General features: G+C 47.3%; 12 protein-coding genes, 8 long non-coding RNA genes and 1 other non-coding gene across 40 annotated transcripts; 6 read left to right on the top strand and 15 right to left on the bottom strand.

Moving 5' to 3' along the window:
• Positions 1–3635: 3635 nt before the first annotated feature.
• Positions 3636–11078, bottom strand: DUSP7 (dual specificity phosphatase 7). The gene is made up of 3 exons (XM_019753296.3): positions 10403–11078; positions 8457–8891; positions 3636–5709 (listed from the first exon to the last, which is right to left on the bottom strand). Exons 1-3 carry the CDS (start codon positions 10911–10913, stop codon positions 5402–5404), a joined length of 1254 nt encoding a protein of 417 aa, XP_019608855.2. The 5' UTR covers positions 10914–11078; the 3' UTR covers positions 3636–5401.
• Positions 11079–27098: 16020 nt separating this feature from the next.
• POC1A (POC1 centriolar protein A) lies at positions 27099–91161 on the bottom strand. Of its 3 annotated transcripts, none has more exons than XM_019753298.3 (11): positions 90813–91154; positions 87831–87912; positions 86671–86842; positions 86025–86204; positions 84678–84785; positions 83649–83764; positions 78738–78871; positions 68993–69061; positions 65978–66076; positions 45885–46028; positions 27099–27321 (listed from the first exon to the last, which is right to left on the bottom strand). In XM_019753298.3, the coding sequence occupies exons 1-11, from the start codon at positions 90828–90830 to the stop codon at positions 27223–27225; spliced, it is 1221 nt and encodes a 406-aa protein (XP_019608857.1). In that variant the 5' UTR covers positions 90831–91154; the 3' UTR covers positions 27099–27222. The 3 variants fall into 3 exon arrangements, with proteins under 3 accessions (XP_019608857.1, XP_019608856.1, XP_019608858.1); XM_019753297.3 differs by having other exon boundaries at positions 87831–87915; positions 90813–91153; XM_019753299.3 differs by lacking the exon at positions 45885–46028 and having other exon boundaries at positions 87831–87915; positions 90813–91161.
• An 18918-nt stretch (positions 91162–110079) lies between these two features.
• On the top strand, positions 110080–122291 carry ALAS1 (5'-aminolevulinate synthase 1). Its single transcript, XM_019753291.3, has 11 exons — positions 110080–110239; positions 111189–111407; positions 113563–113790; positions 114545–114694; positions 115060–115282; positions 116145–116329; positions 117451–117630; positions 117971–118135; positions 119859–120127; positions 120866–121028; positions 121982–122291. The coding sequence occupies exons 1-11, from the start codon at positions 110086–110088 to the stop codon at positions 122140–122142; spliced, it is 2097 nt and encodes a 698-aa protein (XP_019608850.2). The 5' UTR covers positions 110080–110085; the 3' UTR covers positions 122143–122291.
• A 5713-nt stretch (positions 122292–128004) lies between these two features.
• On the bottom strand, positions 128005–132198 carry TLR9 (toll like receptor 9). The gene is made up of 2 exons (XM_019753247.3): positions 132073–132198; positions 128005–131243 (listed from the first exon to the last, which is right to left on the bottom strand). The coding sequence occupies exons 1-2, from the start codon at positions 132073–132075 to the stop codon at positions 128148–128150; spliced, it is 3099 nt and encodes a 1032-aa protein (XP_019608806.3). The 5' UTR covers positions 132076–132198; the 3' UTR covers positions 128005–128147.
• Positions 132199–134972: 2774 nt separating this feature from the next.
• TWF2 (twinfilin actin binding protein 2) lies at positions 134973–144254 on the bottom strand. Its single transcript, XM_019753293.3, has 9 exons — positions 144086–144254; positions 140457–140534; positions 138018–138196; positions 137614–137709; positions 137307–137411; positions 137046–137171; positions 136166–136316; positions 135914–136035; positions 134973–135546 (listed from the first exon to the last, which is right to left on the bottom strand). Exons 1-9 carry the CDS (start codon positions 144108–144110, stop codon positions 135379–135381), a joined length of 1050 nt encoding a protein of 349 aa, XP_019608852.3. The 5' UTR covers positions 144111–144254; the 3' UTR covers positions 134973–135378.
• An 8025-nt stretch (positions 144255–152279) lies between these two features.
• LOC148758204 (uncharacterized) lies at positions 152280–156416 on the top strand. The gene is made up of 2 exons (XR_016021242.1): positions 152280–152419; positions 155597–156416. It is a non-coding gene; the product is annotated as an uncharacterized LOC148758204 (long non-coding RNA).
• On the bottom strand, positions 156159–181427 carry EDEM1 (ER degradation enhancing alpha-mannosidase like protein 1). Its single transcript, XM_019753268.3, has 12 exons — positions 180684–181427; positions 175452–175524; positions 172667–172770; positions 171368–171539; positions 170233–170416; positions 168214–168388; positions 166599–166719; positions 165967–166137; positions 164135–164208; positions 162965–163061; positions 160900–161103; positions 156159–159926 (listed from the first exon to the last, which is right to left on the bottom strand). Exons 1-12 carry the CDS (start codon positions 181196–181198, stop codon positions 159837–159839), a joined length of 1980 nt encoding a protein of 659 aa, XP_019608827.2. The 5' UTR covers positions 181199–181427; the 3' UTR covers positions 156159–159836.
• Positions 181428–188542: 7115 nt separating this feature from the next.
• Positions 188543–229451, bottom strand: ARL8B (ARF like GTPase 8B). The gene is made up of 7 exons (XM_074312233.2): positions 229124–229451; positions 199776–199856; positions 197851–197924; positions 197362–197455; positions 194887–194954; positions 194528–194598; positions 188543–190778 (listed from the first exon to the last, which is right to left on the bottom strand). The coding sequence occupies exons 1-7, from the start codon at positions 229244–229246 to the stop codon at positions 190729–190731; spliced, it is 561 nt and encodes a 186-aa protein (XP_074168334.1). The 5' UTR covers positions 229247–229451; the 3' UTR covers positions 188543–190728.
• A 7665-nt stretch (positions 229452–237116) lies between these two features.
• LOC141567146 (uncharacterized) lies at positions 237117–254788 on the bottom strand. The gene is made up of 2 exons (XR_012489554.2): positions 248747–254788; positions 237117–238845 (listed from the first exon to the last, which is right to left on the bottom strand). It is a non-coding gene; the product is annotated as an uncharacterized LOC141567146 (long non-coding RNA).
• A 17485-nt stretch (positions 254789–272273) lies between these two features.
• LOC148758203 (uncharacterized) lies at positions 272274–278603 on the bottom strand. Of its 4 annotated transcripts, none has more exons than XR_016021238.1 (5): positions 278149–278603; positions 277609–278073; positions 276675–277446; positions 276156–276244; positions 272274–273907 (listed from the first exon to the last, which is right to left on the bottom strand). It is a non-coding gene; the product is annotated as an uncharacterized LOC148758203 (long non-coding RNA). The 4 variants fall into 4 exon arrangements; XR_016021239.1 differs by having other exon boundaries at positions 276785–277446; XR_016021241.1 differs by lacking the exon at positions 276675–277446 and having other exon boundaries at positions 278149–278599.
• A 32866-nt stretch (positions 278604–311469) lies between these two features.
• On the bottom strand, positions 311470–317252 carry BHLHE40 (basic helix-loop-helix family member e40). Its single transcript, XM_019753258.3, has 5 exons — positions 316748–317252; positions 316515–316584; positions 316144–316251; positions 315094–315217; positions 311470–313755 (listed from the first exon to the last, which is right to left on the bottom strand). Exons 1-5 carry the CDS (start codon positions 316825–316827, stop codon positions 312899–312901), a joined length of 1239 nt encoding a protein of 412 aa, XP_019608817.2. The 5' UTR covers positions 316828–317252; the 3' UTR covers positions 311470–312898.
• A 24036-nt stretch (positions 317253–341288) lies between these two features.
• Positions 341289–355882, bottom strand: LOC141567145 (uncharacterized). 2 transcript variants are annotated; one of them, XR_012489553.2, is made up of 4 exons: positions 354400–355882; positions 344984–345076; positions 344144–344341; positions 341289–342590 (listed from the first exon to the last, which is right to left on the bottom strand). It is a non-coding gene; the product is annotated as an uncharacterized LOC141567145 (long non-coding RNA). The 2 variants fall into 2 exon arrangements; XR_012489552.2 differs by lacking the exon at positions 344144–344341 and having other exon boundaries at positions 354400–355874.
• Positions 355883–396388: 40506 nt separating this feature from the next.
• On the bottom strand, positions 396389–689909 carry ITPR1 (inositol 1,4,5-trisphosphate receptor type 1). Its single transcript, XM_074312232.2, has 62 exons — positions 689662–689909; positions 688765–688839; positions 667997–668102; positions 664752–664822; positions 582938–583053; positions 576675–576761; positions 574306–574464; positions 572190–572288; positions 571066–571149; positions 570812–570958; positions 567704–567799; positions 566213–566257; positions 562341–562495; positions 560377–560476; positions 559239–559399; positions 558626–558767; positions 556421–556579; positions 553167–553339; positions 551878–551997; positions 550746–550940; positions 548063–548314; positions 547396–547537; positions 546508–546661; positions 545392–545579; positions 541987–542125; positions 541273–541331; positions 539069–539230; positions 538785–538955; positions 538230–538295; positions 537155–537292; positions 534803–534928; positions 532508–532708; positions 530148–530399; positions 527597–527722; positions 525197–525325; positions 522675–522795; positions 520104–520288; positions 515742–515890; positions 514725–514836; positions 509536–509568; positions 501346–501381; positions 500130–500177; positions 495002–495134; positions 492826–493016; positions 466201–466381; positions 464462–464715; positions 457980–458180; positions 456354–456464; positions 454085–454180; positions 452344–452466; positions 451236–451340; positions 448212–448404; positions 442095–442217; positions 436881–437056; positions 432864–433028; positions 428220–428415; positions 427099–427191; positions 425787–425926; positions 424916–425081; positions 422145–422305; positions 405029–405190; positions 396389–397713 (listed from the first exon to the last, which is right to left on the bottom strand). Exons 3-62 carry the CDS (start codon positions 668086–668088, stop codon positions 397627–397629), a joined length of 8247 nt encoding a protein of 2748 aa, XP_074168333.2. The 5' UTR covers positions 668089–668102; positions 688765–688839; positions 689662–689909; the 3' UTR covers positions 396389–397626.
• TRNAT-GGU (transfer RNA threonine (anticodon GGU)) lies at positions 557863–557936 on the bottom strand. The gene has a single exon. It is a non-coding gene; the product is annotated as a tRNA-Thr (tRNA).
• LOC148758202 (uncharacterized) lies at positions 614798–620988 on the top strand. Its single transcript, XR_016021236.1, has 2 exons — positions 614798–615409; positions 617421–620988. It is a non-coding gene; the product is annotated as an uncharacterized LOC148758202 (long non-coding RNA).
• Positions 689910–690335: 426 nt separating the features above from the next.
• On the top strand, positions 690336–693125 carry LOC148758201 (uncharacterized). The gene is made up of 3 exons (XR_016021237.1): positions 690336–690471; positions 691157–691205; positions 692990–693125. It is a non-coding gene; the product is annotated as an uncharacterized LOC148758201 (long non-coding RNA).
• Positions 693126–696732: 3607 nt separating this feature from the next.
• Positions 696733–703792, top strand: LOC109443419 (uncharacterized). Its single transcript, XR_012489548.2, has 3 exons — positions 696733–696868; positions 698563–698632; positions 703655–703792. It is a non-coding gene; the product is annotated as an uncharacterized LOC109443419 (long non-coding RNA).
• Positions 703793–711074: 7282 nt separating this feature from the next.
• Positions 711075–989676, top strand: SUMF1 (sulfatase modifying factor 1). Of its 13 annotated transcripts, XM_088798101.1 has the most exons (11): positions 711075–711382; positions 720213–720386; positions 723408–723482; positions 743792–743874; positions 745788–745910; positions 746658–746772; positions 751609–751722; positions 772554–772613; positions 830168–830251; positions 862082–862139; positions 862277–863510. In XM_088798101.1, the coding sequence occupies exons 1-11, from the start codon at positions 711113–711115 to the stop codon at positions 862330–862332; spliced, it is 1212 nt and encodes a 403-aa protein (XP_088654227.1). In that variant the 5' UTR covers positions 711075–711112; the 3' UTR covers positions 862333–863510. The 13 variants fall into 13 exon arrangements, with proteins under 13 accessions (XP_088654227.1, XP_074168329.2, XP_074168325.2 ...); XM_074312228.2 differs by lacking the exons at positions 862082–862139; positions 862277–863510 and adding an exon at positions 989548–989676; XM_074312224.2 differs by lacking the exons at positions 862082–862139; positions 862277–863510 and adding an exon at positions 875184–875342.
• LOC148758200 (uncharacterized) lies at positions 776943–779981 on the bottom strand. Its single transcript, XR_016021235.1, has 2 exons — positions 779892–779981; positions 776943–779795 (listed from the first exon to the last, which is right to left on the bottom strand). It is a non-coding gene; the product is annotated as an uncharacterized LOC148758200 (long non-coding RNA).
• LOC109443418 (histone-lysine N-methyltransferase SETMAR-like) lies at positions 794163–805617 on the bottom strand. 2 transcript variants are annotated; one of them, XM_074312231.2, is made up of 3 exons: positions 805216–805617; positions 804491–804739; positions 794163–795685 (listed from the first exon to the last, which is right to left on the bottom strand). In XM_074312231.2, exons 2-3 carry the CDS (start codon positions 804605–804607, stop codon positions 794882–794884), a joined length of 921 nt encoding a protein of 306 aa, XP_074168332.2. In that variant the 5' UTR covers positions 804608–804739; positions 805216–805617; the 3' UTR covers positions 794163–794881. The 2 variants fall into 2 exon arrangements, 1 of the variants encoding a protein (XP_074168332.2); XR_012489544.2 differs by lacking the exon at positions 805216–805617 and having other exon boundaries at positions 795548–795747; positions 804491–804868.
• Positions 989677–1090696: 101020 nt separating the features above from the next.
• On the bottom strand, positions 1090697–1126165 carry LRRN1 (leucine rich repeat neuronal 1). Its single transcript, XM_019749137.3, has 2 exons — positions 1125704–1126165; positions 1090697–1094063 (listed from the first exon to the last, which is right to left on the bottom strand). The coding sequence occupies exon 2, from the start codon at positions 1093792–1093794 to the stop codon at positions 1091641–1091643; it is 2154 nt and encodes a 717-aa protein (XP_019604696.3). The 5' UTR covers positions 1093795–1094063; positions 1125704–1126165; the 3' UTR covers positions 1090697–1091640.
• Between the last annotated feature and the right edge of the window lie 27268 nt (positions 1126166–1153433).

Raw genomic sequence — 1153433 nt, 5'->3', positions numbered from 1 at the left:
CGAGGGGATCTTTCTAGTGACAACCAGACTCTGTCAGCCCTGGGCTGAAAGCTCTTGAGGGTCTCCCCTGCCCCCTGAACCACTACCCGGCTCTCCCTGGTCTACCCACCCCTAGAAAAGGGGCTTCAACTTCTCTTCTGCCTGCAGAGGGATGGAAGAGGCCAGGGCCAGAGGAGGAGGTGCGTGTGTGGAGGGGCCGATGGCGAGTGTGCAGACACACAGAGGCTAGAGTAGATGACGGTCCCTGGAGGTGTGTGGGGCAGCTCTGGGAGCTGGCTGCCTGAGCAAGGCAGGTTCTAGCAGGGGCTGCAGTCCTGTGCTGCCTGCTGTGGCTCATGTGACCCAGCCAGGGACAATGCGACTCATCTTACTTCTGGAGCGTTGCTAATGATGGTCTTTAATGGCCGTGCCTGGGAAGGGATGACCTCACTCAGGCCGCACCCGGATGAAAGGAGGATGGAGTCAGAGGCAGGCGACTCTCAATCACTCTGAGACCTGCTTGGGCTTGTTCTGTCTGAGAAATGAGGGGGCTGTGTGTGTGTGTGTGTGTGTGTGTGTGTGTGTGTGTGTGTGTACATGCGCACGCCCATGCATGTGTATCTGGTCCTTCACAGGGCCAGAGGGAGAAGGCTCCTAGCCTGATGGGGGAGGCAGGACCTGGGTGGAAAGACTCAGGGCAGCAGGGGGTGAGGCTGAACTTCTTCCCGGTCTCACTCTATACCCCCCATCAGAGCCTCGCTTTCCCTGTCTGTACAGGGTTAGGGGCAGGGGAGCAGGATGATTCTGGACCTTCCCTGGGCTCTCATGTCTGCTGGGTACCAGGAGTCAGAGGGGGCCGATCCCAGGAGGCCTCTGGGAGGAGGTGACAGGGCTGTGCCCAGGTGAGGCCCAGAACGAGCAGGGGAAATGTGGCGAAGACCAGACCAGAGAACCCCCCCACCCATGTAACCCAGGCTCCTGGGGCACCCAGAGATTAACATATTCACATCCTCCCTCTCCCTCCAGATATCTGGCTCCCCCGTCAGGCTCTCTGGCTTCTGTTAAGGGCTAGGTATGGGGGCTGCTGTTCCCGGCCACACCCACGCTGATGCAGAGCGCAGGCCCAGTGCAGACAGCGCCGGGGGCAGGCCTGAGTGTGCCAAGCAGCAGTGGCAGCAGGTGCCACCATGGGCTTGCTGCCCTATTCATAAGAGATGACTCTGTTTGCACTGTGGCGAAGGCCCTGTGGGGTGGCCGCTCCCTCGAAGCCGCCTCCCCCTCCGCCAGGCTCAGAGCAGACCACCCTAGGGAAATATGCATGTCTCTCTGGTCTCCTGTCCGACCCCCTGCAGGGTGAGGACTCTGCAGTGCTACAGGTTCTTGCTCAGGTCCAGCCTTAGTCACTCTGCGGTTGCACCTGATTCATTTATGAGAAGACAAGTCAAGGGCCCCACTATCCTGCCACCCTGCCTGATGTCACTGCACTTCCCTGGGGCATGTTCCCACTCCTGGGAAGGCCCATCCCGCAGGAAATGGCTGCGCAATGAATGTGCCAGTGAGTGAGTGAGCGAGTGATGAGTGAGTGAATGGGTCAGACCCTCCTCCCAGGAGAATACCAAGAAGTGGCTAAGAAATGGGTAAGAGTGTCTCTGGGAAATGGGCTGAGGTGGAGGCAGAAACAAGGACCCAAAGGGAGGCAAAGGGTTAGGAGGGTTAGGAGGGCCAGGAGGAAAGCCTGAGGGCACAGAGACAAAGCGGATTGTGACCCCAGAGAGCCGGTGTCCAGGAGCTCAGGGGACACAGGCTCCAAGGCCCTCAGCCACAGATGGCCTGAGATGGACAGGCCCCTGGGGCCAGCAAAGCAGAAACAAGGTGGGGTAACAGGAGCTTGGACTGACCACGAGACAGACCAGAGGAACCATGAAGTGAGCACCTGGGACCCAGGGTGGAAATAAGAATCCACAGTAAGCATAACCTAGTCCAAGGTCACAGAACAAGGACCCAAAGTCACAGAGAGAGCCACCAGCCATGGCCTGGCCTTTGTTCTCACCAGAAGGGAACCTCAACTAGCCACAGTGCTGAGGTGCAAATTTCTCCAAATGAGGACACTGAGGCTAAAAGAGTCCACTTGGCCTGGGAAGGGCCCTGTGGGGGTGGCCTCTTTCCTGAGGGCTGCCTCCCTCCATCCTGTGCTTGGGCACGCTGGCACTGCCAGGCACTTCCTCAGCCTGTCGAGGGCCCAGCCCCCAGCCCAGCACCCACGGGCTTCCCCGGCCCTGGATGAAGGCAGTGACAGGGAACAAAGGCCCCATCTCTGCCTGCTCGGGCTCCCACCCCCTTGCCCGCCCCTGGCACAGAAGGACCGGGGTCCCGAGGAAGCCCAAGAGCGAAAGTAGCTAGCATCCATCCACCCCTTTGCCGATGCTGCGAGAACCCACACCCTCCCACAGGCCTGCTTGCTACCCAGCAGTGTTCCCCCATTCTAAAGATGGGAAGGCTGAGGGACAGGGGTGAGGAGCTGGCAGCCACACAGCTGGGATCTGAACCCAGAACCCTTTGTTTACAGAACCTGCCCGCTATCCCTCGCCATATGCGTGAAGGTGTGACTTGTTGGTTAGAGGTCACTCCGGGCAGAGATGGGGCAGGGACAGAGAAGGCAGAGCCTGGGCATCTCAGCTGGGAGAATCCTTGGAAAGGCGCTGAGTTGCCCTGACCCTTCCAGCTCGCCCACTTACCTACCCGCCTGCTCAGGGCCAGTCCAGTGCTGGTCACAGTGGAAGGGATAAAGCCAGGTGAAAGGAAGAAAGGGAGAAACCAAGTCAGCACCAAGGCCTCTAGTCCCCAATGGGGCTGTCAATCCAGCCAGAGGCAAAGGAAACCTCAGCCCTTCCCATCCGTAACAGGGGGCTGTGTTGCCCCCTGGGGGCCACTCCCCCAGGCCATGGCCACCTCCCTTCTCTAGGCCCCTTTTCTGCTCCCTCCTCTTGCCCACAGCCTGTCCTTGAGCCCCCGGAGGGAACTGCGTGGATGTTGATTCCTCCCTGCAGGCCTAGGCCAGGAAATGATCACAGAAAGCTCTGGGTATCTGGGTGTGATCTGTCCCACTTTACAGTGGTGGAAACTGAGGCTCAGGAACCTGTCAGAGGCCACCCAGCTCCAAAGGGACAAAACAGGGCTGACCCATCCCTGACCAAGTTTCATGTCCCACTGGTGTCCCAGGGTCTGTGGGGGCCGGGGGAGAGGGTGATAAATGGACACCCCACCATCCCACCCACAGGAGCAGCTCTGTCCCCTGCAGCCCCAGGGCCCCTGGACGACGTCCAAGCAGACAGCTCAGCGATTCAGGCTGAGCAAGGGCTCAGCTGTGGGACCTTGGGCCATGAAACCTCTCCAAGCTTCCTTCTCCTGTCAACCAGTCAGCAAAGGCCAACAGGTAAAGCTGATGCCCCTGTCTGCCAGTGCCCCAGGGCTGAGGAAATGCCCACACACAGCTTCTCCCAGAGGCCTGGCTGCTCCCTCAGCTATGGGCACCTCTGAGGGGTCAAAGCAAGTACCACGCAGACTCTGGCCACTGCCTCACACAGGGCAGGCGCTGCGATGCCAGCCAGTGTCCCTTCTTGCCTCCCCCAGCCCTTGCCCTTATCAGACACAACTCATTTTAAAGAAAAAATAATATTTATTTGCAATATAAACAAAGTCCCGTTGCTGGTTCGGGATATATATATGTGTGTGTGTATATACGTAGGGTCACAAATTTTCCTTCATAAGATCATAAAGCAAAACTGGCCACCCTCTTGGCATACCCTCATTTACACAAATCTGATGCATCTTTCTGGGTTTTTCTTTTTAAAAGTAAAAAAGAGAGAAAGAGAACCATGTACAGCATGGAAGCTTTTTGTCAATTTCTCGACTGTGGCAAGATTTTAATCCGCTGCCTTAAAGAATCCCTGAAAACAAGCCCTGTGAGGTAAGATGCAGGGGGGCCGAGGGCCGTGGCCTCGCTCACATGCCGAGCGCCGGCTTGCTCGGGGACTGGCCGCCCGCTCCCCCTGCCTGGCCCCCATGCAGTCCTGACACCTGGCAGAACCGAGGCCGGAGAAGGAACACGAGTGGAGGAGGATAACGGAATCCGTGGCACTGTTCTCTGGATGAGGGGGTGGGGGTCGCGGACAGAGCCTGACATCCCTCTCACTTGTCCGTCCTTGCCCCCTGTGCCTGCCCCGGGACTGAAATGGGTACGGGTTTCCTGGTAGTCGAAGGCATGGGCAAGAAGAGCGCTGGGCAGGCTTCCACGGGGACAAGCGGGCTGGGGGTGGCAGCTGAACCAAAGCAACAGCTAGGGTGAGGGACAGAAATGGGAAGCAAGGCTGGGCCCCCACCACCGAACATTCCCCCAGCCCCTGGGCCTCCACTCTCAGTTACAAACAGAGAGAGAGAAAGAGACAGAAGTAGTGAGTCTGTATAGAAAAGGGTCCAGGGTCCAGGCCCTCCTAGGGGCCGAGCCCAGAGGGCTAACGCTACTGCTTGGCAGTCCCCCGTGGCCCCACCTTCAGCAGGGCCTCCCGTCTCCTACCTTGGGGAGTCTGCAGGGACCACCAGAGGGGCAGTTGGGAGGGCAGAGACTGCAAAGGCCACCTGTCCAGCTGACCCATGACAACTTGCAGTGGCCATCACAGGCCCATGCAGGGCCATGCTGGGCTGGGCTGGGCTGGGCCAAGGTGGGAGATGTGGGCCGACAGGGGCCGATGCTGAGAGCAGCAAGCCACTGCTTCAGGAAGGGCCTGCTGCAGAAACGGAGGCTTCACACATGTGCAAAACGCATTTGGTCAAGATCAACACGGGGTTTGTCTTTTGCATTAAAAAAACAGAAAGAAAGAAAACAAAAGACCAATCGCTTTTGAGATAGGAAGAAAAACAAAACTGAGAACACCTCTCTCTCTCTCTCTCTCTCTCACAGGATCAAGAAAGGGATGAAATACTGGTTTATACAATCCACTGTTGCGTACAGCCTGAAAATAACACTTTTCATTGAAAAAAGAACAATCAGAATGTGAACACTGCTCCAGGGAGCCTGGATTTACCTGCCGAAAGTAAAACGTAAACTCAGGTCCGTGGGTGTCTTTAAAAAACAGCCAGACTGACTGGGCCTCAGCAGAATGGAGTGTCCTGGGCCAAGGATGAGGTTCGCTGGACCCCCCGCAGCCGTGTCTGAGCGCCGGCGGCCTCGCCAGAAAGTCCTGCAGACGGAGGCCTTGCTGTGGGCTCTGCCACCCAGGATGGTAAGGGCAGCTCGGCCACTTGTCAGCCTGGATCCAGGCGGTGTCCAGGTCCCTCAGGACAGACACAGCAGGACGGGCTCGCCCACGCGGCCCTGTGGAGGGTGGGGGAGGAGCCGGCACCCAGCCCACTGGTGCCCCTGGCCTCACGTGGACTCCAGGGTGTTGAGTGGGAACAGGTTGTGGTTGGTGGGCGTGGAGAAGTAGAGCTGCTCGCTGGGGGTGCGGTTGTCGCACGGGCTGCTCAGCCCCAGCGTCCGCTCAAAGTCCAGCAGCTGCCCCATAAAGTTGAAATTGGGTGAGATGTTGGACTTTTTCCTCTTGACAAAGTCATAGGCGTCATTGAGCGACAGGTTCATCTTCTGCATCAGGTAGGCCACCGTGACCGTCACGGAGCGGCTGATGCCGGCCAGGCAGTGCACCAGGACACCACACTTCTTGGAGCGGGCCTCGTCTGAAACACACAGGCACGCATCAGGGAGGCGCCTCCTGCAAGGAGCCAGCAGGCAGGGCTGGGGCACAGAGGGCGGCATGGTCACAGGCTGGCTGGTGCCTGACTCTGGAGGGACCTGGTGCAGTCCCACATGGGTGAGACCGCAACTGGGGGCAGAGGTCAAGAGCTTGACTGTGGAGAGGACTCTGCCACTCGTTACCGCCAAGCCACTGGACATCCCTGTGCCTCAGTTCACTTATCTATAAAATGGGCCCCCGTATTAACAGTGCTCTTGTAAGGACCTGAGCCAAGTGACAGCTCCACAAATGCGACTGACTGTGACGACGTAATCACTGCTAATGCTGCGACAGTGCTGAGGGTGTCACCTGCACCCTCTCAGGTCCTCGGCACCAGGCTAGTAAGCTAATGTTATAAATGCGGAAACGGGCACAAGAGACAAAGTGAACAGCCCAAGGCCACACAGAGGTTCCTCCTAATTCGTCGTACCCACCGCTGCCAGCCCATGACCTGGGGGTGGGGACTGAGCCTGCTCTCCTGGGCACCTACGGGCAACCCCCTCCTGGGAAAAGGCCTTTGGGAGGCCCCTCCACAAGGGAATAGGGGCCCAGCCCTGCACTCTGCCCTGCCCAGCCAGTCCTCAGGGCCTTAGCCCTATTCCTGAATAGCCAGGGACTGGGGTGATGGCCACGCCTGAGGTTTCACAAGTGGGGTTTGCTTAAGTAGGACCCCCACCCCACGTATTATACGTCACCCCAGCAGGCCCATTTGCCAGTGACATCTCCCACAACCAACCAAGGTCTTTCAACCCTCCCGCCCACCCCTCCCAGCTTCCCCCAGTGCCACTCTCAGACTCCTTTGCCTCGCACACAGTAGGAGCTCAATAAATACTGGCTGAGCCACTGAACAACTCAGTCCTGTAATCTGTCCTCCCCTGGACCCTAGGGCAGCTGCCTCTTTGTGCCTCAGCTGTGCCAGGGACATAGATAAACAAGAGGCAGCCCTACGGCCCCCAAGCTCCCCACCTCCCTGACTCCGAGCCCACTGGGAACCAGCACACAGTTGGCACTCAATCAGTGTATTCCTACAAGACGACCCACATTGTCACAGACTGTTCCTCAGCTGGTGCTCACTGCCTCTGGTCTGGCAGAGCGTCTCCTCCCCACCCCTACCCCCTCGGAGGGTACCCAGGGCTAAGCATGCAGTAGGTGCTTAATCCAGACTTGGGGACTGAGTGGGGACAAGACCAGCAGGGGAAGAGACAGATACTGTGGCTTTGTGTCGAACCATGTGGTCTGACCTTGAGATTTGGGGCAGAAGGAGGTGATGGAGACAAGTCTCCAGTGGTGACACACCAGGATATGGGGACCGCCTGGCCCCCAAACCCACTTCCGGGTGATCCAAAGTGAAACTGCTTCCACTGGCTTTATTTTTAGCCCTTCCAGGGTGTGGCTGAGCCGTGGGGGTGCTGGGCTGGGTTCTGGGCCACTGCAGCCTATGGGGTGCTGGGGCCTCAATTCCTTCATTCGTCAAATGGGGAATACGGTCCCCCCACCTTTACACCCCGTCCTGTCCCCCTCCCCAGATGTAGAGGGGCCTTCAAGAAGGATAAAGGCACCTACAAACCAGGCTCAGCCCTGAGGAATCTGGGGTCCCCTCAACTCCCCTGCCTAGTAGAGGAGCAGCGCAGAAGCTGAGGCAGCACCACAGCCCCTGGCCATGCCCTCCTGGGCAGAGCTGGAAGCTCCGCAGGCCCAGTCACAGCCCCTCCCCCAGGCCCCAGCTTCCTTCCTTCCTCCCAGCCAGGCACCTAGTTTTGGTTCCCAGTAAGCGGATGAGATGGGGGAGCCTCCCACTTCCTGTTATTAAAGCTAGCCCAGCCCAGCTGACACCAAAACGCCCTCCACTGGACACAGCTGCCAGTTGGAGAAGACGGCCCTGGCTACCTCCTCCCTGCCACCAAAAGCTGGGCAAAAACACTGGGTCACCAGGCTCAGGGAACCCCGGGTTTCCATTCACCCTGATCTTGTGTCTCTTTCCAGCACCCTGGGTGAGAGGGGAGGCCACAGCCTCCAGCTGGCCGAGGAGGAAGCAGGAGGGGCGGTCAGAGATAAGGCGACTCACGGAGCCCAAGTCAACTGAGGCTGGGGCTGTCGGGGCTCACAAGGCTCTATGACAGCAGAACAGGCCTTCCTCAGTCTCCCCCCCACACACATTCTCTCTACAACCCCTATTCTCCAAGCAAGTCCCCCACGCTGCCGGGAGCACCTGGGGCCCCACATTCCAACAGCTGCCCATTTTGGGTAGGCCTTTAGCTCCAGACCACCCTTCAGCCCCCTCAGGTACACAGCGAAGCCCAAAAGGCACCGTGACAGACCCATTCTGTAGAGACATGTGTGCCGACGCGTGACACGGAGCCGGCGAGACCCGTGGGAGGCCTGAGAGCTGCGATGTTTCAGCTTGCTCAGCCTGAAACAGCAAAGCCAGAAAATCCCAAGCAGCACGGTAGAGGCCATGAGGTGCCGACAGCTGCGGGGAGCCCAGGGCTCAGGGGACTGCTCTGGCCCTGAGGGCTTCGGTGACTCACAGCAGGTATGGGTACACCCATGGGCACATGCTGGCACATGCAGGGCACACACAGGCCTCGACAGGCCCAGAGCTACCTAGTCAGGCGCAGGTGACACCCGGAGTCCGGTACACACCTTGACACGCCTGCCGACCCACCCTGCCCAGAGCACAGCAACACCTACCGATGAAGCTGATGGCCTCGGGGAAGAACTGGGAGAGGTTCTGGCTCCAGTGGTCAGAGATGGGGATCTGCTTGTAGGTGAACTCGCCACCGTGCTCGAAGGCGTTGGGCAGGTTGGGCGTGACATTGAGGATGTACTTGATGCCGTACTTGCCGAGCACGTCCAGGTTGGTGGAGTCCTTGGCGCAGCCGAGGTAGAGGTAGGGCAGGATCTGGACAGGGAAGGCCGGTTGGCTCGATGGCACAGGGCTGCCGTCCGACTCGGTGGCACTGCTGGGCAGCTCTCGGTCTGACTCACCGTCCGAGCAGTCCGAGCTGATACGGAGGCCCCCCAGGCCCAGCACTGAGGTGGGTGGCGAGCCGCTGGGCGAGGACGAGCTGTCCACGTTGGTCTCGCAGTGCTCGGAGTACTCTGTCTGGAACTTGTTGAAACCACCTGTGGCCAGGGCGAGACAGGGTCTGGGTGAGAGACTGTCGGTGTCACGGGCCAGTGGCCCCAGGCCAAAGGGGTTGCACGAGACCATGATGGCCCCGGCGCCCTGTGTCAAGCACCATAACACCAATAACGGCGAACACACACTGTGCCAAGTATGGTATACATGTACCTTCTCCTGTTTTCTCCATATCTACCCTATGACCCACTTCACAGATGAGGAAACTGAGGCCCCAGGAGGTAAAGTAACATGTCTGAGCTCCATACCCTACTCATAAGGCTTCAAGGCTCCAGCCATACCACCAGCTTTAGGGCACTTGAGGACAGGCCCTAGATCACGCCTCTTCTACAGCTCCCATGTGCACCTAGCACCCATGGGTGCCCAATAATTGCTAAGTGCTAAAGAAAAGCAGACAACACCATTTCAGGCCAGCACCTGTGGGTCTGCAAACCCCTCTTATAGATGAGACTGCAGAAGTCAGAGCTGTGTCTGGGTCAAAGGCAGAGAGGGCTCCAGCCTCCTGACCTGAAGTCCAGAGCCTGCATCCCACCCCCAACCAGTCAGGGAGGATAGTGTGAAGGTACTGGCTGGCCCTTTCCCCCAGCAGGCACAGGTCTATAAAAGGGGTCCTAGCCCCACCTCTCCAGAACTCCCCCTTAGAACACAAGATCCCCCAGCCTTGGACCCACAGAGGGGGAGGACCGCTGGGGGCTTTACAGGGATTAAAAATGGGGAGCGCCTTGCTGCTAAGCATGGGCCCTGCGCCCGAGGGTGCCGCAGGCCTCCTCTCCCCTCCCTGCCTGCCCGCCCCACTGCCAGCGAGAGGCCATTTTGGAATGTTAATTGGAAACACCGGCTGCAGCCACTCGCCCCCCCCCCCCCCAGCGCTGCCTCCCCCTTCCACAAGCTCTGAGGCGGCATGCTGGGGACTGGGGGCCCTGGAAAGCCAGGGCTGGGGCAAGGGACACTGCTTACAGCCGCGCCCCAAGCGCCTCCAAGAGGCAGTGATCCCCAAGCAGCACGACCCATGCAATAATGCCTAGAGTCCCCCAATCCCAATGGTCCCTATGCTCTGGGAGCCGGGATGGTGCTGAAAAAGGCTCCTGCCTTTCCCCTCGACTTCCAGGGACACACATTCCAAGCTGGAGGAGCTAGACTTGGGTGCCCTGTCGCCTTTGGGGTCCCAGGAGGGGGCCCCTCCCTACTCTGAGGGGCTCAGCTGGAACCTGGACGCTGCCATGGCCCCAATAACAGTTACAAAGGAAAGCCCAAGCAGGGAAGTTTGTTCAGCCCACTCGAATCGTGCCGAGAAAGGGCTGCAAAGGGGGACCCCACGCCAGTCTAAACCCGCACCGCGGGGGCCGGGCTCCCGCGAGGGGCGGATGCGGGCCGGGGGCGACGTGGCGCCAGCGGGGCAGGCTGAGCGCTGGGAGAGAAAGTAGCCTCCGGCGGGGGCGTCAGGGAGTCGCTTTAGAGCCCTAATCCCGGACCCGGGTCGCGGTGCTGCCCTCACCTTGGAGGTAGTAGGCCTGGCAGCCGTCGTCGCGCAGCTTTTGCAAGAGCAGGCCAAGCACCGAGGCGGGTGCGCCGGGCTCTGGCTGCCACTCGGCCGTGGCCTCGTCGTAGAGCAGCACGGTGGCCGCTTTGCAACGCGTGGCGAAGCGCTCCTTGTCGGCGTGGTTGGGGATGATGGAGCGGATAGGCAGGTTGCCCTTGCGCAGGCGGCGCAGCATGAGGCCCGGGATGGCCAGGTTGATGGCCGTCTCGATGTGCGACGACTCGAAGAGCTCGTGCGGCCGGCAGTCGAGCAGCAGCAGGGACGCGCCGCCGCGCGCTTCCAACTCCTCCTGTAGCCACTCGGCGCTCTTGCAAGGCATGGCCCCCGCACCCGTCACCGTTCCCGCTCCGGTGCCCGCGCCGGACCCCGCAACGGGCTCCAACCCCGCCCCGGTTCCCCCAGCCGCCGACGCCCCCGAGGCCGACATGGGCGCCCGCACTGGGGGGCCGCGGAGCTGGTTTTTCATGGGGAGCGCGGGTGGCCCGGGGCCGGGGCCGGGCAGCCCTGACCAGGGACCGCGCCCGGGCCGCGCGGGCCCCAGCCGCGTCTCTGGGCGCCCGCCTCCCGCCGAGCTGCGCGCCCGCCGCCCCGGCCTCCCGGCCTCCGTCCCGCCCGGCCCTCCGCGCGCGCCGCGGCCTGACAGCCCCAATTAAACGGCGGCACCCGAGGCCGCGCGCCGAAGCGTCCTCCGGGGGGCGGGGCTGCGGGGCCGGCACCCGGCCTTAAAGGCGCCGCGCCGCCACCGCTCCTCCCCACAGGGTACGCCGACGCGCTCGCGGCCGGGTGCGCCGAGAGACCTGCGCCTGGGCCCTCGCCCCGCCTCAGCGCCGCGACTGTCTCCTTGCCGGGAACTGGGTACGACCCACTTAGGGGGCCCGATCAAGACGCCCTCCTGGGTCCGGTAGACCCGTGCTCCCAGTTCTTCACGGACCTATGTTGAAGGGCTGCCCTGGATGCGTCCTGCGCCTGGCATTCCCTCCCCACATTCACAGAAGTGGAGTTTCCCCGGGGATGGGGCGGTCACGCTGAGCCAATATCCTCTCCTCCTGTCAACCCCATTCATTCATTCTCTCAGTGAGTTCATTCAACAAAAGGAAATTGACCGCCTACTACGTGCCAGACACGGTCATCATTTCAGGCGACTGCATAGTCCCTGTGATAACCACAGGCTCTGAGACCTTGGAGGGGTCTCACCCCAGCAGGCATGATCCGGAATGAGCCACCTGGACAATTGGCAGAGTAGGATGGCCCAGGGCTGCGCCACCCACGGTGGGCAGGAGTGGAGAAAACCTGGAAAGGACCAGCCCTGGGAGGAGAGAGCGAGCCCTTTAAGAAAGCTTTCCAAGCGGGGTGGTGACAGGCGCCGAGTGAAGCGGCACGTGACTTTTCCACAGGGGCGGGTGGGAGGAGGAGCGCTCCTTTATAATCGGCTCTCTTTTCCCTACCTCCTTCCCAGTACACCCATCAACTTTCGCGGTAGGCGGGAGTGCGACGCGCAGGTGGCCAATCGCAGCCGAAGGAGACAGTGGGGAAAGGAGGCGGGGTCCGCCGTCGGTTCCACCCAGCGCGGGAAGTGGGCGGGGCCTCCGCGAGAGGGCGGTACCCGTTCGGGGGTGGGCGGGACAGAGGAGGTGAATGGATCCGCAGGTAGCCCTGGAACAAAGCGGCTCGACTCTGGCGGCGCGCGTGCGCAGGGCCTGCCGCGCTTTTCCTAAGGAGCCACGGTTGTCTGCCCGCACAGAAAGCTTGCGGCTGGGTCCTGTGGTCCTACTCATCTGTCCCCTGGCCAGGCGGAGTGACCCCACCTCCTTGGGGTTTACCCCTCCTACTCAGCCTGAGGCTTGTCGGCGCACAGCTAGCTACCCTGCCTCTACCCACAGCTGGAGAGAATCAGGGTCAGAGGTGGGGGTCTGTGGTACTGAGATTTGCCTAACGGAGGGCCTCTGGAACAGAGAGGATTTGTGCTTTCCGCTGACCCTAAGGCAGGAAGAAAGGCAGGAAGAAAGGCAGCCCTGGGGCAGTGTGCTCCCTGCAGGCTTCCCTGCTAAGCAGTCTACCTTAAGGGTTTCATCCCTGGCGGCAGTGCTGTGTCCCAAAGGAGCGGGGGTCTGTCCCAGTCACAGCCCAAGGAAGACCACAGCATTGCAGCCAGAGAAGGTCTTATCACCCAGGGTTGCCCTGGGGTTGCTAGGCAGAGTCTACTTCCCTGGGATCCTAGGACCTGTGGAAAGAGCTTTCAGGGCCTGAGAGGCCCAGCAGATTCTGCCCTGCCACTTGCTGATGTGTTGTGTGACCTCTCTGGTTCTCAGTTTTCCTGATGTAGGAGAGTGCTGCCTTGGACAGCGCCCAGCCAGTCCATCTCAAACCTATCTGGCTGGGAGGGTGCTTCTCTGAGGCCAGGCCCTTGCCCAGCAGTCCAGGTCCTGGTTATGAGGAATGGAGGCAGCACTCAAAACAGAGGGCTGAGCAGACCCACAGGGAGGGGACCCGCTGGCCGGTGAAGCTTTCCTGGGAGGCTGGTTGAAGTGTTTCTGCTGCAGCAGTGCTTGATGAGAAGTGAGCCCCTGCTCTCACCAGTGGGGGCACAACTGAAATGAGAACCTCCCCTGTGCTCCCACAGTCCCCGTCCCCCATGCGTAAGAACATGGAGAGAGGAAAGGAGGCCTTGCCATCCCTCACGTTAGCTTGGATGGCCCCCTTGTCTCCCCCGCTCTGGACTGCTCTAGCAGGGACATACACCCTGGAAAAGAGACCTGTGAGGATGTATGGCATTGGAAGAACTCGGGGGAGGGGGCATCCTCCATCAGGGATGTAAAAAGGGGCAGGTTTTGGATGATAACAGGAGAAATGAGAGCACATGTGGAGAGGGTAACAGTGGAAGCAAAGGAATGGAGAAGAATTAACCTGGCCATATACTCGTACAATGCCAGCGGGGCCTGGGCCCCCATCACCCGGGGTTGAAGGAGAGGCCCAAAGCCTTAGTTCCTGAGTGGAAGCCCTGCCTCCAGCCTTGAACAGCTAGACCCAATGCACAAAATGGATCATAGAGGGCTGCCCTTGTATGTGCGGGGAAGGGGGTGCATGGAAAACAGAACCCTCTGACTTACAAGGCCTGGAGCACAGCAGGAACTTGCCCATGGTCAGACGGCAGGAGGCCAAAGCTGTCCCTGCCCAGGGCCTCACCCTGCTACTGTGAACCTCCCTCAAGGATGCTGGTGCCCTGGGGGATGTCTTGGGACCAAAGACACCCTTCCTCTTCAGGAATGTGGCCTGTCCTGCCATCAGGGTTCAGGCCTTCGCTCACCTGCAGCTTCTAGAAGAGATGTCCATTCACCAGGGTCTCCCCGAGGGGTAGGTGTGGGGTCCCTGGGGGTGAGCTGGTCTCAGGAGGGGACGGCAGGTAGGGTATGTCCGAGGGCCGTACTCCTCTCCCACCTCCAGGCCTTCGCACACTACTCCCTCAGCTCGGACAGTTTTTGCCCTCACCCTTTGCCTGTCTTCTAAGATCCCAGCTCAGGTGTCACCTTCAGGGAGGCCTCTCCTCGTCCTCCAGGCTAGATTAGCCCCCCTGCTCCGTGATCCCAGGACACCTGCCCCCTCTTCTTTGTTCTGGACTCTATCACAGCCACTGTTCAACACCCTCCACCAGACTTTCTCCCTTTGGTCACCCAATGTCCACCTCCCCTTAAGCCCATTCCCCCTCTTGCCATCTCTGTCTCATCCCTGTTTACACAGGTGCCAAGCCCGAACCCATGAGGCATGTTAGGAATTGCCCTCTCTGTTTGCACATATCCAGCCCCAGAACCACACAATGAAGGGGACTTCCCAGCAGGGCAAACCTTGGCCGTGGTGGTGGGACGTTTGATGTGAACAGAGCAGATGTGAACTGGTGTGCACCTTCCCCCCCACACACATGTCCACATGGCATACAAGCGTATGTCACCAAGGGGCTGTGTCACCAAGAATAGTTTAAGCATCTTGGAAGCATACTTCCCTTTCCCACTAGTGCCCCCGGATTTCTTAGAGATGTCCTACTGTGTTTTGAATGGCCTATGCCACAGAGGGCGGAGGGGAGGTGGGTCAGTCAGTTCCTTGCCCTCCTATGCTACATGGTTAGCACAGATTTAGGGTGAGCTCCTGCTTGCTTCCAGGTAGATAGCTTTTTCCAATGGGTTTATTTCACATCCTATTATGAGAGCCAAGCAGGGGCTGGGGCATGAGCCCAGCCCTCCAGCCCATGATGCCAGCCTCTGCCCAGGGCAGCTCCACCAGGCTGGAGGAAGTATGCCATCAGAGCCCCGCCCAAGACCCAGACTGGGGGGCACGCTGCTTGCCGCTGAACCTGGGGACAGCTTCTTCCCTGTCCCTTGGTGAGGTGCCTACCTGGATTGCAGTCAGAACAGGTCATGTCTAAGACAGACAAGGGGTGGACTGTAAAAGGCCTGGGAACTGTCCTGCCATGGATAGAACCCCTGGCATGTACACCCACACACATGTAAGGACACACACAATACAGACACAAACACACACAGACCTACCTATATATCCACATATGCTCACAGGTACATATGTGGGTGTGCAGAAATACACAGACCTATGCAAAAGTACAGAAATATACATGTGCCCACACACACTGTTTCATATACACACACAAACACACACTGTATACCGGGGCACTTGCCACTTTTGTTGGAGGGGTGCCCACAGACAGGGACCCCAGAGAGGTTGTTACAGGAGGGTGGAGTTCATGCTTCCCTCCCCCTATCTTCCAGTCACCTGGGCTCACCCTGCCCTATTGGCTGTTGCTGGAATTTTGTGACAAGCTCTGGATGGACCGATGGGGGCTGCCAGGCCCTGGGTGATGGCGGTACAGCGTGGGGAAGCTGTTGCCTAGAACAGCTCTGGTGCCAGGAAGCCCCGTGCCTGCTCATCCTCCCTATGCCCTGCCCACATCTATAGGGCAGAGGGGGTAGGAAGACAGGGCTCTGGGGAGCAGGTGGGAGAGAGGGTCACAGCCAGGAAAATCCGAGAGCAAGACCTGGCAGGATGGGAGCCAGGGTCCGGGAGACCAGGGACTCCCCAAGGCTGCCTGGAGACGGCAGAAGGCCAAGAGTGAAGGGAGCTGGGTGCGGTGGGCACCTCCCCTCCGTTCGTGTTCAAACATTTTCTGAGCACCTGCCCTGGGCCAGGGTGTGTGCAGGGCAGTGAAGTGGGGCCTCAGAGGGGGATGAGACCAATATAATTCCTCCCTCTCCCAGCTCCCCAGCCAACAGTGAAAGAGCAAGCCCTTGGCCAACCTCCCCACGGTGGGTTCCCTGTGGCCACTCATCATTGAGAGTGTGCTTCTCCCAGCCACATACCCAACCCCGTGGGGCCAGCCTGAGGATGGAAAAGAGAAGTCTAATGTTCACCACTCTACAATGCTTTGCCCCTGGCAGACATTACTAGTCAATCACAGAACTCTCTCTTGCTGAGCCATCCACTGGCCTCAAAACCCTTCCGAGTGGGCATGACCAGTTGGTTAACTGTGGTAGACAAGGGCGATTAAACCTATTTGCTAAGTCCTATTTGCTAATTCATAGCCAGAGCAGCTGTGGCCTCTCTTTCCCCACCCCCAGCTCCTTCACCCCGACCTCCTCCTGCTCCCCACTCTGTGCCCCAGACACAGCCCCCCTGCCTCATTCCCTGCCCCCACCCTCTAAAATCATCTCCGGCTTCTGAGGAGCCCCCACGTCAGGAAGCCTGCACTGTCTGACCTCGGCAGGCAGCTCCTGCTCTGAATCCCCCCTGTGGGGTCCAGAGTGTGCTGCTCTCTACCCACTTAAGCACAATTCAGCCTGTGGGGGTCTGGGGTGGGGTGGCCAGGACTTCCACATGGCCCCATCCTCCCTCAGATCCAAGCTCTTGCTGGCACAGGTTCCCCTAGGAGGGCTGGGGGTCTGCTGGGTTGGTCGACCTGGGCAAGTCAGCCTTTGAAGCTCTGCTCAGAGCTGACTTGGGACTGGTTTCTGTCCTGGCACAAAGGCCGCTCCCTACGTTGCTCTCCCCCCATTGCAGCTTTCACATCTTCAGCCTTGCATTCACCCCAGGTGCCCCAGAGAGGTCAGCAGAGCAGGGCTTGTCTGTCTGTTCTACAGATGGGAAAGCTGAGGTCTAGGAAGGGAAATGTCTTGCCCAAGGGCCTGGCTCCAGCCTCAACCGGTTACTCACTTACCCACTGGGCCTGGGCTGAGTCATGGTAGCCCAGGTGATGGGAAGGAAACACATAAACACGGGAAAGTGGGAGGGGTGGCTTGGGGGAGGATGTGCCTGCTTGGGGCTCTCAGCTCTGAGCTCCCCTACACAGGCCCCTGTGGGCTTCCTGGACAGGTACAGGCCTGACCGTCTCAAATGGTGTTCCAGATCCAGGCTTTGCATCAGCCCCGAGAGGGCTGTCAATCCATCTGGCAGATGGGGAAACTGAGGCCCATGTTTACAAATCAAGCTGTGGCAGGCGTCTGGGCCCCAGACTGAGAACCCAGAGCTCCTTTCCCTCAGCCCAAGGGTGCCCAACTGGCTCTCACGGTGGCTGCAGGCTTCTGCAGAAGGAGGCCGAAGCATGACCCACAGGGAGCCCCTTGCTCTACCAGCTCTTCCCACGTCTGGGTGGGGGGACAAGCTGACTGGAGGCATGGGCAGCTAATCACCCCATAACAGGAGGGGACTATATCATGCACACATCATATGTGCTGTCAAATGCCTTTCCCACTTTCCATAGCACACCTGGCTCACCCATCCGGGACCCAGTTTCAGAACCCATCTCTCTGTACCGTCACTACACAGTCCAGGCTCTGTTACTGCTCCCTGGACCATCTCACCAGCCTCCTGTTCCATCCTCAGAGTCCATGGCCCACATAGCAGCAAGAGGGATCCTGTGAGAACATGAATCAGACCTGGCCTCCCCTGCTGCAAAGCCGCCCATTCCCCTGTGCTGTCCTTCTCTGTGGCCGGCATCCCTGGGTGATACGGCCCTGGACCCAGGATCCACTCCCCCAGCCCAGCCTCTGCATTGCCCTGCCTGGTCTCTCTCCAGGGCCTTTGTACTCATCGGTCCCTCTTCTGGAACCCTCCTCTCCCAGTTCTCTCCTTTGACTGCCTTTTTATCCCTCCTCCCAGACCCACCCGTTCTCCAGAGCCAGAGTGGGCACCTGGGAAGCAACTGAGCCGAACTGGAACCCCAGCCACTCTCTAGACTCTGTGTTGGCAGCACACGGTACTGTAATTTAAAATGCCATTGGCTCATCCCTGCCATGATGGATGATTCTGGAAGCCTCTTACTTGCATTCCTCAATTGGACTTCTCAGCCTGTCCCGCACGACCTGCCCAGAGTCACTCCGTGAGATTCCCTGTTGCCAGAAGGCTCCTTGCTACGAAGGGATGGACCCCCGCTCCCACCATGCCTAGCAGGGCCTCCTAGGGGCCTCAGGGCTGTAGGCCGCTATTTCCTGCTTTCCGTGAGGGCGCCCCCTCCCCCCATCCAGCTGCAGCTCATCCTTCCTCCACAGATTGAGCCAAAACTCCCACCTCTTGGTGGACCCAGGGGTCCCTGGAGTCCAATGCCTGGGGTCTAGTCCTGCACACCACCACCCTGGGGGGGGGGGGGGTCTGGGCTGGGTATGAGGCTCTGACTCAGCTGGGAGCCCCATCTGCTGGCACTGAGGGCCAGGAGAAGCTGCTCACAGCCCCTGGGCTGGGTCTGATTTCCTTGGGGCTCAGAGCAAGGTGGAGGACTCAGGTGAGCCCAGGTGGGCCAGTTGCCTGCCCCCAAGCCACCGCTGGAGGCCAGAGCCCTTTCCTGTTGCATCCCCCTTCCCCAGAATCTTTGCCCAGGGCTGATCGCCCCTCCCTCTGTGACACTCCAGGACTTGTGGGCAGCACTTCATGGCTCTGAGGGATGGAAGCCAGTGCTTTGGGGAGCAGGGTTCTTAGTTGCCTGCCCATCTGGCCACCAGGTCACGCTCGGCCTCCACCTCTGCCAGGAAGGGCCTGGAGCCCTGTGGTTTGAGCAGGGGGTGGGAGGCAGACAGGCATTCCCAGCCAGAGAAAAGGGCAGGAGAGTGACAGTCAGGGGAGGAGGAGTGCCCGGGGTCTGCCCAACTAGTCTGTGTTTTCTGTTAGGAGAGCCAGCAGTGGCAGCACGCTCCTGACAGTAAAGCCAGTCCAACCTTTGAGGCTGGGGATTCCCGGGGCACCGGGCGGGCGGAGGTGCCCCTGGCCGGGGCTGGGTCTGCTTCGGGTGGGCCAAGAGGCGGTGCTGGGAGGCTGTCTGTAGCTGCCAGGCCTCACTGCCTCGTTAGCATCTGCCTGCTGCCCAGGCCTGTCTGATCCCTCCCCACCAGCCCACACAGCCGTTTTTCAGGAATACCTCCTAGGAGGCATTGGTGGTGACAGTGATGGTGACCATGTGATGATGACAAAGCTGGGGAAATGGCCTGGGAGCCAGTTGACCTGGTCCAGGCATGAGGTTGCTGAGTTGAGACCTCGGTGCTCAGCCCCATCCCATGTGGGATCAGCTGGCCAGCACCTGCCCAGAGCTGGATGGGCGGCCTTCCCAGGAGCAGCGCCAGGAAACAGTCTGGGGCTCCCCTTCCTGGCCTGGCCCCTCCCAGCTCTACTCCTCCCACAGGGGCATGTGCCCCCAGGCCTGGGAGACTCTCTCCCTGCAAAGATGCTGGTCTCCTGGGAGAGAAGAGGGGTTCAGTGGACTCTGACTCTCAGGGCTCCTGGCGACCCTCTGAGGGGACAGGGTGGACCAGACACCAGCTCTGCCTGAGGTCCCCTGCCCACTTCCCTGCCCCAGGCATGGCGTATGCCAGAAGACAGCACTGCCCTGACCCCTAACTCCAGGTGGGACAGCCCTCCCGCCTGAGCCCTAGCGGCAGCTCAGAGCCCAGGGCTGGAGGGGCTGAGGTGTGGAGAGGACAGCTTGGCTGGAGCTGGAGCCCTCCCTAGAAGTCCTCCCAGGAATCTCCTTAGCTTCTCCAGAACCAACGACTCAGGCTGGGGAGTGGACTGGATTCCCAGGCCATGGCTTTACCAGATGTGGAGCCCCAACAAAGCTGGGGACCCAATACGCCACCTGCTATAGAATTGAGTGGTCCCTGGAGGTGCCTCAGCCTCCCCACCTATAAAGTGGGGTGATACCTTCTGCCTACCCTAACTCCCAGGGGTGCAGGACAGCCAGGCAGGTTCTACACTGGAACTGTCAGAGGGAAGGGGCTCTTTGGCCTAAGGTACTGGGCACAGACGCCCAACCACCCCCATTCACTAGAGGCAGCAGGAGTGGCCTTGGCCTGGCACACCTGTACTAGACAAGGTCACATGCTGACACCTGCCAGGCCCTGCACTGGACATAGCAGGACAGCCCTCTGTGGCCCTCAACCACCAAGGTGTGAGTGTGCTATGTGTGTTGGGACAGGGCATGGGTGAGATGTGGAGGAAGGGGAATGGAGATTGGGGAGCCTGACCTGACACCTGGTCCTAATACTGACTCAACCACCAGCCTCCCCCTCTCTGGGCCTGTTTCCTCCTCCATAAAGTGGGTGCTGTATACCATGTAAGATTGCTGCGAGGCAGGGGAAACACACCATGCGAGGGGCCCTGTCCTGCATTGACTACATGTCCCCTTGCTCAGCCCTCTTGTGCCTAGACGGTGGGGAGAGGGCCCTGGGGGCAGGCAATGACCCCCATGGAAAGGCCAAGCAGTGTGGAAAGAAGGGCTCTGAGCAGACAGTCTGGCTCCAATGTGGAGGGAAACAGAGAGGGGACAGAGCAGGTCTGAACCTGGAGCCGGTGGCTGCCGCGTCCTGAGGCTCCCATGGTGGGGGCGGCAGCACGGACACTCCCAATACCTGGGAACTGCCTGTGCAGGTCCCGTCCCACGGGGCAAGGCCCTGCCCGCCAACCTCATGCCTGACTGTGCCCACGCTTGTCTACCCACTTGCCTGTCCTCCCACGAGGAAGGGTAGGGAGGAAATCAGTCACCAGGGCCCTGGCATGGTTCAAGCATGGTCCTACCTCCAAGCCTTGGCCTTGCCAGCCCCTGCCACCTCCTGCTCACCCTTCCTTAGCTGCCACCCCCATTCAATTCCCACCCTTTGCTCAGACCCAGCTCTGGCCTCAGGGGCTGTCCCGGCAGGGGGCTTTGACCCCTACCTCCTGCTTCCTCAGGGCTGCTCCTGCAGCACTGTCCAATGTGGCGTCCATGGAGCATCAGGCCTGCCAGGTACACCTCGATGAAAAGGCTCATGCCCAAACATCCGGGGAATGTTGCGAACTCTGTGGCCCCAGCTACATAGCACAGGCATGTGTTATAGGTTCTGAGCAACCCCACAGGGACACCTGAGGCTTTACTTTGTTCATCTGGCATATCCCAAACTCTGGTGACCACGAGTTTTGGGTATAACCTCCACGACCAACCCATAGGACTGTGCCCTCAGCGTGGATCTGAATGATCAGGGAAGTGGCCTTATGTTGCCCACTCTAGGGGCCCTGAGAGGGTCCAGCTGCCCCAGTGGGGTCAGAAGCCATCCTAGCCTGGATCCTGGGAAGCTAGGATGATTAGACGGGAACCAGAGAGCAGGCTGGAGAGGAGATGAGACGGATGCCTGGCCATGCTTCCTGCAACCAGCATCTGCCATGCCCAGCTCCTGTGGTCTCTAGCTCGAGGCTGCAGAGCTACACAGGGGCCAGACGGGGAGGCCGCTGCTCTCCGCAAAGGGCTGCGGACAGGGCCCTCCCCACACCAAGCCTGAGTTGGGTTATGAGCCCCTGAGGGTCTCCTAATGAGTTCCACATGCAGTGGATGCCTCCAAGAGGAAATGGGAAGGGGCTGGGAGGGAGAGGGGGCCTGAGAGGGGATTAGAAACATGTGTTTTGGAGGAGGAAGACAGGGAGGAGGAAGGGAGGAGGCAAGGGGGCAGAGGAGGGGAAGATTTTATCCTCAGAAGTCCTGGAGCCCTCCCACACCCCACCCCCCTCAAGGTTGGCTGCCAGGCCGCCAGGCCCCTGCAGAAGGCCCCAGGCCATATGTCTGTTGGGGGAGTGATGGGAGAGACCAAAGGGCCCACTCCTCCCCTTCAGGTAGAAGCCCCCAAATCCCAGTAGGGGCAGGATAGAACCAGGTGGGTGGGAGCTCCTGGGCGTAGGAAGCCCAGCACAGCCAGCCAGCCAGCAGCAAGATGCTCCTTCAGATCCAGCTCCCAGGCCTCCAGAGAGCCCTGAGCGCAGCGAGGCCACTGCCCGGGCCAGCCCCGACTCCCGCCTTTGCCCTCGGCTAGCGGCCAGCGGGTGGGCGGCCCTACGCTGTCCGGTGGGGACTGTGCATGGGCACCCAGATTGGCCTAGCAGCTGGAAGCCTCATTAGAAATCGGCTGTGTGGGAACCATGTTGGCATGTGTGTGGGTGTCCAGTGAGAGACCTGTGGTGGTTACAGAGCGGAGCCTGAGGGCCTCATGGGGTACAACGGGTCCCCCTCCCAGGAGCATTTGTGCAGTCCCAGGTTTCCAACCAGCTGACCAAGGCTGAACCGGTAGTGGGCCTTGTAGCCAGCTGGTTGGCCTGCAGGACTCTGATGTTGGGGGCCCAGCCCTTCAGCCCCATGTCCAGCCGCCTCCCAGGTCATGGCTCGAAGGCCAGCGGGGATCAAGCCTGCTCTGAGAACTTTGTGTGTCTGGGCAAGTCTTCCCGGCAGCCCTATAAGGCCACTCCTGCTTACTCCACGTTACAGGTGAGGAGGCTGAGGCACAGAGGTGAAGTCAGAGCATTCCTGGCAGTACGAATAGCAGGTGCAAAGGCCCTGGAGCTGGAATTTCCTTGGTGTGTCCAAGGAACAGTGAGGAGGTTGGTGTGGCTGGAGGGGCATGAGGGGAGAGTGGCAGGTGGCAGGAGACGGGGAGTAGGGACAGACCGGATCCAGCAGGGCATCATGGCTGTGGCCTGTACTTGAAGGAGGCTGGGGAACCACTGGAACACATTGAACAGGGATGGCATGAGTGATCTTACAAGCTTTCTTTTTAACACTTACTTTTTCATCTTACAGCTCAGCAGTCAGGCTGCTGTGGAGAACAGCTGGGGCGGGTTGCGGGCAGAGCAGACCAGGCAGGAAGTGATCAGGCAGCACCTCCGCAGGTCCTGGCTCCTGGGGGGCTGGCTCCCGGACGGCCCGAGTGGTGGGCAGGCTCAGGCTTCTGGGGGAGGCTGGAAGCCCCCTTACCTGATCTGCCCCAGCCTGACGCTCCCTTCCCTCACCAGAGGGGCCCACAGAGCTGAGAATCCCCCAAACCACAGGCATCTGTCCCCAACAGGAGACTTCAGGACATTTCAAAGGGCACGGGTGTCCTTGTGGGGCCTCACATGTGGCAGCTAGAGCAACCCAAGCACTAGGGGAGCTGGATCCCACTCTGGGGCCAGGGCAACCCTGGGCACAGGCCAGTGTCACAGTTCCAGCCAAGAAGTCCCACAGCAGCAGCCTGGACATGGGCCAGCCCAGGCCTGTGACAGAAAGCACCTTCTGTTTCCAGTTAGCAGCACATGTGAGCTGCTGCCTGGAGGGTCTACGAGGACTAATTACACTGCTTCTCCTGCTCCAAGTTTCAGAGGCTTCTGCGGAGCCAGACCAGGAGCAGTTGTCATGGGAGGGAGACGCGAGGGGCTGAGCTGACTCCCATCCCAACCTTGGCACGGGGCCACGCCTTTGGGGTGGCTCTGGCTGGGGTCAGAGTTTGAGGGGCTCAGTGCAGTGGGGTAGGGCACTGTAGGAGCTTCTGGGAGAGTTGGATGGTTCTAGAGACCTGCCAGGTCAAGGCAAGGCCCTGGGCTGAGCCGAGCCAGGGGAGGTCTGAAAGAAGAGGCCAGCTGAGCAGAGCCTCTGCAGGGTATGTGTGCCCTCGGCCAGGCCTGAGACCAGGAGAACATGGACTGGATCAGCGTGGGCCCAGGGTGCTCAGGGACGTCCATGGCTCCGAAGTCCATCTCGATTCCAAAGCCGAGTCTAGGCGGCCAGCTGGGGAAGGATAGGTGGAGTGACACGTGATGGCACGGCTCCTGCAGAACATGTCTCTGCCCACTAGGTACCCACGGAAGATGCCGAAGTCCCACTTTCAGGAACACACACTGTGCCTACAAGAGAAGCTTAGGGCCATGAAAGAGCAGCCTTAGGAGAGCTTGACGTCGTCTCCTGCCCAAGTTCTTTGTCCCATTGCTCAGATTTCTCATGGGTGGTAGGAGAGTGGGTGGGGGCCAGGCAGATGTAGTCCCAGGCAGACCCAGAGTGAAAGCTTTCCCGGCCTTGCTCTATAAATAGGTTCTCGGGAGAGTGTTTCCATACGGCTGGCTGTCTGAAGAGGGGCTGGCACAGAAAGCTTCCTAATGGCTCTGCCCCAGGCTCTCTGGCCTGCCTCGTCTCAACCTGAGCATGGCTGTGAAGCCCGACATCCTGGGCCTCCGTGGGTCAGGAGGCCGGGGTGAAGCCAGGGAGCCCAGGGTGTCCGAGCAGCAGCTGGGGTGGGCTGAAGCCTGGGCCACAGTGCGCACAGGAAGTGAAATGATGCCCCGGGCACTGGGCCACGGCCGCTGCCTTGGCAAGGTGCTTCCCCCCTCAGCAGCCTGGGGTGGGGTGCAGTGGGGGTGCTTGGCGAGAAGCCCTGGGTGGATTTCTGTCCGCTTACATGGCCACACACCAGTGAAGGCTGGAGCCATCAGGCCCATCTTGAGGAAATCATTTCGGAAAAGGAGGTTAATGCCGGAGCGGGACAACAGGGCTATTATGACTCACGCGCTCTCTGGCTCAGCCGGCTGGGTTTCCGGGATTCTGGGCAATCACAAACACCCACTCCCAAGCTTGCGCTGGCTGCAGTGTGCTTGTCCCCTCAGGTGGGGAGGGGCTGACCTGAGCCCCCCGCCTGCCCACCCAGCTCCCTCCTCACCACTGGAAATGCCCGTGGCAGGGGCCACGGATCAAGTGGCCAAAACTCTGGCCACCTCGAATTTCAGAGCTAGAGGGACCCTGGGACCACCACCCCTATCCCCACTGACACACAGGCCAAGTTCCAGGGCAGGGGCCTGACCTGCCAGAAGTTTCCCCATAAACAGTCACAATGACCACGAGTCATTCAGGAAAAACCACAAGAAAGGCCCTATCACGTGGTCCCCAACCTTCCCAAGCCACTGGGAGCCAACCCAACCCCCACACTCAGTCCTGCCTGCCACCAGCCGACAGACCATCCCTAGAATGGTCACAGAGCCCTAGGGTCCTGTCCCCTTTCCCCCAGGAGCAACGGGGGCCCCTAGGTTCTCACTCACAGCAGTGAGGTCTGGGTCAGGCCCACATGAGCAAGAAAATGAACTCTTTGGGGGGAAGAACTTGGCTCACTTGAGAGCTTCAGCCCCACCCCCCAAGCTCCACCCTCTGATACACACTGGCTTGGAGGAGGCAGGTCTCTGTCATCTTAAAGACAAGTGCAGCTCTTCAGGAACCATCCTTCTGCCAATCCAGGTCTGGCTGGTAGCCCCGTCCAGGCAGGCGTGTGTGTGCAGGCTCCCCCAGGAGGGCTGGCCCAGGCCAGCAGCAGAGCACTCCCAGCGGCCGTGGCCAGGTCTGGCCTGCCTCCACCTGGGAAAGCCTAGATGGGCTTCCTTGGATGCGCTGTCGGCCCACAGACAAGGAGTATGGTTTTGGGGGACGTGCCCCCCTGGACCAGTTACATGTGCTAACTGTGGTGGGGCTTCCAGGGACAAATGCCACCCCCCACCCCGGTGTGGGCCACTTCCCAAACCCCTAACAGGCCCTCACAGCCACATTTTCTCCCGCAGAGAAAGGTGGATTTCAAGTTCCAAACTTGATCCTGATCCTTCAGTATAAACTGAAGATGGGGGCGATGGCAAGCCTGGCCTGGCCTGTGAGCCACAATGCCTTGGAGACCCCGCTCCTGCCCCACTGTCCCTACCAAGAGGCACCATCTGTGTCTTTGGAGGTGACCTCATCCTGGGCTGGCTGTCCCAACTCGTGGGCGTTCCAGGTCCCCACAGGGCAGCTGAGGGCTCCTCAATGTCAGGACAGCCAGCACCGGAGGGGACGCCAAGGCTGGCCCCACAAGCGGTGTTCCCTCCGAGCAGGCGGACGTCGGGTTGCCCAGACTCTCCCTAAATGCCTCCAGGGATGGGGAGCCCATGACCCCCCGAGGCAGCTGAGGGCCTTCCCTGCCAGTTCGGATCAGCAGGCCTGTCAGATGCTGGCAGGGCCATGTGGGAGAACTGCAGCAGGCCCCGGGGGCCTTCGGAACCTCCCAAGCCAGCGCCTCTTCCCCACCTACAGCTCATGGCAGCATGTCACCTACAGCAGGCCCCACTGTCCTGGTGGGACTGGTGGGGGTAGGGAGGCATGGGCCCCGGCTATGCCGGGTTAGTGCAGGTCTCTCTGCTAACCACCTGGAGGGGTCGTTATCACCACCACTTAACACACGAACCTGCGGCTCAGAGAGGTTTTGTCACCATGTCAAGGTCACACAGCCAGTGGGCCAAGGGCAGAGCCTGACCTGGACTGCTGCGCTCTCCCCGCCCAGCTGCAGGAGAAGCTTCCCCATCCTTGCGTTCATCAGGACACAACACGAGCTGCCTTGGCCCAAGCTAAGCATTCAGGCTCTGCTCCACCTGGAAGCCACAGAGGCTGGGAGCCTCATTAGCAGAGTGGTACTGACAGCTCCCGGGAAGATCTAACTGTCCCCCCTGGCCCCCAGGGCAGGGCAGGTGTGTTGGAGAAAGAAACCCTCCCCGGCTGGCTAGGCCCCAAAAAGGACGACACCCAGACATATGGAAAACACTTGCCTTTCTGCTCAGATGCAGAGGGAGGAGCCTCTGGAAACCCTCCTGAGCCAATGGGAATGCAGGTGCCTGCAGGTCCCAATCGAAGCAGCCAGCTGGGGCCAGCTAGAGAAGGGGGTGGTGTGCAGCGGCTCTGGCTAGCCTTGCTCCCCCAACACCCGGAAAGGCTGCAAGCAAGGGCGTCCTGGGACTGCAGAGGTAATCCTGGCAGGGGCCCTCCCAAGTACCATTTCATTCTCGCTGTATGGGGTTGGGGGATCTGATTAAGCCTCACTCAGAATGAGCCATTTCTACGACAAGCTCAATAAAGTCTGTTTTAATTGTCAGACTCCTTTGCCTTTGCACACGCAGAGGAAGCCACCAGGCCCTGTGGGGAGCAGAATCCAGACCCCTGCAAAGCCAGAGTGCTTGTTCCTGGGTGAACCTGGCTCAGATGGACCCACACCGTGGCTTCTGTCAGATTTAGAGAAAACTCCTGGCTCATCCATCTAGGAGCAGTCCCTAGGCTGTGGTGGCTGGGAAAGCAGTAACGTGGCACAAAAGAGGACAGACCCCAGCAAGGCCAGTGAAAAGCAGGGTGGCTTAGGGCTACCTCCTCCGGGGGGGTCTGGGGGGCTGTGATCTCAGGGCTCCTTAGGACTCCGAGGCAGCACACATTTTCAAGTGGCTCCTTCACATTAAAGTAAACGTGGTCCACTTTGCATGTGTGGGCCTGAGGACTGGGTCCCCACGCTGGGCCGAGCCCCTCTAGGTGCGGACAGCAGGGTGGGGGCAGGGAGTATAACCCCTGGGCTCGGGGATGGATGGGATTCTCCCAGAGCTGAATCCCTTTTATTTATTTACCTGAGTCCCACAGTACAAACCCCTGGCCTGCCATCCCCCCAAAATCGACTGAGCTCCTGATTCTTGCTCCCCGATCACGGCGTGGTTCTCTGCATGATTAGCTGCTGGTTCTCCAGGCACTGCTTTAGCTTGTCTTCCGTCAGCGTCAACCGCTGCTCCAGGATGGAGACTGTCTGCAAAATAACAGGTGGTCAGGCTCAGAGGGTGCAGGGGCCACCAGGCTGCTCTGGGGATCCCCTAGCTAGTCCTGCTCAGCCACCCCCACCGGATGTCCAAATGCCAACTGTCGGCTCTTCCCACCCAGGGTCCTGCCGGGCCCCTCATCTCTGGTGGCTTTTGGGACAGCTCTTGCCGTCATGTCCACTCCTCCTGCTCTGGATAGTTGTTCTCTGATGTGCAGGAGGAAGTGACACTGAGGGAAAGGAGGTGGCAGTCCCACAGGTCTTTGGTCATTCCCCAAGACAACCGGAGTCAGGAATCCCCGGCCCTGGTAGTCTGACATTTAGACTGGAGTTGGGAGCAAAACGACCTCCTCACTGGGGCCAGATTCTGCCCATAAACTGGACACCATCCACCATCTTCATTCCAAAGGTGAGAGCACTGCACCCACAGACGAAGGCATCCCACCTGGGTCCTCACCTCGAGCTCTTCGCCTCCATACCTGGAAGGGCTTCCAGACTGGGAGGTGAGTCCCTGAGCACAGGAGGCCCTCTGGCTTTCTGAGTGCAGTGGGGACCATGGCAGGAATGTGCCACAGGGGCTCAGGCCCTCGCCTGTCTCTGAGCCCCTTTTCTCCTCTGGAATGGGAAGCATAACGCTAAGCTCACAACAGTCCTGGAGACTCAGCATGGTGCTCGGCTTGGCCCACGTTGGCCACTGTGACGATGCGTGGTGTCACGCTGACTTCCGGAGGCTGAGCCCTTGCTCCCCGGCCTCCGCGCACACCTAGCACGCTGGCCGGCCTGTGGAGCTGGCCATCTGGGTTGCCACACATGCCAGCTGCTGGGGCTGCATGTCCTTTGTGGGCCAGGGCCAGTCTTGCAGACAGGGCGCCAGACAAGGCAGACAGAACCTACACCCCCTGTGGCTTTGGACAGAGTGTGGCAGGGCAGCAGTGGTGTCTGGGAGCTGTGTGCTCCCCAGAGAGGGGCTGGCCCACTGCCCTCAAGCACTCGCCCATGGGCCTGCCCCACTGGTCACAGGCCCACCCCAGCCCTCACTCAGCCTGACACACGCTGGCCATGACGGCTGTGCTCACCATTCGCTCCCCTCACAGAGGGCTGGTTGAGTGCCTGTGTGCCAGACCCACAACGGGCACTGGGCAAGTCCACTGTGAACAGGCATCAGAGACGGGTCAGATAAGAAACAGCGCTTTCTATTAATTCGCCCCATTCGTCTGTGGGCTTTCCCAAGAGGTTTCACAGCCTCCCCTGAGGCTCCATGGAGGCTCTGGGCCTTGGTCCAGTGGAAAGTTTCCTTCCATCCACTTAATGAAACAGTGAAACATTCTGGGATGGAGTTTCCCGCTAAGGCTGCTATAAATTCTCGAAACATCCTAACTAATGTCAGCCACTCATGGAGGCCGCTCCTTCCGGGGGCCGGCCTCTTCTGAGCTGGCCGGGGCTACACAGGCTTTGAGCCCTGGGCCACGGGACAGGGCCTAAGAAGCTGCTACGCCTGGAGCAGGAACTGCACCCTGCGCGGCAGAGCTGGGCTGACACAGCCCCACTCCCTCTGCGCCAGCCGCCCATGGAGGGGGTCTGCCTCTTGTAAAAGTGGTGGTAGAAACAGCCCTGGCTGGCCCAGGGCAGCATTCCTGGAAGTTTCCACTGGCTGCTGCAAAACTCACACTGAGCCAAGCTCCAAAGTCATTCTTCATCCAGACTTTTTCCGATGGCCATGGACTCCAGGCCACGGTGGGGGAGCCAGGCTGCTTTCCTCTTCTGGCCCCGCTCCGTCCCCTTTTCCAACTTTTCACAGGCACCGACCTTCCAAAAGTAGAGGCAGTGGGTGCTGGGCCAATGTCAATACCAGGGGTCCACGCATTTCACGAGGCCTCCCTAGGGGGCCCATACTTCAGCTTGGTAGAAATATGGCCATTATATTTGTCAATATTAAGTTTCTCTGCACAGAAAAGCATCACTTATTTCCCATCCAGCCCCCTGAATCGAGGGTGCCGAACCAACTGTGGGCCTTTCCTTTGGGAGCTTGTAGGGGGTGCTTCATTGCACATTATAGACAAACAGGTTTTTAAAAAGTCCCCCACACCTCACCCCTGCTGCCTTCCGGCTTCTCCCCTTTCCAGCCAAGCTTCTGGAAGAGTCATGTCACCTCTGTTCTTGGTCCCCACCTCTCCCCTGCCCCCTCTGGCCCCAGCCTACTCTGCCAAGGTGCTGGGTGGCAGCCCCCATCCAGGGATTAAGCCCACCAGGCCCCTCCCAGCCCCCTTTGAGCCCCCGTCCTCAGATCCAGAAGGATGGGCCAGGGAGAGGAGTGCGCCAGGATGGCTGCAGGCTAAGGCTGTCTGGCATTCTCGGCTTCTCAGATTGTCCCTAGTAACCCTCCAATACAGCAGGACCTGGTTTCATGGAAAGCGGCGCTCCCTCACGATACAGTGAACCTCAAAGTTCTAGGCTCTGACTTGGCCATGTGTCTCCCCTCCACCAGGGATGGGAAGGCTCAGAGCTGCTGGCCCGAGGCCGCCAGACTGCGGGAGTTGGGAAGAGCATCCGGGAGAGGGTGTGGGTGGGCGGGCGGCGGGGGCATCGCCAGCAAGGGCTGCTTCCGGGCCGTTCGTAGTGGGAGCTCCCCACACCACGTGCTGGGCACACAGCAAGCCACAGGTCTGGGCAGCCTCACCCTTCCCTCCTGCTGCCCAGGGCCATGCCAGGCAGCCTGCCCACTGCTCACCCACCTCATACTCTGGGTCTGGCCCTGGGAACCCTCCTTCTACCACACGGTGCCCAGACTAGGAGGGCGAGAGGGAGCACCGAGCTGCCTGGCAAACACCTCCGCCGTCTTTCTGGGTCCACACTGCCCACCCAGTCAGCTCACCTTCCTTTTGTTCAAGGGCAAATGAGAACTGACCTTCCCAGCAGCTCCTTGACCTACACGGCCTCTCATCTTACTCTGTCCCAGCCTCTCAGAAAGGCCCCAAGGAGGGGCAGGATGCGTCTAGTGGCAGATGCCACTGAAGGAAATGGCCCTGCCTGACACGGGGCAAAGGGAAACTGGAGAAAGGGCTGGGGAACCAAGGCCTAGCTCCTGGGACTCGTCCATTCTGGGCTCCAAACACCCACAGACTGACTCCTCTGGTCTGCTGACCTGGGGGGATCTGGGCTGCTCACTCCCTTCTCCCCATGCCATCCAGGCAGCTCACTCCTCAAGTCCCCCCTGTACCTGGGGCGTGGCGCCCAGACTCGAGGAGAGACCAGCGGAAGGACTCAGGAGTGGGCTTTTGGTTCAAGAACCACCCTGATGGCTCTCGATACTCCGCTCCAGGGGTGCTCTTGGCAGCTGTGGCTCACGGAGCCCTCACGAGGTGCCAACCCTCAGGCTTGGAGCCTTATCACCCCCATTTCAGTGAGGAAACCGAGGCATACACGGCTTCTACACGACAAACCTGGGCTGTGACTCCCGGTGGGCTGGCTTCAGAGTGTGGGCTAGGCGCTGGGGACCACGTGCCTTTGTCGTCCCCATCGAGCACATAGAAAGCGAGGCCTAGCCTGACTCCCTTCCCCCCACTCATGGCCACGCGATCCCAGGAGACTGGCATGTCCCCCAGCCCCACGCCCACACTCGAGCAGCCTGAGGAGGAACCCGTGCATCTGTTCTAACCTAGTGGCAGCCACTATCTGTCCTGCCCAGCCCAGCACACCTGGCCTGGTGGCTCCAGATTAAATGAACAGAAGCAGTGGGAAGGGACCCCCAGGGTCACCACCTCCACACCAGCAGGCCACTCTCAGGCAGTTCCCAGGCCTCAGACAAGCCCATCTCCATAAAGCAGAGTCTCTCACCTGGCTAAACATTTCGGTTTGGAATGGTCACGGAAGTCACAACTTTGAGCTATGAAAAGACACTATGATAGGAACAAAAGGGACACACTGACAAGAACCTTTCATTGCTGTGCAACGACAAACCACCTTAATTTCAGACGCTTTCCTTCACTGGGGTGACAACAGTAGTGATCAGCCCCACACACTCTGTGCAACTCGCCCAGGTCACTGCTGGGGCCCCACCCCTCAGAGGCTGGGCTCGACTTTAAACAAGGTACCTCCCTTCCTGAGGCGGACCCCACACCACTCGCCCAACACGGTGCCTTCCAGGGTCACGGTCTTCACCTGCGAGCTGTGGGGTGGCGGGGGGGCTTGTGGGGTAAGGTCCTAGGGAATCCAGAAGTTTCAGCTTCAAAGTCACACCTGTCAGAGGGTTACCTGGGGGGCTTGTTTCTGAACCACCTTCTGAGTTACCGGCAATTTCCAGGAAGTCACAGCCCTTCTCATGGAAAACTGAGCCCTTGGAAATACTCCCGTCTGCTGTCGGATATATTCTGTTGTTTCTGTAGACCCAGAACTGGCCTACTCGGCCTGCTGCCTGATTTGTAAACGCCACGTCCATTTGTTTACAATCGTCTAGGGCAATTTTCAGCTACAGTGGCAGGTAGACTAGTTATGACAGAGACTCATAACCACAAGCCTACGCCATTTCCTGTAAAGAAAAGCTTGCCGACCCCTGCATGCCCTAGACGACCTCCACTCACTCAGACCCACACTGTGCAGTAGCACCTGCCCGTTCAGGCCTGTGCCAGGCCCAGGGTGACAATGGCACAGACAGACTCAGCTGGCCCTGTGGGTGTGCTGGGAAGAATGGAGGGGTCTGGCCTGGTCAGGGCCCCAGGAAGTGAGCAGTGAGCAAAGGCTGAGAAGCTCACCAGGCCAGAACGGTGCTGGGCTAAAGGGCCGGTGTGTACGAAGGCAGAGGTGGGACGGAAGGCACAGAGCAGGCAGGATGGACCAAAGGAGGCTCGTGTGCAGGAGCGAGGGCAGATCTGAGGAGGCAGGAGACAGGTGGGGCCCTGCAGCCGTGCTGGTAGCCTCCCCCCCAGCCTCGGAGCAACGGAAGGTGCTGGGGTCCTAGGCCGTGGGGGCGCGAGATACCTCTGGCTGCGAAATGGGGGTGCTCTGGGCAGCGGCTGTGGAAGGGTGAGATGGAGGCGAGAGAGAAAGAGAGGGGATGGTGGTGGCTTTGTCCAGAGGGGGCTCAGGAGAAAAGGGGACAACCACAGGTACCCACGAGGCATGAACCACCACCACCCGGCGGTACGTCAGATGCGGACAAGCGAGGAGGAGATGTTCCCTAAGGCCAAGAGCACAGACCGGGCCTCCCGACAGGACAGGCGGAGGGCGAGGTCCTTCTGAGAGGGTCAGTCAGGCATGGGGTGGCTGGGAAGAAGCCTGGGCCAGCAGCAGGGTTGGTTTGCATTTCTGAAGTCATCCCTACCCCTGGGAGCAGCCGGGGGCCCGGGGAGTGGAGGGGCAGTGAATCCACAAGCCCCGGACACCAAAGGTGAGCTGAGGACTGGATGATGTCACTGATGCCACTGAGATCCACTGGGAAGCAACCTGGGTGGGCAGTGAGGAGAGACTGCCCAGTCCCAGGGACCCAACACGGAGGATGACGGATGGAAACGTTGGGGACCAAAACCAAGAGCATGGGCCAGGGCTTTCCAGCATGAGTGGCCCCGAGCTTTCCAGGGAAATGCTCCCGGGAGAGGCTGCATGAGGTGACTCACTGACATCGTGACCCGTCTCCCACTGGGCAACATTAAGAGGGTGAGCGGCCTCTCACGCACAGTGCAGGGCCTATGAGACGTTTCCTGTGACACCCTGAAGGGCCTTCTGAGTGTGGCAGAAGAATAACCAAGTTTATTTTTAGTCCCCAAAGAACTGTAGTGATGCCCAAAGAAGCTGCACCAAATGCCAGTCCCCAGCGACACGTGGCACGCAAGGCACCAGCTCCAGTGGGAAAGCACACAGCGCATGGGCCATTCCAACAGACCCCTGCCCCAAAGCTCGCTGCCTCAGACGCTTCTTTTCTCTACCGGCAGTTTCCAGGTGTCGGCCAAAGGCCGGATAGGGGCCCGGGGGCTTTGGGACCTGGAACAGTTGAGTCCGGCTCCCACTGTCCCCCAACCCCACCAATGGCAAACTGGCCAGTTCGGGTGCCCTGTGTGGGACAGAGCCTGGGTGTGTGTATCTCCGTTGGCCTCCAAGGTGGCCGAGGGTGAGCCTCCACTCCTGCTGTGTGTGATGGGGACTCAGGCATCTGTGGGCTTGCAGGGTGACTCACAGCCGCAGTGACAGCCTATGGGCTCTGTGTACGGCCAGGGAAGAGTTTGCACAGCGGAGGTGAGTCAGGTGCCCCGAGAGAAGGAGCCCCACGGGGAAGTGGTGGCACAGGGCAGGGCGAAGGCAGGGCCCAGTGGCCTCCTGGAGCACTGCACAGTCCCTTCTCGCCATCCTGTCCCATCCAGTTCCGCCATGGCAATATCCCTGGGCTTGGTGGCCCTTTCCTTTGTCCCCCCTTTCTTCTTTGACCACCTATTTCCCAGCACCCCACTTCCTCACAGCCCGACCTCCCCCACTTCTTTCAGCCTCACAGGAATCTCTCCGCAGCCGTTTCCTCTTGAGGTGGGCTTGTCCCACATTTTCTCTCAGCTCTTTCCTTCCAGTTCCCATTTCTGCTTCTCTTTTAGGCCTCTGTCTCATTCCCTTTTCACGTTGTTTGGGGAGAAGGCAAGGAGAAAAGCAGTGGGATGCATGTCCGGCCCACAGGGACCGAGCTCTAGGTGAAGTCTGGCCCGTTGAGGCTCACCTGAAGGAGCGCCCCAACTCTGGCCTCTGACAGGGTTCCGGGAGGTTCTCGTGAGACACAGATCTCAGTCGTATTTTTCAAAGATTTCAAGAAAGAAGAAAAACCCATGGCATCCAATTCTTTTCTAGCGCTGGTAAATTTATAAAAAATGCTCTTAAAATAAAATTCAAATGATAAATTAAAAAAAAAAAAAGACAATATAAGCCGGGCCAAAGGAAATGCATTCCAAGTACAAGACACAGCAGGTGCAAAGGCCCTGAGGCAGAGAAGAACATGGCACACTCAGATCTGTCAGGAGGCCAGAGTGGTTGGTCGGGACTGGCTGAGCAGGGAAGAGAGTGTGGTGGCCACAAGGGAGGTAGCAGGGGGGCCCCAGGACTCTCACCCAAATGGGACAGGAATGGGGAAGCCCCCACTCCCTGGCACTGCCTCGCAACTCGCAGGTCTGAGCAGGTATGGCCAAGGATGGTGGTCTCCCTCCACGCCTGTGGCCAGTTGTCAGAGTGCTGGCTCCAGAGTGAACTCTGGGAGAAGAGGCTGGGCCTGGGAACTGACCACAATAGGCAGTGAACGGAAGAGAGTGAATGGCACTTGAGGACACAGACCAAGGGCATACCCTCCAAACCAGGTCCCTTAATGTAGCTGCTCTTCCTCCCAAAGACACACTGCTGCTGCCACTTTTCCTGAAGGCTTCCTGCATGTACCCCACCTGCAAATGTAGCGGGAAAACCGGGCACCCCCGGTTTTCACACATCTGACATCACACATCTGTCAGGTGCCCACCATGTGCAGCCAACAAGGCTCTGGCCTGTAGGGGCTTCCAGGCACTGACGTGGCCACAGTACAAGGCCTGTCTGGGCTGGCTTTTGGCAAAGCTGTTCCGCCAGGACTGACAGTGAATAACATTTTGGAGGAAGGGGAAAGAACAAGGGTGATTAGCCAGCCATTCTCTGCATTTCCCAGACATTTGACTAGTTCCTTACAAAATGTTTGCACTGTGCAGGCCTCACTAGGCTTCTCCACGGCACTCCCCAATCCCGTCCAGCTCTGGGAGCAGCTCGTCTTCCCAGAAGCCCCGGACCCCAGCCAGGGCACTTCTCCATGTCCACTTCCTGCTCTTAGCAGGGCCCTCGGTGGTGCATGGGGCCCTCTTAGGTGAGTGGTATTAGTTCTGTGGACGATATTCCCTCCTGGGCCTCCTCAGAACTAGGAAGACAGGAGGCACGGAGGTGGACAGGGTGGCTGGGCCAGAGACAGACTAATGATGGAGGCAGAGAGCTTCTGTCCAGCCGCACATCCCCTCAAGCACTCTGCCTGGGCTGGGGGCACAGCAGCGAGGGACACTACAACTGCCCTGGATGGCAGGCTAGCAGGGACGCCAGGAGATGGGGCATCAGTGTCCCAGTGGGGAAAGATGAGGAGTGGGACCCGGGAGCTGCTGCATGAGCAGAGGCTGCCAGGGCCACGGCATGGGCACAACCTCGGACAGAGAGAGGTGTGCTGGGCAGAGGCGGCCCTGGGTGAAGGCCGGGAGCGGGCAGGGGGTGTGGGGCGCGCAGCAAGGGCTGACAGGGCTGCAGAAAACAAACATCAGGATGAGACTTGTGTCCAAGCCACCCCTGGCTGCCGTGTGGGGCTGGCCGGGCAGTCACATCAGGGCACGAGACTCAGGCGGCAACCCATCCTAGCGGGGTTCCCTCTGCCGCAGGCCCCCAGCACACGGACAGTGCTGAGGCCCCAGGCACTTCCCTCCATGGCCGTTTCTCAGTCCCCTCCACGTGCTCCTGCTGCGTCCCTGTCCTGTCTAAGAGTTCGGGAATAACAGCATGGCATTTCCATGGCTCAGGGCCTGGGTTGCCCGTCACCAGGCCCTTCCTGCCCAAACCCCACCTTCCTGGAAGCGCCGTCCAGCCCTCCTCCCCCAAGATGCCTTCTGGTCCCAGTCCCAGCACTCGGGCACCTGCCCGCCTTGTGTCCCAGCACGTTACAGCTGTAGCACGAGTGTGGCCCTTTGGAAAATGCTGTCAGAGTGACTCCCGGTCCCCAACTTTGTCCTGTAGGGTAAGACCATAGGTTCCAGAACTGTACAGCCTGGGTTTAAATCTGGACTTGACCACTAACTGGCTGAGTGGCTCTGGGCAAGTTATCCGACTCAAGGCGTCAGATTCCTCATGTGTACACTGTATCTCATGTAGAGTCACTGTAATACTGTATTAATAGCCAATATCTATGTGGCACTTGCTCTGTGCCAGGCTGGGCAGAGGCGTGCACTATGGGCAATATGACACCCCCAGCTCTTGTCCTCACAGGGGCCATGGCTGAGCAGGACTGTTGGGAGAGCCCTGGGCACAGATAGGGTTGATGAGGTCCTGAAGAAGCCAGCCTGTGCTCAGGCCTGGGAGGGTCTGAGCCATCGGGGCACGTGGTGGTCTGACTGCTTCTCCTGTGACAGAAGATTCCTTTTAATCATTTCCAAACTTGTGGCTGATTTAGGCTCCCACAGCCCCTTGCCTAACAACACAGGAGCCAGATTACTGGGGGACAGAGGGTGCAAGCTGCCCTGAGTCGCAAGGAGAGGGCACAGTCACCCAGCCATATCCCCCTGGGGCACGTGTGCCAGGCCGTGGGAAATTTCCTGGGGCTGGCCATTGGCTCAGTGCCAGTCTCAACTGTGCCACACAGAACGTCTAACTTTCCTTGGCTTTCATTGCAAGATGGAAAAATGTGGAATTAATCTCCCCTGTAGCATGGTTCTGACTTCATCAGATTCTAACAATCTAAAACACAGGCAACAAAAGGGGATCCCTTTGCTGTGGGGTCTGGGGAGCTGTCAAAGCAAAGTGGGGCTGCTGGGCCCAGCGCCTGCCCGCTCTGCCTTGTCTCCTGCCAGCTCCAGCGCTGTCTCTTGCTGTCTGTCTGTCTGTCTGTCTGTCTGTGTGTGCACATGCAGGGCCAGTCCACTGCCACGTCAGGGGTGACTGGGGGCTGGAGGGGCCAGCCCAGCTCCCTGAGGACAGGCGGTGCTGGTCTGAGCTCAGCCCTGCCCACACCCCAGGCTTTGCCTCTCAGCCCCAGCCTCTGCCCAGGCTAATGGTCCGCAGCACGGGGGTGCAACTGCCTGCCCTTGAGCAGCCTTTCCCATCCGTCAGTCTGAACGCTGGCACCATGGCTGCAGGGGTCTTTGTCCATTCCTTCTCACTACTGCCCTCCTGCTTCCAAGCACAGGTCCTGACACATACTGGGTGCACACGGAGTGCTGGATAGACAAGTGCCCAGCCCAGAGCACTGGGGACGCAGAGCCCCAGCCAGCCCAGGTCCCTCAGGGTGGCCCTCCTGCTGCGTGAGGCATACTCCCCCAGCTTGAGCCCTGGACCTGGCGGGCTTGAGGGGACAGCGAGGGCAGGAGAGGAGCGCAGGCAGGCGGGAAGGGCCCCCACCAACGGGCCTCCAGGCGTCAGCAGGAAGTGGGGGTGCACCGAGGGGGGCAGGAGTCCAGGAAGCAGGCGAGTTCCTCCCCTTCCCACCGCAGGCCTGACATGACGAGGGCTAACACGCTCTAAGGCCTCAACTTCCACGGGGAAGGAGTGGCGAGTCCCTCTCCTGCCACCGGCCGCCGTCTGACATGCTAACTTGCCCAGGGTCACACAGCGCTGATGTACAGAACTTTCTAAACAAATTCCTCCCAGTCTCTCTGGAGTCATCAACTGTCTTTTTAACCACAGTCTGCTGCTCACAACGCAAAACGAGCTTTGTCCCTTGAGCCTGCAGGTCCGTGTTTCTGTTTCACATTATCTCAGGGATAGAGGGTTTTTCTGCTGTTTCTGCACCCCCAGCCCCGCCTCCACTGACGATCAGCTCTGTTCAGGAAGGACGGGAAACACTTTTCTACTGCTGGATTAGCCACGGCACTCAGGAATCTTGGCCAGTTTACCTTCCTCGTGGCTTTACAGCAACTCCTTTTCAATGTACTTGTACACAGGCTTTTCCACATTACTGCTCACCCCCAAAGGAGAAGCGATAAAGAGTGGGTCCACTCACCACCACCCATAAAACCAGACGCTCCCGAGACCCGGGGGCGCTCGCCACACCAGGAGGAGACGAGGAGGGAGAGCGGCACAGCCCCGCTGACACTGGCCTATGTTCAGACTCATCTCTGTGCCAGCCATAGGCAGGCCAGCAGGGAGGCCAGTGCCCGGCAGGGACAGGCCTCACGGCGCAGGACGCCAGTCACCGCTCAGCCACAGGCTCTGCTGTGCTCTGACTCCAGTGTGCGTCCAAAAAGGGCTGAGCAAGGGGTGGGGGCCGCGGCCTCGGCCGCCTTCCACATCCTACTTCTCCGAGGCTGACTTGTCCAATGATCCACACACAGTGGTCCATTTACCAAAACCTGATAACACATAATTGTCCCAAGTCAGAGAGACAGTTTGGTAGCTCATTGGAGGCCTGGGAAACCTCAGTACAGCCTGGTATGTCAGGGTGTGGCCCAGCTGACGGGACCGCCTCAGGGACGAACATGGGCTCACAGTCTCCCTTGCCCGGTGAGTACCCGCTGACCATGGTGGGGGCCCTGTCCTCTCGCTTTGGCCAGTTTTCTGGACTCCCAGCCGGGCCCAGACCGCTCCCCCAAATGCCATGTCCTGCTGAGTTCAAAGCTTCTTTCTGTTTTTTCTCCTCCATCCAGCTGTGGCTACTGTGGGTACAGTGAGGGTCTGTACCAACAGTCCAGGCCTAGATAGGGCCCTCTACAGAGTGGGCAGAGGAAAGGGGCGGACCCGACTGTGACATCGCCGTCCCCTGCCGGCAGCACTTCATTTGGGAGAGTGCCAAGTGGGCAGCCACAGGGTCAGCCGCGATGGCTAACCTCGGAGCCACGCAGACCTCAGAGCCTGGGGCTGCCCGTCACTATCACAACACTCATGAGACCTCTTCTCGTGGCCTGGGAGGACCCTTCCTTGAGGGCTCCTGGGTCCCCAGAAGAGCGAGAGCAAATCACCTGCAGCCCCCCTCTCCCTCTCGCAGAGCAGGCCCACAGTCAGTCTGAAGAGGTGCCCCTGCTGCCCCTCCCCAGCCCCAGGCCTGCTGGGGCCTCACAGGAGAAATCTCATACCACCATGACCATTCCCAGGCCCCAGAGGTAACCGCAGCCACCCCCGGCCCATCTGCAAGTGGCAGCTTCTGTGGGCAGCGGGTGCTTTCTGCCACAACCGCAGACTGGATGGAAGATGGAGCTGCTGCCATCCAGCCCCTCCCACAGCAACAAACACGAGCTCACCTTGCCTTTCCCTGTGCCTCTGCATCTGCAAAGCCAAAGGAGCCTACGATAAACTGCCAAGAAGAACAACAGGGCTGGGAAGGACGCAGCCCCTATGCAACCAGCTGGAGTCAGACCCCAGGTGTGCCCCTGGTACAGGCCAGTGTGTGTTGAGTCCCCCCAGGAGGCAGCCTCTTAACAGAGGACAAACAAGTCCCTTGTCTCCTAACCCAATGGCGGGACTCAGGCTATCCCGAACTCGACTTTGGTCCAAGGGCAGCCCTTCAATGTCCATGAAGAGAGGACGGCCAAACCCACTGCGGACCACGGAGGCCAGGAGGCTAGATATGTTGACATGGAGAGACGGCCCTTTTGTGGAAAGCAGCAACAACCCTATGACACGGCCTGTGTGCGAGTGACATCAGAGGGCTGCACACGCCCTACAAACAGGGATCACAGGGGGGCAAACAGGTGACTCACTCTACCTTCCCAGCACATTCGGTCTGGGCACACCTGGGAGGACAAGCTCCCAGGGAAAATGGCATAACTGCTTTAAAATCTGGAGTCTGTTTCCACAAACAATAGCTGGTCTACCCAGGAAAGCGAGCCCCTGAGGGTTATTAGGCAGCTCGGCCCACGTGAGGGCGGGCCCAGGGTCCCCACCTTCTCCACCAGCATGTAACCAGACGCCACACCTGAGCAGCCCATCAAACATGAACTGTCAGGCCCGTGGTGGGGCGCGGGGTTCCAGGTGTCTTGCAAAGAATGGGCCATTCTCCCCAACTCCCCAAAGCAAACAGGCAAAAATCCTTAGCCTTGTTCTGTTAGGTCGCAGTTACAACAACCTGGACATTTAACAAACTCAAACGCCAGAGACCCAAACTGGCAGTACTGGGGGGGCCTGCCCCACCTGCTTCCCACGGTTCGTAAGATCCAGTTCAGGAGCCCAGCGCCCCCCGGCGAGTCCCAGGAACCTGAATGTGACATCACGGCATCGCTGTGCAGCCTGAAGCATGGGTGTCATAAAACAACATGGCTGGAGCAGGAATTTCATGGCTTGGTCTTTTTAAAAAGCAGCAAGACGTGAATGAAACTGGAGTCAAAAATAACTTTGCTGTGGGCTTCTGAGGCAAAACCACCAAGCTACTGGTGGGCCCAGGCCCCTCTCGGCAGCTCCTGGGTCCTGTCCTGGACTCCGTGCCCCACCCCCTCGACCTTGAGGAAGACCCAGGGCTCTGCAACTTCCAGATATCACCTGAACCCGTCACTTAGGGGTTGTGAAGGAAGCGGAGGCAGCCAGTGTGGGAGGTGAGCTCATGCAGGAGTGCGGGCCGTGGAACGGCCCCTCCCCACCCAGCCAGAGTAGTTCCTGAGAATTCCCAGGGGGGGTTCTGAGGAGCAAAATGTCTCCTCAAGACAAAGCTAAATTCCATCATTAGGAAATACATTTTCCCCCACGACCATTATGATAACTCAACTCAAAGAACAGCTGTCACAAGACGTATACATCTTTTGGGCCAGCCCGGTGGCTCAGGCGGTTAGAGCTCCATGTTCCTAATGCCGAAGGCTGCCGGTTCGATTCCCACATGGGCCAGTGGGCTCTCAACCACAAGGCTACCGGTTCAACTCCCGCAAGGGATGTGGTGGGCTGCGTCCCCTGCAACTATAAACGGCAACTGGACCTGGAACTGAGCTGCGCCCTCCACAACTAAGATTGAAAGGACAACTTGACTTGGAAAAGTCCTGGAAGTACACACTGTTCCCCAATAAAGTCCTGTTTCCCTTCAATAATAATGAAGAGTATACATCTTTTGAAGAGCTTGGACCCTGATGCCTGGGTCCAGGTTCAGGGCTCCCGTCTAATGGGCCCCACGACTCATCCCCAATTTTCAACAACCGCCAGTGCACCCCAGTCCCCCTCACTCCTGGACCCTCCTCCTTCCTGGACCTGGGGAAAGACCTGTCCTTTCTCCCCCTCTCATCCTATTGTCCAGCCAGACCACTAGTGTCTCACTGGTGGCTCAAAAGCACTCCTGGGACTCGAGTTCAGCAGTTACACGCCTATGGAATGTCCACTCCTGCCACTACGGCGGGGTCACCTGGCCACACTGCCCCTTGGAAAACATGGACAAAACAGCTGGCACCAGTCTAGCACATCGGGTTATCTAGGCAGGGCTAGACTGTTATCATTTAGCAGGGGAGGAATCTGAGGCTCTGGGGAGCAGTGTCACCTGCCCAAGGTCACCCAGGTGATAAATGGTGCACTTGGCCCTCAAATCCAGGAGGGCAGACACCATGTTCTGAGCAGCCCAGGTTCTCTCCAGAGGGGGAGGGCCCATGGCTCACTGGGCTGAGTAGGGCTGCCTGAAACCCAGGGGGGACCTCTGCTCCCCATAGCTGCTAAGGACACATAGACTAGATGAACCCGGGCTGCTCAGAACATGGTGTCTGGCTGGGATCAGGGTCCCGAGGAACTCAGTGCAGGAGCCAGTGGAGCCCCAAACAGCAGCCTCACAGGGGTTAAGGAGGGGTCTCTCCCACACAAAGAAGGGCCAGGGCCAAGGGGGTGTGCTCTCTGGCCGGCGACCTCAGGGGCCTGGCCTGCGGGCTCTGATCACAGAGCAGTGAGCAAGGTCTTCTGGCCTTAACTTTCAGGAAGGTCAGGTTTGGTTTGCAGATCAACTTCTTGATGAAGCCACCCCCTCCCCGACTACACCAAAACTGTTTAGCAAGGGGAGCGGGGGAAGGTCTGACCTGTGCTGGGTCGAGCTCAGGATTGCCTGGCATCCTGAGGAAGCCCAGACCAAGCAGCCCCCGGGGCTGGTCCCGCACAACAGCTGCCACAGACGCCTCCCGACACGTGCAGGATGCTAGCTGCTGGTCGCCAGGCGGGAGGAGAACCTGGGGCTCTGCAGAAAAGCCTTCGGAAAACTGCAGGCCTCAGACAAACATCAGGAGGAGGGAAGTTATGAAGAGGACGTGATCCCCACACTCTGAGGACTTTCCACCTGAAAGAGCACCTGACAGGCCGCACAGCCCCAAGGGCGCACCTGTTCGGGGGACAGGTGAAGTTTATTTCCCCAAATACATACATTTTTGAAAAATAACGTGTGCACTTTGTAAAAAAGGTGTTCTCCCCAAAACAAAACAGCACAACCCCAATTCGGGAGTTAAAGGGCTGGGTTTCAGATGCTGCACACACTCCAAGGGCAGTGTGGTTTCCTTGGGGTCAGAGGATTCTGGGCCGGGAGGGCTAGCGGAAGCCGCCTCACTCACTTGCTGGGGGGCCAGGAGCCTCGCAGAGGCCAGCTGCGGTCCTGCCCTCTAATCACCCCCGTTGACCCTCCTGCAGTGAAACCTGGCTCCAAGCTGGTCCCCAGCCAGGGCAGCTGCAGACGTCACATCCTGGGGATAGGACCGTAATAGCTCTGCCCCCTGCCCAGGTCCCAGCCTCTGTGTCCCTATCTCTACTCCACCCCAGACCCTCAGCGTGGGTCAGGCCCTAACTCCACCCTGCTCAGTGGTCCCATCAGAAGCACAAACTCCTGTGCTGCTGCTGTTACCCCCCCACACACACAGGACCCATGGCCCTCTTGACTTGGCCGCTGGACTCCCGCCTGGCGTGCTATTCCCAGCTGTCCCACTGCCAGCCCCTCCTTGGACGCAGGCCTGATATCAGCAGTCAGTGCTGGGACCTTCCTGAGGGTGGGACTGGGTCCCACACAGAGCCCCATACACAGAGAGGGCTGAACAAATATGTGTGCACGGCAGGAACCCACCACCCGTTGTGAGGGCTGAAGACTGGCTCTCCTGGGCAGGGACGCAGTGGGGAGCTGGAGGAGCCATTTCTGGTGCCATCGTGAAGACCCTCCCCCACAGCCAGGCCCTGAATAATGACAAGGCATTGATGGACACCGTCCAATGGACTTCACACAGGCTGGCATTTCTAATCTTCACAAGAGCTGCATGAAACGGGTGCTGGTAACAGCTCTGTGTTCCAGATTTGGAAACTGAGGCACAGAGGTAAAGTAACTTGCCCAAGTTCACTGAGCTAGGCAGTGGGAAAGCTGGGATTTGCACCCAAACAAGCTCTGAGCCCCATCCCTCCAGGGCTTCGCGTAGCTGCCTGACCCCCGGGCCTTTGCGTTGCCCAGAGATGCCCCTGGACAGCACTGAGACTGGGTCCCTGGCCTTCAGCCTGTGGCAAATGGGCCACAAACACCCGGAGAGGACGACTCCATCACTGGGCCGCAGCCAGCCTGCTGAGCCAGAGGGCAGGCTCTGAGGACCGTGAGCCCTGCAATGTATGTGGTGCCCCACTCACGTCTCCCAGGGCCGGAGGCTCTGTGCCTTACCCAGTAAACATCCAGCCGCTGCCCACTGCAGCCCCCATGGCTCTTGCGTGAAAGGCTGTTGTGCAGGAGGGCGGCCCCAAGGAAGGCAGAGGCCACTCTTGTCAGCGGCCTTGTCAGGGAGGGAAGGGGCAGCGAGAGGGGAGGACAGCATGATTCAGATGGGCGGCTTTGAAGTGGAGTTGGTGCTGGGGTGGCTGAGACACCCACCGGCCAGAGCACAGGGGCACATCAGGATAGTGAGGCGCACCCACTGAGGGGACGGCATCCGAGGCCGACAGCCACAGACCATGGAGGCTCAGGGCCCGGCTGAGCTACCCACCAGGAGAAGGACGGTGGTGGGCGCCCAGCTCCAGGCCTCAGGGGAGCCTCCAGAGAGGGGGCTGCCCTCAGCCTGGCTGTCCCAAGGGCGTGGGGACCAACCCCAGTGGGGACAGCTCTGGCTGTGGCTGGAGCACCCCAGCTAGAGCCCCAACTCCAGGAGGTGGTGGGCCTGGAAAATGGCTGGCAACCGAGGGTCAGCACCAATGCACGGCCCCCGGCTCTGCAAACGGGCTGCACTCTAAGGCCTCACGGGGGCTTCAGCTGTGGAACCCAAGCTTGGAACTCAAAGAGCCCAGAGTCCATGGCACTTTGGCATTCAAGAACACACCCTGCTGGGCACAGCAGGTGGCTGGTGACGGGCTGGGCAGCAGGTGGGTGGAGTGGCATGTGGGTCTGCACAGGGTGCCACCGAGTCATCCGGACCCCGGCCACAGGCCAGGGCCACAGGCCAGCCTTCACTTACTGCCTGTGATACTAGTTTCTTACAAAGTTACTGTCGTGCTCCTAACTGCTAACACATAACCAACCCTCCAAGTGCACCCCGAAAACACTTAACACAAAGTGCTTTTAGTGTTATACGCCTCTGGATCCAATGACGCTATTTTAAACCATCTTCTCAGACTTAATTTCCAATTTTATCCTATAAACTTCTAATTGATTCCACCCCCCGATCTCCCACTTGAGGAAGTGAAGGCATGAGGCGGGTGTGGCAGCTTCTGCCGCATGTGAGGTGGGAGCAGTTTTAAGTCTTTGCATGCTGCTCACGTCTCTCTCGGCACATGCCTTCTTCTCAGGAGGTAACAGGCTTTCAGGAACATCTGCACCATGTGCCCGTAGCCACCATCCCCGTCACCGATGCCAGACCTTTCCCTTCAAATGCCCTTTCCTCAGTGGGTCCAAGGTGCGCAGTCCCAGCTGGGATGCTGTGACACACGTGGACCACATGACACAAGGAGGAGGGGCTTTTCTCCCTGAGCCCCAGGCCCATGACGCCACACCACTGCAGCTCCGTTTCTGCCAGACGCAAACGTCCTTTGCGTCCCTCCTTCACTCTCGCTTTACCCGAGCTGCCCCAGGAGAGAGGGGTCTGCACCTGGAGCCAAGGAGGGAAGGGGCCCGAGGACCTTTAAATCCTGCCTTGTCCCACCGTCATGCCCCACGCCAGCCACGCTGGGCTGCGCTTGTGGCCTGGATGTGCCCAGGGCTTCCTCCAGGCCCGCAGGCAGGTCACTCCCTCTGCCAGCACCTCCCTCCCACCGCAGGAGATGCCCCCGCTGGCACCCCTGCAGCGCTGGCTGCCACCTCACGTCAGGGCATTTTGCTCTTGCTCACCCTGCTGCACCCCAAAGTCTGCGGTCTGAGCATGCATGCTCCACAGGGGGGCCCACGTCTGTCTCAGGAGAGTGGTCAGCACCCCAGCTCCCGAGGGCCAGGCACAGGCCAACACTTCCCACAGCTTCACCTCCTTTAATCGTCACCACGATGGTGAAAGGAGGAGCCCACGACCTGCACATTACAGACGAACACACCAGAGCTTGGAGAGCCCAGGGCGTCTCTCCAGGTCACTCAGAGGATAAGCAGTGACAGCTCAGACCCAGAGCTTGGGCTCCTGGACGCCTTGACTCCCGTCCCTGGAGTGCCCACCCAGTGAAGAGTGGGCTGAATGGACAGTGTTCCTTTCAAGCTGCTGTGGCCCAGGCCAACCTTGCGTGGGCACACCCCGGCAGGATCCAGAACTGGTGGTCTGGGGCCCAGCGGCTTGGCCAAGGCTTGGACGGCCCTGAGAGCCAGGATCCCAGGGCAGGCACTGCTGCTTCACTAACTTGGGATGGAAAATAGGTCCATTATGTTTTTAAAAACAGCACCTGCTGGCCAGCCTCAGATGGTCCAAATGGCAGGCCAAGTGCAGACAATGGCGAACTTGCATCACACCTACCTGTGTAAGGACGTCCAGCTGGCCCACGATATGCTCCAGCGTGCTGGTCAGCGTCTGGGGCACGCTTACGGGCTCCTGGGGCCGGCTCCGCACTGACTCCTGACTCCTGTCCCTGTCTGCTGGGACGGGGAAATCCACCTCTGGCTAAAGACAATGAAAGGAAAGACAGCCTTCAATCTTAATTGAGTGCTCGAGGAAACCCTGACAGAGGAACGGCCCTGCCGAAGGAACAAGTGGAAAACTACCAGCGAACTCGAGAAAACAAGCTCCAAATGCTGGTGAGCAACAGCCGTGTGCCGGGACTCCCACAGCCGGGCCGCGCGCCCTCCTCCGGGCCGCACGCCCTCCTCCAGGCCTTCCTTTCTGAGCAGAGGCTATGAGTAAAGAGTGGAATCAGAGCACCTGGCAGTTGGGCTGGAGGGGCCTGGGAGGGAGGAGCAGATGGGCCAGAGAGTGCCCTCCGGCCAGCTCCTGGAGGCCCCGGGCTGCCTAGACAAGACTCCAGGAACGTGAGGGGCTCGGTGTTTCTGCCTAAGATCTTCCAGTTTCCAAATACAGGAACCACTCCCCCAGCACCCACCCCACCGAGAACTAGTGATTTCCTAAGGGGATTCACTCCAGTCTATGTGTCCCCCAAAACTCAGGCTCTGTTCTGTGCACAGACGAGAGCTTCTCCTGCCCTAGGAAGCACCAGCCTCCTGAGGACACGGCCGGCAGATGCCCCAGTTTTGGCCCGGGAACCGACACGTCCTCTGTGGACTTATCCCTGTGGGAACGACAAGCTCGGTGAGGCCCACACGTCTGGCCGGCCCCACAGCCCCAGTGACCCCAGACTGGGCTATAAACCACACGCTCACTCACGGACACTCCAAAGGTTACCATGCCACTCTCGGCTTCGCCAGTCCTCCAGGGCTCGCCACCGCCTTCGGGAGAAAACTCTAGCCCTGGACAAGGCACCCAGTGCTGGGCCTGCCCCTTCTGCAGCTCCCTGTGTCCTGTCCGCTGGGAAGGCCCTCGTCCACCTCTCATTCCCTCTGCCCCGAGCAGCCCGTCCTCCACTCACTTGGCAACCCAGTCAGAAGCTCCTCTCTGCTCCCGCACACGTGGGCCTGCGCCACCCCTGCCCCGCACCTCAGGGCCAGGACACCTGCGCAGGAGAACCCAACGCCGCCCGCCCACGTGTCTGTGTCCCTGTCCCTGTGTCCTGCCTGCACTCATCACCCGTCGCGGGTAAAGCCAGGACATCGCTGGGCTCAGAGCTCGCTGACTACCCATGCACCACAGAGCTGAGGTGACCGCACGTTTTTCTTTACTACGAAAGTGTTCTGATCGCACAGATAAACTCTCAGGTGCACGCTGATCTGAACTTGGGAAAATGCAGGCCCTGGCAATTAAAGAGAACTTGGACGTGAGACCTGGCCAGAGGGTATTCCTGAGAATGGAGCAGCACATTCCCACACGGCCACCACTGGCACATGTGCTGTGGCACCGTGGCCACCTGGGAAGCCCTCAGCCCACCAGAGCTGGGCTCCTCCCACCCTCCAGGAATCAGTGCAGTTCCGATCTCAATGCCAAAAGGAAGCATTTCAGAAGCCTCGACCCGCCTTCACCTCACCGCGGTGGCCCTTGGACCGAGGAGGTGCTCTCGGAGACACAGCTGAGTGCTGTGGGGAAAGCAGCGCGTTGGCGGACATCCGAGCTCCACCACTGACCGGCTAAAGGGCCGTGGGCAAGAAAGAGGCTGAACCTCTCTGGGCCTCCTGTTCCTCATCTGTAAAATGGGGTGATGACTGACTGAGCCTGCCCTTCCAAGGGCTGGGCTGGGAGAAGTGCTTATCTGAAATCACCAGCAAGCCTTTCCTCAGACACGTTCCCAGTCCTGAGCCCACTGTTCCAGAGGACCCCAATTCCAGACATGCATGCCGTTCCTCTGCACACCGAGTCCCCACGGCTCCCTCTGGAAGGGCCCACAGGAAGGGGGGAGCCGGGCACCGATACCCCACACCTGACATCTTCCAGGAGTGGCCTGACTGGGAGGAGGGAATGGAAATTCTGGTTCTTTAGAATAGCCCCGCAACTGTGCCAAGCTGAGCCTCTGAAGCACAGTGACATCGGCGTGGTGGGGAGGTGGGTGAACACTGAGGACAGCAGACGCGTGCCCGAGCCAGAGAGGTGGCCTTTGGAAGAGAAGTCACGGAACCAACATGTTTTCCCATCTATTCCCAGCTTCCATGGGCTGTGTCCATTTTACAACAAAGGAAACTGAGGCTCAGATGAGAAGCGACTGTGGGAAGGTGCCCAGCCGCGAGCCTCATGCACAAGTCCAGGGTCCTGCCGCTGGCCTATGCTTCTGGCCACGCCATTTGGTCCCCGTCTTACCTTCACCACCAGGATGAGGCCCTTGTCAGCTTCCTTGTCCATTCCCTTCAGCACACATGACAACACTCAACACACTGCGGGTCTAGCATAGAAAGAGGTATTCGCTGCTGTTTACTTGTCACCTATGTGCCAACGTTTTACACACGTCACTTCATTTAAGCCTTGCAATGGCCCTTCCCAGCAGGCATTCTTAACCTTATCTTTCAGATAGGGAAGCAGGCTCAGGGAGGTTAAATAACTTGTTCTAGGTCACCCAGGAAATGACAGAGCCACGATCTGAACCCAAAGTACAGCAGTTGTATCCCCGTACATCCCCATGGAGGCCCCCAGCTCCTGGGTCTAACACTTTCTACGTCATTCCCCCACCCCTCCTGCCCTGGAATGCCTGTCTGGCCCAGAGCAGGCCCTCCACAAACACTCACCACCTCAAAGAGCCAAGCCCACCACGGTGACATTCCTGGGTAATGAAACCTTCCCAAGACCAAGCGCTAGCAGCCCTGCCCCACACAGCATCGCAGCCAGTCACCTGCACTCCAGCACTCTGGAGACATGGCATTTCCCCGAGAGCTTGGCAAGTAAGCAACAAAACAGAGATGATGGAAGAGACACATGTCCCAGGGCTGAGTAATGACCACGGCGGAATAACCAGAGTAGTGTTTAAGGGGAAAACGGTACAAGCGTTCTGTCTGTCCAACATCGAAGGGTACTGGGGACCCTGCCTGGTGGTTCTCAGACGTATCACGAGTAAAATCACAACAACATTAACTTACTCACACAAGCCCACGGAGCTGCACCAAGTTGACAACTTTCATTTCAGCTTAACATCAAAAGAGAGAAAAAGGTGAAACTCAGAATAGATGAATCTAACTTCGTGGAAATCTCACCTGGGGTCTTAGGTGTCCCCTCTCGCCCCGGCCCCCTGTGGGGTCCTGGGCTCTCACAATCAGTAGTTTCTGCCTGCCTCAGTTTCTGTTGCTGCCAGCCTGTCATATGCCACCAGGAGCTCAGCACTTCACACACTGCAGGAATTGCGTAAGTGTCTATGGTTGATCTCAGCCACTCAAACACATGGGTAACCAACTCATAAGTTTTCATTAAAAAAGGTGAAACGAAAAAGCTTGCAGGTCTCCCTGTGATAAGAAATCAACCCATCGGGGGTTAACTTCTAGACCGGTCTCTGGATTGACTGTGGTCTCACTTTTTCATCAAGATGCAGATATGGATAAGGAGCTTCCTTCCGCCTAGGATACAGAAAGTTGGGGAAAGCATGAAACCCATCCTCACAAGAAAAAGCCCGACAATCAACAAGAATCATTTTTCTTAAATCAGAGCGTAAACAACTAGCCTGAAATCTAAGACTCTTCCTCCAAGGAAAACAGGAAGTGAACACGGCTCACCTTTGGCAAAGCATGGAAGGGACGCCAAGTGCTTACAAGTGGGTATGAAGAACTGAGTTATAAGTTTTAACAAATGGCTAGAGGCTGAGTGTGGAGGGGAAGTGAAGAACACCTGGGAGCCACAGATACAAGGGGTATTGACATCCAATCCACTCACAGGTTCTCCTCCACAAACCTCCATGGGGCTTTCATGAGAAAGACTGGGAGCAGGGCAGTGGATGGGAGCAAACCATCCTTGAGGTGTGCAGGCCTAGAAGAGGGGAGTCGACACAGAAAAGGCATAAAGCCTACCAGGACCTTTCTCCCCTACAGAACAAAATCTTAAATTTTGGGGGAAGAGCAAAGAAAGATAAAACCCCTCTGGCTTTGGGGGATAGGCAGGAAACCATCCTGAGCTGAGATCACTGAGCTCTCCTATGGCTGAGGAAGGGGCAGGACTCCCAAGACCCAGGGTCATAGGGTCTAAGATAGAACCTGGGCAAGGGCAACAGAGCATTCCCCCCACACCCCAACACAGCAAGCAAGTACCAAGTAACAAGCAGCAGCAGCCTGTAGCTGAGGGAAGGACGACAGCATGGAGACAGACACCCTCTGAGAGGCAGGCCCCCTAGGGAAGGTGGCACAGGAACAGTGAAAAAGCCCTCCAACAGCCAGACCTCACTTTAAGTACACAGGAACACTAAACTAAGCTCAACTCCTGATAAACACTATTTACCTCAATCTCCACTGTCCGAACTGCAAGGTCTGGCATTCAATCAAAAAGTATGAGACACACAAAAAGGCAAGGGGAATAAAACCCGCTGTTGAGAGGCAAAGCAATCAGCAGAATCAGATTCAGATGACTTAGATAGTGGCACTATCAGATAATTTAAAATAACTATGCTTAATATGTCAAATGTTCTACTGGGAAATGTGGACAGCACACACGAACAGGTGGGGAATTTCCGCAGAGAGGTAGAAATGGTAAGAGACGATGGAAATGCTAGAAATAAGAAACTCAGTGACAGATATGAAGAATGGTTTTGATGGGCTCAACTCAGTGGAGGAAAAGAATTTAGTGACCTTAAAGATAGATCAATTCCTCACACTTGGGAAAAAGCATCCTTGGGAAAAGAACAGAACAGAGCGTCCATAAGCTGTGGGGCGATGTCAGATTGTCTAACGCATGTATGACTGGAATCCGAGAAGGAGAAACGAGACATTTCTTAGAATGCAAGTTTGCTAGTAATAAATTCTCTTATCTGAAAAAGTCTTTATTTCTCCATTTCTCAAAGATATTTTTGCTTAGTATAGAATTCTGGGTTGAGTTTTTTCTTTGAATACTTTGAAGATGTAACTTCAGTGTCTCCTGGCTTGTGTAGTTTCATATGAGAAAAATTCTGTAATTCCTACTTTGGTCGCCTCTATATAATGTGTCTCCCTTCTCTGTCTATCTTCAAGATTTTCTTTTAATCTTTGGTTTTCGGAAGCTTAAATATAATTTGTATGGGCTTTTGTTTTGTTGTTTTTCTTCAGCCTACTTGTTATTTCTCTGAGTTTGGATCTGTGGTTTGATGCCTTTCATTATTTTTTGAACATTCTTGGCCATTATCTTTTCATTATCACCAGAACACCTTAAATGTATTATGAGTTCCCTAGGGCTACTCTAAAAAGTTGTCACACTTAGTGGCTTAAAACAATAGAAATTTATTCTCTCAGAGTTCTGGAGGCCAAAGGTCTGAAATTACGGTGTCAACAGGGCCACACGTCTGGAGACACTAGGGTCATTTTTTGCCTCTTCCAGTTTCTGGTGACTCCAGGATTCCTTGGCTTGTGGCTGCATAACTCTGATCTCTGCCTCCATCTTCAGAGGTGTCTCTTTTCTGCGTGTCTCTTATAAGGACACTTGCCATTGGATTCAGGGTCAACCCAATAATCCAGGATGAGCTCATCCTGAGATCTTTAATTACAATGACAAAGACCTTCTCCCCAAATAAGGTCACATTCACAGGTTCTGGGGGTTAGGGCATGGACACATATTTGGGGGGGGGGGGCACCATTCAACCCACTACAGAATGCTTAGATATAAATCAAACAACATATGTACAAAATCTATTTGCTGAACACTACAATGTACTGATGAGAAAAATCAAAGACCAATATCAATGAAGAGAGATATTATGTTGATGTATTGGAGGCTCAATTGTTTTAAGATGTCAGTTCTCCCCCAAATCACCTACAGGAATCAAAAAGCTGATTCTAAAATTTATATGGAAAGGCAAGGGAACTAGAAAAGCCAAAAACATTTTGAAAAAAAGAGCATTAGAGGACTCACATTACCTGACCTGAAGACTCAGGACAGTGTGGTGATGGTGAAAGGCAGGCACATATATCAACGGAACAAACAGAGTCCAGAAATGGACCCACAGGTATCTGGTCAATTAATTTTTAACATAGACACACAAACAACTTAGTGGACAAAACAGTTTTTTCAACAATTGCTGGAACAATTGCATATCCACATGCAAAGAAATGAACTTCAGTACATACCTTGCACCATGTACAAAAAGTATTAATAACTCAAAATGGATCACAGATCTAAATGCAAAACCTAAAACTATAATATCAGCATACACTTTTCTTCTAAAGTACAGGAGGAAATCTTTGTGAGCTCGGGTTAGGTAAAAATTTCTTAGATATGACACCCAAAGCATGATCCATAAAAGAAAAAGTTGATAAAATGAACTTCATCAAAATTCAAAACATCTGTTCTTTGAAAGACTGTTAAGAAGATAAAAACACAAACCACAAACTGGGACAAAATATTTGCAAGTCACATATTTGGCAAAGGACTTGCACCCAGAATATATAAGAACTTTCCAAACTCAGTGAGAAGACAGCCTAATTTTTGAAAATAGGCAAGAGATTTGTTTGCCAAAGAACACATAAAGATGGCAAACAAATACATAAAAGATGCTCTACATCATTAGCCATTAGGAAAATGCAAGTTAGAATCACCGTGAGATACCACTATACACCTATTAGAATGGTCTAAAGTTAAAAAGACTGGCCACACCAAGTGCTGGTGAGGAGGTGGAGAAACTCGACCTCTCATATACTGCTAGGGAGATTGTAAGATGGTACAACCACTTTGGAAAACAATTCGACAGTTACTTAAAAGGGTAAATATGCACATATTGTATGTTCCATTCAACTCCTACGTATTTACACCCAAGAAAAATGGAAATGTATATAATAAAAAGATATGTACATGAAAGTTAATGGCAGCTTTATTTGTAATAGCCCCAAATTGAAAATAACCCAAATGTTCACCAACAGGCAGGTAAACAAATTGTGGTATATCCATTGGATGGTGTACAATGCAGCTATAGAGATGAATGAACTATTGATATACATGAGTGACTTTCAAAATAATTAGGCTGAGTGAAAGAAACCAGACCAAAAGAATATGTAACTATATGATTCCATTTATATCAAATTCTGAACAACGCAAACTGTCTACAGTGACAGAAACCAGATCAGTAGTTGCCTGGGTCTGGAGATGGAGGGAGTGGACTGACCACAAAGGGGCACAGGGGACTTCTGGGGATGATGGAGTCGTTCTGTACCTTGCTCATCGTCGGGATTACATGACTACGTGTTTGCCAAAATTCAGAGAATGGTTCACTTTTTAAAATGGTGGATGTTACTATTTATACATTAATAAGTCTGATTTTTTAAAAAATGCAGTTAAAATTGAAATGCTCCTGGGAGCCCAAACTACCCATCACATGACCCTGCAATTGACAACACCCATCGGTGGCGCTTAAGATGCAAATCACCACCTTTCCATGCGACATCACCAATGGGCAAAACCCAAGGCTGAAGACCCCAGGTGAGGCCCGTGAGGTCTACCACTGGTCTGGAGATTAGTTTCCAAATGCAGAAAGCCAGCGTCACACTTCAGAGTAAAGCCTCAGTTCCCAAAGCCTCAGTCTCCCCGATTGTCAGCAGATGTCCCCAGGCAGGGTTTCCCAAGCAGCAGCTGTCCAGTCTATGGAACGTCAGGCCTCAGCCACTTAGGGATCTCCATACACCTTGACAGTCGTGAGCGAGCAAGGTCTGCACCCACCTGACCAGCAGCCAGGAATGGCTGGAGTTTTCCCATAAAGATGTCGTGAACTGACTTGACAGAATGCCCCCCTCCAGTGAGTGAGGTAGTCAATGATTAACACCTACTCAGGTAGAACTTTCTCTTTTTCTTTTAATCTCTAACACTGGACCTTGCCCCCAGCCCGGCCTGCTCTGGAAACTCTGTAACAGACAAAAACATCCAGGGACTGGTCCACCGTTTGAGTCTGAGCCAGAGAGAGGACAGGGAGGTGACTCAGGCCCAAGATCTGGGCTGTCTCACGGGTACCCTCCTTGTATAGACCCAGGTGGGCAGCACATCTGGCCACTGCCCATTTAAAACACCAAAGCATGTCACTGTGTTTCCGAAGCAGGGCTGAGTACAAAACTGGAAGAAGTGGACACACAGTTAAAGCTTTTCAGCTGAATTGTTCATCGCATACATGGCCTGCTAAGTCAGGGTGTAAGGATCACGGCCAGACGTTTCTCAGTCTGTATCTCAGGCCTTTGGCTTTGGCAATTTGCCCTCATGGAAAGTTGAGAGGCGTCCCTGTCTAGCCACCTCCTGTTTGCTAAACCCGGCCCCGGGAGGAGAGCAGGGAACAGGGCAGAGCTCATTTGGGCTCACCCTCACCGCCAGCATCTCGAGTGGAAAAAGGCACGGCTGTTTCCTCAACTCAAAGCTCCAAACTGGCCCTGTATTCCCCACACATATTTGTGGACAGATATACTACAGTCTTGTTTGCCCTATAATTTAGGGTTCCGGCCTGGAGTCCAACAAGAGAGGAAACTTCTAGTTCTAAACATAGCCCTGAACCCAAGAGGAGTTCTGGTTTCTTAAAATCATCTAATTGTTCAGCAGTCTTGCCAAAGCTCTTGCAAGCCAGCTGAGTCTGAGTTTGGGACTTGGTTACTGCTGCTGGCTTTGGTATGAACGTGTCTGAAGGTGAAGGGTGCCTTGCGCATGACCAAGGCCTTTGTGAGAGCATTCCCGCTGAACACCACCCACTTCCGTGAGGGCTGGCCCTTGCTCAGTGCAGTTCCACAAACATGTCTGAGGGCCCACCCCGGGCTGAGCGTGGAGTACCCTAGGGTTATCTACCCCCTACCTGGAGACAGAAACACCTCTCCTCCTACCGCAAACATCGCAACTGTGGCCCCCTGGGACGGAGATCAAGGCTTCTGATAAAGCCCAAGTGTTGACTGTAGATTTAAAAAAAAAAAAAAAAAAATTGAAGTGCTTTGAACTAATTTTAGACTTAGAGAAAAGTTGTGAAAAATAGAACAGAGAATTTCCATCTATCCCTCCCCCAGGTTCCCCCAGTGTTAACACCTTACGTAACCATGAGAACAACGATCACCAGGAAATCAACACTGGGACGATGCCAGTAATGAAACTAAGGACACCACGGGACTGTCACTAATTTTTCTACTAACATCCTTGGACCCTGAGGTCCCAGAATCAGCTGCAGGGCTCACACTGCATTCACTTATTTCTCCTTGGTCTCCTGCAATCTGGCAGCACCACGCGCCCCGTCCCCCCCTCCCCTCGCCCCTTCGCGACCTTGACACTTTGGAATAGTACTAATCAGTTAAGTGTCCCTCGATTGGAGCCTGATGTTTTCTCATGATTGGAATGAGGTTACGTATTTCGGACAAGAACACCACCGAAGGCGTGTGTGTGGCACCATCACGCTGACCTGCATCGCTGCGGTGTCGGCCTCTCTGCCAGGTCTCCCCAGTGCAAAGCGCCACTTCTCCCTGTGTAGCTAATCTGGGGGGACTGTGGCTTTTGAAAAGGAAACGCGTTGCTGTCATTACAAACTCCGTGTGTCAATCCAGCTTGTGGGTGGCTGCAGCTGCCCCACAGATGAGAGGCGCCTCATGAAGACGAGCTACAGAGCGACATCTCTGGAAGACGCCGAAGTTCTCCGTGACAAAGAGGACCAGTAGCAGTTTATTTATAGATCCACTTGAAGACAGCTCATTGTAACTACTGGAGTTGAATTTTTAAAACCCGGGGAACAAAGGCTGGCTATTTTAAACTCTCCTTGCACTTAGTTCAATGGAGAGTGTTAGAGGCACGGACCACACCCGGGCATTGCTCCCAAGCTTGGCAATTCATATTTTGTGCAGCATCTCAGGATACGAGCAAAGTCTGCCAAGACGGATAACCGACTGGCTCCGCCTACACAGCAGAGGCGGTTGGCCTTAGATGGGCCAAATCCTCACACGCGTGCCGTAGGGACAGAGCTGGGGAGGCCGCATCCCACGGGGTCTCAGGACCTCCTGTCCTGGAAAAGGAAGTTGCACCCCGCTGCTGTGAACTCAGGTTACAGGACATTTCCCTCCCTCCCCCTGAAGGCTGCGAAGGGGGACAGCGCCCCCCAGCGGATGCCTGTCCCAGGACAGCTGGCAGTAGCTGGCCCACCTGCCCCAGGGCCAGATACAACTCCAGGGTGGAACAAGGGTGTCCTGGGTGGGGCCCAAGTCACAACTATCCCTGAGGACAGAGAAGGGAGAAACCCGGAAGCTCCTCCTGCCCCAGCCCAGCTGCTGCTCTACGCCCAGGCTGTGCAGTCTCCACACCAGAGCCACTGTGGGGAGGGAGACATGGGTGATCTCGAAGCCCCATCCTTATTTGAACACAAGGCATCAAACTGCATTCTTGACACAATGTGGAAAACTGTGACTATAGACTAGGCATTTGATACTAAGGAATGATTACTTTTGTTGGATGTGATAAGAGCACTGCAGTTATATAACCAAAACCTTTTCACTTAGGGCAAAATATATCTAGGATGAAATACAAACACTCCAACTCTTCTATAAAAACGTGGGGGGGAGATGAGTGAAGACTGGCAAAGTGACAAAGCGAGGTGACAAGCACACAGGTTCGTTATGCTATTCTCTCTACTTTTGTGTTAGCTTGAAAATTCCCACAATATAAAGACTTTTTGTTTTGTTTAACAATAATAATAATAATAATAATAAAAAGCTTCCAAGCGATGGGAATGGGCTGTGGAGCTGAGGCCAGGTGAGTGGGACCCCAGGAGAAAGCTGAGGTACAGGGTTCCCAACTCGGTGTCCTGGCGTTTTCAGGCGCAGGAGGCAGTTTTGTCTGAATCCACGAACGCTCATAGCAGCCGTTGGCATTGCCACAGAGAAGGCGCCTGATGGCACTGAGGGCATCCAGTGAAGCTGCAGCAACATCCGGACTGTCAAAGAAACTAATTTTAAGATAATCTCCATGGAAACCGTCTATTCTGATTGTTTCCATGGTAACCAGTAGGAACATAAACACGGCATCATCTAGCACGTTTATACCACACGGGTGATGCTGCCATCCAATTTGGAAGATCCAAGCTGCTGAGGGTTTTGCTCCACAGAAAATGAAAAGAAGTACTGCAACTTCTGGTCCAGGTGTGCAGGCTCTACCACCCTCCATTGCCCAGTCACTGTCACCCGCCCCAAAGTAACAAAGCAGGCCAGAAAGTGGTTCCCTTTATTTAGCCTAGGACCATCCAAAATTCAAAGGAAAGAGCCAGAGCCTGCATCTAGCCTCACACATTCCACCCATGCTGCCCACAGACGTGTCCACTGAACCCTGACGTCCTGACCATTTTGTGTTCCACACACAAGCAGGGCCCACGGGAGGCCAAGACCCCAGCCCTCCAGGAATACAAGTGAGGCCTGGGAATAACTGACTCCGGGAGAGAAGGGCTGCCCCAGCAGGCAGAGTGCTCTGGGTGGGTGGAGTGGGAAGACTTCATGAGCTGCTGGCCTACCCGGGGCGACTGCATGGAGGAGGCACCATCTGGACAGGAGGAGTGTCGCTCTGCTGGGGAACAGAGAGTATGGCCCCAAGAATCAGAGCCAGAGTTAGGCAACTGGCTCTATTTCCACTTGTGGATCATTTCTTCCATTTTCAGCTTTCTGGGTTTAAAAAAGTAGCATGGAAAAGAAAGGAAGGAAGGAAGGGAGGGAGGGAGGGAGGAGAAAGACTCAGAGGCCAGTGACCCACGCTCTCTGCTTTGCACCGCATACATGGCCACTGCTGGCTCTCTGTTGGAGAGGGGACTTGTCAGCATGGTCAGACCAGACTGCAGTTGCTTGCATCACCGTCAGCAAAATGGCAGTGTCACAGCAGTGGCCGCGGGGCTGAAATGAAAGGCAGTCTGAGGCAGGCAGTCCCTGCTGGGGACCAGAGGACATGGAACCTTGTAGTAAAGACCCACAATGTCAGGACACACTGCCCACTGTTCTGTGATTTGGGCTCATTTCCTCATGTGCAACTGTGGAATCTCCACTGGCCTTGAACCCACCTTTTGGCCACCAGGGGAAAAGGAAAACCCGAAACAGTTCTGAGGCCCCTGAAAGAGGTAACAGAGCTCTCAAAGGTATGTGTGCGCCCTGAGGCGTGTCCCGATGCATGTGGAGCTGGACGCAACGGCCACGAGGCTTCGTCTGGACTCGAGTCAGGTTTGCCCATCCCCATGACACTGTGATACCTTACTACGCCCGCCCTGGAGTTCTGCAACCAAGCCTCTTGCTGGGTTAAGTCACGAGGCAGGCCTTCCTTCCTGAGTCACGCCACTCATCTGGATAGGGCTCAACTTGCCTGTAGAATAGATGGGAACTTTCCAGTGGCAGGAAACTTCCAGCAGCCCCTGCAAGGGGCAGCTTGGAGAAGGGAGCTCAGCTCTGCCCCATTCCACAGCCCACCCTCTGCCACCACTGCTGTCACCATGGTTTCAGGGTATGTTCTGAAGCGCAGTGGTACCTGGAGCCACTACCCCAAAAAGCTTTCAAAGAGGACCCGGGGGTTTAAATATTGGGCAACAAGCACCTGGCCCCCTCAAGCTCAGCTGTCAGCTTCTCTAAAGGTCCAGCAGGCTCTGGAGTGTGGGAGCTGGCCGAGGCGTCCACATCTGCAGGGCAAAAGGCCTGTGGGCTCTTCCTGTAAGCGGCCTGAGGTGACCTCGGAAAATGGTTTGCTTGACCCACTTGACCCAGAGAACCCCACAAAATCATGTAAATCGAGAAGTTCAAATCTTCGTGTTCATTTTAAGAACACCCATGAAACTGCCCAGGGCATCAAGGGTATGCAGATCTGAAAAGCCACCAAGTACCTAAAGGATGTCACGTCACAAAAGCAATGTGTGCCATTCTGTCATTACAATGGCGGAGTTGGGAGGTGTGCCCAGGACAAACAGTGGGGTTGGACACAGGGTCAGTGGCCCAAAAAGAGTGTAGAATTTTTGCTGCACATGCTTAAAAAATGCATAGAATAATGCTGAACTTAAGGGTTTAGATATAGATTCTCTGTCATTGAACACAGCCAGGGAGCAAAGCTCCCAAGAGGCAGCGCAGAACTTACACTGCTCACGGCGGGTTAACCCACACATGAGCTCCCCCTGCCACACTGAGGGGATCTTAACTGAGAAAGAGCAGATTGTTCCTAAGCCAGAAGAGGAGGTTGCACAGAAGAAAAAGATCTATCTCCCAGAAGAAACTAAAGAAACAAAAACTTATGGCCCGGGAGTAAATTCGGCATCAAATAAATGCCAAAAAAAGTAAAAGCAGGGAAAAACAAACAAACAGGTGACTGGACGCAGCCGCCCTAAGAGGCAGAAGCCGAGACGGGAGCACAGGCCCAGCAGGGCCCACACAGCGCTGCACCGAAGCCCATCCTCCCTCTGACTGACGTCCTTGGCTGCAGACAAAACCATGCCTGTGCCTGCCCAGGGGGTACCCCGCCTTTGGGTTTACGAAGCCCACAGGGCAGCACTCGCATTTAACGCTGCACTGAGATCAGAACCCAGGCCACACTGCTTCTGGAAGAGGCAGACTACAATTCCCCGAGGGCCCCTCCCAAGCTGTAGCCCTCATGAGCCGCAGAAACTTCCCAAGGTGGACAGACTCCCTCCTCCCCCGCCCTCTCTGGTCTGGATGCCATGGCACAAGGGCCCAGACCGTGTCCCAGGAGACCGGTGGCTCTCCAAGTGGCTCCCTGGACTGGCGGCATCAGCGTCAGCACCACCTAGACGTGTCAGAAGTGCAGATTCCTCACTGTGCCTGACACTCTGCGGATGGGGTGGGCTGTGTTTTGACAAGCCCTTGTGGTGATTCTGGTACACGCTGAGGTCTGAGAGCCACTGCCACAGGCTTCCTGCAGTGACGTTCTACATGAAAAGGCCTGTCTCCTCACTGCAGCACTGGGAAGCCCAGCTAACTCCTCTGGACGTTATTTCTACAAACATCGGTCCCCCCGCCTTGGTAAACACAGTGGTTATTTACATGTGCCTGGCAGCAGCCTCGACCCAGCTCCCAGGGCAGTCAGTTGTAGCCTCTGGGAGGAAACAAGAGGGGTCCTGCCTGCTTCTCAGTAGTGGACACAACCCGCCAGACCCTGAGGGAAGGGCCCAGCCCCCGCCGACCCTGGGGGCAGGAACCCCCCCGTCCAATCACCTGTTTGTTTGTTTTTCCCAGGAGCGTGGGGACCCTCAATGCGCCTAGACTTTGCACAGCCACACTACCCACCGGCTACTGTCCAAGGATACGCTGTTTTAAGCAGGAAACTTTCTTTAAAAATTATAGTTTGGTAACAACTGTTGAATCTTTTTAAATTCTCGTCTCCTGTCTTCCCACCGAAACTAAGAAACCCAAAGCACTTTCCATGACTTCTCTCCAGGTAAAAGGGGGAAATGCAACCCGTCGTGAAGTGAGGCGTGCTATCTGAGGGCCTGTGCTGGGCCACCCCACGCCCACCCGCATGGTGGTCTTTTGCAGAGTGAGCCCATAAAATGGAACATGCCTAAAGGATGTGATACAGGCTGCTGGGGAGAAATCAGGTACAGAGACTCAAAATGACCTGCCTGGGGTCAGTGTACAGGGGCAGTGCGGTTCTTACTGCCACCAAGTTCTGACAGTGGCTCCGTGGGCCAGAAGTTTCCAGCGTCATCCACTTCCTTGGAAGGGCTGCCTGAGAATCCTCTCCAGGACACCCATCCTGGGAAGATCGCCATCCCAGCCCATGAAGGTGCCTGGCCAGGCCACGTCAGGGGACCTGGAGATGCCCTACAGAACAGGAACCCCGGGTCCTGGTGGGGAACAACAGGGACGGGTACGGGGGTCAGATTTCACCAAGGACGATGGGCCCAAGGCAGTGATGCAGGGGTCTACACAGGGGGGACCACTGTGCTGAGTCACCGGCATCTGTCCCGTGCTGGGCTTGGGTATCTGTCTCAGGGGCTGAGGACGCTGGGCTCCTTTTTCCCGCTTAGACATGGGGACAATCCCTCTTGCTCTTTTCCAGCCTCTTAGTTTTGTTAGCAAAGGGGCCGAGACCTGCACCTTGGTCCCAGGGCCATGGGCTTGCCTGGGGGCTGAGCCACTCAGCAGGTGAGCCCTGAGCTCAGGTTCCTGCTCTGTACAGCACAGAGTGTGCACCCAAGAAGTCCCAGGACACATGACAACAAAGTCCCCACTGTCCCAAGTGAGCCCACAAAGCCAGGCCCCACCAGGCCCCACGAAGGCCAAACCAGGGGGAAGGGTCCCCTCGGGGAGGGTCTGCATTCCGTGGTTCTCACCAGAGTTTCCTTCCCGCCGATGAAGGGGGCTATGGACAAGGCTGGCTTTTCAGCCAATGTGAGCAGAGCCAGGGCTCCAGCACGTCCTGACCCCACAGATGCCCTGAGCCCAGGGGCACCTGCAAGGGCAGCCCACGTTCTGGGAGCCGGGGCCCCACGACAACGACGCCTCCAAGATACCCAAGCGCTCGGGCCTCTGCGCCGCACGTGCGGCCAACAGCCCCTTTGAAGAGCCTTGGAAAATCTGGAGCCAGGACTGGGGTCAAGGGGAGAAGGGAGAGCTGCCTCCTCTCTAAGACATGTCAATCTGGGGTTCACTCCTGCTCTAAACACCCACAACGCCCATCTGCCAAGCGTCCCCTCAAATCCACACTTCTCCTCACTATGGAAGGCCATGCTAGCCAGAAATCTGTGTTGTTAGAGACCCAAGTCCTCCATGTTCCCAGGTGATTCCGAGGCAGGTGGACACGGGCCCTGTCCCTCACCTTGACCTGGACTCCTCAGCTCTGGGCGAGAACCCAGACCTTCAGCAACCACCACCCAGGACGCCCAGAACCTCAGTGTGGGGCAAGATCCAGTGCCAAGACTCTCCGGGCCAGGAATCGGGCCCAAGCAGCCCTAAGTCAAGCCCACCCCTGTGCAGCATCCCAAAATAGAAATGTGAAGTAAGGGTGCAGGAGGTGGCTGGGCCTCCACCCTCAGAACCAGAGGAAGTAGGAAGAACAAACAGACCATCCTCAGGGCAGGCTGACGTGTCAGGTCAGATGTCCTCAGCTAACCCGGCCTCCTCCTCCAAGGGACAGTTCCAGCAGTGGGGCTCTGCGGGGCCCGGCCACCGTGCCCAGAGGAGTCATAGGGACGGGGCAGGAGGAGAGCCTGTTTGCACCCCTCCTGCCCGCCAGCCCTCACCCTGCAGGTTTTGAACACACAGCCACCCTGACTAGGCGGGGGACTCATCTAGCTCTTGGTCGAACAGAGGAAGGTAAAGGAAAATTTTATAAATAGCTAAGGTTTGCTGAGTACCCGCCATGTGCCAGGCAGGGTTCCAAGTGCCTGCTGGCATGTGCCACCTCATGAGATCTCACCAAGGAGGACCTGGCATCTCCCATGTGAGTGGAGAAAGGCCCTGGGCCCTAGAAGTCACGGTTACTGCCTGCACTGGAGGGTAGCTGACCCTGAGAACTCAGGAAGTGGTTTTTCGGTTTTACTGAATTACCTAGCATTCTGCATTCTCCCCCACGCCCAGCACAACCTTCCGTCCCAACTGCATAATGGGCTCAGAGATTGTGGAGGGAGAGCAAGAGTAAATCAGAATAAATGCATCTTTCTATTCAAAGTAATTTTCAAATGTTTCTGTGGTTGAGAGAGAAGTCAGTCCTATGGCAGCTGGCACTTGAGGGCCAAGTGCCAAATCCAAGGTCAGGCAAGACACAGCGGTCCTCACACCTCAGGGACAGGCCCCAAAGCACAGACAGCAGGATGGAGTGAGAGCCGTGAGGATGAGTGAGGAGGGCGACATGACCAGGGCAGCGGCAGGGAACAGAGCTAAGCACTAGGCCCCTGAACACTCCAGCACGAGATTCTGCGGACAGCTCCAGGGGCCCCACACAAGCCCCCCTGGGAAATACTCATCTGCCCGAAACCTTCCAACCTGCCTCCAGCCATGCAGCGTCCTGCACTCCCTCGGCCAGTACTGGAGTCCTACCCCTGAGCCCTCCAAGCAGAGACAGCTCCCCAGCCACAGCCCGAAAATCCCGCATCACAACTCGGCCAAGAATAGAGAGAAAAATGGAACCCATTATTCTCATTCTGAAGGGCTGGGAAATGGCTTTTGCTTTTCAACATGAAATGTGCCTAAAAATAAGCTGTGAATTTCAAGCAGAGGCTGAAAATAGCTGCGGCAGTGAACAGAGCTCTGCTCAGAGCGGGCTTGAGGACGGCCTTTTTCCCAAGAGCTGAATGCCAGTCAGAGCCGGGGTCCTGGGCGGGGGCTTCCAGGGACGAGGGGCTGTCACAGGCTCACAGGGCTGCCCTTGCCCTGCTCTGGCCCTCTGGCTTTAACTGTCACACTCTAATAAGCACATGATCAGGAATTCAAGACCAAGCACCTGCCGGGCTTCCTGCAATCCCCAAACGCCCAGGGGAGCCTCAAGGGGCCGAGGCCCAGTGTGCATGCAGAGCTGGGGGGCGGGGCCTCAGGCCCGAGCGCTCTGGGCTGCCTGAAAGGCCAAGGGCCCTGGCCAGCCACCAAGCCACTCACCGGTCGTATGCCAGCACCAGGGCAGGGCCTACGGGAAGGGCAAGGACTCTCCAACTGTAAGTGAAGAAAACCTAGTAGCTGAAGGTCTTCACGAACATCACCTCTGGAAGATTCCAAAGTTTGACAAGCCGAACATTTCTACCGAACGGGCTTGTGGGAGAAATCCAGGCTGAGAGGTCTGGCCCCACTGAGCAGGAGCAGGAGCTCCAGAGCATGCACAGGTCCGGCGGCTGGGATGGCTGGCTGGCCCCAGCACCGTCCCCAGGCTCCTTCCTCCCAAACGACAGCCCTGCCCAGAGTGTCACATCCTCTCGCTGCTCCATCATCTTCCTTTCTGAGCTCACTCCCCAGGGAGCTAACGCAGTGATTCTCACCTGGGGGCAGTTCTGTCCCTCAGGGGACATTCGACAATGCCTGAAGACAGTTTGGGTTGTCACAACTAGGGGTCAGGAGACGCTACTGGCAGCTAGTGGACAGAGACCAGGGACGCTCCTAAGCATCACAATGCCCAGGACAGCCCCCCAACAATGATTTATGTGGCCCAAAGGACGAGAGTGCGGGGGCTGAGAACCCCTGAGCTGCGGAAGGGCCACACGCAGACGGAGCTGGGGCGAGCTCAGTGGATCCCGCCGCTCCTGGGGTCCCTGAGGAGGGCACAGCACACCCAGCCCCAGAGCCAGTCACTGGGCACCATCCCAGCGCCAGGAAGCTCTGGGGCAGGACGGGCCAGACCACACTCATCAGCTTCCCTCCCCACAACAGGGGAGAGCTGACCACTGAGCAGTGCTACACGAATTGGCCCGCCCCAGTCTGGGGACACGGAAACACTTCTGTGTATGACAGTGGTGGCAGAGGCACAGTGTGAATGTATCTAATGCCACTCAACCACACGCTGAAAAATGGGCAAAATGGTAAATGTTGTGTAATGTACATAAAACAAAACTAACAAGTCCTCGTGGCCTGGGAACCCTGATCAAAGGCTCCAGGACACCGCGTGGTGTGCATGGCCGGCGTGGGGACACACGGCAAGTCAGAGCCAGCGACACCACACACGGGGCGCTCAGGCCTGCCTCAGGGGGTTCAGGTCCCACCATGGAGATGGAGGCTCAGGAAGAGGGGTGCTTTGCCTGGGACCATACAGCCAGGGTTCAGACCCCAGCGCCCATACCCTTCCCCCTATTTGAGTCCCACGTAGGGACGTGCACCGGGCAGAGCTGCGGCCTGAAGGCAGTACAGGAAAAATCGGTTTTCCCGAGCCCCGCCAAGCGTCCACCCAGCCTGCTCTGTCCTGCCGGCTCCCCCACCCCACAGGCCTCTGTCCTAGATCATCAGGCTGGGAAGCAAGGGTGCCCCACGCCCCTGGGCCAGGACTGAACAGAGAAGAGGCAGCTTGTTCAAGTAACTTTCCTGGTAACTCCAAGGAAAGGAACATGCGGTTCTCCCCTTGCTGGTGATTACCAACCATTCCCGAGAGATGGTGGCGGCGCCTTCCCCTGGGACGGGGAAGGACAGGAGTGTGGGGACGGGGGTGTCAGAAGGGGTCCCTCTGCCGGAGTCAAAGGCTGGATGGACTCAGAGGCGTCCTGGTTCTATTCTGGGCCAGCCTTGGCTCACAGGGGGGCCTTGGGCAAGCGCTTCCTGTTGTTCAGGCCAGTTTCCGCGCGTGGGAGAGGCCATGCTGCCCCTCAGGGCCAGGAGGGAGAGTTAAACAGCCTGTGGCCACCGGGAATGAAAACGCTCGAGCCCCTCAGGGCTCCACATCCATGCCTGTCCTGTTTATTTCAGCCAAAGCTGAAGGTGACCTTATTCAATAAGACTTTATCAGTTATCAATTTTCCCCCCAAATATTTGTCCAAAGAAATATCGTTTATTATTTTAATTCAGGAACAGTGACTGCCCTTTTACCAACAAAGGTACTAAAAATGGTCTGTGGCTGAGGAACTTCCTTTCCATGGTTTTTTTTTTTTTTAAAAAAAAGGAAGTGAGAGCAACAGGGCCAGGCTTTGCTACCCATCCCAGCTACGGCTCCAGGCCCTGCACCCTCTAGAACACAGAGCCTGGCCTGCAACAGGGCCTCCCTTTCCCCAGGCTTCAGCCAAGCAGATATGTGCCCTGGGCAACACTCTCACAAATGGCAGACACGGGCACAGGCACCCAGCAAGTCTGCGTGTTCACTCTCAATTCGAAACAAAGCATCACAAGGCCGAAAGTATTATTTGGTAAATGACAAGCTCTTACCAGGTTCCTTCCCGTGACCAGCCTAAGCCTCCAGCCCCCGCCCCTCTGGGCCCAGTGCTGTTCGCCATGACCCAGGACACCAGTCACAGGGCACAGACACAGCTGCCGGCCACCTACCTGATTCCCCGAGGAGCTGGCCAGCATGGCTGGGGGCCTCTGCACTTTTGTGACTTCTCCATAATCCACAACATCAAAGTTACTCCTCCAAACCATCACCTGCCAAGACCAACAAGCACACAGATTCAGGGGAGAAAACTCCTTGCCAGTCCTTCACGGAGAACATGGGCCCAGAGGCGGCCCCCAAAGTTCTGGGCCAATGGCAGGACACCCCAACTCAACTCTGGGACCTGCCCCCGCTCTCCAGAGGACCTGGATGGGCCACCAGAATGGATTCACTGCCTGCCACCACCAGGCCTGTGCACTTGCTGGTCGCTCTGCCGGGCTGTCCCAGGCCCGAGACCCACGCAGCTGGCTCCGCAGGCTGCAGTGTCCGCTCCAACGCCACCTTCTCAGACATGCGGTCCCTAAGCTCCTGCTGATTCTTACCACAGGCCTCTATTTATTTCTTTCATAGCATCAGAGTCGCTAGTTACTGAAGCCTTTTGTTGCTTGTCTAGCTTATCATCTGTCCCCCCGCTAACATAGACGCTTCTGAGGGTGGCGGCCTGGCCTGTTCCACTGCGAGAAGTGGTCAACATACGGATTCCAGCCCAGACCACTGGACTTAAGATGGAGGCTCCACCCCTTACTGTGTAGCTGCAGGCAGGGCATTCAACCTCTCTGTGCCTCAGTTTCCTCATCTGTGAAAAGGGAATGATCCTAGTTCCCGCCTCGCAGGGCTGCAGTAAGGCTCACAGGGTACAGCTCCACAGACCGGCACGTAGGGAGCTGCTGGTAACATGTCTTTCATCCCGGTCCTGCTCAGGATCTTCAATTCCTGAGGCTGCTCCAACTAAAGCTGAGAGGGCCCTGCTGGGCAGCGAGAGCGTCCCTGCTGGCGGGTGTCAGCCAGGTGTGGCTGCACTCATCTCGGGCCACTGCCTGAGCGTGGCCAGCGGTCAACTGAAAAACCACAGTATCCACGTAAGATAGAAACTCAGCATGCCCTGGGCGCTTTCCCCGCCAGGACACAGCCACAGGCCTGGTTCTCTGGGAGGCTCCTGGCCACCCCACAGCAGCACCACTGTTCACTGCTCCCCGGCACGTGGACACGTAGGGGATCCCATTCATCCCCGTTCCACACAGAATGTCAGCACACAGCCATTTAGAGGGTCCTTGTGCAACTGGGCAAGTGTAACTGTGGAATAAATGCCCAGCAGTGGAAGGGCTGCCTAGGACGTGAAGAGATGCCGTCAGATGCCACTCCAGCGGGCTCTCAGAGCTGACGGCAGTGGTTGCCTAGGACGGGCCAGAGTGGGTGAAAGCCCTCCTTTCCACCCGTGTGCCTCCCGGACCATGTGACTTTCCTTATGATGTGAATTTACTCTTCTAGATCCCTTGCTTTCTAAGCAGTAAGCCAGGCCTCCATGCCCAGGGAAGGCTCAGGGGTCCCCTTTGTCCTCCTCCTCCCCCGTCTGGTTAGCGCAGGAGCTGGGACTGGTGTGGGAAGACACCTGCCATCTCTCATCCAGGCTGTGCTCACAGGGCCCCCACCATCTGCTTTCCTGGAAGAGACTCAACTAAAACCAGTCCTTTGGGCTGAGGCTGGGCTCCCTGGGAGGCCAGTGGGACTTTCCTGGGCTGAGCAGTGACAGCTGAGAAGCCAGGCATCAAGGGGACGGACATTCTGGGCGACCACCAGGTCAAGAGTGGCTCAGAACAGCCACCTTTCATTCCTGGACAAAGTGCTGCACGGGAACCTGGAGGGACATTTCAATGGCCCCGAGGCCTCCCAGTGCCAGGCTTCGGGCCAGACCCCAGGGTCAGAGTGCCCTCCAGGAGACCGGTCGTTGGTACTTAGCAGCAGCTCAGGCAGGAGGCCCCAGGGTCGACAAACAGAAAGCCTCAGCAGACTGGTGACAAAGTGGGACGGGACCTCCTCACACATGCCTCTCTGCAGCCCTGGAGTTTGAAAACGCTGATGCCTCAGACTGCACGTAAGCAGGCCGGAGCAGAGGGTGCCAGACAGGGCAGCTGGTGAGACTCAGTTTCCCCGCCCACAGAATGGGTGATAAGAGGGCCTGCCCCACAGGGCTGCTGTGAGGACTAAACGAGGTGTGAAGCTCTTGCCAGTTTGCCTGCACCACCAGGCCTGCATAATTACCTACCGTATTTTACTGTGTATAATGCATACTTTTTGGCCCAAATTCGTGAGGGAAAAATAGGATGCGCATTATACGTGGGTCGTACCAATTCCGTATCTATATAAATGTTTTCAATTCTTTTATTTATGCTTATGAATTAAAAGTGTAACTCTAGAAATCAATAACGACATGTGTATGCAAAATAATACCCTGGAATACGATCATCGGTTTTATTGAACTTACGACAACCTTGCAAATACGAAGAGTTCTTGGCCTTCTATGATGTGTAAATATCATACATTTCTTACCAGTACATCACGTTTCTTGTACCTTGTATCTGTTCTTATGTTTTGTAATTATTTATTACATAAAATTTCTTGTACCGTAAGTTAAAAAATAAATGCTAAAGTTTCTTTTATAATACAAAAACCACGTACCTAAATATAAGCAAATAAAAATTTGAATTGAAATAAACAAAAGATTTTTTTTCCTGAAAGTTTGGGCCAAAAACATGGGTGCACATTATACACAGGAGCGCATTATACACGGCAAAATACGGTAATTATTCATTTATAATCAGGAGAAAGAAGTTGCTGAAAAACTTTGCTTTCAAAACTTTTTCATGGTAACAATAGCCCAGACTCCTTGCAACCCACGCTGATTTGAGCAGTGAGGGTTGTGAGCTGCAGTCCCAGGGTCAACACCTACAGACCTGCTCTGGGGAGGCCAGGGCCCTGGGGCTGAGCGACCCCACCCCAAGCTCCAGCCTTCGTGGTCCCTGAACGCCACCAAGGACGCTGAGCAAACCTGCCCACTCCCACGAAGCCCCAGCCTCCTGTTCTGTTCCGATCAGTAGGAGCTGAGATCCATCACGTCATTCTTCACTTACCTGTTCATCAGAACCTCCAGAAGCAAAATACTCGCCCGTTCTTGAAAAGGCAACAGTGGTGGCTGCACCCTATCAGAACAAACGAGAAAGAACAAACACCAAAGGTGACTCTAGATTCTAAAGCACAGGAAGAAACCAGAAGCTCCCAAGTGAGAGCAGCCGCAGAACAAAGGACCGAGTCCTCCCCACCTTTGGCAGAGGAGCCTGCGGGTGCCCAGGCATGAGCGCCACCACTGCGACCTCCAGTCCTGAGCACCACTGACAGGACAAAGGCCGGGCCATGGGGCCATGGGGGGCAGACAAGAACGAGGGCTGGCATCACTGCCCACACTTCCCCAGGACAAGCTGGTGGTCAGAGGCATACTGATCTCTCCGAGGCCCAGCGTCAGGACGAGCCAGGCCACGCTTCTCCCCATAGCACCCTGAGCTGACCGGAGACCCAAGGAGGGGCAGGGTGCAGTCCGGAGGCTGGGGAGGGGGTTCCTGAAGGTCCCTGGGCACAGGAGCAATGGGACGCATCCTCAAACGTGCATGTCACTGTCCTTATGGTCAGGCCCTCGGAGGAGATGGGCCACTCTGGCTTCCCAGGTGCTGAAGGTCCCACAACCATTGGAAGAGGGATGCCAGGCCTGTGCCAGGCAGTGCTGAGGGCCAGGGGGCATGTCCAGGCATGGGCGGGGGCACGATCTCCTGGCAAGGGAGGGCAGCGAGAGCCCCAGTGCCCACACGAGACGTCTCCAGCAGTGGGGCTGACAGAGGGCTGGAAGTGCGGACAAGAGAACATGGGGAGCACTGTCCACTCGGTGCTGGGAAACACCAGACAAGTTGTGGGATGGAAAAGGGACCCAAGGTCAAAGAGCGAGGACAGAAGGCTGAGAGCTGCGCCCTGGGCCCAAGCGCACTGGGTAGGAGGGAAGGTGTCTGCCCACGCTTCCGGAACCGACCCTCAGCTCCTCCTCTCCGAGGCGCCTGTAATGGGGTGCTGAAGAGAAGGTAAGTCCAGGCCAGTGAGCGCTGAGCACGTGGGCTGGCTCGGGGCACTTCCCCTGCGCTGGCCCATGTAGGCCTCAGAGATGGTGCCTTTGTTTACCCCTCCCAAGGGTGACTCCTTAGAGGGCAGAGAAGCCTCCAGCCTGTGCCCCTCCCTGCCTTCTCTCGTGGGGGGGGGGGCAGGAACAGGAGTCCTGTGCGGCCATCAATAGGACAAAGGAAATCCATTCTTACCTGATGAAGGGGACCATGGTGTTACACCAGTGAGTGTGACGCCAGATGCAAAGCCTCCCACATGGGGCCTATGTGTGGGAGGGGGCAGGTCGTGCGCCACTCAGTCACCAAGTGCGCCAAGTGACAGTCACCGAGGGCTAACAAGGTTCAGAGGACCTATAGGGGGTGTGTGTGTGTGTGTGTGTGTGTGTAACAATTTCAGGTGGCTTTTATTTGATTCTTGGAAATCTTTGTAATTTCCCATACTTTGAATTTTTAACAAGTGTGTGGCATTACCGCATCAATTAAAAAAAATGTATTTTCATTTTGAGGAAAAACAAAGAGGGAAGAGGGAAAAGGGAGGGCAAAAGTACAAGGAGTGTCCAAGAAACGGGGCTTCCATCCTGGCCAGAGCTGGCTGAGAAATTGGCTTGGCAGGTTTCCAAGAAGTCACAGCAACTAAGGAACCGAACAAATATTCATGGGTCAGTCACTTTTCCTGCCATCCCTCAACCACCAGATGGCAAGCTGGGGACAAGGTGCTGGAGACCAAGCAGCGGCAGCAGCAGCGAAGAAATGTGGCTGGCAGTGAGTCAGGACCAGAAAGCAGGTGCTGGGAGCCCTCTAGGCAGGAAGTGCTGGAACGTTCCCTAGGGCCCAAGTACCAGGAGACTCCAGGAATGGCACGAGTGACAGTGAGCTATGAGGGGACTCTCGAGGGGTGAGGCCTGCAGTCCTTCCCAACGGTGCCCATTTCAAGAGGCCTGCTTGGCTCCCATACCAGGTTTGTCGGTGTTCCTGGAAAGAGGCCTTCCACAAAGGCTCCCGCCCATCCGTCTGTCCGTGGCTCAGGCAAGCAGCCCGGGGCACTCAGCACAGCCCAGAGAGGCTGGCCGGGCTCTGCTGTGGCCCGACTGGAATGCAGACAGGCCCCCCCGCTGAGAGTCATCTTGTCAACCCCGCAGTCGGCCTCCAATGGCCTCAGCCTCTGACCCTCATCCCGCCCTCCCTGACAGCTGACCAAAGCTGACCACTCACTGCCCAGCAGACACGGTCAGCTCGAGGCCTTCTTTTGCTTTGCATTTTTTCTGCTCTTTCTGCATTCAGATCTTAATTCAGTTATTTTTCAATCTTTCTTGGTTTTAAATAAATTCACTTAAGGCTACAAATTTACCTCTGATCACCACCACCTTAGATCCCAATATTTCCAATATGCTACGTTCCACGATCGTTCACCTCCAAGTGTTCCGTTCCCACCGGGATTTTCTCTTCAGCGCAGCAGTAATTCCACAGTACGTTCCAGTTTCCAAACCATGGGGCTTGGGCCGTCTCTTTCATCATGGACAGTGGTCAGACAGGATGCATGTCTTTAAGATCGTTTTGCCTTTGTAGCGGCTTACTCCTCTCTGTTAATTACTCGGGGCTGGGGTGTTGCCAAGCTGTTTCCTCCCCTAGGCAAAATCCAGGGACCTCTGCAGTGACCCAAGTGTGACTGAGCAGTAGCACTTGGCTGGGCCCTCAGCAGCGTGAAGTCCAGTCTTCCCTGGACGGTTGGAGGTGCCCATCTGCCTGGAGTCCTGGTCCCCAGGCAGCTCCTAGGCCCCACCAGGCCCTTTCCCCCACCTTCCCTCTCCGGACCTGGACAGCCAGAGTCTTTCGTGACACGAACCTGCTTGGTCATCCTGCATACGGAACACAGTCTGGCCTCCACCCCCTCTGCCTCCTATCCCAGCCACACGGCCCTCAAGCTTAGCTGGACCCACACTCAGCCATTTTACCACACGCCGCCTCTGCCTTGCCAACCTCCAGACCCAAGAGAACCAACTGTCTGGCTGTTCCATTTTTAAACGGCAAAGCATCAATGGAGAACATTTACACACAAGGCAAACCAAAGGGGCCTGTGGGGTGTGGATCCACAGCTCCTGGGGACTCATCCACAAGCCCTGCAGCTTGTCCAGACCTCCCGCTCTCCTCGCCGCCCCCACCTGACCCTGTGCCCACACCGGCTATGCTGGCAAAGGCCCAGCCAGGTACCCCCACCCACCACCACCTCTCAAGGGTTGTGAAGTTTCTCGGTGGCTACCAGGGAACGAATAGGAATGTCACACCACATGTCCCAAGTCAGAGATGAAAGGTGTGTTTATCTCACGGCGGCCCGAGAGGCCGCTGGCGTGGGTGTCCTGGTCTGACCCGCAGGCTCAGGCTGCGTCTCCCACAAACCCCTGCCAGAGAGGCTCCGACACTCGCTTACCAGCGCCTGCTGTGGGCTGGCTCTCGTGTTGCAGCGATGGCCCCAGGGACCAGTGCAGCCTCCAGGAGGAGCTGCTGCCCAGGAATGGCCACGCTTTCTCCCGACCTTGGCTGGGGACACCGCTCCCAGCCACTGACCCTGGGCTGCTGCCAGGGGACAGGGGGCCCGGCTGACCTCTTGGTTACTTATTTTGGAGCAAATGAGCTGTTCTCCCTCTCGATGTCCCCTCACCTCTCCTAGGAGGTGCTCGACTACCCAGGCCAGGAGGTATGAGCTTCCCTTCCCCTGGAGCAGCCCGAGGGGCAGCCCAAGTGCCCCCGTCCACTCGGTCACGCGGCTGCCTTTCCTCCTGCAGGGTGAGTCCCCCGCGGCTACTGGCCCAGCCCCAGCGAGGCCCCAGCATGGCACAAGCTCCCATCACATCAGTGGGCCTGCTCTGAGCCTGTGTTTTCATGACAACGCAGCCTCCAAGCAGACAGCAGCCCTGGGTTGGGTTCCGGGCCCTCAGCAACAGCTGCCTGCCCGTGGGCCAGCTGGGCGCATGGAACCATGTGTCCACTGGTCTCTGCAGCTCAGTCACTCCACAGCCACACGAACACCAGATTTAACTCCCCACCCACGTCCCGCCCACTATCCTCTCCCAAATAGATCTGGGACTTCAACTAAATGAGCATGGTTTGAGATTATGCTTCGGAAAATACAGAAAAATAAATCTCTATTTCTAGCACACAGCCCCCACGCTTGCCACACAGAGCTATGGGGGCCTTGCTCGGGGCACAAGGCTTCAAACGACAGCTGTGGTTGGCGGGAAAGCCCTTCCCTCTCCTGGTGTTCCTGCTACACGTGGGGTGAGGTGGGGTGAGGAGGCCTGTCTCACCCCACGTGTGGCTGGGAGACCCAGCCAGCAGCAGGGACTCCCTTTCCTCCTGCTCCACGGGCATGACATGCAGATTCCACAGCAAGACTCTGCAGAGCCTCGGAGAGGGTACTGGCTCCCCCAGCCAGCCCAGTGCCCTCAGACACCCTGCCTGTCCTCCAGGACGTGGGCCCTGGACCTGATGGGCGGGACTAAGAAGGACACTGCAAACAGACCAAGGGACCCGCAGGCCAAATCCACTCAGGGCGCTGGGGTAGGGGGTGTGTCTGAGTCAGGGGACTCACCACAGTCCTCCCACCAGGGGACGGGTTTCAGGAACTGTGTGACAAAAGAGAAGCCAAAGGAATAGGACGTTCTGGGGGGGATGAGAACAACCTTACACAAAATAAAAAGCCAGACAAACCCTTGAGATTCTGTGGGTGGGTAGGAGGGGAAACAGGCGATCCCCTCGGGGTGGGGGGCTGACGGCTATGGCCCCATGCCCACCACCAGGGACTAGGTCATCAGAAACTCCTACCAGGGACCCATTTTCCTAACAACAATGCCTGCCCGCCCACGTGCCAGGATCACGGCCGTAACTTTAAATGGCCTTGTAAAGAGCTCTCACCTACAGCAGCACGGGGTTGTATCCCAGGAACTGAAGTGGACAGGGATTGACATCTGTGAGGACCTACTGTGTCCGGTGCTGGGCAATGCAGACACGTCCTTCCCAGAATGAGGCAGATCCAGGACTCAGTTACAGACCAGGAGACTCAGCAAAGTCAAGGTCTTGCCCAACGTCGCAGGACAGAGGCAGAGTTGCAATGGTCTGACCCTGATGCCCAAGCCCTCTCCTGCCGTCCACAGCCCCCAAGGCTCAGGCTTTTACAGCTCAACAAGATAGGAGAGCCTCTGGGTTTTCCAACCCAGAAACGGGGATTACAAGCCATTGGTTCCTGGAAATACCAGGGTGTTTCCTTAGAAAGCTAGGCATCGTCACCCACCAGACAAGGCTGTGTGACCCCTCCCCAACCCAAAGCATCCCGGCAATTGGCCTCAGTCAAAGCTGCCAAGGGTGACTGTGCAGGCTCTTTACCAGCCCAGGCCACCGAGTGAGAAATCGCCCGGTAATCCCAGGGTGAAGGCAGAGGAAGGAGGGCTGTGTGCTATATCCAGGCTGGCAGCGCCTGCCTGCCCTGTCCACTCTCCACCTGGAGGGCATGTGTAGCTAGAGATACAGGGGTAGGTAGAGAGGTGCCCGACCCCTCAGCCCCAACAGGCTCCTCAGCCTGGCTCACACCCCTGCCTGGCAAAGGCGTTCATGTCCGCTTGGTACCCGCTGCCTCATCATCGCCGAGCCCCTCACAGCTGGAGCAGCAGGGCTGTCGAGGACCCAGTGTCCACGCAGGTTGCAGCCAGCTCTCTGGTTCGCCACCCAAATCACTCGATGACACTCTTAAGGGCCACATGGGCCCAAGCGCAGCCCGGTAGCTGTCCCCGGGTACAGAGTGTGTGCGTCAAGCTCCGTGGGCAGGACCTCTCAGTCCTCCAACACGCTCCCTGGAGGCCCTTTGCAGCTCAGAGTCCCAGAGCCAGGACTGCAGGAGCAGCACCAGAGTCCCTCAGGTTCGCTGTAACTTGTAACTGATGTCCACCCCACACCCACAAAGTGAGCCAGGCTCACATGGGCCAGTGGGGAGCGCGGCCAATCGTGGGCCAGAGGACCACCCAACTGGTGGCCTGGCGGGACTCCTGGGCTGAGGCGCTGCCCTTGGGCCCAGCCCAGGAGACACCGTTTGCACTGGGTGATCGTGATCGCAACCTGGCACTTGGCACGTGCGTCCGTCCTGGTGTCCTTGTGCTTTAAGGGGCAGCTGAATGGCACTTCCGGCCTCAACCCAAACAAGGGAACGCCAGCCCAGCAGCACTGCCTCCCCTGACCCTTCTTTCTCCATCCTGACCCTCCCTCACTGTGTGTCTTCACACAGGCCACTTCCCGGGCACACACAGAGCGCCCTCCCTTGGCCAACGTCTTTGACCGCGTCCCTTCTCACAGGTGTGGCACTGGAAGCCAGAGGGGGCTGCAGCTCCATCTGACAGAAAAACACAACAGTGCTTTCTCTGGGCTATGCCTGGGGACTGTCATAAGCAAGTCCTCTAAGTTCAAACCAAAGTGTCTTGGGGTTCCCTCTTGCTGGACCAGAACGGGGTCATGTAGCAGCAAGGCTGGGACACCAGCAGCCACAGACCTGCGGGCCTCCCACAGACCAGTAACCTAAAACCAGAGTGAATGACAACTTCTAAAAGCTGCACGTGCGAGGCAAGTGAGAGTGGTGGGAACGGTGGACTCAGGTCCTTGTCCCAGCTCTGTCACCCTAAGCTGCACGAGGCCCCTACAAGTCCAGCCCACTCTCCAGGCCTCAGTTTCTCTGCCTGGACTTAAAAGTGCCTTCAGATCTGCCATCCCCATCTGTAGGAAAGAATCCTGGGGCACCTGGGACCCACTGGGACTCCCCCACCCCGGAGCTGCTCAGCCACACGCTTCAGGAAGTGGCTGGTGGCAGCTGTGCTTGAGGAGGCACTAGCCACTTCCGGAACAGAATGTGAAAGCCCAAGTCACCAGAACCCAGGTCTTCCTAGAAGGACGGAGAGCCTCTGATGACTACACACCTGCACCGAGCGCCAGGCGGAGCTCCAGCCCACCCCTCAGCAACCCCATGACACGGCGCTGCTCTGTCTCTGGGGCTCAGCGGAGGCCATACATGCCCCAAAGGGGTCAACACAGGTGTCACAGAACTTCTCCCACTCCCGCGACAGCATCTCACAAACCCTCCAGGCAGGACCGTCCCCGAGCACAGCGGCTCCCAGGTGACAACACAGGCCCAGCCTCCACACTCCTCAGGGCCAGTTGAGCAGCCCCACTCCCGGCCACAGGTCTCCACAAGCAGTGGGTATTCAGTCTGGCTGGCGGGCTGTTTTAACCAACTGCCCAAATTAAGGCTGCTCAACTGCACCACCCTCCCTCAGGCAGGCACCTAGCTGACTCTGAATCGCCCCAGACCCAGAGGCAGAGCCAGGCCCGACAAGAAGCCACAGCAGGCCCTGGCAGACCTGGGGGCACCGAGGGCAAGTGGGGCTTTGCTCAGGGCAAACAGGCTGTCTCGGCAGCCCTACCCCACACACACCCCACACGGGCACCCCATCAGCCCTGAGACCAAACACTCGCTCATGAAGCTGCTTCCACGTCGTCAGGAAGCACCCCAAAAGAAAGCCCAGGCAGGCAGAGAGGGCAAAGGAAGTGGGCAGGTCTGCATGAGCGGCCAGCTGCAGAAACCCCACCGCGAGCTGCGGTCACCACGGAGGTCTCACCACAGGTCTTGAGGAAGAGTGGGGGGGAGGACGGAGAATCAGCTCTCTAGGGAGAGGCCAGGCGTTAAAGCAAGCGTAGGGATGGAGTGGAGTCAGGGCAAGCCGGCCCCGGGGCTCCCATCTCCGGCAGCCCACAGTGAAGCTGGCGGCATGGGTACCCCAGGAGGCCCACAGAGCCGACGTTTCTGTATTTGACAGGGACTTTGTGGGAACTTGAGCCTCACCCTCTGACTCCCACTTTTATTTGAGATGCACCCTGGGAGAGAAGCCCACCCACCTTCACCCAACCCTCCAAGGACCAAGTAAGACTAGACGGCCTCTCCCGGTCTCCTGACACATCTCAGGGCATGTCAGCTCTGTTGACCCCCCCAAAAGCCCCCCACTTCCCAGGCCATGAGCCCCAGGGGTGGGACCATGACACCCATTTCGTCTCCCTGGTGCCCAGTCCAGCAGGCTGGGGAGTGGATGGTAAACAGACACCCAGATGGCAAAGTGAACAGAGGTGAGCTCGCTTCTCTCTCTTTTCCCTCCCTCTGGGCACTGTGAGCTTGGTGTCCTGAGGAAGAAATGATTCTGTGGAGCCATTTCCTGTCCTCCATACGCCCAAACTGCCAGCTGTCCCTCAGCCTAGTCCCATTTCCAGGCTCGACACCAGACAAGCAACCGCACAGTGTGACTTGGCCCGTCCCACTTCTCCAGAACGTCAGCGGGTTTCCTTTACGTGCCTGGTGCTGGGCCTGGTCGCAGGAAGGGCATTTCAGATGCTGCATTCGCGGGTTCTCAGGTGAAGAGGTGAGTCAGCTGCTTAAAGAGCCCTCACAGAGAAAGAAAAGGGATCCGTGGGTGGGCATCTGTTTGCATGGTGTGTCTGCGTAGTGCTTCTTCTTTCTTTTTGTGGGGAGCAAGAGAGGAAGCAAGCGTTGCTGTGGTTTTCAGATGCACTCGTGGCTGTAAGATCCCAAACTGGTGACATGTGAATCCAAATGATTGACTTGCTGAAGGGCTAACCATGGTGGCTCCTGCCACACTTCCCACAGGAACAGCAGGCAGCCCAGCCCCAGGGCCGTACACTATGCCTACGTGTGCCAGCCACTGGGGAGCAGGCCTGCTGGTCTTCCCGCACACCAGACACGACTCTGACAGGGAGGGCAAGGAGCCACCACCGCTGAAGGCAGCACGTGGCCTCTGGGCCCCAAGGAAGCAGAAGGCCGTGCCCCACCCAAAGCCCTGGCGAGTGGCCCTATGTGTCTCGCCTCTGACAGCAATGGGCTCCAGAAGGCCCAGGGCTAGACACCTCACACCTGGCTGCCGGCCTGAGATGGATGAGCCCTCAGGGCCTCGCTCGGCCCTCCACAACCTGTCCCCTCTCCATCCTGCCTGCACCCTGCTCACAGGTGGGGAAGGGGATGAACTGAAAAGCTCTGTGTCCGCACCTCCTGGCCCACTTGGGTGTGGTGCCTCTGCCAGGACAGGCGATGGTCTTTCACCTGCTCTGCTCAGCAGGAGACAGCTCAGCCACAGCTCCCTGTATGGGGGTGTGACAGGCTGCACCTAGGCCAGCTGCTGGGGCACGCCGCTGCCATCCCCTCACACAGCTGCCCACAGGGCCCATGCAGGGAGTCCAGGAATTCCCAAAAAATGTACAAGAAGATTTTCCCCCTGCTTGTTGTTGTATCTCCAAAGGTGTCCATGGCTGCAGAACCCTGGGAGACCCCAAAGCAATCAGGGCATGGGTTCCAGGGCTCCACTCAACCACCGGACCAAGGGATGGATGCCTGAGGTCATGAGGTGTCGGACAGGCTGCATTCAGCCCCCCGGGGAAGTCTGCCAACCACATCCCGATGCCTCTCTGCCCACTCCCTACCCCTGAACTCCTGTACTCCCTTCTCAGCTGCAGGGCCAAGCCCCACGGAGGTCACAGGTCTTATGGGGCCAAACCTGCTTCTGCATCTCACCTCACTGCCCAGGCCACAAGGGGCCCATAGACACCACCCACAGTGGGCAGCGAGGGAAGGGCTGACTCAAGGGGACTCAGCCCTGCTCGGGTGCCAGGCCCACGCCCTCACCTGATGCCCATGGAGCGTGTAGAGCAGCCGGCCCTCCATGAGGTCCAGGATCTTCAGGGTCGAGTCACTGGATGCTGTGACCAGGTAGTTTCCCGACGGGTGAAAGGAGAGGGCGTTCACCGCTGCGCTGTGCACTGGGGAGGGACACTAGTCAGGTGCCGGCTGGTGGGCCAGGGGCACAGCTGAAGCCTGAAGACAGGCAATCGGGGTCAACCGAGGCCTGGCCCGGGGCTGCGCCAGGATGGCCATCGCTGAGAGGAGCTGGGGGGGGGGGGGGGGGCACAGGATTCCCAGGGGAACAGCACGATCTGAGAAGAGGAGACTCATCCGAGCCAAGGGCAGAGGGCAGGTACGGCCGAGGGACGCAGCGACCCCTCCACCTCTGCCACCAACTGGGGCAGCTTCTCAGCTCTGGAGAGGTGGTGAGGCCACCCAGGGAGGCCTCATAAGATTCAACAGTCCCTGCACAATAGCCCCCACAGAGGCTCGGCTGCCCCCAAGGGGGTGAGCCTCTCGTCACGCAGCCTGAGCAGTGACTGTGCACAAACAGCCCATTTTTCTTCAAGCCCAAGGTTGCAGGCCCTCTGCTTGGTCCATGGCGGGTGTCAGTGGCACCTGATGGCAGATCACTACTTAGACACAGTTGGGGGCTCCTGGCTATTATCCCCCCGATGTCTGCAAGTCAGGAGCCCAGGGAGGGTGGCACCAAGGCCAATGCAGAGCCTGCCCCGAAGCACCAGGAACTGGCCACAGCCTGTGGGCAGCAGGTGGCTGAGGGAGAAACCTGGGTACCCACACCCACTCTGCCCACACAGCTCTGCAGGGAGAAGCCCTCAGCAAACCTGCTCCGCTGCCCGCTGAGCTCCAAACTGGCCAGGGGGCCCAGAGAAACCCCAGGTGCCCAAGCAGGAGGAACCTTCTGGGGCACGCCCCACCCTCACAACCCACCGCCGCCCAGGGTAGCTTCTCATGATGAGCAGCTGGCACTACCAGGGACCCGGCAGCTCTGGCATCACTGGGCCTCTGAATTCATACCACGAAGGTGCTCTGATCCCAGCAGCAAAGGACACTGTGAACACTCCTCTCTGCGAATGTCACATAAGCCTCACATGGGGGTGGCGGGAAAGCGCCACTGAGCTAGCCAGGTCAGGGGGGGATCTGATCAACCTTTTTGGTCTCAAAACACCAAGCGAAGGGTGCAGGCCTGCCTGCTGGCTGCATAGCTGCTAGAAACCCTCTGGGACTACACCTTGGGGAAGGGGGACCGGGGCATGCTGAGGCCCCACGGATAGAGAACCTGGGACTGAGCTCTAGCTGGAGCTTCCAGAGAGGGCCAAGCCAAGTCCTCCCAGGGGCCTGGGCAAGTGAATGACTAGAATCAATATGGTACAAGGAGCCCAGCATGGAACGGTGGACAGACACCAGGCTCAGGGGCCGAGTCGGAGACCCACATTCCCAGCTTCCCAGGTGCATGACCACGCGCAAGCCTCAAACTTCCCCTGTGAAATGGGGAGCAGCCCGGCCCTGCTGACCACCCAGGCCTGTCACTGGATGATGGACCTGCACGTGCCTGGAAACCAGGACGGGGGTTGCTGCTCAGATGTCTGAACAGTCCTAGCGTGGGCTGGAGCATATGGAGCCCAGCCCTCCTCCCGGCACGGGCACTCCCAGGACTCCAGCAGCCCCGCCCGCTTGGGAAATCAGGGCTGCTCCCTGCAGGATCGGCCACAGCCAACCAGCTCCTGCCTGAGACAAATGGCACCAGCTGCCTGCTGTAGCCCAAAGTGACTCCAACCACCCAACACGGCCGGGATGTGCCCTCCACGGAGCACGACCGCAGAGTGGCAGGCCACACACCACTGTATCACAAACCAAATTCTCTCAAAGAGCCCAACAGCCTCATGCGCCCAAGCCCACTGAGGAGTGCCTGCTGTTCATCCAGAGCCACCAGGGGAAACACTGGATGTCACTGTGTCCTTAAAAACTCTCCCATAGGTTTCCTAGGAATCAGGGACAGAAAACAGCTCAAGCTTCCTCTGCCTGAGGGCTGAGAGCCCATCTCAGGGAATCAGCTTCCATCCAAACAGATCCCCCTGCACCTCTGGGCGTGGGGAGCAGCTGCTGCTCGGGGGCTGGGGAGAGCCTCTCAGGGAGGAGTTTCTGCCGCAGAGCTCTCTGGGGGCCGCTTGACCTGAAGAGACCTGGCCGGGACCCTCAGGCTGCAATGAGGGAGAGGGGCGTTCCTCCAGCCTCCCATCGCCCGTTTCTCCCTGAGCCCCGGAGGGGAGTCTAGGGTGGTGGGATGAGTTTGCTGCCCTGTGAACACTCATCATATGCCTTGCATTGTACAGAGCGCTCAGAAGGAACCTAGTTATTTATGGGGGACTCCAAGCCCCCGAAGCCTCTGATCTGTATTAAGGGCAGCTTGAGAAAAAGATGCTGCAGCCCATGGAGTGTTTCTGTCACAAGACGAAAGGACAGCAGCAAAAACAGACTGAAATCTCTCCACGGGGCCTGACAGCCTCATGCACCTCAGGTCCTCAGGACTCAGCCCAATGCCAGCTTGGGTCCCCAGCCCTGCCAGTCGCTGACCCCCCACCCCCACCCACCCCCAAGAACCCCAGGGACCTCTCTGCAGCAGCCTCCTCTCCTTGACGGCTCTGCATCACCCCCCTCCTGACCACCTCTGCACGAGACCCTGGCTCTGCCCTCCTCAGCCCTCCTGTGCTGGCAGAGGGGGGTCCCAGTCCTCACACTGGCTGCTTTGTGGACCTTTCTCTTCTGTGGTCCCTCAGTCACAGGGACCCAGGATATGGCCTCAGTCCTTTCATGTCCCAGGTCCCTGGGCCCAGCGGGCCCCTCCAACCACCATCATCAGCTTCTACCTCTGGTCAATCTCCAAAGCCCATCCCCTGGGCCTGACGCTGCTCCACTCTGACGCCCGGGTCTCACCCAGACATCGGGCACGGACTGCCCACCCACCAGTCACCCAGGCTCGCCAGCTTCCTGCCCAAGTGGACTCTCAGCAAGGCTGTCCTCATATGCCCCTCATCCCTTCACTCCTCGAGTGACCAGCTGGTCCCACACTGCCAGCCAGGCTGCACCTTGGACTCTGGGCCAGAGCTTGGCATTCAAGGCCCTGCCCAGTGGGTACCTGCTGCTGCACCCCACCGACGTCAGGCCTGGGCTCCCACCCCATCTGAGGTGGGCCTGGAGGCCCCCAGTGTGAAGACTTCCGTGGCACCACCCCCTCCCTGGCACTGTATTATAACCCTCAAACCCCACAAGGGAAGCGCTATTCCAGTCCCCTACACAGGCACTGCTGCTCACCCCGCACAGCCTCGCCACCCTCCCTCCCCAGCTCTCCGTCCAGGCCCTCCCTCCTTCCCCCTCGCTCAGGGGAAGCCTTCCCGCCCAGCACTCCTCTGCACCTGCCCACCGTCCCCATCTCTAACTCAGGTCTGGCCTGGAGCAGAGGAAGGGCTTCTAAACCTGAAGGAGGGGAGGGAGAGGCATGCCCTCCAAGTGGAAGGCAGATCCCGCCGCTGCCGTTACAGAAACCTGCCTGGCTCCCTGTGGAGGAGAGACCCTGTCCATGCGGCTGGCCCCTGCCACCTGGTGGTGCTGTGGGGTACTGCAGGCCTTGACCAGCTGGGCGGCGGGATCAGAGGCACCGGACCTCCCGACTCCAGACTGAGACTCAGCATCATCAGCATAATTGTCATCGTCACTAACACTATACCTGGCTCCTGTCTGTGCCCGGCACTAAGTTCTTGACATGGACCAACTCAATACCTTCCCAACAACAGCTCTGACACGAGCCGTCACTGTCTCAAGGGACCCACTCAATGTCACACAGCTAAGAATGCTGAAGCTGGCTGCAGAGCCCACCCTCCACTCTGCTTTTCAAGACTGGGGGCAACTCCCCCTTCTTGAGAGGTCTGTCACCTTGGTTACCCTAACAAAGTGATGTTCTCGAGCATCTGAGAATCAGTTAAGAAGGGCTTGCAGGGTGCTGGGGGGAAAGCCCTGAACCCCACGGCCACACCTTTGTCCAGACATGTCCTTACCATTTCCAGGTGTGACTTCTAGAAGTGAGCGCATGAACTTTAAACTTAGTCCCAAGTCAACAACCACAGTTCTTCCAACAACTCCCACTCTGTCCCTCCGGGCCTCAACCCCGAGCCCACCTGCCCGCCCACCCTGGTCTGCCTCCTGTGCCCTCCCCACAGCCGGGGGGGCTGGTGGCTCACACCCCAACACCTTCAGCTATCACACCCAAATCACACCCTAGTCTGCCCGCGCCCCCTCGCTTCCACCTAGAGCCTGACCCAGCCCACTGCCTTGCTTTACAACTAAGTAGGGGGACATAGCCCCGGGGCTGGCTCCTGACCTTGGCCCCAAGCTAAATCGACCCTCCATATGGCTCACGACTCGACATCTGTGGAGGACACCATGGGACCAGAGGTGACCAATGTCCCACTAACACTGACCACTTTTGACAGACCTACCCACTTCAGCACAGGTCAAGGGTTGTCACCTTGGCCCTGGAGAGCAGAGCCTCCTTTGCAGGGGGAGGTGAGTGGTATGGGCAGTCCGAGAGGTGCCCGGAGAGGAGCCCTGGCGAGAGACCCATCAAGGGTCCCCCATCTGGCCCTGCAGTGTGCATGCAACTCTGCCACCTCATCAGTGGGCACCAAAGGGCTTAGTGGACGCCAGGTCGCACCACACTCATCTCCTGGCCCAGGCTCCCAGGCAGGATAACCACACCACAGACTGCCCAGCGCTGGGGAGCCCAGCAGACCCGGGACCCTACTCACAGCCAGGGCTGTCCTCAAGCCCATTTAAGCACCACAGCAAAGAGCGAGACCCAGGCACCCAGTCCCACTGCGGCTGCTCGTGGACACTCACGCTGATAATGCTGCAAGAGCCGGTGAGTCCGCACGTCCCACACCTTCACAGTGTTGTCCATGCCGGCGGCAGCAATACACGTGCCGCTGGGGTGGAAGTCCACGTAGGTGACGAAGCTGGAAAGACAGGGGCCCCCACATGCTGTAGAAAGTCTGCGCTGGCTCAGGACAGACCCCGAGACACCCAGCACCGTCCCACCCCTGCACCTGTGCTCACGCTGTCCCTCAGCCCAGAATGCCTCCCTCCCACCCTGTTTCTTTACCAGATGGCCAAGGGAGAGCAAGAAGGAGAGGATGAGAGCATTGACTATCGTGACCCAGGAGGCTTCCCCAGGGGGCAAGTCCCAGCATCCACTTCTACAGATTAATACAAGTAAAGAAAGCCGTCTTCAGACCAAAGGTCGGCCGGCTACCGGGGCTTTCAGAGGTAGAGCTGGCACCCTCACCAGAGTGGATGCAGGCAGGCCCTGCCCACTGAGGCCCAGACGAAGGGCCAGCAGGGACCCTAGGTCCTCAATATACCCACGGGACACCCAGGCAGGTATCATGGCTGGCTTTCTGGAGGGGCCCTTACCTGGGGCTCCCAGCCTCACGTAAGGGGGCAACAACCAGGGTTCACTTAAGAGTCCGGAACAGGTGAGTCCCTGCCCAGATGCAGGCCCCTCCCTGTCCCGATGACACGGCACAGTGTGAACAGCCACCACCCACTACAAGACCACAGGGCCTTTCACTTATAAAGCCATCACATAGATAACACACTAACGTGCTTTTTAGGTTCAACAGCAGTCAGACAGACAGCTCACAATTCTGAGAATCAGAAGTGAAGGGAAAAGAGAGGCGCCAAGAATGACAGGCCTTGAGGTCCCCTCATCTGTGGGGATGGGGATGAAGCTGCAGCTCCCAGCTACACAGAAAAGGTGTGGAGACAGGGAGCAGCAGAGACGTGGCTGCCACCGAAGGCCATGGGCCTCCACATGCCCCGGTCTGTGCTTTCCTTGGGCACCGACAGTGTCGGAGGCCTGGGACTCACCCGCCGTGCTCGCAATACGAGTGCACACACTCCCGGCTGGTCTGGTCCCACAGCTTGACGGTCCTGTCATCACTGGCAGACACGATGAGCCGCCCATCGGGGGAGAACCTGAGTCGGGCCGGGCATGGGTCACTCCACCGAGTAACAGGCATCACGGGCGCCGCACGCCACCTCCCGCAGCCACCTTCCTGCCCCGACCCCGGGAACCAGCGGGGCCACGTGCCCTGCTCTAACCTGTGACCCTGAGCAAGTGGCTTCCCCTCTGTGAGACGGGGCAGGCATAGCAGGGCCCGGCTCTGCACGTGGCCTGTGCGTGCTGACTGCTGGTGCCATTAGCATTAAGGTGGCCCAAAGCCCACCATCGGCATCACGGGCCGATTTCAGGTCCCCCGAGTCCACATGTGACTCTGACAACGGGTCAGCAAAACACAACCTGCAAACAAGGGGGAGGCCTGGGGCCCCGCCACCAAAGGCTGCTGTGCAGTTGATGCTCGTCTGCTGGCCTGGCCCCCCTTCTTGTCAGGAGCCTGGTGGTGAGACCTCTGAGAGCAACAGGGGCCTCCCAGGACAGGGAACAGGTGCCCTGGAGAACAAGTCACTTCATGGGGTCCCCAGGACACAGGCCGACTTGTGATTCGCATGGTCCCCAGACACCCCCAGCCTCTTCCTTTGGAGCATAGAGATTTGACAGATGAGATCTCCATAGAAAGGAACAGCATAAGCCAGAAGCAGGCACATCTGTGTCTGCAATTCTCAGACCCTGATAGGGCCGTTGGGTCGCCCCATCCCCACAGGACTGCCCCGCCCCTAAACAGCTCTGGAGCAAAATCAACCTCTGAGGAGCAGAACACCCCAGAGGAAAATAGGCAAGGCCTAGTGCCAGAGTCAGGTTCAACCTCATCCTACCCCTTACCCACCAAGCTCTGGGGCAAGCCACTGCACCACTCTGGCCTCAGGTTTCTCATCTACAAATGGGAGCGATACCACCGTGCTTGCAGGACGGCCAGGAGGAATTAGAAGGCCCTGTGTAGCAGCAGTGCTGATATGACCTCCTTGTTACGGTTGCTATTGCTAATAAGTGGTCCCTGTTGACTGGCTATAGGCAGCTTCAGCACAGACGTCGGGTCGGCATGGCTGGCAACGGGACAACTTATTTGTCCTGCTTCAGCTCAGTGAAGCTTCTCAACAGTTTACCATGGCAGAACTGTTATTGTTCCCATTTCACAGATAAGGAAGCTGAGGCTCAGGAAGGTTAAAGAGGAGCTACCTTGCCCAAGGTCATGATGCGAGTACCTGGCAGTCCCCCGTCAGGTCCCTCCAAGGCTCTTCGGGAAGGATGACGCTCACCTGGCACAGCGGACCCAGTTGATGTGTTGGCTCAGGGAGAACAGGAACTTCTGGCGATGAGTCGACCACACCTTGATTGTTTTGTCGTCAGAGGCTGTCACGAGGGACTGGCCATCGCTGCAGAAATGGACGCTCCTCACTGTGGCCGTGTGTGCACGAAACACAGTTGACTCGCCTTTTCTGTGGGAACGGGCATCCAGAGTCAGGAAACCCCGACAGTGACATGAGGGACAGGTGTCCAGAGTCAGAAAACCCTGACAGCGACGTGAGGGGCAGGCGTCCCGAGTCAGGAACCCCAACAGACATGTGAGGGCCCACAAGCACATTGAAGCTCTCCTCACCCCTCGGGGGCCCCTCGAGTCAATCCAGGCCTGAGTCCCGGGCCCCAACAGGGTGGTCAGAGCCCCCACCTCAGCCCTGTGCAAGCATCAGGCAGAGTGCCTTCCAGGATGGCTAGGGTCAGCCCAGAATCCCTCTCCCAACCCCGAGGGGAGGGCCCCAATGAAGCCTCAGCTTCTGATGGCACCTTCTCGGAAGTGGGGTAGATGTGTCACTGTGACCAGTACAGGGTCAGGATGGGGACCCAGGTGGGGACAGCTCTGGCACCAGGACCCCAGACTCAGGCCCCTCAAAATCTATAACTTACACATTGGGTACCCAGATTCGGACAGTCTTGTCGCGGGAGCCTGAAGCAAGGAGGTGTCCCGAAGGGGAGAAGTTCACACAGGTGACGGCATCCTTGTGGCCAGCAAAGCGGTAGGCACGTGACTGGGGCTTCATGTGCCAGACCATGAGGCACGAGTCCATGGAGCCGCTGGCTGAGGAGAGCAGGAACACTGTGACCTTTGGCTCTAGCGGGCCTCGAGGCCCCACCACAACTTGGGGGCGACGGGGACGGGGGGAGCATCTTCCCCTCGGGGACAGATCACACCTCCAGTGAACGGGGACCAGGAGTTTGGAGAGCTTAAGGCGTGCCAGCTCTCCTAGCGGCAGGCCCACATGGGAACCAGCCCCAGAAACGTCAGCCCTGGGCAACCCAGGGGGCTCATGGGAAAACTCATCCCCCGTGGGGTCCCAGGTCTCCCCACAGACACACCCTGAGGACACTGGAGAGCAAGTCCTCCCAACACTGGAAAGCCAGCCCAATCCAATGGGCCTTGTACCAATCAGAAGCCTAGAGGAGGTCCCCAAAAATGGACCAAAAATGATTTCAGTTTCCTGCAAATCTGAAGTGACACAAGGCCAGCAGCTTCTGGCAGGGTACCTTGCCCATAAGATGAAGGGGGAATCTCGCCCATAGAAACAAGGAAGCTGCAGCCATGGCGGCTGTGTATGAGCCCCCAGGTGGCCAAGTTGGGGGTCACTCCGCTGCGGTACAAGGGCAGTGGGGAAGGGGAGTGCCGGGCCCTGCGCCACTTCTTTCCCATCTGACAAGGTGCCCATGTGACTGTGGGCAGCACAATCGATAAAGACCCGAGGAAAAGGAGCCACTATTTAGGACCCATTTTGCAGGCCAGACCTAAGAGGTGGCTGGGGTGTATAGGGAAAAACCTGGAACCCAGCTCCACCCTCAAAGGTGGCGGTGACCTTGGAAGGCCCTCCGCCGCTCTGGGCCTCACACCTGGCACGTAGAATGGAGCTCACGAAGCCCAGTGCCCAGAGCTGGCTGCCTGAAGCGAGATGCGGGTCTAGACAGAGCACGGGGGTCCTCACTGTCCCCTGCCTCCCCCACACCACACCTCCCAGGGGGAAACTTGGCTTTCTCAGCTCATAACCTCATGCCCAGGACAAGATGACTCCTCTTACCCAGGTGCTTCATGTTGAGACTGAAGTCCACACAGGTAACTGCATCTCGGTGGCCCTTAAAATGCCTCTCCAGCGAGGGGTCCTCCTGGGGGAGACCAGGGTCAAATGTGTGAAGGCTGGATGAGAAAAGGCTTTCCCAGAGCCAAGACTCTTCCTATAACAGCCGGGAGAGTTTAAAAATGCTCATGGCGGGGGCCGGCCCGGTGGCTCAGGCGGTTAGAGCTCCATGCCCCTGACTCCGAAGGCTGCCGGTTCAATTCCCACATGTGCCAGTGGGCTCTCAACCACAAGGTTGCCAGTTCAATTCCTCGACTCCCGCAAGGGATGGTGGGCTCCGCCCCCTGCAACTAAAGATTGAACATGGCACCTTGAGCTGAGCTGCCACTGAGCTCTCAGATGGCTCAGTTGGTTGGAGCGCGTCCTCTCAACCACAAGGTTGCAGGTTCGACTCCCGCAAGGGATGGTGGGCTGCGCCCCCTGCAACTAGAAATGGCAACTGGACCAGGAGCTGAGCTGTGCCCTCCACAACTAAGACTGAAAGGACAACAAGTTGACTTGGGGGAAAAAAAAAAAAAAGAAAAGTCCTGGAAGTACACACTGTCCCCCAATAAAGTTCTGTTCCCCTTCCCCAATAAAATCTTAAAAAAAAAAAAAAATGCTCACAGCATAGTCTTGTATGTAGAAAATCCTAAGGAACCCACTAAAAGACTATTAGCACTCACAGACAAGTTCAGCAAGGTTCCAGGATACAAAATCAATATACAAAAATCAATTGTATTTCTGTACACCAGCAATGAGCAATCCAGAAGAAATAAGGTAACAATTCCATTTATGATATATTTTAAAAATGTAAAATACTTAGGAATAATTAACAAAAGAAGTACAAGATATATCCAGCAAAAACTACAAAACATCATTGAAAGAAATTCAGAAAGAACAAGATAAACGGAAAGACATCCCATGTTCATAGTTTGGAAAACCCGATATTTTTAAAATGCTACTCTCATGATTGATCTACAGATTTAACAGAATCCCTATGATAATCCCAAGTGTATCTTTCGGCAGAAATTAACGAGCTGATCCTAAAATTCATATGAAAATGTGAACACAAAATCTTTTTTAAAATCTGAAAAAAAGAAAAAGCAAGAAAATAGCCTCTGTACAAAACAGTTTGGCAGCTCCTCAAAAAGTTAAACAGAATTATCAAATGGCCCAGCAATTCAAGGTAAATATCCGAAAGAATTGAAAACATGCTCACACAAAACCCTGTACACAAATGCTCACAGCAGTATTATTCTAATAACCAAAAAGTAGACAAACCTAAGTGCCCACCAATGGATGAATGGATAAACAAGACGTGTTATATCCATGCAGTGGCACATTATTCAGCCATGGGAGGAATGAAGCACTGACACACACTACCACGTGGATGAACCTTAAAAACACATTCCTAGTGAAAGCAGCCAGACACCAAAGGCCACGTTTTGTCTGATTCCATCTCTATGAAATGTCCAGAACAGGCAAATCTATAGACAGAAACAGATTGGTGATTGCCAGGGGTTGTGGGGAGGGAGGAAATGAGAAGGAAGGGGAGTGACTGTTTTAATGGGTTCAGGGTTTTTCTGGGGTGACAAAAATGTCCTGGAATTAGATAGTGATGATGGCTGCATGACACTGTGAAATCACTAAAAACCACTGAATTTTATATTTTAAAAAAGTGAATTCTATGGTATGTCTCAATAAAGTTATTTTTTAAAAAGATGAGAGAAAATGGGGGCCTTACAGCACCCCCCACCTCAGGAATCAGATCCCATTGCAGAATGGTTAGTAAACCCAAAGGTCAGCTGTGGAGAGGCCCCTGGCATCACCACTACCCACTCCATCCAGCATCAGAGAAGTCCTAGTTCAGGACCCTGCTTCGGAAGCCATGCAGATAGTACTCCAGAGCCCCAAACCTCAGGAACCTCAAAGAAGCATTCCGGGTGCACCAGGAAGCCCAGCAAGGTCCCCTCTTGGGGAAAAATGTCCTTGGGGTAGAGCAAGGCCAGTGCCACGCCACACAGATGTAACCAGGACAAAGGTCCCCATGGCCCAATGCCCAGTTCAACCCCCAACACACCAGCCTGAGTCCCCCTTTCAACAAGAGAGGGAGTGGCAGCTGGGGGAGGGCCCCCAACTGAGCAGCAACTGCCCCACCTGAGTCTCTCGGAAGAGCAAGAGTAAGATAATGCCCACCTCTAGGCTCACTGGGCAGAGGCAAGTTCAGGTCCACCCCTGACCAGAAGGGTCCTGAAATCTCCCAACACCCTCTCCCCCAATCCCATGGGCTGGGAGAAAGGGTCTTGTGGGAAGAGCACTAGATTAGGGATCAATAGGCCTGGATCCTAGTTTGAGCCCTCTGCTCATGTCCCCAGATACCTAAGGGGACCAACAGGCCACCACCCAGCCTCCTGAACTCTCAACCCAGCCAGAAGGCCAGGCAAATTCGAAACAACTTCTCACAAAGAGAGGCTGCGGGGTGCTCCCCTCTGGCCGATGGCCGACCCTGGGACTCACAGACGCAGCCCGGTTTAGGTCACACTGCAGGCATCCCTGAGGCCTGCTGTTCCCATACGTTGGAGTAGGGTGTGCTCTCAACAGCCCCCGTCTAGCCATCCACTGCTCAGGACGGCGAGGCCGAGGCCAGAGGCCCGGCGCTGGCCTCAGGTCACAGCTCCAGTCAGGCTGCCCCAGTGTCTCCCCAGCTGGGATGCAAATCCTGGGGGCCCCTAGGGACTGGTGTGTTCGCCCTGGTAGCCCGCACAAGGCCTCCCTCCGTGGCCCAACTCAGCCCCCCATGCACAGACGATAAACTGGGACGGGAGAGGACGGGCTCGGAACCCGAAGTCCCTACCGCCCCCCTCGCAGACTTCGCCCCGGCCAGGCGCCCACTGTCTCCGCGGGGAGACTAAGGCCTAGGCGACCGCTGCCGCAGGAACTTACCGGGCAGGGCGAAGCCATGGCAGGGCCCGGGGCGCCCAAGGCGCCGGAGCAGCCGGAGGAAGCAGCGGCTACCGTTGCAGCGCGTTTAGTTTCCGCGCCCCTAACCGCCGCCAATAGCAACGCGAGTCGCGTCCCGGCGACCCGCCCACCGCGATTAAAGGAGACGCGGCGCCTCCGTTATTTGCCTCCCAATCGGAAGCAGAGGTAGAGCCGAGTCCACGGTCTCTGCTCCCAGCTTCGCCAGGATAGGCAACCTACGGAAGGCGTCGCCAAAGGCGTCTATCCTCCGTCACTCATTCCCCTGGAGAAATTATAAAGCCCAGGATGAGGGGTTCGCCCCACCCGCCTGTAGCCGAACTACGGAGACGGCGAGCACAGCCTTCTGGGAAATGCAGTTCCAAGACGGCGGCCACCTTGTGTCTGGAGGAAGGGGGGAACTACATTTCCCAAGATGCCTTAAGGGCGGGATTGAGGGGCCGGGATTTACCACCCGCAGCGAAAACTTTAAGAATCCAGGAAGTGGAGGGCCGCTAGGTCGTTTTACGTGTGTCTTCTTAAAGCGTCAGGGAGGCAGGGTTTTCGCTCAATACCTTATTAAGAACCAGTGCTTCGCCCCTGGGGAACTCTTTAAATGGTTCGCGCCTCAGAACGCGCTTAAAACAAGTGTCCATTTAAAAGAACGCCAGTCTCTTGGAATCACATCCGTGGAGTGAAGAAACCTGAATTTGCTTCTCAGTTCATGCCCTGCTTCTGTGTGTGTGGGGGGGGGGGGGGGGGGGGGGGAGCAGAGAATACCTCTGTCCTTTGGGCCTTAGTTTCCCCCTATGAGGCAGTGTGGTGCAGCCTGGGCCTCTCTGGACCCGTTGCCCTAGGAAGCCCTTATAAATTAATTATATGTTGAAAAGAGACAATCTAGGGGCCTGGCCACCAGGGGCCGTCCTTGCTCACTTTCTGCTGTCGGGAGGCCCAGGCTTTGTGTCTCCACCCTCCTACCCCACCTCACTCAGCGCATCTTGACAACCTGGAACTGACCTGGACCTGATGTTTTGCAAGATTCAAGAAACTTCTGCCCACGAAAGAATATCCAGGCTAGAAAAGTTTTTTGAGTTTATTTGAGCCAAATTTTTGAGGACAGGCCCGGAAGCAAAATCTCAGATGGAGAAAATGCTCTGGAAAACGGAGGTTTTGCAGCTTCTTTTATACATTAGAATCAAAGGAGAAGATGTAAGGAAAGTTACATGAAGTCCATTGGTGGTGGGAGAAAAGAGGCAGGAGAAAGCAAAGCCAGTAAATCTCTCAGATTGGATAAAAAACAAAACGGAGAGACATACTTTTACTTTGCATGCAGGATTGTTGTCACGCAGCAGCCTAACCATCTGTCCCCTCGTGCCCACCCCTAAAGAAAGGAGAGGCTGTGAGACGGCTCCTTTCAGGGACTTTGCTTCACCTTTGTGCTTACACCTCATGTGCTTTGTGCTTACATCCGTGCTTACACCTCATGTCTCCCTGTTTGGCCCCCAAAAGATGGTTGGTTAGTCAATGACGGGTAAGATTCCTCATGGAAGGAACAACCCAAGCCAGGCGGAACCATGTGGGGACCACCAGAAGAATTCATGGGGTCCATAAAGGTGGGCACAGCTCCCACCTTCGCTCTGCTAAGGAGAGCTTCTGCCTATGTGGCTACATTCCTTCCCACAACCTGCTTGGGAAGTGAGTCAATGATGTGATAACATCAGTTCTCCTTCCATTCTTATCAATAAGTTTCAGCATAAAGGTTTTGTCCCTGGGGAGGCACATACCATAATTGTTAAGACATCATGGACTTTCAATTCCGGCTGTTTGCAGGCAAGGGTTGATTGGTTTGAATCAGTTTTCTGGTATGATGTATTAGACTCACAGACCGTGGAGAAAACAATACTACTTCCTTGTATGTATATCAATAAAAGCCACAAGGCGGCCCGATTCGGGGCTCTCAGTCCTTTGAGGCTGGGAGACCCTTGGCCCCCTGTTTCATAACTTTCTTGATTTCTGTTTCTTTCTTAACCCTTTGCCACCTCTTCTCGTTCTCTCACTGCCGGTGTTGTGCTGGACGCGACACAGGATAGTAAACATTTACAGTAAATAGAGGTGGTATGTGGGCAACAAGACAACAGTGATGGTGGCCTGGTTTTCTGGTGCTGGTGACTGTGCCTTAGAGGGGTCTGGAAAAGAAAATGACTCTGACATTTGAAAGATGTGCTATCCTAGATGCATAAAAACAATGGACAGGGCTCCCCTAAGATAAAAACTGACCTTTGCTAAGGCAGCATAGGCCTGAGACGTGACTAGCCAACCCGCTGTGGCCTGCCCCGTTGAGAATTTATGATCAGACCATCCTGTATGGTTGCTTTTGGTCACTGAGATTCTCAGGCCTTCCATGTGGTCCCACTCACAGCTTGTCACAGCTATGTCACAGCTATGACATAGATCTTTTGTCCTTCACACTTCCATCACCTCCCCTGGGCTGGTTGGCTTGGCCAGACCCCAACACTGGTTAGGACCTGATCAGGCCATCCTATTTCTCACTAAATCTGAGATCTAAGATCGTATTTACTTGGACCTGCAAACCAGAGCCTGATTCAATAAACTTAGAAGTTGACGCATGCAGGGAGCTGGCATATGGGGGAGTGGGTCTCTCCTTAGGACCTGGAAGGTCTGGAGTGAAATACAAGAAACAGATATGCTTAATCCCATCTTCACTGTGATTTGGCATAGAATTGGTTCCTTTATGTTAGAAATAGTCAGGATTATTTAACTTAAGATACTATGAAATTCTCTTTGAAACAACAAATATAGTACCACTCACCCTAAAATTGTTTAACACTGTTCAAAGGATGATTTTTCAAGCTATGGAACACGCCTGGTCTATAGGAGCATGTAATCTACAAAACTGAATTTAGAGAAATCCTTCTGTAAAATGATTTTCATATGTCAGGTTTGCTCAAAGACAGAGGCGCTGGAAGCTTTTACTCATCCTAACTAGTCCTTCCAGATTCCACTGTCTTCTATCCTTACTTATCAGGGAAGAGGAGCTGGGACTGCCCCACCCCCCACGCTCATTTCTTCTCCAAAAACTGCAAAGACACAACATCACATAGACAACCTAGGATCTACCACTGGCACAATCTGCATAAGCCAAGATTGGAGCCTTCACTTTCTGACTGAGCAGCCCCTAACCCGTGCCACCTCCATCAGACTGGACTCCATTTCTGACTAGGGCCTCCATGTTGAGGGGCGGGGGCTTAATGTTGGACAAGCCTCAATGTTGGGGAGACCTCCATGTTGAGGGGGACTGGGAGACAACTTTTTCAAGCCCCCTTGTAGCAGGGATGTCTCCATCCTGGTACAAAGCCCACAGATGGCCCCTCTATGAGAGCCTCTTTCCCTGTCATCACACCCAGATCCCGCTGAGGCAGTGAAAGAAAGAGGAAAAGCAGGGGTTACACCCACCTATATAGCCCGGCCCAGCCTGGGCCTGGAAAGTCCCAACAATGCTATCAGTCTGCACGACACCTGCCCTGGGCCTGGCTTTGAAACTCAGCAGGGCAGCTCAGGCTTGTCCCAGGATCAGGCAGATCTAGGGGTGAGTCCAGTGCCACCTCCAGGCTGTGTGACCTAGCAGGGGTCACAACACCTCTCCGAGCCTCCATGTCCTCAACTGTAAAACAATCATAATAATCCTGCCACAGCAGGAGAGGGTGGATTCCATGAGCTATCAATTCATGTCAGAGCCTGATGTTGAGTTGCCACTTAATACATGTGACTTCTAACTTGACCTCAGTCACATCATACCCCTCATCTGCTTTGACAATCTGGCCGACACCTCTCTGCCTCTGTTCCCACCACTCTCCCTGCTCTCTCTGCTCCAGTCACATTGGTCTTCTCGCTGCTCTGAATAAGGACGTGCCAGGCACACCCCCATCTCAGGACTGCTGCACTGGCTATTATTTCAATGTCCACTTGGCTCAACCCATCACTTCCATCGTGACTTTGTTCAAACATCACCTTCTCAGTGTAGCTTTCCCTGACCACCCTACTGAAAATATCAACCGCCCTCCCCTTTTCTGCTTTATTTTCTGCTGGTGGCTTATCACCATCTGACACACTGGACTTGTTGGTTCATTGTCTTCTTCCCCTAGAACGTGAGCTTTGTGAAAAAGATGTGACCATATTCCTGCACCCAGCACAGGGTCTGGACAGAGTGGGGACACAATAATATTTGTTGAATAAATAAATGAATCATGACAAGATTGCTCATAGATTGTAATGAGGTACGTAATGGGTAGGATTTGTTCTCAGCTAGAGAGAAGGGAGAGGGATTAAGGTAATCAGGAAAAGCTTCTCGGAGAGATCTGAACTTTGAAACATAAATAAGGTGTATGTTGATAGGAGAGAAGAGGAAAGACAGTTCCAGTACAGGGAGCAGCCTAGGCAGAGGTCTGGTGACAGGGCTAAACATGGAGTGGCTGGGGAACAGGGACAGAGCCCGTGGGCTCAGGAATGTCTCAATTATAAGGCCACAAATGTAGATAAGACGCATGAGGATCAGTCTCAAAGGGTCAGAGGGTCACACGTCGCCTCCTGGACTGAGGTGAGACAAAAGACACCCCTCATAGATGGGGCTATGGTACCAGGTCTGCTTGTTTGGGGAGTAATACACTCAAATAAAATGAAGGATGAAAATCATATGATCATATCGATGGATGCAGAAAAAGCATTTGACACAATCGAACATCCATTTATGATAAAAACTCTTAGCAAGGTGGGGATAGAGGGAACATACCTCAACATAACAAAGGCCATATATGACAAACCCCAGCTTAGGTCATACTCAGTGGTGAAAAGCTGAAAGTTTTTTTCTTTAAGATCAGGAACAAGACAAGGCGTCCACTTTCACCACTTTTATTCATCATAGTACTGGAAGTCCTGGCTACAGCAATCACACACAAAAAAGAAATAAAAGGTATCCAAATTGGAAAGGAAGACATAAACCTCCATTATTTGCAGGTGACGTGATACTATAGAGAGAAAACCCTAAAGATTCTACAAAAAAACTATTAGAACTAATAAATGAATTCAGTAAAGTAGGAGCATACAAAATTAATATTCAAAAATTGGCTGCATTTTTAAACACCAATAATGAATTTTCCGAAAAAGAAATTAAGAAAACAATCCCATTTACAGTTGCCTCAAAAAGAATAAAATACTTAGGAATAAATTTAACCAAGGAGGTAAAAGACTTGTATTCAGAAAACCGTAAGATATTGAAGAAAGAAATTGAAGAAGATACAAATAAATAGGATATACAGTGCTCTTGGACAGGAAGAATTAACATCATTAAAATGTCCATTCTACCCAAAGCTATCTACAGATTCAATGCAATCCTTATCAAACTACAAGTGGCATTTGTCACAGAACTAGGACAAATAATCCTAAAATTTATATGAATCCACAAAAGACCCCGAATAGCCAAAGTAATCTTGAGAAAGAAGAAGTTGAAGATATCACGCTACATGATATCAAAGTATTCTACAAGGCTATAGTCATCAAAACTGCATGGCACTGACATAACAACAGGCACATAGATCAATGGAACAGAATACAGAGCCCAGAAATAAACCCACACCTATATGGTCAATTAAACTATGACAAAGGAGGCAGGAATATACAATAGGATAAAGACAGTCTCTTCAATAAATGCTGTTGGGAAAACTGGACACATACATGAAAAAAATGAAACTAGACCACTTTCTTACACCATGTACAAGAATAAAAACAAATTAAAGACTTAAATGTAAGACCTGAAACCTTAAAACTCCTAGAAGAAAACATAGGCAGTAAACTCTTTGACATTGCTGTTAGCAATATTTTTTTAGATATGTCTCTGGGCAAGGGAAACAAAAGAAAAAATAAACTAATGGGACTACATCAAACTAAGAAGTTTTTGCACAGTGAAGGAAACCATTAACAAAACAAAAAGACAAACCTATGGCTGGGAGAAGACATTCGCCAATAATACATCCAATAAGGGGTTAATAGCGAAAATACATAAGGAACTTATACAACTTAATAACAACAACAACAAAAACAATCCAATTGAAAAATGGACAGAGGACCTGAATAGACTTTTGTCCAAAGAGGACATGCAGATGGCCAATAGACATGAAAAAATGCTCAACATCACTAATCATTAGGGAAATGCAAATAAAAAACACAATAAGGTATCACCTCATACCTGTCAGAATGGCTATCATCAATAAATTAAACAACAAATGTTGGCGAGGATGTGGAGAAAAGGGAACCCTTGTGCACTGTTGGTGGGATATAAATTGGTGTAGCCACTATGGAAAACAGTATGGAGGTTCCTCAAAAAAATTAAAAATAGAACTATCATATGACCCAGCAATTACACTTCTGGATATTTATCCAAAGAAATCCAAAACACTAATTCAATAAGATATATACATCCCTATGTTCACGGCAGCATTTTTACAATAGCCAAGACATGCAAGCAACCTAAGTGTCCATCAATAGACAAATAAAGACAATGTGGTACATATATACAATGGAATATTACTCAGCCATAAAAAGCATGAAATCATGCCACTTGAGACAACATAGATAGACCTAGAGGGCATATACTAAGTGAAATAAGTCAGATAAAGAAAGACAAATACCATATAGTTTCACGTATATGTGGAATCTAAAAAAATAAACAAATAAAACAGAAACACACTCATAGATACAGAGAACAAACTGATGGTTGCAGATGGGAGGGTGTCTGGGGAGTTGGGTGAAAAGGGGAAGGGATTAAGAAGTACACATTTGTAATTACAAAATAGTCATGAGGATGTAAAGTACAGCATAGGGAATATAGTCAAAAATATTGTAGGGCGGCCGGATGGCTCAGTTGGTTAGAGTGCGAGCTCTCAACAACAAGTTGCCGGTTCAATTCCCACATGGGATGGTGGGCTGCGCCCTCTGCAACTAAGATTGAAAACGGCAACTGGACTTGGAGCTGAGCTGTGCCCTCCACAACGAGATTGAAGGATAACGACTTGGAGCTGATGGGCCCTGGAAAAACACACTGTTCCCCAATATTCCCCAATAAAATTTATTTAAAAAAAGAAGAAGAATATTGTAATAATTATGTATGGTGTCAGAGGGGTACTAGACTTATCGGGGTGATCACTTTGTAAGTTACATAAAGTCTAATCACTATGCTGTACACGTGAAACTACTGTAATATTGTATATCAGCTATACTTTAAAAACTGGGAAAAAAGGTACATTCTTGAGAAGAATCAGTCCTGCATTCTTAGCCTCTGGATTGGTCCGAGATGATAATCTTCCAGATGTCCCGTGGTCTAGATAATGGATGTCAGGTAGTGGGGACAACCTAGGTACATCACGGAGTAATCAGAGGGTTATCTATAGGAGATACATACTCACACACGTATTTCCAGGCAGAACTGGGGAGTTCAAAAATTTAAGTTCCTAGACAAGTTAAAGCAAGACGAACCATTTCCTCATGCCTCAGTCTACTCGATTTTAGTAATTTAGCAGGTTGACTACAGTGACCCCACCTTCTTTCTTCACTGTCCTTAGCCGTGTGTGGGGGGCACCTCATACATGTACCTGTGCCCATATATCTTATTAGTTGAGGTTCCTCCAGAAGCTGACCCTGAGAAAGGATTCTAGAGTAATTCGTTTATTTGGGAGGTGATTCTAGGAAACAGCAATAGGGAGTGGGAGAGACAGAGGAGGAAAAACAGCCAGTGACAGCTGTGATATCAAGCAAATTACCAGTGTGGGTGACCAGGGCCCAATCTCACTGGAGAGCTCTGGAGCACGCCACAGAACACGCCTCAGGGTCACTCCACTTGAGGGTGAGGAGCCACCCATTCTTGACAGCCATGGCTGAGGCCTGACACTTCCAGCCGTGTCCTAAACCAGGACTAGGGGCTTCGGGGACAAAGAAAGCCCTCAGCACAAGGTCTCCAGCAGTGGCAATAATAGGAAGTCAGGCTTGTGTCCTCAAGAGTGGTAACTGGGAGGGAACTGGGTAGAGGGCCAACACAAGCTGCTACTGTGTGTGTCCTGGTTTGTGTGTCTGCGCTGGTGCCGTTAATGCCACATGTACATGGACTCCAGTGACCTCTGCCGTGCAAACCTCTGCTGGTCCCAGGGGAAGGTCAGCAGAACACCAAACAAGCTCTGGCCTTCCCTCCCCCAAACAGGCTGGCTCAGAATTTGCTAAATCATGCCAGACCTGCACCACATTTAGCCAAACAGATGGGCAACTGCTTGGGCAGTGGCAGCTCCTGCCCTTGGGCCAGGGTGGAGGTGGGGCGAGGTTGGCAAAGTAGGGTGGGGACAGGCAGACAGAAGGTCCTGCCACAGAGAGGATACCAGCACTACAAAAGCCAGGGCCTCCTCTGTCTGAAACTTGCTGCCCACGGAGCCTGCACAGTCAGTAGCCGGGGAAAGCCCCAAACGCCATGCAGGGGAACTCAGCCTCCATCCTGTACACATGGGGAGTCCTGGAAACTCGGTGTGCCAGCGAGGGGCACAGCCAGCCATCTTTAGAGGGACCACTCTGTGAGCACGGCTGGAGGCTGAGCTCCTGGGGAGAGGCTGGAAGCCCTGCACTCAGAGGTGTTTCGCTGGACAGATTGGGCAAAGCCCTGTGTGTGACAGGCGACTTGCCCCGGGCAAAGGGATGTGCCTCGGGTGACACTGTCCAGGGCACTATTCCTCTCTGGGGAGGTGTGGTGGCCAGTTACTGTCTCAGCAAGGTTTAGGAAATTCAGGAGAGGTGGGACAGGGCTAAGCGCAAGGAATCATGGGAATGAGGAAGGGGGTACTGCCTTGGTCTCATTGGCTGTGTCTGATCGCCATTGTGCGGGGGAAGGGTAGAAACAAATTGGAAAGGGGGCCAGGGAGCAGAACGGGGCAATGCCAACTGAGACAGGAGGGTCTGAGGGCCCAAGAGCGTGTCCTTGGCAGAGAGAGTGAGCTTTGCAAAGACGGGCCAGAGAAGCCCCTTTAAGAGGGGAGAGGTCTGGCAGCAGACGCCTGGGCCATGTAGACCTGGGGAGCAACAGGAGAAAGGGGTTCAGCCAGCGGGCGACCCTGACTGCACAGGCTGGCAGGATGCCAGGCTTGGGGGGTACCAGAATTCCCACATGGACAGTTGGGAGCAGCATCAAGGACTGAGGCCACTGTGGGGCCTGGAGGGACCTGAGAGCCGCCCTGAAGCATGCTGGGGAAGGAAAGGCGGGAGCTGGAGCTTGGGGAAGTCTGGGCACTGGAAGTCTAGGGGCTAGCAAGGAAGACCCCCAGCAGGGAGGGGATGCGGTCTCCCCGAGGCTGTGTGTGGTAGGTGAGGGGTGCTGTCGGGTCAGGGGAGTAGGTGAGAGGTGGGGGGGGCTCTGTAGGGGAGAGGCTGGAGTTGTGCAGACCTGGGTTCTAATCCAGGTAGAAAGCCGACTTGCTGTGTACCTGTGGACGAGAGCTTACCCTCACTGAGCCTAATTTCCTCCTGTCAAATGGAGATCATGGGGAAATCGTAACAGAAGTTAGGTGTATCAGTTTTGGGGGGCTGCTGTAACAAATTACCACAAACTAGGTGGCTTAAAACAACAGGAATTTATTCTCTCACAGTTCTGGAGGCCAAAAGTTAGTCAAAATGTTGGCAGGGCCATTCTCCTTCCAAAGCTCCTAGGGGAGGACCCTTTCTTGCTTCTTCCAGGTTCTGGCAGCCCCTGAGTCCTTGGCTTGTAACAGCATGACTCCAATCTGTGCCTCCTTCTTCACATGGCTGCCTTCTCTAGGTGCCTCTGTGCCCTTGTAAGGACACCAGCCAGGAGGTTAGGGCCCACCATAATCCAGTATAACCTCGTTTTAAATGGATTTCGTTTACAAAGACCCTATTTCCAAACAAGGTCACATTCACAGGTACTGGGGGTTAGGGCCTCAACGTATCTTTTGGAGGCCCTGGGGTGTAGTGTTGCTGTAAGGATTAAACCACAGGCCTGGCAGACCGTGAGCTTTCAGTACATCGTAGCTCAAAAAAGAAGGGCTGGCAGTGGGAAGGCTGTGGGAGCGCAGACTGGCAGACATGTCCTGCAGGTTCCCACATACTCACACGTGCACACGTGTGCAGGTACCAGTGCACTGGAAGCCAAACACCGGCCAAGGAGTTACACCCAGGAGGGCCAGGACAGGTGACCCAGGAGCCTCAGCCTGCAGCCCATTTGCCAGGCGGAGCCGCTCAGAGCAAGGCTGAGGGACTAATGTCAGCTCCCTGGGCAGGAAGACCCCAAAATCAAAGCCTTGCTGGTCAGAAAATTCCTTGCGAATCTTGAGCAAGGTCACCACTGACATCAAGCACACATTTCCAACAGTCCCCAACCCCAAGGCTACTCAAACCCACAGCCTTGGTGTGATGGGGGAGGGTTGGGGGGGTGCCCACAGCACAACCACTGTAAGGAGAGGCAGGACACAGTATCAGACAGGCCCCACGACCCCAGCGAAGATTCTGGGCGGCCAGCCCCCACCTCACAGTGGAGGAGATGGGGAGGCGTCTGCCACTCTCCCACCCCTCCCCATAACTCCTATGGACCTGGCAGTCAGACAGGTCTGGCTAACCCTCCTTCCCCAGGTAGCCCACTGGGTCATCCGTAGGCCAGGCCACAAGACACCCTCTGAGCTCATCAGGGTCACTGTGGGCCGTTGGCTGAGCTGAGTGCGCCTGCACTGCCATGACCCCTGGGGAGCTGCGTCAGCAACACGGAATGTTCCAAGGATAGGATGCAGGTTCTGATAAGGTTCATCAACCAGTGACACAGTCTGGCTGCTCACAGGGCCGCTCCCCACTGCCCCAGCCTGGGCACCTCTCCCCTACTCCCCACCCCCACCCAGGGCACCAGACCTGGCATCAGACCAGAGACCCCATTCCACACCCTCCAGTGTGAGGGCTCCCAGATGCTCAGGCCTGGCTGGCTTGGGACAGCCAGGCCTCAGCCCTCGTGGAGGCCCCCTGAGCTGCTCTGGGATCCGTTCATTTAAGGGTACCCCCAAACCTTCCTCGCCCACCTTTGCCAAGCACTGTGCTGGGCACTGGGGATGGAGCAGTGAATGAGATGGCATGGCCCTGGCCTCACAGTGCTGACGCACATGGTCATGGAGGGCCTCTTGGAAGAGCAGGGCTACAAGCATGGGTTTGGGGTGAGAATGAAGGGGAGGGACGGAGGGCTTGCCCCACCAAGATCTGGAGGAGCGTTACAGGGCAGAAGGGACAGCAACAACATAGGCTGAGGTGGGTTTAGGGACAGAAAAATGTGTGTGTGGGTGTCATCTAGGTGGGCGGGCCTTGCAGACTCCGTAGCTTCTGTTCAGTGAGTGGGAGCCACAGGACGCTGTGGACAGAGGAGGAGCCCTCTCGGCTGCTCTGTGAGATGAGGGGTTTGCCAAGCGTGGCCCAGGAGCAACCCTGAGAACTTGGAGAAATGCAGGTTCTCAGGTGCCCCGGGCATCTGGAACCCTGGGGTGGAGCCCTCAGGATGGCTGCAGCCCTTCAAGCAGCATGGCTCAAGCACTCCCACCACTGGAGGCTCTGAGAAGAAAGCAGGGAGACTGGCTGGGAACGAGACGCACACCCCGAAACGCTCAGGCAGCACACAGGCTGTGAAAGGCTCTGCCAAAACTCGCAAACAAGAAACCGCTCACCTTTGTTCACCTCAGCTGAATTATATAATAGGCTTTCCTAACTTACTTGGCCACAGGACATTTTTTTATAGAGAACACCTGGTAAACAGGTAAACAACCCCCCCACCCCGCCCCCGCGCTGCACCTGACACTCAATGACCACTCGACTGCCCTTTGGAAAGTGCACAAATCTCTAGGTGCACAGGATGGTACCCCTAACCGGACTTGGGTGGTTTGCAACCCATTAAACTGTCCTGAGGTCTGGGGGGACATACTGAGCCTGGGCTGCCCTGGGACCTCGGGGGTCCGGGAGCATCAGGAACAAGAACGTGAAGAGGGGGAGGGGCCGCTGCCATGCTTTTCCTGAAATATTGACCACCTCTGGTGCTCACTGCCCATCTTGCCTGAGCCTGTGGCTGTTAGAGAGGCAGCTTCTCTAGAAGGTTCTTTTTGCTGATGTGTTGCTTGGAGAAGGCTTGGGTGGATTCCTGGCGGTCACCCTGTGTCCAAGCTGAGCAGCCGCTCCTCCGGCCCTGCCGACAGCCAGGCCTCAGGCCTACCTCCCAGAGCTCCCTCTCCAGGGCAGGCTCCCGCAAATGCCCAAGCAGCCAGTTGCCTGGGTAGTGACCTCACATTCCCTGCCCATCTCTGGGCCATGTGCTGACCAGCAATCTGCTTCCCACTTTCCACACCAGCCTCTTTGCTGACACAACCTGCCCACAATGGGCCTTATCTCTGGGGCCTGAGAACCACCCCCCTACACATACACATGCATTCACACAGTCCACAGAAAATCCTGGTGTATTTACCCACTCCACGCATGCATGCATTTGCTCGTTTTTTTCATTCATTCATTTATTCATTCCACAAACGCTCACTGAGCACCTCCTGTGAACTACAAGCACTGCTGTCCCCCTCCAACCCCTCTAGGTCAGAGCAATTAAGGCAAAGTCCCAACGGACCTTGATGTGGGTGGCCCAGAAAAGAGGAACCTAGGGGCTCGGTGGGTTGGTGGTGGGTTGGTGGCCGTTAGCTGGAGGGAAGCTCAGCTGGTGTCACAATGAGGCTGCACATGGAGCCGGATGGGCTCAGGAGGTTGGGTAAAGTCATGGCTGCCCTCCCCCCACGCATCCCCCCTGCCTGAAGTCCAGGGTCTGCCTCAGCTGAGGTAGAGCCCCAAGGCTTCAGAGCTGTTCCTCAATGCCGAACCCACAGAGCTACGTCCCTCTCTCGCCTGGCTCTCGGGGCCCCCTTAGTTGGGCCCAGACTGCTTTTGCTGCCCCTCATGCACCCTCTCGGCAGCTACACCAGCCTCTGTGACTTCAGCAAGGGCTTGGAGGGCTTGGTGGCCTTCTGGTTCCTCCCAACTCCTGCTTCTCAGGGGCCTTGAAGGCCTAGAGAGCCTGGAGCCCATCTTCCGAATGCTGCCCATTTCCTCTGCCTTCGTGCCCAGGCTGCCTTGCTCGTATTTTGGTCACAATAACAGCAATACAATGAGTCGTATCCAACCTCTCCTTGGTGCTGGACACAATTGGGTGTGCCTGTCTCCCCCCTAGACTGTCCACTCCATGAGAGCTGGACTACATCTGTCCTGTTCACAGCGGCCACCCCAGAACCTTGTCCAATGCCTGGGAAACGCTAGGTGCACAGTGAGTATTTGCTGAATGAATAAAGCTCTTGATCCATTTCCTGAAAGCTACCTCATTCCATCAGGGATCTGCTTATAAGAACACATGCAATTCAAAGAGAAAAACATAGCTGGAATCAAAAGGTTTTGACCTTTGAGCTAGGGATTTCCTTTCTAAATATCCCGCAGAAGCTCTCACCCCACATGAGGAGGCACGTCCAAGGACATTTGCAGGAGCAACCTATTAGAAACCAGCAAACAACCGCTAAGGGGCTAGGTGAGTGAACCACAGCATCGCTGCAGCGGAGTATGATGCAGCCATGGAAATAAAGGGCACTCTGTTTGCTTCGGGGGCTCTCCAAGCGACAGCAGTAAGTACAAAGAGCAAGGAGCAAACACGGAGCAGCGCTGTGCTTTACCAGCGCAGAGCTGGACATGTGGTAGGCGAGCAACATAAACACTGAATGAATGAGTGGATCTTTCTGGAAGGCCCATGAGATCTTGGGAGCAGTGGCTATGTCTGGGGAAAGACCTGGATGAGGGGAATTTCTTTGTTCACCCTGTCATACTATTTGCATTTTTACCATCTTCAAATATTATCTATTCAAAGTGTTATGTTTTTCTTATTAAAAAACAACCAGAATTCAGTGCTCACATAAAAATCTCGATGTGAGGCTCTTCTTGAAAAATGGGAAGAGGGGCTGGCCCCACCAAGCTGTACCTCTGGTAACAATAGCCGGAGCTAAGATATGGCTGCCCCTCAGCCCAAGGCACCCACTGCCCTCTGGCCTCTGCGGGCCTCTGTGCTACTAACCCCAGGTCCGTAGTGCAAAGAGGTACACCTGTGAGGTCTGCAGAGTGGGGAGCGGGGCTCAGGAAGCTTCCCCAAAGTGAAGCAGTGGCTACTTAGCCATCACTCCCCGCTAATTTGGCTCACACTGATTCTAAGGGCCACAGCACGGCCTAGGGTTTAGGACTGATAAGCGTTGGTGTGACACAAGCCTGCGAGTCTTGCACAAGATCAACACCCGTGGGGCCCCAACCGCCTTTCTGCTCTCACCGTCCCCACCACTGCTTGATGGTTGTAAGCCTGAAGGGAAGCTCTGGAGAGAGGGAGCCACCAGTGGCCCTCGGGGACTTTGACCCCCAGGGCTGGGAGGTAACTGACAGGGAAGGACGTATTGACAGAGGAGGGAAGGCAGGCCTGGCTCGGACCCTGAGTCCAGCTCTGAAACTTTGGACCAGTCACTTTTTTCAGCCTTGGTTCCCTCATTAGAAGCCACCAGTTAACAAGTGCCATCTCCGGGTGCTGGTCCCTGTCCCAGTGCCACAGTGAGTCCTCAAGTCAACCTTGTGTATCAGTCAGGGTTCTCCAGAGAAACAGAACCCCTTTCTCAGTACATGTGGAGATGAAGACTGATTTATTTTAGGAATTGGCTCACGTGACTGTGGAGTCTGACGGACAGGCTGGGAGGCTGGAGACAGGCAGGACTTCTGTTACAGCTCGCAGCGGAAGTCCTTTCCCAGAAACCTCCGTTTGGGCTCTGAAGGCCTTCAGCTGACCGTATGAGGCCCACACACATTATCAAGGAAACTCGCCTTCACTTAAAGTCAGCTGATGGTAGATGGTAATCACATGTACGAAATACCTTCACCGCAGCATCTACTGTTTAACCAAGCAGTAAACACGGTGGCCCAGCCAAGTTGACACATACCCTGTTTCCCCGAAAATAAGACCTAGCCGGACCATCAGCTCTAATGTGTCTTTTGGAGCAAAAATTAATATAAGACCCAGTATTTATATTATATTATACCCAGTCTTATAGTAAAATAAGACCGGGTCTTATATTAATTTTTGCTCCAAAAGACGCATTAAAGCTGATGGTTCAGCTAGGTCTTATTTTCAGGGGAACACAGTACTATTTAACCATCACAGAAAGTGCCACTCCCTTTTTGTGCACGAGGAAATGGAAGCTTAGAGAGGCTGTGCCAACTGCTTAAGGCCACATAGCACACAGAGGGGGGAGTCTACCCGCAGGCCCTGAGCGGGGCTGCCCATCACTACTTCACAGGGTGCCTGTGAGAACTGGGTAAGGAAATGCAGACAAGTGTCTGGGACATGCCTATGGTAGGGACAGAATTCAATAAGGCAGTGGCTGTTATTACGGAATTACAATGAATACTGGAAAAGGATGGCGTGGCTGTGGGAACTGGAAGGGAGACAGGATGGTAGGAGACGAGTTCTGGAGTGGGCAGAAAACCTACAGTCCTCAGGGCCCCTTTCCTCCTTCCAGAGGACCCCAAGGAGAGAGGAGGAAGGCAGAGGAGGCTCCACTGCCCGTGGAGCAGGGCATACAGAGGGAGCACATTGTCCACCAGCGCGTGGTGTTGGGAGGACTCTCGCCTCCGGAGGCGTGGCTGGCTGCCCAGAGGTACTTGCAAGTGGCAACTTCCGCTAAGAGCGCCTTGGCTGGGCGCTCCCATCTGCCCACCTGAACTAGATCTATCCCCCAGAAGTAGAGAAAAGCTTCCCTTGAGACCCGAAGCCCCGGTGCAGCTCCAGCCCCATTCCTCCCGGTTTCCTCAGCCTCCCTGGGGTGCAGCAGGAGACCAGAAGGCAGAAGGCCAGCAGGTCAGCCATACTCTCCACTGGCTGTGTGACCTTGGGCAAGATACTTAACCATTCTGAGCATCTGTCCCACATATGGCTGACCTGGAGGGCTCCTCAGGGACCTGAGAGAGTGCGTGCGATCACAGTGCCAGGCCAAACGTCTGACTCGGGCTGCTGTTGTTGCCGTAAGTATTCACTATACTATTATCTACCCTCCCTTGCCTTCACCTACTGCCCCTGTCCACCCAACACACTTCTCTGAGCCTCACTCACTCTCTCCCCCCTCCTCCTTCCTTTGTTCCAGCTCCCCCATGTCTGGGCAGAAGGGGTGCTGAGCAGCCTTTTAAATGCCTCCAAGACCAGAGAAGAAGGAAGGTCCTTGCCTCGGTTGATAATTACATTGTAATACTGGGGCTCTGATCCCAAGGAACAATGTCAGCCCGAGGCCAAGGCCCCACGAGCATCCGCACAGGCTGGAGGTTTTGTCCGTTTTCAAAACTGTCCCATGTCCATCCGGGTCTCCTTGAAGAGAAGGCTGTAGAATGACTTACCTGGCTGACAGATGTGGAAACTGAGGCCCAAAGGAAAACAGTTAGCTTGCCCAAAGTCCCTCGGCTAATTGACCCTCATAGGGAAGCACTGCTAAAAATAGCTTCTGGTCCCAGAGTGGGAAAGGATGGAATTCTGGGGCTGGAGTTGACATTTTCTTTCTGACGATGATGACGCAGATTGTGGGGGAGAAAGGAAGTAGGGGAGGCCAGGCCCTGGCGTCATCCCCAGAATGGGGCCTGACCTTGCCTGAATTCCAGCAGCTTGGCCTCCCCTGCCTAGGGCCTGGGTGATGAGTTTGTACTGCAGCTCTTAGGAGGGAGGCAAAGCAGGAGGGAGGGGGAGAAAAGGGAGGGAGGGGTGATGGGAAGGGAGGAAAAAGAAGGGAGGTAGAAGGCTGAAACCAGGAGAAGGATCACAACTCTGCCAGAATGGGACCCACTCAGACTCATCACCGAGGCAGGTGCGGTATTCCCATTTCACAGATGGAAAAACTGAAGCTTAGGATATGAGGCAATTTGCCCAAGAGCCCAGAGTCAGAAAGTGGCAGAGCCAGGATTAGACCTCATGCCTTTAGCCCTCGCCCTTCAAGCTCTCAAAGGAGAAACCACTCAGGCAGCATGTCCTAAAATGTGACCTCAAGATATCCCACCTCACAGGAGAGGGGCCTAGTTAAAATGCAGATTCCTGAGTCAGAATCAAGTGAGTGTGGCCCATGAGAATGCATTTTGACCAGTGCCCCATGGTGGTCTTGAGCACTGACACTGGGATGCTCTGTGGCTCCTTAATAACCTTTCTAGTCTGACCACCTGGCCCCACGTCCTGGCTGCACCCCTGCGCCCAGCTGTTTGGCTGACTCCTACTGCCCCCCCAGGACAGACCTGGCCCTTTCCCACTCAAGGCTTCACCCACCAGTCTCCCAGTCCCATGTAAACCCACCCTTGCAGCCAGCACTTCTCTGGAAACATTCCTGGTGGCTGGGATTCCCCTCCTTCAGCATCTGTTGGAGTAATAGCCTCGTCCTCCATCTGGAATTGTTTACAGTCTTATTTCACTTGCCTCTTGTTTCACTTGCTGTATGAGTGTGCTTTGTTTCCCAACCTTTCCCTGTATTAAACAGGAAACTCCCAGAGGGTTGGAGACTGGTTAGTTTAAACAATAAGTTTCTGAAATCCATGACTTCACCTGACCCTCCTGCCAACCACAAGTGGCAGGGCTGGGAGAGCTTAACAATGAGGAAACCGAGCCTCAGAGAGGTGGTGGCCTGCCCGAGGCCCAGTGAGAGTCAGAATCAGGTTGGAACCCAGGTCCAGTTCCAAGGCCCAGTTCTTTCTGCTCTGCTTTGCCTCTGATCACTCAAACAGCACTGTGGGGCAGGCAGAACAGGGACTATGATCCCATTGCTTGGTTAAGGAAAGCAAGGCCCAGAGATGGGCAAAGCATTCGCCACCATCTTTACCCATTTTCCACTCCTAACTGTACTTGGGTCTGAGTCCAAGTGTTGACCTTTCCCCTTGACCCCTTTTGGTCGATGGGCACTGTCCAGGGCTCTTAAAGAAAATGGTGCAGAGGTGGGTCTTGGTCTCCCAGGCCAAAGGCCTCATCCTGGGTCCCTGGACTGGTCCCAGCGCCACTCTGGACCCAGATGCCTTCTCTGCGAGTGACAACTCACCTCACCCATTGCAGCTGGCTGGAGCCTCAAGAGAGAGGGAATGGGAAGTACCTGGACACACCTTGGTCACCATCACTCTGGACTCTGTCCCTCTTAATGCCCAGCTAAGGAAGGAGCAACTTGAATGGCCTTTTCCCCAAGAGTGGAGGAGGGCAGCTCTGAGCCTGGCGTAGGCCCAGACCAACCCAGCCCAAGTTAGGCTGGGAAGGGTGTGGAGCAAGGAGGCCAGGCTGGGGTCCCTGAGGGGGCTTTGCCAAGTTCTACGCTGCCTGTGTGGTCTGGGGGAGACTCAAAGGGGGCACGGCCCACTCTTAACTTTGGGATGGAGTCCGAGCCACCCAGCTGGTGCCTAGGGTGGCCAGCAAGGGACTTTGGACAGCCACAGTGGAAAATAAAAAATAAGTAATATGTGTCAAATCCTAACTATACAGCAGGCCCTGTGCTTACCCCCTCCTCGGCGTCCCCAGGTGCTCTGAGCTGTGGTGTGTGTGGGTTCCATCCAGCCCTGTTCCCTCGTCTCGGCCCAGAAAGGGCCTCAGCGAGGTCTCCTTCCGCTTCTGCTCCTCTTCCTCACTGAGAGGTGTCCCCCCCCCCGCGCCCCCCACTAGCCCCTTGCACATCACCCCCAGGAACTGTCCATCCTTAGGCAATCCAGCCCCACCTCCCCGGGAAGCCTTAGGTCACAGCCTTGCAAGCAAGTAGGGTGGGGGGGGGGGGACTCTGCTTTAAGACCCTGGTGGAGAATCCCTGTTTCCCTTCCCTCCTCTCCGTTCAAGGAGCCCGGTTTTAGAGCCGATAACCCGCCAGTAGGTCCTAGTGGCACTTCCCCTCCGACTCTGCCCTTTAAGCCCCGCAAAGGGGACGTAGGGTTGGGAAGCACAGAGTAGGTAGTGGGGCAGCGGGAACGCAGTGCAGGACGAAGTCGTCCGCCCACCGCTAGCCCCTCCTCCTCCCGGCTGGAGACCCCGGGAAGCCCGGGTCCCTCCGTTCCCACCCAGCCCACGTAGGCCTTCCGACCCCGGGGCGCGACGCGGCGCGCCTGCGCGGGCTGGCACCCACGGCGCATGCGCGGCGGCCCGTCGCGCTGTATATCAGGACAGTGTCCGCGGCCTGAGGCTTCTCACCGACAAGGGCAACAGTCGACTCGGCTCCTCGGCTTGGGTGCCCGCCGCCGCCGCCGCTGCCAACACCACCGTCTCCGCAGAGTTCCCGGAGCAGGTGAGGGCCCGCGCTCGGGGCCCCTCGCGTGTCCTGCCAGCCCGCGCTGACCCCTCCCCACCGCCGCCGCCGTCGGGACCCCCTCCCCCACCGCCCCAGTCACCTGCCGCCTTGGTGACTCTTCTCCCAGACCTTTTGCCTATTCGGCCGGCCGCCTCAGCTCTCCCCCTGGGCTCCCTCCCGACTTTCCCTGTGTGACTGGCAGCCTTAGAATTCCCATCTCAGACCCCTCCCGTTATTCCCGAGCCCTCGCCCCCCGGGTACCTCTGATCTCCCCGTGCCCAGCGCGGCCACCGTCCCCCAGACCCCAGGCCCTGGATTGTGTAGCCCCTGCTCCTCTGCAGTCAGCTCCGACGGCGCTTCTCCTCGTCCCCCCGTCCTCCTTCATGCTCCCTCCTCTCTCAGTTCTGCCCAGTTCTCCGGGGAAATCCTCGCCTCAGGGACCCAGAGCCCCGCTGGGCGCCTTCCTCGGGTTTGGGAAAGTGGGGACCGGGAGGAGGTCTGGATCCTGAAGAGCCCCCTCTTCCTGGAAGGATGACAGTGACTTCTCCAGCCTCACTTCTCCACTCGGGTGTGTGCTGAGGTGTCTTATCTGCACTGTGCATCTTCCTCGGGGAGCCTCTGACCTCCAAAACCTGTTCCCAACTTGTCCCTCACTGTCCCACCCCCTTGGGTATTAATCAGCAGTATTTACTTCGTTCGGTAGAGTTGCTTTGTGGGAGCTTTTGTATAGAGTTGGGGAGTGAAGGAGGAGTTGGTGACATGGGTAGAGTGTGGTCACCACTCCTCGGTTGAGCCCCATATCAATGGTGTCCTTGGACATTTTTGCGTGAGACTTGTTAGTGTCCCAGAGTACCCTTGTCATAAAACTGCAGATGACGCCTGAACCCCATGAGCTGGCAGTGTATTTGCCTGTTAAGTGTTGATGTCACTCATCATCTTTCTACAGGATCAGTGTACCTCTCGGATATGGAGACTGTTGTTCGCCGCTGTCCATTCTTATCCCGAGTGCCTCAGGCCTTTCTGCAGAAGGCAGGCAAATCTCTGTTGTTCTATGCCCAAAATTGCCCTAAGATGATGGAAGCTGGGGCCAAGCCAGCCCCTCGGGCTCTGTCTACTTCTGCAGTGTGCTGCCAGCAGGTCCGAGAAACCCCTCCGGCCAATGAGAGTAAGTGTCCTTAGCAATGAAGTGTAGGGGGTGCCAATGTTTGCATTCATTACTAGATCAAAAGCAGTTTAGTCCAGTGGTGGTGAGGGTGATGGGGGTTACTCTGTGCCTGGCTCAGTTCTTTCCATGGATTATCTCGTGTGATTGTCGCCCTAACCCCACAAGGTAGGCACTTTCAGTTTTCCCATCTTTAAAGGTGAAACAGTGGTCAGGGTTCCACATTATAGGTTTCAAGATTTCATGTCAGTATCTTTTGGGATTTCGGTGTTTAGCAGTGCCTCATTCATGGAAATAAAAAGTTGGCGTGTTCTGTTCCAACCTTTCCTTCATTAAATATTTGGACTTTTGACTTTTATTTATTTATTTATTGTAATGAATAGACTTTTTTTTAAAGTAGTTTAAGGTTCACAGCAAACTTGAGTGGAAGCTTTTGGCTTAAAAATTTTTTTTTTAAATTATTTTTTAGTGTACAATAGAACATAAAACTTACCATCTCAATCATTTTTAAGTGTGCAGTTCAGTGGTATTAAGTGCGTTCCCATTGTTGTACAACCGTCACCACCAGCCATCTCCAGAACCCTCTTCATCTGGCAAAAATGAAACTCCAGCCATTAAACACTTAACTCCCCATCTCCCTCTTCCAGCCCCTGGCGGCCACCATTCTACTTTCTGTGTCTATGAATTTGACTACTCTAGAAACCTCATATAAGTGGAATCATACAGAATTTGTTAAAGTAGGATTATTGAACACATGTATCTTTATTTCATGAATTTTTAAAATGTTTTTAATAAAGAAATCAGAGTTGAATTCAGTTTTGGTCTGGCTCTGCCGGAAGAGGATGAGGCTTTTCAGATTCCACTTAATCCTAGATAATAATTTACTTTACAGACTCTGTTAGGTGTGTTCTCTGGGTGTGGACTTGTAAGAAAGGAATGTGTTTTTCTTTAAGTAGAAGGATTTAGTCCTTTGTAGGGTTTCTTTTCCTCTTTACCCTTGTTCAGGCATTATTTTTCTTACTGAACAGTCCTTAGTAATAGGAATAGTTGAGTAACTGTGGGCTCGTCCACTTAATAGATGACCATGTAACCGTCACAAATGATACTCAGAAACTATTTACCAGCCGAGGCAGGTCTTTATAGTGAATAGAGCAGAATAAACAAGCATCCACTGAGTATGAAAACTTTTTCTACACCTGTACATAGTGAAAAGAAGACAATATACCAAGATGTCAGCAATGGTTATGTTTTGAATGATAGAACACTTTATTTCTTTAGACTTCCTGCAATGAATATGTAGAAGGAATGAAGTGAAAATCAAAGCAATTGTTTTTTTACTTTATAGAAGATTTTAATAAAAAGTGTATTACAACACTTTAGCCGTGTTGTGGGAGAGGCTAGCCTCTGACTCAGAAGAGTCCTCCAGAATGATGAAGAAAGACTGTTTCAGAAAGTGAAAGAATTTCCTCAAGGGGAGAGGGAAGTCCTTGTAACCAGAAGCATGATTACCAGCCCCCTGTGTTATTAAGTCGGTGAACTTCTTCGATGCATTTAGATGAGAAAGTAGCTGACGAGTGTGCCTGTGACACCCCTGTGGTTTTTCCTTAGCACACTTATAACTTGAACTCTGTTAGACAACAATCTAAATACCTTACTTTTAGCCTCATTTCTTCCGTTAAGAAGAAAACCAATTGTGTATATGTTAAGAAACAGCAAGCTGCTTTGTCAAGAATCTGTTCAGAAAACATTGGCAGAGAAAAAAATTGTGTGAACACTTTCACTTACCTTCAAGAGTGTGTTCTCTTGTGAAATATGCTGAGTGTACTTGGGGTAGACTTACTGGAAATAATCCAACTCAAGAACCCTGGGCTGTCTGAAAGTAGAAAATACGATTTTTTGGTTACGTAAGTGAGAACTATTATGGGTTTAAGAGGTAGCTGGACTGTGCCAGTTAACTCTTCACAGGAACATTGTTTCCCATAAGGCGTGTGATAAAACTGCTAGATTAGCAGAATCTGATCAAAATGAATTTGTATCTGGACTGTGGGGTAGAGTAAGGCTGAAGTTTGTCATTGGGGCAGTAAGAGATAGAAACAAGTGGTTTTCTCGTGGGCCGTGCAGCCAGACCTGACGCTTCACTGTTTGTTTGCCCCCCCAGAGGACAAAACTGCGAAAGCCGAGGTCCAGCAGGCCCCGAGTGGGTCCCAGCAGGCTCTAGATGACACGCAGCTTCCCTCTGGACACTCCTCCCTTGCCACGAGCCAGGGCGCTGCAAGCAAATGCCCTTTCCTGGCAGCCCAGATGAGTCAGACGGGCAGCAGCGTCTTCCGCAAAGCCAGCCTGGAGCTTCAGGAGGACGTGCAAGAGATGCATGCTGTGAGGAAAGGTAAACAGGGGCACGAACCAGGGACGGAGTCCTCTCGGCTCTTTTTGGATGCTGAGATTTATATACGAGCTATTATTAGGATAGTATTTGTGTAAACACGTTCCTCTTTTAGCGCCAAGCAGGAAGGTCATAAAAGATACAGTCAGACTGTCTTGCACAATATGGGACTTTCTTTCTGGTGTGTGTAGGATGGGACCAGCTCCTACAGTTGCTGCTCAATTTCTGAAAACACCCTGTAGGCATCAGCTGTTCTCAACTCCCCTTCAGTGCTTTCCCATCATCTGGTGGGATAACAGTAAAAAGTAGTGTTGCTGCAGGAAGTGAAGGTCTTAGGTCTCCCGAGCTGTGTGCCTTACTGATGGTGATTGAGTGGCGATCTTAATCCCAGTTGTGGCTGTGTCACGGAGCGCCCCAGGCCCCCGAGAAACATCACTAGCAGAAATGATGCTTTTGGCTGGAATTGTTTTCTGTGAAGGAGACTGAGGTTAGGGTTGGGGAGAGGCAGGGTGGGGAAGGCATGCCAACCAGCGAGAGAGCTTGGGACGTCAATATTCATGGGAGCTGACTGGTAGCCCCGACTTTGGCCATCACAGTAACTAAAAGGGAAGAAAACGAGTTTCACACACTCAGTTACAAATACCTTTGTTCAAGATCGGCTTTTTCTCGTCAGCCGTTTTTGACAATATGTCTGGAAGGTATTGTGAACTCAGAATAGAACGTTGGTCCCCTTTGCCTCTTGTTACTTTTGTTGCAGAGGTTGCCCAAACCTCAGGGAACCCCAGTGTGATCAGTGTAAAGGCCGACAAAGGGGAGCCGAGTGGATTGCTGAAGAACTTGCAGGACATCATGCGAAAGCAAAGACCGGAAAGAGTGTCCCATCTTCTTCAGGATAACTTGCCAAAATGTAAGTGTCATTGTTAGGTACCTGATGCTGGAGAGAGATGATAACTTAAACATACGTCAGATTAAACATAATATTGCATGTGAGGTGTGGGCTAACGGCCCTGCCCCTCGCTCGATGCCACTGGGTGCTCTTGGCCATGGAGAATACAAATCCTGCCGACTACACAGTGGGCCTGTGCTAAGCACGTGACATACAGTCTCCAGATGAGGGCGAACAGTAACTTGCCCAGATGAGTACCTCACTGGTTTGCCCAGAATCTCCCTGCTGCTAAGTGACTGAGCTGGGATGGGAACCCAGGTCTTTTGCCAAAGCCCAGATGTGCTTCTTAACCATCAGACGGTACCATCTTTTGTTTGTTTTTTTAGCTGTTTCCACTTTTCAGTATGATCGTTTCTTTGAGAAGAAAATTGATGAGAAAAAAAATGACCATACCTATCGCGTTTTCAAAACTGTCAACCGGAGGGCCCACCTGTTCCCCATGGCGGACGACTATTCCGAGTCCCTCATCACCAAGAAGCAGGTGTCCGTCTGGTGCAGCAATGACTACCTAGGGATGAGTCGCCACCCGAGGGTGTGCGGGGCAGTCATGTAAGTAGCCACCGAAATTATTTGTAAGACACTGATCAGTGGCAGGGGTTGGATCTTTCACAGGGCGGTGGTTCAGTAGCTGAAAGCACAATACTATTCTTAGCCTTTAAAAATAGCAGCAGGTGACTTTTAAAGAAACCAATGTGCAAGTAGTTAGTTGGTGGAGCCAACTGCTAGGGTTCGAGTGAGGGGGTTCATGAATGACAGCAATGCTCACTTCCTACCACTCCACTGGAGAGGACGTCTAACACCAGGCAGCCTTGCTCATGGCTGCGGGTGAAGAAATACAAGCCTAGCAGCACTGGAGAAAAAGGTACTTCAAAAAGACATTCAAAAGGATGGTAGATCCCTTCATTCATGTCCTTCCAGAGGTTTGCCGTGGTTAGGGACGCTCGGGAGAGGTGCTCACCAAAATCTCCAAGGAGGCTTGATAAAGAGAGCCCCATCTGAGGGTCGGTGATAGATACATCCCAACGTCATGTGACTGGTTTGCAGAGGGTTTGGGTTTAGGTAACCACCGTCCCATCCCTCTGGAGACTGATGCTGTGTTATTAGAGAGCGTGATGTCAGTCAGGGAAAAGAAACCCTGAAACATTAACTCGGCCAATAGGAGTACTCAAGTGGCTGTTAAACGAACACTTGTTCTTGATGACCCCTCGCGGTAGTGTCACGCTGTGTTGCGACCTCCTCCGGCCTGGTCTAATGATCACGTCGGTGAAACGTCTGGCCCCACGCTTCACAGTGAGAGTCGTTAGATGAGCAGTAGGTTCTGTCTCCTAGATCCTGGAGAGAGGAACGGTGCACATAGCGGTGTGCAGACCATGAGCCTTACTTTCCATCTGCCTCTGTTTTTGTTTTTAAGGGACACTTTGAAACAGCATGGTGCTGGAGCAGGCGGTACTAGAAATATTTCTGGAACTAGTAAATTCCATGTGGACCTGGAGCAGGAGCTGGCCGACCTCCATGGAAAAGATGCAGCACTCCTGTTCTCCTCGTGCTTTGTGGCCAACGACTCTACCCTCTTCACGCTGGCCAAGATGATGCCAGGTGAGCGGGCCTCGTGGGGGGCAATAAGGCAGTAGTCCCCCAGATTCTGCTTTCTGCAGTTTCAGTTACCTGCGGTCAACTATAGTCCAGAAATACTAAATGGAAAATTCCAGAAATAATTCATAAGTTTTAACTGTAGGCCATTTTTGAGTAGGGTGATGAAACCTCTGTCCCGCCTAGGACATGACTTATCTGTTTGTCCAGCTCTGCCGCCCGTCAGTCACCCGTAGCCGGTGGGTTATCAGACTGACTGTCTTGGTGTCGCAGTGCTTATGTTTGCCGCCCTTACTTTACTTAATAAGGCCCCAAAGCACAAGAGGAGTGATGCTGGCGATTTGGAGATGCCGAAGAGAAGCCGCAAAGTGCTTCCTTTAAGTGAAAAGATGAAAGTTCTTGACTTAATAAGGAAAGAAAAAAAATCGTATGCTGAGGCAGCTAAGATCTCCAGTAAGAACGAATCTCCTATCTGTGAAATTGCCTAATTTATAAATTACACTGTATCATAGGTGTGCATATATGGGAGAAAACATAGTACGTACAAAGTTCAGCACTACCCACGGTTTCAGGCATCCACTGGGGTCTTGGGACGTGTGCCCTGCGGATAATGGGAGGTTAATGTAAGGGAACTACTGATGACAGAGAGGCTTACGGAAAACACTCCGTTAAGAGTAATGGGAGTGTCTGGGAGCATTTGTTCCTGATTTGAGTGTGTGTGCTGGCTGTGCGTTGTAAGTTCCAGGGGAACGTGACACCAGTGAAGAGTCTGATTGGAAGGCCTGTCCTCAAGCTCACTGCTTCCAGTGTGCTTTGTATTCTAAGAAAACCCTGTGGAAAATTCTCTTAATCACTTGAAGTTGTCTTTTGTAGATAACGTCAAGTATGGAGTGAGGCAGCCAGATTTAAAAGCAGATTAATTGGCTGCCTCAGGATCACCCTGTACCTGGGGGCCCTCTCACAGGAGCAGCCCTGGTTACTTCCTTTGCCAGGAAGACACTGCCATGCAGGGTGGGAACTCCTGGGCAAAGGCAGCATCTTCAGGGCAAGGTCTGCTGTCCCTGCCTGTCTAGGAGGTCATGTGTGTCTGGTGCAGATGGCAGCAAGTAACATCTTTGTCGCATTAGGCTGTGAGATTTACTCTGACGCTGGGAACCACGCCTCCATGATCCAGGGGATCCGGAACAGCCGCGTGCCGAAGTACGTCTTCCGCCACAACGACGTCGGCCACCTCAGAGAGCTGCTGCAGAGATCGGACCCCGCCACCCCCAAGATTGTCGCCTTTGAGACTGTTCACTCAATGGACGGTAGGACTAGACAGAGGCCCATCCAGAAGCTTACATGAAAAACTAGGCTTGACCTCTTTAAAAAACGGTGGTGTTTTAGTTTGATTTTGCAATTTCTTTTCTTTTCACTCTCTGTAATGGGTGGACATTGTATAGATTTGGGTCAATGCAGACTTTCTCGTCTGGCTTTTACTAGGCTCTCAGACCCCCAAGATAATCTAGAGACTGAGGGAAGTTCATTTTTTTCGCCAATATTAAAAATAATACCTTAGAACGTAAGTCATTTTGTTCTGACTGATGTACCGAAACAGAAATCTGTGAAATGTCAAGCTCTTCAGAGTGGTCTGTGGTCTCTCCCCAGGGGCGGTGTGTCCGCTGGAGGAGCTGTGTGATGTGGCCCATGAGTTTGGAGCCATCACCTTCGTGGATGAGGTTCACGCAGTGGGGTTGTACGGGGCCCGAGGCGGAGGGATTGGCGATCGAGATGGAGTTATGCCAAAAATGGACATCATTTCTGGAACGCTTGGTACGTAGAGTCTGCACGTTCTGTAATCTACACTAAAATTCCACCGGCCTATCAAGGCCAAGGACGAACTGGTCTACCTGGGGCCAGGTGAAGAGCATATGAAGCCTGGGCCACTTTTTGGGGGGGACTTTGTATTTTCTCAGTGAGTGTTGGCGCGGCTTAGCAGAATCTCCTGACTCACAGAAGCATGGCTGCCAGAATCAAAGTAAATCTCAGCCTAACGTGACAACACCACCATTTGTTGCCATCTGAGCTCATTCCAGACATTGCTGTGGCTCCAGCTACACGCGTTGGCACCAGCTCTTCCTCTGTGCCTCGCATCGTTCCCTTCCACCCAAAACAAGACTCTCGTGCTGCTCTAGCGCGGCTGTCAGGACCTGTGGGTTCAGGTGTTGGGATGCACCGAGCTCTGTGCCTGCCACGTGGGAGCCGTTGCGGCCACTTTGCTGCTCCTAGTGGAGAGGCAGTGTCTCCTGGAGCTGGACTCTGAGGCCATGCTGCCTGCTGCCTGCGTCCCTCGCTGGCTGTGTGACCTGGGCAGGCAGTTAACCAGTTGGCGCCTCAGTTGCCTCATCAGTATAATAGTGATAACAATGGCACCTACCTCAGTTTTTGTGGCGAAGGTCAACGAATTGTGTGTAAATGGTTACTGCAGACATTCTCTTTGCCCATGAGACTCCTAAGAGATAAAAACAGAAATTGTACAGATTTGAGGACTTCACATTAGTGAGGCAACTGGAAACCCACGTAGCAGTTAGCCAAAATGCCAGTTGACAGCCTGCACCTGGTAAAGGAAGGGCAGGCCAGCAGAGCGTTCCTAGCCATGTAACGGCATGAGGACCTCGTGCAGACGGGGAGCTGGGCTCGCAGTGCGAGCCCTCCCGGGGGGAGGCGCTTGTTCATGTGTCCGAATTCCCGCAGCTCTCTTGAAGAGCTCTCATGACATGGGCTTTGAGGGTACGGTCACTGTGAAATGGAAAGGGCCAGAGAGAGAGATTTTCCACTGTACGAGCCTAGACCAGCCCAGCCCTGCTGGGGTTCAAGCAAGAATGTTAATCACAGAACATAATGTTAAGATCTCAGAGGACTCTTCCGGGGTCACTAATCCGGAAACTTGAGATACCAATTATGTAAAGAGACTTAATAAGAATTGAAAACCGAGGCTGGCCCTAAATCAACTCAAACAGGTTCTGAGTTTTCATATTTATCTGGCAAATGCTAATTGTCAGGGTTTTGTGTTTACTTAAATAGGAAATAATACCAGTGACAGCAGAACAGCTAAATGCCTTGGCTGGGTTCCATTCCAGCCCAAGGGAGAGGAGGGCTCAGGCGCCACAGCTCAGCCCCGGCCCGGAGAGCACGCACACGGGGGGTGTGGAGGGGCATGGTGGTGGGCATGGGAGACAGCGCCCGTCTGAGCGGGACCGGCTGGGAAGAGAGGCGGCAGCTTGAGGTGCAGGCACACTGCGTCCTGCCACTCGGCTGTCACAAGACCTACATTTTGATCTTTGTCTTACATCCGCTCGGCCATGTGACAAGAGCCTTTGGGCAAGACCCTTCAATAAGCTTCCTCGGTGTTTTTTCAGAAATGGGTGGGTACCCCTTTACTTGAGGCTGGGCAAATGACAGCGATAAAGAGAAAAGTAAACGCTCTGAGGTTTGCAGCTACTTGCCGTGTCCTTTCAAGGGGCTGTTGCTGGCATAACGAGGCTGTCTTCCGCAGGCAAAGCCTTTGGCTGCGTGGGCGGGTACATCGCCAGCACGAGCGCGCTGATCGACACCGTGCGGTCCTACGCGGCTGGCTTCATCTTCACCACCTCGCTGCCGCCCATGCTGCTGGCGGGGGCCCTGGAGTCCGTGCGCGTGCTGAAGAGCGCCGAGGGCCAGGCACTGCGCCGCCAGCACCAGCGCAACGTCAAGCTCCTGAGGCAGATGCTCATGGACGCCGGCCTCCCGGTGGTCCACTGCCCCAGCCACATCATCCCCATCCGGGTAATGTCCTGTCTGGGACTCGACACCTGCTGTGGGACGTCCTGCAGTTGGGCTGGGCAGGGTGACTTCCGGGGCAGGGGCTGGAGCCAGTGGCTGACTCCACAGTGAACGTGAAGCAGAGCTTCCTGTCCCAGAGCACTGGCGTTAACTGGGTAAACACAGAGCTTGTATCTGGAACATTCCGGAAGCCTGAGCTGGGCTAGCTTTCAAGTGTGGCTTCCTATTCAGTTAATTTCAAGCTAGGTCTTACCTTTTCCTCTACAAATAGTAACCCTGTTGGTGTCACAGTTCAATTAATGTAACTAACACGGCTGGTGTCAGCCAAGCTGCCTTTATCCCCAGGGCACACACAGCCCTGGCTTTGAGGACCAGCTGGCATCAACGGCGGTCACAGAACTGCCGCTTTTCCCACACGAGCCTGGGAGGGAGATCACTGAGTTCACTCCCCGCGTGGTTTAGGGTCTCTGGTCTGTGCTGCACAATACCAGGTCCTTCATGGAGGCGTCAGAATAAATCTCACAGCCTAACACGACAAAGATGTTACTTGCTGCCATCTGCACCCAAGACAAATGACCTCCTAGACAGGCAGGGACAGCAGACTTTGCCCTGAAGATGTGGCTGTTCGGACAGTGCTTCACTTCTCCCCCCGGCTGGCATGGGCTCCCTGTTCATTAGAATCTCCGCTAAGAGGTGGTCCACTCTGTTCTGACCTTCACCTTCTGTTGTCACCAAACTCAGGTTGCAGATGCTGCTAAAAACACCGAAGTTTGTGACGAACTAATGAGCAGACATAACATCTACGTCCAAGCCATCAATTACCCGACGGTGCCCCGGGGGGAAGAGCTCCTGCGGATAGCCCCCACCCCCCACCACACCCCACAGATGATGAGCTACTTCCTTGGTGAGAACTGGGGGGCCTCATTGGTGACATGTGTACAGCTGTCTTTGCAGTGTTTATAACTGAAGTTCTTCAGAGGCGTTTAAATTTTTTCCCCCAAGTAATTGAGAATGCTTAGAGGATACAAAACTCTAAAAGACATTTAGTTGTTTGCTTCACTGTAGGAGGGTGCAGGTCATTCCGGAAGCTCTGAGGGAGCCTGCCAGTCCACCCCGTGGTGCCAGTGTCCCCTTGTGGGGATGACGTAAGATGCACATTGATGGCTGTGGCAGGGAAGGAGAGCAAGGCCTCCCAAAGCTGGCGTCTGTCCTGGCCTCCAAGTCGGGCTTTGCTCTTCTCTCTCTTCCCTGCCAGTGTGCTCCCTGAATCAGTCCCACACCCACTCAGAACGGTGTGTAATTTAAAACTTACGAGTTGTTTATTTCTGGAATTTTCCATTTAATATTTTCAGGCTATGGTTGACTGCAGTAAGTGAAAGCATGGAAAGTAAAACTGCAGATGGGGGGGGCACAGTACATCATAATGTGCAGCCGTCACCACTGTCTGATTCCAGAATGTGTCACCACCCAAAGAGAAACCCTGTGCCCGTTAGCAGCCACTCCCCATTTTCTCCCCCCACCGCTGGCAACCACTGGTCCACTCTGTCTCTGGATTTGCCATACTTTACATTTCATGTAAGTGGAATCGTACAATATGTGACCTTTTACGCTGGCTGCTTTCACAGCAGTGTTTTCAAGTTTCACCCAGGCTGGAGCGTGTCAGCACATCGTTCCTTTTTCCTATGGACATCGCACGTTGTTTGTCCATCCATTCATTGGTGGACATTTAGGTGGTTTCCACCTTTGGACTTGTGAAAATGCTGCTATGACCATTCGTGTTCAAGTCTTTGGGTGGACATATATTTTCATTTATCTTGGGTATATACTCCTTTTAATTTTTTAAAACTGTCTTCACAGAGAAACTGTTGGACACATGGAAGCAAGTGGGGCTGGACCTCAAGCCACATTCCTCAGCTGAGTGCAACTTCTGTAGGAGGCCGCTGCATTTTGAAGTGATGAGTGAGAGGGAGAAATCCTACTTTTGGGGCATGAGCAAGCTGGTATCTGCTCAGGCCTGAGTGTACCATGACCCCAATCATGCAACTTGACCCAAGGCTACATCGTATCCAGACAGCCTCCACAACCATCTTTATATGTGAATTAAATTATATTAAATTTTAATCTACAGTAAAAGCATAGTCCTGAAAATAAATTCTTGTTTCAGTGATGGGTCCTCCTATTATTGGCTACTGAATCAAAACCCCGTTTTTCTTCATGTCTTTAAGGTAAGTCTACTGTTGAGACGTATCAAATGTGTGACAACACTCTGGTCCTCCGTCATGGCCTCAGACCCTGCTAGAATGGTAGGGCCTCCCCCTGCTCGAACCCAACTACCGCTGGAAGTTTGCCACATCCAGGGGCTCACTCGGCTGCACCCCAGAGACTCAGCATTATAGCCAGCAACTCTGCAAGTCACACCACTGTGGCGGCTGGTCTCACTTTAAATCTCTCACCTCAAATCTGAAGGGGGCAGGCAGGGCTGCTAGCGACCCTGCTGTGGCTATTTCCCTTCCCTCTTCAGCCACTCCTGGTGACCACCACCACGTCCTCCAGCTGTCTGCCCCGCCCCTGTAAACATGTGCCCTCTGGTGACAGTGGAACTGCGTGTTCCCCTCCTGTCCTGGGCTCCTTGCAGCGTACACATGGCAAGTAGCGTTCCTGCCCTCTCATGAATTGCGCCCCTCGTGTCCTGGGCCCCTTGTGTACACGTGCCAGCTACCATTCCCACCTCTCATGAATTGCTCCCCTCTTGCTCACCCCCATTGGCCTGCAGCAGGCTTTGTCACCATCTTAAAAGTCACCATGCTCAAGTGTCCTTCAACAGATGACTAGACAAAGATGTGGCACATGTAGACAACAGAATACGACTCAGCCACGAACATGAGATACTGCCATTTGCGACACGGATGGATCTTGAGAGTATCATGCTAAGTGAGATAAGTTGGAAAAGGAAAAGAACCGTGTGATTTCACTCATGTGGGACAGAAAGCAACAAAAGAAAAATGAACTCGTAGACACAGCAGTATGGTGGTTACCAGAAGGGGAGGCGGGTGGGAGAGGACGAAGAGGGTAAAGGGGGTCAAATGCAGGGTGACAAAGGAGCCTAGACTTCTGGTGGTAACCACGCAATGAGTGTACAGTCGTACACCTGAAATCCTATGTTATTAACCAATGTTACTCCAATAAATCAAAAAACAGACCCAGGCTCTCCCTCAGATCCTGAGGGAGTCCCTCCCTCAGCTGCTGTTCTACCTGCTGTACTGAGCCCCTCCCCCCTGAGTTGGTCTTTGGTCCCTGTTCCCTCTAAGCCACTCTTTTCTCGCCATGTCTCACTGTGGCCGGTTCTGGTTTCCTGCCATCAAACAAACTCCTCCAGTCACACAGGTTGTCATGTGGGGTCTCTGGTCCTGCTCCCCACATAAGAACGCAGGATATGGTGAGGCCAAAAAGGAACACCCACGGAGCCATGGGTGGGGGGTTCATACCACTATATTCTTGCTGGCTGCTGGGTTGGAGACACAGGAAGCAGGAGCCACATGATCTGCAACCCGCCGTCCGCTTCTCTGCCAACCAACCAACCAAACAACGTAGCCACGGCAGTTATATCAGTGGCTAATGGCTAACTGGTAGTAGCTGATGGCCAACTAGTCACAGCTGATGACCATCTACTACCCAAGCCAGCACCTTTCCATGTGAGGCCAAGAGCTTGGAAACTGCTCTCTGGGACTCAGTCCCCACACAGGTCCAGAGGGCACCCTGGGTCCACCCACCCCTCCCCTACCTACTCCTCCCGCCTTGCCATCATCCACCCAGTCCCTCTGGCCTCTTGGGTGGAAGATAGCTGACAAATCCTCTAAGTTCTACCTCTAAGATACATCTCAGGCTGGGCCACTTCCCGTCACCTCCACGGCAACCATCCCAGTCATGCCACCCTCATCCTGGCATCAGCTCCAGCCTTGAACCCCACACAGCGGCCTGCGAGCTTTTAAAATATAAATCACATCACGTCCCCTGCAGAACATGGTCCTAGGTTTTCCAGTTGCACTCAGATTAAATTCTAGATTCCTCGCACAGACTGACAGCCATTCTCTGGGACTGGGGTCCTGCCCACACTTCTTTACTCTGCTTCACGTGTTGGCACATGCCCCTGGGTCACAAATACCCCTGGCCTTGGTGTTAGCTGCTGCTTCTCTGCCTGGATGTTTCTACCCTGGGTCACGGTGTGGCAGCCTCCCTTCACACAGGACACGGGTCCCTGAGGAGGCCTTTCCTGAACCCCTGGCTCAGGCAGGCCCCCTCGAGTTCTCCCCATCACTTGACTCCTATTGTGCCGCCCTTCAGAGCGCTGGTCATCACCAGCGATGTGTGCCTGTTGATCACGTGCCTGTCTTTCTCACTTCTGTGTACTCAGTGGGGGTACAGTACCCAACACAGTGGGCACCAAGCAAATGTGTGCTGATCAAAGGAAAGGGACTGTCCCAGCTCAGGCTGCTAGGACAAAACACTGCAGACTCATGGGCGGCTTCGACAGCAGACATTGATGTCTCACCGTTCCGGAGGCTGGGAAATCTGAGATCAGGTGAGGACCTCTTGCTGGCTGCTGGACGGCCGCCTTCTGGCTCTGGATTGAATTCACATGGCCTTTCCTCAGTACGTGTGTGGACAGAGATCGCTTTCTTCCTCTTCTCGTAACGCCACTAATCCCTCATAAGCGTCCCCACTTCATGACCTAATCTAAATCCAGTGGCCTTCCCAAGGCCCCACCTCCACATGTTATCACATCGGGGTTGGACTTCAACATGCAAATCAGAGGGGGACACAAACATCCAGCCCATAACAAAGACCAACGATAACACCCAAGCCTACTTTACCAGGAAGAATTAGGTGAGCTGGAGAAAAAGCAAGCTGCTGGAGGACAAAGAGAACCTCTCCACCTTTCCTTCCCGCTCTCAGCTCTAGAAGGGGCAGCTGTGCTGCGTCCTGTCTGGACAGAGTTGTGCTGGCGCCTGTGCTGGCGCCCCCTGCTGGCGCACACACACATTGTCAGGCGAGCACTGGCACAAGCTCCACTGAGTCCTGGTCCGGTTAGATAAAGCCACACACCTATGCTGGCCCTGAGCATGCTGGACATAGCAAATTCCCTTCTGCTCAGGAAACAGGCCTCACTCCATTTTCCCAGCTCTGCCCCTTACGACCAACTCTCAGGGCTTTCCATTATCCTTCACGTTCCCACCTGGAACTCCCTCTGGCTCTTTTCCTTCCAGTGGGCACCTTTCTATGAATGCTTAGCAAGACCCACCTTCCTTCTCATGAGACTCAGAGCCAGCCGGGTGCCAAGGTCATCAGCTACACTTTTCTCCTCGCTGCTACGCGGGGTCACAAAGGATGATGGGATGGCTGCAGAAGTGAGGGGATTTGTTAACTGCTTCGAAATGAGAGGCTTGGCTTCTAATAAGAACTCACGTGTGAAAATAAATGATGTCATGGAATTTTACCAAGAATGTTTAGAACCCTCGGATATTAAATAAAGTGTCCTAAGGGGAAAAGGTGAGGTGTAGTTAAAAAATCTTAGCAGGTAGAATTTCCTCTCAGGGTTTTCTAAGTCTCTGCATACCTGGTACTCACTGCTCCCCAATAATGAAACTCAGGAGGCTGCAGCAGCATCTGCAGGTGCCTGGGTCTTGCTGCCAGCTTCATGTGCCATGAGTCAAGCACGTCTATCTCTGCTCCCTGTTCAGTGCTCTGGGCGGGGTCCTTGGCGTGGAAGGATCGATCTCTCCACCCAGAGATTGATCCTTCAATTGAAGCCTGTCAACTGGTGTCCTCAGCATAAGCCCCTTACCTAATAATGACAACCGAGGACCTGCTGAGTTTCTCAGACCTTTACACGTATCACCACAAATCCTTATAACAGCTGTGGCCAGTCCCATTTACAGATGAGCAAACTGAGGCTTCAAAGGAGCGATCACCTGCCCAAGATAACCCAAATGCAGAGTTGGTAATTACCCCCGGTAATGAGTCCCATCTCTCCCCTGGCCTTGCAGGCAGTGTTGTTAATGGTCGAGCATGCCTGGCAGTCAACAGTGAGCTGGCCTCCTGACCACAGGTCCCCCAGCCTCTGAGCCCAGCTCCTACGGCTTCCTGCAGGACCTGGGAGCGTGGAGCCCCGTCCCTTCTCATCCTGCAGACAGGAGCTCTAGACTCACTGAAGCGCAGTCCAAAGTCACACCACAGCCCCCATGCTTCATCTCCACATACTCTTTTTCTGAAGCCACAGCCCCCAAAGAACCAGGACCCTGAGCTTCCGTGGCTGGGGGACTAGGGGGAAGTTTTACCTGGGAACCACCTGAGGGCAGATCAGCTATTCTGAGACAAGTAAGCTGTGCTTCCCACAGGCAGGGCTCTGCTTCCTGCTCCTGGATGTGGCTGGCAGGAATGGAACCAGAACCAGCTCAGAGCCACTTAACAGGGGCTTCCTGCGAGACTCCAGCCTGGGGGTGGGAGGGTTGTTTTCTTTAATCCCAGGCACAGGTCAAGGAGGTACATGGGGCCATGCCATGCCTGCAGCCTTCTCCCCCAAGAGCCAGGCTGGCTCTCTCAGGACAGGGCAGAGCCGGGGGTGGGGGGGACTTCTGATCGCTGGATCAGAGACCCTCCTGTCTTTGAGGCAAGCAGATAACAGGGGGCACCAGCCCACCACAGAAGCTCCTGTGCCCAAGTGTCATGCAGGGTCTCTGGTCCCGCTCCCCACATAAGAACGCAGGATATGGTGAGGCCAGAAAGGAACACCCACGGAGCCATAGATGGGGGAGTCACACCACTATAGTCTCACTGGAGGCTGGGTTGGAGACAGGAATCAGGAGCCGCAGGATCCACAACCTGCCCCCTGCTTCTCTGTCAGCCAACCCCCCACTGTAGCCACAGCAGTTATATCAGTGGCTAACGGCTCACTGGTTACAGCTGATGGCCATCTACTACCAGAGCCAGCACCTTTCCACGTGAGAGCCTGGAAACTGCTCTCTAGGACTCTGTCCCCACACCAAGTTAGAAGGAGGAAGGTGGCCTGTACTTCACTCCCAGCTGTGAAGTGCACTCTCCATCCTGGTCACTTGTGGCTGCCTGGCACCCAAGGGCAATCAGCTGTGAAGGGCAGGGTCAGGGAAAGGGAGCCCAGCTTTGCAGCCAGTGAAGGCCCACCTAGGTGTCTCTTTGATGTCAAAACAGAGACCCAGCATGTACTGTAGGTGAAACAGAAAAGGATGGATTGTGAGTTAACTTTAGAATCTTCTGTGGCGCCCTGCTTCTTGCTGCAGTTATCCTGGCAGGCCTTCCTGTGCCCAACTTCTGCGGGCCTCCTGGGCGCCTCATAGGCATGGCCACCAGAGGGCGCCATCTCCCTCTGAACTCCCCGCAAAGCTTTCCCCATCCATCCTGTTGGGTCAGGACTACGACCTCTCAGGACTTCTCTGGGGGGCAGAAATGATGTAGGCCCGCAGATTTTCTGCCCTGAAGCCATTTTCAGCCCAGTAAGTGAGGGAAGCAGATCCTAGACCAATACTCAACAAGGGGTGCTGACCCAGCCTCTGCAGGGCGGCCTGGCACCCCCAGAGAGGAGGAGGGTGGGGTGTGCCAGGAGGGGTTGACAGGAGACTCAGCCTGCTTTCAGTGACCTCCCTCAGACTCCCCTGAGAAGACGCCCATGAACACAACTACCCTTAGCAATTTTCCTCCCCTGAAGATCCGCAGCCTGGGGGCCCTCCCTTCTTGCCCATGGCAATTTCCCCCAAATTGCCTCTAGTCCCTCTTCACTTTAGGAAGCCTGGAGAATTCTCCCTCCTCCCCTCCCACGCACACCTCCAGTGAGCTCAGGGGTAGCCACGGGGTCTGCAGGTAGCATTTATTGAGTGCCTGCTATATGCAGAGTGGGGGTGCCGAGACGGGTTGGGGCAGCCCAGGCAGAGGGGCGTGGTCGGGGTGGGGGTGGGGTCGGGGAAGGGGGTGTGTGCTGGGCGGCCGGAGCGTGCTATTCAGCCGTCGTGGGGCCGCGGCAGAAGTTCTGGTTATAGAAATGGTGGTTGTCCCTGGTCAGGGCGGTGCCCAGCTGGGCCCAGAAGCTGCCCTGGCCGCTGGGCTGGTGGGGCCAGAGGAGGACGCTCTGGCGGCAGAGGCGCTGGCGCAGCCGCACGTAGCGGGAGCGGTGGGCGTCGGGGCTCAGGATTACTAGCACCACGACGTCCTTTCGGTCCTCCAGCAGGCGCTGTTGGGCCAGCAGGAAGCTGGCACGCAAGAGGCCGCTGACCCGGTCCGTGTGGGCCAGCACAAACAGCGTCTTGCGGCTGCTGTAGACTGAGTCCCACAGGTTCTCGATGAGCGTCTTGCCAGGTAGCCAATCCCGCTCCTCCAGACACAGGCGGAGTGCCCGGCGCCCACGTCGCTCCTCCAGCTGCACGCGCAGCTCGTTGTACACCCAGTCGGCCACCGCGCCCTGCTCCTTGTTGAAGACCACGAAGGCATCATAGGTCAGGGCGTCTGCACCCCGCCGGTGCCCCCAGCGGGGCAGCCAGGCCAGGCCCAGGTGGAAGCAGTACCAGAGGTCCCAGCCGCAGAGGTGGTGCAGCATGGGCACTGCCAGGCCCAGAGCCACAGCCACCAGCGAGACGCTGAAACAGACCCAGGAGAGGGCCTCGTCCAGACAGAGGCGCAGGTCCTGTGCGAAGATGCTGCGGCCCAGGAGCTGGCCTGGACTGCCACACTTGACCTGGCTGGACAGCCCAGGCACGGCGGCCTGTACCTCCAGCAGGAAGTCCACGAAAGCCTCCCCACAGGCGCAGTGCAGAGGGTTGGCGCTCACATCTAGGACTTTCAGGGTGGCCACTTGGGCGCCAAACCAAGAGGGCTCCACCGTCTTGAGGGCATTGGCGCTGAGGTTGAGCTCTCGCAGCTTCTTGGCCTGAGCAAAGAAGCCAGAGGCCACAAAGCTGATACTGTTGCCACTGAGGTCCAGCCTCTGCAGCCTGGTGCCAACAGGGAGGCTGCCGTTGGTCAGGGCCTTCAGCAGGTTTCCTGCCAAATCCAGGACTTCCAGCTTGGGCAGGAGGGTCAGGCTGCTCCAGTTGAAAAAGGCCAGGTAATTGTCACGGAGACGCAGCATTTGCAGGCCCTTGGGGAGTTTGTCTAGACTGTGTGGCAGGAGGGCATGCAGGTGGTTCTGGGACAGGTCCAGGCGGACCAGGTTTCTCAGATCTTGGAAGAAGTGGAGGTAGAGGTCCCCCTCGTTCCACATGCGGTTCAGGTCATTGCCGCTGAAGTCCAGGGCCCGCAATGAGGTGCTGCAGAGCTTCTGGGACACACGGCTGTGGATGGCATTGTGTGCCAGGCTGAGGTAGCGCAGGGAGGGCAGTTGGGCCACGAAGCTGAGGTTGTGGCCCACGCCCTGCATGCTGAAGGGCTGGCTGTTGTAGCTGAGGTCCAGGGCCTGCAGCTGCGGCAGCTCCGTGAATGAGCGCCCGTGGTACAGGTCCAGCTTGTTGTGGGAGAGGTCCAGCACCTGCAGGCTGGTCAGTGGCACGAACTCTGAGCCATTGACCGCCTGCGAGATGCTGTTGTGACTCAGACGCAGGCACTGGAGGCGCGAGAGCCCGGTGAACATCTGTGGCCGGATTGTCATCAGGTTGTTCCGAGACAGGTCCAAGGTGAACTTGGGGGTCTTGCAGCTTGGCATGAAGTCATCAGAGCTGGGGGCATCCAGGGAGGCGGCAGCAAGGCGCCTGGATGGCAGCCCGCCCATCTTCCCAGCATCGGTCTCCCCAGTGGCGGCCGCCCGCCCCGCTGGGGCCCCGCTGATGCGGTTATTGGACAGGTCCACATGGCACAGCCTGGGGAATGCCCCGAAGATGCTGAGCTGGGCCTGGTTGATGAAGTTCATCTGGAGACTCAGGTTTTGGAGCTCAGGCAGGCCCGTCAGTGACTGGAGCGTGTCCTCGTTGAGCGAGCGGAAGAAGATACCGTTCATGTTCAGCTCCTGCAGGGCGTGCAGGTTCCCGAAGGAGGGTGCCAGCGACAGGTGGGCGTAGGACACCCCCTTGTGGTAGTTGAAGGACAGGTTGAGTTTGCGCAGCTGGGTCAGGCTCCTGAAGGCGGTGGTCCAGGTGATACAGTCATACAGAAAGTTCTCGCTCAGGTCCAGCACCGAGAGGTTGCCCAGGCCCCGGAACCAGCTGATGTCCAGGTGGTACAGAGAACTGTCCTTCAGCACCAGGCCTTCCAGGTGGGTCAGGTGGCTGAAGGTATCTCGATGCAGCTTCGGGAAGCCCCTCGGGCACTCGATGCAGGGGTTGCGGGCATGGTCGCAGCGGCGGCAGTTCCCCCCCACATCAAGCACACGCAGGGCTGTGAGATTGGCCAGGTCCTCGGGCCCCAGGGACACGATGCGGTTGTAGGACAACAGCAGGTTCTCCAGGCTGGGGGGCAGGCTGCGGGGCACCACCGTAAGGTTGTTGTACTTGAGTGACAGGTGGGTGAGGTTGCCCAGGCCAAGGAGGGCGCCCGGGGCCACTTGCGGGACCCGGCCGCAGGGGTTCTTATAGTAGCAGTTGCCATCCAGGTACAGGTGTCTCAGGGCGTGCAGGCCCTGGAAGGTCGTAGGATCCAGCTCCAGGATGCTGGTATGGCTCAGGGACAAGTAGGTGAGGGAGCTGGGCAGGGCGGGCACGGCCGTGATGTTATTGTAGCTCAGGTTCAGCACCTTCAGGGTGGGCACAGCCAGAAAGGTGTGGGGCTCGATGGTCATGTGGCAGTGCCAGTGCATGGCGCTGAGGGTGCTCGGCGGGCAGTTCCACTTGAGGTCGAGATGCTGCAGGCTGGACAGGTGGGCAAAGTCAGAGTTGTGCAAATGGTGGATGCGATTGGAGCGCAGGGACAGGCTGGTGATATTGCCACGGGGTGCAGTCGCTGAGAAGTGGGGCACAGACTTCAAGAACAGCCATTCGCAGTTGACCTGGCCGGGGGCCTGAAGCTCACAGGGCAGGAAGGCAGGCAGGGTGCCCTGGGCCAGGGCCGCGGCCAGCATGGTGGCCTGCACCAGGAGAGAGCGGGGGAGCAGGGCACCGCGGCAGGGGCCCTGCGGGGGTGGGCTGGTGAGTGTGCGGCCCTAACTCCACCTTGCACGCCTGGCTTCGCCTGGCTTCACGGAGTCCCCCACCAAGCCCTCCCCAGGGAGACTCCTGCCTGTCTGCCCAGCCCCCATCCCACCTCCAAGGCTCATGGGGAGCCTGGGTTTGGGTCTCAGACCCGCCTTTGACTGAGGACTGGTGCTGAGATCTGAATTCCTGGCTCATGACCTAGAGCTTTCACTCATTGTACTAAACCCTGGTTGGACAAGAGAGCCAGGCAGGTGGTCACCAGGCCCATCAGGGTCTCGCCTGCCTTCCCCTCTCCTGCCTCAGAGGCCACTTGGCGTTTGGCCCCTTTCCCTCCACCACCCTCTCCCCATTCCCTCCCCTCTCCCTTTGGAATGAGGGTCCCTGGCTGGGATCCAGGCTGGGTACCACCAGGGCCCCGGCTAGGGTGGGCACTGCCCAGCTCTTTCCCCCTCTGCCCACAACACTCAGCCCAAGAGCACTTGCCCTGCTGTGGGTCAGAATGGGTTGGAAGGAGGGGTGGGCAGCAAAGGGTCAGACCAGGCCCAGGCTGGACGCCCTCCATGCCTGTGGCCCCAGCACCACCAAAGAGCGCAGCCGTCGGCCTCAGCCTCCTCATCCCTGCAATGGGTTTGGGCCACATGCTCAAAGAAGGGCTTCTGCCCTGGTGTCTCCACGGTTCAGAGAGTGTCCCCAGGGCCATGTGGGTGACAGCCCCTTTCACTATTGTCTGCAGCCTCCAAGCCCACCTCTCTCCCACTGCTCCCCACGCTGTCTGCTTCTCTGGGGGGCTGAGGGCTACTGTCCTACCATGACAGGGAGTGAGGGCTTCTCCAGACGATCTTTCTTGGTGCTCCCGTCTCTCCACGGCTGCGAAGCTCAGAAAGCAGAGGAAGTGAGAATTTCACAACCACCTAGTAGCCCCATCCCCCATTTGCCCAGGCCTGGAGGGGGGGTACCCAATGAGTCATAGGTCATTTGCATAGTCAGAAGGCAGTCAGCCCCGTGGCTCCTTCCTCTTTCACCGCCCCCCTTTGGCCCACAGCCTGTCCTCATAATGCGTCACTCCTGGGCCTCACACCTGTCCTCTGGGAAGAAGGCCCGGAGCCCAGTCTAAGCTCAGTGAGAGAATGGAATTAGGAGCGGTGCCAGACCTTGAGGGCATGCTGACACCCATGCCAGGGCCACCCCTTTCACCCTCATGCCTAGGTCCCCTCAGCCTCTGCTCCATAGGGAGCTGATGGCTCCCACAGCTGCCCCTTCCTGGCCCTATGGCCCTGTCCCCAGGGCTCTGGGGGGTCTGGCGTAGCCGGAGCTGGGGCAGCATTTGGCCTCACCCCAACTGCACCTGCTTCTACCACAGCCTGCCACTTCCTCTAGGAGCAGGGCCTCCCCTTCTGCATTTCCAGTGCGTCTGGTGCCTGGCCAGGGCACAGACCACATGTTGGGCCAACTGAGACCTTGGCTTATCCTGCCCAGTTGGCTCCTCCCGTGCTTCTCAGGCCCAAAGCCTCAGGGTGACCCAGGACGCTCAGGAAGTCCCGTTGTCTGCACCTTCAGACTCTGTCCAAAATCTGCCCATCGCCCACCAGCTTCACATCCACCAGCCTGGTCTGAGCCGCCATCACCTCTTGTCTAGACCAAAGCAGTGGCCACCTCCTCATGGGTTGCCCTGCTTTTGTTCTCACGCCCCACAGCCTATTCACGTTTGGCTCCCAAGTCACATTAGGTCCCTCTGCTCAGACACCTCCATGGCCCTTCTTAGAGTCAAAAACACAGTCCACATAATAGCCAACAAGGTCCAATGGCATCTGTGCTCCCATTGCCTCCCTGACCAGTCTCCAGCCACATTGGTCTCCTTGCTGTGGCTTGAAAACATCTGCTGTGCCCCAGGGCCTTTGAATGTACATTTCACTCTGCCTGGAAGCTCTTCTTTCAGAGATTCTCGTGGTGTCTCCATCGCCTCTTTTATATCTTTGCTTACATGTCACCCTCTCAACGAGGCCTTCCCTGGCCTTCTTATAAACCTCCCACCACAGGTCTGACATTCCTGAGCCCCTTTTCTGCTGTTTTTGTCTTAACAGTTTTTACCTGCTAATACACCGTATCATTGATTTTTCATGGTTGGTCCTATATTGTATGATTGCCCTGCTGGAATGTCAGTTTCTTGAGGGCAAGGATCTTTTCTGTCTGTATCCCCAGGGCCCAGCACAGCACTCTGCACATAGTCGGTGCTCAATATTTGCTGTATCCATGGCTCTGCCTGTAAGTGCTCAGCCCTGGGCAGGCACATAGTGTCTTTGAGTGATGGTTGGATGGAGGAATAGGGCATCTGAGGGGAGGAGGCAGGGCTGGACATCTGGGTGGGTATCATGGCAGGCAGGCTCCACGCTGCCAGGCATCCAGCTGGCTCACAGGCGCAGGGGGTCGAGCAGCCTGGGGGTGAAGGCGTGGTCTCCTGCCCACTTGGGAACCTGTGTTTGGGGTGGGCAAGGACAGCCCCCCTTCTCTGGGTAAGCTCTCCTCCCTACAATTCTAGGGGCTGTAGAGCCTGAGAAAAGCCCCAAGGATGGGCCACTGACTTGAGTCCAAGCCCAGGACACGCTCACGAGAGAAAGGACAGTGCCCACTTAGCAGCCGAACCCCATAGATCCCGTATGTCCCCACTCCTGCACACCTGCTGCCTGGGATGGGAGGGGCCGTCCACCCACTTATCAGAGGCATAGACACGCTCAGGCTCCTGCTGGGTTCCAGCACTGGGGGAGACTCTCCCAGAGTGGCTGGGACCCGAGACCCAGGTCGTCCCCACCTTCCCAGCAGCCACCCCGCCGGCCTAGGGATCAGGAGCGCAGGTACCGAGGGGGCTGGGAAGTCGACAGAGAAGTCTGCACACGCACACACGCACACACGCACACACGGACACGACACACCCGCCGCGCCTCAGCCCCACAGAGGCCCGGAAAACTAATGGCAGAGCTTCCGCAGTGTGGCAGGCCGCGAGAGGCCGCCAAGGAGACCCACCTGCTAACCCCCACACCTGGGAATGTCGTCTCTTACACTGTGAAAGCGGCTGCTTTGCAGGCAGAACTAAGGATTTCGAGAAGCGAGTGTCCCACATTACCAGGGAGAGGGGAGGTAACTACAGCCACAGGTGTCCTGACAAGACAAGCAGAGGGAGATGTGACAACAGAAGGCCCTGTGACCACGGGAGCAGAGGAAGTAGAATCAGAATTAGAACATGCTATACATGTGGCTTTGAAGATGGAGGAAGCGGACAGGAGCCAGGAGTCAGAGGGCCTCTGACTGCTGGAAAGGCCAGGAAACGGATTCAGCCCCTGGGCCTCCAGAAGGAACCCGCCCTGCCAGTGCCTTGGTTTTCGCCCCGTAAAACTCATTTCAGACATAAGAACTGTAAGAGCACAACTCTGTGTTGTTTAGAGCCAGAGTTTGGGGAACTTAGTTACAGCAGACATAGGAAACTAGCACACCCAGATCCTCATGGCACGGAGGGGGGGGGGCGCCTCTCGGGGACCTGCCTGAGGCTGTGCCCTCACACACACGGGCACGGACTCGCCCAGACACCGGTAGCCAGGGGATCTGGGGCTACATCCAGCAGGCCGACAGGCCCTCCTGAGTTAGGAACAGGCAGCTACATGCAGGGCCCCCCAGTGCCCAGTGCTAGAGGTGGCTCCTCAGGCCAGACTCAGGTGTTGATTTAAAAATATTTTATTCTTTAAAAAATACAGCATCCAACCATCTTGTGTTGCAGTGACCCGTGCCCCAGCCCCGACTGACCCCACCCCCTTGTGGCCAAAGGCTTCTGGGCTATGCTGGGGCACTAGTCTCAGCTCCCTTGGGGGCCAGGTGCATGCCAGGCCGCCCATCCAGCCCCTTGAGACAGCCAGGCAGGGTCCCCAGACACCCTGGGCACACAGATGGGAGGCAGGGAGAGCTATGGCTGAGGGTCACAAATGCCAGCCCAGTGGCCCTCAGAAGCTGCAGGAGTATTCAGTCACCAGCCCTCCTGCCTCACAGGAGGCAACTGCCCTGAAGCCCCGGCTGGGAAGGAGGGAGGTGACGAGCAGTGAGGCAGCCGCGTGGCGCAGGCCCCACCTCCTAGCTGTCATCCCCGTTCTCGCCGGGGCCACGGATGAGGCGCTTGTGGCCCCGCTTGCCTCCGGGGCCCTTAGGCTTGGCGAAGGCCTGCTTGAAGGCATGTTGCTTGGGGTGCACCTCGTCGTACAGGAACTCGGCCGTCAGCTCCGCCCCATCGTCGATCTCAATCTGCGTGGGGCCAGGCAGTGGTCACCCCACCGGTGGGGGGCCCAGGCATGCACCACCTTGCTCTCTCACACCGCAGCCTGGGGTCTCCTGCCAGATCCCCCCCTGGAATGCCACCACCAGGAACGCAGAGCCTGGGGCCTGCTGCCCTGAACACGCTGCTCACCCCTAACTGTCTTCCAGACCCGAGCGCCAGGGCTAGGGCTTGTCTTGGCCCCGTCAGCGGGGCAGCCTCGGACAACGCATGCTACCCCTTGGGTCTCAGGTTCACCATCAATCCACCAGGCAACAGTGACCCCTGCTCTGCCAGTGTCTCGGGACTCCAATGCCCCAGTGGAAGGGGTGACAGCCCTGGGGAAGGGGCGCCCACCTTCTTGGAGATCTCCAGCTGGAAGTCCTGCTCCACAGAGTCGAGGAGGCGGCTCTTACAGCTGGAGTAGAGCATGCGCTCCTTGATGCTGCACTTGTAGCCCGGCATTGAGTAGATGAACACTGGTGGGGACGGGGCAGTGAGAGGCGGGCCTGGGGACCTGCTCCCCACCCCACTGCTGGCCCACCACTGAGGCTGGCCGGCTCCTGCCCAGCCACGGGTGTGCGTGGGGGCCCTGTTGCAGCCACTCACCCACAGACTCGAGGGGGTCGCCCTCGTGTGTGTGCTTGTAGAGGAAGAAGTGGTAGCGGGCGGCTTCTCGGGGCACCCGCGAGGGCAACTGAGCCACGTCTGTGGGCTCCGTGTGCACCAGCTCTATCGTCTCCCGCTCCAGGTCCAGCTTCTGCCAAGGGACAGGGACACGTGAGGGTACCCCACAAGGGAGGGCACAGGCCCATCCACCGCACAAGAATTCCCCGAGGTGGGTGGGCTGGCAGGCAGGAGCCTGCTTGTGACCCCTTTGCCAGGACATCCCTCCCCAGCAGCCACCCACCACGGGGCGAGGCCACTCCTGGGCCCGCCCTATCTGCCCCTTTGAAAGCTCTGCTGGACGAGGCAGTCCCACCAAGGGTGGTGGACAGGACAGTGGGAAGGGCCTGGACCTCAGAGGCACCACATTGGGCCGGCCCATCCTCAGAAGCGAGGCCTCTAGGGGAGTATGTCTTGCAAAGGAAGGGCCATTCTGCTTGAAAGGGGGGCAGCCTGGACCACTGGGGCAGAGGGCCCTTCTTGGGCAAAGGGGTGGTCAGGGGAGCTGCAGAGGGGGCCTGGGACAGGAGGGGGCTCAGGGCTGAGGGGCAGTGTGAACCCAGGGGTGAGTATGTGTATGCAGTGTGGAGGGCAGAATGAGGGACAGTGTCATAGGGGGCCCTGCCTATGAGCAGGGCAGGGCAGGAGAGCAGAGTGCGTTCACGATACAGGGCAGCTGCACCTGAAATGGGGCGAGGGCGGGGTGGGCAGTGTGTTCCCACCAGTACACAGGTGAGCTGCAGTGAGCAGGCGGGGGTGTGTGTATGAGCAGGCAGGAGCACAACGCGGCCCTGGGGGTGCCGGGGGGGGGGAGCACACCCACCAGCTGGATGTAGTTGACCGACTTCTGCTTGAGCTGCTGAAGTGCCCGCTGGGCCTCGGGCTGCAGGGGGAAGGCGAGGCCCTGCAGCGTCTGGTGCTTGCTCTCCACACTGATCTCTGTCTTCACCTGGGGCAGGTGGACAGTGAGCGAGGCCCTCACCTGGTACACCCACCACCCAGGGAGCACAGGCTCAGCCCTCTGGGCCTGACGTGCCCGCGAGGGCCCAGGCGGACATCGGCACAGCCTGTCGGGCAGACCCACCTCGTTGATGCGGATTTGCTGCAGCTCCCTCTCGGCCGAGGTCAGCGGGGCGGGCGCTGCGCAGGACGACAGGTGCTTCTCGTACCCGGCAAAGGAGAGGTCGTCCTGGCGGGGACGCAGAGGCGTCAATGGGCACTTCGGGGTGGGCTGCCAGAGCCCTGAGCGCTCCGGCTTGCAGCCCCTCACTCTCCCAGCCCTCCCCACTCATCCCAAAGCCTGGTGCCCGCTTGCTCCGTGACCCTGAGTCGTGTCCCACCCTCTGTGGGCCCGTGAGTCCGGCCCAGGGGGTCCTGGCCTGGGGCGCTACCTTCACAGTTCCGAAGAGCTCGTCCTTGACGTGGCCGCCCCCAAACTCCTTCTTCACCGTGGCCCGTGTGGCTGCGTACAGCATCTTCAGCCGCACCTGTAGGGCCCGGGGCCAAGCCGTGAGGAGTCTCTCTGGGTGGGGGCCCACAGAGCACACAGCAAGGAGGGGGGCGCTCGGACAGAAGGGGGCGCCCTCGCCCAGCCCAACCTCTCCCTCCCAGAGCCAGGCTGATGTGGCCAGGAGGGCTTCAGGCACCCCAGGGCCTTGTCCCGTCTCAGACTCTCTGGAACTGGACTTGATGTCTCTCACCCCTCAGACTTCCCAGGGAGAGCCCTGTCATCTCGCTCAGACTCGGCGTCCCCTTCCCCTGATCTGGGGACTGGGCAGGGGGCCCTAGGACTCACGGGGGAATTATCAGGCGACCAGGCGAGGAAGAGCCACTCAAAGCCCTGGGCATTCTTGGAGTCCAGGCGGTACAGCAGGTAGCAGGGCTGCTGGGCATCCAGCAGTGGCAGCACGGCCCTGTCATAGTCCTGGTCCCAGCTGCCCACCGGCTCCCGCGAGGCACCCAGCACGAGCTGCTCTGGGGGCAGAGGTCGGGTGAGCCAAGGAAGAGCCATGTCCTACGCCCACCTCTGGATGTGGCTCAGACCTGCTGGCCACCCTACCCAACCTTCCCGGGGAGCCCCCAAGTCCCTGAAGGACGAGGCTGTGTGACTGGATCAGTGAGCAAGTGAGTGAGTGAGGGAATGAATGAATGAATGAGTGAGTGAATAAATGAATAAGTGAATGAATGAATGAGTGAGCAAGTGAATGGATGAGTGAATGAATGAATGAATGAATGAAGGCACAAAGCTGCCAACTAGAGGCTGCTCCCTTCGCATATGCACAGAAACAGTTGCGAGAACGTGCCCACAGATGACCTGACACACAACCACACAAGACACACAGATGTGTTCCCACAGCCACCAACAATGCACCTCCTCACTGACACCCACACATGGAGGCTCGCTCAGGCCCCCCCCCACCGGCACGGCTGCTCAGCGCACAGCCCCACTGTGCCACCTCCTGCTACCCGCCCCCTCAGCCTGGGGTTCCAGCAGAACCTCTAGCACAGCTTGCTTAGAACAAATGTTCTGAAAGAGGTGGGGGTGTCACAGCCTCAGGCCATGGGGACCTGCAGAAGCAAACGTATGTGGGAAAGAGGGAGACGGGCTCCCACCAAACACTGCATCAGTAGGGATCCTGCTGCCACCCACCAGCTGTGGTCTCCTTCCCCCCTTTGATTTTAAGTAACAAAAGCAGACAAGTCCTCAGGCCCGCCACCACCATGCCTGCAGCAGTGGCTACACTTGACCCATCAGCCCATGGGCCTTAGCTGGGCACCAAACAGCATCCCAGTTGTGCACAGGTCCAAGCTGGAGGAAGAACTGGGGCAGAGGGACAATCACCCCCTCGTCAGGGGGTCCCGGCACCTGACCACCAGGCCCTCCTGATGGGGGCACGGGGCCCCCACACGCCAGGCCCCGCAGCCCAGCCACCTCTCTGCAGGCCTCTGCCTCCTCACCTACCCTCCCAGGACTCAGACGGGATCAGGGTTAGACACCAGCTGTCACAGGCTGGGTCTGCTCCATAGCACTGTCGACATTGTTTAATTTGTTGCCATCATTTTCAAACTGGAAAGTTCAACACAGGAAGTGGAATTCATGACTTCTCTAAAGAAATTAGGAGCTGGTCCACACTCAGTTGGAGATGGGCAGTGGCTGCCCGTCAGGGGACCTGGACCTTCCGGGCACTCCAGCTGTCCCAACAACCGTAAGCAGGACTGACACAAGAGAGCTCACCCAGAGTCCTGCTCAGTGTCTGCAGGGACGTCGTGTCGGGGGGGGGGGGGGGGCTGAGGACGAGAGGCAGAGTCTGTCTCTCCAGGGGCCTGCCACCCCACGAAGCCTTCACTCATGACTCACCACAATGACCCCAACCCAGCCTCTGAGGGCATCTGAAATTTGGGGACTCTGGACAAGGCCCAGCACAGCTCTGGCCCTAAGGCCTGGAGTGAATTCTGGGTCTGGGAAGACCCTGCTTTGAGCCAATTCAATGTGTGAAAAGTCACCTGGGCACAAGTCCATTCGGGGAGCCCCCTGAAGGGCCCACTCCTGCAAGGCAACCAAGGAGCTGTGAGGGGCCCCGCTTACCCTCAGTCCCAGGGTCTGTACTCCTCCAGGGACAGCCCCTCAGCACAGAGGAGAGGGGGAAGCGTCCTCTGCCCCGCCCCGCCCCCCCCTCCCCACCAAGCCTCAATCTAATCCTCTCCCTCCTCAAGCCCTCCCCCTTCAGGTGTCAGCTCAAGTGCTCCCACCACCGCCACCTTCTGCCCTTCCCCCTGCATAAGCCCCAGGTCCCCAAGGTCCAGGCCCAGGCCAGCCACGCCTGAATTCACCCATCTTGCTCTCAAAGAGAGCTGGACAGCAGCCTTTGTCCCATGGTGGGGGCACTTCCCAAGGGCAGGGTCCCAGCTTCTCCTTAGCACTCCCCTGGCCAGTGGCCAAGCCAGCCTAGGCCTGCCAACCACAGATGGAGGTGAGCGGCACTAATCGCATGGGGCAGTGCCTGGCCCCACTCCGCCTTCCCACACCTCCGGCCGGCTCTCCTTGCGATCCCCCAAGCTTCCATTTCCCATTCTCTGTAACAGGGGTAATGATCAGGCTTTCTACAAGGCACCTCCCACTTTCAAATGGGGAAACTGAGGTCCTGAGGGGTGTGGAGGCCAATGTCCCCCGCCTTCCAGAGAAGCAGCTGGGTGCAGCACCCAGCTTACGCTCTTGCTCGTAGTGGACACTCACCGTCCTCAATGACGACTTTGATGAGCCGAACAGAGCCAGCCCGTGCCTTGGCAAAGAATTCCTTCAGCTCCTCCGTGGCTATAAGAACAAGAAACATGGTGGGGGGTGAGCAGGCAGAGCGGGCAGGGTGGGCAGGGAAACGTTCGGGGCCTGCCCGTCCTGTGGGGTCTAGTGGCTAAGCTGAGAGCTGGGTTAAATACGGCCCCCATGTGACTGGGAACCTGAGATGGCCGCTGAACACAAGCTCCCAAATTTAGCCAGCAGAGGTGGCAGGCGGGTGGCCTGCTGGCTGGGGTAGCTCTGGTGACAGGGCAGCAGAGATGGGACAGCCCATCTGAGGATGGGGCGGGCTCCGGGACATGCCAGGCCAACCAGAGTGAATGGCCCCAGGAAGGCCCATCGCCGGGCTGGCCTGGGACCACTCTGCACTGTCATAACCACAGACAGAAACACATGAACAAATGCCCCCGACGAGCACTGACCACTATGCCCATTAACACACCCGTGTGCACACACATAACACTCACATACACTGAGCGTTGTTGCATGTGCCAACAAACAGGTACATACCCAGCCTTGCATGTGTGAATGTAACGCGTCAACATGTATAGGTGACAGAGCAAGCAGTATGAATGCAAACACCCTCGTCCATGAGCACACGCTCAGCTGGTGTAACAAATGGACACACGCAGTGAGACACGCACACCCCGGACACACTACCCAGGATGCTAACACACACACAGACAGGCAAATGCAGGGCGTTGCAAAGACATGTCTGCAGTCAAAGGATGTACAAAGTATACACAGAAACACATAGGCATGCACTGACACACGTGCACGCATGCTTAGCTCCAGGCCACCAGCCAGGCTGCCTAACCCTGAGAGGCCCTGAGGGGCAAGCCCAGCCCGGGCACAGCCCTGTCAGGGGACAACAAGCTCCCAATACCTAGGCAGTCGGGAAGGCTTCCTGGAGGAGGAATGACTCTCAGGAACTCCCCAAAACAGATCCTGTCTTGGTCCTTGGACCACAGAGCTGGAACGTGACAGCTAACCAAGGACCCAGTTGCAGAGGTAAGGGTCATGGTCAGCACGAGGGACCCACAGGAAGTCACAGACCACTGTGGTTCAGACAGAGAAACCAAGGTCCAAGTGGGGAAGGACCCAACGTAGGTCTCTGTGTTCACACGGCTGGCCAGCATGACCTTGAGGCTGCCCAGGGGTCAGGAGAATTCTGCAGGAACACAGCTGAAGAGCTGAGGTCAGAGAATATTTATAGGGCCCAGCCTGAGCAGCTCGGGTTGGGGGGGCTTTAGGAAAACAAACTCTGGTCATGAGATGCCCCTCACGTGGGGCGACCCTGAGCCTGACACCTTTGGCTCTGTACCATCCTCCAAGACAGCTGGGTGTGCAGGGTCCCAGCTGAGTCTGCAGGTCCTTGGGGCTCAGAGCAACATGGCATGGAGACAGGGCCCCACTATCAACCTGCAGAGCCCAGGCAGGTCCTGATGGGTACCTGGCTTCTGGGACTCCACCTTTCCGGAGCTGTGTGACACCCCTGCCTCAGTGAACCTGAAACTCATCTATAATGTGCAGCTCACACTGCCAAGCTGCAGAGGGCTGTGGTCAGGAGTAAACAGGAAAAGGGCTGGGTAATGGGGTCTCTACGAAGAACATACTATTACTGTAATGACAGTAGGGCCAGCTGTGCCGAGCTGCCCCTTCCACCTGCTCAGACCATTCTGGGGGGTAAGGCCAAGAAGCTCCCCCAGAGATGCTGACACGCCCATTCTAGTATTACCGGGGCAGTGACACTCCAGAAGGGGAAGAGACAAGCCCTCCCCTTCACCCCCCCGCACCATGCCTCCTCAGCCACCATCAATAATCCAGAGGCCAGGTCTGGGACACCTGAGCTTCTATCATCAAAGATTCATGTCGCCTGCCCCGCCCCAGCTGCCTTGCCTACCCACCACCCTGTGAGCCTCGGGTTACAGGTCCCTCCCCTGCCCTGCTCTGAGGTCAGCAGATTCACACTTATGGCCAGGACAGGGTTGGCACCTGGGTGCCCAGGGCAGAAATGAGAAGGCATGGGCTGCTTACAGGCTGGAGGTGGGCCCAGTCCCCGGTGATGCCCTAGGCAGACCTGTCTCACCATATGGGAAATGAGAGTGAGGCAGGTGCCTGACCACTGGACCTGTTGGCCTGGAGCACGGAGGAGAAGCCCTAACTTCTGATCCCCTCCCAGTTGGAAGCAGCAGCAATGACCAGACAAAGGGGAAGGAAGGGGCAGGTCCAGCGGGTGACTGTTCCTTCCTGTGGGGCTGAGTCATGAAACAGCCTTTCCAGCACCACCTGCAGAGAGGCTGATCCTGACCCAGGCCCATGTTTTTCTGGTCCTGTGGGGTGCAAACCCCCCAGGGAAATCCTCTCAGGGCTGTCCAGCCAGCAAGTGTCCACAACCACAAGCCAAGATCCAGGTGGTCAGGGCGGTCAGGGCGGTCGATGGTGGTGGCGCGTCCGATGGTGGTGGCCCACGGTGGGGATCCTGGTGTGGTGTGAGGAGTGGCTGATGGCCAAACCACAAGGTTCCTTGGGCGAGCAGCCTGGGCCTTCTGCGCAGGCCAGGCAGCCCTCCCAGGCCAGTGGAGGGGGACACTGAGACCCAGGTATGGTCAGGACATCTGGCTCCCAGCCACTACTTCTCTCCCAGCCTTTCTAAGGAGGAAACCAGGGCCCTTGGGGGAAAGGGGGTGGTGCTCTGATTTAGAGAATCGTGTGGGGTGGGGAGCTGGCCGGGAGGCTTTAGAGCCAGGATGATCTCCACAGACCTCACATTTGGACCCTCTTCTCTGTGCCCAGCCTGGAGCTGGAACCATCCTACCTTGGCTGAGACAGACTCAGAAGATCAGAGTGGAAAATGGGAGGGAGATCTGAGGTCAAGGTCAGACTGGCAACTCTTCCCCATCCCACTTTGGAGGTCCTGTCCCAGATTTTCCCCAGCCTAGCTTGCATGAGTGTGTGTGGGTGGGGGAGGGGGGGTGAGGCAGGGGAGCCAAAGGTCAGGGCCCTCTCCTCAAACAGACACAAACCCATACAAACATGCACGTCCAGTACATGCACCCATGGTAACAAATGCACACGGAGATGCACCCACATTGTGCACACAGACACCCACAGACGTGTGCAGTCAGAAACACTGATGTCTAAAGATGGTTCCATGTTACCGTGTCCATTCAATCAGCTACTAGTGCGTGTGTATCGAGATGAGCAAACACCGGATTGAACAGACAAGTGCACATGCGTGCACACTCCCCCAGATGTGCGCATCCGGGTACACCCACCCCCAGAAGGCACAAAAATCCATAGATGGTCACATAGGCACATCCACCCTAGATGGGCACACGGATACTTCCGCCCCAGCTGTGTACGCATATGTACACCTATTCCCGACGATGCACGGTAAGTCCGTCCCCCACCCAGATGTGCCCACCCCAGGCGACCTGCAGCTGCAAAAAGAGAACAGGAAGCTCCCCCGGGCTGGTGCCAGGGAGGAGACAGGGACCGAGCTGGGGAGGGGGCGCAGCCGCAGGCGGTGACCCTCTACCCCCTGCCCGCCCTCCATCCGCCCTCACCGTGGATGCCCGTCTGGTGCGCCATGGCTCCGTGCCCCGCTCCGCCCGCGCCCTCGGAGCCCTCGGCTCGGCCCTGGCCCGGCTCCGCCGGCTTGGACCTGAAGGAGGAGGAGGATGTGGCGGGGGCCGCCCAGCCTCGCGCAGCTTCCCGGGCGGTGTCGCAGGACCCGCCCCCAGCGCGCCCCGCCCCCACGGGCGCGGCCGGGAGGGGGCGGGGACTCGGGGCCGCGCGTGCGCGTAGTGTGCGCCTTTTTCCGGGTGGGCGTCTAGCGGGGAACTGGCCGGCTTGTCCACGCGCCTGCGCGTGTGTGGCTGAGAAGGGCAGTTTGCCTGTGGCCGAGCGTGCGTGGGCGACCGCTGCTGTGTGTCTGTGTGCCCGGATCCGAGTGGTCTGTGGCTGGGGCGGGTCCGAGTGTGTGCACGCCCCCTGCCAGGTGGGTCTGCAAGCAGGTGGGTGGGATCCGCGCGGACCCGCTCCTTGGCCGCGTAGGGTTCTGCGTGTGGATGTGCGTACGTGTGTTTGTGCGGTGTCTCTGGCCCCGGGACGTTTCCTGAGCGCCTCTTGCGGGACACTGGCAACCATCGAGGCGGCCCCGCCCTGATGCTGGGAGCCCAGACTGACCTACCAGGCGGGCGGCCAGCGGAGTGTGAGGGGCCGCTGGGAGGAGGCGAAATTTGAGTGGAGACTGGAGGTCAGCCTGGTAGAGCGGAGGGAACAGTTTTCTGAGAGGAGGGCACTGCATGTGCAAAGCCCTGGAGGTTGAAGGAGGGCCAGAGCTTAGTGAGGGTCAGGCTCGGCCCAGCTCGTAAGGAACTGGATCCACACCCCGCAGCCTGGCGTGCGCTGACATCAGCCTCTCCCTGGTTCGCCTGTCAACATAATGTTTCCAACAGGCCACTTGATTGTGTCAGGGATGATGAGTACAGGACCTCCGTCTGTCCAGTCAGACCCTGTTCCAGGACTTGGGCTGGGAAGATTGGGAAGGAGGCATCTTCTGGATTTGGGGTGACAGAGTTGATGAGGGAGCATGTGGCCTGCCTGGTATCTGGCCCTGGCTTGAGCTCCTTGCTCACTGTCCCACATTCCACCCTGATCAGGCTGCCCTGAGCCCTTCTCTGTGTCCCCACGCCCTGGGTTCTTCCTCTCCTGAGTACCCAGCACACATAGCATCATGGAAGGGTTTTCTTGTTCATCTTCCTGTGTAGTGTGCTCACCACGTCCACCCCGGCACTCACAGTGGAACATAAACACCCTGTGTGGCCCTGCATCCTGACCTTGGAAGAACCGCTCATAGGTAGGTCCGCCGCCCCCAACTCTCAGCCCTGCCACAACCCAGATGGGGCCAGCAACATGGAGCCACTGGTTCCATCAGCAATTAGACCTGGCCATTGCCACAGGTACTTGGCAGTGCCACAGAACTGTAAGAGCCAAGAAAACAGATTAATTAAAAACAATAAAGGTATGTTCCCTGTAAAAATGTCTGTCACTGGATGAACTGTGACCACCTTAACTGCAGTCTCCCCAACTCTGAAATGGGGATACCTTACACAGTCACTGTGAGAACTAAATTAGCTAATATAAGCAAGCACTCAGAAGAGTGCCCGGTGCCTACAGAACAAGCATAGGTCATGCATTCTTAATGGGGACAATTTCACTGAAAGGGCAAACATGGCTCTTAGAGGCCAGACAATAAAATAATTTTTATGTACAAAGCACAGATATACATACAGTACATAAGCAGGTATGTAGTATATCTATGGTAGTAAAATTTCACGGTGAGGGGTTGGGGAGGATTAGAAAAAAAGTCTAAAAGGGTTCTTAGGGGGCAATAATATAATAAAAGTTAAGAAACACTGTCCTAGGTGGATGATAACAACAGTGATAGTGGTGCCAGAACCCAAACCTCTCCAAATAGCCAAAATACAAAAACAGACTCAAGTTACTTGGACAGATTCCCAATCTAAGGACTGGTCAGTGCAGATTGCTTTCCAGAGCCCCCACCCCCTTCACAGGCTGTCAGGATGGTGACCTGGCCGGACTGTTCTGGCTGGAGAAAATGCACCCTGCCTCCCCAGCTGGCAGCACACAACTGGCAGAGCCTGGCAGTTCCCTCTCACCTCTACCCCTGTTTTGCATATTATTTAAACCAAATCATTTGGATGTCTGGGCTGAGAGAATTTTACTTTCCTCGTTGAAATCTATTTTGAAATTGATGGATGTGCAAAAACCACATGCAATGTAAGTTGGCCTCAGAACAACTGATTTTTCTGTAATTCAGAGAAATGAGAAAGCGTTGCCCTAAGAAGTTGCCATCTATCAGCATATGCTTTGGGTTAGAAAGAGAAAATCCTACCAGCACCATATACAGCTCTGACCCAGCCCCTGGAACAACTATAATTTGAGACAGTGAACATCATTCATGCTATGAATTCAATGTAACTATTTCATTGAGAAAAGGAAAAAGGTCTCTCTGGTCACATGTGCTTCTTTGAGGGTGGCCGGGGGAAGAGGGAGGGAGAGCACCGTGCCATCTGGGCATGTCCTCCCCATCATCCAAGAAAAAACAAATAGACCGCTTTCCCTCTCCAGTCCCTCCCATCCAACACTCGACCCTGGCACCCTGCTTTGCCCTTACCATGTCTTGACATCACACCGGAAATGTATTTATCTCTGCAAAAGCACAATCTTATCACTATACCCCCAGGACCCAGAAGCAGGCCTGGTAGTGAGAGCTGTTGAGTATTTGTTCAATAAAAGAGCGAATGAATCAGAAACACCAAGTCTGCCTCTCCACCATACACAACATACAATTTAGGTGATGGGCATGTTAGGGTGAGAATAAGTGAGGGATGGAGGCTCAGGGCCGGCCCCCTGGGGAGTGTGGAGAACAAGCCCCACCTCTTAGGCTTCAACTGCAGAATTCCCTGGGGCGGGTGAAAGCCTGGACTGAAGGCCCTACCCCCAGAGTTTCCCTTTCACTAAATCCTGGGTCAGCCTGTAAGTGTGCATTTGGAATCAGTTCCCAGTGCTGCTGAGCTTTGGGAAGCACATTTTGAGAATGGAGCTTTCCTGCAGTCAAGGACATCTACAATCCACAATAATCCGCAATCCGCCTCCCTGTAATCCGCAATCCACAATCTGCCCTTGCTAGCCCCCCATTTGCTGCTAGTGTAGCCACGGCAGTTATATTAGTGGCCAATGGCTCACTGGTTACAGCTGACGGCCAACTAGCCACAGCTGATGGCCATGCAATCACAGTTGATGGCCATTTACTACCTGAGCCAGCACCTTTCCACGTGAGGCTGAGCACCTGGAAACTGCACGCCTGGCTCTGTCCCCACAGACACTTACTTAAATGTAAGGACCACGGGCTTGTACCAGAATATAATTCGATCCCTGACACGTACTCTGTGAGTTCTCTCAGAACCGGGCCGACAAGCCAAGGCAGCTGATCTAAGGGTGAGGGAGGGGGAAATGGCAGGAGGATTTACTTAGCAGACCCACACACTGCGCTCCGGGTGCCTTACGTACAACTGCTTGAATCCCCACAAAACCCTACGAGATGGGTAGAATTAGCCACATCTTACAGATGAGGCAACTGAGACTCAGGTTTACTCACTCCCCCGGCTAATAAGGAGCAGAGTCCAGATTTAGACCCACAGTGTTGGCTCCAGACACTGCTTGCCTTCCCTCTGCCAACTCAGGGAACAAACCGAAGGTAGGGCAGTAACTAGCAGAAGGTGAGGCTCCACGGGGACCGGAGCTTCTCACACCCAGAGTGGAAGCTCACAGTGAGAAGCTGCGAGGCAGGGGAGCCTCAGGAAGCTGTGATCAGGAAACTCCCAGTGGCGCACTGCTCTGTGGGGGCCCAGAAACACCCTCCCCAGCTTTCTCTACAACCACATGCCTACCCTATCTACCCAATTTCACATCAAGCTGACAGCGCCTTCGCCGGGTGAAAATTAGAACCACCCACGGGAACACGGAAGAAGGCCTGTTTCACATCCACGGAAGATGTCTACACTTCCCCTTTCTCACCCCCTGTCCAGAAATATCACCACCTAACTGCACAACCCATGACATTTCCCTAGATTTATTCTCTGGAAAGCAACAACAAGATGCACTGATGACCTTGTGAATTTTAACTGAAAAGTATACACAAAAGAACTTGAACTTGGGGCGGTGGCTGGATGGCTCAGCAGGTTAGAGCACGAGCTCTTAACAACAAGGTTGTGTGAGTCCCAATGTTCAATTCCCACATGGGATGGTGGGCTGTGCCCCCTGCAACTAAGGATTGAAACCGGCCCCTGGACTTGGGGCTGAGCTGCACCCTCCACAACTAGATTGAAGGACAATGACTTGGAGCTGATGGGCCCTGGAGAAACACGCTGTTCCCCAATATTCCCCAATAAATCTTTTTTTTAAAAAAGAACTTGAACTTGGGGGATGACCCTACAGATACGCCCAATGTCATTATTGTCATTGTCACCGTCTCTCATTTCAATGAGCAACACACGCCGAGTTCGACATGAGATTCCAAAGGGCCATGAAATTACTTTTTTTTTTTTTTTGCATACTGGGTGGAACACACACCTACACTTTTTTTCTGGGCCACTGGTTGTTCGAACTGTAATTTTTTCAAGGGCACCATTAGAAAAAGTGAAGCAATAGCGGTCTCTTGTGGACACAAACAGCAAGTACAACAGTTTACAGGACCGGAATCGCACAGGAAATTTTGAAGCCCATTGGTGGAAAATGGCCCAATTTCAGGGTGGATGGTTCTTTTTTTGTTTGAGTTTTTATGAGTGTATATGAGCCAGACTGATGACATATACCGGGGAGCAAGATCTCAAATACTCCCCAGAGTGGATGGGTCTTGAAAGTGCATCAGAAAACCCGAGGCCGTACTTGGGAGCCTTCCCTTGGCTCTATGAAAAGTTTTATTTTTCCTCTGCGCTCCTCAGTCACCCAGGTAAGTCTGAATGAGGGGACACTCTGACATTCAGTGTTCCAGTGAGTTGCTCTGGCATTGTGTGGGTACCAGTGTGTTGTCTCCAAGTACCAACTTTGAAGTGGGGCCCTGCTCCTGACTTTCCCTCCTGGATGCCCATTTGCACACGGGCTGTCCACCACTGATGACTCCGTGTCCATGTAAAGGCAAAAGAAGACTAAGGCTGGCAAGGGTATAACAGGACCGAAGGCGTTGGAGGGGGCCCCAAATATTGGTTAGATTTCTCCTCCAGGTGGTGCACAGTTTTATTTTCTCCTGTTTTGATCGCCATTTTGCCAATTTTTTCACTGTATCGGAACAAACTAAATTATGACTTACATTTCACGATTTGGGAAACTGGTTTCACATACAAGGTTAACATTCGTTTATTGTGCAGGACACTGTAGCACCTTTAAACATGTGGACGGTATAGAGTATAAAAGTATCATTTGGGTAGTTTTCCAGTTTGTCACTTTGGCAAACAATGCTGCTATAAACAGCCTCCAATGTCAACTGGTCCCCACGTGCAAGGGATCCCCTAGAGCAGAGGTCAGCAAACGTTTTACACACGTGGTCAGATAGGAAATATTTGGGGCTTACACTGTTCAGCCTCTCTCGCAACTGTTCAACTCTGCCCTTGTATCAGGAAAGCAACCATGACCACATGGGACCAAACGAACATGACTGGGCTGCAACAAAACTTTGCCAAAACAAAACAAAAACAGACAGCAGGCCGGATTTGGACCACAGTCCGATGTTTTCTGGACTCCTGCTCAAAATGACTTGCTTGGGAGTAGGACTGGCTGGACCACCCCATCGCATGACTGCACAGCAGCCCCGAGTGGTGCAGGGCACAGGCTGCCGAGTCACAGGGCGTGTGCACATTCTCCTTTGCGGGGTACAGCCAAACTGTCCCCCAAAGGGGTTTTGCACGTTTGCATCCCCACCAGCTGCATTGCTGTGTCTTGTTACTCACATCCTTACCAGTGCTTCATATTTACTATAGTTTTGGCCAAACTCATGGGTTGCGATTTCTTTCTTTCTTTCTTTCTTTCTTTCTTTCTTTCTTTCTTTCTTTCTTTCTTCTTTCTTTCTTTCTTTCTTTCTTTCTTTCTTTCTTTCTTTCTTTCTTTCTTTCTTTCTTTCTTTCTTTTCTTTTTTGCATTTCACTGGTAAGTAGCTGAGTCTTGAGTGTCTGCATTTCTGACAGCATACTGCCTTTGTGTAAATGGAGGATAAGCCAGTTTTCCCTTGGGCACTTCAGTGGCAGAATGCATGCTTCCGTGTCTCCCTGTTGCTCATGCCCCCAAACCGTGCATACACATTGCTCAGTAAATTGTTTTGCTAATTCAAATCATGCCTTAAAACTTTGAAAAACCTTCCTACTGAGGAAAGACAGGCAGCCAAGATTGGTGGTGGCTGTGGCTGAGGCCAATTTGGGGGAGAAATAGACCACAGACACATTAAAACCCGACAAAATAAAAGCCACCCTACTAGTGAAGAAAGCAGAGGGGGGGCTATCTCAGGGGTCTCCAGGGGACCCCGAGGTTGTGTACAACAGGCCTGGCTGGGGTGGGGAGCAGTTTGGGGTGGGATATGCCCAGTACACAGGGTGCCCGTTTCCACCCCGACTTCACCAAAGCTATCGGTTGTTGTTTTTTAATTCAACCACTACATAATATTTTATTTGAAAAATTTTATAAGCTCCTTAAAAAAGACTATAAGCCACTGTTCAATATTAATTAACTTACAGAGCCACTATAAGAAACTGCCTCACATGGCACATGGAAGATACAGCTCGTGGTTAAGATCTGGGGCTGCAGCCAGGCAATCCCGTGTTCAAATCCTGCTCCATCACCTCCAGGCTGGGTGACCTGGGGCTGATGCTACACTTCTCTGAACCTGTTTCCTCATGTGCAAAATACAAGTACTGACCGAACCTCCCTCATTGGCTTAGTCTAAGGGTTCATGAGATAATGCACGGGAAAAGCTTGCTATGTTTCAGGCATAAAATCTAAGCGAATGCTGCTATTGGTATCTTAGTAGTCTTTTTTTCTTTTCTTTTTTTAATACAATCAGGAATATAGTCGAATGTCCCTTATATAAATGCACATCAACTCCTCTGGCTCAGACCCACTTATCTTCTATTGCTATTGAAGAAACAGGCTTGGCCTGGCTGGACAACAAGAGGCCAAGAACCCAACCACTTTCCCTCTTTGGTCTAGCTGCCAGGAAGCTGAGGTTTTGTAACTACAGGGTTGACAGTGTGTTATGGAACGAAGGGACATATAAAATGTGAGCCACAAAATCTACACATATTTATATAAGTACAGAGAGTAATCAAAGGGTAGGTAGCCAGAAAATGTAGGAACAAGAGGTGAATCAGGTCACTTAAATTAAAACATTGTAATTTTTATGGATTTTGTGTTATTGGGGCATTTGTCAGCTTTTTAATGTTTGTGATTTGCTGTGATTTTTTTTTTTTAAATTGCGGAAGGGGAACAGGACTTTATTGGGAAACAGTGTGTACTTCCAGGCCTTTTTTCCAAGTCAAGTTGTTGTTCTTTCAGTCTTAGTTGTGGAGGGTGCTGTTCAGCTCCGGGTCCAGTTGCCATTGCTAGTTGCAGGGGGCGCAGCCCACCATCCCTTGCGGGACTGGAGGAGTTGAAGAACCGTCAACCTTGTGGTTGAGAGCCCACTGGCCCATGTGGGAATCGAACTGGCAGCTTTCGGAGTTAGGAGCAAGGAGCTCTAACCGCCTGAGCCACCGGGCCAGCCCATGTGATTTCTTTTCTTATCCTAAATACATATTCACTTTTGCACTTCTGAAATTGCATTCATAATTTTATATTATTTTCTTAAAGAGGTCCCTCCAAAACCTGGACTGATTCCTGTCAATCCTGGAAAGGTTGACAGTGGCCTTCATACCGAAGCCATCGCAAGGGGCACATCAGTCCGCACAATGTAAAAACATGCACTTGTACTTTTACCTAAGATGTGACCTGACCTGTGATCCGTCAGTTCTCACCCCCCACAACGCCCCCTGTCACTTTATCAGAGGACTCGCTCTTACAAAGCCAGAACCCCGCTACGTGGGGTGCACAGCCCATGCATGTCAACACGTCTGGGGCACCAAAGGGTCGATATGAAATATTTTTCAAGGAACGACCTGCCTGTTCCTTTCCCGGCGGCGGGCAAACAATGCCCTACGCAGAGGTGGCGCCCCCGTGAGGACACAGGCGGAAGTGCCTCATTCCATTCCAGCCCCCAACGACAGCAAGCTGGTAGCTGCATCTCTCCGTCCTGGGATTCAGAAGGGACATGGCGGTGACCACGATGACAGGTATTAACACAGGTATTAGGCCTGAAAAGTGAAGTCACCTCTCCTATCAGCAATAAGCCTGAAAAGGCCGACTAGCTTGACGACAAGGACCAGCTTCTCTAATTCAGTTTTATGTACATGGTAGATACATTCTCTAAATTGAGTGAGTTAAGTCTACAGCTCTAAGCTTTTGACCCAAAGATATTGAAGGGAGGAGGAAGGTGACAAGATGAAGCACTTACTTTTTAAAAAATGTAATATTAGAGATACATTGAAGTTATTAGTTTTTAAATTCCCAGCACTTTCTGAGTATTTCAAGTTATACAACGTGTCTCTAAAATAAAAAAATAACAGGCAAAATGAATAATCATTTGATAAACATCAGAAGGCCTTTCTGGAATACATTCTAGAAATTACAAAAATAAAGGACTCTAATAACTGAATAACAAATCTTTTCTGCAAGTTAGAGGTTCCAGCTCTGCTTGCAATAAAATTGAAAGAGAGCCTAGTAATCTGTCAGCAAATGGATTCTGAAAAATCAGTTTGTTTTTTTCACTTCTTTTTTTTCCCATTAGTTTTAGGTGTACAAAACAATGTAACAGACATTTATAAAACAATCAGTTCTTATGAAAAATTATGTTATAATTTTGGGTATATTGCTCAGAAGTTGAAAGAATTAAGACAACTATAGATAGTTAATATATGTACTATTTATAACAAAACTCCTATTACCAACCACTCATTCATGAATGAGGTCATATTTATAAAAATGAAAAATAGGAATATAATTGATATTGAAACCCACCTCTTCCTGGCAATAAGTAGTATTCATCCACAGACCTACAATTCAATTAGAGAAAAAAATTCAACAATTTTACTTTTTTGTTTAATAATTATCTATCTATCTATATACATATATCCTGTTTATATACTACTAATAAAAATTTTAATACTTAGAGCCTTATGGTCACAGAAAATTTATTAAACCATATTATTTGTCAAACTATATATATTTTTGTGGCACAATTTGATTTGGTAGACAATAAAACTTCAAAGAATTGAAATATATTAAATCGGTATAAAATTCTGTGAAGGGAATAGAGAACTTATTTGAATATATATGTGTTTATATATATATATACACACACACACACATATATATTTAAATATTTTATTGGGGAAGGGGAACAGGACTTTATTGGGGAACACTGCGTACTTCCAGGACTTTTTTCCAAGTCAAGTTGTCCTTTCAGTCTTATTTGTGGAGGGCGCAGCTCAGCTCCAGGTCCAGTTGCCGTTTTCTAGTTGCAGGGGGCACAGCCCACCATCCCTTGTGGGAGTCGAACCGGCAACCTTGTGGTTGAGAGGATGCGCTCCAACCAACTGAGCCATCTTGGAGCTCAGCTCAAGGTACCGTGTTCGATCTTAGTTGCAGGGGGCGCTGCCCACCATCCCTTGCAGGACTTGAGGAGTTGAACCGGCAACCTTGTGGTTGAGAGCCCACTGGCCCATGTGGGAATCGAACCGGCAGCCTTCGGAGTTAGGAGCATGGAGCTCTAACCGCCTGAGCCACCAGGCCAGCCCCCTGAATATATTTTTAATAGATGCTGATAGGTTTTTAGATTTCAATAGATGTATTTAAAAGAGTAATTTACAGTGTTATTAAAAAGTCCACATTTACTCAGAAAATCCATTTATGGTGGCCCAGATGGCTTTTCTAACACCAGTAGCTGGCACTTTGCTCCCTTTCTGAGACTTCTTGCTAAGCAGGTGTCAAGTTTTTCAAATAATTAGGCAGTTTTCTCCAAGTTTGCTTAGCCCACCCTTGAAGACGGCCCTGTGGCCCAGGGCTTTCCTCGAAGTATCTCAGGACACAAGGAGTCCCTGCTTTGGGAAGGGGGACATTTGAGGAGAACCAAGCTCTTTGAGAGGGGCTTCCTGGTGTGTGGAGGCCGTGCAGCCTCCCTGCCTCCGTCTCACACCCCACACAGGCACAGAGACTATCCTGATTGTGGGGAAAGGGGCGCCCACAGTGGGGCTTCTGGGAGGGCTGTGGTGCCAACCTCCTCCCTCCAGCGGTGTGGGAAAGGCCCTGGGGTCTCAGGCTCGGGCTGAGCAACTCCTCTGGGAACGGCCCAGGGTGTTCCCCGCAGCAAAGACCCCTTCTCTCCATCCTGAGACGAGAGCCACACTCCTCTAGTACTGGAAGAGCTTGAGGTCACGGGTTCCAGGTGGTTCAGCTGTGACCGGGGTGGGCTTGCCCACTGTCCAGTGTCCTCAGCTGGAGAAACGCAATCCTAGAGCTTACCTCTCAGGACTTTGGTGAGGCTTGACATGGTAGGTTTGAAGACACACACACACACACAAATGCACATGCCCATATGAGGGCACTGTCCATGCCATGAACCAGTGCCTGGAACCTGCCCACAATAGCTGGGTGGTGTTGGGGCACAGGCCCTCACTTTCTGTGTTCCCAAGATGGAGAGAACGGCCCATTTCCCTGATGAAATGTTGAGAGAAGCAGTGTGTGTAAAGATGTCAGCAGCTGGCACTAGCATGCTGATGAAATGTCACTCATTTTGCCCTCACAAGAGCCCTGGGTGTTAAGGTGCTAGTATGTCTGGTTTTACAAATGGGGAAATGGAAGGTGAGACCCCTGACCGGGGCCGCACATCCAGGCCTCTCTGTGCTGTCCAAGTCCTCACCCCTCCTCAGGGTCCCTGCTTGAAGACCCTGGGGCTTGTCCTGGGTACCACATCCATCTTGGCCATGACTATAGGAAATACAGCACCTGCTGTGTGCTAGGCACTGTTTTAAGCACTTTACACATATTAACCCACCCTACAGATGAATATCCCATGTAACAGATGGGGAAACTGAGGCCTGGCGAGATTGTACAACTCGTGTCTTAGTGCAGAGCTTGTCATTGGCAGAGCTAGGACTGTACCCCATGCAGTGTGGGTCCAGAGTCTCCCCCCACCACCGGCGTCAGCACAGGCTGCTCCAGTGCGCTGGCTCCATGGCTGACCACGGTAGCCCTGCTCCCGCCACCAGGGCTCAGCTTCTTGAAGAGGGAAGGCAGGGCTGAGGGTTACAAGCCCACAGGACTTCGCACACAGCCACCGTGCCTCACGATGACCTGGGGTTAGCATCAGCAAGGGGCTGCCAACCTCAGGGCTCTCTCCTTTGCTGTTGCAGTTCAGCTTTTAAAAAGGCTCATTGGGATTGCCTGTGACACAAAGCTGGGGCAGAATCTTCATTAAGATCCCATCACGATTTGGGGAGCAGTAAGGAGAGGCAGACCCCTGAAGCCCTGCCGGCCCAAGCTGTCCCTGCACCAGTGTCGGCTCCCCCACCCCCGATGGACTGCTCGGCGCCATTACCCACCTTCTCCTGTGAGGGGCTTGGAGAAACGAACTGCCTTGCTGATCACACAGGACTGGCTCCAGCACTGAGACAGACTTATGGCAACAAGAACTGAGCATGAGTCAGTCCTGGGAGGAAGGAGGCTGCTGTGGGGAGGAGGGTAGGGAGGGGACAAAGGTCATTACAAGAGGCTGTCACCATCTGTGAAGGACAGTTAATGCAGGTGTGATGGGCAGAAGTGGGGCGGGATTACTCAGGGGTCAGCTGTCAAAAAACAAAATGAAGGTGTTATTCATCGAGTTTTATAGTTTCCTTTAAAGACTTCCCCCTTGTTTGTCCTGCATGGAATGTGTATAATATTTGAGTATGTAAAGGAGACAAAAGGACAACTAAAAAAAAAAAGAAGAATCTTTTAATAAAAATTATTCATAAAAATCCTAATAAATTTTAAAGAGCGAGACATTTCTTAGTATATTTATAAAAGAACATTTGGTCCTTTCACAAAAAGCTCCCTTTTAATTTAAATACACTTCTTATTTACAGATTAAACATAAAATATCATCTATAGTTGCAAAGCATATTGCACATTACAGAGAAGCATTTGTATATTTCAATAGGTTTTCCCCGAGTTTCCAACTCTAGATTTTTTGTGTGAAAACAGATTTATCTTTCTTGTGTATAATAAATAAAAATGCAGCTTGTGTTTTGCTCTTTAAAGCTACAACAAAATACCTTTAAAAATAGTTTCTGTGCCTCTCAGGATGGGGGTGAGTAGGTAATGAATCAGGAAGGTCCACAGGTACTGAACATTGTCACTGGATTCACGTGGGAACGTAACCCTGAGCCCTGCAAATCCTGGGGACACACCGCCAGCCTGCCCCTCATTTTCACAGGAGCCCCGCCCTGCAGGGAGAGGCAGTAGGGTCCCTGGGGTGGAAGACGAGAGGACAAGGTTTGTTTTGTGAAGTCCCGGCTCAGCCACTCTGGCTGGGGCAATCGGCCAGCCCTGCCCGTTAGCCTGCGTGAGACTGGAAAGCGTCAAGAGAAAGACCTCTGGAGTCTCCCAGAAAGAAGGAAGGAAGGTCTGAGGCCAAGTCTACAGAATTCAAAGTGAAGGATGACAGTTTGCGATCATTCAGTAAACGGAGCTCAGCAAAAGAGCTGGGGGGGTGTTTGGCTTCGGTGGGAGATGGGGAGGGGCGGGGGCACCCGGTTTAGGCTCTCAGACTGTACAACTGCACCTGTCCAGCCAGGTACCGAGGACTGTCCTCTACTTGTCACCTGCAGATGCCATTCTGTGCAGAAATACACAGAAACTGATAGAAGCGACGTGTGCCCTCCCCTCCATCCAGGACCACCTCAGAACAGAGAATGTTCCGGCAAAAAAAGCTCGGACAAATGGAAGGAAGGATGTGAAAACACGAGCTGGCTCTTCTGAAGGCCAGCACAGTCGGGGGCGAGCAACACGTCCCTGGTCACCTCGCCTTCCAGGAAGGGATTCTCAGTCATGTCACCTAGAGCAGCGGAGCTGCCATGACGATTTAGCACTTTGTGGGGAGACCGGGCCTCCATAGGCCTAATGAGAAGTGGCTCCTACAACGGTTCCGCCAAACCCTTTCAATCGCGTCGACCGAAGCAGACTGATACCAGCCACACATGGGAGCGCGAGGGTGGTGCCCAGCTATTCCAAAGGCGGCTGGCGGCCCAAGTCGGGGGATTCCTCTGTGCCCAGCTCCTCTGCGCTCCCCTCCCTGAACTCGCCCAACACAGAAGGAACAGCCAAAACCCTGCCGGATGCATCATGCTTGATGGCATTCCGATTTCCAAAAGGAAAACAAGTAAGCTTTGAACTTGGCTCAAACAGCCTTCTTTTGATGACTGGCACTGGTCAGCACTGTGGCATCTAGTCCCAGAAACTCAAGACTGGGTGGGTCGTCTGGAAGCTCAACAAACAGGGCTGGTGTGCACTGATCGCTCGCCTTCAGACCCACCAGCTGGCTCAAGTCCAGTGCCTGGAAGTCAAGAGGGTCTGAGACTTAATACAGAACACGTCCGGTGCCAGCCTCGAGCCCCTGGGACGCCTGTGGCCCTGGCACGTAGACCCCATTCCAGAGCATGAGCAGGCTGAGGCCCAGGCGAGAAGGGACCTCCTCATGTTGGAGTGCTACGTGTCAGTGGTGTCACAGGGGCCAGAGGGAGGCCAGGATGGCACTGAGAGAAAACGGAGGCACGAGGGACTCACTTTCTTGCCTGATGGGTCCCATTCTCCCAAATGGGTCATGAATAGTCCCACCTCAATTTGCCTGGAGAAAAGGTACAGGGACGCTTCTGCCTGGTGCGCATGTGTATTTAAAATGACACATCTTGGTTTTACTGAGTCAATCAAAACATTTAAAATATACACTATTCTCCAAGAAAATTTTCTGTTCAGTAGATGAGACAATGTTGATAAACAGAATGCTTCTGAAATGAAGAAAAAAGGTAAAACAGAAGCATTTAATTCTTTAAAACAATTTGCACAGTAAATGCTTAAAAGATGGGGGTGACACATTTATTACTGAAAATCCCTTTTTTAAGAATCTCCAAGAACTGAATTATACATCTATTTCAAAAAACAGTAACACTTAAATTTCCAAGAAGGAAAATGTTTCCCTTTGATTGATAATGCAGTGGCTTAGACTGTGCTTACTTCTACTTTTAAAAAGATGAAAATGAACTCATTTGAAGTGTGTGAGCAACATGACAGGTGAGGCTGGAAGTTTTTAAGACACTTCCGACCCTTTCTATTGAGATTCATTTCAACCTCTGAGGTTACACAGAAGCCAGGGGAGGGGTATGAACCCACCTCTGCTTTGCATGAACACTCAGCCCAAGTTCAAAGACAGACACTTCCGTTTTGGTTAAGGAAATAATAACAAAAGAGAAAGAAGGTGTTTTAGCACAACTTCCTCCTATAAATGCTTGCTTAAAACATCAGGTTCAAAGGCAACAACTGGCCAAGAAATGTCCAGAATCTTTCTAATACCCATCCCACCCACCTTTCAGTGTGCTCCCACCATGTGGCAATAGAAAACAAGCCTGTTAAAACCATAGCAGCAGCTGTGACTTCCAGTGGCCCAAACTGAAATCACATAAGGCACTAAAGCCTGTATGACACCGACAAATGGCTCAAGGACGCCTGAAAGTCATCTGATCATTTCTTTCTCCCTGACTCAGTTAATTGGCACTAGACACAGGAAACAAAAACAAAACAAAATTCTAACCCAAACATGGTCAGAACTGAGAATCCTTGGTTAGTAAATGAGACAAATGGAAGCTCAGACAATCTTAGGTATTTTTCTCTCCCTACAAGGCACCTGGTTCTAGAACTATGGGAGCTCCTCAGGTAAGTTCAAAATAAATGTAAAATACGTCCAAAGGATCTACCTGTTAATCTCTTAAACTGTGATGTGACAACTTAAGAGACTCCCTGTCAGAATTTGGATAACACCGTTATTCACAAGCAGATAATTGATAACACTGTGAAGATTACTTGGGGTCAAAATGAATAAATGGGTGATTCCCCCCTATGTGATCCAAAATCATGGGTCAACATTTGGGGGAGAGCCCAGTTATCCAAAAGGGGAGAGAAAGGATGACAGACTGCAATAAATAGGGCTGTTCAGTGAACCTCAGGCCCTTTGCACAGAAATTTCATTCACGGCCCTCTAACAAGAGGTGGCAGTGTGCGGTCATGGCGAGTGACGGCGAAGGGGCGGCTCCAGTGTGAAGCTGGAGGCCCAGCCAAGGCTGCCCCATCCACCAGGCTTGGTCACATCAGCCTGTCATCAGAAGCTACTTGTACGACCGTCTCGCTTCAAATTATATCCTTAAGAAAAACAGGGCATTTTATTGAACAGAAGAGAAACACTAACGTATGCAAGCCTACTAGGTGTGCGTGTGGAGCTGGACAGAGTTCCCGTGACCTCGTGGGCGGCCAGGCTTCTGCCCTGCTCCACCTCAGACTGGGCCGCATGTGGCTGGGGCTCAGCTGTTTGGTCCGGGTTCAGAGGGGGCCCCCAAGGAGAGCAGGTCAAATCAGGCCAACCATCTGGTCAATCTGTCGCATGTAGATGCTCTTTAAGGGCAGGGAGTATCTCCTCTCGTCAGGAACGCGGCTGCACTAGAAGGAAGAAAGGAGGGACAACGGGACTTTCAAATTAAAAATCCACATGCTGACCGTCAGGAAATACAGCTGGACGACCAAATCCGGGGCTCTCAGCCTGGGCCTGTGGCCACTCAGGGGCCGTCCTGTGCGCTGCAGGGTGGTCAGCAGCATCCCTGGCCTCTCCCACTAAACGAGCCCTGCCCCCGCATCCCGGGTTGTGACAAAATGAGATTGTCTCCAGGCATTGCCCTTGAGGAGCAAAAGCTCCCAGGTGAGGAGACTGACGTGAGGTGACAGCCTCACCGCACAGGTGGAGAAATGGGGACCCGGGGAGGCTGAGACATCCACGCAAGTGCGGAGTGGCCAGTCTCCCAGCAGCATCCCATGGGTCCTTCATCCACCCAGAAATGCAGAAAACGCTTTAGCTATTTGGAAATATTGTGGTTTTTCTGAGCTTATGGTTTTTCTCATCCATAGCTAAAACCTAAATGCTTGAGAGTGCTATCTTTCTTCCTTCCTCTTTTTTTTTTTTTTTTTGGTAATTAAAGGCACTTTTTCCCCCTTCAAAGGAGAACAAGTTTGAGAACCTTCTGGCTTCCGTTCGGGACAGCCAATGACCTCCAGCAGGTCAGAAGCCAGGAGGAGGGTCAAGTGTTTCCTCTGCTGGCTCCCTTCCTGCGAGGTCCCTGAAGCCACCTCTGAGCAGGGCCTCCTGCCTGGAGGCCACCGTCCTCCCAGATGCCTCTCTCCGTCCAGCTCCTGTGGCCACTCTCCCCACCGACCCTTCAGGCGGGAGTGCGAAGGGCCCCTGCTGCCGGGCTTCCCCCACACCCTACGACACCTACGTGAATGGCATCTTTGTGAAGCTTCTCAAATGACCCAATCTGAGTGTGCCATCAGTTTTCTGTCAGGAACTTTGGATGACAAAGTCATTGGTAGTGTTTTCGCTCTCTCCACATGCAAACCACCCCTGGAGAAAGCAACTTACGTTGGAACTGGAGTTGATAACTTTTAAGTCAGCCGACTTGGGCCTGTGCACAGACTTCCCCTCTGGACCCCGCCCTTCGTCTTCAGGAAAGAACTCCTTCCATGGGGACTCCCGGAGGTGCTCGTCCACAGACACAATGTGTCCCTCAGTTGTAAACATGTATCTGGTTCCAGATTTGTGTACTGGATTCTCCTCATCAAAGAGCTAGTGGAAAAGAAAAAGAAAAAAGATATAACTGGTAACTATAGCATGATTGGAACTAACTCCTTCAGGAGGAGAATTTGCTTGGCCCTCAGGCTTTTCAGTGACAAGCAAACGGGTGGAAAGGCATCAATTAATAACCGTGGTTCCCAACTTGGCTACAAGCCACAACCACCAGTTTCGCTTACACTCAGATGCATGGACTTCCCCCCCCCGAGGCCTAGAGACCCACACTTGGGCCGTCTGTGAAAGCACTCCGGATGGTTCCCACCTGTTCCCCAAGAGTTCTACAACGATCTGCACCTCACACACTGTAAAATGCTGGAGGGAACAGGCACGTGTTTTATCCTTTGCCGTATCCCCAGCTCCTGGGCCACCATCCAGCCCTTTCTTGTGTCAGGACATGGGCCGGGCTCTGAACACATGGCTCACAAGGCCGTCCTTTCCTTCAAGGGTGGGTGTTGGCGGGGTGGGGGGTGGGTTGTGGGGGTGAGAGAGGGTGGTGGGAGCACCTCCAACACTGAGCCTAGGAAGGGACAGGCTGGTAGGGAGTGAAGGCAGGTGTGCAGTAAATGTTGAGTGAGTGGACACCTAGAAATCTCCGATGAAAGAAACCTTATAGTCACCTCAGGTATTTTACAAATGAGGAAAAACGAGATTCAGCACTTGTCTGTATTTACACAGCAAATAGAAGACTGGGGCAGGCCCCGGGCTTCCTGCCCCGGACCCTGAGCGCTCTCCCTAGACCCTTGGGGTCTCCTCTACTCCCTCCAGACTCAGCCGGTGAACATCCTGACAGTACTGCCCCTTATGGGACGCATGCCAGGCCCTGGCCAGCCTGTGTCAGCGTCCTGACACCACTGCACTGAGGGCAGGGGACCTGGGCACACGGAATCTGGCTGGACATACGGCCTTCTGTGGAAAGTGATGCCAGAGCCATAGCATCGTCTTAAAGAATGAGACTGGTACTTCCAAAATCTGGTTGTGTACAGTCATGAGCCACGTGTCAAAATGACAGGTTCCTGAGCCCACTTCCAAAGACTCTGACTCAACTGACGGGCGTGCAATTAACACGGGCCTGGGTGGCTGAGACCCAGCGGGCCCAGCTTGGGAGCCACTGACCTGGACAACACAACCTGCTCACTATTTGACTCTCAGCCCAAGAGCTCAGCCACGGGCTGTCCCCACCAGGAAACCCCGCCCCTCTGTGCCTTGAGGAAGTGTCCTTTGTATGTAGCCATGCAGGGTATGGTGGCTGTGTGTTCCAGCTGGGTATGGACACCGTGTGTGTGTGTGTGTGTGGGGTGGGGGGGCATGGCAGAGTTGCAAAGCGGGAAGAGCACTGGAGAAGGAGTCAGAAGCCCCAGCTCTGCCACGGTCACCCTGAGGACCCAGGCCAGTCGCCTGACCCCTCTGTGCAGAATGAACATTGACTGGAGGATCCCTCAGGCTCCTTCGGGGTCCAAACTCTCCATACACGAGAGTGTGCGGATGGCCCAAGAGCTGGGTGGCCGCGGGTCTCGCTAAGACCACACACATGAGAAGTGAGCGCTATAGACACCGTTCCCGTCCTAAGCGAGGCCGCCCCGCCGGCCACACTTACACAGGTCCTCCACTAGGCGTTGCCACACTTCGCACAATTTGTAATCGGACATTTTTTTGTTTAGTGACGATGCCCCCTTCCGCACCGAGGTTAGGAGTCATGGAGGAAGGCAGATGTCCTGTTCTGACACTGCTGTGCCCTGAGCTGCCACAATGCCCAGCAGAGAACAGCGCCCAGTAAGCACACGTCAGACGGCAGACTGGGTGGCCTCTTGCTCCAGAGGCACTGGACGCTCCCTGGGTTGATCTCACACACACCTACCAGGTACAAGTACTTGCAGGTCTCGCTGAGGAAGAAGCTCTCCATCCGGTCCTCTTTGGACTTGTCTATGACGTGATGGAGCGTGGCGTACCCACACCTACAAAACAACTTTCCAGTCAGTCCTGCCTCTGCCCTTTCCCACCTGCGTGTTAGTTTAAGAAGCGCGTCATTTTATTAACAGAATAATCAACCAAATTATCAAATGCCATATGAAAAACAAATTATGTTAGGTTTAAGGGCTGTCCATGTTTAGCCTACATTGACTCCAAATTCATTTAAAAATTGATTTGGCAGCTGTATCACCAGGTTAGTTGTAGGGGGAAAAGCGGGAGGTGGGGGCAGTGGAGGGTGTTTTCCAAAAGCATAACATGACACCAAGAAAATGACTGGCAACAAATTTAGAAGGACTGATTTAAATTGTTTGTCCTAATATTTATGGAACTGACTTTTCATTTGGATAATCTAAAACAGTATTTTGTAAGGAAATACTGCTAAATGAAAAAAGCAGCTCAGTTTTATATACAGAGTATGTGTATACAAAATGTGTATACACATTTTAAGAAAGGAAAAAACTGTATTAAAATGGTAATACTCAATATATACGGATAACAAAAGATGAATACAAGTCACATCTGACTTCTGCAATTACAAGAGGTGCTCAAAGTGGTTACCATCAGTGTCCAGACACTTCTGATTATGGTGAACTACTGCTTGAGCAACGTTGACCAAAGTGTCCACTGTATACACTTTTTTGGCACCCCTGGTGTGTGTGTGTGTGTGTGTGTGTGTGTAATATATAAAAAAGGTCACAAGCATATAGACCTAAATGTTTTTCTGCTCAGCTCTGCACGTGGACACAGTGATAATATTCTACATCTGTATTTTTTATACTCCCTAAGCTTTTTAGGGTCATATTATTTGTATAATTAGGGGAAATAAGTTACTTAAAAAGAACACGCATAGTCTGCTGGAACATTACAGACAAAAACGGTGAAATAAAAAGCCATTCCCACTGTACCGGACAGGTTCTATTACACAAAAAGGAAGCAATTTCCCTACAAAATTAACATTAATGACCTGTTCTCTAAATTTAAATGCAAAAGAGAATAACATTTCCCCAGAACAAATCAAAAGGGCCAACAGAAAAAGGAAGGAACTTAGAAAACTAACTTGACTTTCGTGTACTTTTCCAGACTCTGCAGAATATCCATTCCTACATGGAGGTAGAAGGGGTTCTTGGTTGCCTAGAGAGAACACGAGAGAATGTGAGCCAGCGAGGGCCTGGAGGACACGCCGTCAGCACACGTCGCAGGGACTCCAGGCGCGCGCGAGGAGGTGCCTCTTGGCGAAAGGAAGGCGCAGGCCAGTGGTTCACTTCACCCTGAGGGCCGCCAGTGTCAAAGGATGAGGTGCCTGTCAGGTCACATCAAGTGCACCGACCATCTGCTCAAGGTTAACTGGGGTGGAGACCAGCTGTCCCAGGGCTGAACAGTACCCTGCTTTGGCTTTCCTGATCCCTTCACGATCAGAATGAAGCAACGCCTTGCTGACAACACCACGTCCAAGAACAAATCCAGTTTCTATCTTGCCTCAGAGCTCTCTAGAAACTTCAGCTTCAGACACAGGGCGACAGGACCCCGCCCCCATCCCACTTACAGCGTTGTGAGGAAAGGCGAATGGGAACAGGAGACTTTCACAAGTTCCTGAAGGAGGCCTCCACTTTCCTCTCCAAACGCTCTAAGAGCTCAGTCCTTGGGTGCTTCCTCTGCTGTCACACGCTCTTACATGGTTTTGTTAGGAAAAACAATTCTCTGGGAAGATGAGGCTTTACCCCCCAAATGGTGTGAGCGTTGGGGAGCATCTGTAATTGGTGCCCAGTGCCATGCTGCAGCAGAGAAAGCGAAGAACCACAAAGTGACTGTGTCTGGATCGACAGCACAGGGAGGAGAGGCTTTGGAGGCAACGCTGTGAAGCGGAAGGTTACACTGGATTCTAAGAAAATAGTCAACGTGAGGAAGAAGCTGAAAACAGGACAGAAGCAGAGACAGACACAGAGTATCGATCCAAAGGCACAGAACCTAAGCTTTTGACGAGGGAAACTCAGCACCACACACGTCATTCTCACAGCGTGTGTGGCCTGACTACCTGAGCTCAGGGAGGCAGACTGGAGGGTCTCTCTTCCCTCTTCTGAGCGGTTATCTGAAGCGCCTGAGGCCTCTCTTTAGGCATCAGGACCTGACCAGTTTCACTGGATTGCTCCCTTTTTCATCAAGGAGCAAATGACAAGGATTCAGCATGAAATAAAATCACTGAATAAATCTAAAGCACAGCACTAACCCTCCTTGCAGACATCAGGACAGTCGGATCTACTTGCTGAGTCTTGCCCACAGCAGGTGCTATGACACGTCTACCGGGTGGCACAGTGTGTGTGGCCGGCGTGGGGCATAAATATCTGCCTTCAACTACAGGGGAGAAGACTTCACAGTTAAAGGGACATTCCCTGCGGCACTAAAGTCATTTCACGAAAGACGAATACTGTGTGTTTTTAAGATTAAACAAAAAGAGGCATTCAGATGAATCCCAGATTATTTCCTTTACAACCAAGAAAAAGAATTTTTTTGCCTGAACGATTATTATAGAGACCGAGGTTCCAGTACGTGAACCCCCGCCCAAAGAGATCTTTGGTCACATAAACTGAGAAAACGCTGAGCACCAAATCAATCTTGATTATCTAAGGATGTGAAAAATGAGACCTACAGTAAGACACAATGCAGCTTTGCACAATGTTAGGTTAAGAAACGTGATGTGGCCACAAACGCCTTCTCTGTCCCATGAACCATGAATGACACTACCTCTAGGAAGAGTATGGACAGGCGGTCACTCTGTGCGAGTCCCCACCACACAACACAGCTCTACGTCAATCAGCAATGTTCTCTGAGAACGAACTGCTACAGGTCCTCCTAGCGTTGAAATACAAGGCAGCATTTAACAAGCTCCAGTACCTGGTAGAGGAGATAAGTAGATTCCACTAGCTCCGGCCTCAGTGGGTAGAAGAGCACGTCGGGGGCCTGTAGCTGCCAGTTGTACCTCTCGGGGAGGGCCCCGTACCGTTTCCAGATGGCGTAGTAAAAGGCATGCAGGCAGATGGCGTCCTCCACATCGCCCATCAGGACCTAGAGAGGAGGCACAGGTCACCAGGCTAAGACACTTTTCCGAGTGGCAAGACGTGACACAAGGCCTTGGGCCCTCCCTTTGCCCACCCGCACCCCCACCCCCCAGGCTGGAGACAAAACCAATCCAAAAGGAGGAACTCAGACCGAGATGGCCTCCCCGTTGGGCCATCCATGCCAGGTGGCTGTGAGCAGGATAGGACGGGGTTCACTGTGCTCAGAACAAGAGACGGCCGAGAGAGGGTCATCCAAAGATGACACGCGGGCCTCTTCAGGCTCTGTGCTTATTAACCATGGCTCAGTCCACATCCTGGGCACTAAGTCCAGGAACAGAACAATGCAGACGTACTGCGCTACCAACCTCCCAAGTGCGAAGGAGCCAGAACGCACGGGGATCAGGACGCGAGAACACCAAAGCCCCCCCTCCCACGCGCGCGCTCCCTTAGCGACAGGAGTCCAAGTACCTGCAGCCCGGGGAAGAAGGCCTGCAGGGAGTCGATCCACGTGTTCATCAGCTGCCCACTGAACATGTTCACGTTGACGTACAGCGGGGGGTCTCCTTCTCCCTCGTTGCAGGCTTCCCGGCTGAGGGCCAGCACAGCAGTCAAAGGAGAGAAGACAGGTGCCCTGCAGGGCGCAGCTCCACCCTCCAGCAGCGACCCCCCCCCCCCGCCCCCCGCAGTTTAACTTAAATGGAGTCAGCATTAACTGTCCTCCTCCTACGTCCTTCTTTGCAGATGGACTGCCTCTGCCTGCGATCGCAGAGTCTAGCACATGGGAACATCTGTTGAACCTCAGCACTGCCATCTAGCACATCTCACTGTACTTTGCAGAGCTTCCCATTTCAGGGTGAGGACCAAAGCCACGCATGGGCCTACGTGGAACCTGACCTGAGTGTGGAGGCCTGGCTATTTCGCACAAAAAAGGAGGCTTTTCTCTAAGGCCCGGCACCCGGGCCTGGAGGAACGATCAGAGCCAGATGCTCGGGGGCTGCTACTCAATTCAGTTTGGGGTTTTAACATGTAGAAATGACTGACTCTGGCCAAACAGCCTCTTAGAAGAACACAGCACTCACACCGTTGTTCTGACAGCAGCTAATGTGGAAATGGGTCCAAGGAAATTCCTGCCATGCAGGAGGCTCGGGAGCTATAACCTGCAGTGGCCACTTAACATACAAAAGCATAGAAAGAAAGGCCTGGGAAGGGAGAGGGTAGAAGTCACTGTGACCACCATCCTGAATGCACAATTGAGGAGCAGCAAATAATGCTGTTTTAAATAAACAGAGAAGGAAAAATGTGGCAGCTGTCCTTTCTCTCATCAGGTATGAACACTGATCGTAACAATTTTTTGGAAAGTAAAAGAACCAAAGTAACTCAGTGACTGTCTTCCATTATAGCTCCATCTGCAGTTAAAGCCACAGTTAAACACAGAGATCTGTCACTCCAGTGGCAGCCAGTCTCCAGGAATGGCCCCGTGATCCCTGCCTCCTGGCAGACACACCCGTGGAGTCACCTCCCACACACTGTCAGGGTTCCTCTGTGTGACCAATACAGGCAGGTAGAGTGTGGTTTGTCATTCTGAGATTAGGTGATGAAAGCACATGGCTTCCATGCTGGTCCCTTTCTTTTGCTCTCAGATCCCTCACCTGGGGGGGGAGTTGCCATGAGCTGCCTACAAAGAGGCCCAGGAACTGAGATCTACAGCCAACAGCCAGTGTGGAACTGAAAACTGCCAGTGGCCTCAGGTGTGAGCCTCAACCTGGCTGCAGTCCCGGCCGACAGCTGGAGGACAATCTTATGAGGCCCCGATAGCTCAGCTGCTCCTGGCTCTGTGACCCTCAGGAACTGTGTGAGCTAGTGTCTGTCGTTTTAGGCATTAAGTTTTGGGGTGATCTGTTCTGTAGCAGTAGATAGCTCCTACACCTCTTCACCCCCAAATGACTGATAGACAACTAGGAGGCAGTTAGGTGAGAGCAGAGACCAACAGACCCTGTGAATTCATGTTGAGAAAAACATGCACATTTCAGAATCCACTCTACTTGCTTTCCAGAGTGACAGAAGAGATGTTAGGGACACGTACCCTCTTCTTAAGTAGTTCTGAATGCTCTGATATACAGCATTAAACATTTCTAGGTCTTCTTTTTCTCCAAAGAGAATGTACGATTTCAAGAGATACTCATAGAAGGAGTCCAGTCCAGCACCCAAGCCACTCTGCTTGCCCACCCAGTGGCCCGTCTGGATGTCCACCACATTGCCTGTGAAAACAAACCACATGTGTCAGGTCCCAATTACCCTGGGGGAGGGCAGGCCTCCCACGTCAGCCCCACTGCACGTAAGCACCTTTGTCCGTGGCAGGAAGAGAAGCAACGAAAGCGTGGCCCTTACATTTTTGTCAGTCCTCACGGCAGCACAGACAGCCAGGAGATCTTTCTGAATACGCAGTGTTTAACCACTGGCACAAAAATGGGGAAAACACTTAATGCAAAAGAAAACTAGGGCTGCCATTTTGCTTTTCCAGACCGACAATGCATTTCACAGCTTTCTGACTCAGTACTGCCATTCTTGGGAATTTATCCTAAAAAAAAAATGTTTTTAAGAAAAGGAATTATGTTGCTTATCAGATAATTATAAATTATATAATTTAATTATCTGTAAGAGGGAAAACAAAACAAAACAAAAAACCCCCACAAATAATCCAAGTGTCCAACATCAGAAGAGTTAATGGACTACCACGTGGGTTTTTAAAGACAGTAACTAGGAAAGCAAAATAACAATTTGAAAACATCGGAATGAGTTGCCCAATGTAAGGCAGAATAAAAATGTTTGTATCATAATTTGAAAGTGAATAAAAGTTGCACATGCCAGCCTGAAAGGGTCTGTGGAAAATTTAAAAGGTAACAATTTGGAGTGACACTGGTCAACCATCTAATGGGGATGGGTGACAATTTGGTGACTTTTTTTATTTCTACTGCTGTTAAATACAAGTAATTTGTAAATAAACTTAAGAACTTAAGGAATGATCAAAAAACACTTTTAAAAAAGCTGTGCTTTGGCAATGACACCATGTGGCTGTAGGACAACCAATCCCAACGACAAAAAGAAAATACTTGTCAGTGTCAGATAAACAGTTCCAGGAGGTAAAAACCCATTTTTAAATAACATCTTGACTTAGCAAAATACTGACCATTGTTGAAGATGATGATGCGTACACAGGGGTTCTTTATTCATCATACTTTCTTTTATATACTTGAAATTTTCCCTAATTTTTAAAATAACATCTTGTCTAAACATTCTCAAGGGAAAAATGAGCCCACCTCATATAGGTTTAATCTGGGCTTTCGATCTATAGTTGACCCTTGAACAACGCAGGGGTTCAGGGCGCTGACCCGCACTATAGTCGAAAATCCACAGGTAACTTCTGACTCCCCCAAAACTTAACAACTACTGGCCCACTGTGGACCGGAAGCCTTACTGATAACATAAACAGTCGATGAACACATATTTTGTATATGATATGTATCATACACTGTATTCTTATAAAATATTAAGCTAGAGAAAAAAGTTAAGAAAATCATAAGAGAAAATATATTTACAGTATATTTACTGAAAAACCCCCGCACATGAGCAGACCCACGACACTTCACACCTGTGTTTTTCGAGGGTCAACTGTGCCACCGCGTGCCCAGATATTTTAAAAGGAGAAAGCCACTCTACCAGTGACTCTAAATTCCTCTATTAGAACCTGATATTAAAGCAGTAGCATCTGCCTCAGAGCAGTTATTTTATTAACGGTCATTTTCGGGTGGAATTTGCCCAGAGATTCCAATCAGAAAGAGCCCTCAAAGAGCAGAAGCGCTCTTCTTCCTATGGAACCTTACAGCCTCGCTCTAAGCCAAAGTCACAGAAAGAAATGGGATACGGTGGACAGACACTGAGGGCCAATCTCTGAGTTGTCAACTTTCAGATTCAATGGTACAAGAATCAATGGTACAAGAAAGAAGGTGAGAAGAGAGGGAGCACCCCAGAGAAGATGAAAGGACCGGGGGGGGGGGGGACCAAAGGCATGGAGACCCAATGGCCAGAGAAGGTGCCACCACACCTAATAATCCTGTGTCATTGCTCCGGAGGTTCCAAAGGGCTTTCACTGCTCGTCTGGCCACCCACTCAAACGTGGGATCCCCCAGCAGTCGGCTCAGAACCCCAAATTCCACCAGGAGGGAGCCAGCCCCTGCCGTGCACGTCTCGTTGTTGCTGTCGGGAGGAACGCCTGTCTTTAGATTCACCTGGGGACAGGAAGAGACAAAGGATTCATGGCAAAACTCAGGAACCCGCAGGGCGAGAAGGCAGGGTTACAGCTACTACACTCAGCTAAGGAACCACCTCAGCTGGCCGCCTCCCACTGTTCATCGCCCCCCAGATGAACAGGGGAGTTTCAAAGACACAAACTAGACAAAGAGGACATCAGAGCCTTGTTTTATTAATGAGCCACTCTCAGGGGCATCGTTATAGGCTGCTCTCTCACTAGCAGGTTCTCTCTTTCCAGCAGGTTCTCTTTGTGTTTACATAGCCCCGGACTCTGGCAGCAGAGAAAAGGGCCAGCTGTGGAATCACTCCCACATTTTGAGTGAGCTATGAACTCACCCACGCTCAGTGAGCATAAACAAATCTCAGACTGGGAGACAAAGGAGACACAGCGAGAAAGGGACAGACTCTTTCATCTCTGAGGCGTGGTAGCCTGGCTGACTCAGTTCCCAGAGGCCTTCTGGGCCCAGCAAATCAGACGTCAGAAGGATGTAATCTTATTCCAGATCTTGCATTTAAATCAGCAGCTAATTTGCTGGTCTGTGCAGGCTTTATTTCAAAGATCCATATAAAGCAACGAAAGAACATTCACTGAGCTCCTGCAACACCCACGTGAGGGTCTTTGGGGAAATGTACCCAACTCAGAAATGAGGACAAATGCCCACGCCGTTTCGTAGCAGGGACATAAGTTCCACCTGTGAAAGGACTTAACACAGAGCACGGGAAGTACCTTTTTCCTTAAGGGGAAGGATTGAGTTAAATATGTCACTGTATGCCTGGCACACAGTAGGTGCTCAGTTAATGCTAAATGAATTAAAAATCATTTACACCCTATTTCGGGCCAAATTCTAAGAAGGACACAGCTTTCCTCCTGGTCCATCGGCCCCAGTCCTCCCTCCAGAAGACGGTGAACGGTGAGGGCATGTGCCTACCCGAGGGTAGGGGATGCCTGTCTTGGTGTTCTCGAAGGCAGGGAGGAGCCGCACGGCCAGATCGTGAGCCATGTGCAGCAGCTCATTGTCATAGTCCTTAATGGCCATGTCCCCAAAAGGCTGCTTGGAGTCCGTTATTATTCTGTGGGCAGAAAGGAGACTTCCCAGGACCCTGGTGACAGGAAGAACACAGACATAATAAAATCACGTTGGCTGTACACTGCACACAGTCCAGTTCAGTACGACAGAAGCAGCCTCGAAGTCTGTACGGAAGCAGAGGGACTGGACTTAATGGTTTCTGGAAGTTCTTTGCTGCCCTGACAATAACGATTGATTCCTAAGCGCATCACTGAAAGGAAGAAGGGAGCCGTTCCTCTGAGGCTCCCGAGAACGAGCCCATGTGACGTGACAGCTGAGGCCTGTCATCTCAGCCATCTCTTCCGAAGGGATGGCACTAATCATTCTCAGGGCAAGTGTCACCTTTTGGGGTTAATAAATGACTCTGGATTTCTCTCACTTGGGGAAAAAAAATAGCCATATAAGAAAGAGAAAAGGGCAAGACAGCAAATACTAAGTAAATTTGTAGTTCTGGCTGCCAAGTAACTGATGGAATTCTCCGACCTCTGGTAGAGAGGTGCGGTGAGGAAGAGGAGGTGATTTACTCAGAGGCCACCCGCTTAGCTCTACGTCCCCGAAGAGCGATGAATTCATATCCCACTCCCACCATCTGAAGTGGATTGTGACATTTTTCAGAACGAATGTTTTCATAATTTTTAATTTTAAATAAATGTTACCTCTGGAATGTTATTCAGTAATACAATTTTCAAAAAGTGTAAATGAAATAGGAAAATAGCCACAATATATCAAGCTAAAAAGGCAAGATACCAGACTGGGTCTGGAAAGAAATACACCCCAGAGGTAAGCAGTGGTCCCCTGTGGGGGTAGAAGACACGGGAATTTCCATTTCCTTCAGAAATTTGTAGGGGTTTTCCGAGGACACCGTGAAGGAAGGAAATGAGACCAGAAATAGAATGAAACAGTGACAATCTGAATTAAAGGAACACCTTCACTAAAGCGTAAGTGTGTCTTTTTATTTAGTTCAAAATATAATTAAGTACTCTGAAATGTCAATCGCTCCAGTTTCGATAAATTCAAGAATGAAGATGAAATAGGGCCACTGCGCCCATACGGTCTGTGGGGACCCTCTGCCTGGATCTTGTGGCCGGTAGACCCTCACTCTAAGGAATTTTCCTCCTTACACACAAAGGAAACCCTCCATCCATTTATGTCCTATTTTACCTTATTGTGGCCTCAAAGACTTGGACGGTAGAATCTTTGTCAAATGAAACGGTGTTGATCACTAACTTGACTGCTTTCTGGAACTCCGATGAATTTCCCATTATCTTTAAAAAGAGGAACACAAACCATTACAATAGGTTGGAACGAAACACAAGCCACATGATTGCAGGGGCTGGGCCACGTCATCTAAAGGTCTGCATGTGGTTTTGCCTCCTGTGGGAGTAAAACACAAACGGTAGAACAGACATGGCAAGCATTTCCCCATCTCCAGAATCGGATCTCCAAATGGCAAAACGGTTCAAATAAGCCCTCATAAAATGATTAGCGCCCCGCATGGTGCCACCCCACTCTCCCTCACACACAGCATTCGAGTGCCCAGAACTCCTGAAATGAGTGAAAATAAATCCAGAAGGAACAAAAATAAGATTTCCCCTCTGCTCCTGAAATAAACTGACAGCTCGGGTGCAGTGACCCCCAGGAGACCACACATCTGGAAAATGACTTGTTGCCTGTTACCCAGATGTCTAAACACTTTGAGAGACAGAAGTAGTATCTTTTGGAGCACAGCATAAAACCAGTGACATTCAAAACAAACAAAATGTAACCATCAGCTCTGCCCTTTTTAAAAAGTGATCTAGAACTACGATTCCTATTTAGGGTACACGGACGTGATGTCACACCAAGCTACTCTCTCCGACAGGAAGTGCAAATTTGGCACAAAATTTTATAGATCAACCTGAACTGAAATGCTTTCATGCTGTTCAAAATTTTATGACACTCCTGTGACTATAATGACACCGTAAGGACACACACAAACCAACCTCCTTCAAGTGTGTCTTATTTCCTAGTATTTACTGGTCGGGCGCACCCTCCCCCTCGCCCATTGTCACTTCGCTGTAACACGCAGGGCAGGTACAGACGTCTCTTTTCTGGCTTTCAGCTCTTTCTTTTGAAAAGATGACACAATAATGCTGCAAGCGCATCCCACGTCCAGGAGACTGGTATTTTCCAAGTGTTTCTGCAGCATATCTGTGAGCGCTTGTTTCAAATGTTCCCAGAAGAAAAGAAAAACCTCAACAGAAGTAACACCTGAAAAATGAGGCTGACGTGCGAACACAGTACAGGCCGGATGTTGTACAATGGAAACCACAGAGCTGGTCCGTTTCCTCACAGATGTGCTGCAGGCACAGGGATCTGTTGGCAGCTGCACAGGCTGATCTGACCTCAGACCCAGTGGAGGGGGGAGAGCGAAGCCAGCAACCGGCAATCCCGTCTTTTCACATTAGTCAGAACAGATAACCAGGCTATGAAATCACTCACTCAGGCTTAAGAAAAGCTGGAATTGGACAGAAGAGGTAAGTGGGTGTCTGCACCCTGGGACTTCTCGGAGCCTGTAAAATGCTGCTGTGTGCTGCGGCTCTCCCGGAGTGCGAGAGATGTGCAGAACTCCTCAAGTTCATTTGGGAACAGTATTCTACTTTCAAGGAGTATAATGCCCTTGGAAGCTGTGCTGGGAAGTGCTGGATTAGTAGAAACAAACTTTTTGCACACATTTGCACTCCTGTTCCAGACACCACTAGCTGTGGAGAGTGCGGTGGTGGGTGAATGATGGAGATACGGTCCTGTACTTAACGAGCGTGGCAAGGACAGAAAGACACAGAAGGGCCAAGAGCGCTCAGGGAGGAGGGGCCTTTCCTACCAGCATAGGCGTCCTGGGACTTCTTTAAAGCAACACTTACAGGCTGAGTCAGCCTGTTGTCTTGAACAAGTCAATTCTAATGGGCCGAACGTACTTGTCTGGGCACATTTTGATGGTGGGTGATGGAAGTGGAGTGGCAATAACTTCAGGAGGAGATATTGGGAAACTGAATTGCTTTGCAGCTCCAGTCTGGCAGAGGGAAACCCCGTATTTCCCATTAGACCATGGGCACAGTGGAATGTAGAATGGCCTCTCAGCCTCCTCCCAAGTTCTAGTAATTCTATTGCTAGCAAGTACTGGGCAGTGATGCAAACTGGCCAGCATTACCCAACTCGCACTCCTGACACTTGAAACTCTCCTAAAGAAAGTTAAGAGAGAAAACAGTAAATTATTAACAGCAGGATTGGGGCTTCGACGACAGGGTGAAGTTTCTAACGGCAAAGGCTTGCTGGACAATGGAGAGAGATTTCAAACCGCGATGCTAGCAGCTGGCTCTGCCAGTGGGGGCCAGGAGGCAGACCAAGCACACCGCCCGGCCTGACAGTGAGCACCTGCTTTCCACCTGCTTCTTTCTGCAAACTTGGTCAAAGGTCTCCTGTTCCCCAGAGTCAGAGGGAGATGGAGCCCAGTGCAGAGGTGAAAGGGGTTTACAGAGAGGGGCTCCGCAGAGGGCCAGCCACGCTTCACACATGCTCGTGGGGGCCCACCGACCCTGAGTTCTTGTCTTTTCCTTCTGAAATCTTTGTACTGCTATGAAGTTTACAGTAACTCTCAACCTTAAAGGAATGCTTTTGATACTTCTAGGGAACCAAACAGTGGGAAACTGGGAGAAAAATAGGTTCCCCCCCAAACAATCACACTTTCCTCTCCACATTTTAGGGGAATCACATTTCCCCTCATTCCACCTTCAGTGCTTTTCTTGCTCTTGGCATTAAAGTCATTAAAATAAACAACAGTTATGAAAGCTGGGAATATATTTTGAGTATCAGGTTTCTTGGAATTCCCATCCCTGGGGGAAACCAGGGGAAACCAACTCCAAAATACCTTAATTAAAAATGTATGCTAATAATAAGGCTGAATACTTACTGCAAGTGTGTCCAATGCGTCAACCAGGGTCAGGGAATAATTCCCCAGGACATCATTGATGTTCAGATTGGAACTGAAAAACAAACCAGTTAAAACTAAACAAAGGTACTTTATTTTAAAAGAGGAAAAAGACAGTAAAACTCAACACCCATCAGACTGCTGGCCACTCTTTTACTCGGGGACTATTACAGTGGCAAAGGTCCCTCACATGTCACCCTTTCTGTAACGTCTGTAAGTGGAGCCGAGTCACAGAACAGCCGAGACACACTTATACTGTAGAGGAAAGGACACGTTGGCACGTCAGGAGACGGTGAACAGGAGCCACCTGCCATCGCTGACGTATACTTTCATCACCACAAATGATCTCTCTGTCCAGCTTCAAATGGCTCTGATTTTGGAATCATTTGGAACAAAAAGGAGACCTGGTCCTATGAACTGCCCATAGTACTCGAATATGGAAACTGACACTCCAGCTACCACACACAAAAATGAGCAAACGCCTTCCTCCTCTCCAGTCTCAGTGTCACTCATCTCTTCTTTAGTTGGGGGAATAAATTAACGTCGGCCATACCCCCCACCCTCCCCACGTCAACACCAGCTTCCTTTTCTGAAACCAGCGTCAGGACTGCAGTGAGGGTGAGGCCCCGCGTCACTCCCACAGTTCTTCCTGACACTGACACAACAACCAACACATCTGGGAAGGGCGGGGTGCGGGCTAGAAATAGTGAATGTAATCAAGTTCTGGGGAGTGAGGCCACTCCTCTGTCCCTGTTTAAAGACCCATGTGACAGAGCCCCCCGTTTCATCTTCAGCAACAGAGTCACCAGCATTCTGGTGTCTTCCGTCAGTGCCCCAGACCACTGTATCTACTCCCTGATCACGCTCCTGGCTCCGTGTCACTGCCCTGCCTGCAGGCAGCAGCTCCCGTGCTCGCTGTGCCTTGGCTGTGTCCAACAGGTCTTCCAGGAAGCAGCATCAACAGCTTCAACACCTCATCTTATTACCCTTCTAGTTGCTTTGTTTTACGCTTTGTTATGCCACTTAATCTAGGACAAAGAATGTACAGCAAGCTTTTGGACACGTGTGTTAAAACAAGCTATAGAGAAGGAGCATCTAGGATCCAGGGCTATCTCATCTCTCCCAAGCCCTGAAGCCAGCACTCTGCAGGGCGAAAAACTGCACCTGCATTTTCTATTTGTCCGTTCTTTCTAAATAAATTTACAGAATTGCAAAAGGTCCTCTAAAGATGAGAGCTGTGGGTTAAAATAAGCACTTCAAGGGCAGTGCCAGCCAAGAAGCACATAGGAAGGATAGGAAAATGGAGGACAAGGTTGGAGCAGGCAGCCCTGCCAACTCAGGAGCTCTGTGGGGCGTAAATATTTAACTCCATGGCTCTGCCTCTCGGAAACGAAGAGCGGCCTCCAACAACCCACCTCATCAGAAAATGGTTCTGTCATCAGTTAGCATCGGACCAAGATGGTGAGCGAACCACGTGGAACTACTCTGAGTTACGCGCTGACCTGTCACATCCTCCACCTGCACAGCCTGTGGAAGCGACCACTCACTCTGAGGGCTGCACACCTTCCCGTGTTGCACTGCACTTTTCCTTTTAGGCTATAACCAAAATGGACCCCGTTTTAAACTACTTCTCGATACAATGCCCACGCATTCACCAATAATGGGCAGTTGTAAGAGTTATCACAGTAATACACATGGTACTTGCAATGTCCCCACTCAGACACATCCAATCAAAGAGAGCGGAAGTTCAGTAAAACACTTCTAATTCTTGTGTATCAAATCACTGTTATGCACGCTCTCAAAGTACGCCACAATGGAAAACAGAAAAACAGAAATGGGCGTGAAGAAAAAAGGAGATTCCATAAAACACTCCTGGGCCTAAGAGCCCCAAATTACCAGGAGTCCATTTACACTGGCCCACCGGCGGGTAAGACTGGATTTGCTCTCGCTGGAGTCTCCCCTCATGACCAGCCTGACCTGATACCATGCAGGTGCCCCAGCCAAGCACGCAGTCCTCCCGGGCCAGGCTAAGGTCGAAAGTCCACCTCTTTCCATAAAACCAGCTGCTGAACCACGATGATGCAGAATTCAACTCTCTACTTCGTGACATTCACCCCACTGCGAATTTTTAAGGCTCTCATCACCCCAAAACGGAGAAGATAGAGAAAACCATGGCCTTTGATAGAAATTTTTTGATTATGTAGTTAACAAAATCAGTCATATATGTGAAAAACATTGCCGTATACACTTAACCTGTCACAGCTGTTCAGAAACCTGCGTGGCGCTGTGCAGGCATGGAGGTGACAATAGACCGTCCCTGTGTTCAGGGATGGCTACTCTGGGGAGACAAGCCAAAGGGAAAGGAAGGCGAGTACAACAGCACTCAATTCTCAAACGGCAGTGAGAGCTGGGTAGCAGCTCAAAGGAAAGCAACCACAGGGAGACTGAGTAAATCCGGGAAAATCATCTTCAAACAGTTCCGTGGCGTCATAGAAAGAGACCTGAGCTTGACTCAGGGAGGGCAGGATGTGGGAAGGAAGAGGAAGGCACAGGCCATCTTAAGCTGGAGTGCCTCGGAACGAGTCAGTTTGGGGGTTTGTTAATTTGAGATTTGCTTTTCTGTTTGCATAGCGCTATGTTGGGAGAAAGCAAAGAAGGGTCACGTGCCCAAGACCCGAACTAGCACCATTCACAGGATTGTGAAATTATCATACCCAAATTTACTTAAAGAAACTTTTGAATTTGGACCCCCCAATACAAACTGGGTATGTGAGAGGCACTGACTGCATAGTAATCTGTAGCTGGACAGAAGGATTTACTATTTTTAAAGAGTTCAGGCTTTATTTATTTCACGTTCACTGCTCACCCTTCCTCCAAACAAGCCTCAAGTAAACGTGACTGAAAAGAAGAGACATTTAGCGCCATATTTTGTTTCTGGAATTTTTTTACATAATATTCTAATAGCTACGTCACTGTATTTTTAAAATGAATCCTTAGAATACATTTGACAACAATCACTAGAATACGTTTGACTTTAAAAAATATCTGAAAGGTTTTTATTACAGGTTATTCCTTTTGGGGATGTAAATGTACCCTATTGTTTCAGAGCCAGAATGACAAAGCGCCATGTCGAGCGTTTCCTGGAAAACACTAAAGTCTGGCGGGAGTTAAGTTAAAGGAAGGGGCGTAAGAAGAATTAATCTTTCCACTCTTTGGAGGTGTCCAGTGTGCGGGTCTCCTCAAAGCCACCAAACCCCAGGTTCTTCCAGCTCCTCAGAGACACTAAGGTTTACCAACTACAAGCCTTCCGAAACGCTGTCCCGCCGTATTTCTAACTCCACCTTTGCAACAGCAACATACCTGTCTCAAGGTAACCTGACCTCCTCCTACCCAGACTGTCACCTTACAATCAAACCAAAACACTCGTCAGCTGACTTCACCCTGAAACAAAGGTCTATACTCTCTGGAGCTACCACAGGGATGGCAAGCAAACCACCGGCCACCTGGCCTCAGGGGAGAGGGCTTCCAACTCTCCAGAGGTTAAGGTTCCTTAAGAAACGCACAAAAAAGTCATCAACTCCTTGCCAACACCACCACAGACCCAGCTGAAAGTGTTCTCTACCACAAGTCATTACGCTGTTTTTCTCAGGTCCACACCTGAAAAGCAAGCCTGAGGAAAAGTCTGAGACACAATAAGGAAGGGCCTTACCCTTCTTGCAATCCCATGAGCACTAGGGAGGAAATATTAACATCCACAACATGCACACACACTTCGATTTCAACTATGTGAAAAAATGGGCAGGACTATGGGCAGGAGCTGACAGGAAACATACATTAAAAAGAACCATCTGGTGTGATTTTAGGCTTTCTTTTTTCAAATTTTAATTTTTTTCTCCTAAAACAAATTGAGATCGAAAGAAAATACATCAAGTCTGGTAACAGTTAAGCGAAACAAATAACTCTTTAATTCCGACAATCTGGAAAGGCCCAGTCATTCTTTTTTCAAAATTTAATAAAAATTCTTCTCAAAAAATGAGACAGAAATTACATTTATATGTATGAAGCCTGATGTAATAAAGCGAGAAAAATAACTCATCAGTTTCCTACAACTTTAGAAAAGCCCAGTCCTTTGAAGTTAGCCTGGAACGTGACCTCGCTTCACTAAAAACAACTGCTCTCAAACTGCAGTTTAAGACGTGAATTTGTAGAGCAACCATTTTTAAAACTCTTCACGCCCCATTAGTGTTTGGGCATCCTTTTTAGAACCTAAGGATTGGCCTCTGCATCTTTTCACCAGGTGAAGAGAAATCCATGCCCCAAACACCCAAAGGCACCCAGATGTGGTCCCAAGGCACTGCGCAGCCCAAGTCCTGCACTCTCCGCAGCCTCCATCCGGCCAGACAGGGTCTGTGATAAAGCACACCCTTCCCTCTGGCTAGGAGGGCCTTAGCTGGGTGTGTTGTCCTCTTGGACTCTGAGGTCAACAGCAGTGACCCTTGAAGCTCAGCCTTCGAAAACAAGGCTCGTCGTCGGGGAGGGCTGGCCCACCTTCCCAACAACCCTGCCACTGGAGTGGGGGATTTTACAGGACAGACATTGACAGTCAACTCAGCAGCCAAGGAATCTCACCCTGAGCGTCAGGACTCCAACGTGGGCCCGACGACGGCCTCCCTGTCTGCCTTCCACCTAAGAAGCTGCCCCGAGGCTGAAGGAGAAAGCTTGTCGCCCTGCTCTGCCTCAAACTCACTGGGTGGCTTTAGAGAAGTCCTTTCCAGGCGCCAACTCCTGAATATTTAGATAGAAAGGCCCCGGGGTGGGGGTGGGGGTAGGGAGAGATAAGGGCTTGTTTTGAAGCTGCGTTTACAAGGGATTTCATTTTACCATAGTTCATCTGAAGGGGTTGGAGATGGGAGTCTAAAGCCCTCCAAGCCACCCCTTGGCACTGCCACTGTCCCTTTAGGGATCGGGATCTGTTTCCCCATCTGTAAAACAAATTGTGCTGGACAGCTGTATTGTAGTTCAGAGATACCGGAGAATCAAGAAAGAGGACAGCCTCCGGCCCATCCACGCACCTCAAAGCCAGGGGGGCCTCAAAGGGGATCGCCCACAGCGGCGGGGCGCCCTGGCCCAGGACCCTAAACGCCCTGGCATCCCTCGGGGCATCCGGAGGGCAGAGGGCGGCCCCTTGTCCTGGAAGGCGGAAGGGCTACTCACGGGTCCCCGCGGTCAGGCCCTCGGCCGCGGCAGTGGATGGGGTTGAGCTCGTCCTGCGGAAAGGCGTGCGCCATGTAGTTGTCGTAGCCGAAGACGAACATGCCCCGCGCCAGGTCGCGCATCTGGGCGCGCAGCTGGGGCGGGAAGGCGCCACTGTAGCGCCGCTCGTACTCGTCCCGGCCGCAGCCCCGGCCACCCAGCGCGTAGCCCCAGGACGCCGGGCCGCACACGCCCGGCCGGGGGCGCCGCGGGGCCCGCTGCCGCCCCTCCACCTCGGGGCCCGGCGGCTGCAACCACGACGGCTCCGCCGGCCCCCCGGGCGTCCCCGGCCGGCCCGTGGGCCCCGGAGAGAGGGACGCAGCGTCGTCGGGGATCCTCAGACGCTGGAAGCCGAAGCTGATGGGGAAGCGCTGGTAGAAGCCCATGCTGGGCCCCAGTCCGAAGACGAGCCACAGCGCGCCGTGGAGGCCGAGCCGCAGGAGCACCAGCCCCAGGACGAGCGCTCGCCATTGCATGGTCGCGCGGGCGCCGCGGGCATTATCTTAGAGCGCGGTGGCTCCCGCCGACCACCGCACCCAGCGCCCGCTCCGCGGCCCCGCTCGCTTCCCCTTTAAGGAACTCCCGGGTGACGCACCAGGAACTGGCCCATTGTCCCCCGCCCCCAGCTTCTCTGGCCCGGCCGGCCAGGCCCCGCGTTCGCCCGCCTGGTCGCCCGGGATTGGCCCGGGCCGGCCCGGCCTCGATGGGCGCGGTGGACTCCTCCCGCGCCATAGGCCGCCCCGACGTCCGCGGCGCCGCGAGCCCTGGCCCCGCCCCCGCCTCAGGCCTCGCCCCTGGGCGGTCCCTAGTCCCCACGGGCTGGCGTGGCGAGTCGGGGCTGCTAGGGCTCGGGGCGACGGAACTTCTAGCCAATGGGAGCGCGGCACGGGAGTGCCCCCGGATGCGGGACGGAGACGTGGCCCACACCCGCCTGGCTCTGGGGAGAGCGCGTCTCCAGGGGAGCTGGGGCCGTAGAAAGCCACTCCAGCTGTAGGTTAGGGATGGTGACAGTTAAAAGATGTAAAGAAAGAGGGAGGAATGGGACCATTTAAAAAGAGAGGGGAGGAGTCAAGGCTGCCGCCACCGCCAAATGATTTTTACCAGGTAGGTCCCCTTCTGCCACTGCGGCTCTCCCGCGCACGGCAGCAGTGACCTAAGCTTTGAGGTGTGGGATAGAGTCCTAGGCATCTCACTTTAGTAACCTCTGTATCTACTTCCTCTAAGAAGGTTGCAAATGTCAGCTCGGAAGGGCTGTAGCTTTTATGTAACGAGTCAACAGTTTAAGGGCTTTTGTTTTCTTTTGCTTGCTGCACTTGAAAATGTCTGCTAAGGTTTGCCCTCCACAAGTTTATACCAAGGTTCCTGAAAAGCTTGGGGAGCAAGGCCTGCTGGGAGGCCCAAATCAGAGCTTGGATGAGTGACCAAGGGAGTGATTCAGAGGATGATGAAGCGGTCACGTGGCACACTCATCCCTCTCAGGGGCAGGGGACTTGCTTACAGAGGAGCTGTAATGGGGCCTGAGAAGGAGCCCAAAGTAACATTTAATGACAACACAAGATAGCTCGCACACAGGCCCTTTTTGTTGGCGGAGCCTTATTTCTCCCCCAAATCCTGAGATAGAGGTCTGCTCAAACTTTAGAAATATAAAGCTGGATAAAGATGTGGTACATACATACAACGGAATATTACTCAGCCATAAGATGAAATATTGCCATTTGCGACAATATGGATGAATCTTGAGATTATCATGCCAAATGAAATGTCCGACAGAAAAAGTCAAGAACCATGACTTCATTCATATGCGGGATATAAAACTGAAAGCAACAAGCGAACAAGACAAAGAAACAAAAACTCATAGACACAGACAACAGTTTAGTGGTTACCAGAGAGTAAGGGGGGAGGGAGGTGGTAGATGAGGGTAAAGGGGGTCAAATATACGGTGATGGAAGGAGAACTGACTCTGGGTGGTTGAGCATACAATGCGATATAGATGATGGACTACAGAACTGTACACCTGAAACCTATATAATTGTACTGAACAATGTCACCCCAAAAACAGTAAAAATACATATATATATCAGTACTCATACTGAAAAGAAAGAATATAAAGCGAGCTTGAGTTTCTTTGGGCTCCTTCTCTGTGAAAGGCACTTAAGCACCCGCTGGAAGCGCAGCCTCTGCTTGATCCTGAACTTGCAGCTCTGCCTTCCTGGAACTTCCAAACTGAGTGGGAATATTAAGTTGTGTGTCCTTCCTATTTTATTGTAAATTTTAAGTTTTAAATTTGATCTCGTACCACCATCAACTATAGAGCACATCGATGACAGCTCCTATCCTCACATTAGGGACAAACTCTAATAAAAACAAATCTCTTCTCATGATCAGAGAAAACCATCCAAATTCTGAAAGATGCTTTTCATGGCAAAACTGAGAATAGCTGTCAGTTGCATACATCTTGTGATTTTCAAACTACTTTCACATGTGTTGTAGTGTACTCCTCACAGAAAACCTTGTAGTCTATTCCAAGAGCCATAAGGGAAGAAATCAGGGTGGGGGTGGGGTGGTGGTGGCTCCAGTTCTCAGAGCTAGCTGGCTCGAGGCAGAAAAAGAGCTGCTGCCCAGGTCTCCCACACTTTATGGTTCTGGGGATGTTTACTACAATGAGCTGGCTCCCAAAGCAGACAGCCTGGTCTTCTGCTCTTCCCAACCACAGCACAGGCAAGTGGTTGACTTGAGCGCCCTGCAAGGCACAGCCTAGGATTTAAGGGCCAGGTTCAGAAACATATTTCCTGCTGGAATTATACTGAGCCACAAGAAAATGGAGTATCTTGGGCTAGCCCTTTACAACACACTAGGACTCCCCTTAAGGTAAATGTGGCTGGTAAGATTAGGATCTGATCAGAAAACCCAGCCTTAAATATCAACTCTTTAAGAAACTGTTTGGTTTGTGATAGGTTTTTCTGTACGTCATCTCACAAGAGCATCAGGGGGCTGACAAAAAACAAAACTGAAATGCACTACGGTAAAAGGGCTTTCCTGTGGGGGTGCCAGAAAGATGACAGCTGAGAACCCAGATTCAGAAGTCTGAGTGCCAGGTGTCTAACCCACAGCACTGCCCTCTGACGTTGAGCAGTTCCTTTTCTGGACCTGTTTTCTCATGTCTAAATAAGGGCGATGAGAACAGTGCTCAGGGCACATGCCAGCTGTGAGAATTACTTAATGTCTACAGTGTATCTACAAAGGTGCTACTTACACAGCCTCTTACTACTACTCTTCAACTCTGTGAACTTGGAAAGACCGGAATCTACCAAAGTACCTGGTACACATACACTTGAAGTCTGTGGAATTCAACTAAGTCTTTCCTATTTTCAAAGCAGTATTTTGGGGGGGGGGAAGTGTCTAAGGAAACAGTATAAAATAGGACAAGGGCTAAAATGCCACAGTCCAAGGGCAGCTGAAAAAGCTTTTGAGTCCTCAAGTCTAATTCCAGTTCTATTTAACTCAACCTTTTCAAGCTTCTACACATCGTCCTAAATCTCTGTGGTTTGGGGTTATATCTCACAAGGTGATCCACATTCAATCTCCCTCTTACTTTGATGCTGAAGGAGGTGACCTGGCCTTTGAAGATATCCTCCATTGTAAGTAGGTGGACATTCCAGTTTTCAGAACCAGTCTTGTGAGTGCATGAGTCACTGCATTAGGTCCCTAAAACTGCAAAGTCAGAAAAAAGCTCCAGTTCTTTAGTGACCTCAAAGTGCAGTCCCAGAGCTTCCTATGTTAAGTATCAGGGTTACAATAGTCTATTAAAAGGAGATATTTTAGGGGCGGCCGGTTAGCTCAGTTGGTTAGAGCGTGATGCTCGTAACACCAGGGTTGCCAGTTCGATCCTTGTATGGGCCACTGTGAGCTGCGCCCTCCATAGATTGAAACAAGTACTTGACCTGGAGCTGATGGGTCCTGGAAAAACACACTTAAATAAAAATTTTAAACTTAAAAAAAAAAAAAAAAAGGAGGGATTTTACTACTCTAAGAAGATGTAAATGATTTATTACCCAAAGCAATAATGTAAAAAAAAAAATCAAGTGATATGACTTAAAAAAATTTAATTTTTTTATTGGGGAGTATTGGGGAACAGTGTTTCTCCAGGCCCATCAGCTCCAAGTCAAGTCATGGTCCTTCAAACTAGTTGTGGAGGGCGCAGCTCAGCTCCAAGTCGCCGCCATTTTCAATCTTAGTTGCAGGGGCGCAGCCCACCATCCCATGCGGGAATTGAACCGGCAACCTTGCTGTTAAGAGCTTGCGCTCTAACCAGCTGAGCCATCCGGCTGCCCAATAATAACGATGACTTTTTAAAATTCTGATTATTGCTTCTTTCTGAAGCAATATATACTTGCTTTATAAAAGTGAGGGGGAAGTAAACTTAAAGAAAAAGGGGGGGATTACCTATACTTCCATTATTAGTTTGGTGAAGATCCAACTCCAGAACGAAGGTAATATTTTCCCTCAATTTGGTAAGCTAATTTTTCCTATTTGCTTTAAAATGGAATAGTATATTATTGTTCCCACCTATCTGATGGGCAGAAATCCGGGTTTGTCAACACACAGTTGGCAAGACACAAGGGACAGAGACTGGTAGAAATAAACACTGGTACACCCCCCTGAAGGGCCATGTGGCAATTCCTAGCCTAGGTACAAATGCATTTACCCTTTGACCCAGACATGCTTCTGGGAATTGCTGCAGGTGTACACAATGGTTCATTGCAGCACTGTTTATAAAAGCAGAAGGTCATGAACAATCCGGATGTCTATCACCAGGAGGTCAGTTAAATACACCGTGGAATCCCCACAGTGACCACCACACACAATGCAGTGGGAAACAGCAGCTGTGGAAGGAATGAGAAGCTTGCTCTACTGATGTGGAAAAAAGCCATGTCCAAATCAGTAAGCGACCTTCTGTGTAAGAAATAAAAAAACAACAACAAAGCGCGTGTGCACACACACACACACCAATGGAAAGATAAGAAACAGGGTAAGGGTTACCCATAAGGCCAGGGTGGAGGTGGAGGGGTGATTACTCAGTTATGGAAGTGATCAAGAGTTCAGTTTTTAAATGTATTTTCGAGTTTTGAATCGTGTGACTTACCTATCAATAATCAACTTATCCAAAAAATAAATGGAACTTAAGAAAAAAAGTGATGAGCTTCCTTTCTCACCTCTTCTAACTACCAAACCACTAAATCAAATGCGACGATCCATCAGGAACTGATGCCACCCATATGTTGTACCCCCGCCCTTCGGTTACTGATGCTTCCAGAGAAAAATAGGACTTACGTCAATTCTTAACTCTTCTCTGAAGGGTGAGGAAGAGCTAGTGCTTTCGTAAGTTAGTGGTAGGACAAATAATAGCAATTTCTTTCTCCGCAGAGAATGATACAAACAGAAAAAGGAGTTACCTAATTCATATACTGGGTAACAGCAGACAGAAGTGATGGGCTCTTTTAAAATGTAGGACAAGACAGTGTCGTGTGACAGACTACAAAACCGATGAGAGGCCAGAGTTGGAGGTTATAAAGAGCTGGTTGGAGGAAATACGACCATTAGCGATCCGTTAATGTTCTACTTCCCATGTTCAAAGGGAAAAACACTGGTTCTGTTTGTTGGTTTTCCCTTTTCCCTCGTTCCTTTTCAAGGAAGTATCAGTATCTCCTAACTGCTCGAGGTTTCTCCACGCTCCAAATAAATTCTAGCAGAAACTAGCAATACTGCACTTAAACATTAGCTCTAAACCATTTACCCCCAGATTGGTAGTATATTTTTCCACATTGTATACCAGAATAAACATTTTTCTGCAGTTTGGGAGAAATGCTTTAAAAATTTTAAATGGCTTTCAAAATATAAACCCGTGTTTATAGCATTTCCAAACAAAATGTTACTGTATCATTCTGGCAAATGTCTGTGATCTACGGTCATTAACTATGTTAAAATGTAAAGTTATAAAATGTAAACATTTCTGTGTTTTGGATTACTTTCAAGTGGAAGGAACGTGCAACACTAACATATTTACTAGGACAAATGGTTGTTTTCATGTCTCTACTCTGCTGTTCACCACTCAAATCTCTCGGCTGCTAGAACCTCCACCTGTTAGTGGGGGAAATTCTCTAAGAAATCTCTACGATTCACTTTACAGATGGGAAAACTACCCAGCCAGAGAGGCTTCAGCAATTCACCAGTCACAGTTAACAGCTCAGAGACGACTATTCTCTCGATGCTAACCCAGCACTCTTGGCAACCAAGACATATTAACATTTTAAACTGACAATTCTTTCCCTATCACATCCCTTCCTTTTATGAATGTGACACCTGCAGGCCCCAGTAGAAAACAAAATAAAAAAAAACGAGGTATTGTCCCCCACTCCAGATTCCTGCTGGGAAATCTGCATCGCCTAAGTCACCAGCTGCCTTGGGATTTAAAATAGAATGATTTACTGGAGAGCGGGCGTGTTAATGAACTGGAGAGATGGATGGCTACTACTGTGGCTCCGATTACAGAACTTCCCGTGGCAGTCCATCCAGCACGTTACTGGTCTACTTCTGTACACAAGTACCCATTTTTATTAACAGCTGAAGTTTAAGCAGAAATTGTGTGGAGGATGTTTACTAATCAACAGGAAACACCTGCAGGGGCCACCCATTCGTAGAACTGTGAATGTGAGGGAAGTTGGCAAGGCCAGCGTTTGCTTTATGTCTTCCTTTTCGAGTCTCTGCACTGACATCCATGTTGTTGAGGACACCTTTCAAGTTTGTAACAAAATGAAAATATTTCAAGTACTAAAACAGGGTGGTTTCCCTGCAAGTTTCAAGTCACCTGACAACTGGACGTACAGTTGCAGTGCTGGCTACAGTGCATTTAAACTTCCACTCCAGTGTCAATGTGCCAGGTCCCGAGGGCTGGAACTACCAAATCCACAGGACTTCAGGGGAACTGCATCCCGTACGGGTAGCAGATGCAAGGCGATCAGTTCCTGTCAAAACAATGAGCACTAGAGTGTCCACTACCATCAATGTACTTGACACCACTGAAGGGACTAAATTTAGAAGTCTCAATTTTTGAAAGCAGATATAAACTTAGAATCAAGGGTAAAGTAAGCTGACTTTCTATTTCCTCCGCCCCCAACTCCTTCAAAAATGGCTGGGATAGGACGGGGGTGAGAAGAGGACCAAACTGACTGCTTCACTGCATGGCTCCACCAATTCAATAAAACAATTTAAACTTGATATCCTAGGGACTTGTCCTACAGATTCTAAATTACACATCCAATTGGCCAAAAGGGTTTGGCCATACAGAATGTCAGCAGAGATACAGAGGAAAAGCCAAGTTGAACTTTTCTTGAGTAAAAAATACTAGGTTGGTGCAAAAGTAACTGCAGTTCTTGCAATTGCTTTTAACCTTTTAAACCACAATTACTTTTGCACCAACCTAATACATAAAATAACTTATCCAACAGCTTTGATAAATGTTCACTTTTATCGTACAAAAGATAACATACTGGCAAAATAGGCCAAACACATTACTTTAAAAATGTGCCTTTGCGGGAAAACCATCACGTTTAATATTTTAAATCTTTCCAGTTTGGAAGTGAACGAAGTAAGCATGTCTTGCAATTTCAGTGTATTAATAGAGTTTTATGATACATAGAACTGGATTAGAACACAATGACTGGTGCTGCCACTTTGAAAAGCCCTGAAGTTGGTGTCTCATGACCATTTGCAGTGGCATCTCCCCCACCCACCCTCAAAAAAGTCGCAGTATCAGCCGTGTGGACATTTTAAAAGTTTATTGCGATTTTAACTAGCCCACAGACCCAATTCTTTGAGAGCTGATTTCTTTCTCTGTGGTCAAGCGACCCTGCTCATGGTGACTTTCTTTCCACCCTCTTCCAAAAGAGTCAGCACCTTCCATCACGATGCACATTTTAAGTTAAAATTGTCAATACAACCCTCAAAATGCAAGTTTATTGAATAAAGCTGAGAAGAGCAGTAAACAGACAAATAATGCATCCACCGAAATAAAATCCATGTATTTACAAAGTTCAGTAACTGGTAAGTGTTCACATGCAGAGGTTAATGCACAGGAAAATGGTGGTGCTGTCTGGATGTCTTCAAATGCCAAAAGCAACACCCAGACACACAGACACATTCAGGTAAAGCTACAGGTCATGGATGGCCTATGTGGTTCCCACAGCCACACATTCTAGTTCCGAGTCCTCTGTTTTAGGCACAAATTGCCACGTTCTTTGTAACAGTTCCCAGCGACCATTGATTGGCACTGAACTACAGTAGCAAGTTTAAATGTCCCTTCACTTACAGACCCAGCCATCCCATCAAGGAAGTATGCAACATGCTTCAAAGGGTAAGAACAGAATTTTAAAAGCCGAGATTCTACCCATAAAAATGTGACTGGAGAAAAGTAAGTAGTGTCTGGGCAGCACAGTGCAGGATTTTGTACAGAATATTGTTAAGGCCATGGCAGTCTGTAAATTAAAACTGGTATCCGTGAGAAGAACTTACTGTTGACTGCACTCTGAGTGCTCACCACATTTGGAAATGCACGGTCCACATGAGTGCTGTGTAACGAGAGAAACAAAATCACACACAGTGTGAGGCAACACACAGGCAGGCGTACCACAGACAGAGTTTTATCTACGACAGTGGTCTATGTGAACAACAATTTACAGCGAACCAGTAGTAATATGTCCCTTTATGGATATGGAGATCACTAAACTACAAAACGCGTTCATTTTCAGTTTATACATCTCCACGTCACAGAGGCCGACAGTGAACAGCCTCCGGTTCTCAGCTCTGCGTAATTGGTAATCAACCTGCAGACCCTCCGTGTGACTACATCAGATAAAGCAGGCAGGTCTAGAGTTGTCACAATAATCAAGATGTCTCATGGCACCAGGCACGAGTGCCAAACCTTCCATCAGGAAGAGAGGAAGTAAGAACTTTTCTGTTTGTAGGTACGTGTTGTGCTGAAAGTCAACATTAGGACTGGATATAAAAAGTCAGGAGTTTAGAGAGTCGTGCGGCAGCACTGACTTAATGACTGGAGATAGAAAGAACAAACAGGTGTTTGAACAAAGTCTGACATTCTTTACACGTTTTATTATATTGGCTGGAATGCTCTCAATTCATGAAAGCTTTTGAAAAAATCTTCAGTTCCCAACCCCTTAAAAAAGTGTGTTGAACAAGCAAAAAAGGAAGAAAAAATATAGAAGTAATGACCTGGACAGATACAAAAGAGCACGCCTCAGTTCCTCCCACACCCCAACTGCTGTCTGGTGATAAAGAATGCTCAGAAAGCAGAATGTATTTAAAATTCATCACGTAACATCTCACCAGTGTAAAGAACCCATAACAACACTGATCCGGTGTCTCTGTTCTTTCTTTGCAGACCATTTTTAAAATTCCTAAGGTGTAATTATACATTTCACATGCATTTGTGGGCTATGTAAACATTATGTTTATAGCCCACGTGAGTCAGGCTAAAAGTTTTCTAAATACTGTGTGTGGCACTAGAAACTTCATGCTGTATCAAGCCAGTATCAGTATTAAGCTACTGGACTCTAGAATGAAATACCATAGACAGACATTTGCTGAAAACCAATATAAAAATCTGGCCCACAAAGACCAGAACAGAAATACGCAATCTTCTTGATTTAAGATGGTCGAAAGTGTGTTTTTTTAAAAAAGCTCTACACACTGTTTAAGACAAGTGTGTGTCAGAAGCCTTTCTGTGTGTGCTGACTTTATCGTGACAACTCTAGTTGATTCTTTATGAAGGATTAGGGATACACATCTTCAGCAGTGCGCATGAGAAATAAACTCTGAAAAAGGCAATTTCTTGGGTTTAGGAAGGACCGTATTCTGGGAAGTACTTCAGAGGAACGGGCAATAATTCTAGGATTACAGCCAGGAAGGACTGGAAGACGTCAGGAGATGCTTTTCAGCTTCTTCTAGATTTTGAATGTTGAATAAGCCACTGAAGTGTGATATCTACAGATGGAGGGAAAAAAAGGCATTAGGGAACTAAACATCAGAGATGTAATCTTTAAAATGCAGCGAAATCAAAGCACAGCCGGGGCCTGCCTGCTTCTGCTTTTCTGTGTCTATACTGCCGTTCCCCATTACCTGAGCTTCAAGAGGACAATCTGAGGAATTACGAGAGACTGAAGAGTCTCTGATTTCCAAGTGAAACTGGAAAGAACAGCTTATGTCATCTTTGATTCGTTCAAAAATTTACCGACTGCCTATAAGATCAGGTATCAAATACAAAGAAACAGGAGAACCGCTCTCTGCCCTTGAGAAGCTTTCAGCATCATAGTCAGAAAACATACAAGTAATAATTTGGGGTTGGGGGGCCACCCCACAGAATTCTAGGCAAAAGAAACAGTATGGAGCGCTGGGTGGATCAGAAGTGATAAGCGGCCAAAGCAGCGGGACGGGGAAAGGGGGCCACTCATGCTTAGGCCAGAGCAGGGGTTCTCAACCTCACTCTTTTGACATCTGGGGCTGGTTAATTCTTTGCTGGGAAGTGGGGAGGCCCTTACCAGTGCACAGTAGAATAGTTTTCCACATCCATGACCTTTACCACTAGATGCCATATCCCCATTCCCCGCTCACTTGTGACAATGAACAATGTCTCCAGACATTACTGAATGCCCCTGGGGAGCCGAACTGTCCTCAGTTGAGAACCACAGGGCTAGAGGGACCTAGATAATCTTGTATGCCATTCTGAGGTGTTAAAGAGATTTGGATTTTATTCTCAAGTCAATAGGAAGTTAGTGGAGAATTCTAAGCAGGGAAATTATACTCGTTTATTTTAGTAAGATCAGTCACGGCGAGAGGCGGACAGCCTGGAGGGCTGCCGACAGAGAGACTGTCTCCATGGGATTAGGAAAGCGAGCGAGGCCTGCAGCAAGCCAAGTGCTGTGGGGCTGGAGGGGAGTAAAATGGGAAGCACGATTACCGTGCAGAACTGACAGGCCTGCTAACTGACGACGTGCAGGGGGCGAGAAAGACACTCTGGCCTGAGTGAGTGTGCGTGTCCCGGAGCTGTCGGCTGGCAGTGGCAAAAGGAAGGACAGCCTGAAAATACAGGTTCAGAATTCAGCCGCGGGCACATGGAGTTTGGGGGCAGAAGGTAATCCATCATGGAGATGCCCCACAGGTAGCGTTAGCTACATGGATGAGGAAGAGATGGAGACTGGCAAGATGCCACCTACAGGTGGCACCTGAGACAGCAGTAACCACGATTAGCCAAGAGAAGCACGCAGACAGAGACGTCGCCTATGTCAAAACACTGAATTCCCGTCCTTGAGCTCTTTAAAATGTGTGAGCCACATAAAGCACACATGAGCATCTCTTAGGAGCAGCCCTCTATTCTCCACGCCTGAAAGTCGAGTGCAAACTCCAGCCCACATGCCATCAGAGAAACTAGAGGCCACACACACAGCACAGCCTACAGCTGATGCTGAGCCAACACGCCCTGGCCGCAGATGTGGGAACAATGATTTAGCCCATCTGCCCAAGCAGGTCGTTTGCGCTTCACAAGGAGGATGGCAGTGTGTGTAGTAAGAGCAAAGCCACACTCGTTTGAACTGAATGGGGAGAAAGATAAATCTAAAATTGAAATAATCAGGTGTAAATATTTCAGAAATTTACTAAAAAAAAAAAAAAAAAAAAATCTTGCGGACACTAGACAGATGGATGCTTAAGATTAGATGAAAAGGCAGGAAAAAAATAAGACAGTCATTTTCTGTGACAAAAACGGCCACAGATATGAGCCATCTTTGCAAAGATCCTTCTCCCAGAAGAAATCTGTGGGGTGTGGGTCTGAGGACACATTACTAATGAAATTAAAGTGTTCCTGGTACCACATCAGGAAGCTGGAAATATAACATATAAGCCATGTATACTAAATACATTTTGGAGCAATTTAGTAAGTTAAATTTAGTAAGTTAAATTTGACACTAAAATCTGTTATAAAAGCTGAAATTAAAGAGGATGTTCTGACTTGAATAGCCAAGAAGTCCTATCTAAAGGATTTATTTTCTCCCTTCAACCCCCCCACCTTCCATTTCAGGAAACAGGAGAGCAAATGTAAGGCAGTAATGGATTTACACCATAGCACAATGTACTAAATAAAAATCCTGGTTAGTATAGAACAGGGTTTCTCAACCTCGCCCCGTGACAATTACTTGCTGTGGGGTATGTAGGATGTTTAGAAGATTCCTGGTCTCCACCACTGGCTGCCAGAATTACCCTCCTCACTATGACAACCAGAGACTGTCTCCAGACCCTGCCAACAGTGTCCTGGAATAAAAACCCCTCACTGGGAACCATGGGAGTGTAAGTAAATGTCCTCTTGAAGGCACAACGTAAAACTTGACAAGAGTTCCGCTCAACATAGGAAATATTTAAAAAAAATAAACACTCAGTCACATTAAATGCTTGAATAGTCTGTTCTCAATTAACTGAATGCTCCAATGTAACCAGTCACTCATTCCATCCATTTACTAGAGAAGATCAGGGTCCATCAGCACAGTGAGCTCACACTGCTTTGGGTGGTCTCTAAAAGAAGCCCCAACTTAGCCAGAAAACGATGAACACTGAGGTCATGGGAACACGCTGAGGTGGGGAAGGAGCTCAGCTCCGGAGGGGAACTGACTTGGGAAGAAGTTAAGCATGACGAGAACCAGCACACACTGAATGAAGGCTAAAGGAAAACTCTAAAAATACCTTTTTAAATACACTATTCTGACACTATTTATTGCAAACAAATACACTTTTGTTTCTGAAATAATCCCTCACCTAATTTTAGCTAAGAGACTACAATTCAGTCATACACACTATTCTTAAAGGACGCTGGATTGAACAGTGCCCCCTAAAAATTCACATTCACCTGGAACCGCAGAATTTATTTGGAAATAGGGTCTTTGTTTTGCAGATATGCTTAGTTAAAATGAGGTCAAACTGGATTATGGTGGGTCCTAATCCAATGACATGCGTGCTTATAAGAAGAGAAGACACACAGACAGAGACACACAGAGGAGGCCGCCGCGTGAGGCTGGAGCAGAAACCGGAGCGATGCGGCTCCAAGCCCAGGAATGCCGAGGGTTGCCAGCAGTTTCCACCACTGGGAAAGGCCAGGAAGGATCTCTCCTAGAGCCCTCAGAGAGAGCACAGCTCTGCCTACACCTTGACTTCGGGCCTCTAGTCTCCTGAACTTGAAAGAATAAATTCCTGCTGTTTAAAGCCACTCAGTTTGGGGGACTTTGCTAAGGCAGTGCTAGGAAATCAATACAGACATCAAGTAGATAAAGGGTACCTGGGGCTTACACCTCCAATAGAGTGCTAACATACAGCAGTAACGTGCCGGTTCAACAAAAGAAAAACTGTTAGTGCCTACGGACCAATTTGTGTGAAGTCTTATTTCAAAATGTCATTTTGTTATAAAGCACAGCTGGATACTAGCTCTGTAAAAATTAAAACGATAAATTGATATCTCATATGCTTAACTTCGTGTCTTTATTGCATCTACTTCTTTAAATAGCACAGAACAGATTCAGGATGTTTTATTTGTTGTCAAAAGGTATAATGTCTACTCTTTTTCCTGTGGCAAAAACAATAGTACTCTATAAAGGAAGCCAGTCAAACAGCAATGGGGATAACAAACAGTACGAGTCATTAGACACCCCTTCCAACGATACCCATTTTTTTCAAAAACACCGGTTACTTCTTACCTATATTATCCTTTTCTTTGCAAGAAATTGAATAGCAGCAAATTTCTCTATCCTGAATAGCAGACAGATTCCTATAAGAAACAGAATTAAGAGAATAAGTCTGTGCTTAAAACAGCTGTCATACTTATCACTCTGCTCAATTTTACTTGTTTTTTAATTACTAAACTGAAGAAATTATTTTACTACTAAAAATTTAGGGATTCACTTCTCTGGTAGGTCAAGTTTATCTACTTAAAATCATGGCTGTGATCATCACTGAATAATGCAATGATGCTAAACAAAGCAGTGGGCAAAACACTATAATTTAGCACCAATTAAAAACAAAACAAAAAATGTCATCATTCATTCTCAAGACATACATTTTCTCAATGAGCTGTTTCTCATCCAAGGCATTAGGAAGGTCTCTCTTGTTTCCAAGGACCAGCACCTTTAAACAGAAAAGGTAGTAAGAGGAAACTTAACGTAAGACAATGTCACAGGAGTGTGTCATATTCCTATCTGCAGACATTACAGTGAGAATGTGGCCACATGCCGTAATAGTAAAGCATATTTGTGGAAATGGTGGCTTATCTCACTCATGTAGTCATTCAAATTAGCATTTGTTTTAAGTTCCACATGTAGAGGCCCTTAATTCACTATTTGGCTGCCAAGTTCTATTAAAATATTCTAAGTCTACAGTATGCATTCTGCTATTTCTTAATAAATCTTTACCAAAATGTGAATATGATCTTAACAGTCTTGGGTAGGGGAACAATTTTTAACCATTTTCTCCCTGTAAGCTGTTATAACCATGTGAACATGTAAATAAGCTTTTAAAATTCTGGATTCCTCCTATAGGATTTCAGGTATGAATACGCTCAGACAATGGAGAAGTCTGGGCAGCAGAAGAATACACTAGCCATCAACTCTGGGAATAAATGTCGTTATCTGATTGCTACACGTGCTTTGAAAGACCAAAGCAGAGATGGGCGTCCTAACTACTACTCTGTCTTTCCCAGATAAATCCTTTCTGCCTCACAGAAAGCAGAGCCTGTGAGTACATACAACGTGTTTGATAACATCCACATTCCAAGTCAGTGTTTTCTAAGAAGTGGACCTTTGACCCACGCCAACAAAGTACACACCATGTCTAGCCCGTCATACCTATTCCTTTCACTTAGCCAGCCCCTGGCCCACCTCCGACTCTGGACACTAACCGCTTCGATTCATAGGCCCTAGACTCTTATTCACTCAAAGGACAAAGACGAGGACAGAGACGCAGAGAGAGCCAGGGGGACGTTAGACCACAGAGAGTCGGCAGGCCAAGAGCCAAACCTCAGTCTGTCCGCTCAGCCTGCCTTCCCTTCTCCAACTCTTACCCTTATTTCAGTTCTTCCAGGTTCTCCAGCGGGACCTGCCTCAGTTTCTCATAATATATCATGGTCATTTGTGATCAGCTATTGGTTATGGGGTTGCCTGGCAACTTAGGAAATCTCCCACCTCATGAACCTGCTTCCCAATAAAGTGACTTGCTCCTTTAGATGATTTCTTTCCTGGCTTTCCTTTCTGCTAGAGCATGGACACATAATCTATGGTCAATCCAAACTCTGACGGCAGAGCCAGTGATGCAGGCAGACACGGACAGGGAAGCCATTCTGACAGGGAAGGGGCACCAGTTTCCTGCTGCCTGCAACCGAGAAGCCTGTAGTCACCGAGACTGATTTTTACTCATGGTTTATAGAACGAGTTTTTAACGTAGAAGAACAAGAACAGGCTTCACAATCAGACAGCCATGGATCCAAACTGTTATAAAGAAGGGATAACACCACCAACCTCGGCATGTTGTGAGAATTAACTGAGAGAATCACCTTCAAGTACCTGACACCCATGAACTTGTTCATAGGCTAGAGCCTTGTCCTTTTCCACATTCCTGAGCTCAACAGATGGCAGCACCTTCCATCGAACTCCGTAAGCCGGAAATGAGGGATTATGCTCTACATCTTCCTTCTAACGCATGACCACGTCTGAGGGACTGCATTGCTAACTATCGCTCGCTCAAGCCTGCTTCCTTCTCAGCCTAACTAACCCATGACACAGCAGTCGCGGGGACAGCTTCAGCAGCTTCCTCGGGCTGGCCTGCTTCCAGCCCCTCTCGCCACTTCAATCCACTCTTAAACTGAAATCAGGATGATATGATAATAAACTTGATCATTTCAAACACTGCGTGGCTTCCTCCCCAGCCCAGCCTGCTCCAGTGTTCCAGCTGCCACGCGGCTGGACACACTCCACCCCCACACTGTGTGCTGGACAGACCGGCCACCTCTCAGTGCCCTGCTGACTCCTACCAACGACCTTTGTCTGGAACTCTCTTCCTCCAAGCATCACATCCCTCACATCTCAGCTCCAGCATCACTTCTTGGGGAATCTTTCCTTCCCTCACACTCCATCAAATCTCCTATCTACAAGTCTCACAGCCCCAGGTACCTCTCTTGGGTGGCACTTATCAGAGCTGTATAATTGGGGTGACAGGGCATCCACCTTGCCACTAAACCACGAGCTCCGTGGCAGGGAGGCGTCTCTCGGCACCTGCTCATGACTGCCCTCAGCACTGAGCGCTGCTCCCGCTGCAGCTCAATAAACAGTTGGTTAGGAGATGGAGACACAGCACTGGGCCCAGTACGGCGGGTGCTCAGTAAATGCAAGCCCTCCAGACTTAAAAGCAGGCGGCATTTTACTGACGCCAAACGTCACTAACAGGACTGTGTAATATGATTTCAATAATATCATAGATATACTACAGATGTAATACATACATAGTTCCATATAATGTAAAATAACACATCATCCACACTTACTGGAATCCCTTGTAACTGGGGTTTATCTAGAAGATTATGAAGCTCATTTCGGGAAGCTTCTATCTTTTCACGATCCGCAGCATCTATCATGTAACTAAAAAAAAAATACAGTGACCTCAATATGTCTTCTTCATATTCTTTGATCACAGTTAATATTACCAATTTTTAATTTTCTTAAGATTTATACTACTGAAATTGTTAATCAGAATCAAGTTCTAGATAAAGAAAAATTCCGCACCCCAAACTTTTACACAGACAGCTCTCAGGAGCTAAGACAGGATGGTGACACACTTATATCTCTTAGCTCAGAGCTGCATAAACAAGAAACAAATAAAACTCTCATTCTGTGATTAAGTTTTGTAAAGTCTCACGTAATGGATTACCCCATTCAGCCCCTGAGAAAGACTGTTACTGCTGAAATCAGAAATGAGACTTGAGAAGCAGCAACCCCGCTGACCCCTCCCTGCAGCCGGGCCTCACAGCGCTTACACGATGGCGTTGACGCCCCTGCAGTACCGCTCCCACATGCTCCGGAACCGGGGCTGCCCTCCGATGTCCCAGATCTGCAAACAAGACAGACAGCTCTCAGCATAGACATTCGGTCCCTCATCGAAGGACAAAGATCGGGCAGACATGCTCATTTTCACAATGTTAGAGCCAACGGCTCCGCGAAAACTTGAGCTCAAACAAGCTCTTAATCTGGAAGTTCCAGGGCTCCTTCTAAACTTAAAGTTCATACATAATATATTTACACTAAATCTAATAAATTCTGCTTGAGCAAAGATTTAGTTTTTGTACAATACTTTCTTTGCCTGTTTACCAATAAATTTCCAATATTGAAAATACAGCAGTCCCCTCATATCTGTAGGGAATATATTCCAAGACCCGCAGTGGGTGCCTGAAACCAAGGATAGTACTGAGCCCTGCATATACTATGTTTTTTCCTATTCATACACACCTATGATAAAGTGTAATTTATAAATTAGGCCCAGTAAGAGATTAATAATAACTGATAGCACAATAGAACAACTACAAGAAAATAAGGGTGACTTGAACACAAGCCCTGCGATGTTGTGACAGTTGACCTGATAACTGAGACGGCTACTAAGCGAATAAAGGTAGGGAGCGTATACAGGGTGGGTACGCCAGACAAAGGGATGAGTCACGTGGGACAGAGTCGGGCTGGCATAAGACTTCATCACACTACTCAGACAGTGCACAATTTGAAGTTTATGAATTGTTTATCTCTGGTATTTTCCATTTAATATTTTCGGACCGTGGTTGACCGCAGGTAACTAAAACCATAGAGAAGGGGAGGACTACTGTATATATCTTTTAAGATAACACTTTCAGAATCTCCAGAATCATGCATCTTCCAGATCTGAATGCCAAGACAGGAAACAAGTTTGTTTAGAATCTATTAAAGTTTAATTGTCTGACTGGGTATACATTAATGCCTCATCATGTTTAATTATTCTGTAAATACCACAACCACCACTCTTACCTAGGTGTTTTTCTTGTATAAAATAATTTTATCCATTGAAAGCCACTACCCACAATAATTTCATTAGTGTGTCTACTGCGTAGGGTACTATTCTGGACGACAGGCTACATAAAAGTCTACAGTCATGGTATTTATCTTCAAGAGGTCTCCGATTTAGCTATAGACACAGGTAACATGCATAAAAAGATGTATATTAATACCTGAAAAGTCAGGTGCTTCATTAGATGAGCTACAGAAAGAATTTAGTAAACAGTTTCTGTGAGCCACAGCAACTGGGTGAATGGCCATAAGAGCCCAGGCTATATAGAGAAGTAACTATCCCTCTGTTCAGTGGAGAAGTAACTCTCATGAACTACTGAACCAAAAACAATAACACGAACCCCTAAAATACGGCCCCTAGTAAATGGTCCAACAGTCCATCGTTCAAACTCTTCCCAAAGACAAAATTATGTTAAACAAGTTAACTTTTCCCCATTTTATAGTTTTAATTTTAGGGCTTAGTAGTACAGAAAGGGAAAACTGAGTTACCGTATCTGCTGCCACAAATATAATACTAAATTACCAATATTATAAATAATAAGTTATTATTTCTCAATATAAAATATTGTTCATAAAATAATACCACATTCCAAATACTCTGAAAGATGGGGAACATCTTTTATTCCTAGGAAAAATCAAATCCCAAATATCACCTCTGCCAACCCATAGGCTAGACTTTCTATGGGCACTTACCATTCAACTCGTACAATTAGACAAAGAAAAAAACAAAGCTGATTTACACTCTTTTGGAACAGGCCTATTCATTAGTTAAGAATTACAAATACTCATGCAAAAAACAAACAAGCAAGCAGAAAAATTCCTAGCTGTACAGACTAACAATTTAAACGCACTAGGCAAGAAGATGACGTACCTTTATTGTGACGTTACCTTTAGTTACTTTCCTCATGTTGAAGCCCACCGTGGGTATCATATCCTCACTGAACTGACCTGACTGAACAGAAGGAAACATTTGAAGTTAGAATGATCAGTATCATTGAGACATACAACACTGCACTGGCATTTAGCATCAACACTGCTTCTGTACCCATCTTAGCAAATAACTCCCTTTTTAGTGGTGGTACCAATCTGCCTTAAGAAAACATTCCTTATAGCCTTAGTTCTTGAAGACGTACATTATTTTGTACATACAGGGACATATTCTCCCATTAAAGAAAGATATTTTTGAATTAAGGTAATTTATTACATATTTCCTTAAGTTTGAAAAAAGAAATATTGTACATTAAAACTACATATGAAAATTTATTGGGGCGGCCCGGTGGCTCAGGTGGTTGGAGCGCCGTGCTCCTAATGCCAAGGTCGCCAGTTCAATTACCATGTGGGCCAGTGAGCTGCGCCCTCTACAGCTAAGATTGTAAACAATGGCTCTCCCTGGACCTGGGCTGCATGAGCAACTGGAGGTTGGTGTGAGCTGCTGTGGGCTACCGGGTGCTGCCATGAGTGGCCAGTGGCCAACGTGAAGCGTGAGCCCGTGAGCTGCCGACCGGCGACCGACTGCCTCAGCTGGGGGAGCGCAAGGCTCACAATACCAGCATGGGCCAGGGAGCTGTATCCTACACAACTAGACTGAGAAACAACGGCTTGAACTGGAGTGGGGGGGCAGGGGGAAGGCGGGAGAAGGGGAGGGGGAAAAAAAAGAAAATTTATTAATTCCCTCACACACACATTTTCACAAAATAGAAGAAAATCAGAAGTATAACTTCACAAAGTTTTCCATTTTTAGCATTTAAATTATTTTGACAATATCTTAAAATCCACTGCTTAATAGCTCTTCTGAGTTTGTCTTTTAACAAAGCTTATAAAATATTTTGTCACATAGATCTTCCTTTTACAAAATCACTTCTGTTCTTTTGGTTCATGACCTCACTGTCGTAAGACTAAAATGAAATATTTTCTAATAGTATTTGACTTTTTCAAATTTAAAATGCTCATCCACCTCAAACTTGATAAGAGTAAAAAAGTTTCATTTTTTCAAATGGATAACCAATAATTATCTCACTCCTCATTTAAAAATCCAGATTTCCCAACTCATTTGAAGTGACATGCCAAATTCCATGTAGATAGTTTTATATCTGAACACTCAATTCTTTTCCATTAGTCTGTTTATTCCTAAATTAGGACTGCATGAATTAGTACAGCGTAAACTATGTATTATTCTATATAGCAGATCAAGAATTTGGAATGTTTTTGAAATTGTCTTGGTTCATCTCTCACATTCCAAATGAACTTTAGAAATGATATCCAACCACTATCAAGTCTCTCCATCCAGACACATGGTTTGTCCACTCAAACACTCACATCTTTTATGTCCTTCAGTAACAATTTTCATAACAGGTCTTCCATAGTTCTTGTCATATTCCTTATTTTGACTGCAATTACGAAGTATATATAATGAGTTGCAGTTAATACTGATTTTATATATTGACATATTTATATATTTTATTTACCAAACATTAATTTCTCAGTTGACCTCTTACTTTTTCAGGTTAACAGCCCAGGGTTGTGATATATCTCAACAAGGGACTGATTACATAAATAGGACTATTTTCAAGGCCCTCACACTGGTTGATTGTTTGCTGTGACCTTAGGCTAGCCACACATGCATTCCAAAACTCTCTACAAGTCCTGAGCATAATGAATTCTAATTTTACAAATTAATTTCCTCTACATAACTCCAAAAGTTCTACCTCTGTTTTCCCATCTGTTCAGTGGAGTTTGGGCTGATTAAAAAAAAAGTTAACACAACCATAATCAGTACTTTCATTTATATTAGACATTATAATTCTCATAACTTTCACATGATTTCTATGTGAAAATCTCATATCAAAACTACATATATAAATACTAGTCATGATACAACAAAAAATTAACCTGATTAATAAATAGGCAAAGGCATGCTCTTTGAAAGAAATAATTAATAAGTGGGACTTCATTAAAATTAAAAACTTCTGCTCTGCAAAAGACAATGTCAAGAGAATTAGAAGATAAGCCACACAGTAGGAGAAAATATCTGCAAAAGACACATCCAATTGGGGCGGCTGGATGGCTCAGTTTGTTAGAGCACGAGCTCTGAACAACAGAGTTGCCGGTTTGATTCCCACATGGGATGGTGGGCTGTGACCCCTGCAACTAAGATTGAAATCGGCGACTGGACTTGGAGCTGAGATGTGTCCTCCACAACTAGATTGAAGGACAATGACTTGGAGTTGATGGGCCCTGGAAAAAGACACTGTTCCCCAATATAACAAAATAATTTTTTTAAAAAAAAGAATCAAAATCCATTCGTTATAGTTAAAAAAAAAAAAAAGAAAAAGACATCTGATAAAAGACTATTACCCAAGATACACAAAGAACTCTTAAAATTCAACAATATGAAAACAAACAACCCAATTAAAAACTGAGCCAAAGACCTTAACCCTGACCTCACCAAAGGATATACAGATGGCAAATAAGCACATAAAAGGACGTTCCACATCATATGTCATCAGGGTACTGCAAATTAAAACAATGCGATACCATCATACACCTATTAGATGGGCCGAAATCTGGAACACTGACACCACCACATGCTGATGAGGACGTGGAGCAACTCCAACTCTCACTCACTGTACTGGTGGGAATGCAAATGGCGGCACCACTTTGGAAGTCAGTTTGGTAATTTCTTACAAAACCAAACATTCTTACCATGGGATCTAGCAATCGTGCTCCTTGGTATTTACCCAAAGGAGGTGAAAACTTATGTCCACACAAAACCCTGCACACAGATGTTTACAGCGGCTTCATTCACAGTTGCCCAGACTTGGAAGCAGCCAAGATGCCTTTCAGTAGATGATGGATACACAGACTGTGTCCATCCAGACAATGGAATATTATTCAGCACTAAAAAGAAACGAGTGCCAAGCCACAAAAAGACACAAAGGAAACTTAAACGCATTATCTAAATGAAAGATCCAATCTGGGAAGACTACAAATTGTGTAATTCCAACAATATGACATTCTGAAAAAGGCAAAACTGTAGAAACAGTAAAAAGGTCAGTGGCTACTGGGAATTGAAGGGGTGGGGAGGGCTGAACAGGCAGAGCAGAGGACTTTTAGGCAGTATCATACTCTACACGGTACCATAATGAGGGATCCATGTCATTATAATCTGTCCAAACCCATAGACTGTACAACACCAAGAGTGACCCTGATGTCAACTATGGACTCCAGGTGATACGCCACATCCACGTAAGTGCAGCAGTTGGAACCAATGTCCCACCTGGTGCACTGCTGACAATGCGGGAGGCTGTGCATCTGTAGGGCTGAGGGCATATGGGAAATCGCTCTACCTGCTCCTCAATTATGCTGTGAACCTAAACCTTCTCTAAAGTGTTAAAAAAAAATGAAAAAAAAATAGGCAAAGGACTTGAACAGATATTTTCTAAAGGAAACACAGAAATGGCTAATAAGCACGGGAAAAGATGCTCAGTATCACTGATCACCAGGGAAATGCAAATCAAATCCAGAGACCGCATGCGCATTAGGATGGCTGCTATCAAAAAATAAACACCCACCCTCCCCGAAAACACAAAACAAAAACCAACCTAAAACCTAAACAATAAGCATTAACGAGGACGTGGAGAAAGTGGCCCCTGGCACACCACTGGGGAGAACGTGAAATGGGGCCGCTGCTGTGGAGACCAGTACGGCAGTTGCCAGAAAGTTAAAGGTAGCATCACCAAATGATGCAGCAACTCCGCTTCAGGGCATCTACCCAAAAGAATTGAAAGCAGCGGTGAAGAGATATTTGTACACCCACAGTCACAGCAGGCAGCTCGAGTGTCCACGGGTAGCTCAACAGACAAGCACAATGTGGTCTATTCCTACAATGTAGAAACCCATTCATGCAACAACGTAAGATGACCCTTGAGGACAGATACTAAGTGAAATAAGCCAGACACAGGAATACAAATTCTGTGATTCTACGTATAAGGAAATTAGAGTTAATTCATAAAAACAGCAGTTAGAACGATGGTTGCCAAAGGCTAGGGGGAAGGCAGGGAGTTAGTTACTGCTTAATGGGTCTAGAATTCCAGTTTGGGAAGATAACGTTTTATAGATGGTTAGAAAGTAATGTGAACGTACCTAATACTACTGACCCGTACACTTAAAAATAGTTAAGATGGGAGGAAAATTTTGTTTTGTGTACTTAACCACAATTTAAAAAAAAAGAAAACTAGCATGATATAAGGAGAGGCAAATATCACTTTATAAACTAGGAAGTAAATTCCCAAGGTTACATACCTCAATAGTGATTGATTATATTTTTCTTAGATTTCCATTGCAACTATATGTACAGGCTTTAATCTCTGTGGAGAGGTCTACATGAAATAATGCCTCATTTATTTGTTATCAGTAGGAAATAGGTACCTCACATAATGAGCCAGAAATGGTAGCTAAACTTTTTTTTCATTGTGTCATATTTATCATTATTTTTTATTATTAGTTTCAGGTGTGTAGCTAAACTTTTTAGGTACCAAAACGTTTAAACCAGCTTGCATAGAAAGCTTTGTAAATGCAATACATACTTGCCTAACTGCTCAGACATAAGCCATGGAATATGATTTTTTGTGTTCTTGGTGTTTCAGAGCTATTTTATCAATTGTAAAACAAGAAAACTAAATTAGGTAACCCTCGAGGGCCCTTCTGGCAGTGAAATGTTATGATTATGCACACCAATAACAGCACCACCCCACAATAAAATGATGCGGGGTCTGCAGTACACTGGGGTGCCCCTGAACTTGTTTTAGATGTCCACTTATCACTTTCTTCATCATTACTTCTCACTTCCCCTAATTCAACTGCTACCGCTAATCTGCAATGGCTGAAAATTAGGTAATCAAGTCCTTGTTTTTTTAATCCTAAAATGTCTTGGGTACAACAAAACGTTCAATAAATATCTGTTAAATTAGATGCATGGATTTTGTGGTATAACTACTTTATAGTCTTAGAAGCATTTTCTACTTCTTTTATTAATAGACACTTTCTAGGAAGTGTCAACTCTTAATAGTCACTTTTAAAAGCTTCTGTTGAATGAACAAACCACTCAGATGGCAGTTGTGCTCTAGATTACTGAGAATTTATTTCTATACTGTTGAAATGCCACTACACTGAAATTTGCAACTTAAGAAACAGATGCTGAAAAATACTACTTAATTGTATCATTCTATTTATTTAAAGAGTGGTATCTCATTATTACTTTTTAACATTTTTTTATTGGGGATTATTGGAGAACAGTGTGTTTCTCCTGGGCCCATCAGCTCCAAGTCCAGTCACTGTTTTCAATCTTGAACTGGCAACCTTGCTGTTAAGAGCTCACGCTCTAACCGACTGAGCCACTGGGCCGTCCCTCTGGCAGCTCATCTTTAATCTAGTTGTGGAGGGCGCAGCTCACTGGCCCATGTGGGAATCGAACCGGTAACCCTATCTTTCAGAGCTCGCACTCTAACCAACTGAGCCATCTGGCCGCCCCTCATTCTATTTATTATAACAAATTTAACAAACACTTAAATAATACCACCCACTGTTTTAAGCACTTAGTATTAATATATTTATTTAATCCTTATAACAATCAGGTGAAATAAGTGGCATTATCCTCATTTTTCAGATGAGAAAACTGAGGCATAGATAGGTGAAGTCACTTGCCCAAAGTCACATTATTTTTAAGATTTGTAGATAGAAATAAAAATATGCTTTCATGCCTGTCTCCTTAAATAGCATATAAAACAAACTGCCCTTCACTTAGTAACACAAATTTGTGGTGCTGGATGGAACAGTAGTTATCAATGTTCACTCTATAAACCAAAGTCACAAGGCAGCAGGCCTGGAACTTCTTTGGTTGGGAAAAACTGATTTGAAGCAAAATAAGACAGTAAGAAAAAGACTACCTTGAAGCCGGGAACTTACGATCACTTATGCCACTTACTGGCCACATGCAAATTACTCTGCCTTTGGCATTAAGGTACCTCATCTAGAGGAAGAGGGAACTGGGAGAATATCTCCTAAGTCACTCCCAGCTCTAACACAGGCCTCTAGTTTAAAAGAAAGTTAAACGAGATGAATGCCTACAACAGTAGAAAAATGTGGCTCTCTTTTTTCCAAAACTCATTAGTATACCAAAAGGCTAAAAGTAGACCTTACCCCCAAAAGTTCTGTTAGTTTCAACTCCACTGTGTAGAGCTTACCTAAATTTAGTACTGCAGATCTTACAAACAAGGCAAATGGAAAAGGAGAAGGCATTTAAAGGAAAGAGAGGAGCGAGACAGAAAGCTAACCCCAGAAAGGCAGATAATCAATCTGTTAGTTAAAGCCCTAAAACAATAACGGGTGGGGCGAGGGGTTCTATTCTTTGTAAACAGCTTGACAGCACTGATGTAGGTGCACTGGCTGCTTATAAACCGCGTTATCTGACACTGGTGAGAACACTGAAATACTCATACATTTCAGTGCTTTAAAGTAGGGAGAGCCTAAATGGACGAGATTCGAGTTGTACAACTGCTCTTCTAAATGAACAAACGTAGAAAACAACCTCTTAACAGCCTGGGAAAAGGAGCTCACTTTGAGCTGGCCATTTACAGCAGCAGCCCAGTCAATCCAATCAACCTGGAAAGACAAATGGAAAAATATCTGCTTTGGCAAATGTGTCACAGATTTTCCCTAAGAATTGTTTTTTTAAAGCTTGGTCATCAAGCTACTGTGTAAAGACAATGAAACAAGGAGCACAACAAAAGCCTTATACCGTGGTTTCCCCGAAAATAAGACCTAGCCGGACAATCAGCGCTAATGTGTCTTTTGGAGCAAAAATTAATGTAAGACCGGGTATGATACGATATATGATATTTTAAGACCCAGTCTTATATTACAGTAAAATAAGACTGGGTCTTATATTAATTTTTGCTCCAAAAGACACATTAGAGCTGATCGTCCAGCTAGGTCTTATTTTCGGGGAACCATAGTACTAAATTTTCCCTCTTGGCCAAAAGAAACTATATTTGCATGCTAAGCAGAACGGTATTTTTCTCCTTTTTTTAAAACAACCTACGTTATGACTTAATTGTTTAACTCCCAAACTTCACACATTTGACGACTGGAAAGATATGGCCAATAAATACACAAGTCAGTTGTTTTTCTAAGAACTTTTAATTCAGATGTGAACTTATTAATACTCATTTTTCTAGTTAGTGGCATTATGATGCCTGTTATATTTCTCTAATAAGTGGAATTTCTGGTATATCACTCTTACATTCCAGTTTACATTAGTAAGGAAAAAGAATGACATCTGTTTCTGGCTGGTCAGGTACTTGAAATGGAAGGTAAGCAGATGCTAGCTCTAGCGGGAAGTCCTGACAAAGAGGCAGGATATTCCCATGGTCTTAAGCATACCCCGCAAGCCGCTCGTTAGATGCAGGGGGCAACACTGGGGAAACCAGGCCTACACCTTGACTGAGTGATCACAACGGACGTGACCGTGAGGTCAGATGGAGAAATGGCACCGAGGGCAACATCCGCTATCAGCATGTCTGCTGAGAACGCACAACCTGCATTTAACCATGAGGAAACACCAGACAGTCTTTGAAAAAGGGGGGAGGTATTTTTCAAAAATGTCAATGGCATAAAAGACGAAGAAAGGCTATACAAATGTTTTAGACTGGAGGGGGCTAAAGGGACATGACAACTGGATGGTGTACACCTCACCCTAAAGTGGGTCTTGTACCGGAAGGAAAAAACGCTCTAGATGACATTACTGGGTCAACTGAACACAGGAATAGATAAAATCTGTGAGGTACTATCATTTTTAATGTAATAAAGTTGGTCACTAAACTGGTCAGGTAGAAAAATATCCTTAATCTTAGAAAATACACACTTAAGTATCTGGGAATAAAGGGCCATGCTACACACATCTTAGGTAAAATGACAAACAGGGTAACAAATGATAGAGCAAATGAGGTAAAAACAACAATAATTTGATCTCTGTAAACAGGATATGGCTGTTCTTTGCAATGCTTTTAATCCTGCAACTTTTCTGTAAATCTGAAATTATTTCCAAACAAAAATCATTTTTAAGTAATTTTTAATGGGGATAATCACACATTACTCAGCCCATCTCACTCTATCAAGGACGTCTAGAATTAGGAGGGAAGTCAGCCATGCCACCACCTGTTACCTGCACGAGCTCAGTGAAACTCACGAATACACGCAACATAAGGGATTCTGACGACTAGTCCAAGAACAAGTCATTGCTCACCTTGTTCTGGCCCCTAATATTCTAAAGGAATACTAACTTTCACATGTCTTCTGACAGAAAACTCCGTGTTTTGTAGTTTTGGTATTAGGAACAAGCCTCTGACCTTTAAAGTTGACGTTATCAAATCTACTCCAGTGTTGTAACATGTATTTATATGCGGGAACATGAATGACATGTTCTTCCAAGTCAAAGCTCCCCTTAGGTTTGGAAAAACACCACCACTTCAACATATTTTCCTCTTTTCACTCTAAGCACTTGGTAAGTAGTTACCACTGAGAAGACATGCTTACATCTGGGGCTATCCGTCGTACAACTCTCTCTTTTTAAGGGGCTACACAAGATATACTTGCTCACTACAGTAGCATTTCAAGGATCAGCTAATGTTCATTTTCACCCAATTTTTGAATACTTCGGACGATCTTCCCTTAAATGATTTCCCAAAAGAAAATGACTTGTTCTCAGTTTTATGTGCAAATCTGGACTTACTTCCAACTACAGACATTAATTCCTTCCCACAGAATATCAGTTTAAAAGCAAATGTTAAAAAGATTCACTTGGGCAGTTAAATCTTATTAAGCAAAGAATAACATCTCTCAAAATTCCAGTGGGTTTGTGTGTGTGTGCGTTTGTTTTGGGAGGAAGGGATTCTCTTCAGTACTTACCATACAGAATTAAGAAGTGCGCAAAAACTTCAAATTTCCGACTCTGTCTCCTCTCTCCTTACAGCTGCTTCTCCTAAGTGCCTGTAGCTACTTCACCTCCTGCATCCCCTGAGTGTTTAGCACTCCTTTCCCTCTGCTTGTCTTCCTTCCTGAGTCTCAAAAGCTACTGTACATAGGAGTTTCGCTCTCCAACAGCTGGCCGTGAATAAATACTGTATTCCTTTCATCAAAGAGGCCAAGAGACCCACTCCAACCCTAAGACGCAGTACTTAACTCCTAACTGCTGCACTCGTCTTCACAAAGCACCCAGCATTGCTGCTCTGCCCGCACGGTGCTTCCCACACACTTCCAGGCTAAGGACCACTCCTGATGGCTAAGGGTCCAGGAAGGCAGGTCTCCAGGTTCTAGTGTTCACACTGCTAGGGTTTTTGTTTTGTCCTTTTTTGATGTTGTTAAACTTACAGTAATTTGGCAAGCAATCAGGTTTGCCTTGGGGGTCGGGGGTAGACAGTATATTTTTCATACTAATTGTTGGCATGTTTTATTTATGTTGCCAGGACATACAACGCCCTAAGCAGTAGCAACATGGATTTTAAAATAATTCTTTTTGGATGGCAACATTAAAACTGCGTGAGACTCACTGTGTTTTCTTTGACTTTAGGCTATGAAAACTGAATAGAACAAATGGAAATTGTCTAGATTAGAACTTCTTATAAAGCATAATGGCACAGGGAACTCTCTAACTACTAATTAAATACCTGATTGTCATTCTAATTCAACTCATTTGTAACTAATTAATTCTTACTGCCTGCTAATACCAACAGTAACTTTGCAGCAATCCCCTTTACAAAGACAACTCTTGAGGATTCAAATGTTCTCAAACCCACCATTTCAATTAGGAGCCTGAAAACTCTCACTCCCGCTAACCTCTATTCCTAAAACAACTCATTTCAAGCCGTCTCTAATGACTATTTCCTATACTCACTCTACCTCTCATCAACACCACTCTATTAATGGTTTTACTAAATCAATCATATCCAAAGAACTGCTGAAGAAAAAGTCGCCCTGCTTGTCTGTGGAATGATGTGCTGGCGACCACACGACAGTGTAGCATTTTCAGTGATGAGGCCGTAACAATGTAAAAATGGACCTCCTGTTCTTCCATCCCCCAAAAAACCAGTGGTGGAAAGCTCTAGCAAATACAGTATTTGCTAACTTGTCAAGTCACTCAGTGGATGTATTGCCCATGAACACCAAGGGTCCGCCATCACTCTTTAATCAACACCTGGATCTTTACAATGAAAAGACTACTGATTGCACGTAGGTTGTAGGTCGCAGCCGGTTCTAAGGGAGGGGGAAATCAGCATACAAGTCAAATTTCAGGCCTTAATACTACCTACTGGTTGGTCTCTAAACATTTCAACTAATTTTTTTTTACTTTTCTTTTGAACGTAAATACTTTTTCATAAAAAAGTGATTTTGTTAATGTACAAGTTTCTTTTCCTCTTTCTGGGAAGAACTGGGTATTTAGGGAACTAGAATGAGAGACTTATTTTTCACTGTGTGCCCTTCCCTGTGTGCATATACAGCTTGCAAAAAAGATCATGAAAAGAAGCTTTCTCCCAAATCCTTAAATAGGCTTCTATTACTGAACTTAAAAAGGGGGATTCCTAAAACCACCCAAAAGCTACAAATCAATACGTTATGTGTGTAATACAAGTCCATTAGTCTGAAGAAAAAAATCCCTTATAGAAAGACTGAAGCATACGTAAGAGATTTTTAACCTACAAACAGTAAAATGAGTTTCCTTCTCTTTAAAGGCCTAGCCTTTATCAAGATCTACTAAAGTAAGCCAGAATCAGAAAAATAATAAAAGAAAAATTTGAGTGTAATTAATACAGCCCATCCAAAACAAGTAAAATCACATAGCTGATTAAGTCACTTGAATATAGTTTATAGAATCCCAGCAGCTGTGGAGTTGCTATAAGAGGTCTCATTCATTGTCTCAGGTGATGGATGTTCAAACACAATAAAACAGAGGCAGCGGTTAGTCTGGTGGATGCCTGAGACTCTGGAGACAGTTACACTAGGTTATAACTCTGGCCTTACCACCTGCCCAGCTGTATGTCCTTCTTGCATGTTCCTTAAGTTTGCAATGCCTCATTTTCCCCAAATGTAAAATGGATGTAATAACAGTCTCTACCTCAGAGTTGTTTAAAAATTAAAGGAATTAAAACGTGTAGCATTTTGAGCAGTGGTAGGTTCAGGCACAGGAAAAGCATTCAGTATGTGCCACCACCATCATCACACAAGGCTCTGGTTAAGATTAGGTGAGCACAGCCACATTGCCCCTTCCACTGGGTGTAACTGAAAACCTCAGACAGAACGCATGTGCAGCAGCTACCCGAGGACTCTGAAAATAAGTGGTAGCAGGTAGATTAGAAAAGGAAATCAGAACTCAAATCACAAGTCATTTGGGGCTATTTCCTAGTTTGTTTGTTTGTTTCCCTTTCCTCCTGATCTCTCAGCCTGGATTCAAAGGCAGCCCAACTGCCAGAAATGTATGCCAGGCGTAAACAGAAAAAGCTCCAAGAAAGTCTCGTTTTGGTCTTGAGTGTGTGTGTGTGTGTGTACCAGGGAGGAGGTAACAGGACAGAGACAGTGGAAGAAACCCCCCATCTTTTCCCCCTTTCTTCTGCCACGGCCCCCAGACAAATCCAAACCTGGAAGCTGTGAACATCCATGGACAGGCAGGTACCCAGAGAGAAGACAGCCCTCATGCACTGTTGGTGGGAATGTAAACTGGTGAGCCATATGGGAAACAGTACAGAGGCTCCTCAAAAAGATAAAAACAGAACTACCCTATGACCCAGCAATTCTACTTCTGGGTATTTATCCAAAGAAAACAAAAACATGAATCAAAAATATACATGCATCCCTATGTTCACTGCAGCAGCATTTTCAACAGCCAAGATAGGGAAACAACCTAAGCTGGATGGATAAGAAGTGATGTGTACACACACAATGGAATACTATTCAGCCACAAAAAAGAATGACATCTTGCCATTTGGGACAACATGGATGGACCTTGAGGACATTATGCTAAGTGAGGTAAGTCAGACAGAGAAAGACAAATACCAAATGATGTCATTTATATGAAGAATCTATTTAAAAACAAAACACTAAACTCATAGATACAAAGAACAGATCGATAGTTGCCGAGGAGAGGGGTGGGGGTGGGGGGTTGGAGAAGTAGGTGAAGGGGGTGAAAAGGCACCAACCTTCAGTGATTATAAGTCATGGGGACCTAATGTACAGCATAGGGACTACAGTTAACAACACTGTATTGCTTACTTGAAAGTTGCCAAGAGTAGATCTTAAAAGTTCTCATCAGAAAAAAAAAACTAATTTGTAACTACATGTGGTGACAGATGTTAACTAGACTTATATGGTGATTTTATAATATATACAAATATCGAATCATTATGTTGTACAGCTGAAACTAAGATAATGTTATCTGTCCATTAAACCTCAGTTAAAAAAAAAGACTGGAAAAGCAAGAAATGCAATTAGTAATTTTAAGTCTTCTTAAAAAGAAATCTCCAGGTCCAGATAGTTTCACTGATTAATTCTGATAAACATTTAAATAGAAATAATACCAATTCTACATAATTTCTTTCCCAAAACAGAAGAGACAGGAACATTTCTCAACTCGTTTTATGAGCCCAGCACTACCGATACCAAAAAAAGTTTACAATATCCAAAAGGTTGACACACTATCCTAAAACGAGTACTACAATGATCAAAGTTAGACAGTGACAGAAGTAAGAGAGCTGGATCACCGGCTAGAAAATTTAAGCCAATGTACAGCCAAGTACTACCCTTATAAACGAATGGATTCTTTTTGTGATTTGGGAACAACAGTCCTTGACGAAGGGACATCTATCATTTGCTGAATGGTCTAGATCGTCAGTTTTGTTCAAACAAACGCTGGTGGGTGGAGGGTAGGGGAGTTAGGGCAAACCCACCCTCCCAGCAGGAGGGTACTGGAGGTAACCCATTAGCGTTTCCTGGTACCCAGGAACCACTTATTCTGGCCTAAAATGTTCAGAATATAACAAACCACAGCTCCACACATACAGCTGCTTCCCTCAGGGTGTCCTTTGTCTTCTGGTTGTACCCCTGATTCCGTTTTAAGCAGTCTGGAAACCTGCTCCAACATTCACCCAATACAGAACAAAAGACAAGAATTATCTGTGTTGGAATTTAGCCACGAGGCTTAGCTCCTGATGCACCAACAGGAGAACATGACTTTAAAAACTGCCAGGCATCGTCCCCAAAGCGAAGAACACCAGCCCCTCGAAGGAAGGTGCCATGCCCACTGCTACGTCTGAAAGAGCAGGACCAGGAGGCCGACAGGAAGGCCCTGCGAGCTCTGCGTCGCACACTGCCCTCATTTCTTTGAGACAGGACGCCCTATAGGAATTCAACTGACTCATTCAGAATTCCCAGGTCCAATATCATCCAGTAACTACTTTTGCTTCCCGTTTAGCTCCACTTCTTTAAGGGAAGTTATAGAAGAGGTTTTCTGGGCTGTGAAGATATATAACTGGTAAAAAAACATCTTAGACAATTTTTTGAGTCAGCCTTACTCTTCTTCCAGGGAAATGAGCTTCACTGCTCACTGAACCTGTGGCATCCGTTCGTGGCTATTTTATCTGCAATTACGTCAGCGACATTACTAAGGAGTTACCCGGGAACTGTCTCCTAGTTTAGAATTTAACCCACGACTCCTACTGCTACTCGGAACTCTTAAATGTTAGAAGTGAAAAATCCTCTAAATGTAACCACGGATTACAGCGTCTCACGTCAGATGACAGCATATGCATGAATCAGTTCTCTTTTCTAGCTGGAAAACGAATGAAGCTACTAAAACCCCGGCCCACAGGTGTGCCATGAATCAGGCAATCCTCCCTTCCTTATCTTTTAGAGAAGAGTCTAAGAATCCTTGAAAGAAGTCATGGAGGCAAGAAAATGTTTATAAACACAATTTTGATGTCAAACTCTGGAGGAAGCAAATGTGGCACCTGTCGTAAGGGTACGTAAAACCTAGGTTTTAATTTATTAGCCCTTTATCGCTGACTTGTAACAGTTTTTCTGTCTCATAGATTTGCAACTTTATCTCCTCCCCTAATAACACCACGGTGGATTGCTTTGTTTTGCCCCTGTTGTGAAATGTTTAGTAACACTGGTTACTTTTTAAAATATTAAAGAGTTACTAATTCCCTAAAACCATTTAAAACTAGAGTATATAGACCTTTTAGCTATTTATTCATGTATCAGTAGCGCCATCTCTGCTTCCATGCTTATGGGTTTGCCTCGCACTAGAGTGGTGTGGCTGCAGAAAATGCCATGGTCTGAATATATTCTCTTTCAATGGCTATTTTTCACTGTCGGGCTCGCTCTGGGTGTCCCTGAAGCAACACGAAACACTCCATTAGCCTCCTCAGTGTTATCAGCGTTGCTTCACGCAGAAACTCAGCTCTTAAATGATAGACAGTCATAAAACACTGAGTCACTGTACACTGCTCAGGTTCCAAACGGCAGTGCCGTCTAGATGCTAGCTTCATTATTTATTCACTAGCTGTCTACAACCCCACCTATTACCGTCTGTGGCGAGCCTGGCAGAGGACTACGAGTGCAGGGAGAGTGGAGTGACAAGAACGCTTTCCAGTAATCTGTGATTCCTGCCTCAAGAAGGCCTCATCGCTACCAGCTGGGACACATGTCGTTCGCTCACTTACACTGTTAGCAACAACAATCACCATGACGGTACACGACACCATTCACTTTACTGGCCTATTTTACAGAAAAGGAAGCTTGAGGTCAAGGTCCCAAGGTCACACACACAGCTAACTAGTTGCCAAACTGGAATCTGAACCCAAGTCTGAACCTCAAAACCCTAATGTGACTTTGTACTCAAGCACAATAATGCTTCAGGCATTTAAAGGTTATTTGGTGATGGACAAGCAGCGTCATTATCTGCACAGAAGCTTGAAGCTAATGTTAGGCGGCTCCACAGCAATGACAAAATACCTACTCAATGGTCATGAGAGGTTGCAAAAACATACTAGGCTAGTATTCTACTAGCATCTGTAGTACAATACCAACTTAGAGCAACCCCAATCTCTTCTTCCAAGCCCAAACTAGTATCTACAACCAAATGTACCTCCAGGAAGACACACCAAGGAAACCAGCACGTTTCCAGCAGGTGGCCCTACACATCCTAGCTCACGTCTATAGTGGATTATGGCAAAGGACAGTCTATTACTTCAGTTCCTTTTCCAAGGCGACAGAAAACCTTCATCAGGAATCAGAAACTGGTCCCTAGGGCCCAATACGCCTCCCTCCTGAAACTCAGGAACCTTCCCTCCCCCTCTGAAATCAAATCCCTACTCGGCCCTCACTTGAGGGGTGAGGAGGGTTCCATTTAACTGGAGCACATGCTGACGCCCTAACTCCCAAATATTACAACCCACAATGGTAATTCCCAATGGTGGGCGGGGCGGTCACTGTATGCCAGGCAGTGTGGCCGCTACCCTACGTCACACCGTGAGCCACGGGGCAGCTGTTCTCACTGCCACATCCCCAACGAGGAGACCAACTGAAGCGCTGACGGGTCACAGAGCTCTGGCTGATCTAGAATTCCACTTTAGGCCTGTCTGGCCCAACACACTTAACTATCACCCTACACTGCTTTCTACCGTGTTTCCCCGAAAATAAGACCTGGCCGGACCATCAGCTCTACTGCGTCTTTTGGAGCAAAAATTAATATAAGACCCAGTATATATTATATATTATATTACAATTATGATACATTATATTATATCGGGTCTTATAGTAAAATAAGACTGGGTCTTATATTAATTTTTGCTCCAAAAGATGCATTAGAGCTGATGGTCTGGCTAGGTCTTATTTTCAGGGAAACACGCTAAGTCAATAATCACGGAGCACCTATTGAATCAGGTCCAGAGCTACACTGAGGGGCATAAATAATAATGGGACGAACTTTGCAATCAAGAAGTAGAACCAATAAACAAATAGCTGGCACAAATTAATACAATCTGCAAGCCAAACTGTGCAAAGAGAGCAAGGGGCAATACGCTGCCTAGGAGAACAGCTGGGACAAAACCGCCCAGATGTGGCACCTACACCCTGGGTAAGACACAGCCGTTTAGGGGAAAAGGAGCAGCAGGAGATGGAACACGTACTGGCAGCGATGCAAATGCTCTGGTATCTTAGGTGTCTCACTCTCCAGCATTACTACACTCTGACATGCATCTCAAAGGCCTGCGTCCTCCAGCCTTCTGTTCAAAACCACCTCGCTCATCTTCACTGGCAAAATTAAGGCCTTCTCTAAAGCCTAAAACCAAAACCCAAAAAACCGAAAACCCACTAAAATTTATATGTTCCTACAAAGGATAACATCGGGAAGTATTAAAACCACCACTAAAGTAGATTTAAAGCACTTGGCAGCAAAGAGCCAAAGAAAGCTAAAAATACATATGGATACCACAGAAGGTCATGTCCAATTCCCAAACTAACCTCAGGCACAGAACTTGGGAGAGCTGTACTTACCAAATGGCAAAGCAAGATTCTAAAGGATTTGTCTGTAAACATGGATTCATCATATTTCGCCTTTTTTTTTTTTTTTTTTTTTTTTATGGAAGAGAACAGTCAGGGTGAGAGTTGGATTTCAGACCTGTATTAAAAATTGTGTCACTTAACCTTCCTTTACTTTGTACAAGCCAACGAATATCTGCTTCACAAGGGGGCCAAAAGAATCATATAGTTGGTTATACTCAAGCCAACAAAACTTCTTGCCCTCAACTGTGTCTTTGCTTCTCCTACTGTTCCTTCTTGAACCTCTGTTCTTTCCTTCATGACACCGGAAGCTACATAGGGAAGGAACCATGTCTGTTTTGTTCTTCATTATTCTATGCCGCCTAGGACACTACACTGCGTGGAATACTCACTGAATGGAAGAAAACCACTCTACTCTAAAGGCTCAGCTCAAAGGTCATTCCCACCATGGTCCCACCAAAAGTCAGAAAACTTCATTTCTAAAACTCCCCTCATGGCTTAGTGGGGTGAAGTGGGATAGTCCTATAGCTTTTTGCGCCAATATTAAGGCACTTAATAGTTTTATCCTATACATGGCTACTATGAGCTACATACCCGACCGGAAATAACTTTGGTATATTTATGCATCATCTCCTATCACAACACCTTGCACACAGTTTAAGCATACAGAGAATTGATACATATTTTTGTTATACTCATATTCATTCGTTCACTCATTCATTTATTCATTCGAGAGCTTATTATGTGCCAGGCACTGTTCTTTCCATTGGGATACAGCACTGGGAAAAAAAAAGAAAAAGACAAAGCCTTGCCCCTACAGAACTTATTCATAAAGAGGCAAAGACAATAAACAAGGTAATTTCTGATTGTGGTAAGCGCAGTAAAAATTATGATGGAGCTGATATGATGAATCTAGACTTGGGAAGACACCTACGATAGCCAGAATAGGAAAATGTAAAGGTTAAAACTGGTCAAACTGTTTGGCCCAGCATCTGGAACTCTGAAAAAATCAAAAATGAAAAATTTAGGAACATTTCTATCACTCAACAGGGAAAAATAATGCCTGTCACCACAATATACATACAAGGTTTAATAAAAGCCCGTAACATCCACTTGACTAGTATTTTTAGAAAAGGGGATTGAAGGAAGAAGAGATCAAGAGTTCCAGCTTCTGCTGGCTGAACGTGAGCTGCCTATGGGCCAGCAGAGCAGATAAAGCCAGTAGACTGTATGAGATCACCGAGTGTGTACAGCACGGTCCTCTCACTGTTACCAAGAAAGCCCACAGTGAGCATTAGGCGAAGTGACGTCAGCCTGACAGAAAAAGACAAATACTCTGCTCTCACGCGCAGGTGAAGAAACCAGCAAAATGGGGTTGATGTTACCAAGAGCAGCCCGACAGGAGCAGGGCGGCCTCCAGGCAGCGGAGCTAATACACCCCTTCCACGTGAAACGGAACTTGGTCAGCGTTTGAAACAGCTACATCCTGATACAGCTCCTGGAACTGGGTCTGCACCACTGAGCTCTCTATTAAAAATAAGTGTCCCCCCCAGCGAGACATAATTAATGACGTATGGCATAATATAAATCTGTTTGCCAGCATCAGTCACAACCCTTTCAAAGCTACTTGTGGAACCCCTTTGGAAGCCCCCCTTTTTCTGTCTTATAAACTCTGTCTCTTTCTTTCTCCTTCAGAACACAGCTGGAGTTTCTACCCAAATCTGTGTCTCCTGGATCTGCAAGTCCGTAAAAGGCCCCTAAATAAAGCTTTTGTTTGTCTTGCAGTTCTTGGTCAAAACTGATTGACATGTGGAATCTAAAAAAAAACAACAAAAAAAAAACCCTAAGAAACAAAAAACCCCTAACTTACAGACAAAGGAAATCCATTGGTGGTTGCCAGAAGTGAGGGGTGGGTAAAGTGGGTGAAGGGGTCAGAAAGTACAAACTTCTAGTTATAAAATAAGTACGTTATGGGATGTACTGTAGAGCATTGTGGCTATAGTTAATAATACTGTATTGCATTTTTAAAAGTTGTTGAGATCTTAAAAGTTCTCATAACAAGAAAAAAAATTAACTGTGTGGTGATGGATGTTAGCTAGACTTACTGAAGTGATCATTTAGCAATGTATACAAATACTGAACCATTATGTTATACGCCTGAAACTAATATAATGTTATATTTCAATTAATGTATTCATATATATATAAAAGAACAGAGGAAAAACTGGAAGGACATACAGCTTAATATTAATAGTGATTAAATCTCAATGGTATTAAAGATGATTTTTTTCCTGTTTGTATATTTTCACTTTCTATTAAACAACAAATATGGATTCTGTGTATTCTTTTTAAGAAATAAATGAGTTGTTTAATTCAGGCATTGAATGAAGAAATAAGATCAAAATAAGGAAACCAGAAGTTAGTGGAGTTTAACAGCTAGATTTGGAGGGGGCAAAGGGGGTTTATTTTACTTCCTAGGTTTCTTCTCTGATAAGAACTATTTCGAAATGATGACGTCTCTATATCTGCATTAAAACATTCTCCAGACAAAACAAGTTTTCAAGGAAAAAAAAAAAAAAGAGGCCTGATGATCAGTGTCCACATCAAACCTTAAGCCACCCTGGGAGGAAACGCCGTCACCAAAAGCTCCCTCAGCCCCGCACGCGTGCATGCAGTCTACGAAGCCCACCTCTCCTCTAGGAGGCAATGCACTAACACAGTTACAGCAGACTGATTGCCTGCTGGGTGGGGCTTGGACATTTGCAACTGTAAACAGTCATTAAACCCACTGTAATCTTAAGTCTACGTTAAAACTTACGTTAAAACATTACAACAAAGACGTGCAAAAGAACAACAATATTATGCTCTTATCCAAACTTAAAATTATAATGCACTTGTACAGGCCACCTAAATTCTAGAGGGCAGGTACCACTGCGAAGGGCAGCTTTTCTTCCTGTTGGGGTCAGTCTACTTTTCCACCCGACCTCAAAGCTGCAAATCATGTTTTCCTTCTGGCAAGAGGCTGGGATTTCATAACTGGCATATTATACTGGAGTCCTTCTATTTTTCTTTATCTCTCATCTATGCCTAAGAGTTCTAATTCCAGGTACAAGAAAGCACTCACTCTCAACCAGCAAGGTTCTCACAACCTTCACAAACATCAAAACAGAAAATCAAAGAAGTTAAATGACTTGTCCATAGTCCGGCCATTAGTCAATGGTGGAACACATAAAAGAACAACTTGTGTTTCCAATTCTACTCAGAACTGTTTCCACAACAAATACTGTAATTATATACCAACCAAGGAGAAGTATATCAGATCTAATTTCACTTCCTACAAGGAAGAAATATATGAGTAGGTCCATTGAAAATTATTAGCCTATCCTGGAGGTTAAATCATTTTTTTTCCACCAGCCCACCTCTACCTTCAATTACATTCAATATGATAATTATCATGTTCAAAAATTTTCTAAGAATTAAAAAAAAGGCTTGCATCCTAAACAAAAGCTACTAATACTTAATACTTAAAGTACAATCAAGAACCTGGAACTAATATAAAATAATGTTGAATGTCAACTATAATTAAATATATGGTCACGGGATGCAAAGTACAACATAGGGAATAGTCAATGGTATTGTAACAGCTATGTACGGTGTCAGATGGGAGCAGACTTGGGGGGGTTATCACTTTGTGAGGTGTGTAAATGTCTAATTATGACGTTGTTTTGTATACCTGAAACTAATAAAAAAAGAATCTTTAAAAAAAGTATAATCAAGAGAAATAAAATAACTGAATATAAAAGCTAATAATTTCACCTACTCTTCCTCCTAACACACCATTTATGGAATGCTTTCTATAGTTGCATGCTAAACTCTGCATACATTCATTATTTAATTCTTGCAACTACTCTACCAGTCAGTTGTATGAACATCTCCATTTTATACAGGAGGAAAAAATCAGACACTCACACAAATGCTATATGGCCAAGTCAATATTCAACCAAACCAGCTGAACTCCAGAACTCTCATTCCTGACATTATGCTACATGTTGCATTCAGCAATATGAATATGGGTTCGTAAGAGATGGTTTCTTAATATTTGTCCATTGGACACTGAGCACCTAGTACATGCCAGGCACTGTTTCCGGCACCTGGAATGTATCTGTGAGCAACAGACAGAAATCTCTACCTTCAAGGAGATCCCATCACAGTGACCCAGCAGCTAACTGCACCACGCACCTTCTGAGACGCCTTGTGGTCAACAATGCAGAGTGCTTTACAAGTATTAACTCATAACAACTCTATGAGGTAGGAAGTACTATTATTCCCATTTTACAAATAAAGAAACAGACATTGAGGGGTTAAATAACTTGACAAAAATAACACAAGTGGTGGAGTCAGGATTTGAACTTAAATAGTCTGGCTCTCAGCTCTCAACTTCTATGCCATTCTAACTCATGTAGTCGCTTGATTTCAAAATACTTCAAATAAACTGAACCTTACACCACATTCATATGACAACAATGTAGGCTCAAAATATATTCTTATAGTAATACTTATAGTAATGCTCAAGGAATTATCAAGTCAATAGGCACAAAAGACATTTTTAGTATCATTTTGTCAATCATCATCATCATTTTTTTTTTTTAAACAAATGATTACTTTTCTAATCCAGTTTAGGAGGAAAGGCATCAATTTCAAAGCAGAACTGTCACTATTTGGATACCTGAAACCTAAAATTATTTTGCCAGTAATAGAATTAAAAAAATAACAAAAACTGAATTCTTAGAGATGATTTTTAAATGAACCCTAAAGCTATAGACTTTAAAAAAAAAAAGTTCCTTTCAGGAAATGAAATAAATGTTATTCTAGTGTATAAAACTGGGCAAACTATGAAATTAGATCCAGATCCATTATCTAATTTAAGAAAAGTGTAACCTTAAAAAAAGTAGCACAACAGACTGTAAGGACTGCAGTTTTGACTTTGAAGGAAAAAATTAACTCAAATCATCCATCAGATATTTCAATTTTGGTTTGTCACATCTTAGAAAAACTAAATGCCTTAAATTATCATTTCATTTTGACCTATTCAGCAAATAGGTATTTTTTTCCTTAGTTTTTCTCATATATGAGTTCAAAGGACACAAATCAACTTTTAGAATTATGATACCAAATTATAAACTTTTAAAAAATTCATATACTATATCCTCAAAAACTCTACTTGGCAGACTTTCTTGGACTCTGGTTTAGAAAAGAATATTTTTTGACAACCCCTCCACCTTGTGCCTAGAAAAGCATCCCATATGGTAAGGATCACATGGAAATATGCCAGAGTTTCGGAATATAAACTCCAAAGCAATCCACCAATGAGTTTAAAATGAATTAGAATTAGAAATCAGTTGTATTTATATGGCTTGCCTGCAAATTTCAATTAAAAAAAAACTGGAAAAGGAATTATAGTCACAGTCTTAGCAGTTGCTGAAACATAAATACAGCATTAATTAAAACATTAAATACAGAGCAATTATCTAATAGGACAGTTTAAAAATACTGCTGCTTTACTTTTACCTTATCAACCAAGTATGTTTTGCCCTAAAAATACCAAAGAATGAAGTACGTAACTGAAGTCCAACTTCATATATGAAATCTGTTCAGAAGACGTTCTTTGTGGGAATGCATACTTTTTGGAACATAATCTGGCCATCTGCTATGAAACACAATCACATCCTTTGACCCAGTGATACCAACCCTGGAACCCATCCTCAGACACACAGCTCAAACTGATGTCCAACAGCAAACCCTGGACACCACTCAATGTCCAATAATGAGGAAATGATCAAATATATTGTGACACATACACAAGATATGCCAGAACAGAGTAACTTAAGAAGGCATTAAAATGGTTTTACACTCCTAAAATTTGTACAGAACCACAAGAGACCCAAATAACCAAAGAAATTCTGAGAAAGAAGAACAAAGGAGGAAGCATCACACTTCCTGATTTGAAGCTATATTATAAAGCTATAAGCATCAAAACAGTATGAGACTGACATAAAAACAGACAAACAGACTAATGAAACAGAATCAAGAGACCAAAAATAAACCCAAGCGTACACGGTCAACTAATATTTGACAAGGGAGCCAAGAACACTCAATAGAGAAAAGACAGTCTCTTCAATAAATGGTACTGAAAAAATTGGCTATTCACATGTAAAAGAATGAAACTGGACCCATACCTTATACCATTCACAAAAAGTAACTTAATATGGATTAAAGAGTTAAATGTAAGAAACCATGAAAGTACTATAGGAAAATGTAGAAATAAATAAAGCTCCTTGACGTGGATCTTGATAACTTTTTGGATATGATACCTAAAGCACAAGCAACAAAATAAAAAATGAACAAGTGTAACTAGATCAAACTAAAAAGCTTCTGCATAGCCAAAGAAACCATCAACAAAGTGAAAAGATAACCTATGGAATGATAAAAAAAAAATTTGCAAACCATTTATCTGATAAGGTGTTAATATCCAAAATATAAAAAGAATGCATACAACTCAATAGCGAAACACCCAATAGCAAACACGACAATTAAAAAACTGGTAAAAGACCTGAATAGACACTACTCCAAAGAAGATACATGAAAGGCCAGCAGGTACTGAAAAGCTGCCTAACATCACCAGTCATTAGGGAAATGCAAATGAAAACCACTACGAGGTAGCTGTCATCTCACCCTAGTTAGGATGATGGTCATTATCAAAAAGACAAGAGCTAACAAATGCCGGCTGGGATGTGGAGAGAAAGGACCCTCCTGCACTGCTGGTCGGAATGTAAATTGGTGCAGCCACTATGGAAAAGGGATGGAGAATCCGCAAAAAATTCAAAATAAACCTACCATATGACCCAGAAATTCCACTTCTGGGAATATATTTGAAGGAAATAAAAACTAAGTAAAAAAGATATCTGCATCCCCATGTTCACAGGAGCATAATTTACAATAGTCAAGCCACGGAAACAACCTAAGTGTGCAGTGACGGATGACTGCATGAAGAAGCTGTGGTGTATACACACAACGGAACATTTACTCAGCTACAAATCCATGTGTGACAACATTGAAGGCATTATGCTAAGTGAAATACATTACACGGAGAAAGACAAATACTGCATGATCTCACTTACAAGTGGAATCTCAAAAACAAAACAAAACAAACAAAAAACCCCAAACTCAGAAAAAGAGATCAGACTTGTGGTTACCAGAGGCAGAGGGTGTGGGTGGGGGAACTGGAGGCAAGTGGCCAAAAGGTACAAACTTGCACTTTTAAGATAAATAAGTACTAGTAAAGTTGTTGAGAGTAAATCCTAAGAGTTTGCATTCTGTAAGGAGAATTTTTTCTCTTTCTTTTTATTGTATCTATATGAGGAGATGGGTGTTAGCTGAACCTATTGTGGTAATCACGTCACAATGTATATAAATCAAACCATCATGCTGCACGCCTTAAACTTACACAGTGCTGTATATCAATTATTTCTCAATAAAACTGGAAAAAAATAAAGTGCCTTAAGAAATGAGAAAAAATGGTTTGAGATGTAGAAAAATGCACACCATAACTAAAAGAAAACAAATCACGATGCAAATATAATAGTATCATCCATCTGAAAACTTTTTAATAAGGTGTTTGTATATATACATTTAAAAAAAGGAGTAACTTTGAGACATTGACAGTAGGTAACCTTAAATGGTGGAGATAAAGGGCTTCTTCTACTTTATACTATTCTTTTAACATTTCTACTAATGACCCTGTATTATTTTAGTAACCAGAAAAAAAAATCTTCTAAAAGTAACATGTAACTATTTTTTTATAGGTGCAAAATGGCTTTTGCATCTGTGTTCAGTGACCATCCACTTTATCTCTGAGAAACTTAAAAAAGTGCTTTAGGTTGTGAAATATCCTGGGTCGGTAATTTAAAATGCATTACAGCACTCTAACAGCTTCTTAACTAGAACATTGGGCTTTTGAAATTCTAGGTCTGCATGGGAAAAATATGGGAGGGGATGGGATGGGGGAGGGGGCTTTGAAGAGATGCCCTTAGGCAGGATGCCTCATGCTCCTCAACTCGTTCTGTATTTGAAGAATTCCTCACTGCAAGACTGGCATCTACAGTAGAGTTCAAGGTCTGTTAAACTTTAGACTTAGATCACAGCGAATTTTCTTTCAAAACTGTTTTTGCCATTTTCACCCCCAAATAAATAATAAGTACTCTGATCAAACACAGAACTATTTTTCTTTTTAACAATATTAAGTGTAGTTCCATAACCCAGCAATGCCCATTAGCCAGCTCTTTAAACGTCTCAGCATAACATTGTAATATTGTGCTACTTCTATTCTTCGTAGATTATCAGCCCTTTAATTCCTAGCCTCAAATTATATATACACGGGTGGGGGTGCCAAAAAATGTACACACATGACTCGTATTCATCTTTTGTTTTCGGTATATATTGAGTATTACAATTTTAATACAGTTTTTTCCTTTCTTAAAATGTGTATACTTTTTTTGGAGATATATACACACACACACATATATAAATTTTTTTTTCCTCAAATGTTTGTCACCTGCTTAAAATGCTTGGATTTAAAATGCTATCCAGTCTTAAGAGGAGCGAGCATATTTATATATATAAAGATTTTTAGGGGCCGGCCCGGTGGTTCAGGCGGTTAGAGCTCCATGCTTCTAACTCCGAAGGCTGCCGGTTCGATTCCCACATGGGCCAGTGGGCTCTCAACCACAAGGTTGCCAGTTAAACTCCTTGAGTCCTGAAAGGGATGGTGGGCTCTGTCCCCTGCAACTAGCAACGGCAACGGGACCTGGAGCTGAGCTGCGCCCTCCACAACTAAGACTGAAAGGACAACAACTTGACTTGGAAAAAAGTCCTGGAAGTACACACTGTTCCCCAATAAAGTCCTGTTCCCCTTCCCCAATAAAATCTTTTAAAAAAAAGACACTACTTTTCAAAAAAAAAAAAAAAAAAAAAGATTTTTAAAGGATTAAAATCTCCTCATGCACAGCTCTATGGTTCTAACCTCCACTGGATCTACAGAGGCAGACGGGAAAAGTTGAAAAGTGCACTGGCCCTGGGTTCTAATTTTATCTCTGCTACTAATTAGCTTTGTGGCCTTAGGAATTTCATTTAACTCTTCTGGATATCCTAGCCACATCTATAAAATGAGGGCAAACTTAAGGTTTCCACAAATTCTTAAAAAATAATTCTAGGGTGGTGGGTTGGCTCAGTTGGCTAGAGCGCAGTGCTCGTAACACCCAGGATACTGGTTCGATTCCCACATAGGCCAGTGAGCTGCGCCCTCCACAACTAGATCGAAAAAACAAAACGATTTGACTTGGAGCTGATGGGTCCTGGAAAAACACACTGTTCCCCAATAAAAATTAATAATAATAACTGGGTTCAGATTTCTACAATCTCCCCAAATATCTTATTTTTCCAATTCTCAGGAGTAAGAAAATTATTACTGGATTAATCTTTGTGGTATCAGCACTTCACAAAAACGTAGACAAATTTTTATACCACTACCCATTTCAAAAATACACAATGTTTATAAAATGTATCCTCTGACATTTTGGTAGATCCTAGTAAACATTTCTTAGCAACTATCCTATACCCCATCTAAGAGTCTCAGTTAAAAATAAACATTGCTCAAACATACATTACACATATAGGGCACATGGTTTATTATGCAATTAACTGCCGGAATATAGCAACAGGCACTATATTTCATTTCCTAACATGAATCAGAATGTTAAAGACTAGAGGTGTTTCTTTTTTAAGGTCCAAAAACAAAAAGAACACTATATCTATATTTGTATCTATATATTGCTTCTATGAAAAGTATTAGATAAAATGAAGCATCATTTCAGTTTTAAAACCATAAGAATATGAATTTTAGGACTGAAACTCTCTTTAAGTAAACTGCTTAATTGCAGAATGGACCAAATGTTACAAATATCAGCTTCACAAACCATTTGAGTAAATTAAATAACATGTTATTATTTTTTTTTTAACTTTTAAGGCAGAAGATAAAGCCACAATTTGATGTTTACAAAAGTTGATTTTTCCCCAAAAGAAAATTGGCTTCACCTGAAACTTTCATACCTGGGAAGTTACTTGTTGAGTTTTAATAAAAGTGACACATAGCGCTCAACACATCTGTATTTAATCTACAAAACAAACATTTTATACAAAATACAAAGAGTAGCACTATTGATTTTTTAAAAAGACAATGCTAACTTTGGTGTTTTGGACACACCGTTTCTATCTAAAAATCTGTAAAAATCACCTTTAATTACTAAACTTTTCCTCATCCTCAATATATTCTGTGAGAATCACAGATTAGGTTAGAGTCTGACTTTTAAAAAGTATGAAATTTACTGGTCTCTTTTTTCCAACATCCTTGTCAACAAGTAGGCAACTACAGTCCAGATTTTTTTCTTAAAGGAAGCTACCCAACATCATTAAAATAAAATAAAATAAGTCTCACGTTAAAATAATAGCGGAACCACTGGTTCACTTTAAATTCAATGACTTTCCAGAAATTTTGTTGTTAAAAGTAATCTAATGCAAATGGAAAAAAAGGGGGTGTGAGATGTGTTACTTGCTATAATCCACAGATCCAGTACTGTAGGCCACATCTGGATGTATACAGAGATTTAAAGAAGAAATGACCCTAGCTAATCCCCTTCTCAGTATTTTTCAAAACAGTGCTTCTGCATTAAAGGAGTATACCCACTACAAATAATAAGTTACCATTTACCTAGCCCCTTTTAATGGGCAGGCACCAAGCTACCAGTCACTTCACATCTGTCATTTCATTTACTCCTCAGAGCAAGTCTGTAAGAAACATACTATTATCTCCAATTAATAAGCGAGAAAGGAAGGACCGAAAGAGGATACCAGGCTGCTAAGTGGCAGAGCCAGATGGCACACCCAGGGCGCTCTGACATGAAGCTGCCCTGTTCTGAGTTCCTCCCGGATTTACCAAACTTTTGTTTGTTTCCCGAGCATAACTACTTCTCTGCAACAAACATAACTGATTGTAGCAATGCACCTATCTACACTACAAATTAATGCAGTCTTGTCAAAAGGATAGGATTTACAAGGAGACTCCAATTCTTATTTCAAAGGAATGTCAGAAAATTTACAGTTAACTGAGCTCATCTGCACTCAGGCTCATCTTGTCCCTATCATATAAAAATTCTAATATGGATACTTAGTCCAAAGCTTTTCCTTAATTTTAGCATTAGATACACATTCCACTCTACTATACCTGTTGAAAGGTAGTCATCTCAAGCCAAATAAAATCATACTACAAAAAGACCCAAACAAGCAGATCAACTTTCTTTATACTTATATGCGACATTCTTCACATTTAGATTTCTGCTCAATCTCCTTCCCTCCAAGTCTTACTCATTCCTGTTGCTCCATCACTGCAAGGACTAAGAGTCACAAGTCACATATGTTCTCCAATAAGGGAGCTGTGTTTGAATCATGCCTGTAGCCAAACCAGTTCGACAGCCAGTCTCCCAGTAAATAGGAGTCCAGCCTCACCTCCAGTGGATGAAGCGCTGCCATCTCTCTCGAGACTAGTTCCAAAGCGGATCAAGCCCCTACCAGCTAAGACTGAGTCACGCAGCTCCTGGGCTCTAAATAAAGACTGACGAGACTCTTTTGCATGTTTTGCTCTCATTCCTTCCACAAACAAGCAAAACTGCATCACCAACCTCCCCCTCAATCACTCCTGGAGAAGCACCAGGTTGTGCGCGGGGTCCCGGGGCAACTTCCCTCCCAGACGCCCATTCCCGGGCCTGGAATAAGCTCTGCTCCGGCCCAGTCCCGTCAAGTGCGAGACCCTCACAAACGGCCAGCCGTTTCCAAGGCAGTTAGCGCTCTCCGGACCTCAGACCCGTCCAGTCCCCCGGCTCCAGACGACAATGAGCCCGGGAAGGGCAGGGACCTTACCTGCCTGGCGTGAACGCCGGGCACGGCTGTGGACAGGAGGAAGCCCCCCTCCCGGCTCGGTGTCGCCCCTGTGGGAACGAGCGAGGGCCCGTCGCCGTTACAGGGCACACGCCGCGCACAGACATCAGGAAGGTCCGCACGGGGCCCGCGCCCGAGGGGCGTCTGCGGGAGGCTGGATTCTCCTGCTCTCTCGGGACCGCCGGGCTCGCCGAGTCCCACCCTCCGGGAAAGTCACAGGCAGCAGTTAACCCTGCAGCTGCCCCCAGCGCAAACCCCGAGGAAGCCCAGTCCCCCGAGCGCTTCCGAAACGCGACCAGCCCCCGTTCGCCCTTCCCGAGCCCCGGCCGCGTCGACGGCACAGCCCCGGGAAGGCGACGACGACGTGGGCATGACCCCCCAGCCGCCGACCTCAGCGCCACCCCCCGGCCACCGACACGCGGGAAACTCCAAATCCCGGCCGTCGGGGAGGTCGGGGCACGGCGGCCCCCACCCCCACCCCAGGGCCCCGCGGCGCCCACGGCGCCCCAACCCGCCCCTCGGGCCGGAGTCGCGGCCGCAGCCCCGGGGATGAGCGGCGGCCCTCACCGCGATGACATTGACGAAGGTGGTCTTGCCCGAGTACTGCAGCCCCACGAGCGTCAGCTCCATCTCCTCCTTCCAGAAGAGCGAGCGGAACCAGTCCAGCAGGCGGGAGATGAGCGCCAGCATGATGGCGGCCGGGCCGGAGGGCGGACGCGCGGGCGGGCGGGCGGCGGCGGCGGCGGCGGCGGCTTCCACACGAGCGGGCCTCGGCCCGGACCCCCCAACGGCTCCTCGGGGCCCCGGCGCGACACTGGCAGACACGGGCGAGCGGCAGCAGCCGGAGCCAGGAAGCCGAGCGGGTCATATGACTCGCCCTCCCCCCACGCTCGTCCACGCGCCGCCGTCGGCGCCCACGGCAGGAGCGGCGAGGCCGGCCCGGGCCAGGCTCGCCCGCCGCCTGCAGCGCCACCTGGTGGGGCCTCCGCGCGGCACCGCGTACCAGCCGGCCGGCCTTGGGTGCCTTTTTCCTACCACGCCCTCCTGCGCTCACAAATGTGTTAGTGAATTCATCATTCATTCTTTCTACAATTGTTTATTGACAGCCTACTGTATGCAGAAGGAGTTCGAGACGGGGGCGGGGAAGGGGGGGCGGCGTTCAGCATAAAAATCCCTGCCCTACATTTTTGGTGATAGCCAAAGATGGAAAGCCAGGTGTTTAGCAATAGGGAGCTGATTAAGTCAACTATAGTATGTCAACGAGGATGGTCTTTGATTTGTAAACTGATTTGTAATGCAGTCCAGGAAATACTTTGAAGAAACATATATGTAAAGTGCAGACTATGTATATAATGATATTTTTGGTGTAAATTGGGAAAATAAGAATATATATGTAAATATACGCAAATATGTGTACTGGAAGACTAATAAAAATGTTTTCTTATGGGGGTTGAGGAACCTGTATATCTGGAGGCAGGAATGGGAATGAGACGCCTCTAGATATCTTTTTATATAATTTTGACTTGCAACCATGTAAATGAGTTGCCTGTTCAAAAGTTTCATTTAATTGAAAAGTAAACAAAAACATCTGCAAGGTTTTCAGATTTAAAAAACATCTCTGCCCTCATGGAGCTTACATTCTAGTGAGGAGACATGTAATATATACATATATATATAGTAGCACTGAACTTTATAAAGAGAACCAAACAGTAGGACACAGGAGTGGCCTCTGCTCTAGTTAGGGTCAGAGTAGACCTCTGGGAGGGAGTGGTCCTGGTTTGGGAAGAAGCGAGAAAGAGCGTCAGTCAGGTGCATATCTGGTGGAAGCACCTTCCAGACTGAAGGAACAGCAAAGACCCTGAGGGGGCAGGACAACGGGATGCTCTAGAAATAGAAGTACAGTCAGTGTGGCTCAGATTAATAAGGCAGGGCGTGGGCAGGATGTGGATGGAAAAAAGGCAGGCACCGAACCAAGGAGGGCATGGTGGCCCTAGAGTGATTTTATTCATGCTGTGATGGGAAGCCAGGAGAGTGAACCAATTTATATTTTTAAAAGTTCGCTCTGGCAGCTCCATGGAATAGGCTAGGAAGCTTTGAGGTTTGAACTGTGTTACCCCAAAAGAGATGGAGTCCTAACCCCAGGATTTTGTTTGGAAATCGGGCAATTGCTATCAGTTATGGTCATACTGGAGTAGGGTGGGTCCTTAGTCCAAGTTGACTGGTGTCCTTATAAGAAGAGAAGAGACCCAGACACGAGGGGAGAAGGCCATGTGGCAACAGAGGCAGAGATGGAAGTATTGCAGGTGCCAGCTAGGGAACAGCAAGTAACTGCCAGCAAACCACCGGAAGCTGGGACGAGGCATAGAACAGACTCTCTCGCAGTCTCAAAAAAATCAACCTTGCCGACACCTTGGTCTTGGATTTCTAGCCTCCAGAACCCTAGACAATAAATGTCTGTGGTTTTAAGCCACCCACTTGTGGTCCTTTGTTACGGCAGCTCTAGCAAACTCATACAGAGGGAATGAGCAGAGACAGTGATAGGTGAGGAGGCTATTGTAAAGCTTTAAAGGATGATGGAATCTGGGACTTCGACTTTGTAAGCACTTCGACAATTACTGAGTAAACAAATAAATGAGCTAAGTGCAAAGTGAGAAATGGAATATTCCTCAACCTTTACACTCACTGTAATTGCCTTCACCTCTAAAACCATTAGTTAATAGAAAGTGACTTCTCACCTCCAGATTCTAGTTTCCCACTTCAAAAACTTTAAAATTTATTTTTTATCATAAAAGCACGCAATGTGATGGTTGTAGAAATTCAAACAGGACAGAGGTGTGATAAGAAAAAGGTCATCCATCTCTTGGTACCCTCAATATTCATCTCTGAAGTAACCCATTTTAATAGTTAACTCTTTTTTGATCAAGTAAACACATGCACATATATGGGATGGGGAATTTTTGCATATATACAAAAATAAGAATATGTTGTAGGATTATTCTACAGCTTCCTTCTTTACTTAACTTGTAAAGATGTTTTATTAAAAATAGAGGCAATAAATACTCAAAACTCCTCATTTTCTCATTATTTTACTACTAATTTTGCTGTATGATGGCTGTGCAAGAAAGATAAAATTCCCACGGTATCAGAGCTGGACGCATCCTGGAAGACCATTCTCATTTAGCTATCAGAAAACTGAGGCCCAGAGAAGGAAATATCCCAATTAGGAACCTGATTTTAAGTGTAATCTCCTTAAGGACAGGGGCCATTGCTACTTGGCAATAAACTTATTTTGAGTAAACAAGTCGGTCAGTATGGGGATCCTGAAATCTCACCTCTTAGGCATTTGTTTTGCTAGCTTCATTTTTGGACAAAGAATAAAATGGGTGTGACACATTCCGTAAGTTCCCACTGGCCTGATTATCAGCCTCCTAGCATCTTAAAATGCCAGCACCTGGGCCTTACCCACGAGACACTTCTGCATTTTGGCCAAGTCAGTCATGGGGCTGGAATTTTTCATTAGCCATGGATGTCACTCCAGGTCATATAGATAACCCACCCACATCTGCAAGGGGCAGAATGTCAGCTCTGTCTTTTGGAAGCAGAGTGTTGGCCTCAGGAAAAGAGAAGCAAGGCTAGTTAGGGAGTTCTCTTTAGAAGGAACATGCCTCTTTATTCTAAAACTGAGGTAGTCAATCCCATTTTTTAAAAAAATTAAGGATTTTTAAGAAAAATTTAAGAAACTAAACGTTCTTTTGAAGGTAGAAAACAAATATTCAGTGCAGTGTGTGGGAGTGCCAAGAGTACTGCCAGGAAGGAAAAGCCTTATCTTGAATAAAAAGTTCATATCCTGGCTTTAAAAATGAAATAGATGTGTGATCTTGGGCAAGTCACTTCCCCTCTCTGGGCTTTGGTTTCCCTATCTATAAAGTAAAGGGTCTGGATAAGATAAAATTTAAGAACCTCTTATCTCTGAGGGAATCAAACCCGCAACCTTGGTGTTAAGAACCTCTTATCTCTGAAACCTTATGATTTCATAGCAGCTTGACTGAAATGTTCAGGAGTGGATTCCAGCATGGGAAAGGAAATCATTCTCTTTTTCAATAGCCTTTTTTTTTTTTTTTTTTAGGGGAGTTTAAGTTTTACAGAAAAGTAAGCAGATATAACCCTCTTTCCCTCTAACAGCTTCTCAAATTATCTTTGTTCCATTTGTTCCAATTCATGAACCAACATTGCTACATTATTATTAACTAAAGGCTATAGTTTACGTTACTGTTTATTCTTGTGTTGTACATGCTACGGTTTTGGACAAGTGCATTATGTCATGTATCCACCCTTACTGTATCATACAGAATAGGCCATACAGCAGGCCCTAAAAACCCCCTACGTTCTGACTATTCATCCCCGAGATAACTTTTTCACCTTCAATAGTCCATGATTTTATATATTTAAAAGAAACAAAGAAACATCGAATGACTGACACACACACACTCTCTCTCTCTCACACACACACACATACACACAACCTAAGAGTCATCAGTGGAACTCAGAAACATCCACATGACCATTTGACAGAGGAGAAGAGTGTCTAAAGGGTTTTTGTCTGTTTGTGGGAGCCCCCTGATTCAGCCAGGTCTGAAGCTGTTATTCTGAATTTTCAATTATCTGAGACAACCAATCTCTCTCCGTCAGCCAGCTGGATCTCAGTTTCTGTCGAGTACTCTGTAAGAATCCTGTCTAAAATCTATTTGAGAAATCAACACAACGACAAAAAAGTCTACCTGTGATAGGAACAAAGAAAGGCCGGGAAATGAAAGAAAATGTGACAAAGCAAAGGGGATGATAGACACAGAAAGGGACACAGAGGTGCGGGACAGAAGCATCGGTTTCTTTTAAGCGTGTCTCTGCTCATCCAGGTCATCACTGCTTTTGGGGGACTTGGTGACTAGTCAGTGCATGGTTTGATGGTAAAAGCAGGCATTTTGGGGTCCAGAGGGTGTGGGTTTGCACACCAATTCTCTCACTTCTGACTTTCAGCAAGTTACGTCACGTCTCGGAGCCTAAACTCGGGATAATATCTACCTCTCAGGGTTGTCAGGAGAGTCAAATGCGACAATACAATCAGTCTCTTAGCCCAGCGTGCTGCCCACAGACAGTGCTCATTAAACGGCACTTCTCTTATTTCTGATAATACCTCCTGTGGAAATTCCCAATTCTGAGTTCCTGTGACAGGCACGCTACCCAGAAAATGATGACATAAGCCCCTCCTGCTGAGGGCTCACAGTACCATCACATGCCTCTGGGCTGTCCTCTCGGGCACTTAGCAGCACTAAGACACATCCTGTGGTTGCCATGTCAAGGCCAGGGTTTCTCAGTTCTGCACTATTGGCCTTTGGGAACAAATAATTGTACTGTGTGTGCGCAGCAGTCCTCTGTACCTTCAGCAACATTCCTGACCCACTAGATGCCAGTCTGCCCCCAGTTGTGACAGCCCAAAGTGTCTCCAGACACTGCCAGAAGGTCCTGGGGGCCAAATTGCCCCCCGTTGAAAACAACTGGATTTGAAAATTTTTATTCTATTTCCCACTGCCCTGTCCTTTAAACTCACTCTGGGGGCAATGGGTGCCAACAGGCGGGAGCACCGGAGTGGCCGGCCCCTCTGGAAAGAGGAGTGTGATCAACACTGACATTGTGAGGTTTTTGTTTGTTTGTTTGCTCAGGTCTCCTCGCCCACCAGGAGGCCCCCCTGGGTAAGACAGCCTGACCCCAGTTCTTTCCCTCAGGTGAGCCACACTGGTCTCCCGGGAACAGTCACCATGCTCTGTTCCCCCAAACCGTGCTGACAAGAGACTGCTTCAGTGTGGGAATGTCTTTTTGCTCCTCAGTCACAACAGCCAGCAGCCCCTGTGCCACATGATTAGATCTCTCAGGCAGGCATCCACTGTGCCCCCAGCCTCTCTACGGGGCCCCTTTAAAGCCTTTTTTCTTGGGTGTAAGACGGTAAGCAGGTGCCTCACACACACCCTCACTGGGTCAGGGAGTGACTCAACTCGTGAACAGCCTCCACAAACACTGTCTTTTCCTTCAATTTCCCCTCTGGGTTGCTATCCTCAGTGGGAGTGAAGGGTCAGCATCTCAAAACCCCCCTCTTGCAAGTCCTGCGTGACCATCACGTTGACACGTGAGATGTATCACTGTGGCGCTTCAGCCCAAAGTAGAATAAACTGGTTTCACTGTAACCATTAGTTTCATCCTATTATTATTGGCCAGACCGAGTCCTCTGGAGGCAGGGATAGTCTTACTCAACTTGGCATCTCAGCGTCTGGCTCCGGTCTGACACCTGGTAGGGGAGGTCTGTAAACGTGTCCCAGCGAATCGAGTCACAGCCCGGCTCCTGTCCTGGCAACGTTCGGATTCCTCTCGGTTGGCAACGGTTCATTTGACGGAATAAAGAGGCAGGCGCAGAAAAGTGAGATGGAAGTGAGTTTCTGCCCGGCTTCCGAAAGGATGCCTGTCGTTGCCGTAGGTGAGCTGGTGAGGGCAGCGAGTGGGGCGGAAGGACGCCCGGGTCCCCGAGGCCGCGCCGCCGCCTCCGAGCTCCCGCTGGCAACCGCGGGGCGCACCGCACAGGCCGAACCCGCAGCCCGGGGCCGGCACCGCGCTCTGACGCGCAGCGGGATCCCCGGGATGCGCTGGAGGTTTTCATCCGCTGCCAGGCCGAGTTCAAAGGCGGCCTGGAAGCTGTCAGGATAGACGTGTCCGTCCAAAATACACCCTCGGCCTAGGCAGGTGGCTGAGGAAAGCCCGATTCACGGCGTCCAAAGAAAACTTCGTCCAGAACACCGGGTTCTGCGCGCTGCTTTGGGGCCAAAAACAAGCTACAGGACAGACGCACTTCAATAGAACTTTCAGATGTTTTTTCAAAAAAGAGTTCATTATTATTTTATTGGTTGCTTGTAGGAGAAGATAAACACATTTGGGGAAATAAACGTGTGAGAGGATTTTTAATAGAATAATTTATAAAAAATGTATAACTGTAGCATCTGGTTTAAATACTTCAATCAACTCAGACGTGTATAAAGTAGGAAATAAAAATCACCATCTCCTTCCTGACCCCCCAGTTTCACTCCCAAGAGGCAATCATTGTTGACAGTTTGGTGAGTTTTCTTTAGTAATAATGATAACAGTAAAAAAATGGATCAGGACTCATTTTTCTAGCAGACATTGTGCTAAATGCTTTATATAGACGATTTCGTTTAATCCTCAGATCTTTTCTCTGTGGTGGATACTTTACTCCTCTTGCTTTACAGATGTAAAAACCAAGGCTCAGAGAGGGTAGGTAACTTGCCTGAGTTTGCACAGCTTTCTGCATAATTTTCTCATACGTTTACAAACATGTATTATGTGAGTGCACATGCATATGTTTATGTATATTTTCTATTAATGAGATTAAATATAACATGCTGCTGTGAAATTTGCCTTATTGCCCTGAAAATATTGTAGGTGACTTTATATCAGGAAGGATTTATGATGTGGCCTTGTTCCCCTGAGCAAGACAGTCTCTCTAAACCTCATGTCGTTATTATCAACATGAAAGTTAACCTATGTATGTAAAGTACTTGGCTGGCACATAGTAGGTGCTCAAGAAATCACACCATTAATGTCACTATTAGCATTACTAGTTAATGTTCAAGGGAACCACCAGTAAATGAGGTGTGTTTTTTTGTTGTTTGTTTTAATTTAATGTGATTGACCTAATGCAACTAAAATCTACTGAGTTTAAACAGCCTGCCCGTTCTTTCTGGGTGTTTGGCTTTGAGGGTTTGGCTGTTGCTCAGAAAGAAAAGGAAGAAATGGACAGATGAGAATGAATTTGTAAGGAACTGTCAGATGAGGCTCAGAGAAGCAAACAGAAAAATGCAAAACGGGAAATCCCAGGAAGAAACCTGACAATGGGAGATCAAACCTGAAGGCTTTCCCCTCAGCCGCAAATCCCTCTGGCCCCTTGAGATCAGGTGAGGTCTCCCCGAGCCTGTCACCTTGTGAGCCTTTAGTGAGAGCCTCTGTCGCAGAGCTCAATGAGCAACCTGGAATAAGGTGGACACACTTATTCTTTGTCCACTCTTCAGGGTATTGCTCCTTCATAAAACAGTAAATTGAAGTTGGCCTCAGGAGCAGAGGTTGCAAATTGAAACCACCGATTTGTAAATTCTAGTGGAGGTTCCCACCATTGCAAAGGGTAGGGATTCTGGATGCTTGCATGTAGGAAACAGATTTGATATCCCTGTGAATTCCTTCTTGCCTCTGCTGCAGCAAAGCAACAACCTGGGAATCCTTTGAAACTGTGGTTTTAGTCAACAAACATTTACTGAGCACCTACTATGTGCCAGGCACTGTCCTAGACAGTGAAAACAATATCAGTGAACAAAACAACAACAAAAGAAAACCTTCTTGGAGTGTCCATTCTAGTGGTCAGAATTCTAAATGGGCCAGGAAAACCACAGTTTCTGATCGTCTGTTTTCAGTAACACAACAACCCTTCTATGGCATCCGGGTAACTTAATAAAATTTAAAAATTCCTTGTGTTTATTTAACCAGTATGAATTGCTTCATGATCCCTGGGTTAGTAGCAAAGACAGCACTTGCCTCCCTCTCCTTTCCAGTGTCCTTTAAGATTTGGGATGTAAAAGGCTGATCTCACCCTCCTTTCTGGGCAATGGCATTGACCCACCTCTTCTAACATAGCTACCCCAACACCTCTGACACACAGATTGTGCATCTGCCCTACACATATACACACCCTTTTTGAAGAAAGCTACCTGCATTATAGCGGTTCTCAAATTTCAGTGTGCGTGAGGTGAGGGTCACCTGAGGAAACTGTTCCAGTGGGGAACAGATATTTGCATTTTAAACAAGATATCTTCTCAGCAGGTGTCAGATGACAAAGACTTCTGCTCCATTTGTAAATCCCTTTGTTTTGCAAAGCAGTGACAGCTGTGCTGCCCTCACCACTGCTCCAGTGTTGAACAGAGAAGTTGTAAACTATAACGTTGGCTGTTACATTTCACTCTGTTAGTCTGTTTCCTTTAAGTCATCCACGGCAAACATGCCCAGAGATCACTGTCGACATTGGAGGTTATTGCAAGGATACAAGGAATTAGAGGTCGCATGGAACTCCCCAGCAGCCCACTCTCCCTGCCTCCCGGTGCTTCTTTGCTGGATGTTCAGGAGACAGCCTGAGACGGGAACCCATCTTTATGTTTGGTCATTTAGAATATGTTGTCCTCACAAAAGAGGATATGATTGGCTCAGCTCTTCACCACGCAAAGTGGAATGCCTCTTCTGAACAGTTTCATGCCCCGAGCAGCGTCCCAGGGTGGAGTTGCTCATGTTCAGACAGTTTTGACACCATCTCTGATCCAACCGGATATGGCCTGAGATGTGAGTTGATTTTTTTCCAGTTACACAAACAGCTCTTAGAAAAAGCCCTTCATGGGAGCGAAAAACAAAGTAGACCCTTGAAGATTCATGGAGGCCTCTTGACTTCTCCCCTGACTAGGGGGTATGTGGTATATACACACCATGGAATACCATTTAGCCTTTAAAAAGGAAATTCTTCCATTTGTGACAACATGGATGGACCTTGAGGACATTTTGCTAAGGGAAATAAGCCAGTCACAGAAAGACAATTACTGCCACTTCTATAAGGTATGAAATAAGCCAGTCACAGAAAGACAATTACTGCCACTTCTATAAGGTATGATTCCACTTCTATAAGGTATCTAAAACAGTTCAATTCATAAAATCCAAGAGTGGAGTGGTGGTTACCAGAGCCTGGAGGGAGAGGAAATGGGTAGTTATTACTCGACAGGCATAAAGTTCCGGGTAAGTAAGACGAATCTGCCGGACAACATTGTGCTGCGGTCGACAACCATGATCGTTCACTTAAAATTTGCTAAAAGGATAGACCTCGTGTTAAGTGTTCTTACCAAAACAAAAATAAATTAAAGGAGGCTTTTTGTACTTGAACCTTGCTTTCTTTCATGTTGAATGTTCACGTCCTCTCTTAATTCTTGGCCCAGGGCCTCAAAATTCATGGTGTGTGATTGATCAAAAAATCCTCTTCATGAAATTATTTCATTCCTCTTCTTCCACTCAGATTTTTTGTTCCATTTTGAAAACATGTATGTGTGTGGGTCTGGGTGTGTGTGTGTGTGTGTGTGTGTGTGTGCATGTGTTTTAGTTTTACGAGGCTTCCCATCAACTGAGCACAGGATTTGGTCTCCAAAGACCTATGAAAAAGACAATAAAAAGATATTTTTTTAATACTGAAACCATAACTGTAAAGGAAAACAAAATAAGAGAACCAGGAGCAGAGTAAAAAATTGGGGTAAGTTCTACAAGGTTGAAGGAAAATGGAACTTGATGAGTAGAGAAAAGAGTGGAAGGAAAGCACTGGAATAAAGAGCAGCCCTTCCCAAAGGGACTGGGAGAAACCTGGGAGTGGGAGCCCACAGGGAAGGGCTGTTTGGAGGCTGTGATTGGGGTAAGAGAGATCTTCTGGTTATCTATTGCTGTGCTCATTTTTAACAAATGATTAAAAATGTAAAACAATGACAATATTTACATTGCTTACAACTTAGGCAGAATTCAGTGGGGACCACTTATGTCTATTGCTGTGAGCACTGGAGCAATTCAAAGGCAGGGGCTGGATCTTCAGTCATTTCCATCTCTATGTGGTTTCCCCAGACGGCCTCTCCAGTGTGGTGGCTTCAGGGCAGCTGGGCTTCTTAAAGGGCAGCTTGGGGCTCCAAATGGACACGTCCCGAGAGACAGCCCAGCAGAAACTGTATTGTCTTTATGACCAAACTTTGGAAGTCATATAGCATCACTTCCACTGCAGACAGACCCTCCCCAATTCAAAGGGAGGGAACATGGATTCCGCCTCTTGATGGACCAGTGTCAGCATCACATTATAAGGAGAGTGTGTGAGATGGGACATATTTGTGGCGCCATCTCTGGAAAACACAAACTGCCACAAATTGCATTTAGACCAGCTGGACCAGATAATTAAGGAAAACCGAAAACAGTGAAAAGAAGGATCAAGGTGAACAAACACAACAACTGACCCAAGAAGAAAGGAAGAAAAGTTCAGGGGACACAGATTTAATTTTTTTAAAAATAAAAACGAATTAGGATCATCAAATTCCTTTGAGACTATTTTACATCCATTCACTAATATAAGCTGCTATAAAAAAGGAATAAGCAGAATAAACGAATCTGACCAAAATAGCCAAAATTCAATAATGAATAGACTGACTGAATAATAGAACAGATGGAGGTGAGGACCGAGACAACAAGCTAGAAGATAATCTTGAATAAATCCCTTATGATGTAGACAAAAAGCAAAGAATACAGAGAAAAAAAGAACAACTGTTTTTAAAAGTTAAACTTGGTATTTACCCAAAGGAGTTGAAAACCTAACATCCATGCAAAAACTTGCACAGATATTTATAATGGCTTTATCCATAGTTGCCCAAACTTAGAAGCGACAAAGATGTCCTTTAAGAGGTGATGGATAAGCAAACGGGGGTTCATCTAGACACTGAAATATTATTCAGTGTGAAAAAGAAATGAACTATCAAGCCACGAAAAGACACAGAGGAAATGTAAACGTGTATTACTAAGTGAAAGAAGGCGATCTGAAAAGGCTATATGTTGTATGATTCCAACTCTAGTACATTCTGGAAAAGACAAAACTGTGGAGACAGAAAAAAAGTCAGTGGTTTCCAGGGGTTGGGGGAGAGGGAAGGATGAACAGGCAGAGAATAGAGGATTATTAGGGCAGTGAAAATACTCTGTGTGATATTATAATGATGGATATGTGTCATTCTACACGTGTCCAAACCCATAGAATGTGCACCAAGCGTGAACTCTAAGGTGAACTATGAACTGGGTGATTTTGATGAGTCAATGCAGGTTCATCAATTGTAACCAAAGTACCACTGGTGGGTGATATTGATAGTGAGGGAAGCTATTAAAAAGAAAAGTTAAAACACATGGAAGATAAGTCCATGGGGTTCCAACTTCTGTACTAGGACTATCAGAGACAGATAGCAGAGACAAGAGCGAGGAGGAAATAATCTCCCCAAATAGAAGAAAATGTCCTCAAGATGAAGAAACGTGTGACCCTTTGGAAGTCAAAGGCCCCTGAGTGCTCAAAAGGATGAGTAAAAAGAGGCCCATGAGTAGAAACACACTGTTAAACTCTCAGAATTCTAAGGATAAAATGAAAAGAAAAAATTCTGCAAGAGATATTCATATTCTTTGCTACCAGAAGGAGAAAACAGGTTACCTGAAAAACAAAGAACCACACGGTCACTGGACGCCTTGTCAGCAAACATGGATTCTAGAAGTCAGTGATGTAACTATGAATGAAAAATTTTTGATCCTAGGTTTCTGTACACAGCCACCATGAATCAGGCAACACCCAGATGTATTCACACATGCTAGGATGAATGTACTCCCAATTTAAAAATAAAATTCTAAAGGAAATACTCAACTACAATGAGCTACCACTATGCATACACCAAAATGACTGAAATTAAAAAGACTAAAACTGTCAAGTGTTGGTGAAGATGTGGAGCCCCTGAAACGCTCTCATGCTGCTGGTGTGAGCAGAAAAGGCTACAACCACTGTGGAAAAACTCTACGGCACCTTTTAATAAAGTTCAACATGTACTTACTCTACCACCTAGCAAGTGGCACTCCTAGGTATGTACACAAGAGAAATGAAGGCAGATGTCCACAACGAGACTCACAAATGCTCACAGCAGCTTGAGTCATAACAGTCAAAATCTAGGAAGAATCCAAACCCTCATTAAGAGAGGAATGGAATGCCAAATTTGGTCTGGTCATGAAATGGAACTCATCTGTAGAAAAGAACAAACTACTGATACCCACGAAAAAACATGAACAAATCTTGAAAACACGTTGAGCTAAAGAAGCGAGACAAAAAAACCCCACAAAAAACAACAACATAGTTCTTGATCCATTTAAATGAAGTTCTAGAAGAGGCCAAAATAATAATGGTGCTAGAAGTCAGAATAGTGGTTAGCTGGGAGGGAGGGAGGGCAATGACCTGCAGAGGAGCAAGAGGGAGCTTTCCAGAGTGACAGAAACATAGTACATCTTTTTTTTTTTTTTTTTTCAGACCCTCCCTTTTTTAAAAAAACATAGTTCAGTATATCTTGATCTCAGTGGTGCACGCATAAAAAGTCATCAAGCTGTATATTTGCGATCTGTGCATTTCCCCATATGTCAATTATACTTCCATAAAGTACTGTTAAAAGAAGAAACCAAGAGCTAAAGTTCACCAGCTTCAGTGACTGGGTGTAAAAAAGGGAGAGATGGAAGAGCTGAGTTGGACACTCCAAGATGATTCTCAGGATTCTTCAGGGTTATGAGCTGAGACTGAGAAATGAAGCTCAGTGAGCAAGAGCCTCAGCGCTGGAGTCCTCAGCCAAGAGCACCGGATGGAAGGGGAGGCTTTGTTGCAAGAAATGCCTTACCACCAGACGGACCCAAGTGTGAATGGTCTAAGATTTTTCAATCAGCAAGTGTAAGTTTTAGATTATCCCTCTAATGAAGTCGTTCTGACACGCTTACATGCCAACGTATGATCTCTGGTGGAAATCAAAGGGTGAAGTCCAGCCAGAAAAACAGGAATGGCATCACTGCAGCTTACCTACGGCACAGTGACCTGCTGGACGGATTAAAGCACTCACATGCTTATAAGACATCTTTTTGGCTACCGTGCAAAGAAATAAACCAAAGTACAGAACAGTAAAATAATTGAAAAGGGAGACAGTCTAGTGACATGAAAAAGAAATTCAAGAAAGAAGATAGGGTCAGATAAAAAAAGAAGCAGTGGTGTCTAAGTATGACCCAGAAAAAGAGAAGAAAGCCAGAATGCAATGAAGGAAGAGACACTTGAAAAATGCTCCAGACGTCTTCTTCTCCAGGGGTTGAAGTTTAAGGGCACAAGGTTACACTTCCTTCTCGTTGGGTCCAGTCAGACTAACTGGCTCTGTGGTAAACAGTCATTACATAATTGTAGTATTATAATAGTTTTCTTAAGTTTAAGCTTTTAGACTCAGTCTTTAGATGAATACGAAAGGAATTATAATCTTGCCAGTAACAAATCAATAAAAATAATGAAAGTAGGGTGGACATGAGAACTGGACAGAAATGCAATGTACTAATTTCCACTCCCTTACACAGAGGAGTGTCAATAGATAGCACTCGAAATTTCAAAAATAGACTGAGGTTAAAGGACATTATTTTAGGTCGTAAAGATCACCATTATAAGAGTTAAAAATAATCCTAAAGGGCAAGGAAGGCATGTAGGTAATAGAGAAACTGCACTGAGTTCGTCAACAACAGATACCATCTAAGTCTGAGAAAACGACATATGACTCTGCTATTTGAAATAAATGTTAACTACTTGTAGAACTTAAAAATCATTTTTAAAAATCTCTAGGAGTGGCTCAGGCGGTTAGAGCTCCATGCTCCTAACTCCGAAGGCTGCCAGTTCGATTCCCACGTGGGCCAGTGGGCTCTCAACCACAAGGTTGCCGGTTCGACTCCCGCAAGGGATGGTGGGCTGCGCCCCCTGCAACTAGCAACGGCAACTGGACCTGGAGCTGAGCTGCGCCCTCCACAACTAAGACTGAAAGGACAACAACTTGAAGCTGAACAGAACCCCCCACAACTAAGATTGAAAGGGCAACAACTTGACTTGGAAAAAAGGCCTGGAAGCACACACTGTTCCCCAATAAAGTACTGCTCCCCTTCCCCAATAAAATCTTTAAAAAAAAAAATCTCTAGGAGTGCATGATGGATTCAGAGTGGAAGTTGGAAATATTAACTTTTCAGTCTCTTCTGGAGTGCTAAAATTGGGAATGTGATGGGGAAGGATATTACCTTTATATTTTGTTTGCAGTGCCTGATAGGAGAGGCAAAATCCCCCCCTCACCCCTCCGCCCCACCCTCTGCCCCCCAGGCTTCCCCTTGATATCTCCTGAGTCGGCCCTTTTCCTTTGCTTTAGCTTTTCTAAACTTCATCAGGATTCATACCACCAATGTTCCCATGTGACTGTCCCTGTGACCACACAACAAAACTCCCCATTGAGGGGTAGGGAGCCTTTGAAGCAAGTCTGAAGGCTGGCTGCCTGCCATATAAAGCTGCTCCCAACATTCCGTGTCGGGGATACCAGAGAGGACCAGAATGAGGACCACGTGCATCAGTGTCGTTCTAAGGAAATAGTTTAGGAATTCACAGCTAATAGAAAGTTAATAATAACCAAAGCATTAACGTTAGCAAGAGACTTCCATCTCTGCCACTTTCTACGCCCCTTCCCCCATCAGCTTCCTGTTTCCCTGAAGGAACTTCCTCTAAAGCAAGGTTCTTAATCCTGTGGGTAAGGGGGTGCATTTGGAAATACAGGGGCATGATTTGGGCTGTTGAATAACTGACCCACAAGTCGAGGACCCTAAAGATCTTACAGTGTGTAGGACAGTTTGATCAAGAACGGTTCTGCCCAACATACCACTGGCAGCCATTAAGAAACACCCCACGGGGGTGCTGCTTAGGCCTCTCTGTCCCCCTCCTTCCCAGTTCTAGGGAGCGAGTGACTTCTCTGATTGGTGCCTTTGGGGGAAGGAGTGAGCAGGATCTGTCCTCTTCTCCACCTGCCACCCTGAAGGGGGCAGAATTTGGACCTGCTCTTCCCTGGACAGTGAAGACCTGGAACTGATCCACACCAAAGCCTGGGTGGGAGGACCTGGCAGTCCCAGTGGCGTGTTCCCAAGTCACCATCTGCAGTCACCTTCCCCGGGACTAGAGATCACATTTCCACCTCCCTTTGTCTGTCTCCTGTGTCTTATTTACTAGTTGTTTTGAACTGGGAAAGGGTATCAGGAATGCTATTTAATGGCTCCAAGACTTAAAGAAAGAGTTTGAGAGACTTCAGAGAAAATACTGTGGGATGTAAATGTCAATAGTCTTTAGATTTTCCAGTGATTTTAAATTTTAAAAATTCCGTCACTTGGAATGACTTACGTTATTTATATGGATTTCAGGATATTGAAATGCTATTTTTATCTTTAAAATTATACCTAGCCTAACTCTAAAACAGACTGGAGGCTGGCTTTTTTTTTTTTAAATGCATACTATTCCACAAGATTTCTTCCTTGCTTAAAAATCTACTAGAGTAGGGAAAGTAAAGGCCCAACAATAAGATAAGCTAATAAAGTGTCAGTACACAGAAATACACACTATTCTTGTACCATGATTGAAGGTAGGCAGCAAAGTTAGCAGTAAACTCCCAGGTAGCCAAGCAACACAGAAAACACAATTATTTTCAAAACTGATTTTGCCCATTGAATATAAGGTTAAAATAGATTTTACCTGACTACACACACACACACACACACACACACACACACACACACACACACACACGCGGCGGGGGGGGGGGGGTTGGCTGATGTAATGGCACTACCTCCAACAGCATCTCTAAAGAAAATGTAACAGTGAATTATGTTCAGCTGTTTCATATAGTTTCCTTCAATGCAAGCCACAAGCATCATGTCAGAGCATGATTTGATGAAAGCTCCTTCAGGGACCAAGACAATCCAGGAAAACTGCCCTCTGACTGTCTGGCTTGATGCCCAAATGTACAAGTGATAGACTGTTTTCACCAGTTTTAAATAGTTTTGAATTGTAGCAGTGATTTTCTCATGGACAGGACCAATATTCAAATTCTGTACAGCCCATGCCCCATCATCCAGGCAAGGACACACACAAGTCATGCCAAATCTTGGGCTTTTCCCCTTTTAATTAAAAAGCACTAGGAAATCTAAATGCATTTTGGCTTTGGGTTATGCTGCTTGGATTTTTGTAAACAATAACGATTTGCTTCCTCTAGCATCTTTTTCTTGGTAGTCTGTGTTCTCTGATCTTCAGTGTGAATGCACCCCACGGGCAATGATGTGGAAGAATCTCCACTGAGGCGAGACAACAGTCATTATAACTTCTGTTTATATTGAGTCAGGAAAGAAAAGGAAGGAAGGAAGGAAGGAAGGAAAAAGTTTTCCCTCGCTCAGGATTCAAATGACCATATGGCAGGGTCGTGTGGGAGGCACTCAGTTCCACCATGATTAGGGGTTGAAAAGGCACTTTTGGGGGGTCATCTGTTGTGCTGGACACTTCTGTGCACCACTTCAAAATCCTCTAGGTCCCTACGGAGTATGGAGTGAGCTCCATTGCTGCTGGGGGGCCGCTGTCATTCTTGCTGGCACGGTCGTGGCCTGCGCTGTATGTCTCCCTCTTTCTGCTCTGAGACTTGGACTACATACGATTAAAGAATTCGGTAAAAGGACCATGCCAAAGCCTTAAGAAGAAGGTTAACAGAGGAGTTTAAAAAAATCGATTGTTGTCATCAAAACAATGACAGATGACAAAATCATCAAAAGCTAAAGCTTCTTGTTTTCCCCAATAATTCAACGTTTACCAAGTTTCATTCATTCGAGTATCAGCTCCATAATTTTTGTCAATTTCCATTTCTATATTAAGACGTTCATTCTCACTTTTTTTAGCTTTAATAAGTTTATTTGAAAAAGAAACTATACACTGCTTCCCTAAGTAGAAAACAAGTATCACTTGCCATGAATTGAAAGTAACTATAAACATTTATTTTTGAAAGTTACAACTAAATTAAAAGACTATTCATCATACATCTTTAGCATTACCTTTGGTAAATGAAAGGTAAAAGCATAAACCTTTTAGAGGTAAATATAGAAGAATAGTGTCAGGACTTGAGAGTAAGGAAAAGTTTCTTAGGTCACAGAAAGCAAAATCAGAAAAAAAATTTTGATAAGTTGGACTTCTTTAAAATTAAAACTTCTGCTCATCAAAGACACAATTAAGAAAAAGGTATAAGCAGGCTATCGACTGGGAGTTACATTTGCAAAACATCTACCAGACAAAGGACTTCTATGGAGGGTTTGCAAAGAATTCCTACAGTTCAGTAATAGACTAGTAATCCAATTTTAAAAGGGCAAAAGCAACACTTAAAAGAGTACATAAGAATAGACAATAAGTACCTGGAAACAGTGAATGGCTTATTCATTCATTCTACAAACATTCACTGACTATGAAATATGTGCTAGGTGAATACCAACTGTGCTGCTGAGGGCCTCACAGGTAGTGGGGGAAGCAATTGAACAGACTCCAAAAACAGTGTGCCGGGTGCTGTTATGGAGATGAACTACTGCACAGCTTTTCATGTATGCGTACATACACACCTCCACAGGCATATACAATATAGATTATATATTAACAATATGTTATACATGCACAGGTTTATCTAGGTTTATCTTTAGGAAAATTTTTGTGTGCCACCAGGAGTAAGGGCCCTTCACGCATTCCTTAAACATTTAGTCAACATTTCTTAGCAAGTAAACACAAATGACTGTGCTAAGTCACGTAAGGTAATAAAATACTAATATAGTTGTATGATCTCATTTATATGATGTTCGAGAACAAGCAAAAATAATTTATGGTGGTAGAAATAAGAAGAGTGGTTATCTTTGTCACCATTTGGACTAGGATGGAGCTCAGGAGAAAATTCTTTGGTGCTGGAATGTTCTAAATATCTTGATTTGTGTGATTACACACACATACACCCGGCAATTTGTGTTTGTGGTAGTGAGTTACACCTCAGTGAAAAATGTAAAAGATGAATCAGACAGTCGTGCCCATAAGAATGTTATAATCAGGTTGGAAAAGTAGGGTGTCCTGAAACTACAACAGAAGGCGAGATGTGTTAAAAGCGATGGGTTTAGGGGACAGGATGGCTCAGAGGTTAGGGCCGCTGACATCCACAGCAGGCGGTCTTGGAGCTGAAACCAGCTCCTCACTGTCCAGCGTCCTGGACTTGGCCCCAGTGCAGTGAGTTCGATTCTGTGAGTTCATTTCCGTGAACCCATTAGTTTTGCTGCTCTGTAAAATGTGAGTCACGGTGTCTGCCTGCCGGGACCCTAGTGAGCACTAGATGAACTCCCTCACGTAAGAAGCTTGCTTCGCTGGGGGCCTGGCACGTAGCTGAGTTCAGCAAGTCTCAGCTCACATAACAGTTATTCCTAAACACTCATACAAGATGGGGAGTATAAATTCTCACAGACACAGGAGCCCACAAGCCTCAAGGGGACCTTTCTTTATCGGTTCACAGTTTCATGTAATCTCTGTTGCACTCTTGTCCTGTTGCATGGCAGAAAATAAAACCTCAAGTCCAGGTTTTCTCAGTCATTTCAGGTTTAAGCTCAGTCTCTGCACTGCTTCTGCATCCCAGGTGAGGAGGTGGCCAGGGCACTAGGGATGTGGCTGGTCAGGCTGACAGCCAATGACTTCTAACTCATCCCATCAGAACCCCTCCACTCTGGCACTCAGCCCCCACCCCCAGCGCGTAGACTCCAGCCATCTATCAGATGCTTCATTATCACACTGGAAGATGGAGGCTGGTTTAGCATGGCAGGAGCTAAGGTGCTCATCATTTAAAGCAGACAATAGGCATTTAAAAACAACTTTAGGGAAATACCGCTAGGTCCTGCAAGCATCTAACCGAGGGCTCACTGGTGTGAGACACTTCACTGATTTGAGTCGCAATAGACACAAGGAATTTCATCTTTGGCTCCTTTTAACTTAAAGTGAAGTTAAAACTAGAGTTAGAGTTTTAACTTAAACACGTTTCTTCTATAAAAATTCTCATGCATGAATCCAGACATTGGACTCACCAGTTTTCACAACTGCTTCTCACTGGGAGAGTATATCCTAACAATCTCCCAACCTGAATACCATGGAAACCTGGTTCCAGGAGATATATTAACAGGTGTCTGCAATAAAAAGGGGTTTTACATGTTTCTATATTTATAGTTATATTGTATGTACTATATATATTTATGACAACTTTTGGCAACAATACAGATGCTCTCCTCACAGATATTCCCCTCATCTGCCCAACACACGCACGCACGTTAGAATATTAAGAATGATACGAAGTCAGGCAAGAGAGCCATTGGCATAAACGGGCTAAACAAACTGGCCTGGAATCTTTGGGCAGAAATTCCTACCGAGAAACCTACTGCTCTGTACACGCAGTTGGATGGCTCCTGCCCTCCACGGGGTTTGCTGGGTCCTTCTTCAGTGAGAACAGGGTCCTTACTTTGCAGACGAGGAAGGTGGATGCTCCAGTCACCCAGCTGGCTGGAGCGTAAATAACTCAGGTCTCCTAGTAAGTCCTTGTGAAGAAATTGGCTGGACTCTCAAAGGTTGACACGTGCTCTGGTGCTGGCCAGCACACACCCGGTTCTTACGGTCAGCTCAGGCTGCGTAGTAACTCAGTGGACCGGGCAGGGGCAAGCGTTCCGTCTCCACAGAGGCCCAGCAGCCAACCCCATGGCCTCTTAAAAAGGAGGGTTTACCTGCAGAGGATGATGCCGCTTCGCCACAAATCCTAAGGTTCCACGCTGTGATTCACTGAGAGGCGTCCCACCAGCGGCTTCCCACAGCAGCTCTTTGCTGCAGACACTTCAAACACTATTTGGTCTGCAGTCTGATCCTGCTCTCTTCTGTTCCAGGCCCCACATAAAACTGACGGCTTTGTGGGTTACGCGGTAAGTGGGTTAGGAATGAAGGTTTGGACTCTGGCAAGGAGCCACCACCGTGTGCTTGCTAAGGGGAAGGGGAATACGGACTGCAGCGTGGAAGAAGGCAATTCTATTCTAAACGTCAGCTATGACCGTGCAGCCGTGCAGCTGCAGAAACCAGGACTGTAATAGCGTGTCTTCCTTAGTCTAACACGAATATACTCGTACTTACTCATGTACAAATCAATAGTTGTCTTCCCTCTTCCCTACCATCGTTAACACATAACATAAGATGTAATAATAGTAATTCTATTATTTTATAGTTCAGCATTTAAGTATTTTTTCAGTATTTAAGTCACAGGATATATTTTAGTATTTAAGTTACAGAATATGTCAGTATTTACATTACAGGATATCACAGGGACAGTATGACTCAATTAGACAAAAAATGAACATCACCCCCAAATGGGTAAAGGGACTTTGAGTCCTTCACTGGGGAGAAGTTTAGCATGTTTTTGGATGTGTAAGAGATGATTTTATTATCTCTTGGTTAGCATTTCTCATTGGTTAAGGTGCCAACTATCACAGGAATACTGAGTGTCAGACGGGAAAGAGAGTCGAAGCAGTCTAATTCAGCCAGCACTCACATGAGTTGAGACAGAACATTGCATTTGTACATGTGACATAATTCAACATCCTTGAAAAGCAAGTGTACCAGCAACGTCGAGGGCATTTGACATCTGTGTGCTGGAGGATAAATAACCAAATGCCACTTGGGGGAACTCAAGCTCCCTTAGCCTTCTTAGAATTCATAAGCAGTGGAAACTTTTCGCTGATACTAAGGGAAGGGTTTTGTGTGTGTGTTGGTTCCGCGCAGAAATGGCTTTTGGTGCCAGGTGACTCATTTTTAAACAACTTCCACATTCGGCAGATGGTGATAATGCCAGTGCTTAGCGATAGAGCTAAGTAAATCAGGACGGCATGTTTCCACACTTCTCAGATGCTTATTTCTAAACATTATATAAAAACCACGTCTTAGAGTGCCTCTGTCTCCAATGAGCCACAGAGCCCAAGCGAGGCTGCTGCCTCTGCAGTCCGTCTGGCCCTCCTGTTGGAATGCTGCAGTTCAGCCCATGACTGAACCATGGAAAGATCCAGACACTCACTTCTCAGATGCTGAAAACATCGGGACACAGAGTGCACTGACCACAGACATGGTCTGTCTCGGTCATTTCTCACAAGAATATTACCATACTAAAAGGACTGTCAAGGCTTCACAAATCCCCATGCATTCCAGACAAACTGAATTGTGAAATCATAGCACCTATGAGAAAGAAGGAATTTGGGGATAGAAGGAACTTCTGTGAGATAAAAGATCATTAAGGCGGGCCAGAAGTAGCTAACTTTTTACCCAACACTTTATGCCCTGTCCCATGGTGCAGAGTTGAAGCTGAGAAGTGGCTGCTAGGGAAGTACTACATTTCCCAGCACCCCTTCATTTGTGCCACGCTACACGATGAGTACTGGCCAGTAGAAAATGAGCAGAAGTTGTGTGCGTCACTTCTGGGCCAAGGCAGTTAAGGAGAGGGTGTGCCATTTCTTCTCTCTCTCCTTGCTCCTGGATGCAGAGGTCTCCAAGGGGATGGCAGAGCCATGAGATGAGACAAGCCTGGGTCCCTGAATCACCACATGGAGGAAAGCCACCAGGAACACATTCATTAGATTGTTATATGAGTAACAAATACATTTTTACTGTATTAAGCCACTGAAATTGGGGGTTAAATCATTATAGTAGCTAACACTTCCCTAGTTAATACAGAGGCCAATTTCCATCTCCTCAGCTCCATCTAATATTTTAATTCTCTTTACAATCTCTCTTAGAAAGTTTAGTAGGAATAACCAGAAGCAGTCTAAGGGTAAAGATCACGGACATTGGTGTCAGGTAGACTAGGATTTGAAGTTCATTTCCAAAACTAAACTAGCTGTGTGCTTTTGGGCAAGCTGATGAACTTCTCTGGGCCTTTGCTCATGTGTAAAGTGGGCATAATAATAGTATTCATGTCATACTGCTTGCTGTTCAGAGAAGTAAAGGAGCCCATCCATGGAAAGCACTAATAATATTCAAGACATGGAGGCTTCTGGTCTTATCAGCAGCATCCTACAAGAGGTCATTCAACCTGTGTTGGTGGTAATATTAGAGATCGATGTGCAGGTTTTGGTTGTAATTAGTCACTTTCCAGAGGGTCAGAGGAACAGGGATACAGGCGGCTTCCCTAACTAGATACCAGAACCTTAGAAAACTGGGTGGGGTGGTGGATTGGAAACAGGTCCTAGTAAATCGGGTACCAGGAGCCCAGAGAGAAAAAGCATCAGAGTCTCTGGGTACCAGCACACCTTAGCAACGCCCAGGGCCCTTTGGTGGGGAGGAGATGGGAGCTGTTTACAAGACGTCAGGTGAGGTCGTGTGGGATTGAGTGAGGCAAGGGCTGTCAGCACAGGCGTCCTCTCTGACTGGGTTGCAGGAAACGGGGTCCTCTCCTATGGTCCCTAAAGAAACCCCAGAGATGCTTTCGGGTGACGTTGAGGAGAGGAAGTGCAGCACCAGGAGTTACGGGAGGAACGCTGCTGAAAGGACGAGTGAGCTGGAGGAGGACAAGGGCAGGGCAAGTAGCCAGAGGTCCACTCTCCCCAAGGGAATCAGTGGTCCCCTGGCTGCCATTCTTATACTTGCGCCTCCAGTTATGCTTTGGGCCATGGGGCCCTCTCCCTGTGTCTTCAGCAGAAGTCCAGGGCTCCAGGTCGACCGTCTGATGACCCCTGCCACCCACCGTCTGTGAAAGCAGTCCTCGTTTGGCGTCAGGAGTCTGAAAGAAGACTTTCCCTTTCCTTCCTTTGGCCAGAGGCTGATGGTGGCAAAAGCAAAAGCAGACGTTTAGCCCAGAACTGCTTCAAAGAAAGATGAAAACAGCCTAATTCCTGCCACCACTGTGGGCAGCGATGGGAGGAGTGGAAACTCATGCAGTGTTCCTGTAAAAAAAGCAGCTGCTTCGGGCCCCCTCTCTGAAGAGAAAGGAGGAAAGGAGAAAACACAAGCAGAAACTCCTGTTCAGCACGTCGGGGGTCCGCACCTGCTGACACTACGGGCCCAGGCTACTTTCTCTGTCTGTTTTTCCTTTTTTTGAGCATTTGTTTTGCTGCCATGATTTTTAAGTGTTTGAATTTGAACAGATTAGCAGAGGGTAGGGGACGGGTTTCCACAAAGTGAGGGAGAACCAAGACAATTTCAAATACAATGTATTTTCCAGATTCATGTCTTTACACCAAAATAAAATGAAACAAAGGAAGGAAGAAAGAAAGAGGAAATGAAGGAAGGAGGAAGAAAGGGGGTGGGGGGAAGGAAAAGAATGAGAAGGAGCCCTTCAGTAATAATGGTGTGCTTACCTTGTACTCTGGTTTTCAGCACTCCCGAAACTGCTGAGCTTGAAGAAAATGAGGCCGAGTTAGGGCATAAGTGACCGTCTCTCCACCTGAGGCGGCCCATTTCAGCTCTGGACAGTTATTGAACATATACTTCATAGTGAGACAAAAATCTCTCTGCCTCTATTTCCCATTCCTGGCCCTCTCCTTGTCAGGCGAGGGCAGGGGGAAAGGGTGGGCTTTGTTGGGGGTAACACCCGGTAACCCATCACAGTGGGGGACACAAAAATGCTATGTCATGGGTTTTTCTCTCTCGGAAGGATAGCTGTATCACACTACAGAGGGGTGACATAACACTAGCCCACATTTTTTGAGTCCCTACGTCACACAAGGGCTGGAGCTTTACAACACCTCACTCCTTTCTCCTCACAACCATCTGCTGAAGCGGCAGCGTCATGCTGTTTTTACGGACAAGAAGACAGAGGCTCAGAGATCTTAAGTACTAGCGCAAGGTCACACAGTGGGCAACTGGAGAAGCTAGAGATTAAACCCAGGTCTCCTGACTCTAAGCCAACACAGTGAACCATTTCAGGAGAATGCCTCTTGTTTATCTTAACAGCATCGTAACCCCATGGTTTAAAATATTAACCTCCTGCATCGACAGAGCGATGATTAGTTTAATTACATGGTATTTTGTGGTGTTCTCCCTAAGTCACCGGTAGCCCTCTCCGAGAAGAAGGGAACCCCGTGGGAAAACAACAGAAGCCCTGATGTTGTCCGCACTCAGGAGAGAGAGGCATGAGCAAACATCTGTCTTGCTCCCAGCAGTGTCAAGGCTCATGCCACGGTCCTCTCCCTGAAACTTAGGCCAAAATCAGAATTTCCTTCATTCCCTGTTTCATTCACCTGGAACAGGCCCAAGAGAAGGTTAGCCAATCCAAGAGTCTGAGAAAACTACAACCAATTCCTGTGGAAAATATGCTAAGCCGGAACAGATTTCTTCAATGTGCCTGGTGGGTGGCTTCACAGGACGGGGGCCAAGAGCATATCTGCTTGGCTTTGCCTTTGATTATTCATTGACTGGAATGACTTTCTCACCATAAGCTGATGCAGACTCCTGTCTCAGAAATGGTGGGGAGAATATCAAACACCACACTGATTGATTCATTTCCAACAGAAGGTTTTTAAGAGCGGCAGAGCTGTGGTGCTAATGAATATCCCAGGTTTTTCCTTTTGAATTCACGGCAGGAGATTAAAGAAAAATGTAGAGATGAATTTAGTGATGGGTGGAGGCTTGTGGGTGCAAGGTTCTACTGATTCTATGGGAGTGTATATCCAAACACACATCATAAGTGCCTGTCATGAGCCATGCGCCATCCTGGATGTTTTCCCAAACTATCTCATTTAGCTTGCACAAAATGCATAGGTAAGTGTTGTCACACACACTGTACAGATGAGGAAACTGAGTCTTTGAACTACCTTGTCCAGTATGGCAATCACTAGCGATACGTGGTTATTTAAACTTAAATTTGAAGTCATTGAAATGTAAAACGTCCGTTGCTCAGTGACACCAGCCACATTTCAAGGGCTCGACAGCCACATGTGGCTAGTGGCTCTCACACTGAACAGGGCCGATATAGGACATTTCTGTCACCACAGAAAGGTTCATTGGACATGCTGCTCTAGAGTCCAGAAGGAGAGACTTGCCATTTGCTTAAGCCAAGGCCAGATTGAAGTCCGCGCTCTCTGCTCCAAACCCAGGGTCCCCCACGATTCCACCACATCCGTGGCACTTACAATCGCCTCAGTGAGAGACTGTTAGTTAGCGGGGTGGCTAGCTCGACCCTGATTTATTTGGTATTCCCATGGCAGCTCATGCTCTCCAACTAAAAACTTCTTTCTGCCCAGAAGGGTGTGTTGGAAAATGCTATGAAATGACCAGCAGGTGGTGTGTGTGTCTCAGGTCTCACAGAAGCGTCCCCTCTCAAGTATTTGCAAAAGCTAGAGCTTGTTTTGTTGCAAGATGGAGCCTAGAGATGAAATTGGAATTGGGCCGTCTGTCATTTTCTCTCTCTCTCGTCCCTTCTCCCTCGCAAAGGTCTTTTTATTATCACTCACAGACTTTGCAACAACGATGTTGAAAAACTGGAAAACACAGCCGCCTTTCAATGTCAACTCCTTAGGCTTTAATATACGTGGATTACTCTGAAATTTATATCTCCAGACAGACGCGTCCCTGAAACTCTAAATGTATTTATCCAGCTGCCTACTTGGTATCTCACTTGGGTGTCAAAGAGGCATTTCAAAATGGATTTGACCATAAAACAAATCCTCGTTTTCCTGACCCCTTTGCTTTCCTGACTTGTTCTTCACCTACCTTCCCTGTTTCTGTAAGTAGTACCACCATCTGCACAGTTACCCAGGTCTAAATGCTAGGCATTGGTCCTTTACTGGTCCCTTTCTCTCACACACACACACACACACTCACACCTGCGTCACTTCACCAGCAAATCCTGTTGGATCTATCTCAGAAAGAGATCTTGAATGCACTTACTTCCTCCCCTCTCCACAGCACCGCTCTCTTCCAAGCCGTCCTCCTTTCTTGCCTGGACAACGACAATGGCTCCTCACTGGTCTCCATGCTTTGATCCTTGTCTTTCTCTCACTCATTGTCTAGATGGTCATTTAAAACCAAATCAGAACAAGTCACTCCCTTTACAATAAAATCCAAACTCCTTCCCATGGAGCCCTTGTAGGCCTCCAAGATCCTACAAGGTCTGGTCCCTGCCTGCTGCTCTGATCTCACCCCCCAGGACTCTCCTAGGTGGTCACTATCTTTTGTGTCTCCTGTAGTTCCTCAAGCACACCAAACCCTCTCCTACCACAGGGCCTTTGCACAGTCTGTGGTCTCGATTCAGGGGTCACCTCCTCAGAGAGGCCTTCCCCGATGATGCTACTGAAAGTGACCTTCTTCTTCTAGTCTCTAAACCAGGGGTGTCCAAACTTTTTTCAACGTTTTTTACCAAGAGCCATATGTGGTAAAATACATAAACAGCTGGGCCACTCACTCGAGGTGAAGTACGGATTGCCTCTCCTGGTTTATTTAAGTAAACTAAATATATTTTTGGAATTTGCTGCGGGCCAATTAACAATGGATTGAGGACCGCAGTTGGCCCGTGGGCTGCAGTTTTGACACCCCTGCTCTAAACCATCGCACTATTTCTATCCTTCGAAACATTTACCCCAATTGTAAATGATGTTGACGTTGTTTCCTTATTTGCTCACCTGTGTAGGGTTGGTCTCCTGCCCTGGAATATAAGCTCTTGTTCCCCACTGAAATTTGAAGTCAAATCTACCAACTCCAAAGTTCCAGTGCCTTTCGAAAGAGGAGGAGAAATGCATTCATGAGAACTCATACATCAGAAAGCACACTTTCCATTAAAATTGTCCTCTTGTTTTCCCATCTTCAAAAATACCTTTGGCACTCTTGCTTTAAAATTCCCTTCTGAGCCAAACTACTCAAAACACTTGATCACACAGTGGTTCTAAGTGGGCTGCGCACACCTTCGGTGGACACATTTGAAGTCTGGAAAGATGCTCACGAAATTGTTAATGGTGTTTCCTGTAAGGAGAGAACTTTCAAAACCCGCCATTGCTCCAAACAGTTCCCTCTGGCCGCTGGATGGACAGGAAAGGGTGGTGCCAATTTTCGACTGGAACGCACCAATGCAGGCTTACCCGCTGGTCACCGCAGCGTCCACTCCTGTTGGACTGTATGTACCCCCACTGTACCAGCTTTTAGATGTTTTCACTGATACCCAAAGGAGGAGGCTTCATTTTCTGCTATAGAGGCTGCTTCTATGTTACTCAAATTCGGTGCGACACACACACATTGATTCCATAATCTTACCCCAAGCTCATTCCGCACATTTGATCCAATTTGGCTCAACACCGAGCCTCTACTGCGTGCCACGTACTGTGCGGGGGCAGAGATGCAAAGACGTACGAAACAATCCTGTCACCTGTCTCACAATCTGTCACCAAGGATATCCTCATCCAGCTTGATCAGCTACCTGAGTCATGACGATTGGCTCAGAAAAACTATTGGTTCTTTTCAAAAATCAAAATTTCCCCTCAATGAACAGAACTCTAGAAAATTCTCGGGAGGGGAACAAATAAAATTCTGTGTTGCCTCTGAAGATAGTTCCATGAGAAGAAAATCAAAAGTCTTTGGAGCAAAAATGGCCAACAAAATAATTCCTTGGTTGCCAAGGAGGCTTAGATGGGATTATTATTTACTTGGTGTATAAATTCTGGCATGAAAAAAAAGAGTCTCTCATTTCCTTAAAACTGTAGTTCTTAGTTCCACCACAATCCCTTTTTTTAAAAAACAAATATGTTTGTAACATTACCTTTCCTATCCTGAATTGAAATTCATAGATAGTGTAATCTACTGACAAATAATTTCTAAAAACCAATATATTGTTCTAAATGCCATATTTGCAAGAAATAAACGATATAGTTTATAGTACAATATGTATTTCAATATGAAAGCACTCAGATGATTTGAGAAGACAGTGAGTAGTCAAAGGTCTGCACCTACTTTTCATGACTGCATCTGGACTTCAGAGGAGTGAGACAATATTCTGCTAAACATTGTGGCCTTTTGCTTTACGTTTGCTATTTCCAATAAGGCCTAAAGAGGCACACATAAAACCTTCATGAATGAAGGAGCGATCAGTGAAGACGGACGCAATTGTGTGGCGCTAAGATCCCATGTGTGGTCCTGCCATTAACAATGTCATTTTCCAAAATGGAGAACAACTCTTGGTCAATTGCTAGAGTTTTCCTTCCATTCATCACAGTAGTGGCATTTCTGGGAAGCTTGGTGGCTATTAAAACCATGCTGGTGTTTGTATTTATATTTAAAAAACATTTAGGATCTATGCTCAAATAATAAAAAATAAACCGAGTTTGTGTAAATGTCTGGTGGGACATTTCAAACCTTGAGGGGACACAAGACGACTCTTTGCCCTGCAAGCCTGTCACACTGGCCCCCAAAACAACAAGACACAAGACTCCCCCATCTCCACCCTCGCACCCTGCAATCCTTGCGAGAACCCAAAGCACCACCACAAGGAAACATCCCTGAAGGTGGTACCACCCCCTTTGACAAACACTTCCTTAAAGTCCCAACTCTTAGGAGAACTTCAGGTTTTTCAGTCACTCTTTGTGTCACCACAACGCCTACTCTGCACCCTGTCACCCCGCTGGGAATCCAAGGGTCAGCGGCAGGCGAGTGGAGTAGACTGAGAAGAAATGGTGATAGTTCTAGAAAAGAAAAAGCCTGCCCCTTTGAGTGACAGACAGGCTGGACCTCAGGCAGTAGGTGAAACTCCAGCTCCAAAGAGCACACAGTACTGTGACAGGGGGAAACTAGGCCACCAGATGACAGGGAATGTAAGAACAGGAAGGTGAGCTGTAGCCACAGCAGAGCATGGGGTGTAGAAAGAGCAGTCCACCCACAGGATAAGGCCCTGGTCATAGACGTCAAAGGAGAGCTCCAGAAATTCAGAAAGAAAAAGAGAGAGGTGGGGGGAGGAGAGAAGGGAACGGAGGGTACTAGTTAAGAACTCGGGCTTTGGGATCAGACAGGGTCAAATCCCACCCTTGCCAAGTGCTGAGAAGTGTGGCCTTGGGCCAGTTGCTTAAATTCTCTGTGACTCAGTCTCCTCATCTATAAAATGGGCACTAATGATAGTCCCTACCACTTTGGTTGTTCTGGGGACGAGATGGGATGGCAGGTAAGGTGCTTAGCATGGTGTGTGTGTGGCCTGTAAGCTGCTCAGGAGCAGGACCCTATCTTCTCCCCGTTGGAATCTGGTGTACTTGACCCAAGCAGTCACAGATCAACCCTAGTTGAATGAACTGACTAGGAAGGGCTGTGGAAGTTCACCATTCTCACTATTATGAATGATAATGAGAGAAGGAACCAGATAATGGAGCTGCGTTGGAAGTGGCGACTTGGTTTCTTTACTGGGACACAAGGTCCCAGGCAGCACCGGTCATAAGAAGAACAAACAGATCACCTGAGTAACTGAGTGAAGATGCCTGAAGTCTCTAAGGGTGGACAGCACCGGTCTCGGTGCTTGGGGGCTGCTGAGAGCCCAGGAAAGGCCGTGCAGCCCCACCAGTGAGAAAAGAGAGCTGAGGGCCAGACAGCCACGGGCACTACAACGCACAGGGAGGAGGCCTCAGCCGGACCCAGAGGACGGCCCCGCTGGCCCGCAGACCTGTGGCCGCACGACACGTAGGGCAGGCCAGCTCTGTCCCCTCTAGGAACCGGACACACCACTAGGAGTGTACAAAGTGAGAGAAAAGTAGGCCAGCCCTGGCTCCTTCCCCTCACCAGCTCCATGTCATGTCACTTTCCCCTTTGCGTTCTGAGCTCCAGCCACACTGGCCATTTCCTTGTTTCTCGAAAACGCGAAGCTTCCCCACCCACATTCCCACCACCCACGTCCCCACCAGCCACTCTGCCTGGCTAATTTCTGCTCACCCTTCAGGCCTCGGTTCAAATATCACTTCCTCAGAGAGACTGCCCCTGACCCCTGGCCAAATATGGTGCTGTCTCTTACCCTTATTGGCTCCGGCCTTCCCTTCTTAGCATCTACTGCAATTACAATGATCGCTCACTCGCGTTTCTCTCTCCCACTAGACTGGACACTCCCGGGGGCAGACATTAGGTGGTGAGCATCACCCCAAATCCTCTGGTGTGTGGCCCAGTGTCAGGAGCAGGGTCAGACCTCAGTAGATGGCAGTGGAAAGGAAACAGATGAGGAGGGAAAGGGGCCCTATGCACAGAGTGGTGTGACTGGGTTTGTCCTAAAAGAGAATCAGATCCGTAGACAAATTCAACTCTTAAGGAAACCAGGCCATGGACATTCCTGGTTGAATATTCCAAGTACCACCTCCCAGCAAACATTTCTGTCCTCCTCTCCTCTCCAGCCCAGGGGTTGTAGGAGCAAATTATTTCATTGATTTCCCCATCCTCCCTGCTGTCCAGCCATGTCAGGTGTGCAATCGCTTCGATCCTACTGGTGAGAGGTGTTCGGCACCAAATCCCAGGCAGAAGTGAAAACTGGAAAATAGATCCCTCCCTCCCTCCTGCGTCCTGCACCACCCTACCACCACCTCGCAAACCCCCGCCAAGCTCAAGTCTGCCAAGCAAGACACCCAGCACCATTTTCTGGTTTTTGGGCAAGAAATCATACTTCATTTGTAGAGATCATTTCATTCTGTGTTTTTCCTTCTGCATCCTCCCTAATGGGAAGTACAGATCCTTTTAGACGCCTATGGGGTACAGGCAGAGAACGGTTGGCCACAGAAGTCCAGCTCTTCTTGAAAGCATGGAAACGGCTGTTTCCCAGGATTTCACGTCTAATAGTTAATCACCTCCAATCACAAAGCCATCACTCCGAGCGACAACTAAGCTATTAAGTGGTTTACACACACGACTCTGTTTAATCCTCCTGACAGCTCTACGGAGCAGATGCTATTATGGACTTCATTTTACAGGTGAGGAAAACTGAGGCCCAGCAAGTTGTAGTAATTAAGTAATGGAGTAGAAACAGCAACACCAGTGAGACTCATCAGAGCAAAATGTTCAATGAATGTTAGCTATTACCGTCGCCGTTATTTTACTATCCCTGATTTAGTAGTATCTTGAAGTGGGGAGAGGCTATCCCTCGGACGAGTCTTCTCTGCTCTTTGCCCTCTGCCTGGGGTCTGGTCACAAAGTGTGTATGACTCAGGCGTCTGTCAGCTGAGGTGGCCTGTAGCCGAAGTGCTCAGTTCCCCCTGGGTCAAGGTTGCACCATAATATAGGCCCCAAACGAGCACCCAGTAGATTTGAGATGCACCCGTGAAGGTGACAAACCCAGTTTCTATTACGGGTTCCTAGAACTAGGCTGTGCCCCCACGTAGAGTCCTGTTATGATTCACACAAAGTGAGAGCCAAGTGACATGTTCAAGTCTTCTTGTTTTAAATATGCTGACCTGAAGGGACCTCGGGAGAATGGACGGTGCATTTTTAACAGCAGAAGACTCCTTTGGAATACCCGGAGCTGTTTCAAAGAGGGGGGAAATTATACACGGATATATCTCAAAATGGGCTTGTCATGTCAAACATAATCCTTTGTGTGTGTGTGTGTGTGTGTGTGTTCTTAAATGTGGCAATTCCTTATTATCAAGAAGCTGTCATCCGGGTGAGAGGTCACTTGAGAAGGGGACATGCTAGGATCAGCAGCTCATGTAGAGCGGAAGGCAGTTCATGGATGTTGTGGGGCCATTGAGACCTGGGTTCAAATTCTGATTCCACCACTTACTAGCTGTGTGACGTGGGGCAAGGTTTATGTAGCTTCTCTGAACCGATATGGGAGAGCCATGTCCATATCCACCTTGTAGACTTTTCATCGGATTTTAAAATGAAATCAAGATCTTCAGGTGGACAGAGGAAATAGGGTATAGCAGTTAGGAGCATTAAGTTTACAACCAGACCTGAGATAACATCCCACTTCGGACAGGTCATTTAGATTCCTTGAGCTGTTTACTCGTCTCTAGGAAAGCCACCCACCTCTGAGGGCTGGAGTAAGAATATGTGTGATGATATAAGCAACTGCTTCACTCAGTCCCTGGTCCTTAGCAGGCTGCCAAAAAGGGTCGTGCCACCTGTCAGGTGAGGTCAGGACCAGGCTTCTCTATGATGTGGCCAGAGGTCTGAAGTCGAGTGCCCAGCCTGGAGTCTGGTAGCAAGCCACTCAGGGAGGGCTGCGGGTCCAATGTGGAGGTCATGTCACGTGGCACTTCATGGCTCTCACCCCGAGCCCCCCAAAGAGCTGCTTGCCCCATCTCTTTCCCCCACCAACTGGATTCTTAGATTTGGGTTCTTAAGACATAATCTACATGTCTATCTGCAAAGGCTGGGGGAATGGCTGAATTTTAAATCAATGCCAATTTTTCTTATGTCGAGACGAGGCTAATCAAAAAGTTGGTGGGGGGAGAGTCACAATAGATTTTTGCCTCTGTCCTGGAACCATGGAGAGGTGCCTCAAAGACAACTGGACCACATTCCTTTCCTTGGTAAATTTAGTCATGGATAAAGTTGCCGATGAACACACCTGCTCTTTTTGCCTTGCCCAAAGCAGGCACTGCCCCTAGTTAAAAAGGGATCTCGGGTTGACGTCAGTAAGGGAATTCAGCGATGAGCCAGTGCGATCACGGAAATCCTATTTGTACCAGGGCTGATGGCTGATGAACCGAAAGCCGGGATTTACCTCTTCCTCTGCTTTTCCAAAAGGCCTTGTTAAAAAATGAATTCTGTGGCCGGCCTGGTGGCTCTGGCAGTTAGAGCTCCATGCTCCTAACTCCAAAGGCCGCCGGTTCGATTCCCACATGGGCCAGTGGGCTCTCAACCACAAGGTTGCCAGTTCAATTCCTCGAGTCCCACAAGGGATGGTGGGCAGTGCACCCTGCAACTAAAGATTGAACATGGCACCTTGAGCTGAGCTGCCACTGAGCTCCCGGATGGCTCAGTTGGTTGGAGCGCGTCCTCTCAACCACAAGGTTGCAGGTTCGACTTCCGCAAGGGATGGTGGGCTGCGCCCCCTGCAACTAGAAACGGCAACTGGACCAGGAGCTGAGCTGTGCCCTCCATAACTAAGACTGAAAGGACAACAACTTGACTTGGGAAAAAGTCCTGGAAGTACACCCTGTTCCCCAAGAAAGTCCTGTTCCCCCTCCCCAATAAAATCTTTAAAAAAAAATGAATTCTAGCATTCTACTCTGTAATTGTACTTGATGGCTAAACAGCCAGGCCAAGTGTAAGAAGCAGGACTTTGGAGTCAGGCAGACCTCTGTGTATCTAATGCCTCATTTCTTATCTGTGAAACAGGACTAGAAAACCTACCTTATAAGTTCAGTGTGAAGGTTCAATAAGATCAGATGTCTAAGGCAAAATGGTTTCCTCTCTCACCTCCCCACACTGACCTCTCCCTTCCTGGAGCCAGGGTCGGCAGACACGGTTAGTTTTCTACCCAACTGTGATTCCATACCCCTTCTATCTTAGAAACAGAACCCCAGTTTGGTTCACTCTAAGTGACCATGTCCTTTATTTTGGGGGCAGAAGAACTGGCCCGTAGGCAATCCTAGGGAATAAATCTTGTTTCATTTAAGCCAGTCCTGGCAGTCCCAATCCTCCTGCCAAGTAGGCAGTTGCACAAGAGGACATGATACAGTTCTGGCCAATGAGATGGGAGAAATCTGCTCGGGGGTGGGGCGGGGGAGCCTCTGGGAAGGTTTTCATTGTTTTAAAAACGGGATATGAGACAGGCAGATTTCCTTTTCTATCTCTGAGTGTTGTCATCTGTATGCTGTTCCGCAGAGAAGGCAACCATCTTCAGACCAAGGAGAGAGCCATCCTGTGAGGTTAGGGCAGCAAACCAAAGCTGGCAGGGCAGAAAACAGAAGGAACCTGGGTGTTGGATGCTGGTGCTCAGCCAATGAACGAACCAAGCCTGCAACTCTGATATTTAGGCCCCTTGTTACGTACGATAATAAATCTCCTCATTGTTTTGGCCACGTCTAGTCAGATGTTTTGCTATACACAGCCATTATTTGCCTTCTCTTTTTTCTGGGCATATGATAGGGTTGTACTTCCCTACCTTCTTTGACATAAGGTGCAAGTATTTGGCTTGCTTCAGCCAGAAATGTGAGTAGAACTGCTGTGTGTCACTTACAGGCAAAAGCTAGTTTGTGCCAGTGTCGTTTTCCACACACTCTTTCCCTGCCTGAACCATCAAGGAAACACGGATGGAGCCTCCATCAACTTGGGTTCCCCAGGGACTAACAGAGGCTCCTGCAGCTAACATCACACACATGGTGTGAGTGAGAAATAAACTTGGTTATGTCAAACCAATGAGATGTAGGGGCTGTTTGTTACTGCAGCACAGCCTAGCCTTTCCTCACTGATACACATCTGAACTGATACATTCAACTAATAGAATAGAAACTTTAGCAGAGAAGGAGATGGGAGGTATAAGAGATTTTCCAGAGAAGATTTATCTTTGTGGTGTGAAAAGTCAGATTCCTTTCTAGATAATTCACTCTAAGGCCAGCCTACTGTACAGAATTCCTATCTCCTCCCCACGTTGCCTTTAAATCCAGGCCCCATCAGTCAATAGAACTAGACAGAGAAGCCACACTAGAGACTAAATGAAAGAAGAGGCCAGACCCTGGGTGGAAGGAAGAGAGTAGTGAGAGTGAAGGTACTAAGGGAGCATGGAAGATGGAGAGAAGGAAAGAAAAGATTCAGGTGACAGAAAGGGAGATCCCATTGGGCTCCTAGTACGTTGAGACCCAAGGCCTTGCACTTATGCAAGTAGCTAGAAATGGGTTGACAAGAGTAGAGAAGTCACTCCTGAATTCCTCTGTGCCAGCTTAGAATTCATCAAACTCAAAGTAAACAGCTCTTCTAGTTATGGTGGGAGCAGTTTGGCTAATAGTTAGTCCATTCACTAATAGATGGTGTACTAGTTTGCTATGGCTACCATAACAAAATACCACACACTGTGTGGCCTAAGCAACAAATTATTATTTCTTCACAGTCCTGGAGGCTGGAAGTCCAAGATGAAGATGCCAGTCTGCTTGGTTTCTTCTGAGGCTTCTCTCCTTGGTTTGTAGATGACTGTCTTCTCTCTGTATCTTCACAGGTGTCCTGTGTGTGTTTGCGTCCTAATCTCCTCTTCTCATAAGGACTCAGTCAGATTGAATTAGGCCCCACCTCTATGACCTCATTTTACATTAATTACCTCTTTAAAGGCCCCATCTCCAAATACAGTTATCTTCTGAGGTACTAGGGGTTTGGATTTCGCCATCTAAATTCGATGTGTGTGGGGGTGGTGGACAAAATTCAGCCCACAACAAGTGGTAACATCCTTCCTTTTCACAATAAGGGTAATAGTGCAAAGATTACATATGTGACACGCCTGGTACTCAGTCATTCCGAAAGAAGGTAATTATTAATACTGATGGGTTGTTTGACCTTCTACAGGCTCACAAATTCCCTAGGCTGGCACTAGTTTCTTTGCTTCTTTGTGACCTGCACAGCCCATTGTGGCATCACACACCTGGCACTCAAACAATATAGTGCAGTGGTTAACAGCATGGGCTTTAAAGCCAAATATACTCAAGTCCAAATTCTGACTTTTCCATTTAGCAGCTGTCACTAAAATAAATGACAGCTTGGGAGCTGGGAGTAGCATCTTCACCCAGCCACCCCTTCCACTCACCCATTGCTGGGCAGCTGCGCCGAGGGTTGGGGAGACTGGACAACGGCAGAGACTGTCTTGTTCCCACCTCGGTTGCTGCTTTTGCTAAAAAAGCACCAGGACCCTGATGGTTTTTTCATTCAAGATAAAAGTGCTCTGTTGCCTTTTTGATTAACTGAACAAATTCAGTTGATAATTTCAGTGACCCAGATTCAAGCAATAACATCTTTCTTTGGAAATATGTGGTTTCATCAGCTTCTTATGTTTTAGGGGAAGGAGGAAATTTGTTCAGAAGAGATCCAAGATGGCGGCATAGATAAACACTGTGCCTGCTTCCTTCCATGAACACATTAAAATGACAACTAAATTATAGAACAATCAATGTGGAGAACCACCTAAAATCTGGCTGAACACAAGTTTTATAACTAAGGATAAAAAGAAGAAGCCACATCGAGACTGGTAGGCGATGGATGGAGACGTTAAATGAGCTGGCCTCAAACTTGTGTGCTGGTTGAAAATCAGGAGGGATATCTCAGCCATGGAGGCTCCCCACAGAGGAGCAAGGGACCCCAGCCCAACACCGGCCTCCACAGCCCAGAGTACTGGTGCCGGGAAGAGCTACCACAACATCTGGCTCTGAAAAACAGTGCAGATTCAGACCATCCTGGTGAGATGGAAGGTTGCGGGGAAACCTAGATGTCCTCTTAAATGGCCTGCACACAGACTCACCCGCTTGCAGGCACTCACCCAGGGCTCCAGCACAGGGACGGTGACTTGGTGGCACTGGAGGCATACGTGGAGCAGACTGAGGTGTGTCACTTCAGAAAGAGGGCTGGAGGACAGTTGCCATTTTCCCTGTGTGGGGTCCTTCTCCTGTGCAGCCAGCAGGTGGGCGCCATCTTTCCTGTGTTGAGCCTTCCCCCACAGGCCAAATCTGCATCTGATTGGCTTGCTGAGCTCTGCTGGGACCCTGCTCCACCCAACTCTCCTAATGCTGGAGGCACTTTCTCCCAAGCAGTCAGCCCCATGCACATTGCAGTTTTTCTTGGAAAACTATCAGAGTCCACAGGTCCCAGGCAGGCAGTGACTGGCCTCTGTGTGCTCTGAGACTTTTGCTGAGTAGCTCCAGGCTCAGCTCTGGCACCACACCAGAGTCTACATTAACCTGGTGACCGCAACTCTTCCTACTCTAGTGACTCCCTGAGACCCTGCCTCATCCAAATTACATACCACATGAGCTTTATCAGTGGCTGAACCTTAAGGGAGATGGCAGGTGGCAGCAGGCCTCGGGGTGTCCTGGCTTTTTGCAGAGCTACCCCAGACCCAGTAATAGTGATAGATGTCCTTGGTTCTCAGTGTGGCCTCTCCCAGTTGCCACCAACTTTAGCACAGGCAGTGAATAACCATGGATCACTTTATAGTTCCTACCAGGTAGTCTCTGACCTGTCACAGGCAGGGAGTGACCTGGGCCTGCACCAAAGCCCCTCCCAAGAGGCCCCAGAACCAACATACTTGGAGTTTGGCTTCAGACCACAGCAGAGCACCACCCAATTAGCCCACAGGCTGCATACACAAAATGCAGTCTCAATAGGCACCAGAGTCTGCTGGGGCAGATCCCACTCAGTGGGTTAAGCCCCCCTTCCCCCAGCAGCCTGTAAGCTGTGGATGTGTCCAAACCCGACAGCCAATCAACCTGAAGGCCAATCACCACCAATGTGCCAATAGCAATCAAGGCCCAATTATAACAGGAGGGCACATACAACCCACACAAGGGACACTCCTGGAGCACCCAGAGCAAGTGACCAAAGAGACTGTGCCAGGGCCCCACAGGGCACCTACTACATAAGGCCACATGGCCAATACTGGGAGACATAGCAGATCTACCTAATACATAGAAACAAACACAGAGAGGCCGCCAAAATGGGGAAACAAAGAAATACATCCCAAATGAAAGAACAGGAGAAAACTCCAGAAAAAGAACTAAACGAAATGGAGGTAAGCAACCTACCAGAGACAGAGTTTAAAACACTGGTTATAAGTATGCTCAAGGAACTTAGTGAGAACTTCAACAGAGAGATAGCAAGCATGAAAAAGGACATCAAAACCATAAAAAAAGAACCAGTCAGAAGTGGCGAATACAATAACTGAGATGAAGAATACACTAGAAGGAATCACCAGCAGACTAGAGGAAGCAGAGGATTGAATCAGCAATTTGGAAAACAAGGTAGTAGAAAACACCCAATCAGAACAGCAAAAAGAAAAAGAATCCAAAAACATGAGGATAGTTTAAGAGACCTCTGGGACAACATCAAGCGTAACAAAATTCACATCATAGGGGTTACAGAAAGAGAAGAGACAAAGAAAAGGATTGAGAACCTATTTGACAAAACAATGACTGAAAACTTTCCTAACCCGGTAAAGGAAATAGACATACAAGTCCAGGAAGTGCAGAGAGTCTCAAACAAGATGAACTCAAAGAGTCTGACACCAAGACACATTATAATTAAAATGGCAAAGGTTAAAGATAAAGAAAGAATCTTAAAAGCAGCAAGAGAAAGGCAACTAGTAACTTATAAGGGAGACCCCATACGATTGTTAGCTGATTTTGCAACAGAAACTTTGCAGACCAGGAGGGATTGGCACAAAATATTCAACGTGATGAAAAACAAGGACGTACAACCAAGGATACTCTACCCAGTAAGGCTATCATTTGAAATCGAAGGACAGATAAAGAGCTTCCCGGACAAGGTTGGGGGGCAGGGTGAAAACATGAAGAGATGAAGTAAAAATTGGTAGTTACAAAATAGTCAAGGGGATGTAAAGCATAGGGAATATAGTCAATGATATGGAAATAACTATGTATAGTGCCATGTGGGTACTAGACTAGTCATGGGGGGATTCAAGTCTTAAATTATGTAAATGTCTAACCACTATGCTGTACATCTGAAATATAAAATAATATTTAATGTCAATTGTAATTAAAAATTTTTTAAAGGGGGGGAAGATGAAGGGGGCTAAGAGCTCTAAATTTCCAGGGATAAAACAAATAAGTCATGGGATGCAATGTATAGCATGTGGAATATAGTCAATAATATTGTGATAGCGTGGTACAGTGTCAGATGGTTGCTGAACTTATCATGGTGATCACTTCTTTAGGTATATAAATGTTGAATAACTATGGTGTGCCCCTGAAACTAATATAATATTGTATGTTGGCTATATTTTTAATAAAAATCTTTAAAAAAAAAATTCAAAAAAAAAAAAAAATCATAGCTTGGGCAAGTCACTGAAATTTTCTATGACTGTGTCCTCCTCAGTAAATTTGGTTTGTAATGCCTACCTATATTAGTTTCCTATTGCTGTTGCAACAAATTACCACAAATTTAGTGGAGTAACACAAAAGATATATGCACATTTATGTTCATTGAAACATTATTTACAATAGCCAAGATATGGAAACAACCTAAGTGTCCGTCAATAAAAAAGATGTGGTCTAGATATATACAATGGAATATTAATTAGCCATAAAAGGAATGAAATCTTGTCACTTGCAACATGGATGGGCCTTGAGGGCATTATGCTAAATGAAATAAGTCAGACAGAGAAAGACAAATACCATATGGTTTCACTTATATGTGGAATCTAGAAAACAACATAAAACTCATAGACACAGAGAACAGAAAGGTGGTTGCCAGAGGGGAGGGGGGTTGAGGGTTGGGCAAAATTGGTGATGGGCATCAAGAGGTACAAACTTCCAGTCCAGGAGGTAGAATGTACAGCGTGGTGACTGTAGTTAACAATACTGCATTGCATATTTGAAAGTTGCCAAGAGAGTAAATCTTAAATATTCTCATCACACACGAAAATAAAAATTTGGTAACTTTATATGGTGATGACAGTAACTAGACTTATTATGTTGATCATTTTGCAGAGTACATACATAGGAGTCACATTGAACACCGGAAAGTCATTCTGTTATATGCCAATTATACCTCAGGAACCACCCTCTGTCCCCCCACACACAGACTTATTACCTTCTGGTTTTAGAGGTCAGAAATTCAAAATTAGTCTCACTGGGATAAAAGCAAGGTGTCTACAGCGCTGTGTTCCTTCTGGGGGCTCTAGGGGAGAATCAATTCTTGCTTCTAGAGGCCACGTGCATTCCGTGGTTCACGGCTCCTTTCCACCTTTAAATCCAGCAATTGCGTCACTCCAAACTCCTGTCTCACACTCACGTATAAGGACCCTTGTGATCATAGTGGGATAAGCCAGAATCATCTCGCAGCTCAAGGCCAGCTGATTAGTGACCATACTTCCATTGCAACCTTACTTCCCGTCTGCCATATAACTTAACACATTCACCGGTTCCAGGGAGTAGGATGTGGGCATCATTGGAGGCTCACTATCTTGCATACGACACTACATCTCAGAATTGCCACGAAAGCCAAATGCTTATTAGGGTTAGGACAGTGTTTGGCACAGCGAGTGATCCATAAGCAACGTTCTTTGCTTCTTAAGAACTCAGCCTGTGAAGTTCCTCACCGAGGTCAATATCATATGGGAACATAAGGGCTTGTGCAAATGAGAGTTACTTTGCAATTCAGGCAGAATTGGTTTTGGCATTGCGATGCCCAGGATCACAGCATCTTCTAGTAAAAAAAGAGATGCTATACATAGAACATCAAAGCCAACTCTCTAATGTGACCAGGGTTAGCTGCGGCCTGAAACTGTCTCTAAGTGGCAGAACCCAAAGAGGTTCAGCAACTTGCCCAAGGGTGCACGGCTAGTGCAGGGTACAGGGAGGCATGCGAGCACAGCTCACACCAGAGTCTGATGCACAGGTGAGCCCAAACACTCATGCACCGCAGACCTAGGTTCTTTGTGACAGCAAAGCCTCCAAAGAGCCTGTCTCTCTGCAACACAGCTGGGGCCACTGCCTTGCTCTCAGCCCCCAAGGTCCAGACTGAGCCAGTGACATCGCATGCAAGGGCCCAGGCCTGCAGGAGACACAGAATTCTTCCTGCTCTAATTTCCCTCAGAGAAGCCATTGGCAGTTCCCACAACAGCTCCCCTCACGTGGCAGCAGTGGCAGCAGACTCTGAATATCAACCACACTTAGGAACGAGGGATGGAAGCATATGTCAGAGCCGGAGAGAGGAACCGAGTGACAGCCTTCTTTGGGGAGGGAGAGTGTTTTCACAGGCAGGGCTGCTTTTCCAGTGAACTTCTCTTCATTTTTGACTCCACCTGCTACCAGACCAGATGGCCCCAGCTAGCCCTTTCTTTCACAGGCTTCAAATAAAATGCGAAACCCTCTGAGATGTAACTAAATTCCACCCACTGACACAACTCCCTCTTTACCCAGGTGCTCTGGAAGTCACAGAATTTGACACCTACACAATCTGACATCTCCGACTGGGGGGAGGAGGCCCTGAGTGGGCGCGCAGGCGTTCACTGAGCCTTTTGATAAACACTTACTGGGCCCTCTCTAGGTACCCAGCATCACACTGGGTTTGTGGATACAGGTGAACTTGGCAGCAGGGGACCCTGCCCCCTCAGGAGCTTATAGTCAACATAGGATCATTCCTTTTCACTGAGAGGTGCTCTGAAGGAGGAATAAGCACAATTGAGGGTGTTTATCAGAGGCAATCAGGGAGGCCTTCACGCAAGAGGTGATGCATCAAAGCCACAACGGGAAGGAAAAGTAGGTGCTGTCTCCAAATGGAGAAAGAGAACAGCTACTACAAACACGGGGCAGCATTTGCAAAAAAGCCTGAAACCTGTCAGACTGTCAGTGTCTTGGGGGGAACAGAGGTACACAGCAGCTACAGAGAGAGGCAGACGTGCTGGAGCGCCTGCCCGTGGTGAGAGATCGGGACGTGCTCCTGAGGCTGCAGAAACATTGTAAGCAGCGGAATGACACAGCCGGAGCTGCATTTTTAAAAATTAAATGTATTGGGCTAAAAGCGGTTACTAACACTATTTAAATTTCAGGTGTGCAACTTTGTAGTATAACACCTGTACACTCTATTATGTGTTCACCACCCAAAGTCTAGTTTCCTTCCATCACCATATATTTGACCCCCTTTACCTTCTTTGTTGTCCCTGCACCTCCCTTCCCTTCTGGTAACCACTAAGCTGTTGTCTGTGTCTATGAGGGTTTTTTTTTTTTTTTAAGACTCTTCTAATGGACATCTAACCAGGGGCAGAGGAAGAGCTAGGCCTCGAACTCAGGTCTCTGTCTCCCTGTCCAGTGCTCTTTTCACCAGCCTTAGGGCATGCGCCTGGTCTCACCATCTGTGTTTGAGGAACCTGTTCCATTTGTGTCCAAACCCCTTTACCCACTTCCCTGTCTCCTGCATCGTCAGAGAGAAGGACACCTCAAAGTGCAGGCAGGCCCACTCAGATGGCCTGTGCCGGTCCCAGCTCTCTGATCTCTAGCTGTGAGTCTTGGGAAAATTAATTTAACATCTTTGCGCCTTGGTTTCTCATGTGCAAAATGATTTTTTAAAAAAGTCAACCTTAGATCATTGTCACGTCAATTTAAAAACAACAACGCATGTAATGTGTTTGACCTCAAATCAATACTCAATAGGAACTCTTTTAATTGGAACTCCTGGGTGGGGGGGGGGTGGTCAAAGGTTTTTGCTAACGTTTTCTATACACATTTTCTTAAGGACTCCCAAGCTGGAAGTAGCCACTGCTCTTTGCTTTTCGTTTCCCCTGTGAGCCTTCTGTATTCTGGGACAGGGAGTGTGTAACCCAGGCCTGACAATCATGGTGCTGCCCCTGGTGAAGGGGTGGGTTATGTATTCAAAGGAGGCCGATTATAAGCCTGGCCTGGGTCCATATGCAGATGGTGGGAGCCAGAAGTCGTCTCTTTGCCACAGTGGAGGCTGCTGTCTTCCATGTTCTCCAGAGGCCAGCAGGCGGGTGAAATGAGAGACGACGCAGAGCTGAGGGGCACGGGAACAGAGGGAGCTTGGGAGCAGCACCGAGCCCTGAGGCCATGGGTGGCACAGCTGTTTTTCAATTCTGTGAATTACCTCAACAGCCCAGCAACGTTCTCACGCGACTGACTGCCTGTCTTGCTTTAGCCAAGCTGAGTGGAGGTTTGACACTTGGAACCAAAAGAGTTCTGACAAACTGTGTACGTGTCAGGGTCACAGGTGATTCTGAGTCACCGACTTAGAGCCTCAAAGTTCAAAGAGGCTCAAAAAGTCATCCAGGACAGTGACTTAAACAAAAAAACAACAACAAAAAACCACTTTGGTTTTAAGTAGCAAAATCTTTTTTGCGAATCTTCAGGAACCCAACTATACAAAACATGAGAGGAAGTGCTGTTGTAGCCGCAAGCGTGTGGGAGACCCTCAGCCTGGCCCACGGCCTCCTGAGTCTATCCAGCTGCCCTGCATCCCCCTGAAAGTTAATCAGCTGGTCCAACTTCCTACGTTAGCAATTGCCTGGACCTGCGTCTTTGACATCTGCTCATTGAACCTCAGTTGCACACGCCCACAAGGGGCGGCTGACAAACCTCAAGGCGTCCACTTCCGTCTGCAGCCGTCTCTGCTGGCAGTAGTTCCTCATCTGCCTCCTGTTAACACTACCCACGGCCCGAGTCCTCTCGGGTGGAACAGAGCTAATTAAATACACCTTTTCTGAAGACCATTTCCACGCCCCACTTCTTTCCCGGCCTCCCCTCAGTTCCTTCTGACCAGTCCTTGTGGGGCCTCATGTCCAGCTGGTGAAATGCCTAAGAGAGGCAGACTTCTGCACAAGGTGTGATTTAAGGAGGGAGAAAAAGCAGGAGACATACAGACAGTGTTTACTTACAACACACACAGAGGTTCATGGGGACCCTGTTACTTCCTGTGTGTGGCCTTTTCCTGCTGCCGGGTACTGCGCTCAGGGCTATGCACACCTCTGGTCCGCCTCTTGTCCTTTCTCTTTTAGTCCTCACAACACACCATGAATTTAGGGATGATTTCTATCCCCATTTAAAAGATGAGGCCCAGATGAGTTAACAGAGCTGGCTCAAGTTCAAGCGCTCATATGGGACGGGTCTGGGATTTGAACCCAGAGCTCAGCTGATTCCAATGCTGGAGCTTTTAGGTGTATTTCTATCAGAAGACGTGGCTCTCCTTGCTCTGGCAGAGGATGAAATGGAGCACTGGGAGGATAGCATCAAAGCAGATAATATTTTGCAGAATTTATATCACAGTGGTCAGGACACAAGGCACACACGTCCTTTGCAGGTAAGCCTTGGAGGAACTTTTGTTAAACATCACACAGTCATTGCGAGTTAGAAATGATTTAATCTGTTATTTGAGAGCAATCGAGGAAGGCGTGGGTCTCTGGGGTGGGAAGGATGAGATGTGACTGTGGGACCAAATTGATTGCAGTTAACCCAGCTCCCCTTTCCTCTTGCCCACAGAGATTCTTTCAGCTCTTTCCCAGCCCGAACCCCACTTCTGGGTGCCACTGTGCTCGATCGAGGAAGAGAATCTGAGGAGCAGTGAGATGGAGGAAACTGCTTTGTCCACCTTGGAACCTGATGTGTCACCAGACAGGGAACCTGGTCTCTGTTCCCTGCTGTAGTTTCAGCGTCACATCGGTGTTCTACGTTTTCTTACAATGTGCCATGTATGAACTGTGACAGTCATAATAGCAATACTATTCCCGATGACTTTCATTGAGCACTTCTAAGTACAGGCACACACACATCTCGTCCACACTGCAGCATGCCTCCCAAGCAGGGATGGCTATCGTCCCATTTTAGCAAATATGACTGTTGAGGTGGGGGAAACTGGTAGCAGGTTGAAGCTTCTTGCCCGAGGTCATCCATTTGTAAGCAGCATGACTGATAGTTGAACTCCAGCAATCTGACCTCAAGCCCAGCTATCTTGATATATTAAGTGAAAAAAAAAAAAAAGCAGATTTCCAAACAGTGCAGGATATGACTCAGCAATGGAAAGGAACCATTGTTACATGCAACGAGGAAGAATCTCACAATAATTATGCCGAGTGAAAGAAACTAGATAAAAGTGTACATGCTGTATGATTTAATCAACATGATGCATTCAGTTGACAAAATTCTAGAAAATGCAAACTGATCGATAGTAACAGAAAGCAGCTCAGTGGCCGCCAGTGGTGGGGAGGGGTGTGGGTAGGGCTTTTACAGCATGAGTAACCTTGAAGGTTGATGGCATTCATCCTCTCGGTGGTTTCCCAGGTATATAAGAATGTCAAAACTTATCAGACTGTGCACTTTAAATGCACATAATGTATTGTATGTCAGTTATGCTCAATAAAGCTTAAAGAACAATATTCGGCAAGATTCTGTTTTTTTAAAAAAAATTAAAACCTGTATACATATGTGCATGTAAATGTATATGGATGTATGAGCCGTGTTTGTACATGACTTAACATGACTCACAAGGCCCTGTGTGACATGCTCCCTGACCCTCCCACCATCGTTTCTCACCACTGGCCCCTTAACATTCCCTGCTGGGCCAGAGCATCGCTTTCGCTTGCTTCATTGCCGGATGCCCTCTCTCTCCTCCTGGTGGTCTCGCTTGCTCTTTATTCTCACTGCCGCGAACTCACCGCGAACTCACCGTGCACATCTCTCCTCAGTTCACTCCCCTTGACTCTTTAGACTAAGAATGTCCCTTCCTCCCTCAGACTAAACCTTCCCTTTGGCATGTGGTACTGTAATGGTTTAATACTTTTTCTCTGCTGTTGCCTTGTAAGTTCCATGAAGGCAAGAGACCTCCTGTCTCTTGTTCATGGAAGATTCTTAATATGTAACACCAAGCCTGGCACACAGTAGGTTTTCACTAGGCCTGTGTTTCAATGAATGACCAAAACACTATTTAAAAATCTTAGTAAGTGCTACTCACTAAAACTAACATATTAAGAAAAAAAGCACACAAGATCAATAGTCTCCAATATGCAGCCAGCATAATGTTAAGAATGATTATTAAAATAAGTAAGACGGCACATAGCATTTGAGAATAGACTACTTAGAGTCGTTCAGACTTCGTTTTACCAACTGCCTGCCAAGTTTTCTTCTCTGTATGGTGGGGACAGTGCTATTCCGTCATTGTCAGGCAGTTTAATCAGGTAAATAGCACTGTCCTCAGACCAACTGAATATCAGCTGTCGCCGAGACCTCCCATGTGTCTGGTTCTCTTCTTTCACAAAGCATTTCTCACAGTACCTCACTCACCCCTTGTAGGAACCTTGCAGGGAGGTGACACAGATGTTATTATTACCCGTTTGAAAAGGAAGCTGAGGCCCAGAGAAGCTAAATGACTTCACTCAAAGGGCAGATACAGGGAACAGTGGTACCAGGAGTAGATCCTGCAACGGGTCAGCACCCTCTGGAGGGGACCTGCTGGGGTCTTGCCTGCTCCTTAGACAATACAGTGACTGAAGGCCCCTGCCTGCCTCCCCAGGCGAGTCCAGGTTTTTCTGGCGGTTCCTGGGACCCTGTTCTCTGAGCCAAAAGGCGAGTCCTGCTCCCACCATTTTATCTTCATTGCACCTCCCCTCAGGCGGCTGATAGCTTCTGTGTGCTCAGTTCCAACAGCAGGTACCACACAGCCTCCGTTCCTTGAGTGCCTGCCTGAACCCCTCCACAAACTCCCTGACCTAACAGAGGTAGAGTCCTCCCTTCCCCTCACCCCTGCCCCCCTCCCACAGTTACTCCCCTTTCTCTCCCTCACATTTTCTGCTCCTCTGTTTCACCTCTCTCTGGGGGGCTGCTCTTTCCCCACAAGAAAACAGAACTCTCCTTTGATGGGGCAAAACACTTCACCATCGCCCTCCTCTCCCTTCGCTCACGTACTGTCTAGCTTTGAGCTCAGCCGAAGAAAGCCCCCCCATAACCTGGGTCCTACCTTGTTTATCTCAGTGCTCTGTTTGGCCCAGCACAGAAATCTGTTTGATTGTTTAATTTTCTTCCTGACATTTTAGAAAAACAGATACATTTCACATAATACCCTGGTTTCAGGCTTCTCTCAGAAAAAAATGGGAAGATTCGACAACGAGGGGTCCTCAATCACACAGGGCAGTGACCAGCTGGAGTGGAACATGGCTGCTCAGATTCACCAGAACCCCCCAGGATCTGGGTTGCTGTGACTCACCTGGCCTCTGGAAGCTTTTGAGTTTGTAACCCCTTCTCGGTGGTATACCCAACTGGCAGAGGTTTTACGTCAGTCTTCTTTCTTCCCTTCTGTAAGTGGAAAGACCCAGTATAGAGATTCATTTTTCCACTGATGTGAATTATACTACCACCCCAAATTAGACAGCAGAAGCAGTTACATGCAATTTGGTTTTAAATATATTTTCCACCCCAATGCAAAAATGTTATATGGCATATTTAGAATCCTCCCTCCTTTGCAAGTGAAGGTTTTTTTTCAAGACAACTAAAATTCCCATTGTTCAACTCTCTACCCTGTGCTTTGAGGATGATTCTAGCTGATGGCAGAACTGCAGCCGAAGAAGCATAATTCTATATTATGAGTACCTTTCAGCAACGTAGTCCCTAGCATATCTGTTTTAATGCTCACTAATTCAATCGCTCTTTACTGTTTGAAGCTCAATGCATATTTTCAAAGGCAGCTCCAGTTCCTCTTACGCCCCAACACCTGTTTGCTTTTTACCTCTCCCAATATGCAAATGACTGATCTCAATTTTTTCCAGGGGTCCTTAGCCCCAAGCAGGGAGGAGCTGGTTCTCACTGTGAAGACCTTCTCTCTCTGCTGACACTGACCATCTGGTTTGTTTTCACCTGAGGGGTCCGCGGCAAGCACCACCTGAAAGGGCCAGCGCCAAGCCTAGAGCAGCGGTTCTCAAGGTGTGGCCCCTGGACCAGGCAGCATGAGTGGCACGTGTGATCTTGTTAAATGCAGACTCTCAGCCCCACCCCAGATCTACTGAACCCAAATTTGCATTTTAACAAGATCCCCAGTTGACTCATATATAAATAAAACAAGGTAATTTCTTTAGTGAAAAGGACTGTGAAGTAAATAAAAAAGAGAGTGATATGACAGTGACTAGGCAGCGGCTGCTTTACATACAGCAGCTGTTCTCACGGTTTTTTGGTTTCAGGACCATTTACATTCTTAAGGATTGTTGAGGACCCTGAGAGCTTGTTTATAGCTATCAGTATTTGCCATATTAGAAATAAAACTAATAAACTTTTAAGATATTGTTAATTCACTTTAAAATAATAAACAACACAAATTAACACAGTTTTTGAAAGGAGTCGTGTATTCTAAAACAAAAATAATTCACAAGAAGAGAGGCATTGTTTTACATTTTTGCAGATCTCTTTAAATGCCTGCATTAATAGAAGACAGGTGCACTCTCAGGTCTGCCTCTACGTTCAGACTGGTGCAGCACCACGCGTCCTGCCGTCTTCGGAAACCTCCACTGCACGCAGGAGAGACAAGTAGTGAAAAATGTAGTATTGGTAGGCAAACCGTTTTGACTTTGCGTCCCTCCTGAAAGGGTCAGGGTGCAGATCCCAGTTAGGACTGGGGGTATGGTGCAGTGATGGACAAAGTTCTCACAGTGAGCGCATGTAATGCAAACCTGCTATAGGAACCCGCTGTGGGAAGACCTCACTAAACAGCATGGAGATGGCGCAACGCAACTTCTGCTCTCGACGTGGTCCTGGGGTAGCTGCGGGATTACGGACAGGTCCCTTGTCCTGTCTGAGCCGGTTGCCTGGTCTGCTTTATGAGGAGGGTGATCGCTAATGTTCCAGCCCCCACCCCACTCCCCCACCCCCACCACACCCAGTACCCGGGAGGTTCCAGCGGGAACGTCAGAGCAACTCTGCCATTTGCCCAGCAGAGGGCGATGGAGACCAGCCCTGGCTGGACCACTTCCACCCCGAGGCCCTTCGCTGCCACCCCACCCAGACACCAGGTTCCCTTGTGATCCGGGCGGCACCAGGTATCTCGGGCAACCTAGGCCGGCCCCGGGGAGCGACTGGGAGCCTTTACGTTGACCCAAACGTGGTCTGGCTGGAATGAGCGGACTCTCCGGGGAAGTCTGGGAAAAGTAGAGGAAAAAATTGGTTTGGGTAAAAACATCATTTTCCCGCTCGGCCTTTCGGTGAGGACCTACCCAGGAGCTGAGGACTCCTCCCGGGAAGGCCGGGCGGGGTGGCGGGAAGGCGACAGCACGGAGCCCCGCGCCTGCCCTCCCCGGGGCGCCCGCCTGCGGTACGGAGCTGCGCTGCCTGGGCGACGTCACCGCCTTCCCAGAAGAATCCCACCGCCGGGGGCCGGGCGGGGGCGGGGGCTTTTGGTGTCCGAGGATGACACCACTCGCTCGCCGCGCCTTCTGGTTCACCTCTGTTGTCATGGAGACGATAGCATCCTGGCAGCCTGGGTGAGGCCAGCCCGCCCCCAGAGTGACAATGAGCTCGGCCCACTCAGGAAACCACTGGCTCAAGGGCGGCGGCCCAAGGAAACGGGCTGCGGGTCCAAGATCCTCCCCTGGGGGCGCCCTGCCGGGCCACGTGCCTTATGGTACCGGATTATCAAGGTCTCAAAGCACTCTGGCCCCAGGGTCTTAGAAACAACCCTGAAAAATATGGAAGCCCACAGACAGCAGGTGCCTGCCAGAACTGGCTTTTTAATCCGCTAAGGTTTTTTTTCTTCTTATCTTTCTTTCCATGGAGCAGTTACTTATGATTCTCTTCAGAAGATTCGCGGGCTTCATCACTTTCAGTGGAGCAATGTTTGTTTTAAGTCACGTGGGCCGGCTTATATTGAGCACCTGGACTGTGCCAGGAGAGAAGGGACGCTAATAACAGTCCAGCCCTCGGTGCTAAACACCTACCGTGTGTCCCCTAAAGTAAGCCCTAGCCCAACCACCAGCTCTAATGTGTCTTTCGGAGCAAAAATTAATATAAGACCTGGTCTTATTTTACTATAATATAAGATCTGGTCTTATAATATAATATAATAATACCAGGTCTTATATTAATTTTTGCTCCAAAAGACACATTAGAGCTGATGGTCCAGCTAGGTCTTATTTTCAGGGAAACATGGTAGTTGCAAGATTGTGCAGACATGAACCCATTTAGTCTTCACTATAAGTTTAGGAGGTTGGTCTTATCCTATTATACAGAGAAGGGAACTCAATATCCAGCTAATCTGAAACCAGCCACGAAGTTAAATCAGATCTGACTCCTAAACTGGAGTTCTTAACCATTACCAGGCCACTGCTTAACACATCAGTTAAAATGTCAGAGACCCTTGGTCTCTGACATCGATGCCTTTTTACTACTCTGAGACCATTTAATCTTTAATTACGTGTTAACAATTGAGAAGGTCAGGGCAAAAATACTCCTAAAGAAGGAATAAGAAGTGCATAAATAATATAAATGCAGCCGACATTGATCGAATGCCCGCCCTATGCCAGGTGCAGTGCTAAACCTCCTACAATCATGACCACATTTTGTGCTCACAACAATGCTATGAGGTTGGTTCTCTAACTTTGGTCCCCACTTTGCAGATAAGGAAACCGAGGCACAAAGAGGCAAAGTAATTGCCCATGTCCCACAGCTAACAGATGAATACTTAGTCATCAACAGAAGCCTTCCCTGGTCATAGTAGGCATTCTGTACAACTGCACTCTGCTTTGGAGAGCATGGAGACAGGGAATTGTATACAAACACCCCCAGAAAACCTCACCTATTTGGACCATTTCCATCTAAACTGCATTATAATTTGGAAGCAGGCTAGGGTTAGGGTTTCTTTTATCTCCCTGGGAAAAAAGTTGCTAAGCTAATAGTATAAACAAGGTGAGAACATTTTCACAGGACATTTTAGAGTTTAGAAAGCACTTCTCTACGAAGATCTAATGCCATCTTCACAACACTTGTGGGAGGTTGTCAAAACTGGTCATCTTAGTCCCAATGTACAAGTGAACTCCAAGAAGAGAGGACTTTTTAATTACTAAAAAAAACAAAGGTCTTTAACCACCCACAATAGCCAAAGGTAGACACAACCCAAATGTCTATCAACAGATAAATGGATAAATAAAATATGTCATATACACACAATGGAATATTGTTCAACCTTAAAAGGGAATGAAATTCTGACACATACTACAACGTAGAGGAATCTTGAAGACATTGTTAAATGCGATAAGCCAGCCACAAAAAAACACATTTTGTCTGATTCCACTTATATGGGGTCCCTAGGACAGATGAATTTATAGTAATTGAAAGTAGAATAGAGATTACCAGGGGCTGGGGGGAGGAGGGGAGGGGGAGTTATTGTTTAATCGGTACAGAGTTTCTGTTTGGGATGGTGAACAACTTCTAGAAATGGATGGCGGTGCTGGTTGCACAACAATGTGACTGTACTCAATGCCATTGAATTGTACATTTAAAGATGGTTCAAATAAATTTTATGTATGTTTTACTATGATGAAAATTTTTTTTTTCAAAAGAGGAAACCACCTTAGCCCTCTCCATTTTTATTTAACTTTTTCTATTAGAGAGGAGTTCTCATGCGTTTATTAAAGCAGGAGCAGCTTTAACGTAAAACCCATTTCTAGCTTTGCAGGGTCGCTGCCTCTATTTGAAAGTAAGGAAACGTCACACCTTTAAAAATAGCTCACAATCATGTGTTTTCGCTAAATACAGGAGACTGGTATTCCCCTCAGGTATTCCACATGAGCAAGATCTGACTAGGAGTGGGGAGAATCGGGGCTGAGTCACTGGTTTGGCAGGTAAGGTCACCACGGGGTGACCGTCTTCGTGGAGCAGGCTCTCGACCGCCCACATCTCCCATCTTCTCCCCTCAGGGGTGACCAGGTCACCAGCCAGCTTAGCTGGAAGTCTAGCTGCTCTGGTGTGATGTTCAGTGGGAGACATTCCACTTTATGACTCAGTGACTCAACAGCAGATGGGTTCATGCAGCTTCTGGTAACCACAGCCAGTTCTGAGGTCAAGACCCTGAACTTCCAAGTGATGTTCCACGAGCAGGAGAGGGAGACACAGCCTCAGGAAGGGTGAGGAGAGAGCTTTCTTCTTTTGTTGGAATGTTAAATATCTAAGAAATGGAATGATTTGACTTATCTTGATTATCCTGAGTGAGACAAGTTAGGAGAGTCGCACACAGAAAGGGACAGTAAGTATTTACTGAATGATTCTTACCTCGGAGGAGTTGAATGGCAAGAACAATTCTCAACTATGAATAGAATAATATATATTCCTAATTAGGTTTCGCCAACTCTGGTTTTCTCAAAGAGGCACCAGAATTGGAGCTTGATGTATTTTCATGGAACTGATACAGTTTTCGTGTGGATAAGGCTGGTATTGACACAAAGAATCATGATGTTTATGTAGGTAACCAGGTTATTAATAAGTGGTAATCAGAAGGGACTTTCTTGAACATGTTTGTACACTCATCTAGCAACCATTAACCGAGGTACCGTATTTATAAGATGAAAGAAAGCAAGAAAGAGAAAGTTTTTGATTTATTTGTTTTGCCTTTCTCCTGTTTAGTCTCTACATGGTTGAGTCAATCTGGTATGGTTTAAGGTACGTGAGCCTTAGAAGCAGTGAAGCCTTGTATTAGTCAGTCAGGTACTCTTGCAAGGGACAGAAACTGAATTCAAATCGGCTAGAGGGGGGAAAAAAACCCCAGGGGATGGCTTCAGGTACAGCTGTATCCAGATGCCCAGATGACACTGTTAGGGACCTGTTGTTCTGTATGTCTCAACTCTGCCCATAGGTGATATTTTTGAATCACAACGGGGACTTTATTCATTTATATGGTACTCACCCTCATAAATATGACTGTCACCCCAGAGGACCTCCCTGGAAAGAACTCTTCTTTCCCAACAAAAGTATCTCACAGACTGAGAAAGAGATAAATGCTGTTTCCAGAGTAAAAGGGAATGGTTGCCGGGCAGGCAAAAGCAGTAAGTGTCCACTCCCTGTGTGTAAATGCATGCCTGCAGGAGAGAGGGTTTAGAGTCTAGGTGCCACTTGCCTGGCTCGCCAGTGAGTCAGCCTGGCGTGGGGAAATGTGTGTGCCCTAGACTCAGCAGACCTGAGTCGAAACTGTCGCTCTTCTCTAGCACTATGGCCTCCAGCAACTCACTTAAAAGTAATCATGCTAACAACTAATGGGGTTTGGAGACAAGTCCTGGGTTCTATGTGTATTATGTCCATTACTTGACAGCTCTGAAATGTTATCTGTAAATTACCCATCTGACAGATGGGGCAGCTGTGGGCCAGAGGGGTTAAGTGACCTAAGATCATCAAAGTTAGCAAGGGGCACTCCAGCCCAGGGACCTCTGACTCAAAGTGGCCTCTCTGGGCCTCACTCTCCTTGCCTGCAAAATGGGTATGAGATGAAGGAGAAAAAGGTGGCAGAAGACCCAAAGGAAAAGGAGAAATGACAGTAAAATGGCCGTGACACACTAAGCGTGCAAGAAACCTAATTCTCTTCACCTGTTCTTCCACTCGTATCTTGCCTTGCTGCTTTCTCAGTTTTTTTCTTTTCCTTTTTTTATTTTTTGGTCACTTCATGTGGCCCTGGCTTTTTCTCCCTCCATCCTTCCCTTCCTCTCTTCCTCTTGTCCTTTCCCCCCTTTCTTTTTCCTTTTTTTGGGCCTCTTTTTAAAGTCCTTACCTGGTACAGGGTGATATTTCCAAATCTCCACTGCGGCTTTATTTACCTTCATAGATATGGTCATATAAGATATGACTGTCACCCTAGAGAGACCCACAGCGTGAACCCCAATGCAGCCCTCTTGCTGTTTGGTGGGAAAGGGAAACAAGGAGAATGGGGTCCCCTTCCCCCCAGCCCGCTGATGTCTGCCTGCAGGTTGCACTCAGTGGTTTACTCTGAACTCCACTCTGCCTGGTGGGACAGTTGTGGGGTCCTCCTCTCACCACAGTTGTGGCTTCAGCCCTCTCCTGACCTCTCCGTTACCCCCTCCCGCCTGCCGGGGAGCAGGCCAGAGGCCTGGTGAAAGGGAAAGGAAGTGAGCCCCAACTGCCTTCAGCTTGGGAGCTAAGCACCTTTAATTTGGATGTGTTGTAACGAGAAATGAAGAGGAACTGAGGTGCTTCACATGTTTGCTGGGCTGGCGGGGGGGGGGGGGGGACGGGGGGGACGGGGGCAGGGGCTGGGCCCTGGGCAGACACAGGGTGAGACGGAGAAGGTAGCCCTCCTGAGGAAGCACAGGTGTGAGGGCAGGAAAACAGGGAACCCGTAGCTCCTGAATAACCATTTTATAATGTTCTGGCCTTGGGGACAGAAGTCCACACAGGTGACAGAGTCAAGAGGGCTTTGTCCCCCCACCTCCACCCTGTGGCCCCCACCACACACACTCCCCCACGACAGCTCATGAGTGTGTGTCGTGTACACACCCACCTCCTGGTTTGGAGTGAGGGCCTCACCCCAGACCCAAGCCCCTCAGGCCACTTGTCCCCCACCTAGGTGGGCTCTGAAATTGTGGCAGTGTCGCTGGCAGCAGACACTGCCTCCCACTCACCCCGCCCCAACCTTGGGGGGAGGCTCCGTAAGTCCAGGGGAGCCTGGGCAGGGAGGAGACAGGGCACGGTAAAGCTTGCACTTAGTAAGTTCTACTCCAACCCCAAGAAAGAGCATTAATAATCCTCATTCCATCGTCAGGAAGCTGGGACTCACGGGTTAGTTAGCAGGAAGATACAACGTCTGCTAACTGAACCAGGATTTCATTTCATGGACTCAGTCACCTCCGAGATGCTGCGTGGCACCTGGGCGCTGTGACTTCCTGGGCCCGGCTTCTCAAGCTGTAAGGAGTCAGCAGGTCTGGGAGGGGCTGACCCCGCATTTCTGACCGTTCCTAGGCGACAGCGCTGCTCCCCACTGGGTCCACACTTTGAACAGAGGTTCCAGTTTCAGACCGTCCTGATGAGTTGGGAACAGAGTCCACGAAATTACCACTCAGGCTGCAGTGGTGGGAGGCATCGCATTGTGCTGCCCGAGTTGACATGTGCTGTGGGTATAAAATGCTCGCCAGATTTTGAAGACCTAGTAAGGATGAAATGAAGTAAAACATCTCTTTAATAACCTTTTGTATTAATTACATAGAGAAATGAAAATACTTTAGATATACTGGGTAAAATAAAATATATTTTAAACTTTATTTTGCCTGTATCTTTTTACATTTTAAAAAAATTTTTTATTGGGGAACAGTGTGTTTCTCCAGGGCCCCTCAGCTCCAAGTCGTTGTCCTTCAATCTAGTTGTGGAGGGTGCAGCTCACTGGACCATGTGGGAATCGAACTGGCAACTCTGTTGTTTGCTCACGCTCTAAACAACTGAGCCATCTGGCCACTTCTCTTGTTACATTTTTTTATGCGAGTACTAGAAAATTTAAAATTGTGCATGTGACCTGTATTATGTTTTCATTGACTAGTTCTGGACTGGAGCAGTGGTTCTCAACCAAGTACAGGAGACGTTGCTCCCCAGGGGATATTTGGCAATGTCTGGAGACATTTTCGGATGTCACATCTAAGGGGGTTGCTGCTGGTGTCTAGTGGGCACAGGCCAGGGATGCTGCTAAACATCTTACAGGGCACAGGACGGCCCCTCACAACCGGGAACTATCCAGCCCCAAATGCCAAGAGTGCCAAGGTTGCAAAATGCTGGTCTAGAATCACACCAACTGTCTCTGCAGCAATTGTATTACTTGTCAGTTGTCGTGTCCTCCTACTAGAATCTGAGTCCCAGGAGACTAGGGATGTCACCTGCCCGTGGCTCCTAGAACAGTGCCTGGTATGAAGCAGGCGCAGCGTTAGTAGTTACACTGAGTGTCTCTCTAACCACCTGAGCCAACACCAAGGTGGTTTGAATTCATCCATGTAAATTAGCACAGGCCACCTGCCACGGCCCCGCAGAATAATGCAGTGAGACCACTCCACCCTGCCAACAGGCTAGGACAAGACAGACTCCAAACATCTTGGCTGCATTGCCCTCACAGCTGCACGCCAATCAATCTATCAGCAGCAGAGATGGGAATTGTCTCTGAAGGGCTCCCCAGACCTCTGCAGCCAGCCCGCCGCGCCCTGGCAGGCCTTCCACAGACCAGACTGCTTTGGTTTCCACTGCCTTCATTTACCACCCAGTGGTGGCTTGGAAGGGCTGGCTCCAGCCCATCTGAGGGGCTGCCTTTCCTCAGTTGCTGGGCCCTGGAAACCCAGACCCAGGGTTTCTAAGGAAGAGTCATCTCTCAGCCCTCTCCCTTCGCAAGAAGCTGGTGGGTGGGGAGGGTGAGGCCAAAAGAAAAACTTGGGTCCACCCAGGGCGTGCAAAGCAAAGGAATTGGGCAGATTAATTTCTCTTGTTCAGATAACTCTTTAATCTTCAGTGTGAAGTCTTAACAGCCACGGTTCTGGGTCTTCTCCCTGTTCCCACCCTTCACACCCTGGGGTGGGGCCCTGTGTTGATGGGAGTCTGCCCCAGAGCTGGGCTGTGTGACCTTGGGTAAGTGAGGGAAGTGCTCTGCGCCTCAATTTCCCTTCTATAAAATGGGGGTGGGGGAAGAGAGGAGTTTGAGTTGTGCAGATCTTTAAATCTTTCAGTGTCTCCCTCGAGTCTTCAAGAAAAAGTCCAAGCTCCTTAGCAGGACCCAGTTGTACTCCTGCCACCTTTGTGCCTCCTGACCTGCAACCAGTTCCTTGCCGTGTGTCGTGAGGACCGCCCAAGCTTCCCCTGCCATGGTCTGCCTTCGGTTTTGTTAGGGTGCCTTGTTCTCCATGACCTTGCAGTCTCTGGACATGCCATTCTGCTCTTCCGTGGAGTTTTCTAGAGCAGGGCTGAAGAACATGTGTGGTGGGTCACATGGCACATGTTGACTGTGTGCCCTTGGGCAAGTTACTTACCTTCTCTGTGCTTCTGGAAAATAAGAATAACAATGCTACCTGATTTATAGGGTTACTGTGCTGGTTAAACGAGATGATGCTTGTAGAGTGGTTAACAACAGTGCCCAACACCTGGAAAGCAACCAGGAAAAAAGTCCTGCCATCATTATTAACATTTCTGGGACCCATTCCCACTCATCTCTCAGCAACCAGCTCAGTTGTCACCCTCTTCCAGGAAGCCTTCCCTGATTCCCACCTGCCAGCAGAGGTAGCTGTGCCTCTGGGTTCTGACTCACCCGGGACTTACCTCTGTCACCACCCTTATCACTTGTGTGGTAACTGCCTGTTTACTTGTCTTGCTCCCTCAATAGATTGTCACTTCCTCTGGTCAAGAGGTTGGAAACAGACCACCTGCTGGCCCAAACCACAGGTATGCTTTAGTTGGACTACAGGGTTATTGGGAAACATTTTAATGGGATGCCTAATTTTGGAAATAGAGTGATTCACTAAAAAATAAAGTCTACGAAAAAAATCTAAAACATAAAGTCTATTGAAACAATAGGATGATTTCATGTAAAAACCTGGGTTTCCAGCTTTTCTTGGAAAATCAGAAACTGCTAACACAAACCACTATCACCACAGGCACCTGCAGGAGTGTCACTTTCAGGCAGGCAGCTTGCTGCAGGCCCAACCCAACCCCGTTTACTCATACCCTCTGCCCCAGAAATGAGACGATATAAGCCTAGCATCTGGATAGGGACACTTTGGAGAATGAAAGCAGAATGCAGTTTATAAAGACAAATCAGCAGGACGACCCGGGAGAACAGGGCTCACACTCCCCTAATTGTAGGGCAGGGTCTTGGGCATCTTTCCGTCCCACGTCACACACTTCCTGCCACATAAATGCTCAATAAATGATAATAAGTGCCCTGGCATTTTTTGAGCATTTGCTTGATGTGTTAGCTGATGCTGTCCTCCCAAGAACCCTACGAAGTGGGACTATTGTCTTCATTTTGCAGATGAGAAAGCTGAGGCATGATGTGTCAGTAACCTGTCCCAACTGCACAGGTAGGAACTGGGAACCAAGGCAGTCTGGGTCTAGAAACCATGTTTTGGGAAACCAAGAACTAGCTTTAAGATCCTTCCCAGCTCAGACCCTCTGGCTCCCTATTTTTCCCTGTTGTTTTCACCTTTCTTCCCGAGTCTGCCCATCCTTTGGTGCTGCCCTTTCCCTAGAGGACTCTCATGTCTCCTTTGCTCTGCCTCTCTCTCCTTGTCTTTTTCTCACTCGCGTGCTGTCTGTCTCCCCAGCCTGTCTCTCGCCGTGCTCCTTCTCGAGAGTTCTCTGTTTCTGCCTCTGCACTTCTCATGCTCTCTCTTACCATCTCTCTGCTCTCCCTCTCTCTCCTCCTTGTCGTGTGGGCTCTTACCAACCATGACTACACAAACACTTGTGTGGTGGACGAGTGTGTTTGCAGTGACGAGGGTGGGTCTGGGCCTGCAGAACTCGGACGAGCTGGGCGCTGTGCTCCCTGCACACTGTGGTGGGCACACCTGTGGACAGAGGCACGAGGCCTGCAGCTGGCGATTCCGGATCCGGGGGATGGACACTCCCTGCACACTCCCCGCCCGTGCCTCTGTCCTCCTGCGGGCGACTGTCTGGGCAGTGGATGGCTTTGAGCAGACAGGCCTGCAGAGACTGACAGGTCAGTAGGGCTAATGGTGCCTCCTTCTGTTTGGCGAGAGGAAGGTAACTAGAATCCATTTTCCACAAAAGCAAACCCTCCAATGTATATGATCGAAGCACGTGAAACAAATGTGTTTTGAAGGGAGAAGATAGGCTTGGAATGTTATCCTGTAGCCAAGGACAAAGGCCACTGCTCCTTAACAAATAAACAAGGAGAAAGGTGATAGGTAGGGGAAAATGGTTCTCCTCCACCCCACCAAAGAATTAAGGGAAGGCAGGCCAGAGGGGGAAAGAGAGCAGAAGGGGAAATAAACAGGAGTATGGTGGCCGAGGAGGACTGGGTGAGAGAAGGGAGAGAGGGGAAAGGCGGAAAGGGGGTGACAGAGTTTTAGGCACTTGAGGTGAGCTTGCGGCTTCAGGCTAGGGCAGCTACCTGTTTGGCTCTGCCCACGTAAAGCACACTCACTGAGGAAGGAGGAGGAGACAAGTGGAGAGACCACAGAAAGGTAGGTCCCCACGCTCAAATCCCAGGCTGCTGGGCTCCGCCCTCTTTTCACCTTGGTTTCCAAATGGGTGTTCCCAAGGCCAGAGGGGAAATGTTCAGACAAAGCTCTGCTGGTGGTGGTGAGTCAGGGCCCCACCCAGCACCGCGCCCCCCTCACACCGGCCCCAGGGGGGCCTCTCACCCACGGGTGTGGCAGCTGCTGGGTGTTACCGATGTAACACAGTGAGGCAGCAGGGGCCTGGAATACATTCCCACTGAACTGTGGCCATAGGGTCCAGCTCCAGAGCCCTGCTGGTTGGTGGCTCCGTCCGTTCTGGCCATGAAAGGTGACCTGGCTGCTGAGCGTTTGCGATGTCAGTGTCACAGTGCAAGGCAAACACAAACAGCCCTGCAGAGTGGGATCAGTCATTGCAAAGGCCTGTCACCCAACAGTTTATTACCCACCACCCTGCCATCGTAAGCCCTGAGAGGGCAGGAGCCTGACTGTGGACCCCACTGAACATACACACCCAGCGCTTGGCATGCAGGCTGGTATGCAGTAGGTGCTTAATAACTGAGTGAATGTATCAGCATGGATTCAAATCTCCCTGCTGCCCCTGACGAGCAGTGTGACCTGCCCGAGTCCCTTAACTCCTCTGACCTCCTGCTTCCTTCCTCAGTACAATGGGATAGCGCCAGCAAAAGTATAGATTGGTGCCTTGCCCCCAACTCCGTAGGAAAATGAGATAGCGGGGGTGGGGGGTACCCAGTCTGTGGCTGTCACTCAAACATGGCAGGGATGTGAGTGGAGCAGACATTTTCCGATTCGGAAAGTCTGCAGCCTCTGTCGCTGGTAGTTCCAGATGTGTCGTACAGATGCCACTTTTTAGGAAGGCAATGTAGTGATGTGGCAAAGAGCACCAATACCTGGGTGTGAATCTTGCCGCCACCCCTCACTCCCTGTGTGACCGTGGGCAAGCCACCTCCTCTCTCTGAGCTTGTTTTCCTATGTGTAAAATGGAGGGGTTGTGAGGTTTGAAAGAGATCGATCTCATGTTGACCCAGCACGTAGACGATGCTCAGTTCGTGTTAGCCAACCCTGTGAGGCAGACATAATTCTCCCCAGGGTGCAAAAGAGGAAACCAGAGCTGGCCAGGTGGAGAGGCGTGCCTCGTGGCAGAACCAGAACAAGACACCTCGGCCCCAGGGCCCACCACAGCTGCCAGAAGTAAGGACGTATCGCCACCCCTGCCCCCACCTTTGCCTGGTGGAGAAGTGAAACACAAACCCATCCGTGTCAGAAAGAAGAGAAGGAGCCAGCTGAGCTGAGGAGAGTCGAGTGGCCCCCGAATCCTGTCAAAGACAGTCTAGGGGAAGGTCAAGTCCAGGGCGGCAGAGGGTGGAGGCGGTGGGAGGATAGTGTGACAAGAGGGGGACTGGTGACTGAGGTGGCGAGGGGTGGAAAGCTGGTCCTGAGAATGAGGAAGGAAGCCCTTTATCAGCATTCACAAGAACAGAGAGGGAAGTTGTTTGCATCTGGCCAGATACCTCAGCTGTGACCTCCTGTCTCTATGGAGAGGGGTCCCTGCAAGATTAGTTTTCAACTCTTTAGGGAGAAACCATGTGGCCCTGATTCTTAGAAGCTGCCTTCATCCTAATCGAATAAACCTCTCTGCGGCTTGTTGACCAGCACCAGGGGTTGGCCTTCTGCCCGGTGAACCTTCAGCTTCTCACGAGAGTTGGCATTGCCCATGCTTTCAGCCTACCCATTTTACAGGAAACTAGGCTGGAATCTGGCCTCTGGTCCTAGCTCTGCCATTAGCTGGCTCTGGGATCCCAGTGGTTTCCCCAACTGGACCTCAGTTTTCCCATCTGTAAAGTGGAGGTGTTTAGGCTACATCTTCCTTTTAGTCCCTCTTTTTCCCTTCCCTCCAGAGCAAAGGGTGTGGAATTCTAAGGCAAAAGTCACCCTGATCAAATGGTGTGGATTAGTGAATAACCCAGCACTGAGGTCAGCCTCTGGAAGCAATTTAAAGCAGCCCAGGGATCTGAGATTCCAAACCCCCATAAGCAAGCAGAAGTGTTCCCTCCCACACTGGCCGCCTCCCTTCCTGAGCAATTCTGCACCGGTCCTGTGGGTGAAGCAGCTGGGCTTTCCACAGAGCTCTGAGGCTAAGCACGTCATTGGGTCGGAGGGTTAGACCAGGCAGGGGCTCCATTGGTTGTCATGGTTCCTGCCTGTACTGAGCAGCTACTGTGGGCCAGGCACGAGCCAGTAGTGACCATCGCTGTCCTCCCCACAGCCCTAGGTCAGGCACACACACTTATTACAGGCGTTTTAATATCCACGGAAGCTGAGGCTCAGGGCGGCAACTTGCTCAGGGTCGAGCAACTGCAGGTGACAAAGCGGACACCCAAACCCAACTGGAGTGACTCCTTTTGACAGAGTCAATCCATTCAAGTCAACACTGGGTGATCGGAATATGGGTAGTTTTCTGTCTACTTTAATTTAAAACATTTTCCCCTTAGAATTAACATGGATTACTTGCATTTTAAAAGGGAGTAACCAGCCAAAGCATTTGCAGATAACACGATATGTTGTCTGGAATCTGATTTAAACTAATCCTGTTTTTTTTTTTGGGGGGGGGGAATATAAATAAAGCAAAATTGTACATGAATTGATCGTTCTTGAAGTTGGGTATGAGCTTCTTTATATTGTCCTCTCCCACTGTGAACTTGTTTGGAAATGTCCATGATCATTTAAAAATGTAATTTAAATTTTATATTTAGAAAGTCACGGATTCAGGCGAAAGGAATTGGCCTTGGGAAGGCCCTGTCGTGGATTGGCAGTGCGTCACCCACCCCCCAGCTGGCAGCACTTTAAGGTCACCTGGAGAAGACATTCATTCTAGCCTCCTGGTTCTGCTCTCCCTGGACACAAGGGCCCTCTTTGCATCCAAGAGCACAATCTGCCCCCAGACTTTCGGCCAAGGGCAGACTGCGGGTTAGGCTTCCTGAAGCCGCACTGTGGTTCGGTGATGGCATTTGGACAGGGACGTGGTTCATGTTCTCCTGGTCAGGACATTTGGAGAATCTCTCATAAATGTTATCAGCAAAAGCACAGTGGCTGCCCACATGCTGGGACACCCAGAAAATGGGGAAGACGAGACCTCTGACTTGCACGTGCCGGCCAAGTGTCCGGGAGTGGCCCCGAGGGCCCAGGGCACAGAGCTTCTGCCCTCATCCAGCATGTCATTGTCCTTCCAGACCCGCTGTGTACAGCCATCCCCGTCTGCAGTGCTCCTTCCTCAGACCAGGAATCACCTCTCGACTGGCCTTCCTAACGCTGAGTTACCATCATTCATTTACTCAATATTTACTTATTGAGCACTGACATAGCAAGCAGATAGATAGATAGTAGATAGATGATAAACAGATGGAAGTTGGCATAGATAACATACAGCACATAACAGACGTAGTCTCCATGCTCCAGGAGCTTCTAATTTCCTAGCAGACAAATCAAGTATTAATACTATTAATCATTTAATTATGATTCTTACAAGTGCTTTAGAGAAGGAACTGTGAGGGCATATAAGCAACAATGTGATCTGATGTGAGGGGGGTGTGCCAACGATTCAAAATGTCTTCTTGGAGAGAATCGTGTCCAAACGGAGAGCTGGAGATTTGAGGCATTCACTGGTCAAAACAGGGAAATGGGGTTATTCCAGACAAAGGACGTAGCATGTGCAAAGGCCGGGGGTGCCTGGCTTATTGAAGGGGATAAAGGACTACAGTGTGGTCTGTGTAGAGTGAGGGGTCCGAGGGGGAGGGAGCTGGGAGAGAAGGAGCCGGTGGCAGAAAACAAAGGAGCTTGAAGGCCAAGGTAGAGGTGTGTGTGTGTCTGTGTGTGTGTGTGTGTGGTGATGCTATCCTCTTAAACCTAAAACAAACACTCTGGTTGCTGGGGGTCTAAGTGGAGCAGAGCAGGGCTCAGGCAGCTGCTGCAGGGCTTGGGCTAGCCCATATGGCACATTTGTGAGAATTAGCAGAAGACACCCCTCTGGGAAGACGCAGCCATGTAGATCCATGCTTAGGGAATGGAGTCTGGCCTGAATTTCAGCCCTCACTAACTCTGAGCCAGTATCTTTGTGCAGTGAACAACCTATACAACTGTACATGATGGCCATGGGATTGTGGGGAACAGAGAAATCAGAAGACCTTAGAACATTTGTTGATAAATCTGCCTCCTTGCATTCTGAGTTCTTGAGGTCCATATTCATGTTTGTAAGTTCAGTGCACATAGGAGATGCTGCAAATGTTTGCTGAATGCATTATTCTTTGGACGCTTTTCCTTTTGATTTGCTGTCTTCTCATTCTTTTCTTCTAAATTCGTAATGGCTTCCTTTTAATGTACACCTCAATGTTATGAAGCACCGTATTAGACATTTTGCCCTTTTTATCCTCCAAACATCTTATCCCCTGTCCATTTCACAGAGACTGGGCCCCAGTCGCATAGCTAGAATAGCAGGCAGGGACCTTTCCCATCCTTGCCAGCTGGGTCATGCCATGTGTGAACCTGTCAAGTTCTAGGAACGTGAGTGTGGAGGGCGCATGCTGTATGGGAAGGATTTTTGTGCATGCCTCTTTAAACTTTGAACCCTAGAATGTCAGCGCTGAAAGGAGGCCTCATTTTACAGATGGGCAACCGAGGCCCAGAAAAGGGTTGGAAATTGCTCCAAGTGACTGGGTAAGTCAGAACCAGAAAAGGACTAGAGACCAGGTCCCTTGAGATAGAGATCAGGGATGGAGATTAGAAGAGAGAGCCGGAGGGGGAACAGCTCCCTGGGGATGGTATCTGACTGTGAAGGTGTCAGGGAGGCTGCCAGGGGTTAGGGTAGGGCACCAGAGAGCCCGCATACTGTTTGAAGGGGAAGGAAGAAAAGGCAGAGAAAACAGGACTTCCTCAGGGGATGGGTGGGTCCCTAAACTGGAATCCCTTTGGATCTAGCCTGGCCATAGATTTTTCCAGACTCTAAGTGGAATTTCTTGTTCTGGGCCTGGTCGGTCTGGAGGCCCTTGGCCAATAACCAGGACGGCCTGTGCTGACAGCAAGCCACTGCCGGCCTGGGCCCTGGGTGGAGTCCAAGAGAAGGCCTGTTCCCCTTCCCAGGGGCCTCTCTCCCAGGTACCCTCTGAGGGCCCCACTCCAGCTCTCTGTTGGTGCCTGCCTGGGGTTTTCCTGATTCTGGGCCTGCATCACAGCTCTTCTTAGGTCACGTTGCCACTGGTCCCACCAGCATTGCCTTGTGCTGGAAAATCCCTCAGGGCCCAAGCAACCGTGACCATAGAAGCAGGAAACTGTGACACCCAAGGCACGCAGGGTGTGGGGTTTATTCTTAGAGTGTGGTTGGGAAGGGCGGGGTCGAGTAGGGGTGGAGTGGGATGGGATAGTCAGGAGAAAACAGAGAAATCCAGAAAGAAGGAACCCTCTGAATTTCAGACTAGCTTTCTTTCCCAGAGTGCTGTGTTTGCTTCTGGCCCCAGGACTGTCTCCCTGCCTTGAGTTGCCATGGTGTCTCTTGAAGGACATCTCAGGATCCAGGGTCCAGCCCCTCAATTCAAGGACCCCAACCTATGAAGTTTAGTAATAGTAGCAATGATAATAATATAAGTAATAGTTGTCATTAATCCACATTGAGATTAATCTTAAATAGGTATTAATCCCATTTTACAGACAGGGAAACTGAGGCTCAAAGAGCATAAATTGTTTTCCTGATGTCATATGGCTATGTATTTGTCCACTGATTCAACAAATATTTATTGAGTCACTGCCATATGTGGCCATTGTTGTAGATGACAGGGACCGAGCCCTGAGTGTGGTCTCTGCTCTCAAGTTTCTCTGTATCTGTAATAGTGAAGAGATCCCACCGGGAGCAAATAAGCAAATCGATAAGGGAGGTAATCACAGATTGGGATAGGAAGCAAGCAGGGCGAGGAGGTGTACGGTGTGAGTGTGGTGGTGTCCTAGAAAGGGTGATACGGAGGGCTTGTTTTCAGAGGTGACATTTGAGCTAGGGTTGGATGGGTGAGAAGGTGCCTGAGAAAGGCTGGTCCCAGCAGGACCAACAGTGAGGGCAAAGGGCCTGGGGTGGCAATGAACCTGTGTTCCAGGAGGTCCAAGGATGGACTGAAGGGAGCAGGGGAGGTGGGAAAGCAGGTCGGCCTGGGTCACAGCCTTTTCTGGACCACAGGAAAGGGGTGGGGTTGTCAGGGGCTGTCCGGGGTACAGGCTGGATTTTCATCTGTAAATCCAGGCCTCCATGGCCAGCCTAGGCTCTGCCCCTTTGACCCAGGTCTGTCCTGACTCTGAGCTGGGCTCGGGCAGGGGTGCCTCCCCTGGCTCCGTGCTGGCTGCAGCCACCTCTGCTCACAGAGTGCCATAGGCTAGGCAGAGCCACTTCTGCTTCCCAGCTCAGGAGCCTGTGTGAGGCAATCAGACAATCAGCCCTAAAGGAAGGAGCAGCCGCGCAAACCCAGGACTCTGCCTTCCCAGCTCCCGGATGCTTTTCCCTTCCCCCACCTTCTATGCCCTCACAGTAGAGTCAGCATCACCTGACCTGGGTTCAAATCCTGTAACCACTTTAATCAACTCTCAGAACCTCACTTCTCTGACCTGTGCAATGGGTAACACCTTCTGCTCTCACAAGGTTGTGGGTGAACATGAAACGTGATAGGAATGATATCAGCTGACACTGAGAGCGTGCCCTGGGCCAAGCACGTGCCAATTGCCTTACGTGCATTAACTCACTTTGTCCTCAAACCGACAATAGGGCACAGGGACTGTTATCAGAGCCAGCTTTGTGGACATGTGGCCTGTGCCCTCATGCAGGGCCCTGAGATTCGAAGGGCCCCATACTTGGTTTTATGCTCAGCCATTGCTGTTCTGGAATATTTAATAATTTTTCAACAAGCCCCCACCCATTTTCATTTTGCACTGGGCCAGGCAAATTATGTAGATGGTCCAGATTATTATATATTCAAGAAATGTTTAATGATCCAGGCAGTGTTTAAGGCCCTGGGGAGATAAAAGTGAACGAAACAGATTTCCCCACCCTCGTGAAGTTTACTTGGCGTCACTTGCCAGATGACGGAACGGAGGTTCAGAGAAGGTAAGTTACCTGCTCAAGGACACACAGCGATGAACGGGTACCCAAGTTCCAACTCAGAGATCATAACCACAGTACCACCCGCCCTCCAGCGAAAGGCTGGAAGGTGTTTAACAGCAGGTAAAGAAATAATCAGTAGTCGTGCGGGGGACCCTGCTCGCTGCACCATGTGTCATGCGGGAGACCCTGATCGCTGCACCATTTGTTGTGCGGGGAGTCACGTGGGGTCTCTGCTCCCGCTCCCTGCACCAGAACACAGGTGTCGTGCGGGGTGGCCTGCGGAGTCTCTGCTCCTGCTCCCCACACAAGAATGCAGGATATGGCCAGGCCCAAAAGGAACACCCACGGAGCCATAGGTAGGGAAGTCATACCACTGTGGTCTCACTGGAGGCTGGGTTCACAGGACGTGCGACCTGCTGTCCGCTTTTCTGCCAACCGACCGACGACTCTCCTCCACTCTCCTCAACTCTGCTCCTCTCCTCTCCTCTCCTCCTCTTCTCTACTCTCCTTCCCTCTGCTCCTCTACTCTCCTCCACTCTCTCCGTAGCCGCAGCAGTTATATTACTGGCCAATGGCTCAATGGTTACAGCTGACGGCCAACCAGCCACAGCTGACGGCCATCTACCACCCGAGCCAGCACCCCTCCACGTGAGGCCGAGAGCCCGGAAACTGCTTTCTGGGTCTCTGTCCCCACATCAGTACTCCTCTAAGCGCTTTAAATATGTTACCTCATTTAATTACAACAACCTCATTTTAGAGACAGGAAGTGGAAGCTCAGAGAGGTCAGGAAACTTGTCTGGAGTTACCCTGCAGGTAGGAAGCAGAGGAGTTTAGGAACCCCGAGCTCCTGGCCGCTCCAGCACACTGCCTTTTGAAGCAATCATTCAGGAAATGGTGAATTTTATAATTATTTTAATCATCCTCGTTTTCATGTTTGTCTCGGGACCCCCTCACGCACAAGGCATGACCCAAATCACTCTGTGGGGAGTGGAAGAACTAAGAAATGAAGGAGCAGATTCATTCAAGCTATGCGTGACATCTAGAGAGTCTCCTCACCCCCAACCACCCCAGATCTGACATGAGTTATCACTGGGCCATGACACCAGCCGTCTCTTTCTTGCCTTGAGCCAGTGATGAAATCTCTCAGCGCTCAGGATGTAGAAAAGGGTCGTGTCTTCCAGTAAACAGGCCGGGACTTGAAGGGAGGGGGTGCTGTGGGGAGGAGCAGTTCACAGCGATGGTTATCACTGAGTAAAAGCTTTCCTTTTCCTCCCCATGTGATGACAGGGCTCCCTCCCCTAGAGGCGGTCACTGTGTAGAGGGTCTCATCTCCCGTGAGTGGGCTGCTTTGAGGAATGTGGGCGTTCCTAGGGCTCTGGAACAGACCCCTGCCCAGAATAGCACTTTGCATTACCCTCCCTGACGTCTGACGTCCCTGTCATGTGTTTGTTATTCAACAAATGGTTACTGAGTGCCTACTATGTGTCAGGCACTCTTCTAAGACCTGGGGATACAGCAGAGAATAAAACAGGCAAAGCACTGTGATCCAACTCCCAGATGCATCGCGGGGAATTCTTGATTGGATGGCAGACATTGGGAATTTTACCTCATTGGGCACTGGATATTTTTTGACTCTTAGATATTATTGAGTTGTGTCTAGGACATAGTTAGGGTACTTTTTAACTGTTTCAGGTCAGAGAGGAAATCTGGCCCCTGTGGCTGTTTTTTGGCCAGAGTCAGAAGTTTTTCCTTATGAAAAGGCCTCCAGGCCTGGGAGAGGCAAGGCTTGAAAGCTCATCAGTTATTTATACCTTCAGGGGGATGAGTTTCTGAGAGCCTGTCTGCAGCTTTGTAGTAACAGGAAATGCAGAGCTGGAAGACACTAAGTAGAACACAAACTGAGGAGGTCAACTCGCAGACAGACGCTCACACAGCCATTATTTCATTGGAATTTATCACCTTCTTGCTAATCTGCCAGCAAGCCGGCTGCTTTGTCTCCATCTTATGGGTGAGGAGAGTGAAGCTCGGGGAATTTAAATGAGTGACCGGAAGTCACAGAGCCAGTTAAGACTCAGAGCTACTGACTTCCCCTGGAGCGCCTTCTAACACACCTTGGGACAGGGATCACCATCCAGGGAGGGAGGGTGAAGGACATCTGTGACCCCCAACCCTCATGCTGACTTGCGTGTTTCACACACTGCTGGCCTTGCCCCTTCTGTCTCAGGCTTGTCTGAGAAATGGCTTTGGCCTGCCAGGGGCACCAGTCATGTCCCTGGGGCTGCAGCTACAGGTGAGGAAAACGCGGGCAATGTGAAGAGAAGGTAAAGTCCACGAGGTCAGGGACTGCATCGGACCTGGTTCCCCTCAGAGGCCCCAGCACCTAGAACAGTGTCTGACCCCTAGTAGGGTCTCAGGGAATGTCCACTGAACAACAAAACACGAAGCAATGGATTGGGGGTTAAACAGACGACAAGGAACACTTGTGTCAGTTGCTTCATCTATAAACTGGGGACAATCGCTACCTTTTGATGATGTTTCGATTTCGTGGCTGTAACGCACGCTCCGTGAGGGCAGGCGTTTTTGTCTGTTTATTTATGCATGGCACTATCCCCAGCACTTAAAACAGTGCCTGCCACTGAATGAGGAAATATTTGCTGGATGAACAGGTGAGAGCAAAGCATGTAGGTTTCAGTGAATGTGTGCCTAACTGACAGCATTGTGGTCAACAGCAAGGACTTGGATGTCAGACCTGTGTTTGACTCCTGGCTCTGCCACTTAGGAGCTGTGCGACCTTGAAAAAAGTCTCTGAGCCTCAGTTTCCCCAGTGCGCATAATGAGGAGAGTCGTGGTATCGCCATCAGGGTGTCCTGAGGACCAAGTGATGTCACGCATATAAAGTGCTTACCAGGGTTCCAGGAACTAAGAAAACGTTCCAGTGTTATTGAAGTTGTCATGTGTCTAACAGTGAGGGTGCATTTTTTGTGTGTTTTTTTTTTACCCAAGGGCCATTTTTCTCCAAAAGGACTTTTATCCCTGGGCTTCCCCCAAAAGACCTCAGCAGTTCTGAAAGGTGAGGCCATATGGAAAATAAATTCCTGTTAAATCCCCCTACTGAAACTTAGACACCCCTTCAGCCAGCGTGCCTTGGGAGGCCTTGATCCTGACACAGCTGGATTCAGTGTGGACGGGTGGGGGTGGGGTGGGGAGGGCCGTGCTGGCTGCCCTGGTCTTCAGCAGCTCTTTGAAGCTGGGATGTGCCTTTTCTTGTCTTGTGGTTGGCAGGGCCTCAAAGCTAACAAGCAGTTCGTTCCCTCACCAGGGTGAAGTGGGTGCTCCAGAGATCTGAAGTGCAGATAAGCGAGTGAAATCTAGTCGTCCAGCAAAGGCAGCCAGCAGATAAAGTGACCGCCCCAGGCTCTGCAATCCCCACTGAGGCCTGTCCACCCTCATTAGTGGATCTGGTCCAGGTCTGGGTCTCAGCCAACTCACAGGCCGGAGTTCTGGGTCCTTCTGACCTCAACCGTTGGGGCTGGTGGACACCACAAATATATGTTAATTTTTGCCTTAGAAACTTTGGTCATTATCAAGGGAAGATTCTGTGGTTTTGAAAGAAGACCCGTGAGGTTGACCTTCCGATGGACTGCAAGGGCAGGGGGGCAGTACAGAGGCGTGATTAGATAGGCCTCTGACCCTGAGAGGGTGGAAGATTCAGAAGATAAAGGAGGTAAGGTGCAGGGAATGCACGGAAGCAATTAATGTGTTGATTTGATAATAAGGAGATTCCAGACCTGTGTCCATCACTGTCTTTTGACCTTCAAAAGTCCTACCCAAGTTTCAGGCTCATTTATAGCCCTCTCCTTTGCAGAACTTTCTGGGGTTGACATTTCTCCGGGCCCCACTCTTCCATGGCTGTCCTCCCCATCTGCCCCTCTTCACTGCAAGCTCTCTTTCAGCACATGTCTCTGTGTGTGTCTGTAGCTACCTGGTATGCTTTCATTCATTCATTCATTCATTTGAAAATAGGCAGTAAAGTTCAGTGGTTGTGAGTGTACACAGGCGACAGACAGCTGGAGGTCGTGCTGACACTAGCTATGTCAGGCTAGGTAAGCGACCCACCTCCTCTCTCTGCCCCAGCCCTCTCCTCTCTAAAATGGGCCTAGCGGTACCAGCCTCGTTGGGCTGTGACAGTCTGCTAAATGAGTACCCACCAAGCATTCAGGTCAGTGCCCGGCACAGAGTAAGCCCTTGATAAATAAGACACTATTCTTATTCTTTTTCAGCAAACATTTATCGAGCATCTAATTTATGCCCAGCACTTTGTGTCTAACTATTACTGGGATTTTCAAGATAAAAGATGGTGCCTGCCTTCCTGAGCTCACTGTTTAGACTCCACGCCAACCTTAGGTAATTGCCCTACCGTACCCATGAGAAAATGTCCACTGATGAACTCAGGAGAGAAGGACGATTACTTCTTCCCTCATCAGAGCTTGAACTGCCCAGGGTTACCGCTGTCCTGTGTGCACCGTTTGAAGGACCAAGGGCCTACGAAAGGCTCTACCACTTACACACAAAGTTATTTCTCCCTCCTGAGCCTCAGTTTCCTCATCAGTAAGAGGAGAGGTGTGTGTGGGGGTAATTTCTGCCCTTTAGGGTTTGCAGAGCAAAACAAGCGAAGCACAAATGAAGCAAGGCTCACAGAGGCACCGTGGAGCCTCAAATGCCTTATCTAGTACAGAATGAGGACTACCTCCCTGCCTCCCTCGACCCCACTGAGAGTTTCCTAAGAGGACAGGTCACACAGCTCAAACTCGACTCTGGGTCACCTGCTCTGTGATTTCTTTTTTTCCCCCTCCCCTTCTTCTGCCTGCCCCCCCACCCCCACTACAGTTCAAGCCGTTGTTTCTCAGTCTAGTTGTGTAGGACGCACCTCCCTGGCCCATGCTGGTATTATGAGCCTTGCGCTCCCCCTGGCTGAGGCAGTCGGTCGCCAGGCATTAGTGGGCCGCTCATAGCAGCTCACAGTTGCTCTCACTGGCTGCCGGCTGCTCATGGCGGCACACGGTAGCCCACGGCAGTACACAGCATCCCACAGCAGTGCACGCTGACCTCCGGCTGCTCGTGGCAGTCCAGCTCCAGGGAGAGCCCTTGTTCACAGTATTAGCTGTGGAGGGCGCAGCTCACTGACCCATGTGGGAATCGAACCCGCAACCTCGAACCTTGGCATCAGGAGCACAGCGCTCCAACCACCTGAGCCACCGGGCCGGCCCTCGTCCCTCCTGCCCTGTGATTTGTAATCTCTCTCTCTCTCTCTCTCTCTCTCTCTCTCTCTCTCTCTCTCTCTCTCTCTCTCTCTCTCCCCCCCTCCTTCCCTCCCTCTCTCCCTCTTTCTCTCTCTGTCTTCAAGTCTCCATCTTCCTCTTTACAAGGAAACCTTCTAAGAGCCAGTAACATCCTGCCTCTCCACGCTTAATTCATACATTCTAAACATCTTCAAGGTGGTTATTATTTTTATTGTTATTTTTATTGTCGCCTGAGGCGCCTACACTGGTCCACTTCCCTCTCATTAGAGATAAAGGCATTTTTGACTCTGCATTCTAGCCAAGGTAACCTTCTTTCCCAAATCAGCCTCCCCGCCTCACCTCAAGCTTTTTGTATTGGCGGTTCTGCTTGGAACACTGTACTCATTTACTGGGGCTGCCATAACAACTGGGTGACTTAAAGAACAGAAGTATATGGTTTCAAGTTCAGGAGGCTGCAAGTCTGAGAGCCAGGTGTCGGCAGGTTGGTTCCTTTGGATGCCGTGAGGGATGAACTGTTCCAGGCCTCTCCCAGCTGGCTGGCGCTCCTCGGCGCTCCTTGGCTTGTAGACGCTGCACTCCGTTCTCTGCCCCATCTTTACGTGCCTTCTCCCTGTGTGTGTCTGTGCCCAAACTTTCCCTTTTTATAAGAACCCCAGTCACATTGGATGAGGGCCCACCCTCACGACTTCATGTTAATGTGATTATCTCTCTAATGACCCTGTTTCCAAATAAGGTCACACTCTGAGGTATTGGGGTGCTGGGACTTCAGTGTCTTTTGGGGCGGGGAAGACACAATTCAACCCAGAGCAAAGCTTATTCTTATCCCCTTCCCTGCCCCAACCAATCAACTCCTACTAATCCATCCCATCTTGGGCAAACCTTTCCTGGACACCCCAGTCCACACCCAGCCCTGCTGTCACCCTCAATACTCTCCTTCACATTTTTTGTGGTTGTGGTTTCTGCTTGTGTGATTATCTGGTGAGCAGCTGTGTCCCCCACAGACTCTCCCCTTCATGAGGACAGGAGCGTGACTATTCTGTGCACCACTGCAGCCCTGAAGCCGGAATGAATGAATGAATGAATGAATGAATCATGGAGACATTAATCTTTGCCAATCAGAGAGATGAAGGGGAGATTCTAAGCAAGGGCCTCAGAGGCAGAGAGCCTAGTGTTCCTTCCAGCGAGAGGGAGTTTGCTCCAGGGTCCACCCAGGGCCAGCCTCCTGCCCTCGCACACCCTCACCAGCCTTTGACTAATGGTCACGGCCTCTCCCTCCCACCAGTTACACTGGGAGAATCCATCTCAGCACCGCCCTGCTGGGAAGGCCTCGCCAACCTCAGGGACAGTGGAGGTGAATCAGAAGGGACGGTAAAGTGAACAGCTCTGAAACCAGACCCCTGGCATTGAGCTGAGGGGCAGGTTCACAGAAGGTAACGGCGCCCGAGGGAGCATCGTCTTTCAGGAACGCACTCTAGTTGGTAGGGGGCCAAGTGTGCCCCAAGCTCCAGGTCCCTGGGGGTGCTGTGCCAGCACTGCCTGTGAAAAGTGACAGGGGGGCTTGTTGGAGGCAAGCCTCCCCCAGTGGCCGTTCTGGGATCACTTGTGTAGAAGATGCAGATTTAACCTTTGTGGCTGGGGAGACCAGGTGGACATTTTGAGGGACCTTCATCTGGCTCAACGGAGGCAACTCAACCTGCCTTTCCCCCGACCCCCAATTTCCAGCTCCCATGCTTCCCAGGACCCCTCCGGGACTTATCGTACGAAGTAAATCCCAAAGGAAAAAATGAAGGCCTCCCAACACCCAGCCCAGGGTGAGGGCTAAGCTGGAAAAAGTGACTTGCCGGCCAGTCACCACGTTTTTCCCCAGTGAAAGGCTGACTCATTGCAACAGGCCTGGGCTGGCTGGGACTCGAGCTGGTGGCTTGGAACACGCCTGGACAGTGAGTGCCTTGTCTGAAAGGCTGGTCTGTGAGAAGCCAGGGGCCAGGGGGGCAGAGGCCACTGCCCGGGGACACCTCACGTAGTCTTGGGAGCCGTGAAGGAAGCAGTGGGTGTGGGGGTGTTGGGGGCCCTATCCTCCCTCCCCTTGGACTCTGCGGGCCTGCACAGCACAGGCTTGGCAAGGTCTAGACAGCCTGGGGTGAGGGGGGAAATAAGCCTCAATGACTGGAGGTCTGAGTGCTCTTGTCTCCTTCCCCCTAGGAAATGCAAACAGAAAACAAAACTAAACTGAAATAAATGTTGAAAAACCCAATAAGGTCTTGATTTTCTTCATGAGATGGTCTCAATGTTTCTCTTTGGACTATCAAAAAGAAATAATTTTCCAATTTGAAGGGACAGAAGGGAGCTGAGGTTGCTTTCCCGGTCTCCTGAGTACGTTTGGTCTGCCCATGGGGTAGTTCACACAGTGCAGACCCTCTTCCCTCCTCGTGCTGACAACCAGGGCTCTTCAGCAAGGACTTTGAGTCACACGTTGGTTTAAATCCTGGCTGTGCCATCTGCTTGCTGTGTAACCTTGGGTAAGTCACTTGCTCTCACTGAGTCTCAATTTCTGTACGTGTAGAATGGAAATCACATAGGCTAATGCATGCGTAGCATCCAGTACGGCCCTTAGCGGAGTCTGGTGTATATACCAGACCTCTTCTAGCTTCTCCCTTTATCCCTACAAAGCTTCTTTTAGGAAAGAATGGCCTGTCAGTCATTACAGTTTAGTGGGATAAGCTCCTGTCTCGTTCCTTCTTTTCATTCACTTATTCAACAAATGTGTGTGCACCTGCCATGTATGTGAAGTGAGCTAGTTGCTCTGTCCTCCACACACAGATTTTTCTTTTCAGCTTCACGACGATCTCGTCACGATGAATACCCCATCCGTTGGAGGAGGAAACTGAGACTCAGGGAGGTGAAAGAACGTTCCCAAGGTCGTATAGCAGAGCCTAGATTCACTTATTCATTCAGGAAACATTGACTGAATTTCTTCTCTGTCTCAGCCTGGGTATTCGGGACACAGCAACGAATGAGTCGGGCCCTCATTTTAAGACCCTCGTGGGCTACTGAGGGTATTGGCACCTTTTGGTCATTGCTCCAATTGTTCAAGTCCCTGATAAAAGCCTGTGCGTGTGGGCAGGGAGAGGCTTCCCCAGACCCTTCCATTGCCTGTTGGAATGAGCTGCCCTCTCCCTTGTGGGCAGGGCTGAGCTGGCAAAACAGAGTCTACTGCCTTTTCTTCTCACATCCTCCCCTGGGCTCTGCTGGGTACAGATTCCCAAAACTACCTCAGAATTCCATTCTGTGCTTTTTATGGCTCTTCGTGATATAATACATATTGCAGAAACAATACATGTTCATTGTAGAAAAAGGAAATACAGAAAAGCTAAAATTTCCAGAGTAACAGTAATTCTAAGTCTGGCTAAGATAGTTAAAATTGTGTTGTATTGTCTGCCAGACCTTTTACTTACGCAAGTGTAACATAATTAATCATGATAATAATAATGGCAACACGGATTTTAGCAGCCCTGACGTGGAGCTTCCTCTGTGCCAGATACTGGTCTAAATATCTCAGACATTTTAACTCATTTAATCTTCATGGCAACTCAACGAGCTGACATTACTGCCCTCACTCTACAGGAGTGACACCAGAGGCAGAGAGAGAGGACATTTAAACGTAAACATGTTATTCTTTATTTTAAAAAATAGGATCATTCTGAACATACTGTTTTGCGACCTACCTTCCCCCCCCCTTAACAATAAATAAATAATAATAAATATACTTCCCCAACATAATTTTTCATGACTTTTTGGTATTCTAGCACTTACACATACCATAAATTACTCAACCAGTCTCCGCTGGACCATTTTTCTGAATATATCTATATCTATCTATCATCTAAATATCCCAGGGGTGCCAAAAAATGTATATTAGTGGACACTTTGGTCAACGTTGCTCAAGCTGTAGTTTGCCATAATCAGAAGTGTCTGGACGCTGATGGGAACCACTTTGAACACCTCTTGTAACTGCAGAAGTAAAACGTGACTTTTATTTTTATTTTTTGTAAAGATTTTATTGGGGAAGGGGAACGGGACTTTATTGGGGAACTGTGTCTATATCCAGGACTTTTTATTGGGGAACAGTGGTGTGTTTTTCCCAGGACTCATCAGCTCCATCCAAGTCAAGTTATTGTCCTTTACAATCTTAGTTGTGGAGGGTGCAGCTCAGCTCCAGGTCCAGTCACCGTTTTCAATCTTAGTTGCAGGGGATGCAGCCACCCATCCCTTGTGGGAGTCGAACCCGCAACCTTGTGATTGAGAGCCCGGGCTCCAACTAACTGAGCCATCTGGCCACCCGGGTGCTCAGCAGCTGCTCATTGACTTCATTCTAGTTGCGGAGGGTGCAGCTCGCTGGCCCATGTAGGAATCGAACTGGCAGCCCTGTTGCCCAGAGCTCGAGCTCTAACCAACTGAGCCACCTGTCCGCCCCTCAAACGTGACTTGTATTCATCGTTTGTTATCGGTACATATTGAGTATTACAATTTTAATATCATTTTCCTTTCTCAAAATGTATACACATTTTTTGGCACCTTCCGTATATATTTTATTTATGTATGTAGTTTTTACGAAGAATGACACAGTAATGTCCATCCTTGTAGTTTAACCTTTGCAAACCTGATCAATAACCCCTTAGGATGACTCCTGGAAGTGGAATCCTTTTCTCTTAAGGTATACAAGCTCTGAGACTTCTGACATCTCTTGCAAACTCCCTCCCAGGCAGGCACTCTCCTGGATTGCTAAAGGAATGGGAACCATCAAGGGCCCGTGGACAGCACCCATTGGAATGACTGATGCTCACGCCGTTGACTTAGCGATTCCACTGCTGGGAGTTTATCCCGTAAATATTGTAATACACAAGCAAAATGACACATGCACAAAATTAGTCCTGAGGACCTGTCGGTCATAGCAAACGATCATAAACAATCCAATGTCTGCAATAGGGAACTGCTCAAATAAGTGATGGCACATCTAGACAATGAAATACTACGCAGGTGCCAAAAAGAATGAAAAGCTCCTTCCTCTGCGTATTCAGGGGAAAGCTCCCTAAGACATATTGCTAAAGACGAAGTGCAGAACAGCCTAATAACATGCTACTTTTGTATTAAAAGGGTAACAAATGATAGGCCATATTCACATTTGCATGTATAAACACAAATAAACTCTAGGAGAAGTTAAAATGGTACCCACCTGCCTATTTCTGAGTGACTTTGGTGGGGCACAGGGGGCCAGCACGAAAGGATGGGTCGGGACAAGAGATCAGTTTTATTCACTGATCTTATTTTATTTTAGATTTTGAAACCATTGTGTACTTCTATTCAGAAAATTCGTTTTAAAAAATTGCCTTCCAGTATTGGTAAAATATTTTTAGGTGTGAGGATGCTATTGTAGTAATTTTTTAAGAATATTTACCTTTTAGATATATACATATTGCAATATTTACAAATGAAATTACATTGTGTCCCGATTTGCTTCAAAATCACGTAAGAGCAGGGGAAGCACGTGGGTAAATAGATTCCATATGAAAGTGATCGGGCGTGAATTGTGACTGTTAGAGCGAAGAGACTGATGGACAAAGGTTCACTATGCTACTTCTTAAAAAAACAATTCATTGAGGTGAAATTCACATAAAATGAATGATTTTTAAGTGAACAATTCAGCGGCATTCACGATGTGGTGCAACCATCACCTCTATCTCGTTTCAAAACCTCTCCGTCACTCCAGATTAAAACCCCTGTACCCATTAAGCAATTTCTGAATATTTCCTACAAATGAAATATAGAATATGTGACGTTTTGTGTCTGGCTTCTTTTCCTGAGTGTCCTGTTTGCGATGTTCAGCCATGTTGTAGCATAGATCGCTGCTGCTTCATTTTTTTTTTTTTTTTTTTTTTTTTTGAGCCTCTTGTCTATATAGACGACATTCGCCCACCCCCCATTCATCCGTTGATGAAGATTTTGGCTGTTTTCATCCATGACGACAGTGCTGAGCATGCATGCATGTTGGAGCACCTGTTTTCTATTCTTTTGGGTGCATACCTAGGAGTGGAATTGCAGGTTACATGGTAACTCTATGTTTAACTTTCTGAGCCACCTCCAAACTGTTTTCCACAGCAACGGAACCATTTTACATTCCCACTAGCAATGTTCAAAGGTTCTAATTTCTCCATATCCTCGACAACACTTATTTTCCGTTTTGTTTTCTCTTTGTGACAGCCATCCTAGTGGGTGTGAGGTGATATCTCACTGTGGTTTTGATTTGCATTTCCCTGATGACGGGTGATGCAGAGCGTCTTTTCTTGTGCTTGTTGGCCATTTGTATGTCTTCTTTAGAGATGTCTATTCAGCTCCTCTGCCCATTTTTCAATTGGATCATTTTTCGTTTTGTTGTTTCTGTCTACTTTTGTATATATTTTCAATTCTCCAGTAAAAAAAAAAGATACAAAGATATTATATATTTTATTAAAAACTTTAAAAAACACACTTTTTTTAATTAGAAAAGGAGTAATTTTCCCCCACTTGAATTCCCCAGAGACCCTTCCATAACTCCCACCTCCATAGAGCATACATAATGCAGTTTCAAAACATGTATTCGCTCTTCCAACAAATAAATAAGCACAAGTTTCTTCCCTTTCACCCCTCAAAGGTGAGTGAGGGTGGGGGAGCAGGCCCAGGACTTAGGTGCAGTAGAAACTGGCTGCCCCCATCACTTTGGCTGCAGCCTCAGGCTGACCATCATCCTCCCCCCTCCCCAACCAGCAGCATGATGATTCAACCTGATGTCCCACCTCAATGTCTTTGCTAAGATTCCTCCAGGAAGGGAGGGCCCGTCTATAGCGGAAGAAACCCTTGGGCCCAAATCCAGCCACATCACAAGACTGGATGGCCCAGGCGTGAGAGAAGCATGTCAGTGGCTTCCACGGCCAATGGGAGAGGCTTCGTCCGGCTCAAGTTCTGCTGCGGTAGTCGGGCCAAACAGATGGCTTGGGATAAACAGGGGGGGTGGTGCTGAGGGGGTGGCTTTATGTGGCCTCAGCCTCCCTCTGGATCCTGGAGAAAGAGGCGGATGAAGTGAAGGCTGTGCCGGAGGAAGGGGCTGTAGTTTGGTGCCTTCCAAACATGTCTGTGTCTTTCTTTCTTTTTTTTTTTTTTAGGACTGGAACTCTTGTTCAAACAAACCATTACAATATATAAGGCAGAGGAAAAGGAAGCTGCTCCAGCCGAAGGGGTGAGAAGCCCAGAGCCTTCTTTTCCTCCATGCCACGTGGCACCTTGGGGACTTCTGGGTCTCAGGAGAATACGCCGATCCTGTTAACACATAGTCTTTATGTGAAACCACTTGGGAACTCAACACATTCTGTCTCTGTGAGCCTCGCCGTGGGATCCAGAGGCCTGAGGAGAGATCTGGCAGTGTGTCAGGCTCCAACCTGAGATTCTGGCCCTACTCCACAAAGCCAGGCGGCCTCTTGCTTACCCCTCACCAGCCAATACTGGGGAGATGGCCAAAAGCTGGAGAGCTGGGCCAGGGTGTGGGTGGGCTGAGGGAACCTGGGAGGGATGGGAGCAGCAGGGCCTGGTCTCCGAGTGGCCCAGGTTCCCTTCCAGCAAGAGAGCCTGAGAGCCTGGAACTCAACCCCGGCTTCCCGCCCGCCCTCCCTCCTCCATCAGAACTGCCTGGCACCTGGGCTGTCCATATGCAGCTCCTGCCCCGGCCCCTCCCCCTGCACCTCTCTTAACCTAAGAGAGATGCGAGAAAAGCAGTGCCCCCACCCGCACCCCAGAAGACTTTGATATAGAATTTCCTCAAACCCAAATTCTGGTTCTCAGCACAGTAAACCTATAAGCCTTCCCTCTTCTGCCCCAATAGTTCTGCTGGGTGAGTTCTTTAGCTAGAGAACGGGCCCATCTTTGACCATGAGATGGTGTGTGGGGGCATTTGTAAGTTGGGTAAAAAATTTTACTCTCAGCTTCAGTTACCTCATCTGCACCCTGAGGATCATAGTAACTACTCCACAGGCCTATGTTTGTGGATTAAATGAGATAATGAGTGTTCAAGCCCAAGGTCACTGCAACTCAGTTTAGAAGCAAAGGCATGGCCCTGTCCTTTACATATGTGTTGCCTCAGATGAAGTTATTTCCCCAATCTGAGCTCATTTTCTCAACTGGAAAATGGGCATATTATTTACCCTTCATAGTTGCTCTAGGAAGGAGAGGTGATTTACATAAGGTGTTTAATACTGCCTGGCATAGGGAAAGTACTCAAAATACGGTAGTAATAGTTGCAATTATTACTACTTTTAATACTACTACTATTACTATTACTACAACTATTATTCAGTGAGAAGGGCAGTGTGGTTTTGTAATTAAGCACAGACTCTGGAGCCAACTTGCCTAGGTTTAAACTCCAATTCACCACTGAAGCTGTGTGACCTTATGCAAGTTCCTTAACCTCTCTGTGCCTGCGTTTTGTTAACCATATAAGGGGAACATTAACTACATCTTCCTCATGGAATTGCTGTGAAAATTAAGATTTTGTATGTGGAGTGCTTTGAAGAGTGCCTGGCAAGTAGTAAGTGCTACTAACGTGTTTTTATTAGTTGTGGTTGTATCAGTATTATTATTATTATTATTAACAACCTGACTCTGTGAAAGCCTTCACCTTGGATCTCATTAAGGAGAGCCACAATGCAACATATTCACCATCCCACGAATGGTTCAGTGACAGAAGCTGTGTGACCTTTGGAAAATTACCTCCCTCTCTGAGCCTGCTTTTATTTATCTACAAAATGTAAATTATAATAGTACTCATAATGGTACTTCTAGGTTGTTAGGCTTCATTAATGAGCGACGATCCGTGGGAAGCTTCTAGCTTCTCGTTAATTAGGCTCTTGTCCCAACGCCCTGCCGAAACCCAGCTCCCTACCCCACCCCTGCGGACGAGCGCTTGGATTCCCTCCTGCTGGGCGCGAGGGGTTGCTGCCCGGCGCCGCTGCCAGGACCTATTCCGGGGGCCGAGCGATCCCGCGGCCGTGCCAAGCTTCCCCGGGGATCAGGTTACTGCTGACGCGGTGCCAGGCACGTCTGCTTCCAGGAACCAGCAGCCGCATTTAGCCGCGGGCCGCACATGAAAGGGCTGCAGTCGGAAACGTGACGTTGTGTCAACAGGCGAGGCAGGTCAGCGCTGGGTGAGACCATCCCGGCAGGCCCGGTGGATCACGCCCTGTCTGAAGGCGGCCAGATCCCCAGCCTCGGCTCCCCTGCCTCCTGCCACCTCTCCTGGGCCTCAAACCAGTGCTTCACCCCCTCACACTCACACACCCCTTTTTAAACAAGATCCTCTTTGTCCCCAGTGGGCAACAGGCTGGGGTGCCAGCCCCTCCTCCCATCTCCCTCTGAGCCAGTTGGAACCTGCCGCAACAGGGCTGGAGGAAGGTCAAGGGCGAGCTAGAAGCAGCAAAGAGGCTCAGGGACAGCTGCCATTAGGGGTGTCTGATAGGCGCAGACGCAGGAGGGGCATTCTGGCTTGGCTCTGTGTGGAACCCTCAAAACTTTTTTTAGTGCAGCTTGCTCCAGCCACTTCCTTCTGTCCCCACAGCTACTCTTCGAGTGGTGGCTCTGGAGAGAGGGGCATGCAAAACGAGTTTGGCCTCGACTTCAACCCTGTGCTCCATCCCCAGGGTAAACTTGACTTGTTCAGGTTTTTACCCAAAAAAGTCGAGCCAGAAAAACCCAGCAATTCATGGAGAAATCCAGGAGCTTATCAGGCAGGAAACCTAGACTCCCAGGCCCCAAAGCGCTGGGAGAAAGAGGAACTTACAGAATTTGCCAGCTGCCTACTATTGGGCGTGTGAGGAGGCTCAGAATCCGGTACTTTACCTGGTCAAAAACAGGCGTGTCACCATAGGAGGTGGCAGACAACAGTTCGTCTCCTGACACTGTGCTGTCTGGGGACTACTGTCCCTTTTAGACCCTGCGCTGCATCTCGCACAAGCCAGGCAATGTTCACTCTTGCTCGCTGGCTCGTAGGAGACAGGGAAGGTGACATTTGAAGCCAACAGTCATGACAGGCAGGTGGTGCCTTTGCCTGGCTGATTGCTTCCCGAGGGCCTGGGGCCAGTTCCTGCATGGACTCCAGACAACAGAAGGTTCTGGAAGCCTGGGATGCTGCGGGGTCTGGAGCACAGTGAGCCAGGCACTATCCCTCAGGAAACATCAGGACACCTCTGGGAGAGAGATGGGGTCCGGCGGGGGAGGTAAAAATATTCAGCCAGGTCATTTCCCACGGAATTTTTTTTTTCATAAGAGCACTTGACCAAGGAACACCAATATTCATTCACGCACAAACACACCCAGTGAAAGGAAGTCCAGGAAGGATGTAGAAAATAATTATGGGATGTTGCCTTCAGCAGTAATAAGACAGGATATGGCAAATCCATTAGACCTTGCTCTACTCGAAAAAGTTTGACTGCCTTGGCAAAGAGCTGTTATGCTGGCATCATTATTATTGCATAATCCATTAAATCTTTTCTCAGTGTACCTACCCCTCCACCAAGCTCCCTAGACTCTAAGCCCCACAATTTTACACTTGGATTTTCTGCCAAGTTCCAAGGACCACGACAAAAGCAGATTCAGGGGAAAATGTCCTTTTTTGCTTAACTCTGGAATGAGGCATACAATGATTGTAAACCTCTGGCAAGGGTTAAAAAAAAACACTTAAATATTTACCTACTAAATTGACTAAGCTTATTGGGAGCATCCAAGGCACTGGAGAGGGGCTGAATGAAATGACACCAAGATTAACTAGTTGTTGCCCTCAGACAAGAGGGGAGGGCAGGAGACAGGCACATCTCATGATCGAGTTATTTTTAAAAAATGCAGGAGGCCATCTTTCTCTTCCACAGGAAAAGGATTATTTTATTAAGTACTTTAAAACAACTACTTAACATTGACTCATAGATAAAAATATTTACAATTTCACACCTTCAGGAAGGCTCCAAAATATAAACACTGTACCTCTCCCTAGAGAAAAAAAAATTATTCTTCTCTTCAAAAACAGGAATACATTCATTTTTCTCACTTTGTAGATCAGGTAATTATACAAATAAACATCTGAAACACTTTTCTTTGTAATATATTTATATAATATATAAGTTTTACAAATAAAGGCAACGACTTTATCCCAAAATAAAAACAGGAAAAGAAAGAGTTAGAACGCGATGGACGATCAGGCATAGTGCATTTTGAAAAGCTGGTGCAGGGCTAGCTGGACAAGTCAGAAAGCAAGTACTCTGGACCGAAAAAGAAAACTTCTCTGAAGAAGACAATCCTTCTCAGCAATAAGGACACTCCATATGCTGTCAGGCGAGGGGAATTAGCCTGCAGAAAGATCTTGTCAAAGGATTGGACATGGCCTTTAAGAAGCTAAGCTTGGTTAAGAGTTTTAGGGTAGAACTGAAAATCGAGTCTAGCTCTGCTTACTGAAAGTAGAATTCTGTTGCTCACCTTTTTGCACTTTGGGGTGCTCGGAACGTAGGCATCTGCCTCTCTCACACCCTCGTGTGGCTCCCTGGACAGCAAGGCTGTTTCTAGAAACAGGTGCCAGAGGCCCAGGGGACTTCTCCCTCATCCCCTGGCAGCTTGGCCTGTACCAGGGGGCCCTTTCAGTTCCTTAGTAAGCTAATCACTACAAGAGCCTGAGGAGGGAACTACATTCTCTTTATTCATCGAGGCAGGGTTGGGGGGGGGGGGCAGACCTGCGGAAATCTCCCCAAACCACTGCCGTGCTATGCCAGTGTCTGCTACCTCACCACTTTGCAGAAAGCTGTCTGGCTGCTCTCTCCCTCTACAGTGAGTCACAGCGACAATAAAAGGGAGAAGGGTGGGGTCAGAAGAGCTGGCTGGGAAGGGCTCTCTGGAAAGCCCTCTTTTGAAAGTACCTTTTTCTCAAAGCCACAGACCCAGCTCCCAAAGTGAAGGCTGACTCACAGACCAAGATTTTGAAGCTTTTGAAAATCCAGCTGATTTGTATCAGAGGGGGCTATTCTCTGGGTGGGGAAAAGCCCAGAGATCTGCTACAGTCTCCCTAAATCTCCTGATGGCAGGCAACCCTTCATGTCTTCCCTCGGCCAAAAGGAGCTTTAATGTCCTAAACCAACACACAATGCACACGCACACACACCCCAACTCTTCTCTCCATGCCTCAGACTATCTTGGCACACACACTGGAACAATCTCGCTGCACTCACAAACATTTTTTTTGGGGGGGTGGAGGGCAGGGAGGATGGGAAGCAAAGCAGCAGGATCTCCCCTAAAGAGTTTAGTCTTTGGTTTCTAGGTTTAAAGGGGGGATCTGCTTCAGAGCTTGGAGCAGGGCAGAGGAGTCGATGGCCGGATGGGACGGCAAGGGAGAAGGGAGTTTCTGGGGCATGAGCAAGGGGGCTGACATCTTGTCTGGGTTCATGAAGCTGGTGAGCGCTGCAGTGGAGGCATTGAGGCCCTGGTATAACACTGGGACGGAGGTGGGGTACCAGCACTTGTCCAGCATGGGCAGGTAGGCAGTTGCTGACGGTGGGATCAGATAGAAGGGTAGACAAAAGGGAGGCTGGTGAGGGTGTGGGCCCAGGAAAGGGGCGCTGACCAGGTCACTGCTAGGGAAATGGCCTTCGTCATCTGAGAGCTGCATTCTGCTCTTTTTTGTGGGGGGTTCTTCGGATTCTTGCTTAATACCACCGATCCTTTCTCCCACGGTGAACCTGCGTCCATGATCACTTTTGAAGTACGCTTGCTCGCTGCGCAAGTCGCCCTTCTCCGATTCTCCTCCATAGCCGCTGTCTGTGTCTGTGTCACTGCCGCTCTGCTCCCCACTTGAGTGAGCGAAAGTCCGCTGGATGACCGGCACACAGTTTTTCCCAGGGCCTTCGGAGCCTTTCACCAGGGAGCCGGGCTTCTCCTTGAAGTCCATTGCTTTGGGAGCTGGATCTGGCGGCTTCCTAGAGGTACCACCCTGCAGCAGCTCTGAGACCACCCGGTGGAGGTGGGAGACGAGCTGCGAAGACTTCAGGTCCCGAGTGTTCTCATGCTTGGCCAGGTACTGCAGCACCTCCCGGGCACACGTCTGGAAACCTGAGCAGAACATCTCTTGACCTGCTTCGATGTTTCTCCCCGACAGCTCACCTGGATCAACAGACACACAGGAAGACATTTCAGCAGGCCGTAAGGTTTACCTGGACACCTGTGCTCCCAAGACTGGGGGCTCCCCTCATTGTTAATGTATTTGCTCATTTGTGTGCCTGACTCCAAAAGTAATACGACCAGGGAAAATGTAGATCGCATGGAAAAGTACAAGGAATAAAATAAAAATCTTCCAGAATCCTACCACCCAGAGATAAAATGACTGTAATGTCTGCATAGCAGCCCAGCATAGAAATAGACCATAATTAACATTGACTTTTTTTCCTGTTGTTGAATTTGCAAGTTGTTCCTGAGTTTTCACTATAAGTGACACAGCAGTGAACATGCCAGTTTGTTTACAAACCAGAGTCAATTTATAGAACATCAATTTCATCAGCAATATGGACAGGGCAAGATGGACAGAGATAGTCATAAAATGAGAAAGAATGAGGGAACGATGTCACCTTAAGTAAACTTATTTTCAATGACTTCTACCCTTTGCAGTCATGCAGTCATCTTGAAATGGAGCTAATCACTTTCTAAGCCTTTTCCATGTATTCGATCCAGGACCCCCAAGACATTAGGTACCATCATCTTTCTATTTTCAGTGGGGGACCTGGCAGAGGCACATGTTAGATTTTTGTGATTTTTGTGATTCTCATCCCACTAGGCTTGGCGAGGAGGGCAGAGAAGAATGGAATGAGGGAGTGGGCAGGAGAATTTCCCCAGTCTGTACAGTATTATCTGGAAGTAGGGAGACGAGAAGGTTAGAAGGTGAGTGTGATTCTCTGGAAGAGAGTAGAAACGAATGATGAAACTTCAGTGGTTTCGTTAGATTGTGCAATTCACCAAGATGCCTAGTGGCTATTCAGGGAACCACATGAAATGCAGGAAAAACTCCTGCTGTCATCCTGCCAGGATCATACCACACACCGAGAGATAAGGAAGTACAGAAACAGGAAAAGACTGGGGCATACCTCTGATTTATTCTCCATTGAAAGAGGGCTAAGAGGACCAACTAAAACTCCCACGATGCAAATTATAGGTGCCTTGGCATTTTAAAAGGGAGGGGGGAAATCTCCCAGAACCCAGAAACTCTTAATCCAAAATGCCACAGTAATATTTTATCATCTGACTAATGTGTATTCATGCCAGGTGGCACACAGCAGCATTCCAAATAAGAAGTCTGACCTTTTAGGAACGATAAAATGGCATCTCCCCCAAACAAACGTGCACAAGCAATTCCTTGCAGCACTGTTTCTTATAGCAGATGTTGAGCCCACAGGCTCTGTTTGTGCGGCTAGAACTCCCCAGAGATGATAGCCAGACGCAGGCACTCACCAGCTTGTAAACCGCTCTGCAGGGCCAAGAGTTTCTGCTGCTGCTGATCAATTAGGTTTGTTAGTGCTTTCACATGCTTCAAGGTGAGTTCAAGAACCACCGCTTTCTCCAAGTGACCCAAAGTCTGGAATCAAAAGAGCCTCCGTCAGCAGTGAGCTCAGACAAGTCCCACCTCTCAGACACTTATTAGCAATGAGAAATGTCTCTAAAGAAAAAAAAACAAAACTAGCCTTTCCTGGCTAGCTAAATTTAATTTAAAATTTATAGATTATATCGGATTAAAGAATAAAAAACCGAGTGCCACCTATCTTTGGAGGCATTTTAGAAGCAGCGGCTACCTCAGGAAAAAAGCTTTGAAAGATAAATTTCTCCAGCAGTGGCTGCTGACCTTAACTCGGGAATCAAGCGAACATTTCTCTGCAGTGGTGTCAGCCGAGGAGCGACTTCTACTGTGTCTTACAGCCAAGAGGTTTTCCCTCGTTTCTTTCCTGACACCCGTTCATAACTCCCAACTCATCCAGTCTTTTTCTTTCTCCTCAAATACTACTTTTTTTTCCTTTCCCCAACCAAAGTCTGCCAAGTTAGTAAGCTGTAGGCTACTGCCAAGAAAGGACAGGACGTAAAAATCACACACCAAAACAAGTCCTATTATTAAAAAAAAAAAAAAAAAAAAAAAAAAAAAAAAAAAAAGGGAGAAAAGGGGATAAATAAAATCTGTGTGTTGCTTGGTTTGCTCGAGTCAGGAAAACTCGAGAACCCTGAAAATCACCACACGGGAAAATCTAAAACTCTGGAAAAAGGCCAGCTGGTGTTGGAGGCAACTTGGAGAAGTCCAAGCGGTTCTCACCTCCTCTGCGTGAGGCTGCCAGAAAAGCCCAGGGCTGGGGAAGGGTACCCCCAAATAGAGCCGCCCGGGCTCCGATCCAGCTCTCTACTCGGCAGTTCCCTGAGGGGCCTGCAGTTCCCGGCTGGGCCTGCAGGCGGCGAGTGACCCCCGCCCGCCCTCTGGGCAGAGGAGCCAGCCTGGAGAGCCGCCAGCTTCTCACTTACTGTAAGTTTGAGATGTTCGGGTAGGAGATCCTTCAGCTGGGCGATGCACTCGTTAATCCGGTCACGTCTCTTTTTCTCGATGAGCCGGTGCGGCAGTTTGTAGGTCTCCTGCAAGGCGCACGGGCAGGCGGTGGGCACCAAAGGAAGGGGGTGAGAAGCCCCTCAACTCCCCACCCCGCTGCACGAGAAGAGTTGGGGCAGCGTAGCAGAGTCACACCCAGAACCGCCTCTTGCCCCCTTTTCTCCAAGCCACTCGGTAGAAGCGCCGAGCCCGCACCACGCATACCCCTCCAGCCTCAGAGTGAGAAAACTTTTCTTGGAAACTCTGCGCATGCTAGGGGCTGGGGTCCCCGGGGGCGCGGGGCTCTTACCTTGCTGTCCTCGCTCCGCTTTATTCCTCGCCTCGACTTGTACACTTGGTACATGTGGGCGAAATCCATCCTGCAGGGAGAGGGGCCAGGAAGGGTTGTGAGTTTGTGTGAGCCCGGGCTGCAGAGCCTGGCGGGCAGGAACCCCCGGATGCGCCCAGAGCTGCTCCAAGTCGAGAGCGGAGCAGAACGCAGGGCTGGAGTTGAGGCTTGAGAGGCCAGGGGTGCCCACTTACCCTGGTAGGTCTCCAGGTTCCAGTCCTGGCGCCTTGGGCAGGCAGGCGGGGGGCGGCTGCGCGCTGGGGATCCGCTCCATGGCACCGCGAACCGGGGCCACAACGCGCTCCTGTCTGCAGGAGAGCGTCGGGTGAGGACTGTCCTGGTGGGGGCCTCGGAGCTCTCTCCGCAAGGCTGCCTCTGAATCTGAGCTCCCTGAAATCCGCTGGCTGCCGGGAGCTGCGGCTTGGAAATGCTGCTGCTTCAGTTGGGGGCGTGCATGGTGTCCCCGCGGCCTCTGGCTCCGACTCTGCGCACAGCCTGGCGGTGTGTGCTCCCTGTGCCGTCTGCGCCGTGAGAGCCAAGTGAATGAGAAGTGGGGCGGGCGGGGAGGCGGGAGGGAAGCGCGGGGGGGGGGGGCAGTGAAGGCGGGGAGCCGTGGAGTAATGGAGAGGCTGCGGGCTGGGTTAAATGGGAGCGAGTGGGTGGGTTGGAGCTACGTGTTCTACCCTGTGACTCCAGGCACGTCTGGCCGCTGCCGGGGAGGGAAGGAGCGACCTGCCCGCCCTCCCCCGGCTTCATCACATGAGTCTCACGTGTTGGACAGCGCTCCCGCGGCGGAGAGGGGCCCCCACCCCCAGTCCCGGCCCCCAGGTGTCTGCGGTGCGGCTGCCTTTCCCCGAAGAGGGGGTGGCGGCGCGGCCTGGGTCCTGCCCAGCCGGGTGGGGGGCGCGGAAGCTGGAAGGGGAGCCGGGGGGGAGGTGTGTGGTAACGTGGGCGAACCTGCCCCAGGGAAATGAAGTAAGTTCCCGTCTCCTGGGAGGGGACGGGGGAGGACGGATCCGCCCGCGTCTGACTCAAGCTGGGAGAGGAATATCCCCTCGCGCTCCAGCCCAGCCCTCTTCCTCCTCCCCCGCCTGGCCGCTCGCAGGAACCCGCGCGCTGAAGAGGGAGTCGCCCGGCCCCATGCCTTCCCCAGAGGCTGGGGTTTCTTTCCGTCTCAGCTTCCCTGCCCCCACCCCGCTGCCCCGCGTCCAGGAATTGCCCGCCGTGGGGAGGGGCCGAGGGGCGGGGCGGATGTCACCCCATGGGAAGCCGGCTGGTGGCCAAGCGCAGGGGCAGCCGAGGCCGCCGGCGTGCACGCCTCGCGCACCTGACCGCGGAGTGTGTGCGCCGCGGTCCCTGGCTCCCACGAGCTCCGCTGGCGGGCGTAGCCTGCAGGCCGCGGGCTCCCACGTGCGCACCCCCCGGTTGCCCCCCACCCACTTCACTAGTCAAGCACAAAAAGACACCCGGCGCGGCTCCCTTCTTTTCCTCCCTCGTCTGCCCCCTCGGGAGCAAGGCTCCCGGGCCGCCTCCCCTCCGGCTGCACAGTTACACAACCGCGCCGGTGACGCCTGCCCTGCGGCGGCCGGAGCGGGACGCTTCACGTGGCTAGGGCTCGGGCCGCAACGTCGCGGGCTGCACGGCCCTGTGCGCGGCTGGGAGACCGAGCCCCGGGACGCTGTGTGCCCGCGGGGTCGGCCAAGTCTTGTGCCTGCCAGGAACTTGGCGGCGCTGTGTGCGGTCTGCGCGCAGAACCGGAGGGGGGAGAGGAGAGGAGACTGCCTGTCACCGTGAAGCGTAGCATTTACACGCGTCGTTGAGCGAGCCCCCCACTCTGTACCCGGCGTTGTACCCGTTGTACAGAAACTGGGGGCATCAAACAGATTCTGCCCCTGGATTTACAGGGAATTTACAGGAACCTCTGGGAAGAGCACAGATTGGGCAACGAGGGGAAGGCAGCCTGGGAAAATTATATCGGGGCCACTGGCTGGTAGAGAAAATGATTTCTCCCCCCTCCCCGTTTTTTCTTGCGGCGTTGTGGTTTTGTTTTATAATTTTATTTCGTACGAACTGAGATGCCTGGGTAGAGGAGGAGGGCAGAAGCCCGGGGTCGAAACGCCCCTTCCACGCGCCCCAGGTCTCCGCCATCCTCCGTAGGCCGCTCGCTGAGGCCCCCACCTCGTCTCCTCCCCCGGAAAAGTCCGGTCTCTGTGACCTTCTCGCTCGACCTGGAGCAGGGAGAACCGCTCAAAGGCCAAGGCAGCGGCGCGAGTCCCGCTGATGCAGTCGGAGGAGGGAGCCAGTGGAAATTCATGACTAAAATAAGGCCCGGCGGGGATTTCACTGACCTCTGCGCTGCCCTGCCCCGCCGCCCGCCGGGGACTTGAGAGATGACTGTCAGCCTTTCCCCCGCCCGGGTCAGTCACCCCGCCGCCGAGTGACCTGGCTGTGGGAAAGACTGAAAAGGGGGGTCACTGCTGGGCTGGGTCCAGATGCGCCTCGGGTGCGCCGGGGTTGGGGGTGGGGATGGAGGGGGGAAGATGTCGGTCTTAATTGGCAATGACCTTGACAACCCAGAGAACTGGGCTTCACACGTTGACCAAACTGGGAGTGGATTTCCTTCAGGCCGCTTTGGAGAGCTCCCACTTCCTGTTTATGTTTCATGAGCGTCAGGCTCATTAACAAGTGTGAGAAATGCCTGCTTTTCTAACTGCTGACTGGCATGACCTCACTTGGGGGCTCAGAGATCCCTCCCTCCCTCTCGGAATGTACTTCTGCTGGCTTTTGTTATCAGCTATCTATCTCTCTGGAGGGAATGACTGCACCGCCACTTCCTGCCAGGAGGTGGGCAGCAGAACCACAGGCCAAGGAGGCGACTGGAGTCTGTCCTGCGTTTGTGCTTTCGATCTAGGGTGACCTGCTCTGTTGTGCGACCTTAATAAGGATGAAGAGTTGTCATGACTGCGTCAGAACCACAATTCCACCAGGAAATAAGCACAGTGGGGAGGAAGGAACACATGTCCCCTCAGCTGTCCCCTGCTTCCCCTGCGACCCCCCCATGCCAGCAGTGAACCCAGAATTCTCTGCTTCCGTGGTTCAGGGCTCGTGACAATATTCTTAGAATTCGTTGAAGTTATCAATATTTCTTGCCCTTACTTGATCTACAATTGAAATAACAAAATATATGCATTTCCTACTTTTTATTTGTTTCAGATGTACTCTCGAGCTTCAAGAATTATCCTCACTCTACCAAAGTTCTACCATACCCAGATTTTATTATTTTTTAATCTGTTTTCTTCTATCAATAGCTTATGATTATTTTTTTTTACTTTTATTTTTTAAGTGTTTTTCCAGGACCCATGAGCTCCAAGTCTAGTAGTTGTTTCAATCTAGTTGTGGAGAGCGCAGCTCATAGTGGCCCATGTGGGGATCCAACCGGCAACCTTGTTGTTAAGAGCACAGCGCTCTAACCAGCCTGAGCTATCTGGTCTTCCTATGATTATTTTTTATCAAACAAAACAATTCCTTCCCAGCATGCATCTTTCCATCCTGAAGAATCTCAGTATTTCAGTTTGTCATCCTTTATAGATATTTGTTTAGTGCTTATTGTGTGCTAGTTTTTAGACTGTATATAAAAACTTTGTAGATGTTAATTCATTTACTCCTCACTACCACCTTATAAAGCTCATTTTTACATCTATAGCACACACACTGATTGACAACCACTGTGTGCCAGGTACTGAACTAAGTCCTAGGAATATAGAATGTGTTCCCTTGGGCAAATTGAGGCTTGGGGCCGATAAATAACCTGCCCCAGGTTATACAGCCTGGAATTAGAATTGGAATTGACCCCATGTTTGTTGGGCTTCAAAGCTTGTGCTTTTAATCACTACACTCAAGGCTGCCTGGTAGAGTTGTTTGGGTTGTGCACTGCTCAACTCCAGGGGGAGCCGTTCACATTGCAGAGCACCCTCTAGAGTTGTGCAATGTAGCACTGACCAGCTGCACTGGGTAATCCTGACATTTTATAGCCCTCTCTCTGTTTTGTCTCTTCCAAGTGTAGAGAGAACATAATTTTGTACAAGGCAAGGACTGATTTTTTTTCTTTCCTTGTGGGGCTTAGCATTTTGGTTGGCTATGCTGTGTGTTGGGCAGTCTACACCGTTACTCTTACAGCCCCCTGAGTGTACCCACACTTCTCTTGCTCAGATATCATTTTTTGCCTATTTATGGAACCTCAGAAAATTTTTTTAACCCCTTAATTTCCTAAAGATTTTGTTAATGGACTCAGAGAATGTAGCTCATTCGGTATACCTGATCTAACATTGCTAGGATAATCCTTGTTATGATTTCATCCCTTTTTAGAATTTGCTGAAATGGCTTATACTGGTTAAATTAGCAAATGCCAAGGAAGATTTATTGATTATAAAACAGGGTTATTTAGAGGATTTTAAAGCATTGCAAAATATTTTGGATTTTAAGCTATTGCTAGTAGTAATGTGGTGAACTTCTTTTAAAAAAAATTTTTTTTATAAATAACACTGTGTATCCTAATGCATTTATCCCAGCTGTTAGAATTCATGGGGATGCTTTCTATGTATAGTTCTAAAATATTTTATTTTGACATAGCTTTAGAAAATTTGATTTCAAAGTCAAGATTAGTTTCTTTAAAATCTTATCTATAGAATAGTTGAATTGGGAAAATCATTTCCCTTTAAAATATGTCTCCAGAAAAGATACATGAATAAACATAATTTAATATTGTTAAATATATTATAAAACCCTCTGAAACACAAATATAACTTTTACATTCATTGGCTGAATATCCACATATCCATCCCTAGTAAAATGAGAATCTCAAATGTTTTTTTTTATCACAGCTCACAGTAAGAACTACATGTTACTTCATCACACACACACACACACACACACACACACACACACACACACTCACACACACTAAGTTCATTTAAGCTTAGGGCAGACAAGGTTTGGTTGGGCCATAGCAATGAGCAACCACTACCCCCTCTTTCATACTCCTGAGTAACCAGTGATCGCTTAAAAATAAAAAGTTAAGTCACTTAGGAAGAAGAGAGTCTAATGTATTCCAGACAAAAATTTCACTAAACAATACTTTTTCCCCTTGCTATATGCATTTTGATGTTTTCTAGTCTAGTTGAATGAATTTTATTAAAAAAAAAAAATTCTAGTCTTGACTTACAAATTGACTTCATACCCACCAATAAATCCTGACCTGCAATTTGAAAACATGCTGTAAACTAGAGAGAGTGTTGTAATTTTGGCTTGTCCCCACCAGAAGGAAATCATAGTGTCTGCACACTTGAAGACCTTCCACATCTCTCATAAAAAGACTGCTGGTCCTGGTTGAATTCAGTAGTATAGATGTCCCCATTCAGGAGACAATGCTCAGCTGTAGGGGTGAGATATTCAGAGTTTTGTCAATACGTCTGATGTTATATGTTGGTGATGTATCTCCTTCATCCAGTTGAAGAACTTTTCTATTACTGATTTGCTGAAAGAGTTCAGCATGAAAGGGAGTTGAATTTGTCAAATGCTTTTTCTGCATCCAATGAGACAATCATGTTTTTTCTCTTTCATTCTAGTAATATTATGAATTACAATTTTTGGCGTGCTAAACCAGCCTTGAATTCCTGAGATAAGCCAATCTTGATCATAATATATTGTCTACTAGATATGATTAGCTAATATTTGTTGAGGATTTTCGTGTCTGTAATTGTGAAGGGTATATACATCTGTAGTTTTCCTTATAACCTTTGTCAGGCTTTAGTTATCAGAGTAATGCTGTTAAAACAACTTGAGAAATATTCCTTCTCTTTTCTAGAAGACTTTATGTAGGATTGGTGCTATTTCTTTCTTAAATAGTGGGAGAAGCTAGCTGAACCTGGAGGGTTTTTTTTTTGTTTTTGTTTTTTTTGTTTTTTTTTTGAGGGAAGGTTTTTACCATGAATACATTTTCTTTAATAGATATCAGGCTATTTAAAATTTTAATTTCTTTTGTCAGTTTTGGTAATTTGTTTTTCAAGAAACTTGTCTGTTTCAATTTGTCAGTATATTGGTGTAAAATTTTACCCTTTTAATGTCTATGTAATCTATAGTGATAACCCTTTTTTCACTCTTTAAAATTTTTTGTGTGAATTTATGTTCTCTTTCATTTTTTTCTTGATCACGTGATAAGGGGCTTATCATTTTATTATTCTTTCCAAAGATCCACATTTTGATTTTGTTGATTTTTTCTATCATTTGTTCACCTTATATTTCATAAATGTTCTCTCTTCCTTCTAGTTATTTTGGATTTAATTTGCTTGTTTTTTCTAGTTTCTTGTGATGCAAGGTAATGTTGATTTTTAAACCTTTCTTTTATTATAAATATTTTAAGTAAAAATTTTCCTCAAAGAACTTCTTTCACAGCATTCCACAATATTTGGTTTTTATAGTTTTCTTAGTATCATTCAGGTCAAAGTATGTTCTAATAGTCTTTGTGATTTTTCTTTGATTCAAGGATTTTTTAGAAGAGTGTTTAATTTCCAAATATTTGTGAATTTTTCCAAAACTATTTTCTTTTTCTTTTGAAAAAATTGTTAGAGTCACAGGAAGTTACAAAAATAATATAGAGAAGTTCTGTGTAACCTTCAGCCATTTTCCCCAGTGGTAACATCTTACATGACTATAGCAATATTAAAACAAGGAAATTGATGTTGATACAATCACAGACAGTTTTTAGATTTCACCAGTTTAACATGCACTCATTTATGTGTGTTTGTGTATAATTCTATGCAATTTTATGACGTGTAGATTAATGTAACCACACCGCAATCAAGATGCAAAACTGTCCTATCACTACAAAGTCCCCTGTTGCCACCCCTGCATAGTCATACCCATTCCCTCCCCCTGATGCCTTTCAACCACTTACCAGTTCTCCATCTCTTAATATCATTTTAAGGATATTATATAAGTGGAGACTTAACAGTATGTAACCTTTGAGGCTGCCTTTTTTCCCCTACTTAGCACAATCTCTTGAGATCCATCCACGTGGTTATGTGTATCAATGGTAAGTTTCTTTATTATTGATAAATGTATCCCATGATATTGAGGTGCTACAGTTTGTTTAGCCTTTCACACACTGAAGATTATTTGAGTGGTTCCAATTTTTTTGCTATTAGAAATAAACCTACTATGAACATATGTGTACATGTTTTTGTGTGGATTTAAGTGTTCTTGTGTGGGATAAATGTCCAGGAGTATAATTTTTGGGCACTATAGTAATGGATATTTAGTTTTCTTTAAGAAATGGACAAATTATTTGCCAGAGCAGCTGTGTCATTTTACATTCTCAATTGCAATTTGTGAGAGATCTAGTTTCTCTGCATCCTTACCAGCATTTGGTATTGTCAGTATTTTTTATTTTAGCTGTCCAAATAGGTGCGCATAGATATATTTTTATTATCGATTCCCAATTTAGTACAATTGGTTCACTCTATGCAGTTTTAATCATTTGACGTTTATTAGGACATCTTCCATTGCTCAGAATACAGTCTATCTTGATGAATATTCCCTGTGGGTCTGAAAAGAATGTATATTCTGCAGTTGTTGGGTGCAATATTTTATCAAATCAATTGGGTCAAGTTGGTTGACAGAACTATTCAAGTACATATCTCTACTGATTTTTTGGGTCTATTTGTCCTATTCTTATTGCTACAGGAATCTTTAAATCTCCCCAACTATGAGATTTTGTCCATTTCCATCCATTTTTGCTTTATGTATTGTGGAGCTCTACTCTTAGTTTCATATACAGTTAGGATTGATAATATTCTTATTCTGAAGTCGACTTTGTCTTGTATTAATATAAGCACACCTGCTTTTTTATATTTAGTGACTGCATATTACATTTTTTCCTACTCTGGGATCTCAACTTGTATCTTTATAAAAAGCATATTGTTGGACCTTGCTTTTATATCAATCTGACAATCTCTGCCTTTTTATTGGAGTGTTTAATATATTTACAGTTGAGGCAATTATTAACCTGGTTGGGCTTAGAGCTCCCATCTTGGTACTTATTTTCTACTTATCCCATTTATTCTTTGTTTCTGCTCCTACTTTCTTGCCTTCTGTTGTGTGTGTTGCAATTTGTCAGCATTTCATTTTATGTCCTGGTTTTAGCTCTACCTCTTTGTGGTTTATTCTGGTGGCTGTTCTAGGGCAGTGGTTCTTAAACTTAGCATGCATTAGAAACAGCTGGCGGTTTCATTAAAACAGATTTCTGGGCCATCCCTCCAGAATTTCTAACCCTGTAGGTTTGTGACAGAGCTAAAAATCTGAATATTAGATGCTGCTGCTGATGATGTCTGGGGACCATAGTTTGGGAATCTCTGTTCTAGAGAGTATGCTTTGTGTCTTTAAGTTATCCCAGTCTACCTTCATATAGTATGCTAAAAATGCTATTATACAACTTCACAGATGTGTCAGAACCTCGCAACCATACAGTTCTATTTATTCCCCCTTCAATCTTTCTGCTCTTAGCTTGCATTTTATTTCTATATGTACTACAACATGGGTGGGGGGTGGGTGGGTTTGCTTTAAACTGTGAATAGTCTTTTAAAATGTTATACACACAGAGACATAGATGTAGATCTACCCCTTTGAATAATCTTTAACACTGACCCATCGAGTGTCTTTTCTGCTGCTCTTCACGTCTTCCTGCAGTTCTGAGTCCCCTTTTGATGTCCTTTCTGTTCAGTCTGGAAAAACTGCTGTTAGCTTTTCTTGTAGTGTTGGTTTGCTGGACATGAATTACCCCAACTTTTGTCTATCTGAAAATAACCATCTCACCTTTATTTTTGAAGTATATTTTCAGTGGGGATGAAATTCTAGTTGGATAGTGTTTTTCTTTTGGGACTTTAAAGATGTTCTATTGTCTTCTGGCCTCCACTGATTGTAATGAGAAGTCATCTGTTATTTGTATCATTCATCCTTTACATGTATGCCTTTTTTCCCCTCTGATTGCTTTTCAGATTTACCACTTCCCACTGCTTTTCAGCAGTTTGGCTATGATTTGTTTAAGTGTGGTCGTCTCTGCATTTATTATACTGGGTGTGCTGTTTCTTGGTTCTGTGAGTTGGTATTTTTCATCAGTTCCGGTAAACCTTTGCTAAGAAAGCTTCAACTGTTTCTCCTGCCATGTTGTCCCTCCTCTCTTATTTCTGGCACACAATTTACATGTATGTTGGGTTGTTTGAAAGTAGCCCAAACCCTGTCAGATGCTCAGTTTCCTCTGCTGTTGAGTCATATACTGAATTTGTTTTTTGATATTGTGTTTTTTCATTTCTAGCGTTTCCATATGGTTCTTTTTTCTGGTTTCAACTACTTTGTTGAAATTCCCCATCTCTTCATGCATATTGCCTTGCTTTCTCTGAGATCTTTTAACATTCTTATATCATAGGTATTTTGTATTTTAATGTCCCCTTTTGATAATTGCAACTTCTAACCTATCTCTGGGTCTGCTTCTATTGCTTCTCTTCCATATTAACCAGAAGGCATTTTCTTGTTTTTCCATAGGTTTTGAATTTTTTTTTTATTGCATGTTGAATATTTTGTAGGAAAGAAAAGTAGAATACAAAGTAAATAATATTTACCTCCCCAAAGAACAAGCACCCTCCTCCAGGAGAGACTGAGTCAATTGGACCTGTAACTGATCTGGCTCTGGCCTTGCGGGAGCTCTAGTCTGATTCAGTTCTCTGTGGCTTTCAAATGTTCTGGGGGAAGGAGGGGTTAGGATTTTCCCTTCAGTAGAGCCTGGGGTCTGAGCACTGCTGAAATTCTTGAGCTCTGCCTATACTTGAAAACCAAGCTAACAGGTTTGAGAACTGTGGGCAGTCTCTCCCTGCTTTGTGCCCAGCTGATGGCTTTTTCATTTCTCTTTGCCCTCTGTCTCCTGCTTTCTGTACTCCCGGGGATCTCTTCTAGCCCTTTTGCCTGTCCCAAGCCTTTGCAGCTCTCTAAACTCTGAAGACCCAAAATGCTTCAAGGAATTCTTTGTAGCGTTTCTTCCTGCCCCATCTTTGGTGAACTATCCCAGCCTCGTGTGAAGGGTTTAGGCAGGTACGTTTAGGCAGCCCTTACAAGTTTGTTCACTTTCAGCTGAGTTCTCCGACCCCGCCGATTGCAAACTCTTCCTGCTGCCATTCCACCACAGGTAAAAATGACCGTGGGTCTGTTCTCTCCTATGGAGAGTTTCTCACGTTCTTGAGATTATAAAGTTCATTTAAGGTTTCTTTCTTTGTGCCCTCAGTTTTCTGATGGGTCTTAAAAATCGATGAGTATTTTGGGCTTACCTGGCTTGGTTTGGTTGTTAGGGTGAGAACGACAGCCTTGTAACCCTATAGATCTGACCCAAAGCAGAAATCCCACAGAGAACTGTCTTACTTAGAGATGAAGGGATGTGTAGGGGTCAGAAGGAAGCAACCAACTGGTAGGAACTGAACATTGGAAAGATGAAGCCAGTTCAGGGAGCTGACAAACAAGAGGATGGTAAACGTTTGCGTTGTAGTCTATCAAACAGGAGCTGAAGGGGGGGGGGGGGGGAGGGAGGGAGGGAGAGAGAGAGAGAGAGAGGCAGGCATTGATTTTCAGAGAAAGGACAGTGTGCCAAAGTGTGTTGTCTTCTTCTCTGGATGCTGTCCACTCCCTCACGTGTCTCCCAGGGCAGGGATTCTCACGTTTTACTCTGCATGCAGATCACCTGGACATCTTATTACTCTTCAGATGTTCTCTTATTAGGTCGGGGGTTGGGCCTGAGATTCTGTGTTTCTAACAAGCTCCCACATCATGCTGATGATATTATGAACAGCAAGGTCCTAGGGTATGTACACCTTCATCTTTAGGTGGTTAATAGCAATGGTACTTAGTCATTTGTGCTAAGGGGAGTTTACAGTCTAAAGGAAACAGAGGAAAGATTTTAACTGAATTAACGAAATAAAACCAATAATCCAGAACACCCCAGAAGTAGCTAGAATGTGGCTTACAGGCACAGAAGGTGTAGAGAAAAAATGATATTTTAGTATTGAGAACATCTAGTGTAAGGCAGGCCCATAATTCATCAAACTGGCTTCTTTAGTGGGGGTTTAAGTTTTTCTTGAAGTGGGCGGCTGCCAATCTGGGAGCTGGGTTCAGGGGCAGTTCATTGCCATAAGGAACCAGGCCTTTGCAGCTCTGCTGTCAGGTCTGCCTGAGACCCTGGTGCAGCAGCAGTGCAGGGAGGGAAGATGGGGAAAGGATGCAGGGAGAGGGTTTGGGTGGCATTAGGGAGCCCAGCCAAGAGTTTGGCTGTTCAAGTGGGGGTGAGGTTGGCATTCAGGAGCGCAGAGACTACTGTTGAGTGGCTATAAATTGGTACCTGAGGTCCCCACCCCCACCCCTTTTTCCTTCCAGTAACCAGGTTGGTTGGTTGGTTTTCACCAGAAGAGACTTACTAATTGGAATTTCATAGCTCTTGGTCCCACACTATTTACAGAAGGAATTTGTGGATTCGTGGAAGAGAGAATACTTTTCCCTCCATTTCCTGTGCTTAGCACGAATCTCAAACAAAAATGATTATGAAAGTGTGGAGAAATCTGGAAAATCATTATAAACCAGCTGAAGGTAAAGATTCAATTTATATAAAACTTTGCCACTCAAACAATGCAGAGGGAGGTCATGTACAGTTTTGGTGACATCTAATTCAAGAAAACTTAAGGGATTGTCGTATTTATTTAATCATAGACATTTACTGAGTGTTTTCTACATACCAGACTAAGCTATGTGAACAAAATCTTCATGATTGTACTCTCATGGAGCTTACGAGTCTGGTGGGTGGCAATTTTATTACTTTGAAGCATATAAGTAATTTGAATTATGTTAACTGATTATTGCATGTTATTCCCCTTGGGCAACTGTTTAATGAGTAGATAAGAATTATTCAAAAAATATATATTTTTTTGCATGCACACAAGGGCATTTTAACTGAAAAGTAATTTGTTCTCTTTTTTTAAAAAAATTTTACTGGGGAATATTGGGGAACAGTGTGTTTCTCCAGGGCCCATCAGCTCCACATCGTAGTCCTTCAATCTAGTTGTGGAGGGCGCAGCTCAGCTCCAAGTCCAGGAGTCGCCCTCAATATTTAGTTGCTGGGGGCGCAGCCCACCATCCCAAGTGGGAATTGAACCGGCAACCTTGTTGTTCAGAGCTCACGCTCTAACCAACTGAGCCATCCGGCCAGCCAATACTATTTATTTTTAATTAGTCGAATGCCAGTAATTGCTTAGCATATCTGAGCAGTCAGTCACATGGATGTAATCTGGACATTAGTTGTACAAACAGAATTTTCTCTATTAAATGTTCTGAAGGTGACTTGGGGTTCCAAGGCTGGATGTGTTTTATATACAAACTGTGGATGGCTCTTTGGAACCAGCAAACAAGGAAACAATTTCAGAGTCCTGAACTTTTTGCTCAGAAAAAGGTAACATTGACTTTATTTGTTCTTGCCCAGCACAGGGAAGTTGTCTGGATAACTTAATAGGCTTTTTAAAATAAATGAGGAAAATCCTGACTTGTAGCTTTTAAGTATATAAAAAGATAAATAGATGATTCTGAGGAATATGAATTAACGTTTATAAGAATTGTGATGATTGAAAAAACATTAGACCTGTTTTTAAAGTATCTTCCCTTAGAATCTAAAGAAGTCGTGGAAATTTTTAGAATTAACCTGAATAAATTCATCCCACAAGGAATCATGCAGTTCCATGGAGATGTTGAGAGCTCTGTGCTTTTGTCGACATGGCGCTGAAACTTTTGAACAATTCAAACAATTGGCCAGTATTTTTAAAAAAATAAAATAAAAGCTGTCTGACAGACAAGCCTGGTTAGTTAAGACATCTGATCTGATGGCCAGCTGTGCATATGGACGTTGCCTGGGTGTATCTTTCAATACATTTAGCAATAACAGGGATTTGTGATAAGAGTAGCAAAGACAAGTAGACAAGTTGTATTTAATGAAGCTCCACATCACAGTGGCCTAACAAATACAGTATAAAACCCTGGCCAACTGACACTTTAGAAAATCATCCAAGACCATTCAGATTACAAAATGCAAACTCTTGATTATATACAGGAGATTATGTATGTGTTCATTCAACAGAGATTTATCGAATGCTGTTATTAGTCTGCTCGGGTGGCTTAAACAAGATAAATTTATCTTCTCACAGTTTGGGAGGCTGGATATCTGAGATCAGGGTGCCAGCGTGGCTGGGTTCTGAAGAGGGCTCTCTTCCTGGCTTGCAGACAGCTGCCTTCCTGCCGTGTCCTCATGGGGGAGAAGGAAAGGAAAGGGAGGAGAAGGAGAAGAGGGAGAGGAGGGAGTGAGAGAGGAGCGTGGGGGAGAGGGAGACGGGAAAAGAGGGATGAAGGGAACGGAGGGAGAGCAGGGGAGGAAGGGGGGCAGAGGGACAGGAGTCTCTCTGGTGACTCTTATAAGGGCAGCGACCCTATCATGAGGTCCCCATCCTCACGACCTCATCTAACACTAATCACCTCCCAAAGGGGGTTAGGGTTTCAACTTATGGATTTCAGTCTACAGCAAGAGCCTTTCTGTGTTTGGTACTGGAATATAAATCTGACCTCTAGCCACCTGGTGCGGGGAACAGACAACAAATGAGTAAACACATAAAATCAATTCATTTCTGATCAGAATGACTGCCCTGAGAAAACAATGGGATAGAAGATGAGGCAGCCACTGGGCCTTCTGATGATGGAGCATTTAGGGTGAGACGGAAGGAATGCGAGGGAGCCAGTCATCAAAGATTAGCCTGGGGAAGGGCATTCAGTACAGGGGTCCTCAAAGGCCCTGAGGTGGGAAGGGGCTTGGCATGTTCTAGGACCTGATACGAGACGTTGTGATTTGAGGGTCATGATTGAAGGGTGAGTGAGAAGAAGAGATGCTGGATGACCAGCAGTTTAGGTGACAGTAGTTAATACCGAGGTGTTTTTTGGTACCTTGGCCCGTGTTACGAGTTCAACTCAATCACCTTCAATACTGTAGGATGTTTATTGGTAATTCAGCTTCCTCAATTCACTTTGCCTACACGGAGACCCTCTGAAACCAAGCCACCTAACCACCTGTAGTGACTTAGGAAGACTCAAGATGTACAAGGCCATCACCAGGAAGGAACAGATTCAACCAGGTCAGTTACCAGAGGCAGCCTGTCAGTATTGAGTTAATGCCGAAATGTTAGCGCATCTGACACCACACCACACACAGTTCGGGATAAGTGGCCATGCACAATGGTGTGACCAATTAAAACCCGACACTCTTGGACTGGATGCTGACCCTCCCGAGCTAGGAAGCAGTGTGACTCGCCAGGTCAGAGGCAGCACAATGACCCACGGTGATGAAAACCCATGCTGTTTGCCTCCTTCCATGACCAAGACAACCCAAACCCAACAGGCATATTTCCTTCCTCGTCCGGCACAGGGTGTCTTTTGTTCTGGCACAAGAGCCCAAGAGGCTTTTGTACACAGCCCTGGTGGATGCCAATGATATGCTCGAGAGGTAGAAAATATTTGCTTCATGGGGCTTCAGAGAAGCTCAGTGATTTCCCCAACGTCATGGAGTGTTCAGGAGTAGAGCCGCAGGTTCTCCTCACCCAGAGGAGTGCTTCCTCGCTCTCTGCTTTCATGTGTTGCAGTAAAATATACAAAGGTAAAATGCTCGAGCAGCTTGTAGAAGTGACAGCTTTTATCTCCGGTGTCTGCACTTTGGAGGGTAAGGGTTAGTGCTTAAGGACCGGTGCATTGCATCGGTCCTCGTCGATTCAACCACTGGATTAGAGAAGGTAGTGATTGTGTCACCAACATCTAAGCGCTAGTTGAAGTGTTTAGTCATCCAAGGAAAAAGGGTCTGAGTGACTGAAATGCAAATCCTGAAAAGAGAAGGAATATTTGAAAATATCTGGGGAGCAAGACAAATGGATCACCTCGAGACAGTACAAACACAGCCTCCATTTACGCCGACGAGTCAGACTAGGTCCCGAGAAACACAAAATGGTTCTTTCAGCTTTCTAGACCTCAGCGTGCAAATCCTGATGTGAGCTCTCAGGAAACCCAAATTATCACCCAGGGTGTATATAGATGTTTAGCGAACATAGTAATCATTTTAATTCTGCACATATGCCCTCTCTGCTTTTTAATTCTCTCATGAACTGGACTATAACACAGAATTATTTAATATCACCGATTGCTTGTATTAGAATCTTGTTAGATTAATAACCAAGCAAATGAAGCTTTGTTTATTATCTAATATTTCAGCAGACCATCTGAATGAGCTTAGTTGCCATGCCAATGTGGTATTTAAAAGCCATATATTTTACTACATTTATCTGGACTGGGTTTGCCCTGAAGTTTTTTTACTTAAAAAAAAAAAAAGGGCGTAAGAGTTAAAGTGACACTGAACTCGAGTATATTCAGTGCATCTGAGTATATGCCCCTGGGAACCTTTAAGACCACTGTTTTCATGGATTTAAAGAAACAGCAAGAAAGAAAATGGGAGAGGGTTAGAAAGTGAGTTTGTAGAATGTGCAGGCTTTCTTGAACAGTTTGTTCTCGGGCTTTTTGCCACACCCACCTTCCGTCATTTGCCCTGAGATCAAACAGGACTTGACATTGGCAGGGAGATCAGTGAGGCTGTGCAAATGGAAACCAGTGAAGACCTCAGCAGGGCATCCGGCTCTGAAGAGGGACTGGAAAGGCCAGTCAGGGGCCTCTGGCTGATGCACCTCTGTTAACTCTGGAATTCTGTGCCTGGCTCCTCTTCCATTCATTCATTCATTCATTCATTCATTCATTCACTCATTCATTCAATTTACAGAGTGCCAGACATTGTCCTAGTCATTAGGAAATCCTTTCTTAGTCTCCGTTATTTTCAGGGATGAAAAAAATGGACTGGCCAGCGGCTTCCGGTGTGTGGAATGGACACCTTCCATTTGGATTTCCTTTCCCTGAACCAGCGCCCAGGGGCATCCTGGCCCTGCTGTGAACACCACCAGGTTCCACGGCCCTTGGCCAGACCTCCATGGGAGTCTTATTAACGTCTCATGGGACATTCAGCGAAGCTGGTTGAGAACGACCTCAGAATGGTAGCATCTGGAACATACTCATTACTTTGAAAACCTTTCTTTGGTGAATAATACTATTTTCTATTCTGGGTTTGACCTCTTTGCAAGTTGCACCAAACCCTTCAGTACCTGAACAAGGGAAGGGTGAGAACATTTTTCGTAGTTTCCAACTCGCAGGTTATCAGTTCATTGATTCAACCAACATTGATTAGGCACCAACTATGTGCTAGAGGTCAAAGCTGAGTGAGACGGAGCTCCTCACCCCTAAGGGGCTAAGGTGGAGCAGAGAGGTGCCCCAAAGTCCAAATGTCATTTGATAATTGCTATAAAAGAGCAGCGGGAATAAAGGAAGGAGCTCACAGAAATATCCTTTTATGATTATACCTCCAGACAAATTAGCTGCTTCTTAAGGAGAAGAGCTATAGGTGATATTTTTCAATCTGTCCTGTAACACCGAGCAGGAACTATGCACATAAGAGATGCTCAATAAGTATTGGGCAAATACACGAGAGAAGAGGAAAAATCCTACCACTTCACTGATGTCCATTGGGTTATAACATGTATTAATCATTGCTGGCAAACAGTTTAAAAATAAACCCAAACGAAAGGTTGTATTAACCCTCTAAGTTTCCGTTTTCCCACCTATCAAATAAGGATAATATTAATAGTACTGATTTCATGGGGTTCTTGAGAGGATTAGATGAGAATGTATGAAAAGCAGCTAGTCACTGGCATATAACAAGGGTCCGATAAACTACAGTTATTATGACCAATTCACTGTGCTTTTTGTCCACAATGTTACCATAAATGGTAGTTTGATTTGACAAAAAGTTCACTTAGAGCTTTATATGGCTCCATCAACATTCTCTCCTTGCTGAGAACATAGTTTTGAAAGGTTGGGGTGAAAACATGCAGGCCAAGAGCCCTGAGTAAGGCTACACACACACACACACACACACACACACACACACCACAACATACATCTATCACACACAACACACCCACCACACACACCATACCCACCACATACCACAACACACACACAAACACCCACCACACACCATACACAACACACCCACCACCACATATGACATACCCACCACACACACACACACACCCCTCTCCAAAAGGCACCAGCCGCAGCTCCCTAAATGGCCTGATTTCCCCAATCTCCAACATGAGGGCACAGTTTGAGACACAAAGCAGGCATAATAACTAGAAGAGATAACCCAGGAGCCCCTATCAACAGACCTGTGTTGCATTCATCTTGTCAACTTTAGATTTCTCAACTGCCTCCGCCATGTTCTCTCAATGCCTCACTGATTTCTGCTGCATTGCGTCATTAGCCGAATTGCCTTGTTGTCCCCATTAATCTAAAGGCTCTCTGAGAAAAAGCAAGGACCAGGAGCCACAAGGTCACCGTGAGGGAACTGGTACCACAGGGCTGCAGTGACCTGAAGGACCCTGAAGCAAAGCGGCCTCCTCCCATCTTGCCTGCAGCTCACCCTGTAGACAGCTCTAGATTTACATCATGCTGTCCAAGGAAGCTAGAGGAAAGTAAAGCGTCTCTCTTGCAGCATCTGTTAATAAAATATCAGGATAGGAGCCTGATGGACCCAGCGTAGGTCATTAGGTCACATACCCCTCCCTGAGCTAATCTCGGTGGCCACGAGGCTGGGGTATATTGTTGGCCAGTCCTGCATTACTTGTTCATCCTTTGGCCAGAGGACGGTCCTATGATTGACAACCCTAACAGAAGCATGTGGAGTGAGAATTGGCAATTTCCCGAAGAACTGATGGCTACTGCCAGAAGAGCTGGAAGTGATGGTTGTGGAGAGGAAACATATATCCTGGCAATGATCTTGACCTGCTCTAATGAACAAAGGCAGCCAGCCAGCCCTAGAGGGATGCATCCTATCCCCTGGCAAGCTCCTTAAACCTCTCCTTAAAGGACCTTCCACCTTGAAGACAGTGAGATTTTATTTCCTGGCGTCTAGGGTCATAGTTCAAAGCAGGCATTAGTCAATCTAAACATTTTTTGAAAGTCTCCTGTTTCAAATGAAAAACATTTTGTGAATTGTATTGTATCCATTTAATGCAAAAATAATGTTTTTTTCCCAAACTTTTATTTTGCACCTACAGAAAAGTTGAAAAAATAGTAAATCAACATCCACCTTCCTTCAGTTTCAACAATTACTTTGTCATATCCACTTTGTTTCTCCCTCTCTTCACACATACAGATAGCTCCAGGTCTAGTCAATCACCACAGGGTGTCTTCTATTCTCCCTTTCCGTGTTTGCAACTCCATCCTCCGTCAGTGAGAGAGCAGATAGAAGATGAAGTTTAATTTTGCAAACATTGTGTTATATCCATATGATGGAATTCTAGTCAGCAATAAAACTGGATGAACTAATGCCCAACATGGATTAACGGATGAATCCATTAATGTTGAGCCAAAGAATCAGACACACACAAAAGTGAGATACACATACAGTACATTCCTTTTATACAAAGTCCAAGAACAAGCAAAACTAACCTATGGTGACAGAAATCAGAAAGTGGTGTTTCTGGAGGTGGTGGGAGGGCTGACGGGAACGGAGCGTGAGGGGATTTTCTGGTGGAAATGTTCGAGGTCTGTTCTGAGTGGTGGTTACACAGGTGTATTCAATCATCAGCATTCACTGAACTGCACATTTCAGAGCTGCACATTTTGTTGTATGTAAATTAGACCTTAATTAAAAAGGAAGATATAAAAATATGCAAAATTGCTCTTAAACAAATGAAAAGACATCCAATTTCACTCACAATAAGAGAATGCAAATTAAAACTGCACTGAGATCCTGCACTTTCATTATCTACATGGCAAAAATTGAAAAGCTTGACAATACCCACTGTTGGTGAGACCAGGAGGAAATCGGTAATAATATCTAAAAATATCTAACTTTCTGAAAATAGCTATATTTGCCCTTTGCCCTACCAATCTCACTTCTGGATGTTTATCCTGAATATATAGTTGAATGCTAAATTTCCACATGTTCTTGGGTCTGTTTGTGGACTTCCTGTTTTTTCTGCTGGTCTGTATTTATGCTCCAATACCACACATTTTTAATCACAGAGATTTTCCAGTATGTTTTAATGTCCACTAGAGCTAGTCCTCCCTCCTTGCCTTTCTTTTTCAGTTTTTCTAGCTACTCTTGTGTGCTTCATTTAAAAAAATATATACAGAGGGTGCCAAAGAAATGTATACACATTTTAAGAAAGGAAAAAACTGGATTAAAATTGTAATAATATATATATCGATAACAAAAGATGTCTCCAAATCACGTCTACGCATTTTTTTGGCACCCTCGATATATATGAAGTTTAGAATCAACTTGTCTAGCTCCAGAAACAAAAACTTATTGGCCTTTTTACTGGAATTGTACTATATTTATAGTTTAGGGATGGGTGACAGCTTTATGATGGGTCATGCTTTCCAAAAAGAATGGATGTCTTTCCATGAAGTATAACTTTTATCTATCTCAGAAATGCTCATGTGACAGTTCTTCACTTAACCTTTACACATTTCTAGTTAATACCTAAGTATTTTATTTTTGTTGTTGTTGCCATTGCCAGTGGGATTGTTGCTCTCATGATCCCTCTTACCTATTGATTTCTGTAGGTTCACTTTATATCCTGTTATATTACTGAGTTACTGTTTGAGTCAGTTTTATCATTGGACCACTTGTGTGTGGCAGGTATACACTATCATATCATCTGCGATTCTGGTTTCACTTCTGCTTTTCTAATTCTTGTGACTCAAAATGCTTCCTCCTGTCCAATGCGCTGACTGAGGTCTCCAACACGCTGTTTAAACAGTAGAGGTAGTTGGTGTCTTTGCCATATATCTGACTTTAGTGAGAATGTCTCTAGTGTTTTCCAATTAAATAGAAAGCTGGTTTTTGGACTTAGGTATTTTTTTTTTATCATGTTAAGGAAAGATCCATGTTATTTTATTTAGTATTGGAATGAGTTGAATTTTTTAAAAAGCCTTTTCAGCATTTATTGAAATGATCATATAACTGTTTTTCCATTAATTAATATGGTGAATTATATCAATGGATTTCCTAATATCAAACCATTCTTTTGCTTCTGATACAGATTTCACTTACTTATGACATTGGATTCTGTTTGCTAATGTTTTTTTAGGTTTTTTTTTTACATCAATATTCATAAGTGATGTTTAGGTTTTAGAGTGTGTGCTGTATTTATTAGTTTTAAGTATAAATCTTAATCTTGCTTTATATAAAATTTAAGTTTCTCTCTATTTTCTATACTCTGGAAAAATTCATGTAGCATTGAGATTATTCAATTTTTGGTGAATTCCCCTATGAAGCCATCTGAGTGTGATTTTTTTTTTTATGGGGCAGTTCTTTGAAATGTTCTTTAATACTTGTATGGAAATTTGTTTGCTTAAGCATTTTCTCTCTACTGGAGTCGATTTTGTAAAATTGTATTCCTAGGAAATTATCCATTTCATTTAAGTTTTCAAATTTATTTTTGTACGATTGTGCAATGTGGACTCTCATGATTTAAAAAATTTTTTCCATATTAAAACTTACTTCTCACTTTTCTGTTTTGCATATTTATGCTTTTTCTTTGTTTTTTTTAATTAGGTTAGCTGGTGTTCCATTTACCCCAAGGAACTGCCATTTTTATTTATTAATTTGTTCTCTTATTTTTCTGGGTTTTTACCCCATTAATTTCTGCTTTAATATGTATTACTTCTTTCCCTAACTCTTTTTGGATGACTTAATTATTGTTTCTCTAGCTTTTTTGAGTTGGAATATCATTCACTTGTTTTCCTTCTTTTATTTTCACAAATATACGTATTTAAGGCTATGACTTCTCATATATAATGCTTTCATTATTATTATTTTTTAGAAATACTGCTCTTGTGGTTTTTATTTTCACTTTCACTTAAGTGTTGTTTAATAGAGATTGCTTTAATTTCACCTGTAAAGGCCTTTAGAGTATTTTTCAGTCTTTTTGTATTGTGATAAGAATTATATTTGAAAGTACTTATCAATTTAAACATTTTTTCTCACAAAACATTAAAGTAAAATTACCTTGGGGAAGATGTACTATGTTCATCTGGTAACCCCTGGCATATGAGCGCACGTTTAGTTATTTTTTTGGTCAGATTGTTTTAAAGTGTGGTATCGGTCTTTCTCATAAATATTCTAGTTACTTTCTTATCAATAGAATGACAGTATTTGATTAAAGTGGTCCTGATAAATCAAACCATATTGATTCACTAGAATACCAACCTAAAAACATTTATATACACTCAATAGTTTTATGAAAACTAAATCCCTCCCTTTCTTTCAGTCCCCTGAAGATACTGTCATGCAGTTCTGATTTCACTCTTTGCTCAAGGTCACCTAATTGTTTTAGCCCTATATTAGAACAAGGTCATGGCTCTGTCCACCACAACCTAGTACAAGGCCTAACAGTTAATAAGTGGTCACTGAATACTTTTTAAATTGATGAGGGAATACATGAATCTACTACATATAGATTCTAATTCACTTCCTTTTGCAAAGAAACATCACTCTGACAGACTTTCAAGTAGTTCAGTGGGGATGTTTTAATCTCGCTACTAATAACCTTTTCTATGACACTTAAAATCTAAATTCGGTGGATTGTGGTGCCTTCTAGCTCGAGTACCATGCTTTGGAGATTGCTCAAGAGTAGGTGTCAGAAGACCTAGAGTTTTCTAGGCTACTGGGAAGGAACTAATTTCTCAGGCTGTCTTAAAATAAATCATGTACTTTTTCAATTGATGATATAAAAAAAAGAACTCTTGAAGAGAGTGTTGTTGGAGGGTAAGTCTGGCTTCACAAGTCACCGAATCTTTTCCTGAGGTAAGGGTCTCTAGACAGAATGTGAAATGGAACGTGGTTTTAATTAGCAAAACTCTGAGAATTGTGTGGTAGTCTGTTACACTTGGCAGCCTCCAGGGAGGCTATACCTCCTGGCGTTTGCATCCTTGAATAGCCCCCTTCCTGGAATCTGGGCAGGCTCGGGGACTCATTTCAACCCATCCAAAGTGGTGGCAGTGATGCTATGCAAGTTCCAGGCCTAAACCTTAAGAAGCCCTGTCAGCTTCCTCTTTTCACTCTTGGAACCAGCCACCATGCTGTAAACAGGCCACACCACATGAAGAAGCCACACGGAGGACACCAAGGCACTCCAGGAGTGAGCCATTTTGGATGTGCCACCCTCGTTCAACTCCTAAATCGAGGGTGAGCAGACTATGGTTTTCAGCCAGAAGTGGCCTGCCACCTGATTTTGTAAATAAAGTTTTATTGGAACACAGCCATGCCCATCCATTGATATATTATCTATGGCTGCTTTCTCACTATACTGGCAGAGTGAATAGTCATGGCAGAGACCTGATGGCCTGCAAAACCTAAAGGATTTACTATTTGGCCTTTACAGGAAAGTGTGCTGACTCCTGCCCTAAATGGCTGCTGCCCTAGCTGACATCTGTGTGAAACAGAATCCAATCAAACCACAGAATTGCGAGCAATAGTCAAATGATTGCTATCTTAAATCATTAAGTTTGGGGCTGGTTTGTTATCCAGACACAAAGAGACCGTAAAATCTGTTATCTGTATCTTATAAGCTTGATGATTTCATGGTTTAAATTTTTAACTTCTTTTCTCTCAACTTTTAGTAAGCTCTAAGCTCTATTGAAATCTTTCTAACTTGTCTTACCCATGTGTCACTTACCCATGTGTCATTTGTCTCACCACTGAAGCTCCTCTCACCAAGGTCAATACCCTCTTTGCTACTAAACGCACTGGTTGTCTCTCAGTCTCCATCTCATCTGACTCTTGCTCATCACCTGACACTGTTGACTATTTCTTTGTTCTTGAAACATCTCCCTTTTATTCCTTTAAACCACACTCTCCTAACTTTTATCTTACACGAAGCTCCCTTCTTTGTGGGGCCTGATCTTCTGTCTAGCACGCGGTGTTATAGACCCTCAGGATTTGTTTGCAGATTTCATTTGACATTTAACTAATAGGTACTGAGCCTACTATATGCCTGGCACTGTTCTAGGTGCATAGGATACATTAGTGAACAAAACTAACAAAAATCCATGCCCTTGGAGAAAATTTTAAATGTACACATAATAAATAAAATAAATTATTACAAAAGCTAGAAGTTAATAAGTGCTTTCGATAAGAAAATAAACAGAACTGGGGGTGAGGAGGATGGGGTTGGGGGAAGCAGGAATTTAAAGAATAAAGAACTTAAGGAATTTATCAGAATAGGCCTTTTTGAAATGACAGTGTTTGAGCAAAGCCTTAAGAAAAGGTAAAGGAACTGACATGTGGGTGTCTAGGGGAGCATTTGAGGTAGAGGGAGCAGCAGTGCAAAGATGCTAAGGCCTTGCATGCCTGGGTTTTTGAACAGGAAAAATGCCCCTGTGGTGGGATAGGGTGAATGCAAGGAGGTGAGGTCAGAGAAATAACAGGTTCCAGATCCCCTGGGGCCTTGTAAGCCCGTTGCTGGGACTTTGTCTTTTCTCTGGGAGCTTGGGGGGGTCTTTGGGGAGTTTTGAGGAAAAGAATAAAGTCATCAAAAGGATCACTGTGGCTGCTGAATTGAGAAGAGAATGGAGGTGGCAGGGAGAGACCCAGACCAAGAGGGTGCCAGTAGAAACCGAGAGGAATGACTGTCTCTTCTCACCGGACACACTTTTCCTGCACAGCCTGAGGTACTAAAGCTGCCATGGCTCTAATGATCCCAAGTCCATTTTTTTCCAGCCCAAAGTGCTCTCCTGCGTTTCAGGCTCACGTGTGCAAAACAGACTACTGGTCATCTCCTCTCTCGTGCTCCATGGGCGCCTCGGACCCTGTGCTTCCCTACAAAGCATTGTCTCCTCCCCCGCCCCTCTATGTCAAGACTAAAACCACGCTGCCACACCTTCTTAAGGCCTTCTCTTTCCGAGGCCCCTGCTAACACGTGTCGGTGGACAACCTCTGCTGGCCCGTAAATGCTTTAGGTTCCATTGACACATCATTATGTTTTAGTTCACCAGGTACTCTGCCTGTAATGGTGGCTTGAAGGGTTGGACGTAGGATAGGTAGGTTTTAATTGGACAGGATGATGGAATGCTGCCTTGGAAGACAGTTCGGGGCAGGGTGCCATGTTGATGGGACTCTAAAAACCCTGAGGATAGAGGATGGGAATTTCAGAAGGAATTCCTCGTATGTTACACTTTTGCCATTGGGTAATATAGAGACACATAATTCTGAAACTGTCACTTTTGTTATAAATAGCAACTTTTTCATGTAGCCAGTATGTAAGAGTTAAGGCTTTGTATATATCAGACTTTTAATATGTGAATTTAATTTTCTTCCATCTCAGGAATTTTTGTGTCCACTCCCCATTATAATTTTGGAATTTAGCATTCATTCTTTTGACTTTTAGCAAAGGAACTAGTCTTGCTCTGGAAAATATTTAGTCAGAAGGGTGTGTGGTTCCTTTTTCCATGATCTTTGTTTTTTTTTTGTAATTTGTGCGTAAAAGAGCTTAAGAAATATCTTAATCTTTTGTGTCTGAGTCTTATAAGTGGTTTTTAAAACTAATAATTGATACGAGGGAAACAAGTCTCCCTAGATTATATTTTTCCCATATCATAGTTATATGTGGGAAACAGTCTTGTAAAATCATTAATGTGAAACTAAGCAGGCCAATGGGAGCTATTATTTTTTTTATTAGAAAATCAACTTCAAAATGAATGTTTAAATGCAAGCTTAACACAGTTAAAAACACAATTAAGTCTCATTCCTTGACACTTGAAAGCTCTTTTTATTTATTTATCATACTTAAACAATGTTTATCAAAGGCGTGCTGGGTAACGGGCAGCATGCTTGTGCTAGGGAGACAATATAAACAAACAGAAGGAGCTCGCCACCATGGAGCCTAATTCCAGTGGGGAAGGCAGACGTGAAATAGTAAGAAACAGCCATTCTTGTAGTAAGTACTAGGAAGGAAATAAACAGTGGTTCCAGTGAGGGAGACACTTGGAGGCTACTTGAAGGAGTGTCTCTCTGAGATGAATTTGACTGGAGACCTGAAGGACAGTTTTCCCGGAGAATGGGAAATGCCTCTGGGGGAGAGGGGCCAGCAGGAGCAAAGACCTAGAGGCAGGAAGGGCTCACGTTCAAGAAACAGGCAGGGCAAAGTGGCTGCAGTGAAGTGACCCAGAAGGACAGCGGTACAAGATGGGGGAGGGGCAGGAGCCAGCTCGTAGGGGACTTCCCAGACCTTGGTAAGGAACTGGGAGTCTATTCTGAGTGTGATGGGACGACAATGAGGGGTTAATGCAAAGGAATGATGTGACCAGATGCTGTTCTCTGCTTTTTAAACAAATTGTGGCAAAATATGCATAACATGAAATTTACCATTTTGACCATCTTTAAGTAAACGATTTAGTGGCATTAAGTATATTCATGATGTTGTAACGATCACTACTATTTATCTCCAGAATTTTTTCATCATCCCAAACAGAAACTCTGTCCCTATGAACCGCAGGCTGCCTTATTTGGAGTCATTTCCCATTCCTTTAACTTCTGTGTGCTTATTGACTTTTCTTAGAAAGTCTCTGTAGGTAGACATCTTTCCACCCAAGGAAAGCTGTGGTGGTGACTCCGGTAGTTCTGTCCCGAGGCCTGATTCTTGCACCTGTAATCTGGACTGGAGATTGGAGCCCACACAAGTACAGGCTGAAGCTTCCAGATGGGTGTGTAGGAAGTAGCTGTTGGATTTTAGACCAGTTCTGAGCAAATGATCTTCCCTAGGTCAAAAATCAGCCACATCACTTTGGAAAATACTTTGGCAATTTTTCAAAAAGTTACACATAACACTACCACATGACCAGCAATTCTACTCCCAGGTACCCACCCAAGAGAAATGAAAACGGGTCCACACGAGGATTTGCACACAAACATTCACAAAAGCTTTATCATAACAGCCCCAAGCTGGAAACAACCTAAATGTCCACCACAGGAGGTGACATATCCATACAGTGGAATCCTCTTCAGCACCAAAAAGGAACAACTACTGACACGTTACATCATGTATGAACCTCAGGAACATGCAAAGTGAGCACCTATTGTATTTACATGAAATATCCAGAAAAGGAAAATTTATAAAGACAGAAACAGGATGAGTGGTTGCCCGAGGTTAGGGCTGGGAACAGAGACCAACATTAAAAGGGCAGAAGGGATCTTATTAGGGGAGACGGAACTCTGCTTAAACTGGTTTCTGATGGTGGTTGCTTCACTTGGTAAAGTTACTAAAAATCACTGAATTGTACACTTGACATGGGTGAACTTTACACTATGGAAAAGCACCTCATCAGCAGCTTGGATAAAGTCCGGTACTTAATACTCTCTGGAAGATAAAGGTGTCTTGCTGGACCGATGTCGGAAACCTTTTCCCCGAGCAGAATGGGAGGGGAAAAATGTCCCAGTATTGCTGATATGCTTTGCTTTATCTGTGACAAACATATGTTGAAAGGCTTTCAATCTCTCTATTTTAAAGGGAATTAAAGTGTCAAAAGCCATTTAAAAAAGCATAATTGTTTAAGGTTTTCTCAATAACTATACAATTCTTCAGTTTTTCCAAGTAGGATTTAGGATCTGAAATTATTTCTGTTCCCTGAACTGTTATGTCTGTCCCCAAGTAAATTGGTGACCCCAAAGAGTGTTACTGAAGATTTCATTTTCGGGTGTATAAAGGATTTGAGGAATTTCGTTTATTAAACTTTCAGAGAAGCATTTGCTCCTTAAATGGTTCTGATGGATGTGATGGCAGAGGGAACACCTTCACAAGATAACTTGAGCAGGGTTTGGTAAAATCCTGTGTTTGGCCGTTTTAAAAACTATCTTCAAATTAATTTTAGTTTTACAGGGTGTGGTTAGGGAAAGAAGAGCTTCTTTACAAAAGTCTTTTAAGGCAACATATCAAAGCATTTAGGACAGTGGCTGCCAACTGGGACACACTCCATAAATGTTTTCTTTATTCCCATGGAAAACGCCCCGTGGTAATAGTTTGCATAGTGTTGATTTCTTTTTCTCTTTACAGTCTTTTCTTTTCAAGAAGCAGAATAGAAACCATTGTATATCTTGGTTTTTGAAAGAAGAGAACCATCCTCACCATCTACATTATCATCAATAACAAACACTTGTAGATGAAGGATGGTGTGGCAGTTAAGAGAGTGGGGGCTGGGCCAGCCATCTGGGTTCAAAGGCCAGTTCTGCCATTACTAGCTCAGGTGACCTCGAACAACTCACTTAGCTTCCCTTAGCCTTGTTTTCATGAATAAACTGGGACTCATAATGGTACCTTTGTGTCATGCAGGGTCCAACTCCCGCTCCCCGCATAAGAACGCAGGACGTGGTGAGGCCAAAAAGGAACACCCACGGAGCCATATGTGGGGGAGTCATACCACTATATTCTCGATGGCGGCTGGTCGAGACACAAAAGCAAACATCCGCCAGTACCCCAATGAGGGGTCTTCCTGCATCCCTGTTTCGCTGGCGGCTGGGCAAGACACAGGAAGTAGTATCAATACGATCCACAATCCACAGTCCACTTGCTAACCACACTTGCTAGCCGCAATCCGCTGTCCACTTCTCTACCAACCACCCAACCAACCAACCCTTTAGTGTAGCCACGGCAATTAGTGGCTAATGGCTAACCAGAAACAGCTGATGGCCGCCCAGCCACAGCAGATGGTCATCTGATTACAGCTGATGGCCATTTAATAACTGAGCCAGCACCTTTCCACGTGAGGTCGAGAGCCTGGAAACTGCTCTCTGGGACTCCGTCCCCCCACACTTTGTCACAGGACAAAGATGAAATGATAGAATGTGTAAAAAGCACAATAGAGTGTAAAAATGAAGCCCAAATGGTGTCTATGAGTAAGTACAGACCTTTACACTCTATATAGAAAACCATTCCCAGTCTTGACCAGCTAGAAATCTGTTCGCTCTTCAGTTCTAAATTTTATGTGACTTTAATCCGTTTGGAATTGATAAAAGCCCAAACTTCCTTACTGCTAAATGGAAACTACTGTTGTAGCTTTAATGAAAGGCAGAGAATGTATCATCTGACTCTTCTCGCCTTTGGATTTATGTACGGTTGGCAGGTCCAAGGAAAAGATTTGAATTAAGCAATGTTTACCTTCATATCTTTGAACCTCTTGTAGTCATGTCTTTCTTCCCTCCCCGACTTTGAAGCCTCTTCTCTGGGTGTCCAGGGTCTTCACGCTGCCTCCTGTGGTAGATTAAACAACGTGGCAAAAATAGTTTACAGCAACTCCCGTCCAAAGGCAGCGTCTGCTTGCCCACGCTTTGTCTGCGCTGCTCTAGTGACTTCCACTGACCAACAGCCTGTACTGGAAGTGATAGTATGCAAATTCAGGAACCTCAGGAGGCCTTTCAGCTTCTGCTTTGCCCCTGGGAACCCTGCCCTGCAACCACCATCCTATGGAGAATCCTAGAATGAAAGGCCATGATCGAAGAGCGGTCCAGACATTCCAGCTATACCAGCCGAGTCCAGCCCCAGAGGACCTGCTGCTGACCGCAGCCCCATGACTGAGTTTAGGTGAGACCAGTATGACTCACAGAATTGTGAGAAATAATCAACCATTGTTTTAAGCCATAATGTTTTAGGGCGGTTTGTTACACAGAGAATCTGTAACGAATACTCCTTCAAACTTTCCACGGTGTGCCCATGGCCACCTCCCCTCTACACGCACACAGGCACACTTGTGGGCACATCTCTGGCTTGCCAGTCTAAATCAATGCCTCCTTTTGCCGACCCTGTCTCTGTCTTAACCCACGTTAAAACTCACCTCTACCACGGCCTGACCTTTAAGAGCCTTGCAGGCAATTAATGGGCTTGAAAGCAAACTCAGAATTTCATTTGTACTGAGGCATTAGTTACTGCTACTGGCTTAATGGTTTGCGTTGCTTTAACCCAAAGGAATAGCTAGCTTCCTCACATGAGGACATTTAAGCCCCAAGACAGGCAAAGTCCTGGGAAGGATCCCCCTTGTAAACTGCTGACTTCTTGACCTGGAGGGAGATGCTTTAGGGATAAGACCAGGAAGGTGCTTTCTAACACTACTTCTTTTTACTAGAGAGTAGTTTAAAATACCCATTCTTGGGTCCTGCCCACAGGGATACTGAGATTCTGCTTCAGTGGACCTGGGTGTGGTCTGCTTGTGTGCATTTTCATTAAGCTTCTTAGTGATTCTGAAAGCGCGCGCGCTCTCTCTCACACACACACACGCACACACACACACACAATCGAGCTCCTTTGAGGAAAGAATGGGTGCCAGTGGAAGCAGCCTGGTGTTCACACAGCAAACACGGCAGAGGTGAGTGAAGTTAACTTTACAATGCGTGACTGTCTTTTGTCCTTGGTTAGAGGAAGGGAATCAAAAGGGAGGGTGTGCTCTCTCTACCCCAGTCTGGCACCTCAGAACACTGACCTAGAATCTGGGATGGAAAAGGGGCTTTGAGAGACGATCTGATCCGTGGGCAGGGATCTTCACGTCTGCCTGGACCGATCTTATCTTTAAAAGCCCTCAGAGTAGGCAATTTAAAAATCTCGTCGAATCATCCGTTAATTCCCACATCTGGAATTTACCACTTTTTGTCAGTAAAGATTAAAGCCCAGCAATTCATTTTTTAATCTCTAGACTTTTCAAGTTTGTTTTACAAATTCACATGGTACAAAATTCAAAAGGGACAAGAGAGTATATGGTGAAATATTTCCCTCTTATTCTTATATTCTTGTGCCTCAACCATCCAGTTTCCTTCTCTGGGGCCCAGTTTTTTGTTTTTTTAATTGAAGTAAAACATATATACATGCATAACACAAAATTCATCATTTTAACCACTTTAAAGTGTATAATTCAGTGTAATAAAGTGTATAATTTTTAGTCTATTCACAGTGTTTTGCAACCACAATTCCTATCTAATTCCAGAATATTTCTATCACCCCAAATGCAACTCTGTACACTTCCCGACCCCCCCGCCCTGTTCCCTGGCAACCAATAATCTATTTTCTATCTCTATGGATTTGCCTATGTCATATAAATGGAATCATACAATATGTGGCAACTTGTGTTTCTGGCTTTTTCATCTGCATAATGTTTTCAGGGTTCATCTATGTCGTAGCATGTATCAGTACTTCCTTGCTGTTTGTAGCTCAATACTGTTCATTATATGGATAGATCACATTTGTCTATCCATTCGTCCATTGATGGGCATTTGGGTTATTTCCCTTTTTTGGCTATTATGAATAATGCTGCTATGAATGTGTACAAGTTTTTGTGTGGATGTATGGTTTTGATTCTTTTGAGTGTATTCCTAGGAGTGGAATTGCTGGGTCATATTGCAACTCTGTTAAACTCTTTGAAGAACGGCTAAGATGTTTTCCACAGTGGCTCCCCATTTTACATTCCAACCAACAATGCATGAGGGTTCCAACTTCTCTGCATCCTCACCAATACTTACTATTTTATGTTTTTATTTTATTTTACTTGTTTATAGCCTTTCTGGTGCATGGTCACTGCTAGTATATGGAAATATAACCGATTTTTGTATGTTGAGCTTTTTATATTGCTGAACTTGTTCATTAGCTCTAATAACTTTTTGGTGGATTTTTTAAATGGGGTTGAAAATATATGATCATGTTACCTGTGAATATACAACTTTACCTCCTTCCCAATCTGAATGTCTTTTATTTCTTTTTCTTGCCCAATTGCACTAGTTAGAGTTTCCAGTACAGTGTTGATTAGAAGTGGTGAGAACAGAACCCTGATCTTGATCTTAGAGGAGAAGCTTTTTGTGTTTCACTATTGAGTATGATGTTAGCTATGGGCTTTTCATAGATGCAACACAGAGGTTTTTGTGTATTCTTTCAGAGGTGATTTATTTATATATAAGAAAATGTATTTTAACATAACTGTTAGCCTATATATCCTGGTCTTCATCTGCATTTTTCACCTAACAATATATCTTGGACCATGTACTTAAATCATTTCCTTATTTTTAAAAGTGGTTGCTTAGTTTTGCGTTATATGGAAGGACCATAATTTATTTAATCCATCCCCTATGGAACGATAATCTAACCATCAGCAACATTGGTCACATGAATTCAAAACCAGTTAACATTTATTTAACCCCTGTGATTTATTTAACCCCTACTATTAAGTAGGACACTATAAAAATTATTAAAGAAAATAGGGCCTTTCATTCACTTCATTTTTTCACTTTTGTTATGGAAATACTCCAGCAAAAAAAAAAAAAATGTAACTTAACCCTATTTCTTCACACGCAGTATGGTTTTAGCCTGCATATGGTCACCTCTATAATACAAAAGAAATTGTACTCAGACTTTTGAGGAAAAAAATCTCAATAATAGCTGACACTTCCTCTAGGATACACAGCAAGATGGCCATAGAAAAATATAAAGAGGTTCAGTTACGTAGAAAAGACCTCTGAAGAATAGAGAGGATCTGCCACGAATTTCCATTCATTTCTAAATTTTTCCATAATCTTAGAATGTGGAATTCTCAATACATGTTATACTTCTATAAGTAGTTTAAAAAGCACACAAATGCAAAAATGCTTTTGTTCGGTTTGGATGAGTAGCTTCAGGAAATTATATGGACCTACTGGTTTTACGGGCATTGCTTCATCTTTTCTAACAGTATAAATTGTTGTACTTTGTGCCCTGATGCTCACTATGATTCCTTCCATTTATAAAATGCTATCAGCCTAACATAAATGAAGGCATAAGGAGATAGTGCTAGCATGAATTTTTCAAATATGGCCTTTCAAGATTGACATTCTGACTAAGCCTTTGTCCATAATTTTTAACAACAAAATCATCTCGCAAACCTAACAAACAAGTCTGGGGTTTTGTTATAAAAATTTAACTGTCCATGTGTTTGATGATGTACTGTGGTAATCCCAGAGGACTTAACCAGAGGAGTTGATGGGTATGAATAGAAAAGGGAGGATAATGGGATTTTTATAGTTACAATGAGTAAACGTTCACGTATATTTGCATATCTGTAATTAATGCCCCGTGTAAATTTAAGCAAAATGCACTTATCTGCCCCAAAAGAAGATCATCTTGCAAAAGTAAAGCTGTAAAACAGTTCTGGTTTGTAAAGGTAAAGTGACTGGTGAGAAACGAGGAATGTGTGTCCCTTCCAAAGGCTACGATGGTTCATGACTAGTGTAGATATCACAAGGCCACAGCAAAGCCGCTTCCCTTGTGCTTGGAATTAGAGCGGTTTGCTCAGGCACAGAATCCGAGTGAAAAATCAATACCCAGACTTTATACACGATGCTCAACGTCTGCAGTGGTATAAGAAGAACGGAGGCTTCAGATTTCCCCCGTTAGCTTCACAATACTACGAAGACCAACAAGTGAAAACCGAAATGGACTCCTACGAGCCCGAAGGACATAACTTTGACACTATCATCCGAAATACTGCCTTCACCTACTCTCACGGAAGTTCTAATAAACACCGGAGGAGGCATTCATCCAGGGGTAAAATTTATTCCATCACAATTGTCTTTTCTTTAGGGATGCTTCTATAACTATCAGCACTTAGCTCACAAATCCTTCCAAAAATGACTCCACAGTTCATAATTTAGCTTTTTAAGTGTGCCTGCTTCCGAAGAGCCCAACGTCGGCAGCTCCATTTTTAAAACTCTAAGAGAGACAAGTAGGACTGTGACTTATGTCACAAACATGATGACAACTGGTGATCAAATTGAATCTGATTCCAGATTTTCTAATAATGATATGGTGTTACAATGTTTGGCTTCAAAAATTATGTAAATCACATTTTTAAAATGCCAACGTTTTTATGCTCTCCTTTCATCTCTGTCAGTTCGGGCTCCGCAAGACACCCATCAATGTCCATGAATATGGTTCTGCTTATGTGATTCCGCTTAGATCCAACTACTTCTATTAAAACCTGTGCGGAGTAGGGTTCTTGAATTATGACGGGGGTTTCTCAAAGTTCACATATCTGGCAAACAAAATTATTTGGATATTTACTAATCCATTTTTTTTTATTGTTTTAAAGGTAGTTTGGGCTGCCAAACATAAACTCAGTGAGACTTTATTACCACAGAGAAGGATTTATTATTTAATAAAGTGAACTATCCCTGGTGTTCACAGTGACAATGTGTTTTAAGACACCCCCAAGACACGCCCTGAGTGTGGACTCTTCTTTCCCTAAACTCTCCGGTGTTAGCAGATATGACGAGACTCAGGATGACAATTGTTGATAAAGTAGGAGCTAGTACCCCAAAGACCCAGGGCTTGTATACATCCGAGCAGCCTATAACCACAGCCTTTGTCTCACTGACAACTGGAGAGGGCAAGGATGGAAGTGCTCCTTTCCCATCTACTCACCTGAGGATGTGCTAGCCACACTTCTCTTTAAGGGCGAGTGATGCTTAGTGTGTGTGTGTGTGTGTGTGTGTGTGTGTGTGTGTGTGTGTGTGTGCACACCTTCCTGAACCTGGTGTGAAACGTCCAAATAATGTCTCCTTCTCCCCTCCCTCCCTCCCTCTCTCTCTCTCTTTTTCTTTCCTACATCTCAGCCTAAATATCGCTTCCTCTGGGAAGTCTTTCTCAACCAGCCCAAGACGGGGCACGGGGCACGACTGCCACATTGCACAAGTGCAGGGGTGCCATTCCCATTGTGTTTTAGGTGGATGGTGCCTCCTGGAGCTAAGGCAGTTAGGCAGCCCCCCCCCCCATGCACCCCTCTGTGTGCTGTCACAGCACCCTGGGCTTACCCCCTCCTCTGACTTTACTCAGCTGATTGCAACTGCCTGAGTCCTTGCCTACCTCTTCTCCTCAAGCGCAGGGACTGTATCTTTTAAGGCTGAACTTGACAGAGGTCGTGCTCAGGAGAGTCTCATAAAGGACTGAGTTGTTGGTGTCAGCCGCTCTGTACCCAGCACTTGTTGACGTCTGGCCCTGATCAGCCAGTTGCTGTGGTCTTGTGTGGGAGAGGGGGGCTACGACACCCAGAGGGGGCTCCCTCGTCCTTGTCATTGACCTATTCCAGAGTTACCTCCTGCTGTGCCCCGTACCTGTGTGCCTTCTGTGAGGACGGGCTGCCTGAGGGCCTGGGATGGGAGAGAGGAGCTGAATCAACCAGGCGGTCCGGGCTTGGTTGGCGACAGGGTTAAAAAGAAAAAGCATGTCCACCTCCTCCTACAGCCCTTGCTCCCTTCTGACGGGCACCGGCCAGTCCCGAGTTCCGTGTTTAGTGGCAGAGGATTATATATAATCCTAAGGTCTGACTTGTTGTTTATTTATTTGATATTTTAGGACTACATACATATATATGGAAACATCAAAATCATTGAAATCGGAAAAGTTGGTTCTGCTTCGTGGAAAACAATCCTTCTGCTGTGGTACATTTTTTCTTTTCCGTTAAAAAAAAAAAAGAAAAGAAAAACTGGTTTTCAGAGTCCTGCCAACAACACTCTAAATGTAAGTGCTAGATTTGCAAATAGGCTTATATTCATATTTAGAGAATATGCATATTCAGAGACTTATTATTCAGAAAATATTTGGTGATCATCAGACTGAGTAAAACTATGGCTAAAAAATAAGAGGGGTGAGATATAAATAGTGGGAAAAGTTAGGGAGCATGAACAGCAGCCATTACAAGAATAGACTAAAGAGGAAGAGGTAAGGAGAACTGTGTGTTGTTTCTGTTTTGGTTTGTGTCTTACCACTACCTGAAATTCAATTCAGTTTCACCAACATTAACTGTGTGCCTGGCACGCAGAGGGTCAGAACATGCCATGTCGGCCCCCATGTTCTTAAGAGTCCAATAGACAGGGCATAATGGATCAATGAGACTGACTCCCCAGCATCCTTTCCTGCACCACAAGAAGCTATGATGGAGTTTAGGGTTTGGACTTTGGTTCCAGGGTGGGCGCTGATTGGTCTAAACCTGTTATGGTAGCCCCAACCCCTCACCACTGATTGGTCCAGACACCCAGGTCTAAATAGCATTTTTGGGGTCACAGAGGTTGGTTCAGGAACGATTGTGTGACCCAGTTTAGGCCAACGAGACACAAAAGAGTTTTCTGAGGGTTTTAGAGCAAGTTCCTTGGCTCCCAAAACAGAGTGGGTTATTCTTCCCGGAGGCCCAGAACCACTGCGGTCTCTTGCTATTTGGGGATAAAAGTTGCGAACAAAGGTTGGTAGTATCAACAAAATCAGAGAGAAATGGATGGAGGACCCTGATAAGCCTTGCCTGAACCTGCACTACTACTTAACGTAATTCTAGGTAGATCAGTTGATAGATCTTTTTTATTGTTTAAGGCAATTTGAGTTGACTTTTCTCTTTCTAACTGATGCAGGTGATAAGCTCACTGAGGCTTGCGAGGCTCATCAGGAGATGATGAATTATATAAAATGTACACGAAGGACAAAGCAGACTCCGTCAGGGACGGGATCCTGTTACTAGTAACCAGGGATGCCATCGTAAAAATAGTATCAACTAGACATTAAACTCGGCTTACAAGAATGAATTAACATGCAACAGAAGAAAAGCAAACATTAAATAAGAGAAACCTGAGTTAGAAATGAATCATAGAATTTGAGAGTTTAAAGAGATCGCAAGGCTTAGATAGGAAAACCCCTAGGTTTCCTGTGCAGAAACAGGCCCCGAGAGGTTAAGTAACTTGCCCACAAAGGACTGAGTTGAGCAAGGTCGAGGACCCAGTTTTCTCGAATCCCAAGTGGGGTTCTTTCTCTTGCATCACAGTTTCCTCTCTCAAGATAGGAAACGAAATAGGAAAATGGTATTTTAAAATGTCACCATAGGAAGATGAGTGAGGAAAATACCGCATTTTCATTTAACGTTGGTTTAGGAAGCTCATAATAGAAATTTTGGATATTTTGTTTTTAAATAAGACAGTGGCCTTTACTGAAAGGTTGAGCATATGCTTCCATGTGGAACCACCTGGGTGGCACAGTTGCCAAGCACCCACCCAAAGGCAAGGCAGTGCTGGTTCAACCCATTCTCACCCACACCCATGACCCCCCAGACTTGTCAATGAGCTGCTCTCGCTAGAGTTAGATGATACATGCTTTTACAAGATCAAAGATCCATCCAGAAGGGCTCAGCCCAATAGTGTGTTCAGCCTGGTGTCCGCCGCAACACTGGCACTAAGGGATGCTTTTCTCTTTATTCTTCACACATGCGGTGAGGCAGGGGATTCCAGGAGAGCTGCATTACGCTAAAAGTGCAATAAAGGGATTTCTGGAGCTAGAACCGTGATCTGCTTTCAGGTGTTCCATTTTAATTGCTCTAAGATCTTAAGCAGGTATTTAATCTCTGAGCCTCCATTTCCTCACCTGTTTAACAAGTGTCCTGCCTACCTTTCCGGGTTGCTATGGAGATCAAAAGAGCTACTGACTGTGAAAGCAGAGGGTGAACTCTACAGCCCTATCATTATGCCCCTCTGTTTGAAGATCAGGAGCTAGGAGCAGCTGAGTGATTTCCTCAGGTGTGTTAGGGACACGTAGCCCTACCCTTCCTGAGAACGGTGAGAGTCAGCTTCCAGTAGAGAGACTCAGAATTACATTCAGAATGCCACAAGATTTAGAGATTTCTTCAACAGCCACCTAACGAAGCTATTGATGAACATTGGATCCTACCATTGCTCTTAAAACGATGTCCCAAATGTAATAAAAATTATATAAAATGCTAAGAGAGATCGGTATGAACAAGCTAGCCAAATGAAGCCCCTGTTAAAAACAGTTTCCAGCACTATTTTGCTTTTTAGCTAAAGAAAAGAAAATTGCTCAAAGAATGGCTTAAGTTGTTCAATGAAGGAAATGGAAATTATGCCCTGAGGATTTGTGTTAAGATTACAGCCACCCACCAAATCGTTCTCCTTTTCCCTATCTGCGAGCCCTGCACCTTGAATACTGCGGTGTCTCTATGCAGTTAGAGACTCTCCAGGGTTAACCTCTGAGCGATGCCACATGGACTGAGATCTTACGATCTATCATATTAATAGTCTTTCTATACCTTATTTTTTGTGCTTGCCACATTCCACAGAGGGATTTGAAGCAGTTCATACAAATACAAGCTCTGTCCAAGAATAAAGTGGAGTGAGCTTAGCGGAAAAAAAAATATATGGAAACGGAAATATGATAAACTGCCGGACGTATATACTCAATAGCCCAGCTCAGTTGTCAGAAGTGGGAAAAAAGACAGGGGGCAAACAAAAGAGCCTGTAAGCCTCCCAGAAGCCAGAGTGAGCCAATCTTTGCTACCTGGTGCTTGGCACCTGGCCTATTCTCAGCGGTCTGTGCTGGGCTGGAGGGACGCGCAGAGGGCACGCTGGCCATGCAGCCGATGCATTGCACGCCTACGGAGCCACACGAGTGAGAGCGTTAAACTGCACCCTGAATCCTGAATATTCACGTTTAAAACCTCCACCGGTCATCCACCCACTGAACCCAGTGCAGGGGCTGTGTAACCTGTCCAGTGAGCACCGACCTATAGAGTCACCTACCTCCAGTGAAGTGCGGAACCCAAACTCAAAGTCTGCGTCTGCTCCCACGGAAGCCACCTGGTGAGTCCGCTGCCTCCGCAATTCACTGCCCCAGGCAACGGCTTGTCCCAGCTCGGTCCTTTCCCCAGCTGGTGTCTGTGCCAACTTATTTGTATGAGTTAGTGCTTCTCGGATCCCCAGAAGCCTATTCCCAGAGCTCACTCGTTAGTCAAGCCTGCTTTCTCATTCATCAATTATATCCTTTGGTAAACTAGCTAATTGGGAGAGAAGTGAGTTAGGTGATTTGGAAAAACGCCAAGTGTTTACATGGTCGCGATACAATGTTTTCATGAAAAGTGCTTCTCTGCTTTTGAGTCTAGGTGTATAGGTGAGTGTCGGTTGTGGAATTTTAGGAACGGGTCTGTATCCTGTGTCCCATCCCTCTGGAGTTACTTCTCTCTGCAGGTGTTCCTTTTTGACAGCTGAGCTCGATAAACAACTTGGTTCCTTGTTGATGCAGAGAACTGAACTCACAGGACAGGTGTGTGTGGGGATGACATTAAGATACGCAAACCAGGCAAAGAATGGGCAATACCAGTTGGGCAGCCTGAGGTAGCTGTGTCCATAACCGTTACTTTGGGGCAATATTTAAGTCCTCATCTACCTTAATAATGTTTTAAAAAGCAGGACCTTAATTCATCGTCTACAGATTGTCTGTTTCAAACTATTTGGTCTATCTAACAACTGGTGAGAAATTACCAGAACCTTTCAAAGAAAATTCTTGAATTCATTTACACAGACTGCAATGTTTAAATTGCATGAACATATCATCACTTTTATTTTAGTCACAGTTTTCTTCTCTTGTTTTGATCTGCCATTTGACTTTTTGCCTTGCCAACCCAGATTCAACTGTCTTCAAAGCTGTCTGTAGCTATCATTTAAAAAATCAGCTCTCTTTTCTTTGGATAATTCTGCAACCTGGCGAATTAGGACAACATTGTCTAGTTGTGTGTTTGACTCACGAGAAATCTTCAGAAAAGGAAACCATTTTCTTGTGGCTGATTAGGTTTCGTAGGAAGGTTCCCACTAACATATGTTCTTTGGAGAATAGCAGTAATTCTGTCTGTTTTTCTTTCCCAGTCTTTGTAATATAGAAGGTGGAGTATGTACAGGGGCTACAAATGACTCAAATTCTATATATCTTCAAAATGCATCTCATATTCAGAATATTTCTGTTATTTTTGTTGAACAATACAGTTTAGGAAAAGAAACTACAAATCTATAAAACTGATATTTGTCGGTAAGTTTTCTATGGAGTCTAATTCTTTTCTTACCCATCTGTTGCCACAAGCTTACAAATGAGAAATAGCAATTACTGTGAAAGCAGAATAAGCAAAGAGTGATCGTCTCCAGTGCTGGAAAGGGTTATGCTGCTTTGTACTCGTCTTCATCTGAGGATGTTAAACATCAGTGGAGATCTCCATGCCTCTGGGAGGTGGAGAAGCATATGTAATTTTCTAGGTAAGGATACTGATGCACTTGACAGGTTAATTAAGTCCTGGGGTCACCTCATTATGCCCCAAAGTAAGATTTTAAAGTTCAAAATTGAGGACCAGAAGTACGATTTGCTACCAATCCACAGCAATAGCGAGTCCCAGATTTTGACACCAAGGTTGTTTATTTGACATAAGGATTTACAGGTTGACTGACTAAGATTTTTCTCTATCTTTCCAGTCTTTCCTCCACTTAATCAAATACAATGTAGGCTCAAAAACAAGTTTTGAGCTGTCTTGCTTTCCCAAAACTTTCATCTGTAAAACGGGGATTACAATACTAATACCCCACAGAGTTGTTTGGAGGAGGAAATGGGACATGTAAAGGCCTTACTACAGACACTGGCACTTAGTAGGTGTTCAATAAATGTTACCTACTATTATCAGCTCATAAAGGAAAAAAATGGAGAACTTCAAAACCCCTGACTTGGGTCAGGTTGAGAGAAAGCTTGTGTTTACTGTGAAAAAAAACCACACGTTTCTATTGTTTCTTCCAAAACATTGCAAGGGATAAAATAGTCTTCTATAGATGCACAACGCTTGGAGCCCGAAATCCCATCATGCATTATTATCTATTATCTATTCTCATTATTTACTATCATTTATAGATCTATCATTTATCATTATCTATTTCTATCTGTTATATATTATCTGTTATTCTATTATGCAAGAATACATTTTTATCCTGTAAGTGTCCTACTTACCCATGGCCAATGGATAAGCGTCCAAGACAGTATCAGAGGCAGAACAAAGAAGAAACAGTGACATGAAGCTACCATGTACATGAAATTGCCAATAGTTAGGATTTTTGTCCTAAATAAGTGGCAATGTCATATGATTCCACCTGATCGATTCTGAACCCAGACACATCTAGCCTAAGAATTAAAAGCCAAAGCAGACAATATGTTTTCTACCATTTCTTCTCACCTACTTCCAAAACATATGAAACAAACATATAGCAAAAAATACACACTAGGATAGGAAATAGTAATTCATCAGGGTTGTTCAAAGCTTAGAAAATACAGTTAATTCAGCACAATTTCAATTTGTTGCATTTTCCATTTTTCAAAAGCCAATTTAGATATGGGAAATGGTATTTTCTAAATATAAAATACAAGTAAACATCAAATGATATTTAAAAAAACATTGTGGCTATTTCTAGCATGAATGCCCACTGTAGAGACAAAGGTATGTTAAAAGTTTACCATAGATCAGTTTTACTTTCACAGGACAAGGTTATTTTTAATAAAATTCCCTACTATCTTAGACTATTCTTACGTGTTAAATAGCCCGAATTTTGAAGAGTATTTTTAAAAGAAAAATTTATACCTTTCTTCTTGCTGTTTTCTGTTTCCTTAATTGGTCACCTAGCTAACAGAACTTTCTATTTGAAACATATGGCTTCTTTGCCAAAAGGGAGAAGTCAACATGGTATAATTAATGCTGTCTCAAGGCTGGGGTTATTACACCCTGTCGATCTTTCTTTCGGCTAGGCAGAGCAGCCACTCGTTATGCTGTATATGCCTTCTCCCAAGACAGACGAACCTTCAGCATACTAATAAAACCGTGACGTGCCCTTCCACACACAATTAAATTTCACCGAAGTTCAGAGGTGTTCAGATAGGACATCTTTAAGACGATTTCATCTGCAAAAGTTTCACAAATCACACACTGGCAAATTATCAGCAATACCAGTCAGTCAACGCTATTCTCAGCTGGCTCTCTTCAGGAGAACCGGCTGAAATATTAACGTGAGGTTTTCTGAAAGGCTCCCTATGGCATCTTTGCTGCAAAGACATTAAACCAAACAGCTGCTGATACGGGCACTGGCTGTTTGAACTCTAACTCAGATATGTGAATAGGGGAAGGCTACAATGTCTGACAAACATGACGCAGGAAGTGACTAAACATTTAATCTGCTTATTACTTTGCAATATTCCTGGGGCCAGAGAGGTGGTGAGCATGGTTTTGTGTGGGCACCAAACGTTGACCTAGGCCAGTGAGACCTAAAAGAGTCCATTTCTTTGTCCTTCCTCCTTGAGTTTCAGGCATTCTAAATATTAACTGGTCCAAGATCCTGCTCCAGAGCAATCATTGACTGAACAAATGAAAGATGTTGCAACACCTTAAAACAACAATCCTATCAGTGTTGCGAGCTAGTTTTATGATCCCACTTCCTAAAAGAGCCATGTGGGCCCCAATCACTGGGGCAGAATCTTTGTAAAGGTGATGGAATTTGGCCCTTGAATGACGCAAAACGATGCCCACGGGGAGTTTGCAAGTTCACGCTTTCACACACACATCCATGCTGGGTTTCGCCCACATTTTTAACTGTTTGGACTTTTCAAATACAATAAAGACAGATACTATAGAAGGTAATTCTCTTACAAAGTACAAAAAGTGAAGAGTATAAAACGTCCTGGGGCTATGTGCCACAGTGGGCCTTCCGCAGCATTAGGGATGGAAGAAAGCCTTCTCCATTACAAATGCTGCTGTTTTGAACCAGGACACTAGTCATCAATTATGCTAACATTTCTGCAAATACAAGGTAAGTAATTGCCAACATAATTCAAGACCACTGATGACAATTCGAGAGATAGTTACTAAGCCAGGGAACCAGGCAAACTAGGGCCTGAGGGTCAAATCGAGCCCCCAGCCAACCTGGGAGTTAAGGATGGTTTTTATACTTTTAAAAGGTTGAAACAAAAAAAGCAAAGAAGAATCCGCAATGACTGTTTGTGGCTGGCAAAGCCGAAAATATTTACTAAACCGCCCTTTGCGGAACAAGTTTGCCCAACCCCATAGTAAGTGGTTCCCCACTCTGAGGAGAGCTGTGTTTTCCATCTCAGACCATGTAAAGATGAGTAAAGCCTACCCTGCAGTAAATAGTTGATAATCTACTCAGAAGGGGCATAAGGCTAGTCAGCTAGATCATAAAAGAAGATGGCGTCAGATAAGGGCTTCAAAGGAAGAGAGCCAGAGTGGTGGGGAAGAAGGGAGTGGCTTATTAGAGAGGTGATTCTTAAGATGAACCTTGAAGATAAGAGAGATTTTGAAGGATAGAGGTGGGTGGAGTGAAGAGGGGTTTGGAGAGAATGCAGGGGTGTGTTCTGGAACCAGTGGGTGATTCACTTTCAGAAGCACTTGGGTGGCTGCAGGGTGGCCTACCAGGTGGGGAAGTGAGGTGAAGGTGGCACAATAGAGGCCATGACAGGGAGTTTGTACAAAGGGACAGATTCATTCTCTGAGAAGCTAAAAGGACAACAACTCATGCTGTCACTTTGGTGCCTGAGGTAACCGTCCTCTCATAGGGTTACAGGGAAGTGTTTTACTATAATCAGTGAAAAATTAAGGAAATGGTTGCTCTTAGGCTGAGCATCTAGTAAATGAATGGCTTTTGGCTGAAAGCCAATGAACATTAATATATGCATTTAATTACCCAAGTCACCTTTAACAAATAAAGCAATGTAGCATTCCAATCCACTCATCAGAACTCTTCCAAGTCCTATTTTTAAGGCAGTTCAAAGAGAGGCGAGGCCACCGAGCTTCGCGACTCTGCCAGGAACAGCGAGTTCTGTCCCTGAGTTTGCCCCTGACTCAAGGCACGACCTTCGGCAAAGCACTCAACCCACTATCTCAGTTTCCTTGGCAATAAAATGGGGATAACAGACGTTCGCCACCTCACAGGAGTCTGCCGAAGAGTAATAAAAAGCTTCCAAGGTAAGTGCTCCTGGAAAGTGGGGTGGGGTGGGGGTGGAGGAGTTCTCTTTCAAGAGTTTAGGGGGAAAATGAGATTTTCAAAATTAAAATAGGACGCTATTCACAGCTTCTGAGAGCCAAGAGCTTTGCAAAACAGAAATGATGACGGATGGATGATACAGAGCCTACAGACTGCTAACGGTACCTATAATCTACCAGTAGAATTCTGTGGCAGTATTCTCTAAATTAACATTAGGACACATGTGATTTTGGTTCAATGGTGGGAGAGACTATGGAGAATCAGACAGCACTGGCCTGGACAACGTGGCCAACAATGGCTGCCTGTAGCTGCACTTCCAAAGCTTGGACTGTCCTGCCCCCTTCTCCTGTGTATTGTCCCGTCATGAAGGTGCAGAGGGGAAAAGCCCTTTGTCCACTTTCCTTTCTCCTAAGACTTCCATATTCTGTCCCAGAGAGACTGTGCGGGGTCGACACAGAGCTGCCTGGGAGCTAGCAGTCTGTCACGGGCCCTTGGAGGCTGACAGAGATACTAAAGTTTCTAAAGAAAGTGGAAGAACCAACCCTGACACAAGCTCATACCACCCCTGGAGCAGGCCCGGGGACAGCAGACACGATCTGCTCTGCTCTGGAAAGTTTAGCTGGTGAAGTATTAGGATCCTACCAAGAACACGTGCCGTTTTTGTTGTTGTGTTGTTGTTTTTTTATTGTTGTCTCTCTTCCTCTCCCTCTTCTTCCTCCCCTCTCCCTCTCTTCCTTCTCCTCAATCTCTTTCTCTCTGTCTCGCTTCCTTTGTTTCTTAAAGACATCTTTACCTTGTCGTTGGCCAAACAGGAGAGACAGGCCAAAGTAGTTCAATTTGCAATGTGCTCTCTTGTTGGAAGGCCAGCAGCTGGAAACCACAAAGCCCTGCATTTGCCCCTGGCACTTTGGGGCTACCGATGACTCATCTTGGTAATTATCAGAGAGAATCTTCTCTGCTGGTTTGATAACACCTGATGGGTGGAAAAAGAACTGCAATCAGAGGTGCAGGCTGAATAATTGGTCTCCTTACTGCCCTTGTAGACTCTTTCTTGGTTTTCTTAATTTTCCTGGTATGTCTAAGCCGGTGCTCTCCACGCAATCCTTGGGTGCTGCTTAGAGAAAACACATAGATAAACCGTGTTCAGGTCCTTTGGGAACGCTGCTCGAGCGAGGAAGGGAAAGGCAGGAGTACCAGGCAGAGGTGGCTGAAATACGAGAAAGTGCCCTCTAATGAAATCTGGATTTTTCTGTGGCTTGTCTTTCTAACAGGTTTGCTAAGTGGGGCAGTCACTGGAATTTGATGGCAGCAATGTGGCCATTTGTATGTTTGGGGGAGTTCTCTGTCTCTGGAGGCTCCCTGCCACCCCATCTATTTATCACCTATTTATCTCTGTCTATCTATCTATCTATCTATCCATCCATCCATCCATCCATCCATCCATCCATCCATCCACCTATCTATCTACCATTTATCTATCTATATCACTTTTCATCGCTTTTTTCCTCAGAGTAAGGAACATGTCCCAGAAAATGCACCTCAGTGACTTAGCAACGTGCCCAGGCCATCCCCACATTCCAAGGGAAACACTGATTTGAAGTCAGCTACTTAAACAATTAACTTCCAAGCAGGCAGCTCGAAACTTCCTTAAAGTAATGGTATATGTTCTGGAGAGGAAGTCAGCTTAGTGGTGATTTAACTTTTCAGTTAATTAGTTATTCATCTGGTTGTATGTGGTCTTTCAAGCCTGATACTCTGCGAACTTAATCTTGATGTTAAAATAAAATGGGAAAAAGACCAATTTTTGTTCAGTGAAACTGTGTGCTTTCTGACATTGAGTTACTTGTAGATCTATAGTAAAAATCATGGGTGACCCACAATGCTAGTCTAATAGTGTATATAAGTTATGGGTGTATCTATATGTATGTTTTATATACATTCACCAAAATTATATTATTTGCATTCATAATAGTCAAAAATTGAAAACAACTCAAGTGTTCATCAACTGTAGAATGGATAAATTGTGACTTACTCATACGATGGAATATTACATAGCAAGAAGAAAGAATGAACCACTGCTACACACAACATAAATGAATTTCAGAAACGAAACACTGAGTAAAAAGCCAGAGATAAAAGGACACATGTGTATGAGTCCATTTATAGGAAGTTCATAAGCAGTCAAAATCAGTCTATGGAGATCTATTCTGATAGAAATCTGAACGGGACGTCTTTGAGGCAGGGGATCTAGTGACTAATGAGACAAGGGGACTTCTGGTTTGGTGACACTTATGTGAGTACATTGACTTTGTGAAAATTCATTGAGCTGTACAATAACCATTTGTAAACTGTTACATATGCATGTATACTTCAGAAAGGTTCACTTAAGAATATGCATAGTCATTCTTATCAGTTTGGGTTTAGTGGCATTTCACTTTTCATCAGAATAAAAGAGATCAAAATTACACGAATGCGTTTAAGCTGCAAATAACAGGAGACCCAATGCCAATGGTTTAAACCAGGGGTTGGCAGACTTTTCTTACATAGTGACAAATAGTAAAAATTGCAGGTTTTAGGGGCCACGTGGCTTCTTGTCACGACTTCTCAACTCTGTGTTGTAGCCTGAAAGCAGCCAGACAGTTGTGAACAAAGGAGCACGGCTGTGTCCTGGTAAAACTTCAGTGAACTCAGAGGCCGTCTCAGAATCCTGCCGACCACCAGCTTTCACCTGAAAAAGTCAATCAGGTGACATTACCGCAGAAAATCACACAGTCGGAAGAAACGGGCTTTGTTTGGCATTCTTCTGGCTTGGAGGATTTATCTTTAAAACCCAACTCCGTAAAAACCCAGACAACATGGTAGTCTGGAAAATCTTTAGTTATTCGCTGTGACAGGATTGCCAAATATTATGCCATATAAAATACTGTTCACATAAAAGCGATCAGAGTGGCAAAGGCTTTTATTTATTTTAAATTTTATTTATCTCTGGACAAAGTAATATACTCATAGGGTTCACATTTCCAAAGCTAAAGCGCTGTGCAGTGAAAAATCTCTTTTCCAGTTGTCTCTTTTCTGGAGATAACTGATGGCTGCAGTTCCGTGTTTATCTTTGAGTTTGCAACAGATCACGGAAATCATTTCACATCAGTATGTATGTAGAGTGCGTCTTCATTCTTGTTAACAGCTGTGTAATATTCCATCGTCTAGATGTAGCACAATTTATTTAACAAATGTCCTATTGATGAGCATTTAGATTGTTTCTAATCTTTTGCTATTACAGAAAATGATGTATTCAATAAATTAGTACCCATATTATTTCACATATACTCAAGCACATATGCAGGATAAAGCGTTGTAAGTGAAATCGATACATCAAAAGATATGTTCTTGTGTAACTTTGATTATCTGTTGCCAAATTGCCCAGGATGGTGCTGTGCCAATATAAACTCTCCGCAGTAGAATTGGAGTGCTTGTTTGACCATGCTCTGTCCATGGAATTTTACTTGATCTTTCCCGATCTGATAGGTGAAAATGGTATCTTATGAGTGAACTGGAGCTTGTTTCCACTTATTTCTTTTTCTGAAAAATAGTTTGCTGTTTGTTTTTCAACTGTGCCAATGTTCTTGTTGTTGTTTCACCATACAGAAATGTTCGATTTTATGTATGTCAATCTTTTCTGGATTCTGGCTTTTATTCTATACTTCCAAGGGCCTACATACTCCAAGATTACATAAAAATGATCTAACAATTATTCTGGGATGCTCATGATGTGCATTGAAAATCATTTCTTTCTCTAATTAAAAAAATGTTAATCCATCTGGAATTTATCATGGTGAAAGGTGTAAGGTTTGGATCCATCTTTGATTCTCTCCCTGCCCCATGAGGTGTTGTTCGAACACCATATATTGAATAGGCCATGTTTCTCCACTGATAAGAGACGCCATTTTATCTTATATCAAATTTCTTTTTGTGTTTGAGTCCATTTCTGTTCCATTGAGCTGTCTATTCATGTACTGTCCTCTTAATTACTGTAGCTTTACATTTTAGTATCTCATACAGTTAAACAACCCTTGTTTATCTTTGTGAAGATTTTTCTGTGTGCTTTTGCTTTTTAATTTTTCCATATTAATGTTATAATCAGCTTATATCATTTTATAAAACAGTTTTTTTTCAATTGAGATTTTAAAAAATTTATAATTTAGGGAGAGTTGACATTCTTATAAAGTCTTTTAATCTAAAAACATGGATATCCTTCTATTTATTCAAGTCTGCTTTTGGACCCTCAGTAGCTCGAAAAGTCTTCTTCACATAGCTCTTCACTTCTTAAGTTTATTCCTAGGAATTTAATCTTTTTGTTGCTAATACAAATGGAGTCCTTTCTTTCATTATGTTTTCTAACATTGTTGTCTCAAGGACTTTTAGGAACCAAAGGAAAAAAAAAATTATTCTTATCTTAGTAAGTGGAATTTTCTAAACCACAGTAAGCAACCTTAGCACTTGTAATGTAATTGTTGAAAATAGTTCAAAAGAAAAAAATTCTCCAATTCATGCAAGTAAAAGGATATTATGAATAAATTAAAATACCTTTTCACGATTGTTTCTTAATGAACGTTTTAATCTTAAAATAGAATCCACATAATTTTCTTGTTCTCCCAAACCACTCACTCACTGTTCATCTCCTCCTAGTAGGGTGCACATATTGTTGTGACGCAGTGCTTCTCAGGGGTGCTGCTAATTGCTTGTCTCTCCCCAGGGAAGGCTGGCAGCTCAACCTTTGGTTCTGATTCTTTGTCACCTCGAACCGAAGAGCTAAACATGGCTGGGAACTAGAGCTGGCAGTTCCAGCAGAGGAGATGGCCTTTGCCCCCCCTCCCGCCCCCAAGCTAGTTCCACTCCTCACAGCCTGGGAAAGCGATATGTATCCAGGAAGTCACAGCTCTACCAGAAGTAGATTGTCCTAGGTCATGTCCAAGGTCAGATGGAAAGAAGAAAGAGGGAAGTTCTTTTGGCAGACTTCCAGATTTGTAACCTGGGAGGATGCAGGAGGGAGCAGTAAGTTGTTGTGGGAGGGGGTGTGGAGCCTTCCGGTGCTTCGGGCTTCGGTGAGTGGCCGCTTTAGAGTCTTGGGTCTCCTTAGCAGTGAGTTGGTTGGCTCTCTGACTTTGAAAGAACCCCTGGTTGGGTTGGGCTAGGAAAGGAAAGGGTGGGGTGCCTTCTCACCTCTCCTTTCAGGCAGGGAAGGGACTGCTCCCCTTCCTGACACCCGAACAACCTTCCTACAGGCAAAACCCCTACTGGTCTCATTGCGGGGGTCAACTGGCGGCCTCTGCATTTCCTGAAAGGCATCAAAAGGCCTTTTGCTGATAACACCAGGAAGGAGGAGGCCGGCTGCTGTGTTTGCTGGGCTGCCCTGTCTCTGTCCTTTACGCGGACCCCTTTATTTTAATCCTCAGCACAGCCCTATACGTTCTGTAGTACTGTTATTTCCAAGTCATAGGCGAGGAAAGTCAGGTTCAGGAAAAACATGGCGAGACAGAGCCCGGATTGGAAGTCAAGTGTCTGCCTTGATGATCATGCATTTTGTCACCACACTTGGCTTTTATGAAAATTAACGGCAAACCGCAATACTTTGAAATAAGGGTGGGCAAAGAGGTTAAAGTTGCTTCTCCATACTAACTACTTCTCCCTATAATTGTACATATTAACAAATTCATTCTCAAAATGTGGGATTTGCTTCTAGTGCCAGGGCTCGTGGCCACGAGGGATGTGGTAAAGTCCCCTCACAGGCACATGATATGATCTCCTTTAAGTGACAGGTGTGCTGACATAGACACCGAAGTATAAATAACAGATGGCCTGGCGCACTCGCCGTTGTGCTCTGAAGACTGTCCTGCTTGTGCCCGTCCCCCCGTATTCACAGTGTGTGTCATCCTTCCTGAGATGTCAGATGTGTGTGTGCATGTGTGCGCCTGTGTTTATGAAGCATATGATTTCCTTGTGGGTGTGAATTCCGTCCTCTCTCTGATTCCTGTGCCCCAACCAGATTGCTAGGCAACACCAAGCAACACACACCCCACACTCTCCTAATTCTGTTTGCTGTTTCACAAGTGGACCTCTGCTTTTCTATGCAAGCAGAGAACACCAGTGGGTTTAGGATTTGGGCTTTTTAAGTGACCAGATGTCCACTCAGATCAAAGCCAAATGACCATACCTGTCGGAAACAGGTGGAAAAGTGGGAGAGCTGGCATGAGCCGTGTACTCGTATTTGTTTTAAGACTTTGACTGATAATGCATTAGTGAACTCTAATGTGATGCTCGCCATCCTGACCTGGCAGGTGACATCAAGGAGAGAGAGGACGCCGGCTTCCTTCCAGAGTCCTCGTAGGCGGTGGAGGGGAATTGTAGATGGAACACCCATGATGTTGTTGCACATGTACAATTTGCCAGATGCGAAATCGGGTGCACACCTCCTCTGTCAACATAGAAACCAAGCCTTGTAGGTCGGAGTTTAGCAGTGTACAGCGAATGGGCCCCGTGGTCCAGACTAAAGCCACGTGCAGTCCTCCGGCCCTCTGTTTCTAGGGAGAGGTCGCAGAGAAGCCTCTGTAGGCAAGGAGAATGCCAGCATTGGGCCTCCAGTGGACAAACGCACCGCACTTCATCAGTACAAAAAAGATCCCTCGATTCCCCCCATCCATTCAAGCCAAACCCCAGAGAATCACAGGACGAGGACTTCCAAGTCCTCATGGGCTGATCCACATTATTTAAGCAGCAGCCAGGCCCAAGCAGGAATGTCCTGTGATGAATTGACTCTCGCCTGAGAGCAAATATCTCACTACAATTCCACAGCTGCAGGCTTAGGGAAAAGAAGTACAACATTTTTGCCAGGTGGGAGATGAAAATGAAATGGAAATGGGGCCACTGGTCAGAACTACACTTGCAGGAAAATAGGATTGTATTAGTTACCTGAGGTTGTGTAACAAGTTCTCCCAAAACTTAGCAGTTTAAGAGAATAATAAACATTTGTTCCTTCACATAGTTTCAATGGCTCAGGAATTGAGGAGTGGTTTAGCTTGTTGGTTCTGTCTCATCATCTGTTATGAGTTTGCTGTTAAGGTGACAGTCAAGGCTTCGGTCATCTGAAGATTTGACTGGGGCTGAAAAACCCACTTTTAAGATGGTTTATTCACATAACTGGCAAGTCAGTGCTGGATGTTTGCAAGAGGATTTAATTACTCACCTTGTGGCTTCCTAAATGTCCCCCCAACGTGGCAGCTGCTTCTCCAGAGTGGACAGTCCTAAGAGAGCAGGACAGAAACCACAGTGCCTGTTATGTCCAGCATGGGGACTCCTACTCCGTCATTTCCACCATATTCTGTTGTTTGTACGGGTCATTCCTATTCAGTGTGGGAGGGGACGACATAAGCGTGTGAATCCTGGGGGGTGGGAATCACAGGGGTATCTAGGAAGCTGGCTGCCATAATGACGGAGACATTTCTGTGCATATAAGGTAGAGAAGAAATTCACATATCGATTGCACAAGATCAGTGATTTCAATGCAAGCTGTAAGCCAGTGCCTGCGTCAGTCACCTGAGTGACTTCAAACCGCACTGGTTTCCAGAACCCCCTCCCCGGCCATCCCGGTTAAATCTGATGCCCAGGTTTGGGGACTTCTGGATTCCATGATCTTGAGGGTCAAGTCCAACCTTAGTCCTGTTCCCCAAACTTTCCAGATCATAGGTGTTACACAGGGAATTAGTTAAAAACACATATTTAAGCCCCCACCTCCAGCTTCATGAATCAGAACTTCCAGGGAGGGGCCTAAAAATACGTATTTCTGCTTAAAAATTTTTGACAAAAATTCGTTCATTGAATAATTATTTACAAAGGCCTACTAGGTCATCCATTCGACATAATTGGAAACTCCAAAAGCTATAAAAAAATGTTACTGAAAAGTCTCTTTCCCAACCTCGTCCTTCCAACACCCAATTCACTTTCCTGCAAGAGGTTACTGGGTTTTTCCTGTGTAATATTTATCCGAGAATATATAAAACATACAAAGTAAATATATTTAGAAATAATTTTAAGGCAAATAAAAAATCAGAAGAGTACACAGAGAAAAGCAAGTGCATTCTTGGTCCTTATCACCAGTTCTCTTCCAACACTTTTGCCAATTTCTTGTGTGTCTCTTTCAGAGCTAGGACTCATTTTAACATCAACTCATTTAACAAGCAACTCAGGTCATTCTTATCCTCTGGGGTGTTTGAGACACCCCATAAGAAGTTGAAACACCTAGAAAACTTCACTTGGTTACGCATGAGTTGAATGAAATGTGTTTATTCAATTCTATCTTGGATCTGCTACTTCGGTTCGTTCATTGAATCATTATTTACAAAGGCCTACTATGTGCCAAGCTCGGTCAGTGGAGAACAATGGACCCAGCTCATGGGACTCAGCTTGTTAGAGGAAACAGGCCCCTTTCAGCTCACCTGCTGTGAGAAAGGTACACATAGGATGACAGTGCAGCTCAGTGTCACTGGGGTGAGTGGAGGCTTCTGGGAGGAAGTGATTTCCACATTGATGAGGAGGATGAGGCAGCCTTAAGAGGGCAAATGCAGAAGGCAAGGTTTCTTGGCAGAGGGAAGAGGGAAAACGCCAAGGTCCCACGTTTCCATCCAGCACACAGCTCTCAGGCAACTGAAAAGGAAAGCGTTTTGGTGTTTGTATGCAGGAGAAGGTCAAGATGAAATGAGGAGGTAAAACGAGGTCAAAATAAAATGGGAAAAAACATGATGGCTCTGAAAGTGAGGTGTTACATTTGGGAATGATGTAATCAGGGTAAAAGTGGATTTTGACGTTAAAAAATGTATTGGAAGGGGTAAGAGTGGGGGTAGGGAGAGAATTTTGGAGGTTGTTGTTGAAATCCAGGACAGAGGCAGGAATGGCCTGAATTAGATGGACATGAGAGGGATTGAAAAAACTGGAAACATTTTGAAGTTAGTTAAAAGGCAGATGCTTAGGGCTTGGTGGAAAAGGGATGTAACTGGGGTACCCCCAAATTTCCAGCATGGGCAGTCAGGTGTTTTTCACTTCGATGGGGAACACAGGTGGGAAAACACTTTGGGAAAAGGCATTTGGGAGAGTGAAGGATGAGTTTGACATTTTGAGCTGCAGGAACAGAGAGCAAAGAGCTCAACAAAGCTAGAGTCCGACGGAGAAATACGGGAGAGTTGGTGGTGGCCCATGGCTGCCCAGGCAGCTCCAGATTTCTCCCTAAAGCTTCCTTAGTTCGCTTCTCTGCCTGCACCCCTGATTTTTCCTGCCCTGCACCCTCCCGCCCTTTCTATAGCAGGCTGGTACTAACAGTCCTTTGAACTCCGTGGAGTGGAAGGGCTGGGTGGATGGGCCCGTATTGTAAGCTGCTGTTTACAAAGTTCAGTAGCTGGCCAGCAGAACTGAGTAGCAGAACAGTGTAGGAAACGGACCTCCATCTTTTTAGTTTTTTACTTATTCTGGGTACCTCTTTAGTATCGCTCTGGCAACCAGTTGCACTGTGGTTATGTTTGGAAACACTAAGCCTGCAGCCATAGATTTTTTCTGCCTTTTGGAATTATTAACTCCATTTGCTGGAGTTAATAGGGCTTAAGCAAATTAGATATTTGGAAATATTCACCTTGGTCTTGTGCTGTGAACAACCAGCCAGAGGCATTTTGAATTGTGAGGGTGACTTTGAAAATGAGATCTTTGCTATTGTGCAAAGAAATCTGAAGAATTTTACCCATTTTCTTCTCTTCCTAAATGGCTCATTGTATGCTATCTGTACGGTTTGGGCCTAGGACAGATTTCTCTCTGAACTTCACAGCATGGATGGAAGAGAGTAATTTGGCCTTTCATTTTTCCTGCAGTTGGTGCCAGTCCATTTATATGGTACGTTCACAGGAGAGCTGACAAGTGTTGAGAGGTTTTTTTATTTGATATGCATTTTTTTAAAGTAGAGAAAATCCGTAAAAATAGGTACTTGTTAGCTAGTTTTCCTAGTTAGTCTTAAGATCATAACCAATTCCGTTTATTAATGAGTTCCACCTCTAATAGACCAGCTATGTTAAATTGTCTGGGCTGTATTTGATATTCATGATGAAACCATATACTCTGTGGATAGTTTTTAATGACATAAATGCAAAAATCACATTATTTTTCTGTGTAACTTGTAAAAGCCATTCCTTCTAAAATGGGGCTGCTTATGCTAATTTGTTATAGTTAGTGAGTTGCAGGCAGCCCTGTGAATTTACTTTTCTTGGCAGTTCTAGAATATCCTGCCATAACACATACTGAAAAACTGTTTGATGGGTTATGAAAATCTGGATGTACTAAAGGTACATCTTGTACAAACCATAAAATAAATACATGATTACATTTTTAAAAATCTGTTATCATCAGGTTGAGGAAATTGTCTTTATAACAACCCAAGGAAAATTAAACCATTTTGAATGGAAAATGCACTTTCCATTTGTACATACTGTAAATATTTTTAATATACAACACTGGCTCAGTTTTGCTGGTCTTCCTGAAAATACTGCCTGTTGGAGGTGAACTGTAGTCCATCCAGAACCCACCTCGGTGCTTTAGTTGATATTCTTAGTAAAGTGTAAGAAATATTAGTTGTCAGGATTATTGGTGTAAAACGCATTTTTAAAAGTTTATGATTTTTAAAAAATGAAGATAGCCAAGTCCTATTACTTAAGGATGTTGAATTACTGGGTGTGTCAATTTTAATGTTGACACTGATATACTTGTATGACTGCTTCATTAGTAAGAAGTGAATAAGGTACACAGTTTGGTTGGGAACTAGCTATACCTAACCAGCTCCCACCAAACAGTCTCCAACCTCTAGGAGCTTGCATTTGTAACAGATGAAAAGATGTTGGGAAGAAACAAAGGCAATTCATTTGTTCGTTTATTCAACAAATATATATGGTGACTCAACTGTGGGCAGACAATTTGTTACATTTTCTCGGGCCGGGAATACACTGTGGTGAATAGGAGAGATTTGGTTCATATTCTTGCATCCTATAAGGGAGACAAACATGAAGTAACAAATTATACAATTAATTATTGAATAATCACGGCAAGTGTTTCCAAAGATACGTACATAGTGGGTAGAGGGCAGAAAACTGGAGGAGCAAGCCTTTCTTTAGGGGAACTCTTAAAGTTTACGTTGCATGTGGAATCAACTGGGATAAAGTCTTAATCGTGTCAAGTTAAAAGAAAAAGAGTTCTTGGATTTAACGGTAAAGAGTCAAAGATGCGTAAGGGAAACACGGTGTAGTTTGGTGAGAGTCTCATACAGGCAGGAAAATACCCTTGCATGTCCTGAAGACAATATCTTACCACTTGAGGAAATGGTTTTCAACTTGAGGCTGTCACATTCCACGTTAGAAGGAGGAAAAATGGATAAGGAAGGCAGATGGCCAATTAACTTCTTTAGTTAAACTTGGTGCACGTGACAAACAAAACAAAACAAAACAAAAAGCTCTAACATGCTTATTTATATATTCATAAAAGCTTCAAATTGATTAAAATTCTTCAGTGACAAGGCTAGACTCCTTGATCAGTGATTGTTCTCACATATTTCTAAGCAAAATGGAATGATTATATTTGAAACTGAAGCATAAGGACAGAGTTGTACAAAGAAAGCCTAAATTGACTAAGGAAAGTCAAGTGTATGATTAAAATAATTTTTGCAATTCACTCTTTCAGTAATGAATTTCAACCAAACCTAATTAATTTTAAATATTTAGCACAACATGCAGTTTTAGAAAATGTGTCATTAATTAGATATATAATCAGAAGTAAAGCAAATGTAACTATCTACTAGGCTTAAATTTAAATTTAATTTTTGGATAGGTAATATGTACATTATTGAAAAAAACAGTGAATCCAACAAGTGAATGTCTCTCTCCCAATCCTGTTCCCCATCATCCTGAACCACAGAGACACACGTCCACACACTAGGAGTTATTATGACCTATGCGTGTATGCACACGTTCTTTAGCACACACCAGCAAATCTTGATAACGGTCTCATTGTCTCTTTTTATACAAAAGGTAGCGTACTGAAGACACTGCTGTGCCCTCCCCTTTTTCTGATCGAACGTTATTTCTTGGAGATCTTTTTGTATCACTACACAAATCTCTTCACTTTCTTTTCTGCAGCAGTGCAGTGTTCCACTGTATGGATGTATCATTATTTGTTTAACCAGCTTCCTACTGATAGATACTTGAGTTGTTTCCAATAAACAATTCCACAGTAAACAACCCTGTATATGGTTATTTCACAAGCATATCTACAGAGCTAGAATTGCTACTCAAAAAGCATAATCATTAGTGATTTTAGTAGATATTGCCAAATGTCCTACATAAAGGTTGAACTAATTTATACTTCCACCAGCAACATAAGAGAATGTTTATTTTCCACTTGGTGTTATCAGTCTTTTAGGTTTTTTCTTTTTTCTTTCTTTCTTTTTTTTTTTTGGTGAATGGAGAAAAATGGCATCTCTTTTTTCACAGTTTATCTCTTTTAAGATTTTCTATTAGACTGTTAGTCTTCCTTTTCTCTCAATTTGCAAAAGCTGTTTTATATGAGGAAGGTAAGATCTTCATTAGTAATATGAGTCACAAATATTTTTATCTCACCTTATCATTTTTCATTTTTTTACTTGCTTGTGGTGGCTTTTGCCACAGAAGTTTTATTTTTATATAGTTGAATTTATCAATATTTTCTTCCATGGCTTTTGGATTTGACTTCCATCATTGGAAATGACAACAATACTCCAAGGTCATTAAGAGTATCCTGTATTTTCTTCTAGGGCTTGAATAGTTTTCACTGTTGGTCTATAAATGATTTTATCCATTTGGAATTTGTCCTGGTATAAGAGATGAGTTTTCCCCCTAAAATGCTACCCAGTTATCTCAGTATCAAGTACTGAATTGCCCATATTTCCACATGTCATTTCTGTGATGTCATTTTTATCCCATATATATTTGGATCAATTTCTGAACTTTTTTTATGTACATATTTTCACATATTTCAACTCTTAAAAATGTTCCTATGCTGTTTCTGTGTTTAGACTCCTTTTAGGTAACTGCATGGTTTAACTTTTTATTTTAAATATGTTTTTTCCTGTTAACAAGCCTTGTATCATTATTGCTTTCTTGAGCAACATCTTTAGAAAGTTAGAGAGAATGAAAAATACACTTGCAATTATGTAAAAATATTGTTCACATCAGAGATCATTCTGCAAAAGCTGAAATCTTCTGAAAAAGAGCAATCTCTTTCAAGTGAAGTCTCCTCCATCTCCGGAAAGGCCCCTGTACTCAGACCAGAAATATTTTTTGAGTGTACATGATGTACTTTAAAGTGAAAGATGGATCCGTTGGGCAAAGAGTTGGAAAAAAGGGTTTAGATCTATCTCAGAATCCCTCAGTGAGGTTACTTAGACCTTCAATCACATTTATTGCCGGCTGGTTTCGTCACTTTTTACAAATATTTTTAAATATTATATAACCAGTGGCTGGTTATATAATACTTGTCATAACTGCAGGATTTTAGTACAAGTCGCAGGCCTGCAGGTTTCAGATAATCACCAATGTGCAAAGGCGTGCGTGAGAGTGGAAAAGCCGGGGGAGCAGGGTTATGTCTGTGGATGATTTGCTCTCTGTCAAGAATACACAGATTACCTCTGGAGCAGTTTAATCTGGAAGATTCTATAGCTGAGAATAAGAGAGCAAACAAATACCACGAGACTCTCACGAGCCAGTTGTAAGCGTGGGGCCCATGGGTGGCACTGACTGGACAGCTGATTCGTGTTCTATTCCTGACTTTCCATAATCAAACAAAGCCTGTTCGAAAAGCTTGAAAGTACCATTTGCATGAACAGGGAAATGCTGAAACCAGCTGGCATTCTGTAAATGAAATCAATACAACAGGAGCTTGCAATTCTCTTTTTTTCTTGATTATTTTGCAAGTTTGTCATCATAAATAGCCCCAATTCAAGTCAGCCCTCTCTGACTCTCCCTGGGGAAGATGTCAACACTAGTGTTTTACAGGGTTTATTGAATTATTTTCAAAACATATGGTGAGTTTTCATGGACATGGCTATTTATAAGAATACAACAGCTATTTGACAATTGGGGAAGAATTACGTAGTATGGTCAAAAAAAGAGAAAGCAGTTCCATTTATGTTGGAACATGGAGTAGAGCTTAGTCTTAGCCAGATCTTACATAAAAAAATGGAAATAAAAAAAGAAATCAAAGTTACTTTCTAAGTTTGTTCAGAATATCTTTCTTCTTTAGAATATTGATCCTGAATTTAAAGTGAACACATGAAAAATGCAAATTCAATCTCTTCACCAGAAACATAATATGATCGCTTGAGAAGAATCTCACTAACTGTATACACTGGAAAGTTTTTGCCCATAAATAACTCTATGTATAAACATAAATACACGAAGCCAAAATTAATTTCAAGCCTGCTCAGTAAACGTATAGTTTTATATTTTTCATAACCAAAGGGGAGGAAAAAATAAGAATTACTGAGAAAATATCCAAATTTCTTTGAAAGAAAGTTTATCAAATATGAGCACTGAACTATATGTCCTCACGTGATTGACCAATGTGTGAATTTTTTTCTGAGACTAAGGAAATAGGCAAATCAAAATTGGGATTAGGAAACTGGATGATTTAAATGCTGTGTCTAACTAAATGTTTTATTCTGCTCTAAAAATAACCCTTCTCTGGGGCCGCAGACATGACAGTGACACAACCTACAGCAGATAATGTGTGCTAATTACATGGTAACTACAAGTTGATAAGAAGCAAATCGATAGTTCCTACTGATGGATGAAGAAATTACTGGGATAAGAGGGAGGCTGAGAGCAGCTGTAAAGCTGTTAGCATGAGGCACAGAGAGAATGAAGCAGTGGATAATGCTGATTATTCTGTGGTAAAGCATGGAAGGCAGAGATTACAGGTTCTATTTCTTTTTACAACCTTTGGTACGGCTTTCATTGTTTGCTGATTCTGTTGCCTGAGCAGCATGGATCTCCCTATTTGATTTTCCTTTTTCGTGGTTCTTCATTAAAACCTCATGTGCAAAATGAAAATTGGAAAGGCTTTTCTTTAAAAAAATAAAAAAGGAAAATGAGACTGGCATACGGTCAAATTTACTGTATGATTACTGTATAACGAAATCTAACTACTTAAAACTTCGTTTTCTGCTATTTCAGATGTTCTAGGGTGTGTGGTTTGTTTTCAGTCAATGGATGTATTAAGCACATTCTGTGCTTAAGGGGATAAGGCTTAGTCTCTATCCTTTAAGCAGAGTCATTTGAGTGACAAAGGTTACGCTCCCTTAGATGTAACAGTTAAATCTGTCTTACGTGTCGAAGATGATTCAGGTCACAGAATTTCAGAATGAGGACACCTATAGAGACTATCGGCTCAGGAAAGCTTTCCTGTAAGGGATGAATGTCAGTTCTTCTCTCTGCTCCCACATGGTGCCTGAAATTGGCCAGCAATCATGGGACTGGGTTGTTCATGCTTAGAAAAGAAAAAGGGCAGGGCTTATGGGATTCATAAATTTTGTACCTAATCCTAGGAAAACTGTTTAACCTGTCGATGGGGGCACGTGGAGGGTGTGTGGGGTGTGTGTGTTTCCCACCCAATCATTTTTTTCCTGGAACTTTTCCCTTTCCTGAATTGGTAGCTGAAGACGCCAGAGACGGAGTTGAGTACAGAGAATGGCTAGGATTAGGTTTGAAAAAAAATGTGCTGGCTTCCAAGGGTCAATGGCAGGCCCCGAATCTGGGGAAAAACTTTGTAGGTGGCAACTTGTCCAGGAAAAACAACATGAAAATGTAGTTCCTCTCAGTGTGAGTGAAACTGACATTAGAAGGCAATTCAAGACAGCTCAGGGAAAGAAAAGGTGCCTCTGTTTCTGATAGGAATGGAGATAGAGGCAAATGCATCTGACGTCATGGAGCGAGTTTCTCATCTCTGAGTACGTTCTCAATAGGCTCCCTGGAAGCCTTTCCAGCCCTTTGCGATCTTCTGGTTTATGTCTTAGATTTAGATTTCTTCCTCCCAGCAATTAACTGAAAACATAGGAGCAGACACTCCTGACGGCTCCGCTCTAGGAAGAATCTCGGCCTTTGGAAGAGAACCACTCATATTCAGAGTCTAGTCTCCTACTTTCTACTCACATTTCTGCCTTACATGTCCCTCAAAAGTCCTCCGCACAGCTCTGAATTCTAGGAATTCTCTGACCCTTTGCTCTTGTCCTAGAATGAATGTTTGCCTGAGTCAATACTCATGGCATTCCCCACAAATAAATCCATTCTAATCCGCCCCACCCAGGCTGCTCTACGGCCACAATCTTTCTCCTAGACCCAGCGTTTCTAGAAATGAGTGTTTCTCCAGGGGTATTAGCAAATCTAGAAGCTCGAGGTATCTGCCAAATCCCACCTGTCTCAAGCATTTTGTTGCTCAGCAAACTATTCTTCTGGTTCTTTTTATTTAATTACAGCTGAGAAGTTATGACAACTTGCAATGGTTAATACCCTTATTGAACAAGTATCAGATTTCTAACTATGTGCTGCCATTAAAATGTTATTATTCCCCCAAGAAAAGTGCTATCAGGGCCTTACTTTTGGGGGGGAAATGGGGTAGACGCTTATCCAACAGGTTTCTAAGTCTCACTTGGCATCACATTTTTTCTTCTTTTAGTTTAGACTTCACTGTATTTCCCAGATTTTCTACGCTGATCATATACTACTACCATTTTAAAAATCTGAATAAAAACGTCATGCCTCTTAAATCAACAAAAATGGAAACTGAAAAATGATACATGGAGATGCACACACACTATATATATATATATATATATATATCTTTTAAATAAAGGTTCATAGTTAGGACATTTTAATAGTGATATCTGACCTATCATTTCCCCCTTTAATAGCTGTTTCCATATATCCTATATTGGAGGTGGACTAGCTTAATAGTTAGAAGTTCAAGTCTTGCCTCTGCCACGTACCAGATATGGCTTTCGCAAGGCACTGAGGTTCCCCAAGCCTCCGTGTGAGCTCTGTACCTATGTCATAAAGTTATTACGAGGATTTGGTGGAACAATGCACATAATGCGCTAAGAGTCTAGATTGTGGGAAACGTTCAATTCCTATTACTGATTTTCTGACGCCCCCACCCCACCCCAACAACACTCCTGTGAAAAAGTAGAGCGTGTGAGATTATCTTCATTGCACCCAAGGGGAACGTCATGCTCAGGGAGATTAGGAGAAATGACAAGCGATTCTTTGGTTTTTAAACGGAGATCCAGTCCTAATGCCAGGCCTGGAAAGGGTGTGTTCACCGGGACCTTTCTCTAGGGAAACTGAAATGTCCGTTAAACCACCCTGCGCGGCTGAGAGAACCCGGGAAGCTCTGACCCCATCAGATATCCTACAGAGTCAAGAGCTAATGGCCCCAAGTTCAACTTGAGCTGAACATCCACAAAGCAGGTTCAAATCTTCACTTTTTGGGGGGCCAGTGGTGGAGAAACGCTGTAAATAAATTATATTGATTTCAGTAACTGTCTCATTTCTCAATGAAAATGACTTTGCTGAGAATTTCTGTGAGTGTGTAGCTACTTTCCAGACTCGGCTCCCTTGGCTAATGTGACTGAAGAAGGGGCAGCAGAAGCCTTGTACCACGGGGCGCTGGGTGGCCCTGACCTCCTTTGGCCAGATGTGTTGATCCAGCAGTATTCTACGACAGGGCTGTTCTTTGGAGACCGCTTGAAAAAGCCGTGCGTCTCATCAGCCGGGCAAGAATGCACTCTGAGGTTTCTTCTTAGCAATTACATTTCTCTCACAGCACGCTTTACCATTCTTTGGCGTGTAACCTGATTTTCTTTGTCCTAACAAACCCTTTTGAAAACAAATTCATTCTTCTTGACGTGAACTGAAATGTTAAAATGTTTCAGCTAGGATCGATCTCACTCTTCGTTTTGTTGCTGTGCTTCTTGCAAAAATTTTCTCGGACCGCTGAGCTTTAAAAGAGGTAAACCATGGAAGGGGAAGAATTCTCCATACACAATTGAAGGGTGATGACCGCATTGTTAAAGAATACATTATTCCCTGATAGCTTCTGTTGGTGACACATTTCATTTACAGGCATGAGATGTTAGGAGTCAGTTGAACAGCAAAATCTCCAAAATCACGTTGTTGAGAAGACAATTTAAAATGCAAACATTTGACACATACCAAAGTTATGGGTAGTGCAGCTGTGTGGTTGGTAAACTTTAACGTGGGGTCTGTGGACATAGTCTGGAAAGCCAACGTTTAATATTTATAAAATCATATCTTCAGATTATATTGAAAATACAGTTTAGGAAAATAAGCTGGAAAAACTAGAGTTAGAGGTCAGGCCGCAGACAGAGAAGTATTTAACATAGGTACAAAAATCTGCAAGGAGTATACGGCTACTTTTTACTGGATATTTATTTATTTTTACTTGTAACGATTTCAAAACAACCGGAAAATGCTGTAGAAAAAGAGAAGCTCTTCTCTGATTGGCACGTGTCCTGGGGCACGTTTTTTCAATCAGAGAAATGCTGGTTTTGCTAGTCACACAATGAGTTCAATTTAGCTAATGAAGTCCTAGGCACAATATGATTCCTACCAGAGATACAGTGAGATTCTGCACACTTACTGCCCTGAGCATTTGGGTGTTGCCAGGCAACCGCTAAAAAGGGACCACATACCTATGGTGTGGCTTTGCCAGGTTATAAAAAAAAAATGATAGCAGGTAAGCCGGGCTGAGGAACTGGAAATCCCTTAGGAATAAAAGATACTGAAGGAATGTGTGTCGTGCATGCGTGTGCATGTAAGGGAAGTTACGCATTTCATCCAAAACTTGGTACAGAACATACAAAATGAATTTTCTTCAGAATATGTGGTCGCCAGAGCCAGATTAAATTCAGAATGTCTCAACCTTGCTATGAATACCCTACTTGTTTCAACTGTAAGCAGTGAACCTATTTTTTTTAAAGAGGGAGGTTTACAAAACAGCAATAACACGAGACCATTCACATTCCTCCTTCCTCAGTTCACATCAGAATCCCGAGGAGAGAGGGACATAAACTGTAGCCCCCAAACCAAGTCATCTATAAGGAAAATGATTGAACTTTCGTAGGCATTGCAATTAGCAGTAACGTTTTGTTACAATATCAAAACTCCTGGAATTAGTTTTTCAAGATTGTATCGCTAGCGTGAAATTCAGATGCAGTTTGGCCGCTGGGTGAGGCAGGATTGTGTTTGCCAAATATGGCAGCATCAACCTGGCCCTCCCACACGTTCCGCTAACATGCTGTTGGCACTCTTTCATCAAGAGGTGGGCCTGTGTCCCACATCTTTGAATACCGGTGGGCCAGTACAGCTTCTGCTGGGATCCCTTTCTTGGGACTACGACTTAGTATCCCTGAGCTAACACGTAAGAGGACCAGCCAGCCTGAAGCCACCACGCCGGAGAGACCACATGGAGAGGCTCCCTCGAGATAACAGTGCCCGAGGAGCCCAGCTGTCCGGGTCTCCTTCCCACCACCAACCTCCAGACATGAGGGAGCCCGCCTTCCTGCCAGCCGGAGCCCACGCTGAGTGGAGCAGAGTGGGACGCCCCCTAGAAGCCCTGCCCACATTGCAATGTAGGCCCCAAAATAAGGAGTGTTGTCTTGGGTCACTGAGTTTTCTGGTGGTCTGAAATGTAGCATTAGATAACCAGGGTATGAGCATTTGGAGAAATTTCTGTTACAGTTAAGTGCTAAGTAGAAATTAATCTACTCACAGCGGGGTTGATCAGCAAATTAATAAACTGCAATTAAAATTACAATTTTAGTGTCTGCATTAATTTAAAGCAGAAAACCTCCTTGTCTTGACAAGAGCTGTTGACACATATGAAGTGTTGGTTATTAAGTTTCCTTAATAAGACTTCTGAAACCTATATCCACAGTCTCACGTTCTGATGTCTTGCTTATGAGAATCAAGTTCATGTTAACAGAGTAAGGCAGAGGATGAGCAGTCCTTCAGTTGTCTAACTGTCAGGAGTTTGGATGGGGAGCTCTGTTCCACGCGATTGGGGGGGTGTCACTCAGCAGCACTCAGCCTCAAACTGGGCTGCCCGGATGGTCCATGAAGCCTTCCCGCCTCACTCAGCCGTCCAGCTTGAGCTCCGCTACAGCACGGAGGCTGGCTTCCCAGAGGGGGACACAGAAGCTGCCAGAAGCTGCCAGGCCTCTGAGGTCTAAGGTCACAAAGTCTGAGAATCACTTCCACTGCATCCTATTGGTCAAACGAAGTCACAAACCAAGTCAAGAGGAGGGAAAAGAGACTCCACCCCTGATGGATGGCAGGTTGTGCATGTAGAGTGGGAAGAAGTTGGTGGCCCCTTTGGAGAAACGTGGAGAAAGTAATCAGCTCTGAAGAGGGAGATAGTGGTTCTAATTCTGGCTCTGCTATTACCTAGCTGTGTGGTGTTGGCCAAGTCACCTATGAATGCTTAACCCGTTTGCTCACATCCCAGGTCACGAGGCTGAGCCATGAGCTCCAAGACCCTGTCTAGTTCCCCACATTTTCCTCTATAATCAAGGCAGAATCTACATTAGCCTAGAAGGTAGGGAGTAGGTGAGGATGTAAACAGAAACGCAATACATGAATTATCCATGTGTTCTCCTCTGGACTGTTGTTCGCCTGTGTTTAATATTTATCTGTGAGCTGGGTAACTATACCTGTGACATCTCCCTAATCAATTATCATATGAGCTCAGCTTTTGAAGCCTATTCTTCTGTCTTTAGAACTTTGGTCCTGTTACAACTGCCCTCCCTTCTTTCTCTTCAGCCTCCTGGGGTGGGATACGAAAATACTGTTGGGGGTTACAGCGAAGTTACTATCATTTACAGGGAGCAGGAAGCATTAGGGCTCCAAAGGGAGTTGGAATAGGGATCCTGGAGCGAAAATTGGACAAAATAATCTAGCCAACTGAACACCTCTACAGAGAGAGCCGAACAGTTAAAGTGAATTGAAACTGATTTTGTGTGTGTGTGTTTTAAGACTCTTCAAGGATGGTCTTTATACTTTTGAAATATACATCTCCTTCAGCAAGTTTCCTAAAACACTTCATTTTAGGAGGACTACAAGTTGCCACCAGGACCCCCCTGAGCTAGATGGTCGGTCATTATTTGGGGAGGCTCAGTGGGTGTAAGATCTATGGTAGGTGCACAGAGCTTCTCCCTCAACGACCTCATCATTCAGGAAGCGATCTGTTGCCTTCCAATTTGTCTCCTAAGTTAGACATAGCATTTGAGCTCTTACTGGCTGCCTCCGCTCCTGGAATTTCAGCAACGGCATCCAGATTCAGGCAGAGTCCTGTGTACCTTACCCACTTACCCCTTCCCCATAGTCTTCGATTTCCAGTTTGGGGGTGGGGTGGAGACACTAAAACAATATGGACCCTGGATCCCAGGTTACCTTTCTGGATGGCACTCAGCTATCGAGGCTGCCTTTCTCCTTTACTGCCAGAATTCTCAGGGCTCCTCAAATGAGGCAATGGGGGTATTTTTCAGTCACAATAAGCACTAGACAAATTCTCAGTGCTCAAGAATGTAGAGTATCATTATTAGCACAACATAGCACAATCTGCTAATCGGCGACCCGCTCTATTGTTTTGTCTTCATTCTTTTTCTAAGCTCTCGATATCCTCTCCCCTAACCAGGATCTTCTTACTCTCCTTTCCTTAATATCCGACCCTGTCTCCCCCACACCCTATTTCCAGTGCTTCCATTCTGTCAAGATTTCAACTTAGGCTACATGAATACAAATGTAGGAAAGATTCTTTCAAAAGTTAGGAAGAAACATGTGAATAAAATCAATCTGTGAACAGTCACTGAGTTCTAGAATCTTTGGAGAGACAGTGACAAAGAGGCTCCAGAACTTTAAGACCTCAAATCAGTGCAGGCACATCTCGTTTTAACTGTGCCTGGCTTTACTGCTCTTCACGGATGTTGTCCTTTTTACACATTGACGGCCAGACCCTCCACCAGCAAAAAGAGTATGACTCGCTTTCTTGCGGTTCTGGAACCAGACCTGCAACGTTTCCAATGTCTGCCTGTAAAAGTTTTATGTTATTTGTTCAATTCTCCTAATTCCCTAACCCTTCTCCCATCCTCCTTCCAATCTTCTGACAACGATCTTCAGGAAAACTACCCATCCTAAGAGAAGACAGAAGGAAAAACAGAAGTAGCAACAATTCTATATTAACAAGAAAATGAAATTTGAGGGTAGAGTAGCAGATCTGGAGCTATTTTCCCGTGGTATTTGCACCCAGGTATCAACCTAAAAAACTGTCCACTCATGACCCAGGACCAGTAAATGCTGCCGGATGAGACAAATGTGGGACACACGTCTAGCTAAACCTGTATCAGGAATGCCCCATTTTACTACAGGCCAGCACGACACCTTCTAGTGTTAAAAGCAATGACAGAAAGCTTCCTGCTCTCAAGGGACGTGTGGCTTAATGAGGGAGCCATGGCATAAGAATATACACAAGAATCACCATTTTCGCGTTTTGAACATAGCAATGCAGTCTCGCTATGGGCCTATCTTTTCTCCATAAAGCCATCCAGGAGAAGCTGCACAAGGATTCCTGCAGCTGGGGTAACGGAAGGGGCCTGCGTCACTGACGCTCTAAGCGCGCCTGGCCGGGCCCTGACGGTGGCCGCTGGCCAGGTGGGTGCCCCGCGGTGCGCGTGTCTCCGAGCCGGCTGCTCCTCCCGGAAGATGGGACATCTGGCCCACAGCTGGCAGTGGTCAAGCGATGACTGCACCATGTCAGCTCCTCCCAAGGCCTTGCTGACGTTGCCGACCTGACGGAGCTAGTGGGGGCTCCGACGATTTGCATTTAGCCATAAAATGGGAAAATCTAGACCAGTCCTTTTCCGATCTCCCGGACGACGTGAAAAGGGCAGTGCGCGCAGCCCTTGGCAGCCGTTTCCTTCCTTTACTGGGGAAACGCCCCCTCCCACGTGGAGACCCGCCAGGACACCCCCGCCTCCTCCGGGGCCTCAACCGCGCACCGACCCGCCAACCCCCCACCGCGCGCTCGCACACATCACGCGGCCAAGCCGACCGCGCCGCCGGCAGGGTGGGGAGGCGCATGCGCCAGCCGAGGGGCCGCGCTCCTCCGAGGGGGCGGGGCTCCGAGGGGCGTGGCGAGCGCGAGGCCCCGCCTTGCCACTGGCGGCCGGGCCATGTGGAGGCCCACGGGCGGGGCTGGCAGGCGCGCCGCGCGGCTGGAGCGAGGGCGGAGGTGGCAAAGGGGTGAAGGCGGAGGAGGGAGTGCCTGGGAACAGGCTGCATATGCCTGGCGCGGGCGTTGCCGCTGACGGCGGGTGGGGCCGCCGCTTCACCCTGACGACGAGGCTGCTGACGGGAAAACGTTCCAGGAGGGAGCGTCCTGGCCCAGGCCCTGTCGCCTGGAAGCCTGCGGGGCCCTCGGGCCGAGTAAGCCAGAGGCACTGCGCAGTGTTACACGCGGGCACTGAGATCGCAAAGACCAGCTTTCAGGGCCCATCCCCACGGTAGCGGCTCTGTGACCTCTGCAGGTCACTTAGCCCGGGCCTAGTTTCCCCACTCTTGAAGAGTTCACGTCACACTCACTGTACGTGCCTACTGAGTGTGTAGAGCACCTACGTCATGCCCTTGCCCTCAGGGAGACGGGTGCTCAGTGCGGGCACTGAGCAAGACCCAACTTGGTGGTTTCCCGCCCTGCGGACGGGCCCCCTGGGGCTTGGCCGCACTGCCTGTGCCAGCTTGGGCCTCAGTTTCCTCACCAGGGCCTAGAATGTGCTTCGAAGGGAATGAAAAGAGAATGCGCAGCGCTAAGCGTCCTCCCTGGCATGTAGTGGGCTCCCAACACTAGTTACAGGCTTCAGGCAGCGCCCCGGGCTGGTAGGCAGTTGCGGCTTTCGCAGCAGCCAGCCTGTCTGGGGCAATGCAAACAGACCGTGCGAGCCCCGGTGTGAGCCGGAACAGAGGTCGGTTTCCACTCGGGCGGCTAGCCAGGGGCAAGGAATGCAATTATTAATTTATTAAGCACACTCCTGTTTATCCCTTGCTTAGAAAAGCCCTAACTTTCCCGGTCTCTAGCTGTTTTAGAAAGGCTAAAGGAAACGTCCCACTGATTTTTCTGAGTTCATTCTGATGATCAAGAAGGAAGCGTGACTGACCTGCATACAGCTGGGGCAGGTATTCGTGGACTGGAATAATTTAGGATAACATTGTCAGTATTTAGGAAAGTTGGCAAAACCAGATGCTCTTCAACTGTTACTGTGGCTCCATGTTGAAAGCTTGAAAACTATTCGTGTTCTCTGTTGTATTAACCTTTTTTTTTGGGTCTCAGTAATACCCCTCCCTCCACTGTTGCTACCATGGTCCTTAAAAGCTGTTCTTTAATTTTGTAGACATGCATTTTGACCTTAATCTCACCTTTTCTTACCAGTAACCACTTTAAAATCCTGTTGCTACAAGAGTTCAGGGAAAATCCATTTGTAATATTACTTAGAGAAGGAGGACCACACCCTGGCTTCTGCGGAGTGTTGAGTAAATCAGACTACTGTTCATTCTGGAAAAAACCTGCAGCTGAAACTGGGATTAGGGATAAAGAAACCCAGCTGGATTTTGCCCCTGAGTGGTGATAGTTTCTGTTTATGGTCTGTTTATCATACAACATGCTTTGCCAGAATGTGACTTGCTGTTGGTTAGCCTACCATGATTACACAGTGTGTGATGCTTTGCGCCTGAAATATGTATAAACAGTTGATTGGTCCTGATCCCCGAGTGACTGGCAGGTGTTTGCGGAAGCCATTGGTCTGCCCACACATAGCTCCTTGTTGGAAAAGGTAGCCTTTTGATTGGTGTTATCTATGAATAATTTAAAAACATACCATTGGAAGCATAAAAGGTGCCATGGTTTGACTTTTCCGTTGGTTTTCAAGTTTCCGTTTCCATCTTTTAAAGAGTCGTGGAGTTCACCTGCTGATGTTCTCGTTTCTTGAAATTGACTTAAACGGGCTACATGTGCTTGGCCTCAGTCGCAGTTTCAGTTCAATGTACATTATTTCACGGAGAGTGTGATGAGTCTACAACAATCGTAACATTCGCTGAGAAGGTACCGTTTATATTTACTATTCGTATGTCACTTACATTCATTATTTCATTTCACCATATTGAACACGGGACTAGAACAGTGGTTGATGTATGTTCTTTAACCGTAGAAAATTTATGACATGGCCTTCTCCATTTCTCTTTTTTTTTTTTAAAGAGAAAAGCCCTCCTGAAAGGTTATGACTTTTAACTGTGATAGAAATCCTGGATATTGATAATGTTTCACTGAGAAATACTAGTTTTCTTGAACGTTTTTCTTCATATTTTGTTTCAAATGAGACAGTAAACCCTACAATGTGAGTGTGGCGCTTAGCCAACGCTGCTCATTTCTTATTTCAACAAAAGGATCGATAATTTTAATTTAACACGTAGCAAGCACCTAAAATCTGCTCATAACAGTTATACTTGGTGATGAGCATTGTGAAACGAGGCGTTTAGACTTCACAAAAGGAAAGGTGAATTTGTGTTTACTCGGAGCTTCATTCAAGTAAACATAAATTTGAGAGTGTAGGACATGAACAGTAGTAGTGAGCACTGATGGAAAAAAATAACTTACTAGACTTTGGGCACCATGGTTTAGTTAATGATACATTGATACATACATGTCAGGAACTACCTACATAGACATACATGCATGATATACATGTATATGTATCATTGTTTGACTCACAACATGCTTTCAGTTTATCTGCTCTCATCTAATTCTCCTGCAATACTGTGATATGCGTATTGCCTAACCCACGTAAGAAAGGAAGAAATGATTTCAGAGACGACGAAGGGAATCGCCCAAGGTCTTCGGAGTCTCATGCTCATGTCGCAATAAAAAGACACTGACTATTTTTGACCGAGCTCATGGTCAGTGTAGTCAGTATACCTAGATTATAATACCTCCTCTGCCATTGACTCCTCTGTGCTGATTTGTACCTGTTTCTATTAATAAAGTAAGGATTTCTGAATTTAACAATAACAGGAAAAGGGTGCTGAACAAGACGTAAAGCAGCCCCGGCTCTCACGGAGGTTACAACATAGAGGGAGATACAGAAAGAAACATCATTTCAGTGTGTTAAGTGCTAAAGGGATTAAGAGCACATAACCCAGATCAGGGTGTCACACAAAGCTTCCCAGAAGAAGGGCCTTAATTGAGGCGCCGAAGGAAAGGTCAAGTGAAGGCAGGAAGAGAGGGATGTTGTAAGTGAAGGAACAGCAAGTGAAAAGGCCTGGAAAGTACAATGTTCATTCTTGTAGATTTGTGTGTGTGTGTGTTGGGGGCGGTGGCTTCAGTGAAGGTTGAAGTTGTTAGAGATGAGAAAGGAGCCAAAGGACTTTTGAGTCTGTGCAGAAAGGTTTCGGAGAGTAGGGGAGAATGTTGGGAGCTTCAAAACTGTTAGTGGGAGGAACCACCACGAGGAGTATTGCGAAGTCCAGGTAAGAAATGATGGCTGCCTGGGAAAGGGTAGTGCCATTGCAGATAACGTGGGGAAGGAAAAGGGAAGATATTTGCAAAGAATGTGTACAAGTAGAATTAAGAGGAATTGGTGACAGGTTGAATGAAGGGAGAAGAGAGAGCAACGCCTGGTTTCCATCCTAGTAGTTGGGAGGTTAGTACTACGAACCGAGAGGAGAGATAAAACAGGTACTGTTGTGCTACTTAGGGATAAATGTAACAAAATTCGTGTAGTGAAAACTACAAAACTGATGAGAAAAATCAAAGAAGACCTCAATTAGTGGGGAGACCTCAGTGCTGCGTTCCTGGGTTGGAAGACTCAATATTGTCAAAATGTCATTTCTTACCAAATTGATGGACAGATTCAGTGAAACTACAGTCACAACCTTACTAGACTTTGTGGAAGTCTACAGGCTATTTCTAAAATTTATGTTTCAGAGAAGCAAAGAATTTAGAACAGCCAAACAATTGTGAAAAACAAAGACAAACTCGGAGGACTCACACTACCTGATTTCAAGACTGACTCTAAAGTGACTTTTAAAAAACGATGGTAAAAATGCCCATAACATGAGAGCTACCCTCTTAATAAACTTCAGTGAGCAGACAGCACTGTTAAGTGGACAAGCAGGTCTCTAGAACTTTTCGACCGTACACGACTGGAGCTTTACAGCCACGGAGTAGCAGCTCCCCATGTTCCCGGCGACCTCCATTCTACTTTCTGCTTTGGTGACCTGGATGCCTTCGGATACGTCATGGAAGTGGCATCACACAGTATTTGTCCTTCTGTGGCTGGCTGATTCCACTCAGCACCATGTGCTCAAGGCTCATCCGTGTTGTAGCCTGTGACAGGATTTCCTTCCGTTTTATGGCTGAATGATATTCCACTGTGTGTACACACCACGTTTTCTTGATCCGTTCATCTGTCAATAGACACTTGGGCTGTGCCCACAGCTTGGCAATTGTCAACAATGCTGCAGTCAACCTGGGAGTTCAGCTGTCTCTTTGAGATCCTGATTTCAATTCTTTTGGATAAGTACCTACAAATAGCATTGCTGTGTCATGTGGTAGGTATATTTTTGATTTTCTGAGGACCCTCCATACGGTTCTCCACGGCAGTGCCCCAGGCTTCCGGATCCTCCACGTCCTCACCAGCACTTGATATTTTCTATTTTCTTGGTAACAGTCATCCTAACAGGTGTGAGGTGGTATCGCACTGCGTTTTGATTTGCATTTTCCTGATGTTTAGTGATGTTGAGCATCTTTTCATGGTCCTGTTGACCACTTATGTCTTTGGAGAAGTGTCTATTCAAAGCTTTGGCTCATTTTTAAGAAGACTGTGTTTTTGCTATTGTGTTGTAGGAATTCCTTGAATGTTTTGGATATTAGCCCCTTAACAATTTGCAAATATTTTCTTTTTTTTCCATTAGTTGCCTTTTCACTCTATTGTTTGCTGTGCAAAAGCTTTTTAGTTTGATGTAGTCCCAACTTGTCTATTGTTGCTTATCCTTTTGCTGTGTCATAGTCAAGAAACGAGTGCCCTTGAAGCTTTCCCCCTATACATTTTCTTGGAGTTTTACAGTCAGGTCTTACATTTAAGTTTTTAATCCATTTTGAGTTGGTGTTTATGTGTGGTGGTATAAGATAAGGGTCCAGTTTCATTCTTTTGCATGTGGATATCCCGTTTTCCCAACACTATTCGTTGAAGAGACTGTCTTTTCCTCATCGTGTATTCTTGGTGCCCTTGTTGAACAGCAACTGACCAGATAGGAAGACCGTGTGACATCGGTGAAAGGAGAGACACAGAGCCCCGGAACAGAGTACAGAGTGATAGACATGAACATGGTCAGCTGATTTTGGACACGTGTGCCAAGATAACTCATTGGAGTAAAGAGAGTCTTTTCACAAAATGGTGCTAGAATAATTAGATGTCCACATTTCAATAAATGAACCCTAACTCCTACCTTATATACCAAAATTAACTCAAAATGTACCATAGACTAAAATGTAAAACCTAAAACTATAACACTTCCAGAACTTCCTGTTCATGTGGTAGCCACATGTGGCTATTTACATTTAAATAATTAAAAACTAAATACAATTTAAAACTCACCCCTTAGTTGTCCTGGCCACTGTCAAGTCCCCAGTTGTCACATGAGTCTAACTCTAGCTGGTGTACTCGTGAGCTTGGACTAGAGTACATTTTCATCACCGCTGAAAGCTCTATTGTGCATGGCTGTTCTAGAAGAAAACATAGGAGAAAATCTTTGGGACCTTAGCTAAGCAAAGATTTCTTAGGACACAAAAAAACATGAACCATCAAAGAAAAAAAAATTCAATAAATTGGATTTCATCAAAATTAAAAACTTTTGGTCTTTGAAAAGCTCTGCTAAGAAAAGGGAAAAACAAGCCACAGACAAGGAAAAAAAGTTGCAAAATGTATTTGATAAAGAACTAGCAACCAGAATATAAAACACAAAACTTTCAAAATTCAATAAGAGCAAAAGAAATAAAAAAGTGAGCAAAAAGTTTAAACAGACACTTCACCAAAAAAGAGATGTGGATGGCACATTATTTAAATTCTCTGATCTTGTACATGTATTGGCTTTTTTTATTTTATTTTATTTTTTTAAAAGAAGGGTTATCTGATTGGGATGTTTATGGTCCACTTTTGTTTTCTTTGTATCTCACCTGGTCTTACTGTCTTACTTAATTTTAAAGTGCTAATCCTCACAAGTAAAACCTAAGGAAAATAAGACGTGTGTGTATGTGTCTAAAAAAGCAAACACACCTGTTTTTATACTTGTTTCTGGTTGTCCAGGAGTATCAGGTAGTGAAGGAAAGGGAAGCAAGACTGTCTCAGGCAATCAGATCACTTGAGCAGTTCACATGATAATGATAACGGACGGACTGGTTCAGCCTGTTTGGGCCGTAACAAAATCCCACCTTCCTAATTGTATGCAGATCAGTGAAGCTTGACTTCGGGTGATTTATTGTTCTTGTCTTAGACCTAAGCCCCTGCCCTAGGTCTGCTAAGGCGTATGTGGGAGGCTGAATAGTGGTGTCCTTCAAGATGCCCCTTCCTAAGGCTGCGAATGCTACCTTAGATGGCAGAAGGGATGCTGCAGGTGTAAGTAGTTACCTTATGAATTTTGAGATGGGGACATTCCCTGGATTATTCAAATGGGACTAATGTAATCACAAGGGTCCCAGTGAGTGAAAGAGGCAGGCAGAAGCATCAGACTCAGTGTGACACAGGGTGTGAAAGGACTGGACCAGCCATTTCTGGCTTTGAATATGGGAGCAGGCCACCAGCCAAGGAATGCAGGCGGCCTCCAGAAGCTGAAGAAGGCAAGGGAGTGGATTCTCCCCTAGGCCCTCCAGAGAGAAGGCAGCCCTGCCCACCCATTTCAGACTAGACCACTGGAAGGGGAACCTAATGCATTTGTGTTGTTTTAGGACACAAGATTTTTGGTTATTTGGTACGGAGTAGAAAATGAAGGCAGGATACTTCAGGGCTGTTTCATGTGCAAGTTCTGAAACGCAAGACAATTAAAACAAATCATTAAAAAAAAAGTCTCACTGCTGGCCCTACGAGGCTCCCCACAAGCGGAGTTTTAGCCCTAACCCCCCTGCCCCCCTCTGTGAAATGGTGCTCGGTTCAAAGTTTGCACGTGTGCACGGCCACAAGGATAGGGCATTGTGACCCCCCCATTAGCAGTGCGTCCTAACTACCAAAATCTTGGGACTGGCCCTTCACCCTTTTCACTAGGGTTTTTTTCCTTAAGTCAAGTTTACTGAGGTGTAATTTACATATAGTAAAATTTACCCTTTTTAGGTTACCGTTATGAATTTCGAGAACCTTATGTAGTCACGTAACCACAAACACACTGGAGATATTTCCATCACCAAAATATTTCCCTCGTGTCCCTTCGTAATAAGTCCCCTTTCTAGGCCCATTGTTTCTGGCAACCGCTGATCTGATTTCTGTCCCTCCAGTTTTGCTTTGCTCAGAATGTCACATCCACAGATGACACAGGAGCCTTTCGGTCTGACTCCATTTCCTTGCTAACATAATGCTTTCGAAGTTCATCCATGTTCACATGTACATGAACCATAACCCTTCATTACCCTCAAATGGCCCTCGTTTCCGTGTGTTACCTAGAACGTGTTCTGTCTCTTGGGGTGTAACCTGAGAACTGCCACCGTGCTCGGGAGTGGGGAGGGAGTGCCTGTTAGCATTGTTGGATGTTGGACGGGGTGGGGTGGAGAGAGTAAGGATGGGTGTGCAGGTCTGAATCTACACATTCACGGAGACAACAGCTTTATCTGTTACAAGAACCAGAAGAGGGGAGAGAGAGATTGGGGTCCCTCGTTAGAGGGAGCAATGGAGGATGGTTTTGAGTTGTGAATCAAGAAGACTGAGCCAGAGGCATTATGGTTAATGGGTCGTTATAGGATTAAATGGTCAATTAGCATCAAAAGGCTAGTGACTGCCTGATGATTTGTTTTGTGTGGAGGAACTCCTTTGGGGCCACTGCTGGGTATTTCTTCCTCAGTGAAAGTCTCCTAACTGGCCTTGGCTCCAAAACCCTCAAGCAGATTAAATGAAGGTTTGCAAAGAATCTGTCTTTCCCGCTAGTCTCATGGGCACGAAGGAGGTGGAGCCCTCACCCCTAGGCCTGACTTCCCTTCCAGTCTCTTAGGACTTAACCTGACATTTGCAGGTCTCCCCCAAATAGGTGGGCGGGGGGAGGTGGAGGCCCCAGCACCTCATCAGCGGGATTGCACCTGGGCAGGGAGGCAGAGGCTGTAGAAGAAAGTACCTGACAGATGGTCAGGTGGTCTGCCTTTGAACCTCAGTCTGCTGTTCTGGTTTGACCAAAGCACTTCACCTTCCTAAGCTCATTTTTTCTTCTGTAAGACAAGGATGAATCTGGAAGGAAAAGAAAGTGTTATTGTATAAGCTGGTTGTTCTTTGTTGGGAAGCTAAGGACAGCTGAATTATAGTCCGTTTCTTTGTTTGTTTGGTCAAAGCAAAGGGTTAACCTAGATGGGAGTGGTTGGGGCCCGGGGGTTAAAATTGCTCTGCGTAATCAAGACACAATAATTTTTAGTTTTCACTTGAAGCTGGATGAAAACTTTTTATTGTGCTTTTGTTTGGGCAGGGGTGAGCATTAGGCTAGGGATGAAAAATGGCCACGCCAGTGGCAGAGAAGGATGGGGGCAGGGAGCTCTGATGTCTGATTCTTAATCTTAAGTCGTTTCCTGTGGATTATCATCTTCCTCCAGTAAAGGCCTCCTCTTCCCAACAAGAAGGTGCTTTGGAGACAGAGTATGCAGGCTGTGTCTACACCAGGGGCGAAGTGGATTAGAGAGAGGAGATGACGAGCAGTGGGTTGCAGTCAGGATTCAGGGCGAAAGAGTGACAAGCACTCAGGAGGAATCTGGTCATGAGCACCGTCCTTAAGGCCCTTGCAATTACTAAGGAGAGTCCTGGGCAGCTGTGTGAGATATGGTCTCGAATTTGCATGTGGGTGTGAAATGAGAGAGCGTACAATTCAGGACAATGTCTGCTTCACAGTGTTGGGACGTTTACATGAAAGCACATCGTGAACCAAGGAAACACATTATCATTCCTAAGATAAAACACCTTTCCATAAAGATTTTTTTACAAAGATGTCACATTTGAATTCAACACTGATCACAGGTATGCGAACAATTATCTGGAAGTCATGAGCTGTAGGATAGTTTTCTTCATGAATTCAGTTCAAACTGAGAGGTAAAACATAATTTGGATCTTAGAGCTGAAATTGAAACAAATGACTCAGTATGGCCCAGATGTGCCGTATTAAGGTGTGGGACATAGGACCCCCTGGTAACATCCAGCCCGTGCAGCAGGACGAGAAAGCAGCTTTGGTCACAGTCTGTAGCTGAGATGGTGGGTAGGTGTGGCAGCAAGGAAAACGGTCATTTGCAGAGGAATGGGGAGGAACGTGGATGGGGTCTGTACTAAACGCGACATGTACTGTCTGCCTTCATGCTCAGTCTGGCCGGAAGAGGTGGTAGTATGTCCCCTCTTTAGATGGGGGTTGGGGGTGTAATGACAGTGATTAAAGAACTCGCCCAGGGGCGCGGCACTGAAGTGGCAGAGCTGGTGTGAAGACGGATCCACTTCAAGGTCCAGGCTGCCACGTGGGCTCTGAAGGAAACTGCTACTTAGCACCTGAGCCTTTCACGGTTCAGTCTCCTGGTCCCCATTTCTTACCACACCTTCATTGTTTTTCTTCCAGAGCTCTCTCCCATGAGATGCTGAAGGTGACAAGTATGTGAAAAAAGCACTAAATAACCTGCTTACATTCCAGAGTGAGCAGGTTCCATTCCTGGACGGTCTGAAGCCGCTCCCTGGGGGCCCCGCCATCTTTTGCGAGGTGAGTACAGAAATGCTGGCAAACTCTTTCCATTCAAGGTTCTTGCACACAGTACGCACTTTTTGTGTTGTGGGACTCTCTTGTTGTTCAGAATTCACCTTAGGGGTTTTCTCAAACTCTGCGTTCTTACTCTCTAGTGGTTTTGAGCTTTCTTTTTTTTCTTTCCAGGAGGGGTGGATGGTGCCGTTTCTCATCGAGGTGTTAGGATTCTCTTTCACACTGTTTGTCATGACCTTAAAGCATTTTCAGTATTGGAAGCTTCTCCCTCTGTCATTTTCTGTTTTAAATGTAGTACCTAGTAAGCTAGAGATTTGTTTTGCCCCCAGAGTTTAAAACAGGAGCAGCTGGAGAGTCCATAGTCCCTAAGCAGTGTCTGAGGTGGCCACAGGTGAAAACCAGCCCCAGGTCTGCCTTTTCATTTTCTTCCTTTTGGCAGGTTTTGGGGTGCACATGTGAAGTCTAGTTGTGCTTCTGAATGCGCTCCTGGGTTGCGAGAGTTGCTAAATGTGGCACACAGTGCCCAAGAGGAGAACTGTTTGTGAGGACGGTCACAATTGTCTTCGTTTGTAATTGCCGTCACAGCTCTCCCCTGCAGCTGAGGGGCCGCCAGTCCTCCTGAGCTGCAACCACCCACAAAAACCACACACGGCATTTTACTCAAAACTTTAACAACTACTTTGTGATGCAAAACTGGTGGAATTTTGGGTACTTTCTGTAAAATCGAAATCTTTATGGGGGTTTTCCAACATCCTAGTCGATTGTTAACAAATGATCAGAAGCATGAAGAGGAGTCTGTGGCAGGATAAGTGCCCCTCCTCACTGACTCGGCTCCCTGGACACGCCTCCTGGATTGAGAGCCAGGCTCTGCTTTTGCAAAGGGCAGTTAAAGAAGGGCTGTTTCTAGGAGACTTGCCGTTGGAAAGGAGAGAGATTTTAGGAGCTGCTTCTCTTTGCGACAGAGTTTCTGGTCTTGACCAAACATTCATATCCAGCACTTGCTGATTTGTAGATCCTCTTATGAAAGAGATTTGAAAAGCAAAGCAAAGCAATGTGTATCATCGGACAGACTACAATTCTGCATAAGAACTGTCTGTAAAGAGAACTGGGATGGGAAACTGATTACTGAGAAGACACTAGGGTCCTTTTCTGGAAGGGAGATTGCAAGCAGGAAGAGCTCTCTCGGTATTTGGCCCAGTCAGGAGAGCTTCTTCTGGGGCTGAGTCCTGGGGAGTTACTTGACCTCTGTAAGGCTCCACTTCTCATCTTGACAATGAGTTTCACTCGTGCTGAATGGCTGGTAGACAGAGCACAGTCTCGGAGCCTTCAGCAGGGGTCTCTTGTTATTGTTCTATGTAAAGGTGAGTTTCATTGCCATATATAATTTAAGCCTTCTTTCAGGCACACGTTTCGTTTTCTAAGATCTATTAAGAACATTATTTTAGCAAAACCCAACTCTGCGTCTCTAAGTATGCAGTTATGTCCCTTCTGTAGTTAACACTGTTGAATCCCCGAAGTCTGCAGCCCGGAAGTCAGACCTGCCAGTGGTCTCACGATTAGCCTTGAAGTAACCCCAAGCACACCTTGTCTCGTCTCGCTGCCCTTTCTTGTGCTTCGCAGGTGTTGGTTTTTCAGACTGATGGCAAGGCCCGCCCCAGCAGGAAGATCACAACACGCTTCCCTGTGTTGGCCTGGAACCGAACCCTCCATCTCTGTGAGGTCTGCCTGTTTCAGAGACTTCTGGCTGTTTCTCACTAGGAGGGTACAGAGATCTAGAAGTGAGTTTTTCATGAGTTAATTCCTTAGTTGACTGTGAAAAGCTTATTTTCCACTAGCACATAAGGAAAACCTTGTTTGCTGCTGCAAAGACTGAGTTGCTGGGTCGCTTCTACGGATAGTCTGCTTGCTTTATGATTTATGTTTGGCAACATTTACACAGAGTGCAAGAGTGGTCTTTACAGGAGCAAAATCAAGCAATCCATTTTCAGAAGGAACAACCAAATAAAAATTGGAGAATGAATAACAATGAATAAGGAACATGAAGTTGGTAACAAACCAAGTAAGTTGAATCAAAGTTTTAAAGAAGTTGTATTTTTTGTGTGTGGTGGGGAGTGAAGACAGATTCAGTGCTAAGAAAAATTGTACAGGACAGAATATCATTGAAGGTTTTGGGACCCAGCAAACCAAGAGTGGAAGCTTTATTTGGGGGAAAATAGGTTTATCACTACATAATTTTAGGGACAGAAGTAGAAGAGGGCAAGATATTATAAATGTTGGAAAAGTGGAATGCAAGTTCCCAAACCCTTTGATTTAATGAGTGATTTAGTTAAGGAAACTGGCAGATCTTGAAAATTGAACTCATGCTAGAGCAGACTTTTAAAATTAAATCATCAAAGGCCAAAAGACGCTTTTGCACGTCAGCACTACGCTGCCACGTCCATGGCTCAGCCTGATAACACTAATTCTTCATCTGCAGGTCACTCTGAAGGGGAGTTGGGCCTCAACCCTTGAACTACAGGTGTTGAATAGGCCATGTGTGGAGCAAGGTGAACTCACCAGCACACATCAAAGGCCACAGGACGTTTATGTTTCAAGTATACTAGCTTTGTGTTCACACCCAAACTCCCAGGCTGGCGTCTACCGCATGTCAGGTCAGGTGAGCTGCATCCATTCATTTTCTGCTGAAGGTGGTGAACTGAAGGAAGATTTATATCTGAAGTGACAGGATTGAAGTGCAACATGACAAACCTGTAAAAGCTGCAACCTGAACATGTCAATGCAGACCTTTCCAGTGATCTGGATGGGAGCTGGGAGACAAACCCCACACCTGGCACGTCGAGCTGGGCAGCATGGGGATCAGAGACGCAGAGGATGGGCACGTCCCTGCAGGCTGAGCGGTGAGGAGGTGCTGGGACACGGCTGCTGGCTGATGGCTGTGCATCGGTTTGTCCTGGGCCTGCCTGACCGGGGAGGCGCTGTGTGGAGATGGACGCTGCATGGACTGGGGCGTTCTTCCCGTGTTCGTATGTTGTCAAATTTATAAAGTAAAAGCACTGGTTAGGAAATCAGCCACGCAGCTGGAATTGAATCCCAACCCAGTTCCCAGCATTGGTTATGTACCAAGGCCTGGGGAAAACCGCGGCTAAAAGCCACCCTGACGAGGTTGCTTTGAGGAGGGAACAAGTGTTGTGACCTTTGGGTGGAAGCATTAGCTTTGTAAACCGTCAGGATGGTCTTGCAGAAGGACCCTCAGTGAACACTGGTCACGAACCAAAACAACTGGAAGTGAAAGTGCCAGAGAAAAGCCCAGGGGCCTCGGCAGAGCCCTCCCCCTCACCACGTGGTACTGGGCGCCCACCGCCGTTGCTGGTCCGGAGAAATGAAGGACACTGCATCAGACATGCCCAGTGTGTTCAGGCCGTTCTCCTCACAGTTCTCATCAGCCAGGTAGGCATTTTCTGAATTCATCTAGTATCAAAGCAGCAGCACTTTAGATTGGCCCTAAAGAAAATACACATCGGAGTAGCTGTTAGCACACAAAGGAACGTCCAAACAAAAGCCACCAGTCGGTCCTGTATATTATTCTGCATCATTTATTAAATATGTATTTTTATATATGCATTTACAAACTTGACTCATTTTGGAACTCTGCTTTCAATACATTTTAAAACTTTTTTTGCCGTCTCTCGTAAAATGAGATCCATGTACAAAACGAAGCAACAGACATAAAGGTTTCCTTTCACACTTTTCATCCATCAACGAAAGAAATCACGTGACAAAGAAACAAAACCAAGACATGGCTCTTTCACAAGCATAACGTCAGTGTTCAACTCTGAGTTCTAACGGGGCAGCCACATTCCATCTTCTCCGGATTACACATTACTACGCATTAGCTACTGTAGCACGTTGTTTAGAGGAAGAAAACATTCAACTCTCCTGTTTGGCCCAGCTGATCTAGAGGCCATCAGTTATTCATTTCTTCATAATGTGACACCAGAATTCAGGTAAGGAGATGACACTGATTGGCCAGCAGTCTGCACGTACCCGAAACGCTGCATAAAAAGCCCCCTTTAAAAGCTTCATTAACTTCACAAGCTAAAGTCGGAGCCTCTAATGTAGCTCTTATTTAAAGAAATAGTTTAAATGATCAATTCAGAAGCTTAAAAGTATCTTTGAAACTAAAGTTGCTTTTCTTAAAACGAATGCTGACTGGACAGTTGCTAGGCTTGGAGCTTCGTCACAACGAGACAGAGGCGTTAGTGCCACTTGCCACGAGCAACAGTATCAGCACAGGGTAATGACATGGCACAGAATGCCCAGGGGCCTGAACTCACTATTAGTATGATTTTGGCAGCAGCATCATTTGATATGTAACCATTTATTACATTTTTCACACCAGCTTCAAAGATGTGCAGTCCCTAGGACACCCAGGAGTTATAAATTTATTGTGATTGCATAATCCGTATTGCACAGTTTTATAAAAAACATAAATACTGGCTAGTCTAGTTTTAAATACAAAATACATGTCATGTAGTTTTAAATCTATAATCTGGTTCAAGTGCAAATCAGGTGCTTTCTTTAGTCCTTCCAAAAAAAGCATTTAATATTTTTGGCACAAATGAAATTTCATCATGCCAACAATTCTAATTACAATACATATATCTAGACCTGTAGAGTAGCAATCATATACATACAGTAGAAAACTGAGTATTTACAAATGTACTGAGCATAAATGCAGCCTCGGGGGTGAGTCAGAGCTGCTCAGCGTCCCCACACTAATAATCATTAAAAAGGGAAATGCGGCGCTGGATTTCACTTCTTATGCGGGCTGCTGTGGGTTCACGTTCATGTGCGGGGGGTGTCCTAGGAGCCCAATCCTCTGCTTCTGCTTCCTTTGTTCTGTCATCTGGAAAGTTAAAAAGTTTCATCATTAGCCCCAGACACTTCCTGTGCGTCAGATCATATCCTGAACCATAGATTTACCTCTGTGGTTATGGTTTGTACTGAAACCCACTTTCTACAAACAGTGTCCCGACACTACATCAAACACACACAGAACTTCAAAAAGAACATCTTTCTCGTCACAACGGGGAATTCTGTGACCTAGTCATGCAACGCGACATTCAGAAGTGTTGCCTGCTCCTCGTTTCAGAAAGAAACGAAAAACTGCACAAGCGCAGGCTTCTCGCCTGTTTCCCAGGTCCGGTTCCAAGTGACGCAGGCTCACTGGAAAATGGTGGTTTGCACGGCAGGAACAGCTCAGCAACTACCCAGGGCGGCAGCATGAGTGGGGCCCCACGTCTGAGGGACGAGCCCTGGCCTTGAGGTTCCCGAGGCCTCTGCCCAGGGACCCCTGGCTGGTTTGGTTTGCGAGAAAAGCAGAAGGCAGCACATCTAGGAAGACGGGGCGTCCTCACACCTCACCCAGCTCCAAGTACACAGCCACTGGGGCCACCACAGACCCCGAGGCGATACCACTCAGGGCAGGGAGGCCCAGGCCTCAGGTGGGTCCAGTGACACAGTGCTGTCAAAACCCAGGACCAGAGGTTGGGCCTGTCATGTGGCTGCCGGACAAAATCAGGCCTCAGTGGAGGGTGTCGAGCTCCGTCCTGGGTGTTTGGGGGCATCGTTCATTCTCTGCGTTTACATGTTCTCAGCCCAGTTGGGCCTGGATTGGATGCTGGGCATTTGAGTCAGTTACGATAAAAAGGCTTCCACGAAACACACATTTGATAAAATTCTACAAGTGGTGTAAGGTCCTGCTCCCAGATCTGCAGTTTCCTAAAATCGAGCGGTATTAGGGTGGAGTGGGTTTTGGAATCAGACTGACCCATTTCCTTATGGTTTTACGTTATTTAACTTTTCAGTCTGTTTCTCCATTTATACAATTAGCATGGTCATTCCTCTCGTGGTGGAGAATTGAGAGGATGTCTGAGAATTTCTCAGTACAGGTCTGTCACATGGTTGGTGCTTAAATCTCATTTCTATCTTGGACTAGGTTTTGGTACAAAATATCCTGCGTGAACACAAAACAAGAATAACTCACCTAAGTTCAACTTTAAAGTGGTTATTTTTCCTTATTTAAAACATAGCATTTTCCTTTCAAATCAAAATACTATTTTCAGACTCCTGTGAAATGCCTTCTGTTAAAATTTAGATGATTTACATGGAGTCAGTATTTCCAAAAGGTAGCTTTCAATAAAGCTTTTTTATAAAGAATTGATTTAGGATATTCCAGCTAGCTTCTAAAGCTTCCTTCCATGAGCAACAAATCTTGAAAGGAAGGATTACACAGGACAGAACACTCCAGATTCAGCTGAGGAAGAAGAATGGGATTCGTGGAATAAACCCACAGTCAGATGTAGGCACACCTTGCTTTACTGCACTTCACAGGTGTCGCGTTTTTTACAAACTGAAAAACAGACCCTCTATCAGCAATAGGATTACAACTCGCTTTACTGTGCCGTTCGCGTTACTGGGGTGGTTGGCAATCCCAGCAGTGTCTCCGAGCTGTGCCCGTGTAATGTAGTCAGTAATGCATTCATCTTACTGCCTGATACTTCGGATGCTTAGCTCAGATCGCACCCCCTGCCTCCCCCCCAACTGTGCCCTCGGCAGGTAACCTGGAGAGGGAGGCCAATAAAACTTAATCTCCAGCATTCTGATGCATTTAGGGGTCTTGGAGGGCTTAGCCCCTATTGAAGACACTGTATTCAAAGCTTCCACGTAAAGCTGCTGAGGTATCCCAACAGTCAAAGTTGGCCATTCCATCTTTTTCCTTAATTTGTCTATAAATTAACTACATGTATTTGAGATTTTATGTATGCATATCTTCATGTCCGTTTGTTAAATCAGCATTTCTTGACTTTTCAATCTGTTGGTTATTCAATCATTCCCTTAAACGCCTCTAAAACCGTATCCTCTTGTTAGCAAATGTGTCTCCAACTGACGGCCCCTCCCTTCCCGCCTCTACCTGTCCCTGCCTCAGTGGTGGGCCTGCTCTGATTTTCTGGCCTCATCTTCCTAAGATCATGACCCACCCATCCGCCCTCCCTCATCAACCTGAAAGCTCCCTACTGGAGTGAGAGCCAAATTCTTAGCTCGGGCGGTCACAGTCCTGGTAATTTCAAGTACCTACTACACACCTAAGTTTCTTTTGTTTTTTGCTAGAACAGTGGTTCTTCAATGTTTGTGTGCGCCAGAATTACCTCCCCGAGAAGGTTTGTTTACACTCAGATCAAAGGGCCTCAGGTAGATTCCCGATTTTGCATTTCTCATGTCCTGAGGCAGTGTAGCTGGCCTGGGAATATAGGTGCTCTAGAGAGCTTTTCACTGATTTTCTCCACAACAGGTCACCGTCACTGTGGACACTTATATACTTGGACACTTTTTAAAAAGTATTTTCGGTAAATATGTGATTTGTCTCAAATGACATAAGATCTTGATGAAGGCCGTATGCAGCTGAGCACGTAGTAGGCACACAAGTTTGTCTAAATTCTGGTTTGATCAATCGTGTCCTTTTGGACAGACTGGCTATTAGTTAAGTGACTAATAAGTGAGAGGGATACGACAACTGCTGAAGTGTTTGGTCCTCTTGCCAGTGGGCAAAACTGACGAGACAAAATATCCATCAGATTCAGTCCTAAGGTAACTAACTATATTCAAAATTCTAATACTGAAAAATCTGTTCTGAATGGTGTGAAATGCCCCTTTTGTAGCAGATACGTTTAAAATCCTCACTGCCCATTGAGCTGATGACGAACTTTTGAAACAGCGCTCTTTTTCGTCTCTGTCTAAACACAGACTAGCTTGAGTGCAGCCTGCCCTCTTTTGACTCAGTCTAAACAAGAAGCAGAGACTACTGCAGCCAACCCCCTGAAAGGTCTTTCATGGAAACACTCGGTACCCAGTGTAAATAAGCAAACTAGTGTGCCAGGACTGGCCCCGACCATTACAGGCTGGCACAGGAAGGAAGACTCCACAGCTCACCAGTGCCCCATCTGCTTTAGAACAGATCGAAACACTCTTGGAAAAACTGCGTTGGTGCTGCGGTAAGGTTGTGGTTACTCAGATTCCAAACAGCCAGGAAACTAGTAATCAGATTGAATTTTTATAGTCCACGAAATCATAGGACGAGCCGGAAAATACCGAGAACTCAAACCGAAGCATCTGCTGAGTGCAATTAATCATATTGATTTCATGTAACTGTTCGGATATTGTTCGCGTCCTTAGAGTTCTGTTCCTACTTTACCTGGCAAACTCTTTCTCAAACTTGGAGACCAAGCTCTGGCATTACCACCTGAGCGTTTCTGTGGCGACCTCTCCCTGAGATGAGGCTAAACGAATTGCTCCCTTTCTTCCTCCCTGAGCAATCTTTTCATATCCCCGTTACATATCACGCTGAACTATAATGTATGTTTCCTTTTTTGTCTCCCACTCTAGACTGGTAGTCCCGTGAAGAAAGACAATAGATTCTCTTCATCTTTGTAACCTCAGTACCTGGGCTGCACCTGGCCAATAGGTGGTTCAGGGAACGAGCTGGATGACCCAGAACACGGTGCCATTCCCCGAGCAGGCCATGCGCTCCCATGCCTTTGCTCGTGCTGGTTCCTCTCCTGGGAAGCCTGCACTGCATTTCTCTGCCAGCTCGGAAAGCACCTGCTTGTAAGACTGTCGACGCTCGACTCCTCGGACCCTCCGAACCTCACAGAGGACTAACTACGGACTTGGCTGGGCTCCATGAAGCTCCGCTCGTGCCCCGGTTGGGGGCCTTTCCTACTGTCTCCCACTGTCACAGGCCAATTATGGGACACAGGGGGCAGATGTCCCCTGGGTCCCAGTGCCGTGTAAGGAACACAGACATTAAGTAAGGTTTGCTAAACATTCCATTTCCAGCTCTGGCCAGCTGTTCTCATCTTTTGTAATTCCTTTCTCCCGCACTTATTGTGAACCAGATAACCTTGTTGCACGAAAAATGCCACACGCTGTAACATGCTAAGAGCATCTGAAGTTTGAAGCACTCCTTGTATTCCTCACAAGTAAGGGTCACGGTCCCATGGGAAGCCAGTCACATTTTCAAGAAAGTGAACCTTTCAGTATTTGCTCTTTTGCATTATGAAGAAAACATGCAAAAAAATATATGTATATATGTGAGGTTCTTACATGAGTTCTCCTCCTTGGAATAAGAATGTAAGAGAATCACATCTAGTGTTCAGAATCTCTCGGGAGGGAAACTTCAAGATGAGAGGCATTGTCAGGTAACATTTAGGAAGCAACGGAATCAGCTGTTCTCCGCAATAACAGAAAAAGTAACAGCATGGACCAGGTTTTTACTAATATCCTCCACAAAAACGTTTTCTCCTCAAGTTGATATTTATAAGAAAACAACCACCAAAGAGGTCAATAACAGTAAAGACCAAAACCAAAGACTCCCACACTTAAGCTGGTTTTTGGACCAGAAAGTCTGAAAACATATCTAAGCGATGAAGCAATTTTTGTATTTTCCAGCACTTTATCAGTGAATGGTGTTCTTTCATAGCTGCTTTTAAAAAAAATCTATCAGCGTTCCTTGCTCATTAATCATTCGCGGGGTTTTTATTTTTTAATTCAAAATTTTTTCCTTTCGGAGGGTAGGCGTTCTCCCAACGACCATTTGGGCCCCAGCAGCTCTGGTAACGTGTGGCGTCTTACGCAGAACAATTTAAGAAATCTTTGTGATTGTCACACACCAAATTTAATAAAATCCAAATCTTCTCAATAAGTTAATTCTCAATAAATGCATTAAAGGTTTGTTACATAATCAAAAGGAAATGTTGACTAATTCCTTTTGAGAGAAGCAAATTTTCCCCAATAAATGCAGCTATGGTGAAATTTCCCCATAATTCTGGGCACTTTAAAACCTAAGCAGCTCAGTCCTGATGAAGGCACTTTAAAATATATAACTGGTCTCATATTTCTTTTTAGCTTAGAATATTTTCCAAGAAAAAATGGTTCAATTTCAAACTCACTCACAGGGGAAAGGTTTTTCTGAAGAGTGGTTCCAACTGCCAACTTTAAAACAAAAATGTACAAAGGGCTGAAACCATACTGGTTTTACTGTCATTTAATTAACCTTAGTCTATATGCAGTCAAGTTTTACGTATTTTGTTTAAGCCAACATTTGGGCGTAATAAGAACAATTCTACCTTGCATTTTAAAAATGCCAACTCTCCACTGTGCTCGGCTGTGTGTAAAATGGCTGTGAGTTTTCCTCCCCAGTGTTTTAAGTGCAGGTTGTAACTTCCGAAACTTTACGGCTCTTTTGAAAAACACACGTTAAGAATTTTAAAAAGTCAGGCATATATGGTACGTCGACAGAACATGTGAAAATAAAGACACGTGCCATGCAAAATGTCACACCTGACGGGAGGGTGGGGGTTCCCGCCCTGGCACGTCACCTGGGGCCACATCCGTTCGCTGCGAGCCTGTGGAGTGTACTTGAGTGTCCTCACCAAGGCAAGATGGCACCTGCGGCCCTGGGTGCCCTCCTCCACCTGCGATTCTTCCAGCTAACCCCTCCGCTCAGCTCCCTCCTTTACCCGGGTTATTGCTGGTCTGCACATCGAAGCAGTTCCAGAATTTCCCTCAGTGAGCAATTCGGAACACCAGGCTCTCAGCACGGGTAGGACTGGCCGTGCCTACAGAGGGCGTGTGGGGTCGCCACCAGAGTCACCTCCCAGTGGAGCCTGCGTGGAGAGCCGAACAGCGAGGGCCTCTACTCCAGTCTGCACTGGATTCACTTGTCAGCGTTTCTGGCATCTGACGTCACGGAGATTCCTGGAGCCACAGCTCTCTCAAAAGGGAGGAGGGGCTAACTGGGGCGTCGCTAGATGGTTTAGGGGGTTCGCCTGGCTCTTTGGGGGGCAGACAGAAGCAGCTGGAGCAGACAGTGCCTCATGAATCAGTTCGGTCCTATGGAGCGTCTGTCACGTGTCTCACAGCAGGGGAACAATAAAAGAATCATCTGCTTAGACGTTCACGGGTTTCCTTACTGAGGTTACTCTAGGTGGCTAACCGCACACGCTCAGTACTCAGCCTTCACAAATAAGGCCTTGTTCGCATGTGTTTCTGTTTGCACTCTCATCCAGGGGAAATGAGAGTATCTTGGGGTAGCTTGGAATAATTTAGTTGGAAGAGAAATATAATTCAAAGGGCGATTGTGAAAGGTGCTCTGGAGACCACCTCCAAGGAGAGTGGATTCCAGATGGGTCTTCATCGCTCTTAGGTTCTTCAGAGTCACCCCTCACCTGGGGGTGCACCTGGCACCTTCTGTCCAGGCAGCCTTGCTTGACAACTTGCTGTGCAAAACTCCGAGTTTTGTGTACAGAGCTGGTTAGAAGGCCTGCAGAGCCCCTTGCAGGTGCCGACCAGCCCGGGATGCCCAGGCAGCTGTGCACCACCAGCGCGCGTGTCCCTGGGACAGGGCCACCTCCCGTCACTGGACAACTGCCTGGTGACTGCCTGCTCATTAGAAGGCAGCCAGAGGGGTTGAGGTGCACAGGATGGTCCCCATCTGCCCCCCCCGCAGCCCTCGGGCACAGGGATTCTGTCGGCCAGGTTGCCGGCTGGGCTTCTGCAGACCGTGTGCTTTGCGAGGGCAGGGCCACGTCTACACCACTCGCTCTTTTATCCTCAGCACCTGGCACGATGCCTGGGCTGTGGCCGAGGAATGAACCAAAAGGAGCTTCTCCACAACTGCTGTTTAACCCCGGAGGCTGAACTTAAATATCTTGTGTGAAGAGTCGGTAGATTTGAGGGCTAGGAAGCAAACCCGAAACAGCTTTTCACCTTCCGTCAGTGAGGAAAGTAACCCGAGTACAGCGTCACACCTGCGTTTTTTTTACAGTGTTTTGTTGAAGCCGTCTGTATTTTCCCATTTTCTGGTTTTGATTTTCATATTAAAACCTTGCCCTTTGCAGCATGGAAAGCAGTGTCAGGGGCTCATCCTGTGATAGGGCTGTGGGGGAAATGGGGGGCGGGGAGGGGGCTACCAAGTGATTTCGTCCTCTGTTGCCCGGTCCCTTTTCTACCCAGGTGACAGAAACGTCAGCATTTTACCATGAGCATTACTGATGTTTTCCTCATCACACTGGGTGTGTATGGTGGAGTGTGTGTGTGTGTGTGGTACATGTGCATGTCTGTGTGGTACACGCGTGCACAGGCAGGTGGGACGCTTCCTTTACCTGGTCCTTTAACTCGGACAGCTGGCCGGAGAGGTTGGTGACGAGCTTCATGGTGGACTCGAGCTTCTCCTGCAGGCTCCTCAGCTCGTTCTGCTCACCCTCGGAGTCGCTGCTCACCAGGGACATGGCCCTCATCCTGGGGAACCAGTCCAGGTTTCTTTCCTGGAAGCCACATTGGAAATAACAAAGTGGGCGTCACTTCTAGGAGTCGGGACGACAAAGGCCATCTTACGTCATTCTGTCTTTGTGCCGTCTTTCACGGTCTGCCTCTGTTTCTTGCAGAACTAATGTACTGTCTTTTTTAGCCATTTAGTAAATATCTTTTTAGTTGAATACAATTGAGCTCTCTTAATTCTCAGAAGAAGTCACTTTAAAACTACAGGGGAAAGGTAGCTTTCCAGACAAGATTTCTAATCTGCAAATATGAACACTGCCACTGAGAATCTGATCTTAGCAAAGTACATGGCTAATGAGTTTGGGGTTTTAAAATTGTGGGAATCTAAAGACCAGGATAAATGAGCAAACTAATCAGAAACAGTCTCAGAGATCTAGAGGAAAAACTGAGGGTTGCTAGATGGGAGGGGGGTGGGGATGAGGGAGAAGGTGAGGGGATTAGAAAGCACAGACTGGTAGCCAGAAGATTGCCACAGGGATACAAAAGACAGTTTGGGGAATATAATCAATAATGTTGTAAAGATTTTGTAGGGTGTCAGACGGCCAAATGTCTTATTAGGGAGACCACTCCACGGATGGTGTAGATGCCTGACCACTGCACTGTACACCTGAAGCTGAAGCTGAATAATATTGTATGTCAAGTATCATTTAATATATATATATAGTCACGGGATGTGGAGCACAGCACAGGGAATAGAGTCAATGGAACTGTTACAGCTACATACGATGTCAGAGGGGTAGCAGATTGGGGGAGGGGTGTACATGTCTATTACATTGCTTTGTGCACCTGAAACTAATTTAAAAAAATTGTGGTGAGATACATATGACAAATTTCCCATTTTAATCATTTTTTGGTGTGCACTTCAGCGGCATTAGCGCATTCATGCTGTTGTGCAGCCATCACTGCCATCCACCTCCAGAACTTTTCCTCTTCCCCAACTGAAGAAACTCCACCTCCACGAAACAATAACGCTGTCCCTCAGCCCCCGCCTTCCATTTGCTGTCTCTGCATCTGATGACTCTGTATACCTCATACTGTGCCTGTATTTTTAAAAGCACTATACTTGGAAAATCATTTGCAAACATTCTGGAAGTGAAATGCATTTTAAGATCCTGAATGTTCTGGATTTACTGGATTATGTGTGTGTGTTCGCTCGGTAGGGGATTGTGAAGAGGCGGAAAATGGGGACGTGGGCTCCTTGTTCAGTTTGCCGTCTTTGTGAGGTTACGGAAACCCCTCTCTCCTGTTTCCTTCTCCTTCCAGCCTGAAGCAGTGGGTGGACGGTGCCATCAGTCGGGAGGAGAAAGGCCCAGGCAGCCCCCGCCCCTGCCCGTCTCCATCCTTGTCTTGTGACAGCTGCAGCCTATGCCTGCGAGCATCGTCCTCACAACTGGTTAACAAGTAGTGGGACAAGACCTCCTCCCGCCTCACTTCCTTCTGCCCACAGACGCCTTCCTCCTCTGCAGAGAGAGCAGGGGGAGCAGTAAGAAAAGCTTAATCAGCACGAGACAAGGGAGAGAAACGGACTCATTCCACATGTATCGGGGGTCGCTGCTCCTCAGGACCGTTCAATCTCATCAATTAGGATAAATTCTAATACACATTCTAACACAAACCCTGCCCACCCCCCACCCCGCCAATACACACGTACAAAACGTGTTATTGTTGCTTGGCGCCCATGAGGGGTCAGAATGTTTGTGTGTAAATATTTTCTGATAGTACCTTTGGCTTTCTGGACCATACGGTTTGTCACAGTGCCCCTGCTATTATCGCCCAAAAACAGCCCCAGACAGTACACGGACGGAGGGCTGTAGCTGCGTTCCCATCAAACTTTCTTTATGAACGCTGGTGGCAGGCCGGGTTTGGCCCACAGGCCAGAGTGTGCCAACCTGTCATCAACCCGAGACGGCATCAACATCCTTAAAATCAAAATCCCGTGAGACATGTCTAAATATCACAAAGCAAGCGAGACATTTAGATCATGTCTTGACCTAAGGCAATCTAGCAGTTAGAAGGCAAACAAGAACTGGCTGAAAATGTGATGAAGACGGCGAACCACCCTGGCAACACGGCGTCACATCTATGCCACGTGTGCAAAGGCACCTGGGGTACCCAGTAGGTGGGCGCTCACTGGCCCGTCAGCACCATCAGCGCAGGAAGCCGCCTCAGCGTGGCGAGAACAGCGTGCACACTCGATCAGTGTTTGTGCAAGCCAGGAATGACCAATGCACCGTTTCCTGCCTGGGCCCTGATGACAAACGCTTAGCCGGTAAACCTCGGTTGCTGAGCGTGACTGCCGGGGGAGAGAAAGGACTCTATCTCCCTTCCCAATCATTCCTGGGAGGAACGATTCATTCACACGTGATGTAATGGCAGCCTGTATTCATCTTCATCAATTTCCCACCACAGAGCAATGGGCAGAAGCCCACTGGGTAAAATCTCCCATCTCGAAGATGACCAGTCTAAACATCTGAAGTGTTGCCAGGTCCGTAATTGGCTTTTTGCTGTGTGCCTACAGCACGGAGGGAGAACAGACATCTGAAAACACTGGAGCGAGCTACTAGCACTGAGAGGCAGCTGAGCTTCTGCGTCGATCCTCAGACACAGACACGCCTGCCCACCGAGGAACTATCCCAAGTTCAAGGTCTGTGCAACTCTGGGGGGACGAGCCTAATGGCTCAGAAAGGGCACAGGGGCAGGGGCTGGCGAGGGCAGGAAAGGGTGTGGGCTGGGCTGACCAAGCCATGAGCCCAGAGCTGAAGGCCGGCCCAGCTGCCAGAGGCCTGGGTGTCCACAGACACTGCTGCCGTTTGTCGACTCACCCAGGGCAGACGCTGAAGAGGAAGGACCCCCACTGTCACTGAGCCTCAGGCTCATGAAGGGCATACGGACACCACGGCCAGGGACGTGACGAGCACCGCGCCAGGAGGCCGTGTAGGGATGGCCGATCCCACCACGTGTCTGCAATGCAGACAACTGAGCCCTGAAAGGGAAGGCGACTCGTCCTCGGGAGGGGACGGGGGGGACAGAACAAACTCCTGCATTTCAGAGGGGCTCCTGATAATGACCTGGTGTTTACCACTGTTGAGTATATTTTGGGGGAGATATTTGATAGCTGTTTAGATTCAAAACAAAAGTATAAACACTACTAGCTCTCTTGGCAGAAAATATTTTAAAAACTAGAACGCATTCGACAATACTGCAGGAGCAATAACTTACGTGCATGATGCAGAGGGCACAGCAGAGCCACGGCCACGGTCACTGCCTGCTGGACTCTCTAAGGTGGAAAGGGCCCTGAAAGCTAAGTACCAGAGGCGTCCAGCCATCTAAGCACTTGCAATGTGGTTAAGGAGAGCAGACCTCCACATTCAAAACGAGCAAGAAAGAATGGAATGAAGCAGGCTGGGCTCCCTCAAGTGTACAGAGGAGGGTCAAGGTGAGAACTGACCCCAGTGACTCAGGGGGGACTGGAATCCTCTTCCCGAAAGGGACGGGCCTGAAGGAAGGTTAGCGCTTGGCCAAACTCGGGGCGAGAATGAGGCCATTCTCGGCAGACGGGACTGGCTCAGTGAGATAAGTCTGGCTGGAGATGAGGGTAGCCAGGTAGAGGCAGCTCAGCCTGCAGAATGCGGGTGCTATGTGGGAGAGGCGGGCGTAGGAGACGGAGTAATGGGGGTTCCGGATGGAGCCTGGCCAGGGGCCGGGCAGAGGGAGAGAGGGCAAGAAGTGAGCTGTGAAGGCTCCACCTGCCTGGATGGGGGAGAGGCGTGTGTGGGGCCCTAGGCAGCAGCTCGAGCTCATCTGCAGCTGAATTGTCACCGACAATTCAGCAAATGAATGCTAAGCCGCCTAAAATTGCTAGAGAATTCATCTGAATCTCGCCTGAAATCTTTCATATGTTCATTTGCTTGGCAAACGCTCTGTAAAAATAGAAAACACAGGTTTCCAAATAGGGTCCACATTAATGGGGTCTCCAAAGAACACAGAAAACTAACTGAGCCCCTGCACACAGCGTCTTTTCCTTATTCTAATAGCGAGTGACCAAATGACGACCGACGGAAATGAGGGCTTGTCTGTGGCAGACCCCCGCTTTCTTTAATGGCACAGGTGACCCGTGGACTCCCAAGCAAGGACTTCAGAAAGGTCTTAGAGCCAATGCAAAACGCAGGCTCCATGGGACCACTTACTAAACACTCTTGATTTTTGTGCCTGGCACAGGGCTGAGTGCTGAGGCTCTAAGTAAGGATGAGAGGGACAAGGTCCCTGCCTCCACGGTTTTGGTGCCGGGACGCAGCCCTCGGGCCCAGCTCTTTGCTCTGTGGCGCCCCTGCAGCCCTCCTCCAGCGTATAATGGACGAGTGAATGGGCTGCACGCACGAAGGTGGCCGGTGGCATCCATGCCCTGCCCGTCTCACCTGTGCTTCCAAACAGGGGGCTCCCGCACCCCTGCCCAAGGGGTGCCTAACGGCGTAGATGGAAACAGTGCTGCTTTTTAGAATGTCCATTGTAGTCAATAATAAATGAGTGACAATGCTTTTATATTAAACTGAGAAGATGCCCTGGGGCAGAACCTGAAAGGGAATCAAATTTTAAAGATAAAACCTACATATTAAAGAAATGTCATACTTGCCACAGGCCACTCTGGGCCCTGTGCCTGATCCTAGGGATAAGCGTCACCCTTCACTCCTTCAGTGCAGAGGCAGAGGCCCCATGACCTTGACCGAGGACGGCCATGCAAGTTCTCCCTCTGGCTGTCCTCCAACCTGAATACCTAACAATGAAGAGCTGAGGGGGGGACCCCACTAAACCCAAACCATACAAACAGCTCAACTGCAGGAAGTCCAGGGCTCCACAGGGCACCTGCTGTCACCTCTGCTGAGGGGGGTGCATCCCCAGACCTGACATGCTGGGTGTCATCAGGGCTGTTAAGTCAAATCGCAGAGTCCCAAAGAGCACCAGCAGTGACAATTAATTAGCAATTCCAGCCAAGCCGTCCTGTTTCCACGTGGTTCTGCGCCCTGCACAGCAGGGTCAGCTCCGGGCGGTCTGAGGTTCTCCACCCACAGACCCGGTGGACGAGTCCAAGTCTCCAAGGGACCCTGTGTGACCCCCCAAGGACAAGTATAGAAGCAGAGAGGACACCGCAGCCACGTTCTTTCCGTTTAGCTCAGGCGCACACAAAATGCCAGGCTTGTCTCAGGCTAAATAATTCGGGGATGTCTGTCGCCCACGGCTGTCCAGCCACTTGGAGTCAGGGGTCTACACACGTTTGCAGAATCTGCCTTTGTGTTCATTCGCGGTCACAACGTCTCACTGTCTTGGCCTCCACTGCATTTCTGAGAAAGCCATGTTCAACAGACATTTTGTTTATCCGTGGATTCATCCTGGTGTGTGTGTGTGTGTGTGTGTGTGTGCGTGTGTGGTCGGGAGGGTGGCGCTGGGGTGGCTCCCGGCTTCACTGGGCATCTGTCAGCCGCCCCTGTCGCTCTGGGGCTGACGCTCGGCCCTGCTGGCAGCCGCATGCCGATGTCATTAGGCACCGTCTGCCGCGCCTGCAGTCCAGCCAGCGCAGTTCCCGGCACAGCGAGCTTCTGTCACAGCACACAGACCGACTGCAGCCGCAGCCGGAAGCAGGCTGACCACAAGTGCTAAGGTTCTGGTTAGTTCTTTTCTAGGTAAAGTGGGAAAAGTCCCTGCAGAGGCAAACAGTGAAGTCTGAGACACGGGGGTGGCACTGACCTCTGGGAATGTCCTTGACAGGAAAGAGGAAGGGTGTGTGTGTGTGTGTGTGTGTGTGTGTGTGTGTGTGTTTGTGAGAGAGAGAGAAAGACAGAGAGAGAGAAATGCGAGGGGGGGGGGAGAGGGGGAGGAGGAGGGAGAGGGGGGAGGGGGAGAGGGAGAGACGGAGAGGGGCAGAGGGGAGAGGGGGAGGGGGGAGGGGCAGAGGGGAGAGGGGGGAGGGGGAGAGGAAGTTGGACTGTATGATGCAAATGCTAATCATTCTGAGAAGCTTTGTTTTTTCTGAAGAGGCTGTTCTAAGAAAGACAACAGATAATCACCAACTCAGAGAAAGTCCATTCAGGTAGAGTTTTGTTTACTATGTAAACAAACTTACTGTTGAATCCCTTATTCTTCTACAGCCAGAGAATTGAGATTTTGGGGGAGGGGAGGGGGGTCATGAGGGTGAAAGAAAGGGTCATGGGAGAGACGATGGGTCCAGGTAAAAATGGAGCTGTTGCTGCTCTGCCCTTCAGAATTCCCTCTGGGAAGCTTCCACAAGGCAAAGCCTGTCCTTCCAACTCAAATGGCAACTGAATTTCCACTTGTCTTACCAAGCAAGATAATAAACTAGATTTTTCCGGAATACCTGCAGATGCTTAGGTGACAGCAGTGACGAGTGGGGTGAAGGGCAGCCCTGGAAACAGCCTTGGCCTCTCCCTGCACCCACTCAGAAAACGCCTGAAAGAGGCGGGGTGGGAGGGTTGAGGCTAATCCTTAACTTGCAAAGACAGGAGTACAGGACACTCACGCTCGAAATCATTTGCCCCTTTTGTGGGTCAGGCTGATGATTTCCACTGAAAAGGAGTGATCTTCAGAGGCCCCTTTTCTAAGAGCGAAGAGCAAACCCAAACCCAACCCAGAATCTGCTGCTTTGGGTGAGAAACCATGGTAATGATCACCAGCGATGCCTAATGACGCTGCAGTTGCTATTTACAGTACCTGGTAGATGTTGTTTTTAAAAAAACAGATCCTAATGATGGACGGTTGGGGGGAAGGGCACGAGGGATGCAGAGCGTCCCCAGGGCAGTGGGCTGTCTGCCACCACGTGGATCCGTGTCATTGCAGCCGTGAGGGAACCTACGGTGCACTGCGCCTTCGGTTCATAGTAACGTATCCATGTTGCTTCATCAGCTGCAACGCAAAACGGTAACGATGGGGAAACTGCGGGGATTGGGACATGGGGACTCGGTACTTCTGTTCAGTTTTTCTGTAAACCTAAAATTGCTGTAAAAAATAAAGTCTAGTCATTAAAAAATAAACGGATCGCACACTCGGAATTTGCTGGCCAGCCCCAAATTCAAGGATCTAGTTCCTTCTGTTCCAAACCACATACAACGTCCCTACATTTCGCAGGTACATTTCTATGGCCGCCTTGTGACGTGGGTTTGTCAGAGGGAAGCGTGCTGGTCCTGAGTGGGGAGCTAAGGACTCAGGTCATGATGCCCCACTGTGTTTCCAGGACAGTGAATGAGGGGGCCACAGCCTGGGCCTCTGTTTCCTATGGGATCAGAGGGCAGTGAGCAAGTGTCCCATGAACAGGAGAGCATTATGCAAAACGGTCCTCAGCCAGTGGCCCATAGCCCGTGGTCACAGAGCTCAGCCGACTGTCCAGGCGCTGACTCAGGCACCGTGCTTGACTTCCCTGTAACGTTCCCTCCTTCTTTCCTTCCTCCGTCCCTCCCTTCCTTCCTTCCTTCCGGAAGCCACTGCAGAGATCCAGGCCTCTTGTTCCCCGGTGCAGCTTGTCCCACGTGGAGGCGTCAGTGTGGCCCTCTGAGCTCCGAGTGACGTCACCCACAGGTCATATTATATAATCTTCAGCTGGGCTGGAATGACTGCTTCTCCTCCCCAGACTCAGCCAGTAGTTGTTCTGGGATGAGACCGTATAACCAGAACAGCCCGTGCCAGCAGAGGACCGCACCCAGTTCTGATGAAATCCCCTGGAAAGCCAGCTGCAGGGCCACTGCTGAAGTCATTTGGGCCCTCAGGTGAAGGGGTTCTGGGGCCCCCATGGGGACCGTGTGAAGGAGCACTCGCCCCTGAGTCCTGGCACCTGGGGCTGCCAGTGGGGGACGCCAGAGGTCACAGAGCTGGCGCTGAGAGCGGACAAGGGCAGGGCCGGCCCACTGGAGGCTCCTGGTAAAGAACACTGAGGCCACTTGCTCTTCTCTCAAGCCGGCTCGTGACGTTTTGTTAGGCAGCTCGCCCTGCGTTGTTCGTCAGCCACGACACCCACCAGAACATTCCCAGGGGTTACAGATCGCATTGTAGCAATTTTTGTTGCTTTCTATTCTTTCCTTGATTCTATAAGCTTTAAACTTTGATCTCTTATTACCTTTATACAATAACATTTTTTGTTGTTTGTTTTAAGCAGATGTAAACAGCTCTCCAAAGGTCTTGACTGTTGTTTCAGGGAAAGACACACTCACACACACCCCTCACTACTAAGCTGCTTCACACACAAGTGTCCCGTCAAACGGTGTTTATCATCCTGTTGGTTTACATGTTGGGAAATTCCTCGTGACTGAAACGGTTTTACTTGGTCAGCCCTGCCTAGACACTCTGAGACAGAAGTGACAGCGAGATGTCACCTTGGTCACTGCTCACACTTCAGTAAGAGTTGGGGGAATCTCACCAGCACTGCTCTGGACTTGGGCGGGTCGGAGCAGAGGCCGTACGCTTGAGCTCTCCTGGGGGAAAGAGCTCATCTGCCACATGCAGACTGTCCCCAGTGCTCCATCCCCCCTAACCCCCACTTGACTAACCTGCCCCTCGTCCTCTGACCCCCGAGATTACTAGCTTGTTCCCATAGGTCTCTCTCTCACAGCCACACCCCTGCCCCGACACAGACCCTCTCAGGTGCTCTGCAACTCCTAACGCCACTTTGAAAGTTGCTCCGTGGACTGTAGTTACAGGTGGCACACGAGACCCCTTGGCTCAACATTCTCATTTTCTAGGTGGTGACACTGAGAGCCTGCCTGATGGGAAACAGGTTTGTGACAGGAGACACTGAGCGCCCTGTCCAGGAGCATAAGCTTTAAATGTCAGTGGTGACACCGAAACAGCTGGCTTGGCCTCTCTCTCGCATTCCCTACAGGCCTGCGGGAAGGCTTCATTCTAAAGAGGCAGTTGTAAAGAATCCTGAACGCATACACACGATAAAGGCAGTCGAATGCCGTGCATCTTCCCGGTGAGAGTGTTCTCATCAAGGCCAGATGGTCACACGCCTCTCAGCAGCTTCCGCTACTAGTCCGGCTCTGTCAGACATGGTCAGTATTTCAAGAGGAAATGAAGGGGTGAAGGCAGGAGCTCACATGCAGTTAGGGTGTCTGGGGTGGGAGGGCCGGAGGGCAGCCCACGGATTGGGTCCAAGGGCGGGAAGGGCGAAAAACCACGCGTTTTGGAATTTATCAAATGTGCGAGTTGGGGGACACGTGTGTAAGCAAGCGTGTTATGGATACATGTGAACAGGCACAAACAAGTCCTTACACAGTTGTTGGGCTAACTCACCGATGGGGGACTGCTGCGGCCGTGAACCCCACCTTCAGCTGACTGACCTAGAGGTTACGCTCTGTACAGGCTCAGGGAGCACACTCGGGTCTGCCTGACCCCGGTACCCCGTTTCAGCACTAAGTTCCTTTCAGGCCCATAAGGCTCTGCTCCACTCACTTACAAACAGCGCCTGGCCCATCCTCCACGAAGGTCAGAATGGGGACAGGTCAGAGGGGAGGGCTGGAGGTGAGGCAGACCCGGGGTCCAAATGCAGAACGACGAGGAAGCAGCCCGGAAGTGCGAGCGGATGGGGTGACTGCAGAGCCCCTAGACCACAGGGCAGGACGTGCTATGAGCCTGGGCGGGGGAGACGCAGGCTTGGCAGCTGCTCCGTGCAGCTGCCACTGACACGAACCCAAGCTCAGTGCACAGGGTGGGGCGAGAGCACGCCTGGCTGGCTGGGAGGCAAGGCCAAGGACGCTGACACGCGGTTTCCAGCCTCTGAGGAACCAGTGCCAAGTCCGTCCTCACTCTCCCTCGCCCTGACATTCTTGAACTCTGCCTTGGTTGTCGGCTAGCCTCAGAAAGCGTTCTGGGAATCATGTCAGAGGGCAGCACAGGCTGTATCCTCAGCCACAGTGCAGGGCTCTGGGAGCCCTGTGGACATTTTCACCGAGGCTGCGGCCTCAGGAAAGCTGACGGTGTAGCACCACCAACGCGGAAATCTCTGTCCCAGGAGCATCGCAAGGCACTCCCTTCCTCCCAGCATCCCACTGCAATTCCAGAATAAGAGTCCAGCTCCATTGCTGCCCATCTGCAGGGAAGCAGAGTTTCCATGGCACCATCTCACAGCCAGGACCTGGCCGCCAGGCATGGAGCGAAGCGCAGCTGAGGGACAAGTGACAGGCGAGGCGGGGGGAGCCAGGTGTCCGCTCTGCACGCCTCTCCTCCCCTCTCCTGCACTCTAGGGCCCGTCTGCTGGGGGCCCCCAATTTCTCATGGCGGAGACACACTGTGACGGCTGTGTGAACTTTCTCGGTTCATTCTCTGCTCACGTCACCACTGCCAGCACCTGCCCTGCCCTGTCCAGGGCCTTGCTGTATCTGTGGTCCACAAGGAGCTCTCGGTCTCGTGTCAGCCCTGAGTTGTCCCTCTGGCCCCTTCACTGGGGGGACATCACCTGGCCCACCTCGGGCAGAAAGCTGCTGCCCTCACTTTGGCAAGTGCCTGTCTGCAGGTCGCATAGCACACGCTCTCTCCTGGGTTGAGAAAGGTGCGAGACAGGCCAGCTCCCCTTTCAAACAGAAGGTCGTGACACGCAGGTATTCAATTTCCGGTTTGATCTTTTGCCCCTGTTAACACGTTGCCTTCTGACTGCTTGTGTCCTAAGTCTTATCAGTGCAGATAAACCACATGGAGGCTGGCCGCCCCACTGCTTTTCAATCTTCTTACAATGTTCTCTCATTATAGCTGTTTCATAGTGTTTAATCTGCTAATGGAACTGATTTGCTTGGAAAATTTACCCAGAGGTGTTTTCAGGCAAAAAGGCTTCCCTCACGTGATTTTCTGATGCCTGTAGCCAAGGGCTCTCAGCAAAGCATTTTCCAGGAAAGCAGGCTCCTGGGCACCCTCCTCCTCTGTGAGAGAAAGTGCCCCCTATCTTCTACGAGCATTCCTTTGGCAGCCACAATGACACTACTTGTGATTTGCAAAAGTGCTTCTTTGCTTTTGTCCCTGGACAACTGGTGTCTGAAGAGGTTGAGTGAATTAATACAAGATGGAACAAACTGGAAAATCTCCAGTGGAACAGTGAGTGAGAGTGAGTGTGTGTGTGTGTGTGTGTGTGTGTGTGTGTGTGGTGGGGGGTGGGGAGAGCGAGCGCTGTCTGTGAGAAAAAGTCAGCGGCAGGCTTAAAGGATGATGGATCAGACGCTCTAGTGTTTAATTATCAGGGAGTTAGACCCATTCAGATGAGTCACCTGGGTGTGGAGGCCCAAGTCTGGCTGTGGTTCTGGTGAATCGTCCTTCCCCTGTAACTGGGACACCCCTCTCTCCCCCCATATGTGGCCACCAAAGGATCTGCAGGCCCCTGTTCCAAGGTTAGGCGAGGGCAGGGGAGGGAGTGGACCAGAGGTTTGGAGTCAGCGCCACCAGACAGTTCAGACACGCCCTGGGCAGGAGTCATCCCCGTGCTCGCCCGCAGCACTGGACGTGGGTGCCTAGCCATGGTGCCGGCAGGGCTGCTGGGAGATGTGCACCCCACAAACGCAAGGCTCTGTCCTGCTGATTTATGCGTTAGCCACGCAACATTTCCGAGGTCCTTCCCACCCCTCTCCCGGCCCCCAGGGGGCCTCGCCCCTATTTAGGGCAGCCGCCTCAGCACCATGGGGGGTGGGGGGGCAGGGAGGAGCCAGAGCAAGTCAGGACAGCCAGGTGCAGCCGGACCAGCAGCGCAGCTTCTGGACACCAGGGTGGTGTGCACGCAGCACGCTGGAGCCTCACTGCACATGCACGTGTCCGGACAGCTCGGCTGGGCTGGGACTCAGCAGACCCCGGTTTGAAGCTCAGCTCCAGCACGCTCAGGGGGGTGGCCCATAGGGTCCCATCTGTAAGATGGTCCCAGTGGCACCTCCAGTGATCGATGGGGATTAAGTGGCCTCACCCACACCCAGTGTATGTACTAGTGTGTACTGATAAAACACAACCAACGATTAGAGTTATTACCCAGCCCGCTGTGGTGGTGCAGCCCGGCCCTCCTGAGGCAGCGCCTGTGCCAGGTCACTGGGGCCGTCGTGGGAGCAGGTTGTCCCCAGCCGGCTCACTGAGCAGTTCTGTTGTCAGTTAACGTGCCATCCTGGAGAGGAGCCGGAGCACTGACGACATCGGGCCATTCTGAAACACAGGTGAGCAGCGTTCCCTCTGCTCACCTGTCTGCAAATGCAGCTCCCTCAGGAACACCTGGGCAGAACTTGTACTAACAAAGGAAGGGCAAGCTGTATTTCGTCAGCAAACTAGGTGCCTTGCAGCTAAGGCCTTGTTTGGTCTTCTTAACCCACCTTCCTTCGGAAGCTTCTTGGGTTTCTAGTTTTCAAGAGTAACTTAGTCTGCTTATCAAAGTAAGAGCTGGGTTTTGTCCTGAACTTGACCGCTGTAGATAATCAGGCTGCTGAGGGTCAGCTGGGAACCACACATTCGATCTTTTACCTGCAACCTGCCCACTGTGCAGCATTTGATTTCTTCAGGCAAAGATACCCTCATTTACCACTTACTCAGGTTCAGTCGCAGGGCCATCAAACCATCAATGATGGCCTCACCAATTCTCATTGCAGTTGGTACCGGAGAAAAGCCAAACAGTCCTAAAATTACTCACATGAGGGTGTGTAGCACATAAATTACCGAGGACATTTCATTGCCGTTCGTGGTTCATAAACGTTTGCTTCTTATAAGGGCTGTCACCCAAACTCTACTTGATAACCCCAACATTCAAGTTCCTGGGGCGAGAGGCCACTCAGCGTTTTTTCTCCTGCCCTGAACTAAGGGCTAAGTGAGGTCACTCTGTAGTCACATTTCTCTGAAAGGACAGCCTTGTCTGCGGCCCGAGACGACAAATCAGGCTGCATGTGCTCCTAGAGGCGCTGGAGTTTAGGAGGAGGTTTGGCTTCCGTGTAGTCCCGCTGGTCCCAGTGCCACCCTGTCACACGAGCCGAGTCGAGGGACAAATCTACCAGCAGCCCCAGTATAATCATGATGGAATCCAACCGAGACCAGGGGCTACTCCCCAGACCGCCCGAGCCCTGGCGCTGGGCCGTGAGCATGGTGGAGGACGCGGCAGCACACAGATGGGTCACTGTCTGCGGCCGACGGCATGCAGGAAGAACAAGAGCGGCAAGTGTGCCCCGCCTGAGCATCTAAAGACACGCAGCATGGTTCAACTGAAGAGGGAGGAAGACACAGGAATTTTCCACAGGAGGAATTCTTGGAGTCAGGATGCCCACTCTGACTTTTCTTAGCAACAGCATGCCAACAGCCACGACGTCTTCCCGTCTTAGAAGGGTAGGAAACGATCCATGCTGGCGTCAGCTGTCAGCCTGGCTTCCTGGCTCACTGCTCTCTGTCTATCCGGTCCTGCTGTTGTCCCCTCCTGCGTGTTCCTCTCACTTCTACTTCCCAATGGACGTGTGAGGCGGTGTTAACTCTGGGTGCTGACGGCGACCCAGGTCAGGGAAGTCCCACGGCTTGCCCAGGGTTACACAGCTGGAAAGGAGCAGAGCTAGAGCCCAAACCTTAGATTTTCTGCCCCCAAATCCATTCCTCAGGTAGGATGGCTTCATGGTGCTTCAGCCTGGCCCTGGCTTCCACAATATTCGCAATGAAAGGACAGAAAGGATGACCCAAAAGAGAGAGAAGAGAACTTACGATCTTCTATTATGTTTAAAAATAAAAATTAATTTGTGGGTGAACATCTCGCTGCTAAGTTCTCAACTCTGAGACAGAGCTTCTGCAAATGGTCCTTCTTTCCCTCCAGCGATGGCAAGAAAGGCACAGCTTCTGTTTACAGAGGGAGGGGTGGCCTCCCTCCACACCCCATCCTTCCCAGCTGGGCAGATGTCCTCTCCAAGTTGACTGGGGCTTCTAAGAACCCTTCTCAAAACTGAGTCTATGAAGCAGCTGTTGGTTTTTTTGAGATGAAAACCTACGTGCCATCCCTGATCCCACTGTCTGCGAGGACTTGTTTTTGGGCAGCAGTGATGCTGCCCCACCTTCTCCGAGACAACCTGCTTCTGTTGGGCTGTCTTTCGGTGGCTGTGAGCTCACAGGTCTTCAGGCTGTCTGGGATCTTAGACAGTGGGTTAAAGGAGAGCTGAGGGACATTTACACACCCCCAGCTTCTGCCACTAGGCAGGAGGGTTTTCCTGAGGACACTGGTCCCAGAGAGCCTGCCTCAGTGATTTCTTTTGGGAGGTAAGAGGAAGGTGAGCCCCCAGCCGACTTTCCCTGCCATCTCACACTGTTCTCTCGCTGAGCCTTCTGTGCCTTAATGCTGGCATACCTGCAGCCTCCCAGGTTGGCTTGTCAGCGAGATCACCCGGGAGGGGGCCGCCCCCTTAGGGAGAAGGACTAGGTGGGTCCAGGTGGGCGTGCAGCCTGCTCCAGGCAGCTCCAAGCTCCCATGGGGTGCCAGGACCCCTGAATGATTCGGCTGAGAACCCCCAGGCCTAACCTGCCATGCTGGAGTCCCCAGCCGGGTATCACATGGCTTCCAGACCAGATGTCACTGAAGAGTGTTTTCTTGCAGCCGGGGATCTAACACCCCTGAGCCCCCACTAAGCGCACAGGGGTGGGGGTGCTTCCTCAGCAACTTTGACATTCAGGCTTAGAAACTCTTTGATGATATAGATTTGTAGGTGTTTTGACAGGAAATTCTCAGACAAACCAAGAAGTGTGGAGGGGGAAGCCCACCGTGGGCTGGGGGTTGGCTGGGGGCAACTTCTGCCTCTTAGCACTCATTGGGGGACTGCTCAGGAGGCCCCTTTACATCCTCACAACTGAGACAGAACCCGGAATTGTGCCAGAGTCCTCTGTGACCGTAAAGGAAGGTGATTACCAAAAACCTCCGAACTGGCTCCCGAAGACTGAAAGATGGGGAACAAACACTTGAGAGAAGAACACAAAGTGAGGGGGGAAAAGGAACACGTGACAAGGGTGAAAGCCACAGGCCACCTCTTCTAAACCCTAAGAAACTGGATGCAAAGGAAAGTCACTGTGTGTGGATGCAGACAGGTGTGTGTCAGCAGGAACGCGGGGAAGGTATGGTTTCACCTGGCAGTTTCAACAACTGGAAGAAAAGAAAGGACCTGAGGACGTCAGTTGGGGTGTCCTGACCCCCGAGATCTTACCTGTGACACTTTCCGAGTCCCTAACCCCTCAGAAACAGATGCTGCTCCCACCTGCCGGGCGGGCAGGCACTGTGTCCTCACACACTAATTACGGAGTCGCTTCCTACTCATTAAACCTGGCCGTGCCTCTCAGCCCTGCTTCTTCTCACCTCTTCCTGGGCAAGTCACTCAGCCAGAAGCTGGGTGTCACCTGTCAGAGAGGAGACCCATCCCCTGAACTCTGGAACTCGGTCTTTTCCTTCCCACTTCCCAGGCTCATTTTTCGCTCCTTTCCCTCTACTAACCGATGACCCTGTCTCCTTACCCGTCTCTCCTTCAAACCCCTTTTAAAAGTCATCTCTGCGGTGAAACCTCAGCCCTTTCTCCTCATCCCCGAAGTTTTCACTTATTGGTTCCGCACGTGGGGTATAATTTTAATGCTCAAACCCAGTAATAGACGTGAAGGAGCTTTACAAACCGCAGAGGGCCAAACACATGTAGGCGGTGAGGAGTCCGTCCCCTCAGTATTCACACCCCCAGTGTCCCCTGAGCATTCACTCCTCCAGTGTCCCCTCAGTATTCACACACTGTGTCTGCGTCGTGCCGTCTGTTACACTCTCAATACTCAAAGCGCAGTGTCCAGACCAGCAGCTTCGCAGCCCTGGGAGCCGGAGGGACGTGCAGGCCGCAGCCTGGCCAACGCCCGCTGAATCGGAACCTGAGTCCTAGCAAGGTCTCCAGGTGATTCACACGTACATTCAGATTTGAGACGCACAGACTCCGACTTGCAGGACCTCGCGGGGACCAACAGCACAGTATCCCCAGAAAGCCCTCCAGGACACTGAGAGGCCGCCGAGCCGGCGTCACACGGGTGTTTGAAAACATTGTCATGTGATTGCCTGAGACCTGCTGGCAATAAAACCGACAGTCTGCCCGCATCCAGGCGTATGAATGATACTTATATGAACAGACCTCACCTGGGGTCTCTGCACATAAAAAGCTTTACAATCACATCTGCGTGGGGAACACAGAAGAGCTCGTTTAGGAAAGCGTGACTGGGCAGAGTGCCCGAGTCCTCAGTAACTGGGAATCTTTTTAGTCACTCATGACCCCTCCTCCCCCAGAGAGCTTCGCGGGCGACCCTCCTCACTCCAAAGCACGCCCCTGAACGGTTTAATGACAGGCAGAAACCGCAGGTATGAAGGGACCCCCCAGCACGCGTTGGGGGCCTCCACAAAGCCCTGCCTGAGAAGGGAGCTCTGAAGGCCCGGGCAGCGTCCCCCCTCCTGGGACACGCGCTCACGCTCCCCGTCGGCACAAAAGCGAACTGGAACTCACATCCCTCCATCCTGTGCTCTTCCTGAGGAGCAGCAAGCGGCCCTGAAAGGCGGCTGGGTCCAAACACGTCAGTCACACTGAACCCTACCAGGCGATCATTTTATAAACATACCTCTCAGAGACCTGGTCTTAAGGCAAACAGCCCCCCAAAACAACAACAAAAGCATCCATTGGCAGGGAGCGAGGCGGGGCCAGCGGAGGGAGTCAGGCCACCCTGGCAGGTCTCGGTTAAAACCCCCGGCCCAGCTCAGGTGGCGTGCTAATCCCACGGAGACCCAGTTTCCAACCCTTTAACACGGAGATGACACTGCGTGTCTGGGGCTTCTGAAGGTCACTTGGGAGGACACACAGGGTCTCGAGTCCAGTGCCTGGTCATGATAAATGGCATCAGACGTGACGCTGCCATGTGACCTCCCCGCTGGCTCCCAGGCTGGCGGGGACCCGTGCAGCTCACCTGGATCATCTCAGCCACGTAGCTCTCGGGCCCCGTGTACTCCGTGGAGTCCTTGACCTTGACCAGCACGATGAAGCACAGGTAATGCCACATGTTGTGTTCTTCTTTGATGTGCTCTTCAAAGGTGACAGTCTTGTTGTCAAACTTGTCTCTTTCTAAGCCTGAAAAGACACAGAAAGCCCCCAACCCCAAGTGAGCAGCCATGAGAAGAAAAACCCACTGCAGAGCTGTCTGAGGGGGCTGTGGCTCCACGCCTTTCTTTGTAGAGTTGGGGTTCTGGTGGCCCCTCAATGCGGTCACTGCTACATCATAGCAGGAATGCACGGGGGGGGGAGGGGGAGCCAGAGCGACTGGGCTTTGAATCCCACCCCTGCCACTTGCCAGCTCTCCACGTGCCGGCTGCCTTGCAAGGAACGGGAAGACTGCCGCTCTGCTCAGGTGCGGTTGGGGGCCACCTGAGCAGGGGTGTGACACGCTCATGAACAGCAGGCAACCAGTGAGTGTGAGGTCCCCTCTCCCAAGTAAATGCCAACACATAGGCATGTTAAAAAGTTTTGGAGGGGCAGAATAAGGACAAAAAGATCTCTGAACACATTTTGAACTGGAGCTGGTAAGTTTATATTTTGCAGAGGTCTGGGTGAGCAATTCTGACACTAGTTTCTATGTAGCCTCAGACTGAGCAAATAAATAAATGAGTACATATGGAGGTTAATGGAGCCAGATTTCTTCCTGTCACAGAAGAGAGCACCAATATATAAAGGGAGAAAGACAGAATAAACGTTGTAAAGCTGAACTGGAATAAGAGGCATCAGTACAAAGTCTTCCTTTTTCATACAGGTAAGGAAACCGGTACAGAGGTATGTGTGTGACAGCTGTGTGCACACACACGCACATATACACAGACATGTATCCTTTAAATCTGCACCCTAATAAACCAGTGGGAACGAGCACACCTCGTCCCTCAGTCAGACCTTCTAGCTACCACTCTGTACTGCAGGGAACCAGGGCTCCTCGGAGAAATGCTGACAGCAGGGCAGGGAAGGTGCCTGGTAAGCCTGAGCCGGCAGCATCTTACGGTGTTAAAACACTAAGGAAGTCCATTAGGAAACGATGGCGCCATGACCAAACACAGCAGCCAGCTTGCCACGCGCTCACTGGGGGCACTGGGGGCACTCTGAGCATCAAAATAAATCATGACAGTGAAAGATCATAACCCACTAAAATAAAAACCTATTCATCTATGCTGTTAAAAATACAAACATATAACATCCACATCCACAGGTGGGGAGAAGAGAACGTTACTTTTTAAAAATAAAAAGCCAAGAAATGTAGGAAGAATAATACGCAAATCAGCATTTGGTGACTATCATGATAAGAGACTCAGGCAGGAGTCCTCAGAGGGTGCTAGAACGAGCAGGTTCACGTGTACTTTGAGGAATAATAAGATATTTACGTCGTCTCAAAGTATCTCCCCATAAAATGGCTGTTAACTGCAAAGAGAAAGACAGTAACTGCACAGGGGGGAGGAGACCTGGCAGACGCCACTTTCCCCGAGTGAGTCTGGTTAAGCAGCAGTGACGGGAAGCTGGCAGCCGGGGCCTCATGTGACGCCCTGAGGCCACCACTCGGAGGTGCCTGTAAAAAATACATAACCTCCATCTCCCCGTGGGGATGCATCAGACAAACCTGACCCAAGGGACATTCTACAAGATAAGTGACCTACATTCTTCAAAAACGTAAGGGAGGCTGAAGAGGCCTGAGGCCTACATACAGCACATGACCCGGGACTTTCATTTGCTGTAAAGGACATTCCCGGGAGAAAGGGTAACTTCTGAATGAGGTAATAGGATGGTGTCTCTGTTCATTTCCCAATTCTGATAATTATACTGGAGACATGTCAGAGAAGCCTCCTGTTTTGGGAACTATATACGAAAATATTTAGGGGCTGTGTTAGCTACTCCCAAACTGCTCAGAAAAATTGTGTGTGCGTGTGTGTGAATACAGCCAATGGTGTAAAATATTAATATTGGGGGAATTTGGGTGAACAGTATATAGAAATTCCTTGTACTATTCTTATGATTTTTCTATAACTCTGGAAATTATGTCAAAAAAATGCTTTAAAGGGTTTTAAACGGGGCAAAAACAGTTTTAAATGGAAAATGTCATCTGAGCATGCGTACCAGCAGGAAATGTATATGCTTAGTAAGTGTATTACGGACAATCCTGAACCCATCCCTCAGCTCCCAGAGGACCTCCTTGGTGGCGCCCCCCATGTGGGCGTTCCCTACGCACCCCCAGCCCCTGACTGCAGGTCTGTCCTAGGAGCATCACATAAACGAGCTCCCCTAAGTCCCACCGCAATGCGGAAGTATACTACTGCACCCATTTCACAGATGAGCAGGGCAGGTTCAGAGAAGCGAAATGACTAAACCAAGGCGGCGCGGCGAGGACGTGGCAGACGCTTACTCAGAACCCGTCTGACTCCCGACTCTGGCCACACACGCTCGCTCTGCGAGGGGCCTCTGTTCACGCGCAGCTCGGTACCGGCTGCGGCGACGGCCTCCCCTGCAGTCGCTGAGGCTGGGGCCCAGGGACACTCGGTGGCCCAACGAGACCCCGAGATGCACTCATACCAGACGGTCAGCGATCCCGCGCCTGCTCCCGGAGCCCCGTGCCTTAGACAGACTGGCCGCTGCGGCGCGGGCCCCTCGGCACCCAGTTACTCCCAGGAGAAGCCCCAGGCCCCGGGCGAGCCCGGCTGCCGCACGCACCACAGATGAAGCACGTGGTCTTCAGGATCTCCTCCTTCTTCTGCTTCTCACTCCTCAGGTCCGCAAAGGTGTCGATGATGACCCCGAAAATGAGGTTGAGGACGATGATGATGACCATGAAGAAGAACAGCAGGTCGTAGATGACTCTGGCGGCGAAGAGGGGCTCCTGGGGAGAGGGGCGCCGTCAGGCAGGCCGCCCAGCGCCCGCGGTCCGCAGGGCCAGGCGCACGGGGGCGGCTCCCTGCACCCCCGTCACACGTCACACCTCGTGGCACAGCCTGACCCCGGCAGTAGCCCTCAGTCAACTTTGGCCCAAGTGAACTAGGGCGTCAGACTCGAGAAGCCACAACCGCGGCTCTTCCCACGCCCGGGTCCACACTGTGACGTCACCGAGTGTCACGTGACCCGGGCAGAGCCGCGCTTCCTGGGCGCGGAGGGGCTGTGGAGCGTGTCCGGGGGGGCCACACCCAACCCCAAAGGGGACAGTCATTTAAGTGTGACTGGAGCACTGGCCCCTTGCAAGGTGTCCGAGTGACAGACCGAGAGGGAAGTGGCCCTCAGGGGGCTTTGGCCTGGAGCCCCCGCCCAGGCTGCCCGTGTGCCCCCGGGCTGTGCCCCCGGGCTGTGCCCCCGGGCTGTGCCCCCCCGGGCTGTGCCCCCCCGGGCTGTGCCCCCCCCGGCCTGTGCCCCCCCGGCCTGTGCCCCCCCGGCCTGTGCCCCCCGGGCCGTGCCCCCCGGGCCGTGCCCCCCCGGGCCGTGCCCCCCCGGGCCGTGCCCCCCCGCGCCGTGCCCCCCCGCGCCGTGCCCCCCGCGCCGTGCCCCCCGCGCTGTGCCCCCGCCGCCCCTCCCCCCGTGGGCGGCGGACGCGCACCTCTTTGGACGGCTTCCGGAGCACGTCGCCCACGCCGCCGCCGCTGCGCAGCCCGTGGCTCAGCACCGTGACGATGCACATGAGCAGCGTCTCGCACGTGTGCTCCTTGTCCTGCTCCGTCTCCTCGGCCGGCAGCAGCTCTGTGAACACGGCAAGCGGCAGACGCACGTGAGCGAAGGCAGGCCCAGCGCTCTGCGGCGGCCCCGGAAAGCCACCTCGCCCGCGGACCGACAGGGACACGGAACAAAAGGAAGGATTCCACGCATCACATGCGTCCTTTTGACAAGATGAAGGCATCTGGGGCGATTCTGTTTTCATCACTGCCCCTTGCTAGTTCCCCGAGCGTCTCAGAACTGCCCTGTCCTCTCTTAATTCTAAAATGTGCCCTATTCGTTGCAGATTTTAAACTCTAGTCCCAGCTCTGACTAGGCTTTTGACCTGAAGTTGCTTAACACTCTGAGGCATGAGCCTGTCTCTGCACTCGGCTGAGGGTAATGCCACCGGACCCAGGCTCCTCACTGGGGCGCTGTGAGGGCTAAAGCCAGTCTTACAGCACCTCCTCTGGACAAATCGCTTTACATCGGAGGCTGTCCATTCTCACTGGTGTTTGGAGACAGAACCATGCCCTGCTGCCTGCTGTGTTCTTTCCTCCAGCTGCAGTGACAAGCTGCAGTCTTGCTAACATAAAACACTGATCTCGTCCTATCACCCGCTTTCAACAACTTCCAATCATCCTTTGGATGAAGGTTAACCTCCTTAGCCTGACATGGAAGACCCTTCATGATCTGGCCCTCTACTGACCTCGCTGGCTTCATTTCTTGCTACTCTTCTTCCTCCTAATCAGTATCTCCCTAAGCCTGCTGTACTCACCCCTCCAAGCCTGCAGACAACAGTATTCCCTCTAACTGGAATACCTGCCCCTCTTCCTTCACCCAAGATTCTGTTTTAGTTTAGCTATCACCTCTTCGGTGATACTCTTACTCCAATATTAGGCCAGGTGCTTATCTTCTGCCTACCACCCTTATTCCCAGCATTTAGCAACTCTCAAGTAATCCCCCAACTGCCTGCCTGCCTGCCTCCCCCCATATTACGGTATCTTAGAGGACAGCACGGTCTCTGGCTACAGTGGGCACTCAGGGAATACTGGATGAATCCCATGGTGCCTTCCTTTCCTTTCCTTTCATCTCCCTCCACTCTCCCAGCCTTTGCCACTGGCCTTGCTTCTGAGCAGCGACTTTGCTTTCATCTGATTCCAACATCAAGGGTCGCTAAGCCTGGCACTAACGTGGGGCTTCAGGCTACGAGGTCCTACCTTGTCGGGGAGCAGGAGACGAGCAGTTCTCCCCCGTCTCTACCCTACACACGTCAGAGTACAGGAACTCGCTTGCCAAACTCTCGCCGGCTTCTGGGAGAGAGAAGGAAATTTCATGATGCACAATCTGAGAGCAGATGGTTAAAATGTTTGAAGTCCCCGATTCACGGCTGATTAAACAATTCTTTACACAAATAACACCCTACAATCCTGCACATAAATTCCAAGTAGAGATGCAGTTTACACTTTCATTTGGTGATCTTGGATGGGAGAAAAGCCTGAAGTGTCAATTCCTGGAGGCTTACTAGAAACATTGCACTTAAATAGCACCTCTCCAACTTTCAACAGTTGAAACTCTGACAAACATGGCTGAACGTGTGAACGCCAGCAAGGTTTACACCAACTTTGCACAGAAGCGTCGGTGAGCATTAGCACAAATCCATGGGCTGGACCAGTTTAGTTCAGACCCTGGGATGGTCGGAACACATGCCATTCCATGTCAGCGTGGAGGCTGGAGTGGAGTGCTGGGAAGGAGGAAAGGCCGCCTGGCTTAGTCTCAGTGATTCTAGTGTGCTCAGTGGACTTAGGGTGCCCAGCTAACTGATGAAAAACCAGTAATATTTCACTGACCAGTGTCAGATATTTTAATTGAGGGGAAAAAAGCACTCAAGTATGATTTCTTTTTTCATTCTCACAATTGGATGTGTTCTCTGTTCTTGCTTTATACAAACATAGCACAAGCCCACTGTAAAACCTGCATGTAGTCAGAAAGCCCTAGGGATGGCCACTGCTAGCAGTCGGAGGGTCCATTCTCCCATACTCTAAGAGACATGTGAACTTTTTAATTAAAACACACACACACACGGGTCCTCCTGTAGCTAGTCTGCGGTTTTCCACCTTATCTTGTGGGCATTTCCCAGGAAGGTTTATGAAGATGCACCACATGTGCAGGGTCCCCGTGGGTGGCCCCAAACCTAGCGAACCACTGTCTCACGTTCAGGCTGCTCATTCTCTGGTGTCAGGGAGAGACTTATTCCACGAAGGCATGGTTCCCTTCAGTTCAGTTATAATCAGGAAATGTTCTTTTAACATTAAAAAAGGCGAGACGTTTCGACACCCACCTGGGAGAGCTGTTTCGTTGGGCAGCCTGTCTACTTCCAAGATGAAATCGTCCTTGAAGAAAAGATAGCCCACGATGGAGAACAGGTACACCAGGATCAGAGCCAGAACTGCCGTCAAGATGATGGACCGTCCATTCCGGGTGACGCTCTTAATCACATTAAGCAGAGTCTCTTCTCTGTACACTAAATCAAAAAGCTTGTAGAGCAAACAGAAAGAAGATGGGACACTTTCAGAGGCCTCTGACACACAGACATCACTGTCCTGTAATGAAAGCTTGCTGTACGGGCACTTACCCTTCTGGAAACCCCAAAAGCAATATATACTGCTAGCCTACCACTTTTCACATGCCTTCTTCACAGTGAACAGTGAGATGGGAAAAGTGAGGAAAGATAAACAGAAAAGGCAGGCGGGAAAGCAGAGCGATCTCAGGGGCACATAGACAGGTGAGCGGTCCTAGCACTATAGAAAGTACAGGGTCGTACCAGTGAGTTTCAGGAAACAAGGGCGAGGAAAGTGACAAGGTCCTGGCAGGCTCCATTCAGGCCGTGGGGACTGAGTCTGAACTAAGGACCAGCCGCCCTGGGTATCAGGCTCACCCGCCTGGAGCTCAGGGCCCCATGGAGGCCAGTGCAGGGAGCAAGGACTCCCGAGTTAGACAGAGGTTCATATCTTAGCTCAGCGACCTGTGGCCAGTGGCCTGGGCTAGGAATTTCCCTCCCTCCCACCCCGAGCCTCAGTTTCCTCACCTGCAGACTGAAGGACAAAGAGTTATTGTAAAGAATAAACAGATGATGTACATAGAGCACTTAGCGTATGGTCATACTTATGTGCTAAGTACACGGTAGACGACAGATCATTATCATTAACTTCCTGATGAAGAACGGTCACACAAGTAGTCTGTGGCAGGTACAATGGTGGCAGTGACACACCAGGAAGCCGAGGCCCTTCTTACCCCCTGGTGGAGGCCGAGGCCCCTGCAGTCACGGTGTGCTCACATCTTGGCTTGCCCTCTGCTAAGAGGCCTGCCCTTTGCAAGAAGGTGGCTTCATGGGGGACGGAGGTCCTTACAGGTACAGCCCCGACAGCTGTGCTGACATCTGGGCCTCCCCTGGAGGTGCTGCCCCACTGCAGCTTTGCACACAGCCAAGTGAGTCAGGGGACAAGGCTGAATCCTGACTGCTTTGCTTTTCATTTGTCGCAAGATGTTGAACGCATCTCTGGGCCTCAGTTTCCTCGTCTGTAAAACCAGTGGCCTGAACCTGCTGATGTCCCCGTCCCTCCCGACGTAGAATTTTAAATCTGAGTTCATTTTCTGGTCCATGAGCCCTTCTGCCTCCGCAACACCTGTCTGTGCCTGAGACCAGTGGGGACAGCACCCGGTCAAGGAGGAAACTTACACGGACGCGAGCGTGTAGTCAGCAGGAGAGCACAAAAGGCTAATGCAGCTTTTAAGGCTGGTGAGATATTTCCCAGCAACACACCGCCGAGTCGCAAGTGACAGCCATGTCAGACAACAAATGACGCGTTTTCTGTGGGTGAACCACAGAGGTAACATGCCAGCCCTTCCCACCAATCATGGAAGTGACAGTGATTTTTTTCTTTTCACTCATTATTATTTCTGATTTCAAAACAATGGACATGCATGACTTTATAAAGGAAAAGCGTTCTTCTAATCAGAAAATTACACAAGCTCCATGGGGAGAACTTTGAAAACACAGAAACGCACAAAGAAAAACAAAAACCACGAAGAACCCCGCCATCTATAGACATCTACTCGAGAAGTTATTTCCTTCCAGGCTTACATTTGAAAAAATGTAATATATGCATACGTACTTTTACAAAAATATTGTGCCATCATACTGGCATGTAGTCAGCCTCGTTCACCAAGCAATCCTGAGCACATTTATGTCAAAAATGACCACCTAGTATTTCACTGTATGGAAAAGCCACCGTTTAGTTAACTAATTATCTTTTCTTTTTTTTTTTTACAGTCAAGATGTTTTCAATTATATGTCATTAAAAACAATACTGTGATGAACCCTTCTGTACTTGCTTCTACACAAACCTGCCCAGTTCTCTCTTTTTGGTGAATTTCCAGAATGGAGTTGCTGGGTCGGATGTTATAATAGACATGTTACCCCACTGCCTTCCAGAAAAGTTGGAGCCGTTTACACTCACCACTGCGGGAACCGATGCCCAATTTAGCCCACACTCACTAGACCTGGCCACGGCCACGCTCCTGAACACTTCCCAATGTCACAGGTACAATGGGAGATCACAGTTGTTTTAATTAGCATGTCTTTGTTTAGCCTCGAGGATGTACATTTTCCCAGCCTTTCTGTCTGGATTTCTCCTTTTGTTACCTGCCTGTCTATGAACTTTGCACATTTTCATCTTGGGGTGTTAATATTTTTCTAAGGACACAACTTGAATGCAGACTTGAGACCAGGTTCAGTCAGTGTCAGGGGCCCCAGCCCTCGTATGAGGCCCCCATCACCCACTCTCCATTTCTGGCCTGTTGGAGTGGAGCTTTCATATCTGTGAGATGTGGGTTTTCCCTGGAGGTCTCGCTCCAGTGCCTTCTGCCACAGGCTTTCCTTATTTGTGTAATACTTTGAATGATTTCAGTATTTTGTCTGTGGTTCTCAACAGACGTGGCAAATACTGCATTTGACACCAAAAGAAACACGTCACTTGAGGTCGCAGACAAGTCAAGAACCAGATAGCTTAGCAAACCCCGGATGCTCATGAGAGGCGTCCAGCCAGTCTCATCTGGTCCTGTTAAGTTTTCTAAAAGTGAGTAGAGCCCTAGTGATGTCATCGGAAGCCCCGAGTCAGCCACTCCTGTTGCTGTGACAGATGAGATCTGAGAGCAAACCGTGATGGGAAATACCAGTTGTCTGAAGCCGGGGCTTTTCCACAAGCTCAGGTGAAAGGCGGTCAGGGCTAGGCATCAGCAGAGCTGGGCTGCTCCCCGTCTCGGCGGGACTTGGGGCAGGTTCCCTAACCTGACCACACCTCCGTTTCACTGCCTGTCGTGTGCAGGTATCATCTACCTCAGAGGTAGCTGGAGAGAGTATGAACGAGCACACAGTGAACACTCAGTAATGCGAGTACCTTATCTTCAGGGCTGGGAGGCCCAGGAGGGCAGGGATGGTACTGGTTTGTCTCACCGTGACAGCCCCCACATTTGGCACTGGCACTGGCTGGCGTTGCTAATGACCCAAGGAAGGGGGTGTGAATGAACAGAAAGGAAATGAAGCTAGCTGGATGGAGACTGTGGGAAAAAGCGGACTCTCCCAGGGAGAGATGGCACTGTCTGTAAGGGACCCTCCTGTCTCTTGGGAGAGGCTGCCGCCCAGACTGCCTCCTGCCTGTAGACTCGTGTCTCTCTGCCTCACACATCGGAACCCCATCCAGCAACATTGCTGCAAAAAGGCTCAGAACATACTGAGCCCTAAGATTTCTGATATAGAGCGACCAAAAGAGGCCACACAAATAGCGATCACAGGTACGGCCAGAGACTTCTTTGCCTAAAACCTCGAAGGCCACTCGCCTCAGCCTGCCAACGTCCCTGCCGAGGAATGAGCTAATAATCCTGCTGACCCGAACAGGGACAGCTGGTGGGGTCTGGATGGGGACAGGGGGGAGAGGCGTCGACAAAGGCAGCAGGGATAGCTCGCAACAGCTAAGCACGGACGGTGTGGCGGTGTCATCCCAAGACCCTGGCATACACAGCTGCACATATAATCCCTACGACAGCCCTGTCGGGGTCACACGTCCTCCTCCTGGTTTTGCAGTCGGGGAAACTGAGGCTCAGAGCAGCTCGGTAACCAGCCCAGAGCCCACCTGAGAGCACCACCCTGAAGAGCTTTCCTCCTCCCCCTTTTGTAAGTCTCTCGTCTTAAGACCTTGATCGTTATGTTATCCTTACATTTTCATACTGCTCATCCCTTGAGGGATGGTTCTGCTTGCAGACAGGTCCATGTTACGCTTCATATCGTATGATGTAGTACAAGGAAATGGTTTCTATGTACAATTAGAGTCCCTCTAATGACAGGAGAGTACACAGATATTTGGTCTGTAATTTAAAAATAAAAATGACCGTTCAGGAGGAAGGGGACGGGCACAACTCGTTTGCTAGGCTCTCAAGACACTAACCACTTGGCTCACATTGGCACACAATGACTTCTACTGAAAAGGTGTCCTGGACAAGGAAACCTGTCAAGCCCCTTGGCACAGGTCCTGGGAGTTTGGAATAGCTCCTGCGCTTACTGTCACTCCATGTTTTCACTGGAAAACGGAGCCCAGCGGAACTGTAAGAAGACGATAGTCTCAAAAACACTCTCCTTGGTAAGCACTGGCTGAGTCTAAGAAATAAAGACAAACACAGGCGCACATCTCCTGCTGTGGCATGTCTGTCACGAACAGTAAACGGAGCGTGACCAGTGCCACCTGGGCACCTGACGGCTGCCCAGCTGCCTGGTGGCTTCCTGTCCAGCTCCCCCAGACGCCGCGGACGGGGGGCGACGACCCTGATACACCAGGCACACCCATCGCCATTACAAGGAGGGCTCGGGGCCGAGAGGGAGGACACTGTCCTGGTTCTCAACGAGGAGCATCTGTGGACACCAGGAACTCACCAGCAAACTGTAGAAGAATTCGTGGACGAACAGCCCCATGGCGCAGATGAGCAGATACAGCAAGTGGTACAGGAACTCGACGTCCAGGATCATGGCTCGGTAGCCCCTGGTGAAGGTCCCGCAGTTGCCCACAAAGCTCATGAGAAAGATGATTTTATTGCAGACCTGGAGCAATGAGAAGGACAGTCACCTAGGCAGGACTATACCAATCTCCAGACACTCCGTGAGCGCGAAGGGCGATTCGTGGTCACACGTGTGTCAGTAACTGGCCCCAAACGAAGCTTCCTCTGGAGCCAAGTGCCCACCGGACCCGCCAAGAACCATCTTGCGGAGCTAAGTCATTTTGTTCCTTTGCTTTTCAGGCATGTTAAAGGTTATGGGCAGTCGAATCACTTCATGTACAGCAGCGACCAAGTGGCATTCATATATGACAAAAACAAAATTAGCATGTACTGAAATGATGATTTCCAAAATGAGGTATGAATCATTTCTAACATTCTTATATGAGTTGGTCAAACACAGAAGCCACCTCACTCCATGAGCCCTGTGATGGGTGTGAGGAAAAGCGTTTCCTGAGTATCTGTGACGCTCTAGGCATTAGAGGGTTACAGCTCAATGAGAAGCAGCCCGTTCTTGACGCTCATCTGCTGTAACTTCACCAGGAAAATGAGATTTTTCTTGGGGGGAAAAAGGGACTTCAGGATGATCAATTCCCCTGCCCCTTCTGGGAACAAGTTCTTTTCCTCTGGGAAATTTCTTATCCGTCCTTGAGGTCCACGTGGGGCTCCAACCTGGCCCATCAGAGTATTATATGCCCCTGGCAATAGCGTTGGTTCTGGGACGGGCACACGACCAAGTGAAGCCCATGCGACCCACTGAGACCTTTCCTCGGACGGCAGAAAATACCATTTTGTTCATCACCCCTGACCTTGACCCTGAGAGAAAGCCGGCAACCGTTCTGCCATCCCATGGAGCCTTCGAGAAGCACCAGTGCAGACCCAAGAGGGACAAGTGGGGCTGGGCCCTGACGCTACTGCCCAGGCCCCGGGCTTCAGTCACCCCTGAAGCCAGCCTCTCGATTTCTCAGTCACTCGAACCCAGACATTTCCTCCTTTGCTTCAAGTAGCGTGGATTAGGTTTTCCGGCACCGGCAACGCAAGGCGGATGTACCGTATGATGTAGCCCACCTGTGACAGAAACCCCATGCCTAGAAGTGTATCAATGTGCAGATACAAAAACTTGCATCAGGAGAAGGCTGGAGCGAAAGCTCTTCAGAGGCACTTAGTAAAAACCACCGTCTGCCACCCTCGCTAGCCTGGCCACTGGCTGGGAGGTTCTGCCAATTAATCTGGGGGTTCAGTGTGAGTGAGCTGCTCCACAATCAGATAAGTAAGGACACAGAGCATGTGTGGCTTTCTCAGACAGTACGCGTTCAACCCAGTAGGTGGTTAATTTTCTTTCTTTCTAACATTCTACACTTCACCAGTGTGGGCTCTTTCACGGGGTGAGAGAGTACCACTGACGCGGAATGAGCTGCATTGATGCAGCTGCAGAAAAGAAAAAAAAAATGGCCACGCTCTGGCAGACATTCCAGTCGCTCTAACATGCCCAGGCTCCTGCGTCGTCACGACAGAGCAGTCGGCTCCCCTTTCACCTCTGCCCTAGTTTTCTCCGCCAGCAAATCTCTCCTGTTTGTGGACTCAGTCGGTGGTCCCAACGTCCTGGTGACCCTGCTCGATCAGTCTTTGATCCTGCTCTTGGTCCCACCTTTCCACGTCTCCACAGGACTCTGCAGGGGCACCTGCGGGGTCTCCCAGATCCTACAGCAGGTCACGGCTCCCCCCCCCCAACCACTTTCCCCACCACCGTCCTGCTCCGCCCGCTTAGTTCTCCAAATTCCTTCTCTGTCCATAGCTAATCCTTCTTCTCCCCTATACGCCACGTGTTCCTCTTTTTAAATTCCCTCTAATTGTTTATTATAGTTATTTCAGCATTTTCCCCAAGCTAATATTGTTATAAATGGTAATTAATTGTATAATTTGAGCCTTTCTCCCAACTAATCTATGTTAAGAGACAACAGTGGGGCGATTCAAGGCCAGAGGAACAAAAGAATTAGACAGCCCATCCAAGACAACTTCTGAAACACTGAGTTTTCCTTTAATTTACTTGTTTATTCTCTTTTCCTTCTTAGGTGGCTTTGTCTCACTGCAGGTGACACTTACACTCCCTTCTGCAACACCAGTATGTCTCTGTCACTCTGATCATGCATTTGCAGAGGCCACAGCTATCATAACAGCTTGTCCTGTCACCTCAAGCCCAGTATGTCAACAATTTCAGTGTATTTCCACCCTGAAAACTAGGTCTTCGCACGACTTCATGTTAGTGGAAGGCATTATTCTCCTCCCAATTCTCTGTGACAAAATTTGCAGGTCCAGTTGCCCCCCCAATCAGACAGCACTATCTCCTCCGCCCCAGAAAGGGACCCAGATGGAGCCCTGGGTTGTCTTCAGGTGTGAGGCTCTAAGTCCACGCCCACCACTGTTACTCTCTCCTCTGCAGCGCTGACACCTGTACCTGCCTTCTTACCTCTCCCAGGCTTTGCACACCTAATGGAAAGCTCTGCTGCAGCCTCCATGGCCACCCTGCCGGTGGCCCCCCTCACTTGAATCCACACAAGCCACCACTAAAGGAACTTTCTCAAGAGTACTTCTTTGTATCTACCGTTCCTTTCCTCAAAAACACTTGAGCCATTTCCTGCTACTGGGTGCAGACGTTCCTGACCTATAGTCTGTACACTAATTCCAAGTGATACTTAAAAAAAACCCGAGCAAATCAGTTTGGGAAACACAGTGAGACCAGGTCCCTTCCTGGTCCCTTCCACAGCCCACACGGGCACGTGGAAAGGCTTTCGTTCTGTTGAAGCCAGCATTTCCCACACTGATTTGACCGTGGGCCCCCATGGCTCCCACCCACGACTTACCAGCTTGGAACTTGCTTCGGGAATGCTGACCTGGAGGATGAAGCCAAGTGCCGGATCCTGGAACTCAGGGCAGGTCACTCATCCAGGAAGCGGCCCTGCCCACCACTGCGTGAACCACGCAGAGCTGACCTGGCTCCCGCTGCGTGGGCCTGGGGGGCCCAGGGGCGAATGCTGCTGTCAGCCCGCTTCCTGGCCAGCACCTCTCCTGCCCTTAGGACACAGCTTCCCCCTGGCGTCCTCCCTGAGCTTGTCGGCTCGTTAGGGCCGCCCTCCCCTAAAGTCCTTGCTGCCTTTGCCTTCTGAAAGCCCATCTGGGCACAGTCACTGCTGCACTGCATCACTGTATTAACCTGAGTTTGCAACATGACTTCCAGTTTTGTACAGTAACCTCCAGCCTCCTCATGTGCTCACGGCAGAAACTTCTGGAAGGCATTGCCTCACACGTCCAAATCTCCTTCCTCTCACCAGGAAACCTCTCCAGTACATCTGCTATCTCATGTCAGCTGTCTCCACTTCCTCAGAATTCTCCCATCATCAGTTGGCTTCAGCTGTAGCAAAACGGCATTTCCGAAAGTCACCACTGACTTGGAAATCACTCCGGCTCTCTCCCAACCTCACTGCTGGCTCCCTCTCAGTTTGAATATTCCTCTCACGTCTCCTCTCTCCTGTGTGGCCTCACCAGCAGTGGATGCTGTTACTATTTGATCATTTGATTTACTGGCTAACATCTCCTGTCCCGGCACACCTATGATCAGATTGGCAAAACTAATTTAAATCTCAGCTGTTCCCTTCCTGCTGAAGGTCTGAGAGGGATATTCCCTAAAAGTGAGATCGGCCAGGCTTGGAAATGCATCGCGAGACTCCCTGTACTGAGAGGTGAGCGGGGTCGGCCCACCGGCAGCTCTGCCTTGCTTCTGCTATTTTAATAGTTGACCCACCCAGTATTTGTCGCCACGGAAAGCGCAGGCCACGGTTCTACCAGGGAGGGAGGCATTCCTAGTCTTGTGTCAACCATAAAGCAAGGTATCCATACTTACGTTGAAAGCTCCCAGGAGAAACAACGTGGGCTGCAGGCCAACGGAAAATATCAGCCGGAGAATCGTGGAGGCGATTAAGGCTCGGATGCCGTGGGGCTTGGGGAGCGCGATGACAATGGCCAGGGAGACGAGCATGGCCGTCCACAGCAGTCCCGACCAGTGCGGCTCCAGCGTCCCTGGAAAGACACGGTGGGGTGTCACAGCCCCATGGAGGACAGTGACCGATCCACACGGGCTTCGTCACACTTCCGGCTTTGTCAATCACCTCTGGCCTTGTTTGTCCCAACTCTCATCTCCAAATTGCTGCCCTGGACATAACGAGTCCCATCCCTGTTTCCACCTGCAAACCTTCACACACGGTCCTTCTACCTGGGAAATTGTCCCTTTCCTCGTCACCATAGGTCTGAGCTTAGACGTCACCTCTTCTGGGAAGCCCCCTGCATCCCCTGCCTCCTCAAAACACATGCCCGGCGCTCCGTCCTCCTCTGAGTTGTGTTCCCTGGTCATCACTACAGGATACTATTTTCTAGTGGTCATCTGGCACCCAGGAGGCACCCGTCAAATGATTGTTCAATAAGTAAGCTCATACATGTGTCACACGTCACTCTTAAGGGAGGTGAACCGCAAGCCTAAACTTCTAATTTCTATTGAAAGCGTGCAACGTGCAGGTCCTCTGCCTGAATCACATTTCTTCAAGGGAAGGGGAAGGCACCTTCCGTATCATTAGCATCATCCTACAATTAGATTAGCCTTGTAGTCAGAGAGCCGAGACCAGCTTCTGTCATCTCTTGCTATTGCAAGTTCTATTTACAGTGTCCCATGAGACGGCTTGGTTATATAACATGAACCAACATGGCTAAAAATATAGTTCTGTGAAACACTCATTAAAAAAAATAACAAAACCCTATTTCAAATGCTGTCACATTTTGAGTCGCCTTCAGATGTAAACAAGCAGTGCTCCATGATTAAGGCCACTTACATAAAGGAGTGTCACTTCTCCCAGTGCCGGGACTGCAGCACCACCCAGGAAGCAGACGCCCTTAGAGGTGACAGCTGTTCCCCAGCCTGTTGGCTGCCCGCGTCCATTTAGTCCACACTCGTTGTGACTCATTTTCTCTCGAACGTCAGTCCCCCCACCCCGGCTACCTAGTCTCCCCTTCTGATATCCTTCAGAGGAAACCTGATTAGAAATGGGCAGAGAGAGGCAGAAGCTCTTTGCAAATTCAGGAAGAAGTGGACACTGACCTATGTGTGTCACTTCCTGTGCTTTTAACAATGGGTAGATATCATATGAGCCCTTTATACTGACTATCACTTACTTAACCCTCTCCACCTCCCTACGAGCTCGGCACTATTACCTCCATTTTCCTCGAGAGAAAACTGGGCCTTGGGTTACGTATCTTGCCCGAGACAGAGCAAATGGCTGCAGTCCACGTGCCCCTGAAGTCCACGGTCCTTAACTACCACTTCTTTTGTAAAAACAAAAACCCACTGATTTTACGTGTAGAATTTGATGAATTTTGGCAGTTTATATAGTCACGCAACCACCACATGCAGCGACACATAACTGCCAACACAAGCAAGACACAGAACAATTTTTATCACCAAAAGGTGTCTTAGTACCCCTGCAGGTGGTGCCTTGACCCATCTCCACCCTCAGGCAACCACTTATCTGCTTCCTATCACTGCAACTTTGCATTTTCTAGAATTTCATAAAAATGGAAAAGATATCACATTAGTAGGTCGCCTTTTAATTTCTTTCACTTAGCAAATTTTTTATATTCACTCAGATTACTACATGTGTTAATACTTGGTTCTTTCTAATGCTTGGTTCAATAGCATGGATCTACCACAATTTATTTATCTGCTCAACAATGAATGGATATTTGGGTTGTTTACAATTCGGAGTCATTACGAATGATGCAGCTGGGAACACTCAAGTATAAATCTTGGCATGGGCATATGTTTTAATTTCTCTTGGACAAATACATGGAAGTATATTTTTGAATCCTATGTTCAATTTTATAAGACACTATCTTACTGTCTTCCAAAGCAGCATTTGGTGTTCCACTTGTCTCATATCGTCACCAATACTTGGTGTTGTCAGTCTTTCTAATTTTAGCCATTCTAGCCAGTGTGTAGTGCTATGTCATTGTGGTTTTCATTTGCATTTCTCTGATAACTAGGTATGTGGAATATCTTCTCAGGTGCTTACTGGCCATCTGTGTATCTTCTTTTGTGAAGTATCAGATCAAGTCTTTTGCCCATTGTTTTAATTGGGTAGTCTTTTTATAATTGAGTTGTAAGAACTCTTTATGTATTCTGGATATAAGCCTTTTGTCAGATACCTACTTTGTATATATTTTCTTTCAGTCTGTGGCTTGCCTTTCATTTTCTTAAATGCTTAACCACCATCTTTAACTCTTAAGATCTTATAATAAATGTGACCACTACAAGGGACGTACACACATCCTGACAGGGACAGTATAAAAAACTGCTGTGTTCCTACTATAAAAGCAGTGTTAAAAAATAATGCTAGATTCAATAAACAAAACAAAAAAAGTTATAGAAAGACGTTTCTAAGACAATTGGAGGAACATGAAAATGGACAGGCTATTACATGATTTATTATTAGCTTTGTTAGATATGATGGTATGGTTATTGTACATATTTAAAAATATCCTTTTAAGTTAGAGATGTGCAATGAAATATTTATGGGCAAAACAACAAGACTTTAAAATGTTTCAGAAAATATAGTAAGGGGATGGATGAACAAGATTGGCAAACTGTTGGTAATTGTTCAAGTTGGGCTGATGGGTATATGGCAGTTTATTATGCTGTCTTCCCACATATATTTGAAAATGTCAATAAGAAAGTTTAAAAAGTAGTACTGTGTTTGCTTTAATCACCATGACATGCTCACAAATTCAGTACGAAACATGCAGCCGTCCGGCGTTCATGCTTTTGAAAGACTGTGTAACTAACTCATCTGTTCTGAAATAAAGGGGGGAAATGATACTTCTGATGGGAGCTTTTAAGGCCACTGCTGTTCCTGGCAGCCACAGGTCTTGTAAGCCACAGCAGCGCATGTAACCAGGCATTCCACACATTCCAGAGGGACATTTTGGAAACCCTCATTTTAGGAGTTCACAAGAAAAAATACTGATCTCAAAGAAATACTTTCAGGTAAGCAGGGCTACCACCACCTTTCTCTTAAGATGATTACCAGTGAGTTTAGAAGACGCCTCCACAATGCCTCACAAAAGGAAAGATTAAATCTCCCTGCGAGTGATTGGCGGTGTCGGAGGCAATCTCGGTCACTGAGGTCCGGTCACCCTCTTTTTCTCCCAGTAGATCTAACTGTGCTTCCCGTTCAGTCCATCAACATGAAGTTCTAAGGCCCACGTTGCCAAAACAGGAGGCCTGGACTCCTGCAGCCCAGCCTGAGTTGGTGTCACGTTACAGCCACTGTGCAGAGCTGGAAGGACCTATGCAGTGGGTGTCATGCAGTGGGTGTCATACTTGGATCGGCAGCAAACAGGACGCCCCAGAGACCCTGGCTGGGCCAGCAACTTTTTGTCCCTGAACTCGACAGGAATTTCCAAGTCCACACCATGGTTCCACAACCACTGGCTCCTTGTAGCTCCTTGCAGAGAGAGAGAGTGAGGAGGACAAACAGAGCTGCTCTCCTGGCCTGGACACCAAGTCCAGACTTTCCAGGTCCAGGTCCCCACTGGGCCAGGCTGGGCACTGCAGGGGAGGGGAGCTGCCCACTACTGTCCCCAGACACTGCCTCAAGGCTGCCAGTGACCAGTGAAGAAAATGGCCAAGGTATACAATAAAAATCGCTTTAAGATCTTTTTAAAGAAATGGAGGGGAAATAAAAATATATCCTGTCATGGCTGCAGAACCTACTGGGACACACATGACGACTCCCCTGCGGAGAAAGGAAGCCTGGGCTCTGTCACCTCTGACCGAGCTCCTGGCTGACCACTTCTCACTCTTGCCTCTGCCGACTGGCCACTCACTTCGGGCAGATGTGCCCTTGGAGAAGGCCTGGCAGCCCTGTGGGCCTGGTGAATCCTTCCAGCCACTGCACGTAGGATTCCTGACATGGCAGCTCAAAGAAAAGCCCCCGGACCAGTGTTTAGGTGGAAATCACTCAAACGGAGCTTTCAATGTAACGTAAAGCCAAACAGAAAAGCTAGCTCCTCAAATGGGTAAGTTAGAGACACACGCCTCACAACACGTCATCGCTGTCAGAGCGGACTGTCGTGTACTGTGGCTCAGTGTCCGTGTGCTGTCATACATGAGTCTACACCGGCGCCATCCGGCTCAAGAGCTCAGCCTGGGACTCACTCCTGCGTTGTTTGCGGGCCTTACTTTGGGGCCTTTATCCCATGTTTCACACAAGGTGGCTCCTGGCGTTTGTCAGACATGTATGCGAGCTGATCTGCCGAGAAGCTCTGAGGAAACATTGAGCTGTAAAGTTGACCCCCCAGGAGGTGGCCGTAGGTGTCAGAAAGGGGGCCGTGGACCGTGACCAAGGAGCCACCTCTCCTGGAACCTGAATGCCTCCAGGACACCAGTGCACACGTGCCCCCTCTAAACTGTTTGCCTGTCCTCAGCCAAGTATGGAGAGTATGCATACAGGTGACGGGAAGGAGGGCGGGGGGAGGCCCACAAGAAACATGGACGTCACGTGTTATTCGTGAGTAATGGCACGTCATTCTTATGACTAAACGCCCAAGGAGGCACAGTCTGCAGTCACTCAAGCCCTGCCTCACCCCACCCCTTGCCCACCCCCCCAAAATTCCAGAGATTTCTTACAAATTCGTTGCCTGAAATCCACTCTAGAAATATGCTGTAGAGGAAAAAGAAATCTCCTGGACTGAGCGTCAGCTATCTAGATTCCGGGTTTAGCTCTCGCTGTGAGACTTGGCTGAGTGTCTGAACTTCTCTGAGATACAGTTTCCCCCCATATACAATGAAGAGACCGACTGAGACAGTTTCTTACAGTTTTAACAGGGCACAGCTTCTCTCTTGGGCAATAAATATAGGCAGAAACTTCCCATTATTTTTAAGTTAGATTTAAAACTAAAGGCTTCAGTCTCAGCTTGTCTGAGGTGGGTAACGGGCACCCCACGTTTGTGCGCATCCTGCCAGGGTCCCAGTGAAGACGCCCCAGCCCTCCCGACACCGCAGCGACAATACCTCCGCGGACGCCTCTGAACGGGTAGAAGAAGGCCACGAGCAGGTTCATGAGCACAGCCAGGTTGAACGAGATGCTGCTCCAGAAGGACATGTTGCGGGCACACCAGTACAGCACAGGCTGGGCTGTGGGGACACGGCGAGCGGTGAGGTCCCAGCCGGGGCACCGCCCCACCCCGCTGCCCGCTTGGCACCCACAGGCCCTCGTTCCCGGTTTCCCCCACAATAGCGAAAACGACTGTGTGTTTTGAAGGTGACTCACAGGCTTATAACGACAGCAGATCGGTTTATTTCTGTTCGGAGTACTTACTGGAGCAGAAGACGTATTTAGGGACAAGGAAGAGGAGAGAAGTTGGAACATCGAAAACCCTGCCGGGCCCTGGTCAACGCCCTCAGTTACGGAATCTGGGGGTACCCACTGTTCACGCGCTGAATCCTGAGTTCCCCCCCCAGGGCTCCAGGACCAGCTGAGATGCCCAGAGACCTGCGACGCCAATGAGCCTATGAGAAGCGTGGGGCACTGGTCGTGGTGGGCGCGTGGCAATCAGACTTGGCCCAGCTGGGCCCCAGACTAGGATGGCCGTCATTTCCACATGCCCCCCACCCCCCAAAGTTCTCCACTAACTCACGGTGCTAAAAGCAAGACAAGATCCCCTTCCCGACACAGTCATCTGCCGTTTTCCTGAAGTCTGATGCCCACTCTGGGGGGCGGGGGGACGAGGAGGGAGAGCTGCCGACCGGGTGGTCACAGCAGAGTCCCCATCCCCCAAAGGCCACAGCGGAGAGAGGATGTGGTACCAATGCCACCACTAAGCGGGTGACAGACACGTTTGTACTGCTGCCACCTTACTCCGCTGTTCCCAGTAAGTGACACCATGTCACACATTCTCAGTGTTTGAGCCCCCAGCCTGTGGCACGATGGGGACCCTGGTGCTTCATTTCCCCCCGAACTCTTCTTGGGGGGCAACTTACACTTAGGTGCTGATCAAAAACACACGAGGAAGAATGAGCCCAGCCTCCCTGCCGGAGGCAAACTTCCCAAGAGACAGTCTCATTCAACACCCTCCCCTCCAAAGAAAAGCGTGGACTGTGAGAAGGGACCTCTATCTTGTGTTCCTCTTGCCCAGTGACACCATTTAACTTTAGAGACAGCAGCAACGACAAACCCAGTGACCTTGCGACGATGCCACTGCAGCAGCCAAGGCTGTGGAAGCCTCTGCTTAAAATAGAGCACAAGAAAACGGAGCCGGGGTAATTTCATAATTGGTCATTGCACGTTTGCACGTGGTAACAGCTGAAGTTTCCAGGCTGTATTTTCAGAGCTATAAGCACCATCTAGTTAAAAAAAAAACAAAAAAAACCTCTCATTTTATAAATGAGGGAAACTGAGGCCCAGCAGAGGGCAGACGCTGTGGCGATCTTGTCACCCAGGTCAGTGACCCTCTGGGGGTGACAAGTAGAGAGATAAATGGCTCATGTCACCACTCAGTGGAGGAGCTGACCAGGAGCCTGCCCAGGTCCAGATAATGGGGACGTGTGGTGAGTTAATGGCTGAGGCAGACTGCAGATGAGAAATCACGGCTCTGGAAAAATGGCCACTGGCGTTTCTCTGGGACTGCAGCCCATTTCTGGTCTGGATGGGAAAACCCCGAGGGGAGAGAGGGACGTCGAGAATGGGATCAGGTAGAGGGAATCACTGAACCTGAGTTAGGGGCGCGCGGGAATTCACAACATCCTCTCCACATTTGTGTGGGTGTGAGTGTGTAAAAAGCACGTAAGAAGTCGTCAAAAGAAAAAAACAAAGGATGTGGCAGAGGTCAGCGATGGTCTGTGTAAGCCAGCAGTCTTCAGATGGGGTTCTCCCCAGCAAATGTGGGAGTAGCCCCTGCCGGCTGCTGTAACACAACTGTGACAAATGGCCTGCGACGACGGCAGATAGTTCACAAACTTATTTTTGTAAGGCTAACATTCTACTGAGATGGAGTGTCCCTCTGAATATGAAGTCAGCCCTTCGAATCAACGGGGTGTCTATCCAGGTGCAAGCAGACACCTAGAGGCCGTCTGATGTGCACGGTCTGCTATCTCCTGTGACAGGTGGAACCATGTCGTCCCTCCCTTTCCAGACTCTTCTCCCGCTTCCCTACCCCGTACACGCTGCCTTTGCACGCCAGCCTAGAGATGGTCCCTGAAACACCGTGCAGTGTCCAGCCTCCATGTGCACAAATTCTTTGCTACTCCTCCCTTCAAGGGGTGCAGCTTAATTCCATCCCCGCGGAGTGTGGGCTGTAAGTACAAGGTGCTACATAGCAACTTGCTCTAAGAAACAGGGCAGAGTGGCAGTGCTGGGCATGCTTCCTGAGGCGGGTCCTAAAAAGCATTGCAGCTGCTTCTTCGCACGTGCGTTCTCTCCCCCCCCCCCCCTCTCTCTCTCTCATCAGTCATTTGCTCTGAGGAAGCCAACTGCCCCATTGTGAGGACACTCCAGCAGCCCCACAGAGGTCCATGCAGAGAGGAACTGAGCCAACAGCCATGTGAGTAAGAAGTGGGTCCTTCTGGTCCAGTCCAGCCTTCAGATGAGAGTAGCTCTGGCTTCCCCTCAGGAGAGACCCTAAGGCAGAACCACCCAGCTAAGCCACTCCCAAACTCCTGATCTTGAAAAACCGAGAACATATTTACGGCACTAAGTTTTGGGGTAGTTTATTACACAGCAACGGAATGAAACTAACATACCTTGTGTGGTGGGCAAAATAACGGCCCCCAAACACGCTCACATCCTAATCCCCAGAACCTGGGACTATTACCTTGTGTCAAAAGGGACTTTGCTGATGTGATGAAGCTACGGATCCTGAGATGGGGGATGACCCTGATTATCTCGGTGGGCCCGGCATCACCTCAGGGTCCTTGTAAGTGGAACAAGGAGGCAAAGTGTCAGTCATAGTGACGCAGCACGAGAAGTCTCTCCTGGTCCCTTGAAGATGGAGGAAGGGGCTAAGAGCTGAGCAACGGCAGCAGCTTCTAGAAGCTGGAAAAGCCTCCAGGAGGCTCCTGGCCCTGCCGACACACTGATTTTAGCCCAGTGAGAAGCTTTTTAGATTTCTGGCTTCCAGAACGTAAGATAATAAATGTATGTTGTTGTAAGACTCCGAGTTTGTGGTGATTTGTCACAGCAGCACCAGGAAATGAACACGCCTTCCCTTCCCCCCACCTCCCAGGCTTGTGTTTATCCTTCGAGGTGCTATTCAGACTTCACCTTTCCTCAGAAGCCTCGGTCTCCCACATGTCCACAATGTGGCAGTGCCTGATTACCGCCCTGCTTGTAATCGGCCACTTAAATTATAGCCACTGAAAACATGGTGTGTGGTCTGCCCCCACCAGATGGGACGTCCTCTCAGGAAGGGATCATAGCTGACCCATTATTCAGTTCTGCGCTCTACCTGTTAGCACATTTCTACTTACGAGGGGCTAACAGTTGGCTGGATCAACACACCTGCTCCATCATGGTGGACAGACAGACTGCCACGATCCCAGGTAGGCGGGGCAATTTAAATTACCGCAACGCAGGGTATCCCTTGGTAACAGTGTTTCCTAGTTCTTCGTTTGCTTGCTTATAAAGGAAGTGGGCCTTGCTGATGATTTGGACTCCATGTACATACAGCGACAGAATTCTCAGCTCTACTCTGACACGGGCAAACCATCCGCGAGAACCCCAACTGAGAAAGTGTCAGCATATGCAGCTCTGCCTCCATTCCCTTGTTCACTGTCCTTGAATTTTCTTGGCCTGGAGTTTTCACTTCACTGGGGCGAGGCCTGAGAAGATGTCAGAGGCGTGATCAAGAGGGCATGTGAATGCACAGAAGGGCGTGTGTGTGTGTGTGTGTGTGTGTGTGTGTGTGAGAGAGAGAGACAGACAGACAGACAGAAAGCGGAGCGGGGAAGAGGATTTCTTCTGGAAAGCCTAGGAATTGAGCATTTTAACACTTGCAGGAGAAAATACCAAGCAATGTCACCCTCAGACCTCAGTTTCTGTCTGGCCCCAGCTGCAGACTGGCCAAAGCACAGACGATTCTGTGTGTGTGATACATTCAGGAAAAGGTACAGCAGCCTCACGAATAAGCCAGAAAAATCTTTTCTGCAGATTCATTTGAAGAGAAATAAGCTACTCTTAGAGGGGGAAAACATGTATCTCATTTTAGTTGCACATCTGATATCTCTCCCTTCCCTCAATATGTAAATAATGTTTAATTCGGTTATTTTCGATTTTTCTCTTCCCATCCGAAGTGCTCAAGCCAATTAAAATCGTTCAATTGACAACTATAGCTGTGTTTAAGTTTCACTGAAATGAAAACTGATTCTGAAACAAAGAAAGACTAAATACAGTATCAGCTACAATGTAATATACGTCTGGGAACATGAGATGGCCATTCTGCAGTCAATCCATTAGTCAGGTGCTCTTAACTCCCCACTTTGCAGGTGACGGTCTGGGAGCAGTTATGTAACCTGCAGGGGGTGCAGAGCAGGGTGCGGGTGGCAGAGCAGAATAGAACTCAGAGCCATATCATTCTGAGAAGGGATCTATCAGAACAGCCCAAGTGCACCCCTGCACCGATAAGGGTGAAATCACAGTTTTAGTAACTACCACGCAGGTTCGGATCCATGAATTCAGAATTGTCCCCAACACCTGGAACCACAAACAGCCCAGTGAAGGACAAAAGCAGCAACTAAGAGGAAGTTCTCTTCCATTTAACATCAAAGCTGAAAATAGGAGAGTATGAAATGGGCGGGGTCTGCCTATTTCGGGGTGTCTCTTTTTCTCTTATTGCCCCAGCATGGAACTGTGTACATGGTCAGCACTATTCACGGTGCTTGGGTTGGAGCAGCTCAAGTGAGGCCCGCAGTGGGTGACAAGGACACGCTGACAGGGGAGAATCTGCCCGAGGCCCCTACCAAGGAGGCACGTGTGCTGTCCTGCGAACGGCCTCCTGACCTCTGTCCGATGCCGGGCACAGGGCTGGGGGAGGAATGGGTTTGGCTGGGCAAGATGTTTTGGGATGGTTTCAAGTGCTGGACCATGACATGTCCCTCAGAGGTGAGAGAAAATACGGCGGGGGTGAGATGGGAACGGGCCTTCTGGCCAACTTGCTTGCCCAACCCTCTCTGCCACCAGCCAAATCTTGGGGTGCAGGGACATAGGGAGAAAAGCGGTGACAGAAGCAGCCTGCAGTAAGGGAGGCTGGTCTGTTCCTGCTCAGATCGGTGGGGGGCAGGAAGAGGATGGAAGCTCCCAGAAGCTGACCTCCAACCCAGCTTCCCCTCCCGTGGCCCCACCCCACAGAGGGCGCCCCAAAGATCACAACTGTAGCTGGAATCCGGGGCTTCCAATGAAATATCCAGCTCCTGACTGACCGACGGAAATAAAGCTCCCGCCTTTCTACGCGGGTCACAGCAGTCGGTGCGCGTGTACTGAAGGGACACATTAAAACGCTAACAAAACCAGGAGCGGGCCCCGTCCCAGTGTTTCTAATGAGCAACTGCCACCGGGATGGCAGCGCTTCATCCGGGACCTGCTGCTGAGCATCGCCTGTGGCCGCGATCCCGCCGCCTGGAAGCGGACACTCGAGTCTAGAACCCGAGCTGCCGTTTGAAAGCGGAAGAGCAGCGTCTGCCGAGCAGGCGCGCGGGCCTGTGGGCCGCCCGGCCAGCTGAGCTCGCTGCTCAGGTGCGCGCCCTCCTGAGCGCTCAGGGCCTGGCCTCCTCTCCCCCTTCCTGCTCCCTACGTCAAGGTACCCAAAGGGCATTCCAGAATCCCACCGAGTCCGGCCAGCGCAGCCGGAAGGAAGCTTGGCAGGGGAGGCGCCCCCTGAGGCGGGAGCACATTCAGCGCGACACAGGTGTGACCAGAGGTGGGAGCACCGTAAACCACAGCAGCTCTGCTCCCACCTGGAGCAGCACACGCCCACCTGCACGCAGCGCCACGCCCACCCGCACGCAGCGCCACGCCCACCCGCACGCAGCGCCACGCCCACCCGCACGCAGCGCCACGCCCACCCGCACGCAGCGCCACGCCCACCCGCACGCAGTGCCACGCCCAGAACCACGTGCGCCGCAGGCGGACCCACCCACCTCGGAGCTTCTTTTGCCAGTTCATCTCATTGAAGAGGTCCTCGGAGCGCAGGAAGAAGTCGTTGATCTTGCTGCCCTGCTCGTCCCTCTCCGTAGTGTAGTATATTCGCAGCTTCGACTCCTTGGTTAGGAATTCACATATGCTGGGCACGGGGAAGACGATCTGCTCCATGGTCCGGTCCAGTCGGACAATCTGGGGGGACACACGGAGGGGCTGACACAGCGGTTCGCACAAACCTCGCTCAGGACTGGCCGACCGGCCACGGCTCAGTGCCCAAGACGGGGCGGAATACAGACCTCTGCTCGACCCTTCTCTGCTTGGATGACGCCCACACTGGGCTGCGTCTCAGATTCACAGGGAACAGTTTCGGCAAGTCTGCACGAGTATTTTCTCACCTCATTCTACTATGACTAACTTACCCGGAGCGACACAAGCTGTGCTTTGTGCACACATTCAGCTGGGGCTCCAGGCTGGGCCTTCCAATGGTATGTGCTGCAGTGACGGCACAGCTCCGTGTGGGTGTGTCCTGTCCAAAAGCACGGCCACTAGTCCCACGTGGCCACCGGGCACTGGCACATGTGGCTCGGGGACAGCAGGGCTGAATGGTTCATTTTCCTTGATTTTAACAGTCACACATGGCTAATGGCTCTTACATTGGCCAGGACACCTCTTCTAAGACCCCTTCTCAGACAGGAAGATTGGGTTGTTTTCCTAGGTAGGAGCTTTACAAACAGATCTTTGGTTTATCCAGTTGTGGTGACGTCCTACCCCTGGTCACAGTGTCTAAAATAAAATGCGTGCTGCAGGAACCAGTGTGCTCACTTAGCACGGGCTTTGTCAGGCCCCAGGGGGACACCTCATGGGCTTTCTCCACACCGTTCCCAGACTGGCTCAGTCCCCAGAGAGGAGGCAGTCTGGTCAGGATTGTTCAAATTCTAAGACACTGTGTTGAGTCACAGTCCTGGGGGCTAGAGATTTCCAAAGGGGGCCGGGGTGCAGCACAATAGGGACACGGCCTCTCTTTATTCTTCCTCTCCAGGGCCTGGAGAAGTCAGCAGAGGCCCAGGGCCAACACCCCTACAGGAAGATCTGGTTCTCGCTCTCCTTGCTGCAGCAAGGTCAAGCTGTCGTGGGAAACTCTCTCAGGGGTGAGGCAGGTTCCCACAGCCCTGGCTCCATAAATTCTGGGAGACGTGGTCTTTAGACCAATGGTTCCCAAATCGCGCTGGAGATCAGGTTACAGGAAGCTTCACTATCACACCGATCCTGATCCCTACGCCAACCTCACTGAACCGGAATTGTGAGGTCGGGCTGGTGACAGGAGCCCGCCCGTGATCCAGCTCCCCACGTGACGCTGGTGTGCACACAGGCTCAGGGACCAAGGTTTCAGAGCCTGCCTGCCAGCTTCACAGTCAGGTGGGCTCTGCCTCAGCCCCTCTTCATTCTAGGACCTCAGAAGTGCACCTGGGCTCGGGAGGTAATGGAGGAGGAGACGGGAGGCCTGCTGGCCAGAACTGAGTGCCAGGGTCAGGGCTACCCAGCCTCACTGACCAGACTGAAGGCCCCCATGCTCTGGCGTTGCACAGCTAATGCCCTCGGGAAACTGGAAGAGCTGGCTGGCTGGCCCAGGGCAGGACTGGAGAGCTGGGCACAGCAGGCCTGGTCATTTCTCCTGATCATTTAAGATCCACCCACACCACGTTTTCAGCAGACGTACAACTGGGAGTCAGGAGAACACACTGCAGCCTTTCTCCCACCCTAACGGGTGTGTGTGAGACCTTGTTCACACCTCTTAGCCTGACCAAGCTTCAGCGTCTCCCCAGTGAATCGAGGAGCTCCGTGAGGTGATGTCTGAAATTGCACTCCCCTCTGCAAACACCTAAAGCTTGTCCTTTAAGGGCTCCAGAGGAGAGCTGGCCCTCCCATCAGCTTCTACCATAGTTGTTAACAATACGTTAAGAGTATGTGTCCACTTACGTGGTCATGGGCAACTAATCAGGGAGACGATGCACTTTATTAGGACAGCCCAGAGACTGGAGACACGGGTAAGAATCGAGTCTTAACAAGTCTCCGTCCTGAATACTTTATGTGGCCCGAAGGGGTCTTCAGTCCTTCAGAGTCTGTGTTCCAACACTGACAGTGAGTTTGTGCATTTCCTCATCACCCAAACAAGGCCTGTCGCCCCGACTGCCTCGAGCCTGGAGTCAGAAGTCCCTTCCACCTGCACACTGAGACAATGCAGGTAACACAAAGTGCACCCACAGGCCCTGGGCGGGCACACCTGGATTATTATTCCAGCCCTGCCACTGATAACTGGACAAGTGACATATCCTCTCTGCCTCTTATTTCAGAGTTTTCCCGTCTGCAAAATGAAGTGGAGCCTACTGAACTCACAAAGGATTAGTAGGGTTTGGAGTGTGTGTCTTTTTAATGGGGCACCGATCATATCACTCCTCTGTGCAGAAGTGTCCCCAGGTCCCCACTGCTCTCAGGGTAAAGTCCAGCCCTCTCGTGGAGGCTGAGTCGACTCTGCAGGGGCAGGGCCGCCTGTCTCTCCTTTCTGATCAGCACTGCCCGCCCTCTTGCTCACTAAAGTCCAGCCACAAGGCCTTTTGCCAGCATTTCCCGCCTCAGGGCCTCCCCTCGCTGTTACCCCCATGTCTGAGAAGCTCTGCTCTGCACTCTCTGCCGGTTCCACCCTCATTTTCCTTCAGGTCTGTGCTTAGAAGTCACTCTTTAGAACAGGCCTCCCTGACCACAGCCGACCGTGGGTCCCCCTGCTGGACTTTCTTAGAAGGCCTTGCACTTGTCCTCGTGGCCGGGGCAGGATTCATACTGCATGCCACCCCTTGTGCGGGCTTGCTCAGTGCCCGCCTCCTGCACCAGGACTGCCTCGGCCATCACTAGACGTTCAGCCCCGAGTGCAGGACCTGGTACACGGCAGGTGCTCACAACGCCTCACTGTGCAGACGGCGCACGTGTGGGCCCAGCACAGGCCTGAGCCCGGCGCCTGCTCGCGTTACCTCGATCTGGGCCGTGTGCTTGGCGTAGAACTCCAGGGCGGCGTCCCCCTCGGCCTGGCCACCGGGCTTCAGCATGCTCTGCAGCTCCTTGTTGTGTCGGGCCAGCTAGGACACAAGGGGGACAGGAGGGAAGTGCATGTCTCTCTGCAAGGGCAACGACGCGGGTGGACAGGAGGCAGAAGGACGGGTGGCGGGCTGAGGGCACAGGGGCAGCAGGCAGCCTTCACCCATCAAGGCGCCCGGCAGCTATTCCGGGAGCTGGGCAGGACAGCACGGAAAGCGCACACCCACGCAAGGCCCCACGTCCCCCCAATTTCTTTAGCCAGGCAGGGGGGAGACGGGGTTTCTGTACGGCCCTGGAGCGTCCGTTCACAAGGTTCAGACACCCTCTTGGTGGCCAAGTGCCAGGAACGCAGGCGATAAGGGCGGGAGAAGGCTTTCCCTTCTGCCAGCAGCGTGCTGTCGCAGTGCCTAGCGACCTTCGGCCCAACACTGTCATTGTTTCAGGTCTGATTCCTGGACCTAAGAGGTGACAGGGACAGAAGCACCAGCCTGCAGCGATGGCAGGCTGCTTGCACACTGGCAAGCGAAGGCACGGTGACCTCCAGAAACAGGAAGTGTCTTCAAAAGCCCAGCCCTTGGGAAGAGAATTACACAACAGGGCGTTTTGATGCCAGGCTCGGAAGGATTACCACATCCCCCAAAAGGCAAACAAAAGGAGGTCACAATGACAAGTCGGCTGCTAAAGATTTCCAAACGCGACAGCCAAGGCAGCTGAGGTTGATTTCTTTAGATGGTTAAGAGACGCATCAATATTTATGAGGAGTCTGAGACTCCTTTCAGTCGTCTCCAGACACAGTCACCAACCAGTACGTGCTGCTGCTCAGTGGGAATGTGTTTAGAAGTGTGTGTGGGGGGGGATTTCCAGGGACGTGACCCACCAGAGTGGTAACACATCGTCCTGGGACTCAGCTCAGCGGGTCAGGCCGCCCTGGTACCTGGGAGCCTCATGGTCATGAGCACAAACGAGCCTCAGTGAGAGCCAGGGGAAAGGCACATCCTGCTCAGACTTGTGGCACGTGGCAGGGGGCCCGGGCAGAGGTGGTACCTGGTGAGCTAGTATGTAGATGTTGTGCCCCACGTTCCTGGGGGAGGCAGCCCCCTCCTCGCCATTCTCTCCATCCTCAAACCCCACTTCCCCTTGCATGTAGGCTTTCTTGATCACTTCCACCTGCAAGAAGGGCCAAGCGAACAAAACCCCTGCGTCAAGGAGGACCCGCGCAGCCTGGCAAGTACAGCACACACGCCGTCAGCCCCTCCCCCCAGCACGCTTTCCAACTGGTGTGGGCACAGCCCCAGAACCCTTCTCAGCACTGCCACCGGCAGCCACTACCCAGCACCCTCCACTGCCACGAGAAGTGAAACCCACTCGCGCTCCCTTGACCAACAGACACGCTGTGGGTAGCGCATGCCCTTCTACTTGAGCGAGGGACGATGCCACAGGACATTCGGCTACTTCTCAGTATCCAAGACCAAGGGTGTGGGGGGCCCCACACTTCTGTGCTGACACCAGGTCAGGCCCTGGAAATAATTCTGGAGACAGGCTCCTTGCTCTCGGAGCTGGATTTTAGGACAGTCCTCTCTCAAATGGAACAGACAAGTTGCCTAGGATGTGGGGGCTGGAACTCTCACACGCATGCATACACACGTGTGCATACGTTCTGGACATCAGGGCTTCCCTGCTGTGTGTAGATGGAGTCTTAGAACCAGGTTTGTTCCAGAAAGCCCCTGACTCTTGCCCCTTGAGCTGGGATGGTGTCACTCACCCACCGGTGGCACCCACCGCCCTCGGGGCTGCCAGTTCCCCACCAAGATGGGGGCATGCTCTCCATTCATGGGAGTTGGAATGGGGTCTCTGCGAAGCCATCCATCCCTACTCAAGCGTGACAAGCCCTAGCTGCCCCCTCCACCCAGTTACATAAGCTGTTATGTAAATGCGAGAGGATGCCCATCTTAGGCTGAGGACTCCCTCGGGACTCTGAGATCAAAGAGCTGGGCTCCTGTAAACTTCATTTAAAGGGACACGTACAGGGACTTTGGCCTGGGCCCGAGTGCACACTAGGTCACAGGCGGCAGAAACATTTTAGTGCCCTCCGTGAAGTCTGTCAGTTACAGTTTATCTGCATGGGAAAAAGTCCAGATAGAGAGTCCTGTCCTCAGCTCATGTCACTGTCTGTGAGAGCTACAGCACCCCACCTGGCAGGCACAGCCAACTGTGAACGTCACCAGTCAGAAACAAACAAGATGGTGTTTTCTTTAAAACGAAACAAAACAAACAAAAAACCTCAAAACATCAGCACCCAAGAAACACTCTTCTGTTGCCCAGACTATTGGCACCAAGAAGAGGTGTGAATTCTTTAGCTCTGGACGAAGACACGGTGCAAAGAGCAGCTGTGAATGAGGAAGGAGAAGAAAAGGGGCTGTGATTCGAGAAGGCTGGAGGGTGTGCCAGGCTAGGGCCTGCCCAAGGTGACCCAGCAAAAGGGCACAGCCGTGGACCCAGACTCCCATCTGTGGGCTCCTGGGCCACTGCCTGAGCTGTCTGCCATGAGGGGTGCGGGTGGCAGCCCTGTGGTCGTGCCCGAGGGAAGAGGGCAGGGCACCATTCACCAGGGCAGCGCCTCATCTCCCTTCCCAGTCAGAGGCCTGGGGCCCTCGTGCTCTCCATGCTCCTCATCTGATCTGGGGCATCTTTAAGGAAAGCTCAGGGAAGCCCGTTCCCGCTCGGGAGGCCACAAAGCAAGCTCTGCCGTGACCAGCGCCAGGGCCAGGGTCAGCCTCCGACTCACCAGCTCCTTGGGCCGCATGTTATACAGTATCCGCTCGGCGTTCTCACTGTCATGCCTGCTCTCCATGATGGCCAGCAGCAGCTTGGACGCATTGTTCTAAGCAGGGAAGCAGAGGGAGGAGGAATGGAGGCAGCCTCACGGGTGGCGGCCGGCATGCACGTGCCCATGACACGGTGCTGCGTCCTGGTCAGACAGACATTTCACCCCACGGGAGAGCCGTGGCGAAGGACACCAGAAACCGCCTGCCCCAGACAGACAGTGCGCCACTTCAGACCCCGAAACACGTCTGCGGGCTCTGATGTGGGTCTTAGAGGTGTACAGTCATTTGGGCACAGTTTCTCCCTAATGTTTCCTGGTACCGGTCCTGGCGGAAACTGGAAAGTTAACATGGGTGTTGTGGGTACGCGGGCCCCCCATGGGGACGGTTGTCAGGAGAACCTGCTCTCTAGACCCAGGATGCCTCCCGGGGGGCGTGGTTAGAGACACTGTCATTCAGCCTCGGAGGCCAGAGAACGTGGACAATGAAGGTGACTCTTCCCAAGGTGACCCAGTAAAAGGGCAGAGCTGAGGACCTTCAAATATTGCCATCAGCTCTCAAAAGCCCTCATATTATAATGAGTACAGCTGACAGCAGTTCACAAAAGGGCGAAAGGAGCGCCGGGTGCCCTGTGCGTGCCAAAACATGATATCCCGTCGCAGTTTCACGGGTCCACACCCTGCTCTCCTGGCGTGACCTCATTTGAGGGCCTGGCCTATGTCGTCTGTAGGCTTGTGTGTTAGGACGTGAAAGCCGTTGTTTTGGGGGACGGGGGCAGTATTTCTTTCCTCCCCAAGTGCAAGTCACAGCAGTGCACTCAGGCTGCTGTGCTATCGAACGGGGGCTTTTCAAAGGGCAGACATTTGTGTACTAATCCACAGATCACGGGATGAGTCGAAACAGTCACTGAAAGGCTGACCAGGTGCACACGGAATGCCCAGTTTATTTCAGGTTCTCATAGAGACTCTGATAAGCGGTGGTCAGGGGTGGGAGCTTGAATGACGTTGGGGTCAAATGTACAACACAAGTTGTAAAAGGAGGTAAAAATAGCCATAAAAGCTTCTATTTCATTCTTACACCCAAATCAACTGTTAGTTTGGACGCTCGCTACTAAATACTTAGGGAACAATAAAAATAACCGTGCAATTCCTATGCCTGTGTGTTCCTAACACCTCTGCAATGACCGTTCTCTCCTGTGATACCGTTTACGCAATAAATACGGGTCCGCTTTGCGGCTAAACCCTGTTGTTCTGGGCGGTTCCGTGACATGAGCACGTGCTCGCTGCTGTGGACGGTGTAGGACAGGACAGACCCCAACGCGCCCCGACCTGGGAACGGTGAAGAAGGCAAAGTGCTCAGTGAGGCTGACATGAGATACACGTTAGACCCCAGGGTGGGCTGCAAGTTCAGTTCTCAGAACTGGTGTTTTGAACTTGTAGAGAAACTCTGGAACCCTGACATAGAAGTGAGGGCTTGTTTTTGGGTTTTTTTGGGCACGCTTAAGAAATCAACCTCAGGAACGGTAACAGCTTCTCGACTAGCCGAGAGGCCGGCCTGCAAACCTGGCGGCTGAGCACCTTGAAGTCACTACTTTTAGGCCTGAAACCATTTCGTGCAACAGAGGCACCGAGTCAGTGGATCTCCCACATCAGGCTTCCAGAGCTCAACATCTGTACGTGATTCCGAGAAGCCTGTCAGAGGCCAGGTCGCTGCGGGCCAGGGAACTATTCTCATTTTAAACCAACATTTACGAGCCACCTTCTGCTAAATCAACAACAGAATCGAAAAAAGTATTCCCTGGCAATGTGAAAATAGCATTTTTGGGGCCTATGTAGGTTTCACTGTATGATCTTCAACAGGCCCTTTTTCCTCAATGGAAAATACTCACACAGGGAATGGTCGCCCCACTGTTTCCTGGCCAGGCCTTTCGGAATCAAGGCTTTGAGGGCTTGCCTGCGGCTCGAATGGGCCTGTCAGCTGGGAGCAATGACTTCTCACTCGCTGTGACCCGAGACATGACGAGCTGCTCTCCTGTCACAAGACCCTTACTTGGAAGCGAAAGACTGAAGTTCTGCGTTTTAGTCAGAACTTGCAACGTGGATCATTCGTTTAGTTGAAAAGATCTGCCTTTAATATTTAGTTTCACAACAATGGCCAGGTCACATGCTCAGGCAAAACGCAAAAGTGACTGTTTCCAAATGCTACTGTGTTTGGCTTTCAGGGCCTACTTGCCTTCAGCTCCAAGACTAGGTCCATCCTCTTCTTTCCCAAAGGATTGATGTCATTGAGGATCAGGGCTGTGATGATGTCAATGCCATTGGACTCGTGGGTGGCGATGCAGTTCTGGGGACACACACACACACACACACACACACACACACACACACGCTGGTCATAAATCAGACGTCAGTGCCAACAGGCTGAACTGCTATTTCAACACAATGCTCGCCACTCCCAGCAATGTCTCTAGGGGAGAGCTGCAAATTTTCCGTGAGAAAGTGGTAAAAATAAAAGACAGATGAAAATCTCTAGTTTCAGAATTAACAGTAAACAGTAGGAAAGTCCCCATGCACTGGAACTGATAAATTGGTCGTGTCTAATCCAGACAGTGCAGGGGAGTCGGCTTTTGTTCTTAAGGGAAAATATGGTGTGTGACTGATTCTGGGCTCTGGGCCCCGTTTTCCCCTTTCATGGTGTGTTCCATTCTCTGTACATCACTCAGTGTTCAACTGCGTACTTTTACTTAAGGCTTACGCTTGGAAAGCAAGTTTCCTGTTCAATTCACACATGAAAATTAATCCTCTCCCCCCAGGTAAGATCCCCGTTTGCAGCAGACCTCAGTCCAATGTTCCTTTTAACAGGAACACTGCTTGGCAGAAAAGCAAATGTGAGGTTATAAGGAAATACACTCAGATGTCAGATAAAGCCTTTTCCCACAAGGCTGTTGTAATTTGTTGGTTCCTATTCATTACATTGGACTACACCCTCTGTCTCATCAGGGAACTGGGCGAGGAAAGCGGACTTAACCAAACGCTAGCCTCATACTCATAGTCAACTAAGACCAGGTTTTTAACACACCGTGAGTTGTCCCTCTTGGAAGCCGTTCTGCTCCTCTGAAGGGAGGTTCTGGCCTTGTTCTCCACTAACCAACCACATCCTACCTTCCCTGGCCACTGGGTTTAGAACTGGCCATTTAAGGCACCGGCCTACCCCTTGCAGCCAGCATAGAGCTGCAATTTGAGTAAAAATCATACTCATCCTTGCACTAACACAGAAACTCATAAAACCTGGGAGAAGCAACGACTCTACTCAAGAAACTATTGGGTTCCACTCTCAAACTACGCTTCCTGAGAGGCCAAGGTCAAAACTAACGGGTCCTTCTCTTCTCTGAATGTCTGCGGTGCTGAAATCTGGACCATACATTTTCTCACATGACTTTCAAGCTATCTTACATATAGCAAGGTTTCTCTCCAGCTGGGTTTAAACTTCCTTGTATTAAGTAGCCATGTTTTGAGTCTTCCCTAGCATTTAAGATAGAACTCAGTCTTCTGGTCTTAATTTAACTCCAACTTTAATATCTATCCCTGGTCAAGTGCAACTTAGACATTCAAACTAAACCAAGCCGAGCCAAGTGAGGACAAACCAACATCCGTGACTAGGTCAAGTTCTGAAGCATAAAAAGCCCCAGAGCTCCTTCCTGACTGTTGGGAAAATGCCCTTCAGTTCTACTGACCACTGAGGCTGCCAGGCTGGTGCTATGTGACTTCTGAACTAGGAAGTTCCCCGGGAACAACATTTCCGAAAGGACAACCTTCCTCCTTACGCCCCTCCCCCATTCCAAAATAAAAGTGGGCTTACCTGGTTCTCATGGCAAGGTCCTTGACAGTATTCGGTCAGACTTTCCAGGGTTTGGTTGATGAGGGCGACGTTCTTTTCATTGATGTAGAGCCCGAGAAGACCAAGGCCTCCAGTTGTGCTTCCACAAATACAGTCCAGAAACTGCAGGGTCTCACATACCAAATTGTAGTTGGTCTTGTTATTTTGGCAACGCAAGAAGTTCTGCAATCAGGCGGTCCCCAGGTTGGAGGAGGAAAGGCAGAGAGAAGAGGGAAAAGGTCATCACCCTGCCATTTTGATAGTATCTAATGGGTTGGTGCCCTTCATGGACCACCAGCTACGCAGAGGAACAGCACTGGGCAGAACGGAAGGGCCAGCCCCCAGGGTGGTCACCACGGACGTGGTCTGTGGTCACGGCCCGACACCGGGCTGGCCCTCGAGGGTGCATTGATCCGGGATGCGGTGGAGGAGGGCTCTTCTTTGACAAGGCACGTCAGTCTCCTTTTCAAGCTCCCATTTCTCTCTTTCCCCTCCAGCCCAGCCATCCTCCCTCCAGTGTTAAGCTCAGAGGCAGCTGACATTTCCAAGGGCAGTGGTTATGCGGGAACGATGATGGTGTGGTCTGAACGCTGGATCTCAGCGCCTAGCACCGGGATGGTTCACCACAAAATAAGGTGTTAGGCTGGCGCCAGGGTGGAGAACCTGGATTACCTTGCACGGCCATTTCCATTGTTAAAGGAACAGGCACGAGGGAGTACGTGCGTGGGCTTGTGTGCACGTTCCTGGGGAAGGTACATATTCTCCAGGTAAACTTGTAATGTTAACAAGTGACACGAGAGCTGGTACTTCCTCAACAAAATCAAGCAGCCACATCCAAACACCTGAAAGGGCAGAGTCTATTTTGATAAAGAGGAGATTTTTGTCAGAGACTCCATTAATCTCTTCTTAAAAAGAAGCAAAAATTAACTACAAATATTTGTTTGTGCATAGTTACAAAAGTTACACGTGTTTACCGTAGAAAATCGGTTCCACAAAAGCTAGAACCCAACGATCAGATGAATGCGACCTTCGACCTGGCAATTACACGTCTATGAACTACTGACGACTGCTCACTGAGTATGTGCTGGGTGATCACCGCAGCGCTGTCTGCAAGTGAAGGGCTGGAAACCACCTAAATGCCCATCAGCCGGGGAGGAGTTACTGCAGTGTATCAACATCACTTAATGTTGTAAATGAGAAACACTGAGGCAGGTCCGTATGTGCCAATATGGAAAGACCTCTAGGACATGCTGTTAAGTTACAACAACAACAAGGCCAAGGTGAGTATGTATTCACTGCTCCCATCCAAATACCTAGAAAAAGGAATGATACAGTCCAAACCAACAACAGCTCTTTCTGGGTAGAGGGGTAGGAATGGGAAGAGGGGCAGTTCTTTTTAACTAAATGCTTACTTTCATTTGAACATTTATAGCGACAATATATTTGTGTATTCCTTGTGTAATTAAAACATTTATAAATGCAGATTAAAAGCTGGCAAACAAGTCTAACATTTGACTCATCATCAAACTACCCCCCATTAACCTCAGTCCCTCATGCTCCAGCCTCCTTACTAGTCTAAAAATTGAACCTCATTCAGATCTGGGCGGGGGGTGCAGGAAGGACAGACGATTTGGGACCATGTGGGCTTTTGGAAGGTGACTGTTTTTCAAAGGGCCACAGGAAGCCAGAGGAGGCTTTCGCAGCCATTCCTTGCTCCAGCTCCTCAGGGACGATGCTACCTGTGAGGGTCTGGCTGAGCCGTCCCCATGCAGCATAGGGTTGGGGAATATTCAGGAAGAGGGCAGGAGAGGGCGTGATGACCCAAGGCTGAAATTCACAGCGGCTCTCAAGGCTGACTTGCCTCTCAGACTCCTGTCACCGCTCCCTCCATGCCCCTCTGCCCAGTGATGTCACCGCTCCCTCCATGCCCCTCTCTGCCCGGTGATGTCACCGCTCCCTCCATGCCCCTCTCTGCCCAGTGATGTCACCGCTCCCTCCATGCCCCTCTCGCCCAGTGATGTCACCGCTCCCTCCATGTCCCTCTCTGCCCAGTGATGTCACCGCTCCCTCCATGCCCCTCTCTGCCCAGTGATGTCACCGCTCCCTCCATGCCCCTCTCTGCCCAGTGATGTCACCGCTCCCTCCATGCCCCTCTCTGCCCAGTGATGTCACCGCTCCCTCCATGCCCCTCTCTGCCCAGTGATGTCACCGCTCCCTCCATGTCCCTCTCTGCCCAGTGATGTCACCGCTCCCTCCATGCCCCTCTCTGCCCAGTGATGTCACCGCTCCCTCCATGCCCCTCTCTGCCCAGTGATGTCACCGCTCCCTCCGTGCCCCTCTCTGCCCAGTGATGTCACCGCTCCCTCCGTGCCCCTCTCTGCCCAGTGATGTCACCGCTCCCTCCGTGCCCCTCTCTGCCCAGTGATGTCACCGCTCCCTCCGTGCCCCTCTCTGCCCAGTGATGTCACCGCTCCCTCCGTGCCCCTCTCTGCCCAGTGATGTCACCGCTCCCTCCGTGCCCCTCTCTGCCCAGTGATGTCACCGCTCCCTCCATGCCCCTCTGCCTAGCAGCAAAGAACTGCTTCCTGTCTTCCAGCATGCTCCATTCTGTTGCCTCCAGGGCTTCAGCCATGCTGTTCCCTCTGTCACTCTCTCCCTAGCTCCACCCCGATGAACTCCTCTTCCTTCTAGAGGGGTCTCCAGTCCCTTCCTTCAGGAATTCCTCCCTGACCCAGTGAGACCAGAGCACGGCACACACCTCTCTCAGCCGTGCTCACACTTCATCGTGTGCTTACAGAGACGTCTGCCGGCTCTGCCCAGGACCATGCTGACAGACAGGTGCCCAGCAGCTGGCACAGAGCTCGTGTGGACCAGGAGCGTCATGAATATGACAGAAATCACCTGAATTAAACGGAATGGATGGAGGAAAGGGGACTTGGGAAGTCACCAAGGTGACATGCTCCAAACCCCATAAAGGCCAGTCAGCTGCCAACATGAAGCCTTCTCCCACCCCCACGGCTCTGCAGAATGTCTAGCCAGAGCCCCTTTTGCCTAACTCAGCTCCACTTCCTCTTGTCCTCTACAAAGCAGAGGCACGCCACTCGCTAGGAGGCCCCCAGGAACGCCTTCTCTGCTCGGGGAACAGAGTCCCCCTCAGCACAGCACCTCCCGGCCTGCTCTGGGCTACCGAAACCCTGTTCATTCTGTGGTCTCCCCTGGAGGGCAGGGACCGAGTCGAGATGGGTGGATTAAGGAAATGAGAGACTAAGTCTGTGCTTATACAGGCTTCAGTGGAGAGACCAGGACTGGCATTCTCTAACCCAGGTGAAAGCAAAGCCATCTCGGGAAGGATCAAAAGCACCTGCAAAATGGTTCTAGGTCAGTCCTTCCCATCGAGTTTCTCACTACTGTGAACACAGCTCGCTTAAGACAGCAACTGCCCACTTGGCCAAGTCAAACTCGGTGGCTTTATCTGTACTGAACAGTACCAACCGGAAGGTAAGGCGAGAAATATGACAAAAATCTTGGGCAACTTCAAAAGGCCAGTTCTGTCTTTCTCGGAGCTTATCTGCATTTCTTCACACCGGGGAGCAGATCACTCTCTCCTGATGAGAATGTTTTCTCCTCTCTCGACCCACAAGGAGACCCTGACCCAGAGAAACACCATGTGTCTGGAACACCACCCATAGGGCGGCACTCAGAGCTGCGGAGCCCGCTTAAAACCATCATTTTGAAAAAGGATTCCTACTGACAATTTCCTCAGTCCCTCTGTGTCGGGCTGAGTGGGCGTCTTTCAAGAGGATTCTAACCGTGGTCCGTGGGCCCTGCAGAACCCTGGGGGATCACTGGGACGCCCCCATCTCCCTGGGGAGGGAGGAAAGGAAGGTTCCAGGGTCCTGTACTTTCTCCTCTGAGAGCAGCCTTGCTTTACCTGGTCCATTTCTGCAGGAGATGTTCAACACGAGAAAGTCTGAAACCACTGACTCGGGCCATCCTTACGGTACCTTCAGAGGTCAAACTGCTAAGTCTTTGAAAAACTATATTAAAATATGCGACATACACCCCGCCCCCTCAACACCACTGTTTTCCAGGGAGCAGCGGCTCGGATGGTGGAGTTTTGGAAGGACCCATTCAAAGGTGCTTCTGCCCATGGGACATTAGGTCAAAGGAGAGTTTTGCGAAGAGACAAGGTACACACGTCAAACTGGGACGATCTCCCCATAGGAAATGGCGAGCTGGGCCACTGTACGCTCTCCTCTGCGGAAAGGGGTCAAGCAGGGAGGGAGGCAGAGCAGGTCCAGGAAACCAGAACGGAGCTGGGGAACAGAAACAGCCGTGTGATGTTCACAGAGGGATTCTCTTCGGCAACTCTCAGCTCAGCTCCACTGAGAAGCCCTCCAGGGCCCAGCACACAGGGTTGGTTCTCCTGCTCTGACCCACCTAATCTGACGACAACGCTACCACTGTGTCACTTGTCATACTGCCCCGCGATCTGCAGCTGCCTGTGGCTCCTGCCCTAGACCCTCAGCTCAGTGAGGGGGGTGAGATCTCTGTCACCAGGCCCGGGCCCAGGGCAGGTGCACAGCACAGGCAGGGTCTCAGCGTACTGTCCCTTTGCAGCCATGGTTGGTGAGACCCGTGCACTGCTCCAGGGGGACAGTCCAGGGCACTAACCATAAGCTCAGCCTAGAAAGAGTGCAGGAAGCAGGGTGGTCCTGCCCCCACAAAGCTGGTAGGCCAGCCTGGCTTTCAGGGTGTCATCACACTCCCGTGGCCTGTCTCCTCCTGACAGTGCAGACATGGAAAGTGGAGGGGACACAGCTGGCCTTCAGAGAGACACCAGCCAGTGAGACTGTAAACAAACCCTGGACCTTTGGGTCATGGGTGCTTTGCCCTCCCCGATTGAGCTCGGCAGTCCCAGGTAAGTGGATCTAGGGCTGAAGGTTCCAAGTCTAAAGGAGGAAAGTTTGAACAACAGGCAAGGAAAGAAAACTGACAGCCAAGATCCCAACTCAGATGTCGACAGGCATCAAGCAGATGTCAGCAGAGGCAGCAAAGAGTAGAAAACGCCGGCCCCATGTGGCCAACAGTGGGGTTTTGGTGAATCCTTTCCTTTTAAATATGGGCTAGATTTGTTGGTCAGTGACCTTGGGCCACTTTTTCAAAGCACCGACTCCTGAGACCAATTTGATTACAAATCAAATTTGAAAACCAGTGTAGCAGGTATAGCTCTGCAGACTTCACCCAGTTCCATTGCACTGCTCTGCTTACTGTTCAACAACACAAGTTCTGACTCAGCTTCTCCAGGCATAGATTCTGCGCCACACTGAGCGTTCTGGCCAGTCCTCGTGTGAAAGGCCATCAAACCACCCAGGGGCTTAAGTCAGCAACGCAAACATTTAAAGGCTGTGCGTTCACCCTGCCACGTCTGGACCCGGATCATTCCCTTTTCATACCATCATTATTCAAATAAACTAAACCGCACTGCTGACTTGTTTATTTGAGGAGGAAATAGTCGCTCTCAAGAGGAGGGGTTCAGAGGCCTTTTCTTGTCCCTCCTCATCCTTTCTAGGCAGACTGGGCTTCCCCCCGAGTCAAGCACAGCAGGCACTGGCCAATGCCCGCGTCTCCTTCACAATCGGTGCCCTGTCAGCAGAAAGAGACAGAACTCTGAGTCCACCTGTGGCCTTTCCTAAGTAGCCTTTGCTGGAGGGTGGACACGGGCAAAGGAGTAGACGGTGGTGACAGCACATTCTCTACTGCCAGGCTGCCTGGTTTCAAGTCCAGTTTTGCACTCCCTGCTGTGTCCCCCAAACCTCAGTTCCTTCATCTATAAAATGAGGGTAACAACACAGGCAACACTTAGCATCCAGGAGAGTCTAGGTGCTCCTTGGCCACTGTCATTTGAACAACAACAACAAAATGAACGAAAGATTTCTGGAATAATCAGTTCAACAAATATTTTAAAGTACCTATTTGTGTAAAATTCTAGAAGGCCACTTTGTTCCTTCACCCAACAAATATTTAATTAAAACTTTCTAAGTACCAGATTTTGTAAGTCGAGTATATCACCCATCCACCATCCACCCACCCATCCACCCACCCACCTACCCACCATCCACTCACCGTCCACCCACCCACCACCCATCCCCCACCCACCAACCTACCCACCCACCCACCACCCACCCACCACCCATCCATCCAAGTTCTACCTGTGCACTTATATGCCAAACAGCGGCGCGTTGGCAGACGCAGACACACACACACACACACACACACTCAAGTACATATGGAGAGGGCACCTACACTAGTGAGCAACACATATGGTCCCTGTCCCTGTGGAGATGGGGGGGGGGCACATTGCGAACCATCCCGGGTCCTCAACTCAAGGAACCTGGCCACTGTGGGAGCAGCTGAGACGCCGAGGGAGCCGTGGCGGCCTGAGGCTGACTGACGTCCCTCACCTGCAGGTCCCGGTTGTGGTTTTCGCACAGAAGCTGCAGGAAGCGCAGGATAGGCTGCATGATGGTGATGACCACACTCATCTCCAGGTCGTCCTTGCTCTTGTCGGCCGCGGCCTGCGAGCCCTCCCCAGACTGGTAGTGGTCGTCGGGGTCGGCCTCCCTCCTCAGGGTGCTGAAGGCTTTCCTGGTGGCAGCAGAGGCCTCCAGGAGCTGATCCCGGGTCTCTTCCGTTATCTGCGTCGAGGGCTCTTTGGCTGGAATGCAAACAGGAGACCATCAGTGCCGTGGAATGTTCCCGAGAGCTATTCGCCACACCAAAGGCGACCTTCAGAAACAGCTCTTGTGTTTAGCAGGATCCTCACAGCTGTCCATCCGACGGATGGATGGATGGACAGCAGGACAGCTCCCAGAAGTCACCCTTTCTCTCAGTCCTGAGGCAGGACTCACACTGAGCCAGGCCCCGCCAGCCTGCTTGTGGCTCTGACAGCTCATCTGTGCTTTGGAGGAAAAGCCTTAGAATAGGCTCTGTCAACCCCACAAATTAATGGCTCTGGGACTCGGCTTCCTCATCTGTAAAATGGGAGCGCACTGGTGAATCCCACCCAGAGAAGGTTCCTGAGAGTGCCATCATAATGTGAACCATGACAGTAATGACTGTTCCTCGAGTGACAACTCATTGAGCCCTTCAGGAGGTGCCAAGGCAATGTGAGGAGGCAGTGGATGTATTAGCCCATCTAATCCTCAGGCAGTCCCATCAGGTAACCGGCATTATTAGGAGTGTTAGACCTGTAGCCAGACTGCTTGTGTCCAAATCCAGGCCCTAGTGCCCGCTAGCTGCATGTCTTTAACAAGGGCAAGTTAATTACTCGCTCTGTGCCTCAGTTTCCTCATCTGTAAAATGGAGACGGCAGTTTACAGGGTTAATTTACCTTCTAAGTGAAGCAGCACATGTAAGAGACTGAACAGTGCCTGGTTCCTAGGAAGTGCTTAGAAAACGTTAGCCATTCTTTTTCTTCTTTCTCCCCATTCTAGACCAATGGTTAGCAACTAGAGGTGATTTTATCCTCAACCCCTTCCAGGGGACAATTAGCAATATCTGGAAACATTTTTGGTTGGGGTCGGGGGTGGGCTCCTGGCATCTTAAATATCCTTCAATGCATAGTTCAGCCTCTACAGCCATGAATTCTCCAGACGTCAGATGCGCTGTGGCCGAGACACCCAACCTAGCCTTAAAAAAACGAGTGGTTCACTAACCTGCTCAAGGTCATTTGACTCGACACTGGTGGGTCTACCCACTCTCAAGTATTACTTCTCTTCCACTGAGATGATGCATAAAAAACTTCATACACTTTCACATATTTTAGAAAATAAGGGAGAATTAGCTGACAAACGATGGACACCCAGTTCTAAAGTGCGTATCTTCCTCAACTTTCTCTAACATTTAATGGAAAATTACAGCAGAGAATTATTAATAGATTTCCTACCAATAAAACCTGGAGTTTGACCAAGGAGAATGTATACTAATTTGTTAAACAAGAAGAACCTCCAAAGCAGCAGGAATTCAGCTCAGGTTACGCAGGAAGAATTGTATCATAAATAAGATTGGTTTTCTTCTTCTGAAAGCCCCAGTCAGAATACAGTTTGCAGCCTAGAAGCAATGAAAGAACGAGAGGAAAGCCAGAGACTCCTCTAGGCCCACACACCAGACGATGGAAGAGCTGCCTGCCAGGGGTACTTACCTTTTTTCCGTGATGGGGCATCCCTGTCTGTCTCATCGTCTTTCTTTTTATTTCCCAAGTCACTGGTATTCACTGTCACCGTCGCCTTGATTTCTTGCTGGGCCACCTTCATTCTGTCATAGAAGACCTTGAAGAATTTCTCCGACTTCTTATCTTCTGTCAACCGGCAGAAAAAGGAGTGCTGCCAAGGGAAACCCACAGCGTGTCAACACTGTGACAGACCAGTGACTGAATCCCACTCACGACACCAAAACCTCAGGGAGCTCAGAGCCAGCCACAAAACTTCACAAACGGTCTGAGTTTGGACTGAAGTCAAACACCACTGTATGCACTACTGTTCTTTGGATTCTCTGGCCTGAGGTTTTCTCCAGAGCCTTTAGAGCAAACTGCCACAGGCTGTCTTTGCTGGAGCAGTCATCTAGGCCTGGGAGGCATGCTGCGGGGTGTGGGCAGATTTCAGCCGGCTAGGAGCAGCCCCCTGCACACACCCAAAACAACTCCATTAACGATGGAAACAATGTATTTTTGGTGATTATCTCAGGGCCGGTCATTTGTTTAATGACTTCTGTGAACCCCATCCACGTGCTGCCTGTCTCTGTAGGGCTCCCTGCCAGGTTAGGATGACACGGCCACAAGTGAGACTAAAACGTGTGAGTAAAAAGTGCCCCAGAAGCTACAAAGACGATTATATTATAGAAGCTCAGAGCTGGCAAGCTGGGCACTGAGGCAAAATCTTCATGGAGAAGGTGATTTTCAAATCAGGAATTGAAGGACAGGTAAGGATGTTTAGGTAAAGAAGCTCCAAATGGACAGGTAGCTTGGATGCCTCTTGGATACACATTTGTTTTTGGACCCACTGCAAACAATACTATAATGTTGATATAAAAATACAACGTGGTGTCTCAACTTCACTTACGAGTGTTCGCTTTTCACCCGTTTGCAAACACCACACTGTTGTGAACTATTTACATAAAAATACAATACAGTGATTTCCAGAGGGATAAAATAAGCTCCAAACAATACATTTGCTTCTCCCAGTTGGATCACTGCCAATTTCATAGTCCTTCCCCCATCAAGAAAGATGGCACTTTCCTACACAAGGTGGCCCTCGGCCGCCAATCCCAGAAAAAACGAAAATCAGAGCAGCCTCTCGAAGCCCCCAAATTCCTCCCTCTCACCTCCACATACACCAAATGCCTCATTCAGCAGCACCCCCACCCCGAAAAGACACCATGTTTCCTTCTGCCATGCAACTTCAGTCACTTTGACCCTTCTTTTCGCCATGGGCCCATATGCCACCTTGACAGACGCCTGTCCCTTTGACCACAAAGCACTTTCCTGTGCCCTCTCTTCTCCCTCCTGCTGTTCTTCTTTACCTCTGGCTGTTTCCAATCACAACACAGGATCGCCTGCTACAAACCACACTGCCTACCATCCAGCTGCTTCCCCTGGCGGATGTCACCAACAGGGCCGGGGTAAGGACGCCTCTTAGGAAGTCAGGGCAGGGAAAGGGACTGAGGGCCCCGGGCTCCTTGTAGGTTTATGCAGTGGCCAGTTTGTTTATTTTGCATTATCTACAGCAGTGCTCAGTCAGTCAAGGATTTGAAGCAGCTTTATAAACAGAATGCGGTCAATAAAATAACAAAGTGGACAACAGGGTCCAGGGACATTAGTGAGGACAGTGAAAGAGACCCAGACACAGTGGTGGCTGGAAAGAGGGAGTGACATCTCGGGCCAGCCTCGGGCTTGGCTACGACGTTCCTGGCTGCCAAGCTGAAACGAGAGGCATACTCCACTGTGCCTCTTACTATCAGAAGCAGAAACCCCAGCAGGGAACAAGGGACAGAAAAGGCTTCTTAATGGAGGGTGAGCAGGGCAGGCTTTCGCGTCCGACCACCTGGGTTCTCATCCCGGCTCCCACCACTGGCTGTGTGACCCCGGGCAGTTACTCAGCGTCTCTGAACCCATGTGGAAGGGCTGCCACGGGGCACACAAAGTGCCCAGCGCTGTGCTACTTTTGTTTTTCTACCGCCATCACGTGAGTATCACGTGAAGACCCCACAGTGAAGGTGTCCCCATGAGCAGCTAGGGTTGGGTAGCCAAGTGGTCAGAACTCTGTCTCCAGAGTCACAAGGACCTGGCTTTCAGCTCCGTTGCTCACTAGCTCGTGTCACCTTCGAAAGTGACAGTGCCTCTGAAACCCCAATTTCCTCCTCTGCAAAATGGGAGGATCCTGGGTGGTTCTAAAGCGCCAATGGGACGGTCCCAGCAGCACGCTCAGTGGCTGATGCTTCCTGACCCAGCGGCCGGGCACCCAGGGTAAATCCTTCCTCAGGGGCGTGACCTCACAAAGCCTGGTCAAGTGCTACTTGGCATCACACCTTTGGAGGGTCGGGGCCCCTAAAAGCTCCACTCCTGTGATGCCCACCCTGAGGCCCACCCCACCTCGACGAATATACTCTTGCCAGCACGCCTGGGTGGGAACAGGCAAGGAGGTGACACAGTAGAGGGGACAGGCTCCCCGACCAGGAACCTACTGAAGATACTAGGAAAGGAAAGTCTAGCCTCAGGAAGGGGAGCAGGGGTGCCTTGGACAAGGAAAAATGTGGAAAGGACAGCAGTGCGGGGGACTAAGAGACCCCCCCACGGAGGCAGCATGGCCACGGGGAGAAACGGGGGTGGGGGGGCTGAGGAGCAGGGCCCACAGGGGCTCCTGGAGGCCGGCACTGGCCCCTGTGCTGCCCAGCGTGGTAGGGACTGGGCGAGACCGGGGCCCTCACACAGCTCGCAGACCTGGTCACTCAACCGCTTTCTGTCATCAAGTGCGCAGAGGGCTTGGGAGGGGGAGGGGCGCCCCCCTCAGGACTGTCTCCCAGAACAGGGTGACGCCACCCCCAGCCCTCAGGCTTGCGTGTGCACCCCCTCCCCTAAACCAAGAGCCACAGTCAGAGACTGTTTTACTTTTCACTCCGAGGTTTTCGCTCCACCCACCTGACAGGTTTGAGGTGACGGTGACCCTTCAAAAGAAACCTGGCCTAAGGGACCCTAGTTGGAGAGAGAAACTAAACCAGTGATCGCCTCTGGGGGTATGAGTGGGCGGTGACTGGAACGGGAACCAGAGAGCTCGCTCCCTGGAGCAAGGACGTCTCCATGAGGGTGCGGGTCACACAGGTGCGTAGGCAGAACCATGATGCCCCGTCTCCCACGTCCTGCTCCCTGGAACCTGGAAATACGTTACCTGGCGAAGGGGAATTAAAGTCGCAGATGGATCTGTGATCCCTGATCAGCGGACCTTAACATAGGAGCTGATCCTGCATTATTCCGAGGGACCATGGAAACCACAAGGGTCCTTACAAGTGGAGACGGGGGCCGGGGAGGAGGTGGAGTGACAGGACTCTACTCACCACTGCTGCATTTGAAGGTGGGGGAAGGGCCCCCAGCCCAGGGCTGCTGGGCGGCCTCCAGACCAGAAATCAAGGGCATGGACTCCCCTGGGGCCTCGGGAGCAACGCAGCCCCACCCATGTCTTCACTGTAGCCCAGTTCAGACTCAGGTTGAACTTGCCAGGTAGAGAGGGTGGTTGTTTTAAGCCATGGAGTTTGGGGTAATTTGTTAGAGCAGCCATAGAAAAATGGATACAACAGGAATAAACATTTGTCAAATCAGATCAAACTGTGCCTGCCACTGTCTGTAAATTATATAACACTCAAAAGGGACAGAGGCAAAGATTCCGCTTTGTTTTCAGAAAGCCAGAGGGCCTGGACAAGGGGCCACCTCCCCTTGCAGAGGGAACTGGGGCTGCCGCCTGCACGACCGACCTTTCTGCACCCTCCACGTGTCTCCAAATCACATTTGCTTCCCAGGCCCCATTCACATAAGCTGTCTCATCAGCGTCTCAGGAGATTGCCAAGACAGATAGCATCATGCATAAATCCAGCACATACAGATGACAGAGCTGGGTGAGGCGAGCCCAGGTGCCTCGTGGCAGAGCCACGACCAGCCCTCCCACCCCTTCCCGGGCTCCTTCTACCATCCCACCTTCCCAAGAGACACACGGAAGACCCGCCCCAGTGGCAGCCAGGGAATTCGAAGGAAAGACAGGCTGGTTTGGGGGCAGACACAGAGTGCCAGTCCCAACACGTGTGTGCTTGGCATGCCTGCAAGGAAGGAAGTCGGGGGTCGGGGCAGGGGAGGAAGTGCCGCTGGCAGTGGCCATCTCCGTGGCCGTTCTGGAGGTCAGCGGTGGGAAGGACCAAGGCACGGCGGTTGTAAGCCAAACTTAAAAACAAAGCAAAACAAAAAGAGTAAGAATACAGATCGCAGAATGCCAGAGCCAGAAGCACTCGACTCCATCAGTTTCCAAATGTTTTCCCAGCAGGAAAACCCCTCTCTCCTCCTTCCTCCCCAAACACCATCGTCGATAAAGACACCGTCTATAGGAGAAATACAGACAGAACCGCTCAGTTTGAAACGGGGTGGGGAGAACCCTCCCTCTCGCCCCGGGACACCCCCCCACCCCGGACCCTCCTTCCCCGGCCTCTATGTTCCACACAACTTCATTGGGAAACTAGTTCAGTCCAGCCCTCCGCACTGTACAGAGGGGAAACTGAGGCCCATGAGGGGAAAGGCCACGAGGACCCTCCTCCCTGACTGCCCAAACCAGTCCCCTTGACCACACTGGGTTGTGGTTGGAACAACAGCCTCAGTTTCCATTCTTGCCCTCGGATCCCTGTCACGTGGACACCGTTTGCCCTCCTCTGGCTGCTTGGGCCGGACAAGGGCTAAAGGAACTGAGGTCTCAGATTAAAATAATGAAACCACCCTTTCAGATCTGCCTTGAACATCATCCAACGTTGCGTAAGGAGCCGGCAGCCACCCACTATGTCCAGTCAATGCCTTGGAAAGAAACAGAGTATGGTTTATGAGAAGTCTGCCCAGCTTCTGAAAGAAGAGGCGTCTGCACTTAGGGACCAGCAGTGGCAGCCACTTTACAGACAACAGGCGGGCAGTGTGCAGAAGGGGGTGGGTGGGCCCTCCTATCTCAGGGGAAGAGGTCTGAGTCCCAGTTACACTGTGCAGGCAAGGGGTCCGGGACACCCAGGTCCTCCCCTGCACTGCACACACACCAGGGAAGGTAAGCAGATGAGCCCCGTATCCAAAAGCCATCTTCCCACAGTTCAGAGACGCGGGAGGCGGGGAAGATGGGCTCTGTACCCGGGACGCAGAGCCAGCCAGCCTGCACCTGCAGCGACAAGAGGCCATCCTGACCCGAGGAGCCCTCTGTGGGCGTCTCGGCTGAAGGAGGGGGCGATGGCAGGAAGCTGAGGTGGACGTGATCCAGGACGGAGCCTGGCGGGAGTGTGGGTGGCCTGGGAGGAGCGGTCCAAGCACAGCCGAGACAGTGTCGAGAACTTTCCACCCCTGGAAGCCTACGCACTGGGCCTTGAGAGCATCCAGAGAACGAGCTTTTCTGCTTCACTGCCTTGGATGACGTGACCCTGAACAACACAGCCCGTGACATTCAGTCTGGACGCTCACTGACTGCTGCAAAATGAATTGAGTTCTCAGGCAAAGTCCAGGAATGTGAAAAATGTGAGTGCTGCACGGTGAGCCAGCACTTGAGCTCCAGGGGCTGGTGGAGATTCTTCCCGGGAGCCTGACTTTTCTGTCGTCACTCTTGGCCTCGGGCACACAGGGACCTCAGCCTGGGCCTTGGGGCTCTGCAGGTGACAGGGTGACGGCAGTGGCTCCCAAGGTGTGGGGTCTACTTTCTGGGCTCTCTTCCTATACCTGTGGTTAACTGTGTGCCACTTCCTGGGGACCCTCGCCCTGTAAATTAGACGACAGTGAAGGGTAACTGAACGCTTCCTATTTGCCAGGCACTGCCTACATGCTTTATACACAGGATCTCATCTAATCCTATGACCAGTCTGGGAGGTAGGTGCTCTCAGTAGTCCCATTCTACAGGTGAGGAAACTGAGGCCCCTAGAGGGGAAATACCTTGCCAGGTCATTCTGCTAGGAAGTGGCGGTGGTGCCACAGGACTCCAGCCCCACCTGTCCGACGCCTCAGCCCATGCTCTCAACCATTGCTTTGTCACACACCTGTCACCTGAACAAGAGTTTGTCAAACTCTCACAGCCCCGTTTGGCTTCTTCTAATCCTCCCTCCACAGTAACGGGTGGCTGTGGTGCGTACACATGTGAATGCCTCAACCTCCCCACGATGCCTGCTAGATGCACTTGTTAATACGGGCTCCCAAACAAGCCCTTTCTGCTCACTGCAGACTTGCCAGGGCTGGGGTTATATATTGTCGACAAAGCCGCTGCCACACAGGGACCGTTGTGACTCTTCAGTCCTTTTCTCAGAAATCAGTGACAACAATCAAAAGCCAGAGGTCACAAACCATGAACTCTAAGCGGTCAAATGCACACGATTAGGCACGGCCGCCGAGACAACTGCAAGTCTGGGAACCTCACTTTTCGCCCTGGCGGCTCACTAGCCAGCCACCTGACCTCGGGCAAGGCAGGTCGCTGTACTTGTGCCCTGGGCTCCTTGCCTGACAAACGAGACTCCTACCCACCTGCCTCGTCTGCACCACATGGGAGCTGGGGGCCATCGAGGTTGCAGCTCGGAAACGCTGTGCGACAATCCCTGCAATTACACGGGACCCCTTTCTGACGCAGGGTGGTGGTGTTCCCGCTCAACACCCCTTTCAAAGGACAGGCATAGGACTGACACAGGCAGCCCAACTCATTGCTGGGTGTTACACGATGACCAACGACTGGTGTCCAAAAGCAGCCCACGATGAACAATTCCAGCTGATACCAGTAGGTCGAGATGGCCTCTGAATTCACAGCAAAAATACACTGGAGAGCAATGCCCAATAACCATCACAATAAGGGAAGTTAAAAAAGAAATCCAGCTGGAATTTTCTAGTTACAGAAGCCATTCAGGTTGCTTCAGACACAGAGATAAATAATTGTGCCTCTACTTCTCAGCGATGAATAGAGCCAGAGGCAGAATGTGGGTGCGGGTCACACCCTCCGGGACAGTCCCAAATCTTGCAACATGAACTGTTTTTCCAGTATTTTTAACAACTCTTGACTTCAGGAAAAGTACGATGTATGCAACGGGCCTAATAACTAACAAAAACACATTGGATAATTTATACTCCCTTGGTATAAAGTATCACTCACTCTAAGAAAGACATTTTTGGTTTGATGGGTTTGAATCAGTAAACATCTGGAGTTCTCAGCCTACCAACTTCTCTGAGGACGATTCCAGCTTTAACAAGTTCAGAAATAATAGAACCTTCACAGCAGAAAAGAAGCAAGTCTGGGTGGGAGAGGCGTCCCCATTTCAACCTCCTTTTCCTCAGAGAAAGTCCTCCCTGCAGAGCCATCTCCCGAGGACGTGGGCACTAACCCTGCTTTGCCCCGTCTGCCACTCTGCATGCCAGGGCTGGGCGGAGAGACTCTCTGGCTCATCGCTGACCCCTAGTGCCTGAGAGAAGGGTGGAGGACGGGAGACCGTCACTCAAATTAATCTGGCCACTGGGCTCCAGGGGTGGTCTCAGTCAAAGCACTGCATCTTTACCATGCGGTTCCAGGTGAATTAACTCCATTTTCTGCAAGCAGCAAAATCCAACCTGTCATATGAGAACCACTCCTCCCGAGACGGGAAGCTTAACACGCTTCCCCTTCTGTCTCCCAGTGCCCACGAATGAGCATGGGCGCGGAAAGTCCGCCCGAGCGCCCGAGGTGGGAAGCATCTGATCCACCCCGCGCGATCACAAAGCTGCAAGTTTCTCACGTTCCTCCACAACATCTCAACCAACAAAATCTACTTCCTAAAACACAATTCCTTCAAAGGTGTCGTCTTACAAAGTCCCTGTATGTGAGGGTGAACTGCCGGCCGTCACACGCCCAGCAATACGTAACAGTAAGATCAAACAGATTTCGGGGAGGCAGGTCAGGTGTCACCCCAGAGAACCCTGGGCCTCTGACCTAGGGGCAAGACGTCAAGGAGACTCCAAATGTTCTCCGGGTTCGATTCTCACATGTGCTTACAGATGCCAAAGGCCTGTGTCTTGTGAGGGTCCCTGGCAGCGGTCTGTCTTTTGCAGCTAAAGGCAGGACAACTACCTCCAGAGAAGAACAAAGGTGAGTGGTGGGGGGTGGAACAGGTGCACCCGACATCTGCCTGAGTGCGGGGGCCAGGGTGGGGCCGTCCCTGGGAATCGGGTTTTGGTTGCTCCTGAGCATGAGGTTTATAGGAAAGGCAGGCAGGACACAGCACACGGGCTGTGGTGGGTGCAGGAAGGACTCTGCTGAAGAGCTCGGGGAGCTTCTGGACTCGCAGCCCGTGAGCATCAGCTCAACCTGAGACGGGAAAGGCACTTTCACATACGCGTGTACGGCTACAGGAGACACGGGAGCCACTGAGGGCCGATTCAATGGAATGTTATCTCCCGGTGGTTTGGGCGACACTCTCAGGTCCCATGTCACCTCACCCACAGACGTGCCACGGCATCCGTGACAGGGAGGCCTTGGAGACCTCTGTAAGCATAGACCTGTATCATGAGACCTGAGGGGGATGCAGAAGGTGCCAGGGGAATGACCCTCAGCACTGGACGGCCCAGGGGGCGGAGCCCTCAACACGGGGGGTGGGTCCCCTGCCAGGGCCTGGCTGTGCCTTCCCGCTTCACCAGGGCCTTTCAGAAAGAGGGCTGACACAGGAAGTGAAAGGCTAAGAACTCTGATCATTGGTCTTATTTCTACTCTTTGTACCTGAGGGCCTGTTAACCAACACTGACGTTTCCTGCCCTAAAAGCGCCAAGGTTCCCAGGGCATCCAACTTGAGCGTCGTGTCAATGTCAAGACTGCTCCTTTGCACACCCACTTTCTGTGTTTGTGCAGAGTGACAGGGGCTCAGGGACAGGACTCTCCGTCCTCCATCCTTAGCAAGGTGGGAACAGGTGGACGGGGTGACGGCACAACTGGGCGGGTTTGGCTACGAGCAGGTCACTGATGAACCTGCAGCCTCAGTTTCCTCACCTGGCATGGGGACCGAGGACGACACACGCCGCTCGAGCGGCCTCAGGATGGAGGTGACACAGGCACAGAGCCTGCCACTTTCCCTTCCCTATTCTCAACAAACTGAACTGTGACAAATCCACTCGACCATAAAATGCAAAGAAATGTAAGTATCTCTGGCCTGCCGGGGGCAAGGACACTGGCTGACAAACAGCAAAACGTGAACCAAAGCAAGTGCCTTCCTGATGTAAGCCAGTCACCCTCAGTCCTCTGCTCCGTCCAACCAGCATTCAGGTCGCAGCCCACGTGGACCCAAAGGATGCGATGCCGGAGTTCCATTTCTCCCAACCCTGCAGGCCCATTTCCCCGGGTCCTGGCCCGTCAGGTGGCTTCCATCTGGCTGCAGAGAACATCCTGGGGACCTGACAGGAAGACGTGCAGATGGCCAAGTGGATGGACGGCGGGATGGAATTACACAGCACCCATCTGTGTAAGTGTTGTTCAGTATATTATGGCCTTGGCATCCGCCACGGGACCCAAGCAGGTTGCAGCCCGAGCCAAGCTGCTGCCCTTTAGAAGCACTGACTCGGGGTTGGCAGGGCCCGTGGAGATCAGCTAATCCAGCCTCCCACCTGGTGACAAGCGTCTTACCTGGGTCCAGCAGTCATCTCACACCCTCAACCCCAGCCCGTTGCTGCGCTCTGACCACAGGCCTCCTCCAGCCCCTGGTGCCCACGTAGCCCTTCCACCCGGACACGCTCCACAGGGCTGGTCCTCTTCTCTGCTGGGTCTCAGCTTAAACAGCACCTCCCTAGAGAAGCCTCCCCGACCTCCCTAAGTGGGTTCCTGACATTCCGCGCCCCTCCTCACGCTCCCCTCAATGTACTTCTTTAACTGTGAACTGATTCAGGACCCATCTCCCCCAGCGGACTGTAGGCTCCTAGACGGCTGGGCCCATATGGCTCACACCCTTGACTGTATCACGGCCAATGCCTCTGGTGCCTGGCACCCAGCAGGTGCTCAAAAACTATTTGCTATCTGGATGCATGCACAATAGTCCTGAAGGAATTCCAAAGAACTCCAATCGAGTGGAGCTTTGCTTCTACGGCAGCTGAAGTTTCACTCAATAACCAAAGGTCCCTGTCTGTGAAAGCCAGGCCTGCCAAACGGGGAAGTGCAGCTGCCAATCAGCAGCGAAGGTGGCAGGCGTGGCCTTCTCAGCTCCCAGAGGCTTACAGGTTTGTGCACCTGTGATGGGCGCAGGCCTGCTGGGGATCCTTCATCCGTCCAGTTACCTGCTGCTGACCCTCTGGCCTCGCTGACATTTGCATTATTAACTGTGCAGCAGGGAGGACAAGCGTCCCAGACCAGGCTCTCTCTGCTGCCCTGGTGACAAGCTCTGGCCGACAGTCTGTGGACCTGTGTTGCAAGGAGGCTAATAAAACGCAATCCTCAAACACTGTGGTGACTGCAGCTGAAACACCTCCTCCAACAGCAACATAATCTGTTTTCAAGTCCTGAATTCAAAGGGAAACAAGTGGCTTGAAGACGTCAGATGGTTTATAGGACTATCCCCTTCGGCGTCTGGGACATCTTGATGAAAAGTGTAAAACCCAGACCTAGGAAACGGGTAGAAACATCAAGAGAGCCTCTGACACTTTCAAAACGGAACTCAGAGGACCTCAGGAAATGTAAGTGGGCACAGGCTGGTGTGTGAAGAGGAGGGTCACGGCAGAAGTGCCAAAGCCAGCTGCCACTCAACCAGAGGTTCTCAGCGGCTGGGGCTCCCGGCTTGGGTACGAGGTGCCTTTCATGCCCCCACAGCCAGACTCAGGCTGCTGAAGTTTCTAATGAGAACACAGTCCCAGCCGTGAAGCTAAGTCACTGGAAGAGTTCCGAAGGGAAAGCCCCTCCCGCTACTCAGAGGGAAAAAAAATGACCTTCTTGGCCTGGAATCTGGGGGCATTTTATGCAGATGCCCTAACAGAAGTTAACAAGGGGAAGTCAGCTCCTTTGACTATTCCAACAGGCTACTGCTATGTAGAATTGCACAACTCTTGGGGTGGGTTTGGGGACTTTTTTTTTTTTTTTTAAAGCCTGTCCTCACGGGAACCACGTTTACTTTTCTAAGACCATTTCATGAGAACCTCCCTACTCACACCTTTTAAATGCCTCTGCTTGGGTGGGAATGTGGTTGACACCACCAGACCAGCTCGCAGGGCTCTGCGGCCACCAGCGCAACAGCCAGGGTACAGGTGGACCGTCCCAGGGCTGCCACCCACCGCCTGCTTCTGAGAAAGGGGTTCGCTGTCCAGCTGAGAACTGGATGGGGCAGCCACTTCGGTTTTTTTAAACCCAAGCTGAGTAATGTCAACCTACGGCCTTCAGGTGACAGAAGTTGCACAAGCTCCGGGACTTCTGACTGGGGGACAAACACATTCTCATTTGCATGTGTGTCTAGTTCCTCATGTGCAAGATGAGGCAGCAGCCATCACCTGCCCGGGCGTGAGCACCATGGAGGAAGCGTGAGGACACAGACAGTGCTTCCCTCTGGGACATGGCCACTGTGTGCCCCCCTGGCAGTGGGTCCACTCGGTTTGGGGTGAGCCAATGGTGGAGAGTCAGCTTCTACCGGGTGAGCGTAAAGACCGCTAGGACTGCTGGTGGGGAAACAAAACAAAACACAAAAGAACCATGGGAAAAGGGGAGGGTGGGGAAAAATCCACCTTCGCCCAAACTCTTTGAATGTCCTGATGCCACACAATGGGATGCTTTTAGCGGGGAAGGAAAAATGTCCTGTTTCCGGTGACAGGTCCAAGAACCTTGAGTAGGTGTGAGAAACAAGGATGCTTATAGATTAAAAAAAAAAGACAGAAAGAAGGTGGAAAGGAAGGAGTCAAGGAAGGGGGAGTGAGCTCTGCGAGCGGCTCCATGGCGACGGGTACGTCCACCTCCCGGCCGCCCACCCACAGCCAGATCCTGCTGACGCACTTGAGAACAAGCTGCTTTCTACCAGCTCAGGAAGGGGAGCAAACCCAGAGAGCTCATTAAATCCCTTCTCAGCGGCTCTCGGCTCTCGTCTGCCTGCAGATAGTGAGCAAGGAGGCTATAAATAGAAGTTATATAACATCTCTTTGTTGATTCCTGTGCTTACCAAAAAAATGCGGCATGACCTTGTTTTTATCTTCGGCGGACTGGCAGAGGGCTTTAATCTGGTTGGGGATCTTCTTAAAGTTTAAACGGCAGAATATCGATTTCCAAGTGAAGGGTACTCGGGGCATTCCTCCTCAGGTAGAAAAAAGTTCATTCTCCCGCTGGAAAACAGCATCTTAAGGAATCTTGTGGCTTCCCCTTAGACATTTTGGGATGAGGCCAGGATTAACACGAATCCCCAAGAACAAGAACCATTAGATTGGCTTCTTGGGTTTTCTAGAGGTCGTAGGACTTAACAGAGATACACTGAAAGCCAACACCTGGGTTCTAAATACCTCTAGCATAAACAGTTGTCTTTTTCTTTCTTTCTTTTTTTTTCTTTTTCTTTTTTTGAGCAGGACTTTATTGGGGAACAGTGTGTACTTCCAGGACTTTTTCCCAAGTCAAGTTGTTGTCCTTTCAATCTTAGTTGTGGAGGGCGCAGCTCAGCTCCAGGTCCAGTTGCCGTTGCTACTGTCCACCATCCCTTGCGGGAATCAAACCAGCAACCTTGTGGTTGAGAGGACGCGCTCCAACCAACTGAGCCATCTGGGAGCTCAGCGGCAGCTCAGCTCAAGGTGCCGTGTTCAATTTTAGTTGCAGGGGGCGGAGCCCACTGTCCCTTGCAGGATCTGAGGAGTTGAACCGGCAACCTTGTGGTTGAGAGCCCACTGGCCCATGTGGGAATCGAACCAGCAGCCTTCGGAGTTAGGAGCATAGAGCTCTAACCGCCTGAGCCACCGGGCCGGCCTTGTCTTTTTCTTTCTTAACAAGCCAAGACAGTAAGAGTCTGTGGGTTGCAAAAGCCTCCTCCTCAGAGATGCCGACGAGACCTAAGCGAGTAGCAGAGGGAGACACACACACGCGGGTGCCCTGACACCCAGCCCACCCTTGGCAGACCCCGTGCCAGCCCAGGCTTCTGAGCAGAACCTGGCTTTGGTGTCTTCACTTGAAGGTCGCTTCAAACGAGCGTGTGCTCATGGGGTTTGCCGCTGAGCCCCACTGCGCTGCCATCTTGTCTAACCTGTTGATGCCACAAAACTCTTTGAGAAACTGTTACCATGGGAACTTTCCCTCTCTGGCATCTTTCAAGAAATGTTACAGGTGCTGGAGAATTCCATGCCATTGGTCTCAGTAAGCATTTTTTTTTTTTTTTTTTTTTTGCATCTCAGAACATGTGGCTTCAACTGAGAGGACTTTCAAAGCTATGATGCAAATGTTTCCAATGCAAACATCTTCTGGGAACAGGGGTTAATCCCACAGGACACTGGGGGGTGTGTGTGCTGTGTGGCCTGAGAGTACCTGCAGGCCCCAGTCCGCGTTCCAATTTTATCCACAGTGGTTTGAATAATCATAGCACCTGAACCAGACCCTCCGGGGTCTGAAACAGCTCAGAGGGTGACTCCAGCAAGAGACATTGTGACTGTCATCTCCACTGTGGGACTTCCTTTCTCATCAGAACGAGTGGGTGGTCAACAACTCAATAATGCATAAATCCAGGCGGGACAAGTGTCCGTGTTTGCTGCTGAACCCCCGTCCCTGGTCAGTCACTGAAGTGCACTGGCCATCTGTCAACGAAGACTCAGGAGCCTGTCCCCCCACCCCCCCTTCTAAATTCCTGCGAGGAAAACCGGCTCTACCTTCTACAGTCTGAAGAGTGCAGATCCCACAGGAGCCAATACATGGCCCGAAGCAGCAGTGTTGCCAGGTAACGAGTGTGGAAATATACTCAGAAAACTGTCTGTGACAATATACAACCTCCGGTCTGCAGCTGATAACCGAGGGAGTGTTAAAACACCGTGTTCTCTTAACACCCAGGCTTTGGGTGTGAAAGTAAAATTAAACAGGATACTTCCTCTTGTAAATACAAGGCAGGCATACAGAGCACACATGCACCCACTAATTGGAGATAGTAGAGGGGTTTGCAACAGCCATCTGCAACGCACCCTCGCTTTTACTACCCCCCCACCCGCCCCCAACACAAATTCCAGAAAACTCAGAGAAACATAACAGAGCAGGAGCCTTTCTTATTCAGGGACAAGTTCACCTCTGACCAGAGAGAGCTCCTCGTAGGAAGGCCATTGGCGGAAGTGAAAGAAAAACTCATCCATTATATAAACAACGGGCTTCCACTGTGTAGTTCGTACGTCTACTTGTAAAATGCCCTGGCTCATTAAGCAGGTCCAGTAACCAGCGCTTCGTACCCCCACCCAGCAACAAGACAGACACTGCCCGCCAGCACGCCCAGTGCCACAGTGGAGATGGCCCTGACCAGCCCCGACACTGCCCACGCAGAAAGGCTGTCCAGTGTGGCAGAAAGCTGGGAGATTCTGGAGGGAGACAGACCCGGGTTCACATCTGAGCTCTGCTAACTGGGTGACTGTGGCTAAGACCCTGGCTCTTCTGAGACTCAGTTTCCTCATCTGCAATCGGGCTAGCCCATCTAGCTGAGATAAAAGACATCACCGCGTCGTGCCTGCCCTAGAAAGGGCATGTTATCAAGGCAACAAGTCCCCTCTTTTTCCTTCTCCAAACATGACTATTCTTCAACCCAAGACTCAGATGTGGGGAGAATCCAGTGCACTGCGCCCCAAGACGGACGCATGTTCCTGTAGATGCAAGCACGAGACAAAACCGTTGGTCATGTGACTGAACATGAGCACCTAATTCAGGGAGCTGCCCTCCGTCCCCAGAGAGGAAGTTGTCCCAGGGAGTTTCCTTCTCACTCATTTCCGCAGACCTGGCGGCCTGGAGGTCACTGGAAGTCAAACAGCATGCATGGCATGTATCATTATTATTCGGCAAATGAGACGCCCAGCCTCTAAGGAGAAGTCTTCCATGGCTTCCTCCTCTGTCACTCACAGGCCGATCCTACAACCAAAGCAAAGACCAGCCACACAAGCGGTGGTGGGACGTGCCCAGAAGGCCGAGCACCCTCCATGAGGTGCCCGCCAACAGAAAGAACCACCAAAAACAAAGCCAAGAATTCTCATTTGCCCAACAAACAGAAGCAAGGTCCTGCAGGGGTAGGCGGCCCATTGCCTCAGTCCCCGGGGAGGGGCTATGGGCCATGTCTGTGCCAGAGAAACTGGTGGAGCTTCCCATCCAGGAAGGCAGCTCTGTAGAGAGGCTGGAACTCAGGCTGTAGCAGGAAACAAACCCGGACACAACGACTGCTAGTTCTGCGATCCTGAGAAGTAACCTGACGTCTCGAACCCCCTATTTCCCTCTGACCAGTATCTGCCCACACCATAGGGTCACCAGGAAGAGTTAAGAGAGAACAAGCAGAGGGAGCACCGAGCCCAGCGCCTGGCACACGGGCACGCAGGCTCTGGTACTCATTATCACTGCTGTCCCTGGGTACCAGCAAGGAGAACGGACGATGGAAAAGACCCATTGGGCATCCAGGACGTTTCTCCAAATCGACAGTACGTACTTCCCCTGGGTTTACATAAACTTCCCACATGTAAAGAAGGTGTCCCTTTTAAATGGTAACAACCATTGCTAACACATTTTCACATTTCACACTGTCTGTTTATGTTCAGAAAAGCATGAGAGTCTAAAGGAACAGGGTGGCCACAGAGGGTCGGGACTTCGGTTTAGCGGGTGGACACTTACTGAGCACCCACCAGGTCGAGGTGCTGGGGAGGGAGCGAGGCCTGACCCTGGGAGGAAGTACTGGTCGGGAGAAGAAGACGTGCCACCAAAAAGTCCCCCTGGGACACTGCTGTGTGTTATGCTCCGTGTCGAGTGGGGGGCTTTCCACGTATCATCTTATTTAGTTCCCAGAATAACCGTCCAGAGCAGGACTCTCTACATGGCCCCACACATGCCGGTTAAGTTCCCTTCATCTAACACATGTAGCGACTTCTCTAGGAACTCGGGGAGAACTCAGACTTGGTCTCGGTCCCTTGGGATCTGACAGTGACCCTCCATTTAAAGTGTGGTGAGTGCTACAGAGACAGAGACCACCACCTCTGCCCCAGGGACCAAGAGCAAGCTTCCAGAGCAGGAGGCATTTCAAACAGCGCCTGGGCAGCATGCTGGGCAAAGGGAAAGAGGGCACATGCCACACGGAGCAGCGACATCTGAGCATGCGGCTGTCAAAACGAGTGGGTGCAGCTGTGGACGATGAGTGTGGGGTGTGCGTGCGGAAGCTCAGGCGGGGCCAGGTCACGCAGGGCACCAGGGTGGCATGGATTCGGTCCTCTGTAGAAGTTTGTTAGGACAGGGACTAGCGTGAGGTGGTCAGGCTCCCTGTGAGGGGACCCCGCTGACGGTGGTGTGGAAGGGAAATGCCCGGAGGCGGGGCTGTGGAGCGGGAGAGGCTGTCAGCTATCCAGGTGGAAGGCACCCAGTCTCGGAACCCTGACGACCCCACATTGGCAGGTGGTGCCAATCCCAGCTCCTCCACACCCGGCGGGGCCACTTTGGGCGTGTCATGTAACCTCCAGGTGCCAGCCGTCTGGCTCACTATAAACCCTAACTGAATGTAGACTACATGAGCACTGGAGGGGAGAGTGGGCACAGAATGAGTTCCTAATGAAAAGCAAGAGAGGGAGGAGACCGATGATTTCAGTTTCTAGCTTGGGAACCTGGAAGAGTGGCAGTGGTAAATCCACTGATCAAGATATGGAATAAAGAGGGCAGGTGTGGTGGGGGCGGGGAGCTGACAGGTGTGCCTGGGGTCACACTAACTGAGCGTTAACACAGGTGGGGAGTCACGGGGATTTGCACAAAAGTCTGGAACCCGCAGAGAGGTGGCGCCATGAGCTCTGCCTCTGGGAGCTGTTGCCATAAATGGTAGTTGGATGTGACAGGAGTGGATGAGATTCCCCCAGGGAGTTTGGAGGAAAAGATGACAAACAGGCCGGAGACCAGGCTTCAATATTTCAGATATTTTAGGCTTAAGTGTAAACGCTGCCCGGAAGACCTGGGTTTGCCACTAGGAAAACCTCCGCAGGGGGCCATGAGGAAATGACTCACTCAAAACGTGCCCCGGGCAGGAGGGGCCAAGACGCCTGACAGATGAAAACTCTGCAATCTCGGGGGTCCGGACGCTCGGGCCACACGCACAAATCTGTGTTGAAAGGTGGTAACAGGAGCGATGGGATACCCAGGAGAGGCACTGAAGGAAAGGGGAGACGGCCTCCCACACGGAAAGAAAAGGCAGAGCCCTCTCTTCCCCTGAATTCCCCTTTACTAGCTGAGCAAGTGACCCAAGTACCTTGGGACTCAGGAGCTTAGTCACCCGGTGAACATTTACCTAGAACCTGTCACTGCCACGCCAGGGGGTGAACAGCGCAGAAAGGTGGCAAGTCATGCTTCCCTTCCTCCAGCAGGTTCGTATCTGAACTTCAAAGATTCAACGAACTCAGGGGCTGGCAAAGGTTTTCTGCAAAGGGTCAAATGGTAAATATTTTAGGCTTTGTGGTCTATTCAGTCTCAGCTACAGCTACTCAACTGCCCTTGTAGCATGAGAGCAGCCATGACGATGCCAAAGGAGTAAGTGTGGCTGTGTCCCAATAAAACTTTATTTACAAAAGCAGTCAGCCGGCTGGACTGGAAATGCCAGCCACAGTGTGCCAAGCCCTGGACTGCCATGTCCCACGCGGCAGAGAAGACTCTGTTGTCAGCCGGAAGGTCCATACCCAGAGTCATTATGGGAAGCTGGGGAGACAGACCTGCTAGACCAGAAGGAAGAGAAAGAGGGAAAAGCACGCCTTGTGGATGTAACAGGATACAGTGAGATGACGGCTCAACTTACTGCTCTTTTCAAGTCTTCTCTGACCTCTTTTTCTGCTGTTTAGTCAAACTTTGGAGACATCTCCTTTCAGAAACGAATTCCTGTGTGTGGGTTTTACAGGAAGGAAGGAAGATGTGTCCCAACCATGCAGTCCTCTATAAGAAGACGGAAGGACAGACACACATAACTGTCTACTTTTGCCTAGACTGGGCTTGGCTGCTCAGGAAAGAACAAAAATAATGCAGGCTCTCCAACTCCTCTCCAAGCACAAGCAGGGTACGCCCACCCGTCCCCTCAGGCCACCTCAGCAGGACTGTGCATCTTGTAACCCCAGTGACAAGGGGCCTCGTGAACGTGGACAACCCCTGCACCGATTTCTTGCCCTGAAGTGCCAAACTGAGCCAACTGTCCCTTGGAGGGTGGCAGTAAGGACCTGAGTGGAGCGGTGGCACATGTCATTGTCCCTTTCAGGAGAAGTCATTCAGGCCTCCTATTCCCAAGAAAGGTAACCATGTTTGAATTTTGAGTTTCCACCTTAAATTACGGATTTAGACCAGTAATCCTAAAAAGACCCTTGTCCAATGACACGCCACTTTCCTGGGAATGAAAAGGAAAGATAAGGTGCATCGGTCCTAGGAATTATTTGGACCAAAAGGGAAAGAAAGACAAAGGCCCGGGTCAGGGAGCCTTCAGGACTTAAAGCCACAGAGTGACCGGCTGACGGCCCTCATTCGGCTCCGCCCACCACCCCTTCAGCACCAAAGCCAGGTCGTCTCCCAGCCTGTGGGCCTCGGGCATCTCTTCACACAGACATGGGTGGGGTGCCTGTGAAGACAAAACAGACCCCCGGGCCCACTACATGAAAGCAAAAGACCAGAAGTCTGATTTCTGACAGAAAACAAATTTAATAAAATGAAACCCTCTTTTAAATAATAAAAGTTTTCTTCATAAAAATCACCACCACATTTGAAGCTCTTTCTGTGACCCTGCGGCCACATGAGGCACTTTCCGTGAGCCACGCTCTCTGACCATCCCAGGAGCCCTGGCAGGTGGGCACCTCCACTCAGGAGCCAGGCTGGGAGTTCAAGGACCGTGCCCCGAGGGGCGTGGCAGGGCTGCACAGGGCACCCTCACGCCACAATCTCAGCTTCCGCAGTCTGCCGCAGTCCGTCTGCTGGCCTGTGCCCTCCAGTTCATGTTACTGTTTAACGCACTTGACAACTGCAGAAGGGAGGGCCTTGGCTTTTCTAACCCTCGTTTTACAGATGAGAACACTGAGTTTCGAAGTGTCCCGAGGAAGGCCAAGGTCATCCAGCTGGCAGGGGGCAGAGCTGGCATTCCGACCAGGTGTTTCCACTCTGGAGGCCACGCTCCTTCCCAGGCCCCAGGCCGCCCTTCCAGGGGTCTCCCCAGAAATGCGTGACCCTGCTCCACCGAGTCACCGACTCTCAAAGGGTGGCCCACAGGTAGAGTCTACACCCCTCCTTGAACCCAGGGGGGCGGCTTCGCTGTTCAGAGCCCTCCGGCCTCCCCTGAAGGGCACAGTCTCCAGGGAGCCTGCTGGGGCCAGGCCATCTGCCTCCCTCTATTTTCATGCCCACGGCTCCCACAGCTCCCACGCTGGAGAAAGCGCCTTCTGACTCCACTGCTGGCTGAATACACTCCCACACGGACAAAACCTGAGGTCAGAAATCACGGCTTGGAAGTGACTCACTCCTGACTGCCCTGCCAGAAATGACACCCTTTTACATAACTGCGTAACTTGCTCACACACCAATCTTTTCCACCTCCTCAGGGTGACTGCCCTGTCAAATGAAGGCTGCTCTTCCTCACAAGCTGGCCCTGGAAAAACCAAAGCGCTCTTTCCACCCTCACCCGCTGCTACTGGGGTCAGAGGCAGCCCAGACGGCATGCTCCTCCCACCCTCACCCTGGCGGTGACCTCTGGAAGGGGTGGGAGAGTTCCTATCTACTGTTGGCCCTTCGGCTGCCTCTGCAAGCCAGTTTCCTGACAGAGTACTTGCAACTCCAGCTGTGTACGTGCAGAAATGAAAGCTTTTGGGGTGTGTCTGTAGGCTAGACTTGGCATAGGAATACCCGTGGGCAGCCATTTGACATGCAAAATTCACTGTGCTTCTGCAACGGGAAGCAGTCCCCCCAATGTTTTTTTGTATCTAGGCTGCTTAATTCACTGCGGGGTTCTCTCATGCAGTCACCCCAGCACCTATATCCCCAAACATCTGTATTTGTTAAAAACAAAACAAAAAACAAAAAGCTCCAAACACTCGTATGCTCCAGATGTACGTGACTCCTCCTCTTCCCCAGGTGAGCACAGCTCTGTTCTCCCGAAAGGAAGAGGAAGCGAGGGACCTTCCCCCGGGTGCCGGTGGGAACATCGCAGGAGGAAGGAACACAGAAATTGGCAAGGACTCGTAGGACGGATATGCAGTGCCGTGAGGCTTACTGAGCTCTGCGTGTGCCAAGAATTAATTCATAAGCAAATGCTTATTTTATAGTTTCCCACTTGCCACAAAACATCAAGCAGAAAGGAAAGATTTCTTCTGGGGGCCGGCAGGAAGGGGGTGGCACCAGAGTGGGGAGAAAGACAGCAGGAGTCACTCTTACAGAGAAGTCTGATCCCATGGCTCAATGGTGTCACCTATTCCTGGGAAACCCCGGGGCAGTGGGACCATCTCCCTGTTCCCAGAAGCACAGGGTCACCGTCAAGTCTGAACTGCTCTGATGTCGGAGGAATTTTAGAGGCAATATCCATCCTAAGATGTTACTGTCGTCAGAGAAGCCAGGGCAGAGACCGAAGACGCTGGAAGACTTGGGGCCACCGTCCCAGGAGTCCATTGTGCCAGGCCAGGAAGTAGTCTGCATTTGGCTTTCAGGCACTTCAGGGCTTTAGGTGATGATGGGACAGATTCCAAGGTTTCTGAATATGGGAGCAAACACTATGGGAAGGTACCTGGCAAGACTGTACGTCTTATTTCCGGATTCCCATACACTGAACCCTCTAAGCTCTGGGCACGAAAGTTCAGCATTTCTGAAGGGCAATGGTTTCCAGTGACCTCATCCTTGAGGACAGGGCTGAATTTTCACCAACCATCCAAAGGGGAAGGACATGAATTGACACTTCCGCAAAGATGGGGTTGAACTTCCAGGGAAAACCAAGCTCCTTCACTGCAGAGACAATGGTGTCTCCCTTTTTTGCAGCTGTAGCACCCAACTTGGGGGCTTGACTGACCCATGGTAGGTGCCCAATCAATTACAACGGTGATATGGGGGAGCCACTCCCCAGAGGTGGCCCTCACAATTCCCTCTCTCTCACAACAAAAGGTAGAGCTTTTCTCCCCTCCCTCTGAAGCCAGGCTGGCCTCATGACTGGCTTTGACCAACAGAATGTGGCAGAAGTGTCGTGCTAGGAATTCCAAGCCCAGGACTTAAAAGGATCGGTAGAGTCTACTTCCTGCTTCTTGAAACACTACTTCTTAGATTCCAGCCACCATGCTTGAAGAAGCCCAAAGCACAGGGACAGGCCACATGGGGGAGAACCAAGGTGCCAGCCCCAGCTCAGCTGTCAGCTAAGGGCCAGCTCCTCGAGCCAGAGCCATACAAGTGGCCACCGTGGCCATTCCAGCCCAACCCATCCCGATGACGGGAGTCCCAGCCAAGATCAGTGGAGCAGAAGAACCGCACAGCTGAGCCCACACCACAGAAACATGACAGGTATCAGAAGAGCCATTCCGTTAAGCCGTAAGTCCTGAGATGGTTAGTTCCTCAGTGATAAGACAACTAAAATGGGGCGAGGGAGGAGGGGTCAAGAGGCACAGGAGTTTTCTCCTGGGCTGTGCATTGCTCTGGAGCCCTCAGTACGTCATCACCCTCACTGAGCTCTGCTTCCTTGTCGCTGTGACAGGGACAACCTGTGCCCTGCATACCTCACAGCACAACGGGGACACTCAGATGACAGAGCCTGAGCCAAAGGGCTTTGTACACAGTCGTCCAAGATACTTGTCTTCTCTACTGAGCTCGGCAGCCGGGAACCCACTTACCCCTCTGTCTTTGGTGATGACAGGAGTTGCTGTGTAAGAAGGGGAAAGCCATCTTCCTTTACAGGGTACCAGCCGCGTTCCTCAGATCTTTACCATCATTCTGAAGAAAGAAGCCATGACAGGCAACAGGCAAGGAGAAGTTTGGGGAGCCAAATTGCCTCGGGTCAAATCTTGACTTTGCTCCTTATTGGTTGTGTGATTTGGTGTAAGTTCCTGAACTAGAGGGAGTTTTAGTTCCCACATCCATAGAAAGGGCTGATCATGGCACAGACCTCAGAGGGAGGTTGTGGGGATTCAGGGAAACGACGCCTGAAAAGCACTTAAGCATCGTTCCTGGCCCAGGAAGCACTTTGTAAATGTTGGTTGTTATCATCATTATGGTTTTTACTTCAATTTTTAAATGATCACCCAGTTAAACTGACTTTTTTGGTGACAGTTCTACAAATTTTCACATATGTACAGATTTGTGTGGCCACCACTAAAAAGAGGAGACACGACAGTGTGGCCACCCCGAAACTCCTTTGTGCTACTCCTTTAGCGTCCAATTCTCCCCTCACCCCTACCTGACAAATGCTGACCTCCCTCTCTGCAGTCTTTTCCTTTCGAGCAAGTCATGAAAATAGAGCCATACAGTGTGTCACCTTTTGAGACTGGCTTCTTTCACTCTGCATCCTGCCTCTGCGATGTGCCCAGACTACGGCGTTTATCAAGAGGCCTCCCTTTTGACTGCTGAGGAGTATTCTGCTGTGTGGATGGACCGTCATTTGTTCAATCACCAGGTTTTAAAAAATGATTTTCACAGAGCAGGGAAGACTTCAGAAATGGAACCTGCCAGCCATCGCTACTGGGTTCTAAGAATTCCTGGGAAAACATCTAATAATTGCTACTAAGTCCTGACTCAAAGTTGCAAGGACCCAGGAGTCCACACGTAGGTCTCACACTCACTAGACACAGGAACAGAAACCCAGGGCTAACTTCCTTCATCCCACACAAAATGGGGCTGGAAGGCAGGTCTCATTCCCCCATCATTCTCTGTGAGAAACAAGTGCCAAACCCCAGGGGGTGTGTGTGTGGGGGGGCTTGTGCCGGGGAATCCCGCCTGACCACAGAGCAATTTCCCTTCCTAAGACTGTAGCACGTCCTCACTCTGAACAGGAAGTGATAACAGGCGGTGAGTTCCAGCTGGAACCCACCCCACCTTTAATGGATTACAGCATGTCGGCAATCATTAATGGCCACAAGTGCAGTTTTAGCCCAACTCTAACTACTTTGAACCGGCTTCTCTCAAGCAAGATGAAACTTTGAATCACTCCCCCTGGGGCGTCAGGTTCTGTGTCCTTAACTGGCCTCCGACGACCCAAGTTCCACATCATTTTCTCCAGAAAGAGAAGTTCAGGGCCAAGGGGGTGTCATGCATCAACTGGAGGCCAGCATACATTCTCCTGGAACCACAGGTCTCTAACGAGGTGCTAGGTTAGGGTTAGATTCTCCCCTCCAATCCTGGAGATCACAGAAGGGGCGGAGGGGAGAGGGAGGCTCGGAGGGAGAGAGAGAGGGAGGGAGGCACCGAGGGAAGGAGGGAGGGAGGGAGGGAGCGTGCACGCCCTCAGTGCTGTGTCCTCTGTCCTGGCCCGGCACACAGGCCACCACACCCAGACCCACCCGCTCGCGAGCACACTGCCTCCCTCGGGAGAAAGCAGCTCGCCTCCCGCCTCCCGACAGCCAGAACCACTGGAGCTCAACCATGGCATTTCATCTGGAGCCTGAGCCTATGAGTCAGAAATGTGTGAAAACATGAAACTAATATTCATAATTACTTTACAAGATAAAGAACTTGAAGGAAAAACAGATTCTGTGTGCCTTGCCATCGCCATCAGGGTACACTGTGAAAAACACGGCAGCTCGCCAGCCCGCCTCAGCCTCAGCGCTCAGCCCGCTGCACGATTCATTCCTCCTTAATTAACGGTGTCTTCAGACGCCCAGTCATCCAGACTCTTTCCAGCCCTGACAGCCAACTGGGACCTGCAACCTCAGCTCCCGCAGCCAATCAGGTGCCACCCCCAACATTCACTAGCTACCAAGGACCGAGGCACCGGCCTGGAGCAGGGGGTGTTGCAGTCTCCACTCATGAGATCCTGTGCCCCATACCCCACTGGGTTCAGCATCTCTTTCTCTTCCCAGTTTTTTTCACTGAGGTATAGCTTAGGTGCAGTAAAGCACACCTATCTTAACGGCATGGCTCACTGAGTTTGAAACACACACACACACACACACACACACACACACACACACACACACACACAGGCAACCACCACCTAGACCATCCACTGTGCCCCAAAAGGCTCCCCTGTGTCCCTCCTCGCAAGCATCCTCTCCCAGCGACGACCCACTCGATCGCACATTCATTCTGAGTTCAGGCTTTCAGCAGCTTGGCCCTGAATGACTGCTAATTAGTTTCCTCATTATCGGATTGCCTCCTTCTGGGCACTGCTTTCCTCAGTTTATCTGCCCAACATGCCAGATTTAGAGTCCTAAGTGACAGCTCCAAGGTTACTTGGAGGGCTGGCCTGCTGTTGTGCAAAGCCCGGCCCCTTCCACCCTCCCCCACGAGCATACCTGTCACGCTGGGCCTCTGGGCCTCGTCCCCCATGGCCCAGCTCCGTGCCCAGCCCACCGTTCAGACCCATGGCTCTCCTTCAAAGCCCACCTCATCCAAAGCCTGTCAGCAGCTCCTCGCACAGGCATCGCTACTGAGGGTCCACGTGCGACAGCCCCTGCCTCTGGGGAGGCCCTACACATGCATCTCGAGACACCGCTTCCTGTGTGCGGGCAAAGGCATCCTGCATCGTCGCTAGATTTTCAATCTTTAAGTTTCAGGGATTTCTCAAATTAGCAAAGCTTTAAGAAAAACTGGGGCGGGAAGGGAATGACTTAGGGTTTCCAACTTCTTATTTGGCCAATTGAGGAAAAACCAAACCAGAACTGTCACCCACTATCAACACCATTTCATAAAAGATATTGGAGCTAAAAAAAAAAAAAGAAAAATGGAGAGGCTACAATCTCAGAATAAAATGGTCACAGTCCTTCAAACGGATTATCTGGTTAAGGAAAAACTCGCCACATTGCCCTCATTTTTCACCTTTGGCCATGCCTGGCGAAGATTCTCACCGACTGGCTGGCTCCAGCACCTGGAAAGCACTGCACTGCACTTCCCTAGTCGAGAACCATGTAGAGAGGAAGCACTCAATAAATGCTGAGGTCACTGATGTAGTTACTGGAATCATGTAGTTCAGAGACAGGGAGCGTCGCGGCCCCGCTTCCATCTCCGCACAGGCACTGGGCACCACGGACACAGCAGTGAGGGGACGACAGGCCTGGAGGACCCACCCCCACTCGCATCAGACTCACATGTGACAAATTCAAATGCCAGTCCCAACGTGCTACAACTCAGGAGCCCATGTGACGACCCAGACATGCAGTGGACCCTGCCACGGGCACGAGTCTCGACTTCGTGCTTGCGTAACCACGGACTCGACAGGTATGTGTCGAGGCTACTGGGCATTGAGGGTCAGGAGACGGGGCCACCAGAGACGCAGACAGGTGTGCCGATCATGCAAGGTGTAGGGCACCTGGCTGGAAGAGCGAGTGGGGGCTGACATCAACCTGTGCTCCCCTTGCCCAGCCAGGTGCCCTGGCCTGGGGCACACCTGCCCACAGCGAGAAACACCCTTTCCTAATTGGCACAAAGAACCAAAGCTTCATTAGTCCGGACTCTGGATTTAAATTCAAGACCAAGAACATGATGTCAAGTCAAATAAATATATAAGGGTGAACTGTAAGGTATGTACGTGATGTCAGGAAAGCTGTTATCAAAATACACGTACAGCTAAGGAAACCCTTATTCAGCGAGCCTAGGAGGACGAACGCATGCAGAAGGGAGTATTAAAAATATTTAAAGGAATCATTTTAATTGCCATTTCTACAAGAAAATTATGTATATGTTATGGACATTCATTAAAATTGCTTCTTTAAGGACTAAGTACTATTCTAGTATTTATTGTTTCAAAGTATATACCATGCCCAGCTGACAAAAAAAATCATCTACTTATCTTTGACTAATCTAGCCTGGCTTTTCCGTATTAGTTCATATTGGTTTGGTTTTCTTGAACTGTTCAGACAAAAGGCAGAGAAATTTATGATAATAGCTGCAGTGTCTAATGATATAAATTTTAAATCTGAACAGCACGCACAGTGGAAACTCCTTTCTGGTCATCTTGTGGTGGGACTGTCCATGATTGTGGATAAAAACCGTAAATATACTTCATCAGTCATTCACTGAATAAACTTTTATGGAGTACCTACTATGCCCCAGGTCCCGGGCCAATTTTCTTTGCCCATCCTCCGCATTTCATCAATTTGCAATTGTGACTCATGTTTTGGAACCAAGTCTGAGTTAGGACTTGACTGACCATAGCAAGGGTTCGACAGAATTCACTTTTCACAACAACAGAATCTGATGCTCTAAGAATGAGCTGTTACTCACACAAGAGTCTCGGCACCACCTGGGCACCGGCAGCCACGCGCCCTTCCTACCTGAATGGTGGTGTTGCCCCCTTCCAGAAGGGCGATGGCCAGCAGAATGCTCTCGTGGAATACTCGGTCACTGGACGCGTTCATTATGAGGTCGATGACGAGATTGGAGGCCCCCTCCTTGTCGAGGTGGCACTGAACCTCCGCCAGGCTCATCTCCCCCCTGCTCATGGCGCTGGATCCGGAACTGGCCCCTGGGAAGAGGGAATATTGTTCTTATGAACCACAACCACAGCAGCTGACGTTCACTGCGTATCACTGCGTAGCGACACTTGAGGCACGAATGCTTTGAGGGCATTGTCTCTTTTAACTTTCGGAACTACTCCCCGCGGAAGGTACTGATTATTAGCACAGAGACAAAGTGACTCGTCCGTCCGAGGAGTCCCACCATGTCAGGAGCAGAGATGGTATTTGAATGCAGGCTGATGAGATGAAGAACCGTACTTTTCCAGCGTGCAACCGCAAGCATCAAGCCAAGACTGTCCCTTACGTTAAAATACAGTGACTTGGGGCAGAGTTATTAAGAACCGCTTTAAGAGAGAAGTCAAACTTAAACACTTCTCTGAACATTCCTAAGAAAGCACAGGCTGTAAGGATCACTTCAGCTCTCTTTCAAACAAATCCATCCTAGCCCCAGACTCACCCTTCCACATAACGTAGCTGTTCATTTGTTCGTTCATTCATTCAACAGATATTTGAGTGCTGGGCGTAGAGCCACAGCTGGGGGTGGGGGGTGGGGTGTGAGCAGAACAGATGGAGTTCCATCCTCAGTGACCTTCAGATGACGTGAATAGCCTTAAGAAGAGGGGGCTCTGCCCCTCAGAGGGATGGACTGTGTGTGTGGACAGTGCCTGTTTGAGAACTTGCATTGTTACTGGCAAAAACTGAACCCACAACGTAGATGGGAAAACGGGCCCATCAACTTCCGAAAACGGAAAACCACCTCTGTCCTTCCCTGCAGAGATCAGCTCAAACGCCACCTCCCTCCTGCTGCGTCTTGCCTGTCTGATCCATTAGGTGTACAGTGCAAGATGGGACGCACATCTTTCTGCAGCTTCTTAAAGCAGAATCTGCCTCCGATTCATTTCCAACTGTCCTCCCCCAGCCCCCACCATGATGCTTCTCCAGGGCCACACATATTTGTTGAGTGACCTCACTACAGAAAGCAAAGAGGAATCGGTCTGAGATGTTGTGTGAACAAATTGTGCTTGAGAATCACTTTGGAACTTTTGGAGGAAAGCTGAGGTCCTGTTCTGGGGACGGCTTGAGAACTGCAGCTTCGCACGCTCCGTGAACTGAGCAGACATGCTTCAAGTTTTCATCTGGCGAGAAACCCAAGGTCCCTCCCCAGAAGCTGCTGGGATCAATCTATTCAGCACCTGGTATTTCTGTGCTGCCTACAGAGCCCACCAAGCATCGCTGTAAGACAAGGAATCAGGCGACTCACATTTGTGCTTCGAGTACTGAGCTCCCCACCCCCTGAAAACCAAAACCAACACCCACAGTTGAGTCCGGCATCTCTGCTATTTCTACCTATAATTGTGCTTACGATGTTTTGGAACCCTTTAAGGATTTGCTTCTGATTTCCATATAGGGACTTTTTTTGGACAAAGCCCCATGAGAGTTTGGGGAAGCCCTGACGTTGGAATGAGAAACACTGGGTTCAAACTGTAGACCCCTCACGAACAAGATTCCATTTCCTGTTAAACTGGGGTAAGGACAGTAGCTACCACATCACGGGTAACGTGAAGGAGAAAGTGAGACAAGGCATGCAAAGGCTCAGGAGAGCCCTTGGTCCTTGATAAATATACAAGACCTGGTCGCTTCACCGTCCCTCACTGCCAACATCATGGTCACCTGATGGGACAACGTGAGTCTTAATGACCACGAGAAGACATGTAATAAAGCCAAGTTCCTTGTGTCATTCAGAAGTCACCCAGAAGGCACTGCATGGGAAAGAGGGGCAGCAGGCTTAGCCAATATCTAACTGCAGAGACATGTTTTGAGACAGACCAATGTTTTGATGGCAGACCAGTGACAAAACAGGTTGCTCAAAAATACACTTGTGCCACAAATGCATCTGTTCGAGTTTCGACCTGCAGAGCAGACAGACACACGCAGCTCTCCTGGGGGCACACCAGTTCACACGTGCAGCGGGTTAGCACACCACACAGCCTACCTCCTCCCCCAGGCTTGCTGGGTCCTCCTGGAGACAGCGGGCCATTGCCAAAGCTGGTGAGGCTCTCTCTTCTTCCTGAAGGTCTGATGTTTCCATAGTAACGGTTGACCAAAATTTGCCTGAGCGCCTCACCCTTAATTCAAACAGGATATTGAAATCAGGTTCTGAATTTAATGCATAACTGAGCGACTAATATTCAAAAAGCACAGGGGTACTCAGTTATAATTGGCTCAGTTTCACTCAGTGAAAAAAACAAATTAGTAATAAAAGCATCTGGAAACTCTAAAGTTAACTTCTTTAATATTTTCTCAGAAAACCAGATCATAAAAAAAAAAAAAGCAGCAATCTAGGATATTAAATATTTGAAGCACTCTCTCACACAGTGATAAGGGTGGAACGTTAATTTTGAAGGGCAACTAACAATAACAAAAACAAACAAAAAAGTACCTTTGGGGTAAGCCAATAAAAATCGGGCAAATTGAAAATTTTACAGGTCACCTTCCACAGAGCAATATAAAAATGTTACTGAAGCACAGGGTTGATTCCCAAGAGCCTATGAAAATATTAAGATATCTGAATAAGAGAGTATGATGAAATAAGTTGAACATAAGCCTTTCTTACAGAAATAGTGGGCCAAGTGAAGAAGAATTATGCTACAGAAAATAAATTAGTGGCCGATATCAGGTATGTCAATCAAAAAATAAGCATCATGGAAGAAATAACACTTGCAACCATTTGCTTTGAAACAACAGGGGAGCTGGGGAATAAGAAAGGGTGTAAAATGAAACAACAGGGGGCACGAGGTGATAGTTTCGAAGCTGAGTTACAAAGGTTCTCAAAACTCTTCTGACATCTTCTGTGGAGATTTGAACATTTCCATAATAAAAAGTTTAAAAAACATAGATAGCAAAGGAGTTCTGGACAGGGGCTGTATCACTCTTTCCCACATCTCCAACTGAAAAACGTAAACCTTTGTTCTCTAATCCTGGGGCAAAGCAGCACAAAGCAGCAGCATAGCCTCAGCTCTACTTCACTTGCAGTTATGCTGCGGGACTCCAGACCAGCTCCCAATCTGGAAGTTTCTACAAGCCAAAGGCTGTACGGATTTCCCCGACTCCTTCCCCGGGACAAAGCCGTAAGGCATGGCGTTGCTCTGGTACGTCATGGAGGAGGCAAGTGAGAAACGTCTAGCAGAGAGGAGAAGTGTCAAAATCTCGCAGGTCTCTAAAACGGAGACTCGAGAGTCCTTCAAAGAGACTGCAACTGTAACACGAGTCAGTAGAATTTAAGGTGATTCGTTAATAAGCTCTGAGAATAGGTCTGGGGACTTCAAGCAAAGTGTCTGTGCAACAAGATGGGAGGGAGCGGGGCCCTGAGGGTGGCGGGGAGGCCAAGGGCCCCTGTGACGTGCCAGGGCGGCTGCCAGGTCTGCTCCTGTCTAATCCATGCTGCTGGGCAAAGACTCAGGGGACAAACTGGGACGGGGTACAAAAGAGTAGGAAGGGGGGGCTGATTTTTAAACGCAAGTTCAGGGAATTAAAAAAGAAAAAGCTCCCTTTTCCTCTCTTCATTCCACCTACAACTATGTCTCTTATTGTAGTTCTGCAAAGGAGGGGGTTTCTATCGGCTCAGGAAACTCATTTCTGACCTCAACCAGCTGTGGATTCAAAGTTCTGAGAGAGCTTCCAACGGGGAAGTGATTTGTGGCGTTTTCAAATACGTTTTGAATAAACTGCCTTTAGTACAATATTCCTTCATGGCTTAGAAAACCGTGTTTTAGTAAAATGAGAACTTTTTGCTGCTGCTCAAGGAGTCAGTACCTTTACAAACCCATCAGCACTCCCCCAAGCTGTCACCCAGAACACGGTGATTTGAAAGGGTGACTTCACAAGAGAAACACTGCAAAGGAATTTTCAAGAAAGCCCACTAAGAAAGAAAAAGGGGAAAGAAAAGGTCACCCCCATGTTGACCTTGAAGGTAAAAGGAGACTAAATGCGATTTCCCCTTTTCACCTAGTGATGCCTCTAGCTGATGGTCTTTCAGTAACATGCAGACTTTGAGCCCCCAAGAGGGAGGGTTGGCAGCAAACCATCCTAATGCTCTGATCCCCTTTGACCCAGGACATTGTTTGACAGATGCCTAGCTGGGGTGAGACATGGAAGCTGCAGTCACAGAACATGGCCCATGGAGCCATCACGGCAAGAAGAGGGGAGGTCACAGGGTGGAATGGCCAGGTGACTATGACACCCCCCCCTTTCAGGGAAGTCCCCACCAGAGCCCTGGCACTACTGTTCCAGAGGCCGGAGCCACTTGGTTAGACTTTCTGCTCTGTGTGGTTTTCAGGGTCACTGGCAGGACCCTGGACACTTTGCAATCGAGGAAGCAGGAGGTAAAGAAAGGGACATGTGCCATCCAGGAACACGTGGGCACCAGGAACAGGAACTTGTGCAGCCTGGATGCCAAACCCAAGTTACAAAGGGATCTCACGTCACCATGTTGCCTCTCATTCCCCAGAAAACCCCTAGCAGTTACCATAGCAATGGATGCAGCTAATGGTACATTTTTTCCCCCCGTAAGAGATTATGAAATGTGCTCATGGAAAACACACATACACACACAAACACACACGCCACCCCACAAACTTTTATTTTTTCCCCCCTCTTAATTATAAGGTTTTGGCACATATTCACCTCTACACACCCAAAATTTTAAACTGCAAGTAAAAAAAAAAAAAAAAAACAAAAAAAAAAACAATATAGAAAAGAAAATCAGGGAGCATGTGGATTTTTTTTTTTTTTTTTTAAAAGAGAGATTTCTTAGGTAAAAGGGGGCAGAAAAAGAAAATGGATCAGCATTACTAAAAGTTACACAAATCCCTAGCGTGAAAACTTAGATTCAAGGTGAACTGTTTTTCTGAGCCAGTGGATTAATTTAGGAGAAATTAAAATCTGAAGAGAAAATCCTCCCTAACCACCTTAATACAAATCACCCAGCAGCACCCAGCTATTTCCGGGGAGCCAGGCTGAAAAGCCTGACTGCAGAGAAGGAAAAATGGCTTCCCAAATGACGTCACTTCTTCAGGTGCAATGTTTGGCCACACAACCCTTATGAAAAAAATAATACTAGTTTTTTCCAGCAGTTTACACCTACAATGTGCAAGCAAACGTCAGATGCTTGCCTCTGATAAGAAATTCCACACACGTTATTTATTACCCAAGACTGAGAAAAGGCAGAGAGTTTCATTTACAGCATGTGTCATGTTACAACACTGCCGTGGAGTCACAAAACCAGGTTCCTGCCTTGCAGCTCTGTTCAAAGGAGAGTTTCGTTTCTATCAATGACACTGGTGGCTAAAGAATTGTGTGGGGAACACAGCCGAGGGCTGAATCAGGCACCAAGGAGTTAATATTGCCCGCAAGCAAAGGTGAGAAAAAGTGACCTTTTGGTTTCCCAGGTTCTAGCCACTTAAAAATCCTGCGCTTGGGGAAAGATCAGGAAAGATAACCCCCATCACAGGAGCAGTGAGCTTTTCACACCTTCTGAGCCTTTCACGCCTTTGTCAGCACTAAGACAGGGCCTCAGTTTAAAAATACCATCCTTTTCAGTAAACCACTGAAGCGTCCCCATTGCGAGGTGAGTACACGACAGACAGTGGTTAAGGCTCCTCACTGTGGTCCGGCTTCAGCTGTTATCATCCCCACTTTACAGCAGAGGAAACGGGGCACATGGAGGCGAAACGCCTCGCCCCATTCACACAGTTAGGGCCTCGCACAGGTAGGGCCTCGCACAGGTAGGGCCTCACACAGGTAGGGCCTCACACAGGTAGGGCCTCGCAAAGGGAGACTCCACCCTGCTGTAACCACACACCTCAGGCAGAGTTCAGTACCATGTCTCCAGGGGGCGTGGGGCGTGAGGCACCAGTGCTTCTGACACCTAGGACAGGCGAGGATGGGAAATGCATGAAGGCCGTGTGCCCATGGTCCCAGCTGCTGGACATGTAGGATGCTCGAGGCGAAGGGCTAAATGCCAACCTCTTGGGAGTTACTCTTTGGTCATTGCCTGGGAAATCACAATTTGTCAGACAATGAACAGGGTTTGGGACGTGGTGGCATGGGACAGGGGCTGGCCGTTTGAGCAGAACCACTGGCTACCCGTTTATCTCAGGCATAAATCCTCCGGGACACGGACAATTCCAATGACTGCTCACTTCCTAACGCCGTGACACTGGGGAGGGCACCTCCCCTCCCCAGACTGTTTCCTCATCTGTGAAATGGGGATGAAGGCTGTGTCGCTGAGTCAACATCAGCAGTAAAATCGGTGCGTTAACATACAGAGAAGTCTGAGCATAGTAGTCAGCACAATACAGGTGCTCAGAAACCCAGGACATCGGGTTACCTTCCAAACACAGGTAAGGTGCAATCAGCGCCGGTCAGCGTGCTGACGACATACACAGCTTCCTAGAAAACAGCCTCAGCGACACACAGCGCCTTAAGGAAGTATCTGCCTTTGGCCTGGGGATTCCCTCCCAGGAACCTCTCCAGAGGCAGACACACCTGCTCGTTTCCTGCCCAAGGTCAAAATCATAACCCACTTGTTAATCTGTGGAACTTTCGGCAGCTGCTGACTTTCTGAGACTTTCAAAGAAAATGCTCAGATGTCATAGTGCACGATGACAGCTGTACGCTGAGAAGGACCCGATGACAATGACAGTGCATGTGTGCTGACATGCACCCTCACGTGTCAGACAGTGGGCAGAAGGAAACAGTAAGTCGCTTTCAGGGATAGGTGCTGTCACTAGGACACTTGCTGTCATTTATACTTTATTACAAATTATCCACAGCGATCATCAGTTACTCACAGAGCAAATAACTTTAAGGCTTTGCCTAAATAGCAAGCCAGACAGAAGACAGGACCTGGGAGCCTGACCCGGGCCCTGTCTGGAGACTGGCTGGGTACTGTGCTTAGGGCAGGTGGCTAACAGGGGGAATTGTGGGTCTGTTTGATTTATACAAATGGCTGTGACTAGTCCTGAGCCAATGAACGCTTAGCCATATCGACAACAACGAAAGTGTCTTTAGTCACAGTGTGTGGCTGAGCCAGCACCCAGCACCCAGCACCACGTACGTACCCTTTTATGGTCTTCCAGTTGCCTCAGGGGTGGACTCGCCTCCTGCTCCTGCCAAGCACGCAGAAATTCCATTTTGAGTGCACACTAGGGACACTGCCACCATCAGCATCCGTCACAGACACACAGTGGGCGCTCGCAGACAGCAGAGACTCACACGAAGGGGACGGGACTCCTGCTCTGCCTCAGCTAAACGTCAATGCCCCATCACTCTGCACACGGTTTGACAGGCAGCCCGTCCCCCAACCCTTGGGCACTGCTGGAAACGAGCGGGCATGTGACTTTGGTCAACATTAGTTTTTTGCCAAGATTATGAAAAGAAAGTCCTATATTATGTATTTTTACAGGAACCCCAAGGGGTTATAAGGCAACACTCAACGGGGCAGGTCCTTCTGGCTCAGATAAGCATGCCCGCACAGCACATGCGTGAGGACGTCACTGGGACACAACTGAACACACACAGTCATGGGACGCTGGCTGTCCCCAGCAGCAGTGCACGGCATGCTAATCAAAGCTGCCAACGACAAAGGGCCCTGGTCGGTGTCGCTGCGGAGCTGCCCGCCCACCGCAGCTCTGCCAGTTGGTTATCTGTTTGGTCCTTAAGGTTCCCAGACTCTTCCAAGCGCCATGCACCGCCTTCTGGCTTCCACCCCTGCGATCTGAGACCAGCTTCTGAGAGCCAGTTTGGATCCTTGACAAGATGCCTCCCCAAAAAGCTTCTCTATGGCTTGAGATGCCTCAATTAATTCTAGCCCCTCATTTAGTAAGTGTAGCTACTGACAGAGGACAGACCCCACCGTGGAAACACAACTCTACGGGCAGCTTTCACCAAAACTGCACCTTCATCCCCAGAACCTCACATTCACGTGATCTTGGCACTGGACTCAGAGTCTAGTTCATACGGCAACAGAAAGGTCTTGGCATTCCAGAATTTCTCAACAGAACCCCTCAAGACGGAGGGGACAGCTCCGGGGGAGGGCCTGCAGAGAGCCACCCCCTCACCCGCGGGGGCCTTGGGTTCAGCTCCAGCTGCTCAGAGTGTTTGTTGCTGCCCCCAGAGCCACTTCAATTACAGCAACAATCAGTTCCCAGCCAGGCCAGAGACCTCCCCACCTCCTCCCACCGGGACAGGCACGTCTCCACAACAACTCAGACACTTAGGACAAGTGAGGAGCACCCATATTTGCTGGCATCACAAATATTGGTGAGCAACACACACCTCTGTGGAGTTCTCAGGGTCCGGAGCTTGTGGCAGCTGGTTGGGAGTAAAATGAGGCAGATTAGTTATGGCACGTGCATCCTGCAGGCCACACAGATGTCCAGACACCAACATTCAAGGGCGGGACACAGAGGACAAGGGGACCTGGCTGTCCCACCTGTGAAGGGGCCTCAGCGGCTGAGGGGAGAGACATGCTCTGTGAAATGGGACTGAAGGTGCTGGTGCTGGGAGAGACAGCGGGCCCGAGATGGGCAGACGTGCCAAGTCAGGAGAGAAATGAAACCGTCTACCACGACCAAGGAGGAAATCTGTCTTTTAAAAAAGATGCCCAGGGAAGAGCCACCTCACATCTGTGTTTTGTTCATCCAGAGAGAGGAAAAGTGAGATGCCGCACCCCCACAGAGGCTCGGAGAGGGAGAAGGGGGTGGGTGATGGCAAGAGGGGCCCTGGGGGCAGTCTGAGCCGAGAACACCCTGCACCACCACCCTCGAGACAAGCATCTTCCCGGGCTCCCTTTTCTGGCACCCTGTGCCTGCCTCAGGTTGAGACCCGAGGCTCTGGACTCCTGCCCCTCCAGAGTCCTGGGCAGGGAAAGGGTCATCCCACCCGTGCCTTTCCCGCAGGAGCACCTTGGACTGGGTGCTCCGGCCCCACTCCTGCCACACAATGAAGAATCCCCTCCTCCACCTTCCTCGACTTGATTATTTCCAACCCATATACCATGTTTCCCTGAAAATAAGAGTGGGTCTTAGATTAAGTTTTGCTCCAAAAGATGCATTAGAGCTTATGTTCAGGGGCTGTCATCTTGAAAAATCATGCTAGGGCTTATTTTCTGGTTAGGTCTTCTTTTTGGGGAAACACAGTATGACAGACGAAGATGCCGCGAAGGTCACTGTGAGGGTGCGTGTGGCGACTCAGAGACGGCGTGGCTGGAGAAATGTCCACGGCTCCACGTGGAGACAGTGCCACGACTCTGTCCCCCAGAGGGCACATGCTCAGAGCAGGGAGCTGACGTCAGATGTACCCACCAGGCCCCACCCGCGCCGCCGGGACCCAAGTCACGCACCAGGCGCGGCTGGCTGGTCCAAGGTGCAGTCTGGGGCCCCAGAACGAGGCCGAGGCTCACGCTGCAACTCAGTGACCTTGGCCTCCTTCCCGGGCGCCAGCAACGCCGCGCAGCCCGAGGCGAGTGTGCGGCGTGGGGAGGCAGGTGCTGTCTGATCCCCAAGATGGAAAAAAATGTTCTTCATCTAAGACTTACTATGTAGCTGAATGACTTCTTTTTTTTTTTTCTATTTCCCCACAGGTAAAATGAAGTCAAGATACAGGGGATCTTGTTAAGCATGTAGGTTGAGTTAGTTCCCCAAGGACGACGAGGCACATGTGGAGGGCTGCTCACTCGGTTCTGGACAGAAGACCTTTCAGACGGAGCGCAACCCACTAGCCTCAGGCAGAAAATTTCTCTCTGGAGTGTTTAGCTTCCTGTGGAGTGGGGGGCACGGAGTGGGAGGAAGGACAGGCGTATAGCAAGCAACACAAAACCGGGGAGACGATAGAAACAATATACTGGTCCAAGGATGTACCTCAACTCCATCCTCACATTCTGTACGCTCTGGGCTCAAGAATGAAAACCGTGCAAACATTTGTGCTGGCTGCCTTTGGTGCAAAAATGACACACAAGAAAAGGCAGAGTTAAAGCCACTGCCCATGCATTTTAGAGCAGTGAGAGATATCGACGGACGGAAAAAAGTATTATCTTCTATTTGCATTGGCAACATGCCCACCAACACATCCTTTATACTGAGCTGATGAGGACAAAAGAATTGCAGGTCCGGATTTATGGTAGGAACCCACAGTCCCTGCCAATCAAAACAAAAGCTGACGGACACGAAGAAGATGGAACTGGAACTGGTGTCTCTCTTTCCTTTTCATTCTCTAGTATGAGATCTCTTTGTCCAAAGAAGCGTCTTGAATTCTTTCAGAATGTCACAGGAAATAGAGCCCGTTTTCAATCACTCAGAGATGAGTGGTTTCTGGGCTGTTTTATGATTGTACTGACACTCTGTGGTCTCCCCTAAACTGCTGGCAGGCTTGTTTTTAAAGTCCTTCAACTTTTAAAACAAAAATTAAATTAATTTTCTTCCTTCTTTGAGGATTGCATGAAGCCTTTTGAAACAACAGACGATCAGCTTCAGGAATCACTGCTTAAACAGAAGGACCACGTTTGGATGCTCTCCTCTCACAGGAAGGGCTGGAAAGCCCAAGCGCACTGGACGGGGGTGGTGTAAGCAGGGCTCACGCAGGCACTGGCTCTGTGCGCCCCTCCGCTGGTCACCAGCTCCGGCTGCCCCCGATCAGTGCTCAAGGAGACCACAGCAAACAGTCTGTGGGGCTCCTTGCGGCTAAGCCGCTAAGTAGTGCTGGGTGTATTGCAGCAATCCTCATTTCATAACACCTAACAGGCACGTTCTCTCAATGATACAGCCCACGAGGACATGACATGAAAAAGGCCACAACAGCCCTGGCATATAATTTGGTAAAAACACCCAAGAGCCTTTACTAGCACTTCTTCCTATGAGGATTTCTGCTATACTTCCTTGAGGATAAGGTTATTTTATGGCAGTAAGTTGCAATTTTGAAATATATAAGCATACTAATAAACAATACCGGGGGTGCCAAAAAGTGTGTACAAGTGGACACTTTGGTCAGTGTTGCTCAAGCAGCAGTTCGTCGTAATCAGAAGTGTCCGGACGCTGATGGTAACCACTCTGGGCACCTCTTGTAATTGCAGAAGTCACACGTGACTTGTATTCATCTTTTGTTATCGGCATACATTGCGTATCACAATTTTAATAGTTTTCCTTTCTTAAAATGTGTATACATGTTTTTGGCACCCACTGTATATATTCAAATGAGATTAATACCTATGTAAATACAGTATGTAACACCCAAAGCAAAAGACAATGTTTCTAAATGACTTTTCTCATCACAGTGTTACTGTAGAAGTTAACTTTTCCATGAAAGTGATCCTCAATGGCTACACAGTAAGGGAGAATGTTTGGAGAAAACCGGCGAGTCTCAACCTCGTAAGTCTCGCCTCCTCCCACCTAAGTCCCGGGATCAGGGGTTGACACCTCCGGTCAAGGCGAAGCCTCCCAAACCAACAGGTTACTGGCGATGACCTGACAGTGCCTGGTTTTGAACTTGGAAACCAACTACTGCCCCCTACTGCCTCTTCCTAGGTCTCCTCTGACCTTCAGTCTTCCCAGTGCTTTTAGACAAGGGCAGCAAAATGAAACTTAACAGAAAAAAGATTTCAAATGACTGGCTTTGAAATAGAAACTCATAAAGAATCTCAAGTGCCTGAATCCCAACGGTCTTTCCTAGATGAGGCCACCAGTCATGACTGTGGTACTTGAATAGCAACTAGATGTGTGCATATACGACACTGACGCACTCCCGTTCAACACATAATGCTCTTAAAATTTTATCAAGAGAGGGCATTCTACTGTAATGAAGAAAATGACCTTTTGTCATTCTTAAATGAAAAGAAGCCTGCAGACTTCCTAGGGTTACTATTTCTGGGGTATGACAACAGCACCCACTCCCATCCATCCACCCCTGCACCCACTCGCTCCATGTGTGCCTGTCACAGGTAGCACAGGGCACAGGCAGGCAACCACCCTTTGTTTTCTACTGCCTTCAGCATGAGCCCCTCTACCACCCCTGGGCTTGACAAGTTTCCTTTGAAATAAGATGTCTCCTACCATGGACCACCCCAGCAGAAGCTGAATGCAGTTCAAGAAACGTATCTGTCCTGTAGATCGAGTTACCAGCACATCCAAGGGAGTTTATAGCCTCTCATACCCCTGAATTAGTCTTTAGTTCCCCCTCAACCACTCATAACCTCAGAGGAAACAAACAAACAAACAAACAGTGAATGGGCTTGCAAGTATGTTTGCTGGGCCTTGCCTTGCCTTTGCTGGGCCGAGCCTTTGAAAACCCACATTAAGAGAACAGAAACCCTTGAAAGAAAACTGAGCTAAAATAGAACTTATCTAGCATTTTAGCAGAACATTAGATCACATCTGCTGCCACAATGCCCCTTGCTAATGGCATCTGTTTGTAGAAACAAAATAGGAAGTAAAAATTATTCAGTTTCACCTCTATTTTATAGAACAAGTCCATCAGAACTCAGCAATGAAATTCATTTTTTTTAAAAAAAGCATTCTGACTTGACTAAATTATACAACTTCAGTCATTTTGGAATAATCTCAGGGGGGAGGAGAGAGGGAGAGAGAGAGGGAGATAGAAGGAGGGAGGGAGAGAGAGAGAGGGAGGAAGGGAGAGAGAGGGAGAGAGAGAGAGGGAGAGAGAGAGAGAGAGGGAGAGAGAGAGGGAGAGAGAGAGAGAAAGGGAGAGAGGGAGAGGGAGAGAGGGAGGGAGAGAGAGAGGGAGGAAGGGAGAGAGAGGGAGGGAGGGAGGGAGGGAGAGAGAGAGAGAGAGAGAGAGAGAGAGAGAGAGAGAGAGAGAGAGAGATCCCCAGATTCCGCACTAGCTCCTGGGTCCCCGTGCTGAGCCTGCCCGTTGGCTCTGCGGTCACCAGTGTCTAACAGTAAACAGCCCCACTGCATTTATTGGCAATTACTGCTGAAGGTCACACAGCAGCATAGGCCTAAATTCCAGGAAAAAAAGACGCCCTTATGTAACTGCCGCCTGAATACTGGCAGGTGCCCAACCCAGCAGTCGCAGCAAAAAGTAGGACACCACCGCCCAGGGTTGGACGTCATGTGAACGCCCCCTGAAGGTGAAATTTAATAATTCTGTGCTTCTCTCCTCCTCTTCTCCCCCCTGAATTTTACAAAGGCATCCTTTGCTTGCAGAAGCAGCTCGTGGTGGGAGCTGACAACTCAGCAGGAGCGGGCTGCAGCTGCCCTCAACACGTGGCAACGTCAGCCCTGCTTTCTTGCGGCAACGCAGGAGGGTGAGGACGCTGGCTGACACCGGTGGCTCTGGCCGTTTCACGGTTCCAGGTGACAGTGATTAGATGGGGATCATGTCACAAACGTGTACAATGCCGCCTGCCCACTGAGCCACCGCACAGGCGACCTAACACACCGTTCTTTCCTGACACACACAGGAAAACAGGTGCCGCACGCTCCGCCTGCCGGGCTGAGCTGTGTCTGCTTCCTCCAAGCCAGCCCTCTGGTCAGCGCAGCACATCACCAGTTAGAAAAGTGGCCCTGTGGCCACCTGTGGGGCTAAGCACTGACCTCCCTGCTTAGGTAGAGGTTCCCCAAATGACAAGGTCCCATGACCCTGTGTACTTCACCTTTCTACACCTCTCAGGGTTGATGGCTGTCACTTAACATTTCTTTGTATACTGTCTGTCACCCCCTAAACTCCAGAAAGGCAGACAACATATTTGGGGCACCAGTGTACCCTGATCCCCTGGCCCCGTGTCTGGAATGTAACAGACGCTCAGATATGAGTCATATAAATACATGTCTTCAGTATCAATCGGTGTCTGTGTAAAGCCAGGAACGTGGGGAGATGAGGGAACTTTCTGGGGTGATGGAAACGTTCCATAGCTTGATCTGGGTGGACACATATGTAACAATCCATCAAGCTCCAAGTTCAGAATGAGCAGGGACACGAATGCAAGTTTCCTTTCTCCTCCCCTCACCTGCACCCGTCCCCAGCCCCTCAAGGAGAAGGCAAAATCAGGGGTGAGGATGGAGACCCTGCCTCTTTATTTGAAAGGAGGGAAGGATGGAGGGAGGGAGGAAGGAAAGCCTCCTCTTCCTGGTTTCAAGTGAGATTTCTTCTAGAAGACAGCTGGGAAGGCCCCACACCACACACTTTTCTTGCGGGGACTCTGTGACCCGGCTCTCATTTCCCGCGGGCTGCTCAGGGCGGTGAGGGCGACTCAGCAGGCGCCATGCTTTTTTCCAAGTCGTTCACTGCACACGACTTCTCTTGAGATGCCCAACTGGCCTTTATCACCAAAGGGTGGTGGCCCCTGCCCAGTCGGGAGGACAGGGTCGCCAGGTGTGCCTGCCACTGTCTCAGAGGCGGCCTCCTAGCACGAGCAGAATCTGCATCATTGGTCTGGAATTTCAGCGTGAGGCCTTGCCTGGACCCCGGGCCAGCGGGAACGCTCATTAAGCTTCTGCAGAGCCCCAGCTGTAGGCTGCAGGTCCCCACCAGCACACCGACACAGGCTTGGTGGGGGAGAAACCGCAGGCGCTGTGGGAGCTTCCAGAGCAGCGTGGGTGAGAAAGGCCAAGGAGGCATCTCTGCTTAGGGCCAGCTCCAACGGCCTGGGGGCCTGGGGATAGCGTGCCGGTGTTCCAGGGTGTTCCAGGGCTCCCACGCCTGCCAGCGGTAACAACCAAGAAGGGATCCACAGTTGCTTCCTCAGGGAACTTGCAAAGAATCCAAGTAGCTGCCAGAACATTCTTCTTTTATAAACAGACAGTATTCTATTTCCTAGGGTATAATTATAAACACACCTGCTCCAACTGTGGACTCTTTCCATAGAAGAGCAGTAAACCCCCAGCCAGGAGACCTGAGTTCTATCTCGGGCAAGCAAACCCATCGACTGATCACTGTGGTGTGCAACAGTGTGTTCACAACACTGCAAGCTCTGGTTAGGGAAGGTTTTCCTGTTCTGACTTCACTTGTGCTCCAGCAAATGGAAACTCAACCTCCATTTTCCAGAGGAAAAATTTAAATCAGCGAGGCATTTACAACTCTAGGTGGAAACAAGAGGATCGGAGGGTGCAAATTCAGCATTAGACGTTTTTCTGGCACACAAATAACCCAGAAGAGGGAAACCTAGACAGGAAACGGCAAAAAGCACTACAGCTAAAGCGCTTGATTAAGCTGCTACACAAACTTTAGTTTTTCTCCCCTTCTATTCGTTCCAGAGGGCGTGGTTCCCTCATTTCCCACATCTGCTCACGTTTGATTAATATAAGGAAAAGTCTATAGATAAGACAGCACTGCTAGTCCTAGTTTAGCCACCATGTAGCTGTGTGAGCTAAGACCAGTCACTTAACCTTTCTGAGCTCCATTCCCAAGGGAACTGGACCAAATTCATAACCGGTCATGCTGCATTCAGCCTTAAGTCTGGGAGACAAACTCCCCTCAGGTATATCTGAACCGTCCCTTAATATTTCTGAAATGATGCTGACAGAGAGTCGAGTAGACAACTTATTCTATTTAGTGGCTCTATCCCACTCAAAGTGAGATATTGGTTGACCCAGCACAAGAAGGAACAGCTATCTAAAGCAGTAGACCCAAAAGTGATTTTTTTAAAGGTCAAACAACATTTCCTCCCAGTGTACTCGATCTGCCAAGCAATTAAAACTCCCGCAATTATATGCATTGATTCCCCACATTAATCTTTTCTAGTACCATATACCGAGCATGTATCACATCCTAAAAACATGGCAAGAAACCTTGAAAAATATTCACAAAACAGAAAATACGTAAGAGGCCCCCAAACCCCAAACAAAACGACCACTCATCCATTGGTCTCCAGGCTGATTCCGGTCAGTGAAACTAATTTCATACATCAGTGGGGACACCCTCAGGTGCCATTTCAGTTCCTTGATCTCTAGGTAGTTTTCCTAGGAGAAGCAAGCCACGGCTATCGGACGTTCGTAACCCACTGCAAGCCTGCAGCTGGGACGTCTCAACGAGCACGTGGAATCTGCACTCGGACAAAATTGTATGTGACCCCTCCCTCACCTGCAATACTTTCCAACATGTAGACCAAGAGAGCAGTGGTTTCTTACCACTGCCACGTGGTACCAATGCAGCTATTTCATTTTGCACGTGATGCGTTCCATAGAGACACAGAAGCTTTTTACGACATCAGCACTGAGTTGCAGGCAGGTTAATGAACGTCAACCACAAATTCAGTTGAGATTCTAGACAGTGAGTGAGTGACATCATATCTGTTTAGAAAATCTTTATCTAGACTCAGATGGGATCTCCAAGGACAAATGGCAAACAAAGTCATGGGAACAGCTAAGAGCAGACACGGAGAATGCACATTCCCAGAAGGCATAGCACACAGGTACGAGACACTGCAGAGACCAGGGGACACAGCACAATGGGCACTGAAAAGTGTCACGGAAACATCACCACGGGACATTTAAAAAAGAAGAAACTTAGGACCTCAGCATTATCCAATTCATCAATGGCAATTTGCTGGAAAAGAAAAAAGAGGAGAGAGAAAAAGAAGGAAACGTTAGGAAAGGAAACACAACTGAGCATCAGATCGCTGTCTGTGTGTCACCACGGACCCGGCCAGGCAGAAGCTTGGTAGGCGGTGACCGTCCTATGACGTGTGGGCGTTTCGGATGCCACCGCACCTCAGTGACGCCCGCTCTGAAACGTGCTGCTCGGGAACCCACGGCAGGAGGCTGCCACACTGCTCCCACGGCAGGCATCCGCCTCGCAGGTCACTTGACCAAGAGCCCCGACCACTGAACACAGCCGGGAGCCAGGCACACTCCCCAGGGGAGAACCGTGATCCCTCGGCAGAGGACGGGAAGGGGCAGAGGAAAGGCCAGCACCGGATCAGCTCAGCGCAGGACACCGTTCTCTGTTTAGACTCATGTCACCATTCAGTGGGGCCGGGGGTCTAGACTGCAGTTGGGCCCAAGTATTGTAGAATCACCTGCAACTTGAGCGAGTCGCTAGACGAGTATGTCCTGAGTTCAAAAGCTTCAAGCCCTGCTACTGTTGATGATTAAAACAAAATTCTTCCCGAAGACGATCAGTGCCAACTTGAATGATATTAGTAACAAGTAAACCATTTATTTGCATCGAGTTCAACAAAAAGGACAAGTAAGACCATTAATCACAACGATGCGCGTTTAAGGATAGATGGCTGGTCGTCTGCTGACTTTTACTGCGCTTCATTAATATTTAGTCCATTCTGCAAATTTAAGTTGCTATTAGAAACCCTGGTACCTGGAAATGCTAACACGTACTTTATTCACAGAGAGAAAACAAGCATCGGTGATTAACAGGGGACTGGAGATTCGAAATGGAAAGCCTGACGTTACTTGAGGTCAAAAACTCACTAGCAGCAAAATAGCTACCACTGTGCAGAGGGGAACGTGGATTTTAAATAAATTCTGAGATATCCTCTTACATTAATTCCTGGCCTCTGAGTTTCTTTCCAAAACTCTCTGACTAATAACTGAAGTCAACAGCAGCTTAATATTAATAAAAACCCACAGCAGGCTACAGAGTAGCCAATACACAAAATAACTATGTTCCCTTCCAGCAGAGTCCAGGGACTTGAAGATTTTCTATGAGTTACAGAGAAATTCAGATTCCGTTTGAGATGGTTAGCTGTGGAAGTTTTTTGTTTTTTTTTGTTTTAAAAACATGGACATGGTTTAATCTGATTAAAAGCAGAGTTTAGTAGGCATTACACACACAAAGTGGTTGTAAAGTCTTGATAAAATTGTAAAGTTTACTAATGTTGAATTCAGAAGAAAGATGCTGTAAGTACCCTACAAAAATGTATTTCATTGTTATTTGGGGGATCATTTTTAATATTTCCTTATTTTATATGGACCACTCTCTGAGAAGAACATGCATTGCCGGTCCTCTGCATTGTAGAGACCTGAGAGCTAAAGAAGAGTCTGTTAATCCCAAGTGATCATGGTTCAGTGCTTGTGACAATCTTTTCCGCCAGCCCCTACCTTGCCCTCATAGGCGACGGTTCCAGGACAAGTACTTCTCAGGGCAGTGGCCCAAGACAAGTGGACTGACCACTGACTACTCACTCATCTGACCCTTTCTTACTGGTCCTGACCCAAAACACAGGTTTTGGGGGGCCCTGGGACAACCACAATCTGTAAAGCCACCTGGCCTCAACTGGAGACTGTTTTCAATTGGGAGAGAAATCAGAACTATGCCCAAGACCAGATGTTTAAGTTCTGCTACACTCACTGCTCTCAGGGCCACTGTCCCCTGTCATTTACATAATCATGTGACATAATCGCAACTTAAATGTTAAATTTGTGGGTGGACCTGAAAACATTCAAATGGTGTCCATCTATTCACTGGTGAGGCAGAGGGGAACAGCTCGGATCTGGAATCAAACTGTCTCTCTGGGTTGGAATTCCTGGCTTATTATTAGCTGTGTGACCCCAGGCAAGTTTCTGAACCTCTCTGAGCCTGTGTCTGCCCCAACCCCACACTTATGTAAAATAGTAACTAGTGATATCTGTCTCTAAGGCTGACCTGATGTGCTTGGTATAGTGGCTGGCATATAACGAGAGGTCAATAAATGTTATCATTGTTATTTAAGGTATACTGAGGACACTGGTGGGCATCTATGGCATTTAAAAAGTGTAAGCCAGTCTTACAGTGATTCTATTGTGCTTTAGTCTGTTTGGTAATATGTACGGCTGGTAGTTCTCACTGGCCCCCACCCCCCACTTTTTTTTTTTTCCCAAACAAGCAGACCCATACAAGCACACCAACGTTTTTGAACAGGGATAATAAAGAGTGACTTCAACTGTCTTTTTCATCTATGACCTTGACTAAATCCTAAATGTTGAATGAAAAAGTAGGGATGAGTAAAGGGACCTAAATCTCATCATTTTTAAGGATCAAAGCTCAGAAAAAAGTGACAAGGCTACACGGCCCCCAGCTGTGGTGGGCACCACCGGGGAAGGCTGGCAAGGACCCCGCACTGGGCACGGGAACCTCGGGTGGCAGCCTCGATCCTGCCACACACTTTGCACGTGACCTTGCGAAGTCACTTCAGCTCTCAGCCACGGCCTCCTGGTGTGCAGAGGGAGGGCTGGCAAGGCACTGCCAGAGCCCAGCAGACCGGATTCTGTGACCACAAACAAGACTCAGGAGGCGGCGAGGGAGCTCCGGGCACCCCAGGAAGGTGTTAGTCATGGCACAAGTTCCACCTAAGAAGCAACTAATAGGAAAACCGGGCCAATAAGGTGGAAACAGCTTCAACACTCGCCCCTGTGTCCTCAGCATCCAGTGCAAAGACCTCATTTATTCTATCGACTTCAGCCTGAGCGAGGGCAGCTCTGTGGCCCTGGGTCCTGCCCGCCCTGGAAAGCGACGGCCTGCTCTGAATGTCATGTTTCTTTAGTCAAACAGGGGTAGCCAGGAAACTGTCAAAGGCATTTTCAAAAAGCCTAGTGAAACAAGCCAAAGTTAATGCCCACTACCAGAGCGGGAGAAACAAAGGGTTTAGGGCTCCCCCCATGACCCTCTTTTAAAGTTCAGTGAATGTGAAGGGAAGTGGCATTTTGCAGCAGTCACACAGAGCACAGGGCCACAGGTACGTGCTGTTAGCCCCGGAGCGGCACGGGCTTCTAGAATGTCTTTGGAGGCATGGCAGTTCCCGTACGTGACTGTAGTATATTCTCTTTCCCGAAGGGGATGACAGCCCCAACCAGACTGGAAAGAAACGTCACCTTGCCTCCCAGCCCCTCTCTACTGCGGGTGTGACTAATTTCTCTGCCAGCTGAAGAGGGATGGAAGCCACAGCCTACGGACCTCTTCTCAGTTCTGATCACTCTTTCACAGCGATCTCCAGCTAACCTCCCTCTTAGAGCCTTGTGCTCTGTCATCCTCCACGAGCTTTGTAACAGGCAGTGTCACAGCAACTCAGGTCCGGTACATCCGGGGTCCCTGACGATGCTGCCCAGTTGGCACTAACGGGCAAGAAAGGCAACGAAGAGGCACCCCTTTCATGGGGCCCCGAGACCCTGACCTACTCATCCGCCAGGCAACAGGTTCGCCCGGCTCCTCACGCCCCTACCTGCCCTGGGAGAAAAAGAAAATGTGAGGGAGATGAAAGTGTAGACTCTAGTACTCACTGGAGCAGAGACACCAGTTCACATTAAGTAGCTCAGCGATACAAAGGGACAGGTGGGCTAAAGAAGAGAGAGTTGTGGTCTCCACATGGTAAAATCAAGTTTTATGCCCCCGAGGTGCAAATATTTTCATAGCTCGTTAAGGTCTCTTTAGTGGATCCTACCTTATTACAGAGAGTGAATTTCTATATCTAGAATCCTATGTTTAAGACATTTCTTAAAGCTCACTTTAAGGAAAACAGAGACCTTGTGGAATAAATGGTTATAGTTTATTCGTCTGGTAGGTGTTCTCTCCATTAGCCTGTCCTTTATTCAGGTGTTTGTAGGAACACGTCACCTCATCATCATTTCTCACTTGTACCAGGGTTCTTTGCTTTCGTTATTTGTATTTATTCACACTTTTCTGGCAGCCTTCTCCACAAAATTTCTACTGAGTTACCTTCTATACTTATTTTCTAATTAGTCAACATTTATTCATCTTTTAATTTATACACTTTAAAAGTTTAGAGTGACACTTAAAAGCCTTGTGGTTTGGGGACAGTTGAGGAATGTAGCTGCAAAAAGGAGTGTGTTCTTTTCTGTTTTGCTTTTTCTTATTCAAAGACTCGCACACGTGAAATTCCACGAATATTAAGGCAGATACTGCTTGGGTTAGAAAGCAAGATTCCTGCAGACTTGTGTACTTGCAATACCCTGGTTGTCACCATCATTTTGACAAGGAAGGCCAATGCTTTTTCACAGTTAGATACATGAGTTAGTGGGTACTTTGATAAGTCATGATGTCAGTGTATTTACCTGCTCAGAAATGCTGCTGGAAGCGGCTAGGAGACAATTAGTGAACATTATCACCTTCAAATGAAAACTAGTGTGATTTCAACTCAGGCCCAGGCTTTCTGGGGGAACAGAAAGGCGGGGCGATGGGACTGTTTTTATCCCACCTGGACCAAAACCGAAAGTCTGAGTCATGTTCTCTGCACACCCTTGCTCACTGCGCATGCTAAGAAGTGTCACATCCCAGGGACTGTCCAGGTCACAGTCTCAAGTCAAAACAGTGACACGTTTGCCTGCCTTAATTCCAGTTAGAACTAGAGGGAGTTTCTAGACACACTGGAAGGATTGTGCAACAGCTTACCAGAAAGAAGCAAGTAAGGCCACAGGTATGCTTAACCGGAACCCCACGTGCAGAACCTCACCTCTTGATACGCAAGAGACATTTGCATTCTCATTGGGAATTTAAAGAGATGGAAAATCTTGTCATTACTTTTTTCCTGACAATAGATTATGTGGCAAGCAGTCTGTAAGAGACAACCAAATGCAATTGACTTTTAAAGAAGAGGGTCATATGCTTTAGCTACCTTGAGGGGCAGGACAAACAGCTGAAAAACAGGCTGCTAACCGTCCGTCAGTATGGCTGAACTCAGGTGCATTTCTAACCGGCCCTCCACCTCGGTGGAACAGCAGCGCCTGCTGTTAACACGAACATAAGACGCGTACCTTTTCTCCGTAGCCCCTGTCTTTGGTCATCATTTCTCTGAGCGTCTGTAGGACCTTAATGCAGAGTTTCTCCTCGTTCTCCTCTAGCAGCTGTTTAGTGTGCTTGATTAACCTGAACGGGAGAGGGGGCACCTGTTACATCCCTGAAACGATCTTCAAGGAAAAAAAAAAAAAAAAATCGAAAAAACAAAAAAACACTTCACCAGCAACTTACAGTAGCTGGTCAGTTGAGGAACAAATATATTTATCAAGGACTCCCAGGTTAACCATGCCTGGGCGTTCAGAGCACTGAGGTAATGACGGTGTCTCAATAGTGACACCTGCTGGTCAGTCCAGCAAACACGCCCGCTGCGCAGGCGGTGGCCCCACCCGGTGGAGAAGACGGAGACAGTGCTGCACTCAGACCTGCCCTTCAGGAAGGGCAGCTGTTTATCCACTGAGGGTTGGCCAGAACGTGGCTAAAATGTGCCAGCAGTGCAGAAAAGCCTCATGACGACAACAGTAGGGACAAATAGACACTGCTCCCTGGTCCACAGGACCGTCCTTCGAGAGGCCCACAAAAGTAAACTGAAGAAGGGCAGAGCCCACCCTCCAGTTCAGCAAACCACCAGCCTTAGGGTAAAAATCAAGTGGAAGTTTCTGGGAACAGAGCCAGCTGTTTCTCTTAGATCACGCCCCGAGGCATAAATGCGCAAACTACAAAGTTCTTGGGAAAAGGTGGGGAGGCCCTGGTAGGTCCTAGACTTTGGAGGGCAGAGGGTCGTGACTTTTGGGGGTTCTGTGTCTCAGCGCCTGGTGGACGATCTGTCAGTGCTTGTTAAGTGGAGGATGGATGGATGGGCCGTCAGAAGGAGACATTCTCACCAGAACCACAGTGAACCTACACATTCCCTTTGGGAAGGTCTGAACAGGACTCAAAGTCGACAACCAGGCCAGCGTCCCCTTCTTCCGGAACAAATGCTTTGTCTGGCCCCCGGAGCTCTGCGACTGACCACCCCAGAGAGTGAGGCCACTTACTTGCAAATAAAGCCACCGCTTTCACACTTGCGTCTGGCGTCTGTGTTCTCCGGGAAGAGCAGCTCGGGTCTGTGCAGGACGTCTACCAGCACGGACAACTCGGCCTGGACCAGGGGCCTCAGACGGTCCTCCAGCGCCGACACGATGTCCTGGAAGGAAGCAGAGGCTGGGTGAGCCGCGCAGGCCACACTGACTACAGTGCGGTGAGAACATTCATGTCTGACCGGAAACACAGCCACACACTAGTCTGGCTTAGAGAAACTTTAGGACCGTCTGGCATTCATCTCAAATTAGTAGACGTTGCCCAGTGGTTGGTTACCTGAAGCATTAGCCCCGAGGCAGCAAACAAAGCAGAAACAGGTCAACATTCCCACCAGCCCCTCCTGCCACATGGTCGTTATGCGACTCAAGGGATCATTCCATATATTTAAAAATATGATGCAAGAGATACATTCGACCACATGGAAAAATGTCTACGATATGAGTACAAAAGATGGCAAACAATAGCATGGACGGTATAATCTGATTTTATAAACCACATCAGTATGGAGAGGATAGCCACCAATTATTATTAAGACACCCCTAGTGGTTTTCTCTGGGAGGTGGGATCACAGGCGATTCTAATTTTCTGCTACATATTGGTACTTGTGAGTGCTGTCAAGTTACTTTCAACAAGCATGAATTATTCACATAATAAAAAAGTCATAAAAATGAGAACACAAACGAATGAACATGCTGTATCAACATGCTTAATACATGTACCCCAATAGCATGATGGTCTCCAAATGCAAAACACACAGCTGTAGGAAAGGAAAACAGAGAGAAGTTGAAAGAGCAGCAAAACCAACACAACAAACACCGTATAAAAGGCAAATGGCAGAAAACAGATGAGAAACTATCTCCAAAAGATGCTGCCGTTGGCTGTAGGGCTCGGTACCCGGAAACCTAACTTGGGGGCCATCCTGGCTCAGACAGAGGTAACACAGCACCTTGGGTAATGTAGGAAGACCCGGTAAATGAAGGCGATTTGCATGGAAAAAGCCACTTTAGTTGCATTCACCCCAACTAGGGACCCAAATTTCCTAAGTAATGGTCAGTGAAGAACCAATTGATCTTTTGTCAAAACAAAAACCAAGAAACCCGTGGATATTTTATCTTATATATTATCAAATTTATAATCACTAGATAATATTTGGATGAAGAATGCATGAATGACTCAAACTATTTCTTGGGGGGGGGGGGAAATTTCCCCTGAGGTACTAAGAGTACACTGCAGCATTCCTTAATTCATATTGACTTTCACAATACAAAGAAGGGTCACTTTTGCAAAATTCTCTTGAGGGTTTCATCAGTTTTCCCCAACAGTTTCCTCTTTGAAAGCAACCAATTTTCTCCTCTTCAATAGTGACTGGTCCCAACTTGCAAATCTTTATTAGTTTACGGCATTTGGTAGGATTGTAGTTCTTCAGCATCGTGTTCAGGGAATCCTGCATCTTTTGCACGGTTTGAACTTTACATTGCAATCGATTTGCAGTGTATCGTCCAATGTGTAACATTCGGCAATCCGAGTGACCGACAGACAAAGATGGCGAAGCGATGGGCAGGGAAGGATGCTAGTTAAGTGAGGGGGTGTCTGACTGGGGACTAATCACATAAGCGGTCTATCTGCACGTGAAGGTTCTTACATTATGACAACTGTTACTGTCCTGGGAATCTCACAACTCCAGGGACTCAGGCAATAACTCATTGCATAATGAGTTATTGGCCAACTCTTTACAACAAGCAATATTATACTTCTGTATTTTATTTCACTCTTCAAGAATGTGCAAAATAAATGCAAGAAGAGTGCAAGAAACTGGTGTGTCTGGCTGCAGGTAATTTATTTAGTTGGAGCAGGCAAGAAAGTACTGGGTGTTCCCAGTTATGTGTCTACCGTGTCCCTCCTCTTTTGAAAAGCACAGTGAGGCCAAGAAGCCCTCATTAGGAGCCACGTCACCTCTAAGGCCCAGGATTGTCTCAGCAGGGCTGACAGTCCTTCCTGGACCCGCGAAGCCGTGCCGCCTCCCCAGGTCTGTGGGCAACGGTCACACTAACCTTCCTTTCGTCTCTGCGCCATATTCTCTCTTGTACCATGGTCTTTACATGTCTGTTTTCCTTCAATTTTTCTTCTTTAAATACCGTATTTTGCCATGTATAATGCGCACTTTTTTGGCCCAAATTTGTGAGGGAAAAATAAGGATGTGCATTATACATGGGATAGTACTAATTCTGTATCTATGTAAATGTTAATTTTTATTTATGCTTGTGAGTTAAAAGTGTAACTCTAGAAATCAGTAATGATATCCGTATGCAAAATAATACCTTGGAATAGGATCATCGGTTTTATTGAACTTACGACAAACTTGCAACAAGGAAGAGTTCTTGACCTTCTATGATGTATAAATATTGTACATTTGTTGCCAGTACATAAAATTTCTTGTACCTTGTATCTGTTCTTGTGTATTGCAATTATTTGTTACATAAAATTTCTTGTACCATAAGTTAAAAAATAAACGCTAAAATTCCTTTATAATACAAAAAACAAGTCCCTAAATGTAAACAAATAAAAATTTGAATTAAAAGATTAAAACGAAAGATTTCTTTCTCCGCAAGTTAGGTCCAAAAACCTGGGTGCACATTATACACGGGAGTGCATTATACACGGCAAAATATGGTGAGTCCTCCATTTCCCTGATCTTGGCTCCAATGTAACTTGCTCAGCAAAGCCTTCCTGATCACCACCCCTGTCCCAGGCACGACGAGCTACCTCACCAGTGTCGCGTGGCACCACTCACTCGTCTGTAGCAGTCGTGCCTCTTGTCATTTGACCTTCGTCTGTGTGATTAGCTGACTAACGTCTGTCTCCTTCCAACACCGGAGACCTCGCACGTTCTTCTAATGTGTCACTGACATCCATGCTATTCAGTGGAGGTCTACGTCCCTGCTCCTGGAAGCTGAGTGGACCTCTGTGACTGCCTCGACAGACCAGGTATGACAGAAGTGGCTTCTGAAGCTAGGTCACAGAGGCAACAGCTTTCACTTGTCTGGAGACCCTCCTTTTGGAAGCTGCCATGTTGTGAGGAAGGCCGGAGCAGATGGTGAGGCCACATGGAGATGGTTCCCTCAGCTACTCCAGCTGAGGCCCCAGCTGACAGTCAGCACCTACCGCCCAACATGTGACTGAGCAAGGTTTCCCGATGAGTCCCAGCACAGCCACCACCTGACTGCAGACACACAAGAGCCGAGCCGGAGACGGCTGGGAGCCCAGTCAGCCTCTGGGACAGTGAAAGAGTCAGGTCGCTGCTATCGTGACTTGTTGTGCAGGCACAGACAACCGGAACTTGTTCTCAACTCTCCTGAACCCTCACGTCGACCCCACGAGGTATGTGTCACTACGCTGTTGCCCTGAAAATAAGACCTAGCCGGACAATCAGCTCTACTGTGTGTTTTGGAGCAAAAATTTATATAAGACCTGGTCTTATTTTACTATAATATTTTACTATAAGACCGGACCTTATATTAATTTTTGCTCCAAAAGATGCATCACAGCTGACTGTCCGGCTAGGTCTTATTTTCTGGGAAGCAAGGTATTATCCTGTTGTATAAATTAGGACACCGGAGCATGGAGAAGTGCAGTGACTTTCCCAACGTTACACCATCTCTAAGCAGTGGAGACACCATCTGAACATGGCCCGACATCCCGCTCTTAACCACGGCACCAAGATCATTTGAAGGGCCTGTGATTCTGTGAGTCACTTGCGGTGCTTGTTAAAACGATGCTAAGACGGGTGTTTAAGTGTTTAACATCTATCTAATACTTGCTACTGTCCCCGTTAACAAAGGGAGAGCAGCTCTCCTTGTAGGTGCCGAGAACCAAGAGTGTAATTTAGCTGGAATTTAACACCACTTGTATTTTCATTCGGCTCACTCTGACATAAAACTCTTCTCTCGGGATTATCACACCTGTTTCCCTGCGGATTGAAGAGGCTGACTGTCCCAGGGTGATGGGCGAATGGAAGGCTTATGCCCTTATTCTCAGCTCTCCTGTAACTCCCGAGTCTGCCGTCCTAGTAAGAGCAGAACAGGTTCTTCACAGAGCAACCTGTGAATCTATGAGGAACCTGGGGAGACGATCACTTTGTCAGGGTTTTGGCTCTGCCTAAGCGGCTCTGCCCCCTGGTCCTACACACATGCTTGCGTTTGACTATGAGCTCACCACACCGGCTTCTCCCCCCAGGGCCACCTTTGGCTTTTCTCTGCTATGACAGGGCAGCGCCTCAGGCCAGGTAGCAGAAGGTCACTTCTCTCAGCACCAAGCATTACCTGTAATCTCTCAATGATGTTCCGGTAGTCTCTGGAAGCTGCCAGAACAGAGTCTCTGCGCGCCGCGTTGCGGGCAGACAGCCGCCAGTTCATGGCCGTTTTCTGCACGATGTTGTGGGACTTGAGGAAGAGGTTGTTGACCTGGCTGTCCAGGTCCACGGGGATGGCGATGGCCCGGCTCTTGGCTGCACAGGAGAAGAAGACACGTGAGCCTCTGCTGTCACAGCAGGTGCCTGGAGACACACTAGTCCCCTTACCCCCACCAGGCAGCTTTGCCACGTGTCTCAGGTCAGCCTGCGTGATACTGAGTGTGGGTATTGACGAGCTCAACTCCACTTTGTCACCCGTTAGGTTCAGGTTTTCCCACGTGAGTTCTGGGGGGTAACAGCTCTGAGGGATTTTAAAACGCTCTAAGGTTACACGGGTTAGGCAAGTTCCAGTTCAATGGGTTTTTCAATGAATGGCTTCTTAAGGTCTCCATGGTTTTCATGTAGTTTAAGAATTCTCAACACAGGGCACTCATTTGGCTAATGAAGTATTTCTCCAAAAATTCTCTCAAGTTGGTGTTCTGTATAGCAATCTGCAAAATGCCAACGTAAGCCAAGCATGACGCATAAGAACGTTTACAAGGTGTAAGCCAGTCTTTCCAGGGAGACGCTTTTTTCCCCCCTCTAAAAACAGGGGAAAGAACGCTAATCATGAGAAAAACAGCAAATCCTCAGTGGGGGATATTCTATAGGACATGTCAAGTCCTCAAGGCTGTCAAGGTCAGAAACAAGGAGAGTCTGAGCAATTGTCAGACCAGAGGAGACCAGGGAGGCAGACGACTAAATGTAACGGGGTCGCCTGGATTGAATTCTGGAACAGAAAAAGGACATCAGTGGAAAAGTGGTGAAGACCAAATCAAGTGTAGTTAACAGCAATGGGCCAATGTCAGTTTCTTAGTTCTGACCGTTGTTATCTGGTCATGTACGTAAGACACTGACAGTGGGGGAATGGGGTGAGGGTATACGGGAACTCTGCTATCTCAGTAAGTTTCCTATAAATCTAAAATGATTCCAAAGTAAAAAGTTCATTTAAAAAGGAAAGATGACTGAGACTAACAATCCTTTTTTCCATATGGGAAATCTACCAGCCTCCAAAAAGCCAGACTACTTCCTGCCTTCAATGCTTCACAACACTAGAAGCAGATCTAATTGTGGATCTAATTGTGAAAACAGCTCCAGCACCCTGGGAGAGGAATCTGCGAAGCAACTATTTCAATCCCAATAAAATCACAATTTAGGGAAAGGAACCATCAGCCAGCCAACAAATTTCTAATAGTTTAATATAGAAAGTGGGAAATTTGTAAAAAACAAAACAAAACAAAAAAACCACAAAAAAACCAATAACATGAAAATATAAAGCAGGATGCACAGGATACTCTCATCTCAAGAAACCATGGGCCTGGGATACCCTTTTCAAACTAAACAATGAAAACAGTGGCCTTTGGGTGTCATTGTATCAGGAGGAGGTATTCCCCCAGGGCGCAGGCTGAATTCCGGAGTTAATGGCTGTGTTTTCAAGCCCTTTCATGCTCCTTGTCTTTTTCTGACCACTCCTGAGAAGGCTAAAACATTGCGTCTCCCTAGCAAGCATTGAGCTGTCCAACGCGGGGACGTGCCCAAATTTTAACCAACTTCGTGATGCGTGATCACATAAGGACAGACGCCGCCCCAGAGCCCCATTCCTGAGGCAGCACATCATGAACCTGTAACGTACACGCTTCCAAAAGCCCACTGTCTTCTTGTAAAACAGTGCCACATCAATAATAAAAAGACACCGACACCTCACACATGACAGCAAAGGAAATCAGGCAACGAGCCCTAACAGACACCATCCCAACTGGCTGGACGGCTACTAAAGTGTTGAGGACCCCACCTGTCTGTATGGTGATTTCTGCAGGGATCTGAAGAGCTACTGTAGGCAGGTGAGGCCTCAGATTTAGGCCAGACGACCATCCTTTGAATAACATTTACAGGGCAAAGTAACGGAGTCTGAGAGTCAGGTGATAGCAGCATTTTCCTGACCCCCTTACGAAGCTGCCTATGAAGGTGCCACGTGACGGGAGAGGCGCTGGAATGGAGACCCACTTGTCACTGCGGCACCGTTTCTGAGAAAGGGCGTTGTTCCTCGGGACTAGACGTATGCTTTGCCAGAAATCAAGTTTCCATGGGGTCAAATACATTTACCGGATTACACAAATGAGTTTCCTGAATGAGGGACTTCCCAGGGACTTGAATAAGCACTGGGACTTGCCAAGAGTTGCCTCATATGTAGCCGTGGAATCTTGTTTCTCAGAGCCTGTCTTTCTTTGGGACTGACTGGCTCTTCCCTTTGGGAGAGGCTGGCTTGGTAGATGAAAGCGAGGGTTAGGAATCGAGCCGACCTCAGTGCTGGGTCTGGCTCTGCAAAGTGCCGTGTGCGCGAAGCCTCAGAAGAGCCACACCAGGTGCTCACTAACCGGCGGCCTTTAGAACTGGTGGGCCATTCTCTTCATCACACTCAATCCAAACTGAACCGATCGCTTACCTACATCGGAGAGCACCCGAATACAGCTTTCCACCGAGGCTTTCTGGCTCGGCGCCAGCCAGTTGCAGTGGTAAACCCGGAACACACCTTGTAGCAGCTGCACGAAGACAGGCTGGCGAGTCTGAAAAGAGAGAGGCCGAGGGAGATGTATGTGTGGATCCCCGATGCACCATTGGAAACAGACACTGCCCCGAACCAGGAGATAATGGGCCCGCCCGCGACGGTGGGAAGGGGCTGCAGTGTTGAGCTGGATTCTAGACATTGCCCGGCCAAGGGCGAAAATATCAGCAGCATTTTAAGGCAATGCACAAACTTGATGCTAGCTCAGTAAGTCTGACCATGAGAAGGGGCAGTGGAAGCAAAGCCTGAAAACTGGTATTCTTGCCCAGTTACTAACTGGATGCAGGACCTGAAGCAAATCCCTTCACCTCTCTTGAGCCTTAGCTTTGTTCAATATATAAGGAAACTGAGGCAGATTAACCTCAAAGTTCTTTCCAGTCTATCCTATGTGTGGAACCGAGATTTTTAATCAGCAAAAACAAACTGATAAGTGGATCTCACCGAGAATGCTCCTTACTTCTTTATTTCTGGCAGTACCTTCAATGATATAAAGAGGAAATTCTAATGATTGCTCTTTGTATGCATTAATTTACTATAGATGAATACTTAACTGTTAACACATGGCAGGCTTTATTCCTCTCTAAGACGGTACAAATTTGTACACATTTTAAAATGAGAACTCAAACATCTACCTCATGAACTTGACAGTGCCTTTGTGAATACATTTAAAAGTTGTAATTCTTGTCTCCATCGAAAGCTCCCTGCATTAGGGTAGCATTGGACCTACAAGGAAAGATCACTGTGGATGGTGAGCGACTCCACTGGTCTTTAGTTCTGGGGAAGAGGACTCACATAGCCCCTCCAAAAAAATAAACCAAAAAAAAGCAAATAGCAGGAGTTCATACAGAAAAAAAAAAAAGTATTGAAAAACTCGAGAGAGGATTCCAAGATGAACAAAAAACAATTCAAAGTGAAGTCTATGACAAGAAAGAAAAAAACCACACCCAAAAACAGGCTAATAAAAATTCAGAACCTCCTCCATAAACACTTTAGATAACGTCCATTTGTTAAATGCAATACACTTCACGTGGGCCTAGATGACAATCCTATGACGTGGCGATTACCCTGGTAATAAAGGTCCTAGGAATCCATAAGGCTCCCCCTTAAAAAACAAAGCAAACTGTAACCCCAACTGGGACTTCATATTCTACATATGTGTAGACAACCTTGCTAGGGACTTAGAACACTTACACTGAAGATTGCATCTCTGACAATTCCTGCTTACTAGTTGGGCCAAAAACTGGTTGCAGAGCCAAGCAGGGCAATGAGAGAGGAGTGACCAACACGAAAACCCAAAACCCTAGCTCCTGTTTGACAACTTTCCAATGAAGTTGATGGATGTGACATTTTGGTTTTGCAATGCCATTTCAGTCTTACAGGAGATTTGGGCAGTTGCCATGGCATAGTCACTTGGAATTGCGAGAGAGGCATGTCCAACCTTATTCACCAAAGCAGCTTCAGTGGCTGGCTCTCGGTACAGGAATACTTGGTAAGGAGTACGTTCCTGGTAAGGAGTAATTTACATGCTTGGGATCTGACAAGTTCCCGTCCCCCAATTACTCTAAGTGTGTACATACATTCTAAAGGCAGCATTCTCCCTGTACGATACTTTAGCCAAACTGCTAGCTTTTATCATTATGTTTAAACAAAATGGGTTACCCTAGTCCCTAGGAAAGCGTATCTCACTAAGAATTTCATAATTCAAGTCTTAGAGTCACACAGAATTGGCTTGAAGTCATAGTTAAACCACTTAATAGTTGTGCCCATGGCCGAGCATGGTAATTAAACCCTCTGTGCCTCAGTTTACTCAGCTGCAAAATGGGGTAACACTGCCTACCTCATAGGCTGTACTAAGCTTATACGAATTCCCTTGCATAATGGACTAAAGCAGTATCTAATTAATATACCATTGATTATAGTGGTCATGAACCATCAGCCCCAGGACAGCCTCCATCTCTGTCCATGACAAGGACAGTTAATATCCCTTTTCCAGCTGCTGGAGAGCGACTCCATGTGGATGGCGCCTGTGGAGCCACGCAGTGGAGCCATTGTTTTCACTCTGAAGTGACTTCTCACTCCGGCTGGGAGCTGCTTTCAATGAGCTTGAGGCTCATGTCGGAGTTAAATCAGATTTTCAGGCGTTTTTTTTTTTTAAAAAGTGTCAATAACATGTTAGCAGCTGAGAGCTGCTTCTCTAAGACTGGAGGGGAAGGATGGACAGGACTCAGGGTTGGGGGGGAAGGAGGCATCTTCAGGAGAAAATCAACCACCAATGAAAGCAGCTGGTACTCCATGCCGTGGGACTCCGCTACCCTCGAGAGAGCAGCGGCCGCACGCGTTCCCGCCGTGCAGAGCAGCTCAGAGCTCAGGCGGCTCTGCCCATCCCACACCTGCGTTCTCACCTGCAAAGTCGTACTCTGGTCTGAGAAGGGGGAGCTGAAGAACGTGGTCACGATACTCATGACAATCTCGATCACGTACTTCTCCAAAATCGAGTCTGCGTGTTTCCGGTCACTCGTATTATTACAGGCCTGCAGGACAATCGGCAATTTTAGACATGACCCCAAAGCCTGCACGTCAGCTGTGAAGTGAAGCAGTCTGTGAGCATGTCTGCCGCTCACCCTTAGCCACGGGGAGGGAAAAGCCTGCAAGGTCATTACTTCTCCTCTGAAGAGACAGCAATAATCACCAAACAGATCATGGAGAGAGAAGCAGGTCAGCTCACATGTCCCGGAGAGAACGTGAAAACTCACGTGGGACTTACACGGCCACGGCTTCCCAAGTCCTTCCCACGTGTGGCACATCTGAACCCCCAAAAGGCGGGAGGAGGCATAGCCACTACAGTTGCCTGAATGTTCCCCACAGTAAACTGTCCTCCTGTGTCAGCCAGTCATCTGGTGTAGGGCGTGCGTCCCTAACCCACGTCCTCCAGAGAATCAAGTGTCAGCGAACCCACTGTGCAGGATTTCTGCAAACCCACTGCACTCTTCCACCACTAACACCTTTCCTGACAAGCAGTGCTGCTGGCAGGAGGGCCGTGGGTCAGAATGGCTGACTGCACAGGTCTGGGGTGAGGACACGCTTTAGATTTCACTGGGACCCAACTGAATTTTGCTGCTTAGAATAAGATGAGACATTTAGAAGAACAGGTTTAGAAATACATTTTGAAAAATAGAATTGTACTACCAAATTCATTAGTCCTATAATTTCATATACAGTGGTACCTCGGTTTTTGAACATAATCCGTTCCGGAAGACCGTTCGAGTTCTGAAACATTAGAAAACAGCCGACAGGTAGGCCTCAGGATCTTGCACTCAGTGGAAGCCATGTGACATGTTTGACTTTCCCCAGGCATATTCGAAAACCGGAGCATTTACTTTCCAGTTTACGGTGTTTGTAAACCGAAATGTTTGTCAACGGAGACGTTCGAAAACTGAGGTACTGCTGCATAAGTTTTTGCTTACAATAAAGATATTATGAAGCAAAGGGAAAAAATAAATAAATAAAGTTTTATTCACTGACTACCACGATCTGAGCTCAATGCTGAGTAGCTGGTGGACACGTTCAGAGAATGACATTAGTAACTGACTTTACAGCAGTTCTGAACGATTTAATGCAGAGCTCAGCCAAGTTAAGGGCTGGTGGTTTGCTTACACACTGTCATGGCTGCTTTCATGCTTCCAGGGCAGAGTTGAGCAGCTGTGACAGAGACCAGATGGCCCACTAGGCCAAACATATTTACTATCTGGCCTTTTAAGAAAAACTTTTCCTAATGCTGATTTAAAGAAACAAATCAAGCCTTCCATTCCAATCTAAAACCCCAGAATTATGTGATTAAAGGATGAGAAGGAATTTGAAATTTAAAAAATATACCGTGGTGCCAAAAGAATGTACACACTTTTTGAAGGTGAACTGAATTACGTAGCAATGTGTAGTACGATGTTTGCTCAAAAGATGGAGTTAGTTAAATAAATGAATGTTAGCGTCATTCATTGTATTGCATTTTTAATAGTTTTTTCCTTTCTTAGAATGTGTATACCTTTTTTTTTTTTTTTGGCGTCCTCTCTATATATGTGTGTGTGACACCAACACCTGAATATTATTAAATACAGTTCTTGGCTAGAAGGAAAATCCATTCTTGCAGGCCCCTTGCCTCACACTGGTTCACTGTACATACAATCAGGCAGAAAACACCACGTTCTAGGATTCTACAATGCCTCTTTTTTCTTTTTAATATCACAACATTTCTCAAACTGGGATTCATCTCACAATTACTCTCTGAAGAACCTTGTTACTTCCCCCCGCCCCCAACTCCATATTAAATGCATAGAGTACAGCAGTCTTGTGGCCTCAGGAGGATTGATAAGCCCAGTGCAAAACCAAACTGAGGGCACGTGACACCCACCCCACCTGCGGGTCAGGAGAACAACAGACGGAAAGTGAAGGCTTTGCAGGGTCCTCGACACCAGACTGGAGGAGATAAATGCTCTCCTTTGAGGAGACGTATTGTCAAGGAAAAGAAACCTTTATTAATTCGATTTGAGTACGTCCCACGTGATCATTCACAAACCAACGCATAAAGGATGAAATGAAAACCAGAAACATCCTGTCCTTCCAAAGCTTGACGAATAAACTCTATTCTCAGCTAAGAGTCGAGGGCAGGAAGAAATGAGACGTGTGAAAGGGTAAGAGCCACGTGTGCCTCGTTGGGCCATGCGTGAGTGGGCTGTAAACAGGAGACTGTTTTCCTTACGTCTAAACAGGGACACCGGACACCCACACACTGAATTCTGCCTCCTTACCCTGCAAATGTCCACGAGGAAATTCTCAAACAGTTTCCACATGTGATTGCTGGTGTAAATCTCCTTCATTTCCACCTCTGTATCCACGTAGCAGTGATTGAGGAAATTAATGTATGCGATTTTCACCTGGAAGACAGGAGCAGGCTTCTGTGAACCACCCACGGGCTATACATGCACCTGGTCAGCTGCCTCGTCTCAGCAATGAGCTGTGCGCACAAAGTGGTCATTCCATTTCCCCTGCCAACTCTCATTTACGTGATCGTCTGATGTTGAAAATTCACATTTGTAAAATTCAAAAACATAAAGCTTTTGGAAGAGGACAATTTCATGACCTCAAGGCAAAGAACAGCATGACAAACTCGGACCATAGAAGAGACGACGGGCAAATGTGACTACATTAAAACGAAGGATTTCTGTTCAGGAAACAGGACCAGAGAGTCCAATGGCATGAGTTGGGAGGAGCTGTTTGCAATGCATACCCCGGCGAAGAATCCCTTCAGACGTGCGTATGTAAGATGGACACTCCAAGAGAAAAATTAGAGGCAAAAAGTTTGATCCGATAGTTTCTGAAAGGAATATCAAATGACAAAAAAAAAAAAAAAAAAAAAACAAACTTCACATGGAAACGGGTTCAACCTCATTTAGTAATTGAAGATGTAGAAATTAAAACCCCTGTGCGATATCACTCCCACCAGACTAAAAAACAAAACAAAGGGCCTGACAATACTAAGAGTTGGCAGCGCTGTGGAGCAGAGAGAGCCCTGAGGAAGAGAGATGGCAGCTGGAGCAACTTCTGGAAAGCCACTTGGCTTTATCAAGTCAAATGGAAGGAAAGCAGCCCTGTGAGCCAGCACTGCCACTCCTGAGTGTACACTGGAGAGGGGTACACGTGGCCAGGATGCATGCACTGTCCGTCAGAGCCAGCTTAGCATCAGTTACTGTGGTGCTAAGAGGCAAAAACTGGAAACAGCTGACGAGAGTGCCAACAGAGGAACGGAAACTCCTATCGTGGCACGAGGACACACAGGAACTCTCTGAAGCGGAGGAAATGAACACATCTCTATACGTCAGGGCAGAGGAAACTCAACAACACAAAGCTGCACTTTAAAAGGCACAAAATAACATGTAAGTTTGACAACTGGCAGAACTAACGTATATTGTTTGGGGAGATATAAAGAAAAGCATCTACAGGGTTACACAGACGTGGCTCCCAGCTCCCTTCAGGAGGGAGCCCGCTAGGGCAGGTTGGGGATGGGGAAAGGACACGGGGGGAGGTTTTGTCCTGTTACTTGACCTGCGTGGTGGGTACACAGCTGTTCTCTTCATAATTATTCTTACACTATACAATTGGGACTTATGGGCCTTCCTCTACTTACATTGTATTTTAAACAAAAATGAGTAAAAAAAAAAAGCTAATATTATACCTCCGTTATCTATAATAAGAGAAATGCAAATTAAAACTATGTTGAAATAGCATTTTCATCTATCAGGTACATGACGACAATTCAAGTTTGATAGCATACTGTGTGTACAAGGCTACGAGAAAAATACAATCTCATTACTTTCTTCTTCTTATCTCATTATATCATTATAAATTGGTTCCATGTTCATGGAAGGCAATAATAGTATAACCATAGATGGAATTTTATGTAACTATAAAAAAGAATGTGAATCTCTTTATGGACTGATACGAAAAGAATAGTATACCTAGAATATTGCCTTTTGTGTTAAAAAAACAGGGGTAGGGGAATAAAGTGTGTGTATGTTTATATTTGTTTATAAGCAAAACTCTGGAAGGATATACAAAAATGTAATGAATGATTGTGAGGTGAGGGGAATCGATTAGAAGATTTTTCATAGTTTAATCCTTTATAGTCTTTGCTATTTCAATTTTTCAAAGTATATTAACTTTACAAAAATTAATCTAAAAACAAATATATACTATATATGCTAGATATAAATGTGTATGTATTAAATTTAAAATGTAAATGAATAGTACATATTTTAAAGCACACAAGGATAAAATACATACTGCAGGACCCATTTCTTGTTGTTACTAGCCAATATATATGAACAGGGAAAAGAGAGCGTGAAAGGAATCCCTATTATGGGTGGTGGAATCAGAGATGATTTTACTTTTCTTATTGGTTACCTGTAGTTCCTACATATTTTATGTCATTCGTTATTTTTGCAATACGAGTTTTCATTTTAAATCAAACTTATAGGTCTTATGTATCTCAACCCACTTTTAATCTCATCTCTGAGACGTTCATTTTGATCAAATCCTCTCTGCTCAACAGACTGAATTAATTTGTCCCCTAGAGCTGGTCCCCACAGCAGTTCCCACTCTTCCCACAGACACAGAAGGAAAGACAAACGTCCCTCACATTCCTTCTGCATAAAACCGACACTCAAGAGAAAGCTGCTTCAGCCGACTGAAATCTCACCGCCAAATGAGCAGCAGGTCTCGAAACTGGGAGGTCCCCCCCGGGCCAGCCCCAGGGCCACGTGGAGACACACAGAAAGGGCACAGCGCCCGCGGCTCGCTCACCTCGGGGATGCAGTCCTCGTGGGTCACCACGCGGACGATGTCGTCCAGCGGCAGCAGGGAGTTGCACTTGATCTCGGTGTAGACGTTCTTGCCCTCCGTGCACACAGCCAGGAGCTCCACCAGGTGGATGTGGTACATGAGAGGGCTGCTTTCATCCATCCGGTCCCGCTCCGACCTCATCATCTGGATCAGAGTCTGGAAAGAGGCTCTGTCGTTGTAGAACACGAGGACGTCCTCGCCTGAGTTCACCAGCTACGGAAAGAACAGGGCTTGTTTGCAGTACAAGCTTGTAGGGGTGGGGACAGTGTGCAAGAAAAAGCTCTTCGCCTAGAAAGAAGGGTTCAGTTAGCTTCCCAAACCAGTCTCATCTATAGCGTGTTTCCCCGAAAATAAGACCTAAAGGGAAAACAAGCCCTAGCATGATTTTTCAGGAGGACATGCCCTGAACATAAGCCCTAATGCGTTTTGTGGAGCAAACCTTAATATAAGACCCAGTTTTATTCTCGGGGAAACACGGTATTACTGATTCTGTGTTACAGTATCATCTGATTTCATTTGTTTGTATTATTAAACAACTGACAAGCTTCTGCCCCATCCTTTCAATCCATAGATACAGAAACATCACAGCGGTCCTAAAAAAACTATCAGGGGAATGCATACCAGCATTCACGTATCAAGTGGAAATAGACTGCAAGCTTGCACTTGTATTTCCAAACCGTTAGACTGTGACTTTTCTTCATGAAATGTTTTTCTAAGTTTTGAAAGTATCCCTCTTACAACTTTCATACACAGCCTCATCTCTTCACAATCACAAATGATCCACTTCTAATGAAGACACGTCTTCAACACCCACGAAAAAGTCAGGAGCGCCTATTCATAACTTGTCTCCCAGGGCTGTAGCTTCTCATAAATCTCTTTAAGAACAAATCAATTTCAGCACTGAATGAAATACAAAAGTTCCAAAGGGCCGGTACGGAAATCAAAATAAATATGGTCAATGTTATTTACATAGTAACAACTCACATTTATGAGCTCTAATTATATGCCAGACACTGTGACAAACACCTTAGATGGATTCCCTAACCTCATTGTGCCTCAGCTTTGTCTGTAAAACTGAGGAAAGGTATGATATCTAACTCATGGTGCTGTCATGTAGATTAAATGAACAAATAGAAATTGCCGAGGGCAGTGACAGAGTCTGCTGGCTTCCAATAAATGTCAGCTGTCGTCCTCATCTCATTTCACTCGCTCCTCAAGTGAATTCTGCTGTGCCTTCATTTTACAGAAATGCACGTTGAGGGTTTGAGAAGTGACATGTCCCAAGTCACCAGCCGGGTAAGTGGTACAGCCAACATTTGCAGCCCAGGACGAGATGACTCTTAATTGCACTGCACTGCCTTCCCCTGGAATCACACATTGTGGGGACAGAGCCAGGAGTGCAGTTTCCAGGCTCTCGGCCTCACGTGGAAAGGTGCTGGCTCAGGTAGTAAATGGCCATCAACTGTGATTGAATGGCCATCAGCTGTGGCTAGTTGGCCGTCAGCTATAATCAGTGAGCCATTGGCCACTAATATAACTGCTGTGTCTATGCTAGCAGCCAATGGGGGCTAGCAAGAAGATGGTGGCTGAGCTAGCAAGTGCGGATTGTAGTGAGCATGGTGTAGTGTGGGGTGCCTATTGCAGACAAGTGGATAGTAGGTTGTGGATCGTGTGGCTCCTGCTTCCTGTGTCTCCAACCCAGCCACCAGCGAGACTACAGTGGTGTGACTCCCCTATCTATTGCTCTGTGGGTGTTCTTTTTTGGCCTCACCATGTCCTGTGTTATGTGGGGAGCGGGACCAGAGACCCCGCATGACACCCCGGCATGACACACGTGTAGACGGGATTATAAAGCCAAGTGTTAGTGGACTGACTTTTCATTTTTTCAAAAGGTGGAAAGGGTAAGCCGAGTATACGTGACAGCCAAAGTCACAGGTATGGCACGGGTGCTGACTGCCCACACAGAACCAAGTGGTATTGGCTCCCAGGAGTCCACTGACCAGCTTCTCTTGAGTCATCAAGCCACAATTTTTCTAGTTAATTAGGTGCATAATTAAAGAAAAAGTCATAGAACCCATGAGACGAGAGAGTGCTTTGGCTCCCTGGGTTCCATCCACATCTAGTCCCCGTCCACTACAGCTTATTATTCTTGGGCTGTTTTCCCCCTCAGGAGGATCTGAGCCAGACTTCCTTAGAATGCATCGATTTACTGCTATAAAAGATCAGATCAGACCCTTTATATGCCAGTTCATACAGGTAAGATTAAATAATGTAAACTTTTTAGGGAACGGCAGATGAAGGTGTAGAAATAGAGCTGTCACCTCAGCCATGACCATGTCTTGGCACTTTTTAATGAACTTCCCTTCGGCCTTGACAATCGTCTGCAAAAACTTGATGTACTGGACATTCCGCCCGTGAGTCTCGATGCAGTGAACGAAGTGCTGGACGACCCTCTCGTTGATCTCACTGCACAGCTGGAAGTTGTTCATAAAGATATGCTGCATCGTCACCGCCTCCAGGATCTGGCAGAGAGGGAGCAGGGTCAGGAGGCTGGGGCAGGGACAGGAGGCTGGAGCTGAGGCAGGGTCAGGGGCAGAGTGCAACGTGGGAGAGGAGTCCCCCAGAAACACAGAGAGAAGCGTCTGCACCCATGAGGTCTCCCTCTCTAGTCCTGGTACCTTGTCTTAGTCAACTTTCCCACCATGCGTAGTGAACCCACAGAACAAGTCACTAGTAACAGCTACACGGGTTACCAAGGGAACACCACACCCACACCCAAAAGCCGCCCTAAAGGGCCCCGCCCCCCAATCCCACTACTATTTTGACTCTGTGACCATCGATGTGTTGTGCCCGTTCTTGAACCTCATGCATTCTTTTCTATGTGGCTCCTTTTGTTCCATTACGTTTGCAACGTTGTCATCGTGCTGGTGCTTGTGTCAGTAGTTGGTTCCTTGTCACTGCTGTGGGTATTTCATTGTATGAATAGACCACAATGTATCTATTCTCTTGGTGAAGGGCATTTGGGGAAGACTCCAGGTTTAATGATAAGTCGTGACAGTTCTTACTACAAATATGCACAGTGCTGCTCTGAACGTTCTTGTACATGACCCTCTGGGGAACTTAATGTACACACTTCTGTGGGGTTTATACCCGAGAGAGGAACTGCTGGGTTGCAGAGTTTAAACGAGTTTGGCTTCAGAAGACACAGCCAAATAGTTTGCAAAAGACGTTAACAGTTCACATTCTGTATTATAGCTATTCCATATCCTTGCTAAAACCTTGTCTTTTAATTTCAGTCATATTTTACTTAACTTGCATTTCTCTGATGACTAACCATGCTGAGCACGTTGTCACCTTTACTGGCCATTTGGATGTCCTCTGTCGTGGAATGTCTCATTGTAAAGATTTTTTGCCCATTTAAAAAAGTGGGTTGACTTTTTCCTTATTGACTCCTCTGAGTTTCTCTCATATTCTGGGTATGAGTTCTTTATGGGACACGTGCATGGCATACGTCTCTGCCCACTCCCCAGCTTATCTTTGGACACTCTTGAATCGTGTCATTGATGAACAGAAGTTTTCAAAGAAGTCCAATTTATCAACATTTTCACTACGATTAGTGTACTTTTTGCGTACTATGTAAGAAACTTCTCTTTCCACAAGGTCACAAAGATATTTTCATGTTATCTTCTAGAAGCTTTATTTTCTACTTCTTACCCAGATTTATTGAGATTTTTGTTTGGTGTGAGGTAGTGGGCTTTTAGCCTTTTTGTCTCCTGCCTTTTCCATCTCTCAACATGACAATGAGGGAATACTACCCCACTAAAAAGGACTATAGTCCTTTTTCTGCAAAGCTCTAGCAATATTAATGAGTGTGTGAGAGTGTGTGTACGTGTGTGTGTGCGCAAGGATGTCCTTTGTAGTATTGTTTATAAAACCAAAAATTAGACACTGCCTAATTGTGTGTTAATATGAGAATGTTACGTTTTAAAAAAAAGTGACAGCCACTCTATGGAATGCCACATAGCCATCAAAACAAATGAGACAAACTCACGCATCTCTGACTTGCAAAGACAGCCACGATGTGTTAAACGAGAAAGAAAAATGTAAAACAATGTGTGGAGTGTGCCCCCATTTGTCTTTAAGAGCTGCGTAACACATATTCAACAGACTTTAAAAATGTATTTAACAACCTAAGCTGTTACGCAGCTACGTTGTGCATGGAGATGTGATGCATTGGTGTCCACAGGGAGAGCGTATGTCTGACCTGGGAGCGTGTGGCCCACAGTGAGAATCGGCACCTCTCTGTCGCTCGTGTGACGTCATGAGGAATATTGTCTTTTTTCCATTTTTAAATGAGGAATACTATTTTTTAAATATTTCATATAAACATATCTTACCTTGCCCCTACTCACCTTCTTCTCCCTCCCCTCCCTTCTCCCCCCAAAAGATGGGGAGCTTTATGTCCTCCTGAGAATGGATCACAATGCCCTCTACCCCCACCCCCGTGAGTGTCGCACTGTGACAAGTCCCAGCGGCCACAGCAGCAGACAACCGGCTGTCCCTCTTAAGCCCCATGCGCCTCCCCGCACGGTTTCCAGCTGGGCCTTGGGTCTTACCCCCGGGTTCAGGAACAGGTTGATGTGTTTGTGCAGTAGAGCCTGGTTCTGCTGGTTGCCTGCACAGAAATTCTGCAGAAACTCATGTGCCAGCCTCATTATTTCCTGCATCTTGGTGTCCTCGGCCTGCGTGGGAGGGGACAGACAGAACCGGGCAGAAATCAGGGCTGTGCGGCAAATGACAGAGGTCCACGGAGAAACCACTCAGCTCCAGGCCAGAAGACCGGGTTCTCCGACACGCCCACCCCCTACTAAGGGGGTTCCTGAGGCGTTTCCTGGGGGCCCACTCTGTGAGAATGCCGGACAGTGGCCAGGAACTTCCCGAATCCTCCTGAATTCTCTGCCACTAGCCTTGGGCAGAAGCAAAAACACTTTATTTAGGGAAAAAGGCAATAAAAAGTGGAAGCTACCATGTTTCCCCGAAAATAAGACCTAGCCGGACCACCAGCTCTAATGCATCTTTTGGAGCAAAAATTTATATAAGACCCGGTATTATATTATATATTACATTACATATTATATTATACCTGGTATTATATTATATATTATGTTATATCATTATTATTATAATATACAAGACCCAGTCTTATAGCAAAATAAGACCGGGTCTTATATTAGGTTTTGCTCTAAAAGATGCATTAGAGCTGATGGTCCGGCTAGGTCTTAGTCTCGGGAAAACACGGTAAGACAAAGCATCTGGGATTCCATTTTTAGCCGTGTTTGCAACTTCTGAAAACGGACTGAGGGCAAAGCAGGGACAACTTCATCATCGGCGTGAACCCCATTTCCCCAGCTCACCTTTTTAAGTTGCTAACCTATGGCCACATAGATTTCTGGCAGTAGATAACATGGCACAGTGGAAATCTCTTCAGATTATAGGTTAGGGCACATACACCTGTCATTACTCCTTTCCTTGTCACCTCGGGCACACCATTTAACCTAAGACTTAGTTTTCCCATCTGCAAAATGGGGATAATATCTGCCTTGGGCATTTCACACAGTGATTTTGTGATTCTCATTTCATGTATTAAAAACATATACTCCATATTTGTAGAGTCAGAAGATCCATGATAAGAAAATTACATAAAACCTTCTGCCACTTTGACCAATTCTAAACAAGCAAACATTTAAGATGGTAAAAACAAAATGAGAATCCCCACACTGGATGTCATCCCTCATATCCACTGAGCTCATATCAGTCTCCCTACGTCAGCTCACATACATCACCTCGCTTCAGAGGCCGAGAGTACAGCAGTTAAGGGTCAGGCCCCCAAATCAGCCTGCTAAGCTCTTTTCCCAGATCTCCACCTTCCTACCTGTGTGACCCTGGGAAATTTACTTAACCTTTCAGGGCCTCAGTTTCCTCATCTGTAAAATTGGGAGAAAATAAAAATGCATAGTCTATATGGTTGTTATGAAGCTTAAAAGAGAAAATTCACGTCAAGTGCTTAGAAATTACAAGATAAATGTTAGTGACCGGTTCTGGTCTGGGCCAAGGGTCAGGAAACTTCATCTTAAAGAGCCAGGAAAATAATTTTAGGCTTTGTGGGTCAGGAAGCTAAAGACAGAACGTGACGCAGGTACTCCGGCACCAACACTGGGACAGCCACTCTTAGCGCGTGTACCGTACAAACACAGGTGGTCGGCTGTGCTTCGCCCACCTGGTCCAGACGACAAGGCTGCAAGACAGCAGGGCGTGCCTGCCTGTCAACACCCACTGACAGAGGGGCCTGAGCTACCAGCTTGGCCACTCAAACAAAACAGGAGCATTAAAGAGGACATTAACAGCACGTCCCAGGACAGAGTGGGTGCCACATCTGTCTCCCACTCACAGGGAGAGGGGCAAACCTTCCAGCGCTACGAAGTCAGAGTTCTTGGGACTCACAGACACTGCCAGTTGACAGTGGTGACCTCAAACGGTTCTGCACCTTCCATTTCTTTACCTACAATGGAATCTGCTGGTGCTTATGGAAACCAACAGGCTTCGTCGTGTGACTCGGGCTTTACAAGCAAGTAAGCTCTGAAGACATCGCTTAATAGCGGTCATCTGTCGGTAGGAGTCCCTCGGCTGTTCTTACACACTGGGATGTCTGTACCCACCCAAAACACGCACGTGTGCATGCACAAGGTTCTGCCTGCAAGCCACCATAACTCACACTGCTCTGGGAGCGGGCGTCTCACCTCGGGGGCGCACCTTCTCATAGGGCTTGGGGACACAGACCCTGCCCTCCCGGGGAGGGGGCGCACCATCCTGCAGGGCTTGGGGACATGGACCCTGCCCTCCCTGGGAGGGACCGCACCATCCTGCAGGGCTTGGGGACACAGTCCTGCCCTCCCCGGGAGGGGCCGCACCTTCTCGTAGGGGATCTGCAGCAGCTCCAGCACCACCGCGTGGGCACTCATGTTCCGTAGCAGACGCTGCTGCTGCTTCCGGCTTTTCCTCACAGCCGCGCCCTCCTGCACACACAGCTTGCTGAGCCGGATCAGAATCTGGGGGAGAACAGACGGTTGTGCCCTGTCACCAACACTCAGTGCTGAGGCTCTGACATGCGCCATGGTGACCACAGTCAATAAGACACTGTGCACTTGTAATCTGCTGCAACAGCAGATCGTAAACGCCCTTCCCCACCCCGACCCCAAACAGCTGTCAGTGGTGGATGTGCTGTCATTTCAGTGTCTACATCAAATCCTCACGCTGTCCACTTTAAGTGTATTACAATAGTCAGTTATACCTTAATGAAGCTGAAAACAGTGAAAAACAAAGAAATTAATCAACCTCGGGAAACCAGGAACCACAGTTGGAAAAGGTTTGCAGGGGGTGGTGGTGGGCAGGGAGGCAAAAGGGATGACAATACATTAAAAACCTAAAACGAGGTAAATTCATCCAATAAGGTACCCGTTGATGGCATCACACTGAATCCCTATATGGCTGAGGACATGTCCTTCTAGTGTAACCAGTGGATTACGGCTTCCACAGGAAGTGGGGTGGCTTCAGAGGCTCTTACAGTGGTGACGCTTGGCATCGTTGCCAAGGACGAGTTTGCTCTGGGGTGGTAAGAAAGCTCCCGCCTCCCAACTCTGACCCACCCGACACAGAGATTTCTCGAGAACTGCAGCTCTCATGGGTGGACACTGTGTGCCAGGCACCAAAATAAGCCCTTGACAGTTATGTGTCATTGAACTCTTCATTCCACTGCAAACCTTCAAAAGTATCAGAGCACCTACGAAAGGTGAGGAAACTGAGAACAAGTGGGGAGCTGGACTTGAACGCAGATCTGACTCTAAAACTCATGCACTTAACCTCCCAAGTCTTTCTCCCTATTAAACTTTACATGAAGAAAAAGCTCGTGTGCACCTTCCACTTGACTATCACAAACTTCCAGCTCCTTAGAGAATAAAGAAGGGGAAACGGCAGTGAGGCACTCACCTCTTTCACCACCCGGTAGTTGTAGCTGCTGGTGTTCTCGTGCTTCTGTGACTTGTTATTCCCCTCCTAGGGACCAAAGTGAACATGGGGTGTTTGTACAATTCTTGCGCGCCTGTCCATTTTTTAGGGTTAACAGCACCTTTTGCGAGAACGGGAGGTTTGCAGTGTTTTCCCACAGTCGTGCCGGGTTCGTGCCCACCCAGGGAACTCCCTTCCGACTGATGTTTCTTCACTGATGTGGGAGAGGATGGTGGGCCAGGCCATGGGCGGAAAACAGGTTCTTTCCCAAGTGGGGATGTTGGGAAAACCTGGTCTAATTCACGCCACAGCGCCATCTATTCTGCAGGGTCCAAGGTGACCCAGGGGAAGAAGCTGGACTCCTGTGTGCGGCCTATTTCCTAGGAGAACGGCTGTTACCATGGCTACTTAACAAGCAGGTCTCTTGAGAAGAAAGCCCATCCTCTAACCTGCATTGTTATCTAAAACCAGAGCATGTTTACTTGTTTCGAGGGGCCCATCTGTCTCCTTTGGCAGCATCCCTTCTGCTTCACCCACCTCTGTTTTCTTATGTTCATTTTCTCCGGAGGCACCATCCATGGCCTCGTCGGGGCCCTGCCCTTTGTACACCCACAGCTCCGACTTCTCCACGATGGACCTCAGCTGATCCAAGTCCTGTTTGATCTGTTTGTAGTTGTCAACATCTTGGCTGGTGACGAGCAGTTGAACCTGAATGGTGCAATCCCTTAGTGACACGCAACAGCCTCTTCCACAAAAGACAACACACATGCACACACATGGCACATACGCACGCATGCACGCACGACAGCGACCTACTCTACCTGTTTGAAGGCCTGCAGGACCTCCTGCCTCTGACTGAAGTGCCGAAAGAGCAGCTGTAGGGCGCCCGACACCAGGGGTGGGTAGTCGTGCATCGTCAAATGGAGCAAGACTCGGAGGAAGGTTCTGCCGCCGTGGTCGTCCAGGTCCAGCGGGGTGTTCTCCTCACTGAAGCAGCGCGTGGGAGGGGAAAGGCCAGGTGAGCCACAAACGCCCTCCCCTCACGCACCTTGGCCCAGACCCGACTCAACTGGTAGCTTCCCAACCCTGGAGTCTCCCTCATGTGATCTTGTTTCGTCTTCAACTCTACTGGGAGGTAAGGGACAATGAAGATGTCACCATTGTCAAATTTAAACCAAAGTCCCCACCTTCCCACAGTGACAGGACTGGCTTTGCCAGCAGATGACTGGGCCTCATCTGGGGTTGGGGAACTGCACACAACAGTGATTCTCCTGAGCTATTAGCTTATTGGTTATTGAAGACGTTGTAACTCAGGGCCTAAAGAACACCTGTGGTGAGGGACCGGCTTTTGGTGTCTCCAGCTTGTAGCCAACTGATGTCTCAGCCCACGCCAAGTCCACCGCTCACGCACCTGGACCCAGGGCCGTGTCACATGGCCCCCAAAGGGCCCCAGTGCTGACTCCCGTGCTCCGTACTTATCTCGTCACAAACTGGTGGTGAGCAGTTGAGACCTATCGGCCCCACTCTGAGGGGTGTTGCCACAAACCATTACCAGTCAGTGCTCTTCCAACGGGGGTGATTGGCACAGTGCCACGGTGTTATTTTTATAATTAAATGTAATCTGTGTGCTATTTATAGAACCCAAATACTAATAAGCATGTCCTGCATCAAACGGCAGGCTACCGCATAACTGAGCACGGCCACTCAATCGCTGTGTCAGCGTCTGTATTGTGTTTACAAACGAACGTCAAATGGTGAGACCTTCACGGTGGCAGGCCCCAAGAAAAGCAGAGGACTTCACACGTAAATACTCTCCTCGTGCTCCATGCTCCAAAAAGGTGTGAAGGTTTCGCTGCCGTTCAATGTCAGGAAGATGGCGGGAGAGCCCAGACACAACCCAGCACACGGGAGGGTCATCATGCTGAACCCAAAATGCCCGGTGTTTCAGAAAAACAACATCTCCCATGTAGTAAGTAATGTCGCTAATTCAAATTTCACAGGTGTTGTATTGAGTGCTGAGGTAGACTCTTAACCATGGTGGCCTCAACAACGTGGGTCCTCCTGGGGTACGCCCCACCCATGCTGCTGCTGGGCTCAGCCACGTGACCTGCTTTGACCAATGGGACATTAGTAACACGAAGCAAGCAGCGGCTTGATTAGTGCTTGCACATTGTTGGCCTGGCCTCCTGGGACCTTTCTTTGCACCTAGAGCCATAAAGAAGCCCCCAGTATTCATGAACACAGAGAGGTCCCCACTTTACAGATAGCCCCACCAAGGAGCCAGAAATGTCAGTAAAGCAAGTTGGAAGTGCCAGCCCCAGTCACGAGCTCACCATGGTCACACGACAGAGCCAACAGTGGCCAGCCCAAGAACCATCCAGCTTAGGCCGAGTCACCCCACGGAACTGTGAGAGGCAATACAAATGATGGAGGCTTTAGCCCATTGAGTTTCTGGGGTCGTGTGTCACAGAGCAAGACAACTGAGCCAGGTGTGTACGTTCTAAGAACTATATGCGACGGGTGTTTCTATCAGGTCTGTAGACGTTTGAGTCCCACCATCATGTTTTAAGTCAACATTGAGCGATCTGAGCTTGTAAAAGGGGCTCATACATTAAGGTCAGGGATGATGCATGAGCCATACCTGGGTTATGGTTGCTGCTCCCCAGGCTCCAAAAAGCTCTGAGGTGACAACTATAGCCCAAGAGCACTGAGGTACGCCAGCTTGCTAACCTCGTCCCGTTGACCCTCCTCTTTCTTACGACCCTATTTCCCACCATTTAACTAATCTTGTAGTGTGTGTATTTTGGGGAAACCTCCTTAAACCCTTTCTATCGTAGGCAGGAAACACACACCCACCACAAGCCAGCTAAGATCATTCGGACCTGAGTACTAAGAGTGACAGAGACCAGGAAAACAACCGAACCCCAAAGACTGAGCCTTTCCGTGTGCAGTGAAGCCCCTTTGAAGGCTGGAGAACAGGAGCCCCCAGTCTCAGAACCACCTGAAACAGTAACTGAAAATATACTTTCCTTCCTCCAAAGATGCCTTCTGCTTGCTCTTCAATGTGTTCAAAGTCCAGAGCACCTGAAAAGTCAGAGAACATAACTTCAGATGCAGGACGGTCTGAAAATGTGCCGTGGTCCACTTGCCCTGCCCGGGGGTCAACCTCAAGTTCAGGATCTTATCCGGCAAAGCTCTGAGCCAGGTCAACTCAGACCACACTGTCCAATGGCTCTGGTGTGTGGTGCTCCACACCACTGCCGGCTTCTACTGTCTGGTGACCTCTCGTTATGGCACCGGGATGCCCTCGTCCCAAGGCAGCTCAGGCCTCGAGAGGTGGGATTATGTCTACCGCCACCCTTCCCCTGGGCCTTTCCTGCTATTTCCTGGGCAGGGAAAAAATATCCATCAAGAGAAAGGAGGAGAAATTGCTAGTGGACAGTGAATTTTCTTGGGCTTTTTTTCTTGGCATTTCTTCTAACCACACACTAGCACTGTCGGCCATCTTATGGCCAAGACACTCCAGAACGGAAGGAAAACGATCTACCCCAGAAGGGGTCTGGGCCCTTTCAATTATTCCCCGGCCCAAAAAGGAGCACTCTGAGCATCTCGTTCTCAAATACAATAACCTCTGAAACATGCACATTTTACCCTCTTTCTAGGGCATACCGTCTGGACCCCAGTTCTCCCGAGACCCAGGCCCCATTCTGTGGCTGCAGACCATTCTGGAAGCACTAACCTGGTACGTTACTGGGCCCTTCCTGGCTGCTGCTTCCAGAGGACGTCTCTGAAGTCTGGGAATTGCTTTCGTCAAACTCCCGCTTAAATATACACAGGAGGCAGGAGATCCTATAGTCCAACCTCACGTTCAAAATAAACTAAAGATTCAAGTGGAAATGGAAACAGATTGGTTACATGAGCAAGACACCTGTGGCCCATCGCCAAGCCGCTGCACACGGCTGGGCCTGCCACCTGCTACATCAATTACCCTAAACACTAAGCAAGCCAAACATCTGGCTTGGATTTCAGCTGTCACTTTGTCAACCGACTTCTGTGGGGTGCAGATCAAGTCCGCTCACAGCACCTCGCTTCTAGTGCAAACCGCGGCACACACGATGGATCTAATAACTGTAACGACAGAGGCCTCCACTCCAGCCTCTACAAACACTGCTGCGTTTCAGCACGTACTGAGTCAGTGCAGGCCTGACCAAGGGGGAAGTTGGCTGCTTTTCACTGAAGACAGTTAATGGGGAAAAAGGTGTTTTTACTCCCGAAAATAGCTTGGTTCACGTTTTTAGTTTTGACTGTTTCCTTTGATTTAGCTGCAAGCCCTTGGGCTCCCTCTTCTCTCACCTTGCCCTCGACTCCAACACAAGGTCACTTCCATGACTGTTACTAGAGCCCAAAAGAAAGATCAACCCCCTGGCATTATGTGAGGACCTTACTGCCATTCTCCCTGCCATTCTCACCCGTCTCTGCCTGGCCTGTTGGTGACCTTACTCAATCGCAGGGCTGTCACCTCTTCCAGACTGAGGCCAGCCTTTGCCTTGCCTTCCAAGCTCCTGGTCCATGTTTCCTCCTGACTACTGGGCATCACATTTGGTGTTTTCTCAGAGTTTCAAGCGCAAACCGAGAATTGTACAAAACTAACAGTGTCAGCCCAGCCCTCGGGTCACCTCAGGACCACTGACTCCTCCTTGGACACGCACATCTTATCAATGGTAAGTCCTGCTGGTGCTACCTCTGCCACTTCTCATGGGTCACTTACACCTGCCACTTACACCTGCCACTTACACCTGCTCACGTTCTCAATTTCCTGCTTGGCCACTACAGAACCAAGTTTACCAGGCCCGCCTCCCACGCGTGCTTATCTTACCTCAGCCCCTGCTGAGCACCGTCAAGAGCTCAGCACAGAATAAAGTCCTGACACATCAGCCACCCAGCGCTCTTTAGAGCAAGGTCCCGTCCTCCTTTCCAACCTCATTCCCCACAACTTCCGTTCGACACACTGTGTGTCCCCTGCCCAAGGAGACAAGCTTATTGACCCGTGTGCCCTGGTGCCCTGGTTCAACCTGCTCCATTCACCTGAGACTCTCCCCTTGTTTCTATGTTACAAATCCCATCCGGGCTTAAAGGCTCAGCTGAAATCCCACCTCCCCTGGTCCTCACTAGCTGGGATCACACGAGCCGCCCGTATCTCAGAACACTCTTCATGGTTTATTTCTGCATACACACAGCCTCAGCACACCTCATGTACCTCGTTATAAACCCTTGTAGATGCAGCCTGGCTCCCAGTTACACCTGTGCATTCCTTATACTGTATTTCCCCAAAAAGAAGACCAGGTCTTATATTAATTTTTGCTCCATTAGGGCTTATTTTCAGGGGATGTCTTATTTTTTCATGTATAGCAATCTACATTTATTCCAATATAGTCATGTCATCTTCTTCTGGGACATCGTCATAACGTACTAAATGCGTCCGTCTGGCTGACGATCTTACTGGGGTTTAGTTTCGGGGTAGGTCTTAATTTTCGGGGAAACATGGTAATGCTCAGGAAAGTGCCTTGTATGTGGCAGGGGGACCATAAGTATTTGCTGAGAGAATGAATCCATCACCCAATAGTTCTCAGATGGCTATGGTGAGTGGCCCTCAAGATGGGACCAAGTTTCACACCATTTCTGATAAACACCCACGACACTAACATACGTGGGACACACAGGCTGTGGCCTAAGAAATCCTTCTCTGCTTTTGGTCAGGAGTAAATTCTGTGCGGTTTCTTCCTAAGTCTTTATTGCCCTTAAGCAGTTATTTTGACTAGTCCCACAGATGCTTTCCAACCAACTGGTGAAATGTGATGTCAGAATGAAAAAATCCTTAAGTCTGTAAACATTTCTAATTCTCTACTACATGTTCTGGGGTGAGGACGTGCAGCTCGGGATAAGAGAGAAAGACAATGCTTTTTCTCATTTATGAGCAAATCACTTTGTTGATGAATAAAAATTACCTTGGAGCAGGAAGAGGAAAACACAGGTTGTTGGGAGGTGGGCAGGGGTCCCCCACCTGAGACCAAGGCCTCGGCGGGGACGGGCTCTCAGCCCCTCGCCCACGAATGGACGCTGCGCCGACCATTTTCTTCTCTCTCCTATGTCAAGCTTTCCCTCTCTACCTGCCCGTTCCCGCTGAGCACCCCAGCTTTACCATAACCTCCCGACTTAAAAAATATCACAGCAAAGCCACCCTACAGTCATCTCGCCCCTTCTGTGCGTCTCCGGCAAATGTACTCACAAGTGTTTGTGCTGAGCCTTCCGCCTCCATCTTCTCCCCCTCCCTCCGACCCCAACCTGTTCCCAACCTGGATGCTTCCACCCCAGGGTCTTTGCATAAGCTGCTCCCTCTGCCTCAGAGACTCTTCCTGCAGCTCCACACGCTGGTTCCCTAACGCCACTCTGGTCTCTGCTCTTTGGAGAGGGCGCCCCTGACCACCCATCGAAAACAGTGTCCCTGGTCCCCGCCCCCAGAACCGTCCTGAACCCCTTTTATATCTTAACATCTTTAGCACTCGTCACTATCTGACACAGTATATACATTTTAAAAAATAAGTCCATGCCTCCGATCAAAATGAAAGCTCTTTCGAAGCAGGAGTTTAACCTATTTTTCTCATTGCTGGATCCCTAATGCTTATAAATACTTGGCACAGAACCAGTTTTAGTCAGTGTTGCATGAATAAATGAAGGAATGAATGAAGGTGGGAGTGAGGGAGGCAGGCAGGCATGCAGAGTTCACAGGGCCCTGAAATGAGTCCCGAGCAGTGAGCAAACAGGGAAGTCAGCTCCACGCAGAAGCACGGGTGAGTTCTACGCACAGGGCATGGCTTGGGTGGAGACACAGCGGCCAATGCCATGGAAGCTGAGGAACCTACCGGGAGTTCTGGGATGCCCGAGGGACAACGGCATGCTGGGAAGGCAGGAGGCGACAGGAGAGGGCGAAGGGGCTGGCTCACATGTGGCACGAGGCTGAGCTGAGCATTCACCCCCTTACTCTTCCCAGAAGCCTGGGCTCCACCAAAGCTGGACACTGCCGCTCAGTGGAGGCCGTGACGCCGCTCTGTCCCCGTCCCCCTCCCGGCCCCCCGCTGATCGTCACCTGTAGGATCTCGATGATCTTCAACTTGGTGTCCATGACCATGATGTCCTCCTTCTCCGGCTCCGCCTGCTTCACGCTGCCTTCGGGGGCCGCAGCCATGGGGGCCACGGGCAGAAAGCCCCCTCCCCGCAGCACCACCTGGGTCATCAGCTCCCCGACGCCATGGATGGAGCGCATCACGTGACTGCCTACAGGGGCCAGGACAGACCTGGGTGGTGATTATGTCCCTAGTGCATGCTGAGGCCCCTGGCAAGGGGCCTGGGCAATTTGGAACAAAATATTTACCATCTCCCTGTTCCAATACCTTCTCAGGACCCCAGGAACCTGAAAAGGTTAGTAGCCATCAAAGACTGGGGGCTTCAGGGAGTGGCAGCAACTGTGGGTTTTGAAATCCCCAAGGGAACATGTGTGTGTATTAATTCACCTGCCAAATGTTACTGGTCACCTACTACGTGTCCGTTGCTGTGCACAGAACAACAGGACTTAACAAGGCACAAAGCTGGTGCTGCACCAACGTCCGCGTGGCTCTGAGCATGTGGGGTGCCCTCTGAGGCTCAGTCTCGCCGTCTCGTAAATGCGAATAAAAGAGCTGTGACAGGACTGAATGGTAAAAGCTACACGGGATGACTGCGCACAGGCCCTGACGGAGACTGGCAGGTACAGGACCGTATTTTCCTGTTCCAGCAGTAGGGCCCAACAGACAATAGTCCAGCCATGAGTACCTGATATTTGTTTACTCTGACCTCAAACAGAGGGAAAAACCACATGAAGGCAGACTTTCCTAGTCACAAACTGGGAATAGGACACCCAGATACGCCTGGATTTCAGTGCATCATACACTAATGTAATCACTGAGGGCCTCGTGACACATCGACAACTATGATGGGACACGGATTTTAAAGAGATAAGTATTCAAGTCGTTAGGTAACTTTCAGTTGGTTCCGCAGAATATACACACCGACTCCTATTTGTCTTTACTTTTGAAATGCTCATAGTGAAAAGTCAGGAACAGAGGACACGACATCCCAAGAGGAGTGACAGGAGAGGCTGGGAGGGCATGTCCCAGAAGTGTGGGCACCTCCAGGCCTCCCTGCAGCTGCCCCGCATCAGTCTCACCTTTATTCTCCTCCCCTTTGGCCATCTTGCTGATGGGGAAGATTGTCGTCACGTGCACACAGTCCAGTATGGCCAAGAGGATTTTGGTTAATCGTAGAAGGTCAGAGAAGTTGTAGAAGCCAAAGTATATGAGGTTCCTCGCTAAATTGACAACCTATTGTATTGAAAGAGAAAGCGAGAGAGAGAGAGAGAGAGAAAGAATTCAATAAACTGTATCGTTCAGTTCCATTTTAAGTTGACTAGTTTATAAAAGGACCGATTCCAGCCTTCCTTATGGTAAGAGAAGGCTTACATTTTGCTTACCAATTTCTGATCAGATTTCGTTTTGTTCATATGGAGAAAAAATAAGAAATGAAAACCTGCAAAGCTACTGATCCGCTTTGATGACTAGTTAGTAAAAAACTGACCCAATCGTCTGGTCTGTGCAGCTTCCCAAAGACAACACAGGGCGAGCCTAGTTCTACCCAACAGGACACAGATGCCAACACCGCAATCCTCGGGAGAAAAAGTGGTCTCGAAGAGAAACACTGACACAAAGGTCATGAGGATTTATGTCCCTCAAATGATTAATCTGTGACAGGTCCCAAGCAGTCTCTCTTTCCTGTCATCTTCAATATAACAATGTAGAGAGTGTATGCAATCTTCCATCATTTTACATGGTTCAATTCACCCTGCATATTTCTTCTAAGAGCATAACCACCACTGAGCCAAGTGACCGGTATTGGTTCTATTTTACTCTGGAACAAAACTATGCAGGATTCTTTTTTATTACAAAACCAGAGGACCGTGATAAAAATCACCACATACTGAAGTATTTTCTATTTACCCATCGAAAAAAAGACTAATGAAAAGCAGAGAAAACACAGAGATCATTTTATCACGAGTTACCTCAAATGTAAGCTTATTTTTCTCCTTATCAGAGAAAGGAAACCTCTGGCAAACCACGTCTCTTAGATACTCCTCCACAAATTCCATTGTCTGAGCAAACCTCTCCTTAATTTCATCTTTGGAAGTTCCACTACTGTCGTAGCTACAAGGGAAGAGGGAGAAAAGCATGTCAGACTTCAAGTTTTTCCCAGCGACGCCTCCCCCAGCCGCTCAGCCTCAAAAGTGAACACCCCCTCCCAACACTCCTGAGCCCCGCCCCGCCCCTCCTTTACGTGTCCCTCCTTAGCACACGTCACCCACACACCCATCCTCGACATCTGTCTTGTTTATTGTCTGTCTTTCCCCACTAGCGTACAGGTAGTGTTCTAGTTTGCCCGCTGATATAGTCCTTGATCCTGGCTCCCAGTAGACACCAATATTTGTGGAATAAAAATGACAAACAAGATGTAAAAACTACAATCGTGCCATCTTCCACATGCTTGAAGAAAGACATCATCTTTGCCATTCACTTTACGTGAAGCATGAAACAACTAACTTCCCCTCTCATCTGTGACTCGACCCCACCTGACCCCATGCGCCCGCCTGCGGCTGCACAGAACAGTGTGACCGGGAGCGTCTAGGGAGACATGAGTCCTGACGGGGCAAGGAGCAGAGGGCGCAGACTCACTCGTCGATGGCGATCTCGGAGGGGATCTCTGACCACAGGCGGGCATACTTCACGGGCGTGACCTGCTCCTGGGGGTCGCGGTCCACGTGCATGTGAAGCATGAGGCGGCAGAAGGACGCCCGCAGGTCATAGGGCAGGTTCTCGTCGGACATGCAGCGCAGGATGAGGTCCACGTCCAGCTGGCCTGAGATCTCATTGATGGCCAGGTACTGCCGGTCCAGACACATCCGAGCAAAGAGGTTCAGCTGATACCTGGAGGAAAGGGGTCACGTGACGCTCAGGTCCCGAAACCATCGAAGGTGGATGGCACGCACCGCGGGCGAGTCCAGGGGGCCCCGACGCTCACAGCAGTGACATCTGGCCATCTGAACTTACACTACTTACACGCCCTATACTCGGTCATCAAACTCCAGCTTGTATACCAAGCGGAGAAAGGAACAGGTCAAGTCAGCTTCATGTGTCTACCCTGCTGTGTTGCAGGAATTATATGACCGCTTGATTCCATTTTGCCCTTGTTTATCTTATAAAATACATGGGAAGAAAATGGTTGTCTATTTCTTCAGCAGTGTCTTTATACAGTTCATCAGAGACCACGTAGGAAACATAAAAGATGCGGCCCCTATAAATCTCATTAGAAAGTTTTAATATTTTTAGGATCTTATCTTGTCTAAATCTACTCTTTGACTTTTACACACGTGTGAAAAACGTGGTGTAAAAAGTAGGGGCTCCTGGAAATGTCTTTTGCTGTCTTCCTCGTCCAATCACACGTGAACTTTGTTAGCTTCCGAACTTGACCAGTTCAGGCACTATTTCTCCTTCATTCTCGCAAGAAGATTCGTCGAGCATTAAAAGAGTAAACATACTTGGAACATGACAGAAGAAAGCCATAGCTTCCACAGCAGCCAATGTGGGCTTCTGACTTTAAAGCCCTATCTATCTCCAAGGACCACGAGTTGAAAACCTCAACCTCACTAGATAGCAGTGAAATGCAAATTAACACTTTGTAAGCGGGCGTTTTCCCGCCAAATCGCGTCGTAATGCGGGGCTTTTTTGACATTTTCTCGCCAAAATTAGACTTTCCGTAAAATATTCATATATTTCGATCTATTTGATATTTTTCTATGAAACTTTCAGTGTTTTAGTTTAAAAAGAGGTCTCTATTTATTTACTTTGCAAAATTTTTGCCGGTTCCAACTAGAGGCGATATGACGAATTTACTCGTTTCCCACAAAAAATGTGTTAAAACATGAGTCTATGGCACACTCAGACGATGAACAAAAATTAAAAGAGTCTCCTGATATTCAGTTAGCAAAGACAAACAAAAATTCTCATTTACAACTGCTGCGAGTATGCACAAAAATATCCCATTCAGGGCTGCTTAATCAAGTTTAAAATATGCACACCCTCCAATCCCGTAATTCCACTCCTGGTGAAGAATGGAAACTCTTACACGCCTGCATAAATCTGCACGGGAGGTGCCCTGCGATGGAAAACTGTGGCATACACTGAATAGCAAAGAGCAATGAAAATGTGGTACATTAATAACACGGGATGCCGTTCAGCAGTGCAAGGCAATGAACCAATCTCCATTAGGAGGAAGACATCTCAGAGACAACACCGAAAAAACAAGGCAGGTTTCAGCGCAGAACTGAGGGTACGGTCCTGTTTACACAGAATTTTAAGGACAAAATATCGTATATTATTTCTGACCGCACGCCAATGTGGGAAGTACAAGCGCACAGCGACTGTGGAAGGACGCACAGCACGTGCACAGACGGAGGAAAGGAGAACAGCAGGCAACAGGGACAGTGCACCTGCCAAGGTGTCTGCTCTATAAGCACGTTTCTGTCTTGCCTCCCCCCCTTTCCCTTCCTCTTTAAAGGATCCATTGGTTCCTCTCCCTTCTTTTCCTTCCCATCCCTTCCCTTGAGGTGGCAGGGCCAGCAGGCCACGAGCGGGGACACTGGGATGGAGGAGGTGACCGGCAGGGGCGGAGTCTGAGCAAACAGCCAACACACCGGGATCACGCCAGCCAGGTTTCTCCCTGTTGGGGGAAAGGAGTTAGGACTCTGGACGGGGTGACGGCTAGAGCAGCGGATGGTGTTGGAACGGAACTGGAATTACGAGTGTGAATGCATGGTTTTCCTTATGTTTGCATAGACTGATATAGAAATCGACGCTGAGCGTACAGATAGAGACAGACAGACAGACGAAATGTATATGCGCACACACATTTCCTAGCTCTGTCTGCTAGGGTTCTAAGAGACTACTGCCTCTATTTTGCAGATAAAGAATCTGGGGCACAGAAAGATCTAGAACCTGACTGAAGTAAAAAAGCTAATGAGTCGAGGTCAGGATTTGAACCCATGCAGCATGACCCCATGGCCTGCCTCTTTGCTAGAAAATGCAGGCATGTGCCAGGCTGTTCGAGGGCAACCTGCAGCTGGGGGCTGACCCAGGCACACCTCCTTTTCACCCCGCCGCGTCCAGACATCAATTTACCGTCTACGTAGCAATGAAGTCTTACACTAAACTGCTCCCCCCACGGCACAGCAGACCACACACCTTTCTGCTGGGCCACCAGACCACCGTCTTGCAATTCCTTGGAATACTCAACCAACCAGCACCAAACTCGTCCGCGGCCCTCTCGGAGCAGCGCCCTGGGGCCCGCACGCAGCCTCACCGGTAGTAGCTGAGGACGTCCCGGTCCTCCTTCTGCCCTTCCTTCGCGTCCTGCGCCAGCTCCCGGACGCTCTTACTGCGAATCTCTTTGCTGCTGTCCCTCCAGAACAGCCACACCTCCTCCTCGTCTTCCCCGGCCTCCAGGGCGTTCTCGCCAGTAGAAACACCTTCAAATTCAAAACGAGACAGAACCAACCTGGAAAATAAAACGAGGAGGGGAAACTCATTCGTGCTGCAATCCTTGATCGTCTCTGATCAACGACAGCGACAGATGGAAATCGAGCTTCACTGTCAGCGTAAGACACAGGAAGCCGTTTTGTTTCCCCCTGTGGCAGAACTACAGGAGGGCCGGACAGTAAGGTCTGCATATGTTTTAACCCAGGGCGACTGCAATGTCTGCATTTTGTTTTTCTTCACTGAGTGGGAGTGGGTGCTACCACTGGCTTCCGGGGGTGGGGGTAGAAGCCATTGTAAACGTCTTATGATACAGGGGACCGTCCCCACGAGACAAAGAATTACTCGGCCTCAACCATCAAAATGCCAAGTTTGAGAAACCCTATATTAAGTTATGCATGAGAAACAAAAAAAATCACTAGTTTAGGGCATAATTTAGTTTTCTTTTTTTTTAAACACATTGTCCACATTATTGGCACTGTACTTCTCAGGAAAACTGTTCCCTTCCTAAAAGTGAATCGCTTCTATTAACCAATACTTCTGTGGACCAATAAACACTTTTTAAACAGTGATGGTTTGAAAAGCTCTTCCCAACACTGACATAAGATCAACACTGAATGACTGCTTTTAAAACTGAAAACTGACGATCATACTTGGAGAACGCTAAACTCTTAAAGTTAAACCAGGTGTGTAAGTGCTCCCAGGTAAATTCTCATTCCTTTGAAACCAGTGTGCAAAGGGACAGCTCGCACACAGGCGGCCACGCCAAAGCTAACTTCGTTCCCCTAACCGAGGCCTTTGCAAAGGGAAGATCAAATGCGAGCCGAGCCGACTGCAGACCGAGTCTGAAGAACCTGAGGGGTTAGGTTTCGTTTCGCACAAGCGCACACAGCCACGGAACCGCACGTTTCCCATCAACTCCCTCCTCATCTTTATCCTAAACCCCCAGCCCCACTCACTTGGTCTCGATCAAGATGTCGGCATTAGTTGGGTTCAGCACAGCTTTACATATCAGCTCCTGGGTCACCGGAATCGATTTGTTCATGGACACGCAGAGGTCGGACAGGTAATCCAAGAACCTATCGAGGAAGAGAAACCAAACAACACGTGTTCTGAAGACAGAGCAGAGGTTCGGCTCGCGGAGCCCGACTCTTCCTCATGTGGACAGACCTGCTGTGCCGCTAGGAGAAGCAGTGACATTTCAGGGTCTGATGCTCGTCTCTACGGCACCATCAGAAACCTGGTCACCAGAGAGAGGAAAGAGAGAAGCAACAGTGGGAATACAAAGAGGTGATGAGGTAAAAATGCAAAGAAGGAACGAGACCAGAAAGAGCTCCGTCAAGAGGACCTGGGGGTGGGGGAGGGGCTGGAAGGCTGGGGCCTGAACCCAGAATCTGGTTCTCATTCTCACCCGCAAATTCTGAGGTGCACTGTTGTTTGGGGAACTTAACCTCCTGGGGCCGCACCTTTGTCATCCAGGACATGGACAATGTGTAACCTAAGAGGGCTGTTCTGAGGATGAAATGCGATGACCTCTGTAAAACGCTCCCTCAGCTCACCTGTGGCCGTGAGAACGCTTAGGAACATGTTTTCATGGGAGAGGGAGTCATTTTTACAACACTATGGCTCTCCAGTGGGACCGTGCGTGACACCCACAATGTAAACTATTTCACATTTTATATGAAATGGTGTGGATCTTAGTGAGGAGACAAGAGGCAAGAGAGTGGGGGTGGGGGATCTACGTGAACATGACAGAAAGGATGGAATTCTCTCTACATATAATAATGCGTAATAAAAACAAACATTCAAGTAACACCTGAGCTTGCCAACGATCATACTTAGAGAATGCTAAACTCTTAAAGTTAAAGTTCTGATAATCGGGGGTGCGAAAAAGTAAACGAGGGGCCAAGACAAGAGTAATTGTCATTTACTGTACAGCTCTCTACTCAGTGCCAAGGATATCATGCATTTAGCCTCATGTAGTTTGCACAACGACCCATTTAGCAGACGAGGAAATTGAAGTCCCGAGGGAAAGCCAAGGTCAGCCAGCTGGTAAACGTTAGTGCTGGAATGGCTGCTTCTCGTCCCAGCACCACGTTCTTTCCATGAGTTGTCAAAGGCCCTCCCGACACCGGCCTGGTCAAAACAGGTCCCCAAAGAAAGGGACTCTGGGGAAAGCCCAGGATCCAGTGGCGCCTGCACCTGGTAAGTGCACAGACGCTGCTGTGACCCCCCAGCCCCTGCTCACCTGGGCTCCCGGTTCTTCCGCACCAGACTGACGAAGGTGTCGATCTCAGCCGCGGTGATGTGCTTCTCCAGGAGCTTCCGGTTGTTGTGCAGCAGCGCGGTGATGGTGTCTTCGGCCAGCACGTCGTAGCCGATCTGCTTCTGCATGAAGCCAAACTGCTTGGCTATGTACTCCTTCAAGGGACATAAGAGAGGTCAGCAGGGGGACCCTGAAAAGGAGGAGGGCGGCAGCATCCCGCCGCTGAGAACTGCCCGCCCAGGGACATCACGGGGAGGCCCCCACAGCCCTGCCCAGGCCACAGCTGCACATACCCTCAGCCTTGGTCTCCCTCAGCCTGCCACACAAGCGTCATTCAGAAAAATGTGCCTTTTAGTAAGTGCACAGTATAAACTTTAATGTCGTGACTTATTTTTCTAAAAGGCCAGAAGCTGTTTTTCAACTCTGGTGTTAACTCCTAACACGAAAGGATTCAGCTGTGCCTCCTGGCTCCGTAATGCTGCATAAACACTGATTTTTTAGGACGACGCTCCTGGTTTCGTTTTCTTTATCTGGGGTGAAAATACGTTTTTAAAGCCGATGGGGAGAAGTTAGGAACAGTAAGCCAGTCAATCACGTCCAGAGAACATATGGAAACCTCTCTCTTTGGGGATCAGACATCGCATTGCACAGAAATCCTTGAGAACTCAAGGAAGCCTCTTATGAATATTAGTTTCTGTGCAAAGATATTTTCCCTGACCAAAATAGACGATTTGCTTGCCCAAAGTTCAAGTGGACATTTTATTAATTATTATTAATTCCCAAGTTCTGGAAACTGCTCAGGATTAGCGCGTGGACAGTGGCCACCTTTCAGCCCCCATTCAGTGAGGATGCAGGTTGGGGGCCTCATCAGCCTTCAGGCAGGTACCACTGGGTCCATAAACAACAGGCAGTCATCAGTGCAGCTAGAAGGATGGGGCTCGTCTCCTACGTACAAGCAAACTGTCCTAGGGCACACAGCCGTCGGAAGACGGAGAGAGAAGCAGAATACAATCTCTTGTGCACTGTTGGGTACGGTGCCAGTGCACGGGAGGGGCTTAAAGCAACCACAGCGCCAGATGCACCCTTCAGACTAACGGGCGAAGCATCATAGCTGCACAGTGCTTCGTATTTAAACAATAGCAAAGTCGAGGGATTAGAAACCCTTGCTCACAAGATTATATCTAATACTTTAGAGCTTTGCTTAAGATCAGCACTACCTGTACGATGACAAAACTAACTACAGAGAAGAGCTGAAATCTAAAGGCCACTACAGTGGCAGCAAAAGCTGAAACACAAAACACAGCACAGACTGGAGTCCAGGTTACACTAAGCACCGTTCCGTGTGCCTGCAGGACAGCTGTCCCCCTTTATTTGCGGTGTTGCTTTCTGCAGTTGCAGTGGCCTGTGGTCAGCCACGGCCCCAAAATATTAAATGGAAGATTCCAGAAATAAACAATTTATAAGTGTTAAACTGTGCATGGTTTTGAACAGCGTGATGAAATCTTGCACGTCCCACTCAGGACGTGACTCGTCCGCTTGCGAGCGGCGTGTCCACCCTGTATACGCCCCCTGCCCGTTAGTCACTTAGTAGCCGTCCCTGTTATCAGATTGGTTACCAGAGAGCGAGAGAAACCACATTCATGTAACTTTGGATATAGTATCGTATATAATTATTCTATTTTATTAGTCACGTTGTTAATCTCTTACTGTGCCTAACTTATAAACTTTATCATAGGTGTGTATGTATAGGAAAAAAGCAGCATGCATATAAATAGAGGGTGCCAAAAAATTGTATACAGCTTTAAGAAAGGAAAACTATATTAAAATTGTAATACTCAATATAGGCCAATAACAAAAGATGAATGCAAGCCACATTTGACTTCTGCAATTACAAGAAGTGCTCAAAGTTGTTCCCATCTATCATGCTGGGTGTCACGCGGGGTCTCAGCTCCTGCCCCCCGCATAAGAATGCAGGACATGGTGAGGCCAAAAAGGAACACCCACAGAGTGAAAGATAGGGGAGTCACACCACCATAGTCTTGCTGGCGGCTGGGTTGGAAACACAGGAAGCAGGAGCCACGCTATCTGCAACCTCCCATCCACTTCTCTCTAACCAACCTCACTTGCTGGCTGCAATCTGCCCTTGCTAGCCCCCATTTGCTGCTAGCGTAGCCACAGCTGTTATATTAGTGGCCAATGGCTCACTGGTTACAGCTGACGGCCAACTAGCCACAGCTGATGGCCATCCAATCACAGTTGATGGCCATTTACTGCCCAAGTGAGCACCTTTCCACGTGAGGCCAAGAGCCTGGAAACTGCACTCCTGGCTCTGTCCCCACACTATCAGTGTCCAGGCACTTCTGATTATGGTGAACTACTGCTTGAGCAACGTTGACCAAAGTGTCCACCTGTATAAGTTTTTTTGGCACCCCCAATAGAGAGGGTTTGGTACTATCTGTGGTTTCAGACATCACTGGGGGTCTTGGAACACATCCCCCACAGATAAGGGGGGGGACTGCTGCACCTTATGCAGCCGAGTTTCTCAGCCTTTGCACCACCCACTTTCTGGGCTAGATAATTCTTTGTTGCACGGGGTGTCCTGTCCATTGCTGGATTTTTAATTGCATCCCTGGCCTCTACCCACTAGATGTCACTTGTGACACTAAAATGAGTCTCTAGACATTGCCCAGTGTCCCCTGGGGAACAATCTCAAAATGTCTGGAAGCTCCAAAGAAGCTCCAAAGAACATTTATTTCATGGGGAGAAAAAATATACACACAGTCATGACATAGATAATGACTCAGAAAGTCATGAAACACACGTCAGAACCAAAAAAGAGACGTTAACAGCAGAAATGGAGGAAATGCAAGAGGCATGAGAAAAGATTCCACTCTGTCTTCAATATAAACACGTGGGATCGGTGGGATCGTGCCCCTAAGCCTTAAGGGAACGTGCCATAAAAAATACTAGAAATGTAATAGCAGCGTCAACGTAAAGTAACCTCATTGCAAGGAGGCTGCAGAAGGGAATTCTCAGGTATCTCTCTTAGGACTCTACAGTACATCTTCCTGGGCTTGCAAAAACAGTTTCCTTTCTAAGAGCAAACTTAGTGAGCTCTTCTCTAGCCAGTACATAAATGCACATGTGACACTTAAGACTGACTCCTGAGGAAAGTGTAGGAACTTCAGGGAGGAAAGCGGCAGCCGTGTCCCGCGAACCCTGAACCCCACGCTGACCTGGTTCTTCCTGTAGTCCTGCTGTGAGTGTCTCAGGACCCGGTAGCAGAGCCGGCAGATGTGTCTGAAAGGAGCGTGCCGCTGGTCCCCGAGCTCCTCCAGCCGCAGCATCGGGCCGTCACCACAGTCTGTGAACGGTGCCTGTAACAACTTGAAGATCTGGGGGTGAGGAGGAAGAGTGAAAACCGTCATCACTGGTGTAAGGCAGGTCTCAGCTCCCGCTCCCCGCACAAGAACGCAGGATATGGTGAGGCCAAAAAGGAACACACACGGAGCCATAGGTAGGGGAGTCATACCACTATGTTCTCGCTGGCGGCTGGTCGAGACACAAAAACAAACATCCACCAGTACCCCAGTGAGGGGTCTTCCTGCACCCCAGTCTCAGTGGTGGCCGGGCGAGACACAGGAAGCAGGAGCCACACGATCCACTACCTGCTGCCCGCTTCTCTGCCAACCAACCTCACTTGCTAACTGCAATCCGCTTGTGCTAACTGCAATCCGCCTCTCTGCAATCCGCAATCCACACTCCGTGTTTGCTAGCTCAGCCACGGCTGTTATATCAGTGGCTAATGGCAAACTGGTAACAGCTGATGGCCATCTACTACCTGAGCCAGCACCTTCCCACGTGAGGCCGAGAGCCTGGAAACTGCTCTCTGGGACTCTGTCCCCACACCCAGCTTGCGGCCCCGTCTCCAGCAGCTTCAGAGAACTACAGGGTGTGTGTGTGTGTGTCTGTGCATCTCATCTACCCAAGGGTGTCACTGTCTTCCCTCTGACTTGACTTTACACCAGCTGATTTAAATTTATACGAGATAATACTGTCTATCCATTTCCTGTAAGCCACTGCTCATTCTTTACGGTGAGATTCGTGGTGGCTTGTGGGGTCCTGTCAGACAAACTGGTCTCGAGTGCCTGCCATGATCAACACCATCGTAAGAAGGAAGTTGCCCTGGTAACCACCAGTTCCCCTCAGGAGAGGTGGGCCTGTATCACCTGAGAGGAATGTTCTCCCACAGGTAAGCAGGCCCATTAAGTTGTTTGCTGCTGTGGGATGTATGGTTCTTAACAAGCACGAGCCACTGGCTATAAGCCACCTGAGCTCCTGGAGGCTGTAGATGTCAAGCCCCCCTTCTCTTTCTGAGACAGAGATCACCCAACACTCTGCTTCTGTCCTACGTTCCCTTAAACAACTCTTTCATTCTGGAGCTGTCAGCCTCTTGCATCCGTCTCTCGGCCCCACCTCCTTTGGAGGTTGGTTCCAGTACCAACAGGTCCTTATAAGAACCTATAAGGCCTAAGTTTATCCGTATTCCACATCTCCCAGATGTAGGAAATAACCTTAAGGACACAGAGCCCTTGATATTATTTTTGAGGAAAATAAAGTTATCAAATGAACTCTTCTTGGAGTTCCTAATGGGCAAATTCTCAACAAGTGTGTTTTTTGGCCCATGCAGGGATCGAACCAGCAACCTTGGTGCTACCAGCACCACGCTCTAACCAACTGAGCTAACCGGCCACCCTCTCAACAAACGTATTTTCAATTGAACTGAGCTATGGAGCCACGAAGAGACAGGAAGGCAGCTTCAATGCATTCGGCTAAGTGAAAGAAGCCAACCGGAAGAGGCTGCGACTGGAGGAGCCCAGCTAGACGACACTGGGAAAAGGCAGAACTATGGAGACGGTAAGAAGATCAGGGCTTGTCGGGAGGGGTGAGGAGGAGGGATGAATATGCCGAGCAGAGGATGTTTAGGAAGTGAAACTGCTCTGTATGACACTGTAACGGTTGGTACGTGTCATCACACACATGACCAAACCCACAGAATGTCCACCACCAAGAGTGAGCTGTCCTTTAACTATGGACTCTGGGTGATGAGTCAGTGTAGGTTCATCAACCGCTACAAACGTGCCCTCTGGTGGGATGGTGGGGGATGCTGTGCATGCCTGAGGGTGTGGGGTGCATGCCTGAGGGTGTGGGGTGCATGCCTGAGGGTGTGGGGTACATGCCTGAGGGTGTGGGGTGCATGCGACCTCTGTACTTTTCACGCACTATTGCTGTTCACTTAAAACTGCTCCAAAAAAATAGTCTGTTTCTTTTTTTTTTTTAATCAATTGATCAAGCCTTCCAAGTGGAACCATCCACGTCCCTAAGAGCAGTGACCCCACTGATTTCTTACAAACTGACCCAAACTGTCATGTGTCACTGACCTGCTTGAGAATATTCTGTTCTCTCATCAGCTTCTGCCGTTCCCTGTTGGGCTTGGAGAAGACCACTTCAAGCACATCTTGACCAGAATTAGTTCCACCAGTGACAAAGTAAACCAAGTCTTCCAGCAGCTTGGTGACCGACCTGAGGGGGAAAGAAGCTGTTAGAGGTGGGACGTACTCCATGTCCCAGAAACCTCAGGCCTGAGTGAAGCAGTTAAACCAAAGCATTCCCGTTCCTCCCAGTCTCCTCGAAATGGATAACCGAGGGCCGTTACCAGAGTGAAATACAGACAACACATGATTGCCCACAAAAGGATTATCACCTTCACAAAACATGGGCCATCCGACACTGTCTGAGTCGCCTTGACCCCTGACATTTAGTAAGGGAGTTCCAGGGACCAAGTGGGACACAGAGAAAGAGAGCGACCTTCACAATCTCAGACTTTCAAAAAGGAACACCATTTCTTGGAAACCACAGGTTGAGCCACCCACATGAGGGGAGCCCTGCAACTGCCGCCCTCAGCCGCCCCAGCACGGCCTCCCTCTCTGGGAGGGGCCTGAAAGGCACAGGGTGTGGGGAGGAGCCGTAGCTCGCTCCTGGCAGGACGCACACCTCCGTTCGTTCTGCGTGATGGTGCCCTTCTCCAGCTTCCCCGCGATGGAGCCCAGCACCTTGCTGGCGTCGTTGGCGAAGTCCAGGTCGCGGACCTCGGCGGGGGAGACCGGGACGATGGCAAACGCCTCCTTATCCTCCTTCACGGGAGAGGTGCCGATCTGAAATGCAAGGTGGCCTTTGAGGGGCTCGGACGGAGAGCATGTGACACCAGACATTCCCTATGGGGCTTTCGGCAACAGAGAGCGTGCGGCTGTCTGTGGTTTCGCTCAACCAGATGTAGGAAACCATCTGGAAGCAAGTCCCCCAAGTCGTTCACAGTTGTCTCCTCTGGAGACTGGGATTGTGGCAACAGTGAGGCAGGAAATGGGGCGCTATTATAACGTGTAACTTCATTTGTTACAGGTAAGACTTAAAATGCGATCTATGTGTATAAATACACAGGGAAAAGCAAATATGCAAAATGGTAATTCTTGACTCTAAGTGACAAACAGTATAAGGATAGACTGTACCATTCTTTCAAGTTTTCTATATACCTAAAAACGTTCATAAAAGTTAAAGAAAAATTCCAATAACTTCTCCCATTCCCCCCCCCCAAAAAAAAAAATGTGTGAGGGTATCATTCCATTTTTTAAAAAGAAAACCGCTGTGTTTGTGTATTTATGCTCTGTGATCCTGGAGAAGGTGGGGAAGGAGAGGTAGGGCTTCAGGGAGAGAAATTAGAGATGGTGGGAGAACTTTCAAGAAATAAAAATAGTACATGTTTAAGTACACAGAGAAATAAATAATAAAGATTGGGGGAATCAACTAGTGTTTGATGGACCTCAAGGCCCAAGCAAACATTTGTCCAGCTGAAATCATCCTTCAGACATGAAACCCAGACAATTGCTCAACCCTTAGGGCAGAAGCCATGGAAGAAAATAAAAGGTTCTGATTACTCCAAAAGCCCTGGGCTTGCTGTAGCCAGGTCCCTTGGACAGAATTCTTTGATCACATTGGAGTTTGTCCACGACCACACTCTTGCCAAAGCAACACAACTGTACAGCTTCACACTCTCCCCCATCTGCCCTCAAAAGAGTCCTTTCATTAGGGGGAGGCCGGGGGCTGGGAGGGGAGGGCGCCCAGTTCCAGGACCTACTTTCAGCATCACGGGTTTTTCTTCTTCCTTGTCAATGGGGATGTTTGTGCTGTGGACCCAGGTATTAGTACACAGGTGTCTGAGCCGCACGTAGGAGTTTCTAGACAGGGAACGAAAGAAGCGTTTAGGGATCTGAGTATTTAGGGTTTCTAGCGCCACCAGCCTAGAATATATTCCATCAAAATAAAAATGGAGACCCAAATGGTTTTCTGCTACATACATTGCACAATATACACATAAGAGCAAATGGCTTTGGTCCAAGATTCTTTCTGATGTGTTTACAACAGCAAATCATTCACAGTGACTCTCACCTTGTGATTTGCTGTGGTTCTAAGATTATGTCCCGTGAATGAAGGTCTTTGAACAAACTGAGCACGAGACAGGAACAAGTGTATTTACTGAGTGTATATTAGTGCTCATGTGAGAGATGATTAAGCAATAACGACAATTTTCATATGGATCAATAAAGCAAAATGTAAAATCATAAAATTCCTGGGGAAAAAATAATGTGAGTAAATATTTAATAATCTTGTGGTAGAGAAAGCCCTTTGAAGAGTGAAACAAAATACAACATCCCTAAATTTTAAAAGTAAAAAATGCATAAATCTTATTATAAAGTTTATATTTTATATCTTCTGTACAGAAAAAAAAATCATGAACAAAATTGAACAAAAAATGATAAGGTGGGAAAATAAAAGAGTAACACATAGCATAAAAAGATTATTAATCCACATACGGACAAGGACACAGACCAGTGGTTTAATAAAGCAACATAAATGACCAGTAAACTGGGAAGTATGCATTCAACCTCCTTAGCATACAATTTATACAAATTAAAACAATGTAACACTTTATTGTATCATATACCAAAGATCTTAAAGATGGATATAACCTAGTGTCCACAACAGCTTAGAGACAGGAGTTGTGCTGCACACTTGTGGTGAGAGTGTGAACAGGTGAAACTCGGGAAGGGAGTCTGGCACTTTGTGTAACTTGTAAAATGCACTGGTATTTTTATCTAGCAATCCCATTTTTAGATTTTTTTCCATTAAGAGATGACAGCAGATACAAACTGAGGCTTAAAGATATTCAACAAAGCACAATTTATAGTAGTAAAAAAATTGTAAATAATCCAATGTCTTAATAATGGACTAATGATACCGTGCTTCCCCGAAAATAAGACCTAGCCGGACCATCAGCTCTAATGCGTTGTTTGGAGCAAAAATTAAGCCCATTTGGCTTAAACATCTAAGATTTGGGGCTCTGCAATGCGATCTGATGACTTGTGATAAGTTGCTTAAATTCTCTGGGCCTCAGAGTCTCTATAAGAAGGGGCCAATAATGCTACTTACTTGACAGAGGTGTTTGTGAAGATGAAATTACAGAACACGAGTAAAGCACGCGGCATTGTACACGGCACACAGTCAGCACTCAATAAACGTGAGCCACTGTTAGTAACACTGTTGGTTCAGCGTGACCCTTTGTCCCACGTGTAGTGCAGTTATTCCCTCCCCCCACAGGCTTCTTATGCAACAAAACTAAGAGTTAACTTTAATAAAATAACCAGAGAAGACTGGTCTGACTTCTCAACACTTAAAATGAAATTTACTTTGTACTCAGTGGATTTCAAATACTCCATTTTCTAGAATTTCTTTTCAAGTGCTTATTCAATTGACTGGGCGATCGCTCAGGTTTAGGAAGAAGGAAGAAAGTCAACTAGAAACATTCAGCCACTTGAGCTTAAGGTTTGGCTTGTTTACCTAAAAATAGCACTTCTTATCCAACCACTGAGAACTTGCAGCTGCTGAGCCAGAAACCACCACTCCTGACACCCTTGCAATGGGCAGCCAGGACAAACCCCGTGTGAAACCTTCCAGGAAGGCACCGTAAGCCTGCGGTTCCCAGCCGCCAGGCCACGCACACCAAGCCTGACTCACCCGGGCTAACTTGTGTTAGAACCATACCTGGGGACAAGGCTGTCACCTCCACGGAGAGTGGTGGGGTCCAGCTCGAAGATGGACGAGATGTCACTGCCTTCGGGCACCGAGACCAGGGAGTACACCATCTTTTCCTGGACATTTCGCAACCTGCTGCGAGAAGCGTCCTGATCCGGGTCCACCTGAGGAGGAAAGGTCACCGAGTCAAGGACGCTGCGTGCCGGATGCTGCGCTCACTACGACCACAGGACGGGAAAAGAAACAGTGAGCGCCAGCCGTCGGCGGGAAAGCGTGTTTCAGGGCAGCCACACAAGTCTCACCGGCCGTCCAGCACAAGACCATCTACGCGCCACCTTCTTGTGTTGCAATAAAAATGCTTAAACGATGGGGTTACGGTGACAGAGGTCCATGGGGACAATGCTCTCGGTGACAAAGAGCTCCACAGAGCCACAGCCAAGGGCGGCAGTGGGGGGAGGAGAAGCACTTTGAGACAACTTTCCTGTGGCTTTGGTATGGGCCGTTGTGCTAACCTATAGCGAAACTGTCTGGCCGTCATATGATACAGCTACTTCCCAGGAGGAAAAATAAAAAAGGAACCTGGATCCAAGAGTTCATAAGCAGTGAATCCCAGGGTGGCCAAGGAAAATATCTGAAAGTCAGCCTAGCCCTGAAAAAAACATCCGTTGTTAATCAAGCAGGGCCGCCAGCAGGGCGGGGAAGGGCTCGCCTGCTACCTTGGGGATCAGGCTGGGACTGAAGGAAACCTTCAGTGGAGGCAGATGAAGGGTGACGAAAGTGTTCCTGGGAAACTCTGAAGACAGTCTGGGCCCCGGAGCCCATCTTCCCGAGGACATGTAAGCAGATGCCCAGAGCAGTGTGACCGGTGTCGCGAGCTCCCTCTCAGCTCTGTGACTCTACACGGGCTCTCTCTGCATGTTTAACACCCCTGCAGGATGACGGCATCCACCTGCGTCTACCAGGAAAACCACATTTTCTTTGTCACTAAGTTGTTTAGCTCGGGCTGAGGCCCTGCCTCCTTTCCAGATGGGGAGTGGAGAAAGGATATGAAGTCTAACAGGCAAAGCAGACAGCACGGGAATACTTCATTCCCAGGGGCCTGAGCTGGAGGGCTGCGGGCAACAGTCTGCTTTAGCAGCTCATCTGCAGCCCCGACTTCCGTCTGTGTGAAAAAGAAAAAAAGGAAAAGGAAGAAAAGCTGCTTTTATGCCCCAAAACTCTGTCTGCTCCCGCTCTCAAGCTCCCGCCTCTAATACCACGGGGCTCTCTCCAAACAACCTTGACTCTTATCCCACGCACAGTAGAGTGAGAAAAGCCTGGAGGGCTCCATAACGTCTCTACAAGCTCAGCTCAGGAGCAAGAACTTGCCCAGAACCCTCTTCTAACTGCTGTGACCTGCAGCGTCCCACACGCCACACTCAAGGTGAACCCTGACCCGGTGCTGGCTGGAGACACAGGGCTGCTGCAGGCTGCTGGGGAGACCTGCCAAGGGTCTAGAGAAAAACGAAAATTGCATTAAGTTCACTGTGTCTGGAAACGAGGCTGGCAAACAGCGCGTTCATACTCTGTGTGCAGTCGGCGTTTGCCACCTAGTGGGCAGAAAGGCACACGGGCAAAAGGCCGTCAGACGAGAGCCAGCCTCGGCTTCTCCTTTTTCTTCCCTTAGCATCGAAGCAAATGGCTCTGGTGCCTCTGCATTTAGAAGGACAGGAGCGACAAAGCTGAGGGAGGTCCCAGGCCAGACCCACGGGGCTGGATGCCAGTCTCGGGAAAACACAGGAGCAGTAAGCAGAGCAGAAGGACAGAGAGGCTTCCTCTTCCAGGCTGCTGCCCTGGAGCTTCTCCAGCCAAGTTTCCAGGCCAAGAGGAGCGCAATGGGGGCCAGACCCTCCCAATGCAGACACTGCTGGCCTCGTGGTGAAAAGTGAGTCCCCAGAGACCCCTCCTCCAATGAGGGCCACCACCCAAGCCACAGCCCGAGTAGCCGGAGCAATGCAGTCTAGACCGGCCCCCAAGCTGGCGCACACCTGCCACCCTGGCATGGAGAAGCACGACAAAGTAAAGATGACGGAGCTCCGAGAGACCCCAAGACGTGGTGCAACTCAGGACCACTCTCTGCTTTCCCACGTGTCCAACGAAGATCATGAAACCTGCCCTAAGTCATTTCAGGGAGCTAATGCATAGCCCAGACGACCTGGTGATGTCAGGGCACTGGAATGGGGACGATCCTGTGCAACTGACAAACGTGCCGTTTATTGAGCACCGACTATGGGCCACTTCACCTGCACATCTCGCTTTGTCCTTTAGAGCAAGCCCGCCTGCCACTTCTACAGATGAGGGCGTGGAGGCTCAGAGATGGACAGTAGCTTGGCCGGAGTCACACAGCTTACGAGCGGCGGGCCTGCTCTTGGAAGCCAGTCTGTGTCTCCCCCACGCCCTACTGCTGGCCGCTGTGTTCCTCCTCCTGCATTAAGAATACCAGCCCTTCTCCTCACACACCAACAGGTCAGGAGAGCGACCTCGTGCCCAGAGTGCAAGGCTTACTCGAACACCAGCTCCACTGCAAGATGTCACAGCTCTTCTTCAAAGTGACCTCAGAGGGCGGCACTAAGGCCACGGATGCAAGTCAGATGAAGGCAGCTCTTTCTCTCAAAATAAAGAAGGTGCAAGGACGACGGCCTTAGGAAACGTAACCCGGCCCACCCAAGCCCAGGCGTGCTGAGCACGTGAGCCTCTACAGAGCTGCTGTGCAAAGACGGCCTTGCACATGGGCAGAAAGAGGGACCAGGTGTTTTCTGCCTCCATTAACAGTGCAAGGTAAGCTTTCAAAATGGGCTCCAGAAGTGAGGATGAAGAGGACAAAAGGAAAGGACACGAACCCCCCAGCCTGTCCAGGAACTATGTGGGCGCCCTCCGCGGGCAGCCGTCTGCGTTTCTGCCAGAGCTAACGTAACTCAAAGGTTCACCGTTACTACAGGATTCGCACTTTCCAGTCAGCGGCCTTCTCTGCTGTCTCCACCCCAATTCCCTTCATGAACATGCCCACATTCAAGTCCCTCCAGTTCTTTCAAAATTTGGGAGAAACAGAAGAGAAATGCCTTCAATACCCTCCCTGAGGTGATCCCACAGACACAATGTCACACAGAACAGCAACTATTTGAAATTATTATTATTATTTTTTGATCCTAGAGCAGAATGGAGCACCTGCCCAAGAGAACAGCCTTGTTCATGCCCACCATTTCCATGTAACACAACCTCTGCCTCTTCAGTGCAGACCTGTGGACACCTGAACCCCCAGCTGCCTCCATTTCAGCATTAATTAGCCTCCAAAGAAAGACCCAGGTGGCATTACAATTCCAAACCACATTATAAAGCCTATTTCTGACTTTGCAGAGAGCAAGGACAGCTGGTTAGACAACGGAGTGTCCAATCAGATGTCCGGTGCTCTGTGCCTCCTGTGTGAATGCCACAGTCTACACGACACCATCCACCTCACACGCTCATTCCTCAAAAACTCTGAATGAGTCACAGATTGAGGTCAACAGCAATAGGACATTCGTTTGTAAAAGGCTGACTTCTACAGGGGCCATCACCGTCTCCAGCCTCGGGTAGTCGAAGAGATACCTCGAACTTCTGCAACTCAGAGGTGGAGACCCCTTAACTAAGCACACAGAAGGAGCGTCATGACTGACAGGCTCTTGAACCAATCAGGACACAGGAGAGAAGCCTGCCCGCAGGGGAAGCACAAGAGACCCTCTTCGAAGGCAGCCGAAAGCTTCCCTTCCCCACACTCAGTGACCATGGTGCTTCTTACGTGGGGTTCCAGAACATTTGGTCTCACCCTACGGGATGAAGACCCGGAGGCTCCTGTCCATACTTACTGAGGGCTGAAACTCCAGGCACTCTTCCTCAAAGTCAGGGTCTACCTGATGAAAAAGAATCATTAGGAAATTAAATCACCCATTGCTTTCTCAAGGACTCGGCCCCACCTGCAGGAGACGTCCACGCCTGCGGGCATCTTTGAACAGCTAAGAACTTGTCCCTTCCCTGCGTTCACGAAACCAGCATGCCACAACACGACACATGTCACATGAGTACAACACACATGGGACAATCTCCCAGTCACCAAGAGACGGCTCTCAAGTATAGACAGAGAAACACAACGAATTCACCAGCAAAACAACAGTGAAAAGCCCGAGGTACATGAAAGATCGAGACCCCGTCATTGATAATCCTGCTTATTTTCAGTTAGAAATAAAAAACTGGTGCTTCCAACAAAAGCTACATTCACCTCAGAGCGTAGCAGACAGCACAACCACCACTGGTCTTTGGCAAACCACGGAACTGACATTTCTCACAGCTGGTTCGCTAGCTCTGCAATCCCCACTGGCTCCACTTTAAATTTCAGCTTAGTTTTGCTCTTTGGTTCTTGAATATTTTGAACTCATCAGTTCATGTAAGTGTCAGGCACCCCAGGGGTTCGGTACATTGACAGTCAGGCTTCTTGGGGTCAGCTGCAGGAGCAGTGCTGTCACCCACGCGTCACCTTGAAAATCTGAGCAGCCCCACCAGCGGCACCAGACAACGGGTGTCATCTAAAGTACGACCAGAATCTGATGTGAATACTCATTGCACATCTCCCAGCAAATCAGAGTAAAATGCAACATGTGTCACACAGTAGGGTGGCTCCTTAAATTGACACAAAATCTCAAAGGTAGGATCCCCCGTCCTTCAGCACTGAGTCTTGCCTCTCCTCAAAAACCCTTAACAGGCATTTAAGGTAATTTGATTTTTGACAGTCCTACAAGTAAATGATTAGACCTGGTCTATTCCCCCAGAGCTCTGAGAACCAGGATGCTTCAGAAAGTTGTCTAACTCCTTACGTGTCGTAACACTGCTGGCTTTCAACACCACGTCTCACGACAGCCAAGTGTCAGGCATTCTTGTGAGGGGCAGGGTTGGTAGGTAAGATGTGGGGAGAGCAGTGTGCATGAGCAAAACAAGGGTAATCCTAAAACCCAGCATTCTTTTCTTTTTGAAGACCCACTGTTTTAGCAACTTTCAAGCACACAGTACAGTATTATTAACTGCAGTCACCATGCTGAACACGCCATCCCCGGGACGGCATTATTTCCTAACTTAGGTCTCCCCGCATCTTGATGGAAATCCCTGTGAGGTACTGAAATGTGTTAAGCATCGTTACCCTTTCTTGCCTATAAGCAGGGAAAGGAGGCAGAAGGAAACAGAAAAGCAGAAGGGAAAGCAAGGTGACTGGGCATTACCCTAAACCTCCAATCACCTGAGGCTCCAGGTAAGGGAGGAAAAGGGACTGTGTCAGCCTTGAAAGAGAGAAACTTGGGGCTGCTACTTACCTCTGCTGCTAAGTAATGCCCTGTAGCAAGATGCTTGAAACGGAAGAGGCTGTTCCAATAGCCCGCTCCTCCCCGACACGGGTCATGCTGGACGACCTGCAAGACGAGGAATGAATGGTCAACAGGAGAGGAGAAGTGTCAGCCCACAGTAGGACAACACCGAATCTGACACACTGCACAGAAGTCATAGTTCAGGCGTGAGATTTACTAGCTGAACAAAAAAAAAAAATCAGTATCTTCCAACGAACCCATTGCAAGTGTCATGTGTAACATAAGAACTTAAACATACGGGAGTGCTAAGTTTCTCCAAAGAAGAAATAGTCTCCCAGTTAATGTGAAACAACGGTAGTGAAACACTCAACGGAAACACTCAACAGTTTTCAAGTTGTTTGCCTTAATCACCCTAAAGCAGAAGATTCTGAAATCCATCCATGAGAGGCACAACAAATAAAAAGAGATTTCGTGGGAAATTGTGAAAGCCCTCCACACACGGAACTGCGCGCTGAAAAACACACACCGGCCCACGCCGAGAGCCTGAGAGCCTAAGAGTTCACCATCAAAACAAATGTAACTTCAGCTTCTGGCCATGATGGAGTACCTGGTACTGGTAGTTGGTGCCAGAAGCGATTGGACATCGCCCCAAAGACTGGATTTGCCACAGACAACAAGAAAAATGCATAAAATACGTGAAGTGACTCGCAGCTGTCGGGTGATGGGGGCGCACAGTGTGATCGCTGAGGGACGGGAAACAAGGCGAGATCTGTGACTGCTTCAGTTTGCTCCTCAAGGTCTTCTCGGGATGGTAGCATTGGGAAGGGGAAACCAAGCAGGGGACACTGGTCTCACTGAGTTCAGGAGACATACCAGCATTTAGGGAGACTGAAGTGGCTGGAATTGTGGGGGCAGAACACAGAGCTACCCAGACAAAAAGCCCCAGGAATCTGTACAGGGGTCTGCCTGACTCTTTGGCTGGATACCAAGCTGCAGATGTGTAAGGTGAGACCCCACAAATAAAGAACAAGGAGGAGCCGTGAGTGCAGCATTCCCGGAGCTCGCTCAGGGCTGGCTGGGGCCTGCATCCTGACAAGCCAGTGAAGCGATTCCATCCCACACCTGGGCACTCAGTAGAGACATCAAAAGGTCACACCTTAGTCGCAGGTCTTATCCGACCCTAAAAGGAGGCCACAATTCAATTGACCTAACGAAGCTTTAAGACAAGCCTCCAAATGACTAAATGGATCCACAAGTAACTTTACTGTCTGACAAAACAAAATACAACACTCTTTAAAGGAAGGCAACAGAATCCAGACACTCAACAAAGCAGTATGTACTGTGTAGCTGGAATTCTACATCCAGCAATAATATCCTTCACAATGTTCAGCATATAATCATAAAGCCACGGACAGGCAAGAAGCAGGAAAACGTGACCCATAAACTCAGTAACCTGTCAGACAGCAGCAAATGATCCAGCACGTGCATGTGGGTTGGTGGGGACAGGAAGAACATTTGAGAAATAATGACTCCAAGTTTTTCCTTTTCGATACAAAACCACAGGATCAAGAAACTCAGTGAACTCAAAGTAGGATACACACATGCATGCACAAGCATCATCATTAGATTAATGTAAAGCAGAAATAGAAACAAAAACCTTAAAAGAAGCCATGAAAGAGAAAAGACACTACCTGTAGGCACAAAGATGACACCCACTGAACTCACATCAAAGCAGCAATGCACACAAAATGACAACGGATGAACATCTTTCAAGTACAGAAAGAAGACACTGTCTCCCTAGACTCCTATAGCCAACAAAACTATCCTTCATTCATGAAGGCCACATGGAGCAACTGGGATCTTAATACACCACGTGTGGGAATATAAATTAACCTTGAGTTACCATCTGACCTACAATTCCACTCCCAAGGACACTGAAAACATGTCCGCACAAAAAGTTGTACATGAATGGTCATCACAGCATTATTCAGAAGAGCCCCAAAGTGGAAACAAGCCAAATGGCACTGAACAGCCCATCCCGGGGAGCATTATTTGGCAGTGAAACACGACGCTGTGGTAGATGGGGCCATGTGGATGAGCCTGGGAAACTTCACGCGAGGGGAAAAGAAGTCAGATACAAAGGACCACATAGGAAACGTCCAGCAGAGGAAATCCATGTAGGAGGGAAGAGGAGTGGTTGCCAGGGCAGAGGGGCAGCAAGGTTGCAGAAATGAGGTGAGACTGCTACACGTGCAGGGCTTCCAGAGCGGTGAAAACATGTTCTAAAATCCGCTGTGGTGATGGCTGCACAACTCGGTGGACCTGCTGAAAATCACTGAATTGTGAGGTACATGAACTGTATCGCAATGAAGCTGTTATTTTTTTTAAAAGGAAAATTAATTAAGAAAAGAAAAATAATCCGATTTTCTTTTTCAAACAAAGGCAAAATGAAGATATTTACACACACACAGAAAGAGCCTTTTCCAGGCGCTGGTCTCCAGCACCAGTGTGTCTGATTCCCCACGCCGAGCCCTGCTCCCCCCCAAAGTGGGTCCCTGACTTTTATCCCAAGGCCGCCTCATATTTCTGAGTCCAGGCCACCATCTCACACGAAGGGGCCTAAGCGCCTCCTCCTTCCTGAGTACAGACCGTCGTGTAAGTGTCAGCTCAGAGGCTTCCTGTCTCAGGAAGCCTTCCTGAATCGCTCACCCCACCTGACGTGCTCCCCCGTCAGCTAAATCTGCAGAGCCAGGCAATGTCCTCCTGTCACCCCACCATCCCGCTCTCTGGGGTGTGTCTTGTCATTCTGGCCCCAGTGTGCGAATCCCTTTGTATCTTGTTGGGTAGGCACGCGGTTACATACTGTGACAGATACATGAGCAACGGAGAGAAAAACGGAAGGGAGAGGCGATTAGGTGGCCCGGAGACAGCAATGTCCAGTTCCAGCTGTGAGTTTGCTTCTAAAGGAGACGTTACTTCCTCCACAGGCTCACCCAGCGCCCTTCTGACCGGCGCAACGCACTTGTTCCTGTGTCGCCCCAGGGCATGAGGTGGGTGGCTGTGATTTATTGCTAAAGCCCACGAGTCCCACCTCCCCATCTCCTGCCGCCCTCTTACCTCCACCTCCCACAGGGCTTTGGAGCTGGTGGCAGACGTGGCCGACTGGCGGCCCGTGGTTCTCAGGAAGACGTGCTGCTTCTTCCTGTGCTCGTCACACGTGAGGAACTTCTCCTGCTCAGCGTGGAAGAGCCTCACCACGTCACCCTAGGCGTCCACACACAGAGGAATCAAGGACAGTGACGTTTAAGAGAGAACGGAACTGCTACCTGGGAAGGGCCACGCGCCACCCGCCCACCAGGCACCAAACTCACCCCCTTCAATGTGTCATCTTTGTTATCGTTCCACTTCATGAAAAGGACGACTTTCCAGCTTGTATTGCAGTTGACGGAATTGACCTGGAAAGCAAGTGAGAACTACAGTTTCATATCTCCCTCATAACAGCTGTGCCTTCCAACCCCCAAACCCTGGGGCTGACAGCCTGAAGATCGCAGGACCTACAGATTCAAGTGGCCTGTCAGAAGTGCGTGGCGGGAAAAGGGTCATTTGGCCCCATCACTATGTATGCTCCAACTGACCACAGGAAGCAAGCTGCCTGCTCTTCTGGAATGACCTCTTCCTTTCTCTCCAAGTCGCTTGTGCTGCAGCCAGAAAGTAAAGGCCAAAGTACTTATAAAACGGGATGAACTCCAGAGGTAAAAGAGCCTCCCGAGTGTCCATTCTGGAATGCTAACGGCACTTACGGCAGCAGCCGCTGTCTGTACACTAAACATCTGCCAGGCACGGGTTGAGGACTGACACCCACGAGCACATCTGGTCCTCAGTGACACCCTAAGAATAGGAATGACCATCACGCCCATTTCAGAGACAGGAAAACTGGTGTACAGAGAGACTGGGAACTAACCCCCAGCCACAGAGCTGGGGAATGGCAGATGTGGGGTTTGCAGCCACATCTCTATCTTACTCCAGAGCCTGTGTCCTCAACCATTAGACAAGTACTTACCGTCCTCGTGCCCGGTATCTGCCCATTTAGAGGCTAAGCAGATGCATTGCCACAAGCAAGACGGCATTCTCGCAGGGCTGCTGACTGCCTGTGGTGTTCCCTTCCTAGCAACTAGCAAAAGGCACCCTTTAGGGAGATAATTAGGAAAAGGTGCCCCTTTGGCCAGAAAAATTCCTTCCGAGAGGCCCTTCTCTGGCTCAACAATTAGAAAACAATCCCCCAGTGACCTAAGGCTCGTCAACGGCACCCTGGGGCGACAGCTGGCTTTGCACGACCTCCTGTGGCAGCCCTGACTGGGGCCTCGGTCCCCTTGCCTGCAGGACAGGCACAGGGCCACACGCCACTGCTGAAGGCCCTGTCACACACACATACTCCGCCCCAAGGCCTGTTCCTGCGGCCTGTGCCTGCCCTCAGGCCCTAACTCGGTCCCCTTACCTCGTTGCAGCCTGGGTTGTCCACCAGCTGGTGGCTGCTGGCATGCAGGGGCTGGCCAGCATTGACGGGGTTCAGGACCACCTTGTCACCTATGACCACCTGGAAAGGAAGGACCAACAGGTCAGGTGCCCCTGGTGGAGGGCAGGTGGGTGTCCTCAGGCCCCCCTGGATGTGGTGTGTCCCCAGTCCGGCCAGCACAGCCGAACCCTTCGTAGTGCAGGCCACCTTGTGACGTCCAACAACCCCTCCCCAATCCCTGAGAAATGGCAAGACCAGCATGGGACATCACTGTCAACTGCCAATGTCCCCCTTTTCATGTGAACAGATATACATAAAAAAGCTCTAACTAAATTTTAGGAGTAGAGCAGATTACTGTCCAAAGGAAGTCTTGATCTCTGCAGGGACGGAGCCCTCATTTTATACACCCACAGCCATGACTTCGTGCTGCTTTGAGTGCAAGCCACGTTAAGAGCACGGTTTTCTATTATGGCCTGTCAGCCACGCAGCTGCACGTGTCTGTGTGTGTGCACAGATATCCCTACTCATCTGCAACGAAGTTACCGCACACGGTACTCATCCTCTTCCTGTTTAACAGCCTGATCTTCCACTTTCAAAAGTGACAGTCGCGGGCCTCTAAGTCCATCCCATGACCCACAAAGAGCTCGACACTGGTCATTTAAAAACCCTGTTCTACAAGAATGCCTATTCAGTCCATCTGACCTTCTCCACTAAGGTACCGCTAAACAGGTAAGTTTAAAGGGCAGGAAAGCTAAGAACGTGCTGAAAATGAAACTCGCACCCTTGTCTTGTTATGGGAGTGGCAGGGGAACGGAAATGATGGCTTCCTAAGGTGTCAAGTTCATCTGTGTGCAGTTTGCTACATTGGGGGCGGGGCATATACAACCACGGCTTCTCTAACTGCAATGAATATAAGTATGTCAAAAAATCCACTGCTTTGGTGGAGCCTCAGCTTTACTGGACTTGTTCTTCCCTTCTCAGTAGAGGGTCAGTGTTTGCTGCACCCCGACAGGGAAGAGGCGGGCTGGTGCTGGATGCCGCTGGGATACTGTATATAACACACGCACATCACCTGACACACACAGGGGGTGCCAAAAACATGTATACACATTCCAAGAAAGGAACAACTGTATTAAAATTGTAATACTCAGTATATATCGACAAAAAAAGATGAATACAAGTCACGTCTGACTTCTGCAGTTACAAGAGGTGCTCAGAGTGGTTCCCACTGGTGTCCAGACACTTCTGATGACAGCGAACTATTACTGCTTGAGCAACGCTGACCAAAGGGCCCACTTGCATACACTTTTTTGGCACTTCCGCTATATCAAGCGCCCAAAGCTTGTAAACTTAACTGGCAATACTGAGAAATGGCAAAGTCCAGTTTTAGGTGAAGGCTAGTTGAGCATTTTGACAAGATTTCCTGCTGTTTAAGACACGTATTTCTTTTTAGTGAAAAACAGCGATTTCAGAATCTTAACAAGGTCAGAAGTATAGCTGATAGTATTTCAACAGTGTTGAGGACGTAACGACTTACAAATGTCTGTAGCAAGTGGGGGAACTGCCCCAAGTCTCACCGAGAAGCTTTGCTGTGACCTCGTACCCTAACAACCCCTCAGGGGAGGGGCCAGCTCACAACCGAGGGGGTCTCTGAGCAGGCGCAGAGCCCGCAGGCCGACGGGTGAGGACAAGGGAACGTAACCCTGCAGGGCTCTGGCCCTCCCTGCCTTGTCTACTGGTTTCCCAGGTCACTAACTTAACTTCCAAATGAGAGAGGCACTTCTATTCGACGATGATCTAGCATGACAGGGGGCCCTCGCCAGGATATTCATATATGGCAGCTGTTTTCATGGGAAAGTTACTGAGGTAATGGGCTGTTCAGACAATTTTGTCAGAAGCCCGGACAGGAAAACATAGCTACTGGATTCAGGTCACACTTCTCTCCCAATTTCCCTGTTTCCCAAACACTGGTTTCCATAGCAATTCCCTGCTTGTCTTCATACAGGCTAAGCCTCTGGCTCCACTCTCCTCGTGGCCTCCGACACACAGTGACAGGCGGGGTGGCATGGAGCCGTCCCCAGGCTGGCATGTGACTCACACTGTCTCCGATGGATCGCAGCTTGTAGAAGGGCTGTATGTAAAACCAGGACCCTTCGTTCCCAGCCTCGTCCAGGGTGACCCGCATGGCGTTCTTCTCCAGCAGGGCCGGGAGCCTCTTGTTCACAGTCAGGTACTTATTACTCTTCAGGTGCAGGAGCTGCAAACCCACCGAGACAGTTAGGGGAGTGTCAGCAAGACTTCCACTCTCTGCCATCTCTCTCCTGGCCAATAAAACATGTACCAAACAGCCCTCCCCACGTGGAGCTAACCGTGAAGCCAGGGAACCAGCAGTGCCTGAGGCAGGGCAGGATGAGAAAAGAAGGAAGAGCAAAGGGAGCAGAAGTAGAGGGAGAAGAACTGTTTTATTTTTCCCCAACGTAGCCTTGGATGAGACGGAAGAGGCTCCAGCCGAGGGCACCGCCACCTAGAACGGCCCCGGCCACCTGTCAGTGGGAAGGAGCCCCAGGCGTGGACAGGGCTGGCGCTGAGGGGCTGCAGACGCCCCCGACACAGAGGGGGAGCAAAGGAAGGTCACTTCTGAGCACGAGAGACACTACAATTTAGTGGGGACCCTGTGAGGGAGTAGTCATTTCACTTGGAAGAACACGGCTGCGATGGGTTTCCACCTTGAATTTCTAAGCACTTTATTCTTAATGCTTGGGTAATTATTACATGAAGGAGATGGAAAAACCAGAGATGGAGATGGGAAACAACTGTGTCATGGCAGGTCTAGACCAGGAAGCGCTGGCCAAGGCTTCCTGACTCAACAGGCTACCAGAGAAAATGAACCGCTGCCCGACCCCTGGAGAAATGGTGAGGCCAGCATGCGACCCCACTGCCAACATTCTCCTTTTCATGTTAATAGGCCCAGTTTCTCGAACAGTCCTAGTTGGTCCACAAATCTTCCCTCAGGGTTGTGGGAGGTGGAGGAGTAACCTGTCTGACTCGCAAGCCCCTGACGTCCCCTGGCTGTGACAGACACACACCTGCCCAGGTACCGGACTCAGGTGGTCTATAAACCCACATAACGTGGAGGTGGAGCCCAAGATCCAGGCTGGGGAGGAGGGGTAACAAGTAACATTAGCGAGTGTGTGTTCACAGCTCACTCTGTGACAGGTACCTCCTCAGTCCTCCCAGGAAGCCGATACCATTCTTCTGCCCATGTTCCTAGTGAGCAAACTGAAGTACGGCAAGACTGCTTGCCCCAAATCTCAGTCAGGAAGTTGCAGAACCTGAACTGGACCGCTCTTAAGAGTTACGCTCTTGGCCCCTAGACCCCTCTTTCGTCTTCAGTTCAAGCCACACTCTCCAGTCTAACTCAGGAGTCCTGCTCTCTGAGTTCCACGGCACCAGCCTGGCCCAGTAAGAAAGCTGACACTGAACTTGGGGCCCACGTGGCCCCGTGGCCCTTCTCCACTGGCTAGAACCTGAAAGGGAGGCAGAGGGGCACTGGCCGGCCTAAGCTTCAGACAGATTCTGGAAACTACTTTCACTGTGTTCAAAGGCCTGAGGGTAATAAACCCAGTTAGACACACAAGGTTGCTTTTACCAATGTGGCAATTCTGGTTTTCTCATATTCCTGATTAGCACTGTTCTGTAGCTGATAGGAATAAAAATGGGAAGGGATTCACTTGTGATTAGTGAAGTTTACATTTACATTAGCAAAGCAAGCAAAATCTTTCAAAAAGAGAAATAGTGAAGCCAGATAATGAAAGGGGTCAGGTCCTCAAAAGCTGGTAATGATTCTGACCCTCTGTGCCTGGGCCCAAACCATCTGGTAACCGGACAAATTGAAACCAGCCATATTTGGCTCTGGACTTCCTTACACACTGTTTTCTGCAACGACAGACCCAGGTGGGTTTTTGGGGCAAACCCCACAGTTGCTGTTTGCTAGGTTGTGTTTTATCCCCAAGTCAAACTTAAAGGCACAAGAGATAAACACGTAAACCTCGCCACCCGTGAGACCCAACATCAGATACTCCGCCTGAAGGCACAGAATGGTTCCTACTACCTGTGCCGTGACACAGAAGCCAATTTTCACCGAATACGAAGAGCTTTCAAGCAACACAGGTTAAACCAAATGGCAACAGCCAGGCTCTTTTTCAGGTAGGAAGCTTCCATTTACAGTATTTGGACAGATCTTAAGTTATCAGCTGTGGGGGCAAGAGGTGGATTCTGATACCAAGAGAGACCAACCACCTAAAAGCCCAAGAGTCCCGCCCATGCAGGAAGAACGACCAGACCTGGAGGAGACTCGCCGTCGCCATGGAGTCCCACCGGAAAGCTGGCCCAAACCCTGCCTCGTGTGTTTTCCCAGTTTTGTTCTTGGTGACGCCCCAGCTCCAGGGACGTGTGGCCGTCACCTACCTGGATCACATTCCCATACTGGATGACAGTCCCCAGCAGTTTCCTGTTTTCTGTCTCGTTCTGCTTCTTCTCCAAGTCTGCAGCGTGCTGTGCACAGGGAAGGAAGACTGGTCAGGAAGCGGGAACAGTGGGTTACACTTCTCTGCAGTGATGCAAAGCCCATGCAGCCAGTCTGTACAAGCAGCCCAGGAACCAGCAAAGCTGAGCACCCGAGGCGAAGCGAGGAGAAGGCAACAGGGGCCCAAAAGTCCAGCCCACCCTGCTCTTGCTTTCTTGGCTTTTTTGGCTCTTTTAAAATGCCTTTTTTTTTTCTTTAAGGAATTCATGGACATATCGGTTTAGGGTAAGACTAAGTCAAAAGCTTATGTATTTTTAAAAAACTAGGGTCGGCCTGGAAGGAAATTTGCATAACACTCTTCTGATTTGTACAAGTCCTCTTCCAAAGCTTTGGAATAAAATAAAACTTAATTTAAATGGCGGTTTGGGGTGGTTTCTGCTTTTGTGACCTCGAATGTGTTATTGAACAGGTGTGAGCCTCAGTTTCCTCTTTTGTAAAAAGAAGACGAAAACAGTACCCACACCTCGTAGGAATCACGGAGCACAGCACCTGTCACTGCAGCACTGATGGCGTGTTAGTTACTATTGTTGGGCATTAATTATCATTTGATTCATTTTCATAGTATCCTCTTGAGGAGAAGATCATTATCCCAATTTTTAAAAAGAAGAAACAGACTCAGGGACATTAAAAAGTTCGGTCGACGTTGCATAGCTAGTTGGGTGATGGGTACAAAAGGGGTTAGACTATTTTCGCCACTTCTGTGTATATTAGAAATTTTGCTAAATAATGTCATTAGAAAGTCACATATCTATTAAGTAACAGAGATAGTCCTCAAACCCACATGTGGGTTAACTCCAGACTTAATGCAGTTACAAACGAGGCTGGGAGGTATTACCAGTACAAATTTGGCGGCTAGGGAAAACGGTCCAGTTGAATAGAGCTCCCAGAATATTCTACCAGGGCCACTGAACGGTCCTTTTTCATTCGTTTACGTGTACAACCGTGAAAGTACTGTTAGTATGTTATAATAATGCTCCAGGGGGACTGGTTTCATCCTAGGCAATGAGGAAACTATTGTCCCAACCCATCTCCCAAACCTAGACGCGTGAAATAGAGGTAAAATTACAGGGAAGAAACTCAGTATCTAATGTGATGGATGATAAACCTGACGACCACTTGCGCACTTCAGCGCTGTTTCCCTGCGTCGCCCCGTTCCTCGAGGTGAGGGGCTACAGGGTGCCAATGGGCCAGTGGCCTTTCCCAGGGAGCGCGTTGGCACTGTTACGGGACCTTCTGGATGTGCTCTTGGTTCCACCACATACCCGCTTTTCCATCTCAGCCAGGTCACTCAACCTCGCCAAGCCTCACTGTCCACAAAACGGGGACAATGCAAGCCTTTCAGGGCTGTGCTAAAGATTAGAGAAAAATTCAGCATCTGCTCCACCTCTACCTGGAGTGCAGGTATTTTTAGGAAGGTAGATCATCCGAGAAAAATACGCTGTAGCAAGCGATCCTAAACCAAACAGAAGCCGTGTTACAGGAGGCAAAGGGTCTGCCTGCGTGGGAACACCACACGATGGCATCTGCCCCCACCCTGTCAAACAGCGCTCTAGCCACAGCTTCCCCTGTCTCGCTGGGAATCAGTTACCAGTCTGCTGTGCTCAGCTACAAAAGGATAAAGGCCACAGTGCTCCAGACACACCTGGAGACAACAGCCGTGCAGGCAGGGCTCCCTTGGCCTCCAAACTGCCCTCAGCCCCGCCCTCCCGTGCTCTCCCCACTCCAGAAACAACCCTGAAGGTGCGCCCCTCTGTCCTCCTGCCTGTTTCTGTGCGTGCGCCCCACCCCCTCCGAGACCCCTCCTGTTCACACAAGTCCTGCAGGTAGTTCTCCAAACAAAATGCTGGACTGAATCCAGGAGAAGAAAGGGTTCTACTTTGCAGACAGCCATTTGTTCTTACCGTTTCAGCTAACACAGATGGGAAATTGAAGGAAGAGCCTGTCAATGGGGAGGGGGAACCAATAGAGTCAGGAAAATAAAACAAACTACTATGCTTTTTCTCTGCTCAACACACCACATTGCAAGGAGTCACGCGCAAAGAATCACAAAGTCGCATTTCTTGGACTTAAATGATATAAGGGCCCTCCTGAAGCGGGAAAGTTCTCATGGACATTCCCCTTACTCTCAAGAACCGCCAGGGGCCTCAGTTTCAGAAACAATGATCTAAAATACTAAGTTCCTACCTACGCTTAGACTAGTATAAAAGTGGCAAGTCAATAGTCACTGGCATATCTCAAAAGAAATGTCAAATTAGTCCTCAAGAAGGCTCTCTATATTAAAGATTAATTAAACACCGGCAGCTCTAAGTATTAAGGGCATTTGTCCAAAAATATACAAAAGGTAAAATTAGAACAGAAAATACAACAAAATTGGAGGATAAATACCTACAAACTTCTCTTAAAATATCAAATAGCACATCTGACACTGATAAAAGGTTTACTGATGACCAAGCCTTCACATAACTACTGAGTGAACATTGACTAGTCGATGTATTAAGTTTATACATATTCTAAGAATCCACCGTTCCTATAAGCTCTCTTTGTTTAAGGAGAAAAGTCTCCAAATCATTTCACCTTTTACTAAATGTGTGAATCCTTACATGTGTTCACTTGAGTTCACACAGCAATCCTTAGGTGACTCCCTCCACAAAACCAGTCAGGTGTTTTCCTCCAGCTTTATTGAGATAGTAACTGACGTACAGCACTGTCAAATCCAGCTTTTAAACAAAGACATCCATCCTGATTTTCAAGTTCAACAGGTGAGACAAAAGGTAAAGGGGAAAAAAGGCTGGAAGAACACCTGGGCCCATGAATCAAAGCTGCCCCCACCCTTAACCGGAAAAGGACAGCTGGTTCATTAAATCCCACAAGTACTTTCTAAGGGGGGGGGGGGCACTGTAAGACCAGAAAGGGCTACAATCTCCTGGAAGGATAGCCTGGCAAAATCCACCAAAAAGTTTTTCAATGGGCATAACTTCGACTCAGCAATTCCATTTCTAGGAGCTTCTCCTAAAAAGATAACATGGCACGTACACAAGGCTGTAACAACTTGTTGTTTTTTTGTTTTTTTTCCCAGAATGGCAAAAATTGTCAGGATCTTGAATACCGCCCACCGCCATAAGGACTGGCTGGATAAAATTATAGTACGTGTGTGTGTTACTCTCTCCCCTTACACAATGGGTTGTGGACTGTTTTTAATTCCTAAGGAAGCAACTGCACTCTATGCTACGGTCCTCGCTGCCGCCACTCGACACAGCTTTCCCATGCTCCCTCAGCAGCATCAAGGTCACCCCCAAAACAGTCGCCTGTTATTTTATGTCAGAAACGGAGAAACCATTATTAAATTACCGCAGAAAGGCCACTGGAATGGTGGGGAAGGGTTATTTACTTAAGGTCAACAAGCTCTGAACTCGTCACATGATGCTGAATAAAGCTTCTGAAGATGAGTAGGGCAGGACCCAGGCGTTACACGACAGGCAAGACTTGTCAGTCTTGCAAAGGGAACGGACACACACAGCAACCGGCCACTAGATGTCACTGTCCTTCAGGACGCCGCTTCTGTGCTGCATAGTCCAGTCAAAAGGAAGTCAAGTGGTCTAGACAAGTAATTCCTTAAATGGCATTAATTTAAAATAACCCGACCTTTGACCGGGGTCCTGCACAGTCGTTGACCAAAATAAAAATGAGAGCCCCCTGGAGACTCGGAGGCGAGCAGCTGCCTAAAAAACAGCATCTTAATGACGGCACTGAAACATGTAGACAGGACTTTCAGACACCAGGAGAAAAGGGTCCAAATAAACAGGCCAGTCGGCACCACACAAGGTCAACACCCAAGACCCGAAAGTCACAGCAGTAACGAAACCAGAATCAAGGACTGGTTTCCGTCTAAATGTTTTTAAAAGCACAAACAGCATAAAGGAGAGTCATCTCTTTTTTTTTTTCCATAAGGAGTTCAAAGTTCTTGAACACCTTTAGGACGGCATTTTACCAACTGTGCAGAGTTTCCACACTTCATTCGTGGAAAGGAGCATCGAAAGGAAAGGCTGATGAAACATAACTCATGCCATCCAGCCTGAGCCACTGTGTGGCGGTGTCAAGCGCATTTTAAATTTTAACTAATCAGTTGCTGATATATATATATTTTAAACTGCGATATGACACGTCAGCACAGAGTTTTAGCTCCTCTTGAAAGAGCGGGGACCTGGCAGCAGCTCTCAGCTCACCTGCCCCCACAGCAACTGCAGGGGTGGAGCTGCCCCCGCCCCCCAAGGCCCACACATGAGCTCTCCACTTAGCAACCTGGCCACCAAGTCCCTTTCACTCCAGCTGGCATCCTGCGTAGCCAAGAGGAATGTGAATTTACAACCCCTGCTGTAAAAAACACAGGAGAAGAAAGGGTTTGCAATGTACTAATAAGATCTCAATTGAACAGAGTGATTTTCAGACCAGAAAAGGAAAGGCAGGGCTGCTGAAGACTCCTTCCACGGAGGTGGCCCCAGCAGGGACTCACTGAAAGGCTCACCCGGAGCCTGCAGGACCCAGCGGCCTGCCCCGGCCATTCCACGGGATTTTCATGCTCCCAGCACAGACTTCCGGCCCTTCTGACGGGCACAGTGACTGGGGGGAAAAGGGCACTGCTGACATGCAGTGGATGGGAGCCAGGGAGCCGGACATCCTGAAGTGCATGGGACAGTCCTACACGCTCGTCCGTACAATTCTGTGTCTGCTGGACATTCCCCAAGGTTCACAGAGGTTAAAAAGCAGTCTACAATTTCAGAGCCGACCCCTAACTCCACCTGACAGCACCGCACAGATGGTTTTGCACGGTTTAATGAATACTATTGTGAATGCAGTTTGAGAACATGCAAGTGCTATTTAATCCAGGGAAACGCGTGTACTTTGCTTTCTTGATAACATTACCAAGAGCTGCTGACCATTTTGCAAAATGACATTACAGGAAACACGCTCTGTGGGTCCCCGTCTTTGGCTGCCTCGTTCACGGGGTCTGTACACATAGGTACAAGCACTGACTTCCTATGTCCTCTACAGTGGTCGTGCTTGAGCATTGACTTACTGAAGTCTACAATTTATCACTTTTGTTTCTCCTTGATAATTCATTTTTTAATGTAGTATCATGAGAGGTTATATTATTTATGACTTTCATTTCCTGTTTGTACATAATATTTGCAACTGGTCTGGTGAGGTTGAAGATGTCTGCCCTAAAACCATTAAAATAATGATGCAATTCCTGAAGTCCTTAAAGCAATCTCTGTTTCCATTGTTTCTTCTCCTCTTACCCTCTGATGCCCACAGATGCCTCAGACTGAGGCTTATTGTCACTTCCTCTTCCTCCAGGAAGCCCTCCCTGACCACCATATCACACACCCTTATTCACATTGAGGGATATGGGTGCCCTTTCTAGGAGCTCGCACAGCCTTGGTGGTTGGCCCTGTGACAGCACTTGCTACACTGCCTTGTCACTACTTCTTTATTCTTTATTACTGGCTATTCAGTTCCCAGAGGGTTAAGACGCTGTCACAGTTTTATCACCATCATCTAGCATAGTGCTCATTCATTCAACAAGTATTTCTTGAGCACCTATTATGTGCCAAACACTATTACAGGCACGGGACGCAGTAGTGAACCAGACAGACATGCCACTCATCTATTGGAGCTGTGTTCTCACAAGTGACAGACGGTAATTCAGGAAACTACTAAATAGAACTGCAGCCTGATCAGTGCTGCGCGAGCGACAAACAGGGCGCTGTGATGGAAGCAAGCAGAACGTGGGGCTGAGATGACGCGCACGAAGGAGGAGATGGTCTTAGCTTAGGAAGATCCGGGAGCAGTGTTCTAAACATTCTAAACCATTCTGTGATGCTCAAAAAGAAAGAAAGAAAATGCAAGAGAACCCATGTGGCTGGTGCGTAGGGGGTGCAGTTCAAAGGCCCCGAGGGGACAGCAGGGTCTAGCAGTGCAAAGTCTCCTTAGGGTCAGCTGCCTTCTATCCCGTCATTCAAGAATAGATGAAGGCTGGTCCCAGACGTGGAGGGCCGCAAAACGAATCCCCCCACCCCAGTCCACTCGGACACAGCCCGCAGCAGCGCTCTGAGACCCTCGGCCCGCAGCCCTGCCCCGTACTTACGTGCAGCTTGTTGAGTAGCACGGCATCTGTCGTGCTGTTGGCCCCTGGCTTGGCCGCTTTCCAGAACTGCTTCTGGGCAGAGTATCGGTTCATGGGACATAGCTTGAAGAGGCAATCTAGGAGAGAAAGGAACAAAACGTGTTACGGAGGAAGGACACATCCTGGGATTGAAAAACCTTCCCCTGGGATCCTTAGAGGCCGTTATCAACTACACGTGGCACAGGGCCCTTTACAAACGTCCCCTTTGGCCTTGAATTCTCGCCACCACAATGTGAGGTTACACATGAGGAAACTGAGGTTTCTGGAGAGTAAGTCAGTTGTCACATAGCCGGTGAGTGGCAGAGCTGGGACTCACTGCCCCATAGTTGTCTGCTTTCCTTTCTGCGGGACAAACGGAAGGACAGACATCCTCACTGCGCAATGATACACGCACGGCTTTTCCTATGGAAATCCAACTGCATTTAACAAAATACTGCAGGCGCTTATTTGGGGGGACCTCCTAGGGCAGTGGTCTCTGGAGACTCGTGTACAAGATGCTTCTCTGGGAGCAGAACAAAACTATCTGGACCTGATTAGAGACAGACGTGCCCTTGTCCCTTAGCCTCAGCGCACGGTGACACCTCCCGTTCAGGGGCGCCTGGGCTCGTGTGACTTCACACTGTCCTATGCACAGCGAACCCTCACAAAGTGGACTAGCGGCTGCAAAGTCACCCAGATATTAAAAATCACACACAAAACCATTTTAAAAATTATCACTCACGAGGAACCTCACCCTAAAGCACCTGTGTGCCGTAAGGTACTGATGGTAATAGAATAATCCTGATTAATAGGACACTACGTTATTCTTTAATGTTAATCTTTTTAGCAACGTCTACTTTCTTGCTTCTTTTTATAATGTATACAATATATTATTAGTACAGTAGCACTATCTATATAGTTATGTGTATATAAATTTTAAATACACACATAGAGTTTAAGGGTATATTTGTCAAATTTTTTAATAGGGATCTGTCATCCAAAAAGTTTCGAAATAACTCTAAAAAACTAATACTAAAATTGAAAATAATAAAAATAATAAAATTGGCACTCTCTGAGAAGTTTGCATTTTGACATACTGGGTTTTCAAATGGTAAATATTTATACAGTAAAATTAATAAACTTCAAATCAATACCCAGATTTGAAAAATTGCGCCCTGAACATAGATCAGAACACACTTTAAGGAAATTCCATCTCCTAGCTGGACTCTTATTCTCAGCTGTTCATTAAAACAGATGCCCTTAAAGGACCCTGAGCAGGTAAACACCTAGTTATTGTCTTAGCCAAATAACTACCTCAAAGTAATAACACAATTTCCTGTCTTGTCAAGCACATGGACACTGGGCCTTCCCTCTAAATTGAATCACCCTTTCTTCTAGTTGGAATAAATTGTTACCAAGTACAGTACTGCACAAATACTTGACATTGTTCAGGAAAAAAAGATCGTTTAATTGTAGAATTAAAAGGTACTTTTCTCCTTTCTATAACATCCTTCTTCACTAAACACTTCTACCTAGTCACAAGCAGGTATAAGGCAAATGTAAGACCACTGATACCCATCCTTGCAAAACAGAATCCATCTGAACGTAGTTATTAATGCACATGAACGAGACCATCTAGGTCTTTAGAGAACAAAGGACATAGCAGGAAACCTATTAAAAGACAGGACTGCTGTCCCACCTCTTCTGAAAGCCATAGGCCATTGTCATGGACTAGCTCCGTGGTGACTTACTGCTGTCACTGAGAGACATGGTTTTCTACCAGTTTGATACACGTATATGCTTGTATGTGAAGTCCCCATTCACCTTGGGAACAGTGACACAGAACCACAAGAGTCCTGGCCAGCGTGAAACATCCCATCGCTGACACAGGACAGAGGGTGGTGGCCTCCTTGATGACCACACGACTTACAAAGCCTTCAGAACATGTAAGTCACCACTGTTAATATTCGACACGGGGCTTACTGTACGGACCAAATGGGATCCACAATTTCAAATCTCATCAATAATAGACATTGAGAGTGAAATGGTCTATTTTTTTCCCTCCAGCACACGTCATAGGATGACAGCTAAATGATACACTTTCCAAAACCAAACTGGGTTTCGGTTGATGTGGGAAGCAGTCAGGCTAGATCCATGATGCCCAGGGACTAACATGCCCTGGCAAGTACCATCCTACAAGCAGCTCATGGGGCAGTCGAGTCAAACACCCCACCAAACACACACGAGGGCCACAACGCAGGCGCAAGACTTCAGTTAACTTGACATTCACCTTCAGGGAGATGTGAATTTAAGCACTGCCAATCCAGCCCAATCCTTGCTATAACTTCCACGCCAGCTACTTTCCTTGGGCAACACAGAGCACTGTATCAGACTAAGTGTATTTACAACCAAACACCTATGGACACGTAAGAGACGCTAGCAGACTCGAACCAGAACCAGCTTAAGCCTTGCTGATTTGGTCCTGGCTTCCTGGTTGCTTAGCAACTGATTCAAGGCGAAAATTAAATTAAGCAATTCAAATGTGATGGTGAAGTTACCTTCTGAAATTCTGCGATTCAGCAGCTCTATATTGACCCATTCTATTTGGATGGCACAACACAGGGTGAAAGTCAAGTCCCACTGGACCCTCATACTGGGCTAAGTATAGAAGCATAAATACAGGAAATCCAGTAGAAGAATATACACAATACCCATTTGGGGAAGGGTGTGTATGTGTGTGTGTGTGTACACATACGTGCGTGTGTACACATGCACTGTGGTTTGATATCACTCCAAAGAAATGCCACAAAGATCTTATGTGACAAGTGCTATTTTTGGCCTTTGAAAAATAAACTAAGCTTTCAAAAAAAACTACTTTGGAATATTCCTGAGCTTTAGCAGACGCCACACTGGGCCAGCAAGAAGTTTGCTGAAGAGAGGGTTTAAGTGTTATGGAGCAATTTGGGGTGACACCAGAAGGGTGGCCATGGGGGCCCATCCTCGCTTTAAACGGCATTCTAGAACGCGGCAGGAGGAGAACGCTCAACTGCTTGGTCCATGCAGCGACTGTGACACGAGCCTGCCCTGTACAGGTAAGAGAAGACGGAAGCAAGAGGAACCACAGGTGTGCCTGGGGCCCTCTGCGTGTCCCCAGGGCAGGGGGAAGGCTGAGCAGCTGACCTGAGAGAGCCCCGCCAGGGACTAAGTCAGAGAACCAAGGCTGCCTGCCAGAAGAGCAGCCCAAAGCCCACGCTCTCCACATGACTAGAAAGTTGAACTCTAGAGCGTAAGGACCATGAGGGCAGACGTTTTCATGTCTTGCACACTCTGGTTTAGGGGCAGAGGGGGGCGCGGTGACGGCCAGTGAATTAATCATTTAAATGTGCTGTAATCCCTCGGCCTCCAGAGGTGAGGGTGGGTCTGTCCTCTGGAGTCACTTCCAGCTCGAAGCCCCCTGTAGCCTATTCATATATTCCATCACCATTTGTTAAAGTGCCTACTGTGTGCTGGACATAGTACCAGGTGCCTGAAATGTAACAGTGAACCACGTATAAGTTTCTTAATAACATCCTAGCGACAGCAAAAAACTAGCCCAACACTCAAGTTGAATCGCAGCGAGTGAGAGGTACTAGGTGGCAGGGACTCCACAGGACACGACGTGGCCAGTGTGGGGGGTGGGTGCAGCACCGTACACGGGGTCATCGGGAAAGGCATCGCCAGGACGCATCTGAAGGGAGACTGGAAGGAAGAGGAGAAACATCTGGGGGCGAAGCCTGCCAGGCAGAGCAAGGAGCAAGTGGAAAGGCCCAGAGCTGCAAGGAAGTCTTGACAAGGGAGAAAACAACAGAAAAGATGGCTGGAGCACAGCGGGCGGACGCGCGTTGGGCAGAGGTGGCTGGAGAAGGGGGCAGGCTTGTATCCTGCAGCGTGAGCAGTGGGCAGCGACCACGGGCTTGGAGCAGAGAGCCTGGGCAGCTTTCTCTTGCTGATGGTGCCGGCTAAGAAAAGGAAGGCTGGGGGGGGGGGGCGATGTGGGGGAGAGGAGCAAAAACCCAGAATTTCATTTGAGCTATGCTTAGTTTCAAACGCCTGTGAAACACCCCAGCTGAAATGTTGACTAGGCCCCCATCAACCAGCGGGGCTGACGCTCCAGAGCAGTCAGTTATTTCAGGAGGTGAGGGGGAGATGGCAGAGGAAGGACGGGGGTGCTGGAGAGGAGAGTGGAGGAAGTCAGTATTACAGATACAGTGTAGCTCCCATCTGCCGCCAGAGACATCTCTCCAAATCTAGAGAATATGTTCACCGAGGCTGACAAAAGCTTGAACTTGATTCGAAGTTTTCATAGGGGAGAATAAAGACCTTTCCTCTCCCCTCACCCCCCAAAAAAACCAACACCAGGAAAATTAAAAACCAAAGAACCCAACTCCATAATCTATGAAGCTCAACTCCAGCTCCCCAAGTTGCAGTAAATGAAGATGGGGTTAGGAAGGTGGGGCGGGGCTGGACAGACGGAGGGACGTGAACCTGTGCGTCTGGAGAGGGGGTACAGTGAGATGCGGGCCGATCTGCCCAGGGAACCCGAGAAGGCTCAGGACCCCACGCTGACACTGCACAGGGCACACGGCTGCCCCACCTGGGGCAGGGACGACCGGGACAGCAGATCACACACTATCCCTCGTCTGTGACACGGAGACAGACTGAGGCGGTCAGAGCGAGAGAAGACTCGGTAAATGCTACAGAAGAGCTAAGCAAATAGAGAAAAACAGGATTAGCGCTAACTCCAGGAGAAAACTGCATATTAAAATCTAGTATGTCTTTAGCTCAGCAGGGAACAATATTTACACACTCAGGAAAGTCTAAGGCTGAATATTACTTCAGCCAGAAAAAAAAAAAAAAGGTGGTATCACTCCAATGGGAGGATGCAAGAGAAAGTGTCGGAAAGCCAAACTCATCTGTAACAACAGGAATCAAAGGCTGGTATTTAAAAGAGATTAATCTACAGACATCGCGAGGCACACATCATCGAGAAATACAGTGGTAAATACCAGAAGAAAATGTGAGTTTAAATTGTTGCCGCTGGGAGGTGGAAGGCATGAGGTCTCAGACATAGGACCGTTATTTTTATTTTGCATTTTATCAATATTTGACCTTTTTTATTAAGGTGAAATTCACATAACATAAAGTTAATCACTTTAAAGCAAACAGTTCAGTGGCATTTAGTCCATTCACGGTGCTGTGCACCCACCACCTCTGTTTTTCCGAAGCATTTTATCACCCCCACAAGAAGCTTTGGACCTAGAAAGCAGCTCCCCTCCAGCTCCTAATATTTCACTTTTTAAAGGATGTGCATGTATCAGTGAAAATACTGAACTTTCTTAAACGAGCCCTTTGGATGCCATCATTGTTCAGTTTTCACTGAGCTATCACTTGACAACCACAGAGTGACAAAGGCAACAAGCAGGGGCTGCCGGGGTCAGTGGGGATCCAGAGACCCTCTTGCTGCTGACGGCACACAGACTGGGGTGGCCGCTGTGGACAGCGCTCTGGCACGAGTCAAGCTAAGTGCACACGATAACCCAGTAACTCTGCTGCTGGGCACACGTTGCAAAGAAATCCCTCGCGGGTCCTGGGTCTCACACTTCCACAGACAGGATGTTCTAGGGAAGAGAGCCTCGAGAAGGCACACCTGCCGTTAGCTGCACTGGCTGGTTAAGACACACCTCCCAGGCCACCCGTGATAACCCATCACACGGCCCCGCCATCCTGCAAGGAGCTAAGAAAGGGGGTCCAGCTGAGCGCCCAGGAGGAAGAAATGAGTTGGCCGCACACCTAGCCAATCCCGGCTGAAACCCCGGAAGGGGTGCCAAGTGTCCACTTCACTCGCTCACCCACGTTCACCGGCTGGTGGCGTGCCAGTTCACTAGACAAACAGACCCCTCTCACACAGCTTGAAATCTTAGGCCCACCTCAGTGACCAAAAAGACAAACAATCAACAGACTACCATTTTTTAAAAAATTCTTCATTCCGCCAGTATATATCGTATGTACCGTAATTTTATACAGGAAGGAATCAAGGGGAGACTTCCAGGAGCTACACTTATGAAAAATTTAAGTGTTGACTGTTCATCGCTTGCCTTCTTTTGAAAAGGGTAAGAGGCAACAGAATGCAAATTTCAGAGGAAATAGACAATGTAATTAATTAGCAAAGAGAAGGGGGACTATTACATCCCCACCAAGGGAGCTAAGATTTAAAAAGAAGTAATGAAAGGGGAATAACAGAGCAATCCATATTTTAAGAACTCTCCCGACTCAAACTTACTAGACTGAAAGTGTCACAAGGGCTGGCTTTATCTGCTTCATGCATCATTCTATCCCCATGGTATTCAGCGAATAGGGGGCCAGTGAATGAACGAAGGGTACTCAAGGAGGAAGAACCCTCTAAAACAGCAGTGCACAACAGGAAAACTACACCTATTCCCAAAAAAGCCTTCCGGGAACAAGTCATTAACTCCAGTTCACTACAGAGGAAACCACTACAACACGATGGTGTGTCTGTTGCATGTTAATCGCATTTCCCACGTCATGTGACATTAACAAGAAGTGACATTTTCCAATTGGGACAGCAAATAAATCTTCCATTACCTGTCTGCACACAAACACAGACATTGTTATTAAGAGACAATAGTCAATGGTGCAATTTTTTCCCACTTAGGCAACTAGACGCTTTTTCTGAGTAGAAAATTCAGGACAGATGTCATTTTAAGGGAGCAAATTGACAGTTAGTAAACAGCCCTAGAGATCTAATGCACTGTACAGAGAATACAGACAGCAATACTGTGCTCTAATCAAACTTGCTGAGACTAGAGCTTAATTATTCTAATCACTAAAAAAGGGTCATTATGCAATGTGATAGAGGTATTAATTATCGCTACAATGGCAATCATATTACAATATATAAATGTATCAAATTAACATGTTGCACAACTTCAATGTATACACTGTTGCATGTCAACTGTTTGTTTCAATTAAAAAACAAACATTTAAAAAAAGCAGAAACTGCAAGCTGACAACAGCCAGGGCTGCTCTGCGTCCCTTGGCTGCAGGACCATCACACACACACACACACACACACACACACACACACACACACGAATGAACTTGAACTGCAGGTAGAAACTTCCTTTTTGATCCACTTCAGCTCAGCCAACTAAATTTTCATTTACCTATTTGCAAGAATTACTGAGTACGGCTCAGCTTTACCCCCAAGACGGACAGTGAAACCTCAGCTGGAACGGCAAGCCATCTTGCGGAAGACAGAAGGGGCCGGAGGCCACCTGCCTTTGCTTGGACAGCGGGAGGCTCTGCCCTGGACAGACGGATGCAAAGACCCAGCACCAGTTGAAAGTTACTTGTGGCACCAGGGCCGGATGGCCAGGGCCACCGTGGACAGTGTCAGCGCAGGGTGACGGTCCCTGGGACAGAGGTGGCACCCTTCCAAAGGGTTCTAAGCAAGAGCCCGGCAGTGCCACCGTCCCTCCCCTCGCGCCTGAGCCTGGTCCCCGCCTCCTTCCTGGTTCTGGGAGCAATCCAATATTCTTCCAGCAGTTTCCTCCTTGGCTCATGTGAGTCAGTCTCTGTTGTTTGCAACCAAGAGTTCAGGCTGATGTGCAGCCTGATAAACATCGCACTCTCCTGGCAACGGAAATAAACACAGGCTTCCACCATCACCAAAGAGAACGCCCCCTACACAGGCGATGGCATCTGCAAACGCGGTTGCACCCCTCGCCAGCTGAGCAGCCTCGGCCGCATTACTGAAGCTCTGTGCTCCCACGTCTGCTCTAGAAAATGGGTCTTTCCTAAGGGACCACATGGAGCAGCTGGAAGCACACACCCCACGCCAGGAAAGCCAGGTGTGTGGGCGCGGGCCTGTGGCCTGGCTGGCGGGGTTTAGACCTCTGCTCTATCCCATGTGAGGCACACGATCCGGGGGCGAAGAATCATCTCAGTAAGTGTTTGTTTCTTGCCTGTGAAAGGGCAGTAGCCACAGCGCCTAACTCGAAAACGAATAATCGAAAACGTATAATCGAAAACGTTCAATCAATTCCTTGACGCGCCGTGCAGACCCCGGCAGAGTAAATGCGCAGCCCACACCAGGCGTGATGACAGACGGGTCAGCAAGTATGTGTGCACGCAGCACTGCAGTGGGAACACGCCATCGCCACACACAGCGACACGCACGGCTTCTCAGAGGCGACTGCGCGGAAGGAGGTAAGCAGGAAAGGAGTCCATTTATACTGACACGACATTCAAGCCCCGGCAAACCAGTCTGCACAGATAGTCAGAATGGTGGTTCCCTCTGCTGGGGGTGGATTTCCTGGGAAGGGGCACTTTCTGGGGTGCTGGAAATGTTCCCAGACTGGGTGGGGGGCATGTAGGTATATATGCAACAGCTCATTGAGCACTTAAGGGGCGGGTGTGTGTGTACTACCCCAATAAAAGATGAAAATGAAATAGTAGCTGTTCTCACAGAAAAGAGGATGAAACAAATTTTCCCTTCATGTGAAAGGTTAACAACGGTGTCTGATTTCCATCACTGGGAAAACATGCTTCGTTTTGTCAGGATTTGGGTTGGGCGTTTGCTGGTTTATAATGGAGAGGAGGGAAGGTGGAAGAAAGAGATGGCATCACTGCCTCCCCGAGTGGCCTGGGCTGTGTGTGCTGCCCACGGGACACTGGACGGTGAGCAGCGCTGGCCCCATGTCCAAGGTGGCCTTCCCTGCTCACTCCCGGTTCTACCCACGTGGCTGTATACCTCGTATAGGCAGCCATTTAAAAACGTAAGCTGTCCTGAAATGCTCTCATGTCTGATGTTTTGCTTCAGAACAATCAGTGAGAGGGGTGTGGGGGGACACAGATGAAATGAGATTGGCCATTGTTAAAGGTGAACCCTGGACGTGGAGGTTCACGATGCTATTATCCTCTCGACTTGTGCAGAGGCTTACATTTTTTGCATAATAGAAAGTCTTTAAAATCATCTGTGATATTTACTTTCAAGTATGACATCCTTACAAAAACCAAAAAGTATTCACCAAGTTCAAAACAAGGTTATTTTTCTTTAAGTACCAATTTAAGGAGGGAAAAAAGGAAGGAGTGAGGAAGGAAGGGAGGAAAGAAGGGTCTGCTATATAGGTAGGCTGGTCTAATTTGCCAATCTACCAGAAAACCAACATACTCTGGATAGGAGGAAATAGCTGGATGGGCTTGTCAAATAAGACATACACGGCAGACAGAAGTGAACATAAAGGCAGCGAGGAAGCCAGCTCTCAGTTTGATCTGTGAATAGCAAACATTTCTATGGACTTTGGGTCCAAAGCCTTCTGCACAGAACCCCACATTCTCAGCCCCTCTCAGAATTCAAGGCAAAGGAAATTTCCTGTGTCTAGCTCTGGCTGTTTCAAACATTCTAGCACTTGGGAACTTCTGAGGCTGTGCCACATGTTCTGCAAAAGCACAGTCAGAAGGTTTGGAACGTCTGAGCTGAAAGGAGTTACGTAAGTGACTGGGTTGGTCATCCCGGGATCCTCTTGGAAAAGTACTTATCCCAGAAACTCCATTACACAACGGAAACGCAGTCTGTCTCTCTGGAAGTGATTTGATTTCTCCTCATTCAACAAACATGTATTAAGCACTTGTGTCTTAGAGATAGAAAGTCAGTAAGACCTGGCATTTGAGTGTCCTCAGAGGAGCCAGCAGGTGACTCCCTGGCCACACCTGGAGAGAGATGGGGGAGGCGGTGAGAAGGCTCCTTGCTGGAGCTCTGCAGCTCTGCCTCTGAAGGCCCTGGGCAGGGCAGGAAGAGGCGTGGACAGCACAGGAGGAAGCAGCAGCCAGAGAAATCTGGGCACCACAGGCAGTGCTTCATTCTGAGAACTAACTTCCTTCTCTGTGAATGGGCCAGACCTCCTGACAGGGCCCAGGGTCTTGAATGGGGACGAGGAATGTGGCCCACCTGCTGTCCCGCCTCCCTCCCCTTCCTGGGGGGGGAGGGTATGGCCATTTGACCTCAACATGTCCACGCGGTGTTCAAAGCAACATGGCCGGCTTAGCAGAGCGTCACTGCTGGACTGGACCCATTTCTCCAGGGAAAGACAAGACAGCAGGTGGATGCCAGTGGGCAAAGGAAGATGCCGCCCCGTGTGTCTGGTGCTGGTCCTCTCTCTCCTGGTCTCCTGCAGACCTAGTGACCCAACTGGAGCCCTCAGCCAGCCTCCACCACGCGTGCGCTGGGCCGTTCCCTCCACAGAGTGTTGACTTTTCACAAATGAACGAAATGCTCAATGACCAGATCCCTTCCACAGAGGCCCTTTCGCCAACCCTAACCCGGCGAAAAGGAACTAACTAAATAAACCAGGAGGCCCTCGAAGACAGCACGTATGTACCCTCAATGGAGAGAAAAGCCATAGTCTTCCTCCATGTCATGACTGAGGTTTCCTGTACTTACACTGTATTTTTATCCTGGCAAACACAGCCTCCCACCAAACGGCCTTTTAAGTCCAAAGCTCTCTCAATAACAATGACTGTCAAGTGTTCCTGTCCCCCAGGAACACTGAGCTCAAAGATACAACACATTCCCACTCACAAGAGGAGCTCGTGCACGCAGATTCTGCAGGAAGACACCTCACAGTGACACCTCTCACTCGGGGGACGCCAATGTAATTCTGGGCAGGGTGGGGGTGGGAGGGCACTGTCATGGGCCCTGTGGGGGCGCAGCAGCACCCCCGCCTCTACCCTTCAGTTGTCAGTAGCCCCCAACCCCCAGTTCTTATCATCAAAAATGTCTCCAGATGTTGCCAAATGTCCTCTGAGAGCAAAATGAACTCTCCCCCCTTCCCCTGCCCCACACAGAGAACCTCAGAATTAAACCCTTTCATCCTTCTTGAGAGTCAATGCCCTGAACTGACCAAACATGGCAGACGGACAGATAAAGACGGCAGAGAAGGGCGGAAGCATCCCAGACCCTCTGAGTTACCGTTTGCTGCACTTGAAATGCCACGTGACGGCTGGGATCCTCTTTCTAAAACTGACTCTCCTGCCTAAAATCCTGTAGGGCTGTGATTCCCAGCCGTGGCTACACCTCACGGCCACAGCCACAGGCACATGGGAGCTCTGGCCCCTCCCTCAGGGACTAACTCACTGGAGGTGGGACAGGAGTGATGCTCCCCCCTCCTCCCCAGGGGATCCCCCTGAGCAGCGCTCCTCTAGGATTTCACATCCCAGGGCTCCACTCGGGTCTTTCATAATGGCTGGAGGTGGGGTGATTACAACACAGATGCCCGGGCGGAGGGCGGGACCAGGAAGCCTCACTTGTAACAAGTTCTGCAGTGGTTCTAATGTGGGGCCCCGACCGCACTGACCTACAGAACACATGGCGTCTAAGACCGGCACTTCTCAGGCTGTCACATGCAGACCGGCCACCGGAGGGTCTTGTTAAAAGGGGGGCACTGACTCAGCGCGTCTGGGGAGGGGTCTGACGGTCTGCGATGCTAAAAGCTCCCAGGTGACATGGAGGACGGTGGTCTGGGACCACACGGCTCAGCAGGGCTCTCTCCGACTCATCGCTGCCAGCGCCGTGGGTCCCACGCCCTGCACGGATCTCCAAGACTGCGCAACGAAACGCACCCGCGGCTCAGCTGCTTGGGTGTGGAGGGAAGACGTGCTCCTTCACGTGGCCCATGCACTCCGGTCTCACCCTTTACAAGCTCCTCCTGCTCCAACCACGCAAACTACTGGCAGTTCTCCCCAGCGACACACGTGTGCCACACGTCCCAGTGGTTCCCTGTCAGAAACCGTGCCCCCAGACCCCCACCCTGAGCAGCACCCCACCATGCTGTGTCCAGGCCGCTCTTCGCCTCTCATGCTTCCAGCTCACCCCGACGTTGGCTCCCTGTCCCCTTCCTACCTCCAGGACCCAGGACAGTGCCCAGTGCCGGAGCTCCCTTACCCTGTCGGTGGAACGGGCATGTTAGCTATTAGGGACCCAGGTGAGTGAATCAGAAAACATGTCTTCCACGGCTGTTCTCAAGTGCATTCAGTGGAAAACGGGCTTTTCTCTGGCCCCGGATGAAAAAAAAAAATGGGCAAGACTCTGGCAGCAGCCAGGTACTGTCAACCCCAAGTTGTGAACACAGCCAATTCAGAAATTAAAAGTATCTAGACACATATAACGGCCAAACCTCCCCCTTCCTGCCTTGTACCTCCATCCACTCTATTCCCATCTTGCCAACTTCACTTTCAGATCCCACCTGGGTGGAAGCGGGGGTGTGGGGCAGAGGAGGGACAAGGGACAGCAAGTTCTCACTGAGCCGCAGGTATCGAGCAGGCTTCATGCTCCAGCCCTGGATGACAGACACTGAAAGCTGACTTCATTCATAAGCACTTTTTCTTAGGTTTTTATTTATAAATAATTGGAAACACAAGAACAATAACACATAAGTAATAACACATAAGACTACTCTTCACCCAAAGTCGTGGTAACATTTTGCCGCTGTGCTGCACCATGCGTGGTGTCTTGACCAGTACACACCGCACACATGTTTCTTATGTACGATACATACATCTGGAATCAGTTCCTGAGCCACTTAGGAGGAAGCTGCACACGTTTGCCTCTCACACTTACCTCTGTCCATTTCCTAAGAATATTCTCTAACACGACCCAGCATAGTGAGGACCATCGGCAAATTGAACGCCGATCCCATGCTTTTATCCAATCTGGGGGTCCGCATTCCCGTTTTATCATTTGACCCAATAACGTCCTTTCTAGCAGTTTCCCCTCCCCAGTCCAGGGTCAGGGACTGCATTTAGTTGTAATGTTACCACAGCTGTTCGTCTTTATGACTTTTTCTTTTTTTAAGAATACAGTCGCCCATGTTTAAAACTAGAATAGTCCCCATTTGGGGCTTGTCCGATGTTTCCTCCTGGTTCGGTTCCAGCTGGAACGCCACATAAGGGACACCGTGTCCTTCTCAGGGCATCACCTCTGGAGGGACACGGCCCCCTCCGCCTCCTTGGCACTTTCACAGGCATCTTGGAGATTAACCTGCCCTTGTGAGAGGTGCCTGTGCATTCCTTCCTCAGGGGGAAAAGCCTCTGGTCTGGAAATCACAGTCCCTCATCAACCTCTGGAGAACCCGCACGTGGCCCCTAGGTTCTCCTCTGCAGGGGCCCCCTTCTGGCTAAGACAAGCCCGCACCAGCTTCCTCACACGTGGCGCGTATGTGCCCAACGGAAACATCACAAACTCTTTGGGCAAACTGATGCCAATGCAGCCAGGCAGCCCTCTCGGCCCGTAGACATTCCCTGTTAGCAACACCCCTGAGCCCTCCCCAAGCAGCGCACACATCCCCAGCTCTCCAAGGAACCCGCTGCAAGTGTTCGTCAGTCACTGCCTTTATAAATGCCTCGTCCCTTGCGCCTGGTGCCTCCCTGAGACGTCTGCCTTACACCCTCCCCACTTGACCCGACCTCCTCCCACCCCCCCCACCCCCGACTGAGTGAACGCCCATGAACACACAGCCTGGCTCTCACACACGACTGCTCCAAAGGGCCAGGCCAGCACATAAGCCTTCAGCCCCCTCGTCAAATGAGTTGTAATGTATCTGCCACCTAGAAGGGTCTTCAGACTCATTCAAAAATTATTATCCAGGAAGGCGGTGGTGCCCCATTTCCTTCCCCTTTACTTCTTCTCACTTGTGTTTTAGTCAAAAGTTGGTATTTTATTTAATATGTCTTATTCTCACATGCTTTGTTTCTAGTAAGCTTGAACATTTTTATATGTAGCCATTTTGAGTTGAGACAGCATTATACCTCCAACATGATTCACACTTTTAAAGTATACAATTCAGCAGTTGTTACAAAGAAAATTCAGAGTTGGTGTAACTATCACCATCGTCTGCTTCCAGAACCTGCGTCATCCCAGAAAGAAGCCCTACACCCGTCAGAAGTCTCTCCCTTGTCTCGTCTCCCCTCAGCACCTGGCAACTACTAATCTACTTTCTGTCTCTGGATTCTGGACGCTTCTCATAAATGGAATCATACGACACGTGGCCTGTGGTGACGAGCTGCCTTCAATCAGCATCATGTTTCCAAGGTCCGCCATGTCGTACCATGTGTCAGCACTTCATTCCTTCTTACGCCCGAGCAACACGCCACGTGTGGACGGGCCACATTTGATCTTCAGTTGATGAACATTCAAGTTGCTCCCACTTTTGACCTCTTATGAGTAATGCTGCCGTGAACATCTGTGCCCAGTTTTTATGCAGACACGCTTCCAGTTCCTTTGGGCACGTACCTAGCCGTGGAACTGCTGGGTCAGAAGGTAACTGTGTTGTTTCTGAAGAACTGCCAAAGTATTTTTACAAAGTGCCTGCCTAATTTTACAGCCCAGAGTGTGAAGGTGCCCGTTTCTCCACATCCTCACCAACGCTTGTTATTACCCACCTTTGGGACTCTAGCCATCCTTGAGGCATCTCACTGAGGTTTCCATTTGCTTTTCCCTAATGACTGAGGATACTGAGTACCTTTGTATGTGCTCATTGGCCATTTATGTGTTTTCTTTGGAGAAATGTCTGTTTAAATCCTTTGCCTACTTTTAAATAGGTGGTTTTTTTTTTTTTTATTGTGGAGTTGTAAGAGTCCTTTATCTGTCCTTGACACCAGTCTCTTGTATTTCCTCCTTCCTGTGAGTTGTTTCTTCACTTTCTCGATATCATCCTTTGAAGCACAGATGCTTTTCAGTTTGATGAAGTCGATTTAGCTCTTCCTTTGGTTGCTCATGTTTTTGGTGTCGTATCAAGAAATAATGCCCAATCCAAGGTCATGAAGACTGATGTCTATGTTTTCTTCTGGGAGGTGTATAGCATTAGCTCTCAGATTTAGCTCTGATCCATTTTGCATTAACTTTTATATATGGTGTGAGGTAGGGCCAACATCATTTCTTTTGTGTGTGGAAATCCAGTTGTCCCAGCACCACTTGTTAACAAGACTGTTTTCCCCATTTAATTATCTTGGAACCCATGTTGAAAAATCAATGAACTATAAACTATGGGCTGCCATCTCCTCCTAACAGGCAATTAATGTCACCCAACCCTCCCGACTCAACTGTTCAAAAAAAAAAAATGTTCTAGAAGCTCACCAAGAAAGACTACAAATAGCATTTAAGGACATCTGAAAGTGTAAAATTAGCATAGCTTCTCTAAAAGTTAAACAAACATAGCATATAACAACAAAAACACTACCTATAATGCACTCTACTATGTAAGAATGTGAGGTGACGCAGTTATATCTGAAAACCCAGCTTTTCAAATATAGGAAGAGGAAGAAAGGTCTTCAAAACCTTGACACATAAGACAGTGTGAGATGACATTCCCGGACCCCTTTTTCTTCCTTCTCAATGACTTTTAAACAATGAATGTGACACCATATTTGGTGAAGTTAGCTTTGACCAAGTTCTCTTCCAGGAATAAATGCAACTTGTAAAACCTTGAATGAGTTTCTCTGAAGACCACAAAATTATGACGTGAGTTCCTGAGCTGCACCATCAAACCAAGCAACTAAGTGAAGCCCCTAGTTTTTATTTCTCCCTTGCTGTCCTTTTGTAGAACTCGCCTTTGGGGAACACCTCAGTCTTAGAGAGACAGCCACAGAATTTAGCTTGTCAGCCACGATCTTGACCTTCTTCCAAGGAAGGTGTCCACCACCATTAGCTTTCCATTCCCAGAATACCTCCCTTCACACCATAATCTCCACATGACCATTTCTAAACAGCCCACAGGCTATCATTTTATGCAGAAGACACATAAACATTCACATATATGTGACAAATGCCAGGAAAGTGTTCTCAATTTAGAAGCTAAAAATTAAAGCTATTTAAACTCTTCTCCAAAAACACAAAACAGGAAGGTCCGTGGAGACAGCACTCTTTCTGAGACCCAGTCTGTGGACCTTCAAAGAGCCCATCTGTATGTTCCCCAGCAAGGCTGCCCGCAACCAGATCCAGGGTTGGCATCTCTGTAGAATCACAGCATCGTTTCAGACCTTGGAAATCCCAGACCCCAATTCTAACCCAGGGGGCAGCTTGAGGGAGCATGCCGAATGGCCAGAAACTGGGGCCATAACGTGCAAAAAGCTGTCTTGAGTGGATAAACATGCTATGCAATGGAGTTGTGCTCAGCATTGAAAAACGAGCAGACTGTGGATAGAAGCAACAACACGTCAGCTATGTGAGAGGCCCGGCCAAAGGGAGCGCACACTGCACAGTGCCATTCCTAGGAAATGGAAACTTGTCCACAGTGACGATGACGATCAGGGCTTCCTGAGGCAGGGGTGGGGGTAGGGAGGCGAGAAGAGGGGTAACCAAGGGGCAGGATGAGACTTCCGAGGAGGGAGGTCAATATCTTTATGATCTAAATTGTGGTGATGGTTTCACAGGTGTATATCCCTCAAAACTTATCAACTGTACGTTGTTTTTAAATGTGGAGTCCATTGGATGCCAATTATATCTCTATAAAGCTATTTAAAAACCACGCGAAACCACACGCACCGCTTCCGTCAGTGTCTCCTGTGAGGCCGACTAGATCCGACCCTCTGGTGCAGAGGCGTCAACGCCAAGACCCCAGGGAGGACCCCAGCAAGCACGTCGCCACCGTCTCCTGGGGGATGGAGTCAGTTAATTACTCTCAGTAAAAAATTCTTGCTTCTCGCGTTCGTGACTTGTCGTGTCCCGTTTTCATGAATCAAGGATGGCATCACAAACCCAGGTGCCTGCAGCAGCCACGCGACAGTCGTCGGGAGGGGAGGCTGTCAGTCACTGCCGGGTGCTGGCCGCCTGGAAAGGGGACCTGCTTGGTTACCGACAGCCGCTGCTGTGTGGGAATGCTGAAACAATGTGGCCAGGTCTTCAGAATTTCAAGGAGAAAAAAAAAGCCAGACACTTATATGGTGCTGTGCGAAGTCTGCAATTTTGAATGATGAACCAACTAACTCAATTTTTAAGACACTGCGCAGGTTAAACAAAAACAAGTTTGAACAGGAGCCAGGCTAGGGGTTGCTGGTTTGCAACTGTGGAGAGAGAGGCTGGGAACAGAGGCCCTGGGTGCAAGACCAGCTCTACCCCTACTTGCTCCGGGACCTCTGGTAACTTCATCAGCCCTTCTAAGACCCTGTACCCCACCCCTGCCCCAGCAACACGGCTAACGACGAAGGCTCCACATTCTGAGGGTTATGGTAAAAATGAACTGTTTTACACACGGAAAAATCCCTCAGGAAATACTGGCAACATTTTTCTCCAATGAGAACATGCCTCATTTCAAAAGTCTTTTTCTGAAAATAGATTTCTCTTTCACACTGAAGCTGCAGATGGCATGGAGCTTGGAGTGGTAAGAAATAAGAACACTGGGTAACAGCAAACGGGCTTCAACAGCCCAGAGGAAGGTGACAAAACCTCATCACACAGAAACGTGAGTTTATGTAAAAACCTGTGCATGAGGAGAGCAAACCCTCACTCCCAAGGTAAGATTGAAGGCAAACGCACCTCAGCAAGAGTGGGAACAGGAGGGGAGGGTTCGGTCAGTGCCGTGTGGCACCAAAACATAATGGCCAGGAAAGGAAAACACATTATGAACGCTCCCACGACTCAGGAGACCACACCTTGAGCAGACACGAGTGACCTGGACATAGCAGGACAGGGTCCAGGACGCCCAGTGGACTTGCTCATGTTCTCGGAGGAAAGTGAGGCTCGGGGAACTGAAGTAACTTCCACGAGATCGCACCTGAGCCGAAGTACTGCAAATCCAGGGCCAGACCTCTAGATGCTCTTTGTTCGGACGAAGTTAAAACAATTTATTTACTGTCACACTCGACAGCCTTTGCTGTAACTCCCATGCTTTATGAGCACCTTAAAGGTGGATGCAATACCCGCGTTTCCTTAAATGTTTCCGCAGTCAGTTTCTAAGACTCTGGTCAAACCTGGGTTTCCTGAAAAACACCCAGGGAGGCAAGTAGGGAGAAGACCTCCCTGCAGCCCTTAAGAATCACACACCCAGTTAGAGATTTGACCGCCACAAGCTGGGAGCAGAGACAGTGCAATGACAGCTCACAGGGACGGGCTGCCTCCCTGACACCAGGGGAGAAGGATGGACAGGGCACCGCTCAGCACCCCACTCTCCAGAGCCGTGCAAGGCTGTGTGGACCTGGATGGGCGCTGAAAGCCGTGCTGTCTGCTCCCTGCTAAGAGGACTGGGGGGTGGGGGGGCAGTAATCCCACAGCAGATGAGCTCCAGGACGGTCCATCCACCAATAGCATGAATCTGCGAACCATCAAACACCATCAGCCTGCAGCGCACAGGGCTGCAGACGTGTGCGAAACCAAGTGCAAGACAAGCCTTCAGTCCCCCCGGACAGCCAGGAGTGGCCACCAAGCTAGGAGGGGTGGCCCACAAGGAGCAGCCGCTAAACAGAATCTCACACACCAGGTCAGAGCTTCAGTTAGAAAGGAACCAGGACTTTGCCTCTGGCCACGCCAGGCCATGGACCTGAGTGCAGCTGCTGTCACTCCGACCACTTTCCTCGTGTTCCTCGGTGCCTAGACTGGCCCGGGGCTCCATCACCGTCACAACAGAACCCAGATGTCCCCCTTCCTGGGTGACGCCAGCCAGAAGTCATCTCTTCCATGTGGAAATCCCACGGCACTGCTGTGTCCCCTCTGGCACCATGCTTCTCACGTCCAGCCCTGGGTTATGTCTCGTGTGTCTACTGCACTGTGAGCTCCACGGGGGCTGCGGTGACACTGTCATCCCCACACAGCCTTGCTCAGTGCTCTGCACATATGGACGCATTCACTGAACCAACAGTAGCTTCACTTAAAAACATGATTCTAAGTGAAAGGTGCCAGCTGGTGGGCCTCGGCCAAACGCAGCTCACAGACAGCGCTCTGTCTGGCCTGCTCGATGTTTGAAACGGACGGACGCAATTGCCACTACTTAAAAAGGACGCAATTCCACATTGAAACCCACCTCTCCAGCTTTCCATTAACAGATGGACAAACAAGGACAGGAACTGGCAACTCTGGGGTCATATTTCCGCGTGGCAGGAAGTCGCTGGAGGTGAGGAGGGGTCCCCTTCAGACAGGACACCCTTACCTCCTCATCAGCCCCGCCCTCTCCGAGCAGACACGCTCACTCACTGCTCCGCCGCCCTCACTCACGCTGAGTACACTCACCCTGTCGACACAGCAACACACTGAGTCTGTCAGCCTCTCGGATGCTACATAGTTTCATTGACCCGAGAAACAGTATCAAGTCAACTGGCTTCAATGGGAATGACAGCCATGTTCCTGCCTCCCCACCCGCCTCTGCGATTTCCATCTTGTCCAGTGTAATGAGCCTGGATTGGGTGCTGGGTCTGAACACGACGGGTTACAGCAGTGGCTGCGGTGACTGTGGGAAGACCCAGCAGCCAGTGACGAGTTCTGCGCCTAGGATTGGCTGAGGCTGTAGGGACGAGAGACAGCCCCATGTGACAGAATTCAAAGGATTCTAGCAAAGAGGCAGTCAGTGAACCCGCAAAGCCCCAAACGGGGAAGGTGACACTTCACACCTTTATTACAGTAACTGCCTGCTTCCGAGAACTGAACACCCACCTGGGACCGGTTAGCAAACTCTTCAGACCACAAATAAACCCCATGTTCTGCCTTTGCCACCTGGAAACAAGGGACCAGCAGGGCATGGACCTCCCTTCACATGGATGGCAGACTTATTTCACTCAGCTGCCAAGTCTGGGGTTTGGAACCAAAGAGGCTGAAACACAGGGCAGTTATAAACATTATTACAAACTAATTGTCATGCGGGGACTCTGGTCCCGCTCCCCGCACAAGAATGCAGGACGTGGTGAGGTCAAAAAGGAACCCAACGGAGCCATGGGTGGGGGTTCATACCACTATAGTCTCGCTGGAGGCTGGGCTGGAGACACAGGAAGCAGGAGCCACACGACCCGCAACCTGCCATCCGCTTCTCTGTCAACCAACCAACGAACCAACCAACGAACCAATGAACAAACCAACCAAACAACCAACCAACTAACCAACCAACCAACCAACACAGCCACGGCAGTTATATCAGCGGCTAATGACTAACCGGTAACAGCTGATGGCCAACTAGTTACAGCTGATGGCCATCTACTACCTGAGCCAGCACCTTTCCATGTGAGGCCGAGAGCCTGGAAACTGCTCTCTGGGACTCTGTCCCCATACTAATACTTTAAAACCAAAAACTCATGGAAAGAATGTATCTGTTGGTTTATGAACCTGGTTTTCAACCCTCAATGTAGACCCTTCACACAAACCCTACGGGACTTTTTTCTCAATTCGTGACTCAAAGGGGAATTTTACTGTAGAGACTAACCTATCATAAGATACAGATACCAATTTAAGCCATTAACTCTGCAGTTATAGCAAGGCCCTCAGAAGCTAGGGGTCTGCATTCAATTTGTGGTTGGTGGGTGGCTGGGCAGGATGTGCTTAGACAAATTCTGAATACACACACACACACACGCGCGCACACATACATACACACACATCACACACACACACACGCACATACATACACACACATACACACACACAGACACACACGTTCTTCATCTATGAAATGACCGTCCTACACGGCCTTTCTTATTTCCTAAGAACATTTGCCCCAGCCACGCTACCAAAATTCTCTAAGGTCATCAGTGACCCAAATGCTAGTCACCTGACTTCAGATCTCATCCTCCCCAATCCTGGCGCCACCTGACAGCCTGCCACCCTCCCCCAAAGCACTTCCCTGACCTGCAGTGTTCAAGCGCCCCCCTCTGTCTCACTAGCCCTCTAGCCCTCTCCACTCTCTCCTCTTTCTCTGCTCTTAAAGCCCTAAGCCCATGCCCCACTCCTCGTATCTAATGGCCCAAATCAACAGTAATTATACCAGGGACTCTGCCAAGCGTTTCATGTACAATATCCACCTAAACAAACTCTCATCACGACCTGTTGAGCTAGGTTCCATTACCATCACCGCCCTCATGCTTCCGATGAGCACACTGAGGCTTAGCGATCGGCCCAGTTACATGTCACCTACCGTCGGCAAAGGGCGACAGCGGGGTTGAAACCAGGTCTAAACCCAGAGCCCAAATCCATAAACACCTGCTCTACTCCCTCCCCTCACCCAGGCCTCCAGGCGCGAAACCATCCACATGCTCCGTTTGGATTTTCACTTCTGTGGCCGAGATTGTTTGCTGCTTACTCAGTCCCCATTCCTTTTCTTCCTCACTAACAGGACACTTTATCAGTGGGGTCACAATGTGCCCAGATTTAAACAAACACACAAGTCCACACATAGACACTGCCCAGCCTCCCAGTGAGACTGCCCGGCCATTGGGAGGCGCTTTGGGCCAAAAATTTCAGTTGAGGCTACTCAGCGGGTGGGTGGATCTCTAGCCCTTTCCTCTTTCCCATTTCCTGGAATGTGAACATGATGGCTGGAGCGAAAGGAGCTATTTTATGACAAAGAGACAACCTGAGGACAGGCGCAAAGCAGGGGAGCGAGAGCAGAACGAGGCACGGGGCCTGGCTCGCGTCAACCCCACAGCTGCCACGCAGCTCTGGACACCTGTCCCTGGATGTCATTTACCTGGAATAAAGACGGACCCCTATCTTGGGTTGGGCCCCCCAGAAGGGCATTGGGGAGAGGATTCATGTACCCTGATTTAGTAAGGACGGTTCCCGGATAAACCTGTAAGGAGGTGGGGGCAACAGCACAGGAAAGAGTGAAAGGCCAGCAGGGTGGACGTTAGACAGAGCTGGTCAGAGGAAGACTTCAGCCTGGTCCTGTGACGAGCCCTGGAGCGTCCATGATGCCTCGTTTTCCTGACCTGCGGCTGGTGGCTGCGCTTCCATTCTTCTGTTATCGGTCAGTCCCAGGTGAGGGTGGGAACGGCAAAGGCTCCCGGCCACTTGGGCTCCCTCTGCGATGAGCCAGGAGTTCGGGCTCTAGTGGGTAAACACCCGCGGATGGAGGCCCACACGGGGACTCCGGGGACCGGGCAGAGCGCCGACAGCCGCCACTGCCACTTCCTCGGGTTTCGGTCCCTGCGATCGACAGCCAGACCCAATCCTGAGCGATGCAGCTTCCTGGCTGAAGACACTCACAGGTGCACCTCCGTCCCTAACAGCTCTCCGGACCCCAGACCCGAATGTACGTACCCGGTCTGTAGCTCCACATCTGTGTGTGCGGGTGTGGCTTCTTTAAGGACACATGCAGGCTGCTGACATCTGTCCCACGGCCATGGCAACGTGGACCAGTGTCCAGCCCTCTGTCCCTGTCCCACCCTGAATGCGATCCTTCTGCAAGCGTCTATCTTGGTTACTGCACTCCCACCCTGCCGGGAAGTCAGGACGGTCTGCTCCAGTGATGTCCCCGTCTGTCCCGCCCATCTCCCAAAGCCAGGGAGCAGGTCCTAGGGAAGCAACCTTCTACCTATGGCTTTCCCACCTTTCGTGCTGCCTCTGCCTCGGTTTTCAATCCCATCATTTCTCAGGGACTCTCCTGGGAGCCTCTTGGGCTGCAGGCTCCCCCTTTCAAGCAGGGTTGACTTTCTGAAACACGTGGGGACCACATTCTTCCCTGCCCAGGAATCTTCAAAGACCCTCACTGCCAAGAATAAAGGCCTGAGCTCCTTCAACCGACACCCAAGGTGAGGGGGCCTCAATCCCCATTTCCAGTTTCATCTGCCCCTCGTCCTGTACCTTTAACAAGACGTCTCCCACTTCCAGTCGCTCTGGGCTCCCTGGGTACATGAGACAGTATGTTGGGTATTCACTTTCTCATGCTTGACAACAGAACGGTCACAGAATACAGCTGCCCCCTCTGTTTGCACCCGGAATCAAGGCCGTCTTATTCACGCTGTTCTTCCAAGGCACCAGTGTCAGAACATTACATGTAATTATGTCTATTGCTGAATCAAATTCAAGGCTATGAGGGAAACAAAATCTATCACCAGCCCCTTGCTATTGTGTTCAGTTCTTTCTCATCTCAGCTCTTGGAGATAACACAAAATGCAAGCTGGACTTTGCCACTGGCTCAGGTAGCTCACGCGCTCGGAGTATCACATTTCTTCTCTGAAAATGGAGGGTGTAGCCTAAATGACGTCATGAGGTTAGAGCTAAAAGTGACCCTTCTCGGCCTCCCGGTTACAAAGCACTGTAACGGTTACTCAGAGGAGGGAAGTGATGTGCTTAAGTTCCCCAAACCTGCAAATACACAGCACAGGGGGGAGCGATGGGTGAAGCACCCACAGCAGGTATCGTCAGACCCAGTCCCAAGCACCAAGGCGAGGACCAGAAGAGCTGAGGGCTCCTGACTGTGCACCAGTTACGTCCCAGCACATGGCATGTGCTGCGTTGTCAGGCCGTGCGACCCTTTCCAGTGCTTCCACCAGACAAGCCCAGCCTCCCGGCCTCACTCTTCCAATGACACTCATAGTTCCTCAGGCAGCCAGCCTCCAGCCTCACCAGAGGCCCGGGGGGGTTGGGTGGGGCTCATTCAACCTCCCTGCTCCGAAGGGGGCACGTGACCTGGCCCTGGTCAAAGTGGGGGCCGCACCCGTGGCCGCAGCGCTAAGAGCCTGCGACCCCGAGTCTGTGGGATTGAAGCTGTGGAGAACATGGGTGGAGACACTGTCCTTTCCCTGGTGTGGCCGAGGAAAGTGTGCAAATTCAGAGCTGTAGCCCAGTTTGCACACACACAGGGAAGACCTGCCTGAGAAGGGGGCCCAGCCAGAGGGAAGAGGGCGGGGAGCGCGGCTGCACACAGCCCCTCAAGACACAGCGACCTCGTCTCAGCCCCGGGCTCCCGCAGGTCACACGGTCAGAGCGGGGCCTCGGGCGGTCAGCACCCAAAGGATCGTGGGTAACAGGAAGGCTGCGAAGGGAAAGCGAACAGGACTGCTTTCCTTAAACAGCCACGAATGATCTCAGCAGATGAAAAACTACAGATTTACAAGCAATGAGCAAAATTTGGTGCAAATACTAAAGGTACAATGAATATCAGCCAAGCGTTGAAACTAAAAGACGAGGCGCGTAACAGACCAACAGTTATGAACACGGAACAGGCAGCGGCAGAGGCAGCGTGCGTGCAGAGCTGACCCTCACGTTCCTGGCCTTCCCAGCTGTCGTGGCAGGTGCTAGCCACGCTTCCTAAAGCAGCCGATGCAGGCCCTGCCCTCACGCACCTTCTATCCTGATGCCGCCGACCTTATCCGCACTGCGCTTTCTGCAGCTGAAGAATCCCTCAGCCCCCAGCTCTGAGTTACCCTCCTGAAGGAGGAGGGGTCAAGGGTAGAAGTTCACAAGCAGGAAGCCAGTCCTCAAAGTGTAGAAAATAAGCGAAGGTCTCAACTAAGTGCAGTGCCTTCCCCATGTGCACCCAGAAGAAGCCCAATCACGTAACACGGCTGTGTCAGATCTGACTGTGCAACTGACACCGTTCCACATGAGGAATTAAAAAGTCAACTGTGTTGAAGAAGCCATGATCGAACCACCTCCACTCCAAACCCAAGCCAGAGTAACCTGCCACGTAACACTCGGTGCCAGTCCAAAGGGCAGCAGGTTTCTGTTCTTTAGTCAAAAGCTTCTCTTCAAACTGAAAAAAATTTCCAGTCTTCTAAAGCCTACGAAAAAAGCAAAACCAGTTCAAGGAAAAGATCCAGTGACCTGAAGACAGTCGAGTCCCTGCAGAAAAATAATCAGGTCATCCTGCCATTCTCTTCCTTTCCTCTTTTCATTCTTCCCTGGGGAAGAAACAAGGAAACACTGTTGGGAATCAAAATATATGGAGACGGATGACGCTGTCTTCCTGCCTCAGGTCTTGAGACAGCGAGGGCAGATGGAGCGGTAAAAGCTGGAAGTCACCATGACACAGCCATCGTCCTGCCCTCCTGACTCTCCCCCAGGCACCCATCCCAGGCAGCTCCCCCGCCGGGCCAGACACTGTTCTAGGAACTAGAAACACGACGGTGACCGACACGGGTCTGTCCTCACATTGCTTAAACTTTAGAGTGGGCGAGAAACAGTAAATAAGGCAACAACGCAAAACAGTGCTGGGAATAACAACTGCTGTGCAGAAGAATAAAGGAGACGGGCCAAAAGGGAGGAAGCAGCTGAAGGGACGAAGGTGACGAGACAGGAAGTGGTAACACGTGTGCAGACACATCGAGTGAGGGCGTGAGCCCTGCACAAATGCAGACAATTCCAGGCAGGACACACAAAGGCTCTGGGGCAGGAAGCAGCTCACGCCGCGAAAGGTACAGCAGCACAGCCAGTGCGGTTAGAGCGGAGCAGGAGAGCCACACGCAGGCAGTTTTCACATTCCGGGCAGCAGGCGGGGCCAGGTCACGCCAAACAGCCACCCTCCATCCTGGTTCCGTGTAAGACGGTCTGACCCCATTCTTCTGTGACACATCCCAGGCATGGGGTTTTGGTTGGTGTTGCTGCTTTTTGTTTTTTAATCCTCCAGGAGATCTTACCGTGCAGCCGGCCGGGGATGGGAACCTGGCTCGGTGGGGAGTTTTATTCTACGCGAGGGATGGAGCCCTGCAAGCAGGGGAAGAGCCTGCCTGATGCGACAGGGCTGACAAGGACCCCCCCACACACAGCTCTGCACAGTGCAGAGGTCCGCAGGGGGCACGGCTGGGGAAAGGGCCACTGGGGGACCACAGCGGTCACTCCAGACCATGAAGACCACTGGCGACGGGCTGGCAACGCCCTGGGATCGCCCTCAGTGCAGATTCTGACTCGGAGGGCCAGGAGAGGGCTGGGGTTGGCATTTCTAAAGAGCTCCCAGCCAACGCCAAGGGTGCTGGCTCCTCGGGTCGCCTTAAATCGCACAGATCCAGACCCACGTTTTTCAAACTGTGAGTCGTGATAGCAATGGGGTCATGGAATCAATTTAGTGTGTCTTAAGTAACATCGTTTTCCCCCACAAATAAAATGAAGTATCAGGGTACACTACAAACGGTTTTTGTGACCCTTTCGTTTCAGTGAGATATATATATATATATATATATATACACACACACACACACACACACACACACACACACACACACACGTCCACTGGCTTGCAATATGAAATGTATGTCTTGCTATGAGGTCCCGTCAAAGGAATCTGAGAAGCACTGAGCTGTAGCTGCCAAGGGGTGGTGGGGTGAGGGCACACGTGGAACGTGACTGCAGGCAGGCAAGGCCTCCGAGGGCTCAGCTGTGAGGGGCAAGGGAGGAAGGAGGCAGACAGTACAGGTTGGGCCTAAGCAAAAGGAAGTCACCGTACACTGGGAGGGGAGCCCGGGGGGGAGCAGGTGCGGGGCAGCCAGACCTGCCAGTTGGAGACAGATGCGAAGTCTCATTTGCCTCTGAGATCCGCTCAAGTGGAAGAGTCTGAGAAAGCTGGAAGTGCGTGTGTTTAGCTCCGAGACGGATGGGGGCTGGAGAGACCCGTTCATTAGTCATCAGCACGTTTAACCTTGCAGGACTGGATGAGATCACGCCGAGAGCGAATATAGACAGAGAAGAGATGAGGGCCAAGAATCAAGCCCTGGACCAGACCAAGACGTAGGAAGAGAAAGAGGATGAGACCGTCGGGAAGACAGAGCCTGGAGAAGGTTCTAGAGCCAGCAGAGAGCCAGCAGTCAGGCGGCTCAAACAGGACTTCATTGTTGCTTTGAACACAGGTTTAAGAACCCACTGTTACGTTAAAATACACCCTCAATAATATACTTTAATGTCTGTGTGTTAATGCAGGGAAAACAGTGTGGAAAGTTACAAGAGCAATCTGATAATAGAGGCTAACTAGGGCCAGGAAGGGAACAAAAGCAGGCAAATGTTTGCATGAATACCTTATTGTTTTATGAGGAGACTATATCTATTTCTTAAAAAACAAAAACAAAACAAAAAACCCATCATTTTAAGCTCCTACATGATGCCGAGAGGCGGCCAGATCTCGGGGTCACTGGGTGGGAATGCTCGAATGGACACACTCCAGCATCCAATATCAGATTGAACCAAAGGTCTCAGAGGGCTGAGATTTTATGGGACTGATTTCATACCAAGAACAAACAAACAAACCCAGTATCACCTCACCAAAGCACGCTTGGCAGCTGGGCCATCTCAGGGGGGCTCTCCCCACACAGCTTCTCTTTCGGATGCCAGCAGGCTGGGTAGGTGTCAGCTGGGAGGTGTGCACCAGGCAACTCATCTGCAGCCCCGGTGACGCGGTGAACATGGGCCGCTGAGCTACTCGCGAGGGGCGCCTGCCTTTCTAACAAGTCCCTCCCAGTCTGAGACAGTTTCCCTCGCAATACCTTTGACGTGGCCACTTGTCCTCACTTGACTGCAGAGGCAATCGCCCCCAGCAGCTGTTGGAAGCCGTAATTCCAGCCCCTGTGGGACACTCACTCAGGAAACTGCGTGGGAAAGGCAAGGAAGCCCAGTCGGCATGCGCAGCCCAAGCACCAGCTACCCCCAGCGAAGACCGTGAACCACAGGCCTGGCGTCGCCTGGTGCTTGTTAGGAAGGCAGGACCCTGGGCAGACGCACAGCGGTCAGAGCCACCTCCCAACGCCTTCACCGCCGGCTTCGCCAACAAGGTCCCTTTTGAGAAACACTGTCTTGCAGCCACGCTGGCTGGTCATCTCCAGGGAGGTGTAAACAATATTGACGCCCACGCCCGAGCCCAGCTGTGGGGAGGCGCCTGGCAACATCAGGTTGTGGTCCTTGCAGGGGGTGCTGAGGATGCTGAGGTTGGGGAACGAGCCTCAGAGGACCCGCAGGTCTGAGGCACCCGAGAAGCAGGCGGACCTGAGTCAGGGGAAAGCACAGCCAGGTGACAGGGAAGTGAAGCTTAAAAGGGAGCACGCACAGCAACAAAGCTGGGCAAAGGGGTCACCTCAGTCGAAGAAACTCGATCACACCACATAACGAAAGTGCGTTTAATCAGACAGGCCTTGTACCTGCAGGTACCGGATCAACGAAGCAACGCTCGAGGCTCCGAGCAGCTGGGCAGCGAGGTACCCGTGTTAGGTGGCAGCGGAGCAAAACGTGGGCAAGGCAGTGTTTTCCTGCTGCCTGTGCTGCTTTGGGCACGTTAGGTCTCCAAGCCTCAGTTTCCCCAGCAGTAAAACAAAGCTAGAGCCAGCACAGCCTCACAGTGAGGAAGAAATGGGAACACGCAGGCCAACTTCCGGCACAGACGAGCTACCCTGGAGGCATTCCACGTGTGTCAGCAGTAATCACCACTATCAGACAGAGCTATGGCCTCCAGGATGGAGAGGAATGAGCAAGAACGAGGATCAAGGAATGAACTCCAGCCAAGAGACATTGACCTCGAGTGCAGACGGACCACCGGAAGTTACATCAAAATATTCCTGCACGTCCCGTGGAGACGCTTCACTGGCCTCAGGCCAGCGTGTCCGCAATGAACCGAGTGTACTGCTTCGGCTCTTCGCCAACCTTTTTCTTTTCTAAAGAGGAAACAGAAACACCCAAACCCGACAGGCCTGCCCGACATGTCCAGATGCCACACAAATGCCAGGTCAGGGGATGGCACAGAACTCGTACCCGAGGTGGGTGGGGGACCCTGGTTTGGGTCGGTGAGTAACACACTCTGGCAGGACCAAGGTCAGTTTAGTTCTGGCCGCTAACGTCCAGGGGCTGCCCTGCTGCTGTTCTCCTCTGGCCTCAGCCTCAGGCAAGTTCTGGGTGTCACACACGTGCCTCGTTCACCTTTTGGGGTGCCCTATCGTGCTAGCATCCCTGAACCTCAGATACACACTGGAAATGAATCTCAAGGTGAGGAAGAGGAACGGGGAGCCTTCCTGCGACAGACACAGTGAGGAGAGAAATGCAGCAAAGATGAAAAACGTTCCACCCACAGGTCCTCGAAAATGAAAGTGAGTTCCGGGTGCTTCGCTGCCTCTCGCACTGCACGGCAGCCGCCCCGTTCTGGGAGGTGAAAACGTTTCCTTTGGTCTCCCTGCTCCAAACCCGTAATGAATCCAACTTCCTTCTACTTAAAGAAAACAAAAACCAAAAATTAAAAAAAAGAAGAAAAGAAGAAAAGACGGCTTTTGGCAAAGAGCAAGGGATTAGTTTAGACCAACCTCACTTCCTCGCCTCCCCCTTCTCTATCCCCATCTTTTATCAGAAAGAGAAAAACTATCTTTCTGAGAACTGGGGGGGGGGGGGTCGACAAACTTCCTTTTTAGGCTAAAACATAAAACAAATATAAGCTCTGAGAAAGAAGCCACACCTCGTTTCTCTAAAACTCACACTCATTACTTTTAAAACAATTATTTTTAGAAACCAGGGAAGGATGTGCTGTCAGAATTCTCGATTCCACTTGGTTAAGGAAAGAGCGTGTGGGGGGCGACGGGGGAGCTAAGAACACGACTTCATACAGAATGAACATCGTACGTTTTCCTACAAATATCATCAAAAGAGGCACGAACAATGGACCTGGGCGCTCTTAACACTCGGGATGTGGGGCTCTCGTGTGCAAAACAGGATGCTCCTTACAAGGGATAGGAAAAAGCCCCAAAAGAAGCAGAGAGAAAGCAGAACCGGAAATAATAATTGGGGGAAAGGCGATCTAGATTTCGAGATACTGGGCAAAGCAAAAAGGGCGGTCCACTCCTGGACTGGACAAAGCACAACAGCCAGCAGAGTCGTGAGCCCCTCGTGTCAAAAGGAAGCTCGTACTGCACTCTATATATTCTGTGTAACATCCCATGATGGAGGAATGCATCACTGTCCGAACTGTACATACGGCGGGAATTCTTAAGGACATGCCAACCCTGCAATCGCCCCAGTTCAAAACAGACACCACAGAGCTGCAAGCAGGCTCTGGTTCCCAGCTCAGAACTAGATGAAAGTGAGGAAGAGTCCTTAAAACTGGGGAAACAGCCCTTTCCAGGAACAACGAAGCCCACAGCTTTACCAAATAAGGCAAGTGAAAGCTAGAAGCCCAGGAGGAGCTGGCTGGGCTGTCTCTTTCCTAAAACTGGCCAGCTGGATGACAGAAACGTGAGTGTCCCCAATTCCACCCATGTGGATTGCAAATGGGGAGAGAGAATGAGAAGAAGTGACGGGGACGATCCTTTGCTGAGGAAAGGCTGTAGCTACGGATCCGGCCCCTGCAACTTTCAGGCTGTTTCAGACCCACTCAGCTGCTGCCCCTTCTCCTGTGAAACACGCAACTCAAAACTGCAACCAGTTGGTGCTATGAGTCAAACCCTAATTTCCCCCCCCAACATCATCATATATGTATGGTTTTCTAGCATAAAGTTCAGCTCTAACACAGACAGTGTTATAGATGAGGCTGCCCAGTACATGTTCATTTTTTTTTAAATGAAAATATTTCTGAGACTACTTGCGTTTAAATGTTTAACTTTTTTTTTTTTTTTTTTTTGCTTCCAAAGAAGCTCCAAATCCAGTTTCCGGTTTTAGTATATCTCCCTTATAGGAGAAATGGCTTGGGTTTTAAAAATTCTTTTCCTTTGCCCCCTCACACCATGAGTCTTTTATGTGCCAAAGACAAATTTAAATAAATATTGTGAAAATAGAGGCTGGGGGTAAAAACCTTCTCTCTAGGGTTCTTAGACCTCGGCTGCTGCCTCCTGCACACACGCCACCTGCCTGGGGAGGGCGTCTCACAGCAGAGGAGCCACGGCCGTGAGAAGAACGATACATTCCATAAATGTTTCCAGAAAGTCTAGTACTGCTTTCACTTTCCTCAATCGTTTAGGTTTCCGAAAGCTAATCATCTCACAGAAACACCGAACAGTTGGCAAGAAACTTTCACAGCCACGAAGGGAGGCCCTCAAAGGGTTACGAGGCTCAGGGAGAATGCCTCGAGCTCCACTGCTTGTCCCTTTAAAACCGGAACCGGAGTCTCTCGGTCTGCTTCCTTTTAACGCAGCACGGTCAGCCACTTACCATCTTGGATCTTTTTTCCCCCTTGAAGTGTGGAGACGCTAACACAAATCGCAATGGTAGCGAGAGGTACACAGGACTACACGTCCATCTCTGAAAGCACATCTGCTGGCGGGGGGTGCAGGGGTCAAGGAGGCACAGCACAGTGAGAAGTGGGTCAGCGGGGCTCATCCTGGAGGCAGTCAGTTGGGGGAAGGGGCTTTTTCCACGCAGGCATCAGGAATGCAGCCGGGAGGCATTAAGATTACCAGCTGTCCCTTGGGCACACTCCAGCATTTCTAGACCTGAAAGCATGCTTGGATGCTGCGGGGAGGGAAACTGTCTACTTGATAATAAAAATAAGAGGTGTGTAACCTCTGACCTGTGGCAGGTTTGACAACATTGGCGCGTCCACTTCTTGGTAACAAGACAGGCCAGCAGGGGGGTACTCACGTCACGGGTGAAGCAGAGCTTAAAAAACTGTCAGCATTAGAAATGTGAAGCTTAGAACGGCCTGTCTTTTGGTTACTCTAACCTGGTCTGTTTCCATTTCTTTTAAGTCCTAAGAAAACTCACAAAGTCTTCAAGACCCAAACAGACCATTTCTTTTAGGCAAAAAAGAAAAAAACAAAAGCCTGTCTAAATGATTTTAAGTTTCTTTAACAGTTTGTGTAGGCAAGATGACATTTCAAGTCCACAGGGAAAACTGTAGGTCGCTCGATGAGCAGAAAAGCCTCTGTCAGAACCAGCAAAACTGGTTCTAGGGCATGATTTCTGTCCTGTGCTGTGGAGTCACAACCCGGGCAGAAATGACACGGCTGTCCCTAAGTCATTTTTGCATCACAAATGGTTTCTGAGCATTTGGTTATTTTTAGCACTTCATCCAGTGGAGTCTGCACAAAGCAAAAATAGCTGTTTGCTTCACATAAAACTTGTAATGGGGTGGGCGGTGCTTGTTGTCCCAGACACGTTTAATACTGCGGAGGGATGGTTCCCAATATAGACTCCCACCACCGTGCTAGATTTTCCTAAAACAGGTTTATATAGAATACGGTGAGCAACCTAAAATTATGTAAAAGTGACCAACATATACAACACTAGTTTGGGAACAACCAAGAAGCCTTTCCTGGGAATTTTAAGCCTTCCAGCAGGGAGCTAACCCTGGAACACGAGCCCGCAGCGCCCAGGAGATGTGTTTCATCCACGCAGCCAGCCCTCCGGGACAAGAAGCTCGTGGACGTCTCAGGAGCACAGGACGAACGGCCACTCGACACCCCTCCTCTATCCTGCTGATGCTGTCTCACCCCTCCTCTAACATGGCTGTGCTCCCACGACAGATTTGGGTCACTTCAAAGTGGTACTTATGGGGATGACTTTGAAATTTTACCAGCACCTGAAATAAGTCGTATGTAAGTTTCTGCCATGTTTGAGTTTGGTGTGTGGGAAGCGGGGGTTGGCTCACATCACTGTTGGAGCCTAAGGATTACAGAGCCCAGAGGCACAGAGTCTAATGAACTGCTCTAGCACCTAGCGTACTGCTCGGAAGTCACAGAAACAATAAGTATTTGCAGGGACAAGGTGGGAACCTTCATTCCCTTGCCTGAGGTTCCCCCGGGTTGGGGAATCTGCCCGAGGGTGACACTCCCAGCCTCTCTCCAGCCCCCTCAATCCCTCCTCTCGGGAGGAAGTCCCATTCGGTGACTGGCGGCTTGGAGAGGGCGGGCATGCTCAGTGCACCCCTGGGGCTTGCCCACAGCGTGGGTCTGCGCTCATCAGCTCAGCCACGGAAACTGTGTCTGCGCGGGGTGGCCATAAGGACAGTGGTGAGGGGCTGTTAACAAGCCTGTGGGGCCGCAGGCTAAAGCCTCATCCTTCACGTGCGTTGCCAGTGAGCAGACAACACGGGTGCTCATCCAGAACCCGGTAGCACTGTTCTCGCTGCCAGGGACAGCAAGAAATAACTGCTGACTTGTGTAACAGGCTTGGGCGTTTTATAAAGCAACACGTGGGGGATTTGTGGGGTTCTCATGTTCTGTCTCCTCTTTGAAAGGGTGACATGGGCCACAAGGAATAGCTGGATGGGTAGGTTTGAACCATCAACCAACCAATTCCTGATTTAGCTAACCTTCACCTTCGCCTTCCTCCTTCCTCCTGAACGCTTAATAACGTTAAGATTCTCCATCAGGGTCTTGCAACTTATCATATAGTTGTTGTTGTTTTAAGGTTTGATTTAATATTTAAAATGCAACTATATAGAATCATCTAATCCACATAAAATATGCAGATAATTTGCAGAGACTGGGATGTGCTTTAAAGAAAGAGCCAGGAAGGAAAACAGCTGCATATCAAGTCCCTGCAATCTCACTTCACAGCACCAGAAAGAACCCACCATGACATCTGAGAACGCCACTTGCCAATTCTCTGTCATTACAACGAACACTCTAGCTCAATGCCACTACCTAATAGGAACTCTCCTACAGAAAGGAACCTAGGTCAGTAACAGGCAACCTGTTTAAAGGGAAACCAGCAAAGATGGACGCACTTGGTCAGTGAGTGACCCGTATGTCCCTTCTCTAAACACATGCAAGACAGCGACCACCCGTCACAATCTCTATCCCGAAGGAGAAAACATGGTTTCCATGAAGATAGCTCTTCGTTAAGTTACAGGATCGACATGACGCTGCCTCTAATCTATGCTTCTAAACTTGTAAGTGATATATGTTATAGATGACATAGAAAGTGTAACACAAGTACTTAGAAATATGTACTGATATTAATGAGGTATTACGATCATCGTAATGACAACTACTATTTACAGAGCTCAACATATGCTCGATTATTTGCTATTATTAAGCGCTGACAGTGCCCTATGGACTAGGTAAGGACTTGACAGTATCATCTCATCTCACCCCTGGAGCAGCACAACTTTCAGAAGATGACGGGGAGGCGGGAGGGGTTGCGCTACCTTCCCAGGATCACGCGGCTGACGAGCTGTAAGGCTGGAAGCACAGCCGGGCAACCTGCCCCAAGCCTGGCACCTGAGGTCACGGTGCAAATGGAGCTCCTTGGCATCAGAATATTCAGGTCCCGACAGCCATGGAAGACGTCATACAACTGGGCAGGCAGAACCAAATGAATCACTCTGATAGGTCAAAATTGGTGGGGTCATGTGGGTCGACCAATTCTTTTCCTAGTCAGAATTGCAGAGCTTCAAAATCCCAAGAGAAAAAAACAAAGACGGCTGATCCCTGTGTGCTCCCCTCTTGAGGACACTGCAAAGTTCAGTGTCATCTATTCCATTTGGTCTGTCTCTACACCGACCGGTAACAAGTGTTACGTGCTCACACAGATCAAATGTAAAGGGCATTAAAAAAAATCCACAGTAAGAAAAACATTTATAATTCTTTTGTTGTTTCTTAGAAACTCCACACATTCCATACGGCAATCTGGAGAGCCCCCAACAGGCAAGTCTCATGCACCAGTGTCGCCTGGAAGATTACAGAACACAAGAGCCCTTAGGGGAGGAGATACGGACCGTGGCTCAGACGTGCGGAAGCCACCACAGAACACAGCCACTGGGCTGAGTAAGGCCCCTTCGCGCTCTAGAGATTGTCACAAGTTCCACAATTCCAAGTGGCAAAGGAACTGGAATAACAACTCGATTAACGCCCTGTTGTCAGCCATGGAAATTTCCGATTTGAACATGGAGGCCAATACACAATAGAAGGAAATTAATCAAGAAAGTCAAACTGAACCTGCCTCTCCTGTGATTTTTTTCTGTATTCTCTGATCCTGTCACTCCAAAGATGGGGAAAAATCTCTTAAAAAAAACCACACAAAGTGCCAGAGAAAATCTGTTTGCTATAGAATCTTATGCAATTAAGTTTTTAACCTCATAGCAATTTAAAAAAAGAAACACGCCTACACGAAAGCTCAATTTATTCACTTATGACCTTTAAGAAGCCCAACAGCGTCGAGCATTATAGCAATCTGAAAGTAGTAATTTTTTTCCTTCTGCTTGCTCTAAACAAACTATAAACCGGAAATAAAAGGACTAATATTTCAAGAAGCGTATGGAATGTGCAGTTTCATCAGCATTGGTTGTTGGATGAGCTTCGGGTAACAACTCATAGAAAAATAGCCTACATTTTAAACCTGTTATCAAGGTACTTCTCGTGCGCCAGCAAGCCTGATAAAACAACCCTGCTACAATTAAGTGGCATTGTGGGGAAAAGAACTCACACGAGGAGAGGAGAAATGCCTGTACTTGTTTCAAAACCGACACCTTTACTAGACTGTAAACTCCATGACGGCAAGGACTGTATCATTCGTTTTTACAGCAGATTCCGGGGCCCTAGCCCAGGACTGAGCATATAGTACCTCAGTGCTTAGTAAGCATTTGATGGACGAATCAGTGGAAGGACCACTCATGGGAGATCTCTGAGTTTTAGCCAAAGCTCTGTGACCCCTCGCACAAGTTACCTCCCTGACTGCAGGGCTCCCAGGCTTCTCTCCTTTTAAATGACAGGCTCGGACAGGAAGCTACTCTCTGAGCTTAGTTCCAGCTCTGCTGTGTTGAGACACAAATTCCTCCAGAGTGACATTTGCATTTAAATCTTAGACTCATTCTTAAGCCACCTTCAATTTTAAGTACAGACCACAGCATTCTAAAGATAACAGGTTCAATTGCTATTGTCTGTCCCACCATCAGTCTGTCCAATGCTGGAGGCTGCCGCCACATCTGCTCCTTCTAGATAAATGTTGTTTCTATCTTAGGAATTAGCCTGCCTCCTTGCTGAAAGCTATCAATTTTTACTTCCAAGTATTTACCTTCCCCCAACCCTCCCCTTTCTCCCTACCATCATTTCCGGCCGTCCCTTCTCACAGCACCGTGTGTGAGCCACCTACCCCTGCGTGACGGAGGGCTTCCCACAGACCCACGGAATCCGGGGGCAGGACTTCAGGATCTACATTTTAAACCTGTTATCAAGGCATTTCTTGTGCGCCCGCAGCCTGACACCACGGTTCAAAGACTACGCTCTTGTCTAATGACCACAGTGCCCAACAGTAGGTCCTTCCATGAGCCCCGTGCAGTTGCACTAGAGAAACTAGCTTTACACCAGCTCGCAATGCTTGACCATTATTGCCTGTTACAATTCCGATCCATCATTACGATGAGAAGAAACAATAAAACCATTTTGTGTCTCATTATGCTCTTTCACAGTCAGCAACATTAACAAAAAGAAACAGTGACATCAAATTCTGTATTAGCCTTAGCTATTACTAACCCACCACCCGCAACACACAGCAACGCCCCTTTCCTCCAATAGAGTCACTGCCAGCCGTGAATAATAGTTAATGTCACAGTAACAAAACACAGCAATGGACAACCCACGGTCACGTGTTTCAATTCTTCCTCATTCATCGGCCTGTAACAGTGAGTAGGTCTGGGAGACAACCATCAACAAGCGCCCTGAGGGCAATCATACTTTCAATGGATTTTTTGCTTTTTCTGGCAATGCTGTCTTCTCTTCCAAGCATGCCGTCACAGCACGAGAGCTGAACCTGCGTATTCTGGCTGGCTCTTTATCATGTAGGGAGGAAGCCAGGGAAAGGTGACAGATTCCATTTAAATCTTTTCTCTGCTTCTCCTCCATCTTCCCCTTAAAAGATGAGTGTGATGCCTTTTACTTGTGCTCCTGTGAGATGCTGTCCTTAATCCCAGGACTAATCTGAGGATGCCACCTTCCCTTTGAACATGCCCACCAGGCGGTCTTCTTGCACGTGGCATGACGGGTGGCTTGCTCTCTTAAGAAGCCTGTTTTCTGAAGTATCACACACACCCAGAAGAGCATACAAACCTAAGAGGAGAACCTCAAGTTTCATCAAACGAACATGCTCGTGTAGGCAGCACCCACGTGGAGACCTCAGACACTGCGTGTGCCATCAGTCACCTCTGAATCTCTCACAATTGACAGTCACTGGGTTACCTGCCCAAAGACCCCATGCATCTACGGACCCCGTTTAAATATCGTTTCTAACAGACCAGTAAGACTGAAACAGGCCTCTCCAGGCCGTGAAGAGGCGTGAGCAGGCAAAGATGAGGTCCCCTCCTGGGACATTATCACCACGACGCTTCCACAGCCTCGAAGACCATTTAAGGCAGAGGCCCTCGGCTCAGCAAGTATGTGCAGATCCCTTAGAATTCACTGAATGTTTCCACCAGAATAACTTCATCACACACCCAGCTGGGGGAAAACAAAGCTATCACTCATAATTCTCATCCCAGAACCCCTTAAGTATAGGGCCGCAGGTAGGAGAGTGCCAGGAATATCCTCAACAAACTGGGAAGAGAAGCCCATTGTTTTTGATATTCTGGTACCCTTTGCACGAGGCTAAGCGGAGATGGCATTATATAATTCACAGACTTGTCAAGCTACCACCTCCCCTGCAGGAGGAATTTCTGGCTGTGCTTTACGCTTCAAAACCCATTTCCAGCATTCATCGTGCAAATGAGGCATTGCCCTCACATTACAACAGGAAATGTGATTGCAGGTAATAAAAAGCAGCCAGGACTCATTTCGGAAGGATGCTTGGGAGCCAGGAGGACAGCGGCAAACGATTCCCATCCAGCCTCGCACTGTGTCCTTCAGTAAGAGGTTGGATGAGGCACCTGGACCTTCACACTCGGATCTCCTGAGCAACAGCCCAGCGCAGGTGAGGAAGAGCAGGAGACACTGGCTGGAGGAGGGACACACACCACAGGCACTTTGCTCCGAGGTCAGCTACACCTAGGACGCCATCTCTGTCACCGTGGCCAAAACCGTTCACACACAGGGAGCACAAAGTCTTCTTTTATTCATTTATTCAACAAATATTTACTGAGCATCTTCTAAGTGCCAGACATGGTTCCAGATACTGAGATAGAATTCATGGCGCTTCATTCTCTTGCAGGACGAAGCCAATAATAAACTCACAGATAAATACACTATGACGTCAGAGAGTGATAAGGGCTCCCAGAAGGTGGGCAGTGAGGGCCTTTTCACACAAGGGAGTAGGGAGACCTCTCTGAATAGGTCACCACTGAGCAGACAGCTGAATTAAGGAAGCGAAGGAGTGAATCAAGCCAGTGTATATGAAGAAAGAGCCACCAGGCTGAGGGTGCATCAAGTGCAAAGGCCCTGAGGCAGGAACAATCTGAGTATGTTTAAGGCACAGGAGGAGGCCAGTGTGTCTGAAGCCACGTGAGTGGTGAGTTTTTAGGACATTATACGCCAAGGGAGAGACTTTGGGTTTTACCGTCAGTGTGACGGGAGCCATGGGAAGGTTGAGCAGAGGAGTGATCAGAGCTGGCTCAGGTTTGAAAATGTCCGTTTTGGTTGCTGTGTGCAGAACAGACCACAGAGGGCAGTTAGAAGACTATGCAGGGGCCCAGACAAGACCTCATGCTGAGTGGGAGAAAGGTGACCAAGATGAACAGGTGGGAAGCAGTCAGAAGCGGGGATATATTTTGGAAATAAATCAAGAGGATTTGCTGATGGATTCCATTAGCAATCTCATCTAAATTAGAGAGGTTACAAGACTCCGAATCTTGGATGTGGAGAAGCTGGAACCCTCCTGCACTGTGGGGATCGGCAACTGGCACAGACACTATGGAAAACAGTACGGGGGCTCCTCAAAAAATTAAAAATAGAGCTACCTTATGACCCAGCCGTTCTACTTCTGGGTGCTGATCCAAGGGAAATGAAAGAGATGTTTGCACAGCCGTGCTCACTGCAGCGTTGCTCACTGCAGCCAAGACACGGAACAACATAAGTGTCCACGGATGAATGAAAAGATAAGCGACACTGGTCCATACAGTCACTGGACGATTCCTCGGCCTTAAAAAGGAAGGAATTCCTCCCACATGAATGACTTTGGGGATATTATGTGACGTGACATGATCCTGTCACCAAAAGACAAATAACTGTATGACTCCATTTATGGGAAATGTCTCAAGTAGTCAGATTTATAGAAACAGAAAGCAGAACGGCGGTTCCCGGAGGTTGGGGAGCGTGGGGAAAGGGGAGCCAGTGTTCCATGGGTGTGAAGGTTCAGATTTGCAAAGTGGAAAAGTTCTGGAGATCAGCTTCATACAACGTGAATACACTTAACATTACTGAGCTGTACACTTAGAAATGGCTAAGATGGTAAATTTCATGTTAAGTGGTGTTTTAGCACAAAAAACAAAACTCACATTTTTTTAAAGGTACATTTAAGTAACTATTACATTTCAGGCATTCCATTCATAAATAAAAAGTATGAGGCATTCTAATTAGCAAGACGATTAAGATCAATTTTACTTCATCTGTATCATTAAACTTGCAAACGTGCTGTCTTTTATAATGTATGTGCTATATTAGAACTATAGTATATACATAAAATTTTAAAATAATTATATACCCAAACATTAAAAAGTACTCAGAGGCTTAAGCAAATGGGAAACTGGAATTGCCATTTACTGAGAAAAGACTGGGAAATGCAGGTTTGTGAGGGGGGAGTCAAGGGGTTCATTTGCGGTCCATTTGGGGCATAGGTTTGAGACGCCCATGAGATACATCCAAGTAGAGATGGGGGATAAGAGATGATCCATGTGAGTCTGGAGTTCCAGGGACAAGTCTAGGCTGGAGAGACATCCAGGTGCCAGCAGCATCAGGACATTTAAAGTCATGGGACTGGCCCAGATCAGTAAGTGAAGGACTGAAGAGAGAGGAAGGCTGAGAACTCAGCCCCGGGAAACTTAGAGTTGGCCCAAGAACAACTATAATAATCCATGAGCTAGGATTCCGGAACACAGATTGGAGACAGACAGACTCAGACAGTGACACGTGGGGGTGTTTGGGCTGAACGGCCACACAGGTCTGGAACTGGGGTGCCTCGTCGGGTCATGAGCAAGAGAAAAGAACATAGAGAAGACAGGTGGACGCTCACAACAAGACAATCAAGTCTCCCATCCAGCAGCCCCAGGGAGACCTGCCCCTTCCTGATTTCCTGCTTTTATGCTGCCAGCTGGCCTGTTCTGTTTACAGCAACCTGCAGCCAACTTCAGCGGACTTCTGCTCTTTACTAGCAAGTAACCACTGATGGAACCCTAAAGAAAGAAGACGATGCATGTGGTGGGTGAGAAGTGAAATCAACCGTTTGCAATAAAAATCCCAAATCGCACGTGGTGGATTGCAACGTTTGGCCCCCAGGCTGCCCTCCTCCCTGCAGCCGTGCCCTTTGCCATGTAACCGTGCAGTGCCAGTCTACTACAAGTGGCTGGCCTGCTCTGCCTCTTGACGCTGGACTCAGCCCCTTTGGGGAGCAGACATGACGCAAGCAGAGGCGTCATGGGCTGATGCACTGGGCCTGCCCTTTGCAGCCAATGCCATTGCCATGGCTGCTGGGGAACGAGAGACACACGGAGCAGAGCCAAGTACCCAGTCAGCTCAGCACATGCAACAGCCAGCACACTCACTCACCCAGCTCGGGCTGCAGAACCTCAGGGGCCCCCCCACCCCCGACACCTACTGTGGCATGCCCCTGAGGTTTTGTGGTTTCTATGTAGCAAAGATAACTGATACATCATAGGTAAAAAACGCTGACTGGATTTCATCCATGTATTTCTTATGCACAGTTATCACCATTGAGAAAGTGAGGACAAACTTCCCACCCCCAAAATGGCCAAATATGGACAAAAAGTAATTGATAGAAAAAAAAAGGGAGCTTCAAATATATCTAAATGATACAGAATCAGGCTGATCCATCCCAAACTACTGTATAATTAGCTATAATTTTAAGGTATTGTAAAATAAATAAGCAAGTAAATAGACAAACAAGGAAAATACTACTGAAGACTACTGGGCATTGCAGACTCTTCTCAGCATGCTCTGCTACGCAGGTGGCTCAAAACTCCAGAGGCAGTCTTGTTTTTCTTTTAGAAACAGTCCTCTATTCGTTCAGCATAATAGCATCATCCATCTTCCATGAGCGCTTACACGGTCTATTTGTACTTAGGTCAATCTGTATGTCCACTCCCCAAGCATTACTTAGAAAATGACTTTATGTGAACTCAAGTTAGCATAGCTCTTCGTAAATGCTATTCATAGATTAGAAGAAATTGTGACCACAGAGGTATTTTATGAGACGTGCAAAAACTCTTAATGAACTGAAATAATACTCACTGGTTTATACATTTAATTTGATAACATCGTGAGCTCAGGCAGGAGCTTAGAAGTTTGAAAGGAGCCCAACCAGCATGTCCACTTTTGCTCCTAATCAAGTCTGAAATCTTGCCATTTTCTCTCAGCAGCTGCATCTGTACCGGATGTTGAAACAGCAAGCCTCAAAGCTGGACTGTTAGTCTGTGTGGTGCCCCAAGGCGAAGGGGAGCTCAGTTGTCGAGTTGGGGGAAGAGAGGAAACGAATAGCAACACAACCCTTCGCTGCTACACGTGGGCTCCTGAAGTCAGAGTGGCGTCAACTGCAGTCCTTGGTCAGCCAACAGTTTGAAAAGATTCAATTTCCACAGGAAGTCCCGAATGTAATTGTCTTCAAATCTTTAATAGCCAGGCTAGTAAAACTTAATTAAGTATGCACGAATGAATTCAACAGCTGGTCTTCAAAAACCAGTTATTCTAGAGTTCAATGTGAACAAAGTTGAAGGTTAAAAACTGGTTTCTAAAGCGACACAACTCCCACGACAAGCTCAGAGACCTATTCCTTCAACACCAGAACATCCACACCCCCTTCCAAGACACCCATAAACCAGCTGTGTGACCTGTGCTGGCAAACACGGAATCACCCATTCCCAGATTGGGGGCCATGGGTTCCGGAATCTCCCATAAGACACAAAAAGAAAGCAAACCTTTTTTATTTTTTAAGGCACCAGAGATGTGAGTTTAAGACCCTTTAGCTTATGGTTTTCACACACTCGGCTTTGCTCATTGACACTCAATAGTCACCTTTCCATAGAGAGCGTGGTCACAAAAATGACTTCATTTATAGAAACCTAAAATATCGATTGCTTAAAAATGTATAAGTATTGCAGTAATGTTACTGCTAAACTGTAAGAAATGTATTTTATATACATGTATACATACACATATAGTTATGCTAGAAACATAATGCTTTAGAAATCTAATTTTACATTTTATATGAAAGACTGAATTTAAGGAAACATATCTTCCGCACTATCATCAGAAATAACTTCCTTTTTAAAAAGGGCAACTTGAATGACTTTTTTAAGTCACTTCCTGGCCTACAAACTTTCATGGAATCCTTGGATTCTGCGGGATAAAGTTCAGACCTTTTAAGAGAGCCCAGAAGCACTTGTCCCCATAGCTCTCATCAGAACTTCCAGCCTCATCTGACCCCTCCTGCCTGACACGCTCACCCCAGCCACACAACTCCACCCATTTTTCACTCGCGCTCTGGCCTTTCATGTTCCTGACTTTGCAGACTCTGCTCCCTTTGCTGAAGTGCCTTTTTCCACCTGGTCAATCTCTATCCATGTTGCAAGACCTACGTCAACTTGAAGCCACTGCCATCCTTCTGGGCCCCCATACACTCCCCTCCTCAGCACACACAGCTCTCTGCACCCCACCGGCCACACCTGACACTGTCATTAGTTCTTTACACCACTTTCACCCCCGCTCAGGTGAGACCACCTCCAAGGCAGGAATATCTTCTTCATGCAGCTAGGTGCGCCCGAGGGCACATAACAGGTGTTCAGAAAAGCTCTGTGGAATGGGAGGGAATGGAAGTGAAGAGAAGCGAAGAGAAATTAAGATAGAAGCAGGTGGGAGGTCCAAGATGGCGGCAGCCCAGGAGGATGCTGAACTAGCCCCCTCCCGAGAGCACAGTGAAACCTACGCATAGAGCAATGACTGAGAGACAGTGGAGGGCTGAATGCACAGCTTCTGAACCACAAACGAGAGGAAGAGACCAAACAGAGAAGATTGGGAAACCAGCGGAGCTCTCCGGGAGCTGCAGGAACTGTCTGAGACGGAAGTGCCAGGAAGCACCATTGCTTACGACGCCCTGCACCTCGATAAGCAGGTGGTGACGCTATCCAGGTACTCAGGTCTGCCCGCAGGATCCCCACGGCGCATTTCGACTCACCGACTGCAGCAAACAGGATCAACACAGCGTCATCACCACACATACCTGGCTTACCTGCCCGGGGCCTCTGGCCTAGCAGGCTGGTGCCCCGGCTGCCATTGCACCTGTCTGGCTCCAATTGGCCAAAAGTATCCAGCATACTCGGCTCACATAGAGGTCGTGTGTACACAAGACTCCCTTTTGTACAACAAACGCGAGAGAGACCATGGAGAGAAGGCTGGGAGCTGCGGAGCTCTCCAGTACCTGCAGGAATTCTCTGGCTGGAGACGGCGGTGAGCACCACTGGTTACGCCCCACTCCACCTGGACAGGACATGCCAGAGCCCCATCCCGGTGCTCCAGCCTGTAAGGTCACTGCAGTGCGTTCCCAGACATCGCCTGAGTCCATTTTGCCCAAACAAAGGGAGCAAGCAGGATCAACAGGCCAGTCCTATGTGTACCTGGCTTCCCCACCTGGAGCCACTCCGGCTCGGTGGGCCAGACCCTGGACACCTTTGGCACCCACCCTGCTCCTACTGCCGGCTGGCCCAAGCCACAGGGGTCGCTTCCACATGAGGCCACTTTTTCAAGTCTGTGAGAGACAGCTGTTTTGTCTAACTCATATAAACAAACATAGAAACTCAAGCAAAGTGAAAAATACAGAAGAAGATCTCTCAAATCAAGGAACAACAGAAACTCCAGGAAAAAACCCTAAGGAAACAGATATAAGTAATTTGCCTGGTAAAGAATTCAAAGAAACAGTCAAAAGGATTCTCACTAAACCTGAAAGTAGAATAGAGGAACGTAAGGGTAATTCAACAAAGAGAAAGCATAATAAAAGCCAAGCATATCACACAGCAATAAAAATAATGAAATCTTGCCATTGTGACAACCTAGATGGACTTAGAGGGTATTATGCTAAGTGAAATAAATCAAAGAACAATAAATACTGTTTGGTTTCACTTATATATGGAATCGGAAAAAGAAACGAACAAACAAAACAAACACACACTCATAGAGACAGAGACCAAAGGGATGGTTGCAAGAGGGGAGGATGGTAGAGGAAGGGTGAAAAAGGTGAAGGGCAACATAGTCTTAATATTGTGCTAAGTTTGCACAGTAACATGATTACTAAAATTAGCAGGGTGATCACATTGTAAGGTATAAAAATGTTGAATCACTATGCTATATACCTGAAATTAATATATGATATTGTGTACAAACAGTACATAAAAAAAAAAGGAGGCATCGACAGCAGATTGGGTAAGACAAAAGAATGGATCAGTGACCTGGAAGACAGACTAGTGGGAATCAACTAAACAGAGCAGCAAAAAGAAAAAAGAATTTAAGAAAACAAGGATCGCTTAAGGAACCTCTGGTACAACATCAAGTGCACAAACATTTGCATCATAGGATCCCAGAAGGAAAAGAAAGGGAAAAATAGAAACTGTATTTGAAGAAATAATGACTGAAAAGTTTTCCAACCTGGGAAAGGAAACAGACCTCCAGAAAGCACAGTGAGTTCCAAGTAAGATGAACCTAAAGACACACCATGACACTGTAACTACAACGGCAAAGTTTAAGATACCGTGTTGCCCCAGCCAGACCACCAGCTCTAATGTGTCTTTTGGAGCAAAAATTAATATAAGACCCAGTCTCATTTTACTATAATACAAGACTGAGTCTTATTATATAACATAACATAAAACATAAAACATAAAACATAACATAACATAACACTGGGTCTTATATTAATTTTTGCTCCAAAAGATGCATTAGAGCTGATTGTCCTGCTAGGTCTTATTTTCGGGGAAACATGGTACCGCTCACCTGTACTGTGGAATAACTGGTCTCTTTTTCTAAATCATCCCTTTACCACATGACACATCTTACCCACAATGCTAGCCAAGCTGAACTCCCAAATGCAAGTATGCCAGACTCACTCCTGTGCTAAGTCCTTTCAGTGGCACCCCTGCCTAAAGGTGAAGTCCAAGCTGCTTCACTGCCCAAAAGACTCTCCATAACCTTGGTCTCTGTTCATCTAGCCTCACCTTCCTTCCCTCTGGCCATGGGGGATCTCTTCTTGCAGTTGTCCCAGTGTTGTATGTATTGCCATTCTCTCACACGTGAGTGTATTTCTTCCTGGAATTCTTCTTCCCATCTCATGTACCTGGAAAATGCCTCTTCACACTTTAAGAGTAGCTCAAATGTCACCTCCTCTATGAAGCCCTCCATGATCAACTCTTACCCCAAGTCTACGTCAAATAGTTGACTGTCGTCTTCCTTTGTCCTGTCTTTAATCTTGGTTTGTGCTTGAGGTCTAACACCTTACATTATACTGTGTAATCCCTTGTTGGCATGTCTCCTCTCCTACTACAGTTTAAGTTCCGTGAGAAGAGAATTTATCCTCTTATGCTTTATCTTTTCACCTCTAACCTGAAACATTACAAGAATTCAACAAGCAACTGATCTATCGGCAATCAGGTCTCTTCTCCTTAGCCCTAGTGCTATGCGGATGCATGAGAAAAAGGAAGAACTAAAGAAAATGTAGATCGTGGTTGTCCAATGTGACCTGGGTAAGAATTCAAGGGGATAAAGGGGAGAATTCGCTTCCTCTTCAGTTAACACTAATTGGACACAGTACAGGCCACACCCTAAGAGTTTAACACATGTTAACTCATTCAATCCTCAAAACACTGTGATCAAGTAAGTACTAATATCCCCATTTTACTAAAGAGGACACTGAAGCAAAGACAGACTAACTTCCCCAAGGTCATATTAGGGGCAGAGCCAGGATGCAAGCGCAGGCAGCCGTAATCCACACTGCGTCAGCTCTGGGGGAGGACATCTAGGATACACACAGGAACGGAGGGTTGCCAAGGCTGGGAATGGAGGAAGGCAGAGGAAAGGAAGGGAACTGAATGCACACTCAGGCCTCCTGGGGAGAAACGACGAGGAGAACTGGTCTCGACGGCTCTCGGTGCCAGGAGGACATGCAACAGTGGCCAAAGCCCAGGGCAGGTTGGTGGCTGTCCAGAGCCACACAGGTTGGACCGGTGTGACGATGTGAGGAAGGGGAGGCACATGCACTGCGTCCAGGAGGTTAGGAACTCTGCAGTTGTGTGAGTGTGCATGTGTCCGTCTGTCTGTCGGGCCAAACACGGCTGGCTCTTCCTCTCCACTCCCAACTCTGACCTGGCTGTGAACTCTGGGCTGACCTGGCCTCAATCTTGGCTGAACTGAGTCACCTATTCCTTCCCTATTTATTCAGAGCCAAGGTTCTAGAAGAATTCCACAGACAGAGGCTGCTTGCTCATGAGGAAACTGGAATAAAGGTCAATATATTCTGGGAAAACAACTGCTTTGCAAAAAAATATTGCTCATCCATATAGTCAGGGCTCATTAAAAAGTCCTTTAGACAAGCAATTGTCAAGCTCATGAGTTAAGGGCAGTGCTTAGAAATTCCGTCCAACAGGAGAAGGAAAGAATACAGTCCTTTCAAACTCCAAGATTCAAGTTCCAACTTGGCTCACAAACTCTCCCAAGTCACGATCTTTGCATTTATTTGTCCTGTGCATTTGTCTTCTCCCTCATCGCCAACACACTTGCATGAAGTTCAGCTGAGGCCATCTCAGAGCTCAGAGGGCTTTGGCTTCCAAGAAGAGCAGTGGGCAAGGCAGAACCAACATTGTGCCACTGATCCACTAAGAAGGCGACGTCTAAACTTCCTGGCACAAACCTCCAGCCAACATGGTAACAAAAGGACGAGGAAAATACTGCCCCCGACGTTCAGAGCCATCGATGTCACTTCCGGCATTCATACACTTACTCAGGCAATCACCAGAATCACTTTTTAAACAACTTCCATATTCACCTCTGAATTTCTGGGGGTGCACTCAATTGAATTCCCTAGAAGTTCAAGTTTAGAGCCTGTTTCAATATTGATCGCATTTCTACTCAGCAGAAAGTCCACTGTTCAATCGCTTGCAGAATTCAACCTGGGTTAAGAGAGAATTTTAACCAGGCCGGCCTTCCTCGTGGGTCGATAACCAATCCAGCCTGCTCCCCGGGAGGACACGCTCTCCTGTATCCAAGCAGGAAAGAAGAGACTGTTTATTTCTTGGCACCAGGAGAGAAGATTTAATTTGATTTCCTGTTCATGAGCTTTTCATCTTCAAAGTGCCTCACAAATAGTAACTAATTAATCTTCACAGTTCTGCTCCCCTCTGACTGAAGCTCTTTCAAGGGTAAGGACCCAGGGGGGCATTGGCCGGCCACAGCGTACAATTCAGCAGATAAGAAACCACCCCAACAATAAGAAACTCCTTTCACCTGGACGCGCTGTGCGTGGTTATGGCAGGCTCCTAGACCACCACCAAGTCTCACAGTTCCAAATCCAAATGAAAAATAGTGTGGAAACAAGCGCTGACGTGGTGACAAGGCTAAGCGCGCCCCGTAGAAGCCGCCTCAGTTCCCTCAGGTGGGAGACAGGTTGACTCGAGAACCACCTCCAGAGGGAGCTTGTAAGGACTCAGCAAGAGAACACTTGGCAAGATCTCAGCAGAGGAGCCCAGGACGGGCTCAATAAACACTCAGTTATCAGCTGGAGAGGGCGCCATGGCTGCCGGACCTGAGCTGAAAAGTGGGGTAACAGCTTCAGGAAATTTGTGGGCACTGTCCATATGCCCACTTGTGAGAGACGATGAATTTAGCCAAATTACGTACACCTCTGCTATGGATTGAACTGTGCCCCCCAAATTCATGTGAAGTCCTAACCCCCAGTATCTCTCAAGGTGACCATATTTGGAAAGAGGGTTACTGTAGATATAATTAGTTAAGATGAGGTCATGCTGGAGTGAGGGGAGGGGCCCTGGTTGAATCTCTCTCTCACACACACACTCACACACACACGCACGCGCGCGGAGTGCGCCGTGTGAAGGTGCAGTTCATGAGCAGGGAGATGCAGGAGAAACCAAGAAGCCCAACAATCCCTGCTCATCACCGGATTTTAGGAGACAGACACGGAGGCAGATTCCTCCTTGCAGCTTTCAAAGGTTTAATTTAGGTGCAACAATAAATGTCTGTTGTTTAAGCCACCAGTTTTTGGTGCTTTATGACAGCAGCCCTCGCCAACTCATACAACGGCTAAATAAAGTCAATTTTGTTTAATAAACAAGCACGATCCCACCAAATTCCAAAGGCAAGTATGCTGGCCTGTCGAGCCAGACCCCAAAACACCCTGAATGAACAAACCCAGTATGGTCTCCTCTCCCCACCAAAGACAGAGAAAGCAAAGCAGGAAGGGGGCAGTGAAAACCACCCAGCTAGGGGACTGGGGACCAGTGCCCCTGCAACTGATCAAACCTTTTCACCTTAACTTTAACGGGCTTATCAAAACCCAATTTTCGTTAACGCTTGCCAACGTCGGTACAGAGAGGACACATCCCTTCTCCACTCCCACTCCGCAGTGGGATGAGTTGGGACATGTGGACGGGCTCCCTGCTGTCCAGCTTTCTTCCCACTTCTCCAACACTCCACGTACCCACGTCACGGCTCTACCCCGGGTGCTCCCCACAGCTCCCACAGCTGGCGTCTCACGGACTGGTCTCAACCCACCCCGCCCCCGTTCCCTCCTCCCGAGGAGCCTTCCCTCCCCACGCTCCACCCCTCCACCCGTCACACTGCATCCCATCGTCTCGTTTTCTACTCGTCACAGCATCTAACGCTCTCTGATGCACCTTGTGTATCTTTTATTGCTGACTTGCTTGGTGTCAGTCTTACCCACTCCAGTGTGAGTCCCATGAAGGCAGACACCTCACTTGTCTCGTTCACTACATCTCCTGGGCTCAGCGCGGCACAGAGTGCATTGCAGGCACTTAATGTTTGTTTAATGAATAAATGAGCACCACCGTCCAAGGTGAGCTACATTCAGCTAGTCTTGCAGTTTATTCAAGGGAGAACCACTAGCTGGTGCAATTCTAAGGTTCTGGAAAGTCCCCACATACAGAGCTGGCAAATGTAAAACCTTAGATATTGGTAATGCGTATTTAAATGACCCCTACTCTAAACAATTTGCTCAGTGTAAAGTAAACATGTCAGACAACCCTTCCTGAGCAATCTCAGCTTAAACAATTAGTCCAACTGCTTCACCCACTATTTTTTTTTTTTCACACACTATCAGCTAAAAACAAAACATCTCTGGTTACCACAGACAAGCTTTTAATAAAAGTGGAGGCTATTAACAAACCAAAATGCAAAGCTGGTTGTTGCAACTTAAACTTTCAGTCTAACAATTTTCCTTATAAAAATAGGAATTAAGAATTTTTCACAATATCAAGATATTTTGAGCAGATGGATCTAAATTCTAACATCTCACATGTCTGGAAAGTAAACAAACATTAAAAACAAAGTTGAATAATGTCAGTGACCTAGGAGCTATTCAACTCGAATTGTCTACACCATTCCCTTAAGAAAAACAGCCACCAAGAGTCACAAGCTCTGAATCCTGAATGCGACCTTTACAGCAAAACAAATAGCTACGTTTACATTTAAAATAGTTATTGGCAAGTCTGTTACTCATGCTCTTTTATCCCACATTTAAAAAAACAAACAAACAAACAAACAACCTTAAGTCATTCAGGCTAAACCACAAATATTACAAGCCAATACTGTGAATAAAAAAAACAAAGATGTCCCTAGGCAAACATAACGCTATCCAAAATCCATTCCAGATTTAAAAATCAGAGATAAAATTAACTGTTACACAAACTCTCAGTTTTTCCTTCTGGTCAGTATATCACATGGGTCCCAAAAGAGTCAGTAACTTTGAACCCAGAAACGTACTTTAATGAGTTTGGGTTCTTAGCACACAAATTCTAAACAATTATGTTTTAGCAAAGTTCAAAAGGTTTAAAAAGAACAGTCCCCACAAGCTCGGCTTTCTGGAACCATCACTCACCACTCAGACACAGGTCACTGCAGGCACTGCCACGTTGGATGGTACTTGGAGAATAAAGGTGGACAGTGGGAAATTCCACACTGTCCTTCTCAATTAGGGCAGGGGTCGCATTTGTTAAGATGAAATTTCACTCACACCCTTACCAAGTAGGAAGAATCAGCCCTGTACCAGGCCAAGCAAAGCATTCCCTTTCACCTGAGATGACTTGGCAATGACTAGCTGCTAGGACACAAGAGTCACCAGCAAGTCACAACCAACCCGGTCAGAGGCTGAAAATGATCAGGAGAACTAAACGCAAGACTCTCCACCTTTGTATGTGCGTCTCCAGCAGAATCAACACAGGACCCGACGTCACGTCCGCCTGCGTCCTCTCAACTGGAAAGCGCCATCTTGGAAGCAATTCATTGGTTGCCAAGCTGCTTGGCCTCCTATATTGTAAGCAATGGTGTTTCAGCAAAGTTGAAAAGGTTAAAAAAAGAAGTCAGGGAAAGCAAGCAACGAGATCTGGAGACGTCACTAGCTACTCAGTCGCACTACTGTCCTTCACTGTCACGCCCCCCCCTTCATGATATCTTGGGGAGGGATTCCATGCAGGGGCTCAAGTGCTGTACCTATGACCTTGTACCAAAGTTAATCTGTTCCTACAGAACCTTCTGAGATCTTCCAATGCTGTCTTGTCACTAATATTTTGTCCCAAACCCAGTTTCCTCCTTCCCCAGAAAGATTAACATGACAGTAGCTTGTTATGTTTCCTGATGATTCATAGAATTTGAGGAAAGAAGAGAAAAACAAATGAAAAAGGAATGGTCTGAAAATTGATATGAACATTCAGCATCAAGAAATCCACCAACAAAGCGTTACAGGACCTGACAGAGAATCTTACTTTACTGGCAGGAAATACTGAAAAATAGCCTACAACTTGCTTCCACGTTTTCTTATCTGTCCATCTGTCATCTGCCCACCCATCCACATATATGCTATGGAGTGTTCCCAGGCTGCAGTTACTCAAATATTTTTTGCTTACGTATGTGCCAGGTGCTGTGCGCTCCAAGGTCTTTACAAATAGGAAGTCATTTAATCTCATCATCACCTATTACCCCCATTTTACGGGTGGGGAAACTGAGACACAGAAAGATGACGTAACTCCCCAAGGTCAGAAGCTCAGCTGCTCAGCGCCAGAGCCGGGACTGGCACCAGGCAGTCTGGCTCTGGGGTCCATACTCTGAACCAGGATCAGATGCTGCCTGTTTTCAGGGAGGAACAGCGCGTCACCTGTGGGGGCCTGGTGGTTTAGCCATGAAGAGCTCAGAGCCCCGCACCAGAAAATCCTCGTTCACATGCAGGCTGAGTCCCCTACTAGCGAGGGGACCCTACACAAAGGTACTTAATCTCGGTGGGTCTCAGGCTCCTGGTGTGCCCACTGCACATTCTCCCAGTGGGTATGGTAGGGATTAAGTAAAATAATGCATTTGAAGCACTTAGTGGCTGGCAGCTAATAAAGAATCCATTAGCTTAAGAAACATAATTACAATTCCATACAGCAAAAAGTCTCAGCAGGAATGTCCACACACTGCCGTGTGTGACTAAACAGTAAAATCCTTGAGAACAATTATTTTTATTCACCATTGCATGCAAAGAATCCTGCCCAAAAGAGCTGATAAAAAAACGCTCTTGCATTAGAGATGTTTAAAGATAGGCATTAAAAAGGAATTTTAATGAAAGTATACTTGGAGTTAAGAACAAGACTTTAAAAAATATATAGTCATCTGTATTTTAACCCTTTAAAGTTTTTAGTCAAATTAATGAAAAGTTTTTAATAAAATTAATACAAGCACATTTTTAATATCAAATATTGTCCACTAAGTCAATGACATAACAAGGAAAAGGGGACTATTTCAGATTAAAAGGGATTTAAAAGAGATTAAAGAGACATAACGCCCATATACAGAGGGGACCTTATTGGAACCTCATTTGAACATATTAATTATCAAAAAAATTTTTCAGCTAATCAGAGAAAATTCAATATAGTAATGATAGAAATTGTTTCATTAGGTGTGATGATGGTATTGTGGTTATCTAAGAAGCTGTCTTTTTTATTCTGAGATGCATTTGGAAGTATTTAGGGGTGAAATAGCATGAAAGTATATGAGCAAAAAATAGACGAAACAAAAATGGTTAAGTGTAGAGCACGGAGTCTGACAGAGAGGTCTGGGCTTTCCATGCATCTGTAGTTTAGATTTGGAAATTCCCACTGGGATAAAAAAAAGGTTTTTAAAATCAAATTAGCTTAAAATGGAAATCAACATTCCTTCATCCCTCATCCTGCACGAGAAGCCCCTCCCCCAAAATGCCTCTCCAGAGAGGATGCACTCTTAATTCTTTGCTATTTCTTAGTACTAGTCTCTTTCTTTTTTAAAAAACTTATTTCCTTGTCCATGTATTTTTTCACTTTCTAGTTTTAAAAACAGAGTCCCTTTTAATTCCTGTTGCATCACCGACAGCCGCCCTTAACTGCCCACTTTGAGAATACTGGGCTCCGCCTTCACTTTGCCACGTCTTTCCATCTCTTATTGTCGAGCTGACTAATTTTGCTCTTACATCATCAAGGTTGATCAGCAACATTGTGTTCTAACCATGGGCGTCCTGCTTTGTCTATAAATTGTGTTTATATTACTCTGACCATATAAACATTGTCCAAAGCAAATCAAATCAAATAATGTAATATGAAAACATTTCCTTTTTAGTTCAGTTTTAGCTTTTCCTGCACTTTCTAACTGCTTTTTCCCCCCTTTGTACTATTGGCCTTGAAGACATCCCCAACTTGCTTCGAACTCTTCCTATCAGGCATGCTACTGGATGGCTTTATTTCCAATTAAGATTTTTCTCCTCCTGTGTTTTACACATACTAAACCTGTCCGATTACAGGAGAAATTCCCATTCAGAATATCTATTCCAAAGCATATTTTCCCAGTTCTTTAACTGAATTGAGAAGGTGAGTGTTTTAAGGAATGTCCAAACACTTCTATAAACTTATTCAGAGAGGGCAGAGGATGTTCTCGGAGGAAAGGAGGTGGGGGGTGGGGGCAGGAAAGAGCAACGTATGTGCTTGTAATAAAACTTATTTTAAAACTCAAGGGATTCATGCCATGGATTGATGAACATTAACAAATTTACAATGAATGTTGAAATAACAGCGTTTTTACAGAAGTGAAGTGTGCATTCATATGAAATCCCTGATTCACGTTTACATTTAGAATAACTGGAAACACCCTACCCTCACCTGGGCTCCTGAGTCACAGCCTTCCACTATAACTTTGACAGAGGGGAAGAAAAATACCAAATCTGCAAAAGGAATCTGAAGGAAAAAGAAACCTCCAACAGAATTACTCTGCTTTCAAAGCTTAATTTCAAATGCCAAAGAAATATACTGTTCTTAAGTTAGAAAGCCATAGGTGACTATTTAGAAGTCCAATCAAAGCTTTAGCCAAAATATTTCATCAAATGGAGGCCCAACTGAAAGCAGTCAAAAGGAAATTAAACAATATTAAGAGTTGAGGCTCTGGAGTTAGAAAACCTGCATTCAAGTCACCCACTGTCACTCATTAAATGGGTGATCTCTATTGGTGGGAATGTAAATTGGTGCAGCCACTGTGGAAAACAGTATGGAGGTTCCTCAAAAGATTAAAAACGAACCACTGTATGATCCAGCAATCTCACTTCTGGGTATATACCCAAAGGAACTGAAATCGGTATCTTTACAAAATATCTGTACTGCCATGTTCCTGGTAGCATTACTCACAATAGCCAAGATATGGAAGCAACCTAAGTGTCCATCAATGGATGAATGAAGATTTTACACACACACACACACACACACACACACACATATAACAGTAATATATAGACACACACATATATTCATACATATATATGAATATTACTCAGCCATAAGAAAGAAGGACACCCTTCTGTTTGGGACCACATGGAAGGATTTGCAGGTATTATGCTAGGTGAAATAAGCCAGGCAGAGACAGACAAATAGTGCGTGACTTCACTTACATGTGGAATCTGAAAAAGCCACACTCATAGAAACAGGAAAACGGTGGTTACCAGGGACTGGCAGGGAGGGGGGTGGAGGAAAAAGGGAGAAGTTCAAAGAGTAAGAACTTCCAGCTTTCGGCCAAACGTCCATCTTCCAGTAATTTGCCACAATGACCATCTTAAGAGGAGGAGGAGAAACCCCTGCTGTGTGTTCTCTCGGCCTTTTAGAAAACATGGAGTTGTTCCTTTGGCCACATACATGCGAATCCACAAGAAAGGTGACATTGTAGACATCAAGGGAATGGGCCCTGTTCAAAAAGGAGAGCCCCACAGATGTCACGATGACAAAACCGGAAGGGTCTACAGTGTTACCCAGCATGCACTTGGCAATGATGGTTATAAACAAACTAAGGGCAAGGTTCTTGCCAAGAAAATGAATGTACACACTGAGAATATTATGCACTCCACGAGCCAAGACAGCTTCCTGAAACATGTGAAGGGAAATGATCAAGAAAGAAGGAAGCCCAAGAGAAAGGTATCTGGGTTCAAATGAAGTGCCAGCCGGCCCCACCCAGAGAAGAAAACTGTGAGAACCAATGGGAAGGAGCCTTAACTGCTGGAGCCCATTCCCTGTGAATTCAGGGCATGATAAATGTGAGAAAACAAAGAAGAAAAGAAAAAAAAGACTATGAACTTCCAGTTATGAGTAAGTTCTACGGGTCTAATGTACGTACAGCACGGTGATTACAATGACCAATACTGTATTATATACTAGAAAGTTGCTAAGAGAGTCAATCTTAAGTGTTCTCATCACAACAGAGAAATGGTGATCATGAAATATGATGCAGGTTTTAGCTAAGGCTCATGATGGTAATTATTTTGCAACATATAAGTGTGTCCCACCAACATGTTGTGTACCTTAAATTTACACAATGTTACAGGTCAATAAGACCTCAGTAAAGCTGAAAAAAGGAGTGATCGACATCTCTGGCCATAAAAACCAACCACGCTGTACTTTCCTTAAAGAGATTCTGTCTGACCAGATGTGAGCAGCAAGTGTGGGTAGTCGCTGATGTTATTATGAAAACTTGGAAGCCAGCTCGTGTCTGCATGCCTGGCCACTGCTCCATAAAATCGTTTCTTTGATAACCCTGTTTCTGTGCTACCCGACTGCACGTGTGAACACAGAGCTATGTCCGGGGTACACGATGCTAAAAGGCAGCACAGCCTGACGGCATCTCCCAGGCTCTGTGTTCACATCCGGGCTTCAAGCCACGTGGTGGTAAGCAAATTACTTAACTTCTTCCCTGTCTCCATTTTTTTCATCTGCAGGACAGATAAGCAGCTACAAAGATTAATAGCCAATATGTGTACAGCATGTGGCACAAGGTAGGGGCTGTCAGTTTTTGACAAATACATTGCAGCATTGTTCACGATGGTTAAAAAAACAACAACTTCTAACTATCATTCAGAGGGTGGCTACGCAGGCTCTGCTGTATCCATACTATGGAATAATCCTCAACAGTTGAAAACAACTAGAGACTGACCTTCTCAAACAATGACTTAGAGAAGTACTGCCAGGTGGAGAGAAGCAAGTTGTAGAAGAATAACCACAGATTTAAGAAAACTCATAAAGGGGGCCAGCCCGGTGGCTCAGGCGGTTAGAGCTCCATGCTCCTAACTCCGAAGGCTGCCGGTTCGATTCCCACATGGGCCAGTGGGCTCTCAACCACAAGGTTGCCAGTTCAATCCCTCGAGTCCCGCAAGGGATGGTGGGCTCTGCCCCCTGCAACTAAGATTGAACACGGCACCTTGAGTTGAGCTGCCTCCCGGATGGCTCAGTTGTTGGTTGGAGCCGGGCTCTCAACCACAAGGTTGCCAGTTCAATTACTCGACTCCCGCAAGGGATGGTGGGCTGTGCCCCCTGCAACTAGAAACGGCAACTATGGACCTGGAGCTGAGCTGCACCCTCCACAACTAAGACTGAAAGAACAACAACTTGAAGCTGAACAGAACCCTCCACAACTAAGACTGAAAGGACAACAAGTTGACTTGGAGAAAAGTCCTGGAAGTGCACACTGTTCCCCAATAAAATCTTTAAAAAAAAAAAAAAAAAAAGAAAACTCATGAAAATGTACATTTTAATATATATCTATAAGCTTTCAAATGAATAGAAAACATTCTGGAAAGATACACACCCAAGTGGTAAAAACGACCAGTTACCTCTGAAGACCCAGGTTTGGGTCCTGTCTCTGCAGTAACGCGCTGTGCAGCCTCGGCTGTCACCAAACTCAGGGATCACCCCAGGACAGGGTCCTCAGCTTAAAAGACGGGGACTTAGGGTGACCAGATTTGTAACCCCGCCATCTACTCCAACCCCCCAAATGCCTGATCTGAGTATGGGATTCTGGTGCTTTCTGTACGTGAAAACACTGCGCTCCCCAGCACCCCCCCCACGCAGTACCGATCAGAAACCCACGAAGCGGCTGCACTGCTTGAAAAGCACAGCCGTGCCAGACGGAAGCAGGCCGCGTGGCCGCTGTTCCCACTCAGATCACGCTCCCGGGAACAGCCCTTCTTCACTCCCTGCCCCCACACGGGGCCATGTGTTCTCACAGAGGCGAGTTCCTTTATCAGTTGATACATGAGCAACAGTTCCTTTACTGCCGTTTTGCTTTTTCTCTGGGTTTGTTATCAGATATATATTCACACCATCATTCAAGGCATATGGAACCCAATTAACGTACCCACAAGCCGGAAGACAAGAAATCACTGTTTTAAAATCAGGCTCAGGTTCCCATCACCTGCCCAATGACCACTGAGAGACACGCTTTCTGTCACTGATTCTTGGTCACTGCTGAGGGACCCAGAACTTGCGTCCTCAGTCTCCTTTACCGCCCGTCCTCTCTCCCTGACGAGACCTGCAACCTCAACCCTCTCTCCTTCCCACCTCCCAACAACCTCCCCCCTGCAGCGTGACCCCCACTGAGCTCACCACGGTCAGGCCCCAGTATGCACCACGATGCCTGGCACACAAATATTAATTCAATATATTAATGTCACGAAAGAAAGAATCAACCTTTAGAAACTGCTAAGAGCACTGCACACGGAATATCTTTATCACTATCCCACCACCAATAGTACATCTTGTAAATATAGCAAGAATTTGGGAAGTATTTGAGTGAGAACCAAACCACTGGCCAAGGTCAGGGCTCGCTCTGGTATGAACTTATTTCACAAGCAAGGACCAACGTCAACCCTGAAACAGCTCCTCACCCCTTTATAATTAAGATGTGGAATAAACACTAGATAAGCAGTAGAGGCATTTCTTGGCGATGCTGAGAGATTAGAAGAGATCTGTCCTCATAAAAATCCCTGCACAGTGAAGCTGCCGAGAGACAGTGTTTTCCAAGGAAACGTTTCTGACTCGGTACATCATTTCCCATCTCTCAGTCTTAGCACCAACGTGAGGCACAAGAGTTCATGCCATAAATACAGTGATACGGGGCCATTCTAACGCGCCCCGTTTCCATGACTTTCCCTTTTCAGACTCTAGCTGGTCTTTTTTATTTCTCTTTTTATTTTGTTGCTGCTGTTACATGCAGACCGAGACCAGAATGAGACCAAGACATGCTCTAGAAGACGTGCTTCCCTGCAGCCCTGCCGGCGGCCTCCGAAGCAGCGGAGAAGCCACAGCGGCATCTTCTCCTCCAGGCCCCGCGCACGCGCCCAGCGCACTTCGGCTCTGTCCGCTCCGTGGAAGATGTAGACACGAGACCCACAGCACTGTTCTCGGTCCTCTGCCTCTTCTCCAGCCATCCTGGGTCCTGTGGAGTCACCTCGATCATCACCAAACCAGCGCTTCGCGTCCGCCTGCCAGCCGTGTGAGCAAGCACGGCACTTGCATCGCGGAGGACACGTCACTTAAAGGAAACTGGTCTAACTGCACTCAGGGATTTCTTTCCTTTGATCAGTTTAGGAACATTTCCAATGTACCAGGCACAAGGGAAATAGTTTGCAATCCTTCATTGTGCACCAGGCACGAAACGATTTCTGTGCAGCAGCCCATAAATCACTGCCACAATCGTCAGGCACATGGGCCGGTGACTGTGCCCTCGGGCAGCACACGTCAGGGCCCTTGTGCTGTCACTTGTGCTTGGGGCACCTCTCGTGTCCCTGCCATCTGGAGGAAGCATGCTGTGGCCTGTGGGGTCTGCACAGCACAGGGCCCTGCTCAGAGGGCTCTGGGCTCTCGGGGAATCCTGAATCGCAAGAAATCAACATTCCCCCAAGGATGGCTTTCTTTCTGGGCCAAGTTGTTCGCAGATGCAGTGACAGGTGAATGTTATAACCACAAAGAAAGAGCCAGAAAGCAGAGGAAATGCTGCAGACACTGACTTCATCAGCAAAAACAGTCCTCCAAAGCAAGCAGGGGCATTGCAGGGCTGGCGCAACAGGATAGTCTTGTCTTGTTTCTCGGGGGCCGGGAGAAAACCACCCCCCGTGGCTTTTCCAGGGACGGAGAATAGCCGGTCCTTTCTTTCTCCACTGTCCACCTCCAGGGGCTCACGTGCTGTGGGGCACTTACCAGACTAGAATCAACTCCACGGAGAAAATGCAGAGAAAAGGCCAAGAAAAAAAAAAAAGTCAACGTTGACAATTGGCTACTTCTCAGCTCTCTATGTTTTGGGGGTAAAAAGAGTCTGAGGTTCCTGAAGAAAACATGAGATCAGGGACCAGACAGACTGCTGTCCCATCTGCGCCCAGGAGAGCTCCCCAGCCCCACGCTGGCCAGTGCAGCCACACAGCGGGGGGACACATCCAGCACACGTGGGGGAAATCAGTGTTCAGACACCCAAATGTCCATGCTTAGAAAACAAAACAAAACAAAAACACTCAAGCTTCAAGACAGACATCTATAAGATAAGAACGAAGGACTTTAATGCTTCATTCTTGGTGAAGCTGTCAGGATTTGAGAAGCTTATACGACCTTTTTTAATATTTTCAGATTTATTTGCAATAGAAAAATGGTCTCAAGCTCCTCTACTTTAAGCAGCCCTGGTGAGTCCTGAAGTTACCTGGGGCTTTAATTTCAAATATTTGTGGGATGAAATGGAAAGGGTGAATACCAAATAGCCCTGCCAGTGCTTTGGTCTATTACGAAAAAAGCCAAGTGTCATATTTATTTAAACTATTTATTATAGAGTAAGTTCATATTCGGAGGCTTTAAAAATATATTTGCATGTTGTAATTCTCTTATTAACCAATGTTTTCTAAAAAGGAGACAACTCCGAGGGCCGAGGTTTTTTCTGCTGACTTGACAACGCGGAAGCCTCCGTCTGGGATCCTTGGCTTCTGTGACCAAGGAGAAAAATGAGCCAGGCTCCCCTGAAAAGCAACTCCTTCGTAACATGAGAACACACACCAGCCTTCCGTTGCAAGAAGTCACTTTTTGCTGAGAAAGGAGAGCTAACAACCCAGATCTGCGTCACAGGCTTTGCAGAAGAGGGGACAACTGGAACAGTCTTAACTCCAAGTGTAAAATGCAAACCCTCCCTTGAAACCTTCTTCGCTGACTTGCAGTGAACGTGGGGTTCTAAGAAGTTCTCTTAGATTAAAAGATTACTGAGCTGTTTGTCCCAAAATGTAGCCCCAAAATGCAACTCATGACTTGAGTGAGATGCTCCCCTTTCCTCCTCCCAGCAAAATGTCTTTCATGTCACCTTGAAAGAACTGAAGTGACCAGTGAAAGGGTCACTGGCACAACTCCCATCAGCAAGACAAAGGGTTCATTATTTGCCACCTGGACGTTTCCATACGGGAAAGGTGCTGAGATTTATTTTCTACATGCGGGAAATTAAACAGCTGCTAAACTGGAGAAACACTGTTACTTAAACGCCACTGGGAAATGAGAAATAAAGGACTGAGTATTTACTAGAAAGACAAGACTCTCCTCGTTTCACACACATGCGTATCCCTGTTTTACTTCACAAATTCTTGGATAACTCAGCTAGGAAACGTCGTGGGAAAGGAAATGCAAACGTGTAACCAACCCAAACTGGGTGTTCGACAGCCGTACAAACAAAAGTGAAAAACTGAAGATGAACAGTGACCAAGACGTAATTCTCAACTAATGAATCAAATTCAAGTGAATTGGTTTTAATTCCACTGCAATCCCACCTTGGAATGTGTTTCGCGACACAGTCTGATGAAGGGCTTATTAACTTCACCCACTATTAAGAGCAAACCTGAGCGATGCTGGGGACAGACTACATTTAGAGGAATGAAAAAAGGATGTTTTCTAATAACCTCTCGGCCAGGCTCCCCAGGTGACCCTCCCTGATCCCATCCAGTGCCTGGGGCTGAGAGAGGGCCTGGTCAGCAATTCACCATGAGAAACAGGAAGTAGACCAGCTTCGGCTCAGGCAGGTACCCAGACAGAGCCATGTGTGTAGATGTGCCTCAGAACTGGGTCCCGGAGAAAATGTGAATTTAATCAAGGAGAATGCAATGATATAAATGATATCTAAAGCCCCCCTGCAAAGAAATGGGCTAGCTTCCTGTTTCACCTGGTGCATCTGAGGCTAAACCCCTTGAGTTTGGGTGAGTGACTTATAACCCCTATAACTAGACAGGAAGAGCGTTGAGAATGAACATTTGCTGTGTGATGAGATGCAGAGCAGGCCATGTTTTTTGATGGGGATATTATCTCACTGCTTAAGTAACTGAGACATGGGCATGTAGGAAATGGCAAAGCAATTATTTGAACCCAAGTCAGAGTGTTTAAAATCGCAACCACACCACTCTGTCCCCAAGATTCTTTGACCAAGGTACTGGACCAAGGTGCCATTAAGAGGGACAAGTCCATGTCATTGGGAAAGAGGTGGGGCATCCAGAAGCAACAGTGGCATTGAAGGTCAGCCTTTTCATTGCTCACATCAGAGCTTCCCATGACGATATGTTCAGACACTGTCATAACTCCTCAGCCAAATGGTTTTCACAAATGCATATATGGTGCTTATTCATCTAAGTAAGTATGGGAGATAAATTTGAGGGATTGGTATGTGTTTTTGACGAGTGAGATGCAAGAACAAAATGTTAGCCCTAATCCTTCCTAAAAGAGCGATTAAAATTAATCAGAGTGATTTAAGAGACTATAAACACAATTGCAATACAAAGTGTGCCTAGCCGGGCCTCGCGTGGGATGGACACTCGGTAAGAGTCATTGTGTTTCCTTACCCAACACACTCGCGTCGCAGACGGAGAAGCAACGGCCTGGACCTGCCCGAGCACTGCCAAGGTCACACCACGGGTCAGGGACCAGCAAAGCCCGGGACTCAGAACCTCCTGGCCTGAATGTGGGCTGTGCGCTGGACCTAGAATGCGGCCCTGTCGTCCCCTTGCCCTACCGCCCCGCCCACACTTCTTCACATGCCATGAACTGCAGGGCACCTGTCAAGATGTACGACAGAGCGCAAGACACCGTGATCCCCAAGGGGAAAAGGCCAAGTCCTCATGTGGGGCTTGTTTCAATGCGTTTAAGCATCACCCTACCTTCTGCCATTGCATTATTTGCCCCCTCTTAAGACAGACGCGAAGTTTAGGAGGAAATGGTAACAAGTGAACACAGCGTCCTGATTCCGTGGGCCAAACGAAGGTGGAGCACACAGCACACTGAGTGGACAGAAGAACAGGTCCGACAACAAGATGAGGCCAACACACGAGCTCCGAGGCAGAGAGGACGAAAGGCTCAGGCGCCAGCCCTTAGCTTTGAGCCTTGGCCATTTGCTAGAATTCTGAGTTTGGGCAAGTTTCACAACCTATAACCAGAGAACGATTATAACCCACCAAGTCCAAAGAGCTGAGACAAGGCTCAATCGATGTACAGCTGACGAAAGGTCTGAGTGTCCACACACTCATGTACCACCACCCTGATCAGTGTCCACTTAGGTGCCCTGAGAGGACGCTGCTCTCCAGCTCTATCCTTTCAAAGGAACGGAGATGCCTTCTTCCCACTCAGGGGCACATTCAACAACGGGAAATGCTTCCTCCTCATCATCATTGTGACAAGCAGTGTTGGGCATTGAGCACATGCTCACCTGGCATTGCCCTAAGAGCATTTCGTGTACCCTTTAGTCCCCCGAGCCCTCTAAGATTGTTGTCCCCATTTCACGCATGAGAATATCAAGACACAGAAAAGTTAAATATTTTGCTCAACATCACACACTCGCCAGGATTTGAACCCCATACAGACGCTTCCAGAGCCAAACGCTTTCCCGTACCGCAGCCTCCACACACAAGCACTGCAAGTAAGAAAAAAAAACATTGCCTGACCGCTTTCCAGGAAAAACTGCTTCCCCCTTAGGATAAAAAGGGAAAAAAACATTGACTTTAAAATAATCTAATTCATTTCAGGTTTTTCTCTCAAGCTTAATCTTTTTGAGGATGAAAGTTATTAACGAACTGTTCTGGGTACTGCAAGTGAGCTTTTGGTTGTTAAGAAGCTGTTCCAAGGAAAGCAAAACTCAGGGCAAGCGCAGAGAACGACCGTCCAACATCACCACACAGAAGAGGGAGGGCAGATAAAGCTAAAATCTACAACTGTCCACTTCCCTTTGCAAACTGGCAGTGTCGTTCCAGAACAACTGAGATGGATGGCTCCGGACTCGGTGGACCAGCAAAACCCCGTCGTGTATGAAATGCCTTTCCTCACCTAGCACCAGTTATCTAGACAAACTAAGGAATTGCAAACAAATAGCAGAAAGTATTAGCTTGGGGTATACTTCTCACATGCAAGCCAATAAAACAAACCAAGCGGCTATTACTCATTAAATCATCTGCTCTCTCAGTCACACTATTAATGCTGGATCCTGGCATCGGATGGACACACGTGGTGGCTTGCGTACATTTAGGATGCCTTTTCATGGCTAACTTCAACAGGGAAAAAATCTACTCTTATGGGCAGGTACATTATTTACTGTTGCTAAAACCCAATAATCAACTTGGTGATTCAATCACCAAAACACTAAAAATGAAATGGAAGAAAAATCATATAGAGCCCTCTAGGTATAATCAAAAGACCACAATACGGAAACCATTTTCTCTACCAAAACCACTGCCAACTTCCTGATATAGAGGGTGAAAAGATGGAGCATCACTTCTCCCAAATTCCTTACAGCTAGGAGTAAGCATAGAACCGAATATTAACAATGAAATAAAAGTAGACTGTTGGGGAACAGACGACAAGCTTTTGTTGCCATATAAAAGGAATAAGCATGAGGAGAGCTCATTATGTCACCCTCACCCCTTTATTCTTGCCATGAATGCAAGCAGGATGCCTGGTGCCACAGCAGCCATTCTGTTAGCATGAGGTGACAAACCCATGAAAAGAAAAGTCCATAAAATGATGATGTAGAACAAAAGATTGCACTTTAGAGTCCTTTACTATACCTGGTACTATCTGTCTCTGGATTCTAATTAAGTAAACAAACGTTCTTATGTTTTAAGCCACTGTTAGGTACATTTTTTTCTTACTTGTAGTCAAAATCATTCCTACCAGATGCAAACATCATTCCCTATTCCCTGATTACCTCTACAGTGGACACCTGGATTGTATGCCCATTACCTCTTTTTTTTAGGAACTGATTCCCAAATAGTTTTCTTGGGAGTTTCCATTTTAATACAGGTAACCCTTATCCCTCAGTTTAAGTTAATTGATCCAGAGGAAAAAATCTGACCCAAACTCAACCAGAGTCCTTTTCTTGGAATTTCTGAATATTAAAACAACAGAAATCAGCCTCTCTCCAACGATTAAAGCTATAACATTATAAACGTTAGGAGCTATTGGCAGCTATGTTTTCCATCACATAGAAAATGACAGTTTGCAGTGAGACAAAAAGTAGGAAAGTGTAGACTTCCCTTTCTTATAGTATGACACACTAGACTAGATCACCTGAATGAGCCCCTCGATTAAAACACACTAAAAAGCTTGATGAAATATTAAAACACATTTTAAAACTATCTACTGAAGTTGTTAGCTAGTAGGAAGTCCAATACTGAAGCAAAAAAAGACCCTGAGAGTTAAGCCAGTCCTAAAAACCAGCATTCACCCTGTGGTTATCTGGAAAACCTAGTGACCTTAAGCTTCTATTTTTGACACCTGTGCTGAGTACAGGAACTATAGCTTTGAGCTGACTCAAGGTCAAAGACTTCCAGGAAAATCTTGCATAAAACTTGGATCCCCAAAGAGTTACACTCAAAGAGTTACATTCAAAGCAATGGTGAATAACAAACAAACCCACCCTGAAAAATGGGAAGGGTCACTTGTCTATCTGGACTTTGGTGCTGGGTATAGAAAAGTCTCCTATAATTCATCACCACAAGTGGGCCCTCCTCGTACTGGTTTGTCACCCAGATGCACACGATGTGGGAAATCCTTTCACTTTCAGCAGAAAACAAACAAACAAAACAAAAATTAAAGAAAACTTTAGGCAGACAATTTGATTTAAGAAGTGCTGAGTTGTGGCACCTCAGGCAATTGGCAGAAGGAAACAATTTTCTTGGGAGGAACACAGCCTCAAAGAATTCCCACATATGAAATTCCAGGAAATACAAGCTGATTGTCAAAATCACAAAACACACAGCGAAATAAGATGCCTTTTTTTTTTTACAACCAGTCAGTACAGAAAATAGAATAAGATCTGCAGAAATTTCACCTGCGAAATTTTTAGAGATAGAATGTTTTAAAACAATGGTTTTTATGTAACATGAAGTAAAATAGGGGCTTGAAAATATGGAGGAATGAGAATGACCAAATAGAACTTTTAGAAATGAAACAGATAGTTGAACTTAAACTCTCAAAGAATGAAGAGCAGGTTAGAACAGAACAGAATTAGTAAACAAAGATAGACCAGAAGAAATTATCCGCGTGCAGCCTAGAGAGCAAAGATGGGAAACATGGAGAGGTGAAGAGACATAGTCTAACTAGAGTTCCAGAAGAAAGCAGACCGACTGGGTAAGGGAGTAACCCGATACATCATGGATCAGAAATGTCCACGATTGTAAGCAAAACACAACCTCGATTCTAAATCTAACAAATACGCAGGAAAAATGAAAACCAACCAACACCTGACTCACACCAATAAAAGTGCAGAAAGTCAAAAGCAGAGACAAGATCCCAAAGTCACAAATGCACAGCAAAGTCTCTATCAGTTTGAACAGCAAAAATGGAACCCAGAAAACCGTGCTGCTGAGACAAATACCCATCCACCCACAATTCTATACCAAGCAAAACTATCACTTGAGAATCAAAGCGAAACGTTCAGACAAATTCAACTGAGAATTTTCAGATAAAATAAGAGAATTTACCACTAACAGACCCTTCTTTTCTACAGGATGGCCTTGAGGCAGGAAGACAATTATCCCAGATAGAAGGTCTGGTAAACACTTACTAATACGTAAGTCAACAAAAAGAATGAGACTATAAAACAAAACCATATCTATATGCAAGTTTAAATAAAAAGTAAACTACCAACGTCATGAACCACGGGCATCTGCTGAGAGACGGTGAAGGAATGAAAACGTGCTTCGGCCCTTGTACGAGTTATTATAGCCGAGAATAATGACAGTGGCAGGCATAGGGTTAATTAAATGCACACATTAAAATATCTGGGGTAATTGCTGTAATAAACATAAAGTATAACCCTCAAGCTACCTACATATAAAGTATATACTCGAGCTAAAGTATAACCCTAGAGGGAATAAATGGAATGGAAAACAACAACAACAAAAACCTTCAATGAAACTTAAGAAAAATAATACCAAAAAATGTTTGAGGTGACAAAGAAAAGCACAGAGTGTATGTCCAAAACCATCAGTAATTACAGCAAATGTATATGAACTAAACATTCCCATTAATAGACAAAGATCGTCAGAATAGTTTTATAAATCTATTTACATGCAGTTCATGAGACATCTGTAAAACACAATGGCAGATAATTTAAAAGTTAAAATACAGAAAAAGTTATACCAAATAAATACTAATTAAAACACTTTTGGTGTGGGTATAGTAATAAAAGAAAAAAGACTTCAAATCATAAAACAGAGAAAAATGTTCCCTACATAATGATTAGCGTGTTTAGTTTACCAGGAGGTTAAAACAACTTTACAAGTGTTAGCCCTTTATTAGCATAACTTCAGGAAACTTAGAACTTAAAAACTACAAGGCAACATTGCAAATCCACTGTCATAGTGGGAAATTTTTAATCCTTTAAAAATTTTACATATAGTATAATTCACTTTTTCTTTGGTGTACATTTCCATGAGATATACCTGTATTATAATAACAACTACCATATTCAGGAAATAGAACGGTTTTAGAATGCCAAAAAAAATGTATTTTAACGATTGATAAGTCAAACAGACAAAAAAACAAACACAAACAAACAAACAAAAAAAACTAATGAACTCATATACAGGATATTGCACCCCAGGCTAGAAAATTCTTTCAAGCGTATTCTTTCAAGCACAGTGGACCATGTGTAAAAACTGGGCACATGCTAAGCCATACAACAAGACATTCCAGGTTTAAAGGACTGATATGATACAGATCATTTTATCTGACAAACAACTAAGTCAAAAAACAGTTTTTGAAAAGGAGAGAACTAGAAATCCCCCAGACAATTGGAAATATAAGGCACTTCTAAATAACTTATAGACATTAGAAATCATAGAGGTAAGAAAGTATTTAGAACTCAGTAAGAATAAAAATACTAAATGTCAAAATACACAGGATGCAACGAAAGTAATATGCAAAGGGAATTGATAGCGTTAGATGCTTACAATTTGGGAAAGGCTCAAAATTTGGAGTTAAGAGAGTAGTAAAGGGAGAGACGAACAAATTCAACAAAGATAGAAGAAAATAATAAAAGGCAAAGATTAATGAGCTTCAAAACCAACCTACGATAGAATCAATAAAGCCAAAATTTCTTTGAAGACCAGTAAGACAGAAAAACATGTGTCCAATACTTACCCAGAAAAAGGAACACACAAATAAATTATATTAGGGCTATTATTACAGCAATCCTTCTGATACTGTAACAAATGACCAGAAAGGTAGTGGCTTAAAGCGACACAAATCTAAAATGAGGGCAGGGCTGTATTCCTTCCGGGCGAAGCGTTTCCTGCCCCTTCCAGCTTCCTGCTCTCCTTGGCTCACAGCTGCACCCCCACACAGCTTCCATCCTCACATCTCCTCCTCCGCACTCTAGTCCTGCTTCCTCCTCTAGGAGCCTTGTGATCACATCAGCACACCTGGAAATCCAGGGGTTCTCATCTCAAGGTCCTGAACTTCATCACACCTGTAAAGTCCCTGTCACCAAATAAGGTAACACAGTCACAGCTTCTGGGATTACAAAGTGGACATCACGGGGGCTGAGGGAAGGATATTTTCAAAACAACCACAGGGATCAAACCAGACACTTCAGGGATTAACAAAATAAGAGGATATTATAGGTTTGAAAACTGGGATGACACTAGTAAATGTCTAGAGAAGTGCAACTTACAAAACTGACCCAAGAAGAAATAGCCTTTAAAGCCGTTTTTAAAAAAAATTGAATCAGTAGTTAATCATGCCATAAAGGAGACAAATGGCCAGAATGCTTTACTCACTGGGGCCACGAAACAGTCAGGAGCAGATAATATCAAAGCAACATCAACTCCCCACAGGACTGAAAATGGGGAACTCTGCACACTCATCTGAAGAGCACAGAATTTTGGCGCCAAAACTAGACGAAAACAGGACAAGAACCCAAAGCAGCAGATGTGCAGAGAGAAGAAGAGACACGAGCTGGACACGGGCTGCTGAGGTCTCAGTGCCTGAGCCACAGCTGCACCCCCAGACTTCACGCAATTCAGTTGTTCAGCCCGGACGGTTTGAGCCAGGAAACCCCCCTTTTGGTTGGAGCTAGTTCCTTCTGGAAACTCCCAGCCGAAATCAGGACTTCCTGACGAGTTCACCATTTCACCCACCAACCTGTCACATCCAACCTCTTCAGTGACATTTGCTAACTATCCTCAACTCCACTGTCCACACTGATGCAGGGCCTGAAAACGTCTGGGCAGCAAAAGCCTGGCATGCCACACTTTTCGAGCAAGCTCTAACTGCGTTTCTCTGAAGCTATTGTTCAGATGAATTCAAATTATGTGGGCCCAGTGGCCTGCTGGGACCATCAGGGGAAGAGAAATATGTCTAGGACTCAACGTTCTCTGAGAAAAATCCTCCAAGTAGCTCTCCCTCATCAGACTGCAAATTCCTTAAGGGCTGGGACCAGGTAGATGACCTAGTAAACCGTCAAGACGCTTGCACAATCCAGTGACCTCTGTGACTATGCTTCTGCACGGCTTGCCAAGGACATATTTTCCATTGCAATGGTTCAGATGCCAATATAGAAACATGCAAAGTGGAGAAAAAATTCAAATGGAAAAGTTTATATTCCCTTCAATACATCCCACACTTCAAATTCTATTAAAGAATTTTCAGGTAAAAGAAAAACAGTTGAAATCATGAAAATGAAATTGAGAGAGAAAATTTATCAAGATGTCACTAATATGGGAGTCCCAGAAACCCTGCCACCTTTCCAGTCCATAATAAACCTGGCAAAGAAATGAACTCAGCTGCCCCCTGGCAGGCCCACGGCAGGTGATGACAAAAGGAGTCATGAATGTCAACTAGGGACTTGAATACAAAACCTGAAACCTACTTCGCGGTAGAAATGGTACCACAAGCTCCCCAGGTTGGCACAATATTGGTAACATTTCAGCCATCGCCAAAAAGATGAGCTATTGCAGGGACCTTAGAGGTAAGTGACCAGAGATGCCACGTTTTACATAATCTACTCCTGCCTACAGATCATTGCCGGGGCCAAATCAGCGCTCAGTGCCTAGTGGAGGGTGGGGCTGAGAGAAATAGAACAGGGCTGGTCTTAGACGTCGGGAGGAGGCCCACCAAGTGTTAGCCCTTAATCACACATTAGAGGAACAAGAGTCTAGAACCTACTTGCTCAAAAATGCCCAGATTTCAGACAGGAAATAACTTTTCAAATGTCCCTCCTTCTCTCCAAGAGGCGACGAGATCACCAACAAGCATCCTTGTCAGAATCCAGCCCAGCGTCGTTTTCCCATTTACCCGGTTTCTCTGGACCCTGTAGGGACAACTGGAAATAATGCCAACTGTTCTGTTTTGCTCTCAACAAGCTTTCTATATTAATTCCTGACAGATCTGGAAATAACTCAATGCTAACGTGAAAAAAAAAAAGAAAGTTCTAGCTTACAAGAGACCAGTAAAGGACGGTTACAGGTTCCTTCGTCCCCCTGCTCAGATCAAGGAACCACATTCCCTTGGGCTTTATATCCTTGTATAATATTTAATTACATACCCTGTTCCTACTGGTTTATGTACTACGTAGAGAACACTAATTTTAGAAAACCGATTAGCTAGTTCTTTCTAACTGTATTATTGTAGCTAAGGTCAAATTTTTTCACTGAAACTATGGCAACAAAACCCTAGTGTTCTCTGTCGAAAGACTGAAGCAAAGTTCTCAAGCGAGAGGCCTGCACTTGACAGCCCAACCTGTGCTGGGTCTGTTTCCGCCCGTAGCTGAAAGCCCTGCTTCTGGGACCGGTTAGGGGAGGGCAGCGAACCTCCGTCACAGACACTGGCAACAAAGTCCAGGTGAGCTTGTGGACAAGTGTCGTCCCTGTTGACATTTTTAGACACATACAATTTTAGCAGCACAAAGCATGACTTTGGAAGCACCCAACTTGAAACTCACATGTACCCAGAAAAATACCAAATGCAAAGATACCAGATGCAAAGAGGAACATTTAAACCTCAATATGGGGAATAACTGCCCAACTTAGTTTTCTCAATTATTGCAACTGCTCAAATTGGAGTTTTTCTGCACTAACCTCCGGCTACCGCTCTGTAAAGGGAAACAGATTGACTGTCGGAAGGAACACTCTTCTCCCCACACCTGTGGCCACTCTCCACATACCTCCCGGAACCAGTGCCCCGGGCCACATGCGTGACTCTGGCCTTCCACGGGAGCCATGCTGGCCAGTCACTTTGGGGACCGGTGGCTCCAGCTTGGCCACGACCACTGAGGAAGCAGTTCCTGCACATCCTTCTCCCGGGAGCTGTGTCCTCACAGCCAGGCAGAGGACGTCCCTCTGGCAGGAACCGTCCACACTCACCAAACACAGTGGAAGGAGGGGCTTTCGGAAAGCCGCAGACAGACTGCCAGTGTCCTTCTGTCTGTCAAGTGGCTGGAATGCCTGCCGAGCGGCGTAAACGCAGCTTCCTCTCTCGGAAAGCAGTAACTTGACCCGTGAGGCGGGATGTCAGGCAGGATTTCCATCTCAAGCAAAGGTCCCATCAGGACCTGACCAGAGACAAGCCCGATGGCGTCTCTTCGAGAGGCCACAGAACCCAGAGCTCCCTCTTAGTGAGGGGCACTCAATAACACTCAGGAATTCAGAGGATGAAAGCGTGCGTGGCTACGGATACCTTTCATACCGTACACGCTGAAGCTTTAAGAAAGACACATCAGTGTCTTACCAGATGGCAAGGGCCATGTTGGGTCTTCCTAAGAGACATTCTGGAAGACGCTAATGGCAAATCCAGTGACAACAGCCACGCAGCTACCATACGCGGTGCCAAGCACGTCGCTAACTGCACCATCACGCATCATCTCAGCCGAAAACAATCCCATCCCCACCCCATACCTTTATCAACTACAGTTACCAGGTGGAGAGACCACATTAGAGGTTCACCTGCCTGTGGTCGTGGACACACAGCTACTCAGAGGTGGAGCAGGGACTGAACGCCACCTGCACCGCCAGCGTCCCCACCCACAGCCCTTCGCGGCCTCCAGCACATCTCACCTCCTCATCAGAACCAGTGTCAGCAGGGCCGTTCTTTTTGCTTTTATTTTTATACTTGTTCACCTTTTCAAACACTGTTCACTGCTTTGAGAGGTTCTCTACCAACTGGCCTGAACACAGTGAGTCCCTGAGAGCTGCTGGTTGGGGGAGGGGAGCTGGTCTCCCCAGCTGCTGGCTCGCCCAGCACCCCACCCACAAGGAGACCCCAGGAAGCAAAACCTGAAGGAATGGCTGGGTCCTTTGGTGGGAAAACACAGACACTTCGAGTCAGATGGGGTTACCTGCCTCACTTCCGTCTCAGAGCACTTTCCCTCCAGGACCCCTGACAAATGGTCAGTCCCCTTGGGTGAGGGGAAACTCAGTAATTTGAAGGAGGCCTCTTCCCAGAGCAAGGCCTCAGCATTCGGTCTTCAGGAGCAAGCTCCTGAAACCTAAAACTCTGCCTCTGCTCATTGCCATCCACTGGCCCTAATTTTGTTTTTCTGGGCTCAAGATACCCCTCGTCCGAACGAGAGCCCGAGAAAAGGGAGGACAACTGCCGGCAGCTCCTTCCGGCCTTGCCCTGCACAGCAGCTTCCCGGGAATGCAGGTTCCCAGGCCTGACCTCAGACCCGCTGAGTCAGAACTGGCTCTTTCACAGGCTCCCGTGCACTCAACTTCCAGAAGCGGTGCCGCAGAGGTGTCTTCTCACTTACTCTACAGCTAAGAGCCGCGCTTCGGCCGTGACACAGGCGTTTCTGAGCTCCCGCTAAGGGAGCAGGCAAGAGCGAAGTCGGAAAGCAGCTCTCTCAGCACACGGCCGCACGGCCCTCAGGGCGGCCAGGTAGCCTTCGGTGCTGAACACGGATTGGCTCCTTTGGTCCTCACGAGAAAACGCTGTGAGGCACGTCCAATAATCTTCCCATTTTCAAGGGGAGGAGATGGGGGCGCTGAGGGGTTAAATGATGTGTCCCAGGTGACATGCCAGCTCGAGCCTGTGCAAAGTGGGGGCAGCTTCCCTGCCCACCGGGGGTCAGCATGGCTGTCCCAGAGGGGACGTCTGAGGCTTGCTGGATGAATGGGTATTAGGGAGACCGGGGTTCCCGGAGGAACGATGGAGCAGGGCATCATTTCAGAGAAGAAAGGGGACACGCAAAGGGCCAGAATTATGGCAAGGACACTGGCTGCCAGGAGGCAACGCATCGGTCTGGCGAGAGCAGGGAACCTGGCGTGGGGACTGCAGTGGGACTGAGAGGTAAGCAGGGTGACCCTGCGAACCCCACAAGAATGTCCTTTACTCTAAGTACAGCCAGGGGACCCCGAGGGCTCCAGGCAGCCTCATGACATCTTCAGATCTGCACTGATTCCGAGCCGCAGTGAATGGCAGGCTGGAGGCGACTCACAAAGGAGGCAAAGGGGGAAATGCCACACTGGCGAGGCGGCCACAGCAGCCACTGCAGAGAGAAATGCTGCTCGGCCTGGTCTAACATGTGTGTTGTTCTCGCGATGACTCGTTCCGTGAGAACCGACTCGTTTGAGACCATCCTCCTCGCTACCCCTCCTTTAGCTTTATTCCCACTGAACAACGGGCCTCTTAAAAGTAGAAACATGGTAAAGGGCTTCAGTGGTTTCCTGAGCAGCGTAACTGCATTCATCCACTTGAGGGGGTGAGTAGAGACTTTGTAGCCCTCGAGACGTGGGTTCGAATTCCAGGGCCAGCACGGTTACCGACCCGCTGTGGGTTCAGGGTGCCCGACTGTAAAGTGGCGGGATAACGCCACCCGCAGCACAGAGGTGCAGCGACGACCAAGAAGAAACGCAGGCCAGGACCTGCCAGAAGGCACATCACAGGGAGGACGGTACCTTTAAGTATTTGTTTTTCATGACCACCTATGAAATGAATCCAAGGAGTCTCAAAACTCCATTGTTTCGGGGAAAATAAGCCCCCGTTAAGCCAGATGGACACATTGTCGGTCAGATAGACACATTTCGTACATTATGACGATGTGCCAGAAGATGACACGACTGTATTTGAATAAATGTAGATTGTTGTACATGAAAAAATAAGACATGCGCTGAAAATATGCCCTAATGCACCTTTTGGAGCAAAAATTAATAGAATACCCGGTCTTATTTTTAGGGAAACGTGGTATAGGCATGAGAGAGAAAAATGAGCAAACACAGTAGGTCAAGGAGAAGCCACCCTCAGTGGAGAGGCCAGGCCACTGTCCAGGGAGGCAACAGGTCAGCTGTAAGAAACCTTCTCAGAAGTACCCGACTCAGGTCGTTTGGAGAGAGATTAGAGGACAGCATAAGGCATCCATGGGGGGGGGGGGGGGGATCAACCGTCAGTTGACCAGAACTGTCATCCCCGAAAAAAACACTGCTAGAACTGGGAACAGTGAAAACCATTTTAGAAAACACACTAATTCCTTTTCACCCAGCTGTCACCTGAGGCCCAGCACGACGGCACCCGGCCGGGAGTGCAGGCTGAGATTTGGTTCCTCGAGCTGGCCAGATGGAAGAAGATGACAGCCGTGGTAGGTAAAGTGTCCTCGAGGTTGCGAGGGGGCAGGTGGCGTGTATCTCTAGATTACAGACATGTGCTCCTGTGTCAACACATCTCAGAATGACATATTTGGGGGTAATACAGGAGGAAACTGATTAAGAAATCCAGTAATTTAATTAAAGAATGCATTAAGGCCAGTCCCCTTTGACAGGCAATTTAGGGCAGGTATTAAAAGGACATGTCTGATGTCACACTGCCTGGGTTGCAATCCTGGCTCTGCCACATCTATGGGACCCTGGCCCGAACCTCAACATCTGGTGTGTCAGTTTCCCCATCTATGGAAGAAGGGAAGCTTGGAAGCACTGCAGCTGCCTTGCACGGTGGTTGTGAGCATTAAAAAATCAACGTATGTAAACTATGCAAATTAAAGTAATAGATTAACTAACGTATGTCAGCACCCCACAAGGCATTCACTATTATTTGCATTTACAGAAAACAGATTATCATTAACTACACAGGATGATGTGATAAAATTTTTTTAAATCCATGGTCCAAACACAGCAGCCTAAAAGATAGTGTGTGTGGGGGGTGAGGGGGTAAAATCCCAATTTTAACACAGAATGGCTCTTTGACCCCAGGGGACTCCCCAAATCTCTCTCATTTCCTCATCTGTCAAGAAAGAAAGTTACCAGAGGCTTCAGTGATTCACCACGTATCTTCATCAATGAAGACAGGATTACAAAAGCCTTTGCCAGAGAAAAAGTCCTTAGCCTGCGGCGGCGCCCGCTTTCAGGAGAACCTGGAGCACATGACATGTGACCCCTTACAGGGCTCGGGGTCCGAGTCAATTTTGCTCTCCTTGGAGAAAGCCACAGTGGCAAAACCGAGGTTCAATTTGACGGCAAGGTAAATATATGTGGTGCACTAAAGCATTTTATGCATACAGAGCTGGGTGGAATGTGTTCTCCATTAGCAAATGAACTGTTACAGGCAAATGCATATAAAACAGGGGTCCTGGGGTACCTTGCCACAGGTGGCCCAGGTATGCAAAAAGGAAGCTGTGCAGTGTGCCAGTCAGCGTGGGCTCTCTGTGCCGGGCACGGGGCGCCCGGGGCCTGCACACCAGTGTCTCAAAGCTTTGAGCGGGTGGGCAGAAACCCCGCGAGGACACACAGCAGTCTGTGGGACTGCTACACAATCAGGCAGCAGGCGCCACTCGTGACTGTGCAATGCACACGCTGTGAGCTTTCTATGCTGCCCGGGAACTGCTGTAAATTACAGCACTGCTCTTGTCAGATGGAGTCTGCTGGTGCAAGGTAGAGAAAAGCTGGTAAATCCGAAATGAAGATTATAAAAAACCTACTAATCTTTTCATTAAATTTGAATTGTTTGTGAATACAGTACAAGTTGCCAAAGACATTCCTACAAAACAGCTGAGTGCACACACAAAACCTCCAACACGCCTCAAGGCTCGTACTTGACAAGCGCCTTAAATAGACTGGTTTTTCTGCCTTATTTCACAAGAAGGGCAGAAACTAAGCCTTGTACCCTCAATGCGAAAAGCCAGTCGTGGATTAGGATCTAGAGAACAAACAAAATTTAGGGTAGGCCTTCCCCTTTGCATGGGGGTTTTTAAAACTAAGTAAGATATGGGTTCATTCCTTGCATACCTTGTCAAAAAGAAACAACAAGAAGAAATAATGTTGCTTAGCAACAATTAAGACAGTGTGCAACGAGGGTGGCTTGAAAGAAAACTGAACCAGTGAGCTGGTGACTGCCACCCTAGTCCCGATGACCTTTGGGACCCAAAATCCTGGCTGTGTCCCCACCTGGCCTCAGAGTAAGGCCTGGCAGTTTCCAGCCATCTGTCTTATCTTGACAAAGAAGACCTGTAATCCCAAAGAAACGGAAACCTACCCCAGGACAGCGCAGGCTCCTGAGGCCAGTCCTTCTTGTGCCGTGAGAACCGCCCTGTTTCTGGCACTGATCACAAAGTTTCAAGCGGGAAGAAATCATGGAAGTCATTTCACCTAACCCATTAAACAGACGGGAAAGCTGAGGCCTGGAGAAATGCCATGACCGCCCTACCTCCATCCCCATGGCATCAGAGCAGTTGGTGGCAGAGCCTGGCTGGGCGCTGGCTGCCATGTCACATAGTGAGTGCTCTTTTCCAGCATCAGCAGCTTCCCTGTATCAACTAAGAGCCAGGCCGCAGCCCAGCCTAACTTGCAGGCAGGACGATGGGCTGCCGGCACTCAAATACTTCTTGTCACCTGATCAGGAAAAACGCCCTTCTTATTTGAGGCCCCTTCAAAGCTGCTGGGAGGTTTGAGGCCAGTTCACAAAGAGTTTGCATGGGATGTGAAACCCTTGTTTCTCTCTCTGAACCCAGCCATCCTACGCAATCCATAAGCTCTCCAGGAAGTGCGCTGACCTAGTGCAAGCACCCCGGGACCGAGGAAAGAAATTTCCAGAAAAAAATAAAAAGGCCTCATGCCCGATCCTCATATTCACGGCCGTGCTTTAGGTCCAGGAGTGGTTTCCACAGCCAAGCTGCACAGCCTTCACCCAGGGTCACCCTGAGACCCCGATGCCAGGCTGTCAGTTCTAAGCAGGAGTCTTCAGCTGACGTTTCACTCTGGAGGAGCTGAGAAGCCAGGTTACCCTGCCCCAGAGCGGACCCTCATTTGCACTGTAAACAGGGCTCGCGTCACACTGCAGCCAGCACAAGGCAGCCCCACAGCTCGTCCTGGCAGTGGCTAAATGTGCTCAGTCCTAAGCGTCCAAAGGCTGGCATCTTCCCAAGTGGCTTTCTTCCTCCTTTAAATGGTCCAAAATCACAACAGGAAGAGCTTGGGCAGACAGCGCAACCGTAACACCACGGCCCATTCTCATTTAGAGACTGGAGGTGACAGGGGCCACGGCTTGAAGGAACCTTGTACTTCGTGTGGAGAAGGGTCTGTGGGCAGGCGCGGGGAAGCAGTGGGCCCGGGTATTTGCAGAGGGTTCCAGCCTGACTCGGACACTCACAAGTCATGTGACTCGGGGCCACAGGCTCAACCCTTCTCAGCCCAACTGGCACCCGGCACAAGACAGACGCACCGTGGGCTGAGGAGGTGTTTCCAAGCTCAAGGAGACAACAGCCGTGAAGTGTCCTCACCCGCTCGGCCCAGCCAACTGCTCGATTGCAGGGGCCACCTTTACACCTGGGGGGAAGCAGGTCACCTGCTCCACTTCTACCTGCATATAAACAGCTGCCTGTGGACCACAAGGGCTCTAAACGAGCTCCTTAACGACTTTTACTGTGTATGGGGAGTGACTTCCTTTGAGAATGTTGTATCTTTCCTTCCTCCCGGGAGTATAAGTGGCTGGTGCATGACAGATGGCCGATAAATGTTTGTGGAATGACTATTAATCATTCTAAGAAGTGACATTGGACACTACGGGCAAGTTACTCAGTTTCTCGGGGCCTCCATCTCCTCAACTGCATGATGGGAACACAGATGCCTGCACCTCACAGGTGGGTTTCACGAGCTCATCCATGGGCAGAGCTTTGCACAGAGGCAATGTTGTTCATGTTGGCTTGTTATTTACGACGTGGGTCTGCTTCTCGGGGAAAGCCCAGGACCCCTGAAGGCACAGGGGACTGCGTCTAAGGCCTCTTGTCTCCCCACCCCATCACCAAGGCCAGCAGCTGGGGCACAGTAGGGCCTCAATGCTTCTCGAACTAAACACTCATTTTCACAACAGCTTAGTGGATTCCTGTGCTGGAAATGAACTTGACTGGGGCAAACATGGGCTCAAGGATACAAGGACCATCCACACACTCAGCTGATCTCCGACCTCCTCCCCAGTTCACTGAATGACGTCACCATGGGCCATCCTTCTGGCCCAAACTTCTCCTCATCTCAAACTGTGAGTTTCCCATCAAATGGCTTTTCTTCTGAAACTAAGGAGTTCCTCCAAAGTTAACCACCTCTCAGGCTTTGGTGACAGTGGCATGGCAGCACTTGTCCAGGACCAAGAACTTGAGGCAAGATCTGCCTCTTGAACCGAATGGAAAAGACCAGGTTTTGAGGCAAGAACGTGACCACCGGCCCAGCCTGCGAGAGGAGCTTGCACAGAACATGGTGTGGTCAACACCAAAGCCCGTTTGGTTCCCCCAAAGCCCCAGGCCTTGTTTCTACTCCAACAACCCTGGAGGTTATATTTACAATAGCGGAGGTTCTGGGATCAGAATGGAGGTTGGCTGGCTGTTTCCACCTTTTCTTTGTAGAAGATACCGTGTATTTAGTAGGCGGAAGGGGTGGGTGGGAGTGGAAGAGGAAAAGATAATAAAGAGAACAGAATTCACAAATCACAAAGTTCCTAATCCCGGTTTCAATCAGATGTTTGTTTGCCTTCCCTATGCTTTCAAGAGTTGGGCAGAGCCAACACAGATCAAGGGGAAAAGAAATTCTGCCTCCATTCTATCAACTGCTGCTTCAAAATGGTACCACATTATCAAAAGGACAAAAGCAATTGAATTGTTCTAGCTCTCAGCTCTTCTCACCCTAGAGGACAGAGACACTGTCGAAAATCCATCCAGATAATGAAAAAGACGTGGCTTATGTGAAACAGACGTGCAGGCAATCTTTCCTCCTACAGATGAAGTTGGAGACTGGAGATATAGTCAAGGGAATCACAAAGAAACCAGTGCACTTGGAAATGTCATTTTACCATCAGAAAAAAGGAAGTGTGTTCAATAGTTCACGTCCTCTGCGTCTACGGTGAAAAGTAATAGCTGGGAGTCATGGAGCAAGTCTCAGGCCCCAAGTACTCTGCTTGGCTCTTTCCCTACATTATCTTCAATCCTATTACCTTTAGAGGGAAGGAATGATTTCCCCCATGTGACAGGCGAGGAAATAATCTTGGAAAAACTCAGCATCCATCACGTCGCTCAGCGTGTGTACGGGAACACTGGGCCTCACAGCTGGGCCCGTGTGCACACTCCTACCCACAATGGCATTTGAAGACAAAAAAAGGAACAACATATGATGCTTGTCACATCATTACAGGAGTCACATGTAGTTCCCTGCCCTTCTGCCACCATTTATGAGTTAAGCTCTGTCCTCAGTATTGGAAATCACAAGATAACAAGGCTTGCCATGGCACTCGATTCAAACACACATTGCATCCTCACCATAGCTGTGTCAAGTAGAACTGTTATCATCTTCCATTTTACAGATGAGAAAACCAAGGTTCACAGACGTTAAGCCACTTGTCATGTGTCACAAAGCTAAGACTCAGTGGAACGTGGGTTGGAAGCCTGATCCCAGGGCCCATGTTATTCACCACTAGGGTGGCAGGTTGCAAGAGGAGCTCACAAAGGACAAACCCAGAAAGTCAGAGGGCACCGCGAGTATTGCCTACGTAGGCCTTTGGTTCCCATTTACTTAAGAAAAAGTGATGACGGTTCTCAATCGAGTTTAAGAAATAACTTGGCAAGGGAACGATGGAAGCCACAGAAACCCAAGGACTGAATGCCGCTCTGCTGATTGCTCAGATAAAGACCCATCGTCGCGTGCGGCTGCTTGCCAGCACCTCGCTTTGCATGTTTGTGACCCTGCAGGGTGCAAGGGCGCAGCGAGGGAATGCACTAGAAAGGCCTCCCAACTGCCCAGCTGCCCTCTGCACAATTTCTAAACATTGAAACGACTTCAACTTCAAAACATACTTGCATTTGGAAAGGCAGTCATCCCTTCCAAAAGAGATCTTTTTCTTCATTTTAGAGGAAAAAAAATGCTTAAAGAGCGCTACACCAGAACCGAAGGGATGCTCTGGAAAACGTGTGGCTCCTCGCTGCCCAGGCTCCAAGGTGGACGGGAACTCACTGCACCGTGGCTGCAGCTTGCAAAGGGAGAGCTGCCCGGGCCCCTCCCCGCGATCTACGGCCTCGGTTTACACAAGGAATGGAGGCAATTCTGCCCTACATTCCAAAGCCCGCAGGCAAGCTGGTTTGAACCAGATTCTCACCAGTTCTAAGCACCTCACCACCTAGCAGCCTTTATTATTAATTTATGGAGAAAGGCAGTCAACAAAGCAAGTCTCTGTCACGTGACCACCTGTAGACCCAGACTAGGCCATAAATGGACTTTGGCTCTTTCCAAATGACCTCTATCAGATTGTTGCTTTTATCTGAAAACAGTCCCTTCAAATCACCCACCAGACAACCTGTAAGCACCAGACACTTTCACCATCGTGCCAGGAAAGCATATCTCCTCTGACTCCCCCGGGGATGCTCCTGTTTATTTTAATGTTCTATCCCTGCACTCAAACGGCCACTTCCCTTTGACAGGTACTAACATCTTTCCCAGGTTCCCCTCCGACTCCCAAGGCTTGTGTGGAGCACGAGTTCTGAGCTCCTCTGACTCCCGTCCCACCACTGAGTCCCAAAAGCCGCACCTGAATCCACTCACCCCACAGTAACAAGGCCAGTAATTTACAGCCCAGGCACTACTGCGTTTCCCCGAAAATAAGCCCCAGTTAAGATCGTCAGCCAGACGGACGCATTTAGTACGTTATGAGATGTTCCAGAAGATGACATGACTGTATTTGAATAAATGTAGACTGTTGTACATGAAAAAATAAGACATCCCCTGAAAATACGCCCTAATGCATCTTTTGGAGCAACAATTAATGTAAGACCTGGTCTTATTTTCGGGGAAACATGGTATGAGCAGTGGTTCTGAACCTGGGCTGCAAAAGTCTTACCTGGGGAGATGCCAAAACTCCCAACGTCCAATTAAATCAAACTCCCTGGGGGGTAGACTCAGACACCGGTAGTTCTGAAAGTCCCAAGGTGATTTCTGTCTCCCATTACTAGCTGTGACCCCAGACAAGTTCCTTAGCCTCCACCTTGGAGGGTTTGCACCCCCTCGCAGGGTGGGCAGACGCCTCCATGAGCTAAAAATGCACGCACGGCCCTTAGCACCATGCCTGGCACCAAGGCCCTGCTAAGGGACCGACTGAGGCACGCTCTGCTCTTCAGGGAGTTCATTCTGCGAGTGGCTGGACGACGCTCACTGGCCCAGAGCTTTCATTTCCCCGGCTCTCAGGTCTCTGCTGTGGAAGCAGATGTGGAGAAGGGGCTGAGGGTAAAAGGCCGCAGGAGTAACAGCTGCCTCAAGGTTCCTCTCACATTGGCAATGTCAACAGTGGTTCTTAAACAGCCCCCCAGGTGAAAACACTCTCCTCAGGGCATCGTGCACACTGGAAGCAACTCAATACCATCTTCCAAATGGCTTCTCTCCACTTGAACGTCTGCTATTTTATTCTCATTTCTTTAGCTTGTATCCAAAAGTCAGTTGCTAAGCCACTTAACTGTACGAACTGATAGCTCAAATGATATGATTTGCGAATGGCAAGGTTGGAGCCCTGTGGGGCAGAAGTATTAGTCAAATACGGAACCCAGTCAGAACCCTCAGCCCCAGCTGTACACGAATCACTGGGGAAGCCTGAAAAATACCAGTGCTCAGCCCCCACCTCCAGTGACTCACCTGGCTGGTCTGGAGTGGGGCCCTGAGCATCTGGTTAAAATCTCTCCAGAAAATTCCACTCCGCAGCCAGAGCTGAGAACCACCGACCACCGACCACCAAGAAAAACGAACTGCTTATCATTGTAAGATACCATCCATACTTTAAACATCTCCTGGAATCAACTCAGGTGCCTTCCAAAGAAGACCCCAAATGCAAGAGGCCTAGAAAGGCCGCCACACTGGCAGGAAGGCTGTCCTGTGTCTTTTCCTCAAAAAGAAAGTGCAACAAAGAACACGCTCCAGGCTGAGGCATCGGAGAATATCAGAGCCCCCAAAGGGGCAATAAGATCTGTTGAACTAACATGTTTCCTGTGACGAGATCCACAAATAACTACTTGGTTAGAAACATAGCTGCACACATGTAAGGTGTTAAACTGCATTAGCACTTACAACATGTATGCAATTGACAAATTAAGGGCCTAATAAAAGTCATTCCAATCCTGACACTGAACTTTAGCATTTTCAAGAGGTCATAAAGCTCAGAATTGAAATCATACTTTAAAAAAATACGTAAGTAAATAAACCTACAAAAAAAGAAAGAAAAAGAAAAAAACCACGCAGAGCAACACGTCATGAATTTTCAAGCGAGGTAGGCTGCTCACTCCAGGAAGGTCACCAACTTACCTCTGAATTTCTTGGGTGGATTGTTCAGGTCTCCAGCTTCTGGCTGCACAACACAGCGATCATCGACCAGCCTGCACAGATGACAAAGGTAAACACACCATCAAGACAAGTCTAAGAAAATAAAACCCTAAGCACTAGGCCAAAATCAAACACCCAGGGCACTTCCTGGGCAAAGCTTCGCCTGCCATGCTCTCCTGCCGGGGCGGTTTCCACTATTCGGTCTGTGCAGGAACCTGAGCCGAATCCCACAGCCCTGGGTCCCGCTCCTGCAATGGCTACCCTGAGCTGCTGTTTTCTGCGGCCCATCCCCCACATCCACGACGGATCTGAGTGCGGCATGCAACAGTGCCCACGTCGGCAGGCACAGCGAGGGGCAGTGCACTCAGTGAATGGTAGTGAGGGGCCCACTGTGCCAGGCCCGGCATGAGGGTGAATAAGAGCCAGGCCCCTGCCCTGAGGGGAGCCACAAAAGTCAACTGACAGGAGGATATAACCAAAGGGCTGTAAGGGAAGGAAGAACAGAACACAGCCAGGAACTGAGGCCACTGGAGAGGCTGCTGGCAGAAGAGGTCACGTTGGAACTACCGGAAGTTCACAGCGAGGTGGGAGGAGGCAGGAGAGGGGGCCCTGCAGGCAGAGGGAATGCAAGTGCAAGTGCGTGGAAAGGTCTTCGGAGCATTAAAAGCAACCAGTGGGGAAAGTGCCAAAAACTAGAAATAAGTAACCAGCGCAGAATTGTGCAATGCCCCAGTAGTTCAAGCCCTTCCTGACCAGGCTAACGCAGACGTCTCTGGGTCCCCGAGAGGGCAGCGTGGCCCGTGGCCCAAGTGTTTCTGCACAAATCAAGAGCAGAACGTGCACACACCATGCCGCACTCAGCCCCTGGGATGCTGACACAGTAGTGTCACCAGGTCTGCCGTACCACCTGAAGGCTGAGGAGGGGAAGGGCTGCCGGGAACCCAGTGCAGGGCCGGGTTCCTTGTCATCAAGTTCTCCAATGAGGAGGAAGGAAGGGGTAGGAGGAAGGGCCCAGGTGAGGTGAGAAGACAAAGGAGCTGGAGCTGGCACGCTGCCACCTAGCAGCAGCACGATGGGGACTCTGCCTCTTCACCCCCCAGGTCTCCAGGCTTCTCCAGTACGGAGATGTTCCTCAGACTGTTTCTAGACTACATGGGTTCCAGACCCCACCATCCCCTGGCCGACTGAGGCCGTGACCCAGGGGCCACCGGATGCTGCCTGAGCATCACACGCGAGTTCTAAGCTCAGCACGTCCGTGAAGCCCTGGGGGGGGGTAACGGCCACCTGTGGAAAAGGACCGGGCAGGGAGCTGGGGCCGCGTTCCACAAAAACTGGGGTTATTCATCAGCACCCACACTGGTGCTCCATAAATGTGGACAATAGCAAAAGGAGAAAGATGGTCAAACGGAATTTTCCAAATCTATTTTTACACCAGTTATCCTCAAATTTTACGTGCAGGGAACCAAGGGAAGAAAGCACTCATCTGAAGGAAGTATTAGAGCCCAAAATCCAAGAAGGAGCCACCTCACGTAAAGCAAAAAGGGGGGCATCTGACCACTAATTTATAATATTTGAGGAAGACTCTCTTATAAAGAATTTATGCCTCATAGGTATTCTAAGAATGAATCTTCTAGAAAAAGAGGACGTAGGGGAAAGAAGGCACCAAGATTTCAGGGGCTGGCAGGGGGCTTGGTAACTGTTGGAAGTGAGGCTGGGTGGCTGCAAGGGCGGTCGCACCACTCACAGAAATCGGGGCCACAGAGGGAAGGTGAGGCCTCAGGTGAGGCTGAGGATTAACAGGGCGTCCAGGTCAGAGGTGTGGGCGGACAGGGCTGAGGGTGGGCGGGAAAGCTGGGGACGGGCTCTGGGCACTGATAGTGCACTGGTCTTGGAGTCCCGAGTCTTCGTGGCTGTGAAACCTTGGGCAGGTGACCGCACCTCTGATGCCCAGAGGTTTCGCCTTGAGCAGCGATACAACAGTGTTCACTGCCAGGCCTGTTTGGGGGCCCAAGGGGTGATGTTCGTACAGCACAGACAGTGCTGGGGGCGCCCACGGGACTCCTGCCAGTGGTGCCCACTGCCGACTGTCTTTCTAGAAAAGAGGAGGAGGATGCAGGAGTCTCCTGTGAGCGATGGGACAGGGAAGGAGTCGGCCAAGAGGAGGAAAGGCACAAGCAGGGGACAAGTAGCAGGAGGCTGCTTGGCCAAAAGCCAAACGGTCAATTGCGAAGGGTGGGTCTCTAGCGTCGAGACGTTAGGAAAAGATACGGTGACAAACAGTCGCTGGATTTGGGGAGCAGGCAGTCGTGGATGACTTCTTTCTATCGGACGACTTTTGAAAATGTAATTGTTCCACAGCGAGGTCCCACTGAGCTATAATTCTGGGGCTGATATTATTTGCTCCTTCAGGCTGGCGTCACCTGAATGCTGGCCTGCAGATATACTCCCTCTGCACCAACTCCAGAGAACAAGCATGCTGTAAGTACCGTGATGGCCAACAGGACGGTCTGGCTGCTGTGAGAACAGGGGCCTGGGGAAGCTGCCGGCCGCCTTCCCCCATTATTGAGACCAGCTCCTGCCCAATCCGACAACGCCACCCAGGGCCCGACACTCCTTTCTCCCCCGGGACAATACGCCCGTGCCTGACATGCTGGGGTTCACCACCTTGATGCTCTGCTTCTCTGCCTTTGGAGCTACTGCACGTCTCATTTTCTCTTCTGGCGACAGGAGGAGGAGAAGGGAGGAGGCAATCAAACGAGCACATTGTGGAAGATATTTATACTGTTACAAGGTGGATAAAAACTGAAGAAAGCACAGAAGAGCAAAAACCCGATTCACAGAACTTTGTGCCATTTGTAACTTTCAAGTGCAATTTCAAGTAGGAAATTTCCACTTCAAAGCAAGATAAGCCCTGGAGAGACTGGTCTTGGCCTATAATACAAGCAAGTCACCCTTTGACGGCAGAGCGCTTGTGAAGCTCAAAAGCACTTCTTTGGGTCTGCAGATATCAATCTTAAATTTTATCCCACATGCTTAGCACTTTCCCCCTTCCAAATGAAGGAAGAAAATAATAAATTCTGAATTAACATGGGATTTGGTATTCATGACTCCAACCGCCCCTGGAAAAGCCAAGCAAAAGGGTAACATGCTTATCTTAGAAAAATCAGTTTTTCAGTTGATGTTTTGAGGTCTTAAATCCAGACATACAAGAAATCAGGTGTTCTTACCCCAAGGTGCTAATAAATCCATTTGTCGATCCCTCTGCATACAGAGAACAAATGTCTCCAATATGTAGGAAACTAGACATCTTGTCAGACATCTTTCTCGAAAATCCTAGACAAAGTAAAATATGCAACGTTATTAGGAGGAAAGAAATGCTCAGAAGAGGGAAAAAAAGTCACTGAGAGTGGGCTTGGCTTAGCTCAGCTCAATTTTCCAAAGCGCCCTACTTGAAAGTCAAATTTCAATGAGTGTGACAGGCAGGCAATTAAATGAGCCAAGAGAGGACATATGCAGCCCCAGCTCCCCCCGCATATTACTTTCAGGCTATTCCAAGCACAATGACACTTGCTTCTAACAACCACACCCAAATCCCATCCTGCTAGTTGAGGACCCTCGTATTAAACACGATATAGACTATAAAGACGGCAGGACGCGTGCCCAGAACCTGCAGCCATTAGGAGTTGGAAAGTCTGACTTATGAAACACTAACATGTTCAATCAGAAGGAAACATCTGGGTCTGGAGGTGTGTTTCAGGGGGAGAAGGGGGCTCCCCTGAGTGCAAAAGCAGCAATGTGAACTTTGTCAAAGGAAACCTAGTAACAAATACCACCAGGCGCTGGCAGCCTTTAAGAATCCCCCAAACTGGACCACGCTCTTCCCAAGTGCCATCTCAACGTCTTTCCTTCTCATCCTTCACCAAGACACACGTGTGGAGGGAGAAAGGCCCTTAGCCCTCGTTCAAACCCTTCCCGAAGCAAGTTAGAATAGTAAGGCTCGGGGGTCAGAACCTGAGTCAGCAGTGCACAGAACTAGTTAGGGGCAGTCCTAGAAAAGGCGGGTAGGTCCCAGGACCTCTCTACACATACCAGCCATCGTTACACACACACTCCAACAAAAATATTAATATCAACCTGACCCAGGATTGGGAGCCAATTATGAAAAGCTAAACTGACATTGGAAACACAAGCTCAGTTCCATGGGAAGCGTGTGCTGGTGTGGACTGCAGGTGACTCCCCATCGTTGCTGCAGGCACCTGCAGTGTAGATGTGCCGGGTAACCCAGGCCTTCCCAGAGCTCTCCTGCAAACCCAGACTCCCCGAAGCATCGCTTCTCATCTCTTCACCCAAGTTCCCCTGCCAGAAACCATCCACGCAGCAGAGCCTAAGAGCTGCAATGGCGGGGAAAGGCTTCACTCCTGAAATTGCTTTCTGGGGGCCAAGTTGTCTTTCCGGAAGTAGCATGCAGCACAGGCAGCATGAAGGTTCTGGAAGCACCTCTCCTGCCTTAGCAGGAGTGCCGGGCTCTGAACACAGACCGGTAAAGAACCGCAGTTCACTGTGTATGAGAAGGGCAAGGAGAAACGGGTTTACCCCCTGACACAACCCAGATATTGCAGGGGAAACAGAGCAGTTCACTGAACATGAACCTGACAACACTGAAAACACACACGCTCAAAGCAAAGTCCCAGCCTCTTGAGACACTGGGGAAGGACGCACATAGAATGTGCAGAGGGCACGTGCCAAGTGCCACTTCCCAGGTCCAAGTCTACTGTCAGGTCACTGCTTCCTAAGTGGACATTCTATGCCTAAAGGCAACCAATGCTTTAAACAACACCCAAAAAGCTGCACAAACGAAAACCATCCAGGACCATTCCCATCACCCTTATGTGCGTGTATTTCAAAGCCTTAGCAGAAAGGGGCAGGAAGCCAGCATACTTTTCAGGCTGGTTATTGGAAAACAAGTTCTGTTCGAATGTGGGGTCAGACCGAACTCGTATGTGCACACCGGGCTCCCAGGAGGATGCTGGAGAGCGGCTGGTGGGAGGAGAGCAGACATGTGCTCGGCCAAGAGGGCAGAGGGCTTGTCCAGTGCAACCACCTCGCTTGGACTTGACCTTCGAATGCGCGTTTTGCCTCCTCGGAGGCCAGGCCAGGACAGCGCAGAGTGACCATGTTTTCTGAACTCTCCTCGCCACCTGGTTACCTGGCCGGAAGATGCCAGGCCCTAAATGGAAGACGTGGCCCCAACTCAGTGCTCTGGAGTAAGCAAGCGGGAGGTCCCCAGTGTTGCGTGCAGCTGGTAACTGGGACAGACATGTGGACGCTGGGTTTCTCCAGCATGGTCCTGCATTATGAGCGTTTCTAATAATAACGACGGCAAACAGCCACCGAGCATTCTCATGCCCCCCGCTGTGCTGAGGGCTTTACCAACATTGTCTGACTGAATCCACATGGCCACAGCATGAGGCAGACACTGCCGTTAGTCCCATTTCACTGCGGGGGAAACCGAGGCACAGAGAGGGGAAGACACCTGAGTCGTGTGTAATTAACAAGCAGGAAGGCCAGGGTCATAACCCAGGTCCACGTGGCTCTCAGCAGAGCTTGTCATCAACCCTGATCCCGGAACATGTGTTAAAATGCAGACGTTACCTATTGCCTATCAGCCCCCCCAGCCCACCTGCCTCCATTTCTCATCTGTAACACGGGGCTAATCCTCACTGCAAGGGGCTGTGGCGGCAAACAGATGAAACAGTGCAGGAAAAGTGCCTGCTCAGGGGCTGGCAGGCCTTCACTGCTCAGTTTTCATTATGTTGTAATAGGATGAAGTGGAATTCTGGGAGGTTTTTAGAGCTTTAAAATTTAAACTCAGTAGAGAAAAGGATCTCCTGTATAAAACATCAACTAGGTACCAGAGCAAATGAACTCCTGTGTGATCCATGACATGTTTTGCTTTAGGGACAATAATGGCCCTCCTTTAATTCACCTGTCGAGAAAAAGCTGAACTACATGGAATTACACTTGATTCCCAACCACAGAGCATCATGGCTTTTCCAGCAACATAGACTCACAGAGTAACTGGGAGGAACCCTGTACAGCATGCAATCCAATCCCCTGCCCACATCTCCTACAGAAGGTCACGGCTTCTGCTTGAACACCTGGCAATGGGGCCTGTGCCAGGCTCAGAAGACACTGTAGCCTCCTCCATACCCCCACCAGGGCAGTGCCTCCCAGCACTTTTGCTCCCCTGGCGCTCAAAGGCCTCTGAGTAGTGAATGTGCACTGATTTCTCCTTCAGACGCTGCTTCTGTTTGCAGAGCAAAGCGTCACCACCTCCCCGGTCCGCACCGCAGGCCAGGGCAGGCAGGAGCAGAGGCGCCAGCGGCAGAGGGCCAGGGGTCCAAGCCCAGCTCAGCTACCTTTTCGCTGGAGGACTTCAGGCCAGTTCCCTAACTTCCCTAGGCCTCGCTTTCCCGTCTGTAAATGGGGATCACAGAGCAGCTCCCTCGGCAGCTGCTCCTGAGGTTCAGGAAGGTCATGGTTACAAAGCACTCAGCAAAGTACAAAGCTGTCACTAGATGCCTGTCACCTCCCACCAGCGCTAACAGCCGATGGGCCTCCCTCAGAAGGGTCCTGGGGTGGCTTGACCACGGCAGAGGCGGCAGCTCTCGGTGAGATGCTCGCGCACAGGAGGCTGTGGAGGCCTCAGCAGCAGGTCACTGTCCCCTGAAACTGCTCCCTGAGCAATGTGTAAAGAAAAGGGACATTTGATTTCCATTCTTAAAGTTGGGAATAAAAACACAAACTCAGAGACCTCCTTGGAGAACAGAACTGGAGGTGCTGGTCTTCCACATCTGTGGGCTCGAAGCCTGTCATGCCCTTGACCTTTCTACACCTTGTCGGCCAACTCGTCCACTCTACTGTCTCCAGGGACTTTTCCATGCGGGGGATCCCCAATCTGCAGCTCACGGCAGCAGCTGGGGGGATTCAGCTCCCGGATGCCCACAGCATGTCAGAGCAGCAGGAGCGCCCCTGCCTGCGCAGCCTGCGTCTCCGCCCCCATGCCCGCCTCCTCCCCAACGCCTGGGGGCCCCTCCGTGCCCCTCTCTCCTTACCCGCCACAGGGCCTTTGTACATGCTGTCGCCACCCGCGGCCTAGGACACACTCAGCCCTGCCCCAGCCGGGACCTGTTTGCACACCTCGTATTCTCCTCAGCGACGCTTAGCACCTGGGAGGTGCTCCGCGTATTCAGCAAATACGTGAGTGAAGAGGTCTAACTGAGCATGAACGCTTACTGATTTTAAACTTTACTGTCTCTTGACTCTTCCGATTCTGTTTAACTCTTGCCTCCCCCCAAATCTCAACCAGTATCACTTCTCAGCTGGGCCCCACAAAGCCTTCCTAGTCACCTCTCCGAAACCATCTGTCCCCTCAACCCCCTCTACGCACAGGCAGTAGCATCTTTTAGAAACATCAGTCAGACTGCGGGGTTCCTCTGCTTCACATCTCCTCGGGCGCTTCCGGTCTAGTGCCTCCACCCTCCCTCCTCACCTCTCTGTTCCCTCCCCACTACCCTTTACACTTTAGCCATAAGGAACTTTTCCCAGATCCCCCAATGTGCGGTGTGCCTGGCCCCCGGGGCCTTTGCACAGGCCTTCCCTGCTGCCTGGCATGGGGACTCCCAGTCCTTTACAGTTCCAGCTTGATGCCACCACCTCCAGGAAGCCCTCTTGGACTCACCAAATCTGGGTTACAGGTCCCCAGCATTTCTCCGTGCAGCACCCACTCACCCCAGCTGAGCCCACTGCCACTGTCCTAAAGCTGCTCGTTCACTTGTCTGCTTGTTGCCTCGTCTTCACCACCAGACTGTGACCCATGAGGCAGATAATCTAATTCTTCCCCATTGCGTCCCAGTCCCTAGTCTGGTACCCAGGACTTGACAAGCGGACAAATTAGTGATCAATGAAACTGTAGTGTCATCTTATCTGTTGCCTAAAAGAATGTCAATTGTTCTTTAGGTGACTCTCTTCCTAAAACTAATTCAAGCCAAGTTTATCCTGTAGGATCAAGGGTAGAGAACAGAGGCCAGCCGGCCGTTCAGTAGATTTCTGTGAGAGATTTGGGAGCCCAAAACAACACTTCTGACTTCTGTTCCTGGCAAGTAGCCCTCCCCCACCGCCATCCCCTTTGCGTCCCAAAAGGCTGGCGACAGACTCAGAACACCTGGGTTCAAAGTCCAGCGTCATCAACTACCAGCTGCGTGTTCTTCGGCAACTAGGATAACTGCTCAGAACTTCAGCTCCCTCATCTGTTAAAAAAGGGGGAGAAAGGGTGAAGGGGGGGCAGCCCTTCCTATCTGTCAGGGTCATTGCGAGGGGCAAACCAAGCCGTCCACACGGGGCAGGCACAACATCCAGCCCTCATTCAATGCTCATTTTTGCTTTCAAATGGAACTGAAATAGTTCCCTTTTCCTCCTTCCAAGTCTGCACTCGCTTCTGCCCATAACTTGTGATTCTTCTACTTGGTAAGTAAAAAGCTTTTCTTACGTTGCCAGCACTGCGGGAGACCCATCCGAATAAGGAAGGTCCCAGAAATGGTGACACCCCTGGAACCTGTGAGGGGATGATGCTCACGGCTTTCGGCCCCCAAACTCACAACACCCAAGACATTCAGACCTCAGCTCCACCCCCGCTTCTTCTAGCATCAAACCAGGCCCCTGCTGGGAGGGTGGGGGCGGCAACCTCTTCAAAGGCCTCACAATTCAATATTTAGAGCCTCTTCCACCTGGTGCTAAGGCAGCCGGGGCACAGCCTCACTGGGAACCAAGTATGTGCGTTTCATTTTAAGCAGCTCAGCATAGGTTTTAGATTTTTTTTCTTTTGGCTAAAAGCTTTGACTGTGGCAGAAAACTCACTTATTATAATTTTTTTCCATCTATTTCTCCCGCACACGCTTAACTAATTGCATTATATTCATTTTTCTAAAAAAAAAAAAAATTCTTGACTTACGCCTACACACAATGCAGAATTTAAAAGTTAGCAACTCCTGAAATGAGACTGAATTAGAACACTTTCCTTAACCAAGAAGCCACCTAAGTATCACTCAGGGCGGAAGGACCTGGGAGGACACCCAACGTCTTACTTTCCTCCAGTGAATGGACCCCAAAACCACAGCCCCACCAACACTGCCCTTAAATTGGGCTCTTCCAGCCCCTGGTACCAGGAACAAAGGACCCCGGCCACACCTGCCCCCAGGGCACCACTCATTTCCTGCTGTGCAAACTCCCGTGTGTGTCCCCACCCAACTACCTTCACTTTAACCGTTTATATAGGGCACCAAAGACACACGCAAAACACTCCCAACAGGCCAGGCTTTGTAACACTTGACCTCTCTTCAACACTCAGGTTGTCTGTTTAAGTGGGGTCATCCACTATTTTCAAAATTATTTTCAGGTGGACAAAACAATGTAACAGACATTACACCCCTCAAAAGTGATAACCCCCCTTCCCAATCCACTACCCCTCTGACATCCTGTACAGCTGTTACCGTTCCAATGACGCCATTCCCTGTGCTGTGCTCCACCTCCCGTGACCACACATGTATTAAATTATAGTTGACAGTCCCTATTCAGCTTCAGGTGTACAGTGCAGTGGCCAGGCGTCTACACTGTCCATGAAGTGCGGTCATCCACTTCTAACAGCTTCTACCCTGATGCTCTGACACCAGTGTGACAGAGCCTGAGAGCAGTAAGGCTTCGAGACCAGGTCATGTCTAACATAGGACAGCAGTTCATCTGAGGTCAAAAGCTACAGGAGACCCAAGTAAGGGCTGTCGAGTACCAGCTACAGTGGGACTGGCCTCTGCAGCTCCTGTTCTCAGGGCGAGGAGCCTGGGCTCTGTGATTTTTCATGCCCCCGAGCTGCAACCTTCTGGATGCTGGGAGAAAACGCCGGACATTAGACAGCACCACTAGCCTGCAGTCCTCAGCGTCCCCTTTCAATTCAGGAGGCGCTTTCGATGGGAAGCAGTTTTGTTTTGCACAAACAGCTTACGTGCATCCCTGTGTGTACACTTTTGAACAGAAAGGTGTGACGCAACACCCAGACCTTGGGATATTCAATTGCATCCTGCCACGTGCGCCCTCAACGTCTCCTCCTCTCGGACGTCCCATGCCACCACCCAAACTTTCCAAATGGCCAAGCGACCCTATAATGTCAGTGGTTCTCAGTGGTCCCCTCAGGGCCTCCCTGGGGTTCTGGGGAGTCTTTCAGAGGATCGGCAACGTCAAACCACTTCCATAACAGCGGGCACACTCTGCCTTGCCACTCAGTCTCTTGTGCGCAGAGCCGAGTTTTGCAGAGCATGTGACATGTGATGTCAGAAGAGACTGATGGCCGAGCAGATATGTGACATGTGACTCCAGCTGTCATCTAGTAAGCCAGATCTTAAAGCAATTCGCCAAAAAAAGGGAAAAAAGAAAAAAGGAAAACAATGCCACTCTTCTCACTGAACTGTTTCAGAAAATGTAGTTATTGTTCAGAAAAGATATGAACTGCGTTAACATGGGAGTGGTTTTTTGTTTTCTGTTTCATTTTCCCAGCGTTAATTTCTGATACAATAAATTGTTATATCTCACATCAGCAGAAGTTCATTTGTAAGTCCTCAGTCATTTGTAAGCATGTAAAGAGCTTCTGAGACCCAAGAGCTTGGAAAATGCAGCTATAAATTTTCTTTAAGATTCGCTTGTGCTCTGGCTGTGCTTAGGATTCGTACTGTATAAATATGAGAAACCGGATGGAACAGGAGTAAAATGCAAAACATACAATGGAACAGCCAGGGCTTTAGACGACCCGATTTGAAACCGAAATCCTCCTTTTGACTCAACTCATTTAGTGAGCACCTACTATGTGCTGCTCCTACTCCAGGTGGGGGATGTAGGTCTACAGAAGCCAGTCGAGGTCTCACAGCACCGCCATTCTAGTGAGGGCAGAGAGGCAGCAAACAAAGAAGCAAAACGAACAGCTAAGACGAGTCAGATAGTGACAAACACTGTGAAGAGAACCAAACTGGGTGGCATGACTGGGTGACAAGTTCCCTTGGGCTGGTCGGAGAGAACAAGTTGAGACATTTAAGCAAAGACCTGAATGTGAGGACAGAGGCAGCCATGCAAAAAAAAAGAAAAAAATTCAGGCGGAAGAGCATCTCAGGCAGAGCAAACAGCTCGGGCAAAGGCCCAAGGGCAGAGAAGAGCTTGGCAAGTTTAGGAAACTGCCAGTCACGTCTGGACACCGACGGGAAAAGGAAGGAGCAGGACAGGTCAGAGAAGAGAGAAGCCGGGGGACAGTTTGCCTTGTATCCTAAGTGTGATGGGAAGTTCGTGACCTTGACCAAGTTCCTTCCTGTTTCTGGGCCTCAGTCTCCAATCTGCAGATTGGAGCCTGGAGAGCGAAACCTCGGAAGGTCGTGTTGAGGATTAAATGAGAAGAACATAACGGGCTTCCTTAGTGCACGGGAAGGAAAACACTCCTGTTTGCTGTTACTACTCTAATCGCTGTACTTTGTACTCTCTAACCCACTCTCACTAACCGTCTTAGGGCTTCCAGTCCTCCGAGGACCAGCCCTGTGGGCCGCCAAGTCCACGGGTAAGGGCGCGTAGCAAGGGACACGCTGTGGGGGGCCTTTATGTGAACGGGTCCATGCCGACTCCAGCAGGGCGTTCTCCCCGTTCCTAGTGGAGCCCAAAGCACTGCCAGGAGGAGGAGGGGTGACTGTGTCACACCGACGTAGCCCCCTCGGGGTCTACCTTCAGTCACCAAGTTTTGCCACCTGGCCCCACAGCACAATTCACCTGGAAAGTCATTCTTCCACTGAGAAAATGGAGCCGAAGGAAACCCATCAGCCTCCCCGGCTCTGCCTTGGCATAGCCACATCGCCTCCACCTCCTGAAAAACAAAGGGCTTCTGCCAGTCTTTCAGCACTGGTTTTATTGCTGCTTGCTTTCAAAACCATTTTTCAAAGAATAAAATCAAAAGGCTTCCTTTAAAGTGAGGCAGCAACCAGAAGGGCTTCTGCACGAAAACTTAAAAGCACGTGGAGATCCAAGAGGCCGCAGGCAGCTGGTCCCGCAGACAGGGCCTCAGGGGCCACGGCCACAGCTGTCACCCACACGAAAGGCATAGTCACTCACCATTAACTGTTAGGTCAAGCAGCCCCCAGTGGGCAGAGCGGGGCAAACCACAAGGGCTGTCAGAGGGAAAAGAGCTCGCCCAGAGAAAGGGAGCTGCTGGCCATGATCGACCTGCTGGCTGGAGGCCACGGACGGAGCCCAGGGCTCCTTAAAATGCGCTGGCCCAGGTGCACGCGTGGTGGCACGGCTGCAAATACAGGTGCGAGCCCACCGCATTCTCACTTCACTCTCCAAGAGAAGGAAATAGGTTCTCTTTACAAGGGTTTCTGTCACTGGGGACGCTCACAGCTAATTCAGGAACTTCCCCTGAGCGAAGACTCTTCATGACGCCGTCCTTATTGTGAAACCAGGATATGCAGCACATTTTTGAGCTGGACCCCTGGCCAGCTGCTCCCCCCGCCCCCCCATACTCATTAGCCTTCTTGTCCCCTTAGTGGCTAATCAGATTGTCCTCGGAAACGCAGCGTGTCCCCATCAAAAGATAATTTATTCTACTGCGAAAAGCACTTCTCTCAGAGCCTAGAAAGTCACACATTCTGCTTTCGTTTTCAGCCAGTCCCAAAGGAAGTCACCGACACAGAAGCCTTGACTTGAGGCAGGGCCCTCCCTCTGCGACAAGCTCAGAAAGGGCACTGTAAGTGTGCAGGGCGGGTCTCCAGCTCAACTGTTGTTCCTTAGACAGACAGACAGACACACACACACACACACACACCCATACACACAGGCCTTTTCATAAACAGTGAATGACTTTTTCTTGAAGCAGGTACATTATCTACACAGTTTTTCCCCAGAAGCGATGTCAACACTGCCCTGTGCTCTGCGTCTCCTGGTCGCCGAGGCCAGCGTAAGGGACGCCAACCCAGAGCTCAGAGCTGGCAGTCGGGAAACTTGACTTTGGGTAGGTAGCGCTCACCTAGCCAAACTTCCTCATTTTATTGGCAGAAAAGCAAACAACAACAACAAAATAAACTGAGTGATTTCTTGGAGGTCACACAGCTAATGAGCGGCCCAAGACCAAAGGGCTCCAGAAACCAAGGCCAGTGCTTAGGGGGAGGGGAGGGTGTTTATTTTATTAAAAAGTTAAAGTCAGCACCAGCCTGAGGAGACACCCCTCTGCCCACAGCCTGAACCACAGGAAAACTAAACAAAATAAAACAGAGAAACCCCAGCAAATCAAGTTAGGTTAATATCCTCAGAGAGAGATAAAAGTCTCCCTAAGTCTGGGGAAATCACTCAGAGACAGTTTCTCAACCTCAGGGCTAATGACGTGGTGGCCCAGATAATTCTTTGTTGTGGGGACGCATCTTGTGTATGGAAGGGGGTGCTTAGCAGCACCCCTGCTCGCTACCTACTGGAGGCCAGCATCCCCGTCCTCCTCCGTTGTGACTACAGAAACGTCCCCAGACATTGCCATATGTCCCCCCTGGAGGTAAAAATCACCTCACGGGTTGAGAACCACTGTTCTAACAGGTTTTGTTTTGTTTTGGTCTCTAAGACCTCTGCAAACATGTATTATTCTACAACTTGGCAGCAAAGACCCAAAGCAGGTATTTTTACTTCTACAGAAGAGGAAACAGGCACACAGATGTCACATATTTTGCCTGTGCTCAAGAGGCAGGCAACGCGGGTCAGCAGGAGCCCCCTTGTGCGGTCGGGCGGGGCGATACAATTACAGCCTGAGAGCAACTTTGTTTCACAGCCTAATCCTCCCCTCCCTGCCTTTTATTAACAATCAACAATTTCCCAAGCAAAGTACCCTCCAGCCACATCTAGAAAGCTATCAAAAGGAACTGTTTCATATATTTTAATATTGTCCCCACTTGGCTCTCCACCGCAAAAGGGGCTTTTCAAAGCAATATGCCAATTCAAGCCATATTTAATCAGGAGAGGGTACAAAAAATTAGCTTTGTCTGAGAAGCAGCCTACAGCCTTCAAGGGCAGGTAAAACACGTAGATAACTTCATTCAACAAATATTTTGTGAGCACTTACCATGTGTCAGATACTCTTGTGGGTTAAAAATCCAAAAGGGCCATTTGGAAAACAGATACAAAGTGCCCCGGAGTTCCAGATGACAAAGATTTTCAGGTATCAGGAAAGGCTTCTCAGGAGAGGAAGCGTTTGGGCTGGAATAGAAGGATCTGGCAAGGTAGACATAGGGGGTGGGGCAGGGCACAGCTCGCAGAAAGGACAACCCGTGCACAGGCAGAGAGGCAGAACGTGTGCACACACCAAGGCACGTCAACGAATGTCTCTAAGTCTAGGTGTTGGATCAGCTTTTTCTGCTCAGAAACCTGTGCACGGAGATGTTTTAAGCTGTTTTTGCAAAACAAAATCACTTCCTAGATCAAGTGCCTCCTGAAATGCAAGAACACCGAGGAACTTGGAGACTAGTGATATTTTTTTGTACGCTCATCATTTTCTGATGAGGACCACTGTACAGAGCAGTCCAGGAGTTCAGGGTCAGAAAACACTAGAAAACCTAAGTTCCCAAAGCGTCTGACGACAGCAGGTTCCAATGCAGTTTTATTTCTGTGTCCTTTCAACCCTAAGTGGATTTCACATGTAGCTTTTCATCTCTCATCTCTTTCTACCTCTATCCGAACAGCCAGTAAAACTATCCCCAAATGTAAGAACGTCAGAGAAATCTTGCCAGACCGTCTCTTTGCACCTCAGGTTGGCGATTTCACCAACCTTTTCACTTCACTGGAAAGGAGAGCACTGCTGGGGGGAAGTACAAAGCTCAGTTTCAACAGGCGAGAACCAGCCAGTAAAAAAGCAAGTAATCATAAAAATAAGACAAGTACTGAAGTGGCACATGGGCAAGCAGCCTCCAGTACAGGGCTTCTCATACTTTCACACGCATATGAATCCCCTGGGGATCTTACTGAAATGCAGGTTCTGATTCAGTGGGTTTGGGGTGAGGCCTGAGAGTCTGCATTGCTCTCAGGTCCCAGCTGAAGCCAGTGATTCTGGTCTGGTGACCACAGATGGAGTAGTAGCAAGATGCAGGACGAAGATGCAGCAAGATGCAGACTTTGGACTGCGACCCACAGTAAGAAATACATTGAACTTACCGCCCAATGTTCACTGTGTGTGTGAGAGAGAGAGAATGGGAGAGTTTACACAATGTACATAGTTCTTTTTAAGTATCTGTGCAATATACTTTGTTATTTTCTATTCTACTTCATTAGTCACTGACCAAGACCCACTAAACTGATGTCACCACCTCTTAATGCGTTGCCACGAAGATTGAAAAGCCTGATTTAGAGCAAGAGTAACCCTCTTGGAGATCTGGGGAGTGCCGTGTCTTACTTAGCTCCAGGATGCTTAGGCAAACACTGAGACCAAATTGAAAAGTTCAATGTCCAGAATGCCTTTTAAAAAGGCAATGATGTGTCAGCTGGGTTTGGGAAAAGCTTTCATTTTCAGGTTTTAGGGAGGCAGCCAAAATGGGGAGACAAAGAAATGTGTCCCAAATGAAAGAACAGAACAAAGCTCCAGAAAAAAAATTAAACAAAATGGAGACAAGCAATCTACCAGATGCAGAGTTCCAAACACTGGTTATAAGCATGCTCAGTGATCTCAGGGAGCATTTCAACAGAGAGATATGAAACATAAAAATGGAGATAGAAAACAAAACAAAGAACCAGTCAGAAATAAAGAATACGGAAACTGAAATGAAGACCACACTACAGGGAATCACCAGATTAAATTAAGCAGAGGATCTAATCAGTGAGTTAGAAGGTAGCAGAAAACACCCAATCCGAGCAAAAAGGAAAAAGAATCCAAAAAAATGAGGATAGTTTGAGGGCCCTCTGGGACAACTTCAAGGGCACCAACATTCACATTATAGGGACACCAGGAGAAGAGAGAGAGAGCAAGGGACTGAGAACCTTTTTGAAGAAATAATGATGAAAAACTTCCCTAACCTGGTGAAGGAAATAGACATACAAATCCAGGAAGTGCAGAGTCTCAAACAAGATGAACTCAATGAGGCCTGCACCAAGACACATCATAATTAACATGCCAAAGGTTAATGACAAAGACACATCATAATTAAAATGCCAAAGGTTAAAGACAAAGAGAGAACCTTAAAGCAGCAAAAGAAAGGCAGTTAGTTACCTACAAGGGAGCTCCCATAAGACTGCCAGCTGATTTTCCAACAGAAACTTTGCAGGCCAGAAGGGATTGGCAGGAAATATTCAAAGTGATGAGAAGTAACTAAGTAACCTACAACCAGGGTTACTCTACCCAGCTCAGCTATGGTTTTGAATCAAATAAATTGTAAATAGCTGCTCAGACAAGAAAAACACTAATGGAGTCCATCACCACCAAACCAGTATTACAAGGAATCTTAGAGGCATGCCTTTAAGATGGGAAAAAAATAAAAAAATAGAAAAAGATGAAAATTATGAATAATAAAATGGCAAAAGCTACATATCTATCAACAATCCCTTTCAATGTACATGGATTAAATGCTCCAATGAAAAGACATAGGGTGACTGAATGGGTAAGAAACAAGACCCTTACATATACATGCTGCCTACAAGACATTCACTTCAGTTGGAAAGAACACAGACTGAAAGTAAAGGGAAGGTAAAAGACATTTCATGGAAATGGAAACAAAAAATAAAGCTGGGGTAGCACTATTTATATCAGACAAAACAGTCTTTAAAATAAAGGCTATAATAAGAGACAAAGAAGGACCCAGTAATCCCACTTCTGGGTATTTATCTGAAGAAACCCAAAACACTACTTCGAAGGGACCTGTGCATCCATATGTTCACTGCAGCATTACTTACAGTGGCCAGGATGTGGAGGCAACTTGGGTGTCTGTCAATGGGTGAATGGATAAAGAGGAGGTGGTACATATACATAATGGAGTACTATTTGGCCATAAGAAAAAATAAAATCTTTCCATCTGCAACAATATGGATGGACCTAGAGGGTCTTGTGCTGCATGGAGTAAGTCAGACAGACAAAGACAAATGCCATGCGATTTCACTTATATGTGGAACCTAAAGAACAAAATAAATGAACAAAACAGAAACTAACTCATAGGTAGATACAGAGAACATCTTGATAGTTGGCAAATAGGAGGGTATCTGGGGGGGCTGGGTGAAAAAGGGGAAAGGATTAAGAAGTACAGATTGGTTGTAACAAAGTCACAGGAATGTAAAGTAAGCATAAGGAATACGGTCAATATTGTAATAGCTACGTATGGTGTCAGATGGGGACTAGATTTATCGGGGTGATCACTTCATAAGTTATATAAATGTCTAATCACTATGTTGTACACTAGAAACTAATATAATATTGTATGTCAACTGTAATCGAAAAATAAAAATTTAAATGCCATGAGGTTTTAAGTTTTTGTCACTTTAATTTCTGTTTTCTTACCTGTATGATGAGAATGGCAATACCTGTCTGGCCCTGAGCGGAGGTCTCTACGTACCATTTCCTACGCAAAGGAACTAGGGTTCCTTAGAGAAAAAGCTGAGTCCAGGTCTGGGACAAGAAATATAGATAAGCCTGGAACCCCCCGTCACACTGAAAGCAAGAAAGCTACCGAAGACGACTGGGGTTGTGTCTTTTGAACCAACTTGAATAGTCTCTCTCTCTCACTCGCTGAGCAAAGATGGACAAGTTGAACATAAATAAGGTGAGTACACAAAGTGAAACATATAAAATGTGTTTAAATCTATGAGTTCAGAATGATCCCAACAAAAAACATACATATTGGTCATTTTGGTGTTGGGTTTCTCAACAGTGGCACTGGTGATATTTGGGATAATTATGTGTGGTGGACGCCATGCAATGAGTTGTAGGCAGCTCAGCAGCCGCCCTGGCCTGTAACCATTGAATGTCATTAGCACCCTCGTTCCAAATGTGACAACCAAAAATGTCCCCAGATATTACCCAATATCCCCCAGTTAAGAACGATTACCAGGGATCATGCTAGAGAATCAATTCCTTATTTTTGAAAACTAGTAAAATACAAAGAAGATTCAAGTACTGATCCTGTCTTTCTTATATGAACTACATCCCAGGGAACCAAAAACTAAGTGGAGAAAATTTCTTTTCATAAAACATCCCAGCTATAAATGAAGAAGGAAACATAGAGTGAGGACTTTTGCAACTACAAGTAAACTGACAGATCGCAGGAATGCGCAGCAGTGGTTACTAGTCCCACAGAAGACATAGCCAGACACACCATGTCATACACTCCCCTGAGTGAAGTTCACAAAATAGACTTGGGAAAACAAAAAAGAACCAGACTCTCATCAAGCTTCCAGCCTCCACATCTAACTGCCAAAGTGTGGTACATATAGGGGACAAAGGGACAAGTTCAACTACACCACCCTGATGCAGTTAGCCAAATCCAACTGAGGGAAAACACATCGCCCAGTTTCTTCAATGACCAAAAAAAAAAAAAAAGCATGGAGAAAAAGAAGTGTAATAAAAAATAATAAAGACATATCAACCATTTGTAATATATCGACCTTATTGGAATCCTAATTCAGAATGTTAAAGATGCATCTATAACATGTAAATACACATATACGTATATATCAAGAAAGTGAGAACACAGACTTGATTAAAAAATGTTTTGCTTTTTCTTGAGATGGATAATAGTATTGTGATTAAGTTTTTTAAAACAATCCCAACACTAGGGATACGGACTAAAACACAGATGAACCAGTATGTCTGGGACCTGCGTGCCTCAGCCAAGGTGAGAGGAGTGTGTCTGAGAAGACAGAGGAGCCAAGTACTGCAACCCCCGCGAGCGGTGAGAGTCAAGAGGGGCCCGTGATACTCACATCTCTGCTAGTCCATGGTCCAGATTTTCTATAGTTGAGGTTCCCTTGCAAGTGCAAACAGAAAAGAGTGCCTGGCCCTCACTATCTCACGGGATTAAGTTACTTAGAAGAACAAATGAGAAATTTTATATTTAAATGATTACTAGGCTTTACCCCTGTAATAAGATAGCTAACCTTTGAGCAGTGCTTCTGTTTAGTTCTCTTAAAAAAAAAAAATTAAAAACCAGCATAAACTGAATGAGGAAACCTGGACTCTGTGATGGTGATGGAACCTCAATAACACTTTTTTTTACCCTAGTGATTCCATACATGTCACCACTCACATGAAACCCCATCAAACGTACGGCCACCTTTGGAAAAACGAAGATGCACCTGTCTACTTAACATGAAAAAATGCTCAAGACACAGAGTGCAAACGGCAAGGTACCAAACAGGAGGTACTGCAGGCGTCCCTTTTTATGCAATATAAATATACACATCATTTCAACATACGTATGCATGGGGTGGGGGGTAGTCTGAAACCCTAATCTTGGATGGTGGGGTTGAGGGTGACCGATTTTACTGCTTGTCTTTGTTTCCTAGTGTTTTACTACAACTAAATATGCACATCTTGTGCAATAAGTAACAAAACGCATGTTTGTGAAAAGTTTGTACACACGAGAGGGCCACTTCAGTCATTGGGAAGCAGCCCTTATCTTGAACTTCCTGTTTCCCAAAGGTGATGCTCGATATCAGAGCCTGACTCCTCGTGTTAACTCCTTGAAATAAGCCTGGACAGACTGCACAGTCAGAGGTGTGTGTTGACGATAAACCCGCAAGAAGACCATTAGGTTCTTAGAATTTGCTGTCCGAACCAACTGTAGGTTCACCTGTCTATCAGAGGATTGCTTTCTGACTGAAGTGAATTATGATCCCAGGTAAGTCACATGTTTAACCAGACAGTCTAGAAATCTGGGTCTCAGCCCCCATCAAGTTCCAATCTGATATGTGATCGTGACGTCCTCACTGGTCTCTTCAGAGGACAACATCGTCCCGTGAGGCTGAGCACAGCGAGAATTCTGTGCGAGTTGAGAACCCCTCGGGGAAATACATCATCGCCAACCTGCACAAACCTGGACGACCTGCCCTTGACTCCCTCTCCCTCCGCTGCAGGCCCCTGGCCTTCTCGCCCGCCCCAATGGGTCACTCCTGCTCCCAGCTCAGGGCCTCTGCACTTACTGCCCTAGCCCTTTGGGACACCCTGTCCCCCACATATCTACTCGGTCAACCCCCTCAGCCCCCTCGGCACGTTAAAGGGCCCTTCCCTGGTCACCCCACCCCCACCCCCCGTGCTCCTTTATTCCCGTTACCCTGTGTTTTCTTCTTGTCATTGTTTTTTCTTTTTTTCGGTGGTAAAATATACATATGTAACATAAAATTTACCATTATAACCATTTTTAAGTGTACAGCTCAGTGGAATTAAGTACCTTCACACTGTTGTGCAACCATCACCACCATCCATTTCCAGAGCTTTTCCATCTTCCCAAAATAAAACTGTCCCCATTAAACAAACTCCCCATTTCACCTCCCTTCACCCCGACAACCACTCTTCTCTTCTGTCTACGGATGTGACTGCTCTGGGTCCTCTTATAAAAGGAATCACGCACTACTTGTCCTTTTGTGTCTGGCTGCTTTCACTTAGCGTGACGTCCTCAGGCTCCATCCATGTCATCGCACGTGTCAGAACCTTATTACTTTGTAAGGCTGAGTGACATTCCACTGTATGTGTACACGCTTTGTTTATGTCAGTAGACACCTGGGTACTTTCCATCTTTCGCCTGCCGTGAATCACGCTGCTATGAGTGTGAGTGAACCAGTACCTGATGGAGTCCCTGCTTTCAGTTCTTTGCGATGCACACACGCAGGTGGAAACGCTGCATCATCTGGGAATTCTATGTTTCATTTTGTGGGGAGTCGCCACACTGCTCTCACAGCAGTGACACTATTTTACCACATGACGGTCCCAATTTCTCCCTCAACACTTATCTCCTGTTCCCCTTACGCCGCTGGGGTTTTCTCCATAGCATTTACGACCTGTCTTACTACAATACCTCCTATGTGCACGGGCTGCCTCCTCCCAACTAGGAGTTGAGCCTCTTGGCCACAGGACTTTCACTGCTGGATCCCCAGCACCTGGAACGCACCTTTGCACAAAGCGGATGCTCAGTGAAGGAAGAAACCCTTGGACCAAAACAACTCTGGCTCCTTGAATCGATTTATCACACTAAATGCCTTAAACTATGTCCAGCTGACATAGTTCAATGAGATGTAGCCAGGAGGTGATGGCTTCAGAGTCCTTCCAGCTCATGAGCAATAACCTCAGAACCACAGACACGATGACAACTGGCAGAAATCATAAAGATCCTGTCCGTCATGTCACTGGCTTCAAGCCTCAATTAACTTCATCAAAAGAGCCACGCAAACACTTCAAACAGCACAAGTGAGCTAAACAATTGGATGCACTTCCAGGGAATAAAGGGCCTGCGAACGCAGTGTGTTTTATTTTAAAAGATCAAACCAACAGCAAACAAGATGGGACACTGGCCTTGTGCGGACTCCCTAATTAGATGGATCCATGGACAGCTTGACCTAGAAACCTAACTCCAGACCTACTTTTATTTATTTTTTTTCTGTTGTTCATATTTGGTGTTTGTTGTTTCACGTTGGTTTGTTTTTTAAGAGCTGCTTGTAAAGAAATGAGAGTTTCCATGAGATCATGATAAATGAGCAAAACAGCCATGTGATGTTTTTCTCTGGAAGTCAGTTGGTTCTACACCATTGGGTTAGAAGTTTCTTTCCTCTCTCTCACTTTAATACCCTGGTCTTCCTGAGTTGAAAATATTTTGAGGAAAAAGGCACCAGATGTGTCTTGTTGGGTTCATCTATTTCTTCTCCTCTAAGCAACCATTCTGTCCCTCGTTCCTACAGAAAAGATGCCAATTCCCTCAGAGGCACCACTTTGTTGGCACTGTAACACCTTGTCACCCCAACAACTTCCACGGGGCTCAAAGGCCAGGTGTGATTCAGTGAGAGCGTGATGAACTTTCCCTGCCTGATAAGAAGGAGACCTTGACAGGATATTCTGTTCTGATTTGAATTTAGTCAAAGAGTGGGTCGTACTTTACACACACACATACACAAACACACACACACGAAAAAAATGAAAAAGTGTTCTGCGCAACCGGCCACAACACACACTGAAGGGTATGTGAAAATATTTCGACACTTCACAGTTCAGACTCACTGCGATTTAAACTTTCAAATTATTCAGGTGGCGGGAGGCCTGATTCCTTTAACCTGCTTAGATGCCTTGATTGAAATGATCAAGGTGTTTTTCAAGTATGAGCAGAACCGGAAGCTGAGCTCAGACAACGTTCCTCGTGATTTGGTTTGGTTTCTTTTACTCTCATTCACGCTTTCAGCACACAGCTTTCCAAAACAAACTCAGAACAACCAACACCTCCTTAAATATCCACACTTATCCCCACACCTGTGGCTACATTGTTTGCTGCTTACATCAAGGTAAGTATTGTTCATTCATCATTGGTGGGACATACGCAAGAGTTATTTCATCAATAGCAATGCGCTTATTTTTCCTAGCTTCTCCCTCACCACCACCACCCAACTTAGGTGCATTTGTGGGCCCAGTAGAGCCCCCCAGCCTGTGGCTTTCATTGCATACTAGCTACGAGGCAAGTGATTTCACTCTGCAGCTCAGCTTCCTCACCTGAGCCTGACCCCCAGGGCTTCTGTGATAGATGGCTCGGAACCTGACTTACAAGTACTTAATGTGTCACTATTATTACTTTCAGCAACCAGTTCTAGAAGAGTCTGTGGACCAGTTTCTCCTGGCCTGTTAGCTTACTCAGAAAAGGGGGACTAAACCCAGTCCTTGGACTTTTGAGTGCCTATGGAGCCATGTGAGTCACCAGAACTCCAAAAAGGAACTGGACCTCACACATCCAAATGCCTTCCAACCTACCCGCACTCCCGAGGATCTTATCAACAGGAAACAAAAGCACTCTACCACCATAATGAAGTGTCTGGCTTTTCTTTCCTAATTAGAAAAGCCCAAAGATTGTAGCCCAGGGAACAGCTAAATATTTAGAACGCTATAGAAGTTACTAAAAGCCAGCCCTCCTTTCCACCCCCCACCCTATTACCCTGTTGTTTACCCTGTTCCATTTCAGAAGAAAAAACTCGAGGACCGAATCTGCAGCAATGGGAATGTACATGTACCCGTTCAAACTCCCTTTCTCGAAGCGCATTCTGGCCATTTTGGAGGGAAAAACAAATGGGAGCTACTTGTGTTTGCAGACAAATGCTACCCTTGGCTCATATCCCAAGACAGGCACCTGACAACAGGAACCTGTCAGATCCCTCGACATTCAGATGGCTTCAAGTCAAGGGCTGGACGCTATCTGATGCTTCAAGAACTAACTTCCCTTTTCAAAGTTCTAATTCTTTCAATTTGCCAGCAACCACTTTCATTTCTTGCAGTCCAACCTACTCTGATTAAACACACATTCACAGTAAGAAAAAACAAAGTGACTATTTTTGAAAGAGAGAAGGGTTGATTTTTGCTTTCGTATCTTGGCAGATGAGCCGCACTGCCACCCTCAGAATTTAAATCATCAGCACACTGCCTGGCAAGTTCCATTTCCACCAACGGGCACCCCTTTGCTCCTTTCCATGGCTTTTCCCCTGCTCTCCTAAACCTTGAGGCAGCTCCCATTCCCAGCTGCAGCCAAAGAGCTGGGCAGGACTGACCCCTGGGTGTCCCCTGCTCCCTCAAGCCCCCACCAGAGGCAGTGACAGGTTATGAAGACAGAGCCAGAGTTTCCTTTTCGTTCCTACTCCCCATCTCCGTGGCTCATTAGAGGGGATTCAAAACAGGCTCGGAACAAACACTCACTGAATGCAGCGTGCAGGCTTCCACACTCACCTGACGGTCGTCAGGGACCTGATGCCCGAACTCGCTCAGCCAGGTGTGCGAATCCCGCTCCTCTGCGCTCAGCTCCTAAGGATTTAGAAAGAAAGGCTGAGTGTGAGACCACGAGGTAGGTCCCTAACAAATGCTCCAAATTTCAGGCTTCCACCTTCTTTAACCTGCTTCCTGGAGAGAACCCCCACCCCAAGCCGCAGCTGACAGGCAGGTTGGTGGGATCACGTGGGCGAGGAGCACAGGTAACTTCGAGTACTTACTTCCAGTAAGTAACTGACAAGCGAGGCTGGGCTCGCACGGGCTTGGAACGTGCCTGGGGCCGGACCAGGGGAAGTGCCGGGCAGATCCAAGCACTTGCTTCCCGCAGCCGAGGCCGAGCATCCGAAGCCCGCGTCCTCATTGGGCCTGAGCTGCGTCCACACTTCATTCCTCACCGCTCCCCCGCGGTTCTTCCGTTTTTTTTTCAAACCCTCCCCACTGGGGCCCCCACACAGCATTATTCTCCCAACCGAGCTGCTCGAGGGAGGGCTGCATTTAAAGAAAGATGGTTTCCTTGAGCGGACTCACATATGACACCCCCACAACTCCCACCCACCCCCACCAACACACACAAAACCCCTATTTCCTGCAGTTGCTGCTGCAGTTTCCAACTTGGGGGGCTGCCATTCCAGTCCCGACTGGGTGGCTTTCAAAGCCAGTCCCTGGACTCCAGAACGTTGTCTTTACCTCAAATGAACCTCCCCCCCACACACACAAAAATGCTCGCAGAAAAAGAACCCCCCAATGCACGCAAGTGCTTGCAAATCCACCGAGAACTCCCAGAGTAGGGGGCAGAAACTTGTGCGTCGGGGGGACGGCACCAACTCCCCGCGCCCTCAGCCCGGTCCCCGTCGCTACCTTGGAGCCCGAGGAGCCACGCCGGTTTGAGGGAGCAGAGCGAGGAGCGGGGTCAGCAGCCGCTGGGTAATTCCATGCTCGCGAAGAAGGCGCTCGTTCCGTTAGGATGGAAGCGAACACCCACACCTCCTTTTGGCGTGGCTTTCTCTCTCCACCCTCTGCCTTCTCCACCACCACCTCCTCCTCCTCGCCTCCCGCCCCAGCGAGCCTGCGGGAGCGCTTCAGCAGCACACACACATGCTTACTGCACTTTGAAGCGGCTCCCGGCGTCTTATATAGGCCGGCAAGCTCCCTGGGCAATGTAGTCCGAGGCGGAGGTCACGGCGGCGCCGCGGGCTGCCGGATGGACTACAAGCCCCAGAATCCCTCGGGCTCCAGGATAGGCTCTAAATAGACGAGGGCGGGGAGGGGCGTCCTGCGGGGCGTCCCGGCTGCGAACTCTGCTCTAGGTTTGCTGCTGGCTGGGCTTGGAACACGCCACCCAAGACAGCCACCCCTGGGGGGCGCCCCTAACCTTTGGGGATCCTCCTCCTCCAGCCGCCCCCTTTCCCTTAAACCCAGGTATTGCTGGGAGCCGGGGGTGGGGAACAGCTCGGATTTCTGCTTTGGGAAGTTTTTACAAGCTGATACCCTCCCTCCTCCTCCTCCCGCCTGGAGTCCAGAGCCAAGAATTTCAGAAATCCGGGGCACAACAACGCCAGTGTTTGTGGTCAAGGATTAAAGGCGCGAGGTTGTCTTTATTTAATGTGCTCGGTTTACGCAGGAAACTAAGTCTGGAAGCGACGGTCCACGCACGCGGGGGACACGCAGGCAAGTGGCTTGAGAGCACTTTCCTAAGCTGAACCGCGCGTGCCCTTCCTCGCCCCGCAGGAGGTAAAGCACACGAGCTCTCCTTCCCGGGCACAAATAGAGCAGCCGTGTGGCGACTTGCCCGCGCTGAGTTGGGGACGCGGAAAATAAATACAGACCGCGACCTCGGTCCTGACCCTGCTTCAGGCAGACCCTCTACTCCTGGGAGCTCAAATGCTTAAATAAATAAACCGCAAACGAGAAAAACAGGGCTTGCGAGACAGCCTTTTGCACAGAGGTGCGCCTGCAGGCGGGGCGCCCCGCGCAGCTCCGACGGGCGTCCGGGACCAGGTGGGTTTCAGCCCCTACCAAGAAGGGCCTGCGCTCTGGGCTACAGGCTGCTTCGTGCTGGGCTTTTGGAAAGAGGGCAAGGGCTGAGCTCCCGTCCTCAGACGACGTGCATTCATTCCACAAACGTTTCCTGAGTGTCTGCTGTGCGCCGTGCACTGTGCTAGGCGCTGGGGCACGGCGGTGAGCCAAAACACGTCGCAGCATCCCGGCAGGCGCATAGGGTCTGCTTTAGAAATAATAATAATAATAGTAATAGACCGATTTTTATTGAACCCAGACCGCGTGCACTTTTCGTGCATCGTGTTACTTGAGCTTTAACACCCCTTAAGCATGTGTTTTTATCCCTATGTGATAGGTGCACACCGAGGGCTCAGAGAAATTAACTGATTTCCCGAGATGACACGGTGAGTTAAGTCGTGCAGCCTGCATCCCAGTTCCAGCCTGGGAGTGTACTACGTCCTCGTCTTTGGGGAAATCCGTCCGCACTGCCTTAAGCGGCCTCCCTCGCCACTTTAGAAGCAGCCGCTGAGCCCGTGGGCAAGTCCTTTTCATCTCTTTGCCCCAGTTTTGCCGTCTTAGGAGAAAACCATTTGAATTTCACTACTTTCTATCAGGATTGCTTGATATAGCGTCAACAGTCTTGTGAAACTTCAGGAACCAATTAGGGGAGCACCATAGCTAATAACTATTACTGACATAATAATGCCAAAAATAACACCTAGCATTTATTGGGTACATGCCATGTGCCAGGCATTGTTCTAAGTTCTTTCTGTATATTATCTCATGAAATCCTATTAATGAATCCTTTTGTTTTACTTACGGGAAAACTGAGGCACAGAGATGTTAAGTAACTTCCCCAAAGTCACACAGGGGGTGGGCTGTCTGACTCCCAAACCCTGGACCTTAACTACTACCCGTCACAGCCTCCCCAATGTAAACATTTGCATTGTATATATCTGCTCATATAAGCAGTTCATACCCGTCCAGGAATGGGCAAAGCTCTGCAGTACACAGAGTTCGTGTCTGTTATAGTCCCTCTTCCCCTCCTCTCTTTAGGCACTGTCCCCTGGTCACTGGGCACTAAAGCTACGCACCTGATGCCTCAAGCTACCACTCTCCATCCTCAAGAAACTCCCCCATCTTGTAAAAACAAAGGGGTCCACCCCTTTCCCATCTGTTCCCTCTCCTTCTCCCCCATGAAAACAAACCATTTCTAAAGGGTTTTTGGCTCTCTTTTTTAACAAATTCACCAAATCAATCTATGCTGATAGAACTGGTAAATACTAAAAGGGTAATTATTTCATGTGCTTCTAATTCAGAAACTCAATGGAATTTTAATGTGGTTCTTCTGAAGAGAACTTGGCCTTGCTTGAGAGCTGGAGTGGGGTGCTTTTCATCCTCACCATACAGTGGACACTGGAGCCTTAGCAGCTTTATCCACTGTCTTCCCTCCCACATCACAAGTTTCGCTGAAGGCAGAGACTGTTTTATTCGTGCTTGTGTTCTCTACCTCCCCAATCCAGCAAACTTTCATCCTCTGTCTGCACATTTTAGTAGATATGTGAAAAAAAAAAAAGTTTGTTTAAAAGAAACGTTTTAACAGGAGGTGTGCCATACATACGGTGGGCTAGGTGAACATATTTTTTGAACACACAAATCTTGTCGCCCACCCACATCACACACTGTTTCCTCACCTGTGCGTATGTGTGAATGATCCCATTCAACAGGTTGCAATTGGCATCAGGTTCTAGAAGCTATTTGGTCACTAGAAAGTAGTTTGGCACATTTTGCTGTGATGCTAAGAGGTTCTCTGTGAGGATGTGTGATTGATGAGGAAGCATGTCATTCAAAAAAACAAAAAGGCCACTGCCCAACTCATTCCCCATTATTAATAGAGGGAAAAGGAAGGGTTTCTTTTTCTTGGAAAAATTTGCTAGACCTGTGCTTCCCAACACAGTCGCCACTAATCATTTTGTTACTTAAGATGTGGCAAACTGAGACATGAACCAGGTGTAAAATATATGTTGAGTTTCAAAGCCTTCGTATAAAAAAGAGCAAACTATCTCATTAGTAATTTTAACGTTGATCACATGTTGAAATGATAATACTTGGGATATATTGGGTTAAATAAAGTAGATTAAAATTCTTTTCACCTGCTTTTCTTTTTATTTTTTTAATGAACTACTAGGAAATTTAAAAAATGACATATGTGGCTCATATGCTTTTGGACAACGCTGGTCTGGAAAACCAAGAACCTGATTCCACAGCTCAGATTCCGAATGATGACCAGCCCTGGACATTGCCACTTATTACTTTGCCCTGGTCAATGCCCATGCAGAAAAGTGGGAGGGCTTTGTAGAATCAGCATAATGTCATAGTCTGAGCAGAAGTGGGAAGAACATCTGAAACCAGCACACCAGCCTACCCCACGGGAAACCAGACAAATAGAAACAGGGACTCATCAGCACTACACAGCTGAAAACTGTATCCCAATGACCTGCCAAGAAGCCCATCCTCAAACATTACCCTGATTAAAAGAGCAAGATATGCTGGAGAAAGCAGGGGTCAGAAAAAGTGGGCTTGACATCCAGCTGCACCCTCACATCCACGTCCCCCTAGCCAGGCACCTAACCCTGCCAAGACTCCGTTTTATGATAGCGTGAAGCCGCTACTCCTTGCCCTGCTCACCTCACTGGATCAAACGAGTCATTGGACATGAAAGGGCCCTGCAAGCTCACTGAAGCTATACCGAAGTCAGAGAATGCGAGCAACAAGCATGGAGAAAATGCTGATGTCCTAATGCAGTGCTCGGCTCCAAACCACACTTCAGATGATAATCCCAGGTTTCTCGTGGGCAAAAGATTTGAATCGCCTATAGCTGTCCCATGAGCCTGGCGTGCTTCAATTAATAGCTTCTCCAGGTCACTCTGTCATCAGCTCAGAACGACTGACACTAAAGTCGTAGACTTCAATCTATTTTTTGGCGCAGGTGTGTGATAAACCGCCATTGCACCTGAGAACTATCAGTAAAGAGAAATAGCCAGTCCTCCGACTCGTCTCTCCCGGTCATTGCTAACTGCGTGTGGTGGCGGGATGGAATCCCAGCCCTTTCTGAGGATCTTATAAAACCCATGGACATCTGCACAGCACAACACAGATATGCAAAATGTTAGCAGCAGTTCTTGCAGTTTCTTGTACCAGTCCCCCAAAATTCACTGGTAGACACTCCCAGAAGACTAGATTATCTTTCAGCGGCATCTTTGTGACATTGTCTCTCCAACCAGATAAACTCCTTGAATATAGGGACCAGATCCTATATTTGTGTACCCTTCTAATATCTAGCTCAGCTCCGGCTAGGTGACTATTGGAGCCACAAGGGTGACCAGAAGAAATGATCCATAGATGCACAACAGCCCTACTTGAGATGGGAACAGTGTAGTTGGTATTTGAACAAGAGCAGAAGACACCAGTTTGCTGTGGAGCCAAGAAAGGTAAGATGTGTTTCCCGATCCCAAGCTCCGGGCATCCTGTGAGGCCGAGGGAAGCCAGAACAGGGAGCAGCCCTACACTCACCGTCCTTGTCTGGAGCTTCGAAGAGGCTGCTGGTCAGTAATCTTGCACGTGGAGGGACCATGGACACATCACCAGTGATGTAGGATCCAGAAGGCAGCGTAGTAGCTACAGAAGAAGACAAACATAAACAGTTACTACCACTTTATACCACATGGAAGTGACGGCGATACCATCTCTGATTTTGCTGCCGACCTCGTCTGGGACCATGTAAGCAGACAAAGAACACGATTACTTTCTTTCTTCCACATTCTCTGCCTGTGAAACATGCAGCACCGTTTCACATGTTATTACCTGGGTAATAAGTACCCAGGGCTGATTATCCACTCAGACACCCTTTCCACCCCTCTCCTGCTTCACATCGGCAAGACTGTCATCCTAAATTGCTCTGGGAACCGAGCGGGATCTGGAGACTTGAGGAAGTCTTGGAAAAGGCCTTATTATCTTAGCTGAGTGTTTGAACTGAAAGGAAATCTGGTTGTCAAAAGAAAAACAGAAAGCTCTTTTTACAGAAGAATTCAGCTAGTACATGTAGAAAGAAGAATAAAATTAGAAAATCACCATTTTGCAGCTTCCAGTGTATGAATTTATTTAGACAAAGGTATCAATAGATGCCAAACCCCCAGGATGAAAGGTTGGTAGGAACAGGATATTGATATGGTCCTAAACATCAGCCCCCATGCTGCCCACTAATTATGAAGCGAAAAATGGAGCCTTACAGTGAAGAAGCAGTGTGGCTACCTCCCACATTAACCAAGTGATCAAGCTGACCACCAACAATACTGGGACAAGCAGATAGGTTTTGAATCCTGATACGATTCTATAAGTAGCACCCAACATCACATATGAAATGTTCTTGCCAGAAATATTTGAGGATGCCACCAAACATACCCAGAATGTGGGGCATTCCACAAGAATATGGGCCTGGGCTCTTCAAAGACATCAGTGTCGTGAAAAAAAAAAAAAAAAAAAAAAAAAAAAAAAAAAAAAAAAAAAACCGGCAGGAGGACTATTTAGATTAAAAAAGACTGAAACAAACATTACAATGAAATGCAGCATGTGACCCTCGATTGGCTCCTGGATTAAAAGAAATACAGAAATAAATCGATAGAAGACATTTTTCAGCAACTGGAAAAGTTGGAATCAACACTATATATTAAGGAAAAGTGTGGAATTATTAATTTTCTTAGGTGTGATAATGGTATTGTGATTATGTAGGAGAATGCGTTTTTCCATCGGAGAGGTACCATAAAGTATTTAGAAGTGGAACCTCATGATGTCTGCGTATCTATTTAATCCAAAGTATATACATAAACATATATGTGTGTATATATGTATATAAATGTATTTATACTTATTCAAAAAGCTACCTACAATCTTGCCAATAATAGATATTTCTATGACCATCTTTGTGGTCATTTTACAGTTATGCTTGAGAGTTACTTTATCTTTGAAAGTGATAGTTAAGTGCAAGAAATTATTTTTTAAATCTACATTTAACGTTTTAGGTAAAATGCAAGATAAGCTGGGTACTATATAGCGAGGCACCTTTAGTGTCAGCAGTCTCCAAGTCATGAGGAATCCGATTGTTGCAATGTATCCTTCTTAGGGTCTTGTCAAGTCAACCAGGAAAGCAAAGGGAATTGTGCATGAGAAAAGGGAAGTGGGAAGCTTGAGAATTTTCAGAGGCTTCATTTGGTCCCTCTCCTGGGAAAGTGATTTAATGACCAGTAGACCTAATCAGTGACCCAGCACTGACTTGCACTCAGTTTAGTTACCAGGCAAGCAGAATAGAGAGCTGTTTCACATCCTGTGCCGTATCAGTGTCCCCAGACTCAAGCAACGTTGCTGCTTCCTTTTGTTCCCACTTAATTTTGTTCCCACTTAATTTTGTTCCCAGATTTAAAGAAATAGTTCCCTCTAATTGTAGTTTTAGGATATGGGTAACCTATACCATCAGTTGAACCCAGATGGAGAGTTTGAGGTCAATCCTTCATAAAGCAGATTCGTTAGGGAGAGTCAGCCCAGGAAGAGGGGTCGGAGAGGATGGGGGACAGGTGGAGGGCTCTCTATAGGAACACTTGTTTTGTTGGTTCCTTAAGGGCTTGGCTGTATACGAAATCGGTACTACGCCCTCTACAGGTGCTGTGCTTGTCTCCGGGGAGAGGAGCAAAGACCCGGTCGAGTGCAACATGCTTTTGCTGTCTGCCTTTCTCTGTATTGCTACCTTCCTTCCGCCCTCCAGAGGAATCTCAAACACGGTGTTTGGAGGGTAACAAAGAGGAAGATTGGCTGCTTCGTAATCCTAGCTTGTAGTCCTCAGCTTGTCTTTCATTCCGTTTCCCTCATTATTGCTTCTTTCCAGTAATATTTTGCAGACCTAGCATCTGTGACCCCGGACATTGCCTGGGTGCTGTCTGAGTCCTCTGGCCTGCCTTCCTTCCTCACCATCCATCCGGCACCTGACGGTTCACCCTGGACTATTTCTCCTTTAAAGGTATGCATTGTCAAGACGACCCTTTGTCACTGAAACACTTCTATTGACCATAATAAAGCAAGTGAGGGAGGGAAATAGCTTCTTCTAAGTAGTTTCTCTTCTCAACACTCTCCCAGACAAGCCCTTTTATTTACATTTATAACTGTGTCACCTCTTAGGAGAAGAAGGAGAAGGAAGCAGAAAGTGTGTATCTAGTATTTTCAAGGCAGTTTAAGTCTCACTCGAGACCTGAAATACCTTGGGAAACAGACAAAATTGGCTACCTCTGGAGCCAATGAGCCCTTCTGTAAAGATCAGTGCTCCTTCGGGGGAAAAATTAAGTATATATTAATAGTACTCTTATCATCAAAAATAAATAAGGATAGTTAAAAGGGAAAGATTATTGTTTCCAAAAGAATCTCACTCACAGGAAAAGCAAGTTTCTAAGTTTCTGAGTATACTGTTTTGTACCTGAATGAGGAAATGTTGTAATAGCCTCAATGAAGAGATTTCCATGGAGGAACAAGCACTAAATAGATCTGGTCTTTCCAAAAAAAAAAATGGTTCAGGTGAGTATCTGCTAATTATATTTAATTTGTGCATTATTGAATAATCAGTTGGCCTTCAGAACAAGGAAAATGTTTAACTTTCTCTGGTTATGGAAAAGTTCACTTGGTGTGAGAAGTAGGGTGAGAGAGAAGCTGCTGTTAGAAAAATCTTTGTGTTACGCTTGTCCTTGCTTTAAAAAAAAAAAAAGATTGTGTACCTTCTGATCCCAAATCAGTATGAGAAAGTAGGTTCCCAGGTTAAATTAGCCATCATTCTTCTTCCACTTAACTTATTTTCAGAGCATTATCACAAGGGAAGAGGTACGAATATTAAAAAGAAAAGGGAGAAAAAAAAAGACTTCTCGTAATGTTAATCTGTATTGGAACAAGGTTTTGAAGCAATGGTGTGGCACTTGGTGACATGCCAATCCATACTACAAAGTAAAGGAAGAAGAAAAATACTTCCATGTGTTTTGTGGAATAACCCAGTCAGCAAGTGATTAAATTCTGATTAATTGCAGCCATTAAAAATGGATCTTATTTTGTGTCACTATTTCATTTAAAATGTAGTCAAAGCAGAAAAATCTTGGGGGAAATGAGGAAACTGTAGAGTTTGCCTTTAAAGTCCATTTTTGAGGGAAAGAAATCGTGGGTTTCTATCATTCCCCCATAGAGAAGAAACCTGTTCAGGAAGCAAAGGAAACTTTTTGTTCATAGGATGGGACACCCTGCTAACGACACATATTGGGCAAATGTTGGCATCCATAAAACACACAGTAGCAAAGACAGTGGGCAGATTTGGGTAGAACTTAGAATACATGGGTGGCTTTCAGAATAATCTCCAGTGCTATGTTCTTTGATTCCTTGGGTTCCCCAGTTTCTCCTACAAAGCCTAGCACATGGTGGACACTTAATATATATTTGTCATATAGACCCCCATGGAGTCCATATATTCCTTAGCGTCTCTATTTGCATGGGCTATCTGGGTCTCTAAGGGTCCATTAAAGTGATCCTGGAGATCCCTAAAGAACTATAAAGAAACTAAATGGTCCTCATTATTTAATATGTAACTGTATATATTAAGAGAAATTCATTCATTCACATTTTTTTTTTGTTAAATTAAGATACATCCAGTACTAACTAGTAAGTTCTCTGTATCCTGGACAGGCCAGTCCTCAGAAGCCGACCATGCCTGCAAACAGCGTGGCGTCAACATGCCTGGATTCTCACGCCCCAGGTAGGTGTCCACCCAAGAGAAATGAAAACACCTGTGCACTCATGTCCATAGCAGCAATATTCATAATAGGCAAGAAGTGGAAACAAACCCAAATGTCCATCAACTGATGAACAGATAAACAAAACGTGGGCTATCCATACAATGAAATATTATTCCGCCATTAAAGAACTAAATTACTGACACAGACATAGAGCATGTTATGTGAAGTGAAAGAAACCAGTTAAGATGGGTACATGTTATATGGTTCCTAAATGTCTAGAATGGACAAGTCTATACAGACAGAGAGGGGATGAGTGTTTGCCTGGGGCAGGCAGGGAGGGGGTGCAAGCAAAAGTATTTAATTAAATAGCTGGTTATATGAAGTTATTTAACAACATGCAGTCCTCCTGTTGAAAGGGAAATTGTATAAAAGGATACTTGATAGTGAAAATTTTAGCAATGCCACCCCCCCCTTCACTCGAGTGATCTACTCAGTCCCTTCTTTTGCCGATGAAGGAACAGACATCTAAAGATCTGCAGGTGCTTCCAGATCACAGAGCCAAACAGAGGCCCTGCGGGGATGAGAGGCCAGGTTTCCTGACCCCAGGGGCGACCGGTTCACCGACTCGGATCACCACACGGGTGTTACTAAACTAACTTAGCAAACTTCCCATGTTCTCTTAACCAGCTCTGTACTCTTCTTCGTATGCTTCAAACAGAAGGTCCAATTAAAGTCCTAAGTCTGCTTACTTCTTTACTGCATATTTTTATTATACTAATTTTACTGTACAAACGGTAATACATCCACTATTTATTGTAGTGGGGTTTTATTCCACTGAGTTACTGGCTGGTCCATTCCTGCGGCCATGTTTCACCAGGGACCCTTCTCTATGGGGACATCACAAGAAGGTCCTGGTTTCCCAATGACCCGACCTGTTCTTCCCTTGCTGTGACCCAGAGAAAGAATTCCCCATAGTGGAAGGACAGTGGAGTCGTCCCAGGGGCGACTTACGTTGTTTTTTACATGATTGTAACACCAATTATCCTAGAACTGGGAGGGGAAAAAACCCTCCAAACCCTTCCTTTCTTGTCAGATTTCCCAGCGGAGTGAGCATGGCACAGTTCCTTTTTCTTTTCTGCAATTATTTTCAGATTAATTTGCTGCTGGCCCAGTTTATTTCTATTCATTTCTAGAGCCATTGCATCACACCTAAATGAGTTTCCTCTTTCTATTGTTAGACGAATTTTCTCAAAAGATTTGAAAACTTTCTGCTTCCTCTTTATTCTGTTTTGTGGGTGAAGCATTTTATTCAGACTCTTCCTCCAGGTGTCCTCTTGAGTTACAAAGTTAAATGGTATTTCGTGGGTGGGAGACCTTGAGAAATGTTGACAGTTGTAGGAGCCAGTTTCCGAGCCGACATTTATTTCCTGCCATTGGCTTATCCAGGGATGTGCCTCTGGTGTTTTGCGTGTTACACTCAATAACTTGTCCTTACTCATCATAACAACGGTGAGCTCATTATACCAGAAACCATTTAGCGAGGTCTTACTATGTGCTAAGTGCTTTACAGAGATCATTCTAGTTAATCCTCTTCATGGTCTTAAGAGCTGGGTTTTATTAGCCCTCCTAATAAGATAGATGAAGAAAGCGAAGAATTTCAAAATTTAAGTACATTGCCCAAGATCGTTCAGCTTGTAAGCTGCAATGACTGCCTGAGTCCTAATTCCCCGCGTGCCCATGCTTCTCAAACTGGGGTCCTCAGACCAGCAGCATTAGTATTAGTTGGGAAATTGTCAGAAATGCAAATTCTTGAGCTGCATTCCCAGATCTACTGAGTCAGACACTCAAGGAGTGGGGCCCAGCCACCCGTGTTTTCACCAGCCCTCCGGGGGATTCTGATGGGGGCTGAAGTTAGAGAATCAGCTTTGTAGGCAGGACAGCATCACATCTATGGACAGGGAACTGGGAAGTCTGTCTGGGAAACGACTCCAGGAGCTCTGGGTTGCCTGGCCTGGGGCTGGCTGGGACCTGTGGCTTCCTGTCTCTCAGAAGGAGAGCTGTTTCTCAGCTGAGGCCCCCTGACTTCCAGGGGCTGTCTCTCAGAAGGAGAGCTGAGGCCCCCTGACTTCCAGGGGCTGGGCATTTCTCTGAATTCTTATAAACAGCATCAGAGCTCAGACTGTTTCTGCCTGAATCATAAATGGTTATCATCACTCTCCAATTCCTGCCCCTACGCCATGCGAAGACACCTACACTTTCCTAGCCACAAAGGAGAACTTGAGGGTAAGTGGTTGAGGGGCAGAGTCCCCTTTCCTGCACAGACCCTCCATGGTCCAGCTGTGTCTCAGCCAAAGCACATCGCCTGACTCTGCAGAGGATGCCCCGTGCACCTGTGGTTTCCAGCCTGCCTCCAGTGATAATGCTAGGACTGAAACACCTATTTGTTAATTTCCTATTGCTGCCATGATCACACACTCAGCAGCTTAACGCAGATTTACTTTCTTACAGTTCCATAGTCAGAAATCCGACGTGGGTCTCACGAAGGTAAAATCAAGGTGCTAGCAGGGTTGCGCTCCTTTCTGGGGGCTCTAGGGGAAAATCTGTTTCCTTGCGTTTTCTAGCTTCTAGAGGACACACACGTTCCTTGGCTCATGGTCCCTTTCTCCACCTTCAAAATCAACAATGTTGCACCTCTCTGACCATTCTTCCATACTCGCCTTTCCCTGTGACCATAGCCAGGAGGGGTTCTGCTGCTTTTAAGATGCAATGTGACTAGATTGGACATACCCCGGTAATCCAGGATACTCTCCCCGTCTCAAGGACCTCAGCTTAATCACATCTGCAACATCCTTCTGGCCAGGTAACATAGTCACAGTTTCTGAGATTAGGACACAGACATCTTTGGGGGCCATTATTCTGCCTGGCAGAGTCTTCTCTTGTAGCCTAGGGTGACATTCTCTTTTAGAGACTATAGCAGCAAATTTCAAGAGATAGGAACAAGGAGAGAAGATAAATTCATATATTATTTGTCAATTAGAGGAGTCTGTAAAGCCATGTTTCCTTGACTCTAAGACTGTTTGCTGAAATATACCTCTGCTTTGAAGACATTTTTTTGAGAAAAAAAGAAGCACTGTCTTATTAGAAGTGTCCATAGATCACAGCATACATCCAGATTTCAGAAATGATACAGTGGGATGGAAGTGTGTCTCAGAATCAAAGTGATGCCACAATAATACCAACCAGGTTTCTTTCCCTTCTTACACCTGCCCAATTGATCGCCATAAAGTACTATTATGAAGTAGGCAAGACAGGAAACTCAGGCTCTGAGAAGTTTAGTGACTAGACCTACAGTCTCCTAAACAGACGCTGGGACCCGAGGCCCAGCCTTTGACACAAATCCCGGGCTCTATTGTATGAGGCAAGGCTGCCCAAGTGGGGGTGATAGTTTTAGTCTCCCCAGAAAGAAGTTACTTCCTCAGTGGTCACCAAGCTTGGGGTCACAGATCCCTGGGGAACCAAAGAGTGATCATGAGGCCTGGGAGCTCATTTACGTGTTTTGTTTGAAGCTTGAGAAGGTCATAGGCATTTGTACCTTTCAAATTTGTACAGGTCTGATGTGTTTAATATCCTCTGCTAACATACTGTTTTCGTTTTCAAAACAAATGGACACTACAACTAAATGTGCTGTGGTAAGACCATCTGATATATACTATATGTGTACAAACAGACACTTTGGCCAATGTTGCTCAAGCAGTAGTTCGCCATAATCAGAAGTGTCTGGACGCTGATGGGAACCACTTTGAGTACCTCTTGTCATTGCAGAAGTCAAACGTGACTCATATTCATCTTTTGTTATCAGTGTATATTGCGTATTACAATTTTAACAGCTTTCCTTTCTTAAAATGTGTATACTTTTTTGGGGGCACCATATATATATTACATATGTATACTTCCCTTTACAACTGAGCTCTCCTTCTTGACAAAGTTGGGATTATTATTCTCCTTCATTTTACTTGACTTAAAACATTACGAAAGTAAGAAGGGAACCATGACTGATTTCTTATGTTAGTCCTTCCTCTCTCTTTCCAAAGGCACATAAAGCATCTTTTACTTGCTCTGAACTTCTTTTGGTGCCATTCTGGCTTCTTCTCATCTTTCTCTCCACTCACCACTGCCAGGAACATCAGAAAGATAACTGGATGCTAAGTATGGAGAAGAAAATTATAGGTTGTGCTGGAGTTGTCAGTCATGGTGCTGGCCACGCCCGTGGCATTCCTGGGCAAAATGCCCCACAGCACAGGTACTGGAGGGTAGGGCTAGTGGTTTATTTTAGGAAAGCAGTGGTTTACAAATGGTCGTGGTCAGCAGTGCCGGCGACATCTGGGAACTTGTTAGAAATGCAAATTCTCGGGCCCGCCCCAGAACAGCTGAATGATGGCTGGGCCCACCAATCATTGCTGAGGCACATGGCAGTTCTGCCTGAACTTCTCATTGCAGCTGATTGAACCAGAGACAACAACTTGACTCAGTGCTGCTAAACCGCAGGCTCCGGGCCTGTGGTGGGCAGTGGTGTGAGAAAGCGGAGCCTGGCAGAGCAGGCTTCCTCTTTGTGACAGTTGAACGCGGAAACTGATATCTTGGGTGTTAGCACACTGGATGTGGAATGGGGCTGTGCAGTAGAGTGGAGGCCACAAAGGTTCATGAGTGTTCTGGAAACAGGAACTGCACTGTGACTAAGCAGAAGCAAAATTTAAAAAGACACTGAGGAGAGAGTGAGGAAGGCAAAATGACTGGTGGAGAACAAATAAGTGTGCAGGGAACAGCTGACCTTGGAGAGGTGGGAGTGAACTGGGGACCCCCCCCCCAGGAAGAGCAAGAGCACGTGCTGCTGAGGTCCTGGGGGGGCTGCCGCTGACCCTCAGGTTCTGCTTCTGTCCTCCACAGTGTTCCAGTCCCTTCCAAAGCAGAACCATTCCATTTTCTGCAGCTCCTGTTCCGTCTGTGTGTCCTTAAAACGTTTCTCTCTTTGCATTTTCTTTAAGGAAACATCCCACCCTTTTTTGGTGTTTTCAAGGAGGGAGTGAAGACCAAACCACTTGAACAAGAAAAGAAGACAAAAACCAAACAAAAAGGAAATGAAAAGTTCTCTGTGACTTTTCCTCACTGGCTGCAGCACAAATTAGCAAAACGACAAAGCCTAAATTCACAGGCTTTCCAATCAGGTGATTTGAGCACCCGACTCTGAAGGATGCCCGGTGAAAGAACCACATGGCAAAAAATTTCTGCCTCATTTCTGCTGGCTAAGTCCACAGAGAAAAGTGACCTATTATTTAAAAAAAACTTAGGAATGCTTATTTTATATACACATATTAAATAGATTGATAAGGGTCATAATCATAACTAATGATTTTTGAGCTATTCCTATAAATCGAGCAACGTTCAAGGCATTTCACATGTTTGAAATTATTTAATGTCAGTTCCACAAGGACAAGCCTTTTCATCTGCTTTGCTCACTGCTGTATTCTCAGGGCCTGGATTCGTGTTTGGCAACAAGTCAACCAGCAATAAATACTTGTTGACTGAATTAAAGTGGACCATCACAAAACCCTTCGGATTTGGATACAACAGCAGGTGCTGTGATATCCAGGTTGCAGGCCCTTGTGGCACACAGATGGAGAGTCACGTCTCGACTGTCTACGTATGGCATGTGAGCATGTGAGCTTCAGGCAGCAAGCTTCTGCTGGGAAGAAGACCCTGACTTCGGGGTCAGTCTTACAGATGTTTTGTAGCACTGTTATTGGGGGAAGAGTGATGTTCAGATTTCATCCTATCACCATCTGAAGGTTTTAATTCTTTCTATGATTCATTCATTCAGCAAATATTGTCTGAACACTGACACATACGCTGTGTTGTTCTAGGCACGGAGGACATAGCATCGAATGCTCAAATGCTGTACCTGCACCCATGAGGAGCGCTAAACAGAATCATTTCAGGTAGTGACATGTGTGTGCAGAAGACAGGTGATGTGGTAGCGCATAACGGGAAAGGACGGGTCACTTTATATTGGGGGACCAGGGGAGGCTCCACCGAGGAGGTAACATTCATGGCGAGACCTGAATGGCAGGAGCCGGCAGCCGTGAGAAGGGTGGGGCGCTGCAGGTAGGAGAAGCCGCACGTGCGAAAGCCTGAGGTGGGAAAGCCTGTGCTCCAGGAGCAGTGAGAAGGGTGCCACGGCCGGGCCATGGCCACCAAGGCCTGTGAGGGAAGATGAAATAAGAGGTGGGCGCCTTGTCTGTCGGCCATGGTGGCAGCCAGGAGGTGTGTGCTCAGGTCATCCTTGAGAAGCGAACCTGCCATAAGGAGTACAGGGATGTGACAGACTCTAGCAGCTGCCCCTGTGGGATCAGCCAGTGTTCCAGCTGACAACACCCTCTTCCTGGGCAGCTGCCGCTAATGACTGAACGTGGTGGGGAGACTAAGGCCCGGCCGTTCTGGCTCAATGCGAGACTCTTCCAATCCTTGTTCTCGACTTTCCTGTTGGACTGGCCCAGACAGCACTGCATGGGTTCTCCAGAGAAACAGAACCAATAGGAGACACATCCATATACCTATATACCTGCATATATATTTATATAGACATATATATATATATATATATAAAATGAGATTTATTATAAGGAACTGGCGTGTGTGATAATGAGGTTGAAAAGTCTTATGACCTACTGTCTGCAAGCCTGAGACCAGGAAAGCCCGTGGTGCGGTTCCAAGGCCTGAGAGCCAAGGTCGATTCTAGCCCAGGTCCAGAGGACTTCCTCCACCTTTTGGGTCTATGCAGGCCCTCAAGAAATTGGGTGATGCCCCCTCACATAGGGGCGGGCCATCTGCTCTGATCAGCCAATGCCAATCTCACCCAGAAACACCCTCACAGACACACCCGGAAATCATGTTTAACCAGGTATCTGGGCATCCGTGGCCCAGTCAAGGTGACCCATAAAATTGTCCATCCCCATCACCAGACTCAGAGGCTTTTCCTGCCCAGTGCGCCTTCCTTTCACAGGTGCCAGACCTGTATCGTACTCTGCAGGCTTTTGCTGCCGACTCCTTCTAAGTCCCTCGCCCCTTTAGTTTTCACAGGTGTTACCACCACTAATTCTGGCATTTCTAATTATGTCTTGGCGTCTGTTTCCAAAAGGAGCCACACAGACAGTTGATCCTGGAAGGGGTCTGAAGAAGCAGGTCATGAGATGGGTGGGGCCTGGGGACTGGCTCACCCACTGCCTGGCCTGCAATGAGGACCCATCTTGAGTGGTGTGTGTGGTATGGTTAGTCCCTGGCACAACTGTTAGACAGTTTACTGGTGGTGACCTTGGAGAACGTCCCTGTGGAAAGGAACGTCGCAGACAGTGTGCTGATTCAGGAATCTACAGCTGTGCAAGAGCAGACGCAGCTGGGCGGCAGGCTGATGACCTAATTGTTGGAAACCTGAGCTCCAGACATGTTGGATGCTCAGCCAAGGCAGGTCTCCCGTGCTAAAATCAGGGATAAGGTTGGAAAAATCTGGCACCTGAAACATAGGGCAGAGGTATGTAGGTGGATGCCCCTGAGAAATGTCTCTTCAGACTTCCTGAGCCTTCAAAGCCTGCAGAGGTGGCCCATCCCTCCCTACTGAGAACTAGCAGTTCCCCCAGGGGGGGACAATGCAGAACCCCCCCCCCCGCCCCCAGGAGGCAACAGGTCCTGCCCACTCAAGGAGCTGCCCCGCCTCCTCTGTGGCTGCCAGGCTGTAAGACTGATGAGCAAGAATGTATTGACTTGGAGGGACTCCCTGGGCCATGGGTTTCATACCTGGGCACAGACCCCAGGGAAAGGGGCAAACACACTTGGCTTCCAGGGGGGCTCTTGGAAGCCCAGAGAAAGCTGTGTCTCACTCTGAATGAAGGTCAACTGCATGGGTTGCTGAAGCCAATGGAGGAAAGGACTCCACAGTACAGGGAAGTAGGGATGCTGTTGGGATTTATTCTGAGAGGCCAGAAGACCCACCAAGGACTATATTCCATGAGAGGACCCAGAGGACACACCATTCCCCACAGCCATCGGGCATGCACTGGGCAAGGGGGCCCACATCACTCAGCTGCTTGTCCCTGCAGGCCAGCGCTGACTGGGTGAGGCAGCCACCAAGCTGGAGCTTGCTAATCGTGACGGAGATGACAGAGGCCTGGGCAATAAAAGCCAGCTGGCGGCCCTTGCCACAAGCAGGGCCACAATGAGTGTAACAGTGGTAGGAGGGGCAGCCAAGGACACCTGACCCACAGGGCACGTGTGGGTGGTAAACAGGAAGGTAACCAACAAGACTGCTGCTTCACACTTACAGTTAGGATGCTAAGCATGGCCGGCCCCGCAGAAAGAGTGCGGCCCCTGGCTGCACGTAAGCACGGGCATGTGCAGCTAGGGCTGCCCCAATCTGAGCTGCTGTGCTGGGTGTGGCCTCACCGCCAGAGCAGATGTGTAAGGCTTCAGGTAGATGATGGACTGCCATGGGTTTGGCAAATGCGTTTCGTTTCTTCTTGTTTCCTATCCTAATGAGGGAACAGGATTAGGAAGAGTTCACGTGAAAATGGAATGGGTGAAATATTTCTTTACAGCGGGGACCAAATCCCACCCACAGCTGTCCATAGCCTGTTTTCCTCTGGCCCTTCATTAAGAATGGTTTGTACATTTTTAAAGGTTTGTAAAGCAATGACAACAAAATCAAAGAAGAATGTGCAAAAGAGCATAGGTGCCCATGAAGCCTGAAATATTTGGCGGCCTTTATGGTGTTGGAGGTACTAGCAATGATGGGGAAGAGGCAGGACAGAGATGATGGCAAGCCCCAGTGAGAGGTTCACAACAGTTAGGTCCTGGGATTCTGGAGCAAAGCTGTGCCAGCCACAGCAAAGAATTACTGTGATGTCACACTGATGTGTCAATGCGACTGGGCCATGGAGTGCCCAGATATTTGGTCACACACTATCCTGGTGTTTCTGTGAGAGTGCTTTTGGATGAGAGTAACATTTAAATTGGTAGAATGAGTAAAGCAGATTGCCCTCCCTCAGGCGGGTGGGCCTCATCTAATCAGTTGAAAGGCCTGAATAGACTGAAAAAGCTGACCCTCCCTCGAGTAAGACAGAAGTCTTCCTGCTTGGCTGTCTTTGAACTGGGACATTGGCTTTTTCCCACCTTCAGGATTGAACTGAAACCTCTGGGTCTCAAGCCTGCCGGCCTTTGGACTGAAACTATGCCATCATCTCTCCTGGTTCTCAGGCCTGTGGACTTGTTGGACCAGTACTTATACCATCCGTTCTCTTGGGTCCTCAGCTTGCTGACTCACCCTGCAGATGTTGGGATTTGCCTGCCTCTGTAATCCGGTGAGCCAATTCCTTAAAATAAACCTCTTTCTATATATAAATCTATATGCATCCTGTTGATTCTGTTTCTTCCTCCGGAGACCCCTAATACAACTATGCACGTTAACCAAAAGCAAAAACACAGCTCTTGACATGCTACCGGGCCCTGGTAGAGATAGAATGGTTGGCTACAAAACACCAAGTAATCATATATATAGAACTGCCATCATTAGCTGGTTCTGTGAGACTCACCCAGTCGTAACTTTGGGCATGCTTGGCGGCAATCCTTTATAAGGTGGAAAGGCCACATCCCAAATCAAATCTGAGCAAGACCTGAGGACCTGCGTCACCGGCACATAACCACATGGCCGCAGTGCCCCTCCCTCTGCTCAGATCTGTGGTCATATGGGGGCCCGTATGAACAGCAGGAGCAGGAGAAAAATGCCCAAGCTGGCTTTAGGGATGGCTGGGCTCAGGATGCAACTCAAAACAGGATGGCGACTGCATCACAGCCATGCTCTGGAGTGACATTTCCAAACAGTGGCCATGGAAAAGCTTTGCAATTAACCCTATTTTGAGCTATGCCTTTTCTGCTCTGAGAGCCTCAGCCAGCACCACGGTCAGGAAACTGACAGAATGCCTTCCCCACAGGCAAATAAATGTTCCCACGGAACATAGCATTTGACCAGGGGACCCACTTCACAGTGAGAGGTAGACCACGGCTGTGGGATCTGATGGTCTCGTCTCAGCACCCAAAGCAGCTGGCCTCAGAGAGCAGAAACGACTGACTGAAGGCACGGCTGAGATGCCAGCTTGGAGTCCGTTCTCTGCACGCATGGGGACATCTGTCGGGATGTAGTCTATGCATTCAACCAGAGATGGGAGAAATTCTAGATAAATGGCCCTAATTTGTGTAGAGTTCAGTGATGTGCTGTACTTTTAACTCTTAATTCCTAGCACAGGCCTCCAAGCCTAAGATTTCTCATCAATTTTTTCCACTTATGCATTCATTACTGACCAATAAGAAATCATTTAATGGATTGGAGAGAAGGTTGAGACTTGACTAGTTTACATCCTTGATAATGATTGCTAATAATAGCAAACATGTTTGAGCTATTGTGAAATGCTAAGCCTTGTACATACTTTATCTCATTTCACCCTAAGAGAATCTCAAAGAAGGTGCTGTTATTATCCTCATTTCACGCATGAAGAAATAGAGGCTCAGAAAGTGAAGTCCTTTGTCCTGGTCATACCTCTTGTGGGTGGCCAGCTTTAAACACTGCTCTTTCTGTCTAAAATCTGTATTATTCTCTCAACAATTTGCTTCCCGTTATAAGAAAGATATCGCAGTTACTGCCATTCATTCTTTTATCCATCAATTCAGTAATTATTCCCTGAGTGTTTCTTATGTTTCCAGACTTGGCTGAATTTTGCTGATAACAGTGGTGAACAAATAGGCAGGATCCTGTCTTCATGAAGCTTATCGGCTAATAGCGTAGCAGCCCCATAAGTCAAAGGCATTTGGGGTCTCAAGAGGGAGCAGACATGGCATGTGCAGAGACTGAACTTTTGCAGAGAGACTAAAAAAGGTTCTCTCTCACCTAGACCCTAGAATCTACATTGTGCACAGTGAATATATGAAACCTGGGTTAAAGCATTGACCTCTTAGCCTCACCAGCTGTACAATGGATATGGAAATATTAGGTTTCTTACCAAGTGGTGGTAATCTCAAACAAGAAAACGTGTGAAAGCTCTTGGCAAACTGTAAAATATGGAGGAAAGAACTTTTTTGAAAATTTCATCTTTTTAAAATTGAGAAATGATTGACGTATAACATTAGTTTCAGGGGTACAAAATAATGATTTGGTATTTGTATGTGTTGAGAAATGATCACCACAGGACTTTTCTTTATATTAAAAGATTCAAACATAAACTAGAGAGAACAGTACAATAAATACTCAAATATCCATAAACCAGCCATCAATGATCAACTCATGGACAATTGTGTTTCATTTCTAGCCACCCAAACCCTGCACCCATATTTTGCGAAGCAAATCCTTGAGAGCATATTTTTTTATCCATACAATTTCAATACATATATCTCAAAGGAAGGGATTCTTTAAAAAAAAAACCAAACAAACACATACCACAATTAGCATTATCACTCTTAAAAAATTAAAAACAAAACTGACAGTAATTCCTTAATTTTATCGATTATCATAATTTGATTCAGTGGTCACATTTCCCTGATTATCCTAAAAATTTTGAGATCAGCAGGTTTGAATCAGTATTTAGAGAAAGTTCATATATTGCTGTTGGTTGAGACTTTATTTTTAATCTGTTAAATTCCCACTTCATCTTCTTTTTGTTTTCATTTCCTTTTTGTTTTTTTTCCCCTGAAGAAAGTGGGTCCTATAAAAACTGATTCTCAAACTTCAGTGAGCATCAGCATGCGTCCGTATCATTTGGAGAACGTGTGAAAAACAGATCGCTGTGTCCTGTCTCGGATTCTGACCCAGGGTCAAGGGTGCGGCTCCTGCTGGCCTGGGACCAGAGCCGGTCATACCCCGCAGTCTAGGTTCCTGGGACCGCATCCGTTGGTGGCATGTCCTTCAACACGTCCGTCTTCCATTCTCCTGTTAAGAGAAGCTTATGCAATTGCCTACTGCACAGTATAAGGCTTAAAACTCAGGGCTTGAAGTTCTGTGTTAAAGACACTGCGACCCACAGCAGCTGGGTGTAAATCTCGTTTTTGACACTTCGTTGCCATGCGACCTCGGGCAAGTTGTGAGGATTTAAATGCGATTGCAAAACGTGAAGTGCTAATTTAGCAAAGTGCCTGGCATCTAGCACGTGCTAAATAAGTTTGATTATGATTTTTTTCAAACAAGAAATAATAATGGGGCCCATTAGTGAAAGTCTGTGGAAGGCCATGAGTTTTGTAGGGTTTTGTTGGGTTTTGACGTCAGCAGAGCCAAGGAGGAACGAATGCACCAAAAAAGAGGTACCTGGACAGAGGGTAGGGACTCACGTCCACTTCCTGTCGGCGTGGGGTTCAGGCCCTTTAAGGAGGGCGGGGCCACGTGACCCAGAGGGTCACATGACTCGCGGGGCAACATGGCTGCGCCCGCGGTAGTGCCGGCTGGTGGACCCCGCGCCGGGCTCGGGCTCGTCTTTTCGCTGCCGCTGCTCTTGCTGCTGCGCGGGGCGGCGGGGGGCGAAGAGGCCGGCGCGGGCGCGGCGTCCCTCGCGGGCTCGTGCGGCTGCGGGTCTCCCCAGCGGCCCGGGGCGCCTGGCAGCTCGGCGGCCGCCGCCGCGCACCGGTACTCGCGGGAGGCGAACGCCCCGGACCCGGGCCCTGGACAGCGACCTCACGTGCCCGCCAAGGTGCTGCCTCGATTCCCTGAGGCGGGTGGGGCCGCCGGGGCTGCGGACGGGGTTGGCACGGGCGAGGCCAGGGGCGGCAGGAAGGCGAGTGAGGACGAGGCGCCCCTCCAGCCACGCCCGCCGCTGCCCTGCGGCGAGGACGCCCTCGGGCCTCGCTCCGCACCCGGCCGGCTCTCGGGCGCAGCTCAGTTCTGAGCGTCCGGAGCGCGGTGCGAGGCCCGCTGCCCCTCGTGTCCCTACTTCTCACTCGGTTTCCTCCTCCCTTCACTCTGTCTTGTGGGTGAGATTCTCAAGTTCAAGTCCGATGGATTCGGGTTGAAGGCTGGCTCCGCTCTGAGTAACTGAAGGAACCAGGCCCCGCGTCTCAGTGTCTCTGATAGTTTTGGAAACGTCCGTTGTCTGTTCCAGTGGCCGCTGCTGTGGGCGAGGGCTTGTCCTGTCCTGTCACCCGGGCCCTTTAGCACGTGCCTAGGGAGGACCAGGCCACGCGAGGCGCTTCATTACTAGTATTTGCCTTTGCCTGGCCCAGTGCCTGGCTGTGTTAGGAGCAGGATGTGTAAGTAACGACTGTCACTTCATTCTTTCCATCTGCCAGGTGCTCTGCACGTCGGTGCGGTTGTGGGAAAACTCCTGGGAGAAGAACCCAGGTCTGACGCCCGAAGAAGTGCTCCTCCTATTAGTAGAAAACCTAGAACTGCAGCCATTCCTCCTTTTCCCGTCCCACTTGCTTTCCCCTCAGTATTTCCACCTGCCGACACGGTAGCACAGGTTTACTCTGACAGAACAGTCACTGAAGATGCTTGTCTGTTGGTGTCTTTCCACACCCAGGCTGGGAAGGTGGTGGCGTCAGGACCGGGATTTTGTGTCTCAGGTACAGAGTGCGTGGAGGCCGGTGGCTGGCTTTCTCATTGTTTCTCCATCCCGGGTAATTACAGGCCTTTAAAACATTTCCTGTTGTTCCTCAGAGGATGACCTGCGTTATGTGTGGTGGGGAACCTGGTTACTGTTGTAGGTCGGCCATAGTTGATTTTAATTCCTCTCTAATTTGCGTGGTAATTGATGATCAGTTTCTCCCTCCTAAAGAGGAAGCCCTGCATCTGTTCATCCACTTTGTAACTGACAGAGCCGCTGCCTTATTTGCATGTACACATTGGTCTGTCTCAAAATTTTGCCTAGAACCTTCTGGCCAGTACTGAACATTCCTCATTGAAGTGCTCCAACTTGCTATTGGGTCCAGAATGGGATGTAGGTGGCAATATTTCTTGAGTCACATCTATGAAATGTACGTTTTCTCCATCCCTGTAGAGTGGCTTTCTGTCCAGACTGGGTATTGTGTGGGTCATCTTTGGCTAGTTGCTGCATTCACTCCCTATAATGTTTGGAGGCGTCCCAAGCTATTAATAGGCTAGGGGTTTCGAGAACACAGCCCACAAGACTTTTCGAAGACTTTTAATCCAGTGATTGAACCTGAAGTAGCCTTGTTATCAGGACAAAAATACTTCAAAGGAGGCAGTTCTTTATCTCTCGTTTTCCTTGGCTTCACATATTTTAGTTCATGTGCGGATTGACTTGGGTCTAAATCTGACACTTAGCTATTTATTCTAAATTCAGGAAGTACAATGTATGGGAGAGGTACCTGGTTGTGGTAATGGCCTTTTTTTTTCTTTTTTTTAAAGACTTTATTTTAAAGCAGTTTTAGTTCACAACAGAATTGAGAGGAAGGTGCAGAGATTTCCCGCAGACACCCTGTGCCCACACCTGCACAGCCCCCCTTCTTGTCAACATGCCCCACCAAACTGGTATGTTACAATTGATAATATCAGGTTCAGAGTTTTCTGTAGGGTTCACTTTTGGCAGCGTACATTCTGTGGCTTTGGACAAATGTATAATGACGTGTATCCATCATTATAGTATCATGCAACGTATTTTCACTGCCCTAAAAATCCTCTGTGACCTGCCTATTCGTTCCTCTCCTCCCCACTGGCAACCACTGATCTTTTTATTGTCTCCATAGTTTTGCCTTTTCCAGAATATATAGTTGGAATCATACAGTATGTAGCCTTTTCCGATGGGCTTTTTTCACTTAGTCGTATACATTTAAGTTGCCTCCATGTATTTTTATGGCTTGATATCTTACATATTTCATTTTATTGCTGAATAACATTCCCTTGTTTGGGTATACGAGCCACAGTTGATTTATCCAGTCACCTACTGAAAGGTATCTTGCTTGCTTCTAAGTTTTGCCAGTTATAAATAAAGTTGCTATAAACATTTGTGTGCAGGGCTGGTGGGCACATAACTTTTCAGTTCCTTAGGTTAAAAACCGAGGAGCCTGATTGCTGGATTAAATGGCAAGAGTAAGCTTAATTTATAAGAAACCACTAAATTGTCTTCCAACGTGGCTGTCCCAGTTTGCATGCCTACTAGCAATGTATGACAGTTCCTGTTGCTCCCCACTCTGCCAGCATTCAGTGTTTTCAGTGGTCCCGATTTTGGCCTTTCTATTACAATGGGAGTGTAGTGGTACTTTATTGTTTTGATTTGCATTTTTGGTTGACACGTGATGTGGAGTATCATTGCCATCTGCTTATATTTGGTGAAGTGTCTGTTAAGGACTTTGGCCCCTTTTAAAATCGCATTGCTTGTTTTCTTATTGTTGAGTTTTAAGAGTTATTTGTATATTTTAGATGACAGTCCTTTATCAGATGTGTCTTCTGCAATCTTTTCTCCCAGTCTGTGACTTATTTTCTCATTCCTTTGACATTGTCTTTTGCAGAGCAGAAGTTTTTAATGAAGTTCAGTTCAGCAGTTTCTCCCGTGGATGGTGCCCTTGATGTTTTATCACCAAACCCAGAGTCATCAGGGTTTTCTTCTAAGTTACTTTCTAGGAGTCTCATGTTTCACATTTTGGTCTATGATCCATTTTGCGTTACTTTTTTGTGCAGGGTGTAAGGTCTGTGTCTAGAGTCTTTTCTGAATGTGGACATCCACTTGTCCCAGAACCATCGTTGGAAGAGATGATCTTTGCTCCATTGAGTTGCCTGTTCTCCTTCCTCAAAGATCAGTTGACTGTATTTATGTGGGTCTGTTTCTGTGCTCTCTAGTCTGTCCCATTGATCTATTCGTCTCTTTCTCCAATACCACACTGTATTGATTACCGTAACTGTATAGTAAGTCTTGAAGTCAGGGACTGTCAGCCCTTCAGCCTTGTTCTTCTCCCTCTGCATCGTATCGGTGATGCTGTGTCAGATGCTTCTCCATATAAACTCTGCAATCGGTTTGTTGCTGTCCGTAAAATAACTTCCTGGGATTTTGATGGAGGTTGTATTAAATCTACTTTTTCTTTTTCTGTTTCTTTAGTTTAATTCAACAAATGTTTATTTGGCATATATATTATGTAAAACTCTGTCCTATGTCCTGGGCATAAAGAAAAAAATTTATGCTCTACCCTCAAAGCATTCACCCTCTGGAAGGTGTGTCTGTCTGTCTGTCTCTCTCTCAAACCTCACATGTAAGCATCATTTTTCTGTAGTGACAATACTGTAGGAGGAGTGTGTACAAAGCACTTGGAGAGGAAGAAAGGATTCATTTCTTCCTGGACAAATCAGGAAGTGCCTCAAAGTAAAGGTCACGTTTGAGCTACGCCTTGGGGGAGAATTCTCAGGAGCTGAGCTGGATGGGCAGGTGGAAGGACATTCCAGGAAGGAGACTGGCATGGGCACAGAGCACTGTGCCAATGCATGGAGTGTTCTGGGAAACAGAAACACGTATGGTTCTGTGGGTGAAATGTCACGCTTTTAAATGTAACACTTCAGATGTGTCTTATTTTGTATACTCATTTAATGAACGCTTGGGAAGATGAGGGACAGAAATAAATAGCATGGGGCTTCATCCTCAAGGAATTTGCAGTTTCACTGAAAAGTTATGGCAGTAAAAATGGTCTGGGAAACAATGTAGATACTTAAATTTTTTTACTTAAGTTCCCTCTGGTTAAAAAAGTATACAATTCTCATTGAGAAAATGATCCCAGCAATTTTCTACAGAGCTTATTTTGTAACAAAGTAGCAAAATATTTTAATCTCCATGTATCTTTCAAAACAGTTGTTTGAAAGGCATTTAGAATGATGGATAATAAAATTGTATGTGGTGTCTCTGTATGTTTGGGTGATTTCAGTCTCGATTTCCTGTCTGAGGATGTTTCTAATCAGGTCATAGCTTTGATTGCCATGAAACCTACCCTCCAGGAAGAAGTACTGTTTTTTCTCTAAATTCCCATAGCATTTTGTTGTCTGATGGCAACTTGTATATTTTCTTTAATGTTACGTTATTTGTGTAGTGTCTGATATCTCAGTCTATGTGGGAAACGTTTTTAGACCTGCTTTAATGTCTGCATCCCCCAAATGCCTTACACATTTTAGGCATTCTGTAACAATTCTTGAATGATTATTTACATTTGTGGTGGATACAATATTGAGAATAAAGGGTATCAGATTTTTTTTAAAGAACCTTTTATGCAGTATTCTTGCTGTGTCTCATCCTCCCAAGAATCCAGTGAGAATATTTATTTCCCACTTTACAGCTGAGGCACCTGAGGCTGAGTGGAACCGTGACTCCCAGGGCCTGAGGAAACTAGTGCCATTCCATCTGTTAGCACCTGTCTGTGTAGACCACCGAGGGAGAGAATGGTGGAGGTAGATAAGCCCGGACAGACAGACGGCCGCAGTTCCTGGACTGACCCAGGGAGCGTGCGGCTTCTGTTACTCACCTGGCTTTCTCCTGAGCCTTTTGCTTTTTAGGTGCTTAGGTTTGAGGAGAGGAGAGAAGGGGAAGGGAGAAGAGCTACACAGAAGAGTTGCAGGTAAACTTAATTCATTTTTGTGTGTAAGACAAAAATCTCATAGGAGCAAGTGAAAGAAATGACAAAACTGGCTTAAGCAGGAAAAAGGTGGGGAGGGCATTTATGGGCTTCCGTAGTTGCGAGTTGAAGAGTAGAAAGGGCCTCAGACACGCTGGACCCAGGGCCTCAGGCGGCATCGCCAGGTCTCTCTTTCTGGCTGTCTCTTGGTTGGTCTCCCACGTTGGCTTCATTTTCAGGAAATGTCCCTGTTCCTACTGATCAAATAGCCAGAAAAGAAAGTTCTGTCCTCATAGCTCCAGCAAAAGTTCTCATGAACTTGATTGGGTCACAGGCTTATCCGTAACTACATGTCTGTGGTCAGAAGAAAGCCGTGATTGGCCAGGCCTGATAGGTCCTTACGCCGGGGAAGACGTGGTTTTCAAAGGGTGTCAGGGATTTTTACGGGGGAGTTGGTGCCAGGTGGGTAAACATACGTGCCCACTGCACCTGGCCGGAGTGTGTAGCCCAAATACGGTTCTAGTCATTCTAGGCGTCTCCTGCGCCTCTGGCTTGAGTGGCCGTGGCAGAAACGGGTGGTAGAGGCGTTTGAACTTACTTTTAGGAGGAGTGGATTGTTTGAATGTGGACCTTCCGTGAGGCCTTGGTTAAATCGGTTCTTGTTTTGTGGCTTAAGATCCTGTGGAGTGAGACACCTGACACTCGGGATTTCACTCAAACGGCTTCTACATCTGTAGGACAGGAAACCTCACTTCACTGGTATAGATGGGAAATTGCGATCCACTCAGAGCAATGCAGACTATTTTTATCTACAGCTTCCAGACTGGAAATGTGGCTTATTCAGGGCTGGCTATCTCTGATGGTTAACGAAAGGAGGAAAAGTAAACAGGCAAAAAGAAAAAGACAAAACGAGGCTAGGCGCCCACAGCGGAAGTCGAGATTGTCGTAGCACGGCGGGTACTCACTCACCTTGAGGGAGCCGAGGCGGAGAAGTGAGGTGCCCGGGGCGCTGTCTGAGGCGCAGCGGGCAGAGCGTCCTGTGGCCGAGGGCTGCACACCTGTCCTCAGAACAGGGCATCCTTGTCTGCTGCGTGGAAGCTTTTTTTTTTTCTGTAAGTCTTTATGAAACCTTTCATTAGATCATTTTAATAGTCATCTTAAGACTGCACTTAAAGCTTCTGTCCGAGGCCTCTTGTCCTTCTGCTTTGCAGAGCTGCGTAGAGCCCTACTTTTTCAGGGCTCAAGAATCTTGTGCCCCAGACGCTTGGGGAATTAACGAGAATAATGTGTGAACCTGGTTCAGTCCTCGAGCAGAATCTGTTTCAGAGGTCTCACTGGGGGGCAGACATGCGGTCTGTGTCTGAGACTGTGCTGGGAAAGAATTGGAATTTTTGTTGTTAAAATTTTTTTTTTTAAAGATTTTATTGGGGAGGGGGAACAGGACTTTATTGGGGAACAGTGTGTACTTCCAGGACTTTTTTCCAAGTCAAGTTGTTGTCCTTTCAGTCTTAGTTGTGGAGGGTGTAGCTCAGCTCCAGGTCCAGTTGCCGTTGCTAGTTGCAGGGGGCGCAGCCCACCATCCCTTGCGGGACTCGAGGAATCAAACCAGCAGCCTTGTGGTTGAGAACCCACTGGTCCATGTGGGAATCGAACCGGCAGCCTTCGGAGTTAGGAGCACGGAGCTCTAACTGCCTGAGCCACCGCGCCGGCCCTGTCAATACAATTTGAATAATTCAAATGATAAATCCCTCGTTATATTCATGACCTCACTTGTTCAGTGAATAAAGTTTTTTTTTTCTTTTTTTTTTCTTCTCAGTGGCTGCCTTGAACTGTGCACCATGCTAGGTGCTGGGGATATAGAAATGAAAAACTTTGTTTCTGGTTCCCAAGGAGCCTAGGTTCTAGGGAAGGTGAAAACATGTTATTAAAATACTGTGTATGTCAGATGTCAGGTAGAGGCATTCATCAGAGGGACCCGCCTGAGGGGTGTATGACCTAGTCAGGGGAGAGAGATACAGGCAGGAAAGGCCTCCTGGAGGAGGTGAGCCTTGAACTTTGATATTGTTTACAAACAGTCCAAGTGCACGTGGACTTTAAGTGAAATGGTGAGACATCAGGCTCTGATGTTTAGTTATTTTACCCTGAAAGGAGATGGGGCTGCCTGGAGAATTAAAGTAGGGAAGTAGCATGATCACACTGATACCTTATTTGGTTTAGTTTTTTGACTACTCAGTACATTTACATGCAATAGAAGTAAAACATAATATAGAAGAATGTGCAGTGCAAGGTTTTCTGCTTGGCTAATAGCCTCCCCCTCAAACAACCACTGCTTCAGTTCCTCGTGTGTCTTCCCAGAGCTATGTCTGCAGGTATAAGCAGACAGAAACACATGGGAGATACATGCTCCCCCCGCCTGGTTTTCACCCATGTGACAGGAGACCGTGCCCACTGAGTGCATCTTGTTTTGTTCACTTAGCTCTTTACCTGGGTCAGATCTCTTCATGTCAGGAGAGTAAAAGCATCACAGTTCCACTACTGATGAACACTTAGGTTGTCCCCAGTCGTTTTCGGTCACTAACAGCTGTCATAAATTGTACCGGGTACAGAAGACTGACTAGCATTTCAGAAAGTTCAGTAGGGGCTTCAGTTTGTGGAATAAATGAGTGGATGGCAGGTGGATGGCTTAGGAGCAAGGAGGGATGTGAAAGGACCGGACGAGACTGGGAGACCAATTGTGAGGTGACTGCAGTGTCCGTGAATAGAAAAGGGGAGACTAGAGGGATGGATGTTTGGGAGATCCGGTCCGACTAGGTGACCTGCAATGTTGGGGTAAGGGGCTGGGAGTTGTCGAGTAGGAATTCTTAGCATAATGGTAATACCTTGGACAAAGAATAGGACATTTATTACCCATGTGTCATAGATGCAAACAGCTCCATTTTTATTGGGAAATACGTGCACAGAGTTGAAGGGAACCACTAGCAAAGACAGTTGGTGCAAATAGGAAGTAGAAACCAAGGGCTGTTGATTGCTCATTTCTGTGTCACTGAGCTTGTTTTCCTAACTCTTCTGCTGTTATTGCTAAGCCCCGTTCTCGCCTTTAGTCCCACTCATTGTCTCCTCTGGTTTCCTTTATTTCCTTTCTAAATTTGAACCCGTGTTTTCTAGATCAGAGATCTGACCATTCTTAAGCTGCTGAGAAGGCAGTGAGTTGACTTTTCACGCAAATGATTAGAAAATAATGTGTCTGCACAGTGTATTTCTGACAGATGGTATGATTGTGCTCTTTTTAAAAATCATTGAGGTAGATGACATACCATAACATCGACCTTTTCAAAGTCTACAATTTAGTGGTTTTAGTATAGTCACAGGTTTCACAGTTATCATCACTAATTCCAGAACATGTCATAATCCCGCAGAGAATCCTTGTATCCCTTCAGCAGTCATTCCCCATTCTCACCTCTTGCTCTCTGGATTCGCCTATTCTGGGAATTTTTTGCAAATGAAGTCATGTAATATGTGGCCTTTGTGCATGGATTCATTCACTCAGTGGAATGCTTTCAAGGTTCACCCATCTGTAGCATGTACACGTACCTCATTCCTTTTTCTGGCCGAATAGTATTCCCTAGTATGGACGGACCACATTTGGTCGAGCCGTTCTTCAGTTGATGGACGAGTGAGTTGCTCCTAGTATTTTTTGGCTTTTAAGAATAATGCTGCTATGAACGGTGGCGCACCTGCCTTTTTGTGGACATGGTTTCATGTATCACGTAGACTAAAGAAACTACTTTTCTAAAGCTTTGTACTTTTGCGACGAGCCCTGCCTGCCTTTGGAGCATGGAGTGGTCTGACTGATGTGACAGTGACTTCTGTGATGGGCCTTTGCTGGCTCCTGGGTGCTTCTTGGTGCCAGCGGTCTGAGCTTCATGCAAGCGGCCTGGCTCTGTGGTGTGACTTCCTGCTCCCCTTTCCCCGCAGATGGTCCCCATCCCTGCCGGCGTGTTTACCATGGGCACGGACGACCCTCAGATAAAGCAGGATGGGGAGGCGCCCGCGAGGAGCGTCGCCATCGATGCCTTTTACATGGACGCCTACGAAGTCAGTAATGCCGAATTTGAGAAGTTTGTCAACTCCACCGGCTACTTGACTGAGGTAATGGGGTCACATGGGGAGGGAGAATTGCCTTCCAACCCACTTTTTATGGTGCGCCCGGTGCCGCACTAAGCATTTTGCTTATGTTTTTACTGAATTTAATTCTCAGGGCAACTCCACAAGGCAGGTGAGTTTTCAGGGAGCAAACTGAGGCTTAGAAAAGTGATTTGTGGTGAGTTAGTGGGGAGCTGGGGTTCCAGCCTGGCCAGTGTGACCCAGGGCCCATGTTTTTCACCATTACACGATCCTGTGTCAGCGCTTTACTATAACGGGCAGTGCACTGTCCACTCAGGCTACCTGACATGAAGTAAGGCTACTTCCCCTCTCAGAAAATTGCAGTTCGTTTGTTCCAGGAGCATTTTGTATTTCATGAGCGACATGTGCAGAAGTGCTGCTTTTGACTTTTGTGGTTTTATTCCAAGGCCTGTGGTTTTATTCCAAGGATGACTTGTGCGCCATCCCTGGCTGTCCCAGGCCTCACTCATCCTGTGGTCATTGTCGCAGAGCCAGGCACCAGGTTCTGAAAGTGGACGCCTGTTCTAAATGTAGGTAGGAAGAGAGAGAGGTCTCCTAGTTTATGTAGGTTTCTGTCAGTGTCTAAAAAATACTTGTTTTGTGGGCTTCCCATTTTCTGTCTACCCTCGCCCTCAGTTTGTGGAGTCCCTGTCCTTTTTATTTTCTTTTCAAAGCCCGAAACATCCTTTTTTTTATTAAAAAAAAAAAAATTGAGAGTAAATGCTGGAAGCAAAACAGCATTCAAATTTGATTTTGCATTACTGTCACATTTGATTTTGCATTTAGGAAATTGGTTTGGAATTTCCTAAAATGTATAAAGCAGTTGTCTTTTCTCATTCCTGTTTGTAGTACGCGGAAGGCCGTTCTTTCTGTTTTCTAAGGATGCTCTCAGGTCCAGCTGCCCAGTGGGCTACTGACGTTCGCAGAATACTTGTGAGGACAGGCTCTTAGACCAGGGTTCGCCACGAAGGTTAGACAGAAAAAGCAGAAGTTAGGGCGCCCAGGAACGGGGGTGGGGAAACATTACATCTGGATTTTCACTAATTTTAACTGAAATTTAGCCTTTCCTTCCATTCTGAAGCAGACAGCCAGCCGCAGGAGTAGCAGGGCCTGCGGCTTCATCACCAGTAGAAATCAGACACTTTGTCCCATTATTGTTGTTGCAGGCACCTCGAAACCGTTTGTGTTCATTCCCTCTTTAGAAATGGTGATAATTACGAGACTTGCCACTTGATCTCATTCAATATGTTAATACAGAGCACATACATATTACTATAGCACTAATTTGTTTTATTAATATTTTGATATAATGAGTTTTCTTTGTAAATGTATTGATTTTACACATTTAAACATTTCATTCTGAGAAGAAAGTCCTTGAAGCTTCATCGTGCTGCCAGAGGGGCCCGGGGCCCCAGAAGGGTGAAGAACCCCGGCTTTGGATAAAATGCTTCCTACTTTTATGGCACTTTACAGTTTTTTCTGTCCCTCCAAATTCATTTTACGTCACACTCCACTCACTCACCATGTTCTAGCCCGGCTGGTCTTGTGTCTGTTCCTTGAAAACTGCAGTCGTCCCCATCTTGGGGGCCCACATTTCCCCCCACCTCGCATTTCCTGCCCCCTTGCCTGTCCCCCATTTTGCATGGCTGGCTCCTTCCCATTCCTGAGTCACCTTAGCTGTGGACCCTTCCTCTGCTCACTCTCTCCAAAGGCGTCTTCTCTCGATACTCTTTGCCTCACAAGGTCAAGTGAAGTTGTAATTATTTTCTTCCTTTTGTAACTTGATTTTTGCCTGTGCCTTCACGTGTAAGTGCTAGAAGCACCGGGACCGTGCCTGTCTAATATTGACCTCAAATCTGTGTCCTTCAGCCCAAAGCTGGGCATGTGGCAGGTGCTCGGTGCATGTTGGTGGATGAAGGACTGACGTAGGTACCAGGATGGGGTGATATGGGGAGCACAGGAGGAAGAGCGGGTGACGAGGAGACGAGGGCTCCACGCAGGAAAAGGAGTTGCTGAAATCCTGGGATCCAGGAGGCGGCTGATACCATCCAGTGAGGGCAGGACAGGCCTGGAGGGAAACGTGGAGAGTCGTTTGATGTTCTGGCCGCCATGACAACGATGAGACTAAAGGAGGGCGTCCAGCGGCAAGTCCTGGATCTCAGACTGTGACCTCCTGGACCGCCGGCGTTAGAACCGCCAGCTGAGCTGTCCCCACGTGCAGGCCCTGCCCGCACCCCAGACCTCCCGAATCAGCCTCTGGGCATGGGGGGCTGTGGCCTGTGACCCGCTGGCCAGGTGACCTCACCTGCACAGAGCGCGAGGGCTCAGGTGTACAGGAGGAAGAGCAGGACCCTGACAGCAAGTGTTTAGGGGCTGGAAGGAGAGCCCGTGGGTTTTAGGAGCGGTAGGAAGAGTCAGACACAGAGGAGGAAAACTAGGAGAGAGACCAAGGGATGAGGAGGGGGTGTCGGTCCCATGTAACAGAGAGAACCAGGCAGATGCAGTCGTGTTAGATAAAAGTCATTGAAATGCAGATTTCCATTGGATGCTTGACATTTATAAGCACAATTGACACCTTAGTGGAGCCAGAATGTGTCAGGATCTCAGCAAACAATGCTATGCAATTCTTTCAGCCAGATTCCAGGAGTGGAATGAAGGACAGTGGTGGTTTGTGAACTCTCTCGTGTAAAGAATACGGCGATTTTCCAAAGCCATTTGTAATACTTGGGACGTGTGTTTCATCAACAGGAGCAATCGCGTTCTCAAAAGCTAATCTCTTCCAGTCTGCAAATGAGCCTTGACTGAAAGTGGTCTCTGTAAGTGACAGTCACCTGTGTTAAAACGAAGCCAGCTCCTTTTAAGGCATTTCTGAATCCTCTGGGAAGTCACAAGAGAAACTTAAGTTTACTTGGACTAAAAGATCCATTTTAACAACGTGCAGAGAAAATGGCACACGTGGAACACGTTCCTACCCTTTTCAGGGTTGTATTTCCTTTTTCCTCACAGGCTGAGAAGTTTGGCGACTCCTTTGTCTTCGAAGGCATGTTGAGTGAGCAAGTGAAGACTGATATCCAGCAGGCAGTAAGTGATGTTTAATCAGGCTCTTGTATTTCTCTACGGCTCGTTGGAAAGGGCTCGGGTGACAAAGCCACCCTCCCCTCCCCCAGCACCTACCCATCTGTCACTAGATTTGCCCAGCGGCCAGTGCACCTTATCTTGAGGAGACTGGCGCAGCCCAGGAGGGCGGCTGAAAGGTTGGGTCTGACTTGAGCTTCTGTCCTGTGTACCCGAGAACACGTGGTGTTGCTAAGTAGCGCGCAGTCAAGCTCTAGATGTCTCTGGGTTCCATTTACTCTTAGCCATTGCTGCCATGGAGGGTTAAAATGGGACTAGTTTTAACTTCTGTTCTTCAAGTCGTCACCGCGTCAGGTGTTGGTGTGGAGTGACAGCTTCCTATTTAATCGTGATGTCATGTGATTAGAGTGTTACTCATGAAAGGGCTTTTCGCCCTGGATAGTCATGGGAACTGGAGCTAGGGGACCAGCCCCTACACCCAGGGCACCTGCCTTTCCACCCAGGGGACCGGCCCCTACACCCAGGGGACCGGCCCCTACACCCAGGGGACCTGCCCTTCCACCCAGGGGACCGGCCCCTACACCCAGGGGACCTTCCTTTCCACCCAGGGGACCTGCCTTTCCACCCAGGGGACCTGCCTTTCCACCCAGGGGACTGGCCCCTATACCCAGGGGACCTGCCCTTCCACCCAGGGGACTGGCCCCTACACCCAGGGGACCGGCCCCTACACCCAGGGGCGTGCCCCTGTCACGCAGAGGGTCCAGGAATGTGAACTAGGTGCATTTCCCTCAGAAATCATGGACACAGTGGACTGCGTCTTTACAGGCAGCTGTGTGGTAAGTGGGCCTTGCAGCTTCTGTTCCAGACCCGTTAGCAGGTCCGTGGGTGTGTGCGTGTTTACACATACGTCTCATTGAGGAGGCAGAAAAGATAACAGGAAAGGAGTGTGGGTGAGCTGGAAGTGGCGGCGTCACACAACCAGGAGGCCAGAGAGGGCAGGAGAGGCCGAGGGGCTGAGAGAAGAGTGGACACGGGTCAGTCACTCAGGGAGATGGGTTACGATATGGGCATTGAAGGCAGGAATCAGCCCGAATCTTCCTTTGTTGTTCACGTTCCCTTAACTCCTGCCCTAACTTTGTCATGTGTTGGCGTCGCTCTTCTCTACTGAGCAGTAGTGTCCGGAAAATTCCGCTGACCTGGCTCTCTTGTTCTTTCTCTTCATACGAACGTAGCAGAACGTGGAGGGAAAAGACGAGGTGAAACCAGATGTGCTCTCACGTCATTTATAGGCGATCAGGCCACTTCTTTGTATGCATTTTAGATAAATGTTTTAAAAACACGACTGAACTCCATTTGAGTGTCACAGATTTCTGAGCCCATTATGAGTTCATATTACAGGCCTGTTATATAATCTGATACACGCTCTCGTTCCTTTTTTTTAAAGGGCTTTGAGGTCAGATTGGCCTCGTGCTGATGAGTCAGCAGCGCAGGCTGTGGACCCTTGTTCCGAGATAAGGGCGTTCAGACGGGGGAGGGCCTCACACGTAATTGTGTGTTTGCCCTTTCGGATCCAGGGCCTCTTGTCACCAAGCACCTGCAAATACGTTAGGCGGAAAGGCCGAGGCCGACCGTGGGCTGTGCGGTGCCCGTGAGTGCCTGGTGAGGGCTGTGCTCGTAGCCAGGCCCAGAACGAGCAGCTCTCACGACGAGTGCCAGCCGCTTGCTTCAGTGCTCGTAATGGAACAGCAAACCTTTTCCGCACGTTTAAAAGGGTCGGAACGAATAAAAGGGACCTGCTAATGAGCCGAGGGAGCTAAGTTTTGTTTTTCCTGCCCCCTCTTAGGTCTGAGGTACCCTCGTGCTCCAGACCTAGTTTTAACCCCATGTTTCCAACAGATGGTCCGTGAGCTGACACTGAGTGACAAAGCAGGATTAAGGTGGCCCTCAGCCAGCAGAAGATGACCTGACTCGTGGGATGAGGAGGTTATTCCCTCTCCAGGTCTCTTTCAAACCCTGGTCAAGTCGAGGCGAAAGTCTCCTGTGGTGCCAGCCTGTCATTAACGCTCATTAGTCTCCTTTTAACACAGAAAATGGGCCCCTGGGAACCTTCTCCAGGCTACTGTCGCTAGCTAGAATGTAATCATCGGGTTTACTTTCACGAAATTATTTTAAATATGATTATTTTATAATATTTTCATATAATTATTTTAAATGTTTCATATAATTCTTTTAAATAAATGTAATTAGTTTAAATGTGTCATAAGGTTACAATAGTGAGATAAATGTCCTTTTTTTTTAAACCCTTTTTATTGTAAAGTAAAACACAAATACAGGAAGTCACACAAAGCCGATGTGTAGCTTCCTGAGTTACCCGAAGGTAAACGTGCTCGTGACCGTCCCCTAGTCAGGGATTAGAATTTCGCTACCTGCCCAGCTACCCCGTCCGTGTGCCGCCCTGATCATGACCTCTCTCTGTCACCATGCTGCCTTTTAAAGTAGACACGTCCCTGCATTTCTTTATCTGTAGTAGTATCAGCAGCTGTACATCCCAAGACGACTGTGGCTTAATCTTGCCCATTTAAAGGAAGTTTGTGTCCTCTTAGACTCACACTCAGGTTTCCCTTCCATTGCAACCCGTCTCCACTTTCTTCCCAGCAGTTCATCTCTGGAAGAATCCAGGCTGTTTAACCTGTAGACTTTCCCATGGCCTGCATTTTGCTGGTTGCCCTCGCTCACCTGTTTTCTGTCCTCTGCGTTTCTTACAACCCGGTAGCTGGATCCACAGGTCTGAGCAGACTTGTGTTTGAACCCTGTGGCAAGACCTTGGGGCGTGGCGTGTTCTTTCACCAGCAGGTTCCTAAGATGTGTTTGTCCCTCTTGTGATGCTACCTGCTGCTCGTGCTCAGTGCCTAGACTGGACCCGTGAATTCATTGGGGGTTGTTAGATGCTGATAATCTAATTTATTTTTGTCGTTTATTAATTGAGGCACTTTTTTTTTTTTATAAAGATTTTATTGGGGAAGGGGAACAGGACTTTATTGGAGAATAGTGTGTACTTCCAGGACTTTCTCCCAAGTCAAGCTGTTGCCCTTTCAATCTTAGTTGTGGAGGGCGCAGCTCAGCTCCAGGTCCAGTTGCCGTTGCTCGTTGCAGGGGACGCTGCCCACCATCCCTTGCGGGACTCGAGAAATCAAACTGGCAACCTTGTGGTTGAGAGCCCGTGCTCCAACCAACTGAGCCATCCGGGAGGCAGCTCAGCTCAAGGTGCCCTGTTTAATCTTAGTTGCAGGGGGCAGAGCCCACCATCCCTTGTGGGACTCGGGGAACTGAACCGGCAGCCTTGTGGTTGAGAGGCCACTGGCCCATATGGGAATCGAACCGGCAGCCTTCGGAGTTAGGAGCATGGAGCTCTAACCTCCTGAGCCACCAGGCCAGCCCCAATTGAGGTACTTTTGTAAAGAGATGGTCCCCTCCACCCGCTATTTTCTTAACCATTGGTACAGTTCATGTAGGAAAGGTAGGAAGGTAGGGTCAATGCTTGATTCTTTTCCAGCTTTTAAGACAATGAATCAGTTCCCTACTACTCTCCAAAAGCGATCAATTGATATTTTTTAATGAAACATGTAAAGGTAACTGTAGATTTACATGTCGGTGTAAGAAATAGTACAGGGAAATCCTGTGTACCTTTCCTCCAGCCTCCTCCAATGATAACATCTTGTGTAACTTGAGGACGGTTTCACAACCAGGAAGTTGACAGTTGATACAACCCCTTAGCTTTGTCTGGTTTCACCAGTTTTATATGTATATGTGTGTGTGTGTGTGCGTGTGTGCGTGTGTGCGTGCACGCATGTGTTTTTAGTTCTATGTAGTTTTATCACAAATGTAGATTTATGTAATCACCCGATTAAAAAAATATTTTCATGAACTTATGGATTTAAAATATTTTATGGGTTTATTCACTTGGGATCATGCCTTTTGAAAGTCAAAATTTCCTATTTTGGAGTGACTGGCTCTTCAAGTTCTTATGAGTCCTTTTCCTATTTATTTATTTATTTATTTATGATATTCATACACATTTTCTTTTCACCCATTCACTCTTTCCACTCCACTTTGGCCACTATCAGCTTGTTTTCTGTATCTGCAGGTCTGTTTCTGTTTTGATTTGTTTTATTACTTTAGATTCCACACATAAGTGAAACCATATGGTATTTGTCTTTCTCTGTCTGACTTATTTAACTTAGCATGATACCCTCGAGGTCCATCCATGTTGTCACAATGGCAAGATTTTATTCTTTTTTATTGCTGAGTAATACTCCATTCATCTGTTGATGGACACCTACGTTGCTTCCGTACCTTGGCTAATGTAAATAATGCTGCAGTGAACATAGGGGCACATATATGATTTTGAATCAGTGTTTTTGTTTTCTTTGGATAAATACCCAGAAGTAGAATTGCTGGATCATAAGGTAGTTCTATTTTTAATTTTTTGAGTAACTCCCATACTGTTTTCCATAGTGGCTGCACCAATTTACATTCCCACTAATGGTTTGCAAGGGTTCCCTTTTCTCCACATCCTCGCCAACACTTGTTATTTGTTGATTTATTGATGATAGCCATCCCAACAGATGTGAGGTGATATCTTGTGGGTTTGATTTGCGTTTCTCTGATGATTAGTGATATTGTGCATCTTTTCATGTGTCTGTTGGCCATTTGCATGTCCTCTTTGGAGAAATGTCTATTCAGGTCCTCTGCCCATTTTTAAATTAAATTGTTTGATTTTTTTTGGTGTTTTTTTTTTTTTTTTTGGTGTTATGTTGTATGAGTTCCTTATATATTCTGGATATTAACCAAAGCGTTTCAACAATACTAATTGTTCCAATCCATGAGCATGATATTGGATATATCATCGGAGAATATGTTCGTCCATTTAGCAGGTTGTCTTTTTTATTTGTTAATGTTTTCCTTCACTGTGCAAAAACTTTTTAGTTTGATGTAGTCCCATTTGTTTATTTTTGTTGTGGTTGCCCTTCCCCAAGGAGACATAACCAAATAGATATTGCTAAGACTGATGTCAAAGAATTTACTGCCCATATTTTCTTCTAGAAGTTTTTTGTTTTCAGGTCTTTAATCCATTTTGAGTTTATTTTTGTATAGGGTGTAAGAAAGTGGTCCAGTTTCATTTTCTGGCATGTGTCTGTCCAGTTTTTCAAACACCACTTACGGAAGAGACTGTCTTTACCCCATTGTATTTTCTTGCCGACTTTGTAATAGATTAATTGACCATGTAAGCATGGGTTTATTTCTGGGCTCTCTATTCCATTCCGTTATATGTTTCTATGCCAGTACCATACTGTTTTGATTATTATAGCTCTGTAGTATAGTTTGATATCAGTGAGTGTGATACCTCCCACATTGTTCTTTCTCAGGATTTCTTTGGCTATTTGGGGTCTTTTGTGGTTCCATGTAGATTTTAGGATTAGTTGTTCTAGTTCTGAGAAGAATGCTATTGGTATTTTAATGGGGATTGCATTGAATCTGTATATTGCTTTAGGTAGTAAGGACATTTTTAACAATATTAATCCTTCCAATCCATGAGCATGGTATGTCCTTCCATTTATTTGTATCCTCTTTAATTTCTTTCTTTTCTGTCTTACAGTTTTCAGAGTGCAGATCTTTTTCACCTATTCGGTTAAATTTAGTCCTAGGTATTTAATTCTTTTTGATGCAGTTGTAAATGGGATTGTTTTCTTAATTTCTCCTGATTGTTTGTTATTGGTGTGTAGATACACAACAGATTTCTGTATATTGATTTTGTATCTTGCAACTTTATCAAATTCATTTATTTGTTCTAAGAGATTTTTTGGTGGAGTTTTTAGGGTTTTCCATATATAGTATCATGTCATCTGCAAATAGTGACAGTTTTCCTTTTTCCTTTTCAATTTGGATGCCTTTTATTTCTTTGTCTTGTCCGATTGCTATGGTGAGGACTTCCACTACTATGTTGAACAAAGTAGTGATAGCAGGCGTCCTGGTCTGGTTCCTGATCTTAGAGGAAAAGCTCTCATCTTTCACCATTGAGTAGGATATTAGCTGTGGGTTTGTCATACGTGGCCTTTATTATGTTGCAGTATGTTCCCTCTATTCCCACTTTGCTGAGAGTTTTTATCATTTACTCATTTTAACATTGAGCTGACTTTTAGGGTTTGCATGTAAAATATGTCTGAAATTATATGAATTTAATGGTTTAAAACAGAGCACACATGCCTGCTGAAATTGACTTAGTTGTGATTATTATTTGGATGCTCAATTTGAAACAAGAATCTTAAAAGGTATAGATATTAAATTCTAGAAAGGAATAATGCTAGCTTTTTTGTATTTTTGTTTGTTTAAGGGTATGTTACCTCCTATTGTTGAAGGGATAGTATTTAAAATATTTAATATCTAAAAAGTATGTTTCATTTTTATAATTGTGTTGTTAAGATACCTCATAAATCTTTGACAGGAGGAATGGCTTTGTGAGGGGGAGAAAGCAGTTGCTCTTGATGGGAGCCTGAGAAACAGTGATTATCTCTTGGTTTGTGGTTTGGCATTTTCTAAATTGTTAATATTATAAGGAAAAAAATTCCTGAATATGTGTCCTTGATAATGAAGGAGGGTAAGCTATTTTGAGAAGTTCTTTTCAAAGCCAATTTCAGTGAGGAATCAGAATTACCAAGGCTGCTTCTTTTTTCAAAATAAAAAACAATGTTCAGATATTCACATCTGTCCAAATAGCGTTGGTCTGTCGTTATGTGGATGATAACAAATAACCTGAGCCAGAGTTGAAGGCCAGGAACAATGCAGCCTGACCCGCTCTTACTATTACAATGGGGTGAAGGCTCTGAGCTAGAAAGAGAGCCATGGGTGAGGATATGACTCAGTTACCTAATGAGAAATGCCTTGCGCCCCAGCAAGATTCTGAAGTCACACCCCAAAAATAATTTTTAGAAAAACTTTAGTGAGTACAGTGTAAGCCAAGCCAGAAAGTGGTTAGAAAGGCAAGTTCCAGTACATAGGAAAATTAAATTTAAATAACTCAAAATAATTGTGTCCAGTGGATAAATTGCTGGGCATCATTTTGGATGTTCCAAGTTGTACTTTGCTTGTAGCTTAACCGTCATTTCCCTGAGCTGCCTTACTTCAACTTTGAGAAGTTTTCTTCTTTTACACGACCACCAAGACTTTTCTTTTCCAAACTGGTTTTGGGGCTTGTTTATTCGAAGCAGCCATACAGAAAAGATCACAACTGTTGAGTCAAAGAGACCTGGTTTTGAATCTCAGCTTTGCTGTTTTCCAGCTGGTTTGGGGTAAAGTCACTTTTCTTTGCTACTCTTTTTTTGATTTAAGTTTGATACTTAGTTTAAAACTTTTGAGTCTTCTTTTTTAATGGAAACATAAAACTAAAAGTCTGCTGATTTCTTTCAGTGATCTCTTCAGTTCCACAAGTTTTGTAGTATATATATATTTATATGAAGTATATTTATAATATATATACTTATAAACTTATAATACACACACACACACACACACACACACACACGCACACAGAGTGTACTGTAGAGTTAACATTTTAACACTTAAGTAAATATAGGTGCCCTGTAACCATATAGTTTCCTTTACCCAACCGCCTATGTTACAGTTGTCATGTCGAGTACATCTATAAACATTGAAAAAACCCAAGACAGTGTTACACGTTTTGCTTGCAATACTTATACATTTTTTTACTTTAAAGAAGAAAAATTATTATATTTTTACCTAAACCATTTCTGTTACTCTCCCTTCATTCCTGGAGTTCCTTGCTTCGCTCTGGTATCATTTCCCTTCAGCCTAAAAAACTTCCTTTTAGAGCAAGTCTTACGTTAATAAATTCTCCTACTTTTTCTTCGTCTGAGAATGTCTTTGTTTCACCTGCATTCCTGAAGGGTATTTTCACTGGATACAGGATTCTGGGCTGACAGTTCTTTTCTTTCATCACTTTCAAATGTTGTTGTGCTCTTTTCTGGTCATGTGATTTCTGGTAACAGTCTTTTGAATCACTGTTTTCTTTTATGTATTGTATTACTATTTTCTGGCTTTTTTCAATATTAAAATATTTTGTCTTTTGCAGTTTGATTATGATGCATTTGGACATTGGTTTCTTAGAGATTATCCTCTTTGGGGTTTGTTGAGGTTCTTGTGTCTATTAAATTTATGTCTTGAACCATATTCAGGGAGTTTTCAGCCATTATTCCAAATTTTTATTTTTTTTTCAAACACCAATCTCTTCTCTCTTTTTGGCACTCCAGTGTATGAATGTTAGCTATTATGATAGAGGTTTCTCGGCTTTGTTCATTCTTTTAAAATAGGTTTTTTCTTCTCTATTCTTTAGCTTGTGTCTATTCTTTCTATTGATGTCTTCAAATTGCCTATTTTCTCTGTCATTTTCATTCCATTCTTGAGCCTAGCTAGTGAATTTTTTATTTCGGATGTTGTATTTTGCAGTTCTGGAGTTTCCTTTTTAAAAATAGCTGCTCTTCTCTGCTGAGGAACTCCTTCCTCTCCATTTCCAGAGACTCACCTTTACCTCAGAGCCGGTGGTTGTAGAAGCTGCTTTACAGTCTTCGTCTGACAATTCAGCATCTGGGTCACCTTGGGGTTGGCACCTCTTCGTTTTCTTTTCCCTCCGTATGGAGTCTTTGGTCCTGTTATAATTCTCTGGAGAATGGTGCCCCCCCCCCCCCCTTTAAGACAATCAACCTGCTAACCTGGTTAGGTACGACCCCAAGTTCTGACTCCCCACTGCCCATTTGGTAGTTCTGTTTGCGCATTCCTTTCATGTAGCACAGTGCTGCAGTTGTTTTCGTTTTCTTCATTGTAACTAGCATTTTACTTGTTTCGATCCATTCCTTATAGGGAGAATATTGCTGACCTAGTAGAGTATTGTCAAGACCAAATGAAATAATGTACTCAGAACCACCTAGTACAGTACCTAGCACATAAAAAGCCTCTTTCTAAATGTCACTATTCTGGTTTCTGCCAGTGAGCTATCTCTTGGCCTGGTCTAATTGAAAACTGAGTTGAATTTCTTTTGCTTTACTGGTGCCCATTTGTAAGAGCTGCTCTGCCAAGTTCCAGTGATATTTTGAAAGGATTGGCTGTTGTGGAATAAATCTCCTCTTGGATTATCTCGGAGTCCTTGGTTAGAGGAATATACCAGGGTGGGGGTGGTAAAATATACATTACATGGAATTTATCATTTTAACCACTTTTAAATGTACATTTCGTTGGATTGAGTACATTCCCAGTGTTGTGCGATCATCCACACTATCCTTTTCCAGAACGTGTTCACAATCCCAAACAGAAACTCTACCCATTAAACAACAATTTCCTATTGTCCCTTCCTTCCATTCCCTGGTATAACCGAGGTTATACTTTGTGTCTCTATAAATTCATTGGTTCTAGATGCCTCATAGAAGTGGAATCACACAATGTTTGGCCTATTCTGTCTGGCTTCTTTCACTTAGCATAATGTCTTCAAGGTTTATTCGTGTTGTAGCATGTGTCAGAATTTCATTCCTTTTTAAGGCTGAACAATGTTCCACCTTTTGTCCATTCATCTGTCAATGGACAGACATTTGGGTGGTTTCCAGCTACTTAAGAGCCAATGGCTGTTCTGGCTGCTGTGAATAGTGCTGCCACGAGCACTGTGGTCAGGTGTCTTTGGGTGTGTATAGTGACGTAGCTTTTGGGTATATACAGTGACGTCACTTTTGGGTATGTATCGTGACATGGCTTTTGAGCTGTCGTTTGGACTCATGCCTCCTTGATCGTCTGCCATCCTTAACGAGTCTATTCTTTGACTTCTCCTAAGTATGGAAATGAGTCTAGCTGCCTCTATTTGAAGATGTGCTCCCTGCCTTAAAATGTGGTCTGGTTTTCAGCAAAGCAGCAGAGATGTCTTCTAGGTTCCATGCTGTTCCTGAGTTCACAGGGGTGAAAGATATCCCGCCTGCCCTTCAGCTTCTCCAAGTCTAGGGCATGAGGTAACAGATTCAGAATCAAAATTAGGTATGTTTTGTTAACCTGATTTATGAATATTTTATATCAACTATGTTAGAGAAACAAAAATGAAAACACATATATTACCTGTTAAAAATTATCAAAAAGAATAAGAGTATATGAAATCCGTAGCATCCTGGAGTGTCCCGGTGGGAAATGACCAAGTGAGAAAAGTGTTAGAAGGACTTCAGCAGGAGCTGTGGTGAAGAGTCCTGGTGAGGAAACGGCATTTGTCGGGTCGGTGGGGGAAGGCCTGGGTGCGGGAGAGGCACTGAAGAAGGCTTGCAGGCGAGGAAGGACTCGTTTGGGGATCAACTAGGGCAAAGTCTGTGCCCCTCTGCTGAGTCCCCACATTCACTGTGTGCGGTCAGGTCCCAGCTAAGCTCGCTCTGGGAAGTCCATTTGAAATACCCTTCTGTCGTCCCACATTCCAGATTTAGATTATTCCATCTATTTGTTCTTACGGCTTCTCGTACCTCCCTTTCATGTCGCTGATCTCACTTAGAATTGTGTGTGTAGGTAGTTGTCTAATGCCGTTCCCTTTCTGATATGCTCCATGAAGGCGAGTGGGTTTGCGTACGTATTATTCACCACTGCGTCCCCAGCAGAGTGACCGTCACTTAATAAATATTTGTCAAAGAAAAAAAAAGAAAGGTAGAATGCCATTTGGTACCACCTGTTAGAGCCTCCCTTTAGCTTTTGAACGCTGCAAGGCTCAGACCTGGTATGACCTGTCTCATGTCGCACAGTCAGCTTTTCCCTGGCAGGAGAACATTGGGCTGCTCATCAGGGGTGGGGTGGGTTCACAGTGAGTGAGTTATTTGGGAAAGGCAGTCCAGGGATGGCTGATGGGATAAGATAAGGGAGCATGGCCACACAACTGTATTTTGTGTCTGTTTCTGAAAAGAGCAGTTGTCTACCTGACCTAGGAGTCAGTGTGTGGCGTAGGCTCAGGAAGCAAAAAGCATGATAACCCTGGAAGGCGAGAACCCAGTAGAATAGGATAACAGACACAGGGTTTTTTTCCACCCTGCTCCAAAATAAGATACCTGATCAGAATGAGTATGAAGCATGCTGGGGGTCCCAGAGGCTCAGATTTGAAATATCTGTTGAAGGTGTCCTTAAGTTTCTTTTCAAGACAAGGGTCTTTTGAAAGTCAGACTTGGAGTAAGCAATAAAAATTATTCTGACATCCCCTACCTCCCAAACGTTGCATTTGCATCGTAAACTCCCATGATGAGACAAAGATAGACCAGCGAGTAGGGAGTCATGGCAAGGGATGTCCATCTTTAAGAGAGACGTGTTTAAAAATGAGAATTTAGGATGGATGGAGCTTTTAGAATCATCTGGCATAAACCCTTCATCTTCTAGAAGAGGCAGCCTTGGGCCCAGAGGGGAAATAGATAGAGGGGAGGGTGGCACCTTTTGTAGCGATTGTGTAAAACCTCCAAGCCAGGGCTGATTCTCTCTGTATGGAAAAGGTTATCCCACTCAAAGGTTATATTCCAGATTGGTGTTTACCTAGAAGAGGCTCAGCCAAGGTGGGAAGGGGTTTGAAAACCATAGAAACCTCAGGAACAGGTGAGTTTATTCATTAAACAAATGTTTATCCAGTATGTGCTTTGGACCAGGCGGTGTTCTAAGTACTGTGGACACAGCAGGGAACCGGATGTAAGTTCTGTCTCATGGAGGTGTTAATTCTAGTAAGAGACTAAACGAGCTTAGAATTGACTATGCTAATGACCTGTGATTAAAATAATGCAGAGTCCCGGGTAGAAAGTGATGGGGGTGTAATGAGTTTGGGCTCTTTGGCTCTATGATTTGTAGGGTCTGGGATGGCCTCTCTGAGGAAGGGACGCCTGAGCCGAAACCGGAATGATGAGTAGGAACCGGTGTGACCAGTGACGAGGGAGGCATGACACGGGGCGCTGTGGTGTGGGGATGGGTTAGGTTTGCAGAAGCAGGCCTCCAAGGAGCCGGAGCGTCTCAAGTGCAGCCAGAAGCCATTGGATCCAACTTATAGAGACCACCGTGGCTTCTGTGCGGGTTTGTCAGCCCAGGGCGGTCTGGCATTTGGAAGTAACCTGAGAGTGCAGGGGAGCAAGCGACAGAGCAGTCAAGTATGACTCCTAGGCTTTGGCCTGAGCCCCTGAGAGGTGGTGGTGCCCTTAGTGTGAGAGGGGGGCCTGGGGACGGTTGGATCTATCACCAAACCTGGGAAGCCTGAGCAGTGACTGCACTGGGGTCGTCCCACAGACGTGTGGAAGGGGGGCCAAAGGAACGTCAGGTGTCCCACGCGCGCTCTGGGAGCATAATGAGGCTCAGGCGATGGACCGCCTCTGGGAGGCACTGGGTTTGGCTGTGGATTAGGAACAGTCTGTTGGTTAGAGGCCCGTCTACCCACAGGCAGGAGAGCATGTCTGATGTGAGCCTGGGCTGCCTTTGCAGCAGGAGCCCATGCCTTCCTGCGATGCCCTGAGGGGTGATGGCACTCTTCTTCTCTTCTCTTACAGATGCACATGGTGGTGTATGTACCTCCAAAACAGCCTGAGTGACAGACTCTCTCCTGCTTAGGATGCCTTTTTCTATTTTTGACCCCTTTTCTCAGAAGCTTCAGAGTTTGTAAAGCATGAAAAAGAAAGCACAGAATCTATGAACTGTGCTTTCAATCAATCAATCTGCTTTCTGTAATTTCCCTGTTTTACACATTGACAAAGATCTGTAAGTCAGCCAGTAGCAGCTTCAGGCGCCTCCATGGTTGTGTTTCGTACGAGACACCTTGCTGTGGGCTGCCATGGCCTTTACATATACTCACCCTCTTTCCAGAGGGAGACTGGCCACACCATCTATTGTGTTGTAGATTAAAAAATCCTTTGTGGGCTTTTCCTGGGGTAGAATGGGCAGGGCCGAGGGGCCGGAAGTGGGTTGCTGTAACCTGGAAGTGGGATCCTTCCCTGGCTGTAGTATTGATGTTTTCACACTGTCCCTGCTTCCACGGCTGAGGGGATCTTCGTGGAAGGGTGGTGTGTTGTCACTCTAGATACATGGAAAGATGGTGCAAGGAATGCTGCAGAAAGTGGTGGAAGAAAGCTGAATGGAAATGGAGGTTTGACCTCAAAAAATGCAAGATTCGATCCCTATAGAAAGAATAAGTTTTCCACTTGCAGAATTTATAACAGTTCTGTGCACCAGCCGGGTTCTCATCACTACCAGGGCTGTGGCTACAGATAGGGTTTCAAAGAAAGATTTTTTTACCGCACCTCCAGAGGCCTAGGACTTCTGCCTTGGAAAACTACAGCCTCAGAGGGGAGACCCACAAAGTGTCCCCAGTGGCCCAGTGCAGGATGTGTAAATACTCATCACTGTAACGTAGAATAGATAACAGGATAGTAGAATAGATAGTCGAATAGATAACAGGATGACACACATAGCATAGATACTGCATTTTTATTTTAAAATTATTATGGCACGTAAAGTTTTAACTTTAGTTAAAAAAAACCCATTATGGATTTTTTTTAATGATGACTTTTAATAAGAGCTGTACTCTTAGGTACAGTGATGTCACTTCTGGAAGTTTAGTAGAAGCAAAACATAAATGGAGATCTTTGAAGGTGTTCACTGTAGTGTTATCTATAACAGCAAAAAAGCAACAAAGATGAATATAACTTCAGTGGTTCAATGTTAGGAGATTGGTAAATTATGGTGTATCAACATGACAAAGGATTGTGTAGCCACGAAAAATGTTTGTTTTGAAGTCCAGATAAAATGTAAAAAAATAATAAAATCGTGTAAACAATTAATATATGATTTTGGAAAAATATGTAAAAATGTGTATGCTTATTGATGAAACTGGAAAATGAATATAAAAATCAAGTTTCAGTAGAAATTATAAATATAAGTAATTTTAAATTAAATAAAAAATTAATGCTTCTTACTTTTGATTTTTTCAATGTAAAATTGTATTAATTCCATTAAAAGAAAAACCGTAGAAAGTCTGAATAAAAATATGTTCACTGTAGGTAATTTAGAAATTTAAAAAATGGCACAGAAAAGAACATCAAATATCACCTACAGCCTCACTACCCAGAAATCACTATTTCAGACATTTCAGTACACGTATGTACTACTGATCTTTTCTTGGGGGAGGGGTGGTGGTGGTATGTACACGTGTGTCCATGTAGAAACATATTTTTAAGTGGCTTGTACAGATATACTGGCTTTTTTCACTTTCTGCAGAGGGTGAACATTTATCCAAGTAATTACATTGTTCCTGCATATAATTAAAAAAAATTGTTTTTAATTGGGGAATATTGGGGAACAGTGTGTTCTTCCAGGACCCATCAGCTCCAGGTCAAGTCGTCGTTTTCAATCTAGTTGTGGGGGGCGCAGCTCCCTGTCCCATGTGGGAATCGAACCAGAGACCTGGGTGTTATGAGCAGTGCACTCTAACCACTGAACCAACCGGCCGCCCCATCTGCATATAATTTTTAATGACTATGCTGTATTCCTGCATGTGGACGTACGATAAGGGACTCAATGGTCTCCTCGCTGGGTATGCATGTGACATCGTCCTGAGTGTTGTCCGGTTGTGTTTAAGATAGGTTGTATCAATTTACACGGTCACCTGTTTGCCTAAAGAAGTAAAAAATTATTTTTGGACAATAAAAAAAATCATTTTCTCTTGTTTCTATTAATTTAAAAGCCCACATCAACTTTCCCCATATTTATGCAGATCTCAACTGAGAATGAGTAAATTGGATCACTTTTCAGTGTTCTTCGAGCCCAGAGATTCCTTGGCCGTTTTTTTCTTTGCACATTGTCTACGATGAATGACTGCCTAGGGCTTCCAGGCCTCCTGTGAGGACTTGTCATGAGTGTCTGAATACATCCACTGGTGCCCTGAGAATGCACTGTATTCTAGCTCGAGGAATTTCACTAAGAACTGAGGCAAAGATTATTGAAAATTTTCAGATTTGCTCTAAGTGTCACAAATATTTATACTCTATTTGAAAAAGCAGTATTTTTCTCACACATTCTATTAAGTCGTCAAGGTCCCTGATTAGGATTAATTTGAACTAAGCTGTCAGACTTGACTGCCGATCTGTTTTACTGATGAGTTTGTTTTTACTCTGGTTTTCAAGCCTTGTTCTCCACTTTCCACATTTCTGGTGGGTGCTGCACAAAGAGATTTTTAGTCACGGTGTGTTTTCTATTCCATCTGATTCCTTCAGTTGTTAGATTCTCCTCCGGTTTTATTTATATTTCATGAATTTGAGTGGATCTGCAGTTTCTTATTGTTCACTGGTGCCAGTTGAAAAACCCTCCCAGGCTGTTTTTATAGGGGCAACTGTCATGTTTATATTATGTTTTGAGACACTTCCATCTTTTTAATTTGCTTGTCTTAACACGTTTAATTTTTAAGAGGAGAGTTGTAAAGTTGTGAACTTGCTGTCTTTACACTTGAATATGTGTAATTACACAGCGCTCCATCCTTTTCCTGGGCTGAGTTTCTTCTAGACTGTATGTGTATACGCAGTATCATTGACCACCACTGGCAAGATGAAGCCACCTGGCTAGCTTCCCCTTTTCTTTTTAAGCGGTTACTACATGTCTTGTTCTGTCCCTGGGGAGAGGTGGGAAAAGTCGTCTTTGCTCTCCGAGGTCCATTTCTCAAGGGACAGCAGTGCTCACATGGGTCCTATTTACATTGTAATTGGTCACTGGCTGTCTGGGACAGACAGCTGTTTCAACTTAAACCCAAGACAGTTGCTATGGAGATGGTTGACTAGAAATAGGTCATGTTAAAGTCCTTTTCCCCTGGATATAAGGGAACACCATGATTCTAGAAGTGTCTCAGTTGAACAGAAAATGTGGGCAACCACACCCCGAATAGTTTTCTCTTTAGGATGAGGCTTGGGGTAGACGCCAGTCCACGCACGTTGCTGCTGCCACCCTGCACACAACACACCTGCAAACTATTCCTGTTAAAGAAAAGGAATAAGCGATGACATAATTTGCAGTATAACCTTGGTTAACGGGCTCATATGTGATTCTCAAAAGATGTTTATCTCATAAGCGCCTAAGCAAAGTAGAATAATATTTGTTTTTAAGACACGTCCAAGAGTTTAAGAGCAAATCTTTAAAAACATGGAGTTAACAGTGAACCATAGAAGAGGAAGTCATCTCATGACATTGGATGGGATTTGCCATAAATTTGGCCAGAGAACATTGCGGATTTCCCAGGGCAGCTTGACTGGGATGGCGTACCTGTGTTGTGGGGTGACTTCCATGAGTTGTCTTTCTTCGTTCACGTGTCACCCGGGGAAGTGCACCTGACCATCACCACGGGGGTGGCAGGTCTTCCTCACAGACGGGCGCTGGTGTGGTACTCCCGCAGCCCCCAAGCTTTGTCTAGTCTGCGGCGTGGTGAATGGAATGCCTCGTGCTTTCTGTTTACCCCCACCCCTCCCCTGCCCCACTCTCACTGTACTGCCCGCTTCAGGGAATGGGTGGGATTCTGTGTAGCTGCTTCTCACGTGATGACTGTGAGGGCAGATGACAACACACACTCTTCCCGACGCTTCTTTGGGAACGACACATGTTCTGATCCTTTTCTCTGTCTATCAGTCTTCTGAAAAGGGTGAGCTGGCAGGTGGCTTGTGGGGCTCATGCTAAAGACGTATTGGGGACAGATTTTCACTAATTAGAATAGATGTTCTTTGAAAGTTCTTAGAGAATATTGCAACATGCAATAACAAACGAATAACAGTGATAATGAGGGCTAACATTTCTGTAATTCTTACTGGGAACCAGGGACTGTTCTGAGCTCTTTACATAGTTTCTTTGTTTAATCCTCACAACAACCCAAGGAAATAGGTGCTAGTGGTAGTATCCTCATTTTACAGATGAGGAAACTGAGGCGCAGAGAGGTTAAATAAGGAGCCCAAAATCATGTGGCTTTAAATGGTGGTGCTGTGGTTCAGACTCGGCAGCCTGGCCCCAGGGTGGGATGTTCTTACCACTGTGCCACAAAGAACTAGATATTAACGTTTAAGAAGAACAGTCTTTTTTTCTGTTTATCATAGTGCAGGGGGTGATTTTGTTCCTCCCAGGGGGCATTTGACAATGTCTGGAGACATTTTTGGTTGCCACAGTTGGGTGGGGGGGAGGGTGCTGGGGGTGTCCAGTAGGGAGAGGCCAGGGTTGCTGCTAAACATCCTACAATGCACAGGACGGCCCTCCCCCCCCCCCACACCAGGGAATGACCTGGCCTCGTGTCAGTAGTGGCGAGGTTGAGAAATCCTTTATAGTAATACACGTTCATTCTGAAAAAGTATAATCTTACTCCCCCAGCCTTTGCCCCTGTTAAATGCATGTGTATTCTTCTAGACTTTTTTCCTTCTGATTGTAAGAACATACATTCGTATGTATATATTTTACAGAAAAACAACCAAATGTGTTCTATTCTACAGGATATCTTTCTGACATATACATGTGTCCACATTGGAGTGTGTTTTGATAATTGTATAGTTTCCCTTTGGATGGATGGATGTTAAGGACGGCTTATTTTGTCATGTGTAATGAGCAATAATGTTATAATACTGTCCGTACATCTTCGCATACTCACTGCAGGTCTTACTATTGGAGAAAAACCAGCTTGTGGCTGTGGGCCGAGCACAGTGTTCTCACGGGGTCCCCTGCCCCATGTTTCAGCCAGTGTCTGCTCATCCTGTTTCACTGCACGCGTCCCCAAGACAGGTGATCAGATCATTGCGTAGCCCTCTGACTTCAAGTCGTGTGAGCTAGGGGTCCATTTTGAATGGGTTTCTAAGGTAATGTGAAAGATGTCAGAAAAAAGGGATGCTGGGAGAAAGGAAAAGGCGTTTTCTAGCATCAGAGAAAGTGTGTGTGTACAGTGGGGAGGAAACTAACTGTGTCCGAGCTAAGCACTGATGTGTGTTAGGTGGTACTACCTGGACCCACCAATTGGAGTTTTGTAGACATTTCTGAAGGAAAAATCAGGTGACTGGGTTCATACTCTGTACCCCACTTTGTGCAATTTACCATCCAAGATAAATATATAAAATAAATAATTTAAAAACTGTCAATATACCAACAGTCGGAAATGATACTCTGAGGACTGTGGGAATTAAGCTCAGTGCCTGGCCGATCGTGAGTCTCAGGAAGTATTTGTAACCAGAGAGAACCGAAGGAAAGAGGACGGGCATGTCCTAAGAGGCGGCTTGAGCAGCTGCCCTGGGGTCTGCTGTCCGTACGCCAAGTCCATGCACACGCCCCCATGAAGGAGGGTGGGAGGCTTGGAGGCTTCTGCTCTGCAGGCTTGTGTTGCAGTCTCTGTTACAGCAGTGCACGTATGTGCCCTGAGCCCCTGAGCCCTGGCAGTGCCCCTCCACGCTGTGCCATCACAGAGGTGCGTGTGCATGAACCCCAAGTCAGGAGCTCTTAAGAAAGTTCAGAGGAATGGCACAGTTCCGAATAGCCCCAAAGTGGAAACTGCCCAAATGTCCATCAGTAGTACAACAGCTTCAAGAAAGCAGGCTTTTTTTCTAAGTTGCTAATGATGAAATATTTCAAAACACAAAGATACAAGAAAAGCAGGCATTCTAGTTTCTACTGCCCAGATTGAACTCAGGTTAACATTCTGCCATATTTGTGTTTTTTAGTCCTTTTTTTAAATTGAAGAATGTAACCTTCGGGTGGCTTAGTTTATCAGTGTTGGGGGTGGGGTAGAGTTGGGTGAGGGAGCTGAAGATGCCGGAGCCCAAGGGGGTGACCTGAGCTCTCTGTGCACGCCCTGTCCTGACAGGGAACGAACGTGTCACTGGCTCCTGAGCATCACGCAGCCCAGTCAGGAGAACACTGTGCCTTCAGGTTTGGGCCCTGCCCCAGGTGACGGAGGCAGAGGCCATGCCTTTCACCTCTCCTGCTCTCTGAAAAATAAAACCCCTCGCAGTAGTGCCCTTTAAGGACATAATGCCTCTTTTGTTGAAAAATGAAAGAATCTGGCTTTTTCCATCAAATTGTGATTAGAATACCATGAATGTTTTGATTGTGCTGATGTGAAAAGAAGAAGGAAGGAGAACAGGGTTTGGTGTGTTTGGTGATTGCTGTGATTGTCAGTGGGACACAACCCCTTCTCGTCCCCTCCTGCGAGCTCGTCAGGAGGCCAGGGGTGCCCTGGGGATGACCTTGAGTCTGCTGCCGTTTACATTGGAAGAGTCGTGTGCACACTCCTGCTTGTCAGGCAGTGGTAGCGGCCGTGGTGCTGCTGGCCTTCTGTGGCGGCCCTGTCCTGCCTGCCGGTCCTGAGGCCGTTCTTGCTGCTGGCCCTCTGCTGAGGGCTCGCTCCGTGCCAGCACCGTCATAAGCCCTTGCTTATGTCACAGTCCATCCTTGTAATTACCTGGGAGGTTGGTATTGTTTCTGTCTCCATCTACAAAGGACAAAACAGGCTTTGAGAGGGTCAGAGGTCCCCAGGGTCATGCCGTGAGTGGCAGAGTGGTGATTCAAATCTTTGGCTCCAAAGCCATGTTCTGAAGCTGGCACTACATGAGGCCCACTTGCTATTGTTATTTGGGTTTGTAGAATTGTAAGTAGGACTTGAGGTCCTGGGAACAGTTGGCCGAGCACTTCCCAATCCTACCTCTGTCAGCCTTCTTTGTAGTCTGAGGTCATCGGTGAGGCAGTGGCTGCCCCCATTTCAGAGATGAGGACACTGAGGGCCAGGTAAGCAGGGCGCTTGCCCAGGGCCACACAGCTAGTTTGGGGCCGGAAATGGAGCCAGAGTCTTCTGAAAACACCCCAGCTTTCTACCCTGTTTCAGCTTGATCTCTGGCCACCTGGGCTGCCGTCAGCCCAGCACTTAATTGTAAGGTTAACTCTGTTTTCCCATCTTTTAACCACGACTGGTACTACCCATCTGTCACTTGTTAGACCTGATAGAGGATTACCTAGCAGCGCATCTTTTAAAAAATCTTGGACATAAATACATCATTTAAATACATACTCATTTGGTCACAGTGGTGCTTTGTGATAAGATAATCCTTTTTGGTTAAAGATTTCCTTACATGAAAATCTTTACTTTTTGATAAGCTGGTAAAGGTATTTGTTTGGTAGCTCAAATGGAAGTTGAAGACTGTGAGATTTCCGCTGCCTGTGCTGAGTCAGTGTTTCCTAGAGCCGTCTCGCTAACCGCCGTTGTTCTGCGTTGCTTTGAGGTTGCAGCTGCTCCCTGGTGGTTACCTGTCAAAGGCGCCAACTGGAGGCGCCCAGAAGGGCCCGACTCGACCGTCCTGCACAGGTGAGGCTGGGTCTCCCCCGGGGACGCGTTCCATGCCCAGTAGATTCCTGTGCTGGTGCGAAGGGACTTAGTGCCATCTGCATCTGTAAAGGGGCCAGAATGACAAACTCTGATTGGTAGGACAATAAAATGGCAGGAAATAATAAAGTACTTAAAACCCCAACCACTGCCGAGCTCACAGAGACTCTTAATAAGTGGCCTCTTTCCTTCCTCTGTCCTGTCGTGTAGATTTTGTTTTCCCCTTTGCAGACCAGTTACAAATCTCATGACGTGTTTAATCTCTGCAACCTGTCTGCTCCTCTCCTGAGTGGGTCGGTTTGAGGAAGAAGACTGTCTACAGATGAGTAGTGTGTGGTGCCAGGGGCCCGTGGCAGGCGCTCAGGCCTTGGCAGTGGGGCCCTGCTCCCTGCCTCCCGTCCTGACTGACATACTTCGAAGCTTCCATCTGACTGAAAGACCGCCGAGCGGCAAGTCGGCCAGCATGTCTCTTGGGTGGCAAGGAAATAATTATCTCAAGCAAAAATAGCGTCACCTGTTAAGCCCTGGAGGTGGAGAAAGGGTTGGCCCAGGACTCAGTGTCTCAACAGCCCAAGAAGCCTGCTCTCCTAACCTACTTTTTCAGATGGGAGTTTGAGCCTCTATTTTTCCCAACATTCTTGGGTGTTGTGCTCATTGTCAGGGACCTAGGAGCACATGGAGCTCAGCGGTGGGGCCATAGCCCCTCGAGAAATGGCGCAGAGCTGGCGGAGCCTGAGTCAGCGGCCTCTGGTGGGAGGGGCTGCAAGGTGGGAAGTCAGACATAGGATCCCTGGGTTCCTCGGGTGGACGGGGCTGCTTAGCGCCCAGCGAACGCTTGCCTCCCCGAATTTAATAGGAGAAGAAAAAGCTAAGGGGAGAAGGCAAGCCCAGAGGGGTGTGTGCTTTACTGATGGCGTCTATCTTCTGAGAAAAGTGCTTCTCTCATCAGTGCTAACGCAGTGACTGGCACGCAACAGGCACTCGATAAACACCGTTAGAAGAATCGGTAAAGCCACGGTATGATTATTGCAGGGAATTCAAAGCTGTGTGAGGGGTGCAGTAGGGATGTGTGTCCACTTGGGAAAGAGTGAACGGGGAATGAAAGTGACGTGGTGCTGGGTAAAATGTGTGTATCTCCTATTCTCAAACTTTCCCCTTAACCTTCCGTAGCCTTCTGTACCCTTAGAAAAAATAAACACTTGCTTGGAAGCTGCTAGAGTGAAGCAGAGTAGCTGGCTGATCTGTGGTAGAAAGACACAAAGTTTAAAGCCAAGCGTCACAGGTCGGGTTCTCTGACACAGACGCTGAGACGGAGCTTGGGGTGCTGAGTACTTACGAGGGGCCCACACCCGTGGGAGGGGCGGGGGAAGCAGGGTGGGGCAGGGGCTGAATCGAAGACTCCAGTGCAGGCCCAAGGATCCCAGCCAGCCAGTCCCACAGGACTGAGCTGTGGTGGCTGAAGTGGCTGGGCCTGTGCCCCTCTGTGGTTAGTCCCCGCTGGCTCGGAGCTGGCTCTGCAGCTGTGGAAAACCCCGAAGGAGCCGACGGCTGGAAGCTGTCAGCACTCCCAGGGGCTGGGGCAGCACCATTCCTTAAAGGGGATCTGGGTTGTGCATCTCCACAGCCACCTACCAGGTGACCAGGTGAGATTCTGGGGGGTCTAGGCCTCGCACGAAGTGAAGAAATGTTTTGAATGTACTCCTAAGGGGGAGTATTGCCCACTCGGGAGCCTGGGATGTCAGAACCCTGCGGTGGAGGGGACAGATGTGGCACGGCTGGGGCTCGTGTTGGGGATCAGGACCCCTCAGTGTCACGAGTGACCTGAGGGTGACTGTGGGCGCTGAGAGGAAGCCGGGTCCCGTTCCCTGCTCCAGCGGCTCTCTCGCTTTCCACAGGCCAGACCACCCGGTTCTCCACGTCTCCTGGCACGATGCTGTGGCCTACTGCACATGGGCCGGAAAGCGCTTGCCCACGGAGGCCGAGTGGGAGTACAGCTGTCGAGGAGGCCTGCAGGACAGGTACTACTCGCAGGGGCTCGCCCCACCCAGCCGTGTGCTGCCTTTTCCTAAAGCTGGGACTGCTTTGCTTAGGGAGTTGGTCTAAACTACAACCACAGCTGTTGGGTCCTGGGCTTTCCTCATGTCTGTGAAGTGACTTGGGAGACTCCCATGGGCGGGCCACAACCCCTCCCAGCCCCACAAAGCTCCCTGGGGCCCCAAACGCCCCCAGCAGTCCAGGCCCCTGGGGTTCCATGGTCCTCCTTACATCCTGCTGGCCGGCTGCCTTGCCTTAGTGTTTTCTCATTTTAGACATCTCCTGTGGCAGCGGTGTTTGTCCGCCTCCAGAGCCATGGGACAGAGGCTCATGTTTGGGTCACATCTTCTAGGCAAGGCTCCTTAAAATAGCGAAGCTTTATAAAAGTGTGGTGTGACGGTGCCTGATCATGCTACCATATAAGTCCAGAATGATGCCGGCTACCCAGCCTTCTCCGAACCCTTCTTTTAGTTACGTGATTTATTTCAGGCCTCCTGAGGGCTCCAGAGAGACGGAGGTTGTTGTGAACTTGACATGAGCTAGTTACGCAGAAGTGAATAAAATACTGATTAAAAGCTTTATTTATTTATATAATATATTTAAAGTAAAACCAAAACATCTCACTCAGAAGGAGCGAGCAGGGGTCCCCGTTTCATGGCACCCCCGCCCGTGACCTCAGTCCAGATGCCAGTGCCGGTGTGACAGGCTGACGCCTGTGTCTCTCCTGACAGACTCTTCCCCTGGGGCAACAAGCTGCAGCCGAGAGGCCAGCACTACGCCAACCTTTGGCAGGGCGAGTTTCCTGTGACCAACACTGGCGAGGACGGCTTCCGCGGCACGGCGCCTGTGAGTAGCGAGGCTGGCAAGGAGGGCAGCAGCGATGGGCACGCAGAAATGAGTGGGGGCGCGTGCGAGGCCTTGCTGGCCCTCTGACCACCTGGCTGCCCGCTTCCTGGGTTCACCCATGACCACACGGAGCAGACACTTAAGAAGCAAGCAAGCGGTCTGTGTTCATAATACATTTTCTTTTCTGATTCCGTCATGCTTGTTGTATTAGGTTGATGCAAAAGTAATTGCGGTTTAAAAGGTTGAAAATAATTGCAAAAACTGCAGTTACTTTTGCACCAACCTAATAGAAACTTTGGAAAAACAGAAGGGGATAGAGGAGAAAATGAAAAGGCCCTGGAATGCCGGGAGCCAGAGACAACCCCTGTCAGCCCCTGGGCGTTTTCGGTGCTGATGCTAAGATGGCTAGTAGATAGAGGGTGCTTGTGGTGTGCTGGTGGGTGCTGAGCCATTTCCTGATACTTGCTTCACGTGGGCTCAGCTCTGTCAGGCAGGCACCATTATCCCCGTTTTCCAGGTGAGCAGCTGGAAAGCAGCACAGCTGGGACTCGAACCAGGTGGTTGGTCCCGAAAGCCGGTGCCCTTCCCTGCCTTACACGTATATGCTGGTGCGTGTGTTTCTGGGGTGTGTGTACATACATGTGTTTTACACAGTGCTTTTGTTATACTAAACACAATACTTAGCATCCACTCTTTTTCCCTGTTCACCATCAGGAACATTTTATCTGAAAACAGTTCTTCACAAATACGTTGCTTTTAGCAGCTGGATAACCTGTCATTTGAATGAACCCTAATTTAGGTTATATCTGATTTTTTTTCTAAATAGCACAGTGAACTTTTTGTACATAAATATTAAATGTCTCTCTGATGATATTTTTAAGCTAGACTCCAGGCAGTGAAATTAATGAGTCAAAGAGTAGAAAGGTTTCTTGGTGAGCATTTTAGATATATGGCCAAAATGTTTTCCAGAATCCGTGGGGCATGTTTCCCTCCACGCGTGTACAAAGCTTTCTTTCTCACAGCTCTCTTGATGGCAAAATCACACGATAATGAAGCAATGTTAAAAACATTGCATTTTCTCTAAACACAGTGAGGAAAGCAGTCTTGTGGTGCGGAATTCACACCTTCTTGAGTTTGTTGTTTCCGAGAAGAATTTTCTTTCAACAATCTTTTAAACAGCTGTCATTTCTTAAATATTTGTAATTTTGTTTCACACAAAAATAATTCTTCCAAAATTCATTCATAAGTGTAACACAGATATGTTACGTATCAAAACATAATCAAATGATTGCAAAATTTCCACTGAAATATGAAATAATAAATCTATTATCTTGTATATATTGCTATATACAAGATATTTTGGAAAAGATGAAGTGTGAGGAGACTCTTGACCTACCAGAAATTTAAAAATATTTCGAGCTATAGCAGTTAAAACATTACAGGTTTACTTTTAGTAAAAAAAAAAAAAAAAATTGCACGAGAATATGTAGGTAGCCCTTGAGTAGGTACGAGAGTGCCTGCTTGTGCACGTAAGATCCCTTATTTGAGTTAGTTTTACGGTGAAGGAACCAACACAAGCCAATGGCTAATGACTGCATTGCTCAGTGGAGGCGAAATGTTATTCAGACCTGGTAGTTGGTTCCTCCGAAGTTTCCTTCAGGATCGCTGGTGCTCACAGACACTTCGGTTATTCAGTAAAACAGTAGTTAGAGGTCTTGGGGACTAAATGATCCCAACTTTTCTCAAACTTTGCGTGGGTGAGATACCCAGTCTGTGCCTCCTGGGCACTTTTGGTCAGCCAAACTGGTATGGCAGGATGAACAGAATTTTGGTTAGGATGCCCCATGAGGCTCGTGAGACCCCAGGAAAGACGCTGACTGATGCAGACAGCAGGACAGCAGCCATCGGAGCATTACACACTGCTAAGGAGTGTGCCGCATGTCCTCTGTGATGTGCTAACCCTGAACGTGGACGGGCCTGGAGTGTTGGGGCCATACCCAGCTTTCTTCGGCAGGGGCCTCATGGGGGAGTCTGGCACAAGAAGGGCCTCCGCAGCCTGGATCCCCTTCCTGGACCCGTAGGCTCTGAGACGCAGGGCCCCTGCAAAGCCTTGAAGCCTAAGGCCTGGGCCTCAGGACACCCCATTATATAAGCGCCTGTCAGTGCTAGTGAACGGTCAATTCTAGAGGAGGCTGTATTGGATGTTATGAGTGTTTTACAGTACTTACTGTTACAGAATTTCATATCGCTGTGTAAGCACGTGAGCATCCAACAAAAATTGCCATGAATTCTCAGGTCAGTTCAGGTTTTCAGAAAACACGGTGTTCCATATGAAATTAGGACACTCTGCCGATACTTCGAGTTGGTACAGTGAACTTGGAGTTCAGCAGATGTCCACTTGGAGTATTTTCAGCAGAACTTACCTGAAGAAATTGCCGTGGACATTCCTACGACAAAGTTAGAACAATTACCAGAAGGCCTCAAAGAACCGGTTTGAGAAACAGGACCTGAGGACAGAGGAGCAAGCCAGCTGCAGGGAGGTGGCTTCCACCTGTGTCTGGAACAAGACTTAAGATCTGTATCTCAGATGGGGACAGTTTGCACGGCAAGTGAGCTCAGGTCCACCTTAGTTGCCCTGTTGTGTCACATGCTCTGGTCACTGAGAGCGGGAATTTAGCTGTGATGATGGGGTAGGTGACAGTGAAATCGCTCCCTCACCCACGTTTCATGTATTTTATTATTTCCCATGTGATTTCAAACTAAGCAAACTATTCTGACCACTAAAGAACTGGATTTATATTTTGCTAGGCTGCTGGTATGCGGTGATTACTCTGTTTTCATTTTAATACCTTTCAGCTCATTCACCTGAAAATAAGTGTGTTTGAAGTATTTCTCATATATGCTTGTTCTCTTCTGAGATTCCTGGAAGCTTTGGTTAATGTGATTAACTTAATAACAAGCAGTTACAATTTATATTCCTCATAGTGGCAGGTCCACATATGATAATTTTGGGGGTGGTCACCTGCTGATTTTACCTCACCTGAACTTCAAATTATTTAAAGGGAAAAAAACTTCCAAACCTCTGAGTGGATACTATTATTTCTTCATCTTATGGTTTAACAGCGCCAGATAGATTAAATTCCTGGGTAAGGGGAGCGCCTTCCCTGCCCCCCCATCCCCCCCACGTTCTATGAGTCTGAAAAATGAGGCCCCCGGGATGTCCATCTCTTAATTGCTCCTGCCTCTGGCTCCTTCCCTCCTTCTCTTCTCTCCCTGAAATACATTAATTTCTTCTTTTCCTTCCTACACCTTCCAGCTGTTATTTCATCTGCGTGCTCTGATCATCTCCAGATTCTTGAAACAGTTTGTGTCTGTGGCCTCGCCTCCTTTACTATCCCTCTGACCTTTGAACTCTGACCCCAACTCCCAGGGCTACCCACACACATCTACCTTTGTTGGGGAGGAAGCACCTTCACCCAGAAATCTCTCCCTCTTGGGAATTTCTGGGGCGTCTGCTTCCATCCTCTTCCCACTCATCTCTTTCCCTACTCATCCCGCTCTGCCCTGTAGAATTGGACGTTTTTATTTTTGGTGCTTTCTTCCTTTCTTCCTCATTAAGCTGTTTGACGTCTTATGTGATTGAACTCCTTCCTGCCTGTAGCCTACGTGCATGGAATTCCCCGATGAACCACCGACTAGGTAGTGCTGGTCCGTAGTGAATGCTGAGGACAGAAGCCGAGTGGTGGGGACTTCAGCTCCCGCCTCCTCCGCTTCCTCGCTTACGTTCTCCCTACTGATCGCCCAGGACTCAGATGTTTCCGTATCCATGTCTACACCTGAAACCTGAAGCCAAATAGAAATGAATTTCAGTTTGTTCATTCCTTTAATTCTCCTTCATCAGTACAGGGGAAAAAAAACAATATGAATTTACAAAAATATTTTTTAAATAAGCCCCAAGGATAACTTGATTTTTTTTTATTTGATAAAATGAAATTTTTCTTTTAGTTTAAGGATTTCTATTAAAAATGTTGGAAAAAAATTTAAGTCACTAAAATACAAAACTGTTCTGCATTGACTATTGTTTAGTTACAGTTTTTTCTTTTGCCCCTTTTTCCCCTCTTTACAAAAATTTTTCACTTTGGTTCTGTGTCTGTGACAATATTATGTGGCAGACTGTCTGACGTGCCTTTGAAATGTGATATAATTGCTGGCTGAAGAACTGTACAGTTTGCCTCATGTTTCCAGATTCCGGAGACTGCAAACCCTTTATTACAAATACACTTGATAATGAATTCACATTTTCTTTATAAAAATAAGTCCCCTCAGTGTTTTGATGATAGTGGCTGAGGCTTAAGGATAAGATAGTGAGTTGGAAGGGGCTGGTGGAGAACACAGAATTGCCCTGGGGTCTTCAGAGCTAAAAGACATTGTATGGCCAGCTGAGCTCTGATGACAAGACTTACACTTGGTCTAATATAATGCTTCTGTTATGCTTTGCAGATCTAAATATCACCTACCCCCCCAATCAGATACAGATTTGATTTATGATCAATATTAGTGCCTGTCTTAGGAATAATTTTGCTGGCTTCCTTACCATGTAATATGTATAAACTTGCCTCAGGTTTCTCAACTCCCCTTGAGAGCTCAAACCTGAACAATGTCTCTTTCTTTATTTTCTATATTTTTATTTTTACATTGGCCAAATTGTATTTTGATTGTCGGGATGAAAATTAATATTCAGACTTGAAGTCATAGCTCTTAGTGCATTTCTGCACCAAAAAGGTTTTCTAAACGAGATGAGTAGTTTGATAGCATTTTTCCTTTTTGTGTTTTTAGGTTGACGCCTTTCCTCCCAATGGTTATGGCTTATACAACATAGTAGGAAACGTGTGGGAGTGGACTTCAGACTGGTGGTCCGTGCACCATTCCGCTGAAGAAACGCTTAACCCAGTGAGTATCGTCCTCAGAGTATGTGAGTACGGATCCCTCCCCGAGCAGTCGATGGCAAGAACTTCCTGTGTTTCTGAGGGGTATTTACATACTCTTGGAATTCATGTTTTTTGTTTTTTTTTTCGTTATTACATTTATTGGGGTGACATTGGTTAGTAAAATTATATAGGTTTTAAGTGTACATTTCTGTAGTACATCGTCTATATTTCATTGTGTGTTCACCACCTTGGAATTAATCTTACAATTTCCCCAAAGGGATATTAAGCACATGTCTCTTATTTCAACCTGAAAGCATTGTGTAAAAGTGTCTGTGTGCATTTTATGTGCTGCTCGATGGTGATGAGGATAATTATTTCAGGGAATCAGCGATAGCTTTAGAAATTCTATTCAGTCTCCTAAATTGATCAGAGTGAGATATATAAATAACTATGCAAACTTTGTTAATGTCTTATTAATAACTAGTGAGATCTGCTAGATGGTATTTATCATGTAATGAGTTGCCTGAATTTTGACTGGTTGAAATTTTGATTGAGGAACATTCTTTGGAGAAAACGAGAAAGGGTACTGCTTCCTGGGTGGTTGGGTCAGGAAGTTGAGTCATTCAGTACTTATTTCCCGAACTCTGCACTGTGTCGGGTCCATGCGTCACGTGGCTTAGAAATTCAGGACAGCCACATTCGTCTCAGTGTTACTTTTTCTGATATGGAAACAAGTTGAATGCAACTAGCATACTACTCTGCTTCTGAAACCACGCTCTCCCAGCGTAGTAAACACACATGGAGACACTACATGGTGTGTGTGTGCAAAGTACTTCGCTGAAAAAGAGCATCTGAATATTTTTTGTTGTGTGGACAGCTTGGGGCAAAAACACCATGTAAACATCTTGTCTGTAGCAAACTAGATGGTCAGTGTACGTTTGTACCCAGCCCAGCTTGACTGGGAACTCGATCCGCTCCATTTGACACCTTAAACTTTTGAAAAGGCACAAAGGATAACGGTAAAGCAAATGGAGTTTTCCATCTCTTCTCATTGGAGGGTTAACCAGCTCAGAGCAATTGAAGAAATTGTCAGACTCCGTGCCTCAGGCCCTTTTTCAGACGTGGGGATACATGTGTTTGATGTGCTTGGGTTTCGCTCCGCAGCAGAACCCAGGGGCTGCTCATGAATAATCCAGACGCACAGGTCTGCCTTCCTGGGTGCAGATGAAAAAGCTGAGTTCTTCATAACCTGTGCTTTCCTCCTTGTTTTCCTTGCACTTTCTGGCAGGGCCGGTGGGAGTAGCGGTCAGAAAGAGAAGAAAGTCTGTGTCTCCAAAGTGAGAACAAGACAATGAACGTCTCCCTGGGTTTGTGGCGGAGAAATGCCATTTCTACTGGCGACGTGTGCCTTGGTCTTTGCTGGCAGAATCAGAAATAGAATTTTCCCCTCAGATGAAAGCATCTGCCAGTTTGGAGGGGGCTGCACCAGGCTTCAGAGTCCTGGCAAGTTGGGAATGTAGCTCTCCGACCATCTGTTGTTGAGCTGAGTGCTTATTAGCTTTCCGTTTTATAATTGCTTGCGTTTCTCCTAAGGATTTACAGGAAAATTCACATTGTTTTCACCAGTCCCAGGCTCTCTCTTAGATGTTGTGCTTGCTCTATAAATTGTTCTCATGTAAGCTTTCTCTTTGTCACGGTGGCCTCATTGCTTCCTGACTTGACAGATAAAATTGAACGATTTTGAGAACTACACCCCAGCTCTCTAGAAAACTCATGACCCGTCATTCAAATCTTTGCAACTTTCCTTCATCGGCAGCCGACAAGCCACAATCATCTCTCATCTGGGTGACTGTGACAGCCTCCCTGTTGGGCCCCTGCCTTCACTCCCTCTGCTCCGTGGCTGCTAGAACCATCCTCACAGAGAGCAAATCTAGCACCATTACTCCTCCGATTAGAATCCTGCAATTGGGTCTGGTATGAAGAATGAAGCACAGACTCTTGAACATGAGATTTGAGGGCTGAAATAATTTAGCCTTGCTGATCTCTCTTTAGCCATAGCTTTTTCTTCTTCTTTCAACATTTAATTATGACATGTTACAAAAATTCAGGAGAGTACACAAAATAGTATAATAGGCACCTGTGTACCTACCATTTAGATTTAACGTATATTAATAGTTTACTGTATTTACTGTATTTCTTTTAATGAAAGAAAAAGAACAAAAATTGTTCTCCTAGTCAATATTTGGTATTGTTGGTATTTTTAATTTAAGCTGTTCTGGTCAGTGTGTAGTACTACCTCACTGTGGTTTTTTCAGTCCCTGTATTTTAAAATCTGCATTTGATAACTGGAGGCTACCCTGTTGTCTGTTATTGTTCTTGGTTTTCAGTCACATCTTGTTTTCTCACGTGCTTAGTTATTTCTGATTGAGTCCCAGACATTGTATGTGCAAAGCTGTAAAGATTATTGAGATTTGGATCATCTGATCTCTTTCTAGAGAGGATTTACCTTTGCTTCTGGAAACTTCTATTACAGGGGAAAGCAGGCTCACCTCTCTGGGCTTCCCTTCTGTATGGGATCCGAGCCTTGCAGTTCCTTGCAGCTGTGCTAGTTCTAGTTGGGTCTGTTTCAAACTCCTATTTCCTTCGAGGTTTTAATATCTTTGCTTCCTTCCCTGCTGGACAGTGCGTCTCCAGTGCCTGGCGAAGAAGCAGGTGCAGAGTAGTGGGTCCGACAGTAAAGCCAATTCCAGATACGCAGAACTGAGGGAGGTTTGACCACTGTCCCTACTCCACGCGTTTCAAAAGCAAAGGCTTGTTAGAAGGAGGCATTTTCAGGGAAAGATTTGAACCAAAATGTCTGTGTGATTAGTAAACATTTTGTTATGGGAACAGACCTCTTCAGTGTCATGCATGTACGTCAGCTCCAAGACTAACTCCTGATGGCAAGTCACTTTAAAGCTTCTTTGGGGAGCTTGGGGAAAGTCCGTGTTGTGTACGAAAGGCTGTGCAGGGACTCTGTCTTCCTGATTCAGTGCCTTCCAGGAAGCAAGGCCAATGGCTAGTATTTACTTCATTGGGCAATCATTGTGGCAGAAGCCCGTGTGCTGTGTCCACACAATCCTGAGAAAAGCTGAGGTATTTGGCTGTTTGAAGTGAGGGTCAGCTTGGTCTTAGCTGGTCGGAGGTTATGGGGATTGTGTGTGTACATGTGTGTACGTGTTTTCTGAAGCTGCTTCAGATGGCGTCACCCCTTTCCATGCAGGCACAGTCCCGGGTCTGGCCATTGCTGCTGCCAATTTTAAGTTAAAAACAGTGACTTGTGTGTGTTTCCTTTGCAGCTGGCTAACCTTGAGACCCTGGTTAATCTGTGGCATGTGGCATGTGGAGAGCGCATGTAGCAGCCTGCTGTGCCGCACCGGCACCCTCACTCTCACCGCCAGGTGCCATGCTGCCCTCCTCACTGACGACGTGACAGGAGGGGCTGAGCTAACTTAAAGGGACAGTTTCATTTGGGCAGCTGTTTCTTCCTAAGAGAAAGAACTTCAGTCTTGGAATATGTCACAGTAACTTGGATGATAGCTGCCACTTAATATTAAAGGAATCCCTCTGAATGTAGAATATATCTCAAATTTCCTTACCTACAAATTGGAAATAATTACACCTATCTCATGAAATTATTGGGATTATGTGTAGGAAAATAATTTCATCTTCTCCCTAATGGAAGATGGGAACCTTCCCGGAGAAAGGGCTAATGAATTCGTTACCACTTTCCTTTGTTGTTCTGGAGCAAGTTTGCTCATCCAACAAAGAAGAGCTGCTGAGAAATAGAAATGAGCTTGAATGTCGATGGCTCAGATATTTAGATCCTGTAAACACATTATCCAAACACATGCTTTTTGCTTGACTTCCAGTTGCTGTCTGCAACTTTGTAAAAATACTGTTTGTTTCTACTTCTCAATACACTTACCTTCAGAGCCTCATGTTACAGCTACTGGCTTTCTGAGCGCAAAGAGCAGCACGCCCAAACGTGTCACGGCCCCTCTTAGTTTGGAGGGTCAGTGGCCGTGGGAACTTCTGCCTCCCCCGCCGGCAGGAATCCCTCTCTGAGGCCCCTGACAGCTGTGGGCTTCTAGGAAGCAGGCACTCTAACCCCTGGGGCAGCTGGGGCAGCTGTGGAATCATGATCTCACTGAGGGTTCCTGGGGTCCCCCCGCCCCCCTCCCCCCGCCGAGCTTCCTCTCTTCCTCACTGTGCAGTCGGTGAGGACACCACACCTCTTCTCTGCTTCCTGTACGTGACAGCTTTTCAGACACCCGCAGGTGATCACCGTGAGTGCCCTTATCTTGCTGTTTCTAGACCAGCGTCCCCATTCCTTCAGCTGTGCCTTGCATAGCTTGGTTTCCAATCCAGGTTACATACCTCTGAATAACATGAGTGAAAAACGCCCCTCTTTCTAAGTGGGCACCAGAATTCTACACAGCATCCTGGGTGTTCCCTGATAGACGCAAAGAGTAGTGGGCTGTCCTGTTGCTCATTCTCTCGCATCAGTTGTCAGAGTAGGTCAGCGGTTCAGAGTTGAGCCGCTGGAATCCAATCAAGTGGGCCTTCAATTCTGTTGCTGTAACTGGTTTACCAGGTGTGTGACCTTGTGCAAGTCTCTGAACTACTCTGGGACTCAGTTGGCCACTTTCTTAAATGGGGGTGAAGGTTCCTCCTTCAGAGAGTTGTTATGAGGAACTGAGAGAATGCTCCCAGGCTCTCAGCACAGCACTTGGCAGGTAAGCCTACCACCCGTGGCAGCTCTGTCAGTACTCCACTGTCATCATCGGTACTCCACTGCTACTCCCGTGAGTGCTGTGACTGTCCTCACGAGCAGTGGCAGGAAGAGCAGCAGCTCACCGCTGGCTCCTTGTCAGCTCGTGGCCAACTAAAGCTTCCCTTTTTGCCCCTCGTGTGTGTTGATTTCAGGCTAAGTCCCACAAATATTGTTGCTATACACCTATATTTTTTTAAAGTGGTTTTTAAAGAAACCGTTTGAAATTGTCTTTATGTTTTGTGGCTGTGTTTTGAAGCTTAATGCAGAGCGTATCTGGTCTCTCCATCAAATTCAATTTGTTATGGAGAGAGCTTATAGAAATCACTGTGACCATCAGTCGGCGTCCCCTTCCAGCTTATCACAGCCGTCAGCTTCGGCCGTGCGTTTGTCCTTGACACGTGAATGGGACAGGCTCCAGGCAGAGCACGTGGTCCTGGGCCCCCCCACGTGTCCTGAGGACGTGGTGTGTTGGGGTTGCCTCTGCTCCTGGGGATGCTAAGGTAGGAGGCAGGCCTGGCAGCTGAGAAGCGTACAGTCCTGCGAGAGGCTGGGCAGTCGTCAGCTACGTGGAGACGCACGGTGCCAAGACGTGGCGCTGGCATGGTCGGCGTGGGCACCTCGGTGAACTCTGTGCTCTGCAGGTTGGAGCTGTGAATGGAGGCTCCTCTGAGGAGGTGCCCGTGAGAGGGGGCAGCAGTTGGCGAGGTCACTGTGCCCGGTCCTTGGATTCCAAATGTGGGGAAGACAGGGCACGGTGTTCTAAGGAATTCGGGATAAGCAGAGAGGGAGGGGCTCGTCCTTCCTTCCCCGCCGCTCTCAGTGTCTTGAAGAAAATGCTGAGCCATCGGTACCCTGAGTCACAGCTGCCCTCTGCTTACCCTTCAGTTCCAAGGTGTGATGCTCAGAGCCACAGGGCAGTGAAGGGGTGTGTGTGTGTGTGTGTGTGTGTGTGTGTGTGTGTACGCCTATTTGTTCCTTCTAGTTCTGCTGCAGTGTGTTTCCTCTTCTATGGGTGCATCGGAGCTGTTTAAAGAATACTGGTAGCTAACCGGCTAGGGGCGTTGGGGAATGACCTTACGCTGCCTTCCTTAGCTCAGTGTGCTCTGTGAAAAGGCTTTTCCACAGCACACAGCACTCGTGGGGAGGGCGAGGCATGTGCTCTAAGATTGGGCCGGCAGAAGGCCCGCCCCCAGGGGGCTGGGTCATCACAGACATGTCAGACTAACTGAGTGGGCTCATGTGCTGCTTTGCTCTTGGTCCCCGGGCAGGTTCTTCCTGCCGCCCTGGATAACGGAACCGTTCCATGATGGACGTCCGGTAGCCCATGTTTCCATAGAGATTTAGCTTTCAGATGCCCTGGGGCTTTAGGTGAGTCATCTCGCCCTTGTCTGGCTAGTGCTTCATCCAGAAAGTGCACTTGGGGTACTGGCGGTCAGTCTGGACAGCTGCCCTGGGGTGTGTGCTGGCGTGGAGTGTAGGTGAAAGTGGGGAGCGAAGAAGCTGGTGGTGAGGTGGTTAGGAGGAGTCAGACCTGCGTCCTCATCCTGGTCCTGCCACCTGATGGCCTGGGGGAAGGAGGGACATCTTTGATTCTGTGACCCCATCTATAAAACGGGAGTGACAATAAAATTGAAGGAGGTCAGGCTGCTCTGAGGATTGAGGAGATGAGAGCTCTTAGCCCTGTGCCGCTCAGCAAACGGGAGACAAGCGGTGTTTTTCACGTGCCTCTCAGCTTGACCGCTTCCTTTGTGAGAATCCTTCCCCTTCAGCTCTTCTTATTGTTTATGAGACCAGATTCTGTTCCTTTTCTTTCACCTGTTTCATACGCATGTATTAAATGAGCACGTGCTCTGTGCTGGGCAGACATAAGCAGCACATCATCCTGCTCTACAGAGAGTTCGAATTTCCAGTTCCCTCATTGTGGTGCTTTACTTGCGTGGCAATGGACGCTTTGCCCCAGTGGCTTAGGAAGTCAGAACCCAAGCCCAGGTTTTGGGCTTCCTTTCAAAGATTGTTTATTCCTTCCCTGCACCTCTGTTCACCCGGAAATAACCGTGGGGGGAGGGGAGGGAGGGCTTGCAGTGTTCTCACCTGCCCCCCTTGTTTATTTGGGTCCACTGCTGACAGGCCAGGCCTAAGCAGCTTTTCTGGGCAGAGGAGGGGTACTCTCCCAATTCTGGGGCGAAGTCGGCCTCCATTCTGGGTCAGTTGCCTGTGGTCTTGTCTCCTGTCTTGGTGTGGTTTGGGGTGTGAGCTGACAGCCAGCAGCTTCGGCGCTACGTCCAGAGCAGACCTCCCTACCAGGCGTGGCGTGCAGTGTCCACCTCTGTGGGCCGCCCTTCCTGTCGTAGTCAAACCCGGGGCTTCCCTGGACAGTTTGTGGTTCCCAGTATTGCACCGACTCTCCCAACACCCCCCGTATCTCAGCCCCTGGTTTATGCTGAATGTTTTCAGCTAAGGCCTGATCTCATCATGCTTGTCAGTCACAGGCTCACTTAACATACATGTGTGTTCTGACACAGGATAGTTCTCTTCTTTACGATGGTTCACGCACCACAGCCCATCTTCATGAACCCTTCCCACAGCACTCCGAGTCAGAGGTGTGCAATCATTAGCAGTTGTTTGGGACGAAGACGTGTGCTCTCTGTCAACATGAAGTCAGTCGCCAAGTCTGTCTCCACTCGAGCTTTCTAGATTATTAGTGACAAGTGTGTTTTGGGTACAAAAGAAGACGTATGCCTCAGACCTGCCTCCTTGTGTGAGAGGCCTGCTTTCCCCTGCTGCCTAGAGCTTTTGAGGGGAGTCAAGTCAAAGCGCTTATACTTTGCAATTATAGACCTCCCCCCCCTCCTTGAAGGACTCAACGTGCTTTTTCTCTCTCCCTTTCTTTATTTCTCATATCCTCAAAATGTTCCTGATTGTGCAAAAGGAGGCATGTGGTCTTCGTCCCATTTCTTATGAGAATACTTGGAGCGGAGAGAAGTGTAGACTTTGCCCCAGATTTGGAGTTTGATTTGCAGCGTCAGGATTCAGTGCCAGGTGTTCTCATCTGAAGACTCATAGGGTTCACTGGACTCCAGATGTGTTTTGAAATATACAACGTGAAGGTCTTCTCTCTTCCTTGTAGTATTTTATCACAAGCTGCATACGTTTATCACAAGCTACATACGTCAGGAATTTCCGGAAGTGTTATAAATATGAAAGATGATTTAAGAGATGTGAATTGCTGTGTCATGCAGTGGCTTCTTCCAAAAGCAGGCGGAGGCAAGACATTGCACCTATGGCCTTTTATAGCTTGAGATTTTAAATCAGTTTCCTCCCCTGCTTACCTTCCTCATCTCTTATTTCCTCTAAATTGTTCTTTAAAATGACTGATTTGGCAAGTCAGTTTTCGTACCTACCATTTGACTTATTAGTGAATTGTAAAGTAGTGTAGTGCCATTTTCCGTCTCTATAGCTTTACCTTTTGTGACTCTTGTGCCATAGTGGCTCATTCGTTCTTTCCCTAAGGATCTGGAAGTAAAACCATGTTATTGAGAAGAGAAAAATAGAACCGTTCAGTTGTCTTTTTTACCAAATTATTCTGGGGATTTTTTTAATGTGGATATGTGGACAGATTTATAATATAGATATACATATCCACGTGTGTGGTTTCTATATAAATATATAGTTTTATCCATTCAGCGAAATTTATTGGCAATCCATTAGATGCCAGACTAGTGTGCTGGGTTCCGGGGATCCAGCAGACACGACCCCTTTGCTCGCATGGAGCTGACATGTGCTGAGGAATGAAGCAGACACACGTAATTACATAAACGTGCGTTAAGTATTTATTATATGTAAAGAGGAGCATAGTGTGAGGGTTAGAAGCGGGCCGTTTTGGAGTCAGACCTGGTGTCCTAGTTCAGCCAGCTACTAGCTGAAAGACCTGGGGCAAATCACTTAAATTCTCATCAGCGTCCTCATTTATATGTGAAGAAATAGTCGTACCCCCTGTGGAGTTAGTGAAGGGTTTCTGGGAGATACCACAAAGAAAATGTTTATTGTAGTGGCTGGTATGTGGGAAGCACTTGATAAATCTTACTTATGACTGCTATGTTGTATGTGTAGTGGAAATTTAAATACAGTAAACCAGCAAGCTATGAATGACACCTCACTTTGAAATTTAATCCTTGGGAAACATTTATTGTGGACGTTTTGAGGGTGTGGAGAGGAGATTAGCCATCTGGTATCAATTACGCTCCTCTCCAGGCGGTCTTGACTTCATACTCACTGACGGAAGTAAGCACTGCTTCTGATGAAGGGGCCAGAGTTACGGAGGAGTTGGGCCCTTTGCACTTGTCCACTCTCCAGTGTCCAAAATAAAATCATGGCAGTCTTTGAGAATTCTTTGGAAATAATGTTTCACTACACATACCATTTGTTATAAGCTAATTGCTTATTCTCTCGCGTAACTCGCTAAAGAGTTGTCACCGAAGGACGCGAGATTGTGGGTATGACAGAATGTGATAAATGAAATCCTTAGGAAGATTAAAATGTGTTTGTTTTTCTCACTTCAAGCAGTGCTCAGAGCCATAGCTGGCTTTGCGAACAGGGCTAAACAGCTTGACACCGTTATTCTGAGAGATGAAAGTGACTGAGTCTGGAGCAAACCTTTCAGCACGCGAAGTCTGTACCCTGGGGTGTCGGTGGCTTGGTTTTAGTTGACCCAGAAGTCACCTTTCTTTAGGATGATGCTACTGTGTACCAGACATTGTTCAGGGTGAAACAGACTGATTTATCTACGCCTTAGAATGAATCCACCCAGGAATGGGGACCATGAATGTTCTTTTGCGTTGTCCATCAGCGTATTAAGCTTTCTGAGATTAAGGACCACCTGCATTATTAGATGACCTATTCCACTAGTCTGTGTACAGTCGTTAGCAGGTGATGAGAAGGTTAGTCCTTTGTTGCAGAGATCCAGGCTGCTACTTATTTCCTCTTAATGGTTGCTTCTTCTGTGTTTATGTTGACTGGTTTTCAGCATACAGATGTTTTATGGCCTTTTGTTGAAAAACTACCATTTATTTTCTCAATTATTATAGTCTATGCCTCTTGAACAGATCAGATGTACGTACCATTTTATTGGTGCAAGTAGTAACCGTTTTCCAGGGATCTCACTGCTCTTCCTTCTCGTTCCCCTTCTGTCTGGAAGTTGGGTAGAGTGGCTACAAAGATTGAGGCCCACGGCCACCTCATACCCTCTAGGATGGGCACTGTTTTAAAAAAAGAAAGTAACAAGTGTTGGTGAGGATGTGAAGAAATTGGAACCCTTGTTCCCTGTTGGTAAGAATGCAGAATGGTGCAGTTGCCATGGAAAACACACAGTGGCTCCTCAGAATATTAAAAATAGAACTATACGACCCGCAATTCCACTTCTGGGCATGTTCCTAAAGAATTGAAAGCAGGGTCTTGAAGGGATCTCCGTCCACATGTTTGTACAGCAGCTTCTTCACAGCAGCCAGAAGGTGTAAGCAACCAAGTGTCGACAGATGGAAGGATAATGAAAATGTGGTCTGTATACACAGGGGAATATTATTCAGCCTTTAAGAGGAAGGAAATTCTATCGCCTGCTGCAACATGGATGAACCTTGAGGATATTATGCTAAGTGATATAATCCAGTCACAAAAAGACAACTCTGTATGAGTTTGCTTATATAAGGTACTTAGAGAGTCACATTCATAGAGACAGAAAGCAGAATGGTGGGTTCCAGGGACCTGGGGGAGGGGAGAATGGGGAGTTAGTGTTTCATGGGTAGAGGCTCATTTTTGCAAGATGGAAAGAGTTCTGGAGAGGGCTGGTGGTGATGGTTGCACAGCAATTTGATTGTACTTCGTACCACTGAACTGTGGACTTAAAAATGGTTAAGGTGGTAAATTTTATGTTATGTGTGTTTCACCCCAGTTTGAAAAACAAGTTAAGGTCTCTGAGTGAGGCCCTTGAAAGAAGACTGTGTTGCTTATCTCCCATCTTGGCACGAATTTGTGGAAGCGACCCTGCAGGAAGTGAAGTGACTGGGGTGGCGAAGCTTCAAGGTGGAGGGATTGGATGTTGAATGGTGGTGACGACAGGGCCCCCTCAGGTCTCCAGGGCAGCAGCTGCAGTTCCCAAGTGAGGACGCTCAGGCCGAGTGGAGGGACAGGACGGCTGATGCTGCTCTTCCCAGCTCCGGGGCAGGGCCCCGCCTCCGCTCATCCTGTCGGGTCTTTGTAGTTTCCCTGCTCATACCTTCTACTCGTAGACTGTTAAGGCCAGGACTTTATATAATGTGCTTTTATATTGATGAATTGTAAAGGGCAGAACTATTTTGACTCACAACACTTGTGACACCAAATGTGTGTGGGTTTCCCGACAACAACCAACTCACCAACTCTCTGGCCGTCACGAGGCTGCCCTTCCGTTGAGGTTGGTTCTCACACCGACCCCGCGGAGTTCCCCACATACTAAGGCTCAGTCCCGCTGGTCTGCCCCCACTTCCGATGCCAGCTGCAAGTGAGGTCATGGGTTAGCCACTCCTCTGCCCGATGGACTGCAGATTTGGAGGTTCCCAGGATGCCCTCCTCGGCTCTCATTTGCCAGGACAACTCACAGAACTCAGGAAGCGCTTCACTTACAACCAGTGGTTAATAGAAAGGCTACAAGTCAGGAACAGCCAAATGGAGGAGCTGAGAGGGCAAGGCGTGGCAGTCGGGGCACACAGCTTCCCTGCTCTTTCCGCGGGGCCCCCTTCCCGGCATACCCACGTGTTCAGCAACTCAGAACCCACTGAGCCCCATCCTTGAGTGGTGTTTAGAGGTGATTAAGTAAGCAGGATTCATTAAACCCTTCGCCATTGGTGATTAAACTCAATGTCCAGCCGCTCTTCCCTCCCTGGAGCTCAGGGGTGGGGCTGAAAGTTCCAGCCGTCTAATCATGGCTGGTCTTTCTGGCCACCAGGCCCCATCCTGAAGCCACGTACTCCTCCCCGTGCCCCCCCCCGCCCCCCATGCCACAGAGATATGAGACATGTCATTATCTTACAAAAGAAAGGCATCGCTCAGGAAATTCCAAGGATTTCAGGAACTCTGTGCCAGGAACCGGGGACAGAGACCGAATACTTGCTTTTTATTAGACCACAGCGGGGAAGAAGGAGGTGTGTTGGCCACGAGGAGTGGGCGTGATGGAGGTGGAGGGGGTGTGCTCTTTCAGCCTGGCTAGTGACGTGTCCTTTGAAGAGACCCAAAATGGTCGAGGGACAGGCCTGGCAGGTGTCTGAGGGAGGATATAGGAAGCGGGAGTGTAGGCTCAGTGCTCACAGAGGGCCTGCAGAGGAGGGATGATGGGAAGCACACCATTACCACAGGGCCTGGCACAGCTGCCTGTCCAGCGCAGGCTCAGGACACTGGCTGCCAACCTGACACTGAGGTTTATGGCACCTGTAGGTTACTTTGTCATGAAAGGAAAATGAACTCCCTACTTACCACTTTATGGCTGGGACATGAGTGTTCCTTGGAGGTTTCTGAAAACCTTTCCAGGGATACACAAAGAGGAGACTTTACCAAGCAGGGTTGTGACCTGGAACAGGTGCTGTTATAGTATGAGGTTGAGACCCCCAGACCTAGTGGGGTTCGAGCCAGTGAAACTGAAGGACGTCTGCGGTGTCACTTTAAGTATGCACGTCTGTTTCAGTGGTAGGTGCTGCTACTTTAAATGTGGGTTTATTCCTGAGTGAAATAAACAGGTATATGCTAAGAGAAGTCAATCAGGAGAAGCACATCTCACAAGGGACATATTGCAGCTCCATCCAAAAGCTAATGAATGTCCTTATTTAAAAAAAAAAAATGAACTCTTGACTCATAGTTCTCCTTGGGTTTTAGCCATTTTCTTGCAGTGAACTTGTGAAACCCAGAAAAATCTGTGCGCTTTAAACTGGAACAGCAGAATGATTTATTTAAAAACACGATATTGTATCAGCTCACAAGAAGCAGATGGCAGAGTCGCCTGGAGCCAGACGGCCTGGCCTTGAACCCTGGCTCCGCAGCTTGCTAGCTGTGTGACCTTGGACGGACCATTTAACCTTTCTGTTCGCTAATTCTCTGTTTTAAAATGTGGCTGATGGTTGTGTGTCCAGACATTGCTGGTTCTTGCCTGGGCCTGGCACAGTGGTGACTAGCACCCCATTTCATCCCCAAACATAGCCTTATTTGGACAATAAAATATATGGTAGCCCGACCAATAACAGAACCTACCTCAGAAGATCCTCTTGAAGAGGAAGAATACTAAAAACAATCCCTGATTATAATACATGCTCAGTAAGTCTTAGCTGTTACCAGAAGATCCAGTCGTTTAAATATACAGTTTTATGCATTACCCCAGGAGCAGGAATCGTTACTGAGGACCTTGGGCTATGGAAGTCACACTTTTTATTGGGAAATGGAAAGCCACCACAGTGCGAGCAAGTTCAACACCATTCTGAAGACTCTGTTCCTTTTTACCTGGCGTGGGTGAAACCAGTACCTGGAGGAAATGGCTGTTTTCCTTCATGTCTCCAGCAGGGTCATCGCCCACCGGCCTGTGGGGTTTACAGAGAAAATCCTGCAGGCTTGTCAGTGTGTTCGGCTGCGTCCCGTGCTGTTTCCTCCAGTCTCATCCCTAGTTTTCTTTCTGACCTTTGTTGGGACTCCCCCTCCTTTTCCTCCCCTCCTGCCTTGTCTACAGCTGCCTGGGGTCCCCTCAGTGATCCTTGTGGGGGGAGAATCAAAACCACACAGTTTCAAAGGCTTTGTTTGAGGTAGTGATGGTTTCAGATACCCACTCTTAAAATCCTTCGTCATGTTTGACGTGGTGTGAAAACAAAGTGACTTGATGGGAGTTTGGCTTTTTTTCCACTTACCACTTTGGGCAGAGTCGCAGCTGTGCCTAGAGGACTGTCGAGCCGGACAGGCTCAGAGGCAGGATGGACCTTGACTCTTGGCCCTGTCACTTACTAGTCTGTGACCTTGGCCACTCCACTGGTAGGCTTTCTGAGTTTCAGTATTCCTAATCCTTAGAATGGGGATAATGAGATTTCCCGCTTCCCAAGCTTATTGTGAGAATCAGGTGAGGCGCTACCGAGTTCGCAGGGTCTAAGCAAATGTAGGCAGAATTCCTTTCTTGGAGAAACGGTCAAGGTGATTGAGAAGACTCCTGTCAGGAGACACGGGCAGAGGCTGGAAGAAGAACTAAAAATGCCGCCCCGGTTTGTGTGTTTCTGAGCTGCCTGTTGCTGTAGGATCTGCTTCAGCGTGTGTGAAGCGCTTCACATGTGAAGTAAGATCGTTTGCTTTTTATTCTAAACTCCGGGCTGCTGGAACCGTGCTTGTGGGAACCCGTGTGATCTGACAGCTTGAAGGCTTGAAAAGAAGTCAAGTGTGCAAGAGAGCCCAGCTTTTAGCCAACCAGGGCAAGGGTGACTTAGCTCTCAAAAGAGCATGCATGCATTTCAGGGTTAGCGAGTGGAGAATGAAATCTGTGCTTTTAAACCCATATTCCCCTGCCCTTAAACCTCTAGGGAGGTCTTTGACTCCTAGCGTTTTGGGGCTGTGGAAGGCATAGTCAGTTTTCTTCTTTTAGTTTTTCCTGGCTTATGATTTTCGCTCCTTTAACTTAAAACTTGTTTTTGATTATAGAAAATTTTAAACATGCAAAACAAGAGAATAGTGTATTGAACCCCCATGTCCTTAGTAACCAGGTTTAATAATTTATCAACTCGTGGTGATCTCGTTTTATCTATGGTTCTACCTACTCATCCCTGCTCCCCTCCTCCTGTGAGTTATTTGAAGCAAATCCCACACTATGTTTTATTAAAAACACCATCTTTTTTGTTTATTTTCATTAAAAACCCCCAGCTTTGTTGTGGTATAATTGGTGTAAATTGTACATCTAAAGTGTACAGTTTTACCATTTATGTGTATGTACTGATCCCAAAACCCACCACAATTCATGAAACCACCACAGTCTAGGTAGTGAACACATCCATCACCCAAAAGTTCCTGTGTGTCCCTTGGTGATTCCGCCATCCTACCCCTCCCTGTGTCCCACACCCAAGCGTTACTGATCTGCTTTCTGTGACAGTAGATTCGTTTGTACTTTTTAGAGTTTTAGATCAATGGAATCATACAGTATGTATTTTTTTTTCTCTTGCTTCTTTCACAATGGCATAGTCTTTTATTTATTCTACAAATACTATTGTCCTCCTACTCGGTACCGTTTTGGAAGCTGCAAGACCTGTTAGGAGGCTGTTGTCGTAGTCCAGGTGAGAAATGGTGGTTTGGACCAGGGTGGTTACCATGGAGATGATAGCTGCCATCGGTTACAGATCTGCTTTGAAGGTAGAACTCATCAGACCAGCTGGATGTGGGGGTGAGGGAGAGGAGGAATTGAGAATTACTCGTCAGGATTCTAGCTTGAGCAGATGGGTAGAATGTGATGATATTGAGGACGACATTAAGGAGAGGTATGACCTTTCCTGATTTGATCCCTGCCTGGGTTTCCATTGCTTTGTCAAAGCTATAAGTGTTATCATTGGTTGGTCTTAAGTAGTATCTAATCTGCAGGTGGAAACAATATTTAAAACACTAAGCTATTCCCAGGATTGCTACGTCTTCTCCAAAATGGCTATTAAATAAAAGCTAGCAATTGTTTTCCAATTGAAAATAATGAATTTCAGTGTTCTGCTGAGTTGTTTGTGGTATCATTTGAACTTGCCAACAGAGAGAAAGTAGGACAAAGGCAAATCACATTTTCAGACCTTTAAAAGCTTCTTGAGGTGAAGTTTACGCCACTCTTTCTACAGCCCCCAGAATGTTTTTGTGCTGGTTTTATCATTAAAATATTTGTGTCCTGCTGAATCTGATGCTGTGGTGACAACCTGTGCATGCTGTGATAAGTTATGTGAATTTCATTGTAATACACAGTAATCTGTCTTACTTCTACAGGGTTGTTAACATGTCAGCTGTTTTAATAGAACTCGGACTCCCTTTGGGGGTTTGGCCTTAGGAAAACTGGGTCAAGCGACTTCTGTGGTTCTTGCTAAGTGGTTTATATGAATTATCTCATTTAATCCCACATCAACCCAGTGAAGTAGGAACTGTTATCGTCTGCATTTTTCAGGGGAGGAGCTGGGACATAGAGGGGTTACCTAACTAGACCAGTCTCTCAATTGGTGTCGGAGCCATGACTTGAACTCGGGCAGGTAGCTGACTCCAGAGCCCATGCTCTTCATTAAAACACTTGAGGTGGATCTTGCAAGATGAATAGGAGTTTCATGAACAGTGGGGACGGGCACATTAGGCAGAAAGAATCAAGTGTCTCACTGGGATGGGTAGGGGGGCATGAGAAACTTACTGTCCTGGGGGTGATGGTGAGAAATGATGTTGGTAAGGAAAGAAAGTCATAGGGCCTAAAGGACATCTTTTTTATTTCGCCAGAGCAGCTTTTTCATAGCTAAATTTATGAGATCTTTTAAAAGTCTCTTTGAAATCGTGTACAAGTCCAGAGATTCCATTTCTCTTTTCTTAGATCCAAAGAGCTCAGCTGGGAGCTTCTGGAGTCGCTCATTTCAAAGGCATCTTCTGATTTCAAGCAACCTGGATCTTGTCATCCAGGAGTAAAGCCACTGTCCCCAACTTTTCCGTTCGGCTTGGGTTTCCTTTCGGGTTAAAAGGAATAGTCTTAATATTTTTAAAGCGAAGAGTCTTTGCAGACCTGCCCACACTCTGACCATGGCTGAAAGGTGAACAGTCAGCAGGCACTTGCATAGCGTTGGTCTGATGCCGCACTTACTGGAGTCCTGAAAGGACGACGGGGGTGAAAAGAGAGTCTGATGTGGTGGTTAATCCCTTTTCAGAGGCCAACCCTTGTTTCCTGCTTTGAAACATGTACTGTGCGATTTAGTAGTAAGAACTGATTATGATGAGGAGATAGTAAATGCAAAATAAAAGTTGCTTTTCAGTTTTAATAAACAATATCATCTCTGAGTGTCACTGAAGCAGAACCAATACGTGCTAGAGCCTTTCATTGCACTGAATGTGTTCCTTTCTTTTAATTGAAAAATGAATAGACAATTCATGAATGTGAATTTCAAAAGGTGAAAAGCTCACACCCTTGTCTCCCAACCTCTCCTTTCTTTCCTCCTTAGGCAGTGTTGTTAATAGTTCTTTAATGACTTTTTTTTTTTTAATAAGGAGAGTCTTTGCCTATATTAGCATATATGAGTATATGAGGGTTTTTGTTTTTGTTTTAGGATTTTGTTATGGAAATGCTAATAAGTAAGAGTAGAGAGAATGTACAACTCAGCTTCAACAATTATTAACTGTATCCTGCTTCAGTCAGAAGTAGAACTACTAGTGTGTATGTAATAAGGAATTTACTATAGAGATTTGACCTTACACAGTGACTTTAAAGTTGCTATTATACATATATATGTGTGTGTGTATATAAATAATCTAGATATCTAGTTTTTACCTTAAAAATAATGAACATGCAAACTAACAGGGAAGTGTGACCCATACTAAGAAAAAAGATTAGTTGAATAGAAACTGATTCTGAGTATGCCCAGATGTTGGATTTAAGAAAGACTTAAAAGCAGCTGTTATTCAAAGAATTAGTAGAAAATACAGTGTGGGTCAACAAATAGGGATTCGTAACCAACAAGTGGAAGTGATTAAAAAAAAGTGAACAACCAAGTGAAATTTCTAGAATTGATAAATGTAATAACTGAAATGAAAAGTTCCTTAGATGAACTCAATATCAGGTTAGAATTTGTAGAAGAAAGAATCAATGAACTTGGCCGGCCCGGTGGCTCAGGTGGTTAGAGCTCCGTGCTCCTAGCACCAAGGGCTGCTGGTTCGATTCCCACATGGGACAGTGGGCTCTCAACCACAAGGTTGCAGGTTCGACTCCTGCAAGGGATGGTGGGCAGCGCCCCCTGCAACTAAGATTGAACACGGAACCTTGAGCTGAGCTGTAGCTGAGCTCCCAGATGGCTCAGTTGGTTGTAGCGCGTCCTCTCAACCACAAGGTTGCTGGTTTGACTCCCACAAGGGATGGTGGGCTGCACCCCCTGCAACTAACAACGGCAACTGGACCTGGAGCTGAGCTGCGCCCTCCACAACTAGACAAATCAACAAAATCCTGTGCTACAACATTAAACATTTCAACATAATTCCAACACAAGTGTAATAATAGGAGTCCCAGATGGAAAGGGAGTGAGAGAAAGGGACAAGACGTTTTTGAAGAAGTGATCTAAATACTTACCAAATGTGATGAAACTTATCTACAGATCCAAGAAATTCAATGAACTTCAACTAAGATAATCACAAGGAGAAATACCCCTAGATAAACCAGAGTTACACTGTTGAGTAACAAAGAGGAAATCTGGAAAGCAGCAAGAGAAAAACACCTTATTACATCCAGGGCAACAATAAGTGATGAATGGCTCATTTCTCATCAGAAACAATGGAAGCCAGAAGATGGTGGGGTGATATATTCAAAGTGCTGAAAAAATCCAACTATCAACTAAGAATTGTATATCCAGCAAAACTGTTCTTTAAAAGATGAAGATGAAGGAGGTCTGACTTCTGGTTCTGGGTAAATGGAGTAGATGTTCATTTTCCTATTCTCCCCACTAAATACCATTGAAACTGTAGACACTACATATGAAAGAAACATAAGAAGACCCTGAAAAGGTGGGAAGAAGGCAGGCAGAGTAGTTGAAGACCGTGGGACCCTAGGAATCACCTGGTGGTGAGTTCCATGGATTTTCTCATTGCCCCACATGTCCCAGTCTTGGAACTGAAGAAGCCATCAACCCACAAATGCCAATGGATGTAGATAAAAAGTCCCAGTAAAAGCCTGCTATCTGTAGCTGAAGGAGCAAGTAGGAAAGGTACAGTCTAGCAATATAGAAAATTTTAGGTAGTAACCACTCCACACACCACAAGAAAACACCGTGTTCCCACCCATGCCTGTGAAGGCCAGGTGGGGAGCCTAGACTAGCACCCTAATGAGGCCTTATTGAGGTGCCATGATACCCCTGCCAGGGTGGTGTCAGAGAAGGTCAATTAGGGAGCCAGGACTTTCATCATTGCCCTGAAGTAATGAGCCCCCCCCCCCCACTGTGTTGTAAGTGGAGACCATGTGGGGAGCTGGAACTTTCACCTCCATCCAGCAATAAGTAACGAAATGCCTTTGGAGGTCAGTGGGGGTTGAGCAGGGAACCTGGACTTCTGTTTCCACCTATCAGTAATGAAATGTCTCCCTCCTCTGCACTGCCCATGTGGTGGTATAGAAAGTTAGCTAAAACGGACGTTTAAGTAAGATCCAGAGTCTTGTAACATAATGAAAGACTATCCGGGTTTCAATTGAATAATCATTTGTCATATCAAGAACCAGGAAGATACCAAACTAAATGAAAAAAAGACATTCAATAGATGCTAACACAAAGGTGACAGAAATATTAGGATTACCTGCCAAAGATTTTAAAGCAGCCATGACAAAAATACTTCAGTGAGCCATTATGAAGGTGCTTGAAACAAAAAAACAAAAAACAAACGAAAAATAGAAAGCTTCAGAAAAGAAATAGAAGATATAAATGAAAACTAAATGCAAATTTTATAATAAAAAAATAGAATAACCAAAGTGAAAGCGTGAATGGGCTCAACAGCTGAATGAAGACAAGCCAGGGGCTCAGTCTGTGACCATTTTTAAGTACCTGGAAATGCTTAGAAAACACAGACTTCTGCCCACATTGTTGTTATTTGCAAGTCAGTGTATTAGCCAGGCTTGGAGAAAATGTGGTTCCTCTAACTAATGCCACTTATGGCTGGGCCTTTGACAATAGGTAGTTGACAAGGAAAAAAGGAGAACTAAGTAAGATAGGAGGTATTATGGGACCTCTGTTGTTTTCAGTAAACCACGAGCAGGCGGCTGTATGGTTAGCTGACTTTTTGCATAACAAAGGAAAAGCGAGGAATCCTACTAGTTCCCTTAGCCTTCCCAGGTGTGGTTCTGGTTTGTGGGAGCTTGTCTGGACCTGGTAGATGCTCTTCGCATGATGCTGAGACTCTAATTCTGGTAACTAAAGCTTCCGGATGTTCATTTCCATTGTACTTGTATCCAAAGCTCTCTCTAGAAAAGACAGTCTCACCCCTTGGCTGGTTGTTTTCTGACTCCAGCCCCTTCTCCTGCTCTCCTGGTCTCTAAACTGGGAGCAGTGGACTCGGGAGCCAGGCTGCCTGTAAATCCATCCTCTGCCACTTGCTTAACCTGCCTCAGAAGATGTTATGGAGATGATGCGAGTTGTTATAATATTTGCAAAGTACTTAGAACCATGCTTGTCTCGTAGTGAGCCCCATGTAAATCATTTTGAAAAGATAAACTACATTCTATGTTTTCATTGTGGTGGTGGTTACATTTGCCAAAACTCATCAGAAGTGTGCATTTAAGAAGGTTAAAAAGTTTACTGTATGTAAATTATGCCAATAAATCTGACCTAAAATTATTTTGAGATAAAAAGCAAATTCAGCCAGTCAGCAAAGGGTTTATTAGGTCTCGCATAGTAGGATTGTAAAAATCTAACTCAGAGAGGCTCGCCTGTCTAGTTGAGCAAGCCGATTATGATTGGCTAAATACAGGATACATTTGCGTGTCAGCCTGGGGCGGTGATGTAGGAGACGCCGCCAGGCAGCTGATTCGTCATCCCATGCGAAATGAGACGTGCTGGAGGGGTGTGGAGGTGGGGTTGTGTACGGGGTCATGAAGGTTTCACCAAGGAGGGGACCTTGAGCCGGACCTTAGAAGGTGGATAGGATTTAGAGAGGTGGGCATTCGGGACGGGGCGGGGGACATGGGTGCAGCTGCAAGGCCCAGGGGCAGAAATGCCACGAGAGAGCTGGTTGGACTGAAATGGACTCTACTGTGTCCCACTGTGTGAGGGGCACCTGTGCTCTCTGGACTAACGAGTTCTCTCCCTCCGCAGAAAGGCCCCCCTTCTGGGAAAGACCGGGTGAAGAAAGGTGGCTCCTACATGTGCCATAAGGTAAGTCAAGTCATTAAACTCTTTTGGTGTTGTAACAGCAGGTTTAAGATCCGCGATAAACAGTAGCTCCCAGATGTTCCCCCCCACTTCCGCTAACACATACCTGTCCCCAGTGAAGCCAGAAGGAAAGTAGGCTAATCAGCTCAAGTTTGGGCACAGGTGCGGGGAAACGTGGTACAGGAAGCAGAGGTTGCGAGTGACCTGTTGGCAACCGAATTCCAAGATGTCTGTTGCATCTTGACTGTTTGAGAGACGCCTGTCCATGAACCAGGTCTATGTACCTTTTCCAGCATGTACGTCTGGAGTAATGCCCTTGTTTTATTTGAGACCCCTGTAAATTTCTGGATTTTCCTTTGAGATTTAGGTGAGAGTTATAAGTGGAGGGTGGATTGTGTGGAATGGAAACATTCCGGGTGTCCCAGGCATAGAGTGCTTTGAAACAGGCAGCAACCTCAGAGAGAGTTTCTGCTCTTTGGGCCAAGATTTCAGTGTCAGAGCTGCCTGTTCTTGGTTAGTCGAAGTGACTCGGTGTCTCATGAGTAACCATTGTAAGGAGTTTGGAAATCGAATGCCACTTCGCTCCCTTCTTTCCTTTAAGTCATATATTTTTAGTATCTTCAGCACTTCAGCTGCTGTCTTTTTATTCCTGTGCAAAGATGGCATTTTGCAAATTGTTATTACAAGACACTTCCCAAGGTAATTTAGTCAGTCCAGGCAATTAGAGACTTACAGCCACCTTTAATGGCTCCCAATTGAGTTACTAATTTGATAATGGCGGCTTTGTTAAACTTTGCCTTAAAACAGTGCTGCTCAGACTTGATTGCACATTAGTCATCTGGGATCTATAAAAATACGGATGCCTGTTTCCTCTCTTGCTTCTTTCTGATTTGATTTTTCTGGAATGTGACCTGGGCATCAGGAAATTAAAACTCTCAAGGTGATGATAACACACAGCAAAATTTGGGAACCACTGGCCTAAAGAGGACCTCTTTAGATTATGTATATATGTGAGTTTGGAGGTGTGTTTTTCTTTTGCATTTCTTAGAATTTTTAATCCAGTTATTTGGGTGGAAGTTCATAGAGTTGAGTTCACTATATGCTTTACACCCACATTTGTAACAAGATGTGGACAAATTTATCTTTAAAATTCTAATTTTAAGTTAAAAGCCTTGTCCCAGGCTGTCCCAGTACTTGTAAATGTTCATATATACACATCAGTCTTTAGTCCCAGATTTTTTTCTCTAGTTCAAACTGTTACTACAAGAGTATCTGAATCCTCTTGCTGGGGAGCTAGACGTCCATGAAAAACATGTGACTCTCTCTTTGCACAATAGTATCTCAAAATCCTAATTTCCACCAGTTATGTCTCTGACCTATGGCACTTTTCTTAATTGGGATTCCATTTACTATGTAAGAATTGAGGACCAGAAGAGTTTTCCTCAAGAAACAATGGAGAAAAATGAAGTGTATAAAAAACATTTTAAGCATGAACACTAAAATATGCCAGTGCCATGCACATGAATGTGTCTGGTTTAACATCTCTTGTTTATTTGCTTATTTTAAGTCTGTATTTTTATAGGCTTCCTAGTTTATTCTTTTAAAATATGTTTTAACTTAATATTTGTTGTTAATAAATACATTTACATGGTACAATTGGTTTTTGTATATTTATCTGATGCCCTGCAGCGTTGTTAAACTCATCTATGAGTAATGTTTCTGTAGTTTCTATTGGATTTTTTTACATAGGTGGTGAATATGGACAATTTTACGTTTTCCTTTTTAATCTGGATGACTTTTATTATTTTTTTCTTGCTGTATTGCTTTATGTAGAATCTCGAATACAGTGTTGAATAGGAGTGGGGAGGACAGACATTCTTACCTCATTTTTGAGTTAAGAATTTTAGGGGATAAACAGTCAACTTTTCAAAATTAAATTTGATATTAGCTGCAGTGTTTTCAAAGATGGCCTTTATCTGCTTGAGGAAGTTTCCTTCTATTCCTAGTTTTTTGAGAGTGTTTACCTGAAAGGGATATGGATTTTGCCAGATGCTTTGTCTGTAGCTATTGAGATGTTTATGTGTTTGTTTTTTTTTCAGACTGTTAATATAGTGAATTACATTCATTGATTTTAAATTTTCAATGTTAAACCATCCTTGCCTTTCTGGATTACATCCACTTAGTTATAACTGAGGTATTATCCTTTTTATATATTTTGGATTTGATGTTGAGCGTTTTTGTATTTATGTTCATGATGGGTATTGGTCAGTTTTCTTCTCTGGTTTTGGTATCAATGTATTGCTGGCTTCATAGATTGAATTGGAAAATATTCCCTCATCTTAAATTTTCTAGACAAGTTCATGTAGAACTAGCTATTTCTTCCTTAAATGTTATAGAATTCTGCTGAGACCATTTGAGCCTAGAGTTTAACCATAATTTTAATTTAGTTGATAACTGCAGAGTTATTCAGATTGTCTGTTTTTTCTTGATTAATATCTTTGAGTTTGTGTCTTTCAAGGAATTTGTCCATTTCATCTGAGTTATTGAATTTATTGGCATAATCTGCCTTTTCATTGGCTGTTTAGACCATTTACATTTAATGTGATTTATATGATTGGGTTTAAATTTGCCATTTTGATCTTTGTTTTTCTTTTTGTCTCATCTGTTCTTTGTTTCTTTTTCTCTCCCCCCCCCCCTTTTGACTTCTTTTGGATTAAGTATTTATTTTTTATTTTTTTATTTATCACTCTACTTCTCTCCTTTGGCTTCTTAGCTATAGCTCTTTGTTTTAAAATTTTAAGGATTGATTTAGAGTTTATGGTATGCATATTTAACTATTTTTAGTCTACCTGAAGGGTAAGTTTTAATTTAGTAAGACTCAGAAGGATGAAGAGAACATTCCAGAACAGAGAATACCAGGAAAACAGCACAGTGTTGGTTGTGAATTACTTTCAGAGCACTTCTCCTTTCCAGTAGATTAAAAGTGGCAGCTATAACTAAATTGTTAAGGTGTGGACTCTGGAATTAGATCTAGGTTGCAGTTCTGTAGCTGCTCCTTGCTAGTTGGTGACCTTGGGTGCTTAATCTTTCTAAGCCTCAGTTTCCACGTTTGTAAAATGACATCATCGTTGCACCTACTGTAAGTTTCTCATGAGGAAGGAATGGACCAGGTATATGAGCACTTGGTACAGTGCCCAGCTCATGATAAAAGTTGCTGTTAACACCATCTTTCTTAACCATCATCTTTATTGTAATTAGATTGCTTTTTCCCTACTTCCCTTTTGAATAAGGATGTAGCTAATGAACTCCTAACTAGATAGGCAGAGTCCTGGTAATTCTTAAGGCGTAGGTGAAAATCAAAACAAAGAAAGAACAATGTACTTCATTTTGAAAAAAATCACCTTGCTTAGAAAGTGACTTACTTTTGATCATAGGCCAGGGCCAGTTTGCATGACTGAAATAATCTCTGATGATTATTCATAACTTTTTGAAAGTCCATCCAAAGTACAGTTTCAACAAGGAGATGAGGGCACAGAAAGAAAATCTATGAGGTAACATAGGTTCAGGTTAAGGGTACGGACTCTGGAATGGGATTGAAACGTCTGTAAGGCTGGATCTACCATTTGTCCGCCATGTGACACAGTTAGCATCCCTGTGCCTCCGTTTTTCCTCCTATATACAAGTCAGATACCAATACTACCGACCCATAGGACTATTGGGTGGGGGAAGTGAATTAATATATGTGAAGTTCTTAGGATAGTTCACATAGTAAGTACTCAAGAAATATTAGTTGTTGTCCTTGACTGTTGTTAAATTAATCCCTGTGAGGTCTTTAGCTCAACCCACAACACTGAGGAAATCCTCACCCTCCCACCATTTTATAGCAAGATTACCAGCAAAAGGAATTGATCTAGTGTCAATGTGTGGGAAATCAAGAGATTTAGGTTCTGCTGTGTGATTTTTTAATAATGATTTTGTTTATAATGAGCTACACTTGCCTTAAAGCTTTCCTTTGTCCCTAAAAGTCTTCCTCTCATAAAAACCGCGTTGCTGTCCCACTTGCCTTCAAAGCCCCAAGGCTGGTAGGTCATTATCTTAAGTGGATTGTTCTTGAGTCCAGGATCACATTCTTAGCACAGATACTGAGATCAATTTCATACGGTAATTAGCCATTTTGATGAAATAGGGCTAAGCAGGTCCTTCCCACTACCTCTGTTCTTAATTAATAAAATGACCCATATTTCAGCCACTCTGAGATCTAACATCATTAATAACCATTGCTGGTGCTAAAAGTAGAGTTGGGAAAAAAGAGCAATGAGGACGTTTAAAATCAGGCCATTTTCCTCTTTAATTATGTATTCCATTAGTTACCTATTATTGGAATTTAAAATGAACTACTTATTGGTTAATGTTTGCTGAGTGAATGAGTCGTGTGAAGTGGAATGATGATGTAAATTGACTGGTTTCTCATATGATGGTCGTGACCTCTTACACCAACTTGTAGTGAGACTTTCTTTTAGGGTTTAGTTCTTCACAGCCATTTATGTTAAGAGAAGATTTTAGGGACTGCTGTGATCTAATAAAGGACTAGCTCTTTTTGTTGTTACTGATTTTAAGCTTTTTCGTTATACAAACAAAACATTTTCATTGCATTGAAAATTAGAAAATAAATAATAAACGTATAAATGAAAACAAAATCATTTGCCCTCTTTCCTAAAGAAAACTGTGGGGGCGGAGCCCCAGAGAGTAGTTTCCAGGCTCTCGGCCTCACATAGACAGGTGCTGGCTCAGGTAGTAAATGGCCAACTGTGATTGCATGGCCATCAGCTGTGGCTAGTTGGCCGTCAGCTGTAACCAGTGAGCCATTGGCCACTAATATAACTGCTGTGGCTATGCTAGAAGGGGAGGAGGAGAAGAGAAGAAAATGGGGGCTAGCAAGAAGATGGTGGCTGGGCTGGCCAGCGCGTATTGCAGTTAGGATGGCTGGTTGCGGACAGTGTGGATCCAGCCTCCAGTGAGAGTATAGTGCCGCCGGCGAGAATATACTAAGTATGACTCCCCTACCTATGGCTCCTTGTGTGTTCCTTTTTGGCCTCACCATATCCTGCGTTCTTGTATGGGGAGCGGGAGTAGAGACCTCGCAGGCCTGCCTGCACGACAAAAACTATTAACAGTATTCTACCAAACTTTTCGGTGCACTTTTTTTCCTTCCCCAAATGGAATTATTCTGTATGTACCAGGGGCTTCAAACACGGCTGCGGGAAACATCTTACACGGGATCTCATGGCTCTCTTTTCTACTGTCTTATGTTACAGCCTCAGAACCCTTCTGAACAGTGCATCAGATGTTACAGCCTGTGTTTTGTGCACATGAACAGCATCTTATTTTAAAAGTTTGTTATGTGATTTGAGAGATAAGTTCCATAGAGAAACATGCCATCTCACAAAGTCCTCAGCCCTGTGCCTTATCAGCAGAGGTATCCCCCAACTTCCCATTTGTACAGCAAATAAGTTTCGCATTTGCATAGTAAGTGTAGACCCACATTCAGCTGCCGGCAAGCATATCATCTTTGCAAAACAAGATGGCGAAGACCTGCGGAGAAGCTGTCTCGTGCTTCTGTTTCAGTGAGGAAGCACGTTAACCCGCAGAGGTCAGAGAAGACAGGCCGCGTTCCTTTCTGTACTGGAGGGTCATGTTCATCAGAAAGGAACAGCTCCAGTGCCTCCGCGTGTCTAGTGCTTTACTTTTTTACGTAAAGATAAGATGGAGCATTTAACATTCCATTAAGAGCCCCATTTTATCAATTAGGGAACAGATTCAGGAAGGCTTTCCCGAAGATTAAATAGCTAATGAGTCTTAGATTTTGCCTGGTGAGTAAATTTGCAAAATGTTTGTCACGATTTCCATTTGTATCAAGCCCCAATTCCTCTTTCCACTGAGACAACCGCCTGTCACTTGACGGCGTCCTTTTTATCTACCCGCGTTTCCTGCATTTTATCATTTATCAGCTTTCTGCCAGCCACTGCTTTTGCCTGGAATTCTCATCGTCCAAACCTTTGGGCAACTCAGCTCGCGTGGTGCCCCCACAGGGAGGCCGTCCCAGGCCACTTTATCTCAAGTCCCCACCTAGTCACGCCTGGCCCTCACTCCCTGTTTTACTTTCTTCCAAGCTGACCACTCCCGGAAACAGCCTGTAATTTACAGGGTTATTTATTGTCCGACTGCTTCTGGAAGCTTCCTGATTACAGATCATCACCTGTGTTGTTCGCACCGTATCCCTCGTGCGCAGAACGGCATGGAGCATGTTGTAAACTCTCAAAGTCAATGAAGAAATAAACCACGCTCTGACGGGATCAGGCAGGGCCTTGATATCTTCTTAACTTGCCTGAGTTTTTCCATTTTCATGCCTCTGATATCACTGTTTTCTCCACTAAGGGCCCTGTCTTTTCTCCTTTCTAAATCCTGTAAATCAGTGCTACTGAAATTGTGTCCCATGGGCCCAGTGGCACAGCACCTAGAAGCTTGTTAGAAACGCCAATTTTGGACCCACACCCGACTTCCTGAGTCAGAATCTCTGGGTGGTGGTTCAGGAATAGGTATTGAAACACGCTGTCCTGGCTGTTACTATGTCTGCTAAAATCAGGAGACCACTGCCGCCCAGAGTCGTGTAAATCCCTCTCAGCCAAGTACTGCCTTCCAAAAGTCTTGTAATTCTACAAGGGACGTCCCTTCACATGAATTAGTAATAACCTCAGAACCTTCTGGCCCTGGAGTGTTTTGTTGCCGTTTGACGTGTAACCCCATGTCCGCACCCATGCCTAGACTCGGCCGTCGCTGTGGGTGTGCATGGCGGGCAATCAGGAAACGCTTGGTCGTTTCTTGCCAGGTGTGGTTCAGTTAGTTATGGAACAGTTATGGGCAGCAGTTAGTCTGGCTGCCTGCCTCCCCCAGGACTTGGGAGCATGGGGCCCAGGCCTACCCACCCCCCAGCTTGACTCTAGAAGTACCAGCACAGTGTCGCCTCACAGCAGCCCAGGGGTAGGGGACGAGGCTTCTGCTGCATCCTTCTGCGTGGTCACCTCTAGTCATTTTAGAGCTTCCATCGCATGCCAGTCACAGGTTGTAGCCGATGCCATCCGTGTTTTTCGTTCTCTCAGGCATGTTTTTTATTCATCTTTCCTTCGCCTGCCGGATATTGGTAACATGTTAGGTTTCTCAGTGGCCCCAGGGAAAATGAGAAAATTGTTGCTATTGTTTCACCATCTACAGAAGGTAAAGTACCGTCTTTCTTTTTATGGTGGAAGTGCCCCGGGAAACTCCTGTGTCAGCTTTCGATAGGTTCTATGAAGATTGGAAACATTCAACTTTTGGGAAAGAAAGGAGAGTAATAAGAGTTAAGAAAAACAACTGCCTCTTTTGTGCTGACCTATTCTCCCCCCACAAAGGGTCTCTCCTTCATGAGTCCGTAAGCTATTCCCCATGATGATTTGTGCAGCTTCTTTAACCAGCGGGCGGGGACTGGAGTTCCCCTGGGCCAACCCAGGGTTGGTACACATGGTACACAGGACAAGTAGTCATTCTCTCTTACTTTGAAGAGCAATCCTAGGACCTAAGAGTTCTGCGCATGGTTATTTTTGAAATATGGAAACTTTCGAAATATTCAAATCAAGTAATCTGCGGTTATTCACTGAGTACCTACTGGGTGGCTGGGGCCATGTTAGGCTTTCTTACTTGTGCAGGTCTGTGTGTGCCTGCAGGATGGATGTCGGGGGGTGGGGACGAGAGTGGGATGTGATACCTTACATCTAGCACACAGTCTCGCCAGGGACGCCAGCGCACAGTGAGACCTGGGTTTGAGTCCACTTCCTGTCACAACTCTGTCATCTCGGTGACGTATTTAAGTTCTCGGGCTGTTAAAATCAAGTGAACTCTCAGATAAATGTGCTACCTGGCACAATGCCTGGCCTGTGCCAGGTGCTCGATGTCCATGGGCATTTGTGTGCTTGGACTCTGCTCCTGCAAAAGACACAGACGCTAAACACCCCCCCCCCCACACACACACACCAATGTGTAGCTTTATCAGTTATGATTTAAACTCCCAATGCACCATATTGAAAAAAACGTTTTCCACAACCCTTCCTCCTCTGGACATTTCTAGGCCTGTGGCTCAGTGGTTGCCACTTTGCCAGGTGTGAAATCGTGTCTTAATGTTGCTCTGAATTAATATTTTTCTCAGTTGCCATTAAGCTTTATCACTTGGTTTAATGTCAAATACTATTGTAAATGTAAAATAACTTTTCGAATTATAACAGTAATCTATGTGAGGAAGGAGTGAAGATAGTGAATGTACCGTGTTTCCCTGAAAATAAGACCTAGCCAGACAATCAGCTCTAATGCGTCTTTTGGAGCAAAAATTAATATTAAGACCCGGTATTATATTATACTATACTATACTATTATATTATATCTGGTCTTATATTATAGTAAAATAAGACCGAGTCTTACATTAATTTTTTCTCCAAAAGATGCATTAGAGCTGATTGTCCAGCTAGGTCTTATTTTTGGGGAAACACAGTATATAATGGAGTCACCTTGACCAAGTGGCTAAAGTGATTAACATCACGAGGGTTGAGGCATGAGGATGGACTCCATTCTAGTACTAACTCACCTGGGAACTTAAACTTTTTTGCACATTCCATTCCTGTGTCAATGCCTGGATATACATGTGGGCCTCCAGATAGCTCTCTGGTTACCCTCTGAAGGACTCACCTACACACACACCTGGCAGCCACTGTCCCGACCACCGGGACTGGCTAGACCTCCCAGCACCCGTCTCCCGGACCACTTGGCATCCATCATCCCGACTGACACCACCCTGGACCAATCCTAGTGCTAAGGATGCAGGGCTGCTGCTTCTCAAGGATGTACTTTTGGCTCCAAGCCCTTGAGCTTCTCTTTCTTCTTGGAGCACTTCTGGGCGTTGCCTCGCTGTGGGCCCAGTTTGCCAACTCCAAGACCCTTGACTCTATTTCTAACAAAACCTCCAGACATTTTTTGAGCTCGTTCATCATAGACTCAGTGTTGGAAACTTGAAACTCGACTGCCCGAGGGTCACTCCTGTTTGTATCGAGGTGCCATTTCGAACCTTTCGGTCTTTTATCTTCAGTACATGTAATTATGTACCTCATGCAGAGTTCTGTATTCTGACTTTTTTAATTTAACGTTGTATCATGCGACTATTCCCTGTCTTTAACTATTACATAAAAACATGGCTTTTAATGGCTGCTGACTCGTGTAACATGGATGTGACGTAAGTTGTGTGACCGCGGCTGGGTAACGTCTCACTGTGCGAAGTCGTGCTGACACCAGCACCTCGTGTTACGCGGCGAGGAGCTTGTAGTCTGTGCTGAACTCGGAGCCGCCTGCGCTTGGGAAACAGCCGCGCGGTGCAGGCGCGGGCGGGGGAGCCGGGCGCGTCCAGGGGCGCGCGCCGCGCTGGGCCGGTGCGCGGGCGCCCGGTGAGGCGCGCGGCTGCCGGCGCTCACGTCTCCCCTCTCCGCAGTCCTACTGCTACAGGTACCGCTGCGCCGCCCGCAGCCAGAACACGCCCGACAGCTCCGCGTCCAACCTGGGCTTCCGCTGCGCCGCCGACCGCCCGCCCAGCGCCGGCTAAGCGCCAAGAAGGAGGAGAGGAGGGCGCGTGTGACCTGCGCTGCGCTTCCCTCGGGACGGCGAGGCCACGGAGTTCCCGCCCCAGGTGGGGTCATACCCGCCCAGTGGCCAGAGGAACCCCCTGGGGAGACCAGGTCGCCAACCTGCGTCCCGCTTTCTCGGCGGTGCCATTTCCGGAGCTCATCGCCATGATTCACTTTGCAGAGCCTTTCCCTAGAGGCCTGGCTGGGGGGACCCGGAGCTCGGCTTCAGGAGGCCTGCGTTCTCCCCCAGCTCTGCCCCTGGGGTGACACCTCAGGGTCTCCCCCTGACCTCGATCCAGGACCGCTGAGGCTCTCTGCACCTCAAATTCTATGACTAGCTCAGATTCTATTGTGATTTCATAGTGAGAATTTATGACAGATTATTTTTGAGCTGTTTTTTTCCATGTGTGAACCTGGGTGATATTAATTATGTAAAGTTCTCTGATGTGTTATTTCCAGAAAAGGATGGGGGGGGGGGGCGGTGACGACGCTTTATATTCATACTGCACTTTGTTTTTTAAGGACATGAGTGTCTGTTACATTGTTGTGATGAATCCCACGTGGGCCAGTGACGGGAGCGCTCAAGTCCACTCTCTGAACACACAAGAATGTCTGTGGGGTGACTCAACTGTGCTTTATCTTTTAATATTAAGTGCCTTTGGTTCAGGGGGCAGTTATAAGCCGTATTTCCCTCTCTCCCCTAAGCCTTCGGTGGATGCGAAACGTGTGGTACGTGGAACAATCAGATGTAGGAGAGAAGGAACAAGAACCTTGAATGAAATACACGCAGGGTCTGCAGTGTTTTGTAACAGGGATGTAGGAAATCGAGTTGGCTGTGGGATATCGGATGCTTTGAATCATGCACTGTGTCGAATAAACTGGTACCTGCTAAATCATCCTTCATGCTCATTGGTCTCTTTTGTGTTTTCCTCAGTGTGTTTTAAAGAAATGACTTTGTGATAAGTGTGTGTTTTATTTGCTAGAAAACTTTCGTGTCCATTAGCGACTTGATAACTTTGACACGTGAGCAGTCTGTGGCAATTTTTATTCCCAAGAGCAAGGCTGTTCTGCAGGGAACCTTACTATGACCTGGCTGCTTCATGCCTGAGTAGAGGAGGCAACGTCAAGGGTGTTGCCTGGGTGGGTGGGTGGGTGAGCCTGTGAAATCCGACAGCTGCTTCACATGCCAGGAAAGCCCTTTGTTTTAGAGTGATGGCTTTTCACCAGAGGTCCCTGTCATCAGGACTCCATCCTGATCCCCCAGCCCTAGAAGACCCCTGAGACATTTCTAGCCTGTCATTTGAAAGAAGTGGCTCCTCTTTATGTTGGTTGTTCAGAAAGTAAGTAAAATAATGTTCGTAAGTGTTCAACTGACACTTGATTGCCAGTTTATGTATAGCCTCCTAACATCAAAACATTTGTTGTGAAAAATAGTTGTGTTGCCAGGGTGTTGAGGCATTTATTAATCTGTCAGTTTGTGGATGTGAAATGTCTCACTATGAACTTTCACCAATTGATGATTAATTCCAAGCAAAACAAGCAAAAATTTGCTTAATTGAAAAAGCTAATGTAGAATATAAGGTACGTATATTATTCTTAAAGTTACCAGTACTCAGTAGAATTTTTGTTTTTACTTGTTACCTCCCACCTGCTTATGTTTTTTTTTACATGGTTATATTTTTACTGTGTATATTTTGAAGTCTTCTCTTGTTAATTAATGTTACACAGCATAAATATTTTTGGTGTGTTTTGGCTTTGTTTTTAGAATTGCATTTTTAGCAGCTGCATAATATTAGAAAGCATTTTAAACAAAATCTTAACAAGCCCTTCATTTCAGAACCACATTTCTATATTACCAACCAAAGAGTGCACCAAACTACAGACAGCTGTGACCACTACACTGCATAACATTGCATATCCACATATGAACAGGCCAACAAGATGACAGTATGATGTTTCAGCTTTAGTGCCATCTATGCATTCCTGAAGGACCTCATCTCCTGCAAAATTGCATGCAAAAAGTAGGGGACATAAAGGACACATAGGGCTAGAGGCAGACCACTCAAAACTGAAGGAACTTTGTAAGTAGAGCACTGACAAAAGAACAGCTCTCCTAATAAAACCAGTAGCTCACTTAAACCTCCAGTGGCCTCTGTAGCCAGATCACAGCCTTGCTGCCTTCAACGCTGGGCCCCTTGAAGGCGTTTGCTTTTGATGGAGCCAACCTGCATCAAAAGTCGAAATCTCATCCATGTGTAGACTTCTTCCTCGATCGTTTTTTAAAGGGCTGTGGGTAGTGTCTTTGCAGCATCTTTATCTGCACGCTCAGCTTTTGTTTGTTTGTTTTGCAAGGAGCACTTTTGTTGGATCTGTGCTTCTAACTCTTTATTTCCTGCCTCACTGAAGCGTGGAGGGAATTTGAGGTTTGTTTTCAAATCTGCCTTCATCCCGAATCCTGGACAATCTTAATTTATCATCAGGGGTGTACATGGTGAGCTGAGAGGGAAGCAAGTCATACCTTCTTTCACAAAACCGTGCAAACATGATTAGAAAGCGGTGGGGAACAAAGACTGATGGTGGTGGTACCACGACCCACAGTCACTTTTCCTTGTTGGAAAGCGTCAAATTGCATTGATGCCTCAAACTTTGTGTGGTTCAGCCTACAGCTTAAAGTGGAATACACAGATCTGCATCAATTTAGACATTTTTTCTTTGTCTTCCTCCTCTCCCTTCCCTGATGTGGTGGTTTTTTTTTTTTTTTTTTTTTTTTTTTTTTTTTTTTTTTTTTTTTGGGGGGCAAGCCATCAGTGTTGTCCATTTGACCCTTCAGGAAAATAAGAAATGGAAGGTGCTGTTCAGTAAGTGTTTATCTGGGCTGGGGTATGATGGAGCAGTGACTGCAAACTAGTGTCTTGGTAAATTCTATTGTCCACAGACTGTCTTTACTGAGAATTCTGTTGTAGACAAGAAAACGAGGCAGTGGCCTCTCCTCCACGAGAAGCTCAGCATTCTAGTCCTCTTGCTAATCACCTTGTGAAAACACCATGTTTTCAAGCCACATGCAGAATTGTTGCCAGGGGTACAATCCACAGCTGAGTTAATGAAAGGAGTATCTTGATAAAAAACGTGGAAATATGGTGTTTTCTGTTCGGAGACTTCAGGCAGTTCACGCAAGAGGCTAGTGGGGGGTTTCTTTTTGTCTTTATAAAATGATATTTTGCATGCACTTCTTCTTCCTTCCTTCCAACAAGCACTAACCTTCCCAGCGACACTACTTCGCTTAGGAAGTTAACCTGCCGGCTGCTGTTTGGAGGGGCCAGTGGTACAGAGCCTGGCTCACGCAGTGTGAGGGTGAGTGATGTCCGTTTTGAAGGGGTTGCAGCCACTCTGCTCTCGCCCAGTGCTGCCACACAAATGGGCCCAGAACTGCTTGTTCGTCCACTTTCCAAGAGTAGTTGTACACCCACATGTTCGTGTGAAGGCTTCTGAGCTCTTCGGGTTGGCAACCAATTCAGATGGAAAAATCCCAAACACTGTGAAGACCTAATAAATTGCTTCTGCAGCCAGATCCAGCCTGTGGGTGCCGCTCTCAGCCTAGATGATGAAAAGTCGACTCATTTCATGAAGCACAAAAATTCCATATATTTCTATTGGAAAAATGACTAATCATGTAAGTCGTGTACCGGTTAGGAATGTCCAAGTGTGAGGAAGGGCAGTGGCCCAAGAGCACCATCTCACCTGGGCGCTGCCACTCCATCCCCACCCCTCTCACCGGCAATGCTCACAGCCGCTGGGAACCTCAGCAGCGCCTGGACAGTCCATTTCTATTAACTTAAATACTTACTACGAAGTTTGCAGCCTGATACCGAAGACGAGCAGAAATGTCAGTGTCTTGACTGTTGGTTTCATTGCATGTGTTAAACTTATTCTCTGCAGTAGAAACTACTCCAGAGCAGGCCTTGTTTCCACAGGTTTGCCAGAATCCGTCGTGCTATTAGGGAAAGTTGGCCTCTGTCGTTTCAGATGCTTAAAACCCCATGGAAATGACAAACTCCAAGAGGCTGAGAGGAGCCGGGGCAGCTGCCAGAACTGACTTCCTCTGACTCTTGTGTTCGGACCATTAGAGCAGGAGTCTAATTAATCTTTTGATTAAGCCAAACCGTTACAGATAATATTCAGGTAGGTGGTAAAATGAGAAATGCTCCTTTCTGAAACTTGCCCTATTTTGGATTGGAAAATTCTGGGGAATAGCACCGAGGGGTGGAATTTTTCAGCGTCAGCTCAGATTCTCATCTGCCCCCAAATGGTAACTGACCCCAGTCATCGTTTTGAGAAGGCTGGTTGGGCCTTTGGAATTAGTCACAGTTGTCAGGAAGGCAGGCGGTTCCGTTTCACAGTTATTGACGGTTGGATATCATTGCTCTCCCGCCCCTGGGTCCCGGCCATGCTTGACAAACTCCTTGTTTTCTTTGCTGAGGAAATGGAAGACGGATCAGAGCTGCTCTTTCCAACATGTCAGTTGGGCACCTCATCAGGGTAACGTGAGAAGCGCTGAATCAAGGCTGAGGGGAAAAGTGAAACCAGCTGGCAGACTGTCAGGGGAAAAGAGATAAGCTGCCTGGTCAGGTGGCGCTGATAAAAGGGTCACCTGCATTTAGTTTGGGGCCTGTGAGGAGGGCCCTTTGTGGTTGCTTATTTGGAGCCCACAGTTTTCCTCTGCTCCAGACACTTGCCAAATATAATTTTATTTATTTACTTTTAAATGACATGGAAGGGTGCCCCTATAATCTCTTCAGTTGTTGTCGTTGGAATGACTTTGATATAGGACTCCCCCAAAAGGACTTTGCAATATGTACTGTAAGGTCCCCCACTGTTGCAGCCTCTGCTGGAGGTGACATGGACCCTGCATGTCACCGCCTGCCCCCTCAGATGGTGGCTATATGATAAAGCCCGTGACAGATGTCAGTGTTGCTGTCATGAAACAGCTCACTTTCTCTTGGTGGATTTTGTCTTCGTTTTGCTGTGAATCATGATTGTCCTACGTCCATTCTTAGGAAACTAGGACTCAGAGTGTTTGCAAGGTGCCCGGGTGACATGGCTGAATGAGGCAGAACCAGGACTCACCCTTCTTCTGACTTCTGTTCTCTCTACTGTAGTGTTAAATCTGCAGTTTTATTGTGCCTTTGAGGTGGGGGGGAGGCTGAAGAGGGGAGATTACCGGGAGGGGGCCTCAAGGGAGAAAGACATGGAATGAGGGGCAGGATGGTTTAGTGATTGTGAGTGTGGCCGCTGGAGCCAGACTGTCCAGGCTTCAATTCTTGTCCTGCCACTTGCTAGTATTGTGACTTGGGACAAGTTCCTGAACCTATTCAGATTTTGAAAATTAAGTGGAAATTCTTCTAGAAAAGGTAGAATCGAGGCAGGAGGGTTAAAATAGTATAAAGTGATCTGTGTGTGAAACTTTGACCTGCTTGACGTCGATTCCAAACTTTGAAGGTCAGTGCAATCATTATTCTCAATGTGGTAATGAAATGTCCAAGGTTAAGATTTGGTTGGTAACCTTTTCAAAAAGCGTGCTTTCATCACACCTTCCCCACCCCCAAGCCCCAGCATGTGCCACTTCTTTTTACAAAGTGATTATGGATTCAGAAAGAAGTGATTTTGAAGTTTTGTTTAGAGGCGAGAAGCCTGGGTCTGTGGGAAACATTCTTCCTCAGGAAATAAGATCAAAAGGCGCATTATCGGCCCACTTGTCCCAGGCTCCGATCGGTGTAAAGAGTATAGCTGATAAAGACGACTGAGACCACGTGTGAAGAATGAAACACAAGTGTCCTGTGCCACGCTTGTTAAACGGCCTCTGAAAACGCACACGGGAGGCCTGGATAAGATGAAACCCCCTGGTGTTTGTGAGACTCGGCTACAACTTCTCAGGGTCTACTCCCTGCCCTGCTGCTCGCTCGGCTCAGAGCTGACACTGTTTGCAAAGAGAGTTCCAGCTCGGCGTTTGCTTCTGTTCCAGGATGTCTGTAAATAGTTTGGTGGGGGGGAAATAAACCACACGAGTGTGGAAACCACGTTCACATTTGTCATTTTATATTTCTTAATGAAAGCCTTTGCTTCGGGACATATTAGGCCAGCCAGACGCTGGAGCACATTGGTTACTGCTGTGGGCTCTTCGCTCTTCTGGACGGTCTCTCGGCATTAGCCTTGTGGCTCCACACGTGGGAACGGTTTTTCTGTGAAGTGGCAACTCAAAACGCTTTTGTGTGTGACGTTCCCCCTCTAGTGGCCACATTGTTTTGTATGAATAGTACGTAGAGTTGGAGAACCTTCCAGTTCTGGTCTCTGCCTTTTTAAAGATGCAAATGGAGAATGTGATCTGCAGATGGGAGGAAAGGCTCTGGAATTTTTACACTGATTATCTTCTGAGTTTCTACTGCCTTCGTTAATAATTCTTATTAATAACCATCAAGTGTTATTAGAAAAACCTTCATTATTTTCTAAATTGTAAGAACAATAAAATGCATAAGGCAAAGCTAGAAACTCTAAAATATATGCAAGTATTCTTAGCAGCCCTTTATTCTGTGAGGTCTGGCATTCTCCCAAATCTTTGCCAGCAGGTAACTACTAGCAAGTGTTAGTTGTATCTTCCCAGACTTCTTTTCTATGCATTTACAAACATATTATACATGTGTGTATTGATATATATTGAATACAGATTATGTATAAATATGTACATACACACACAAAGAAACCATATACAATATATACAATTTACATTTGCTTTGTATAAAGCAAAATGGAATCATACTATAAATACTCTTCATTTAATATATTTTGTACACCTCATGACAGTACTATGTAGGTCTAACTCTTTTTCAATAGCTGAATTAGCTACCCTACTACAACCGAGGGGCATTCAAAGTCACAGCACTTCCCAGTGGCCCCACTACAGCTGGCTGTCCCTTATCCTCACGGCAGCTTGCTGGTACCTTCCAGCAAGGAGCCTATACACTTATCTGGAGCCCTCAGGTTTGCAGCTGTGGTCCAGGAGACACCTCTAGATCGCCTGGTCTGGAGACCAGTGGGATTTATGATTGTGGTCCCACAGGACTGTGTGTGTGTGTGTGTGTGTGTGTGTGTGTGTGTATATAGTACTTGCATACTTTATTTTAAACATTTTATTGGGCAATAGTGTGTTTCTCCAGGCCCATCAGCTCCAAGTCGTTGTCCTTCAATCTAGTTGTGGAGGGCGCAGCTCAGCTCCAAATCCAGTCGCCATTTTCAATCTCTAGTTGCAGGGGCACAGCCCACCATCCCATGCGGGAATTGAACGGCAACCTTGCTGTTGAGAGCTCGCACTCTAACCAACTGGGTCACTGAGCCATCCGGCTGCCCCTATATTTGCATACTTTAAAAGCTGCTGCCTGAGGGTCTAGCTTTCAATCAGCCTGAAACTAGGGGCTCACTGAGGTCCCTCCCTTTGGGGCACTGGCAGGGCTTGGCACAGCATCAACTGGGACCTATTGAGAATAAATCAGGCTGCGTAGACAATAACAAAAGATGGAGGGACAACCAAGAGGTAGGGCAGAGTTGAACAACAAGCTTGTTCCTACACGAGGGCACCCCTACAAGACTGTGAGAGGTACTGTGTCACCTAATAGAAACAGAGGCAAGCAAAATGAGGAAAGAGAGGAATATGTTTCAAACGAAAGAACAGGATAAAACCTTAGAAAAATACCTAATGAAACAGATGCATAATTTACCTGATAAAAAGTTCAAAGTAATTGTCATAAAGAGGCTCACTGAACTTGGGAGGAACTGAACACAGTGAGGACTTCAACAAAGACGTAGAAAATAAAAGAATGCATCAAACAGAAGACAGAGCTGAAGAATACAGTAACTGAACTGAAGAATGCCTCAGAAGGTTGTAACAGCAGAGTAGATGAAGCAAAAGAAGGAGCCGCGATCTCTAAGACAGGTCAGTAGCGCTCACCCAAACTGAGCGGCAAAAAGAAAGAAGATCGGAAAGTGAAGGTAGCCTGCGGAACCTATGGGACAACATCAAGAGGAGTAACCACCAGGTTATTTTCAGTTTTTATTGTTAAACAATGTTCCAGTAAACCTAGTTGTACCTATGTACCGTGTTTCCCCGAAAATAAGAGCTAGCCGGGCAATCAGCTCTAATGCATCTTTTGGAGCAAACATTAATATAAGACCCAATCTTACATCATATCGTATGTATCGTATCGTATCATATCATCATATCATATTATATAAGATGTGGTCTTATATTATAATACAATAAGACTGGGTCTTATATTAATGTTTGCACCAAAAGACACATGAGAGCTGATTGTCCAGCTAGGTCTTACTTTCGGGGAAACATGGTACATCTTTGTCGGTTTGTGCAGACATTTCTGCATCAGAAGTTCCCAGGAGCCTAACTCCTGTGTCAAAGCATATGGTTATCTTAATTTGTGAGGACATTGATGGCCCTCCAGAACGGCTGTACCATTTACATTCTCAGGCCCGATCTGCAGCTTTTCAGTGTTTTTTTTTTCATCGTAAAACGAATCTGAGAACCACCAAGGTATCTCAGCATAGGGGAAATTCTGTCAGATTCAGGAATAGTTCTCAGCGGAGGTGAATGAAATCAAACTCAGGGCGTCATCTGGACTCAGCACTAGAACATTCCCAGCCCTCTGTGGCTGAAGTACAACCCTGAGACGTGCTAATGGGCCCAATCTTGCTTGCAAATGACTCAAGTCTGCAAAAGTAATTCACTGGTAACGAAATCAGTCTTTGGGAGTAAATTGTTTCCACTCCCGCCCCTGCCCACAGCCCACAGTGACCTCTTAACTGCCTGTCATGACCATGTTATTTTTCTCCCTGTGGTTTGGAGACCTGCAGCCCCTTTTTGAGGTAATAATTCTGACCCTTCCTATGTATGGCTTTGTTTGGGTTGCTTCTGACCTCACATACTCTTCCCTGAAAGTTAAAAACATCATTGAAGGTCAGGAAGTTTACGTGTTATCTGGCACCAGCTTCCTCTCCCCCATCTCCCTTCGCCATCTGATGTCCTCAGAGCTGGCTCCTGGGCCCTGCCTGGCTTGTCGTGATAGAAATACTTGGGGGAGATTGTCAGAAGTGCTCTGTCCTCAGCCCTCCCCCCAGAAGACTGAGTGAGTAAGGCTCAAGTGAGGCCCAGCATTAGATACTTTTCCAAGTCCCCGTTCTCATCCCCTGAGCACTGGGGACCCCCAGCCCCTTGGGAGCTTGAGTTGCATTCTCTGTAAAATGAGGGCTTGAATGCCCTGAGCTGTCCTGAAGGGAAAGGAGGAGAGGGTTGTCAGGACAGTCATGCCTGGAGACGGGACAGCACAGTTGGTCCTGGGGGTGACCAGCGTGTTGCCCGGTGGCCGTTCCTGGAAGGAGGTGCTGCTTCTGTGGCTCTATTTCTTCACTCCCTTCTGGAGTGACAAACCCAGCTGGGAAGAAGGCAAGACAAACGTGTGCGCCTCCGGTGACACAGACCTGTTGTCAACCCCTCATTGCACAACCTTTAAGGACCCGTTCACTCTGAAATTCTGTGACTGGCCCTCGGTGAAGTGAACCCAACGGTGAAAGCAGCCGCATAAGCTAAGGAGTAGAAAGCTGACGGAAGTACTGAGACACCTGAGCAGTAGCTGGCATGTAGCACAGGTGTTGGCTAAATACTCCGAGCTTTGACATGTTGGGCCTGAGGCCTCAGTCAGCCGGCCGGCAGCTTCTCTGTGGGGTGTGGCCTCTGGTTACCCATGGCCTGGGCTTCTTTGTTGGGCCCTGTGGACTTTGCATTATGAGCGTGGGGCTTTGGAACTTTCCCGTCCATAATGTCTGCAACACTTGTAATCAAGTCGGCTTCGTGCTAAGGGATACATTCTTGCTTATTGCCTTGCATGTCCTCACAGTGGTACTCTTTATAAATGAAAGTGCTGAAACTGCAATTGGCGAAGTCCAGTGAATTTCTTAGTTTTAAAAAAGTTAATAGCATTTGCTCTCACCCTTGCTGCTTTGTAGCAGGTGCCCTAGGTGTCTAGCCACAAAAGTTTAGATGTATCGGTAAAGAAATAGAGTCTTTTTAAAGGAAATTTTTAAAAAAGTGAATGCATTTGATCTCTGTCCAGTAAGGAATATCTAATGCATGCTTGTTACACTTTAAACCATTTCAAATGACAGGTGCCAACAACTCTACTTTGCTTGTAGCCTTAATTTTTCGAAATTAAAAAAAAACCCACCTTTTTATCTGGTATCATAATGGAAAAAAAAAGTGAAGAAAAGCTATATATTCATTTTGATGTTCGCTCTCAAAAGTAGAAGTGTCAACAGTCTTTAACAGCACGGCAATAAAATATAAGACTTGGAGTGAAGAGTCTTCGACTAGGAATCTGATTTACAGGTCTGTGTTATTTAAGAATAACCTTGTGCGTGAAGACAGAAACTCCCAAGGGTCTCTGTTCAGTAGTTCTGTCTCTGTCAGGGGCACCACCATGGACGAGACTGCCCAGGGCCAGGCCTCCGACCTGGAGATTGTCCTGTGTCTGATCCACAGACTGTGACGTTCAGTAAAGGCTGAAGGAGGGGGAGGGGAGGGGGGAGCGGATCTGCGGAATCAGGGAGCCCATCGTTTCCCTCTGACCATTTCCTTTGTGCTTCTGAAGTAGCTCGGTTACTAGAACAGATTGTGAAGAGGAGAAAGGCCATTTTCAATGAGGGGTATAAGCTGCCTTACCGCTTTGGAGAAGTCGAAATTCCAGAGGAAGGTAGGTCGGGAGAAACGTTTAGTTTGGAAGAAAAGTGTGTTCTGTTTAAGACTTTACTCATTCTTCGTTTGGGGCATTTTGTGACCACTTTAGTATCTCCCAGTCACATGGAACCATTCCTGATAACGTTATATAAACAAGCAAACTGTAAATTCTTATTAACAACTTTATTGAGATATAATTCACATGCCGTACATTTTACTCATTTAATGTGTACAGCCATACTTGCCATATCAGCCTGGGTGGAGTGTTCTGTATCATTTGGGTCCTGATGATATATGATAACTTTGAAAGTACAGGGCCTCCTGGTGGTAGGGTTTCAATGTACTAGTGAAGATATTAATTTATTAAATAATACTACAGTACAGGGCCCAAATAATTATTTTAGCTTTCAAAATGCCTAATAAACCTCCGTAAGTAACTTGTTTTTGCAACATCCTTGCTTGCAAAAGGGAGTTTGAGATGTTTGCCCCTCCAGAAATTTCATTGGAATTATACTCGTAAAACTCCCATTCCCCTTAGTGGTGTTGACAGGTTTATTTCCATGTTTTAAATACCGTGTTTCCCCGAAAATAAGACCTAGCTGGACCATGAGCTCTAATGCATCTTTTGGAGCAAAAATTAATATAAGACCTGGTATTATATTATATTATATTATATTATATTATATTATATTATATTATATTATATTATATAAGACCCGGACTTATATTATAGTAAAATAAGACCGGGTCTTATAATTTTTGCTCCAAAAGATGCATTAGAGCTAATGGTCCGGCTGGGTCTTATGTTCGGGGAAACACGGTACATGAAGAAACGAGGCTGTTTGAAGTTTAGAAGCCTAACTTCACAAGCTCTGGAGTACAGCCAAGTGCACAGTGAAAATTTTACTATTTGTTTTCTTTTAGGACTCTTGGTTATATACCTGGAAGTCACTGTGCTGGTTATATTTTTCACTGTTGCTGGTAATGAGGGTTTTAGCAGGTGATAATCAATCCATGCCCTTTTCCTTGAATCATGTTTAGAAACAAATGAGAAATAGGACGCAGGCGTCAGACAGACAGAAACCAAGCTATCAGCTTTATTACTGGTCAAACTGGAAAGCAGGGCTTGGCTGTGCAGCCGCCAGGGTTCCCTTGAAGTCATTGTGAAAAGGTTTGATGCTAGAGCTAGAAAACTCAAAATTACAGTGGCACAAATGAGGGAGAGACTATTTCTCACCTAAAAGTCCAGAGGTGTTGTAGAGTGTTCCACGGTAGCCGGCTCCGAGACTCCTGTCAGTTCGTTGATTTGCTGCGTGTGCGTTCCTTTTCCAAGGTCATCTTGGGGTCTAGAGTGGATGCTCCAGCTCCAGCCATCGTGTATACATTCCAGCCGACAGGAAGGAGGGGGTAAGGGCAGGATGTCTCCATTTAAGGACACACCATTTTTGCTGATATCGCATTAGCGAGAACGTGGTCAGCCCCACCTAACTAGGAAAAGTGCTCAGTTTTCAGCTGGACAACCATGTATCCAGCTAAAAACTGGGAATTCCATTATAGGAGTGGAGGAAGGAGACCTCTGGACAACCTGTACTCTCTGCCACATTCCTGGGTTAAACTTCCCAGCCAGGCAGAGGCAGAGGCAGAGCTAAGACGACCACTGGCCCCTATGGTGCGGGGCACGCTGCTCACCCAGTGCAGAGACTTCCCTTGAGGGGAACCCAGAAAGGGCCGAGCTACACGCGCTCGCTGCCTGCTCACTGTCCTACCTAGAGAGGCCAGTGTTCCTTCTACACTTTCCCTTCCTCACTGAGGCCTGGCTTTTCTGGGGGGCAGTACAGAGAACCATCGTAAGGCAGGAACGCAGCACACGCCTGGGCACCACAATAACAAGGTTTCCTTAGTGTCCCGTCATCTAGCCTGGCTTGGTCTTCACGGTCCTTTCGATTAAGGAATCTTCCTGAATAGTCATAAGAGAGTTCTTCTAATGGCAAGATGTCTCTGGCTGCGAAAAGGGCCAACCTCGGCACCATGGAGTCAGTTCGGACCGGAACCATCAGCAGGTTGGGCTCACAAGAATGGTTCAGGAACCTTCCGACGTTGCCTATGTGCGCAGGGTCCACAAACGTTTCTATGACCCGCCCGTTCCACACGTGTTCCCTTACGGCTATGATGTAATTTGAATCGTGGATCGTTTGTGACTGAATTCTTCTCCGGACTTCAGAGCCTCCTAAGACCTCGCCAGCATATTCGCAGACGAACCGTCCTTTTGGGATGCACTCCAAGGCCCGCAGGCCCCAGCCCTTCTGCTCCGTCTTGAACACCTGGAGACGGAACTGCAGGCCCCGCTGGACCACCCTGTTCCTGCAGCGGTCAGGGCACTGGCACAACACGTTGCATTCGAACACGGGCTGGGCGCACTGCGCTCCCGACGCCATGTGCCTGAGGCGTGCGCGGTCATCGTAGCTGTCCTCGTGCCGCAGGCAGGAGCAAGGACCCGGGCGGCAGGGGGCGCTGCGACAGGTGCATCCGGGAAAGGTGATCTGAGCCGGGTCTGCGTCCGCTCCGGGCCCCGCCACGTGGCTCGGGGTGTACTGCGGGGACAGGTACGGTAAGTGGGCTGGCTTGGCGCCTAGTTCAGAGAGGTTTCCTGCAGCTTCTGGCAGAGACACTTGTTATTTCAATATACGAGTATGTAAAAATAAGACAAAACTGACAGAACAATAAAAATAGTGTGAAGACATCTAATTAAAATAATAGGCATTAATTTTAAGATTTAAAATTCTGTGGTTTCACTTTAGGTATAGGGATAACAATCGCATATATATATGCTTTTTTTCCCTCCTCCTGTCAGGAATTTAAAGCTTTGTGATCCCTTTTGTTTCCCTTTTAGTTTTGGATGTCAGGAAAATCAGTGCTGAATTTAGTTTCTGAATGCTGTTAAGTGTTTTGTCCTTGGCTTTTGATCTTTTTACATTTATCTGATAATACAAATGCATGTATGTATTATTTATTGTGAGTCACTTCAGATCCTTTAAGAAACTCATAAATGATAAATCAATGAAAAATGGCCTTTGGGAGAGAGTCTTCCATTGATTTTTTTGAAATAATTTGTTTTTAATTTGAAGATTATCTAAATTCTTAAATATTCTGTTTTAACAAGACATTATTTATAGTTCTATTTGAATCTTCACAATGTTAAAAACAGGCATTTGGCTAAGAAATTGCAGATGGAATTCTAAAAATCATATTTGTTACACAGATATTAACAGATATTTAAATTTATTGTAGATGTATGCATGTAAAGAAATTCCATTGTTACTTAATGAGAAAGGGATAATATGAAAAAGTTTCTCAAAATTTTACATTTATAAAATGTTACAGGAAAAGAAGAAAGTCCTACGTCTAAAACCTCTGTGTGAAGCCTGGATCTCTGGCTATTTCCTCACTGGCATAAAGAAGCGTATTTTCAAACCCTACAGATTACGTATCTCTCATGAGCCCAGCATATTTCTTTATGAATAGAATAATTCTCGCTTACATGGAACCTAAATCATGCATTTATAACCACTGTTACTGTTCTTGGACCCAGTTTCACTGGGGGCGGGGAGAGGGAGGTTTCCCGACCCCTCCAACAAGCAATGCTGGGTGTCCTACAATTCAACTCAATTCTGACACTCTACCAGGTGACATCACACTCCACAGTTTAAAGGTTCAGTCCTGTAAGACCGCCCACCCCCCACTTCAGGAGCCAGTTGATAGTCTAGGTTGTCACCTGTGCTTCTGACAGACTGGCTAGACATCAGAGGATCCCAAGACCCCCTCCTTGGCTTCAGTTAATTGGCTCGAGTGGCTCACAGAACTCAGAGAAACGTTTTACTCACTAGATCGCCGATTTATCATAAAAGGATGTAACTCAGGAACAGCCAGAAGGAAGCGATGCCCTCCCCAGGTCCCCAGGTGCGTGGGTCTCCCAGCACCTCCACATGTCCACCAACCTGGAAGCTCTCCAAACTCCGTCCTCTTGGGTTTGTGTGGAGGTTCCATTACACAGTCAGGATTGATTAAAGCATTGGCCATTGGTGACTGATTCAACCTCTAGCGCCTCTCCTGTCCCTGGAGTTTGGGGGGCGGAGTTCGTGTGTGTGCAGGGGACTGAAAGTTCCAACTCTCCAATCACTTGTTGCCTCTACTGGCAACCAGCCCCCACACTTAGGTGCACAACAAAAGTCACCTTTATGGTTCTCATCAGACTTAGAAAATTGTGAGACTTTCAGGAGCTCTGTGCCAGAAACGAGGACAAAGACCAAATATATTCTTATTATATATCATAATATCATACCTGCTCGGTTCCAAAAAGGGTTTAATAAGGCCTACGAAGAAGTAGATAAATGAACAATAGGTAAGAAAAGTGAGGCGGAGGCTAAAACAAGAGCAAGCTGGCTGCGCGAGCTGAGACACACACAGTGAGCAGAAGGAACCTGGACACCCGTCGGCCTGAGAGCAGCCATTTCCAAGAGGGACATGTGATTGGACGTGTGGCTTCCACTGTCCATAAGGAGCAACCACCCTGCTCAGAAGCAGCACTGCCTGTTTCCAATATGGAGACTGGAGAGGACTTTCACCAAAGTGTCCATCTAAACCATTCTTTTCCAGGAAGAGTCTCATGGCAGTTTTTCACTCTGACCTGTGGACCTGCTGCCACTGCAGTCGGAAGAGCAGTCCTGCAAGGGACAAGCTGCGCTGCCTGTCATTCAGGGCTGGATCTGAGTATCTAGAGGAATGTTCGAACCTCCTGGTATCGCCCCCTCCCCCTCTGGAGTTTTGCTTTCTACAGGTTCAGTTACCTGGGGTCAGCCATAGTCTGAAAATATTAAATGGAAAATTCGAGAAATAAACATTTTGTAAGTTTCAAGTTGCATGCCTTTCTGAGCAGCGTGATGAAATCTTGCGCCACTCCGCTCTGTCCCACCTGGGCTGTGACTCATCCCTTGTCTAGTGTGTTCCCGCTGTTTACCTTAGTCACTTAGTAGCCTTCTCCATTATCAAAGTGGTTATCAGATATTTTTGTGGGGGGTGAGACCACATTCACAGAACTTTCATTACAGTGCATTATTTTAATTGTTGTATTCTCTTGTTGTTCATCTCTTACTGTGCCTAATTTATAAATTAAACTTTATCATAGGTGTGTATATATGTAGAGGAAAAAGCAGTATATTTAGGCCTTGGTAATATCTGTGGTTTTAGGCATCCATCGGGGTCTCTGAATGTACCCTCCAAGGATAAGGGGGGAACTGCGGTATCTTTCAGTCAACCCTCCATTAATATGGTGTCTCCAGGCCACGCTTTACTAAAGGTACTGAACAGCATAAGGACCTCCGTGGACCTACGCAATTAGATGCAAAACCCTGCACTTGAAAAAATGCCGAGCTGGTGGGAAGGAGTGACATCTTCTGAGAGATGGGGATGAGTGGGGGCACCTGCAGAGCAGGCCTACACTCTGCTTAAAATGTGACTGGGGGTGGACACGGAACTCGCTTCTCTGGGCTGTGTCATTTCTTACAGCTTTAGCTTAGCAGAGATCCCTAAAGGGATGACGGATGGCTTAGAAAAAGAGGACCCATCAGTCAAATTCAGTGACTGCTGGTGTACACAGAATCTACTTCCGGCTTTTAAAAGAGTCAACATGGAAATGTAAGTGGTTAGTAGACATTTTCAGAAGTACTTGTAAAATGAAGACTTTTCTCTCTTAAACTTTTCATGAACAATTCTTTTAAAATGATTTGTTCTTAAAGGCATTAGCACATAGTGCTAATGTATTATATAAATCACTCCTTTTAAAATCAAGCCTGACTTACTGCAGCTGTCTAACCAGGAGAGCGTATCATTCCTTGCTGAACTTATTTGCATGTGGACAGGCTTCGAAAATACTTTTGCTTAGTTTTACTTATAGATTTAAAAAGATTTTGGAGACTCTAGTGATTCTCCAAATCACATTTTTTTTTTTTTTTTTAAATGCAATTTAAACTGGATGCACAATCTACGATCTTTAGAGACTCAGATTACAAATGGTAGCTTATTACAAATGAACTGCAGATATCTTCCAAAGGATAACAGAAACTTCTGGATAAACTTCCCCTTTAAAGAGAGTATTTTTTCCCCCGATGTATGATGTAATCATTGACCCTGAAACCAATAACCATCACAAATCATATTACCTCCATGTTTCCAGTTTCTCCTCCAAAAATGGTTGGTAAAATACCATTCCAGAAATGCATTTCACCTGACTTAGAAAAATGGCTATTCTAAAGTATACCCTTGAAAACTGTGGTCTAATTTAACATGATTATATAATTATCCATCCTTTCAGGTATCGAACTATATATTGAAGTTATTTATTATTTTCAGAAATAATCTGATGTCATTGACCTGTTCTACTCAAATATTTATATGCCATGTGAACTGTCCAATTGTGAATATCTGAAAACTAACGTTAAATGTGTTACAAATTGGGAGTCATCTGACAGGAGCTTAAATACTTCCCACTTGTAACATTCTTTCCATAGTCTGTACCCTATTTCCTGGTACGAAGCCCAGGGCCAAACTGATCCAAAAGGGTGGTACCCTAAGGGTTTCTGTGCTTCTGCTAAGCCAAGGAGAGAGCAAAGGTTGGGGGATGCAACCATAGAAGACATGTTTTTATTTATCCAGCATCCATTCCTGTTCTTCTGATAGTAGCACCCCAACTCCTCTCAGGGGAACACTTCTTGTCTCAGTGGTTTGGAGGGGGTCCAGATTGGGCAGGGACCTATACCCGGCTAATTAGAGCATTATTCATGTTTTTCAACAGTGTTTGGTTCACAGACGGGCACAGGACCTCAGGCGGTTCAATGAAATACAATTCTGAGACTTCTGCTGAAACCATTAGGGAAGACGCACTCTTTTTCCACTGGGGTCATGCAACTGTAGCGTGTTCACCTGGCATGCCAAGTTCTACCACACACATAAGACGTGTGTAGCCAACCACAGGAAAGGGGAGACGGGGTGCAAAGAAGGAAGGTGGTAGCAAGAAATTCAGATGACACTGCTGGGGTGCTTGGGTCCAGATATGCCTGGTTACCACTCTTGAACTTGGCTGTTATGTGAGAAAATTCCTTCCCTTTTTTGCCCTAGTTAGTTTGTGTTATACGTATTTGTGTTTCTTGCAAACAAATGAGTCTTGATTAATCTACACAGGCTGGAAGCTGAGAATGGTTCCAGGAAATGGCTGGATAATTTAGAGAAAGACATAAATGGCTAATAAGCAGTGAGGTCTCGAATTGGGAGGTGAGACTAGAGTGGTGCGAGGTGGCCAGACAGGGAAAGTGTGATGTGGCCTGGAACCCTGTGCAAGCAGTGGAGACCGTGTTAATGCAGAACACGGAACGTCCTACAGGAGACACATACAGAAGCAGGCTCTTCCTAGCGTGTGACTTAGGGCAAGTGACTGGCTAAGCTTTGGGTTAACAACTGTGAAATGGGCACAATATCTACATCTGGATAGGTTCTCATGAAATTTAAATAACATAACACTAGTCAGTGCCAGGCACTTTATAATTCTCAAATAGAAGCTTCATTACATTCTTCTAGATATTATTTCTAGATTGTATATGTAAGACGCCATATATTTCTGGCATATCACTTAATCTCACTAAATATTTCCTTTCTTTCTCACAGATTGCTGTGAAGGAGAAAAATGAGTCCATGTGAAAGCTTACTCTAGTGGCTGGGACGTATGTGTTCGATATGAACTATGCAGGTTATCTAATCGGGTGTTAAAAAACACCCCAGGTTTTGGAGTTAAACTTCTCAGGTTCAAACACATTCAAACCAAAATTAAGTGTAGGAAACCAAGTTATTCTCCCGTTCTTCATTACTTGATGGGGGAAAAACCAAGAGCTGCCCCAGCAGACTTCTTTCGTTCATCCACAAATACTGTTTTACTGCCGATTACATGCATTTGCTGGGACTTAGGAAGAACCACTCAGAAAAACACAAAAGAGGTAAGGATGATGGGATTTTTATCTTTTTTTTTTTTGTATTGTGCTAACATAAGCTTTACATTTTCCTGGCAATGTAGTGAAGTGCAAAATAGACCATGCAAGAGTTGGGAATGAATGTAAAATGCTCAGTGCACAGGACGCACCAGAAACCAGAGACTTGAAAAAATGGGTAGAGATTTCAAGTTTTTTGATAGAAACCTTAGAGAAAATGTTTTACTAAACCATGGTCACCCGAGAAGCCAAAATGGGGGTAGGGGGACAGCATGCTATAAATACACCTCCTTGGCTACTGTCATACACAATCTCTCTTCTCTGAACTAGACCTGCACATAATGCATGCACTTTGGGATGTAATGGCATAGACTGGGGGCTCTCTAGTTGTACTAAGTGCATGGGTCTTGTCTTTTCAACAACTACATGTCTCAAGGACAGGCGTGGTCATGCAGTTTGGGGTGTGGCAGGGCGAGGGGTCAGATTCCTATCCATTGACCTAGGACAGAGCAGGTGACTCAGGAAATATTTTTTGATTGCTTGATTGCAGTTCTTGATAAATTTTGATGGGAGGTCTGACTTTTCTGAATTACATTCTGTAGAAGCCCCAGAAACTTAAGTATGTATGACATCTCACAATCTTCTGGGCTTAAAACCCAGGCCTTGATTCTGAATTTTAAGGAAGTGCTATGAAAATCTTCATTCCTTTTTTGGTTGTTTTGAAACACCAGCTACAAGAATCTTTGTACTTGGCCTCTAGCCCCATGAGTTTGCTTTTGCTCCAAGCAGCTATTAGGAGACTGTGAGCCAGATAATTCTTTTCAAGGCAAAGTTGAGATCTTAAAAAGGATGTTTGAAGCTGGTTTCAGAAACCTGAAAAATGGCTAGATCCAACTCTTAGTTCAAGAAAATCAGTGTGTGTTTTCCTACTTAGGTTTCATCACCAATGGCATTATGATATGCGTGCTTTCAATCCGGGCATCTGAGTGTTCTTGCCTTTTCACGGAGTACCCCAAAGTTAACTAGACACAAAGGTGTTTTTCACTTGAATTTTTCTTGCCTTAATTCTTATGTGTGCACATGCCTGTGAAGGCACGGTTTGGGGCAAGCGAGCTGTTTTTTGACTTTATAAGACTGCTTTTTGTGCTCCATTAATATATGGAAGCAAATTAGCTGAAGGCACTTTCAGGCTTGTCATTTAAATGTTTCAAGCAACTTTTATCTTCTTGGTAAGACTATAAACTCCCTGTGGGGGCAGAGCCCCAGAAAGTAGTTTCCAGGCTCTCGGCCTCACATAGAAAGGTGTTGGCTCAGGTAGTAAATGGCCAACTGTGATTGCATGGCCATCAGCTGTGGCTAATTGGCCGTCAGCTGTAACCAGTGAGCCATTGGCCACTAATATAACTGCTGTGGCTATGCTAGCAGAAGGAGAAGAGGAGGAAGAATGGGGCCTAGCAAGAAGATGGCGGCTGGGCTGGCAAGCGCGGATGACGGTTTGCGGACAGTGTGAATCCAGCCTCCAGTGAGAGTATAGTGCCGCCAGAGAGAATATAGTGGTATGACTCCCCTACCTATGGCTCCGTGGGTGTTCCTTTTTGGCCTCACCATATCCTGCGTTCTTGTATGGGGAGCAGGAGCAGAGACCCCGCAGGCCTCCCTGCACGACAAATGGCGCAGCGAGCAGGGTCTCCCGCACGACAAATGGCGCAGCGAGCAGGGTCTCCCGCACGACAAATGGCGCAGCGAGCAGGGTCTCCCGCACGACAAATGGCGCAGTGAGCAGGGTCTCCCGCACGACACTCCCCAAGGAAGGGATCTTGTCTTCTTTCTCTAACTCTTAACTCTGCCCAGAGCTGTGCATGTAGCCAGGCAGCTAGAACACTGTGAGATGGAGTCTGTCCTGATTTTCATTTATGCCCATCAACGGTGGGTATCAGGATCAGTCACAAAGCTTACTCCCCCCCCCCCCTTTTTTTTATAGCAATCAAGTGCTTTCTATCTGCCTAAGGTCAAGGGCAGGAATTGTGTTGTCACCATTTTATCTTATATGCCCATCTTAACATGGTGCCTGGCACATTATAGGCACTCAGTTATTTGTTGAATAAAAAAAAATACGTATCAGTGTTTTTGACCAGATATTCAGCAGTGTTTGGCTTTGAATAAGCTTTTAGGAATCAGTGTTTATTTAATATGCCAACTGTGTCATTAACCATAAACTGTCGAGGGTAGTTTGAGGAAAAATAACCATTTCTGACTCAACATCCTGCTCTACTCTTTGAAAATTGCTATTGAGTCTACTGTCTTATTTGATCCTCAAACAACCGTAGGAAGCAGGATGGACAGACAGGGTTCGATTGCAATGGACGTGACAAGGGCGTAAAGTTTTAATTATTTTCATTTTGCGGATGAAGAAACTCAGGCTCTGAGAAATAGCTAAGATGGCTAGGACTTCAACCTGTGTCCCCCACCTGCAAGTCCAGTGCTCTTTCCACTGCAACATTGTTTTTTTTCTTTTTCTGGTCATTATTCCTTAGGCAGCATGCGGGTCAAGGTCCGAGGAGTGAGAAAGGTAGAGAAGAAAGGGCGTTGAGGTAGTACTAGTAGTGCATGTTTATTGAGTTTTCAGCAAGCCAGGAACTGTATGTACTTGTAATTCTCAACGCAACCCGGCAGAGAGGCACTATTACTGTAATTGTACACGGGAGGGCCCTAAGGCTTAGCTGAGGCTGGTTTCTATTTGCCCAAGATCTCACAGCATCAGGGAGACACAGCTAAGTCGGATTCTAGGGGCCAAGCTTTCAACCTTGACACTTGGCTGAGATCCCTTAATAAGCCCCATCCATACCTTACCTTACATACGAGACACCTGAGCCCAGAGAGGTAGATGATTTGCCCCGTATCTCCCAGTGAGTTCTGGGGACAGAACAAGGGCAAAAAGCCAGGTTCTCAGGACTCTTTCCAAGGGACCTCACCAAACTTTTAGTTTTGCCTTTCAGGGAACTGCCTGACTATGGGCAGAAAAGAGGAACACTCTTGTTAAGGTCGTTATGGAGGGTTAATAGAAAAAGACCCAAATCTGTGCTTTTAAGAGCTATTCCCGCCCGCGAATAGCTGTGCGATGGGGTAAGCAAAGAGGTGGAGACGTTTGGAGACCACCTGCAGTGTAAGTCACCCACAGAAGTACGACCACGTGGGAGGGGGGCGCGCACAGCTCTCGCGGCCATCTAGCCCCGCCCCCACCTGGAAAGCGCCAACCCCGCCTCCGTGGCTGCGCGCGCAGCGCTCGTGGCCTTCAAGCCCCGCCCCATACTGGAGGGCGAGCGCTCAGGCGCACCGCTGTCTCGGAGTCCGAGCCCTGCCCCGTACCTGGAAGGGCTCTGGCCCCGCCCCCGGGGGCCACACGCTCACAGGCAAGTTCTCCAGGCCGCAGGCGATATCCAGCTCCTCCGTGGGGGCTTCAGGGTCCTCTTCAGAAGCTGCCATCCCATCCCGCAAAGCTACTTCGTCCGGTCACGAAGCGCCTGCCGCCTAGACGAGGTTGAGCCTCGCAGAGGTTGCTGGGAGTCGTGGTCCCTTGGCCCCACTGCCTCATGGGAGATGCAGTTTTTTCCTTTCCTGTCACAAGTGGCCTGTGAGCGCGTCTCCTCCCTGGACCCTCAAGCTTTCCTTAACTTTTTGGTCGGGCTCGCCCCTTGTTTCGAGCCAAATGCACAACAAACAATGCAAAACCTTGTAAGGTATGGACAAAGCTTTGGGAACGCAAGATGAAGTGATTGAATTTTTTCTGTGAGCCTCAGGCAGGGCTTCAGAGGCGAGGTCATTCGTGCAGGTTTCTGAGGGCTTCGAAGCTGGGGGTGCGGGTGAGGGGGGCGCGCACCTGACGGGGAAATGCGCCCGGGCTTCTGAAGATCTGGAGCTTCCGAGGAGGTTGGGTGACGCGGCGGGGTTCGCTCAGGCGGCAGAATGGCTTGTGGGGCGCCCCCTCCCTGGCAGGTGTCTTCCCGAGGGGCCCTCGCCGCCCTAAAACCCCTCCCGCCAACGTTCCCGCGTCCCCGAAATTGCTGAGTCCAGTGGAATACTGTCTGACTTACCAAAGCTCTTCCCCCTGGTCCTTCTGGAAGTTTCTCTCCTCGTGGCTTGTGCCGGCCGTGTCCTGGGTGCCCCTCGGTCCCCGAGTGTGCAGAGAGCCCTTGCTTCCTTCTGCCTCAGTTTCCCTGCAGTGTGGGGGGTGTCACTCGGGTGTCCGCCCCAGACCTTCCCTCCCGTCCTCCGGGCTCCTCGGGGACCGCAGCTCCAAGTGCGGTCACACCGTGTTCGGTGCTCAGCTTGCGGCCCGGACTCCGATAACCAACCAATTGTTGGACGGTGCGGCCTCCTGTGTCGTAAGCACCTCAAGCTCCGAACGACCCGAGTCGACTTATTCTGCAAATCTGCCTTTTCTCCTTTAGAATAAACTGGGACAGTAATTTGGCGATGATCCCAGAGCTGGCAAAGCGTTTGCTCGCATCCCTGCTCTCAGACCAGAACTAAGAACTTCCCGCCAAATCTTGTTGATTCCACTTTCATAATGTTTTCCATTTCTTCTCACTTACTCTCAGGCTCTTGTTTTTTTTTTTTTTTTTTGCCTAAGCGATTGAAGTAGTTTTTGTTCAAGCCTGACAGTCCCCACACCCCCAAATACCCTTCCTGCTGCTTCTACAGCCCTCTTGTGAGGACGCACTTCCGATTGTTACCACTGTTTAAAATCCTGGATTTGCTCCACGTTTATCTCAGAGTCCACCTTCTATATCCTGGTCCTAAGGCCCTTGAGGATCCTACCTATTTCGTTGGGCTCTGTGTTCAACCCCATGAGATACGGCTGCACACTTGCTCTTAAGAATTAGTCGTTTGTGTAATGCAATTGGCTGTATATAATTAAAGGATGTAAGGGACGGTTAGGGAAAGTGCTGTGGAACTTCATAGAGGGCAAGATTATTTCTAGTTGGGGAAATCAGGGAAAGCTTCGTGGGAAAAGGGCTGTTTGCCATAGGCCTTGATGAGTGGATAGGATTTAGCAAGATTAGGAAAGGGCGCTCCGAAGGAACAGCTGGAGTGAAGGGATAAAGAGAAAGGTGTGTCTAGGAAAGAGCAATTTCAGATTGGCTGGAGACCAGGTTTATTTCATTTTCAAACATTGTCAACAATGAAGGAATTTTGTAAATAGCAAAAGAACATACTGTTCTTGCATTTTAAGACAAGCTCTTGAACATTGATTGCATGCACGGTGCTGTTAACCAGTTTGGGGAAGGAACCCATGAAGAGGACGTGGTACCCGAGGGGAGCTTCCAGGCCAGCAAACAAATAGCTGTATCCACCCAGAAGTTACTAAGATCCATGAGAGTGGATGAAGAAAGACTATAGGAGCAGTGAGGAGAACCGGTGCTTGTAAATTATTATGCTGTTTTCATTCTTTGAGTCTTTCTTGGTAGTATTGTCTGCCCTTTGGAAAAATGCTTTGAACAATCCATTCGATTTCATTTTATTTTCTGAAGCTGTTAGTGATGGTGCTTCCAGAATAAAGTTTTCAGTTCATGTCAGCCCTTCAGTTTAATTTGGTTTTATCTTGCTGTCGAGGATCCAAAAGTATTTATATAGTTTGAGGTTAAAATAATGAGAGGATGTTTGCAGCCTGCTGTAGCCAGTCTGTAGACTTTCAGGCAGTCAGTTTTTCATCTTTTCCAGGCCTAAGAACCGATCTTATTTTCTCGGGACAGTGTTCTTCATGGACCAGGAGCCTGGAATCTCGAAATTGTTCTGAAAACCATTATATCTACATGGTGACAAAAATGTATACCTGGACATGAATGAGTTGCCCAGATTGACTGCTATAAATAAACATCGTCTGAATATTATATCATTACTCAAATTTCTTTTAGCTTTTTCACTGGCAGAAGAGAACCTAATCTGATCAATAATAAAGAAAAAAATTAAAGAGAAAAAATAATGCAATGTAGTAAAACTCTAACATTCTATAGGTTCAATTGTCTTTGGCTAAATTGTGGAGTATGACTATATGACCTTGCCCTTTTTCGTTTGTTTGTTTGCTTTTAACAAGAATGGCCTTAAATTGAGATGTTTATCTTCTGCCTTTTTTTGACAGAATTTTAAATGAACTTGGCATGATTTTATATTCAGAAGCCATTCTTTCATCAAAGTCTTGCTAGCATTATCTGAGCTTAATCTGGAATATAATTTATAGCCAGTGATGAAATGTCTAAAGTCAGCAGAAGTTATGTATTTGGTGGTGTTAATGACAGCATGAATAGAGTAGTTTGGAACATCTTAGCTTTCCAATAATAACAATCACTACTAGATATGAAGTAGGCCTAGTATAAGCACTGGATTTTTTCATCAAACAAGATTGTGTGATGAAATCATTTTGAAGAGAACAATGTATAGTGGTTGATACTTTTTAGGGTTTCTGCCGAATTCGTTGACTCTATCCCTTCTGAGAACGTGCCAGCCCATCATATGGGATAGGCTCACTGGCCAGTCATGTTTGTATTTCACAACCCCCTAAGCCTTGGCCCACGTTTTTGACTCTGGATGCACACCTGATTCAAGCTAGGCCAATCAGATTCTCTTGATGAGTAGCTGAGACCAAAGAACAGTTAAACTGCGTGTATAACTTGGGAGCTGACAGGTAGCTTTTTTTGGGTACATTGATGGAGAAGCAGAGAAAAGTCAGTCTTCCAAGACAAAAATGAGCCAGACAGTGACAAGGGGAGAGGACTTCTTAGTTCCTGCCACCTGTCCGTTTCTGGTTCCAAGCCCTTTCTGATTCGCATGACATATTTCTATTCTTATAACAAATTCTTCCTTTGGGTTTAGATTAAGTCAGTGTGGTTTCTGTTCGTTAGTCAAAGAATTTTGACCAGTGAAAATGATGAAATTATTAGTACCATTATTATTATTAGAAAGTGTGGGCTGGATAACAAGCTACTGTACAGAGTTGACGTCTATGAATTTGTGTTCATTTTACAAGTTGATAGGTTATATATATTTTTTAAAGTTGGTAAGGTTTTTTGAACACTTTACCTTTCTGATGTGTCTTTGCTAAAGAATGCTTATCTGGGGCCGGCCGGTGGCTCAGGTGGTTGGAGCTCTGTGCTCCTAATGCCGAAGGCTGCTGGTTCGATTCCCACATGGACCAGTGGGCTCTCAACCACAAGGTTGCCGATATGATTCCTTGACTCCTGCAAGGGATGGTGGGCTGTGCCCCCTGCAACTAACAACGGCAACTGGACCTGGAGCTGAGCTGCGCCCTCCACAACTAAGACTGAAAGGACAACAACTTGACTTGGAAAAAGCCCTGGAAGTACACACTGTTCCCCAATAAAGTCCTGTTCCCCTTCCCCAATAAAATCTTAAAAAAAAAAAAAGAATGCTTACCCAAAACAATATGAATAAAAATTTATATCAAAAAGCAGTAAAAAATATGAAACTTCTGTCTAGTGGAAGGGATAATATAGTAGCAAAGATAATAGTTATATTTCTCATATATGCCCAATATTATAAAAAGGTAGCAAAATAGAAAGTAAATTGGAAAAAAATGGCTTTTTAGTAGCTGAGATTTTATGTCAAAGTGTGGTATGTGGATCATTTTGCAATAAGAAAAATTATGGCAGTTGATTAAAATGACTTGAAGTCATATTTTACAAAATTATGATCCTGTGTTCTTTATACTTTCCAAAAGACAGTAGTTTATATTTTTGTGCTTAGTCTGCTAGTAAACATATGTTTTCAGCAGAATAGAAAACTTGCATCTTATCCTATTTTTTTACCATTGCACTGTGGTTTAATGAAATCCATAAATTTCCTTATTGATAGGACAACAAAAACATCAGATATAACCTCAATCAGAACAATTAGTGTAAGTACTTTAGTTGTGAATATCCAGAATGGATGATTATAGAATAGCAATTCATAATGGCATGCGATCAAATGAGGATTGTTGATAATAGGTGAAGAAGTGAAAGAAGAAAATTATGTACTTATTTAACCTGAAATGTCACCAGCAAGAAATTAATTTCACTCATCAAAGACAGATGATCAAATTTATTACCAGGTGTATTCAAATACTATTACCAAGGCTATGAGAACAGACTTGCTCTGTTTGCAAGTTGACCTTGAAAGGCACAGCTTTTCACACATTTTCATTTTGACTTGGGAAAGAAGCTTTGCATATTACCTAGAAGGATACCACCTATGAGCAGCACATCATGACTTTTAAAAAGTCCAAGACATTCCTTCTCATTTGTAATGTGACACATGGGCCGACCTCTGCTACTTGAAGTTTTGAAAGCAAAGATGTATATCCTTTGAAGTTTAGTACCACAAATGTCTTGTTTCAGAGGACGCTCCCCAGAATCTTTAAGCCCATATCTGCAAGGGTCTACAGGGTTATTTCACTAGATACTCCCAAGTATCATCTGAGACCAGAATTCTTAGGGATCACATTAAATTTCAGCTTCTTTTAATTCTACTTTCCTGCAACTGTCTAGACCCCTATCAGCATTTTCACTCTAGCTCTGATTCTGGTATTTGGAGATGGAACCAAAGCAACTGAAAGACTAATGTGAAGAATTCTTCTCAAGTGCTCAAGACTAACCTTGGCTAATGTATCAGGAAAAAAATTGATGATACATATTTATTTTTAGATATTTCAACCAGGAAAAATTTGGTATGAAATACAGAGGAAAAAGCCCTTTTCTTTTTCATGATCTCTGCAAGTGTTCGTGTGTTAAAGCCAGCGCCATTTCTGTGAGTAGGTGGGCGTTTAGGCATGAACTGAGGAGTAATGGCTGTGGAGACTGCCCCCCCTCGATGGTCCAGAGAGACCTTCCCAGCGTCTGAGTGCAGTGCCTGACACCCCATCCTGACACGTTCTCCCTCTTGTGTCAACATTACTTTCTCCAAACCACACTGTTCTTTTAGAACTCCAATGTTTCTGGGCATGAGAAAAGTGGCAGACACATACACATTTTATCATATTCCTTTCCTTCCCGAGAAGGAGACGCCTTGAGCCAGAACCTGAGGGGAATTGCTGAAGAGGAAATGACAGACAGATCAAATGAACACTGAGCACTTACTACCTTCTCTGGCAATGTCCCGACATTTCAACGATGGTGAAAAAGTTCTGTATTCTGTTTGATACACTAGCCACCGGCCACATGTGACTGTTCATTACTTGGAATGTGGGTAGTGTGATTGAAGAACTGAATTTGTAACATTAATTAGTTTGATTTAAATAGCCATATATAGGTAGTGGCTACTGTGTTGGACAGCACATTTGTAGACAGTATCACTGAACACTACATACATTTCTTATTGAATCTTCACGATAATTCCTTGAAGTAGGCAGTATTCTCACTAGTGCACAAGATCTGGAACTGAATTGAAGTTCAGATAAATTAAGTAAATTTTTCACGGATTCCCACATGTATGAGTGGGGTTGGGGACCAGATCTGAAACTCCACCTCTGAAGACTGCAATGTGTTGCCATGTTCAGAGGTTGTCTGTCTTCCAGCTGCTATGGAGGAAGTAAAGGATTAGAAATCATGAAATTAAAATACGTAATATTTCATCTTATTTGAAAGTATAGTAATTCATGTCGTGAAGAGCATTATGTGACTTGAGGGTTTTTATTTTTTTATTTTTTAAGGGCTGTGCCTTTGGACTTTGAAAAAACAATCAGTTGAATTCGTCTGCCTGAAGAGAAATCTTGATCCCACTGCTGGGTATTCTTCTCCTGGAGCCTGGCTAGTGAGACAGTCTATTCAGCTTCTGAGGGCTCAGCCTTGTAACAGTTAACCGTCAGTACTATAAGATCTATCTGTCTGTCTGTCTGTCTGTCTGTCTGTCTACCTACCTATCATCCATCTATCTATCTCTCTCTCTCTCTCTCTCTCTCTCTCTCTCTCTCTCTCTCTCTATCTATCATCTTTCTTTCTTTCTTTCTTTCTTTCTTTCTTTCTTTCTTTCTTTCTTTCTTTCTTTCTTTCTACCTACCTATCATCCATCTATCTATCTCTCTATCTCTCTATCTCTCTATCTCTCTATCTCTCTATCTCTCTATCTCTCTATCTATCTATCTATCTATCTATCTATCTATCTATCTATCTATCATCTATCTTTCTTTCTTTCTTTCTTTCTTTCTTTCTTTCTTTCTTTCTTTCTTTCTTTCTACCTACCTACCTACCTACCTACCTATCACCTATCTGTCTCAGGTATACTATATATACCTGAGAAAGGGGGCTGAATAACAAATCTATTGCATATATCATTCTGTCTCTCTTGGTAGTATAATAATAAAAATTCAGAGAAAATCACCAATTTATGAATGGCCATAGAAGCAATTTCTAGTTCTACTGTTAATCTTTTAGGCATTTTTAATAAGTGAATGGAAGCAACAAATTGCTCTATTCCTGTGGCGCTCGGGAGAGGCAAAAATAGGTGGCTTTTTGAACTCTAGAAACTTTCAGCTTCAAAATGAAAGGCCAGAAGGTTACTTTTATGGGAGACCAAACTTTTTTTGCAACAGTAAGAGGGTTTTCTCAGGGTCATTCTCACCCTAAATCTTCCACCTCAGTTAGATATTCTAATTTCACTGTGTGACTAATGAATGACTGATCATATTTTATAGCCTGAATCCTTCTCTAATCCTGATTATAGCTTTAATCCCTACACTTGGAAAGTCTCCCTTTTCATTTAGCTGTTCCCTTGTAATTTCTAATTTGCTCGGGTTTTTTTCAGTCAAATATTTTCAAACCTATTTGCTTTAATAAAGTTTCAGCTCTGGAAGATTAAATTTCATGTTCTGGAATTTACCTGTGAGGTCAGCTTAGAAGAACATTGAGTATAATTTGCTTTCTGACAGGGCCTGGACATAACCTGGTTGATGACACAGGAAACCACTTCTCATGGAGGATGAAACATGTGAGTTTTCTCATCACCTCTTAGCAAAGTAATTAAAGTTTTCCCCAAAAGTGGTCTTTTGTTTTTACTTGGTAAATTAAACAGGAAGTTCAGACCGTGCTTTCCAGACCCTAGATTTTGTAGGTGTTGCTGGGACTTCTGTCTTAATGAAGTCTGGCAGTACCTCTTCAGGTGAGACAGCCAATTTTACCTTTGCTCTGGCACTGAGTCCAGCCATCTGCTCTAGGTCTGGCTTTCAAACACAAAGGGAAAATGTAAAGTATAGCCAAGTTGCTGGTGACAGCTGGTGGGAAAAAGAATCATCGTGTTTGACAGTGTCCTTTGGAAACAGACTGGAGGTGAATCAAATATAACAGATCACCTCTTCTCACAGATGCCTGCAGGCTAGTTGGAATTTTAACTTCTGACTCACCTACCTTATTTCTACTTCTTGGAGAAGCCCCTTCCTGTCACATGCTGTGTCATCTACATGTTCTTGGATAAAGGGACTGTGTCAACCAACATTAAAGCAGGTATTGCACTCAGCAAAGTGCCTTGTGGCTGTGCTATTTGTTTCAGCCTCCGTGTATTTTTAAATCAGGAATTATCCCGGGCAGAATTTCTGTATTCTAGGCCACATAGTCATCTTAGCGATATTACTAAGCCAATACTTAACTTTTTTCCTCCATTAAAAAAGTCTGCACTAATTAGTATAGCTAAGTAAGGAAAAACTTATTGTACATGAATACCTTTTACATTTGCACTATTGCAATTCCAAACCATTTGGAGTAAATCACATTCTAAGCCCCTTTTTTGCAACTACTTAGTTGTTTCAGTTTTTTAGCAAGCAGATGGAGCTATGGCAGACCCTTAAACCTAGTTAGTTTCTGGAAACAGCCTTATATCTTAAGAAACATGTGTTAGCATTGGGGTGAGGTAGGTGAAGAGCTATGAGAGTGACATCAGCCTTACAGGACATTTCTTGTTTCCCTTTTTGGAAAGTGTCTGGACTTCATGGTAATTCAGTTTTCAACTTTGTACTTGGAACCTTAATTTTGTCTTTCCCCAAAGGTCAATATAAAGCACCCATTTTCTGCCAAGGGCCAATGAAACAGGAGCACGGGATCAGTGAGAGACGTGGTAAAAAGCGGCTTCATTTTCTTCCCTTGGAGAAATAGAAAATGCTTCTTCACTGAGCACGAAACCAAGTTATCTATTATTCACCAGAAACCTTTTCTGGAACAAAGTAAGGCATAAATTATTTATTTTGCATTATGAAGTAAAGTAAAAAGAGGAAGAGAAAGGAAGGCACTTTAGAGTACATCAGAATGGGAGAGATGCAGAAAGAGACACGGATCTCTGTCTCCATCTCCATCTCATCTCTCTTCTTCTCTCTCATATCAGAGAGAGAGGGAAGGAGGGTTGGATGGAGGGAGGGAGGGGGAGAGAGAGAGAGAGAGAGAGAGAGAGAGAGAGAGAGAGAGAGAGAGAGAGAGAGAGAGAGAGAGATTGAGGTATTGATTGATTTAGAGCAGGGAAAGGCAAAGAAGTAGAGGGCTTGATCCTGGGAATGGTTTGTCCTGTTGTTAACCTGGGACTACTATCAGGGTTACCATATCTTAGAATTTACCATTGAAATTCTTGATTTTATCTGTCACTTAACAGTCGTGTATTTATTGAGAATTTACCTCTTGCAAGGCACTGTCATGGGCGTGGGGAATAATTATAATATTTGGTGCGTACGTCCTGTGTGCCGGACACCAGACAAAGCCTTTGATGTGGGTTTTGTCTCGTCCTTACAGCACCCTCTGAGGTGGGACTATTGCCATTTGTCCTCACTACACATCACACGTAGAGAAAATAAGATGTGGAGAAGTTAAAGCTGGTAAAATTTTTAAAAAGTGCCTTAATTTGTGTGTGTTCTGATTTCTGTTGTATAAGTATACTTCCCGTGGCTGATTTTAATCTGCGAACCGTTTAACAACTGGCTCGCAAAATTTCTGAGTGTCAGACTCGGTGAGAGCAGCTATGAGCCGGCTTCAGAACACCCCGAAGGTGATGTCTTCATGGCCTCAAATACCTACAGGCCAGTAGGGGAGACCAGACTACGTGATGCCAACTAGAAAATGAGAGGCATCGGACAGCATGGAAGTTGCGAGCAGACACACATTTTCATTTAGCCGTTTTCTTGAAATTGTCACTTGCAGTTAGAGAAGGCTCTATGATGAGGACATTTAGACTGTGTTTTGAGGAATGGGTAAGACTCAAAGACGTGGGATTAGGGGCAGAAGAGCTGGAGGGGATGGGAAAGCATGAACAAGCTCTGTTTGTTCAATGTTCTTAAAATACACTTTGGGCTCTGAAGCAGCAATACCCGAATAGTCCACAAGGTGGTGGGATAACGCCGTCCTTGTCTCCACTTGACTGCAAACGGTGAAGACCCATTTTACATACACTGGACAAGGTTTTTCCCTGTTGAAATGAGGGGTGTGAAAATGCTTGCAGGGATTGTGGCGAGGAATTTCAGAGAAATGCTTTCTTTTGCCATGATCCGTTTAGATTCACATGTACATACAATCTAAAATTCGTATAACTTGAGTAGGTGTGGCATTCTGATGTGACTGAGGGAACACATTTGACCAAGATATAAAGTAGCATTCGGAGACACTAAACTTGGGAACGTATTTTGTTTGTCCGAGTGTTAAGAATTGGGAATGTCTAAGTTTAACTGTGATAAAAAAGCCATACCAGCGTGATTTAAACTCATTTACCAGATTTGAATGGCTGCAGCGCACCAGTCGTCACGCCACGTGTGACCTGCCTGTTGTCCCTTATGTCTGGAGCTCGTGATGTCTGGACCTGCCAGTAGTTGCAAAAATGCAACTTGACCAGTTATAGTACAAGTTGTCAAACATGGCGTTTTTATGGATAACACAACATATTCGATGCTACAGTCATTTATAATAAGAAATATTAATTTTTAGCATTTTTTCATGTCATTCAACACATGCTGATTGAGCCCCTGCTGTGTGTTGGCTCTTGTGCCAGGTGCTGTTTTAAATATCAATACTTAGTTCATAGTGTCCTCCAGCTAGAAACTTTATAACCAGACATTTTACCCCATAGGGGTGGTGGTACCAAAGAAAATGGGTTTAAATGAAGAGAGATGGAGATTTAGTTGGCAACAGCAGAAACTCTGGAAGGGGGATGGACGCAGGGTGAAGGTGGGGGCTGGTGCTTCCCAGGAAATCTTCAAGAACAGAAGTGTGTCATTCAGACGTATCCCGGCTTGACGGCCAGAGCGGAAGCCCAGTCTCTTAGGTCCCCTCCCGTCTTCCTTCAGGTGTCCGAGTGTCGGAGCCGTACTGTGAGATCTGCCCTCCGCATGCCATCTGTGAGTGGCCAGTTTCCACCCCGGGGCCCAGTATGGTCCTTGCTCTCACAGAGCCTTTCCTCACCGATAGCAATACCAGTCGCATAGGACAGGCCCGAAGAGTTCATTAGGTGGGAAATACTGGAAAGTGCTTCTTAAGTACTAAGAAGGGGAGAAGGGCTGTGGATTTCTGGCCCCATCCCCAGGTGAGCTGTCCTGGCCTCCAGCTGCCCCCTCCCTCCAGTTTGAGCGTCACAGGCTTTCTATCTACCAGTATCATCCTCCTTCTCAGCACCCCAACGCCCCAGTTGTTTTTAATCCAGTTCAGTTTTGGTTTGACTGGGGCAAGGTTAAAATACCCCTCACTCTGAGTGTGATGGCAGCCCCCCAGGAGAAGCTGACACTACGCGCTGTGGCAAAAAGAGCTGGATAATAATGACTAACGACAGTCAGCAGAGAGGACGGTAGCACTGGGCCCGAGGCCCGTCTTGAATCATAGATGAACCATAAATAAGAAAGCTGGAAAGTAAAGGGAAGTTTGCAAAGCTCCAAAAGCATCTTCCTTGGTAGGAGGACATGCATTTTATTTAGAAATAAAAGGCGGCATAACTGCTGGTGTTTCGAGTGACATGATTACACTGCAGTACTAAGTGAGGTTAGAGGGACGAACCAGGCGCTAAGCCCTCGGGAGTGGTTGTTTTGGGATGGAAGCCAACCAGAGTAATTCTTTCAAAATCCTTCCACATCCACCCAAAGGCTTTAGAATATTTATTCTGTTCTTTTCTTTCTTTTGTGTTTTACAGTGGGAAGACACACAAAACAATTTCTGCTTCTAAATTCTTTGCCTAAAGCTGGTGATATTTTTGTGTTATCCAAGAGGGAGAGTCTGTCCATACATAGTTTTTCCACTTGTCAGTGCCATATGCATACTGCTCAGATATAGTCTCTGAGATTAGGAAACTGGCATTTATGCATCAACAATGAAGCAATTAAGAACTTAGTTAATGTCACTGTATCTGCCTCACCTTCCCTAGGTGTTTTCTGGTGAGAGAGTTCTAGGTCATAGACCTGTATTGAAGGTGCCTGAAATCTCAGGGGTCATTATTTTATTTTTACATGGAATCGTCTTTAAAAATTTCATGGTACCATAGAGCTGGGAAAGGGGAGCTCAGCAGATGAGGAGAGAAAGAAACATGTGTGTCAGAACAGCAGCAGGCATTGTCCAAATCCATGAATGGTGAGGAAGGCTTCAGAAACATGTCTTCCCCTCTACTGGGAGGTTTGCTAATTTTCTTTAAGCTTTGCTTAGTTGATAACAAGGGGATTTTCTAGGTACAAACAACTGGCTAATGCAGAACAAACCAAGGTGACAAGGAAAAGCGTTCTGTGCTATAAATTTGTTGTTCCCGAAGTGCACTGAGGTGCCTTGGGGTGCTGAAGGGAAGTTGGAGGCTACTGCAGGATATTTTAAATATTCAGGGGACACAGTGACACTGAACATCTGTGCCAGTTACTAGATCTAATATGGCATTAGATTGTGGCATTTTCCTTTGGATTATGGTTCCTGTGTGACACTGGCTTTTTGGTGATTACTGTGCTGCAAAGCAAGTACTAGTGACAATCACTGAGTAACAGGAGATGAGAATAACAGTGTTCAAGCGGATCCCAAAGTTTAAGAAGTTGTGCAGTGACCAGTCGGCCCACACATCCCATTAGTAAGTAAACATGGATAAGAATAAAATACAGTTTTTTCCACTTATGTGAATTATCCTTCCAAATGGCTATTATATAGTTGGCACATAAATAGTTACTAAGTTGTTTGGACCTAACAGAACTCTTCTGAATTTCTTCTGGCCTTGGGATGTCATGAAAAAAATAGTCAGACACTAAAGGTTACTGTGAACCAAAATAGTTTGGCAACCTATAGTTTAAATCATTTATAAAAACTAGTCGTGTTGTTTTTCTTTCTTCCTAAAAGCTTTTATGTGTTTTTCTTCATGATTTTATCTAAATATACAAATGTTATCATGTACCTATTTTTAAAAGTAGTTTTTCTATTTCTGCCACCTTTTCTCTGCCTCCTCCCTCTACCTCCCACCGCCCGACCATATAGCACGTTAGCAACCTAGTACGTATAAATCCTCCTGTAGTTGTTAAGGGTATGCTTCTATAAGACATTTCTATGTATTCATTTATTCAAATATACAAGGCCGAGGGAGGTCACTGTTTTATGAAAATGAGAGATTGAGCGTTAACAAAGGCAAATGACATTTACGTATTATTATGGAAATGATTTTGACTTGTGGTGGTCACAGAGACCCCAGGGGTTCTGGGTCACACTTTGAAAACATTTGCAATACAGATAGTCCCCAATTTATGATGGTTTGACTTACAGTTTTTTGACTTTATGATGGTGCAAAAGCGATATGCGTTCAATAGAAACTGTGCTGTGAATTTTGACCTTTCCCTGGGCTAGCAAGAGGCAGTCTGATCCTCTCTTGCGATGCTGGGCACGGCGGTGAGCCGTCGCTCCCGGTCAGCCAGGCCATCATGTGGATGAAGAACCCAGTCTACAATGTAGTGCATTCCCAGCATTTGTTTGACACTGTGTTCTGAGCACACTTACGGTAGGAGAGGCTAGCAGGCTACAATGTTCAGTAGGTTAGCTGGAGTAAATGCGTCTTCGACTTAGGAAGTTTTCAACTTATGATGGATTTATCGGGATGTAACCCTAGGCCAAGTTGGGGAACATCTGTAGATAGGTTTTCATAATAAGTGAAAATGTAAATCTGGATTGTAGTGATACACCTATAGCAGTGTTCTTTTTTTTAAGTTTTGTTTAAATATTTCATGTATAAAAATGCTTGATGATTTTTATCTATAGTACATAGTGTCATACATTTGTGTTACGTGTTTGATATGATAGTGTTGTGATGGATATGTTAAAATATTTTTCATTTGCTAAATTGACACGATAAAATATCTTTTGAACTTATTTCAAATGCTTTAGAGTGTGAAACTTACATGTAATATTCTTTTGTATTTTCCTCATTGATTGTATCTTCTCTTTTTGTCACCATAGGCTTTAACAGAACATGATTACTGTTCTGTTAAGAAATTATAAACAGTAACACCTTTGAGCAACATTTTTACTCAACATTTTGTTAAGAAATATAAGCCAATCTTATTTTTTATTCAAATACGTCATTTTTCATTCCAGAAGTAGAATTTGTCTCCCTTTGCATTGATTCCTGCTCAGCATCAGAAGACTTTCCAGGCTGTTGTCAGTTTGTGCAGAACTAGAAGGTATTCTCAGCCTTGCTTCTTTGTTCATGTGGTTACTGTTTATTTTCCTGTAGATTAAGAACATCCATTTTTACGATACTCAAAAGGAACATTAAGAAACTATCCTCTAATTTTATGGATTTTTTATTTTGAGTATTTGTTTTTTTAATATTTTATTATAAAGTCTTACATTTATAAATACCAAAAACTATACACTTATTACTTCTATAGGAATTATAATCCACTGACAATAAAACCAAAGGAAAGAAATGAAACAATGTAGAACTAGAAGTAGTTGAGTAACTTGGGGAAATTATAAATTGGAGATATTCCTAAGGCATTTTTTAAAGGAATGTGCAGTATTTTCTTGCTGCACACTGCCATGGGCCAAACATGTGGATATTGCAAATATTTCTTTTCTCTCAGTAGTGTGGGAGACACATGCAGGATTTATTTTCATGATACGCCTTGACAAGTGGCTTGACTTGATGAATTTAAGTTATAATTTATATTTTAATTACTCTTTCTGCTGATTACATTCTTCTTCTTGTATTTACCAAGCACTGTGGAAGTATTCAACACTTTAACAGTTGGTACCTATCAAATGCATACATCAACTCTAACCTTTTGCATTCTTAGACGCATCACTCATTTCTCAAGCAGCTACTGGTCGCTTCCCATACATGGCGCATTCATCATGCGGCGCCGTGGGAGGGTCCCAGTTTGTATAAGACCCAGAACGTGTCCTCAGAGAGCTTATAACCTATGATTTATCTACATAAGGAAATAGAATGTACGGTAGAAAATGCTAAATACTAGAAAAAAGGTATTGCTAACATCAATTTGTATTCACTTCTCTAAGTGATGCTAGTTTTGTTTGGGAAATTTTGTCAAAGATTGAAATTAATCGTATATATTTTTCCTTATTACAATCCTGTATTCTCATGCTGAAAAATTCATAAACTCTAGATAGTCACAAAGAAGAAAAATTGCATGTAATTTCGCATAACAATTACCATCATTAATATTTGGGTGTTTGGCTTCAGCCACTTCCTTCTTTTCCGTGGAGCCTTTTGAAAAGTGCTTTGTAAAGATATTCATTTTGAGTGCAGTTGTAGGAGTAATGCAGATATTACATGCAGCCCTTGCTATTTATTGGTGATTTTGGAAGAGAAAATGCTGTTCGGTCGGGTTATTTTAAGCACAAGATGTTTTATGGGGGTAACTTTACATTGCGCTCAAGAGATCGGAAAGCGGTAATGCAGCTCCCTCAACTTGGTGGCTCAGGGACAGGACAGTCGCACTCGTGAGTTCTAGGAGTGTGACAGGCTGGACAGAGAAACAGAAGCCTCGTTTTACTTCAGGGAGGACTGTCCACCGACCGTAGGGAGAATGATGTACGAGAGGCGATAGCCTAGCACATCAGAAGTATGTCCACGTACAAGTGACCGGTTACATCTCTGTATTTGAAGTAACACTTGCTTATTAAGATATTTTTTCCATTTACAGGAAAATTAGTACATTAAATAATCTCTTTCTCTTACTTTCTCTGTTTTTCATTTAAGAGTACCCTGGCACACGTAACCTCAAATAACAAAAGACCACATGCTTCTTTACATTGAGTGTTGGACTCTGTAACCCCCCACCCCTAGTAGATTTGTATTAAATGCCTTTAAAAAATTTTAAGTAATTGTTGATATTAGTGTAAATTCTTTGGAGAAGACGGCTTAAAGACATTTTTTGGTGGCAAGAAAATATGACACTGGACTGAAAGCTATGTCAAAGATAGTCCTTAGAGTGGTGGTTCCCACATAGGTAATGGGAAGTTGGTAACAGGGCCACCTGTACACCACATGGAAAAGCAAGGCAAGCCCATTTTATCGTATTTTCTCATCTCCTCTCGTAGCACTTTCCATTCTTAGCTCCCCTTGCTATTTTTCCTAGGCTCCCTTTCCTCTTTAAGTTTTCCCCCGCCCTCTTTAAGTGGTCCCAATATTTTGCTTTACTGTCCTTATGTTTTCTCCCTTTGTCCTTTTCTCTGTTATCATGTTGGAAAGTAAGCCAGTGTTCTGATCACCCACCCAAAAGATATTTGTTAGTTAAGGTATTTTAATTTGTTAATCTTTCAGTTCTATTTGAATTTTCAGAAAGGATCTCAAGAGCTGCAGAAAGCTTTAAGTGAGAAAAAAATATTTAAAGGTAAAATTTCAGATGGGTTTTCAAATGTTAATATTCAGAAGCTATTTGGAGACAGGGTGACATTACAGACCCCTCACTTTCCGATAGACAGACAGTTCCACTTGAGAATATACTTGGGTTTTGACAAGAAGAGAAGAGGGGAGTGTTATTTGTGTCTCTCAGCGAACAGGCTTGTGAAAATCCTTTTCCACAAGGATTTGTAGACTTTATTGTAGCCTCCAGAAGCTGAAGGGGGGCAATTTTCCCGCAGAGGTTTAAACTAAAAGAAAAATAAACTTGTAGCCGATTTGCAAGCCTTTTCTCCTTAGTGATTTCTCTAAGCGTCCAGAGGTCGTCAAGGGAAAGCCACCATCAGTTCTCTCAGATCCAGCCTGAGCTCCTACAACGGCATCATAGGCAATCTGAAAGAGAGAAGCAGTCGTCTAATTCATTTTGCTCTCGGAGTAGAGAAGTGGAGCACATGATTGCAGATTGCGTCTTTAGGAGAGCAATGGAAATAGCTCTGGCAGCCATTGCCAATAAAAAATAATTTTCCACTGGGCAGAGTGATCAATAAAGACAGTTTTGGTGTTCTTGTTTGCCCGTGTCTTCGGAGCTACTGTGTCTCCAAAGCAGTGATGGGAAACAGGAATACGTGATTGAGGCAGGACAAAAACAGACGCCTTATTGTTAGAGAAGTGCTTTGTGAACTTTATGTTTTAAAAGGTTTTTCTTTTAAGATCTTTTTCTAAATAAGAATAGACGGAGTCACAGTTCTTGCACCTTCCACTCTTGTGCAGGTATCATTATTTTCACTGAAAGTGCCATTTAGTACAAAAGGGTTGGAATTGTAATAACTGTGGCCTAAGAGCCATCCATGGGACCATAAGGATTTTTTTCCCACTCTTGGTACCGAGTAGTTGTGTTTCTCTGCTCTGAGAAAGCAAGAATTAGGGATTAGAGAAATTGTGGAAGGCGTGTGTGAATCCATATTTGATTCTAATTGATGACTGTAGAAATTAAATAGAAAGAGCCACACATTCACTTTACCTCCTCCCCCTTGTAAGTTTCTTCACTTTTAAAAGCAAGATTTTAAATTATTAATATTATATCTTATTTGTGGCCAGCTATTATTCCTGGTAAAACTGCAATAACATTTTTCTGTCCTATTCATGTGAATGTGATTTTTCTATGACTAGATAAGTACATTGATTTTATGTTTCATGGAGCTTAGCGGTTTAACAAAGTGGTAATAGGGATTATTGATTCTAATTTTTTCTACATTGTTATTGGGCTTAGTTGTCTTTTCAACTTATGCAGAATCTTTCGAGATGTTTTCTTTTTGCTCTAAACAACATTAAATAAAATGTGTGATGATAATGACAGATCAGGCATGTTAAGTAAGCAAAATTCAGATTGTGGGTTTTTACCAAACGGTCAACGCCAGCCTCTAAGAACCTATATAATCTTCCGCATTCTGGCCTGTCTTTGCTAGTCCACTGAATGGTTCTTTCTTCATAAAATGCTTTTATGTTGATTTTTGATAAGGAAGTATAATCACATGGTACAAAAATCAGAACAATATAAAAAGTATGTGGTGAGGATTCTCAGTCCTACTCCTTTTTTTCCTCCACTCCCTGTACTCTACCCTGCAGGGAACAACTTTTATTAGTTTCTTGTAAGTCCTTCTAGTTTTTCTTTATGTAAATGCATACATTTATTCTCCCTTGCCCCGTTTCCCCCCAGAGTTCACTTAACATACAGACTGTTCTGAATTTTTCTAATTGTTATTTCTTCTAGTTATTTTCTCTCACCCTTGAACTATAAACATTTTCCCTAGACTTTTTTGGCTTTTTGTCAAACAAAGCTGTGTTTGAGTGCTGGCTCTACTACTGACTAAGTGTGTGATTTTGGGTCAAACTTGATTTTGGGTTATAGTGTTCGTTGCTTTCCTTGTTAAAATGGAAGAGTCAGTCCCTCGGGCACAGGGCTGTGAGGATCAAATGAGGTAACGCACAGCGAGTAGCCGAGGGCAGGTGATCAATATGGCGGTTTCGCTTCCTCTGGCTTTTTCTTCCTCCCAACGTGCAATCACCTCTTTGGATCGTCTGTTCCCTGACTTAACGCTGCAGCAGCCTCACGAATCGTCCTCGTGTCTGCAGGAGCCCAGGCCGCCTGTTGCACACAGTGCCAGCAGCTGCAGGGGCGCGATACGCTTCCTGAGCAGGCTCCTCTTCCCTGCCCGCCCCCATTGCCTGCTCTACAGCCCACGCTTTTCTGTCTGCCCGGAGTTCCCGTTCCTTGCTTATCCACTTGAGGAGCTATTGTGGGCTGAATTGCGTCCCCCCAAAAACGAATGTTGCGGTCCTCATCCCCCAGTATCTGTGACTGCGACCTTATCTGAAACAGGGTCTTTGCAGATGCTGAGATGAAAATGAGGTCACTAGGATAGGTCCTCATCCAGGGTGACGTCCTTATAAGAGGGGAGACTGGGACGCAGACGTAGACCCCACTCAGGGAGACTCCCATTCCAGGATGAAGTCCTGGTGCCACAAGCCACGGAACTCCCCGGAGCCAGGGGGGAGGCCAGGAAGAGGACCTTCCCTGGCACCTGCAGAGAGCGTGGCCCTGCAGACGCCTGGGTCTTGGACTTCTAGCCTCAGAATTGGGAGGCACTCCATTTCTGTTATTTAAGCCAGCTGGCTTGTGGTATGTTGCATGGCAGTCTCAGGAAACGAAAACACCAGCTTTTGCATTTTCATCTCAAATGTCACCTTCTCTATAAGGTCTCCTTGGCCTTCCTCCCACACAAAGCATTCCTGCTTCTGTGCACTTTGTGCTTTTCTCTACTAGATGATCTTGCTTGGTTTCAAGTCTTCAGTTAAGTACCTCTAGGCCCTGAGCTACTTGAGGATTGGTGTTGTGTCTTTTCATCTTTGAATTCCCCGTGATTTATATTAATAATATGCAGTATGGAACAAGCAAATCTAGGTGAATCCAGTAAGCTAACACTTTTTAAAACCCGAGGTTCGTGACTAGATCTTTGGTTCCATCAGCAGTGCATTTCTAAAATGCCGCTTGGAATTGTTTTCACAGAGGGCTGTTGTCATCGCGTATGTATGAGGTCTGACAATTAAGTTTGCAAACCTGTTGCAACAATGTTGTTAACCTTTTTTTTGAGATCAGAGGGATTATTCATTATGAATTTGTACCAACTGGACAAACAGTTAACCAAGTTTACTATGTGGAAGTGCTGAAAAGTTTGCATGAAAAAGACGTCCTGAACTTTTCGCCAACAATTCATGGCTCTTGCATCACGACAATGCACCAGCTCACAGGGCACTGTCTGTGAGGGAGTTTTTAGCCAGTAAACAAATAACTGTATTGGAAAACCCTCCCTATTCACCTGATCCGGCCCTCAATGACTTCTTTCTTTACCCAAAGATAAAGAAAATATTGAAAGGAAGACATTTTGAAGACATTCAGGACATCAAGGGTAATACGATGACAGCTCTGATGGTCATTCCAGAAAAAGAGTTCCAAAATTACTTTGAAGGGTGGACGAGGCACTGGCATCAGTGCACAGCTTCCCAAGGGGAGTGCTTCAAAGGTGACGGTAGTGATATTCAGCAATGAGGTATGGAGCACTTTTTCTAGGATGAGTTCGCGAACTTAATTGTCTGACCTTGTATGTATCAGTACTTTGTTCCTTTTAAAGAAAATTTTATTGGGGGACAGTGTGTTTTTCCAGGCCCATCAGCTCCAAGTCATTGTCCTTCAATCTAGTTGTGGAGGGCGCAGCTCAGCTGCAAGTCCAGTCGCCGTTTTCAATCATAGTTGCAGGGGGCACAGCCCACCATCCCATGTGGGAACTGAACGGGCAACCCTGTTGTTCCGAGCTCACACTCTAACCTCCTGAGCCATCCAGCTGCCCCAGTACTTTGTTCCTTTTTATTGTGGAATATTGTTTCATTTCTAGATAGAACACACTATGTTTATCCAATCAGCAGTTGATGGACATTGAATTGTTTCCATTTTCATCTGTTATGAATAATGCTCTCATTAACATTTCTGCGGAAGTCTTTGGACATATGATTTTGTTTCCCTTTCACCTATGAGTGGATTTACAGGATCATATGGTCAATTTATATTTATGTTTTAAAGAAACTACCAAACTGCTTTCCAAGGTAGCTGCACCATTCCCATTGGTTTTTGTAATTATTGTAAGATTAGTTGTGTGGTGTTTATTAGGAAACAACATTATTCACGATAGTATTGGAGTAATTATGTGGCAGACACTGATGGGACAACCAGATTCTCCTTCAGGCCTGAAGGGTCTGTTCTTCCAGCTTCTGGGATTGCTGCTAGTTGACAGTCCTCAGATTCTGCCATGTCTGGAAATTGCTCTTGGCTAAAGAGTCACCTTTCTCAGAGGGTCCCTTCCTGGGAGCAGCCAGTCTCCAGTGACTTGTTTGTGTGAGTCTACGAAGGTAGGCTCTTCGTGCCCCAACTCAGGACAACTCCAAAGGGCCACCCAGCATCAGAGCTCTGGGGGGCTGACCACGGTCCTGGTTGGACTGCATCCCTGCCCAGCCCCTGGCTTCTTTCTGTTCTTCCTGCAGAAGAAGGACAGTAAACTTTCTGCACCTTACTCTCCATCTCTGAGTTGGCTCTTGGAGGAAACTAGCTTTGAAAGCTACAAATTGCTACTTTTAAATATTACAGATTACATTTACACTTGTCTTATTAAATAGATCCCTCTACTGGTAAGAATCAGAGTATTTTCTTGAAGCATAAAGCCGGATTCCAGTCCCTGCATGGAAAGCAGCTGCTGTTATCTCAGCATCTACCAAGAGAGGGCAGGGAGACGCTAGTTAAACTAGAAGTTGGGTGGGAAGAATAAAGAATTATCATACCAATCCCGGGGACTTTGTTTTCAAAAAAAAAGGAAAAAAATTGTTGTTGGCTCTTCCTGTTATCACCCAGAGAGCTGTAGGGTATGTAGGAATAAACTTCATTTAGTGTGCTCTATAAAAGCAGAATTACTAGGAACCCATTTTTAAAGCACATTTCTGGGCACAGGCTGTGGTTTTAGCTTTTCATTTATTAATGTTTCAATTGATAGTATAGAAACATTTGAACACAGTGAATTAAAAAAAATCAGTGATAACTTATAAAATTAGAGAAAGTTAGGCTCCAGTGTATCGCGTTCACACCTCTTTATTCTGTAGGTGGAAGTACTTGCCGTGAAAACCTTGGAGTGGTTGGTTCACGAGCACCAAGGACCGGGACTTAAACTGGGTCAAATGCTTTTTTCACTGTACCTTGCTCCCTTCTTCTCGAGGACTTTGGTTATTTCTACTTGTTCAGAAACATTTATTTCTAAACAAAAACTACTACAGAGATCCTCAGGAATGTGACTGGTGATGAGGATTCACGTTCGCGAGTTGGGCCGAGTCTATTTTCAGTGACCTCGAGTTTGGTGTTTGCAGGATTTATTTTTTGTTTCTGCATTTCCAATCATTTTTAACGCTGTGGTTATCGAGGTTTTTGATATGTGCAACTGTTCAGATTTCAAAATATTTTCTATTTGCTGTCTTGACAATTCACATCGTGTCGTCAGATCTAGTTGACCAGTTTCCATTTTGCATGATTTGGTGTCCAGAATTCTCCTGGGTGAGATGCTGTTGCTCAGAATATAAAACCCTCTAAAATAGTTCTGAACAAAGTGAAAGTGAAATCACCACTCCCTCCATTTTTGTTCCTATCAATATCAATATTGAATTATCTAACATCTTTGCTCCGCAAAACCAGGAAGTACCCTGTTCCAGACCTGATTAATTTTTAAGACCAGTTATATTTAGGGAGTTTCCCACATGATGGTGTCCTTTGTTAAAATCTGAGGCAAAGTTCAGTGCCATTTATTTTTTGACAACCTTCTTCTTGTCATGAATTAAAATTCCCCTTACACTCAATTCCCTTTGTCTCTGTAAATATGTACCCTTGTTGTGGCAGAATCCTAAAGAATCTGGAAGTATAATTATGAATGAAATGCTTATTAGATGGTTTACGTTTCCTATCTCTTTATCAGCCTGTTCTGAATTTAAGTGGAGTGTGTATGAGAGACAGAAAGGTGAGAGACAGAGAGGAGAAGAGCAGAGACCTTTTCTCTGTTGGTTTCCACTTGTTTTCTTCTAGATTCAGACCTGGGACCACTTGATCACCTGCAGAGTCCGTCACGCCTCAGTGATTCATCCTGTCCATACTGAGGCCTCTTCTTTTTTTTTATTGAGGTATAATTGACATAACATTACACAGTTCAGGTGTACAGTGTAATGATTCGATATTTGTGTATATTGCAAAGTGATCACCACAACCACTGCAGGTAACATCTGTCACCGTAGATAGTTACAAATTTTTTTTTCTTGTGATGAGAACTTTCAAGGGTCACTCTCCTGGCTGCTTGCAAATAAGCAACACAGTATTAGTCACTATGGTTGAGGCTTCTTTTTAAGGAGCCCAAAGCCATGGACTCTGCATCAGTTGAGCATCAACTTAGCTTTCCTGCAGGTCCAGCTCTGGCCCCAAGTTCTTATTTGTTCCCTTTGAACTTTGTGTAAATGATCTAACTTTTTTGAGCCTTGGTGTCTTTTATATAAGATGTGGTTAAGAGTTCCTAACTAATAGGACTGATGTGAGGATTAAGGGAGATGTAGCTATAAAATGCTTAGCGCACGGCAGTCACTTAATAAGTGGCATCATTACTTCATCACTTTCAAAAGTGTCCGTCTTTTAGATAAGTGCCAGGTACACCGAGTGTCAATAATTAAGAATAGCTTGTATTACACACCCTGTATTTCCCGTCCCATCCCCAAATGAATGGAAATCTCATAAGGCCAAATATTCAAACAGAAGGATGCATTTTGGGTGGAATTTCAGTCATTAACCAGTTGAATGGAGAGATTTGATGGAGTATCTTTGTCAGTTCCTTCCTGGCCTCTGAAATTATCCCACATGAGGAATTTGCCTGTTTTGCCTCTGGGAAGGACTGTTGGGCTTTGGGAAATTTGAATTTTTGATTGTCAAGGTGACTCCTTTACTCCTTCCCAAAGGAGTAAATCATACGAGGTATGATCAAAAAGTACCGTGAACGTTTAAATAAAAAAAATTATTACAGTAAAAGACACATTGCTATTAATCACCCTCAAAATACTCCCCCTCACTTCGAACACACTTATTCCATCATTTTTGCCACTTTCTCAAGCAGTTCTGGAAGTCCTCTTTCGTGAGTGTCTTTAGTTGTGCTGTCATGGCTGCCTCGATGTCCTGAATCATTTTGACTTTGGTGAAGAGCCAGAAGTCACACAGAGCCAGATCTGGTGAATAAGGTGAATGAGGACATATCGTAATGTTTTTATTTGACAGAAATTGCCATGTACCAGAAGCGATGTGTGATAAGGAGCCTTTCTGTTATGATCACAAAATATGGTGAATGCTGCTGCCGAGTGCCACCCAATGGAAAGGCAGGGATCTTCAATATGAGAAGTGGCACATCGAACCTTAGTACCAGTGTGTGACAAGTTTCAACTTGTTCGGTCCAGTCAGTTGGGTGTGAGCTACTATAGAAAGAAGATGTGTTTTAAAGTGTGCTGTAAATCCTCCTCCATCATGATAACGCTCCATGTCACACATTGCTTCTGGTATATGACAATTTCTGTCAAATAAAAACATTACGATGAGTCCTCATTCACCTTATTCATCAGATCTGGCTCTGTGTGACTTCTGGCTCCTCCCCAAAGTCAAAATGATTCAGGACATCGAGGCAGCCACGACAGCGCAACTAAAGACATTCATGAAAGAGGACTTCCAGAACTACTTCAGAAAGTGGCAAGAACCATGGGATAAGTGTGTTTGAAGCAAAGGGGAGTATATTGAGGGGGATTAATGGCAATGTGTCTTTTACTATAACAAATTTTTTAAAATTTAAGCATTCAATGTACTATTTGATCACACCTTATACCAGCTAATTTTAAATGTGGCACTTTAAAAAAAATTGCTTATTGTTTGCATGTATCTATTAAACATTCTTTAACTATGACTCATGCATGAACTAAATTAAAAGTATAATTCTGCATTTAAGGCTTCAAAATTTGGAATGCTATAGTTCCAATACATTGTATTGTATACTTTGATAAGTGCATGTTACTAATAATGGACTAGTTAAGCAGTCAGATTTCTGAAATATTATCCTGTAATTCTTTCTTTCTTTAAAAGAAAAAAAATCATATTTTACTGCTTAGAAATAAACTGAGAAGATTTGAAATATTTTTGTCTATGAAATACTATATTTTGGGGGGTAGTTAAGAAAGCTTGGGACAGCGAACAAATATCATTGTTAGAATTTAAGTAATATCATATGTGAAAAAGTGTTTTAAGCTATAAAGTGTTATTTATATGGGAGGAATCATAATCATTATTGCCAAAAATAATTGACAAATCACACTTGAAAGCCACTGTTAGAAATAACTATGGGAATTTTTAAAGGAGCAGAAATGGGGCCCATAAGTTTGTGATCTTTGGGCTAAAGGTTGGCTAGATTATTTTTCAGGACCAGCCTTGAGATGCTCTGAAATCACAAGCAAGAATTCAAACGTAACAACAAAAAAAGTCCATACAACCAGGGTGTTCACTGCTCTTGCCAAATGGAGAGGCCTGGTTGTGTCCTCAGTATTAACTGGTGAAAGTTGGGGTCAGACGTGTTAAATGTGGCTGTTGCAGTGATGTCTGATTTTGGTTAAGTATCACTTTTGTGTCTGAGAGAATCGGGGCTCTGCTTCCCTGACATACATTTGCAATGAGCCCACTTGCCCATGTACTTTGTAACAGTATCCATTTTATCACCCAATTAATCAAGCTCGATGGACAGCCAAGTGGGGTGTGATTTCTCTCCCAAGAAAAGAACTTGAAAGGTCTTTGAAGGGCAGCTGAGTTAGATGCTTGCCCATCATAGCTATGGAAAAATAAAACGTGTGCCTTTCCCTGCTCATTTTCCTTTGTGAAAAAGTGTTCTGATGCTGCATATTGCAAAACACATTCATGGCTGACAAAACGATCATCACCCAAGCCCCCTTTCCCCGTTAGTTAGTGGGTGATGCTGACAGGGAGGGGACGGCACCATTTGGAAGCGGCAGAAGACCAGCGCTGAGGCCTGTGGTCGGATCCTTGTGACCAGTCTCCCTGCTCTTTCCCAGGCTTCCCATGAGCTCCGGCCCAGAGGAATGGACGCGGCTGCACGAACCACCAGGGAAGTGGCTCTGCACAGGTGCTGGCTCAGCGTAAGTAACTGGGTGTGTCCTGCTGTCTTCTGGGTGAGAGCTTTATTTTTAACTCCACTCCTTATTGCAGATGACTGCTAAAGTCAGAGCCCAGTGAGGACAGCTCAGTGTTTCATTCTTAGACCTTTTAAACAATTTTTATTTGGTAGGGTTCATAACTTTTCCTTTTCTCTTTTGCCACTGCTGTGTTTCCCCAAAAGTAAGACCTAGCCGGACAATCAGCTCTAATGCACCTTTTGGAGCAAAAATTCATATAAGACCCAGTCTTATTTTACTAAAGACTGGGTCTTATATAATATAACATAATATAATATAATAGTATAGTATAGTATAGTATAGTATAGTATAGTATAGTATATAATACCGGGTCTTATATTAATTTTTGCTCCAAAAGACGCATTAGAGCTGATTGTCCGGCTAGGTCTTATTTTTGGGAAAACACAGTAGAAGGCAATAAAATGATAGACTTCTCTGGAAAAGGTTATGTACATAATACTAAAGATTTGCCCTATGTTTTCCTGTCTGTAGATTTTGGAGGAACAACTCTTCTTTTCTTTGGGTCTTCTATCCCTCAATGATATAATAAATAAAATAAAATACGAAATTCAGTTGTGATCTTCAGGGTAGAAAAGAGGTTATAAATATGTAGAAAATGACGCAGCCTCACCCACTAAGAGCCCATAACTATGATAAGAGAAGGCAGAATGAAATAAGGGTCAGAGAGGAGCATTCATAATATGCTTTGAGAGGACTTAATAAGGGGGCCAGGGACTGCTCCCTGGAAAATGTGGAGATTGAGGGGGGGGCTTTGAAGATGACAAGGGTTTTGTAGACAAGGACGAGCTGAGGGTGTTTCCCAGTCAGAGAACCGAGTAGATGAAGGCGAGTCCCGAGAGGCGTGGCGGGCGGCTGCAGTAGAAGCGGACGGGTGCTGCTGAGTGCCGGGTACAGGTTTGGGTGTGCTCAGCGACAAAACCAGACACACAGATTAGGGCTGGATCCAGGGGGGGTCTTGAATCTCCTAGGCTAAGGAATTTTATGAACCAGATCTCTTCCCAAAGCATTTGGAACCAGGTGAAATATGTTTTCTTTGCTTTAAAAAAATAAATAAAAATCATACACCTTTTTCTCGAATTGCTTTGGAGTCATGCTCTTGGTTTCAGAGCAATACATTTTAGTGAAACCGACATTATTTGGAAGATGAATTCATGAGGTGATTTGTCTTGACTCCATCTTTGGAAGGAGTGACTTTTGAAACGGATCAAATGAGAGAATATATGCGGAGAGGCTTTAAAAAGGATAACTTCTTTACAAATGGGAAATTCTCTTATTCTGAAGGAAACCCTTGACCTTTACCTGATCATATCTACATTTATTTCCAACTTAGCATTGCTTTTCTTTTACCTCATGCCTTCCACCTTCATTTTAAAAATAAAGACAGTCTAATAACATTACAGAAAGTTTGGAAACGGGAAAACATACCCGTGAGTCCCCTCCTGTCACGGAGCTGCTGCCATCACCCTGGCCCTGGGTGAGGGCAAAGCTGGACTTTGGTGGTTTTTGCTGGCCTGGCATTCAGTGGCACTGTGATTGTCCCTGAGGAACAAATGCTCTTGGACCACGTGGTCAGAGCAGCCCTGACCTATTGCTCCGTCTAGAAGGATCCTTGCATGGTCACGTGGATGTCTGCGTCATCCTGCCCATGATGAATGGCATGTGGTCACGTCAGGTCATTCGGAGCCACAGACTCAATTCCGTGATGTTTCGTTTGCCTTTATGTTGGGAAAGAAGCATGCTTTCCCACTGGGATTGCCGAGAAAATAGAATATAAGCCTGAAGCTGTTGGTTGCCATCTTGCTACCACTTGGGTAAGAATGAAGCCAAGTAGGGGAAAGCAGAACCAAAAACTAGAGAGCGTCTGATGACCTCACGCGAGTACCAGCTATGCTGGACATTGCCGTCATAGTCATGGCTTTCAGTTTTGTTATGTCTGCCACATTTACTTTTTTGCTTTGGCCAATTTGAACTGTGTTTCTGTCACTGACGAGTGAATGCATGTAGAGAAATACTCGAGGTATTAGGGTTTGAACTCAGGGGAAGAAACCTGTCCGTGGGAGCTGAACTGTTGTGGGAAATCGTAATGTGGGAGATGGCGTTTATAACGAGCTCTGAAGGACGGCTAGGAGTTCTTTGTCTTATTGGGCTCGGCTCCCTCCATCGTCCTCTGCGGTTCTGCCAAGCCGTGTGCTTCTGCCTACTTGGCCGGGAAGGGGACTTCCAGGGACCCTTGTGGCCAGTGCTAGGAAAGGAGCGGTGGCCGCCCCACCTTCCAACTGTCTGCCGGGATGAGACTGGGCATAGATGTACTTTTGCTTACAGCAGCTCTGAGTGCCCAGAAAGGATTGGATTTGGTTGGTTTGGGTCACTGAGAAAAAGAGGCACAGACCATGTTACGTGCTTGCTTTTCTTCCCTTTGTTTTCATCCCAGAACATTTTTCCAGGTGGAATCTGGCTAAAATGAACTTCAAGGACACGCTCAAAGGATAACCTGTAGGCTGTTTCCAGAACCGGAGTGGGGTACTTCTTGTGGACTTTTAGGACCGAGAGCAGAAATGTCTCCCGTGCTTGCCGGCTGTCTGTGTGCGTCAGTGCTCAGATGCCAGCTGCACAGGTAGGGACTGTGGGACGTGTGGGAGAGGTCGGTGTGTGGCACCAAGGCTGTGCTTCTCCTACACACGGGAAGGGGGAGCAGAAGTGGAAGAGGACAGATTTTGCAGGCAGGCTTGAGATCTTCCGTCCTTCACGCTGCTGGCTCTGGCATCGCTGGTGAGCTGTGATTGCAGTCGTGATCTCGGCAGGCATATCACAGCTTCAGCTACACTGCAGATGGTTGACACCCAAGCCAACAGAAAATGTGCATAATCCGGGGACTACCAGTTTCTTACACATCCTCCAAAGACGGCAGCAAGTGTAATCCAGGCCCAGGCTGTATTAATTTCTGCAAATTCCAAACTGCCTAGACAGGAGAGGACCAAAGGCAGGCATCTAAGTAACAATAAAAAGGTAGACTGATTGTATATTGGGGTGGCTTTGTATTGCTAAACTGAACACATCTCTTTTCCATTCACTTACTTGCCCTCTTATCTTGCTCTGAATCCCAAACCACACATTACTGCTCTGTAAGTCCTAGTGAAGCAGAATGCTTCTCCCTCCCTCCCCACACCTTTTTTGCAGGTTATTCATTTACGAGAAAATCACATAAAGGTGAACAAAAGCTATCTAGGCTGGCTGGTGCAGTGGCAAGGTCACTGGCCTGGGAATGTTGCGATGCATCTTCCTTCTAACTTTGTCTTTACACTTGGGGGACCTTAGTTTCCCAATCTGTAAAAAGTCAAACTAGGATTAGTGTAGCAGTTTGTTATTGTTGCTCTAACAAATGATCATAAACTTAGTAGCTTAAATAATATGAATGTATTATCTTACAGTTCCGTAGGTCAGAAGCCCGGCATGGGTCTCACTGGGCTCCAGTCAAGCTGTCAGCAGGGCTGTGTTTCTTTCTGGAAACCCCAGGGCAGTGTCTTTTTGCTTGCCTTTTCCAGCTCCTAGAGGCCCTTGGCTTGTGGCCCCTTTCTTTCATCTTCAAAGCCAGCCATGGTGGGTCACGATCGTACATCACATCTCTCTGACTTACTCTTTTGCCTCCCTCTTCCATTTTTGAGTCATGCGGTTCGACTGAGCCCACCAGCATGATCCAGGATGATCTTCCCAGCAAGGTCCTTGGCCTTACTCACGTCTGCAGAGTCCCTCTGTCATGGAAGGGAACATATCTCAGGTTCTGCGGGTTGGGGCAAGGACATCTTTGGTGGGGAGCAGGGGAGGCATGGGGTTAGTCTGCTTCCCGTCAGTTCAGTCTCCATCAAGATTAAGTTCTGTTTTGGAAGCTCACTGTCTTCCCAGCGCTGCCCCACAAATCAAGCCTGTGGTCTGACCCAGATTCCACTCCATCTCTGATAACCAGGCTACAACTGGTAACCGACAGGCCAAATGAGGCCCATTGTCTTGCAGGTTGGCCTACATGCTTTAAAAAGGTCTGTGTAATAGAACAATTTTAAATTGGGAGCTGTCACAGAGAGACACACATTTCCAGCTTCTCTTGAAGGAACAACAAAAAGTAGGAAAATTTGATAACCCTAGGGTGTTTTTTTTTTTTTTTCCCTCATGGCAGCAATTAGTCAGGATTGAGTAATGCCTATCGATTGTCTTCTACAGACAGGATTTTGACACCTGCATATTTACGCTACCTGCTTGGTCCCTGAGTAAGCGTTTGAATTGTCAAGTTGTTCTATCCTTTCTGTGACTTCACTCCTACTGCCAAATTGATCTTCACCCTGATGACCCAGAAGTACTGCAAGTTCCTGAGTCATTAAATATGATTTATTCATTAATTATTGAGCTAGACAAACAGATTGCTGTATTTTATCTCCTCCCCCCACTGGTTTCAAACACAATACACATACGATGGCATTTGAGAAAGCTTTCCAACTCAGCACGACACCCCCTCCGCTGAAAACTGCAGTTCACAAGGTTATCAGTGCTGTTGGCTTCTTTCTGTTTGTTAAAACAAACAAATAAATAAATACATACATACAAGGAAACTGTTTCTAGGTAGCAAATTGCGGGTTGTTTTTAATAGCGTCCTTTTTTTTGAAAATGTATTTTCCAGCTATTCTAAGTGCAAGTGATACTTTTATAATCTGAAAACATTTAATGGCCGTTATTTATTTCAAAAACATCCTCTTGCCACTAGGCTTTGTGCTACCACTTCTGAGCTCTAGGCAAAGAGAGTTGAATGGAAAATTATTCATTGCTTGGTGTTTTGAGACTTGCAATTCCCTTCCTAGATTTTTCAGAGCCATTTATAACCCACCAGGAAGGTGCTAAGATTTGTTGAAAGAAATAAGCAAAATAAAAATAAAAACCAATCCATAGTTCAAAAAGCCACACATCCCACATCTAAGCCAAGTATTACTTTGTTGAAGGGGCAGAAACGTAAATAATTCACATTTGAGGTTTTCGTATTATGGTGAATGGTCGTATTGTCTTGAACAATTACAGCCTTCCTGAAAGCTGTCCTTTTGCCTTACATATTATGTAGAACAAATAGGGTGTTTTTAATCTAAATGAGAAGTGCAGTGGCCGCAAGAGTGTAGGGACAATGGAGAGAAAGAAGCCTTGTTGGAGTTGGGCAGGATTCACTCTCAACTTACATCCCTTTTTGACGAGAACACAAGAGATGGAAAGTGAACCCCGAACTGGTTACATAAACTGAGCTATGTTTTAAAAGCTTTTAAACAGTGCCTTTCCCCCCCTTGTTTTACATTACAACTCACCGGACATAGAAAATTTAGCTGGTTTTTTAAAAAATTGAAAACTCTCATGGAAAAGCACATAATAAAGTCTAACTGGTGAGGAATCACGTTGAAAGTTAGATGATCGGAATCAAATTCTCCCTAATTCTGGCTTCAGAAGAGCCCTGGGCCAGGGGAGAAGTCAGCATTTTAGATAAGAATGCATCACGAACACTTTTATTCCAGAATGAATGTTTGTGCTTTAAATATAGAGAAACAGAGGTGAATTTCAGATTGTCGACTGAATATTCACCTGCCTGAATATTCACCAAGGTGGGCAATTCACCGTTTTCCTTGCGGGGGGGTAGTGTTCCTTACTTTGCTATGACTTCCCATCGCTCTCTGGTTAAAGGACAGAGTTTCCTCTTCATTGAAGGGCTTGGCTGGGTGCATGTAGCAGATGGGGGAGAAAGTGGTTTGATGGAAACTGCTTGAGGTTGTAACTTTCAATTCTCCTGGATCTCGTTGTCTCCCTGAGACCGTGGAGTTCATTGTACCTGTAAAAAAGACCGAAAGGCAGGCGGGTAACGAGCTTGGCTGTGTTCGTTCCCCACTCCTGCCACTCAGGGTTTCATTTTTCATATTTGAAAGTTCAGCACTTTCAAAAGGGTGAGTCTATTTAGGGATTATTTTATTTTTGTACTTTGAGATAACAGATAATGTGGGCAGGTTGTACAAAGTTTTTAAACAGCTCAGTGTGTGTCTGTGTGTCTGTTTGAAGAGGAATCCAAAACCTCCTGCAGAACTATTATCTGCTACTTTGTTGTTGACTTTTCAGCGGATTTGCTTATCCCAGAAATGGCACTTCTGTAGCCCAAGGAAAAGAAAAGGAGAGAGTTCAAACGTCTAATCCTATTTCCATGTTGTAGATACCGTATATTTATAGATGAGGAGCTTTCTCAGAAATGTACAATTTTTTCCCAGCTAAAACAGCCCAAATGAGCCATTTCTGTATTTAATTATGTCAGTGGTATGAGGACACTAGGATGGAAACGACCACTGACTGCATTATGTTTGGTTAGGGGTTCAGCGGAGTGCGCGGTTCACGGCTGACTGAACGTCCCTTGATATTTGGTTTGTAAATGTCAGACACTGAAGGCGCTCCGCTCCTGGAGAACGGGACGCTGCCTTTCCCTGCTGACCTTGCATGCCAGTCCCGTAGGGAGATGCCTCCTGAATTAGGGGCGGGAGACCCCTCTGCTATGCAGGCCACGTGGCCCCAGGCACACGAGCCGATGCCTCTCAGTGAGAAGGTAGGCCAGGTCACGGGTGCTTGTGCATTGAGCTGCCCTGGTCCCTGCTGCTCTCAGTTGTCCCCTGAGCCCTCAGTCAGACCTCGTGGAATCCACTGATCCTCTCAGCACGTGTGCAGGTTCAAATTGGGACTGCCTAGCTTTGCTCCATGCCCCGTGTTGAAGGAAACATGTCTAGGAACGTGTTTCTGCTCTCACAGGCCCTCTCCCTGCCATGCCTTGTCTCCCACTGTCGAGCGTCGTTCTCCACTTTGGTGGGTGTCCTCTAAAGACTGCATCCTGCTGGGTTCCCAGGTAGACGCAGGGAAAGGTCCCTTCCACTCCCCTAAGTGGAGCTGAGGGGACGGTATTTCTAGTGCCCATTCTCCCATCCCAGGAATGAAACCCTAGGGGTGTGTGTGTGTGTGTGTGTGTGTGTGTGTGTGGCGGGGGTGGGGCTGGTGGTGGCAGGGTGGGCAGCAGCCCTCACTTCCCGCTCACTCTCTTCTCTTTTTCTCTCCCGGCTCCTGAATTCGGCCGAGCAGTGGCTTTGAGCACTTTCCTCTGCAGTGGGAAATGGCTCTTGCCTACATCCTCTGTCTTTCCTGCTCTGCTGCACACAGGAAAAGACAAATGCCTCGAGTTATTCAATCTCCGGTTTTTAATGCACAGGGAGGCTTGTGGAATTTAGAAAACCTTATTTTATTCCTCGTAAGTACATGGCTTTGGCAATTGATACCGATTGCTTTCATAGATAGTACACTGTTTAGGACTTTAGAAAGTCAAGGTCGGGCAGTGACTTCTTGGTTTTCTGCCCTCCAGCAGTGGGAGCGTCAGCTTTGATGGCTGTGGGGGGGGCAACAAGACTTGTGCAGGATAAAAATGTGTCAGACAATACTCAAAATATTGTCCCATCAAACCAACGCCAGTAATGCCAAAAGCCATAATGCCGCCACCACAGCTTTACATTTGTGTGTCAATTTATATCTTACACACCATTTATATGTCACACATCAGTTTTTTCCTGATGAAACACTTAATTCCTTCCACAATTTTGCAAGGTAGCCTTTTCTATTCCCATGTTGCGTGAGAGGATTAAGACGCAGAGAGATCAAGGGGACATCCCAAGGTCACCTATATCACGAGTGCAATTCCAGACTGGAACTGAGGCATTGTGATTCCAAGTACTCTTTGCACGTCCTGGAAGTCTGGGCTTCTGGGTCCGTAGGTCTTGTGGCTGCTTGTCCGGGCCGTTCTTCAGCGTGGTGCTCTTCTCGGCCTGTGGCTGCTCTTCTTGCAGCTCTCAGCTGACTCCCTCTGTGCCTGTTGAAACTCACTCCTCTGAGTTTAGTCTGTGTGTCAGCTGCTTGCTCCAACTCATGTCTTGTGTAGTTCCGGCTCAGTGAGCATTCCTGATCTCCAACTGGGCTCCTCCTCGGCCTGTTTACTGTGGATTATCATCAGGTCTCCTGAGTGATTAATGTACTGACTTGTGAACATTGCCACTTTCCTAACTCCTGCATCCTAGTTTTTGAACCTAATATTGAATTAATAGCTTTATATAGAAATCTTTATTGGTATTTTGGGGCCTGTTGATTTCAGTCTAGCTCAGCGTTGAATTAATGGTTTTTGTTGTTCTTGGAAATATCTGGGACATATTATAAGCTCTGAGTTGACTGAGCCAAGTGTGGAAATTGCAGAACACATGTTCTTAAGTATGGTACAAGAGGTGATCAGACAATATGGTGCATGTTTAAATTAAAAAAAAAAAGTTACAGTAAAAGACACATTGCCATTAATCCCCCGCAAAACACTCCCCCTTGCTTTGAACGCACTTATCCCACTGTTCTTGCCACTTTCCGAAGCAGTTCTGGAAGTCCTCTTTTATGAGTGTCTTTACTTGCAGTGTCATGGCTGCCTTGATGTCCTGAATCATTTTGACTTTGGGGAAGAGCCAGAAGTCACATGGTGCCAGATCTGGTGAATAAAGTGGATGAGGACACACCATGACGTTTTCTTTTGACAGAAATTGTCATATACCAGAAGCTATGTGTGACATGGAGTATTTCCATTGTGATCACAAAATACGCTGCATGCTGCTGCCAAGTGCCATCCAATGGAAAGACAGGGATCTTCAATACAGGAAGCAGTATGTGGAACCTTAGTAACAGTGTGTGACAACTTTTAACTTGTTCAGTGCAATCAGTTGGGTGTGAGCTACGTTTGAGAGAAGGTGTGTTTTAAAGTGTGCTGTAAATTATCCTCCATCATGACAACTCTCTGTGTCATACATCGCTTCTGGTACGGCAATTTCTGTCAAATAAAAACATTATGGTGTGTCCTCATTCACCTTATTAACTGGATCTGGCACCATGTGACTTCTGGCTCTTCCCCAAAGTCAAAATGACTCAGGACATCAAGGCAGCCACGACAGCACAACTAAAGACACTCACGAAAGAGGACTTTCAGAACTGTTTCAAAAAGTGGGAAGAACAATGGGATAAGGGTATTCAAAGTGAGGGAGAGTATTTTGAAGGTGATTAATGGCAAAGTGTCTTTTACTGTAATGATTTTTTTTTTTAAATTTAAACATTCACCATAGTGTGTGATCATACCTTGTATCTTTTATGCAATGGAAGTTGCACAGTGAATTAATTAGCTGGTCTTGACTCTGGTCCCACCTCTGCTGCTGACTGACTGTTTCACCATCTGGGCAATGGGCAGTGCAGAGTTTGGCAGAGTATGTGCCTCCTTTGTCATGCAATGTCATTGTTTTCACTGTTTGCAACCAAGTAGCAGGATGGACGTAAATATTTAAAACACAAGGTCAGCTCACAGATCTTGAAATCATTTGCACATGATATATGCTCCATAGTTGCTAGGGACTCATTAACCCTGAAAAAAATTGGTTGAACTCAACTGAAAACAAATTACATGTTGGGAAAATATAGAATTAAAAAAAAAATCAGTGGATCCATAACCTACAGAATTTGTGCTGTACTTCCTCAGGTCAATATTGTGTTTGCCCTGATTCTGTGTCTCAGGGAAATGTGGAAATGTCAAGATTGGTGGGGGCCATTTGTTTGAAGCTGGAAACTTGACCACGTCTCTAGGTGGCTTGTGAAATATCTTCAGTTAAAAGACATCCGGAATAGAGTAAAACAAACAGCTCAGATGACAATGGCAACTAAAAAGGAGTGATGAGTGACTCCGGGAGCTTCCAATGAGTGTCTGTATCACAGGGTCCTATACCAAGGCTGGCTTTTGTACAAACTGTGGTCAAAGACCTGAACATGTAATTACATCAGTGGACAAGGTAACAGCAAGTTATGGGGTCTGGAGGAAGCATTTTAACAGGTTCTCTATCACAGAAACAGACAGATTCAAATAACACAAGTCGGCAACTGGTCCCCACTATGTGCCAGAATAGAGGAGGGCTTAGTAATTACCAAAAATTTGAGTAGGTTTAGTAAATTAGTTATCAGAATTATTTAACTTTTATAAGGGTTAGGGACTTGAAATTGATTGTGACTGAGAGAGGTACACTGTAACTTGAGGTAGTTAAAATAATTTAAAATATTTTGATTCTTTGGGCTGCTATGTTTTGCCTTTTCCTTTAGACTCTCAACACCTTTTTGCTTTTATGTTTCATCTTTTAATGTGAGGGACAGTGGTCCTTTGTTACATACCACACTGCTGTGTGCGTGGTGGGCACTCAGGAACTATTTGTTAAATTGAATGAATGATTGAATCAATTAATAAGTACAAGGCAAATACAGGGATTATATTATTGTCCTGCCTCATAATTTTATGTTTGCTATGGTTGCTTGTTGACTGGCCAGGCTTAAGGCAAAAATTGATTGACGTCATGGAGCTTTCAGAGCTGACTTTAATATTTGGTGTTTCAGAATGGCAGTCTGCAGAGAATGGGATGTGGTTCCTATTAAAAATACAGGTGGGTAGCCACCTACCCACGTTTACAATTAATCTTTCATTTTTTAATTTTTTTTAAGCCCTGCATCTTCTATGTGTCTTTGAAACCTTCTGCTCCCAGCAGGGCCAGTTTAGACACTGCCATCACTCACCTGCGGTTGTCTGTGAGTTATGCCTATCTGCCATTTATATAAAAATGGGAGCGGTTTACTTAGGATTTTTAAAAGCAGCAGGGATTTGGGGTTGGTACAATCCAGCTGTTTCTTCTGCCTGTCATTCGAATCAGAGGTGTGATTTTGGTAGAAAAGACCCCTAGAGCCAATTAGCTGCTTTGAGCATTGAATCCATTTTGGTAAAAAGGAGAGTTGCAGACCAATGAATCTTTTCAATTATTCCCCAGATGACACACTGTTCAACTAGTGACCAGATTATTTTAAGCAAAGGGCGCTCATTTGTAAGACTAAGAATAGTATTTCATCATGACAGCATGTGTAGAGAGGAAAGAAGCATCACATAAAATCAGGGGAGGGAATAACAAGGCGTGTAGAAAAGGCCTCCATGGCTTTGGAATGTACCCGGGGATCAGAAATCCGCAGTACGACCTTGGGGCGAAAGGTACTAGGTGCCGGTAGATAGAAGGGGGAAGGAATAGGGAGGATCCACGTTCTTTCACAGGTGTTCCCCCATTTCAACCCCCACCAGCTTTGAGAAGTGGCGATTATTAGCCCTGTTCATTCTGTGTACAGAGGAAGCTGACGTGCATGGAGGGTGAGTAACTGACCTAATTCGAGCTGTTGGTAATAGCGTCAGGATTTGAACTCGGGGGATTCCTCACCCCACCCCCTCATCTCTGCAGCATCTCACACAATGAGTGTCTCCCAGTTCATGCCCTCCTCTTTGCAGGGCCTGCCTGACTCCTCTGGCGTCTCGAGGTCAGATTTCCTCAGAAGGCTGAACTCTCCAGTTAAACAAGAAGTGTGTGCCTTGCGGTGGCTGCCAGTGTCCCTCTAGCCCTGAGCCTGGGGTGTACGACAGGGCTGATGTCAGGGTCATCGCCGCTCGTTCCTCCTGTTAGTTTATTCAGTTCCTGCTGCCGTCCTGTACTCTGCACTCTCGAGGTTTGGTTTCTGGCTCCTGTTCCGGCCTTTTGGAGCCTGCATGCTGGCTTTCGTTACTGTCGGTGTCTGCTCACTGCTGTGTTTTCTGTCCTAACAAGTTCTTGCTCCTCATCCCCTGCGCCCTCACTATGTGTTGATACCACTCACACTTCTCACCTTGCTGACCCTCTGCCTCTATGCTGGCGGCCCACTTTGCTTTCTCTCCCCGATGCCCCCGGACACCAGACCTTTCCTGACATGATGTGTAGGATGGATACTACTCCCAGGCGTGTTACCCTCCCGCAAGTACACCCAGATTTGGATAAAAAAGTAAATAAGCAAATAGTACCATCAACTTGTATTCCTTTGGCTTGGTATTCATTAAGGTATTTTGCTGGTATGGCGGTAACACAATTTATGAATTTAATAATCTCAAAATTTTAATTTACATAGGAAAATAAATTAATGCGACTACTCTGATTTTTGTCTTCACTTGAAGAGGAGTTATGCTCTATTAGGTAACAAAGCAAGCAAGTATATACGATCCAAGAATACATATCAAATGCTTAATTTTGCTGTGATGATTGTATGGCTTATAATTTCAAGATTTTAAAGGTTACCATGACTAGCATTACTACAAAGTTCACTCACACTATCTCATGGCTTTTGACCTAGAAATTGTAATTGTTCTACCCCAATTAGCAGAAATGTTCTCGGCATCATTTTTACTCATGCACTAGGTAAACGTGCACGTACCATCCATGCATTCTTAATCTGTGCTTGTATTATTATTAAATATTTATGCCTATGTGAGAAAAAAGAAAATAAAAAATAAAACTGATAGATAGCATTTGGTGCAATACTTTCAAAAATGGTTTCAACTACTAACTATATATTAGTGAGGAGAGAACAGTGAAGTTTTTAGCACAAACGAGATAGTCTGTGGATTCTGTGCACTTATGTCCCATGGTATAACGGCTCCTTTCTCTTTCACTTAAAAAATCATTTCAGAACAGACATGAGTGAGAGTGACATTATTACAGGGACAGCCCCAAAGTTTGGTCACCCACTGACTTCAGCACGTTTGGTACTTGTGCTATTATTAGGGTCCAATTACTTTTGACACCTCACTGTTGATTGACTCATTAGTATATGTCTCAATACTGTGGGTGAGGACTCCATTATAGATGTTGATGCGTAAACTCAAAGTTCTTGCCAGAATTGTGCAGACTTTGGCCCTTTCTCCTTTAATCTATGCCTTCCTTTTCATCAACCGAAACCTGTTTGTATACCTGTTGGAAAAGGAGGAGGAAAATGCAGCCAAAAGCTCATAACATGTTATTAATTCCTCCCAGGCAGTATAGAGTAGGTCAGGATTCATCAGAAGTTTCTTGTTTTTGGTCATCAATGTTGTCTTGTAAAAATATGGTCACGGACATACGAGGTGTGACAATTAAGTCCGCGAACTTGCCACCGTGCGCTTATATGGGCAGCACTGTACAAACAGCTCAGTAGGTTTCATAACCTTGGTCCATCAGTGTCTCACAGCTGTGTGTGTGTCAACGTGTGGTGGTGTCTTGCTGAGTGGCGTTCATTATTGTTGTGTGTTTTTGTGTGCTGTCGCAAGAATGTCAGAGTTTGAATTAGAGCCACGAACAAACAATGAATGTCTTGTTAAACTTGGCAAGAGTGGAAGTGAAATCAGGGACATGTTAGTTCAAGTTTATGGAGACAAAGCCATGAAGAAAATGGTAGTGCATGAATGGATTAAACATTTTTCTGAGGGGAGAGAACGCGTCACTGATGAAGAAAGGTCAAGGCAGCCAGTAACAAGCAGAACTGACAAAACATTGCAAAAATCCATCGAATTGTGCGTTAAAATCATTGGCCGACAGTGAGAAGCATAGCAGACCAAGTAAACCTCAATAGAGAAGCAGGAAAATCTTAACTGAAAATCTTGGCATAAGAAAGGTGTGCGTAGGGGATCAAATATATGGTGATGGAAGGAGAACTGACTCTGGGTGGTGAACACACAATGGGATTTATAGATGATGTAATACAGAATTGTACACCTGAAATTTATGTAACTGTACTAACAATTGCCACCCCAGTAAACTTTAATTAAAAAAAAAAGAAAGAAAGGCGTGTGCACAAATGGTCCTAAAGGAGCTCTTGCATCACGACAATGCACCAGTTCACACGGCACTGTCTGTGAGGGAGTTTTTAGCCAGTAAACAAATAACTGTATTGGAACACCCTCCCTACTCACCTGATCTGGCCCCCAATGACTTCTTTCTTTACCTGAAGATGAAGGAAATATGGAAAGGAAGACATTTTGATGACATTCAGGACATCAAGAGTAATACAATGACAACTCTTATGGCCATTCCAGAAAAAGAGCTCCAAAATTGCTTTGAAGGGTGGACTAGGCATCCATGTGGGTGCATAGCTTCCCAAGGGGAGGACTTTGAAGGTGACCCTACTGAGATTCAGCAGTGAGGTGTGTAGCACTTTTTCTAGGATGAGTTAGCAAACTTGATTGTCGGACCTTGTACAGTGGTCTTTTGAAGTTAGAACTTTAATAGAAAGATTTTAACTATGGGACCCTGTATATAGCTCTGTGTAAAAATACCTATACATGAATCTCATATACAGTGACCTGGCGTCCTGATACATTATGGTCAGAACACTTTTTCAAAGTACGAAATGGATCATGTCACTTCTCTACTCAGTAGCTTTCAATGGCTCTCATTGCGCTCAGAATAAAGGCAGAAATCCTTAATATAGTTCCCTTTTTTACACTCATCTATACTTCATTCATTTCCACTCTCTGTGCTCCGGATATATGGTCCTCTTTTCAGTTTTTTGAATGTCATTGTTTTGTGCCACGGGACCTTTACTGATGCTGATTCCTCTACTTGATCCTTTAATTCTTCTCTCCCCACCTATTCATCTCTCAAATGTCAGCTCAGGAAAGACTCACAGGAACGCCTTGATCCACATTAGCCCCTCCAACTAACTATTCTTTCCTTCTATTGTCATCACAATTTTTACTTTACATTTGTGTATGATTCTGTGATTAATATTTGTTTTCCCCTCATGGCATGAGCTCCAAGCAGGAAGGACTTTGGTTTTTGTTCCTTATTGTTTGTTTCCAGTGCCTGGGACGTAATCTGCTCTCAACGAAAAATGAATGAACAGATCAAGCAATGCAGCATAAAAGTGGCGGGTGGTGCATTTGCGAGCTTGTTTGGTAGTTCCAGCTTGGAAGCACAGCTACATGTAACTTCAGCTAAAGAATGGCCGTTGTCTACCTGAGAAGGTCATCTGCCTTTTGGACCCAGATTCAGTTGTACGTACATGGAGTCACCAGGGAGGGGGCGATTGCTTGCCATGGCAGCCAGATCAGCCATCAGTTGCTCTTTCAACAGGGAATCAATTTTTGATCTTCTGAGTTGCTTTTGGAGACCAACAATTCATTGTTGATAGGCTGGGATTTATTTTATTATCAAATACATTCTGTTTTTTGAGTGCTTCTTAGCTCTCATGGATATGATCTCGTTGATTCTGCGGTGATTCTATGATAGAGACAGAGGTGTATCATTCACCAGGGAGACAACTGTCCCATACTGGTTACATGACTTACCCAAGTCATGCCCTAGAGAAGCAGCTGAGCTGGGACTTACACTTGGCCCTTCAGACATCAATCCAGCCCTATTTCACCAATCCCAAACTTCTTTTTCTCTAAGTGGACTTATTATTTGGGAACAAGGGGTCATGAAATTTCATTTGGTATCCCCTTGTCCCACAGTGAAGATAAATGAAAGACATCAGGATAGTCTGGAGGGGGTTTATGTCACAAGGTTTTGGAAGTTGAAGATTCTTTGCTCTCTCTCTGTTGAGATACTGTGTCACACAGAGATATTTGAATAGCTCTTTTCTGGTTTCTGACTATAATTCTCTCCTTATCTTCCCTAACCCCCAAATCTCCCTTTAAATTATTAAATTTTCTCTCTAATAAATCAAACTCTACTAATTACTTTTCTCTGATTTCTGCTGTGGAGTTTTGTGTGTGTTTTGGTTCCTTATATCTACTTCGTGATAACAATGTGAAGGGGCATCACATCTTTATTTTGGTCTAGTGTCCTGAAAAATATGTTATTTCTCACTGTAAATCTTATTTTGAGCGTTTTTATGAAAATCTTAATTCTTTTCTGATTATAAAACCAATACACATCGTGTAAAAGGCATAAAGAATAAAATATAGATAACCCACCTTTCATATTCTAATGATAACATTTGGTACAATTCCTTCCAGGAAAGTAAAAATTATTTTAAAATATTACTTTAAATAGCTTTATAACATTCCATCATCTGAGTATAATATACTTTATCTAACCATTCTTGTGATTTTCTGATACCTAGCTTGTTTCCAGTATTTCACTATCATAAATAGTGTGGGATGAACATTTTTGTCCAAATCTCTGGTTGTTTTCTTACAATAATTGCTTAGAAGTTGCATCATCAGGTTCATGGGTAATATTAAAATAAAAATCATCCTTTTAAAAGTAAAGCATAAAATTGGAAATAAAAATGAGCGTGTGAAAAGATGCTCAACATAATATGTCATTAGGGAATTACAAATTAAAACAATGAGATGCCACTACACCCCTATTATGGATGGCAAAAATCCCAACCACTGACAACACCAAATGCTGGTGAGGACGTGGAGTAACTAGAACTCTCACTCATTGCTGGTGGGGATGCAGAATGGTGCAGCCACTTTGTAAGTCCTTTTGGCAGTTTCTTACAAAACTAGACATACTTTTACTGTATGACCCAGCCGTTGAGCTCCTTGGTGTTTACCTAAAGGAGTCGAAAACTTAAATCCACACAAAAATCTGCACATGGATATTTATAGTAGCTTTAATCATAATTGCTAAAACTTGGAAGCAAACAAGATGCCGGCATGTTCAGTATGTGAATCAATAAACAAATTGAGGTCCGTCCATCTAGACCATGGACTGTTATTCAGCACTAAAAATAAATGAGCTGTCGAACCATGAAAATACAGGGAGGAACCTAACTGAGGGAAAGAAGCTTATTGGAAAAGGCCTCATACTGTTTGATTCCAACTACTGTCTGACATTCTGGAAAAGGTAAACCCATGGAGACAGTCAAAAGATCAGTGGTTGCCAGGGGGTAGGGTGGGGGAGGGACGACTAGGAGAGGACTTTAGGGCGTGAAACTACCCCACGTGATACCACAGTGGTGGATGCCTGTCCGCATACATCTGTCCAAAGCCATAAACGAGAGGGACCCCTCATGCAAACTATGGACTTTGGGTGATAACGACATCTCAGCGTTGCTTCACCGACTGTCACAAACGTACCCCCTGGTGCAGGGTGCTGTGTGTGCGTGGGGTGGGGGCCAGGGGATATGGAGCTCTTTGTACTTTCCACCCAATTTTGCTGTGAACTCCAAACTGCTCTAGAAAATAGAGTCTATTAAAAAACAAACAAACAAACAAACAAACAAACAAGCAAATAAACAAAAAACAAGCTCTCCCTTCCCCCTTTTCTACAGGATCACTCAGGAAAAAATTCGTCTTTGGCCATTTCTCTTTTCTCTTTTTAGTTTTTCTGTTAGTTGTATGATAATTATATCTCTAGTTCTTGAATTCTCAGCTTTGGGAGGTTTCTATCGTTGCTGTGCTAAGAAAGATGAGGCATTCACCTCACATTTATTACCCCCCACCAAGTGTGTTGGCTATGTGGTTTCTCTATTAGTTTCCTTGGTAGATTTTAAACTAAATTTTGGTATCTTAATTTTAATGTGTCACACACCTTGGGTTAGTGGTGTGCTTGTCTTTCTTTGCTCGCCAGGATTTCACCACTGTCATGGAAACCACCTCAGGGATGCGTAGGCCTGGTGGTGGGGGGGAGGGATGCAGTAATTTAGGGCAGCCTGGAGGGAAGGAAGGGAGGGAGTCGGCACTCTCACCTTCTAGCAATGTTCATTCAAAAAGATGGGAGATGCTTACACATAAAAAAATCAGCAGACAACCTCCTTGCCTCTTGTCTCAAACTTTCACTGCCATGAGACACGTGAGCACCTGAGGTCCTTCCAGAAGGGCCGACATACCCCGTCAGTGCACAGTGGTCATCACATTCAGTATTATGGTGTGCCTCTTACATGCAACAGCATGTCACAGAGCATGGTTCCTGCTGTGCTTTGCAGTGCGTGTGTAGTTCCTACAGAGTTGTGCAACAGTGATTTAGCCATTTACTGATTCATTATCCCTGACAGCTCTCTTCTCGGCGCTGTTTTCTTCTGTCTTAGCACGTTCTCCGTAGTTGATCTCACCCTCACTAAGCTGATGACTCCGAATCTGTACCTCGAATCTAGTCTGTTAGCACTTTCCTGAACTGGCGCCTCAAACTTAAGAAATTCAACGCTGTGCTTAACCTTTTCCTCCAAAACCTGTCAGTCTGCCACGTGACAACAAATGGCACCACCATCCAATAATTGCTCAGGCAAGAAAGTCGGGTGCCAGCCTGACCCCTGCATCTCCTTAATCCCCCACATCTACTTGGTCACCAAGTCCCGTTGATGTTCCCGGCTCCATTTTTCTATCGTTCTGTCCACGTTTTTCTATGTCTACCACTGCTATCCTTGCCCAGGCCACAGTTGTTTCTCACCTGGGTTACTGCAGCTGCTTTTTGTCTGGTTTCTCTGCCTCCACTTACTCTTTTCAAATGCATTCATTGTGCTGTAGCCAGAGTGATCTTTCTAAAAAACAGATTCAACCAAGGTTACTCTCCTGCTTGAATCATCCCATCTCTAGCTCTCCATCCATCCATCCATCCATCCATCCATCCATCCATCCATCCATCCATCCATCCATCCATCCATCTATCCATCCATCCATTATATCTATCTATCTATCTATCTATCTATCTATCTATCTATCTATCTATCTATCTATCTATCATCTATCTGGAGATTTATTACAGCAATTAGCTCACGTGGTTACAGAGGTTGAAAAGTCCAGGATCTACTGTCTGTAGCTGGTGAACCAGGAAAATGGTGTAATTCAGTCTGAGTGTGAAGGTGTGAGAGTCAGGGCTGATGGTATAACTCTCAGTCTGAGTACAAGAGATCAAGACCCAGGAGCTGTGAAGAACGAGGGCAGGAGAAGATGGACGTCTCCACTCAGGCAGAGCATGGATTCGCCCTTCCTCTGTCTTTTTGTTCTGTTCAGGCCCTCAGCAGATTGGATGATGCCCCAGCCATTGGTGAGGGCGGTCTGCTTACTCAGTCTGCTGGTTCAAATGCTGATCTGTTTCTGAGACACCCTCAGAGACATACCCAGGACTAAGGTGTACCAGCTGCCTGGACACCCCTCAGCCCAGAGCTAACCAGCACGACATGTGCGCACGTAAATCCATGCACACACATCCCCTTGATGACATCTGCCTGCAGCCCTCAGCAGCCTCATCTCCTGCTAGAAGAATTGCTTTCTTTTCTTTGATTGTGCCATGCTCTCTACGCTCCTGGAATGTTACACAGTTATTTCTTTTGCCTGGACTATTCTTCCTGTCTCTATTTAATTAATTGGTGACTTATTCTCATCTTTGTGTCTTCGCTTGACTTATGTGTCTCTTTCCCCCTGAATCCTCCCTTGATCACAGAAGTCTGGAATAGGTACCATTCCTAGGTGCTTCCAGGGAAGTACTTTTACCTTTGCCATCAGAGCACATACCATGCTGTATACTCATTCGTGTTTGCACGTTTGATCCTAGGAGGCTGTGAGTTCTGTACATCTTTGAATCTACACAGGCAGTCACATTCATGTTTGTTGAATGAGTACAGGGATGAGCATGAGAAACAGAAAGTTTCCATTCGTCATCTACCCAGGGCTTTGGTGTTTCAAACAAGTCTGCGGGAGGAAAAAAATAAAAGCGGGAACTTGGAAATAACAACAACATTTAAGAGCATGTGCTTCCTATGCAAAAGTATCCAGGTTCCCAATGTAGGTACTATAGGAAAATGGTCATAATTCTTTCAGATACGAGATAATCCCTCAAGTGCAAGTGTTAGTACGTAAGCAGGCAGGGGTGGTCTAGGTAGGGCAGGGGGAACTGGTAAATGTGAGACACCTCTGAATACCTCGCACTGTTTATTGGTACATCAGTGGCAACACTGGTGCTTTTATGTTGAGGATGGAAATAGCAGTCCCCGCTTTCCCCATATCCCCTCCTTCAGAGGCTCGTTGCCATGATTCACGTTCTCACCTGACTCACACAGGTTCAGGGACATTTCTTGTCTGCTCATCTGTGCCCTATTTCTCATGACTCAAACATTTTCAAACTGCAGTGTGATATTTTAAGGCCTTTCTGAATTGCATGCTTTACATTAAACAATTCACATTGCGTGTATGATCTGTTAGTGGTACAGGGTAGCCTTTTGTGGATGTGAAAAAACACGCCCAATTAAATTGGTACTGTTTTCAAGTTTAGTGGTTGCTCACTGAAAACACCTCCGTGGACTGCTTTCCTCAAGGAGTAGGGAGATCATTTCATATTAAAAGGTGAACATGGGTTCGAAAAATAAGAAAATTGCCCACTGGAGATGAAAGCTCCTCATGGGGAGTTTTATCATTGTCCTTACACCTCCTTGCTCAGCGAAGTCGGACGATTGGAAGGAGATAGTTTTGGAAGCACATCAACTGGCACGGATGTGATGGCACATGACGCTGTCCCTCATGGCGCCGTCTGCAGATCTGAATAAATGCTGGTCAAGCTCCCACAGGAGGTGGAATGGTTACCCTTGATCTACGAAAGGCGTGCTGCTCCCAACACTCATTTGCGCTTGGATCTGAGGAGCAGTTTCCCGAAGTGCAGATCATTTGTTTTGGATTCGCTGTTGGAAACCTGTCTTTGGAGGGGTGCAGATGCTGTCTTACATCCATGCACAGGCTTTGGGTAACTGCGGCTGCGCATATAAAGTAACTAAATCTGAGAGTGACCCGTGGAATCCCCCTTCTTTAGATGAGGGAGCAAAGGAAGGACAATAACCCACTGACCTTGCGGGGGTTGGTCTCAGCCATTCTTCTTCTGAGGACAGGGGTAGCAGCCAGGCTGGAACTGCTGGCTTTCTTCCTGCACCACAGTTCAGGATACCTAGGTAGGGAGAGTGTGAGAGAGATTGCGTGCCTTTGCTGGTGAGATCTTCTGTGCTCTGGGATTGTTTTTTTATAATGTCATATGACCTTGAAAGTTTTACTACATGACAAATAAGTGAACACACATGCAAGCTGTTGTTTATGGCTTTCTTTTTCCTTCTTTTTTGCTTTTGTCTGCAAGCAAGTATAAACTCTTTTTTCTGAATAGTACCCTGATTTCCTTTGGGAGAACTGTCCCCCATCATTTCATGTAACGTTGCTGGGATAGTAAATTTTCAGGTGCCTGTCTCCCTCCATGGAATCCAAAGAAAGTAGAGCCTTTGGCTCTCTGCTCCCTGGGGGCTGACATGTGACCTCACCCTGGCAGGCAGATTCCTTCTCTCCCTGGAGCTAGTGATTTAAGGGCACAGAGTACAGTTGGAAATCTTTCCTCGTGGGAAGCAGCTGCAGTAGCATCCTGTCGCAACTGCAATGTGTGCTAGCTGTGTCCCCCACTTCTTGGCTTCCGGGGCTCCCTCAGTTGCTGCAAGGTGCAAACCTGCTCCTATGACGCTATGTGACTGCCCTTGGAGACAGGGCCATAAGGAGGTGATGAAGGTTACATGAAGTCATGGGGGGGACTCCGGTGTGATAGAACTGGTGTCCTCACAGGAGGAGGGAGACACATCAGGAATTGCTGTCTCTCTGACGTGCACAGAGGATGGGCCATGTGAAGACATGGTGAGAAGGCAGCTATCTACTAGTAGTCAGGATGAGACACCGAATTTGCCAGCACCTTGATCATGGACTCTATGACCGGTCTGTGCCATTTTGTTATGGCAGCCCGAAGAGACTAATACCCTCTGCTACCATGTGGGGCCAAGGTAGAAGGACTCTGGAAGGGATTGCCCCAAATACCTGCAGCCTGAGCACCTAGCACATAGAAATGTGGCAAGCTCAGGTTGCTCTTACATCTGTGCTGACTTGTCCTTCACTACATTGTACATGTGCCAACCTGCTCCTGTTGGTTCTACGACACTCTCCACCCACATCGCGGCTGCTTTTGATGGAGTTAGTCACCGTCAATTCTGATGCTTACAATCAAGAACGCTATGCATGGCTAGTGGCTCCACTTACATTTATCAACGAGGCACTGGGAGGAATTTAAGTAGGACACTCACCGCTCTTAGTTACTCGTTCTGATCATTCCCATCAAATAATTCTCTCCAACAGCACCTATTCTCTGCCACTTGCCAAGTAAGAGATGCATATTTGCTCTAGGCTTAATAAGACAGAGATGAATCCCTGTGTAACAAGATAACTTGCTACAGCCTTTACGACTGTGACATAAAGGTAGGACGACTCATGTCCCAGATTCCGGGTAGCACCCATATTTAGCGCCCACTGCCAGGATTCTCCCTGCCAGTAGAAGAGCATGCCACCGTCGACCTATTCCTCTGATAACTGCAGCAATTCTCCAACATGAAGAGTGGTGTCCTAAGGAAAGGCTGTTACATCTGCCCCTCACTGCTCAAGAGGACGTCTCTTTCCCATAACTTATTTATCAGTAAAACTGGAAAGAAAGAAAAGATCACGTCTCTTTCTTTGCGTGGATAAGCAGGAAAGGGCATATTAGTGGGGCCCTTCAGGATGGCAGACACCTCCGTGACCTGCTCCTCAAATCATCAGTTCAAGTTTCACTTCTTGCAGATTAAATTGTTACGTGGTTTGGGTAACAGCAAGGGATGGGGTTAGAGGTTGAAATATAATAACATGCTTTCCATTTGAAGAGTGCTGTTATTTGAGACGAGTTCTCTCTATCGTCTTCCCCAGGCAGTGGTAGCCTTGCTAGGGTTATTGCACTTGAAAGCAAAAGGGGGCCTAAAGAATCATCTATGTACAACTCTCATTTCATCAGCCAGGAAACTGAAGCCTGTAAGGTTATGTGATCTAGCTGACATAATGTAGCTGGTCACATCACCCTCGTCTTCCTTAATTTCTTGTAATCAACTCTCTCACGCCCCCAAACTGGGTGATGCCCAGCCATTAACAGGCCACCTTTCTAGTTGGATCCAGGGTGGAAAGTTTTGCTGTCTGCCGTTCCCTTGGGTGGTGAATTGTTTGAGAATATCTGTTAGCTGCTTGATTTCTCCAGAAATCAGCAGATCTTTTTGATAATATCCTTATCCCTTCTAGAAATCTTTTCTGGTCAAAGTGTTATTAAACCTTGGAACTCAAATGTACTTCCCTTTACACTACAGGAGTTTTTGAAAGTGGTAAGTTTAACTTTTGGGTACTCACGTGTGATACAGTAAGAAATACTTATTCGGTCTTTGTCCCAGGTTCCCGGCACATAGCTCCTCAAATCCTTGTAATCTATGGAGTGGTCAGAGTGTCTTATTCTGATGAGATGACCGGTGGCTGGGGACTCCAGAGAGGAGCCCTTCCTCTGGTTGTTCCTGGGTTGTATCCTTTATAATAAGCCAGGAAATACACGTGGAGTGTGTCCCTGAGTTCTGTGAACAGTTCTAGCAAATTATTAAACCTGAAAGGTGGTATGGTAGGGACCCTCAACTTTGTAGCCAAGTTGGACAGAAGTGTGGGTACCATGGGCACCCAGTACTTGCAGCTGGCATCTGAAGGGAGGGCAGCTTGGTACAACCAAGCACTGAGCCTGTGGAGACTGATGCTACCTCTGGGTAGTTAGTGTCAGAATTGAATTGAATTCTGGACACTCAGTTGGTGTTTGGAGAGTTGGAGAATTGGTTGGTGCAAGGAAAAATCCCCTAGATTTGGTGTCAGAAGTGTTGTGGGTAGAAGCAGCATAAACCAAGTCCCATATGTAATGCTCTTGGGAAGTTTTCTCTCTAAAAAAAGAAAAAAGTTCCTTTTGGAAATCTAGTCTTGTAATGAAGTTTCTTTTATTATTGCTAATAACCTGTAACTAATTTATCTATTTGGAATTCCTGATTTTCATACATTATGTTTACTTAGAGCAGATCATACACAGTAATATGGCCAACAATAGCTAGAATTGATTAAATGTTTCCTATATGCCAGGCATGATGCCAAATGCCAGCTGTTGTCATGAATTATTTCATGTTGTCCTCACAGCAACTCCACAAAGAAGGTAACGTCACAGATGGAAGAACTAAGGCTCAGAGAGGTTAGATAAGTGGCCTCATAGTACCCAGTTAGAAAGGAGTGGAGCTGAAACTCTTAGGAGAAATGACATGCCTTCGATGACCTGTAGTGGGTTCTCTTCTTGGCCTTGGGGGCTGTAGACCTTCAAAGAAAGGTGGGTTGTCAAAGGCTCACTAGAGGATTTCCCAGGGAGAAAGTGTCTGCAGCCCGATGCCAGCTTGTTCTGGAGGACGACCCGTGTGTGGGAAGGAAGGCACCGGGCTTCCCCTGAGCCCTGCTTGACCAGCGGGAGAAACTGGTCACACAGTGTGTGTATTTGTCCAGCGTTTTACTTAGCTCTCCGTGCATCCTTTCCTGGTTTGATTTCATCTGGAGTTTACATTCCCAGAGGCTAATTGTTGTCTTGATCTAAATTCCTTTATGCACCAGTTAGCGTGGTTTCTTGACGACGAAGGTCACGTGTGGTTGTGGGCACACTCTTTGCATCCGGTTTGCTTCTCATTTCCTCCCTTACCTGCTGGGCATCCTTAGTCAGAAATTCACCTTTCAGAGCCTCGATTCCTTGTCTGTCATTTGGAAAAAATTGTAACATCCACCTCGTCGGCTGATGAGACAAAGGGTGTAGGGTCCCCACTTGGTGCTCCGTAGTGGCTTTAAGAAGCCTCCTGTGCTGCCACCGGTACTTCTGGTATTAGCTGAAAGGGTGTATTTAAAAGATTCGATATGTCAGGGGTCTAAGAATGTACAGTGTGTTTTTCAGGATTCAAGACCTTGGAAAGCTGGAGGAAAGAATGTCGGATGTTCTTTCCTTAAAGGGAGCAGGTATTGAAACTTCTCAGTAACCACATTTTCCATCACCCTCAAATTCCCCTTACGTCTGACCTGGAGAAGCAGTGAAGCACAGCCGTGTAAAGTGAGGGCAGATCAGAGAGTGTGACACCACTATCAGTTAGAGCTGGATATTGGCTCTAATTGGCCTCCTGGGGCCACTCTCCAGAAACTTAGTTATTGGAAAAGTAGTGTTGCCCTCAGTATTCTGTCCCCTGCCATCTGCTGCTAGAGGATGTGTGCTTTGTTCTGGCATAGGAGAAGAGGAATTTGGACCCAGAGTCAGCTGAATGCAGTAAGAAACATATATATTGAGAATCAGGGAGACAAGGTAGAGGGGCTTACTGTGGGAATAGTTGTGTTTTGAGTTAAAACAGGTGTCTAGGAAAATGAACATTGGCTTGAGTAACTGTATCATGCCATTAAATGTATATTTATAGTCATGGATAATATACAAAAAATGAGTTACAGAGCGCTGCATGGCCTACACGATCTGATCCCACCTGCCTCTCTTACATCCTCTCCCAGCACATGCTGTCCCTGCTTTTAGTTGCATCAGAAAGTTCTTTCCTACCTCAGGGCTTTTGCATATCTTGTTTTGCTTTGAACCCTAATCTCCAACTGTAGAAGTCAAGTACTTTGGTTGGCCTGACCTGGGTTGTCTGTCTATCTCTGTGAGCCCGGGCGGGGGTGCTGATGGTGGTACACATGGCACGATGTGTTATAAAAAGAGATGGGGGAAGGTTCTAGGGACCCAAAACCCAGCACCATTGTAACATGGCTCAAACATTATGTAGCTGGATCCAATCTGAAATAGTCCCTTGTCACACAGCTTATATCTAAGCAGCTCACAGGCTGTCTGTTGATACTTGTAAGGCCAAGTTCTTGCCTTTTCATCTCCTTTCCAGGTCTTTTCCTAATTGATGCCAAGCTCACCTGCTTAGTTTTCTGCTAGAAACTATTATCCTCACCAATCTGGTGATGTGAGGCCCCTCTGACTCTGCCCATAGGAATCACGGTTCCTCTCACACGAGCTCTTTCTTCTTCAGCCCTCACACCCTCCCTGCCAGGCCTCTCTCCACCCTTGGTTGTTCCTTTCTTCCTCCTGTTTTTTTCTTCCTTGTCTTCTTCTTTTTCTTGCTCTTAACTTTAATGCTTATCTATATTGGGCTGTTCCTGACAGAAGAAATGGTTGGAGAGATTATAACGCTTATTTAACAGATTGAAGAAACGAGGCTCGGAGAACCTAAGGTGGTTTGTTCCAGGTCACATAGCTGGCAGTTGGCAGATTAGGAATTTTTAGTCAGAGCCTTCGACTCCTCAGCTTAGGATCGCCCCCCTTTCCCATGTCCTCTTGCGGTGTTTGCTCATGACATTGCCATCCTCCCAATAAATAGTCACAGTTTGGAGAGGGTTTTTTTTTTTTTTCCTCTGTGACAGTGACTTAGGGATAATTTTGGGAAGTGAATCTCGAGTTGAGTCTGGAAGGAAATCCGGATTTTTGATGAGTAGAAAGGAGAGGGGAGGCCATGTCAGAGAACAACAGTGGCCTGAGTAAAGCAGCAGAACGAGACGTGGCTTCTGTCTGTGTCGCAGAAGCAGCCTGTGAGCAGTGATAGGAAGAAACGTGCCGATGAAAAACGAGGGGCAAAGTGGGCAGCTGCTCGGCGGCAGGCCCGTCCTGAGCACGGTCAGCGGCGTCTTGTTTAATTCTGAGCGACCCAGTGAGCTGTGTCACGGTATCCGCTCCACGTTCCTGCCGAGGAAACGGGCACAAAGAGTTAATTAACTTGCCCACATCACACAACTAGCAGGAAGCGCAGTTTATATGCAGACTTAAGCCTGTTTGACCCCAAGGTCCATTCTCTTAACTGCAGGCTCCCGCTGCCGGGACTGATAAGAAGCCAAAGAGCAGGCCCCGCTTCCGTCCACTGGGCAGCCGAGGCCATAGTAAAACTCACGTTGTTTGTCAGACCTTTGGATTTGAAGACGGTACATCTTATTAGATAGGAACGTTAATCATCAGCTCAGAAATATATCCTCCTTGTGAAAGAGGCAAATAGAGAATCCGAGGCAAACGTGACAGTTTCCCATCATTGCTCCTTCACTCTGGGCAGATGATCGTGTATTGTAATGTCTCTCCGGCTGCTGCCGCGGGAGGAGCAGCTCGCGACCCCCTCGTCGAGGGGCCCAGGGCGCATCCGTTACCGTCACTGTACCCCGTCTCTTCATCGTGAGTCTTAGCGCCTCTCCCGCCTCCATTTCGGGCCCAGGATTCTCTGAATCTCTCCTTCCTGGCCCCGCGGCAGGGACATCGAACTCCTGTGGGTCATAAAGGACGTGCTGCAACAATGAGCCCTTTCCTTCGGATGGGTCGAGGCAGAAAACTCAGCTGAGAAATGACGCTGACCGCTCGGAGGTGCTGTCTGCGCGGTGAAGATGACAGGTGTTCTGGGAGAGAGCTGGGAACCACGAGCGGGACGCCGGGGGGCGGGGCTTCCGGGGCGGGGCTTCCGGGGCGGGCTTCAGGGGCGGGGCTTCCAGGGCGGGGCTTCCAGGGCGGGGCTTCCGGGGCGGGGCTTCCGGGCGGGGTTGCCTCCTGCTGGTCTCCCAGCCAACCTGAAACATAGGTGGCCATGCGTCCTGGTAGGACTTCGGAGGAAACGGTGAAGCTCTCAGGGTTTCCTGACCATGACCCAATACTGTTGTGGGTGAAAGAAATCAAATACTTGGTACCTTCCTCACGAGAGAAATAGTGATGAACAGTATCTGGTGCTTGGTGTTAAAATGGCAATAGATTCAAGTTTTCTAGATGTTGGGCTTGGGGAGGTGGCGTGGGCTGCAGTTGTGATGTCAGGGAGAGCTTCCCGGAGGTGGTGAGGTTCCAAGGATGGAATGGAAAGGTAATACACATTCAACGTAGAAAGCTCGCGTAATTTTTAAAAAGCATGAAAGACAAAATGATCTCTTATCTCGCCCAAAATAATTGCTATTAGTATTTGGTACATGTCTTTCCCGTTTGTTATTTTTGCATTATATAACCAAAATGAGATCTTACTATACGTGCTGGTTTGCAACTTTAATTTTTAGCGGTTTTTGACATCTGGCAATTTATGCCCTATTTTCCTATGTAAATAAAACTCCAAAAGCATGAAATTTTTACAGTGGGAAGGGCTTTTTTCATTATAAAAGTGTAATGCTTGTGAAAAAAATCAGAGAATATATAAGACATTATAAGGAAGAAAAGAAAAACAAAACTCACATAACCCTATCCCCTGGCAATTACTACCATTAACGTCTGCGTGTATATATTTCCTGAATTTTTTTCCAAATGTATGTGTGTATATGTATATATATATATATATATATATATATATATATATATATATATATATATGTAAAATATATATGTATGGTACGTATTACAGTTTACTCCTGTTGATACTTGATTAATATCTCCCAGCCACCCTCCCCCCACAAACTATAAACATAGTGAAGGCAGAGACTTGTATCTGTTCCCTTCACCAGAGCATTCCCAGCTCCTTGCCCAGTGCCTGGCGCATAATAGGCAATTAGTAAAACTTTACTAAACGAATGAGGGAGTGAATGGCAGGTCACATTGTAGTGGATATTGACTTGGGAGATGATAGAGTGCCATCTAGTCACGGGAAATGGGAGATGGCGATTGCGACTATGGCAACCAGCTCGTGGCTCTTTGCTTATGTGGTTAGCATCGTGGCAGTTTTTAAAAAGACAAAGCCAAAGCCAAAACAAACAAACACCAAACCCAAGCCAAGCCAAGCCAAAACTATTTGCTGCCTTTAACTTGATGAAAATTTGCATTTTGACTATGAAGATTCACGGCCACTCTCATCGCCTCCTTCCCTCACGGTCCCCATGTCTCTGGCCAGCTGGGGGAAGGCAGGAGTAGATCTTGTCCACTCCAGTCCTTCTGATGTGATGCCATGTGTGTCCTTGGCATGAGCTCATGTTTCCTGCTGAGTGTGATGGTGGGAGGAGGAAGCTGATGGAACATTATCCACGGAGAGGCCTGTGGTGATTCAAAGGTGTGGGACGCGGCTCTGAGGTGATCGGATGCCACAGGACTGCTTATTTCATTAGGATTCCTTTTCCTTGTCTAGTCTCTGGACCTGATTAAAGAAGTTGTGGTGAGAAATACGTGTGGGCAGACAAGTAGCTAAACCAACTTTTTTATAGCTCTACTGTTGTAGCATAAGACTCTAGTGCACAATCATAGAGATGTTTTAAATGCTCTGAACTCAAATGGACTAAAGAGTAATTTGGATTGGGAGGTTTTAAACTTTCATGCTGCTGGAAGGGATCCAGAGAGGTCAGGTTAGAACTGCAGACACTTTGAACGGCAGGGCCTTGGATGCCCGCTAATGCTGTCTCCTCATTTCACAGACGAAGAAACTGAGCTCTAGAGGGAGAGTTGAATTACTCAAGGTCCCATAGGAAGTCAGTGGTACATAAAACTGGAACTAGAACTCAGGCATTCTAAGTTCCAGGCTGATGTGGTTCCTGTCTGCTGTGAGAAAGATAAGAATGCAAAACATCCATCACCATTGGCCACCATTTGAATGTGTACATAGAGAGAGAAAGGAGGCAAGAGAGAGAAAAGGAGAAACAAGGACAAAGGACAAAGAAAACAAATGAAAATGAGAGCCTTTCTCGGAAATGCATTCAGTGTTTTCAGCTCCTAGGGAACAGACTGTGAGCCCCAGAATGAGTTGGAAAGTGATGTTTTCACGAACTTCTCCAGCACACGTGAAAAGCCTGGGGGTTTGCAGTTTTAGACATGAATTTGAAATGCTTTGGACATCAGTATTGGACGCTCACTATCTTTTCTTCTAATCTAAATGACTTTAGCAAAGGAACTCAGTTTTAGTCACTGGAGATTAATTAAACCGTCTTACATGAACTGAAGCTGAATCCCTTTGTATGAAGCGAGAGGAGACACACACACACACACACACACACACACACACACACACACGAGCTGAACTGTAGCCTTGATGAATGAAGTATGTTCACAGAATCTATGGGGCCTCTTACCGTGTTTCCCCGAAAATAAGACCTAGCAGGACCATCAGCTCTAATGCGTCTTTTGGAGCAAAAATTAATATAAGAGCGGGTATTATATTAATTATATTATATTAAATCTGGTATTATAGTATCTTATATCATATTGTATATTATACCCGGTCTTATAGTAAAATAACACTGGGTCTTATATTAATTTTTGCTCCAAAAGACGCATTAGAGCTGATTGTCTGGCTAGGTCTTATTTTCGGGGAAACACGGTAGTAATGGGGAATGGAACCGAGGTGAAATGAAAGAAAAACGACAGTAAGGATAGATGTTTTGTGGATGACAGAGAGGAAATCATCGTGAGTTTTATAATGCCCCTTACAGTTTCTCTTCTTTCTCTGGTCTTTACCCTCCCTCCTGTCCTGCTCCTCAAGCTGGGCTGCTGCAATGACCCCTGGACTCCAGTCTCTTTCCACTGAAGCACGCGACCAACACTGCTTCCACCATTATCTTCTTAATCCTTTGATGGTCCTCGTCTTTGGTTCCAAGCATGCCGGGCTTTTCATTGCTGAAAGCAGTGGTTTTCATCATTAGAGCTGGTAACAGCGTATGGGGGAGCTGGTTAGAAATGCAGATTCCGAAATCTACTCCCAGGAGAATCAATTTCATGGATCCAGGATGATGGTCAGGAATTTACATTTTTAACAGGTTCCCAGTTTATTTCTGATGCAGATACCTTAGGAACAATACTTAGAAGAGTCAGCTTATGGTGAAGTCCCGTCCTTAGCCAGAGGAGTGACATTTAATGGTGGCAGCCAGAGGGGGAGGAAATATGGAAGGAAAGACTGGTCTCCAAAACATCCACTGGAACTGGGTACTTTGGCAACCATGACTGTGGGAGAATTTGCATCTTATGGATGGAAAGGAATTTGTAAAGTTTCGTCACCATTTTTTTTGGCTTGAGCCTGCCAGACACGTGGCATAGTGGAAAGGACTCTGGAATGAGGTCAGAAGATATGCATGTGGGTTCCATCCACTTAGGAGCTGTATAACTTTTTGGCTAGCCACTTGACTTTCCTGAGCCTCAGCCTTCCTGATCTGTAAAATGGGAATGTAAAACACCCTGCTTCCTTGTTAAGTTATAAGGGTCAACACTGGGAAAGTGCCTTGAAGTTTGGAAAGTGTCGAATAATACGAGGCACTATGTACTCATTTATATTAAAAGCCTGTTCTCTTCACACTTTTGTTTTCACCTTTGCCGAGTGATCAGAAGGATCTTGAGCAGGAAGGTAATTGAAGTTAAACAGGGTAAGGCTGTAGAGGGAGTGTGTATTGACATTCATCCAGCTATAGCCATTTGCAGGAGGAAAGAAAAAAGTCACGTAGCAGCCAACAGAAGGGTTTTGATTACCCCATGGGTTTGGGCCGCTTGCAGACTGGCGTACTGGAGTCTGACTTCCTCTGTGAGTATGAATTTGGCTGAGTTTAATAGTGAGACAAGCTTATGAAAACCCACACATGCTGAAACCCAAAAGGCTAATGAGGAGAATAAACAGCTTGTGTAATTAGACCTTGTGCATTTCCCTAAAAAGGGATCATGAAATATGTAGAAAATGTTGTCTCTGAAGGATTCATGGTTACTTGGTCTAGTTTTTCATTTGGAAACTTTACTCCTTGCCTGTGGGAGTTAAGGGAACAAAGGGCTTCTGGGTGGTTATGAACCGGTGCCGTCACATGGAGTCTGATGGCTCTCCGGGCCTCGGCCCACTGCCAGCGGCGGGCACTCCTACATGCCAGTTTGCTCTGTTCTGAATGCTCTCTCACAGCCTGAGGGGCTTATTGTGTCACTTCTTGATGAGCCAAGGTCGGCTGCGGTTTTTGGCTTCAAACGTGTTTTTCCTTCCCTGTATTATTTGTGCACAGAAAACAATGAAATGCTTTGTCTTAAGTACATCTATTGTTCTTCTCAGACGCTCCTGGTGTCTTCAATTAAAAAGGACACAATTGAAGTTCCCCCCTACCCGCCAGGTTTGTCAGACTTTTGTGTTGTGCCATTTTTGCTTTATGTCTTTTATTATGTTATGTATAGAAATAAAATGTAGACGCAGTTCAGGCTCCTGTGGGACCCTCTGCACCCACCCCTGTTTCTCTCCCTCTCTTCCCAGAAGTGACCACTGAGCTGAATGAAGTGAGCTACATAATGTTCAAGGGAATGTTCTGACCAAGGAACACGATTTCAAAGTGAAGTGCCAGCCCCTGGTGCGAACGTGGAGGTCGGTGTCCGAAATCGGGCTGTATGACAACCGTGCGAACTTCCGTCTCTCCGACGAGTCATTTCTCAGCTGGCATAAAGCTTCACTTTTTTCCCTGCTGAATTTTATTAGCAGGACTTGTGGCTGTACCTCGTGTTTTTATGTTCTTATTCTTCTTTTTAATAGGTAAGACGTTTACATGGTTCAAAAATTAAAATGGTTTCCAAACAGTATATATTGAGGATTCTCCATTGTATATGTTTCCTTTCTCCCCCGAACCTCATGGTCAGCAATTTTTATTGGTTTCTTGTTTATACTTCCAGTGTTTTATTTTGCACATTGAAGGAAATGTGAACATATATTTTCATTTTTCTGCTTTATTTACTCAAAACGCTGTATTCCATATTCATTGTTTTACACCATATTTTACACTTAATAGTGTATACAGGAGATTGCTGCATATCAGTACTCGGTATCGCCCTCAGTTTTATTTTTTTACAGTTTCATATTTTTAATAGCTGTGTAATGTTCACCCAGCACCCTGTACATAGGACTTTAGTTACTTATTTTTACAGCTACAGAGTATTCCACGGCATGAATGTAAGATATTTTTCAACCAGTCCCCTGTTGCCGGACCCTGGGTCATTTCAGAACGTTTCCTATTGCAAACAATGTCATGCAGATTAAACTTGTACATGTGTCACTTCATGTGTGTACAGGGATGTGTATGGAATTCCAGCAGTGAGATTGTCAAAGGGTAGATGCAGGCTCCACAGGGCTGCAACGTTCTGCCTTCCCAAGGGCACTGTTAGTTTCTGCCTCCTCACAGCTTTGCCAAGAGAACATATTAAGTAACTGGATTTTTCCCTCTAATAGGTGAGAAATGGTATTATATCTCTAGGTAGTTTTAATTTGCATTTATCTTAAGTGATATTGAGCATCCTTACAGCATTTTAAAATAAAATATACATACAATAAAGTACACAAATGTTAAGTCTACAGCTCGATGAATTGTTGAATATGTAGACATCCATATTACCACCTCCAGCACCCTGGAAAATGGCCTCGCCCCCCTTGCTACCCAGTACTAACCATCATGCTGAATTCTACCCCATCAATTAGTTCTTGAACTTCATATAACTGGAATTGTGCAGTATGTGCTCTTTTGTGTCTGACTTCTTCACTAAACATTATGTCTGTGAGATTTGTCCATGTTCTTGTATTTAAACAGTAGCTCATTGTTTTTCTGTTGTTGTTGTATATTTCCTTGTATTAATATACAACAATTTATATCACTTTTCTAAAAATAGACATTTTGGTTTCTAGATTTTGGCTATGATGAAGAAAGCTGCTCTCAATATTTTTGACATGTGTTTTAAAAAACTTATATTGTCATTTTTTTCTTTGGGTGTGAACTCAGGCTTGGAGTTGCTGGTGTATGTTTAGCTTTAGTAGATTCACCAGTTTTCCAAAGTGGTTGTACGGTTTCCACTGCCAGCAGCAGTGTTTGCGAGTTCACGTTGCTCCATATCCTTGCTAAGACTTGCTGTGTTATGAGTCTTTATAATTTTAGCCAATCTGGTGGAAGTGCAGGGGTATTTAATTATGGATTAAAATTTTATTTCCCTGATAGCTAATTTTGCTGAGCACCTATTCATATTTGTTGGTCTTTTGAATATTCTCTTTTATGAAGTGTCTTTTAAACCTTTTTCTCATTTTTAATTGGGCTGTCTGTTTCTTATTGTAGGGGATTGTTATATATTGTGTATATGAGTTCAGATTTCATGTCATTTAAATATAAGTAATTATATATATTATATCTTTTTGGGTTGGTCTTTTCTGTACCCTGTTTAAGAAATCTTTGTTCATCCCAAGGTCATGAAAATGTTCTCTTCTAGAAGCTTTATTGTTTTTTCATTCACATTTATTTCTATGACCCTTTTGAATTAATTTTTGTGCACTGTGGAATTTAAGGGTCAAGGTTCATCTTTTTTCTATAAAGATACCATGATGGAAACCCACCACTTACCGAGGAAAAGGCGAGATCATCCTTTCCCTTCTGAACTGCAGTGGTGGCTGTGCTGTCAACTGGTGACCCTATGCGTGTGGGTCTATTTCTGGGCTCTATTCCGTTCCACCCGTATACATAGCACATTGCCGTAATTATTGTAGGTTTTTTGGTGAGTGTTGACAACTGGTCATGTAAATCCCCCAGTTTTATTCTTCAAGATTGTATTTACTTTTCCAGGTCCTTTGCAATTCCATGCAAATTTTACACTAAGTGTGGAAAATCCCAGATAGAATTTTGGCTTGGATTTTCTGCACTGAATTATGGATACATTTGGGGGAAAACAGACATTTTACCATTTCCATTTTTCAGTCCATGAATATTTATTTAGGCGTTTAATTTCTCTCAGCAACCGTTTGTAGGTTTCAGTGTAGAGGTCTTACACAAAATTTATTAGATGAATTCCTAGATATTTGATGTATTTTATTACTATTTAAATGTTTATCTTTTGAAAATTACATTTCCTATTTGGTGGTTGTTAACAGACAGTTGATTTTGACATGTCGAACAACTTTTCATGTATTTAAGGACCATTTGTGATTCTTTCTCTGTCAACTGGATTTCCTTTTTCTATTGCATTGTGAAAGCCTTCTTCCTGATTTCTAGGATTTCCTTATAAACTCGAAATGACATTTTATCTGTGCTGAGTTACAAAATTTTTCTGATTGTCATTTGTGGTAAAATTCATTTTTCTGCTTTCATCATAGACCAAATAATTCAAATATTAGAAGGATCTTAGAAATCTTCTACTCTCACTCTCTGATTTTACAATGAAGAAACTAGTTTAGGATGTTTGAGTGACTAAAGCCAAACTACCAGGTAATTACAGAAACTGAATTTGAATACAAATCTCAGTTCAGTTCTTTGTTCGCCATGGTACCTATGCATAATCTAGTAGTGCTTTGTATTATGGCGTGATTGACTGGTGATGTGGGATTATTTTCCTTAGATTGTAAACTCCATAAAGATAGGAAATTAAACTTCCTCAAAGACAACTACAGAGCTGCATATATCATAGGCACTCAATAAATATTTATTAAATTGAATCATCAAAAGTGTAATATCCCACAAAGAAGAGGCAACCAAGGTCTAGACGGTTGAACTGGGGAATTTTATAAGATATATATGGAAAATATAATACTAATTGTACACAAACGCTTTCAGAAAATAGATCTGAGAGAACTTCCCAACTCACTTAATGAAGCCATCGCTACCCTGATACCAAAGCCAGACAGAGATAGCACAAGAAGAGAAAGCTATTGACCAGTATCTCTCATGAACATGGAAGCAATAATCTTTCACAAAATACTAGCAACTTGAATCTAGCAACAGATAAAAGGGTGGCGACCACGACCAAATGGTGTTTATTCAGCAAAGCCAGGCTGATGTCTCTCTTTTTTCACTTGCTGGTATTCCCTTTCCATGTATGTTATACATTTTGCTATTGTCCCACAGTTTTTGGATATGCTGTTCTGCTTTGTTTCTTTTTTCTCTTTGCCTTTCAGTTTTGGAAGTTTCTATTGTCATATCCTCAAGCTCAGAGTTTCTTTCTTCCTCTGTGTCCCATCTACTAATGAGCCCATCTGAGGCAGTCTTCATTTCTGTTACAGTAGTTTTGATCTCTGGCATTTCTTTTTGATTCTTTCTTAGAATTTCCATCTCTCAGCTTACATTACCCATGCAATGTACATATCCATTATCCATAGTTAAAAAAATCCTCGTCTGTTAATGCCAACATTCCTGCTATATCGGACTCTGATTCTGATGCTTGTGCAATATATATATTGAAGCTGTGCCTTTTGCCTTTTAATGTGCCGTCTAATTGTTTGTGACAGCAGATGTGATACACCGTGTAGGAGGAACTGCGTTAAGTAGGGCTTTAGGGATGCAGTGCTACGGTGCGGGGAGCGGGCAGCCACTCCGGAGTCCTGCGGTGGGCGTCCGTCTTTGGGGAGCCTGGACTCTGACCCTCCCCAGGGCTTCCTAGTTCCTTCCCCTTCCTTAGGTGGGGAGCTGGAGTTTGGTACTTTCCTTCCTCCAGGTAGGTTAGGCTCTGGTTAAACCTCAGCAGGTGTGTTCTGGTTCAATAGATTCACCTGAGGGTAGGACTTGTTAAGAAGAACAGAATGATCTGGTCTGTTTTAAAATGGTTCCTTTTCCCCTCCGCCTGCTGGAAGCGCCAGGAGATTTGTTCCCACTACTGACAATGAGAACATGGTGGAACTCTGGGAAGTAAAGCTCTCAGAAGTGCAGGGGCCCCCGACGACTGGGTCCCCCTGGAAGTTTTATCTCTCAGCATCATCCACGTGGAACTTTCAGCAGTGGTCAGTTCCGGTTCAGGTTTTCCTGCTCAGGCCCTGGTTGCTGTAGAGGTCTTGGCTCCGGTAAGTTACATTTTTCCATAGTCACCTGCCTGTGTCTCCAGTTTGGGGGCAGCAGTTTGTCTTGTGGCCTCACTTCTCTGATGGGTCTAAGAAAAGCTATGGTTTTTTCAGCTTTTTACTTATTGTTAAGATGGAGTGACTTCTAAGCTCCTGATACTGCAAGGTTGATTTATTCTCAAAATTCAATTTGTGTAATAGACCATATTAATAGAATAAAGGACAAAAACCATATGATTATCTCAATAGACAGAAGAACACCTGAAAATATGCAACATGCATTCATGGTAAAAGTTCTCAGCAAATTAGGAAGAGATGAGAGTTCCCCAACCTGGCAAAGGGCTACAGCTAACATCATGCTTAACACGAAAAGCCTGCATGTTTTCTCTCCTTAAGATTTAAAAGGAGACAAGTGTGTCTGCTCTTGCTATTTTTGTTCGGAAATGCATTGGAGATTCTACTCAGTGCAATGAGGCAAGAATAAGAAACTAAAGATATACAAATTGGAAGGGTAGCAGTAAAATTATCTTTGTTAATAGACGGCATGATTTATTTGTAGAAAGTCTGCCAAAAAGCTATCGGAATTAAAAGGTCACAGGAATAAGGACAATATGCAAAAGGTAGTTGTTTTCTGTATATTAGCAATTAATAATCCCAAAATAAAATTAAGAAAACAATGCTATTGCCAAACTGATGTTGAAAAAAGTATACAGAGCAATCCGGGATATTTTTTTCTTTGAGGAGTTCTGCCTAAGGGTCTCACCAATTTCTTTTTAAGAAGGTATTAGGAGTTAAGACATGATCTGTAGTGTGTAGATTTTATAAATGATTGTGTGGGTTTTATAATATAAAAAAATAGATGAAGTTCTATTGAAAATAGATATACCAGTCAGTGACTCCAATTGATCAAGATTCTAGCGGTTGGAAAAGATTTTTTGCTGTTTAGGCATATAATATGGTAACATCTACTTATCAGAATGAACAAGATGTTACTAACCCACCTTCCTGGACAATTTAATAAAAATGGCAGCAATCTTAAAGAAAAAGAAAAAGAAAAAGAAAAAGAAAGAAAACAATATCATTTACTATGGAATAAAAAAGAATAAAACACTAAAATGCATAGGCATTAATTTAACAAAAAAGTGTAAGAACTGTATGTAGAAAACTAAAAATATTTCCCCCCCACAATTAATGAAGACCTAAATAAGTGCCAGACACAAACAAAAGAACATGTATGATTGCATTCATATGAAATTTCTAGAAAAGGCAAAACTACAGGGACTGAAAGCAGGGTGTCTGGAGCTAGAGTCGGAGCAGGGTTGATGGCAACTGGACAAGGGGACTTTGGGGGGTGATGAAAATAGTCTAAAGCTTGAGTATGGTGATGGTTACACAACTGTCGATTACTAAAACTCATTTGATCTGTATACTTCAAATGGGTGAATTTTATGGTATTACAAATTATACTTCATAAAGCTGTTAAAGAAGGAGAAATCTCTAAAGAGGAAGCTGTATCAGATGCCGATAGCTTGGAAGTTACCTTTCTTAAACAAGTGTTTCTTGTTTCTTCCTTTTCAAGTGGGTAGGGTTTTCCTCTTTCCTTTTTTGCTTTTCGAACAGGCTACTTCCTGGTGATTCTAGGGAAGGACTATTCCCCAGAGCAGATGTACATTACAGTTCGTGCTGAGTCTCTTCTTCATTGGGGACAGTTGCCAGGAGAGTGAGGCCCAGCTGGAGAGGGCTGATTGGGACTTCTGGGGTAGGCTCCCCCCCAGTTCTCCTCTAATTAATCCAGCTGAGCACACAGAAGAAAGGCAAAGCCACAGGGAGGCATAGTAATTAAAATGTCTCCTTTTTCTGTTGGGCCATTGTCGCTCTCTTCCCTTTTAGGAGGTTACGGTGTGGGTGTACACTTCGTTATTTCCTTCCATCTTCAGCACAGTTGCAAGATGGAAGAAGCTCACATTTTAATATTCGGGAAGAGTCACTTGGGTGGATTAATAAGTAGGAATTTCTAATTACCAGCTGGGGTCAGGGAAGAAAAACTATCAGTTATACTTTCAAAAGGAGACTTTTGGGAACTGTCTTGAGGGCAGCTGTCCCTAGCGATTTCCTTCTGGTGTAGCTCCTTGGACACAGTAGAAAGACCTCGGCCCTGGAGCTTTTTGGTGCCTGTTACTCCCAGTGAGATTTAACAAGAGATGTGTACTAACCCCACTTGCTGAGCTTGCTTCCCTTGTTTGCTGAGGCCTTCACTGCCAGTTAGCAAGGGCAGAGGCAACCGCCTCTTCGGGAATATGGAGAGGAGATGGCCTTGATCTTTTCTGCCGCAGTTATTGATACATTTTCCATTTCGCCAGTGTCCCCATCTCTCTTCCCACATAAAAAAAAGCCTAAAACACACAGCAAGAAACCATTAACGTAAACTGGTTGTTACTCAGGAGGCTTTTTGATTGGATGTCTTAATTTAAAGACTGCTCTGTTCCTTGTAAGACCGGAGCCTGTGTTCTCAGGGACATATGCTGCGTTAGAGCCCTGAACGGTCCCCTGTGGATCTCGGTGGGGGTTAAAGCCCAGAGAGGGGCAGAACGATGCTGTCTTCCTTTTGTTGTGCAGGGCATTATTTTTCCTTGCTTTTTCTGAAGAGTGCATACTGCGTGTATTACGGCAACTTGTTTGGCATAAATGTCTACTGACATTTTCAGGTAGCAAGAGCGTATCGTTATAGGCATCTTTGTGTTGGCTCGTCGGCATTAGAGCTGCTAAGGTGTGTCCCACAGCAGTGGCCTTCTCCCCCATCCCCTTGGAGGCCACTGTTCTGCTTCCCGAGTCACAGCATTCTTTCTCCTGTTCTCCAGAGGACCAGGATGTTCCTTTCTCTGTCCCAGAAGCTCATTCCTTCCTCCAAACATTTCCATAGTCTGTTTATTCCATCTGTCATGCCCTCTCATCTCCAAACCCGTTTCATTTCCTCTGAAACCAACTCCTTTCTGTTCTGAACTCCTAAGCCTGGATTTTCCCTGTTGAACTCATTTCTGAGTGATGACAGGCCCTGAAGGTTGTTGAGCAGCCCTTTTCCATTTGTAGACACCATTCATCTAAGAGTGGCCACGTGTATCTCCATTCAGGCCAATATGGTGGGAGAAGTCTGCTGTGGGGTCTCTGGAAGGTTTGTTTTCCTGATGTAGGTGTCGAGCCGCCAGGTGGGAGGCTGTCAGGACAATGAGTGAAACTGAAAGGAACAATCAAGTCTTTACTTATTTATTGTGACTCTGTAAGCAAGAGGCCAGGCGTGGCCCTGGCCCCCAGTGTCCACTCTCTCCCAGGGAACAGCCTCGGGCAAGGGTGCAGCACAGATGGGGGAAACGATCATTCCTGAGGATCCTGCCTTTTTATGGATCTGGAGGGTCTGTGAGAGGGAGCGGGGAAAGGTCAGAGTAGAAAGTGCTGAGTCAGAGCGGAGAAAATGCCTTAGCCAGGGCCCCGGGAGGAGATCTTGGTGGAGGTGCCTCGGAAATGCCTGAGCCCAGGCCTCTGATAAGGGGGCCTCAGCACAGAGCCGCCTGGGCGTGGAATGCACACAGGTGTAGGAGCGTGGCCGGCCAGGTGGCTGGGGAGGGCTGAGTGCTTGACTGTAACGCCCTCCAGAACACTGCAGTTCTGCCAGGCAAAGCCCGGTAATAGCCTCTGTCAGGCCTGAGTGATCACACACAGGAGTTTGCTTTACAGCTGAATTTTTCAACAGGAGCCACCTCTCCTCCTTTTTATTTTCTTTAAAAGCTGACACGTGACCTGGTGTTTGGAGCTGCAGCAGGCAACAAGGGTCCATAGGGAAATAGCAAGGGAATTCAGAGGTTCTGGAGTTAACGAAAGCAGAACCAGCAACGGCATGCCTCTGGACTTCCGCCTGGGTGAGGAAGAATCAATTCCTAATGTCTAAGTCACCATGGTCACGTCTTCTGCTCCTCCTGGCCTCAAATATTCCTAATTGGTACACCATTTAATCATAGTGTTTTCTACTGTTATATAACTGATATTGATCTAAATTATTACATATAGTTTGTTATATCCAAAAGGACCAATCTCAGCCATTGTCTGCTACCATACTATTTCCCTTTAATCTTATTGCAATTCAGAGTTGATGGTCAGCATGCTTTTTCAAAGCTAAGGCACTAGAGATAAAAACCGTATGATTCTTAGTGCATTTGTTAGCATTCCTAGAAGAATAATGCTGAGCAAAACTCCCAGTGTCAATGGCCGTGAAATCGAAGACTGGAGTCAGGTCCCAGTAACAGATCTGATTAAAGAAAACCCCAGCTGACGGCTGTTTGCCTTTGGCATGTTCAGTGCTCTCCGTGATGGGCTTAAGTCGTAGCCTAGTGTCACCCTATTGCCCAGGAGTGGGCAAGTGCCTGGCATCACATGTAGGATGATTGTTCCCCTTCTATGTTATTCCATCTAAAAGCAGGCCAATTCCTTTTTCAGTAAAGTGCAACTCTGTTTCTTAGGACAGTATTTCTCCAGAGGAGTAGCTGGGCTGTAGGCCCAGCTGTCACCTTCTTGGCCAACATTACGTAAGCTTCATCAGTTTGTGAATAATGTTGGAAATGTTGATTTTACTGACCTTCCATGAGCTCGTGGCTTGTGTGTAGGAACTGTTTGTGCCCTAGACACAGACTCCTGGCTGCTGAGACTTAGGGGAGACTCGTAGCACCACTTCCCAGATTCCAGGTCAGTAAACACAGCTTCTTGACAGGTGAGATCATTTCAAGAGAGGCAAAGCAGGTGTGTGTCAGGTTTCCTCCTTAGGATGTGCTCTATGACTTGATGTCATTCCTGGATGAGCCAAATTCATTCTTCCCTGCTACGGACAACAGGCAGATGAGCATTGGCCCAAATGCTGCTGGTGCAGTGTAGCTTCTCAGCTTCACAGTGGCTTCCAGAGACAATGCCCCTCCAATCTAGTTACTTTCCTTTAAATCAGTTCATTCACAGCCCAAGTCATCAGCTTTGGCAGAGGGTCTCCAGCATTTAATTGGTCCAGTTCTGAAAACTCTACACAGGTCAACTCATTGACGTCTGAGAGGTTATATTTCACCACCAGCTTATCTTGAAGGGTTCATCAGTAAATAACAGTGTTGATAATTCACTATCATACGGGCACTGTGTTGAGAGTGTTAATATCTGCTCATGTAATTTCTCAGGTTGAAATTTTACAGGCATGTTTCATGGCATAAGATGATTTAAAAAGTGATGCTAAGAGAGCTAAAATTGGTTGACTGCTGTGCGGGGCCATGTGCCAGCAGTGACATGCCTTTTCTCCTTGAATCTCACCATAACCAGATAAAGTGGGTAGAACTTCGGGGCCCATTCTGGTTATAAATGGTCGTAGACTCGACTGCTTCCTGAGGACAATCCTGTCCTTCTCTGCAGCCATTACCGTGGTCCCTCTCCGCGTGGCCGTCAGTGGGTTCTTCTCCAGGCTCAGGCCTGATGGGTCGGCTTCTTGACCTTCATAACAGCAGGTTAACCCTCCTCTTTTCTTGCTGCACATTGAACACATGACTCTGCCTTTAACGGAGAGTTAGGTGGACTGGCCAGAGCTTGGCTGTCAGGAATAGTGTTCGTGAGAGGACCCACAGGGTCTGGGGTCTGTCCAGTGTGCCCTTGCCTTCTCCGCTGTCCCGTAAGCGGTGACCACTAGTCTCATGTGGCTATTTAAGTAAAAATAAATTAGAATTTTAAATCTACTTCCTCAGTCAAAATACCCATGCTTGAAGTACTCAAGAGCCCACGTGGCCAGTGGCTTTCGCATTAGAAAGCACAGATATAGAACGTTGTGACTGCTGCGGAAAGTGTTATTGAACAGCAAGCACTGTGGTAGAGTAGCCAAGAGTTTCACATCTGGACTGCTTTTTAAAAAAAAAATATTTTCATTGAGTTGTGCTTTGATGTGTTGACAGTGGCCTATTCTAATGATGCGTCTTGAGTGTTATGTGTCAGACCCTGTTTTGAACACTTTTTATGAACTGACTCACTCATTACAGCAGTTTCACGAAGTAGGCGTCCTTCTCAGCTCCATTTTACGGGTGGGCACGTAGAGGCTCAGAGAGCTCAGTGACCTGCTCTGGCCTCCAGACGGGAAACAGTGCAGGTGGAATGTGAGTCTCCTCACTTTGGGGCCGTCCCGTGCGGCTCTGCCATCCCCGTGGAGCTGCCTGGGAATTTGTTCTCGGGATCTGAGGGGTGACTAGTACTTTCATCACTTCCTGTTCATGTCCCGTTCCTCCTGGCTGTGGCTCTTTATGTCATTTCTGTGACTACAGCGATGCAGTGCGATTCTGATGCTGAGCGCCTGGAGTTAGCAATCCCCAAACAGACTGCCCTCATTTCTGACACGTCACAGTTTCGGGTGCCCCCAGACCACCCACACTGCTGACCATGTGGATACCAATTTGGGGGTGCCTGTGACTCAGGTCTGGTAATTTGCTAGAACGACCCACAGGATGCAGGAAAGCACTGCAGTGATTACAGTTTTATATCAAGGCTGTTGATTGGGACCAGCCACATGAAGGGACGATTAGGGGCGGGAAGGAGGGTGCATCACCTCCCCACGCGTGGATGCGTTCACCACCCCCAAGCTTAGTCAAGCGCTGGGGGTCAGTTTTTATTGGGGTTTCATGACATAGGCACAATGAACCGAATCACTGGCCTTGTGATTGAGCTTGGTCTTTACCCCCCTCTTCTCCCTGGGGTGGGGCTGGCTCACAGCCTCAAGCTCTCATCCCTGGGTTGGTCTTTCCCGTGACCCATCCTCAGTTATTAGTGTAAATCAGGTCTGACGCCAGGGACTCCTGAGTAACAAAGCCACTCCCGTCACTGAGGAAATTCCAAGGACTTAGAGGTTATACCCAGGAACCAGGGACCAAGACCCAACAAATTCTTTACTGTGCACCAGCATGTATTTCTTTATCCTGCCTCAAGTCCTTTGTGAAATGAAATGGAGGATGTACGTGTGTGTGTGTGTGTGTGTGTGTGTGTGTGTGTATAAATAGGAATGTAGACATTTTATGTATAGATGTATAAGTACATATGTATTTTAACATAGGTGCAAGTGCACTAGCAACCACAGTTTTCCAGCTGCCCAGACTAAAGATGGCCTCAGAAGTAGCTTGGTTTTACGTAGCTCTTATCTAACTGATGACGGTGCCGTGGCTTGCCCAGCTGCTCAGTGGCTGAGGTGGCCCTGGACTCGGGGTTTTGAATCTCACGTTTAACACTCTCCTTGTCTTCACCACCTCCCGCTCCTCCTGTAACCTGAGCCCAATAAAGCACTGGCACCGCAGGCTTTGCTCACCACCTCGCTGGCCCTGGAAGCCGCAGGCTGCCCTCAGGAGACAACAATGGCCAACGGCAAAGCTCAGTACAAACAGTATTTTTGTGCCTCCTGCCTTGGCACACGTCTGTTCCTTCTGCCGCAAATGTCGTTCTCACCCATTGGCTATTTCTGGATTGTTTTTAAACGTACTCGCTAAACCTCACCTCCTCGGTGAAGTCTTCACCGACCAGCTCTTCTCTCTTAAAGTTCTCTCTCCTTCCTCTGTGTTTTCACATTATTTAGAACATGCCTTTATCAATGGTCGTTATCACACTGTATTTTAATTCTTTTCCCACACCTCCAACCTTAACAGAATTCTTGGTTCCCTCTTGTTGCCACTGAGCCTGTGGCCCTCGTCTTCCCAATCCAGACAGAGCATCATCAGTGACTCAGCTGCTCCACCTGAAAACCTAGGAGTCACGCGAGTCCCCTCTTGTTTTCCTCTTGCTCATCTAATGAGCAGCACGTCCTTTGGTTCGACAGCTTAAACATTTCCCAGAGCTCGTCTCTCCTACCTCCAAAGTCGTCCCTCTTCTTCCACTCTTGTTTTCTTTCCATCCGTTCTCCGTACAGTGGCCGGAGCTCTTTCAACGTGGAAAACAACTTTTGTTATTTCTGGCTGAAAATCCTCTGTTGGCTTCTTTCAGTGACATCAAATCCAGACTTCTTACTGTGCCTGGTGAGATCCTACATGATGTAGCCTCTTCCTCCTCCATTTTCCCCCAGGCTCCCTCCTTCGCGAGGTCCTGGTCTCTCTGGATTCCTTTCTATTTTCCACACACACCACGTTTGTTCCTGCCGCAGGGCCTCACCAGGTGTGGCTGGCTGTGTGAGTGTGGTGGGAAGAAGGAAGGTCGGGCTCTGTCCGTCTCCACGTTCTCCGTCAGCTTCCCCCAAACCACTCGAAGTCCACACAGAATCAAAGTAAAGAGAATTGGCTTGCTCCACCCATGTCGCGTCAAGATGAGTTCCTTGCTCTTTCCCTTCAAACAGGTCCACGCCGGGATCTTTAGGCTCATTGCCTCTCAAGCCTCGGTGAAAATGTCGTCTCCAGAGAGAGCCTTCCTCGATCCGTTTCAGCACCCTCCTGGCTCTGTGACATTACCTTGTTTTACTGAGTTTGATAGCACTCAATAAATTGTCATGTTTATTTAAAATTGTTGTCTGGCCTCCCTAGAAGACACACTCCAGGTCGCAGGAACCTCGTCTGTCGCGTACATTGCTCGTTTCCAGCACCCCAGCCAGAGTGGGCACAGAGGAGACCCGCAACCGCTGGAAGTAGCTGAGGGAATGAATACCCGCTGTCGTCTGCCCGAGGCTGGGCGCTCCCCGAAGCCAGGCCTTGTGACTTACTTGCTGGTGGCACCAGTAGCTCAGGGAGTTGTACAGGGAAGGAAGCCAGGAAAAGTCCATGAGTAATACTGAATAAAACTTGGCTTTTATCATTTGTTATCTGTGCGAACTTGGGCAAGTCCCTTAATGTCTTTTTTAAAAAGAATTTAAAAATTTCCATTACAGTTGACATACAATATGATGTTAGTTTCAGGTATACAGCACAGTGAAGAGACGTTTATGTAGTTTACGCAGTGGTCACCCGGTGAGTACGTACTTATTATATTACAGTCGCATTGACTCTGTTCCCTGTGCTGTACTTTACAGCCCCGTGACTGTTTTTGTAACTGGCAATTTGTACTTAATCCCTTCACCTTTCCCCCCATTCTCCCAACCCCCCTTAACCTCTGTGAACCTCATTGTAATGCTCATTTCTTAGGGAGGTTGTCAAGATGAAAGTAGTCAGTGGATACTGTATTCTACAAATGCAGGGGACAGGTTGCTGTCATGGCCGCGTTTCTGCTGACTATGACAGCGGGGCTTGGCTTAACCGCGCGCTCCTCAGCAGTGCCTCAGCTCCGCCTCACGGGCCTCAGGCCTGAGATGCACCTCTGGTCAATTACCGAGGCCCGAAGGGTGTTACCGTGACCCCTGCTCCTGTAGTGCTCACAGTAATGCAGACCTACTTGGTGGCTCGGCGCCGTCCGCAGGCCCGTGGCTGCTGCCCACGCACCGGCCTTATTTCCCCTGTGCTGCTCGAGTGTCTCCGCGAGCCATGCCATGTCGTTTCTCCAGCTAAATGATTAGCATCCAGCCGTTCCTGTGTTTTAATGCCTGTGTTCAGTTAATTTAAGAAACGCTCCCAATAAGGATTCTTAGTTCATTTAAAAACTGTTTAAAGCTCAGAGAATACTTGTTATTAAAAAAGAAAGAAATCATTCAGCTCAGGGCCTTTTTTCAGGGTGGGACTAAGAATCTTGACAGATGTCGATGATTATTTGGCAAAGTGACATTTGAGTGTTGGTCTCTGATGCTGGGAAACACAACCCTGCAGAGCTGTGTTTGACAACGCATCCCAAAGTGAGGGTGGGAAAAACGGATTCTGCAGATGCCCCCATGAAAGCAGTACTTTTATAGAAGGCAGGAAGGTTGGAGATGATCTCAGTTTGAGGGAAGTGTGACTTTTAGACCATCCAAAGAATAGGAGTGCCCTGGGAGGGCTGAAAGTGTGGAAGGTGTTACCCAGGATCCAAAGGGTCCAGAGGATGAGGGAGAGCGTGGGGAGACAGTGTCAGCCCAGGCGAGGTCGGATCATTGATTTGTAGTTTTCTCCCACCCTTTAGTTAGACATCCTGGTCTGGGATCCAGGGCTCCCTTCTGCCATTCTGCTTTGCGTGTTTTAGCCTTTGCCATCACTTGCCTCATGTATCCCCTCATCTATTTCATCAGAGTCTGTGTGAGCTTAGCCAAGACCCTGTTTAGTGGGTACTGAGGAGCAAAGCACCATCTTGTTCTGGTAACATGCTGGCATATTTGTCAGGAATCCTCTGGGAATATAATTCCCAACCCCAAGGTGATGACGACTGCTAGTTTGGATTTCAGGCATTTTATACCTAAATTTTCACAGTTCCTCTGGAGTCACTTCCATACACAGCCGCCGACTGACCAAGTGGACAAAGCCGGGAGCTGGGCCGGTGGGCGGTTGCCTACGGCTGATGACCCCTGTAGACACGTGCTGGTGTGGGGTGTTCAGGTTTCTCTCTGTCCCAATTCCAGGCTTCCCAAATTGGCTTTCCTACCTCTGTCCTGAGCTCCTGGCATAATAGGGTTGTAGCTTGTGCTTTATTCTAAGGGCGTTAGATGGATGATCCCACTTAATCCTCACAAACACTTTTTGAGATAATGGTCCGATTCACCTTGTTTTATACATAAAGAAAAGGAGACGCAGGGAGGTTAAGCAAATTAGCTGTGGTGAAAAGCACCAAGAGCAGACCCGACCCTGAGTGGTTTATCCCCTTAACCACTGTGCATATAACATCAGATACATATGTATGCCTATTGTACTCTCATTAAACAAATGCTTTGTTGACAAACTACTGCCCAGAATTCTGCCCTATATATAACTGAGGTTTTCTGGAGAGAGAAAACACGTGCATGAAAAAGTTTTATCATGAGGCGTCAAGATCAATGTCAGTACCAGACAGCAACATTGGGCGATCTCAGGGAAGTACGTGTGAAGGTCCAGGTGCGTGCTCAGAAGATCCTGTTAGATTAAAAGATTATTTTTGCCCTTGTGAGGTCTGGAGGAAGTTTAAGGCAACTACCAGTGGACACTAAATTCAAAACTATAAGAAATATATTAATAAGTTTCAACTATTGTTGCACAATCACTTCTGTCCACGTATGCTGTATTATCAGGGGTTGGTGAGTATAGATGTGTGATTATTCACACTTGCTGCACTGGAGGCAAGTTTGGTTTTCATTAATTGGGAAGCCCCCCAACAAAATTCTGTGCTCTTCAGTTTTAAGTCCCACAATTCGATTCGTTCATTCATTCATTCACTAAACACTTTCTGAGCATCTGTAATGTACCAGGCACTGGATGTTACATACCAGAAAACAGGGCGTAGTCTCTGGACTTAAGAACTTCCCAGTCTTCTGAATGAGGAAAAAAAAAAAATAATAAAACATTTGAGCCAGAATTCAAATGTCTGAACAGGAAAATCAATATTTTAGTACAGCACAAGGTTTAAAATTTGCAAAGGTTTACTTAGGTGTTGCCTGCCATTAAAGATCATATATATCTGTATCTATATCTGTATCTGTATGTATATCTGTATCTATATCTTTGTCTATATATCTGTATCTGTATCTGTATCCGTATCTCTATCTCTATCTATCTCTCTCTCTATATATATGTATATTAGTCTGGAATAACCGTTACCTTTCAATGGCTGCAGTTTTTATGATCCTTTACTCTGAAGCCGCCTTCTCTCTGTGCTGACCCCAGCTGTCCGCTAAGCCTGCGCCCCTGGCTCAGCAGGTGCCTGTGGAGCACAGAAGACGTGAAAGCTGCTGCAGTAGTTGTTGGCCAGTAGTGTCTTGCATTAAGTAATCTACCAGCATATTTAGTTGTCATGAGATTCAAAGAAACAATGGAAAATAAAATAAGCCCATCATCATCTCCGGCAGCTGAACATCATTACTCACCATTATTGGTTGTTTCAAGTGCACATGCAAACATTTTGAACATATGAAAAAATGTTTTAGTGAGACGTGGTAGCAGATGATGTTCAGACGCTCCCTTTGAAGCTTCCACGGCAGGTTTCTCAGTCAGCCAGGACTGTGTCTCCTGAATTCTGTGTGCATCGTGATTTCTCTAGAGAAATCCATAGACTTTGTAAAAAGAGCATGGTATGTAAAACTACTAACAAAATTTTGCCAACAGAGTTTCCTCTGTTGACTGTACCTTATTTTAAACCACAGAGAAGTTTACAGAGCGTTTTACATGTGATTTTTAAACGCATATGAAAAAGTGCCTAGCTACTTTAAACCAGGGAAAATAGTGTGTGTGTTTTTTTGTGTGATAAATCCTAGAGAGGTGAAATTGGATATAATTAATTATGAGCTGAGAGCACAGAACATTAAAATTGAAGTGACCTTCAAAACCAACTCGAGACCGAGTCTCTCGCTCAGTGTGTGAATCTGCTCTCTTGCCTTTTTTCTCTACTGCCTGTTTGGGTGGGGTGTTCACTGCCTGTGCGGCAGCCCATTGCTTTGTGGAGCACTGCAATGGGTGCAATTCTACCTTGAACCTATGTCATCTTTAACACCCTGAATTCTTTCAGTGCCAAAGAAGTGAGCCTGTAACACTTTTCTCTCTAATTACGGTAGTTCTAACTCTCAAGCTATGTGACGTCTGAATCAGCGATCTGCCATAAATACATTGAGATTATTATCTGGTGAGTGATATCAATTTTCCTCCTGTCTCTGAATTAGTCCTCTATTTGTTTACGTTACCAATTCAGTAGGAGTAATTATGTAACAAGAAAATGGTGCTGTCACTTTAAATAAACCGCTCAGCGACTAAAACATCAGAACTATAATTAGTGGCATCACTCACCGCTTCCATTTTAATACATAATGGAGAAGGGTATCATTAGGTTTTAATGAACTTGCTTTTGTTCTCACTGTATTATTGTTTTATTTCACTCTGGATGTGGTGACTTCACAACACCACTACATGTCACTAAGCACCCTTATTTCATACCCGGGGGTTGCAGTGAATGGAACTACTTGCCTCTGACATCAGGCTGCCAGTTTCTAGTCTGTTTTTCAAAAGCAAACACAGTTCCTTCTCGTCCCTGGACTGGAGTGTCTGTCTAAGGCCGTTCGGCGAATTGCCAGGCCAGGGTGGGGTGCAGAGGCCCAACTGCGTTAAGGAGTTTCAAAGGAAAACCTTCTCCATCTAAGGCATGAAAAGAGTGGAAAAGGAGGAGTGAGAATGAGAGAGAGAGAGATTGGGAATGAGCTTGAGCATGGGGGAGTCGGGATGGCTGCATGGCAGAACACGGCCCCCTGAATTTACTAATATTCTAGCTCCTTGGGATCCGGAAGAATCCGTATGGTTTCATGGAAGCATATACATGTCTCATGTCCCAAATTCACCCTGTGAACTCAACTTTCTCTTTGCCGTGTGGCAAAGGGTGGGGGGGAAGGGAACATCATATAACCAGATTTCGAACACTTTATTAATGGGTGTTACTTGGAAGTTACATTAGGTTTCTGAAGCACAGATCACTGACTCATGGCGCCCTGTAAACACCAGCAGAATAACCTCGGGCCCTTAAAGCATTTGCGAATAGCATGATCTCTTATTGTTTGAGAGAAGGAAAATGGCAATTCATTTGAGACTCCAAATTAACGCACACACCTCCCGTCCACCCCACGCTCAGCCACACCTTGTGTCAGTATTTATACCTTGTTTTAACTGAAACTTGCGGAGCTCTGAAGAGCAAGACTACTGCAGGGGAATTTCTAGGGCAAACTAATATTTTCAGAGCCCAGGGCAAGGATACAAATGAGAGCCTACCTACCATATATCTAAATATTTAAAAGTTGTAAATCAGATGGAAAAGCTATTCAATAAGGTATGTTCTAGCCTCCTACATTAACAAATTCATATGATAATGACTTGGAAAGCTAGGTTCTGGACTCTGCAGAGTTTCATGCCAGATGTAGCAGCAGAGCCAGGCAGTGGCCTGTGCCCCTCCCACAATCCCACCTCCATTCCTGCGTGTGGATACTTGAGTCGCACCGTGGGGCTCACGTCATGCCCTCTGCAGACAGCAGCCTTCCTGGAAGCTGGCTCAAGGCCGTCTGAGCACAGAATTCTGGGGACCTGGACGCTGGAGCCAGGTCTAGGGGCAAGCTCATCCCTTGGGTCCTGGGGACTCTCTAAGGTATGGGTCTCAGGACAGGGGCCCCTCTTGCCTGAGTAGAAGGGGGTACTGGGAATCTTGCAAAATCATGGAGTTCTAACATTGGAAGAGAACTTGGAGATCGTTTAGTCCAAGGCCTTCATTTTGCAAACAAAGCAACTGAGATGCAGAGAGGTTATGTCACACCCCTAGCTAATGGCAGAACTCAGACTAGAGCTCAGAGCTCTCACCCTTTCCGCTCTGTCCGACGTTTCTACGTGCAGTGAGAGCCCCAGGTAAGTACAGTTTCCATTGCTTCTTCAGTTTGAGACTGTTGCTCAGGCAGTTGAGAGAAAGCCATGTTCCCTGGGATAACTGGTGATGTCACCTGGAAGCCTTGTGAGCAGAGGGTCCGTCCTGGCGTTATGCTAACCAGGAATGAGGACGGATGGAGGCGGGAGCTGGGGGCTCCCTGGAGCAAAAGCTCTACATAAACGGAGCCGAGGAAACCATGAGGCGAAAGTGGTCCTTTTACCGAGAATAACTTAGAGGACCACACATGGGAGCACGACAGGAGAGCCTCTTGGTGGCGTGCCCGTCTTCTCTTCCGTTATTCTCTGTGTAGCAAGAAATTCCTGGGACATCTTCTGGGATGGGTAGCAGTTATTACATAAAACAGATTTTCACTCATCTTACTTGATTCTCTAACCTCCAGAACTAACTGACTGTATTACTAGGAAATGAATAAGTTTGTTTTTCCTTCTATACTCGAAGAGAAGTGTCTTAGCAACCACATGGGGAACCTAAGTTTGATTTCCACACTGGGTAACCATAATTTAATCCTGGCTAATAATAGCTAGTTATACAACTTCGGAAAATCACGGTTTTTCACTCATAGAGTGAGGGAGTTGGGCTCAATGTCTTGAGATGAAGAAAGTGGGCTCTGAAACCCACTCTTAGTGGTGTGACCTAGAGCAAGTCACATAATGTCTCTGAACTTCACTTTCCTCATCTGCAAAACACAGCTAATAATAATACCTACCTTGTAGCATTTTCTGAGGATTGAATGAGTCATACAAGGGAAGTGAAAGGCTGCCTGGGACTCAGGCATACCTAAAATTGGTATTACTCTTGGCTGGATTTTAGGCCCTGTTTTTGAGTATATACCTAGAAAACACACACGTAGATACTGCAGATATTACAAACTCCATGTGTGCAAAATCAAGCTTATCATCTTTTCCCCAAACCCACTTCTCCCCTTGTGTTATTAAACCTGATACCAACACCACCATTTACTAAGTTCCCCAAGCCAGAAATCTGGGATCATTTAGACTACTCTTTCCCCCCGTCTCTTAAGTCCAGTCAATCACTAAATATTGTGGACAGAGTTTTTCAAATACTTCAAATCAAATCAAGCTTTAGATATACTTTCCAGTCTGTCTGTCCCCCGCCCCCCGCCCCTTCCCACGTTGCCACTGTCCTGTTTGAAGTCTGTTTCCTACAGAAACCTTCTAACTGGTTCCCCGCCTCCATTCTTGCCACGTTAAACCTGTCATTTTGCCTTTGGCATGCTCTTTCTAAAACACATTTGATAACATTTCTCCCCCATTTTAATGTGCTTACAATGTAAAGTGTGCCTCCCTCAGCCTGGCACAAAGGATGCCCTGGTCTGACTACTATCCAGTTTCTTACCACACCTTCTGGCACCTCATGTTTCATACGTACAGACGAGCTTGCTTTCCCCCGGACTCATCATGTGTCTGAAATCAGATGTCTGCAGGGCTGTGCTGTCTCTGATGCTGGAGGGGGGTCCAGGTTCTTCTTGCATAGATGCTCATCTTCCATAGATGCCTGGCTCTGGCTCCGTGGCCCCTTCTCCTGCGTCTTCCCTTTGAGCTTGTCTGTCTGTGTCCAATTTCCCCTTTTTATAAGGACGCCAGTCATACTGGATTCAGACTCACCCTAATGACTTCATCTTACCTCGATCACCTGCAGGCTTCTCGTTCCAGAGGAAGCTGGGGTCACAGGTGGGACGTGAGCGGGACTTCAGTATCTTTTGGAGGGACGCGATTCGATCCCTAATGGATGGAGGTGGCAACGGGTTTGACAGCAGCTATGCTCCATAAAATCTTCACACATGAACTTACCAGCCTTGCTGTCCCACTTGTTACAAAACGTAATATTTACCTCTGGGAAAGGGGCGCAGAGTTCTCTTTGCCTTACTTCAGTAAAAGAGACGCGTCACAATTTGCTAATATAGTTTTTCCCACAGGAGAAAGAGAGAAAAAAATTACTGTTTGTATAGCAAGTGTCAGGAGGGCTTCAAACTACGTACCAGCAGGGGTTTGACGAATGAATGAGTTGTTGGCAGCGTCTAACCTGGGAGTTGGCACCGGGCATGTGCCCAGGAAGTGGGAGAGCGTCTGGAGTTGAAGTTCACTTCCATTCATGGGACCTGGCCACCCTGTGTCAGGTCCTGTGTGTCTGGCTCTGTGCTCAGTGCTTCACACGTGCCTCACTGCACCCTCCCCGTGACCCCGGGTCCTGTCATATCTCCTTTCTGCAGGTGAAGCGGAGAGAGATGAAGTACCAGGTGACTTGCTAATGTCAGGACCAGAAAGTGACAAACATAGGATTTGAAGCCAGTCAAACTAGGTGGAACGCTCATTAAAATATTTTTCTTTTGAAGTGTAATATGCACACAGAAAAGTGTACGTACAGAGGGTGCCAAAAATGTATACACGTTTTAAGAAAGGAAAAAACTATATTAAAGTTACGCTGAAGGGAACCAACCACTTTGAGCACCTCTGTAATTGCAGAAGTCAAACGTGACTCATATTCATCTTTTGTTATCTGTATATGTTGAATATTACAATTTTAATACAGTTTTTTTCCTTTCTTAAAATGACTATACATTTTTTTGGCATCCTCTGTATTATATGTGGAGAGAAAGCCCATCTGTTGAATCGCTGTGCTCTTTTTATCTCCTCTGTAATGCGTTTGCATGAAACTTCTTTTGACCACCAACTGCGCAACAGTTTAATGATGAGCAGTGGGACTAACCTCGCCCTGGGCAGAGCTTGTGCTTGAGGGCAGGGCTCCTTGTTCGCATTCAGATCCCAAAGGGCCCCGAACTCCATGCCGAGAGTTCCATATTCATCTTTGGGCAAATTGCTATCATGAAAGGGTTTTAAGCAGGTTTGAGACATAATGAAATTGAAGTCTGTGCTTTGGGCAGGATTGGGACAGGAATAAGCAGAGATTTCATCCATTGCTTCCCAAACCTGCCACTCAGAGGCTGTGACCATGTTTGGAAAGGCGGCGTTCCTAACTCTGGTTAAGAATCACCGTGTTGTGATTGAAGGGATAGTCTGCCTCACTGTAAATGTCCCGGAAGTAGAGGCTCTGGGTGTTGGATGATGGTCATTGCCAAGTGCCCGAGATAGTTTCAAACCTCTGTGAGCACATCAGATACTCACGGGAGAGACTGTGCAGAACACGCGAGACGTGGTTCTCCATTGTTGGAACACTGTACTTACGCTCGGCTTTCCCGAAGCACGTGTGAACAGACGCCCGCGCTGCCTCTTCCCGTATCTACAACGGACTTACCAAGAGAGTCCATTTGGTGGCTCGTCATTCCCAGGAAATGCAAGCCAAGTCCCACGACCTGCTTCTCTGACCTTTCTGCTCCCTGCACAAGAAAGGAACAGGTGCACTGTCTGACTTGCCACTGCTGTTTGCTGTCCATCAAACCACCAGTGGTTCTGACAGTCCTCTGACTGGTATTTGGCCTCCACCGGTGATTCTCGGTACTGGCTTGTGTGTATTCCATGGTAGGGCCGTCTCAGAAGTGGAAAGAAAAGTATGGTCATTCACTCTTTAGAAGGCAATTCACAGAAAAATACAGGATGATGGCTCCATCGGAAGACTGATATTAGAAGTTAAGAAATAGGATTAAAGTGAACCATGTGCATTGGTCCCCATCATGATGTGAAGTGGTGGAGCCAAAAGAGCGGGGACGGGCAGTCGGGAAACCTGGGTGCTTGTTCTGACGGCGTCCGTTTAGATCTCGGCCAAGGAGGGCACATACCTCCCGGAGGCCTCCATTTCCTTCCATGCAGAGGAGCTGGAAGACTGTCTCTGTATAGAAATGTCTGAGCAAGTGAGTCCAAGAAAGGGGCCCTGGGATGTCAATATAGAAAAACAAAATGTCACTAAGGAAACCAAAGGAAGATCTTGTAATAGTTCTTTAAGGGACACATGGGTCACTAGGTAGATTTTAAGTCCTTATAAAAATCTTTATAAATTCCTTCCCCTCCCCTCCTTTCACCTCCCCTCCTTCCCTCTTTCCTTCTTTCTTTCCTCTCCCTCTCCCTCTCCCTCTCTCCTGATAACGAGGACGTGCATGGAAAGGAACACTAAAACAAGGCAGGAAGGAGATTGAGATTGCTTTTGGTGTGATGAAAACAAGGAGAGAGAACTTGTGCTTGAGTGTTTTCCTTCTTCTGTTCAGTGAGCTAAGTGCCGTGGCCTGGCAGTCTCCTGAGAGGAAGGTGGTGGCTCCGTTTTCTTGGCGGAGAGGTAGACAATGCATTTTTCCAGGTGCTGCTTCGTTCAGTGCCTAGTGACTGGATACCAGACATTTGTAAGTGTTTGATCCACGCTGGGCATCCTCCCCCCTTCAGCCGACCCTCTTGAGCGAAACAATAGTTTTGCTTTCTTAGAGGACCAGCAGCGGGCTCTAACGTGATGAGTTTGCAGTTTTGTGACACAGGCCACAGTTTTCAGTTTTCTTCCACTACCTTTTAAAACCTTTATTTATATCTTCATTGTAACTTAGCACATTCTGCCTTGTATCTTTATGGCTATTTGTATAAACACCTGAACCACAATAAGCTCCTTAAAGGCAGAGACTGTGTTTTGGCCTCTTGGTAATTGTGAGGGAGGCCGAGTGTGGTACCTGGTACAGAGCGCGTGCTCCTGGGGTTGAGCTCAACTGGACTGAATCCCCCTGGGCTGCCTAGCAATTAGAGTGAGCTTAGATCAGACCAGTGTTTACCTGTAATCTGCTCAGCTTCCCCGCCCAGGTAGTGGGCAGGGCTACCAGCCCCAGAACGCACGAGTGCAGAGCAGGTGTGGGATGCGTGACTTAAAGATAGAGCTATTCCTGTGGGCTCAGTGCCCAGGAAGCTAAATAGGTTTTAGCTTGGTGACAGGACAATTCTGAAGCTTAGGTCTGTTGTAGCAAAAGCAAATCCTAGGTGCCTCTCTCACTTGTGTGGGAGGGACTTCAAATCCTGATGGCCTCGTGCTAGGAGAGGGACTAGATAGAGAAATAGATGGAGAGAAGAGGAGTGATACGGGAAACAGTCCTGGTGATGCGAGGAGAGCAGGGGGCAGAGAAGGTCCACGCGCCAGCACAGCAGGATGTCCCAGAAGCCAACTCCTGCCCTCCAGTTCTTTCTTGGCCAGTGATGCAGTGATTCTGAGAAAGTGACCCTGAGGATGAAATATCATATAACACTACAGAGAGAACTATTGATTGAAAACTGCTTTGGGGAAAGAGCAAATCACTTCTTCCTGCATGAAAGGGGCAGAGGGTGATGCTCAGTGTGCCGATATATACCGTGAGCCCACGGGTAACAATGGCCCACCTGGAAAGCAGCCTCGGCTCACTGCCCGGGCCTAACACTGCGAGGAGTGGGAGGAAAGGCAAGCTCCCCTGGCCTGAAATGCCACCAGCTCCAAGAACATGATGGCGCCCCAGGAGCTGGCCTCGCAGCATCACGTGAGGACACGGGGCTGGCAGTGTCTATGATGCTGGGCAACCTCCTACTGTTCTCTGAATCATCCGCATGATGTGACAAGACCAAATACCAAGCAGTTAAATGGGGTGGGCTCAGCTAAGTGCAAGGCGATGATTGACTCATGTCATAGCCCAGTAGGATGAAGGGTAAGACAGAAATTGGTCTCCAGACACTGGAGGATGCTTTAGTGCTCAAGGATGCAGGTGAATTGCGTCCAAGCTTCCTCTCTGGATCAACTTTGAAAAATGGGGAAGGCCCTGACGGTCGTGGTTTAGCGGTGGCGTGTATTGGCATGCGAAAACACATGCATTTTGTAATCAGTAGCATGAAGCGCTCAAGTTTGCCCTTAGTTAACTGGGAAAATCTCATACATTGATTTACTTCAAAATATTTATCGAGCATGTGTTCTGTGCTGGGCACTGTTCTATGCACTGAAGATGCGGTGAAGAACAAAACAGAAAGTGCCGCCTTCACGAGCCTTCTGCAGTAAATGCACGAGCATTAGTTAGGTGCTGACTGGTGCTGCCAAGTCAAAGAATGGGAGTGGCTGGAGAGAGGGGCTGTCCAGTGCTGGCAGGAGGTGAAGGGAGTTTGCATTCTCATTTCTCACAGCTGTGGCACCTGTGCAAGTCTTCTCTCTGGGCCAAACCCTCTGGGCAATTCCCCTCACTGAATGGTGTGATGTTTCTGCAAGAAAAGGCGAGGGGACGCTGAGCGGACCACACCTGCAAATGTCCATGGTGGCGGAGTCCCACCTGCAAGCGACAGAGGCTGACTGGCTGGTTAGCATGATGGGGTTCTTTACATTAATGTTGGGGAACACACGGGTTTCTTGCAAAGCTGGGGACCAGGTTTGAAGCGGATCCCCAAATCCTGCCATTGAACTGGTCTGAAGAGCAAGCTGTGGCCGCTGCCAGTAAATCGTAAAATCTTAGAAGGTCCAGTTTGTGCAGCAGCTGTTTCTGCGCCACGGACGTGGCTTTTCAGTAACGAGCTGCTGCCAGGAGGAAAGGAGCAGCCCTCACCTTGTCCCTTCCGACTCTGAAGCTCCTCGGTGCGCGTCTGGCATGGGAGGCTCGTGTGCCCATGGCAAGGTGTTCTCTTCAAATAGCCTTTTTGAAGTTTGCCAACATAAAACTGAAAGGTTCATGTCCATTTCTCTGCTGAGTGTCAGAGGGCTTCTTTCCCTACCCGAGTTCTCAATGACTTCCCTGCTGACCCCACAGTAATTCTCAGAGAAGGGCTTACTGATGTTTCACTCGTGTATGGAAGAAAGCTATCATTTGGCTGTGTTCTGGGCTGCGTGTGTGGTGGGTGCCCAGCTCTTGGCAGGAGAGCGTTTCACCTTTCCTTTCCATGGTGCGGTTCTTAGAAAAGTCTACAGACCTGTTTTCCACAGCAATCAATCACATGACCAATAAGACAGTAGGCAATCAATAAATATGTTTTCGAACAGATGAATGGAGTCCTGGAAAGAGCCCAGCTTTGGGGACAGGTGGACTGAATTCTGTGTCAGCTACTGCACAGAAATGTGACCTTCAACAACTCAATGAGTTGTTTATTTCCACCACAGCACTTGTCGTACTGATCAACTAGACTTGCATCGCTAGCCCCCACCCCAACCCCCGCCCCTGCAGTGCCTGCTTCTTTGCAAGTTGAGGGACTGGATGGATGATTGCTGTCCAGATTGCCCAATGCGGTGAGACCTTGGGCAAGTGTCTTAACCTAAGCTCCAGTTTTCTCGGTAGTAAGATGAGGACAGAACTTGATCTCTCTGCCCGCATCAGAGTTTTGAGGATCAATTGATTGTGATGTAACCCAACAGGGCCTCAAAAGAGCTTGCCTGGAGTATTTAGAAGACCGAGACTTGGCTAAGGACTAGGTTTTTGCTTAGCTTATGCCACACAACTAGCTGTTGGGTGGGAATTGCAAGCTAGCAGGATTTTAACCATCTATGGGGAAAAGGTAAGCTGGAGGAACAGGGACAGTTGTCAGGGAAAGAGATTAGGGATTCAGAGAGAATTCTAGAAATATTTCTTCTGTCTATCCATGAATCCATCATTAGCAGTGACATTATTCAGTGGTGATTTTGGAGTTGAGTTTCTGAGGTTTTGTTTGAGGGAGTGGGGACTGTGCAGAACCAACGATTGCTGTCCCTGGTCTCAGAACAGCCCCGGGCCACGGGAAACATTGGCCCAGCGAGGTGTAGACAGTTTGACTTACAGATGTGGATGTCATCTGTGATGAAACCCGTCTCTGAGGGGGTTAGACACTGGATCACACACTGTCACTGCTATTTTAGGAATTGGAACACCCTTACAGACTGTCTGGCAAATGACCAAATGCCTTCTTGGATCCAGCCTTTCCTTCCCTTTCTCTCTCTTGCTGATTTATCCCAGGCAAGTTTGTAGAGGAGTCTGAGTTATTTTAAGCGTTCAGCTTCTTCCTGTGTTCTCTGCACCGTCCCAATTTGGTGCTTCTGTATGATCCAGCCTTTACTCACCTTTATGGCCCATAGACTGGTCTCTGGAATAATGTCAGCTGTTTAGGTATTTAGGTGAACTTCCATGATGAATGCTTGCATTTTAATGACACTAATCCTTGAATTAGGGAACAAAAGGCATTGTTTCCCGTTAGCAGGGTTTCAGAAACCACCTAGCAAGTAGAGGGCAATTTTGAGGGCGACAGCTGCTAGGACTAGCTGGTTACCGTGCTTCCACGGGAAGGTCAGCTGTGCCTGGAGTTGCTCAATTCTAGTCCCAGCACATCTTTTCACAGGGCATAGAGGACTGGTATCACTGTTGCTTCATTTTTTATTAAAAATAAAGTTGAAATAATTATAAGGGCAATTCCTACTCTATAGATATTTGTTTGGCAGTGGAATGCATTGCAGTCTTTTGTATTTAAACCTATATAAAAAAAAAAAAATCAGTGAACCAGATGTCCAGAGGCTAAATTTTAAATGAGTTAAAGACATTCAAACGAAATCCACTGTTCTAAGCATGAACCTGTTGAAGTGATGCATTTCCCATAGGCAGAGCCGGTAAGTAAATGGTTCAGACGCAGCCTCACCTGAAGCAAGCAAACCTGGCCTCTCTCTATCACTACTTTGCTTCACTTCTTGGCACCAAGTAGGGCTGCAAACCCACAGCAAAGGAGCAATCCTACATGTGGCGAACTTCCAGTCTTCCTCACCCCACATTGCAATATTGGTACAATTTGGAGATGGTAGTTTATGGCCATCGATTTCGGTGCGGCCAAGTGGGGGATGGGTGGTCACATCCTGTTTGGGGATTTTCAATACAACATCCACACTACATACTACTTTCCTTTAGAGAGAGAGATTTTAGTTCAAAATGAGGAAGAAATTCCTAACTGAGTGGCTCAGAGAGGGCCTGTGTCACCTCTAGAAGTCCTTCGCTCCCTGTTATGGCAGGTATTTCCTCACAGGCTCGGGAACAGTGTGGGGATGTGGTAGCGGGGTTTCCTGCAGTGAGCAGGGCTGTGCGAGGTGCGCTGGCAGTGTGTCTTCTCCCGAGGGGAGAGGATGAGGCCGTTGGTCACAGGAACCCTTGCAGCTCCGTCATGAAGACACCGTGATGGAGAGTCACAGGCTCCGCAGGCTCAGTGCTTCTCTCTTCCCCTCCAGCCTTAGGGGCAATGGCTGTTTCTTTAATTGGGCACCAGATTAAGTCACTTTTGAGTGCCACAGTGAGAAAGGGATAGGGCATCCTTAAGCACTGCAGCGAGAGTGCCACGTGGTGGAGGTTCTGGCGGTTCCCGGGGAACTCCCAAGGGGCCAGCCAGGTCAGGAAAGGTGGGTGACTAAAGAAACATGGGATTTCTCCCCCTCTGAGCTCAGGTCTCCCTCCTGCGGCAGACATTGGAGCACTGAGTGGAACGGAGGGTTGATGTTCGGCACTATTTAAGTTGTTATCTTTTCCCCCTTTCCTCTCTCCTTTTGACCTTACAGCGTGTAAGGTTGAATTTAGGGACGTCAGTGCACAGTCTGCGATTCCTGTCTGAGGGGCTTCCAAGCATGAGGTTTTGTGATTCCACGAAGTGGGTCTGTAGAGATCCAGGTGCAGGAGTTGCGACCCTTTAGCCCAGAGTTGGCAAACGTAGGCCCAGACTGCAGACCCCACTCAGCTCACTGTCTGTGTTTGTAAATAAAGTTTTATTGGCACACAGCCACACCCATTTATATACATCGCTGTTGCCTTCAAGCTGAAATGGCAGAGCTCCGCAGTTGCAGTAACGAGTGAATGGCCTCAAAGGCTGAAACATGTACTGTCTGACCTTTTAAAGGAGACAGGTTGCTTACCCTCGCTCCAGGGGTGTGTGTGTGAGTGTGAGTGTGTGTGTGTGAGGAAGCGTGCATCTACTTCCCACTTACACATGAAACGGCTTCCTGTAAGGAAGGAGTTTTCTAATGATTCTGGGAAATAAGCCTGAGCACTCTGACCCAGAAGATGGTTAGTTCTTGCTTCTCCACCCACTAAACTGAATCGAAGAACTTCTATTAAAAACAGGCCGTGAACCACTACTTATCACTATATCAAAGCTGTCAATAAAAATCAACCCCCATCTCTGGGGTGAGAAATTCTGCAAATGATTACGGGTTAAGAGAAAGATATTTATCTCATCGCTTGTCTCAACAGCAGCCTTTCTCTGCCTGATTAGCTGGGGTAGAATTTAATTCTGCATTTGAAGATTCCAGATTAGATGAAAAGACATGTTTTCTTGGAGGAGTGGCTGGTAGCTGTGTGCAGATGCTGATATTAAACCTTGTGCTTCAACTTACTTTTAAAAAATGCTTTTTCTTTTTTTTTTTTTTAAGTGTTGCCAAAGGAGGCTTACATTTCATCCGACCTCAATGTCCCTGAGTAGAGCTGAGTGAGATTTCCTAGCATAGTGCAGAGCTGCTTATCCTGAGGTGAAAAAAAGTGTCGTTAGCTGATTCCTGCTGAGGCATCATGTTTCGAAGGCCTAATGGTTAGGCGGCGAAGTTGTGATCAGGGAAGGGGAATTATTGGTTATTATGGGGCTATTTCCACCTCTGATTGGGCTCCTTATTTGATGTGCTCGTTCTGCTGACTTGGCATGTAGGCAAAGGGGGCGGGAGCGCTGGCTGTTTTGATCTGTGTCCTGTGTCCCAGCTGTTAGACGGAAGCGCCTGCTTCCACGTGGCAGTAAGTCAGTCACTATATGTGGTCAGATGTACTAAGGCCATTTTTATGCGGGTTTGGCATGTAGCTTTTGTCATTGTCAAGAAGGCCAGAAAAAGGCTGTAAATTCTGTCAACAAATAACCGTTTAGGTGAGGCATTTATCGTCTCGGCTCTGGTACCAGCCCGCTGCCATCTGGATCGGGAAACTCCCGTTCTCTGTCTCAGATGCCTGTCCTGTGACAGGAAGGGGAGGCTGATGACTTCTGATCTGCCAACAGGTGGTGCTGTGTAAGACTACCAGCTTTTCTCTTCCTCTTCTTCCTATGCTGGCAGTATTGATTCCACATGGAAGGCTGGAAAATGGCCGACTTCTTCACTCACTGGTCCCCCCACCCAGCTCCATCTTTCCTCAGACTGTGGCTCCCATTTCCCTCTTCTTCCTTCACCCATTTGTTAGTCTCTGGAAGCTTCGCACTTTGGCTCCCTCCTCCATTCCCACCGTATCTCTTTATTTCACTGGGATTTCACCACTGCCCCCTCCCTCCTGCCCCCGTCTATGTCTCTCCCCTCTGTCATGCTGCCCTTTTCTGCAGGTGTGTTTTGAAATCCCCCCAGAGCACACTGGTGGTTGTCTCCTCTCGCAGTGCTGAGGTCCTCAGGTGAAATGCCTCCCCTGGCGTGGGTAGGCAGGATGCTACGTGTCCAAGGACCTGTGAAGGTCAAGGCCTGTCTGCTCAATAAAAGGAGCTTCACAGTGAGACCAAGTCCACACAGCAGGGAGACCCAGTGGATTTCCTTTCTCTGGCAGCCTGTGGTGACGTCAGTCAGAACACGCTGCCCTGGAACTTGGACTCGCGGAGCTGGACTCGTCAGGGTCTTTGTGATTGTGCCTGAAGGAGGAGGAGGGGAATGAGGGAGAGGTGAATGGTTGGAGCAGCGTTTAAGGAAAGCATCTTAAAATTCTTTTTCATTGATGATTCATGCTGGTCCTCTGTCCCCATGGTCTTGTGTACAGGACAACTAGAAACCATTCATCATGAAACCCAAAACTCCAGACTTCTGGATTGGGATTTAAATGTGTACTGCGTCAATTTTCGATGCAGTCATGAAGAAGGCATTGAAGACTTGTGGCCACAATTGACCATGAACTTCGGGTCTGTCACGAGCCGACTGCGTTCTGTACAGCGATGAGCACAATGTCGGGTCGGTTGGGAAGCACGGCGATGGCTGGCAGCTGAAGGGCGGTCACGTAGAAGAGGAAGAGGATGGTTCTCTTCTGAACCAGACTGATAGGCTGCGAATTGCAGGAAGGCAGGGTCTGGCAGAGTGTAAGGAAGGAATATCCAACAAGCATATCTTTCCACTAAAAAACGGGTCTCTGAGTTTGCAGTTCAGGAGAAGCTGGAGGAAGACAGCTTGCAAAGCGTTTATTCATTCATTCAGCAACTATTTACGGAGTTCCTGCCCAGGGTCAAGCACGCTTCTGGGTTCTGGGACCCAGCAGTGAGCAGAGCTTCCTGGGAGATTCAGGCGTCGCAGGTGTAACTTTCAGATCCCTTGTATCTTGAAGGTAATTCTGGGACTTGTTCTGCTTTCAGGAATGGGGGTTTTAATTAGCTAAAAATCAGTGACGCCATCATTGAACTGTGATGAACTATCTGTTGTTCAAGAAGTAGAGTGAAGTGAAACTTGCTTATAACTGAAATTACACTACACACCGTGGTCAGATGAGAGTCGCTGTAGATTTTCCGTGCCATAGGGCCAACATTCTGGGTAGCAGCTACAGTCCCAGAAACAAGCCAGTCATTTGTGCTTTGGAGTGACTTGGATTGTGAGTAAATACGCATTCACCTGCCTTACTCCTTCATCTTCAAGGGCAGGATTGAAATGCAGCCTATGCTGCTGCCGTGCCTGTGAATCAGTGTGAGCAGCAAGGGTTTGATGGATTAGGAACTAGAACTTGTTCACTTTTACACCTTGGGAAAGCTACCTGTCTCCCTGGGCCAGCCTTTCTCTTATACAAGAGTGGAGACACCGGTTTCACCCAGGCTTCACACAAAGAAAACGCCTTCCTGTTCCACAGAAAGGGCTTGTGAATGACATTGGGTCACATTTCATGTCAAAATAATACAGACTGCGAGCCATGGACTGATTTCCCTCACTGGATTGCACGGGACGTCAGAGCGACCGCCAATTGCGAGCGTAACTGCTACTGCTCTTGATCAAAACCTTACCCTGTGGCCTCATTATGTTTCTTAGGAACAAAGAGACTTGCATCCTGTGAGGCACATGTGACGTGCTCGTAGGCAGGGTCACCTGGGAAAAGATCTTGCCATGGAACCCACTTTCTCTGTGGCTCACTCTGGGGGCAAATTTGAGCCAACTTTTCTGTGTTGGTCTGTTCTCTCCAAATTAGCATCTCTCTAAATTTAGTGGGCATTTCTGCTTTAGTGAATATCGAACTGTGTAAATATAGATGTTGTGTGGTCAGCCCTTTCCGCGCAGTATTTTCCAGGGCTACTTTGTCTGCAGTGCACTCCTGAGGCAAAGGTGCCTTCCCTGTCTGGCCTTGCACAGCAACGGGGCTAAGCTCGGGGCATAAATGGCCCCCTAGGTAGCAGAGGGACCCCGACCTCCAGACAGGCCCGACTTCATCAGAGCAGCCGTGGTCTCGGCTGACTTTCTCATTTCTATTGGTTAAGTCCCTGAGTTCCTCTTAGTACTTAATCTTGGCAAGCATGGCCCCCCTTGTTTGGGATTGTCAGTCTTTTCAGAGCTGGAAGTCAAGGCGAGCTGGTCTCGTGGTTCTTAACCTGGGGTCCATGATGGCTTTTGGGAGCTTAATTTGCAAATATAATATATACACACACACACACATACATACACACACACATACATACACACACACACACACACACACACATATACACACACATTTGGGGGATATAGGGGCTGTGAGGAAGGCTCATAGCATTCATCATATTCTTACGGAATCTGTAATTCGAACAATTTTAAGAACTCCTAATCTAATCGCAGTTCCCTCAATTCAAGGCACCTTGTAAATGCACAAAATGATGATTAGCCAGGGGATGCAGTGAGCAGTCACTGCTTTCCTATACCTTACAGTATATGATTCATTTATTCATCAAGCAATTGAGAATTAAAAACGATACGGCATCCTGGGGCTCTTTGAACTGGGGATACAGAGGTAAGAGACACAGTTTCTGTGGTGAGTGACATCACAGTGTCGAAGCAGAGCCGTGACCACACAGCTGCGTGTGACAAGCATCATGGGCTTATATGCCCCCCGCTTCCCTGACGACACGTGAGAAAACTACCAAAAGTCCATGGAATCGGCTTGTGAATTGGGAAACCGACGTGACAATTCCGTGGATTCTGCAACAGTACACAATCCACGTGTTTTTCCTCAAGGGAGAAAATGAAAACAGACCAAGCACCCCTGGGAAAGTTTGTGGTGGATCTGGCAGTGTCCCAGGATTGGGGAAAACAGCCTCGTCCATCAAAAGAGTTCCCAAATTTGCCTGTCCATTAGAATGCCCGGGAGAGCTTTTTCTTCTTAAATACTTGTCAGAGTAATTCACACACACAGTTATAAATACCAAATCGCAGTCGAGGAAAAATGGTAGCCCCTGTGCCAACACTTTCCACTCCCTGGTCTTGCTTGAGCAGCTTTTCAGAGCATATGGGCTGCCCAGATCTCAAACCTGGACCCTTCCCTGATCCCCGAATTGTCTGGATCGTTGGGGAAGGTCCCAAGCCTTTGTGTTGTGCTGGGGCAGCCCAGTAGCCAAGGTTTCCTGTGGACTAGCCCCGGCTGGCTGACGAGATTCACCCAGTTTGGGACCTTTCTACTCACCTAGACACTGCCAGCCTTTAATGCCCATAGTGAAAATGCCGTGAACGTGCTTTAGATGTGGCCTAAGCAGGGAGCGGTCACTTCAGTCATCTTCAGGGTCAACTTCCAGAATAAGGTGACATTTAAACGCCGCTGGATGAATAGGCCAGGTTTTGAAGCATATCCTGCTCTTCCCGTCCTGGGAGGCCGGTGTTCATTGCTGGTCAGGTCATCCTCTGGATGGTGACATGGTCATAGCACATGTTGCATTTCTGGCCAGGTCTTCTCAAACATCTTCGGAAAGTTCTGGAAATTGAGATGGATTTCAATTTCTTCTCTCTCTCGACTATTCCAACAGACCTTCTGTTTACTCATATGCCTTACTCCAATATACACCAGGCTTATCGATGGTTGCCTCCAGATGGAGGGAAAATGAGATCAAAGGGCAAAGCATCCTCCCACTGCTGCGTTTCCTTGGGACAAGACTCACTGCCTTGCACAATACAGTGAACTAAAATGAAAGGATGCTTGTGACTAACTTGACCTATTCTCTTAACAATCTCTAAGTGTTAATCTCATTATGTGATTCTAATGCCGTACAGGAGGACGGGCGCTTTTAAAGGTCAGCAAGTGAATGTATTAAAACAGTCTCTGATTTACATATCAGGTGAAAATTCAAGAAATGCAAGCTTTTTCTCTTTCTAGGGACTTTATTTTCCTCTTCCCTTTTCCTATTCCGTTCCTTTGACCTTAATGTTTACAGATTGCTAATAATCTCAGTTCCTGGAATGCTCTGTGAGCTTCAACACAATGAAAACTCTTTGTTTTTCACCTATAGTGGGAGTTTTTCCTTATCTAAAGGTATCCCTCTGCTTTGAGAACAATCTATACTATTCTCGGCTGAAAGAACAATAAAACTAAATATTATATGAATAATAAAATAATTTGAAATCCTTGGGAGAAATGTACTGCATACAGTAGTGTCACATTGTTTCAATGGAGAATGAAGTGCAAGAGTCAGGTCAAGTCAAGGAATGGTGCCAAGGAGTACACAGGAGCATAGGGATAGAAAAATAAGAAATGGTTTATACATTGTGGGAGAAAGAGCTATGTTTCCTCTTCATCTAAGTAGGAAAGGAAGCAAAGGACAGCAGATTTCAAAGTGCATTGATTTTTCATACTGGACAAAATGCTAACGTGCTTTGAAAATTGAAAGAGACAAACGATGGCCTAGGTTGGAAGGAGGGAGTTGCATAAGGACAGAGTAAAGGGACGTTTTCTGACTCCTTTTAAAAATGATGTTCAAAGAAGTTTGGCTGGGGGAAAAGGGAGAAACCATCGGCCTTGAGAAGTCCTGCAATGCATCAGATGTGTAAGTAGGACCTCTATTATACTGTGTTCAAGTTTGCGTCTCAATTTTGGGAGAAGCGGTGAGGTGATAGTTCTAGAAGGGAAATGCCGGATGGGCAAGTTCATGTCCAGGTATCCTACGCAGAATTAAGTCAACTGCAATGGAAATTAGGATATATTCCAAAGCAAGGCCGAGGGTCAGGATTAGAGTTACAACATAGAGTCAAGGGTGTAGTCAGACGGGAACAGTAGCCTAGCACAAGCTGAGAGAAATAAGAGATTTTAGGAATCACCGGGGGTATTTATGACTCACTTATACCGGGTTCCTGCAGAGGACGTGTGGTCCTCTGGAGTGGCTGAGTGGCTAAAAGAGAACCGTTCTTGGCACTGAGGTCCGCACAGCGCGTGCACGTGTTCAGATAGCCGCCATGAGCCCTGTCATCTGCTGTCTGGCGTGGGCTGGCGTCATTGCACAAATGGCACGTAGCATTTTTTAGGAAACAGTGGAGACCTCAGTGGTTGAAAGAGGGAATGTTTTACTTATCAACCTAACTTCGATAACTAGAAATCATGAAAGCCAATTGTGCAATTAGACTTACTCTGCAATAGTTTGTCAAATGACTAGACCTGTTTCTTTGAGGAAGATAATACTAAAATCAGTGGTGTGTTGGTAAATGAATAACAACTGGCTTTCCAAAAAAAACCAAAAAAAAACACCAGGTGTGCAAGGTGTGCGTGTACCCACATACACAAGTTTATTATACATTTTCCCGAAGTAAAACACACATAGCACACAGTTTACAATTAATAATAAAATATACAGGGTTCTTTCTTGTAAATTCCACACAGCCAGAATGCTGCCCTCAGTTTTCTTCCAAATTCGTACATCAATAGCAAGCTGTGCCTGCAGCTGATGAGTGAGTGTAGTTCTGACGTGAATGTTGGTTGATATTTTCATTTACAATGATGAGTGATATGAAACTGAAACACGGAGGACATGCTGGAAATTGACTCTTTCATCAATGATGTCAGCAATTTCTTTGCTGAATTGGGTAGTACTTTTCAAATACTGGCAGACGAGTCCCTCAGCTTTTTGTGCTACTCACAGTGCAATGACTATTGCCAGTAAATTTTTATGTTTAATCTGTATTATTAATAGTTTCGCTATCAACAAAACAATAAAGCAAGGCCTGATTCACAGCATTTGCTGATTTCTGTAGTATAAATACTCTCATCACCATGCTCAACTGCAAGGTACCCGTGTGGATTACTGAACATGAAGTTGGGAAGAGACAGCCATTAGCACACGGTGATATAATAAATCCAGCGTACACGTAAAATGCACATAAATAGCCTCAAGAGCATCAGACCAGCTGGCTACAAACTTGAGTGTTCCCATGACCTCAGGTGTGATCATTCACTAGATCAACTCACACAAATGAGGAAAGCGCTGTACTTAGGGTTAGAGTTTGATTATAGCAAAAGGATACAAATTAGAACCAGCCAAAGGAAGAGATGCATAAGGTCAAGTCTGGGTGGTGTCCAAACATGAAGCTTCTGTTGTCTTTTCCTTGGGGAATCCTGCATGACATTACCTCTTCCCAGCTAGGATGTGTGACAATACTCAGAAACCCTCAGTATTCCCAACCAGGGAAGCTCACCTGAGCTTTTGGTGTCCAGAGTTTTTGTTGAGGCTGGATCACGTACTGCTCACATGGCTGACCTTTAGTCTCCAGCCTCTCCTGGCGATTCCGGCGATTCCTTTAGTGTCCAGTTGCTCCAGAGGTTGGGACTTACATGGCATATCTCAAAGCTTCTATCCTTCATCGCAGTCTTAGACTGTCCAGTGGTTAAAGCCCCAGGCAAATGAAGACACTTCTATGAGGCAGGACGTTCCAAGGATCTCACCCTCCAGTAGCTGAGGGCAAAGGCCAGACCTCTCTTTGGATAAATTTAATTTTTCAGTAAACAGATTTTAATAAGGATTATGTTGAAGCTGTAGATCAATTTGGATTGTATTGTCATCATAACAATATTAAGTCTTCTAAACCATGAACACAGAACAGAGTCTCTTTCCATTTACTTAGGTCTTTAATTTCTTTTTGCCATGTTTTGTCGCTTTTATTGCACAAGTCTTATACTTCTTTTGTTAAATTTATTCCTAAGTATTTTATTCTTTTTGATGGTATTATAAATGCAAGTTTTTCTTAATTTTGCTTTAGGATTATTCATTTCTAGTGTATCAAAATGCAATTGATTTTTTTTTTTGTGTGTATATTGAACTTGTATCCTGCAACCTTGCTGAACTCGTTAATTAGTTCTAACTGTGTGTGTGTGTGTGTGTGTGTGTGTGTGTGTGTGTGTGTTTATTCCTTAGGATTTTCTATATGCAATATAATGTCATCCTCATTTGCAGACAGAAAGGGTAGTTTTACTTCCTTTCCAGTTTGGATCTTTTTATTTTTATTCTTTTCTCACCTAGTTGCCCTGGCTGGACCTCTAGTACAATGTTGACTAGAAGTGGTGAGAGCAAACATCCTTGTCTTGTTCCTGACCACAGGGGCAAAGTATCAGTCTTTTGTCAGTAAGTATGATGTTACATAGTTGTGGAATTTTCATAGATGCCATTTCGTCAGGTTAAGAAAGTTCCCGTATGTCTTTTCCTTGCTGAATATTTTCATACCTTAAATTTTAATATAAGGCTGTGCTTAATAATAATAAGATTACAAAATTCCTAATAGTGTAACATTTGGCACTCTTGAGCCAGCACAAACCAGCTCTAGCACCTGAGGGTAAACTTGACCCTTTCGCTTCCTTTACCATTGCCGTCTCTAGCTGTGGCAAACACCGGTCTCCTCGGTGTCAGCTGAATGAGTGCCAATATGGTTATAATGCTGACAAATACCTTTCAAATAGAACTAAATGAAAGCATTCACTTCTGTAATAAAAATCAGTTACCACACATTTTTTTGAAAACACAAAATATACATTGTGTTAAATAAGTAGCTTGCTTTGAGACGACAGCCTTTCAGGTGCCTTGTATATCAATTTACATAGTTTAGTGAGATGATTACTATGTACAATGAACATTCATGAGTCCATTATCTAGAAGTCTGGCTGTCCTAACTCAAGTTTAATTTACAAAATACGCTATCTGTGAACATCATATCTGTTTTATCCGTGAAGTTTCTGTGGTTTTGAAAGTATTAACCACACAGCGATACTTGTAATAACAATGAAAGCGTTAGTGCTGTATCTATGGAAAATACCTTATTAAAAACCACATTTCAAGGTGCACTGTCATTTTGCCTCATTACGTGTGCAATTAAGGAACAAACAATGAGAAAAAAAACTTTTCTACTCTCTTTTACCTCAGTCACCTTTAGGAAGTTTAATTAATTTAAGAAATTTGCAGAGGAAGTAAATTTAAATATGAAACTGCCATGTAGTCTGAAAGCATAGTAGTGGGACTCCATACTGGTTTATACTTGCTATTATTTCCGTGGAAATGGGGGGAAATGGCATGAAGGAAATGAGAATCGGTCATTCACAAGCTTTACTTATACTTAATCACTGTTTTCCGTGGCTAGATTTTGTTATACCATCAATTTAATGATGTGAATTTGTTAGACAGAGGCATTTGGGAGTTAGTCGTATTTCCTTGATCTAGCTTTTCAGGATATGTTCAGTTATTGAGACATTGGCTGCCTTTTGCATTCTTACTGAAACGAAACCCCCCTTTTAGGCACATAGAAGGGCCCTTGGGGGAAATTCATTGATCTCTCTTAGAATTTGCAGTAGGGAAGAGAAGTTTGGTCAGAGTCAGATGTGAACCCCAGAATTAAAGAAGTAAGATATCAAAAATCCTCAGTTAAAGGATTTTGAGATGCTAAAGACGGCTCAGGAGGGTTGACAGACTCAAAACAATTTTATAATTATAATACTGTCAACAAGAAAAGGCATTAGTACCTGAAGAAAAGAAACCAACTGCAAGGAGTGCTCTCTGATCAGTTTAGGCATATTGGGACAAGGTGGGTACATTTTGGGATGTCTTTCCATCTTACAGCAATATCCTTGGCCTTTTCTCATATCCGTGAACACGGCTTCCTTGTAACCCTCGTCCCACAGTGTGATTCTGCCTCTTGGGGAGAGCAAGGTGGACCTGGGAAGGGAATCTGAGCCAACCATTCTTAGAGTCCTTTTCCCGAGATGTTGATTTGTGAGGGAGTGAATCTCTCAATGTGTCTGGAACTGTAACGCAGGAATGTGGGATTTCTGGGCAGCCATCTTTTCTCTGCCGTGGAAAGCCAGCTGGAAGGAAAGAAACATATACATGTAAAGGGAAGATGAGGAAGGGAGGAAAGCACATGCTCTTCAGAGTGTCCTAAGGGCTTTTCAGCATGAGCTGGAACACTCCTCACTGTTTGCATTTTGTTTAAAGCTCAATTGTAAACATCTTATTTATGTAGAAAACTATTTTTGTTGACCAAACATGTAGCTATTGATGACAAATTTTGATTCAAGTCCTTCAAACAATTTAACCTGTCGTTACTAATTTAGTGTGGCTGATTCTTTTCTTTACTTCAAATTCCAGCACAAGAAATAGCATAATATAAGGATTGTAGATCTTCTTAATACCCCTATACCAAGAATAGTTGCAAACATACTAATACCTTCTAATTAACGGTGTTTCTTATTTTCTGGCCTCATCTCTTTTTATGGTTTTATCAACTACAGTTTCTTAGGGTCTCAGAAGTTCAAATCAGACTCAAGCTGTTTTTGTAATCTTACCGGAACAAAAGTAAAAGAATGTTATTCCAGACAAGGTGGGGTGCAAGTTTTGTGCTTTTAATGGATTGAATCTTATAGACAAAGGTCATTCAGAATTAAGCCACAGGTCATTAGGTCAAACAACTTTAGCTTTTAAATCTTTTCACTGAAACAGAACATACATTCAGAAAACTACACAAATCGTGAGCGTCCCGGCCAATTGCTTTTCACAAATTGACCGCACTCATGTAGCCAGCATCCAGGCAGGAGACAGACACCTCTGGAAGTGCCCCACCAGCTGTCTCTCCAAGTTAACACCTGTAGTTATTTTAAAGTCCTTGTCTGCTGATGCCAATATCTTGATCGTTCACAGGTCTTCTTTTATTGTCTATTTTTCCTTTGATTATAACTGATACGATCTTGCTTTTTCCGTGTTTAGTAATTTCTGATAGGTCAATGGTCCACTGCTGATTCTCTCATCCTCTGAAACCAACTGGGTATCTTATGATTCAGTTCAATTCTGACCCTACCTGGAGTCAGTGCAGACCCACAGGTCAAGGTCTCAGTCTCATAAGACTGCCTGTACTTCAGACACCAGTCCTCAGACTCCCCACGCTTCTGCCCAGCTGACTACAAATTTGGGGGTTCCCATGACCCCCCTCAGGTTTGATAATTTGTTAGAATGACTCACAGAACTTGGAAAGTGCTGTACTTATGATTATAGTTTATTATGACGGCTGTAAATGAACAGTCAGATGAAGTGCAGGGCAAAGTTTGGGTGGGGGGGGGCACAGAGCGTCCATGCCCTCTGTGGGGGAGCCGCCCCAGCCCATGGATGTGTTCACCACCCCAGAAGCTCTCCCAAACTTCCTGTTCCGAGCTTTTTTTAAATTGAGGTATTATTATATAGGCAGGATAGATGACACCATCGGCCTTGGTGACTGAGTTTAATCACCAACCCCTGACCCCTGGATGTCAGGATGGGGCTGAAATCGCCAACCCTCTCATCCCCTGGTTGACTAGATGCTATCTAGGGGCTAGACCTTGAGTCACCTCGTTAGCATAAACTCCTGTTGTCAAAAGGGTCCTGTTACGCATAACAAAAGACACTCCTATCACCCAGGGAATTCCAAAGATTTTATGAGCTCTGTATCAGAACGGGACAGTGGTGCAAAAATAAAACATACATATTTTTATGACAGCACAGATGGTATCAGGGACACCATGCACAGTAGACCCCAAAAGACGCTAGACGATGCTCCCTTCCCCACGCGGGTAGAGGGCTGATCGCCTCAGTCCACTCAGTCTCTTCTGAGTCTGGGCTGGGCCACAGTTTGGGGAAGACTCTCTATTCGGCTGGTTCACCCACGTGTCTAGAGTGGCATTCATTTGAGTACCTCCCAGGTCTTTATTTCCCTCGCCCTGAAAGACTGTGAGAAGTTCACTTTTCAACTGAACCCTTTAGTTTCCTGCCCCATGCAGCTTCAGCATTTTACAGATGTCTTACGGGAGAGATACACCATGTGTTTCCGGACTCTCACGTATCCAATTTTATCATTCTAGCTCCACAGAGATATCCAAACTTCTGCTGCTTTCTGTTTTTTCAACAGTGGCCTTCTGCCAAGGGCCAAGCCTGGCTTCTCAGCTTCTCGGTGAGCTGAGCTGATAAGTGCCGTCTGTGAAAGTGGCCATGGAGCTCAGGGTCAGTTCATCACTCCTCCTGGGATTTTCATCTCTGCCTGTTTTGTTTGCAATCTCGCTACTCCTGGTGGTTTTTCATTTCCTGAGCACTGCAGGATTTCACTCTGCCTTTTAGAGATTGTGACCTGGCTCTTTAGCTTTCCGTACAAACCTCAGAAGTCAACAGGTATTATTGAGATGCATTTGGGCCCCTTAATTCTCCAGTTTCCCACTCCAGCCCTGTGCAACTGCTAAAAAAGGACGTTACTTTCTTTCCCCCCAATAATAACTCTGTCTAGGCCGAACCTGGATGCTTAGTGGGGGCTCAGAATCAGCAAACGCCTCCAGGGGACAATCTATGCCCCACTCTCTAATTCCCCTCTACATAGTTCTCTTCTAGCTGGAATTGTAGTTCTTCTAACCCTCATTGTCCCTATAGTTTCATATGATTTATCTGGCTTTTTGTTCGTTGTTGTCAGAAGGAGCGTTGGCCCAACACGACCTATTACACACAACCTAGAAGCAGAAATACAGGCTGCAAAACTCTTTTTTCAGAAAAGTGCCACTGGTTAGTCACGGAACTCTTATCCCCATTTTTCCTACAGATTTTGATTTTTTGAGATTTGATTTCTTTTTTGACACATGATCTGTTCTTTATTTTACATGGCATGTTTATAACTCATTGTATTGCCACTGATACACAGAGGGTACCAAAAAATGTATACACATTTTAAGAACGGAAGAAAAGTGTTAAAATTGTAACACAACGAATGACGCCAGCATTCATTTGATTAACACCATCTTTTGAGCGAACGTTATACTACACGTTGCTACCGTAATTCAATTCAACTTTGAAAAGTAATACAGATAACATCTCTTAAAATGTGTATGCATATTTTTGGCACCCCGGTATTGTTAGATATGAAATGTGTATTTCTTATTACAATTTATTATAAGTAGAGGTTCCATTCCCTGGGAGGTCAAGATACGATTTTGTGCCCTTTTCTTGCTTCTTTTGGACATTTGGAACATGAATTGTTGCCAGAGCTAATCGACAGCAAGGTTTTCATTCCAGTTGGTCTTAAGGCTAAACCACGTGGGTTAGTTTTTCCTGTTCTCGGTATAGAGGTGACTTTCTCTAGTGCTGTTTGGCTCACATGTGTTAGTTCACTTTTCCTGCTGATACACAGAGAAACTGGTACAGATTTATATTCTATAGACAGACGTATGCTTAACAGGAGCACAAAAATCCATCATCTGTATTACTTCTTTCCTACTTGTTAAGATCAAAAGTTCATCAATCTATTATATTCACTCTAGAGTTGTATCACCGCATCTTGGTATTCTTTACATTAATTTTCCTCTTTTGAGCATCATTATGGGCTTATGGCCCATTCTGGGCTTACACATCCTGCTTGTTTCAATTAATTATTATGATTTGCTCAAATAGATCCAGCTTGGTCAGTGAGTGACCTAAATTGGCTCCTTTGTCCTCTGGAATTCTTGGCACAGTCCTTACTTTTTGGAAACAATGGATTTCTAAACCCATTGTAAGCTTGTTCTTCCCCAAGACATGGAATCGATTACCCTCCAGTAAGTGTTTGTGACATCCCGGGGAAGAATACTAGAGATCAAAGTCTGAGTGCACATGACATGGAAGATGGATGAGAGTGCTGCTGCTTTCCCTGAATCACTCTTGGTAGTGACAGGACGGAAAAACGTTGTGTTTATGATTATGAGTTGAAACACATCTTTTCAATTTAACTTATTGTTGTTTCCTACTTATGCTATGAGCTTTATCAAGCACTAATACTTTTGCCCTCTTTGAAATCTGATACTCTTCCACCTGCCACTTTTAGTCCTTTCTGAGAAGTGGTTGTATTCATACCCTTGTTTGGGCAGGACTATCCTTTTGTGCTTCTTTTTTTTTTTTATTAGTTTCAGGTGTACAAAACAATGTAATAGTTAGACATTTACACGTAAAGATTTTGTAGGGTGTCAGATGGGCACTTGTCTTATTAGAGAGACCACTTCATGGATGGTGTAGATGCCTGACCACTGCAGCATACTACCACTGAGGCTGAAGCTGAGTAAAACTGAATGTCAACTATAATTTAATACATATATATATATAGTCACAGGATGTGGGGTACAGCACAGGGAATAGAGTCAAAGGTATTGTAACAGCTATATACGATGTCAGAGGGGTAGTACGTTGCAGGTGGAGGGTTATCACTGTGTGAGGGGTGTAAGTATCTGGCTATCACTTTTTTCTTAAATCTTCTTGCTAGAATTAGCTCAAGGGAGCTTCTGCTTCTTGCAGCCAAAGGTCATAACTAACAGGCTTATTAACTAAGGAGGAACATAATGAGTCTGGCAGCCAGACAGACTAGAGGCTAAGAGTTACTGAAATCTGAAAATAAAAAGAAGTTCTGACGATAAAATGAACAAAATTCTCTTTATAGTTTTGTTTAGAAAAAGAAGATCAAGGGAGAGACTTCAAATGGTGCGACACCACGGAAAACAGGAGAAGCTCAACTAACAGAGAAAAGAGAAAAAGCTGTCAGGGAATCTTTTCTTAAACTTGAATAAGGAGAACATTCATGTAGAAGAAAGTGGAAAGCCACAGGGAACACTTCATTTTAACTGAGTTTAAAATTCTCTGGGATGGAGAAATTTGTCCATGGGCACAAAGAAATGGCTAGACTGTTGTCAGAGGTCTTTGAGGGGTCCCCAGACACAGAGAGACACTAGCAATGGAAGAGAAGCGTCTATAGTTGTGAGTTTTTTAAGTTAAAAGAGATCGATCCGCACGACACTGATTGTAGGTGTGACTGTAGAAGATGTAATTCTAGGGACGGTTTGTTCCTGCTTAGAAAAGGTGGCACAAGGGACTGGCGTGGGGTTAATAATAAGTGCCCGTGACAGAAGACCCTTCTAGCTCTGTTTCCTTGGACAGAGTTACAGAATGTGTTACAGCAGACCATGGGCACTGGGATTTCAGCAAGGCACTTGATGTCACTCATGACATTCTTAGGAATCAGAAGGAGAAAGGTGGTGGGTTAATGGTGAAAAGCAGGTAGATTTGTAACTGGTTGAAAGCTGCACCCACGAGTGTTGATGTAGGCATTGATATCTTTTAGAATAATCAGTTGGAAGAACGAAAGCAACATTTCTTTAGGGCCCCATAAAGATAACACAGCCCAGTGCTTTTTCGATCCCGTTATACAAGTGTTATCCAATAGAACTTTCTGTGATGATGGAAATGATGGTCTATGCTCCCAGCACAGTAATAATTGGACAGTTTTCTGAGCTTTTGGAATGTGGTCAGTGCAACTGAGGCACTGAGTTTATTTTATTTTTAATCATTTTAAAAGAAAATGGCATGTAGCTAAGCAGCTACTGTATTATATAACATAGACTTACAGTGTCTCCAAATTTTTAATGACACGTATGCAAAGTACAAGTATATATTTTTTATTAAGAGGTTTTTTAAAGATTCATCTTATAGAATCATAAAATGGTTTTACTGAGAGGATCTTCAACTATTTACATCTATTTACAGCTGAGAAAAATGAGGCCCAAATGTATTTAATGATTTTTTTCAGAATCATACAGTTAGTCACTGAACAGGGACTCAAACCAAGATCCTCTGAGCTCCCTCAGTGCATTTTTCACGTGTGACACATTATAGAAAATAGCCTTTCATGGATTTATAAGTATGTATTAGAGACTGACTTCCAGCGGCCAAGCAATAAAAATGTTTCCTTCTGATTTTTAAAAAAAATTTAGGTAAAAATAAGTAGTCTTCTCAAGTCAATACATCGACTCTTTGTTGATACGGAATTTTAAAAATGGGATTTGAGGTTGTGTTTCTCAGTGGCGAAGGCCAGTGCTAACTAAGAGTAGCTTCCGGTGAGCAAATGTGTATCCTTTCAGGGAAGACTATTTTTAGGCCCCTGAACATCAGCGTTGATTTTCTCTCTTTTTTTCCCCCTCCACTCAATTAAAAAATATATTATTCAGGACTGTAGCACTGTGCTAATGTATTTCTGGGAAAAGGAAGAGGTGACCCACTGCTGTGTAAAATTGTAGCAAGAAATCAACGGGGAAGGGATTAGAACAATTAAAATCTTACATTCACAAAGGGAAGAAATGAAGTCTGATTAATAAGATTTACAGTCAACATTTACAGGAAGGAGAACAACACCGTTTCAAACATTATTTGTATCAAACTGGACTCCATATCTCCTCCCACTCCCCAAATATAGAATTCCTTCTTCTAATATAGAATTGAATGGGTACACAGATATTTGTGCAATTGCATAGTCTTGATGTCGTTTTAAGGCAAATCTGTGTATTCTATGTCCCCAAATGCAGGGAGGTGATGTGCAAGAGCTACTTTGCTCATATGGGGGACGATTATTTTTCAGAGAGGAAAAAACCCCCCAAAAAGAAATTGATGTCATTTTTGACTCTGGATATTGGTATATGCCAATGTTTTATTTATCTTGTAGGAGTTGCAGATATTCTGGTAAAAATAAAGGCGGGAGGGAGTGATTTTAGAAAAGGAGCTGAATCTGGAAAGCACCAGGGAGATGCAAAGATGGGGAAAGCATTTGTGCCCCAGAGAAGTCAGCACGTGTGTCCCTGTGCCTGGTCACCGTCTGTGGTGCCTGGGTGCAGGCACCTCCTTCTCTGGTTCCTACTCCCCTCGTCCCGTGTGTACCGTGGACCAGAAAGAGCCCTCAGAGACTATGTATTGCACTTGCCTTTTGTATAGAGGAAAAAGAGATGCAATGAGTCGAAGAGACTTTCCTATGTTTGCATAGAATGTTAGGACAAAGCTGGGACCAGGCAGAGGTCTCACATTTCCCAGCTCAGGATTCTCCTCTCTCTACCGTGCTTCTGCTTATCTTTGAAGTTTGAAAATGGCTCAATTCTAGCTTCCAACCATCTGATCAATACGGCAAGTATGCAAGTACAGTCTACATGTTCCGTTCTGGCCCTTGTCAGACGTTACATGGAACTAGAAGAAAAGATGTTTCAGAGCCAGTGATTTGCTTCCTACAGATACAACTGAAAACAAGACAACCCCTTTCCCCGCCACCACCACTGAGTGAACTTTTTGGAGGCCGTTTCGCCTATCGCTCTCGTTCTGCTCTTCAGTAATGTTTGTTGCGTCCGCTGTGTGCAGAATGTGGGGTGTAGCTCTGAAGGAGCTGGGCTGCAAGTGACGGCATCGTGGTAGCAGAGCCAGTCTCTGCTGTGCTGTGGTCACCTGCCCTCCCGTCCCCGACCCCCAGCCCTCACGCGGAAGGTCGAGGTCCCACTTGTGCCTGTGACATTGCCTTCGTTTCTTCATAGCTCTGATCTTATCTGAATGCATCTTCTTTCTAGTCTTGCCTTCTGTGTATCTTCCTCAATGTTACCGAAGTCCATGAAAACAAGGGTCATCTGTGTCTCACCCACAGAGTAATACCTGATACTAAGGAGATGCTCCACACGCATTGGTCGAGTGCAAGCGCTTGTTGGGGGGCACACGTGCTTCCCCCGGCAGGTGCCTGATGCACAGATGTTCCAGCAGCAGCCGGGCCCCGCCTCCTGTGCTGGGCAGTGGTCCCAGATGCTCCGCTCTGTGACACGCAGTTTCCCCTTTCATCTGGGGTTCTTGCCTACTGCTCAACCACAGTTGTAACCACTTTAGTTCCTCCCCGCAGGTATAAGTAGCTTTGAACTCGGGACAGATTGAGGTCTTGATAAGGACGTCAGATTCCTGATGCCAGTTTCCTTCCTCATCATGTCCAGTGTTAGCTTTTCTCAGATAAGCAGGCATGAACTTTTTTCTTATTAAGGTAAAATTCACGTAACAAAAAATTAACCATTTTAAGATGAGCTAATCTGTGATGCTGACACTTCTATCTATTTCTGAAACATTTTCATCGCCCCAAAATAAAACCATGTATTTATTCAGTTAGTTCCCATTCCCCGCATAGCCTCCCCTTGGCCACCACCTATCTTTTTTCTGTCCCTCTGGATTTGCCTAGTCTGAATATTGCATATAAATGGAATCAGACAATAGGTGGCCTTTGGTGTCTGGCTTGCTGCACTGCACGTATTGTTTTTGAGGTTCCTCCGTATTTTAGCCGGTGTAAGTACTTCGCGTCTTTTTATGGCTGACTAATACTCCATTGAATGGATTGTTTATGCACATATCTGTCGGTGGACACGGGTTGTTTCCGTGTTTTGCTGTTGTGAGTCGTGCTCCTACCAGCGTACGTATAAGGACAAGCATTTGTTTGAGTTCCTGGTTTTAATTCTTCTGAGTCTGTACCTCGAAATGGAATTGCTGGGTCATACGGCAACTCTGTGTTTAAGTTTTTGAGGAACTTGGTGTTTACTTTTAAAATTATGTGCATAGGCTAGAAGGAGCCTGGCAGACGGTTCTTGGCTGGAAAACGATCTACCTTAAGTTGCCATCACTAACTCTACTAATTAAAAACACCGACGATTTTTAAAAGACGGTTATCCTTGCCAAAAAACCCAAAATAAAACAAAACAAATAACCCCCCCCCCGCCCTCCGCCAAATAACTGCAATGCCTATTATGAGAAGATTAAGTGAGATCCAAGAATTACACATGGAATGTACCGTATAATAAGGATTAATGTACCATCATTTCCATCTTTCGTAATTTATTGGCTACTTGACTTTGGAGAGGTCATTTAATCCTCTGGCCTCAACTGTTTTATTGTTAAAAAAATGATATTCATGAAATTGGGGGCCTGGAAATAAAAGTGAATGTGCAGAATCTAGAAACTTAGTGACGGCTGGAGAAACTCCTCCGCAGCCCAGTCCGGTTCCCTGAACAGGTGAGCGCTCAGCTCCCACATGGCTGTGTAACAGCCCGAGCCAGTGCTGCGCGGAGTTCATTGCCTGGTCTGAAGTCTGGTCCCGAGTTTTCCCTCCCCTAAGGAAATCCTTCTAGTTCAGTTATTTCCTACTTGCTAACAGTGATTGATTCTCCAGGACTAGCTGGGACTGGGCTCAGCCTCTGAGGAACGTACAGGACCCCCCGTGTCCCCACAATAATCCTGCGTTTTACCAGCGAGGACACCGAAGTTCATGGAGTCTCTGCAGTTTGCCCCGACCATACAATTAGTAAATGGTGGAACCAAAATTGGAAATCAAGGGTGTCTGACACCCAACTGTGAGCTTCTCCTGACACCGCAGTTGGGGACCTTGCTAAAGGGGGGTCGGGGGTAGTGTAGAACCAGCGGCCTGCTCAGTTTCTTTCTCCATCATGGCTGTGCCCCACCCCAAGGGAGAGTATTAGTGGCAACCGCACAGCCTGTGGGGACCCAAGAAATAAGGAGGAAGCTACTTGATGACACGCTGCCTGCGCTCATGCTCCATGTGGCCGTTCCTCTTAAGTTTTGTGTTTAGCCCTTAGCTAAACATGTTGAGAACTTAGTGGTGTGTGTGTGTGTGTGTGTGTGTGTGTGCATGTGTGTGTCCTCTTCCTGCAGTGCAGAGCCTGACATCTCAGCTAGGTCTTGAAAATTAGGATGAGTTTCCAGTTGAAGAAGTTGAGGAGGGCGTTCCAGGCAGTGTGAACAGAATGGAGTGATGAGAGGGCCTGAGGCATTTGGGGGCCACTGGGGACTCCCGTGCGTGGCAGAGGTTGTGTGTATATTAAAGCAACACTGACTGGAGTGTGGGTTGTGCTCAGATTGGGAAGGACTCTGAGGCTGGGAAGAGAAAATTGTGCTGATAATGAGCCCTTGAAAGGCTTTAGGCAGGACGAGGATGTGATGAGATTTGGTTTTCAGGAGGGTAACGGGCAGTAATGCAGAGGGTGGATTGGCATGGAGGACAGTAGTACCTGCAGAGAAACAACAGGCTTAAGATAAGCAGTGACAGTGGGGCTGAAGGGGGCCGGCCAGATGTAAAGCGTTTTCTGATGGGAAGGTGCAGGGAGGAGTTGAGAAGACATGGTTTCTAACCTGGTTAAATCATTAAGCTGGACGAAAAATGGAGCAGATGGAGGAGATTTGGGTTTTGGAGGTGGAGGGAAATGGGAAAATAATGAGGTCAGTGTTTTTAGCACGTCTGGTAGAAATGTAGACAGTTGGAAATACAGCTCATGAGATGGAGATTTGGCAGCCATTGGCTTACAGGTTGGCAACTGAAACTGGGCCGTGTGTAGGGTAAGAGGGGACAACTCGATACTGAACCCTAAGGGGCATCAAAGTTTAATGTAATTCAGAAGAAAATCAACAATGGTGATGTGAGCTAAGAGCAGGAAAACTGGCGGAGAATGCCATCCTAGCAGTCATAGGAGGACTGGGGGTGCTGACGTGCATGTGGGGCGTAGTTCTCCACTTGCGTGAGGACTGAAATTAGCACAGTGGATTTAGAATTTAGAAAAGCAACATTGACTTATGACACATAGTTACTATGGGTGTTAAGGAATAAATTGGAAGTGACAAAACGGATACAACAAGTATAAATAATACCTTAACTTAATTTCTGTTGTTTTTCAAGGCAACATGAGTGCACATTTGAAAAAAATATCAAGTACTACTAAAAGGCTCAGAGGGAAAAAATGGCAGACCCTCTTGTGGAACTAGTATTAAATGTTGGACTTTGGACGTCATCAAAATGGCGGCGTGAGGTGAGCCTCTGTAAAGCTCCCCTGGAATTTACAACTAATCGAATAACAATAACTCCACAAAGGACTCCCTGCACAGCAGATAGGCAAGACGAAGAGGCCCACTACTGAATTCACCTAAAGGTGGGCGAACCCAGCGAGCAAGGGAGGAGGAAAGGGAGAAGTGCGGAGACTGAGCCGCGCGGGGACAGGACACAGACCTAGCTCAGTGCTCCGAGCTCGCTGCTTCCCAGAACTACCGCAGCTATGGAAGAGGGAAGAACTCGGACTGCTAGGGCTACGCTTATGGCCCACAGGGCTGAGGGGGCAGCACATACCACGGCTGAACCCAACGCTCATGGCAGAGACCTCGGAGAAAAGACTGAGGGAAGAAGGCTGAAAACAGTGGTTTAAGCCCTCACTGCCCAGCAGAGAACGGAGCCTTAGGCACTGAGACTAGCTGCCCCCTCCCTACCCTCCCAGAGCTCGCCCTGTCCCGACCTGCCCTGTGCTAGAAGCGAAACAGTAGCAGTGTCAGATCAAAAGAACAGAATATTTGCTGTTCTGAGAACTGTGGACCACAGACACAGATTTGCAGCCCAACTAGTTCCGGCAAAGGTGAGGGAGCTGTGGAAGCAGGACTGGCTGTGGTGGTGGTCCCCGCCATTGCTCTGGGCCACCTCTCACAACTCACCCCGCCCCTGTCCCCACCTATCTGGGCGGATCCCTGCAGGAGTAAACAGAACTGCTGAAACATACGGGCTCTGAATCTGGTGCAGGAAGAGCTTTGGAACTTCAAAAGCTCTCCGCATACCCACACGGACACTGCGCCCTGTGACCCAGGCAAACTATTAACAGAGGAGAAGCCTGTCTCCCAGGGAATCCCCCCATTGTGTGAGAAGCTGGAATAGTGCAGAGAAAACATAGCACTACCATGTGAGAAAGAAAAAAAAGGCTGCAGTCGGAGAGAAAATAAAACATTCTACCAACAAGTACTGGAAAACAAAAGAAAGACCTCTTCCTATCAACCTGTTGCAGAAGCCACACCTGTATATGTCTAGGAAGAGAAATAATAAATCAGTAATTGCCATGAATAACCAAGGCAACAAGGCAGCTCAGAAAGAAAGTGAAAAGTCTCCAGAAAAGGAACTTAAAGATATGGAAATATGTGACTTAAATGACAGAGAATTCAAGATTGCAGTTCTGAAAAAACTCAGCGAGATGCAAGAAAACACAGAAAGGCAGTTGAATGAACTCAGAAACACAATCAAAGAACACCATGAGCATTTTACTTAAGAGATTGATATTAAAAAAAAAAAAAAACCAAATAGAATTTCTGGAGATTAAGAACTCAATAGAAGAAATTAAGAATGAAATAACCAGCTTAGGTCAGAGAGTTGACCAGATGGAGGAAAGAATCAGTGACATCAAAGATAGAAACCTGGAAAACACAAAAAAAGAAAACTACAGACCAATATCTCTGATGAATACAGATGCAAAAATCCTAAACAAAATTCTAGCAAATCAAATACAACAATGCATTAAAAAGGTTATTCATCGCGACCAAGTAGGGTTCATCCCCGGGGCACAAGGATGGTTCAACATCTGCAAATCCATCAATGTGATACTTCACATAAACAAAATGAAGGACAAAAATCATATGATTATATCAATTGATGCAGAAAAAGCATTTGACATGATACAGCATCCATTTATGATTAAAACACTTAATAAAATAGGCATAGAAGGAAAATAACATAATAAAGGCCATATATGACAAGCCCTTAGCTAATCTCATAATTAATAGTGAAAAACTGAAGCCCTTTGCTCTACGTTCAAGAACACGACAGGGCTGTCCCCTATCACCTCTGCTTTTCAACATAGTGTTGGAAGTCCTTGCCAGAGCAATCAGGCAAGAGAAAGAAATAAAAGGCATCCAAATTGGGAATGAAGAAGTTAAATTATCACTCTTTGCAGATGACATGATGCTATATATAGAAAACCCTAAAGACTCCACCAAAAAGCTATTAGAAACAATCAACGAATACAGTAAAGTTGCCGGCTACAAAATCAACGCACAAAAGTCCATTGCCTTCCTATATACTAACAATGAAATCTCAGAAAAAGAAATACAAAAAACAATTCCAATTGCAGCAAAAAGAATAAAATACCTAGGAATAAACTTAACCAAGGATGTGAAGGACCCATGTACTGAAAACTATAAGACATTTTTGAAAGAAATTGAAGAAGACACAAAGAAATGGAAAGACATTCCATGCTCATGGATTGGAAGAATCAACATAGTTAAAATGGCCATATTACCCAAAGCAATATACAGATTTAATGCAATCCCCATCAAAATCCCAATGGCATTTTTTAAAGAAATAGAACAGAAAATCATCAGATTTGTTTGGAACCACAAAAGACCCCGAATAGCCAAAGCAATCTTAAGAAAAAAGAACAATACTGGAGGTATCACACTCCCTGACTTTAGCTTGTACTACAGGGCTGCAATAATCAAAACAGCATGGTATTGGCAGAAAAACAGACACATAGACCAATGGACTAGAATTGAGAACCCAGAAATAAAACCACATAAATATGGACAGATAATTTTTGACAAAGAAGCTAAAAACATACAAAGTAGGAAAGACAGCCTCTTTAATAAATGGTGCTGGGAGAATTGGATAACCACGTGCAAAAGAATGAAACTAGACTGCTATTTGTCACCATGTACCAAAGTTAATTCAAAATGGATCAAAGACTTAAGCATAAGACCTGACACAATAAACTGCATAGAAGAAAACATAGGTACTAAACTTATGGACCTTGGGTTCAAAGAGCATTTTATGAATTTGACTCCAAAGGCAATGGAAGTAAAAGCTAAAATAAACAAATGAGACTATATGAAACTTAAAAGCTTCTGCACATCAAAAGAAACCATCGACAAAATAAAGAGGAAACCAACTGAATGGGAGAAGATTTTTGTAAACAGTGCCTCCGATAAGGGGCTAGTATCCAGAATATACAAGGAACTCATGAAACTCAACAACAAAAAAACAAACAACCCAATTGAGAAATGGGCAGAGGACCTGAAGAGACATTTCTCCAAAGAGGACATACAAATGGCAAATAGACATATGAAAAAATGCTGAACATCACTAATCATCAGAGAAATGCAAATAAAAACCACAATGAGATATCACCTCACCCCAGTCAGAATGGCTTCATCAACAAGACAAATAGTAACAAGTGTTGGAGAGGCTGTGGAGAAAAAGGAACCCTCGTACACTGTTGGTGGGAATGCAGACTGGTGCAGCCGTTACGGAAGGCGGTGTGGAGGTTCCTAAAAAAATTACGAATAGAATTGCCATATGACCCAGCAATCCCTCTCCTGGGTATCCACCCAAAAAACCTGAAAACATTTATACATAAAGACACATGTGCTCCAATGTTCATTGCAGCTTTGTTTACGATGGCCAAGACATGGAAACAACCAAAATGTCCTTCGATAGATGAATGGATAAAGAAGTTGTGGTACATATACACAATGGAATACTATTCGGCAGTGAGAAAAGATGATATAGGAACATTTATGACAACATGGATGGATCTTGAGAGTATGATGCTGAGCGAAATAAGTCAGACATAAAAAGCAGAGAACCATGTGATTTCACTGATATGTGGTATATAAAACAAAAACAACAAAAGAACAAGACAAACAAATGAGAAACAGAAACTCATAGACACAGACAATAGTTTAGTGGTTACCAGAGGATAAGGGGTGTGGGGAGTGGGAGATGAGGGTAAGGGGGATCAAATATATGGTGATGGAAGAACTGACTCTGGGTGGTGAACACACAATGGGATTTATAGATGATGTAATACAGAATTGTACACCTGAAATCTGTAATTTTACTGACAATTGTCACCCCAATAAATTAAAAAACAAATGTTGGACTTCCTGGATTCATTTTCTAATTTCCTTAACTTTTCTCTTTTATTTCCATTTCTTTGTTTTTTGTTGTTGTTGTTGGGGGGTTCAATTTTCTGGAAATTTCCTTGACTGAATCATTAAAGTCTTACGTTGCACTTTAAATGTGGATGAATGATCACACTTTAAATATTTAAGCCTCTCCTTTGTTCTCTGATGTATTTTTTTCTTTCGTATTACCTTGTTCTTGTTTTGCACATATGCAATTTTCTTTTCTCCTCCTGAGGAAGCAGAGGCTAAGCCAGAAGTAATGGTCTTCAGAATTCCAAAGAGAATTCACGAGACCATTTCTGTGCCTTGTTGGGAGAGGCTGGTCCTGTTTCCTCGTGCAAATGGAATTCTCGTGGGCTGTCCTACCAGGCAGCCATCGTCCTGACATGGTTGAATAATAAGGGTGGGCACCGTTTAGCCTCCAGCTGAGAATTCTGCTACAAAGACACATATACATGATCTGTTTTTGCTACAAAGACACATATACATGTGTGCTGAACAATATTTACACCTGTTCCAGACTCTTGGTGGGAGCTGTGTCTACTGGGGCACAGTGGGATGATTAGAAAGGCGTAGCTGTTGTCAGACCCCAACTTAAATGTCACTTAGAACCAAGGAGTGCCTGGGAGTGAGAGCTAAGAACCTGCTTGGCTTAATATATCTATTTCTATTTCAGCAGACAGAGCAGAAAACCAAAGTGAAAATCTGGGTAGAAATTCATGTTTAACTTACGTTTTTTGACTTCTAACTCCGTGCTCCACATTTTCCCAGGGAATTAACACACTAATATCACGGGTTAGGTATTTCTATCCTCATCGTTATAAAGCAATTGAGACTCAGAGACATAGTGAACCCTTCCCAGTGGAGAGTGGCTAGTGGGATAACCCAGGCCTTCTGACTCCAGTCCAAACCCCTATCTACTTATCCACCTATTTGTTCCCAGAGCAAAAAAGGACGAGAACCAAGAAAGTCAGTGGCAGAAAAGAGGAGGAAGACGCTGCCCTTAACTCTCTGCTCACCTGTTTTAACTTTTTGAATATGAAATAGCGTGTATCAGTATTTTAATTTCTCCCTGGGAATAATTTGTCATGTGGTCTTTTCATGTACATTTATTTCACTCTGTAACCCTTCTCTTGTTTGAACGATGGAAAGGGGGGGACCACGGATCTGTTAACCTTTGCTTTAGTTAACTTCCCACAGGTAGACTTTGACTTTTCCATTATTACAAGGCGAGAAAGATAGCATCATTGTAGAAAAAGTAGAGAGTATAAATAAAAATTAAAAAATTTAAAAACACAATCCATAGGTCCTCTGCTTAGAGGGAATCACAATTTCCAGACTTCCTTTTTATTTTTTTTTTCAGGGGTAAAATTTAAGAATGGAGCCATACTGTATACGGCTCCAGAAAGTGTTGTGAACATCTCATGTTAGTAGATGTTGAGCTGTACCATTGCTTTTAAGACTGAAGAATTTTCCCTTAGATGATGATAAGTAAAGCTTGGTTTTGTTCACCAGCATCCATAGGTTTCCTTTGTGTTTGCAATCCCACGTCCCTGACCTTATTTGCCTTCCATGTAAGTAGTGACAGATTGGGACTCATGATTTTATAACTGCCAATCTCACGAGGCCTCGAACTGACTTGATAGAAATTGCTGGAGCTGTCCAGCGAGAAGTAAACAGTTGTGTGGTACTTATTTTCAGCATGAGACCCTAAGTGAAGACACGAGATAAGAAGTGATTCAAGTGCAGAACAAAGAGGCTCTGAGTGAAAAGCAAGGGTCACTGCTTTATTGCTTTTCATATAAAATAGAGAATAAGGAGGAAAGAAACTCAGGGACAAAGTGTAAATGAATTTGACTTGCTCACCCTGGAGAAATTTGGGATTTGAGTGCTGAATCTTAAATACCTTCAGAGAATTGCTGAATTGACAATTTAATAGATCAAGCTGGGCTGTAGGAGGATGAAAACCAAAGGCTTCCTCCCACCTCCATGAAATATATATATATACACACACACACACACACACACACATATATGTTTAAATTTTAGGTCATTTATGGGAAAACTTTGCAGGAAACCAAGTACATGTGCTAGTGGTTGGAAACTGCTTGTTCTGAGCACAGGAGAAAGGCCAACCCCGGGGAGAGACCAGTGTTCTCGTGTCTCTGTGAGCCATTTGGGAGCTGTGGCCCCGATATGCGTAGTGAAGAGCTGTAAATCACTTTGTGAGGGAACAGATTAGCCGCCGGTGGGTCTGGTTCAGTCCCTGCTCTGCAAGCACTTTCTGTCTTGTCTTGCACAGGTCACCGAACCGTTTTGTGTCTCAGGAGCTTCGTCTAACTCAGGTCTGATTCACCTTGTAGCCATTGCAGGAACCAAGTGACATAATGAGTTTAGAGACACTTTGAAAAGGACCAAGCGCTGCAGATAAGGGGCTCACAAAAAGTAAGAGTCACTTTCATTTACTCGTGATCAGTCAGTGCCTGGTTTTCTTGTTCCCAGAACACAATTTGTTTTTTATGAGTTTCAGGTGTACAAAACAATGCACTAGTTAGACATTTCACTGCTCACAAAGTGATCACCCCCCTCCCCAATCTACTACCCCTCTGACATCGTATGTAGCTGTTACAATTCCATGGACTCTATTCCCTGTGCTGTGCTCCACATCCTGTAGGACTAAATATATATTTTACATTATAGTTGACATACAATATTACTCAACTTCAGCTTCAGGTGTACAGTTCAGTGGTCAGGCATCCACACCGTCCATGAAGTGGTCTCCCTAATGAGACAAGTGTCCAGGACACAATTTTTAAGCACCGGATCCGTTTCCCTTGACAGTGCTATACAGTAGGAGACCTACCAGCTCAAATAGGAAATCTGCCCAGAGATAGACTTTTTTTAGCAGTATATTTTTAAAATACAGCTTTATATCTAGAAAACCAGCATCAGGGCAGGAGATTAAAACATACGATCATTTCATTCAAAAATTAGACTCAAACGTGGAAACCATGTAGTTAGCCAAAACAGAAACCAGCCGGGAAATATAAACCACCCTCTTACCTAGTCTTGGGACTAGATAATTTCTCCCCACAAAAAGGCTGCGTATTTTAAATAAGTGGAAAAGATTTTAGAGAGGCAGTAGTTGTTCTTGTTTGTGAATGGAACTCTCTCTGTGTCGCTTCCCTCCCGTGTGTGTGTGTGTGTGTGTGTGTGTGTGTGTGTGTGATGCACGTGGACAAATAGTTCAGTGAGGCTTTCAACTTCTGAAATTCTTGAAAGCCGTATTATTTCTTAGACCAAATTTTTATTAGTAAACTGCTTGCCCAAATATTGCTACGTCTTGTGAAGTTCAAGCTCCCCAGCTTAGTGCTTCTTACCCAAAGTAACTCAGACCTGCTGCTGAGGTGGCTTCACTCCACTGCAGGTCTCATTCATCTTCATGTTGGCTGCTTAAGGCATCTGTAAAACATGAGAATATGGTGTGAACAGTCGTTCACACTTGTGCCAGCCAGGGCTGGACAATGAGGCTACATGTTAAGAACTCTGAAATCATGTGAACACTTCTTACACTTCATCTTTGATAAAACTGGGCTATTCTAGCATCTTCAGTTGGGAAATTACACTGTGAATGCAGAGGTCCTTTTATTACATGGGAGTCTAGATGCATTTCCCCTTTCTTTTGTCCCGGGAGTGTATCCTGTAGATTACCTGGGATGTGACAGAAAACATAAAAGCCTTGATTTCTGCCACTGAGAGCTCCGCATGGCACCTAACTCACCCCAAAGGCTTAATGGCTTTTCCTGATGTGAGTAATTTTCTCTCTATTCATTGGTGATATTTGTCCTCAATCAACAAGTTCAGTGCTGTCATGGAAAAGCTTGATCATGGTTTTAGGCCTTGTGTCCCTCAATTTATATGTGGAACGTCTCCCAGCCCCTACCTAAGAAATGATCTTAAAAAATTCCCACCAACAATCAGCAGGTGAAGTTGGATCTCGGGAACATCCATTCGGCATCTTTCAGGGAAGGAACAATGTTGAATCTGTTTGCCTTGGCTACACAGGACATTTTGTTAAGTCCATGTTCCAAAAGTCTAAAGAGGGCAGATGTTCTTTGTTCATCACCTCGCCTTTGTGGGAGGCATTTGCATCTGCGGGGTAACTTTCAGTGGTTTGTTCCCACCCTGCTACTCCATGTCAAGGTCGCGGTGACCTTTTTCCGGACTATGATCGGGGAGTGGTGGTAAATCTTAGTGGTCCCACATAGAGAGACTGAGTTGTTTTTTTAAGTAGGAAATCTTTCAGACAAACCTTTCTTAGTATTGACCAGCATTATTAATTTTAAAATCCTCTGTTTTTAATCAACTTTATGAAATACACTTTCTCCATCAGTGATGAGAACTGGAAGGAAATAAGTGGAGGTGGGGTCAGAAGACGCCCATGCTGCCACAGGCATTAGAAATTGTAACCTTTTATGAAGATTCACATGCAATTAATATTTGATTGATTGACAAGCAAGATCAGTGCCGCTTCTGTGGCTCAGCAGGCACTGTGACAGCCTTGAAAATGACTTGGGTTTGTTGGTAGATGTCTGCAGCTTTGAAGGCGTGAAAGCACAGGTTGGCGTCACTTTATTGAAGAGAGGAGAGGATACTGAGGCATCTGGAGCTGGTTGTTCTGCTTTCTCCAGCTGTCCCTCCTCCTGCTGGTTACAGCTCTGCCCCCTGTTCCCCTCTCCCTTCCCTGGCCCCAGCCCCCGAGGTTAGCCTCTTCTTACCCAGACTGACTCCAAATCACTAAGGCCGCTTGATGAAGAAATTCAACTACAGGTCTCGTTAATCTTTATCTTGGCCACTTAACATTTCTCTGTAAAGCACAGCCCAGTTTAAGCAAAATCCAAGAGGAAAACTGTAAGTTGAAAAGCGGTTCTAGAAGACGCTGAAGACAAACAACTCAGCATCTTCTAATGCCTCTTTGACAGTTTCCTCTCACCTTTTCAGTAACCATTAGCCATTCTATCTGTTCTTGACACATGCTGACTCTTTTATGGGAAAGGCCCGGGTACACTAACTAACGCTAACATGTAAATGGACCACAGATAGCATCATCTGTTATCGCTCCCACCCTCTGCGTGTGTGCACAGAGGAGGGTACAAAAAGAAACGTGTTTCGTTCCATCCACCAGACACATCCACCAGAGTATGGACCTGGTGTTCTGCTCCCACTTGTGAGTTGCTATAGTACACTGGTTCCTTGCTTGCTTGGTGTGCATTTTGATTTGATTTCTTCACTAGAAGTATTGACAGAGTCTAAGGCAAGTCTGATCTGGAGTTACTCATAATTACAGCGTAGATCTGTTTGTCTCCAATTAGACCTGAAGACTAAAATGAGGAATGAGGACCACATACATCTCCCTGTTTTCTTGTGTGCTCGTGTCTTCCCTGTCTCTTACCTACGTGCACTCGTATTTTCTATAACTGTCCCCATAACATCAGGACCACTTTCTGACCTGTTTCCCTTAACACTGTTATAACTATTCTCCAGGGTTTCTTGCAAGTAAATTTTAATGAATGAATAATAACCTAGGGTGGTACCTTTCAAACAGTTTTGACCATGCCCCACAGTAAAACATAGTTTATGTTGTACGTGGTATACATATACTATAGATGTACACACACATAATTAGATAGGAATAAAGGTTTCCTCAGACAATTCTTACCCTCACAAGGCATGATGCATTCTGAATTTTCTGGTCCATCTTATTTCATGTCATCCTATTTTCTTTCTTAACCAATTCATTAAAAAAAAAAAAAAAGAAAAAAGCCTGCTGGCTTTGAGCAAATAAAATATTTCCTCTATGGATTGCAACCTGTGGTTTAAAAACCACCGTTCTAGCCTTTGATGTACTATAGTTTGCTCCCGTATTGTTGGGCATTTGGGGGATTTTCAGTTGTTTGTCTCCCTTCCATCCATTCCTGACCTTTCTTTCCTTCTCTTGTTGTTATCACAGAACATACCCATAGCTCATGAGTTTAGTAGTTTGCTTTGTTGAGTTATTCCCAACAACGGAATTACTAGGTCAAAGATTTTAAAAAGTGTGGTCCTTTGTATTTGCACTTCAGTAAAGCATAATGTATCCTCACAGAGGGCTGAAGACCTAATCGTGGAGTGTCAGGTTGTTCTGACAGGTGGTCAGAAGCCAGGTGGGACATACAACACAGAGGTCTCTATTTACAAAGATCCATTAACACCTACTAAGTGCTAGGCAGGAGTATCGTGGGGACAGGATCGAAGGCAGAGGCCCTGGGTATGAGTCTCACGTTGTTATCTGACGGTGGCAGTGGCAGCTCAGTGCTAGCTCCTCTCTGGGCTGTTAGGAGGAGTAAATAAAATAGTCCATCACTGCACATGTTCTTGTTTATTATTACTGCCTCTTTCCCGAAGGTGCGCGCTGTGCACGGCTCTCCCAAGGAAGATTCTGTTATGTAATCAGCTGGGGCATCAGCACATTCTTGATTGCTGGCCTCACTAGAAACGAGGTGGCCTTGTGCAAAGAGGGGCAGAATATCTGGCAAATCGTCATTCCCGGGCAGCTTATTCCACGTCGACAGAATGAGGGTGACCTCAACTTAGGTTTTAGTGCCACCAGAAGCTCTGGCTTCTGTCACTCATCCATGAAGCTCCTTGTTGTCCCTTTGGGGTACTGACCGGTAGAGCTGACAGAAGGATGAAACTGAAGAGAGAACAGAACAGAAAACAAAGGGAAGACCACAAAGCTCTCTAGGTAATTTTGTCCTTCCTTTCTGAATGGGTTGGAGTAATAGCAGGATCTGTTTTCTTTCTCATGTTTTGCTTCTGTTCTAAAACCATCGTGGAAAAATATAGTTTACCTGATGACATAGCTTTATAGTTAAGATTCTAATCCATAGGGCCCGTGCTTATCTAGAGTGAGTCCTAATTGATTTCCCCTCCTGGAGTCACTGCAGACTCCTGAGGCAAGTTTGACACCCACAGTTAGCTGAAGAATAGGTCTCTGTGCCTCAAATCGGGGAACCCTTATTGAGAGGACACATTAATTGTACAAGTTCCAGTCAGTGCCTGACTTCTCCTGGGCTGACTGGTTTGTAGGTGATCCAGCTTCTACTTTTCCCACCTCCTGCAAGGTACCAGTTATTTATTTGTCAGTGACTTTACTCTTAGTTTTCAATGGAAAAATTACTTTAAAAAAGGATACACTAAAGAAAGTTGAACTTTCCTACTTGTTAAATCATTATGCTAAAAAATAGTAATTGTAGGGGAGTTTTAGGGCAGTGAAAATACTCCGTATGATACTGTAATGATGGATACATGTATATTTGTCCAAACCCATAGAATGTCATGTAAGCTATGGACTCTGGGTAATAATGATGTGTCAATGTAGGGTCACCAATGTAACAGATGTGTCATGTGTTGTTGGATGCTGACAGTGGGGGGGGGGCTGTGTAGGTGTGTGGGGGGCACATGGGAAATCTCTGTATCTCCCTCTCAGTGTTGCTGTGAACGTAAAACTGCTCTTTAAACAAGTGTTTAAAAAGGTAGTTGTAGCAGAGATTGAAACTATTTCTTAAAATGAGGCATTTGTGAATTTTGGTTATGACTTAAAGGGTAGGTGTAAAGAGTCAGTGAAATAAGATTAAGTGATATAATGATTGCAAGATTCCTGGTTTAGGGCCTGGTGAACAATACTATTCTCAGCCGCTTGCTGAGAAAATATACAGCTGCTGCAAACAGAAATCTCTTTATCTCCAGTCTCCTTTGTTATTTTCCTTATGACTACTGTTAAATCCATTTGAGCATCCAACAGTACAGTACCTCAAAGTCAAGGCATCTAAACTCATTGTTTTTTCTTTAGACTCAGCCACATCCTAGAGAAATTTTCCTAAGGAGATTTATTCAAGGAGATTCACTGAAATATTGTCTGTTGTAGTGAAAAATCCATCAATAGAAGAACACATAAAGAATGACATACTCATTTGATGGATTATTGCCTAACTGTTAAATTTGTAATATGACTAGATCTCCAAAACATAATTTTGACTAAAAATCTCAAGTTACCAAATGATGGAAATAGTAAATATAAGACATTAAATTTTATAATTGTAGCATTATGAATAATAATGTTCTTGAGCTAGGATATAAATATATGTATGTAAAGTATAAAAGTGGTTTGTAAGGATACATGTTAAATTCATGATAGAGATTTCTCTGGGAAATGGGGCTAGAGGAACAAAACTGGAGCGTAGAATGGCAGGTACTTCAATTTTATCTGTATTGTCTTATTTCTTTATCATAAAAATGGACTTGTAGTCCCTCAAACAAACAGACATTGAAACGAAGAGACAGATAATCACACTAACATAAAAACTCATGACTTCCTTTATTAGTATTAGCTATAAAGGATAATTTCTATCAGTATTATCTTACCTGGGCTCAAAAACCTAAGAATGATTTTTGATATTCTTCTGTTCTATTACCTGCATCAGCCTTTCGTATATCCAGGTATGTTCCTTCTTTTAGAGTGTACGCCAGATGTGGACCTTTTCTTATGTTTTTAATATTAGTATTTTAATTCACAAACTTATCACCTGTGTCAGTAAGGCTCCCTGCAGGAAACAGATGGAACACTTAAGTTGTGTGATTGAGGAAAGTTTTAAAAAGGGACACTTCCTAAAAGTGTGAGCATGGAAAAAGCAACAGGGTTGGTTAAGGCTCGTAACAGGGAAATCATACCTCACGCTACCCTTAGACACGAACGGTTAATGGTGGAAACTATTTCAGTGAGCGAGAGAGAGGTTGAGAATTACCCAGAGTCCTCTGTGGTTAGCAGACGACACCACCAGCCTTAGGGGCCCAGCAGCGAGCTGTCTGGGGATACAGGTCCCGGCTCCTGTCCTTTCTGATTTCCGGGTGCTGCCTTCCTCTCTCAACCTCCGTGGGAAGGCAGGTGCGTTGCTGCAGGTGAGCAGCTGGGCGTGGAGTGGGGCGGAGGGGAAGGGCGGGGAGTGGGCCTGGAATCCGGTGTGCTGTCTCCTCTGCCCATGTCTGGGCTTCTGGAAACGTGGATGTAGGATGTGAGGACGCAAGCTTAGGTTAACCAAAGTAAAGTTTGTTCTGCGGTGAACTGTGTTATCATTAAATGAAGAGTCCGTGAGGGAGTTAAAGGGTCTGTTTCTGCTTTTCCGGCTTTCCTAAGCAGCAGGGGCCGCTTCCTCACTGTGTGGTCTTGACAAACATGCCCGCGTGTCTCTCCATTGTCTCATCTGTGGAGTGGACATAATCATAGGGGTTTTCTGAGGATGAAATTACATAATTTATGTTCAGCTCCTAATGATGCCTAATAATGTACTCATTAAATATTAGGCTTTATTCTCAATTGTGATGAAAATTATTCTCCAAGTCCAAGAAAGTCATGCTGTGCTATTCAAATCAGCCGGCACTGATTCCCAGTGGCAGGTACAGGAGGTGAGGTAGAGTATCAGACAGCTTTCTGGGACTGGCCACCCTTTCCTTTGCTTTCCAAGTCTCCACTTTGAGTTAAAAAAACCCCCACAAACAAACAAACAAACAAACAAAAAACAACCCAAAACAGCCCCCGTCCCTTCCAAAAGCCTTCTCTGAGTTCTGCCCCACAGGCCTTCCTCTCTGAGTCTCTAGAGCATCATGTTTAGAAGCCAAGTACTAGATCGTGTGGTTACAGCGTTCTCGCGGTGTACACAGAGTAGGCATTTCTGTCCACCCGGGAGATCAGAAGCTTTCTGAGGATAAAATCTTTCCTTTTTTAAAAAAAAAAAATTCTTAGAAGTACTTCTTAGTCCTTCCTCCCTTCCTCCCTCCTTCCTTCTTTCTTTCCTTCCTCCCCACTCCTTCCTTCTCCCATCTACTGAGTTCCGTCAGTTTATTGCGGACTAGCAGGTACTGCGCCCCTCTTCTATGGGGTAACGCTGGGTAGTGATATGGCAGCTGCCCTTTTTGGATTGTCTAATAGGCGTTGGCCTCTGCTAGGTGCTTTACACACATAATCCCGTTTACTTCATCATCGAGACAGTACAGCTTGACGTCAAAGCCCATTGAGCAATGAGAGGGGACTGAAGACATGAGCAATTCCTTTGAGAGATTTGGCTGTAGCAAGAAGAGAAAGGAGGTCCGTAGTATATTGCTGGGGAAATTGTGTGAGAGAGTCTTTTTCCCACTTCTCCTCGGGGCAAACACCGGTACAGAGCGTTTGTGATCCAACCAATGTTTAACAGAGTCAGTAAAGGAATTTCATGCGAGAGCATTCACTTCTAGGGCAGCGGGTGGTCTTCAGCTGCTGACAGCGCCATTCCCCCAAATCTGGAAAGTGAGGCACCTGGGGAATCCCTGTTGGCTTCGGAGAGAAGCTGTGGGACGAGGCTGCTGAGTTGTGTCTAAGAGCCCCTTCCCCCCAGTCAGAGTGAGGTCAGACAGGAGTCATTTTCATGTTATTTCTATGATATCCAGTGGCTGGAAGAGTGTTCTCACCCTCAGCAGGCCCCTGGTAAATAACAGCAACCCCCAAAACATTCACAGGGCTCCGACGCGGCTCCGACGCATTGCACGCACCGTCTTGTTTGATCTTCACAACAGCACTGTGAAGGGTAGGACACCATTATCTCCTTTTACAGATGAAGAGATTTGGGCCCAGGGAAGTAGAGTTACTGCCCTAAGGTTATGTTGCTGCTAACATCGACGGTCGTCTTTGGCGCCAAACCCGAGCCTGGGACCCCACACCACCTCTCGTGGTGTCTCACGTCATGTGACCTGGGCACTGTCCCGGGCAGACTCATGGTTCCTGTGCCATCTCGTGACCCATGGAGAATAGGTTGGGTTTTGTTTTTGCTGAGGACGGTCGTGGCCAAAGTCTGCTTCACTGTCACCAGTGGGTTAAAAGAATCCATTTTCTGGGTTTCTAGTGCATCAGATGTGAAGTGAATACCACAAATCTGCTTAATGAGTCTTGAATGTGAACGGTGCACTGGTGTATTTAAGACAAATTGCAATTGTCAGAAATTCCTTTGTGGCTTCCTCTGAGGCCTGCAAATGGACGGCAGTTAACTCTGGTTCTCTGGCAGTTTAAAGCCTTACAATTTTTTTTCCTTTTGATGTGAAACCACGAAGGACGAATTATCTGCAGAATGCTTCTTGGTGGTTGGAGGAAATATCCTAAAATCCTTTGCTCACATGTAGCTAACATGTTGAAGCAATTGCCAGAAAAAGAGCTTCTGTACGTAAAAATATGGCGATATTTATTACAGAAAACAATAGTGTATGTTTAGGGCCCCAGAAAGCTTTCAGAGGAAACAACTTCCTTTGCCTTCGAAGGCCATTCATCATTGCAACGTAAAGGATCGTTCTGGAATCTGGAGAGAGAAGAATACAAGAAACATACATTTGAGAGACCTCTTTGAAATGAAATAGAGGATTAAAAAACAAAACATAGGTGGAGCGAACAAATGATGTTTCAGGCTCTGCCACGTATTGAAATTGAATGCTGTGTGTCCCTGGATGTCTACACCCTTGAAACGTGTATGTTCGCTGGTCCTCACCCCCCTTAGCAGAGGCACCTCCTGCTCAGAAGCGCCTGCGTCTAGGTGTTGACTCCATTTCATAATCCTTTGCTCCTCTGAAGCGATGTCTCCAGAATGGCCCGAGTGAGTGAAAGGCTCGGCACTTGCAGTGAGCAGTACTGCACGGGAGCCTCAGTTTCCCTCCGACGCTCTCCCACTGAGCTCTTCTCATGTTCAGTCTCTGTGAACATCCGCATTCAAGATGAAAGGGGTGTGAGGCAGTCTGGGAGAAGAGAAGCTGTGTCGTCTCAACCCCAAGGGGAACATAGGGCTTCTAGGCGCTTTGGCAGAAGCACTGTCTCGAAAGGCAAGAGGCCAGAGGAGACCTGAGAGTCTTGGTCACGGTTTCTGACGGCACTTGGAGCGTTGATCAGACAAGCGAGACCGACAGGCTGCGCTGTGAGGGAGCCCTGAGAATTTCTGGGCTCCTGTCTCTCCCTGTGTGTGCCCCCGCCAGCCGCTGGCCCTCAGCTGTTGTCATCCTGTTGGATGGCGGGAGCTAAAGCTTTAGGTGCAAGGACAGCTGCAGGGCAGACATGGTGACACTCCTGAGACAACCCCGGTTAATGTAGGCCTATGCTTCTTGAAGGGCACTCAGAGATTTGGGAGAAATGGTACATGTTCTCCTGGAGGGTCAGTTTTACTAGGAGATATGGAGTGAAAATCATCTTTTTGATATTAAAAGGCATGGCACAGATGTATTGTGAATTGGAAGGCAAAAGTCACATGAATTTTTAAGATAAAACCAGAGATTTTAAGGAAATAATAAGCTTGTAGTAGGTTAGATTCAGGCCACTTCCTCCACTCCCATCCCAATGAGCATGTGAAAACTCTGCTTTTAAGGGCTTTGGTCGGATGTTTTTGAGCCATTAGATACAATCTGTGGGGAACTCACAAGAGATAAAGGACTTGTTTAAACTGGAAGTTTTAAATTGAAATTTGAGGTCGAAAATTGTCAGTCTACAGGGTGAACTTGACACACAGACCAAATTTAATCAATAGCCATGTTTACTTTGATCCATACTGTGTTAATTAGTTGCTAGCATTTATAAGTCAAATTACTCATAATCCAGTTTCTCTTAAAAAATAAAAAGGATGATTTGGCAACACCGAGCATGGTTTCTTGTATGGCGATCTTCAGCCAGAGATACATAGCATTGCTCGCTTCGAGCTGCGTGCTTCTAGCTCACCGCACTCATCTGCCTGATCTCTGTAGACATTTCCCTTTGTGACCCCTCTTCAGCTAAGATACCACTGGGGTTTTTCTTGTGGCCTTATCATTACAGGAGTCACCTCTCCTCCTCATTTGAGTCATGTGCCCTTCTGTCCCCGGCTATCACTCATCTGTAAAGAGATTTCAATTCCTTTGCATCCTGAGGGCTCCTCCTTAACTTCCTGATTTGAGATAACTTAAGACGACTTATGCGCTGTGTGCAACCGCTGTGCGAAGCCGGAGCCTGGTATCTGCTGTTGCTCCCTTGGTGGCGACCGACGCACACTGTCTGTCCCCTCGTTTCACACATTTCTGGGCTAGGTGAACGTAACTCAAAGTTGTCGTCCTTCATTTTAACACGTAATGGGATGGAACCATGTGCCGATTTTGGTTCGGAGGACCAAGTGTAGAGAGCGTGGTTGCTTGTCGCTCTGGTGTTGGAGAAAGACCCTTAGACAGGGAATTCGGGTCTTCGGGTTGCAATCCCAACTCTGTACTCACTCACACGGTCAGGCGTGACAACCAAGTTGGTGACGTTTGGCTTCCTCCTTTAATTTGGATTTTGTCACCTGCCTTTTCTGTCTCGTAAGCTCATTGAGAAACTGAAGTGTAATAATATAAATGAACCAGCTTAGAAGACCTTAAAAACCTTACGCATTTCGACATCATGTTCACATGAACTCTTAATTTGGTGGGTTATGTCTAGGTGATTCTCTTTGCACTGCGACCAGTAGAATCCCCAATACAGTCAGTTGTATTTCCTGATGACGATGGAGTTTCCATTTTTAAAGACTGAAGAGAAAATCCAATTATAAGAAAATATATCTTTATTGGCCAAGTAGGGCCTTAAAATGATAAAAGAGTATTTTGCTTTCCCTTATTCAATGAATACCAGAGTTACTTACCACTAGCTCCAAACAAGAAATAATAAAGTTATATAAAAATGTGTTTGGTTTTTATAGGCTTGGAGGTCACTGGGACCCAACTTTATATTCATTATTTGCTAACACCATTTTTTTCATGCACTGTGAATTTGTCATGTTCTTTTTTCTTTCAGACATTCAGGAATATAAATTTGTTTTATATTGATCTGCTTACAGTAGTTGGTATAACAGCATCTTGTAGCAGACATGCTGCTGGTCCTATCTTATTTTTCCTTTTATAACAATTTTAGTGTTTCTCGTTGGTGGCGAAAAACATCAATGTTTCTCCTTCAACAATTCTGAACAAGTCATTTGATGTTTTCTGGCTTAGCTCCTAAATCTTGTGTGGTGTGGATTATAAAGAAAAGAGACATGAAGGGATTCTGCCATCAATCTCATTCTTCAGAGCTTTCAAAAGAAAACTTTGAAGGGCACTAGATTTTCTGCAGCCGAGGATGTCTCTGGCATTTACATTCATGAAGAGGCTCGCACAATAATCCTTTTCCACAGGAAAGCAGGACACCATTTGTTCTGCTACTTGTGGTGTCCCATGGTCAGAATTTTTAAAGCCATTTTTAAGTTTGAAACCTAGAATTTAGGACCCATGGATACACTACAGACCGTACAAAATCATTTCTTTTTAAATGTGATAAGTATGTCTTTGAAGAAGCCAAGAATTGTTAAGAGCCTTCTGTTTCAGATAGATTTGTCCTATGTAAGTATGTTCAAATTACGTTGTCGGTCACAAAGATTTATCCTAGACTCTCATATCTAGAAATACCTCACTTATGATCAATACCCCAATTAATCTTTATTTTTCTCCTTACGATGTCCCTGCCAGGGGGTCACAGGGTCCTGTGTTCCTTGAAGTGTCTTCTGTAGATCACTTGTTCCACGAGCTGCTTCCTCAAAGTGGGGTTCAGAGGTGATATCAGTGTTTGCGGTCAGTGACATGATTTGAACAGTCCTCTAACCCACTTACGACAGTTGGCGCCCAAAGTGAGTGGATGACTCACGGACCAAGAAGAGCAGTGTCATTAGCTCCTTAGCAATAGATATTATCTTGTTAACGGCCTTTTGATTTCACTGCTCCAGCTTCTTACTGACATTGGTTATGAGAACGGGCTGGCAGCCATTCACCGTGACTCAGGGTGACCACGTCATGTATCGTGTAAACTGAGATGCTTTAGAGAGTGAAAGGGGTGCTATTAATAATTGTGCCTGACAAAAGGTGTCATTGGGATTGTGTCAGATAAATTGGGGTGTTTGGTCACCCTGTGTTTGATGAACTTACCTCTCTTCCAAAGCCTAGCTCCATCCTAACCTCTCCATAGTAACTATTTTTTGTTTCCTCAATTGGAAGTAATTTTTCACTACACCCAAATCCCTCCTTTATTAAATGTATTATTTTCTACCTTGTCTTCAGAGTTACTTAGGGAGACCCTGTTAGGCTCTAAGTTCAGGAGAACATGGTCTCTACTCACACCCCTTTCTATCTCCAGTGCCTGCTCGCATGACTCTGTCATAACAAGCACTAAGGAGCAGTTTCGAAGGAGCAAGTGAATGTGTGGATGAATGAATGAACTCAACACCGAAAGTCTGATAACCTTCTCAAATGGTACCACTTTTCCCTTCTTAAAATAAATGGTGTACACTCAGTCTGTTCCACCATCACACACCCGTCATAAACCTTACTTCCTTCAGACCGTTTGGACTCTCCCTCATTTATTTTCTATATGCAGGTCTGCTAAGGAAGCTCTTGAATTTGTTTCTTCTTCATTCCCACTCGAAAAATCTGGGTCCAAAGCCTCATTGGATTATTCCTGGGTGTACGCTGCGGCCTTCTAGCTAGTTACCTTGTTTCGAATTTTTTGGAATTCCTATTTTGGAAATATATCAACCTAATCTACCTAAACTAGAATGTCAGTATGTCTGCCCTGTTTTAGTACCGAGAATCCCTTGCAATAGTCCATAGGCTAAAATTCAAACTCTGTGGCCTGGCTTTTAAGGCCTTTCATTAACTGGGCGTCAGTTATAGATTCAACTTTGCCTTTTGAAATTTTGATTTCTTTAGGCGTCTTATTCCCTATCACCCAATTTCTTTGTCTAAAATAGTGTGGTTCAAATGTGGTTCTTTTCCAGCCATGGCCCTCGCGCTTTTCTCCTCTCCCACCACCAAACTATTCATAAGGAACCACAGTTCTCGGATCCTTTCAGCCTCCATGCCTTTGCACGCGGCGTTTGTCCTGCCCAGAGAAACTTCTCTCTGTGTGGCTTGCATATGCCTCCTCATTCTTTTAGACTTCTCACAACCATTGCCCTCTTTGCAACATTTTCCCTCACCCTTGCCTACTCTGCAGCCGCTGTTAGGCACTTACCTTCCATGCTTTTACCTGCACAGCTCGAGGATTATACGTATCACAGTGACTTATCGACTAGGCTTGTCGTCTTTCAGATCGAGTGTTTCTTGAGGCCAAGGAGATAGTTGAATTTATTTGTGCCTCTTGGACCTACGGATGATTAGTATATAATAAGTTCTCAACAAATATTAATTGCAAGGCTTAGCAGTGTGACTAACGTTTATTGACTGCTTGCCACGTGGTAGCTATTGCCTTGTTTGAGTTTATGTAATTTAATCCTTGTAACCACCTTCAGAGACAGGCGTTCTTGGCATCACCATTTCACAGGTGAGGGAACTTAGAGGCTCCGAGAGGTGGAGTGACTTACCCAAGGGCAGACAGCTACGTGGCAGGATCGGAACTCCGGCTACCAGACGACAAGGCTCATCCTTCTAAACACCGTAATGTGTACTCGTTTCTAGCTCCACACATTGAAGTTTCTGGGAGAACTTCCTCCTCAGTTGTTTCCTTTTTTATCAAATCATTTTTGTATTTCAAGGCCCAGGCCAACACCTAGTTCCTACTGATTTCTTCTGGGACTGTGTCAGCCTTACCTGTTGTACTCAGCTATTTGGCTGTATGTTTCACAAGGTTCAGCACTTTAACATGAATGCCTTGACATGTATCATTTTTTAAATCCATTTCTTGACTCTTTGGACTTGGATTGTGTTCTCTATTTAAACGACACCTCCCACTGGCCCCTTCCCCACCACACATACACACTTATTATCGTTCTGGACACTTACTTAATAGAGCTTTGATAAAATATTTGGTTTAATACCACATATAGTTGGTTGTTTTGTTCTTCTTCCCTCTCTGAGTCTCTATAAGATTGGAGGTAGTTTGGAATCTGACAGGGTTAACCGATTTGAAGACCCATGCTTGTCAAATTCTCTTCACTAAGGAAAGGGTTAAGTATTCCCAACAAAGAGGACACATACAGGAAAACAGGCCTGGCACATCAAACAATGATCTCTCCCCAATTGTGTAGACTCTCTGTGCTTGAAAGGATCCTTTAATGTCATGTAATCTACCTGCCTCTGAAAACAGAAGAGGAAACTGAGGGAGACCCTTCTTTGCTAGCAGCCGCGCTTCAAATCCCCAGCCCTCCGGAAGGAAGCAAAACCCTCCAGCTCCTCTGCTGTTTCTGCTGTGAGAAGAGGGTCTACGAGTGAACATGTGGAGATCAAGTGCAAATGCTCCCGCGTTAGAGTGTTCCAGAGTGGACCCGGCTCTGTGGGGGGCAGCTTTGTAGATGCCACCGGGCAGCAAAGGGGACGATGACAGTGAGCTATGGGGCAGGGCAAGCAGCCAAGCCGCCCTAAGAGAGGCTGAGGGACTGATTGTTGGTAGTTGGTCTGTACGCTGCCTCAGGCCCAGTGGGTGCAGCTGGCCAGGATGGGGGAGGGGAGGCTTTTCCAATCTCTTCTTCTATTCCTTGCTGACTTGGCCTTTTGGGAGAAGAGGTGATAACTGCACAACTAAGGAACTAAATGTATTGCCGCTGTCCTTCAAGGGGTCCAGAAATTACTTACTTAATCATCTCCTGAAGATGTTTTCTTCTTTAAATAAAATTACATGCTTGAAAACTACAGTCAAAATGAAATTGGAACATCTGAATAAGGAAATGTGTTCTGAGTGGGCTGTGAAGTTTATGTCCTTGTGAGAAAATAATGGTCCCAGACCAGGGCTTCCTACAGAATCGTTATTACCAGTCAAGATGCCACACAAATTGGTCCAGCCAAGCTGCCAAGTCTGGCAGAATTATGTTTATCTTTTAGGTTCTGGTACATGCTGTTTAATTTCAATAAAAATGAATTTTTGTTCAAGTGACAGAGGGCTATTATCCTATTTGAATTTGTTCTAAAGGCTGCAACAGGTTCTTTGTCAACAGCGTAACACATTGTAATGATTTAAATTAGTATTCAGTTTTAACATAAAAAAAGAGAACTCTTCTGTAGGGAGACAAAGGCCAAAGGCAGAAAGCTATGATGATTTTTTCTTTTTATTAGTTTCAGGTACACAAGATAATGTAATATTAGACGTTTATCGTTTATACCCCTCACACTGTGTGAACCCCCTCCCCCCATCCACTATCCCTCTGACATCGCACAGCCATTACATTTCCACTGTCTTATGATGAATGTTTAAGGGCGCATTCAATTCCCTATGTAGCCCGTCTTTTCCCAGTCACACACATCTTCATGCACATAAGACAGTTTTTAGCAAAATCTATCCAGTCTAGTGTTTATCGAGCAGTTATGTGCAAGGCATTAAACTACACGTTATGAGAGGTAAAAGGAGCTTATAGTCTTTAGGGGAGACACTACATGTACACAAATTACATAGTATTCATTAATTTATTCATTTAGCAAATATTAATGGAGCGCCTGCTTTGGCCAGGACCTATGCTAGTCACAGGAATACACAGGGAACAAAAATGTGGTTACTTGGCTCATGGGGGAGAGAGTCTCAAATCAAATGTTCATGTAGACAAATGTGTAACTACCTCGATAGAACATGGTTCCATGAGTACAAGTGGCAAAGGAACCGGTATACGTGAGCAGTGGTCATCCAGGAGTGAAAGGACCTGGGAGCTGAAACGGAAGGGCTCCCACATAGTGGATTGGGGTGCACATTATAAGGAAGATACTAACAGACTGTCATGTGATCAGGAGGAAGGGAAATGAGCTTTGGGTTGGGAAAGTCAGAAAGACTTGGTAGGAGGTGGTGGCTGAGTTTTGAGGAAAGAGTTCATGAGTTGCATAGGTTTTGGGGCCTGTAGACTCTCTGGTACGTCAGTTAATGACTAACCCATTATTCTTTATTTGTTCTGCAATTCGGTTTTCATGAGTGGTTTATTTATCCATAAAACTCTGCAGTTCCAGGTATATAATAGACTGTGCTAGAGAGGCACTGGGGAATTGACAAAGAGGAATAAAAGCTCGCATGCTAGCGAGTAAGACAGACGCAAGAGCAATGTCCTGTATTTGTTCTGTACCATCCAAGGGTTTTCAATTGCTTATTACATATTATTCTAATAGACCAAGTAACGTTCCTCGTTTGTCAAGCGGCATTGCTCACCGTGTCTCCTAGACACGATGCAGTTGTACAGGCAGAGTTAGACATTCTGGAAGGTCGCCAGCCACTGTGAGTTGTGCTGTGAATAATTGATTACTGATCACAGTGAAAGTATTAAATCTGAGGAAAAATTGGTTTTCAAAATAGAACGGATTCAAGGTTACTCCTGTGGGAACCGTGTTCAATATGTCGCATTCCTGGATCCTGAAGCTTCCGTGAGTGGGAGCCACAGGGTGGAGTTTCAGGAAACAGGAGCGAGAATTGCACATAACCCGCAGTTCCTTTGATTTGCACCAGAGGTCGTCCCATGGCCATGGCTTTAGAACTGACAGACGTGAATGTCATCTGTCACACGGACCAGATTGAGAGTCACTGGTGGACCACGACACGAGCTCCTTGAAAGCAGAGTCCATGACTTCCTTCTTTTTCTCCCTACAGAGACAGAGTTCTATGACCATCTGTTCGTCCACTCACTCATTCATTCACAGCACAGATGTGTTTTGTAGCGCCCTCGCCTTACCCTACCTGCCCAGCATTGGAGCTTGTGGCATTCAGGCAGGTGAGGCATCTGACTCTGGCAGCCAGTTTGGAGACGTGCTCTTGTCAGACTCTTCAGTAAGGAAGGAGCCGTGTGCAGTAAGAGCAGAAGTAAGTCTCTACGTGTCCGGTTCCATGCTGCGTGCTGCGGCCTCAACCGTGAGGGTGGCTTCCAAAACGACACCTGTCTTCACGGAACCTATGATTTAGTTGGGGAGATAGGAAGTAAATAAGATGACTCAGTGACATTGTAAATATGCTCGTGATAAATACCATAGGAAAATAAAGGAAGAGGAGGAGAGGGAAGCGGAGACATTGATGGAGCCTGGAATTTTAGATGGGCGGCCCCAGAAGGCCTCGCTGAGAAGTTGGTATTTGCTTTGCGGCCTGAAGGAGACAAAGACACACAAAGTGTTTTGTTGTTCACCAAGCATTTGTTGAGTGCACACAAATTCTGTCAGTGTGAAGTGAGGTTTCCCTGGTGGGTCAGCAGGAAAAGCAGCGCAGAGCAGTGTTGCCTATTTCCTGAGGTCCAATGTCAGTTTCATGGCATCGCAAAAAGCCGACTGGCTCTGCTCGAGTATGGGGAGTGGGGGGCACGGTGGGAAGAACGGGTGTCCCGGCACAGGCGTGAGGACGGAAATGGTGGCGGTAACCACAGGTGTTCAGAGAGAATGCTCACTTCCGAATACAGAGTTCAGCGGCGACCTGGAACTCCATTTGCTCACAGGAACCAACCTGTCTCTCCCTGCCTTCTCTGTCCTCCACCTGTGGTCTGGTTTCTCTCTTAGACCACGCTTCTGCTTGGAAGGATTTGTGTCAGACCTTCTTCGAATCAAATAGGTGTGTGCATTTTTTTTTTTTTTTTCTAATCAAGTTCTCAATCACTAATTTCCTTTCAAAAGCTTTTTCAGGCTGTGAACAAAAATAAATGATCAGTAATTGCTAGTAACGGTTGATGTGTCTGAGATTCTCACTGAAGTATAAAATGCAATTTAGAATCTCATTATGATTATTATTGCATTTCATTCACTGAATATGGTGACCTTCTAATTTAGAAATTTAAGATGCTTATTAGATTATTGTTAAAACGACACTGGTTTAATGGTAATGGTGTTTTTCTAGTTTCTTTTCCACTTGTGTATATAATATTTTGTTTTATTTCCATTGGGGTTGGTGGGGTTGGGAGGTAGTGGCCATTTCTCTCACTGTCTTCTATGAAGCCAGACATTAAAGAGACTTACAAAACTGTGAAAGTATGTCATTCTTCTCATTATTTTTTTCACAAAATATTTTATTAATATGTAATGGGTTTATGATTCTTATTTTTAAATGCATCCATAAAGTTTAAATTTTTCTCCGTTGTAATTTCTAATATAGTACATATGAATAGATTAACCCTGAACGAACGCTCTGTGCGTTGGTTCCTCGGTAGTTTTCAAGAGTCCTCAGACCAAAAGGTTTGAGAGCTGTTGGTTAGAGGTCTGGGGCGTGGACGCTGACATCAGACTGACTGCCTGTTACTGAGCGCCAGGTGGCCCTAAGCAAGTCACGTACCTGCAGTGCCAGTTATCTCTCCTGTAAAAGGAGCATGTTCGCCTTACCAGTCTCATGGGACTATCCTGAGTTATAGCTGGAAGAAGGCGTGGGATGAGCAGCATGGAAAGTGCTGAGCGGTCAGTAGCTGTTAGGCCTTGTAACCTGCCCGGTTCCTGACCTGTAGGGGCCGGAAGCTGAGGGGATCACATTACGTGCCCTGCTCGAGGTCACAGAGAATCTGTGTTGGGACTTGTCTTCTGATTCTCACCACCCCACTTCCATAACTTCATCGGCCATTGGCTTCAAAGGTGCTCAGAGCAGTAGAATCATCATCATGTTTTCCTTTTGGAAATTAAGAGGGAAAAAAAGATTGTTTTCTGTTAGATGTTACAATGATCATAATCCTTGTACTTCATTATAATTGTTGCTGCTTACAGTTCTCTAACCACCTTCAGTCCAATTATCTTCAGCCCTATAAGGTAGGCAGAGCAGGCCACTGTTTCCATTTAATAGATGAGGAATTCTGGGGCTCAGGGAGGGTTAAATGACTCGCTAACATTTCAGGGCAGATCAGGCATAGATGCCAGGCCTTCTAACTCCCCTGCGTTATATTACGCAGCCGTTCATCATTGTAAATATCCTCTTAACCCAACTTGGTCCTTTCACAGAGGAAAACGAGTCCCAGAGAGGTGGAGGGAGTGACTCTCCAAGGGTGCGACGTTCCCAAATAAAGGGAGAAGAAGCTAAATAGAAAATGTGGTTTAAGAATTCTTGTGTTTCTTTGTTTTAGGTTGTAGTTCACATGGATTTAATGACGATTCCATTTATTCTGATTCTGGGTTGTATAAACCCGGTGGGGGGTTGTTTCCGTGTCTTAAATGTCATGGTTTGGGTGATGCATGTTTTGTCTCATCAGCTGGGTCGTTGAATGGCCCTTGTTCCTGGGGTCTCTGTGTTTAAAACCTCATCGTGCTGTGGCTCTTGTTGGAGGCAGTGGCATTAACTTGCACCAAGGGACTCATCGATTACTTCACAGGACTGAGCTTTCCTTCAGACACCCTCCCGTTTTAATGTGATACACGCTTTGTATTTGACCAGGTGGTCTGTGTATTTGCTGATTGATTTGCTGGGAGAGGAGGAGGAAAGGACTTACGGATTCCAATGTCAAATCATTGGGGCATCACCTAGATTTGTAGAAAGGATGTCTAATGTAACATCCGAAAACTAATATTTTTTCCCCTTTTTGGGCTTTGTAGCAAAATAGCTCTATGTCTCGTATTTGTAGTTCTTTCGTTAGAAAGGCATTTAGAAGATGAAGGAGAATGAAGGGCATCAAGCCTCCTTGGCATTATTGGTTTCCCCATGTGTTGCCACACGGCTCCGTCTCGTCCAGGGCGGTCTTAGATGGTACAAGGAGCATGGACGTGATTGGATGACCGAGAGAATGAACTTCCTTTTACTTACGGTTCCCAAGACTTCAAGACGGTGTAGTCCTGCCAACAGGACTACTCGCGATTTAGCAAGACAAGTGTGTGTCTCTCGCAAGCTAATAGTTTGATGCCTCTTGGAGTACATGTCCTTGCGTGTGTGTTCATTTCGAGGGGAGTCTGAGCACAGTGTGGGTGAGGGCGGAGCGAGACCACTCCTGGTGGCGGCCCTCAGCCTCATCTGTAGTACCTGACCTCTGGCCCCACATTTATATTTTCTAGTCAGCAGAGCCCAAACCCTGCGCTTCTCACATCATCCGCCTCAGAGGCCGCTCATTCTGGATGTGCCTCTGTGGGGTCTCACAGCACCCAAAGCAGTTTACTAAGTTATTGTCTCCAGCCACACATATTTGTTTCCCGACTTGGAGTTCTGGTGCACGCGTGTTTCTTTATCTCATACGTTTATAATAATTTAGTGCCCCGAGGACCTTGCTTCAGCTTCCCCTATTTGTTGGTGGCCTGATTAGTGGAGGGGTTGGTCTGTCCTAACCTGTGACCAAGTCTGTGTTACAGGGACAGACCTTCTACCTTAAAATACGTGGAGTAGGTAGGCAGTGTCTAGTTCTTCAATGAATGAAGGAAGACACATAATAGAAGACATATTTTATCAACTTGTACTCACTTGAGAAGGTCTGTTTGACACCTGACCTGTTATGTTGTAAACCAAGAAAGATGTAGAATTGGCATTTCTGGAGGAAAAGAATCCTCATCTTTAGACATGATAACCATACGCTATGCTTTTCCAAACTCTAGGCATGATAACTATAATCCCTTGCTTTTGCAACGTACAAAGCACATCAATAAAAGTATTTACTAGTCTCTAAAATAACCTTGTTAAGTACCACGGGCAAGGTGACTGCATTCCCAACTTGCCGAGTAATGTTGCTAATTGAACTGGAGAGGCTCCTTGCATCAAAGGTTCATGTTGTCTACGTGTCGACGTCTGGAAGAAATTTATGTTTTCTGTTCTTAGTCCTGTGCTTTCTTTACTTTATCATCTTGCCTTGTTTCTGGAAAAGATTTACTTCTTACCAGTCAGGCAATTTAAGTACACATTGTTTTAAGATTCTGTCTGGGAGTTGTGTTGTACACAGATTCTCTGCAGCAGAGGCGATTTCCTCTGAGAAGACATCATTCCATGGCTGCTATGACCACTGAGTCGGCCGCTCACAGCCACGTCAGAACCAAAGAATTCCCATATTTCATTTACCAGGTTCCACAAATGTAATATTTTCCCATATTTGCTTTATCATTATCTGTATACAGGTTTTCTACTTACTTGTTTGAACATTGCAGGTATGATTTCCTTCAGGGGAATTTTAGACAAAGACAAAAATATGTTCTTACACTTACAGTCTTTGTGTTGAAGGATTTTTCTACATGTCCAATAAATAATAATAAAAAGATAACAAAGGAAAACTAACACTATTAGTAGTTAACATTCATCGAACAAACGCTGTGGGCCAGGTATGAGCTTTATATATTGTATTAATCAGGGTTCTTGCAGAAAAACAGAGGCCACGTTTATCTGTAAAATGAGAGGGAATAAATAAGTCGATAACTGAGGTCATTATCCCAAGAGGCTGGAAGTCGCCGTTGTATTGAAATATGTGCAGTCACTGGCTGAGCCCTTAATGTGTATTAATTACCTCACTGAGTCCTCACAACTCTTATGAGGCAGTCATTATCATTCCCATTTTACAGATGAGCAAACTGAGGCAAGACTATTTAATAACTTGCTCAAGGTCACCAGCTAGAATGTGGAAGAGTCTGGCAGTGAACCCAAATAATATGGCGTTTGAGTCCAAATTCTTGGCATCCATGTTATATTTCTCTGACATACATTGAGAAGGTCTTAGGGAAATTTGAATATGTGGCCCCTGGTTTTCAAAATCAGTGTTCTAATAATCCTTCAGCTAGGAGACTTCAAAATATGTTTACAAAATCAAGTACAAATGTGTGCTTCACGACATCCGTATGCTTATTATAATACGTCTATTACGTGTGTGTGCTTAGTGTTAAATCTATACCTTAGTTTTTCCTTTCTTTCTATACCATTGTTTGGATTCTTTATTAGAATTTAATGCCTCTCAGAAAATGAATAAAACCCTGGATTTTGCCCAGTGTTTACATTTTGCCTTGGATTTCGAAGCAGGTCATCCATTCACTGTGCTGGACTCAATTAAAAAAAAAAAGAAAAAAAAAGTTGGTTAACATATTATTGTAGGTCCAGTTATTTGTCAATTATACCTCAGTAAAAATAATTTACAAAGGTATTATCATAGGCCTAGAAAGTCTGGACTTGGGGAGAGAGTTGGAGAAAGTTAAGGTGGGAGGGGAACCTCAATACCACCTTGGCGGAGATTTGGGGGGGGGGAAGTGAAATGCTGCTGCTGTGGGCACATGGGGCACAGCCTGCTGGACCCCTGAGGCATGCTGGGAAAGTAGTTGTGCCATCTTTTGGTGTCCAGCTGTGGCTTTCATTACTCCAAACCTGAATTTTGAAAGCAAAGCAAATGGAACTTGGATTCTGGGAAAGGAACCCTTGAGTGGTCGGTGAACCCCAAAGCTGTCACACTGGAAGGGAGGAAGTGGTGTTGGCAGCACCTGCTGCCGTTGGGAAGAAGTGGTCCTCACCCCCTGGAAACACCTGCGGGTCACTGCTCGGCAGAGGTCAATGGGTCCGAATTCCTTGCTTTTACGAAGGAGGAAGCTGCGGTCCAGAGAGCGGGCATGGGCCGGGGTGCCCGCAGACCGTGAGCAGAGACAGCGCAGGTGTGGGAGGGAGACAACAAAAGTCACCAAATTGTCGCAGCTTTGGTTTCTCTATCTGTGTGTTTAAAAATGGGGGACTGGATCAGAAATGGCACACGTGTGGCTCTGTTGATGCCCCGTGTCCTCCAAGACCCAGGCCAGACCCACTTACAATGTTAATATAGCGAGTGATTATACTATGTCGAGTCACACTCTATCCCAATAAGCTTCAAGAACGGCCTCCAGTCCGTGTCACCATGTTGCTCCGGGCATCTGCCACCAAGCGCTCAGACCGGAGTGGGCGTGGGAGAGAAACCTTTTCATTACCTCTGGGTGGGATGCTCTCTGAGGACTCTTCTGGCTCTGAGATGCTAGTATGTAATTTTAAGGATTGGAGGAAGGTATTGGATGATAATATTTCCAAAAGCTGGAGCACAAGGGTGTGTGAGTTGGCTGAGCCGGTGTCCTGGGCGTCTGGTTTTCGGGCTGAGTTTGAACCCCTATGGCTCGAGTGGGAAGGGCTGAAACGGGTGAAATTGCTCATCAGACACTTGCTGAGGTGGCTCAGGGAGCACTGCCTAGGGTCCAGGAGCCAAAGAATGTCCCTCGGGAGGAGGCCATTCTCCCTGAGCCTGCGAGACACCCACACCGCCAAGGGCATCCAGATGTGGCGTCTTGGGCAAACGTGATGGACGGACACCTTCTGCAGAGACCCTGGCAGTGCTGGCAGTGGGCAGGCAGCTGCGTTCAGCTGCGGCTTTGCTCTGGCTCATCAGATGCCTGGGCCCCGCTTTCCTCACGTGTGGAAACGGGGTAATCACAGTACCTACCTCATAGCGTTGTCGTGTGGACTACGTGAGCTGATGTACACAAACCACGTCAAACAGTGTCTGGTGTATAGTAAGCGCCATGGAGTGTTGGTCAGTTTATTAAATTGTACCTTTTTTTTAAAGGTTCCTACTCTAATATAGTTAGAAAGAACTCTAATTCGTGGACCATTTCTGTAACTAATGAGATGTGAATTGAACCACCTCGTTTATCAAGTTGACTTTTGTTATGGTGGTTTTTTAAAAAAATATACTTACTTTTTTTTAATTATTATTTTATTGGGGAAGGGGAACAGGACTTTATTGGGGAACAGTGTGTATTTCCAGGTCTTTTTCCAAGTCAACTTGTTGTCCTTTCAGTCTTAGTTGTAGAGGGCACAGCTCAGCTCCAGGTCCAGTTGCCGTTGTTAGTTGCAGGGGGCACAGCCCACCATCCCTTGCGGGAGTTGAACTGGCAACCTTGTGGTTGAGCCCGTCCTCTAAACAACTGAGCCATCTGGGAGGCAGCTCAGCTCAAGGTGCCGTGTTCAATCTTAGTTGCAGGGGGCGCTGCCCACCATCCCTTGCAGGACTCGAGGAATTGAGATGGCAACCTTGTGGTTGAGAGCTCACTGGCCCATGTGGGAATCAAACTGGCAGCCTTCAGAGTTAGGAGCACGGAGCTCCAACCACTTGAGCCACCAGGCCGGCCCAGACTTTTGTTATGGTGTTTGATACGTGGAGAGGGGTGTGTGGGTGGTTTAGCGAGCTGGGCCCACTCGTTAGCCTGGTGTACACCACCAGCGTTTGCTTTACCTGGAATGCACCCCTCTCCTAGCTGCAAGACTTGATTTGGGGGGATGTTCATAGATTAGCATGTGTGTCTGTTCAGACAATGTCCTTGGAGCGTGGCTTTGAGAAGGATTGTGATGTCATATTTGGGCTCGGTGGGACACAGAGCCATATTTAGTCAGTAATATCTGCCCTAAGTGGAGGGAAGGGAAGGCTGCAGGTTTGCCCTCAGCGCTGGCTGCTTAATTTGTGAGACCCAGTACAAAATGAAAGTTCAAAAGCAGGAAAAAAGTGTCATTATGTGCCCTAAAATACAGATAATTTTCCTTTCCTCCACCGTGTCTCGCTGTCTCGTCATGCTGTTTTTATTTGCCATTTAATGGTATTCTAAATAAAGAAAAGTAAACAATTTAAATTATTAGCATGAATTTTACGATTCATCTTATATTATCCAATGCCAGTTTTAAATGCAAATACAAAGGCATTTAACTTGTACGCAGAATCACCAAAATTACTCAATTTCTTTTTCATAGCTTGCACATACACACTCTCCTCTTACCAGAACAGTGAAAATGCTGTAAGAAACTGAGTCAACTCTTGTTATTTACTTCTGATATGGACACATTCTACCAACACTTACTGATGAGTAAGAAAGGACTGAGAGGAAAAGAAACTATGGTTAGCCCTACCTGTTCCTTTTCTTCTTTGTCCTCGTTTTCAGCATGAGTGGGTAGCAAATACAGGGAAGTGATGGGGTCCATTGGCGTTGGTGTTTCTTAGAATGCTGCCATCTTTGTGCTGTGTTCTCGTGAAAACTGGGGCCTCTTGGGGTGGTCTCCTTTCTCACTTGTGTCATCACATGCTTGCTGGGAGTCTGGCTGCACTCCCACCCGTTGTGGATGCACTGAATTCTGCACGTGGGGCCTTATGAAAGCGACACACAGTGGGGGCCATGGGACATGGAAGCAGACACTTGCTTTGCCTCTCACGTGCGTTTCTTCTGCTCACGTGCAGTCTGCGTTGTCCCAGCACACGTCACTTAACAAACACAAGTTCGAATTGCTTCAGAATTTCAAGGCAGTGAAACCACATCATTACACCAAGAGCAGGGCCCTTGCGAGCGCAGGGCGCTGTGTGATGACAGATCACTCGTTCCAGACGTCGACCTGCGTCCATTGCTGGTCGTGTCTCCTCTCTCCCTCAGGGACCCTAAGACCCAGCTCCTCTGGGAAGCCTTGCGTGGCTGTGACAGCTGGTATCGATCACCACCCCCACGGATTTCTGAAGAGCTCGTGTTGCGTGCCAGCTACACGCCAGAAACCGCTTTTGGTGCTGAGTTAGCTCTTCCCACGCGTCTTTCTTCCCACAGCATTATAGCTTCTTGAGGACAGAGTCACAATCCTGGCTCCATTTATCATGCAAGGGCGGCCTTGCTGAGGTTTGAATCATGATGCTATTAACTTCTTGGGTATTAAAATACAGCAGTCGGCAGCCATTATTGTTACTGCTGTTACTGTTCTTCTCATAAAGCGTCCAGGCTCTGAAGCCAGTGCTCTGACTTCCTTACTTCCCAGGGCAAGACGCTTAATCGTCTGATAGTCCGTATATTTTGTTACAAGAATTAAGTGCCGTAAGTCCTCTGAAAGTTAGCAGTCACATGACAAATATATGTTAGCTATTTTTATTACTATTGTTATCTTATTACTATGGTTGTTCTTCATTTGAGTCCCAAGAGTGCCATTATCGCCACTTTTAAGATGAGCAATGAGAGCGGCACTGAGAAGACAGCCAGGCAAGCGGAAGACCGTCCTGTCTCCAGCACCGAGCCGTCCAGGACGGCAGGAGGGAGCCCCGCGGCCGGGACCTCCTGCAACGCGGCTGCTCTGAGCTCCGACGGGCTCCTAGGAATCCACACTGCGCTTCGAGGGCACGTGGGACAGAGTGTAAAAATCCCGTGACTGTTTTTATGTTGATCACGTGTTACCATGATCAGGTTAGGGACGTATTGGGTTAAAGTACATTATTCTAGTGCATTTCATTTGTTTCTTTTTACTTTTAAAACTGTGGCGACTAGAAAATGTAAAGTGACTTCTGTGGCTGCATCGCAGGGCTCCGCGATGGCGCAGCTCGGGGAGCCGTGGTGGGGGCGCTGGCGGTGGCGGGAAAGCCCTTGCCAGGAAGGCGTTCCGCTGAGTGTGCGCTGAACGCTCCCCGAAGTGCTCGCTCGGCACAGTCATTAAGATGGATTGTTAATGACCACGCACGCCGGGAACTGGGGGTTTTACTTCTCTGTGTAAAACATCTTTTTAAGCCAGTAATCGGTTTGCCTCTTAGATGAAGCTAAGTCTGGACAGGAAGCAGGGAGGCTGTGTCTCCCTCCACATGGTGTTAATGGCCTGAGGACGAGCCCAGGCTGTAGAATGGAAGCTTTGACCTTCAGCAACCTGGTCCAGCTGTGTGGCTCCAGGACAAGTGGTCAGCCTTTCGATGCCTCGGTTTCTTTATCTGAGGAAAGGGACAAGGGTACCTGCCGAGCAGGATACCTGTGCCCTCTGGATACACTGTCCATCGCTCTGCCTTTGTCCCGCACTCTGGGAGGGTGACCCATGAATGACGTTGGTTGCTGCCCTTGCCCACTGGTTTCAGATTCAGTGGGAGTGGGCACCACCTGGACATTAGAGTTCTGGAGACGTATGTGGGGGGACTCTCTTTGGGGTGAGCGTAGATACTTGCCATGCTAATGCCCACAGACAGTCCGGCGGTGGACGAGCTGCCCATTGTGTGGCCGCCCCAGTGCTTGCTCACCGGGCTCCCGCCGTGGCTGTGGCACAAGCACAGATTATTATTCATGGGTCAGCAACACAGATGCCCCTCAAAGAGGAGATGTGCCCACCTGCCCACAGCAGAGGCTAATGCTGACCTTCCAGCTCCATGTCACCCTTTCCCAAAGGGAGCAGCTGGCCGCTTGGTGACAGATTCTTCCTGTTAGACCTCCTATTTCATGGAGGGGACTTGTATTTGTCCCCATAGGACAGAGACATATTTCACGTATATGTTTGCTTTCCCTGCTCTCTGGTCTTCTGCATCACAGTGTCATCCAGTGTCACCTCTGACCCAGGGTCACAGTCCCCGGCTCCTGCCTCGGGAATTCAGGGGTCTTATCATGTGTGTCGACTAGAAGCAGCTTCTTAACAGAGTAGTGGGTGACCTGGCGAAGGCTCGGTTAGGAAGCTAGGAGGAAGCTAGTGCCCCACAAAGCTGGGGGGCTGTCCTTTATGACGTGTGCTGTGTGCCTGCAGACCAGTGGCCCAGTTACAGGGTCACCCCATGCCCACAATGCCCAGGTCCGAGAACTCTTAAAGAAAAGAATTATTTATGATACTTGCTAAAGTTGGTGAGGAGTACTTTATTCAAGGAGACTACGATATGTGTGTGTTTATGCATGTGATGTGTGCACACATGGAGGGGATGATTCAACAGATATGGAAAAATGTTAAAAATCGGTGAGTGTGAAATAGTCAGCCATCAAAATGAACGAAATCTTGCTATTTGTGACAACCTGAATGGCATTTGAGGGCATATGCTAAGTGAAATAAGACAGAGAAAGACAAATACCATATGATCTCACTTAAATGTGGAATCTAAAAAAAACAAACTCCTAGATACAGAGAGCAGTTGGTAGTGGCCAGAGGCAGGGGGTGCGATGGGGTTGGGCAAAATGGGTGAAGGGGTCAGAACGTACGCACTTCCCGTTACACAATAAGTAAGTCACGGGACGTACTGTACAGCACGGTCACTACAGCTAACAACACTGCAGTGCATGTTTGCAAGTTACTAGGAGAGTAGATCTCAAAAGTTCCCATTATAAGAAAAATAACTTTGTAACTACATGTGCTGACAGTTGCTACTTGACTTATGTGGTGATCATTTTATAATATATACAAATATCAAATCATTATGTTGTACACCTGAAACTAAGATAATGTTATAGGTCAATTATACATCAGTTAAAAAAATGGTGAACATGGGGGGAAAAAAGAGAGGCTATTACACTGGGATTTTGTAGCAGGAGAGAGAGATTCAAATACAACAGGCTGCTCCCATGGGCTCCCTTACCCGCTGGTTCCGCTTGTGTTCTGCCCGTGGAGGAGGGCGAGGGGAAGACACGGCAGCAGATCAGAGGCAGGTGGGCACTCGGCCCTCTGTATCCGGTTCCACATTCGCAGCTGTGGAGGGCGACTCAGGGACTCGGGCCTTTGTGGCTTTTGGTATCTGTGGGCTTCAGGGTACTGTGGGACGGCTGCGCACAGTCCCCTGGCTGTCTTCCGAACGCAGCACGCGGGCCGACTGCTGCCCTCCACTGAAACGAGCGGTTCCTGCTGCCGCTTGCTGGCCTGAGTCCCTGCGTGCGGTGCTAGCTCAGGTGACTGACTGCAGCAGTCCTTGCGAGGCGACTTTAAACTCTGCTGGAAGGCAATTTGGGGAATGTAATCAATAATATCATAAAGATTTTGCAGGGTATCCGATGGACACTTGTGTCATTAGGGAGACCACCTCAGGGATGATGTAGATGCCTGACCACTGCATTGTACACCTGAAGCTGAAGCTGAACAGTAATGAATGTCAACTGCAAGTTATATATATATACATACATATATAGTTACAGGAAGCGCAGTACAGCGTTGGGAATAGAGACAGTGGAAATGTAATGGCTGTGTGCGATGTCAGAGGGATAGTGGATGAGGGGAGGGGAGTTGTCACTGTATGAGGGATATAAATGATAAATGTCTAAGTATTACTTTGTTTTCTGCACCTAAGACTAATAAAAAAAAATGTAAAAAAAACCCCAAAACCCAAAAACCTCTGCTGGAAGGGACCCTGACTGACGGGCCTGCCCTGCTGGGTAGTTTGGAGGACGGCGGATCTCAATGCAGATGGCTCAGCACAGTGACAGGCAGCATGTGGCCGGCACTCAGAATGATCCTTCTCTCCTCCCAAATCCTTTGAAATTCCAAATTCCAAGGATTGCTTAAAGAATTAGCACTGTTTCAGGAAATGAGTAAAGCAGCGTATGTGAAAGTGCTTTGTGAAATGTCAATCGCTATGTAATGCAAGGTGTCCTTCCATGAGACTTCCTGAGCCTTGAAAGGATCGTTTTTTTTTTAAAAATATGGTTCTGTCTGTCTTGCCTTAATAAGATGCAATTAAGTTCCTCTGAGAACTGGAGTAGGGCAGAAACTTCAACGCAGATTTCCATGCAAATCTCATTGAATGAAAGCACTTTGGTCGTCTTCCTCAGGCTCTCGGTCTCTGGTTTTAGGTTTCCCATTCCCGTTTCCTGTTCTTTTAGCCCACGAAGCCTGAGTGTCAAGAGGAGCTGACAGAGAGGTAATTGCTTGTGTGTCTCATTGTAGGGGGAAAAAAAGCAATAAGAAAAGCATCTGGGCATGTGGAAGAGCCTATTAAGTCTGCATCGTGTGTTCCACAGAACCTCCTGACACAGCAGGGGAGATAGTGAGGCCGGCAGACAGGCGCTTTCCTTCTGCTCTAGAACTTTCTCTGCCGTCAATCAGCATTATTACTGTGTTTCCCTGAAAATAAGACCTAGCTGCTCAATCAGCTCGAATGTATCTTTTGGAGCAAAAATTAATATAAGACCCAGTCTTATTTTACTGTAATATAAGACAGGGTCTTTAATAATAAGATATAATACCGGGTATAATATCATATCATATCGTATCATATCATATCATATAATATAAGACCAGGTCTTATTTTAATTTCTGCTCCAAAAGACGCGTTCGAGCTGATGGTCTGGCCAGGTCTCATTTTCGGGGAAACATGGTAGGAGGCCCTGAGGGAGAGCGTGGCGCAGGCTCCATGGCCCAGGTGTTGCTTTTCCCCTTACATGTGGCAAGTCATCATTAGAGTATATCTCTCTGTTCTTGCATTTGCTCCCCCAGTTTAATGAAACTCACCACTTTGTTTTGTGTCCCCTGCTGTTTTATTGTCCTTCCAAATGAAATCGTTTGTAGAGGTGATCTGAGCAAAGAAATCTAGCATTTGCTCATTAAAACCCTGGCTGTCACGCAGCCCTTCTCAGCATTGGCAGAGACTGTGTAGAGATTGGTGGTTAAGAGCACACAATCTACATGCACACAATCTACATGCACAGCCCCGGGTTTGTTTGATTCCCAAGTTCCCCACTTGCCAGGTTATCACAGCCTGTTTGCTTATCTGTCAAATAGGGCTAATAATTGTATCTTGTTGGAACAATTAAGATCAGCAGTCAGTGAACAGTCCTTTCTAAAATGTCAAGTGTGTACTGATTTAAGGGGTTATTATTTCTAAGCAACAATCTCTTACAAATGAATTAGACTTTCATCAAACTGTATTCGCCTTGAAATAAAGACCAAGACACACTCAGTGACTGAGTACGGAACAGGATGATAACATACGCAGAGGCTTTCTGATTAGATAACACGTGTAAAACTATCCAGAATCGTTCCTGCCGTATGGTAAGACCGCAATAAATCTTTGTTTTCTTCTTTAATACTGCATTGAAGCGCAGAATGTAACTTTTCTGGGGGGACTACCCATTGCCAGGCCATTTTTCCCAGGCAGAAAGAATTTTAGTTACAAGGCAACAGGTGACCATACCAGGAAGCCACAGTGTGTGAGGTAGCATTTGCTCGCATCACCTTGTTTGGCCCTCAGCACCTGTGTGACAAAGGCAGCAGAAGTTCTCTATTTACTTTCCTGATATTCCGTATGAGGGAGCCAAGGTTTGAGCAGTCGCGTTTCTGACTCTCCCAGTCACGTGGCTAAACTCCATGATGCTAGCTTTGACCCTTTCCCCAGTACACCTGAAGGCAGGTAGCGTGAGAAGAGCGATTGGCTTGTTTCCTAGGCAAGAGTTGTGCATGACTCAGAGTTCCTTCTTTCCGGGGTCTGGTGATTCACACTGGTGATTATGGAGCTTACGGGCCGACTGCAGCTGTGGTCAGGCGCTATGAGGAATGCGTGACGTGGCACTGGGGACATACAGAGTGGGGTCTGAGTGCAGCTGAACTGCTCCATGGACAGAAGAGGTGTGTGTTTGTGGTGGGGGCAGATGTGAAACTGCTGTGGCATCATCGTTACCTGGTCAGGAGTGGATTGGCCTCTGGCTTCTCCACAAAGCATCTGAAACAGACATTCTTGAAGACATTTTGAGATCTACAGAACTTGAGAACTGAAAGGACCACAGAGGTCATCCTTCTCATCCCTTGCATTTTATGAATTAGGAATTCCTAAATTTATGCAGCTAGTAGTTTGGTACACAAGAGCTTTGTTTATTTAACGTGTTTCTCTAGCCATTTATGTGCCAGCACTGTTCTCAGGGCTGAAAACAATGATTCCTTTATTCCTTATAATAGCCCAGGAAGAAGACACTTCAGGTCCACAGTCCTTTATTTGCAGCTTTGAATATCAAAAGATTCTGAAAAACATATATTTTTTGAAAATTGGTGCAAACTCACTGGTTGCAACACCTGACCTGAAATGACGTTAGTCTACTTATTGTGTTTATGTATCCCATGTCCTGTTAATAATCATACATTTTTGTTTCAAAATGTATAAATGGTCTGATTATGGGGTCTTGATCAGGAAAAGTTAGCTGGAAGCATCACAAAGTACTTAGTCTAACCTCCTAGCTTTCAAAAATCTAAAAAATTTCTGAATTTCAGAGAACATTCCCCCTGAAGGTTCTGGATAAGGGACTATGGAAGTTGTGTTGCTGTCCCCGCTTTATAGATGGAAACCTGAGGCAGAGAGCTTGCAGAACTTGTCAGGGGTGCACAGAGCCGTTCCTGGGGTTCTAAGCCAGGACGCTTAGCTGGCAGCCTGAGCACGTAACCCACACAGAGGCCCGGTCACCAGCCCACATTGTTCTCCCGACAAGGCCAACCACAGCGACAGAGGCCACCATTCAGTGCTCTGCCCAGGCGGTCTGTGTGCACATGATGTCACCTGAGTGTAGAAACCCCTTAACCTCCATCTAGACCAGGGGTGTCCAAACTTTTTTCAACGGTTTTCACCAAGGGCCATATGCAGTAAAATACACGAACAGCCGGGCCACTCACTCGAGGTGAAGTACGTATTGCCTCACCTGGTTTATTTAAGCAACTAAATATATTTTTGGAATTTGCTGCAGGCCAATTAACAATGGATCGCAGGCGCAGTTGTCCCGCGGGCCGCGGTTTGGACACCCCTGATCTAGACCCTCACCACTTGCATTCTGCCATCATCTGTCTCCACCCATTTGCTTACCACAGAGCAGCTGGGACGATTTTGCAAAACGCAAATCTGATTCTTAGCACACCTGCTGTACCAATCTCCCGTTGCAATTCTAAGAACCGAAATCTTCCACTTGGCCTGGGGTGACCCCGCCTGTCTCAACTCATGCCACAGCCCCCAAGCTTTCTGCGTGCCAGGCACCCCCACCTTCTTTCTGACTGCATTGTGGTCCCTCTTGTCGCAGGGCCTTTGCACATGCTGTCCCCTCTTCCAGGCTGCTCCTCACTCAGCACTCCCGCCTCCCTCGTGTCCTAGTGACCTCCCACTTACTTTTCCGGTCCCCACTCAAGGTTACTTCTACAGGGATGGGTTTTTAAGTCATAACAGTTTCCATTTTGCATTCACTTGTGTGTTTATTATATGAGTGTCCGTCTTTGCTCTGCAGTAAACTCCATGAAGGCAAAAATTATTTCCATTTTTGTTCATCATGACGTCATATCCCCAGTGCCAGTCATCTAGTAAGAGACAAATTTGGTGAATAAAATGAAATAATGACTTTTGGGAAGAATGCAAAGATTTATTTCTTCATTTCGTTGAGACGTCTGTAGAGGTTTCAGAGATTCATATATTTGTTCATGGAGCTATGCCCACCATCTTCTTGGGTATCACGGAGTTGCAATTTCAGACTTTTTTTTTGTTTTTTAAGTTGAGGACTATGTGGAGGATTTAAGCTTTCATTTCCAGAGTTGCGATTTCTAAGCGCCTCCTCGCCTGCTCCCGCTGGCAGAGAGGGGACAGTTCAAATGGGCGGCAGTAGACAGACCGTACTCTGCTTTCCTGAAAACTCCGATGACAGCCCAGGCTGTGGGAGGTACATGGCTGGCTGTGGCCCTCACCATCCCAGCACTGCTAGTGTCGTGAGAGGGGCGAGGACAGCTCTCTGTCTGTCCATCTGCGAGCCTTATGCTGAAAAGGAGGTAGTGCTGCCTTTTTGTTTTTCAAATACAAGTATATTTGTGGGACTGTTATAAAGGCTTCTAGAAACCTTTCACATAAAAGCTCACTGTATATTTAGAGTGATCGCCTTTTCCAATATGTCGTCCCAAATTCGGTCTTTCTCTACGGCTCATTCTCTCTAAGGAAAAGAAAGGCATTATTATTTACAGGTTTATCAAATGCAGTAATCCATTATTTGGGAGTAATTGCTAGAGTAATCCTACCTCTTTGGTTTCCAGCAAAGCCTCCCAGACTGACATCTCACAAATTGTAAATTAAATGCCTTATAAAAGCTATCAACTAGACCTGACTGTCTGGTAAAGGAGCATTAGGTTAATGGTTAAAACTGAGGGTTTGGGTTATTTTGCTTTTATTTTCTTGAATGCAATTTGCCCGCACCCCCATTGGTGGTTTCGTTTTCCACAGTTTCGGTTACCTGCAGTCAACTGCAGTCTGAAAATACTAAACTGATAATTCCAGAAATAAACAGTTTCTAAGTTTTAGATTGTTTGCCATTCTGAGTAGTGTCATGAAATCTCGTGCTCTCCCGCTGTGTCCTGCCTGGGACCTGAGTCATCCCTTTGGCCATCGGGTTCATGCTGCATATGTCCCTGCCCGTTGGTCACTTGGTAGCCATCTCATTATCAGATCGACTCTTGTGCTATCGCAGTGCTTGTTTTCAAATGACCTTTATTTTAGTCATGGCCCCACAACCATTCACACGACTTTTATCACAGTATAGGGTTATAATTGTTCTATTTTATTGTTAGTTATTATTAATCTCTTACTGTGCCTAATTTACAAAGTGAAACTTTATCATAGGTGTGTACGTATAGGAAAAAACATAGTATATGCAAGACTTGGTTGTCTCTGTGGTTTCAGGAATCCACTGGGGGTCCTGGAGTGTATTCCCCTTAGATAAGGGGGACTGCTGTGTGTATTGAGAATTTTACTTCTCCCAAAATGTCTTCCAAGGAACCATGCTTGTCCTAGTTTGTTTCCAATAATGCTACTTTTCTTCAACTTAGCATTGTCTTTTATATAGTTAAAGATATTAGTTCAACATATTATTCTGAGGAATTTATCACCTAGGTGGTTACCTAAGTGGCCTCCCTAGCCCCGCCTTACTCTTTTACCTGATTTGCCTCTTATCTTCCTAGACGTCTTTCAACACAGCGACTCCCCATCCTGAGAGGATCCAGCCAGTTCCCCGGTCCCTTAACCTGGGGACCTTCTTGACCACATGTCTCCTTGGTTTGCTATATCCAGTCAATGAGCCAGAATGGCTGCTTCTTTCTCCTCGCTCCTTATCACGTTCCTAAATATTACTGCGTTTCAAGGCCTTTTCTGAAGTTATTTAACAAATATTTAAGGAACACTTATTATACACACTTTATAAGTGGTACGAGGGTGAGGACAGCGCTTATGGGGGTGCAGGGCCGTGTGGTGGGACGTATGTGCACACCTGCTCGGGAGCCGTGTCACCCCACAGTCACGGATGCAAATGCTGGTGCGATACCACCTGGATTCGCATCTTGGCTCTTTCATCTACTGTCTGTGTGAGGCTGGGTCTTGATGGAATTCCTTGGTACCTCAGTTTTCTCATTTATAAAAATAGGGACAATGACCTCACATGGTTATGAAAGGATTTGATAAATTGCTAGTTACAAAGTGTACGTGACAGTGTGCGGCACAGAGAAAACACTCACGTATCAATGTTGACTCCTGAGTTTTGATAGCGGGAGTTCCAACAGCGAAAATGCAGGCAGTCAGGGTTCCTGGGAGTAACAGCTTGAGATGGATGTGAATTTTCTTTTGGGGGGGGTCGGAAGACAGACTGTGGTGGGCAGCATAATGACCCCCAGGCATGTTCATCTTAGTCCCCAAACCTGTGAGCACGTGAGGTTCCACAGCCTGGGGGGACCTCGGTTGCTGATCAGCTGAATATGAAGTAGCGGCTCCCAAGCCATGTAAGTGGCCCAGTGTAACCACAAGGGTCCTCAAAGTGCAGGAGATACTTGCAAGACAGAATCAGAGGGACAACAGCCTTAGAAGGCTTGGCCAGATTGCTGGCTTTGGAGATGGGGGAAGAGGGTCAAAAGCTAAAGGGTGTGGGCAGCCTGTAGGAGCTGGAAAGGTCCGAGCAACAGATGCCCCTTAGAGCCTCCAGCAGGAATGCAGCAGGGCCAGCACCTCTCTTTGAGCCGGGGAGGTCTGCCTCACATCTCAGAACTACAGAACTGTAAGCTAATACATTTAGGCTGTTTGAAGTGCTAATTACAGCAGCCATAGGAAACAAGTATACCTGGCCTAGGCACGTAAGTAGAGCTGTTGAGAGGAACCAATGATTACTACAGAGCAGTAACTCAGAAAATACCTAGATTATAGTAACCAGGAAAGGCTCGCTAACGTTATTTTGCACACTTGCAATGTTCTGCAAGCTGCTTTTTTCCTTTTCACATTCTTTTCTTTTTGTTATATTTCGGCTCTACCATCATTTGCACCGCAGCACTTCTCAGCCATTCCCCCAACTCTTTTTCGCTGTGTAGGGATTTCGTTCAGCTGATGGGTGCCAACCACATGCTGAGTAAAGGAAGGTGTCTTCACGCTTCTGCAGCCTTTGTCTGGCAGCGCACGCTGAGGAGAAGGGAACTGGGGAAGCCATGCAGTCTCTTCTTGGTCAAACGCTGTTCGGAAGGTGTTGGAATCGGAAGATGCTGGTTCCTATCAGTCGTGTGGTCTTGGGGAGGTCCCCTAACCTTTCTGAGTCTCAGCTTTCTTCAGTGTAAAATGGGGAGAATTATAAAACCTATGTCACATACTAGTGCCAGTGAAAAAGATTACGGGTATGAGCCCTCAGCACAGAGCCTGGCACAAAGCCAAAGCTTAGTACCTGTTAAGAAGAATCATTATTGTTTATGTATCGATTTCTCTGGGATTCTGGGTCAAGACGGCTGGGTATGGAGATGACTGACCTTCCGTGTGAGATTTGCGATGAGCACACGCTGAGTGTCTCATAAATATCACATACCATTGGACCAGGGACACACTTGATGCTGAAAGATTGCGACACATAAATGGAGGGCAGAGCGTAACATGTCTTTAAAGCAGACGAATAAGCATACACCTGAATAAAGTATTTTAACTGTTTGCTGCAGTGCGTAAAGAACACATTTCAGAGGATGGGCTACCGATGCCAGATGGCCAACAAGGGCAACGTAGTTGGACGGGGCGGTGGGTTTCACGGCATTTTTGCTACAGTCAGCAAGCTTTTTGGTTTCTACTAATTGTACATTTCCTTTGACGATTTCTGGCTCCAACATTGACGTTTCAAAGCATTCTATCATTTATGTGATAAATTCTTTACGCTGAAGCTGTGTTGTTTCAGGTGGAGGCATGGCTGCTTTGAAAGCCGTATTGGGGATCTATCTGCCTTAAAATTATGCTTGCGTACTGTTCTATCACTACTGGCCTGCGTTCATTTATTTAACAGTTGTTTAACTTTCAGAGCGTCAGCTAAACAAATGGTATTGCTCAAAAGGTCACGCTTGAGTTTCCTCTGACGTGATTAGTTTTATCGGTCTTCATTATTTCTCAGACATTCCTTTCTGAAGGGGTTACTATGGACTGTTTTGGAAATTGATTTGGCAGACACTAATTTTTGTGGAGGATGGCAGTTTTGAACCCATAGAAAAGGTGATTATAGGATTTGCAAATTACTTCAGAGCCAGTGATTGTGGTAAAACTTTACTTTTCATTGCAAGGTGTTATATTATTTCCTAAGCTTATGCATAGCTCATATTTTTCTTACATGGGAAAGGTTGAAATTATTAACTGACGCAGATCACATGGAGACAGTGGCAGTTATCTGATGCTTTAGCGTGCGTCTGAGGAATTGTCCCCCACTCTCCCTTCTGTACTACTTAGTAAGATTCATTTTCTTCCAGTTCTGAAATCTTACAAGTGTTCCTTTTCCCAATTTCGAAGGCCATGTCACAGGTTTGGGAGGACAGTTGGGATCTGTGGGTTGGGGGAGGGGATTTGGGATTCTAGCCCAGCTTCTAAATTGTGCTGTCGATCTGTACATTCCTCTCAGCGTCTTTGATCCTCCTTTTCTCCTTTTTCAAATAATAATAATAGTTGCTTTGCCTGTCTCTCGGAGGTATAGTGAGAAGCAGATCGTATGCAAAAATAGTGGACTGAAAATGCAAAGAAAATGATGGATTGTTAAGTAGCGGTTTCAAGTTAGCACAAGTCGGGCATATTGCATTTGAGAGGGGAGCGTGTCTGCTTCCCAGTAGTTGGTTGGTTTGCAGGGGTGCCTCTGAAGCATTCAGGACCTGTGAGCCCCTGGGAAGCACGATCAGATGGGAGCCTGTGCACAGCAGTGGTCTGGCCTGAGACTAGCCCTGGGGCAGTTCCAGGACCCATAGCTACTGGTAAACTCCTCATCTGGGCACCTGCCTTCCTCTATCTGGGATGCTCATGCTTTCACCAAGCGTGGCATTTGGAAAGGATCCAACTGGAGCTCCACCTGTCCCGTCAGCCCAACCTGTTGAATCGGCAAACGGGGAGCAGTGAGGTGACCTTCACATGCCAGATCACCCGCCATTCCCCATCGACTGCCTTCACATCTGTGACACCCCCGGGACACTGAGGAGGTTGTCATTTCTCTGAGTCTGTTTTCTCATGTGGAGAATGAAGAGGTTGGACTATAGATGTAGAAAGTTCCTATAAACTCTTTCAACCCACTAATAATAATGTCTCCTGAAAACCTTATGCGCAGGGTTGTTTTATGGGGTGAGTTGTGTCCCTGCCTTGTTAGTTAAGATGAGGTCACAGCAGAGTAGGGTGGCTGGTGTTCCTATGAGAAGGTGACCATGTAAAGACACAGACACACAGGGAGAATACCGCGTGGTGACGAGGGCAGAGATTGGAGTAACGCTGCTGTGAACCGAGGAAGGCTAAGGTTTCCGGGAAACCACCAGGACCTGCAAAGAGACAAGCAAGGATTGCATCGCAGCTTTCAGAGACAACACAGCCCTGCTGACACCTTCATCTCAGATTGTAGCCTTCAGAACCGAGACACAGCACATGTCTCAGTGTGGGGGGCTTTGATGCGGCCGCCCTAGCGATCTCCGACAGGTTGCTGTGCAGAGAGAATGCCGCAGAAGATGAAACACATTTTGAAAATTAAAATGCCACATGGGAATGAGTTGTTTTGTATCAGTCATGATCCAAAGTGCGGCACCGACCTTACTCTGGGCCAGTTCAGCACGTACTGTCAGCACGTAGACTGCGGAAAGCGAAGAGAAGGAAGAGCAAGAAAGCCAGGCCACTTCCCTGTGGAGCATGTCCACACGCTGATCGTTCCAGCAGCAGGAAGGAGAGAGCGGAGGGAGCATGTCCCCAGAGGTGCCAATGCCCGGAGGCCCCCGTCCCCTGGCAGTCACGGCCCAGGGCTCCACAGTCAGCCGTGGCCGGGAGGAGTTTCAGGGTCGGCAGAACGGGAAACGTGGACAGCTGCCTCTCTCAGGAAGCCACACATCTACCTACATACGTGGAAATAGGACATGAGCATGTGTGTGTCCTCTCATCCCGAGGACATTTGTGTGAAATTGAGGAGTGGGGTACAGTAACGTTTCATTTGAGGGTATTTGCCTTCTGAGCTCCGTCAGTCACACACTTGGGTGAGTGAACAGTGGGAGGGAGATGCCGCTTGTTGGCCCTGGTCCTGAGTCTCAGCTGTAAGGAAGAGCTGGGAGTGTGCAGCCCTGGTCCTCTAGGGAGCCCCTTGTGGGGGAGGGGAGGACGTATAGAGCAGGAGGTACAGGGGTCATGGCCACCTGTCTAGCCCGTTGGATGGAAGTGCTCAGGTTGGCCTGGGATGGACGTGTAGTTTCCTGTTATTTTGACAGTTTTCTTCCACTGCCTTCCTTCCTCCAGACTTCTTCTATGTACCACAGGACATGGTACATTTAGTCCTTTGCTCAGTATTTGAGTACTTGTAGTTAAAGGGATACGCGGGTGATTGAATGCAGTAAGTCATTTTAGCAGGTAGACAACCAAACATTTTAGTCACATAAAATTGTCAAGCTTAAGGGAAAGTGAGCAGTTTTATCTTTTTCCCACATTTCAGAGATAATACTTGGATTTGAAGATTGTGTTTCCCAAAAGTCTAATGTTTAGTGACCGACTGTGCCAGGCCCTTGATGGGTGCTTTCCTATGCATCATGACAGTTTACAAAGCAGCTCTGAAATCCCATTTTTATTCCCATTTTACAGATAAGGACACTGAGGCCCAGAGAGCAGCTGCTCAAAGTAGATGGAAAAACTATCACCTTCATCGTTTTTGTCACAATAGATTGCTTTGAGGATAGCTTCTAGGCTGAGATATCTTTTTCTGGATGATGTGTCAGGTTCTAACTAAGTCGTTTCTCACGGACAGGAGGGCATCTCCACATCTCCTTGAAGGTAACCAACGAAATGTGAGCAGAGTGCTGCAGCGTTACTTCCGGGAGAAAGCCGCACGAGCTCTTGTTTTCCTTCTGCCATGGCAACCACTTAAGCTCTTTGGCTTGGGCCTGGTGTTAGGATGATGTGGAGCAATTCCTCAGCCAGCCTGCAGTATCCGTGCCGTGAGAATGAGAAAGAAAACTGCTCTTTAAGCCGCTGAGATGGCCAGGTGTGTATCATGGCAGCACAGCTGGACGTTTCCTGACTGATACCATTGTATGACTTGGGCTTTACCTTACAGTTATTTTTTTTTCTCTTGGTTTTCAAACCTATACCTCATAGATGATAAACCGCCTGTAAAAGAACTATGTGCTCTTCTTACTCTGTGATTTTTATCTAGTGCCTACTTAGGAGCTTTCGATGATGGAGGGTTGAAATGGTACAGACTAATAAGCAACATCCATTTCTCACATGTCCACTGAGTGCCTCCTCTGTACAGAGCAGTATGAGGGATCGAGAGATGAGTTAGGAGGTCGCCCGCCTCAGGGAGCTCACAGGCCGGCAGAAGTCGGCTGAACTTACACGTGAGATGCACACAGTGAGTCACCCTCCTCCTCCTGTGTGATTGATTCCATGTGACCCGTGCAGCGTCACATTAGACCTTTATGATGCCACTGCCCGACCCTGTGCCATGCAGACACGGCAGGGACAGGGGAGGAGGAAGTGGCTCTGTCTGTAGGTCGGGCAAGTTTTCATGGAAGAAGTGGCATTTGAGCTCACACTTGAAGAGTGGAAAAGGCTTTGATAAAAGTACCGTATTTTGCTGTGTAGAATGTGCTCCTGTGCATAACGCACACCCATGTTTTTGGATGAAATTCTCAGGGAAACAGAATTAGAACGACCCACGTATAATGTGCGTCCTTCTTTTCTCTCACAAGTTTGGGCAAAAACGTGTGCATTATACACGGCAAAATATGGTCGTTGTGATCGTATGATGAGACAATAATGATAAGAACCAGGCAATGTTACTTAGTAGCTAAGATCGTAGGGCTCAGAATGAGACAGACCCGAACTCAAGTCTAGTTTCCATCCCTTATTAGCTCTGTGATCTTGGGCAAGATGCTGCCTCTTTCTATGTGGCAGATTTCCCATCCATAATACGGGGGTGACGTTAGTATGTATCCTTGAGGTTTGTCATGAAGAGAAAATGATAAAGGCATGTAAATATTGAATACAAATCCTGACGACTAAGGAAACGCTCAGTGTAATTAGCGGCCAGCGTTTACTTTTACAAGCAGGGAAGGAATAACCTCCAGGTTGTGTTTTGTGGTGTTTCAGATTCAAACTCCTGATGCTTTGACCGCAAGGGGCTGATGTCATTGAGTCCCGCACGACGTCGACAGTCTCCTTAGAGAGTTAATGCCACCACTTACTAGTGACAGTCACTAGACATTTAGTTCCCAATGAGCTGCATCTCCCCAGTGTGGGAGGGGTAAAGGAGCTGTGTGGTCCAGCTCACCAGACCTTCCTGCTGGTGCTCCGTCACCTCCCCACTGGGCGGCCTGAGGGCAGACTTCATTTGAAAAAAAACGCATTTAGAAATGTCAGGGTTTGGGACGCCTGCGCTCTAAAAGCCTCCTTAGAATGTCAGAGTCGGTCACTAGTGAGCTCCTCGTCTCAAGTCCTCACCTTAAAAATGGGGAAAATCGGGGTTCAGAAGGGGAATGAGAAGACCAGGGTCACCCTGCTGGGGAGTGTGGCAATGGTGATGTGAGGTGAGGTCCCTGCTTATATGGAGCTGGGGATCCAGGGAGGGAGACAGCGAAATGCAAGACAACAAATAACTCCAAAGTGAACAGGGTGCAATGATAAAGAATGATGAATTGAGGGGATAATGTGCCAAAGGTAACCGGGGAGTTCTCGCTGAAGGTGTGGTATTTAAGCTGAGACCGGAAATATGTCGCGGTGCCAGCCATGCCGAGATCCGAGGCAGGAGTGTTCCAGACAGAAGGACTAGGAAGCGGCAGTTTGTGAGGCGGGGATACATTTGGTGTGTTTGAAGCTGAGTGTGGCCGAAGCCCAGTGAGCCAGGGGAACGCTGGCCACAGAGAAGGGAAGGCAGAATTTGGAGGGCTCTGGGCCACCGGAAGGAGAGCAAATTTGTCAGTACAAGAGGAGGACGCCTGCTGGAAAGTCTCAAGCAGTGGAGTGGCAAAATTTGATTAATGATTAACAGCAATCATTCTGCGGTGGAGAATGCACTGTTAGATGATAAGAATAGAACCTGGGAAACCAATTAGGAACGTATTTCAATAGTCTTAGATGAAAGATGGTGATGGAGTGAACTCAGGTAATGCCTGGACGAGAGGGAGGGACCAACTGGAGATAAACTGTGGGGAGGGAATTGATAGGACGGTGGAGAGAGTGAGGTGAAGAGAATGTATAATCAGGATTGACTTCTTATTTTTGCCATGAGCAGCTGCATGTATGGACAGCCATTTGCTGAGATGAAGACTGGGAGAAGAGAAGGCATGGGGACATATGGTTAAGAGTGCGGTATTAGGTAAAATCGGTGTGACATGCCAGGGCGACAAGCAAGAGGTGTCGTCCAGTAGGCAGCTGGCTATAGAAGCCTCGCGTGTTGCAACCACCCCCCTCATTGGCTATCAGCTGCTGTAGACACTAGACCTTTCTGATGCCGCTGACGCACACAGTGCCACGCTGACATGGCTAATTGATTGTGGCATTCTTCCTGAGCAGCCTGGGTGTGGCCTTGGAGGTGTTCTCGTCACTGTGCTCTAGGCGGCCACAGCCGTTTCACTCACATTGGTGTCCCAAAGACACCTCTTGGCCCTTCCTGCAGTGTGGTATTACCATCTTTTCTTCACCAACCATCTCACCTTACTATTGGTTTTATTGTAAAAGTCAGAGCAAGTGGAATATGATTCGTTCTCAACACAGGCTGAGAGCCACTGTGCACATCTGCTGCTGTGCAAGGTGCTGGTGGGAGAACGTTAGTTAATATATGGTTTGGTCTTTCCCTGAAGAAGTCTACAGGGCACTCGTGTGTGGGGGAATCAAAGGGCACTGCAGGACAGTGTACGATTAAATGTTCAAATAAGTGGTCTAAGCAGGTTGTTTAGAGGAGGGTGGGATTACTGCATGTTGAAGAAATTCTGTGAGTGCTGGACAGAGGGCAGGCTTGCTCTGACCTTCAGGAAGATGAGGTTTGGATGGGAAGGGGGTAGGATGGTGCCAACAGATGGGATAAGCAGTCTGATTCAAGCACTGAAGGGGAGAAATGGGAAGTACAAAAGAGGGGAATCTGGCCATTATGGAGAAGGAAATTGAGGGGAAAAATTAAAATAGTAGTCATGTTATTATTCTGACTTTAGGACAAGCTTCTAATCAGTGATTGGCTTAAGTGCTGAGTTGTTTTACTGTGTAGCATGAGTTCCCATTTCTCAGATTCCACTCTTAGTTTTTTTGTTTTGTTTTGTTTTGTTTTGTTTTGTTTTTGCCACCAGCTACCTGAGTAAGCCAGCACAGCATGCCAAACTTGGTAACAATTTTTGTTAGCAGGCTGACCTCGCAGATAAACCGTCCAGTCTCAATGGCTTAACACAATACCAGTTCATGTCTTGCTAACATCATAATCTGATGCAGTTGTACTCAGTCATGGCTCTCCTGGATGCCTCTCCTCCAGGCAGTGATTCAGGGACCCAGGCTCTTTGCATCTGGTGGCTTTTCCGTCTTCAATAAGTGGCTCTTACAGCTGCCCTACCTTTGGGTTCCATTCCAGCCAGACAACAGGGAAAAGAGCAGGAGGAATTGTGGATGGGAGGGGTTTATGAGCCAGACCCGTCAGTGGGAAGCTCCACCCTCATCCCACTGGTTCACAGTCTTATAATCAGATATCATGGCAAGGGAGGCTGGAGGATAGAATTTAGCTGTGTGACCTGAAAGAAAAGGAGACGGTGATTCTCTCTTCCACAAGGTGATACTGGTCACCAGATTCTTAGATGTGAGAGCTCCTGAGTTTGAGGGTATTTGGCACACAACTTGGACCAGGCGTCCTCCCTTCCCAGCCCATCACCTCCCCTAGCACCGGGGGGCTGAGCCAGCCCAGATTCAAGTAAGACCTTGGCTAGTATCTGCAGCAGCCCCCCCATCCCCTTACAGATTTCAGGTAACTTTTTTTATCTTTACCTCTGACTCTGGACTCATTCTTTATCTCAGGCTTGTCCAGGCTCCTGTTTGAACACCGACCTTTCCCCTTATGCCTTTCTTGACCTCTGATACCCATGCCCACAGACTGTGTCTCAAGTTCATTATCAGTTTCCTGTGCAGAGTACCACATCTCGATGCTTGTGGCTTCTGGTATGATTGTCTGTCTTAGTCTTCGAGACTGTAAACCAGAGTCTGGTCGTGTTAGAAAGCAGCCTTAGAACGTAAGCAAATTCACAGTATCTGGAAAACACAATGGCTTGGTAAGGCCTGTTAGGAGGGTGTGGTGTTTGCATGGAATCATTAGCTGGCTTGGAGTTAATCACATCAAATGGGGATGCTACATGTACTTCCTTACACTCATTCTGTGGTGAAAGACTTTTTATGCACATAATCTTATTCTCACAGCACTGCTGCAGGATAAGCATTATTGTCCCTTGGTATCAGTCAGACACAACCAAAAAAATAGAACGAGTAAGATAGATAGATAGATAGATAGATAGATAGATAGATAGATAGATAGATAGATAGCAAAGAAGGAATTGGTTTAGACAAGTGGGGGCTGGCCAGACAAGCCTGAAATCTGCAGGGCAGCCTGTTGGGAAGGGGAGATTGGAAGTCCTGGGCGTGAACTGAAAGCACAGGTCAAATTACTTCCTTCAGGAACTTCAGTTCTGCCCTTAAGGTCTTTCAATCGATTGATTCAGGCCCACCCAGATTATCTAGGGTAATCCCTTTACTTAAGTCAACTGTGTATGGATTTTAAGACGCTCATGACATCTACAAAATATGTTCGCAGTAATTCCTAAATTACTGTTGGAATAAATGAGGGTGGAGCCTAGCCAAGTTCACTTGTAAAAGTGACTGTCACACCCCATTTTACAGATAAGGGAATAGAGGCTCAGAGAAGTAACAAGTTGCAGAGCTGGTCATTTGGGCTTTTTCTGTCCTGCTAAAATGTCTTCTTAGGTAGTTTCCAAGTCCTTCATCTCATAGAATGTTTGCAGCAGGATCCAGAGAAAGTACATAGACTGATTTACCGAGAGTGATCCAGTTCACGCCATATTCAAAACACAACAGTGAAGAAAGTCATTCATTGCACGGCAGCCAACGGAGTATGAGAAGGACTGACTTAGTCTGTCCTTGTCTAAGTGTCCAATTAGGAACAACTTCCTACATGCGTAAGGCCCCGATTTTAAGAAAGTTGATGATAGTCGAGTTTTCTTCTTTAATTCTTCATTCAGGATTGCAAGAGACCTTAACATCTATTTCCAGCCCTGAGGCTGCACAGCTTATTGGCTTAATTATAGAAAGCTGAACTTCCGTCTTTCTGTAATTGAGCGTGGATAATTTGTCCCTATGACGAGTAGCCAAAAGGTCCTAAAATCACTTTCGAAGGCTCATGCTCTTGAACTGTAGTGAAGATACCAGTTATTTTGTAGCCCTGTTATCATTTTGTGCATCCGTTTCAATTTGTTGGCCATTATTGTCAGCTCTTCATGACTAATGTGGTTTGGAAAGTATCACAAGAAGTACGATTTCCTTTTTGGTGACAGCCAGTCCATTAGGGGAAAGGAGGCCAGTGAGGTGGCAGATGCTAGCTTTGTGGGCCCACAGTCCGAGTGACAATCAGGGATCAACAGATCATTATTTTTCACAGCAAGGAGAGGAGGAGGGGATCAGAAACCGTGAACGAGTCGTCAGGTCCTGGATGCTTCGGTTGTGCATTCTAATGTGAGGAGGCCAGTGCGTTTTCATTGTTCCTCTCCCCTGCAGCCACACTGAGAAGACAAGCTATCATTACAGGGTGTGTCTAACCGCCAAACTCACGGTCCTTAGTGAGAAAGCACCCCAGAGGCCAAAATGACTTTTGTACCTGTTTCTGCCATATATTTCTATGCTGGAAAAGAGAGTTGGGCCCCTGATTTATTGCAGCCTTGGGGGTCGTTTGCAGCCCACATGCCTAATAACGTTGTGATCTAGTCTGAACGAAGATGGACGAGCCTGTGCGCCAGTGTAAGAATAGTCTATCACCTCGAGGGCAAAACTGACAGGGTGCTCAATTGTTTATCCCTTTCAGGCAGAATTACATTTTTTTTTCTTTGTAAGAATAGTTTACAAATTTAGAGGTGAAAGAAATACATGATTTGAATAGAATGTTTTCCCCGAGGTTCTCAGAAAGTGTTTTAACACTGTTCTTCCACTTGAATCATACAGCGGGCAGGTCAACTGTGGGGAAAGAAAATATGAGACAGAGGAAGAAGAGAGCCTGGGGTGGTGGTGGATTGGGAGCCAAGGAGAGGGCTCAGCAGCTTTTCAATTAATAAGGAGAATTGGGTGGAGCAGGGGGAGGCCTGCCAGTGCCCGGAGAAGCGTGGGGGAGGCCTGGGGCTGCCTGCAGGAGTCTGGGGAAGGCAGGGCAGGGCTGAGAGAGGAGTTGGAGACAGGTGGTAAACGTTTCCTTGACAGCTTGTGAACAAGCAGTTTGGGAAAGTGGAGTTTACAAGTCAGGAGCCCAGCAGAAAAGAGGAAGCATGCCTCACTGGAACTTTGTAGAGAATGTTACGAAGGGTTGTTTAGTTATGTGTTGGCAGGGCCCAGGCTCTTGGGAATGGATGCTGAGGAGCTGGGAGTGGGCGCTGAGGAGCTGGGAGTGGAGACTGAGGAGCTGGAGGTGGAAGCTGAGGAGCTGGGAATAGCCTCAGTGCGGAGCTGTTATACCACCTCGGGCTGAGGGGCAAAGGGTGAGCATGGGGTCCCGTGTTACTGGAACCCCCGGGACCTGTCACCATAGAAGGAGGCTCTAGACACGAGTTGTAGATGGACCCAGGCCTTGCTGGAGCTGCAGTGCTGGGGCAGGGAGACAGCATGGAGGACATACCCCAACCTGACTCCCTACCTCTGGTCTTTCTGTTGGCCAGTCCCACCTGAAGTGACAGGGGTAGGAGCCTGCATGATGCACAGAGGCCGAGAATGGACCCGGGGAAACGGCCCCGGGAGCCAGCAGCACAGACGGAGCCAGGAGGTGGGGAGGTCCGCGTCCCGGTCCTGGCGGGGTGACCGACTGCTGCACACCTCTGAGGAGGCAGCCGAGTCCCTTCTGCTTCTTTTTTCTCTCCATCAGTCAGTGGGGCAGCAACTCTCCTGGGAACTGACCAGGGACCTGAAAGTACAGCCTGCTGGGAAATGAAGAATCACATCAGCTTTCAGACTTGGGTCGGAAGAGTCTGCACAGTGGCTCCCATTGCTAAACTCTGCCTCAGTCTACCTGGAAGCCATGTCGCATTTCCTGAGCTGCCGAGGACTGGGGTTGGTTTCCTTACTGAAAACTCCGGTGCTCGGGGTGCTCAGCAGGTCTGTGGCTCGGACAGCGCCATTCCTTTCTGTCTCTGAAGCAGTTGCGAGCTCTAATGTTTCTGGGCCCTTGCTCTGTCCCCCTTGACTTCAGAGGGTTCCTTGCTCTGTGGCTCTAGGCATTGATAGAGAGAAAGGGCTGCGTAAGCATCAACGGGCACTGAAGAAACACCCCTTGTTCTGTGTTTCTGTCTTTGGAGACTTTGTGAGTTTTCCTTCCCGCTGAGAAATGTCTTATGTCCTTGGTGGCTTCTGCATAACACACTCAGAGCAAGTCAGTATGAGATGAACGAACGTTTCTCCTCTGCGTTCCAAGATCTTCTTGTGCAAATGGGCATGACCTGGTCTGTGTCACAGGATAGTGGTGAGGCTGAGATGAAATAATGTGCTCACAGAAAGCGTTCCACACGACATCGGGCCTCAGGGAGGCCTCCGTGAGTCACGCTCAGCCTTCATTGTCCTCGTCGTCCTGCTCAGGTCAGCACCACCTTCAAGTTGCTGCATTTTGCTTCCTGGTAACTGTGCGTTGAGCACAAGCCCTTGACATTCCGAATCCCTTTTCCGTTGCTGTCGTAACAGATTACCACAAACTTAGCAGCTTCACACCAGCCCAAGTTTCAGTCTCAGTGTGTGGGTCAGGGGTCGAACACTGGGCTCCCTGGGCTCACCTCCAGGCGCTGGGAGAGCTGCGGTCCTTTCTGGAGGCTCCTGGGGAGAACCTGTTTCCTGCTCCCTCAGGTTCGGTCCTTGGCAGAATCCAGCTCCTTGCTGGTGACAGACTGAAGTCCCCATTTCCTGGCTGGCTGTCAGCTGAAGACTGTTCTGGGCTCTGGAGGATGCCTGCATTGCTTGGCTTGTGGCCTTTTCCCTCCATCCTCAGAGCCAACAACAGTGAATTCAGTCACCTTCACACTTACACTTCATCTCTGACCGACGTTTTGCTTCCCTCTTCTGTTTTAAGGGCCCATGCGATTAGATTGAGCCCTCTCAGAAAATCCAAGACAATCCCTATGTTAAGGCCTGCAACTTTAATTCCATCTGCGATATCCATTTTGCCATGTAACACAACATAGTCACAGATTCTGGACGTGGACATTTGGGGCCAGGAGAGGGACATTAATCTGCCTACCACATATTTCATTGTCTCATTGAATTCTCCCAGTGTCTCTCTGAAGTGGATTCATTACCCCCATTTTACAGATGAGAAAAGAGAGGCTTAGCAAACTTAAAGAACTTGCCTAAAGTCAAATTGATAGTAAGTGATGAAGCCAGGATTTACATCTAGGCACTTCGCCCCCCAGATCTGCCCCATTTACAATCATACTAGGCCGAGCTGTGAGATGGGCTCTGACTCGAAGGCCAGGGATCCTTGTGGCCCAGGAGGTCGGAGACGCAAATGAGCTCTCTTATGTCCGTCTCCAGGCTGTATGTTTGTGACCGAGTCTCATTGACTAGGGCACAAACACCTTCTTGTAGCTCTTTTCCCAGCTTTCTCCCAATTTCAGACCTTTTCCATTGTCACATTCTCACCACCAGATCTTTCAGAAGACGTTGGAGGAAACATGCTGAGAAACAACGGTGTGTCTCAGCAAATATGTGGCATTCTTTGTGTGAGCCTCTCTATTACTTAGTTACTAATTACTCTACACAAAGTGCCTGTGTCACTTAGTGAGTCGATGAGGCAGCTACTGCCAATAGCTGGGTGTTACAGACAAGGAGACTGAGGCTCCCAGAAGCGGATTTGAACCTTTGCAGTTTGGCATCAAGTCCCTCCATTCTGTGACGCTGGTGTCGTCTCTTCTCTTAGATGGAGATTTTTGGGGCTTTCCTTTTCTACTCTGGACAGTTACCACACTGTGTCCTTGACTGAGGTGTGTGACACCAGGCTTCCTGGCATCTGGGCCGATCTAGGTCCAGATAAATGCCATCATGCTGAAGCCTGCGTACCCTGTGGGCCAGGCAAAGGGAAAAACCGTGTGAAAACAAGGAGCTTTGCCACGATCACCCAGTGGCTCCGTTTCACTCACATGTGAGGAGCGGGATTGAGGACTTCGATGTTGTTTAATGTGGGGTAGATGAGACTCCAGACTCCTGAGGTTTAAGTGCAGAGCCTAGAACTTTCTCTCAGTTCCAACTGAATCCTTATAATAAGTCTCAGAGCACGACCGTTAGTGCAATAGCATCTCCTTACATTTGTGTAGCTCTTTATCATTTGCAGCACATTTGGACATGTTTTCTCCTTCAGTCCTCAAAAACAGCTTGTGAAGCCAGGTAGGAGAAAACACCTGATGACGATGATGATGATGATGGTGGTGGTGGTGATGGATGCTTGCCCTGTGCCAGTGTCAAACATTCCATGTACTTTATCTTGTTTTATCCTCTCACTATCTTTTGAGGTAGGTGCTACTATTATTCCCATTTTACAGATAAAGCTAATTGACTTTTTCAGAGTCACCCAACTAGTAAGGATGGAACCACGTTTGCACCCAGGCCCTGCAATTTGAATCCCGGGACGTCACCTTAATCTAAGACTCCACAGCATTATTGTCATTCTGCAGCTGAACAAACGAGGACTCGAGTAAAATTAAGTAAGATCTGCCAAAGGCCACTCAGCTGTCAGTTCTAGGTCTTGTACGATTCCTACCTTCTGTGTAGAGGTCGTGATGATCTCGCAGAGTTACAGAGAATCAGAGTGAGCTCACTTACATCACGGCTCCATCAAGCGCCAAATCTGTGACCTTGTGTAAACCATGGCTGCTCTCTAACCTTCAACCCACTCAACTCTAAAATTGGGATAATCAGACCCTGTTTCCCCGAATATAAGACCTGGCTGGACCATCAGCTCTAATGCGTCTTTTGGAGCAAAAATTAATGTAAGACCTGGTCTTATTTTACTATAATATAAGACCCGATCTTATATAATGTAATGTAATACCGGATCTTACATTAATTTTTGCTCCAAAAGGCTCATTAGAGCTGATGGTCCGGCTAGGCCTTATTTTCGGGGAAACACGGTACCTACTTCCTCAGTTGTCAGCAGGGCGGAGACACAGTACATAAAGCTTGGCGTGTGGGGGTTGTAGTCAGTATATAGTAGCTGTTCTGATTGGTGACTGCCCCTTCCAGCCCACCAGCTGCTTGTCTAAATGAGAGTCCATGCCTGGTAGGTTTTGGGTCTAGAGAAATTGCAGCTGATTTGGGGCAAGTGGTCTTAGCAGTCCTCGGCCATTTTTTAATATGCGCCATAGGATGTTAAATCAGCACCAGCTTAGGGGAGGCTCAGAGATGTGTCCTTGGCCTGAGAAATACAGTGGGAGGAGACCAGAGAAGGTTCCGGTTAATGTGGCAGATCTAAGGCAATCACATCTGAGGATTGGGGGCTTATTAATGAGCTTTGTGCTTTCCCTTAGCTGTTCCCCTAGATGAGCTGCTGCTAAATGTGATTTCTTATGATCTCTTCTGCTGTTTATCAGCTCCGTCCTGCAAGACGAGATTCCAAAGGCAGTTCAGGAAAGCTGAGTGAGATGTGATATTGCAGACACGGGGGAGTACTGGACTTTGTACTCTGTGTGGGGCTGTTTGTATGGCGTGGACCACGGAAACACACGCCGCTGGGCGGCTTTGTAAGGTTGGTCCCCTGAGGAAACATTGATGTGCCCAGAAACAGAATTCGATTCAAAATGATTTATGGCCCATGGAACTGTGGTGTGATCTGAATTTCCTTTGGAAGGAAAAGCAGACCTCAAATGAATTTAGGGGATAAGAATAGGGAGATGAGCGGGGACACAGAAATGCCCCAGGCTTCTCAGTTCCTTACAAGCAGACCTTAAGGGGCACGCCGAGGGGAGCATATTCTCTGATGCCTCCTGGCACTGAAGATTGAACTGGAGAAACTGGCGAATTCTCTGCTCCCTGCTGAGGTTTGTGTGTACCTCTGCCTGCTAGCGTTTCCCCTGAAAACATGAGTGGAAGAAAGCTTGAAATAAGTAGAGACGTCTCGTCTCTCTTGGTGCCTGCTTCTCAATGGACTTGAGCTAATGCACAACTGTTTAAGATGTCGAGGCGTTCCAGGAAAAAGAAATGACCAAGTCCGGCACTCCCAACTTGAAATTTTGCATCAAAAGGAGCGCCAAAAACTATCCCAATGGTAAAGTGATATATGCACGGGCTCTGGAATCAGGGATCTAGCTCAAATCCCACCTCTATCACTCAGTAGCTGTGTCTCAGGGACAATTACTTTCTTTCTGAACCTCAGTTTCCACATTGTAAGATGGCAACAATAACAGCACCTGTGAAAGCACATAGGCTTGTTACAAAGACTCAATTAGAAACCCACATACACGACTTAACAGCGTGCGGTCCGTAGTAAGTAAATAACAGTCAGTCATGTTATTTCTTAAATGCTTCTTTGAACCGCTGCTATCCAGAGTCTATGGATCTGTTAGTGGCAAGTGACCGTCGGGCCACTTGATCTCTTTTGTTAGCCGGTGTTTCATGAAAGCTCAGCCTTCACTTCAGAAGGCAGCCCTTCAAAAGACCCAGCCGGTAATTCCCCAGACTGTGCTTGAGCCAAGGAGAGATGGCTCAGTGGTGGACAAGGCCCCGAGGTGTCTCGCAGCTCAGTCCCCGGGGATAGGAAGCCCGGGACTCCACAGGCAGCCGCTTTCACTCCCATCCGGGCACCTGAGCAGACAGAGACGAAGTGCATCCAGCCAGACACAGGTGCAAGAGCCACCGCAGGCAGAGCCTTTCCAGAGCTGCCTGGCTCAGCCGTTGTGATGAAGGTCGGCCAAATGCATGAGGTGTCACCTCTATTTCTCTCGAAGAAAAACAGAAGGAAAATGGATTTGAGAGAAGTTTATGTCTGATTCAGCTCTTCAAGGTAGTCAGCCAGGATGCTCTGAAATGACAGGATTAGACAAAATGTGAGCTACAGAGGGGGACGCTCAGAACTGGAGAGGCCTGAGTGGCCCAGCTGCACGGCCTTCGGCGCAGTCAGGCCTGTGGCTGGGTCTCTGCACTTCTGCTGCTCTTACCACACTGCTGGCCTCGGCCTCCTGGTAATACGAGTGCAGACGCTGTCAAAAATCTCATACACTGAGTTGCTTAATAATAAGGTTTTGAAAAATAACATAAGCCACAGTGCATAAACAAATGCTCTCTGCTCTGGTCTCCTAAGTGGCCTCGATGGGTAGGATTTAGCTTGGGACCTTTTGTACCTTGAGAATGGTTGTTCTGGAAGCAAATGAGGGAAAAGGATGCAATACTTTTTTACAAGTTTTTGCCTTTGCTTGGCTTTTGAAACTTGTAACATGTGAGTTTTTCTTATCTCCTCTATTTTTAACAAAGGAAGATAATATACTTTCCTTTACATGAAAAAGTGGCACAGGTGGTGCTCTCCCCACAAAAGCTGAACTGACCTGCTTTTTGTAGTAGTGATGATGGATTGGAAGACAGGCAGTACCACTGTTTTACTGGCCCCTATTGTCACCGCATGTGAACAGTTGCACGACAGCAGGCCAGGTCGGGAGTGCATCCTTGCTTCACATGGGTGTCTGGATGGGGCTTGGCCCCCTAACCTTAGATTCACCAGCACCACATTCTAACAGCTGAGCTATAAGCACTCTCTTCAAGTGTCACAGCTGAATGAACACCCACAAGCCACATCTGCAACGCTGAGTCCCTACAGATCAGCTCACAGGCACTGTTCCTGCTGGGACAGTGAAGGCTCCAGCTGCCTAGAACAGCAGGCGGGCTGACACCGCATTCTCCATCTTCCTGCTTTCAAAGCACGTTGGAGGGCGCGCAAGCTGGTTTCGTCTCCTGAACTGAAGGGCGCTAAATGGGGCATTTATGTGGTCTCTACTCAGACTTTCTTAAATGGCTTGGCAGAGTCTCTAGAGAAAAAGTATATGCTCTCCAGGGGGTCACAGTCCCATAGAAATATAATGCAAGTCACGCACATGAGCTACATTTGTGCTTTTACAGTTTCTAGTAGCCACATTTTTTAAAGTAGAAAGAAACAGGTGAAATTAATTTTAACAATATACCCAATAATCTGTTTTAGGCCAATATATCCAAACTATTATCATTTAAATATGTAATTAATGTAGAAATTATTCATGCGATATCTCATTATTTTCATGCTAAGTCTTCAAAATCTGGTGTGTTTACACTCACCGCCTGTGTCATTTGGACTGGTCGTATGTTAGCGCTCAGTGGCTCTGTGTGGCTCATGCACTGCGCTGGACAGAGACGCTCTGGAGGCAACTTGAAGACAAGGTCCTTCTCGGTGGAGGCGCTAGAGCCTTGCTAGCACCCTCCAGGCCTGACCTCTAGAAACAGTTGCTTTTCTTTGTCAGTGCAATTCAAAGCAGCGACTCGATGCCAACCAAACAAGAAGCAAAACAGTGGTTTTGCAGGATTGATTCACCCAGCTTTTCTTGGGGTTTCACAGAAGGAGCACACTTTTTGTGTGCCCACTTCGGGGTGCAGTCTTGGTGCTTCAATCCACCTTTTTCTATGTCTCCCAGCTGTGGCAGCAGACAATTGCATGTGCAAGTTTGGATGTAAAGGGCCTCTGTGCTTTCCTATTGTCTCTGGCCATGCTTTTGAAGACATTATATAGACACACCTACTTTTGTAAGTGTTTGAAATGCAACTGGAGAATCATACACTTTTTTCTTTGTTCCATTATCAGTCAGTTATTTTTAAGGGTGAAGCTGTTCTTTCTATTCACTATCTAAGACCCTGTGAGAAAAAGTGATCTTGTCACTCTTGAAATTGCCTAATGCTGTTTTTGCCTCCAGGCTAAGGAAAAAGGCCTGCCTTTTCTCCCCAGAAGCCTCCTTTTGTCAGCAGTTACGGTTTTATTGTTGACACTGTACCTCTGTATTAGTGTTAGCACAAGGCTCATAAACCTTAGCAAGTTCATTACTCACCAGTTAGTTTCAAGTGAATTTTACTGTCTTGCATCTAATGATGCTCTTTATGGAGGAGGCTCGTGTTCGCAATGGGTTCACGTCTGACCGCCGGGAGGGGTGGTGCAGCGCTGGAGTCGCCGCCCCTTCAGTTAGGAATTCTGACTCGAGGGAGGTTTCTCAAGGTCTCTGAGGACAAAATGCTTCTTGTCACTGCCTTCCAGTTCCGCGCCTTCCACCTTCCCTTTCCTAGAGGCTGCGGGCGAGTGTGAGGAAGGCCCTGGAAACGGGACCAGAAAACTTGGGGCTCAGTCAGAGCTCCGCATCTGGGTGTAGGACCTCAAGCAGATTGCTTACACTTCCCGAGTCTCAGCTTGTTCATGTAGGGAATGCAGATGAAAGGCTTTTGGTGAGATTTCAGTGAGGCAGCGGACACTGCAGTGGTCTGTGAACCATGACGAGTTCTGCAAGCGTGAGGAAGGAGTGTCATCGAGCCCAGGAGGAGTGCCGAGCTGCGAAGACCATGCTCAGCTGGAGGTGCGGTCAAATTGGGGTGCTGGCGTGGGCCCCTCTTCGGAGAACCCGTGTTCTAGCTTTACAAGGCAGGCGCGGGAAGAGGGTGAGGCATTATGTGCAGCCTACAGGTAATTCCCTCCATCGCCATGTTCTCTTTCTCCTCTCTACCCAACTCTGTGACATCACGTCCCTTCCTGGATGTCACTGACGGACATTTCATGCTGGTGGCACCTGGATGACTGGGGGAACGGCAGCATTGTTGTATGTTCCACGTCCAGGGCGGGTAGGCTCGGCCTTATGCGTTCTTAGCCCTGTGAGAGAGCAACCTTCTCTGAGTCTGGTTCACATTGCAGACTTCTGGTCACCCATGGAGAGCTTGTGAATTTTATTTTGTATTATCTTGTATTTTCAGGAACCTTGTCTCAGAGCTTACTAGCTTAGTTTCTCTCCCTTTGATAGCAGGATAATATTAATAGTGTTTCATATTAGGGTAACTGACTAATTTGGGTTACATATAATGGCTGGATTTGTTTAAGTATTAACATTGACCCGTAAGAGTTATGACTGTTGAGACCATACCTTATTCAGGCCTCCTGTCTTTCTATTTCCCCAGAAAGACCCAGTACAGTGTCTGGTAAGTAGGAGGTGCCTAATGAGTGTCCAGTGAATGAATAGTGAAGAATAATAATCAGTACTTCTGAAGGTCTAAAATGTGTTGGGACCCCTTTAGAGAGGCTCTCATTTAATCTTTTCAGTGGCCTTATGAGGCAGATAATATCCTCATTTTATTGGTGAGAAAACTGAATGGCAGAGCACATAAAAGATTTACCCAAGGTCATGCAGTAGCAAGACGTATGAACTTAAAATTAGGTTAGTCTTGCCTCAGTGCATTTTGTGCTATATTTCTGCACCTTTAAATGCCTTCTAGTATTAGTATAGGTAGTTCCTTAGATAACGTAGCTTCTGAAAGAGGAAAACTGACACTAAGATAGGGGCTGTAAACAAATGTCTATTTAAGAAAGAGAAAGGGTCTGATGTGGAGACGAGATCCCTCTTCTCTTCCACAAATCGTGTTCTACTATTAAATTTGTACTCAACATTCCCCAAATCACCGATACTTACTAAATACTTATGTGCCAGGAACGTGAGTAGTGCTGTGTACACATCTGGTTCTCACGACCACCCATGAAGCAGATACTAGCATTTCCCAGGTCTGTCGACGGGGAGCTCTGACTCCCAGAGGGAAGCACCCCGCCCCTGGGCCCACGGCAGAGCCTGGCTTGGATGTAAATGTAGGTCTGTCTGACTCTCGAGTGGAATCTCCTACCTGCTTCGTGATACTACCTGCCGCCTCTTCTGCTGTTACAGTCAGAACTGGCAGTTGCAGGTCAGTTAGCCCGGGACTGCAGAGCACCCCTTCCGGACTGTAACCCCTTCAGCGCTGGGCACCGTCCCTGCTGCCCCACACTGTTCAGCTAGTTCTTGGCACGTGCCCGTTTCGTACTTGCCGGGAGTTCTCAGCGTCAGCCAGCTGGGCAGTCGGTCTCTGAAACACTGAGAACAAGAGGAAGGTCAGTCGTGCCTCAGTGTCACCCTGGGTGGCATCACTTCTCTGCTGGAGCAAACGCTCTGTGTCCCGTACCATGTTTCCTGACCCCCCAGGAATTTCAGCAGTAGCTGTTCTGGACAGTTCCCGGCGGCGGCCCTCGCCTCACCCTGCCGGCCTTCTGTCTTTCTGGTCTTCTCCTCGGCTTGTTCTGAACCCGAAGCTCTTAGTCTGTTTTGGGCAGCACAGAATGGGGGCGGGGTGGGGGTGGGGTTTAATGCCCCCAGCAAACCCCGGCTGTGGACAATTGGATAAATGCCTCAGCCCCGTGTCCTTCAGGGGAAATTCTTAGGTGTGGTCTGCATGGTCCCTGAGAGCTAATCCCCAGCGGCACTGGGCACAGCGCCCCCGTTGTTTTTCCCACCACTCTGTGTCACTCTGTCTGGTCCCTAACTGCCACCTCCCGGGAGTGTCTCCAACACGCACTGCTGGCGCCCAAGTCCTTGTCTCTGGGTTTTTTTGTTTGTTCGTTTTATTTTGTTTTGTTTTTTTGAGGAGGTGGGTGGTGTGGGGAAGGGAAAAACTAAATAAGATACATGCTTATTTGTTAATGACTTGGAGCTCGAGGCCACATGTGACATCACATCATGTGAACAAACCGCATGGTCGGACTAATTAGAGAAGCCGGCTCAGAGCAGACCGAGCTCCAAGGCCTTGGAAAGACAGGTTTAAGGTAAGTGGAGAGACAGCTTCATTTTCAGAATTGCCCTTTCCGCCCTTCAGAGTTCACAGTGTATAACCAATTATACTGATGAAGAGATGCAACGCTTTAAAAGGACGCAGGCATGAGTCAGTTTGCTGGAACCTAAGGTGACCACAAATTCAGTTGACTTCCCTTCTCTGCACTATCGATTTTGGTATAAAAGACTAATCTGCACTGCATCCCTGCGTCTGTGGTCCGAGGCGCTTGCCAGTTGATTGGTTTTATGACTTTTTTCTCCTTGAGCCTCTGTTAGGGCTTTGTTTTTGAAAGATGCCAGGTATGATATTTATAATCACTAAGCAATCATCCCACCAAAAAAAAAAAGTTGAGAGAAGTACATGGCAGATGGTGACATGAAAATTATTTTGAAGACTATTTTTCATAATGATGAAGGATGAAGTGGGATCCTGGCACGCGTGTGGGAGGCAGGCAGGATTTACGCCTGGTGTGTCTGGGCTCCTACAGCTAATGTATCAACTTGTTTGAAAACTTTTTAATTAGGAGGATCAGTAGGACGTGTGGATGAGTCACGGAGAGAAGACCTTTCACTTCCGGTAAATGAGGGCAAACTAACCGTCAGGAGCAAGGGCTGCGTTTCTTTCTGTGCCCAGAGCAAAGAGCGCTGTTCTAATGAGACGAGGCCGCGAGTCTGACCCCTGGATGGGCCAAGTCAGGCCGCCTGGTTCCGTGGCCCTGACTGCTCTCCTCACCCCTTCGCCGCCGTCACATGGGTCTAACGCAGAGCGCCACAAACTATACATTTTCATCTGACCTTGTCGCTTGCATGACGGAAATCATTCACTCGCTTCCCACTGCATGTGGCGTAAAACCAAACCCCTTACCACAGGCCTTAGGGCCCTGTACAGTTGGGCCCCGTCCTCTAAGCTTTATCACCTCATTTGGAGGGTCTCACCCCTTTGCTCCCTGTTTTAGCCAAACTGTCATGTGACAGATAGGTCCAAGCTCTTGCCAAACATTTTCATAATACTGAATAAGCTGTAGTAATACAGCATAATAAGGTATATTAATTTTAAATGAGATAATATTTGTGAAAAATTATATCCCAAACTGCAAATACTGTATTATTAATTATTGTTATGATTGTTGTTATTACTGATAACGTCATTAGTAGGGCTGGATTCTTAGAAAGCAAAGTCCCTGTAAAGCATTGGAATATTTAGGGGGCAAAAAGCATTTCTAAATGAAGCATTCCTTAACTGGGAATGCTCCTCACAGAAAGAGACATATGTGTGTGTTCACTGGAGTGTTCTCTGTTTGTTGCTCTACTCAGCCATGGTCAGACTTTGAGAAGACCCCAAGAAGAACAATCCAGATTTGGTGCACAGGGAACGTGGACTACTTACTGGCCTCCTTCCCAGCACCCGACAGGCTGTGTTATTTCGTCTATTTACCTGTTTGCTTCTTCACTGCCTATTTCTCCCATGCAGACAATGTGCATTTCACCAGAGCTAGTCCAGTGCCTGATGTCTAACAGGTGCCTCCTAAATATGTGTGGCTTGGGTAGTACACGAAGTAAAATGCACACTCTAAGGATGGTGGGTGAAAGTCTTATTGTTGGTACACAGGATGGGCTTTCAAACCTTCAGGAAGGCTTGTAAGCTGGACTTGAAACAATCTAGAGCATTTCTAAAGGCTTTAGGTCTAAGCCTTCCAAGCATGCATGATAATTCTTATGTTAGTACTGGCTAGAAAGCTACCGGCTCTGTTTGGAAATGTGTGTTGACATGCTTGAGACAGGTCTGGTGTTGGGCAGAAGTATTTTGACATTGATGGACAGCTTTGTGGCCGTTGAGTAGAATTCTGAGATTCCCATTGGTGCAGTAGCCCCACGAAGTTGGGCTCCTTGCAAACCACAATTTCTCACTCTCCCTGATCTGAAATGCACTATGATGGCTTGAGTTCTTATGACTGAGATTTACGCTTTTGAATTGGTTTTACCAGGGTAACAGCCAGCGCTCCAGGAAGCATATTGCAGATGTTCAATAGATACTTAGTGACTGGAGACAGGGTCCCATTTTCTCTTACTGATCAATAGGCAGTCCTATGCCATTCAAGCCCCAGTGAAGCCGTCTCCCACACTGAGTAGGCTTTGCCTGCTTAGCTAGTAGGATGACATGGCACTGACCGAGTGTGACTTCCGAGGCTATGAAACCCATTAGGGTTTCCCTCTTGCTGTTTCTTGTTCATTCTGGGGGAAGTCAGCTGCCATGTTGTAGAGACACTCGGGCCGCCTCTGGAGTGGTTCCTGTGGTGACACTGAGGCTTCCTGCCAACATCCATGTATGTGAACCACCGGGGAAATCTCCAGCCCCAGTCTAACCTTCAGATGCCTGCGGCCCTGTCAGCCACGTGGCTTCTAAATCCCCAGTTCACAGAAACTGTGAGATGATACATGCTTAGTGTTTTAAGACACTAACTTTTGGGGCAATTTGTTATATGACGATAGGTAAGACATACACATAGGGATCAAAGCAAGGACCCAAACGAAACCTCTTCAGAAAGCAGGCTAGTTCTATTGTCGTTATCAGTGTTTTCCCGTTGGGCTCTCACTGCCCTCGCTGTGCGCCAAGCCTGCTAACCTGGTGTCTGCCGCATCACTTGTCGTTGTTTTCCCCAACCTGCTGTTTGTCCCTGTCTTGGGTTTCTGTGTGGTGCTCAGAAGTGTGTTCATTTGATGGTGATGTAGTCAGTCCTTTGCCTTTGCGTTTTTTCTTTTCCTTTGTGTTTTTCCAAATTGTTCCTAGTTTCCCTTTCCAAAGCTTTAATAAAAATTCAATAGTTTTTTTTTAATAACTCATTTTTTATAGTTTTGGGTATAACCTAGCCACCTCATTACTATAAAATCTAGATTTTTCTCTTACATCATACTATGTATTACATGGCAGAACTTAAAAGGTTACTAAATTTACAATAGATTACATACCCTTGTTTCCTTTATTTTCACAGTCTGCCACTTTGTCAAAGAAGAACATTTCAATTGGTCTGTTTGGTATAAAGTCATTTCAGTGCTACCTAATATGTTGTTTCCACAAATTCCTTGCCACTTAAATTTTAGATGGTTCTATTCTAGATTTTCTATAATCATAAAAGTCCGCAGGTCTGCAACTTCATATATCTTAGTTTACTCAGAAACTTTTATTTAGAAAGTTTTCTGGCATGTAGACTATCACCTTGACCTTCTCTCGTCCTTTGGGCTGTGTTTGATCTACTAGCCTGAATTGGCGGAAATGTGAACAGTCAGTTTTCTTTTAATTAATATCCTTATTGGAGTTGACAGTATATTGCCCTCATTTGTAAGTCTATTAGTAAATTCCTCAGCAGCATTCTTAAAGAAGAAAAAAGACCCAGCAAGTCTCTTGATACTTTTCTCGAAGTTTCATTTAAGTTCAAAACACAACATTCATTTGTGGACGAGATTTCAGTTGTTGCTCATAATTTCTGTGGTTAGAGCTTGACCCAGGCGTTCAGGAAGTCAGGTGTCTGCATTATGGATGGTTTCCAAGCAGCTACATTGGATCACCACCTGGGTGGCAGCTGTTCTGACATTTCATCTGTGCTCTGTCAAACGGGGTTGGCATCCACTGCTGGCTCTGCAGTGGAGATTTCTGACAATTCCTGTCATTTGTTTTCCCTGAAGCCAGGCCCTTCTTTGAAACATGGTGAACCTGTATCTTTTGCTCTTTTCTGCTGGAAGCTTTTCAACTTGAAAACAGTTCCTGCGGTGCTGTTATATTCCATTCCTGCCTTTATTAGCAAAGTATCCTAGTCACTGAACAACATCCGCCAGGATTTTTAATAACGACTTAGGGGGCGAGTCATATCAAATGATATGTATACTTTTATCTACTTATTAATACAAGCATATCTTGTGCTTTAGTGGTTAAATCACTGTTCTGTGCCTTATCATTTCGCAAGTACCCTGGAGCATTCACTCCCACGCCTCACATTTTTCAGTGGACATTTTCATTGGCCTTCTATTAGTTCTTCAAACCAGCTCTGCTTTCAGCGACCACAGGGCCTTTGAACGTGGTGCTTCTTCTTCCTGAAATGTGCTCCCTCTTTGCTCCTCTCTCCTGTCACCAAGTTAATGATTACCCATCCATCGAATTCAGTTGAAACATCATTTGCTCAAGACTCAGTCAGGTACTTTTGTTATATTCTCTGAAGGCATCATTATTAGCTGTCCAATTTCAACTGCTGATTTGTGTGATTATTTAATGTTTCTCTTTCCTTCTAGACTTCAAATTCTATGAGAACAGGGACTAACTGGGTCTGGTTTGGCCCCACATTGTATTCTCTGCATCTAGTACCTTGCCTGGCACATGTAGGGACTTGAATATTTGTTGGGTGAATGAATGGATGGTTTTGAAATTATATACATGGAAACTGAGACATAGAATCTTAACTAGCTTCACCAAAGTCCTACAGCAACTAAGTAGCAGACGTAGGGCTTGAACGTGGGCCTTCCATTTTCTAGTTTTGTGATCTTTCTACAAAATACAGCTATTCTGTGGCTCTGTGTTGGCCCTTTTACATTTCTCCTTTTCTTAAAGCAGTTGTTTGCTCCAGGGCTCACAGGTGACTAGGCTAATTCAGATCCACACCTTGACTGTGACTGCGGCCTCCAAGGAGATGACAGGTGTGTGTCAGTGCGCCTACATATTGACGGTGCGGAAAAGGAGACACAAATCATATTTCTTCCAGAGTCCTTCCCTTTTAATGGGTTATAGTTCTAGAGAAATAAACTGAGCTGTGGGAGCTATTATGAAGAGACTCATCCGATGAGGGCTGTGGGAAGAGGCAGAAGCACTGCTCAGAACTACGTCAGTGTATGTCAGTCTGAAGCTGCGAGGTCCACGCGTATTACACTCAGTCCAGATATGACTAAATGTTTTCATCCTGAATCTTCTGCTCATTAGCTGTGAGAGGTCATACAAGTCCTCTCTGGCCTTAGTTCCATGTCTAAAAAATGGTGGCTATATATGTGTGTGCGTGTGCATGGTGTGCGTTAGGAGTGATCATAAGAATTATTGGCAGAAACTCTGACTGCAGGTCTACAAAAAACTGCCCCCCTTTCCCTCACATTGTTTGCTTAGTGAGCTAGAATGTACTTGTGACCTGGGGCCCTAGGATAGATGCTTATTCCATTATTTAACCCAGCTCTTCCAAGAGTTTACAGGCGCCAGTCCCATCTGTCTTTAGATTATGACTGTTTTCTGGGGCTCATTGTTCATGATTTCCAGGCTCTTCTCTCTCTCAGACCCTCTCTACATATAATGATATACAATGTGATGTACAATTATATATACATATATATACACACACACACACACACACACACCACAGATATACAATTATATATGTATATATAATTAGCTGTGCATATCACAGCATACATAGATCTTGAATATATAGCTTGCATATATATATGTATAAATGTATTTAAAATTAGATCATATTATGCATACTATTCTCACAAACGACAATTTTGCAGCAGAAAAGTAATGTTTTCCCCGTTTTCCTCACTCCTCAACACCTAATTGGTAGTCCCTCCCAGTACCTCATGGTCTCACAAAAAAGCTGAAGAAAAAATAACCATTGTGGGCTGGAAGAAATCACCTAAACTCTAGGTGTCTTTAACCTGACTAGCTCCATTGACAGTGAACTTGAGTCGAGTGAAGCAACTGCTTACAGAGCAACCAGACAGGACTGTGGGATTGGAATTCGGTGCATTGAGCTGATCCTGTGAAACGGTGGTTCCAACACTACAAAGTATATGCAAGCTATATATTCAAGATCTGTGTGTACTGTGATATCCTATTTCTTTTCCTTAGCAATATTTAAGGAAGTCATGGACATCTTTCCCTGTTAGTTCATCTAATTTAGTTTTTATTTTTTTGGCTGGCTGGCAATTCATTGCATTTCTATACTTTACTTAAACAATGATCTTCTCATGGGTATTTGTATTGTTCCCAGTCTTGTCCTATTTCAGGCCATGCTGCGGTGAACATCCTTCTGCAAATATCTTTGCATATTTATGTTTCTTCTTAACAAATCCGTAGACTCTACACTTCAAGTTGGTCATAGTATTTAGGCTCAAAATTGTATAAGTAAAGCAGTAGAGTTAGCCAACTCCTGCAGGAGGCGGGAAGGAGATGTCAGGCTGAGGGTGATTTTAGATACGAGGCCATGAAATGCAGCAGCCTCTCCTTGGTCAGACTTTGTAGTCTTTATAGATTCCTATCTATATATGTATCTATATATCTATATCTATCAATCTATCTAGATCTATAGAGAGAAGCAATTTGGAATATATGTATATTTGGAATATACATATGTATTTGGAATATATATATACATATAAAACATATTACAGAGATTCATGTGATCTGAGATAGAGGAGAGACATCAGAAGTCATGGAGTAAATATATATATATATATTTAAATTTATATATAAACGTGTGTATATTTTAACCCCCTCCAAATGGTTATCAAGAAGTGTTATCCCTCCCTTGACAAGTCCTGTCAGTAGAGGGGCTGCTATGGGAACCAGGGCACATAGCCAGAGTGTGTACCCATCCGTCCTGTGGGAAAACTGACAGAGGCCTGAAGAGCAGATGTGGTTTCCCCTGTGTGCATCAGATTTGGGGGCAGAGCACAGCAATCTGGCACAGCTGGAAGTCAGATTCTGGAAGAGAGACCCCCATCCTTGGCTCTGGGGGCTTTGAAGCTCCTTACTGCAGCCGGAGGCAGCCAGGATGTAACAGTATTACGAGTGGGCTTCAGCTCCATGCTGCTACCTCAGCATTTAGCTTTGGGGGTAGAGCAGCCCCACCCTCCCCACCCTGCCCACCCCAGAGTGATTAACAAGCTGAGTCCCGGCCTTGTGGTTGCAGCTGTATGACCTGGCAAGCTATTGGCAGGATTTGCCGCACCAGCATTCAGGCTGGTAAGCTGGCACAATCGGAGGACTGGGGTCCAAGACTTGCCACTGTTGACCAGGATTACTTGCCTTAGGCATTGCTGAGTTTCCGTGACACTTTGCAGAAAGAGAGCTTCTTTCCTGGGAGGCCAGCAGTCCAGGGACAAGTCTTGGGCATTTCAACGCTTCCCTCTCAAGGAAAATGGTAGAAGTGCAGAGAGCAGAGAGGTAGGCAGCTGGGGCATTGGTATTTGAGCAGAGATTCATCACACTGTTGCTCCAGCCCCGTCTCTCTCGTCTCACATGCCCAGAGCCAAGGTTTGAATGCAGATGCTTTTATTCCAAATTCTTTGCCACATCCTTCAGCCCTTCCTCTGTTTTTATCAGGTGGAGCCTGTGGGAGTTGGGTAGAGTACGTATGAAAGGATTATTCTTTTTGGCAATAGCCGTTGTGCCCAAATAATCAGAAAATATAGAAAAGATTTACTCCAGAATCAAGAAGTTAGCTTCCCTTCTCTGTTGCTTGTGAGGAAGTATAAAGACATGTGAACACTTGATTCATTTTTATCCATATTAGGACTTCAATTTTACCACTTCTTTCAGTCCTTTGTCTTGGAGGAACCAATTCTTGTTTTATGTTATGAGTTAAGAATTCTACATGTTTCAGGCCACACATGTTGTGGCTTTCCGGTTTTATTGCCCTTATTTGGTGTTTTGCTTCCCACCAGTCCTGGATGGTCACTCCCAATTCTGCCAAACTGTTTGTTGCAAGTGAAAAGAACTACGTACACTTGTCAGTTTGGAGTAGAGAGTTATAAAACTGAATCCGAATTAAACTGCATAGTACCCGCCATTCCTGGAATTGAGATATTTGTATGTCTCTTAAATATGTGGAATGGTGCGGGAAGTTATCTGAAGCTGTGCTCTTGGCTGAAACACAAAATTCTTGATCCACAAGGAGTGAAAGAATCTCCCAGAAACTCTGTGATTGCACTGAGGCCAGTTTCTGCTCTGTTAACCCAGACCACAGACATACGGGGCAAAACTACCATAAAAATACAATCTAAGTAAAACTACTGTTGTGTACTCTATTCCTTTTGCTTTGAATTTATTTTCCTGCAATCTTTGCCTATAAAAGTCCTACTATTCTCACCAGTTCTACTACTGAAAATAAGCAATAAGTAGCTGTTATCTGTTTTCTTGTCACCTTCATGCTAAACTGTAAGTTTATAGCCTGAAGGACAGGAAAGGTGTCCCTTATTTCTCTGTAATCATTACATCACCCCCATGCCTCGCAAACTGTTGCAACAGAATTTGTTGAATTGGCCTCCAAGAATCCTCCCTGAGGAATGGAAAGATGCCTGGGTGTTAAGATGAAGGTGTGGCCTGGCCGGATCTCCAGAGTGTGGTCACAGCACATCCACCAGGTACGCTGCAGCATGTGACATCACAGCTTCCGGTTGGCCAGTAGCGTGGAGTCCGTGCCAGTTCCAGTGGGACTCTGGCGAGTCACTCAGTTTTCTCATCTGTACCAAGTGAGATAATAACGCACAGGATGATGGGGTACAGCACGTACGGCTCTGAGTGCTCAGTACATACGCTGTAGTGTTGAAGGTGCCGTCCCAACCTCCTGCCCTCCCCAAACAATGAGACCAGCTCCAAGAGTCGGGGTGGCCGCTGTGGAGAAGGGGCAGGAGCCTGTCCCCCGCTGAAGTGGGGCATTCTGTCTTCTTATACAGCGATGGCACGAGCCTGGCGCTGGGTGGAAAGTCAGGTGACAGCGCTGACTCCTGCTCTGCTGACCCGCTGACTACCTGTCTGTGCCAGAGTTACTTTAGCTCTTTGAGAGTGAAGAGCTTGTTATATTCGTCTTAATGGCAGAGGATGATCGATCACTTACCTCTCATCACACGTCTAATAAGCGGCAGAGCTGGGCTTTGATGGAGGTCTGGCTCCTTCTGGAGCTCCTGGGGACAGAAGAAAGTGTGACTTCCTAAGAGACAGGAAACATGATTTGGGTACTTATCCCTCCCTTTGTCAACATGGGAAAATGCATTTATCTTCTGTCAGGACACAGAGGAACCCCCTTCCCAGTGCCCTTTCCCTTGACCTTCTCCGGTGCCATTTCCTGCCGTGCCATTGAAGGTGGAGTCGCGTCTGACTCTGTCCTAGGCCAGGGTGCACGTGTCCCCGCTCTGGCTCTGATGACAGGGAGCCATCTGATGACCCCGGCACCATTCCCCACTAGCACTCGATGAGGCCGCGTAACAGTGCGAAGCAGTGAGGAGAGTCACTGTGTGTTGCGTTCAGCAGGGGAGATAACTTTACGTCTCAAAATCCTCTGTTCTCCTTCTGCATCTTCCACTATGTGCCCTGCCCCCAGCTTTGCTTTTTTGTTCATCAGCTAACTTCTGCTTTTAGTCCCATCAGTTCTTCCTTTTGTTTGTTTTATGCCCACTGGGAACCTGGAAGACAGGACAGCGTGCATCTGAGACAGAGAGTTATTGTCTGGGAGAGATCAGAGGACGGTGCATTTCTTCTCCTCTTCCGCCTCCTCCTTCTTTGTGATCAAATCTTGGTTCTTTGCTGGTAACTTTTCCAGGCCACCAATTAAAACACTGGATAATGAGCATTTAGTTTCTGGTGATTAAGACCTCCTCTGCCTCCCAGGTCAGTGCCACCTGAATTAATTGGCACCTTCTCAGTTGGAGTTCAGTTCTGTGTCTTATCCTACCAGAGATCTCTCATCCGTTGTCATGCAGGTTTCCTAGCCCTTCCTCGCTCTGCCTGTACCTCTCATCTCTTGATGAGTGTTTGACCCTCTGCCCCCCTCTTGCTCTGTGATTTGTTTCCCTGCCACTATGTTCCTTGCTCCCCTCTGCCCAGAATGGTGTACTTACAGCTGTAGACCCAGGAAACAGTCTGCACAGAGGTCATTGCTAATGGCTCTGCGACTCTGCGATACTAGTTGTTGAACCTCAGCTTTCTCACCTCTTAAAGGAGATGACAGTAGCTTACTCACCTTTTGGATAGTCATGAAGATGAAATAAGATAGTGAATATAAAGGGTTTGGCTGACTACCTGGCCCTTAGTAAATGCTCACTAAATATTAGCTACTATAGATCTCCACTTATACGTATTCAAATCTCACTGCTTCTTCAGGACCCCCATTCAAAATACACTTGTACTAACCACACAAGAAGTCTTTATGACCATCTTCCAGTCCATGGTGACCTCCTCCTTCCCGTATTCTTCTTCTGTGACTTCTACAGAATTATTTGGTTGGCCTGAGTTTATATTCAGAGTCCACAGCTGAAGTGTTCGTGGCGACCAAGAACCAAGCCTGTAGCACAGAGCCAAGGCACATTTCTCTGGAATGGAATTGTGATATTTTGCCCCAGAGTTAAGGGGATTTTGTTTTGTCGATGGTCTTGGGTTCTTGAGTGCTCCACTCATTTCTCACGATGCCAAGACACTGGTATCCTGGGTGTTTTGCTTCCGAGAGTGCAATCAGTTCAGGCTGCTGAGGCTGCCACGTGGGCTGGGCTGTTTGGTAAGCAGTGGGCAGGCCTGTTTTGGACCGCTAAGGTCGTTTACCTTTGCAGGGCTGAAATACAGGATGTTCTGAAAGAACCTTTAGGGTAGATCACAATATCATGTGTGTGCGTCCTCGGTTAGGGGAAGTTTGGGTCCTCATTTCCAGTAACAGTATTATCAGATTCTTTTTAAACTGCAAGAAATTTCACATGTATTTTGCCTCACAAATACCTACAGTTAGATCAGAATTTTAAAAACTGGGCTTCTATTGGCACTGAATGACATTAATTCTGCATTCTCTCCTAACAAGGTTGAAAGAGAGGATTAATCACTTATTCATGCAAAACCAACTCCCATGAATCATTTATTTATCTTATTCTGGTAATTTTGCTGAGCTCATTTTTACATGCCGCAGGTTGCAGATAAAGTGAAAACTCAAGGGTGATTTACTCCACAATAAAGACATGATGGCCTTGTAAACAGGATGTTTCCTATAGGAAATCAATAGGTAACCATGGAAATGACTCTACAATGGGAAAATCTATTTCCTTACGAACAAATCATCAGAAAGACCAACTATAAGATGGAAGGGCTGGACCCGTGCCCTAACCTTTCACAAAGGTGCTTGGTCTACCCAAAGGAGAAAACATGCATGGTGGTGCCAGTAGAGAATTATCTGAAGCTGAGTTGAGAAGCATCACTGTTAACTTTCTGAAGTGGAGCTTGGCAGTTCTTAAGCACCATCCATGGAGGTCTCACTAAGAAACTCACATCTAATGGCAAGAAGAACGTTTGAGAGTATAGGAAGCTTGAATTCTTGACCCAGCCTCACTTCAAGCAGCGATCACATATTTGACAAGTAATTTAATCTCATTGGGCCTCACTGTCTTCATCTGTGAAATGAGTGGGTGAGACCAGCCCAGGGAAGGCAGGGCTGATGTCTGCATCGCCTCACTTCCCCTCCCTTGGGAGACACTACTGATCGATTTTGGCCCTTGTTCTCATTGAGCCTAGACAGAGCCTCAGAATCCTTGCTAACAAGTTCTCCCGGCGGCTGCTTCCTGTGGATCACAGCTGTCATGCCTGAGACATCCATTTGCTTCTGTGTGACCTTTAAGACTCATTTAGCCCTGACGTTACAAGTATTTGCAAACTTAGCTGTAAGCACGGAATGTCCTTTCAGCTCGACTTGAGCACAGATTCCAAACAACAACGAAACAATTAGAAATCTACTTATATTGTCTCTAGTAAGCCAAGGGAATGGTTTGGCCTCATTAATGAGTCAAAATATTTATTTCAGGGAAAAAGTTACTCTTGAGCCACTTACCGATAAAAGTAAAGCGATGTTCGCAGCACTTGGCGTCTGTCTGTTTTTATTATCAGCTCAGACACAGCTTAAGTAGAAATGTTTGGCCAAATTTATGTCCTCTTTGGAGAACTGACTCTGGGTGGTGAACACACAATGTGATATATTGATGATGTAATACAGAATTGTATACCTGAAACCTATGTAACTTTACTAAAAATTGTCACCCCAATAAACTTTAATTAAAAAAAGAAAAAGAAATGTTTGCTATTTTCACCTACTCCGTTGTCAACAGCAGAGGGCAGCACAGTCTCTTTAGGTGTCTTCTTGGGGGCCATTTGTGATCTCCTGGGGCATCGCACACAGGGTGTAAAGGTGGGCTGTGAAGGCTGCAGTGGAAGACGGCATTCACCTGTCAGAAGAGCCACCTTAATTCCAATCTCCAGGACTGTGGTGTTGAAGTCTCCCCTTTAGGCTTTCAGCAGTTACCCTCACCCTCTCTGTAGAGTATTTGCATGTTTTAGCAAGGATGTTGATCCTTTTCATTTTAGTCTTTCTGTTGTTTTTCCCCCTCCTCTTGCTGCTTGTCTCACCTGAGAGGCAGTGTTATATCAGTGAGAAGAGCACAGCTTTTGGCTTCTTCTGAAGGTGTAGGCTTGAACCCCAGCTCTCTCTTGATACATGTGTGACTTTGAGCCAGTCAGTCTCTCAGGCCTCAGGATTCCCTAGCATTAATATTAAGCAGAGACAGAGATACACACTCTTCCAACAGGGTGGTTGTGGATATTAAATAAAATCAGACCATGGGAAAGCATGTTTGAATACAGGTTTTAAAAATAATTTGCAACGTCTCGGATGCTGTTGTCACTCATATGAACCTAGCTTTTAATTCACGTGAATTGCAGAAGTAACTTTCAGAGTTTGTTTCTGAGTTACATAACAGTGTCTGTAAATGGGTGGCTTTGGCTGCCCGGCGTCCTGGGACAGGCTGGGCGTGGAGGCTGCCGTGTTGGGAGCACGACTGTGGGAACTGGTGTCGCTGTCCGGGCTGAGCCTTGAAAGGGTGTGTCAAAGCCCCACAGGCTTGACTGTGAATGTCCACTTGATCCTGAGAAGGGCTAATACTGACATGTGACACCTATCAGCCCAAACGGCTCCCCTTTCCAACAGATATTTGGTAATACCCACTCCACCCTCAAAGATAATGTAACTCATAGGTAATAAAATCTATCTACGTATATAATGTCACACAGAAAATTCAATATAATGCCCTAATTCTAATATAAAGTGCTAGCAGATGTAAAGCAATTAAAAATAACATTGTGTGTGTTTCAATAGGAAAATTTGTGGGCCTGGTGATGCTGAAGACACCAACCCTGACGGCACATAACGCAACGGTCACATGCTTGTACCCACGTGGGAACCACAAACGCAGATTGCCACAGGGACTTCCTACTTGTGACTCAGGTACCAAAACTGTCACTGTGTTATTGGCGAAGTGATTTTCATAGTAATGGACAATTCTTGGTTAAGTTCCCAACTAGATGGTACATCTCTATTGATTTATAGGCTCGAGATTGTTCTGAGTAATTTGTTGCCTATTGGAACTTGCAGCAAAGTTCTACTTGGAGGTTATAAAACCAAGTTAGCATCTAGGCTCACACAACTTCAAAGAGGTTTTTTTCTCCCATATGACTGTCGGGAGGGAGACAGTTTAGTGGATGCTTGTATGGGGTTACCAGTGCTTTGTGGAATTTCTGTGTACATCGGCGACTACAGTCTAAATGCCAGTAAAAGCGGGGTGATGATGTGGGAATAAGGGGCTTCTATTGTGATAGTCGCACACACTGGCAGCAATTTCCAAACACCGCATTGGAGGCAGAACCATTTCAATTGAGAATCAACCATCCAAGCAAGGAGTTCCGAGAGCAGCTTGGCCATGCCAAGAGTAAGTAGCCCCGCTGCTGACCGTACGTACCGGGGGTAGATGCCAGGTCTAGAGTGTTTATGGGCAGTGGCTGGGCAGAGTGTCAGTGCCCCAGCCGAGCAGGTTAGGGTTCCAGTGAGAGCTCTGGTGGAGACCAGGAAACCCACACAGAGGTCCAGGTGAAGGGATTGGACTGGGGGTGGAGTGGGGCTGAGGTGAAGGCTGCAGCTCAGCAGACACAACTGCGCTGGGCTCAGGACCCAGGAAGTTCAGGGTCTCATCCCAGACTCCCACCTGCTTATGGGGCCAGGCCTAGCGATCTTCACCAGCTGTGGTCCCCAGAGGGCTGTGGTCACACACCCGAGACGCTGTGGAGTCTCCCCCAGAGAACTTGTAGGGAAGACAGGGAGTGAAAAGTGTAGAACTAGAAACACTGGAAGAAAGTGACAGAAAAACAGGTATCGGTTCAGTATTTGGAAGCACTTCAGATGGAATGGCTGCCTTAGAACAGGGACCTTCTGTGAAATAATAACCTCTTACATTTACAAAGGTATTTCATGCCTGCTACCAAGTTCTCACGTACGTTCTCTTCAATCCTTCCTATCTTCTCTCGCTCAGTAGTCTCATATTGTCCAGGATCATTTATTATTAGCCATCTAGTGAGTTCATTCACACCGAGGTATACAATCTTCACATATTATCTTCCAGAGGCACGGCTGATTAGAAGGAAAGCCTGGTGTTTATCTCAGTAGATTGAGTTGGTTTTCCACATTGGCTGTGTTTCAGAGTCGTGGGGAGAGATTTAAAAAACAAAACAAAAATATATATGTATATATATTTATATATATTTATATATATATATATATATATATATATATATATATATATATATATATATGCATGCCCAGGGCTCCCCTCAGGCTATTTAGATTCAGAAGATTTGATTATGGGATATCTATTTTTAAAAGCCCAAGTGATCCTTTCTGCAATAAAGGCTGAGAACAACTTTTTAAATGTAGAGAGTCTTCTTTCATGTTAGAATATAAGCATCTCAGCCAATGATTCAATTATTAATAACACATTCCATAACACCTAGCTCAGTGCCAGCCACCAAGCTCCTGCTCAACAAATATTTGTTGAATGTTTGATCAACGTAAAACTTCAGGCATGGTGGCCTGTGTGTGAGACACACACACACACACACACACACACACACACACACACACACACACACAGAGATAGACAGAGAGAGCGCGCTGCAGCATTTTGGAGCAGTATCGGTCTTTTCTCATACGTTTCAGTTTTTAACCTCACAGGCAATGGCTTACTTCCTGCAGACTTAAGGCAGGAAGATCTTAATTCTACCTCTTTAGCAAGTTAATGATTTCCCGTTCTCCTTTCCCCTTCCTCCCTCATTTCTTCCCTCCCTTCCTCCTTTCCTCACTTGCTTCCTTACTCCCTCTCTCTTCCCCCACTCTTGTTCTGTTCTTTCTTTTATCTATCCATCCATCCATCTGTTATGGATTGAATTGTGTCCCTCAAAATTCATACGTTGAAGTCCTCCCCTCTAATGTGAAGTATTTGTGTTTGAAGATATCTCCTTTAAGGAGGGGACCAAGGATACATGAGGTCATAAGGGTGGAGCCCTAGTCCCACAGGACGGGTGTCCTTGTAAGAAGAGGAAGAGACACTAGCAGTGAGCTGCAGAGGACAGGCTGTGTGGGGACACAGTGAGAAGGCGGCCCTCTGCCAGGCAAGGAGCAAGGCCTCACTAGACATCAACCCTGGTGGAACACTGATCTTGAACTTCCAGCCTCCGAGACTGGGAGAAAATGAATTTCTGTTGTGTAAGCTACCCGGTCTGTGCTACTGCATTATGGCGGTCTGGGTGGACTCGTGTACCACCTAGCACCTGTCAATCATCTCTTACCTGTGTGACACAGTTGGCCTGTCAGGTGTTAGTAGCTTCTTTCCCACGAACACAAAGACATCCCAGAAATGACCACGTTTTCAGAATTATTATGAACAACAATTCCAGACCTACAGTTTCCACTATTACATTGCAAAGAAAAGGGGGGTGGTGTGAAGAATTGGGTGACCTGGGTAATTTTTTGGTATTGAGGCTTCAGTGACAGACAGTTGAATAACACATCTGCTGACACCAGGGAGAGCTCTGAGGTCTTTCTTTAATCCTGGAGCAGCTCGTGAGGTCCAAGGAGAGGCAGTGTCTCAGGCCCTTAGGTGCACAAAGAAGTTGAATAAAACCTGTCTTGTTAGACTGGCAGCCGTGCTGCAGGCCGACAATTCATGAGAATAACAAACTGAGACAATGAGGCTGAGAAACTGAGGATTTGTGAAGCAGTCATTTCAGTTTATTGTCTCGTTGCATTTTTTGTCAGTAGACTCATTTCCTCTCATTTTCACACTTAGCAATGAGTTTAACACCTTTATAATGGATTACATGCCCGATGATGAAAGAGACCAGGCAGCCATTTTTTCCCCCTTGCACTTCTGCTTACTGTGACTAAATTCCACCCAAAGAGCTCCCTTTTCAGGCCACCCTCCATGAGCTCTAAGAATGTTACAAGAAAGAGATCTGAGCTTCTGAATCTGTCTAGGTGGAGTTTTAAGTCAATGCAAACACAGTTGTATGTGAAAATCTTTGGATCGCACATAGGACTTCATTGGAGAGCAAACGTTTCCCTGGGGGTTTCAATTCTGAACATTATTCTTGCACTTGTGAGTGATTTGTGTACCTGTCCATTCCCCTTCGTGGACGCCTACTATGCACAGTATGCCTCTGGCATCCTAAGCACCAAGCTTTCCATAGAAATTGCCATTCATATTCATCCATTCATCCATCCATCCATTCATATGTTTATCAAATGTACAACTATGTAAAGGCCAGCTGTCTTTGAGACCGTCACAGGCTTGTTCAGGAGATAGACATGTATGTAAGTAGATGATTAAAATACTGTCTTGCAAGAGATACAACCGGTTGAGCCTAAGGGAGGAATAATGAACCGTCCCTGGGGGTGTGGAGAAGGGGTATTCCCAGAGATCATCCACAAGGACGGGAGGGAGTTGGCATAGGGAGGAGGGAAGGGCTTTTTGGCCGGGGCACCGCATGAATAATGGCAGGAGAGCAGAGGGATGCCCCGTGGAAGGCCTGTGGGACGCAGGGGTGGCTAGAGAGCCACAGCTGTGGGGATGCTTTATCATCATACTTTGTGGAGAACCAGAAGCGGTTTCGTTTCTGATGGGGAGCGTCTTGCATGCTTTCTGCTTGCTGCTTCTCAGACATGCTCTTCACAACAATGCCTTTGTTCTTGTTCCTTCTGTCTGGAACACCCCCCACTCAGCCTTTGGGGGTCACCCCCCTGTGAAGCCTTCTATGTTCTTGGCAGAACTTGTCCCCCGTCCTAGGTTCCCATAGCACTTTGCTGATACCGCTACAGCTCGTCATGTGTGTTGACTTTTTCTGTGCTGGACCGTGAGCGGCGCGAGTGCTGAGACTATACATTGTTTTCTCTCGGTGTTCTTACTGTGTAGCGTAATGCCTGGCAAAGGTGTGTGCTCAAACAATGTGGCGTGACTAGAGGAATGCCCACTAATGCTCCCAGCATAATCATTTTAGCAGAGAAGCAGCTTTTTGCAATGGGAAGGGGCCTGTATGAGGATACTGGAAACCGAAGTCTAACTTCACGTTGCTTCTTGGTGCTGAGGAGCTGAGCCAGGAGGCCTGCCCCCTAACCGTCGGGGGCTACTTCTCTGCTCACATGGGTGGAGAAGTACCTTAGCAGCATAAAGGCTGCAGATGGACTGAAGTGATCTTTTGAGATTACTTCTGACTCTAATAGCTGTGATTTTAAAACATTTCTGATGAATTGATTTTATATTTACTCACATTTTCATCATTTTTCTTTGAAGTGGCAGGAGACTTTATTACTTATCTGCTTAACTGTTCTCATCAATACATGGAGATTTTTATTATCATTAAATATTAGCAAAGGGAGCTAAAATCCAGAGTGTGTGCTCTGAATAGTGCTGGGGTCAGAGGGATGTGGGGAGCATATTTAGAATATCTCCCTGTCACTAGATAGTTCTCAAACTATTCTCCTACGATCTCCTGTAAAAGTAATCGTATGTTGTTTTCTCTGCCCTGGCCTATTAACATTCTATCTCCAAGAGTTGGTGTGTATGTGTGTGTTGAATTTTTAATAAATTGATTAGCAGACAGATGACCAGAATCTAGGACAGTGATAATAAATCATTTTATCAGTATTCACAGCCAAATTCCTTTGAAATTCTGGAGGAAAAAGAAACAACTCAGGAATTCTTTTCCGTCGGTTTTTATTATCAGGAAAACATGGTTAACCTAGCACATCAGATAGAGATGGCTTTGTACCAAGGAGGTATTGAAACAAAGACATATTTAAATTATTGCTTTTCAATAAGCACATCGATAATCTTATCTAGCTGTTCCGAGATCTGGGAAGATTATGAACCTATTCCTTTCTTGAAATGTGTTCCCGTTATTCAGTGGTATTGTGAACAGGGCCCTGTAGTAATTAACACAGGCACGAATGAGGCAGTGTCCTAATTGTCAGGGTCATGCCATTTTGGAGACACAATGAGGATGAGAGCGCTGGCTGGGGACCTGTGGGCCAGGGCACGTAGGTGCCGCTCAGAATGTTGGAGAAGCTGGTGGGCAGTGAGGACAGCAGACCAGCCCACAGACGGCTTCCGCAGACCAGGCGGGCAAGGGGACCACTCCCGCTTCACTGCCTGGAAAGGTAAACGGCAGGTGACCTGGCTGAGAAACCATGGTCTCTTGAATGAGAAGATCTGGGTGTTTTCCTCTCCGTCACAGCAGAGAGTAGCCGTGTCACCAACGTTGCTCTTCCTTGGTCCCGGGGGAGAGTTGAGCAGTCTTCGTGTGGGTATTCCAGGGTCCTGAGGAGGGAAACAGGACCGGGCTCCTCCCCCCCCCCCACCGGGCCCCTCAGCTTCACCTGCTGTCTGAACCCCTTGTGACTTGGCTCAGGGTCTAGCTACTTGTCACCCCAACTGGCTCCAGTCTTTTCATATGTGTAGTTAAAAATAATATAACCTCTTCAGATTATAAAAGTAACACATTCTTATTGTAGACAATTGGGAAATAGAAACTATAAAGCATCAACAAGAAAATAAAAGCCTCCCCAAGTCAGAAATAACTACTGATTATTAGTCTCTACATTTTACCATCAATGAGGTCAGAGCTGGTGGACAACTTTTCCCACTGAACGTCGCATCTTATGCACTTACTGCGCCGTTAGAGTGCTTCTTAAGCACTGTTTTTAATAGCTGTTTTATATGAAAGAAGATCCACAGTTTATGTAACATAGTCCCTACTGATGCATATTTAGGTTGTTAAAAAATTCTCCTGTTTATATATTCTGTCCAGAAGACTGGCTTTCCACATAAAGTTTGTTCTACTCACTAGATTATTTTGCTAATAAATGTGATTACCTCAGATTCACAACCATCCCCAGGATGATTTCCTGGAAATAGAATTATTACGTCGAAGGGTATGACTATTTTAAGCCTCCTGATACCTACCAACTCTGTAGACCTGTAGTGGCGCCATACCCTCTGTTTAACCTTCCAGGCGCCTCTTCTCACACGTGGCTGATAATACGTAAGATTTTCTGACACTGGGAGGAACCCCGGCCACCTGCTCTGGGCCGCTGGTGCCAAGCCACCCATCAGTGAGATCCTTTGACACTGATTTAAACCCTGTGAGGGATTTAATGAGGATTGACAGTGGTGCAGTAGGAGTTTATGACCCAACTGGGATAACTGGGGGAGAAAAATGAGACCTAGGGAAAACGTAACAAGTAATTCAAGACAGGATCTCGGTAATCCTCCTTTATAGCCGCGTCCCCATTAGGAGTCTGAGGTCGCTGATGATGTAGGGTCTTCATGATCAGCCTGAGCCTGGAGCTAATCCAGGCCCCCCACTGCTGTGGGTCCACGGAGCGACTTTATTATCCATCTTCTCAGTGGCATCTTGACAAGTCAGTGGTTCTAATCCCACCATCTTCTCCCGGATCATGGCAGTAATGGTGGTGACGCCTGATACTTGCTGAGCAATTGACCTGCTCCAGGCAGACAGGTGACCTCTGTATGTGCATTATCTCATTTTATCTGCCCCAAACCCTTGTGAGGTGGTCGTATTACCCCTCTTTTATGAATGATAAAATGGGCTTAGAGTGGCTAAGAGATCTCCCCAAGGTCACGCAGCAGAAAGGGGCAGAGAGAGCTGTGATAACAACCCGGGTCTGTCAGTCCAGGGCCGTTATCTCGAACACGTTGCCATCCAGGCTGTCCCCCCGGAAGGGCCAACAGGCTGAGCCTCTGCTGGGAAGTGTTCCCCAGCCGCACTCTCTAGCTGGAGTCTAGCTGCTCTCCGCAGAGGCAGCCCCAGACACAGCATCGTCCAGTCGCTGGCGGCCGCTACCTCAGGAGTTGTCGTCCTCGCTGTTTCTCACGGGGATGCCACTGGTTGGCAGGGATCCCGGGGCTCTGCTGTCAGTGCATCTCCTAGACTGATGCCTGCTGGGGTCGGCCCTGCTGGGCGCGGGTGGCCTTACTCTGAGCCTCGCCTCTGGAGGGCATCTTACAGTAACACCCGCAGCTCTGCATCAGTGCACAGCGCTTGGGACGAGGGAAGGAAGCCACAGAGCGCCCTGCATGGCAGGGCTAATGTGCCCAGACCCCGGCTCATGGCGAACACTTGCCCTTCTCCAGGACGTCCTCTTAATTGCAAAGTTAGAGAATATTAGAGGCCCCGTCACTTTCTCTGTGCAATACTGAAATCCAGACCTCTGGTTACTTGACAGTAACTCCAAGTTCCTCTTCTCATGCCCTGCAGGCAGGCTGGCAGCGCATATGGAAATCAGGCCTCAGGAATATTTTCTGAGGCTAGATGTGCAAGCTCAGCTCTCGCCTGGATCCTGTGTAGGAGGGACTAGGTGTGAGCACCGTGGGAACTGGAAGAAGCAGCCGGTAAAGGCTGCGTCCACCAGGGCAGATTCCCTGCAGGAGGGGAAACTAGAGGCGAGTGTGGAAAGTGGCCAGGTTAGAACAGCTGGGCTTGAGCAGGGAGGACCCGCACTCCACACGTCAGGACGGAAGACATTGTATTCACCAGAATGAGGAAGCTGGGCTGACGGCAGATCCAGGCCCTGTGCGCAGAGATGGCTTAACCGTCCCTTTTGTTGCTTCCGCCCCACAGCTGCTCTGTGCGATGTGCTATTTGCAAGGCCATTGCTGAGCATCTCTGGACGTGACAGCTCCTACGTTAGCTGCTGCTTCTCGGCAGATCTTGGCAGGAAATGCCTCGAAGTAGCAGCCCCCTCTGCATGTTCCTTTTGCAGGAAGGCTAACGAGCTGCCTACTCAGTGCTTGGTGCTGTATTTCCCCGAAAATCAGACCTAACTGGACAATCATTTCTAATGTGTCTTTTGGAGCAAAAGTTAATATAAGATCCGGTCTTATTTTACTATAAGACCGGATCTTATGTAATATAGTATAATATAATATAATACCCAGTCTTATTTTACTATAAGACCCGGTCTAATATGATATGATACGATACGATACGATACGATACGATAGAATACAAAACAATACAATACAATACAATACAATACAATACAATACAATACAATACAATACAATACAATACAATACAATACAATACAATACAATATAATATAATACCGGGTCTTGTATTAATTTTTGCTCCGAGAGACGCATTAGAGCTGATTGTCTGGCTTGGTCTTATTTTCAGGGAAATACAGTAGTTGCTATCGAGGCAGCCGTTTTTCAGTTTTCTTCCTTGTGATTTTGTTGTTGGTTTTGGTCATCGGTATCAGAAATTCAAAATAGCTCAAATATCCAGGGGACTGTATTGACTTGTGTAACCAACTGAAAGTTCAGCGTAGATTTCAGGAATGGCCTGCCTGGAACTCAGTTTCTGTTTCCATCTTTAACTCTTCCTCCTTCTGTTTCGGCTGCCCGCTCACACAGGGCGTGGCCGTGGTGATGTCCTCGGGAGCTTCGGACACGCTTCCTCACAGGTCCAGACATAGGAAACACAGGACTTTTTCTTGCTGATGATTTGAAAAGTGTCGTGGGCCTGCCTCTCCGTTGGACTGAATTGCATCACACGCCCAACTCTGCCAATGACGGGCGGAGGAGATGAGATGCTCTGATTGGTTAAGCCCGAGTCACACGCTTGCCCTTGAAGTCAGAGATAAAGTACAGGTGCCTCAAGCATATTGACTGAGCTCTGACCATGTGGGCTTCCCAAGGGAAAAATCGGGATGATGTTAGCAGAAGAGCGGACAATATACAGTAAGTGCTAAAAAACCACCCTCCATTTGCTATAGCATCTGTGAATCTCCACGCATCTAGCTGAAGAGTCTCATTGGCCCAACGGGCTGGGCGTTTCTGTGAAAGTCACTTCGGTGTGGCCTGGATTCCCTGGCAGACCACAGAGCCGCACTGCTCCCTGATGGGTGTGCCTGCCTCTCACGGCCATTGCTGACATCCTGAAGGTCACGGGCAAGGTTGAAGAGGCCCTCTGATCTCAGCTGGGAGGGGAGAAAGATGCTGTAATGTGCCCTGGATCTGGAGAGAGGGAAAGGAGGGTGAGTTTGTGAGCTGACGTGACGTGGCTGGAAGTGTGCAGGTGAGGCTGCTGAGCTCCTCCTGTGACAGGCCTCCTGGTCTGAGGCAGGAAAGCACAGTTGTGAGGAAAACTGGCCTCTGAAGTCAGACTGCTGAGTCTGACCTGGTTTCTTAACCTCAGTAGCCTCCGTGTTCTGTTTCTACACAGGGTGTCCTCAGGATTCCCTGAAATTCTGTGTGTGAAGTACTAGGCACAGAGCGTGGCACACCCCTCGTCGGTACGTAGCCCACATTACAAATGTTCTGCACCCAGCACATAACGTCATAGCAGCTGGAGCCCAGAGAGTCTGTCTATACAGAGGCTCGGAAAGTACAGGCCATACTTTTTGTTGTTGGACATGAAGGTCCGTCTTTCATCTCCATTTTATTTCCTGAGGGGCCGGCGTGTCTGACGCGCATCTTGCTGTATGTGCTCTGACGCCTCATGGCCTCTGGGAGTGGCGGCCACACGCCCTGTCTCTCCCACACCAGTCAGCCCGAGTCCTACCTGTTTGGTCTCTGACCTGGGTCTGGATCTGACCTCCCTCTTCACTGGCCCTGCCCGCCTGGGATCTGGTTCACAAGCTCCGCTCCCTTCCTGATTAATTCAGGAATCTCGCTTCTTCCGTCTCTCACCTTCTCCCAGCCGGTCTGCTCCTTTCTTTCGTGATTTTCCCTGACCTGCAGAATAGTGTCCTAGTTCCATAGCAAGGTGGTATTTAAAGCTCCTCCAGGCTGATTCCAGCGTGCCCTTTCATCTGCAAGTGTCTTTCCCACCAAACAGCCATTCCAGCCACAGCCGCCAAGCTTCGCTATCCTCTGCAAACTGCAGCCCTCAGCATCCATGCGCAGCTTTCCGCCCCCACAGTCCTCGCAGCCCGGCTGCCTTTCCTCTTCCCTGCTTGGCTAACTTCTGCTTGTCTTTTAAAGTTCAGCTCCGCGCCCCTGGGTCTCAGTTCCTGTGCCTCCACAGCAAGATGTACGTGCAATTTCTGGAGCATTTATCACACTGTTTAACAATTGGTTGTGTACCAATCTCTGCTTTTCTATGCACCATAAATTCCTGGAAGAAAAGGCACATATTTATGCAGGCACATATACCGAGTGCCCAAAAATCACTCAAAAAACAGCTTGTTTTCTGCAATGAGCAGAAGGTTGTGTATCAGGAAGTACAAAACACACCACTCTGCATTTTTCCGAATGTAGCGCCATTTTTTGAATGGTGCTTTGGACTTTTTCTTTCATTTGTTTCAGTATAGATTTGACCCTTGAACAACATGGGGGCTGAGGGCGATGACCCCCCCTGTGTAGTCGAAAATTTGCACATAACCTTTGATTCCCCACAAGGTTAACTACACAGTTGTCCCTCGGTGGCTGCAGAGGATGGGTTCCAGGACTCCCCATGGATGCATAAATCTGCGGATGCTCAAGCCCCCGGTATGAAATGGCTGAGACCAATGCATACAGTCAGCTCTTTGCATCCACAGATGCCCAACCACAGATCAGAAACAATATAGGTATTTACTGACAAATAACTGCGTATGAATGAACCCGCGGAGTTCCAACTGGTGTTATTCATGGGTCAGCGGTATCTTCAATTATGGAACTATTACATTGTTTTGTACACCTGAAACTAATAAAAATAGTAATAATAATAAAAAGAAATATGGGAATCCGTTCTAATTCTTAGAAAAACATTAATCCCGTCTCCTGAAGTAACCACTGTCATTAGCTCGGTGGGTACTTTTCAAGACTTTCCAAAATTACTTATTCTTTAAATAGCTTTATTGAGATATAATCCATGTGCCATGAAATTCACTCTTTTAAAGTATATAATTCAGTGGTTCTTAGCATTTTCACAGAGTTGTGCAACCATCACCATCATCTAATTTTAGAGCATTTTAATCATCCCGTTAGCTGTCACTCCCCATTTCTCTTACTCCTCAGCCCCTGGCAACCACTAATCTACTTTCTGTCTCTATGGATTTGCCTATTCTGGATATTTTATATAAATGGAATGAGACATTAAGCCTTTTGTGTCTAACTTCTATCATCTAGAATAAGGTTTTCAAGGTTCATCCATTTTGCAGCGTGTAATACTACCTTACCCCTTTTTACGGTGCAGTATTATTCTGTTGTACGGATATACTGTATTTTGTTGACCCATTCATCAGTCAACGGACATTTGGTTGTTTCCACTTCTTGGCTATTGTGAATAACACTTTATGAACATTCCCGTACAAGTTTCTGTGTGGATGTATGTTTTTAGTTCTGTTGGGCATAAGCCTAGGAGTGGAATTCTGGGCGACATGGTAACTCTGTGTTTACCTTGCTGAGCAACTGCCAGACTGTTTTCCGCAGCAGCTGCACATTGCACATCCCCACCAGCGATGTAGGAGAATTCCAACTTCTCTATAGTCTTGTCAATGCTGGTTCTTTTTTTCTTTTTTCTTTTTTTACTGTAGTCGTAGTGAGTGTGACAAGCTATTCTACTGTGGTCTGACTTTGTAATAACTAATGTAATGATCTTGAGCATCTTTCCTGTGTTTACTGGCCATCTATGTATCTTCTTTAAAGGTATGTCTATTCAAATGCTTTATCAAGTTTTAAATTGGTTATTTGACCTCTCATTAAGTTGTAAGCATTCTTTATATATTCTGGGTATAAGTTCCTTATCAGATATATGACTTATTAATATTGTCTTCACAACCTTTTATATCCATTTACATCAGTATGTATATATTTTGTGCATATATTTATATATGTAAAGACTTAAATAGATTTCTCATTTTCATATGTGTGGGATTATATTGTTTGTATTAGTGTATAGATTTTTTCTCAGGTCCTTGTACACGTAAATCTGCCTCATTATTTTCAATTTTCACAGAGATGGTCACATAACCGTTCCCTTGATGGTGGGCATTTTGATGAGTCTTGATAGTTTCACTATTGTGAAGAGTGCCGTAGTGAGTGTCCCTGTAGTGGTCCATTTCTGCACATGTGCAAATACCTCTCTAGGATACCTCGAAGAGGAATCACTGAGTTTAGGGTATCTGCATTTTACAGTATAATACTATCAAAATGCCTGTTAGAAAGGCTGTAACCGTGTATGGAAATACCATTTCCTTGCACACTGGCCAACATTCAAATTTAAGCTTTGCTCCTTAGCAGATGAACAAAAATACCACCGAATTGTTTTAACTTGCACAAAATTGTTTCAGTATCATGATTTCCATCATTTCCATTACTTGGTATTCAGAATAGAACCTGTCTCTCCTCTAATTCTGTAGATCTTTCCTTCACCCGGGAGCCCTGACATGACGCGGAAGGGAGATGATGGATGGGCTGGACAAGTCTGGTGTTATATTCTAGCTTTCACGTATGTCGAGGCCAGCTTGAGAAAAACGCAGCTCTTAAAAGACTTTCCATTGTATTTGGAGCTGACCAGACTTTTAACCACAATCCAGAGACTTTTAACTTCAGAAAGACCTGGCATTTTTCTTTAATCATGCTATCGAAAGTGCTCCCTTTCCCAGTGGCTTTTCAAAAGCATCTTTTGTCAGCAGAAGGCTTTTACTAGCACATGTGATCTCACTGGACTCCGTGTTCGCTGAGAGAGGAAAGCAATGTCCTCTGGTACCAACTGCGGAAAGTCGTGCAAACACTCTCAAGGGGAAAGAAGTTGTGCAGCTTCTTGAGGCTGCACTTGTCACCCTACACTGTCCTAATGGAAAAGAATGAAGTTTTCCAGTGCTCATGTCTAGAAGGTAAAGGCTTACACGATTTTGCTTCCAAACTGACAGTAGTATGGAAAGAAATCAGAGGATAAATATGGAGAGACCAGCTAAAAGTGTGGGCTTAGCAGTGAGCATGACACCTTGGATAGGCTCAGTTGTAAATGCCAGTGGTCGGAGCCCCTGAAAACCAGGGCTTAGGCAAGAAAATCCAGGACTAAGAATAATAGCCTTGGCTGTGGAATGGGCAGCTGGCATCAGTATTGTGGTTCCAGTAACCAGTCCTGTGATGTGAGTGCTCAGTCAGTAATGGGGACAATGAGGACGGGGTTTGGACAGATGTCAACACCCTGAAAACTATATCGGGATTCTGGAGAAGGTCCGCTGAGGGGTGGGAGCTGCTGGCTTCAGGTCAGAGCCCTCTGACCTCGGCCAACATGGGAGGAATGGAGAAAGTGGCATCTCTCGGGGAATCTGTACAAAATCTTCAACTGAATGGCTTAGTGAAAAAAACCATTAACAGGTAAGTTGGGGCACGTAGTGCATCGTCTGTGTTCGGGACGGGCTCACAAACTGAGGAGGGCACTTGATGGACGCCGGTGGACTTGGTGTCGCAGTGACGAGTTGCCAGAGAAGGCAGGATGGGCATCCTGTCAGCACCGCCCTGCGTCCCTGGCGATCACTCTACATTGCCTCTCGTCCTTGCTCGGAACTGGTATGTAGTAATGCTTGATGTCTGTTAGACTCCAACTCAGTGTTGAGGTCCATAATTCAATGAAGATAGATATGGAAATGGTTTCTTTTTCATTAAAAGGGTAATTACCTAGTTATCAGTATGCTGGAAGGATGAGAGCTTATGGATTTTTCATAAAATCCTAGGTTTGTAAGGGGCCGGGTGAAGTCATTTCATTTGCCTTTAAGCAGGCCTGGATTTAATTCACCTTTGATGGATGGGGTGCTGTTTCATAAGGTCTCTAGAGAACAAGGGCTGGTAACCCTCAGTATATTAGCGACCCTCAGCTGTGACATTCCTGCCTTCATGTTGAATATGCTGACTTAGAATGGGAAGCCCTGGCTTTTGTGTCCTCTTTAAGTGGAGAGAACAGTGTTATAAATGTCCTTCATTTTCATTAAGTCAAAGAACATGCATTGAGTACCTACTATGTGCTACATGTGCGTGATACAATGGGCAAACACTAGGAGTGACAGATCTCATTCTTGGTGGCATTTAGCTGAAAGACACAGGCTGGGTCGTAACCAATAACCACGTACATAAGTGACTACAAATTGTAATCAGTGCTTTGGAGGAAACAGTTAAGGTGCTGTAATAGAGCAGCATAGGAGGCGGCTAAGGCCTAGTTTACATGAGTGGTCAGAGGAGGCCTCTTTTAATATGTGGCGTTTAATACGAGCCCTGAGGTGTAAAGGAGAGAGGAGCATTTCTGACAGAGGGAGCAGCATGTGCAAAGGCCCTGAAGCAGAAATAGCATGGTGTGTTTGAGGAATACGAGCGGTCACCGTGGCTAGAGCGGAGTGGTCAAGGAAGAAGGTGGGACGCAATGAGGTCAGAGAAGGAAGTAAGGGGCCCAGTAATGTCATGTTGTAGGCAGTGATGAGGGGTTTGGATTTTATTCTAAATGGAATGTTTCTAAGAGATCACTCTGGCTGTTTTGTGGTAATGTAGATGGTAAAACTCTATAACATTGTGCAATGCAGTGACTGGGTGGTTGTGGTCTACATGGTTTCCAGGTCTCACTCAGCCTAGGAGCTACCATGTTTCCCCGAAAATAAGACCTAGCCGGACAATCAGCTCTAATGTGTCTTTTGGAGCAAAGATTAATATAAAGTCTGGTATTATATTATTATATTATATTATATTATATTATATTATATTATATTATATTATATTATATTATATTATATTAAAGATCCAGTTTATATTATAGTAAAATAAGACCAGGTCTTATATTAATTTTTGCTCCAAAAGACACATTAGAGCTGGTTGTCCGGCTAGGTCTTATTTTTGGGGAAACATGGTATTTAAGTTTTAACTAGTCATTTTAGAGAGACGTCATTTGCACATGTTAAGTTTGAGATGCCTGTGGAACACTCACGTAGAACTGTTGAATCTAAGTCTGGGGTTCAGAGAAGTTGGCGCTGGAGAAAAACATTTGGGTGACGTTAGTCTGTCAACGGTAATCAAAGCTGTGGGAAAAGAATGGAATTATGGAGGGAAAGAGAAGAGAGAAGGAAAGGGGGCCGAGGTGTGAACGCTGAGAAACTCACATATCCCCCCGCCATCTTCAGAAACAAGGAGTTAAGTAGAGAGAACACCCAACTGAAAAGGGTGTGGGTTCTGATCCCATTTTTAAAAATGCTATGACCTTGGTCACTGCCTCTCTCTGTCTGTCAGTATCTATCTTCTTAAAGTGAGGAGTTTGAGCCCTAAATTCTCTTCAATTGCCAATATTCTGTGACTAATATCTCACTTCATATTAGACTCATTTTCCAGTTACTTTGACCATTATCTGTAACTTTCTTTACTTACCTAGAATTGGCATACCCGGAATACCCTTTTCTAATTCAGGATTCTAATTTTAGGTGCATCAAGTTAACATTCCTCTAAATCTTTCTCCTCCAATGCCAAGCTGTGATTGTTTGGGCAGTTTGGGCTGTTCCAATCATGTGTGGGGCGGCGTCCTGTGGCACAATATTGGCAGGCTTTCCTTTTTCATTAAAGATGAGCGTCTTTATTTTTGCCATTCCTATTCAACTCAATTTTTCAGTTTCTTTTAAATGAGCTTTAGAGATTTGAGGAGTGCTGGTGGGTGTTCTGTTTGACCTCACTTAAGTTTGTGTTTGGTCCAGATCTTAAAACAAACCAAATTGACTGCCTCTGTTCAGTACCCAATAGGACTTATGACCCAGGTGAATTTTGGGTTGAAAGATGTATTTCCAACTGCAACAAAGGGAATGTGTTTGCAGCAAATGAAGTTTCAGAGAATTGCTTAAGGAATATATATATTTACATATATATATATATATATATATATATATATATATATATATATATATATATATATAAATATACATAACAAATTAACACTGGCAAATTATTCATGTTGAAATGATTTTTTAACAAAGTGCCTTTGCTGTCCTGTCATGATGCTTTATTGCAAATTTTTCTTGAAAGATAATTCTTGCTGTTGCTTTTGCTTTTGTCTCACAATGTACCATCTGAGCCTGCTGAGAAAGTTGAAAAAAAAAAATAAAAGAGTTCATGCTGAAAAACAAAGGTCATTGGTTAGTGAAAAATGATAGCTAAAATAGCAATTAGATGTCACATAATAGACTTTCTTTTTTTACCAAAAAGACTCTGAAACTGGCATTGGGTCATCCCACCAAAGAAGGAACATAATTACTGTAGTGATGACAATCTTCCTGTCTTAGGTAAGCCTTTGTCAGAAATTTATTTCTTTTATATGTCACTGTTTTTAGGATTCAAGACTTTAGTCATGACTGATATGGTTATTAGAGGAAGAAGAGTTTAGATTAAATGAAAGCAATCATCCCTTGTTACATGTAGGGTGATTCAGCCAAATTAACAGTAATGTAAAATGCATAATTCAAAAGTGGTGAGAAGGTATGAGCCAGTAAAATGGTTATGCTCAGATGAAATGGAATATTAACAGTGTAGTTTTGCATTTTTCCTCATGGTTCTAAAGCTCTACGTGGAATCCCTTTCAAATGATCCAAAATAAACCCAGATGGGGTTGGCCTCAATATATGTGGTGAACATTTCTAAACTGTGTTATTTGTCCTTCCCCTTTTCACCTGTAGTGAGTTGAATGTAGACCCCCCCACCCCACCTCATGCACTTCAAAGTTACATCTGAGTCCTAACGCTCAGTACCTGTGAATGCCACCCTATTTGGAGAAAGAGTCTTTGCAGATGTAATTAAATGAAGAATCTCTAGATGATTTCATCCTGGATTAACTGACTGGATCCTAAATTCAATGAAAAGTGTCTTTATGAGAAAAGGAGAAGACACAGACCCAGAGGGCTTAAGACCATGTGAAGACAGAGGCAGAGGTTGGAGTGATTTGTTTGTAAGCCAAGGAACGCCAAAGCTTGCCAGCAGCCAGCAAAAGCTAGGAAAGACTTATGGTATGGGCTTTTCCCCAGAGACTCCAGAAGCCTGCTGACACCTCGATTTGGGATTCCTGGTCTCCAGAATTATGAAATACTAAATTTCTATAAACCACCTAATTTGTAGTGCTTTGCTGCAGCAGCCCTAGGAAATGATTACACCACTCTCCATTAAGCATTCTGTAGGAGGCATCATGCATTGACCTGAGAAGTTAGGAAACATAGGTCCTGAGCTTCATGCTGCTACCAGTGGCTGTGTGACCCTGTGTGTGTCACAACCTCTCTCTCAGCCTCTGTTGCTTGGTCTATAAAATCAAGACTTGAACTTCCCTTGCAAGTCCTTCTAGCTCTAGCCTTGTTCTCCCACTATTAAAATAAGCAAACAAATGACAACAACAGAAAAACCAGAACAAGAAAACAGAACAAAACACAAAATAATGCTTTTGACATATTGGACAACAGGCAGTACAGAAATGTGTTTACTGATCAAGGGGAACAAACAAAATGAGCCCTAAGATGCTCTAGCTTTTGGCTTGCAGTCACTTTCTACACTGTACCCCAGAAAGGGGGATCCAAAGCAAAGCCCAGTGCTATTGCTGAGTTGAAATGTTGGGATTTGCGGAGGACAAGTGCACTGGGATTTGTGGTACAAGCATCAGCGAAGAGAGAATTATGCACAAACTGGCACAGTATTCTCCTCAAACCTTTCTTGGATACTAAGACGGTAATGTAGATGGTGAAACTCCACAACATTGGGCAATGCAGTGACTGGGTGGTTGTGGTCTACATGGTTTCCAGGTCTCATCCAGCCTAGGAGCTACCATGTTTCCCCGAAAATAAGACCTAGCCGGACAATCAGCTCTAATGTGTCTTTTGGAGCAAAGGTTAATATAAGGTCTGGTATTATATTATATTATTATATTATATTATATTATATTATATTATATTATATTATATTATATTATATTATAAAGATCCGGTTTATATTATAGTAAAATAAGACCGGGTCTTATATTAATTTTTGCTCCAAAAGACACATTAGAGCTGGTTGTCCAGGTAGGTCATGGTATTTAAGTTTTAACTAGTCATTTTAAAGAGACGTCGTTGAATACCTGGTATATCATTGGAGACTCCATAGCAATATGTCTTAGTTGTAGGACTAAAGTAAAGGTTACTCTTGGCCTATCTTAACAGAGCAGAAAAATAAGGCTTGAAAATATCAGGCCCATTTGCAAGTAATGTTATTTGGCTGCTAAAGCAAACTTCAACATTCTTTAAAGGAAGGCAATAAAATCTGGACACTCAACAATATAACTTTCACAATGTCTTTCATGTAATTAAAAATTACTAGATATTCTAAGTAGGAAGAAAATGTGACTCATAGCCGGAAGACAAACCAGTTGATAGAATCAGACCCAGGAATGATAGAAACAATGGGATTGATTAGCAGACAGGATTTTAAAATAGCTTCAATAAATATCCACCAAAATTTACATGAAAATATGAATGTAGTGAAGAGATAAATGGAAATATAAAAAGAACCAAATGGAACTTCTAAAACTGAGAAGCACAGTATCAAAATTGAAAAAAATAAATGGTTGGTTATAACAGCAGATGAAACCCACCCCCAGAAACAGAGAGCATAGAACTTGAAGACAGAGCAGTAGAAACCATTCAAACTCAAGCACAGAGAGACAAAAAGTCTTAAAACTATGGAACAGAGCCTCAGTGACCCATAGGACCACAGGAGTCTAATATATTGTGTAAGCGCCTGACAATTTGGTTTTTTAAATTGTAATGTAAGTGCCTGACTTTAAGTTTTTAATTGCTGACACATGCATTTCAAAGACATCCATCTTGAATAAACACACTGCCAGCTACACAACTAGATGGAGAGCCAGGCCACCCCACCCATGAACTTCCCCTTTTAGAATTTCTCCCTCATGGAAAGCCCTTTGTGACCTATTTAACTGACCACTTGAGTGACACTGCATTTCCCTTTCCATGCTTTAATTCCTGCTCTTAAGTTTTAAATTCACCAGTGAAGAGTGAGCTCACAGAACCCTCAGCACCTCACCCTCAACCCCAATAAAGGCAGAACCCCAGGTTCTCTCTCTCTCTCTCTCCCCCCCACCCAGACCCCTTCCACAACCTCATTGTGTGGCCCTGGGTGTTCTGTGTATCTTCCAGGACCTGTGAGTAATAAACTTTACTGTTTTCAAAGTTCCCTGATGATTGTTCCTGAGGTGCATCTTGCAGTCATAATAAGAACCACAAGGGCTGCAGGGGAAATGCCTGTGGGGCTCCTGCAAGTAGTACCAGCCCAGATTAGTGCCTCAGGATTCCTAATTGACTATCATTATGGATTGGCAGGGACCTACACAAAACACTTATGTCATTGGAGTCCCAGAAAAAAAGGACAGGACCGGCACATAGAAAAAAACAAACAAACAAACACACAAAAAACCCAATGGCTGAAAAACTCCAAATTTGATGAAATCTCCAAATCTACTTACCCAAGAAGCCCAATGAGCCCAAGCAGAATAAACACACACAAAAACTAGACTAAAGTTTGTCTTAATAAAATTACTGAAAACCAGTAATAAAAATCATCTTAAAAGCAGCTAAAGAAAACAAGACACCTTAACATAGAGGACCAAAATAAGAATTATCACTGATTTGTTGTTAGAAACAATGCAATCCAGAAGATAATAGATATCTTTAATATGCTAGGGGGAAAAAAACCTCTCAACTTAGAATTCTACATCCAGTGAAAATATCCTTCAAAAATCATTGTGAAATAAAAACATTTTCAGGCAAACAAAAGCTGAGAGAATTCATCACCAGCATACTTAGGGTCTCAGAAATGATAAAGGAAGTTTCAGCAAGATGGAAAATCATACCAGATGGACTCTTGGGCCTAGAGAAAAGAATGAAGTGTTCAGAATACAGCCAATCTGTGGGAAAATACGTCTTTCTTTCCTCACACATATATCTCTTTGAAAAATAATTTTCTTTATAGCAAAAATAATAATGCATTGTGGAGTTTATAACATGTGTAGGAGCAAAATATGATACCAGCACAATGGGTTAGAGGGAGAAATGGATTCTGTGGTAAGGTTCTTACATTGTGTGTGAAAGGGTTTTGTGTTCCTTGAAGGTAAGCTGATAAGACGAAGGTGCATGTTACAATCTCCCGAGCACCGAAGTTGTGTTACTATAATAGTGTCCTTACTCATCTCCTTGGTTTCGTCCTCAATTTCACAGCTAAGTTTGATCATATCTCTGCTCAAAACTCTCCAGAGACTCCCCATATCAGAGCAAGAGGTGAAGTTTTACAAATCTATACTGGATCCATTCCCAGACTACTTCCTGACCTCATCTGGAACCTCTGCCCGCTCCCCGTCCACTCCAGCCATGCCGGCCGCCTTGCTGCGCTTTGAACCGACCGGCAAGATCTCTCCTTGGGGTCTCTGCTCTTGCTCTTTCCTTTGCCGCTAACTCTCTTCATTTCAAATATCTGGTTTACTCCCTTCTCTCCTTCAAGTCTTTTCCCACATTTTACCTTCTCATTGGCATCTTTCAGTAGCCCCGATCTGAAATGTAAGCCGACTCCCAGCATTCCCCATATCTCTTCCTCTCCCTGTCGTCCCTGTAGTGCTTCTGTTTTCCTTGCAGTACTTCTCCTTGGCTTAGCTTTCCTTGTAGTACTTTATGTTTTCTAAGGTATTATGAACTTCACTAATTTGTTTTATTTATTTTCAGTCTCTGTCCCCAGAATCCATCACAACCTAACCTTTACATGAGTAGGTGTTCTTTTTTTTCCTGTTCTGTTCACAGATGCATCCACGAGGTCTGGAATAGTGCCTGATATGTAGTAGGTGCTCAGTAAACATTCCATTGAACGACAGGGTCCTCACCCCAAAGCTTAGGAACTCCAGGAAGAGCTCCACGACCCCTTCCTTTGCCAAGCTGGCCCTGCCCGCGTGGCCGTGTGCCAGCACGCAGACTACGCACTTCCCTGCCCTCCCAGTCTTGGGTTGCTTCAAGGCTACACGGGATTGGGAAGATGTCCCTTATCACAAAAAGACAGACGTGAGAGCCCTGCTCTAGGCTTTTTCTTTGCCCTGACAAAGATGACAACCTGTTTTTGTCTTTAAAGCACTTGTGTGTCTGGAAAGTAGCCACTCCGAGAAGGCTGGGTTTTTTTTCTTCCTGTATTTCAAAGGGAACATGTGGTCTTTTGGGGGTTTTGATTTCTGTCCTTTGGAAAAGTCGGCACCTGCAGCTCTTTTGCCCTGCAGGTTGGGCTGTCCATGCCCGACAGCAGGATGAAAGGGGACTGACCGTGGGCTCGCTGGCAGCCTTGCTCAGTTCAGGCCTCCGCATGAAAGCAGAGGGGAAAGGATCACAAGACTCTTGCTCTTGCCTGGGACTGGAGTTGAGGAAAAGACAGAGGCCAGCTACCCTACGCTAATTAATTGATTTTGCAGACACAGCCTGTGGAAGGGCATGGTGGTTTCCAGGTGGTGTCTGTTTCTGTCTGCCCTGCACCCCATGGAGGCAGCTCTGAGGGGCGAGCACACAGCACTTTGGTCCCAGCCTCAGTCCTCAATGGCCAAGCTCCTTGATGACCAGGGCACTGAAAGGAAAGGGTGGCCCAAGACACATGGGCAGACGTGGCGTGGTCTAAGGTGCTGGCCGTGGTGAAAGCCCAGTTCACTGGCTCTCAGTATCATTATGGATTGACCGTGGTGATTAAATATCTTTTAAGTAATGCTTTTGCACCATATCTGAAGGTTAAGAGATTAGGTGTCTATTTGTTGTTTCAAGCTGGCCCTGTCTTTACATGTGTCCAGACAATGAAGAGTGCTGGTTTTCATTAGTGAATTTAATTTCCTTTGGAGTTGATTAGTGAGGCAGCAAGGCTTGTCCCTCCCCTGACAGGTTCAGTGCAGCCAAGCCACCAGATCCATTTCCTCAGTGTCATGGGTAAGGCTTCCTGGGTTTGGGACTGTGAACATCTGCTGAAGGTGGCAGGTGTTAGCTGTTGTACACACAGGGGGCAAGTGAAATTCTATCCTCCCTTTTTTTACTCTGTCCCCAGCCTTGTGCTCATTTCCTGGCATCCTGGAGGGGTGGCCCTTTGTGAAGTAGAAATGAAAAAGACCTGTGTTGGTATGTGGTTAGAAAAGTGAAGAATGGCTTCGACCGGAAGGTAAAAGATGCGATCAGGTTGGTGACTGAGGTGAAGGTATCACGTGTCTCCTTTGTTTTAACCAGGGTCTTATTTTAACATTTGAGAAGATTTTGTCTAAAGAGATTAATTGTCCAAACAAATTACCAAAGGTCTCCGATGATTTCAATATGCCTCTACTACTCTAGTTTTATTTTTTACTCAAGACTCTTGGTTGCGACCGAAAGAAATCCAACTTCTATTAGCTTGAATAATAAAAGGGGATGTGATAGCTCACAGAACTTTGAAGGCTTACAATGGCTTCAGGCACAGCTGTCTCTCCCTCACTTCTGTTTCTCGCTGTGGGTCTCGTGTTTTCCTATAGAATATAGTGCTTTTCCGTGTAGCAGGGAAGATGGTGCCAGCAGTATTTGATTTATATCCTTGGCTCAGTGATGGGAAATCCAAGCCCTTCGTCCATCAGCTCTAGGTCGTTAGGGAGAGGACTTTGATTGACCCATTTGCATCACATGTCCAGTCTCGAGGGCAGGAAGGCAGAGCGCTGTGATCGTCAGTCCTATTAGAATCACGCATTTAAATGGGTGGAGGCATTGTTAAGTTTAGGTGGTGATTTTACAGCTCATGTTTGTTTATTTATTTATTTTTGCTTACATAGGCATAAAATATCACTTTTAAAAAAGGAACATTTTCACTGTCTGAATAAGATGGTCATGTAAATAAGTACTGACCCCAATAGCAAGGTTTAATAATTTTATCGCATTATTATCATTTGCATGTCACAACATCTCTTGGGGTGGGTAGGGCTCGAATCATCTCAGTTTTGCATTTGAGGAAACTGAAGCTCAGAGACGTTACAGAATTAGGTTGTACCCTTAAGGCAAACTGAGCAGAAAAGCAAAGGTTATTTTGTCCATTTTGGAAGTTAACATTTTATGGGTAGGAATGAAGTATCAAAATAAAAGTACAGTGCGTGCTCCACCATCCTGATGAAGATGTAAAATTCTCTTACGGCTTTGATTTTAAGGGTTGATTTAGGTTGCTCAATTCTAATAATAATAGTCAATTAACTATAACTTCCATTTGGAGGGGAAATGGAGTGAAAGAGCAGACATATCTGTATACCTATGGCTAGACAGGAGTGCATCTATAATTTGGCAAAATCACTTCATGTGTAGAGCTGTAAAGGGACACTGAGCTGGAAACAAGCATTTGAGCACAACGTAGGTGTCCAGTTTATTCTGCCGGCCTCTCCAGCTGGCTGTGGATACAGCCTGAGTGTTAGTTGATATCCACAGCAGAAAAGAAATAAGGATTAAAACAAAACTCTTCCCACTCAGATCTGTTCTTCTTGCAGTCTTACCCACCTGTGTTATGGCTCAAGCCAGAAACACGAGCCTCTCTGTCTTCCCCTAATCTTACCTAGGCCAGAAGCTGCTACTCTAAGAGCTATCTTTAAATGTACATTCCGATTTGACCTCTTGTCTCCATTTTTCTCTTATCATCCTAATCCAAACCTCATTATCTCTAGCCTCGATTATTGATAGTCTAACTGATACGTCCTACTTCCAATTCTGCATCCCATTTTTCTTAGAATAGAGTCTAGGACTGACGTCATCAAAATGGCGGCGTGAGGTGAGCCTCTGTAAAGCTCCCCTGGAATTTACAACTAATCGAACAACAATAACTCCACAAAGGACTCCTTGCACAGCAGACAGGCAAGACGAAGAGGCCCGCCACTGAATTCACCTAAAGGTGGGTGAATCACGGGAGTGGGGGAGGAGGGAAGGGAGAAGGGTCGAGAGGAGCTGCGTGGGCGCAGGACGCAGACCTAGCTCAGTGCTCCGAGCTCGCTGCTTCCCGGAACTACCACAGCTGCGGGAGAGGGAAGAACTCGGACTGCTAGGGCTCCGCTTATGGCCCACAGGGCTGAGGGGACAGCATATAACACGGCTGAACCCAATGCTCACGGCAGAGACCTTGGAGAAAAGACTGAGGGAAGAAGGCTGAAAACAGTGGTTTAAGTCCTCACTGCCGCAGAGAGCGGAAGCCTTAGGCACTGAGACTAGCTGCCCCCTCCCAACTCTCCCAGAGCTCGCCTGCCCCACCTACCCGGTGCTGGAAGCGGAACAGAGCAGTGTCAGACCAAAAGAACAGAATATTTGCTGTTCTGAGAACTGTGGACCACAGGCACAGATTTGCCGCCCAACTAGTCCTGGCAAAGGGGAGGGAGCTGTGGAAGCAGGACTGGCTGTGGTGATGGTCGCTGCCATTGCTCTGGGCCACCTATCACAACTCACCCCGCCCCTGGCCCCACCTATCTGGGTGGATCCCTGCAAGTTCTGCTAAACAGAACTGCTGAAACATGTGGGCTCTGAATCTGGTGCAGGAAGAGCTTTGGAACTTCAAAAACTCTCTGCATACCCATACGGACACTGCACTCTGTGACTCAGGCAAACTATTAACAGAGGAGAAGCTCGTCTCCCAGGGAATCCCCCCATTGTGTGAGAAGCTGGAATAGTGCAGAGAAAACATAGCACTACCATGTGAGAGAGAAAAAAAAGGCTGCAGTCAGAGAGAAAACAAAACATTCTACCAACAAGTACTGGAAAACAAAAGAAAGACCTCTTCTTATCAACCTGTTGCAGAAGCCAGTCCTGTAGATGTCTAGGAAGAGAAATAATAAATCAGTAATTGCCATGAATAACCAAGGCAACAAGGCAGCTCAGAAAGAAAGTGAAAAGTCTCCAGAAAAGGAACTTAAAGATATGGAAATATGTGACTTAAATGACAGAGAATTCAAGATTGCAGTTCTGAAAAAACTCAACGAGATGCAAGAAAACACAGAAAGGCAGTTGAATGAACTCAGAAACACAATCAAAGAACACCATGAGCATTTTACGAAAGAGATTGAAATTTTAAAAAAGAACCAAATAGAATTTCTGGAGATTAAGAACTCAATAGAAGAAATTAAGAATGAAATAACCAGCTTAGGTCGGAGACTTGACCAGATGGAGGAAAGAATCAGTGACATCGAAGATAGAAACCTGGAAATGACACAGATGGAAGAAGAAAGAGACTTGAGACTTAAAAGAAATGAAAGAACTCTGCAAGAACTTTCTGACTCCATCAGAAAGAATAATATAAGAATAATGGGCATACCAGAAGGAGAAGAAAGAGAGAAGGGAACAGAGAATATATTCAAACAAATTGTCGATGAGAACTTCCCAAACTTGTGGACAGAACTGGATCCTCAAATCCAAGAAGCAAACAGAACACCTAATTATCTCAATCCCAACAGGCCTTCTCCAAGGCACATTGTATTGAAGCTGTCTAAAATCAATGACAAAGAAAGAATCCTCAAGGTAGCCAGGGAAAAGAAGACGGTAACCTACAAAGGAAAGCCCATTAGATTATCATCAGATTTTTCAGCAGAAACTCTACAAGCCAGTAGAGAGTGGAACCAAATATTCAAATGATTGAAAGAGAGAAATTATGAGCCAAGAATCATATATCCAGCAAAGATATCCTTTAGATATGAAGGAGGAATAAAGACCGTTCCAGACATACAGAAGCTGAGGGAATTTTCTAATACATGACCTGCACTACAAGAAATACTAAAGGAGGCTATTTGACCACCATCAACATGGACAATTTGTGGCAACCGAAATGTAAAAAGGGGGAGAGAAAAGGCTTGACCCGGAATATGGGAATGGAGAAAGTAAGCGTGCTGAAGAAAACGGAATACTCTAAATATCAAACTTTCTTTTACATAAACTTAAGGGTAACCACTCAAAAAAACTCCAGAACTGAAATATATACTGTAACAAAAGAAGACACAGAGGGAAACATCATAGAATACCACCACACAGAAATAATAGACAACAACAAAAAGGCAAAGAAACAATGGAGACACAGCCTTACCAGAAAACTAAAGATAGAATGACAGGAAATCTTCACATATCAATAATCACCCTAAATGTAAATGGACTGAACTCACCAATAAAAAGGCACAGGGTAGCAGATTGGATCAAAAAACTAAACCCAACCATATGCTGTCTCCAAGAGACACATCTCAGCTACAAGGACAAGCATAGACTCAAAGTGAAAGGGTGGAAATTGACACTCCAAGCAAATGGTACCCAGAGAAAATCAGGTGTAGCCATAATGATATCAGATGAAACAGACTTCAGGGTGAAAAAGATAACAAGAGACAAAGATGGGCATTTTATAATGGTAAAGGGGACTATACAACAAGAAGACATAACAGTCATCAATATTTATGCCCCCAACCAGGGAGCACCGAAATATACCAAGCAACTACTAACAGAACTAAAGTGAGAAATTGACCAAAACACAATTATACTAGGGGACTTAAATACATCATTGACAGCTATGGATAGATCATACAAACAGAAAATAAATAATGAAATAGCAGCCCTAAATGACACATTAGATGAAATGGACATAATTGACATTTATAGAGCACTTCATCCTAAAACATCAGACTATACATTTTTTTTAGTGTACATGGAACATTCTCAAGAATAGACCATATATTGGGACATAAAATCAGCCTCAGCAAATTTAAGAAGATTGAAATCATTCCAAGCATATTCTCTGATCACAAGGCTTTGAAATTGGATATCAACTGCAAAAAGCAAGCAGGAAAAAACACAAATAATGGAGATTAAACAACATACTTTTAAAGAATGACCGGTTCAAAGAAGAAATTAGAGGAGAGATCAAAAGATACATAGAAACAAATGACAATGAAAATACATCCTACCAAAATTTTTGGGATGCAGCGAAAGCAGTTTTAAGAGGGAAATTTATCTCATTACAGGCCTAGCTCAAGAAACAAGAAAACTCCCAAATAAATAACCTCATGTTACACCTTAAAGAACTAGAAAAAGAAGAACAAGTAAAACCCAAGGTCAGCAGAAGAAAGGAAATAACAAAAATCAGAGCAGAACTAAATGAAATAGAGAACAAAAAGACAATAGAAAAAATTAATGTGACAAAGAACTGGTTCTTTGAAAAGATTAACGAAATTGACAAACCATTGGCTAGACTCACTAAGATAAAAAGAGAGATGACACTAATTAACAAAATCAGAAACGAAAAAGGGGAAGTTATCTCGGACACCACAGAAATACAAAGGATCATCCAAGAATACTATGAAGGACTATATGTCACCAAATTCAATAACCTAGAAGAAATGGACAAGTTCTTAAAAACATATAGCCTTCCAAGGCTGAACCATGAAGAACTGGAAAATCTAAACAGACCGATCACCAGTAACGAAATTGAATCAGTCATCCAAAACCTTCCCAAAAGCAAAAGTCCGGGACCAGATGGCTTCACTAGTGAATTCTACCAAACCTTCAAAGAGGATCTAATACCAATCCTGCTCAAACTCTTCCAAAAAGTTGAAGAAGAGACAGTACTCCCTAACTCATTTTATGAGGCCAACATCACCCTGATACCAAAACCTGGTAAGGACAGCACAAAAAAAGAAAACTACAGACCAATCTCTCTGATGAATACAGATGCAAAAATCCTAAACAAAATTCTAGCAAATCAAATACAACAATGCATTAAAAAGGTTATTCATCGCGATCAAGTAGGGTTCATCCCCGGGGCACAAGGATGGTTCAACATACGCAAATCCATCAATGTGATACATCACATAAACAAAATAAAGGACAAAAATCATATGATTATATCAATTGATGCAGAAAAAGCATTTGACATGATACAACATCCATTTATGATTAAAACACTTAATAAAATAGGTATAGAAGGAAAATACCTTAACGTAATAAAGGCCATATATGACAAACCCTCTGCTAATCTCATAATTAATGGTGAAAAACTGAAGCCCTTTGCTCTACGTTCAGGAACACGACAGAGATGTCCCCTATCACCTCTGCTTTTCAACATAGTATTGGAAGTCCTCGCCAGAGCAATCAGCCAAGAGAAAGAAATAAACGGCATCCAAATTGGGAATGAAGAAGTTAAATTATCACTCTCTGCAGATTACATGATTCTATATATAGAAAACCCTAAAGACTCCACCAAAATGCTATTAGAAACAATCAACGGATACAGTAAAGTTGTCGGCTACAAAATCAACGTACAAAAGTCCATTGCATTCCTATATACTAACAATGAAATCTCAGAAAAAGAAATACAAAAACAATTCCTTTTGCAATTGCAGCAAAAAGAATAAAATACCTAGGAATAAACTTAACCAAGGATGTGAAGGACCTATATGCTGAAAACTATAAGACATTTTTGAAAGAAATTGAAGAAGACACAAAGAAATGGAAAGACATTCCATGCTCATGGATTGGAAGAATCAACATAGTTAAGATATACAGATTTAATGCAATCCCCATCAAAATCCCAATGGAAGTTTTTAAAGAAATAGAGCAAATAATATCATCAGATTTGTTTGGAACCACAAAGACCCCGAATAGCCAAAGCAATCTTAAGAAAAAAGACCAATACTGGAGGTATCACACTCCCTGACTTTAGCTTGTACTACAGGGCTACGATAATCAAAACAGCATGGTATTGGCAGAAAAACAGACACGTAGACCAATGGAATAGAATTGAGAACCCAGAAATAAAACCACATAAATATGGACAGATAATTTTTGACAAAGAAGCTAAAAACATACAATGTAAGAAAGACAGCCTCTTCAATAAATGTTGCTGGGAGAATTGGATAGCCATGTGCAAAAGAATGAAACTGGACTGCTATCTGTCACCTTGTACCAAAATTAATTCAAAATGGATCAAAGACTTAAGCATAAGACCTGACACAATAAACTGCATAGAAGAAAACATAGGTATTAAACTTATGGACCTGGGTTCAAAGAGCATTTTATGAATTTGACTCCAAAGGCAATGGAAGTATAAGCTAAAATAAATGAATGGGACTATATGAAACTTAAAAGCTTCTGCACAGCAAAAGAAACCATCGGCAAAATAAAGAGGAAACCAACTGAATGGGAGAAGATTTTTGCACACACTGCCTCCATTAAGGGGCTAATATCCAAAATATACAAGGAACTCATGAAACTCAACAACAAAAAAACAAACAACCCAGTTGAAAAATGGGCCTGAAGAGACATTTTTCCAAGGAGGACAAACAAATGGCAAATAGACATATGAAAAAATGCTCAAACATCACTAATCATCAGAGTAATGCAAATAAAAACCACAATGAGATATCACCTCACCCCAGTCAGAATGGCTGTCATCAACAATATAAATAGTAACAAGTGTTGGAGAGGCTGTGGAGAAAAAGGAACCCTCATACACTGTTGGTGGGAATCCAGACTGGTGCAGCCATTATGGAAGACAGTGTGGAGGTTCCTCAAAAAATTGCAAACAGTATTACCATATGACCCAGCAATTCCTCTCCTGGGTATCTACCCAAAAAATCTGAAAACATTTATACATAAAGACACGTGTGCTCCAATGTTCACTGCAGCTTTATTTACGGTGGCCAAGACATGGAAACAACCAAAATGTCCTTCGATAGATGAATGGATAAAGAAGTTGTTGTATATATACACAATGGAATACTATTCGGTGGTAAGAAAAGATGATATAGGAACATTTGTGACAACATGGATGGATCTTGAGAGTGTAATGCTGAGCGAAATAAGTGAGACAGAAAAAGCAGAGAACCATATGATTTCACTGATATGTGGTATATAAACCAAAAACAACAAAAGAACAAGACAAACAAATGAGAAACAAAAACTCATAGACACAGAGAATAGTTTAGTGGTTACCAGAGGGTAAGGGGGTGGGGGGTGGGAGATGAAGGTAAAGGGGATCAAATATATGGTGATGGAAGGAGAACTGACTCTGGGTGGTGAACACACAATGGGATTTATAGATGATGTAATACAGAATTGTACACCTGAAATCTATGTAATTTTACTAACAATTGTCACCCCAATAAATTAAAAAACAATACAAAAAAACTCATAGACATAGACAATAGTTTAGTATTTACCAGAGGGTAAGGGTGGAGGGGTGTTCTAGAAGAGGGCAAATGGGGTCAAATATATGGTGATGGGAAGAAGACTGACTCTGGATGGTTGAACACATATTGTGAGATATAGATGATGTGTTACAGAATTGTACACCTGAAATCTATGTAACTTTACTAACAATTGTCACCCCAATAAACTTTAATTAAAAAGAAAAAAAAAAGAATAGAGTCTAAATGTCTTCTCTTGGCTTAATACTCTCTGACCTTATCTGCCATTGCTCTCTTCCCTGCTATGTGGGCTCCAGACACAGTCGCCCTATTTTTATACTTCTAATACACTAAATTCAAGCTTATATTTGCCAAAATGCTTAGAAAAATGCTGTATCTTCTGTCTAAAGTTCTTTATGTTTAGTTACATCCATCGCAACCTCATCCTTGCCCTTAGGATCTCAGCTTGGAGAAGCTTTTCTAAACCTCCCTTGACTATGGAAGCTAAACTAGCACCCCCTACCCTAATCATTTTCTGTAACATCTTTCATAGCTTTGTAGCACTTACCATGCTGTGCAGTTATTTTGGTTATGTGTTTTTCATTTGTTCTTTTTTTAAAATCACCAGAGCAGTGATCTTTTGTTTCTGGGTTATTCACTTCTGTAACTATTATCACCTAGAAGGTGCCGGGTATAGTAGGTGCTCAATAAATATTAGTCAAATATTTCCAGGCACCTAACAAGACAGAAATGATCATGACCTTCATGAAACATGTCCTTCTTTAGTGAGTTACACTCACATGTTTTTAAGTGTTATGACATTTTGAAAGTGTTCAGTGCCAAGAATGTATGAAAGTAACTTGGTATTCCCAGGTACTTGGATTAAATTCACACTTCTGTTTTCCTTGATTGATCTTCCTTCCTGCTGATTTTAGTGACTATTCTGCTGACAGGCTAGGCAGCGTGTTAGAACAATACAAAGGCTTTCGTATTCAGGTCCAGAGCTGTCATAGGCTATTGATGTTGGATGTGTGGATGATACTTAATACAAAATAAAAAGCTCTATAGGTTTCTCACTTTTCAAAATGTGCTTTCAGTGAGTCAGAGTAAGAGATCAGAAAGATTTTTAGATAAGCCTATTATTGAACTAATAATATGAGAGCTGAAAAGGGAGCCGATCTGTAGTTTTCTTTCTGGCTTTAAAATGGTGTTTCATTATTCACAAATAACCTTCCTGAACATTTTGATGCACTTTATAAAAGTGGGGTTTTAAATAGTGCTTAAACATTCAGTGTGGTGATCTGTCAGAAGTGAACAACAGTTTTTGTCTCATCATTGATGTGTGTTCATTACAACAATTTAAAATGCCTTTTTTGATATGATTGTAATTCTTGACAGTTTAATCTGAGGTACATTTCACATGTTTAATAGTCTTCTCTTGCCACAATTTGGTAGCAAAGTTAGAGCAATCATTTTTTTATAACTCAATGTTGCTCTACTTTTTATTTTAAATTATTCTTTTTTGAGGTAAAATGTGCTTAAAACACTGCCATATTCTTTAATCAAAAATGTATTAAGCAAAAAAAAAATATATTAAGCGTATCTAGGATTAAAGCTGCATTCTCTTGATTCATTCAAGGCGTTTTGGCCGAGTCGCTGAAATAAAAAAACTATATAACCTTGAGTGCTTCTTGGATTCCAGAAGCATTAATTCATGTCCTCACACTCTAGCACTTTAAGGTAAGCAGTTTTCCATTTCCATCTTTCAGTACATGTTCTTTTTCTTGAAAGTGTGTTGTTGATTCTTAATCTTTTATCTTAGCAACAGTTTCTGCACCGGTCAGTTTCCGGACCCGTGGCGTGCATCCTTGTCTCTTCCATCAATCAATCAAGGGACCGTGGGTTCTTCCGCATTCTGAGCCTGCCCTGCCATCTCTCTTATGTCCAGTGTTTCACTTCCCCACTTTTAACTGTGGTGTCCTACCACGTGAAGGTGGCTCTTTAGAACAAACCACTTTAGCCTCCTAAACTATAATGTTAGCACGTGCTGAAAAGGGGGCTTGTAAGAACAAGTATAAGCTCACTCCAGCTTTGTTGATCAGAATCAATAAAGTAGTGAGCTTGTAGCGAATGCCAGTGTTAAGAACTTTGAATTGGTGAGTTAGAAAGATAGTTAAAGGCAATTGACTTAGTTCTTATTCTGTTAGTTCTGTTTCTACTGGAACTGACTCAGTGGTTTGAATGGCACTTGGACATTCCTTGAGGACAGACATAAAGTGCTTATTTGTACTTCAGGTCGGGACACTGCCTTTGGAGTTGATGCTGAGGATAGCAGATTGAGAGGCTGAGTTATAAGTTCCGCTGGTTCTTTTGGAAACAAGATTCCATAGGTAATAATGCGGCTGATAATGGTGATGATGAAGGCAGATGATAATGGTGGTGGAGCTGCCACCCTGGCAGTGTGCCTGTACCCTTTCCAGTTCTTTATTTAACCTTATGACAAATCCGTGCAGTAAATTCTAGTCTTGCCCTTCGTATAAGATGAGGAAACTAAGACAGTTGAAAGTACTTGTATACACCGGGCAGTAAGTGGTGCCGATGAGATTCCACCTTAAGTCTGTTATTTCCAGAGTTTGCCTTTAAAAAATTGTCTTAAAGTTTTAGAGCAGTTTTTGGTTCACACGCAAAATTGAGAGCGACGTACAGAGATTTCCCATATGCCCCCTGCCCTCACATGTGCACAGCCTCCCCCATTGTCAAAATCCCCCCTGATGGTACATGTGTAACAATCAGTGAACCTACACGAACATGTTGTTATCACCCAGAGTAAACAGGTTACATTTCTGTTCATTCACCCTTGGTGGTGTACAGTCCATGGGTTTTAACAAATGTGTAATGACATGTGTCTATCATTATGGCATCAAACACTGAATCTATAGGTCAATTTGGGAAGAACTGACATCTTGACAATATTGAGACTTCCTACCCATGAACATGAATTCTCTCTCCATTTCTTTTTTCCTCTTCTTTGATTTCTTTTATCAGAGCTTGGTAGTTTTTCTTGTATAGATGTTTTTTAAACTGGCAGTAGTCTTTTATTTAGTATATAATGACTTTTAGTATATTTACAGAGTTGTACAACCATCATCAGTCTTGAAGATATTAATATCCTTTAAATTATTCCTGGGTAATAATTAGCAATAGCAGTAGTCATTGAGTACTGACTCAGGAGCAAGCATTTTACATGTAATTTCTTTCTTTCAATTCTCTCAATAATCCTATGAGGGGGTATTAGTGACCTTCTCTTATAAATGAAATACTGAGATGCAGAGAATTTGCCCAAAGTAATGGTAGTCATAGAACTAGTGTTAAAACCCAGATGTTCTCTTTCTGGAACCTGCACACTTAACTACGTCATAGTAGTTCCCCTTATCTATGGGGGATACACTTCAAGACCCCCAGTGGATGCCTGCACCTGCAAATATTACCAAACCGTGTGTATACTATATTTTTTCCTATCTTGTCTAGGTTTTATACATATTTTGTTAGATTTATACCTAAGTATTTCCTTTTTGGGGTGTTAATATAAAGGTTGTTGCATTTTTAATTTCAAATTCCACTTGTTCATGCTGGTATATAGGAAAATGTTCAACTTTTGTGTATTAGCCTTGTATCCTGCAACCTTGCTATAATTGGTTTCTAGTTCCAGGAGTTTTCCCATCGATTCTTTCAGATTTTCTTTGTAGACCAGGGGTGTCCAAACTTTTTTCAACGTTTTTCACCAAGGGCCATATGCAGTAAAATACACAAACAGCCAGGACACTCACTCGAGGTGAAGTACGTATTGACTCACCTGGTTTATTTAAGTAAACTAAATATATTTTTGGAATTTGCTGCGGGCCAATAAAAAATGGATCGCGGGCCGCAGTTGGCCCGGAGGCCACAGTTTGCACACCCCTGTTGTAGACAATCATGTTATCTGAAACACAGACAGTTTTATTTCTTCCTTCCTAGTCTCTATACCTTGTCCTTTCTTGCCTTCCTGGATTAGCTAGAATTTCCAGTGTGATATTGAAAAGAAGTGGTGAGAAAAGCTGATCTGAACTGGAAAGCTTTGAGTTTCCCTCATTAAATGATCTCACCATGATGGTAGCTGTAGGCTTTTTGTAGATATTCCTTGTCAAGTTGAAGAAGTTCCCCTTTATTCCTGGTTTCCTGAGAGTTTTAGTCATGAATGAGTGATGGATTTTGCCAAATGCTTTTTGTGCATCTATTGATATGAGTATGTGATTGTTTTAGCCTGTTGATGTGATAGATTGATTTTCAAATGTTGAGCCCTTCTTGCTAGAGCTTGCCGTTTAGCCACTTTACAATAAGATCCCACTGAGCTGTGTAAGAGTCACCCTGGTTTATAAGAGACTCTACTCTATACCAAACAAAAAGTCTTTCCTTTGTACAATGTCTAAAAGACCAACACCATGGTCTTAGATGCTTTTGATGATGTAAATACAGAATCTCAGTACATGATATGTAAATCTCTGGAGCTTGACCCTTTGTGTTATTGTCAACATAATATTTCTAGGCATAAGTACTGAGGGCCATAAAAATAGCCTGGAGGAGAGCCTTATGATACTTTTATCTGCAGATAGCTGATCAAACTAAGATATAAACACTTCATATGTATTTCCTACTCTTTATCTCTGTCTCTGTCTTTGTCTTTCTCTCTCTCTATTTACTAATAGATTAAATAAAGTGTAGTATATTTAAACTATAATATATACTCAGTTTGCCAGGTTCTGTTGTTTACAGACATGTCCTTCATCTACAACTTAGGATGTCCTTTTGCTGATCGCTATTCTATGCGGTGTCAGGATAACCTATAATTGTTCCTTTTAGGAGATTTAAAACCAAAGTACCCAGGTGAACACCCACACTTAGCTGATCAACTTCATGGATATATATCGAGTACAGACTTCATTCTTGGCTCCAGCTTGCTTTCAGACACCTGTGTTCCTTATGCTCCATCTTTGTTTATTTTGCTCTTTTTAGCAATCTTTTAAAACTAAAACACAATATACATAAACAACAAAACATATATATCCATATATGATTTCAGTATTTATGTTTTACATTATTTATGAACTATTTAGAGATACATTTAATACTCTTAGCTTGAAAATAGTCACTTGCCCAAGTGAGTAGAAAGAATGTTCCTTGCACTTAATTTGTTGTCTGTTTCTAGCCAGGGGGTACAGTGAAATAGGGAAAAAGGGCAGAGTTGGCTTTTCATTTTAAAAATAAGTTGCAAGGCTGTAAATTCTGTGGCATGTAATATTTCTAAAGCTGTTAATAGTCTGCTTAAAATGAAATTGTTTTTCATCCTTGACTATTCTGAAGAGGTGGATACGATGTCTGAAAGCATTTCTATGAAAAAGACTTAGTTTTCCTTACAAATGTAGTGGGCAGCAGCGTACAAGTAGTAAATGTGTCATAATTGAGGAAGAAGAGCTAACGGCTATTTTCTGTTTCAACAAGAATTTATGAAGTGCTGGATTTTCCCTAAGGAGCTAATTATTTGCTGAGATTACTATGGTAGCAGATTTTACAAGAAGGTCAAGATCTCTGTAAATAGCCATGAAACAACTAGAGATGTTATTTCAATGCAGCACTGAAACCATATGAACCAATGTGTTTTTTTAAAATGAATGCAAATGGTTATTTTAACCATGAAGAATTTTCAAGTAAAATATTTAATAGTTCTTATGAAGAAATGTTTAAAACATTTCTGGTTCTCCGGTTCCTTGGCCCACTGTTAAAAAGACAGTAACGTGATTTTCCAATCATCATGTAGAGTTCATACTCTGTAGAGGTTGACATCTTTATCTGTAAGGTATGAAAACTTGTACCAACGGTCGTGCATACTGCACAGTATATTGACGCCTTCTTAAAATGCTGTCTTTGGGACTATTCCGTGTGTCATAGGTGTTTTCATGAGCTCGTTATGTCCTTTCTAGGATGTGTGTCCTGGCAGGAGACATTTCTGTTCCTTGCCTGCCCCCGACCAGCATTCATTCTCTCTTCTAAGGAGAGAAGAACCAGATTTCTGTGTCTACATGGTTTGGGTGGGCCTGACTCCACCTTCTGACTCCAAAGGCATGAAAACCCACATTGAGCCAAAGAGAAACCCATGTGCTGTGTCAGGGATGGGTGCAGGACCCTAACCGGGGCATGCTGAGGGAGCGTCAATTCAGCACATTTTGTCAGAACGCCTGGAAAGAGGTGCTTTCTCTCTACTAGGTTGCTAAGCTGAGAAGGTCTAGGTGGGAAACTGCAATGTGGATGGAGCTCTCCTGAGAATACTGTGTGGCAGAGCCCTAAAATGGAAAAAGAGGGTGTCCGGTCATCCTTTGATCCCCTGGATCGGCTATGCCTGTAGCCAGAGGGACCCCTGGATTGCCTAGGTACCTGAGCCATGACTTTACCTTATTGTGCTTAAACTAGTTTAATTTGTGGTTGTGTCATTTCCCAAAATCTGGAGGGTTCAGATTGGATCTGTGGGTTCTAGGAGGTGACTTAATATAAGATATAGCATCACTTAGGTGAAGTCCGTGTATAATTTGTGGAGGACATTATTGAGGCAATTATCCCGATGATTCAAGGAAAAATATCCTTAATTATTTATTTCCCACCACATTATTTGCATTTAAAAAATCAATTTTTAATAGAATAATCTAACTTTAATATTACTCTTGAATGAACTAAAGGAAAAGAGCAGCAAGATAAAGCATAAAGAGCACTAGGTTAAGAGTGGGAAATGAACTCTGCTGGGCGGTTTTAAAGGCAGTTGTTTAAGACTAGGGAGGGGCTGTAACGGCAGCCAGCGTAAGACATGGATGTCTGTCTGCATCAGCGGACACCTGCTTCTGTGTGCTTTTGATTCCTCTCTGTTCTCTTAATATGCTTTCACATCTTAGTGGTGACTTAATTTTTTAAACCATTAGCACAATTTCCTACAGACCTTTCTGTTTCAGAATATTTTGACGGTCTCCTTTTGTGATGAGGATTTAATAATTTAGTTAGACCTAGGAATCTTCCTTGCCTCTCTCTTTGCTCTGCAGGATTTACATCAAGTGGGAGTTATCTGTCTGTTAAGTATCGTGGAGACTCCAGGTATGGAGTCTCAGTGGTTTCTCTGATTGACCTAGGGAGGCGGGAACTACCTGGATTCACCTGGGAATATTGTTCGGTCCTAACAGGATAGTGTTATAGAAGCGTCTTCCATAAGACAAGGTCCTTAGATTTTTGGAAAGAGATAGCAAAAGCTCTCCTTTTTTGCCTCTCTTGATAATGTCCCCAACTCTGTTTCTTTTTGTGGGATATGGTTTGTTAAGGTGATGGTTGAGGGAAGGGCACAGAACTGGGAGTGGATGGGGAAGGATGTTTGTATGTGTAATAGGGTTATATGTGTGTACACACACACACACACACACACACACACACACACACACTGCACATAGCAGCATCTTTCCATATATATACATTTATTACATATATTACACCTTTATATATACTGTTACATATACATATGCGTGTATGTAATATATACGTCTCTATGAGTGTGTATGTATATATGTATGTATACATATACATACATACACACGCACACACACGCACACACACACACCTTTTCACACACACCCCTTTTTCTGTGTTACTCCTTTGCTTAGGGTTTGTGATGTGACTCTGTCTGCCCATATGTAATAACATGAAGGAAGTCTCTTAAGTATCTGGAAACTGTATGTGTCACTTGCGTATTTATCTGTTGCCCGCTGACCACTTGGTGGTCAAAACTACTGAGCCGTGCCTGTTACTGGTAACAGGTTCTATTCTTGGCTTTTTTTTTTTTTAATCTGGCTCTGTGACCTTGGGCGACACACTTTACTTTTCTGGATATTTGCCACAAAGGTATTTTCAGTTCTAAATTTTTTATTCTCTGAGAATTTTTTAGGTCATTCTAATATTAACACCAGAAATATTTTGGGCTGAGAAGTGTGGGCAGTAATATGATTTCACTTTCTTGAGCATCTTGCTCTGGCATCATTATCTACCACTGTTCTCCAGACTTTGGGGAAGACAGAGGTTACCTCACCACAGACGTTCTAACTCGAGAGAAAACTGAGGAATGAGCCTATCATCACGTGTGTTTGTGAAGGAACATTCCAGTGGGTCGGAGGCCCCTCTGACGCGTTTTGTTTACTTGTGAAAACAGTGGTCCTTCACGTAACTCCCACCTTGAATTCTCTCACCTTGGGGATCTCCAAGTGTAAACAGTAACAGGTTCCTTTAATGTTGCCACGTGTTAAAGAGATAGACCAGCTCCTGAGAATAACTTGTGCGTATTGGCGACATGTTTGACAATAACATAGCATTTCCTAGAAGACTTCTGTCTTCTGGATCTCACATTGATTTTTTTAACTCCCACCATTTTGTTTCTTTGCAAGTATCCAGCAGATTTCTTCTCAATATTATCAGGGACGTGTGAGAGACCGAGTATATCTCCCGTAATATTATTTGTGTTGTCTTTCTCTGAAAATGCAATGGAAAAACAGGTTCTATAACTTCACACAGTCTTTCAGACAGAGTTAGAATACTAAAGAATTCTACTGTGTTTCCCCCAAAATAAGACCTCATTGGAAAATAAGCCCTAGCATGATTTTTCAGGAGGACATTCCCTGAACGTAAGCCCTAATGCATCTTTTGGAGCAAAGCTTAATATAAGACCCGGTCTTATTTTCAGGGAAACGCGGTCGTACAATTCTGTGTTCTAGCTGTAAAACAACCCCTTGCTAATCATCATTAATTAATAATGTTATAAATATTACATTGTTTGAACATTCATAGTAAAAAATGCTATAAAGTGCTGAGGTCTGAGCAATCTGCTCTATGTCCACTCTCTTAACTGCATGAAAAAAAAAGTATGCCAACTTCAGTATGTCCATAATCAAGGTTTGAAATGTTTGGAAATAAATTAAAACAGGGTTGCTGATTTTTTCTGTCCTAGGGACATTCTGGTACTTCTAGATTTGTAATAAATGTATATAGGATTTTTATTAAAAAATAATATTAACTATTAAAAGAGAAGAGACACTTTCAAAATTGGTGCCACTAAATTGGTGTCATAAATTAGTAATGATTAGGACCTTGAGGTTGTGAATGACACATGTTTCAGGACAACTGATGAGCAGAATCCTTCTGTGTATCCTATGCAAGGTTTAGTGTGAGCTCAGGTCATCGTTCTCTGGCGTAGAAGCCTAGCTTCATTGCCATTTGCTTTACGCTACATAGAACGCTCCGGCTAAATGGGACCTTATCAATTCCTGCCTTTTATAATGACGAACTGCCCGAAGGTAAAGTGATACAGTGACGGGGGTGAGATGAGCTCACAGATCTCCTAATAATCATTTATTTATTAAAAAATAACTTAAATGAAAACCAGTTCTTCCCCTTCGTGGAACGTTTTAAAGTAGGTGTCTTTGGGAGTCTTCCTTACTTAATGTTTCAGTGACAAATTGAAAACAGTGGTGTTTAATACAAAGCTATAAAAGGTCAGTTTGTAACTAAGCTGGCATAAGTAGATGCCTGTCTAGGCCAGGTATGACTTGTTTTTTTTTTTTTTTTTTTTTTTTTTTTTTTTTTTTTAATACCTAAAGCTCATTTGAACAAAAAAAAAAGGAAAATGTTTGGTTCTTTTCATTTCTCTTCCCTATATCTGGGAAAGTTGGTCATATTTCTTCAGGTCTATGAGAGCTGACATCTATTTTAATGATTTTATTCAACATGAAATAACGAACTAGCGGGTAAATCCTAAAAAGGGGAATTTGTAATATACAGACATAAAAAGTATGATTTAAAGGCATCTTTTTTAGTGTTCATTTGTTTGTTTATGTTGTGGATATTGCTAATTTGATAAGTATTTTAATATTTAGCTTGTGAATTCGGTATGTTTAAAATCATTTTCTGTCTTCATGTGACTCTCTGTGCCTGTGTGTATTTTGCATAGGATCTATTTATGGTAAATGAAACAACATATCTTCAAAAAGTAACATAAATATTGAAAAGGTCCAAATGTATAGTGCATTTAATTTTCAAACAGTGAACATACGCATTTCACCACCACCCAGATCAGAATAAAACATCAGCATTCTCAAAACCCTCCTCGTGTACCCTCCTAGCAGTTCTCCTGTCTGCCATTGTTACTAGTTTTTCCTGTGTTTGACCTTTACTTGAATGGAGTCATACGTTAGGTACTCTGCGTGAGTGGCTGTGTTAGTTTACATTTGTGACACGTATCCATGTTGTCGCACGTTGTTGTGACTCCTTCATTCCCGTTGTTGTGTGGTCCTCATTGCGTGACTACACCTCAGTGTATTGACCCGTTCTATTGCTGGATGTTTAGATTGTTCGGCTATTTAGATTGTACTGTTAGGACCATCGCCCACATGTCTTTGGTGCATAAACGTGTGTATTTCTGTTGGGTAAATACATAGGCGTGAAAATGATGGGTCACAGGGTATGTGTGTGCTCGGTTGTTGTAAATACTGCTGAACAACTTTCAAATTTCTATTTCCTTAGACCAGTGTGAGGGTTGTAGTTGTTCCTCAACTTCATCAGCCCTTGTCATTGTCAGTGTTTAGATATTGTCGTTCTGTAATTACATAGTAGTAGTTCCTTGTGGTCTAAATTTGCAATTCCTTGAAGATTATTTAAATAAAGTTCAGCGCCTTTCAAAAGTTTATTGACTGTTTAGATATCCTCTTTTGGAAAGTACCTGTTCAAATTTTGTGCCCATTTTTTTTTCTAATATCTTCTTTTTTGGGAGCAGAAGCCCTTTCATATAAGATCTTCGCAGATTGTACATATCCTGCAAAGAACTTTTCCTACTCTGTGGCTTGTCTTTTAAATATCTCTTTTGATGAACAGAGATGCTTAATTCCGATGTAGTCCAATTCATCAATCTTTTTCTTTATGGTTAGTGCTTCCTGTGCCCTGTTTAAAAAATCATTGCCTACTCCATAATCATGACTGTGCTTTCCTAGGATGCATCCTAGAACTTTACTTAGATCCATAAACTGTTCACATTCTATTCCCGTGCTCAATTTGTCTATCCTTAGTCCAAAACACACCATTTTAATTGCTATTGTCTCTCTTAGTTCTTTATGTCTATCAGTATAAGTTCTCCAGCTTTGTTCTTTTTCACCATGTTCCTGGAGGAGGATTCTGGGAAGAGGGCAGAATAGGAAGCACCAGGAAGACGACTCTTCGCCTAGAAAACAATTGCACTGGTGGACTCCGTTTATTCTGGAACTCTGGCATCTATGGAAGGCTTACAACTTCCAGTGGGAAGGCCTGGATGGAGCAGTTGTGGTTAATTTTGGTCAGTTTCAGCTTCTGGCACAGTAGCAGCTCTCTGTCCTCCACTTCCAGCCACTGGCTGGCACGCAACCTGCACACCACTTGCTGGAGCCGGGGTGGGCAGCTAGAGCTCTCCGGGATCTGCACTCTGATCTCTGCTTTCTGCTTTTGATCACAGAGGACAGTCAATCAGGCAGGTAGCCGTGGGTCTGCCACCTTCCCTCATTGTTGCAGGACCCTCCCCCCTGGATGAAGAGATTTCCAGGGGATTTGAAGGGCTGGTGCCCTTTCCTCTCCACCCCTTCATTTTCTCTTTCTCTTTTGGGAGCCATGCACTAAAGACTAGGACTTTCAAAAGCAAGTGCGTATGCAGGGATACTAGAAAGTGACTGTGCATGTCCAGGGAGGGGCACGTGTTCATAAGAGACCGGAAAAGACCAACATTTATGCTCCAGGCTGATCTTTGGCACAAAGACCATCAAAAAAGAAAAGAAAAGAAAAGGAAACTAACAGGAAACGAAAGGAAAACAAAGAACCACAAAACCAAAAAACAGCGAAGCTTGGTGAAGGAGGAGAATCTGGTTTTGGGTTAGCACATCATTAGATTAAAATATCCAGTTTTCAACAAAAAAAGAATTTCAAGGCATACAAAGAAACCAGAAAGTATGGTCCATTCACGGGAAAAAAATAAACAGAAACTGTCCCTGAAAAAAGATATTCCTGGATATTTTTGGCCTTTTGAATTTCTATATAAAATCTATAAGCAGCTTATCGATTTATGTTCTAAAAACACTTGCTGAGATCTTGGTTGGGATTGCATTGACTCTGTAGACTAATTTAGGGATAATTGCTATTTTACAATGTTAAATCTTCCGGTCGATCAACACTGTACAACTTTCCGTTTAATATTATTTTCTTTATTTTATCTCAAGAATGTATTTTAATATAACTTATTTTTTAGAGTAGTGTTGGATTCACAAAATTGAGTGGAAAGAACAGAGTTCTCCTATATCCCCCGCCCCCATCCACAGCCGCCCGTACGATCGACATCTTGAACCAGATGGTACATTTGTTATCATTGATGAACCTACACTGACACATCATTATCACCCAAAGTCCATAGTTTACATTAGGGTCATTGGGGTACAGTCTGGGTGGTGTACATTCTGCGGGTTTCAACAGATGTCCAATGACATGTATGCACCATTGTCATATCCTACATAAAAGTTTAATTGTCTTGAAAATTCTCTGTACTCTGACTATTCATCCCTTCCTCCCTCCTACCCCCTGGCAACCACTGATCTTTTTCCTATCGCCATAGTTTTGCCTTTTCCAGAATGTCATATAGTTGGAATCATGCGGTATGTAACCTTTTCAGGTTGGTCTTTCATTTAGTAACATGAATTTACATTTTTACTCCATGTCATTTCATGGCTTGATAGCTCAGTTCTTCTTAGCACCAAATAACACCCCATCGTTTGCATGGACCACAGTTTATGATCCATTCACCTACCGAAGGACATCTTGGTCAATTCCAAGTTTTGTCAATTATGAATAAAGCTGCTATAAACATCCACATACAGGTTTTTGTGTGGATATAAGTTAACAACTCATTGGAGTAAATACCAAGGAGCATGATTGATGGGTTGTCTTGTAAGAGTGCTTAAGTTTGTAAGAAACTGCCAAAATGACTTCCAGACTGGCTGCACTATTTTGCATTCCCACCAGCAATGAGTGAGAGTTCCTGTTGCTCCGCGTCCTCACCAGCATTTGGTGGTGTCAGTGTTTTGGATTTTGACCATGTTAATAGCTATGTAGTGTTATCTCATTATTGTCTTAATTTGCGTTTCCCTGGTGACATACATTGTTGAGCATCTTCTCATTCCTTATTTGCGATCTGTGTATCTTCTTTGTTGAACTGTTTATGAAGGTCTTGGGCCATTTTAAATTGGGTTGTTTGTTTTCTTATTGTTGAGTTTAAGAGTTCCTTGTATACTTTGGATAATAGTTCTTTATCAGATACGTCTTTTGTAAATATTTTCTTCTGGTCTATGGCTTGTCTTCTCGTTCTCTCAACAGTGTCTTTTGCAGACCATACATTTTTAATTTTAATAGCCCAACTTTTCAATGATGTCTTTCAGGGATTGTACCTTTGGTTTTTATCTAAAAAGTCATTACCATATCCAAGGTCATCTATATTTTCTCCTATGTTATTTTCTAGGAGATTTGTAGTTTTGCATTTTATGTTTAAGTCTATAATCAATTTTGAGTTAATTTTTGTGGAAAGTGTAAGATCTGTGTCTAGATTAATTTTCTTTTGCATGTATATGTCTAGTTGTACCAGTAGTATTTGTTGAAAAGTTCCTCTTTTCTCTGTTGTATTACTTTTGCTCCTTTGGCAAAGATCAGTTGACTATATTTCTGTGGGTCTGTTTCTGGAATCTATAGTCTGTGGCATCGATCTATTTGTCTGTTCTTTTGTCAATACCACTCTACCTTGACTACTGGGTTTTTATTGAATGGTTTTAAATGTAAGTAATTTTTGCTCTTATCTTCATTATTGTCTTTCTCATACTTTTTGTGGGGTATAATTTGATGTTTGTTTGTCTAATTTCTTCAGCTGAATCTTAAATCACTAATGTCCAGCTATTCTTCTTTTCAAATAAATGCATTCTAAGACTAAAAATTTTTTTGAGCACAGCTTTATCTCCATTCCACGTATTTTTCTTTGTCTAGAAATATTTTTAATTTGCTTTCATTTTTGAAGGATATTTTTGCTCGAAATTGAAATATAGGTTGTAGGTTCCTTTATTGTAGCGCATCACATATGTCATTCAGTTGTTTTTCTTGAATCCTGTCACTTATTTTGAGACGTCACCTTTCAATATTATTGTTGCTTCTCTGACGGCAATGTGTCATCTTTCTCTAGCAGCTCTTCTGATTTTCTCTTTGCTTTTTCCTCCTCTTATTAGCAGTTTCACCGTGATGTGCCTAGTGAGATATTCTTTGAAGTTACCCTTCTGGGAATTTTTGCATGTCTTGAATTTATGGGTTGATGCCTGTCATTAGTTTGGGGACGTTCTCAGCCATTAGCTCTTCACATTTGGGGCCTCTCCTTTCTTCTCTTTCCTCCTCCCTTCGAGGATGCAGTTACGTTGTGTTAGACCTCTCCACTATGTCTCCTAGAGTGTATTAAAGGTGCCCACAGGTTCTTTACTCTTCCCATCAAGGGATGGAATCTGTTTCTCTCCCCACCCTACCGCCTTGGAGTCTGGACTGGCCCTGTGACTTGATTTCACTGTGACCACCTCATCTCTGCGGCCAGCGGTACACAAAGTAGGGTCCCTGGACCAGCAGACTTAGCATCACCTGAAACTTATTAAAAATGCCTGGTTTTGAATCTATCCTGGACCTACTGAAGTAGGAACTCTGGAGGTGGGTCACAGTGAGTGTTTCTGGACAAACCCTCCAGAGGATTTTGATGCATGCTAAAGTTTTAGCATACGTAACTGTGCGAGGCGGCGGTGACTGGTCCGAGGTGTGGTCAGATAAAGGAGGCAGGACATTTGAGCCCTTCCCTATGATTGTATGAACCCCAGAAGTAAGAAGCTCTTCTTTCCCGATGGCATTGCTAAGGTGGTATAATATAACCCTGGAATTATTGGCAGCCATTGTCTTTCACTTCGTAGAAAAATCCCTCTGGAGTAGGAGAGAATGAGATTGACACACAGGCAAAATAAAGCCCAGACTACTTGGTTTGAACCCTGAATCCAACTGCGCCCGAAGCCCCAGATTAGCCCTTGACTTCTCAGTAATGTGAAGTATTTTCTCAAGCAAGTTTGGTTTGGTTTGTGCACTGACAGCTACAGTCTTGACTAATACATGGGCAACACTCCCCATTTCTTCTTCCAATGGAATCTCAGGCAGGGCCCCCAAGTGCAAACCAGAGGGACGTAGAACTGCTCTGAAGGGAGTCGATACGTCCCCAGGTCTTCCTCTGTGGCTTCTCCTGCCTCTCTCAGCCGCTTCTGGGGACGCTGCAGGACCGCCTCAGAGCTCCAGGTGGCGCAGGTTAAATAAAAGCACCTGTAGTTGACTTTTGTCTGTGACAAACCCCTTGTTTTGCCTGATTTTAGCTGCAGCTGTGATGGGAAGTTGCTGAAAATGGCCCAACTCTAGCATCCTGCTCTGTCTGTGCTTTCCTGTCCCAGGGCTGTCTCCCCAGTCAGTAGGTTTGCTTAGCACAGACAGCCTGAAAATTCATGGGAGTTCATACTTCTGGAGTCAGGCTTCTGCAGGGAGTGGTACAGAAGGGTCCTGGGCGTCCATCCTTGGGGGCACATTACTGAGGTGCATTCTGTATGATTCCAGGGAGCCTCAGGTAGGATGGTGTCCTCGGTACCTACAGTAGTGACCAGATCTAAACTACACCTTTTGTTTTCTTCTTCCCTGCCTCCTCTCCCTGCTTCTTTGCTCCCATTTCTTGTTATTACTTCCCAAATAGACCTGCACCCAGTCTTTTTCTCAGGCTCTGATTTTGGGGAGACCCAAACTATGACATCAGTGTTATAAAGTAGAGAACGTGTAACTTGGAATCTCAGCTCTGTGAGTCGGTTATGATGTGGCCGAACAGCTTCCCTTCTCTAGGCTTTATGTATGTCACTTCTAAAACGAGGAGGCAGAATTAGCTGCGTACGTAGTTCCTTCTACCTCTGACTTCTCGGGCTCCTTCTAGCTCTGACTTTCATGTAAGTCCATGTACTGTGTTGAAAACGGAACAATTACACATGAAACCAGAATAATGAGGACGGCCAATTGGAATAGTCAGGCTCTTGAGGTTTTTCCCTTTTCCTTTTTCCATATTGTCCCCCAGATGATCTGCCTCATGCTCCACCTTGATTGGTCTTTATAGCTACAGACCCAGAAAATATCCGTAAGTCCCGTAAGCAGACCACGCATAGCTATTTGATAGGCTAGATGCTCTCAGAAGCACCGACATCCGCAGCCTTCTGTTTATGTAGGACATAAAGACTGAGAGGAAAAACAAGTGTAGGCAGAATAGGACCAACTGTCTGCAGAACCCAAAGCAGCATAATTGTCTGAGTATTTTAGGGCTGGAGCCAAAACTACTTAATAAAAAATGACTTCAATTTCGTATCGATTAAAAAAAAATGAAACATTACACCTGGGGATCCAGCTATAGATTTCAATTTTGTTTTCCTTGTTATTTGCGATAAATTGAAATCTATGCTAATGAACATAATCACGAAGGGAAAGTCCATTCTTTTAGCCACTAGAAATGACTGCTTTGAAACTTTATTGTTGTTGTTTTTTTACACAGTGGTGGCTTCCAGTGGGACCTTAATGCAATGATTGTGTTGCTTCCTGTTGAGGAAAAGAGAGGGAAGAGATGCTTGCTGACATGTGGGGTATAAAACTGAAAGGAATAAGAGAAACAAACAAAGAAACAAAAACTCATAGACGCAGACAATCGTTTTATAGTTACCAGAGAGTAGGAAGGGGAGGGAGGTGGTAGATGAGGGTAAGGGGGTCAAATATATGGTAATGGAAAGAGAACTGACTCTGGGTGATGAACACACAATGTGATATATAGATGATGTATCACAGAATTTTACACTTGAAACCTATGTAACTTTACTAACCAGTGTCACTCCAATGAGCTTTAATTGGAAAAAAAAAAAAAGGAAGCAGAAGGAGGTGGAGGCTGTGGCCCAGGGGACATTCCTGCATACGGTTGTCAGGGGAGAGAGGTGCCCCTGCTCCCACGGGTGGGCTTCCCCCCACAAGGCTGGTCTCCAGGAAGAGAGGGTCAGCAGTTACCTCCCAACACCACTTAAGGGATGCTTCTGGGCTCCTGTCTTTCAATATGCTTTTTCCGTTTAGTCCTTGGTGTGCGAAATTTTGGGGAGACCTTCCTTTGTGAAGTAAAGAAAAACTAATGCAAAACACCTTTGGAAAGGTGGTTGGGTTGAGTCCTGAGTTGGGAGTCAGGGGACAGAGCCCTCGCTTCTGCTGTGCAGATAATAAGCTTTGTGAATCCAGGTAGATCACTTAACCTTTCTGTGGCTTGGTCTCCACATCTCTAATACGAGTGGCTTCAGAAAGATGATTCCTGTCACATTTTGTAGCTCTAAAATCTGGATTACTGATGGAAATTCATGCGGATGTCTAAATGACAGATATCATATTTTTTCCTTGGAGTGGATTTGATGGAGGAGTAGGCAAAAAGGGGTGAGTATCAGGGCGGGGAGCATCTGAAAGTGGCCAAGGATGGGGAAAGGACGCACGGCGCTTCTTTACAATTTTACCTCTCGTGTTTATTACCACCCCGTCTGCAACACTGTATAAAACAACATGAGTTGGAGCTTGGAATAATCTCAGACTGATGTCTTTCATTGAAAGGCAGACCGAGATTTTAGTTCTGCCTCTATCACTTCTCAGTGGCCACAGGAAGCTAGCCACCTATCAGCTCTGGGCCTCAATTCACACACCTATAAAATAGGGGTAAAAATACCTCCATTGTTAGTGTCAGATATCCCGATGAGTGATGATCGGTAGGAAGGAGTCACAAGGGAGGAAGATTACAAGGTTCTCCAAGGCAGTTTTGTCCTCTGGATGCCACTGTGTCTCCCTAGTACAGATCTGAGAGCTCTGCGGCCCGTGGGGTGTTGGTGTGAAAGACACAGAGTCATAAGGCATGCCCGTGCTGGGGCAATTACACCAGCCATTCAGTTACATCATCTCTGCTCAATGCTGGGTCATTTCAGAGACGGCATCCAGTATCGGTATCTTTAGAGCTTGCGACTTTCCCCAAAACGGTAATGCATCATAGATCTCATCCCTTTAAAGATGGACTCATGTCTGGGTACATGAAAAGCAAAAGCAGGGCTGTGGACAGTGGCTGTGCAGCAAACATAGGCTGGGATCATGCAGAAGCCTGTCTGAAAGAACAGAATGGCCTCAACTCAGCCCCAATGCTTATTACTCACGTTCATCATGTTGCCAGGGGAGCTTAGCAATTCCTCATGTCCTAATTGGCTTGTTAAGTATAAAGCCACAGAGAAGCGCAAACAGCTCCAAACATATCTTTAGTTGACTGGGAATTCATCATATCACAATGTGCAGTTAGTGCCGTGGAGATGAGTTGGTGATAAAAACTCCTTTTTATAATCCCTGATGTTTTATTAAAAGTCCCTTTATTCTTCTTTAGACCTGTGACTCCCAATCTTTCTAGTGATATGTCACCTTCCTCAAACCAAGAGCAGTTGGACATGCATCTTAAGTCTGAAGACGATGGATGGATTGTGAAGTTCTTAAAAATTCTAGAGCAGTTTGCACCTAATATGTGGACGAATTAAATGTAAAATGCTGCAGCTTTTCAGCTTTTCAGCTCTGGCTATAATAGTGTCAACAAAATGTACTCCTGCTTCCATTTCTGCACAGTAGGAATAGTATTCAGGTTTCCTGCCACTCCTTCCTGCAAGATGGGGGATTGAAATGCCGATGACTCATGAAAAGTTGGTGTGGGAGAACATGCGAGAGTCTAGCAATTTTCTCTTCCTCATGTAGCTGTTCATAGTTCCTTTCAAATTAAATAATGCGGCACAGACTTTATTGGTGGTGCGTGGCTACTTACCGGAACTAGGAAGGAGAGCCGTGCGTGCAACGACCACCTTCTTCTTGCTACTTGTAGCGCATCTACTGGTAATACTGCTGAGAAACAGACATTAAGCTCCTGTGCAAAACGCTTTTTCCATTTGAGACTAACACACACCTCTTCACTTCTTTTGTGACTCTGAATGTCAAGTACCTACATAAAGAAGGGACACAATAACATCTACAGTCATCCTCCAGGAGATTACTGGTGAGTGTAACAACAACCCAACTTGCAGCATCCACACAAAATCGTTTTGTCAACAAAAATTTCATTTATCAACAGGGGAAGCAGTGGGCTTGTATTTCTGTTTCCGTAGAAAATGTCCCAGCTTTTATTTAATCACCTCGGACTACCTTTATTCTCGGGGACGACAGCATTATAATGGATGTACCATCAGGCAACAAGCAGATTTATTTCCTGAGACAGAGGAGCTTTGACATGTACAGAAAGTGGGAAGTTCCTGTAAGCAGAGAATAAAAACAGATGAGGGAACTTCCCAAGGGAGAGCAGGCTATTGACCACCTATAATTGTATACCAGTTGCTAAAAGTTCAAAAAATGAGATGGTGAGAGAAGAAGACACAGCATGGGAGGAGGCAGCAGAAATGACTGCCTGTCCAGAAACGACTGGAATTCTTCCTGCTCTCCAGCTTGCTGACTCCTTTGGAGGATGTCCTGCCACATGGTTACGTTGGTGTTCTGATTATGAGACATTTAAGTTCCAGTCATGAGCTTGTCCCAGGGTGACCATCTTGGTATGCTACCATCTGCCCCGCGGAGCTCTTACCTGCTTAAGTCAGTTTTGCCTGCACGTCTCTGCTTTGGCAGGATCAATTGTTGAGATGTTAGTCTTTGCCTTGTTTTGGCTGATCTGAAAAACTCAGAATGACTGGCAGCTGGATATATGATAGTCACAAAATTTTAGTCTCCTTTTTCAGAAGGGAGCCAAGTCTTTTGTGTTTGTTTTTCTCAAGGGCATTGACTAGGTCTAATGCAGAAGTTGCTTCAAGGCAATATTTCTACTTGGCTTTTGTCATTGTCATTGAGGAAGAGGAGGAGGGAGAGCAAGATGAGATTCCCTAGAGTGGGAGTGGGTCAGAGGAGGTGGGCCCAAGTGTACCAGAGACCAGCACCCTCCAGCTTAGTAGCGCGTCAGGTAGAGACATATCGGAAGGGAATGGTGGTGTGTCCCGACTGTGGGATCCATAGGTCAGGTGATCAAAGGGTGACCTTTTTTTTTCTAGAATCACTTCCCCAGGGTTATCCCCCTGGCTTGGCCTGAACTTCACATTGGAACCTGAAAAGACTTTTAGAGCAGGGGGCACAGGGTGGACAGAATGCCCCTAGTGGTTGAGATTCAATCTCTTCACAGTTTGGCTGGATTGGGACTTGTATTGGTTTGCTAGGACTGCTGTAACAAAATACTACAAACTGGTGGTTTTAAGAACAGAAATCTATGGTCTCCCAGTTCTGGAGGGTGGAAGTGTGGGATCACGGGGTTGGCAGGCCCGGTTCCTTCCCTCCCTGCCCCACCCCCAAGCCCTACATACACACACTTCTGTTTTGATGAGCGATACAACCATGTTTGTGTTGCTATTGAAAACAATGCAGGAGAAAAGTCTGTGAGAAGGTGAGGAGATAAGTAATTTTTTTTAGGGGTAAAGACATTTTCTTATTAACAGGAGGAAAAGCATAGAGAGAGGACAGGTATGAAAATGTCGGTACATTTGCTGTGTCTTTTATATGTACTAAGACTTCTCCTTTCTTTCTCTGTTTTGGTTCTGTTCTGACTTCCCACCAATGAGGTACCTGGGTGGTATATTTTATGAAACTTGAATGTTTAGGAATCTTCCTTTGTTGCCTTCAGCACAAACACATAGCTAGGTCCAGAATTATTGTTTTAATCTCCAGATGTCTAGAGATATTTCTCCATTGTTGTGGTATTTGGACCACAGAGGTGTTTGGGAGGAAGCTCTCACTGTCTTCAGGATGTGGCTTGTGCGTGTTATAGCAGCTTAATACGTCTCAGTGATGAACGTTTCCCAACAATTTTGCTGGGAAGTAGAGCAGAGACATACGGATGGGTAGAGGTGAATGGGGTTACACTGCAGTGACAAAAGCCAGCTAAAATCTTGGTCACCTACGTGTCAGTAGCTAGAAGTCAGCTGTGGTCCTGCACCCTGGGTCTTGAACCCCACGCATTGCATTTTTCAGGCACATTTTTAGTGGTTAATTCTTTAAGATTTTAAATGTCTTTTAGCTCTGGGGGAATGAAACCCAGTTCCCTTTGATGAGCACAAGGTATGAAAGAAAAGTGATCCATCGTCTAAGCATATGCTTCGAGAATGAAATCTCTAAAATGTAGACACATCAGGTGCAATGAAAAACTCAGACATGTAAATTGTAGCCTCTCTTTTGAGACCACGTGAGGAAAAGTTGCACATCTACTAGGGTGATAATGCAGCGGGGCTTCCAGAGCGGGATCTGACCTTCCTTACAATGTACTCATATAAATTAACATCCATGTTAGTAATAACTTCTCCTGGATGACCAAAGATGAAGGGTTTTCAGCTACGCATGGAGCATTTTCTTCTCCTAAAGTATCCGTTCCTTCGTAGCAGTGGTCAGGGAGGAACTGACGTCATTGTCACAGAGAGTGAGTGTTCTCGTGTAGGTGGCTTCCTTGCTGTCCCTTGCTGTCAGGCGTGTGGGCTCTGCAGTTTGCAGTGGAATTTTCCAGCAGGTTTTGAGCTATTGAGTTGCCCCTTGTCTCCTCCGAGAGCCATGATTTTTAATTATGAGAAACCCGCTTTGACAAAGATTGAGTGGCAGAGACTTAAATGGGAGCATTCACTGTCAGAATGCCATGTGTCCCCCAGTTTTCAGAGTTTGGGAGAGTATTTGGGGACAAAGTCCCAGTTGCACAGCTCTCGCTCCTCGGCAGATAAAATGGCAGTGATTTGCGAGGGGACCTCGTGACATTTCTGCTCAACAATTTTTTACTTATTCCTTAAAACCAATGCCCTGGGTTCATTTTGGAAACATAGATGTTGCTCAATGTGTAGCAAGCTCAGAGACCTGCCTGGGAGACGATGAGTTTTCTACTGCCCTTTGGACACAGATGGAACCAGGATGGGAAGCCTGTTGTGCCCTTAGTAGCTCACACTGGGCAAGTTCCTTTACTTCGCTCAGGCTGCTTTTACTGGTCTCTAAACAGGAGTACTGGTACTTGTCTTATAGTCCATGGATTTACTTTCAGTAACATGAAGTCCTTACAGCGTCCTCCTCCCGGGCTTGTGGGTACTGGGGACACGAATAGTAATAGCTAACATTTTGAGTATTGACCAAGTCTGTGCAAGTCTCCCAAGTGTGTCTCCTTGATTCTTCCCCTCACCTTTATGAGAAAAATAGATTCCGTCCTGTTTATCAGAGAAGGCAGCCACACTGAGAGTTCAAGCAACTCATCCAAGTGCCGTAAAATAGAAAGCATGGTGACTGAATTCAAACAAGGCAGCTTTTAGCAGAGAGCGGATGTTCGTAACCACGTTGCTGTCCTGTAAATATGCAAAGAGGTAGCCCCTGCTGCTGGTGTGGGTGTGGAGAGGAAATGGGCAGTTATAGGAACAGGCTTGCGCAGCAGCCAGACACCCAGGGAATAAGCCGTCACTGCCGGGGATCGGCTCTGGTTTGAAGTCTCAGACCCTGATGAGTCTACAAATGTTTTACCTAATGTGCTGGGACTGTTGCTGATTTCAAGACCGCTGGCATCAGAAACACAGACACATTGTGGAATTCTGGAAATGGCAATATTATTTAAATGTCAGCCTCTCTATGAAAATTCCCGATGTTGTGGTGATAAAGGGCCAGGAATTTTACCAAATGTCTTCCATTGAGGAAATGCTTAGTCCGTGCCATCGTGTAAGAGGCCAACTGGACGATTTAAAAGATTCTGATTTTATTAATGATTGATGCTATTACTAGGTGGGTGCAAAAGTAATTGCGGTTTAAAAGGTTAAAAATAGTTGCAAAAACCGCAATTACTTTTGCACCAACCTAAGTAGGAATACACTTTACGGAACATATGCTAATATTATTTTTATTAATCATATGCATATTTTAGTAAAAACTGAAACGTGATTTTTATGAGCAAATTACAGGATGTGATGTATGAACGGTACTGTAAAGGCACCAATAAATCAGAATGAAACAAATGAAAATGGTACATGTTTAATGGCTTGAAGTTTGGGTCAGAGAGGAAATGAAACGGGAAAGTTCTGAATTAATAGCACGCGGCAAGCTTGGAGACTTGCGTGTCTCCAGTGCTTGTACATACTGGGTGCTTTTAACTTGAAAGCAGAAATGGCTTCTGTAAAACATGGTCTTTTGTTAATTAGACAACTTCCAGCCCTTGAACATGAATCATTAACTGCTGATCCTGCCCTAAGGACAAATGTGTGTGATCTCCTGGGGCTGTTGGAGATAAAGAAGAGGGGAAGGCGACAGGAAAGGAAAGTGCTGATTTCTCAGTTTTAGATTATCCAATTATTTCAAGAAGAGAAATAGCATCCATCGGGTCACTTAAAAGAGAATTAAGTGGGAAAATAGGAAGAAAGCATCTCCGTGGTAGGCATGGAATTTTATGACAATTATGAAAACAAATATTTAAAAATAGCTGTTGATCATTTCAGTGGTGACAGGACACACGCATTGCAGGTTAGTGTGTGTGAGGGAAACATGACGTGGCGCCAGGAACCTCTGTTGTTCCCATAGACCGGGGTTTGCAGGCAAAGCTATTGGTCATTACTGAGGAGTCTGACATCCTTGGCAGAGACGGTGTAGATTGAAAGGGACATTTCATGATCTCGAAACATTTACACACTTGGGCTCACAGTTCACTAATCGAGGGTGGCCTGACTCTCATTGTCACTCAGGCTTCTCGGATTCCCTGGGCCTTCATTGATGGTGACTTTTGCATTTATTGCATCACGTAGAGAAGGACTTTGTTTTCCCTACATAACGTGTTTCCCCGAAAATAAAACCTAGCTGGACAATCAGCTCTAATGTGTCTTTTGGAGCAAACATTAATATAAGACCCGGTCTTATTTTACTATAATATAAGACCAGGTATAATATGATATGATATGATATGATATGATACGATATGATATGATACTATATGATATGATACTGGGTCTTATATTAATTTTGCTCCAAAAGACGCATTAGCGCTGATTGTCCGGCTAGGTCTTATTTTTGGAGAAACACAGTAGGTTTGCTTTCCAGGTGCCCTTTTCGTCAGTGGTGAGGAGTATGACCCAGACTGTGGGGCAGGTTTCCTGGGAACTTGTGCAGGACCAGCTCTCTGAAGCTGTGGTGTCACTAGCCACTGCACGCATGGTGGGGAAAGGGACACGTCCCAATTTATTCTGCAGGACTGTGTGTGTATGTGTGTGTGTGTGTGTGTGTGTGTGTGTGTGTGTGTGTGTGTATCCGGGCTTAGCCGGCTTCCTTCTGCTCTTACAGCTGCTCTGGGGCCGGGCTGATGGGAAACAAAAGGTATAAATGAGAGGAAGTGAGGTGGGTAAGAGCCGAGGGTTGTTCATGCCGCTGACATCAGAGACACTGGCACCGGAGCTCCAGGCAGTGGCCAAGGCCATGTGGAGGGTCATGGAGAAGTGGCTCTCCCGCCCTGTGAGATGTAAAATGCTGTACTTGAAGATTGCGGGTACTATTGTTCTTCCATATTGCTTTGACAGTTTAAATTCCCTGGGCTTTCCCCGACATGACGCGAGGGACCAGGCTATATTTTTCCGTCTAACTCTTTTCTTCCCTGCCTGCCCTTCTCCCTGCGCGGCCTGTCCCGCACCCAACAGCCGAGGCCAGGGTTGGATACTGGCAGCTGTGGCCAGAGCGCTCTGCCCTCCTGCCTGCCCCTCCCCTTCAAGTCAGACGTGGACTGCAGGCAGCACATTTGTGTCCTTGTGCCTGACTGTTTCCCAGCAGCCCTGTGTTCAGAACCTCCCCTGTGAGCCGCCGCTGGTTTCCGCTTCAGCACCCTGGCCGCGAGCCGGCCGCCCCCACTCTTCTCTCCCTCATTTATCATTTTCCTGTGACCTATTTCTCGCCTCCACTGGGAGGTGTTTTTTCTCTTCTCTTTTTCTTTTTTTCTTTCTCTTTATGTGCTCCCTTTAAATAAAAATGGTGGCCCCCTTGCACTGGTTGGTGACATTTCATGATAGTCTCCAGGCTCTAAAGGAGAGAAACATATTTTTAAATGAAAGCAGCAGGTGCCACGTGCCCAGAGTGCTTTGATGGACGCAGCCAGTGGGCACGGCTGACAGCCTGCTTTGTGCATGGGTGGCTGTAGATGTTTAATGACGCCTGTGAGGACTACATGGGCTTAGATGTGGGTGAGCAGTTTTGACTCTGGCTGCAGTCGCTAAGGCCTCATTGTAGGAAGGCACGTTTCTACCGCTTTCTAGATGAGAGCCCAGGCAAGGTTTAGTTTTTGACCTGGAGAGCCCATTTTGGGGGAGAAGTGGGTGTAGGGACGGGTGTGGGTCTGTTTAATCAACAATTCTTATTAATCATGCAAAAAGCATTCACCGTATAATAAGCACTTGGGTATTTAGAAAGAAGGGAGACACAAATGTGTGGAAAGAAATAATCCTGTTTATCATTTTCTTTATGGAGGCAACGCATAGCTCCTTGGTGAGAGATTTCAGGATTCTGTTACTTTCTGTTCTCCTGGAGCCCCCAAAAGAGACGTGGCTCACAAGGGGCAGCCCTAAGTGTTTGCTGAATGACTGCAAATGGAAACACAGGAAGGAACTACTCTGCAGGCAGAACGCAGGTGCCCAGACTCTGAATGAACCGTCAATCAGAGACAAGGGGTGGGGACATCTCCAGCAAACAAGGTGACTTAATACAGAGCGAGTCTTGCTTTGTCTTTGTGATCTCTCTGTGCCTCAGTTTCCTCATCAGTGTGTAAAATAAAGGATCTGAATTAGATCAGTATTTTTGTAACTTTACCTTTGTGCACGATAACCACCGTGGTGACGCTCAGGGCCTGGGGGTCCCCTGCCAGGAGTCTGATCCCGTCAGTATGGTTCTGGGGGGACGTCAGACGTCTGCAATTCTCACAAGCCCCCCAGGGGACTCTGGGGCAGGTGGCCCATGGACTAGCCTCCAAACCAGCTGACCTTTGAGCCATTTATGTACCTCAGACACTCTCCTTCAAGTTGTGCCCAGGCACTGAGCTCTGCGTAAGGTCCCCGCCGTCCTCATTGGGTCGTCCTTCCTGGCGCTGCTCACAGCCCTGCTTACCCCCATCCACACCAGCTGCTCCAATCCTCAGCATCTCTGCTGAGCAAAGCTTTTCATGTGCAGCCACATCCAGGAGTTGATGGTGGGTCTGAGTTGGCTGCTGTTGGGTCAAGTTCAGAGACTTGTGCCTGGAGTGAGGCCAGCGTCCCGGGTACAGGATGGCCTTGCCTGCTGCAGGAACTGCTTGCGTGGAAGGGCTGAGAGTGTGGGGACCATTGTGACCGGTGCACCCAGTGCCGTGCCATCAGCTTGGTCCCCAGGGGCTCACTCACCTGCTTTTGGAGACTGTCCTGCTCAAGGTCACCGACATTCTTCTGACGGGTCTTGCCGTGCCCAGTAGAAGTCAACATTTCCTTTGAAGTCTTTATACATCTATGCATGCGGTTCGGTGTTATGTCTGCTGTTCTCACCGACACACCGAGACCCTAGGTTCAGGCTGGTCCTTTATAGCCATTCTTGGCACTTGATAGAAGAGCCAAATGAAGGAAATGAAACACAGTCCCTGCCCTCCAGGATTTTAAAGTCTCATGGGAGAAGCAGGAAATAAATGCCTGGAAAGGTGAATTGGAACACAAGGAAAGTGCATGTCAAGTGTCAGAGGAACCGGAGCAGCAACCAACCATTTCCTAGACAGCTGCTCTGCGCCAGGTACTGTGTTAGGTGCTTTGCATGTGTGATTACATTGAATTTGTGCAGCAAACTTACCAGGTAGATGGTGGAGTCTCCACTTGATAGAGGAGAAAACTGAGGCTCAGAGAGATTAACCACCATGCCCAGGGTCACTCAGCTGGTCAGTGCCAGGGCTGGGCTTGGAACCCAGAGCTGTCTGTCACCTACTTCATCATGCTTTGTACAGTAAGCGAAAGTTGTACCAACACTTTCAACCAATGAAGCCTTCTTACCATCTCATTTTGGGGTGATTGACAGTCAAAAAGAGGGTGCTGCTAAAGTAAGTGAAATTGAGGAGCTTGAAAAGGGTTGATTGTCACTGGCTGGGTTCTCGAGAAGAAGCGTCTGAAACGGAGTTTGTGATGCAAGACGTTGATTAGAGATCAACACCTGGGAAAGGAAAGAGCAAACAGAATCGAGCCAAGGAAGAAGTCATCGTGTGATGAGCACCACAGGGGCTCCCCTGGGAAAGGCGGACCTCAGTGAGTCCACTCTCTGCAGACCCTGGAGACATTGCTGGCGGGAGGCTGTCTGCTGACCACACGCCTGGCAGCCGGAAGCAAGGCCTTTTGTGAAGGGATCTGGGTTCTGTGTCTGTCATGGTGAGGCCAAGGGCAGGTTCTGCCTGCATCCCAACTCTGCCCTGGTTCTAGCTTGTGTCCAGTGAGTGTCACTGAAAGTCCTGACTGGCAGCCTGTTTGGCTGCAATGGGTAGGGACCTGGGGACGGTCAGCCCACAGATGTCTCTTCCATGCTTGTACAAAAGGACATCTTTTAGTCTGGCCTCCTGCCTTTCCCACCAGGTCTCATTTGCTCCCCAGAGATGCAGACTAGAAATGCATGTACTGAAAGGCAGGAGCTCTGTTTCCCATGACAGACGGGGATCCGGCCCAATAAGCCGCCAGCTTTCACTGTTCTTCTGAAGTTGGTGGATTTCTAGGATTGGGCTCTACTGAGGGAATTATGGGATGTTCACAGGCTTTCTGAAATCAAAATTTGCTCCTCTCAGATACGTTATTTAGCTTGGCTGTAGTAATCATTTCACTATGTATATCAAACATCATCTTAGATGCCTTAAATAGCTATGATTTTTATTTTTTAAAGAGGCAAATATGGGCCCAGTGATAAAGCCACTCTTGGTGTGGTTAAGAAAACAGATACACAGAATGCACTAAACATGGATCAGACAAGCCCCAATTTGAATTCTGCACGATCGCTTACTAGTCCTATGACCTTGGGAAAGTGCCTTAACCTCTCCAAGCCCGTGCCCTCCTCAGTAGAATGAATTAGCTATTGCTGTTGCTGTGATCTTGGTTTCCAAACTCTTAATCCTCTTGGTTATTCTGTTCGCATTCTTAAAATTGGGAACTCAGACGTGAATATCATATGAGGGACATTGCATGATCAAAGTGGCACATAGTGAGACCTAATGTCCCTTGTCCCAGGGAGTACACACCTGTGACACAGCACACGTCTGCAGCAGCACGACTGACAATCGCAGACGTTGTTGGCTCAGCTGGGATCAGTACGTGCAGGTCTTTTTCTCACAAACTGCAGGAAAGTCAGGTTTTCCGTGTCCCATCTGGACTCCCATCCATCATCTGTGAAAGTATTAATGAAAAAGTAAGAGCTTGTGTTTATCTCAGTTAAATTCCACGCTATTCGAAAAACAAGGGAGCTGCTCTCACCTGTCACACATCCCAGCTGTCCCAGTTGTCTGTGGTTTATTGGTCCATGCAAAGCAGAAAGAAGAAAAGTGTGCCCCTCTTATTTGGGGACCCGGGCCAACCCCCTGACACAGCTGCAGAGGCCTTGGTTCCCAGAGTGACCTGGGACGTTTTCCGCCTGCATTTTCTTGTCACAGTTAAGAGCTGTGATAAAACCTACCCCACACTAAGGTGCCGGTCGAAGAGGGTTCGAGAAGTGTGGACTTGCCCGCCTCACTCAGATCGCATAGGTAATCATGTGTCATGATGCTCTGCAATGGCCAGCCAGGTCTGGAGCCGCCCTTCCTGGCTCTCTACGATGCAGGGGTAACTTTGAATGGCAGGCCAAGCCCAGCACAGGTTAGTGGGGAAACAGTAGTCCCCCGCCATTCGTGGTGTTGCTTTTCACAGTTCCAGTTACCTGCGGTCAACTGCAAAACAAAAATATTACATGGAAAACTCCAGATGTAAATGATGAGTTTTAAATTGTGCGTCATCTGACTATCATTTTGAAATCTCATGTCATCGCGTTTGGGCTGTGACTCATCCGTTTGTTGGGAGTCTCCACGCTGCATCCTCCTGTCCCCCTTTAGCCACTTAGTCGCCATCTCAGTCATCACATCAGTTGTCACGATACGGCAGTGTTTGGATTCCAGGCCCCCTTGTTTTACCTAATGACGGCCCCAGAGCACAAGAGTGATGCTGGCGATTTGGAGACGCCACAGAGAAGCCGAAAAGTGCTTCCTTTAGGTGAAAAGGTAACAGTTGTTGACTTAATGAGGTATTTTATCATCTCACCCATCACTAGGAGGGTGAGTATAGTAAGTACAGCAAGTCCTCGAATAATATTGTTTTGTTCAATGTCCTTTCGTTATAATGTTAAGAAAAAATCGATTACTGGCTGGGGCCACTGCCTGTATGGAGTTTGCACATTCTGCCCACATCTTGTGGTTTTCTCCAGGACTCTGGTTTCCTTGCACATTCCAGAGATATGCATGTGAGGTGAACTGGTGTGCCTACATTGTCCCGGTGAGTGAGTGTGGGTGGCTGTGAGTGGCCCTGCCATGGAAGGGTGTCCTGTCCAGAGTGAGGTCCTGCTGGGACAGGCTCCGGCCACCCGTGGCCCTGAACTGAAATAAGCAGATTAGAAAATCATTATCTTACTTATTTTTATTTATCTTCCTTAAATGTATGAGGTGTGATCACACAATACAATGAATGTTTAAATAAAAAAAAAAATACAATAAAAGAAACATTGCCATTAATCTCCCTCAAAATACTTCCCCTCACTTCAAACACATTTGTCCCTTCATTCTTGCCACTTTCTGAAGCAGTTCTGGAAGTCTTCTTTTGTGAGTGTCTTCAGTTGTGCTGTCGTGGCTGGCTCGATATCCTGAATCATTTTGACTTTGAAGAAGAGCCAGAAGTCACAGGTGCCAGATCTGGTGAATAAGGTGGATGAGGGCACACCGTAATGTTTTTATTTGACAGAAATTGTCATATACCAGAAGCGATGTGTGACACGGAATGTTGTCATGATGGAGGATGATTTTCCACGCACTTTAAAACACACCTTCTCTCAACTGTAGCTCACACCCAACTGACTGCACTGAACAAGTTGAAACTTGTCACACACTGTTACTAAGGTTCGATGCTGCTTCCCTTATTGAAGATCCCTGCCTTTCCATTGGATGGCACTCGGCAGCAGCATTCCCCATATTTTGTGACCACAACGGGAAGGCTCTGTGTCACACATCACATCTGGCACAGAAATTTCTGTCAAATAAAAACATTACAGTATGTCTTCATCCACCGTATTCACCGGATCTGGCACCGTGAGACTTCTGGCTCTTCCCCAAAGTCAAAATGATTCAGGACATCGAGGCAGCCACGACAGCACAACTGAAGACACTCACAAAAGAGGACTTCCAGAACTGCTTCCGAAAGTGGCAAGAACAATGGGATAAGTGTGTTCAAAGCGAGGGGGGTATTTTGAGGGGGATTAATGGCAATGTGTCTTTTACTATAATAATTTTTTTTCATTTAAATATTCAGCAGATTGTTCGATCATAACTCATATGTGGAGCTCACATTTATTTCAATGTTTAACATTAGAAGTGTTCTGTGTCTTTATTTAGAAGTTTGGTGATGCTTTTGTGATCAGAAATGTGCTGTAGGAACTTAACTCTTGTTTATATCCATCAGTCTAAGGTACAACTGGTGTTATTATTCATCATTTGGCTTATAGTCAGTTTCCAAGACCCTCTCAGTGATGTTAAGTGAGGACTTATTGTGCAATAAGATATTATGAGAGAGAGAGAGAGCGAGACAGAGAGAGACCGAGCATATTCACATAACTTTTATTACTGTATATTGTTATTGTTATATTATTGTTGTCATGAATCTCTCACTATACCTAATTTATCAATTAAACCTTATCATAGGTATGCATGGATATGAAAAAACACAGTACATACAGGGCTCGGTACTATGCATAGTTTCAGGCATGTGCTGGGGGCCTTGGAACATGTTCTCTCAAGCAAGCAGTATACACCTGTGAAGGAATCCCTCCAAAGAGGTGTTAGGGCTGCAGATGGATGTTTTTAATCCCTCTCCTCCTGCCCAGGCTGTGTCCTTGTCCCTCCTGGGCCACATCAGGCTCCGGGGCTGGCCGGGTGGCCGTGAGAGGCTTGATCTACCCCATCCGGGCTCCGAAGCCTCGAGCCACAGGGGCCACAGCCAGCAGAGGAGGGGAGCCAGCTTTTGGCTGTTTCCTCACCAGCTCTATTGGAGTGATCATTGGAGGGGCTGTCATTAGGTACTTCTTAATGGCTTTATTAAATGTGCCAACGTAAATTTATTTAGTTCCAGGGCTTCTCTGAGCAGCCATAGCTATATTTCACATAGTGATTTCTACAAATTAGAAATGTCTTTTTTTTTCTGAGCCCAAGAATTTCAATGAACCCACGATTCACAACCAAATTTAATCAAGTACGTTTGTGTTTTTTCCCTTTGGCAAGTGTGTGTTCCTTGAGCCTGCAGAGAAACATGCTGCTGCTTTTGGATTGGCTGCACAGAGCTGATAGATGGGCTGTCAGGATGTGTCGCTCATTTGGCTGTTAAGCCCTGAAAGGACTTGGCAGCGCTGGGTCCTTACATGATGATATTTAATGTCTGGTCTTGGGTTTGAAGTTAGTTTTCCCAAGTGTTGGTAAACACCCGACTTTGCTCTTCTTTTGCAGTACATCCCCTCAACTTGGTTGCTGTGCTTTGGTGGAGGACGATTTGCAGGTGTGGCGGAGTGTCCGTGCCGTGTCTCTGTTCTCATTATGCCCACGTGCTGTGACGTATGTTGGATGTGTGCTTGTGTGTGCATTTCAAGTGACCACCTCTGACCATGGCATTGAAAACCTAAGGAGGCGGAAGAAATAAAACACCAATATCCTATTGTTAGTCCCTTGGGGAAGGGAAGGAATTCTGGTCAAAGAAAAAGAATTGCAGGAGTTTGCCAGAGCAGTAGAGTAGGGGGGAAATTAGACATTCGTTTATCTTTTAGAGACTCAAAAGGTGTTAAGAGCATAAGATCGAATGTTAAGATCCCACGATTGCCTGGGTGAATCCTGGCATTAGTACTTACTACTTGGGTAACATTGGGTGAGTTACTTAAACTCTCTGAGCCTCAGTTTTCCCACCTTTAAAATAAGGCTGATAATACTGGGAATATAAAACGGGAAGGATATTAATGGTTTCTCCCAGATCTCTTATGAGGAGGTGATGTCAGGTGGTGGCCCTTTGTCTGCTTAGAACACGCTCACTTCGTCTTGGCCGTTGTTATCATGGATTCAAGGGTAACGGTACTGTCCAGTGATTGTATCACAGGATTCTTTTTTTTTTTTTTTTTTTAACTTTTTTTATTAGTTTCGGGTGCACAAAACAATGTAATAGTTAGACATTTATCATTTATATCCCTCACACAGGGATAACCACCTTCCCCCCATCCACTATCCCTCTAACATCTCACACAGCCATTACATTTCCACTGTCTCTATTCCTAATGCTGTACTCTGCTTCTTGTAACCATATATATATATATATATATATATATATATATATATATATATATATATATATATATATATATAAACTTGTAGTTGACATTCATTATTGTTCAGCTTCAGCTTCAGGTGTACAGTGCAGTGATAAGACATCTACATCATCCCTGAGGTGGTCTCCCTAATGAGACAAGTGTCCATCGGATACCCTGCAAAATCTTTACAACATTATTGATTACATTCCCCAAATTGACTTTCATATCCCTGTGGCCATCTTGTGGTTACTGACTGTGCTTTCTAATCCCCTCACCTTCCCCCTTATCCCCAACCCCCTCCTATCCAGCAACACTCAGTTTTTCCTCTATGTCTCTGAGACTGTTTCTGATTAGCTCATTCATTTATTATTTTCTTTAGATTCCACATATAAGTGAGATCATATGGTATTTGTCTTTCTCTGTCTGACTTATTTCACTTAACATAATGTTCTCTAGGTCTATCCATATCATTGCAAATGATAAGATTTCATGCTTCTTTATGGCTGCGTAATACTCCATTATATAAATGTACCACAGTTTCTTAATCCAGTCATCTACCAATGGGCATTTCGGTTGTTTTCATGTCTTGGCTATTGGCATCACAGAATTCTTAGACAAAGCTAACCCGATGTAACAAAGACAAAGCTTAAGGACCAAGAAGTGATTCTCTTCCCACTTTCCACAGGCACCATGGAATTTGATCTGTGCACAACACATGTCATGAAATAGGGTCTCTGTCCCTCTAAAAACTGAATAATAATAATAATAATAATAAAGTAGCAAGACCTTGCTCTTGAGAGTTCCATAACCAAGACATGAGCAGACAAAAAGATTTCTGAGGTATTTTTCAACATTAAAGTCTGTGATTTGGTGTCTCTTCAAATTTAAAAAAATGGTGATTGTCATCTTCTAACAGCCCCCGGGAACTCTGAGATGAGTCTAACAGCTAAGTCTCCCGTTTGGGGGTTGAGGCCTGCATGTGGAGGAGCTGGGAAATGCACCCAGAACCCACCCCCCATCTCCACCTCAGGCCGTCAGGAACCCCCAGCCGTGTCCTGAAGCTGAAATGAAGGAGAGAAGCATTTTCCCAGATAGTATGGCTGACTTCTCAGCAACGTGACAGGATTTGTGTCTTAGGCTGGCTCTCCGCCATGGCTAATCATTAATAGCTAATATTTATCATCCTAATAGCTAATATTTATTTAGTGCCAGCTGTTGTGCTAAGTACTTTCTGTGCGTATCTTCCTCAGTCATCACACTCACCTGACAATCTGTGCATTTCGAGAATCCTTCTAAGTGTCTGGGAGGAAACGGACGCTGAGCGGGGGGATGTGAGTGACGCACCTGGAACCTCATGTCCGATCGCCTGACTCCACAGCTCAGGACCCACTGTGTCCCAGGCTCCGGGCTTGGCTCCGCCCAGGCCCCGCGTGGTCACGTGGACTCTTCCTTTCCTGGATCTCTTCTCACTCTTCTCATCTGTAGCTTGGGGGTGCTGGGCTCCATCTCCAAGACTCTTCCGGTTACAGCATCACCTGACTTTAGATGTGTGGAATGCTTCACATGCAATGAGACGTTGGTAGAAGGCACAAACATGTAACTCAACTCCCTTCCTCCTTTTTCTCTCCTTCAACTTCCCCTCGAATTACCCGAGGATGGATTGTAGAGAAGTAGATACATGAGTTTTACTGCATTTATTTAGTTTTAAAAAATTTAAATGGACCCAAACCAGCCTCCCACACCTTCTGGACATTGCTGGTTTCTGTGTCTGATTCTGTCCCCGAGGGGCACCCATCCGTGCCTCCAGTGTTGTCTGACAGAAGTTCTCTGGGGACATTCGACAAGTCTGGGGTGAAGGAAGGCAACGGTTGTGCTCAGCAGAATATTTTCAGCCACGTTAGAACTGAGACTTGAGGAAAACAGCTAATAATAGCTGTCCCCCTATCAAGCAGAAGCATTTGTGAGTACTTGGGAGTGTGTGATAGTAAATGTATGGTATAAGTTTACTCACATTTAGCCTATGGTCCTTTCAGGTTTGATTATTAATGGGAGGCTGTGAACACTGGAGCGTGATAAAGCACTGCCTACTCTCGGACAAGTGATTGGTGGGCTCAAATGAAGTGTAGAGACACAGCAAAGAGAAAAGAAAGGTGAACTAGAAAAATTTCAAGTCCAATCCCCTGAAACGTTTAGTGTAAACCTTTAACTTCTGGGAGATTTTACTCTCTTCCTTTGAACAATGCATAATTCAAGTGTAAACTTACCCAATAACTGATTATATTTATAACTAAAATAGCATTACAGAGTTTTTGATCTTGACTCAACAATTAATGGCTAAAATGGGAGATAAACAAAATCATTCATCGTTCATCCATATACTTCATTACCCATTCAATAATTTTAAGAATTATCTGAAACGTCCCTCCCCCCCACCCCCACCCCCACCCCCACCCCCACCTCACTCCTTCCATTGGTCTGCTTTCAGCTGAGATGTTGCCGGCTGGCTCCCTCTCCCTCCAAATCGTGTTGGTGCCTGTGCCATGTGCTCTCAGAGGCATCCTGTGCTGCTCGGAATGGCACTTAACACCTTCTATTGCAATTGTTTATTTCTCAGTCGAGAGCTTTTGGCATTTTGCTCAGGAGAATTCTTCTTTGTGTTAAATTATCCCATATGTTGCTCGCTAAATGCCAGTAGGTTGTCTCAGTTATTTGACAACCAAAGGTTCCACCATTCATGTCCAAATGCCCTATATGAGGGAATGTTTTTCCTAGCTGAGAACCAACAGAAGAATATAAGTTCCATGAAGGCAGACATCATACATGTCTTGCTCAATACTGTATTCCTTGTACCTCGCATGCTGCCTGGGACACAAACAATGGTCAATAAAAGAGCCTTTTATTGAATGAGTACAGCTCACTCCTGCTTGGTTGGGACTGGTGACCGGTGTGGAGAGAGGGGAAGAGAACAAAGCTATTTCAGGTGCTGGGAGAAGGGAATTCAGGATGTGGGCAGCGTGGTCTGCCAACCAGTTTGCTGCTAATTTTGTTTCTTTCGATCTTTCTTCATATGATCAGGTGACAGAGAAGGGAGAAAGGTAGAGAATAATGAAATGAAGCCATGTACCTAATTAGGATAGCATGGGGGCCTCCGGGTCTATAGTTATTCTCTTGCCAATTTCATCTCATATATCTTTTGGGAATCTGGAAATAAAATTCATAAACAGAGAAACATGAGGGTGTTTTTAGGAGTCGTACTAAGATGTCTCTGTAGACAGCTGTTTCTCCCACAGGAGAGAATAACAGCTCTACATCAGCCTTCGAAGAGCAGGCACTAAGGCTGATACCTTTTGCAGCCCTCACTCTGTGACTGGGTCAGAATCGTTCATGTAGGACTGTGTCTGAACTTTAGACAGCTGTTTAGACTTTTCCTTCAATTTCTTTATGAGGTAAATTAGAAATCCAAGACTTGGATATTTGAAGGCCACCATAAAAATGTATGAGAAGGCAGTTACATTATTTTTTGTCTAGAATGACTTGACTAGCATCAGGAGAGGAACAACAGGTCTACAAATTCTAGAAATACATTTGATGATATAAGTTCAAGTTCACTTTTTCGTTTATAACTAAATTCTTCTCCGTCTTGATATAGTTTTGTTTTATCTCCCAAAATTCTCCCTCGACCTCTTCTCAAGGTGGAGACACTAGATAACGTGTAGCTCCACTTCTATTCCCGTTTGCTTCACGGTCCGGACTGTGTCCTTCCTGAATTTGTATATTGAAGCCCTGTCTTCCAATGTGACCGTATTAGATGGTGGGGCCTTTGGGGAGATGATTTGGGTTAGATGCGGTCACGCAGATGACATGCTTCTGAATGGGGTTAGCGCCCTCCCAACAGTCAGGAGAGAGCTTACTTCCTCTCTCTGCTTCCCAAGTCAGGGGTGCGATGGGAAGTTGGCAGTCTGCAACCTGGAAAAGGGTCCGCACCAGAACCCAACCGTGCTGGCGCCCTGATTTTGGACTTCCAGCCTCCAGAAATGTGAGAAACAGATTTCTACTGTTTACCAGTCATACGGTGTATAATATTTTGTTATAGCAGCCTAAATTAAATCTGCATTTGCGTGCGGATTTCTTATTTATTGCCAGGACAAACAAGAGTGACATATCCACAGAGAAGTGGTTAGTAGCAAGAAACACATTTTATTTCCACTTGTTCAGCTTCCGACCATATTCATGATTCCTCCTTACTCATTAAGTCAAAAGAATGCAAACCGTTCCAAGGTTCCTCTTGACTTGCTTACTGTATTATTTCCCACTTTCACCATGATTTCTGACTGTGACCTGTACTTATTTACTTGAATTTATTTACTCTTTTTAGTTTTACTAACCAACTTTGGTATCTGTCTCTTTCCTTTTATAATTAGTTCCCCATCTATTGATAATATTGCCCACTCAATATATAACAGTTACAGGAAGAACACAGAGTTTCCTGGAATCAACTTCAAATATAAGGTTCTAATATAGGCTCTTACGTGGGGTTAGTAGTAGAACTGATACACACGTGGTGATGCGCTACATAGCAAAACTAACATGGTTTGGCTTTTCCAACACCCAATTCTCCTGGGGAGGGAAGACGAGTCATGAGTGAGACTCCCAAGAGTGGAAGTACAAGAATTGTGTTTTTACCCTGCTTTTCTTTGTCTTGCATTTCCTACCTGTGACAGTTTTATCCCAATATTTGTCCTTTTGTTTTCATTGTTCAGGATAGTTTCTCATGATGGGAAACATCAAGTCAAATAGTGTGACAGGATTTGCTGAAGGACTGAGTCGACTCTCGACCACCGAAGGCATTGCTGAATTAATGAGAAAAATTAAAACTCATTTTTCCGAGGTCAACAGAGGCTCACTTTTGTAATTTGACTTCATGTGATTGATGGCTGTTTTCCCACCCTGTATTTTAAGATCTTTGACATTGAAAATTACATGCAACGGAACATCATTTAAGATCAATGACCAGTGTCAGAAAGAAAGGCACACTGTTCAGATTTGAAAGGTAGAATTTTTGAAAGAACTGGTGTCAAACAATCTGTGTTGGAATCCTAGCTGTGTGACCTTGGGCATATCATTGAACATTTTAAAGCCTTGTTTTTTTGTTTTTAGCCTATAAAACTCAGGTCATAAAATCTTGCTTTATTCAGTGATCAAATAACATGATTATTGTGAAATTTTACCATCTGTAAGGCACACTGGGAATATATTGTACTTGTACGTGACAATGTTCTTAGTTTTGTTTTGCTTAAAAGTTTGTCGCAAAACATTAGTCTGGACTAAATTTTCTTTCAAGATCTGTTAGTCCTATGTTGGATCTACCTTTTACAGGTGAGTGCTGTTTAGATATATTTCCTAGGAAATAAGAGACTTCCAAACAAAAGACAAGAACATTTTCCTTTAAAGAAAAAGATTCATTATATGCCAGAAAGGTTGACCAGAATTCTGAATAGATGAACATCTCCTTCTGTAATACGGCATTAGTTATTTCTTGCCACCTAGCAAAGGAGTCCAAATTCAGTAGCTTGAAACAACAAATGTTTATCCTTTCATCTTTCTTGGGTCAGGAATTCTGCTTCATTGGCTGGTCTTGCTCAGCATCCCAGGAGGTTGTAGTTAAGATGTCGGTTGGGGTTACGGTCATCTGAAGGCTTGAGTGTGGCTGTTGGCAGGAAGTGCAGTTCCTTGCTGGCTGAATTTCACTCTATGGGCCTCCCCAAGGGGTTGCTGGAGTGTCTTCACAAAACGGCCGCTGGCCTCCCCCAGAGAAGAGTGATCCAAACAGAGAGGAAGGAGGAAGGAATACTACATTTTGTGACCTTGTCGCTGAGCTCACACACTGCCACTTCCACTAGGGTTGCCAGCCACCACACAAAATACCCAGTGAAATTCAAATTTCAGATAAACCGCAAATAGAATTTTTAGTGTAACTACATTCCATGTATTGTTTGGGATATACTTACACTGAAAAATATTCATTATTTGTCTCAAATTTAGCTGGGTAGTCTATATATTTTTTTCCGAGTTCATGCTACCTTGATTTTAGAAAACATACGGAATCAAACAGGCTAGAAGTACTGCTTCCTTTTCTGTGTATTTCTGTCCTCCACTTGAAAAACATACAGTGAAATCTGCCTTCATCCATTCTGTCAATGACGTCGAATGCAGCAGAAAGGATTGTATTCAGCAGAAACGATCACCGGTTACTTAAAAAGAACCATTTAGAGTCAAGATCCAGGAATGTCAGCCCTGTTTCTGTCCCCCACCCCCAACCCCACCTTGCTTCACTTGGTAGGTCGTACTCTTTCTCATTTCCTGTGCAGATTTTAGGTTAGTAGCTATCAATCTGTGGAATTCCTTCTGCTCCTGCCACCCACTAGCTTATGTCTCCGCTGCCAGCAGGCTGGGGCTGGGCCTGAGTCCACACCCTGCCTTCCATTCACTGTGCTCTTAGTGGAGTGGCCTGAGATGGGCACTGACTCCAAAAGGTCCCAAAACTTCTCACATATCATCAGGGGGTGGGGAGAAGCAAAGGTCTTTCTCTGGGCATTATTTTGATTGTTTATTTTTGGCTTCTGAAAAGGAATTTCTTAAAAGGGGATCATATATAGCCCATAAACCCCAAAAAGAGTGATCCAGGAGAAGAACACCGCGCAAGGTGTGATTTCACAATCTCTAAGCTCCCCAGACCCCACACTAGAGTTCACTGAATGAAGAGAATTCGGTTTTCCACTGTTTCTTCTTGAAAAAGAAGAGATGATTTTGGAAGTCAATGACTTCTTTCAATGCCTTTGATAACTTCTCCAAGTCTGATAAAGTGCTTCATGAAAGCACGGCTCTAGCTGGGTTTTTCTAATGTTCCAGGATAGTTTCCTACTGATAGACTATAAAGAAAGATTTCAAAAAGTTCAGTGGGAAAAAGCCAGCAGAAATGACCAATTATAGGCACCAAAGAGAAACAACAAAAAAAATAGAACTATTAAAAATTTAAAATGGAATAGCTGATAGTTTTATATGTGTGTGTGTGTGTGTGTGTGTGTGTGTGTGTGTGTGTATTCCTGTTGTCATCATGGGTGACATAAAAACAGTATAAGGAAGAATTACTTTAATTATATAATTCAGAATGAACATTTTAACAAAACATAAAAATTTTACCATAATTCAGATTTTAGCATGGTAATGATCATACATATTTGATAAATACGTTTTTACTTCTCATAATAGGAAGGAAGATTATATGAAAGCTATTAAACAATTATGAAAATATATCTAACTTTCAAATATCTGGGCTGTTTCATTTAGCTTCTTTCAGAATGATCTTTTCTTATTATTTATCATAATTTTTGAGGGCATTCAAAAAGTTATCCATGGTTTGAAAGTAAGATGACCATTTCTGCCCTTTTCATTCTAACACATCCTGTGGTTTTATTGGCTAAATCTGCAGCCTAACTTTCTTTTTACTGTGTATTTATTAGAAAGCAGTTGCTAAGATTGGCCTTCATCTGAAAGGGGAGGGAATTAAGTTCCAACTCTTGGAGTGAGAACTATCAGATAATTGGGGATCTCTTTTAAAACTACCATAATGGCTCAGTGGAACTTCCAAAGCCCACATACTCTGGATTCAAAACCTACCTTTTCCGTTTGTGAGCTGTGTCATCTTAGGTAAGTCACCTGTCCTCTCAGAGCCTCTCTTTTCTTACGTATAAATTGGGACCAGTAACCTTATCTGTTAAAAGGCTACACAAAAGCCATTCCCGACCTCCTTCTGTCTTGCTGGGTCACGGCACAGAGGCTAAAATTTCGATAATTATAGTCCCAGCTTTCTTTGCAGCTAGGGGTGGCCTTCTGCCCCAGTTCTGGCCCGTGGAAGAGAATAGAAATGTGCTAGGATGTGGGTTTCTGAAGGAAAGCATTCGCTTTCCTTATAGAAAGGCACAGATCTTTGTTGATACCAGCATCTGATTGGCAGAATCTAGATCACATGTCAGTGCCCGGCAGGAAGGGAGGTTATGAAAAAAGGGGTGGGTAGCACTTTTAGCTTCTATAGGGGAGGTGGTCTTTTATATATGTAACATTGTGCTTTATAATAAGCAATTATATATATTATATATATAGTCTTAATCTCCATTTCTGGTGTAGAGATTCTAAAACCCTTGGATGAGACATGATGATGACAGTGATAAAAGTGTCTTTGTTGTGTTAATTAGGTACTTTTGGAAAGCCCCTAGGTAACTTAAGTGTGGGGGCTGGTTGCCAGGGGAACTAGCCACGTGATAAGAAGGTTGGAAGTTTCAGTCCCACCCACCCACCTCCTGGGAAGGGAAAAAGGCTGGAGATTGGGTTCAGTAGGCAATGGCCAATGATTGAATCAGTCATGCCTATGTAACGAAGTCCCCATAAAACCCCAGAAGGACAATGTTCTGGAGCTTGTGGGTTGGGGAACATGTGGGGATTCTAGGAGAGAAGTGCTCAAAGAGGACAGAGAAGCCCCGAGCCCTTTCCCATCCCTTGCTCTGTGCATCTCTTCCATCTGCCTACTCCTGAGTTATATCTTTTTATAATCAACTGATAGTCTAGTTCAGGGGTGTCCAAACTGCACCCGCAATCCATTTTTAATTGGCCTGCAGCAAATTCCAAAAATATGTTTAGTTTACTTAAATAAACCAGGAGAGGCAATACGTACTTCACCTCGAGTGAGTGGCCTGGCTGTTTGTGTATTTCACCGCATATGGCCCTTGGTGAAAAACGTTGAAAAAAGTTTGGACACCCCTGGTCTAGTTAGTAAAATGTTTCTGAGTTCTGTGAGCTTCTGTAACAAGTTAATCAAACCCAAGGTAATCATGGGAATCTCCGCTCCACAGCCGGTTTATAGAAGCCCAGGTGACGACCTGGACCTGCAATTGGCATCTGAAGTGGGGCTGGGGCGTCTTGTAGGACCGAGCCCTTACGTAACAGGTGAGTTCTAACCCTATCTCTGGGTAGATAGTGTCGGAATCGATCTGAATTGTAGGGTACCCAGCAGGTGACAGAGAATTGCTTGGCGTAGGGAACAAACCCATCCAGTGGGATTGGGTACAGACTTGTTAATATAAAATTAATCTCTATTTTCAGACTGTATAGACACCTTGTAGTTAAATGTCAGACAATCTAAAGAGAAAGAACAGTCAAGATGTGGAGATAATACCTGAAGCAAAAATAGTTCTGGAAGAGCAGGGGGTGATGTGCGTTTCTGCCTGTTAACCTGCATGGGCAGTTCTCACAGATCACAGCAACGCAGTCCAGGTGGGGACGGTGTAGCCCAGGTGTTAGAGGACAGCCTCTGTGGTTCCCATTCTGGCTGTGACTGGGCAAATTACTTCTCTCTCAGGGCTTTGATTCCCTTATCTGTAAAATGGGGCTAATGATAGTAGCTATCCCAAAGGGGCTTTCTTCGGATCAAATACATTTTCTATATAGTAAGAGCTCAAAAACAGTTAGTTATAATTATTCAGGAGGGACTGAAATATAAAAGTGGGTAAGAAGTGTCCCCGGTGGAGGGAAAGTCTGTCTTTGTACAGCTAATTAAAAAGAACCTTGGGCTCCAGGTGCGCCGTGCCATGCATGCGAGGAATCTGATTGGCTCAGCTCTTAGGAAGCACTGGAAGACCCCCATCCGGCTGGTCTCCACAGTCTGTGTCTAGTAAGCCATCCATCCGGTGAGGAAGTGAACTGCACCTCAGAAGAGCTGGGTTTGGTCTGTCTCAGTAGCTGCGGCCATAGTAAGGCTGCCTGCCAGACCACCCCAGCATTAGAGGCTCACACTCATAAGCATCTGTTATCGACTCATGCATGTCTGGGTTAGCTGGGCTTGGCTGGGTTCAGGTTTGCTCCAGGAGTTTTACATTTTTCTTAGCTTAGCAACTGGTTACCCAGAATATGTTCTTCTCATGGCAAAAGACAGGAGTCCAAGAGAGCAAACCCGACCATGCAGACAGTCAATTTAAAGCCAGCGCACTTCTCCTGTCTGCTAACATCCCATTGGCCGAGACAAGTCACATGGCCAAGTCCACAGTCAGGGCAGAGGCATACCCTCCCCCCACCATGAGGCCATAGCAAGGGTGTGGCTGTGCCATCTAACTGCAGGGGAGTGAAGGATCGGGGTCAACGACCGCATCTGCCACCCAGCCCTCGCTCGTCTGAGGTGCTCGCTGTGCATTCATGGTAAATCACTGCTCCACTCTGGGCCTCAGTTTCTTTATTTGCAAAGTGAAGAGGTTGAATTAGATCCGTAGTTCTCAGCCAAATATATATTAGAATCACTTGCGGAAGCTTTTCAAAAACACCAGTTGCCTGGGTCTCACCTAAGGCCAATTGGGTTAGAATCTCCCAGGGGTAAGTCTCCAGGACTGGTACGTTTGTAAAGCATTCTAGATGATTCTAAGGTACAACCAGGTTTGGGGAGCACTGTGTTTCATAGTTTCCAATGTTTCTTCTAAAACTAGTTTTGGTTCTAATAGGCCTGGTTGGTTGGCCATCATAACTTCTTTATGCTGATTGATAGGGTAAAAAACACCTCATGTCTTCCATAATGGCTGAGTTCCCCCGAGTAGCAGCGACTGTTGTTTTCTCTCTGTTCCTTTGCTCACACATCCCTGCATTCTTGCAGCTGTCTTCCTCCTCCTCTTCTCTTCCACCTACTGCAGTTGCTGGAAAGCTTCCTGAAGTGACAGATCTCCCTCCCCTTCCGTGTCACTTATTATCCTGATCGTGCCTAACTTGTACTTCCAATGCTACTTCCCTCCTTTGCCACTTAGAACCAGTGTCACCCACCTTCCTGTCAAGGTTGACAGTGATTAGCACACGCCACAGACTGCCGCTCTTTCCCCACCTACCTCAGTGTCAGCCTGGGCCCGGGGTTTGCATTTCCACAGGAGCCACTCTAAGAGCTGTGGTGAGAAAGGCGACTGCAAACGTTAAGCATCACCTGTGAATTTCAGAGATGCTGAGAAGAGGTACTGGCATGGGGGTGGGGCTAGAGATCAAGAAGTTCTCATTTCCTGCAACAGCTCCACAAATATCGTGGGGGGTTTCTTATAATTCACCATGATCAGATTTTATAACTGTTGGCTCCCTCTGTCAAGTTCCTTGATTTGCTTGCTCACTAACAAGAATCATAATTTGGAGTCTGTAAGCGAATGAAAAATTCACAGATAGATCTGGCGTCACTGATAAATTAGTTTAATGAGATTTTCTAATTTTCCTTTTCTTCCTCTCATCTTTTGTACTATTTATTTAAAACATATTTCATCAATTCTAAGGTGCATTCCCGCCCTCCCCCCCAAGACTTTCATCTCTTTTCAGTAGGGGTGTGTCTCATGGTCAATGGTGTCTTACAATTCATTGGAAGAAAATTTTTTCTTTCTTGGAGGCACATGCACTAACGGATGACCTATAATTACTGGATGACCTCTTGGAGACAATGAAATAGAGCGTGTAAGGCTTTGTGCTAAGTCTGCTGCATACATTTTCCCACTTAGTCCTCACAGTACTCCATTGATTACTTAATTGATCCGTACGTTTTTTTCTTATCAGCAAATGCTTATTGAGCTGACACTATTAATAATAACAGTTAACGTGTATTGAGAAGTCCGTTACAAACACTCTCTACATTTAGTACTTGACCCTGGGAGGTAGATGTTGACACTACTCGCATTTTATAGGTCAGAGGTTAAGAGATGTCCCACAGTCCTGAGTTGGTAGGAAGCGCGGTGGAGCCCAAGTCTGGTCCTCTGCCTTTACAGCGCATGCTATAACCATCACGGTACAACACCTCAAATGTTGGTTATTATTACAATTAACATCGGTAAGGTACTTTACCATTTACAATAGGCCTTCACGAACACTGCTTTAATCTTAGCCCAATAACCTGACAAATGCAAATTTTTTTACATGTTTTGCATTTAAAGATGCAAAACACTGTTAAAACACGTTTTTAAAAGCCTACTTTAAAAGGTATTAACAAACCAAAGACACACACGGGGGGAAGTTAAGAAGTTGGACCTGTTTCATTTACTTCGTTAGCGCCCAATAAATAAAAGCTGGGTCAGAGTTCATGCTAATTACTATGGGAAAGAGAGTTGTGTACTTGCTTATGGAAAAGGAAACTATTGCAACGTATGAGCTTTGAACCCGAAATCGAATTCTGCATTTCTAACTAATTAAGGAAAACACCATCTAAACCAAATGGATTTTAAAGAGAATGCATAATAATATTGTAAAATGGATCCTTGGAGTTGGTAAATATGATAAATGAATTTAGGCCGATCACTCTTGTACATAGCTTCAGTTTTATAGGGAATGACCTGAAAATTCAGGATATTAATGTATTTGGGTTAAGTCTACTGTTTTGTCATTCCAGTGATTTATGGCCAACAAAGAAATCCCAACAAAAGGGACTGTGAGTGAACAGGAGAATTATAGTTAGATTGACGTTGCTTTCAAATAATTCTATTCCTTCCATCTATTAAATAACCTAGAACTATCATAAAGTCACAGAATCATAGGATTCTAGAAATAGGAATGCCCCCAGGAGGTTGAATATTTCCCCTTACACAGGTAGAAGCATGAGCTCGCTGACAGCCATCAGTATTTCACTGCATTTCTTCTTTGCTGGGTGGCTTCTTTATTATTAATATGTTGTATCTTGTAAATCTTCATAGGTATTTAACCTGGGTTGATCACTTTTGGAAGCTCCTATTTTCTGGACTATCCTCTCTGACCCCTGGGAGTAAAAATGTGATATCTAGCTTTAACAAAGGGCTAGAAATCTTGCTATTTTGAAAATGGGACATCCTTCCCCAAAGTACACCATGACTTATGCAAGAGATGAATTACGTTTGGCCCTAGATGATTGCCTTTTAATCAAGGATTTCAAGGGTGAATGAGACACCTACCAGCTGGTTAAAGAGTTAATAACCATGATGAGTAAATTAAATCTTCTTTTTATCCAACCCCAGACATTTCCTTCTTCCTGTGTGGGATAAAAACAGATCCCCACGAAAAGCCTTTGTAGCTCAAGTGACAGGCAGTCATTCCTTTCCTCTAGTTTAGAGAATAGCAACATTTCATTAGATTCCATTGTAAAATATTTTTCTTTTTTTAATAACACAACATATTTGTCATGAAATTACAATAGATTTAGGAGTGGACTGTACCTCAGAGATCATCCATTCCAGTTCCTTTATTTGCAAATGAGAAATTTTGTTACTGGAGCGATTAAATACCTTCCCAAGAGCATAGAGCCAACTAGTGTCAGAGGTAAGGCTAGGACCCTGGTCTCCCGAATCTCAGCTTAATTTTCCCCCGAAATCTTTCAGTTCATATTGGCAACTTCTTGCAAATAAGAATAATGTCCATGAAACTCTTTTCTTGGGAAAATAGCAAAAGATCTGAACTAAGTAGCGAAAGAGATTTCTTTTTAATAGAAGGCTTCAAAAATGACCTTTAAGGGTATTTTCCATATTTCTGATCAGTTGGTGCAATAATCTCTAGCTGAAGAAAAGGGCATGCAAAGAGCAGAGCCATAATAGAGGAATTACTTTGGCAATTACCATTACAATTACGAGTCCACCTTTGAAAAATAGATGGAGAAATCAGTAATGGAAAGAGTCAGCATCACAGCCTATGAGAAGACCAGAAATATCAATACCAAACTTCTAGGCCATTCCATTGTATTCTCTGGTTGAAATATACTGGAAACCAAACACACAGTGCCTTTTGGCCACTGGAGAAAATGGTATTTTCTATGTAGCCACATGCTATTAAACCTGAAGAATTATTGGGTATCTTTTCATTACTACGAGCTACAGCCTTGTTATCTCCGAAATGGAAGTGATGCAACCTGACCAGCCTACCGCACACGATAAACATACGTTCAATAAACGCCCTGACTGAGAAACCATGGGGGTTTTGAGTGAAGTGTTGGAGCTCTGATGGGACTGTCTCTTAATGAGAGTAGCTTTTATGTGCTTTTCTGTAGACTGTTTTATTGAACCCGCTCCCAGCCTTCCAGTTCTAAGTTGGGTGTAAAGGGACACAAAGCACACGTTGCTGGAGATGAACAAGCTGCTGCTCACTTTCCTTTCACCTGTTCAGCTTAGGTAACTGAGTGAGAGCAATTCCCACAGGACCTAGAGAGCATGCCTTCCACACTTCCCCCAAACACAGCCTTTGTTCTGCCCATGATAGCACCACAAACAGAGCTCTTGGCACAGCAATACGCCCACTGGACCAGGTCAACCTTTTACTTAAGCAGGTGAAATTTGCTTTAGCTTCCATTATCTGCTAAGAATGCAATGAGAAAAAAAAAAAAAAAAAAACACAGTTTCTCAGGCAGCCATTTTTCTAGAGACCCAAGTTCCTAACGTTCCCCAGAATTAAGAATTTGGGTTTGGGTGGAGTATCAGTGGTGAAAAGGTCTTCACGGCTCTGCCTCCATTAGTTCACAGTCCCACGTGGGACCGTGACAGTTGTTTCACCCTCCTTCTCTGTTTCTCCTTGGAGGAGAAAGGCAGTGTCTCTTACAGTAGTTTATCCGTTCGGGATATCTGCAGAACAAATGAAACCATTGTCTGGGGAGCTAACCCTCCAAATAAAGACGCTGTGAGAATCTAGATAACATTCCGAGTTTGAATTCGTAGTCACAGAGTCCAGACTGTAGCTCTCCTGTGCCAGGCTGTGCCTGAGGATTCTGCAGACGCAAAGGTCTCAGTTTGCTCCCTGGTTCGGCCGTGGGGCTAAGCGCACACACTTCTTAGCTCCGTGCCAGGCCTTTTCGGCCTAAGTAGAAATTGTCATCATCGACCTCTTAACCAGAGCCTTGGAGCAGCTTCTCACCTCCAGTTTACAATAGGACTCTACCTGGGCAGGTGATTTAAAGTCAGATCAAATAAAAATATTTATACCGTGTAGCACTGTTTTAGATGAAATGTAGTTCTTCATTCGTTAACAGAATAGTCAGCTAAGATTTTGAGGACTATGCTTTCCCCAAATCTGAAGTAGTCTTCATGTCAGTCCAGCTCTGCCGTTCGACGTAGCATTTCTGTGTTCCGGTTCGCCCTCTGGGGAGAGGGCCAGAGAGGTTGCAGGAATAATGAAGCCCCCCTTGGTTCAGATAATCCGCTGGCTTGAAAAACGCCCTGTGAGCTCTAAAGCATGAGTCTTTCCGTGGGCGGTGTGTTGCTGTGGATTTATGCAGGAACAATTTAGTTCTGCTTCCCTGCTCACCCCGTAACCAAATCCAGTTGTTTTGGGGGGTTTTCTTTTAATAGTACTTGACCACATGAGATCCTTGATTTCAGGCCGAGGCTTTGAGGTTTGGGAATGAGTGCTGCTACCTGCTGTAAGTTGGGGTTCCAGTTGAATCTCAGAATATCTGAAATTGCCTTAAGCTGTAATCAGAGTACAGGAGCAAGTGTCAGAGTATTCCTGTCTGTAATGGAAATAACCAGAGAAATGCAAAACATGTTTCTCTAGTCTGCTCTAACCAATTCCATTTTAGATTCCAAGGCAACTGTCAGTTTAATAGCAGGGCCCCTTTAAGCAGAAGTTTTGACTTGCAATGAATTTAACCGGCTGCAGGCTGTTGAATGACTGACTTGATGACAGCTCCCTCTCTCCTTTGCTGAAAGCATTGAAAATGGAAATCACATAGTTTAAAATTCCTGGTTAGTTTACCTCCCTAACCTCACCGCTCTAACCCATTGGGAGAAACCATGCGTTCAGAAGAATGTCTTAATTTTGGTTTCCTGAGAAGCAGACCCTAAGAAAAGAATTTGAGAGAAAGTAGCTATTTGGGAGGTGATCCCTGGAAATACCAGTCCAGGTTTGAGGAAGTGAGACAAGGAAGGAGCCAGGAAAGGGGGTGTGATGAGGCAGATCAGGGCTGTGGGTGACTGGAGCCTGTTCTCACTGCAGGTCTGGGGGCTGGTATGGAACACAGGCCTCCTCGGGGGAGCGGGAGAGGCCGCTGCATTTATGGAGCAGCTCCAACTGACACCAGACTGTGGTCGAGAGCTGCTGTTGGGGAGAGCGTGCAACTTACTCCCAGTAAGTCTTTGACTGTGTCACTTACGTCATCTGAACTTCATTTCCCCTGTGCGAGGTGGAGATGACTCTGGCTTGAGAAGATTGCAGGAAGAATCCGATGCACTGATGTACTGAAGTGCTTTGTAAGTGACAAAGTCACTCTACACGTGTTATTTGTTATTAATTCAGATAAATACCTGCTCCATTCTCCCAGGGAGTGTTAGGTCTTAGCAAGACATTAAGACATAGACACAGATACATTTCACAGAGAGTGTGAGATACATGCCAGTTAGAGAGGAGCACAGTGGGTGAGAGCCACAGGCGTTGGCGCTCCAGCCATGGCTCTGCCACTTATTAGCTGTCTGACCTTGGACAATTTACTCACCCTCCCTGAGTCTCAGTTTTCTCATCTACAAAATGGGCCTGACAGAATTGTGTGTAGTCATAATGCCCATTAAATTAGATAATGCACGTAAAGTGCTTAGCAGTTGTTAAGCGGTGGTATCACCATCATTGCTGTCATCATTGTTATTATCTGCTCCTACTCACCGTATAATTCCCAGGAGGGAGCGATCACAACCTACATGGAATGTGATGGGCCCCAGGAAGAGCATCCTGAGAGGACAGTGCCTATGAGAACTCTTAGCAAACTCTCCTCTCGTCAGCGTTAAACTCCTGCTATTCATGGATAGGGTTACATGACTGGGGCATGACAGTGGGCAGGGCTCTGCCAGGCAGAGATGAGGGAGGAAGGAATTCTCTGTGGAAGGAAGAGCTGGTGGAGGCAACCGGGTGGGCATAGCAGGCCGGTGGTGGAGAAGGTGGTGTAGAAGCATCAGCATATTCAGAAGAGCGCGTGGTGTGGGAGGAGACTGAGCACGGAAGACCTTGGGGGTCGGGGGTCACTTATGGGGTAGGAGACAGGAGAGGCTTCCGAGAGATGAGTGTCCCCGAGTCAGCGCTCGCTGGCCTCCAGCCTGGTCCTTCATCCGTGCACAGGCAGCCCCTTCGGGCCTGAGTCCAACGCAGCCACCGTCTTGCTCGGCTTCACCTTCGGGCTCCTCGCAGGCCCTTCCCAGTCGCTCGTGTCATAGTCGTGACCTCTCGCATCTTCGGTTCCGCTGACCGCCTCACCTTGGAGACCCTTGTCCTTGTCAGTCTGTCCCAGCCGGTCATGCGCTTCCAACCTGCCGCTAGCGGTTCCTTGTGCCGTAGCACCTTTGGCACGTTCTGTCGCCACCACCCATTGCCCCGTGTCCCAGCAAGCGCAAGGCCTCTGAATGCAGAGACTGTGTTTTCTATCTGAATGTCCCGCGCGTTGCGGGATCCACGGAGGGCTCAGCGAGCACGCGGCTGCCGAGGAGGGAGCCACGCCGCCCGTGGTGTGGGCCGTGTCCACAGGTCACTGGTGTCTTTCTCGAACTCGCCAGCTCTGGTTTGTGGGGGAAAAGGACAGGCCGGCCTGGCCGCTTCTCAGCAGGGTCTGGTGACATTACCGTAACGTGGCTGCTCTGCGACACGGAAACCCAGAGCCTCCAGGTAGAAACATTGGGAAGAAGCGCTGCTTTAGTCTGTGATGTTTCAGATACCACTGACTTGTGTGCGTTCAATTTCATCTTGATTCACCTCTAGCTCTGAGCTAGACGTTACCAGACGCAGTTTTAGTTCCACCTTCGCCAGGAGTTAGCTGTGTGACTTTGGGCGAGTCTTTTCCTCTCTGTGAATGGCAGCGGTCCTTTACTGGACACTCAGGGCGAGGGCCGTGTGGTCGATGCCCACCAGCCGTTATTTCATTCAGGGCTCACATCAACGCTGTGACGCGGGACTGTGACGGCGCCTCTTTTCAGATGATTGAAGTGCGTCACATGCCCAGGGTCCCAGAGCACAGAAGTGACAGATCAGGGTTGCCTGGCTCCTGAGCTTATGAGCTTAATTTAACCATTATGCTTTATGTCCGTTTCTTTAAGTCTCAGCCCCTTCGGCCTTGAGTAAAGAGTTGCAGTTGGGATCCCCAGGATGCTTTCCAAGCGTGTGACTCTTCTCTCAGAACACACGTTATTTCAGGCATGAAGCTGACTCCTGTAATTTGTAATCTAGCTGCAGTCAGTCTGGCTTGTAGCTAACACCACCCGTTTCCCTGAGTAAACTGTCTTACCACCACTCTCACCTGGCAGAATTGTGTGGGGGGATAGGGGGATGGGGCTTGGAGGGGCTGACCTCCCCCAGGGGTGGGCGTGTGACCCAGGACCTGTCTGGGCTCACATTTCATCCTTGGGCCACAGTGCTTGGGTCAGGCTTGGTCACGTGACTTACTTCAGGCAGTAATTAACCAGGCTCAGGACTTTTATTCTGACTTGTAGGGAAAAGACAGGCCCGGTACTCACTTGCTTTGTGATTGACCCTGGGACGATGTGGGCAGTCAGTCACCCGTGTGCTACCGTGGAACCTGGGAATCAGCCAACGCAGGGCAGAGCAGAGCCCCAGGAGCAAAGGACTGGGTCCCGGTGGCATTGTGTTACCCCATGAATCCTCCCTTCCCTGAAGCCAGGCCTAAGGCTGGACTCTCCAGATAATTAAGCCAATGTTTTCCCTTTTGGTGGTTTAGTTTTCTGTTATTGGCCACCAAACAATAAGATGAGATTATGGGGTGTTTTTTTTTCTCTTCCTTTTGTTACAAACTTTCTAAAATCTGAATTGAACAAGCAATTTCTTCCTGATCAGGCCCAGCCAGAGTACATCAAGCCTTGAGTCATCTCTATTTATTGTGGGGAATGTATTATTTGAGTGGATGAAAAGGTACCTAATTTGTCAGGTGATAAAATGCCCGTTGAGTGGAACAATGAAACTTGAGGACTCCCTGCGCCCGAGGGCTCCTGATCAGAGCTTGCCTGCCGAGTGTCATTGCTGATTGTCACTGTGCATTTCAGGAAAGTTAGCAGCTGCCTGTGATGTCTGTTGGCTTTAAGTGGCAACTCATTTCTGTCCCCTCCATGTCTTTGTAATTACATTTGAACTTTGAAAGCAAAGATCATTTTGGTTAAGACAGTAGGACTTGATCAAAAGAATTATCTCTGTACTTTTATAGAAGTCATTATATTTCATTGAGCCATAGAATTTTAAGGTTGAAAGAGATCTTTAGAGATGGCTTTCCCCCCAACCCCCACCCCTAATTTCCTAGGTGAGGGAATGGCTGGCAGATGTTGGCAGAGTCACAGAGTAATTATTGGGCAGGGGCTGGAATCAAGTTCTTCTGACCTCCAGCCAGGATAATTTCCACCACCCCACCCCACTTCTCCTGACCCTGTCCTGATAAATATATTACGTGAACACAAACTACCAAAGCCTGAGAGGCAGGGCAAGTAATTGCAAGTCTACACAATGAAAATTCATTCTCATTCATACCATCTCTGCTCTTTTTTTGGGACCAGAGCCAATCCAGCCAGAAAACCTACTGGAAGTTAATGTAAGGGAGGAGACAACTTAGGCACTTTTCCCCAGAAATTAAGGAATTTGTGATGGGTTTTGGTGCCCAGAAAAGAAAACAATTTTCTAGAAAATCACTTGTTAAGTACAGGTGATTCTTGAGTGTTCCCTATAGGAGATTTGATCCATAACTCTGCCTGGAAATACTGTTACAACTTCAATTTGTGCCATTAACTACGCCTGAAAGTTAAATTACAATTTTCCATTATATTCTGTAAGTTTATCTATTTCTCCATTTCAAAATCTCTTCATGCACCAAGATTTTTTTTCTTTCTTTGAATTTCTTTTTCCCCCAGTTTTATTCAAAAATAATAGTTTGATTTACATATATTGTGAAATGATTACTACAATAGGTTACCACCTTCATTTTATACAGATACAATGAAAAGAAAAAAAGCAATTTCTCCTGTGTTGAGAACTCTTAGGATCTGCTCCTCCACAATTTTCCTATTTATCACACAGCGGTGCTAGCTGTGGTCATGCTACTGATAGTACATGCCTGGTACTCACTTATCTTATTACCAAAAGTTTGTACCTTTTGACACCCTTCCTCCAATTTCTCCTTCCCTCACCACCCCCGCCTCTGGTAACCACAAATCTGATCTCTGATTTTTTTAATGAGTCTGGTAGGTTTTTAAAAAATTAGATTCTACATGCAGCTGAGAGGTATCTTGGCTATTATAAATAATACTGCATTGAACATGGGGGTGTGCACCCAGATTTTAGCCACGTAATGTTTACTGGCAACGACAGACACTCATAGTTATTTTTAGAATCACTGAGTGCATTGTAGATTAAAGCCACTTAGCAATTAGCAAGACTGCAGCAATGTTGTCGGGAGTTAATTCATCACTAAGGGTTTCCTCCTACCTAGGAACTTTATTTGTACACTGCTGTCAGTGATTTGTCAGAAATAAGAAATCAGAGGAGAACCAGAAGGGGACCAATGGGAGATGTAGAAGCCCAGATACTTCTTTGGATTTATAAGGACACACTTTTAAAGGTTGGCCTTCACGTCAGTGACGGTAAATAAATGACAGTGCCAGCAACCGTCCCTGAGGTTGGTTAACCGAGGTCACCGGCTGTCACACTGTCTCTCGGAGCGAGGAGGGACAGCTGCAGAAACTATCCTTTGAAAATGGACATGTGTATGTGCTGGCCCTTTTCCATTGTCTCTGAAAAGTGTGACGGACACTGCAGTGTGTCAGTACACCGCGGAAGGCGAGGCTTATGGTTCTTGAAACGCCAAGCCCTTGATAGTCTGGTCTGACCGTAGAAAGGGAGAGCCTCAGTTCAGAATTAGAAGCTTAAGCTCCACATTTATAAAGCCAACTTAGAGGTTGACACTAACTGAAATAATCACGCCACAAATATGTGTTCAATGCTCGATTATTGTTAGCAGCATTAAGGTTACAAGAAGAAGAAGAAAAGAACTTCTGGGCGCCATCAAATAAAAGCCCAGTGTCATTTTGCCTCCCGTAAGAGGACATGGCGGAGATTGTCCATTTTTCTGAAACGACTATGCGAACGATACTGCTCATCATGACAGACGAGGTTTTTCCACAAAGATGGTGAGCTCAGGGCCCGGTTCTGTTTTATGGAAAAGCTGTGCAATCCCTGTAAAAACTTCTGTCTGACGAGAAGGAAAACGCCCCACTCTCAGCTTGTGGTAAAGGTACTTTATGGACTTGAAATATTAGAGGTGAACGGGCAAGTTTCCTGCCGATTTAGTGTCTGTCTCTGCTGCTTTCTAACGCTGCACACAGGGAAGAAAAGAGGGCCTGCTGAAATTTTAATTATGCATGAAAGTGAGGCAGCGAGTGTAGGGCAGGATCCTAAAGGAGGCGAGGGGAGGATGTAGTGTTCCTTCCAGGGCCACGGATTAGGTCGGAGCCAGGACAGTTGCTCCAGGACCCACCAATAATTCAGCCGAGTAGCAGGAGGGAAGGCGCAGCGTGTGGCCACACATGCAGATGGGCCTCTAGATGTGCTGAGAACCTGTGGAATGTCCCTTCTGATTGGGTCTAATTCCCAGTGAAATAGAGAGCAAGGCCACCAGAGTGAAGGAGTGGGGGCAGCTGGCAGGTTGGCGAGAGAGAAAGCGTGAAATCGTTGTCTCAGGAGAGGAGATGATAGGGAAACGCAGTAGAATTACTGGGCACCACTGAGGCCCTTTGGCGATCAGTGGTCATGAACTTAAGAGCCAGGCAGTTCTAGTGGTCATCGTCCCCTCCCCTGCCCAGCCATGGTCAGCTGTGCACGTATACATTCAGGGTGGTAAAGAGTTGGAGTTAGCTCGGGTGGGTTTGGTTGAGTGGATGAAAACAAGAGGGCAAGGAGGTGGGATTTGTATGTCCATCAAGGAAGGGAATGAGGCACCAGGAATGTAAGCTGGGAAGGAAGGAAGTGAGGCCACGGGAGGTGTAACAGACAGGACCGTGGTGTTAGGACTAAAGCGTCGCTCTCCTGGTGGGTACAAAGACTAATTGGAGGGAGTGCAAATGATAAGAGGGTGGGTGGAGAGTGGGATGTGTGAAATGGGGGGTCGGGAAGGCAGTTAGGAACGCCACAGTCCACAGTATGGTGTGGGGTGCGTGGCTGAGGTCAGGCAGGGGACAAGGTCACTGAAAGAGCGGAAGTCAAGGAACTAAGAGGCCGGGCAATTAGAAGGGTTATCTACATGGATAGTAAAGTCACCAGGAATGATGGCAGGAGTATATTAGAGAAGGTGACAGTGAGTGGGACCTACAGTATCCCAGAATAATGGGGAGTGACCTGGGCGGTCTGTAGAAGCCGGGAACAGGGAGGAACATGCATGCAAAAGCCAGACAGAGGAGTGTGTTATGGACGCGGGAAGGACGATGGTCTTTACGTAGAATGAAGCACAAGCCACCTATTCTCTCCCCAAACACCCTTGTCTTCTCTTATAACTAGCGGTTTCTTCTAGGTGAGGGGAGAGGCCTGGGTTCTGCTCCCCACCAGAGGAAGCTGGCACTGCCCTTACCTTTGTCAGTTGAGGACAATACTGTGTGCTGGCATTCCTGGGCCCCAAGACGGAACAGACAGGTCATTGTAGGAGATACCGGCGAAAGCTTCAGTTCCAGAATCAGAGAGTTTTATAAGAAGGGAAAGTTCTTCCTTACAGTCAAAATCCAAATGATAATTGTAGAAGGGAGGGTGGAATTACAAAATCATTATTTGGCGAATACCATAATAATAACTGATCCAAGTAAGACAATTCAATGGATGCTAACACGGGGTGGCGGTGAGAGTTTAAGAATAACAGGAATTTACATGGTCTCAAAGCATTGCCCTGCGAGGTCATTACAAAGAGTAAAAGAGTGACCTGACAGTGGAGAAATCTGGTGGGCGTTACCTTAACCAAATGATCTCATTGGTTGATCGGACGATTAAAAGCACGAGCACATACCTTTTGAGGGGATGCACCAAGGGGAGCTTGGCATCATTCTTACGTGTTCCTGCGCAAAGTACACAACGTGAGTCTAATTATTTAAAAAGTGTGGCAGAACCAAATCGAAGGACTTTCCATAAATTAAGTGGCCTGTCCTCTTCAAATATGTCAATGTCATGAAATACGAACAATGATTCAAGAACTATTCCAGATTAAAGGAGATTAAAAAGACATGCAAACTGAATGAAACACATGACCTTGGGTTTTTGATTTGCTTAAAGAACATGATTGGGGCAACTGAAAAAAATCTGAATAAGGGGTGTAGATTATAGTATTTTATCGGTAGTAATTGTAAATTGCTCTGTGGTCATGTACAAGACTCTTCTTATTTTTTATACTTAAAACACCTCAGAGAATATTCTTATTTTCAGGAAGTACACGTTGAATTATTTAAGGATAAAGGGACATCATATCTGAAAGTTACTCTTAAAGTGGGTCAAACAGTGACAGAGAGAGAGAGAAATGCAGTGAAACGTTCTCATTTGAAGGATCTGGGTAAAAAGTATCTGGGAATTATTTGTACTATTCTTGCAACTTTCATGTAAGTCTTAATTATGGCAAAATTTTAAAAAGTATAAGGTGTTTAAGTCATTGCCTTGCTAAACTATTGTTGGTGTCTAAGTTTTTGTTTCTTCATTTGTTTGTCTTCATTCCTTTGTTGTTTTCAGTTTTATATACCGTAATTAGTGAAATCAGATGGTTCTACACTTTTTCTGTCTGACTTATATCACTTAGCATAATAATCTCGAGATCCATCCCTGTTGTCACAAATGGCACTATGTCATCTTATGGCAGAATAGTATTCCGTTATATATATATATATATCACATCTTCTTTATCCAATCATCCATCGAAGGACACTTTGGTTGTTTCCATGTCTTGGCCACCGTAAATAAAGCTGCACTGAACATCAGAGCACATATGTCTTTACGGATAAATGTTTTCATATATTTTTGGTAGATACCCAGGAGAGGGATTGCTGGGTCACATGCTAATTCTGTTCTTGATTTGTTGAGGAACCTCCACGCTGCCTTCCACAGCGGCTGCACCAACAGCGTGTGAGGGTTCCTTTCCCTCCACAGTCCTCAGTGCTCTTAAGCCACATTGTGTCCCCCCCACGCCATCCCGAGGATGTGTTCACTATTAAGCAGAGTTGCCAGTACCCGTAAGAGAGCGCTGGGTCTAGAATCAAGGAACTGGAATCTGAATTCTGGCTCAGTAGTTGTGCAGTCTTTGATAAATCATTTTCCTCTGTTTGACTTCAAACCATGTCTGGGATGTTAAAGGTTTGGACTAAGTGATCTTTCTTCCTCCCTTCCAGAACACTCCTAATGATTCTCTTATGTCCTTTGGATATTTAAGTAACTGAATCTTTCTGGGTGTGGCTCATGAAGACCCTCTGCCATATAATAAATTCCACTTGATGTGACCACAATGAATTTACATCGGAGAAATTTTCAACGTCGGGTTATTTGTTTGTTTGCTTGTTGTTGTTGCTGTTGTTGTAAAGGATGAAAAAGCCAAGCAAGACATTCTACAAAATCACTCAGTTTGTGATTTCGTTTACTAGCTTTCTCATACAGGAAATGTAGGTAAACACACTTCCTATTGGGAACGGTTTTCTTGGTGTAACAAATAAGCCTTAGAAGAGTTAATCACTCAGCAAATAAGCCTTTTTTGCTGAGTTTGCTTTATTTCCCAAACCTCCAGGCACGAGTGTATCCCCAGCCTGCAGGATGCAGGATGCCATCAACGGCCTAGTGGAAACAGCTAGGAACAGGGGACCTGAGCTCAGCTACAGCACAAACCCCACAGCAGCTTCACGCCTTGATTTTTGCCTGGGGGTCGTTCCCTAGCCATTGCCCTCCCTCGTTCTGAAATAGAGGTAATGAGGCTTGAACCACCCTTGCCTCTCAGAAGTGCTGCTAGGGGGAGATTTAAGTAACAGCGCGTCCTCATCAGAGCACAGTCAGCTCTGGCTACAAAGCCCACAGCGAGGGTCTGAGTCGTTCCGTATCAGCACGATGTGGGATGTACCGTAGAGATGTGAGGGGGAAGGGGATCCATTACCTTCTCTCCCCCACACCACTTGTTCTTGCCTGAGTATTTTCTTTCTAGCACTTACCCTAAGCTGCGACTAATTAACTTGTTATTTAACTTATTTGTAAATCAGTTGCCCCTGGACAACCTAAGTCCACAGAGGGCAAGAACCAAGTCTGCTTTGTTCGCCTCTGTCCCATTGCCCAGCACAGCCCAGAGAATAGTAGGGTGAGGAATGAGTGATTTACATGACCCATGAAATAATCTTGCTAGCCCTTTATGACAGCGTTTGACAAGATACTTATAATTGCCCTTGAGCTTTTAAATTCCAATAACCAAATAGGCAATTTCTGAGGAATGTGGTTTTAAAGATACGAATTATGGACAACAAATGAATAAGCTGACACATGATACCAACTGTATGAGTCTCTCACACATCAGTGGGGACTGCTTTTGGAGCGTCAGCATATGTATGTAGTCGGTAGCCAGGAAATGGACAATTCAGAAGGTGGATTCTTTTTAGGTTTGGAAAGTAATTTGTACGTATCTTTATTTTCTGGTGAAGAACCTCTCACATATTGTTGTGTTAAGTTGCTGTAAAAAATGCATCTGTTTTATGTCAAATTTGAAAAGCTGCCCAGCTCCCAGCACAGAACCGTGGAGAGGGGCGTGCACACTGGGGTCTCTCGTTTGCCTGGACGACCCCCCGTCCTGTGTGTGTCTTCTGTGGGTGATTGATTTTGCTCCTGCACAGCTGTGAAGGGTGAGGCGGGTTGTGTGTTAAACCTTCCAACAGCCACCTGTGGTGTGAGTACCTGTCCTGCCAGCATCCTCTGTTCTGGTCCCCAGAGCCGGGAGCAATGCATGAAATGGGGTGGCAACGGAGACGGCGCTCTTGACTGCATCCGTTCTTCAGTGGCACTTGACATTGAAATAGCCCTTGTTCTTGAAAGCTGTATGTCTTGTTTTGCTTTCTGTGTGCATTCTAGGGAGGCCTGTTTTGGATATATTTCGGACACTTGATCTATGGTCATTGATCCCTTTGCCTTCCTGAAAAATGACATTGATTATGGCATTCTTATTGTTCAAAACCCTTTACTGGCTCCCCATCACTCATAGACTAAAATGAATAAAGTCTTAGGTGTTCATGCTGGCATTCATTTTTCCTCGTTATTCAAATTCCAGGATAGTGTCCTGGTTACAAGCATGGATTCTAGGATTAAATATCTGATCCTGACTCTTGGGTGACCTTGGGCAAATTGCTTAACTTTTGTAAGCCTCCCCTTGCCTCCAATGTGAAAGGGAGAAAACAGTGGAACCTGTCTCGTGGGTTGTTTTGAAGACGAAATGCGATTATTACAAAGCACTCACCACTGTGCCTAGGACACCACAAAAGCTCAGTAAAGGTTATTTTTCCCTCCTCTCCCCTAATCCAGCAACTGAACTAGTTACTGTTGCAAGTGCCCCATAATTTACTAGTTCCTTCGGTCTTTGGCCTCAAGCTTTTCCTCACCCCTTCCCGGTCTTTCCCAAGGTCACGTGTTCCTCATTCCCTGACGCCCTGTCACAGTTACCTCCTGTCCAAATGCTTCCACAGCGGTGATTCCCACTTTTCTGCTCTCTTGTTCTACGTGACCTCTCTCTCCTTCCTCTCAGTTCCCTTGACATTTCCTCCGAGGTGAAAGTGGCAGCCACTCGATTCAAGGCTGCTCTTCTAACTCACACTGAGGCGCTGCGATCTGGTGCCTGTTTCTTCCTTTGCCACACGTCTCTGAGATGAGGTAGTAACCCCCAGAGCCCTGACTGGTAAACACACCCACCCGAGAGCCTGTCCAGCACACGGTAAATGCCCAACAAGTATTTATTTAGGGAAAGGACTGCTTTTGTCATTTAAGATGCTATGAACATTTATTTATAACGTTCAAATTTTGCTTGAAAGTCACTGATACCCTTAACTGGGAACTTTCCTTGAAAATGATTCATTCTAACCCTGAGCCTACTGCTTATGAAGGAATGAAGTTCCCTGATGAGAAAGACCCTGGACCAGATATCAGGAGAAGAGACTCAGGGAGAGGATTTTCACGGAGCTGCAAGGGCTTTTTGTGTCTCCCAGGTACATCCTCTCAGAAGGCCTGGTTTTACCCTGAATTGAAATTCCTCAGGGTGTGTATAGTGAGATTCTAGGGGCCTCAGGGCTTTGAGCCTGGGGAGACGTGGTGACATGTCAGATATATTTTATGGCGTATGAATTTAAGTTGGTTTGGGGGATTCTATATGCGAGAGGCAAATCTCTTCAGATTACTAGTTCCTTTCTCTATGGCAGATATCATTTCACTTGTGGTCCAGGTTAAAAATGATTGCATGGGAAGCAGAGTGCTTTGGGATTTAGAAACATCACGATAGGTTATTTCTGTCTTGCCATCTTGTTCCTGCACAAGATGGCAGAAAAAGGATAAAGTCACCTATATTTTGAAAAAGAAAAAAAGAGAAAGTGACTTTTTTCAAGAACGGCAGGAGTGGGCTGGAGGGAGGACCCCGGTGGTTTTGCTCAGCAGTGGGCCTAGGCTGGGCTGCAAACAGAGAGGAACCTCCCCCACATGTCATTAGAGCTACAAGGGAGACTTGATACTCACACTATGTAGGATTGCAGGGGATTTATCCTCGACAGACTACATGAGACAAGCCTTAGGCAGTTATCCTGATGACAATGCAAGACAGGAAAGTTTGGGGGGGAGCTTAAGTTCTCCCATTTCTGAGATGCAGGGGCCTGAGACTGTTTCAGCCTCTCGGCTCCCTGCTTGGGAGAGCTTGGCCACCTGCTTGGGAGAGCTTGGCCACCTGCTTTGGAGAGCTTGGCCACCTGCTTGGGAGAGCTTGGCCACCTGCTTTGGAGAGCTTGGCCACCTGCTTGGGAGAGCTTGGCCACCTGCTTGGGAGAGCTTGGCCACATGCTTGGGAGAGCTTGGCCACCTGCTTGGGAGAGCTTGGCCACCTGCTTGGGAGAGCTTGGCCACCTGATGTCTTTCTCCATCTGCAGAAGAAGCGTGTTGAGCTGAATGGTCTGTGAAGGGTCCTCCAACGGGCATTTATCAGTCGGCCTCCGTGAGATGCCGTCAGGTCAGAGGCACCCACTTGGTGACGGAGCAGAGCTTGCTTTGTGTGTCACTGTGAAGAATGTTCACACAGTTCACAAAGACCGCGGGGCCATCGCCTGCAAGCCTCCCTCCCACGCGGGCCTGTTAGGGGCTGAGTTGTCCTATGTCGGAGTCACAGCCCCCGGGACCTCAGAGTGTGAAGGCATTAGGGTGGACCCTAGTCCAATGTGACTGGTGTCCTTCTAAGAAGAGATCAGGACACAGACACACACAGGCACCCACGTGCGGACACGGGGAAGGAAGACAGCCGTCTACAAGCTGAGGAAAGGAGCCAACCTTGTTGACGTCCCACACTTCCAGCCTCCAGAACGGTGACAAAATAAATTTCTACTGTTGAAGCCACCAGTTTGTGGTACTTTGGCGTGGCGGCCACAGAAACACCACCACAAGGAATCTCTGTGCTCCTGAAAGAAAAGTGGAAATTCTACTGGGGGCAGGAGGGAGAATTTTTGGGAACGTTGGGATTAGAGGAGAGAGTGTGAAGGGCTTCTCCTAAAATTGTTTCCTGAGTACCCAGGGCTCGGGGCAGAAGGTGGACCCATAGTTACTCATCGTCTGGGGTGGGGTGAGAAGACAAGCTCAGGAAGTCCCCTGGGTCAGGGTCTGCCTGGGGCTTGGGGATGCCGGGTGAATGACACAACACAATCCCGCCCCCCTCCCGCCTCCAGCCGTGGATAAAGTCAGCAGCCTTCGTGGTCGTGGATACTAAGGGGCTTACGAGAGAGGCATAACGGGCAGAACTAACTTAATCTGAGGGATCCAGGAAGCCTTGTCTAAGGAAGCAGTTAGGAAAGAATGAGGATTAAGCAGGGAAAGAGGAGTGTTCCTGGGAGAGGGTGTGTGTGAAGGTGGGGAGACGGGATAAGGACAGGAAGAGCGGCCTGGAATGGTCGCAGTGCCGAGAGACAGAAGCAGGGGTACGAAGATGGAAGGCAGTGAGTTAGAAAAGATAAGCAGCTTAACACTTTTTATAGGGGAAGAGACTGAGACCGGCGCTGGGATTGCCTCGTGCAGCACACTTGGCTGTGACCGATGGCCAGTCTGCGCCCTGTCAATCACTCTGTGCTCCGAGAGGAATGGCCAAGGGACGCTCAGGTCACCCATGACTGGTCTTACAGGACTCGTGGAAAGAGCTTCCACTCGGGATTTCCCTCCCCATTGTCCCCGGGGAACAGGCCAGGGCAATGTAAAAGGAAACTTAAACACAAGCCTGCGTCCAGTCTTCTAGGCCCAACTTGCAGTTGTCTCCCTGGAAATGACGTGGCCTCCGGAGAAGAAGAGACCCCAAATGAGAGGGTTTGGGAGTAATTGTAGAAATGTCAGACAGCCTTGCTTAGAGCAAAGGAGAAAAAGAGACTGATTACAGAAGACCAGTCTGAAAGGCTCTTTCAGCAACCTTTGATTTGTCCTTTCTCCGCTCCTGCCATGATATATGTTACAGCTTTTAGGGAGAGAGCTAGATGTCTTGTCTGTTCTCTGCTCCGAGACAGACTTTTCTGTCTGACACTCACCATTGTTCGGTGTTTCTACAGTGGCTTTTGTTCCATGCTCCCTGAGAGTCATGCCTTTTCCCCAAACTCCTCTCCAGCCCAGCCAGTGGTCGTTGTGGACCACGAAGGAGAATGTGTATGAATTCCTGCCGGTCACCTTTGCGGTGCAAGGCTTTCTGGGAAACGAAACGAAAAAGGATGGCTGTGCTATGTTGAATAAGGCTTCTAGAGTTTGGGGAACAGGGAAACTGTACTCCACTGAACTTTAAAATAGATGTGTCCATCTGCATGGGGAATATTCATGGCTACCAAGTCCACTGACAGTTGTGATATGCCCCCCAGAAAGTGTGAGCTGTTGCGTCGTGTGTTCAGGATGCAAAGCTGGGGGCTGAACACAAACCCCAACTATCCCAGGTCACGCAAATGGCTCAGCCCAGGCAGAGGTCCTGGGTCGCACAGTTTGCACAAACTTAGATCGAAGTTAGGGCAGAATTTCCCAAGGCTCAATAGAGAAGAAGAAAAGAAAGGAAGGAAATGCAAGAAATGCAGGCCGTTCCCCAAGTCAACCACCCGCCAGCTTGCTCTCCGCAGCAGCCCAGAAATCTGCTGCCAGACCAAACGGCATCTAACGAGGAGGATGGACCTGCTCCGAGCAAGAACTGAGCATTCGTTCCAGCATCAGAGCTGTGAGTGGCTTCGTTCATTCAGCAAACCTCTATTGACTTTCGGGTTGTCCCGTGTTTGTCACTGTCTACAGAACGGCTTGTCTCGATTTATGTATCTAATGGGAAGCTAACGATAACTTACGTGTGGTCTGTCTGGCGAAATGGATCGGCATGGAGGTTTCTGTACAGTGGTTATTGGAATCTTTCTTCGGAGGCAGAACAGTAATTCAGAGGTGGGGTTGATGAAATCTGAAAATAGCCTTGGACAAATCTCCCAATGGTGAAAACACCACGGATTGAAGGATTATGTTCACCAATTTACTTGTCAAGAGCAGAATTAGGAAAAAGAAACTTTGCTACCAATCTCTTGCAATCATGAATTTCTCTTCTTGGGAATTAATCAGATTAAGAATCCACAGGAAATCTCACAGGAATAGATTCTAGATTCAGAGTATTTTGTATTAGGTTACACTATCATGCTTTCATATGTTATACTTTTGGAAACAAAGGGGATTCAGTGTGGGATTTTGGGGGTAGAGGTATCAAAATGTGGCTTGTTCTTTAGGGTTATTCCCAGCTAAGGGAATAATCTTTAGTGTTTGTTAAAACACTGAAAAATCAGAATTGTGTCTAAGCAAGTGAACCAGAAGTATTTGTATTTAGTGGGCAAGGATTGAGTTGAACAGGGATAATTTGTGCTTTAAAAGCCCACATAGTCAGTTTCCATTTTCCAAATGCTCTTCCCATTTCCTTGACACCACAGACCCCAAAAGAAACCCGTATTCACTTCCCGCTGCTGGCTGGGGTGGACATAAGCAATTAGGGCAATGTCTCAGCAGCTCAAAGCTTGGGTCTAAGGATTCCCACAACCAAGATTCCAACTGAAGCTTCAGGGTTTGGGGCTTTATCAGGCTGCTCCTGCAAATTTCTCTTATCTCACCAGGAAGGCACTCCCTGAGGGATTATGGGGAACGGCTGAAAACAATTAAATTGGGCCCATTAGTCAGCCCCTCCCTCTCATCTCTGCACAAAAACTTGCTATAACTTCTCTCCGACCTCGGTTTCCTGTGTAGTTAACCCTATATTTCTATGGCCCCTTCTGCCCTTCACCAGAGTGTCCCTGGAGTCGAATCCCAGCTCCTCTGGAAGCTTTCTCCCACGTCCTTGGAAGCTCTGTGGCCAGCGGGACTCACTCCCTCACCTGGGACGCCCTCCCTCTGGGTGTGGGCTGTTGAACACTCACCTGATCTAGTGAGACCTGAAGTCGGAGCTCCCCAAACTGACCAGGCCTCTTCCTCCCTGTCCTGTGTGCCACCATGCCATCCTCCGGGTGGCCATTTGTCTGGATGTCCCTCTTCCTTTGTGACGATGTCCTGGGGAACAAGAGCCCCTCAGGCTTATTTTTATGCCCCTGGTGCTTGACGTGCGAGAGGTAAAAAAATCTCCAAAGAAGGAGCTGTTCAGCAGTGGACGGGCCGTGATGGATGAGTCTACAGACAACAGCGTGCTTTCAGAGAATTTAATAAACGGGAAGATGCTCACTTTCTACAGGAAGAAAAGCAGTATACGAAACCATATACACCAGGTTTCTGATTCTATATTCATAAAGATGTATACTTGTATAATTATATGCATATGTATGTATGTAAATATATACACAGAGGGAAGAGAGTAGGAGAAAGTACACCAAAATCTCACTTGGTTATTTTGGAGTTGTAGAATTATACACTATTTTTTCTTAATGTATTCTCCAGATTGTCTATAGTGAACATATAGTAGTGTTATAATCAAAAGGGAAAAAAATACCATTCTTAAATGATTGGCAGTTAGAATCCAGCCTATCATGGGTTGGGGGCACACCTAAGCCAATTAGAATAAAATCTGGTGAAATAGAGCATTGTCATAAGTGTGTGATGTTCTAACCAGAGGAAAATAATATGGGGGCATCTATTTTAGTTACTAGTCATAGTGGCCGTCTTTTCATAGTTCCATCAGTAGAACAGGAGATATTTAAACCAATTTGCCTCTTAGAAGATAGAAAGTCATATATTTTTAAATTAAGTTCTATTGAGATCACAAAGATATGGGATTTGGCATAAAACTCTTCACTTTAACGGTTCTTCAGGGAGTCTATCCTCCCTGTACTCTCATCTCCTGGAATGATTTACAGGGATGTTTAGAATACACAGGGCATCAGAATAGGTCTTTGCTCTGGATGATGTGGTATAGCTTCAAAAAATAGATCAGAGAAACGATTAAAATGTCAAACTAGCCTTAAGAGTTACAAAAGAAAAGGAGCAAGATGGCATGTTCTCTCTTACCTAAACCTGTAACAGAGCTTTTGTGGAAGGTCCTTGAAAGATCCTAGAGAGGTCACAAACACCTCCCCGTTTCCGTGCTCCCCACTCTCGGCCGAGAACTGCATGATCCCAGAACATGCGCTGCCTCTTCAGCTAGGAACCAGTTCCGTGGTTAGTGCTGGGCCCTGGAGCCTGGCGGCCAGCGATGGAATCCTGGCTTTATCACGCGTGACTGATAACAGCTCAGTTTCTCCATGTGCAAAATGAGGAGCTTCCTGCTTCATAGAGTTATTGAAGATTACATGAGATCATACACGAGATTACACGAGGTCAGGTGCTCTGCACAACACCTGCAGCATGGCACGTGCTCAATATGCAGCAATACATGGCGTAGACTCTGACTTCTACCCCACTCACCCGCCATTCATCCATGCATCCATCCATGCATCCATCCATGCATCCATGCATCCATCCATGCATCCATGCATCCATGCATCCATCCATGCATCCATCCATGCATCCATCCATGCATCCATCCATCCAAACTTTTTTCTTCTGCAGCTTCGTGGCTTCTGGTCGTTTGTATGGAGTTGTCACAAACTTTGAGTAGTTGCCTGTCCTTTACTCCTTTTGCTGGCTGTTATTTACGTAGAATGAGCTCAGGTTTGAGTCTTACATCAGGCCCTGGACTGTGCGGCCTCACTGCTGGGCAATAACCCCTTTGCTGCATGTCTCCTTCTGCTCCAAGAGCCAAATGTGTTTGTGAGTTTTGTTCTACACTTTTGATCCAGACCGTTTGATAATTGAAAACCACAAATGTGAGTCACATAGACCCCAGGGTTAAGTTCTGCCTCTTAGCAGCTGTGTGATTTCAGGGAGGTTGCTTACATCTCTGAGGCTGAGTATCCAGTTTTTTCATCTCTAATGGAGGGACAGTGGTCCTCACCTCCTGGGGTGACAAGAGGGGTTACAGGTAAGTGATCCAGGTGCAGCCCCCAGCAGGGGGCTAGATACAAAATACATGTGTTTTTTTAGCGGTACATTTTCCTCATTGGTTTTTATTTAAGGATAGATGGTACACAATATTATATTAGTTTCAGGTGTACAATATAGTTAATTGACATTTTTATACCTTACAATGTGATCACTCTGCTAATTCTAGTAGTCATTTGTCACTGTCCAATAAATGTTTATGGACAATATTATTGACAATAAATGCTTCTCCCTCCTTATTCCTTCAGAAGTCCCCATTGTAAATGGTTTGTTACCCTTTCCACCACGACCACCCCTCTTTTGTTTATGAGTGAGCTGTGCTAGCTTGTACAGTAATGCATTAAAATGCTACTTAATTCAGGACAGCTCCCTGCTAGGAATGAATGAAGATTCTGTTCAGGCCCAGGCTGGAATTGACCTCGTCAGTTTAAGCTTATGGGAGAGAGAGGGGGTGGCCAAGGCAGGAAGGAGAGCAATAGCTCGGTCTGGTTCCCACTGCACCCAAAGCTGCTTTTGTGAGCTGTGTGACAATGGTTTTGTGTCATAGTAAGTAGTGTACAACTGACAAAATGGGGCATGGCAGGAGGGCTATCGTATTTATAAAAAAAAAACACACAAAAAAACAACATACAAAAAAACCCTTTTTTTTTTTTTTTTTTTTTTTTTTTGTATGTGGACACTTTTTGCGGGGAGCAGAAGGTTTCCTGAATGTAAATATTCCACTTAGTGATTGTATAAAAGCCATTGGCTTCCATGTATGTCAGATGTCATCCTTGCCACTTCCTGATTATGTGAACTTCGCATTTCCCCATTTAAGCTTTGGAGCTAAGCATCGAGTTTGTCACTACTTTTACGTAAGTCTCCCATGGTTACTGCTGCTAAGGTAAGAGTGAGCCTGGAATCTCCTCCGCAAAACTCTCTAAAATTTTAAATTTCCTGAGTGTGTAAGAGAGAGGAGAATATAGGGAGAATTGAAGTTTAGAATTAAAATTTAGCTTAATGTAAAGAGTTTTGCTGTGTATCTCACAGATACCATCCCATCAAGCTTCTTAAGCGGGGAGAGAGGCACTCAGTGTCTCCCATGGGCTCTTCTGTGTCCTTCTCTGCCTTTCCCATGGGCCTGTGACCCCAGCCTCTGCCCTTCTGGAGATGTTCCTCCTTCCATCTTGGAAGGGTGTTGGATGGAGGGAGAGGACACCGGACGTGCAGGGCGCAGCATAGTCACCCACTTGCGAACGGTTATGGTGTCAGGCAAATGATTGCTCCTATGGGCCTTAGTTTTCTTATCTGTAAATTGGGAAGAAGACCCAATTTACCCAGACTTTTTGGGATTAAGTTAAATCCTCAATTTCTCAGGATCTGCAGTACAGAATCATATCGTGAGACACACCCATGGTCCAATGGCTGTGGGAAATGCTATATACGTTATATTAGTCCGGTCAAGTCTTGGGGAGGGGGGTTCTGTAATACAGGAACCCCATTTAGTTCTGTTAACTTGTGCTGGCTAACGCTGAACCAGCAAGGACAAAACGCCTGAGTTCCTTCGCCATCTCCTCGTTGTTATCACGCGAGAATACCTTCTCCTTTCATTTCCTGACGTGGCGTCCAGAGGAGGGCGCTGGCCATGGTGCACGCGGGCAACCACGTCCACTCCAGACCAGATCAAGTCCTGCAGACACTCCAGGCCCAGAGCATTCTGGGTTCCGGTAGTGACTCTAAAACCATCTTTAAAGACACATGTTTCCTCCAGCTGACCCCTTATGAATAATAATGAAAAACATTCTGCCTGCAAGCAGGGTGCGAGTGAAAGAAATGAGGTGAATAAAGCATTTTCAGTTAGAAAGCAACAGAAGTAGTTAGATTCCCTTTCAATGCATAGAAAGGCTGAAAGTATGGTTTTCCCGGCAATGGGTTAGAGATATGAAATGGTCTTTTTCCCATGGTGAAAACAGTAACAAAGAGAAGAAAATGCCTTGCTAGATGAATAGAGATGGAAAGCAATCACCAAGCAAAGGATTGATTACAGTGTCCTTAGCAAATAAATGAATGGCTGAGTAAATATCAGACCATGTGAGAGAAAATAATGGACGTAGATATTGTTTGTAAAAGAATGGAGATGATTCCTTTTTTAAATCACACGAATTAGAAAAATTGATAAATATTGCATTTGTTTTTATATTCATGTCATCAGTTTAATTTGTCATTAATTAAATGGCCAAATTTGGGAATGCCTATTTTGAGAAAATGCTCTAAAAATAACCGTGTAACATCAGATTAGAGACACATTATATGGCTTGAAGGTAATAGGAAGAAAAGAGAAAATTATGAAATTAGAAAGTGACCTATAATAGTCACTTTACTGGTAAATGTGCTATAACCTTCATTATCACTCAGGACTTCATTTGATGTGTAATTTCACCGACTGGCTAATTTATCAAATTAAATTAAGTACGATTGAGGAACTACTTGGTTAGGGAAAAAAGTACGGTTCCATGTTGCTTTCTACCAACTGAAAACCAAACCAATTATCACAGACAAGGAAAAATAAGCTAAAATATTTTATTGGAGGAGGAAAAGTTAAAAGATATTTTTCCCCCAACTGGCCTGGCAAAAGGTAGTTGACAGAAACACTTGGATGCCCAGCTTGCTCTGTACGTAGGATAGAGAAGGGGTTGCCTGCCTCCATTTACCCCCTAATATCTGAGTGTCAATTCTGTGCCCAGTTCAGATCAGTATTTTATGGCGTTGAGGTCACCCCCCCTCCTCCGGGCCCTGTGCTTCCGGGTCACCTCCCCCTCACCTCTTGCAGATGAGAAGGAGTTTGTCAGGTGGTCTCCTGCTCTCTGCAGGTACGCAGACAAGCGTCCCCACTGGCAGCCCCCAGCATTGCACTCAAAGCATCTCCAATTCTGTGTTCCTACATGGTACTGGCAATACTAGAGGGTAGGAGCTTTCCTCACCTCCTGTCCCCCCCGTGGGCTAAAATGTGACCTGAGGGACGGGGAACTTGTGGACCTAGTGTGTTTGTGAAGCAGGGGCGGCAGAGGGTGTTGAGAACTAAAATATGAGCTTGCCTGGGAATCTGCAAGGCTGCAGGACCCCAGCAAGAGGTGGGGTGCGGAGTTCTCAGCCGGCAGGGGAGTCTGATGGGATGGTTCTCCCTGGGCCCAGGGTTTCCCGCCAGCCAAGGAAGGAAGGCTGTGGGGAGAGAAGCTTCTAGCTCAGATACTGGTGCTTTTGTGCTGCCCACTGGCTTGGGCATTTGGAATTCTTTTTTTAATCTTTGAAATGGGAAGGAAAGCAATGCTCTGTGTGTCTTTCGAAGCGACTCATAAAACAGGGAATTTTACAAAGAAACCCTTCCGCCTGCCTCACCTGCACTCTCTGTCTGCTCCCTTTCCCTTGCTGGCACCTGCTTGCTCTCACCCCATTTACAATCTCATGGTTCCTGGTGGCAGCAGGTGCCATCTGAACAGCCCACTTTATTTCTCTGCTTTATCCATCTGTGTGTTCAAATGGGTCCTTTCTCTTCTAATTATACCTTTAAATCCCACCTGGCCCCACTGTGGAACTAAAAACGTGCCCCCTTCTATTCAAAATTCCACACACACACATTTCCTGGGAAGCACTTAATTCTACAAAAGTGTCTCTGTGTATTATTTGGACAAAAGACGTTAACCGTACCGAAGCTGTTCTGTTCTCTATTAATCACTTACTTGTCCCAGAGATATCGCCACTCATATAGGGACTAATATGGGTCTAAGCATATAGACAGCTGTTAAAAATGGTACAATGAGCACTACGTTTTGGAATACTACCCAACTCTATGTTTTAGACTTGGAGGGAGAGTGTGGATACTACTGAAAAAATCAAACTTTAACAAAACCCTTACAGAAAACGAATGTGACATATACAGTATCTCTCTCTCTCCCTCTCCCTCTCTCTCTCTGTCTCTCTCTCTCTCTCTCTCTCTCTCTCACTTTCTCTCTTTGCCTCTCCCTATTTAGTTAAGCATGAGATGCAGTAATACACCTTTGTTCCCCACATGAACTTTTCCCTCCATTAGGTCGGGTCAGTAATACTTAAAATATAGAAATCCTGTTCATTAAAATATCTTCATTAAAATAGAGATTTCGTCCCTTAGAAAAAAAGAATTCAAAACTTTTTAGGGCCTAGTTTTCAAAAGCATCGTGCTGTAGCTGATTTATTTTGGTGGTGGTTTTTAGGGATGTGAAAAATATCACCACTGCCACACCAAGAACTATAAAGGATACATTATTGCAAATGTTCTAAAAAATCAGAACAAAACTAATTTATTATAGTTCTGTCTTCATTATACACCACACGTTGGTGAGTTAAACACAACAAAATTATTGTCTTTTCTTTTAAAAGTGTCTACTAAAGATAAAAAGAATAAGGTAACAATTAACATGTAGTTTGTTACATTAAAAAATCTGATATACATATCTCTAGTGCCTGTTAGCTTGTTCTAAGCCTCTTTATCTATTACAAAAAAAGAAAAGTCATTGTTCAAAGGCAAACATTCAATTCAGTTGATACAACATTACAGTACAGTTAACTAACATCATTCAACGAAGGTAACAAGTCTAGCCTCTGCTTCTTGAGTGAAAAGTCTGTAGACCAGATTGCTACAGAAAGTTCAGTGCTGCTTCAGACTGTATTGTTAGCGTTTCAGAGGATGTGGGACTGTCTACTGATGGCTTCAGAAGAAGGGGTGATGCTACTGGTAAAAGCACAGGGGAACCCCACCTGTCATTCCTCATTTTATTGAGCATCGGAGTTAGAACAGCATTATTGAGTTTAGCACAACTAAAACAAAATAATAATAATAATAATATCATCATCATCATTATCATAATCATAATAATGATAAGAATAAAAACCAAACACAAACTGGAAGCCCGGAGACGCTGCCAGCCGTGTCAAATTCTTGCGATACGCTATACTAAAAAAATTTGAAATATCCACCCGTCCTCTCCACTCTGCCACGAACTAGCAAAGTCAAAAATACAAAAGTCTTCAACTTGTTACTTTTGCAGAATAAAGCAAAAATGTCTTTGTGCTCCTTACTACCAGAAGCAAAACGCCCACCGCGTCACCACATGTAATAGCTTCTGGAGGTGTCGACCTGGGTCGGCTTGGTGTCTGCAGAACCGTCCTTGTCTTTCTCGTTGTCGCCTTCCCAGAGGTTAATGAGCGGGGGGTACAGCTCATTTAGTGGGATGGAGGAGGTCTTTTGCATATACTTTTTTAATGAATGGTGGTAGTTTTTTCTCTTAAACCTCTTGGCAATATACACGGCAATGGACGCAAGGCTAATGACCGCAAACACGGAGCCCATGACCGCAGCAAGGGCCGTGCTGGTTTCTTGGTCAGAAATGTCCAGCGCGAAGGCAGCGTTTTTGGTTGTGACGTTCACACACGACCTTTGAGTCTGCTGATGGATGTTGGACACCGTGAGACACACTTCGTAGTCTGTGGCAGGCTGCAGGTGTGTGAGGTTGTACTCGTGGACGTCCACGGGGACCCTGGCGGTGTATGTTATGTGGGGGTTGTCAATCTTCATGGTGGCAGACGACCATTTTAAGTTTGACGTCATGACGTTGGAGTTCACTTTCCAGGACACTAAGATGGAGTGAGATTCCGTCTGCTTGACGTATATTTTCAGCACCTGGGTACCATCCAGAAGGGTCCCGTTCACCTTAATTGTCACCACGCGCGTGTCCGCCCCTTCGACATTCTGGGCGACACAGGTGTACCTTCCTGAATCTTCGATTTGTATGTTGTCTATTTCCAAGGTGCCTTCACTGCTTAGCTTGTATTTGTCTGAAAGCGTCTCCACCGTGACCTTGTTTCCCAGGGGCGTCACCCAGTAAATGTCCGGTTCCGGCTCGGCCATGGCCCGGCAGTCCAGCAGGACCGCTGCGCCGACCTCCGCGTTCAGGTGGCTTGGGAACGTGTCGTGGGCGATCATGGGCAGGCACTGCTCGCCGGGGTCCCGGCCCAGCGCCTCCCTCACCTGCTGCCCGCGGTACTCGGGCGGCGTGGCGCACAGCATGCACAGCGGCTCCATGAAGCGGATGCTGGTCTTGTTGGAGCCGATCCAGTGCGTGACGCAGTCGCAGCGCAGCGGGTTGCTGTGGATGCTGATCTCCCGCAGGTTGGGCAGGGACTCGACCGTCTTCTGGTACACGGCGTTCAGCGCGTTGTTGTTGAGCATCAGGCTTTCCAGCGCAGGGACGCTCCGGAACGCCAGGCGGTGGATGTACGCCAGCTTGGGGTTGTTGGTGGCCTCCAGCTTCGTGAGCTCCGGCAGGTTGTCCAGGGCGTAGCGGTCCACGGACACCAGCTCCCCCATGTTGTTCATCCCCAGTTCTTTCAGGCGGAGCATGTTTCTGAAGTCCCCTTCCTGGATTTTGTGGATAGGGTTTTTGTTGAGGTCTAAGAATTTCAAATTTGGAACTTTCTGCAGGGCGAGTTGCGGGACCTTGACCAGCTTGTTATCGTAAAAAGACAGGCTTTCCAGGCTATCCAAGCCCACCAGGGCGTTCCCGGGAATGTCCGTGAGGTACATGCCCGCCAGCACCAGGCTCCGCAAGTTGGAGAGAGGCCTGAAGTTCATGTCCAGGATGCCGATCACGGGGTTCTCCCCGATCATGAGTATCTCCAGGTTGGGCGTCGAGTCGAACCAGCGGCTGTCGATCACTTTCAATCTGTTGGAGTTGAGGTGGAGCCTCAGGAGGTTTTTTAGGCCTGAGAACGCGTTTGCAGAGATCGTGCTGATCTGATTATGGTTGATGTAGAGCTCTTGGAGGTTGCTGAGGTCTTGCAGACAGAAGTCCGTCATCTCTGTAATCTGATTCTCCTCCAGGTGCAGCGTCGTGAGCTGGCTCAGGTTGGCCAGTCCCACCTCCCTGATGCTCGTGAAGTTGTTCTGGGAGAAGTCGAGCTCCGTCAGGTTGTAGAGCTGCTGAAGCTCGTCCTCGGTCTTGGCGATGTTATTGCTCTGTAGGAGAAGCACTTGCGTGTCGCTGGACAGGTTGCCGGGGATCCGCGTGAGGCGCAGGTCGTTGCAGTCGACGGTGGTGGCTTCCCTGTACGTGGACTGCGGGGTAAACCAGGGCCTGATTTCACACACACACAGCTGGGGGCACTCGCTGCTCTGCAGGGAGGACCCAGTCCATGACGTCATCAGCAAGCCCAGCACCAGTCGGCAAGCTGCTGACGACACAAAGCTCATCTCGGCCATGCTGGCCTGGACCCCGACACTCACGCGTTGGAACACAAGGGGCTGGGCACTGTGGCGCTACGTGGGACAGCGCGCAGAGGAGGTAAACATTCACGCCTGTGAGTCTCGGCGGGCACGTGGAGGATTCCAGAGTCTGAAGGGATGGTTTTCTGGAGTTTTCAAAAGGGAGGGAGCACTTAGGGGTCTGTCAGCTGCGCCCCTCGATTCCAGGCATGCCCCCGGGGCTGGGGCACCAGTCACTTCGGCCAAGTCACAGTCTGGAGATGTGCCTGCAAATGAGATTAGGACAGACGTCATGTTTGTTCCTGAGGCCTCCTACATCACAGCCTTTCTTCGTCTACTAAAAAGGCACAATCACTTGCAAAGCTACTAACAGAATGTTCAAAATAACGAAACAAGCTTTTCAGTTGCAGGACAGTACCTGCATCCCACTTCCTACACTACACTGGCTACCGATTTTACAATTAAATCGGGACTTCTTGTATTACTGGGTGAAATCACACAGACACACACGCGCGCACACACACACACACACACACACACACAATAGGAACACTAAAAAACCCACAGATGTCATTTCTTAAAAACAAAAGTGACTTTAGAAATTACATGTATTTATAGCTCCAAAAAAAAATCAAGTGTCAAAAGCAAAATACAAAAGACAGTGTATTAAAGACTTAAAGTTCATTTTTAATTATTTGCATTTTAATTAATATTTCATTTGTTCTCTGCAATACTTTCTTTTCTAAATGGTACATTCTATAGACATATTCAGCTAGTGCTTTTCTAGTTCAATTATTCTTATGCAAAAAATTAATTTACCACAGGTACAAAAGGAAAATATCACTTCTTCTTATATTCTAATAGCCACATCTGATTTTGATTGAATAAAATAGTAAAAGGATGCCATTGCACCACACCACTGGTCTCCATTAAGACACTAACATACTTACACATGTCCATACATACCACATGCATAATTTCACCCATCTCGTGGGAGTGTCACTGACCACTTAGGAGCTATAGACCACGGATATTGGATGTGTTACTGGACCTGTTGTGACCTCTCTCTGCCGCTTCAACTATAAAATAGGATTGTTCATAAAAGAACCTCTCGTAGGATTATTGAGAGAATTAAAGGAACCTATGTTAAGCTCTTAGCGTAGTGCCTGACAGATATGAAATGCTCATAAAAGTTAATTATGTTTATCTTTATTATCTTATTATGGTTTTAGCTGAATAGTGGTTGTTGGAGGGGCAAGTAAAAGAAGGAGAGGTGGAGAGGTCTGATGTTATTTTGCCATCGTCTGTTGGTTTTAATAAGATCTTCTGAGGTCAAATGGTATTGCTCTTCTGTTTGTAAAGATGACATTAGTACTTAATGTTTCTAGTTTCCTGGATTCCAGTCCTAAAAAAAGCCACATGGATTCATTGTCTGCCTGGTTTTCTCAAGATTAGGCGAGTCACTTGGTAAGGTATTAAACTACAGTTATACGTTTTCTTACATTTGTGTTTCCATAATGAACTTCAGCTTTGAGTACTGACGGGACTTCCGTGACTAGTGCTTTCCCCTCATAAGATGACTGTCAGGATCCAATCAATAGGGCAATGAGGTGCTTAAAGCCTGGTGTTCCACACATGCAATATGTGTAGAGAGAAGGAAAAGTCCTACATGTCATGGTTGTTTTAGAAAATCTGCAAACCAAGTTGCTGGTCTGACATGATAGAATTAAACAATGACCAAGAAGTGTAATCAGACAGAGAGCCAGTCCTAAGAAGTCCATACTTGTCATATGTTAGTAGAGAGAAGGAAAAGTCCTACATGTCATGGTTGTTTTAGAAAATCTGCAAACCGAGTTGCTGGTCTGACACGATAGAATTAAACGAACAAACAACAACAAAAACATGGAGTCCAGATCGGGCAGTTTGGAGGTAGGAGCAGGAAGGGGCCGTGTTGCGTGGTGCTGGCTCCGCGCTGGCTCTGTGGGGAGGGAACACACTGGCATCCCCTCCCCCATGCTGCTCACGTCACCATACATTACACGTGTGCAAAACTTGGCTCTGTTATAAAACCACCTGCTTCTGACTGTTATCAGGACACTCTGTAAGTGAAAACATACTCAGAGAATAGCACATTCTGAATATTATTACCTCCGCAAATTTATTCCACTCTTTTAGTGTCCAGTGAAAGTAATCCTAAACCAGGTACAATGACCACAATAAATGTTCAGATAAGAAAATTTCTGCCACATGTTATTCCTTATTCTTAATTCAAAATAAGAAACAAACAAAAAATCTACTTTTTATAACTCTGAGATGGAGTTTCAATTAATTCTTATGTTTTAATTGAATTTAAGGACACACAGTAAAATATGTGTTAAAGCTGTGTGAGGCTCCCAAAACAATCTGGTGCCATTGAAAAATATCTTTTATGGGACAACACTTTGAATACTGTCATGAGGAATGTCTCCATTTTAGTTTAAATTACAGGATTTGAGGTAATTGTGTTGCAATACTCAAATTTCTCTTTGACATATACACATACCTCTTTAAACAAGCAAGCAAGCAGACAAACTACAGAAGCTCAGAATATCAGCTGTCATATCAAACAGAGAGGGAAGACATTTTTCTCTCCCAAACCTGCATTTGGCTCCTTTGGAGCACAGAATGAAATTTCCTGAACACAAAAGGAGGTGTTTAAGGTGTTTCTATTTGTATACAATTCTGAATTCTCTTTGGCATATTTCCCCAGCCTAAGTTTTGAATACGACATTATACATAGAACAAAGCTTCAAAGAGTTCTTAAAACATTTTATACACTTAAAACATAAGGCATGTTGCAGGAGCTATTCACTAACGATGTTTAAAAGAAATCCATTATCACAAGAGAAGAAAACTACAGACCAATATCCTGATGCAGAATATACATTTGACAAAACGTAACACCCTTTCATTATAAAAACAACCAACGAACTAGGAATAAAAGGAAACTGCCTCAACATCATAAAAGCCATATGTGAAAGGGCCACAGTTAAAACCATATTCATTGGTGAAAGAGTGTAAGCTTTTCCTCTAAGACCAGGAACAGTGTGAGGGTGCCCACTTCTATTCAATTTGGTACTGGAAGTGCTAGCCAGAGCAATCAGACAAGGAAAATAAATAAATGACATCCAAATTGGAAAGGAAGAAGTGAAATTATCCATTTGCAGATGATATGATCTCATATATGGAAAACCCTAAAGATGCCACAAAAAAACCTTCAAACTATTAAGATAAATAAATGATTTCAGCAAAGTTGGAGGATACAAAATAAACACATAAAATCAGTTGTGTTTCTGTGCCCTGACAATGACAAATCCAAAAAGGAAAATAAAAAAGTAATCCAATTACAGTAGCACCAAAAAGAATAAAATACTTAGGAATAAACAACCAAGGAGACAAAAGACTTATACACTGAAAACTATAAAACATTCCTAGAAGAAATAAAACATACAACCAAATGGAAAGACATCCCATGTTCATGGATTAGAGGACTTAAAATTGTTGAAATGTCCACACTACCCAAAGTGATCTATGATTCAGTGCAATCCCTATCAAAATCCCAATGGCAATTTTTGCAGAAATAGAGGAAAAAAATCTTAAAATTCACATGGAATCTCAAGGGACCCCAAATAGCCAAAGCCAACTTGAAAAAACAACAAAGTTCCAGGCCTCACATTTCAAAACGTACAACAGAGAACAGTAACCAAGACGGGGTGGTGCTGACGTAAAGACAGACAGACAGACCAATGGAAGAGAAAGCCCGGAAATAAACGCTTCTGTGTATCATCAGATGATCTGTGACAAAAGTGTTAAGCCTACGCGATGAGGAAAGGATATTTTTTCAATAAATGGTGTTGGATATTCACATGCAAAAGAAGGAAGTTAGACCCTTACCCTACACCATATGTAAAAATTAACTCAAAATGGATTAAATGTCTAAATGTAAGACCTCAAACTAGAAGACTCTTAGAAGAAAACATAGGGGAGAAGCTTCAGAACACTGAACCTGGTAGTCATTTCTTGGATAAAATGACAAAAGCAAAGAAGTCAGGCAACAAAAGCAAATACAGACAAATGGGATTAAATCAAATTTAAAAACTTCTGCCCATCAAAGAAAACACTCTATGAGTGAAAAAACAATCTTCAGAATGGGAGAAAAAATTTGCAAGTCATACATGGGTTAATGTCCAGAATGCATGAGGAACTCCTACAGCTCTAAAACAACATGACTCCCCCCAAAAAAATAATCTGATTAAAAATTAGGCAAGGGATTTGAATAGATAATTCTCTAAAGAAGAGATATAAATGGCCAATAAGCATATGAAAAGATGCTCAACATCACTACTCATAAGAGAAACACAAATCAAAACCACAATGAGATATCACCTCACACCTATGAGAATGGCCACCATCAAAAGAACAGACAATAAGTGCTGGAGAGGATATAGAGAAATTGGAACTCTTGTCACTGTTGATGGGAATGTAAAATGGAGCACCCAGTATGCAAAACACCATGGAGGTTCCTCAAAAAATTAAAACAGAATTACTGTATGAGCCACCAATCCCACTTCTGGGTATCTACCCAAAAGAAGTCACAGCAGGACCTCAAAGAAATATCTGCACCCCGTGTTCACTGCAGCATTATTTGTAACAGCTGAGAGATGGAAACAGCCCATATGGCCATTAGTGGATAAATGGAAAAAGAAAATATGGCATATACCTAAAATGGGATATTATACAGCCTTAAAAAAGAAATCCTGTTACACCAATGATATGGACAAACCTCGAGTACATTCTACAGATGAAACCAGCAGTCAAGGACTTTATACAAAAGGGCAAGTGCTCTGTGGTTCCACTCATAGGAAGTAGCTGACGTAGTGAAAATCATAGAAACAGTAGAATGGCGGCTGCCAAGGGCTGCAGGAAAGGAAGGGGGGAATTACTGTTTAATGGGTATAGTGTCAGTTTTGCAATATGCCCAGGTCTGAGATCTGTTACGCAAAATGTGAATATATTGAACACTGCTGAACCGTACAGTTAAAAATGGAAGGTGGTAAATATAATGTGTTTTTTTCATCATAGAAAAAGGAAATCATAATTCAGGCCAACTTTTGTCACAAACATACAAATTAATTATCTTAAATTCGGCAACAAATAAAAAATGGCTGGCATAGAGTTTTTAAAAAATGAAATTGCTTTTATCTAGGCCGGACTGCATTAAGTCGATCAAATGTGAGAAAAAAATGTCCTGCTAATTGTCAGCATGATGTGCCACAAACAAGTCTGGCAGTTTAAAGAAACAATCACTTAAATAACAAACCGTGGCTTTACAGCCCCAGAATTGGCAAGGGACACATTTCAGAGGCTGACAATTATATAGTTACGTTTGAGGCTTCTTTTTCCAACAAGATATATTTGGGACACTCTGCTCTGAACATAAAATTCCAAAGGAAATGGACCACATGGTCATTCCCCAACAGTGAACTTGGCACTGACCCCCCGTTCCCCACGTATCAGGTCAGATGGGATGTTAGTTTAACAAAATCACAATACTTGGTAGGACTTCAGGCTTGGATCAGGCTAGGATCCTCATGCATTAAGTTCTTATGGAGTTGGGAGAAAGAAGCAGTTAAAATAACACGACGGTTATGTAAATTCTCGTTCAACTAAAAACCGGGAAGCTCTCAGCTTGTAGAAAGAATTTTGCCTTGTGGGACCAAGTGATCTGATTTCAGATTCTGACTTCTTCACTTACTAGTACAAACTACGTCAATTCTGTGTGTTTCGTTTTCCAAAGCTGAAACGAAGACTAATTATACATACTTCATGTATGAAATTGATGAAAACTTAATAAAATAATCTCTGTGAAGGTATTCAGCCCAGAACCTGGGAAGGCGCCCAGCAGAGTGAGCGCTCCAACACTTATTTATAAATGTCTCTGGAACCTCACCAAGTTAGCCATTAAATTTCACTCCACCCCACAGGCCATGGCGAGGTGAATAAGCAAATCTCTTTAAGACCCTTGGCCATGGCAGGTGTTTGGGAAAAGCCATCATTTTTATTGTGTACCATTTCCATTATATTTTCAAGCAGTAGTATTGGAATTAACAGTGTGAGAAACTCATAGACCAAATATCTCACCGTCGCTAAGTTAAAACCCTGTGCAGGCAAGCAAATTATGAAATACAAACCTCCATCCTGGAAATCAACATCATCTCAGAGACATTGTGGTCACAGCAATGAAGAACTAAAATGTTGATCTCCCAAATATGAAGGAAAAAATACCTTCTTAGGACATGTGCTTTTGTATACTTTCTTTGGCAGTCAAATCCATACCAGGTACATAAAGTTTAGAAAAATCATTCTGTTAGCTCTGTTGGTCCCCAAATAGATCCAGGGCTAATGCAGCATTCAAATTTGCTTCTTTTCTTGTGGGGATGGCTTGAATAATGGGGAAATGGGTTTTTCTGTTTGAAAAAGATTTTCTTCTAGTTAGAAAATGCATTGTCTCAACAGGAATTCTCCCTCTAGACTCTCACAGGTGGGGGCGGGGGATGAGGGCAAGGGGGGAGGCACAGCAAGGTGAAGCCAGACTCTGCTCTGTGGTCTGATCTCTGCCTGTGCCTGAAGGTCAAGCTGACGTCTGCTGCAGGTCCAAGTGGCTGACTGTTAGACTCCAAAGTCTGTAAGCTTTTGGAAACTGCTGTTTAGCACAGATCTGAGTATGGATGCTGGAGGAAGATCCAGTTTTCAGACTCAGTTCTGTGACCTTGAGCAAGTCATCAAAGCTTTCTGTCTGAGGCTCAGTTTCCTTTCTGTTTAGAAAAGGGAAATCATAAAACCTATTTTGCAAGGGTGGTGAGAATTCGAATGAGAAATGTAAAGTTTTGGCAGAGGGCCTGGCACGTAGCAAATGCCCAATAAATGTCAGTTACTGTTATTGACAGGTTTGAAGTCTCATATTGGATGCGAGCATTGAGAGTGGGCCTTGAGGATAACAGGAAGGGGGAGTTGGAATCAGCAGAGGGTGTCTTCTGTAGTCTGAGGCCTGCGCGGAGGCCTTCTAACAATGGAGGCGGCTCGTGCAGGCAGAGCCAGGGAGAGAGATGACAGCAAATTCTTTATGCAGGGCATGTTTTATTTCCTTTAGGGAGGGAAAGAAGGTCTTGCCAATGCATTCGGAACTCTGAGTCCACATGGACTAGTTTTGAAGACATTAGTTTCTTGGACTTTTACCTGGCCCCTGACTCTTAGATTTCCTTCTCCAGGCACTTTCCAAAATGATGTGCTATGTTCACACGTTATCCACAGTGAAACACCCGGCAGAGGGTGGGTGATCCCAGGTGGAGGGTGGGTGTGGAAGGAAGCGCTGCAATCGCATTAAGGGAACAATAAAGCGATCCCCTTGCGGGGACATCGTGGAGCTTGCTGAGGCTCTTTGGCACCGGGAACTGTCCCTGAAGCCCCCACGCATCACGAGCAGCGTAGCAGCATGGCTGAGGCATGGCCGAGCGGGCCCGGCCACAGAATGAGGACACCGGGGAGGGAGTCTTCATTTTGGCTTCACTACGAACGTCATCGTTGGCCTTGAGCAAGGCCAGTAACTTTGTGTCCTGTGTTAGTTCTGCTAGAGGAAGTAGGTCGGGAGGAAAGACAGTCACAGCACCTCAGGCCGCAAGGAACCTCAGGAAGTCATGTTATCGACACATTCTCCTGGTGTCGTGAAAACCTGTTCTTCTACCCATTTTCAGACAGGCAGGCCTTCTCCCCCCCTTCTTCTTACCTCCTCTTCCTCTCTCCCTCCATCCTTCCCTTCCTGTTTTCCTTTTTTGTTATTAAAATGTTATGGAGGCATAGAGTTTGTGCCAAGGATCTCAAACTCCAATGCCTTCAAAGGCGAGGCCGGTGAAATCAGTTGAGTCCAGCGCAGGCATGTAACAAGCTGGAGTATGCATGCAGTCCAGAAGCCACCCAAACATGCTTTAACCGCGCAGGCCAAACCAAACGCGTCTGCTTTCTAAGGCCTTGTATGGCTTGTGGCCAGTTTGCTACGTCTGAATTACAGAAGCATAGTAGTAATAATATCACCTGTAATGCTTAGCTAATGGGAGTATTTGGTAACGAGAAGATTAGATAGAAATTTTAAAAATTATTACTGGCAAATAGCGCATATGTGAAAACTTATAATTAGAAACTTGGTGTATTACAGTGTGAATCTTTTCTCTGAAAGCTTCTTTACTGCTTTTAACAAGAGCATTACATTTACAAAAATTCATTTTATGCTCCTTTCTCTTGGAAGACCTACTTGTAAAGGCAGGCAGAACCTTCGAGATGACCCAGTTGATTGGCAGGGGAACAAAATGAAACTCAAAGACCTTGAGCCCCAGTCAGCATTTCCTGATCTGACCACCTGAAATTTCTGGGTTGGTTTTCCTGGTTCCCAGAGAAAACTTTGATTGTCTTTCCCTAATTTTATTTTATTTTCTTGTATTTATTATTATTATTATTGACAAAGTCTCAACAATTCTCTGGGATGCTCGGGTGGTATAAACACACTCGTGTACACCGAGGGGATGACACAAGTGACCTTTTCGTTGCCCCCCATTTTCCTTTCTCTTTTGGGCCAGGGCACATCCATCACACGGCAGGCTCACTTTCCACCAGCCTCTCTGGGAGACGCCCAGAGGCACAGCTGGTCTCCACGCTGAGCATAAAAGCTGGGGTCACAATTCACTCAGCTTCGAAAGGGAACTGGGCCCGCAGAGCACATTATCCTTGCAGGAGGGATGGCCAGGCATGGTAAACAGGGCAGGGCTAGACTGATGGGCTGAGAGTTACAAAAGAAAATTAAAAAGGAGAAAAGAAACACGAAAAGCCAAAGGCCCAGACGGAGCCAGCTGGCATGAACCCAGATCCAAGTGGGTGGTGCGGCACGGCGGGGAAAGGTGCTTCTGGAAGAGTCCTGGGGAATAACATCTGCTTCTCGTCCTGGTTTGGCCTCAGCTGAGCAAAGGCAAGCAGGCTGGCCTCCCTGTGAAACATGAGGAATGAAAACTGGGGGAGTTGGGTCAGGCCTCAGAGGTCACCTGGCACCTTTAAAACCACCTCTCGTTTTATCGAGGAGGACACGTATTTGGAGGCCCCACCTGACTGCGATCGAACTCTCCAAACACAGGATCCTTTAGTCTGTGGAACCTCGCCCGGCTTCACTTTGTGTCGGGTTAGCTGGAATTCGTATTCCTGAGCGAGAGGGCTGGGTCTAAAACTCTGAAGGACGTTGGTCTCTCACGCTCCACTACAGTTGCCCCTTATTAGAAGCACAGGAGAACAGCATCATCCAATGTAGAGAGAGGGCACTGGTTTATTTGGTGACCTCTACCTTGACCTTTGCTTAGGTGGCTCAAGGGTAGGGTGGACAGCTCAATCAATCACGCCGATGGCCAACGTCTTCCAAAAAATGAAGTCGGGTCAGCTAAACAGTGGTCATTGATTTTTTTTCTTTTTAAACATGGCAGTGAATCATAATGGCTGATCTAGTCTACATAAGCAGGGCTAAAGTGCAAGTTTAATTTGTAAAATGTAGAGATTACACTTCTCTTAATTTGATGATTATGTGTTGCAAACTCTGTAAGGGCACAGACATTTAAATGTAAGAAGTGTAAAGTGGGTATGAAAAATGAATAGGAGTGGGCATTGAAGGTAGAGGTCTCGTGAATAACATAATAATGATAAGAATGCAGCTAACTTGACTCATAAGAGACTGACTACGTATTACCCACGTTGTGATGACTTCCATGTGCATGGTAGGAAGTCTGATCATCCTTATTTTCATGAAGGAGTCATCACTTGTCCAAGATCTCAAACGAGACAGTGAGTCCAGGACAGAGGTCCCTTGCTCTCCTGCTGTCTAGCTCTGAATCCTACCTGGTTGGCTGGTCGTTCTGAGACTGCAGCCCCGGACCATGGGGGAGGGGACCCTGGTCCTTACCTCTGGTTTTGCCTTCAGCTCAGGTCATGCGACTGGGGGTGCCAGAAACATGTATACACATGATGTGTATTCATCTGTTGTTGTCAGTATTTATTATTACAATTTTAATAGTTTTTTTCCTTTCTTAAAATGTATATGCATTTTTTGGCACCCTCTGTATACATTTTAAGAAAGGCACGGTTTCAAGAGGCAGGCAGAGCCAAGTCCGATCCTGGCAGTATATATGGCACCTTGCACGAGTCCGTCCACCTCTCCGGGCCTTGGTTTCCCCATCTGTCAGGAAGGAGTAGTTGTACACGTGTATCTGTTTCGTGTTGGCGTTGTGAACAGTAAATGAGAGAACCTGTCTTGAGCAGCCAGCACCTGGGAAATAGAATCTCAACAACCATACGTTTCCTGTGGAGTCCTCAACTTAGAAAATTAGTCAGGTGCCGAAAACCTAAGTTAGTGTTTACTCTTCCAACAAGGAAAATAATGTGTTTCCTGAAAATTGTCTAGAACAGATTTCTTTATTCTCCTTCCATGATTAAGAAACCCAACCTTCCTTGGTGCTTTATTTTTTCCTCACAATACCCCGTGGGTTAAACAGCATGAATGTCCCTTTGACACTGAGGAAAACGAAGCATAAAGATATGTGGAAACTTGCCCAAGAGACACGGCTAGAACGTGACGGAGCAGGATGTGACTGAGACAGCCTGGTCCAAAGCCCGCGCCCTAACCCCGGCCTCCCACCTGTCACACGACCACGCCAAAGAACCCCTGATTTTGAATCGGATGGATGGGACTGTCGCTGAGGTACCAGAAGTACAGACTGACTGGAGGGAACATTCATAGCTCTTGAAGTCAATACCGATTCCTCCCAAATGACTGGAGCTCAACAAATCAGAGTAAAGATCTAGGGATGGGTCGTCTTTGCCAAATAGCTTGGGTACCACTGAGAGAGCGTCTGTTCCTTGGGTAAGGACAGAAGAGACACACACTAGACAAGACAGGGATATTTCTGCAGTTTGGTTTGCACTGAATCTTATGGGAGAACCTGGTAGGTCCCAAGATGTTTCACTTTACTTTAGTGTGATGCACAGGGAGATAAGCCGGTGTCCTCCCTCAGACCAAACAAGGAGCAGGACTCAGAAAAACTCGGCGGGCAAACTCCCCAAGGATCACATGACTTCAGGTTCAGTCTCCCCCTTTCCCAGCTCATTTCCAGACTGTATTTTCAAAGGCTACATCGTTTTCAGAAATAAGAGAAAAGCCACACATTTATTTTAATGAGACAATGCTAATTAAATCTTGACATGCTAGTTACCTGGGATTTCCATTTTTCAGGTTAATGGTAAGCCTCTAGAGGATTCTCCTTTGCAAGCGCTGCTAAAAAGTGCATACCTGTCTATGCTAAGAGGGGCTGAACGACACCCAAAGCATTTCCATCCCTAATTGTCTGGGAAAGCAGTGTTCCAAACAGTGAAATCCTTCACCAAACAAAGAAACAGAAACAAACAACAAGAGATGGCCATTTACCAACACACTTATATATTGACCTTAGTTGCTCTGGGTGCAAAGATAGAAACAGTAAGCAAAGGGAATCAAATTGTTAGCCCAAGAAAGACAAGAAGTGTCCTTTCCAAATAATGCAGCATTTCTAGCAGTACAGACACTTTGCAGTTTTCACATGTAATGTTCGTGGTGGGGTCGTTTGGCTGCGCTGGAGCCCTGAGTACTTAAGACGGCAGTTAGTCCTTCCTTGACATAAATGATTTCATTTAATGCTCACAGCCCTAGGAGGGGGCAGCCATTACTTTTCTTATTTTTATGGGTGGGTGATGGAATGGAGTCTCAGAAAAAGTAAGCGACCTGGTCACCCTCTCGGAGCCCATAGACTGAGAGAAATTCTACGTGAATCTGGGCATCAGAAGCCACAGCCCAAATCACACCTCCTCTTTCCCAGCCTCTGGGGAGGGGGAGTCCTCGCCAATATTGTCATCTGCCAGGGCTAGCGTGAGTGTCACGGGGCAGAGTCCCATGTTTCTGTGTGTTCACCAGGAGCCAGTCAGGGCTAAGGACTGGGCTGGCGTCTGCACAGTGGGTGCGCAATCAATCAATCAATCAATCAATCAATAATGGAATCAATTCAAATGTGTTTTGCAGGTATCAAATATGACAACTTTAAGCTGACAAATACTTGCAGGCCGGCTGAATCTCTTCCACATTTGAGCTGGTACAAACCCTGTGCTTTAAAAAGCCATAATCTTATTTAAGTAATAATAATAATAAAGCTTGCAATTCAGCATATATCTGCTCCCCGTTCATCCTAACGGTTTGCGATTTCAGAAAACCATGCTGATTCCTTTTCTCCAGACCCTGATGAAATCAGGATTCGGTCTAAATGCAAAAGAGGTCCAATAAACTGGTGCCCAATTTAATTAGATCGATTTAATGAAATTAAACAAATAGTCATCGGGTGTTTACTGTGTCGCAGGGCCAAAGAAAGCAGACTCTGCCTTTAAAGAGTTTATAGTCCTATGGGGTGAAAATAAGACAAATACACGTGACTCCGTAAGAGAAGATCCATGTCAAAAGGGAGAGACGAGGGAGTAGCCATGTGGATCCTGGGAAGGAAGGTGAGGGCTGCCAACCTCTGCCCGCCCCGTTGGCGCTGCCCAGCACAGTGCCCACTAGCGTAGCTCTTGAGAACTTGAAATGTGGCTGGTGTGAAAGAGAAACGAAATTTCCCATTTTCATTTTATTTCAGTGACATTTAGATAGTCAGATATGGCCAGGGGCCACCACCATGGGCAGCACAACCCTAGGTCCCCAAACCTAGCTGTTCATTAACCCAGGGAGTTTTTCGGAACGCAGATTTTCATGCCTTATGGAGATTCTGATGCAGTAGATCTGGGATAGGATCTGGGAGTGAATGTAATTTTTAACAGCTGCACAGAGGGCCGTCATGCAGACCACGTGTACACAGGCCAGCCTTAGGCCATCGGGCTCGGCTGTAGCCTGTCATCGTTCACAGCTCACAGGGCTCGCCTGGGCCCGACTGCTGCAAAGACGCGGCTTGGCTTTGCTCTGAGCCACTTTGTTTCCTTCCTCTCCCCACTCATCCTGATGTTCTCAGGGGTGACCCAACTGCAAGCTCATATATGACTGAGGGCCAAGATGACGTTCCATTCAGCGTCATGGGCGCAGTGCCTGGCCAACGAGGGTTTAATGAGCACCCAAACAACCAAGTGATGTCACAAGGCACATTTTAGATAGTCTCCCACCAGAGAACAAAGGCCACCTGACTGGTGGAGGGGCAGTGGGGTGCAACAGGAAGCACGCCCCTAAAAGTGCCCGTGATCTGAATTCAGAAGCAAAGTCCTAAGGAGACAGTTCTTTTGTTCAGAATCTCAGGAGGAGGCAAAGAAAGGTTTCCATCAGAAGAGATCACATGTGTTCAAACCAGGTATGGCTGCGCACCATTCTTCTCCTTACCGCCGTCTACAGTAGTTGGCTAAGAGCATTTTGCACAGAAAATCACCTAAACAAAAGATGTTTAACCCCGTACCAGATGCCGGGATGCTTAGCATATTTCATAAAGGAAAGGATGATTGTCTCAAACTTTGTAGAAATGAAGCCTTTTGGACGGCAAGTTTGGTACACAGAGCGCAGTGGAGTGCCAGGTACAGAGTGGACAATCAGAGGTGGTTGCTGATGAGTAAGCCTTTTTACATGATAATATACCTATTTGTCTTGCATTTTAGGCCTTTTAGTTGCCTCCCATCAAAAACACTTATCATTTCTGGATCATAGCTTTGGGCAAGATAATTGCAGACAATATGTGATAAAAGCAATTGTAAAAGTTAGCTAAGCCAATTCGTATTATTGTGGGAAAGGTAGAAATGGTTTTTGAGAACTCAGGAAATTCTCTCCATATTTCCCCACGAGAAAAGAAGAGGAGGAGAAAAATGGCACCCGAGAAGGCAGTTCTTTAGAACAGGAGAAGAGCTCAGGCTCTGGAGCCGACAGATGAATGAAAGTCCAGCTCTGCATGCATGCGCCTCACTTTTCTAGTCTCCAGTCTTCCTCTGAGAGCAGGGTCAGCGGCCGGGGGTTGTTCCAAGGCTCAGAAGGTTAACGCGTATAAAATGCCCAGGGTACTTACCGTGGGTCCTGTGATCTGGAACCAAGTACTGCCTTCGGGTTAAGTTGGTCCTACCCCAAAAGATATGCTGAAGTCTTAATGCCCAGGACTCCAGAATGTGACCCGGTTTGGGAAATGGGGTTGTTGCAGGTGTAATTAGTTAGATGAGGTCATCCTGGGGGGGGGGGGGTTGCTAATCCTTATAAGAGGGAGGATGACGTGAAGGCCGAGACCCAGAGCAGATGGCCTTGTGAAGACAGGACACACGGGTAGAACGTGCCATGTGTCAATGAAGGGAGAGGGATTGGCCTCATGCAGCTGCGAGCCAGAGAACACCAGAGTTTGCCAGGAAAGTGGCAGAAGCGAGGAAGAGGCAGGAGGGAGCGTCTTGCAGGCCTCAGAGGAAGCACGGCCCTGCTGCTGGTGGCTTCAGGCCTTGGTTTCAGACCTCTGCACGCCAGAACTGTGAAGCGACACAGCTCCGTGTTGAAGCTGCCCGGTATTGGAGCTTTGACACGGCACTCCGAGGACGCAGAGACAGTCTGCCCGAGCCCCAGCACGCGGCCTGGTTTTCCTTGATGGGTGCTCATTCCAAATACCTCGCCCTCCTTCTCCCCCCTGCATACCGTCTGCACAGAAGAACTGCTGAAGGGGGTCGTGGCCTACCCCTGCCTGTCAACCTCAGGGAGACGGCCATAGCCATTTCTTCATTTTGAAAAGAACTTGTAAACTTGGTGATCTTTCCAGCTTCTTCTTCTAGGACCCAGCAAAGCAAGACTCATACTTATTCATGAGCTAGGCCAGCTCTGTGCCCAAATCAGTTTTTCTCCAATATTTTGAAAGTCATATATATACATATATATATATATATATATATATATATATATATATATATATATATATATATATATATATATATTCATATTCCTGTTTACATCACTTGTAGGACCAGGAAAGTTTGTTTTGTCTTTCTTTGTGAGAAATGAGCTATTTGCATAGCTGGAACCATAAAGCAGCAATTTAACTGAACTGAAAAGCCGACAGAAGGCGAAGCAGAACAAAACATGAACCAACAACTGGGCTCTCTCATTGCTCCTTTTTTAGTACCAGCAAGTACGGTGATATAAAAACTACCATGACATCAATTAATTTTAGCCCTTTTACAAGTTGTTTTGAGTCTCCTCCCATAATACGTCTATATGAAATAACTGCTTTGTAATTACCGACCTGATTAAATGTTAAATAAATGTGAATCCTTAGTGTGGCCGCCTTTGCATTGCTTTGAAGTTTTTGTTTCATTACTTCCTCTTCGGTACTTCACAGTATATTGCTGAATATTTTCACTGTAGACGTAGATTTCATCGTGCCATGCTAATGGGTGTTGCATAGCAGCCAATTGCTACAATGGCTCTTGATTATACATTTGAAACTGCAGATAGACGATTGGAAAAACAGACTCATCATGGTTGGGGCTGAAAGTGCCAATATGTCGGCTGCTGACACCAGTAGCATGGATTTTTGGATGCAAACCAGCCAAGCAGTTCCATTAGACGGTATCAGCTTTTCCTTTCTGCCAGACCGAGCTACAGTTAGTGTAACTGTGAAAAGAACTTCTCATCAAGAAAATGGCAAACGTTTTAACATCCATTTCAGAATATTTATTGCAATTTTCTTTGCTCAAAGAGCGTCCTGGGCCCTTTTTGTTATATTTTTAATCCAATAATAATCTTTATTAACTATCTGGCATTTCAATAAAATTTTTTTGTTTTTTAAAAAAATCCAGTGTCTTGAAGGTCGGAGCCCATCCCTTTAGCTCTGATATTTCTCTAGAGGGTTTGACTGCTTAGAATTTGCCATTCAGAAAACTAAGTGCTGTTTAAACTTTAGACTGAGAAAGACTTCACGCATGTGGTCCGTGCACATTAAAATGTCCCTCTACAATCTGGAGACCGTGTTTGGGGGTGTGCACGTCTTCAGTGGAGAAGTTCCACTCCAGCTGTCTTTTAACAGCAGTGTCGGGGGAATGACAGCATCTGCCCTTCAACTTGAGAGACCTCAAGCATATTGTATTTCTATCGAATGCCATCTTTTTTTGAAGAAGCAAAATAAAGCCATCTGTCCCTGAACTCTTAAAATAAACTTGGCTTCCAGTTCTTTTCCTAAATGATTTTTATACAACTGCTTGTGCTAATAAGGACTTCAAGAAGTTTATTTTCTTCATCATTGGGAAAGAATGACTGTAGTAAAAAGTGTGCCTGCCTGCTCAGACCTTCCCTCTGGAGGTGTGTCAGCACCCCCCCCCCCCCCGCCCGCCCCCATGTCTCTAAGAAGGAGTGTCACAGCGGCCACAGGACAGGATGCAGAGCACAAGGTGCTTTACCTGTCTGTGTTCTCACAGCACCCAGTGGAGGTGGAGGCCATGACTCTCATTTCACAAATGGTGTTTCAGCTCAGAGGTTAAGTGACCTGTCAGAGTTTCCACAGCTAATTGGTGCAAAGCTGAGCTGAAACCCGAGTTTGGGGATTTCTTTTTCTTTCTTTCTTTTTTTTATAAATTTTATTGAGGAACATTGGGAGACAGTGTGTTTCACCAGGGAATTGTCCTTCAATCTAGTTGTGGAGGGCACAGCTCAGCTCCAAATGCAGTTGCTGTTTTCAATCTTAGTTGTAGGGGCGCAGCCCACCATCCCATGTGGGAATTGAACCGGGACCCTTGTTGTTGAGAGCTCGCACTCTAACCAACTGAGAGCCATCCGGCTGCCCCCGAGTTTGGTGATTTCTGAAGTCAGGGCCCGTTCTGTAATACCACCTGCCTTAATTGTCTTCCTGGCCCTGCAGTAAAGACTGAGAGTGCATTGCAACCCTCTCTTATGTACATACAAGGAAACTAACTTGTAGGATAAAACCTTGGTTAATCAGAAGATTAGGCTCAGGGGATTTGCAAATTTAATTTTCTGGAAAGTTTTTCGTTTCAATCCTTAATTCCCACTTTCTTGCCGTTGATAAGGAAGGTTCTCCCTCTCTCCCTCTCTCCCTCTCTCTCCCATTTTCTTCCCAGGCCTTGAAAATGAACTCATTTGGATTTTTTTTCCCAAATCTGAAGTCTTGGTTATTGACTTATTTTCTTCCAATTCTTCCTTTTCTGCTAACAGTAGACTCCAGAGGGACAAATTTCTAGTTAATTAAGATTTCTGGTAATCAGGCTTTTACATTGTGTTGGTAAATTAAAATCAGGTGAAAGCTGCCTCCCTGAATTTGAAATCGTCCTCATCACAGATTCTCCTGGTGCCAGTGTCCCCTGTGTGACTGTGCACTTGCGACGGATGGTCCAGGACTCCGTGTTCCGATCGGGGATGACCTGGACGCCGTCAGTCCTCCAGGGCACACGGCCGGATGGCCCTTAGTTACCGTTTAGGCTTTGTGTCATCAAATGGTGCAAAGGAACAGCTGAGAACACTAAAATGCCGGCACACATTATCAGTCATAGGGCTTTCTATAGTCACTCTTCACTTCACATGTTTTATTAAATTAAAAGTAAAAATAACTTTAGTTGCATATCCATATTGTCATCCATAACCATTAAAATATAAAATGTTACAAGGCTATTATAAGATCATCTTTCTGACCTTACCTCCTAGTTTTCTAATAGAAATAAATTGTAGTTACTTTTTGAACTTTGAATGTGGGAATCATTTTTTTTTTAATGAAGCAAAATTAAAGTTATCTCTTAGAAAGGCTGACTAAATAAAAAGGTTATTTCTTAATAAAATACATTTTAGAATAAATTGCATTGCAATCTTATCTATCTACTTGGAGAACTAACAGGCAGCTTAAAAGTTGTATGCAGAGTTTCAGGTTTTAGGGGACATAATTTAAACTTGGAATGTTCAAATGGTCATAATATTTTAATGGTGGTTTATTATTACTTCAAATTATGTTTAAATGAAGATAACGGGGACGTAATTTAAAAACAAGACCAGTAAATGAGAATTCTTTTCTTGAAAAACCAAGCAACTTGAAGTAATAAGCTTTGGCAACTTGGCATAAAAACGTGCAGGTAGCTTATTTTTGCTTCAAGGCTTTTACGTCTCAAAACTGTAACTAGCAGCCATGTTAGCACTCACAAAGAAATCCTGGGTTAAGAAATAGTACCATGAACATGTGGCTGGTGATTCAGTCCCGTTCCAAATGCCCACAAGATTGCTGGGGATGGATTAGCTTACAGAGCAGCAATTCTGTGTAAGGCCCTGGCACGGCGTGCGGGGTGGGGGGTGGACAGGGCAAGTGGGGGGAGGGGGACGTTCTATGCAGACCAGTGCCCTGAGTCAACTATGAGCATTTTTGTAAAATACATTTTATTGGGGAATATTGGGGGACAGTGTGTTTCTCCAGGGCCCATCAGTTCAAAGTCATTGTCCCTCAGTGTAGATGTGTCTAGTTGTGGAGTGCTCAGCTCAAGTTTAAGTCCAGTAGCCATTTTCAATCTTTAGTTGCAGGCGGCGCAGCCCACCATCCCATGCAGGAATTGAACCGGCAACCCTGTTGTTGAGAGCTCGCGCTCTAACCAACTGAGCCATCTGGCCTCCCCATGTGAGCATTTCTTTACAAGTCCAAGTTCAGAGACATCAGTTAGTAGCTTGAGATTGGTCATGGTGGGTGTATTTATACCACAGCAATTGGCAAACTGTATAAAGCAGGGCTCATCTTTTTGAAGTACCAGCTGTTACACATTTACCGGCATGCCACTGGTGTAAAGGCACCAGAGCAGCACAGTGGGAACAAGTACACGGATTAGGGGCTCCTCACTTTGAATGGGGTTTAAAGTCCACCAAGATAGGCATGGAAATCAAGACAGAAAGGTAGGATGGAGCCGAGGTACAGAGGGCCTTACGTGCTTCACTATTTCTCTCATTTACTATACTTGTCAGATGCCTGGCAGAAAACAGATGGCACATTCAAAAGGGAGTGAATAACGAAGGTTTCAAAAAGGGGCCATTTACAAGGCATGGGCAAAGTTAAGGTGAACTCACAAAGGACGGAGAAACACCCCTGAACGGGCTGCTGCAGGAAGCAGAAGCCAACATGAAAACAGATGGCACAGGACCCACTGATACAGACCATAAAAGTGTGATTCCCAGAATACAAAGCGACGTGGAAAAGGACAGGGTGGACCTGGAGGGGTATGGAAACTATCCAGCACAGTCTCATAGCCAGTGGGGACCCCCAGATGTCTTTGTACAAAGAACTGTGAGATGGTTTCTATAATTCAGAAAGATGGATCCGCCAGCCGTGTGTAAGGTAGGCTGGAGAGGGGACGTAACACACGGGTCAACCCCAAAAGAAGCACTTTTAATGAAGTAAGAGGTCACGGGGACTGGAATTGGGGGTGTGGTGAGAGGAACAGAGAGGACTCTTTAGGAGACATCAGAGAACTACAAGTAGAGAGGCATCTGTTAGCTATTACAGCTGACCAGATGTGGGGAGAGGGTAGGAAAGTGTTAAAATAACACCACGGCACTGAGCCTGGATGACTCTGATGATGACAGAGGTTTCCAGAACAAGAAGGGCATGCGAAAGGTGATTTTGAAAGGGGGATGGACTTCCGTTTGTGTGGTTAGAGGCTAGGAAGAGAGAAGGGAGAGTATTTCCGCCTCCGGTTCCCCTCCTGCCAGGCCAGTTTGGAGTGGCTTTGTTCCTCTGCAGAAGCTCCTTTTGGATTCTAGAAACCACTGCCTCCTCATGACCCTTCAGCGATGTTGTGACTTTTAGGGTGAACATACCCAGCAGCCATTTAGAACTGTCAGACTAGACTTTGGCAGTGACGTCGTGGCCAGACAGAAATGTGGATGTTTTCCACATAAAGCCTAGTGTAGAGGAGGTAAGACCTCAAGAGGCACAGAGAGAAAGCAGGTTAGGGGTGCTGGGGTTCCCGGGAGGCCAAGAGGCACTGCCCCAAAGCTCAGGCCAAGCACGAAGGGCAGCACAGCGTGTCGCCGAGAAATAAGGGACTCTGTTGCCATCATCTGCTCTGGTAACCATTTGGTGACAGTGTCTGAAGGTGGTTACATGTCAACACAAAGATGGAGATAAGTCACCACAAGGCCGCATTGCTATAATAATTCAGTGATCTCTGTTATGAACCATTGAGATCAGGCAGAAAAGCTCTCCACGGAGGACAAATCAATACCCTCCAGGTTTTACGGTCGTTAGCGCCCTAATGCAGTTAATTATTCACCATCTAAATCTTGAGAAGAGTCCTGCACACCCAACACCTGTCCCCTCTTTCGTATCAACACCAGCCAGACGCAGCCAAGTGCTAGTTACAGACTGGAGATCGTGCGACCTTCCACACACGAAGTGCTGGCGTGCCAAGCAGGAGGGACTTTTTGAGATATTCCCAAACTCCTATTAATAAAATTTACATCTATGGGCAACGCACGTGCTGTGCCGTCAGTTAGCCAGTGTCTGGACCAGGGCTTCATCTACAATGAAAGGAGAATGGATTACAGGGGGAAAGGCAGTGGCAGGCAGGGAACAGAAGGCAGGAAACGAAACCAGACAGACTGTGCACCCACTTCATGTACATGGTATCTTTAGCCAGGAGTCCAGAAGTTCAGCCATGTACCCAGGCCCACACAGCGGGGAAGGACAGGCTCTGTCCCTGGGGTGGCCAGGGCGTCTGGAACTTGCCACTCAGCCAGCCGCTGCCCCCCAGCCCTTGTTCATGCGATTGGTCTCCAGGAATTCAAGCCTTCTGTTGTCTCCCCCCTTCCACGACTAGATTGCACACATCCCCTCTCGTCCGTACAGATGGCAAACTCTCCCTTCGGGACGCAGCTTATGAGTTCTGTCTTCTCTGGACCCCACCTGTACTTTGGAGGAAGGGGACGGAAGGGGTGAGATTACTGACCCCTCTCTTGTCCTGTTCTAAGCCACACTGTCCTCTCTCGGGCCCTCAAACCCGTCAAGCTCTTTGCCCCTCCAGGCCGTGGCTTCAGCTCTCCTCCTGCACCCCGTGCCTGTGTAACTCTCACTTGCCTTTGAGATTCTGGCTGGAATGTCTTCGCTGAGAAGCCTCCCTGTAATTTTCTCTTCGGGCCTTGTGTACGCGTTCACTGACCTTAGTACAGCTACTGTCACACTTACTTGTGTGATAACTGGATTCACAAAGGGAGCGCGTTTCATCTGTTTTGCTCCCCACTATACCCCCAGCTCACAGAGAAAGCCCTGCACGGGGGTGGTGCTGCCGCGATTTGCCAAATGACTGAAGGGAAGGGAATGTGTGTCTTAAGCATCATATCACGTGCTGTCCCTACTTCTTGGCCCACGAGGGCAGCCAGAGGTGACTAGCTGGGTGGTACTGACTGTCCCTAACAGGTAAGAGTAATGATATCTTCAGTGTCCTGTAAAGGCAGCCACCGACCCACTGGGAAGCTCTGACTAGGGAGATGAAGCAGGGCAAAGAATGGGAAGGTCTCCGTAAATAATTATTACTTCCTGCTCCTAAAGAACTCAAAGAAAATGAGGCACTTCCTTAAGAGTATTCTCAGCCCTCTGCTTCATGTGTAGACGAAAATCTGCTAGCTGAAACAGGGTTGGGCCATCAGGCTGTCATACAACTTGTCCAGGGGTCATTCTATTAGGGGTCTCCTCGAGGTCACCCAATTTGACTTTGTCTTGTTTTGTAACTGACCCTGGTCCCAGGACCATTGGTTACCCTGCTTTGAGTTCTTATCGGGTCCCAAGCAGGGGCCTTGCAGTGGGGTGAAGCAGCAAGATGATGATGTGATGAAGGGTGGTACTAAGAGTCAGCAGTAGCCAAGGTACAGCGTGATGCACTGAGCACGGACATCATGCCGCGTTCTGAGTCCGTTCTGAGTCCTACGTGGCTCGGTGATGCTATTATGTAACAAGGGATCCACAGAGCCGAAGCTTCTCGTTCTGGTGGTCTGATACGCTCTGAGTTCAGTTCTACTTTGGGGAACGGCAGTTCTGAACCAAACCTGTTCTCTTTGGTTAGAAAAGACGATTCTGTGAATTCCAATTTAGGGGCATGGTGATATGTTCAGAGGGAGAGAAGAGAGGGAATACGGAACAGAATCTAGAAACCAAAAGGCTCCCCCCATGTATTCACATGTGCCACTTCTTTCAGAACACATCAGCTGACTCCAGATGTCTTGCATGTCTGGGCAAAGTCAAGCTCTCTTGGGGTCTGCCACTAAGGGTGACACCCATGTGAACTGCTGACTTCACAGACGTCTAGTCTGAATCCTGTTGCCTCCTAACGTCCCTCCACTTGCCTCTGAATGAGCGCCCTTGGAATGCCGACCCCAAGACCATCAGAAGTTCCAGAATTCAGCAGAAAAGTACGCCTTCTACCCATTGATTACCACAGACTAGCCTTGGCCCAGGAGCCGCAGAGGCCTTTGGATGCAGGATCTCACTGAAAGAGGCCGCTGACGGGAGAAGGCGGGTCCTGTTGTCAGCATGCCCATTTCACAGGTGAGCATACTGAGGCTCACTGCAATCTCTCCGCACCACGGAGCTAAGAGGCACTTTTGGAACTAATTCTTCCCAAGACTAAGACCTGTCTAATTACCCACTGTCTGCCCTGCTGTGGGCTGGGCATCTCATGACGCTGGCAGTCACTTGCCTGGTCCTGCTGCATCACTTGCATGTCAGAGGGACCCCTTAAAGCAAAACAGTCTTCAGAAGCAAAGAAGTAGCTTTTAATCTCGCTAGCAATTCTAAGCTCCTGTAAAAATCATTCGACACCTTTCATAAGATTCAGCAATCTCTTTATCTCTGCAAATATCAAAGACCGCATCTTTTTTCACAATTGATCATTTTACTTCTGTCTTTTTTCTGGGTAACAGAAAGATGCTTTTCACTCTTTAGAAATTGTCTAAATGCATACAATGATGATGTAACTTCACAGGCAGTATGATGGTAATTGTTAGGAGAATGAAATATTTAAGTGTGCATTTTCATCCATTTAAAATTATATGTCTTAAATACCATTTTAAAATGCTGTTAATAATTCCAATATCATTTTAAAGGCTAATTCAATGATGATTGGTTCAATAAAAATACCAAGCTAAACTTCAAAATTTTAAGTAACAAAGAAAATACGTCATGTTTTATTTTCCATAAAGCTTACTTTAATCATGGAATTATGGAGTTTTAGAGCTGGATGGGCTGAGAGCTGGTCCAGTCCAATCCTTTTGTTTTATAGCTGCAATTAAAGAGGAAGAAACATGGCCCAGTGCTTTACCAGCGCAGGTTCAGAGTCAGACAGACGCAAGTTCACATCCCTGCTCTGCCACCCACCAGCTCTGGGACTTCATCTGTCACCCACAGTCACAGAGCCGGCGCTTAAAAGCTATCTCCCTAGAACGCTTGCTCTAAACACAATTTGATTAAAGGACTCTCACCTCTCAAACATGTACATTCATTCAGTCAACAAATATTTATTGAGTACATACTAGCTGTGTGACCTTGGGCGAGTTACTCACTGGCTTTGTGCCTCAGTTTCCTGAGCTGTAAAGGGGTAGCTACGTTAGAGTTGGTGTAAGGATTAAATGAGTTCACGCGTATAGTGCTTGGACGGTGCCTGGCACGTTGGAAAGACACAGTATCGTTGGACGTCATTCGTCCTCCTGCTACCACACTGTGTAGGGAACATGGGGGGCCCCGGGGAGGCGACTCGGGAGCCCTCCCTAAGATTTTCCTGTTGATCACACGGAGCAAATCTCTCGTCCATTGGTCACCTCGAGGGTGATGTGTTTGGAAACTTCCTCACTAGGCTTCTGTTTTGACTGCTGCCCTGAATGCATGAGAAAGTATCCCACCAGCGTCTGCCCACGTGCTTTGTGTTTTCCCTTGGGATGGCTGTGAAGAGACCCAGGTGTCTCACCTGGCCTCCCCGGTGGGAAATGAGCTGATGAGTGTGAGAGGAGGTTGGCTGGGATTCCAGGGGTAGGGCGTCCCTGTGGGGCACAGCAGAGCTAACTGGTCCTGTGGGGCGCTGCACGTTGTCTCCCCGCTCAGAACTGGGGTCCGCTGGAAGACCAGTGGGCAAATCCAGTTAAGTGCCCTCCTGCGTCTCCGGTGGTTCTCTCATGTTCTGACGAGTTCACGTAGATTACATCCTCAGGGTGCCAGGGCAGGCCTGACGTCCTGTGTAAGTCTCGCTCATGATCTTGCAATCACAGAATTATGATGATGAAAAGGACTTTGGGCGGTCGGTCATCTGCTTCTCGGTCCCCCTCCTCACAGGAAACATGACACCATCCCAGAGGAGTGACCAGTCAGTACCTTTCAGACCTTGAGAGAGGTCTCTCCAAAACTCACTGTGCTGCACAAGATGAACTTCTCAGTATGGGATCTAGTGCGTCTCCTGTGATGTGTGCATGTGTGTGTATGTAGACACCGGTCGCCATTCTCGGGGAAAAGTGAAAATGCCCCCACCAAAGAAAGAGGCAAAAGTCACACCCCCAAACCACACACTGTTGAATCTCTTCCAGGCATAACGTCCCCAGTTCCTTCCACATGTCCTGGGTTATCTCATTTTCTTCCCCTGGCTTCACTCCCCGTGAACCTTTCTCCCCAGCTCGTCACGGATATTTTAGGCTTTAAGGTCTGCCAGCTTAAAATATGATGTTAGAATGTTCGATTAGTCCTGAGTATCTAGGAAACCCGACCTAAATTTCCGTGCATGGCACATTTTAGTTGATGCCTCCCAGGTCCTCGCTCTCTTTGGTAACCTAAGAGCTACAAAGCCGAGTCTCCGTCATGTTACTACTACCTGTTCTGACAACACGGTTCAGGAAGCAGCCGCGGGGAGTGGGAAAGGCCCTCGTCTGAGCAGCAGGGAACTCGGGTCTCATGGCGGCTCCAGCCTCTCACTAGACGTGTGACCTACACACATTCAGCACCAGGAGGAGGACGCCTGTAGCCTCTCTTCTTTGACAGCTCAACCTTAAGGATGTGGTAGGTGACTTCTCAAGGTCACACTGAACCTCTCCATGGCTCTGATCCTTTAGTTCTTGGAAAAGGGGAGAAGGGATGATGCACTTGGTGTCTCAGGATGGCACAGGTCCAAGGAGACGCATATGCGCCTGAAGGAATCTGCCAGCTTTGAAGTTCTGAACCATGAGGTATGATGAGTGGTGTCAGCTCGGTCCGTCTTCTCTTTACGTGGCTTGTGCCGTCCCGTGTCTCTCGTGACTGAGTTTGGTTCGGTCTCCAGCCTCCTCTCCTGCCTCCTTAAGATACTTCGGATTCTGACCACATCCTACAAGGAGTTGACAACTCCATCCCCAGTTCAGAGCTCAGGACAAACTTAAGGGGTCCACCTTTTCTCAACCAGCCATCTAACTTGCGATGTGCAGAGAGATTAGGTCTAATTGGTCTCCTGAATGCCTTACTTCAGCTGATGGCCTGTTCTGTGAACGAACCGTCCATTTTTCAAAGCCGTTGCTGCAGCCAGAATTGGACCGAAGGCTCGGTCTGTCCTCCTGAAGCTCACACTTTCACCACCGCGGCACGTCACTGCCGGTCTCCTCTCTGTAACCCCTAGACTTACACTCACTGAGGACAGAGCCAGGGTGGCAAGGGAGGCGTTCTCAGCCTCGGCTCTACTGCCATGTGGGCCTGTCCTGTGCATTGCGGCCCGTTGGGCATCATCCCTGGCTTCTACCCACGAGGGGCCAGCAGCACCCTGGCCCTCAGTTGTGACAGTAACTGACAAAAATGTCTCCCAAGATTGTCAAATATCCCCCCGGGGCGCAAAATCACCCTGGTTGGAAACCTCTGTGCTAGATCTAGCTGAGTGCCTTTTCCACACTGGGCCCCCAATAAATATTTGTAGAAGAATCCATGGTTGATGGAAACGAAATGCTTATGATGGACTTACTGTACAAGCTGCAGAAAAATCAAGCTAATTTCTTTTGGCTTTAGTAGCTCCTGTACTGCCTGGCACACAGCTGGCGCTCAGTATGTATTTAGTGTATTTAGTGTTCCATGACCATAAGCGACTTCCTTTATCCCAGGTAAAATTCTTCCCGTCAGGAGGGCCCAGGTGAGGCGGTGGGAAATTGTCATATTAGGGGGAGAAATCTTTTTTAAGAACCACAACAACAACAAAATCTCTTAGCTGTGGGATTAGGAATCATAAAAATACCTCGCTGAAAAGAGCGGCATGGCTGTGTCCCCACAACCTTTAGTTCCCCATTTAATCATGGCATTTGGGGCAGAGATCAAATTCTTAGTAGTGGAAATACTCGAAACTACTAAAAACATCTCCCAGCAAGCCGGGATCCTTCCAAACACAACTCGGACGGGATGGGAAGCCCAGGAGGGTGCGGACATCTCAAAGGTCACACATTCGGTCACTGGTGTCAGAGCTGGGAAACGAGTCTGTGCCTCTGACTCCCTGTACGTACTTGATTACAGTGACTATTATGGATGCAAATGAAGACTTATTACTATTGTGAGATAACAATGCAGGTTAATATTTGTTGCCATGCTAACATTTTTTTTTTCTAGAGGGGAAAATTATAGGCATGAAACCAATTAAGCAACGTTTCTTTCTTTGTCAAGTTTTAGTTTGCCTAAAGTAAGATTCTCTCTGCTTACTACTTAGTAGTGCAAACTGATTTTTTGGCTTCCTGGGTCGCACTGAGGTGGAATTCAGTGTGGGTGTTGCCCAGTTTTTCCTGTATGAATGGAAATTGACTATGCTGATACGTTATCTCACCAAGTACAGCCATAAATAGGAACAGCAAATATTTTGAAATGCTCATTTAAGGAGCATCCTCCTGCAGAGGCTAGGCACGATGGAAAGGTCACCCTCGTGATCTTTGTCTGCCAAAGGCTTGCGGTTGCTCCTTCCTGGTCACCCTTGTAGGATGGCTGTCCCCCCATGATTGAAACGGTGGCTCCAGAAAACGGCAGATAAATTTATGTGTTCTCTCAACTTTAAACAGTTGTCCTTTACTCCCGGATCTACAAAATATCTGGCACAAAAACCTTTCATGTAGAAGCATGTCATGTCACATGTATATTGTTAATGTCACTACAGTAACCAGAAAATGCCACCAGTGTGTTTGTTTCAGACACAAATGAGGGGACAGCTGTAGAATCCACATGGCGGCCAGTGTTATAATAGATGTGAGCCAGGATGACCTGGGTCAGAAAATGACAACTCATTTATATTAATCAGACCTTTCAAATAACAGGTCTGAGCTATAAAGAGTGTAAATGGAAGGTAATAAGCCACTGGGAGAGCAGTTTTCAGTCCTCAGATTTCAGAACCAAACGTCGGAAGTAAATGCAGCAGCATCTTTGGAGGAGGGGACCCCCGAGCCAGAGTTGACAGACCTTTGGTGCTATCATTGCCAAGTTTAAGCCTAGTCTCTGTGCATCTCAGGGATGGATTTCAGTGTATTAAGTATATATTGGTTCCCCGCAAGCTCAATGTTTAGGTTCCTTGTGGGGCTGGAGGCACAGCTCCCACAAACCTTTCAGCAACCTGACTGTTAATATAATTAGTCCTTCCCATCCCATTCACCCAACCCTGTCATGTTACAAATGAGGAAAGTGAGGGCGTGGGGGCGGGGAGGAGTGTTAAGAAACTGATTCAAGATCCCCTGGCTGTGACTAGCTAGTAGCTTGTTTACTGACCAAGTAACTGACCTCATTCCTAACAGCATCCTCTCTTTGTTAGACCTTTTGGAAACAGCCAAAAAGTAAAAAATATAACGTGTAAGCCTACAGATTGTTTCCTTTAGAAAAACACTGTAACATAAAGTGGTATGTGCTTTAATTATAGAATAATATATTTAACAGTCCTATAGGGTGGCCGTAATATCTGGAAATAGAGTCTCTATTATTTTCCCATGTATTAATTATAGTTGCAATGTCAATAAGCCATTTATTATACATTTGCCTACACTTTGAGACACGGGGGCTATGCCCTGTAATATACCGATAAAGTAGAAGGGAACGTTAATGGTCTAAAACAAGAAAAATTTAAAAGCAAGCTAAATTTAAGAAGGTTTGTAGGACGAATGGTTCCCTTGGTCACTAAAGCATTGGAGTTTACAGATAGGTTTATCTTTTGCCTCTAGTCTGCACTCTGAGCCAAAATAAGAGAGAATGCATGTTTTCCTGACTTCATCTATATAATTATAATTTCATCCTGAATAAAATATTAATCAAAGCTGTATTCATGAGTTGAAGCTACTGCCATTGTTCCCAGAAACCAAAATATGATTCTAAAATGGAATATGCTTTATCTCCAGATTGGCTTAACCCAAAATAGATGTTCAGCATAATAATTTTGGAAAATTAAACACAATATTTGAGCAGCCTTACATTAGTGCTCAATTGAATCATTCAAAGAATATTATTTTGTAGCTTAAAAATAAATGATAAGACAGCATTAGGAAAGCCTAGTAAAAAAAATGGCATCGAGGTCCTGTAATTGAACATATTTTATTTATGGCTTATTGATGGTGGCATCAAAAACCCACCTTTCTGATTATTTAGAGTCATACCCAACTGGCTTAGGAAGGAGCAGTGCAACTCTGCAGAGGCTGACTGTCTCTGGTACCTACCAGGTTTGTTCCCGTCAGTGTCACTGCTTTAGGATACGCGGTAATTTCTCCATCAGTTCAGGATAGGAAGCCAACCTTCCGAGGGTCTAACCAGAGAGACCAGTGGTGGCTCTACCCTTGCTTTTGTGGGAATCCAGACACCACCCAGAACTAGCTGTGTTGCTGTCTCCAACCAGAGTCTGCAGTTGGAGCGGGTCTAAGATTTCATTGAGCCGATTGCTCCTTTTCTAATAATCAGTCCTCTCTTATTAGTCCTTTTGTAATAATAAGTTCTGTTCCTTATTGACCAAGGGTTGAACACTAATTTTCCCTTTCATGAGACGCGCAGAATCAAGGTTTCATGCAGGCAGGATGATGATCAAAGATAAGTTCTCACAAATGTGAGGCTTTGGTCATTTTCAAGTCGCAAGGTTTGTTTAAAAAACACCTAGGTGATAACTTCACGATAAAATGGTTTCTAACCTAGTTTAGAAATGTCAGCTGTGTTTTCCAGTGAGCCTCCAATGCACACTGAAGACAGGATCCCAGGCTCAAGTCACAGAAGAGTTTATTCTCATGATTCGGTACTTTCTGGGTTCTCAGCAGCGCTAAGACAGAGAAACTGTAATCTTAGCTAGCTAACATTTTCTTCCTTAAATGTGACTTAATTTTTCACCCCCTGGGAAAATCCTGCCTTATGTGGAAAAGTCACTGAACCAGCAAAAATAACTTAAGGACACATGTACAATGGTGAGTAACATCTGTCACCCGCCCCGCACTCCCAAACCCCGCACCCTCAAACAATGTTGTCTTTTTTTTTTTTTTCGGTTGTATTTTAATGTCCCTTTCAGCGAATATATAGAATACAGCGGCGGAATCTGTTCAGTGAATAGGTTCTTTTTCCCTTCCACAGTGCTTGAGACAGACAAAAGAGGCCCCTAGGCTGGCTTGTCAGTAGGTGTAACCCCCGGCTCACGTGCGGCCCACCTTTTGTTCAGCGGCCCCACAGCCCAGGAGGTGGGCAGTGGTCTATTAGCTATTGCTAGAGGAGGCAGACATGTCCCTGCTTTGGGGTCTGTTGCATGACTGCCTCCCCAGTCGTTCTGTCCTGGTGCCTGAGAACCTCTCAAGTGACTGGAACTCGGTGGTTTCATCACTTGCATTTCTGCAAGTTTGGTGCCTTCACAACTAAAAGAAATCTGACCGGACAGTGAACACTCTAGTGAGAACTTCATGTGGGTCAATGACAACTTTTTCCCCCTCGATTGTGGATCTCCAAGGACGGAGAGCAAATGTGCGTGGGAGGTGGAATTACTAACAGAAAAACACAACTCTAACTAAAAGTTGAGGGGTCCATTCAGAGATCACCCCAAACCATCTGAGGTGGATGAAAGGTACTGCCTGCTTCACAGAAACGTTTTCCTCACCAGCTCAGAACATCCAGCCTGAATGTTGCACAAAATCACACAACCAGGTCACCAGCAAGCAGTACTTGGAGTTTCCAATACAATAGCTCAGAGAATTTCACTCCTGAAAAAAGGTGTCAGAAGCGTTGGAATTCCCAAACAGAAACCCTCACAGTGCCCCCTAGTCCATTTTCTTAAGGTCTATTGTTCACTAAGGATGCCTTGTCTTTTCAAATTCCTTCAAGTGAATGGAAGAGGCCAGACATCTGCCAGGATTCGCTCACATTTGCATGCAAATCAGAGACTTGGGGACACACAAGGCCGCAGAGCCAACACCACCACTTCTACTCTAGACTTAACACGGATCCAAGTACCTTCCTGAACTTTCCACCCCTCTGGTCCTCACTTGTAAAAGTGAAGTCACCGGGCGTATTCGAGTAGTAGTCAGTCAGTCTTCAGACTCCCATGGCAAAGCAAATTGCAGAAACAAAACAACATACTGTCTTTCGGAAAACCCTGCACGCCGAAGCCCACTCAGCAATACCTGTTCGAGGAATCCCACGTCTCCTTTATTGTCTGCGTCTGGGAATAAAAATGCTAGTGGTGGCAGAGAGCTCGAGAAGGGTCCGTTTCCCTGCACTCTTGGCCTTTACTACGTGGTTCAAATGCCTCAACATCACTTACCCCCGCAGGTCGCTCATTTACTCACTCAGGCCTGTTCCTGGCGCCCGGGCTACAGCGAGCCCAGCAGGTAAAGGTCCCCTCTCCAGGGCAGGTACCACGGCCGACTCTCCCACGTGGCCCACCCAGGCTGGGTCCCTAGCCACGCACCATCCCTGACCTGTTTCAGCACCTGTCCGGGTGCGCGGCGCCCCTCTCGCGGCTGGATATTCCCAGCCCGCCAGGCAAGGACTCCCTGGGTGGGAGGAGGTCGGCGGGGCTCTGGGAAGCGCCGAGTCGTCGGCTGCCCACACCCCTCTCCACGCAGCACAAAGGACGCTCGCTGGCAAACTTTCCTGGCTACCCACCCCGTCCGCGCGGGGACCCCAGCGCGGGCTCGCTCCCTGGAGCGGACCGCGGCTTCCCTGACATTTCATCATCCCTGGCAGCCTTCGGAGCTGCAAACGTGCAGGATGAGATCTGTCTCCACTTAGACCGCCGACAGGCAAGTAGATGCTGCTGAAGGCTCGGGCTTCCACACACGAAGGCTCTGTGAATGACTCCCTCGCCCCTTTCCCCACAAGGCCACCGCCAAGCATCATCCGTTTCCTTCCCACCACCAGCCACCTTCCTTTACCCTCGCTCGGTCCTCCTCCCCACTCCCGGGGCCCTCTTTCCGCGCTTTTCTCCAGTCCGGCTGCCTTCCCAGTTCACATCCCAGCAGCCCCCCTAACTCGGGGTCCCCGGCTTCACCCTCCCCGGCGTCGGTCCCTGAAATCCAGCCGGCTGGCCGCCTTTTGCTATTTCTGTCTGGCCTTCGTTGCGAACTATCGCTCCCCCAACCCGTGTGGGTTTTACATGTTCGGGGGGTGGGTGGGACAAGGGGGGTTACTGGATTCCCGTTTCCCCGACTTCGTCGTTTTCTCAGCTCCACGAGCCGCGCCCCCTTGCTCCCCTCAGGCCCACAATATGCCCCGCGGTTCCCCAGACCCTCTCGGGCTCGCCACGCTGCCAAGTTTGGGCCACGACTTCCCCTCCCTGCAGCCCACACCCCCCGCCCGCCGCCCGGCTGGACGAGAGCACTTACCCTGAGGCCCGGCCGGCGGGGATGTCGGGGTGCGCACCGACCGGCACCTGCCGCGGCAGCAGCAGGCAGAGGAGGACCCGCTGAGCGGAGCCTCCCTCCCAACCCGCAGCGCGCAGGGGCTCCTTGGGGGCCCGGCGGAGGACCACGACAGTAGGCGAGGCGGCGACACGAGCAACAGCTGCTGCGCCGGCCTGGGCTCGGTCCAGCTCTCGGGGACCGGGGCAGAGGCAGGCAGGGTTGGGAAGGAGGGTAGGGTAAGTGGGGTGCAGAGGGCGGGGCAGCGTGCGGCCAGGTCCAGAGGAAGGCGCCTGGGGCTGCGAGGGATGCCACCGCGAGGATGCCGACGCCCGGGCTGACGCCGCCGGTCCCTCTCCCCACCCCGAGAGCGGTGCGGGCGCGGCGCACGGCCTCGCTAGCTCCCAGGCTCGCCGCCGGCGCCCTCGGTGCGCCCCGCTTTGTGCTGCGCGCAGCCGGCGTGCACCTGGTGTAAGCAAAGGCGGTCAGCTGATGGGCCGCTCGCTGATTGGCTGCTGCGCCGTTTCCTCCCCTCCTGCCCGAGCCCCTTCCCGGCCTCCTCCTGCCAGCCCCCCGCCCCCCCACACACGCCCGCCCCCGGCTCAGCCGCGTGCTGGGGCACCATCTGTAGCCCGCCCAACAAAGGCGCGGCGCCGCGGGTCTCGGGTGGCCCTGTCGCCCTGCGCCACCGCCGCGGCAGAGGCAGGCAGCAGCGGGCCGCCGCTTTTTGTCTGGGGTCGAGAGGCTGCGGCTGGGTTAGGGAGGCAAAGCACACAGCCGTTTATCAGCAAAAGACAAACCAAAAAAAAAAAAAAAAAAAGGAGCCCACGCTCGGAGGGCAGCTGAGCACAATGGGAACGGATCTCTGCGCAGCGCAGAACTTGGGCTCAGAGGCTGAGAAACAGACAAAATTCAACCCGGGATAGAAAGTCGTTTCTGAAATCTAACCCTTGTCTTAACAAATGCACGGGGGTTCCTTGGGCTGTGTGCACATGCCTGGGTGTGCGGCACGCGTGGCTGTGGAACTGGCCCGCACCCTCGCCGCCGGAAGGAGTATTCCGACACTACGCTAATGGGGAAGCCTTCAGATGTTTCTGAAAGTTTGCAATTACAGCCTTTCGATTTGTTGGGTGTGAAAGTTGTGTTCCAATAAGCGGAGGATTGAGACTGCAGCCTGTTTGCCTGTTTGAAGAGGGAGGATGTCGCAGCCGGAGCTGGAAATGGGTCTTGAACCTGAGCCTCTTCCTCCAAGTGGCCAGTTCAGAGCCACGCTCTAGAGAAGCCCTTGGTACTTGCTGGACAATCTGCTTCAAGCTAAAGCATTTGTTATTGACCCCTTAGTACTGAACAACTTTGGGTAAAAGAACATGGTGACATTTCCTGATGTCTGGGGAAGTTGGAAGGATACATTGTTATTACACGCAACCATCTTTGAATTCCTTGAACACAGTATAAATTTAATCCAGTCAATTATCTTATCATGTCTGGAGCCCTATAGCATTTCTTAGTTTCTTTCGTTGATGCTGATAAACATTTGATGCTCCCATATTTCCATCTCCGTCATGTAGATACCAGTGGGTCACAGTGGGCCATAGACGGTTCTAGGGAAAGAAGATACTATGATTCAGGGTAGAAGGCAGACAGAGAGTGGACAGACAGCTCTTCAAAAAGGCCCGTTGGCCCTAGGGTGCTGCATACACCCCAACAAGACTTAAGAACAATTTGAGTCTAGAACCTTTCCTATGAGGAGTCATACTTTTATCTGTTTCCCCCTTTTTCATGCTGATGATGTGTAGCTTGGAGTTTGTCTGAAAGAAGGTGGGCCTGCGGTGCAAATACAGAACTTGAATGATCCCGGAAGGATAGAGCGCAGCCTTCTTCGGGAGTCTGCTTTAGGTTTTCCAGCCCGTCTTTCTGGACGTGGAAGGGAGAGGATGCTGTACCCTGCACAGTAGGGCGTCACAGAGGCAGCTCTGGGGCAGTTGACGCCATTAGTGGTCGTGCGCAGTTACTCTTTCTAGAGATGTGACGTGTAACAGCCTCCAGCTTTGGAAGGGACTTCACAAGAATGGTCTGAAGCCCAGCTAAGAAGAAGCCAGGTGAGGCCTGAGCGTCTGAGCTTCGAGGCCAGCCAGCACTGCAGTCTGTGAGCTGTGTCTCTCAGGGCACGTCCCTTTCCCTCCGTAAGTCATGGTTTCCTTGGCTCTGAAGCAGGTTGATAACAATAACCATCTTAAAGCATTGTGCTGGCTCCGTGAGAGTAAGCGTGTACCGTGGTGCCGTTCTCGGGGTACAGTAATGGAAGTTCTGGCCGTTGTCAGCCAGGTGGTCAGACCACAGCAAGACATCAGGCTAACAGGTGGAACGACCCTTTCACAATCTGACACCGCTCACCAAAGATCGTGAAGGCGCTGGCAGCGCCAGTGAGAGAAGCAGACTCGATCCCTCCACTGTTCGATGCGTTTCTTTTCGAATCAGCATGTCTTTCATTTAAACTTATTTCCCTCTGCACCCAGATAAGCACGAGAAAGGAAGCTGTGCCGTTTCTGCTTGACCACTCCGTTTATTTTGCTTGAGACAGAAGGAGCATTATTATTAGGAAGAAATGAATGTGTCAGAGACGGGAGGGGTTTGGGCGGGAGGCTGGGGATTGCTGTGTGTGGGGAAGGTTGCTGTGGGACAGACGGAGACAGATGTAGGCAGGCATAGCATTTACAAAGGTGTCTGGGATTGGATCCCGCTTTTGGAAATTTGAGGCATTGCCTGACTGATTCATGGGTCCAAATTTTAGGAACTGCCATTTTATAACTCTGCGAAGGCGTTTCAGAATTATTTTTATCAACTGGCCCTTAAAAAAGTGCTTTGTCATTTGGATCCACGAAGGGGAAACGCCCAGTCAATGGACAAGGAAATCTAACTCGAAGTCACTTGCTCCTTCTTAGAATCCTCACGTCTGTCCGAACCACTGCTGTTGAGCTCACGCAGTCCTAGGGTCCTACATTTATTTGTAGAAAAGGACCTTATCTTAATACTTATGTATTTCTGTCATTGAAGATGTCAGAGGCTTTGAAGGACAATGGAAGTGGGTAGGGGGGCCCAAATGCCCCCCAGAAAGCCAGGTCTCACTGTGGATGTAGGGAGCTTGGTGGTACTTGTTTTAAAACAACATTAATTCAGAGGCCGGAAAGAATACAGCCAGTGCTCCATTAATATTTCAATTAGAGAGAGGTGTATTTTTAAACTTTTAAAGCCTGTGGTTTTAAATGGCATATGGTCATTTTGTTTTCAAAATGGGGATGTTCCTTGTCTGGGACTCCCTGGACCGGGCCATGTGGAGACCCTACAAATCCCTGGATCCCCCACCTCCCCTTGAGGTTTTTTAGCTTGTTTGAAGAAACATTATAACCGGTATTAGCCTAACTTTACTGATCTGTGTGGTAAATGAGGGAAAAAGAAGCAAAATGATACTTTACCGGGTGATCACATTAGAATAATCTTTAAAAGCACATCTGTATTTTGAGAACAAAGTTACAATATGCCATTTAAAACCGCAATTTTAAAAAGTTAAAAATATGTCTCTCTCTAATTGAAATATTAGCAGAGATTGTCAGTGTGCTTTCCAGCCTCCGAATTAATGTAGTTTTAAAACGAGCTCCACCAAGCTCTCCGAGGGTGACTCCACCGCTGGTAATTATGTGACCGCTGTGATCATTGTTAACTTCACACCACACGTGTGGTCTTCCTAAAACTTTCTGGCAATCGAGTGGGTTTTCGACATACGCATAGTTCCTGTTCTTCCAGTTTTATAATGCACACAAAATCATTCCAACCCCACAAAAGGGTTCCTTGAGGTTTCTGTAATTAAAATGACATTAGCATCTAAGTCTGAGAGTTTGACATGGAAGTAAGGTGACCAAGCCCCTGGGTTTGCCTGGGACTCTGGGTTTTAGTCTGCAAACTCTCACACCTCAGGCAGCGCCTCAGTCCGGGACAACCTGAGAGGGTCCATGGCTCTAAATGGAACTCACACGGATGGGTTCAGGGTACCGCCGTATTTCAGCTGAGTTACAAGCTTGCAGACCCACCAACGAATGTCCCTGTGCTGGACTGGAGGAGAATCCTGCTTCCACGCATAGAACTGAATTGCTGCAGAACCTTGACAATGATCTAATCCAGCCTCCTTTTTTTATAGATAAGCACACTAAGCCCCGGAAGGGGACTGTGTCAGTGTGTTGACAAAGCCTGCCCTAAAAAGCTAGACTATACAGCAGCCCCCTCTACCCTCAGGGGGCATGTCCCAAGACCCCCAGTGGATGCCTGAAACCGCGGATAGTACCAAACCCTATATATACTGTTTTTGCCTATCCAGGCATGCCTATGATAAAGTTGAATTTATAAATTAGGCACAGTAAGAGATTAACAACAATAAGTAATAATAAAATAGAACAATTACAACAATATGCTGTATTCAAAGGTATGTGAATGCGGTCTCTTTCTCTCATAATATCTTATTGTACTGTACTAATCTTTTTACTTAAAGGAAGCACTTTGCAGCCTCTCTTTGGCATGTCTGAATTGCCTGTATCACTATTCTTGCACTTTGGGGACATTAGGAAGTAAAATAAGGTCACTTGAGCACAAGCACTGCAATACTGTGACAACTGGTATCTGATAAACAGGTAGGGGGTGTATATACAGTGTGCAGAACTGGACAAAGGGATGAGTGACATCCCAGGTGGGACAGAGTGAGACAGGGAGAGATTTCATCACACTACTCGAACAGTGGGCAATTAAGGTTTATGAATTGTTTATTTCTGGAATTTCCCTTTCAATGTTTTTGGACCATGGTTGACTGCGGGTCACTGAAACCAAGGAAATCAAAATCATGGATGAGAGGGGTACTACTGTGCATTATTTGAAGGCAGAGACCAGATGGCCAGCTCCTAGCCCCACCCCCAGCACCCAGCACCCAGCATGTAATAGGTACTCAGTAAACACCTTTTAAATGAATTAATTGAATCAATTAATAAATGAGCATATTTATGTAACTGAACACATTATATCATGAGCATCTTCATAGCATTAAGCATTGGCTTAAAAATAAGAAATTCCTTCTATATGTGCTTGTCCACATTAACCTTCCATCATTTGTGTGTCAGGTATTGCCCTGGAGAAGCTCCTTAGATGTTTCTATTGGGTGTATTCCAAGTTAGTAGCAACACTGCAAACTCTCCAAGTGCAACCATGATCTTTTCATGTCTTGAGTGTCTCCTGAGAGCTTCCAGAACAAGCATGGTCAAATCTGAGGAACTCAAGGTGCTGAGGGAGGTTGGTTTGTAATGCCCTGGGGCTTAAATATGCAGCAAATAGTGCCTTTAGGTTTCTATCTGCATTTTAAAATGCAGGTCTACCAGCAGGAATATTATTTCTATACAGGTAAAAAGAGCCAGCTCAGATCATATCCTTTCGAAGCCTCCTCCTTACCTATTAGTGCATTTTAATCCTTTACCTGCGTGAGTTCCTTACCATATGCAAATTTAAAGGAAGGGAAAGGTAGCAGAGACAGGACAGGTGATACCTCGCTGTGCTAAGTGGGCAGAATTCCTTCTGTGCCCGTGAGCCTGAGAAAACAGCTGAAGTGTCAAAGCTGATAGTGTGGGTTCTGGAGTTTATAAGCGGCAACCAGCCAGCACATACAGGCGTGTTAACCCAATTGAGATGAACTTCCTTGTAATTTCTAGTTTTCTGTTAACATAATAGCTTAGTGGGTCTGCTCATTAGAAAACCCTAAAGAGCTTTCTTTAAAAGTACCAGCCAGGAGAGCAAATGTCACCCATTGGCAGCCAGCCTGACTTTCTTCCTGTGTTAATTCCCCAGATCTCTTTTTCCAACTTCCCTCATCTTTTTCACATCGGGCAGTTTCTGCCACTGATTTTATGCCAAATGTTCATCCAGCATCTTGACGTATGTTGTGTGACGGGAGCATTGGTCTCCACATTAGGTCTTGTCTCCTGATGATTGAATCAGCTGGGCCGGATGCTCTTAAGGGTTAACGCACCGCGGATTCTGAGAGGGGCTCATCACCAGGTGATTGGGGTTGTCCCCTAAACAGGGCTGGAGAGAGATCTACTGAAATTGCATGACTAGGCCCAGCCCCTTCCAATGCTTGGAGGACCTTCCTGAGTTTGTGCCCACAGATCACACGGGGTCATTCCCAGTGTTTGATTTTAGGTGGGAGAAGGGGGCAGGAGGGTTCCACAGAATGTTTATAATTGCTGAAAGAGCTAATGTGACCTCAGGCTTTATTAAAGGGACAATTGTGTTGGAAACGGGAGAAGTTTTAGCAAATTAGATTATTCATTTATCCCACCGGAATGTATGACACGTCTCCTGTGAAAGGCACTGGTCTGTGAAAGATACAAGTAGAACCAGAAAGCACTCTTGGGCGGCTCTCAGCCTAATGACGTGATTGCTCTGGGCGGGGGCTGCTGCTTTTCTGGTTAGGCTCACGAGACTGCCAACGCCTTACCCCCGCGATCACCAAGAGAGGCTGGCTGCTCTGCTGCCAGTGAAGGGGCCTGGGAGGCACTGCCAAACTGGGGAGAACACGCCGTTTAAAGTGAGCACCTGCTATTCAGCACTATTAGACTGTCACCTCGTGAGAATGTGGGTCTGGTTTTGCCAAGAGATACTGGAGATCCAGAATGTTATGGGAATTATTTCACTTAAAAATACTGTCAAGATGGCAGCTAATCCAAGTGCTTAAAAGCTCTGTAGAAACCCCGCATGCTCTCGGGCTCATCCTGCGCCTGGTCTTCCAGTTCATAATTCCTGCTCTAATCAGTAGGATTCACCCAGTGAAGGGGGATCTGCCCGTATTTAGGGGGGTCTTTAACTTGAGACTTCACGTGAAGAGCCGATTGGTGGAGGTTGCCAGGAGTTCGTGATGAGAATGAGTCCATTCACTTAATCAGTAGCTGAGGATAAATGGGTAACGTGTGCGTTTCCAGATGCTTTTGGTGTGGGGGTTGGTTTTCTGCTCACAGTGGAGAGTTTTAGCGTCTTGTGATGCCTGTGACCTGGAAGCATTTCACGCTTCCAGGGGGACGGTAACGGGAATAAGGCCTCCTGGACTGGACTTGTAAACTTGAGGGTGACGGAAGCTACTTCCCGAGGTTTCTGAGTATGGATTTATGGCGGCCTCAGGCGAAATTCTCTGTTGTTGCTTTGAACTTCTGTCCAGCGTATAAGATCCATGACCAAGAAGCTTGCCTTCTCTGTGTCCTGGGGAAAGAAATGCGAGCCGTCCACTCCTGGGCGGGTGGCCCCAAGTAACTTCTGGAATTGCCTGGATGGAACCTCTGTTCCTCAACAAAATTTCATGTCATTACCTCCTGCCCATATCAAGCCAAGTGTGGAAATGCCCCCACTAAACCATGTGCATGCACTTGCCCCGTTAACAAGGAAGCAGTGGGCCATTTTCTCCTCAGTTATTAGTTATGTCCCACATTTGCAATACCAAGTGTAATAGTGGTTACCACTTTATCCGTTAGGCTGGAGTAGCGAAGCAGATGGTGTGTGCATCGGGTTTGTTTTTCTGTAGAATAAATGGAGAAATGGTTGCCATTTTCAGTGAGGGCTGATCACTCACCAGTTGTAAAGGCGCGAAGATTTGGCTGGTGAATTTGTTTAGATTTGTCTTTCTTAGAGTGGGAAGTGGGAAAGCTGGAATTCAGGCAGAATGTGCTCCCCACACAGACTGAAGTGAACTGATTTACCCTGATCCGCCCAGGCTGGGCGGTCTCCTTAGCCAGGCTGCGCACATTAGCAGAGGGAGACCATGAGCCGTATGCTTTGGGGGCGCTGGGGGGGCAAGGGACACGTTTCATACTCGGTCACGAGATGAGCAACTGAAATGCTATCAGCTGTGGAGTCTTTGTTTTTATTTTCTTAATGAGAAAAAAATGGTGATTTTTACATTTTTAACATAATAAGCAGAAGAGTAAGCTGTTTCTCAGTTACTTATGGGCAATGTAGTGTACTTTTGACAAGTCTGTCACAATTCAACATTTACAAGTTTCTTCCAATGGGGAGTTAAAGTTTTTGTGCCTTTTGAATCTATGTATATGCATATATGTTGTGTGTGAGTGTGTGTGTGTGTGTGAGTGTGTGTGTGTATGTGTGTGTGTCTGTGTGTGTGTATGTGTGTGTGTGAGTGTGTGCGTGTGTGTGTGTCTCTGTGTGTGCGTCTGTGTGTGTGTGTGTGTGTGTGTGCATGCTTTCTAAGTGCTAAACACTTTACTAAACTCAGCTCATTATTCACCCCACAGGCTCCTGAGGTAGATGTCATTATGCTGTTTTCCTTTGCAAGAGCTACCACTCACAGTAATTACAACTTGCTTGAAATCTTGCCGTTAATAACTTAAACAGGTAGGATTTGAACCCAGCTCTGTCTTATTCTCTCTCATAGTAACTCCATTGACAGCTATAAAATATCCACAGCCTGTTTAGGTCTCAGAAAAATTACTTTTATGTTTTCTTTTACCCAGAATGTACTGTGTTTCCCTGAAAATAAGACCTAGCCAGACAATCAGCTCTAATGCATCTTTTGGAGCAAAAATTAATATAAGACCCGGCCTGATATTATATTATGTTAAATAAGACCCGGTCCTATGTTATAGTAAAATAAGACCGGGTCTTATATTAATTTTTGCTCCAAAAGACACATTAGAGCTAATGGTCCGGCTAGGTCTTATTTTCAGGGAAACACGGTAATTGAGTCCAGATATTTTCAGCAAATGCATTTAAACTGGGGAGTGAACACTGAAGAGATAAAGAGCTGGCACAAACCCAGTTTTGTGTCAAATTTAAACTTGAACAGGAAACAGTTGACACCTGGGTCTTTAGTCAAAGTGACTGATGTCACTAAGTAGAACTTACTCTCTTCATCTGGAGACAGAACAGTTGGATCTGCCCCCTCACTTTCTGAAGACCCAGAGTGAGGCATGAGTAAAGAAGCCACCTGGGTACCTGGGACTCTTAGGCAAGTCATTCAGATCTTATAAGAGTGGCTGTGACAAAATGTCCTCAACCCAAATAAAAGCTGGTATCCATAGGACAGTCCTTGGGCAGTGTTGCCTTAGGAAATAAACATAACCCGTCAATCAAAACTAACTTAGACAATCAGAATCTTTACTGGACTCTCTTGGATAATGTTCAAAGTCGATGTAAGCTGAAACTCCTCTTTATGAAAATTATCTTTCCCTAGTTCTCTCAAACACAACATCTCTCAGATGAATAGCTGACCTTAAATTTTTCTTTCCTCATTGTCAACACTCCAACTTTTTTTCTTTTATAGCTTGAGCAAATGTTTGTTTTCAATACCTTCTTCTTTTACCTTCCACCACTTGTTTCTTTTCGTTCATGAGTAACTCATGACTTTTTTTTTTTTTTTTTAATACTGCTTCTCTGTAGCCATTGCATTGCTCAGGTTCCCCATGATAGAAATCCAGGAACCAAGCTTTCAGAGACAGAATTCCCTTTAGAGAATGGATGAAGGTGGTGTAGAATTGTCCTACTGTCATCATTTTTGCTCTGTCACAGGTGACAATACTACAGTATATGGAATGACAAAGGATTGTACATGACAGGTAGACCTGGGCATACTTTATCCTTGACCCGTCCCTGTACCACCCACCACCCACCCCTCACCATGGACAAAACTGAGGAGCAGCATGAGGTTCAAGGACAGTATGAGAGTCAAGAACGGTGAGAGATTCAAGGACGTGCTGAGAGGTGAGGTCAGGGTCACAGGAGGATGGAGTGCCAGGCAGTTTCCTCATCTGTAAAATGGAGATTTAAAGCTGGACCCAGTCACAGGACTCCCGTAAGGATCAGTGCAGTAACGCATATTAAGTACTTATAAGAGACCCAGGAACGGACTAAATGCCCGAGAAATGTTACCTGTTATTATCTTATCACACCAAATTTTCCTTGTCCATTTACTTGTCTTTCTCAACTGCTAAGCTATGAGCACCTTGAAGGAAGACATTTTATCTTATTCAACCTTGTATTTCAAGTATCTACTACGAGGCCTAGCAGATAATAAGTGCTCCAGAACTGGTCACTCTTATTGTAATTCCAATAAGAGGGTTCAGAGTAAGACATCCTACAGGCCTCCAGCCCACACCCTGAGTCCTCAGAACTTTACAACCCTTCTAAATGATACCACTCCAGTGTCAATTAATGATAACGTATTTTATTGTCATTTAGCCGCATGGCTCTGTAAGTTTACTCACTGCTTTGCCTATCAGACAAACCTGGATGGGGGCCTTGCTTGCTTCTCTTGTTCCCTTGACTTGGCATTGGGTAAGCCATCGCTCCTCTTAGGTCCTCGTTTCCCTCATCTGTAAACCTCAGATGACTCAGCGACCTTGCCGTGTAGCAGTAGAATTAGCAGTGTTGTGTGGGAGACGTGGGTGTGTAGTGCCTGGGATGAAAAAGATGCTCAGGGAGTCGCAGGTGGGCTCATGGTTCCGTGGCGAGAGTTCAGCGCCGATGTATGTTGGTATGGCCCAGGCCTCTGTTCGGTACTCTTCACTCACATGGCCTGAAATCTTTTGCGGTCAGATTTCTTTCACTACTATGATTGAATTGTGTCTCCAAAAATGATCTGCTGAAATCCTAGCCCCCAGGACCTCAGAATGTGACCTTATTGGACATAGGGTCACTCCAGATGTAACTGGCTAAGATGGGGTTATACTGGAGTAGCGTGGGCCCCTCTGACTAAGGCTGTATAAGAAAAGGAAAGAGGGAGACACAAGGAGAAGACAGTCAAGTGATGACGGAAGCAGAGATTGGTGATGGAGCTGCAAACCCAGAGCACCAAGGGTGATGGCCAGCCCCGGAAGCTAGGAAGGCTTCTACCCCAAGTCTTGGAGGGACATGGCCCTGACTGCACCTTTACTTCAGACCTCTGGCCTCCACGGTGGTGAGAAGATAGATTTTGAATTTGTTATGGCAGCCCTAGGAAATGGATCCAATACTGCGCTCACGTTGATGACCACGGCTTTTCAAGGTCAGTCTAGAAAAAAGGGAACCCTTATGTCAGACTCACTTATAAAAATGAGCAGATTGAGGTTTTCCACAGACGCCAGATTTTTCCATCCTAAAAACGATTATAACTACAGAATGACTGTCAGGCTTCCGGAGGGCAGGAATCAACAAATCCTTCATCTACCACGCTCTTCAGAGGCTTTTGGTTTTTTATTTTCCCCTTGAACTGTCCAACTTTTCTTAAAGAAGTTTGGGTCCCCAGAGGACCACAAAGCTTTCAGTTCAGAAAGGTAAGAAACTCCTGTTTGCATTTACTATTTATGAGCTGTGGCTTCCTATGGTCACGTGGCCCCACGGTGCTTTTAAGGACCTACAAATGAGACTGGAGTCATTATTTTTTAATGTAAAGAGGATGATGGCATACTTTGCGGTGTAATATACAACCAGCTGTCACATTCACCCTAGATTTGTATTAACACTGTTCGTTTAGGAATTAGTCAACTACACACCATATGTACAAACATCGTGTTTGACATAAAAGCAATATTTGTTGGACACAGCATTTGAGTGTTAATTGCAGTGTGTGATTCATAGGAGCATCTTCACATCTAAGTAATTCTGTGGCATTAAAATTTGGGAGCAAGTGAGGCACACGGCTACATTTCCATGTAAAGTTCTCATCTAACAAGGAAACCTATTAGCTGTGCACTCATCTTCCTCCCTCAACAAGGGGGCAGCTGCCCTCATGGCTGCTAAGTTTCAGTCAACCTCCAAGTACCAGGAGAATGACAGTAAAACAGACAAAATCCGGTGTTCTAGAAGAGAATTTGCTTTGTATTTGTTTCTGAAAAGCCTTTCTTCCGGGGAGAAAAGTGTTGTGTTGCGAGTCTGATGCAATGTAACTGGGAATCCAGTCCTGTCTTCCTCGTAAAGACGCTGTTCTCTGTTTTATGTGTGTGTTCAACTATCATGTACCCCTTCACTCCCCACCCCCACCCCGAGGTCAGCTTCAAGGAAGGTCTTTAGCTATGGAATGAGGACATTCCTCTTTTGAAGGAAGCGGTTCCACATTTCCAGGGCTGAATTTTTTGACCCAGGTTACTACCACACAGTTGTGATTTTTCAGGTTTTTTTTTTAACAGATTAACATTTCCCCGCTTCCCAAGAATTTTCCTAAAATAGCTGGATTATCATCGTATTATTTTCTCCTCTTGAAGCTCATCTTCTGTTGCTCCTGGTGTTATCTGTCTCTGCTCCCTAAAACACTAATAAATCTTCAGTCATTTTCATCCATTCGTTATTTGACTGTAGCCTACCGTTGGAGTTGATGAACTAAGCCTTGCTGCCTGTATTTGTACTACTTACAAGCTAAGAACTTTTTAAAACATTTTTATATGGTTGAAACAAACAAACAAACAAAAAACCAGCAAAAGGAGACTATTTTGTGACACGTGGAAATTACATAAAATTCAAATCTCAGGGTCCAAATAAAGTCGTATTGGAAGATAGCCCCAGTCACCAGATTACTTATTCTCTGTGGCGGGTCGTGGCCTGCAGACACCCCGTGGCCAGTCTAGTGCCTCCAGCGTCACGCCTCCGTCTCGTGCTTTCAGATCCCCGAGTGCTACTGTGAGACCCTTATTCCTGTCACTTCCCGTTACCTTGCATCTATTTTGTCTGCTCTCCCCACCCCTTTTGTGTGACACTCCCGCGATGCTCTGTGTGGCTGGATCCCAAATTAGTTCCCTGTAAACAGCTCGGCAGCCATGACCTGGCCCCACCCAGCCCTGATTGCAGCTCGTCTGCCTGTGAGGCATCCGTCCCAGGCTGCTCCAGCTGCGATAACAAAATACCACAGATGGGGGGGCTTCACCAACCAGCATGTATTTCTCACAGTTCTAGAGGCTGGAGGTCCAAGATCAGGGCCCTGGTAGATTCAATGTCAGCTGAGGGCCTGCTTCCTAGTTCATAGACAGACAGTCATCTTCTCACTCGGTCCTCTGACGGTGGGAAGGGGGCGGAGAGCTCTCTGGGGTCTCCGTTATAAGGGCACTAGTCTCATTCATGAGATGCCACCCTCACGACCTTCTCTGCTCCCAAAGGCCCCTCTTACTTGTACCGTCACATGGAGAATCAGGTTTCAACATGTGAATTTGGGGTGGGGGTCACAAATGTTCACTCCATAACAGCACCCCAAGTTCTCTCTTGTCTGAACAGGAGCTTAGATAGTGAAGACATGAAAGTCATGAATTTCTTTTAAAGGAATGGATCTCAAGTTAGACCTCTCTCATCTTGTACTTGTTTGTTTGCTTGTTTGTTGAAGCATAAGTGTAGGCATCTACTTTCAAACTTGTTAAATTTCTTCTACTTGGTGGCAGCCCAGCACTGCTGTTGACAGAGATGGTTTTGAAACTTCATTTCAAATCGTTGTACTGCCACCTTTCCCAGAGTTGTGTGTCCTAAAGGTGTTTTTCTTTTGCAGACATGCATTCTATAGCTTAATCTAATGCACTGATTAAAATATTCAAGAGAACTGGACCTCAAACAGAGCTTTGTGGCTCTATCCTAAAGACTTCTCGCCAATCCAGTATTGATCTATTAAGCAGCACCCGTTGGAAATGGTTCAAATAATTACTAATGCCCGTGACGGCAGATGCTTACAGGAGACTGTGTGCAGTGCTTTGCTGGAATGGAAACGGACTGTATCTAAGCTGCTCGCCTCACCCAGTAGCTTTGAGGTCCCCACCAGGCTGTCTGTGAGTATGGCAAGGTCCAAGGAGAAATTTGGGGAGTCACAGAGGCCTGAATTCAAATGCTGTGGCTGCCACTTGACCTGGGAAAGGGCTTCCTGTGGGTCAGTGTGGTGGCGAGGATCTGGGAATGAGGCATGCCCTCCTAAAGCAAGTGGAACACAGCGCCATGTACACTCCCCCTCAATGGTAGCTTTCATTCCTATCAGCAATGAAACGACTGGGAAAGGAATGAGATTACTTTAGGATGACGTGCTCGCAGTAAATTCACAATGGCACCCAGTGAAGAAGACATGTTTCTAAACATCTACATAGCCTTTTTGGATCTTTGATTCTTGTGGTTTGCATACGTCTGATGTTAAATATACTTTCCTGGGGATTCTGCAGTCTCTTCTTGGCTGAATTTTATTCCTATATATCTGACTCCAATATTTTTTTGGGCACATTTCCTATATATATAGGAGGCATCCAAGTAATTATTAAATATCGTTAGTGGCCTTTTCCTTTTCAGCCCCCCTGGTACATAGTTTGCTTGGACATGTGGATGTGACTGTGTGATACAGCCGGGCATTTCCACACCATCTTGTTTCCGCGAGTCTTCCGCTGAAAAGCTTGACTTGGGGGCGGGGGTCAGGTTTAGGGACAGAAACACGTCGATACTTGTGCCCCATCTGTCCTGTAACCAGCTATGTGACCCCTGACATGCTATCTAGCCTCTCATCGCATTAGTTCATTCCCCTGTAAATAGTGGGTTCTCCCAGTTCCTGGTTCTTGGATATCGTGACCGTAGGGACCTCAGAAGCATGTACAGGAATGCTCAGACGCTTGTACAGGGAGGGAAGAAGCATGGGACACTCAGGAAGTACGCGAGTGTCATAGGATGCCAGCGACAGTAAGGGTGCCACGTGCACTTTGCAGGGGTTCAGAGAAGAGAGGTACCGGTGGGTGTCAGGCTGTGAGGGGAAGGTCATGGATGAAGCTCAAACGACAGGGAGAACAGCAGATGCTAAAGGGTTGTTATCAGAGATGCTTTGTATTCTGATTTTATGTTGTTGATGCGTTAATTCTCTCCAAGGTCAATGTCAGTGCAAGATATCTGCCCATTATTGTTTGGAATACTGCCTCGACTCCTAATCAGGTGTTCTAACGTCCACTTTGATTTCAGAAAAAGACAGGATAGTCCCAGTGATTTCCAAGCACACCGTTTTGAGGTGGTGTGTCATTTTAGTTGGAGTGAAATAACATTCAACACTTAAGGACTCGTGAAGATAGGCAGAGCAATTTAGAAATTGTCTTCTGGCCCCAGCAGCGTTTGAAGGCAAACAACTCAGATAATTGGTACTAAATGTTTGCCTCCTCACGCTGAATAAAAGAAAAAGCAGGGCACTAGTCCACGGCGTCAGTTTAGCTCGCACTGTTCGGGGGTGCAGCGAACTGTGGTGATAAAGGACATGGGCTCAGGAGTCAGACTCTGGATCTAACACTCATGTTTGGATGAGGTTGGGGAAGTTGTTTCACCTTTTGTACCTGAGTTTATTCATTCATAAAATGAGCGTAGAAATAAGACTTCTATTTTGTTTGGGTGAAATGCGTTATCACATAAAGAGTGCAGACTAGTCATTGGATTAAAGTAAATGCCCACTAGATGTCATTTATTATTGTCCTTAGCATTTCCGTATTCTTCCATAAATGTGTATCCATATTATTAAAAGGAATACTGCATGGAAACAGGACCGAAATGGAAAAGAGAAACGTGAAAAATTCTGAGTCTTTCTAAAGGCATCCATTGTAACAGATGGGGCCTTAGTTACTAGAAATTCTCCTTAAGAATTCATGCCTCTTTACTTCTGAGTTAAGAGTTATTACAGAATTAAAGAAAAAGATCTTAGAATTCTGAGTGATCTCTCTGGACCTGAGAAATCATCAAGTCATATGACTAATCTGCGATTTTATCATTTAAGATTCATTTCTTTCTTATCATCAAAATGCCATTAAACGTGGCAGGAATGCAACAAATATCAAAATGTAAGTATTGCTTTGCCTAATCTGTGAATTCATTTTATTTGTTAACTGTGTAGAATTGAATCATACACAAATTGAAAAAAAATGTTGAAAATTGTTAAAATGAATAACCAAAGATAAATTCTTTAGGAATTTTTGGCAGAAAAAAAAAATTATTCCTGTCAAATAGGTATAATGGATACTGCTCTTTCCGAATTTCCATGATTCTTTTGTCTTGGGTTAACTCCGTTTTGGGCGCCAACACCCAGACAGTGTGGTAGGGTGAGACAGCGTGTAGAAATGAAGAAAGCAGACCAGGGCCTTACAAACTGGGGGCCCCGGGTAGGAAACTCATCTGCTACTCCAGGGGTCCACATGCCGAGGATCACAGAGCACGTCACGCATTCTTCATGCTGTAGCAGATTTAAGAACTGTTTCTTCAACTCTGTGTATGTTTTCTTTTCAAAGTTCTGACAATCAGTTGTCTGTCTGTCTCTCCATGCCTACCTTTGTGGGGGACAACATGGTACTGGTGCGAAGCAGTAAAATGATACGATGGGATGACATAGTCCAGTGCACATTGGAAGGTGAGAAATGACGCCCCTTGAACAATAAGAATGTCTTGATTGATATGTTTAAAGCCAGACTAAGCGAAGCACCAGAAAATCCCTGCCAAGCAAGGCTCTCATTCTTGCAGGAGGATGGGTTGGAGCCTCGGTAGAGTTTCTCCATCTTGAAGTTCTTTATTTTGGTAACAGAAGACATTAGTTCATCAGGTCATGTACTGAGACAATTGTTAGCATGCACAGAATGGTTGGATTTGAGCAATTGAAAACACAGCCAATGAAGAGCTGCAAGGCAGTGGCTTGTGCACAACACCTAATGACCTTGGCGTCACACGGAGCGCCATGCTGAAGGCAGGCCTTCATTTTTTCCAGGTAGGAGGTCACCTGTGAATCTATTAAAACGTGGAGAGATTCAACTTTCCTCAAAGAGTTGGATTGGACTGTAAAGAAGACACGTGCAGCGTTTGCCCCCTGAGCATTTCTTTGTCACTCATTCTCTACCATCTCCATTTTCTTTGCTCATGTCACACAAGTTGACTCTTGTCTGCAACACCCAGTTTTTAACTTGAAAGGAGGAATCATAGTTGAAATGGCACCATGCGTGCTTGTGCACTCCTCTCGCAAAAGGATTGAAAACCGCTGAGTATCATGGAGAATCATTTTTTAACCTTTCAAATGTTTTGACTTGGAACATTCTGTTTTCCCCTCCTGCCTCATCATCCGTCATCACCTTGACAGAGAAATCATGTCCTCTTTTGTGATCTTCTCTCTTAAGATTAGGATGAAAAATGAAAGCCACTTGTTGCCATTTAGAGGGACGGTTTTCCACCAAACCCACTCGACATTTCAGGGCTGCAGGTCTGCCACTTTGTGATAACATGTTCCTTAATTGACCGTGTGGTTTCTATAGTGATGTCACATGAGTCAAACCCTCGCTAGGAATGGTGTTTAAAATTCCCAAACTCCAGGTTGTTGTAGGATTCCATTCCCTGTCGGGTCAGGCGATCACACCGTGCCATTACCTGAAATACACGAAGCACGTTTCTTTTGTGCCCGTTTCCATCAGTTGGAAGTGAGTGCTTGGACCACCGGGTAGAGGAAAGCATCCTCACCCATGTGGGATGGGTGTTGTAGGTGAGGGGTTGGGTCGTGTCCTGTACTGCCAGGAAGAAGCCTCTTACAGGTGAGGAAAGGAAGTCACTTCTGACCCAATCACACTTGCTTCCTGGCTGAGACAGCAGGTGGCCCGGGCACGTGGCAGCAAACATCTGCCCTCCTCTACTCCCTTTCCCGTCCTCTCTGAGCTTGGCTGATGTTCAGTTCCTGTGAGTTTTCTGAACAAAGAAGAACGATGACTGGCCTGGGTTCAAAGGGGCAGGCAGTGTGATGTGTGCTCATCAGGTAACGTTTATCTGCAGCCCTCCTCTCTGGGCCTCTGGGGGTCGCAGTTCCCAGAGGTCCAGGCTGCAGCAGTGTTCGCCCTGGCTGCATTCTCAGAGGCGGGCGGGGTAGTTCCAGAGCCTGCACAGGAAGATAAGAGGCCTGTGCAGACGGGGCCTCCGTGGCCAGTAGGTCAGTTCAGGATTTTCACTGCCGGGGTTAACGGGAATTGTCAGTGAGCTGCTGATTTTTCCAATCGTTTGTCCCCATTCTGACAGACGACGTGGCCTGAGCCAAACACGGGATCCTGTTTCCAAGAATACCTGTCACTTCATGGATCAAATGTAAGGGACACTTCTTGGGAACGTCTGTGTCCCCGTATACCACGTCTCTCTGTCATATCCTGTCTGCGTTCCTGGCATAGGCTTTCCTCTGACGGCCGTCTGCTGCCAAATGGCCACTCCTCTCTTTGCTGCATGTTGTTTTCTTGCAAAGCCTTAAAAATATTTCCCCATTTTTTTCTTTTTTGTTTCTGAGCAGGGTACGTAAGTGACAGAAATATATTTCAACTCAGCACTTAAATATCTCTGTCAACTTTAGCCGTGAGCTCTGGGTACAGATAATCCGCCAAAAGTCAAAGGTAAACTTTGCTTTTATATGTGCGTTTAGGATGCAGTCAGTCAGACACATGCAAACACTCCCACTCAGTCCCCAGGGCTCCTCGCTCTGTGGCTGATGTCACATGTGAATCCAAACTCAGGGAAATCCAGCCCCTAGAAGTGTAGGGGGTTTGGACCCAGTAACTAAACGACTAGCATTCATTCTCAGTGGCTTATTTTCCCTTCTGCTTATCTGAATAGCTGCAAATGGGTTCCATAATTGTTAAAATGAGAATGTTTAGTGGACGAATCTGTAATATGACATGTATCATTTACGAGCCTAAGGAAAGCAGTTTACAATAATCAGGTTGTTTCACCTGGAAGAAAGAAGTGGCGTCTTGAGAAAATATAAAAGTCTCACTGGCTGTGTTTTGAAGGCACTGTCACTGTGTTACGTGTTACCTACTGTCGTGACGCCACATTTATTAAGTGGTCACCATGTGCAGAGCCCTGAGTTAATTCTGCACACGTGATCTCATGTATCCCCACTGGGAACTTTCTGAGGCAGGCACAGAACTCTGCGTGATGGATGAGGGTGCTGACCTCGAGTGATGAAGCCACTTGCCTGAGGTCACCCAGCTAAGGTGACGTTGATCTTGGATCTTTCTGCCTCCATTGGCCATGTTCTTTCTTGTCTCCCAGTAAAACAACAGACCTGGCTTTCAACAAACAGTGCCGAAGGTCTCTTTCCAATCTCTTAGTTTCTCAGGCCTTCTCCTTTTTCTAGACTTGCCTGAGATCTTGAATAGAAGGGTCCCAAACAAAGGTGAGTCCTTGCTGAGAAGGACGTAGCCAGAGCCCACGTCTCCTGGCCTCCAGCCCAGAGCTCTTTGTCAGTCTCCCCACCCCCTTTCTGGGGACGACACTGACAAACCATTTCCACAGCCCTTCTTCCTTCACTTGCCCCCTCTCCTCTCTCCATGCCACAGCCCCTCTGCTTCTGTTCTGTACTCACCTTCAGAGACCTACCCCTACAGCATATTCATTCATTCTTTCTTTATAATGTTTCCCCATAATAGAACATGTGCCCCAGGACAAGAGCGCAGGTATTTCACTCAGTGCAGCGTCCTCACTACCTAGAACAGGGTCTGGCCCTCGGTGAAGACTTGTGGGTGAATGAACGAAACAGAGACCTTCACAAGCCTTCATTCGGTGAGACTCTTCTCTTGAACTCGTTGGTATTTGAAGTTTAGCCCAAACCCCTATCCTTCACATAGTATATTTGAAAAGCTGTGGACACATGTTTATGTACTCTAGAAATAGTGCATTTTTTTGTTTTGTAAGAATGACTTAATACAACATTAATATGTAATGTTTTATATTCAGGACACACCTCGCTACAAGCTTTGTCCTTTTCAAAAGCTCAAGCCAAATTGTAATTAAATACACTTCAGAAATATGGCTTTAATTTATCACCATATCATAGCACTTGAAAACATTTGACGTTTCTTTCTCTTCTACCCTTTCCATATGCAAAAGACAAAACAAAACCAAACAACCCCCAGACAACAACCACCACAAAAGCCTGCTCTGTTATTGCATGGCTTCAACTCTCTGTGAAACCTTTCAAATGCTCATTAAATTTAAACAGAGTGTGTGCATGCTATCTCATGTTAATGGGTCCCGAGTTCCTAGCTCTGAGACACGTGGAGGAAAATCAAGCTTTGGTGAGGTTTTCGCGGCCCCTGGAGGAGAGAGGAACGAGAATTCCAGGATTTCCTGAGGGTTTCCATTCCTGCCCTGGGCTGCTCCCCTCGCATGCAGGGTATGGAAGCGCTGGGATTCGGGCTGTATTGCACAATTTCCCAAGAATCAGTATTCACAAAGGTACGAGTGTCAGAGGGTTAAGAAGGGGCCTGGGGGCTGGCCCTGGAGGGAAAGCTGGGAAGAAGCTCGTTTTGTGCTTCTGATGTCAACGTGGGAATAATCTCCTTTGCGCCTGGGAAGGGGGACGCTTTCTCCTTACTTCTTAATGCAACTGCGTAAAATCTAACCTCTCTCGCCCACGGAAACGACACATTCCGAAAGAAAGGGTTTTCTCGGCCAAGGTTATCAGCCATTTCCTTTTCCTCCAGCCCTACCAGGGGCTCTTCGCTTCCTCTTTCCTCACCTCCCTGCAGGAAGCTCACGCCAGACCATGTTTTCTGAAAGCTCCAAATTCCTGTTGACTCCTTTTACTTGATTTAGTTAACAGCAAACGGTCTGTGTTGAGCCAAACAGGGAACATCCCGTCTGTAGAGTTACATTTCTTTATATCTCTCAGCACTTGTTCACCTGTTTTAAATGCAAACATGCCACGTTCTGGGGTGTCCATGTGTTCGTCGTTTTATAACAAAATGGAGATACTCCGGCTTTCTGGAATTGGCTCCTGCACCGCGTAGCCCAGCTCATACTTGTCCTTAATAAAAAGCCGTCTTGGGAGGATCGCGCTTGTTTTTGTGGGATAAACTCTTTACTATAAAAGTGTATTAAGCTATATTGACATTTATTCTTCTGAGAGAAGCTGCTCGTGTGTGTGTGTGTGTGTGTGTGTGCGTGCGTGTGTTTAATATGCATCTATTTATCAGGCAGACTGACCTATTAGGAACATGTATGGTTTCTCTGTAAGAAAGTCAAGGGTGCGGGTCTGGCTAGTGAAGAAATGCAGATCTGGACGTGGGTTTCGGGGTTGGTTCCCCAGCTCTGGGCGAGCACTTCATCCCTCTGTGCTCTGTTCCCAGCCACACACGCCCACAGTAGGGACATCGGTCTTAAAACAGAATTGATATGAGGGCTGAATAGTTGACCTGTCACCACACAGATCCTTAGCTTATATTCACTACTGTTATTATTTATTCAGTTGGCAAGTGAACACACAGCGAAGCAGACAGGGGTTTAGGAAGGGATGGTCAGTGGCCAATGGGTCCTAATTAATTAATGTCATGTCCTCAGGGAAACCTGCCTTGAGTCCCTAAATTAAGACAGGCAACCCCTGGTATATGCTTTCAGAGCAATCTTGGCTCTTTTTATTTTTAATTGCGTTTACCAGTTTTCATTATTTGTATGATTATCCACGTAGGGTCTGATAGGTGATGGAAGAAGGAATCCGAGGTACTTGATTCACTGCCACATACTCAGTGTATATCTCACAGCTCTTGGAACAAAGGGGGTGCTGAAAACGCCTCGGTGAATGACTGAGGAATTTAGGAAAGAGTTGTGAGGTACCGTGTACCTGGCAGGACGCTTGTGTGGTAGACGGATGGGTGGATGGACGGACTTTTTGGTTTCATCCGACTTCCTGGGCTGCTCTTTCTCAGGACTCTCTGCTGGCTCTCTCTGCTTTGCTCAATGTCTGATTGTATTTATATGTACTCAGCGTATCCAATTCCATGTCAGGAGGACTTACTGCTGGTTCCATCCCCATTCTAGAGTCTGCAGCTGAGAACTAGAGAAACGTGGTCCTTGAGGTCTTGAAATAGGTCCATCCCTGCGCTGGGCCTGGTCATGTCAGAATTCCCCTGGGACGATGGCTTCTACAAGCAGGCAGTGACTCAACGGTCTTTGTACGGTTGATTTCAGTACCTCAGCTCTGCAGTGGAAATGGCGCCTTACGTAATGCAGATTCGAGGGGCTGGCTACACAGGGATAGTGGTGACCTGGACCTGACAGGTGCCCCAGTTCAGGGGCAACCCTCGCTCAGCTGCTGTTCATTTTTTGTCACCCCAGGGCCCCATTTTGCCAGATCTGCTAATATCTCAAGAGAAGCTAGACATCTACATTTACATGGGCAATACTTCTCTTTAAAAATACTATCAACTAATTTTTTTATTTTTATTTAAAAATTATGACCAAACCCATAGTTCTAATGGTGGAATTCATGGGGATCTTAGTTGAACACCTGTGTTGGTACAACCCCAAATCATTTACTGTCATGTGAAAAACTTAGTGCCCTAAATAATGTGAGAAAAGCCACTCTCAAAAATGTCTACAGAGAGTTGGGGTGCAGTTCCTACAGACCTAGGTTTGCAGTGTGAGCTTCGGCAGGTTGCTTAGCCTTTGGAGAATGTTTCCACTGATAAGATCCTTGGATTTCCGGGGGCGTTATTTATCAGAGAGGAACATAAACATCTGTGCATACTTTGTAATGTGCTTTATTTATTAAATGTACACACGGAACAGACAAAACATGAAATGTCAAATTGAGCATTTAGCATTTATTGCAAATGCAAGTTATTAAACTCTCCCAGAAAGTGCAAATTACAGTTACAATTGAATGTGACTGAAACTTCTGGACACTACAAATACCTCAGGATTAGACAAAACCCTGTAGTTACAGTGTTTACTGAACTCCATGCTGTGATTACACTTAAAACTCTTCACACTTAGCAATGCTCTGATGTATTTCTTTATTATACATTCTTCAATACCTTTGTGGGTATTTGGATATGAAACAATATTTGTTTTATTTCATTTAGAAATTATAGCAGGGTTTATATTGATGTCATCCCACGATTACAAAATCTTTACTGGTTCAAAAAACAAAACAAAAAACAAAACAGAACAAAACAGCCCAGTAGCTCCCCAGACCACCCCACGTCTGGGATCTGGACCATGAACCAGCCGATGTCCGATGTGCAATGGGACTGGCTGCTTCTCCCAAGTTGACTTCAACCTGAGCCACTGAGCATTTCGCACGGTCCCTTGTAAAATTATACTTCATTTGTTTGATTGGTGTCATGGTTTTTATCCGGCGTCTTTCCCACAGCTGTAGCCACTTGCGACGTACGTGTCTCCCCAGCATGGGGAGTTCTTTAGGTTTTGCATGGCCAGCAACTATCATTCATTATCCTGCCTCTGCCCTGTCCTGTAAGTACTGTTACCAGCTCATCTCTGCCGCATTAGTGTTTGCATCCGTCGGGCCACCCCGCTTTCTGAGGACGTTTGGCTAACCGGTCATCTCAAAATTCTCTCTTGAACCCTCTTTCTATTTGATCATTGAGTGTGACCACTGATTGAAACTCACGCTACCTGGCTATCACCCATGACCATAACCAGTCTTTCCTATGTGGGGGTTTAGTTCCAAAGTTCCTTGGAAATACTTGGCGGACTCACATTCCTTTTCCTTCCGTTCTCTGCTTAGACAGAGCGTATACCTACACTTATGAACCGGTGTACAGAAGGATAAATAGAAGAGACCTACCTGTTCTCTTTTATGCATTATAACCAATGACAAAGCAAGTATATGTATTTACAGCTACTGCTCTTTTTGCATTAGGACTACCTTTTAGTTCACGCTGTGCTAACTTTCCTTGTTTGTTACCAGGATGGAATCACTGCCTTGCATGGACTCTGACTTGTTCCATTGGCCATCATTCTTTTCCTTTTTCTGATGCTCCAGTTGCTTTAACTTGGTCGGTCTGCATCTATTTATGTCAATATGCTGCCATCTGTCCTGATGTCCTCAAAAGCGTCACTGTTCTTTAGCAAACTTCGGAGGTTCAGGCTCTCCTGATATGACTCAGTTCCAAGGCAGGGGATCAGTTACCCTCTGAGAACCCCAGGCTTCTTTTTAGGAGAAACATTAGAAATGAATGTCTGGGTCCCAGAGATCCACATAAAGAGGTGAGGAGGCTGAACTGTTGCTGACATTGTTGGGTCACTTTTAGAGAAAAAACTGAAAAAATACATATTTCCTTCTAGGAAGCTGAGTTCATATTAATTTTTCCAATTTAGCTGTTATGTCACTCAATCTCCCCTTAAATATGATTTTTAAGTAATTTTCTCCATATTAAAAAAAGCTTATCCCTTTAATCATACTGTATAATCTCTGTTACAGTGCTTATAGTCTTATATTCCTCTGATCTGTAGTCGGTTTGGAGGTTCTTCCTTCTGCGAAATAACAGGAAAGCTACATATGTGTATATATATTCCTGTCGCAGAACTTCTAAGTCTGTTGGAATTTCCTGGGCAATAGGAGCGTCTTTTGTCCTAATGAGGTGACTCCTGGTGGCTCCTGGATGGGCGCGGGCCTCCAGAAAGACCCAGCCGTGATGAGAAGCTTGGAGCTTTCACCCTCCTTTCTATGGAAATGGAAGGAATAATTAATCATGCCTCCGTGAGGAAGGCTCCATAGAAACCCCCCCGAGTCTGGGCTCCAGAGCCCGTGGTGGTTAGTGAGCGTGTGCACGTAACAGGAGGGCGCTGGCTCACTCCAGCTCTGCGGGGACAGCAGCTGCTGTACTTGGGACCCTCCAGAGCTCCCCCTCCATACTTCTTTACCTCACCGTTTGTTCGTAGCCTTTAAAATATCCTTTATAATAAACCAGCGGTAGCAAGGAAACTGTGTTCCTGGGATCTGTGAGCTGCTCTAGCAAATTGAACCTAAGGATGGGGGTGGTGGGAACCCCGCATTTGTAGCTAAGTCAGACAGAAGTGTGAGTAGGGGGCCTGCTACTTACGATGGGCATCTGAAGTGGGGGGACGTCTTAACCTGTGAGGTCTGCACTAACTCCAGGCAGCAAGTGTCCCAGTTGCGTGGTGGGGAAACCCACATGCCTCCCCAGGAGCATGACAGGAATGACACACAGCTCACAGGTTGCTGTGAGGAGGGAAGGAATTTCCCCACACGCAGCGCACACAGCACACATGTGACAAAAGGATGCTGATGTGTGACTAAGCATGCGTAACCCAAACGCACCCCCACCTGCCACGCAGGCTACCTCTTGCTTAGAAAGTAGAATTCATGTGTAAGCTGCAGAAGCTCCATTTAAAATGTACAAGGGATCCCCAGACAAAATTACTTTTCAAAAATGAATGCCTTCTATGTCTTTTGTGTTGCTAATCCTCTATGTGACATTCTGTAGTCTTTTAAATATTTTGGTATTAATACTGAAATGATGCATCTGGGTGGTTTCTGCATCTGCTCGGGTGTCACAAGTTTGCTCTGATCTGTCTCCGTTTATGCAGGGACTGTTGTACCATCAAGAGTTGGATGGTTTGGCCTGAAATAATTAGGAAAAAGCAGATCTGAAGATTAGTGCGCTCACATGTTTGTGGAGCAGCCGTGGTCAAATCCCAGGCAATTCTTTTCGTAGTTGTCTTTTCAACGGAAACATTACCATAGATTAAAATGCATCACCATAACAGGCGAATCCCCACTCCTTTTGCATTTCTGATGAAGCTGATTGGGGAGAGGCGTCATTTCATTCATTGGTCAGAAACCAGTCTTTCCGTAGACGCATGCCCACTGAAGTCCTACTGTGCGATCCAGGCTGACTGGGACACAGAGGCGTATTGATCAAGGGTCTGTGTGAAAATCTTTCACTGTTGTGGAGAAGAGCACTGGTCTTGGAGTCAAACGTCCTCATTTGAAACAGCTATTTCTTACTGGCTGTGCCTCCTCAGGTGAATCGGCTTCCTTTTCTGGGTTCCATTTTCTCCTCTGTACAAGGTGAAGAAATACGTCTTAGATGGTAGTGAGAACTACATTTAATGAGATGAGGTTGTCAAAATGCTCTATATACTGCAAACGTATGCACACCTGTTTCACTAGTGCCGAGTGGAGTATAAGGCATGTTGCTCGCATGACTTAGACAGACGTACGTAATGCATTTACTACCTGCAAAGTAATACGTTGTCATTGCCACAGTAGTACTGTATTCATCAGGTACCTCATGAGTTCTGAGGAGAAAGAGAGCGTGTGAAACCTGGGGTGGTCAGGCAGTGCTAGCTATCGGAGATACCATGCAAATTAGGCCTGAAACAATTACTAAGAACTTAGGAGAAAACAAAGCGATGGAAGGAAGGGATCCCAGAGAATGGGTTCTTGGTTTCATCACTGGAAAGAATTTGAGGACACACCGAAGAAGCCACGCAAACAAAGCCAAGCAAGCAGTGGATTTATTAAAAGAAGGGGAGAGAGTACACTCCCAAAATACCAGGGGTAGGCAGGCCAGAAGAGAGCAACGGCCCAGAGAACAAAGAGGCTTAGGATTTTACTAGAATGAGCACAGGAAGTATTCAAGGTGGAGGGCTGGCGTCACAGGCATTCCCAGGCGGGTCCTCGCTGACCACTCCTTCCCTTGTCCTCACTTGGCCCTGGTCGGAACAGTCACGACGACGCAGGCGGTGGAGAGTTTTCCTTCCCACAATGCCAATGGTGTGGTAATCCGTTAGAGTTTGCTGTGGCTGCACCTTTCTTAAGAATGACCTCATCTTCCTCCTTCCCCTGTTCACACACGGGTAACTGCTTTATTTGATGATGGAGTGCTATTTGCCTTGATTCTGTTTCCCATGATTTTCATATAATTCTTTTTGTGGCCCTTGAAGGTGGTTCTGGGAAATATGTTTCTCTTTATTTACAAAGGCAAAATTTCTGGATGAAATTCGTACCCAGTGTGTTGGTTCCCTAAGGCTGTCTCTTCAGCTCCCCTTTCTTCTTGCAGACAAATATTTTGGTCTGTTTCCCACACCTTTCTGTTTATAGACCCTCCCCCCCGTCCCAATGCTGCCCTGCAGCCACACCGGTAGCGTTCCATTGCCTCACGAGCATAGGGACCCTCTCTGTCTGAACCGCTGTACCCCCAGCCCCTGCCATCATGCCGGGCGCTGAGTAAGCTCTCAGGAGAAGTTTGCTGAACAGATAAAGGAAGGAAGGAGAAAAGGATACAATGAAGGAAGGAAGAAGGAAAGCAAGATTACCTAGGAAATGGCGGGCAGCCTCACTCGAACACAGCCAATTGTAAGCCCAAGTGTTGGACCACTTACCACCTCAGTTCTTGGTGATTGGGGCATTAAAGCGTGAAATCAATAACAGAGCTTTATCTTGCAGAATAACAGAATGTGTGGAGAAGCGCCTGGTGGTAGCAAGCCAATAGGGAATTTCTAATGGACCCTATATTCCTGGCCCTTTTTCCCATCTATCAACTCCGAGTGATGTAATTTAAAAGGGCTTGGGGAGCTTAAAGCAGATTTAAAGGAACTCTGAGTGGTGACATGAAAAATAGGGGTGATGGGTAATAGTTGCTGTGTTGGTTGGTTGCAGCTACATATTGACAAAACCAAATCGCAAGACTATTTTGTTCTCTATTGTCTTCCAACTCTTTTCTTCCATCAAAGAGGAAGTCTTTATGTCTAAAATGTGGGGATATTTGAAGGAGAAAATGAGTCCACAGGCCCAAGTAATAAATAATGCTAATCTATTATTTAGAGAGTTCTCCTGTGTACAAATGGCTTTGAATAGGAAAAAAGGGGGCAGAAAATAGCATCGGAAGATTAAAATGCAGAGGGACCTTTGAAATACCTTCAGTGCATTTCTGCTCTCCTG

This window comes from Rhinolophus sinicus, chromosome 5, assembly GCF_057876585.1.
Source record: "Rhinolophus sinicus isolate RSI-liver-muscle chromosome 5, RSI-T2T, whole genome shotgun sequence".
Taxonomy (NCBI): Eukaryota; Metazoa; Chordata; class Mammalia; order Chiroptera; family Rhinolophidae; genus Rhinolophus; species Rhinolophus sinicus.
Note: the sequence above shows the minus strand (reverse complement) of the source record. Positions and strands in the feature narration are given on the sequence as shown.

Excerpts from the sequence above, each read along its gene's own strand:
- DUSP7 (XM_019753296.3), bottom strand. The coding sequence starts at position 10,913 with ATGAAAAACCAGCTCCGCGGCCCCCCAGTGCGGGCGCCCATGTCGGCC. Across the intron at positions 8,892-10,402 it reads CCAGGCCTACTACCTCCAAG|GTGGTTTCAACAAGTTCCAG; the intron begins GTGAGGGCAGCA and ends CCCTGGCCACAG. Across the intron at positions 5,710-8,456 it reads CGAGGCCATCAGCTTCATCG|ACGAGGCCCGCTCCAAGAAG; the intron begins GTAGGTGTTGCT and ends TGTGTGTTTCAG.
- POC1A (XM_019753297.3), bottom strand. Across the intron at positions 66,077-68,992 it reads CTGGAGGTTCTGATGAACAG|GTGATGGTTTGGAGGAGTAA; the intron begins GTAAGTGAAGAA and ends TGGTCTTGGCAG. Across the intron at positions 46,029-65,977 it reads CCAGCTCCTCGGGGAATCAG|CCAGAGGTGGATTTCCCCGT; the intron begins GTAGGTGGCCGG and ends CATTGTCTTTAG.
- ALAS1 (XM_019753291.3), top strand. The coding sequence starts at position 110,086 with ATGCGCGGCGGCCCGTCGCGCTGTATATCAGGACAGTGTCCGCGGCCT. Across the intron at positions 117,631-117,970 it reads GACTGTTCACTCAATGGACG|GGGCGGTGTGTCCGCTGGAG; the intron begins GTAGGACTAGAC and ends GTCTCTCCCCAG. Across the intron at positions 118,136-119,858 it reads CATCATTTCTGGAACGCTTG|GCAAAGCCTTTGGCTGCGTG; the intron begins GTACGTAGAGTC and ends TGTCTTCCGCAG.
- TWF2 (XM_019753293.3), bottom strand. The coding sequence starts at position 144,110 with ATGGCGCACCAGACGGGCATCCACG. Across the intron at positions 137,412-137,613 it reads AGCTCTTCGGAACTGTGAAG|GACGACCTCTCCTTTGCCGG; the intron begins GTAGCGCCCCAG and ends CGTCCCCGCCAG. Across the intron at positions 137,172-137,306 it reads AGCAAATCCGCATCAACGAG|GTGAAGACAGAGATCAGTGT; the intron begins GTGGGTCTGCCC and ends CACCTGCCCCAG.
- EDEM1 (XM_019753268.3), bottom strand. The coding sequence starts at position 181,198 with ATGCAATGGCGAGCGCTCGTCCTGGGGCTGGTGCTCCTGCGGCTCGGC. Across the intron at positions 171,540-172,666 it reads GTCTTTGAGGCCACAATAAG|GGTCCTGGGAAGTCTCCTTT; the intron begins GTAAAATAGGAC and ends TCCTGTCACCAG. Across the intron at positions 166,138-166,598 it reads CCTTCTTCCCCGGGCTGCAG|GTCCTGATGGGCGATGTGGA; the intron begins GTACTTGGACTC and ends CCTCCTCTCTAG.
- ARL8B (XM_074312233.2), bottom strand. The coding sequence starts at position 229,246 with ATGCTGGCGCTCATCTCCCGCCTGCTGGACTGGTTCCGCTCGCTCTTC. Across the intron at positions 197,456-197,850 it reads AGGGGCGTCAACGCCATCGT|TTACATGATAGATGCTGCGG; the intron begins GTAAGCGCTGTG and ends TTTTTTTTTTAG. Across the intron at positions 194,955-197,361 it reads CCCAGTTACAAGGGATTCCA|GTGCTGGTCCTTGGAAACAA; the intron begins GTAAGTGTGGAT and ends TTCTGTTTAAAG.
- BHLHE40 (XM_019753258.3), bottom strand. The coding sequence starts at position 316,827 with ATGGAGCGGATCCCCAGCGCGCAGCCGCCCCCCGCCTGCCTGCCCAAG. Across the intron at positions 315,218-316,143 it reads CCGAACATCTCAAACTTACA|ACTTTGGGTCACTTGGAGAA; the intron begins GTAAGTGAGAAG and ends TTTTGATTCCAG. Across the intron at positions 313,756-315,093 it reads GCAGAGCGGTTTACAAGCTG|GTGAGCTGTCGGGGAGAAAC; the intron begins GTGAGTGCCTGC and ends CTGTTGATCCAG.
- ITPR1 (XM_074312232.2), bottom strand. The coding sequence starts at position 668,088 with ATGTCTGACAAGATGTCTAGTTTCCTACATATTGGAGACATTTGTTCT. Across the intron at positions 664,823-667,996 it reads GGATTTATTAGCACCTTGGG|GCTGGTCGATGATCGCTGTG; the intron begins GTAAGAACACCT and ends TCATCTGTGCAG. Across the intron at positions 458,181-464,461 it reads ACCACAACCGGGACCTGCAG|AACTTCTTGCGTTGCCAAAA; the intron begins GTGAGGGACGTC and ends GCCTGATTGCAG.
- SUMF1 (XM_074312224.2), top strand. The coding sequence starts at position 711,113 with ATGGCTGCGCCCGCGGTAGTGCCGGCTGGTGGACCCCGCGCCGGGCTC. Across the intron at positions 720,387-723,407 it reads CCACCGGCTACTTGACTGAG|GCTGAGAAGTTTGGCGACTC; the intron begins GTAATGGGGTCA and ends TTTTCCTCACAG. Across the intron at positions 751,723-772,553 it reads CTGAAGAAACGCTTAACCCA|AAAGGCCCCCCTTCTGGGAA; the intron begins GTGAGTATCGTC and ends CTCCCTCCGCAG.
- LOC109443418 (XM_074312231.2), bottom strand. The coding sequence starts at position 804,607 with ATGGCAGCTTCTGAAGAGGACCCTGAAGCCCCCACGGAGGAGCTGGAT. Across the intron at positions 795,686-804,490 it reads CGGGGCCAGAGCCCTTCCAG|TACACCCCGAGCCACGTGGC; the intron begins GTACGGGGCAGG and ends CTGTCCCCGCAG.
- LRRN1 (XM_019749137.3), bottom strand. The coding sequence starts at position 1,093,794 with ATGGCCGAGATGAGCTTTGTGTCGTCAGCAGCTTGCCGACTGGTGCTG.